This window comes from Cavia porcellus, unplaced genomic scaffold (assembly GCF_034190915.1).
Source record: "Cavia porcellus strain 051 isolate PalLab524CR breed Dunkin Hartley unplaced genomic scaffold, mCavPor4.1 scaffold_9, whole genome shotgun sequence".
In the NCBI taxonomy this organism is placed as follows: Eukaryota; Metazoa; Chordata; class Mammalia; order Rodentia; family Caviidae; genus Cavia; species Cavia porcellus.
The window spans coordinates 25,213,846-26,202,370 of record NW_026947492.1 but is presented as its reverse complement, the minus strand read 5'-3'; the positions used below and the strand labels follow the sequence as shown (position 1 = coordinate 26,202,370).

Below are 988,525 nucleotides of genomic sequence, written 5' to 3'. Positions count from 1 at the left end.
GAGAAACAGAAATCCAGAGGGGCAAGGGGAAAAAAGCCCAGACACACAGAGCCAGCAAATTCACCAGCGCCTAGAGCTCTAGAGCACAGAAGCGCTTGGTTCTGGAGCCCAGGCTGGGCTCTTCCAAGCACTGCTCGCAGGCGCCCCGTTGCATAGAGCTCGGCATCGCCTCGCAACGTCCTCCTGCCCCGAGGGGGCTGCAGCGCTTCCTGCCCACAGCAGAGCCCCAAAGGTCCACTGAGCAGATGGCCCTCCTGGAGAGCAGCTCAGGGCACAGTGCCCAGCAGAGGGAAGGATCACGGGACGCTGCGCACTCCGGTCACCGGGGGGCGCTGGCGACTCATCGGCAGGCAGCTGCGGGCAAGGACTGAATCACTTCCGAGGGAGCCGCTACACTGCAGCCTTGCAGGCTCCATGGGGTACGAACTCCCCTTAGGGCGGGCGGGACCCCTGGTTCCCCTGTCCGCCCTACTTCCCTGGGAGCTCCGCTGACCTGCAGCTGCCTGCTGTCAGTTGGCCTTAAATCGACGGGCGTCAAGCGAGGCGCTCCTGGAGGCCTCCCTGGGCAGTCAGTCCTTGTTCCCCTCTGCTTAGGCTCCAGGGCCGGGGAAAGGAGCTGCGCCTCTCATTTAGCGCTGGCCTCGGGCTCTGGCTGCACCCCCACCCCGGCCAGGCCCTGCGCGTGCCTTGTGTCCTCTGATGAAGGGGGACACTGCTCTGCCCAGAGGCAAGGACACACACCATACCTGGTAGCGGAATATTACCACCCCCTGCACCCAGGGGTCAGTCAGGTGAGGCTGGCTGGGAACAGGGGCGTCCTCTCTTCTACCCTGCCGGGACCCCCTCGTGACTGGGTCCCGCTGTCTGCCACCAGCGCGTCCAGCAGGTCCCTGAGGCGCCTTCTCGCGTCAGCCCAGCGTGGCTGTCCTTGACCCACAATGCCACAGTGTCAGTGAGGGAAGTCCATGGATGGACGTGACTGTGCTTGGCGCGTACTAGACAATCACTGCTGATGTCCCATGCCCTGAGCTGACCACTGCTCCCTGCTGTAGGCTTTGGTGCTGAGCGATGTCCACCTTGACCTAGAGATTACAGCGCCATGTGACCGATCCGGCCTCAGGCACGTCCTTCATGCTTTCACTCTGAGCTGGGACCTGAGAGGGCTGAGCTCATAGACACGAAGAGCAGAAGAGCAAGAGGAGAGAGGCTGAATGGACTTTTAAGTCCGGGCCAGATAGGAGGCATGAGGGCTACTAGTGTTCTGTTCCACAGAAAGCTGATTATGGCTACTTACCAGTATTGTGCAATTTAAAATATAGTTTGAAGGGAGGAATTTCAAACTTCTTTTATTTTTATTTTAAAAAGCAAAACAGAAAAAAAGTATAATAATACAGAATTTTAAAAATAAAACAGTAAAAAATCAACACTGGTTAATATATTCCATGTTGTTATCTTAGAAGTAGTTGTTCAAGTTACAAAACCTAAGCATAAAAAATGAATAGGCACACAACGACAGCACAAACTATTCTTATGGTAAGAAATGATAAATACTGGAGAAGATAAACTACCTGGGGTTTTCATTACACAGTGTATAAATGAACCAAAATGTCATCCTGTGCCCGATAAATATGTACAATTATTCCTTGTCAATTTAGAAGGCAGAGGGGAGGGAGGAAGGAAGGAGAGACGGAAAGAAAAGAGAGGGAGGAGAGAGAGAGGACTGAAGACAGGGAAAGGCAGCGCTTCCTTCTGAGAACTGGTGCGCAGAGGCCTGGCTTCCTGGAGACACCACATAGTGCAGGAGCCCTGAACTTGTTCTTTAAGGTTCTGACACTTAGGGAGCAGCACTGTGCCCCTCCATGGCCCATGGGTGCAGGACACTCTCCAAGAGTCTGAGAGAGGCTGGGAGGGTGAAGGCCGGAGGGCTGAAGCTGGTAGCTCACTCATGGAATCCACTCATCTAAGGTGCTGCTAAGTGTTTAGGTACCATCTCAACTTATTTTGATGCACTTGTTGAAAAATTTCTCTCTTCTCCTCTGGCTTTGGGAAATGTCTCTCAGAATGGTTCATTGGAAAAACAAAACAAAACCACTGGGCGGGAACTCTGACTTAACCTTCAAAACATTTTTTAGGTACAATGAATATCTTTAAATGATTAAATTTGGAGGGGCTGCACCCTTCTTTCTCTTCACAGGACCCTGTAGTTCAGGGTCTTCCTCTCTTTCTCCCCCTGTTTTAGCAGGTGGACTGGTCCTTGAGGAAAATGCCTCATTTTGTGTTGAGGAGCCTTCATGGACCTTTGGTCAGCCCCAGTGATCCATCAATCACTCTGTGATCCTATTCCTCTGTATTCACCAGCCTGCTACGTTTCTGGAACTACCAGAGGAGGAAGGCACTGTGTAGTACCAAGGTGCATGTTTTTCCCCATCAGCAGTTCATAGTTAATGTTAGGTCTCTTAACTGCACGGCAAACAGTGGTGTCTAGAAACCAGCTAAGCTGCCCTACGGGGTGGCTCACATCTATCCTTCTTGCACTCTTGGAGGCTGAAGCAGGAGGAGCATACATTGGAGCCCACCCTTGGGAATTTAACAACTTAGTGAGAACTTGTGTCAAAATAGAAAGTGAAAGGGGGACAGAACGGAGCTCAGTGTATGCCCCTGGATTCAATGGTTGGGGGGTGGGAGGTCAGGTAAGCTGCATAGAGTGAGGAGCGCTAAGCACAGCCCCATCATACCCCTTGCCCTCGCCTGCTGTCTCCTGGCCAGAATCCTCTCCGAGGGTGCATGCCCCCAGCGCCGGCCCCCGGTGTGACTGGGTTCTGTCCTCTGCTCCCCTATGCACCCCCTCCTCTAGATTGACTTACCCAGAGAAACCCTTCCAGTCCTGGCCTGAACAAAGCAGAAGTACACTACTTCTACACCAACTATATGGAGAAAGATACTCAGCTGCAAGCTCGTCAGAACCACACCGGGATACCCAGCTCAGATTTCCGTGTTAAGTACAATGGGCTTTGAACCTGTACCGTTAGTAACCACCTGAGAAAAGAAACTAGGAAACCACTTCTTCCAGGAACTTCCATTGTCCATAGAGCACACAGGACAGCACGGGTGGGAAAACCTGTTTCTAATACGAAACACTAACACCTAGAGGATGATGCAACTCTGCAGTATATAGAATAAGCAGTGTATCAGTGGGTAGATCTCGAGTTCTTAAGGTGAGACTGTATCAGCATGCAGAAGAAGAACAGGTGGCTTAAATAAATAAACAAGTAAATCTAGGCATGAATGTGTGTATTAGTGTTAAAGAACAATTAAGTGATTTTACTTAGTCATCTATTCATTCAACAAATGCTTCCTAAATACCAGCCCGGAGCCATGATTTCTTTTATCCCTTGGATGGATACAGTGATGAGCAAAGCATTACCTTGAAACTCATGGTCCTGGTGAGGAAGACAGAAAATATTCACCCAAATAGGGAAGCAATAATGCTACAGGAAAGAAAGTGAGAGGAAATAAAAAGTACTATAAAGAATCAAAAGATCAGCCTGCCCAGAGATATGAAAGTGGTAAATGCGGAAGCTGTAAAGATACTAGGAAAGAGAATGGCTGACAACCAGAATAGCAAGTGCATAGGTCCTGGGGTAGGGACATACTCTCCTTGAGCACTGGGTAAATTATCGTGGTGTCCAGAACTCCATGTGTGAGACAGAATTGAGGGATGGCAAATAGGAGCCTCACTGTGTAGATCTTTTTATGCCTGATGGAAACATTTGTTTATTTGTTTATGGGATTGTTTTCTCATAGTGGCTGGAAAATCACAAGAAGGTTGTGAACCAGGAATAAATGGTCTAATTTATATTTTAGGGCAACATGGCTGACTGCTGTGTGTAGAATCAATTATAAGAGAGAATCGGGAAAGGGAGGGAGGGAGGAAAAAAGGAAGAAAGAGAAAAGAGGAGGAAGGAAGGAGGAAGAGAGGGAGGGATGGAAGAAAGGGTGGGGAGAAAGGCACTGTTTTACAATTATTGTAGTCACCCTGGTTGTTTTGTTGGCATCTCTGAGCTGCCATCTCTGGAGCCATGAGAAACACTGGAATGGATGATTTAGCCTTAAACGTGCTAAGGGGTTTCATGATGTGTTGTTTGTAGAGTGTGATGAAGACATAGTGAATAATTCCTCCCAGATTTACTTTGAGAGTAGTTGGAGGAGTTGTGCACTGTATAAGAAGTGAGCCGTGGGGAGTGTGTGTGTGTGTGTGTGTGTGTGTGTGTGTGTGTGTGTGTACACAGGAGCATATGAAGCATCGGAGGTCCCTCTTGGACACCCAGGTGTTGAACAGGCAGATTAATATGTGAGCATAAAGTTTGGGGAAGAGACTGGGCCTGGAGACAGCATTGGCAGCCATCGGGATAGAGGAATAAAAAGCCAGGCTCTGGAGGAAATTGGCCAATGAGAAATTATAAACAGAAAGAGGTCTCAGACCAGCATTTAAAGATGAGGACCAAGCAGTTCATCAAGACACGGGGGAAAGAGCTGCCACTGAGGCAGGGAGGGAAATGACAGGATAACATCCCAGAGTCCATACAAAGAAGATGGCCCGGGGAGGTAATGACCAGCTACCTTCGGTTCTTCTGTAAGATATAACAAGGTTAGGACTCAGACAACATTCAGAAGGGAAATAGTCTTTTGGGGAAAGAATATGGAAATGTTCTTTTAAATGTAGTTTTAGCAGGAGAAATGGACAAAATCTTGGCCTGTGTTAAGAAAATAATAGATGGAGGTAAAATGGAGACAGTGATTTACATATTGTGGTTTTTCATATAGGAGAAATCCACATTGTAAGTAAAGAGCAGAACAAAAGAGAGATAACAGGAAGCATGGAACGGGATCCTTCTCAGCATGTAAGAGTTTCAAGAGATGCAGGGAGATGGGAAGGAGAAAAAGGAGCGTGAGAAGGAACTTAGAGGTGCTACGTGCATGCAGCAGCTCTACACGAGGCATGTGAACACTGCACTGCAAACATGGGCTGGTAAAAGATTCTTCTTTTAAAAACTACTCAGAGGCCTGCTGCTGCAAAGGAGAGCAAAGGAGTTGAAGGTGGAGATGGAGTCAGGGGTAGACTCCTAAAAGCGGGAAACATCCTAGCTGCATCACAGGGCTGGTGCAGCACAGAATGCCACAATCCAAGAGCATGCACTAAATGCAGGACAATGACCAGGACCCAGGGAGGCCAAGCGGGACAGCTTTCACCATGAATGGAGGTCACAGTTAAGTAGCAAAAGGAGCCACTCAGTTGGGGGAGAGGAGGCACCTGAGGTGTTTGCTTACAGATGAAGGCTCAGCTCTTCTCTGGGATTCCTTAGAAAACATGGCCTGCTGATGCTGCACTTGGGAGCTGCAGACACAAAATAGTGAGGATCAGGAAAGAGTGAATGGCAACCTAGGGAGATAAAAAACAAAGCACCACTGTACTTTGCCATGCACGGGGCCCTGCAAGGGAAAAGACAAGGCCAGACACTCACTATTCATTGCAACCACCTATGATACCTCTGCCACACATAGGTTTTCTTTGAGTGGTCTTCTTTACTTTTCTCTAATTTGCTGAGACGAAATACTCAACATCCAAAGTTAAGGAAGGAAAGGTTAACTTAGCTCACAGGTTGTGGCGATTTTGGTCCATACTTACATGGCTCCAAGGCAGGGTAGTTTGGCACGGGGTCAACCATTCATGGTGGCAGAAGACAACAAAAGCAATGAGAGCAAAAGGAGCAAGCTTCTTTCCCTCCCTTATATTGTATGCAGGCTACCTACCCTAGGATGAGTGCAGCACTCACACCAACCCTAGCACTAGACAATGAACTTACAAACTCTAGATTTAGCAACCTCCAGAAAGTCTGCTCCCCATGACTGCATGAAGATTTAGGGGACAGCCATACACAAACCATAACTGATATGTTCCAAATCTATGCCTCCCAATGATCTACAGAAGACAGGCGTGAGAGAAGCTTATTTTTTATTCTGCATTCTACCTCCTGTTTTTTACTAGTTGAAGTTTTCTGTGTAACATAAAGCTTCCTATGCTCCTAAGTGACCTTGGATATTTCCTTTAATGGCCACTTGGGATGTGGGATCCTAAGACATCTGGTGTGGAATTTGATCCAAGTTTGGAAGATAAGCTATCAACTCCATGAAAAAACCTGTGTGGCAGGGGCCAGATATTAGGGCTTGGCAATTGGCCAGTAATAGCAGTAGACATCAAATATACTCATCATATTCAGTTTCATTCCTACGCTAGAGGACTTTCATTGTGCATGCATGTGTGAGCATGTGCATTGTGAGAAAATTACATGTTTGTGTGTTTCCCAAAGGGCAGGGAGTGGCAGGGCAAATGCAAAGACTCATAAAGTGCCTTGTAATTTTTGGAGCCTTTGTGAACTCCTGGAACATGTAAGCAATCCCAGCAAATGACTTGAGTAGCTACTAGAAAGCTGTACTCCTGACTATAATTGATGACCATCATTTCCCCCTCTTCCAGCCTTTGAGGTCTCCTCTCTCCTGGAAAGCTCTTAGGCTGTTTGAAGTCACATAGATGGTAGTGCCATCCAGACTTTAACTTGCCAGGGAACTAAGTCAACAGTTTCTCCACATTTGTTGGGTTGTATTTCTGAAATGGCTGATTCGCAGCTGTGACAAAGTATGGAACTACTAAGAGATACTGCAGTGCCTCTGTTCATGAACATAATTCTTTCCACAATTCTGGTTGAGTGAACTCTGCCACTAGGATCACGAGGAGAATTAAGTTCATGACTGAGGTACTGCTATATCTCAGTTAAGTACTCAGCTCATGTATACTTATTATGTAGAACTAATTCCAGTTCCTCATAAGACAAGAACAATTAATCCCACTAGTTCTACTACCTTTATTTTTTCCCTTCATGTTTACCATTCATAGGAGAAGCCCAAATTAACAAGATAATGGTAGCCCACTTTATTCAGGGAGACATTCACTGTGCTCCCTGGCTGAGTTCTCCAGGTGTCCACATGGTGTGCATGGGAACTTCTGCCTCAGTACAGCTCAAGGTTGAGGAAAAAGAGAAATTCTACAGCAAGGTTACTAAATGTGATAGCAAGAGGACTCATCGTTACTCCTGACACTTGGTCCTGTGTCCATCCCATGCAGCTGCTGAAGAACACAACCATGTATTGGTGGTTGATGCAACACTTACCAACTCCGGGAGAGAGCAACAGGTCATTTCCTAGCTGAATCTTCAATGAGCTGCATGGTACGTGGTTGAGTTAGGCTGGCTTCTTCTGGGTGAATCTTATGGTCATGGAGCCACGGTCATATCTCCCTTGTGTCTTTGAGCATGAAGCACTGCTATGTGGTATGTTTCTGGGTGACCTGTTCTATAAGCCTTGGGTGGTGAGGATGACAGAGACACATACACATTTTTATATCATTCCAGGAAGGCAAGTTGATGCTCCTCTGGGATGCACACAGTTCACTGGGCTTAAACTCTTACAATCGGCTGTAGACTCAAAGAAATCGTGTCACATTTCTATTTATTCCTCTTGCAAAAGCATTAGGTAAATATGCCTTGGCAGACATAAACTTATGATGTTGGATCCATTTATAGGCTCCATCTCTGCCACATACCCTGACCTCTCAGCATGCACCACAGCAGACGAGAAGTGATGCTCTCTGGAACCAGCTAGAGAAGTCTTTCTCCCAGTTGTTACTAAGCAGCTACTACTCTTCAGTGTGTGTTCCCTGCTGGGCAGTGATATGAGACAAAAAGGATCCAGGAGGAGATATTTTGTTCTGCTCTCAGAAAACAATCCACAGACTTCTTCCTTGCACCTCTTTACTTACACCCATCCAGTCTTATTCCTTTCAAGTTGTGCATTTAAGGACTTTATCTGCTGGCTCTCCATCTAAACAGATGGATCATCAGCTCAACCCAAGAGGATTTCCCTTTGTGACTGTCTTTCATGCCTCTGAGATCACAAGGCAGGGTCCACTTCCAGTTACTGTCAACATTTTCCATTGGCACATCTGAGAATCTGGTCAGATTCCTTTATGCTTTGGTCTGTTGGTTGAACTAATCTTACACTGCAGTGAGTTTAGAAAGTCAAGTACAGGGAAGAGAAGTAGGATATCCATGCGTAGAACATCTATTTAGATAACACCCATGCTTCCTGGATCTCTTTGAACTTGGTCTCCAATGATAGGTAGCTCTTTAACTGCCTAGCTTCAGTTTGGTTATTGTGATACACATTATTAAAAATTCTTCAGGTTTGCACTTAAACTCCATGGAGAAGTATGGCTCCCAGTTCTGTTGATGTTCTATAACTTAGTTATAGAATATGCTTTGCTGTGGCCTCAGAGTGGACAGAAAGTGCTCTCCTGCCCCTTGTCTTCAGGACAAGTGTGTGGCTTTCATAATGCCAGAAAGTGTGCAATGTGCTTTTGTATTTGGGCTCCTCAACAAGCGACTCCACCTTTGCTTGGTGTTGTGTGATCAAGTGTTCAGGGTCTACCATGTCCCACACTTCATACAAGTGATTTTCTTTCTTATTTTATACCTTTTTATTTTTATTACTTCTATAAAATAAAAAACAAAATTTTAGAGGATAATAATGGTTAATACACTGCATCACAACCACAGCAAACCTTACAGAGGAGCCAGGTCTGCTCCAGGACCTTACTGTGTGCCTGTAACTTCACTGGCACTTGCTGAAAGCTCCACATGTCCATCTGGTTTTGCTGTGGTGTGAACTCTCTAGGTCAGGGGGAAGGACATCATGGAGTGCAGTCCAGGTCAACTGTAAAACACCCTCCAGCCACTGGCAGATGACTCAGTATAACCCTGAAGCCATATTCCCAAGTCAAGTTTGTATTTGCTTCAGATCCAAATACTTCATATTTTGGCTCTGGAAAGCAGTCAAATATCTACATGAACCAAGGAAACATCCTCATTACCTCTCTCTAGTCTGTGACCCATTTGTTCTTAGAATCGAAAGGTGGAAGAGAGCATTGTTTGAAGAGTGAAGATGTGTGAAGCAGTCATCAGAAACAGTAAAGCACAGCTGCTGGTAGGAAGTGACACCAGTGATATCACAAAGAAGCTTCAGACACTCATTCTTGTGGAAACCTAAAATAACTTTAGAAAAACTCCAAACTCCAGGCAGCAGACAAATAACTATGGCATCTAAGTACACAACCTATTATGAAAAAAATATATACATTTGAAATGCTAGAGAGCTTCGATATGTCTTGTTTTACCCATCGCGTCTTCTGGTCAGCAGAGTGCAGAAGGAAGTGTCCCTGCTCCTGGTTCCCTCCTGTACCTGGAAGGACAAAGGCACATCGTATGCAGTGCTCTGTCCTATCTGCAGGTGTCTGGCTTGGTCTCTGGGTTTTCTGAGAGACACGGAAGAGTGACAGCACAGCATCACAGACAGGTTGAATCTGCAGAAAACAGTGGCACATGGGACCAGGCTTCGGGAAGAACACCGTGTACTCATGCTCTGGGCAAAGGGTACAGGGAGACAGATGCAGTAAAAACAAGGGCCCAAGGGGAAGATGACTTAGAAGACTGGGGCACTAAGGCATGTCCGTGTATGCCAAAAAATGCATTTTTTTTTACTCCCCATCCCAAAACACCCTGAGAGACTCAGGGCAATGACCAGAAAAGAACCAAGAAAAATTTCCATCTTTGTTCTGTGATGATGTCAGGGTCTGCAGTGTGCCCTGTGGGCAGGGGAGCTGTCACCTGCATCCAGCAGTGCCTAAGGACCTGTGGACCTATCTAAATTCAATCTTTGCTCTTTTGCTGGTTTTGCTATTTATTTGCTTTCCGTGGCCAGATTTCAACACATAGTACCATAGGCATAAAAATACGCAACGCAGCATGGCCTATTCATAGGGACAAACTCGCTTTTCAGAGACAATCGTTAAAGAACCCAGGCATTTGAGATTCTGCCTTTAAAACAACAACCTTAAATATGCTGCGAAGAGCTAAAAGGAAAACACAAAGAACCAACATAATCAAGGAAACAGTATCTGAACAAAATTACAGTATCAACAAGGAAATATAAATTAAATCATAAAAAGAATCAAGTAGAGATCCTGAGGGTGAAAAATACAGAAATTGAGTTTTAAAATTTATTATAGGAGTTTGAAAGCAAATTTAAAAAGCAGAAAAAAATCAATGAACTAGAAAAAAAAGTCATGTGAATTACTGAATCTGAGAAAAAGGGTTTTAGAGCACTAGGGGACACCATCAAAGCCACTTCTGTTCATACTGGGGCATTTCCAGGGAAATAGAGGAAGATAGAAAAACACGTGAAGCTTAAATCAAAAAATAGTGTCTGAAAAATCCTCAAATTGAGGAATGTTATGGTTATAGTAATATGCGATGCTCTGCAAACTCCAAGTATAATTCAAAGATGCCCAAACTGAGGCACAGCATAAAATTCTTCCAAAACTCACAGAAAAATGAAATTCTTGAAAATAGCCACAGAAACAAGGATTCTCAAGAAGATTATTAGCAAATTCTCAGCAGAACCTTAGAAACCAGGGGACACTAAGAGGTGTATGCAAAGCTCTGGGAGAAGAAAACTTTTGACTAACTGTTCGGTCTCCAAGAAAAAAAGCAATCCTTTAATGATGATGGGGAAGTTTAGACATGTACGGATAAGCAACACTGAGGGATTGCACTACCTCTCCAACTATGAAGATGTCTTAAAGAGAATCTTTGAGTTACAAAAAGAGCAGCACAAACAATACCTTAAGTCTGGTGGATACATAATCGTCTTCATAGGATAAATGTACACAGAAATATGAAAATGAATGCTACAGTAATTTGGATTGTAACTTCACTCTTAACATTTTTGAAAATGAAATTACTAGGAACAATTATTAAAGCCAAATAACAAAGTTAGGCAGATGGGGTTGTAGGGAGTTGACTTTTTGCATGTAGTTGAAGTTAGATTGCTGTCAATTAAATAAATGATTTCTATAACTTTTAGAGGTTATATTTGATTCATGTTGATTCCAAAGACAATATGTGTAAAATGTACACAGAATTAAATTAGAATAAATTACTACAAAAATCAAATAAACACAAATGAAGGTAGCAATGAGGAAAAGGATGTATTATAACACACACAAAACAACAAAAGCAAAGTTACAGAGGTTGATACTTCTTTATAAAAATATTTTAAATTAAATCAATGAAACTCTTTAATCAAATGACACAGAATAAGAAGAAAAAGGAAGAAAGAAAAAAAGTATCCTATGTAACACAGACTCACTTTGGACATAGATCTTTATAGGTTAAAAGTGAAAGATAACAAAGATAGTCCATAGAAACAGTATGTACAAGAAAACAGGGGTAGCTACACTAACGTCAGATGAAATGTACTTTAGTTTAATAAATCTTGTAAAACACAACAAAGACAGTAGAAAATAACACGAAGATTAAGTTCCCAAGAAGTCATAGTAATTATAAACACACATGCACCAAAATTCACATTACATTTTTAATAAATACATAGGAAGGAAACATAGGTGAAACTGAAAAGAGAAATAGATAGCTCTAAAATAGTCATTGGTGCTCTGCCCTAGTGTAGAAAACAACCAGAGTAGCAAAAATGGAACAGGAGAAATAGGACGCAATGCTGCACACCTATAATTCTAGATACTTGGGAGGCTGAGGCAGGAGGATCACAATTTCAAGACCAGATCATGCAATTTAACAAGATCCTGCCTCAAAAAAAAAAAAAAAAATGCCTGTGTTACCTTAAATGTGAAATGCCCAGGGTTTAATCCTTAATATCATCAAAAAAGAAAAAAAAATAGGAAATAGGATTTGAACATTATAAATCAATTATATCTAATAGTATACATAAAACATTCTGACCAGAATAGCAGAATAGACATTTTAAGTTTGTATATTATATTATCTAAGATAGACCATATGTTAAACCACAAACACATCTTAATAACTTTTTAAAAAATCTGTATTGAAATCATGCAATTATTCTTTTCTAATTACAAGAAAATGAAGCCAGAAAATCAACAGAGAAAGGAATACACAAATTTACATAAATGTAGAAATTACACAACACAATTTTAAATTATGAAAGGCACACAAAGAATTCACTAAGGGATGTAGAAAATATCTGGAGACAAATAAAAATAAGAACATAATATTGCAAAACCTATAGAACTTATAAAAACTTATAGAACAAAGCAACACACTGTAAGAAACATATTTATAACTTCAACTCTCTTCACTAAAAATGAAGAAGGTTTAAAATCAACAACTTGACTTTATACCTTAAGGAATTAGAAAAAAGCAGAGCAAACCAGACAAAAACTAGCAAACAGGAAAATAATAAAGATTATAGCAATAACAAATAAAATTGAAAAAATATAAATAGTTTAAATCGATGAAAAAAAGAATTGGTTCTTGGAAAAGATCAAAATTGAAAAAGTTTTAGGAAAAAGAGGTGAGAAAAATTGATATGATTGAAGTAACTAAATTTAGAAATGAAATTATTTACTACTGATTTTAGAGAAATAAAAATGATTATAAGATAGGATTGTGAATAAGCATAAACCAACAAATAAAACCAAGCTAAATGGAAAAAATTCCAACTAACACACAAACTACCAAGAGTCAGTCATGAACAAATACCAGATCAGAAGCCTGTGACTACAAGATTGGCCTGGTGGTAGTTAAGTCTTAATAACAAAAGCCCTATTCATAATTGTTCCATTTATTTTCCACTAAACATTTAAAAAACAGTAAATATCAATATTTATCACTTTTGCACAGCAAGAGAAACCACAAGCACAGTGAAGAGACAATCACAGTGTGGGAGAAAATATTTGCCAACTGTCCCTCAGATAAAGGGTTACAATCAAAACATACAAAGAACTTTAAAAAAATCAGATTCCTCAGATTTAAAAGCCTAACTCCAAAATAGACATCTGTGATGTATGTACACTTTTCAGATGAAAAGGTACAAACAGCAAATAAATATACGACAAAGTGTTCACCATCACTTGTTGTTTGAGAGATGCAAATTCAAACATCGAGATTCCATCTCGCCCAGTAAGAATGCTGTCATCAAGAAATCAATGAGCCAGTGAGTTAGCTCAGTGGTGTAAGTGCCTGCCTGGCAAGCGTAAGGCTGTGAGTTCAATCCCTGGTACCAAAAAAGAAAAAAAAAAAAAAAAAAGTCAATGAATAACAAATGCTGGTGGGGCAATCAGGAAAATGGAACCCTTCTCCATCGTTGGTGGGAGTAAAGGCTGGTGCAACCACTGTGGAAATCAGTGTAGAAATTTCTCAAAACACTAAGACTTAAGGTTCCATTTCCCCCAGCTATTCCCCTCTTTGATATCTTTCAGAAAAATTAAAAGCATCAGACCACAGCAATGTATCCACACCCATGTTTGTAGCAGCACAGTTCACATTAGCAAAATTATGGAAACAACCTACATGCCCTACAGCTGATGAATGGATTAAAGTGTTTTCTTTTTTAATACAGTGGAGTATTATGCCATAAAGAAGGATATGCTTGAGACGTGTCTAGGCAAATGGATGCATCTTGCTACCATAATTTTAAGTGAAATAAATCGGACATGTGTAAACACCATATTGTTTTTCTGTTGTGGAACACACAACTCTGTTGTGGAAAATAAGGACCAACATGTATAACAGGTATTGTGAAACAGGAAGAAAATGTTCAAATGGGGAGAGAAACCAAAGAGAGAAGTAGGAGAAAGGAAAGAAGAAAAAAATGAGAAAAGGAGGAAAAAATTTAAAAAAGTTTTTGGTAAGAGAGGAGGATAAGTTGAAGGGATGGTAGAGAAATGGGAAAAAGGGATCAATTATATCATGTACAGGTGCAAATTCTCTATGATGAATATGTATCTAAAATATGCCAAAAAATCTGATTGAAGAAAGCATTTATGTTTCCAGGAGGCCTGTATTACTTTGACATGAAATCACCTGAAGATACTATAAGAATAGAAAGCTATAGATAAATGAATATTCATTATGAATATTGAGGTAAAAACAATAAAGTACCAGTAAATCAAGAGCTTATTTTATGGTATGATCAAGTGGAATTCTTTTCCTAAATTGCACGAATAGTTCAATGCTAAAATGTTAAGCAAATAAATAAAGCATATTAGCAGAATAAATATTTAAAAAATCTCATCAATAAATGTCAAGATTTGAAAAATTCAACACCTTTTCATAATAATATGCTCAACAAACTAGGAGTAGTGAAAAGTGATCTCCATAAAGTAAAGTCCTCAGTGAAAGACCCAGGTCACACTTAGTGGTGAAGGACTGAAAGCTTGCTTCTCAGATCAGCGACAGGACAAGGGTTCTCAATTTCAGTATTTTTATTCAGAATCAAACTAGAACTCCCACTCAGAGTAATGAGGCATCAAGAGTGAAGGACATGAAGATATTCAATGTGGAAAAAAGAATTAAAAATGCCTTTTAGCAGAATTCATGCTCTTATATTTAGAAAACCATAAAAATCTCTCCCCTCTCTCTTCCTCTCCTCCCTCCACTTTCTCATGAACACATAGAGGTGTAAAAACTAATTGATTTCAGCAAAGTTTAAGGATAGAGATCCAACATGCAAAAATTAGTTGCATTTCTTTATAGTGACAGTGAACAATCCAAAAAATGTTAAACTCACTTCATCTCCAATAATATAAAAATAATAAAATAATTAGAAATACAATTAACCAAAAAGGAAAACATTTATACATTGAACCCTAGAAAGCATGGCTGAGAAAAATTAAACTGAATGCCAAGAAGTATAAAGACATCCTGTGTTTATGGGTTGGAAAGCTGCATATTGTTAAAATTTCAATGCTACACAAGTGATCAATTTATTAAATACAGTGTTATCAAAATTTCAAAGATTTTTAAAACAGAGGTCTCATATTCCTTCTAAAATTCACATGGAATCTCAGGGAAATCTAAATGGAAAAAAATCTTGATAAGTATGAATCAGTCTTACATTTTGTCACTTCCAAACATACTACCAAGCCACAGGAATCAAAACTGTGTAATACTGGCTTCAAGATAGTCACATTGACAAGTAGAATAGAAAGTCCAGAAACAAATTCTTGTATGTATGTGTGAATGAATTTCCACACGTATTCGGTGACAATGTGGTGGAGAAAGAAAGTGTTTTCAATAAACAATGATGAGAAACCTGACTATTGATATGAAAAGAATGAAGTTAGATTGCCTCCTTATACCATGTAAAAATAACTGAAAATGTGTCAACAATCTAAATGTGATAGATAAAACTATAACGTACACAATGACAATTTTGCAATACTGGATTTGACAATAATTTCTTGGAAAATATGCCAAAACTTCATTACAAACTTTTAAAAATGATATATGATTTGTCATAATTTTAAAAAATTAAACTCTTATACACCAAAGGACATTATCAACAGAGTGGAAAAGCAACCAGTGGAGTAGTAGAAAATATATGCAAAGCATTTATCTAGTAAGGGACTAATACTCATAATATATAAAGAATTCCTACAGTCTAGCCAATTAAAAAACAATGGAGAACTTGAATATACATTTCTCACTAAAGAACAAATATGCAGAAATGATCAAGTAAAAACATGCAAAGACATTCAGGATCACTGCCCACAAAACCAAACTAACATGAGATATCACTGCACGCACATAACAATGGCTACTAATAAATAAAACCAGGAAAATTCTGCTAGGTTGTAGAGAAACGATAGCCCTACACATCCTTGGCAGGAATATAAAATGATGAAATTACTGTGGAAGACAGTAAGAAGTTTGTTCAAAAATTCAGCATAAAATTTGCATTTGGTACAACAATTCCACATCTGAGCATATACCCAAAGAATTTAAAGTAGATATTCGAACAGCTATTTATATACTCATGCTCATAGCATTATTCATAATACCCAGAAGGTACACTGAGGGATGAATGGATAAACAAAATGTGATATAAAAATACAGTAGTGTATTACTCATCCTTAAAAAGGAAGAAAACTCTGAAACATAACCTGGAAAAGTGTTAATGACATAATACTGTGTGAATTACACCAATCACAAAAGGCCAGGTAACAAGGTTCTGTTCATATATCCCATTCATGGAGACAGGAAGTAGAGTGAAATTGTTGGGGTCTGGGAGGACAATGGAGAGGAGCCTTCAGGATCGAGTTGGTGAGGCATTTTAGAGGTGGATGCCAGTGACGGTGCACTATCACGTAAATGTGTTCAACACCACTGAACTTTAAACACATTAAGATGGTGAATTTAATGACATTAGTGGCAAAGATATTAAAGAGTCACAAAAACTAGTTGAAAACAATACTGGGATCTTTGCAGTTTTATTTTCCAAGAAAACAAAGATGGGGAAAGGTAACATAATTACAGGTACAGATAAGATAGCCTTGTAATCAGCTCTGATCTTACCATCAGATAAAAATGATATGAAATATATTCATATATTTCAAATTAGTTAATAATTTGCTCTTCACACTATTTGGTTATATATAGACAAAATTAATTCCAAAGAATACCAAACTGCACCCAAAATGCACTTCGTCATCACATAGTGCCAGCCCCACAGTTACACCTGTATAGTGTCTTAGTTTAGAAAAAATATCTCCTACATTAACATCTCTTGTCTTAAGAGAGAAGCAGAATAACACACTGGCCATAGGTTCATCACCACTGTTTATAACGCACTAAACACATTATAAAGGAATACGTTCTATCTTACAGAAACTGTTTTAGAGTATAGATTTTTGTTTAGGGCAAAACTATTTAACTAATTTTGAGCAGTAATGTGGTATTGACCAGTACTGGACAGTGAACATAAAATATAAGGCAAATATAAACACAGAAGCAGCATTCATAAATTGTGGAAAATTTTAATACTTAAAAATCTATCCCTGCTAACTAGTATTTATTTCACATCTTCAAATGTGTTCAAGAAAAGCTAATAATATACAACCCCTATAGAAGACATAAAATACTCTGAATCAGTATCAGAGAATTATATGATCTAAATTAATGGTCGGATTTCTTGAAAACAAGGTCTTAGAAGAACAATTGGTGGGAAGTTTCCAAGACTTGTTTAGAATGACTGAATTGGTCTATCTAAACTAATACATCCAACTAAATACTAGATCTCATTCGCTCGTCTACTTGAGGAGTTCTACAACTCATCCATTTGTCTTTGATGTCTGTTTTCCCCTCCTTTTGAATGTTTTCTACCAGCATTCAAAGGTGGTCCTCTCTCCCCCACTCTCTTCCTTTCTCTCCTATAGCTACAGGCTCTGTTTTCTGAGCTCTATTGCAACAAAACCTAGCGTCATCTGCATTCCTGTGTAGATTTCTCTCCATTCTTCCTTCAGCTCTCTCCAAGGTTTTGTTCCATCATCCTACTAAAAGTTATTTTCTCAAGATTACAGATGATAGCCGATTGTCAGACTCCAAGGTTAATTCTTGGACCCAAGGTCAAAAACTGCAGCATCTGACATCAGAGGTTGCGCCTGCCTCCTTACCGTGTGGGTTTTTTAGTCTCTGAAAGGCTACAGTTTCTTGCTTTTCCTTCCCTGGCTGGTCCTTCTCTCCTGGCCTTGCTGGTTCTGCATCTTTACCACAACCCTCTAATTCTGAAGTGCCCCAGTTCTCAGTATTGAGAAAAGGCTCGAAGGAGGTGAGGGACTTTGTCCCATAGATAACTGGGAAAAGAGTCATCTTATTTTACTTCTTTACTTCACTTGCCAGCGACCCAATCTCAAACTTCTGTCTCCAGCCAGACTCGTCTTACACTCAAATTACATATGAAGATGACATCTCCGTGTCTGTACTTGGAGGTACGATGAACATTTTGAGGTTTCCGTATCCAATGTGGGAAACCTGATCTTTCCTCTTAAGCTATTTCCTTAAAGTCTCTTCCTTCTCAGTTAAGAGAGTATCTCTCTCTCTCTCTCTAGTTGTTTAGGTCAAATGCTTCAGAGATCTTCTTGATACATTGCTTTCTCTTCAGAACACATCCAATCTGACAGAAAATCCAGAGATTAGTCGCTTCTTATTTCTCATGTTTTGCAGTTTCAGATACATGTTTCCTCTGTCTGAGTGTCTCTCTCTCTCTGGAACACTCTTTTCCCGGTTAGATGCTGGGCAAACTCCCTCACCTCCTTCAAGCCTTTTCTCAAACAACACCTTATTGAGGCCCACCCTTTATAATCTCACTTTAAATTACAGCCCAAGCTTTCTGCAGTCTAAGTATGCTAATCCTTCTTTATATTTTTCTTATAGCACTTAAGGTTTTTAATGTGATGATAGAGTTCAGGGCATGCTATCCAAAATTAAGCACTAGGCATACTGATTATTTTAAGCTGAAGGAAATTGAGAAATCTGCAGACACAGCCGTGAGCACTAGTGAGAGTCCCCCTTTCTAGTTTTCCCTAAAGCAACTCATAAAACCAAGAACTGCTGCTAAACCCAAGCAAGCCAAGAACTGCTACTGAAGTATGTTATTTCAGAGGTGAATTCTCTAAGCCAGGATAAAGGTGATGTTACCCAGGGACATGGGAAAATCTGAATAGGGGTCCTCGCTAAGTGCCCCCAAGTTTATAATATCAGATCATACACTTTTGTACACCAGTCACATTTTTGAGTGAATGTATAAAAATTATTTTCTCTGCTTTATCTCTGATGATTTTGGTGTCACAAAACTTATTTTTTCATGTTTTTTTTTTTTTTTTTGTTAGCCTGTGTTTTGTTATAGGGTCTGAGTCATGAACCTTGAAATGGATAAGAAAAAGGAATGTGTTTTCTACTATGATGCTATTTGTAAAAAAACTTGTTAGTTAATTAGATTTCTGTTAGACTGAGAGTGTATGAAAAAAGTAACAAGCACCTGTTTATATCATGTATGTTTCAAGCACCCAAATGGAGGGGTTTTATGGTAGGTTCACAATCAATATGTGAGATATGAGTAAGCATGAGACATTTCACACTTATCTTTATTATATTAAAATTTTAAAAATATGGTCATGTCATGCTTTTATGCAATCTATGATAGCAATTGTAAAAACAATTTAAACGAGAGAGGTTGGAAAATGATGCTATTTCTAAGTTGGTAAACTCTAACAGTTATCTACAGCCCTGTGTCTCAGAGAGAAAAAATACTCAACACTGAACACTGAAGGAGGAAAAGTTTATGTCAGCTCACAGCGTGCAGAGCTTTCATTCCATGGTTGGCAGCTACAAGGCAGGTGGCATAGAGCAGCGGAGATACAGTCCATGGCAGAGCAGGCAGGGACAGCAAAGCAGTCAGCCGCAGCAGCGAGCATTCTGCCTGCCTCTCCTTCTGGTACTGCTAATTCTAAGCAGTGGTCTAATTTAGTATCATAACCCTTAATCCCAGCATCACCTATCCTAAGTCTACTAGCTCTGAAAAGCCCAACCTATGAATGTGTAAGACTTTGGGGGACACAAACTGTAATACCTTTGAACATCGTACCCAAAAGTTAAGTGACTAAAAATAACCAAGTGTTTTGCTCATGACCGAGGGCACCAGATAAATTGACCGGAGTTTGGTTGATCTAGACCAAGTTTGGTGAACTCAAGCCCATGGGTAAGAATTAGAAAGTATTGTGATTTGGATCAAATATGTAAAACCCCTCCCCATCTGGGTTCATGGGTCCAGAGGCAGGACTTTTGGAGGGTGATTGAACACCAAGGGCACTGATCTCATCAATGAACATATTCTGACATCCATAGTCAAAGAAAGGTCCAGATTAAGAGTAGGAGGACTCTCAGAGTTATCCACTGCAGGTGGACATAAATGAAGAGTGCGGGAAATATTTTTAAATATATTATAAAGACGTCTGACAATGGTGCACACTAGCATAAGAAAAAACAGTTAAGAAATAATATGCATACATACATATATGTATATGTCAAGTAGTAAAACAAGCAAAATAAACACAGATTTGGGAATTTAAAAAAAATCAAATGTTAGAGCATGCAGAAATAACTAGCGACTTTGTAACAAGTCTTCATGATACTTTTAACATGGTTACAGGTATGTCAGGGGAACAAGACAGGAAACAAAGGCTTAGTGTTTTCCTGTTTTTTGTTTTGTTTTGTTTTGTTTTGTTTTGTTTTTTTGGGTTTTTTTGTTTTGTTTTGTTTTACCTCAATGTTTTCAACAGCTGGCTGCTTGCAGACAGCAGATTTTCTTTGGGAATGAAAATCTAGATCATAACTCACATTTAAAAAATAATGACAGCAAAACAAATTAACTTACAGTTTGCAAATTACATGAAAAGATCGCATGGCAGAAGTAAATCACTTAAAATACCGAAGTCAGGCCAGGTCTCAAGGTCAGCACGGGGGATCTCACCTTGGATGAGACAGAAACAGAGCTCCTTTTTCTGTTTCAATTTGCAGACTTCTCCACTTATTTCTGAGCAGAATTTCTCTTATTCTTGAAATCTGCAGTGGTAGAGATTTCATATCCTGCTTTGAAAACGTGTTCCATGCCATGACTCTTGCAATCTGTAGGACTTTTCCTAGGTCTAGGCTATATTTGTGTTGCTGCAATGTGCTAATTTCCTGTAAGGCTATGGCCCCTGTGGAGATGGCAAGCATAATCCTCCTATAATATTCTTTCATAGATCAGATATAATAGGTTGAATCCCTTTACATTTCTGTACATCTCTCTTGAAAGACTAAGATTCAGGCTAGACATAATACAAGGGTTTGACCAACAGCACAAGTCATGAAAAGATAAAAGTATTGCCAGTTTCTGTAGGCGATTCACACACTTATTAGCACAGATGGCTTCTACCTTGGGTTTTTTTATAGCTGTGCCATATAACAACCTCACTTGTTACCTACAGTCTCTTCAAAGTCAGATGTCCTCACTGTAATCTCGCGGCAATGTGAGGCCAGGCAGGGATCACTGTACTCAGAACCACAGATCCCCATTTAAGTTCAGCTCTCCTGCTTATTTGTGTGACCTTGGGCAAGTGGCTTAAAATCTCTGACATTCTTGATTGTAAGGATAATAAGACCTACCTCTCACCTCGCTGAGACTTGATGGAGAGGATTTAATAAAGTAATGTGCCAGAAAAGCACCCTGCATACTGTAAACTAACAAAGTCCTCTACAGCTGTAGTTCTATTCACAAACTCTTTGGCACCCAGCAGTTTAATCAAAGTTCTATATTTTGTCAAGTAGGTTAAAGATAAGCTTAAAAAATGTTAACCACATCTATGCTGGGTTGGTAAACTAGATGAATTCCTAAATGTTATTTATGCACTGTTAATTGTAGGTTGGCACATTGTTTATTGCTATATTTTTTCATGCATATAATTATGTGAACATGATCTTAAGGCATCTCTTTTAATCAGCAAACATTTAGCAACCAGAAATGACATGTGCAGGCAGTCGTGAGTTCGATCCCTGGTACCGATAAAAGGGAAAAAGTAAAAAAAAAAAAAAAAAAAAAAAAAAAAAAATATATATATATATATATATATATATATATATATATATATATATCTCAAAATAGAAATGACATGTGCATTGTGTTAGGTACAGATGATATAATGACGCATAATAATCCCCACCATCATGGATACACAGACAGAGGAAAGAGATCTAAAAGTTAATTCTTGCTTAATGTGGAAAATATTGTCATCAAGATGTGCACCTATGCTAAACTATTTAACAGTGCCTCATTGCAAACAAAAAAAAGGAAACCAAAGTCCACCTCCAAACAGAAAGAAGACAAAACACTTAATGTAAAACAAAGGCTGCCACAGTTTAAACTTTTGCATTCTAATTTATATCTTTTATTTGCTGTTTCCTGGCTGATCAAAAGGACTTGTTTTTCAAGTGGACAAGGCTGTCTCTAGTTCCTGTGGGTCTGACCTGCCGTTCCGTATCTCAGTTTACCTTCATTACATTACATACAACAACCACCTGTGAGTCAAATCCAGCCTGATTCCTTTAAAAAAAAAAAATAAAATTTACATTTTAAGTAACATGTAATACATGCACATATTCATGGGGGTGCAGTGCAATATTTCCACACTTGCATACATCACAAAGTGGTTACAGCAGAGTGACTAGCATTTCCCTCTCCTGATTGTTTGTGTCTTGAGCTCTTTAGCTCTTCTGTTTTAGGTCTTCATAAAATAAATACTAGGTTAGGGTGAACTATGCTTACCCCACTGCAGTGTAGAACATCAGACCTTTCCTTTTCTTTTTTGTCCTTTGCATCCTCTTCTGTCCCTACATGAGCCAGCCAGATGGTGGACGAATTGTCCTTGCAGATGTGGAAGATGGTGGCAAAGGGAACACTAACAGAGTGACTTTCAAACCTTCAATGGGCAAGAGAAGTGATGAGTGGGTTGCTGAACATGGGTAACAAACAGGGGTTGGGGAAGACATAGTCTGGCAGACTGAATGAAGGAAGACATGGTCTCATAGGCTTAGATAGATGAGGAAGGAAGAAGTGTTTTGCAAACTGTTACAGAGAACAGCTTTTAGAACCAGAAAAGTTTGGACAACGGGGAGAGAAAATCAGCACCCATCTGAGAGATGCACTGAAGGGATAGTGTCTTCAAGAATACCTTGGAGAAGAGAGTAAAACTCGCTTTCGAAACAGGAGTTGGGCGTGCAAAGAGGATTTTCTGCTGATAGACTGTAAGTTCCAGTCAAACTATAAAGGGTGAAGACAGATGTGCAAGACTGGACTAGAGCAACACCTATGTATTTAGAGGACTGGCCTGGGTAACATCTGCTTACCTAGGAGGCATGGATTTCCCTAGAGATGAGGGGACAGTGCCTTCTGCAGCTGATTGTTCTGGTGAGAGCTGTGGGACCCAAAACACATAGATTGCAATTCGTCCTAAGAAATGTTTCAACCAAATCATGAAACCAAGATTCAGAATGTGTTGTAAACTACGTGACCCTTGAGACTTTCATACTGTTTTGTCACAGTGTTTTCTGCCATGTATGTGAGACTATTCTGCAATGGGAAGAGGGGCCATGACTTGCAGAGAGGGTCTGCTGGGTTCCTGCTTCTAGTTCTGAATGTTCAGCTACATCTGGCTTTTGTAGGTATATTGAACTAGCAGAGTATTCTTCCTCTGGTTCAAACTAATTCAATTTGGCCATCTCTCAGTTACAACCGAAGAAGTCTTAGCAGGTTAATTCAATTTATAAAGAAAGAAATCATTGGAAAAATTTGCTGCTTTATTATTACCAACAAATTGCTTGTGACATGCCTCAAGATGGATTGTGGCATTGCTAATTAGAACAGACAGTTGAAAAGTACTTGCCTCACAGAAGTGGGGACAGCGGTCATGTCTCCAGAGAGCCTAGAAATTATCCCTTTTACTACTGCTGTCTTCTTCAGGCCACAGGGGGTTCCAAGATGAAAGACAGCACTTCTGTGCTCTGAATCTCTTTTGGCTGGGCGATGTGTCATGGCTGGTCACTTGGTGGTGATCGATTCACTGTTTTCATCTGCTCTGGGTCTCATCTCAAATGAGTTGCTTTGACCCGATTGCTACTACAGATATTCCTAACCCTTGTGTCCATTTCACATCCAAAGCCACACATCTGAGCATCCTCTGCTCTTCCTGTGTGGGAAATGTGCCTCTTGAGCACTTGCTTAGGGTGTTGGTATTAAGAACTATCACTACGATTGTTATGTTGCTATGTTTGGTACAGAGTCATGCAGACAAATGACATTCAATCTTCCTTACAACATTCATTAATGTCAACTAGTGAGCAAGCGTAGCAGCACCAGTAGGGGTTCCGTGGAGAAGGTCACATATGGTAGGATGTAACCAATCTGTAGCCAGCCTTGTGGAAATAAAGAGAAGGGCTCCAACAGTATAAAACAAACTGAAACCAAAGGTGTCTTTCCCAGTGTCCTACCCTCTTTGCTAGAGAAGAAATTTAAATCCAGTTGCTTCATTGCCCTACTTTACATCTTCTAACCAATAATCCCTGAACCTCTTTTTTGAATTAGTTAAGTTTCTTGGTACATTTATGTATACATAATATTCACATTCATTTCAGGGAATTTGCACCTGTACCTAATATAACTTGATTCTTTTTTCCCAATTCCCTTACCCTCCTTACAGCTCCTCTTTCCCTCCTAATTTTCCTCTTTTATTGAAAGAAAATTAAATAATAACCTCTCCTCTGAAATGAGGGGAAACGGAGGCTCACTGTCGGTGTTAGTTTCGTGCCATGCACCAGTGATGGGGTCGAGCTGAGTGTCTAAGGTGATCGGCTTCCTGACTTGTTCCATGAGTTTTGGTTACGGATGCATCCACATCTCTTCTCTCTGTTCAGCTGCCCAGCAGACGCCACGCTCACCCATGTTCACAGGAAGCAGCGTCTGATTCTTCCAGGCATGCCTCGTCATTGAGAATGGAGAAATGCACTCTGTGTAGTACGGGTAGGAGAAGAACAGGTGACTCTTCATTCCAGTGCTAGGCAGAGAAAGAACAGGTGTGCCTTCCTGGTCTTCTGCCATTCCTTCTGGCCTCTGTAAATTGTCACTGCTAAGAATGGCAATGGTTGTATGATATGTGCCACTGATAGAATATTACCAGTGGAAGTCGCTGCTAGCACTATAATGGACCACATGTTCAGTCTCTTTCCTTCAAACCACACCACCATCATGCCAAATAGCTGATGCCCAGAGCTGGCCCTCAGAACAAACTCTGCCACACCACTTCTTCCCAGGATACTTTCCAGTCTGGAATGGGAATTCTCTGTTCAGATTCTACTTTGGTTCTGATGATGTCCTTTCTTTCTACCCAACAGAGTTCAGGTCCACCTGCACTCTCAACTTCAATGCCACAGAGGCTGCTGCTACTTCTCTGAGTCTCATGGACATCCGTCTAATCAGTGCCACACTCTGCTTTGTTTTAAGTGCAAAAGACTAAGAATGAACAGCTGTGAAGGGCAGGGGAAGGATGCAGAGGTGGACAGAGGGACAGGTCATGTCACAATTCACGGCCAATAAACAATGGCGACCTTGTGGCAAGTTCTGAAGAGAGAGGTAGCTTTCAGAGCATTCTGTTTCCTCCCAACATGACAGTGGGTCTAGGTCTTGCTTTTCCCTGTCCCCACACATGGGCTGCTTCATAGCTGCTCTGGGCTCTGCTGACACCTTTCTGTAGTGCAGGGAGACTGATTCAGGACCTCGGATCTTCAGAATGATAAGATATAATGCATGCATATTTTCTTAACTCACTGTGTATGATAATTGATTATAGCTTCAGTGAGAAAACTGACACTGTTGTGACATTCAAAATGAACAGCGTTTTAGCGGTCCTGTTCCTAGGGGTTTCTGGGCACTACACGCTGAACCACTGTGAATCATGCTGGGGTTTAGCAGTTGGCCTTCCAGAGGAAGCCCCCAGACCAAGTTCTTCTGCCCCAACCCTGGCTTTTCTGGCATGAATAGACATTCACTGTCTGTGTCCCCATCTAGATGTCTTCTCCAAATCCTCTATGACTTGAGGCTGGCCGTCGCCTGGGGCTCAGAGGAGGAAGTGAGTTTGGGGTAGGTGGACAGGCATGGTTTCTTAGTCTCAGTTTACCCCAAGGTGTCTTTTTTCCCCGATGGAGCTTTATACTATTCTCTCTGGATCCTACATGGCAAGAGAGAGCTTGACACCCCACCCTTAGACCAGAACCATGGAATGTACTTCCAACCATGTCCTGCACAAAGTGATGAATTACTGCTGGTCTCTGGGGTTGGTGTGGGCTGTGATACTTCCCTCAATTCTGTTGGTCCCTGTGCTTCTTCACAATGCAAGGGTCCCATTCCTCTCAGCAAAAGGAAACTCCCAAGGAATTCTTTGCTGAACTTCCTTACCTGGAAGTCAGATTGGCTTTCACCTAGATTCGTTCTGTTTATTGCCATCTTTTGGAGACATTCACTTCAGAATCATGGGTATATTCCTGTAGTCCTTTTGTCCTACCACAAGATGAGCTTAATAATGACCCTGAAATACTTGATGTCTTCACTCTTGACTTGTGATATAGATTTTAACTTGACCAATGGCCTTTGCAGGTGAGATTGAGACCTGAAGAATATTCTTTATATTTTTGTCTGAGCAAGTATAATCATAAGGGTCCCTATACACAGGCAGGAAGATCACTCAGAGGAGGGATATGATAAATAAATCAGAGGCAAAGGCCAATGGAGTGAAGATGCTACATTCCTGGTTTTGAAGGAAGATGGGGCTACCAACCAAGGCATGCTGTGCCCTCAAGGTGCTGGAAAGGGGTTTCCTTGCAGAAACTTCTGAAGTTTCATTGCTAGATCTGCTGGCATCTGCATTTAGCTTTGGAAACTGATTTTGAACTTCTAACTTACAGATCTGTATGACAGTAAATATGTGTAGTCTGCAGTCACTGCATGTATCATAACTTGTTAAAGCAGCAACTGAAAATAAATAAACCTACTTTAACCACAGAGCTTTCTTACTCTCAGGGCTAAGACCTTCTGGATGGGTTAAATGTGCCTCTTCTTGAGTTGGTGCCTGTGGAAGTTATGATAGGGACAGCCCCTTAGAGGGCTAGAAATTCCCTGGCTCCGTAGAAACTATCACTTTCTTAGTTCTTTCTTGGCTGAACTTGTTTCACTGTGATCATTATGAGAAGAATGTTGACAATAGAGTAAACCTACAGCTACTCAGGAAGAGCCGCATGGAGGAGAGTCCCCTGCCCTGTATGTAGACTGACCTTGGATGCTTTCATGTCTACATCAGCTCCTACCCTGAGGTTGCAGCCAGGTGGTCGATGGATGTCTGATCTGGGCTCTTGCTGACATCTGCAGTCACTCAGGAACTGGCATCGTCTGGGCCTCCCTGAGTCAGCTTTCTTTATTCCCTGGTGTCCCACTATGAGCCCTCAGTGTGATTTCAGGTGAGGGATTCTCTACTGTCTGCAGGTCTCCTGGAACTGTGCTCCCTTCTGCCCCACCTCCTGCAGCAATTTATTCACTATTGCTCAACACCCATGGGGGACTCACTGACTCCTGTTTCTTGTTAGAGAAAATGGGAAGATTAGTTCCTATACTTTCCTCTTGATCAGCTGCCGTTGACATGTTTTTAAGCTCAGCCACCAGGACTATGTCTTTGGTATTTCTGAGGCCACAGGCGACCTTTTGTGCAGGATCTGGTAATGTCACAAATTATCATTCTCTGGACCTCAGGGACTTGTCACTCATCGAATATCTAAATGGCTTGGTGAAGTCACAGTTTAAGATCTTCTTTTTAAGGCTCTGCCACTACACCTAATAAAATACCCTGTAGTAGTGGTTGTAATTGGGATACCATCCTGGGCTTCATGGCAATAAAGTGTCCTGAGAGGTGTGCCTGAGAGGGGTAGGCACAGCCTGACAGTATCACAAGAATCTGACACAGGACTCCCTTCCAGTTCACACAAAGTCTAGCATTGTTTTAGAAACTAGGTGTTCACAGCTATAGACTAAGTGTGCATTATTTTCCATAACCTTTCCTACGCTGATGCTTTGGAGATTTTTATATATTTTACCACTTCGTAGAGTTCATAAAAAAATTGTGTAGGTCTTGCTCCCTGTTGGATGCAACTGATTTCTAACAGTCCTTCCCCAGGGACACTGGTTCCAGTCCCAGTGTGGTTCCAACAGTGTGCCCTTTCTTCTCATGTGATATACCACAGCCCAGCGGATGAAGGTGAATGAATCCATGTCCCGGTGAGACCCTGGGAAGTCTGTCACAGTAGTAAAAAGGTTTCTGGTTTTATTTTAAAATGATCGTAGTATGAATGGATGCTATACCAGAATCCCTCAAATCTTGCCACTGATCACCAAAAGTATAGCCACAGGTCTGGATTCAGAGATGAGGCTTTCAGACTGCCAACAAATCCAAAGGGCTCTGACTGCATTATTGCATCCATTCATCAATGATACTGGAAGTAGGAGGCATCATGGGAAGGTGATGGAAACTCAGCAGGCTGATTTAACTAGAAGGGAGTGGGGCACAGGAGAATGACCTTGGAGACCTACATTGTGCCTGGTTCCTTCTTTAATGGATCCTTGCTTCTTTCTCTGCTTTCTGGCTTCCATGTGGTGGAAACTTCCTTCTGCCATGAATGCTATTTTGTCTCTCCACAGATCTAGAAGCAAAGCAGCCCATGACCACAGCCTCTGAAGTTGGGCCAACATAAACCATTCTTCCTCTGAGTTGACATTTTTTCCCATGGGTTTTTCTCCAGTGATTGCAAATCTGACTACCATACCAGGTGACTTTAAATAGGAAAGACTCTGGATGCTGTGACTAGGGACCTCCCTGTGAGGACAGCTTTGCTAAATGGGCCGGTGTTCAAAGAGGCCACTCTGCAATGAATGGCACTGCTGGGGCATCCATGACTGTCAAAGGGACTGAGTCCTCCCCAAGCTTCTCTGCTTCCAAGACATAAACTAGGACCAACTCTCCCTCCAGGACATGCACATGTCAGTGCAGTAAGGGAGTCCTCAGCAAGAGCATCCCCAGCCACCAGCAGGCCAGAGGCCTGATGGCAAGGATTGGGATGCTCCTTGTGCAGTTGCACTTGTGCTGTGTGGACTGCGCTCTGACCCATGTCCTGGCTACCTGGCCTTAGGATACTGCCAGCTGCATCTGTCACCATGTCTCCTTTATTCTACTCCAGCTAATCCCACTGCAAACTCTTTATTGTCAGATGCCAACTCCTCTGTCCCTGCTCTTCACTGGCCACTGCCCCAAGAACCCGGACTCCGACCTCCGACTTATCCTTACCCCGCTTCTCCTCCCCATCCTCCTCCTCCTCCTTCTCATCTCCTTCCTCCCCTCCCCCTCCTCCTTCTTCTTATTCTTTTTTTTTTTTTTTTTTTTTTTTTTTTTTTTGCTTTTAGAGACAGGATTTTACTATTCAGTTCCAGCTGGCCTTGAACTTGCTTTGTAACCCAGATTAGTCTCATGCTTCCACCTCTGCCTCCTGAGTGCTGGAATGACAGGTATGCGCCACCACACCCAGCTCCTGACTCTTTCTTAACATCTCCATTTCAGTGTCCTTTGCTGATCCCCAAAGACATGTTCTTTCCCCAGATTTTCTTTCGATTTTCATTGTATTTTTCCTTTGTGACAATTACATATTGCTTATTATAGGCCAAACACTGTTTGGAGCCCTTTCCTTCCTCATTCTCTCCCTCCTTCATTTCTCTTTGTCTCCTTGTCTCTGCCTATCCATCTCTCTCTCTCTCTCTCTCTCTCTCTCTCTCTCTCTCTCTCTCTCTGTTTCTTATTGAATCTAGGTACTTCACACTGAGATGCAGCTCAGAACTTTTTGTTTGTTATTTTGAGACAGTGTCTCACTGGTCTCTCTGTTGCCCAAACTGGGCTTGAACTTGTGACTTTCCCACCTCAGCCTCTCAGAGCGCTGCACTTACAGGCTGGTATCATGGCACCCAGCTAATGTGCATTAAATGCAGACCCTCCTGATGTAAGATGGAGCTACTTACTGGTAAATTTGTACTACAAATTGAAATTATCTGAAGTTGAAAATGCACTTAATGCATGTACCCTACCTACATCCTGGCTTTGTAACACTGGCCAGTAGAATACTGGTCTCTGTTTCAGCCATGATTTCCTGATCTCCTGCATGACTGGGCTCTGTGTCACACTGCTGCTGCCCACACCTCCTGTCTCGCATCACATATCACTATCTCAGGAAAAGATCAAGCTTCGCAATTCTGAGTGTGGTTTCTGATAGAGTTATTTCCAAAAGATGAAAAATATTAACAAAAGATGAGAAATATAAAATAAAAAGCGGCCTTTATTCTGAGAACACGGAGAGAGATGACCGGCAACCCCACCGCTGGCGTCCGGCGATCTCTCCGGCGGACACGCGGCGTGGGGGCCTGTAAATAACCTCGGTTTGGGGTGGAACCTAAGGCGGGCATTAGGGATACACAGGTAGCCCATTGGTCCTAGGTTTGGCGCCATATGTAAATTCCCAGGGGCGGGAAGATGGCGTCACAGGTAACTTCCTAGGGGCAGGGCAAGATGGGGCTTCCTGCTTCCGGTTGTGGCTTTCCTGGCTACAGTGTCCTGTCTGGGCCAAACCTTTCAGTTTCTAGTAAACCTGTATTGCATTTTCACTCTTAGAGAGTCAAAAATCTTAAAACTATCCTAAGGTGGAGACTATCTGTGCAATGGCTCATTTAATCCTTGCTGTACCTGCACGCTGTTGGTGCCATAGGATATGGTTACTTATTACAAAAGGCCACTGGCTAACGCTAGCCTCTTGACAAAGTTGATGTCATGCAGAGAGTGGCAGAGTTACCTCAAGCTACCCAAACAGAGGCCGTTGTTCTGGATATGCCACAGGTAAATATCAAAATGATACAGCTTTGCCATGTCCTTCCTCAGTAGGTGGGCAAGGCATGTGCCACACTCATTGCTATGCTGTTTGTGCCTATGGTGTCTGGAACAAGTGAACAGTCAGCACCCATCTCTTGGTGGGTACATAGCTGTTCCCACGGAGGGAGAGCTGCTACCTTCCAGCTCGGGGCTGTGATTCTTTCTTGGATTTTTTCCATCTTCATCTCTTTTCTACGGCCCTGCCAGTAGCAGGTTCCTTTGTCCATGTGTACAGACTGTCGCACGCAGAACCTGACAGAACTTGATAACTCATCCAGAGAAGTGGCTTCTCTCTACAAAGGCTTCTTGAGTCACACAGCATGACCCAGGAGACCTGAGGACAGGTGCCACAGTTCCAGCCCAGTGCTGGTCAGAGACCTAACCCTAACCATAAGTGACCTGGGAACAGCTCTTGAAGAGTAATGTGTATGGCACCAAAACAAGTCCATTCCCTTATTTTGCCCGCATATGAAACAGCAAGTGACCACACTGAACATGGAGCCTCCCAAAGATCAGGAGCTATTAATAGCTATTCATTTAGTGCCAACAGCATGTTAGACATTGTACCTAAACAAAGAATTAGATAAGATTTCTCCTAAAACATCCACTCTTCCCAGGGAGCAGAGAGCCGAGTTTCTTGGGTTGGTGGGGGAAACCATCACAGGTAAAGCATATAAATGCACTCAGGGTTCTGACCCTTTTGAAAGAGCTTCTTACATATTTCCCTTATAGAACGCGGTTTATAGCTAGCATGTGACATTCTCTGTTCTAAAAGAATCTGGTGGCTGTTGCCCCCAAAACCTTTGCATATGGGAAAATTATGGAACCATTTCCATAATTTGTGAGCTTTGATTTCCGTATTTGTAGAAATGAGGCAGGACCAGTTAATATGCAAAACGGCGGAGATAGGACAGTGTCATAAGTACAGTGATGAGAGCCACTAACATGCTGACATGCTTGTGTTCTGCTTGTCCCCTGAATACCTTTGTTATGTTTCGACAACACACTACCCCCCTCCCTTAGTGCCCACTTGATAGCCTGCCCATGTGTCTCTGGGCAATGGGGTGGTGCTGCAAGAATCAGGCAGCCTAGCCAAGAGCAGTTCGAGAAAAATTCTTGGGGGGTGGGTGGCTCAGAAACAGAGACGTGGGCGGGGCTCAGGCAAAGCACAGAGGTAAGGAGTGACACAGAGCTGGCCACAGGAAAGTTACTCTTCTCCCTTGGCCTGAGGGACTAGGCACACAGTGGTTATGAGCCTCTGGCTGGATCTGTGCCCATGGAGCCAGCAAACCAAATAGAGCTGGAGCCTTCAGAAATACACTGCCTGTTGATGACTTCAGCCTGGGAGCGAGGGACCTGGGCAGTGATTTCTCACATCTTCTGCAGTCTCCCTTTGTAGCTCCTGGGGCTGCCCCAGTAGACAGCCTGGAGTCAGACAGCAAAGGGTACCAGTTGAACCCGGAATCAAGGTTGGCCTCCTACATGCCAAGCATTTCAGAGCATTGACTTGTGGGGACAAGAGGAAGAGGCTCCATGCTACACATGGGCTTCATGGTGCGGTGAAGTTTCCAAGGCCTTTGAAAGAAATCTTTCCTGTATCAGTTCTGTGAGGAGAAAGCTGCCGAGAAAGTGAGAGGGGAAGACCTCAAGAAGGACCAGACTATCCAGACACCTGGCCCTCTAGTGAGTACAAGGAGCCCTCCCAGTAGAGGACAAGGCTGCCAAAGGGCTGTTCTGGGTTTCTCTGTTTCACCACCACCTGAGTACTTGGTGCCACAAGCCCCCTTCCCCAGAGCCTGAAGGAGGGGGAAGTCAGGTGGTCAGGTGCAGGAGCAGTTTCCCAAAGCCAGCTCCTCTCCTCAGCAAAGGATGCATGACTCTGGGTGTCGGTGAGATAGTCAGGATTCTTTCAGACCTGAAGACATGAATAAAGTTTGCTCTCTTTTGTGATTTGCCATATTTCTTCCTGTGTCCCCCACTGCTAGGAAATTGCATGTCAGAGGGGCTGTGATTGTCTATGCTGTATTGCCTTTCTGATCATAGCAGATGGAATTCTAACCCTGACAAAAGCAGCTAAAACCAGGGAGTTGTCATGCCAATTTCAGTTTAACCAGGTGTTGCTTTGCCTCTATCAGTTGCCTCCCTGAGACTTCCTTTGCTAGGCAACAACCTCTGCTTTTCATAACAGCTTCTCCCCAAGCCTCAGCAGCACCTCTGGAGAGGCCAGCAGGGGAGAGCCTCTTGGATTTGGATGGAATTGAAAGTAAAAACTCCTAGAGGTTGGTGACTACTGGAGGACGTTAAAACCTCTGGCATTACAGCTGTTTAATTCCATCTAACACAAAGGACTAGTGCCCACATTGTATTGATGAGTTTTAGCCATCTACTCTTGCTTAACAGAGCTAGGTTAACCACAGAGGGTGTGTGTTGGGCATGCAGGTAGTTCTACCCTGATTGGGCCCACCCAGAAAATCTTCACAGTGGGGGAATCTGGGAGAGTGCTTCTGAGCCACTGGGAGATGCAAAGCAGACGGAGTGGGAGCTGAGCAGTATAAATAATCAAAATTGTAGCTTCCTGGATATTAAGAGGTTATTCTTAGAAATTTTCCAAAGCCCCAGAGCTTTCCAAAGGCCCTGGGGTTAGCATGGAATCCTTGGGAAAGAAACAGCATCCTGATTGGTTGGTGGGTGGATTTTAGCTGAGAGATGAGATCTTAGTATAGGGGTAGATAAGCTCTGCAGTGCAAAGATCTTGTGGCATATCCTGCACACAAACCAGTGGCAATAGTGCCTCTAAATATGCAGAGATGGACACAGGAGTTGTTTCCTTGTTGCACTCTGGGAAGTTTATATTTGTAACCCCATGGAAATGTTATTGGAATCCTGGTGAATTAACTTTAATCTACCACCTGGTGAATTAATTTTAATCTACCACCTCCAGTGCAACCCACAGCAAGAATAAAGACACTAAGACATGTTTATAGTTAACAGCAGCCAAGGGGGTCTGAGTCCAGTGCAGATGAGGGTTCACAGAACAAAGGCCTAACCCAGATTTATTAATTTGGGAAGAAGGGAGTGGCTAAGGATGAGTGACTATGAGAATGACGGGAATTATGTGAGTCTGTGAGCTGGGCTGGCTAGGAGGCCAGAAAGCAGAGAGAAGGATATGCAGGAAGACCAATCCGTATAGCACAAGTGAAGTGACATTTAACATTTAGAAGGATGGAGCTTTAGTTCTAAGGTGCAAAGCTTTCCTGCCCTGTCATAGCCTCTTATCTCAAGGCTGGACCCCATCTGACAGCCCTGGAGCTGGGTGGCTCTTGTCTCTCACTGGACTCAACCATTTAGAGGGAGACATTGAGACAGGAAATAGGACACTCATTTAACATCAAAGATTATGCATCAGCACCTCAGCCAGCTCTATTGACATTGCTTAGAGCCAGTTGAAGCGAAAAGGAAATAACTTAGTCAGCTTTGTACATATCAATACATGGAAATAGGACCAGATTTAGGTAAAGTGGAGGTAATTACTCTTTATTCAAAGAGAGCCATCCAGGTGGTACACCTTGCTTCTCACGCATGCCACAAGCTCAGATGTCTCAGATGCCAGGCCCTGCTCTGCTGACTTTCTCTATCCAGGTCTTTCTATGCTAGGATGTCACAGAATACATTAGTCAGATCAGGTTCACAGTTAAAAAGTTGTTGCTATTCAGAAAAAGTTCCTTACAAGTTTGTTGAGGGTCTGGACTCTGTACATTCTTTGCTACTGCATAACTTTGGGCTTCCCTGGGGTCGTCATTCCTAAGCCCTGTGGTCAGAGGGAAAATGTAGCTAAGAAGATGCAGTGAGTTGGAGTCTGTGTCTCTACTTACACATTTCTGGGGAGTTGTAAATAAGATGCAGTGAGATGGAGGATGTGAAAGTATGTTATAAACTGCAAAGCAAGAGATGAATATAATTTCTGTTATTACTAGGGCATGTAGGCAGATATCACTTGCTTTCTGATTGAGATGAAGCCCAATCCAAATCAGTATATGGAGTAGTGAGTAAAATACCATGAAAAAGAGAGACAAAGGACATCTGTCAGGTCTGCTCCCCCATCAGCACCACAAAGAAACAGTGGACTGCTTTTAGAATGCAGAAATAAAGCATTTCCAATGCAAACATGGAGAGGGAGGGAGAACTGAGACTAACACCTTTGAACATCTCACTAAAGGCGTTTGAAAGAAACACTAGAGGGACCAAGTTGGGAGGAACATTAAGCAGAGAGTGAGCTGTTCTAAAACCATGTTCCTTAACTTCTTGTTGTTAAGTAGGTTAACACATAACTAACTAGGACACTAAATAATGGTGATAATGTGAAGAGTTATTTATTCGTCCACTGACTTTTTTCCACCATGCTCAATGCATTGTGCATGTGTTATTCTCTGAACACAAAACCTATAGTAGCTATATCCATGGTACCTCCTTGACCAACTCACATCACTCATTCAACAAATTCTATGTTTCACCAGCCCTAAGAGCTGCCAGTTACACAGTGGCTTTTTTTACATAGGGAAAATACCGCCAGATAAACTAGGCATCCCATCCATGCAAAAATTTAAGTGGAATGCTTTACATTTGAATGAAAATGACATCTTTTAACAGGTGAGACTAGACCAATGAAGACCCCACTTAATGGTCTGCCTTTACCTCTGGTGACTTTGGGTAATTCTTATGTTTGAGTTGTCTCTGTAATTAGGACCAGAGAAGTAGCTATCCACAATGGGAATTTTCAATATTAGTTAAAGATAGTGAATATCTACATTAGAGCACAAAATGACTGGTTTCACATTGTTTAAAGAGTATTCTTCAGTGCTGTGTGAAATGCTTCTAGAAAAATGGAGGCAAGCAAGGTGTATTATGGAATAGGAGATAGTATGTAATAGTTCAAGAAGTAATGGGTCTTAGATGAAAATTGCAGTAAAGTCTGGTAGAATCAGATACATGTGAGATACAGATGGAAAATGGTAGATTTTTTTGATAAGTGATAGATGCATGTGGATCATGAAGGAAAAATATTAAAAATAAATCCTATGTTTTAATTCATTTGTTGATACAATTTATGAAGATAAAATTAGAAGTATCATGCTCTGGCTTTTTTGTGTGTGTGCTGCTGGTGGTTGAACCCAGGATCTTGCACACCCCAATACATAGTTATACTGATCTACACTTCCAGTCCCTAAGTTTACTTATTTAGGGAGATTTCCAGAGATTACTTAGAAGACACACATTTAATAGGCTCCCCCTTTGACATTCTACCTTGATGAGGATGTCCTTGAGTGAATAATTCAGATGTGCTGCCTTGAATTTTGAGATAGCGCAGTACACAGAATACACACAACTTTTATATTTAAAGGAATTCATGGGTACCTGGTTGTACATAAAAGATAAATGGTAGTTATGCTGGCTTGAGTTCAACTCTGAATAAGAACTGACAAAAGTAGTCATCAGCTGAGGAAATACGTAGACAGAGAATGAAGTTTGGCGATGTAGGTTTTCTTTTGTCTTTGTTGAGATCATCACAGAGCTTTGCATCAGTGGATACCAAGGCCCTCTAACCACTCTCCTTCAATCTGCAAGAGAACGTCTCTTTATCCTTGGTAGGTCAGTGAAAATCACAACTTCTGAGGAAATGTTCCTGGCCACCCAAGTGCAGGAAGTGCATTGCATGTTCTTATTATAAAAGATGCATAGCACATTTATTCTACGTGTGTGCATTTCTGAAATAATTATTGACCTTCATCTGTTAAACTGGAAACATCTTGCAAACATGAACAATTTTTTTTTTCAAAATGTTGCTCACCATTTTATCCTCATCTTAGCAGTGTCTGGAAATATTAAATCTTCAATAAATAATGAGAAAAAAAGTAAATATGCATGATTTCATACCCAGTCCTATCTCAGATGTGATTATTTTCTCCTCATTGATGGAAATTCCTGCATCTTTGATTTCTAAAATTGTCCTTGGTGGTCCCATAGAACATTCATACTAGGAAGAACATAAAGTAATTCAGAAAAATAATCAGGCTGAAAAAGATTTTATAGGTTTTTAAATGTCAGTAATAAGCAATATCAATTGAATTCCAATTTTAATTCTCAGTGGAGTCCTAATGTTCCAAAGTCATGTTTCAGAGTCCTGAATGAGATAGGTGAACTGAGAAATTTTGTAAGCCAGTACTGAGTACCTCTCCTGCCGGAAAGCGGCACCCACTAGAATTCAACGTAACCCGCTGCTGTTTTTCAGAGGACTTTTGAAGTATGGAACCTAACGGTTTCTGAATGATCGTTTTGCTCAGGTGGCTAATCTGGATTATTCATCAGATGGTGAGAGCTGAGCAAGCTGACCAGAGAGATAGGGAGATGTCTAGCTCAGGCTTCCATAAGTCTAACTCAAAGTGTAGATGATGCATCTTCCCGGGTTTCCCTTAAGCAGGTTACTTCTGTCTCCTGAGTCACAACAGCATGTTCTAGAGGTCTAATGCAAATGAAGTGTTAGGAAACAGCTTTGTGGACCTGAGTACATTTTTCACATTGGTTCCTGAATCTCTTAATTTGTAGATTCTTCCTCCACGGGAGGAAGAAGGCTTGGGGGAGGGGAGAGGGGGAGAGCACAGGGGACTAGGGGACTGTGTAGAAAATGCCAGCAAATGTGGCATGCGTGAGCTGAGTTTGTGAGCTTGTCAGAAAGACTTTTCTTTGGAAACTCATCAGTGTGGTCTATATATATGCTACACATCCTTTGCTCTTACCCCCAAATTCTGATTTGATTCCCAGAGTTCAGGCCTTCAGGTTGAGCTCTGTGAAGGGATGGGGAGTTATGCCATGGATCCCACTTGGTCCATTATTCATCTTATTTTTGAGGACAAGGGGGATGAGACCCTGATAAAGATGGACCTCTGTTTAAAAGAGCAACTTCATATGTAGCTGGGTAAAAGGACGTGGATTAATGCAACATGATCAGGAGGCCAGGCCGTCTGCAGGGTTTGTAAAACAGCAGTGTTGCCATCCGTGGCAACAGTGGTAGCAAACTCCTCGTAATGAGTTTACTGCTGTTGTGATGGAGGGCCATTACTTCTGACTGCCGACTTACACTGTAGAATATTGATTTCCTTGTTCAGAACAGGGCTGGGTAAATAGTTTGCCTGACCTTTTTGCATACGTGCTGCACTGGTGTTGACAGCACGTATGTAAAATGGGAAACATGCTTCACACTCGCAGGGTGAGCAGCCCCTTGTGCCTAGAACACAAGCAAGAAAATACTCATGAGAAGGATGAAGCATCAGCTATTCTGAAATGGTGGTGCAGGGGAGTTTTGGATGAATTAGGTTTCAGTAAATCAAATGCCGAATCTCTTTAGGGCTAACAGACAAGGGAAAAAGCAGTGCTGATTTGATTTCTTGGGCTCAGAAAATGGCCATTTGCTGTTTGGCTGACAGGGATGATCAACATCAGTAGCTATTACAAATAAAAGCACAAATGTACTGGGTTTTTACCCAAGCTAGTGTAATTGTCAGCGTTAAGAACATTCCCTGAGAAGTGTCACTCAGCAGACAGCGTGAGGACACAAAGCTTGTGCAGTTGGACCACTTCAGGCTTGATTTCTAAATATTTGGATTCTAATCCATATGGAGCTCCCTGGGTGATTCAGAAGGGTGTCCATTTTCTGTTTACTTAGTTCAAATTAAAGCATATTGGGCACATTTTAACCAAAGATATTTGATAAATTTAAGCAGTGTATGATAAAGCTCAGGGTGCAGCTTCACAGTAAGGGTTTTTAACATGAGGGGGGTTGCTATATGAAGCATTTTGTGTCTTTGTTCTTGTGTGGGATATTTTTTTTTTTTATCTTAAGTGCATTCCTGCATTTTTCTTGAAATTCTGAAATAACAGTTTAACATCCAGAGGTGAGCAAACCATAGACTCTATGCTCTGTGTAGCATGTCACATAAAAACTGCAGTGCGTCTATTGTGGCAAGGAGATGCCTGTTATCTGTCACCACAGATCCAAACTTTCCATGCTTAATGGTATTATCTTGGCGGCAAATGTAGATGTTCTTAGGGGAAATAGATATGAACTCATGAAGAATGTAGAGGAAGACCCAGACAATTTCAGGTCTCCAAAGACCTTCTGAGACCAACTTGTGCAAAATTCATTTGTGCAAGAGAAGCTGAGATCTGAGATCTGGAGGATGCAGCAGCCAGAAGCAGCTCCCACAGCAATCCATGCAATAGGCATGTGTTCCCGGCTGGCCGGTTCCTACACTCTGACTACTGTACCTGTGCCTCAAGAAAGCAGAAGTAAATTAGCAGGTGGTATCACCACGTGCTACCTTCAATATGAAAATCTAATTGTGTTTTCAGAGAGCCTGTCTGAAAGCACATTTTAGCATTCAGAGATCACCGTGCATGTAGCTAGAGACCCTCTCATGCTTACAGACACAATGATAAGTATTAACTCTCTGGCGCTTCCTTTCTGTTTTATGGCTTTGCTTCCATTTATCTTGCTTATTAAGTGTCAAGAATGTTACCTAGGGAAGGCATTGTGTCTAACCAGACTGCAGCCATTGCTGCATGTCTTACTTCCTCTCTGTCTTCTTTCTCAGTGGTGGACCAGGAGTGAGAACTATGAACACTAAAAAAGGTTGAATTGTTCTTTCATCTCTTACTCCTTCATCCTTCTAAGAGAACATGGCGACTTCTCACCCATGCATGTGCTACCAGGCCTCTGATTTTCTTCCTTGGTCCTGGTATCCCCCACTATGGTTCGTGCAGTGCAGGAGAGACCGTTGCATGGATCCTTCTGATTCACCTAAGTTCACAAAAGGGCAGTAGGGAATCAGCTCTTGGGAGAAGGGACTAGGCTCCTGGGTCCTCCCACTCCTTGTTCCCTCTGAGATTTGTTTGCCCCTTACCTCCTCATCCCTTCACAGAGCTCTGGCTGATAAAGTTGAGCATAGGTGGCAGGGTGAAAATGTGACAAGGACTCAGGAAATTTAAAATTGAGCCAACAAGGAAGAAGCATTTCAAATGGCACTAAGCAAACATTTCCAAGTCCTGGAATACTATACTTTTAGGGTGATAAGACATCATCATTGAAAAACTTATTGGAAGACCCCTCTCTCCATTCCTATTTCCTGCTATTGAAAGGAATAAGTTTGGGAATAACAGGCATCATCAGCTTTGAAGAAGTCAGCAGATAAGTAATTAGAGTAAACACCACACACACACACACACACACACACACACACACACACACACCTCAGTAAAGCTCTGGAAATTTCTTCTAGTTGCAATACCTTCTGCCTCCTAGATTTTAGGATTGCTCAGTATATCCTTTCTTGTTTCCCCTGTGTCATAGAGAGCACTTGGGGCTAATACCATTTCCTGGTGCAGAGGAAGCCACTGTCTTTTATTAAGCAGTGCTGTTTTCCCAGCACAGCAGTGTTGCTGTCAAGTTTCCCTAAAGGAGTCACAGTGAATATCTGCAGAAAAAGCAGCTGTGACTATGTGTCTTCCCCTGTGCAGAGCCAGACTGGGAACAAAGACAAAGAATTGGTTGTGGAGTTTGCCAGATTCATATTTTCAATTTTCATGCATCTAGAAGGCCACTTCCTCAATGTTTTCTTGTAATTTTGCAAACCCTGAATGACATGATTATTGGATTTTAAAGTTAGATTGGACATTAGCAATCTTCCATCATAGCATCTTATGCCAAAGATCAGAGAGGGGACCTGACTAGCTGCTGAAAGATCTGGACTAGTGTGTAGTTCTGTGGATTAGCAGCTCAGTTCTGTGTCCTAAATAGAGCACTGATACTCAGGAATCCCAAAGTCAGATTCACTGGAAACAGGGCAACTGCCTTGGAAAATAGTAAATTTTAATAACTAGATGCATGGCTAAAAAAAAAAACAATTCATTATGAAATATTAACAATCCCCTAAATATAGGAATAAACTCATTTCCTTGACCATATTCCAAAAGAAGTTACCTGAATATTTGGGGACTTATATGGAAATAAAATCAGAATTCAGAAACTAAAGCCAAATCAGGTCACCTTCATAAAGGATAATCCTCCCCAAAGCCTAAGACATAAATTGCTTAAGACTGATTTTAACTTGAGCTCAGGATTTAAGGAGTCTTTGCTACAAACAGTTTTGCAGTTCAAAGCCCATGCCATGGATATGGAGGGCGACCCATGGAGTTGTGAGAGAAATGCCAGGGCTCCTAGAGCTATTACAGATCATGGGGACATTAATTTGCATTTGCTGTCTTGGAGGTGGATAAAGCTGGATGCTCATGGAGATACTATTTGAATTAAGAACATAGGTAAGAATGGATGCTCTAGACTGGCTTGATTGATGGCTATGGAATGATAAAGGAAATATTACTGCACTGTCCAGTCCCAGTGAGCAAGGTCTGAGCATATTAGATATGGAATTCAAAAAATACATGTACTGGAAAGAGACGGTGCTTATTTCCTCTATCAGGCAACACTGCTCTCAGTGATTTGCAGCTGCCTTTGGAAACATGACTGCAGGTTTCTATGCACGCAGCCCATAGGACTGCAATGGCCCTCTGGTTCTGCACTAGCAGAGGCCTCCAGCTTTCCACATCTCTCCCTTTGCATGTATTTCTCTTCACTAACAGGAACCTTAAATTTCTTTAACCATTATAATAATAGAAAGTTATTTGTGCTTTACTAAATCCACATTTTACATCTTTTAATCCAATAAGTTCACACAGGAGATTACTGAGATTGATTAGTACTATGGTCTCCCTTCTGAAACCATGGGTTAGGAGGCAGGAGGCAAAGATGTGACTGTCAGTGGGATGTCCTAAATGTCAACCTGGTGTGAGAATGAATTCACGTGCTAAATCATTGCCAGCTTGAAGAATGGCTCCCATCCATCATCATGGTCATCACTGCCACCCACAGCAAAGGTGTGACATGAAGCTGATCACCAACCATGAACACAGCCCCACATTTGCATGTCCTGCTGATGTGAGGCTGGTCCTGGCGCAAGTACTCACAGATCCAGGCCCAGTGTGTGATATGTTGAGAGGCCACGGCAGCTGGAGAAATACTGCACATCTGTATGGCTGCAAAGAGCAGGCATCCTGCTGAAGGAACATGAATGGGGTCCTGCAGAGGGATGTGGTAAGCCTGGTCAGTAACTGTGCCTCTGTCCACACACATGAGAGAACTTGATGGAAGTCCCCTATTATTCCTGAATGGGACTTCCCTCAGGGGCATCCTAATGTCAGACATAGCAGGTGACTCTCAGTATGTCAGTGACTTATCTCAGAGTTGCAGGGATCTGGGACACTTGAATTGCATGAAAGCCTATGACACCTATCATCCATTTGTACCTAACCAAAGGAAAAGAATTTCCAGCTATTGCATGTGCATGTGTGCACACGTGTGTGTGTGTGATTGGTACACTGCCTCTGAGAATTACTCAGAGTCAACACTACCATGGAAATTGACATTTATCCCACGAGCAGATTAAGTGATGGGAGACAAGCAGGTAGCCACTGGCCAGGAACTCCTAAAGTTACTGAGACCCTTCCAGAGCCCCACGGCCCTTCCTTCCTGTGAGGACAGAAGTGGTCTCGTGATCTTCTGTGGGTCCCCAAAGCATACACCAGGGAATGCTCCTAGTCACCAGTCCCCTGCACCTCCCTGCTCCCCAGGTCCAGCCAGGAAGGGCTGGCCCCCACACCCACTGTAGAATGAGGCGGCACACCAGGTGAAGAGGGACATGGAACACTTTTTAATGTCAAGTCAGAGACAACCCTGCCCACCCCTTCCCCAGTCCCACTTTCCCTCGTCACATCCAGGACCCCTCCCCGAGGCCGCGCTGGCTCCCAGACTTCAGGGGAGGAAAAACATTTTTACCTAAAAACAGCATTTTTCTTCTCTTTCATACACACTCACACAAAGGTGGGAAATTAAATAAAATAAACCAAGGGGATTAAATTCTCCAGTGGTCACAAAGGCATCCGGGATTCCCTTAATAGGCTAAAGCAAGTGTCACGAAGGGTCTATTGGTGCGGAGGCTCGCTGTCTGTCTGTCTATATGTCAGCACCTGAGGCCTCACGGGCGGCAGCCAGGACAGAAGCCACGCCCGGGAAGGTGCTGTGCCCAGCATCACTGGTCATCATCCTTGCCTTTCTTTTCACGTCTTATAAATGTCTCTGACATGTAAATAACCCAAGAAAATCAAAAGGCAGGAGCTGATTACACAATTACTGGTAAACTCTATCATCTTTTAGAAGGTCAACACACAGCTAACGCCATATACAGCATGCAGTAATGTCTGAGGAAGAACTCTGCTGAGAAACGAAATGGCTAGAACTCTAACAAAAAAAATATATGTATATATATACTGTATAATATATGTCTTAAAAGAAGCATAGCCAACAAACCCAGATACAGTGCAGACCACCTTCTCATCGCTAAGACATATGGAGATAGCACAGTAGTGTCTGCATGAATGCCAGAGAAAGGTGCAATCTGTGCCGCTGGTGGAGACCGTGATGTGGTTCTGGTGGAATGCCAAAGCCCCGCCGGGCGGGGCGGGCCGGCGTGTGGCCCACCAGTTGTAAACCTAGTTAAGAAGTACACTATTGATTTTTCACGTTTAACAAACACGCTTCACCCTTCTCCTGTGTGTAGGTTTTAGTTTTGTCTCATTTTTGCACTAAGTTCTAGACTCATATCAGAAAATATAATTAATAAAATTAATAATGACTCAGAATCCCTTATTATCCATGATGTCCATGTAGTCAAACGAAAGAAAACAAAACCAAAAACGTTAAACAGTATCTTTTGTGACTGCTGCTCGTGGGATTATTGTTGCTGTCGGACTGTCCTGTTTCCTTTTGCTTTCTGTTCCAAATTCACATTTGAGGACACACGTGATGGTGGCAACGTCTGCCCCAAGGCCCACCATGGCACCTCTGGGCCACATGTCCCACTCTGCGCTGTTCTCTGTGGACTGATGCCTTGGGGTAGCCGACTCCAGAATGTTCCATGGTGGGGCACTTCCGGGGGCAGAGTGGCTGAGCCCTTGCCCACCCTGGCGACAGAGATCATACAGTGCAGCTTGTGGGTGGGTCCAAGCCGGGTGTGCATTCTTCCCATTTGGGAAAAGAAAGAAAACTCAGTGATATCTAAATATTTGCAAGGCAATTTTTCAATTTCCTTTTTTTTTTTTTTTTTTAACTTTTTTTTCTTTCCCAAAGTACTCTTTGTTCCCCTCCCTCGAATTTCTGTCCCCTTGGGCTGTGATTCTCCGAGTTCCGTGGGTTCTGTCTTCTTGTGGCTGTCTCGTTGCTGTGCAGTGGTGTTGGTAGATGCAGTGGCGGCAGCTTTCCCAGGGGGAAGTGGCCCTCACATCAAAATTTGAGGAGCAGGTGTAAGACCAGAAGAGGGAGGAGCCAAATGCAGCCTGCCCTCCTCGATGCCCCGTTGCTCACTTCACTGACAGCACCTGGGCCTGAGGAGAGAACACACTGGTCATGAGTTGCCTGGGGAGAAGGAAGAGAACCCCAGGGGTGGCCCACTGCAGGGCCACCAGACCTGTCTCTGGTGAGGCAAGGTACTTGCTGCTCAGTGTCTGCAATATACACAAGCTTTGTGCAGCTGCCACCTTCATTGAGGGGCAATCTTCCCTTGCAGGAGAGCACAGGAAGCTCAGGGCCAAGGGTGGCCCTGGTGGCCACTGCTCCTTGGCTACTGGGTAATATTCTCAGGATGCTGCTCAGTATTAAGTTCAAGAAGAATAAATGTCCTCAACTGAGATTCAAATCAGTGAAGCCCCCGTACTTTTCTTATCAACACGGAACTCCTCTGAGCTCTGACTGCTTTAAACACCCACGTAACCCTCCAGCTGCTCAGCCTGTTGCTTAGGGAAGGACCTGTTGGACTCAGCAATCTGTCTGCCTGCTGCCACTGCTGTGGCAGGCATGGTGTCCACTCTGCATCTCAGAGCTGGTGCAGTGCTCTACCTGAACCACCTGGTCTCTCCCCATCTGGAAAAGGTAAGAGCCAGTGTATCATTTCCAGAAGGGCCGGAGCTGGCCCGTGTGGAACAGAGGTGGGACCGAGTCTTTTGCAGGGTGGATGTGGATAGAACCAGGGGTTATGTGGACATCCAGGTGCAGCAGAAACCTCAAGACGTGTCTGCATAGGAAGCAAACATGGAGGGCACATGTCCCTACAAGGCACTCATCACGCTGGACTGTAAACCTGTGACTTTAGAGATGAACCAAAGCCCAAGGGGCAAAAGCTCCAGTGTTCCCTAGGAGCTTCCTCATTGCTCTGAAACACATGCTTTTTGGCTATGTTGGCTCTTGTGGCCAAGGACCCCACAACAGATGCAGCTGTGATTCTTGAACAGAACCTAAATTAGATGCCCAGAAGAATCAGGAGTTGAGGGACCAACACACCATCTCACTCACTGAAACATCTTCCCTTGCCTCAAGTTTAATAGCAAGTGTCTCAAGCTGACTTGTCCAAGTCCTCAAAGGGTGGGAAATGCAAACAGAACAGATCCTGCTTGCAGGCGCTGCTCAGCCCTGGAGTCACTCGGGGAATTTCATAGTCCTAAAATGCCTGGCCCCAGGGAACTATCTGTATGAACTGCTAGCTTAACTCTCTGGGGCAGTGATACACAACAGGCCATAGAGACTTCTGTCCCCAGTGTGTGGGCACAGCATGCCTGAGGCTAGAATCTCTCAGCATCACAAATGCTCATGCCAAGTAGCCCAGGTAAGTGCTGCTGTTCTCTTCCCTGCATGGGGGTGAATTCTGGGTGACACAAGAGGGAGGGGATCGTTGTGAACACAAGAGGCAGAGGAGCACAGCCATGAAAGTCCTGAGGCCTCCCATCACACTCCTGGCTGAGGACTCATCACTAATTCGTGATGCCGCCTAGAAGATATTGTGTTTCTGTACATGCCACCTGCAGGAATTCCCTGTGCATCTCTACACACTGCTGTCCTCGCCCATCCTCCCTTGGGGTCCTCAGAGAAGAAGCCTCCCTGACCCCGTGGCATGGAGGACATTTCTCCCCTATGACCACTGTAAGCTCCCTTCCACCAAAGCTGAGCCTGAGGATGCAGAGGCACTGAGAAGGCCTGGGCCTAACTGGCCCAAGAGGCCTTCCTGGGACCTGGCTCTGTCTTCCCTGAGCAGAATCAGTGGCCGCATCCTACTTCACTTCTCCACATCACCTGGCATGGCTCCTAATGTCCCAACTGGACACAGCTGTAGGCACATGGCTTTCCTATTTCATCTCCATTGCTCTTCTGAACACCCCCACTCAGCTTTGAAGCCCATACCCTATTTGGTTCCCGCATGCTCTTCCTCTCCTACCCTGTCATGGCCAAGAAGATGCCTGGTGGTGAAAGAGATGGAGGGAAAATCCCAGCCCTGAGAGCATTTGGAGGCTCTCTCGTCTCCTGCTCCCTCCTCCTTCAGGGCTGACAAGGAGGGACAGAGGCTTGAGCCAGGTACAAAACCCAGCAGGAGCCTGGCTGTGTCACCATGAGAACAAGGGCAGAACACCTTGTTCCAGACCAAGGCTTCTGTAGCTTGAATGAGGCCCTGCATTGGCCTGTTACAAGTCCAGGTGGCTCTACCAGGCTCTCTATCTGGCACCGTTGTTCTGCTGTACTTCTTGTGATTCTTCTGCTTGGAAACACCCAGGGAGGCTCTAGGGACAGGTCCTAACCCTCAGTGCCAGGAAACATCTATGGAGAGCAGGAAACAGCTACCAGAAGCCTGACAACACACACTCATGCTTGTAGCATTGCCCTGGAAATGCCCAAGGTGTCTCCTTGCTCCTCCTACCTAGGCCCAAAATAGCTTCCATGCCCCCTCTGCAACCACTCCCACCTCCACTGCACCCTCGAGCTCCCTGTGCTCTTCACAGGCAGCTCCCCATGATCCTGCCTGTGCCATGGCACAGTCTAGAAACCATGTAGGGTGAGCTGGGCAGAAGCAATGATAAAGAGAGGTAGCCCGGAGGCAAGGGGCTGGGCACAGCCTCCCAAGGGAGGCTACTGGGGCTCCTAGGATACATTTTATACGTTTACACCATTACTAGGGTAATAGTCTTCTTTTGCAAGTATTCTGCTGCTAAGCTGAGTCCTAGACCCCTCCCTGCCCAACATTGTCCAGCTTTGTGGTGGAATGTGCCCTACACCTTCCCCCTCTCTGTCCCATCACCTCTCTTCCCTACCACATTCCCGTGTCCCCCTCTTCTGTGTAACATGGGTACGTGTGTGGCCAGCACCCCCTAGACATGTCTCTTCCCACTGTCACACATGCTGCCTCTCTTCCTCTCATTGCTTCTGTTCCTTGTTCCAGCCCCAGGCGTCTCCTCTAGGCAGACTTTTTGGATTGGCTCAGCTATGTCCCCTCAGTACCGCATGCACCCCATTGTTCAAACAGCGGTCACCCTGCCTTCTAGTTCTCTCTGTCTATCATGTATTGTCTGTGCGGTGCCATTAATTTCTTAAAGACCAATTCTGGGTCTCATTGGCCCATGGCAGGCGGCCAAGGGATGCTTGTTATGGAAGAGGAGAGAAGTCTGCTCATGCTAATCTGCCCATATTTACTTTATGCTTTTCTTTCCCTTAATATTATGCTTGGAGAAAAACAAAACACAATGGGAAATAAAACCGAAAACTTCCTGCCATGTTTTCTGATTTGCCTCCATCCCCCCGTTTCCAGATGCCTCTCTCGGATCTCTTTTCTTGTTCAAGTAGTGAAATCCCTGAAAATCCTGTTGCCAAGTGAATGTCTATTGAGTGGCAAAGCCACGGGACAAGGGGTTCTAGCAGAACACTTGCCATATCTGTCACAACACCTGATGGCTCTTATGTAGGAGGTGAGGATTATTATCTCCTGTCCGGTAGGTGGCTTTCCTGGTTTCCCATGAGTCCCGTCTCCAAATGCAGTTCTCTTCCCACTAAGCTGACTGCTTCTCTGGAGCTTCTGAGAGTGAAGAGAAGATGGGGCCACGGAACCTGCCCCACCCTGGATAAATACCACAGCGGACGCCATGAGAGGAGGAGTTCTGTCCTGGCAGGCAGGGGTCGCAGTGTCCTAGGTTCAGGCCTCCTTGGGGCCAGTGCTGCACAGAATGACAGCTCGGCCCATCTGCCTGGTGACACAGCCACACAGATGAGTCCTCTGTTCTTCATCTAGCCATGCCTCCACTCCACACTGGATGCTTTTATTGCCTGTCTCTCATTAGAGAGCTGTATTGGCCTAAAGAGACTAATTACCAGGACACTTAGGGTCCCAGAGAACTGTGATGAGTGTCAATTATCCATCGGAAACATCTGGCAGGAATGAAAGCCTCAAATAAGACACACTTTATTCCTAGCCAAGTGACTCACCCCAGAACCACCCCCTTCCTCCCATTCCGCCTCCCTCTCCCCATTTCCCTTCCAGTTGCAAGTTAGAGACAGCAAGAGAGAGAGGTTTACAAAGGGCAGCATGCAAGGCTGAGGCCCTAGAAGATCATCCCCTGATGGCATCCATGAGCAAAGAGACAGCAGGCGTGGCATGAGTGGCCAGAAATGGAGCTCTCTGGGCCCTGACAGGTGCTCATTAGTGCTGCCAGCAAAGGTGAGTTAGACCCGTGCAAGTGGAAGCTGCCCTGGGCAGGTAGTAGGTCCTCGGGAAGGGGTTAATCTAAACTGACACAGACAGTCGAGGTAAGGGGCGTTTTCCCAGCTTCCTAGGCTAAGCTCAGAGAAAAAGGAAGTGAAGCATTTCACAGACAGTGTCCGCACAAAGGCAGCCTGAAAAATAAATATACCAACCTTTCCAAGGGGTCAAGGCTGTAGTTTTCACTTCTAAAAGAAATTAAAAACAAGCCACTGTTAAGGTAGGAAGCAGGCAGAGCCATGCCCTTTGCACTCAGGAGTTTGAAGCATGAGCCAGCACGCATGTCCCAGGAGTTTCCCCAGGCCTCTCGCACTTTTCTCTTGTTGAGATGACCACAGACCGGCACACATAGTAACCCTCTTTGGCTTCCTGGGAGCAGATGGAGGTGAACTAGAGTCTGAAGAACGGTGCCAATAATGGGCAGATGGAAGTAGAATCAAAATAGCCACTAGTCTGGCAGAAGATGTGGCCACACTATTGAACCCTGAGGTGCTGAGTTAACCTCTTTGTGAACAATTTTCTGAGCTGGTCATCAGACTGTCTCCTAATTTGCTAAAGTGTCTACATGTTAAGTATGTAGCTGACTTATATTGCAGTGGTCTAGATGTAGCAGTTCATGCTGGGTTTGAAAGTTTCAACTTGGACCTATCTATGCATTTGAGAAGCACTGGTGAATTAGCTCCCCTAGGCCAGAGGAGACTGAGCTTCTGGTGTTTTCCCTCACCAAATGCATCCAGCGATATGAAGCTGACTTTTAGGCTCTTCTCTCTGGGGCTGATGGAGGCTGACCTTACTGTGTAGCCGTGCTCCTGGGCTGCCCTGAAGAGCTGTAGCGGCTAGCTTCTCCAGTGACTAACTACCAACTTTGCCTCTCTCGGGACCCTTGGTGTTTTTCGCCTTTTCAGCTGACGGCAGAGGCCTTCTCTGCTCTTAGTTTTTGATCTCTTTCCTTGGTAGCTAGGGGCCTCTACAGTTGCTCCCTTTTGATGTAGAAAGGGTGAAAATGGTACAATAGCCTTTCATATGGAAGCAATACATCAGCAGTCTGGGTTTTTGTCCAAAGGTCCTCACACATAGCAAGATGACCCAGATATGACCCATCTTAAACATGCCTATGATGTTTTGTTCAAAAGCAGATCAGCGTCTACCATGAAAACGCTCCATTTAGTCTTCAAAGCCACCTGATATAGGATGTTTTGTTAAATTTAAGTGGACATTACCAATCCTGAGAAGCCATTCTGAAGACCTAAGAGGTGATCTCTGGCTTAGTGCTTTGTTACTGAGAGGAGATACAGTGGACAGTCAGGGTGGCAGAGATGAGGCAGGATGGTGGTCCATGCTGTCTGAGGACTGTTGGCAAGGACAGGCCTCAGGACACGGACTGCTCTTTAACCAGAACAGGAGGTGAGCAGAGGCCATTGTCATAAATCGGCCATTGTGTGTATCCATAATGTGAGTAGGAGGAGACAATTGGAAGGAGGAAGACATTCTGAAAAGAGGCTTGGAGGGACAAAGCAGCCACACCACTTTCACCCTCAAACACATGGAGTGCTGGTTTAGACTGAGTTAGAGACACAGAGAAGTTCCCACCTGGAAACTGGGGATCAACTGAGGGTACAAGTTTGTGCTCTAGATAACAGTGCTTCTCAGCACAGAAAAGATCTGAGAACCACATCAGCTTAATTGTTCCTATCTAGCTTTTCTTTCTTTCTCACTCTGAATCTCCAACGCACTCAATATAAAAGGTCGATTCTCTTTAGCACTGACAAAGGTGAACAAGAACCTCACACTCGCCCTTGACCTCAGCTAGAATTTATTCAGTGGCATTCCAGACAGCAGTGTTGGAACCATTCAGGTTAAACACAGTATGCTTCTGTCTCTGCTTATAACACAAGGAGAAAAGGAAGGCAAGACGGGCTTTCCACGTACTGGAAACCCAGCATGCTGCCTCCGTCCAGGCCCTGTGCTTGGACATAAGGAAGAGCTGGGGATGCTGGTGCTGTCTTCTATGTGTCACTTGACACGCTTCTGTCAGGCAGTGCTCCAGACCACAGTCTATACCAGAGCCAACCCTAGCCATAAGCTCAAGGCTTGGGTAACATCTTGGGTATGAGAACAGAAGCAATCATATATTTTTTTCTTTACCAAAAAGTTGAGTGAAGCAGTGGTCAAGAGAACAAAACAGAGAGAACTACAGAAGGAGAAAGGACAAATGTTCACAAAGAATTAAAAGGAAGGTGAGGAGAAAGAGGGAGAGGAATGAGAAAGGAAAAGGCTGAAAGGAAAAATAGCTGTTTACACATTACGTTTCTGAGACTGTCAATAGTGAGTGGCTCTGGCTCAATCCATAAAATGAGGTGGGTTTTTTTTTTTTTTTGCCAGAAAAGTTAATACTTACAGGTGACTCCAAGTACTCAGATAAGTTCTAATTCTAATACCAAGGCAGGCCATGTAGTGATAAACACCAATGGGCACACACCCCAAGATATTGCATCTTCTAGCAATTGACAAGGCACAGAAATGGGAACTGTAGGGTGCCTTGGCTGCTTGGCCCACTTAACAGCCTCCAGTCCCTGCAGGGAAGAACTGGTCATCTCATGGGCTGCAGCTGTTCTGTCCTGATATCCAGTTTACTCTCCTCCCCTGTTCATTAATAAAATGTCTTGGTGATTACTCCAAGATTCACAAGCATTAATCAACCAACTTTTTCCAGCACTTGGATACCATCAAATTCCACTGAGCGCTTAGGAGACAGAAGATGAAGCGCCGGGGATGGCAAAGGAGCCCTGTGGAGCCGCTGAGCTTGAAGTGTGGCCTGGCACAGCTGCCTGTGCAGAAGTTCTGAGCGATGGAGACACAGCCCTGAGCCCTTATTTATCACTACGTGTGTCCTGTACCACCAAATATTAATACGGGAAGGTGACATGCAATCTGTCGTGTTTGCAAAACGGAGGCAGAGAAATACTTCAAGGGTGGCAAAAACTGCTGAGAAAGAATGAAATTCTCTTATCAAATTCCTCCTAGTCCTTTCCAATATTGGGTAGTGAAATAGCTTTGAACATCTCTTAAAGCCAAGGGTTCCCTATCAGTGGAAATCCACGCATTCGTATAAATCTTTCTCGTATTTCGCAGATAAGATGAGCACAATCTGGAGATCCTCCCTGAGGAAACAGGCAGCTACCTATTTTATTGGAGACAAAAAGAAGAGGGGAAAATCAGCACAGATGAATTAGAAAATGTGCCCAGGTGCATGGTCTGTTTGCTCTAAAATACTCCTAGTGTGCAGACCACCTGAGGTGTGCAGATAACTACAGGAAACCAAACAACTCGATGCCCACCTTCTGCACCTTCCTCCTGCCCCATCTGCCACACCCAACAAGGAGTTTGCTGGGATGAGGCACTGAACACAGCCAGGGAGTAATGGAACATAGCTGGCATAGAGGCATGTTCCCTCAAACTGGTCAGCTACAAAACAGGCAAGGCAATCTATTGTCTCCGCAGATGGAGTGGACGGTTGTCTGTGTGGACACCAGGTACCATGGTGTGTTTGCTTTGGACTTTGGCTGGTATTGCTGCTGATGGCGTTGGAGGGGGATGACTGTTCCCTCAGTCGTGTACACTTTAGTGTCAGCTAGTTAGGGATCATGATCTGTTGATCAATGCTGTTTTTCCTCTGAGAATGAGGTTCTCCAAAGTCAGTGTCTGCTAAAGAACTTCTGGAAGCTCATGGGTGGAATCAGCTCTCCCCCATGCGGCCCCTGCTTCCCTTACGCCGTGTACATGAGCTCCTTTCTGATGCTATTTTAGCTGTGTGAATTCGCCTCCTGCAGGCGTTCAGCATACATAAGTTGAATCACAAGTTGAATCTGAACAGGTCCATTGACTTTCCTTTTCCTTTTTACTTCTGTTGTGTGTTCCTATTTGTGGCTTTTTACCATGGTAATATACATCACTGAAGTGTACAGTAGGACTAATGTAGCTCTGACACTTCTCCTGATAAAAGTATTTTTCCTCATCTGTCAAACAGCTTCCCAAATAATTCATTTCTTTCTATCTCCTCCTCCACCTCCCAGTCCAACTGCCATCCTGCCATGAATATTGACACAAATAGAACGTAAACAGATAAACAGAAGGGAGTGGAGGAAGGTAGGAAGAGGGAGACTGGGTGATTGCCCTGGGAGGTCGGGGATACCTCTTCACCCACTAGCTGCCTTTGCTGGGTTCCTGCTGGGGTCCACACTCACCCTAAGTGGGGAAGATCAGCACAGAGCAGAAGTTTTATTCCACTGCTCAGTACAGTACCATCATGGCCACAGTGAACCTTAAGAAAATCAAAAGAGGTGAGTAGAGAGATGAGTGAAGCAGGAGTCCCGCGTGGGCAAGGATTTCTAGTGGAAGTGTCAAGACAAACCAGGTAATGAATCTATAGTTGGCTCCACAGGGGGCCTGGTCCTTCAGTTTGTATCTGGAGGTGCTACACACACCTGTGTTCAAAGCCTTCCTATGCATTTTCTGTTGAAAGTTGACACAACTCTGTGAGGTAGATGAAGCATATCTAGCTCATGTTATAGAGGAGGAAGTCCAGGTAAGCTTTAGTGAACTTGTCAAAAACAGACAACTCCTTGAGGTCAGGTTCTGAGCTAGAAGTCAGTGGTGCCCAATATGGATCACCATGTGCCAGGGGTTATCATGGGACACCACACCTGCCCACCCCTGCTCCTGCAGAGAGCCTTGGAAATGGAAAGATTCATTGCTGGAATGTCTGAGAGGTAATGCATTTGTGCTTGATTCTGTTGCTGAGGGGCGACTCCCAGGTCTGTTGTGAGAACAAGGCAGTGGGGCTTGTCTTCCCCCACATTCTGGGTTTTGAGATTTTGAGGAGGGTTTATTGTCTTTCTGTCCCAGCCCTCCTAGTACAGTATAGCCAAGGAATGAGCAGAGAGAAGAGAGCTATCCTTGCACATTTTGCCAGATCCCAAAAACCTCCTTAAATAGCCCTATACCACCATCTTCCAAACCCATGGACTAACAGGACTCTCAGGTAATGCACAAAAGGGTATTGGGAGGGAAAGGGGTTCTGGGATTGAGGGGAGAACAGAAAAAAACATAAGGCGTGGGGGATACTGACCTTGCAACAAAGTTGAGCTTGTGGGCTCATTTAGTTCTAAGTCGGGTGAGGGACATACAGGAGAGAAAAATGAAAACAAACACATATATTATATACAGTAGCTATATATTTATCATATATAGTTTGTATACTGCCTTTCACAAGCACTTCTGCAAGAATGGACAAAAAAAGAAAACACAATAACCAAAGGTGGCAGGACAAGACGCAGCAAGATGAATACCAAAATGCGTGGGTTTCCACACCTGGATGGGATGGCTGGGATGGGAGGGAGCTGCCCGCTCTGCTTATTCGGCTGACAGATTCATGTCTAGTGGGTACTGATCTGAGGCACTGATGCAGTAACAAAGATCCAGTGGCCCCTTCCTGAGATTTCCCCGATAGCCTCACCCCCATGTGTCATGTTGGAAGACCAAGTTTAGAATTTATGAATGAACCCATGGCACCATAATAGGAACATGGCTTTCCTGGAACCACTGTGATTCAGGAAATGAGGATGGAAGCCTCAAGTTCACTGACCACTATGCAAGCCCAGAGATCAGCTGGCTCACTTTGGGAAGGACCGCCCTATCCCTTTGGGCTTAAGCCTCCCGCCAAAGATACTGCTTATAATGAGCATTCCATACAGGCAGACTCCTCCCTTTTCAGGAGGCGTGTCACATGGGAAGGGGTGTGCATTTTATGCACAAGTTGGTCACAAAATGATGGTGATGCAGTTGGTTTTCAGCAATGACACTGGAAAATGGAATTCGCTACACATGTTGCACATAGTCACAAAAAGCAAACCTGCTCTGCAAGCTGCTCACGCCTAGTGGATGATTCGTAATGGAAGAGATATGGAGAGTTTCTGAATAATTTCATTGATGGTGAACCTCAATAGTGAACTTAGGAGCCACAGCAATGTCTGGAAAGGATTTGATGAGAGCCCATTGCTCAGAAAGTCTCCTGTCCAGGGTAAGCTGCATGGAATGGTGACACCCAAGCAGCATTCTTGTGATATGCTACTTGGTGAGTGTGTCTCAGCTGAGACTAGAACGTGGGATTGGTGTCCGGTTGACCCAATGAGGAGGTGCTGCACACCTTAATCTCCAGTTTGGAGATGTAGTATGTCACAGCTCTGAGACCACCTGTATTAGATAATGTCTCACATGTACTACATTCGTCTTTTATTGACCCCATTCTAAACTTAACGGACTAGGAATAGGCATTATCACTTTTTAATGTGTGTTAGAGAGAATCTTGGACTCCAGAAAACTGTAAGTGACAGTAATGTCCCAAAAGGTAAATGCTGTCATATCACTGGGGAGAGGCCAAGAGGGAAGCAGACGTCATGGCCACGTTGGGTGGACTGAAAGAACACTTGTGAGACACTGCTCCACTGCTTTCCACGTTACACATGCCAGCTCTTTGACTGCTTACTGCTATTTCACCTTGAGTTGGTTTAAGGGAAAAGGCTGGGGAGTCAGACAAGCCTTATTATATCGATGCCAAAATCACTGTATGGATCTAAATCAGGAGAACGCAGAGGGCAAAGCAGGAGGAAGACTCTTCCAAGTAATGAGGACCACCTTGGTGCAGAGCAGCCTGGAAAAGGGTGTGGGAGAGCTCTTGATTTTCGAGAAAAGAAAGGGGCAATCATTTCTTTCTAATCTGGGCTCCCTATGTATAGAGAGACATCACAAAAAAAAAAAAAAAAAAAAAAAACCAAAAACAAAAAACAAAAAAAAAAAAGGTCTGAAAATTATGTAAGGCACTCATGAACAGCATTGCCCCAGAGCGTTCAGAGAGGAAGAAAATGTTCAAATGGGAAGGGGAACATGGGATGGGAAAGGGGAGAAAGAAGGAAGGGAAAAGAAAAAAAAAATGAAGAGGAAAGAAGGAAAAATACAAACAACATTTTTGAAGTAAAGAAGGAGGGGAAGAGGAGTGGAAGGGAGGGGAGGGAAATGAGAAAAATAAGAATCCAGTTGCATCGCATCCAGGTATGAATTCCTGATGATGAATGTAATCATTACGTGTACATAAAAAGTACCAAAAGTGCAATTTTTTTTTTTTAAAAAGGCCTAATGAGTGTGAAGGACACCCATGAACATCATTGCTTCAGAGAAGCTAGATGGATCAATCAGTTTCACAGCTCTTTCCTGAGCTGCAGGCTCTGAGATCAGGGCAGGTCCCCCAGGTGAAGCTGAGCTGGAATTTACATGCTGGGAAGGCTATCAGGGGCGTGTGATTTGGAAGCAGAGATGTCAGGAGGCAGCCTACACTGTTGCCAAGGCCATGTGCCAGGGCAGAGTGGACAGTGAAGCCCTGAAAGCTATGAGATTATCTTGGATTCCTCAGAATAAAAAAAAAAAAATATGTTTGACAATTACCTGTCAGATTTGTTCTCTTCCCCTTCCCATCAAATCAAAGAGAGTTTTGTAACAGAGAGGTTATGGATAACAGACTTGAAACAAGCCCCGACACACTGAACTTGGTGAGGTCTGAGGGGTTTGAATTAATCATGTGTTCCAAGAGGAGGATCTGTATCATCTATCCAGGAACTGAAGCTCCTACCAGGTGGTTGGAGTCATAAAGAATGAAACCCTGCTATGCACAGGCATTTACCAGAGGGCTGGGCACCTGGGGACCCACCACAGAGCCTGGGTACCTGTTTCGGGCACCAACACACTTGCCAGACATGAAATGAAGGCTGAGCACTATGCATTATGATGTGACTAGTCCCTCTGTGGATGTTTAAAGGAGTCATGGATGAATGGCTGTGAATCTCCTAAGATGATGGTTTGGATGGACACATGTTTTAATCCAGCCACACAACATCCATTGATCAAATGGGAAACTTGGAAAACCCACATTTTCTGTCTGCCTTCTCCTTCTGTAGCTAATACTATTAAGGATCCACAGGTCTGTGATTCTGTTTTTTTTAAATAAAGTTTTTCTTATAATCCAATGGATGGGGGAAGTTTCAGAAGAAGGAACATGTTATATTAACCAAGGGAAGAAAGTACTGAGGTAGTACATATTCCTCTCTGGGTACCTTATAGTTACCCAATTATTCCCAAGTCAATTTAAGAGATATTACTAAGTGAAGACAAATGACATTTTTGGCATCCACAAATTTTCATCTGTTTCAGGGCTTTTTTCATTGGAGATTGAAATGGATGCTCCTTTTCATTCTTCTTTCTCGACTCCTGACATTTACCTTCACATATGGATATCCCCCCAACTCTTCCTTTGGTCTTTCCTTCTCCCCTTCCTAACTCATGTCTGAGACTCGCCCTTCAAGACCCTCCTTTCCAGTCCCTCCCCCATCAACCTGACCCCACTTCAAACCCTTGGGGCCCATTCAGGGCACAGTCTCACCAAATAGCGTGATGCTGGCATTGGTGTGACCCAATTTGTTGGAGGCCACACAAGTGTAGTTTCCATAGTCATGTTCAGAGACATTGAAAAAGATGAGTTTTGAGAGAAAAGGTCTGTTTTCCACTTTGACTCCCTTCTTTCCTTCAACCAGTCTAAGACAAGAGACAAAAACAAAAGGAGAGAAAAACAGATGGTCAGTTTCTCATGCAGGACAAAAGTACACCTGGGAATTACTGATTTTCCCATTTCCCCTGCCCCCATCAGACATCATCATGACCACTGTTCATGCCTGTGTGTAACTCTGTATGTTCACACATGATGGCATGGGAGATTTCCCCAGTTTTATATATGTAACTAGATATGCTCTAGGCAGGAGGTCTCACCTCTCTATCACCATATTTAAGTTCCCTGAAGACCCATGCATCCTTCTATCCTTGCTTTGTAGGCCTTCCAGTCAAAACACAACAGTCACACTATACCAGCACTGTGACATTATAGCAGTGTCACTTGTGCAGCAATTCTCCTCAAAAGCGAGGGTCTTTGATGCTGATGGTAATCAAGAAGGAGACGGCAGTGATGATTGTGATGATGATGCCAATAACCTGGACCAGGGAAACTCAGCCTCCTGGAGAAGAGTGACTTATGGAATTTTCTAGCTCCAGGGTAGTAAAATTTCTTCCTAAGTACTGGAGGCTTCATACAGATAAGGCATAATTTTTGGCTGTGAAGAGGAGAAGATAATCAGGCATCACTTTCACATCCAGGGACTCTGAAGGGCTTGGGAAGAGGCATCTTCCAAGAACATCACAGGAGACAAATCTGAGACGAGAACTCTGCAGATCCAGGACAGTTGTCCTGACCACCCCACCCCAACACACTCGCCAGCAGGCCCCTGTGCCAACCAGCTCCTATTCATCAGAGGGGCTGCCAAAGAAATGCCACCCAGCCAGTTGATGTGGGCAGGGAATCTGAATAACCTAGAGAGCCATGGATTCCACTCCAGGCCAACAGAGTAAGGGGAGGCAACCAGTGAGGGTAAACAGGGAGCATCTGTTTCTCTCCTTTTCAGGAGATGTCGGTGACAATTTCTATTACATTTCTGAACCTACGTAGGAATTTGAGACCAATATCTGCTCCTTTTGAAAACAAAAAATATCCTTTTAGAAAATGGGCTTTAAGTCAATCATTTGGTTTCCTTGAAATAATATGCAGTGTTTGTCTAAAAGCTGATCCTATGGGATGAGAAAGAGAAACAGGATGGGGCAAAATATCTCCGTTTAGGCTCTGGCCTGGAGCAGGACTCAGGAAGTCTACAATGTCAGGGTGGACGCTCACCGGAACAGGCTCAGAAGACAAGCACCAGGACAGTGGCTCCTGCTGGAATCATCAAACCCAGAAAGTCAGTCTTCCAGGCAGAAATGAAATCAGCAACACAGTGATGAGGAAATGCTCTGCTGAATGCAAAACTCTGTTCAGTGTAATGTTTTTCTCTGGTTAGACAAAAGCATTCCTGCCTTTCCTACGGTCACGGCATATTTTTGGCATAGAGACAACTGCACTGTGGTTGTCATTATCAGAAGGCTTCATTTCTGGGTGTTTACAGCATGGCTCTATCCTTCTCCAAAACTTATGGTAACCTTGATCAGAAGAAAGAGGCAGGTCCTGGCTTAAATTCTCACCCGACATCTGTCACAGTCACTGGGGAAGGCAGAAGGTTGGTTTGAGGGGCATGACTTGCTCTTTTTTATGGAGATTTTCCTCTTTTGAGCCTTCATCCTCTAAGTTAAGGACAGTGAGCTGGCCTGAGTCCATAGGCTTCATTAAAATGCTTGCAAAATGGGAACAGAATGAGTTATTCTACCTTCCTGTGGGGCCAGAGGCCACTTCTGCATGTCCAGTTTGTTATACAGATGCTCATCCTCTAGGGGGTGCTGTCTGAGGGCAGCTCAGCCTGCCAGCAGCTGGAAACTTCTTGGCCATCCAGCCAGTGGTTGCCATTTGCCTTTGGGATGGAGAGGAAACCTTCACATCCGAGCCCAGCTGTTAATGGGATGTCGGTTCTGTAGTAGGGTAGAGACTTACCCAGAGCAGATTCCTTCTTGATAGCTCTGAAAAGTCTTTAGCTAAAGAGTGCAGAAGGGAAGCAGCACTATGCAGCACTTTGCCACTCTGGCATGACACCATCACTGCTTCTCCATGCATTAACACCTCCCCACCTCCATACCGTACAATCAGACTTCAGTTTCTACACGAAACCATAGACTTTTCAATGCCTAGTGTCCCTGCTCTGCACCAGGGACAGCACGGAATTCCATCTTCTCTGCCTTTGGTGGATAACACATCTAACAACAGCAGAGTGGTATCAGGATGAAGCCAATGCCCTTGAGGACAGTGCCTGCACGCCATGGAGAAGCCTTCCGTTTCCCTCACAGTCTGCTTATCCCACACCCACAGGAGGTGGGCTGTGCTTCTCATGGCTGTGAGGTAACCGTCTCGGGCCTGCCTGGAGGAGTTGCCTGGTGGCCCTGTTCGGACGGATTTGACTGATGGTAACAAAGGACACAGAGGCAGAGATGTTCATGGCCATCTGGCTAGCAGGATGAGAAGTGACTCCATTCCCTGGAGGGCGCTGGTAATGGATCCACAGATGAGCCGCCAATGGAACATGGGGCCACAGGGATGGAAGGGGAGCAAAGGAGCAGTGGTCAGAACTCAGCAGGGAAACATGCCCCATGCCCTCTGCCACTGGCTGGACTTCCTGTGTGCTCCTCTAGGGGCTGAGTCCTAGGCAGCCAGCCTAGGACTACACACTAGGCAGAAATGTCTGTGCCTTGTATGGACACTGGCCATTTTCACTACATTTTCCTCTGCACACTTTGAGATCTTGCTTTTCCTCTACATTTTCCTCCTATATTTCTCCCAATAAAGAAATGGAATAATAGGATGCAGCTGATTAATTTTCACTAATTGAGATAATTGAAGGTTCAAGAACAGACCTTGCAGTTATTTCATATTTGTTTGTTTGTTTTTTTCTCATCCTGGACCTTCATGACTCTGTTTTCTTCTTAGCACAATACATAGGGCAGGAGAGAGGGAGAAGGAATTCTGAGTGCTTCAAAGAAGGACAAAAGTCAGCTCAGTTTCTTCTCATTTCTTTGAGTTTGGTTTCCCCTTTTTGCCTCAGGTCTTTCATCAGTCAAATAGGCTGGATGAATACAGCGCACTGTCCTAAGCTGCCACAAGGAGCCTTGAACCATTAGAAACTACTGCTCCTCACTGTGATAAGCCCGAGTCACTTTGTCCACACTCGGAGCCTGACAGGGCTCACTGAGCACAGCCTGTGGGGCAGGGCAACACATCGTGCACCGGGAGGGGACTTCACATTGCTCTTCTCCAGCTGTCTTCCCTCCCTCAGCTTCTCTGCTCCCTTCTCTCCCTCCTTCTCCTCTACCCAAATCCAACAGAGCTCTGTTGCATCCCCAAAGCGACCACCTCCATTTTCATGGAAGGACGTACGTTTATTAGTTGCTCATTCAGCTGAAAGTCACTCTTTGATAACAGTAGTTTCCACAGGGTCTGGATGTCCCCACAGCATTTGATTTTCCCTGGACCATCACCAGTGACTCCACAGCACATTCTCCCACAGTGGCGAGCAAGGGAACAATTCCACTCTCTTCCACTGCAGAGGAAGAGCAACCCAGGTCGCAGAGGGAGGGCAAAGCCAGGTGACAGACTCTCCACCCAGGGCTGTCAGAGTCTGGAACAGAAGCAGCTCTTGGGGGCCGCAGCTGACTCACCAGCCACTCCCAGCGCCTGGAGCAGAGTGAATGCCTTGGTGCCACCCCTGACTGTGTTAAAAACAGCTTCTGGCAGAACTTGTTGTTTTCCTGGCCTATGAAATATTTAAAGGCCTTTACATGCTCCTGGTGGCCTTTGTTTTTGTGATTTTTGCATTCCTAAAAAAAAACGTTACCTTTCAGGCCTGGTAGGTGGCAAGTGGTAATTCTGCATGGCAACATTTAAAACCTCACTGGACTTCATGAATTTAGGAAGAATCTATGTCACCATATTGTCCCCTGCACAGGTATGGCAACTTCGAAAGAAGATATTTTATAAATTCATTTGTGAACATCTGGAATCAGGAAACTGGAGATTTTCTCTTCCTGGGGAGGGGCTGAAGGAAGGAGTGGAGGGGACCTTACCGTTTGTCATCCTTGTACCACTGGAACTCTGCAGAGGGCACTGCTGAGGCTTCACACTGCAGCGTCCCCTTCTGTCCCACAGGGACGCCTGTGCCCTTAGCTTCTGAAATGTAGGGAGGATCTGCAGAAAGATGTTCCACAGCACTTGAAAATGAATTTTAACCTGAAAAGGCCTCCCTCATTCATGGATTTTGTCTCTTTGCTCTCTGCCCTACTTCTGCTGACTTGCCTTGAGAAATTACTACAGAAATGATGCTGGGATGAAAACACTTTGAATGCTTTTCTAAAGGAAAGCATGGTCTTCCTAGCTAGTATCATTTCTGCTCTCCTGGGTAGAAAAGTAGGATGAATGACCATCTCTTTAGGAACAATTCCTGTTTTAACATTTTAACTTTCATACAATGATTCTACCCTTTCAACCCTACACTCCTTGGGTTGACAGCACCTTTAATCAGTCTTATAGAATTTCTGTGCCCTCAATTCTTGACAAAATATATGACTTCACCTACTCAACCATTGAAAGCTCAGTTACTAGCAATGATATTTATAAGGAATGGCCTGAATGATACACAGATCAGTCATTCTTTTTAGTGTTCTAAAATGGGCTGGCAAATCCAGCCAGACCAAACTAACCCCACAAACCTGGTCTGGACTTTCTAAGTCCACTAGGCTACCTGTGAGACTCTGGCAGTTTGCATTGAGAGGCATTGAACAAACAGCCTAATGCACTTGCTGGTCGGTTTATGGCAGGCTGTGGCACTCTTCACTGTGTCCTGGGGTGCTCGATTTGTGGAGACACCAAAGAGAGTTTTCTCTAGTTTCTCAGTACCAGTAAAATGAGTGTTTCTCTTGAGAAAACAATTTGTTTTTATCTTGTGTACAACACAAATCTTAAGTAAATGATGTTTTTTCTCTTTGCTTTACTGGTGCAATGCCAAATTGTGGACCTGTACCTAGCAAGCTGGTGGTATATATTTCAATATGCTGAATTTTCCCTAGCTTTGCCTTATTTTTCTTAGTAAGTTTTCCTTTGCTTCTATTTCTAAACTTTCAGGTTCATCATTATAAAGTGTGAACCATCCTACGTTCCTTTAAAAATAAGGTTAAAATATGGCATTTTAAAAAGACAGTGTTGTTATGATGCCTATTTCCTTGTTTCTTAAAGTATTTCAACTTATGTTCAAATAGGAACAGAAGCTGAAATATTAAACCGTGAGAATTCTCTTTGGCACGATGCCCCTCCCTCCCTTCACCCACCCAAGCATTGGAGAGGAGAGGTTTCTTGATGCTAAGATAGTTCTAGGGTTCCAGGTTGTCATAAGACCTCTTGCTATATGTATAATACAGAAACCTTAGAAAGTCACAGGAAACTCAGTCAGTGAACACAGTAAGGATCCCCAGGAGAAAGAGGGGAAAACAGGTTAGAAATCTATGTAGGATCAATGCAAGTGAGAAGTTGGCTGCCTGAGTAAGGAGAATAAGAGGTCTGCCCCAGTGGTTTCCCAAGTGCGGATTCTGTACCTGTCGTATACAGAAACGTTTTGTGCTATGTTCTCTAGTATCTGTACCTGTAAGTGTTTGCACTTAAATTCTGTTGAATTCTATGTATATTCACATTTATAATTATGCAGGGATGAGGTGCAGGAACCCTATCCTTTACAGACATAATAAATTTTCTTCATCCATTCTAGCACATGAAGCTGGTCCCACTACGGAGACACATGATCTAGGGAGCAGAGGTTTCCATTACATGAGTGAGTTATGGGGAAACTTTGGATTTGATTATGCGTTTATATAAATTATGCAATGAATGTCACTTGATCATCTTGACCATCTGATCATAATGCCATGCATGTCAAACTTGGCCTTGTAGTAAGTGATTTTCAGCCTACTTTTTGAAACATGGTGCTTCTCTGACATCTTGAGGTATCACAGTGTGCTTTCGACTCCTGCTCCTGAGAGCAGACTGTAGAAGTGGGGGACTCCAGGTCTGAGTCCACAGCTGGCTCTTATGGCCATGGTGGCCAGCCAGCCTCATGCATGTGAAGGGCAGGGGTGGAGGATACTTACAGTTCACAGTGACCTTCACTCTCCGCACCACGGGCGCGGCCACGTCGTTGGAGGCACTGCACTCGTAGTCTCCTGACTGCTCCCGGGTGATGCCCTGGATCTCTAGGTACTCATCTTCACTCACAAAGCCAACAGCTGCAGAAAAAGCAGTGTGGTATTGTGAGATGGGAGGGCAGAAAAGACTGAAGGCATAAACTTGGAAAGCAAAGCATCAGATGGTTACAGCTGCAGAGAACTGTGTCGCTTGTAAGTTTAGGCTCTGAGACGCTACAGGACTCTCCCTCCATGGCTCTCCTGCTCCTCTATCCACCAGCTTGACCTTGGGTCCTGGGGGACCAGTTGAGATGTCTCTGCTCTCAGATGAAGTAAACACAGTGTAGAGAGCATTACCAGGTTCTGAGCAAGGGATCAGTGATGGACCCTTCCTGCAACCTGGACCTCATCGGGCCACACAGCTCTAGGCTTTGAGTTAGGTGCTTCAATGCTTGCTGATCACAAGTCCTATTTAGACACAAACTTGAGTGTAGAACTTTTGACTGCCTCGTTGGGCAGGAATCAATGAAAAAGCCACCATAGCATTCTCTCTCTCTCTCTCTCTCTCTCTCTCTGGGTCTCTTTCTCTCTCTGTCTAACATACACACACAACACACACACACAAATACACCACAAAGGCAGTGTGATAGATTATGTTTAGAATAAACAATCAGGTGGATAGGCAGAACTAATTTTTCTAAACTTCAGCCTGTTGGATCCCTTAATTGCAAGACCTACGTCAGCAATGGGGACACTAGAGCTGATGTCTTAGCCAGAACAGAGAAGAAGCAAAGAGTATGAAGGGCCGGCTGCAAATCTTACAGTCACTCATTTATCCAAAGCCTCAATTTTTCTAGTGAAAAATATTTGTGAAGACCCCCTGCTAAGAAGATGTTGCACTTCACATCTAACTATAAGCATTCAGTTATGAAAAGAACAATATCCTGAAGTCTAGAGGATAGATGTTAAACTCCTGGCAGAGCCAGGCTGAGTCTTAGCTTCCTTGGTGAAAGAGAAGAACTGGCAGGTAAGCATCCACTCTGGGACCATCTTCCTTTGTATTAAGTGAGGATAATTAGGATACTTTAGAAAGAAATAATAGGGTAGCACTGCTTATTATTGGCCAGTAAGCTTGGCCCTAGTAGCAGAGAAATATTTTCTTGGATCTGAGATACATTCAATGCTAATACCTCACTTTTATTTCGAGCTACAAATTATGCATCAGTGGATGTGTGCAGACGCACACACACATACACATATACGGACCCCTGTAAAAGTGTTCATGGCCAGCCTATTTGTTGATGTAATTGTTAATCCTGTAATCTCCCTGGAGATCTGGACTCAGGTGAAGTGAGGCTACATTCACATGAATAGACGCAAAAAGGATCAAAGGGACATTTCTCCCCTGATTTTAAATCCATTTCATAATGCCACATTTTAACTGGCCCCAATCCCGAGGCTATAAACAGTAATGTGACACAGCAAGTGATGTATGTGGTGTGTTACATTATGGTTGCATTTTTTTACTACAGTGCTAAGGTCCTCATTTTTGAAAACAGTAACAATAGCTCTGGCAACACCAGTGAAACAAGACTCTTGTCAAGATTGTCTACCACTTGTCCAGCCCTGGACTTGTCCAGCCCATGACCTTGGTCATGAGTCTGTGGCATCAACCAACAGTACGCTTCACCTGAGCACTTCTTCACACCATGTGGGACCTACATTTGACACCTGTGAAGACCATCTTTTTCTATTACCTAGTGAAAGAGGAAACAGAACAGCATGTAACTATTTTAACAAACAAGAAAGAGATGCAACAGTTACAAAAACCACCCATCAGGAGCAAGTTCATAACGAGAAAACAGTGTTAAAAGAGCAACCTATACAGATGACCATCGATAGGGACCAACATAGACTCCTACTTCCAAACTGAAAGAACCTTGTAATTCTCTTAGTAGCTCCTATTATTATTGTTCCAAACATAGCTTCATGTGGGAAGAAACACAACCCTTGGTTGAAGGAGTAAGAACAGTGTAAGTGAAGCATTTGTGGTTGTTCTTGTATTGTTGTTTATTTGCTACCAACCACAGGCCTACATTTGTCAGATCTTTCCGTGCTGGAATGCTATAATTACTGTGCAAAACATCTCAGACACCAGTGTCACACTTAATATTCCCATTAATTTTAAATGGTAGTCCTTAGTACATATCTGTGGCAATTGGTGTCATATTTTAATTAGGCTTGCCCTACACCATCTGAAATTAATAATAGCTCGAATAACCAGTGTAATTTATAAATTAACAGTGCTGCAGCATTAGGAAATAAATTAGCTCTGGACAGCTGTTCTGGATTGTGCTCCAGGGCTGTGGCAGTGGACGGAGGCCCTCGAGCCTCTGGGGCTGTGTGGTTGGTACACCACCAAAGCAGAGAAGGAAAAGATGCAAGTCTCCTGCTTCGCACCCCCTCTCCAGCTCAAGACTACACATTGTTTTTAATTCTACCACCCACACATGCTCTTGTTGACACCACTGAGATTTACAGGGACTACTGTTTGATGAACTTGCTCTGTGGATATCCAAAGGGAGAAGAAGAATGTTGGGAGGATTACAATCATAGTTCAAAATTCAGTACACAACATTGTGTTAGGGTAATCCAAGTCAAGAAGTCATCCTGCTTTCAACAGGGACATAGGTATATGAATAGATGTAATTTCAATTACTCCTACCAGGTGATGTCTATTCTGAAGGAAGGGAATCCAGTAAGGTTTAAGGTTTGGGAGAGGCAAAAAGTCTTTACTTACCCAGTTTTCTATTATCAGAAAGAGGGAATATGCAGTCCAGTCATCCTGGAAAAACCAGTGAGACACTGTGTTTCCTAGATCAGGTGTAGACTTATAGAGAAACCACAATGCTGTCATCCTTCACCAGTTATTATACCTCTACTTTCTGATTAAATTGGGAAACTAATGAAAAACTATTTCTATGTATAAAAGTGCTTCATAAATTTCAGTTTTATTGTCACTATTTTCACCCTTCCTTTGGTACGCATTTTTCTCTATGTGGCAAATCTAGGAAGAAAGATGACCACTATACACACAGAATACTAGATTTTGAATCACCAGAAATGAGACTCTGGTACGTACTACTTAAAACAAACAAAACCCACTAAAGGGGAAATGTAGATTTTTTTAGAATTAAAGAATCAAGAAAATCTTTCATGTAACAGTATTTGTAATCCAGATATAAATTAGTGTTTTATCACTGGTCTGAAGAACTTACAAGAGAGTGTTTAAGGGAATAAAAGAACAGCTCAATGGAGCATACTTTATAAGTGCTACAGGATTCTTAAGAGGCATCAGTGTGAAGAGGCGGACCACCTGACAGAATCCGGTGGAAAGGAACTTTTCATGGTCAACAGCTTTTTATTTATAACTATGTTTTGTCCTCTCCTAGAGAAAATGCACCCTCAGGTAGAAAGGACACTCATCTTCTTAAAATATCACCTTCCTGGGGCGTACTCCTCAGACACTGGAGTGCCTCCCTATTTTCTGTAACTTCCCACCGCCTTATTGTTAAAAACCTCTGCAAAGCATTGCTAGTGTCCTCACCCAAACTCATCCTGCATTAGTGCTGCAGAGAAGGGAATATATCGTCATTATGAAGAGTAAAAATGGAGATCAGACAAAGCCAATTCTCTGCCTTGTAGTTTCATAATGATAAAAGCTACGTAACTCTTTGCACTTCCATTTCTCAAGCTACAGAACTCTGAATAATGCTGCATACTTCATGTGTTGCTTTGAAGTACAAAAGATGGGCTGTACTGGGATGTAGGAGGCACAGAATAAATGCTCAGTGAGGTTTAACTACCATGATCAGCATTATCATAGCCACTGACGCGACCACGACTCATATTTTCTTCACTTTGGACAAACATGTTTGTTCCATTCTTCAGACTGCTTTTGTTATCTACAAAGCTGTGTTCTTTCTGTCTACTTAAGCAAATAGTGTTTATGTTTTAATTTCTAAATCACTTGTGAAAAGTCCCTAATTTGGGAGGAATTTTGTTCTTCAAAAACATGTTTAAGTCCTAGCCATCAGGACCTCAGATTGTGAATGCATTTTTGTAAAAATAAACTTTATAAAATAATCCAGGTGATATGCAGTGCTGGGGTGGGCTTTAATCCCATTGGCTTGTAACTCACAGGAATGCAGATGCAATGGTAAACCGGGGGTGCCCAGAGCTGCTTGTGTGCGCCAGAAGTTTCAAGAGCAAGAGAAAGCTCTCTTGTATGCTTGTCAGCCAAAGCACGGGCCAGCCAATACCTCAGTGTCAACCATTCAGAACTGTGTGACAGTAGACTGGGGTAGTTGGAGGCACACAGCGCTGTGTTCCTTGTTATGCTCCGTGGGACAGGAACACTGCCTCTCTTATCTCCAGCTCTCCATTCCTTGGGCTGCCAGCTCTCTTGTTGAACACTGACTTCATGTAATCTGTAAATCCATAGAAGAATGAGCTAAAAGGCTTAAAGGGACGTTAATGGTTACGTAATCCCACAGCTGCTATTTTAGGACATAGTCCTATGGCAGTAGAATCCCCTAGAGTGGCTCTTTAAAACACAGATTTCTAGGTCACACTCCTAGGTACTAAATCAGACTCGCCTGGGACGAGGCACTTTCCTTTTCGTACCAGGGAGCTCCCGCATAGTCCACTTTAAAAAGTAGTGACTTAGCTTCCTTACTTCATTTTCATGAGGAAACACAGGCCTAGCAGAGTCCACAGCCACAGGTCAGCTCAGTGCTAGGCACAACAGTGCTTTGATGCCCAAGTCCACTCTTTTAACTGTCATTGTGTTTTCTAATAGTTTTTTACTGGGAAACACTCTGCTCTTTGGGTCAATTTTTTAGACAATGGGAATCATGTTCTAGATACCTTTGGCAGTTAAAGAACCTGAGAAACTAGTTTAATTAATTGGAAACTTGTCAAATGCTCTTTCATTAAATGGTTGTTAGACAGTCCTAGCCTGACACACTGAATTCAATTTAAAAGCCAAGGACTCCATGTCACTCACAAGTCCTCTTGTTCCTCTATTTCTAAACCATGTCACTCTGAGACTCTCTGTAGCCCAATGTTTACATTGCCTTGCTCTCAAAGCCTGTCATCACTATTACTGTTCCAACACAAAATATTTTCCTTAAAGTGTGAGATTCATAAGTTTTACTGAGTTTTTAGTATAATTTATGTTAATATTGGGGTGAATCATTTCCTTGGAAGACTGTACCCTTAATTTAAAAATGTAGAACAATGGGGAAATGTGATATATTTAAGACAGATTTGTTTAACAGCCAAATTTTAGGGGCCCAGCTATTTCAAAGAGTGGACTACAGCAACCAAAGCAGCAAAATAACGCTGGGTGGAAATGTGACCCTGTACCTCCTCCCAAGTCCATACAAGAGTTTTATATTGTCCAAGGCATGAGCTCAGTGGTTCAGAATCAAAGGGTAAGGAACATCCAAAGCTTTTCAGTTCATAGATTGGGCACTGAAAATCTTTAAAACTGAAAATAATAAAAGCCACGATTATTATTTTTATAGCACCCAGGAATAAACTTGTCAGAGAACAGCTGTAGCTTTTAGAGAAGAGAGAACACAGCTGTCTCCTTGTTAAATACTTTTATGGCATATATTCCTGCAGAGCTAAAATTCTGGACCTCAGAAACTTATATATATATATATATATATATATATATATATATATATATATATATGGAAAATAGAAAAAAATTGAAAATGCTAGGAATTATTTTTAGAATTCATATCAAAATTTGCATTTAGCAGGAGCAGTCCAGGACTGGACCAGCTCTGTGGCCACTGATTCGGTTTTTGCTCTCAGTCAGTTCAAGGTGTCCCTAACTGACTCAGACTGGGCTTTGGGCACAGCTGTTTGCAGGGCAGCACAGCTGGTGTCCCTGATGGTGCCATTACAATGTCTGAGGCATGCATGTGCTGCGGGATGCAGACTAGAGGAAGGCATAGTTTGTTGAATTCTGGGAGACAGACGGGCACAGATTAACTTAGTGGCGGCAGCATTCCTATTCCTGAGCACCAACTCTTGTAGGCTTAAGAGACCGGTTTTGTGATCTGATGAAGAAAGTTGATGTCATGAAAGATTTGAGAGAGTCGCTGCTGTGGTCCAGTGTCAATGTCTGCTGAGGCTGGGAAAGACGTTCATGGTCTCACACCGCCTGAAACCTCAGTGGGGCCCTGAAGGCCAAGAGCACAGACTGGTCCCCTTCCAGCAAGTCTGCAGTGACATGACACTGATGCAGGGCTTGTGCTGCTAGATTGGGCACACCTGGGGCCAGGCAGAATGCATCTTCAGTGCACAGAGCAATGGCCCTGAGGTAGGATGAGACCCAACATCACAAGGCTCTCGCCCAGCATGGTATCAGTGTTGCAGGATCTCTAGGTGGCTCCTGGAGATGGAGCAACATGGCAGGTGATGCCCTGGCTGCAGTGTGGGCAACCCAGAGTTCCAAGTCCCATGTTCCATGCCCTGCAGACACTAGTAGCTGAAAACTCCCTTTTCTGGGCTTCACAGTCTTTTGCAAAATGGGAACCCCTGTGGCCTGATAGGATTATCACAAGCATTACAGGAGTAAAGAAGCATAAAGAGAACATAGTAAGCCCTCAATAAATGGCAGCTATTGAGTTCATTATTTTTCCTGGAGTTCTCAGTAAGTCTGTGCACATTTTAAAATACAAAATCCTTGTTACAGTAAAATCTCAACTCAGAAATGAAGGCCTAATAAGATCTCTCTGTTGCTAGTAGGAACCTAGTAATAATAAACTTCACAAAGGATTCATCATATATCCTTTAATTAGAAAGCTCTACTACCTTCATTTAAAATAGGATTTGACTTACAAGAAATACAATTTCTCAGGATCATTTCTTTTGTTAATAAAAAAAGCAAGTATACTTGGATGTTCCAGACAAGATCTGCTGAGGGCTTGAAGAATATCTCTAATTTTACAACTAAGAATAAAGGCTACAAATATATCACAGATCCACACGCAACCATGTGTATTTATCCTTACTTTTCCTTAGATACCGACAGCATAGCTGATGGAAAGAAGAATCTGATCACTCTCCATGAATGGCAAATTAAAAAAGATACCTTTTGTAGAAAAAGTTCTAGACATCACCGACCTGCTTTTGACTATTTTAAACTGAGGTTCAGGCCTGAAGAGTTGAAAAAAGTTCTGATGATATGAAATATACAAACCATCACAGGGCAATGAGACAGGCTGATTTGTTCCATCCTATGAGGAAACTTCCTCAGAGGGGTTGGTTCCCAGGAGCTAATGTCACAAAGGTTACATGTAGCAATGTCCTATGCTACTTCCTATGTGCCACTCTTGGCCTTCTACATGATATGTACTTTTCTTGCACAGAGGAAATTTAACCCCAAACCCCTCTTTGAATCTTTTCCCATTGGAGAGACAAGAATGGATTGTTACTAAGCTCCTGCACCTTATCAAGGCTTGGCTTCCTGTGTCCTGTTAATAGGATAATGTTAAGGGATCACTAGACCTCTGCTTAAGACAGGAGTGTGGCGTTTTTAGATTAACCTGTCAGCCCAGTTCCATCTTAGTGCAATAAATATAGATCCGATGAAATATACTATCCAAACTAATGGTGGCTATGAACTTGTGTGTGTGTCAGCAAAACACTTAGCATAGCTTCTAGCACAGATCAAAAGTCATTTGCTCATTAGAACTAAATATATGTAAATGTTTAAGTATGTGTGACTACACATATATATGATATTAAAGTCATACAGAGGGAAACATTCTCTTCATATTTTTAAGTGAGAATTTTTCTGAGAATATTAATTAGCTTCCCATTAAGATGCAATATTAGGGATTGAACCTAGGGCATTCAAATTGAGAAATACCTGTAGCCCTTATTTATTTATCAAGCTCGAGTGTACAGGAAATGATGCCTAAGTACTCCAGTACTCTGTGCATTCTCAGGCAGACCCCTTCCCCCATGATGTGACCCTAGTGTTCACGGCTGTGGAGGCTGCCTGGCCCTGGCCCTGGAAGCTGAGCTCTAGTGCTGTGGAGTCTCGGTTGCCCTGACAGCTCACCCTGCACGCAGATCTTCTATTATGGGCAATGACATCAAAACAGAATGCACAGCTGGAGGCTTGGGTTCACAGCTTGCTGTCTCAAACCTGAGTATTTGCAGTAGAGCAGCTGATGGCTGCTAAAGAAAATAAATAACAAATAAATAAATAAATCAGTTTTTGATTTGTAAACAGCCAATTTGATCTGAAAGACACTGATAGAGGATAAATATAGAAAGCCACAGAGCCATGTCACCCCAGATTCTTGGTGTTCGTGTTCCTTTTTTCTACAGCTCTAGAGACGTAAGTCAGCCCTGAGTGTTGAGAAATGGAAAGAAGTGAATTGTTTTGCAATTGTTTTCCCAGATTAATTTAAGGAAATTGCAAGCTCAGAAATGAGGCCTCAGCAATCACCTTGCCCACTCAGCTTTCAACAGCCATGGAGCCCAGAGCTGCTTTTAGGATCAGTGTAGGAAGATGCCCTACAGGCAAAGATTCTAAATCCAAGGATCATAGACCTTAACCCTCAGGAAATGACAGCATGCGTGTGTGTGTGTGTGTGTGTGTGTGTGTGTATGTGTGTGTGTGCACACAAATGCATGTGTGTGTGTGTGTGCACACATGTCTGCTTTTACTAAGGAGCATCTTTGGCTCCACAGCTTTCTGTAGCAGCCTCAGGGCCAGGACCAATGTCACTTTGCTACAGTCCTTTGGGTTACGCTCAGTGATAGTTCAGAATGAACTTTGGTTACTGTAACACCCACTCCTTGGGAAAAAATGCAAGTCCTCAAAATATAGAGGAAAAGAGGGAGGACTTCAGGGTTAAAACACGGCCACACCTGTGTCTCATGAAGTTTTGTGGAGGATGAGAAGTGCAGTAACTTATGAATAATCCTGGCAAAGATGCTCATGTAGATGGCAGATTCCTCATTTTGTTCAAAGGCAGCGCCTTTTTCCGCCAAGGTGCAGGTTCAAAGGTTCTGCCTCCAGCTCCGGAGCTGGTGTGCACTGGGTGATGAACCAGCCGGAGGCTTTCTGTGCACACAGCAAGGCAGAGCCATGGGTGCAAGCGTGATATTACTCTCTGATGCAGAGCAAGAGGCATGCTTTGCTGAACAAGTCCATTTATGGGTGACTACACCAAGCCAAACCCCAAAGACAAGGTGACCACTTAGGAGAAGGCACAGAGCAAAAAATTTAGGATGGGGGTCAGCCTATAATTCAGATAATTTAACGAATATATTTAATCAGAATGAGAAGAAACTAAAAGGTATTATCAGTACGAGAGAGAAATATTATCCGTGTGTTTCCCATTGACACAGAGATCATACATGCCAGCCCCTACATGTTGGAGAATAGCTAGCGAATCCAGACAGAAATATCCACAGGAAACAAGAAGTCCATAGGAATAGCATCATTTGGGAGCAGAGAGAAAGTGAAGCATGACTGAAAACCTTTGGATTTGTCATGTGTGACTATAGCCTTGACTATATAAAAAAAAAAAATCAAACCTTTGCAAACAGTTCTCAAGGACTGCTACTGTACACCAGACTGCACCACCTGAAATGCATACAGACAGTGCCCATTTGCTTGTGAATTCCTCACTCATCTCTTTTTAGTTCTATTACATATAGGTTGAATTTCCACCACATGAAATCTTAAAAAAGGAACAGTGTGTGGAAAGGAAAGAAAAACTAATTTATTTTAGCAGTGGCTCCACCATGAATGTCCCCCCCCATACTTCTTCCCTTTTCACATAAAATCTAACGTGCAGACATACACTTCTGAGTGCTGGATAGAACTTAAGGTATTCATAGGAGGCAAAGGTGGTGTTTCCAAATCTCGGGAATTGTGCAACCTTCTGTGAGTCATTCAGCTTCAATGTCCTTGTTAATAAAATATGGGCAATGCCTTACTATCTGAGAGAATTTTTGCAATGCATAGAAAATCAGTTGATACATGGGAGACAATCAGTGTTTGGAAGTATAAACTATAGGAGAAGTTTGGTGCTCAGGCCTTAAGTGCAGTAACACCTGGGTTCATAAACACTTCTGTTTGCAACAAAAGCATTCAGCAAAATTTTGTTGCTGTGCAAATTCTTCACATTCAGTGACAAACAGGACCATGCCCATCTTCCCCCAAAGCATAAAATGAATTGTTTTTAAACTGAGGCACCACATGGCATCTTGTAAGATCAGTCCTCTTACTATTTTATTTCCTCTGTCCAGTTAATCTATATTTTTAATTCCCATGGCTAAATTGCAAATTACCAGCTCTGCCTGCATAATCATTGCAGGAGAAGCTCCTGACCTCCGGGCCCATTACTGCCAATGGAGGCCTCATCTCTGCATCCCTCAAACACTGCAAACTGAGTTCCTCATCCTGCTCTGGGCTCTGCCCTCCGCCCTGTGTGCTGACTTCTTCTGCTGGTGCTGCGGACTCCCCTTTCTGAGGAAAAAACAAACAAACAAACAAACAAACAAACAAACAAACAAAAAAAAAACAGAGTCATACTTGGTTGTTCTCTCTCTGACTACTCATGTTCAATCATCCAATTCCAACATTTCCATTTCCTTTGGAATTTTCCAAACTGTTTTTTTCTTTTTCACCATTGCCACTGTCTTAATCCAGACCCTCATTAGCTAGTCTGGATTATTACAGTATTTTCTGTGCTGATATTCCTGTCCCTGATTTATTTATTTTAGCATTGCTGGAATAGTCTTCAAATCTCATACTGAATCTCACTGCTGCTGCATCCTTCCCCAGTCCTTGATGGTGTGCAGCGGCCCTTGTGTGTCCATAACCAGCTCTGCTCTCCCACACCTACACTTCCTAGAAGCTAATGGCTTATAGGCCTGTGCCTCTGAGCCCTTTCTCCCCTCATCTGGAATCTGCCACCGTTCTGGCCTGCTTCCAGTGTCTCTGCAAGCTTTGGGCAGCACTGTTCCAGGGTTCCAGTCTCAGACCCCAGTCCCTTTATCTCTTCTCGACCCAGTTTCTTCCTGTTGTTGTCTAGTCATTCACTGATCACACTGCATTGTCGTAGACTCTTGTTTCCAAGAAAGAAGTGAACCTTTTCTTTGTCCCAGATCTGTAATATCTACAGCAGTGTTTAACATAGAAGGAACCAATTGATTATAAGGCAAAAGACTGAACAACCAGACTAGCTGACTATAATTCTGCTTAGCTATTACGATGCTTACAGCCATTGTAAGGATTTTTCGCAGCGCTCTTTGCTGACTTACAAGAAGACAGCAGACATCTACTTTTTACAAATTTTCTCTTTTTTAAGTGTGTATCTATAGTTAAGGTGTGGACACATAAAGAGACTTCTCAAGTCTCCTAAGGTTAAAGATTTTATGTCGTATTTCTTAAGGGGTATAAAAATTAAGCTAGGTCTGAAGTGAATAAGGAAAGAACAAGACTTGTCTCTCTCCACAAATATCCTTCATTAAAGCTCTTGTATCTGATGTCCCTGCTTCCTCTGGAAGAGTTAGGATGCAGCGTGCCCTAATCAGAAGTGTCTCAGAGAGCTTTCTTATGTCATCATCAATCTGGTTCAATTTCTTCCAGGCAGAATCAACTTGGTGATTCAGCTCTGTCTGTCTGTAATTAGTAGGGGAATGATTGTGGGGAGTGTGATTAGGCTCTTTACCTTCCCAGGACAGGCAGGGACAGAAGTGCTGCCATCAGCACAAAAAAGGTACTACGTCTGGTGTACAACCACCAGCAGCACACCACACTGAGCAGCTCAGGGCCACAGACGAAGCTGGCAATCATAGTGAACTGATTTCAAACACCAGAGGCTTCCAGTGAGACAATGCCCAGCTCAGCAGTAGAGGCCAGCACCATGCTGTGGTGTCAGACAATCCTGAGCTCTCAGAGGCAGCATCTGCTTCTAGAGCTCTGAGGCCTAACATGCAGAGAACAAGCAAATACCAGAGCTGCCACACACGCAAGTACCCTGAGGGTTTCCTGCCACTCCTTTCTTCTTGAGGAGGGGGGATATGCCTGTTCCTGACAGTGCTGTGTCCTTTCTACCCCTAACTGCACTTGATTGCTCCATTTCAATTGCAGTAAAGCTCAACCCTGCAAAGGCATTTCACTTGTTCTGCGCCCACAATGGCGCTGATGTGGGAAGTGAAAAATTAACAAATTTTACTGATGGGCCTAAGGTTATTTTTTAATTGTGCTCTGGATTTCGGGAGAGTAGTTGCCACTGTAAGGGTTCACTGGTAGTTTTCATGGTGCAAGGGAGGGTAGATGCGTGTTTAGGAGTCAATCAACGGTCAGCAGTTGGCAAATGTAGAGGGAAGGACAGGCAAGAGGAGGAGACAAGAGAAGAGGGAGGAAGAGGGAAAATTAGAGTCAGAAAGCATAAACAGTTTGCTTCATTTGTGTATCAAACAAAAACTCCAAGTAACTGCTAAAGCATGGGATGGAAGTGGTTGCTAAACGCTATCCAGGTGCTCATGTAAATCAGAAGCATGTGCTCAGGACTACAATGGTGTTGTTATGGTTTGTGTTTGGATGTCCCCTCCAGCCTGCACAAGCCCGATGAAGCCATGAAGGCAGCTTGAGCTTAGTGTTTGTGACTGTGGTTTATTGTCTAGCACTGAGATTGGTGGTGTGAGCGCAGCACACAGCAGGTGCAGGGAGCTGGCATACTGAATAGTAGAGGGAAGAAGGCATGCTTTTCCTGTTTCCCGTTTTTCCCTTGTTGCTTATAGCCACCATGAACATTTGCCTCTCAGCCACACCACCCTGCTTGGGAGCCACTGAGTATGGACTCCAAAAACTCTAAGCTAAATAAAGCTTTCATTTCACATAGGGTGTCAAATATCTTGTCTCTTGACAACAAGAAAAAAAAAATTAACCAAGACAGTATTTTATTTCAAGAACTTCATTTCCTCTTTGATTCTGGGGAAGCTGGCTGTGGTTGTGTTTGTCATCCAATGCACAGTTCACAATGGAAACAAGATTTTGCCAGATGCTTCTCTTGGGGACCGCATTGCTTGTGAATAGAAGAGTTGGTGAACAGAGGTATTAAGGTACTGTATTCTCATGAATGTCTAAAGCCACTCCATTCCCCTGGAAGTGGTAAGGCCGAGTCACTCCTACAACGCCTGTAGGGAAGAGCCTACCTGCATATCCCTGCAGCAGCCTCTGCTGCTCTGAGGATCCCAGAGCAGAACTGAGTAACTGCTAGAAGAAGGTCAAAAGCATTTTTGTACAAGACCAAATTGTAAGTATTCTAGGTTTTGCAGACCATACCACCTCTCTCTGTGGTGACTACTGAATTCTGCCAATATAACACCAGTGCAGACGGAAAATTCAGAAATGCAGAAATGACTGCGTAAGTTTGATTCATAAAAATATTTTGATTTTATATCATTGTAATATGTTACAAAATTGTGTAGTCAGAGCTCAGTGACTAGTTAGGATTAGTTCCAGGACCTCCTGAGGACACCAAAATCCATGAATGTTCAAGTCACCTCTAAAAGAGGACAGAGTATTTACATATAACTTATGCGTATACTCCTGTATATTTTAAATTATCTAAATGTTTCTTATAATGCCTCATACACAATAAATGCTATGTAAACAGTGGTTAAACTATATTGTTAAGAGAAAATGACAAGAAAAATAGTCTATACTTGTTCTACAGATGCATTCTTTTTTTTTTTTTTTTTTTTTTTTTTTTTTTTTTTTTTTTTTTTTTTTTGCAAATGTTTTCCATTGTGGATAATTGAGTCCATGGTTCAGATCCTGTAGATCAAGATGGTTGAGAGTATTTTTCTATAGACTTACATTCAACTATTTAAAAAACACCCAAAACATCTTAGCTCTCAGTTCATATGTATGTATCTCTGGCCATACAATTGAGGAGGGCAGCAGGCTGAATTTGGCCCACGCACTGTAGTTCACTGACCCCTGATCTGGAAATCTTTCTCTCTCTCTCTCCCTCATGCCAGTTTCCCTTGCCTGATATTTCATTGTTCATTTAGCATTCATCTTACTCAGGGTCACCCTCTTCCTCTGCTTTCCAAATCCTTCCATTCTATGCTCTGCAAACTCCACTGTATGTCTTATGTCTCCCAGTTCCGTATGTCTTACAGTTCTCACAGAGATATCTATCCCTGCTGCTTGAATGAGGCTGGGAGAATGGATGCCCCTGCACCCCTGTCCAGGGGAGACTGCTGATTTTCAAGCACCATCCATATTTTATTGTTGTTTGCTTTTTTCTTTCCAACAGAACTTGCATGCTCCACATGTTTTACATGTTGTGGCTTTGAGTCCCATATCTATCCAACCACTACATATCCCCCCTCTCTTGATCCTATTTCTGTTCTCTACTGACCTCGGGGTCATTCCTCCCCATTTATTAAACACATCCACTCCTGGCTTAAATTCTCCATTTCTACCCCAGTTTCTGCCATTGTTCTCAGTGATCTTGATATATAGAAATAAATCTACTGCATTCTTAATATCCCTCTATTCATGATTATTTCCTCTGCTTTTTTTCGGTGACCTTTTCCCATGCACACTTGGAACTTTCCAGAAGCTGCACCACCTCTGAAATCATGAACTTAAGCACCCTTGCTTAGATCTTAACTTCCTGTATTTTCACAATATTTACTCACTGACCAATAGGAACAGGTATTTTACTGCATTGAGGTTTCAAATGTATTGATCCAACATTTTTCAGCTTTATTTTTACTTATGACATCCCTTTTGATAAACCTTAGATTTTTTTAACCTATCAATGTGATCTTTGATGGAAAAACATCCTCCTGCCCTTCTATTCCCATGTCTGCTGTCTGTTTGGCAGAACTGGTTGTCATTCTTCATATAAAAAAAGCCATTTTCTCCTTTTGTTCTATGCCTTCTTTGCCCTGTCACCTTTTCAGGGACTTCATCTATCAGTCACCTTCACTTTCTCTTACATCGTCACCAGTTTTTGCTGTGCTGGATCATTCCATGGGCATTCATCTCTCACCTTTTAACTGTCTGCTGTAACTCCACTGTTTTCCACTGACCCTGTATTTCACAGACCCTTTTCACAGCCAAGCTTCTCAAAATGATTGTTCAAATGTGTTATCTCAAATTTTGCACCTCATATTTGTGCTTCAATCTAGCTTCTGTTCACACCTCTCCACTGAACCTTCCCATACTGAGGTCACCCAAGGACCACCAGGTTTTCAAATCCATCACACACATTGAAGTATTTCTTAATGGACTTAGCAAGAAATTACAAGGTTGACAACTAGTTGCTCTAAATGATCTTCTCTTGACTTCTAAGTCATAATCTCTTAACTGTTGTTTGCCTTAATGTTACTCCTTCAAAATTTCCATGATTGGCTTCTTTTGTGTCCAGCTTCTAGGTATTGAGATTCTTCAGATATAAGTCTTAAGCATTCTTTTTCTTTTTTCATTGTTCCATTAATTCGCAGGAAACATCATTTATTCTGTGGTTTTTCACTTTTAAATACCTGAGAGTTACCTCATAAATATATTCATTGACTGTTTCTCTTCTGTGTACCCAAACTCCTATACACAATGACTGACATACCATGAACACTTGCTTCGTAAACATTCTAATTTCAATCTGTCCAATATATAATCTTGATTTTTCCTCTTAAAATCACCTTTTCAGGTTTTATTTAATTTGTCATGCCCCTTTTTTGACCCCAGAGTTCAAACCAGAGTCCTAAGCATGTCACTCCACCCTCCCTCACCCCAAAACTCAATGAATTACCAAGTATTATGTATTCTACTTTGCTAATATTTCCTTTTTTTTTCAATTTGCAATTTGGATGGGCTCTTAACAATTTCTGAGATGTCCTGAATCTATCTTCTCATCATTTCAACATGTGCCACTTTATACTTTAGGGACTCTTGGATGAACATTTTAATTTACAGAATTTATTTTTAGAAGATTTTCATTCTTTTTCCAGTAATCATGTTAAGTAGGCATTAAAATCTGTGACCATTTATCCTGACATCAATTTCATTGGATTAAGAAATGCCTAGCAGATTAGGAGGCATCTTCTTAGGTATGTCTATTAGACATACCTAAGAGGTCATAGAGATTCCATCTCAGGTATGAGTTGTGGTCCTTTGTCCATTCTTTTCTAGTGCCATTCCCTGCTGCATTTTTTGGCTACCATGTACATTAGTCATTTTGCTCAGCCAATCTTTCCACCATTATGTCTCGGCCTTGACACAGCTGGTCATGGAATGAAACTAGGAGAAAATCAAATTTCTATTAAGTTGTAGATGTCAGATATTGTGACTCGGGTACCAAAAAAACTAATACAGAATATGCACACTACAGAAGAGAAACCATTGCCATGACAGCAGCTAACCATGTGCTTTAAAAGTCTTCAGAACTAATTTTCTAGAGGAGTTTGGGTTTGGAGATTCAGTCTAGAGAAGCTCTGAAGTGCAATATGCAGAGCCTGATGGGTAATTATTGCTCAAGCTCAAAAGATCAGAATTCTGACAGGAATGCAGACAACAAAGACCAGTGTCAAAAAATTTCAGTTGAAACGGGAACTCTGCAGGGAGGTGGACCAGGGGGCCATAGTGTTACACTCTAGCACTAAATTTATTTATATTTCACTAATGTTCTGGGATTTAGATTTAGGGTGGTGTATTAACTATCTGGTAAGAGAATTTTAAGACAGACCAATGTGGAGGCTGTGGAATGGTTACTGCTTTCAGCCAGACATATAGTGAGAATTGGAGGGAAACACTGCAGTAGAAATTGTTGAGAAACTTCAACTGTGCCTCGAAAGGATATACATGTAAAGTTGGGTCTAAAACAGGTATGAGAATCAAAGAGATTACTTCTATTATACAGAAGTAAACTACTTTGTGCAAGGATAAGAAGAAAGACGCCTTGAAAACATGCCAGAAATTGTTAAGAGCTCACCCAGGTTATAAAATACAAGCTTTTCATTTGAGAAGAGTTTCTGCAATGATTACCCAAGAAGGACTTCCTAGGGGATTGATATCCTGGGATTATTTCACTACTATCAATAATCTAAGCCATCAGTGGCTGCTGCAGCTATGTTTCAAGTGAGCCCCACCATTACTTCCACTCACAGCAGAATTTGGTATTGCACAGGTGATGAGGATTTTATAGTCATGAAAAATGCAAGAGTTGTGGGATCAGTAAGGCTCCCATCCAAATTTCAAAAGAAGGCCTGGAAGGACAGGCAACAAACCTGTGAGAAGGCAGTGCATGAAGCCATGGAAATAAACTAAAGGTACAGTGGTTATCCCAGCAGACTGGAAATATCAGCAATGCGAAATTTCTGTAAAGGTGGAAAGCTGTAGCCTGAGAGTGGAGACACCCAAGAGAGAACATACGAACCGCACAGGGCCTGTGATAGTCATGTCTCTCCACCATGTGCCCTGGATGCCTCACAGGAAAACAAAGGATTAATTTTTTGCACTGCTGGGTTTTGGTCTTACTTTGGTCTGATTCTTTTCTATCTTCTGAGTCCTCCCTTTTGGAATGCTAATGTTTACCCTGTGTCACTACACCTTGCTGTTATGTAGCTTGATTTTATTTTTAGAGTTTCACAAGGAAGACCTTGCCTTGGGTCTCAGAAGACACTTGGACTTTTGAAAAACTCTGGAAATGTCGAGACTCGGGAAGGGATTATCCAACTTCTGTGTGTACATGGCATAGTTATTTTATCTTAGATGGGATTAGGAACTTGGTAGTGTCTTTATTTATGTAGCTTAAGGAGATGTTTAGATGGAAAAGTGATGAGTTGTATTGTAACCATTAATCTTGATACATCAACTTCATTTGGTTAGAGCATGCTCCTAGCTGTGTCTGAATGCACCCAGAGGTGTGGGCTTCGGCACGGTCCTTTGCCCATCCCTCTGTATACTTTCCCTTTCTCTGCTCCCCAGCCACCATGAGCCAAGGAGATTTGCTCTGTTATGCACTTCTGCCTTACAGTCAGTTGAGCAGAGGCTGAAATCGGGAACAAGTTAAATGTCTTCTCCTCTGTGCAGTAGATACTGGTTACTGCATCTCAGCAATGAGAAAACTGACTAACACAATATCCAATCCGGACATAGCAAATTCAATGCAAACTCCTATATGGCCCATTATTATCTGACTTTCCTTTGTTACTTTGTCATGTTTCCTTCATATTTTTCTATATTTGGCTCCGGTCTGAACATTTATAACTCTTATATGACACTGCTGCCTTATTTTGTCCCTAGTTTTGCTCACACTGTCACCTGGAAATGTCTTCTCCGATTTTCCTCCTGTACTTTCATGTCATATCTTAGATTTCATCTCTTCTAAGAAACCCTCCTTAGTAAAGATCTATGACACTGTTTAAAATAATAACTAATAATAATTCTCTAGTAATAATAATAAGAAATCTTTTATCTACTTTACTCATTAGAATTATTATTATTTACTGGGAATCAAACTCAGGACCTTGCACTTTGCTGGAAGATGCTTGTGTCACTGATCTATATCCCTAGCCCTCTAATTATTTTAAAACTGTGATGCTTTGCCATCACAGTTAAAATGGCTCAAGCACAACAATAGGTCTGATTCCTAGTCACACACATTTTTGAGTTCTGAGAACAATGTCACCCTATTCCTATACCCTGGAGCCCCAATTCTAAGCCCAGGAGCAACACCTACTCTGCTAGGTGGGACGCATCACACCCACCCGACCTGCTAGGTTACAGCTCCATTGCTATAGCCATGTGACAACCATGCTTACCCCCAAATCTCACATCCCTCCTCGCTTCAACTCCTAAATCCATCCTACTCCCCACCCCTCAACCCATCCATAAAGATTCAACTCAGCAGACTGGACTTAGAATCTCCTTTGCAATTACTCCAGCAGGTCCTCCCCAGAATTACCTCATTCACTCGGGCTGTGTTCTTTATGGGGTCATCGCCCTTTACCTAATACATATCATCTCCTACCCATCTCACTTGTTAAAACTTGATGAAATATATGAATTTATCTTAGGATTCAGAAAAAACCAATGATAGCAAGCAGACTGAGGAAGAAGTGAAAACCTAAAGAAATAAAAATATAATGGCAGTTTACTACTTTTTTCCTCCTCTTCATCCCTGGCTTAAATTCAGAGAGTCAAGAATACTGAAGCTGTAAAGTAGATGTCAACAAGAGTAAGCTCTAAGGTAAGCTCTGCATTTGGTTTCAGGATGGGGAAAAGGATGGGGATACCCTCTGCTTCCCCTCCCTGAAGGTCAATCTCTGTCCTGAAGGCACAGTCCCAGGAGGAGGAGTAACATGGGCAGTGGCATTGGCATCACCTGGAATTTGAAAAGAATCTATCTTACAGCTAGAGATGGGAGAAGGGGCCTCTGAGGTCTGAAAACTGTGCAGGGATAGTGACTACATTTTTTCTCACCATATTTCCTTGGATATGGACACACTTGCAACGACTTAGCAGCATTACAGTCTCAGGATGGAAAGTGTGAGAAACTAACACTCTTGCTTTCTAGGCACAGGGCTAAGAATGGAGACTCATGGAAGCTGCAGTGTGAGGAGAAATCAGAGGAGAAGAAGACCAAGAAAGTGGTCTTATAAAGCTGCAGATCTACCCTAGTTTCATCTTGAACATACATGGAACTGTCCCAAACAGAACACTTTGAAAGCTCAGCTCTTGCAGAAACTGTCACCTAGCATGCCAGCTGGGCAACAGCACAGTGGTTTGAGAGCAAACCTGGCAATGGAACCTTGGCCAACAGAAGAAGAGGCAGGGCTCGAAGTGTGAGTCCAGCTGTGTGAGCTAACTGCTCAAATAGCTGATTCTACCTCTGGACATATTCTCAGCGGGTTGTAGCAGGATCTGGAATCTAGTAACATAATCTTCAAAATAAGCATGATGTGATCCAAAATGCCTCATTTTAAAAAGAACAAGGGGAAGCTAAACAATACATAAAGGAAAACACAATCAGTAAATACCCACCTTGCCAGGACCCATATGCTACAAATTATAAAAAGTTAAATCAGCTAGTTGAACTATGCCCACATAAGGCAAAACTCTGGAAACATATGAAACTGGAAATACTCAACAGAGAACTAGAAGCCATAAACAAAAAACACATCAAAAAAATACAAAATTGAGCTTTTAACAGAATGGACCAAAAAACAGAAGGGAGATGACAGAGCAAAGAAGTAGTGAACGTGGATATAAAGAGAAATTATCCAACCTGAACTGCCCCAAATATAAATAAGAAGGAAGACAAGAGATGAACAGTAAGAAGTTAGAGTAGACCTTAAGCAAAATGGAAGAACAGCAAGAGATGGATGGAGCAGGGAAAGGGGAGGAGAAGAGGAAATGTAAGAAATTCAGGTGCGTTGTGCTCACACACCAACTCCCCGTGAGGAATGGAATTATTATACATGGAAAACAAGTTTAATGAAAGAATAAAAACTGGAATAAAAGAGGGGAAGTGTATACCAAATTAAATGTTTTAGGGTGCTGGAATGTTGCTTATTCTTTTCTGTTCTTTAGGTGAAGGATACATGAAATCTAAGCATGCATTGAAACATACACAGAAATGTGGACCTAAATGTCCCTATGTTTAGTACCTACCAGTGTACGATAAACCATAGGTGACAAACAAATTGTACTTTATTTCAGACACACTTGGATTTCCTCAAGTTTATAACTTCTTAATGTCTACTTATTCTATAAGTTTCCATAAATTTTATGAATCCTCTATGGACTGAGAAACTCAATGTTCCTTCCAAGAGCTTAGGTTGCCTGGGTTAACTCACATTCCTCTTGGAATCTATGGCTCTTTGTTCTATATTTGGCTAAGAAATCATATTTTTCCATTATGTGTTTTGTGTCTTGTCCAAGCTGACTACAAACAAACTGGGAAAACTACTTTAATCCCCACAGAAATACCACTATGATGAGCATGCAGTGATAAAGATTTTTCTCAGAAATGAGTTTATAGTTCAAAAATTATGTGAGTTCCTAAAATTTTACTGTACATCATACTTATCTCCAGGGAACATTCCCTATTCCCTTCAGCCCTGTAAGTGCCTGTTGAATGGATACCCTAATTATTCTTTAGCATTTTCAAACACAGCCCCATCCATACTGAACAAAACCTCAGAGTACTGTGCTTTGTTTCTCTTTTACCTACGCCTGAATGCTGTACATGGACATGACCCACATGCACAGATGTTAGCATGCTTTCCCTTCTCTAGTTAGAAACATCCTTAGATTTGTCATTTATTTCACATTTAAACCCGTTTTCAGATGTTCTATATTAGGAAACACACATGGAGTCACAGTCCCTGATCCATTTGCACTTGACTTTCTGAAATCATATTCTTTAGCAGTTGTTCAATTTCCTAGATTCCTTTCCAAAGACTTTTCAGAGGTTTTTTAAAAATACAAAATACAAGCCAGATTTTTTTTTCTCAAGAATTCACCTAACTTTCACCTTAAAGGCCTTGACGCACACACTGTTCAAGTGTCCTCTGCTCTGTAACACACACCCAGCATGACAGGCAGGGGCTTGGTGCTGGAGCAAAGAGTGGCTTCTCTTCAATTGTTAGCAGAAATGCACCCAAACAGGACATCTGGATCATGAGATCCATGTTCCTTCCATTATTCATTCAATACATTATGCAAGGCAAATGCTTGGGAAGCATAGCACACTCCGCTTACAAAACCACCATTCTGATTACAACACTCATTATTTCACCATTATTTGTGCATGAGAAAAGCTGGGCTCTGCACCTAACAAGAGCTCTGCCTAGAGGGCTTAAAAAGAGGTTGGATAAATTTGACAGGAAGAATGATCTACCAGCGCTGGATGGTGCATGCTCAGTCACTGACTGTCCAAAGGTCTCAAATGGTCCAGAGAACATTTTAAAGAATTAATATACACTAAGGAGGAATAGGAAGGAGGAGATCTTCCTAGATTCCTTTCCAAAGAAAGGAGAGATTTCTGTGTTTGAGTTATTACAAGAATGACATAGCACCCAGAAGGGAAGCCATCTCAAGGAAAAGACTAACAGATAGAGGCACAAGGACAGAGAGTGTAGTCTGGGTACTCATGGAACCCACAAGAGATTCAGGGATAGTGGTCAAGTGAATTTAATGCTGTGGGACCCCTCCACCCACTGGCAATGTTCAACATTCTTGAACTCCTTCCACTGGAGGCCAGGGTCAACCAATCATCCTACCAACCAAAAGTGCCCTCATGCATATCAAATATCCCCTTGCGATAGTACCCAATGTGAACCACTGACTCTAGAGGTCTTCAGATCAGTGTAGGGCAAGAGAGGCTCTAGTACAGCAGTGCCGAGAACAAGACCCAGAGGATCCAGCCTGTCACTGGAGCACTGGTGGCGGTGGCAATGTAAAGCACTCTCCCTGTCTAGGTCTTCCCTACTTGGCCTTTCTGTGCTACACTCAAATCTTCTTTTGAATCTTCTCCTGGTCCGTCATTCTTCCAAGAATGGACTGGACACATAAACCCCCCTGTGAAAAGAACTAGAAACTTCTGAAAACACTTTTCTTGTTACCAAGTGCAGAATGGCAGTAGACCCTACCTGGTTTAAATTTTAGCTCATGGCCGAGTGTAGTTCTTAAAAAAGCCTAATATTTCATGTTCCCTTCAAAACTGGAAGGAAATAACACCTATTATGAAATGTACAGATTAGTTTAAGTATTTTAAATAAGTGGAAGTATCCTGTAAATCAAGGGTGCTCTATTGCATAGTTATTGAAAGTCTTTATTCACACGAACCAGACTCATACCAAAGAATGTAGTGGTTAGATTTCATTGAGCAGCCAGGAATTCTGGGCCAGATTTGAGGGGCCAATGGGTCTTATGCACAGCTGAAAATTAGTTTTCAAGTGTCTGTAACTCTGTCCTGAGCTCCATTTGTACAATGGCACAGCTGGGATAAGTTACATTGGCTTCATTAACAAGATTGCCATCTGCACAAGGGTGAATGGTGCCTGGAATTGTGCTGACCCTGGTGGGGTAGGAGTCATCTGTCACAGCAAGGACAGAGGCAGAAAACAGGGCCAGAGGAGAGATGGGAGCTATTCATTTCTTCCCTGAGAACAGGGGAATGGTACGAAGAATAAATGATCTCTTGTATGTCCTTTGGTGTCAAGAACTAAACTTGTTTTGCAGATTTAATGTCAGCAGAACACTGTTAACTACAACCTAAGGAGAAGCAGAGTAAATATAGTAGTGATGTGTTTTGCATGCAAGTCCAGGGACACTGCCTCTAAAAAACGGGTGCTCCTGCAGAGCAAGGAGTGTGCTCAGGCCTGGGGTGCAGGAGTGGACGTGTCATTGAGAGGAAGGTATCTGCTGGGTAATGGCTGGGTTAAAGGACAGCTAGGAAAACAGGTTCAGCAAGACCATAGGATTTTTTACATCTCCTCTTCCCAGATGCATGTGAGCATTAGGAAAACAGTGGTAAGTGAGACAGGAAGATTGCTCAGAGGATTGGTTTTCCCTAACCCTGTAACCACTGTGTGGTGAGGGGGGCTCAGAGCTGGTAGGAGGGGGACTCTGACATCAGGGTGGAGCTTCATTAATGTCACCAGGAAGGCCAAAAGCAGCTCAGGGCAAGGACTCCTCCTGGAGCTCAGATCAGCATAAAGAATATGGCTGCCCATGTGTCCAGAGAGAGTTAGAGTCCAGGGAGCAGAGGTGGAAGCAGGAGGCCCAGGCCACAGGCAGTTTCAGAGCAGAAGTGCAGGCACTGGGGGCTCCTCGCTGCTTGCTGCCCTGCTCCTCCTTCTTGCACTGGGGCTGCTGCTCCACAGCAAGCCCTCCTATGCCTCACAGCCTCCCCGGCAGGTCTGCTTGCTCTAGCACTGCTTTCTGAGTTACTCCTGTGCCACAGCTCCTAGCCTGCTAGCTTTGGCAGGGTTGGTGGTGCTGGACTCTTGAGGTTCAGTTTCTCTGGGGCAGACATGAGAGCTTGGCCAGCCACCAAGCTGCTGCCCTTTCCCCCCAGGGCCATTAGCAGAAGACAGGACTTGTCCCAGGCAGAGGCAGAATGGCTTGGTGATAACAGACCAAGCTTCACTCCCAACCCTACATCTACTCGGACTTTCTAGCCCTAGTATTTTGGTGTGGAGGTATTTGGAGATGGACCATTAAATTATGAGTCTATGGAGGTGGGCCCTGGGCCAATGCGGCTGCAGTGCCTTGAAGAGGAAATCAAGGCTCAGACAGGCAAAGAAGACCATCATTCGTTCATACACCAAGGAGAGAGACCCTCCAGAAAAATCAAATCCATCACCGCTGCTCCTTGACTTTTAGACCCCAGAAGCTGAAGACAGTTCGATTTCTGTTCTTTAAGTCATCAGTCTGTGCCGTTTTGTTACAACAGCCCTAAAGACAACTGGTTTTCCATCAGGTTTTCCCCAGGACAAGGAGAAATCGATAGAAGGGAGAGATCTCCCTTTTTGAGGGCCTACTGTGTGCCAAAGACTCCATACTAATTTTTACATTTAGGCTTCACACCAACCCTTTATATAGCTATGCTGGAGGCGTGGGGGTCAAGTCAGAGTTCCAGGGATGCTGGGCCTGAGGAGCACTTGGCTGAGAAGCTGCGCCTTGTGGAAAGAGGGCAGGATAGCAAGGAGCCCAAGGGGAGGAAGAGGGGAAGAGAAGGATGAAGGAGGCAGAGGATGTAGCTGGACCTGCAGGCTGAAGACACAACAGGGGCTGCCACAGGGTCTAAGCAGAGGCTGAGTGCCACACACGCAGTCCCCACCACTGGCAGGAAGATTCCCACTTTCTCAGAAACCCCTCACTTTACAGGAAAGACCAAGGTTAGCCTTGTGTGTTGTGGCCTCCTTTCTGGCCCTTTTCACTAACAGCCCAATAGGATGCTCTGAAGAGAGGTTGGGGAAGAGGAGTAAGCAACTGCAAGGAGAATTGGATGGTTCTTTTTCTCATCTTTTAAAAGTTCATCTTCCAAGAATATAATCCTGATGCAAATATTTTTAAATGACAAATTTTCCATCCAAATTCACCCTTGAACACTAATAGGCAACAAATCGTGTTCATTTTCCCGAGTCCGTTCATCTCTGACCATGGAGGTGCCATCGGAACAGCATTGCTTGATAAAGGCAGGTCAGCCTCTGCACCGGGACAAAGACTTTGTGTTTCCTCAAAAGGTGACAGTAATTACTTTGAGACACTAATCTAGAATTACTGAGCTGGCTATAAAATAGGCTGTTAATTCACCAACTAAAACATAGCAAGGAGTTAAGAATTTGCAGGGAGTTTAATAGTGTATGAATGCAAGGTTATGTAACTGCATATCTGTTAAAATCACTTAAATGACATTTACTATATGAACACAAACTTATCATTTTTAAGTCAAAAGTGAACACATAAGTTGATATTTATAGGTAGTGAAATTTTATGTGGATTATGCTCTCTCTTCAGTGGGCTAAGTTATCAGTTTACCCATGAAATTAAAAAAGTATCTTATTCTTTCCACTGTGAATATAAAGGAAAAATGAATTCCAACTGAATTTATTTAATTAGTCTAATAGGAAATAATGACACTTCATTGTTTGTACAATTTTTTGAAATTATGGGATGCTCATGGCAGGTGCTTTTCAGCCAGCTCATCTCTGCTCAGTGGCCTGCCCAGACAAAAGTCCTCCACTCGGTGGAGCCTGCAGTTGTCATCTGAAAGCCCCAGATCACCACTCTTTACATCATCTAAAAAACTGTCTTTGTGTAAACTTAGAAACCAAAACAATTTATAGCTGTTTTAACTTACCCACTTGCTTCTGGACATAAGCTATTCCCCAAACACCTCTAGCTCAGCTACTGGGATGACAAGAGCATTTCTATGGAATATTTCATGGAGATTTTCAAAACTGTTTACAACAATGCAAATATTGATGCCTTAGCTCAGTCAATATCACGATTTATTGTCCTTCAATATAAACATGGAACCAGGCTCCTTATTGGTCAATAGCTGCGTTCAGGTAAATAAATCTTTATACTGACTTCAGCAGATGTCAATAGCTACTTATTCCAGATAAGTAAAAGTGAGAGTGGGAAGAATTATTTATTTTTTGAAGTAAAATAGCAACCAGTTACATAAAGGCCCTGCGGAGTTCTGAAATATCAATATGTAGTTGCTTTTGGCAATAAAACATAGAACAGTATTATAAGATTCAGACCTAAATCACATTGTTTCAAACTTTAGAAGAACTTAATAAAAAATAAATTTCACCTGTGTTATTAATATCATAATACTTTTTCTAAGACTTGAAAGAATTCTCATATTTCTTATTCTTTTCATCTTGCACAAGGTTAATGTTTGATATTACGGGGTAATTAAGACAGTGTGAAGATTACATTCCTGAATGTTTCCTAGATTTTGTGATTAACCCTTAGCCTAAAACTAAAGCAAACTATGTCCATGCCTAGCCTATCTGGAAAGTGAAATGTACTGCGTTGTTACATTTATGCTCTAGACCACGTTAAAGAATACTTCTGCTAGTCAGGATCTTCTATTTTGAGATATCTGCTTTTATAGACTATAGTCCTGTTAACAAAACAAGGTTCTCTCAAAATCATTGCCCAGTGACAGGCAAGGACATAAAACATCTACACAGGATGTAGCCCCAGGTGGAGGTGAATAAGTGCTTCTGCTTTTTGTACATTAGTAGGCATAAAAATCCAACATGTATCATGTATACATATACACATACATATATACACATCTGTTCCAAATCAAATTGCTGGATGTAGGGGTACATTATACACACACACACACACACACACACACACACACATACATATGCATCCACACATATGTGTCAACATTTGCTTTAGAGATATAGGTACATTGTGTTTGTATGTACACAATTTATTTACCTAGACAGCTTCAGATTTTTTACTTACAAATGATAGTATACTAGAAAATTAGCAACATTACCTCACTGAAGAAAACCTCCTGCACCCTTCAGATTTGAGACAGTGCCTCCCTAATTGGCAAGGGTACTAAAGAGACTAAGAGAAAATGGGACCAGTCAAACTGCAGCAATCCTCTGAAGAGTCACTGGTTGCACAAGGGTCCTGCCTTTATAATAGCTGTTAGGACAGTTCATTACTGCATGACTCATCCTCATGGTCAATATGACACTTTGAAAGCAAGTATACATCAAATAAAATTAAATGAAGACGTATGTCCATGATGAGAAAATACATACAATGGGACAGGCGCTGAAAAATGAAAACAATTTTTGAAAAGAATATAAAAGTTCAAATGGCTAGAGAATGTCATGAGTTTGGTGTGATTTTCCTCCTGAGGCTCAGGGACAATGAAAGCAGCTCAGTGGAGTGGCTGTACAAGGGACACTCCTCATTGCTTTGGAATCTCAGTGGGACTCACATGTCCAGACACATGTCCAGGAAGCAATCCCAAGACCACATGAGAAGGTGCTTAGGGAAGCACACAGCCTGGGATATGTCCCTGGGAGATGGCAGGGGTACTCTGTTTGCTATTGCTTCTTACCTGAGGAAACAAAGAGCCAGTCTCATCCCAGGTAGGGTACACGACACATGTCTGAGGGATAGTACTGGACTTCCAGATGTCACCCATTTATCTTTACATGTCAGCAGCTTCTGAGAAAAATCAACCATGCTTTGCTAACAAACTTGAAGCTCAATTTCTTGTATTATGCACGTTGGTAAATGTATTCCTGATCGACATGCAGAGAGAGGTTTCTTCACTGATTCTGGCTGGGATCCATGATGGGACATTTTTACTCAATAGCCGTTTCACATTCACTGAATTCCCATGATCCTCTATAGTTTATGTATTTAAAATATTTTAAATACCTACAGGGAGTGTCAGAGATGTAGCACATGCATCTTCATTTAAAGGGAGTCCTGTTAGTCGCAGTGACAGGGATTGGTGCAGAATGTTACATTTGGAAGGAATTAATGAATTGGCAAATGAAAGACTTCCACAGGAGGGATTTCACCATTAAAAGGCTTACAGCCTATAGCTAGGCAAAATAACTCCAGAACACGATGTGATAGTTTATATTGGATGTACACAGAGGAAACGTAGCAGAGGATTAGGTACACAAGTCCGCAGAACTCCCAGGTCTACCTGTTCTGCTGGGAACACACACATGTGTGAATGGAAGGGGACACTTCTCAGGGAAGTGTGCAAGGAAAAGTTACCACTGAAACTGAGATTGTAAAAGGCTGAACACAGTAGACACTGGGAAAATAAAGGGTGAAAGAAAGAAGAGTAGATTAGGTGTGCAAAGGCCCAAAGACACAACAGAATGCACTATTTAAGAGGTGGTTATGCACATGTAGGGTGCTTGTGCTTTAAGGTACAGTAGTGGCATTATGCTAAGTGTCACCTGTAGACATGTGGGAGAGTAGCTAGCAAACAAGTGGCCTTAGCACAGTCCTGAGAATCATGGGGGATTTGAGTTACTCTATATGTAGAATTTGAGTTAGACAGTGAACTCTAGAAACAGAATGGAGGGTAAGAGAGATGACTGAGTCTCAATGAACTTGTGAAAGAAACAGTGCAATTGGGTTCCTAAGAGATATGTCCTCAGTGGTCATTGGTCATGGGAATAACACATTGAAACATTGAAAGGGAAGAGTTTAGAAATTGATTTAAAAAGCAGAGTTCTGTGATACATAGAATATAAAAAGAATGGAAAAAAAAAAGCTCTTGACTCCACAAAAAAGCTCAGCCAATAAACAGGCAAATGAATTGAACTTAAAAGAAAAAACACAAATGGTCAGTAAATATATGAGAAACATTCAATACATAATACAAAATCAAAACTACACTGAGATTCAACCTCACCCTTGTCAGAACGACCATCATCAGGAGTACAGAAAACTGATGCTGGCAAGGATACAGGGAAAAGGACCCCTTCTACACCACTGTGTGGGTGCACATTAGAACAGGCTCTCTGAAATCAGCACGGAGGTGGCTTCTAAAACAAATATAGAGTCACCACTTGATCCTCTCCTGGGTGTAATGCCAGAAGAACTGAAGGCAGCATACTGCCTAGCTGTGTTTTCCACAGTGCAATTAACACTAGCGAAGTTATAGAAACAAACTACATGCCCACCAACGGATGAATGAAGAAAATATAGCACATTTACACAATGAACACTACCCAGTCATAAAGAAAAATGAAATTACATCATTTGCAACAAAATGAAGGAAATAGAAATCACTGTGTTGAGCAAAAATAAGCCACTCACAGACAGACAAGCGTTGCATGTTTTCTCATTTGTACATTCTGAACAATTTTTAAAATAAACAACAGGAGTGTTGAAGGAAGATTATTAGAGAAGAGAGAGGGAATCAGGGAAAGTGCAGGATATAGAAGGAAAATGGAGCAGTAAGAATGATCAAAGTTTTTTCGTAACATTGAGAAACATTATTTTGTACAACGAATATGCAGGAATGTTTAAAAACAAAGACTCCAACTTACAATGGGCAGTTTGGTTGCAGTGTCAATTGCAGGGTCTTGAGTCCTGCCTAGGAGATTAGTAAGGCACCCCTGGGTGTATCTGGAACGGTCCTGGAGGTGTGATTCTGGGGACCAGGCGTGGCCCCTGGCTCCGTCCTTCTTGCTGCGGTTTCCCTTCTCTGCTTCCTCGTTACCATGGATTGAGCAGCCTTCCTCTACCCTGCTCTTTTGTCATGTTGTTCTGCCTCAGAATCAGAAAACCATGGACTGAATGCACTGGAACCACGAGGAAATAAACCTGTTCTTTAATTGTCAGTGTCAGGCATGTGGTCTAAGTGCTGCAAAACTGACAAAGAAAAGAGTGAATCTGAAATCCATAAAGCTACTTGTTGCATGTGGATTACAGCTTCATATTAGTGAAAATGTAGTTAGTATTTCACCTAATAACAGAGTGTGTAGAATGAAAAAAAGAATACATGTCTGAGCTATCTGGAGATTATTTAAATTTAAGCAGCAAATAAAGGAAGTGCATAAGATAAGGTTAAGAAAGAAATTCCAAAGAAAAAGAACCACCAAATAGCAATAGGAAGCTAAGGTAGCATTTTCCAACAATATGCCCCACATCACATGGCCTTTGGCAGTCCTCTCATTGAAAAGAAGAGTCTACAATCCTTCTCCTTGGCATTGGAATGGGGTTGTAATACAGTTTCCAGCTGTTCTCCAGGAACCCAGCCACCTTGCCAAGAGACAGCCAAGCAAGACCCTGCAGAGAGATCACTTGGAGTGACCAGACATAGCCGCTCTGGCCGACAGAGGGACGGAGTCATTACAGACCCCTGGACAGGTGAGTGAAGATGCCTCCAGATGGTTCCAGCCTCCAGCCACCAGCTCACTGCCAGCTGAGGCCTGAGGCACTGTGGTGTGGGGACAAGCTGACCGCTCTGTGCCCGACTTGTGTCTGTGACCAGAGTAATGGAGCACCATACAGCATTCGGCTTGCACCACTATGCCTGAAAGTGGTTTCACACGCAGCCTCACCTAAGTGGAAAAGAGGCCAAGCAAGAAATGCAGTTCCTCAAGAAATATTGAGCAACCCACACACAATAAAAATAAACACTTTCTTTGAGACAGTGAGGAAGTATCTGCTGCTCCTGACAAATGGAAGGCTCACTGTGATCTGAGCACTACAGGGAGTGAAGCAGTGTGGCCCAAGGAAGACACAGCCCTGGAATCACACTGCTTTGCTCACAGATCTTTCTTTATCTTCTTGTTGTTGGCAGGGGAGATGCAATCCAGGGCCATTGCACTGAATGATATCGTCAGTCTTTTTATTTTTATTTTTTTTCTTTTTTCTTTTTTTTTTAAAGAGAAAGAAACAAAAAAAATACATGGAGATTAAAAAAGGTAGAAATAATACAGAATTACAGAAAAATAAATGGTAAGAAATCGCCAGTCGATAAGTTACATATTGTCATCTTAGAAATAGCTGTTCAGGTTACAAAATTTAAGTATGTAAAATGACATTCAAATAGTGACACTGCCAACAGTTCTGCTCAATGATCTAACAAAAACTTAGTAATATGGTTATCAGTCCTACGAACTTGTTTTATATCTTAAAGAGGGTAAGATTAAACATATCAAAACAGAAGAAAACAGTTTAAAAAAAAAAACAATTTAAAGAAATACAGATTTCAAAGCAAGTCCACTGGAAATCTTCACTGTCTATCTAATTGTCTCTAGTTTCTTCCAAATAATTATCCCCATCTTCACACACATTAAATACGTACTGTATATTATAGAACCAATCAAATCATTACAGGATGATGAAGGCTTTTTAGGCCTTCAAGATCTGACATTGGGGAAGACAATAATAACTACCATCGCATTTCTCATTCTCTTCCTAGTAGCTGTCCTTATCTTTACATATGCTTAAATTGAACTAAAGGACTAGACTAATACCACTTTGAGAGAATCTCAGACTCTCTCTGTGTGTGTGTGTGTGTGTGTGTGTGTGTGTGTGTGTGTGTGTGCATGTTTTACTAGGTATTGAATTCAGAGTCTTCTCTCTGAGCTACAGACCCAAGCCCTTTTCGTTTTCATTTTGAGACAGAGTCTTGCTAAATTGCCAAGGCTGGGCTAGAATTTCCAATCCTCCTGCCTCAGCCTCCAACAGTACTAGGATTATAGGCAGCAACCACCCTTGTCCTCAGCAAATGTGCTTTATATTTCTTGTAATTCATAAATTTAAAAGTCCTCAATCCAAAATTGATCCATTTGTCACAAAACTTTAACACAGATACTGATATTTTCAAAAAGATTTTTGAAAGTGTGATATACGTAGCACTCAACTTTCACAATTTTTAATATTCTGATAATCTAATTTAGTTGTGAGAATAAAGAAATTCTCAAACAGTATTCCAATTTCCTTGGAAATATTTCAGAACATAGTTCTAAAAATTGACATTTTTGATATTACATTACTGAATATCATTATGGCAACCAATAAAATGTGTAATAAGACCTACAGTGATAGACTTTTGATTTATGCATTCTAAAAAGTCTTGTTTTTTGAGCAGCTACTGAGTTAAACATTGGGTTAGGAACTAAGTGATACATCCATGAAGAAGAAAAAAAAAGACTTAAATGAGAAAATGCAAATGAAGTAGTTTTTTAGGTGCTGCAGAATGAACTTTGAATTACTCTTCTCATCCATAGAGGCTTCTGTCTCAATCCTTGGGCAGTTGGTTCCCACACAATATGTGTAATGGTTTCATGTACTATTTTAGGAAAATCTGCTCTGAGAAAAGTAGTAATGATGAAGCTATAAGTCATGAGTGAACTGTTGAAATAAATACTGAGGTAGTAACAAGAGAAAGCTTTCCACCTTAGAAGAGAAACAAGATAAGCATGCACACTCTTATACTTCCTCAGGGCAAGAAGTTATGAAACACGAAGTATTAGCGATGAAAAAGGAAAAAATATAGTCTATTTTTAGATGACATGATTGCTTATGTACAAACAAGAAATCTATGCAGCACTGCTAGAACCAGTGAATGAATGTAGTAATGTCACAGAATCCAAGTTCAATCTATAAGCCCTACCCCCAAGAGACTTCTGGAGGACTCATGAAAGCCAGTATTCGGCTGTGCTCTGGCTAAGATCTGTTGAGGTGGGGGATACAGCTGGTCACAGGGGCACAGGCAGAGTCTACATGGCCTTCACAGCCCTTGTTCATGCTCTCTCCCCGTTGAGGGCTCCAAGGTGCTCTCCTGCCCCAGCAGCAGGAACACAGCAGTATACTGCAATGCCTCCACTGCAGGAAACTCCTACAGACTCAGAAGGTGCTATAGTTAGAGGCAGTCATGGGCACACCCTCCGCCTCCTTTGTTCCAAACTTCCAGAACCCTGAGGGGGAGGAGATGCTCAGCAAAACCACATGCCTGGACCAACAGGCAAGGACAGTGAGCCAACCTGGCTGGTCCAAGCAAAGGCTTTATGATGGTGTAAAACTAAATGCAGAGCATAGACTGAGACCAAGTCAGAGAGATGAGCAGAGAGAGAGAGAGCGAGAGAGAGAGACAGAGACAAAGACAGAGACAGAGACAGAGAGAATAAATTAGGAAGATTTTTACTATCTCATTTAAGGACTATGATAAATTTTCAGTAACAGATGTCTAAGGATAGCTATATAGACTGATGAGTGGGAATTTTCATGCCAAAATATATCAACAGTTAATTTTTGACAAATCTTCAAAGTAATTCAGTGAGTGAAAAGATGACGTCTCGAAATGTCTGGAGTAACTGGATATCCAGAGGGAAGTGGAAGGGAGGGAAGAGGAAGGAAAAGGAAAAGGAAAAACGGATGTGTTATATGCTGCTTCCCTACAAGAAATGTATTCATCATGTACTGAAAAAAGATACCAACAAAAATGTTTATAAATAAATAAGCAAATACTCAATTCACAAAGTAAAAAAAAAAATCAATTTGATCTTTCCCTTACATTTTATAAAATAAAATCTCATGACTTATGCATCTAAATATAAAGCTAAAATTATAGAACACCTTGAGGACAGAATAAAAGAACACTGCCATGTCCTTGAGGTAATCAAAGATCCTTAGAGAGTTCATCAAAGTCTTTTACAAAAAATGCTAACTATATAAATAAAAAAAATAATAATTTGGGATTCATCAAAAGCAAAACCTTTAGCTTTTTAAAAGACAGCTAAAGAAAATAAAACTATAAGCCAGACCCTGAGAGAAAATATTTGCAATGCATATAGACCTTGAAAGAGACTTACCTATAGTTCAATAATAACAATATATTTTTCATTTAAAAATAGAGAATAATTTAAAAGTGCGTGACCCATAAAAACATAAAAGGATATTCAATGTCATTAGCCCACAGAAGAACAAATTAATACCACAAATGAAACAAACCTGATATTCATTGGGCTGACTAGGATTTCTGAAGACTGGCATAGAATAGGCAACCTACTTACAGTACTGCACACCCTTGTGAGCAGCACATGGCACGTGCTCCACGACATCCTAAATGCCAGGCTATCAAAAAAGCCTTGGTAAGTATAGAAAGAAAGATGGAAATAATAAAAATAGTGAAAAGTATGTTCTCTACACAATGGAGCAAAGTTAGAAGTCAGTAACAGAAATAAATCTGGAAAATCCACAACCATCTGACCATAAAAGGCTCCGTCCTAAATTACCAAACTAAAATTAGAAAAGACATTGAGGTAGATGGCAAATCTTATGGGCTGAAGCTGAAGAAGTCCACAGAAAAAGTTACAGCTATAAATGTCTACACAAAAGAGAAAAGATCTCACATCAATGCTGAGAACCTTTGCAACAGAAAAAACTAAGCTTAGGCAGAAGAAACAAAATGAAGAACACAGAGGTTTAAAGAGTGGAAACATTAGAAAAATATCCACAAAGTCAAATGTTCTTTGACAAGTCTTTACCATGATTAACTGCAGTGGGGGGGCCTCAAATTACTAAAATCAGGAATTAAAGCAAAAAGTTACCCCCAGACTTGTAAGGCAAAGAATGGTATCCTATAGGAATACTAGGAATAGTTACACACAAATAAATAGGAAAGTAAGATGACATGGACAAATTAGTAGAAAGAAGCAAAGTACTGAGATTGTTTCAAGGAAAAAAAAGCAAAAAATAACAAACCTAGAACAAATAAAGTAACTAATTCATTTATAAAAATCTTGTTACTGGTGGTTTCACTGGTAAATTCTATCAAATGTTTAAGAAAGGAGTAATACAGATTCCTCAAATATTGTTAACAGTAGATATCACTTTTCAGATTATTATATAAAACTGGTATTATTACTTGACTTCCAAAAACCAGGCACAGACAGCACAAGAACATAAATGATTGTCTCTTGCACATATATACACATGAACATGCTCAAAAAGTGTAATGGCAGTGAAACCCAGCACAATTAAACCCATGACCCAGTGAGATTTACAGCAGGAATGCAATCCTGGTTTGACATCTGGAAATCAGCTGATAAAGGGCACCATCTCAGGTAGACACAGCACAGAAACTACACAAGTTTCTCTATGGTTGGAGGGGAAAAGAAGGAGCAACAGCTAACACCACTTCATGATAAAAGGACTCCTCAAACTAAGCATAAGAGGAAACTTCCCTAATTAGTGGTGAAAGACTGTTTTCCCCTAAATGCAAGCACTAGAGAAAGATGTCTACTTTCAACCAGTTCTATCCAAAATTGCATTGTCAGTTCTTGACAGACTAAATAAGCCAAGAAAATTCAATGAAAAGCACTAAAATTACAATGAGGTGAAATTATCACAGATGACATAATTTGATATATACAAAATTCTAAGAAATCCACTAACACATTGCAAGAACTATTAATGAGCCTAGCAACATTCCAGGATACAAATTCAACACACATCAATTATATTTCTATAGACTTACAGTGAAGAATTTGCAAATGAAATTTTACAGCAGCAATAGAGAATAAAATTCTAACAGGAAATTTAACAAAGGACTAGGAAATTTGTGTTTTGAAAACTACAAAACACTGTTGAAGATGATGAAAGCTTTGAAGAAAAGAAATCCCATGTTCATGAATTAGAAAGTTCAATGCTGTTAAAATGGCAATGATTTACAGATTCAGTGTCACTGCTATCAAAATTCCCAGCTGTTTTCTTTGCTGAAACTGCCAGGCAGATAATAAAATGTGCATAGTCATTCTGGAAGGAACCCCAAAATAATGAGAACAACAATCTTGACAATGAAGAACAAACCTGAAGGACTCATAATGTCATCCTTAAAACTTTACTATAATGCTGTACTACCCAATACACATCTATAGATATATAAGTCACCAGGCCAGAGCCAAGAGGACAGAATATCCTTGTCCAATAGTGATGATCGATTGATTTTAGATAATGACATCAAAATAAATCAGAAAAAGTAGCATTTTTCAGTGAATGATGCTGGGGATACCAATATCAACTCACAAAAAATAAAGTTTTACTTTATCACATAAAAATAACTCTAAGAATGAGTCATGTAAGATTTAAAGCTCTGAAAAAAATACAGATAAGTATGTTATTCCTTTTTTAGTGATAAGGTCAGTGTGCAAGAAATAAAACATAGTACACACTTCAACAATATTTAAAAGATTGGTCCTTCAAAGACAGGTAGAAAATGAAATGAAAATGCACACAATAGGAAAAACCTTTGTGAATTATGCATATGATAAAGGATTCATACAGAAAATATTAAAATAAAACCCATACAGCTTACTAAAAAGGCAAAATCAATTAAAATGACCAAAGGTCGTAGTAGACCATTCTTCAAAAAAGATATCAATGGGTAATAAACACATGAAGTGATGATTGGATCATTTTCCAACAGAGGAATAGAAATCATAACTACAGTGAGATCACATACCAAAAACTACTTAGGATGCCTGTCATTACAAACACAGGTGCATCAAGAGTCAGGTTGTATTCAAAGTACCAGAGTCAAAATTGTGCAAGAATATTAGAAACAGTCTAGCAGCTCCTTCCATGGTTAAACCTAGACTCACACATGTATTCCTGGGTAGGTAACCGAAAGAAAAGAGAATGTATATCCACACAAAAGCTTTGCAGGAATAGTCCTGACTTCCAAAAACTAGAACTGACTCAAAGTCTTGTCAGCTGATGAATGAGCAAACCAAATGTGCATTCTCCACGCAATAGAGTATTATTAGTCATAAAGATGAAGCAGCACCACATGCTTCAACTTGGATGGAACTTTGAAAACATGTAAATCATACACACAGTGACAGAAGGCCACACATTATATGACGCCATTGATATGAAATGTTCCCAGCAGGCAATTCTACAGAGACAGAAAGCAGATTAGTGGTTACCTGGGGCATAGGGAAGGTTATGGGTTGGAGTGTGAGATAAAGTGTCTCATCCAAACACTACAGGTTTCTTTGGATGATGGTAAATCTTTGTAAAATTGATTGTGCTGCACCAACTATGTTAATATACCCCAAGCCACTGAACTATAAACTTTTAAATTAATGAATTGTAAGCTGTGTTAATTACATATCAGTAGTGCTGACAACCACATTAATTTATTTTCTTTATTACATTTCACTTAATTAATTGTAACACCAAAAAGAAAAAAATAGACACAATTCCAGAGTGGAAGGATGTGGAGCAAACGGAAGTCATGTAAGTTTTGTTGCACAAAGGGCTCAGCTGCTCTTCGACACCATCCCATTCTGTCTTCCTAAGTTTAAGATACACTTAACACATGACAGAGCCACTCTAGTTTTGGAATTTGTCTGAATGATATAAAAATCTATCTCCATAAGGGGCAGGTATACAAATGCTCATAGCAGTTTATTTCTAGTCTGAAACTAGAAATCACTCAAATTTCTTTAGACAAACATAGATTGAAAATGATGGCTCATGTTTGCAGTGTAAACTATGTGCACCCCCATATATAAATCTTGTAGACATTATGCTAAGTGAAAGAGGCTTTGCCCGCATAATACACATTGTTTAACTTTATGTGCAGCATGGAAAAGCTGCTCTCTCTACAGAAACTCATTGGTGGTGTCCCACAGCCAAGGATGAAGAGAAAATGATGGGAAGGATGAAAGGATTTTCTCATTAGATGAAGAGGTTTTATGTCTGATTAAGGCAGTAGCTGCAGGACTATCCACAATTTGTCAAAAGTCATAACTTGAAAAGGTTCGAATTTCTTTCTATGTAAATTAGAGCCCAGGGAAGTTGATTTGGAGAAACTATCACTTGATGAAGGAAATGACACATCTGTCATATGTGTTTGCAGAGTCGTTTCCTGAATGATGGGATTTCTAGAACATCTTTAAATCTCTGGCTCACCAGTCGTGCAGTGACTGTGCCTTCTCACCTCCTGCTCTGGGCTGGAGTTGTGGTAATTCTCTGTGCAGTCATGTGGAGTACAGAGAACACTGAATTGGAAATCAAGAATCTTGATTCTAACTCTGGATATATCATTTATGAGCTATGCAATTGTGGTGTAAGTCCTGGGCTGTAAAATAACTATATTCTGAAATTAATGCATGGCTCAAGCTACATAAAACCTATATAATAATCTGCCACATGGTATGAGATTGTTATTGCCTAGTATTTCATGAACTCAAGTCTGCTCAGATAGAGCATAACACTCCAGTGAAATGCTGGCAATTTCTTTAGTGGAGTTTGGTGACACTGTGGTCTAGTCCAGGCATTGTGACAGCCTGCTTGTTAGAGATGGCCTTGTATTTTTTCAGTGAGACAGAAAAATATTTAATTATGTTTTGCCACTAATTAAGAAAAAAATTAATCCCCGTATCATTCCCTATGTACTTCTCTCCAGACCCGGACTGACTGTAATTCTAAACAGAAGAACAATCTCCAAGCACAAGAGAAGACAGGCTTTTGTTTTGATGTCTTGTGCATCCTAGGCTTCCCTACTTGACAAAAGAACCACACTGTTTCTCCCGGGGGTTGTGCTTTTGCCTACAACAGAACCAGTGTTGTATTTTATTAAATGGGACGTAGGAGTATGCCTTCAGATTCAGGTACTTTTTCCTCTCTCCTGTGCCAGTGTTGGGCAGAAGAACAGGGGATACAGGCACTGGACAGAGTGGAGGTTCAGGTGGACTCTGGTTGAGTCTGAGGCCTGGACACCCTAGATGACCACACCTGGACGGCACACAGGTGGTCCAGCTGTAGCCACCATTTCCTGTCCTGTGTTAGACTTTGTGACAAGATTCACGTCTCTAATTTTCTGTTATAGCATCACCAACATTACTGTCCTTGCAGCACATGGGTTGTTTTTCAACTATTATCATTAGCCTAGCTCTCTTGTTCAAAACAATGTAAATTTATCCCAAGTTCAGATCACCAACACACACACACACACACACACATATGCATACACACACTTGAATTAGTCAGCAACCAACTGTAGACATATGGGCAGCCTTTTTTTCTCACCAAACAAGATCTTATGCCAACTTCTAAAACAAAAATAAAACAAGATGCAGAAGGTGTTTGACAATTATGTGTTCACTGCTAAGTTTTTATTGATCTCTTCATGACATCTTAACTTCTCATCTGAAAAAATAAGGAAAATGTCTGCATTGCATGGTCACCATGTAGATTAAATCAAATGACACCGTATGTATACCTGGCATAGTTACTGACACAAAGAAGTATGCAGCTGACTCACATTTCCCTTCATTTTATCCACATAAACCTAATACTAAGACACCATGTCATAGAAGGTCTAGTTATTAAGGAAATGTGAGAGTCCAGAGAAGTTTATCTTAGAAAACAGACCTTTTCTGGACCTTGCTCCAAGACTACGTAAAGCTGTAAAGTCTCCTCAATCATGTTCTGTCTGTGTAGCTTCCACTCCACACCAGCACAGGACTTCACACATCACAAACACTCAACAATTCCTTTCTGAATTTATGCGTTGGTAATGGTTGAAGGGTGGATGCCTGTGCTCACGTTCTGAGACCCAGTCCCTGGCTTCTGAAAGCCTGTGGCCAAAGAAACAAGAAGAGGTTCTGTGTGATGTGCATGAGTACTTTCTTCACATTAATTTCCTTCTCAGTGTTGAAGAAAATATGAACGCATTCAGTACTGAGGTTGCTTCATGGATAAGATGTTACTTTCCATGAGTTTTTAAGTAAAACAAAAAAAAAAGAAAAGAAAGAAAGAAAGAAAGAAAGAAAGAAAGAAAGAAAGAAAGGTAGCTGCTTAGGCAAAATAGGACGTATCTAAGTGAGTGCTAGTGTTTGGGTTTGAAACCCACTAGGTATAGGTACAGAGGAAGTGAGCGAGAGAGATTATGTAAACTCCAGTAGATTTAGAAAGAATCATGTAACTGAAGGGTGAGGAACATATATATCTAAATGATAATGTGTCTCCCAATGATCTTTACAATATTTTAGCAGCGTCTCTAAGTAACCAGCTGTAATATATTACACTGTGTTTTTCAGATTAATTGATTCTGTGCTCCTGGAGTGCACTTCCCGGCTTTCATCTCCTGAATCTGTGCTATGAGACTAAATCAGCTTTCACAAGGAAACCTACTTTGATCTGTTTACTCTGGGGAGAGGAAGAGCGGTGTGTGCCTAGGAAGCACTGCCTGCCTCGCTGCAAACTGTTTGCACACACAAAATAAAACAAGGGCAGAGGCGAGCCCCTCCCACCTCCCCTGCTGGTCAGTGCTGCCTGTTCCCATGTGACCTGATGCCAGGAATGACAGCCACAGTGCTGAACTCTTTGCAAGATCTTCTAGTCTCACATGATACATTCACAGTCAGCATCTTTCAGTGGGCTCCCCCAGTTCAGATGTTAACTGAGTCGTTCTGTCATTACCGTGCTATTCCAAAGCCCATCTGCAGGTACATCCACCGCCTTCTTCTAACTTTACCCAGCAATCCCAAATTGCTGTGAACAAATTAGAACTTGGTATGAATACAAGTCATAAGTTCAGATGATCTAGGGCACCCGGGTTCTTTTGTCATCACCATTATCTAACTAGCCCTAAAGACTCTTTCAAATCACCTAAGCTTTCTAGCTCTCCAGTTTTCTACCATCAAACTCAGGTCATGCTGCTGTTTCAGAGGGAGACACTAAAGGCCTCTGTCCTCAGACACATGGCAGCGCTTGGCTCTGAACAGAGCAGTCTCCACATGAACAGGGCTCAGGCTGAGGATGGGACCCAGCTCCTGCCTTGTGTCTGCTGGCTCTTGTTTCTTGCTGTGCTTGAAGCTCCTGTGAACCTGTGGCTGGAATCAGAGGCCTTGAGAGATGCTGCCAGCAGACTGTCCTCCAGAGCCCAGCTACATGCTGGTAACCAGCACCTTCCCTCCCTGCATGTGCCCCACACAGGCTCTGGCTGCCTAGGAAGCCAGGGAACACAGCATGACATGGGGGATCTCAGAGCTGCAAGTGGGCACACCCAGCCAACGACTGCAGGTGAGCAGGTGCCTGTCCAATCCATGCTTCTTTGGATCTTTCCCAAGATCAAGCAACTAGGGTGCTGCTGGACCTGGGACTTGGTCCTGTTCCACTGTTCCTCATGTTTCCCCTCATTCTTCCTTCCTGGGCTTGGCCCCTTCATAACGACTCAGTAGGTTCCATTTTAGCAGACCGTTTTGTTTTCTATGAACCCTAATGGGGAGAGGTAGCAATCTCGACAGTGTTTGTAGTGAACAGCTGGGGTCCACAGCCAGGATTCAAATCCCAGCTCTGCCATGCATGAGTTGTTTCCTCTGCCTCAGCCTCCTATATATAAACTGAGGAGAAATGGTGTATACTTCATTGGGGCTGCTATTTGAAATTAATGATTTGACACCTCAAAAAGGGTTACAATATTTGGGATCCAAGTCAGGCTCTGCCTATGGCTGACATTGTCATCATCACCGTCAACAGCAGCGTGGTTTCTGTGCTGCCTGCTTTCTGTCCTGCCTGCTTTCTGTCCTCCTCAGCCATCATGCTGCCCGAGTTTAATGTAGTGTTCTAGGAGCCCAGGTTCCTGACCCATATAATCCCTGTCACATACAGCAAACCCACTGCTGAATCGTATTGTCCTGTTGTTCTCTTTTGGAGAGCCAAGAATTGTAACTGACCTAATACAGCCACTAGCTTGTGGTCTCAGAGCATTGGAGAGTTTGCCCGATTGTCAGAATAAAATCAGTTCAGATCTGATGTCCACGATGCCCTGGTGAAGAGCTTCAGCCCATCAGAGGGTGAAGCAATTTGTCCAAGGTCACATCACACAGCTGGAAAGCAGCAGGGCCATCAGTGAAACCTAAGTTTGTCTACACAAGTTCTATCCTTTCAACTCATCAGACATTTTGAAGTCTTTATTTTTCTTAATAAGAGGTCTGGACTCTGCTGAGTGTTAGCTGTGTTTGGAATGCTGGAGAGGCATAGTGTGATTTAGTTCTCAGCACCTCCCTGGGAACACAGAGTGGATCCTGATGTCTCAGTACCAAGGAGACAGTTCCTTGGCCTGGGTGTCCACAGCCAGCAGGAGGTGCAGCCTGAGTGTCCACCTCAGCCAGGAGCTCAGATATCTGGCCTCCTTTTCACACTTAACATCGTCCTCTGGCTCTCACAGGGGTCCTTGACTCAGGTGGGATGAGAGCTCCTCCCCTGCTGTCCCATCTGTCCAGTCTCTGCTTTTAGCTTACACTCAGGGCACCTTTTTAAACTCCCTGCTGCCTACCCTCTTGCAAGTGAAAGAGCTGAGAACCATGAATACCAGGACTCAGGATGCCAGGCTGGACCCACAGCTACTGCCCAGCCACTGGGGAGGTTGTGAACGAGCTCATGGTGTCTCTGCTCCCCATCTCCTCCGTGTCCACGTGCAGAGGACCTACAAGGGGCTCTGTCACATGGTCAGAGTGATGAGGCCAGCCTGGGACCTCAAAGTGACAAACCTAAAGAGACATGAACATCTCTCAGGGGAAGCAGAGGAGGAGGGAGGTAAACACACAGCTGCTTGAGGCTGCCTTTGGCACTTCTGTCTGTGGGTGCATTGCAAGACCTGAGTAATGAGATAATAAAGCTGAAAACACTGGGGAAGTAAAAGTCGTATGTAAATAGGAGACACTACTGTCTTCACATGTGCCGTGCCCGAAGGAAGGCTTCTTATTTAAATTCTTTCATGTTTTCATACTTTGCCTGTGGTATTGAGGGATGCATTTACAAATGCATACAGTACAGTTTGCATGTGTATGCAAACCTGCTTTAGCAAAACATGAAATGATGAAGCCATAAAATAAAAGATTGGCAGATTTTATTACAGACAAATCTCAAACAGTAGCATGATGAATGGAACCATAAAATAAAGTAAAAGACAAGAGGCTGACTCAAATAGGTGCAAGATGTACAGCAAAGGGTTAACACCTGTGCACACATGCCTGTGTCATTCACAAATCAATTTTAAAATGGTAAACAATTTGATAAAAATATATAAAGAATATGGAAAAGTAATCCACAGATGTTGTACAAATAATAAACATGAAATGTGACAAATATGCACAATACCTTCTTTAGTAACTGAAGTAACTATGTAAATTAAAATAAATGGAATTCCCCCCATCACACAGGCTGAAATGTAATCTGTTGAGAGTGACAGTTGTGGGAGCATGAGGACTTCTTCCTACTTGTGAAATTGCTAATCTGTGCAGTTCTTGAGAGACACTGGTTTAAATAAACAAGAGCTATGACCAAGGCACTCTGCTATCTGAATCCAGCTTAGAGAGCTATGCCTTGTACATAGGCATGCAAACATTTGTGTGTCTAAAGTGACTCTAAGATGTGCTCTCTGCAAGATATCACAGAAAAAAATCCAGTACAGAATGTGTATATTATGAACTAAGTGGCACTAATCTGAATATCATTGAGTTATGTGGATGCACAGAAGAAAAACATTTGCTGTATCACCGAGTTTAAAAAGTTTAGGGACAAACTTTTAATCACAGTGCAATCTGGTTTGCATGATATGACTTGTGTGCTATATATGTAAACAGAAATAAATGCTCATGTTTTTAGAAGGAAAATCATCAAACTATCAATAGGAGTGAATGAGGTTTTCATTAATTAAATAAGTCCTGACAAATATTAGTGCCACACCCTGTACCAAATATACAAAATGGAGTAGAAAATTGGTACTGAGTGTAGCATGATGATGTAACAAACATCTAAAAACGTGGAAGCAGTTTTAGAACCAGGTACTGGTTAGAGCCTGGTTTTGAGGCACATGCTTGAAAAATAGCTGGTATTAACACAGAGCTACTGGGAGTGGTGACTCTGATGAGGACCCAGACAGGAGAGAGTGACCGGAAGAGAGAGGGTCTGAGTGTGCAGGAGAAGAGAGAGGGTCTGAGTGTGCAGGAGAAGAGAGGTCTGAGTGTGCAGGAGAAAGAGTGTTTGAGTGTGCATGAATAGAGAGGTCTGAGTGTCCATGAGAACGCACAAATGACCAATGCACAGCACTATGGTGAGGAGACTGCAGTCTGGGACCCAGAAGACCATGTTCCTGGAGACCCGGAGAGTCCTGATCCTGGCTGTGGCGTGACCAGTGTGCCCAGCTTCTGGTGCTTTGTGGGAGGTGGAAATGGTTAGGGACGGAACTGGGTATTTTGAGGTGGGTATTTCTAAACAGTGTGTTGGAGGAGCATCTTAGTTCCTCCTGGTGCAGGCTGTGAATGGGGAGAAAGGCACTAGAGATAGAGCCAACACACAAAGATGTGAACAATTCTCAGCTGATTCAGACCACAAAACATGAGGGAGTCTGGACAAGAGCAGGAAGTGTGGGAAGCCTGGCCGCTTGGGCAGAAGGCTGGGAGGGAAGCCCAGCCCGACACAGCTGTCCCCTGGGAAAGCAGCTCTAACACACAGGAGAGTGAAGGCAGGTGGTCTGGCTCCTTAGGCTTTGCAGGAGGTTGCCACCGACCTAAGTCAGGAAAGAATGACTCCAAGGCCGCTCATGGACCTGGGCATGCAGACACCACATCCATGTCCAAGGACCAGGTGGCCTCCAGGCAGAGCTCTGCAGAGCTGCAGGGCCAGGATCACAACCTGGCAGTGACTTGAAGAGTTAACTCAAGACTTTCCTTCATCCCTGATATCTGGAGTTCACCTCAGGGCTTGGGCTTGCCAGAGGACCTTATCTCTTACCCCCTTCTCTCTCTGTGTTTGGGAGTAGGGCTGTCTCTTCCATTGGGCCTCCTATTGTGTGCTTCGAACACAATGCAATTGGCTTGGTCACGCAGGCCACAGACAGAAAGGGATTTCATCTAGGGATGAATCAGAGCTCACCCACGCCTGATGTCAGTGCTATGAAGATGAAATTTAAGGCTGTAGACTTTACAATTCCTTCTGGAGGGAGTTAAGACATTTGAGGTCACCAGAATAGAGCCAGTGAATTTTCCATGGGACCAGGGCATGAGAACTGGGAGGAGAGGCAGATTGGTGAGGCTAAACTCTGACGCCTCTCTGAAGTCCATGGCTGATGCTGTCATTCTCATGGTGATGGCTTTAGGACATGGAGTCATTGGGAGCCACTCAGGGTGTGAGAGTGGAATCCTCATGAGTGGGCTTGGTGCTCCTAGGAGAAGACACAAGAAAGAGTCGGTGTGTCTCTGATCACAATGGAGGCAAGTGTGCAGCTGTCCGCAGACAGAGGGAAGCCCACGGGAACTACCTGACCTTCAGAACTGTGCAAAGCCAGCACTTGGACTGCAGCCGCAGGTGGTGGAGGATTTATACCAACCTGAGTTCTGTTTAGTAAGTGGTAAGTGAAACAGAGAGGCATCTTTCTTCAGGGAACTTGCATTTCATGGTGGTGAAACAGATCAAATAATTAAAAATACAGTTCATGGTGACATGTGATTAATGGCAGTGAAAGCAGGAAAATGAAATAGGAGGGCTGCATTGAGAGGAAGAATCAACAGAAGCACTTTAGAGAATTTTTTCTGAGGTAACATTTGTGTGCAAATGTAAAGAAAATGAGAGAGTAAGTCATATAGGAATTTGGCAGGGAGAGGGGGGAGAGTGTTCCAAGAGGCTGTCATAGCAAGTACAAAGGCCCTGAGGCAGGAAGCTCAAAAACCATTGGCTAACTGGCCAGAAAGGCAGGGTTACCGGAGCAGGGTGCTAAAAGAGAAGACATGAAGGACATGGGGCTGAGCAGGGTAGATTTGTTTTCTGAGTGAAATAGGAAGTTATTGCAGGCTTCAAGTTCCAGAATGACCTGACCCAGCTTGATGTGACCACCTGTGTGCTGTCCTGGGAAGAGACTGAGGCACAGAGACAAGGTGAGGGCCATAGGCTCTCATAGCCAAAGGAAGAAGCTCTTAGGACCAGACAAGCATCCAATACATCGTCAGATCCCCACATCTGAAGAGGACACAATGCTCTGCAGCTTTGGTTCTGTGGGACGCAACACTGTCCAAGTCACTATGCTTCTCCAGAGAGTAGTGGGCCCTGTTACGATGTAATGACCAGCATCAGCATCCGGCGGGTCCCCTGGCATGAACCCCCGTTTGTGCTACGGTGGGGATGAAGAACAGAGCAGACGGGAGCCGTTGGGGGTACAGATGGGCCAGGGCAGAGAGGGCACCTCTAGGAAGAAACCCACTCTCACAGGTCAAATCCCAAGGAGGGCAGTGACCAGGGGCCTTCCAGGGGGCACAGAGGAAGAATGGAGGGGAGTGGAATAGGAGAGGCAGTCATCCCGAGGGGGCAGACTGGGCCTTGAGCCATGGGGCATCTTCTGGAGGCCAAGCAAGGAGCACGGGTCACAGAGTTAGGGCCTTGCTAGGCAGCAGATCTTGCTTCCCCAGAGGCCCAGACACACAGGGGAAGGGGTCTGAGCTATGGGGTGGGGGAGGATTTGCATCACAGGATTCCAGCAAAGCATGCTGTGGACCATGGTGGTGAGGGCTGCTGCCATGCAGCCACTCCTGCATGCAGTGGTTTCTGAGTGGCTGCCAAAGCACCAGCTATAGAGGGTCCACCTGCCATGTTCCTCAAATGGGTCTCGGGGCGAGGCTGGGAAGGCCAAGGCATAGATAGTAGAAGGTCATCACATAGGGCTACAGTGGGCTTCTGCCTTGGGCAGGACCCAGTGATTGGGACTCTCCATCCTGCTGGGGCCTTATTATCAGGTACCTGTGGGGACATCCCAGGTAGTAGCTGTCAGGGCTTCAACCCAGCCACCTGCCTCCCCACTGCAACTCTTCAAGTGTGATCTGTCTGCTTTCTCCCTGACCCACTCACCATTTTTATACTCATTTCCTGTATTGAACTGTCTGCTCCTCTTCTATTAAAGTGGCTCGACTGGCAGCTCCTGCTCTCCAAAGCCCAAGACCCAGCTCTTCTCCAGACAATGAGATACAAGCCTCCTAGCTCCTGCAGTAGGCCAGCAGCCTTCCCCACTCCCACCTTTAATCTTACAAGGCTTGCAGAGATGCCTCATCTACACTAGGTCCTGAACACCGGCAATTGAACAACAGGTGCTGCATTTAAGCAGTTGACCAGTTGTTGACCAAACAGACACAAAGATATCTAATCTTCCTCTCCCTGATGCTTGGCCCAGGGCTCTGGCTCCCTCCTGATAGTATAATAACCCTTCCAAGGGAGTAGTGAGGGGTTTTTAACTCTCCAGTGCTGGGAGTTAGGCGCCCCTGGGTCCCCCTTACTCTAATGACTGGCATTCCAATCCCGTCTTTAACTCCCCTAAACATGTGCCCTGTTGTCTTAATTCACATCCCAGTGTCCTGTTCAGTTATTTTATGGTCCTCTGCACCCACATGAGGTTAGAGCTCATGATCAGCTGATTTTAAGGAAGAGGAATGTGGCGCTCAGATGCTTGAAGTAACATGTAAAGCTCCAGAGAGTTTTCAGTTGTAGCAGGGAGGTGGAGCTGCTTGACTCTCAAAGCCCATAATAGCCCTTCTCTCTTCCTCTCTCTAGAAAGCCCATTTTTCTGCAAATGGGGGAGAGGACAATGGCTTGGTGCACCAGCAAAACCCTAAAAGACACAAGTGTTCTGCTTCAGCTTTATACCTGTTTAACACATGACCCAAGTTCACCGCCAGGGTCCGCCAATCCCCAGCTCACAGGCTCGCATTCATTGCACTGCACCTGTGGAACGACCAGTGCAAATGGCACCACTGCCCCACCTGAAAGACAGGACCCACAGTGGTGCCCAGGAGGAAACAGCAGTAGTCCCTAGGAAACACCTTCTCAGCCAGGTTGAGGCTTAGGACTTAATGGGTCCCCAGATGCCAACCCGTAAAAACTCAGCTGTGCCCTGGCCCATGCCCTGGAGACTCAGGCTCCTCTATCTGTGACCCTCTTGGCTGTGTTTTTCAGCCAAAACAAGCCAATTTAGCCAGATTGTGAATCAAGTCACCTTTGGAGATACTTGCAATCTAGCTGCACACACTACAGAGAAGTCAAAGTTGGGGGCGTGCAGTAAATGGGATTTTAACTCAGTGGTGCCATGTGCCATTCTGATGATTTTTATGACCATCTCTTATTCATCTTGTAGTTTCTCTTGCTTCCAATTATATCATCTACACTTCACAGTAGCTTTGTCCTGAGTAAAACTTTAGAGTTTATTAAAAACAAATGAAGAAATAAAAATATATTCTCCTAGCAGTACAGACACAGAGTGATGTTCGAGGAATTCCATTATTATAAAAATCAATCTGCCTAGAATCTAGCTTTTTTCTCATACTGATTATTGTGTGACTTTGAAAAATTGACTTAAATTCTCTGAACATGTGTTCTGTTATCTTACAAAAAGAAGAGCTGGGAGTGATTTCTAAAAGTATCTCTCAGGTTTGATTTGACTCACCTATGGATGGTTCTAGTGACTAACAAAAGACTGTCAGCCTAACCCAGGTTTTAAATTTGAGTGCAGGGCCAGGCTGAGTGTTAAGATAATACAACGTCATCAAATACATAGTATTGTGGTCCTCTCCTCACCATCTTTAGTTTCCTCTTCACGAATTTCCCTGAAGATTTTCTTAGAGTATACCTCCCTGGTTCCTCCTGATAGGGCTCTTCACCTCCTGGTCTTGCTCAGCTTTCCAAACTGTTCTCATGGACTTACCAGGAGTCAACCAAAGTCCTGTCTCCTGGCTGGCCCAGCATCAATAGCACTTCACACCAGCATCTTCTGCATTTCCTTTGTTTGTCTCTGAGCATCCCCACACAGTGGTCCCTGGCCCCAGGGTCTTCTCTGACCTTGGGACTCCAGTCTCTTTTTGATAATCAACCCATCAAAATTTCATTTAAGGTGGTGACTATTCTCAAAACAGCATTGTATTAGGAAATAACGGATTAGGGGAAAGAGAGGTAACAGACACAATATTCTCATATATCTTTTTTCCAGCCTCCTAGCAACCACCCCATTTAACAGTGATTCTCAGAGGGATATGAGGCATTTTGGCAGAAAATTCACAGAGATGGTTGTAACTCCAGCAGTTAATTCAAGGGCAATCTATACACTGGAAACTTACAGAATTAAGGGCTCAGTAAGCTTCAGAAAAAACTCTTGGATGTTTACAGACTTGAACAATTTTGACTGAATGCAACCGAGCATTTGCAAGCAACTGTCAACAGCGTGAAGGGTGTCTGTCACCACCACACAGTGGACCACTTGTTTCCTACAGTACCGTGGCTGGGTCTTGCAGGAATTCACTGGTCTTGAGAATACATCAAGAAGAAAGACACCACTGAGGCCAGGACATTCTGCCTGCAGTGCATCAGCATTCCACGCATAGCCCAGACTTCAATGACATTGAACCATCCCCTACAAGAGTATCAGAAAGCTCACCAGACATTTATGCCAACGCCCAATATATCTTACCATGAACTTGAGGAAAACGGACAATAATAGAGTGTAATAACCCATAGACAGTTACACAGGGACAGAAAATGATTAACAACTGAGAGGAGGACAAAAAAAATGTGTCCTTCTGTCCTATGTCTTTTCTGCCAGCTGAGCGTTTCAAGCTCCCAATGCAGAAGGCTGACCGCTCTAGCCAGGGATCCAATTAGAGATGGTCCGTGGCTTGTCCTCTGTGGAAGATGGAGTCATGCTGTCCTCAGCCAAGCTCTCTGCCTGCGAAGAGCTGTATTAGAAATGCCTGAGCAGCTGCCCATGTGTTCCCGCTGTCACCAAGTACAAATGTGTCTGGTGGGGAGAGCTCCACAGTTCACCCCCCTGTAAATGCCAGCTCCATCAGTATGGCAGGTGAGCAATCTATTAGGAAATCGAAGGCCCCTCCCTCATTATAGGAAAATAAATGAGCTGTGTCTTGCAGGGATCTGGGAGATGGAAAAGGAATTCTTTTATAAAGGAAGGCAATGGGCTTTGAAATCAGGTGGATGTGGTGTTGAATCCAGGCTCTGCTGCATGCAAATCACATGGTTGTAAGCAATTGCTTTAAGCTTATTCAGGCTCCTCATCTGCAAACCGAGCAATAGTAATTCCTATCTGGTGGGAATGGGAGGACGGAAAGAAGAAGAATGTGAGAAAGGCTCGGTCCAGGACTGGCCTGAAGTGAAGGTGGGGTGGTACTGCCATGTCTCCACTGCCGTGGCCAGCTTCTCTGGGCGCTCCTGCAGTACCGTAGAGCAGGATGAGGACCAGACCTCAGCACCTCCTCATGGCACTCCAGCTGCCCTTGGCAGGATGCTCTGGCTCCCTATAGGACCTGCTCCAGATCCACCCTCTGGGAGTGCTGTGCAGCTCAAGCTGTGTCCGAGCCTCTCAAAGGATTTTCCCCCAATTTCTCACTCCTTTCCTGCACCCAGGAGGACTTAAGGATAGAGTCCAACCTTGGAAAGACTTAGACCCACCACAAGTTTTCCTTTTATTATTTCCTTCTTGCAAGGTGAGAGAGGACAGTGTCTCAGAATGAAAGATTCTCCTCCATGCCCTCTCTCAGCAGAGGCCCTAATTCATTTTTCATGGCCCCTTGCAGTGACAAAAGCCGCTGCTTTCTCTCTTGTAAGCGTGCTCCATGCAATAAGTCAAAGCTGATGTGCATTTTCCCCCTGGGTGCCGGAGCACGCTTTGATTTAATTTGCCCTGTTGTTTGGCATGGAGCCTTTGCCAGCAAGTTTCTTCACAGACCTGGGGAGGCAGGGCCTTGACAGCAGTGGGGCATAGTGACAGATGGGGTTCAGTGGGTAGTGTTTAAATAATTTGCTGTGATGATAAAGGAAATGCTGGAGAGTGACAGATGCTCTTGCAGAAAGGCAGTCGAACAGACACGTGCATCCTGTTTGTGGGAGCAGGGGCCCTGGTGACTGGGTCCACGGAATCAGTTGGGTGCTTGTGAGCCTGGGGTTTGCTGGGCTGTGGGGCCAAGGAGCCCACCACCGCCTTTTTTGTAGGCTTTCAAAACTGTGTACAGAGCTAGGCCCTTGCACACATGCACTGTCTATGCCACTCTCGCTTCATTCCATAACTGGCCCTGCCTGTCAACCCAGGGCCAGGATCTACCTGCTGAAGTGAGCCAGATCAGACTAAGCAAGCATCTATCTAAGAGGCACTTTGCAATAATCACCTGGAGGGAAAAATCAATAAGTGCAAGGAAGCAAATTATTTCTGTGATTGAAAGGTGCCGTCCAACCATTCATGCATTGAAATCTGGCCAAGGGTGTGATTTTAAGAGTACGTAGAACCATTAGGAGATGGGGTCCTTGGGTCTCTGAGTTTGGAGGGGAATGCAGTTGAGCACCCATCAGTATCAATCTCACACCTGATTTCCACCTGCATGGGGACCTCTTCCTCTTCACATATTCCCACTAGGATGCCTTCCACCATGAGGAGAGGCAGCCACAGAGGTTTGCAAGATCCAGTGGATACCATTAGCCTCTCAGCTCCAAGACTGGGAGCTCAATGAAACTATTTTCCTTATTGATTAACCAGACTTATATATTTTGTTATAGATACAGGACTTGGACTAACACAGTTAATGCAATGGTGGAAATAACTCATTAGCTTAATCAGCAGCATTAAGTGTGCATGTTCCATAGGCTGCCACTGAAGGCAGTGAGCTGCCTCCAGTCCTGTATTGAAGATGGCATTCCTGCTGACGTCCTCTTCACAGGCTGCCTCTGTGAGTTCCTGAGGAGCAACCGAGGGCAGTGGGCAGTGGAAACCTCCAGGCATGATGTTGTAATGACAATTATGGTGGGCTCTGTAGTGCTGTCCTCCCAAAGAGGACCAGACAGGACAGGGCCACACTGGGATTTGGTGAATAATATAAACAAGACATTGGGTATGTAAGGCAAGCACCAGGCTGGAGCCATAGAATGCCACTTCCAGATGGCTGCTGAGAGCTTGGCAACACAGGAACTGGACACGGGTGGTCCTTCTTTAACATTTTAGAGGGACTGAGCCTTTAAAAAGTGCAAGAAGATACAGGAGTATAGGAATGTTTCATGTCGGAGAAAACTCATCAGGTATGTCTGTCTTGCCTCTTTTAATCTTTGGTGTTTATTTTTAAGAGAAAAAATGCAAAACAGAAAAAAGGGTAGAAATAACACAGAATTTCAAAAAACAACATTAAGAAATCACTGGTTGATAAATTACATATTGTTATCATAGAAGTAGTTGCTCAAGTTACAAAATCATTTACGCTTACTGTTGTTTTGATGTGGTTGCTGCTTTTTGCAGACTGGGTGTGAGATGCACTTACTAAGGAAGCACAGAGAAGACATAACCAGAGGGCAGTGTGCTTGTTTGGAGCTGAGTAGGAAGGAAAGCTTAGAAAAAAGTAACAAGATGGGGCACTGAGGTGGTTTGCAAAGGAACATCAACATGAGAAGGCAGAACTGAGCAGGAAGAGGTGCACTGAACATGGCACCGTCTTCCAGCCAAGAGACAGCAGCTGAGAGCAAAGGTGACACAGGTGTATGTCACAGGAGTGGCGCCTCACTGGAGCCGAGTCTATCTGCTGCTTTACCTGGTGCGAATTTAGTAGTTATGGATCCAACCCCTACCCACACCTTTCTTCCTGACTGGGCGGCGAGCTGCATTCTGAAAGGGAAATTGAGATCTGCCTTTTGGCATTTTCAGAATTTTGTTTTACAGCTAATCAAACAGACATTAACCACCTGGGAACCCAGAAGCTGACTCCCCTGAAGCAGCCACCTGACACCTTGACCTTTCCGAGGGTACAGATGGAACACTGTCAGAGCAACTTCTGCAAGAATCATTTAAACGGCTTAATCAGAGGCATTTTAGCTGGCCAGGACTCAAGAGAGACGTGTTGTTATATGAGAGAGAGAGAAGTCTGCTTTATAGCAAAAGAAGGCTCAAGAGTAGACATAGATAAAAGGGTAAAGGCAGGGAGCAGAAATGATCAGATGAACCAGAGAGATACAAAAGGGGAAAGGGAAAGAAGAGGGAAGGAGAAATAAAAGGCATTAAAATGTATTATATGCAGATATGTACAAACTCGCTGTCATGTACTGAGAGTGTGACTATCATATACTGCAAACACGGACCAATGTGAAAGCATTCATTATGTCCACTACCTTCTTCTCTTCACATCCACTGGGCATGCGGAACCTTACCTCCGACGGGGTTTCCCGATGGGCTAGGGCATTAGTTCTCAGCTGCAGGAGGCTTTGCTACAACCTACTGCTGAGTAATCCAAGCAAAGGCAGGAGGATGCTTGCTGGCCTGTCAAGCCAGCCCCCAGGAAAAGCACAGCTGTGGTTTTCTTTAACTCAACAGCCATTGTATCACCATGCAAAGGTGGTGCTCACTTTTCCACCAAGAAAGACCATGGCTTAGGTCAGGAGAAGACCATGGCTAGAGAGTTCCCCAGACAAACAGCAGAGGAATGTGAGGAGAATAAAGAGATGAAAATAGACGACAAAAGAATCATCAAAGCAAAGAAGATGGTGAAAGCAACTTGAGACAGAAGTACCATGAGAAAACGAAGTGTTCTGGCAGTGGATGTGCCAGAAAGATGTGGAGAGAGTGACTGTTCTGGAAAGCTCCGGAGGAGTAAAAGGAAACAAAGTGGCAGTCTAGACAAAAAGGAAGAGAGAAGCCAAAGAAAAAACCCCAACACAACCAAGAGAAAAGTGACTGGGAGTTAAGGTGGCAGGGAATTGCTGCAAATGCTGCGCCCCAACACGGGAAGGCAGACAGCTCTCCCCCCGGCGGATTTCAGGTCTTCCGATAAAAATGAGGAGGTAAGGTTTCTGAACCCAACAGCCAAGTCTTAGACTTACTCAGAGGGAATCCGTATTTTTACCACAATGACTGTACTAATTTACATTCACACCAAGAGTACACAGGGTTCCTTTTTCTCTTTATCCTTGCAAACCTCCTTATGTCTCCAGTTCTTGTCAATATCTTACAGTAAGAGACAGTATCTCATTGGGTTTTAATTTATCTTTCCCTAATGCCTACCAATGATGGGTGTTTTTCACATATCTATTGGGTGTTTGTGTATTCTATTCTGAGAAATGTGTACGGGGTTCCATGGTATATTTTTAAATGAGTTTTACTGTTTTTTTTTTCCATTTTTTATTTTGGTATTTTAAACTAATATCTAGAACTAATATCTAGAATATATATCAAATGGACTAATATCTAGAAGATATATAAAATATTAACCCCACATTAGACATGCACTTTGGATCTATAGATTTTCTCTGCACATGGCTAATTGTTCCCTTTGCTGTACAGAAGCTTTTTAGTTTGATGGAACCCATTTGTCTTTTTTTTTCTTATGTTTATTACACTTTCAGGATCAAATCAGAAAAATATTTACACAGACCACTACAGTATCATGTAGTTCCCTTCCATATTTTCTTCTAGTGGTTTTACAATTTCATTACTTACTTTTGAGTCTTTCATGCACTGAAATTGAATTTTTTTGTCTGATGTGAGATATGTCCATTTCTTCTGCACATGGATGGACACACAGTTTTACCAACAGCTTTTATTGAAAACATTATTTTTTTTTCCACCAGATACTCTTGATGCCTTTGTCAAAAGAATTTATTGTATTTGTGTCAGTTCATTTCTGGGGTCTCTATTCTGATCTATTTGCTGACGGTATCATGCTATTTTAATTATCTCATAGTATACTTTGAAGTCAGGTGGTATGATATCTTGCATTTTGTTCTTTCAATTCATGATTGCTTCAAATGTTTCTTTTTGTTATTTCATATAAATTTTAGAATTATTCTTCTATTTCTATGAAATCAGCAGAGGAATTTAAAAGACCCTGTAACAAATCTGCAGGTGTGTTTGGGTAGTAAATCAATGTTAGCAATGTTAATTTTTCCAATCATGAAGACAGGATATATTATATCTTCTTTACTTCCATTCATCCATGTTTTACAGTTTTCAATGTATAGTTCTCTTCCTCCTTGGTTAAGCAGCAAAAATTTCATTTTCTTTCCCTCTTTGGCTGCCTTTTATCCCTATTGAAGACTAATGATTCTTCCAACACTGCGCTGGTTAAAAATGGACAAGGTGGGTGTGTCTTCCCCTTCTCCAGGGGAGAGGCACTATATTCTTCCTGTTGAGTATGATGCTATACTTGGGCTTTTAATAAATGGACTTTATTATGTAAAGATGCACTCCTCTTAGGCCTAATTTGGTGACAAGTTTTTCCCCATGATATGACATTACATTTTGGCAAATGGCTTTTCTTCATCTAATGAGATTATCATTGCCATACTATGCAAAATAGAGACATTATGGAGTTAATCCAAGTATTCATCAATAGATGAATTCATAAAAATTGTGGTATATGTACACACTATCTGTCTGGAATTCTGTTATTTGTGAAGTAGGCAGAACTGGAAATCATTATGCTAAGAAAAAACAGACACAGAAAAACTGAACCACATGTTCTCATGTACATATGGAGTCTAAAATAACTGAACTCAGGGAACCAAAGCATAGAATGGTAGTTACAGAGACCGGAGGAGGGGGATGAGGAGGTAGCAGTCCAAGGTAATCAAATGGCATACAGCCTTGATTGGAGAGGAGAAACACGTTGGGCTATTTTTAGTTACATTGTACAATATGGTAAATATGCTTAGTAACAGATTAGTGTACACTTTAAAATTCTTAAAAGTGAATTTCAAATGTTCACACAACAAAAATATGTCAAATATATGTGGCAATGGATACATTAACTAGCTTAATTTAATTATTCTGCTGTGTATTTATAAATCACATCACTTTGTACCCCATACATTTACATATTTATATATTCTCAATTATATATATATATATATATATATATGTATATATATATATATATATATATATATATATATATATATATATATGAAATAAAGCCAGCATGGGGAGCAGGGAGATGGGAGGATGCTCCTTCAGAAAGGCAGGCAGAGGATAATGGCACTCCAAGGCCGGCGCTGGCCTGAGTGCAGTCTGTCATTCCATCTGAGAGGCAGTCGTTCTGCTGTTTCTTTGCCTTGAGTTTAGAGTTAACCCTGCAAAGACTAGATGATTGCTCAGATTCCACAGTTGGGAGTGCCCAGGAGAATCTGGAACGGTAATGAATTAATGAATTAGCTTTGGCTTTGCCATGTGCCAAGGCCTCAGCAGGCACAGTTGGAAAGGGAGCCTTAGCTCCGGACGCCCCTCATAAGGTACGGTGAGCTGTGCAGGGGCCGTAGCCCATGTCTTCATTCACATTGCAAGGTAAGCGTTTGCGTGAATCTTAGCATAACCACCTCTCTGAGAAGAAGTGGAAAATCACTATGTGAAAACAGTTCAGGGCCGGGAGGCACGATTATGGGAGTGATCCCTGGGCTCTGAAACTAGCTGGCTGTGGGATCTGGGACAGCTCCTTCACTTTCTCCAAATCTCAGTTTTCTTTATCTTTTCTTTTCTTTTCTTTTTTTTTTTTTTTTTTTTTTTTTTTTTTGCAAATAGGCCAACAAAACAAAACGAAACCACAACAGGGCTTGATAATTTTCAGGTTATTTCAGAAGCAGAAGCTTTGGTCCTTACATATAACTTAGGCAGATTACTGAAGTCACTTGCACTTTTAACTGTCCTATTTTGCTTTTGTAAATGGTGTCAATCTTTATAATTAGTGTTGCATGGTGGAAACCCATGGCATGGAATTCAGCCGGAAGCCACATCAAATTCTGGTTTAACCGCATATTTTGGGCTCATGAATTCCTAAGTCTGACACTCCAGTTCTCATCAATGAAATGGAAACAAGGATGTCTACCTCACAGGCTGGCCATCAGGCTTAGAGATCATGCATAGAAGAAGGACATGAGAGCTGAGAAGCTCTTCATAAACAATGCTGGTTGCTGTCTTCTCCAGATACTTCGCTGCTAGGACCTGAGGATGTGACCAGGATGGGAGTTTTGCTGCTGGCACTATTCTTGCACAGCAAAGATAAAGGCAGGTTATTGATATAGAAGGACTGCTTTTCCTAATAGCTAAGGACTCTGAAAGATCTTACTGTCCTAAGTATTTTGGGGGGAAAATACAAAGAAACTCTGTCAAACAAGTTTGAGAAGATTTTGGTTTTAATACATTGAGTGTGGAACATTTAAAAATCGTGCCACAGTCTTGCATATGAGGCAACTCCAAACAGAGACTACAGCAAATACCATTTCTTCAACTTGCTAGGCCAAAGCACATTTTTCTCCCTCCAGAAATACTGAATTTTCAGAAATACCATACCATTGTGCACACTGTTTCACACACAGTGGCACACCTGGCCTCTCAGCTTGCATACTCAGTTATATATTGGTGATACAAAAACCCATGAATCCATACGTCCAAGGCCATGGTTCCCACTGGTTATCAGCAATGAGTGTCTCAAAGCCATAAGTACTCTGTCTCCCCAACTTACTTCTCTAGGATCTTCTTCTGAATATCCTCAGAGACAATTATTGCTCTGTGTCCCAGGTTTCTTAGCTTGCTGTCTACTTCAGCTTCTGGGCCAGTCATCTCCTGTACCACCCCCTTTCTAAATCTCTGTGCTGTCAGGACCTGGGTGTGGGGGAAGGAGCTGGAGTCCTGAAGCCTGTGTGATATCAGCTGGCTGCTTGCCTGTGGGTTTATATCAAGTCTGTCAAATTAAGAACTTGGTTTATGATGCCTTTCTGAAATAAATGAGCAGCGAGGAGCAGGGAGGTTGATAAGGAGGTGGCTGCAAGGCTGACGATAGACTCATTTCTAGTTTTTCAAAGGATGGGAAACAGATGGTAAAGATGAGGAAAAAAAGGCATGACAACAGAGTGGTCCAGCAAAGAAGGGAAAAAGCAAAGGGGAGCAGGATGCCAGGAGGTCTGCAGTCAAGGGAGGGTTCCACAGAGCAAGCTGCCTCCCGGAAGTCTGCAGGGAGAGGAACTCCACGGTTTCCCATGATCTGTGCTGCTGTGGCAGGAGGAGCACACTCCAGACGGTCAGGCTATGTGTTCTTACTTTCAGGACATAGGGACACTTTCATCTGGAACTTCTCTAGGGCCTCCTTAACCTGCTCCTTACCTTCAGCTTTGCCTCTTCAAGTAGTAAACAGATTCTAAGTCCAGCGCATGAGTAGTGGGCATGCATTCCAAGGGGCATGACTACGGTGGGATCAAATCATTAGGGGTAAAAGGTACAGCAATCACCCTGGGAGGCAAGCAGCACAGGTGACCAGTCCAGTTTATCATGCCAGAAAGGATGTTTATAAAGCCAAACAGCCAGCGAGTGGGCAGTGGCTTCCACGTGTCCTCTTCTTGCCCCCTAAATCCAGCTGCCCCTACAAAAGCGTAGACACTTGAATGGTGGTGTGCACTGCGGTTCTGAAGCTTCTTTTCTTCCATCTGGTCTTCCAGCCAGACTGCAGCTTACAACAACTGAATGAGCCCAGGAAGGAGTTCATGTCTTACTTAATTCCTGGTATGGCATTACTGGATCCTAAACTAAGAAAAAATCAAGAGCCAACAGGCAGTTTCCCCTGACTCCAGGGCTTCACATTTTAAACTCTCTTTGTCCCCCTAAACGCCAAGGGAAAGGGAATCAAAGTCCAAGACCCTACTACAGTGAGGGCATCTAATAGGAAAGCCTGTCATACTAAGCGGGTCCCACCAAGAGGGTAAACCAGATGTCAAACATTCCTTTGGAGAAACTGTTCAGGTCTGAGTGGTCCAGGCTTCTGGGGACCTGGATGCTCTTGGTTTAAAGTTGCTCTAAACAGAGGTTCTCCCAATCTTTGAGCAACAGCAGACATGTCACGTGTGAAGGAAGGCATTTTCATGCTAGGGTTCAATTATTTCAGTGGTATTTACACATAGTGGAGCACTGGCCAGCCACAGAAAAGGATGAATGCAGGTCATTGTTAGAAAAGTGGAGGAACTTGGAGACAGTAATACTATGTGAAATAAGTGAGATGCGTGAGTGTAAATGTCACATGGTGTCTCTCATATGAGAACCCAAAATATAAACAAGGAGCAAATCTTTTCAAAAGTGAAGAGGATCAAGAGAGGGAGGGGAGTGATGGGGAGAGAAAAGGGGAAGAGAGACCTGGGATGTGTTGTGTACATGGACTGGCTCCACACGAGGACTGTGTCCACTGCGCCATGTAGAGGTGACTAAAAAATAAATAAATAAATAAAGGCCAGAAAAACATACAATGACTGTCAGATAGTACAACAGGGCCAGTTCCATAGGAAAAGAAGACACTAAGAGAACAGCATAAAATAGACAAAAAACTCTGACTCACAAAGGCCGAGCGATGGAATTGTGAAATGCAGAATTTAAAACAACCACCTTACTTTAGAAATAAAGACAGTATGGAGGGAAACCTTCACAGAAAATATGACTTTAAAGAATAACTAGAATATTAGAAAAAAAACTAAAAATAGGCCCTATAGACATAAATACATACATATGAGTACTGTGTAACAGAAAGGGTATAGAACGTATTTAAATAAATTGTTAATTGAAAGTCAGTGCAATCTACATAAATATACATTCTATGTATTTATTTATTTATTTAAATAAAATATATCAGCTGAAAGTTTTGAAGGGAAGTGAGCCAAAGCTACAGAAAGACTCAATAAACTGAAAGGCAAGTAAGGCAGAAATACTCAGTTAGTAGAATAAAAAGGCAGGAAATGCCGAGGGAAAGAACGTGGAAGGGGCAGGCAGAGGGAGAACACAGCATCCCAGGTTAGCAAGGAGCCCTAAAGGCAGAGAAGAAAGGAAAAGAGGATGAGAGACAATATCTGAGAAGATCGTGGCTAAGAATTTTCCAGAACCAACCCAAAACTTTGATCAAAAATCTGCCAAGCTAATTTTAAAAAGGAAAAACAAAACAAAAAATAGGCCTAAAAATAGTACAGTGTAAAGGGTCGGCCTGCCCCCGGAGCCGGTTCATCTTTGCGCTGCAAGAAAAGAAACTTTCCAGGAGGGTTTCAACCACAGAAGTCAACCCTGCCAGGAGGGCACCAGATGACGACCATGTCACACCCTGCTGCTCACACTTGGTGCACCTGCAGACCCTCCATCCCGAACAACACTTAAAAATCCTTTCCCCAAGCCAAACGGGGCAAGGTCGTCCGCCCCTGCCCAATAAAGCTTCTCTCTCACCTCGTTGTCTGGCTTCCGTGGGGTCCGGTCCATCATGGTGAATTTACCAAAAACCAAAGGCAAACAAACCTTTTTTTTTTTTTTTTCCCAGTACTGGGAATCGAACTCACAACCACACATGCTTGCAACTCAGGCACTTATGCTGCTGAGCTAAATCCCCAGCCCCAGAAACACAAATCTTAAACATAAGAGGGATTGTTGGAAGAGAAAAAGGTAGAGGTAGCCCTAGTAGAAGCAAAATAATCATATTACAGCTGTGTGTGATAATTAATATGATTAATCATATTAACAGTTCCATGAAAGAACTGGGTCCCCAAATGCCCCCGAGTCTGGAAGAGGCAGCCTCACAGCCTACACCCAGGAAAACTCCCTTCAGAACTCAGAGAGGGCAAGAGGTTTCCACCACTTACACCTGAGAAGGAAAACAATCTCAGCAGGAAGGAAGGTCTGAGGCTACCAGAGGAGGCTACCATCAGGCAAACCCCGGGTGCGAGGAGTAGGTGATGCGCACGCACCGTGCAGAGCAATGCTGACTTGGGGATCCGAAGAACCCCTCTGACAGCCTTGCTTGGGCTGCACCACTGCACAGCGCACTGGGGATCCCTCCACCTGCGTCTCAGCATTGTCCTCAACATAATCATCCCAGTGACTCTGGGGGGCATTTCCAAGGGTCCAGGGAAAGAAGCTCTCCAAAGAGAATCATGGAAACTGCACTGCCCAACACCAGGGCGTGCCCACCCATGGCGGCGGGAGGAGGCACTGCCCTGTGTATGTGTGTGGCTACCCCTGCTGTCCAGCCGGGGAAAGCCTTCGCTGTGTTTCCCAGGGAGCTACTCCTCTACCACCTAAGGTTGGGAGTGGCTTCCTTCGAGGCATGCTCTGCACCCAGGGCTCACGTGCTCTCCAAGTGCGCACCTGTTCTCACTCCCTGACCTTCACACGGCTCGCACAATTGATTCTCAGAGGCACCCTTACCACGGATGCACTCTCCCACAACTCACACCTTCACACCTTCACACAGTCATCCTTCCAGGACTCACACTCGCTTGCACACACAGCTCACGCACACACAGACCTCTCAAAAACTTGTACTACTCACAGATCTCTCTCCCCGTGTCTGTATCACACACACGCGTGTGCTCGTGTGCTAGCATGCACACATCTCGTAGCATGTGGCCCAGGTCTAGCCTACCGAAAAGCTGACTGCTCTGCTGTGCAAGCTCAGGCGCCTGTGGAGAGGAAGGACCCTGTCTCTACCCAGGTGCAGCTGTGCATAGGGCCTGACACTTACAGGAAGAGCTTTGGGGAAAGGTCTCTGAGCTCCCTGAGGATATCACTAGACAACCCCGCAGCTACAGAACTGATATCGCGAGGATGCTGCCGCATGGGCATGGGGAGCACCAGTGTCTCATGCCCTACTGAGCCCTGACATACATGAATCTCTCATCGGCAAGAAGACCTGGCGTCACCCTCCCGTGTGCTGCCCCTCTGGCTAAAGTGGATGGCATGACTGGCAGAGAGAAGGGGAGAAGCCCACGGAGCAACAGTTGAGTCTCAGTGCTTGGTAGCTGACAGATGCCTGGGCCATACTGAGCTTACTGGAGTCAGCTGGAGCTGCTTTATGTGGAGCTGATACCCGGTGGCCCCAGAGGGGCCCCAGCTTTATAGGGTGACCACCTTAGAGGCAGAGCCATTTATAGATCTTAGCTTCTGAGGTCTCCTTACAAAAACACTTCTGAAGCAGAGAAAGCTAATCCCTGCTCATTTTCATGACCTCGCTGAAGGGAATTAGGGCCTGGGCTAGAACGTGGGCCAAACCAGCCCTGTCCTTCTTCTGGGGAAGCAAGAGAGCCAGTGTCTCCTCTCAGGCTGCCGCCCGGTGCTCAGATGAAAGGCCACTTTAAACAACAGTCATGTATTAAAGCAAGGGAAAAGAAAGAAAAAAAAAATCCTCAAGGGCTATAGCACTGCCACAGTTTTAAATTATAGTGTAGGAGGATAAAAATAAAAGAGAGAGAGAGAGGAAGACGGAGCAAGGGAAAAATTGCCATTGTTTTATGAAGCAGATGGGAAAGTTCAGGGGATCAGAAAAAGACTATTATTATCTCAACTCCACAGTGACAGGCCAGGAGAAGGATGCATAGTTTTTCCTCTGTCTCTCCCTAAGAATGGGATACTGGTGGAATTTATTTTGAATGCAGTTTAAGGGCAGGAATTCTCGGCAACCAGAGTAGAATTAAAGGCTCAGCAGACGTGCTCATGTTGAGAGCACTGTCTCTTTATTTCTGTACTTTCTGTCACATGAAGATACTTTGGGCTGTGACTGTTTCATGCTGGGCCAGGACCTGTCTAGGGTTTGCAGAGAGAATCTGACATTCTCAAAAAACCCTAGCATTTAAGAGCTGGAAAGAACCATTCACTGGGGCTAATTTTTCAAAATTCAAGGTCAAGGGGGTCCAGGTGGGAAAAACTTAATGTGGTAGCAAAGTCAGCTCAAATCTCAGGTCCAATAAAATAAGGGGATGAGAGAAGAGTAAAGAGACGGAGTGAGAAAAAGAACCAGGAGGAAAGAAATGGAGAGAACTGAAAAAGTGCAGCATTTGGAATTAAAGGGCCCTCACCTCTAAATCCAGTGCCCTCCAAAGCCGATCCGCTTCTTGAAGACATCAGTCACCCTTGCTCCTAACAACCTTCCCTCTGAATCTACAGCACCACTTGAGAAGGACCCAACACTTTTACTCATAATTAGATACTTTTATTCATTAACTCAGACATAACTCTCATTGAAAAGAAGAGGCATTCATTAGGGACAGGGAGCCAACATTTCCCAGCACTTATGTTAAGTAACTTTCTGTGTTTTCTACTATATATATAACTCTACACTGACTTCTGACAGATGCCAGCAACTGGAATTTATTATCCCATTTTGGGGATGAGAAAACCAGATCCACCCCAGTTATATGACTTAGGCAGAGTGTCACAACATATTGGACAGTGATGGTGTTGAACATGAAGTCTGGCCAATTCTAATGCCCACAGTTCTGACCTCTGAGCTGCAAACACATGTAAGAATAGACTCTCTATCACCCCTACTCAGATGAATATGATTGTCTTTCCAGGGAACTGAAAGGCAAGTGGATGCAGTTAGCTGATTTGTGGGACTGAAGTGTGTGTGTTAAGTCTACGGTGATGCCCCAGGAGATGGGGAGAATATTTGGGGCTGAAAACAAGCACCCGGAAACACTGTGCAAAGGAGGGGCCTTTCAGGAAGCCATGAAGGGCTTCCAGAGTGAGCCTGAGATTTCTGGATGGAGAGGAGTGTGACAGAGTGGCACTCCAGAAACAGGAGTCCATAAAGGGGTGGGTGTTAGGAGTGAGCCCTGTGGAATCTGCAGTGAGTGGGCTGTTCGGGTGGATGTCTCCAATACACAGTTCTGGGCTCAAAGCTCAAAGCACCTGTTAGCTGTTAAGGTGAATGAGGGATACAGCAGGTGTGAGGAAAGATGGGCTACCTAGACCTCCTGCACTGAGGATGTCAAGTGGTAAATTATGCATCGCTGACCACTTTACCATCTAGGTCCAGCTCAGTGTCAATCTCCTCTACCCAGCTGGTCTTGTGTTTCAGAAACAGGAAGTTATCCCAATATCACCAAAGCAAGATGATAGGAAACCTCAGAGAGGGAGCCCAGGGCACCATATCAGAACAGGGGCTGATCAGAGAACACTGATTCCTCCAGCGTCCACTAGGACTGCAGCTCTGTGCACAGGGACATCTTAGAGCCTTCACATTAGTTGATGCTGCCCCAGGCTCCTCACCATTAAGGAGGGAGGTGACTAATTTCTACAGTAAATAGCAGAGGGCTGTGGGTCTGCTTGGATTTTTGTGCATCACTGTAAGCACAGAGGATGTGCACACATCTGCATGCTCTCCCTGGGCGACCTGGCAGGGTTAGGAGGTGCCTACCCTGACAGGAGGGGCAGTGGCTTCCTCTGGTACAACCAGCCAGCACTTTCTCTGTGGAGACAAGTTTGTCTCTGGGGACTCCGTGCAGGGCACAACCAGCTTCTCTTCCCCATTGCTAAGAGCTGTGGGAGGCTATGGGCCTGAGGCGATGAAACTCCTCTTGCTGAGGCTACACTTCCCATTTGCCATAGTTCCCTCCAGCCTGGGGCTGCTCCCACATCAAACCCTTGCAGGACCCAGGTACCCAGCCCCAGGGGAGGTAAGATTCTCAGGCAGCAGCAAGATGACTCAGTCAACAGAGCCCCAGTCAGCCCTGCCTGTGTTCCCCCTCCTACCTCTGCAGCCCCTGAGGCATTGCCTGAGCTCTGGGGAGCCCTGAGAGGTCCCAGCTGCAAACTGACACAATTCTGCAATCCAAAGAGGAGCTAAAAGACTCAGCAGAAAGAACCAGTAGCCAGGGTATGGGTGAGCACAGCTGGAGGCAGGAATCTGAAAGTATTAGCTCTGGAAGGTGACTACTGTCCATCCAGGTCGGCTGTGGCAGGCAATGTTTGTTCTTGGGACCAAGCCCGAAGCCACCCTGGTCTTGCAGGGGATCTGCATGCCAAAGGAGTAGAGATTCCCCCCAGTTGTGCCACTCCCCACCTTCCAGTGAGCCACATCTTACTATATTTTTGCAGTGTCATTGATGCATCTAAAAAAGGCACCATGGACAAAATGCTCTACCTTTTCTTTCTAATACTGCATCTAACAGTACATGCTTGGCACACATGCTCTGCTCCAGTCTTCTCTTTCTGGTGCCCATCCTGGCATCTCCTTGCCCTCCAGTTCCCTTCTCTGCACTTGAACTTCCCGATCCCACCCTACTCTGAGATGCTTGCTGTTCTCCCAGAACTGCACAGTTCCTGTGATTCCTGACCCCTCAGCTGCTCAGTAACATGGGTCCTCTCCTCCACCACAGCTCCGGGAGGTGGCCACAGACTACAGGCTTTGGGCCACATTGTACCACAGGAAATCTCCCAGTCCTGCTCCAGCAAACCTCTGTCCTCTGCCAGGCCTGGGAGGGCCCCTGAACATCTCTGCCTAATCCAACAGACACTGCTTCAGTGCACTTAATATTCACGACAGATAGAACATTTCACGGCGAATTGGACGCACATTCAACTGGAAATGAAAATTTTATGACTGTTCTCACTCGGAGCCGCAGATTACACCAGCTGAGAAAACACGGGCACAAACGTACAACCTGTGAACTGTAAAGTATATTAATAATGAAACCACAGCCTGGGAAATGAAGGCTTTATTCTGTTTATATTCTGCTCCATTAATAGAAGGCACTTCAGCTAGCTCCACCCCATTAGCCAGCAATCTGTGTGGTGAACTGGCTGGGTTGTGAGATTTGGGGTGAGAGCTCACACTCAGCCCAGCTCACATGGGCTGCAGAACTCCCCCCAGGTCTTGGAATTTCTCTGAGTGACAGTCACAGGTCTGTGCACTGTGTGTGGCTGCCATGCAGGGAGGGCCTAGTGTGGCTCTAGTCAAAGGAAATTATGTCCTTATGCAAACAGGAAGGTCAAAAAGAGAAGGTTTACACCCCATTCAGAAACAGGAAGTGGATTAGAATGGAAGTCAACATCCAGGACAAGTAAAGTGTAACCTGCACGCAATGGTTCTGAAAGTGAGATCCCCACTTCAAAGGCTTACACTTGAAACAGAGATTTCCAGACCCCACTCCGGAACTAATAAATCAATCAGTTGCATTATTTGACTCTATCTGAGAAGCACCATTCCAATTTCATCAAACACCAGATGCAACAATGACACCTCCTCCCAGTTGACTGCAATAAGCAAACAGCAGCCAAATCCTGTAGTGACAACATAGTACCAAAATTCCTGCAGATAGGGCTGTGCTGCCCCAGACTGGGGGCCAGAGTGAAAATGCATGCGTAGGGTCAACTGAGGACCGTGCTAGGCTTGGGGTATTAGTGACAAAAGATGACACATTGGAATGTGGCTATCTGGTTTCAGGGCCCTGCTGCAGGGTGGCCCTGAGTCCTGGGCTCCACATGACAGCAAGCCCACCTCCTCCCTGTCATCCCCAGCCTGGGATGATTTACTGATCTGCAGTGTAATTAGTGACAATTGGAAAGAATTCAAGAATCTGATGAGCCCATCCTGGGAGCACATGAGATGCACGAGCAGATGGCTGAGACAACATTGAACTTAGGAAACCTTGGTGAAAGGGGATCTGAACCCTGGCAGCCTCCTGATTCCACATGCCCTATCTCTGCTCTGGGCCTGAGGGAACCCCGGGCCATGCAGCAGGGCTGAGGGCTCTAAGGGTGGCCATGCCAGTGTCCAGCCCGCCTCTGCTTTACGGAGCACAAGGCTCTCCTTCCGTGGAGCAGGCAAGCTTCCCAGCTCCACCAGGGGTCCAGAATTAGTCAGAAAGCTTGGCAGATGGTTAGTCCTGGCAGTGGTCAGAAGACATTCCCTTAAAAGTTCTGAGGTACCCTACAAGGTCATCTCACTCCACTGTGTGCTTGATGCTGGACCCCGAGAAGATAGCAAGAGAACTAAATGCAGTCCTGGGCCCTGGATCAACATTTCATCAACAGACATGACAGGTATGATAATGGTGCCAGGAGATAACAAGGAGCTGAGAAGTTCCTACTGCTTTGCGATGTCATAGTCTCTCAATGTGTCGGACAATTCAAAACTTACCTGTTTATTGGTGATGCTGGTGTAAGCAAACCTACCACACTGACAGTCATATAAAAGTGTATACAGCTCTTAAAAATCATGTACAGTGTACAATGCTTATAATGATAATAATGAATATGTCACTGGATTAGGTAAGACTGTATTACAGTTTTATGGTTAGAGTGTACTTCTATTTACCCCCCAAAATGTAATGTACATAGCTTGCCACAATACACAAGCAACGCCTCGTACCTCTCAGGCTTCGCACATCTCTCAATTGCCTCAAGAGGCCATGCGGAGAGACTGACCTGCACTGGTTAGGTCTGTGCACATCAGCTCTATGATACACGCCCAATGATGGAATCGCCGAATGGCGCAGTTCTCAGAACTTTACTGGATCAGTACATGGAATTTGAGGCTGTGGGCATCCATGCTCTACCCCTGGGCTCCAGTAGGGGGCTGCAGATAAGGAAAAGCCCTCCACTTTCTTCCCTGCTCCCTTTGCATTTTGATTGTGTCCTCAGTGTGAGGAAGGTACATTTGCTGCCGAAGGATGCTGCTGTCCCTGGTCAGCCACGCAACGAATCATTTAGAAGCATGTGCCAGGTGGAGGGATGTGAGGGCACACACACGTGACAGATGCCACGTGCACTCTGGGAATCCTAGACAGTACCTGAGTACTAGGTAAATACTTCTGGATTGACAGGTTCAGTGTTTGGAATCACAATGTGAACATAAGTCCTTCTAGAGCATTTGGGATCTGGTGGCTTGTTAAGCAAGCTCTTTCAGGAAGCCCCCAAATCTGCACTTGCAGATCTGACCAGGGGTTTAAGCAGTGACTTCTTTGGTAAGAGTGAACCCTTTCATATGAAGATTGGGAGCACTGGCTGGGAAGTGGTGATGCTACCCAATCATCACTGCATCAGTGCTGCAGCCAGATACTGAATAGCATCTGAACATCTTGAGCTACAAGCCTACCAGACTCCTGTTAAAGTTTGGGGACACAAGTGAGTTTTCTGGAAGCTCAGTCCCTGTGTCTCAAGTTAGACTGCTGGAAACATCCCCGGTATGTTTTCCAGGACAGCTGTGCTCTCTCTGCTCTCTGACCTGCCATTCCAGTGCCAAAAACACTACCGTTTATGCAAAGCACATCATGGAGACTGAAGCGAGCCAGAGCCAGATTCCTGTAGCTGAAACAATCTTATGTTGACAGAATGGGGACGCATTTCCAAGCTCAAAATTCTATAATAATACCTCGAGGGAGTCATTGGCAAAGTTTGGCCAAAGTATAATTAGTTTGCACAGCTATTAGAGGCTGATAAAAGATTTTAATTTGTGGAGTGATCTCACGGATCTCAGATATCCTGTAGCCACTCTTGCTTTACTTTCAAATGGGGCAACTACTTGGGCTGAGGGCCACGTGAAACCCACGTCAAACCTGGCACAGATGGAGCCGGCCTGCTGGCATCTGAGGAGGAGGAGAGGAAGCAGGGATTTCTTTGCTCTTTTAATAACCAGGAGAGAGAAAAGGCAAGTGTAATGCCCAGATGACATCCTATTCCTTCACTGCTATATTTTCCTTCTCCCACTTGTACTCTGCCTCCCTTTTTCACTGAGCAGAACCATTCTGAAACACAACATTTGTCTTTACAAATTGGAAAGCTCAGAGAATTTACTCAGGAAGATTCTCAAATTATTTCCTACGAAGCCAACAGGAAATTTCAGTCATTTTCTTGTATATGGAGAAATTGTTCAGGTGACAGTTCCCTTGAGAACAGAGACAGAAAGGGAATAATACAAAGACAGAAAGCCTGGTTTCCACAGGGTGCCCAGGATGGTGAAGACATAACAGGTTGATCCGGGGCTGAGGACAGCTTATTAACTGAGAGACAAACAAATATGATAAAAGTAACCAAGGAGATGGTATCAAACCACCACAATCTATTGTACACTTGAGTGAAGTCTGGGATTACATTTGATAGCACAATGCAGGTTTTACCCACAGCAATTTGCCTCAGAGGAAGGGAGAACACATCCTCCATAAAGAGCATCAAAACAAAGCTCCCCTCCCAGCACCACTTCTTCACAGAAGATTCTAGATGCCTGGGCCCTCAAGCTGAAGAAGGCACTGTGGGATGGGATGGAAGCAGGGAGCAGGGCAAAGGCTGTCCCCAGCACATTGGCGGCTTGTGTGAAACACGTGAAACAACTGCTCCTCTGAAAGATGGCTTTTAAGTAAGGCGGTGAAGTTTGCATGACATATTTTTTGAATATTAGAAGGAGAAAGCAACTTGTTACTGGCTCCGTCTTATAGAGATACAGCTGATGAGACAGAGCAGAGATGAAGGCCCTGGACAGAGCTGAGGACTGAAAGTGTGATGCTTCTGGTCATGCTGATTGCCCCTGCTGAACTCTTAAAACATCTCGTCAGTTAATTTGGCTCCTGTAACTAAATGTCACTGATCTGTGTTGCTGGGGGAGGGTCGAGGATTCAATAAGACTAAACCTAGTTTCATATCATTGGATCCAACATGTGCTAGCCACGCCAAAAAAAGTGAAATTGGCATCAGAATGCATCATGTGAGTATTTACCAACTAGATATGGTTTCATGGGCGAAAGGGAAACACAAAATAAAAACACAAATATGGATACCCTTGATTGAAGTTTCGCTAGGCAAATGACTTAATATATCTAATGAAAACACTTGATTTCCCTATTCCTAATATTTTTGATTGACTATTTCCGCTCACCATTGGCTGCATTGTGTTGTATTTAAAAAATGTTTCTTCTCCGTATGATTTCATTCCATTGTCTCTCAAATTCCTTCAGAAAGAATTCCTTCAGTTCAGTTCTTTGCCCTTGCCTACTTCAGCTGAGCTGGTGCCACAGACTTTTAGAAAAGACGGTGTTTTTTTTTCAAAAACATAGACTCTGCTATATAAATCTAGGTATAGGGTTCCATCTAGGCCTGAAGAAGAACGATTTTTCCCTGCAATATATAAGAACATTCTTGATAAAGGACAGTCAAGTTAGTATTGTCCAATTCTGAAATTAGGAACCCTAACACAAAGACAAAGAATGTGGGTTCCAGTGGAACTTAACGCTCCTACAAGAAGACTAATACACTCACTATTTCAAAAGGATCCTCAATTGAGATTCTTAGCTTCCTACTTAATTCCTCTGTTTATTTTATTGATATTTCAAGAAAAAACATTATAAATAATTTCCATAAAGAAATGCTTGTAGGGCTGGGGGAAGGAGAGAACAATTAGAATACACCAATGGTAGCACAGTAAATTACTTGCATGGTTACTTCTACTGTTAAATTATAAAATTCTTAAGAGCAGCAACCAGTCTCATTCCATTTTACATATTTGATCCAATTTTTCACTTCATTGGAACATAGTAGAGGCCAGGAAAGTGTTTATGAATGGGCGGATGGCTGCTTGGATGTGTGAATGTACAAATCAACCTGGAAAGGCAGGACATTCCCAAGTCAGATGAATACTGTCCAAAAACTAGTGGAATAATTTAGTAGAAAATGTGAAATTAGTTATGCTCTTCTTTACCAATTAAATGTTAAGAGAAAAAATCATTATTGTTATTCAAATGTTATAAAGAATAAGAGATAGGAACATACGGCCAAACACAAATACACATGATAATTCATACCTATGCCCTAGATAATAATATCAGTAGTAATAATAATAATAATAATAAATGTTAAAGATAAATCTAGTCAAAGGCCTTGGAAGTGGCCATCTTGAAAGTCCAGTTGTTTGCTTGAGCAACGGATAGGAGGTTAATAAAGCACTGTGCTGAGTGGACCTGGTGGGCCATGGCCTACGTCCTTCCGCGGGCCCCTTCCTCTCTGACTCTTCCTGCTCTACACTCCCTGGGTGCTCTGAATTAAGCTGCTTTCTTCCACCTTGTTCCTCTGCCCTCATGTTTCTGCCTTTCCCCTCATCCCACCATGGACTCAAACCTCTGAAACTCTGAGCCAAATTAAGCCTTCCCTTCTTTAAACCAGCAGTGTCAAGTATTTCGCTTCAGCAATAGGAAAGCTGACCATCGTGGAAAAGAGGAAGTGCAGTAAAAGAAATTTTTACTTATACCACATGGCAAATCTTTCTCCATCTCTTTTTGTCTTTCCTTCTCTCTTTCTCTATAAAATTCAGTGGTAGCGTTTGGGCAGATTGGCAGCAAGGTTAACTGAGAAGTGCTCTGCAAATCAAACACTTCTATATTCCAGCTTTTAAAGGAATAACTATGAGATTTTCCAGGGAACCGTTTTTAAATTTCAATTCGGACAACCTGCACTGACAATATCAGATGACTGATTAAGTTTCAAATGATTTCAGTTGTATAAAGAAGGCTTGCAAGATAGAAATATATGCAATTTTTGGAAACTCATAGGTGACATTGAACAAAAGAAGATTAGATTGAGTTCTAGGAGTCCAAAGTCATATTCAAGTTCTTTTGGTTCTTTATTGATAATTTTTAAGACACTTCTGGACTACAATTCTCTCCACCCTGAAAATGGAAGACAGCAATTTACGATTATGTCCATACTGTCTGTTCTACTTGAGAAGATCTTTCTGAGAAGTTTTCCTAACTCACTCAGCTCAGGCCCTACACAAAAGTAGACAGCCCTTGATAAAGCAAAAGTAACATATTTCTGCTTGGAAATGTGGGCCGCTGCTGTTTTGCTGTTCTGTCCTGTGCATGCTGCTTGGGAACAAGCCATTGAACTCTGATACAGAAGAACACTCCTTTTGCTAAAATCGGTAGTCCTCTCTGTTTATGGAGCGGTCAGTGTATAGACCTGTAGCATCCGCATCCTCTGGGTGCTGGGTAGAGGCACAGACTCCAGCTCCACCCCAGACCTCCTTGATCTAATTCCACATTCTAACAAGATCCTCAGGTGATCTGTACACATTGTGGAGCTTGAGAAGCATGATGTACATGCCAAGAGAGCCTTTCTGCAGAAACTGCTTTCATCCACTCCTTGGGTCCCCTGGTGTTTTCAGCTGCATTTTATCTGAGGCTATGAACCCTGAGACCACATGCAGGCCCTGTGTGTCCTCCAAATACAGAGAGTTCTGTGTTTCTGGGAGGCTCTTCTCTTCACACCCAAAAAAGATCTCATTGTCTGACTGTCCTTCAGCTGTCTGTTGTAGGTTGCTATGGCCACTCTGTTGCTAACAAATAGAAAAGAAAAGCTGAAGGTGATCAGAAAATGGTTCTGCATTATGAGAGGCAGGTATATGAGTCACATCTAAATGATCACATCACCTCTGGCCTCATTTCAGCGGGTATGGGCCACAGAACAGAAGATGTGTGCTCTCCAGTCCTGCCTCCTGTGGCCCATCTGCTGCCCTCCCATCGCTGGTGCTGCCACCCACGGTCCACCCATTTGTCTCCTCTCTTCTTGGGATCCAATCCCCTCCAAGAGGAGTCTCTCTTCCTTACTGATTAGGTGCACATCAAACGAGAGGCAGATTTACAGGTTAAGAGTGACTGAGCAGAGCGCACTACTGCCACGGTAATGCTGGCCATAATGTAGTTTACCTCGTTAAACAGTGCACACCAAGACCCTGTCTGCTGTAGAACAATTGGTCTCCAAAGCCCAGTATTCATCTTCCAGGGTTGCTGGGAGATAATAAATGGGTAATATCCCGGTGATAATGGCAATGGTGTCACGGCTCAGAGCTAATATTATGGCAAAGTGGTAATTATTTCAACAGTAAACAAGGGGTGGTTGAGCTGCCGATAGAACACAGGGTTGCTGCAGTGGCTCGGTTTGTCTGTGTGGAGCCAAGGCCTGGCACCAGCTGAGAGAGGAAGTGCTCATCCATGGCCACGTTGCTCTAGGTCTCTTCCTGTGCTCTGGTTTTGGAAAGACAGAGGTTCCCAAGCTCCCACTTGCCCTGCTTCTGGTGCACAGAGAATGACAGGCATACTGGGTTTCTGGGTTTTGGGCCTCCATCTGTAGATGCTTGGAAGAGTGAACGGCACCGGATCCCTTCTTTCTCCTTCCCTGCAGAGCCCTCAGTGTAGGGGATGCTGAGACTTCGTGTGGGAGTGAGGATGTAAAGTAGGAATCTTTACAGGAGGGCATTTCCAAACAATGTCTCCCATAGGCAGTGACAACAAAGTATTATGAGATTCTAGAAACTACCTGATGCCTAGCATAAATTCTGCAATCAACACAGGTTACTGAGATTGAAAAGGAAAATTTTTTCAATCAGAACATAAACTTTGGCCCCTGGAAAGGTCCTCTTGTGGTTCAGACCTACCAAGGTAGACCTGATCTACCTTGACTCTGGCCAGAGAAGGAAAGAACAGAGGGAAGGAGACAGCAAGGTGACAAACCAAAGGATAATACAACACCTTCTTGAGCATTTTCCTCTGTACAATGGCTCAAGGTGAAGAAGTCATTTATTGTGAAGTAGCAAACCATCACCAAACACAGGCCCACTGCCTGTTCACATTCTTTGCTGATGGATCTAGAATTGACTGGGCTGAAGCAAGCAGATCTTTCCAGAGTCTGGCTTTCCATGAGTCTGGAGCAGACTCTGCTGGGGTGGGGTCTTTGCTGAAGCTCCCTCACCTACAGAATCCAGCAAAGAAGTGTGAGCCCTTGGCTTTTCCCTCTGCAAGGCAGTCAGGCTTCCTCAGTTACCTTCATGGTGGCCAAACTTCCCCAGGGAGCATCCTGCAAGTGACCAGCCGAAGCTGTGTGACCTTTGTGTACAGACTTGGACTCCACTCTTTTATCATGCTTACCTCAGTGCCCTTATCAGGAGACCATCACTGCAGCAGGCTGGTAGTTCAGGGAAGGGGCATTGGACTGCAATTGATGGTGAGGGTCTTCCAAGATTCCTGTATACTTCTTAAACACTAGGGCAGCCTGATGACCAGTAGGCTTTCTTCTCTAAATGGCAATGCCAGGGCATCTCTTCTTCCAAGTTCAATTCAAAATCTTTTTGTGGCTCCGTCCATCCATCCCCAGGTCTCTTTATCCCCATCACTTTATCACAATAACCTAGTAAGCAACAATGCTATGGTTGACTAAATGCTCCTCTATGCATATATCTGACATAGAATAATTATGTAGTCCTACTTTTCAAGATATATGTTATCCCCAGTTTACAAATAAAAAGCAGTCTAACAAATGCTAAGCAGAAGTCCTAGGCTCCAAACAGGGCTATTTGATTCCATGGCTCTTTCTGCTGTGCTGTTTTCCTTCCAAGTAAAATTAGACACCTATAGATACCATAAGGGCCATTGGCAAATAGTTGCAGCACTTATTACTGTGTGACTCTGGCTTCAGCATTCTTATCTATGAATGGAGGTTATAATAGTGCTTGCCTCATTATGAAGATTAAATGTGATCATAGATGTAGAACACTTCACACAGGCTTGGCAGAGAATAAATCTTCAAGAAAAGTTGGCGAATGGTGCTTTATAATAACTTCAATGAGAACAAAATCACTTTCTAAGCATAGGTTTTATTTTGTAAACAGCCATTTGGATTAAAGTCTCATGAATTAGATGAGTGTGATAAAACTATATTATGTATATGTCAAAAGCTTTGATGGCTGATTTTTTAAACTAGCTCTCAGGCATTTTCAGGAGATCTATCTCAAAGAGTTTCTCCGTAATGGCAGCATTGGAAAATACTGGCTGCTTCACTAAGTAGTTCTGATATTTGTCAAAAACACCATATTGTTCCAGGAGACCATATATGCAAAAGTGAATATTCATTAGTTGCAAAGCCTCCCAGGGGATTCACCTTTCAGAAACTCTAATGATGAAATAATAAATAAGCCCAGCTAGAGTTTTTGGAACTACCTTGGAAAATTCATCCAACATTGGACTCTGTCAGATGCTCACTCTTAGGCTTCTTCTTATAAGGATAGCTTCTGAACCCCAAGCAGGGTAGCATAAATTATCTTAGCTGATTCTTGAAAAGCCCAAAGGACTTCAGCAGGGCACAACATTTAAATGGTATATAAGCAAGGGGAGACAAAATAAATATACAGAAAAGACGAATTCATTTTCATGATTTGTTCTCCTGTGTCAGCGCTACTAAAAATACTAAATTCCAGGCATCTTCTGATTCTAAAAATGTCACCACCTTTCAATATAGCTTGACAACAGCATAAGAGGAAGAATAATCTGGAGACTAGAAATGCATGGGGCCTAACACACACACACACACACACACACACACACACATACACACACACACTTACAGCCTGATGGGTACCTGGGAGCATACTCTGTTTCCCGCCGATGTGACACAGAAGAGAGCCAGCATCTCTCATCTACTCAAGGGGTAGAAGAGAACCCTGCTTATGTTTGGAGATGACGGTGGCCCACAGCTGCACTAGAAAACCCATGTGGTTGACTTTAGGATCTGGGGTTTGATCCAGAAATTGACAAGAAGTAGGGAGAATGTGGAATCTGACTTCTGCTCAGCTAGAGCCTTAAGAGGATTTGGAGTTCTACAAATCACAGAGTGTGGGAAGTTGAATTAATAAACGGGCTTTGTACCAATGTTAGAATTAGCCTATAGCAGGTTTGCTGGTAGTTTACCAAGGATTTAGACTTAATTCAGTACCTAATATCTTTCCAGGCATGTCTTACTATAATTTAAAATTAAAACATTATTTTAAAGGTTAGGTTTACAACTGTAAGATTTTTGCAGATGTCTTACATATTTTAAAATGCAGAAAAGCAGTGAAGAATGCAAATGACATCCATACTTCCAACAAGCAATAACCACTAATTATTTACACATAAAAATGAAACTCGTTTTTAAAGTGAATGGCAAATTTCAAAATCTATCTAAGTAGAAAGGAAACCTGTATGACAGAATGAGCCTTTTCCCTTTTTGGTCAAATAATTATCCTTATAATGTGTGAAGTATTTCTCAAACCTCGAAATCACAATGACGGGTTTCTGAAAGACTGTTCAGCCAGCAGACACCTGAGGAATTTTTAACCTTCATGCAGCTCATTTTGCCATGATCTTCAAATAAACTTCTGCCTTGCCACCTATGCTTCATAAATAAGTGCAATGTTGCTTTAGACAGAAATGGAGAAGAGGAGGAGAAGATGAGGCAGGTCCTGATTAAATACAGGCCTCGAACCAGAGGACACCAGGAGTTTAAAACTCTGCATTCTGACTGCAAAGCCTGCTAAGTCACACATGTGTCTCCCAGGAAGATGACACTTAACTTGGAAGCTACTAGCATAGGCAGGCTCAGGTGTGCTCCCACAAAGAGCTTTACACTACAGAAAACAAACAAACAAAGAGCAACATCTACTATGATTTATGTGCAATGTGTCCACGTGTCAGAGGTTCATGGTGCTGAGAAGCAGTGGGAGGTGTTTGGGTCAGTGAAAGGAACTTTCATAAATGCAAGGGAAGCTTACTACAATGATGCGTTATTTAAAGCGAGTTCAGCTTCCCAAGCTTTCTTTCTTTTTTTCTCTGTGTGATCCCTTCCACTCTTCCATCCCTAATTTGAAACAGCAAAGGACACTCATCAGGCATTGTTGCCTGATCTTGGACTTCACAGCTTCTAGACCATGTGTACCAAATCAGATTCTTTCCTCCTTAAATTACTAAGCCTGGAATATTCTTTTATAGCAACAGAAAATTAAAACATCATCCAGACAAATTTTCCTATGAGTAGAATGGGAGTCAGCAAATAGGAATGAGTATGTTTTAAGCTGCCATGCTCAATTATCCCCAGTTAATACGACGTTTGTTAACCCACAGACAAAATGATACACACACACACACACACACACACACACACACACACACACACATGCATATGTAAAACACAAAGTGGGTAGAGCACCAAATAGTTTGCAAACAGGGGAGGGCACATCAGGGACAAGGTAAGAAAATGTCTTGTGGCAAGAAAGGGCACTAACAAGGCCAGGAGCTGCCAGGTGCAATATTCAACCTGTGAGCCCAGGTGAAGCCCTGAATAGTAGTGGCACCAGGCTGAGCCCTGGGGGACAGAGAAGTGGGTGTGGTTTTGAATGTGTCTGAGAACTACTGTGATTCCGACTTCACAGAGCACTGAGAAAGAGCCACATGTAAGGGAACTTGGCTAAAAATAGAAATTTTAATAACAGCAAGCAATATTTCCGAGAGTCAGTCTTCATGCAATGCAAGGGTTGGAAAGTTTCTCTCTCTCTCTTTTTATTTTAAAAATAGTAAAATCCACCAAAACAGAGCAGAACAAAGCCAATCAAAACAAAGCAGCAAAATTGGTACAGAACTTCAAGGCAGGATACTAGGAAAACAACAATAGCCACCACAGTTTATCTCGTTATCTTCACAATAGTTGTCCATTCCATCAGGTTTAGCAAAATCAAACCAAAAACAAAACCAAATAAAAACCAATCGAAACCGGATATTGAATAAAGCAAGACAATCAGAACAAAGCCAAACAGTGAGAACAATATAAGTTTCTCTTCTAAAGAACCAGATGAGGTATATTTTAGGCTTTGCAGGCCATGTGATCTGGTCACATTATTGAACTCTGAGGCTGTAAGAAAAAAGCAGCCATAAACCACTGGGTGTGGCTTTGCATAATGCTACCTAATTTATCGACAGTAACATTATAGTTTCAGGTATTTTGTACATGCTGTGAAACATCATCCTTCTTTAATTATTTTCCACCAATTGAAAGTATAGCATTCATTTTAGGCTTACAGGCTGCTCAAAGAAACTAGCTGGTCATCAGATCCAGCCCTCTGGTATTCATTGGCCACCCTCCACTGTCATGCAGTAAGGCAACCAAGGCCAACAGTGCCTTGAAACTCTGCAGGATCTGGAGGGCAGCACTCCCCATGGGGTTATAACAGAGCACAGGACCTAGTATGGGTCATTTCTCTTTGGTTTCTGTTCTGCATGATTGCTCAATGCCTATACCTTTCTAAATGAGTTTCAGCTCCCACTTTTCTCACCCACTTGGACTTCAGACTATTCAATATTTGTGAAATGCTTAGGTGAACTTTCAAATTAGTTGCACGATGTAAATAAATGTAAGACTTAACAAAAGATGGATGTAAATAAATGTAAGACTTAACAAAAGATAATGAGAACAAATGATAATTGCTGTTATAACAACAGTCATAAACACTGGTTATGCTCTTTTCTTTTTGAGTTTGTATTTCAAAAATGCAAAACAGAATTTTGTCTTATAAGATTGCTCTATAGTGGGTTCACCTCTCCTCCCGATCTCTTTGACTTCCTGGGTAGACATTCATAAATGATATAGAAATTTTAATAAAGGACAATGTGCATAATGCCTTCTTGTACAAACCACCTGCAGAGTATTATTGCTAAAGTTCATGCTCTGATCCTGCTTTACAGAAGAGGTGCAGAGGTTCAGAGAGGCTAACTGGTTTGTTGAGGGTTACCTACTTGCTAATCGCCAAAGCAAGTCGCCAAACCAAGTGTTCTGGTCAAAGTGCTCTTCACTCGTCAGAGTCCTCCTCTGCTCCACGATGCCCAAGCTGAGCTGGCATGTTGGGCTAAAAGTTTTCATTTCCCAAGGGTAGACCACAGACAATCAAGCTGCACTGTGACTTGTGGGTGACTTGTCCTGTCAAAGTGTGAGGGTCTGAGTTTCATTGATGAACACCCCATGATCAGCTGGCTCCATTTTCCTAACTCACTGCTTCCTTTATTTTCTCTTTTGCTTATCCCTCTAAATGTTTCCCAACATGGTGTATATCATCAGATGGTGCAATAACTTACATCCCCCTCCAAGAACTTGGCAAGCACCTCCCTTCTTTTATTCGCACAGTGGGAAGTTTATAGGCAATATGAATTGTAATCGCTCTGAAGGGTTGAATTCTCAGCACTCTCCAGCTGTAGAACTCTCTGAGGCGAGACTGGGGTAGAGCGACAACAGCTCAACGTGAAGTCTTTAATTCCCTTCGGAATCTAACTCGGATCTGGAGAGCAGCACCGCTGTGAACCTCCTGGCTCTCTCACTTCCCCTCACTCAGCAGCCACATAGCCCAGGGAGGGCACAGACGGCCTTCTCCCACTGGGCTGCCCTGTAGATGAGCCAGGCAGGGAAGACAGTTTTCATTTGGAAAGGCACATGGAAAGCTCCTTGGGACCCGAGTTTAAATATCAAATGAGGACAGCAGCAGCTTGATGTCATCAAGGCCTGCGGACAGCTGCAGCCCTATTTCTAAGCTGTGTTTTATTTTTGTGGAGATGGGAATAGGGAAGGCTGCCTGTCAGATTTTGCACACAAGCAAACTGAGTACACGTTAGCAGACTATGTGCATTGTAATGTCTCTAGAACTTCAGTGGTGATTGCCCGGTGGTGACAAAGTCACACACATTGCTTCAGCACTGGACTATCACAGTCCTGATGAAGAGCCTTTGTAGAGTAGAAATAAGAAGGTTTTCTACTTGTGTTTGCTTTATTAAAATTTAAAGCACTACTTTTAAAGTTTAGTCACTTTCTGAAACCTTTGTTAAATGTCTGAGACGTTTCTATACAAACCAAATCCTGCTGGCTTGGATTTATCCGTTTACAGGAAAAAGAGAAGCTATTAAAAGAGGACAAGCTGCCATTTGGCAACTCCAATCAATGCACTCCTGATATCATCGAGGACAGAGCAGGAACTGTGCATTAGATTCTGTGGGACACGAGCATTCGGGAAAGGCTCCTGACAGAAGTGGCTGGCCTTGAACCAAGCAGCCTCGAAGAGCAGGCTAGGGTGAAGTCTGTGGCAGATGGAGAGAGGCAGTGTGGAACGGCCTTGGAGACAGATGTGTGTGGCTCAGGTTGCCCCACCAGACATTTACTTATGGCTATGAGTTGAATGTTTATCTTTAAAATTAAAATAGAGTCAAGGACAGGAATAATTACAAATTCTACTGCTCACTGCTTGCCTCACTGTTGGATTCTCTACTCTCATGGTATTTAATGAGCATTTAGTTTACAGCAGACACAGTAATATATACATGTAATTCTTAAACAGGCCCAGGATTTGCCTTCGATCTGGGTCCTTGCTGTACAGAGGACATGACTGATGCTCGGGGAGGACGGTTCTGTACCCGAGTGACACTGCTTAGAAAGTGACACAGTGGGAATGCAAGTGTTGATGCTCCCCTTCTGATTAAGCATCAGGCTCCCTTTGTGCTCAAGGCAGACAGCGAGTGAAGATCTACAGATGGACCAAAGAGTCCTGGTTCAGTTCCCAGTTCTACTTCTCATGCACTGAGGAACTTCAGCAAACTGACCAACCTGTCTATGCCACAGTTTCTCCTTTGTCAAATATGACTACTAACAGGCAGATGAAATGTGATGACACAAGGAAGATGCTGGTGTGTAGTAAGAACATGATACACCCTCGTTATTTCTATTTTTATTATCTTTATTAACTTCAGAAGTGTCACTCCGCACTTAGCCTGGCCCTCTCAATCTCCTTGTCTTCAAATGAAAAGATCCATCCACTTTTAGGCGTGAGCCCACTCTGCCTCAAAAGCTGCTTTCACAGAGACCAGCATCTGTGTCACTCATCTGTGCTGAGCTGTCCTTTTCTGAAAAATTAGCACAGACATAGCTTTGCAGTCCACTGTCTACCAGGATTCCCTGTACAGGTTGTATGATTTGTCCAAAGCCTCAGAGTTCTGTATGTGCTTTACTTGTGGAGTTTTAGGAAAAGAAAGAAGGAAGAGGGCAGCGACCACTTGGAAAACACACTAAGGTCTTCCATTTACTCCTACTGTTCGCAGAATTGGCGACTCGGAAACATGTAATGTAGATGGCTCTGTCACCTCCTCTCTAGAGCTGCGTTCTGCCCATGTAATTTCATGTGATCTGAGGAGTGCAGGAAAAAATTCTAGATTCTCGGTCTATCTTCATCATGAATTCATGTCTTTTATTTTTGTCTTTTTAAGACAGGGTCTTGCTATGCAGTTCAAGCTGGCCTTGAGCTCACTTTGTAGCCCAGGCTGGTCTCGAACTCACAACGATTCTCCTGCCTCAGCCTCCCGAGTGCTGGGATTACAGGCATGAGCCACCATGCCTGTCTCAAATTCATGTCTTTTCAAATACAATTTAGCAGCCAAGTTTCTTTGGAAACTTACTGACTCTGATCTTTTGTCTTATTTGTAAAATAAAGTTAGTATTAATGAAGTTATACTAACATCATATAGTTGTTTGAAAATCAAATTAAAACTCAAAAATGTTTAAGCCTTTGAAGTGGTATGGCAGTGTGAACTATGTAGGTTCTTGCTACACAGATCATTTAGTGTAGGGACTCCGTCAGTAGCTGACCTAGTCCATTCTGATTTTTATTGTTCTATTTAAGCAGGAAAAGTAATGGGCTCAGAGCAAATCATCTGGACCCAAGATGTGTGCTTAAGTCCTGGCCATAACATACCAGGGGTATCTCTGGGCAAGTTACCCACGTGAACTCACTATGTCATGTTTCCGTCATCAGCAGAATAGCAGTAATAACACTGACATCATAAGACTGCCGAAAGAGTTATAGAGGTCATGCATGCAATACACTTAATCCCTAGGCCTTGCCAACCTGCAATGAAAGATAACATGATGGTGATGTGGAAGATGAGAGAAGGAAAAGCTGAGCTAGATGATGAACCTCTCCCAGCCTTATGTTTTTCATGTGAATAGAATGGAACCATTTTAGCAGACTGCAATTTCTCTAATGAGGGCCACATGCTCACAGCCTAAGAGTTTAGGCATGCGGAGTGACCAGGTTCCTTACTGCTGTGTGTATGATGACAGTCAATAGGGCCCATCAATGGGTCCTTATAGTTCTGACAGCAGGCACAGCGTCCCCCTACTGAGGATGCTGTTGCCATGACAACATCAGAATGACCCAAATTAAGAGGCCTAGGAAGGTGCTGCAAGGAAGGGAAAGGACACTGAGGAACGTGAGCATCCAAGGATGGAACTGGGGCAGGTAAGGAGGGAGTTCAACAACAAAGCACAGGAAGAAAATGATGCGGAGGGAAACCCTGGGATCACTCCTCCTAAGTTCTCTGAATTCTCAAGTGTCAAGTCCTGGGAAGAAAACAAAGATGCAGAAAGGGGTGGGAGCAGTCCGTTCCTGACCTTTCCATCTTCTGTGATACACTACATCAACCAAATAATTTTCCATCTCAAGAGAATGTCTTCAGGGCCCTAGTAATGGGGACAAGAATGGATTTGTCACCGCTCTGGGAGGAATATCTTACATGGATATTCAGAAACTTACGTCAGTTGGATTTGAGGAGAAAGTGTAGGAGCTTCAAGTTTGCAAGTTCTCCCAATCTCAAGTATTATTCTATGCTAAGCACAGCACTGTTTCCTCTCCTCTGACCTGCACTTAGTAACACTGAGGAACCAGTGGAGTTCCTAGGGTGTAGACTTGTGCAAGGCTTCAGTACTCACCCCAGACCCCAGTTGCTCCAACAAACACAGCACTTGGGCCATGTCTGTCCATATCTCTGGTGTGTTTGATTGGCTTTCCCTTTCCCCACCTTTTGGAGGTTTCTCTGGTCAAGGAATCTTTACCTAATGAATCACCCAGGGCCAGAAGGAATGGTTTCCCAAGTGAGCTAGGTCCTTGCTTTGGTTTTGTAGAAAAATGAATTCAGATACCCCTGTTCCAGGTACATATCTGGCCATGCAAGTTTAAATACTAAGAACTTTGAGAGTTTCTGGCCAGGTGTGTGAGGGAGCACTGGGAGATGAGCAGAAAAGCTTCTGTGTCCCTGTGCTCCTCCTCTTGAGTTATTTCACACTCGAAGCAAGGTTTCCTACAAGTGTTGTGGTTACCAGCTACCAATGTGACCTTCACTCACATTAGTAACAGACAGTCTCATCTCCAAAGCACTGGCTTCAGAGACAGCCCTGTGCATTAGCAACGCAGAGAAAATGGCTCCAAATCCTCAACATAACCAAAAAGCCACCAAGAAATTTTGGGAGTCATTTAGAAGAATATCAAAACTTACAGGTTGTTTAACGAGTAGAAAGTCAATCTTGATTAACGCCCTTACTTCATCTAAGGAAAAGAGGCAGCTGAGAACCCAAACACAAGTGACTGTACAGCAGTAACTGTCATCAGTGGCCAGGAGATGTGGGTGGAGGACTGGACCTGAGGTGGAAAATCCATCTGTGAACTGGTACTCCCTCCACCACCGGCCCCTCACTCTGCTACCCTTCACTGCGGAACATCTGAACTTCTTCTGCAGATCTCCCCAACTCATGCTTTCCTTTGGCAATTAATAATTTATCTTCTCTTACCAGAACCATTCTCACCAGAGTCTGCTGACTTTTGTCCATACACAGTCCTCGTCGCCATTTGCACTGACTGTGTCCCTTTTCATTCCCCTTCCCTTGGTCTGTAGGTTTCACTCTCAGATCTCTGGTCATTTTCTCAAAGAAGTGCTTCCTATAAGAATAAAAATATTGCCTTTTCTGGGTTCTTCTCCTTTCCCTGACCCTAGCTCCCAGAATACAATTGGGTTTTGCAGACTGCGCTGCTGCGTCCACTCCAGATGGTGACAGCCGCCCCATGTTTATGACTCTGTGCTCGCACATCCAGCTCTCTGCTCAACATGTCCACTTGTGTATGAACTACCAGAATCTGCACTCCCTCCTGCAAACCTTCCCTTCGTCCAGCTCTCAAAGGATAGGTCACTGCTCACCGTCAGGCCAGGCCATAGAGCTGCACCAGGCTTCGTTCCTACCTCTTTCTCACAATATCTTCCTAATCAATAAGTAACCTTTAAATCTCTGCTTTCATGATATATTCTAGAGTAAAAGTTTCACCATCTTCAGTCCTGCCACTATAGTCCCCACCATCACTTCTACTTGTAAAAACTTCAGGTGTACACATTTATGGATTATCATATTGTCATTCAACACAGACATGCAGTCTCTAAAGACGACATCACGCAACTTGCTTTATCTCACGTTTGAGCATAGTCTCAAGTGCCTCCAGTTACCTATAAAAGCCTCAAGATCATCCTTATTTATAGTTGAGTAATATTCCATGGTATAAAAATACCACATCATTTTCATCCATCCTGAAGTCAATGTTTTTTTTCCAAGATTTAGCTATTACAAAGTGTGCTGCTATAAACATGGGTGCACTTATATGGCCATAGCATGACATTCTCAGTTTTCCTGAGCAGAATATTCCCTTTTGGTAGATTAAAGCACAGAATTCTAAGTGGCATCTCAGATGCTATTCTTCCAATCTTTCCCTCATGCTTCTCATGAGTTTAAATGATCATTTTATCACTTTTTTAACTCAGTTACTCTCTTGTTAAAGTTGTTTTTTTTTTTTTTTTTTTTTTTTTTTTTTTTTTTTTTTTTTTTTTTTTTTTTTTCTGGTATCAGGAGTTGAACTTAGGGCTTCGTGCACTTGTGACACTGAGCTATGTCCCTGGTGCTTTTTTTTTTTTAATGATAAAAGAATAAAAATGATGACACAGAATTTCTAAACAAAATTATAAGAGAGTAACAATGGTTAATATATTGCTTTTTGTTACCATCAAAGTATTTGCTTAGATACAGACATGAAAAAATGATCAAAGAGTGAAAGCACAAACCATTCTTATTGACGAAATAATAGAGATCACTAGTCTAATTAGTACTATATATTATATATATTATATATAATATATATAATCTAATTAGTAATATATATATATATATATATATATATATATATATATATATAATCTTTTCCCTTTCTTTTCTCCTTTCTCTCATCCCAGCTGTTCTTTCCCTTTGAGCAGTTTCACAGTAACTATGGTACATTTTGGACTTTACCTACTCTTTCAGTTTCTTATACTGGGAAAACAATATGCTATTTAAACATGAGAGTCTGATTTGAAAAGCAAATCATGGAAGCTGGCTTTCTAGGCTCTACACAGACCGGCTCTGGGTCTCACGCCAGCCTGCATGACCCACTCTCGGCATCAGCGTTCTTGGGGTTCCTTACATGCCCAAAATGTATTCTGCATCTCCATCTGAAAGCTCAGTCTTGACCTGCACCCCTGTCCTCTGGCTTCACAGCAGGCTCCAGATTTCGGCATTAAAGTACCACACCATGTATTTTTCTTCCTCTGCTTTATTTTTCTCCAGAGTGCCCTCTGTCTCTGACAAGAAGGTGGAGTTTTACTGATTGAAAGCTGCCCTTTCTCCCACCCTGCAGAGCCCCAGGCCAAGGGTGTGTTCACTGTGTCACTCACAGCACCGGACACTAAAGTCATATTCTGTTCTCAGTACGCATCTGCTGAATGAAAGCTGAAGCTCTCTGCCTTTTATTGTGTCCCTGATGTACCCTATCATTGATATAATAAATCTCTCTCTTCAGAAAAAAAAATGTAACTATGATTATAATCATTTTGGGGAGGAAATAGGATCCACTGGTAGAAATACACCAGGCATATGCTAGTTCCCAATATCCTACCGATTGCTACATGGAAGAAAAGCCAGGTAGAGAACACCAGCCCACCCACTCCCCCCAAAAGACAAGGAGAGGCCAGATCAAAGCTCTGGGCCTGCTCAGTGGAGCACTCACCCTTTCTCCAGCCCATGGTGAGCCTGGCATCGGGTCCTGCCATGCCCTCCTTTTGATCTCTAAACTGCAGCTTCTGTTCTTGTTATCTATCACATGATCTCTTACCTGGATGTTTGAATTGTGTCCCTAAAGGCCACCTCCGTTCTCCTGACTGCAGATGATGTGACTGTATCAGGGCACCTGTCTGCTGCCGCTGCCTTACTTCTGGCTCAGGAAGAAGAGGGCTTCATGTCCTCAGTGTACATACACCCAGGCTGCCGCTGAAATCAGCAAGGTGCAGTTTATTGTCTTACTAGGGGGACTGAATGTGACTTTGCCCCTCTCTCACTACCACAGCGCCCCTGCAACATGCATGCCCATCCTGTCTCAGCCCATCGCTGCCATCAGGGCTGGCCCACAGTGCTGCCTTCTCACAGCATGAGGAACTGTGTGTCCTGTGCCCGCTCTCTGCCTTCTCCCCGCCTCCAGGCCCGTTTCTTGTGTCCTCTGCAGCACCCTCCACTTAAGCAAAATGCTCACCTGGGTCCTCAGCCTCCAGCTGAATGTTCCCTAAATGGCCTTAGTTATGGAAAACCCAGTTGTTTCCTGAGGGCTGTCCTTCCTCCTCTCCCCAGGATCACCCCTAGACTCTGGGTCTTTCAGGACAGCCCAGCCAATTGGATGCACTCTGTCCTGCTGCACCATGGCTCACGATTGGGCTGCTGTGGCATCTAGCCACATCAAGGCTGACTGCAATGCTCCTTCTGGTGATTTGTCCCACACCTGTGAGTCACCTATGTGGCCTCCCCTTCTCCAAGGATCATTCCGTGGGTCTCCACTGAATGCTGCCCTGCTCGCTGCCCTGCATTCCTTGTCCTATGATACCTGACATCATTAATTAAAGGATCATAATTTGTGGCAAAGCCTCAGTCTTTTTTGAGGGCTTGATCAGGAACCCATCCTATAACCCTTTACTTTTCTCACTTGTTTACTAAACAAATATGCATTGAAGAGCTTGCATTGAGAGGCTTCCACTAAACACTGGTATGCATGGAAGTAAGCAGGAGAAACATTCTCTTTGCCTTGTGAAACTTTTAGCCTAGCGATGTTATGGCAAAGCCTAGTAAACCCTGGGAAGTTGCATGGCTTTCCTGAGGATCCCCGAGCAAGGCAGCTGTGCTGAACTCTGCCTTTGGTCTTCAGTCCAAGCCCTGCCAGGACACTCTGGCGGGATCTCTCCAAGTGTCTCCTGGCCTCAGCCATTACAGAGCATCTCCTTAAAGAATCCACCCCATCCAAGGCCTTAGTTTAGATTTTACCTACTCTAAACATACAGGATAATTACTTTGCCTCTTACCCTGATTGTTTCCACCGCAGTCTCCAGACAGTACATTCTAGGGTTTACACAGCTAGGGCTTATTTTGTGTCTCCTAGTAGTACATAAGCTCATAAAGCCAGGCCTATTACCTTTTTGTCTACTCTTCTATCTACAGTTCTTAGCATATAGTAGTTGCTCAATAAGAAATTATTGAATGAACAAATTAATTAATCAAAATTGTTTCACCAGTGAGTTTTCTTGGGAGAAATATCCACAAGACCTTCACTGTCTAAATCCTTTTCAGAAATGATGTATAATATAACAAACCAAGGAGGGGAGAAAATCCATTAATCTCTACCATGAGGGCAATGGGCTGTGTATCTTTAACCACAGTGACCCAGTGAAGCCTTCCAAAAAAGGACAGGACAGTGACCCAAATAATTAAAGGAGGAACACAGCCCTCCTGAGCTGAAAGTCTTTTGACAGAAGTCATGGATCTACTGTGGGCCCAACATGAAATTCCAAGTTATTATTTTTACTCTAAGAAAAGAGTAGAAGAATTTGTTTCTTAGGGTGATGGGAGGACAGTCACTGTGGGAGAAGTGGGGGGGGGGCCCATAGGGACCCAGAGCTCTGAGGCTGTGGGAGGCACCTATGAGCTGCAGTAGCAGGAGGGTCTTGCAGCCCCAGAAGGAGGGAGGATGAAGCTTTGTTGGTGGTGGGGCTGAGCGGGTGTTACACTCAGGCCCCACCAGCTGCCCCACTTCTGGAAGGAAAAGCACTTTACACTGCAAAGAAGATGAAGTATGCCAAATGCCACAAGGACACAGAGAGAAACTGAATGGGGTCAGATAATGAAAAACACACCCTGGAATCTGGCAATTTCTTTTCATATCTAAAGCTGTTAAAGTGTAAAACAACCTAATAATAACAATCAAGGCGGAAGACATACCATTGTGTGAGTGAATGATAGTACTTAACATGAGGAAGAAATAAATCAAGCCAGAGAGCTGCCACATCAATCCTGCAAGCCTGTGCCTTCCGGGTGGGGGTAGGGATCAAGACCATTACACACATGGGTAGGCTCAGCTGCAGCAGAGGCAGGGAGAAGAGAGGAGGGGAGGGGAGGGCAGAGGAGGAGAGGGAAGAGGAGGGGAGGGGAGGAGATGGGAGGGCAGAAGAGGACAGAGGAGAGGGCAGAGGACAGAGGAGAAGAAGGGAGAGGAAGGGAGAGGAAAGGAGGGGAGGGCAGAGGAAGACAGAGGAGGAGAGGTGAGATGAGGGAAGGGGAGGGGACGGCAGAAGAGGACAGGGGGGAAGAGGGGACAGGAATGCACAGGACCGGAGGGGGCACAAGCTGTCTTTCTAAGCAGGAGCTTTGCCCTGTGCTTGGAGGTGTTTACCCTGGCCACCCTCTGAAAGGAGCCTGAAGTCACAGGCAGGATGACCAGGAAAGCTAAGCACTGACCCATACCTGTAGTCCAGGGTGGATGACGGGATGAATGGACTCATGGGGATGGTGTAGAAAGTGGATAAGCCACGCATCATCATCCCCAGAACTGTAGGAGGTGTGAAACCTGGGAGGAAACACACCCCAGAGGTCGAAGTAAAACTGACCCAGAAAGAAACCAGGCAACCACTAAGCATTAAGATATGGATTAGGCAGAAAAAAGACCCCAAAACTAGGATTTAATATGCATGGGCAATGCCCCGTCAAATATCCATGTCGTTGGCTCTGAAATAAAATCAGCACCTCCCTGTCAGGACGCTGGTGGAAAGTAATTGATACAGTGTATACAGTAAGTACCATAAAGCACCCGGTACACCCATTCAGCAGTGGTGCCCAGTTACAGAGCGCATCACAGTCCTGGAGGAGGTGCTGAACTTCAGCTCCTGGCCTTAGCCTTAGGTTCTCCCACAGCCAGAGGTGGGGTCTGAACTAGGCGGGGCTGCCTCGGCACTCTGAGAATCCTGCTGTAGAGCACAGTGCTGAAGTGCACATATTCTGCATAGACAGATTGCAGGAAGCTGGATTCCAGCTCTGCAGTTTCATAGTGTGTGACCTTGGCCCATTTGCCTGACCTCCTTATGCTTCATCTAAATGAGAAAAAATAGTAAAGCCTCTAATAATAAAACCTGTCTCGCACAGCTGCTGTGGAGAACAGATACGACCATGTGTAAATGTGTGGAAGAGTGCCTGGCACATATCTGAGCATCTGCAAACTGTTAACTATGATTATTTTTGGTGATGGACACTCTAGCTGCTACTTAGACTTTCAGGAAAATGCAGTCATCAGAGGTCAAGACAAGATTCAGGATACAAACCCAGGTACCGCAGTCCACCTTACTTACCTTTGGAGGATACATTCTGAGACCACAGTGGACGCCTGGTACCACAGATACCTCTAAATACAGTGTATCCTGTGGCTTTCCCTATACAAGTGCACCTATAATAGAGTTCAATTTATAAATTAACAATTGCCAGAGAGTACCATCAATAATACCCGGAACAAATGAGGCTGTACTATAGTAAGAGTTGTGTCAGTGCAGGCTTCCTGATGCATCTCACCACACTGCCCACACATTTTCAGTGCAGATGTGAGGGGATACAAGGGCTACGCAATGGGACAGCATGAAGTGAGAGGCAGGCGCAGTCACATAGTATTAAACTACCCCTGGCCATTTCACCGGAGCAGAAGTGCTGTGATGCCATTGCAGTCAATGTGACAACCCAGATGGCCACTAAGTGATGAAAGGCAGGTGGCACATACAGGAGTAGGTATACTAAACAAGGGGGCCGTGCTCTAGCCAGGGCAGCAGAGTGAGAGCTTTCATCCTGCTACTCCGAGTGACACACAGTTACAACCTATGCCTGCCTACTGCTGGCACTTTCCATCTATTCACTTCAGACTCAAGTTGACTTCAGGTAACTAAAATGATAGAGATCAAGCACAGGGACAAGGGAGGACCACAGTACAAAGCATTCCAAGCTAGTAGTCCTAAGGCAGGGCACTAAGAAGGGAGATTTCTCCCAGTGCGGCTAAAGGTTGTAGGTGGGTCCTAGACCTAAATGTCCTGAAGCCGTTAGCTGGTCTACCGCATTGCAACATGGAGGACATTTCTCTGCCTGTGCTGGCAAGCAGAGGTCTGCTGCCACCCTGCCCAGGGCCCCAGGGTGCTGTGCTGCTGCCCTGCCCAGGGCCCAAGGGTGCCGTGAGCCACGGGTGTGGGCTGGGAGATGGGCTCTCCTGTCCTGCATCAGCTGCCACGTTAGCCAGACGCTAGCTCTTGCCCAGCCACGGCTGATTGGCATGTGGGCAGAAGACGATTCAATCTCCTTGCTTTTGTGTTTCCTTTTTTGTTCCCTCCAAACAGTTCTGCATGGTAACGGTCACCAAGCACCGACATAAATAGCCAAAGACTCAGGAGCCAGTGGGGGAGTCTGCTGCTAGCAACGTCTGAATTCAGCAGACGTCAGATGCTACAACATTTTTCAAGGGTTTTAAAATAATTGGGTAAAACCACAAACAGTGTCTGCGGTCTGCACTCCTGGCCTTGGTTTCTACGCACAGGCTTGATTTCATATGTTCTCAATCCGGGCACATTGAACTCATTAATTTCTCCACTAGTCTTTTTATGATTTTCTCCTCTTTGAAGTAGGAAGTTGCACAGCTATAAGATTGCTTTAAACCAAATCATAAATATTAAACCTACAATATTAAACCCTTATTGACACTGGCAAACTTTATCCTAACTGAACCTAGCTAGCTATAATTTTATAGCTAAAGAGAATTACAGAGGTAAAGAGCAACGTGTAAATGGCTTCTGATTTTTCTCCCCACTTTAGTCTGTGTGTCTGGGTTTAAACTATGTTTGATGATTCTGAATCACTTCTTCCAATATTCGAGGTTGTGCTACTGTTTTATCTGTATTGCTTTCTCCCTATAGACTGGGTCCCACCCTGTGGGTTCCCTGCTGCTCTGAACAGGATGTCTGAGCAAGAGCTCTGCCATTTTCCATTATGATGCAATTATTTTGTTCTTTTGCCCTCAATGACCAGTTTAATGCCTTTTGTAACAGCAATTACTTGGTCCTCCTGGGGTAGCTACTTAGGGTACTCCTGGAATTTTAATCAAGCACCTACTTTAATCAGAAAGTGTTGGGAGAGAAGGAGAAGCCTAGTAAACACTCTGAATATCCATACACTCTGGCAGTTGACTGAGCTAGCCTCTGGTAAATATCTAACCTCTTCAGAGGAAAGGATTTGAATCTCTCCCTCTGTCCCTGTCTCAGGAGAGGAATGAAAGAGGGCTGTGGAGGACATGGAAGGTACAGTGCAGGGCAGCTGCTGTTTCCTGATGCCTCTTATGGTGGGAACCCATTTAACCCTGATCATGCCTATGCTGAAAATGTATTATCTCTACTTCAATGGGGAAGAGTCTAAGCCTAGCTTAGGTCACAGGCCAGAGCTCCAGCTCTGAATCCCTGTGAATAGGTTGGAAATAGGAGACAGGCAACAGTCAAAGGTGATGGAAAGGCTCGGGTGTAGTGGTGTGCCTATCTCCACAGCTATTTGGGGAAACTGAGGCAAGAGGATTGCCATTCTGAAGTCAGCCTTAGCTAAGCTCTGTCTTAAAAAGATAATATAAAGGGCTAAGCATGTAACAGTGGTAGAGCATGCCTGTGGTTAATCCTCAGTGCCCCTGAATGAATAAATTATAAATAAGTAGTTAGTAAATAAAGCAAGCACAGGGATCAAATTTTACGCACTAAATTTGATTTTGTTTTAAATTATGCAACTTAAACACAGGAAGTCTTAACTTTAAGCAAGGACTAACAGCACTGTCACTGCAGTAGTGGACACAGCCTTCTTCAGTAATCACTTATGAGGCTGCAAACGTCTGGTGCCAAATTGGTCCCTGAGGACTACATGAAATAGCATAAGGATTTTCCCTGAATTCTATGGTATTTTAGGTAGATAAGAAATCATGCTGCTAGGTGCAACTGTAACAAGAGGCAAAGCTGGGCTGGGCACCAGGCTATATCCCTGTAATCTCAGCACTCTGAGAGACTGAGGCCAAAGGACTTCAAGTTTGAGACCAGCCTGGGCAACTTAGCAATTTAGTGAGACCCTGTCTCAAAATGAAAAATAAAAATGTAATAAAGGGCTATGGTGTAACTCAGTGTGAAGACCCTTAGGGTGAATCCTTAGTGTCTCCCCACAAGGAAGTACCATAGCTGGAAAAGCATACAAAGCTCAGTGCATCTCAAAGAGAGGGTGACCCACTCTTCCAGAAGCAAACCACCAGTGTTCTCAAGCTGGTGTCAGGGTCTATAAACAAGAGTGAAACTCCACCCAAGAAGAATGGCAGGTTGACAGAAGAACTATGGGATCCCAAGGTGAGGACACACATGTGTGGTAAGTATCAGGCTGTCAGTAAACTCTGCGGTGCAGGGTTAATGCAGCGCAATGTGTAATCATCACTTCAGCTTGGTTGCATTGAGAGCCACCACGGAAATCAGTAAAGCACACTTTGGACTAAGTCTCTACATGCTTCTAGAAATGACTGCATCATGACAGTCTTCACTTTGTCACTGAGTTAATTCATCAGTGAGATCATAATTTGATGGTATGATTGGAAAGCAACAGAAATAAGAAGCAAGGTCAGCTTGGAAATCAAACATCAGTGGGGTGTGCCCCTCTGGGGTTCCGTCACCTTTTCTGGTCTTCTTGTTCTCTCTGCTTTCCAGTGACATAGGGTACACAGATCTCTTCCTTCATGCCTCTCTACCATGATGCTTCTGCCTTAGTACAGTCCCAGAAACTATGTAGCCATTTGGCTGACCATGGACTGAAACTGTTGAAACCATGAGCCATAATAAACCCTTTTTATTTTTATTTATTTATTTTTTTTGTGCTGAGAATTGAACTTTGGCCTCACACTTACCAGGCAGGTGCTGTGCTGCTGAGCTGTACCCCAGCCCTCTTTCCTCCTTTAGGCCACCATTCTCCAGCATTTGGTTACACTGTCCAAAAGCTGACTAGCACAGGATAACAGGACCAAATCCCAAAATTCTCCTTGTCATGCCAAGAAGCAGAGAATGGTAGACAAGCATCAAACCCAGCTATGCCTGCCTTCAAAGCACCCCCTTTCAGATAGATCTCTAACTTCCACCTTGGAAATGGAGCCATTGTGAGTAGTTAAGTCTTCAGAGGAGGGCTAAGGACAGTAGGAAACTCAGAGCTGCCCAGTGCTGGACTTCAGGCAGAAGGGAACACAGGCTGGGTAATGCACCCTTGCTCTCAGGAAGCAGATATGGAGATTGTATGCCCTGGACTTTCTCCACGCCCCTCTCTGGGCTGAAACCACAGAGAAAAAGGCATCTTCTCGAAATTACTCCCCTGGATTGTGACACTCCACCAGAAGACAGGCAGCTGTCAGCTCTCAGTAGATCCCCCAGGCAGGGTGCCTGCTCTGAAAAACACTAAAACCCAAGTCTTTTTGTCTGTCTCTAAATGCCATTTCTCAGAGACTTAGGCAACTTTCTGGTTTTATAGCACAGCCCTGACTGGAAGTTAATTTACTTACCAGCCCCCCCTTCCCTTGAGTCACTGCAATTCCTGCATTGATTAACGGCAGGGCAGACCCACTAAAACGGGATCCCAAGAGTTGTCCAGAACTGGCATAAATAAAGCCCCATGTCCCCCTTACTCCCTCTTCCTCCTGGGCGGGTGCCATATGTAGCTAAGGTGAAGCCTTTCGCTCCACTCTGTCCTCCTCCCATCTCAGCTCCCTCCTCCTGGAGTGGTTTTTCTCCTCTGCCATCCTAACGATCCCTGTGCCACCCGGGGCCCCTGACTCTGGCGGTGACAGGCTGCTCATTAGTGCCAGGGTGCTGCAGTCAGCCGATGGCATGCTAGACCTCCACTCCTGACACCTTCTCACAGAGCTGTCACCCGAGTCATGGTGCCTGCCAGCTCCGGTTGAAGTCAAACTGTGATACCTCCAGTGCCAATTAGTACTTCAGTGTCCTGCCTGGCTGGGGAGAAGGCCGTGTCAGTGCTGACAAATAGGAAAATGGGTGGGCGTGTGGGCGGCTAAGCACAGGGAGCGGTGAGCCAGAAGTACTAGGGGCACTGGCAAACAGAAGATCCCCATCCCAGGGTCACTTTGCCTTCACCAGCTCGCCAACTTTTCAAACTTTCAGAGTCCAGAGACAGGATAACCAGCTGTCTGCTGGGCTGCTGCAGGCACAGGAGGAACACTGACTCGGAAGGGAGAAGATCCGGCTGCAGAGGAAGCTGGGGGGGGGGGGAGAGACGGTACAGAGGTGTCCAGAAGCATCTGTCCTCGGCATGGTGAGAAGCATTTCCATGGCAGGGGCTCAGTTTGGAACAGGGAGGACACTTCTCTGAATATGCCTCTGGACTCTTTCTGAGACAAATGTATTCACATACCGCAAGTTAGGAGGGAGAGGCAGTGTGTGGCGGGGGAGTAAAATAATATTTTTATTTTTTCTAATTTATTCTTTTTCTTAAAGTATGAGGAATGATGAATTTCCATGTATGTTTAAACTAACTTTCCTTGTCACTATTCAGGACTGCTCTAGGAAACTCTGGCAGGGAGACCCTGGAGCTTCTGCATTGGGAGGGTGGCGAGAGTGGGAGACCAAGGCAAGAAAGGGCGGGTGGCCCGGGATGGCCAAGTGGAGACCACATGCCGGAAAGGCACAGCTCGGCAGACAGATGCCCAGGGGTCATGGTAGACAGCGCCAGGCCCCTTCCAAGCCCGCAATGAAAGTCATGGGTTGGTCTTCTGTACTTCTGCACAAATGACTGTCGTCTTCAAGCAGAAACTGAGTTTGCCAAGCAGATGCCCTGTGGGGGACTTTGGGAGAGGCGTGGAGAATCTGTGGTGACCAGGGATGGTGTGCTGGGGCCTCATCAGCAGGGTTTCATAGGAAACACCACAGGTCTTTACTGCAAACACCAAGGTGGAGGAGAAGCCTTCAAGGACCAGGGCAGAGTCTGCACTGAGAGAATACACAGCCCCTTGGATGTGTCAGGAATCAGAGCTGTTTAGGCAAGCAGCATTCCTTAAATGCTTTCTAGGTGCCCAGTATTAGGCTAAAGGTGAAGAATCCAAGATATGTGAGACACTGGACTGACCTCAAGGCACTAATGGGGTAGGATGAGGAAATAAACAGCAATCAGGACTCCTCAGGGAATCCTGGATCCTTCCGCTTGGTAAGAAACATGCTCTAGGCAGCCCAGCTGAGAACAGTGTTATCACTGTTGTGAGTTTTGATGGGGGAAAGGCAGAGGCAGATGCACCTCAATCCTCCACCTTTCCTAATCCCAAAATTGTAGAGAAACCTGTGGATGAGAGCTTTGACCAAGTCTATCACCTGGGCTTTCTAGGAACTTAACAATGCAGGAACTGTGCCATCCAACAGAATTTACACAAGAGCTGGAGAATACTTTTCTAAGAAGGGTGTGGGCTTGCACTTAATCTTTTAGGAGACGTGCGAAGAGCTCACATATTCATTTACTCAGGAAAGACTCAGAAGTAGACACAATTGAAGATGCACACCAAAAGCCCAGTGTTCACTGGCTCTGCTAAAGTGCATTCCTGTACATATAGCTAAAAACAAGAGGCAAGACACAAAGTCCTCAGTGGCCTCTGAAAGATACCTTGGCTCCCCCATTGCCACCTTTGTATCAGAAGCTTTGTGCTGGCACTTATTGGGATGCAGAATGGTTTCAGTAAAACCCTCATGCAGACAGAAATGGTTCTTCCTTTGGGGGACAGTAAGATGGGGCTCTGCTTCCTGAACAGGCTCAGGCCCACACAGGTACAAACCTCTGCACCCCTCAGAGCAGGTGGGCAGAGCCAGGACAAGCATCTTTAGGATGCTGCAAACCTTCCCCTTGAGCTCTAGGAGCCATAACTTTAATGAGGAGAGCAGAAAAGACACAAAGTTAGAAATAACATTTGGGAAATTACTTCTTGCATTCAATGGCTGTGCCTCCTTTGCCTCCCTTGCACGCTGCCCGTGGGCAGCTGACATTTTCTCCACCTGATCAAGAGGTCTGGGCGAGGCCTCTTGACTTTTCCCACCAGACATTCCTGCTAGGCATTCCAGTAGCAAACTGCATGAGCCACTGCTGAAATCATGGTTAACATTTCTCTACTCCTTTTCCACCCACAGTGGGGCGAGGCTGCAAATACCCTTTAATTATGAGTCTATTGCATGCAGCACCAAGGGTTATGATGGAGGAAACTAGGGTTTTTCAGAAATGTACAGAACAAATGAACCAGTCTAGAGAGAGAAAAGCACAATGAAGTCATTATGTCACCCAAACCGCCCTGGCCAGCGAGCTGGTCATTCATTCTGGGACTGTGTGTATGTATATGAGCTTGATCAAAACATTCTCTAACTTCACAGAGTGGAACAAAAAATGACAATAGCTTGCTGCTTTAGAGGTTATGCAAAGGTGAATATCTTTCTCCCCAAGGAGCCCCTAGCCTGTCCTAACTTATTTAGCATAAGCACTGTCTTGGAACTATTTAGTGGGGTAAGATGAGGGTTTGACCGCTAAGGGTCCCCAGCTTCAGTTTAGAATTGGCTGAATCCCAGTGACACCTCTGATCTCCAAATAATCATTCATTGGGAACACAGAGCCCTATGAATTCAGAGATGATTAGTTACTGCATGGCATGTACCATCAGTTTGAATCTCAGAGAGCTAATCCAGACCCAGGATGTGGACAAAGCTGTTCATCTAAATTACTCTAATCCTCAGATAGATTCTGATCATCTTGTCCCTCTCGCCTTGATCCATCTTGTTTCCATAGCAGCTAAAACCTCAGTAAAATGGCAACATCTGGCCCAGGCTCAGGTGAAAGTCCTCTGGGGAATGCATCTGCTTGATGCCCACAGCAGACGGAAAGCAGGGCTCCACGACGCAGCAGCTTGAGCATCAGGAAGACATGAGAAGAGGCTCAGCTCTCGAGGGGAGACCACAGGTAGCTGTGAAGAAGACAGGAGGGTAAAGGGAGGGACGCGATGTGGAAAAGCATGAAATTAAAGCAGAGACATTCAGAAGGCTGTGGGAGAAAAGTAAAGTGCAGAACCAGAAAGTATGGTGGGGGAGTATATATATATATATATATATATATATATATATATATATATATACATACATATGAAATGCTTCAAGGTGAAGGACAAAGGACTGACCACTCAGAAAAGACATCAAAGAGGAGACAGTTAGTTTCTTGGCATGAGGAAAAAGAATTCTGACCCGAATGATAAATGTTCTGTGGATCTGAAAGACACAGCTTCCCTGGCACCAATAGCACTGGGGATTCTGCATGGAGCCGTGATGAATGGCGCACACCGTGGACTTAGAGAGCTTGCCCTTGAAAGGCCAGTCCATTGGAAGTGCCAAGGGCTACACTTGGGACCTGTCCACGTTAAGGTCATTTCAAATGGAGAGACTGGCAGAGACATGAGCAGCTCTTCCTGATCTCTTTGTTCACAGAGGTGGTGTCAGTAACAGTGGCCTAGGACAGCTACCAGAAACTCAGGTCAAATACAAATGACCCTCTGACACCTTCTCTGAGAATACCCATCACCACACACTGTGACTACCAGAGAGGAAACTCAGTGTCTGAGGATTGTTGAAGTCCTGCTCTGTTTTGCTTTGATGTCCCAGTGCAGTGAGTATTTGATGCATTGCCACTTCCAGGAATGGAGGGCTCATGCTCCAAGGAAGGACAGGCTTCATTGGACAGTCGTTTGTGTGGCTGGTCTGATGTGAAGACAGACCTGGCCCAGGGTCATAACCCTTTGGCAGGCAGCCTTACTTCAGTGGAGGACTGCTGTGTTGATAGAAAGGACCAGCCCAGGTACCTCCAGAGATGACACTTCCAGAGGGCCAACCCAGCTTCAAAACTCCCTGCATGGTCAGCAGGAGTGTTCCATTGAATCGCTTCACAGCTCTGTTCTTCTGCTCAACTTTCCCTTTCCTCTCTTCCTTTCTAAAAATATTTATCTCCAAAGTACTCCCAGGTAAACTCTATACCAATCACATTCTCCAAATGTTGAGGTATAATAAGCAAATTACCTCCACTATGGTACTGTGCACTGCCCAGCTGGACACACGCCTTCACTATCCATACACACACACACACACACGCACACACACACACTTGCGCGCGCACACACAAATATTTGTATCAGCCAGTCCAGTAACAGGCAGCAAACTTCAGGAGCTCTGTTAATGTGTTTGCTTATACACCAGCTTTGGATGTCTTCCTTGACAAATCCCCATGTCATTCGGTCAATGAGTTGAGCTCTGTCTTCTCAACTCCTGATATAGTCTACATCCATTCATTGTTTGTCATCTGTCTCCTGAGAATCTGAATTCATGAGAACATAATTTGTTAGTTTGAGTTCACTGCTAAATCCCCCAATGCCTAGAACAGAGCTGGAACTATTGCAACACTCACTCAGTACTAAAGAATGAATGACACAACTGTATGTTATTTGCTTCCAAATAAAAGCTAGCTTAATGGCAAATAGCATCTTGTCTTAATTTCTAACAGTTTAAGTATTTAGTCCTTGAAAGCATAAAATAGTCAGTCTGGCCTGCCTAACATCTGAACATTTAAACCAAATGAATTTTGCAATTTAGCCATGCATTAATTTATATTTATTATCTAGAATTACTCAGAGAAAAACAACAACAAAAAAAGCACAAAAACAACTAATGACCAGAGCTTTGGCAGTGCTGAAGGGGAGAGACTAGGAAATGCTCCTTTTCGAAATACGGTCATTTAAAGTGGTCATCATCATCTCCTGTTTTGTTTTCTGTCTCTCAAAACAGCCAACTGAGCAATGCCAATGAAGTGGATCTTTGTGTTCTTACACTTGCCATGTCAGGTTCACCCAGAACAACTCAACCACCACTTTATCCAGAAACAGCTATGGCTGATTGACGAGGGATTGGAGGGACAATCAGGTGTGATTTCTGAAACCTCAGAGGACATGGATGCCTTGTAGAGAACATCAAACCTCTGCAGGGTAGTGAGTGTGTTACTGCCACCAAAGGAAGCTCTTGAATTCATAGCAGCATCATGAGCTCCTGCTATGGTCATCTGCAATGTCCTCTGAGGACATCTCGCACAAGCAGCTGCTCTTACCTTTGGGAGAGATGTGTCTCCAGGTGACTGTAGGTTCTGGTCTACCTGTTGCTATGCAGGTGAGGCTAATATTGTTCCCTTCATTGATGGAGATATCTGAAGAAATTTCTACAATTTTGGGAGAAACTGTGAAGACAAAACAGATAAAATGGAAAATGAGAATTCTGCTGATACAGTTCTCTGTTGCCTTAAAATGGTAGTCAACAGAATAGCCCAAAGAGTGAAATAAGGACTACATTTGCAAAGGATGAGAAATTGGAGAAATTACCTTAGACATGAAAAGGATCTTATGTTGTACATAGCTTGTTTCCTCCTATGTGAACACAAAGTCAGAGACCAGAGGGGAATATTTTCCACTGCGATGCTACAATAACCATTCCTCTAGTCTACACCTTTTTGCATTCCACTCTCACCCCTCACCTCCAGCACACAACCACCAGTCATTCTTCCCTCTGCATTCAGAGATGGCTTTCTGCAAGGCAACTCCAGCCCTACCACATCATCCCTGGTTAGAGGGAATCACTCTCTATTTCCTACCTGATCATAACCAGGGTCCCTACCCGGTGTATGAGGCTCTTCAGATTCAAGCATACCCCACCCCCGCCACCTCCAGGGATTCTACTCTGCTCATCCACCTGCTGCCCTCCCATGTGCTTCAAGGCCACCATGCAGTGCATCTCCATTGGTTTTTATCTTTCCTGGAAAGGTCTCTGTCATCCTTTACAGCCTGACTAAAAGGCCATTTTCTCCATTTAGTCCTTACCACTCCTATGACTCCCAGCTCTCCTTAAAAACATAGACTTAGTGTTTCTTTTTCAAGTGAAAATAACGTCAGCTGCACCACACCTTGCCTTTCTTGGTTTCTGTCTACCTGTGCATATGTCTGTCTTCCCCAAGTCACCCTCACCAAGGAGGCGGCATTCTCACCCTAACAGGGACAGGACTCTCGCCTCCTGCAGTCTTTTGCTTTAGTGCCTGCATGCTGCCCTGGTCCCCCCGCTTGTTTCACAGAGGCGGACCCCACAGGGACAGGGTCTGTCTGTGGGACACACTTCCTGTGGACACCCGTCTCACTCCTGGGGCCAGTTTTAGAAGTCTATTGTTATCTTTCAGAGCCTAATTCTGTAGCATCAGCTTTACCACTGGCTATATGTGATGCTTGGTTTTCCGTGTGGCTGCTCATTCGTCTAAACCATCAAATAGTTTATGATTCAAGTGGATAAAGTGAGTGTGCCATTGACTGAGCTCCCAAACTCCACTTGCAGAGAGTACTATACAGCTATTTGCTTAACATCGCTTAGCCACTAAGCCATGAGCTTTCTCACACCCTGAACCATGACTTTCTTATATTTGTCTCCATTGTAAAAGTTCAACACATATTTATATGGCTAAATTATAAGAGTGCTTTATGGGATCCACCCACCCAACCTCCTTCAGGTTCGCAAGCCCTCAAAGTGGGGTCATTAGGACACGGTATTTCAGTCTTACTCACACTGGGTTGGGCAGATTCATTCCTGGAAAGTTAATAGACCTCTCTGTCCAGTGCTGTACTGTTTCTTTATGTGGCCTTCTTTCCTTGCCTGGGTGTTCTGTGGAGCCAGCACTGCAACTCCAAGGCTCATTGCCCTCCCAGCACACAGTGCCATCTGCTCTGCTAGCGAATGCAGGGAAGCTGCAAAATGACTTGTTTTCATTGCAAAACCAGAGAGGAGGTCCCTAAAGTCAGAGTGATGAGGTCCCTAACTCACAGGAATGAAGTCACTAAAGTCAGAGTTCTGGCTTTCCTCTAACTGCTCACACTCATCTTCGAGGAAAGGGGTGTGATGGAAAAATCTTCGCTCAGTGCTCTTTGTGCCGCTCTCCAATGTTTCTTTCCATGAATGTCCTGCACTCCACTGAATGGCGAAACCCACAGCGCAGAGCACGTGCTGCTCCTTTGTGTCTTCACCCCAGTCTGGCACTGCAGACATCAGTGTTCAGGTGCTTTTCTTGGACAGTGCTGTGAGAGTCACCCAAGATGAATTACCATCCTTCCCATGCAGCCTTCTGGAGTGTCCCCACAAGGAGCAAGCCCTGTTTCTGGTGAGCAAACACCATTACAGTGTCTCCCTTAGGGCAATTCCAACTAGGACTCTCTTAGGTTACATTGGTCTCAGTTTTCCTTCTGTGCCATAAATTATTGGGATGTAAGATATTAATTATGAACTTTACTTATCATTTAATTTTCTGCTGCCTGGAAGAGTGTGTTTTGCATAGAATAAGCACCAATCAATCATTCTTACTTTAAATCTACATTGGGCTTCAGATAAATAGGCAGTGTGCATTTGTGTGTGGGGGGGCACACATGTATCTGCATTGTTGAAGGTGGCTGTGAGGGTTGGAGAGAGTCTTGACTCTACAACTGGGTCTTTTAATAGAAGACATTGCAATTAATGGCTGTGTCCCTTAAAAAGCTAGATTGGCCCTTCCAGGACAGAGAACTACTTGAAGAGTTAAGGACTGAGTGGTTAATTTGCCGACTTCCTGATCGGTACAATTTTCTAAACTGTCTTTGCTCTAAAATTATTTAAACTGCTCTTGCAGAAGTAAAATTTGATGCATTTTATTTACAAAGCTTTAACGGAAGCATCCCCTGCTTATGCATCAGACATTTGCCTGTTCCCTGTGCCTGTCTCTTCCTGGTGCCCACACGGCCCTGTTGGCCTCCCAGAGGACAGGCTGCCTGCAGAATGTCTTGCTGGCCTTGCAGATGTTGCTTGAACTGTGCAGGTGAGTAATTTATTGATCTGTAAAGCACTCTGAGATGCTTTGCAAGGGATTATGTCATGCCAACGCCATGCAATAAAATAAAAAATGATGGACTTTGTGAACACAGGGTGATTTAGGGTTTGTAGTTGGAACAGTGCTTAAAGTACATTTTAAGTGGAAATCAGGCTGGGTAATGAATTACTCTTGCTTTGGGAGGGCTTACTAGGAGTTCATTTTCCTGGCTTCTTACATGATAGCTAATCTGCTAATCATACACTAGAGAACAATGGACAGTCCCCAAGCAGGACTGGAGGTGGCTGGGGCCAGAGCTGTCAGCTCAGCAAGTATATTAAATGGGGCAATCATCCCTCATTCTTGGGAGAATCGTCTAGAATTGTCTTCCCCTCAGCCCCAGCAATTGGAAAGTATCCAACTCATGAAGTAGAAGTTGGAGAAGTATGTGCCATCCTTTCAAACCTGCCTAAGGTGACAGCTTGAAGGAGGAAAACTGCCCCAATGAATGTGAAAGGAGGCCATTCAGGGGACAGAGGTGAGGAGCTCGGTGGGAGGCGCAACCACAGTTAGCAAAACTAAACTGGCATAGTACCTAAGGTGTGAGGGGATTGGAAGTATCATTTTCTAGGTGGCGACATTTAGCACACGGTCAGTATTCAAAATGAAATTGGACACTGTGGTTACCACCCTGAGGTAAAGCAATACCTCAGCATGTGCAAGGACCCAGGTCCAACCCCCAGACACAACAAAAATTAATTCAAAAGGATAAGGTCGAGGTATGGTTTTAGCTCATCCATGTCCATAAGGAAGCTTTGACCTAATTGTGAGGTAGGAGTACTTACATTTTTATATTGCTCTGTGAAATCATTCCATATCTTGAATCTCATCATGCAGGCTACATTGATTCATTCATTCTGTCAATATCCATGGGTCACTTGCCATGTACGAGCACAGTGCTAAGCACCAGGAGCATAAACTAGGTAAGACACAGTCCTATCCTCAAGATGTTCACAGTCTAGAGGTGTGGATTAGGTAAAGAAATACAATCTTCAATGTATTTTGACAGAGAAAGATGAATCAGGTGCTATAGAAATACAGAGGATAGACCCACAAACCCCTAAACCTGCCTGCAACTGATGCCATGCAGGCTTCGTGCATACAAGAGGAATATATTAAGGCTTAGGAGACAAACAAAATTAATCAAGTCTGGGGCTAACAGGACAGACATTCTAGGCAAAAGAGACCACATAAGGAAATCATCAGTAGGAAGACATAATTTTTAATGGCAGAAGTCACCTTTTGGGAGTGGGCTTAAAGTCTTTCAATAAACACTATGTGAATACATTCTACATGAATAACTGTGTGCTAGGTAGGAGTGCCATGCAGGCGTCTACCAGGTTGCTTGGACTTCTATGAACTTATAGTCTGGGGAAACAGTGTATGCAAACATCCCAGAGAACTGACTAATGAAGCAAAATATGTCAGAAACTTGTGTGCAAATGAATGTACAATGGATGATGCACACATTAAACTTTAGGAGCTGTGGAGGACTGCAGTGTGTGGGAGTGCCAGGGGTGCCTTTACCTTGTTCAAGCCTCTCTTTTTTAATATCAACACACAAAAAAGAATCATCTAGTCAGTAAAAGAGTGATGCTGCTTCAGATGGGATGGGATTACACTGGCACAGATGGGAAAGCAGAAATCCGTGAAGTACATGAAGATATAAATGCTAAAAAGGCAATTGAAAGTAGGGTGGAGAGCCTGGCCTTGCTACATCCCAACTGGATATCCCTGGCCAAGTTAACTCACCTCTCTGGGCCTACTTCTACCAAATAGAGTTGGTACCAAATGGAGCTGATAGTTCCGTAGGATGGTGGGGTTTAGGACATTCTTCTGAGGATTTAAGAAGCAAGTTTCTGAAATGTCCTGAGAGCAGTTCCCAGCAATGTGTAGTGCTCAATAAATGGGTTTTAATGTCCTGTGTGGTTGACAAATGTGCATTTGCTGTGTCAATGCAGAATAGACAGTCAATAAATTTTATACGAATCAATGAAAAATGGAATATAAGATCAATGAAGTAAAGTAGAGCCAGATTGTTGAACAGCCTGGGGGTGAGGTCTTGGATTGTACTCTGTCCTGTAGGTATGGCAAGTATTTGAATTTTTAAACAGAGAATGGTATAGTTTTTAAAAATTTATATTAAGAAGAATCTCTTAACCATGTGTAAAAGTAGAAGAGAGAAACTGGAGTCAGAGAAAGCAATCTACAAGTGTGATTTTCAAAGCCTGGATTAAATCATTGGCTCTGTAATGATGGACAGGCAGGGATGCTTTTGCAGACGAAGCCAAAGGGAATGCATGGGTACTTACTGATCCCCTAGAAGGGGCGAGAAGTACCAAGTGAAGCTGGGGCACAGCTTGTTCAACAGCAGCTGGATATCTGTACAAGCACAGTCTTGGATATTTTACAGGGAACTGCTTTTGGGTAGAACATTAGTTTGATTAATCCCTTTTAAACATGCTGATGGTCAGATAACGGACACTCAGGCAGGAATATTACATTAGCAGCTAAAGTTTTATGATTGTTATGGCTGTGTCTAGATGTCCCTCAAAGCCTCTTGCAGTCATAAGTGGGACTTTTTCAGATGTGCTTGGATCTAGAGTGTGCGACACTGGAATTGATTCATGGTGCAATGCTAGGATCAAGGGCACTAGGATTAAGGGTGTGAGTGCTACCTGCCCTAAGGATCCTGGATAAAATATAAAGGATAGAAAAAGCTGTGGTCAGCCCTTGTTGTTTTGTTATTTTCTGCCCACCATGAACTATTTCTCTTCTGTGATGCCCCTCTGCCATGTGGATAATGGACTGGAACCTCTACAGACTGTGAGCTAAATAAAGCTTTCTTTCTTTTACTTTGAGTGTCAGGCATTTTATCTCAGCAATGAGAAAAGTAACTAAGACAATGATCAAAGGCCTGAGGCAAGATACTAGTTGAGCACACAGTTGCAAAGTAAACTGCACAGAAGTGAGATCTGCAACCAAAAATTAGATATTTTAGAGTTGATACTTACTTTAAAAAGGTAATCATTCCCCTCTACACATATATGTATTTGAAGTCTGCTGACTTTTGAGATGTGAGTCTAGAGAACATACCAATTTTAGAAAAAGAAAGACCAACAAGTATTTCGGATATATTTAGGAAGAAAGACAGAAGGCTACAGTTTCATATCTAATACATTATGTTACAGGTTAGTCTCACTATGACAGAATTTTAATTCAAATGTGTAAATAATTAAATAAGTTAATTATTATCTAGTACATTCTAAGGAACTATTCTATCCTTGGTTCAGCTTTTACTGCCCAGGTGTTGAGTTTTAATAATTATGCCATTAATAAATAGCAATTTGCTGTTTTTAGCACACAGTAGATATCCTATTAAATCCAAATTAAGCTGCTTTATTAAGCACTGTGCAGGCCCGTGGGGCTGAGAACACACATGAGCTGCTTGGGCCAGGTTTGTCTGCGCAGCACATGCAGATCTGTGGCATCCCAGATGGCATCCACGGCTGCCTATGGCACTTCTCCTTCTGCTCTTGCTTGTTGGTAAAGCTCTAGATGGCCACTGCTTCTAGGACAACTCTTAAAGCCAGGACTCCTTTGAGGTAAGGCCACAAGGGCTTTGTCTTACGGAATGAAAAGAGCCAATCTGGAGTGCCTTTGATCTTCCTGTTTCCAGACACGCACAAAGACACTCAGGCCTATGTCAAAAGCCTCCTGCAGAAGGTGTAACTGATTCAGAAAGCTCTTAAAGTTTCCATCAAACCTGTGGTAGTCTGCGGACAAATCCTACTTTTCATTCAGGCTGCTGGTGTATCTGAAAAGCCTACTGCAAAGTTTCTCAGTTTAGGATAGGATTCGGACTACAGCAAAATATACTTGAATGGGGCTTTGTTTCTCAGCCTCGCTGAGCCAAGAGATGAACCCGCATCGGCATGGAGAAAATAGGCATGAAGTCCTTCCTTGGCTTGGAGGTTCCTTTGTGAGGTGAATCCTGCCTCCCCAGTTACTCCCTGTCACTCTGCTGGGGTCCTCTCCTCCCAAACATCTCAAGCCCCCCATTGACCTGGAGAGATGTTGTGTTTACCCATGCTCTTCACATGGCTTGTTCTGTTTTATTCACTAAATCTTAACTTTTCAAAATTTTCTTTGCTACCCTGGCTAATGAAGAGCCCCCACACTGGATTGCTCATTGTGAGCTGTTGGCTTCCCTTAAATGAAATGTGAGTGCTATCGGTTGTCTTGTTTATTAACTCTTTATCATATACCTCATGGCTGATAAAGTCTGTGTTCGGTGAATGAATGAATGGATGGATGGACGGATGCATTTTACAAGGCTCTTGTGGAAAGGGGAGAATAAATTTAAAGGATTAAGTAGCCTCAAAATCTTTAAGTAGTCTTCCAACACTTTCAGTGCTATAGAATTGTCAATAATTATCATTTATTAAATACCTTCTATAAAAAGGTATTTTACATATATAAACTCTAATCCTTTCCTGTGTTAACCTTGCTAATAGATATTGTTTCTACAGTAACCAATTTGCTTGGTTTAACTGGAATTGAGAACTTTCCCAGGACACATTACTTTCAGTGCTGAAACCAAAATATTTGTAGGCAAAAGATGTATAATCACCCTTAATATTTTCTAGATGTTACAGATGAAGATTCTCATACTCAAAGGGCTTTAAGAACTTGTTCAAAGATATAAGTGAAGGGAATGGGATATAGCTCAGTAGCACAGCACCTGCCTGGCAAATGCAAGGTCATGAGTTTGATCTCGGGTACCAGGAAAAAAACAAAAGGCAGATATAGATGAAAATTGCAAAGTGTTTTTTGGAGGAGAGATTATATGGGTGAAAACCGTAACAAGCAGACTTGAAATCATGAGACCATACATAAAAATAAATAAACAGAAATACCAGCAACTAAATATTTACAGACACCTACACATTGTGGAAATTTGTCATGCAATGGACACTTTGTAGGGACTTGGGATTATTGCTGAATATTCTTATAACAATCTTACAGGACAATGATGTCAAACCTCAGAGATGACTGCTCACACTGAAATCCCAAAAGCCACTTACTTATCACAAAGTACCAACAGTGCATTTAAACCTGAACACTGAGGTTTTAGTTTAGAGAAAACAATGTTAGTGGACGCTGAATTGCTGGGTGCCGACAGAGAGGGCCCTGCATGCTGCTGTGGATGGTGTGCCACAGGTCCCCTTACCGTTAGAGGGGATTCTACTATGAGTTTCCTACTGACAGATGAAGAAAGTACTGATTAGTGGGATGTTAGTAACTTATTTGAGTGCAAACAACGAGTTTGAAAGGGGGTGACAAATGCTAAAGGGGGTGAAGGTGACTCTGACTCCACATCTTCCACGCAGAGCTCAATGAGGTGGAAGCACCCCAAGGTGGTGCATTTTGGGTCACCCACACTCCACACACCACCTGCCTCACCCCTTTAGCACCTCCATGGGGACTTCTGTGTGCCAATGGGCTGCTCAGCACAAAGTGCTCTCCTCACAGCTATGACTGTGGGATCACTCTCCAACACAAGAGGGACTGCGGAGGTTCCATTGATAAGAATTTCAGAAATCCCATCACCTGCATGAGTGTTTTCTTCTTCCCTTCCTCCACCTCCTTCTTCACTGTGCTATTTCTCTCCCTGGAGTGCGTGCTGAACCAGAGCTGTGACCCCTAGGAGAGCTGGGGTTGGAGGCCGCTGCTGTGGCTGCCCCCATCACCCAAGTGTTCAGCAGTCTGTAGCCCTGCGATGACAGCAGAGGCAGAATCGTGTCCACCAGGGCATCCACGAACGAAGGTATTTATTTGGACTGTTCTGACTAAGGTTATTCAATGTTCCTCCTGTCTTTTCCCTCCTTCCCCTAAAACTATGTGTATATAATGCACTCTCTAGTACTGTGGATTCTGCGACATTTTTGGTAAAAACAACTCTGCGCTTCATATCAGAATATCCAGTATTAAGCCTAGACCTCAAAATTATTAACTGTATAAACTTATGTAAATCATTTGAATCTCTAGTCCTTCTGAATTTATTAACATCTCTCCTCCAGCCTCAAAATAGGTGTTCTGTGGATCAGATAAAAGTGTAACAATTCCACTTTAAACATAAGGTATTTTTCAAATGTAATTTATGCTGTTACTAAAAATGTACATCTCTAGAAACAAGTATAAATAAAAATACTGGCCTTGGCTGCTGTGGGGAATGTGTGTAAGTTGTGATAGATTTAACTCCAACCCTATCAGCAGACACTATCCACTGCTCTGGGGTACCCTTAGTTCTGGGACCAACAGGATCTTTAAGTAAGGACACAGGAACCTGTGTGAAACTGGCAGGGAGACCACACTGTCTTGCCAGCTTTCCTTCGCAAGAAGAGGAAGGTCAGATTACAGATACTCAGAATCCCAAACAAGAGCTTGAAATACCCAGAGCTCCTTAGTGGTGGGAGTTCAGCTGGATACTGGATTGTTACTTTTACCAAAATCCTTTTATCAGTTTTTATATCTCTCTCTCTCTCTCTCTCTCTCTCTCTCTCTCTCTCTCTCTCTCTCTCTCTCTCTCTCTCTCTCTCTCCCTCATCCTTGTTCTGTGGAAAATCATGAAACCTAGGGGGAAATCCAGTGATTTATTTGGGATTAGTTATAAACCACTGGTTCTGAAACCTAAAATTTGTTCATTTTACAATGAACTGACATTGGAAGGAAGTGTGTGTAAGCTTTGCTTCCTGACTCAGTGACCCGGTGCAGCCATTCCTAATAGAGACATAGAGGGATAAAGTAAACACTATTCATTCATCACTCCATGCTTCCCTGTTGCTGGGTGTAGGAGTGTAAACTGAATTTTTCAGCACCTACCTGCAAGTGTAAATGCTCTATTAATTTGGGTACCAACTAACAAACTGCTAAGAGTCCCTTCATCCACTGACCCATGTGGAGACTTAAGAAAGACTTATTGATACCGTGATAGGAGCATGCCATCCAGATAGGCCTGGCTGTTTTCAGCTTCTAGAGCAGGGGTACATGATTTGAGTCAAGCCTGCACAAACAGCTCCCTTGCTTTCTGTTTCCATCCTCAGATGAGCTCCTTACAGAAGGGGAAGCAGGGATGAGAAGCCTAGGCAGCACTGGACCATTTCTCACCCGGCACTGTGCTGCCTTTTGCACTTCCTTCACAGTCACTGATAGGCATCACCCCCCTCCAGGAGCAAGACTGATGCTCAGAGAGCAGAGGCAGCTGGCCAAGTCCACCCTGCAGGCAGGCAGACACACCGTAGGCTCTGTGATGGGGTCTCGAAAGACCAACAGCCAGTGTTCCACAAACTAGAAATCCTCCAAATTTAAAATGGTGCTAAGTGAAAAGGAAATCCATTAACCTGATTCAGTGCTTAATTTTATAAGGAAGTCAAACAAATTGGAATATATACATATATTTTTCTTATTATTCCTCATGAAAGAAAGCTAATATTTGTTGAACATTTAATAAGCTCTAAATTCTTCCTGTTCCTTTTCCTATTTATCCAGAACACTGAAGATTTCCATAGTTAATGAGGTACTCAAAGCCAGAGAAGTAGAAAGTAGCCAATGTCAAATCCAAGCTCTTCCTATAGCCTTTTGGGGATCAAATGAAACATACAGGCATACCTGAAAGCATGCTGAACTGCTAACCACTCTGCAAATGAATGCTATTGTGACTGAGATTTAAAGAAAAAGAGTACAATCAATTAGTGATAAACAGTACAATTGTTGACTGTAAAAGTCATGCCAGGTTACTGATCAGGATTCTCTGTACCTCCTAGGGACATCTTTTGACCTGAATGGTTGTTTTACAGCCATCTCAGAGGTAGGAATTTGACTCCTGTCTTCATTTCTCTTCACCAGGCATGGTTTATCCCTGCAGATCTCACACCCAGAGCTTTTGAAGCAGCACACAAGACCTCTTTATTTCTCCAGCTGTCTTGGCATCTGGCATCCTCCTATGGATCTCCCCAGAACAGAAAAGCAGCCGAGGTCCATGAACCCCGCTGGACCAACTCAGAGGGTGATGCGGTGTGATTTACTCCTGCCCTCTCCCAGGTACTCAGTGTCACTTCTCTCCGCTGGAAGGAGGGTTTTTTATTTATTTTTCTGTACAAATTACAAAAGAACACAGGAAAAGAATGAGTTTCCTTTAACTAAGAGAACACTGTGGGATCACTGACCTTGGGGTCGCCAGCCTCCTCAGCGGGGGCAGGCTAGATACATGTACCTCAGGGGCTGTAGTTCTGTGGCATCACTTCACCTTCAATAGGGACCATTTTGCCCAAGTTCAGGGAGATACTATTTTTGCCCTTTGGATATTCTTGGCTCGGTTTAGACATCCACCTTGTGAAGAAAAGAAGGGTCTCTCTGTGCTAGCCTATGCCATAACCCTACTCAGGATAAGCTTCATACTTCTCATTTTGACATAATGAAAATAAATAAATATAATAAAAGTTACATCTATATATATCACCACAGTCTCTCAAACTCAAACTTCTGGTCATGATTCTCTGCTCCTATTCTCCTATGCCTTTAAGAGAAGCATCATTATTGAGTACTCCTCTCTTCCAGGCTTCCTTATGGAGGTCAGTTGGAGGCCAACTAGGTAGCCACAGAGCCTCTGTCCCCAGGTGGTACCTTCTCAACCCCACACAACACTGAATCTGTCTGCTGGCTGCTGGGCAGCCCCAAGCTTACTAATGTTCTCAGCTGCCTTGATGGTGTCATTGCCACTTTAATTCTTAATTTTTAAAAGCACAGGCAGTTATGTACTCAAACACTAACCATAAAGCTAAATGCATCAGGGAATTTGCTGACTGCAGGAAGATGATGGCTGCAAAGTCCTCCCCAGCCCCCACCTCTCAACTGCAGTACGGTGCGGATTGTTTCACAAATGTCTCTCCTTCGCCTCAAATACCTGCAAGGTTGCATTCAGAGAAAGATGGTAGTTAGTCTCCAAGGGATTTTCTGCCTCTCCAGCACTGGAGGACTGATGTGGCTTATGTCAGAATGGGAAGATGAGTTATGCTCTCTGCCCCGGGGCATCACGTGTGGGCTGTCTTCCACAAGCCAGGATGGATCCCATTATCTGACCTTGATCCCTGCGCCTGCAGGCGGTCCTCCTGCTACCCACAGTTACGTGGCAATTGGCTTCCAGTGACTTTTTGTCCTGCATCTTTATTGCCACCGAATCCCTCATAAAGGTTATGGCTGGAGAACAGATCCACGTGAAGCTCCTTCCCCTTTGGGAGGGGCAGAGACGCTGGCCTGTCCCTGCTAAGCTGCAAATCCACAGTGCGAACAGTGGACCCATTAATCCTCCTGGGAAATGCCACAGCACTGCAGCAGGGAGTGAGTGTGATTGGGGAAAGAAAGAAGTTTCCACATGACTCCTTGTTACACAAAGCTTGTCAAACACATCACCTAGAAAGTGCAAATGTCTTTATTAGATTCTTTTATCTCCCTCCGCCCTGAGATTGGAGGGACATAACCAGTTGCTTCTCAGGGACGATGTCATCATCAAGAAGCTAATTAAGGGAAGGAAGCTGGATCTCTCACACTTTGGAGAACAAAATGCATTAGCAATCCAAGTAAAATAATAATAATAATAAACTAAAAATTACAAGTGAACATTATATTGAAAAGGGCAAGATGGAAACTTGACAATAACTCTGCTTTCTCTCTCCCTCCTCCCAGCACATAAAAGTGGGCCATCAGGATGTCAGTGAACCTTGACACAGGGCCACCTGCTCCCTAGCATCCCTCATAAAGGGATTTATCTTGTGGTTTTAGAGGTGTTGAGGCCACCTGACCCCTTGCCAAAGGAAATGCAGTGGCTGACATTCCTTGTGAGCACCTATCCTTTCTACTGAGAGGTGCAAAGGAGATGTGTGAACAATATTAATTTACCTGCACCATCCAAAACACATCCAACTGCAGAACAGCATACACACAGAGATGTGCTTTGTGCCAAACAAAGACTCAGAAGCTCAGTTCCTTGATATCTCTAACTATGGATATCTCTAACTCCTCCGTTAGATGAAGTCTATAACTACTATGCTTTGCAATTACTAAAGATCTTTACAAACTGCATTTCCTCCTTATTGGATTCCTGCTGCTGTTGTTCTATGGCTTTTCATGTTTTGTTGCTCCTGGTTGTCCATGGAATAAAATTTAAAAGGCAAGCTTTTTTGAGGATCTCTATCTTTTGGCACTAATCCCACAGCCACCAGGGGCACAGCAGGCTCTCCTACCTTCCCGACTTCACGTCTGGGTTCACTGTGTGTCCTCACCTTTACTGACATTTGCTTCTCAGCTCAGTCTGAAATGTTCCTCATCCTCTGCTTGTGAGTAAACACCCTTCATTGTCCACGGGGCTCTCAGGAATGATGGGCTGAATGACTGATAATGAATGACTGAATAAATGAACTCAAAAGTTCAACTGTTTGTTGGTTCCCTCCATTCAGAGAATAAAGTTTGAAGTTTTTAGTTTAATGCATCCAACCATCTCACTTCCTATTTAACTTCCTTCATTTTTCCTTAATGGTTCTTTACCAGGTTGTACATAATTCTCCTGATCAGCACTGAGGGCCACCCAGAGGAGCACAGGACCTGTGCGTTCAGACTGTGGCACCAATTAGACTCAGACACCAGCTCCAGATCCACTATCTATGAGCCTTGAATATTTTTCCCATTTTTTATTGAGGCAAAATATTCATAGCATGAAATTTAACATCCTAACAATTTTAAGGGTATAGTTCAGGCATGTTAAGTATATGCATAAATCACATATTTTTGAAGCAGCATTCAGCTTCTCAGGATTTGCACCTGCAAAGTGTATGCAATAATACATAAAAGGATGATTACAGTGGGTGATTTAAATAGCTCCTGTAGTCCTTACCATAGAGTAAGGGATGTGGAACAGAAACACAGTCACAAACCTGTGCTAAGTATTTCTACAACAATCATCTCCACCATCCCTGTATTATCCAATTTAACGTGGGTATCTTGTGAAATATAAAGGTGGATTCCTATCCTGGTTACAAGCTAAGCCTTCACAGCATCTGATCTGTGTCTCCCCCTTTCTTTTTTGTGTTGACCATATCACACCCTCCTTTTGCTGTTACCCTACTGGCCACGCCTACTCAATGTCAAGTCTTCTGGTGCAGTGTTCTGCTTCCTGACCTTAAGTACTCTACTCTGACTGATACTTCCTTTTACCACACTTGTCCTTTCACTGAAGTCAAGGGTTCCTGGTCCCCAGCAGCATGTCTCTTCATTGACCCTTGTTTTGAGCTTCATTCCAAAACAAAAAACACTGCATTCCATACACTTTTGCTGCATGAACATGGACCTCACTTTTTCTTCTCTGTAGAAAAGATGATACAGTAATTACACTTTCCATAGAACTATCTTGGAGATTTAATTCTTGATGTGTATAGAGATCTTAAAACAATACTCAGCTCAAAACATGCGAGCAATAAATGATTGTGTCCCAGTGAGAATTCCAGACCCTCTTTTCCCTACCTCAAAATGCCCTCTGCATCCTTCATCAACCATCACTGACCTAATGGGTTGGAAACTATTGTCTTTGATTCTTTTTTTTTTCTTTCGTGTCCATACCCAGTCATTAAATCCTCTTGGCTTTACCTGGATTTACCTTAGGAAACACCCTCATTCTGACTACACATCACTTTCTTCTGCCTTGAAATCCTTGTCTTTGCTCTTCCTGCCCACGTCCATTCTACAGCTATCTGCTTCAGTGTCTTCCTGCTCTTCCTGTCTGCATGAATACTGCCCTCTCTGAGTCTCATCTTAAGTAATTAAAGAAAACAAAACTAGTGAACTGACAAAAACCATAAATCAGATCATACTGTCTTCAGCTTAAAATCCTCCAATGACATCTGACTGACCACTCATAAAACTCAAATGTCACACTTCCATGTCCAAGATACTACAGAGCTGGTTTCAGAGGCAGTCACAGAGTGAGTTGATTTTGGTTTACTTTGAACAGAATTCACTCAGAACTCCTCTGTTTCTGTCCCTTTAGGTGCCACACTGTTTCCAGATCTTTGCAGTTGATATTTTCTCTCCTAAAGTCAAGAACTGCTAGCTTCAAATGTTACTTGCTCAGCTCTTTCCTGCTTGTGAACCATAAAACAGCCCCTGTCCCTGCTTTAGTGGTCTGCATGCCACACAGCACTCCCTGGAGCTCTGTTTCACTTGGTGAGTGATTTTCATCTCTCTTCTCCTTAGAACACAACCTCCAGGAGGACCAACCTTATGCTCTCCAGTCTCTTTTACATTCCTGCCATATACAACGATGTCTAGCACACAATATATTTTGTTGAATACATGAACTCCTATGGGCAAAGGTTATAACTCCTTTTTCTGTTCTCTAAAGTTCTTTGTTCAAAGTATTCTGATGAAGTATATCATAATTGTAGTACCTGTTGGTATGTGCACCAATCACCCTGAGTAGAAAACAGCGTGAGAAGGCATAACCTATCATATGCTTCTCTTTTCTCTGTTCTTCACCTTGGTGCCCCAGCTAGAATGATGTTGTCCTTTACAAAAAGCAGGGGCACCACCCAGGACAGCTCATCTGTATGTCTAAGCTAAGTCATGTACATTATCTTCCTGTGACTGTGCAGTATTAACATATTTCTAGAAAGATTTTTGTGATAACTATAGACTCTGGAATGAATAAACTGTTGCATTCACACTGACCAAAAAGCTACACAAGTATTGGTGTGTGTGAGTGGTGGATGGTATGTGTATGTGTGAATTTGCGTGCAAGTGTGGGTGGGTGTGGGGTGTGTGTGCCTGGGTCTCCATACACACACCCATGTCGTGGGAACAGAAGGCAATGGAGACATACTTCATACTGAAGAGAGGACTACTTATCATAGGACTGTAGCAAATGGCAAGTTGCTTTAGAGAAGCCCAAGTTCAGGCTCTTCTAGGGCAGCAGGACATCGAAGGAAACATCAACGTATAGGCTGTTCTTCTTTTCTTGAGAAAGTTGTTATGTAACATTCAAAACCTAAACAAACTACCTGTGACTGAGCAATACATTAAAAATAGATCTGGGCTACTGAAGACAAATCAACAGCTTTCCTTTCCTCCCTGTGCTGGGCACCTTAGGGGAACCAGGACAGGTGTCTCCAAACAGAAGCATTGGTTAAAAAGCTGTCCTTTAAATTATATCTGGGAAATTTCTTTTCTGGCTGGCTGTACCTTTTGGTGATCTACCCAGAGGCTTAAATAGACACATAGCAAAATACATCTCAGTTCCACTAAGTTCACACTGTGGACTCGCGTGATTGTTCTTATCGGTGGCCACTCTTCCTTCCCATCACCCCCGCTGCCTTGCCCCTTCCCAAAGCTGTCAACATCAGAACTGAAAAATGTTTATGATTACTCCAGACACTGACACCAATCTGATTCCCTGCCATTGCTGTTCATCATCATGTAGGCTTCTTTCCGTCCTTATTAAAATCTAGTGCTCACTTCCATATACTCTGTAACTCCACAGACAGACTCATTTGTGTCTATTTCTAGAGTCAAAATGGCCAGGAAAGGAGTCAGCTCCCTCACTGTCAGTCAGAGATGCTGGGTCAAGTAGAGGCAGGCACGGGGGCATTTCTATGGGTCTAGATCAGATTAGCACAAGTTAATGCACTTGCCTTCATTTTTCATCAGGCTTGGGCCCCCTCTGAGACAATCAATATTTAATAAGCATGAGATACAGTTGAGTGTGTGTGCAGAGGTCTCCGCTGCACCCTCCTGGGGACCTGCTTGCCACAATGGTGTAAATGCAACATCTCATAATGCCTGGTGCTGCCTCCTCTGGTGATTCCTATTTTTATTAGCAGTCCAATCCACTTCTAAAATGTATAATGAAGATAATAAGCTAAACCCCAGAAGAGATCTGCCCAGTCCACAGGGGTGAGGAACTGGCACATGTTCACTAAGGCAGGCAGTGGAATTTTGCTTCCCCAAGACTCGGGCTGGAGAGGGTGCTCTGAAGTCTGCTAGCAGAAGGAACCATTTCGGAAAGTCCTTTCCAGCAGGTCTTCATTATGTTAAGGGAATGGGTCTGAGAGAAAAGAAACAGGCTTCTGCTGCCTTCTGCTCTTCTGTGGGCCTCCCTGTAACTCTAAGCAAATCACTTTCCCTTGAGTTTAACCCTTCTCACTTCTAAAAGCTGGACTTCTGGCTAGTTTGGGTGTCTCTAGCTCAGTGCTATTGACATTTGGGGCTGGATGACTCTTTGTTGTATGGAAGCTGACCTAAGCATGGCAGGATATTCTGCAGGACCCTTGATCTTTATCCACTAGGTGCCAGTAACATTTGCTCCTATTTCTTGTATGACACACACATCGATGGGACAACCAAGAGTGTGCAATATGCTTTGAAACATAACACTTTCCATAGCACCACGAGGCTAATGACTCCTTAAAAATGTGTCTAGCTTTCGTGATGCTGTGTCTCATCTTCTTTCATTGGAATCCTCTATATGGAGATGTTGGGGACCCAGTTGGCAACTACTTGAAATTAATCTTTAGTTGTCTAACCTGGGTTCACTCTCAAGGCCAAGATGTCATGATCCACATCTCATTCTCAGCTTTCCATGGGCCAGGGATATCACTGTGTGCATTGTCACATCCCTAATTCAGGCTTCCTGGTGTCAGCTCCAGAGGCAGATGTGGCAAGCACTTTCTGGCTCCTATGACTGCTCTCCCCCTTCCCACTCTCCCCATATCTGCTCTGCTCCATCTCTCTGCCCTTTTCTGCAGGTCACCAGCAATGCAGGGTAGCTCGCTGCTGAATGGCTCATTACACAGGGCAAATTCGTCAGAGAGGAGCCTCCGCTAAGCACTGTAATGAATCCTTCAATTGGGAGGAATGAATGCATTAATCTGGGACTATTAGAGCCTTTTATCAGGCTGCCTAAAATATGCTGCCTTGCAAAGCACACTGTGCAGGCGTTTCACCCTGAAGGGGTGCATGGGAGGGAAGAACAAAATTGGCCCTAAAACAGAACTGCTAAGGAAAATGTAAAGTGTGCGCACGAGGACCAATGGCTGTCCAAAGAAGCCAGCTATGATCTCCTGAAACTCACATTAAGATTTTTCATTGTAATTCTTCACAGAATTCAAGCCAAAAATAATGGAAACAGAAACCACAGCATCTGTGCACTTTCTGCTACAGTGAGGATGAAGACAGAGGAGCAAGACTCTCAGGAAGTCCTCACAGTTGCAGACTGGAAATGCATGGTGAGGACACAGAGGCCACACAGCAGGTCTGGTCCACTGCTGCTGTGGCTGTGGTGGAAGCAGATGGCTCTTAGACGGCACCTCCATGGACCCTGAGGTTTGGCTACAGATGATATTCTCTAGACACATAGATGAGGTCACATCCGTGTATCTGTTGCCACCACACACCTCTCTGTCCAAGTATCACAAGGCATTGTGTGGGAAGCCCCCAGCAACCCAAAGTGCAGCATCACAGGAGCCGTAGAGGCCTCTCCCTGGTGCTGCAACAGGCAACAAAAGGGTAAAACTGCAGGACGCCCAGCCCAGGACAGTTTTAGTTTGACATGTTAGAGCTTATTTGCTTTATTTATAAAATGCACATGATTAAAAATGTCTAGGCTTTCCATGTGTGTCTTTGTGAGAAACAAGGGAAGCAATGTCTGTGAAAGCATTTTCATTGGAGGAATGGCTGCAGTGTGATGACCTACAGGCCAGGAGGTTTCGGGACCAAAAGCAAAAAGCCTGTCCAATGCAGTAGCTACATGTGTGATGAGAGGGTGTCTTCATCTGCTGCAGTCTCTGCTGCTGCTACTGCACCCTGAATTTCAAGGTCTGCAGGTTCCGTGGGGAGCTGTCATACTGGTGGAGCTAAGAGGAGGCAGCTGCATTGGTGACCTGAGATGATCAGGTATCCCATGGGGAGGCTTGGGCTGTGGGAAGGGGACCAGTGAGTTCATTCCTGGGTGAACTGGACAGTGACTGATTCCTGTGACTTAGGCCACTCGATGTTCTCATGGGCTTCACCACTCTGAGCGAGATTTACAGTCCTCATGGGAAGAACACCAGAAGGAGGTGGAATCAAGTCAAACTCGGCCTCCTCCTAAGAGTCCAGGGACAAGAGCTGCACAGCGGTGACTCTGTGGTTCGGTTCCGGGCATCAGAAGCCCCTGCTGGTGTGTCTTTATTTCTGTCTTTAGTAAATTTAGAATCAAGATTTATTGATTTCAATCATCCTCTTAAGCATCTAAAAGAGACCACTTTAGATTTGACTTCATTCTTCCTCTAATCTCCCATTGCTAGGGTAGAAAAGAGATTAACAGGCAAGGGTGGCAGTTATTTTTGATTAGGATGAATCAGGTCCAGAGCAGCTGTCTGCTTTTAAATGCCTTGACCCATTATTTGCCTGAGCACAAAGCAAGGTCAATATTAGAAAATCCAAGCCCAAAAATAAAGTGAAAGTAATTGATGCCCACAAGCCCTGAGGCCTCCTTTTCACTCCGTCCTGGGCTCTCTCCCAGCTTTCATGAAAGCCGTGCTGCTGGAGGCTTAACTTCCAGCTTCCTCCATGCCAAGGATCTGGTGCCTATTTCAATACTTACAATCATCAGATCACTTTTAAATAGTGATATTAAAACTTCATTACTAAATGACCAGATTTTTTTCTTAAGGGTAGATAGTCTTAACATTATGAATATCAAAGACTGTAATTCCTAGAATTTGTTTTGGAATGGGTTACCATGAACTATTTATGCAGCTACTGGGTAAGGAAGAAAATAACTATTTGTGGTATAACAAAATCATAAGCAATAAGATAATTGTAAGACATTAAGATCTAATTCTGGGATTCAGCGCTCATTAGGCAACTGGAAGAAGTCTTTGTGTACATTATAAATGCAGGGATTATTTCAGAGAGATGTTGTGATGGAAGGAAACTCCCTCACTTGAGTAAAAATGCGAGAAGACAGGAAAATAATTCAGGGAATGAAAGTGTCATTTCTTGCAAAAATACATGCATGGATTCTAATATACATATGCATTCACACATGTTCATGTTCACACACACATGTCCATTTCCACACACACACATAAATGCATATATGTCTGAATATGTGGACACAGATATCTGCACACTCACTGAGGTACTCACTGATACACACACACAGAGTATGGGTGAGAGGGAGGACAAAGGGAAGCCACAGAGGGAGATAATGTAATGTGTAAGCATATAATGTCCTCTGACAGTGAGGACTTAATGTGTTTTTTTCAGTTTTTTTAAAAAAGACCATTTATTTCTATAGCACTGAACATTGTGATACTTTATTTAGAGGCAGTGGGAGAATAAAATATCAGATACCATCACAAGCCAGTCACTTTCTATATAACAATCACAGCAGAAGGATCTGCTGTGCTGAGACAAAGCACGGTAAGAACCTGAATCAATGGAAAACAGAAGAACAGCAGCAAAAGAGCAGAGCCAGCAGCAGAAGGCCCAGCCGGCCGTGCTCATGTGATCCTGCCTCTCAAATGACAAATGCAGGCCAGGACACTGTGGCCCAGGTTCAAAGCACCAAGAAGGGCCGGTTAACCTCACTGGAGATCAGGAATATTCCTGGACAGGAATATTCTTCTCTCCAGAACACTTTGTGATGCTTACTCTTTGTCAAATGCATAGGGCAGAGTTACAAAGAGCCCCAAATTGTTTTCAAAAACATACCCCTGAGATTTGAGAAAGTCACAACTCCCCTGGTCCCAAGATACGGGGCAGGAAGAGTCAAGGGTAACCATGGCTACAGTGGAGGGTTCATGGCTAGATGCATGTGGTCTTCTAGGTGTACAGTTCTTAGGAGGTGGGGTCCAGTGTAGGGTTATTAGTTAATTCAAAGCAGCAGCATCCTTGGAAGACATTGACACTGCCTCCTGGAGTGAATCAGTTCTCGCGAGAGCAGACATCACCATGCACACCCACCGCACTCCACATTGGGTGCCCCTCTCTCCTCTCCTCCCAGTTATGAGGAAGTCATGGATCCTCATCAAAAACCAGTGCCATACTGTCAGGGTCCTTTGACCACCTCAAGTATTTTATTATGGCAACAGAAAAGGGAGGAACACACCTAATCTTATCAAGAAAAGCTCTCAAAAAGGGAAGTTAAAATGTTTGAAACAGAGAATTCCTCTAATTTTTATTTTAGTTCCACTGCATTGGACATGTTTAGATCAAATTAACTTCTGCAGTAATTACCAAGGTGACATTCACCAAGAAGTTCATGATTAGAACTACTGGCACTGCAGGAGGCTTCCAGGATGCAGGTATCACATCCCACAGAGGTAATAGTTGCAATGCAGCCCTGAGGAAATTGACTACTGAGGTTTTTGTTTGTTTGTTTGTTTTTTATGGTTCACAGGAAAGTAAGTATAATCCTTCAGATCAGTGGGATGGGAATACAATGTCTTAACGGTTACACATTCACTTGTTTCTCAGATAAATAGTTACAATTTCAAAGTACCCACCAGATGATTTAATTCTCAATCAGAGCACAGTGACTTGGACAGGAGCAGTTCATACTGGCATTTTCTCAGCTCTCACCTCCTGAACTTAATTTTCCACGGACGTTTTCTGAGTAGTGCAGTATATTCTATAAGTGGAAATAGTGTGCATGCGACTTCAGACAGCTAATCTTTTTAAGTAATTCCACGTTGTGAGAATTATTTAGAGAAACCAGTTGGTTCCTTCTTTTCAGCCTCAAATAGAGTCCATAGTTTCATTCTGGAGTGCTATGTGTCTTCAGATAAAATAAAGATCATGGCAGCTAGCCTGATGCTTGCTGATGAGTTTGTGACTTTAGTCTTTGGTGCAGGCATTTAAAGTCTCTATTACTTCTTACGTCTAGAAAAAAATCTACTCAGTCTGGTGCTTTCAAGGAACATGAAACATTTTCAAAGGACACCTGCATTCTCCCAGGTAGTGATTTCTGTTTTAGAATATTTAGATAGGACATGCACAAGCTCTTTGGCTCTCTCTCCTAATGGTGATTGCAGATTTGGCTCTGGAGTCCCATAACTGTGATGTCTACTAATCTACTTGAAAGGAAATTCCTTCAGAAAAAAAGGCCTGTATCTTCCCGCTACTGTGCTAAAGTTCCCAGGAAGGTGGCTGGTGCCAAGTACAGACTGGAAATGATGAAAGCAGAGATACAGGAGTCAAGGCCCTCAAGGCCCTGCTGATGTCACTGCCAAACTGGACAGGGAGGCAGAACGAAAGGGTCAGGGACAAGCTGGCCTCTCTAGTTATTGACTTGATATAGCATCATCAAACATGTGCTCACAGTTACAGTAGCTGAAGAACCCTCCTGAGCACCTCCTGTGAGCCAGTGCCACGTCACAGATTTGGGAGTGGGCCAGGAGCAGAATTCAGTCCCAGAGTGTGCAGTAGGTACAGATGTCAGCAGTACAATGATTGCTGTGTAGTTTATGTGAAATGCATAATAAAGTGTGATGAGAACAAAGGGAGGAGGCCAGGGAAGAAAATGCAAAGAAATTTGAAATAAGTTTGGGTCTTGCAAGAAGTGTGGAAGTCTCCAGGTAGCCAAGAAGAGTGTTACAGGAATCAGAACCAGAGTGAGTGAAAACTAGAAATAAAATTTCAGAAATGTGTGATAGAAAAATTTGTATTCTGAGTCCTAGGCAATGAGAATCCATTAAAGGATTCTAAGCACACTGTTTTGAAAACATAAGGCTGGTAGCAGTATAAGCTACCATATTTAAGAGGTTACTAGTTAGAGGTAGGCAGCACCGCGACCACCATCACCCACCCTACTTCACCCACCACCAATACTCTGCAGTCATAGATCTACCTTACCTGCACTATATGCTTAGCTGTGAGCATACAAATATGTGGAATCTATTGGCTCAAGCTGTCTTTACAGCAACATTGCATGGCAAGTATTATTCTTAGCCTTCCATGTTCCAGGTCACACTGCCAGCGCGTGATATAAACATGAGCAAAACACAGGTGGACTGACCTGGAGCCCACAGCCTTAATCACTACATCACTGACTGGAAGTATAAGCTTTTCCCTTAGAAATCACGCAGAGCTAATCCAAGAAGAGAAGGAAAAGCGTGGAGCAAGTTAAGGGATGGTTGGCTAAGGGAATTGCAATGTCTTCAATAAACAACAAAGCAGAAGTGTAATAAGATGTGAAAGAGAAACTCAGAAAGGGCTCTGAAGCTGCTAGTTTTGTTGACTTGATGTACTGACATCATTTGCTGAGACAGAAAATACTGCTTGAAGAGAAGAAAGAAATTTATTCACGATATGGGATGGACTCATGTAATTCTTTTAAGTTACTCCCCAGAATTTTACCACCCTTCCTATATTTAAGAACCAGAGAGTGTGAGTCTGCTGTGAAGTCTGAAAAGATGAGACTGTCTGTTCTGAATTCTAATAACAGGACCATGGGCAGGATTCCTGTTTTCTGCCAGTTGGATGTTCTTACCATGGTATCTTTTGCTATAGCTAGTGATGTAAGAAGTCAAGGAGAGCAGGAATCTATTCCTGTTTGGAGAATGGGTATATACAAGTATTGAAAAGGGAAGACGCAGCATTCAGTGTCCGATATTATAATGGTGCCAATGACGAGCCATTCTTCAGCCCTGGTGGCTGCAGTTCTATAGCAAGACTCTTTCTGCATTGTGATTCTTTTCAGTGTATATTGACTTGCTCCACATTCTTTAATCAGTCCTTTGTCCATTCCACGAGTTCTACAATATATATTTAATCGATATCTTTTTCGTTAAGTCTAGCTGAATCAATCACTTTTGATTGAATCCAAGAACACAGGTACACAAGGCCATAACCACAGCTTCCAAATCACTCAGATGGTGTGTCCACACATGATATATGCAGGGTTCTCTGCAGGGCATAAAATGTTAAACTGTTCAGTGTACAAGTTGTAGTCATTTGAGAATTTAGAAAAACAGCTGAGGTATGCCAAGCCATCACTGCCCAGAGCAGTGTCTCATTGCTAACACCATGATGAGAGTGGTATCACCTACAAAAGACGTGAAGGGGGACTAGAAGATGGGGTTCTGGAAGATGTCAGAATTTATGAATTAGGTATAGAAATAAGGTGTATAAATAAAAGGAACTGAGCAGGATAAGGTAATAGTCCCGCGAGAATACTTTAATTAAAAGTTGGGAAAGAAAGGCTATCAAGAAAGAGTTATCCTTTCTTGGTACTAACTGCATGGTTTTCTAGCAACAGAAATACTATAGAATGGACAATAACATTTAAGGGTGCTCTGAGCACAATAGCCTGCTTTATTTTCTAACTTATTCTGAGATTGGGAAATTAAATGTAGCCTCAACTTACAGTGTGAAATGATTTACTTTATCCACACAATGATGAACAAAATCCATCACTTCTTTTTTCTGGAAGGTTTTTCCAATCAGAGGTCCAACTGACCAGGGGCTGATAGTAGCAAAAACAGTGGAACAGCAACACAGTGAGACAGCCGGATTCGATTTACATTTTAATCCTCTAGTGTAAGCTGAATGAAACTGGTAAGATGAACTATGAACTATGATGCCTGGAATTGTATATATATATAATACATTAGGGCCTGCACATTCTAGCACTCTACCTCTGAGGTACACCCTCGGTCCCTAATGCATCTCCTTTACAGTGTTACCCGACTCAGAGACTCAGGCCTTGTGTCTATGGAATATAAACATAGCTGCCTAGGACACAAAATACAGAAGCATCTGAAATTGAGAGCTTGTGCTTTTAAAAAATCTGTGTGTTTGTACTTTTTAAAAATCTGTGTCTGTTTGTGGGAAGTTGCTCAGTTGCAGAAAATTTCTATCCATTTGTCCTTTTCCTTTAAGAATTTAAACAGCACCCCTCCCCCCATTTTCCTTGTTCCTTTGAAGCTGTGTGCTTCACCTCTTGGCTAATCTCTGCCTTTAGTACTAATCCATCACTGTTCGGTTGCGTCTTTAAAAGTCATGTTGGACTTAACATGATTGTCAGTTTCTCTCTGCCTTTCAGAAGTCCTCACTAATCATCTTCAACATCTCTCAATTGGATTATTTTAGCCTTTTTAAGGATGTTCTTACTGTCTTTCATCTCTTCACAAATTATGTAATAATTTATTAGACTGTGAAGACTTGGTTCACAGCGAGCGTGAAGTCCCATATTGAGGAAGTCACCTCTCTCTCCAAAGCCAGTCAATCCAGAGAGTCTCCAAGGGCTCTTAACCTGGCACCCATGGGCTTTTAGAGTCAAGGAAGGTGTCAGATTTTACAGAATATATGTGAAAGTGTATGCAAAGTGGTAGCATGAATAGTAGTGTAACTTGATTTTAAAATGAATAAACTTGGGCACAGAGAGATTAAGAAGCATTCCAGGGCCCAGAAGCCTAATTATAAAGTGAGCAAGCCATCCACAGCATGCCCATGATAAAACACTTCCTGTGCTACCCTTTCAGCATGAGTAGGTTCTACAACTCTCCAGGCTCTGTACGGGCTCCCTGCCCCAGTGCCGAGTGCCCTGGGTTCTTGCTGTATGTATGGCAGTTTTGCCTGCTCTCCAAATCATCTTCCAAAATGACTTTGAGTGACCTCTTCAGCATTGTGAATCTCATCGGCTTGTAAGTGTTTAAAGTATTCATTTCCATCATTTTACTGGTGCATAAAGTCTCCCAAGGAGTGTACGGAGCAAAGTTCATTGGGACTGGCCCACTTATATTCCTCCAGTCTTCTTGTTAACCATGCAGCACCCAGGCACACACAGTCGCTCTTGTTTCTTTCATGCACATACACATACACATACACATACACATACACATACACATACACACTCAGAACCTTCTCCTGCATGTCTCTGTCTCTGTGGTTATTATCTGCTGTTATGGTTCAGCTCTGGGATGACTCCTAAGCAAGCCTCATGTGTTTGGAAGGAGACTGGATCTTGAGTGGGATTCAGTTATCAGTGGGTGGGCATAGACAGCCACCAGTTGGCACTGGGGGCTGTTTATAGGTGGCTCAGTGGGTGTGATCTGGAAGGGTGCATCTCCTTTCTCCATTCCTCCTGTCCATGTTCTGCTTTCATGCGAGAAGAAACTTCCTTCTACACTGACCCTTCCATCCTGCTGTTTCTGCATTTGAGCACACTGACCATGGAAAGAAATGGTGGCGCTATCAGCCTGACACTGTCTCCTGTAAGTCGTGGTGTTAGTTACTATGTCTCAGTGACAAGTGACCATGACACTTGTATCCTAGATTAAAATCTTCACCCTGTCCGTCTCACCAGAATTTTCTTCTGTGTGTTTATTCTGGTTCCTTGGATTGACAGACTTTCAATTTTTATGTAACTATTTTTTCAGCCTTTTAATTCTAGATTGAGTGGAGAAGCCCTCACTAACTTCACTCCTTATGTGAGTTCGGTCTTATCCTTTTTATAATCTCTAACATTTTATAGATATAAGGTTGGAGTATATTTTATCTAAGACCTCTGTTTATTATATGATACCTTAGTAAAGGGTTGGAACTTTCAGAAAATTATTCAACAAGAGATAATTTTCTTTTATCTCTGAATACCTAAATAGTGTCTGAAATATAACAGGTACTCAATAAATGAATGGAAAATAAATAAAATGGGAAATAAAAGCTGAACTCTATTACTTGATTAATCTAATTGTTTGAAATGGATAACTGAAACACCCAAGGTTTTCTTTGCTTTGAACCCATTAATTCAAGTGACAAATTCAGTGCTAAATTCTCATAACCTGCATTTTCATTTAATATCTGAAAAATGTCTTTGTTCTGAATAATAATATTTCCCCCCAGATGGCTTATGTCTATGCAATGAAATTATTATTCTTTTTAATTTTATTTGATAATTCCTCCATCATGATTTTTTATGGACAAATGATAAGCATTCCTTCTCCATGCCCAAATCTTAAGATAAGCAAATGATCCATAAAATATAACATACAGATCATCAATTATCAGCTCATATTAAACACTAAGATTCAATGGTAAAAAAAAGCTCTTTATCAAGTTACATATAATTAGATTTCACCCTTTTCCAATAAAGTTGAGAGATCTTACAAAGAAAATCCAAAATTAAGACAGTGAAGTAGACACAAAAAAAGAGGATCCAAGTGCAAAGACAGTATGTGACATGTGACCATAACAACACAGATTTTGATGCTAAGCTTTAAAGTAGTTTTGAACTTTAACATTTTTGAGTTTTTGGCAGAATGTTAAAATAGAAATTACAGTTATTCATATAAGTTTTGTTCAATGAGAAGAAGCATTATGAGTTTTCTAAATAACAAAAACCTGAAATATTAAAATTTATCAATTAAAATTTATCCATTCTCAATTAAAGTTTATGCTTCCTCCTTTAATTAAAAAAATGACCGTCTAAGGTTCTTCAACCATATTTATCTTGAAGACGTCAACAAGGACATGGTCCTGATGAGCCAAGTTTCTTTTGATATAAGGAGATAAGATGGGAGTATATTCTATCTAAGACCTTTGTTAGCTTTGTCTATTAATAGTATTGACGTCAATGTGAATATGAGGTGAGTATCTCAGCAAAGCCCCTCAATTATTCCACTAATAATAATCACCTAGTTCTTCTGTCATTTGTATGAAGAGGAATGAAGTTGCTTTGCAACATTTATAATCAACAAAAACTCCATAAGGAAGCAAACCATACCTTGGGTAAAGACTATGTCTCTATTTAAAAGGTTTTGACCAGTTGCCTGAAGATTTGGGAATTAACTAGGGATTTACTCAGTCAAGATAAGTATATTAGTCACAGCCACTGTGAAAGACAGAGAGCTGGATGCTCTCAGCATTCTACCTCATGCCCCATGGGGGCTTCATTGCTTTCAACAAGATTTTCATTAGCTTTAGGCATTTTGCTAGTCTGCTTGGTTCACTGCTCAGGTGTGGAATCACTGAACTCAATTATGGCTTCCTGCTTAGTGTTTTGAAGTATGGCATCACCAAGAAGCTGCTTGTTAGGAAAAATTCAAGTATCTTCTGAAATGTTCTGAATGTTATCCTATTTGTTGTGAAATAATAACTCTATTTTTAGCAACAAAAATGATAGCAATGAAAATGATATATTAGAAAGTCATCCATTCTTGTCCCCTGTTCCATTTTGTGGCAACATAAATACAAGGGATATATTAATATTTTGTGGTCTGTCAGCTGAAATTGTTAAAGCCATTAAATTGGATCATACTGTGGCCACTGGATTGAACTATTACTGCTGAGCTCTATGTGTATGTAATATTTACTTGTATAAGGCCAATCAAATCAGAATGAAAGGTAGTCTCTGTCCGTGGTGCTGAAAGCAAATAGTCTTCCCCCAGGATTTGGTGCTGAATAAGTTCAAAGGAACCTTTTATGTTGAATCATGCATGTATTGTAATGTCTCTAATAAATCAATTACTTTTTGACAGCAAAATGTCACAGTATTTAAAATTCTGATAACCACCTCCACTTTGCAGAACTGTAGACTGTCATAATCCACACAATCTAGCATTCCCCTAGAAAGCATCACAAGAAGGTTAAGTAACACAGAAACAATAAAAACTTCATGCAAGCACACTTGACTGGGCTACAGAATGGCTAACCTTCCTCCACTATCAGAATTCTAAAGATAGATACATATAATATACCACATGGCCAGCATAATTGTCCAGCTACCCCTAAAGTTCTATTCTGAAAACAATCCCTCAAACATTTATTTGTTAAATGCCAGCATATGCCCAATATCTTTTAGTACATGCATAACCCAGTTTTATACTCTTCAAATGACAAGATAAGACAATATCTTTTGCTTATTATGTTGCAAAAGGGAAAGAAAGTACCTTCAACTTAAAAGTGTTTAAACTCCTATAGAGATGAAAATTCCTTCTGAAACAGGTTTTTTTTTCACTTTTTTTCCCTTGAAGGTTGGCTCTATATCTGTAACTGACCAAAATACTCTAATTCATCTCTTTAAAACATCTACTTATTTCTTCTATTACTTATCCTGTGCAAAGAGTCCCACCTGAGGCACTTCACCAAACTACCTGTCCCTTGGATATGACGAACTAAGTTTATTTCTGTAGGACAGATGGATGGGAAAAAGTCACTTGCAAACCACTTAGACTATTTTTTGCATGCTGGAACATATAACTGGGGAAAAAACTGGAATAGTCTTTGATTAAACAAAGCTGTCAATGATTCATTTAATTCACCTTTCTTTAGTGTTAAGCATATGTTGGACCACACTAAACAGTGATGATCCGGAAATGCAACAAGTAAGGGAAAACTGGTTGCTGTGCTAAAGAAATACACTGAAGTTAACAGAAATATCCATGGTGTGAATAATTAAAATATATTGCAAAGAGTGCTACAGTCATAAAACAAATAGATATTTTGAAATCTCCATGCAGAAACCAGACACTTTCCTGAGATGGAATGATGTGGAATGGTGAGACATATACAGGGAGCATTTTAAAAATGTAATTGTGTTCAGTGTTAATGAGTGAAAACAAATTTTATTTTCATAGTGAGAAACAAGATGCATAGAGTAGCAGAATCTCAGCTAAATAATATCAGTTGTAATAAGACCAGGCTACTTTGTTTCGAGTCCCGACCTCTGGGAAAGTCAAGGAGTTTTCTTTCATCTGCCAGGCGACTGTATTTTGATAGATTCAAAACTTATAAAGCAGACTGAGTTTACCAAATCTGGGGTTCTTATGCCCGTGGATCTGGTTCAGGGTGTACAGCAGAAGGCAAGGTGTGAACACACATAGGTGGCAATGGTGGGGGTGGAGTGTGTGAGCTAAGACAGTGTCAAAGGCTGGAAACGGTGGTGGATTCACTCTAGGGTGGAGAGGAAATAACAGAATCAGTGTGACAGGGATGTACCTTACACTCACAGCCTCACTGAGAATCAGATGTATCATGAAAATTTAATTAAAAATCATACATGTTTACATTCTGCACTAAACCATTCTCTAGTACCAGAGCTGAGCACCTTTATTGCCCACTTCATTTGCAAAGCAGCAGCCTCCCACATCCCAAGCCTCAGTGCTGCTGAACCCCTTCCAGCATGCTGCAGGGAAATAGCGAAGGTCCTTGGTCCCCTGGTTCAGAACAGCCATGTCAGATAAACATGACGCCTTGTTACCCAGAAATATTCATCGAAGACAGAAGAGAATTTGATTATCATGAATTCTGCTCCATACTTCACTTCCTGCCTGACAATAACCTCCCTCTCCAGAGCAACAATAATCAGAACACAAACAGACGTGAAGCTTTTCAAAAAGTAATGAACTCTGAGGCATCGCAGCCAAGGCGATTGTGGTTTAAATGCATGACTCCAGCAACCCAGAGAGGCCATCAATTATACAGCCCAGCTATCGAGGAAGAAAAAATAATATTTCAGAGAGTCGTTGCCAGAAAGGGAAAGAAAATGAAGAAAATGTTATAGAAATCACACCATCCAGAGCATCCACTTCTAGCAGGATGACCGAGTAGAGATGAATAGCTGAGTCCTGCCAAAGGGAGCTGCCTCTCCACAGGGAAGAGAGCAGGGGGTGCAGGGACTCCCCATGTGGTCACCTCTCATCCAATTCACCGGAGCCCATGAGTGCGGGCTTCACTGGTCCTCTGTGCTACCTCTTGTGAGGGTAGAAAGACACGTTTTTAATTTGTCAAACTGTATGAAAACACTTTTGAGTTCCCAGAACCATCCATGCCTCACTATGGGGTTACCATCACCCATCTGCAAAACCAGTTTCTATTTATGGCTTAATTTTTGTTTCTTCAGTGTTTTGAAGTATAGAAAGGGACACTCATGTGTATTTTGCAGGTGACCAATCTGAAGTCCAGAGAAGAGAGTGACTTATCTGAAGTTGTTCCACTTCTAAGAGCCCAGTTGGTGGCCTGCATTGCAGAAACCATGGATAAATATTTCTCTATGCATGCAAATATCTCCAACATTAATTCATTAAGTATCCGTAACTCATAAACTTGGTCTTCCACAGCCAGTACAGGGCTCTTCACACTTCTCTGGTAGGACAATTACATAATCTCTATTTTGGTGTTTATTTACACTTCCCCACATCAGAGAGACAATATGATATTTACACAGATGTTTCTGACTTATTTTATTTAGAAGTGTGATTTCAATATATATCCATTTACCTAGAAATGACTCAAGTTTATTTTCTTTATGGCTGTGTAGGACCAAACAGATTCCTCAGATACAGTCTAAACCCCAGGATAGTGTGATACAATTTCTACCTAACCAATGCTGAATACTTGTTTTGTCTTTTTTCACATTTTTTAGGTGAAGGGAGGGGCATAGTATAGAGAGTCTAAGCCTAATAAAAAGGTTAATTCTGCTAATGTCTGTGATTTGGTGAAAAGTAAGTGCTCTATTTTAAATTTTTGCTATTGATCTGTTAATTTTTAATTAAATTTATTGGTACAATTTAGGTATGCAGAATCATCACATTCGTCATAGGGAAATTGTGCCTGTATGTTATGTATCTTGATTTCTCTTTTTTTCCCAATTCTCCTCCCCTTCTTTCAACCCTCCTTTCCTTCCCTCCTTATTTACACAGCTTTGTTTCCATTTTATCTTTCTTTTCTCTTTTTTGTTTTCCCATCTCCCTTCTTCCATCATTCCTCTTTCCTTTACAACAATTTCTTCCTATCTCACAATATCAATTGCAAATTATCTATTTTGGTGTTTATTTACACTTTCCCACATCAGAGACACAATATGATATTTACACAGATGTTTCGGACTTATTTTATTAGAAGTATCATTTCAAGATAAATCCATTTACCTAGAAATGACTCAAGTTTATTTTCTTTATGGCTCTATAGCACTCCGTTGTATGAAATATCCTCTCCTCTTCTTTATCCATTCATCAGGTGATGGGCATTTGGGCTGTTTCCAAGATGTAGCTGTTACAAAGTATGCTGCTATCAACATGGAAATGCATATATCTCTGTGGTATGATGCTTTTCATTCCTTCAGGAAGATACTAAGGGAAATAGATGGGTCACATGGGAACCTCTAAGTGCTAGTCTTTTGAGGAACCTCTGTGCTGATTTCCATAGTGGTTACACCAATCTACTCTCCCACCAAGAGTGGAAAAGTGTTCTTTTCCCCCACAACTCCACCAGCTTTTGTTACTGCCTTATCCCTTGATACTAGACATTCTTTCTGGAGTGAGATGGAATCTCAGTGTTGTTTTAATTTGTATCTCTCAAGTGACCACTGATGTCAAACATTTTAAAAATATATTTATTTTCTATCTGTACTTCGTCTTCTGAGAAGTATGTATTCATCTCAGATGCCCATTTTGGGACTGGGACTTTCAATTTGGTGTATGACTTTTTTTCAATTCTTTATATGTTCTAGATATTAATCCGTTGAGGCACAGCTGGTTAAAAATTTTCCCACTTTGTGGGTTGTTTTTTCACTCTGTTAAGATTTCTTTTGCTGTGCAGAGCTTTTTAATAGGATGGCATTCCAGTTGTAGATTCTTTGTAGTATTTTTGTGTGATTTGTGTGTTGTTTATGATGTCTCTGCCTTCACATATCTTCAAGAGTTCTATTTGTACTCTCATCTAGCAGATTTAGTATTTCTGCATAGTTAGTTCTTTGATCTACTTTGATTTTAGTTTAATTCATGGTGATAAATACAGGTCTATCTTGTCTTTGCTTCACGGAGGTTTCTAAAGAGAAAGTTAATAGAAAGAGTAGTAACTCAATAGCCAGGGGGCCCACCCAACTTCCCAAGTTAGTTTCAGCCTCCACTTTCAGGTATAGGTCACCCTGAATGAACCTCACTTTCTTCTCTTAGAGAATGACATCTCTATTACTTTATCCACTTTCTTTACAAACTGGTTGTGATAATGGACATGGACAGCATTTTGCAAAGCTGCATGCATACAAATATGACAAGTGGAATCAGTAGGAAACTGTCCACAAGAGGTTCCAGGGCCGTCGTGGTGAACCTATGGCACATATACAGGAGTGAGCATGCAGATCTCTCTCTCTCTCTCTCTCTCTCTCTCTCTCTCTCTCTCTGTTGCCCCAACATCACCCCAGCAGGTGAGAATTCGGGATTAGTTGAAGTATTAGCACTTTGTGATAATGAGTAGGCACTAGGTCTCTAAAGATTTGCCATCATTGCTGTAGGATCTCTTAGCAGAGAGGAAGAAAGGCCTAGTGTATACACTATATAACTGCTTTACTGAGTAAAACAATAGGGGCAGGAATCCTCGTGCTTAATCTTATTGGCATGCAGTTTTTTAAAAAACAAAAACCAAAAAAAAACCCCAATAAATGGAGATGGTCAAAAGCATGGCATATGGCATAGTGAAAACAAAGATAGAGAGATCCACTTCTATCCACACAGAGACGATCACATATAACTCAGCCTTTCTGGGTTTGATTTCCCAGTCACATGAAAGGAATGATAAGGAGATTTAAGTCATGAGCTTCCTTTGAAGTTTAAATTGGAAATGCATGCAGAGAACATAACCCACACATGGAAAATATGTGGAACAACTGTAATAATCATTTGTAGTATTGAATGACATCTTATTTTTTGCAGATGTGCTATATAAAGAAATAGGGGCCCATATTCTATTTTCCTCTTCCCAGGAAGTATGCCACCAGGCACTAACTGACTTTGTGGGGTGCTGTGAGGTTTAACTAATGAATCGTGGTGAAGAACCTGCACCACGTTTAGACACTGAGAGTCGGAAGATGACAAGTGAGTTGCATGATTTTTTATCCCAGCCCTTTGGTGTTACAATTGATCTTGCCTGGTTTCCTCCTCCATTGATCTGTTCAGAATACTTTTGACACAAATACAATTTTCTGTGGCCAGCAGTCAAATTCACCAATCACACAAGGCAAAAGCAATCAAAACAAAGTGCAGAAGTTGTGCTATTTCCAGCAGAAATGATCAGTTCTTGAGTTTTGGACAGCATCAAATGGAAAAATCAAAATAACTTGAGACATAAATAGCCTGAAGACCCTGGTCCTCAACCCATTAGGAATATTCCTTTGTGACCTGGTGTCCTCCTCTGTGTACAAATGGGAAATTATATGTCTTGCAAGGCTATGAGTAGGGAGAAATTCAAAGGTGGCATGAAACATGGTTGGTCTTTCCAATAGCTGCTCCTGTTTTTAATTATTGACATTTCACTAGATTTTGGTAATCTTCTTCCACAGGCCAAAGCATTTCAAGGTAGGATTATTTCTAGCCACATATTCTCCAAGTCCCATCTTTTGAAGTGAAGCTGGGAGGTAGTTCCTAATCATGTCTTAGCAAAGGCGCAATCTTGGGGGTAGATGTATCTAGAAAAAGTCAAAGGAAGATGAGGATAATGAGGGAAAGGCAGAGAAACTTTAACCAGATCACATTGGTTCTGATCTTGTGGATGTTACAAAGTATCTCTATGTGGGATCTGTCAATTTCTAATATCCAACAAGTGGCTTTACCAGCTTATGAGTTAGTAGAAGCTTCACTAGACCTCAATAGTATAGTAAATCACATGATGTCTACACTTGGCCCAGCAATATTTGAGTGGACCAAATGGTGGACCAATGGTGGTCACCTAATTCAACTGAAGATAGCATATAACTTGCTCTCTCACTAATTTGTACTTGAGGCACCAAAGCCAAGTCAGATGGCTCCAACCTGTCTGTGAGCACAAAGGCAGTACAGGTCACATAACAGAGCATGTTTATGGGAAGCAAAGAAATTAAAGCAAGAGATTCGGCAGATGCCATAGGGAGCAAACACATTAGCACTTCTTGCTGCATTTTTCTTACATAAAAGAAATAGCAGCAGGTGATCACTTCAACAAACACAAGAAATGGGGAGGAACAACTGAAGGCAGCTTCTTCTTACAGGAATTGGCTGATTTCTCCGTATTTGTTCTCAGAAAAGTGGGCCCACTGTCCTAATGAACCTTCTTGCACTATTTGAGGGAGTCTCTGCAATCCAAGTAGGTATTTATCTGTTATTACGGTTGGTAGAGAGGTTGTGAGGGATCAGAGGGAAGATAGAGGTATTGGATGTACAATGCAATGCACTGAGAGTTTGCATCTTGTCAAAATGTCCAGGGACAAACACTAACTCCTGTGCTGTTTGGAGGTGATCTTGATGAGTGACCAGGACCCAAAGGCACAGCCCTTTAGTGTCATCATGAAGGAAGCCCTTATTGATGCCCCATGTGAGGCTACATAAGAAAGTGCCACCCATGGATTAAGAAATGGGTTCCAACCAGACACCCACTCTAGTGCCTACATCTTGGAATTCTCAACTCTTAGACCTGTGATAAATAAATGTCTGTTGCTGATAAGCTACCTAGTTAACTGTGCTGTTATAGCAGTTGAAATGAAGTGAGGCAGGAACTGAGCCGTCAGTAGTGACATAGCCAGAGGTCACCAGATGAAATTTGGGGTCACTCATTTGTGCTTGAACTCTGTGAGCTTCTGTCCTGAGGAATAAGTGAGCATTTGAACAGAGAAGTGGAGACACTAGAATCTATCACAAAAAGAAAGATAAGAAGAAGAAGTTCATCCAACAAGTGGCTATTATGAAAAATATGGGAGATTCAGTGAATGATTCTTGCACTCAAAGAAGTTACATCTTCGGGTGAAGAGATACTTACGGCATAATGAGACAAGTACAGTGATTAATGTAGGTAATTCTTGCTCAATTTAGTCAGAGGAAGAAGAGAAAATTTGAGGAACATAATAGACATCTTCAAATATACCCATACCATGAGGGCAGGGACCATTTATCACTAATTTTTCTATTCTTAACACTTGCCATAGTACTTAACATATAAAAGAAGTTTAGCAAATATTTGTTAAACTGAAATACAGAAAAAGATCAAATGCTTTCTAACGTTAGGTATTTCACCTAATTTCAATCATGCTTCATGATAAGCTGATGAGGGGTTATATTTGAACTTTATAAATAAGAAAACAAACTCAGAGATTAAGTAGCAGGCTGAACATACGCCTGCCAATATTCAGTCATTTTTGATATATAAATTGTAGATATTTACATAGAGAAAATTAAAAATTGACAGCTCTGAATTAAAAGTTAAACTCTTTCTATGATTCCAAGGAAAAATGAATTTATTTTATGTGGTCTAGAAGGAATGGCCAAAATGTAAACTTTAGAGGCAAATAGGTTTGGCTGTGTGTGTGTGCGTGCGTGTGTGTGTGTATGTGTGTGTGTGTGTGTGTGTGTGTTACAGTGCTTTTAAAAGAAATTAGACCCACATGAGTAGGTAATTAGTTGTCCACTGTTGTGTTCAAATGAATGATAAGCCAAATTGCTTACATATTTATCTGTTATGGAAAGATTTAAGGTTTAGAAAGGGGATGGTTAGAGATATACCATTCAAAATTCCCATGACTTTCAAAAGAACATTTGATTTATTGAAGGCCTTAGAAGATTGATCCCATATCAGATGTTGATGAAAATGTTGTCCACAACCTCTTTCTCCTTGACTTTCACACTCTTTCTGCCAACTATCTCCCAAGAATCATTCATTTGACAGTGCCTGCCATGGTGGCACAGGGTGAGCCATTCTTTGCCACTGGCATCTGAAGATTTGTTTGTTGAGCCCTTGAGCAGCCGGGGCTGGTCTCATTCCAGCTCATCCCAGAGCCAGGAGTGATCAAATGTCATCCCCGACTCTTCTCCTACCAAAAAATCTGTCAGGTCCTAGAACATTTCTAACACTAGATTTCTGGAGATGCAGGACGGAGAGACACAGAGAGAAGAGCGGACAAATGGGAGTGTAGACAGCTAGCACTGTGCCCTCCACTTCCTGTAAGCTTGGACAGCTATACACCGCTGTCTCCTGAGCCAACTCCACAAATACCTCCACATTCTTCTCTGTCGGTCAGTCAATGGTGAATGAAAGCACAGTTGCTAATGTTTCTTATTTTCAGAATCCTCACGCTGCCACTACCTAGCCTCAAATTAGTGACACCACAGGTGTAGTTAGCTACCCAAGGCTGTGGAATTCAACCTAGAGATTACTCTGCCTAATCTGGCTATTTGGAAATATTGCTCAGAAAGTTTTCCAAGGTGTTTGATGGTACCACCAGACAATGAATTATGATCAAACACTGGCCAGTTCATTAAGAAGAGGAGAAAATAAGGATGAACCCAAGCATGAGAACAAGAGAAAAGCAAAGGCATGTTGGATTACAATCTCTGACTAAAGTCCTAAAAATAATGTGAACCAAAAGAGAACAGGAGGTGTGGGAGGACAATGGATTGCATATTATTTAAGGCTGCATAATGTGCACTTCTAAAATCGATTCATCATACCGTTGATTCTGCAATAGTTTATAGTTTTGAGGGATGAATCTTAAAAGATCTCCCCTGCATAACTCCCTGCATCCTAACAAGGACAGAGTATGTGGGACAAGCATAAAGTGAGGGTGTGCTTTGTGTAAGTACAGCTGCTCCTGTTGCACACTTCTCTTGAAGTAGCTGCAGACTACTTCTCCACACAGGGGTCCCCTTCCCAGCAGCAGGCTCCTCTCAGGCTTTGTGTTGACCTAAAGATTCCCCTGGAGAGCTAGTCTCAAAATCAGTTCTAAAAGAAAAAGGAGGAGCGCCAGATTAAAGTATCAGTCCAGAATTTATGCTCTGGACTTACGGTTTAATAATGCAACAGAAAATCAATATTTAATAAAGCAAATGATGGAGAAAAACACAGCCTGGGAGATGAGGCTGTTGCACTGTTTTCAAATGTCTCAGGTCCCAGAGGAGGCTGAGCTGGCCGGATGGACTGAAGACCGAGCTGACAAGAGAATCTGGCATGCAGACAATCGTTGGTCCCATTGATTCCCTTTCTGTTATCTTGTGCACTTTCTGACCACATTTATTAAAGGACTGACACAGAATTACAATGAAAGTGATAGGAGACACTCAATAGATGAGGGGAAAATGGACCAAGCCAGTCTTCAGTTAGCAGCCTAGGACTGTCCTGATCCATGCAAAAGAGCCCTCAGAGTCTACACTCCATGTGGAGGAATGCAATGAGGAGGAGGAGAAGGAGGAAGAGGAGGAGGAGGAGGAGGAGGAGGAGGAGGAGGCGGAGGAGGAGTCATCTCTGGGAGGGTCTCTGCAGACACTTTTCAGAGCCCTGACACGTGGTGAGTGGTACCAGCCTGTCTCAGTGCTGCATGAGGAACTGCAGTAATATGTACTTACTCAGAGCAAGCTACAACTTGAACAGCAGTTTACTCACAGTTGGGATATGAACTGCCACAGGTTGATGGATACATCTTGAGAAGACTGAATCCAGAAAAACAAAGTTACTTGGTTTCTTTCTGATTACTATGTGGGTTGCAAAGTGCATCTGACGTCCAGGTAAACAATTTCATCACACAGTCCTCTCTCCTTTCTCCTCCGTCCCTATTTGAGTACTTCTGATAAATCATTTTTCATTGGATGCTATGTTTCCCCTTGCGGAAAATCAGGCTACGCCTTGTCTATTTCTATTTATTCCAGATGTCTGGGTCATAGTTTATTTCAGAATCTTTTTTGGCTGGAGGGAAGAATAGTTGTTAGATATCCAAAAACCTTGACTTAGTCAGGCTGAGTGTTGCGGGCAGCCACCTTAAGGAAGGTCATTGAATTTCCCAGTATGACAATGATGCATACAGACCATATATAATACAATAAGTTTTTGTGAGTTATTTTGTCTTCCCATCATGTAAGTATCACAATGTAGCTGGGGTGAATGTAGAGGCATCTGTAGCCAATGTGTTGCTTAGAAAGTTAGGAGCCTCAGGCAAGGTATGTGGCAGCTGCTACTTGAATTGGAATGAACTCATTTGCAATGGACAGGCTACTTGTATTTGTTCCCTAAAAAGTACAGAATGAAGACAGCACACCTTATTTCTCCTGGTTAATGAGGAAAGTTCTTCAGAAACGCTTAATATAACTATAAATTATGAAAAGAATATATAGTTAAAATGGAGGCCAGTCAAGATCAAAGCAGGAGAAGTAATGATGAACTAAAACTCCTCAAGGAGAGAAGAAAACATGAGTCCAGTCCACCATCACACCTGCCTGTCATGTAAGTAGTATTCAGCAGGTTGAATGACCAGACTAAAATGAATTAGTCTAGTCAATTTATTTGACTGGAACAGACAAGTAGCACAGAGTATATCAAAAGGTAGAAATGTAGACTGGAAAGTAATGAGCTGGTGGAGGGCTGGGTGGAAGGTGACGGATCAAGTACAATAGCATGAGTTGGGATAGGACCAGGGAGAAATTCCAGCTCAATAACTGGATTATCTGATGAATTCATAGACACATTACTGAAACCCTCCAAGTAGAAGGCAGTGGTCCTCTCATGTATCTTGCCCTGAAGTTCTGTAAGTTCATGAGGAGACCTGCAGCATCCAGGAGGGAGTCTTGGTTCTGGAAATGATGGCCTGTAGCAGTGATTCTTACCGTTTTGCGTGGGGGCCTCACTCACATTTGAGACTCTGATAAAAACTTTCATAACCCTTGCAGTTACAGGACCAACTCATGTCCAGCCCCAAAGTACCCAGCCATAGATCTTTGTTACTAATAGATAATGATGTCCTATTTAGCTTGAGATGGGCAAGGAGGGCTGAGTTGTGGTGGGCCTGGCGTTACTGGAGCATCAGGGATTCAAAATGGTTCAGGAAACTAGCTCGTGCTCTCCAGAATATGTCCCCGTGACTTGCTGAGTCCAGCTTTGGTGCTGATGGTGGGGTCATGGAGGAGAAATGCTACAAGACTGAGTCAAAGCTACCGCAAGCAGCATAGAGGAGCAAAGCCAAGAGAAGCATGGGCCATGAAGGGATTTAGGTGAAAATTTTTCAGCATCGAGAGTAATTGATATATCCACTAAATAGCTCAGGGCTGCTATCAGAGCAGTGGTAATAATAATTTTATTTATAAAACTCCAGCTTCTTTCAAGGTTCTTAGGGCACCATACAATAGCACTAAATAAATTAAATTAAAGCATGAAATATTATGAAAATGCTATCAAATCACCACCGTCAAGGAGACAGGGGACCTGAAAAGAAAAGAAAAAAGAAGCCTCTCTGTGCAAAGCAGCACTTGGCAGGAGGATGCTTTTGAGAAAGTAATAAGCCTGCAAGGGAGAGAGACACTGTGGGGTCGGGTTCTCAAAGCTGATAAGGGCTGAGCCCCAGCTTCCTTTTGATGATCTTAAGCAAAGTTTTAACCCCTGAAGGCCTCAATTTCTTTATCTCAAAATAATAGACACTATGCTATGATCTACCTCCTAAACATTAGTGTGAGATTTAAATAACATACTATAAATCAAGCTTGGTCTCTGCCCCATAGTAGGGACTCAACTAATGCTTGACGTGATCACTGAAAGCAGTGGACTAGAGGGGGAGAAAGTACAGAGACAGCTAGGTATGGGGGGCTAACACTTGAACAGCAGCACCAATGAGATGCAAGACATATTTCCATTCTCTTTTGCTTTTTATTTTATCTAGACTATAACCTTGTTTGTTGATGCCACCCACAACTGGTGTGGGTCTCACCACTTTAGTTTGCTGGCCTACATTTCAGTCACACATAAACACACCCAGAAGTATGCTTTACTAATCTCCTTGGTATTCAAATCAAGATTAATGATGACAGGGAGAACTTAAGGATGGACTCTGGTTCTCTCTCCTGAACACTGGGTATATTGCTCTTATCATTCTGGATTATTGATTCGTAACAATCCTGTGATGCAGATAGGGCAGGATGGTGTTATTTTGGATATATAGTGAGATTTTAAAAGAAGAGGATCCTTAGGTTCTTACAAACACATGTCTATTACTGTTGGATATAAAGAGATATAAAGCAGAGTAGGTAAAGCCAGGAGTCAATGGCTGTCTTGTGGTCTAAGTGCAGAGGAGAGATGGCCCAAAGTGGAGACCACAGGTGAGAAGAATCTGAGACTAGACAGCCTGTCTGGAAGAGTTTAGGACAGTAAGGGGTATAAATTCCATTCTACCATGATTTCCTTTGTCAAAGACATTGAAACCAATGAGAAAAAATATGCCTCCAAATAAAAATCACCCCACAGAAAAAAAGACCTACTTACTTCATAATGCAAGTGCTAACACCAGCGCCTGCCATCAGCATGTAAATGTCTTCACATCTACTTTAATGAGAAGATTGAAAACTTGGGAATGTAAAGCATGGAATGCCTCAGTGTTGTGAAACACAGAAGGAAACCTGGAAACACTACATGGAGACGCTGGTTCTACATCAACCAAACTTCGGCCAGACATGCCATCCACAGGTACACAGGAGGACCTGCGGCAGCAGCATCTTGCTCAGAGTATATTTGAAGAGCATAAGGCATCGTCTATGAGATTACAGTCTATTAAAAGAAAACACACTTTACTTATATAGTACTGTAAAAAATCAGAGTTGATATTACTAACGATGATGACGTGAGCTCACGAGAGTGCCTGGTGAAACTGATCCCTACCAAATGGTCCCATCTGTGCCATGACAAATGCAAGGGCAACATTACCATAAGCTGCTGGGTGATGGTACCAGATGCCTCTGTGTGGTATCATAGCACATCCTCACCTCACCACTGCCCTGACAGAAAGGATTTATTGTTGTCCTTGTTTTACAGAAGGAAACAACCCAAAGTGCAGAGAACTGATTACACAGAACTGATTACTCTAATGCAGTTTTACCTCTGACCCAATTCTCATTATGGCCCCTCATACATGTAGGGAAGACTTGTCTTTAAGCAGGACAAAGAAAGGAGCCCAGAGTGAAACCCACGAGGCCTAAAATTCATCTTTCCTGGTCCCCTTAACCAGTGGTGACCTTGGAGGAAGAGCCGGTTGACCTCTTGCTTTTCACGTTTTTCTGTCTCTAATGTTAGAATGCTTCACAGCGTGAGTGAACAACAGATGCTCTCAGGGGCACTGAACGTAAGGATACTATCGAAAATAATGCCAGTGAAGAGTACTTTTTATACACAATAAATGGAATCAGACTGTCTGGGGAGAACCCCGACACAAGCAAGGTTCAACAGTAGCCTCAGACAGACAATCCCGACCGGCGGCCCCTGGCACAGCTTGCAGCTCTGAACTGATTGGAGCCTCTGTCTGTGCTCACGGAGCCCGTTCCTAATTGGAATCTGGTCCTCTGAGTCAGATTAACCCAAGCGCTGCTCCAAAAGGGAAGCCAGTGCCTGAGGTGGGCTGTGAGAGTGAGGCTGCCTAAGGTCAGGTGCTGGCTCTGCTGCTTACAGAGGGGAATACAAACCCCAGCCCAGGACAGCACTTTCCTCATTTTCAAAGGTCAGGAGAGCATCCATTGCACAGAAGTCCTCTAAACATGAAATGAGATACTATCAATGAAGAGCTTCATCTGGTTTCTGGCCCCTAGATAATGAAATTTCAGTGAGTGTGGCGGTAAATGTGGGTATCTGGTGTGGTGGAAGTCTGACTACTCTCGTTTCCTGCCTCGGCCTCTAATAGTCCTGTGGAATGAGAGGCTGTGCTTATAATCACCCATGACTAAAGCAGCCAAGGACACCCAAGGTCTCTATGGTACCTGACGACACCAGCCTGAAGCAGGTGAGGTCTCTGGGCACAGCAGAGCCTGCAGACACCTGGGCTCAGCCCACACTCTCCTGCTTGAGCTGCTGTGCTGCTCCAGGAAGTGCCTCCCACCTGATGTGCTTGCTTGTGCATGGTTAGGACAAGCAGTAGCGCAGAGTTCAGTAAGCATGCATGGATCCTTTTGGAGTGCCTTCCTTCCAAAGCCTTCCCAGCCCAGGCTGACTTGGACTCCTTTGTGCTGCACAGTACTCACATCTGCTCTGGGTACATCGCTATTCTACCCATGACCAACTGGTTCAAAAGCAAATGGAATCCCTCAGACAAACATAGAGACATTCCTCATAAACTCATACGTATACTTCACACACACACACACACACACACACACACACAATTGTATACCTATCACATATTCAATTAGGGGCAATGCACACAGATGCAACATATCTGAGACCCAATAGAGAAATCTGAAACATACTGTCCTCCCTCCTGGCACTGTGCAAAGAGAAAATTTCATCTCAAGTTGGATGTGGGTTCCCTGGGGAAATGATATATTGTGAGTGAAATTGTAGCTCAGTCTCATGATGTGCTTATTAAGTGAAAAGAAAATAAATAAAAGTGTGCGTCTGATGATCAGGTCCGCTCCATAGTGACCTGGGAGCTGTGCACGAGGGGCCTCTGGGAGGAGAAGCTGCCTGGCCAGGCCTGGGTCTGAGGTGCCACAGGAGCCTGGGGGAGTCCCGAGGTCCCAGGCTATGGAACAGGGAGTGGGAGGGAAGCACTGAGGATGGCAAAGCATGAAGAGGGTCCTGGGGGAGATGGGATGGAATGGAAGGACAGAAACAAAGTGCAGAGGAGAGGAAGAAGATTGTGGGAAATCGATCAGAGCCACCTGAGCATGAGAGGGTTGGGTTTCCAGGGCAGAGGTCAAAATGAAGACAGCAGATGAAGGCGAAGGGGTGAAATGAGTGCCCAGAAGGCTGACCTGAAGCATAATGGGAAAGAGAAAGAAAAAGAACAAACACTGCCACAGTCAGAAGACAGCACAAAGACGCTGCGGGGTTAAGCGGTCCCCAGGTAAGCAGGCAGGGAGACTGCTCGTCTATCTACTTCACACCGAACCCTTAGCAAGGCTCCACGGAGGTAAAGAAGGAAATCAGGCAGCGACCGGAGGCCTGCATGCTGGAGCGTGTGGCAGCAGATGCTAAGGGTGGCCTGGGAGGAGGTGAGGGCCTGATGGATGGCTGACCTGCATGGAAGGCCGTTTGTGCTTTCCTCCAGGTGCACCCGTCCCAAATCCAAACCACATCAGAAACACCTGGATAGTACCCTTCCTCTTCTAAGCTGGGCTCCTTTTGTCCTGAAGGAAAGTGCCATAGTCCACAGCCTGGCACACAGTCCACAGCCTGGCACAATCCCCTGCACTTGGCTTCGGCCTGCTGCCCCTGGCTGTCATGTACCTAGGATACCTTTGCCTGCTGTCTGCACCATGTGCCTCCCATCCATCCCCAAGCCTCACCTGCCGCACTTCAGTAGCTAATGCAACCTGGCTCTTGGCTCTAGCCTGGTTTCCCTCTGGAAGTGTCCTGGGGCTCTCTGGGGTCTTCAGAGACAGGGCATCCTCTGGGCATTGCCGGAGCCTCTAGTAACAGCCCCAGTGCTTTCTCTATAATACAGCAAGCCATCTGCTTGTCTCATCATCCACTGCTGCATTATTTCTTTGGGGGTAAGGTATGGTGTTTGTGTTCTCACACAATGTCTTTCTCCTCTGAGGAGCTCAATTAATATTTAATAGGCAAATGAATGACAGGTGGAAGGGATTTCTGTTGTAAATGTTTCTTGCTTCATCCAAAGCCTGGGATAAAGTGTGAAGCAGGAGCTTCTGTGCATCTGGGAATAGAGATGGTGGTGGTGGTGGCCTTACCTCAGTATCCAGCTGCCAAAGCACCTGGCTTGAGTGCTATGGACCACCCTCCCTGCCATGTGACCGGCAGCATTAGCGTCACTCGAGGAGCTAAAAGTACACCTAGCCAGGGAAGATTTCTAACTTTGAAAACTCATTTGTAGCTGAATGTCTCAGTACTCTTTCGCTCACCTGGATCAGGCTGCACACTGCCCCATTACAGGGAGAAAGGAGGTGGGTGTCGTTTTAAGTAGGCAGCAACAAAGGAGCAAAGCCTAACAATTTCATTGGCCTGATTTGCAGACAAAGCAGTCTGTGGCATGAAGCTGTACTAACTCACTGAGGCTCTTCTTCATGTCTGGTTCCTACTTTTGATTTCAGCAACAGTTTGGCAGCCAGCTCAGGCAGATGCAAGCTATCGGGAAGACAGAGAGACATGGGTGGCGCCCACCCATCTGACTCCATAGGGTTCTCTACCACGGGTCATGAGAGTAACTTAGGATTTCATGTCAGAAATACTCCCAACCTCACCTTCCACTGCCTGTAGCCCTTAGCTCAGATGGGCCCCAGACCAGCGATTCCCAAAACATCCACACCAGACCTAGGAAGGACAAGGGTGATTTGGATCCAGCTGGCCCAGAGAGAGGTCATTGCTCTTTCTCTTTTTGCCATAAAAAGCCCTCGGAAGATCTGGGGCAGGCAGGGAGCATGGGGGTCGGAATGCCTCTGTGGCATCTCCACTGGGTGTTCTCTGAGCCCATGCTCCTTCTAATCTCCACGTGTCTTCTCCCACTGAACAGCCTTCCTGATACTTTATCCTTTCTTACTTTGAGTTTTATCCTTTGTTCACAAAACTATATTTTCTCTTGCTGAAGTGACTTCATTTCAACAATCCAAAAGCCATTTTTTAGAAATTCAAAGTGATACAAAACCCGACGCAACCTTCCTCCTCATCTGTGCATGCAGACATCCAAGTCCTCTGCAGACATAAGGACTGACACTTCCATGAACCTTCGGCACAATCAGCCGCATGTGGTCTGCAGATACAGCCCTTTGGAGCTGTGGCCTCTGGACTTGGTCGGGTGCCCAGCCACACACACACACTCTGGACACTCGCAAGCCATGCTGATACACCATGAGTCTCTCAAGCAGAAAGGTCAGGGACATGGGATGACATGGAATCTGTGCCATGTCCCCACTGCTTCTCTGTCTTCCTGTCTCCTAGCTCCCTCTCAAATTCTACTCCAATGCCAAATGTCCTTCTGAAACAACTCTCACAGTTTCTTGATTCATACCCTACCTTCGTTCCCCATCTGCTCCACAGTAAAGCACACACCTCCGGGCTGGCAGGCATCAGCGCCTGGCCACCTACCAGCTCAGGCAGCTGCCTGGGTGCAGCTCTGCATCCAGCCCAAACAGACTCCTGCTCCACCTCTCAAATCCCGCCTGCTATGTGCTTCCAGTCCAGAGTCAGCCCAGAACACCAGACTCCTTTCTTACCTTGTTAAGACAATCCACTTTGCCAAACTCAGCTGTAGTTCACCTGGCCTGAGAATGGGGTGACCCAATCACCTTAGAAATACTGGAAAACTCCTGTGCTCTGACTTGAGAAAAGGAACAGCTATTGCTAAAATAAAATCATCAAGTTTACTTCATGGCAAATCTTTGCTTTCAACTACTTACTTTTTACCCAATTTTATGTACACTTCCAGTACGTAATCATCACACGCAGTATGGGGCATCACTACATGTGCATAACAGGTCTCAATTCTTCTGACTTCACTGCCCTTTCTCTGTCCACCACTTGGCCCTCTCCATCTGTAGAAGAATAGTTCCTATTACCTGACATTTTCCTTGCTTTTTGGATTGTTCATACTTTGGGTTTCTCATATAAGTAAATCCAGGTACTATTTAAGCTATGTCCCTCATTCATTCACTTACTCAACAGATATTTATTGAGCCCTGCAGTATTCCACACCCTACTCTCAACATTTGCACACAGCTGTGAATACAGCAGACTGTGTCATGGAACACAGTCCTTGTGTGGTGAAATGAACTGCACCCCTTAATGTATAAATTTCAACACTCACAAATCTAACAACATCTGCTCAAAACTGAGGACGAGCAGGAGAAGGAAAGAGTGAAGTGGGTGTGGAGGCACCGGTAGAACCATGAGAAGGATGGGATTGCCAGTCCCTGCATGTGAGGGTCACAGGAGGAGGGGCTTAGACTCAGGGTAGGACACATGCTAGAGTGAAAGACACCTGCTCTGAACATTCTGAGTTTGTGATGCCTATGTGACAAACTGGAGACCAAGTCCACACAGTAGGCTCCCCTTGCAGTTAGGGGTTTTATCTTCCAATCTATTGCTATATCCCCAAGCCAAATCTCACAGCCCAGTGCTAAGCAGCACTGTGGTCTCCTCTCATCAAAGTCACATTTGGATGAAAACCTTCTTCTCTGGCCTGCTCTTATGCCCTAGAGTGCCAAGGACAATCATTTCATACCAAATATATAAGGCTAGCGCTAAAATTCCATGTCATCAACTCCTCTACGCATCTCAGAGACAAGTAACTGAGATTTTCATTGTATCTCCTTGGAAAATTAATCTCCACAGAGATGTCTTAGAAAGGAAATACACTCATTTTAGAGCATCCGTATAGTATTTGTTTGGAGAACCCCGTAGATATGAAAATACACAGATATCCAAGTCCTTTCATAAAATGTATAGACTCTAAGCTGTACCCACCCTCTCATATTATCCTTAGGTTACTTACAATACTAATACAATATAAATGCAATGTAGAGTTATAATACTGCACCATTTAAGGGAAAATAAAAACAAAAAATGTCTGTACATTTTCAATAGTGATGCAATTTTTCCCCTATAGACAGAAAGACAGACAGACAGACAGACATGTTTTAGAGACTTACCACAATAGTCATCACAGAATGCCTCAAGGTTCTGTGGGTCAACCCTGGGGATGGCCTACTGAGAGGCTCCGCCAAGGGCCGCACCGGAGGACTCAGGTCTGTGTCAGGGTGGTCCTGTCAATTGCACTTTCAAAGTGCTTACCTCTGGCTGGCAAATCCATACTGGCTCTTGGAGGGAGGCTCCTCCCTTGCCATCCAGGCTTCTCCCTGGGGCTATTTCCATTTTCACAGCAAGACAAGTGGGTTCACAGGGCAGAGGTAGCAACCTTTCTTTGTAAAGAGACAGAAACCGACTATTTTAAACATTGTTGGCCAGATTAAGGCCCTGAGGCATAATCTTCTTTGTTAACATTCATATTTCAAAAATATAAACCCAATCTAAACTTAGAGATCACCAACACACACGCACACACACTCACACACACACACACACACACACACAGATATACTCACACACACAGATATACTCACACACACAAACAGACAAGCAAATAAGCCAACCTGTGCTTGGCCCCAGAGCCTTACTTTACTGATCTGGACATCCAAGACACCAGAGAGGAATCTGCCTCATGGTGGAGACCCAGCCTGAGCAGTCACACACTGTAACTTTTTCCGTGTAAGGTTAATTGCCTCTGTGAATGTGACTGTAACTCACAGGTGTACAGTGTGCACTGCAGTGAGAGAGTCTCGTAAAGATCCCCTGTGTTAACTCTCAGCAGTAAGGAGTCCAGAACTGCTGGCAGACTCGGTACACCAGTTGTTTCCCTACTTCCAGCCATTGGGGATTCCAAAAGTAAAGGCCAGTAGATAACTTGTAGATAGTGGCTGCTGTGAAAAATTTTTACAGTTTTGGGGTTTTAAACCATAGACATTCATTTTCTTTTAGTTCTGAAGGCAAGAAGCCTAAAATGACTTGTCCTGGGTTGAAACCAAAGCATCACCATTCACTCAGGAGTTTTCGAGAACAGACCCTCTCCAGATTCCTCCAGCTCTGTGGTCGCTGACCTGCCTTGGCCGTTCCTACAATTCAAGGCCACTGCTTCCAAATCTATCCACCTCCTCAAGCTGCCTTTGTCCCATCCAGGAAGCCCTCTCTAGCAGCCTCCCCACACCCTGCCTCCTTAAGTTAATCACATCTGGACAGACATTGCCATAGGAGTTACAGTCACAGGTCCTGTGATGAGGATTTGGTCTCTTCACTTGGCCTTGATTCAGCTAATTCCAACAAACCATGACCAACACACAGAAAATAATTTAAAATATTTTTTTTTAAAAAGAGTTATACAGATCCAATCACTAGCCAATAAATAGTCCTTGAATGCCTCTTAAATTCCAGGGACAGAATGCAAAGCGAAGGAGCCTCCTGCCTTTAGGAAAGCAGGAGCACGCTGGTTACCACACAGTGCTGCGTCCTCACTCTGGCAAGACCAGGAAGTGGGCATGGGAAAGAGTGGGGCCAGTGTGGGAAAATCTCCCACGGAAGCAACAGCAGGCTAAAGTCTGAAGGCAGATAGAGTTAACTGAAGGAGAAGAAAATAATCCCATGCAGAGTGAAGAAAATGTACAGGAAGTTTGTGATCAAACAGAGAAAGAAGAAGAAAATACCCTAAACTAAGAATACTGAGGGTGGGCGTAGCACACATCAGGGTGAAGGAGCCCACAGTCTCTTGGGCTTGTCAATGCTTTGGCGAGGCATTCGGCATCTGGTGATAAGGACAGATCCTTGAGGTACCATCCTGCTTGAAAATAATACTCTGGCCCCACGGACAAAACAGGTGAGGAGGGGCAGAGTGGGCATGGGCAGTTGAGTTCCTTTATTTTCTTCTTAACAGTCATGACCTGAAACACCAAACCTTGCATTTCAGAAGACTTCTGCTTGTTTGACCTTGTGGGACAGTGAAGCCCAGGTCCCCAAATGTAGGAGGCACTTCTCTCTCACTTTCAGCATCTCCAGGAATAGCTGTGCCCTTTTCCTATTTAACTGGTGTCATCCCGCTAGTACATACTGATCACAGGGACCAGCCTTGTTCAGCTTCGAATCTATTCCAACATTAGTGTCCAGGTTGACACAGGGTAGTCAATGTGTCTGTGCAAAAGGAAAATAATCACAATTTCTGATCTTCCTTTCTCTGCTTCATATCCTCAGATAAGGAACGTATCCTCTCTCAAGCCTGAGTTTTACAACTGCAGGAAGAACTGTAAATCAAGCCCAGGCTGAATGATAAGAGGAAACGAGTGTGGTGATTCTAGACTGGTGAACAGCACTTGGTCAGAGCTTGAGAAGCAAGTGACTCTAGAGGAGGCGGTGGGTGCAGGCAATGCAGGCTGCAGTCCCAGCAGGGTCTTTGGAACAAGGACCTGTGGTGGCAGCATAAGCCAGGCAAGGACAGGAATAGGGCCAGGTGAGGACACACAGGAAGAGGAAATGGCAAATCTCAGTCACTGGTGACTGACTGCAGAATGGGGAGCTGTTAACTTGCAGGAATGCTCTTTTCCCTTCCATCTGGGTTGCTCACCTTTCTCCAAATCAGACTATGGAACCTAAAAAGCATTTCCATAAAGTGTGTATAAGAGGGAATAGTTTAAATAAATAGGTCATTTTTATAAGTAATTATTATCGAAATTCAGACTGAAACCCCAAACTCTTAAATCCTGAAATCTACTTCTTTCCACTAAGCTATTCAATCCCCAACAGAGCCAACACTGGGTTCATTGTGCAGACTCCCAATTAATCACAGTAGAAAGCATTACTTGCCAAGAGAAAATCCTCTATTTTGAATTCTTAATCCCCCACCAGCTGAGTTTACCACACAGACATGAATATATAATTGAGGCATAAAGAAAACATGCCACCAAATTAAACTGTCCTAAATTTAAATCAATAAATTATTTCTCAAATAACATGAAATGGAGATCAAAGGAAAGATATGGGACTCCAACAACTCTGGAGGTGTTGCACCACTCAGCCGAACTCCAGCAGACCCCACTGAGTTTCCCTGCTGACATTAGATGCTAATTTACCATGGAAGACATTGGGTGGGGACGTAAGTCACAACCACACTCGAAGCAGTGACACCTTAAGGTCCAAGTCCTCCTGAAATATGGGGTCTTTTCCTTTTTTGCATGTGGGCTCTGGGGTAGGAAGAAAGGTGGCTGCTGGAGACCTCAGAGGGGAACCCATTTACAGCAGCTGTCACTTGTCCTTGGAAGCATCTTCTACTTCTCACTCTCATGACACAGTAAGATCTTAAAGAATGCACTAGATTTTGCTAGCACACAGCTAAATACTCCTTAACCACTTTATTCTAAAAGATCCTCTTGTTTCTGCAATTGTAAGCAAATATAGAGTATTTTCAATAATTGACTTGGTGGTAGTAATGTCTGGATAATTTTACGTTTATGTCATAATCTACATCCTATGTCCAAGGGACAAAGAACCACTGTGGAGAGAATTTGTTCCTTTTTTCCAAGATTGCTGTGCTCTGTTCAAGGTTTGCTAACCCCAGTGATTACCATGTTCTCTTCTTCTGAGAGCTTCTTGGAGAATTTGTCCATTGCCCAGAAATTTAATGTATATTTCCTTGTGAATACAAGTGGAGATTGCTAAAGATCACAGAAGATGATGGCTGCTTCCAGAGCAGAGAGGCAGCCTCTCTGTCTGGTGACATGTCTAGTGTCTCCAAGCCCAGGCTGCTCCTCTGGGACTGCTGTTGTTCCTCTTACAGAACGGACACTGTTAAGATTGTTAAGCATTGCACTACCATTCCTGCCTGTGATGTCCCCTCTTCTCAAAGTCCCCACTTGGAACTGAAGAACCTTGTGAAAGGCAACCTTGTCGCTCCCTCTGAGATTGCATATGAGTTCAATTGCTGCTTCTCAACACATTCATCATATTTATGCTCTTAAACATCCCAGTCCCTGTTGGCCACTTGCTGGCTAGTATTGTGGTCACTTCTATTCCACCAGATAAGAACTCTGAATTTTTGTGCTCATGGCATTAGAGTTCAAAATATTGATGAATGCAATTGAAAGGTGTCAGTTGACAATCCTCAGTTCAAAAGCAGATAGAATGAAAGCCCTCTGGACTAACACCCTGCCTAGATCCTGAGAAGATAAGAATTGTATCTGTCTCAGAAGAGAATAGCCTGAATCCTGTAATCTTTTGTGTACATAAGCATCTTCTTGTAACAGTCACAGTACTGAAATCAGTGATGCTGTTCCTCACTTCACTATGTGGACTCTCTCCAGTGTGGCCTGTGTAAACCTTTAGGGATGAGGTCCTAAGGCTCTACTCCAGTGTATTCTAGGGTTACCCAGATCTGTACTGTTTGCTCACAGAACCATCAAGAGACTACACGCAACCGTTAGTTAGGAACAGTTGCTTCAATTTCAGTTTGGAAAGATCTGGCCCTCTGCCGTGGACACAGAAAATAACCAGAATGCATCTTGAAAATACTGATATTCAAAATCTCGAGTTCATCCTTTCTTTAAAATAAAGTGACACATTTTCTCATCTGGAGCTGCAGAAACATTCAAGATCCAGAAGGAATCTTGAATCCTTCTCTGGTGTTAGCATCTGAGATATCTCAGAGGCAGCTCCACTTCCCTGGGGAGAACCACCTAAGGGATAAGAATTTGATGGCTGCTTATAAAATTTCCCTGGGGATCTCTGACTGCTTCCCTGGAGCAGAGCTGCTGAGGGCTGTGAATGCTGGGAAGCGTGGGTGCTCTCTTGATCTCTGCTCTGTCTGAGACACACAGCAGTGTGAAAGGTTTGGAAAGAGGAAAGTGTTATCTGCTCTTCTGACCACAGAGGCACCAGGAGGCAGATGCCAAGTCTTCCAAACCATTTAGAAAATGAGAGATGCCCTCTCCCTGGTCATAGCAGAAAATACAGAAAATGTCATTAAAACGATGTGACTTCCATGACAGTATTTCGCCGAGGTCACTTTAGGCTCAAGCAGGTTTGCTGAGAAGTCAGCAGTGCTCTGGCCTGTGTGACACATAGTCCTCCAGTGTGTGTACCTGCTTCCAGGAGTGTAAACACGCACTCAGGCCTTGACCCCAGGCCTCCTGGATCTCATACATTAACTGCAGGTAAATGTCCTACTTCCCTTCCAGTCTCCAAGGTGCTTTGAGAAGTACCTCAATATTGTAGTGGAATTTATATGCCTATTCTTTAAAGTTCTACTGAATTCAGATGCAGAGCCTACTGATCATATGGGATGGGCATTTTCACCTGTGTCTTGACAGGTTGGGATCAGGACAGGACCCTATGAAGAAGTTTGGGGTGGTGAGTATCTCCTGCCACTGCTGAAACAGTGCTTTGTGACATGGAGAACAAAGACACAGGGGTGCTGCTGCCTATTTGAAATTGGATGATGCAAGGGAAAAAATGGAATGTGGATGATGATTCTTCCTCCACCATGACTCAGCCAGATGGAGCTTAGGTGGGAACTGTTGAAGCAGAATCTCAGCTCTCTGGACACATTGTACTGCCAGGAGGAGAGGATATTTTCCTACGGATGTATCTGAAGAGACAGAAATCTTTACTTTCCAATACTATTAAATCACATTATTCTCTGTGATATTTTATATTTCAAATTTCTTTTTATTCTGCTTTGGTTGGGATTCGATGATAAACTAGTATCTACAAATTAAAAGTTACTGTTTCTTCTCTCGATTATAATAATGAGTTGGACTTGACAAGGTTATTCAAGACTGGAAAGCAACACAAATATACGTATTTGGCAGGGAAAAGGAGAAGGTTAGGAGCAGGGAGATAATAAAAGGTAAATGAAAGACCGTTAAGGCTATTGTCTGCAAGGCACTGCCCGGCTGGAAGGCTCTCCAGCCTCACGCTTCTCTCCACGGAATTCCACTAATACAGGGGCCAGACATCAATGGCGCGGCTGCCTTCCCTCATCGGGATACAATTCAGTAGACATCAGTGCTCTCCCCTTTCACCCGAACGTCAGCGCTGCTTGACTCCAAAGACAGGTAATTAACTATCAAACAATAGCAGGGATTTTCAGATTAATTCTGCCTCAGAAGAAATAGGAAAACTCATTTTCAGCAAACAAAAGGGAGGGGTGATTAGATGCCCCAGTGACAAAAGACAGGTATAGATAGGGCCTGGAAACTGATAAGGAGGCCAATTCTTTTTTATTATTATTACACTAATATCTCTGTTTTATAAGCTCTGCATTCTTCTGTTTTGTTTCATGCAAACACGTCTCTAACTGAGATTAAAGTCTCACAGGTGTGCAGGTCAGGCTGAGAAGTCAGTTTTTCACACTTGGGTAAGGAGAACTTTCCTAACGTTTTACAGAGAACACAACAAGCTTTTGCTACCCCAGTGCTCACAGGTACTTAGAGGCACAGGGCTGAGGAGAGATTGTATCCAATTGCCCTTAAATGAGCAAACCCTTTAGTCCCACTGGAAGTTTCAGCCACTGCATGTTTTCTAAACTCTGTTTTCTTCCAAGGAACAATGAAGGGAGGGGTAGAGATGGCACAAGTTACAAAAGCTTGGTTTGGCAGCAAGAGCAAGAGGATAAAAGGGCTAAAGCATTCAGCTGGACTCCAGAAGCAGCTACTTATTAATTACACTCAAAGCAGAAAACTGTAAGGTCAGGGGGATGGAAGCCCTAGATCTATGTTTTAATAAATCTTAGCTAGATCTCCCTCACTCTGTCCTTAAGAATAGTGTTCTGGTTGTCTGACTGGAAGTACAAATCCTTGAGTGGCATTTCTTATGTTTTCATATTGTGAATGGTGTATTTAAGGCACCTCACTGTCAAGAAGTCCAAACCTCCAAACCCGTTCACTTCCGCAGAACGCATTTTACTGTGTGATACATTGGTGTATGAGTGTTGGCTTCTCCCAGTATGGCAAGGTAGAAATCTCAGAATCCAAATGGATCCCTCTCCTTGGCTTTCCTATTTTACCAGTCCAAAACTCTGCCCATTTCCTTTAGCTATGTCTTTGGGCCTTCTCTGTTCTGGCTGAGAAAAGAATTCCCCTTTTCAAAAGAAAGCGATGCTTTGATACAAACAAAACAAAAAAACTCACCAAAAAACAAGACAAACAAATGCTGATGTTTGTTGTTTTAATGTCTGTTTTTTCTCCAAAATTCCATTCTCTTTTCTATGATACACCTGGCCTTCAATATAAAGGAGGAATTCCAGCTTTAACATCAAGGGCTTGTCCATGCTCATCCAAGAGAGCTTCATTGATGGAAGTTCACCCAAGAGGTGAACATGGTGCTTATAGCTGAAGATCCCACCCACGGGGAGCTCATGGACCAGGGCTCACCAGCACCAGAAATTTGGGGTGAGGCATAAGTGCAGAACACATTTGTCCATAGGTTATTTCGGCAGGCTTTAAAGGTCTCATCAGAGAGCATGGGGTGAAGGTCCCACATTTCAGATACTTCAGGAGCATCTGGAGTAGGGATTCAGCCCACAGCATCCATACATCTAGAAGGTAAATTCTGGTGAGAAGCTGATCTGGCCAAAAGTCACATAAACCCATCTTCTCCACACAAAGGTGAATGAACGCTTTACAGGCAGCTCTTTGTCATCCTCCTATGCCAAGTCCCTGACGAGGGGACTAGTCACCAGTACTGCACTGAGTGGTTATTAACTGTCTGTTGGAATGTAGAAAGGAATGCTGCAAGGTCAGCACCATTACTGTCTGTAAGAACTAAACACAGGATGAAGCAAGAGAACTTAGTACAAAGAAGCAGGGGGTGAAGGGGAGGTTTGATAGTCAGAATTTTACATATTGTCCTAGAAAATAAATTGAAATCAGGATATTGTGAAAATGCTAGCACTTTCCGTCTGGGTCTCTGTATCTACAATGCTGAGCATACATAGAGAAAAACACATGCACATAAGCAGACTCTCAGGTTCTTTGTTCTTGCTGCTGGTTTTCATTTTTGTTTTTCAATGATCATATCATCCTGAAAACACAGTGTGTCTGACTTGCATTCCAGCCCTGCTCTGTTCAGGGTTGAAAAGCAACTTAAATCCAGACAGTCAGCTTCTGGGAGGGGAATTAGGGCTTCTGTTGAGAATAATAAATGATCCCTAAATAAATATATTTCTTTTTTTAAATCCTGAATGGTAGCGTATCCACTTCCCAACACAGAGACACATGAGTCAGCTCTATTTAGTCTGTGTGATTGCTTTGAAGAGGGGACAAGTTGACTCTGAAAAAAACTATGGTCTCCTATTCATTAGAGTGTCAATAATACCCAGTCCAGACATATTGACAGCGGATTAGCTTGGGCTGATTCTGTGTACAAACCAATGCGTTTTTTAACTCAGCTTGTTTCCAGATCAATACACCCATCAGCGTTTGGAAATTAGCCCAAGATGAGATTCCAATACCCGAGGTGGTGTGTCATGCTAAGACGGCACTGGACAAGGGACAGGTGTAAACACCTAACTGTGAATTAGACATTTTCCTTTAGTTTGGACATCTGTGGAGATGAATGTGGACCAGAGCATTTCACCTCCTCCCATCACCTCTTCCCTCTGGTACCGCTCAGCCTTCGATCTTGCAGCCATGCAAGTTCTCTGCACCATAATTCAGTCACTGGCTTCAATAAGCACTTATTAAATATCCAATTCGTTTAAAGCACTCTACCAAGTGTTTAAGGTTGGTGTATGTAGGTGGACACAAGGTGGTTTTAGAGAAAAAAGTGGACAGAAACAGGTTTCTTGTTTCAAGAGATTTCAGTATTTTTCATAATCCCTTCTATCTTCTGTCTCCATAAATGTTCTGTTTCCTAAAGCAAATATCTTCTTGTGGTTCATAGCCTTTCATTATCATAGCTATATTCTATCCTAGGAATAATGTCATCACTGCTGCCTAGTGTGAATGTTCTAGAAGCAACCACTGGAGCATTCACCAATCTCCCTATACAACAGTCATCCTTAACCTCTTACTTTGTTTATCAACAGCAAGAATGAATTTTCTGTTAAAAACATAGACACACTGAAATCAAGACCTCACATGACATTCTCCCTCTTCTCTTTATAATTCACTCTGATATCTTCTATGAATTTTTATTTCAAAATGCCACTTGCATGCAGCAGCTTGAAAAGTATTCTTTCTAGAACCAATCAAAGAAACAAACCATTACCATTTCCTCTGGTGAAAAAAGTAAGAAACAATAATATCTTGCTGTGGCCACACGCTGCCCTAGCATGATGGTTTTCAAGGTCCCTGGCTTCATCTCTGGCCAAGCTGGTCCTGATCCTGCACCCGCTCCATCTTGTTCTCTTCTTGTTACTGATCACTCTGCCCTGTTCTCCACTGTACTCATCAATGACCTAAGTTTTATTTTCCTCTCACTTCTCACAGCTAGAAGTCCCCTGATCCTTCCAGCCCCTTGAGTTCCGAAGCCCTACAACTTCCTGTTTTCTCTAACCAATCCCCCTGACTGCGGATCACCTTTTTCTCAAGCACAGTGACAGGAAGCATTGGCTGCAGAAGCCTCTAGCAGAAGATGTTGTTGCCCTGCACCTGTCATTTGTCTGGATGAAGGGAACCTGAAATCAGACTGGGAGAGGCCCTGCCATGGAGCAGCTGGCACGCTGTTGCCCTATAGCTTTAGCATCTGAGCATAAAAGAACAATTTAACCAATGGTACAAGGTGTTTAAACAGTTATTAACAGCAACAGTGTTTAAAAAGCATATGGTAGCTTAATACCTAACATGTAAATGGCCCTTCTGTGGCCTTTCACTGAGTGATTCATATGCGGCACAGATAGAATGTATCCCTCACCCAGTTCCTAACATTGACCCCATTTTACAGAAAGAGACCCTGAGGCATCATGGTAACTTGATCAAGTTCTCATAGCTGGAAAGCTCCTCAGTGAGGCTCCAAGCAACTACTAAACTAGAAACACATCCACACGTTAAGGGTTGTCCAAATGTCTCAAGATCACTACAGCTTTGTGGGAAGAGGAAAACACCAGTACCAAGTTCAGAGAAACAGAGCAGCACCCAGAGAAATACATAAGTATACACAAAACAAACAAAAACATAAGCAAAGCTAGAACGTACATGAGGTCTCAAAAGTGCAGAATGGGGAGAGACCAGAGGTGCTACCAAAACAGAGAATCAGTTAAAAGAGAAACCTAGAACTGAAAACCCAGGACTCGGAGAGGAGAGACTAAAGACACTGGAATCAATGAGGGTGGCTGGGAAGGATACACTTGAGGTGAGCTCCAAGGGCCTCCTGCTTGGCTCTGCTTTCCTTGAAGGCTACTCTAGGTCATGGCATTCATACAGCATTAAAGGAGTCTTTAAATGTTGGCCTTAAAATAAAGCTAGCTTAGAGCTGAACAGAACATTTTAAAAACACATAGAGGGGAAAAAAGCCAAGAAGGTAATAATTAGAAGGTCATTGTCTAAGAAAATATATTATTAGAATAAAACAAAAAAGTCCTAGCCCTATTCAGTGGACTGGAATTCAGCTTTTAAGTGCAAAATGCAATGTGACAACCAGAGAGGGATCCTTACTGAAGAGAAGAAACAGAACGCAATCATGTCAACAATCCAGGTAAAGTCACTGGTGCAGGCTGCCCCGGCTCCCTGGCCCTCCAGCAAGCCCTGCCTACCTTGTACAATGAGGTGGACCCTGGAGGTCTTTGGGTGGTTGTCTGTCTGCACGGAGCAGGTGTATGGACCCTCGTCGTACACATCCACGTTCTGGATCTCGATGCTGTACTGGGTCTGGGTGTTGCTCAGGAGGACCACACGAGGGTCCAGGCACCACTTGTCATTCCCAGCATAGAGGATGGTGCTGCGGTTCAGCCAGGCTACCCGGGTGACCCGGTTGTCGATAGTGCACCTGAAGATAAGATCAGACAGGAATGTCAAAGGACCAGAGAGAAAGCAGGGGCCACAAGAGTGGGGTCTCTGCAGAAATGCTAGAGGTCCTTTTCTCACACTTTGTGTTATTTCTTCACCCTTGTATATATGCATGCATCTTTTTGTTGTGGTTGTTTGTTTGTTTTGACCGCTCCTGGATGGAATGCTCTGGAGCTTGGCAGCAGAGGAGTATTGTGCTTATTACCTCAGAACATCTCAGGCTTTTAGGTCCTGCAAGTAATAAATGCTTCTGAAACCACCCAACCAAAGGATATCTTCAAAGCAGCTGGGTTATGACCTGCACTCTCCAAAGAATGGCTGGACCATCCAAGGAAGTGCCACTGGCTATCCCTTGGTTCAAGGGTTTCCATGATATGGGTGCTGGTAATCCCTTGCATTAGTGTCAAGATATTCTGCGTATACTAAAACCTTCAGTGCTTACAACTCGGTGGAATATGTGTTACTGGAAAAAGATTCAGAAATGAGGAAACTAAATAATTCTCCAGTTCACACAGTTAACATGTGTGAGCTCAGAAACCCAGCTTTTAACTACTACCCATCATTCCACTCATCTTAGAATAGCAAACTCTGACAGACGGCTTCTGAAGTCAAACTAAATATGGACCACCACCATCCATTGCTATTACCTTCATTATACCCAGGGGCAGAAATGTTCAATTATTGCTAGACTAAAGGCATTTTCCAAACTGTTTGCACATATAAAAATAGATTTCTTTTTCCTTTATTTTTGCATCTGGAGTCCTCAGATTGTGGAAGCTTCCTTGTCTTTTCTATACTTTGAAATTTCCCAGCAACTCTTGCCAAGTCCTCCTCATGTCTTTCTGTCTATATTCATTTTTCTCTCTTACTGCACCAGTATGTTATACGGCCTTAGGCTAAATTCACAAACTCAGTGTCCTGATCCTAACTATAATGCTGAAAATAACAGTGTTTCAAGGTATGTATAATGATGCCTCAAATTCATACATTCTTTGCAATGCACAGGGCACTTTTCTATTTATTCTCTTTGTCTCATTTGATTCCTTTAATATCTGTGAGGCAGGTGTCTTCACTAATTCTCTGTTTTAATGACAGACTTTAGAGGTTCAGGCGGTCTAGGTCTTGCTCAAGGGAAGGACAAGGAAGAACAGGAATCTCATCTTTTACCAGGTTTTGTAGTCCTAGTCTTGAGTATGCTGCTGAAGGTACAAAGGTGAATTTTTCACTGGGGAGGGCTTTTGATTCTATTGAATTCTCAAAATGATCTGTGACCATAAAAAAACAAAGCAATGAAATTCTGTGAGCTACCGCTGACCACCACTGCACTGCTATTTCTGGCTTCTGTAGCTGCTCTCTCCAGACAAGACATCCTGTACTTGTACTTACTCTGCTTCACTTGTGCAAATGTCATACCACTAATGGACAGCCACTCAGGAGCAGGTGGATGCTTGCAGAGAACTCCTATGGGGAAACTACCCAACAAGAAACAGGGTCGCTCTGGTGCCCAGAGAGCTTTGTGCTGAGTATCACAGTTTCTGGCCATGCTGGACAGATGCCAGCCTTTCTGGTGCCATTCTCATATAAAACATTCAAGTGACTGAAGTGCCACTTAGAGAATATCAGATGACTACCTCTAGAAGTGAATGAGGGCCCCATATACTGGCATCACTGGAGGTTTCTAATCTCTATGGTCCTCTGTTCTACTGGTTCAGAACTTTACCAGTCCAGAAATATAGTAATACAAGTTTATAACAGTGGCCCAATCGGGTCATGTACAGACTAAGTTTTAAAAGACACTGGTGTGGAGCAGTTCATAGAGGACTACTTGGGCATAATGCAAATTGAAAATGCAGACATTTGTGCAAGAATTAGAAAGCATTTCAAGAAAATGAGAGTAGAACATGAAACCAAATATGGTTCTCAGGAAAATAAACATCACAGGGCCAGCTCTGGATGTTTCAGAAATGCTTGTGGGCCCTGCTGTTGTGCAGACTCTGATACAGCAGGTCTGAAGTGGCGCCTGAGATTCTGCATCACACACAGCTCTTCCAGGGAGCTGGTGCTAACAGTTTCTGGACAGTCCCAGAGCAGTATTTCTGTGAAGGTGAATTTTGTGCGCAGAAGCATTTGAGAAGCCCTGTCTATGCACCCACCATGCAAAAGTGTGATGGGATGGGCAAAGGGCCCTACAGAGACCTTTTGGAGCCTTGTGAAAATTGCAGTTTTCTCCAGACCCACACCAGAGACCATGAATAAGACTCTTCATTTTAATAAGATTTTCAGGCAATTGTTACTGTTTGTGTCTAGATGTCTGCCCACAGTCTCATGAAGGCATGGGTAGCAGGCTTTTTTGGAGGCAGCTAAATCTAGAGTGTGTGACTGATTCATAGTGTAATGCTGGGATTAAGGGTGCTGGGATTAAAAGGGGGTGACTTCTGGCTCATTCCACTTGTTGGATTGACACTTCCCTACTCCCAGTAGGCTAGATACAATATGAGAGGCAGAAAGTGGTTTGTTTGCTTTCTTATGGTTTTTCCTGTCTTCTACCATAATGAATAGTTGCCCCTCTGCATTATGCCACCCTTGAAGCCAGTCAATTATGGATTGAAACCTCTACAAGCTGTGAGCTAAGTAAACTTCTCCTCCTTTAAATTGGGGTGTCAATTTTTTTTAGCAATGAGAAGACTAACAAGACAATAACTCAAATGCACATAGAGATTTGAATGATCTAAAGTGTAATCCAGGCCTTCTTTTTGGCTTTGCTGACAATACCCAGAATTACTCTAAGACTAAACAGGATAGAAGTACAGTCAACAGATGCTCCTGACACTAATGGTTCCTCCCAGAGTTCTTCCTGCAGCCAGTGTTGTTCACTGCTGGCTGCCTTGCTGAAACATGGATTTGGAATTAGCTTAGCTTGAAATCTATCAAGGACAACACACTCTGCCGCTCACTGTACCAGTGCTATACCTGGGGCAAATTTATGTTAATATCTCTGAGTGTAGTCACTTCTCTGACTTTTGCTTGGATCTAACCAGGGAACTGGTGAAATTTACACTGATATCCAGTGTTTGTGGAACACATATTTCATACCCTAGGTGGGTTGTGAGCTTATTACATGCAGTGTTGACATCTCAAAAATTTGGTTGCACTCAATATTGTTGCCAACAGACGAGGTCAGCCGAGGCTAAGAAACACCTGCATTGACTATGAGCAGACTGGTATTTAGCAGCAGAACCAGGATCCCCTCAAGCTTTGCTTCATCTTGTTTTCCAACTATAGTGTTCTTAAATGTCATATAGCAGTGCTAGAAAGCCAATGCCACTCATGCTGCAGCAGTCTGCTTGCTATCATCGAAAGTTCTAGAAAATTCTAGAAGGTTCCCCTTCACTGTCCAATAGAGGATCAGCAAAGAATGCTTTCATCAATGATTCCCAATCATCATGCCAGCTAATCACAGGGACAATCTGAAGATTCGAGGGTCACTGAGCCCTACGCCTGGTTTCTGACTCAGTGGTTCTGGAGTGGAGCCCATGAGACTGCATGGTGACACATTACTGAGGTGCTGCTGCTGCTGGCCTCTGGCCTGCACTTAGAACCACTGATTCAGAGATCTGGAATGTGGAGAATGAGAGTGAACGACCCTGGAAAGCTATCTCATCACAAACACTTCCCCATTGCTTCACAGGAGAGAACCTTCCTGTTAGCCGATATGTTCTGGGAAGACAGAGCAGACATTTTGGTATTGTTTGCTCACAGAAACTGAAGTCTGACCAGACATCAGTTAAATATCCACAGGGCAGAAAATCGAGACCAACAGAATCCATGCCACATGGATAACAGTTGATCCCAAATGCGAACATCTCATCACCTCAAGAGGAATTCAGGAAGATCATCCCTGACTACCTTGTGAACATCTAATTACTGCAAACTGACTGATAAGAAAGTCTTCCCCCATACCACACCACATTCCAGGGCCAAGAAGGCCCCTCCACAGATACAGAAGTGCTCCGGATGCAGCCAATTCCAGCACAGTTCTGTGGCCCATGATATACTACACTGAGAAGCTGGCATAGCATCAGCTGTGGTTTTGGGCACATCCAAGGTCATGTTTCCATGTCCGAACTGTCAGTGTTAGATATCAGTCTTGCTGAGTCTCCACGGAATTAACTCTGGCTTCTGCAGAGATGGATCACAAAGGTAACTTGGCAGCCAACTCCTGTCACCTCGTCATACGTGCCCCCATCTATCTGTCTCATTTATCCAGTCTCCATAACAATGCCAAGGAGACATTCCTTTCAGGTTAAAAAGAAGAAGAAAAGGAAAGGAAAATAAAACCCATAATTGTTCTCCTTGCCAGACCAAATGCTTTGGTTGGTGAGGAGTAGGGAGAGACTTGGGGGCAGGAAACTCACTGACCCACCTTGCTCTTTTTAGGCACTGCCCTTACAGAGTTTTTCACTGGGATTACTCCTAAGCCACACCCAGACAGTTCACCATCCTTAAGACTGTGATTAAACACATGGTTAACTAAAGATAGTAATATTTCATATTCATCTATCCAAGACTAACCTAGGTAAGCAAAGCTGGAGATGACCATTCATCAGACATCAGGGAAGCCCTTACAGGGTAGAAACACCAGGAAAGGGAAAGGGTGGGAAATGCCAGACCAAACATCACACGTTTCTCACCTTCTCCCGCAGTCTGGAAATATATCCACCTCCCCCATCCCTAACTAACATGACTCTTACAAAACACAGAAGAAGAAACTGCAGACCCGAGCCTTCTAGATGGGACCCTGGAACCCCCACATTGTCTCCACCATGAAGGTTTCAGTCTTCTCACTTCAGTGCTGGACCATCTCGACTCCAGCCCTCCAGCCAGTGGCTACTAGCCGTTAGTGTTCCTCAGAATAACACTCCCAAGCTGTGAGGCCCCCACAGGCAGCCCACAGCTTCCTTTGCTCAGCACCCTGGCAGATTCCGGAGCGAGACAAAGTCTGGGGACACACACTTGCATTCCAGGGCTGAGTCTCTGTCCACATCTGTTCCTGTTTCAGAGAGACTATTTCTTACACAGAATAGACTTGGTCTAGCTGTGCATGGGCTTGGAGGAGGCCCCGGACTGCATCAGTGCAACCTCTTCCATGATGAAAAGCCCCTGTGCATCCTCAGCACAAGCAGCTCCGACTCCGTAAGCACATGTTCATGCAACATGGGAGCCCAGCAGGATAGGGAAAGCCGCCACACCTGTAAAATTCTGCAGCTGCATCTATTGTCCTAAGCTGTACAAATGCAGTCGTCTCTATCCTTTATGTCTTGCTGAAAGGTGGCTTTATTACACGCTGCTTTATAAACAGAGAAATAGCACAAAATGTTTAAGGAAGCCTGGGGTTGTACAGAATAAAACCATTAAAATATAGATTCAAGGCCTCAAAGAATTATTATCAGAAGGAAGAGACAGAGATAGCAAGAGAGAAAGAGGATAGAAAGAAGGAGGGATGAAAGACACATAGAAAGAGGAGAGAAAGGAGGAGGGAATCGGACAAAGAGAGAGAGAGAGAGAGAGAGAGAGAGAGAGAGAGAGAGAGAGAGAGAGATCTCCTGGGAACTGGAAGAAAAGTAAAGCAAAATTATCTGTTTGTAACCTTATGAAGACAGACAAAGAGAGTGTTGAGATCAAAAAGAAAATATTGAAGAAAGGAAAAAAAAAATCCAAACTTGGCCTTTCTTAATCACCCGGCCTGGAGGTCTGAGGGCAATAATGTATCCACACAGAGACCAATGCAACCATTCCTCCTGGCAAATGGCCCTTTAAACGCTTTTGAAAGGAGCACGCCTGAGACCACAGCAGAATAAGTGCGGCTGTCCTTCACAGCACCTGGTTGCAATCACTTCTTATCACAGGGAAACGCTCCAGGTGCCCCAAGTCTGCTCCTCTGAGCATTCGGCTTGTGCCCTGCACCACGCTCCACAGCAAAATATCATAGCACAAGTGGTTCAGAAATACCCACACTCAGGTCCAGGGGTCACACTCACCCCCTGGGCACCGTCCACCTCGGCTTTTGTGGGGAATTGATTTTCAAGGGAAATCAAGAAACATACAAGCCACGGGTTCCGTCACTGACAGTGAAATTCAGACATCAGCTAGCAGCTCGGTTCTTTACCGCAAGAGGTGGCTTCACAGGACAGCCTGCCGCCGCACTGGCTATTTTGAAAGCCTAAAGGAATGCTGATTTTTACAAGTCCAGTTTGGATCTGACTGAGACAAAAGCACTAGATTTATACTCAGTGCATGCGGCATTACTTGTCTTAGCCCTCAATGTTTTCAGTGCCACATGAAAACATGTGCATGATAAAATCTTTCCTCACTGCAAATAATGGCAAGACTGGCCACAACTGGAGCACCGAAGGGAGTGTTTATGGCAGATGAGAAAGGCCATGGGAGGGAAATAACAGACAAGCACCAGTCAGTGCACGCGGCCACCCTGTGAGCCTGCGCTGCTGGAACACAGCTGTGCTTACAGGTTCTAGAGGAGGAGGAAGAAAGGGCTCTGGTAGCTGACTGCTGGCAGGAAAGTCTGAGCTGAGCTATGCTCTTGCTGACCCCCAGGCCCCAACTGGGTCATCTCACCAAGGTTCACATAAGCTCCTGGGGTGGAAATACCTCTTCCTCCTGCAGAGAGTTAATGAGGAGACTAAACAGAACTATGCACGCCTGTGCCTTCTGTGTATGTTACGTGGCTGCTACATGTCCTGCATCCTCATCTTAACTATGGACACCCTTGTAGGCTTGACTCTAAGTTCTTAAAAATGGGACATTCCTTACTCTCTCGTGTGCTCCTCCAGAAAATCTTACAGGGTCCAAACTAAGTGTTCATAACCATTTCTCCACTAATGGATGATTTGATGAAAGTCTCCCATCTTTGACAAATTCCAAAGAACTAAAAGAGGATAAGGCTCATGTCCAGCAAAGACCCCATCTGTGGATGATTATTCTGCAATCATCCTGGCACCCTGAATCTACAACTGTATGCTCCTTTTCCACACTTGGGTGGTCATCTCCTTTCCTGGCTCTGGTGTCTTGGGAATAAAGCTTGAAGGTCTCACTTTGTGGACCTGCAGAACTGCACCTATCTCTAGTCCTTGTCCCAGTCAAACAAAGTAGCACTGCTGCACACAAACTCAACTGAGTTAGGTAAGGTCTGGCTTTTCTGAAATAAATGGCACATTATTTAATTTACACTGGTCAGAAAAATCCAAATCCCACAGAAGGCCCAGGCGAGAGCGCATACTATGTCTGTAAGTTGTCACTCCCACAAACCATTGTTTGTTCAGTGACTGTTATACATGTCGGAGGCAACTTTGCAGCCCAACATGGTTGATCTGTGTCCACTGTATCACAGGACAGGTGGCCAAAACACTGGAGCCTTCCTCAAGGACCAGGCCCACAGCTGGGCAACTTGAAAGTTTTTCTTTGCAATCCCTTTTTAAGTATATTCAAAATAGTCCAAATAGAAACTCAGATCTCGTACAACCCATCAAAGAGGCTAACTATTACCAGGCGAAGAAGCCCGGAAGTATTGGTAGTGAATTCAGTGGGAATCTGTCTTATACAAAGTTTGCCATTTGACCTTGGGCTTCAGTGAGTGATTTTTGAAAGCTCCACTTTATCCCCTCTGATGGTTAACTTTGAGCATCAATCTGACTGACCATAGCATGCCCAGATAGCTGGCAAAGCATTATTTCTGGGATTGCCTGTGAGAGTGTTTCTGGAAAGGACAGTACTTAAATGAGCAGGCTGGGAGAGGAAGATCTTTCTTCACCAACTTGGGGTTCTAATGGAATAGGTCCTGATAGTCTCTCTGTGCACTAAGACATTCATCTTCCCTCCTGCCCATGAACACTTTCAACGTGGATGGAAATACTCTTGGTGTCAGTAAACTCTTACAATCTCTAGACAGATGGATAGAGAGATAGATGCTAGACACACAGACAGACAGACAGATCCTATTGGTTCTGTTTCTCTGGTGAACACTAGTGTTGCTCAGGCACGAAATATGCTGGTACAGTGGTCTACTTCCTGCTTTTACCTGAACGGTGTTCATTTTTGGAATTCAGTAAGCCCCTTTATTTGAAAGATCTTTACTGTTTTTAGATAACTTCTGATCCTACTAAGCCCTAGCTTAAATATAATTTCATATTCCAGTTACATGTTCTCTGCAGTGTCTGCATCTCCTGGAGTATTCTTCAGACATGCTTTATTCTGTTATGAGTTGGCAGCAATACGTTCAGTATTTTATCTTATTTTATTTTATTTTATTTTATTTTATTTTATTTTGTCTTTTGGAGACAGAGTCTCACTGTGCAGTTCAGGCTGGCCTTGAGTTCACTTTGTAGCCCAGGCTCCTCTTGAACTTGAAAGGATCCTCTTGCCTCAGCCTCCAGAGTACTGGGATTACAGGAGTGTGCCACCACACCCAGCTCATTGCTTGTCTTTTTGTAATATATGAAATTCTGTGAAGGCCAAAAGTAGTACCTTCCTAATCTAAAACTCTGAAGTGCTCCAAACCTGATGAATTTTTGAGCGATGCTATAAGTTGATGTGACATAAGTTGAAAATTACACATCATGAAATGTTTCCTTAGAAGAATTAAAGTATTACCCAATGTTACTTTCAGATACATATATGTGTAAACAAATATATAAACAAACAAATATTGTGTTTAATCTTGGCCCCAGCTTCAAGCTATCTCAATATCTATTATGCAATATTCCAAATCCTAACTATAGCCCCCAAATCTGAACCATTGCAAGCACTTTATACTAGGGATTCTCAGCCTGGCCTGTTTATGCCTCTATTCCAAGCAGTGCTCCTAGAGTCATGGTTTCTTCAGGGCACTTGGGATCTGCCTGAAGAGAACAGGGCAGGGAGGAACAGGAGCCAGGAGCAAAGGTGTGAGGGAGGTGCTGGAGAAGTGGGATGGAAGTGTGGACCAAGAGAAATAAGAGACTTCATCAGAAAAGTGCAGGAGGGTGCGGCCAGTGAGTGTGCCCCTGCGATGCCTCTGTGCCCGGCTTGGCTTCCCCTGCAGACCACTCTGCACAAGCGAGTGTGTTCTGGGTACCCCTGGGAAGTTCAGCCCATGGGAGACACTGGAGATCCAGTGTCGTGGGCAAAGGTGAGAGGTCCTTGGCCAGAGGCTCTTTCCACATCGCCTCCCTCCCAGGAAAGACCTGCAACTTTGTCCCCTTTCCCTGCACTGGAAGCGCTAAGGCTACCTCCTTGTCACCAGTCACAGAATCCTGAGCTTTTCTACACCTTAGCTGCCCCTTTGTAAATAACCACTTTATTAAATTCCCCTCAAATCACCCAATTTCAGCATGGAATCCCTACCCCGCAGGAGCCCTGATCATCGCAGGCAGTGTGCAATATGCTGTTCAAGGCCTTTTCAGTTTATTATGAGGACAAAGAACAGCGAGAGTCCCAAAATGAAGCACTCCACACAGGCTGCCTCAGAGAACAACTGAGCGCTCACACAGCCAATACTCGAGCTGGCCTCCCTCTCCTATGTGGGCATTCCTACCCGGCGAGGCTAAGGCTGGGAAAAGAAATGAGATTCCGGGCAAAGAGTCCATCTAGGCTCTTCTTCATCTTTGTGTGCCTCTCATCCTGCCTGTGACGGCCAGCTTGTGTGAAGCCTGCACCAAAGGTGGGCTTCATCCATTCCCAGATAAGTGGGCCCTTGCTGGCAGGGTATTTGCACCAAGTCAACGGGAAACCTCACGGGTAAATGGGGATGGGTGCTTTAATCCAGACACACTGTGCTAGGCCACAGAAGGAGCTGGGAACATCTGGCTCCCCGCCTCAGGGCTCAGTGTGGCCAAGGAAAATGTACCCACCTGGTGGTGCTCCAGCTTTGGATGAGGCAGCCTCATTATTTCTCCTAGCCTTAACCTCAGGGCTAATTCCATCCCCAGCTCCTTGCAAGCTCTGGCCCTCTGCAGTCCTGGGCCCTGCCTCAGGCATCCACCTATCACCCTGGTCATCATCTGTTTTAGCATCTGAACACCACCAGCGTGGAGAAACCACCCACACCTGAGACCAAATGCTGCGGGTGTTTTCCTTCCACACAGTGCGTATAAATTCAGTGCCCAGGTGATACCTGTTTCAGTGGCTTTGTACATGTATGACAAAGTACATGGGTGACCTTGTGTACAAATGAAAGTGCACACACTCCTGACCCTGTCTTGGTGTGGGAGGAAATGAGGGAAAACCATTGGTTCCCAACTAATAGGAAACTGTGTGCATGTACCAGCACCCACATTGCATACAGCGGGGAAGAGCAGGCCTATCAAAGCTGTAACTGCAAGTTAACAGAGTGGCCTCCTGAGTCAGAGGGTGGCTTCTGTGAGCTCTTACTGGAGGACCTTGGTCACTCATCATTTCGTCTTTTGGTGGGGCCACTGTGCATGACCCACCGCCTGGGGCCTGGGCAGAAGCAAGGGACAGCTGGTAAACAGGCTGGCCTCCTAAGACAGAACCTGTGCCCTTGCAAAGCCCCATTTCCTCCACCAGAAAGGGGAGATGTAGACGAAATGAGAGGGTAGACCAGTGTGCAGCTGTGCCCCTGAGCAGCTGAGGCTTGTCCATCTCCATCCATCCCTGCCTTGTGAAGCTCACAGAAGCCTCTCCCTTCTCTGGTGGCCTGAGGAGACGGGGAGGAAGGTACACCCACAATTCTCAGAACAGGGACTCACTTCACTAGGGAATGTGTGAATCATTACATGATGAAGAGCTGATTGAATCTCTCCAGATAGTTAATTTAGGCAATATGGCTCCCTGGGGAGAGGAGGGCGAGCAGAATGTATCCCCTAGAAGCATTGAGCTCCTGTGGGAAGAGGTGCTCTCTGAGCAGCCTACCGCAGCCCTAGAGCCCTTTCTCAATACATAGGGGAGGACACCATCATTTATGTCAGTCTGTTGGTTTTCTTCAGCAATCCCAGGACGCTTAGTAGCATGACGACTCCTGGAGTTCTTAGCCAGTTTCTCAGGTCTCTGGACTTGTCCAGCAGAAGCTGATTTTGTGAAGTACCCACAGCCAGGGTGCAGGAGATGGGGCCAACAGGCCCTCTTGGCCAACCCCTGCCTTATCTGTCTTCCATTTGAGGACTGTGGAAAGGCCTAGAACTCTCTCTCCAAGGCTGGTGGAAAACCCGAGATGTGTCACAGGTGTTTTCGACTGAGAGAAGGACACTGCTGCAGTTCTGCCTCAATGGCTAACCAAGGGAGGCACAGCTGCAGGGAAGGGATCTCCAGGCCATGGCAGCCCAGGTCTCCAGAAGAGGGGCAGGCCCAGCACAAGACTCTGATGTACAAAGCTCCTGGCATGCTTTGAAGGGAACTAGAAAGCCAGGCTTGGGTGCTGGCCTTGAGAGCCTACACAGCATGCAAGCTCACAGAACACAGTGACAGTTTGTGCAGCCCAGCTCCCTGAGGCCCCTGTCACCATTTCTGACACCTCCTGAGTGTCTGTGTGTCTTTAGAACACGCCTGCCTGCCAGCCACTGCACCTTCCCTGGGCCTGCCTTGGGTTCAGGCATGTGTTGCCTCACACAGACAGCCAGGAGTGCCTGGGCTGCTTCTCCTGCTTCCATCCCAGGACTGGATCCTGACAGTCATCTACACACTCAGCCTTGTCTCAGGGGCTTCTGCTGAGCAACAGAAGCACAGAGGATCTGGTTGTAATTGTCAAGGACTTTTGCTGATTGGAAGAAAACAAGGAGACGGTGTGGGAAGGATTTGGGGGCCACAGAGGGGGGTCACAGAGAAGCGGGTGGCTGCTCTGTGTTGCTGGGCACAGGAGTACAGTGGGTGAGGTGTCCTCACTGCGGGGAGACAGAAGAGATTCTCAGGGTCTGCAGTCAGGAACAGTTGGGAGGAGAGGAGCCACTCTCCATGGGCTGGAAGGCCATGGTCATTTCCAGCTCAGGAGCAATGGTCAGAAGTGGGTACGAGTAGCCATTTCAGTGCTAAAAACAACACCTGAGAATTTCAAAGGTGGTGAAGATCAGGGCTGCACAGACTGGGGCTCTTCTGAAGAGGTAAACTAAAAGAATGCCTGGTAAATGGAGTGAAGGAGAGCTGTGAGTGCCCTGTGTTAACAGTGGTGCCGGAAGCTGTGGACATGGCTGTGACGTAGCCTGGGGTCCTATCTGGAAGGAGCTGGATTGGGAAGAAGCACAGCAGGAAGGTCCAGGAAGGAGATCAACTCAAAGGCCACTGCCAGGAGCTTACATCATGGTGCAGAATGGACTGGAGTCCTCAGAACTATCAATAGGTTCCCTGGGGTCCTTTTCAAAATTGTATGATTATTTTATTTGATTTTTCTAGATGTTTTATTACTACAGGTTTGCAGTACACAGCTATTACACTCTTTGTAGGGCATCGGAGTGTGTACCAGCGTCTTGATGGCGTGGTGAAAGTAGCAGTGGGATGTGAAATCCGAATGTGGGTGGAAGAGAGGGGACGGTACGGTAGGGAAGCCAGACATGCGTGGATTACAGAGGTTTCTCCTTTCAGGGAGCTTTCTAGCTTTCCAAAATGTGCATGGTCTTACACATAAGGCCAAAGACTAAGCAGATATTTCCTCATGGACACAGGCTGAAGTTCACCCCGGGCAGGCAGGCAGGACTATGCGGGAGGAATTCGTGTTGGCTGAGTTCCTCCCCTTGTTCAGGCTTGTGGAACAGTCTGCCCACTCACAGCGCTGTGGACAAACTGAGATGCACATAGTAGGTTTCTTTATCCATTGCTATACTCCTCTACTCACTGGGCACCTGTTATATACTATGCATTGCATTAAGCACTTAAATGGTTCAATACAGAGGCCAGCAAGATAGACACAGGCATGCTCTATTCCTACAGAAGAGGGGTAAAGAGAGACAGAATTGTCACGAAGACATGAGATGTACTCTGTACTCTGTGACAAGAGTCAGTGAGTGATGTGCAGAAAATAGGTATTGGAGAAATTGGCAATCTGTGGGACCAAGGAAGGCCTGCAGGAGTGGTGCTCAGGTGAAAACTTGGCCAGTGAGTCAAAGTCCTATGTACAGATGGACACTGGAAACAGCCCACCATAAGAGAATCATAGAGGTTAAATCTACACAGTGTTTGTGCACAAGCCCATTTAGCTACTTAATCCCAAAAAGACTTGGAATGAGAGGCTGCAACTCCAGGTTTCTTAACCCAAGACAAAATGTTGGTGTTTCTTGAGCCAGTGGAGTCCAGAGAAGCCATAATGAATGCCGGCTTGCCTTACAATGCACTGGGTGTTACTCACATTCTAACAAGATCATTGCTACTTGGAAGCTACCATGTGGTGGTGTATTTCATCTGGTACCAATGTGTATGCTCCCAAGCCTGTGCTTTTGGTTGGATTTCCATGGACTGACAGTACCCAGGTCCTGGTTCCCATACCTAATCTATTGAAATAAGCCTGAATTTCTAGTCTTACTGTGACTTGGTTCCTCCCTGTATATCAGACAGGAAAGGATGGTTTGCCCACTCTGCTTTAAGATTGCTAGGAGGATGGGAGCATTCACTGAGAGACAGAACAAAAGGCTTAGCAAGAGCACGGAGATATGAATGTCTGCACATCTCCTTGTTAAAGGCAGGGCCTCTTCAGGATTATTTTCCAAGTATCCAATACATGCCTCTATCACCATGCTCAGCATTACACATGCACTTATTGTGCTTAAATGCCTGCAGAGACACAGTGCTCACTCTTCAGAACAAAATATCTTCCTTATGCTCAATATTTTAGGAGCTTATGAAACAAAGAAGATAAAGGCACTTAAATGAGAGAAAGCATGGGCCCTGCAGGCAACTGGATGACAAACTCGAGACATATGTGAACAGAAATAGCCCTACTTCAGCACTCAATTCTGTACAACAATTAGGAAGCTCTCAAAAGAAATGTCTTGCTGGACAGTGTGGCACATGTCTATGATTACAGATACTGGGAGGCTGAGGCAGGAAGATTGGAAACTGGAGTTAAGCCTGGGCAAGTTATTGAGGTCCTATCTCAAAATAAAATAAAAAGGGGACAGGGGATGTAATTTGTTGGTAGAGACCTTGCCTAGCATGTGTAAGATCACAGGCTCCTCCCCAATACTACCCCTCTCAAAAAACAAAAACAAAACAAAACAAAAAGACAGAGAAAGAAAGTAAAACAGACTTGTCTTTCTTCCTTGTAATTATGTCCCTATGTGAAGAGGAAGTCCAGTAAGATCCCTCCTGATCTCTTTGGGGTTTTCTTCTAACTGGTCTCTGTAGGAAGGAATTCCTACAGAGAAGAAATTCCTACTCTGTAGGAAGGAATAGCCAGGGTCCTAGCTCCTTCCAAGCATAAATTCTCCCTGACCTTGAACCTTCAACAAGCTCAAATCATCTCTTAACCTCTTGCAAAGCTGTGGCTCTTTACACACTGAGTGTGGGGCAGTGGGGTGTTTGAACTAGGCTCAGCTCATCCAGATGGACACACAGATGTTCTACACTTCCTACCTGGCCTCTTGATGCCAAGCTCCACCTCTCCAACCCACCATGCTGGGAGATCTTAGAGGGACTTCGCTAAACACTTTTTTGACATGCACTTATTCAGACTCTTCAGTGTTTTCCACTGTGTTCAGCAGAACCTTAAATATTTTGGAAGGATACTCCTGTGCCAGACATTTGGAGCACTGATCAGGCTTCTAAGCTCAGTTAGACCACTGCTTTATGGAGAAGCGGTGAAGCACTGTGAGTTTATAGCCTTTGTGTGTCTTCCCAGGGTGGCATCTCACTCTCAGCCCTTGGTCTAGAGCACCTCCCGCTTCCCACCCATGTGCAACAGCCCTCACAAGGACCCTGTAACCTACCAGCCCTGTCCCTTATGCAGCTCCATCATCAGCCTCCCCAGACATATGGCACCTGTGAGGCAGGGCAGTGTGATTCCTGTATCTGTGTGAAAACCATTGTGTGTCCTGAGTGATGGTCATGGTCATCTGATAAACAGTGAACTCTGTGAAGGAAGGCACATGCAGCAGGCATCCATCCTAACCAGGTGTTTCTGAGACAACCGCTGTCCGTGTGTGCAGCCCAGACGCTGAGCTCTCTTCAGACTTCTCCATGGTTACTCCCTCTAGGCTGCCAGACCTCACGTGCCTGCATCTGTGGCACATGTGAACTGTGCTATAAGAAGCTGCAAAGCCCGCAAAGGTCTGCAGGAGGAGAATGCCACAGCCTGTTCCATAGGAGTGTTTTTGTTAATTAAGCGGAAAAATAACTTACAGTCTCCTCATGCATGATAGCATGTAAAGGCCCTCCACATGTAATTAGCATCTGATGGCATCATCAGAACAAAGCTGAGGGCCGAGACACATCTCAATCCCAGATAAGAGGATACAGAATGGGAGATTGTGAGCGAGACACTTGGTCTTCCTGGCCTCCACCTTGCATCTGTGCAAGGGCCCAGTGTGCGGGCCTCACTGCGACCAAGCTCCTGTTCTATTTTGTGGTGATCCTGGCAGACTCTGCTGGCCACCCCTTCTGCCTCCTGTGTCCCCAACACAAATCTCATCCTCTTCCTTCACACTCTGCAAGGGAACAGAGAGGGATGATTGAATAGGAAAGGAAGTGGAAAGACAGAGATGCCAAATGTGAATCATTGCAAAATATACCTTCACTTCTTATGGAGATTTCTTGGGAGAAATAAAGGAATTCAGTGGAAAGGTTACATTGTATTTCTCATCAACACAGCATAGGAGAATCCAGTAACATTAACTAGAATATGAAGGTACATGGTAAAATTTGTAACAGGACCCCGCCTTTACTGTTCTCATCCAAGTAAGAGAGATGAGGACCCACACCTTTGCCCTCCTTCTGCTAGGAGACACATTTCACTATCTTAATCTTATGACAGTGAGACCCATGAGGTGTTTCTCAGTGTATCCCTGACAAACCTAACTAGTCTCACTGTTGAGGCTTTCCTTTCTTTACCCTTAGCCCACTGATTGGCTGATTTCTGTTTCAGATGACCTCCTATCCCAGTAGTTCCTCCTCATCTGGAGGGTGTGCTTCCAAAATCCCCACGGATGCCTGGAGTTGCAGATAGCTCCAAACTCCAAATTGCAGATAGCTGCATACATACACACCAATGATTAGGTTAGTCATAAATTAGGCACGGTATGAGATTAACAACAATAAGCAACAAAGAACAATTGTAACAATGCACTACAATACAAGTTACATTATCATGGCTTTTCACTCTCAGAATATCACACTGTACTCTCTGCTGGTCAGCGGGATGATTCGTCTCCCAAGGGGGGCACAGTGAGCTGGTGCCTGGTTTCGTCACGCTCTTCCCAGCCACAAAATGTGAAACTTAGGAGTTGTTTATTTCTGGAATTCCATTTAATATTTTCAGACCACAGTTGATTTCAGGTAGCTGAAACTGCAGAATGTGAGTCTATGGACAAGAGACCTATACTGCAGGTCGCCACTGAGAAGCTCATACTCGGCTCCTTTCTGCTTAGGAAAATATTAACACAAGAAGGAATTGCCTTTGCCATAAGCCCTAAGAAACTGCAGTTGGGTTCACTTCATTAAGAGTAGATGGACTTTGGAAGTTTTAGTTGCATTAAACCTGTTAGAAATCAGCAGAAGACCTTTAGAAGAAGTAGCAGGGCCAGTAGGGAAACAAACCAGAGAAGAGTTGAGGGAATGAGATTAAGACAGACAAAAGCATCAGCAGAGCCTGTATCACTGAGGCTGTACACACTCAGTACCTCTAACGGCCTATATTCTTCCTTCTGGCTTTCTCCTGTATGAAGTGAGCCCCAATAGGCAATGATTGATGGAGAGATGCAACCACATATTCTCTGAGTCCATCAAGAAAACTAATACCAACAATAATCGAAACCCTACTTTGGTACCCTAACAAGTCTTTCTTCCCACAACTGTGAAGCAGAGCAGCTAGGAAGTGGGAGTTGGCCAGAGCTGTTCGCACATCCAGGTAGGTACGAGGAACCTACCTACGCTCATCTTTAGAATTTCCATCTTTAAATGCATGTTTTTACCTTCAAAGTTAAGACAGGAACTCAGAGGAATTTAAGCACCTGGGTTATGTTTCCCAAAGTTCTGAGATGTAAGCTCACCTGGGAACAGCAAACCTAGTCAGGGGCTTCTGGGATCTGTTTGTTGCCCTTCTGTGATCTCTCACTGAAGATAAAACAGACACTTTGAACCAATATGCATATAAGATGCTAGAAAAAAAACCCCTAAGTTGGTTCTAAATCTATCATTAGAGACTCAGTAGTAACAATACTTACACATTCATGTGCTTTATACTATGTCGCTCTTTCTAGACAGGTAAAGTTTGGTATGAAGGCTCTAGACAATTGCCTTTCAGCTGCTCTTCTAGAATACGTGCTCACACTCCACACTAACACAGAAGCTGCTTTCGCAAGTGCCCTTTCCCAGGGGTATTTTGTGAAGACTCGTCTTCATGCAAGGAGTTATGAGGCCAATAACACAATCCTTCCTCAGAAGAGACCTCCCACACTATCACTGCTCTATGCACCTACATGATCTTCGGAAGGTTAAATTGTTAGAAGTACTCATGGCCCTACATGAGCAACCCACTGAAAGACTCTTTGTGGCTCTTGTTCCTGTGTGAAGAAGACATAAATCCATCCATCTGGGAGCTAGTCCATGCTATGCGAAGTACGGTCCTGCCCAGGTCATGTCTTGCTCTTATAGCCCATAGAGTAGCCAGGACTTGAAACAGCTGAGCTGGAACATTATGTACACATATTCAAAAGGCACTCATTATCCACAAGTTACTGTTAGAAATGGATCTACTACTTCATTTGTGGTAAATGATTAGTCAATATGTTTATCAGTGTAAAAAAACAACTCACAAGGCAACTTCAATTGGATTTACAAATTTTGTTATGTGGGAAACCTCAGAAAGATTCTGAGATTCATGAGAGGGTGCTCGTACCCCACAGACCACATGCTTCTGTCTTCACCCACCTCACCATCCTTCTGTACGCAGTTTTCATCTATAGCCCCAGCCAGACTCCTGCCCAGTAAAGGAAAAAATGGAAAACATACAGGCGATCGTGTCCAAATACAAATGGAACATTTTTTCTCCACAGAAGCCAGAAAACAGTGCACATCTTTCAGAGGGTCACTACACATGAATCCCTGTCTGCTTGGTCCCTCAGATGTGGAAGGGTGGCTCTGAGTCCAGGGTTAGCCTCTGGAACTCGTGGACTAGAAATGTAGTCATCATTAAGGCTGCCGGCATGACATCCTTTCTCCTATTAATAGCAATCCTTCCATTCTGCTCGCCCCAGAAAACGAAATGAATGAGGCTTGGCTGCATGTGTAGGAGAATAAAACCCAAGATGGCAATAAATCGGCGTGCAGAGTGGCAGACACTGTAATCCGCTGGAATGCTGCTCCAGCCCAAGGAAGAAAGCCTCTTTGGGGAACCAGTGAAGGAAATCAATGCCCATAAAAGCATCTAGGGCATAAGCAATGGCAGAAAAGACAGATACTGTTGACCAGGACAGGCAGCAAATTGCAGGTTGTAAAACAAAATAGAAATTCATTAAAAAGGTGGGCAAAGGGCATGACTGTGTGACGTGAATGTCACTGGGGACCAGTGTGTAAGGGCCTCAGGACTTCTCATTAGTCAGGGGTCTGCATGGCCAGGTGTCGGTCTGCATGCCTCTGAGATCCTACTTTGTGGATCTCTTTCTGTGCAGAAACCACAGAGGGGTGAGAGATGATTAGTATTTACTGCTACTTATGTAATAGGTCCACTTGGAAATGTGTTCTGACCAGCTTATCAGGATATTAATACATCACAGGCATATTGAGCTGTATTCATTTAGGGTTTGGGCTGTTTTAACCAAAGACTTTTCTGGGAAGCAAGCCAGAGTGTGTTTTCTGGAAGGAGTTCTCTTTTCTACCTCATGCACCACCTTTTGGTCCACCAGAGGGCACAGTCCACCTGCAAGACTCAGGTTTGGGGGCCTTGTGGGACAGTGCAGAAGGAAGTCTTCTGGAGCAGCGGCCAGAAAAGCAAAGGCAGGGATAAATTACCTATGCTAGATGACAAGAGTGGAGACTCTTTCTGGAGCTTTCAAGACAAAAGATTAGCAATAGGACTTAAAAGGAGTAAGGAAAGTGTCGCTGATTCGTTGGGCCTCAGTTTCCCAACTGTCTAGACACTTGGATGGCCTTCAATAAATGTCATAAATTTAACCATATTTTACAGATCATGGAGAATATCTCTCACCACAAGGGAGGGTTAAAGACAAATGGCCAGGCTGCAAGGTCACAGCTGGCAGAACAGAAAAGTTCCAGAGGCTTCTTTCTTCTGCTTCCTGCCTCATCTTCCAGGACCCTGTGCAAGCTCATTCAGAGATATCCTCATGCCAGCCCTCCTGCTCCTTTTTTTTCTTGCACTGCCTTGGTTACCCTCTCCAGCTACTCTTATCTTGAGAGAAATAAAAGTTAAACCAAAAACAACTTGGGAGGGGGGAAATGGCAGCTGTTTCCTCCTCTTCTCTTCCCCCTCCCCAGGGGAGGTAGCTGTGAACTCCCATCTCACTGCCAGCAGAGGCAAGAGCTTTGATTTCCAGTCAGATCCCCTCATTTTGTCAGGCTCAGCACACCACAAACAGCTCAGCTCCCTCTGCCAGAAAGGACAGAGGTGGTGAGAGAAAGAAGGGTGGAAGAGACACCTGCCCTTGCCTCCATACCTAACTGGCATGATCATCTTCTGTCATCATCCGCAGGATCCATGGTGGGTACCACATGCGCCTCCCACTACTCCCCAGAAGAGGCAGCTTTGCACTGCTGGGCTGGAGAGAAGAAATTTCTTCCTGCCATTCTTCATGGTGTTGCTTACCCACAGTTGCCAGTCCATCAAGGTCCTCTGGGAAGAATGGATGGCTTCAGGACTGTCTTGCTATTGGATTTTGTGTTTCTGTCCCCAGAATAGACATTCCTGACATGCACAGATGGCCAGACCCTCGCTAGGACTCAGTCTCTTGCTCTTCCACCTCTTATGGGGGTACTTTCTGTGACTCATGGTGCTGATAAAATGATAGTGAAACTATATCTTTTCTGAGCTGGGCCCCTTCATCTGCCAACATTCCACACATCCCTCTGCAGCCTGGACTTCTCTCTCTCTCTCTCTCTCTCTCTCTCTCTCTCTCTCTCTCTCACACACACACACACACACACACACACACACACACACACACACACACACATGCACAAAGACACATGAGTATACTACATTATTTTCTACTTCTCTGTGCTCTGTGGGTTTGCCTAGCTCTCCTGGGCAGCATGGCATCTAGGAAAAACATCCTTTACTTATATATTCCCTTAGTGAGTTTCCAGAGAGTTGGTTTGCACCCCCAGTGTGTGCCAACCATGTGTAGAGGCATACAAAGATCAGCAAGATAGGTCAGCTACCCTTCATGTGGCCAGATGCAAGAGGTGTTTTGGGTAGCTGATGCTTTCCGGCTTGAAACACGCATCAGGAAACTCACAGAGCTTTTTAAAAATCCTCCTCCCCGCTCACAACATTCAAAGCATGTTCTGAGATCTTTTAGTGTATGAAATTGAGAACCATTGTTTTAGTGGCAAGTGACTAGGTTTGGGCAGAAGGGGAAAATCAGAGGTGCAAGGAACCTGGGGAATTAAGGAAAGACGTTTGCACAAAGGGCCTTTCAAGCACATCTTGCGAACCTGGTGTAGGGTCTTTAGCTACACAGAGCTTCGGAGAGGGCCATGCTGTGCTGAGATCTGTGTTCTGGAGGGACTGCTACTCACTGTAGGAGGGCACACAGAGGAGAAGCACCATGGGCCTTCATAAAACTGCACAATAGGCCAGGCCTGCCAGGCTGCTGAGGCCAGGCTGGGAACAAAGGGATAAAGGATAGAGGTGTTAAGAAGTAGAACCTATGGCCCCAATTGAAATGCAGTTGGTTTAACAATGGAAAAGAAAGAGCAAAGCATGATGAAAATATTAATGACTAAAATATATTGATCATTAATGTGCACCAGGAGCTATGCTGAGCTCTTTACACACATGATTTTATTTGATGTACATAACTCTTTGGTATGGCATTTATCAAAAATTTCTACTTTGCATGCAAGGAAATTGAAGTCTAGTAAACCACCTGCAGCCACATAGTTAATAGATTATGGAGCAGGGACTAAAACTCCGATGCTCTCTCTTCAAGGACCTACATCTGGAAAGAGGGTGTGTGTGGGTGTCTAGGTGAAGGAAAGGGGTTTGTGGGAAGAATTTGTGCCTATGGGACCTTAACTTACCATCATGCTCATAAGCCCTGGCTGGCTCTTGCAGCAGGTCTTGCCCATCAGGCTTGTTAATTCCTCTAGAATGGAACCATTCTGTACCTTGGAGGGAGTAAGGTCCTTGCCAGCTGATCTCATGACAGGTGCTCAGACACCTGTTGCCTCCTTTACAGACAGCACATAGCATTGCCCATGGGAGGACCAGGGGCAGTACCATCCTCTCCACAAAGGATAATGGCTGTGGGTCATGTACACATCACTGTCAGCTTCCCTGCCCTCAGACAGCTCTGATTAGTTTCCCCTATGTATCACACAGGCCTTACAGACATAACTTCACTGACATTGCTGTAAATGGTTGGATATTCTGGTGAGGATCTCTGGCACATGGTGGGATTTTAAAACACAGTAGATTCATCTCCATGAACACCTTTCTGTGGAAAGCACATAGATTTGCACCCTCAATCCAGCCTCTCTTCTGTCTGTTTCTCCCCCAACCAGCCCTGTGCCCTTCTAGTCCCTTCTCTGTCCTTGCTAGGAATGGTGTACTTGATATGAAGCCGTAAAACTTGATGACAGCTTTCCCTGTCACTGCGGTCCTCATGCCGATCCCACAGTGATATACAGTGCTGACCCTCTGGCAGTCAAGCCACCCCATTACAAATGAGAAAGAAGAGAGACAGAAGGAAGCAAAGGGGGAGGGGTGGAGAGCAACAGTGGTGACAGTGCAGGAGGGAGGAAGACAAAAGGATGGCGGAAGGGAGAGAGGACCAGCCCAGGAAGTAGACTAAGCAGGGAAGAGAGGAAAGAAGAGCTGGGTTTTTCCTGTCCCCTGTTCCTTTTTGTCTTCTACTAGACAGGTCAGAGATTGCAGAGAGACGCGTGAGGCCATATGCATGCACATGCATGTATGTGTGTGTGTGATGTCACAAGGCAACAGGAATCTACCTAGCGCCATGACACTCGCCAACCCTGCAAAAATCCTTAAAGAAATAGGGACAGAGGCATTCATGGGACTGCAGCGGGACAGGTGAAGCACGCCTCAGAAACCCAGCACAGCCTGCCTGGGGAGGGTTCTGTCTGCTCAGGACTCCTGTGGCCTCTCAGTCCTTCCCTTCCCTAGGCTGTGCTGCCAAATTAGCAGACCTGTGGCAGTCAGGGGCAAAGTGCTGCTCCGTGAGGACAGGGCCAGCCCACTTAGAGAGGGGCCCTCTGTTACTCACCCTCCTGGGCTGATGAGCCACATAAGTGGGCTTTTTTTAAAAATATACTCAAAATCTGAAAAGAGCCCACATTGGAGGGTCCCCGGATCTCGGTCATAAATGTTTGTTCCTGGGGAGCGGCGAGACCTGTTGATTTGACTTTAGCAACCCCAGAATAGTTGATTTGCTGACTAGGGAGTTTCCTGAATAAAACCAGTTGGAGGAGACCAGGGAAAATGCACACCTGCCTTTCCAGGTGTCCCACACTGGGCCTCACTTCTCTCATTCCCTCTATGGCTTATCCTGGAGCTGATGCTGTCTCCTGCAGTGATTAACTGTAGTACCAACACACCGTGTCCCCATGTTCACAGCCTTGGCAGGGTCCTGAGTTCCTGAGCCCCACACCGCCACAAAGCAAGCAGCAGGATGTGCGTATGGTGCAGGAGGGTCTCCACCAAGTGCACGCTCAGAATGTGAGCGGTGCCTTGGCTGCCACAAACACGCTATTCACAGCCTGCAGCACTTTGCCTACATTTCAAATTAATAGGCAGTTTAGGTGTTCCCCTTTCAGTTTCCTGTATAGAGGCGGAGGCAGCAATGAACACCGGCCCATGGTGTCTAGGTTATTAGATATGCCTGCCGAATGCAGGTAATTTGTGTTTCTGCTTTGTGCAATTGCCACTAATGGTACATGCATAAAAACGGAGCCATCTTCCCAAACACACGTCAAAGGAATATATTTACCAGGCACAAAGGCTAGGAGCAGAAGAATTGAACTCTAATGATAACATGTTTGTAGAAAAGCGATGCACTTAAGTTATTATGTATGAAAACTATTGGCAAAATTGTCAGTCTAGGCTAGTTAGAGCGACAGAGGCGAGAATGGATGGGGGGGTGGTCTGCGGGTTGGAACTGAGGGGCACAGTGCTGTCTGAAGGCACAGATTACCACTGAGAATGGAAAACAGAATGGGAACTAAAGCCTCTGAGGGAGAATTTAAGGGAGTAGCAGAGGGGGTTCACAGGTTAAAGGGAGACTGGCAAGAATAGAGGTGGGCGCGAGAGCTGGTAATGGACCCACTTTGCACTGATATTTTCTGTACCTCCTTGTCATTATACTTAAATAAATGGAGTCAGGGCATTTTCCATTTAGTTCTTCATCTCATGCATTTCATCACGCCTCTCCGGCCCCAGGTGTCGTACACATGACTCGCATTGTTTTCTGAAATTCATGTTAGGCCCTGGTGTTTATTGTTGCTACAACTTTATGGGTTCTGATTTGTGTTTTACTTTTTTATTTTTCCTTGAACTATGATGTTAGATTGCATTTAAAGAGCATGGAGTAGGACCAGCGGTGTAGCTCAGCAGCACAAGCACCAGCTTGGCAAGTGTGAGGTCATGAGTTCAGTCCCTGGTACCAAAAGGAAAAAAAAAAAAAAAAAAAAAAAGAGCAAGAAGTTAACACCATGACCCTGATTTTATATTCAAAGTGAATGAGGTCCTAGAAAGAAGGGAATCTGGAGGTCACTTCATGAGACAAATTTCAAAATTAAGATGAATTCCACATCCTCAGATTATGTGGTAAGGCCCTGTATCCCCATCTCTAAAATGGGAATCAATCACTGGCTTCTTTCACTTTATCCTTGAGATCCCTATAAACCTTGAGGAGAATTGAACCAAGATAGTGTATCAGTGTGGTCACTGGACAGGCTTTGAGAGCAGAGAAGGGTATCAAAATCAACTTGCTAGATCATCAAAAAATGATGAGCACACACACACACACACACACACACACACACACACACACACAGACTCCATCTGCTGCACCAAGCCTCTTCTGGTAGCCCAGCTTGTAATAGATCCTTCAGATTCTCCCAAGGGGTGAGCTGAGGGTTTGGCTGGAAACACACTGAACAGTAGGTGTCTCATCTGTGCACTGAGATGAAAGCACACTGAGCTTTATGTGGTTGCTGTTGGAATGCCTATCTCTGGGGGGAATCCTGATGTCATGATGCCTGTCCATTCTCACAGAGCCATAGGCAGGTAGTCAAGCACCACTGTCCTTCTCTACAGAAAAGGAAGTAAGGAGCCACTCAACACAGATGGCTTACCTAGTGTTGTGTAGGTATAGCTGTAAAGATATTCTGAACAAAACACTAGTGAAATGAGGAAAAGTGTCATCATAGCAAACAGCCTGGTCCCTTTGTTGTCCATGGCAAAGACACTGTGTAGGGATTTCTCTAAAACCTTGGAGCCACACTTCTCCCAGGCATTAAAAGCCAGTGGCTAAGGTTCCCAGCTCAATGCTTAGAAGGTGAGCTGAACCCAGCCATGTTACCTGAGGTTTGCCACATCTCCTGTTCTCACCTTTCTTTTTGAGCCTGCTTTGAGTCCGTCATCCCACCAATCTCTCAGGAAAGCAAAATCTCCCTGGCGTTCCTTCTCAGTTCCTCTTGATCTCATATACTGACACATTCCCAGAAATGTGCATCTGCATTTGAAGACGCCATTAGCTCTGATCAGTTTTTAACACCAGAGCTATTCAACATGTGCAGAAACAAAATAGCAAACATAAACAGAGGGAGAAACAAAGACAGGAATTTAAAAAAAAAATCATATGCTGAGCTGTAAAACCAAGCTGTGACTGAAAAAAGGGCCGTGGGGCGCAGATGGGGGCCAGATCAGCCGTGCAACAGTCACTCCCAGAGCTGCTCCTTTTCAGATCTCCTATTAATTTCACCACTCTGCAGCTCCGATGGGTGCTTTTTTATTGAAGCATATATTCTTTATATAGCATATTATAAATCCACATCTCCTCCTGAGGTGAAGCTGCGGCAGCCCATGGTTCTGACTCCAGCTCCTAGGTGGGGACTTGGAAGCCATCAGCACAGTTCTGCCATTTGAACGCTCACCCTTTGCAGAACCAGGTGATCCCACTTTATTTAACAACTCTGCCCATCTGTGACCATCGTGCAGAAGAACCCAAAGCCCATCTGAGATGGCTTTTTGGTGGGGGGAAGGATACACAGGACCAGAGGACTGCCAGCTCATTTCCACTGTGACTGAAAACCCCATTTCAGCTCAGAATGGCAAAGGCAAACAGTTTAATGCATTAACCTGCACTGACTCCTAACCCAGCTGCTTTCCATCTTGATTGAAGGGTAAGGAGGTTAATTATTCCCAGGATCATCTTCAGACTTCAGAGACCATATCGCTCCTGCCAGCAGGGGAGCCTGGTCTGGCTGAAGCCCGGCTTCAGAGGCCAGTGTGGTAATGAAGTTGGCTGCTACTGCTACAGCAGCTGAGATAGCTTCATCTTTGATATTTGATGTATGGTTCATGAGGTCAAACACACATGTCATTATCTTTAAATATCAAGGATATTGATAAATATCAAGTAGCAATGGTTTTGGTCACAGTACAGGGGGCTTTGGGCAATAGCACCAAACATGGCGGTCTGCATCTTCCTACTGGATGGTCTCAGTAGAAATCACATCCAGAAGGAGCATGTTGGTTCTGCAAATCCAACTTTGAGGGAACACCACAAAGCTCCAGCCCTCGAACCCTCCTCTCAGTTCCAGACACAGTCAGTCTACAAGAGAGAGTTCTGCATAGGAGATGGAGAAGAAAGCCATGCATGGAAAGGAGGTATTCTTTTCATTCCTGGGCAGTTGAAGGATGAAACGGAAGGAAACAGGCAGGCTGAGGAGAGAGGAGCTTCCACTATACACTGTCTCTCCTCCTCCCTTCCCAGCCCCTTCACCCCCTTGAGGACATCATCCTTAAAATATATTTCATTTCACAGCTGCATTATGGTACCACAAAATCCTAGGAATCCAATTTAAGAACAGATTACCTCCTCACTTACTTCATTTGAAGCAATTACATGTTAATTTTCATTGAAACCAGCCTAATGCATACCAATCTGATGCTGCAATCTCATTTGAATACTTAAGGGAACATCTACCAGGTTTGGGGCTCCAGAGATTTATATTTAAAGGGCCACTTCATCATTCTGTCCACTGGTAAGCTCTCATCTAAACCTGGGACCTTCCTGCAAGCTCCTCAGGGTGGATGTTTTCCCATGGTGAAGTAAAGGCAAATCAGCTCTCTTCGTAATGACATATAGCTGCTGTGGGCAGGAAGCCTGTTTTCTGGGGCTCCCCTCTTACCTCTGGTGATTGTAATGAAAACATCTCTATCTGCTTTGTCTCCCTAGTGCAGTCAGGACTCAATCTTATGGATGGGGGAGGTACAAAGCCAATGCCCAGTCTTTCCTCAGGTTCAGTCTATGCTCATCTCTTTCGAATTGTTGATTACTATATATTGTATTCCCAGCCATTCACCTAAGGAGGAAATAGCTTTCTAGACAAGCCCTGTGCATTGATCTGAGCCACTGGTAATTAATAATACTCAGCGACTTTGCAATCGGCTGGTCTTTTAGTTTTAGAATAGGGAGGTTAAACAAAAAAGCTTGTCTGCTTGGTTTATGCATTTAAACAAAAGAAATTCATGTTTAAAGATGCAATGTAATGTGATCGTAAGATTATAAAAGACTCTGAAACTATTGTGAAGACACAACACAAATGTGTTTTATGTTCTGTTCTAATTAATCTACAATGACGCAGAGGTGGGCAGATGAAGATGACGAGACAGACTTGAGATGGTCCAAGTCAGGGGTGGTGGCAGCACTTGTAATCTCGGCATGCTGGGATGCTGAGGCAAGAGGATTATAAATTTGAGCTCAGCCTGAGCAGTTCAGTGAGTCACTCAGGCCCTGTTTCAAAACCAAAAATAACATTAAGACTGGAGTTGAAACCCAGTGAAAAGGCCTTGGATTCTACTCCCCAGTACTGAAGAACAGCACACAGCACAGCTCAGACCCGCTGGTTCCAAAATGTCCATGTTTTGGATTAAGCATGTTGGGTAGGGAATAGACAGATGGCTATCATGCTTTCCAAAGTCTTACCTGAAGGAGGGCAGGCATTTGGGGTAATGATTCTGTACAGTGCTTATTTATTGAGTCTGCACTGTGTGCCTGTCCTTAGATGCTGGAATCCAGCAGTAAATTTATACATACAAATATGCAAAACCTCTGTTCTCTTGTGCTTACACAAACAAAAACAAAAATAAAGCAAGTGCAGCAGATGATAAGTGCAATGCAGAACCATAAATCAGCTTGAGGGAGATGGGAGTACAGACGGACGCAGCACTATTTCACATCCTGTGGCATGCTGGTCACGGTCACGCTGGCTCCAGCCCACTGTTTACCTTCTGGAGTGGAAACAAAGGGTCTAGGAGGTGTGGCCCAAATGATTCCATTTGCTCATCTCTTCATTTCCATCCTTCTCTGCCCCTTTGCACCCACAGCTCCCCATACATAGTTCCCAGGCTTTCTTGGCTTTTGGCTCTATCAAGAGCTTAGCCAGCAAGCAGGCAGGAGAAGCATACACCCTTCAGTTTGAGTGACTGTATATTCCTTGAGGCTCCAGTCCTTCCCCATCTCATCCCATTTTTTGCTCATGGCCCTGGCCAGGGCACTCATACTTGTGGTCCCTTTTGAATTCTCTAGCCCTGGGACAGCACCCTGTACTCTATTCAACTATTGTTCTGTCTCAGCTTCTTTACCAATCTCCCTGCTTCTGCCCAGCCCACCCACCGCAGTGCAAGCAAAGTCTGTAACTGGTTCAACTAGGATGTTGCTGGCTGGGGCAGACACCAAATCCAGGTAATAGGGTACTCAGAGAGGTACAGAGAAGAGTCTACCCGAGTTGAACGTAGACAAGTAGACAAGCTGCAGCGGTCAGAGCGTGCCTGACTGGGGAAGAGTATCACCGGGAGGATTAGCGGGTGTAAAGGCAGCGAGAGGTGTCTCACTTGTCTGCACTCCATCCCTAGATAGAAAGGTCTTCCCTGAACTAGAGGTGATGAAGGAGTTGAGTCAATGGCCTGGCTGGGCAGCCATTGGAAGGGTCTGTATTTCAAGCCTCCCCCTAGGGTTGAGAACTAATTAATGGGGGGAGAGGGAGCAACATCATCGTTTTGTAAATTAAGTAAACAGTAGAGCTATAAGGACAAGGGGTCACGGAAAACACAGAGTCATGATCTGCGGCAGATCTCCAGTTCCATAAGAGGGTCAGGACTGCCTGTGTGTGGCATGAACACCACGGCAGAGGGATGTCCTGTGTTCAGGGAGCAGCTAGGCCTCCTTCCCCCTGGTGCAGAAGCGCCTCACGAAAGCATGTGGTTACACGACAGCAAAATGTTACTTATGCCTACTCTGTTTTTTTTTCCTGCATAATACAGTGCTTTATTTTTCTTTCAGTCTTATTGAGGCATAATTGGCAAATAAAAATTGCATATATTTAAAGCATGCTTTGATACGGGTACATATTGTGAAATGGTCCCTGCAATCAGGTTAATGAACATGTCCACTTCACCTCGTTACCACTTTCTCTTTATTCTCCTTTGTTGCAAAAACAGAAGTTCTGCTCACAGCAGATTTCAGTGAATCGCAGCAAACACAACATGGTCATGCGGGCCTGCCTTACTTGACTTGGCTCAGTGCCCTCCAGGATCATCCACATGAACAGAAGCGGCTACCACAGGATCCAGCAAGCCTGCCTCTCTGGTCTACAACCAAAGGAAGGTGAATCCTTGTCTCAGACAGGTGTCTGCACCTCACATTCATTGCAGCCCAGCTCCCCAACAGCCAAAATACAAAAGACGAAAACACCTTTCCATCAAGAGATGACAGGGTAAAGAGGAAAACGGGATACACACGTAAATATAGATTATTATGCAACATTAAAAACAGGAAAGAAATTCTGTCCCTTGCTGTAACTAAAGAGCAGTATAACTCAGGCTAGGAATATAGCTCAGTGGTACAATGACAGTCTGGCAAGAGCGAGGTCCTAAGTTTGGCTCCTGATACAATGAATAAATAAATAAATAGCAGTGTAACTCAAGTTTAGAACTCCAGGATTTGACAACTGTTGAACAAGATCTCTGTGTACCTGGATCAAAAGCCATTTGTAACATAGAATGGAATTATTTTCAATTACAGACTTCTGCAATTGAATCTTGATCAACTTGATCAACTCAGACCACTTTGATCAACTCAGATCACCTTTCTTGTCTTAGGTTACCGCATCTTTAAGGAGGTAGAACATGATCATCTCCAAGATCCTTCACCCCAGAAAACATATCCTGTGCTCTGAAGAGCTGTGAACATAGCACATGAAAATGCAGAACAAATGGCTGGGGGCTAGAAAGGTGCTGGGTAGACAGAGAGGCTGGCATTGAAACAGGGAAGCATAGCATAGTATGCATGTGTGTGTGCACATGCGCACGTGTGTGCACATGTGTGCATATGTGTGTGTGCATTAGCAGGTATCAAGTCCAGAGCCTCACCTCATACATGCAAGACAAGTGCTGCAACATTAGCCAGAGAATGCCTTGTGTGTCAGTAATGCCATTACTTGTGGAAAACCACTTTGACCTGTGTGCATTCCATGAAAGTGGTTTACAGATGGTTCCCCAAACAAAGAAGCTGTCCAAGTGCTTGGAGCTGCCCACTCCTGGTGGACCAGGGAGGGACAACCTGGAGGGAGGCATTGGGCTCCAGGTCCTAACAGGTAAAATGCTTTTGTGGGGACATTCAAAGCATCATCCAGCGCTCTCCGCGGGAAGCCAGCCGCCTTGACAGCGGCCTTGTACAGCACTTGCTCTTTATTTTAAACACATTTTTAGATGTCATGTCGAAAGCAAGATAAGACCTTTTCGGTAACATCCCGTATTTACACCTCTTCTATTTTTTTAAACAAAAGCTTGTGTCTGAATAGAACACATCTTCAAAGGACAGCTTTTAAAGAATCCATGGGACAGAGGAAAATGTGTTGATGATGAAACAGTTCAGTGGTGCAGTATGAAAAATAAAAAAACCTTCCACAAGATGTGGAAGCGTGACATGAAAAGGGACACAAAGATGAGAGGCTGGCAGGAAAGGCCACCTCACTGGGCAAATTGAGTCATCAGGACGAAGCTGTCATCAGTGTGGCTGAAGTTACTGGCCTCAGGTTTGTTTCAGTCTCGTCCTCTCCTGACTTCTGCTTTTCAAATCTCTCCAAGTGCTGACAATGAACTCAAAGGACAGCACAGAATCGCACAAGGTGCCACTGCACTCTGCTGAGTGACTGTGAAGGTGACTTTGGGGTCTGTCTTTCTGCCACTCAATCTACTGCTTGATCCAACTGGCTTCACAGACAACCAAGAGATGACTCTGCTAGCTTCCTGGTGCTGAGCGCACCATCTGTGATGGGGAGCCATGCTGTCCTCCTGCTTCTCCAGCCCAGGCAGCGACAGGGCACTGCAGTCAGAGCTGGCTGGCTCTGGTTGAAGATGCAGGAGGGAGGCAGAGAAGCCAGGGCACATCTGAGCTGCTGGGGCTCCAATCCTCTCACAAGCAGACCCTTGTTTTGATCTGCTGAGTGCACAGAACTGAATGAGATGTGGAGAGAAAACGTGCACCTGGCCCACATAGGACGGGCTCCAGCAAAGAGAATTCACATCATGATATTGAGTTAAGAGCACTTTCCTCTGTGTGATCTGTGGGTGAAAATACTATTTAAATGCAAATCCTGAGGCCTTTATTACAACCGTGGTTATGACTCCAAGTTATTTAAAAACCAAGTCATTGGTTGCATATCTTGCCAACCACTCAGGTGAAAAACTTCACCAAGGCCCGGTATGGGCCACATAGACAAGACATGTGGTGAAAGATAGCCTCTGTAATCCTGAACTACAAGGAGGTAATTGGGCAGTGTGTATCAGGTATAAAAGCACACAGATGTACACACAGGCATGCACACTCGAGGCATGGGCCTTGGGATGAGTGGGAGAAGTCGATTTCTATGTCTCCCTGGGGTAACCTTCCCTTCTGTCTAAAATCATAAAAGATGCTCCAACAGGCCCAGCAGGAACCTGTGTGTCTTCCAGGGTTTTTCTGGAAGTAACAAAGTCCTCTCTGGCCATTTCCCCAACTGTGACCAAGGAAGATTATCTCTGTAATCTTCAAGGTAAGAAAAGAGAGACACTGTTGCTTTCATCCAAAGCCAGCCTGAACAGAAGTACAGAGATGACTGTGTGGCTTCTGTCCCTAAAGCAGGTGATCGCGGACTGTGAGCAGTCAAGGAGGGAGCAGCCTTAGCTGCTGTCATCAGACTGGCACAGGCATTCTGGGCCAGTCTTGCCCTGTGACTAAATAGCAATCATCTTCCCTACAGCAGGGTCACATCTTCTGCTAGAGCTCTGTGTTGCCTACGCAGGAGGAAAGAACACAAACTCTCCCAATAGGAGCCTGGATTACTTGCTACTGATTCTACCACCCAAGCTCCATACCAAGAAGAAAACATTTCTACCAAAGCGATAAAACACAAGGAATTTTCTAAGTTCCACTAGGTACTCACTAAGTGCATACTTTCTGGTGATGTCTTTTGTCATTTATTTTTTCCTTTCTTCCTTTGTGATTTTCCCCTAAGGTGTTTAGCGACACCCTTCTGCACAGCATGTCTTCCAGAAGCTGGGCTCTGCTGAATGCTAAGGGACACTGCTTTCTTTCCTGTAGTGCTCAGTGCTCTCACCTGGGTAGAACAGATGATACTGCCTCCACTGTGGTCTGCTTAAGATGTACCATGCAGAACAGTGATCTCTTGGCCTGGGTCGGATGCAAACAGGACTGCATTACAGAGAGATTGCAGTGCTCTGAGTGCAAACACAGAAGGGTGCTTGGCCTTCTCCGAGGACAATCGGGAATGGAAACAGGTCAGGGAACCAGTGACCTCCTCTTGTACTGCAGAAGAGCTATTTGTAATCTGAATCTTCCCTAGACTCCACAGAGAACAACGAAGTTTTCCTCTTCTCTTGCCAAGAGTCTTTGTGTTAGAATCAAACTGGTTTTCTTCTGCCTCAAGCACAACTCCCTGATAAGCTCACCGGAAAATATAAACCTGTAGTGAAGCATCTTTATTTCTAATCACGATCATGGAGGCAGATCCCAAACTCAGGTGGGAAAGACTGGTTAGAAAACGTATCTCATCTCATCTAGTGAAGAATTTATGCAGGAACTCATTTGGGGAAATAAACCTGAAATCTCTCACTTATTTTTCTTCAGTTGATTTTGATGTATGAGGCATCTACAACTCTCTTCAGAAGGTCAGCTCATTAGACTCTCACTGATCTTCCCAGAACAATTCCCATTTTACGTGCAGGAGGCAGTGACATGGAGGGGCTGCTGGCTTGCTTCCAACTGCAGAGGACTGCAATACTGAAAAGCAGAATTGGAACTCATATACAAGCATGCACAGCAGCCTCCTGCAACGTGCAGAGCTACCAAGGAGATGAGATTATCCTATTTCCAACAAGCACTAAAGGTTAAGTCACAGTTTTACTTCTCTTATAAAAGAATGTGAAAATTCAACATTCTAGATATCCTCCTCAGAAAGATGATAAGGCATATATTCTGTAGAAGCAGAGAAATTTAAGAAATAATTGTTTAGTCACTCACATCTTGAAAATGTATCTAGCAAAAATAATATGTACTAAGAATAATTTTCAAGTAAAAATATTTAAAAACCAAACATCTATACTTCATTAAATTATTTCTTGCTGTAAAATTTCAGCCAGGCATGAAAGAGAGTAAAAGCATTTGCAGTGAAGCCCTTTATCCAAAAAGGGCTGAGCCCAAGCCACATGGCAACTGAGAGGCAGGGTACACGCATGCGTACCTACAGTCCACTTGATCACACTGCAGCTGTGTGCTAACAATCCAGCTCTCCAGAGATGCAACAGTCCCTGGCAGAGGTAATTCATGCAGAAACCTGGAAGAGGATATGATTTTCTAGGATTTTTTTTTGTGTGTGTGTGCTCAGAAAGCTAAAATCAGGGAGAGAGGTGTGTGTGACACTTTTACTCCGTGACCTGCTCACTTATGTGTGTTGTGCACCATCCATCATGGTTCTGGGCACCACAGAGTAAAAGAGAGAATGGCCTCCCTCCTGGTACCTGCAGACAGTCAGAGGAGGGGATCCTGGGGAGAGTTCACCACAGAGAAGGGGAGCACACAGAGGACACTGTCCAGGGCAAGACCTACAGGAAGGGTATGGAGTTGAGCAGAGGCATGTGTGGTCATGACTGAATCCTTAAGGTCATTCAGTTTAAGGAAACAGCATCTACATATATGTAGGAGGCAGTCAAGCCAAGTGAAGACCCAGCAGTTGAAAGACCAGTGGGACACTCGGAAGTTGAATTCTGAGAGGAAGGAAGGGTCAGTTTGGCACTTTGGAAGGAGACTAGATTTTAGGTGCAGAGATTCAGCTGAAAGTCCCAAGCAGGAAAGCAGTACCTGATATACAGTTTATATCCAATGCACATGCATAATTTTTTTTCTGGGAAGCTATGGTATAGGAACATTATGGTAGCAGAGAAGAAGAAGCTGGTGTAGAAAGTCTTATTTCCGGTGATACCAGGGTGATCTAAAGGGCTTGGAAATGTTGATAAAAGTATGGGGTTGCTGATATATTTTGGAAATGCATTCAATAAAGGCTGATAGATCAAGAACAGGGAAATGATAAGCCTGAGAAAAATAACATAACACAAAGTTTGGACTCTTAAAACGCTGGTCTGAGCAACAATGTGGAAGACAGTGTCCTGTCCTGAGGTGGAGTGATCCAAATTTCAGGGTTTGAGAGGAAAAAAAATACAACTTTGTTTTAGACACAGACCAGTCGTGGCCTGTTGGAGTCACCCCGAGTTCATGGCAGGTGGGACCGCTACACATACACTGTATACTGAGCCATCCATCAAATTAGTGTTCCTGCAGGTCTGGACCACAGCGGGGCATCACATAGAGAAGACACAAAGTTATGTGCACACACTGACAGGAAAGGAAGATCAGAAGCCAAGGGGCTGAGTCTTTGACATGGAGACACCATGAATGTATAGAGGCCCTAGCAGTCTCCAGAGGAGTAGGATAAACCCAGGGGAGTGGATATCACAGAAATGGAAAAAAGACAAAAGGAGCAATTAGAGTGCTCCAGACTGTCCTATCATACGACTGCTCCTTCACTGGAAACACTTTTATCTCACATGGAAAAGAGACCATTTAAAAAATATGATATCCTAATACACACTGGCACATCAGAGAAGAGCGAAGAGTATTCATGTGCACATTCTCGGGACCACTCCCACCTTATGTTACATGATGGGGACTCCAGTTGGAACTCAGAAGCACACTGTATAAAGGCCATTAAGATGCCTGCTCACCTTCCCTTCCTCTAAGGGCGAAACAGCAGGTCTCTGCTAGCCACAGGGACCAGTCCAGTGCCTAGAAGGTAAATATTTACTCAGTGAATAAATGCATACATTTGGTGGTTCTCTATGTCCTCAAGATTTATTTCAATAAACGATTCTCAGATTGAATAAAGAACTCAGAGAGTCATTCAGTTGATTCTCAAGCCTTCATAAAGATCTGTGTTGCAAAATCAAGCCACACGCTTTCTGAGTTGCAAATGTCTATGGATAAACTATTACAATCACCATCAGAGAATTAAATAAGCATCACCACTCAGCTACAGCAGCCCCTTTGGCTTATCACAGTAGAACAGGGAAAAATAATCAACAGCATCGGAGGCACTGCCAACACATCAGGGAAGAGCACGCTAGATGTCTACGATTTATCATCCCGATCCACTCAGCCCTGGACTTTAACATTTTAAACAAACTCAGCTCCGCTGAGTCTCTGCAGACAGCTTATAGGTAGGCTGTGGGCACAGACAGATGGAACGCCAGAGAGAGGAAGCTGAGTAAATGCCAAGTGGCCAGAGGGGTGGCCAACCTGGAAGCCTTCTGGTGGGCACTTTTGTTTACTAATCTCCTGTTCTTGGCAGCGCCTTTGGTGTGGTCACGTGGCTCCTCCACACGGAGCTGCTTAATTGCTGCCAGTGGAGAGTTTGACCCTTTTAATCCAGATGGCTCAAGTCTCCCTGGCATAGATGTGGCTGCCCCATCCCAGCGAAGCCTGGTTGCCTCATTACTTCTGAACAGTTCCCCTCAGATGAACTCCCCAGCATGCACCTCCTTGGCAAACGCTGTGCTCGAACTCTCACACCCAAGGCGAAGAGGAAAGAAGCGAGGAGCGAGGTCGACCTCTCTCCCCTTTCCCCGTTCGTTGCTGGCAAATGAATGTATTTATTTATAACTCAACATTTGCAATAATTGTTAGCTGAAGGCTTTGAGTGGAAATGTAGGTCAAAGAATATTATGGGATAATGACGATTGTTTCAGCTTCAGGGAACACGTAAGTAATTGAACCTCACTATTTCACTGGCTTATTACAGGCCAGCACCCGCCCTGGTAGGCATGGCGCGCATGCTCCTGGCCACCTTCAGACTGCTCCGCTCCTGAAAGTCCTCTGCAGACCAGGGCCACGCAGGCTGGAAGAGGGCGAAGGTACTGCTGTCCATCCCCAGCTTTCTGCTCAGCATGATCATGTGTGTCTGGAATGCCTCTTGAACACACATGTGGGTGTCAGGTCCTGAGAGAAAGAAAGATGGGTGGGTGGAGGTGGGGCCCGAGCCAGTGTTCTCCAGCATGAAGAAATCAGCTCAGCACTGTGGGACCTGCTGAGGAGACTGTGTGATGACAGAAACCTGCAGTCAGCCAGCCAACCAGAGAAAATCGCATGTAACCCGCAGGCTGGCCAGGTCGGCTCATGATGATAAAGGCAATTAGCCATGCGGCTGCCTGCTGCAGTCTCCCTGGTTTTAGACCTGGAAACACAGGGTCAGAGTTCCTCTGCCAAGTCCCTTGCTTTGTCCCTCTCTCACTTTTTCTTTTTCTGCTCTTCTGTCTTAATATGGTCTGCAGTTTGTTCCTTCTGTTTTCTTTTCTCCATTTTTAAATTCTCTTTCTATTGATGTACAGCCTTCAGCCTTGTCTTCTGATATCTCTTTTCCTGTCTCTACCAATAGACAAATTTTACAGCTTCCTTTTCTGCCCCAATACAACCGGGATCCTGCTCTAACGATAGGTATTCAGTTAATAAGCTCGCATTTATTTACTCCGAACTTACTCCCTTGGGAGTTCCCTGTGGCCCAAACCTCTATTCATCCTAAGGGAAACACATCTTTTAGATAAAGTATTGTGGTATTTCATCATAAACCATGCTCTCATACTACCCTCCTTTGCCTGTGCTCACCAGAGGCTCCAAGGAATCTTTAAGGCATGGGGAGAGAGGTGCTGAGACTCAGGGTGAGCCTGCGAGTCGGCGTCACCTTGAAGTCACAGTGTCCTAGAGGTGGGAGGGAAAGGAGTCCAGTTAAAGCCACACAGCTGGGCTTCTTTCTCCATTTGCAAGACTTCCATTTTTGTTTAGCTTTCCAGTTAATGAATTTTTAAAGAATTAGACTATCTGTATGACTTCTACTATTTCATAAAATGGGCATTACAGAAAAAAGTAGACAGATAACAATAATACAAGGAAAGAAGAAAGGGAAAAAACGAAAAGAAAACATAGGAAAGGGGGGAGGAAAGAAGAAAGGAAGGAAAGTGGGAAAAGAGGGAAGGAAGAAAAAATAGAAAAGCAAAGAGATGGGGAAGGAAAAAGAGAAAATTTATTATGCAATAACCTCCTCACTCAGGTGCATCTACTATAAACATTTTGATAGATATACTCATGCATTTAGAAGAAGCAAACATATACTTGTGCATGCTATATGCATAACATTACGTGGTATGATGCTACAAAAGGACTGTTTTAAGTTCAGAGATGCTGCAGACAGGGTCTGCCTGTGGGAAGTTCATTTGAAGGGAAAGAAAAGAGAAAAGGGTATTTAGTGAGTCTCTGCTTCTTTTGAGGCTGCTTCATCTAAGTCACCTCATTTAACTCTCACATCAACAAAGAACTTTAAAGGCAAGGAAATAAAATCTCAGAAAAATTAGTTGTCTTGTGAAGATTCACAATCAGCAGTACAGTCAAAACATGGACCCGGAAGGCAAAATATGCCTCCAAATTTCTCTTTTTGGCTAAAGTATACACACACACACACACACATACACACACACACACACACACACACACACACACACACACATCTGCAGAAATCTCAGCAACAAACAGCGGGGTGCTTGGTGGTCTCCTTCACTTTAGCTACCCATCCCCACCAGCCATATGTAATTGCACTGGGAATAATATAAAGTATATTTTGTAACTCACTCAATGGTTTTTCTTCAGAATGAGTTAACCAGACCAATTGCAGAAGCATGGAAAAGCATTTTCACAAAGCTGCAGACTCCAAGGTTCTTGAGCTCAACACTGAGTATGCAGAGATGTGTTCCCCAGCAATGATACCTGGGATTGGAAAAGCCAGCTGAGAAGTAAAGGAAAGCTTGCCTGTGTCACTAAGAATCACATTACCTCTGTACTTTTTACTTGAAGTTGCAACGAATCCCACTGGCGATAGAATGACCTGATTCCAGTCTGACTGGGAAGATATGCCAATCGGTATCAGTCTGTCAAATCTGTCCTATAGATGCACAGAGCAAGGCCAAGATAGGAGGAAGGGATGCATGCACTGGTGCATATCTGGGGTCACCTCCAGGAATATCAGCTTTTGCTTCTCCACAGCAGGTAAGATGGGGTGAGATGGAGGCAAGGCCTGGCACCAGTTTGCTTTTCTATGGGGCCAGTTTGCACAGCAGATACCACAGGCTTCCTGGGGCTCAAGGACTGTGTGACCTGTATGGTCCAATGTGTCTCTGATGAGCTCAGTTCCAGAGAAGAATTACACTAGCATCATTGCCTCAATACGAGGCACATGGTGTGCGCAGCCCCTGCCAGAGTTAGGTGCCTTTGGGGCCAAGGAAGACAGGCTCCATGCAGCCCCCAGGGCCTGCCACTCACAGCAAGGCCTATCCAACCAGGGTAAACTTGCAGGACACGCCTAGAAATGCATCATGCTCACTGTGCCCAGGACAGGTCCTTTAGCACAGGTCTGCTGATAATCTGATCTTTACCACACAAGGCAGAGTGCAGCTCCTTGAGGAAGACCAATATGAAAATATGATCTGAGTGTGTATGTTGCAAAACTCTCATACTATGGGATGTAACCAATCTATTAATTCCTAAATTCCATAGGTGCAAAGTAAAATAGTGTATTAGCCCATTTTTTATTGCTCAAATGACACAGTGTGGCTGTTTAATTTGCAAAAGAGTTTTAGGCACAACCACAGCTATTCAGCATCTGATGAGAAGCCCCTTGCCTGCTGCAGCACATGGCACAGTGTGGGAAAGGAAAAGGGCTACAGGCAGAGGGAGACAAGTGTGGGAGCAATTTTGCTTTTTTACAAGAAAATTGGTGAGACCTAGACTAACCTCTTCCAAAGGCAGTAACTCCAGTGTCCTATGCACTTCCCAAAAGGATCCATTTCTTCAATATTCTGCCATCTCTTAACAGCACAACACTAGAGACCAAGGTTCCAAAACTTGGACCACTGGGGGACACATTTGAGCTGCACCCAGACCAGAGAAAATACATTAACATTTCCTTAACTGCAGAAGGGACATTTTCCCATCATTTCTTACCTGAGACACTGTAACTACTTCTTGTTCACTTTACCATACAGCTTAACAGGAAAGCATGTTACACGCACCACAAACACTTCCCATTTGACACGAAGGATGGCCTAGCTCTGGGGATGCATTCATTTGCTTCTTAAGGATACTACTTTCCAGTTCAGAAGTCACATCATAGCTGCCAGACACTGTGCCTCCCTTGGGAACAGGATAAAGAAGAACACACAGTTCCTATCCCCATCCTCAATGAGCTTATGCTCTACTATGAGGTTGAGATACAAAAATATAGTGTCTTTGTGTACACACACACACACACACACACACACAGACATATATATATATATATATATATATATATATATATATATACATATACATATATGAAGATATAGGATAGACTGAGGGCTAAAAAAGGACCCCATCTGAGCTAATTCCTGAGAGGCTGGGAAAGGTAGGAAGAAAATAGATGGGCAATATTGTGGGCCAAATGAACATGAGAAAAGATGTACAGAGTGAGGCAGATGATAAGGAAGAGGAATCAGAGCAATGTGGGGTGAAGGAGATGGAGAAACTGTTAGCAGGGGCAGATGGAAGCCCCATGCACTGCCAGGTCCCCCATGGGCTATCCGTGGGGCGCGGTAAGCATTTGCTTTGCATAGGCTCAACTGTTACTGTGTGGAGGTTTGAGAATGGAGACCTGGGGTTAGGGAAGACAGGAAGGGAAGCAGGGAGATGAGACAGTAAGTTATTGCTATAGTTAAGGAAAGAGATAGAGAGGAACACAATTACATCCTTGGAGATAGAGGTGCAGATAGGTTGAGAAGCAGACAATATCAATATCGAATTGGGAAAGAGTTAGCGAGAAGTAAGAAATGAGGTCTGGGGTTTTCTGGCCTGTATTACATGGAACAGATTATATCATGGTCATACACACATGCACACGTGCACACGCACGCGTACACACACACACACACACACACACACACACACAACATTGAGTTGTTCCGCTTATATAAACTTCCTTGTTTAGCTTGATGATTTTAAAGAAAGGATGTTCATTCACTGAACAGACATGTGTTGACCACTGGCTCCATGGCTTGTCTCATCTGCATGGCTCACATGAAATGGAGAGGCAGATGTGATACAGAGGGCAGAAGGCCACTGGCACCAAGAAGTCAAATCACACAGTCACGGTGGCTGAGAAAGGTGATTCACAGGTTAGTACCACACAGCAATGGCTACTGTTCGGCCAGCTCTGGCCACCCTGAGTCTTCTTTTGTCTAAATGAGCAGCATCTTTGTGGCAGAGCACAAGTGGCAAGATCAATGTTAAAATAAAGGGTGGGGAGGGCAAGAGAGGAAGAAAACAGCACCTAAAGTCCACAGAGGTAGGGAAGATTGATCAACAGCCTCAGGAACGATCCATACTAATTATGGTGATAAAAAGCTGCCAGTCAATACCCTGGATATTAAATTTAGTGGGTTGGAGACAACAGGTCTGCTTTCATTTCCCAGGCCATTTTATTTATTGAAACACTCAGATACAAATGAGCATTCAGCACTAAGATTACATTATTGTTTCACCTGCTTTGAACTGCAAATGCTTTGATAACTGGATTGAAAATGCTGTCAAAATCCCCTCTGTAGTTTCCACACAGAGATCTTCCTTCACCATCTGATGAAATTCCATTTTGTAAAATCTGACAGTGATACTCCTCATTAAGTCACGACTGATAGCGCACCTCACATATCTAAACACCGTTCAGTGTCTGTGTCTGTGTGGGAGGGGCAGAGGCGGGTAGAAGCGAGCATCCGGAAGGAAGAAAGGAGGGATTCCCTCAGCAAGGGAAGGACACGGCTGTTCCAGGCAGGCTCACGTAGCAGTTTGCTGGTCAAAGCTTTGCTTGTTTGGATGCAGTCACGTAAGCTTGTGGTCTCGTGGCAGGAGCAGAAGGGAACGAGGCCATGAATTCCTAAGAAGTGCATAATGTTCATCCACTGCTGCCACCACCCCCATTTCCAGACCCTGGCACTCAGTGGTCACCGAAGTATGCTCTGGTGGATACAGCTCAGAGGGGTCTTGCAACATGAATTTGCTGTGTGACTTGGGCCTATGCCTCCCTCCACTTTGCTGGGGCCTATGCCTCCCTCCACCTTGCTGCTCATCTGCTGGGCCTTGTGAGTCTGTTTAAAAATCTTCCTAATTAGTCTTCTCCCTGGAAAGCGATGCTAAGTGCATGGCTGTCAGTCATGTCCATCGGTACGGCAGCAAGGTAGTAAACCAACCTTGTTCAGGCCCATAGATTGTACCAAAGAATGACAGCCATGAGCAGTCGTCGGTGTCATCAAACAGGTGCTTTCTTTGGAACGTTTTCTTCAGCACATTGAAAATGTGCAGACATAAGCAGAGAGATGATGAAATGATTGTCATGGAATTCCAGATTTGGCCTTTGCTTTTTAACTTTCATTTGTGGTCTCCACGTGAATGCTTGTTTTGATTGGCATTTTAGTCCAGTGGCCTGGAGGAAACGGCTCATGAGGAGGCGCACAGAAAGGAACAAGTTGGTGCAAGCTGGTTAAAGATACTAAAAGGAAGAGGTAGGAGTGAAGTGGAGGACAGGGTTTTAGATATTCCAGGAGGCTGGAACGAGCTCCATGGCGCATGTTCCTGCCTTCTCTTGGAAATCAGAGCTGCGTGCTGAGGACCCACTGTCACTCACACTTCTGTCCTCCCCAGTTTTGTTACACATTACTCAGCCTCACTATCCCGCAGTAGCAGGGTCCCCAGAATGCACAGCCTGGCAGGAGTTTGTACACAGCAGACAAGAGAGCTCCACCGGGATTCATAGAGGTGGGTTAGGGGCAAGCAAGTCACCTCATCTCTTTGTTCTTCTGTCCTAAACTTTAAAATTTAGAAATCAGAAACAAATACTCTTTTCTCATCACCACAGCATGAATTTGGAGTAGGTCATGACACCATGAGTGATTTTTAACCAGCAATTTAAAAAAATTTAAAAAAATGCAACATTACATATATCAACATGAATTGAAAAAGAGTACATTAAATATCAAGAGCTGGATTAGGAGACCTTGAAGCTCTCTTGGAGCATGATTTCATTTCTCTGATGTCAGTGAGCTGCCACCAACCCACCCCCAGCCGGCCCTAGGCTGCTCAATTGGCCTCATGTTCAGTTCCCCGGTCAGCAGAGTTCTTTCCCATTTATCTTTATTACAATTTGATTTTACCATGTTGCTACAATTTCAGTTTTGATAACACAGAGTTAATTAAGACATGATCTTGAAGAGGCAGGTGGTTACAAGGAGATAAGGAACAGCTTCTTCTAGTGGTAAACAGCTGGTGCTCTGACCAGTTTCTAGGGATTTGCTGCTTTTATAAAGAAGACAAAATTATCATTCCTGATTAAACAGGAACATAATGTTTCTGTAAATATTTAACAGACTCCTTGGACATTAGTCTGGCTATAATCAAAACAGTGTAGACTGTAGGACAGTAGGAAAGTTACATCTCAGTTGCACAGGTTGTTCACTATCCAAGGGTGTCTGGTCCAGAAGATACTTTGGGGGACTGGAGTGCAGGTACCCTTGACATACAAAGACCCTTGTGAGATCTGTACAACACTGGAAATATACCAAGCTTTGCACTTGAGAGGTCGTGCCTGCCCTCAGAGGACAAGGCTTCCACTTCTTCAAATGTGGCCTATGGGCAAGTGGTCAGACCTGCTAGAAACTGAAGATTAGAAGACAAAGTCTAACCCCTGTCCTGAGAGTAAGGACAGGGGGCCATCGGGGAGCCACAGAAAGGGGTATCCCATGGAGGACTTTGTGCTAGTTCCATGTGTAATGCCCAGGGCCTTCTGTACAAGAGAAGCACAGACCCTCGGCATTCAAAACAGATGAATTAGCCAGGAAGCTGCCATGGCAGACTCTTCACACATGACAGTCTCTGTAGGAGCCTTCTAAATGATGGGCTACCTTTTGCATCGAGACTTTATTAGATTAGTCATAAATGAATCATAATTCAGGGGTAAAAGACTAATTGCAGGAAGTACAGCATGTTCTTTTGCACACATTGTGATATTGTATTCACTTTGATTTGTATGAATCAAGCATTATCATTTTTAGTTTTTGCTAAAGTAGCAGTATAACTACTGATGTTTTCAGAATTACTAAGTTTAAACCCATCAACACCTCATAAATAAAGAAGATCCTTGCTGTTCTTAATCATGACACCTTTCTGGTAAGATCAACTGACATTAATAATAACGAATACAATCAGATGCATGCCACATGTCCCTATTTTCACTTAGACAGAAGCAGAACTGTAGAGGAAAGTATTTCCTTCATTTCTGGGCAAGGATTGACCCAGTTAGAAGATGAGTTGACTAATCAAGAATTTATACAATGAACAATCTTCTCCCTGACCAGTCAGAGGGATGCCATGAGTCTTCTTTGAGGAAGAAGGTCCTCAGCAACTGCCCAAGTGGAAGAGACAGAAGATTAGGAGATTGAAGAGAAAACATGTCTCATGCATTTGCTCATTCTTCTCTCATGTAGGTACAAAGTTGCTTCCACTTTCTGGCTACCATAGCCACAGACATCCTCAAGCAGAAAGCCTTCCCAGACCTGTCAGACCCAGGAGACCTTGTAAGTATTACTCATTATGATGGATCATCGTTCTGCTAGGATAATGGGAAACATAAACAAGGTACCAAAAACACAAGCATCATCCTGGCCACCAAAGCAACTGTTTTCCCAGCAAACTGGCTGACGCTAGGCCAAAGGTCAAGGAAGGCTAATTCAGGATCAGTGCCACCTTGGATTCCAGTGCCACATGGGTAAGAGACAATGACACAGCCAGTACACACACAACTTCTTCTGGAGGCTGGGACCCTTCCTGAGCAAGTATATACATACGCCTTAAGCAATCCCCCATAGTCATTCTAAAGAACCCCACTGATGGGAACTTTGCCTAAGAGACCTAGCTAAAAATGAAGTGCAAAACAGATACTGGCAGTGCACACCACCCAAAACAAATTTACTGAGCTTGGTTGGGCAACGTTTGGTCACAGTCATGCTATGTTGGCTGCCACTGTTTAGTGCCTGCTATGAACACAGCTAAGATCTCATGACTCAAAAGAGGAAGTGAAGATCTATATAGGACTCTTTCCATCATGCTATTGGCTTTCTAATTCTGTGGCTGGGACTGAGTTATCAAAGAACTGCACTGACCATTGAGAAGGCATGAACTAGCACATCCAAGCTCCTCTGGACACACCAGAGGTGATCCTCTGAAATCTGCAGAATGTTTGCTCCCTGGAGCCTGCAAATCCACTTCCTAGTGCTCCCTCCTGCCAGACCTTCCACAGTACTCTTTGTCATCCTGGTGCTTCCATGGTAAGCCAGGCTTTCCAAAGCCACATCATGATTTATGGCTTGGTAAATGTCGGCTCACAGCCCAGCAGGCCCTAGCATGAGGCAGGCAGGAAGATGAAGAGTGAAGAGACAGTGGGGAAAGAAATCAGTGTTTCCGCTGGCCGAGCAGAGCTTGATTGCTCCTAGATGGGTCAGTAATTAATTGCTCCAGAGTGGAGGGTCCAAGACTGCAGAACTGTGCCTATGAATAGGCCCTGGAGGGCGGGGGGAGTTCCATTGCTTGTAAGGTCATTAAGAGAATATTATAAGTAATACCCCATGACTCTCTCATTAAATACTAAGTGAGTCATTCAATCTTGGGGTTCTATTTCTATTCCCCTTTCTAAATGCAACTTTAATGATTTAAAATCCCTTCAACCCAATTACAATCTTGTGTTCTGATTAGGAACTCTCGCCCATTGTGAACAGGAACCATTATCTAGCAGCCTATAGCAAAATTAGCACCTAGAGAGGTTGCACTAGGAAATAAATCTTTCCTTGACATTTCAAGACTGATTCCTGGCCAATTACAACACACTCTGTTACTCTGGTAATATGCAACTGAGTTGCTTCTTGCAGTCAAAGACCCGTGGTCAAAAGACAGGAGGAAAAAATAGTCATTTAGAGGAGGAAAAGGCTGAAAAACTATGGGGACCAGTCACTGGGAGTGGCCCAGAGAGATAGGTGGGGTGGCCTGTCATTCAGGCTTGACTCATGTTGTCAGAGAGGAGCTGTGGCAGCTGAAAGAAGTTGACAGGCAGTGGAGAGGGTTAGGAAACAACACCCAGTTTCCTCCATTTCCCAGGGACACGCTGCACCAGCCAGGACCTGAATGAGGCAGGTTGGAAGAAATAGGCAGCTAAACAGGAGCCAAGGAAATGCAGTGTTTTCATCCTTGTTGCCTTAAAGCTGTACCATGCCCCGTCCATCTAGCTCTGCACATAAACATGCTAATCATTTAAGGAGTGTTGTATGCAATGGTTATTAGCACTAAATGTACCTTGTCTATCCTATGCACTGTCATGGCCTCAGGACATCAAAATGTGAGTATCTAGACACAGTGTGGTAGCACAGAACTGTATTTCCAGTACTCTGGGAAACTGAGACAGAAAGACTGCAAGTTCAAAAGCAGCCTGAGCAACCTGGCCTAAGTAAGATGTTGTCGCAAAATAAAACAATAATAATGAAATCAAAAAGGGTTTGGAACGCATCTCAGTGAAACACACCTGGTTCAATCCTCAGTACCTCAAGAAAAGAACCAGAAAGTAATAAAGTAAATTGGAGAGTTTGCAAGGACACCCATTCCCATTTTTATAGCATAGTCATTGTACTCTAGAAGTCTTCAGACCTGCAATCACCATGAATCCCAGTAGAAGCCGAGGTTTCAGACCACCACAGGACAAGATCACCCTTCCCAGGCAAAGGCAGGCATCTCATGGTGGGCAAACCGCCCCTCAAGCTGTGAGGATTACACTAAAACTAAAACCAGGCTGAGATAAAGATCTTCTGGACTCTGGACTCCCACAAAAGCCAGAATCCTTCTTCTGAAAGGAGGAAGTCTGATGCTCTTCATCAGAGAGAGCCCCGCCAATGACTCAACCCGAAGTCCTTTCTATCTTCTCTGCCAATGAACTGCATGGTAAATCAGTTCACGCCTCACACCAATGCGCCCTGAAATTCTTCAGCCACACACGAGGTAAGAACCTGCTCAGCAGACTGAGTTGAAATCTCCGTGTCTCCTTTGGGGGACCACCTCATCCTCATCCAATGTGATTAATGAGTGAATTTAATAAGCTCAAAATTGTCAGTGGTTGAAACAAGCAAGGAGTCTTAGGAGCTCAGCAACTGTGCCTCATGGGTGTTCTCAGTCCCTAGACTAGGACAGGGCTAGGCTGGGCTGGGCTGGGCTCTGGGCATTCTTTCAGCAGCCAGAACAGTGAGCTTTGGTTGCTTTATGGCACCTGTATTTTAAGATCATCACCTTGAGTGTTGATTTCATTGGTGCAAACTCTAGGAGTGGCACATGTCTCTCAGGATGGTAGCCAGTTTCCTGGCTGCCCTTAGGTCATGGCATGCTGGAAAATGAAGTACTTTGCTTTTCAGACACAAAGAAGAGGGAAAATAGGATGAAATGCACAGGTCATTGTCATGGATATCATCTCTGGTTCTTGTCTTTTATATACTCTAGTACACTGCCAATTACTGTGAGCTTCCTCTCTGTTCTGGAATTTCAAGTCTATCTGTTCTTTACCATTGTGGATAAGAGAGCCCTTAAAACAGTGGTTTCTGAACATTATGGCTAAAAATGAACCTGAGAAGGTGGCTGGCCAGTGCCCCACACAGGCAGTGGAGACAGTGGATAATGAACTCAGCTGGAAGGTTTCTGGTCACTGCTCTGTGGCTCAAGGTGCTAATGCTCTGCTAGACTTTTCAGAAGAAGCAATTTTTTCCCAACCCCAACATTAGGGAAAGAATCAGAGAAGCAGGAAGACACCAGAAGAGCTGCCAAGGGCAGCTCCTTGAACACACCCCGCTGGACTCCAAAAAAGGCATCCACAGCCATCTCATCCCAGTGAATGCAGCACAAGTACCCCCAGGCCTCAACTCCAAGGGAGTTCTGTCCTTTCCTCTGACACTGCTCTGAGGTGAATTCGGAATGTCTCTAGCCTGCCTTCCCTCTCCCTGCTATGAACCTGATGGAGCTGTCATTACAAAGACTCTAATTGCTAAAAGCTGATGTTTGTCTCCTGGTTGAGCCCAATTGTAACAAATGCTCTGAATAAACATCACAATTTCCCCTGACCCAGTTGTGTGCTAGAGAATAAAGAGAGCACAGTGTGCATGTGTGTGTGTGTGTGTGTGTGTGTGTGTGTGTGTGTGTATGCATGCATGTATACACACACACACACACACACACACACACACTTCTTAAGCATATGGGGCTGTCGCATCATTCTAACCCCCTTGACTTTTTTGTTCTCTCACTCTGGTAGTTTCCATGGGAACCACAAAATAATAATCATCATCATAATAAAAGAGGAGGAAAAGCCTGCCGCTCCGCTGCTGAAAGGGGCTTCTATTTACCAACACCTGGAGTCTAGTGTCCGCAACGGACTGCTGAATTCTAGCCAATTATTCAGTTCTTTCCAGTCTCATGCTTCAGATATATGTTACTCAATGTCACTGCTTGGGTCTTCCTAGGGAGAGGGACTGGCGTTCTTAAGGGTTGAGAATCTGAGAGGGAAAGAAGAGATACAGAGACCCCAGTGTACTGGAGGATAAAGTCCAGTCAATGATGGCACAGGTAGAGGCCCTGTAGGACAGAAGTTCACCAGCAGTAACACAGCTTCCCGAGCACTTGAAGGACTCCAGGATGCAAAACCAGAAACCAAGCTCACCAACTTATTCCTCCATCTTTCCAATCTGTCAGCCAGCCCACAAATATTTTAGGAGAATCTATCATATTTCTGACAATCTACCACAACCTATGAACAATGTCAGCGGTACAATGCAATTGTGAAATTGCCACTGTCGTGGCTCATAAAGAGCATGCCATCTACTATTAACACAGGCAAGTAATCAGGAAATACATCATTGGGGTGGTGCCAAGTACTGTGTCTTGTTCAAAAGAGACATTCCACACATATTTCTTGAGGAAGGGAGTTGCTGTGATCCAAGAATTTCAGGATACAGTGAAATATACCAAAAGACAGATTCATGAGTGTATATGTGGATATCAAAAAACATATGTCATGGAGAAGTTGCTCCCTGAGATGTAATAGGAAGGCAAATAAGAGTTGGCCAGATATAGTATGTTTTAGAGGAAAGAAGGAAAGACAAGATGAGTTCTATATCCAGCATCTGTTGAGTGAACTGACAGATAGACAAATGAAAGAATAAGTTGGCAAGCTCAACCCAAGTCTTGGGTTCTTCCCCATGAGCCATGAACTTCTGGGGCTCACAAAAACAAGTGTTCCAGGCAAGTGGATCTTCATAAGCAAAGGTCTAGAATTGAGAGAACACAAGAAGAAAAGATGGTGTGATATGGTCAGAACATGGGTCAGGAACAATACATTAGGAGGATCAAGTATATATAGAGGTTGAGAGTAGAAATGGAATGCAAAACAACGGCATCCAGTGAGAAGGCTTAAAGTCTGCTGAGTTAACATATCGAAGGGAAACTGCATTCCAACATGATGATAAAACCAATGAAAAGCTCTAAAAATGAAAAAACTGAATGGTATTTCCATTTCAGACCTCTACGATCAAAGTTCACCATGGAGAATGAACTGTATCAGTGCCAACATTGAATGAGAAAACCAGATAGAGGCTGCCATGGTAATCTGAATAGAGAGCAAGGTAGTTTTGATTATGCAAGGGGTGAAGGGGATACAGAGAAATGGTCAGTCTGAGGGAGATTGAGAAGAGGAAATGGAGGTGATAGGGTGGGATCCAGCTTGTGGATTCATAGTCTGGGTGAGGGACCTCTATATGAGAAGCACATATAGGGAAGACGATAGGGCCAGGTCACCGCTGCTAAGGCTGAGGTGTCTCTGGACCTCCACATGGCAATCCAAGAGGACAGAGACTGAAAGCCAAGAGAGAAGCCAGGTTGGAGCTAGTGATGTGGGAGTCACCAGTAGAAGGATGGCACTGTATAATGGAGTCACCAGTATAAAATCACTCAATAAGAAGCCAAAGGTACAGCAACATTTCTGTGATTGGAAGAAGAGATAGAACCCTAAAGACTACTGAGAAAGGTAAGGGTAGCTCAGCGGCTTGACGGTGGGTTCGAGGAACAAGAGGACAGATCCTGAATAACTCTAGGAAGACAGGTTTCCCGATCTGCAAAGCCCTCTTTGTGAAGGTCGACAGAGCCGATGGATAGACATCCTGGTGAGTGCAATTCAGGAGGAGGAGTAGGAGAGAGGTCAGGCACAGTGGCAAAGGAGGAAATATGAGCTGAAAGATAGACATGCTGTAATACCTAGGAACTGTTGATTGCTGAGACAGGAAAGTGATAAAAGTTGAACAAGAAATCATGCAAAGACTTTAAATATAAAATAGACTTGAACATATTTAATTGATGAAGATAATCAGTGGGAAGATTATAGACACCTAAAAGAGGAGGAAATTTATAAAATGAGGTGGTCATAACATTAGTAAACTCAGGTTTAAATGAGAAAAGAATAGTTCTGCATGAAAGAAAGAGGAGGGAAATGATATCCACAGCTGCAGTGCAGTTTTGGAGAGTTCTTGTGTGATCATATATGCACATTTTCCTTCTTTCACTAATTCATTCCATTTTCCAAGAAATATTACTGGTCACCTTCTAAAATGTGTACATGCTGAGAATATGACATACTGCTGACTGCATGAAACTTACAGAAAACGGGGAAGAGGGTATTTAAAATTAAGGTGAACCACAGTCCTAGCATCCAGACTTGGTGGGGAAGGGAGGGAAGAAAGGAAGGAATTGAAGGACCGAAGGAGAGGATGGTGATGGAGGAGCCTTAGGTTCCAATGAAGTCACAGAAGAGAGAAGACTGGGTGACCAACCAGGGAAGGCAGGGTGTCGTAGTCAATCCACAGGGTCTGATTTAGTGGCTCAAGAGCTGAAGACACTAGTCATGGTGGCAAAGTTCAGAAGGTGACCAGGGTATAAACTGCTAATATGGAAGGGAGAAGTTCACAAAGAGTTCACAAGTGGGGGCAAGCAAGTGGTGTGTTCGGGTAGTCACGGGCAGAGTGACCAGCTGGGCTGAGCAGAGAGGTATGATACCTCCTAGAAACGTGCTTGTTGCTTCAGCCTTGTCATGGGCCGAACACTCTGCTATGGGGCGGACGTGATGGAAGACCTGAAGGCATGAGAAGCCAGCTGCAAATGTTCAACTGTGACCCAGATTTAAATAATTTGATCACATAGGTACAGTGTTTAAATTCTCACTTGGTCCGCATCTGAATCCTGTTGACCGCAGCAGTCCGTCAATTGTGGATCATGTTTCCCTCAGCAAGTCACTCAGGCTCTATCCCTTATTTTCCTCCTCTGTGAATGGGATAACACCTGCCTTCTGAGTGTGTTGTGGTAATTATATGAAACAATTACACTTCAGAAGCACATTTGGGAGCAGTTTTTGAGGGTCCTGGAGAGTACACTGATGGTGGTTTTTATGCCTGCGTGTCACTGGCCTATTCCACAGTATTCTGAGCCATATTTTGGATCCTACTTCAGAAAAGCATTAGTAGACCTGAAGATCTAGCTTGGCTTTCAAAGGGGATCTGAAACCAAGGATAAGAGAAAGGTCTTCCTAGAAAGGTGGTGATGCTTCTACTGGAGTCTGAAGTCACATGATTCTTTGTTGTGCCACACACTGAGTTTGAAATGCTGACTTACTGTTTCTGTGATGTTTGTATGCATAGGGACACATGTGGAGAGTGGCTGGATTCTGTACAGGTGCCCATGGACAAGTTGGTCATTCAGTTTTTCTGCCTCTCCTTAAAGTCACCCTTTCCTGCGTCAACAAAAATCTGACTTGGTTCAAATACACAGGTCCAGTCCTCCCTCTGGGATACTCCAGCTGACAGCGAGGTCTTCTTCATTTGAATGATCACAGAATTTATAGGCTATGCCAAATCCTTTAGCACCTGATTGCATTTTCTTTTATGTATTTCCATTACTTTCTTTATAAGAACCATCCTTTCATCCACAGTAAATGGTCGTCAGTTCTGAATAAGGGACAGAGACCTCTGCCTGAGCGTTTCACACTGCTCCTGTATCTAGCAGCAGGCTGGGTGCACATCAGGAATGCAGGTGCTGTGGCTTAATCAATTCTCTTCATTCTCACTTGCCTTAAGCTCCTCTACTATTACATTTCCATGAGACCACTCAGGAAAACACCATATAAAACAAGTACATTTCACAGTTTTCTGAGATTTAAATCCAGACTAATGACTGTTAGCAAGAGAAGAAATTTCCATGGAGATGCATTTGAAAAGCTCTCAGGTTAAGCAAAAACCTGCAGAGACTGATCAGCTCCCAAACAGAATAGGTCACTGAAGCTTGAAAGTGCTCACAGAGCCTATGGGAGCAGCAAGATGAAGCACACAGGTAGAAGGTAAGTGGACAGATGGCCGGAGTCACCAGTAGGGCTGACACTCATCCTTGTTCCTGGACATTTAGCACACAGTCCAGCAGTTGGTAGAGTTGCTTGTTGGCCTGAAGGATGAGAGCTGTCTTTGTTAAGCAAAGCGGCCTCCCTTGGCTACAGGGACTCTCATGCAAATGTTCAAACCCAATGATGATCTTCTTGGCATGGGATTGGGTACCCAGATAAGCCTGTCTGCTCTTTGAAAAGCAGTCCAGCTGAGTGGGCCATGTGGGCACAGCTGGTGGATGCCTTCTGCAGTGACTGCACATTTAGTCACTTGGCAAATTAAAAGACATCCTCTGCAGGCTTGCAGCGCGCTCTCGGTTGCTTACCCAATGGGAGTGCTAAGGGCCGCTGACCTTTTTCAGCATTCTTTCATGATGAAACTTACCTGCACTTCATACTCACTCTTCAGGAGGAGTCTCTAAGGGCTCAGCAGTCTGGACTCTAATACGCTAACTAAATTCACATTTCTAGCCAGTGGAATGCATGCAACTCTTCCCATGTACCCACGTCCCACCCTACATCAAAATAGGCTGTAGATCTGCATTTCCCCTTTGAAATCCATATGAAGTTTTTATTAACTTGATGAGGCAAATGGTAAAGTTTATGTTTCAAAATAAACTCAAATACAGAAGTATAAGAGATGAACTATAACAAAAATAATTCATATAATGAAAGCGTATATTAATTGACAGTAGCCCTACGTAAATAAAAAGTTGTACTGTGGTGCCCCAGAGCTAATAGATTATAAGACCATACTCATTGGAACATAAAACACAAAGTTTGGTCCCATAGTATTTCACATCCTTTAGAGCTCATCTAGGACAGTAGGACAGTCCAGAAGATCATGCTTTGTGTGTGTGTGTGTCTTTTTCATTTTTATCGGTACTGGGAATCGAACTCACAACCGCCTGCTTGCAAGGCAGGTGCTTATGCCGCTGAGCTAAATCCCCAGCCCCAGAAGATCATGCTTACATCTGATGTGTCAGGAAAATGTAACTAGTGTAGGACTAAAGTCCGGAGACAGACCCGTATCAGAACTGGCTACCAATTTTAGAAAAGATAAGGCATATCATAATCATCTTCAAGCATGAGAAGGCCTGCCATGTGGAAGAAGAGTTAGGTGAAGTCTGTTTTAGAGTTAATGGGTGTTTTTTGTAAGGCAAGAGATTGTGACACATTAACAGGACAAAACTTTTCTAACTATGGTAGTTAATAATAGCAGAGGCTACACCATGAGACAGTGGCTTTGGCCATCAGTAGAACAATACCAACATCATCAGGACCACTGGCAGCACCAGGAAACACACAAACCAAAGCACCATTTTAGGACAATTAAAAACGTTTCTTGAGCCGCATAACTTATTAGCATTGATGGAATTTAAACTCAAGACCACTGGTTCTGTATCTGAAGCTCATATAACCACAAAATTTTACCACCCCCATGTCCACCTCACAGTGTGCTGATGAGGGTTACAGGGGTGATGCTCATGCAGAACTTCGGGAGATATCAGTAACACTGGTGGTCCCTGTGAGCATTGGCCATGACTGCTCTCAGCATTATAACAATAGTGAATATGTATCCCAGATGTCACTAGGCAAAAGGAAGATCTAGCACCCAGTGCTAAGGATTTCTGCTTCTTAATCTGAATGCCTGTGTCCTCTGTTCTTCTCCGTGCTCTTGGTGCAAGTACCATTCTCTGCCCGGTCCACACTGGAGCACCACCGGTAGTCTCACTACCATGCAGGGGTCAAGTGTGCCTCTCTACAAAGTCAGGCCAGATACCCTTGAGGCTCTGCATTTAATGCTAAAATTGGACATTTTTTATATATAAATTCAAATCCCATTCAGAATTGGCACAATTCCATTTGCTGATTCAAAAAGGGGAAAGAGGTTTTGAAAAGGCTTATAACAAAGGCTCATAAGCCTTACAGATCAAACAGCTCTTAAAGAACAACATTTTGATGAGTTAAGTGTAAAAGAACCAGAAACATACGGATTAAATTCCCCTTGAAATTTGAATGCATTTAAAAATTAAAGGAAAAGCACTTGGCAGAATGTATTGGGGTCCTTTGCTGAATCTAAAACATTTAGGAAAATAGCTTGAGACCTCGTGCCCAAATGAAGCCAGTTTCTAGCTGGCGTACGTTAAATGCTATTTTTTTCTCCATATCTCTTAGGAGACTATTTCATATCCCCAGTTCCTCTCTGATTCTTCTCCCTTAATGGCTAATTGCTAATTAGCAAGATATTTGTGTGCTGGAAGAAGCAGTTCATTTTGTGAAATGGCCAGAGCCCACTGCTTAGGTCACCAGTGGCACTCACCCAGATACCCTGTGGTAAGCAAGCTGCAGTAGCGTCCTGCACAGCCCCCTGGGAGGCTGAGCCTCCCTCCTGGCAAGATGCTAACCTTTGTGCCACGGATTTGCTGAAGGATGAAACCTGCACCACTGAATGCGTGGCTTCCCAGTCATTGGAGTCAGACTCACCAAGCAAGGCAGCTCTCAGCTGGCCTTTTAGGAAAACAAGGCCTTCAGCCTGTGTAGGCAGCGCCCCACCAAGGATTAAACCAGCTTCAGTGAGCTGACGAAAACAGTTTCTCCCAATGTGTAGATGAGGAGCATCCAAGGGGTCCAAAGTATCCAGTAAGAAACAGGCAGGTAGCAACCACCACACACAGGTGGGAAAACATTAGTTTCTCCATTTATTTGTTTATGTTTTTAATGCCGCCTTCTTAAGTTTTTGTGTGAAAGTTTCATCCTTTGCTTGCTATATATATTAGAATAGTAAAAAACTATCAGCAGATATTGAGAGCAGACCCATAGATATTATGGGTGATGCCCAAAAATTTCTTATTGTCATTGCTGTGTCTTCTTTGTTTTATTTAGATACTCTGTTTCCATGGGTGGATGTAAGAAGTCAAGCTGTATTTAGTGATTTTTGCTTGGTGCACAGTGTTAGCTTTTCACTGGGCAGATCTGGGCCCGATCTGGGCCTCTGTCACTCACCTGCGAGATGGCCTTAAGGAAGACAGCTCTGAGTGTCCATCTCCTCTGAGAAATGAAAAGTTTCTTTCTGGAAGGCTGTGGTGGTAGACTAGGGCTTCAGGAATGACCGGACACTAATGCCCTGGCCATGGCACATGGTGAAGACAGCTCTACCCTTCCTTCCTGTGGTCTACAGTGTAGACATGGGTTCTCTAAAAACCTTTGCTCAGGCAGTGAAGCAGAGTCTGTATTTCAGAAAGGAGAGTTCTTGATGAGGAAGCTGAATTACATATATTGGTCTCTTGTCCCCCACTGACAGATGTCCACACAACTACCTAATAAGGATGACTGTGTGTGAAGTTTAGGGAGAGACATTTTGAAAAATAAAAATAGGAGCAAATTTCTAAGATGTGCTGAACTTACAATGGGCTTTACTGTTTTACAAAAGACACCTTGAAAATTTCATCTTCAGCAGAACACCATGAAAAAAGGAATTCTGCTGTTATTTTATAAAGGAGGAACTTGAGGTTGAATAATTACTAAAAAAGAAGTTGATGTAGGACTCAAAAATACAGATGCCACCACTCCACTACTGCAAATTACCTATCACCTGCATATTTTCCCATCAAGTTACCTTTCTTGCCTCATAGAACTACCCTTGCTCTTGGTATAAAAAGACATAGAGGCAGGGTCTGGATTCCCTTACTGGAAATCTGGACCTACTGGATGTTCTCCCTGCCTCATCCCTACAAAAGCAGAGGCAACTGAAATTGTTGGATTGTTTTCTTATTAGCTGTTCTGTTTCTGTCCTTTTCAAGAGAACATTAGCTCCACCGAACAGGACACCTGACCAGCCTGTCTGCTGTGCCCTCCAGGGTCTTGCCGAGTCTTGCTGAGCCTTGATGCACCATGATGGCAAATGTGGTCATTTTCTCCCACTCTACCCACAGTGAAGATTAACAAATCCATGGTCCGGCTTACATCCACCCACTGTGTTAGTACATGGTACCAACTGGAAGCCAGTCATGCTGCTGGATTGTACATTATCTCTGGTTACTTCTATGCTTCAAGGACAGAGCTGCTTTGCTACCCAGAAATATAAAATATTTCCCACTTAGCCATTTATGGTGAAAGGTTGTTGGCCCCTGATCCTCAAGAATCAAACAAAATTACAGCTGAAGAAAACAAATATTTAGCAAGTAGGACAGTTGCCACAAACAAGTTACAGCTGTTTCAATAACATACAGTCATTAAGTCGGATTAATGCAGCTATTTAGCATGAAATGCATGAGGTAATCAATACTACTATGTCTGGGGCTTAAAAAACAAATGATGAAAGTATGTCATTGATTACATACTCACCAACACTATCAATATTTACCTTCGTGCAGGTAAATGCCAACAAGATAAAGGTTACCTATTCCATAAGAAGAATGAGATTTTCAGCCAATTCTCAATCATTCTGAGACAGATTAATAAGAGCTTGGCTGCACTTTTTTTTTTTTCTTTTCTCCTGAATTCTGCCTTGAGGCTATTTTACTTTCTCTTCAGTTTTCCAGAAGGAAGTAGGAGGGAGGGAAAGGAGAGCTGTCTTTAGTCTGAATGCTTGTAAACCTTTCTGGGAAAATGGCGATGTGAAAAAGAAATTGCTATAGAAAATGAATAAACACTTTATTTTTAGATTTCTATGTAGATTGCAATTATCTGCATGCCTTAGGCTAATAATAGCTCAGAAAGTCCAGAGCCATTCAGAGATGACAGGAGCTTTGTTTATACACGAGATCATCAGAAATTTTCTTCTTTCTTAGATACATAACATGGATGTAAAACAACCAATGAACAAGAGTAGGCTTCGCTATTTTAAGAAATGTGAAATCAACTCGAATTCCATCTTGGAAGGGAATTCTACAGGAGATATAAGTGGGACTTTAATTTTGGGTCACCAAAAATAATACTGCACCTTAGTTTTACAAAACATATGTTCCTATTTTAATAATTCCTTTCTTCAATTTTACTTTGTGGTGATGGCATGAAGTCTACCCTCTTATATTTAGGTAAGCAACACAGTATTATTTACTACTAGAAGAATGCTATACCCCAGAACTCTACAACTGACTTATTTTCCATAACCAAACTTTACAGCAGTTGGTATGTACCTTCTCATTCTCCTCTCTCCCCAGATCCTGACAACCATTACTCTTTACTTTCATGTATTTGCCTATTTTAGATACTACCCAATAAATTATCCAGTATGTGTCCTCCATGATTGGTTTATTTCGATTAGCACATCTTCAAGGCTTTACGTCAGAGTCTGAGACAGCAGAATATCTCTTTATAAATGCCGAACAATATTCCATTATGTGTAAACTGAATTTTCTTTATATATTCATCCATCCATACACGTCCTGCCTGCAATGAACAGTGCTACAGTGTTTGTGACTTTAAAATGTGGTTTGTACTCTGACTGTGCATCTAGCACGGTCAGCCTCTCTCTACTTCTTCCAACCCCACAAAATAACTATGCACCAACAAGCACCTACGGTCAGCCACACCATCAAAACACTCAAATAATAATAACATTTTCTGTGGAAACTAAAAAAAAGTAGAGGAAATCCATTTTTCATGAAATACCCTCTCGGAACTACCCTTGCTCTTGATACAAAAAGACCTAGAAGCAGGGTATGAATTTCCTTACTGGAAATCTGGACCTTCTGGGATGTTCTGCCCGCCTCATCCCTGCAAAAACTGAGGCAGTACCTGGAGAGAGAGTGCAGACACAGCCAGATCCCTTGAAAAAGGCCTGTGATTCTCCATGCTGATGGACTCTTAAGTTCCTGAGTCATGGATTTCCTTCCCAGTAGCCATCTGGAGTCAAAAGCCTACCAACTTCATTTTAAAACAAAAAGGCATCTGAGACTGTGCCTTGTTTTCCAAACAGCCCATTACCCAGTGGCCTATTGCAAATTAGTTGAGGGAGAATCTGTGCTGAGAGATAAATCTTTCTGTGACATTTCAGGACCCATCCTTAGCCAATTAGAACTGGGGCTGCAACAGCAGCTTGAGAGCACACATTCCAAGCACATCGACCTCGAGAAGTTCTGACCCCAACACAGACCTGCAATGTCCTCTGCAGTCTGAGCCCTGACAGAAGAACAGGCCAATGGCAGAGCAAATGCAAACTGTGTTTGCAGCCTGATGGGAGAGTGGACTGAAGAGATGAAGAAGAGGACCAAAAGCTGATGACCTGCAAAAGAGTTTCAGCAGAGGAACAGCCCCGTGGTCACAGCATTTACATTGGCTTCTGATATGAAGCCTGGGCCACACGGGAGCCAGACAACTGGACAGATGTGCCAAGGGGGCTCCATTGTAAAACAGAACTGACCTTAATTGGCGGCTGGCTGAGGTTCGTGGTGGAGTTTTGGCCTCCAGATTTAAAGATTACTTCAGGTCAGGACTCTTTCCTATTTCAGTTGTCATTTATCCCTAAAGTATCTTTCTGGAGAAAAAGTAAAGTTATTTCTTCTTTTTACAATGTCCATGGCTTGCCAATTCCAAAACTCATTTTGCATACTTTCTATAACTAATGTGATGCAGCCACATCCCCAGTCATCATGCAGGCATCACTTTCTTTAGTCCCGCCACACCCATTAGGATAAGAAGTACCCCTGCTCCCACTTTTCTCAGTGGTTGAACTGAAACCCAGGGAACATAATTCCCAGGCTGCAATTTAGTTTGTTCTCACTGAATTTCCCTTCATAAATAGAAAGTTTTTCATTTTGGCCCTTTGTTTTTAATGAAGAAGGATTTTAATTTGGAAACCCTTAGTCTAGATAACTGCCAGATTCTCTTTCCAAATGCCAATGACATGGAACCCCAGTGGTGTGCAGGACAGACAGAGCCAGCACAGTGTCAAGCTGCAAGCCGAGGGACTCTGGGCTGCCAGCTGCGTGCAGGAGGCCGAGGCTCAGAAGGCAGCCTCATTTTTCAGAAATGACACCATCTTCAGATCTGTTTGAATCCGGCCAGAGAGTAACTTTACAAAAGTGTTTGTTGGAAACTTGTTCGCTCGGAAGAGGTCCCAGGAGAATACCTCAATTCTGCTCAAGAGTGAAATGAAAAGCACCCTCTCCCCTGACGCAAGCACTCCATGGTGATGAGGAATCGCACCAGTAAAAGGAAAACGAGATCCGCGGAGAGGGCTGTGGGTGTCTCCTGGGGAGGCGGCGGGGGAGCTGTGCACACAGCATCCTCTCCTTGCAATAGGCTCCTGTCTTCTGTAACACTAAAAATAAGGATGATAACAAGAAAGATTTATCTGTGTCTGAGAGGAAGTTCTGACATTACCAGAATGGCATCTCTCCAGAAAGTCTGTTCTTTCCTTTTCATTCACATCTCCACTTAGTATTTCTCTGAAAAATATAGCTAAAGGGAATGATTCTTTCCCCATGGTTCACAACAATAAGATTGCCCAACCTAGCAGACATGCCCTCAAAACTTGGTTAGTTAATTGTGCACCAACAGAAATACCAAACGCAACCACTGGTTTCATGCATATGTGTTTGAGAACTCTTATTGTTCTAAGATACTCCTAATTATATGTTTCCTCCGGTATCTACCCCCTACCCCTCCCTACTTCCCTACGGGAGACTGAGTAACACAATCAAAGAAGATTCTAAAGAGGCTTGTCATATCCTGGGGTTTACAAGACATGGCATTCAAAGGCAGCGATGTTAATATTGTTTTTCAGTATGCTGACTGCTTGGGGGGCTGGCAGCCATCTGTGTGTGTTAACCCCTTTCAAAGTCAGAGGAAAGGGGGGCGGCTCCATCACATGCTCATGTGCCCTGCCTTCCCACTCTGGCTCCGCTCACTCATTAATTCGGGGCAAGGAGGCTTCACTTTGTTACTAGAACAACAGCCATCCACTGTTTCTGCCCTGGCCAATTCCTATCAGGGCCATTTTCACCAGCCGTGATGGCTCCAAGAGTAGATTCCATGACATCCCCATGCATATGGACTGCAGCACTGAAGTCTCTCCTGGAGTCATAATCCAGGATCTTCATGCATGCCCATTGGTATTACAGAAGCCCAGGTCAACACTATGTACCACATGTCAGCCAACCAGCTTTTTATGAATCTGATTAAAGCTATGGGCTCTTGATTCCAGAAAATACATTTATGCTTTCTCTCTGTCTTATATACACACATGCACTCATACACACACACACACACACACACACACACACACACACACACACACACAGCACATACAAACACCATGCAATTGTAGGAGGCTCAAGGACCATTTAGCCCTCCCTTTGCCCCAGGGAAGTAGAGCTCGGTTTGCTGCAAGCTCACCTCCTCGAATTTAGCTTGTCTTTCCTCCCACTGACATTATTACTGTGTCTAATGGATTCTACTGATCCTTTGCTGTTCCTGTTCTTCCAGTGATTTCTCACCATTGTGACAGCATCAGCCCATCACTTCACCATGTAGTTATTTTTTTTTGTAGTTATTTTTTTTTTTTTTTGTTTTTATCTGTACCAGGGATCAAACTCATGACTGCCTGCTTTCAAGGCAGGCGCTTATGCCGCTGAGCTAAATCCCCAGCCCAATCACCATGTAGTTTTACTCCAAACGCATGGATCTGAACTCATGGGCAAGGACTGAAGTGACCAGACTTTATATTAGCTTAGCTAAACTAGGGTGCTCTGTTTTGAACTCAACACTGATGCAGATACCACTCTGAAAAATGTTTCATACGATGGTAAACTTGCATTTGGACAGATGAAGATGGGCCTCATCAGGGCAGCTGAAAGACCTTAAGAGACCAGAGACTTCCAGGAAGAAGAAACTATACATGCAGACAGCATGTTCAGCCTGTGCCAGCTGGCTACCTTCAAGGTGGCTGCACCTCGAGTATGGCCTGGCCTCACCAGTCTTCCCACTCCTGCAGACCAACTCCTATAATCATCTCATTGAATGCCTCCTCCTTCTGGTTCTGGTCCTCTAGCAGAAACTTCATCACTGAGGACTTAGTGCAGGGAAGCAGGTGTTGCTGAAATAACAAACGAAAGCATATCTGGCCTCTAAGTTGAATACTAGGTAAAGACCAAAGGTGTTTTTAAGTGTACTGTAGAGGAAGGCAGATTATTTTCACACAGTATCCACAGAAACACCTTTTGTGAGGATTCAGACAGGAAGAGCAGTGCAGCACACTGTTAGGGCCTAGAAGAAGAGATGCTTCTGCTTTGTAGTAGCAGAAAAACTAGCTGATTGTGTCCTGCAGTCAGTGGAAAGTGGAAGTGATGACTATGGATACAGAGCTGAGGTTTCCAAGCAGTGTTAAAAGGTGCAACCTGGTGTCTTCTTTATGCTTACTGTAAAATATTATAGGAAAGTGATAAATGGAGGAGTTAAAAGGACTCACCTTGCAAGACCTGAGGAATCCTCCTTCTGTATAAATAAAGAAAAGATGCTGCCATTAAAAGATATTCTACTAGCAAAATGTGTTCTGGAGAGGAGGCCATTTGAATGCCCACACACACAGGTATCAGTGCTGACAACAGTGGGCACATGTCCCCTGGATACCAGTGGAAGACAGAGAAACAGAAGAGATTATCTGGGAGAGGTCAGCACAAGATGCACCTGGACTATCTTATGCTTTAAATGCCCTGGCACACAGTGGGCTCACAAAGTTTCTGCAAATGTTATACCAACAGAAATATTACTAGCATGGATTGATAAAGATACACAGAAGTACAAGTAGGCTGCTGGGCTCACAATACTCCACAGGAAGGGGACAGGCTGAAGAATTGTGGAGCAGCAGGTATGTGAAGGAGAAAAAGGAGAGGACTACAAGTCGGGCTCAGAGGTGACTAAGGAGAAGACTGAGCTGCATATTCTGTAGGCCAAGAAATGGGCCCCGGAGAATTATTCCCAGGCCTTGTAGCCTAACAGAAATTGTTCTGCTGGATTTCGAAAACCTTCAGAACAGATAGCTCTTTCTTCCTCCCACTGTGTCCCTTTGTGATAAGTGTGTCTATAAGAGTTAATCTATGTGTGTTACATCTCTGAGGCTCAGAAACTGGTACCATGTTTTCCAGTTTCACAGGGTCACAGGTGGGGAGTCACTGAGCTTCAGGGTATCAAATCTGAAGTGTCATTCATATCTCAGTTAGATGATAAAATTCAGAGCATTAGGGGTCAATGACAGTGAGGTGAGATTTTGAAACTGAGTTGATGCTCTTGCAGATTGAAACTTCAGGAATTCTGGGATGAAGTCAAGCTACTTTTCACATGGAAGAGATATGCATCAATGAGAGTCAAAGGACTGACTGACTGATATGCTGAAAATCTTACTGCAAAGCTGCCCACTTCCTAATACCTTAAATCTGTAGGTATTATCACATATGGGAGAGAAACGGGTCTTGTAGATATAACTGGTAAAGACGTTGATATGTGAACATTATTCAAGAGGGTCCTAAATTCATAACCTACATTTATTAAGAGGAAGACAGAAGATTGTACTCACATAGAAGAGAATAGAACATGAAGATGGAGCCAAGAGAGAGATGAGAATTCTGTGCCCTGAAGACAGAGGGAGGGGGCCACAAACCAAGAATCCTGGATACCACCAGAGGCTGGAAGAGGCAGAGATCCGAGGCAGGGAGCTTTTCTACAGCTCTTAGCAAGGGTACGACCCTGCTCCCACCCTGCCTTTGGTCAGTAACGCTGATTTTGGACATCTAGGCTGCAGAACTGTGAGAGAGTAAGTTTCTCTGTCCTCAAGCCATCAAGGTCATGCGAATGTGTGACAGCAGCCACAGTAAGACCTTTCAGTTATGAATCAACTTGTGGAAGTGCCAAGACTCAGCTACCTCTGAAAGGAGCATGGCAACAGTGATGACAGGAAATGTAAAGGCCTTGGAACCGTTCTTTGGATAGAGAAGCCTGGAAGGATCTGCAGGGAGAAGGATGTGTGGGAGACAGAGGCATGATGTGACCAGCAGGTCCTGGGAAGAACTGCTTTATGTGAGACATGGGGAACTACAAAAACACTGGACACATCAAATCTACTCTGCATTTACCACCACCATACAGTGCAGAAAACTCTAACACGCGTGTAGAAGCAAAGACAGTTTTTAAGGATAATTAAGGCAAGAGCATTAGCATCTGGTAGAGTTGATTCAAATAAGGTAACTCCACCCACCCATTGCTAAATTCCTGAACCTGAGTTTGCTGTAACCAGTGGAGATAAAAGCATCTGTCTCACCTAGTTGTTACATTTAACTAGTATGCGTCACACACCTACATAATTGCACATAAGTAAATCCTCAGTAACAGGAAATCAGCATGTGGAAATAGTATGGATTGCATCCTGGGGTTTCTCATCTTTAATTATTTATATGGTTAGAAAAAATAGGTTCCAGTCACAATGTGAGGTTTCTGTATGACAGTCCAAGGATTTTAAACTTTATAACATGAATTGAAAAAGACAAAGTGTGGAATAACACCATTTTGTGTTCTGGGCAAAATCATGATCTGGTAGTGGAAAGAAATGAACAATCAGAAGAGGAGGAGACCATTTTGGAACTTGCCTCCAGGTTCAAGATGCTCAGGCCTTGAGGACGGACAGTACAAGAAGCAGTTTTCGATGACTGTGCCTTTTTCATTTCAGCCTATATTTGAGGACAGAGAAGGGTGGCCGGGCACATATGATTACTTGGTGGCAGGAAAATGTTGTATGCATGTGGCAAAGAGTTGGGGGTAGCCTAATTTGCACAGCTATTCCAGAAAGGATGTCTGCATTTGGCATCTCTTAAGAAGGTGCTGGTTACAAAATGTCACAGTGTTCACTGTTGGAGATGTGCACAATGCTTATAAAGCTTACCCTTCAAGATTCCTAAGGGTCCTACCACTAGCTGCATGGAGTTTTCCCGAGAACCCCAGACCCTGAATTCTTGTGCAGAGACAGACTATGGGACACGCAATCACCATTCCCTCTTCTAGGACAACAGAATTGAGCACAGCATCATTTTTCACACATGCACACCGTTGAGTCCATGGGGTGCCGTAGGACTTACAACTGAGCAGAAATTCTGATACACACATGCAGTGAATTTTGCTCTAGAAATCCAGTGACAGGCATACTTTCACACAATGGCCATCCATGCGACATAGTGAACTGTGGTCTTCTGACCTGTAACCCACAGTGGAGCTCACTTAAGCTGCCTTCTTTCTGCAAGGCACAGTTGTTGGCCTGAAGGAAGATGAAACGCAAGGGAACCATGGCCCTTGAGGGGTACAGATCTGTTACTCCCCTTGCCTGCTCCTCCAGCTATTTTCAGGTTTGTTTTCTGCACTGTGTGATCCATGGCTTTAGTGAGGCTCGTTTTAAGTCTTTCAAAAATCTGTGGCTTCAGATCTCCTCCCTTAAAAATGCTGTTTCATCATAGGAGGTCTCATCACTTAGTCTACCTTCCTGACAGTTGGCTTCAATATTTCCTCCTTCAGATCTCTCTCATTATTCGCTCTTGCACTTTTTTGGATAATGAATAACTATATTTGATATCTAGGTGGTGTTTCCATTTTACAGCTTGTTCCTCCCTAACTGCAATTTAGCAAAGTTATGAACACCTATACATATTCTAACTCAAGGCCCTTTGGCTTTTGAAAACCAAATATATGTATTGCATATTTGCTCGTATGCATATGTATTTTTGTCATGGAGAAAGATCACTTTTATCAGATTCTTAAAGATGACATGCCATTCACAGAAGACTCTTGGTTTCTGTATGTGTGGAAGAAATTTCTCTGTCTCCCTCTTGATCTTTTCTTTTTCTTTCATATTTCTCTTGTGCATTTCTACTCTCTCTTCTCTTTCTCACACCACTTTTTCAACATTGTTTCCCTCTCAATTCCCAAGTTTTAGTTAGCTTTTAGAGTGGATTTCATGGGGACTACAGTGTGCTGGATCAGAGTGATACACTCATCACACTGATCCCGGTTATATTGAGTGGGCTCTAACAGACTCTGACTTCTTGCCGAAACAACTGGGAGTATGGATAACAGAAAGATGGTGATGTACTTAACACCAGCTCTCACACTTCCTTTTTTGTAGTAGAGGTAAAATGTGACTGTGACTCACATAAAAGGATTTCTAAGACAAAGCCAAGGAAGGCAGAGGAAAGAAGGACTCTAATTTCTTGCCTGCTCTGGCCTCTAGGAAATTGAGTCAATAATCCAAAGAGAACCTGGACAAATAGCAGTTCCGCTACATCCTTATAGCTTTAAAATCATATCGAAAGACCAAGTCCAGTTCTGTGACTTCTGAATAACTAGGCCATAGACAGGATAAGGAGATACTTGCTTTCATTCAGTAGTTTATTACATTCTACTGGATTGATATGTCTCTCAGGAGACTCCTTCGACTAGTTCTGATCTGCTTCAACTTTGCCCAGTATTGGATTCCACCTGCAAGGGACAGACTGAGAGGGCCTAAAACAATGGTTTTGCAGGGTCTTCCCATTTCCAGGCCTTTAGCTGAGAATACCTGTGGAGGAACCTTGGACTTTCTGATTTACCTTGGTGATCTGACTTCCTTTCCTCCAAGGCTTCACATGATGACATGTTCAGTTTTTCCAAATCCCAAAAGAAGATTCTTTATGACTTCTTGGCAAGCAGGTTTTGCACTTCTTATGGACAGACTGAATTTTTGTGTCCTCCTCCTCAAATGCTGAAACTCAGTCTGTAACAGAAGGCTATTTGGAGGTGAGAATTTTGATGAGTGATGAGGGCCCAGAGTCATCTCAGGGGACAGACCTACCTAGCCTCTTTCATCATGTGAAACATACAGACAAGATGATCATCTGCCACCCGGCAAGCATCCTTTCCAAATAGAATTTGTTAGTACATTGATCTTGGATCTTACGGACTCCAGAACTCTGAGAAGTAAGTGTCTATGGTTTGAAATGATCCTGTCTATGGTGTTTTATAATAGCAGCTCACACAGAGTAAGACCCTTCCCCTTCCCCTTTTTCTGAGTCCCTGAACATTCCTTTCTGAAGCCCAGCCCATGTGCCTGGTATTCACCCCCACAAATGGCATTAGCCCCTGAAAGCATAGGGATTCTGTTTCTCTGTATAAGTCATTCCATGGAGTGTTTCCTATTCAATAAAGGACTTCATTTCTATTGACTTGCAAAGACCACACACTTCAAGTGCAGCCAAAACAAATCAATGTCACATGGACCAAATAAATCCTCCTAACTACTACAAAGAGCTAATGATTCTGAAATCTTCTCACTGTCTACATTTTGGTTAGGGTAAGTTACATCCCATGTGATGGCAAGAATTTCTACCAATACTAAAGTGCTATGGAAAATATGTATGGCCAGTGTAGTTTTGGGAGGGAGGCGAATTGCTATAGGGAATCCTGTCATTACAGATGTTCCCCACTTCACTATTTACTCCTCTAAAACATAGCCTTCTCTTCAGCAAGATTCTTGAGCAACTTGATCCTTAAGAAAGGTTATTCTTATAAAATGGAAAATAGACATTCAGGATCAGATCACTAAAGCAGTTACAATGGAATGAGTGTGAAGGATTTCCACTTTCCGTTTCAAACTCTCTGGAAGAACACTTGCCAAATCTATTCTTGGCTCTGGTTGCATGATTAGCCACTCACTCTCCCAAGCTCAATAGACAGATAGAAATGAACATGTGACACTGCTCCTCTTTTATGCTCTAGCAGGACATCTTGAGGTAGATTTACCATTACTGACCTCAGGGTAATTGTTTTTGCACCTGGGTGGTAAATTATTTCCAGGTGAGGCAAGACCAGATGGCCTCAACTTTCCTGGAGTTGATTAAAATGATTGTACCAGCTTTAAAATTCTACCAATCAAACACCAGGGTTTGATTTACCATGGTAACGTCTCAGCCAGTGGCTTCTGCGCTGTTAGTAGAAGATGTTGAATCTACCAATTAAAACTAGCAAATGATACCCCCTATCTGATACACACACACTCACATCACTTCATCCTTAGTGCTTGCACAGAGCCAGCTGCTGCTGAACAAAAGGAAAAAATTTTTAAAATCTGTAAAAATGGGGCTCCTGCTTGGTGACATATAGAACAGTAATGCAGGTCTGCAGTCCTCCTGGCACAATCCACCACCACACAAATGCAGAAGATGCGTGAACTGAGTAATTGGCTGGAGTCTCAGGGGACATACATCTGCACTTGGCAAGGTTCCCCAAGAACAGAGGAGGAGGACAATTTCCCCACTTACGAGGCATCAAATGTCTCCTGAGTTAGGCATATGAATTTAACACTCTGTTATTAACAGCTACTATTAGATCACCACGCATTTTCACTCTCTGCTTTGTAATCCAATAGGATTCAATTTATTTCTTTTCTATTCAATTCAGTTCAACCTAATTCAATTTAATTCAACATATTCATTAGCCACAAACAGCATTAGGTATGGATTGGTATGAAAATTAGTTAAAAACAACCCTAAAAGAACCTAAAATAATTTATCAGCCAGGGTTTGAAGGGCTTCTGTAATTGCAACATGAAGCACACTGAACATCAGTTAATGTGGCACCTGAGATGTTCATAGAGACATTTTGATGACTTTGATATATTGGTCATTCTAGTAAAATGTACAAATAAGTATGCCAAGGCAGAGCAACATATTATTTATGTATGACAGAAAGTAACTGATACCACCATGAGATGGTTTACTTTTACATTTATTTGCTTCTTTGATTATGAACTTATCTCAAAATGCATGACAATCTTGATTTTTGAATTAAAATTGGAACTAAAGTGGGAAATTTTTAAGAGACAAAGAAAAAGTAACAGGGAAAAAATATACTGCAGCATGACCATATCTTCAACGCAGCACTAACAGTGAAACAAATAAAAATCTAGCAGCTCTTCAGCATGCATTCACAAAGTGCCATTTTAAAATCACTTACATCTTCATTATTTTTCAACATAGCAAAAGTGTTTGCTTTTTTCAGAAGCTCCAACACAAACATGTTCATTCAGACCAATAAAAATAGCAAGAGTTTGCCGTTATGACCACTAACACCATTTGTACACATGTAAAATCAAAAAAGATTAATCACATTATATGAAAAAGGCAATACACTGCTTTCTAAGTTATTCTGAAACCTCAGGTTTAGACTCTCACTGAAATGAAACACTAGCGGCTGCAACTGCACAGAGGTGGCATATTCCTAAAGAAATTCAATGTGGTGCATTTTGTTTGACTGGAAGTCAAGATCTGCATTTGGTTTCCTTTGAGCACTTTCCACAAATAACATTTGCTGGAGTAAAATATTTTCTTTATGCTCTATAGTCAGTTTACTCATTTATCAGTAGTAAAAAGCTATTTGTAACCACTACCTCAGTATTGAAGAGTAGATAAAAACTTTCATCTCATTAACTACATTCTGTTAAATGTGGACACAGCCTTCATCTATAGCACATTAGTATTTTAAATTCAATAAGTCCTTCTCCTACAGTGAAGTTGCTTAAGGAAATAAGGATGCGGAGGACAACATTCTCTTTCTCTCTGCTTGCTTAGGTCATCTACACTGGATGCACCAGATAAAATAAGTCCTCCAAACCATCTGCTGCTGATCCCATAACAGGTGAGACTCCTGTAGTATGGTCTCAGAAATAGAAATAAGCCAGAGAAAAGAGAGAGCCTGGTTTCTGGAGGCATCGTAACTCTGGGAGAAGGCTGAATGGTCAGATGTGGTTGTCATGAAAGGTCCTGCTCCTGGGTGGGGGCCAATGTGTGTCAGCTCTGCTGTGTCTCAGGGGAAGGGAAATAATCTCTCCTGCTTCCTACTTGTAGATTCATGGTCCTTTCTAGAAGAAGTCTGAAGGAAGCTATGGGGCTCCTGTCCTAGGGTTTTTGGAGGACTAAGGTATGCAAAGACCAGTCTCTTACTCGAATAAAACATGCACCCACCTCTCCATGCTGCAGGGGGCATTCCTGAGAATCAGAGCTGGAAAATGCACTACTGTGCAGTTTAGATTCTGGTTGGGACTTGAGACAGGGAGTCAGTGGGTGAGGAAAGAGATACAAAAGGCAGAATTCTTAACATGACCACCCCAAAGAAAGAAGTAGCCTCTGTGACTGCAGTCAAGCTCATAAGGAGAGCTTGAAGCTGAGAAGGGCTCAGAAACGAAGTCCTGCAGGGAAAGGTCACAAAGAACATATCCTAGGGCTTTTGGGGTCAACTAGTTTTGTGTCAATCAGACTTGGAAAATGATGTTAAGATTGTCAATTGACAGGACTGATGGCTACAGAATCTACATTCTAATTTGGTATGTGCCACCTAATTGTTGGGAAAGCTACTTAATGAGCCTGGCCTCAGTTTCTCCACTTTAAGAATGAGAAAGTAAAACAACCCAGTGCAAAATGCCTGCAGCCACACAGCTCTAAAATTGAAGAAAGGGCAGCAGACTGAAGCTTTGTTCAGGGGCTGGAAATGTGCAATCAGGCTTTCATCTTCTGTGGAGGTTAGGCTCTCAAGAGGGGTCACTGCCAAGTCTCAGAAGCAGCCCTGCAGCAGTCTAGCCATGAAGACAAGAGGTGCAGGAATCCCTATCATTTCAGGCTGTATAAAACCATCTCATGCCTACAAAAAACACAAGAAGTACAAAAGGACCTGTGGACCATCAGGAGAGGAGCTTCAGCCCAAGGGTGAAGAAGAAGGCTGAAGACAGCAGTGGAGGGAGACCTGAAGGGAGCACAGTGCCAGCCTTGGTAGGAGGGGACCATTTATGTGTTACTGCTAAGCTAGATAAAGTTTTTGGGAAAACAGTCCTTCAAAGGGAGTTTCTACTCTTGATATCACCAGGTCACCATTTGTAAAACATCCCTGGTGAATTGTGGGAGACACTGGCTGAATTCCACCAGTGTAGAGCTGATGTCCTCTGTGCATGCCATCTTCTCCCTGTGAAATGTCCAGGGGGTGTATGTGTGTGTATATATATAAGATATGGTACCAGGGAGGTGACTCAGGTCCCATTTCACAGCACTCTTAGTTTGATGGAGCTCTAGAAGTCAGCATGACTAATTCAAGAAAGGAGCCAATATCCTGTTGTTATAGCTTCAGGCAAGAATGTCCCCCATAGGCCTTGTGTGCTATTTGCTGAGACTTTTAGAAGGTGATCCAATAATACAGGCAATATAGCTGAGTCGCTGAGAAGAGGGAGGGTGTCACTGGGGGCAGTGAGTCACCGTGCAGATGACCTGAAAAGGTGCATCTCCCTTCCTGTTTATCCCTTGTCTCTCTGCTTTCTGGCTCCCACAAGGTAAACATCTTTCTTCTGCAATGTCCTGCTGTCATACCATTCTCTTCTTTAGTGCCAACCAACTGTAGATTGCAAACATGGGCACCACCCTCCTCTAAGTTGTATGTGTCTGGTATTATGCTTTAGCTACAAGAACGTAACTGACACTCCTCTAGAAGGCGGAAGGCAGCCTGCAGGTGTCTCTTTTTGACTCAGTCTCCTCTATTAACCAGATCCAGGTGATATGAGAGAAAGAAACACGCTAGCAACATGAGCCTCAATAATCTGTAATGAAAAAAGTAGCCATAGCAAGAGACAAGACAAGAGGCAGGGGAGATGCTCGGGAGGTGAGAAGGAATGTGATTTTAGTTATCTCACTGCGGTTTGGGTAGTCAAGTAAGCTACATCTCTAAAGGAAAACCAACATGTAAAAAATCTGACTTAAAAGTAGAAGTGGAGACTAAAGCCAATATGATGGACAGAGCTTCCAAGGCAGATGACATTGGGGACATGCAAAACCCGCACCCGTCAGGATCAGGTGCCTGACAGTGAGGCAAGAGACCAGGGCAAGGTGGTCTGTCTGAACAACAGGATATAACCAGTCAGTTACAAAGAAGAGAATGGAGGCTGGGCAACTGGGCGTGACCTGTCCTTCATGGAAAACTGTCAAATCATACTGGAGACGCTTGTGCAGACCTTCTTCCAGCTAACCACATCTGAAAAGATATAGAAAAATGGTGATCTTGAAACTCAGGGCCACTGCTAGCTTCCAGCTCTGCTGTCTCCCTGCTCTTGCAGTGGCCTGTCCTATGTGTAGAATGTACCTTCACTTTCCTTGCCTCTTTTTGCATTTCTCTTCCTCTTCCTCACATTTTTTTCCTTTTGTTCTGCTGCCTTAAATAAATTGTACCTTAAATAAATGACATGTTTATCAACTGTCTGGCTAGTTATTTGGAGTGCAGCAAAGAGCCTGATATCACCAGACGCCACGCTATCTACCCAGCCACAATAGTACACTTTTACTCCTTTTTAATTATCACTGCAAACAGTCCACCAGCAGCACCTGGTGCCTTCCTTCTACATCAGAATGTACAATAATAAGCTGCAGACAATTGAATGGACACCGATCTCAAAATGTCTTCAAGCAACAATTACGAAACATTTCACAAAGACCAACACCAAGAACATCAGTGCAAAAAACCAATAAAAGTGGCTCAGTGGAATAACTTAAAGTAGATGAATCACAAAGATCAATGAGAACAGGACTTCATAAGTAAGACTGATTTTTCCAGAAAGCAATGGAAGCATACTGCATTCATCAACAGGAACAAGCAGATGAGAGCGGAAGGGATTAGAATCCCACCACAGTCCAGACCAAGTGCACTGAGGTTTGAGATCAGCACACAAGTTTGTGCAAAAAGACACCATGAGAGATCCCAAAACTGAGGAGACCCTAAGCAACGGTCTTAGGTCATTAACAAGTGATCATGAGACCAAAGAAAGGAAGATAAAATGAAACCATGATGAAAGAAGTCCTGGCTCCTACACTTTTAAGAAAGAAGCCGAGAGAGGGTATTGGGATTACAGGCCCATGTTAAAATTCAATTAAAACATTTACTCACAGTCTACTGTGTATGTCTGGTTGTCCTATATGAAATAAGTGTCAGAACTATTCCCTCCCTGGACAGTCTAGGAAAAGACAAGATTGCAGAGGAAACATGAAGCCCGCTAAACGTGGAGAGGAAAAAGAGGCAGAGTACACAGATGGACTGGGACGTCTGGGGAAACAGCACAGTGGAAGAGTTAGGAGTTAGAGTAGCAGCAAGCACTGGTTCTCATGAAAATTTTCCTACAAACTAGACATTTGAGAGGACATTACTAAAATATTTAAAAATATAAGCACAGAGTTCAGTCTGTTTGACAATGCAGAATAAGGCAGCTATGTCAGAGATTCTCGCACTGCCTCCCAACACTGCTAAAAACATGTCTGCAAGTACAAAGAAACCAGATTTATATTTCCCATTCTTGGAAACTCAGAAAAGCTCATGCAGCTCCAAAATACACCATATATTTTAGACCTCATCTTTGACAATATTTATGGCATTGTGTCTGTTTCCTTTCTTTTCCTTTTCTTTGTAGCTTAACACACGAACTGTTAATTCATGTGTGATAAGCGCCCAACCTTGGGTAAGCATTTGCCCTTTTCTGTGTGCCTGATGGTTTCTGTCTCTGCCTTGATGGTGTGAATCATGTGAATCTGCCTCTTTTTGCTGGCATCAGCACTTCCATTTTTGTGGGGGCAAAATGTAACACAATATTTCCACCATCACATGAATGCTGGCTAACGAAGCAGGTGGTGCTCCGAGAGCCATGTCACTGGCTGGCTGGCTGCAGCACTGCTGGGTGACAGCTCAGTTATCAGGGAGGTGCACAAGCCACATTTACCCCTGGCCAAGTGTCTCTGGACAATATTCTGTGTAATGTGCAAACTGTGAGAGAGTTAAACACACAAGGTTGAGGATTAGCTATGTAAGTGTAAGACCCGCTATGATTAGAGTTACAGCAAATGAATAAAAGATAGAATTAAACTATTGGTTTGGGAGCAAGAATTGAGAACAGAAAAATAAGACTGAAAGTAAGATAATCCTGAATAGTTCCTTTGTCCAAGAGGATCTAACTCTCTTCTCCCCTGTTTTAGTCCATCCATCCATCCATCCATCCATCTATCCCTTTATCTACGCATACATTCACTTGTCCCACTATATGCAACTATATGCAACACTATTGTATGCTCCTCTGCAGCCCTTCTCAGCCAGGTCCACAAGGGGTCTCTCCTTTACCCATGACCACCACATATAGGTTGGTCTGGGTCAGTATACATAGCACAGCCCTTTATCCCACAGTGCTGCAATGTAAGTTCCAATAACTCTTTCAAGGTAGAGTATTCCTACATGTTTGTGATTTCTGTCTTGAGTAGCACATGCTAAGCTGATAACACCAAAGGTTATCTTCCCACTCAAGGAGGAGTCTCCAAGGCCTGCCAGTGCTTGATCTCAGCAGCAAAGTATTGAAGGGGTTTTAACATTAAAATGCTGAAAGCTACTGGCACTCAAAGCCAGGACTGTTATTTATGACTTCAGTACAAGTGAGCAAGAACGTTTAATTTATTGGTAAAAATATAGAATCTTGAACAGAGATCCTTCCGTCTATGAGGTGCTAAGGAAGAAGGCAACCAACAATGATAGATGTCAGAGGGATCAAGAGTGTGATTTCCTTATTATACATGGTTAAGAATCCATGGAACTACTTCCAGCTTGTGATGGAGTTATATCCTGATGAACCCATCCTAACTTGACCATGCGTTAAATATATCCAACCTTTGAACATCAAAGATTAGCCTGCCTTAAATGTGCTCAGAACACTGGGCAATCTCACCCCTGATTACAAGAAGTCTCCTTCATAATGAAATGTTGAATATCTCATGGACACACACATAGTGGAAAGTTAGAATGCAAAACAAGATATCCAAAGGCCACAAACAACATGGTACACTGCAGAATATAGCATTCCTCTTCATGGCTCCTGACTGAATACTTGGAGCTTGCTAGCTACCCAGCATCAAGAGTGTCTTACTGCATACTGATAGTCTTAGATAAAACCAAATTCAAATTATGAATTATGTTCTCATTGTAAAGTTGAAAAAATCTGTCGAACTATCTTGTCTGAGCTTCCTTTCTCTTGTTGGTAAGACAAAATACCCAGTACCCAAGGTTCAAGGAGGAAAAGATTATTTAGCTTACGGTTTGTAGAGGTTTCAGTCCATATCAGCTGGCTCCAAGGCAGGGCAACATAGTATAGGGGCAATCATTCATGACAATGGAAGACATGAAAAGCAACAAGAGAGGAGATGGGCACAAACTTCTTTCAGATCCTTATACTGCAAGCAGACTGTCTACTCTCAGGTGCCTGTAGCACTCACACCCCTAATCTCAGCATTAAACATGAATCAGGCACAAAGCCCAGGTCTAGATACCTCTGGAAAGCCTGCCCCTCTGATGACATGAAGCTATGGAGGGACAACTAGACATAAACCATAACATATCCTAATAGAGGAGAGCACATCTGTACAAACTTGCTGAAGAGCAGATTATGGTAAGATTGTGCAAAGACTCAAAGAGGTTATTAAGGGAGAAAGATCAGTCAATTCTTGGAAGAGAAGGGGCTCGAATCCACATCCACCAGGCCTCAGTACCACACTTCTGCTGCCTATTTGCCTTTGTGCCATTTTTCTGTCTGCCCTTGACTTTCTGCATCTCTCTCAGGTTCTCTCTCTCTCTCTCTCTCTCTCTCTCTCTCTCTCTCTCTCTCTGTCTCTGTCTCTCTCTCTCTCTCTCTCTCTCTCTCTCTCTCTCTCTCTTTGTTTTTCTCTGACACACACACACACACACACACACACACACACACACACACGACTCTTTGCTATCCATCCTGTCTGTTGTCCCAAGCTGCCATGGTGCTGGGTGCCAAGGAGGTTTTTCTTCCACTCTAATAAACATACTTCTCCTCACCTGTGAGTGGTGCATTTGCTTATTTGACACACTGTGCTGAGCATGCCCAGGGTGTGGGTTAGCCCCTCCAGGGCGGAGCCACTGCACCACCTTCCTCCATGCCAGGTGTGTAGGCTTTGCTATGGTCAGTGTGAGTCTTGTAAAGAAAAGAATTGGAGGTTTTAAGGGATGAAACTTGGAGCTGATGGGGAGGACAAGCACTACTGGAACAGCTGCTTTTATTATCCTAACACAAATTTAGAGCCAATAAAATTTGTTCAAGTGAGAAGACTAGAGAATGAAGATTGACAGTAAAGAAACAGCAATATTTGATTTGGCCCGAGCACCAGCCCACCCTTTGCAATATGGCTGTCTCCGTTCCAAGGCTTAGCACAGACTTAGTCCCTCTGTGACTTAATTCACTGATGCTGCTATCTTGTGTTTATCAAACCCTTATGCGGTGCTGACTGCTGATCTGAGTGGTTTGCAGATCTCAGCTCACTCAGTCTTCAAACCAACATCATGATGTACATATTCTTCCCTTTTTACCGAGAGGAAACAGATGTGAAAGACTTGATCACAGGCACATAGCCAGTGATCGAGTGGTCTGGAATTTGAACCCAGGAGCTCAGCCAGTTACTGACCGAAAGACTCTTTCAAGATGCATGCTGAGAGACGTGAGACAAGTAATGGTAATTTAAAATTTTTCTCAAAATAAATAACACAAAAAGACTGGTAAGGCAGCCAAGCACTCATACTCTGCAGAATTCTTGCTTTTTGCTGTCTGACCCACAATTGGATACTGACTCTCTGTGAGCCTTCACTTCCATGGTTTGAAATAGGGATAAGAAACTCTATGTGAGTGCAGAGGGAGATAGCTTAAGTGAGCAGGAGAGGCCTCCCACAGAGTGACTGTGGCCTGTGGTGAGCTAAGTGTCAACCTAATCACTACTGGTACTATTAATGGCCAGAGCTGAATGTGCAATAACCTTGCAAGAGACAGAGGGGAAAAAAATCTAACCAAAACAAAAATAAACACATGCCACATATCTAATTATTGTGGATTGGAGCTCTTGAAAATCATTGATACACGTACACTGACAGTGAAGAGCTAAACACCACTTCAGTTATGTTTCCCAAAAGGAGCTTTCCCAACCCGTGCCATCTCCACTCCAATATCTCTGGGCTCTGCTCCTCCCACAGCCCACATTGTTGAGTGCACCCCTACCTGGAGCCCCCTGAGTGCCCTATCAGGGCATCATTTTCAGTCTTAGCTTGTCCCTAGGCACAGGCAATTCATCTTGAGCTCTGCCTTGGGCAGAAAGGGCATCTGATCATTTTCCACTCTCTTCTCTGCAATTCCAGAATCTAAGATAATTATTCGTTCAGGTTTGTCCCAAACTATACACACACACACACACACACACACACACACACACACACACACACAGAGTTAGTTTTTGGAAGGCCACCACTACTATCTCTACTATGTCAAGAGATTTATTTTTCTGTTGAGGATAAATTTGATACAGATTTTAAGTGTTGAGTTTATAAGCTTGAATATCCAGTCCTTTGCTCTTTCCTTTCTCCTAGTGATCATGATCTGATATTTGATTTTTGGTCTGTTACCAGCCACCAAGAAAATCAAGGAGATGCTAACATTCCTCTAACTCACTGCAAATGAACTGGTCTCCCATCCATCTGCTTCTCCCTAAAATGAAATGATCACTGTCACTCTCCCATCTTAAAGGAATCTTTTCTGTAGAAATGATATAATAAATGCAAAGTCACTCCAAGCACTCAGAAGGGCTTCACATCAAAGTGTATTGAAAATTATTTGTCTCTTTCCAGTGAATATGACTCCAAATCAAATCTTCTGTGCCCATCCATTGGAAGATGTAGAAAAAATGGTTTTGTGAGTAAACTAAAGCTAGTTTGCTTAAAGGGGGAAATGTCAAGGTGAAATAAGGTGGTAATCCTGAGCTTTCTGTGGAGGTCGCACATCCACATATCAAATCCGGGATCTTTCTATACTAGGGGACAGTGGCTGAGCCATGGAAACAATCTTCCATTTTTTTTCATTATTATTTTAGTTTTTAATTCTTCATATGTTGTGAACAGACACTAAGTTTCAGGGGGGGACTGGCAGCTGGGAAGGAAATGGAATTTAGCGATTGGAGTAATCAGCACTGAGGAAGAGAGAAAACACACACTAAATACTTTCTGTTTTAGGAAACACCTGGGTGGGTGTAGAGAAGATGCAACATCCATGTGAATTTCTGAAGCAGGAATTTACTCAGTTTTACAACAACTATATTTGAGAGGCTGGTCAGGGGTGAAGACAAGAGTGCTCACCTTCACTGTCCCATGCTCCTTCCCATTTAGAAGGTCTGCTCTAGGTCACCAACCCCTGCCACATCTCCCAGTACCCAGAAAGAACTTACTAGCTTGGCCCATAATTCCAGAGCCCTTCTCTGTTGCACCAGGCTGGATCAGAGGAGCCCTACAGGAAGTAGGTTGTTGTGATGACCACAGGCTCTTTTCCCCAACTCTTTGCAATATAAGAATGGTATCTGTAAGAGTGGAAAAGACTGGAACATTGCACCAGGCTCTAACCTGTCTGTGACTTGCCATGGCATCTGCCTCATTACCACAACTGGAGGCCAGGCCATTGGGTCAGGGGGTCTTTGGGTTCTCAGATTCTGCACTTGTCATATGCATAAGCTCTCAACGGCTGTGCATCTTCACTGATAAATGAGAAACTGTCAGTGACTTTCTCACAAGGCTACTAGCAGGCTCAGTCACACATGTCCCTGTTTATTTGCTCAATATTTTTGCTGTGATTGGTACACCAGTGCAATTACCAGTTTTGATCAAATGCATTGCAAGTGCAGAGAAAAGCTATCAAACACTGTGCAAACGAGATAAGCAAAACTACAAGAGCACCATTAATATCGTATTTATTGTTCTTTTGTCTCTTCCCTTAGGTACATTTCACAGATAACAAGAAGTATCCCCAGAAAAGAAATCTGACGATTCCTCCTTTTTCTCATGTGGAGCTGTGAAATCTCTCACACAGTTGAGATACACACATTTGTGAAACACTAGTAACAGTTTAAATGAGGCACACACATACACACACAGAGCCCAGAAAAGATGATTGTAAAGACAAAGAATTAATTCTGCTGTTTGGTCTGCTTCCTAGAAGGAAGAAGTGAGCCTCCAAGTCAAATACCATTTCCTTCAAGTATGAAACTTGGAGTAAGCGGTTGACTTTTCCATTTGGTACCTTAATTTCTGTCCATCAGATTTCTTTCTGTCTCTTGCCTGAAAATGTCATTATCCATCTCTCTTCTGGAATGAACAGGACTAGGTACATCACTATGAATCTTGCCTTTTCCCTCTCCCTTACCCTGATAAGCATGGTAGAGCAGGATGCTGTTGACAAGATTCACATTTTCTGCTGATAAAATGTCATTTACACTATGAACGTCAAAGACAGTGGAGGGGAGGGTACTCGGGCTTCTCTAAGGGGGAAAATGAACCAGGGCTTCCAAACTGAGGCAGAGAGATGGTGTCCACATTTCAGTTTGGGAAGGAAGGAAAAGAGGGAGAAAGGAAGGGAGGGAAAATAGGAGGGAGGGAGGAAAAAGGAGAGAAAGAGGCCGAGCTCCATTGAGGACTCATTTCCATCCTTGCTGACACAGGTGCAGGGCCAACCTTTGTGGATTAGGCAGGTTTGCCTTGATGAATGTTTCTCCTCAGGATATGTATCAGTTGAGAATTCAAAAAAAAATTTCTAAACAGTTGGATATTTTCTTAAACGGTTAATGTTTTTATTTTCCATTCATAATTAAGTGAAGACCTGATTTCCCCACTGCATTTTAAAGGTGGAATGACCATCATTGATTTGCCCCATCCCTGCCCATGTCCGCTACCCAGCCTGAGAGATTGGCATTGGACTCCAGTCTACTTTGCTGTGAACCCACTGTTCTGGTCAGGACATTACTCTGTCAGGTTCACAGACCTGGATCCAGTTCTTGGGGCTCATGCACAGTGATGTGTTCCCCACAGTCTCTTCTGAACCCGACTGGATACTGGAGACAGCACAGGTCTGGTTTCATTGTTCACCTCGAGGATCAGAGGTGGAGATGCAGAAGTGAGATGAGGCATGGAAATTGGCCAAGGCTTAGCAAAACTCCAATAGCAGCTCTCTGTGGTGTCCTCTGTGGGAAGGAGGATCCCCCAGCTCCTTGTGCCTCGTCTGGGGAAAACCTGTGCAGGGAGTCAAAAGCTTCCCTCCAGATTGCTCTGCCCTCACACTAGGGACCAGCCTCACAGAAAGTGGTGTACAGACAAACAAGCACAGAGAATCAGCTTACGGAGCCCCAAATCTCCCTTCCTTTCTGGTCATCATGAGGCCTGAAAATCTCTAAAATCCACACAGACTGACACAGTCAGCTGGCGTGGAGATGCAGTGTCCAAAGTCCACAGATTACAAACCCAGTCTTGAGCACACGTCCACTGTGTCATAGCCACTCAGTGCTGTCCTTTCCCCATCTACACAGAGATGTGCCACAGGGTCACTGCTAGTGACCAACTACACTAACAACTACGGAAGGCTAGAACAGCACCTGGCATGAAAGCTCACCACTGCCACCACTGTCCTCACCATCACCACCATTATTAGGATTTGAGGTGAATGAAGAGAGTTACTGTCTGCATTTTTCTACCACTGTGACTGAGACTTTGAGAGATTAGATTGCTTGGCCAAAGTCACAGGGCTAGGATTCTAACTGACACATATCTGACTCTAGAGTGAAAACTTTTATTCACAAAGCAAGAAATCTCGCTTGATCAAGGTAGTCCAGCAAGCTGGCACTAAGCCATTCTCCCCATCCTCACAGAGCAAGGCTCTGAAGCCTTCAAGCTGCATTTAGGGAGTTCCTGTAACAGGCAGGCATGCTTATGCAGAAGAGGGACAAAGCAAGGCAGGCTGCATACTGTATCCCAGGGGAGGTGACACACACAAATAGGGAAAGGGAAAAAAAATCAGGCAAATGGAGCTGGAAAACAAGAGCCACTTGCCACCCTCTGCCAGCCCCTCCAGTCACTGTTCATTGCCCCTGTGCACTGGCCTGCTACTCAACTGCTTCTGGCTGTTAGCACCTTGTGCCCTTAGGCCATTCTCTATGTGCCCTGTGCCCAGCCACCTGCTGGTCCTCCTTAACTGAGCAGGCACTTCCCTGTGGTGTTTGTAGCATCCCTCATCTGGTCTCCATCTCCCTTGCATCCCCTTGGAGCACACACTCCTCCTCTGAAGCACAGGTATCAAGTGTAAATAATTATTTGTGCAACTATGAGATTGTGTCTCTCTCCCCTCTTTTACATAAGATCCAAAAAGGCAGAACATCTCTCTCTCTCTCTCTCTCTCTCTCTCTCTCTCTCTCTCTCTCTATCTCTCTCTCTATCTCTCTCTCTCTCTCTCTCTCTCTCTCTCTCTCTCTCTCTCACACACACACACACACACACACACACACACACACACACACTTTCACGCAGTGCCTAGCATACAGAACAAACTACCAAACTACCAACTACCGCATAATGCACATCCTCGGGGCACAGACCTGTCAGCACCTCTCCTTGCATCTCCATCTGCTACCAACACACTTTGCACTTTCCAGAGAAGGTAGTGCCCCGTAGCGGTGGCTGGCTCCCCACATCCAGCTGAGGAACTTTTGTTGCTCCAAGACACAGTGGGTGCTGTGATCAGAGACCATGCTCGGGTCCTGCTAACTGGAGATCCAGGCTCTGCCTCTCTCTTCCCCACAGATCTGACTTAGGCAGTGGCTCCCCTTCTGGGTAATTCCCAGCCAGCCAGGTTGCCAGGAACACTGAAATATCTTTCTGAAAAGAGGTGCTCAGGCTTCTCTCCAAACCCTAAATTCACCCACTGTGCCATGCTGCCAATGGCCTAGGTTATATAAATGCCACTGAGCAAATTTCTGATTGCCTTTAGAACAGTCCAACTTAGAAAGGCAGAAAAGGTCAGAGAGAGGCCTGGAGAGAGACAATGCATGTTTCAGAATTCCCTGGTGATCAGGCTGCACATTGCTGAGACTCAAAATCTGATACAGGGCTACACAGGAAGTGACTTCCAGAAACGTGGAATGTGGTATTGATTTTCCTATCTGTAAGGCACCTAGCTCTTTGTCCACCAAGCGGAAGACAAGTACAAGACAGGAACCTCAGTGGCTGCCTTCTGACTGAGTTAAACTGAAGTCTGTGTCCCTCTGTGTCTTACCCGCCAGTTTTCCCACATTGTGAACATAGCACTTGCTGCTGCCCTAAATGACTCACATCTCTCCAGTCACAAAACCAAGACATAAGAAAAGCCTAGTCCCAGGTGAATGTGATAAAAACAATAAACCTCTACTTGAGTGCTGATGATTACAGACAAGACAAGTCAAGGGCACAAACTTTACACTGGGGACTACAGCAAGAAACTTCATCGACTTTAGTCAGTGTAATCATCTGCTTGTTGGGAACATTGCCTCCTGTCTCCTCTTCTATGCTGAAATCTCATCCCAATGCAGTCTTTGTCCTGGGAGGAGCATGGTATGGTTCAAAGGAACTTTGTTAACTTCCTGAACTAATGCTCTAAGAATGGTAAAGAGGAAAAGGTTCCCTCTCTTCCCACCTTACAAATCTGAGTTCCCCAGGCTTCATGACTGGGCAAATTGATTATGAATTCCTCCCAAGGGTCACTTGGAACACACTGTTGTGTCTTGCAATAGATATCCTTGAAGTCAAGAGACTACATCTCCCTTCAACTATACTTTCTTTTGATTACTTTTCCTGAGACCTTGTCATTTCTAAGAAACCAAATATCCTTTCTGTCTGTGCTCATGATAAACTATGGAAACCCTGAGCAGCAGTGCAAAGGTTTTCCTTGCATAAGTTGGCCTGAGTCTTCCGCGGGAAAAGGGGTGACTCTTCAGGTGCCTCTCAGCCTAACATCATGCGCACACAAATAGATGATGAAGCAAAGAATCCAAGGCCAGTGTGCATTTTACCATATGATAAAAATGAAATAGTTCTTTCGGTCTGATTCTACAGTGTTTGTTTGCTTGTTTGTTGATAATGGTGGTGTTGGCTTTGTTAATTTTTTTATAGTGATGATACTTAACTCGGTTTATTTGATTGTTTTGAGGACATCAGGATGCTAAGTGAAAGCAAAATTACTTCGGGGATTTCTCCACCCCTGGGTCCCTGAGCTATTGTAGTTACCATCTGGACCCAACCATGCACAAATGTCACTGATGTTCACACTGCTAACTTCAGAGGGACTCTGAAATCATGACAAGAAATGCAGCATTCTTTGCAACTCAGGAATGAAAACGTTTTGTCCTGTTTCTGCCTCCAGAAGTCAATACAAAGCCTCAAGTGTTCTCCAGGTCCTCCTATTCATCTCCAGGAAGCAATAACAGCCCTTCTTTGCTTGGCGCTAAAGAATAGCTCAATTCCTCACCTGCAGGATAGGAATATGCCTGTAGTGTGGACTAGAGAGCTTTACAGCTTACAAAAGGTAACCTGTTATTGTCTGTTCAGAGGCAGCTCTCTGGGGAGACTCATGTATGCTGGGCACAGTGTTTTGTTGCTCAGCACTGTATGTTCAGATGTGACCAGAGAGTGGAATCCTTTGTACTGGCAACCAGCAGAGTGATTCCTGATTCGCCTGCACTCTCCTATTCTCTGAGCTCACCCAAAATGCTGGTAAAATGGGAATGCTATCATCCTCCTAGAAGTTCAAATGTGGCAAAGCAGAAGAGACAACCAGACATACCCCTGAGTTCATATGCACAAGGATGTAGCATTATAAAAATGAATATGAACTCATTATGAATGCAATGCTAGGTCAGCACAAAGAATAAACATCTCAGGATACAAGGACAATGTGGCTCTCCAGAAGGGGCACCACGCTGCTGGTTCTCCAGTGTTGACTTCAAGGTGCAATCCAGTTCTCAAGATAATGCTGAGAAAAAGAAGTAGTTGTGACCTGGCAACTAGTGCTGTCCACATGGCAGCCTGCAGGGAGCATGCTCTTTAGCTGAATGAGTGTACTGTCCTGCCACATCACTGGGTTGTGGGCAAAGTCCTATTCGCAGGAACACTGGTGATCTCCAGCCCACTGAGTGTGGTTTGGAAAATCTGTCAATTTCTCTTCAAAATGAATAACAGAGTGTAAGATGAAACTTTGCAAAGAAAACAGCTGCATCTGAGGGGAAATAACTATTCAGTCTAAATATTTTGGAGATAAAACCCATACTGCTTATGCAGGCGTCAGTCTCAGGCTTGCCTAGAGAAATTGCCTGAACTCTGACCTCAGCATTAAAAGTTGATTTGACTGATAGGATGAGGCTCCCTTCCTAAGGATTTGGTGTTAGCATCTTGTTCATTCTTCTTAGAACAACTGGGTCCATGCCAGATTACAGACCTCGAAATCACAGAACCCCAGATGTAGGCAAAGAAAGTTACAGTGAAACCATGCAAAATACGCAGGTTTGGGTTTCAATACAGATCTGTCACTTACTCAGCAAATGCCCAATGATCTCATGTGCAGTGAGCCATGTGGCTCTTGATGTTCTTGGAGCAAAAGACCAAGAGAGGACAAGAACATAAAGAAGAAACAATGCTGGGGTCAGGTGGAGCCCTTACTCTCCTGATGTGAGGAAAGGAACTGGCCCCTCACCGCAGGGGCGTTTTTTTGTTTGTTTGTTTGTTTTTGTTTTTTGTTTTTTTGTTTTTTTATACCTTTTAAACTTAATGTCACATGACACCCTGTTGTCCTAGCAACCCACTGTTCAGGTTGTCCTGAGGCTGGGTGTTGTCCGGGCTGAAGCAGCTTCTTCTTTGTTCTTGAGATGGCCATGCTCCAGCCTTACACATGTGGTCATTCAGCTTCAGTGCTTCCCAACACTCTGGGTCTGGGATTACACAGCTAAAATTGAGATAATCACACAAATTCCTGAAGATTATTAAGCGATTATTAAGATAGATGCCTTAGTTACTTTTCTCTCATTGATGTGACAAAATACCTGACACCCAAAGTTAAAGGGGGAAAGATTTAATTCAGCTTACAGTTTTTAGAGGTTTCAGTGTATAATCAGCTGAGTCCAAAGCAAGGTGGCATGGCAGAGAGGCACAGAAGGGGAGAAACAGTTCATAGCAAGCAGAAGACAGTAAGCACAAGTGAGCAAAAGATCTTAGCAGTGTCTTTCTACCCCTTTTACCTTATTCAGGCTACTTAGGTGAGTGAGACTCACATCCTTAGTCCTAGTGCCCTTGATTCTACCATCACACTATGAACCAATCCTAATATCACACACTGTAGATCCAGCCACCTCTGAAAAAGCCCCCCCTATGACTCCATGAAGCTTTGGGAGGTCATCTAGACATGAGACATAACAACAGACTTTAATATAACTTTTAATGCAGTCTAAATACACCTTATGAAGGAAAAAGTGAACAACTGATGGATGATTGATACAAAGACAGATGGCACGTGCACTCATCTACTAGCTCCGCTCTCTGCTTCACGCCATGCAGGCGCCTCTTTCTCTCAAGAGACCTCGCATGCATCCCTCTGCAGGTCGGGAGAGCACAGTGAACACAGGGGAACTCGGGCTGCGAGTGATCTGTCATCCACACTCAGCATGTTCCCGGAAAACTGCTGTCCTCCAGAGAACAGGTAAAAGTCTGACACTGTCAGGAAAGTAGGAGAAGCTTGCTACTTAATATTTTATTAATGGCATTAAAATTTCTTTGCATAAGTCATTAATCATTAGGTCATATGAAAGGCTTATGTTTATTCAGAGAGGGTAACACACACAACAGTGAAGACATAGGATTTCTCCAATGGCCAGCAACAGAGCTGGGTTGTGACGTTAAGGGATAGACTTTTTTCTTTCTCTTTATTTTTACTTAGGATAGTTCAACTTTTACAAATGTTTATTGAATATCTTTGAAAACAAAATGTGATATGATCTCCCCTGTGGAGAAGCCTAGAATGACAGCAATGTTGGTAAAACAGCAAGAGCTGTCAACATTTGTTGGCACTTACCAGGTGCTGGTCTGCAGTCGGAGCTGTATGTGCATCACATAATTAGTCTGATTTAATCGTCATCACCACCTTCCGTTATTATACCTATTTTGTGGAAATGAAGGCTTGAATGTATTGAGTAACTCACCCAAGGTCAAACAGGATAGGTATAGTCTGGTGAGAAAGACAGCTCAATAGATAAAATTCCATTTTAGGTGCCTCACTGCTTAACTTCATAGAAGCAAAGGTATTTCTATTCATAATCTGAAAGAATCAGGACAGCAGTATTTACGCATCTTTCATTTCCTCAGCCATGACTCTGATGGATTTCTGCAGATAACAGAAGTGCAGGGAGAGCTCAGAGGGGGAGAGAGAAGCGAGTCACCAGAGGTAAGCTCTCCGAGGAAGACCGATGATCCAGGAGATGAAAGACAGCCACGCTGTGTCGTGGGGAAGAGAGGAACCCAGAAGCGAAAGTCTCAGTCCTACTATGCTGACTGATGTTGAGAAACCAGTTTCCCGGAAATGCTTGTGCTTGATATAGCTGAACTCAAATTTCAGAGCTAAGTACATCCTGTTCCTTTCTTGCTGAATTACACTTAGGGAAATGGTGGCAGAATCATGGAGTAGAATATTAAGTAACCACTGAAATAATGTGTTTGAAAAATAAATAATAACAAAGGAGATCATAATAGTATAGTTGTAAAAGATAATAAAGAAATTCACCAAACAGTGACTTCTGTATTTGTAGAAATATAAATGGAGAAGGGGAAATACTATGAATTTTTAAGCAGCATAATCTAATTAGCAATATTTGTAATGCCAAATTCCATGAGTGTCACCTCATTTTTCCCAGTGACTCCTTCCTTCTCTTCCTTCCTGATAGCACCTCTGAATCCACTGCTATCCACTCAGCTGCCTCACAGATCTGCTAGCATGAACCCTTTGATGAACACAAACAGATGCAGTACTCCTTGTCACTAGAATGAGGCAGTCAATGACAGCTAACCTGCTAAGATGCTAATTCTGTTAGTACAAAATGAGAATCATTCTCCCCTTGCTCCCACTCTAGTTTCCTACGCTGGGCAGAATTCCAGGAGGCAAGAGCAGGGAGAACATGGGCCACTCTGGAATACAGTGACCTCGAAGACTAGCACTGCCTGGAATTCTCTCTCTGCGGGTTATTTTCCTTGTGCCTAAAGACACACCGCAGAAGCAATTGGGATGACATTGTTCTCTCTCATTCCCAGCCTTATGTCCTGAATCTTTACCTTCTCTTAAGATTGGGGCCACATCAGGAATACACAAAGTGGTATGACTGTGGGACAACATGCAGGAGAGGCAGCCTCTTTTTAGAACTGTCACGTGAATACAGTTCATGTTTTTCTGCTTCAAGTTTCCCCGAGTGTCCCATATTCACTGACTCCCACATATTGCACTGGAGATGTACACCTTAACATACAAAGACCTTATGTTTCCTTGAAAAGACATGATATAAACAAAGCTATCACTTGAGCCCTCCTGTGGGCTGGCGCCATGTGTAATATGGTTTCCAGCCAGTACCTGATGGTAGGTACTGGTGTAAGCCCATTTCAAATGCTGACGCCACATGTGCAAGTATGTGTCTGCACACACATGCACAGTTAACATCAACCTTTTTAAGCTGCTAGAATGGCAGCATATATGCCACTAAGATTGGGTTTCTTAGAACAAGAGAACACAATTGAAACCAAGTAACATTGGCTACGTGACATTTCACTAGACTAGAACTTTGTAATTTTTGCTTAACTGAAACTTAACGCTTTCTCTTCTCCCCTAAGAACTGATACTCCTAAGACAACATCCACCCCACTCTTTCCCTCAATGGCAAATGCCATGCCTTCTCTTCCCACCCATCTAGCTACGGGGAGAATAATTGAATGACATGCTTGAACTGGCCCAGAAGTAGCGGCCAAAGGACAGAGTGGGTGACCACTTTTTAATCTTACAGAAGCTATAAATGAACCCAAATCAACAAACCGAAATTGCCTGAGTCAGGGTCTGTGCCTCTGTCAGGTCACATGAGTTCTGAGCCCCTAACCCTGCTGCTTGCTGAACTTCAGTGACCACCAGTTTGGGAAGTGACTGGGGAGGCTCTGACAGTCAACCAAGAGCTCTTTGCCTCATCTTTGCTGAAAGTAACTTGATTCCTATTTCAAAAGAAAATGTCATTTATTAAGTGGTAGTTGCTTCCTTTTGCTCTTGAGAGAGCAATTTACCAGCATCCATTTGGGTTGAAGTGGAAAGAATTTAGTCAAATCTTAAAATCATTCTGAGATTTTTAGTGACTGTGAGAGAATCTGAGTGGAGATGACCCAATGCCAGGTGAGAGAAAGACCATAAGACTGAACACAAAACTCCTCAGCTATTACAACGACAGCATCAAACAAACAAAACTCATCTACTCTTCCCTGGACCATGGAGTAATGTAACAAGATTCTCGACTCTTGAATTTATGCTACAGCATCCTAAGAGTCTCCCTGGCCTCTAAGACTGCTCTTCATAATCTAATTCTTCATATTTCCATTTACATAACAGAAGGACAAGTCAACAGTGTATGAATAGGCTTGGGATTGAAGATTGCTCAAAAATATTTGTTTTGATCATCAACTGTATGACAGGCAGAATCTTACTCATTAGGTGCATAAAGTAAAGAGGAGACACATGGATAGCATCCTTGTGGAAATTCAATGTAGAAGGTACAACAGATGTTACATTCAACGCCAGGGAAGATATGCTACAGCTATTTGATGAACTGGCTCTAGGAGCCAGATGGCAGGCAACCTGACTTCATCTTGATGATCCTGTTCCATCTTCAACTCACAGTTCAAACTCCATTCTCAGGAGCAGAACCAAATGCCCTACTTTGTCAACGCAACCTAGTGTTAGCTGTGCAATCACGATATATATCATGAGGCATATTCAACCCTGCGTTGTATTACAGGAAATACCCTATGACATATGACAGAAAACAGATGCTTCCTACTGTGGAGTCAGTGAGCTTCTGAAGGCAGCATCTACTTCATATTTAATTTTGTGCTCCAGCTGGTTAAGGAGAAAAGCCTGTCCTTTGGTTGGATGTGGACAATGGAAGCCCAGTGATGATAGCTGGCAGCCTTCCCTCTGAAGGTGTCCAGCACAACATTCAAAGTGTACACTGAAGAGACAGGCACTCTGGCAATCCCAGAACATGGAATATAAAAATGCTAGTGCTACATCAGCTTTTTCGATTCACTGTTGGCCACACCGCTGCTCTTCAGCAGGAAGCAGCACACCTGAGCCTCAACAGAGATGTGTCTGGCAGCAGGAAGTGGAAACCTCCTTTGGAATTTTCCAGCTATGGCAGGCATCATTGTTGTAGAAAAAGCCGGCCATGGCTGTCTTCCAAAGAACTAGAAAGTAGCATGCTATTTGGCATCTATGGCCAAGGGTACACATTCTAAGCTCAGACTCAAGCAAGTTCTTTTGTTTGGGGCTAGAGTATGTGGGTGTGTGTCCACTATTAGAGGTGCAAAAGGGTAATCACCTTAGAGCAATCTATTACCAAACAGCTCTTTAAACACTGGATAAATGTGAACTGAACAGGGTTGGCAGAGAAGCAGTGGTAGCACTCCGGAACTAATGCACCCAGATGAGAAACCTCAATAATTCAAGATAATGCCCAGTAAATGATATGACAATAGTGCTTTCCAGTTCTTTAACATGCAAGTGAAATTTATTCTCCCCATTCTCTAGGTGAGGAAGGGACTTAAGCTTTAGAGTAGTTCAGTAATGGATCCAAAGTTACACAGATAATAAATAGGAAAGCCAAAAAAAATGGGCCTTTTATCTTCTGAATTTGAATCCCACCATGGCCCCACTCTGTATTGCTCTGTGTTGTCCAGAAATTCTAGAACATTCCATAGTGTTGGCCCTAGGCTATGACATCAACTGTGTTCCTTCTTCCACTTCCCTTTATTACAGAGAAACAAGCCTCCTACATCTTGCGTTTCTTAGCATTTGCACATTCATACCCACTGAGCAACAGAAATATATCTTGGGAAATTATAGTTTAATAATACCACAAGTCAGCACATCAACACACAGACAAAAATAAAATGCACGCCTGCCTCATTGTGCTTAAGGTTATTCTGAATACATCAGAGGGATCTGATGAGCCAATTTCCTTTACTATCAGTGCTTCAGAGCGAGCCTCTTCTGCATTTTCACGCTGCCTCTACAGACACACCTGGCTCCTCCTGTGGCCTACTCCCATCGCCTTGCTTACAAATTTCAAAGGTAGAAAGCATGAAACAGAATATGATTTCCCCCAAACAGATCACTTTTGTTTCCATTTTCTGACTCTCTGCTACATACATGAACACCTAACTTTTTAAAAAGGCAGAGCAAAAGCAATAAAAAGAGGTTGCTATGTGTGCTTCACACAAAGGAAGTCTGCAATGTAGGGAGATGTAATGAGAACTCCTTTCTTTTTAAATAGTGGATATGGAAGACTCCAGTAGTTTCTTTTTATGAGCAGAAGGACAAATCTAACATTTACCTGAAGCCTACTATCTGACCTTTAGATAAATTAACTAATTAAGTCTTCATAATAACTACGGGGCTAGCTTTTACGCCCTTTTTTTATACTAATAAGGAAGTGAAGTGCTTGAGTAAAGAGCTCACAGTCACATAACTAAAGCAATGGCGAGCTGAACTCTGAACCTGCATCGGAAACCAAAGCAGATAGACAGATAAAAGTTGTTTCCTTCTCTTAAGACCTGAACAACTAAAATAGAGTCCCTATGCATTGGCAGAAGAAATGATTCCCAACAAGGCTAAGAAAGAGGCAATCACAGGGAATGCTGTCATCAAACTGTAATGTTTCAGACAGGCCTGTCCCTACTCCTCTCTGGTGCCTGCCCTACAACCTGGGAGTGAGCCTACAGGGCACAAGGCTTCTGGTATAGCAAGGCTCAGAGGAAGACCCCCAATCTATTGCTCTGATCAATATCCCAACATACTGAATCCAGAGATATTTCTAATATTAAATTAATGTTCAAATATGCCAAGGACAATGAAAGTCTTTCTGTTGAAAAGTGTTTCCCGAACAGGTCAATCTCTTAGTGCATGAAAGCCTGTAAGTATCACCCAGTGTCTACTAGAGAAGGAGATTTGATGCAAGATACACAAATATGTAAGAATTTACAAGAATGGCTTACAAGGGCCACTCACAGACTTAGGTGTGGAAAATATGAAAAGGCTGTCTGCGCCCTGCAGATCTGAAGGATCCTGTCAAAAGCCTAGAGCTCTCTGCAGTGTCCCATAAAAGTCCTTATCATGAGCCAAAGAGTCTGCAGTGAAAGGATGAGTGGTCAATGCTTGAGGCTGAAGGTTCTTCGACAGAAGACAAGAGAGGACATCAAAGGTGAAGGTGAAATCGATGCTCCTCCAGAGAAAACAGAAGCCAGCCTTTCCTCTTTGTTCCCCTTTCATTACATTCAGGTGACAAGCCTATTGGTTGGGGCAACTCACACCCAGGGTGGGTCTTCTGTCTTCAGTCACACCCAGAACTGTGCAGATCCAATTCAGTCGGGCATTTCTTACTTGCATTGACACAGTTGGTACTGTGGCACCCTGCTAACCAAGCCTTTGGAAATACTTACTCTGCTGCTGGTCTTTTAAGCCTGTGCATCTTACTGACATTCTCTAGACTGACTGGTTCGTAAAAGAGAGCCACAAGTTATCACGAGATTTACAATCCTTTGGAATAACCTACTTCCACTCAATCACTAATTAATGCCCATGGCTGTCAGACCATTTTGCAGACAGGTACATTGGGAAACAGGCAGAAGTGATAATGGTTAGTGATAACTAACCATTTCTGCCTCCAAGGCTACTAGCTCCACCTTGTTCCAGGGTTCTGTTTTTTTTCCGAATACCTCTGCCCCATATCCTGGTCACAAGGACCTGGTCGCTCCATTCGTCTTCCAGGAATACAAGTAGAAGAATCAAGATTTGAATCCATAATTAAAATTCATGAGGGGAGTCTTAACAGGAGGAGGCTTGGACAGAGGTCTACAACAAAAACTAGTGGGCGAGACAGACACAGGTTCTGTCATCAAGGGCCTTACAGCCAAGTGAGAAGACATGCAGCAAACGATGTGTAAGGGACCTGTGCAAAAGCAGCGGTGCAGATGATTCTGAAGAGCAAGCCCATCAGGATGGGGTGAAAAATGCTGTGCGTCAGGCCTGTGGGTCAGCGTTTGTAGGAGTGAAGAGCAAGCCCACGGTGCGCTTCTGTGCAGCAACTGTTGCAGGCAGAGGGATGAGCTAGAGCCAACGCTCAGCGCAGACCATCCTGGCTGCCACACTCCTCAGACGCCCACATTTGAGCCAGCTGCTTGGACACACAGCAAATCCTCTGCAGATGGGCCTTGGGATAGTGAGGGATGAATATACAAGATTCATGTCAGGAAAAGGAGGATGGTGTCTGTCGAGGCAGAGGCTTCAGACTTTAGGATGGTAGAAGATGTTGAACCCAGGAAAAAGGCAGAGGGAAAAGGAGGACAGCATGGGTCGCTGACCTTTGGGGCCTGCCCCAAGGTAAAGTTTTCATTTCTGAGCCTGATCTTCCATGCATAGAAGGTAACTGAATTTAATCTTAGCTCTTCAGGACACACATGAAGATGTGCTGGTTTATCCAGCCATGGAGACATGAGGCATAAGAACTGCAGCAGGTGCAGAGGGACCACTTATTACAGCAGGGCCTGTCTACCTGCACGCACTTCACTCCCTAAAGAGCCTCAGCATGTCAGGAACTTCAGATCCACCCTCCTTCACAGATGAAGAAGCAGAGGCTCAGAAAATTTAAGTGATCTGCCCAGAGTTTAGCCAAATTCCAAAGGCCCTGTGTTCACAGGCTACTGACCCTGGTTATCTCAGAGAAGCAGGCATACCTCCTTTCTATGCTTTTCTATCTGCACAGAGAGAATGCCTTTCCACACACTTGTCAGGGAGCCAGCATTGGCCATCTTGCAGTCCTCTCTGTTTCTCATCAAGGAACTCATGAAATTAGCAAGGAAGGCCAAGCGCAGTGGCTAGAGTAGCATAACCTTCACCGCTAGTGAAAACTGATTCCCGTTCCCTTCCATCATCTATGTCTGAAACAGGGTGATGCAGAATTATAAAGATGGGACACGAATTCAGAGAGACCAAAAGCCAAGAAAGAGACTGCAGGCCCCAGGCAAGCTCCAGTTCCTCTCCAGCACCACTCATGCACACAGAAAGCCACTGCCACTCTGCCCGTGTGTGTGCACACTCACACTATAATATTTTGTTTGCAGATATGCCTATTTACATAGTTAATTTGGGATCTGTTTGCAAACACAAATTAGTTTGGTGCAATTACTTTGTGCAGGGACATGGAGTTATCCGCTTCAGCAGTTTAACAGCGCAGAGAAAGACTGCATCGTAGCATATGGCCGTCTGTATATAATCACAATATTACCTGCACATATTAGCTACATAGCAGCCACATTATAATTAGTGCACTTTCAGCTATTTGTAAGAGAAAAAAGGTATTTTAATTAAATCAGCAAAGTTTGTGATGGAAGAGCAGTGGGAGATTGTGCTAATAAGTCATGGTCCCCCACCAGCGGAAATGCGACGTGCGCACCAGCACCTTTCTGCCTCCCCAGGGGAAGCTTTTCTGACAACAGCTTTGAATATTACCATCCCGTGACCTTGTGTTCCTCTGTGTTCACGGCACCACGCTGCTTTCCACCTCTCTTCTGTAAGCTGCTCCAGTCACAGAGTCGCAGTTGACTATCAGAGCCGGAAGGCATTCTGGAATGGTCTGGTCCCTCTGACCATTGCTCAGAAAAGGCAGCTGAGGCCTAAGCAGGCAGAGTCATGGACTCTGAATTACAGAGTTTCTGGGCCCCCAGGCTTATGGTCCAATCAGATCCCGTAACACACTGCATCACTTAAAGACTGCCATGTACTTTAATGGCAACCAAAATGTCCCGTTTTGCCCATTTTCAGGAAGATGATGATTCACAAATGTTACACATTCTCAGAGAGGAAAGTGGTGTCACATTTCACACCACTTTTTGTCATACAAAGGGTTAAGAAGTCTGTTTAGTCATTTGAGAAAATGGGGTGATATTCAGATGTCTCCACACTCTCTGGAGGACTTGTACAGCTCTCCGACTGCAGGAATGCACGCAATTGTGTTAGAGTGGAAGGGGTCAAGCTGTGTCATTTGAGTTTCAGACACATCTGCTCGGTGACACTGAGCAGATTACTGAACCTTCTCATGATTTCGCCATGATACTGAATTACACACTTAAATGCTTTCCTCTCCTTTTTCATTATATAAAAGAATCTTTCTTCCAGCAGGCACTGTGTTAACGTGAGCCTCAGATTACCAGAGGCAGTGACATAATCTTGGGGTTAATATTGCCATGGTGGTGCTGGGTGGGGTGGGTCAGAACGTTCCTTACACCCAATTTCCCCCATGCTGCCAAGTACAATATTGCCTCACCCTCTCTTATAGAGAAAATGTGAACTTGGAGCCTGGGGAGGGGGTGTGAACCACAGGATGCTGTTATTATCACCAGGCCAATTGAGGAGAACAAATAGCATCTCAGTATAATCAACATCTCATCCCAAATTGTTCTGTCCTTCCTCCCCAGCACACCATTAAACACTCTATGCAGAAGAGACGAAACCTCCTCGGTAGCATAGGACATGAAAAAGACCACAGTAGAATAGGATAAGAGATCACTGGTGTCCATCAGGAATAAACGACCATGTAATAACTCTGTAATTACATGGTAACTAGAACTGATTGAGCCTGTAAATTACATCCTTGTCACCCCTGGGTAATGATGCAGCTCTATCTCCCATCTTCAGAGAGCAGCAGCACACGGTCCACAGCCACTGTGAGATAAGGGAATTCTTGGCTGTTAAAGCAGATTTGCTGCAGATGATAGGTGGCAGAGAGACAGGCTGAAATCGGGGATTTAATGATCTTCCAGTGGAGGCATTACAGCCTCACCAGGCAGAGCAAGACATCCATTACCTGCCAGAGTCCCATCCTTTTAGAGGGACTGATTAAAGTTCCCCAATTAGGGATGAAAGGAAAAGGCCTTAGGACAAATGCTCCCAAAAGCACTACACATGCTGTGGATACACCCACACCCACACCCACACCCCCACACAACCACACACACCACCACACACACCAAGAGCCAATGTACACTTCCTGAAACATTTAATTTGCAAACCTTGGAAACATCGCTATTGTGGCATTTCGCCGAATATTTTAATCCTGGGAAGAATATTGTCTATTTTTATGCAACACTCTCTCTGGGACCATTATGCAGAGGCATTAAGAGATTCTGTGTGGTAGATCATTCAGCAAATATTGTTTGACAGCCGACTGTGCATACAGCATTCTGCTAGGTGTTAGAGGAAACAAAGAAACATAACGCTCAGTTCTCTCCCTCAAGGATCCGAGTCCACTTACACAGATACTATAAACACATAAAATGTTAAATTTTAACACCACAAAGCAGCATATAATTAACTACAAATGACTGGTGCAGACAATGTGAGCCACAGAAGTAAAGAAAAGCGGGAAAACCTTTTGTTTGGGGTAACCCTAAACACAGCTTCCGTACATTTACATGAGCATCTAAGCCCAAATACCAGATTCATTTAAGCCAATTAGAAAGGGATATTTCAATTTTTTCTCAGTTGACAATCTTCTCAGGTTTTTAAATCAAAGAAAAAAACAAATTCCATGTATTTTTCACTAATGAAAAATAGAAAAGTATGGGAAAAAAACGTAAGAAATGCAAACAGAAATAAGTTTATTACTGCCTCGAGCAATGTGTTTAGATACCAGAAATATGCTAATAATGGCAATATTCCCTTGGAGATAAAAATGCTTATACCTGGAGTGTATGCATAGAACAGAGATTTAGCAACTAGGCCAAAGCCTGGAAAATTACAATCACCAGCTCAAGAAAAGTATAGACCCTTGCATCAAATCAACCAATCACAGTGCAGTTAAACTGAGGAGCAATCTTTTGAACATCAGTAGGGTCATTTTTTTCAGACTGTAAGAGAAGAGAAACAGAATCTTCCCTTCTCCCCAGATTCTTTGTCTCTAAATGCTCAATCTGAAGAGGTTTAAAAGTCGGTGCCAAGGGAATAGCAGCAAGTTATGTATGGCTATGGAAGGAAACCAAGATGGCACCAGGAGTGCCACTGTCTATGCACACTGAATGGAAACCTACTTACTATCACTCCATTATCCAGTGGAGTAAGCTTCTCTCTGCTTAATCTTCTGGCCACAGATCTCCAGCAAGCTGATAGTGTTCTTCAGTGAGTTGTGACACACATGGACCCATTTAATAAATTCAAAAACCATGTGGAAGCATGTGCAATCCAGGATAAGCCAGTGCTCAGCAGCCATTGATCTCTGGACCAGGAGGAGAAGACTGAAGACACCATGGTCTATATATTATGTACAGAAGGACTATAAATATATGTCCCCTCGGCTCTGAAACGGTAGAGAACTAGCACTGCTAGACTCAAGCATTTGCAGGGTTTCAGTGAAGATTTTCATCTTCTGGAGTAAATTTATGCTATTCAAAAACAAACAAAAATAGAAACAAACAAAAAATCCTTAGCACTAATACAGTTACCAGAAAAATGCTAAGAGGTGTCATGCATTTCAGTAATGACTCAAAAATATTATCTAATTTAACATGGGACTGTGTATGTGTTCCTTATCTCTGCATCACTGTTTCCTTGCTAAAAATAAAACTATTAGACGAGATTATCCTTAAACTCCTTCCCAGACTCAATATTCTATGAATAGTGAGGAATCTAAGTCCAGATCTTCAAAAGCCAACTAAGGTTAGTCACAACCTCAACATCAAGCCACATATGAAGAATTAGGGATGCTTATTTTAAACAACGATTAAGTCTACAAATCAAATCCAGAAATACAGGCTGAAGATCTTTCTCTGACTTATAAAACATTTTTCTCAAAGAACCAAGCATGACCCCAGCAAATATACTGTGACTAATTAGGGCCGCTCAGCAGATGCCTTGTTTGACTTTGCATTTAGGAAAATGCTTTAGTAATGTCTCTGTGGTGAGAATTACACACGCTGCACTTGACACATTCCATGAGAAGGTAGCAGTGCTGGAGGAAACCCAGAGCTGTTCTTGAGGAGTGAGCCTCCATCTGACTTCAGAGAGAATTCCTAGTGTAAATCCGATTGCAATGCTGCTGACAGAACTGGACATCTCTCCATACCTGCAACTTTTATGTTATTTACAGTGGCCACAAGATCGATGGTTCCTCCCCTGAAAAATAAAGCTCTCTACTTTGCATTGGAATGTATCTTCAATAGCTGCTGGAAATCATTATCACACAATAATGCTCATTTACCACTTGTGTTATCTCTTCAGCCAGGCAGATTGCCAAATATTTGACTGCTTGACACCAAGTCCATTTGGTGCACAACAAAAATAAAACCTTACGCTGCTTGGAAATAACATGAGGCACACTCATAATCTAGCCGGGGATGATTCTGCCACTTTCTCTTTCTGAGGAGTTGTCAGAGCTCATGTAAATCATCCAGTGCTGCTTGCCTGCGGCCAGGAGCACACTCTCATTATCTGTGTAGCATGGGAAAGGAGCAAATGGTTCTGAATGGATCCAAGTGGTTATGAATCCTGGAGGTGAAGTGATGGGGTGCAGAAGATGATGAGGCTACAGCTGTTCTTACCTGTGGTTGGACTCATTGATCAGAAGTCATTTCTCTTAAAGTAAAAAAGAATGCATACTGACCTCCTTCTAAGTAACAAGTCCTCATCTAAGTAACTGGAATGCACTGAAAGATGCACAAATCTGGACAGTTCAGTTTAGAAAAATAGGCCCAAAAGTACATAAGGTGTACATATTATGAGATAAGTACATAGGATGTTGGCCCAAGTTAGAAGGATGTATATCCTAATTAGGATTTAAGAAGCCTTCTTAGAAGAAGAGTCATCAGAATCATATGCTTTAAATTATAAATAAATGAAAACAAAGATAAAGAAAGCTTAAGAACTTCCCAGCATGAGACACCGTATTTCAGCTCAGATGTCAAGGGGCAATGGAGTGGGGACGCGGCAAGTGTAACACCTAGAAGAAGGTCGCAGTAACAAAAACTCAAATGAAGAGTGTGGGATCTATCTCTCTACTCCTGAGGGATATTTAACCTGGGGTGTGTTGATCTGCACACGTCCAGGACATAGTTGGAAAATGATTCTTTCACTACATCCCAGTGAAGGCTCAGGACCAGAGATGGGTGATGGACAGTCCCTACATGCAAACCTGTGGAAATCCAGACAACGGGTGAGACTTGTCACACAGAAAGGTTAGGGTTAGGGACAGGAAGAAAAATGTAGGTGAGGAGGGTCCACTGCACAGGCCACACCAGGAGAGGGCTCTGGGATAGGCCAAGAAATGGAGAAACTTGCATGCAGCAGAGAGTCAGCCTTGGACTACAGGTGGCCGACCGCAGGGTTTGTGAACTTTCCCTCACCAGTTTTACTAAACGTAGTAATTACAGCATAGATGTCAATTGATTGAAGAATGAATAAAAATAAAGACGCAGCCTATTCATCCATAGTACCAATTAAGAAGAAAAATTAGAGGAGGAGAAATGGAAAGCTTAAAGCTGTGAATGTTTGAGCCTGTTATGTTTTGGAGGGGAAAAAATAGAAAACAGAAGAATTTAGAGACCCACTACACAAGAACACATTCTCTGTGACTTAAGGAAAATATTTGCAAGATGAAAGACAAATACATCTTAGTCTACTATCAACTTTCACTCAGCGCAGCTTCCAGCCAGGATGTTTTCCTTGAGTGGTCACTGAAATATACAGGTCCCTGCTAGGTGCCCCTCTCCCACGGGATGACAGCGCCTCAGACCTCACACGGTAAGAACAGAACCCCAGAACCCCTGTGCTGGCCCTCACATGTGTTCTCTGTCCAGATTTCCCCAATCACTGTTCCAGGTCCTCTGACCCAAACCCTTGGGGTTCTTCCTGATCCCGACATCCAGTCTTCTACCAGAACTCTGGTTGCCCATGGAACATTCCAGAGCATCGCTACTTCACCCGACTCCCACCAGCACCCCAGGGTCATCACTGCCTCCCCTCTTTTGGAATACAGCAGCATGACCATGGTGGCTGTCTCCGTACTGGGCATCTTAACTTCACCTCGTCCCATAGAGACTATGCTCCCAGGTTCTCACAGTTCCTCTTTGCAAATAAAACTCAGAACGAGTCACTTCTCTGTTCACTATCCTTCCGTGATTCCCCTTCACACAAAGCCCACGGTCCCATTCCTCTGGCTGGGTTTGGTGGGTTGGATTCCTGGAGAGAGCTCTGCATCTCTTCCCCTCTCACCAGGGAAAGGCGGGCTGCTGGGTCTTGCTGTTTGGAGCAGCCCCAGGCCTTGGCTGGGCGACCACAGCAGACAAGGTGGGAACACACGTGACGCCAGCAGTGAGTGTGGCTTGTGAGGCTGTGGTACCAGAAGAACATGTGGCTTTTGGCATGTAGTTATCACCTGGGCAGCCTGGGCTCCAGGAAGAAATCATGTCCCAAAGGTATGAGCTCATTCCAGTTTTCAGCCAGCCCACAAAACCGAAAGCGAGTTGCCTTGTGCATGTGCGGGGTTCAGTCCTCACTAAGGCCGCCAGCAGCTACTCAGCCCATTTTTCCTACTATCTCTTTGATCTCTTCTCTTTCTTCCCCTCCCTCCCTCCAACTACGTGAGCTACATGTGCCATTTCCCTTTCCTATGCAGCATACACCTGTCACAGGCCCTTTGCACTTGCAGTTCTCTTTCCCTACACTTAAGCATTTTTGTCATTTCCTGCAAGTTTCTATTTAATATCACCATAGCTAGGAGGCTTTCCATGGCCAACACTACCTCTTGCCCACTTTTCATTCCTTGGCTTGGTTTACTTTACAATTTTATCTGTAGACAAAAATTACATGTTTTACTTGCTTTTAGCCTATACGCCTGGACATTACTTTTCTGTACACACCTGGTAGGTGTATGCAGCTTTGGCTTAACTCTCCCTGCCCTACAGAGCTGCGCCTCTATGTGTGTGTCATGAAGAAGTGTGGGAGGCAATTTTCAGAACTGAGTGGACTGTGATGTAAATGAAATTTCTTTATTTTGGAGGTGCAGAGCACCCCTGGGTGCATGGCACTGGCAAGAAGGGTGGGAAGGGCAGTGCCCGGGAGCCGGGTGGACAGCGTGGCATGCTGGGTGATCACACTCCTGTGACCTCTGAGGTCCGCAGAACAGCTTGGATCTCAAGAGCGTCACTCTGAGACTGATGTTTACAGTAATGACCCGAGTAACAAGATAAATGGTATTCTCTGTGCTCTGCTCAGTAAGACAGAACAATAATATATTTTAGAGAAAGAACTCTATCAAAAAGCACTACAATGTTTTAAGTTCAATTGAAAGGATGATAGCTCGGTTAGATGACAAATTCACTCATGTGGAACTCTACCTCTACCGGTGCCTGATAAATAAGGCTTTCCTGTATAAACAAGGGGTCTGAAATGAACGTGCTGATTTCCCTCCCCATGAATAATATACAGAGCTGACTTCCTGCCACCGTACTTTGACCACAGATCTCCTATTCATTTATCTTTTTAAAAATCTCTTTTAAAGAATAGTGTCTGTAAGGCAGTGTTCACTTTATCCCCCAATTTTTTCACACTAAAGGCCTCTGGGATTATTTTTCTGCCTGATGGACTACGTGGACTGATTCTGCAAAGTGATAATTTTTGGAGTAAAAAACATTCAATTTTCAGCCTAGCACCAAAACAGCCTGGAAGCATCATTCCGTCACACAGCAAGAAACAAATCGAGTAAACTGATAATCACCAACTCTTTTCAAAGCTTCCTGAGAGGTTGCAAAGAAGGTTGTTACCCCCAAATTGAGTAGATAGATACAGAGAATCACAACATATAGGGGCAGAAGCCCAGTAGCACAAAGAAATAAACTTACAAATAAATAAGCACTCCCTGGGAAGCCCTGTCAAGTTTGGAAACTTAAGGTATAATTGATGAATTGCTGTAAGCTCTGAGTGCACGGTCAGAGAAGCAAAATCTCCAATGGGGCCCAGATTCCTGGGATTCTGTGTTTCTTTTCATTGTCCCCTCCCTGGATCTTGCTACATTGCTACAGTAAATACAGGAAAAGTGTCCTCATGGCTCCCAAAGTGGCAGAGAGCAGATGGTATTTCTGAAACATGCACAGAACATTCTGTCTTTCTCAAAGGCCTGACCTGGAAGAAAGTGATTTTACCAAAGTCAAACCGAACAGCAAAAGGGAAATTCCAAACTCCAGCCCCTTCTAGCCTTCTTGACCCTTCTGGGGGACAGAACAAAATTGAAACATTCTTGTGAAGGTCACAGGCAGGGGTCCAGGCTCAGTAAAATATAAGAAAACAATAGAGTACCCCCTTTTTCTTCTCCTCTTACAGGAACATCACTGGGGCCTTGAATGATAAAAGCAAGGAGGGGATGCAAGTGAAAAAAATCTGCATCTCGGATTTTTTTAAGGATAAATTTTAAGAACACCAAAGGATAACACAAAAATAGAGCAAGCAAGCCTCTGCCATCTACAGCTAAAGCAAATAAGCAACAGGCACAACCGAATCTCCAGTCAGATGAAGAGAACATCTTGAACCAAATATTTACTTTTGTCAGGGCTTTTACCCAAGATGTAGGACTGGGTTTAAACAATAGAAGTGCAAGACGCACTAAATACGCACAAGCGGTATCAACCACACAAGTAGAAACATGGCAGGGAGAAACAGCAGACATCGGCCAGCATTTGGAAGTTAGAATTATGGGACTGGACACTGGGAATCAGTGGGTTTGGAATTATGGGACTGGAACTACAGAACAACAGTGATGGATATGTTAACGGTTCTGATAACAGCATGGACCACACGTGAACATAGATGGACAATGTAAGCAGAAGATGGGTACCACAAGGCATAATCACAGGGACACCTGGGGTCCCAACACATAGTAACACGCACGAAGAATGGCCTTGGTGAGTAGATGTGCTATGAGTAGATGTACTGTGGCCCGGCAATGTGAGCAGACTTGAAAAAATATCAATAGACAGTTTCCAGAATTGAAGCACAAAGACAAAAAAAGATGAAAGAGAAAAAGGATCAAAATGTCCAAGAACTGAGGGCCAACTGTAAAGTGCAAAACATATGTACAGTGGAAAAATAAGGAAGAGAAGACAGAAAGAAAGAAAGTGTAGCAGAAATAGCACCTCTCCCGGGCCAGTGTTCCTCCCGGTCTGTTAGTTGCCCAGGTAACAGTTCCTGTTACTTCTGTTTCTTAGAAACCTCTGGTCACTGTGATGCATGTTGTAAGAACCAATCAAAGACAGCCAAGTACTCTGCTTTGGTACACTCCCCACTTGCAAACTCCATATCAGCCCTAGACCACCAGAGATCAGGGGCTGATATTTTAGGAATGATCCCGGTCAGTGCCCACTGACATAAATAAATCTGGCTCGAAATCCTTGGTGTTATTTTGGTGTTTCTGTTTGCCATAACATAAGAAACATTTAAACCAATAATGACCAAGAGTTTCCCAAAACTGATGGCAGACATCAAGCAAAGCAGGCATGGTGGTGCACACCTGTAATCTCAGACATTGGGAGACTGAGGCCGAAGAACTGCGGCAAGTTCAAGGCCAGCCTGGGCTACAATGTGAGTTCAAGACCAGCCTGAACTGTATAAGTCCCTATCTCAAAAAGACAAAACAGACAGACAAGCAGACATCAAGCACCGATTCAGCAACTCAAAAAACACCAAGTAGAGCAAATGTTGAAAAGTCTGCACCTCAGCACATCATCAATTACAGGAAATTAAGGACAGAAAATTTTGAAAAAAGCTGGTTGGGAGTGAGTGGGGCTTATCCTGGCCTGGGAGGAACAAGGGTAAGAATTACATTGGGTTTCTCTTCAGAAACCATGCAAGCAAGAAACAGTGGGCTGAAATGTTTACAGTGTTAAAACAAAAGAAACAGGAACCTAAGATTTTGCATCTAGCAAATTATCCTTCCAAAGCGAAAGAATATGCTTTCTTAGGCTCTCAGAAATTGAAGATATTCGTTGTCTTGCTTTACAAGGAATGTCACAAGACGTTCTTCAGAGAGACAGAAAATAGTAAAAGCTGGAATCTCTGAGATAAAAGGGATACTTATTCTTGTTTTCCTTTTTTTATTTTATTTATCAGAGACATTTCAACCTCATGGCATCAGATTGGCATAAGACCTTCAGGACAACCTACCTCAAGCTTAGTAATCACAGACTGAAACAGAGAGACCCGGCCTACCCCAGCATGTGGGGCCACAGTGAAGGAAATGGACTTCAGCCTCCAGCCTCCAGGGCATCTGAAACACTCCCAAGAGAGGGAGCACAGCAGCACGGGCTATGCTGGGCTGTCAGGGAGTCCATCCTTTTTATTAGTGTATTTGTAGTACATAATAACTGCAGTCACTGCGGGGAAGTGGTCCCTGTCTATAACACACCTTGATTCTTTCTCCATTCCCTCTCACTGATCTCTTGCTTCCTCTATCTTTTTCAAAAGATCTATCTCCCTATTTCTTGGTATCCATCTTTTTTTGTGACCTTTGATATATTTATATTTTGGGTTTCACATATAACAGAGAAAATGAGATATTTAAGCTTGTGCAAATGCTTGATTGCACTTGAAATTTATTTCTGTCCCAAGGTGCATCCATTTCCTACAAACAACACAAGTTTATCTTTGTTTATGGCAGTGTAGTCCTCCATTGTATATACATACCATGTTTCTTTATGCATTCATCTGTTGGTGGACATCTAGGCCACTTCCAAGATTTAGCTGAATGTGGTGCTGAAAATATGGGTTTTTATGTATCACCATAATACGAGTTTTTAACTCTTTCAAGAGGATACCTAGAAAGGGAAGCACTGAATGGAATGGAAAATCCAAGTATCTACTGTGAGATCTCTCACTATACTAGAATAAATCTCAGTATGGCTTTCTTGGTTTCTAAGCTGAGTAAATCAGGAGGCAAGGATGTGCACAGCTTCTGAGGACTCCAGGGCCGGGGTCTTATGGCCTGGGAATGAGTGTCCCCATGCCCATGAGCATAGGGACAGTGATCTGTTAATTGCTAACTGAATTTGAAAATCACCCAGGTACTCTGCTGTTTCCGGCCTGCTCTGTGCACACCAATCTCGGAATCCTCAATATCATTCTTTTCTTTGAAAATGAAAACAGGAAAACAGTCACCTTTCCCAACAACCCTCCCCCCAGTCAAAATGGAGCTAAAAATGAACACACAAAGCCACAGCCAAAATGATTGTCTTGTTCTCGGCAATTGCAGCTGATCATATCTGTGAACCGTCGGCGCTGGAACCCGGGGACGTTCACCGCACACGTGAGAGTTTTCTTTAGCACACTTAGCACCACATGGAGGCAGATGACAAAGCTCTTGCAGATAAAAGACCAATAGACAGAAAAATGTCTCTGATGAAAATGCGAAGGGACAGATGACCTCTACCTTCTGGGCATTTCCTTTTCCTAAAGAAAAGCTTCTGTCACAGGAGCTGGCGGTACCCTAAGTGCCTGGGGTATCTCATGTAAGTGGACCCCAGGATGGTTTGCACACATGGCTATTTGGGGTCCTGATGAATGACACTTCTGTGGGAGGTAGGAAGCAATAGACATTTAATAGCTGCTTAACAAGATTTCCTCATGGTGTGGGGCAAGAAGTTAACCCAAAGGACACACTAAACCCTCACTGCAAGAGAAGTGTATCAGAAGTGGCAATATTATTGGTATTAGGAATAATTATAATAATTATGAGCATACACACAGTACTTTTGTATCTGCAAAATGCACTGCATTCATCATAATGATTAGCATTTGCACAGTACTTTGTATTTCCCAAACACTCAGTGCTCATTAATTAGATAATGCTGGCAACATCTGTGGGTGAGGGCTGCCATTCTCCTCTTACAGACACAAGATACAGAGAAGCAATGGGCTCGCCCATGATCATGTGACCAGTCAGCAACAGACTCAGGGTTCTGCTGCCAAGCTCCCTGATCTCTGCTTTCCCTGCAGTTCATACAGAGGTGGTTTCTATGGACTGAAAGGGAAGCACCAGTCCATAAAATTCCACTCCATCATAGCCTGTGGATTTTTAAAGGCCACAGGAGCTTTCATGGAAGGTGTTTGTGTGGGGAACAGCAGAGGTGAAGGCCATTCCTCAAAAATCATCCTAGAGCAACCTGAGGTTCTCTTTCTTGGCTCAGGTCACACCTCAGACTCAATCAGAGTCTGTGTGAACCTGGCTGTTAGTACTTTTTAAAGTCCCCAAGCACCTGGACAGAGTGAAGCAAGGCCAGCTAGAGCCTGATGCTGCTCACCAACCCCTGGCCACGCAGCCAGGCGCCACTCTCCAGTCCTCATATGCACATGACGCTCCGCGGACCTTTTCAGATGTATGTTACTAACCTTCCAGCAAGGTCAAGTGAATGTAACAGGCAAGGGATAAGGAAGCCTAAGGCACATATTCAGAGGAAAGTGACAGACGCTTCTTTGGGGTCAGGAGTATGAGGGAGTCAGAGGCTGAGGACTCCAGGAAACCCTGATGCACACCCATGCCCGCGAAAGTGCAGCCAGAGTGGGAGCATCCATCAGTGATTCCAGGGAAGAAAGCAGCTCCGTGTGTCAGGCCTTCCAAGCAAAGTGTCAAGGACAGAGTGGCAGGAACTGACCAAGGGACCATGATGACAGTGAAGGGCAGTTGGAAGTTCTCTGGGGAAATGCATAGAGAAAACATTTTTTTTTTTAAACGTGAAAACAAATGCATCACATGCACCATGTCCTGCCTTCTTGTGCCTCCCCCTCAATCTCAGCACTCTCAAGGACAGTGTCCCTTCGCTGGGAGCTTTCACAGGCCTGTGTGATGTTCTCGGTGAGCAGATCCCAGCAATGCGCACAGGAAGCCCAGAGAAATACAGACCGGGTCAGGGGGTCTATGAAACAATCCTGAAATCAATGACCCTTGCCCAGTCAGCCCATCAGCCAGGCAACATCACGGCCAGGGTTTCTTCCGTTCTCACAGGCCTAGCTATGGCCACAGGGTGCAGTTACACAGCCGTTCAGCTTTAACCTGTTTCTGTTCCTCAGCTGTGGTGCCATATCACTCATGTTTGCTTGCCACCAGCTTTAATTAAGTGAGGGTTAATTTTCCAACATTATTTTGACTCCTCTCTGTCTCAACACTCACAACAAAAGAAGCTGTTGTTTTTGGTGCTGGCCCCATTCAGGGACTTGATACTGGAGCTAAAGGCCACAGTGTCCACAGGACAGGCACTTGTGACATGCACAGGAGAAGCATGTGGTCAGAGCCTCTTGTGAATGAGTCTTACCTGAACTACATAGCTTCCTTAACAATGGCAAGTCTTCCTGAAAATCCAGTAAAATTTCATTCTCTACAGGATGTGCGTTTGCGTGTGTGTGTGTGTGTGTGTGTTCTCACAAGCTTTACATGGATTCTGTCTGAGGAACTCACACTTGGTTCCAATCTGATTATCCAACATGGCCCTATCAGCTGAGACAGCAACATTTATCACATTAATAGGAAGGATAGAAGAAAACTGGGAACCCATCCAGCAGTGTGTTTTTATCACATGTTGCACTGTCTTACAGATCCAATTATCACCAGCTGAAGGTCTTAACAACTCTTGAATTGCAGCCTTCAAATCTTAAAGGACCACAATGCCTGTTTCCGTAGCTTCTCCCCCACCACCCTACCTTCTTCCACAGTTATAGGCTTACACGGCGCTTCCAGGGCTGACACTGCCTGGAGACCCTTTGTCCCAAGTTAAACCAGTGAATTCAAGAGAAGCTTTAACTGGGAGATGCCAACTGACTTTATTCTACTCAGCAGTTACGGGCTTGTACTCTACCTGGTAGACAGAGATGGGATTTGGAAATCTAAGCCCAAGAGTGGCCCTATCTAGGCTTATGCCAATTCACAAAGTGGAGGAAGTATCTTTTGCTAGGACACATGCAATTAAAAGTTTACATACTTAGAGAGCTGTGACACTGTCATATGAACTCTGATGAAATATTACCCCAAACTACAACTATAAGTGTTGGAGAATACTGCTACCTAAAACCCATTGACTTCCACTACTGCAAAACAAAAAGGAAATTGGCAAATATTCTGGACAAAATAATAACGTGTAAGCTGATCAAAATTGAGATAAACGACCATCCACATAGGCTGATAACTAGGTAGAGACAGGCAACCTGTGGGGCATTTATTCTTGTAAAACTGCTGCACTTTGGTTAGAGATCATGAGACTCTTTGGTTTGGCCACACTGTCTTCCAGGGTAGGAAGGTGCTGAGAGTCAATGGCACCTCTGGCCCTGCTCAGGTCCTTGGTTGGTTTTGAATGCTGGACAGTGTCCACCAGAGTTCTGGAGGTGTCTGTCAGTGAGGGGTCAGCATTGCCTTGTAGGCGTTCACAGTGGCCCTGCACACCTACATAGCAGACTCTGAAACTACAGAAGTGAGCAGAAGGAAAACAGAAATGGAAAAGCTCCAGGAGGAAGACTGAAGTGGCCTGAAGTTTAAATGGGCTGCCTGCCTTACGCACAAGCTGTCTCAAGGTGTCTTCCAGCGCTTGTGGAGTTCACAAGTTTTGGCTGACTACACAACTATGGAGACCCTGTTAGAAGCCAGGCTTTAAAAGTTAAAATGAGAATATATTTCAAAACAAAACAAAACAAAATGGAGATGATAATAACCATGAATTTCATGGTAGAAAAGACATTTCACAATGTAAGCTAGCCAGTTTACTCAACAAAGAAATAAACAAACTTTGCTTAAAAAATAGCAAGATAATTTTTAGGGGAGAGGAGGAGACTAATAATCAGGATGCAGGTTTGATGTAATATATAGTGTCCACTTAAGATGTCTAAAAACAACAATTTGTGACCCATACTCACATAAGAAAGTAGGCACTAGAAATTCCCTGGTTATCCCCAGATGCTGAATTTAATATGTTTAAAGAACTTAGGGAATCTATGCCTTTAAAATTAAACAAGGATATAAAAACAATTAATCTATAAATTGAGATTCTCTAAAAAGAAAAAATGATAAACAAGCACAAAATGTAAAATCTAGAGATGAAAAGTATAATTAAAAAATGAAATTTTCATGGGAGGACACCAGAGTACATTTGAGGGAACAGATGAAGAATCCATGAACTTAGAAATAATGAGGGGTTATTCAATCTGAAAAGCAGGAGAAAAAAGATGAAAAGAAAAATGAAGAAAGCCTCAGAGTCCCAGCACACACAACAATTGGACTGTTAATGATACTGTTATGGTTTGTGTTTGGAGGACCCCACAAGCCTTATGCAATCATGGAGGCAATTGAGTGTAGTGTTTGGGCTGGTTTGTTGTCTATCACTGGGACTGGCCAGGGGTGGGCAGCCAGTACACAGTATAAGGGAGGGAAGGAAGCATGTTTTGCCCTTTCTTACCTTGTTGGCTCTTGTTACTAACATCTGCCATAAATGGTTGCCTCTTAGTCATCCCACCTTAGCCTGTCATGGAGCAGCTGAGTGTGCTCTGAAACCTCCAAAAACTGTAAGCTAAATCAACCTTTCCTTCCTTCATTTGGGGTGTCAGGTATTTTGCCCCAGCAATGAGAGAAAAGTAACTGAGACAGAAACAGACAAAGAGGCAGAAATATCCATTCAAAACAAGTGTGATGAAAATGTGGCAAGTCTGATGAAAAACAGTAGTTCATATATCAAATAAATTCTATAAATCCAAAGTAGAATAAGTCAAGGGATACTACCCTTTGCACATAATTGTCAAAACCTTTGGAACCAAGGAGAAAAATCTTGACAGCAATAAAAGAAAAATTATAGGAGAGCTGTGATATGGTTGACAGTTGACTTCTCATAGGAAATAAAGAAGGACAATGTCACTAGCACTGTAAAATGGAGCTTTAAAATGTAGATTTTTTTTTTTTTTTTCATTTAGAGACAAGTGACTTCTCCAAACTTCCTCGGGTCGAGAACATGATGGCTCCTCACCTCTCCTCAGAACAGATGAAAGGATGGAACTGGGAAACCGGAGCCAAATTTTCTTTCCAAAAGAAAGGGGAGAATTAATTTAAAACAGCCATAAGTGGTGAAGTAAGTGGGGAGCTCTACAAGGTCTGCTGTGCTCCCCTCCCCTCTGTTCCTTACTAGGAAAGATCCTTGCCCGCCTGTATATGTGGAGTTGGTGATGTGAGGCAAACCAGCTTCTCCATCGCCTCAGAGCTGAATTTAAAGAAACACATGTTTCTTGTTGTCCAAATATAGGGCCTTCTTTGATTTGGTCACCAGAAAGCAAACGCACTTAAGCATATTAACCTAAGTGCCCGGTAAGGACAAAGCATCAGAATAACATATTCAAAGCACCAAAGAAAAGCAAAATAGTAATCATAGAAGCTGCATCACAATTAGATGTAGTGATTCACACCTATAATTCCAGCTACTCAGGAGGCTGAGACAGGAGAATTGCCCATTGGTGGTCAGTCTAGGCAACTTTGAGACACTTTGTCTGCAAATACAATTTTTAAAACTAGGGGTATAGTTCAGTGGTAAAGTGGTTGCTTGGCAAGTATAAGGCCCAAAGTTCAATCTTTAGTACTGATTTAAAAAAAAAAAAAAAAAAAGAAATGAAAGAAGCTATATGCAACAGAATTCTCCTTTAAATATTAAGGGAAAAAAGAAACATTTCCAGATAAATGATTTGTCTCTAGTTGACCCACCTTACAAATAATACTAAAGAAAGTGTTCCAGATAAAAAGAAATGGCCAGCTGTTGCTTTGAATTCCAAGGAATAAATGAGGAGAACAAGAAAGGACAAATGTGCAAATTCATGTAAAAGTCCTTATAAATGCCACTTCCTCATTTCTTCTCATGCCATCCTTAAAAACAAATTCAACAGCTAAAATTATAGCTTTATATTGTTGAGCTTATGACATATAAGGGCATAATGTATCTAAAAATAATTACACAAAGAAGAGGGAAGAAAGCTATCCCAGAGCAATCTTTTTTGTACATTTTACTAGAATTTAGACAGCATTAATTTGAAGTAGATTTTAGAAGCTAAAATAAACAGTGTAATTATTGGAGCAACCACTAACCTTAAAACACTTCAAAGACTAGAATCACCCAGAAAGCAAATAGAAAATATAAATTGCAAGTACATTCATGAAAAGTTCTACACTGAATAAGAATAAAATCTAATATATATTATAATCTACAGTATTTACACTTTAACTTGAAAGCTTCACGTATGTTGAAAACAAAAAAGATGAAAGAAATTTATCATGCAGTTACCATAAGAAAAAGGGAACTAGACTGGAAAGGAAGAGTTTTATTATCAAAGTAGATTTTAAGACAAAATATTTCAAAGGCAAAAAGGACATTTCAGAATAATCAAAAATCACTAATCGGAAAGATATAATGCTTATAAATGTATATAAATCTAACAACAAAACCTCAAAGTACAGCAAACAAAAACTGACAAGATTCAAATGAGAAAAAGACCATATATCATTTAAAGTTGGAAATTTAAATGTTCCATTCTCAGTAAGCGGCAGCACAATCAAAAGTCTTAAACAATGCTAGCAACCAACTTGGATCTAACTTGTTTATCTAGAGTGTTCCACTCCAATGCCCACTGAGCTTCTCCAGGGATCAGTAAAGGAAGCAAAATAAGTCTCAATACATTTTAAAGACCTGAAGTCACTGGAACTGTGTTGCTTGTAATAACTAAATTACAGAAGGAATCTAAGAAATCTCCACATTATCAAAAATTAAATGATATAAAAATACATAAATCAATGTAATCACAACAACAACTAGAAAATATGTTAGGTCAATAGAAAAAAGTCACAATATATAAAAATCTATGGGATGCAGTTATAGCTATGCTTCAGGGGTATTTACAGTGTAAACATTTGTTAGAAAAGATAAGAGGTCTCAATTAATGAACTAAGTTTGCACCTTAATAAATTATTAAAGAAGAGAAAGTGAAAGAAAAGACAAACAGAGAAAGACACATAATAATGAGTAGAGGGAAATAATCAAATGAAATCAGAAAAAAATTTCAAGGAATCCAAGGGGAAAAAAAAAACTCCTTCACTGAAAGTTTCATAAACTTACCAAATACTTAGTTTACTAGCCAAGAGAAAAAAAGAAAAAAAAAAATCAGAGTTAAATAGAAGTAGTGACATAAAACTAGAAACACTAACATTCTCAGATCATAAAGCAGTGTAGAAGGAAATATTAACTAACAGCTTTATACCAACAAATCAGAAAATGTAGATAAAATGGAAAAATTTCTCAAAAGATACAAAATGCAAAAACTGACTGAGGAAGTAGAAATCTGAGCAAATTTAAATAAGTATTTAGTAATTAATCATTTACAAAATGAAACCAATGCCACATGATTTCAGAGATGAATTATGTCAAATATTTAAAGACAAATATATATATGCTCCACAAGTTCTTCCAACATGCAAAGGTACAACAATTTTCAACTTAGTCTATGAGTCGGATATTGCTAGATAATGCAGTGATATGAAGAAATGATAAGAAAAAAATAATTGAGTAATATCCTTAATAAACACAGATGTAAAATTATTTACTAAAATATTAATAGGCTGAATTCAGCAATATATACAGCAGATTATTCCTTAACAGTGGGCCATTTACGAGAAATGTATCTGAAAATCAATTAACGAAATATGTCTTATACTATAATCAAAATCAAACTATATGGTCATCTCAATTCATGAGCAAGCAATATTTGATAAAATCCAACACACACACGATAAAAGCAAAGTTCTCAGGTAAGAAGATTGTAAAGAAACAGCCTTTTTGACATAAGGTACATCAGAGTACAAAAAATCTATGGCTGGCATACTACCATGACAAGAGATTGAATGCTTCCTTATAGGAACATATACAACACAGAAACAAGAAATCTATTTGGCGTAATGCTGGAGAAAGTAAAGAGAGAAAGAAGATAGAAAGGAGAGAAAAAAGAACAAAGGAAGGGAAAGATATAGAGAGGGAAAGGGACAGGAGATGGGAGGACAAAAAGACATCTATGTTGAAAAGAAAGAACTTTTATTTTAATTTTCAGGCAACACAATCCTGGATGTGAAAAATTCTGAAGAATACACATAAAACTATAGAATTAATAAACAATCCTGTAAGGTACAAGGAAACAGCATTGTTATACAAAGATAAATCATATAATCCAACAACAGAGAAGACAAACATAAAATTCTGAACAATTCCATTCACAATAGAATCAAGAATTAAATATTTATTAATAAATGTCTACATTGAAAACTGTATAACAGTGTGGAATGAAATTAAAACAGACCTAATAAATGAGAGGCATTCCATGTTCATGGATTTGAAGCCTCATAAGACTGCAATTCTCCCCAGTCTGCATGGATTTGAAGCCTTGATATTGTCAAGATTGCAATTCTCCCCAAATTGGTCTATAAATTAAAACAAAATCCCTATTAAGATCTCAGCAGGGTGGTATAAATTGACAATCTGTTTCCAAACTATATATGGAAATGCAAAGGATGTAGGAAAGCCAAAACAATAATTTGAAACAGAAGATTAAAGTGGGAGAACTTACACTACCTAATGTCAGACTTACCGTAATGCTGTGGCAGTCAAGAGCTGGTGCAAGGAGATGCATGGGATTAGTAACTCAGAAATAAACCCCATCTACAGGAACAAATGAAGATTCAAGGACCCTATTTATCATCCACTGAATTTTGACAAAATTCCTAAGAGAATTCAACGAGGGAAAATATATTTCTGACATGAGTCTCAAATAGCTGAATAAACATGTGAATGAACAACGGGCTCTTACCTCACAGCAAACACAGAAATTAGCATGAATCACAGACATAAACACAGGAGTGAGCACTGTTGTTTTTCTAGGACAAAATAAAAGAGAAAAATCTTCTCGATGTTTAACTGGGCAAAAATTCTTACATATAAACAACAAGTATTACTTATTAAAGAAAATAAGGCTGATAAATTGCACTTTATAAAAATGTGAAACTTTTGTGACTCTAAAATCATCATTTAGAAAATGAGAAGACAGACTACCAATTGGAGAAGTAGTTTTCAATTACATGTCCAATAAAAGCCTCAATCACGATATGGAAACATCTAATGCAATCTAAAAACGCCAAAGAATTTGAATACACTCTTCACCCAAGAAGATATATGCATCATAATAGGCATGTGAGAATCTACTCAATATCATTAAGTAGGAAATCAAATTAAAATCACAAGAAGACACATTTATATACCCACCAGAAATACTATAATCAAATTACAGGTGATTGAACAGTAAGGATACATAAAAAAGAAAGAACTCTTAAGTTACTAGTAGAAATGTAAGATGTCACAAACATTTTTGAAAATACATCTCATCTTTGTTAAAATACACTGAGCATAGACCCAACAATTCCACTCCTAGAACCCCCCACAAAAAGAAATAACAATGTAGCCCTACCTAAAGGTATGAAGGTGAGTGTTCACACAGCATCATTCATGATAGCTCGAACCTGAGCCACCTTCCTGTCTAGCATCCAGCAATGAGTAAACAAAACCCTCTACGTCATTGAAAGGTAAAACCAGTGTGCAGTAAAAAGTAATGAATTATGGAATGTGCCCACTGCAGATGAACTGAAGAAAACCTTATGAAGAAAGCCAGATGCAACAATTTCACGTTGCAGGAATTCAGGTGTCCAGAAGAGGAAAATCTATAGATGCTGAAAGCATGTCAATGCCTGCTGTGAGTGTGGGAGGAGAAGTGGAGATTAAATGCAAAGAGACACGAGGGAGCGTTCTGGGGTGATGGAAAGCTTCCAAAAGCAGATTGTGGTGAAGGTTATGCAACTCTATAAATTTACTGTTAAAAACTTAAAAGTGGAGACATTTTATAGCATGTAAATCATGCATTAAAAAAGACATTAAAACATGAAATAGTGAACTGAACCTTTTGCTCATCAAATCCATTTTCAAGTCATAAATGCTCATAACCATCCCACTGCTCTCCCAGTGGGAGAGATGGCGCCACCCTTGAGCAAGGATAGTTTGAACAATGCTTTCTGTATTGGGTTTACTTCTTAGTAGGACTCATTGTTTCTCCCAAGTTGTGTGCAACCCACTTCTTATTTTTAGGTGATTTCTTTGAAAGATGCTCTATGGCAGACGTCACCCCTTTTTCTCTTCTCGTCCATCTCCAGATCATGCTGGACTGGCTTCTCCTGTTCTGACCTCTCTAAGACACTGCATTTTGAAACCTATTGGCAGATAAACACAAGGGAACCTGTCCCAGAGTCTCTGCATGCCCTTCCTTGCCTCATCCTCCACTGGCTTCAACACCACTCCTTTGAATAAAGCTTCATTTACCACATTTGCTGACCACCCCAACATTGGTTTAACCTTCACTTGTGAGCTTCTGTGCTACATGTCAACTGCTCTCTGAATAACTATAATTACATAGTTCAGAAGGGCCCAGAGCACAGAAGCCCCAAGTGAATTCTGGGTTTTTGCTGATAAATGTCTTTCTCCTTCTGTGCACCCCACTGTGTTGCAAATAGGTACCTAGGTGAGAAACCTAGAAGCTGTTCAGCATCTCCTCTCTCTCTCTCTCTCTCTCTCTCTCACACACACACACAAAATTTCTGTCTCTCTCTCTGTCTCTCTCTGTTTCTCTCTCTGTCTCTGTCTCTCTCTGTGTTTCTCTCTCTGTCTCTCTCTACCTGTCTCTCTGTTTCTCTCTGTCTCTCTCTGTCTCTCTCTGTTTCTGTCACTCTGTCTTTCTCTGTCTCTCACTCTGTCTCTCTCTCTCTGTCTCCCTCTGTTTCTCTCCCTGTCTCTCTCTGTCTGTCTTTCTCTCTCTGTCTCTCTCTGTCTCATCTGTCTCTCTGTCTCTGTCTCTCTCTCTCTCTGTCTCTCTCTGTCTCTATCTGTCTCTGTCTCTGCCTCTGTCTCTCTCTGTGTCTCTCTCTGTCTCTCTCACTCACTCTTTGCTCCCTCTACCAGACAGCTGAAGAGTCCTCCCGACACTTCCTGGTCCTCAAGGTCTCTCCTCCTTTCAGAGCTCCTGCTGCCAGCTTCAGCATCTGACTACTTAACCTTTAAACAGCCATAACTTACTTCACTTAACACTGTGTTCCCCAGGTGCACCCATTTTCCTACAAATGCCTCAAGTGTCTCTTTCTTTAAGTCAGAGTAACATGCTTTTGTGTATAAATATCATACTTTCTTTTTCTTTTTGTTTATGGGCATTTATTTTTTTTAATTTTATTTAAAAGGAAAAAGAGAGAAAAAAAACAAAACAAAACAAAACAAAGTGGTGTAAGGGAACAAGTAATACAGAACTACAAAACGAAAAAAAAAACAGTAAGAAATCACCAGTTAACAGATTACACATTATCATCTTAGAGACAGTTGCTCAAGTCACAGTATCAAAGCATACAAAGTGCACATTCAAACAGTGAGACTGCAAACAGTTGTGTTCAATGATCCAACCAAAAACATTAATATGGTCATCTATTTAGCATCCCTAAACACACTTGCAGTTGTATCCTTTAGAGCACATTTTTACCCTCTCTTTTTTACAACAAAATTTATACATTTTGGGTTTTATTACTCCTTAGTTCTTATTACTTTTTTTTGGAAGAGAATAAAGTCAAATATGGCAAAACAAAGCTGTCAGTCAAAACCAAGGATAGACATAGCCCATGATGTAAAAACGGAGTACAAGGTTATCAACAATGGATACCATAATATCTCTTGCTTCCCTAAAAAGAATCGTCGATCTCATTAGGTATTATAAAGTTGAACAAAACAGTAGAGAACAAGACCAATAAAACCTAAACCTTGTAAACATTACAAGACTTCCAAAGAAGATAATAGTCAAACCAGAATGGGCATCATAGTGAATCTTATTGCCTTCAAAGTAGTTGCATATACTCTCAAACTTGATACTATCATACAGAACGTAACAGAGTCTACTCAGTCAAAACAAGATAGTGGGAGTATTACAGGACTTCAAACCAAGTTAATAGGAAATCAAAAAAAGTTACTATAATATATCCTGCTAATTTATTTTATTTTTCCCCTTAATTAAAAAAATCATAAAAAATAACTAATTTTTAAATGAATAAGGGAGAGATTGAGATAAAAGAGGACATAACAACATAACAATACAGATCAAAGCATGACTGTTCCAGCAAACTAGTGCTTCACCACCAAATAACCCGACTTAATAGTAGTTACCATAGGGTCTTTTTCCTTGAAAATATTTGAATATAACTTCATATACTATAGCTTCAAATATATCCATATCAAGCAGCCCAGAATAAAGCCATTCCAATTAATAAGTGAAAACTTTATAAGGCTTCAAGGCCACATGATGGGGAATCATGATTACCACATACTTTTATATATTTGAACCATTACTTACATTAGGGAAAATATTCAGTATTCACACATGCGAGATTGATTTATTTCACTTATGAGTATGGTCTCAAGCTGCGCCCATTTATTGATAAATATCTCAATGCGATCCTTCTTTATAGCTGAATAATACTCCGTTGTATAGAAATATCACAACATTTTTATCCATTCCTCAGCTGATGGACACTTGGGTTGTTTCCAAGATCTGGCCATTACGAATTGTGCTGCTATAAACATAGGTGCACATATATCACTGTGGTATGATGCTTTCAGTTCTTCTGGAAATATGCCTAGCAGTGGAATAGCTGGAACAAATGGGACTTCCAATCCCAGCTTTTTGAGAAATCTCCAGACTGACCTCTACAAAGGTTGTACCAGTCTACACTCCCACCAACAGTATAGGAGAGTTCCTTCATCCCCACAGCCTCTCCAGTATTTGTTGTTGTTGGTTTTCTTGATCCTGGCCATTCTTTCAGGAGTGAGATGGAATCTCAGTGTGGTTTTAATTTGCATTTCTCTAATGACCAATGAAGATGAACATTTTTTCATGTATTTATTTGCCAATTGTATTTCTACATCTGAGAAGTGCGTATTCATCTCAGATACCCATTTTTGGATTGGATCTTTGAATTTTGGGGGTCTGAGTTTTTTTTTTTTTTTATTTCGAGTTTGAATTCCTTTAAAGCTTCGTGGAGTTGCTTGTTTATTTCAGTAACTATTAGGTCCAATATTTGAGGTGTATGGCATATATTTTCTTCTATATACATTGCTCCTATGGTTTCTTGAGATGGGCTGGAGGTTTGAGGTTGTAATTTGGTCTTTCATTTTGTCATTTTCCTATATTTCTGTATTTCAAGTGTATTTGAAAGCTTCCTCAGGGTCTGTTGGAAATCCACTTCTATGTTTGCAGCTCCTGGGACTCTAGCACCCAGTTCCTCCAGGCCACTGAGCCTCTAGAACCAGTGGCCCTCTTCTGCCTGTTTAGAACTCCATAGTTCCAGATGAGCTGGGCTCCAGGGACACGGTGCGCTCGCCTGCTTGCTGGAAACTCCACAGTTCTCTGAGCACAGCCGGAATGGGGAGGCGGATGTAGATGCCTCAGACCCACTTAGCCACTTTACTGCACCCGGAAACCTGGAAGGTCTGGAACAGTCTGGGCTTGGGGCAGAGTGCACTGGGCACTTACCACAGGCCGCGGGGCCTCTGGAACTGGTGGTGCTTGCCTGCTTGTTGAGAAATCCACAGTCCTCCAGACACCCGGGGAGGCAGATGCAGGTTCCCCAGATCTGCCCAGCCTTTCCTCTGCACCCAGACGGTGCAAGTGTCCCAAATAGGCTGGGCTCCGGGGATAGTGTGCGCCTGCCTGCTTGCTGGAAACTCCACAGTTCTCCGAGCGCAGACGGAATCTTGATAGGCATTTATGCTGTCTCCAGAAATCTAGCTTTTATAAATTCTGCTGTTATAAACACAGGTATGCATGTATCCCTGAAAAATGATAATTTTTAAAATCTATTATTCTTTTATTGTTTTATTATGAAATTTTATTTTTCATAAAAAACAGCTTTAAATGGATGTCTTAGATATTTAAAAAACACAAATCATTCAATGAACCAAAAATGAGGAATAGGCAAAGAATTTATTGTTCTAAGCAAATGTGCGGTAAGTTTAGCAAAAAGATCCTATAATTCTTTTGACAATTACGACGGTTTGTTAGTTCTCATCAAAGAGAAAAAAATACTTAGAAATGTCTCTGACTTCTCTATCAATATATGCTTGCATCTTTAGATATAATAAAACAATAAAAACTCATTATTCCAGCCTGTGCTAATTTAAAATTCTCAAAAAATCTGGAGTTGGGTTGGGCTTAGGTCCACTTATGCATTTATGCAAAAAGTGTTGATTAATTACAGTGGCAATAACAAGACAGTGACTTGACAACACATTGTTAGCCATTAATTAACTTAACTTTATGTTCTCGAAAGTAATAAAATTGCATTTCTTTTAAAAGGCTTTATAATTAGTCTGAACCACACAATTTAGCACTTAATTATATACTGTGTCCTATTGTTCTTTAATTCCTTTTGCCTTGCTCTTCCTCTCCTTTCTTCCTCTCTTCTCCCACAGTGTGCACTGAGAGATTGCACTGTGTTTTACATGTCCTTGTCACTCCTAGGCAGATGAAATTAATGACAGGGCAACAGTTGTGTCCCGAAGGGGCATTCATATAGACAAGAAGATGACACTGGTCCACCCACGCATACAGGACGATATTACATGGATGAAAGTGCTTATCTGTAGTGAGAAGTTGGACGTGAAATATAAGTTTCCATGAGATTCTTATAAAAGCAGTTATTCCTTCTCAAAATGAAGAAAATAGTTGTAGGGGACTAGGAAAGACTCAGATGCAAAATCAGGCAAGGTTTTATAGGGCTAGGAATGGGCATGCCCAAAGAAATACAAGTGGAAAAAAATAAATCATATATAAAGACCATTTGATACGCTGAAAAGAACATAAGCTCCAGGGCCAGCAGACCTGAGTTGGAATTGTCTCTATAGCACTGTCCAGTTGTGTGACACTGGTCAATGTAATTAGTTTCCTCTGAGTCTTACTCTTTTCCACTGTAAGTTGTGTATGTATAATATCTAGGTTGTAGAATTATTACGAGAATTAATGGGGATGATGCTTGCAAAGGTCAGTCACATAACAGGCAATAAAAATGTCGATCAAAAGTGCACGTGTCTTTTTATTTGAAGATAAAAAGAACATGTTAGACATAAACACTCTTGCTGAAGAAACGGCACAACAAATGTTAAGCAGCCACTCCTCCAGCTCAGGACGAGGGGCTGGCTTAATTGGGTCTCTGCCATCATCTGCTTTGCATTTCACAGAGAGAGAATCTCCTTCATTCCAGAACACACTGTGCATTCAGATAACTTCAAAGAGAGGTCGAGCTACTAAACTGCGTTTATTTATACTTGGAGTTAGATGTAAGAAACAGTAATGAACTTGTCAAGGGGTTATCCATTTCAGCTATTTTTTCCCAAATCACAGTACCACTGTAGAGTCTTTAATAAAGGTGCCTTATTCAGTTATTCAATTACATATTTATAGAGCAAATTTTACAAATTACTAGTATAAGAAATAGTTTCATACTTGCTGAGACTTGTGCTTATACATGTATATGAACCTCTCAGCTCCAGAGTACACATTATGATAAACCTCATATTAGAACAGTATGTTAAAAATCAGATCACTTCCTGTTATGGAGCTAAGAGACAAGGACTTTACTGATTATAGGGACACAAAGGTGATACCAAGGGGAGTTTCAGTGTCTTGCCCAGGAGCCAGAAATATACCTTGAGTCATCGGTTACCGAACAGAGAATCCTTTCATGGTGGGAATCCTAAGAAAGATAACCTGTGGCCAAGCCTTAGGAAAAGCACACATTTTTGATGGCCAGAATGAAGGATGCAAAAATCTTACAAAAAGACAGAGAGATACTGGTAACTTCCCAAAACCCGGGAAAAATGCAAGAGGCCCTTGTGTGGTAGCTAGTTAGACAACTCAGTGTCATGAAGAATCCATGCAGGAGTCAAGCAGAAGGGCCACAATGAAATAAAAAGTAGACTAACAAAGTAAAGTGAGTCACTTAATAAAGAGCCTCAAACCACAGGACAAGACAAGACAAGGAAGAATCCACTGAGTCTGCTCAAGGACAGAAGAGATAGGACCCGGAGGGTCTCCCAGCACCAAGTAGGACACCCAAGTGCAGAGAAGAAATCAGGAACTGGCTAGGAAGCCAGGCTGGGCCAGGGTGCAAGTATGTGTCAAGACGCCCTGGGGACAATAGGCAGGGATGTGGAGGAGCTACCGTCCTGCCCGCTACTGCCCATCACAATTCAGCCCTAGATGGTCTCAGCACAGAGAAACCAAATCCTTAACCTTGTCTTCTTTTGTTATCTGTGTGGTCAGGGGAGCCAAGAGTCTGGCCTGCCGCTGTGCTGCACATTAGCTGAGATGGACCATTTTGTGTTCTACTTGCTTTCTAGTAGAAAAAATAAGTCATTTCTGCAACACTTAGATCCAAAATCAGTAGTAAGGATGAGTTGATTATGAAGCGGAAAACTGACCAGGTAGTACAGGGCAGCCACTGTGAGGAGACACATTTGGGTTTTCTAAAATATCCCAGAATGGTGTGTGTTGAGCTCTACAGTACAGTCACTGGCTTAGAAAGCAGCCTGCCCACTTCCTTTACTCTTGCAGGGCAGAGCCTGGAAGGGTGTGTGTGGTCAGCTGTGTGACCTCCCACAGGCGCTTGGCGCCATGGTCCCAGCAGTAAACTCAGGAAAAGGGCTTTTAAAATAACAAAATGTTTCCTCTTCTCCATCCTCCAGCTTCTCTGAGAGCTGGCATCCTGATTGCCTCCCAACAAAATTGAAAAAGCAAAACATACCGATGACGGATTTTTTTAATCACAAATGTAATAACCCATCACGTCTCTTGATAAAGAGAGAGGGCAACGGGTGCACAGTTTGGCCGGGACTTTAATAAAAGCAGACTTTCCACACAAGGAGCCTCCTAAGGCTGTCTTCATGGTGTGCAGAGCAGAAGACATGAGTCAGATTTGGAGCACAGAATATGTCACTGGCTGCTTACTTTCCATCCTCATGATGGCCCAGGCCACTCCACAGCCACCAGAGGAGCACAGCTCCCAGGACAGGCTCCATGCAACACAGCACCCCTCCCAAAGGGGGCCGTGTTGTCCTCATCGTGCTTATACGTGTGCTTTCCTGCCCTGAGCCTGACCTGACACCAGCACATGCAGGACACCCCTAAGAGACCTCCACGGCACCTGCACTTGCTACTACACTCCTGCACTGTACCTGTGTTGAAAGACAGCCAGGTACACAATGGGGAGGGCTTAGAGAAAGCCAGAAAAAGTGGGACACTTCCCTGGGAGGCAAGAATTAACTCCCAGGATTCTTGCAGGCACCAGTGATTGCAGGGAAGCGCGCTGGGTGTTTAAAAATGCTTTACAAAAGCAGCTTCCAATTGTAGTTATCGTTAACAAAAGACAGGGGGACGTGTGCCCAAGGTAAGGCTTCCAGGCTGACAGCAGAGGGGGGGGGGCTGGGCAGGCAGGCAGCGGGGTGCTGAGAGGTATAGGACATGCTCCCCACAGCGCTGATTTGGTGTCTGCCAGCCTTTCTTTCAGAATGTGGATTTCTGCCTTGATGTCCTGCTGGTGAATTCTCTCCAGTTATAAAACATTTTGTTACCTTCATTCGCTCTTAATTAAAAAGGGAAAAGAAACTCTGAGGGCTCTGACAACAGGAAAAAATAAGGGAAGGGAAGGGAAGGGAAGGGAAGGGAAGGGAAGGGAAGGGAAGGGAAGGGAAGGGAAGAGAAGGGAAGGGAAGGGAAGGGAAAAAAGAGGAAGAAAAGAGAAAAAAAAGGGGAGCTGTTGGAATTGTTGAGCCAAATGTTTAGAGAATCTGATGGAGCAAGGAATAAGGGCTAAAAAACCACCCAGAATCTAATCTTTCTGAGCAGTGTGGGTGCTATGATGCACACAAGTTGCTGGAGAAAGCTGTGGCGGGAACTTTGCAAGGCCCAGAAGAAAAAACAAGCGATCCTCAGAAAACAGCCAAGCTGCCTTTCAATGCTCAGCTGCTCTCTGCCCTCCCCTAACTTTTGGGTTACGAGATGGCTTTTTCTTTTAACAAGATGTATCAAAGCCTTCTCATGGATGTGACGCGGCACTAACACAGTGATGTTTAGGGTCACAGTCAACAGTATTGATAGTTTTCATTTCCTGAGTGCAAGCTGTGGTCACCTCAATAGTAAGGATTTGACATTAGCCACCTGCTAAGCCTCACACTAGTCCTCCCGGGAGGAATCATGATCTTCAGCATCATAGTTTCAAGGGGAAACTAAGATGCAGAAAGACGAACATAGTAACAAAGTTCAGTAAGTATGAACCTCAGCCAAGAGGTACATGCACTGACTGGCAAGTGGCAGGCTTAGACCAGAACAGCCATCTGTCTGAGCAATGGTCCACACAATCTTTGCTCTTCCTACTGCTCTGTGACCTCATGGTGGTACTGAGAAGAAACTGGGGAAACCTACCCCGATCCACAATGATTTGCACTCAGTGCCTCAGGCGCTCTCTGGCCTTGTTTCACAGCGGGTCTTCACAGAGAGCTGTGAGTTTCCCTGATTCCTCACTCCAACTTCAAATCTAAACTTAATGCAATGCTTGCTGGTCCTCTCCTCATGTTTTCCCCTTTGTTGACCTCCCTCATACCAAAGGAACCTCACTTAGGGTTATTCCCTCGACCTGCCTCCTATCTCCATTTTCCAGTTTTAGAACTTTCCAGTAAATACGGATACTCAGTTGTCTGCCTCACCTCTGCCTCCACATTACAATGTTACGCTATCTGACCCAGCTCACCTAGAATGAAAACTTCACTCTGCTGCAAACTAAACTTCATGCTATATATTATAATGGGCCCCAAATTTATAAAAAATATGTGACATGCACACACATACACAATGAACAAAGCAAGTGCAAATCCAGGATATGATTATTCCTTTACAAAAAATGCACCAGAAACTTCCTTAAATACCTTTCTGATGTACTTACCATATGACTTGATATTCCCCCTGGGGACATATTCCTTGCATAAATAAACCAGAGCAGCTTGCAACAAAAGGGAACACCATAAACAGAAGTCTGGAGACCTACATTCTGGGCCTTGGTTATGATTAGGACCTCGATTTCAGGCTTCTGTGCTCCATAAGAGGTGGCAAGCCTTATGCTCTCTGGATCTCCTAGTGACACTGCAAGCACCGGCCAGAGTTACTCATGCTCTCCAGTCTGGAGTGGTCCTGGGATGAACACCAACCCCCTCCCTTCATTGCTAGTTCCCCAAACTACCCTAAAGTCTTACCTTTTAAAAAAGCCACTGTTAGGAGATTGGCTTATTTTTTTGCATTATGCTAGACTCTATAATCGAATAGGTTAGGTTAGGTTGAAACTGCCAACAACACCACAGGTGGGAAGGACAGGCAGTACAAATGCTCTTCTTACCCACTTAAGAGTCCTCCCAATGAAGTGGGCATACAGCCCTCCCAATGAAGTGGGCAGAACCTGAAAGGCAGTGGTTACCATGACAGGAAAAAGAGGAAAAAGAGAGCTAGGAATTACCTCACACTGGAATTAAATGCTCAGCCCACTCACCAAGTGATGCAGGTCATTCCCACTTGCCTCTCATTGGTCACATGTGCTGTCACAGGAAGTGCACCAGATAGAAGAACCCCAGCTATCACGTGAGGACTTTGAATGATAGCCCCAGGCCCACAGCAGTGCCCAAGGCTACTCTATAACCACCGAAGACAGGAGCTTCAGATTCTGGGACTCTGGGGAACACACGCATCACAGGAGTAGTGGCTGCCTGGTCTATTGTTACTTCTTTAGGGGAAAGAGCTTCCTAGCTACACCCCTAATTACTGCAGTGTTCTCAGCCTGGTCCCCAGAGGACATCACTGCTGCGCTTCCTTGAATTCAGAACAGGTGCCTGGTCACACCTGCGCGGCAGGGTGCTCCCCAGTGCTTTCGTTAGGTGTGAAGACTCAATATAATGTGCCTTCCTGATGTTTCCAGTCCTGAAGAGAAAGGCTGTGCTGTGATGTTCCGCACTAAAGCCTTTCATCTGTTTCAAAGCGAGGCTATCTGCTTGCCTTCTCTTGACTCTTCCTGTTGTGAGATTCCCTCCCCCTTCTTAAGTAGATTGAAACATTTTCTACTTCCCAAGTTTCTTCCCCCACTGCTAGTTTGTTCATAGAGAAGAGAGGACAAGAAACCCAGACCAATCCAACTCACATGTCCAGCCAGTGGCTCTCCCTTTCCCCTCCAGCTTTGTCACCCTTTTGGGCTGAGAGACACAAGTGTGAAGTCTTCCTGGGGAATGTCATGGAAAGATTGCAAGGTGAATTTCTGTCAACTCCCACATACCCTCAACACCAGGCTCCCTTGTTAAAGGAATAAGAGATGCGTTAGCTAAGTGGTCGAGGCTTTTGAAAGAAGGGAAGGCCTAGCAGGTGAGGGAAAAGAAAACACCTCACTTATTATTAATGGGGGCACCGGGAGATCCCTAATGACTGGAATACACAAATGTGATTAAAATCCTCTGTTATACTGTTTTTCCCATTTCTTCAAAGTCTTTTTTTAAGTTGTTTAAAATATGCCAGGAAACAGCAATACTCTCCTTTGAGAAGCAAGGAGGATAGCAGGCAGAAAGATTTCTATGCAGACAGACAAGCTCCTCATGCATGCAAGTGAACCTGCTGCCAGAAGCTGCAGTGAAACTGAATACAGAGGGAAGAAGATGGGAGTCTCCTTCTTTTTTCAAAAGGGGAGAAGGAGGTCAAAGAGAAAAGAAACTCCGCTACTACCATGAACGTTGGAATATAAAAATGCAAAAGCAGGAAGCAGATATTTTGGAATCACCACTATGTGTGAAAACATCATTTGATTCATGAAACACAAGTATAAAACATTACCCTTCCTTCCAACATTCATTCACAGATTCATTCACTCCACCCTTCCTTTATTTTAAATGAATTAATGAGCTTGCTACTATCTGGCACCTTGCAGGAACCAAATGACTAAGATAAAACACATGGAAATCTTGCCCTCAAGATTTAGTACAGATGGGCTAGAAGCTGAAGACCACAGGAGGAAAAGCGCAGGATTCACAGATGAAGTATGTGGTCTAAGATTTTGCAGATACTCATTGCCCAGAAAAAGATTCATGCTCATGTCTTTTGGACATGACCTAAACCCACATTATCCACATCTGGCCAGCTGTCAGTGAACTGAAGGATTCCCATTCCCAGAGGTACAGCATCCGGATCTTCAGGTCTGGGGCTGTAAATATCCATTGCTGGCTTGTTTGTTTATTTATTAGGCTCTTTTGTTTAGTGAGCAGCTGTCACTCCCTGTTTCTTTAACACATTCACACTGATCCAGAGGCATCAGTAAAAACACACTCACATCAATGCAAAAGAGCCTTGAAATCTCCTTCTCCCCAGAACTCCATTGTAATTCGGAGTGTGAAGGCAAAATAGTAGCAGGTTTTGTGGAAGGGTTTGTACATGCATCCCCATTTATAAATGTGGCTATTAAAACTGCCTGCATTTCAGACCTCAAACATCTCTCCATGCTGCTCAAAGGACAACCAGCAATGTCATTACTTAAAAGTCCCCAAGGAGAACAGTCCTTTTTAATCTTACCACCCACTGCTACTTGAAAGCTGAATCAATCCACAAGGTAGCCTGAACAATCCAGGCTCTGAATGATTGTCATTGTGCTAAAAACATGCTGATATTCCAGCTGATGTGGTACCTCTGTGTACTGTTTGCATGTGTTGTATATGTATGTGTGCATATGAAACTGCTTTAGATTCAGATTATAGTGAGAGCTCTGTTAGCTTGTTACAGAGAAGACTAATCACGGGAAACCGGGGTTGCAAGCTGATAATAAAGTACATAAAGATATGTGAAATCAAAGATTAGGCAAAAAAATTTACTCGATAAGGGGAAGAGGCAGCTCCCAAAAACAAATCACAGACGCATGGCTTCATACAAAAAGATTGGATATCAGGCAGAAACAGAAGCTAAAGGATACTCTATTTTTTACTTAATGAATAAAACATTTGCTTGACACATTTAATGATGTTATAAGGAAGAAAAGGATTTAAAGCAATTCAAAATAGCATCTGTATCTTGTATGCACATGCATTCTTAACTGAGAAGAGCCGCGAGGTGACATGCAATGTAGGGTCAACCCCAGTGGTCTCCTGCCAACACCTTCATGCACCTGGCCCAACCACCCCTTGTCCTGTTGAGTCACACACACATTCTTGTCCTTTCTCCCTGCCCTCCCGTGATTCCCCTTGATGTAAACATTCTAAATTATTTATATCTAGGTTGAAGGCATCCTTTAGGCTAACAGGGACTGCAGTAAGCAAAATTAATTGTGCTCCCATTAGGCTAATACATTATGCTAATATTTGATTAAAGAGAATATGAGGCCTGAAAATTGGGAATACGAGGTCTGGGCCATTCAGGGGCTCAAGGATGGTCAGAAAAAGGTTGTATGAGTACTGTGTGCTGCATGGAATGTGTGGCTGGGTAGAAAGCAAATTCTACACATTTCCTGCAAGGTGGCCCTGTGAGTGATATGTTTAAAAAAAAAAAAAAAAACTACCTCAACCCAGGGACCTCTCCAGGTAGAATCTAAGGCAGCAATTGAGGTAGGTTTTAGACACTGTGGAAGAGGAAGACTCAAGTGGAGGGACGGCACAAATCTGGAGGCAGATCTATGGAAACACTTTTTCTCTTGAGTGACTGGTGTAGGGATTCTCAAAGTGTGGCATGCAGACCAGAAGGCTAAGCTGTTCCTGAGAGCTACTAAACATGGAAATGATACAGCCCCACCACAGGCTCACCGAACCAAGCTCACTGGGATGGAGTCCAGTCAAGGCCTCTAGGAGATTCTGAGGCCCACTAATTGAGAACGACAGGCAGAGCAACGAATCAGGCACAAGAAGGGGCTCAAGTTTGCCTGAGGTAGGGAACGGAAGCAAACACAACTGTAAAAGGAAATAATGGGAGCAGGATGTTTCATCTTTCAGCACTGAGCTGTTCTCTTACCTAGGACGAGGTGGGTTACTACTCATCCCCCCAATCTCATCACTGTCCCAGCCCCGTCATCTGGGGTAGACAACAGAAGCACCCTGAAGATTTAATTTCTCTTATCTTCTTTTCAAAGAGAAATAGAAATTTCTGCTGTTAACAGCAAACGGTAATAAGCGTGGTTAACAGTGTGCAGAACAGGAATGGGCAGCCATTGATTTAAGCACTCATTATGGGGAAAATTCATTTAATCCTCAACTTTATGAACTTTGTTACCTTGATGTTCCCCATTGTCCCAGGTGAGTGCACTGAGGTAGAGAATTTCAATGATGGACCCAAGACAGTAGAGCAAGGAACTGGCCTGAGTTGGACTGAAACCTAGGCAACCTAGTGCCATAAAATGTAAAAGATCTTAGGGAAAAGCATGGACATTAAAGAAAATAGTACAGTAAAACAACTATATCCAAAGAAAGTATAAACTGGTGGATACTAATAGTAAAATATTATGGAATCCATGGTCAGAAAATTCTGAGTTTGGCACCATCTCGATTTTCTGTACCGGCGTACAGAGTATTAATTTTTTTCTTAGAATGGCTTGATACTGCAGGGTTAGTCTTGGATCACTGCCACTCAAAACTCTCCTACTGACCCTTTTCAACCAAAAGTTCTGCTTCTGATATCCTCCTAATTCACTTGCTTATCAGTGCCTCCCATTCCTAAATTCCTATTAAAAGATATGATTTCCTACCACAGTTAATGTGGCCAGTAACTGGAGAATGATTACATTTGGTGACATCTGTACAATAAAGCTGCCACTGAGAGCCCAGGCAAGACATCTGGGCCATACCACACCAGCAACTCCTGGAACCTATGGTGACTCGCTGTTAGGATCCTCATCGGCATTTGAAGAGCTTCTACCACTGGCAGGCGCTGTACCTGCAGTTCCAGCTGTCACAGACACATTAACACACTCCACCCACTGCTACAAACCTCACTTTATCCACTGGCTTCTGGTTGTACTTTAGATTTTCTTGTTGTTACTCTTTGATGCACACCTTCTTGTCCATGTGTGCTCCCCCTTTCATATCTAACTAGCCTTGTGGGTCTGGTTTACATTTGCCCCCTCTATACAGGCTTCCTTGACCATCTGTTGTCTATGAAATTTTTCCTTTCTTTGCTCCCATAAGCGCTCCTGTGAAAGGACACTGGCCATTACTCACGCACACTTTTCCTATCTCACTCTATAGCACTGGCCATTGTGTGTGTGTTATTGGAAATAAGCTTCTTTTTATGTTTAGGCTCTATGCTTGCAGTAAACTCTTAGACCCTTACAAAGCTTTGCATCTTCCTTATACCTGGTATACTATTTTGTAAACAGCAGGCAACCAGGAAGTGTTTGTTAAAGAGATTGCAAGGCTCACAACAATACAGAAACATGTGAAGCTGTATTGCTTTTTTTAGTATTCTAAAATCCATGTTTTTATACCGCAATATTAGCTCCCCCAGAACTGGATCCTGGTATTGCTGTTCAGCTTTCTTCTTGTGAAGCCCTCTTGTACCTCGACTTCTTCAGCAAATGACTAAAGGTACCACTCACCCACCAAGCTGCCCTCTGTCTCTGTGAGTTTCCTATGTTACTTCCCTTGCACACAATATACTTGCTCATGAGGAAAATCCAGATCCAACACCTCCAGACAGTCATTTCTGGCTGCAACTTCCTCCTGCTATTTTGTCATGTTTTCCACAATGTTTAGTAAATAGGTGACTACAGTCTTTTCTTATTCCATTGGTTTATTAAATTCAAGAGGACAGAGACTGTGTCTTGTTTATCTCTGTATCCACCGGCACCAGCAGAGCGCCCAGCACAGAACCCACACTTTCTGCATTGAGTGAATGAATAAAGGAATGAGCAATGAAACAGAGCTGAAAGACCAAAACAGGCTTTTATAAATCTGTGAAGTAGGCTGTCATTAGTCCAGTGAGAATGAGATAAAATTATGTTACACAATGGCCACAGAAGCATGTTAATGTGAAAAATGTACTTGTACACCGTTACCCCAAATGTTTTCTGCATTTAAGTCCTTTCTTCTGCAATTGATTTGCAGTGCTGAAAACCCCTGGGAAAAGTGGTTTATGGTAAATAAACTGAAGCAACCTCCATGGGAAAAATAGCCTGGGAATAATGAAAGGATGAACAGTAACAACCACATTGGAAGGTGGGGGTGACACAGAGAGAGGGAACCAATGGCAAAGTCCTCGGCTCGCTTACAGTGTCCCCCACAGCTGACCAAGGGGCCTCAAGCTATGGGCCTGTCATTAGGAGAAGGCTTTTAAGAAGGATAGCAGAAGCCTTCCCCTGTCCTCAGCTTTATGAAATTTGTTACTACCATTTTGCTCTATTATTCAGATGAGTTCATTGAGACAGAGAATTTAAATAATGTAGCCACAATGGCAGACTAGCAGGTGTTGTGCGCCACAGTTTTTGAGGATGACACAGATAGAGAGGGCATGACGGGGCACAGCCAGTGGAGGCTCAGTCATGACACCTACCCTCTGGAGACAGAGACAGAACTATTGGAGCTACATTGGCTCATGGCCCCATCAATGACCCTCAGGATTGATGAAGCCAGCTGGAAAGATAAAAAAAGAGGCAAAAAATGTGCAGAAATCACCAGGATGCACTAAGGGGAGGTGGAGAACAGGAAGAGTGAAATCAACCATGAAAAAGAAAAAGGGAAATATAGCCAGAGATGTATAAAGCCTGTCAAATCTCTCTGAACGGCAACAAAAGCCTGGGAGAGATAGATTCTCTTTAATGAATGCTTTGATCAGCCACAGTTGATATAATAATTATACAAAACTAGAGCAAGACAGAAATAAGACGTGTCTTTCTCTTACATAGCCTGTAACCTTTGTGATTGGTTCATTTAAGAAAAGAATAAGGCCCTTTAAAACAGAGGCAGATGTCAGAAGAGAACGAGCTTTCTCCTCTGACTTATTCAGGAAATTCACAGCCAAGCCTGCAGCCCTTTTCCTCCCTGCCCTGGAAGGGCTGCTCTGCCAACCATGACACAGAAAGCGAACTAATGATGGTGGGTTCTCCTCTCATGCGTCTTGCCCTTGCTCCTCACGGTAGAGCTGCCTCTAAATCCTCAGCTTCTCGGCAAGAGTGCTCTGCCATCCTTCCCTTCCCGAGCCCTCTCCCCACTTCTCTGGGGTCTCCGGCCAGTCTGCACTTGGCTGGCCATTTCCCCAGCCATAAGACAGTGTGTGCAGTTGGAGGCACTGACTTGGCTCATCTCCAGAAAGGGTGGCGAGAGCATCCGTTTTCTTTTAAGTGATACTCCCACAAGCACGTGCTCTTTAGAAATAGCAGGGGAGAGAGGTGGTTGCTATGAGAACAGAAGCAGCATATTTCTCCAGAGGGGACATGGGCAGGGGCCTCTCCCTGCTTCTGCCACCATCATAGCTTCTCTTAAAAGCTTTCTTCTCCTGGAAAGGAAGAGAGTCCAAAATGGTGAACAGTTTGTCCTTTTCTCCCAAACTTCCAGACTACAGCTGAAGTGTCTGATTGCTCCTCCGGTGTAAGCAGCATAATTCACCAGGGACTGAGTGAGGCTGGTCCCAAAGAAAAGAGGAGAAAACAAAAGCCTGCTTTTCCAATCAGTATCTTGGGAATTCTTATCTCCTGATATATTTGTGCCGCTAGCTAATAAAAAGTTGGTAATGGCACAGAGCAATGCACCCTCTTGTAACAATCCGAGCTGTTTGGTGATCTGCAGGATTAGTAGTGGGGGTGAGGGTTGTCCAGAGAATGGTGTCGCCAGTCATCAACTGGAGTCTATGTTTGTCCATCAGGGAACAGGAGGCTATGACAAAACAAGAGAAGAAAAAGAGGAAGGAAGGAAACCCATGCTTGGGAAGTAGGGTGGTGGGGACCTTCCAGTAGAAAGCAGGTTAGACCCAGCAGGCACACTGCACTGAGGCTGATAGCATCTAAAGACCATGTCTTTCTATCACCAATTTTTTTTTTTTTAAATCAAGGCATTTTTTGTTGTTTTCTTTTAAACATCAAGTTTATGGAAACAAAACTCCAACCAGCCATTTGGTAAAATGCATAAAAACATCTGGTCAATTAAATAGCATTCCCTTTGCAAGGAATAGAACCAGGGAAAGACAGCAGGCTGCCGGGGTGGCCTGGACCACAGGCTTTCCCATGTGGTGGATGGAGAGGCCAAAGGGATGCGGCAGAGCTGGGAGTCTCCCGCTGCCACATGCCGGATGCTGATTTATGGGGACTGGAACAATTTGTCTAAAGCTGTAATTTTAACTACCTCCGTGCTGAGCAGCCAATCAGTGGACTATCTCCACGCAGTTTTTATGAGTCCCCATAAAAGCAGCAAAATGAAAACTCAGGGGCCCTTAAAATATACTCCAAGGGTTTCTGCAGTGCAATTGGAGGCTTTTATGACTACTGTCAGGACTTTTATGACCCCGTAAAACCAGGCAGCAGCCTGGCCCAAGATGAAAAGTGGCCCCACTGTCTTAAAGTCTAAATGGTCTGTACATTTACAAGGCCCCCAGGAAAGACGGAGGGACACTGGTAGGGACAGGGGTGGCCAGAGAGGGGAGGTTTGGGGCAGAAGGACAGAAAGGCATGAGGGGGGCAGGGAAGAAAGCAAGGTGGGGATGAGACCCACTCAGCATTCCAATTCTTCCATATTTAGACACCAAATGCCAAGATGCTGATGCTCCTGCCACGCACAGTGGGCACTGCAGGTAACGGGGCAGGGACAGAAGGGGCCTTCATCACAAAGATAAAACATGAAGCTGCCAGGGAACCACAGGCTCCAGAGCACTATTTCAAGGATGTTTTCCCATTATTATGACACCTGCCTTACAGGAAGGGAAAAAAAAAAAGGAATTGGGGCCAGAAATACAGCTCATCTCACTAAAATGCACCATACATTTGAGAGGAAATATGTCCAGGTGGGTACAGCAGCCTCCAGCCAGCCAGAGCCTGCAGAACAGCGGCCCTACCCAGTCCCCACTCATGGGCACAGTGGCTTAGTGCAGACTCAAGGCCCCTGATCATCATCACTGAGACAATCAGCGCCTGTGCCTCAGGTGGGAATCTGAAATCATCCAGATGAATTACCCAGGCCCGGCATTTGCATGGCGCTTCCAAAAGTCAGCGTCATGGTTCAGAAGCTGTGGGCACAGGGGCAGGAGCAGTGCACCATGTTCATTCCTAGCAGGTTCATGCAGAGAGCCGAGCTGCTTTCTAGGCAGGAGGAGGGAATGGGAGGCATGGAAGGGTTGGATTTCTTGAGCAAATGACGACAGCTGACTTTGGACTCTAAAGAGCATCCAAGAATGGAGAGGCAGAGTGCTAACATACTGAGGGTGCAGTGCAGCTACTGCAGTTCTGCAGACCTACCAGGGCCCATGATGAAGGCGCATGTTCAGAAGGTGTGGCAAGGGTTGTCTAAGGGAGTGACAGAGAGACAGAAAGCTAAGTGATACATCTGGATGAGCCACTGTTGTGTGAATTCTCTTCTATAGGAGCAGCCCCTCTGTCTATAGAGATGGGCATGGCAGGACAAGGAAGGAGATGGTGTCACAGTGGTGCCCTGGGAGTCCTGGCTGAGTGTAGCACATGCAAGCCAGACAAGAGGAGCTTAGGATCATAGCAACCACAGAGTCCACAGCTGCTCCTCTCCAATCACGCACATACCCAGGAGCCTTGAAGGGGGCAACACAGACGTGAGGGTGCCAAGACCCAGGTACAAATCCCAAGACACTGTTATGGGCCACTGGGCAAATCTTTTATCTCTGTGACCCTCTTTCTTCCCTTCTGCAGAAATAAAGTATTTGTCTCACATGGATTCTCTAAGAATAAAATAATATAAGGTATATACTGCAAGATTTGAGTAGTATCACAAAGAACAAACGGTATTTTGCCAGTTCCCAAAGAGCAGGACAGAAGTTTCTGTTAGAGAAAACCACTTCAGTACCAGCAGACATAAAGCAACCATGTTACAGGTACAGAGAGGCATCTGCTCTACCTAGAATATGGGTCCTTATAGGGAAGGTTCACGTTTTTAAGTTACAAATTTTAAAATTTTAGTTCTGTGTATATATTGGCTATACAGTGATGTTATGATTTTAATACAGGGTGGAATGATCAAATCAAGCCTCCAGCTCATCCATCACCTCACACATCTGACGCTACTTAAGATGAGAATATTCAAGATTCACCCTCCCATGGATACTGAACTAGAAAGTGATTCCCTGTGCCTAATGAGGCTTTATGCCCTTTGGATAATATCTCCCCATCCCTCCATCACCTGTCCTCTGAGAACCACCATTCCATTCTCTGTTTCCAGAAGTTCAGTTACGTAGATTCTACTCATAAGTGACATCACTCCATGTTTGTCTTCCTATGTTTTCTAATTTGACTCAGCCTGATGCTCTCCAGTTCATTCTAGGCTGTAGTAAATAATAAAACGCCTTCCTTCCTTCAGATGGAGGGGCGCTCTGCTGTGAGTTTACTCCACTGCTCTTTATCCGTTCGTCTACTATGGAGGAGCTCTTTGGTTGAGTCCCTAACCCAGCTGCCAGGAGCAGGGCTGCAGAGAGCAGAGAGCTGTGACATCTTCTCAGTGTGCTTATTCCAGACCTCCTGGTAAATATCAATAAGCACGATTGCTGAGTGTCATGGTAGTTTTATTTTCAGTTATTTGAGAAACTTCCATTCTGTTTTCTGTGATGACTACACTAATTTATATTCTCAGCAACAGAGCACACCTGATTCCTCTTCTCCAGATCAGAAGGTCCAGACACACAGCCCTCACTCCGTGGTGAGCCAGGCAATGCTCCAAGGCTCAGGTTGGTGGGTGGCCACAGGAGAAGATTGGCTGACGGCTTTTCCTGGCTTGACTCTCGGCCTCATCCAATCCATTCTCCTCATGGCATGCAACGTCCTCCTCTTAAATAAAACAGGCCCACACCACTGCTCTTCAAAATCCTCCAGGCACTCGTGACAATCCACAAGCAAGTGTTGCATCAGTCACTACAGGCCCGCACCTGAAACCCACTGCATACACCAGCCACTCCCACCTCTCACCCACTGTCTACCAACCAAGCCCACCTCCCCAGCATATTTCTTTCCACTCAGGCTGTTTGCATGGGCCATTCGCCCCTCTCCAACTCTATCTCCATGACTCCAAGTTGTCTTCCAGGCATTAGCTGGATCTTTAACTTCTCCATGCCAGTGTGCTACCAGAGTAACCGATAACTTTTCTCCATTACATTTCTGTAAACCACATCAGGATATGGAATCCACACAGCAGAAACCCTGTGGTCCCTGTACATGGTCCACTGATGAATAATAGTACCAAAAAATATAAAATTCTGTGACGCAATGTTGAGTAGACTTAGACTTGAGAGAGATTAATAAGGTGCTGCACGACCCACTAAGTGTTTAGATAGTGATCCATACTCACCACAGGACTGCTGCTGACCGAAGGATGCTTCTGGCTTACAGAGAAGGAAATACCAACATGACTAGGAAATGTGTTTAGGGAGGGAGAATCTGAGACAGGAAGCCTGGCTACCTTCAATAATGCAGGTGAGAAGTGACAGACATGGAAACCTCACAATGGCAGCATACATGCTGATGACAGATAAAAGGCATTCAAAAAATAAACTCAGCATACAGAGGGGAGTAAGGGAGAGGGGCCCAGGGTAGCCCTAGTATATCTAGCCAGCTGCCAGGTGACCAGGGGGATGCAGGGGTTTTGAGCAGGACTGAGAATGTGAATGTGGACTCACAGTCCCCATTCAGCCTCATGCCATGGAAAGAGCATGTGACGTGTGCAGGGATAAATACCCAACAGACAGCCGGAGAAACAGGAAAGTGTCTGGAAAAGGTCAGGAGCATAAATTGAGGAGTTAGTGGCACAAAGGCTAAAATCACTGAAGTGGAATAAATAGTCCTCAGTGTCTGTTCAGAGCCAGAAGAGTCTAGAGGTTTATGATAAAATCTGAAAAATATGAGTATTTAAGAAAACAGAGACAAGGAGTTGTTTGCTCAGCAACTCCTGCCTATACTCAAGCCTACACTAGTTGGCCATTTTCTGTGTGGCTCCTGAAACCATCAACCATTTTTACATCGTGCATTTGGTGTTGATTTAATAAATATCTATTGAAGGCCTTCTTGGGTAAGAGATAGATGTGACTCCTATGGGCAGCTCTACCGCTCTACTTATATGTCTAATTACAGCTCATGACTTTCACCTACCATCTGTCTGCAGCCTCTGCACCTCTGACTGTTGGGAACATGTTCCCAGACCCCAGTGAATCCCTGAAACCACAGGTAGCACAGAACCCTCGCTATGATACTGCTTCCTCTACATGTATATCTATGATAAAATTTAATTTATGAATTAGGCATAGTAAGAGATCAATGATAACAACTAAAAATAAAATATAATATTATGACAATACCACTATTGTCTTCCCGTAAATTTTGAGCTCCTGGAAATTATGCATATCAGTCCCATTTACAGAATGCTTACTCACCGAATGCCGAGTGAAATTTACCATTATGGAGAGGAGGACAGATGTATGCAAATGATAACAAAGAATATAATTTCTCCTCCACATCACCATTTATTTATTACTATTCAAATTCGGTGAATTTGCTTGACACAATGTTTTATACTACTGGCTAAGTCTTTAGACTTTACCTTTAAGGACGCTGGTCTCCCTTATTGTTTTTTAATGTTGCTATTTATGTATCTTCTACATTGGCTGCTCTTTCTGAATCTGCTCATTCCCCTTTCTTATGTCTCTAAAAACAAAGAAAATTCTTTTCTTTGTTTTTAATTATGTCTACCCCAGGAAATCTGCATACACTTGCCTTCATCTGTCATTTGCAAACAATGATTACAAAAGCATTCTCTCTAGCTCAGAACACCAGTATCTCCAACTGCTTTTGGGATTTGCACAATTGGAAGCCCAGTAGGCATTTCAAACACAAGATGTCAACACTTCACTCATTGTCCCCCTCCACAAACCCCATTCCTCCTTGTCTATCAACTAATTACTTCATGATACAGGCCAAAAGCACAGAAGTGATTCCAAATGCCTTTCTCCTCCCCAGATGTAACTGATGTTAACAAACTGCCAGTTCTACTTTCCAAATATCTGTGCACTTCATTTGCTTAACTCCTGCTTTAGAATAAAACTTTGGTCCTTCCTGAATACGACAGACTGCTAGCAAATTACTTCACATGATAACTTTCTGTTCCAAACTATTCGTCAGAATGTGAACCATGATGCAAATCTAGCACATTATCCTCTCTTCCACATGGGGACTCCTGTCTTCCTTGAGGTAGAATCTAAACTCCCATGATGGTTTCCAATGTATCTAGGTGTTGGACTCAGATCCCCACTCCTTAACCGAATTATAGCATTTATTGGCTAAACAGAAAAAGCATGATAGGTATGTTTCCCAAACTCCACAAATCAGTATAAAGTACATGATGTATAGACTGTTTTGTGAGACATTTATATAATAGGTGTTGCATGTACAGTACCCGGCCTCTCTCCCTGGAAATATCCTGTCAAGACACTCTTGTCTAGTCACTGGGTCACAGAAATAATGCTTGTGCAAGGCATGAGCCCCCTGGCCACAGTCAAAGTAGTATAAGGGTAGGCACCACCTGCAAGGTGACCAGGCAGATTTCTTTTCAAAGACAACTGTAAGTTGACTGCTGGAAGAACCTAGTCTTTCCGGGTGGTTGTATACAGAACTTACAACCTTGGACACTCTTCCCTTCTGTGTTCCACCACACAATGCTCAATGGTAGGGTAAGCAACTCTGCACAATGAGAGGAACAGATGCCTTAGGAAGAGGATAGAGAATGAATGTCCCTGATGCTACTCCTGCTTTTGCTGCTAGTCCATTACTATGTTTGTTCATTTGATTCTGTGGTCCTGAGGACCAAGGCTGCATGCATGCTGGAATGAGCTCTACCAACTTACACCCTCATCCCCAGTTATGTTAGTCAAACTATAGTCCTCTGTTTGTACTTCAGGAGATTACTTTACAGTTTCAACAAGTTTGCTTTCTTGACTTACTTAGATTTTACTGACTTCCGTACATGTATCCAAAATCATGCAGATTAATAAAAATGGACATAAGGGATTCGTGAATTTTACTTTGATCTTACCTGTGTGTCACCACCTCCCCCTCGCCCACATGTCTGCCACATTATGACTTGTCATAATCACTGCACCTGCCACTTCCTCCTCGTCTTCCTGTGGGCGGCCACCATATGGCAGGTCCAGGGTTCCCTCCCCACTTTCTTTTCCACATATGTGGTCTGGTCATTCATACACATTCATTTCAACATAGGGCTCTTGCAGAAACCTTTACCAGGCCTTTCTAGTTTAGAGAGTGTATTTTTCCCTCTGTGCCCTAAAACAGCCTGTTAATAGCTTATGTGGCTTTTGTCACATGGCATTTAATGTGTTGACTGCCCTCTCTGTTTCCTCCACTGAACATTAAGATGAGGTAAAGGACTATGCTTTCACCTTTGGTTCTCTATCACCTAGCACAGTGCTGAGCACACAGCATGGCCTCATGAATGACTGTGAAATGAAAAACTGAAATAATTATTTAACTAATCACCTATCAATTACTAATGAATGCAAATGTGTAGAAGGAAAAGAAGGATGGAAAAATGGCTGTTCTATAATGCGATGTTTGACTTCCAAACCAAGCCTTTTATTATGGAACTGCTGTTGTCAACTACACGAGCCAGTAGGGAAATGCTGTTTTGTTTTGTATTTCTTTTCTGATTTAGCGAGAGAAAAGTGGGTCAGATGGAAATGCGTTTAACCCCTTGAAGGCTCACCCAGCACCCCTGGGGTGGCACAACTGTTTTGCACACTCACTATCCTGAGCACTACTTGGGCAGGTGTCAGTTCAACCATTCAATTCTAATACGGAATAAACGTGATAAAACTGTCATTTTTATATTTCCTGCCATATTATCTTACAAAAATTGATGAAAAAACATCATGTAGTTATTGATCGACCTGTGTTTAAATAATTGGACTGATAAGTGGTTAAATCCAGTCTCCACAAGGAATGCCTAGGTAGCTAGCAGGGCGTGAGCGCTTCTCTATATGCACACCACAGTGTTCAGTGTGCAGCAAACACAAATCAAACTGTGAGTCACCCAGCCCACTCACATGCTGTACTGGTTTTCCTGAAGCTAATATTTTTGTTTTCAGGCTAGAGACTATGTATGTCGCATATGCAGTATGATTTACCAGGGAACTGACTTCACAACCCACTCACTAAATCCAGACTAAGATTAAACATAAACACATTTTCTCCATTCCTTTCTTTTTACTTCTTTTTGTCTTCCCATTCTTCTTCCACTTGTCCGCTCCTTCTTTTTATTTTAGTACAAGAATGTGGAAAATAGTGTATAGAGCTCAGTCCCTGCTTCACAGGGGGTGAAACTGTGATCCTTTTCCAGCTCAGAAAAAGTCCTCCATGCTACATTAAGATTGATAGCAAACTTTGTACTTGCAAACTTTTATCAAAACCGTGTATCTGAAATCTTAATAACACAGGAGGTGGGTTATGTTTCTCCCTTCTGCTCAGGTTAACATCAACAGGGTCAGAACTATTTCCTGATTTGAGACTCACCAATTTTAATATGATCTATAACAACACTTCGTAAAGATCTTGTAGAAAACTGCACAAACCTGTCTTTACACACACACACACACACACACACACACACACACACACACACACAGTCCTAATACTAAAAACAAAGATCATTTTCATGAACAATAAGACTATCCTAAAAGTTCAATACTGATCATCTTAAAGAATATAAAATGCATAAATAAAAATGTTAAAACAAAATTTCCAGCATCCTATATTCATAGCATTTCTACCTTCATTTTAATTTCTAGTATGATAAGACATCGTGAGGCATGATCATGCTAAGTGTCATGGTTAGATTTAGGGTTACAATGAATGTCAGATTTATACTTCAAATCTCAAATATTTTGTGTATCAGCTATGAGACTTGAGGATGTATTGTAAAAACGTTTTTTTAGCTTTAGGGTTTTTGTCCTTAAAATGCAGTGAACAAAATCTCTTCTGTTAAACTTACTGGTTGTTCTCTAGAGTTCAAATCAATATGATTGATTTCTCTATCCCAGATCTCAACATTCTAGCTGTATGCTAATAATAATAATAATATAAAGGGTTTTTCTTATTGTTCTAAATATCTGCCCTCCAGTACTTCTCATTCCATTGACATCATGTTTATCCATGTGACTTGCTTTGGCAACTGCAAAAAGAACAGAAATCCTGGTGTCACTACCAAATGGAGCCTTACAGATACTTCCTGTGTTTCTGTGAAAGTTTTCGCTCTGGGATGAGATTGCATGTCCCAGATAAAACCTACTGCTTCAGGATTTGATCCAGGAATTAAATAATTAGGTCTGAGTAAGTGTTCACATGGGTGCATGACCATTGTGTATATAGGGCCCATCTTTATGTTGCAAGCCATGGAAATACCAGAAAAAAGTTGTTATCACAGCCATCCTTAGCAAAACTGATGGATAGACATTATACCCTCTCAGTGACTTTTCATCTAAATACCACATGAGATTAATTGATACTTCCTCTGGAAAATATATCAATATCCATATTTGTTACACTAACATTTAGTTTATTTATACTGTTCTGCTCCATTAAATGGATAATTTTCAAAAATCAATTTCTTTTATACCATGTATAATTCTTATTGCAATATCATATTTTAATTCTATGCCAAGTAAGTCAAACACTTGGAAATAACATAATACAAACAAATTATGAAATAAACAGCTGTTGATTTTTGTAAAGATGATTACATACACATGAAGACATTCATAAAGTAAACACTTATGTGTTCATGTATCAGTAGATAAATCAGTTGATGCTAATTTTCCATTAGTTTATTTTTTTATCAATTGTTCATTGAAAGGCACCATGTTTGGGATAACATAATACATACACAGCAAATTATACTTCAAGCACATGCAGCCCATACTGTCTTAAATGAGAATCACCAGCAGTGTACTTAAGGTATCTCAGTAGTGAATAACTATATCAGTAACTGTACTGTACCAATTAAAACAAAGTGAAAAATAGTCCAGAAATTCTAGACCCTTTAGGGCTATATTGACAAAATCAGAAAGATTTTTCTACATTATTTGGTACTTAGAAGTCTTGGTTTGTCTATTTACTCATTCCAAAATAATAGGCTCACTACTACAGGTCTAAGACGTTAATGTCTGTGGCATTATCTGAAGCTTCCTTCAGTCAGTGGTCTTGTTAGAACCTGTCTTGTCACAGGCTGTTTTTTCCCTTGTAAGCTTGGCTGCCTAACTGGCTCTACTGGCAATCAATTCATCAGATCCAGAAAACTGTCAAATTGAAGGCACCGGGCATGGAACCACATGTGGCAATTTCTCTAGAGAACACCTGATCTAACTGCATGTGGCAATGTTCATTTTCCTGGCTCAGGAAGAAAACCTAATCTCAGGCAAAGAGGGTGATGACAAAACCCATAAACCTACCTCATCATGTCCACAAGCATGATTTTCAGGGAATGCTTGTAAAAGAAATTCTAGCACTGCCAATCAATATGTCACCAGGATACAAAGGACAGCTCAATTTTTAAGGACAGATCCTATTTCAAGATAGAGAAAAGAGAGAGCCCAGTATAGCATCACCTGTATGCCCAGTTATTGCCAAGTAAGCAACCAGGTTCCTGAGGACAGAAGAGTGGAGCTGGAAGCCCAAGTGCAAGGGTTACAGCAAAGTGGGCTCACGAAAGGGCCACTTATTAGACCAAAGCCATTATGTGAAATATAAGTGTATGGTCTGAGTGATGTTTTTATACCTAAAAGTCATCTATTAAATCCTCTAACTGAGGTAGCAGAGTTAGAAAGTGGCTTTGAAGATAGGAGGCTCTCATGAAGGAGGAGCCCCCAGTCAACAGGATTATCACCCAGAGGAAGGAGACCCCAGAGCTCCCTTACCCCTTTGATCTGTGAGGACTCAGCAAGAAGACAACCTCCATGCAAATCTAGCCCTTCTCCAGGCACAAACTCTGCCAGGGCTGTGACCTTAGACTCCATGGCTTCCAGACTGTGCTATGTCACTGTACTCTGTTAATGTAGTGCACAGGGTTCCTTAGAGGGACTGTGTGTGGGAATCATCTTGGTGTGTAGTCCATGTCTGCTACATCACAAGTGCATAATACTTGCTCCTAAGCAAATGCCAGGGACAAATCCCTGGCTGAGTGACTGTCTTGTTGAATATGACACATTTGAGTATTTACACATTTCTTCAACAGCAGCATAAAAGAGCAAATATCTAAATTACTTGACAGAAGTCATTTGATTCAAGTCACATAGTATGGCCTACCTCATGCCCTACATCCTAATCAGTTCTTCCCTGTCCTTAGCCTGTGCCTTCCCACCTCAGGCAACATCATGAGGAGCAGAGATTTTCAGAATTTGCTCAGCAACCCATTCATTTTGTTGTCAAAATACTTTAAAGGGTGAAAGTCAAATTAAAACATGAGGTGCAATCACAAAATATAGTCAATGTTTGAATTTTTAAAAATTACTACAGCAAAATACACATTACCATTAATCCTTGTTGAATACACTCCTGGGCTATGAACACATTTTACCATTCTTCTCGTCGCTTTTTGGAAGTCCTTTTCTGTGTCTGCAGTTGTGTTGTGATGGCTATCTTGATGTCCTGGATTCATTCAAAACATCACCTTTCAGGCTCATTTTGGATTTAGGTGAGAGCCAAAATTTAAACAATGTGTGAGCAGTAAATAAGGTGACTGAGAACACAGTATAATATTTTTAATGACAAAAACTATAGGGAGGAGATCCTACATGCCCTCATGGAGGAAGAGTCACATCAGATACTCAGAGAAGATCAACTAAAACTCAGTAATTGAGGGTGGGAGAGGGACCTATAGCCTGATACAGAAGGTCAGTTTGAAAGAAGATGCACGTAAACCAAACCAAACATCGGGATAGCACGTAGCTGAAAAGGGGAAGCAGTCCTGGCAGGGTTGGTCCATGTGCAGCCTTGATACTCTCTCATCCTGGCAGCAGCCATGCTGAGAGCTTCCCAAATAGATAGAGGGAAGCAGGGATCACTGTGGAGACTAGACTCCAGGACAGACTCTAGGGACCTGGGCCCATGCCCCCCTCAGTTCCTCTCCAGACACTGAGCTAACTGTACCCTGCAGGATACTCGTCAGCACTCACCAAGGGGAGGGGACATTCACTCATCACCTACCCGACTTTTAGTAGCTAGAGAATAAACAAATGAACAGATAAACAAATGAACAAGTCCCCCAAACTGTTTGGCATTGCCTAAGTCACCATCTGGTACCCTGCCTCAAAACCATGATCTCCTGGTTCCTCCCTAAGTGTCCTTGACTTGTATAAGTAGAGATCTGGCACCTCAAGTTGCTCCCACACCTGCCAAGGTCTCTAAGTGGCACCAAGTGCTGACACTGGACCTGCTTGAGTCTGTACATGGCACCTTCGGCTTTTGAGGTCCACTTACAACCTATTTCCCCGCACCCTGCACCGATCTGCTCGACTGTTTGCCTCCAGCATCACTCCTGGGCAGCCTGGGTTTCCACTGGGTGTACCCAACCCACATGACTCGCCCCCTGGTGTTCCAGGCCTACTGGAGCCCCCACTAAGCACCAGGTGCCTTATGCCCTCCCCGGGTGCTCAAGAGTCCATTTGTCACCTCACATCATTTCTGGGTGGATCTGGGTCTCCACTGGCCCAAACATTTCTGAGTCTCCACCCAGTGTATCAGGCCAGTGCAGCACCCTGCAGAGTTTCTGTCTGGTACTTAGCATGGTTCCAAACACTGCCTGAGCATCTGACTGGTGCCCTGGACCCAGATGATTCTCCTCACACCACCTAGTGCCTCTCTGGACTGTCCCAGTCTCCATTAATCAGTCCCCAGCAAACCCTGGTTTCCATTGGGAGCCCCAACCTTGCCTGGGCTCCATCTGGTGTTTATGTTGGGCCCATATTCACCAGGGTCCTCCCCTGACTCCCAGTACTGGTCCTGAGCCTGAAGAAATCTACAATAGGTGTGCCAGGCCTGCTCAAGTTTCCACCCAGCAGCCATTGCCCAGCTGTACCCTCTGTCTGGCACCTCACACCAGTGCTGGGCCTTTTCCTGCACCCCCTGAAAATTCTGGGCCCTCGTGAGTCTGTGCCTGGCCCCTCAAGTTGGACCTATAGCTACTGCAGCAACCATCTGACACCCTGATTTGGTTCTATGTATACCTGACTCTCCTCTGAACACCCAGACCTTACATTAGTTTTACTCAACTTATCAAGCTAGAGTGGCTCGGCCCACCTGTGCCTCTGCCCGGTGCTTAGAGCTGGTCTCACATCTTCCAGTCTCTATGTGTCCCAGGCCCATTAGAGTCTGTACCAAGTGCCTCCGACCTGCTGTGTGACACCTTCACCCACTGTACTGTACCCCTCACCCTGCCTGGGCCCATGTCCTGGATTTGACAGTTGCCATGGACTAGGGTTTACAGATGAGGGACAGATTGAACAGAGCGGCCCCCACACATAATCACAAGCTATGAAGAGGGGCAGAGAGGAATGTGACTTGCTGGATTCCAAAGACTGCAGGATCTGGAAGAAAATCATTTACTTGGAAATAATTAGGACTTTCATTTTTCCTTTTGCTTGACTCATTTTTTCCCTCTCTACGTGTGTGTGTGTGTGTGTGTGTGTGTGTGTGTGTGTGTGTGTGTATAGTTTGGAGTTTTATTACCTATTTTATTTTACCTTCTTTTTCATTACTACTTTATTTGTTTGATTAGGTTATTTTTCTCTTTTATCTTTCCTTGCTATCTCTCTTTGAATTGATTTTCTTATTTTACTGTAGCTCACTATTTTTTAATATTTACCCTTTTCCTTGGTGGTTTTTTTGCTGTTACTTTTATCTAATACTACTAATTGTTTTTACTCTGTAAGAGAATCCTTTATTTCAATTTTCTCACCTTTTCCCCATCTTCCATAGATTAATATATCAATATTTTTTTCATATTTCCATTCCTCACACTCTCTGTCCTTACTCATATTTGCATTAACCTTTAGAATCTTACAATGGTTTAACACTGTTCTATTGCTAATGGACCTAAATTGCTGTATTGTCTAGATACAGCATATCAATATCTGATTTGTCTTAGAGTTTGTATTATGACTCTAGATCTCTTCTCTATGGTTAATAGTGACACATTATTAGTTTTTTTTTTTTTTTTTTTTTTTTTTTTTTTTTGGTTTTCCAATATCCAGTTTATACTGGATGCTATTTTTCTTGCTGATTTCACTATTTAACCAAGGTGACGTAGCTATCAATTAGCTTTCACTGCATGTCAATATCTAGATTGTCCAAGGATGTCAAACAATATTACAGCCCATTGCCATGTATGCTGCAGCCTCCCATCCCATATAAATGGAGGTGTTTGGTTTCAGGGATATAGGCAAACACTTACAAGTTGCTAGATATACATATATGACACAGCTGAAAAGTAGGCTTTAACTAAATAGGTCCCCATACCTGCAATAAAGCCACAATCTATAATCAATGTGCAAGCCCCAGCAAACACACACACACACACACACACACACACACGCGCGCGCGCAAATATACAAAAATAGAAACATGGGAAGAAAAAGTAACAAAATGCATCTAAAAGCTTCCAACTCCCTCAAAGCCAATTCAGGGGGAATGGAGGAAGAAAAAAATCCAAAGCCACAATGCCAAAATATCTGCAGTGGTGACACTGGACCTAACAAAACAGACCAATGAGACATTTGATGAACTCAAAGGAGACATAATTAAAGAGATAATGACCCTAATAAAACAAATTATCAACGTGTCCAGAGAAAACCCTAACACAAAACTAGAGGAGCAAGAGAGGCAGCCCATGAGGGACCAGAATAGAAAACAATTGGAGCTCATTCAAAACAGAAATCCAGATTAAAAATTCCACTGAAAGCATGGGCAGCAGAACTGACTAACATGAAGGCACAACGTAGAAGACAAGGCAGTGGTAGGTGACGCAGTAATGAAAGACACCAAAAAACAAACAAACAAACAAAAAAAAAAAAAAAAAACCACAGGAGAACATAAAAAAAAATGGATCCAGGAGCTGCTAGATGAAGCAAAAAACACTAATATAACATTGATGGGAATTAATGAAAAATTAGAAAACAGTACAAAAGAAATAGCAAAAAATGTTCCAAACATGAAAAAAAAGAATTTAATATACAGATAAATGAGGCTTAAAGGACCCCAAACAGCCATAATCAGAAAAATAACTGCAAAACACCTTACAGTCAAGGTTACAGAAATAGATAATGAACTAACAATGCCAAAAACCCCAACAAGATGAACCCAACAGGCAGGGAAAGAAATTAAATAGAAAGTAAAAAATAAAGGGAGTCAACAGCAGGAAAATAATATAATGACAAGGATGAGTCAATATTTATCAATACTAACCAACTGAACCATGAATGGTTTCAATTCACCAATCAAAAGATGGAGATTAGAAGAATGGATCAAGAAACAAGCTCCAATAATATGCTACATGCAAGCAACACATTTACCCCAAAAAGTGGTCAAAGGATAGAAAACAATAGTCTATGCAACAAGAAGCTAGAAAAAAAGTAGGAGTAACTCCTTTAATATCAAATAAAGTGGATTTCAAGCCAGGACTGATGAGAAGTGATAAAGAAGGTCATGAAAGGGGACAATTAAACAGGAAGAAATAACAATGTGAACATATACACACAAAATTCTAGCACACCCAATTTCATGAACCAAACATGAACAGACATGAAAATATCAGATAAGCAGTAATACAATTATATAATAAGGGACCTCAATACGCCACTGTCGCAAACAAACAAATCAATTAGACAAAAAATCAATAAAGAAATAACAGAGGAGGACCAAAACTCTGACCAAATGGGCTTAGGAAATATCTATAGAGTATTCCATCCAACAACAACAGAACACACATTTTTCTCCATAGCACATTGAACTTGCTCCAAAATACACAACATATTCTCATCAGTGAGTCTTGAGAAGATACTAGTAAAATATTAGAGGAGCTAAAGCACGTAAAACATGCTAAAGAACTGCAGTCATTCCAAGCATATTATCAGGTTACAGATCAACTAGAAACTAATGACAAAAATCCCACAGAAATTATATGAACACATGGAAATTAAATAATACACTTGAATAATCAATGAGTCATACAGGAGATCAACCAAACATTCAACAGCTCCTACAATCAAATGATAATGCCAGGATGACATACCAGAAGCTAAGGGACAGGAGGAAAGCAGTCTGTAGAGGGAATTCATAGCATCTGAAAAACAAAGCAAGCTATTGATTCACCTCGAAGTCCTAGAAAAACAAGAACAATTCAAAACCAAAGCTATTACAGGAGGACTGGTGATTTAGCTCAGTGGCACAAGTGCCTGCCTGGCAAGTGTGAGGTTGTGGGTATGATCCCTGGTACCACAAAAAAAAAAAAAAAAAAAAAAAAAAAAAAAAAAAAGCTATTACACGAAAGGAAATATAATGATCAGAACAAAATGAATGAATTTCAGATTTAAAAATACAAGAATCAATGAATCAGAGTTGGTTTTTTGAAAAGTTAAAATAGATAAACTTTCAGCTAATCTTATCAAGATAATTTTGAAAGAAAGGCTAAGCTCCATGCTATCAGATATGAAGAAAGCAAAATCACAATGGATTCTGCTGAAATCCAGAATATCACTGATTATTACTTTTGGAACCTGTACTCTATTAAAATGAAAAATTCAGATTAGATCAATAGATATCTAGACTTATATGAACTACCAAAACCGAATCAAGAAGACACAAAAACCTTGAATAAGTCAATGTCAGTGAATGAGATTAATAGAACTCCCAAATTGGAAAGAACCAGGTCCCAACAAATTCATTGCCAAATTCTATAAGAACTTTAGAGGTGATATAATATCAATCTTGCTCAAAGTCTTTAATGAAATTGAAAGGGGAACCATATTCTGAAAGTCATTCTTGGAACCAAACATTATCCTGATACCAAAACTTGAAAAGCAACCAAGTAAAACAAGAACCATTGACCAAATTCTGTTAATAAAGATAGATGAAAAAATCCCCAGTAAGATATTATGAAAAAGAACACAGTAAATCCTCAGAAAGATCATACACCATAAGCCAGTAGGATTCATTCCAGGGATGACATATGCAAATCAATAAATATAATATACCACATAAAGAGAAGCAAGGACAGACTCATATGATCATCTCAATAGGCACATAAAAAGTTGACAAAATTCAACATCCATTCATGATAAAACGCTGAAGAACATAGGAATAGAATGTCTTCATCTCAATTTGATAAAATCCAGCTATGACAAATGAATGGCCAATATCATTCTGAAGTCAAGAACAAGATAAGGATGCCCACCATCACCACTCCTGTTTAATACAGTTCTGAAACATAAGCCAGAACAATTATACAACAGAAAAAATGAAAGAGATATGGGAAAGAATTTGCATTACCTGAAAAAAAGAAGTTAAATTATCATTATTTGCAGGTGACATGACTGTCTACATGGAATATCCCTAAAACTCTGTCAGAAGACTTCTAGAATTAATAACAAAATTCAGTAGAGTATCAGGATAAAAAATCAACACTCAAAAACCAATAGTTTTCCTGTATCACAATAATAAACTGATCAAGAGAGAAATTAGGGAAAATGTTTTTCAAAAGAAAAAGAAATATGGAATTAACCTAACCAAGGAAGTAAAAGACCTGTACAATGAAAACTATAGTACTTTAGAAATATATATCAAACAGCACATACAAAATGGAACAACATCCCCTGTTCTTGGAAAGACAGAATAAATATTATCAAAATTGCCATACTTGAAAAGCTAATGCACAGATTTAATGCAATCTGAATCAAAATACCAATAGCATTCGTTAAACAGCTAGAGAAAATAATCCTAAAATCCATGTGAAATGAGAAGAGATCTAGAATAGCAAAAGCAAATCTGGGCAATAGGGGCAACGCGAGGGGAATCACAGTCCTAGACTTTTAAGTTATACTACAAAGCAACAGTGAGAAACATAGCACGGTATTGGCAAAAAGCAGACTTTTGGATCAGGGAACAGGATAGAGGGTGCAGAAACATCTCCAGGCACGCTCAGTCACCTTGTCTTTCTCAATAGGCCAAATACTTTGAAGGTAACAAATGATGCTGGGAAGACTTTCTCTCCGATGCCGTAGATGGAACCCAAATCCGTGTATCTCACTATGCACTAAGCCAAAATCAAAATGGATCAAGGGTCTAAATATTAAAACAGAAACACATAATTTGTTAGAGGATAAAATAGGTAAAACTCTTGAAGACACAGATGTAGGTAAGAACTTTTTGTACAGAAACCCAATTGCAGAAGAAATAATACTAAGAATCAATAAATGAGATCACATCAAATTAAAAATCTCTGCAAAGCAAAGGAAGGCGACTAACAGAGTGAAGAGAAAACCTATAGAATCGGAAAACATTTACCAGTTGCTCTTCAGAGGATTAATATCTAGAATATACAAACTCAAAAAATTAGACCCACTCCTAAATTTAAAGAGCCATTCCAAAAATGAGTTTCAGTAATGAACAGACACTTCTCAAATGAAGAAGTACAAATGGCCAATAAATAAATGAAAAAATAGTTAACTTCATTGACCACTCAAGAAATACAAATTAAAACACCAATGAGACTCCATCTCACTTTATAAAGAATGGCCACCATCAAGAAATCTATCAAAAACAAAAGCTATTTGGGGTGCAGGTCAGGGCAGGGGTGGGGGAATGAACCCTTCTCCACTGTTGCTTGGAGTATAGACCGTTGTAACCACTATGGAAATCAGTGTGGAGAACTCTCAAAGAACTAAAATTACAAATTCCATTTGACCCAGCTACTTCTCTTTTAAATATCTTCCCAAAGGAGTTAAAATGATCACATGACAGTGTTCTATGCATACCCATGTTTATAGTAGCACAATTTATAATAGCTAACCCTTGGAAGCAGCCTCTATGTCCATTAACAGATAAATAAATGAAGAAGTGTTATTTGTAAAAATGGTGCACTACTCTAAAACAAAAAAGAAGGATACACTTGAGGCATTTTTTTTTGATAAATGGTGCATCTAGAGACCATAATCTTAAGTAAAAAATCGGACATATGAGCTTAAATATCACACTGTTTCCTTTATATGAAAAACTCACAGTGTCAATAAAGATCAAAATAAAAGATAGATAATTAGAAAGTACAGAGATATTTTTAAAATTGGAAGAGGAACAAGATATGGAGAGAAGCAGTAGGGAAAAAGAAAAAATGGTATATTTTTATTTTTCTAAAGAACGAAAATTACAAATGGAAATACAGCTTTTGCAAATGGGAAAGGGAAGAAGAAACTAGAGAAAGCAGGGAAGGATGGAAATTACAGGGAGAAAAAGAACTAAGAAGTGTTAGACACATGTACAAACTCCCCCTGATGAATGTAAGCAAGTACTGCTAACATGTACTGAAAAAAATTACAGAGAAAAATTTTAAAAAGAAATTGCCATATACTTTTAAACCATTTAGAATAATGCAGGCGGACTTGAAAAGCTATTAACGAAAGAGGACTTCCACAACAGCTTCTAAACTTGCAGAAATGATGGGATGGGTGTATTAGAAGTGAAGGAAAATGTTCTATGATTAATGGAAATGTATTTACTGTAATGCTTTTTAGTTTTTATTTAACTATTCACCACATATTTTAATCACATATGTAAAAGATACAATAACATGAATAGAACAGAATAGAATAGAATACAATAGAATACAATAGAAAAGAATAACATAGAATGAAAGGAAAAGAATGGAGTGGAATAGAATACTGTTTTGCACATAGCAAATAAGCGCTTCCTTCCATGTGTATTGGCGCAGACACACAGGTGTATATGTGAGTATACGCATCTGTACTGTTGTAAGAACTGTAAATATGCTTATTTTTATAGAAGTTACAAACTGTGAATCATTGCTAAAAATAAACAATCCAGATAGACCCGTGAATACGGTACTTTCGGCACCTGTCACCTAAGTAATTTTACATAAACACTTGGCATCTAGACATCAGTTTCCTTTCTTACTTGTAAAATGGGAGATTTACCTCCTGTTTTTTCAGGACTATTATATAAGTATAAATAAATAAAATATGCAATGTTCCCTTGGAATAAAATATTCTCAAGAAACAGAATTTGGTTTTGAAACAGATTTTTTTTTTAACTTTCCCCCTTTTTCTTCTTGGTTAACTATGATATTGCTTGTTTAATTATTATAATATTCTTTGTCCTGTAATTATATTGGTATATGTGAGATTTCCCCTCGCAGAAATTCCACTCCTTAAGAGGAAGAGATAAGAATCCTGTATCCATTTAGTGACTATTCCTTGAACCCCTTTCATAGTCAGCCACTGGGCTATGCAGTGCCAATAAATCTGTAAACAAGAACTAGAAGTAATCCCAAGCCTCAAGAAGCATATGTTCCAGATGAAGAAAGCAAGACAAAATAGAAAAATAAAAATAAAAGGTAAGCCATGGGACTAGAGCTAAAGTGTTAAGGCGAACACTAAAATAGGCCTGTGCGAGGGGAATGCTGGGAAGAACTGCCATTGCTGACAGGATGCTCAGACAAGGTTTCACTCTGGTGAAACTGTGTACGAATATTTAATTAATTACCTAAAAATAAAGTGAATAGAAGGCAGAAAAAGCAAACATTATATTCAAAATGAAGGTGGGAAAGTGGGGCCTTTTGGGCCCCACTTCCTATGACTTCCTATGGTCTGCAAAGCGACCTAAAGCCCAGAGACAGGGAAATCAGGCTTGGTAGAAAGCGTGTCCAAAGGAAGGCAGGTTGAAAGAGAGTGTGGGGTCCAGAACGGCCAGTAATTTCCAGTTGATTGTCATCTGATCTCTGTTACACTATTTTATGCTAACTGCCAGCATAGCTGGGTCCTTGGAGGCTATAATTTTACTGGCCAAAAGACCTGTCAGGGCTGATGCTTCAACTTTGAAGCAGTTTCCAATAGACCAGATGGGGTTCTCTGGAAAATAGTCCAGGTTTCCTGAGAGATGTTTCTAATTCAAAGAAAAACCAGACCTATAGAGATTCAGTGTAGTTCAGTCCAAAACAGGGTCAGATTTCAAAGGTCTCCTAGTCAGAGGCGAAATGGCCATGAATACCGATTGATGTGTTCTGTGTTTTCTAAGGGCTTACTTGGTACTTTGGGGTTACCTAGAGGGAAGAGTAGTAAGGAGAACTAACATTTACCAAGTGCACACACCCTTCCTCGCAGTCAGATTATGCCCCAACATCCCAAGTGCATGCTGGAAATAAATATAGCAGCTGCAAATATATTTAATCTTGCCTTACCTCAACTGTGCTCAGAATACATCCTGTGTCTTTAGCTGTGCAAAATCATTTGACAAGAATCCTACTTTATAATAAAGTGCTGAAGACTTCATTATTAAATACTGTAGGGTTAAACATATAATAGCTGTCTGGTGCACTTTGACAGCACTTTAAACTAGAAAAATCATACACTGAGCCATCATGAATCAGAGACTCTATAGTCACTGTATGTTGCACTACCTGATGCTCTTTCTAGAGGCTATTTCCTCCTTACAACAACCATATATGGGAGATACTCAGAAGTTACTGCTCTCTGTTGACCAACCTTGATTTCTTTTCTTGGGCATTGATCCCCACCTGCCATTCCACAAACTATTTTGTATCTACATGTGACTATGTGACTGAACCCCACAAGTGTGGAGATAATGTGCAGAACCTCAAAAGCTGGCCCTTTAAAAACTCCTTTAGGTGCTGCTTCATGTTCTTCTCTTCTAAGATGTTGGTCATGGCAACTGTGGAATCCACACAATGAAAACAGGAAACCATCCTGGTCACCATTCCTGGATGAATGCATAAGACAGAACCTGGTACTACCAATAACCAAATGTATCACAGTGACATATACATGGGGAGAGACAAAGAGCTATTGTTAGTCCTCAAAGATTTTGGGATTTTTTTGTTATGAAAATTAGGGTCTTAGTAATCTATGCTTCAACTGGTACCTGAAGTAGGGATCTGACATACTTAAACAAACAACATGGTAACAGCTTGTATTTGGGCAAGGAGCACCAATGAATCAGGTGGAATGGGCTGGAAGACTGGAGACTTGTGAAATAGCAAAACATTTGGCAAAACTGTCACTTGTGTTAACTTCTAAAATAAACCAAGTGTCTCCTGAACTTGTAGCTCTAGAAGAAATAAATAGAAAGAGCTAAAATTTTCCTGCATATTGATTATCCCTCTCTGTTTACACCAGTGATTTCAGAAAGAAATGAGCTCAAACACAAAGTTCTGCTTTTTAAGGAAGTGAGATAGGGTAGGGAAAGAGGAGAGGAGAAAAGAGGGGAAGGGAGGGGAAAAGATTGGAAAGGAGTAGAGTGGAGGGGAGGGGAGGGAAAGAGATGGTCAATTTCAGAAATCTGAGGCTCCAAAGTTTGGAAGAGCCATTGATTGGCACTGGTTACCAAATGCAGTGATACCTTAGTAATCCTCTCTAATTGGTTCCAGGACTCACAACAAATATCAAATGCCAAACAAGTGGTTTGGACCAGAAAGTGTAGCAAATCACAAGGCAAATCAACAGGGGCAAGTTCTAGCTTGTATATCAGGTACAATGTTGAGTAACAAAAAATAAATTTTGCATCAGAATGCATTGAGTATGAGATTTCCTGAGATTCAAAGCAATGACATACCAAGGTATAAAAAACGATCTGCAGGAAAACTAAAAAGTACTTTTAATCAGCAAAAGCTCATTAATGCTTTTCATTTGGATAAAGACTGATCTTTATGGCAATTATCGAAACCAAGTCATTACTTTCTTCACCAAGTTCTTCTATCAGATGGTCTCAATGTAGTCACAACAAGACAGTGATGGGTGGCCCCAAGAGAGGAATAACATAGGCTCAGGAGGCTTTGTGTGAAGGGAAGTGTTCAAGGGCAGGGTAGGTGGGAAAGAGGGCAGGTGAAGAGAAAATAAAAAGGATTAAGAATGCAATACTTACATTTACCAATACCCCATGAGGAATATGTTTACTTTGTACTGCAAACCTATATGAATGCAAAATTTTTAAAGAGTTGCATCTAGATATGTCTTTGATATTTTGCATATGACAACTGGATCTGCCTGCAAACAAATAGAGCAAAATCATATGCCACTCTTGAAGGAATTAAGTAGTCAAGGAAAGCATGTCTGTACTTTAGAAGACCAATGACTATAAAGTGCTGCCACCCCTGGGCTTGAATTATTACAAGATGGGCTGTAGATGTCTTCGGCCCCTAAGAAGGGTTTGCTCAAGTATAATCACGTCAGATGTCACTATGAAAGTACTAAAGAAGAGCCAGCCAGCAGGTGAAGCCAGAGCACACTAGGGAGAAAGAAACAGAAATTTCCTCCTGGAGAACAGAATCCACATGTAGATGAGGGGCTTCTCAAGCTGGCAAGATAAACACCATTGCTACCAGACACTGGTAACTACTTTATAGCCCTCCTTCTTCTCTTTTCCTAAGTAGACAATTTATTGTGATAACCATGTCCTGTTACTCATGTAACACGAAATAAAAACTTGCATTTTATCTACCGGTCACTTTCCCAGAAATATCCCATAAAATTAGTCAGAAAAATAGGGAGTAAAATCCACCAAGCTATTTGCAATGCTAAGTTGGAGGCAGCCATTGGACTAAACCGAGTTATCTGCCTTGGGGTTACGTGTCTTACGTATGTGAAGACGGATGCACATGTGCAGGTGAGTGATAACTGCCAGCTGTTCATCTCACTGCATGCTCCTTTCTTCCTAGGAATGTGCTAGATTTCCCTTCCCAGCCTTTATTGTGCAGGCAAGGGGTACTGCTGTGCCGCCAAAGGAATGTGGGAGAACTGATATGAGTCTTCCTCACCCTCCTGCTTGTGCTCTTCTGTGTTATGTGTTTTGTGTTTTCTACTTTGGGCTGAATCTAATGCCCAGAGAATCTGTGTGTAGGAAATCAGAGCCTCTGAGTACATCCCCGGGTCCCTAAGGGACTATGAAGAAGAGACCTTCTCTCTTTGCCATCAATCAGAAACTGCCAAATAAAACATATCCATACATTGACTTGACTCACGGTATTTTGCTTTTCTGATTACAAGTCCAGTATTACATGTCCCCTTTTACATATGTGAAATAAATACCTTGGGAGACCTTGATTTACATTATCTAGTGCAACTAACTACCCATGAACAAGGTCAGGCTCCAACCTATGACCCACAACTCCACCACCTCGTTTCACTGTGTCACGTTGTCATCTAGAATCAAAGGTGCAGCATCTCTCACTGAAAAATAGATCTTTAGCGTCAAGAAAAGGCTACTAACCTTTCCTGCTCTCAGACATGGGGCAGTTATGCTTCTACCCCTTCTCTTTCTTTTCTTTCATGGGTTTTCTTTCATGTAGCATGACCAGAAAAATATTCCTCTCTGAATGCAAAGAGCAGATCTGAGTGTGGCCTGCTGGCTGGGGGAAGGACACCCCTTCCCCTTCCCCAACTGCTGATTCCAGAGGATTCTGTAGGTAAACGAACATCATAAGCCATTTGATCCTGAAAGTTTTTCTGCAGAAAGGCAAGACCCATGCTTTCTTTGTGTTAAATCTTGCCTTGATTAAATTGGCTCTTTTTCTTAGCGAGTTTCTAAAGTGCTGAGTTACCAACAAGAAAAGGTTTTAATAAGGTCTTAGATTTTAAAGCCATAGGCAACACAGCCTGGGTCCTTTATGATGTGTAATGAATAAAAGAGCCCAAATCAAAAATCACCTATCTAAGAATTATAATAATTTCCTCTTAGTCTTCCCTGCTTTCCTTCCACTGTGTATGTTTCTACTTTTGCTGGCTTTAAAGGACAGGTATATGAGAAGCAGAAATTCTGCTTTCCAGAGGAGATGGCCTGGCCTAGAAGGCCCCTGTGAGTGGGCTCCGGTCCATTGTGAGTCTCTTTGCCCACCCTCCCTGTCATCTAGCCCTGAAACAGGGATCCTTTCTGCCCAGCTCCAGTCTTTACCATCATTCCTTCTGTTCCTTTGCTCTCCTTGTGCTTTAACCTGAATATTTTAACCAGGGAGCACCATTCTGGAGAGGACAGCAAACTCCTGCCCAATCAGGGTGTGTTACAGCACACAGAGCAGATAGAAGCCATCCCTCAAAGTGGCAACCACAGTGTGTGAGGCCACAGTAACCATCACCCTTTGCAGGTCTGACACAGACATCTTCCTCCCATGGGCAAATGGGCAGTTGGGGATCTAATTCCAAGCAGTAGGATGGGGTGTCTATGACTTTGTTTTGTATTTTCACCGTGTCCTTCTCCAGGTCCTAGAACACATGCCAGTGATCTGAATTCAACTGAAATGATTTTCAAATCCTATCCTAGCACAGAAATATTGGATATTCCAACAGGGAGAAAAATACAAGATGATGTGTGTCCACTCTGGGCCTCTCTTGCCAAGTCCACATAGCAGAGTTGGCTAGGGCCACAGGATAAGCAGAGTACTTTCATAAATGTTTTATTTTAATTGTGGCCTGCTCCCTACCAATGAATCATCCATCAGTTAAGAAAGAATTTCCTGCAAAGATGCATTGAGACCACTCCAGTTTATGACTAGAGAGAGAGAGAGGAAGAGAGAGAAAGGGAGAAGAAAAGAGAGAGACTGACCACAGGGAACAGACAGCTACCACACAGTCAGAGAACTACAAGGTCAGGCATAGCACCGCAGTGGAGGATTTTACTGGGGAAACTGGTGCCCACATGAAACCTAAGCAACCTGAAGGCAGAGGAGCAATGCTGCCCTCCTGTTCTCATCAGGTAGCTTTCTGCTCTTCAGGGTTAAAAAGAAAAAAGGGTATTTCTAAACTGTCCAACTTGTTCAATGTTTGTCCTCTTTACTCTTAAGACTGAAGTCATGTTTAATGAAAGTCATGTTTAACCTGCTATGTGCCAAACTTCATCTCCTTTCCTTATGTCACAGCAAATAAATCTTGCTAAGGATTAGCAATGTTATAATAGGATGAAGTTTTTAGATTTGTCACACACACGCCTTCCAAATTGTTGGACCATTAGATGAACTCGAAGTTTTAGTAGGAAAGCAGAACTTTAGAACAACGTCCTTCACATATGAAGGAGGCTCTGAGTTGAACCTCTAGCACATGGGTGAGGAGGGTACTCACTGAGCTCACCCTTGCTGTTTGCTCTCATATTCTGGGACTTACATTTCACTTGCAAAATTGTTAACTGATTAACTTAGCACTGTGCTTATTTGTCAACCTTCATTTCTACCAGCAGACAGAGCATCTCAACAGCCTCACCAAAACCTCACCTGTTAATATGTCCAGAGTCCAGCTGAGTTTGATACATGTATGTGTTCAATAAATGCTTGGAACTGAAAGAGCATATAAATTTGTGGGACAGGCCCCCCTTGATTTTGAAAGTGTAGTGAAAACTCATTCTGAGCATTTTTAAATTTGGGTAATTATCTATTTATTTTTTAAATTCTTTAAGTTAGACATTGCACAAGTATTTGGGAATTTAGAGAGATCATTTGAGACAATTTATTTCCATTTTCTGTCTTGAAAGTTTTCATTTCCAATTCAGTGCTATATTTAGCAGGACCAAGGCATAATAACAAGCAGGATGAGTCTGCTTGTCAAAAGATTCAACATCTTTGAGATTCTATGGGGAGACAATAAATTAGCCTTATACTGAATACAGCAGAGATGACTTCACTGAAAGTTTACCTACTTTTTCATGACTGGTTATCAATCCAGAACAAAATGATCAATTCCTGTTGCAGAAATGTATGAATAAAAGTAAATAAGAACTCCAAATATTAAATAATATTTTGAATTTTCTTTTGATATCCACTCACTGCAATGCTTGCTCCTAATTTAGTTTAAAAATTATAGCCCATGTAGTTTCAAATCAGCAAGAAATTGTGCATTTAAAAGTAATTTAAATATGACTCAATTTACCTAGTAGCAATGTACTGCTATAAAGGTACCTCTATGACATCCCATTACCCCTCCCATGTTGTATTAATTAAAATGTGCAAAGAGCAAGGAGTTCTTTGTAGAGAGCAACCCTCCGTACTCACAAAGGACCATTATCATTTATTACTATTTGATAATCAGATGCCACCAATTCCATTCCATCCTCATAGCTGTATACTTGTGAATGCTCAAGCCATGGCACTGGAGATTACAGGGCTCCCGGGTGTACGTGTCAAATGCCTTTCAATATCATGTCTTCTCCTGGGCGAGGAGCTGACGTATTAGTGCTGCTTTCTGGGTAATGCTGAGTTGATGATGAGCCAAGTGATTCCCAAGCAGCTTCACACAATAGCACCTTGTTACACTACAAGACCATGAGTTAACGGTCACAGACCGGCTGATCACCTTCACTAAGCATGGGCAGTGGAAAGCCCCCTATACCTCTCTTTAACTACATCCCAAAAACCTCACATGGGCTGCGCCTCATCTTGACCAAAGGGTTGACCATTTTGAAATGTCAACATCACAAAACATCTTAAATCATTATAGAAGGTTCTAAATGTAAACCATGTGCCTTAAACCTTAAAAAATTACTGTGTCCTTTGTCAATAATGCCGTCACATGCTTCTTCTGGCTTAAATCTTAATCTAAGATCTAACAGTCTGATAGCTTTACTCTCTCCTATTCAATAGGAAGACAGACTGTCACAGCACCCAGAAAGCAAATCAAGGCCAGACAGGGAAAAATCACACCCTAGTTTGACGAGGTAACTTTGAATTTCTGTATTTTAGTGCACAGCACTGGCAAACACAGCCTGACTGCTTTCTGCACACAGACATGAAAACATTAAAGACAATATAGAAATCCCTTTAGCTTAAGAGATTCAAGAATTTTATATTTGTTTACTAAATATGGTCCAGAAAGTGCAGCCCACAACATTCTCCCTATCCTTCCTCAGGCTGCATGTCCCCACTCAAAAGCTGAAATCATTTGAACAGAACCCAGAGATCTGGTCTTTCTTAACTGAACACCAGGGGCCTTGGTTGCTACAGGTCATTAATAAGTGTTTCTGAGGAAATGCTCCTGGTCAGGTGCACTCAAGCATGCAGGTGAAAAACTGGGTCAAACAAGTGAGTGCATTTCAAGACAGGGAAATTGTTCCCTGCCCTCAGTAAGCACTGTTCTCAGTGTACACTGCAATGCTCCAAACTCTGGTTATGCAAGCAGCATTCAACAAACAAATTAAGCTAAGGAAACATTTCTGTAACATATTCTAGTTTGAAAACTAATACCACAAGGAACTGAGTTCTGCTCTGTGCAGTCCTGGGTTTCTGCTGGGGGAACTTGAACAAAGACACAGGAGGTAAGGCAAGTGTCCAAACCAGGGAGCCTACTTTTTTTTCTTTATAGTTTTGTTTGTTTTCTTTACTTTTTAAATAACGGATAAGATTTGTTCAGTACAGATTCTCTGTCCAACGGAATTTGAAGCCTACTAGACTGTGTGGTAAAATCCCCTCCTTTGTAATCATTGAGTTTATTATGATTTTAAAGAAAACCATAGATAAAACATTAATGTCAATAGTTTCCATGAATTTTCTAGATTCAGTTTGTGACAGTTTGGGTCCAGGTTTTCTCCCCTATGCTATTGTTCTGCCCACTGTGGATTCATACTGCGTATTCAACCATAGGAACCATCCCTCTATATTTTAAGCAGATTTTTTATTGCACTGAATCCCTAATGTGTGCTTTCACCCTTCGATTCCAGAGTGTAAATGTAAGTCTACCTGACTTCTCCAATCTCCCAGCCTCCTAACTCTGGAGGGCTTTTGTAAAAGGACCGCCTCCAGCACAGGACCTCACCTGCCCACATGAGGATCTCTCTGACTCTATCTGAGCCACTCTCTTTTCCTTTTAAGCTTATGATTTCTTTTTTCCATAAATTATTTGGGTCACCCTTTTCTTTTTCAGGGGCCAGGTGAAGAGTTACTGTACTATATTGTCAATATTTCCCTAAGAACAAAGATTTGTTTCTTTTTCTTCCATTAAAACAACTATACTGCATTAGGTTACAAAGGTTCCTACTTGAGATCTTCACTGGCCATCAAGTCCTTACAGTGTCTACTGCAAAGGAAAAAAAAATTTTTTCCTCCTTCTGAATTTACAATCCCAGCTCTTACCAGGTATATTTATGTGAAAGTTTAGCCATGCTCTACAAGTGTAATGCTGAAACGACGTACAGAACCAGAAGTTAGTCAGCAAAATGACAAGACCCTAAACATCAACCTCCCTTTTTATCCTTTTATGGGACAGAAGCAATTGCTCACAAATTCTGGAACCCTGATGCCTCAGGCTGCAAACGTGGTGTGCACCTGAGCATCTGGTGAAGGCCACCCTGAGGCCAGCCTCTGTGTACAGAGCCATTTGGCACATGTAGGACAGCTCTTGCATGACACACACCAGCTCATTGTTCTCACAATAGGAAGAGCAGATGCTCTTGGGAAACTTGGCAGTAGGACACACGGAGAGACAAAGCACAGAACTAAAGCCATATAAAATGAAACGCTTAAGCTTCATCATTTTTATGCTTCTGGAATTTTTGGTGGGTCATTCCAGTAAAAATGCAGCAAACTATTCTACCATTTCCCAATTCTGCCAAACAGCAGTGGTGAGCACGGTGTCAGAGCAACCCACGCACTTCTGCGGGATGGGTTCTCCTGCCTCAGTGTGCAGCAGCCAAACGTATTTGATTCCCAATAAGCACGTATGTATAACAAGCTTCCAGTGGGTAGTGCTGACATTTATCCTGAGCATCTAGGACTGATGGAGCTCGTCACCCCTGTGCTCATGAGTGAAAGCAAATGTCAGGAAAGATTAGTGGCCGTGCACTACTCACACATGTGGATTTTTCATTCTCTGTGTGTTCCTCGTGCTGTTCTTCATTTAGATAGCAGTTGGGAGAAATCAAATGTACCTTTGCTCTCGAGGGAGCAGAATTATGGAAATGTGTGCTGTGTTCTCACTGGGGACTTTCACTTGTATTATTTTTCAATGCAAAATACCACTCACCAGCTCGTTTTCATCTACAAATTAGAAACAAGGGCAGAAGAGCACGCCCTTGCCCTATGGATTTTGGACCTCTAGAGAGCATGCTGGCCTTCGCTATTTATTATTAATTGGTTACATACATTTGTGAATGTGGTTACTACTGAACTGAGGAGTAGGGGACCCGACTCTGAAACATGCATCTAAATTATTGCTGTGTTAAACAGTGCACCCCTCTCCTTTAGGTTAAAAAAAAAAGATAATATGAAGGAAGAACGAAAGTACACATGAATACATCATACAATTCCTTAGAGTAGAAAATGTGAAAAGAACATTGAAAATCCATCAAAAGAAAAAGATCATTTAGAGGTCAAAGCTTTGTGACACCAGTCCTATAGACCAGATTGCTCCTTAACCTGGGCAACTGAGAGCCCACCAAGATGTGGGGCAACAGGAAAAACTCATCTCCTGGGTTGGGGTATAGCTCAGTAGTACAGCACTTGCCTAGCATGAGTTCAACCCTGAGTTCAATTCCCAACACCAGAAAATAAGAATTCATCTCATGCACTCACCCATTCTTAGGGCTGAATCCTCTGATCACCTACTTTTCAGCACATCAATTTGATTCCATTAAGCATACTGAATCTAAGGTAAACCATGTTTAAGAATTTTCAAAATAAAATACAGAAAGAAAACACCAATCAAATTGCACCAATCTAAGATGCATTCAAAGATTCACAGTCCTGAACTGAACAGAAAGGCAGCTCCAGGGAACCTGGCTTAGGTCTCCCTTGTTTCAGGTGCCAGAGGTTCTGGACTAGCAGGAGAGGCTCCCAGGCTCCCAGGCGACTCCTCTGTCTCTTAGCCCACATATTGCACATCCCGGAGCTTTCCAAAGCAAATGATACCAAGTTCTGGGCCAAACTTATTCCCCTTCCTGATCACCAGAGACTTGAAATTCCACTCCACAAATCCATTCCCCTCACGACCCTCTTCCTCTGGAGTGGAAAAACAGCAAGCTGAGGACTCTCTAATCCAACTCATATCCTCTTTCTCCAGGTGGAAACTTTAAGAAAGGACTTTCATACTGACTCAGACTGAACCAGCAAAATAAATCCAGTGCAGGACTCAGCAGGGTGGTAATAATCCCTAACAGCCTTGGCAGATTGTTCATGTAAGGGACGAGTACTTAAACATTTTTGTTTTAATTTTTCTAAACTTCTTTGCACTTTGTAAACCTAGGAAACTAGACATTTATCATAAGAAATCAAGATCCTCATATTGGTCTAGCCTATTACCTGGAAATTCCAAGCATAAGAAGGAAACACAAAATGAGTAGAGAAACGAGAAAGTTGTGTTATCTGAATGTTTCCAGAGGCACTGAAAGATTCTCATTGCTTTGCTGAAAGAAGGTCCAGAAGGAGCAAAAATTTTACCCACCAAGACAGGGAAGATCCTTAACAGGCTTGGAAACTGAAAGAAACAGGGCTGAAAGAGACCAGGACAGAGGCAACAGAAACCATGCACAATGCTCTGGAGCATTTTCAAAGTATAATCTTCCCAAGACTGTGTTTTTCCCATCTAAATTTAAGATATTTTAAAGTTAGATTATAAAATCAATAGTACTTAATGATTATGGAGTAATCATACCCGTATTTGCACAAATGTTATTGCACTAAATTTCCACAATAATTCTATGACATAATATTTCTCAGGTTAAAAGACTAAGTTGAAAAGCTTGTTAAGGACTTCCCAAAGCCATGTTCTTTTTTCAGTGACATGGTCTAAATGAGAACCCCCTCTGAAACCCAAGGGCCCACACTCACACTCTTTAATCTCCTATCATATATATATATATATATATATATATATATATATATATCCTATCTCATATACACACAAAAAAAAAATATATATATATATATAGCTTTTGTGCCCTTCTCAGATATTATGCCATTTTCACGATATAACCAAATAACATGAAAGTAAAGAGGCTTGAGTTCACATATAAATTGGTAGTCTCTATACTGTCTGCTGTTCAAGCTACCAACAGGACAAGTATGCAGGAACACTAAGCAAGATGAGAAGGTAGTCTTGTCCTAAAAAGTACTAGGTGACAATATATTTTGGACAAGCAATGAGATATCACACAATTTTATCACAAATCATTCACTCATGCATTTCATCATCCACCTAAATATGTGATAAATGCCTATCCAGCATCAGTCGCCTCTGCAGACAATGCAAAATCTAGAAGAAAAGAGCACACCCACAGCATCTAGTGATGCCTTTCCTGGGGACTGTGGAAAGGAGTCCCTTTCAGGAAGAGCATCAAGAAAGGCACAGAAGTCCTCCTTGGATGGTGAGAGCTCAGCAGACCCACATGCTGCTAAGCTAAACAGGATGGGTCCCTGATTCAGAATTCTAGGTTTGCTGCTCCAAAAAGCCTTAAGTTACTGTAGTAGAGTTTTTGGTCTCAGTCTTCCCCTCTGTTTTCTCCTGTAAGCACTGGATAAACCAAAAGGATTAGTGAACGTAAGATCTGACTTTGTTTTCTGTTCTTTCATTTCATGCAATCCATCCCAGGCGATGTGGTTATAGATAGAGCACAGAAAGGAGACGGCTCTGGTACTGGAGTATTCTAGGGAGCTTGGAATCCATGCCATGGGATTGGAATTCTTCCAAGCTGCCTAACAGTAAGAGATTATAATATTGTGTTTTATTTTTAAGTTCCCTCAAGTCTTTATTAACTGTTCCTGATACCATACCTGGAAATTTACAAAGAAACAAAAGGAAACAAAAGAAATACCACATATTCCAGTTCCTATAGATAAATAATCTAAAAATTAAGCAGAAAATTATGTTAAGAATACTTCTGTCCAGGGTAGTACATGAGAATTTTTTTAAAAACTAAGAATCCCATCATGGGCCGCTCTGCTAAAACAGAGGAATAGAAAAATGGCACAGAGGACCAGGCAGAAAGACTCTGGAAAGAAATGAAGCAGAGATAAGGAAAAATTGTTCTATCAGATAGCAAATAATACCATAGGATGGTGCAAAGCTTAAGGCAACAGATAAGAAAGCTCGAAGGAAAAACTATGCACATTAGAAACTCAATACATGAAAACAGCAGTCCTACAAATTCATGGGAATAAAGAACACTTTGGTAGATGATCTAGCACATACCATGAATTTCTTCCTATTATTGCATATGAAACAAAAATGTGCAACTCAATAAAAAAAGCCAAAGAAAGCAAACAAATTATTGAAGACTTTGAACTTATCAGTAGTCAGAGAAATGTAAATAAAAACAACCGCTAGACATCACTTTACTTTTATGAGCATAGTTTTGAAGTACTGTTAGATAAAACTAAGAGTTGGCTAAGATGCATGGAGATGGACACTCTTATGCTCCACTGGGAAGTGAAGACTTGTAAGGCTACACCAGAAAGCAACATGGCAACTCTCCATAAAATTCCCAAAGTGGAGTTCCATTACCCAGCAAGGTCATCAATGGTTGTTACTTAAGGAAATTTCACCTGGATTTGTAAGAGATGTTTGCCACAGAATTGTTTGGGACACAGAAGAATTGCAAGAACAGCCCTGATAAATCAAAGAAATGGATGAAACATAAACCACTGACACATTTTATGAAGATGCATGCACATGTAAGGAAATGTATGAAATGCAGTTATGTAGGAAACTTTAGAGGAAGGGGAACAGGCATAGAATTGAAGATGAAGGGTAAAAGCAAAAGTGTGTCTTTCAGGAATCAGTGATCCTCTTGTCAATAGTACGGGTGTGGGCAGATGCAAACCTTCAGGTAGAAATTAGTTGGCCCAACGAGGGAAAGATGATGTCTCCAGAAGAAGCCTCATGACATTAAGCTTGACCAATGAATGATGACCAGGACTACAGACCCAAATGGTACCATCAGAGTTACAGTTTACTCAGTGCAGAAGTGACACAGTCCAAAAGAAATTAACTGTACACTCCAAGCTCACTGAGAGATGGAACACAGAACCCAGACAAGATACACAGCTGGATTTCCTAGCCAGGACATCTGAGTCCAGGTGAGTACAGGAAAGAAGAGCCATAATGTGTGGCTTTTACACTGCTACTGTTGACCTGAGTGAGGACAATTTGGAGTTAGAATGAGAAGATATGGACAAAGCTTTAACTGCATTATTTTCGTTACCTTTTTACATGAGCTTTCTTTCTATACAGTAAGAAGAAAACAGAGAAAATGGAGAATGTAGAGTTGGTTGCCTTGGAGCTGGAGCAAATTTTCAGCTGAGAGAACAGTTTATTATAAAGTGTTTCAGAACAGTTTATCACAGTCTGTGCTGTGTAATGCTCAAAATTAGACTTAATAACACTTCAGAGATAGATCTGTCCAGTGTCGAAAGTGCCTCTATTCACATCTCATGCTACTAAACCCCCAGCCATGCAATCCTAACTCCCACTTTGAGGCTCCATTCCACAGAAAAGGACTTGGGGGTCACACTTCACCCCCTTCACTCAGCTCCACAGACAACAGATTAAAGGACCTGCTTTCCAGAGCTGATAGATAAGCAGTGCTCATCAAGAAGACACGATTCAGAGTAATTACAGAAAATCATGAACAAGCACATATAACTCCTGCAGAGTAGAGCTGGAGGGATGGAGAATGCCTGATGACAGGAAGATAAAATACCATGAGAGTCTGGAGAACATGGCCCACCTTCACCCACCACTCCATCTCTTGCATGGCTTAGCAGAGACCTCAGTAAACTTGGTGTACTTTTTATGAAAATGCTGGCGTAGACTTTGGCCATTGTCCTGGTATCCCTTAAGCAGCCAGCATACCCCCCAAATGGAAATCAGCATTAGCCCTCTTCTGTTTTTAATCTTCAACTGCATGCTAATTGATTTTTAAAAGCCCTGTGCTGTATTGTATTTGCCCTGCAATTAACTGCTTGATTACAGATGTTTCAAGTACAGCAGTAGCATCCCCTTGCCTGCTAACAAATGAATCCATCAGGTAGTTCTTAAACATCACTGGTCTTTTGTAGACACGAAGTGCAGTAAGAAAAACAGTCAGTGGGGTTAGAGTGGAAATAATCCTGGAAGAATGAAGTGGGTGGAAGGCTGGCTGTGCTTAGCTGCCTAAACTCCCCATTCAAAATGCCTTTTGAGGAGGATGTCTATGATCTATAACAGGAGGCACCACTTTATTCCCATAAGCATGGTTTTGAAAATTGAGTTCATGTGGCCAGAGAATGGTTCTCAGGGGACAATCTCAAAGATGGTGTGGAGCCTTCAGGAGATGGGACATTTACTGCCCCGAAAGGAACTGATATCCCTTTTCTTTACCATATTAGTACATGTTAGCAGCACATGCATTTAACAATCATCTTGGGGAGCTGGTACATGTCCAGAATAAAGCTTGTTTATGTTTGTGTTTATGTTCCTTCCCCTCTCCTCCTCTTTGTCTTCTCCTCTATTTCCTCTTCCTCCTTTTTATCCTTGTTGACATTGTGAATCCTAGTTCATGCTCATGGCACCTGATGGCCACATACATTGTGGTTATTGGACCTTGCACAGATCATAGCTTCACATCACCTGCTTCCTCAACCTCTTCCCTTCATCCCTTGTCCTTGGTGCCCTGCCCTTCTTCCCAACAGGAAGAGACCCACCCCTTTGCCATGCTCTAGCCTTCTTTAATTTTTCTTTTAATCAGTACTTTGCCTTACTCTGATGACAGATACCATGCAGTATTCAAGCTTGTGTGTCCAACTTACTGCACTCAACACTAGATTTTCTGGGGACATCTTTTTCCCATAAATATCTCAAGTGTGTCCTTATTTACAGCACAGTACTATCTCATTGTTTATAGAAGCCACATTTTCTGTATCCAATAGTCTTTTGATGGGTATTTCCCAGGATTTTGCTATTATGAACTATGCTACTATAAATATTAGTATACGCACATAGCTATGCCACAGTGTCTTAAGCCATTTGGGGAACACAGCTAGGAGAGAGACAGATGGGTCATATGAAATTTCTAATTTTAGTTCTGTGAGGAATCTCCATATGGACTAGGACAACATATGAGATTACATCAGATTAAAAAGTTTCTGTACAGCAAAAGAATCAATTAGAAGAGTGAGCAGATAATCTAAAAATGGAAAAAAAATGTTTACCATCTATTCCCCAGACAGAGGACTAATATCTAACACATATAAAGAACTCAAAAACTTAGACCACCTAAAATTAATGGCCCAGTCAAGAATTAGACAGATATTTCTTAGAAAAACTACAAGTGAATGGCAAATGTGTAAAAAACTGTTTAACATCTCACCAGAGCCAGCACCATGCTGTTTAGACCCCAAAATGGAAACCTAAATGGACCTCTCTTCTTTGTAAAGTATCCAGCCCCAATATCTCATTATAGTACCAGAAAACAAACTAATACATACCCCATAGAATGCCGTGCAGCTCAAATACTGTGCATATTTCTACTATAGCACACAGGGATATGGTGCAGCAGAGCACAGAAGCACAGCACAGATCAGATGGGGTAACTCACACATGAGACACATGGGCAGCCATTGCTATTCTGCGTGATGAGGTTGGGCCCACTTTTGCTGGTGAGAAGATTTTGGATGGCAGTGGTCACTCACCAAGGTTTACCCTCAATATTTTCAAAGACACAGTTACTGTGTCCTTGAGTGAGAGTTGTCATGAACACTGCAATGTCATGAACACTGGAATGAGACATAATGCAGGTCAGTGTGCTCCACTCAGCTCTGCTGACCTCAGCAGCACGGGCCTGGTTTACAGACACAGATGTCAGCTGCACACTTGCCTGGTGTTGATTGCTGCTTCTCATGAGCTGAGCCTGCTTAGAATTGTGTTCTTCATTTCTAGTAAAATGGGGAAAATTCATATTTAATTCACAAGATCACAATAAGGGTTCATTATGATAAAATATACAAAAGTAATTTTGAACCGTGCTCATTTTTGTTGGTGAAGCACTGGTTCCTGTGCACTTGGCACAGTACTCGGCACGGGACTTGGCACTTCCATTGTCATTCCTAGTCTACTCCTACACGAAGACTACTGCAACAATTAAAAAGCCAAGGAACTCCGGGAGCTGCGACATTTCCATCTCTCTATCAGACACCCAGCCTGCCTCTCTCAGAGAAACTCTCCCAGTTTATGGGCACACAGCAGCTAATGAGGAGAGCGGCTTAACACATCGCAGTTCAGACAGAAGCTGGTTTCCTGAAATACTAGAAACTCCGTCTCTATTCTGCCTCTCTCCAGCTGTCAGCTATACCCTAGGAGGCAAAGCGCCGTAAGCTGTGGCCCTGCCGCAAAGCAAGCAGCACAGAGAAAGAGAAGAGAGGCAGAGACAGGGGCGGAAACAGCACGAAAAGGAGAGGGAGGGACATAAAGAGAGACAACTAAGACCTGTTTTTAGGCTTAAATTATGTTTTCTTTTCTATTGATCTGGTGGTATCGCTTTTGAATCACATGAGAGGGAATTTGCTTTCTTCCATGTTATTCTCACCCCAGGCCTGCGTCTCCCTGCCTTAGCTCCTCTGTGTGGGGCTGGTCTTTCTCAACTTCTTCACCTGGTCTCTGACACGGTCCCCTGACTGCCTTCCCTCAGTGGCCCATTAAGTGCCCATAGTAGGCCCTTAATGACTCTCAGAGTGGCATCTATCTTTCAACAGGCAAACAAAAGCACCAGCAAAACAAGTCCCACTGAGACTTTGATAACCCTAATTCTCAAAAAAATCAATACTTCTCCACTGACCAAACAATAGAATTTCAAGCCATACACACGGTTTTGAGACCTCCCTGCTTTGCTTTTCTATCTGGTGTATTCTTCTAACCTCATGGTTTTGAAAATCATTCATGTGCCAGTTACACCCCAATAGGAATGGCCTGCTAAGACATCTCTCTTAAAACCCAGCATCGTTTATGATCATTTGCCCACTTGACATCTCTATATGTACGTTCCGTAGCCATTATATCTTTTTTTTTTTTTTGTCTTTTTCCTTTTTATCGGTACCAGGGATCGAACTCACGACTGCCTGCTTGCAAGGCAGGTGCTTATGCCGTTGAGCTAAATTCCCAGCCCCATAGCCATTATATCTTAATATGCACAAAATAATTCCAGATCTTCTCCAGCAAACTAATTTCATGCACACTATATCCCATTTTAGATATTGGTGACTCTGAAAAAGAATAAGTGATGCTACCTTTAAACTCCCTGTTTCTCTTACTCTGAGCCTATAACCCACCAATGAGTCTCAGCGACTCCTCTTCCCAAACAATTCCACAATCTGGCCCTGGGCAGCATTCGCTCCAAGCACCTTCCTTCCCATCATTGGTGGCTAGAGAAGGGGCAAAAGCCTCCTTATTGATCACCCACAGCCTCGTCTGCGACACAAAGCAGTCAAAGCAGTCCTGTAGACATGACACTGTATTACCACTCTGCTCAAAACATCTGCATACAGGACCGTGTGTGTATGTGCTGTGCTGCACATGCTGTCTGGAACACCGGGTTTATGAAGACTCAGGATATGTTGGACTTGTCCGCTGATATCCCCATGCCTGTTTAGCAGTGCCAGCACACAGCAGGCACTCACTGAAGACGGGTGGTTAGACGAGGACCCATCTGCTTGAGCAATCTTCTGCCCACAGTCTTCCTCATCTGAAATCTTGCAGCACTAAATTATTGTTACACAAACATGAACTCTGTACTTCTGACTGTGGCACTGACTCAGTTTCAAGTGCTCTTCCCCTCCTACTGCCACCCACACACAAATGCAATGCTTTTTTTTCCCCTTGAGATTCACCCCAAATAATTTCCTCCCACCCTTCCTTCCTCCCAGCTTCTTTCCCTCCCCATCTAAGCTCTATCTCCCCTTTCTTTCCAAGGATGTTTTACCATTGTTTATGCAGTTTACTATGCTGGCCACAGCAGATTCGAAATATCAAAGCAGACCCCACCTTCGTTTAGCTGAGAGTCCAATAAAGTTTGCTCAAGGGGTCTTGAGTGAATAAATCACTCCTACACTGCACTTTCTGGGGGGCAGCTTGAGACAGTGACAAGGACTCAAGCACAGAGTCCTAAGAAACAGTCCCTCATCTTAACATCTGGGTAATAATTTCTGCACTCAAATTCACTTGACAGCTAATCTACAATATAATAATATAATTAACAATAAATAAATAAATAATGTGCAGATGCCCTGCAGCAGGCAGTTGGTGCTCAAACACTAAAGTCTCTTTCCTTCTCTTCAAGCCCTGAAGTGGCCTCCTTTCTTGGTTACAACCTTGTCTCCTGCCTCTCTCCACAAGTTATTGAGTGGCCTGTTGCCCACCAGACTTTGAGCCTTGCGAGACCATCACAGGGCCTGGCTTTGTCACTACAGAATGGATTCTGGACAGTTTCCCTTTGTGCACAACCCTCATTTGTCCCCTGAACTTCTGTGTAAGCTGGCTCTCTGCCCTTCCCTCTGTCACACCCCTGTTTTGCACTGCTGTTTTGCATTGTATTCTTCTTAAAACCCTCTCTCACTCACTGAGCAGCCCTATCCCTCACCTGAAGCCCCCACCCTACCTCACACCCACCTCTTTTCCTCCCCAGGTTACAGATCAGGCGACCCTTTCCTTCCTCTCCTCCTGGCCATCACTCTCTGTCAGCCTTCTGTCCTCACAGATTGGCCAGGGGAAGTTTTATTGATCTCTCTGTAATGCCCGAGTGACTCTGAAGGTTAAGGTCAACAAGAGCAAAGCATCCCGCTGAACCACAAAACCTAAACTCTGCTTTAGAAGGAGGGGCATCAATTATTCAGCACTGTCAGACCACAGGAGATGCTCAGTCTGGTGATAATGGGAAGAAAATGTGGGATGATCCAGGGAAAGGACAGCACGGGAAAACGGGTGCAACTAAGCAAGCCCTCACACACCAGGAACCCTCTCTATGCTGCCCAACCTGGACAGTGACAGAACGAGGAACCACTGATCACAGGAAAAAGGGTCATACTAGAGTCCCATCATCAGAGAAGCTATGAATGTCCACAAGTCTTGTAGGTTTCTAACCCCACTACTCCGGGTCTTATTTCCTACAATCTCAATTGTAGCTCATTTTAATTCCTCTCCTTGCACCTGAGGATTATGAGGTCTACATAAAACAAAATAAACTCAGTAGTGGTAGATTTCAGTTGTTATTTCTAGTTCACCCTGGATCATTTTGCTGACATTTTAGAGGCTCCAGGACCACCTCAACTATGAAATGATGTAGATGTGAGGTAGAAATAGGCTGCAAGTTCAAAGTCTGGTGAAACTCTTAGAAATGTCCTTATTCCAAGGAAATATTTGCCTTTGAGTAAACAGTAAATGATAGACATTATTATCACAAGCTCTCAACTCACCCTGAGACCTCTACACATTCAGTTCTCCCGCTGGAAATGCTCTTCTGTACCTTCAGCTGGGTAAGACACACTCACCTTGCAGAACTGTTCTTAGATGTCCCTCTCTGGTTACCTCTTCAGTCTGGCCCAGAAACTCTCTTGAGACCATCTCAGCTCTTATATTTTATTGTCCCCAAATTTAGGAAAACCGTTTAGTGATCACACCAGTAGATGCAGCATATGACAAAGACGCTGATGCACAATCCTGGTGCCATCACCTTCCTCGGTTTCTTGATCTGTAAATACAGGAATGGTAACAGCAACATCTATGTCTAAGAATCATGTAGACACCTAAATAAGGAGGAGGTCTGTGCAGCCTAACTGGAAAAGGCCCAACACATAAGGGGTCCAGCGGCAGTCACCTCCTGCCTCTCTAAGCTCTCTCAGGGCAGAAATTATATACTCAAGCTGGGTCCAGAGATGAGCACGAGTTACTAAGCAGAATGGAGGGTGGTGTCAGAGCAAGAGCAAAGCCAGGCCATCACCCACCTGTCACTTCTGCATATAATCCCTCTGGCAAGAACATGGGAGAAGTTCTCTGTTGAAATCATTTCTGCCTCATTGTAATGGAGATCTTTTCACAGATATGTGTAAAGCAACCACCGTGGAAGAAAGGGAGTGTCTCTACCCAGAGCGGGGGACATGTTTTCTTTACTCTCAGAGTGATACAGGTAACTGTCTCAGACAGACATTGGGTCACTTTGCTTACAGCCCACTCTGACCAAACCAGGATCCCCAAGCTCAGAGATACTCGACTATAACCCGAGTCCAAGTCTCCGCCTAGAAGGCTCTGCACTACACCTGTGGGTTTGGGGAACCTGGGTGCTGCTGTGAGCATGAACCTCCTTCTAAGGGCTGTACTCAGCAATAAAGTCTTTGGTCTATGACCCTAACGTCTTACGTTTTCTTTCAGCATACATGAAACAAAGGCAGGTTATTGCATGAATTTGACAGTAGAGAAAATCTCAGATCTTCCCTCATTTCCTGAGAGGTTTTGGTGATGAAAATAGGACATTTCTTTTTGGAAGAAAAAAGGCGGAGTCTTTATAGGCTATTAAGGACGATGAAGTGACTCTCTGGGATCATGCAGAAAATGCTACTGTATGCTGGCAGATGTAGGTCCCCAGTGCCTAACTTTTAATGGCAGCTTGGAGGCTGAATGGTGATAGGCATGGCTGCACATGCCCCTGGAGGATGACTGGATTGCCGCCTAGACCCTCGGGGTGGGAGGCAGAGGGACTGTCATCATGGCCATGGACAGCCGGCTTGTACTACCCCAACAGTGTGGCTGTAGCTGTTGAGCACAGTTGTCCCAAAGCAGAAGTAAATGAATAAGCGTAAGTATGCACAACTTGGAGACAACTGGAAACACTGTCTCAGTCAGTGGTTATACAAGTTACCATGTGTAGAATGGCTTAAACAAACAACAAAACACAGTTTTCTCAGTTGTAGAGGCCTGGAGATCTGAGATCAAGGTGCCATTAGATCCAGGAAGCGGCCATGCAGACTCACTTCCTGATTTTCATGTGACTGTCTTCTTGCACACATGTCCTCATTTAAAAAGATGCAGGATTCCTGAGTCTCTTGTAATAAAGGGCACAATAAAGGGTTCTGCCTGTATGACCTGATCACCTCCAAAATATCCAAATGCTGTCTCATTGGGCATTATTGCTTCATTAATGCATTTTAAGAGGACACAAAGTCCAGGCCGCAATAACCAGAAATGTGTTCAACTGAGGATAAGCACTGTCAGGAAGCGCAGGTCTATAGCCATGGATCTGCTCTCTTTCTCTGTGCCCCTTGAACTTTCCCTCTGCTTCAACTCTGACCTCAGCCACTTAAAGAACAAGGATGACTAGGTGTGGGGGAGGAGGAGACTTCTGATGACCAAGGGGAGTGAAGGACACACACACTCACCTAACCATGTGGAGGAAGGAGAATATGTTGATGGCAGATACTCGCTGTGGAGAGCCACCCAGATTCGGCTGGTAGGGCCTGAGCAAGGCTCATAGCATGGGAGGTAAGTGGATGACTTTGTGGTGGGTCTTTGAAGCCAATAATGTGTCATTTTATTGTTGCTTCTGCATCACTGACAAGAATAGATGTTCTATACACTTGCATTTTCATATGCCTTTTAAGAGGCAGAGGGGGTCCTCTTGGTTAGTAAAATCTGCAGGGAAGAAGTTCTGGTATCCAGGACAGCCCAGACTCATATCACAGGAAGGGCAGGTCATGAATTAGCACCAGGGGCTATCCTCTGGTGCTGTATTCTACAGGGGGTGGACTGTTGGTTGACAAATAAAAGCCTGGACTTAGATGACCTGGGATACAACATTACTAATGTCCACCAGCCAAGGAGACTGGCAGCTAAATCTCTGCAAAATTCAATGAATTGCTTGCCAAACAGAGATTCTTTGGATGTGCAGCTAACAGACTGTATCTACCCTGCTGGAAGAGTTGCTGACTCTTCATCCTCCTACACAGACAAGGCCTGGCACCTTAGAGGGCACTGTGGCTGATGAACTGAAACACAAGATATGGTGCCTTTACATTATTTTCCCTCCATCTCCACTAATGCTCAAGTCAGCTTCCCCCGAACTGTGCAGGAGAAACTCATGGCATGTGGCATGTTCTCTACATTCACAACCCCACAACCTTCATGTCTCCTCTGAGCTACTAGTAAAGGATGATTTTCCTGATTACATTCTCTGACAAAGTAAGGCAAACTCCACCCAGAGTTATCCTTGTCTACCTGCCATGACTATCAAACACAGAAATACCTCAGTTCACAAATGCTTCTGTTTGCACACAATTCAGTTCACAAAAGCATTAGTGAGGAATTTTGATTCCATTCGCAAACTCCACATTATGACAAACATGACCACCTTCATCTTTCACTAACGCAGCCATTTTCCTCCAAATTATAAAACAAAGTACGTTTATAAACTTAGGTACCACTGCATATCTGCTTGAAAAGTAACTGCTAGCTCACTATTGGGCTTCTGACCTCTGCAGTCTTCCAGACTCTCTGGCCTGCCATCTGATTTTGAATTCACTCACATCCTCCCAATTCTCACTCCTGCAGTTAGGACCTAATGACTGTCACCACGGACGAGCACACCATCACTGCTTGTCAGGAATGCAGATTTCCTAACTCAGTGGTACTTCATATTTACATAAAAAGAGTCAGTCATACCTCTGAGGAAACTATCATCAAGTTCACTGCAGGAAATAAAGCTATGATGCAAGGGATCCTCAGCTCATGGGGGTCCTCTAAAAACCTGCACCTGCCTAACAGTATCCTCTAATCTTCTGCCACTGTTCAACCAGAAGAACAGAATCAAACGTGAACAGGGCCACTCCGCTCGGTGGGTAGAACTCTAGGTCAGTCATATGGTACTGGCCAGAATTCTCCTAGATGAGAGTCATTACACACTCAGTGATCTGTGGACTGTGGTAATGACCTGGCTGTTTGGCCAGCCTGTTAGCAAACTTTAGACTGGAGTAATAGAGACCTCTCCATGAGGCTATGACTCCTGGGGACAAGTCAGAGCTCTAATCATACTTCCTGGTCTCTCACACACATACTACATCAACAGCTGCTCTACCAGGAGACTCATAGGAGTGGTTTGCTGACGGTGCCTACACCACTCTAATGAACAGGCCTGATGTGTATACTCATCACCATAGCAGATGTGGTAACACATCTACCATGTTAGACTGGGAACAGAGACAAGGACTCTGTGTCTTACTGCAGGGGTTACTTCTGCATTTCAGACTTGATGACTTTTGCCACAAGTTGACCAAGTCCTTGTGTCATGATGGGAGAGGGCCCACAGCATGGGATGTTACCTCTGCCCACAACTGGAAGCCTGAAACCATCTGACTTTGACCTGGTTCTAGGGCTAATGAATATGTTCTAATGATGTGGACACCTTTTCAGGGTACAGGGTTGCTCTTCTCACGTAGTCTGTATATTCTTGCCATACTGATGTGGCCCTTGGAAAAACCTGGGTCATTTTTGGGCTTCCACAGCATCTGCAGTCTTATCACAGAAATTTCTTAATGAAGGGCTCATGGGCCACACATTTAACGGATTTGGTTCACTCTATCATCCGGCATTGGGCACCACTGAACAGTGGAATATTCTTGGAAAAACTGAACCAAAAATATTCCTGACTTTAATTCCCTTGAATTCTGCCAGATCACATATCTTCACATGGCATTTCGGTCCCTGACACAGCCCTTAGTTTTGGCGATTTGATGAAAGGAATGATCTCTTGCCATTCCTATCTCCCTGGATAAGAATGAGATAAAATAAATAAAGGAGAGAACCAAAAGCTATTTCTGAAAATTCACTGTTTCTCCCTGACCAGTCCTGAACATGGTGTTCTTTCCCTTCCCAACAGCAACCTTAGGTCAGTGTGACTGACTGTCCCCTCAGAGAGGAGGGCCAGAGGCTATCTAAAGTATTTGCACTTAATAATGATTCAGCCACTTGGATTTTCTTGTTAGACTGACATGGGCCTAAATCAAAAAGATAATGACTACTTGGTTGAGCACTAGTTATCTGAATCCCCTCACAGTGGCCTGTTCAGAACAAAGCTAGGGGAGAAATTACATCTCTGCATTTTATAACCCTTGCACCAAGCATTCTGGATGAAAGGTAAAAGTGGGAGCTGGTTGCAAATTTAGGGTGGAAACGCTGGATGTCATGCATTGATTTTATGACACATTGATTTTAAGCAAAACTTCAGGCACTGGGAAGGAACAACTTGGATCCCAGTAGGTACAGGAAGGAATGGATGGATGATCCTTGTTCCCCTAGAATCACTCAAGAAACTTCTTCCTAAGGAGAACGAGTGAGGGAAGCTCTCCTAGGGCACTGCAGATATCTCTATTCACCTGGCAAATGGGTCCCTAACTCGCCCCAGACCACTCTGATAACATGACCACCATGCCCCTTCCTGAGCACTCCATCACTGTGGTCCCTGGAGAGTGTCAGGAAAGCTCTCTCACAAGTACCATTTGCAGCTGGGTCATCTTCCCATAGCCACAGACTCATGGGAAAAACAAACCCCCTCTGACTGGTGATATGAATACACAATTGTCACTGTGCATCTTCTGGGGCCTGGCTTCCCAAGGATACCAAGTCACAGAGAGTTAAGTCTCTTATCCAAAATCACACCTATTTGGACATAACCAATGCATGTTTCCCTGTTCACTTTAAATTCCTAGATTACTTAAAATGCTTAATATAACATAAGTGCTGTGCAAATGTTTGTTATACTGTACTATTTCAAAATGTGGAACCCATATATAAAGTGGACTTTTTTGGGTCTGACAGTCCCTGGGTAAATGAACTACAGTCAATTATTGAGACTAGAAACCAGCAGTCCTAAAACCCATTCAGAAGACCACACTCAACTGACCAATAGTTCCGAATGGAAGGAGGTACACTTTGCTGTAGCCAAAAGTATGAATGGCCCTTGCCACCCAAGGAGTATAGGCAACCTAGAAATTGTGTGGCCTGGCACTAACATGTTGCTCTTGTAAACACCCTGTGACATTTTTATATCCCAGGGCATTCAGAAAGAAGCTTCAAATGTCTCAGAAGCCACAACTTTCACCCAAGAAAGCATCCAGGTCAGCTTAATTCATGGTCAGGAATTCTACACACACCAGAAATGCCTTAGACTGCCTCTCTGGAGGTCAAAGCAGGATCAGCAAAATCACTACATACCACTGTACTGTATTCATGCATTGGACAAGTGAACATGTCAATGAAAACTTAAGGATAACTTTCTCCTCACTTTCTTAGATGGATTCTGATCATTTATGATATTTGCTCCTCTGGTCAGGTCTGGAGACCAAGGGGACAAGTTTGAGATTAATTCCGATATAGCATCATCCTACAGCTAGAATCTGATGATAGTGACCTTAACTATTGGATAAGATAAACTAGATGGATTTGATACCAACCTCCATAAGCCAGACCCATTGAATGAGGATGAAATGGTACACTCATTATTAGATTCATCTGCAGGGAACAACAAATGCCAGGAGGCAGCTTTTTGTAACTTTCTATGGTTCTCTCATATTTCTGCATCTCTTTTCAAAGATGTTGCTACAGGAAATAATGCGAAGAGACAGAGGGCGGAGTTTTACATAAAATCTGCCACAGATAACATCTCCTTGCCATGAACATCTGGCAGCTGTCCACTGTAACACATTTCAATTTTGTAGATCACACACATGGGACTTGAGCAACAAAGGAGCATGAAGTTCCTGTCACTTGGAGGTCTTTGGGACCCTGGAATTTTGTATATTTTGCCAGTAGCCTTGAAACAGTGGCAGGCTAACTTGGGTTTTGACAGATAAGCATTCCCTAAATGTGTTAAAGTGTTGATGGTGGGAGGTGGTGGAATCTTTGAGATGAGGCTTAGTAGGAGATCTCAAGTCACTGGAACTATGTCCCTGAAGGGCACTACAGGACCCCAGCCATTTCCACTCCCTTTGTTTCCCTGGCCAGGAAGGGAGCACTGTCGCTCTGCTGTTCATTCTCTCTGAGATATACTGCCTCTCTGCACCCCAAAACTCTGACACCTACACTATGTAAGCCAAAATGAGACTTTTTCTCTTGATAAACTAGTGACTTCAAGTATTTCATCATAGTGACATAAATCTAACTGATACAACCTAAAAACGATAAAAATCTGGACCCTGAACAATTCCTGAATTAGTCAATATGATTATCTTTTTGGGGGTGGTTCCTGGTTTTCTTCCCAAAGACATCATTCCCACTGTTCTGTTGACAACAAATCTAATAGCATTTCCACACTGAGGTGAACTGCGTCCGTGATGGAACCAGAACCAGTCTGTACACAGGGAAGCAAGGGGCTTCTCTAAATGTCCACTTCTCATCAGCTTGCAGGGGCGCACTGCATGGCTCATTTTGCAGGACATCAGAAGTTCATGATGTCAACTTGACTGACAACATGAAACCAAACTTTAATTTATCTCCCTCAAAGTTCTGTTTCAGATATAGAAAATAAATTGAAGACAGGAAAGGAAGGATGGATGTGTATGGTTCTCTTAGATTTAAAGCCATTGATTTCAATTTGACAAAGTGGGACCTGTTGATAGAAATAAATTCTTGTTTTTCCTAAATGTGATTTTTCTCATTGATGATTGTAGTTCTGTGGTAGATGTTCTTTACGTTAGTGTTAAATTATGAGTTCACATGTAACACCTGCATTTTGGTTCACATCTGTGGTTGTCTTTGTGGTCAAGGCATCTCTCCTCTGTGTCCTCTCTGACCCATGGGAGTGCATGACTTGACTCCTGCCTCATGGCAAGCAAATTCTCCCTCCCTGCTTGGTGTGACTGTCCCTCCGAGACCGCTGGGTCACCCAGGACACCCTGAGTACCTTAATGTTCTCTATCTCTAAAGACTGCTAAATTGGGTCGGATGTGTGGGATTAGGCTCACCTTATAAAATTTGCTTGAGAAAATCTCAGATCCATTAATGCTTCATAAAAATTTTACAAGGTTTCTGCTAAAGGAAGGAAAACAAACAGAGGTGGTGTCGGCATCCAGGCGCTCTTTAAATCAAACATTCTCTCTCTAATGCATTTTTTTATGGGACCAATCAGAAAAGCAATCAACCATGAAGCCCGAGGCTTCTTCTGCTTCCATTCCTAGATCAAAATTTCTAGTATCTTTAAGCATTCTGTGTGAAGCCCAAAAAGAAGCTTCTCTATTAATATTAATGTATATCTGTCCTATACTCACATATTTCCAGATATCTCTGCCTATCTACCCATCCATCCTTCTCTAAGCCCCTTAGAAAATTTATCTAATTCTCAAATATCCCATGTTGAGATTAGAACTGCCCATCCTAGAAGCTGAGATCAGGATAATAGGATAAGGTCATCAGTTAATCTTTTTATTCAAAAACATCCCAGGGTGGGAGTGGGCTATCTAGAAACAGTGGCAGTTCAATCCTAGTAGATAGCAAATTAAATACTCTTACATTTATTACTTTTATTTTTATTGGACTTGTTTGTGGGAATAAATGACAATAAAGTAAACCACTGGTAGTAATGCCAGGGCTTTAGTGTTTAAGAATGCACTCATCCTGTGATGTGCAAGGAGACATTTTACAAAGGCTTCAGCATCAGTGGACATGAGGAAAAAGTGTGGCCTTGCCAGGGCCTGAATCTGTGTGGCTTCTGTCTTCCTAGCTTAGCACAACTGAAAAGTCTGACCAGGGAGCCAAAGTAATGATAAAGTATCATAAACAGTCTGGGAAAGCCTACTAAAACCACCTCTGTAGAGAAGAAATCAATCTACACATCAAGCTCAAAGCCCTTTTCCATCTCTCTGCATTCCCAAAAGCCTTTTTAATGTGGATGACTTTAATTGTATTTTTAATAACTAAGACTTCCAAATGCTGGAGAGGCCACTACCCTGCCTCAGATGTGGAGGCTTCTGCTTTCTCCCTGCCATGCTTGTGTGGAAGAGGAAAGAAGCAGAGTTAGAATAGCACATGGCATTCCTGCTCTTCCTGCCTGGCTCTGACCAGGTCTCTAGTGCTGGCTAATGTAGGTTTGTGGCATTTGCAAAGAGGTTTGTTCTAAAGAAAATCAATGTCAGACTCCCTGACACCAGGTATCAGACAGCCAACAGACACTGGCTTCCCCAGCCGGCTCTGGGAGTTCTTGAGCATGTTCCGAAGGGAAGTGCATTCAGTCAGCCTCTGCCCCACAGGTTTTGTAAATAATTCAGGATGACAAGGATGAGCTATCTTAAGAACAGGCTGCAGGGGTTGCCTTGCTCCAGGATTCTCAGACCTCACTTGATGGGACTCACGCATTTTATGCTGTTATTTTTAAAAGCCAGAGCACGAACTTTGGATTTCAGAGAAGGATATTTTGGTATCAGAGTTAAGCTAGGGATATGTCTCTGGAGGGGACATTAGCACAAACTCTCAGTGCAGTTAAGTCACAGAGAAGCAACGGAGGTGGGGTACAGAAGTGGGCACCCGGGAGGGTAGACAGATTTCTTCCATACATCAGCATGGAAATGATCAGCATAAGCATCTCGCCCATCAGCAGGTATCATACGACACTGCCTTCTTTCATCACTTATATGTCTTTTGAGTTATTGTTATTTGTAAAAACTTGTAATTAGCCTCAGTGAATACTTTGTCTCTCTAGCCACCTGCTTTTCTTCTCTTGTATTTTAAAATCTACTTCAAGAAATATATTTTCTGACACCTCTCCAAGAAGAAAGCAAATTTAATAGTTGTTATACTCTAAATTTTAGAGCCCAGCCAGGACCAATGTATGGAAGGAAAAGAAAAAAAAAAAAAAAACACACACCAAATAGCCAATCAACATGGTTTGGGGGGTGTCAAACACATAAGCCTTCAGAAGAATGTGAGTTAAAACAATGATACACATTTCCACCTACCAAACCTCCATACAGTTACAGTAGTCAAATGTTGAATGGATAGAACAAAAAGAAAGTTGGCTAACTCCGCAGCTGAGCACACAGGGCTTCTATGCCAAGGAAACACTGACAGCAGGCTGCAAAACTCACTGGCTGTTTGCGTATTAGCCGCCACCAGAAGCATAAGGAAACCATCATAGCTGTGAATGGAGCCATCACAGCGAGGGTGCTCACTTGGGTGGTATTTGTAGGAGGAAAACAATTGGAAAAGCCTACCTCTGCATCCACTGAAGATTGCTGCGGGAGGGATGGTCCTCTGCAAAACAGTTTGTAGTAGGGAAATATCATTTCTAAAATATTTCATAGTAGGAAAGAATGCTGTTACATATGTGAGAGCTTTGACCAAGCAATAAATGATGGTATAACATGTTCTTTTTTTATACATAAAAATATCAAACATGCAACTGTGTTAAGATTGCCACTGGGTGTGAACAATGATGGATTATGGATGGTGGATTACAAATGGTATTAACTGGGTTTTGCTTTTGGCTTATCTCGCTTCCTAAATATTGTCAGTGCATCCTATCCGACTGAGCACATACTTTGTGCCAGGCACTACAGGTAGAAGTGTTTCAGGCAAGCACACAGGGTCTCTGAGTGAGGCTGATGCAAAGGAAAGAATCTCCCTAATGTTTGTGGCCTAATGCGGACTCCGTGAAATACAGAAGGGGCTGGATCATCTCCTTTCAGAGAGCCAGAGCTTCTGAGCATGTCCATGTGACACTGACAGCAGCCTCAGTGCCATGAGATGGAGGAGACTAAGCCAAGCACCAGTCCTCCTGCCCCCAGGGTCTGGCTTGAAGCAGCAGCTGACCCTGCCTCCTCTGATCCTGCAGGTCTCCCCAGGCTCTGCCTTGTCCTGGGACTGAAGCATCCATGCTATTTCCAGTGCCTGGGATGAGACCCCCAGCCACTGAACTCCGACTCTAGGAGGCCATCTGGGGTAAGGCGGCAGCTAACCAGGCAGCTGTTTGAGAAAAAATGGTCGCACCCTGATCTGCTGGCATCCAGATCTGTGGGGGATCAGTGTCTGAAGACACAGCTGCATCTTTCTGATTTGACTTGTTTAACAGCAAGCGATTAAATACCTAAAAGGAATTCATCTCATCCATTCCACAGGTGGACAGAGCATGGCTGGCTGAGGCCAGGGTGCCACATGCAGGCCTCTGACACTCCAGAGTGGTGTGGTTCTTAAGACTGACTTCTCTTTGTGGCACAACATTTATCTCTCCGCTTCTGTTTGTCAGCTTTCACTTCCTTATCTTATCATCTCTGTCTTTAACTTCTAAAACACTTCCTTTTTTCTTCCCATGCTTCTTCATATGAAAGTAAATGGATGCTCTATAAAAGGCTGGGACATAGAAGTATGTTGTATTTGGCCCAGTGCAGAACCCAGCCGAATGCAATGTTGTAACACCAGAGAAAAGCAACCATGTAAAATTAGCAGTTCAGCAAAGTAACTGCTAAAGAAAGCTATTGCCTTTACATTGGGTGGTATCAACTGCCTATTTCCCTGAAGATTTTAATATAATTTTTGCAATATGTTTCACTTTATTTGGTTATCTCTAGGTAAACGCAGTGAGCTGTATATAACTATGTTAAATAATACCTGTGCAAATGCAAATACACACATGTGTGCGCGCACAGACATACCCACACACACAAAATCATACAAACGTGGCTTCTGGCATTCAGCTTAGGTATCACATCCATCCCTGTAACCAGGAGGATAGAATTCCATTTTAGTCCTAAAATAAATTGTAAAAATATAAAATTTGAAAAAAATATACTATGCCTCTATTTTTGGAATACTTGGCACCTCGTATTCCAAGATGTTTGCAATATCAAAAAATGTCGCCATGACAACAGACCACGTGGTCTCTTCCCAACAGATTCTTCCTGGCCAGCAGTTGGGAGCCTGAAGTTTGTGCTTTCCATTCAGGTACCATGATGGCTGGCTACCCACAGATCTTCAAAATTGACCATGCTGGCCACAAACGAAGTTGATGTGTTCCCAAAGTTAGGAACCTGCCACCTACATAATCAAAATATCAGAAGCAAAATAGCTCTAAGTTACCTTTCCTATCTGCATTCTGGAGGATCAAGCTCTAACATGGTAGAATGTTTGAAATGGCATATACAAAAAAATAGAGATGAAGCTCCCACCACTCTCAGCTGTCACAATCTCAGAATCAGTTTTCCTTATTTATAAAGGCCCACTAAGGAGCTGTGACTTCTCATCAGCTTTCAGATGCAGACATCTCCGCTCTGTGCCTCTGTCTTTGCTGCTGGTATAAAGACCTCTTATTCACTGAGCTAGGTTAATAGGGTGGAGAGGGAGCATCTGCTTCAGAGAAGGCTGTCAAGTGAAAGGCAGTAACATTGTCTCCAAACCAGCTTTTCATAGGCTCTTACTTATTATTTAATTTGGCTGCAGCGCATGGAATTAGGCTAATGGCTGTTAAGTGGCTAAGTCACAAACATGGTCCATCTGCCGAGAAGGCTCCAGGCCATTGTCTATTTCAAAGGCTAAGGAAAAAAGATGAGTGGGACATACTGTTACACTATGAGCCTCATCAAATACTTTTTTATCTCCCCTCTGTTCTTATTTCTTCCAATTCTAGTGATTTTCATGGTGCCATATTAGGAGCTCAAAATAAAGGCCTAGCTGCTGGACTATTACCAAAGTGGAAATGGTCTACTCTTATCTAAGCTACTAGAAATTGTTCAAGAAAGTAGCCTGGCCAGCAGTGGAATGATTCAGTCCATTTTGCAATGTGATTTTGGAACCCAGCAATGCTCAGGATGCTGTGGAGAACATGGAAAGGATTCTGAACTTCAAAGGACTTCTTGTCTCAGAGAAAAGGGAAGAAAAACCATGAACACAAAGAGTTCTAATGCATCACCAAGCCTGTTACAAGTTCCAAGAGAACCATAAGGAGGAAGAGAGGGATGGCTAGGAAGATTAGAGGCAGGTTCATGCAGGAAAAGTCTACAGGTACTACCAAAATGGAGCTTTTATACCATGCCAGGCAGTCTACACACATAGTCAAACTTCCTAACCCTGATAAGGTAGAGCTACCTTCTATCCCCTGACATATTATTATACAGACTTAAAGAAGTATTAGCCATTGGACAAGCAGGTTCAGGTACTGGTGAGATTCTGTGTTCTTTTCATGCTTAAGAAGGACCTAAACATGAAAAGAGCAGAAGCGATGAAATTAGAGGTAGCAGACATTTGAGACAGAAGGTAGTGTGTCAACAGAGTATAGGAGAGGAAACTGAGGAAGGATATGGTGAAGGTGAAGGTGAGTTATCTGGTTCAGCTAAAGTGAGGCACCAGGGACAGAGGACCTAAGACAGAAGGGAGGGCGGAGCTAGGAGACTTAAATACTCTTTGGTAGGTATAGATCTGCACACAGAGGGCCATGTAGGCAAGGAACTCTGAAGACATATGAAGAAGTCAACACCTTGTCATACTGCTTGGGGAATGCAGTGTAAGTAGAGGAGAAACATAGTCACCCGCCAGTAAATGTTGAGTAATCATACTCTGTCTGTGGTCCATCACTATGCTACGCCATCAGAATAGAGTGGTGAATAAAACAGACAATGAAGCATCCTTTGTATAATTGAGGAAAACTGTGAGGGAACAATTACAAATAGTAAAAATAGTGGAAGTACAAAGTGCCAAAAAAGAGGTGTGTATAGCTAGGAGGGTCTTAGTGGGGCAGGAAAAGAGCACTTTGGCACATTAGAAAGAGCAGGAAGTACCCGCCAGACCTGAGCACAGAGTTCCCTCTCTTCCAGAAAGCTGGAAAGTGACCACAGCTGATCCTCCCAGCCCTGAGTGGCCCTGAACCTTTAAGCAAACATGTGTATTCCAGGGACTCTGAACTAACACTGACATTCCTCATGACTCAGCAGGATGGACCTTGGGGATCATGGGAGTAAGGCTGGCCATTCTATGTAAAGGACCAGTGCCAAGGGAGGACCAGAAAAAAGACCTGGAATTCCCACAGCTGCCAAAGCTGGTAATGCCTCCAGTGGTGCCTGGAACATCCTTTGGAGCATAGCCTAAAACTCAACTGAGATTGCTTTCTTTCTATGTAAAGACAAAGAAGCAAATGTTGGAATCTGAATCTAGGACACTGTGTTGTCCTCAGAATGCTGCTGCGAATGGCACAAAGCTTCCAATCCCTGCAACTGAAGTTAGGGTGGGAGACAGGAGGCAATACACAGACAAGCAGTAGATACACAAAATAACATCCCAGTGTTCATTGCAGCACCTTTCAAAGGAGTTAGGATGCAAAAATAAGCCAATGTCCATCTGCAAATGAACAATTAAAAAACAAAAACACTGTGGCATGTACTTACAGTGCAATATTCAGCCTTCCAAAAGAAGGAAGTGGACACTGAGGGCATTATATTAAGTGAAATAAACCAGTTACAGAAAGATAAATACTATATATTTCCAGGTATATTCAATATAAAAATAATCCAACTAGCAGAGCTGGAGAACAGAATGGCTGTTCACAGAGCTCTAAGGGAGGGAGAAACGCAGAGTTGCTGATCAACTGGCACAGTTTCAATTACAGAAGACCTGTTGTGGGTAACTGCTCTAAACATCTATAGAAAACAATACTGTATTGTACCCCGAAAATGTTTTAAGAGGGTTGTTGCCATGTTAGGTACTCTGGTCACAACACAACGAAACTCTAGAAGTAAAATAAAATGCACAGCCATATCTGGTGATAGTGAGCACTGAGGACTTGCAGAGTAGAGGCCAGGGTAAGATTTGACGCCAATGATCCATGCAGACCCCCTGATGTGCCGTTTCATGAAGTGAGAAAGACACCATTGAGATACTTCTGGGAAGAACTTCCCACACAGAGCAATGGGCAAGCACTGTACAAAAGTGTCAAGGTTAAAGAGTGGAACACGATTCAGTAATTTTAGTGCAACAATCATTCTTCCTGCAAGCAAAACAAGTTAATTTCTGAGTTATACTTCTTTTCAAGAAGGACTCTTCTCATAGGAACAGTATTGCTTTAGTAATTGAAAACAGCTAAATTCTGTGGGTTCCCCCAAGATATAATCTAGGTATACTAATTATTGGATGACATTTATTATGTCTTGCTCATTGTAGCTCCTATGGCCATATGACCAAATATATAATTGCATTTATCATTTTACCACCTAATAATAACAATAAGCGATATTGAAAATGAGAGAAAAGAAATATTTATAGAGACTAAGGGTTTTTGTCTGCTTACTTTGTATTTGGCTCTGCATGAAGGGCTTTAATTTCAATCATCAGTCTTATTTAAACCTCACTACTTATCTAAGGAGGGAAAATTCAGGCTTAAGGAAGTAAAGTAAACCAAATGAATAGGAGGTTCAGCCTATACCAATATGCATACATGGCTGATGCCAAAGTCATTCTTGTGAACTAGGGCCTTACCACCCCCACAGGTAACAGACGACTGGCCACTCTGAGCACACAAGGCACCAGGGGATGGGGAGTAGGGTGGGGGGCCCCATTTTGAAAAGGGTTGGTGCTGCTGTCATCACAGTGGGTTCCTGAAGAATACAAGGCAGCAAATGACAGCCTAGAAAGTAATTTACAAGATGCATGACAATAATTATATTACTTTGCTATGTACTTGTGCAAATCAATAACAAAAACACAGAGGAAGAAAAGAAAGACAAATAAAGTGAATAATGAAGTTATATAAAGAAAATGAAATAAAAGTACCAAGGAAAGATGTTACACTGCATAGCTAAAACAAATAAATTGAACATGTCACAACTACCTATCAGGCAAATGTAAAAGTTTAGAAACATCCAATACCAGCTAGTTTACCCAAAAGCTTCTATACAAGCCCATTAAAAGGTACATTCTGACAACCTTTTGCTAGATAATTTTATAGTATTTTGTACACTTTTAATTTGCATACATTCATCCTAGTAATTCTATGGCCAGGAATTTGCCCTCAGAGGTACTCAAGATGTTTGTGGCAAACTGTTCGGCAAAGCTGAAGAAATGAAAATAATTCGCTTGTGAATTTATAAAGGACTAGGGAAATCTATTCTGGAACCTTAGAAAATGGAACATTGCTCATCCAGGTAAAAGAAACCAGTGTAATTTATACAGACTAAAGCAGGGACATATTGCTAGTGTACTGTTTGCAAATAAAGCACAGATCAATGTTTGGAACACATTTCATCTGTGTAGGACTCATATTGTGTGCATTTGTATTGTGTGAATGTAAAAGTACCTGCCAAACTCTGGATGCCTCCAAATGAGGAAAAGGAAAAAAAACTGCTCAGAAACTTCTTTTTAATTCTTAAAATCTAGCCTTTAGGAGTCTAGATTTTAGCAATGAGTGCTTTCTTTCTTCTTTTAAAAGAATACTTTTTTTCTTTATTCTTTTAAAAAGCACCGCAGAGTAGGACATTGCCTGTTTGACCTTTTTGGCAATTTATCTTACCCAGGTATGTGATCTCTTTCTAAAGCAAATGTACCCACACAGTGTCTGATGCCTTCTCAGAAGAGTGCTTCTAGGATCTCGAAAGAAGATTTTTGCTTAAAAATCACACGCTGGTGCCCAGCCCAACATGCAAGGCTGACAGGCACCCAGGCACTCATCAGGGTGTTATCTCGGTTCTCCTGCCTCCTGGGAGGCTCCCACATCAGCCGCACTCCCCAGCTCCCCGGTCCTTTCTTAGTGCCTATCTCCTTCATGTATCTCCTAGTAACCACAAGTCCCTGGTCACTTTCTCATTCTCCTTCTGCACTGAACCCAGAATCAGACTTGTGGGTTCTATTGGTCTCTGTCTTACACAGGAAGGCCCAGTTCACGAGTTGTTCACACAGCACAGATATATTTACTCTGTTGGCCCACACACTGCAGGGCCCTGTGCACAAAATACAGCATACACCTGCACTGGGAGCAACTTAAGAGGCAGCACTGTTTACAGCTGGCAGGAAGAGAGGTGCCAGATGCCATCCACTCATTTTAACAGGTAGGTCACCTGGAGATTCAGAACGGATGACTGGTGATCAATTACACACTTTTCCAAGAGGGATTTTGGAAGGGTATCAGTACAAGTCCAGGAACGTCAGGGAGAGGTCACTCTGCAATTCTGAGACCATGCCACATGGGAAATTAACAAGCAATGTATGCAATTTGCTCATTCTTCTTGACAAACGCTGGCTCATTGATGAGTTCCTCTGGGGTTACTTCCTTAAACAGTTTTGGAAATAGTGACAATGTAGGTGAAACCTTGAACACCTGGTCCACCTTTTAGTCTCGATATTCTACTTCTTAATACTTAGAGCTTACATATGTGTTAGGAGCTCATTCTCCATCACTTCTCTTCCATCTTTAACCTCAAATGGAACGGAAAGGAGGTGATAACACCAGGGAGTCATGAAATCTCTTTCAGTATTATTGGGCAGCAAAAAGGTTTTAAATAAAAACAATGCTGGACAAAGCCAGGCATCTCATTCCTGCACTACCTCAAAAAATACCTGAATCCACTGTTAAGTGCCACAGCACACCTCTAGTTGTGTATGTCCATGCATGAATGGGTGTGTGTGTGTGTGTGTGTGTGTGTGTGTGTGTGTGTGTGTCTGTTGGGAGACGCCAGAGAAATAAGGAAAACAGCAATGCTGTTTTATGCAAATAGTTAAAATTGAACCTGACTTATGCTATTTTATGAATCTCCTTGTTTGAAAATGCTGTAAACCTTTAAAGTACATACTGCTACTTTCCTGCATTTGTACTTGGAGAAAGAAGAAAACACAACACAAACAAAGACAATGAAATCTGACTACACACCAATGGGACTGTGCTTAGTTCAAAACTCCAGGCATAAAGCCCAAATAGATCCAGGCTCAGCTTTATCCTTACACAACAGGGAAGATGATAAAATGCATTTACTTAGTCTTGCATCATGAGAGCCAAATGATTCCAAACCGAACTAATCCTGCTCTATCCCAGGAGCAGTGTTTTGGTTCTCTGCACTACATATGTCAAAATGGTGATGTTGTGGCATGATACATTTCCACAATACTCCTTCAAGTGTGATCAGGAATATACTCGAACATATAAATGTTCTGTATATATTTGCTTAAATAAATAATTCATGAAACTACAAATACCTATCCCTGAAGCAGCTCCCAACTCTTAAACACTCGAAGCATGCTCATCCTCATTTTAAACAGGAGGAGATGAAGTGCAAGTTGCATTTCGGATGGAGAGATTGCCAATCTACTGAGACTTATTTCGAATTAGTGAGAAGTTCGCTGCCATGTATCAATAGAGCAGGGCAAAATTACCCTTCAACATGCAAATCAAAAGCCCCAGAATTTGATCATTCGCCTGTCCTCCATGATACTGATTATGTACTGATTTTACTGGTCCTCACTGGAAGAAAACCTGGGACAGGAGGGTGGACTTCCAAATGGCTGCTACTTCCCTGTCTTTGCAGGAACCTAAGAACTGCCTGATCTCCCTCATGCAACCCACTGAGCTCCAATGCATAGCTCATTAAGAATTCCCCTCTAACCAGCAAACACTGTCTCCTACATCTAGCATGGTGAAAGTGGAAAGATTAATAAAGCACAGCACAGAACTCAACAACTGTAAATCAGTGCCTGGTGATTTTTTTTAACTATACAGGGATTTTACTCTGTGCTTACTAATTCTGGGTAGAAAGCAATTCATATCATTTCACGCAAATTGTCTTCACGCCACCCTGTGGCATTTATCTTCTACCGAAAGCATCAGTGTCACAGAGATGCTTTAAAATTACCAGCCCTTTTCTAAGCTCTCACAAAAATAAAAAAAAAGTATTTAAGAAAAGTTTATGAGCAGGAAGAGCATAATTTTCACATAAAAATAATGCCCAAATATGGCTTTTACAAGTTTTTCTGAGAAAGAATCTTCTTAAATGAGTATCAGTCTAACAGGTAATTCTGATAAAATGCACTTATTTAGAGAGATCTGAGTCAGAGCTAGAATATATTCCAGGCCTTAGAGAGAGCAGCTCTTGCTATCACCATGGTGTATATGGGAATGGTCAAATTCTAGGGCTTTTGATTTGCATGTTGAAGGATACTCCTGGTTTACTGGTGGCCTAATTTTGTACAGTATTTCTAATGACAGAAGTGGGACACATAGAGGAAAAGTGAGCCTTGTACTTCTAAGGCTGGGAACTGGCCACCTTGCTGGGAAGTGATGGGTACAGATGAAAGCAGGTGCCCTTGGGGCAAAGGGAAAAAGTATCAGCACAACCCCTTCCTGCAAACCTCCTCTGCTGACCTCTCTCATCCCAGCTGTAAAGATCTGTGCATTTGTGATCAACTCTTTCTTTTCTGCTTTTTACATTTCCAAGGTGACACAATATGCTTTTTACATTTCCAAGGTGACACAATATTCCAAGTATGGTTCAAAGATGGACAGGTTGAACATCTCTAATCCAAAAACTAAGGCCAAAATCCAAAATTAAACTGAACCTTTCCGAGAACAACATCATGCCACAAATGGAAAATGCCTATTCTGTCCTCATATGATGGACCACCGTGAACACACAGACACACCAAAAATATTGTATAAAATTACCTTTAGACAATGCATATAAGATGAATATGAAACCTCAGTGAATTCTGTGTTTAGACTTGTGTTTCATCCCTAAGATCTCACAAGATGTGTCTACAAATATTACAAATAATCTGAAACACAAAAGGTCCCAAACATTCCTGACAATGGACACTCAAACTATACTACTTGAACATGTTAGAGATGCAAGCCTTCGGGCCCCGACCCAATCCTACTGAATCAGAATCTTTGAGAGTACACTCAACAAGAGTAGACAGGTCCAAGCAGTGATTCTCACAGCTAGAGGATCAATTGATGGGCTTGTTGAAACACAGCTTGCATCCCCTATCCCTCCCTTCCAAGAGCTTCTGGCCATCAGGGCTGTCCTAGGCCTAACTCCTCAATCTGTGGCAGGTCTTCAAACTAATGTCTTCAGTGTGGCTTGAGTTTGGCTGAGCCTGCATCACCTGCCCACACACAGGCTGTCAAGCAACGGTCAAGACAAGTGGTAAGAAAACAGTGAAGAGGGGACTTCGGATCAGAAAGCAGGCTTTATGCTAACGAAAAACACTAGTAAGAAGTCACCGCCAAGCAGGATGGCAGGGTGGGTGTCAGAGGAGGACAGGGGATTGAAGGGAGAGGAAATGCTGCCGGAGATTTCTCTTCTGCATGATGACATCATCCCCCACATAGTTCCAAAGACATGAAGTTGCATGTCTAGTTTTTCCCAACTCTGCAGAAATCTCTGTAGCATCCTCCGTGGCTACATCCCCTCACCTATGCATTCTGCAAGAGCTGAGACAAAGAAGGACAAATGTGTGAAGACAGTGCTAAGTGTCCAGCAAACCCTTATTGCCCCCTCCTAGACCCGCAGTAAGAATGTCTTTGCCAGCCACCTTGAGTCGAAGGGGAATCCTGTGGCAATTCCAGGCTCTGCTTCAAAATGGCACCGCCAAAACTACAACATTCTTTACTTCTCTCGTATGCATCTGTATTGAAGCAAGGACTCCACTGTGGGTCTCACGATAGAAAATCCAAGTACCCTAAATGCTCACCCAGAAGGTGTCACCTAAGAGGGCATGCCACAGCAGGAGGAAGAAATCGAAGTGTACCATGTTAGTTGGCCAGGTTTTGCAGGTTGTTTATTACAACAAATAGCAACAGTTATCCAACTAATCCATTTTGGTCTTGCATAGCAGTTTGTACCTGCCTCCCCTACACTGTGTTTCAGTTACTTCACCATTAGTCAAGTGCCCTTTTTCCCTTGAGATTTAGGTTTTTAGTTTATTTTTGTCCCAGAATTTAATAAAACTCTGGTATAAAATGGATCATAAGAAAATATCTGGGGGAGGGAGAAGAGAAAGAGAGAAAAAAGCCATTGAATGAAATGTAATGAGAGTTTATAACTCTAAGTACGCTCTTTAATAAGGACTATTACACAGTCAACACCTGTCTACTGCGGTAGACCACACTTCACCTGGAGTGGCCACTAAAAATTGGATTGAGAGCTCTGATCCATTATTTGGTGTTCTTATTGATACTACTTTTGCTTTTTGGTTTTGTTCTGATCTCTCCAAGTGAGTAATACCTGCTCCCCAATAATAAGAGCCTGTATTCACAAAACTATGTGTGGTGCTTCACAAGCTTATTCCGATCCTGCTGACACTTCAAAGATGTGTGGTAGGAATCAAATAAAACTCTACCATTCATTTAGGCTGCTTTTGTTCCTCCATGTTACAAGCCAGGAGCCACAGGAGTCTCAGGAGAAATAGAGATCAAAGACACATTCCCTCCCCCTCTAGGTGCTTACCTCAGTGAAAGAAAGACAAACTGAAAGCACGGGAAGAAGCGCTGTCCCCAGAAAACACTACACAAATGGAAGAAGCCAAGTAATTAGGTAGTGCCTGTGGCCATGTGGTTGCACAAACCATGGAGGGTGAGAGGCAGGATCTGAATGTATACCCTTTGGCTGCTTTTCCTATGCATGCTGAGAGCCCCCAAGAGGGTGGTGGCTGGGCGGGAATGGCAGAGGAGGTAAGGGTGGCCCAGGTGCCACGTTTACATTGAAACAACAGCTTCAGGCTCCAGGCTAACAGATTTCTACTCTGCTGCTTTTAGGATGTAAAGCTCCACATAATACAAAACAGGAAAGCAACAGCTAGTGAGTGGCATCAAAGCAACACACATAAGACTTGGTGCCCATTTATCTTAAAGATACATACACAGTCAGGGGCATGGGAGACCACTCAATATGCCTCTAGATGTGTGCCCGAGGGGCCTCACTCTCCCCTTGGCCCCTCCACTGTTCACACTGCCTCCTGGACTCAGCCCTCCGTCCACTGAGTCAGTGGGGAGGAATCCCTTAACTCACGTTAGAGAACAGACTCACTTGCAAAACATATTTTAGTCATCTGAATTCATAAGTTAAAATGACATTTAAAAGGAACTGATTGTGTCAGTTCATAAACTATGTCACCAAAGCAAAGCTGGTCCCATTACTAATCATCACATTTCAGAACTGTATCAACACGCTACGCTGATATGCCACTACCACTAATACCTACTAAATACAGAGAATGACAGTCCTGGGGTCAGATACTCCATTCCACTGAGGCCACATCAGGAGGAGGATATTCTCACCCTGAGCAACATCAAGATGTAAATTATGGAAACATTCCTGAAACCTCTAACCCAAACATTGTGTCAAAAATGTCTGCATCTCAGGTTAAGCGGACTATGTTTACACAGTGTCCCCTGCTTATGAAACAGCAGGCCATCATGTGTACATGGGCGTGTAAATTTACTGGTGTGTGTACTTTGTATTACTTGGAAGACACTGGGGACAACCAAGTAAATACAAACACCCTTCAGTCAACTTCAAAATATTTATCTGTGACTTTATATCAATTAATGTCTTTACTTGTTTGATTTCCAGTGAACATCTACCACTCCCCTTCTTCGTTTATCCAAAAACTTGAGTAAAGAGGTAAAATTCCATCACCATCTCATAATATTGTTCAGTAGCAAAACCACACATGAGAAGCACCTGGCATTTTGCCTTACTACGTCAGGATTTTTTAAAAAGCAGACAATCAGGAGCAATGTCCAGTAAGATCCTTGGGACTTGATGTCAAAACAAAATCACTGCAGATTCATTCATCTCAGATTAAGATTATCTTTCCTGGGGCTACCAACAGTGAGGGCAGTGTTCTGATTTGAGACTTTCTACACAGAGTTTAAAACAGATTTCTTCTGTATTGTTTTCCTTCCGGCTCAGCTCAGATCTCTAGAACAAAGCTACTTCAGCAGACGTACACACAGATGAAAGTCTTAAAGACAGTGAAATAACTGCTGTCATGGTTTCCTAAGACTGCATTTCACAGCCTCAGTGTCCCCACCCCACCACACTACATCCCTCCCTGTCCAACTTGGAGTCCACGTGAAGTACTGGCTTTAGTTATTCCTGTATGTTCTTATGATGTCATACCATTCAAGAAAATAAAAAGGAATTTTGAAAATCCACTTCTTTGTATGCTAAATTCCTCATAATCTCAAATCTTGTAAAATTCACAGAAATGTATAGTTAGAACCTCCCAGCTAAGTAGTTTGCAAGGATTAGGATTTTTATGAGGAGAGAAAATTAGGACATCTTTACATCAAAATGGTAACTTTGCATTTTGCAAATACAGTCTTTGACTTGTGCTTGGCCTGTTCATTCTGCTTCCCACATCACACATGATATGATTGAAAAATATAGTGGGTATCTAATTTTTAAAAATCAACTACAGTAATAGACATTTTGCCATTAATTTCCCCATATACTCAATCCTGTTTTGAATACACTTATATGGAAGTGCTCTTTCCTATTTTCAGTTGAGTTCTCATGCCTGTCTTGATGGCCTAATTGAATTTAAAAATTTTACCTTCCATGGTGGTTTTGACTTTGGGGAAGAGCCAGCATTTCCAGTGTCCCACGCCCCATGAATAAGGTGGATGAGGACAATGTTTAAATTCAATAGAAACTGTTGTGACCATTATGAGTTGATTCAAATTCAGAGATAACCACAAAAAGACACTCATGAAAGAGGACTTCCAGAACTACTTCGAAAGCGGCTACAGTAATGGGATAAGAGTGTTCAAAGTGAGAAAAGTACTTTGAGGGGGATCAATATTTATGTGTCTTTTACTGTAATATAAATTTTTTAAGCCTTCACTATATATTGTGATAATATTTATTTACTCCATCTTTACTATAGCTTTCTCATTTGTATCCAATCATGCTCTCGAAAGTACGAGTCTGCACAATGTAATTTTGACTTAATTTACCTTTACTTTTCCAACTATCTTTTTTTTTTCTTTCTTTCTTTCTCTGCCCATCCCTAAAATCACTATTGCCAGGATCGCCAAGCATCATCGTGCTCCAATCTATAGCTATGTCGCTCTTCTCACTTCCTGAAACTCCCAATTATGACAGCATTCCACCAAGTTAGTCTCTCTGCTTTAAAACATTTTCTTCTCACGCATCTTCGGGTAACACAGTCTCCTGATTTTTCTTCGGACTTCAGTAAGTGTGGATTCTCTGCGCTCCTTTCTGACTCCAGCTCACTCCAAACCCTCACTGCACACTGCAAACCCTAGGGCTCTGGTCCTTAACTGTACTCTCAAGCTAGAGCTTTTCCTTATCTTAGTGATTTTATTTAATTTCAAAATTTTAGCAAAGAAATTACGTTGCTCTTTCCCATATTTGTATCTCAAAGTCTTATTTCTCTCCTGCATTTCACAATCATAAGTCAGATGTAAATCATCCTTCATTCTAAAGGAATATCTTCGCCTCAGGGTATCAAAGGTGAAAGCCCAGCCTCCTCACACTGCCTCCGTGCTCCAGTCTCCCTAAATTGGTCAAAAATATCAAAAGCATTCATGTGCTTAAGTCAAGCCCTGGAAATCATGCTTCACTTCTTTCATTTCTCATCATCAGTTCCAACACCATGTTCCAGGTTTTCCTTGAAAACGCTATTTCACTTTGTGTGCATCTCTGTACACTCCTGTCACACCTTGCACATGGGCAGAGGGACCTTTGAAATAGTGTCACCTGCTGTAATTTCTACCACTTTGATATTCAGAACAATCAGGATGTTTTACAGAAATACACATGAGCACACCACCCTTTTGCTGGAAACCTCTAATCCTTCCTACGACACTCAGAGAAAATGCAAACCCTTCACCCTGACCAGCAAGGCCAGGCCTCATGCTGGCCCCTAGCAACCTTCCTGACCCCGTCTTGTGTCCGCTCAACGCTCTGCACTGTGCTTGGTCACAATGCCTCCCTTTCTCGTTCCCAAACGTGCCACAGTGATTGTAGCCACACAAGGGCTGGCTTGTCTCCGCTCTCATTAGAATTCTGCCCTTCCTTCCAGGCTGCTTGCAGGCTGGTGGCTGCCCCCTTTCTCTAGGCTCTGCTCTGTGTCCTCCTTGTCTGCACCTTTTCCTTGCAGCCCATGTTTGCTTAGATATTTATCACCTACTTTGGCCCCTGAAACATGAGCTTCCATGAAAGAAAGGAACTGATCTTGCTCATCGGTGCACCATGACCATTTCAGGTAATGCCCAGTACTGGATGTATGTAAGACGAGCGAATATGTGGACAATAATTCGTGTTAGCAAAATTGATACAAAGTGTGTTTTTATTATCATAATGAACATTATTTTGAAGTTTGGCTCAGTAATCACACAAAAAGCAGCCAGGTTTAGAAGGCTGGCTATATACAAACTAAAAGACTCTCACCTTTTATTTGCCTTTTGGAACATTTTGTTGAGTATCCTCTACAAAATAACTTCTAACCCATGTTTCACTGTAACTCTAGCACAGCAGCTTCCTCTCTAAGTAGAATACTATACAAATGCCTACGAAAAGTAAGAAACTAGGACCTATTTTACAGTTAGATCCAGAGGCAAATTACTGCCTATTAAGTGTAAGGCAGACCTATTACTATGTTACTACATGGAGAAATGGAAACAGTCCTGGTAATTCCAGAATTCACTTTCAGATAACAATGTTGTGTCATATGTGAGTGACTGTCACAGTTAATTCACCCCTGCCTGCCCTAGAAATTATCCAAAGGATTTCAATGACTGTTGCAAAGATCGGGAGGCATGATTTATCTCACAGTCTCTCCCTACCATGCATACCTGATTAATAGCAATACCTGTCAGTGGTGCATGCACTACACAGGGGGATCCCCCCACACAGTGCCCGTGGAGCCTCACATTTTATGTCTCTGCTGTCTGTCTAATGGAACATGAAATAATACACAGAATATTAAAAAAACATTAATAGCCAGAATAAATTATTAATTCAATTAAAGTACGAATCAAATAATGATTCTTTTTCATTGCATTTATTAAAAGGAATAATTAATTGCTAAGAAGGCATTAAAAAATACACATAAACTGCTGACTCCGCTCCTGAGTGAAACTCTAGAGCTTTTGCTTCTGCAGAAATAATAAAGCGGACATGTTGGGTCCACAGACCGCTGACAATGTTCTCTCCCGGCTCTTTGCTTCAAGCTTCCATAGCTGGAAACTAAAGAGTTAAAACAGGAGGTAGGTTGGACTTTTTCCTTTGGAACTAAAATAAGGCTTAGCCCAGGGACAAACAGGAACTTGCATTCGGTCTCGTTTCCTTGCACATGCAGTTAGTTAGCCCTCCTCACTAAAGTCATCTATAAAGTGGAAATCATAAGAAAGTCTTTCTCGTAAGCTTACAAGACACACACACACACACACACACACACACACACAACAGGGACAGTGTCCATCACAGCAAGTGACTGAGTGATCATCCTCCTACTAATACCATTCATACTCTACAGGCTACTCAACAAACGTCCATGCATCCTGTTTTTTTCCCAGGGCAATGGCCCGTCTTGAAAACCAGTTCTTACCAGCCAGGGGTATCATAACTCACCATTTAACTACATCAAAGGCTTGGTAAAAATGCCTCTGAAGAAAGAACACTTTATTCTGAAGATGGTCAAATTTAAGATAGATTAGAAACCACACATATGATTGTGATACCTATTTTCTGGTACCACACACAGGAATGTTAGGTAGGCGATAAATTAATTTTAAGTGAAGTTTAATTCTATATGCTTCAAAATCTTCGTTTAACTTTAACCAACTTTGATGACAAATTGCTTAAAATACATGGCTCACCTAAATGTCTTCAGAACCCGAGAATCCCTGGATGTAATTTAATATAGTGTAGAATGTTGATGTCCCTGGTTCATCATTCTGAATACCAAATTTATACTGATAAGCTCAGAAGTTAATGAGATACTTACAATGTTGCTCTCTGCATGCATACACATACACAGACACACACATACACACACACACACATGCACACAATTTCCTTGATTCTTCTTTTTATACTCCATGTTATTGTAATAACTGAGAAAAAGGACAACACTGATACATCACTGCTGTATCCTGAGAACAAATCATCAGTACTAAGGATAGTGAAAGCTCCTACTTCACCAAAACTTGAAATCCAGCACTTATTATATCTGTTCCTCCTCTTTAGTCTACATGGGATAAAGATTGAATCTAGGACAGAGTCTCCTGTCATTTGGGCCCAAAACTCAAGCAGGAAGGCTGGAGAAAGGGGTCCTAATTAAAATACAATACCCTGTGCATGAGAAGGCTACCTGGACTTTTTCTGGCCCTGGGTGTAATGGCAGCTCGGCAGAGCAGCTGTGATGAAGTGGGCCAGGGAGCCTATATCTGCTTCGCTCTCCTGACCAGACTGACCCCCGTCACAGCCTCCCTCTTCCCTATCATCTGTGGGCAGCACACATCACGCTCAGCTCGCCTGCCACTCTGCTTCACAGCAACTTCCAGGGAACTGTGTGCATCCCTGGACTCAAACTGGCTCTTGTGCAAGGTATTTTTGACTGGGAAACACAGGAAATCAATGTGAATCTCCTAAATGAAGCAGGAAAAGGTAGTTAAAACACACAGCAGGTATCCTAGATGAACTTTAAATAGGAAAAGTGCAAAGTGATGCTTGCTACACCCCAGCATCCCTGTTTGACCCAAAGCAGCAATGTGGCAAGCAGTCTCCTGAGCACATCTCAAAGTGTGACTGGCTTATTCTGCAAATCTTATTGTGATAATAAAACAAGTACCAGTGCTGTTTGATTTTAAATTCACCCAGGACACAAGCATTGAGGTGGTCAGCAATTCCACACTAGCTTATTAACACCATCGGCTTAGTCTGCCCGGTCATCGGGAGCATCTATAAACACCCTTTGTGCTCACTGCTCCCACCACAATCAAGCCCAGAGCATGATGCCTCACCCGGACTCTGCATGGTCTACAGCAGTCATCATCCTAACCACCTCTCAAGTCTATATATTTCTCTAAAGGGCCAGCCAGCAGCATCTTGTGACCCAGGCAAGTCAGACCACGCCATTCCTTCACTTACACTGCTCTGAAGACTTTCTTAGGCATAACAAAACCTGACAAATGGCCGGTACCTGACAGGAAGGCCCGCAGGTCTGATGCTCCCGTGGCTGTCCATCACTGATTCTGCTCCACACATTGGGCCCTTCTCTTGGGCATAGGAATAATGTCCCTTCTCCCTGCAGCATCCTATTGCAGCTCCTTCTCTCTCTTTAGAGTCAGTTCCTCTCAGGGAGAGTCTCACCAACCCTCCAGCCACCCAAGCAGCGTCCACTACAGCTTTCCATGCTGTCTGATATCTCTGTATAGATCTCATCACGTGTTTTCTACTCCCCTCCCACAGCCGTGAATTCTGACATTATGTCATTCTTATTCACGATGGAATCTGTGACATATCACTTGTACTTAATAAGTATTTCAATAAATGAATGAATGTTTATTTGACCAATGCACCACTAAATACTTTATGTGGACTACTTTATTCAGTCCTCAGGACATCACCATAAGGTGGTTTCTATTAATTACTATTCTTATTTTACCAGAGAGACTAAGTAAATTTCCCAAGGGGCTTCAGTCTGCTATCTTAATCATTCTTCCCTATTCTCTGTGCATTACACAGTGGGACGTGCTACGGAATACGGTCACTGGTGGTCTGCAATAAAACTGTGCGATGTCTTCTCCATCATGAGAAAAACGCACCAAACCTGAGCCCTTAGTTCTCATGGAGGGATTTATTTTATTGTGTTCTAGTTTTTTCAACAGTTGTAATTTCATTCCCAGCACACAGAATAGTATCAATGGAGAAAGGATAAGAACAGGGGCCTGGGACTAAGTTGTCTGCAATCAAATCTCCACTCAGCCATGCAGCACATGTAAATGACATAGGCGACATACTTTCTTAGCAAAGAGACACCTGCCTTCCAAAAATGACTTCAGCAAATGTCCACCAGAATTTTTTTATTACTAAGTATATTTCTGACTACACAGTTACAGGGTACACTCTTTTCCTCCTTGAACCAGATTGCATCTATTATAATAAATCAAGTTGATTTCCCATGAGGACTCTATATTAAGACAGATTCTTTCCTCTGCCCGTGTTTTGGTATGGGTTAAGAAGCCCAGAGAGAGAGAGACAGACAGACAGAGTGACAGAGACAGAGACAGTCTTTCTGGGAAGACAAGATGCTGCAGCACTAACTTAGTAAAACTTGAAGATTAAACCCAGGAGAATTTAGGTGCAGTTTAGAGCTATCTATCTTCTGCTCAGAAGGAAACTAAGGAGATGAAAGCTGGAAAACCCTAAACAGTCATCCAGCAGCTAGAAAAGACAACAGTAAGTTCAATAGCTTGGACCTAGATAAATAAATGAGTTATGCAGAACAACAAACCCATTGGAGGAACAGGGAAGAGAGAGGAAGAGGAACTCCCCATTAAAACAGAAAGGTGTTTGCAAATCAGTCTCATACTTAACCCAGGCAAAAGCACAGGCATTCAAAAGGGTGCCTGACAGATTGGCCCAGTGTCCCAGTGTGGGTGCACAGAGTCACGCCCCTGGGGCAGGGCACATGGGGCACCCACCTCCCTGCCTGTGCTCCACATACTCCCTGACAGGCCCAGGCCCAAGAGCCAACTGGCAGTGCCTGCTGCACTTGCAGGAGAAACACGGCAGCACTGCCAGCTTTCAGTGACAAAAGGAGTGTTTACAGCAGGCACACTGACAGCTGTCCGAGTGCCACATTTATTTACAAAATGTTAGTTAAATTACTGACAGTTGGCGCAGTGGAGGAGAAGCCGAGAGAAAAGCTGACATTTCTTGATCTAATGGTGTTCAGCTCACAGCCCTGGCTCTCCTCCCCTCTCTGGTTATTAATTCCATTATTTGCCTGTTGGTTTATCTATTTGTGACTTCTGGCTTAGTTACCAGTTATTGTCTTGAAGAGGCCTCTGTGTCCCCAGCAGTTGAACTGCTCCATGTGATTGATTCCAAACTACCTGGGGCTGAAATTTGCCCTGGTAGAACCCATGTTCCAAGTGGCCTGGTGTCTCCTGATCTCAAACCCAGGCTGTGAAGGCAGGGAGGGTCTCCTAAAGGCAGGAGACACCCAGGGCTGTCCGGCACAGTTCTCACTGAGGATGGGAGCTCGTTAAGGGATGATTGATCGCTGCAATCAGTAGCATCTCCCACTTCCTCTACGGTGGATCAGGGTTTCCGCAATGGTGGGACCAAGTACTTCCATTTCTCATTCTTTCTGACAGAGGCCTTTCAGACAAAAGACAATGACTTTGGGAGAAAAATGAAGATCAACATCATGGCTCTACAGAGTTTTAGAGGCTGGGATATTTTTGATAAGCTTGCATCATGGTTTCCCATCAAAGGCTGAATAAAGAGTATATTGCCATAAACTATTGTCTTTAAGTTTCTCCAATATTCATTGTGGGACCAAGTAATGCATGTTTTTGTTGACAATTTAGAATAGATAAGCAAAGAAGAGCTAATTAGGCTGCCTCTGGATGTTGCATTAGGAACTGAAGTCGGCCTGTACCTTTCCGTCTCTGTACTCTGCACTCACACATGTCACCCGACACTGTATACCCTACATGCATGTAGTGCGGAACACATGATTTCAAAGGACAAGGACTCAGTCATTGGTAACTACTCCAGTCCATGCATCCTACAGCAGCACCTGGCATGGGGCCTTAGACACTGATATTAGCCAAATGTAACCAAACCTACCATAGCCATCTGGGGTACTCGCTTTTCAGTGTCTCCTGATCAGAGGCCTGACCTTGAAGTGGACAGAGGCATGGCCACAGGCCATGGCCAGCCCAAGTGGCCCAGAGCTCTGAGACTTTCTTTCCCTGTAAGAATGGGTCATCCTCAGTGACCTCTTCATAATCTAGCCCACTTCGGTCCTGGCAGACTCAGGCCCCACCCGGCCTTCCCTTCCCCAGCCCTTAGCCTCCCTCCTGCACTTCTCCAGGAGAAGATGTCACCACAGCCTTCCAGAGAACAGCAATGGATCCTCCCTCATCTCCCTCTGAGCTTTGGCTTCTATGACTCCCCAGCTAGCCAGGGTGTAGGCTTCTCAGGGCACAAAGTGGGGCTTGTCTTTGTGTCTCAAGTGGCACACAGTATGATGCTCTGAAGGTAAGAGCTGTGGAGAAAGCTCCAGTGCACGCACAGCAAGGGGTGGTGGGTCCAAAACATGCCCTGTCTTTGCTTTTATTAGATTGTGTAGTGCTAAACTTATCTGTGTACGAAAACCAACGTCTTAAATCTTAAATATTTAACAGTAACTAAAAACACAAGATTTGCGTCACTTATAAATCCACCATCCAGAAACTGCATGTGAACTAGGGTGCTGGTGTTAAATCCCATCTTTTTGTTAGTTTTGTCAGGCATTTGTGTGCACACTCATGTTCAGAGGACATTAGACCACTCTGGACTGACAGGCTCTGGACAGTTAATTATCAGAAGTGACTCCCAGAGAACCCTGCTTTTGTTCCTATTCAGGACTGTACTAATTGCGTAGTTGAGAGTAACTCCAAATATAGGCATGAGATGGCTTCATATGCAGAAGATTTTTCTTGCATCCATGGGCTGCACAGAAGAAGACTTCTGTTAATAAAAAGTATGTGGAAACAATGCCTTCAGTCTTTCTGCTTAAGCCACAGTTGAAATGTGTTATCAAGAAAACCTTGACCAGAAGAAATGTGTCAAAGTCTTTATTTGGCACTTGTGTGGATACACACTAGATCAAAACCTTATAATTGTGAAAAAAGTAAAGATATCAGTTGTATAAAATTGTGTTAAAGTCACATGAAAATTCCTGATGCAGTAGAGTCCTGTAAATGTAATACAAAGAATTTTACGCAAAGTAATCAGTGTGGTATGCTTTAGAAAGCATAGAGTGAATTGAATTTGCTAAAAATTTCATCTATATATAAAATCAAGGCCCACTTTTATTGTAGGCCTATGGTATAAGTGTTAAATTTGTATGCTTCTAGATAGTCACTGAACTGACCAGCGTGATGCCTACTTATGGTCCTGCTACTAGGGGAAGAGAGATGGGAGCTCAATCGAGCCCACTAGTTGGATACAGAATTCCAACTTGTTAAATAAAAATAGAAACATTGCCAGGGGTGGTGGCACATGCTTATAATCCCAGCACTTGGGAGACTGAGGCACAAAGATTGTTGTGAGCTTAAGACCAGCCTGGGCTGCAAAGTGAGTTCAAGGCCAACCTGAACTGCATAGGAAGACCCTGTCTGAAAAAAAAACAAATAAATAAATAGCAAAATAATCTAAGGTGAAAGTATTCTTCTGTAAGTTTTGTTTTAAAAAAAACTGATTTCAAATCATGATGTTAAATGAAAAATATTTACAGGAAAATACACACAATATCTTTTCATATAAAGGGAAAATAACAGCCACCACTGGACAGTATGCTCTTTAAGAATAATGATGTATTTGATAAAACCCTAAGGGAAATCAGTAATAAATTAAGATGTTCAAGGCAGTGGTGAGCTTCTCAGAGTGGAAAGGATGCAAGAGAGAACATGGAGTTTCATGGTGATGGGACATTCCCCCTCCTAGACCAGACAAGGGAAAAGGAACCCAGGTGTTCAGGGCAGTTTTGTACATGCAGACCCACTACACATGACATGAAATATGAAGGTAGAATGCATTTTGTATAAAACATGGAAGTATTTCACAATAAATATCACATGCACTTGGATCCTTGCACATATAAATTATTGTGCCCCTCAAGTAATAATTTCATCAAAGCTCTCTGAGGCTGGTGCTGAGGCAGAGCCGGTGTGAGTCCACACACTCCAAATACACACGAGAAGAACCGGTTACGGGCAGCCAGGAATGCATGTGCCCTCTGCTCGCCCATTTGCGTGGCCCAGGCCGGGCCAGCACCTACCGCACCCATTTTCATTTCATGGTGTGAAACTCCCTGACACAAATGGCTTCCGGAAGACTGCTAGGTGGCAGACGGTGGGCCTAACAAGCAAAAGGTCTTGAGTCCCATCCTCAGCACCACAAAAAACTAACTCATTAATTAATTAAAAGAAAAAAATTAAAGGAAAAACTCAAAATACTTCTCTGATGGGAATTATACATGTATGTGACCTTTAAAATTAAGAATATATGTAATTAAAATTTTATCCACAATATAGTATAACTGTCGGGAATTAGAGACTGCAAAATCACTGGTACATACTGCATAGTTAACAAACAACCCTGCACTGAACAAGGCGATAATGTCAAAGCTAAGTGAGCACACACCTTATCTCACATATTAAGCATTGCTTTTTTGTGACAGCATTTGAAATCTTCTTCACTGGTTATTTTAAATAGACACTGCATTATTGTTAATTATTGCCTTCCTGCTATGTACTAGGACATCAAGACATGCTGATCCTGTCTGGTTGTATCTTTGTTCCACTGGTAAAATTCTCTGACTCTATTCCCTTCCCAGCCTCTGGTAACCACTATTCTACTCTCATTGCTATGAAGTCAGCTTCTCTAGATTCCCAGATGAGATCATGTGGCGCTTGTCCTGCTGAGCTGGCCTTATTTCACTCCACATAGTGCCCTTTAGGTCCATTCGTACTGTTGTGACAGGATTTCCTCTTCTCGTGGCTGGGAAACACCCCACAGTGTTACAGGCAGGCGCCACAGTCTCTTCATCCATTTATCTATGGATCACAGTTTGCTCCCATTTCTTGACTATTGTGATGAGTCCTGCAGCAGACATGGGAGTGCAGATGCCTCTTCCACACACTGATTTCCTTCCCTGCATATACGTTCAGTGGAGGGATTGCAAGATTCACAGCAGACCTGCTTTTAACTTTTTGAGGGGTCACATACTGTTTTGCATAAGTGTTACACTATCTCACATCTCCTCCACCAGTGTGCAAGGCTCCCTTTCTCTCCATCTCCACCCCCAGGGCTTATCCTGTTCTTTCTAAAACAGCCATTTTAATCACCCTGATTTACTCATTACCCCATACCCTATTCATCAATATATCACACTATACTCCATACATATGCACAATTATTATATGTCAATACATTGAAAAAGCTAAATACTACCTCCTCTATAAAAAAACATAAAGAAGTTTAAAAATTAAACACCAAAACAAAAAATGGCAGTTTCCACCTCTGTGTGAAAGTATTTGTTGCACTGTTTTTTCAGGACATTTCATCAATCTCAACCATCACAGGACTATAAGCAGTAGGGGCCTGGCAATGTGACTGAGCCTTTGATCACAAATGACAATACAAGCCTAGAGAATGGGACACTGTTTATTCATCCAAGAAAGCAAATGGACTGGTACTCTTAGGGAATTTCATCAAGGACATCTTCACAATGTGCCGGTTGGAAGTGGCTTCATACTTTGTGAGTCAATGTGAGCTTCACAAAAGAGAGAAAGTCCCCCAAGGAGGCTTTTCCTACATTATAGGAAGTGCTAATGAGATGGAGGAAGCACATGACTTCGAGAACACAGAGGGGTCCCCCAGAGGACTGTGTCTTGTTGGCCACGCAGAGATGCAAACACAACAAGATCTTTCCTATTAAAGAACTTAAAAACTGAACAAGGGTTGGATGTGTAAGTACAAATTAGTTACCAAAAAATGGAAAATATTGCTAAAATATAGCATTCAATGTGATCAAACTGCCCCAGTGGTATTCTATAACACTGATTATAAATCATCCAAGGTCACCACAGCAACATATCCTGGCCTGGGCTCTGCATTCTTCTCTTTCTCCATTTAAGGCAATGAAGCTCCCACCTCAGAATCTTAATCTTTGCTATGGCTTCTGCCTGGAAGGTCCAGTCCCAACATCAAAGTGCACAGGCTCACCCAGCCCATCTCACATCAAGACCTTTGGCTCAGTCATTTCCTTCATCCCTGGAACATGATATCCACACTCCCAATTCATAGGAAGAAAGATTCTGTTTCCCATTTTTGGCCCATAGTCTTCTAGATTCAAGCCAGGTCAGCATGGCAGAGCAAGCAGAGGGGGCACAGAGGCAGTTAGGAAGCAGAGAGGGAAGGAAGGAGCTGGGAATGGAGCTGGAATCTTTCAGGTCACACACCCAGTGACCACCACTTCCAACCAGATGCCACCTCCTAGTATCAAATCTGCTGTGATGGCCCCATAAAATCTAAATACTTTCCACAGTCCTGACCGATGTACACATGAGGCTCCTGGACATTCAGGTATAAACCATAACAGCCCTGTTCTAGGCAGACTGCTCCAATCAGAGATGTAAGATCAGATCTCCTCACCTTCCACTCCTCACAGCCTTGTTTTCCTCCCAAGTGTAATCATCGCTATCTGACATTGTACTGTGATCACCTATTTGTTCGGTGTCTTCCAAGGTTTTAGAATCTAGAATCCTGTTTGCCACTTATCCCATGTTCAGTGATTATTCCTTGAATAAATTATTGAGTGGAGTGATTTTTGGTGTGTCATGCTTTTATTTTTTTATTCTGTAGAAGAAAAGTTTAACAAAATTTCACAACAAAATAATAGGAGAATGATAGTTATTAATTCATTGTATATTGTTAACTTTAAAGTAGTTATTCAGAGTACAAGATATGCACCTTAAGATTTCTCCAATCAATATTAGTATAAACCTTCCTTTTAGTGAACTAAGAGACTATCAGTATGACTGGAGCAAAGTACGGAAACATAACATAATAAGAGGTTTATACTGGTTGGGAATCTCCTACAATAGGGAGATTTACGTCACTTGTGGGGATTCCACTTCACTTGAGCCTACAGTGAGAAACACAAAAATGGAGTATAGGGAAGAAAGGTGTGGGGAACTCACCAGACCAGGCAGGTCACAGAGCAGCGCGTGTCCAAGCACTGAAGAGTGTTTCTGCACTGAGATGAAACAGAGGCTCCACTGGAGGTGACCGTGCCTGAAATTCAGGCAAGAGCCAGAACATGGATAGAAGACCCTACCCCCACTGTGTTTTTTCTGGGCCACACAGCTTCCCCTTCTGTTTTTGGTTCTTGCCGCATTGATAATGTAAAATCTCTAATATATACCAGGCCAAATCCTTGAGTGTGTGCATGTTACCCTGTGCAATTATAAGTAATTATGATCGTTAAATGGGGCAACCCCTGTAGTGTTTACCAGGCCACAGATTCTCAGTAAACATTGCCACTGATGGTTTTTGCTGCTGCTGTTACTGATACAATGATGCCACCAGGCAGATGTTAAAGTAGAGAGGCCTTACTTCATCGTTCGGGAAGCTGTGCTAACACTTCAGGCCTGCACTGCAGATAGTCCTGAAACCTAGGTAGATTATTTTTTCTGGTCATACACAACAACGATAAAGTTTTACGTATGAATTAAGCACAGTAGGAAATTAATGATAATAACTAATAATAAAATGGACCATTTCTAACAATATACTACAATAAAATGTGAATGTGGTCTCTCAAAATATATTTTTTTTACTGTACCCACCCTTCTTCTTAGTGTGATGTCCTTGTTCCTCAACACCAACCACTAATGATACATCAGGGAGCAATGAATGATTCTGCAGGAAAAACATCACAGCTTCCATCTGGGGGGGTTCACATTTCCAGCATCCCTGCAGCACCCTTGTGCTTTGAGCCCATTTACAAGTACAATAAAGATTAGTGGAAAACAGGCATTGTGATACCACAGTGGCTGATCTGGTGACTGATACTGGTTATTCAGTGACTAACATGAAGGTAGGTATATCGGGGCTAGGGATTTAGCTCCGCAGCATAAGCACCAGCCTTGCAAGTGCATGGTCATGAGTTCGATCCCCACTACCAATAAAAAAATAAAAATAAATAAAATTCAGTGGAAGGTAGGTATGAAATGTAGGCCCACTTGCAAAGGACAAGACAAACATTTGTGGGACTTCATCACACTATGCTGGATGATCTGCAATTTAAAATTTAGAAATTCTTTATTTCTTGCATTTTTCCATTTAATATTCTCATAACATAGTTGACACAGGTAACTGAAATTATACAAAGCAAAACTGCAGACAAGGAGAACTAAATATATTTTTAACCCAATTTTACACGGAAGAGAATAAATATTTAGAAGGACTGGGTTAGTTATTTTACAGCTAGGTGTAAGTCTCTCTGTTTGCACCATAGTCCACTTTTTTCTATTACAGAATATAGTCACAACACACTTTGGGTCAACATATAAGATTTCAGTACATGTGTCTAGGATAAGTATTTACACACTCTGACCAAGGCATAAAGTAAACCCACAGAGTAGACACTTGGCCGCTCAAATCTCCCTACATGCAAACCAACCTCCCATGCACCCTTGGAATTTTAAGATTTTATGTCTTTTTATAGGATCAAAGGCTCAATTCACCTCTGGGAAAAATACTATACCACCAAGTATCTGGCCTTCCCTTTCCTTCTTCCTTTTAGTTAGTAGAGAAACTGATATTTCGAATAGGATATTGAAGTCTTGTGGAAAATGGGTGTTTAAGGAAACAATCTGAGCTAGAATGGAAATAACCAAGTACACACAGGCATCTGGAGGAAGGTCACATGTACTGTACGTGAAAGAGGAGACATCAGGGGAATTATACGCTGTGGGTAATTTTTTAAAAGTATATAAGCTTCTCAGCTCAGCTTAAGTGCCCAAATCTGCCAGTCATTATTGAATGTAGACCTGCCTCTCCCCAGAACTAGAAATAACTGGTTGGATTCTGAGGACTCCCCACCACCTGGCCTGTACCTACTCCAGCACGCTGGAATGGCCCTTGGCGCCCAGTAGCAACTACTAATTATACATTAATAGTAACTTGCAAAGAATCTACTTTTTCAATACTAACGGTAACCCAAGGGACAGGAAAATGTCAAACTGAATGCTTAATAAAATTGGTGCAAAATGCTCTAGGGATGCAATGTTAATTTTCAGACATAAAGGGAGATGCTGCAAGAAGTGGGGAAAAAGGGAGAAACCTCACTTTCTTAGCATACACAGCCTGTAGGTTTGATTACTGAATAGAGATATGAAATATGTACTAAATAATTCTTCTGAACAGCTCATTAGGCCTAATCCATCTCTGATTTCTCTGAGTCCATTAATTCCAAATCTGTACCTGCTTCTACATACACACACATTCACATTTGCTTGTAAAATGCAGCTTAATTTCACAATGCATTATCCTGGAAATGGCAACAGGTAGACCGCAAATTGGAAATTATGCATATTTTAAGTGTTTACAATTTTATGATGTGATTCATAAAAATGATAAATAGTGGACTTGAGATGAGTAACATTCCAGTTAGAAAACCCAGACCCTCTTGGCCACAGTACATATGATGGAGCATAGGCAGCAGGTATGGGCTAGCACAGAACCACAGATTCATGGAGTCGAAAACAGTCGCCACCTCTAGTTACCAGGAGTTTGCACACAGCAAATCAAATCAGTACAGGTGTTGGGGTTATTTGTCTTTATGGGATTTCCCAGAATCTGTGCTTCTGCCATCAGTTGCTACTTGATTTCTACAATAATTCTCACAAACAAGCTAAGCCCCCTGATCCCTCTTTCATTAATTACTGTAAATTTATGTTTACTGCTACATTAAGACATAAGATTTGGAATTTTACATGATGTGATATTACTGGGATACCTACCATGTAATGTTCTGTAAGTATATACAGTTGGTAAGATTTGGATCAGTTAAACATTTCTATCTCCTCAAACACTTGCCATTTCTTTACAGCAAAGTTCCAAATACCTCCCTCTATCTTTGAGAACTGCACATGGAATCTGCGCTTGTCATCCTGTGAAGCAGCACAGCACAGCACAGCTCCCTGGCCCGAGCTACCTGCAGCCCCCGTTTCCACCACTGCTTCTCCATTATCAGACATCCTGCTCCCTGCCTTGCTCTTCGCCTGTGAGGCCATCACACTCCTTTGTCACTCTCTCCAGTGGATTCTTCCCATGGGTCACTGCAGGACCCTTCCCACTCTTTCTAATCCTATCCTACCCAACCTGCGCTTCCTGGCCCTCTTGGAAATGAGGTACTTTACTCTGTGTCGGTCATAGTCTCTCTGTCTGTCTGTCTTTTTGTCTCTGTCTGCCTGTCTTTCTCTCTTTTATTGGTACTTGTGTGTAGTACATAATGAACACGTCCATCTCCAGGAGTTTGTACATGTACTTAACACATTTCAATTCTTTCATTACCCCTGACCTTCCCCCCCCCTTCTACAAAAGCACTATTTCCATTTTTCCAACAATTTTTTTCTTTAAATCTTTTTCCTCCACCCCCTCATCCTTTATTCCTCTTCTCACTTGAACAACTTCTTCCTATTTCCAAATACCCAACTCCATTTTGCTCATTATTTATACTTTGGGTTTCTCACACAAGAGAAACATTACCATATTGAAAGTTATCTGGTTATTTTACTTAAAATTATGGTCTCAAGGTGCATCCTTTGTACCATCCATTTACCTAAAAATGTTCATCTTTCTTTAATGGCAAAGTAGTAATCCTTTGTATATAACCATCCCATTCTCTTTACCCATTCATCTACTGAAGGCAATGGGATATTCTCAGGATTTAGCTATTGTAAATTATTTTGCTATAAACATGGGTAGGCATGCATCACTGTGGCAGAGGGCTTTATATCTCTCAGGAAGATACCTCAAAGGAGACTATGTGGATCAAGTGGAACCTCTCACTTCACACTTTTGAGGAATCTCCATACGGATTACCATGACAGTTGTACCCATTTACACTTCCACCAATAATGCAGAAGGGTTCCTTTTCCTCACAGCCTCACTGGTGTTTGTTATTAGTTGACTTCTTAAGGACAGGCATTCTTTTGGAATCTCTGTGTTGTTTTAATTTGCATTTCTCAAATGTTGAGCACTTTTTTATTGGCCATTTGTATTTTTTTCCTCTGAGAAGTATCTATTCATTTCAGACTTCCATTTTTGAGTTGGGTGTTTAAATTTGGGGAGTCGATGTTTTTTAGTTCTTTTAGATTTCTAGATCATGGTTCTCTGGCTGTGGAGGAGCTGGCAAAAATACTTCTCATCCTGTAGGTTGTTTGTATTTCACTCTGTTGATGGTTTGAATTGCTGTGCAAAAACTTTTTAATTTGATGTGATCTCATTGCTAATTCTTTGTAATATTTCTTATGTAATTAGGGTTTTGTTCATAAAGTCTTTGTCTACACCTATGGTCTTCAAGAGCTTTACCTACTGTCTTCCTGCAGATTGTTTCTCTTTACTATTTAGATCTTTGATCTATTGTGTCTCTTAATCCATATTTTACTTTCTGTCCATATTTTCCAACATCATGCACTACTTGTTTACTTACTCATTTGCTGATCATGGCTTACTAGTAGTATGCAGTTGTGCATACTATGTACAGGTCATTGAGAGGGTTAACTATTGACCAAAGTTCACTTGACACTCCTTTTATCCATCCTTGGCTGCAAACAAAAGATTTCATTACCCTGGTGTAGGAGGGGCATCTATTCCTAATTGGTCTGTATAAGTTGCACTCAAGGAAATTATACTTTTTCCTCATGTATACAAGCTACAAGCCTGGGCTCCTCAATTGTCTAGTGAGAGAAACCTAGCTCCCTAAACCTAGCCTGGCTCAGAGAAGGTGTAGTGTCAGTGCAGCTAAATTGTAATGCACCAGCTTAGCTCTCAGTGTCTGGAGCATCACCTCCCTGCTTGGTCGATCGCCTGCCCAGGACTCTGCCTTTCCATTCTTTCTTTCTTTCTTTACTTGGATGCCATAAGACCATTGATAAGACCAGTGATAAGACCAGTGACTCATTTCTTTCTCCAATATCTGAGCTCTGGCAGGGGTTTTCTCTCCTTTGTTTTCCACATTTTTAAGGACAAGCCGACAAATCATCCCACCTGTCTCTTTACTGGGTGTCGATGAAAACACTGAGTGTTAGAATATCTATAGCAGAAAGGTTACACTAAATAAGGAGCCTCAGCCATCAATGAGTCATTTGCCATCTAGGATGTACTCACACTAATTACAGTATGTCACCATTCTATACCCTTTACGGATATGTGCTAATTTGCTTCAAGGTAAAACTTTCCTTTGTCACTGGTTTCCATGGCCTTGCAGAGTAAAGCAGACATTTCACTTGGTCAAAAGATGTAAAGAGTGAAGTAATTGAAATCAAGCATTCAAACCTGCAGTTTGAAAAGGTCACAGTTTTCACCTTCAGATATGTGTGAGAATCACCAAAGGCTGCCAAGAAATTTTAGTAAGCGCAAAAGTTTGGAATAAAAAAATCTGTATAATAGAAATTCTAATAACCAGTGTTGGGTTAAATAGAGTAATGGTTGCCACAATAACGAATGAACTCCACAATCTCAGAAGCCTAAACAGAAGCTTAACTGTCCTTTGTGTGGTGGTCTAGTGAGGTTCCCGGTCAGCTGGTGAAATTGAGGGGAAGGTTTTCACTGGGTCTTCATTCAGGGACTTGGTTATGGTAGATCTGCCATGAAGCACGCAGGTTTCCAAGGTAACTGTGGACGTGATACTCACATGGCCTGAGAAGGGCCTTAGTTATGTTTTACAGTGCGGAGACAAAATACCCTGAACACACAAGTTAAAGGAGTAAAAATTTATTTTGGCCCAGATGTTATAAGGGTTTTGGGGCCTGGAGAGGAGAAACAGCCCATGGCAGGACAGGCAGGAGGCAGAAAGCCTCCCTCCAAATTCTACAAGCCGATGGACCATGCCACCTTTACCCAGGATTGGGCTCTCCATCATCCCCACCCAGAACAACACTAAGCCAATCAGAGGTCTAATCCAATTACCACATCCTTAACCCATATTCACACATCCTTAATCCACAATCTCTGGACCTACTCTCACAGCTAGCTCCAGTAAGCCCCATTATGAGCAGAGGAGGAGGCTTTGAGGGCACAGCTAGGTACAAGCCCTAACAAGGAGAGAGAGCAGGATGAATTTCATGTGAAGTTTTCACAAACTGATCTATACATTACTTCTGCTCACATTTCTTTCTGTGGAACTGCCACATTGACACACCTAAATTCAAGGGAGCCTGGGAAATGCAGTCTAGAATTGTGCCAGAGGGGACGAATAAACAATTTTTATAGGTTTGGAACAGTTGGAAATCTCTTCCTCAAGAGCAAGAGTTGACCTAAGCAGCACACACCCTGCTACCCTCTCCGTAAGTGGCATGGGAAGCCAAGGCCTGGGCATGACCATTTTCTAGCTCAGTCGCTAACTGATGGAACCAAATTCCAGGTCATCCTGGTGCTAGACCACAAGTCATATTCCAAAAACAATGGAGCTCATTGAGGATTTTTTTTTAAATTTTATTTAAAAGGAAAAAGAGCAAAACACAAAACAAAACAAAGCGGTGTATGGGTACACGTAATACAGAACTACAAAAAAAAAAAGACAGTAAGAAATTACATAGATAGATTACATATTATCATCTTAGAAATAGTTGCTCAAATCACAGTATCAAAGAATACAAAGTGGACATTCAAACAAAACCCACTTCACAGCCAAGACATTCCCAGAGTGGTAGATGTACCAGCGCTCCGGCCCATGCTGTGTATTTCCACCCAGGACTCACAGGAAGGGCCGTGTGATCACTTCCATGTGTCCATGGCAGACACATTCTATGCTGGGCTCTTCCCTCAGCCACATTAGTGATCCAGGATATGTATAAAGCACCAGGTACTGTTCTGAATATCTCACCCCACATTGCTGGCTCAGTCTCCTGACAGGAGGCCTGTAGGAGATGATGAACTGAAGTGCACTTAAGTTATGGATGTGCTACAGGTCACACACCTGGGTGGCAGAGCCACAATTTGAATTTGGAGCAGACTCTGATGTCACACTCTCTATTTACCTATTATGCTGTACAGAGCCCTAGGTAGGATTCTCTTAAGAAATAAAGCTTAAAATAAAATAAATAACGGACACCAGGCAATTTGTTATATTTCAGGCTCATGGGCTGACTGCTATCTAATTGCCACTTCCATGCCTTCTCTCCAGATCTGTGGGCCTTGGGCTAAACATGAATCCTTATTTTCTTTGTTTATTAGATTTTCTATAAATCCCCCTGTAAAGGTAGATATTTAAAGGCTCTTTAGATTCCACGCATGCAGACTTTATGAAGTGTGTCACACTTCCCGCCAAGTCCCTCCTCATTCCACTCTCTGACCCAGTGCCAGCTCTCAAACTCAGTGCCAGCTCTCAAACCACCCCCCTCCATTAGCACATGGCTCAATAATACCTGAGTCCATGGCAGTGTAGAGATATAACAGTTTCATCATTCAAGAAAAAGATAAACAATTTCCACTCTTAATAGCCTACTATTATTCCTAATAAATGTTTCATTCACTCTACAATATTCCTTAATATATCCCACGTTCCAAGCAGTAATTTAGTCACTATAAATGAGAGCAATAAACTCACTGGCCTGGTGGATCCTACAGTTTAGGAAAAGAGGCAATAAATAAGTAATAGATAAATAAATAACAGACTTCCCTAAGTGTTAAGAACTGGGAAGAAAATTACAATTAGGACAGCACAAATAAAGTGATATGGGTCTGGGGTATGGCATGGCTATTTCAATCACACAATATGGGAAGCATTTTTGGGGCTGGAGTAGCAGGTGGATGAATTCTGTTCAGGGTCCAATAATGCAGCATGAGAGCATATCTGCTCAGAAGGAATGAACTTGGTGGGCTCTGGGAAGAACAGGGACATTCAGTATACAGCACCCATTTGGCTGAGCCAGCAATGCCAGAGGAGTAGACAGGTAACAGGTGATTAAAGTGTTGTAAGCCAAGCAAGTACTTTTATGTCTTGCTGAACTGGAATGTAACTGGAAGCCACAGCTGGGATTTTAGTACAGGGACCTATAGTTTGATGTATGCTCTAAAGTGAAACTTGGACTACTGGGTGGAAATGGCTCTGGTAGAGCAGAGTAGAGACAGAAAGATCAGATTAGAGGACACTAGAATACTCCGAGAGAGAGAATGATGTTTTTGATCAGAAAAGTAACATTTGCAATGGTTTAAAAAGTAGTCTGATTCAGGGTTTATCTTAAAAAATAAAGACAACCCTGCTTTACATATGGATTAGATGCAGCACAGGAGAGAAAAATACATACATGCATATATACACACATAAATATCTTGCTAGGTTTGGCCTGAGAAACTGGATGAATGGTGAAGCCAAATCAGGACTGAGAAAGGACAAGCTGGTGATGGTTGAAAAAGAGTCACATGGGGTTGATGTTGACAGCACCTGCTGGGAGGAATCCAGTTTGAAACGGTACAATCCAGTTTGATAACGTGCCTTACAGCTCACTGCAGGATGGCTAGCATGAAGGTCTAGAGGGCCTTGTTCAGGAAAAGAGTCGACAGCTACAGCTAGCAAGCACCTTGAGTATCATGTCACAGCCTTGGGGCACAGGCTTTACTTTTACTGGAGATGTTGGGAAGATGAAGAAAGAAACATTGAGAAAACATGATGAGTAGCAAAGAGAATATCTACACACCTTTCAGTCTTCATGGTAAGCAGGATATAGGACAAAAACTGACACTGTCGGAATGACTCAATAGAATTAATCCAAGAGAACACTAGGTTTCAGCTTCAGAAAGAAACAAAAGCAACAACTGACAGAACATGCAAACAGCAGACTTGGATACATAGAATTTTGCTGGTGATGGATCATGAAATCCAAAATGTAGGAGGATTTGGGGATTACTGAGGGACTGCAATTGTGCCTAATTTTTAGACATACAAAGACCACGTGGTGATTAGAATTTGGAAAATGATATATGGTTGTTATGGATTAAAAAACTACTGGTAGACAACACCAGCTGAATTAAATCAGCATGGTGGTGAGTAGAGATAGTCCACCTGAGGAAAGCTGCCAGCATAAATAGAGACATAGAGGAGGATAAGCTAGGCATTGTGGATTTCTCTAAGTTTTGAGCCACTGGTAATGGAGGTGCTCACTAGATTCCCCAGTGTGAGTTCAACCATTGTCATTGGAGGGGTTCAGGACCTTGTTGGTGAGAGTGGCTGTGGTTCACTTTGGTGGAGCTCTGGTGCTTACATCGAACATTGCTTCCTGGCTCCAGAGGAGAAGACACATACTATTTAACCTCCAGGACAAACTTGTCATGCTGGCTCTCTGGCATGTACTCCACTGTTCTTGTCAGAGGAGCTCAGGACCTCTGTGTTGCTGAGGAAGACTGCAGTACTTTTCAGGGCAGCCCTGGTCCTTATTTTGAGAGTGACTTCTCAACTCCAGCACTGAACCCTCAACTTACCAGCACAGCTCCACCCCGTGGCATAGACTGTATAGCTTCCATTTCTGAGCATAGATCCATAAAACACTGAGTCCTAGTTGTGGGCTCTAGATCTCCAGTTGGACTCATGGGAGGCATTGTCATGGGCTCTAGGTCTTCATCTGGACTCATGCAGGACATTGCTGTGGGATCCAGGCCCTTGGCTGAATATTCTGTGTCTTTGGTGTTGTGGACAGTTTTCTTTCACTTTCTTGTGTTTAACTCTGGGTGACCATCCTAAAATAATATTATAAAATCTGTATCCTGATTCTAATTGTTCTCCTCCCAACCTCTGACCACAACAAGGGAGTGGAGAGTTTTGAGTTCTTAGATGGCTGAGATGACTGAGAAGAGAGTTTGTCCTGGGGATCACTTGAGAGAAAGAGAAAAAACCAGTGTGAATCCTACATCCCACCAACTAGTGCTTTGAAAGTTTCTGTGGAGAAGCTGGAGTCTGAGTGGGAAGAGACAGTTCTCTGAAGACTGTTCCACACTCACACATTGGCTGTGAGGCTGCCAACGCTTGTGTCATGGCAGTGATGAGGTAGCACAACCAGGACTTTCTGAGTCCTATAAAACTGATTATTATTGACAAAACTTATTCCTTCAGAATACCCATCAGTTTCCGAGGCCTGACATAATAGAACACCAAAAATGACACACGGAAATGAGAGAAATGTACAGACTCAGGGTTCTGGAGGCTGGAAGTGTGAGATCACAGTGTGGGCAAGGCCACGCCCTCTTTGGAACCTGTCAGGAACTTTCTCTATATTTTCCTAGCTCTTAGCTGTTTGCTTGAAATCTGGCGGTCCCTAGTTCCCAGGTGAACCACTCAGCCTCTGCCTCCATTGCCAGCATGGCATTCTCCACATGTGCCTTCTATATCTCTGTACAGATTTTTTAATAAGGACACCCACTACACTGGATCAAGGGCCGACCCTACTCCTGTATGACTTCACTGTTACAAACTACAGATTAAGCATCTAATCCCCAATCCATAATGCTACAAAACTAAAAACTTTTTAGTACCACATGACACAACAAGTGGAAAATTCAACATCATGAAACTTTACTTCATACATAATCATTAAAGATTTATACAAAAATTACCTTCAGACTATGTATATAAAGTGAATGTGAAACATAACTGAATTTCATGTTGAGACCTGGGTCCTATACTCATGATAGCTCATTATGTATATGCAAGGAGTCTAAAATATCCAAAATATTTCTCATGCCAAGCATTTTGCATGAGGAACATTCAACCTGAATATCTGCCACGACCCTATTTCCAAATATCTTTGGTCACATCAGCAGGTAAATCGGGTAGGACTTTGACCTGTCTGTGAGTGACCATGTGATCACATACCAGGAAAGAGGCCTTAACTAACCCACAGCACCACAGCACTGCTGTTTCCAGTGACCACATACAACAGCTGACTAAATTAAAAACTTTGCATGCATTCTCTTTTTCACTCATAGATTCTGATGGGTTGGAATTGTTTTAGATTGAGCTCTCCTGATGTGTAAATTTGTCCAAAGATGATTATTTTGAGTGTGAGAGCATTTTTCCACTCATCCTCTACATTACAGTCTGTCTGAAAGCCAGAGAAAAATCAAGAAATTATTTTCACACAAACATATCTTCTTTGCTTCCATGGGGCCAACAAAGCTTTGTCTAGAGGCTGATTTCAGTGTTACAATCTCCCATCAACCCGCTGCTCAATGCTGTTTTCATTAAAAATTCTATTTTTTAAAAACATCTATCATCAAGATCGTAAGATTAATTTACATGCTCATTTCATAAGACAAATCTCACCACCCAAAAGCTTTCTAAGCCAAAACATTTCACTCTGACAAGACAGCAAGTTGGCCAGACACGCCCAGATAAATCCAAACAACTCAAACAAGTGATTTGGAAAAACAGCCCATAAAACATTGAGACTGCAATATGCAATAGTTTAGTGAGTTTAAGTTAATTTAAGCCTTTTTGCATTGGGTTAAACTTGAAAGAGCTTTCTGTGGTCATTTCCACTGGTGCATCCTAAGATGAGTGTCTAATGTCAGGTGACTTACCCAGGAGAGAAATGGGTAAATACAAAGAGGCTTCCTTATGGTTTTTAACCACCTCCACGTCTGAGCCCAGGCCCACTGTCCAATGGTGAAGAAAGAGGGCAAAAACACAACCAAAGAATATTAAAGCCAGAAGACCCCCCAGAGATATCAACCCAAACCCCATTTGGAAGCTGACATGAAGGATAATCAGTTCATCAAAGAAAAAAGACTGCACACACTTGAATCTGTACTTGAATTCCTGATAACCTACTCTGCAGAGCTTTCCCTATGGCTTTTTCTGGTGAGAAATTCATCTTCAGAGCCATGAACTGTCATAAATTGCTATGCAACAATCTTGTTAGGAAAAATGAAAAGATGCCTTTCTTTTCACTGAATTTCAGAACTAAAATATCCAGAAATGACTTGGACCTAAGAATATTCCTAAGATCTAAACAAATATACAAGATAAAGCGTCAAAATAAACCCCACACAAAACAAAATATGGCTAGACAAAGAGAGTTTCCCTCTTTATAAAGTTTTCAAAAACAAGTCACAGTATAGCAACCAAAGAGTGGTGACAAGGGAGTTGAAGCCACAACAGTTTTTAGTAAAAAATGGCCAGTGCATGCGTATCATATATGCACACATGTGTATATGCACACGTCCATCTATTTGCACACATGCATATATGTATGGAGAGAAAGAAAGCTAGCATGCACTGAACTATGAGTACTAGTACATTTTAGCCTATAGCAAAGCTTGGAGGTAGGTAAAAACTGTTCTCTTTGAAGAAACAGATTAAACATTTTGCCCACAATCATGTAAAGAGAATTTGTCTAAGCCAGGTCTAATGGAGTCTTATCTCCCAGACTAGCTTCCCCACAGAATGAAAGTCAGCCAAGCCTCACTGTGAGACCATTCCCTCCACTGATCTCCCACTGAACTCTCCCACTGCCTCAGCACTCACACATGCAATTTAATATCACACCCAAAACCCTGCAAATTACTGGTTTCTAAACACAGCATTATGTGGCATCTACATTATTTTGACGGGAGTATTTATCACCATCATCATCATCATCATCATCATCATCATCATCATCATCAGTGGTTATCTCAAAAATCTGCTCATGAACCTATCAACTTCATCAACCTACTTAGAAGAAGCAAAATGACCTCAGCAGAGAGTTTCAACCCAAAAGAAACATCGGCATTAATTATATATTTTCAGTATTTCCCGAGAGATATGACTAGTCCTGTTATTAATACCCCCACACAAAAACCAAAAAGAGGAAGGAGGGGGAGGAAGAAGAAAGGTCCAGGGCCCACCCATTCTGCAATGCCATGGCATCCAGAGGCACTGGCTGTGGAGTCTCTATAGAACTGGTCCCACCTAGATTTGATCAATACCCTGTTATAGAAAAGCACATGGAAATGTGGAGTAAATTGTGATGCCTCTGTGAGACAGTCCAAGACAACTGGCAGCTGATGCAAAAGGCTGGTGGGGCTAGGAATAAGTCTTCCTCTGAATAGAGCAGAGTTATCTTGGGATCCTTTGAGCAGGGGCCAGTGGAGATTGGTGGCAACTCTGCAGCTCGGTGCCATCAGCCTCACACACCCCCCCATACTTCCAGCCCCAACCACAGGAGGCTTCCAAGAAGGACCTTTTTGTGCAACAGGACAAGGCATAACAATCAGATTAACTAGGGCCCCACGGGAAGAGGGATTTAGCAATGAAGGAAAGACAGACAGAAGAGCTTGAACACTCTGACACAGGGAGAAATTCCCTACAAGTCAGACAGCCGACTCCCAGGCTCAGGCTCCACTTTCTGAGACCATGATCTGGCAAAAACATCTCACTTCGTAATTCGGTTTTCTAAACTCTACAATCAGAATAACACTTGTATTCCCCTCATAGTGCACACTTGAGGGTTAACCGAGATTGCTGGTACAGTGCTCTGCACGGGGCTCATAGGGAGTCGGAGCCAGATCGGGAGAATGCAGGATTTGGTGCCAGGCAAAGCCAGCAGGTAGGAGAGAAGCAGGAGGTCTAAGGCAGCCAGTTGTACTGGAAGCACTTGTGGGCAGCAAGGTGCTTCTGCATTTGGTAGGAAAAACCAGCCCTCAGCAGGCATTGCAGCCCTGGCCTGGTACACCAGCTGGGTGCTGGAGCATGTTCTGGAGCAGCCCTCTCATCGCCAGAGAAGGCATATGTGTACAAGACTCATTATCACTACCTGCCTTCCGTGTAAAACCGACTGTCGAACTTCCTGGTCTCTACAGTCTCCTCAAACTCCAGGTCACAGTGGGCTCAAAGGAGGACATGGGGAGCTGTTTCTGTAAAGCATCTATGGTATAGGTGAGGGGTGACAGAAATCTGGACTACCTCCCTGTACCATCCGCTGGGTTCCAGTGACAACTGGCATACTCCTACTCCTTCTGCCCCATGGTTGGTTGAGTTTTTAGTTTTCCCATTTTAGCTTTTGGCTCCTCAACAAACTCAGTGTGCTTCCAGAGCCTCCCTCCATGGGGCCATCTGTCCATGCTCCTTGGAGCCATGGTCCACCAGCTGGATGCCTGGCAAGCACCTGGGGTGAGTGCTCAGTGGTCGCTCCTAGAGGGGCAGAGCAGTCGGAACAGCACATGCCTCCTGAGTGGCAGAGAAGTGAATTCATAAACAGCCAATCAATATGTCTACTATAAGACAAGCACTGCCAGGGGACTCTAAAAATAGAGAGAAAGGAGGATGGGTAGAAAGGTACTTTTCTGTGCCCCTCCTTATATTGAAAAGACTAATTTCCCTGAGGTCTGTCTGGGGTTGCATACATCACCAGGGAGTAGCATTTCTTTAAAGCAGAAGGATTGGATTAGGATGTGACCTGGCAGGTAGGGGGCATGTGTCACAGCATAGCTCTTGAATAGCAGACAACCAATACAGCTTGTGTGCTAGACATAAATTAAAAAAAAAAAAAAAAAAAAAAAAAAAAAGAAAGAAAAAGGTCGGTAAGTTATGTGTATTTGCAACTTGCCATACAATAGCTCTGCAGGAACCACCTCCCACAGCTTCATGACCAGGGCAAAAGCAGCAGTGATCCAGTGAACAGTCCGAGTCGAGGACAACACAAGCCCATCAGGGAAACCAACAAGAGACAGGCAAGAAGAAAAGACAGAGACTCCCACACCCAGATCTTCATTTACTCATGCAGGAAATATTTATTAAGCACCTTCTGTGTGCCAGACACTAGTGATACAGGAGAATTCTCAAGGAATCTAAGTCAAACTGGGGAAGCAGACTGCACATGGATGGCCAAGCAGTAAGTGTGATGATTTCAGATACAAATTACCTGGGATGATTCTGATTGGGGAGTCAGGAAAGGTCTCATGGGAGGTTTCCACTTGAGATCCGGCCAAAATAAGAAGCAGCTATCTACAGCATAATCTGCCTATGGTGCAATCTAGGGTACTGGTATCCTCCACAGTGGGAGTGACGAGAGGAAAGGCTCTGTAGCCAGAATAAGTCCTCTGTGTTCATGAAACAGAAAGGGAGCTACAGTGTCTACAGCAGAGGACAAAGAAGGAAGGAGTAGGAGGACAGACATTCAGACTCCACAGGAACACACTAAGGCCAAGTCATGTACTCAGCATCAGAATGCACGCACAGGAATGGCATAATTCTGCCCTCAAAAGGTCAAACATGGTGGTTCACACCTGTAATCCCAGCTGCTCAGAAGGCTGAGGCAGGAGGATGGCAAATTCAGGGCCCACCCGGGCAATTTAGGGACACTGTCACTTGGTGGTAAAATTCCTCTAGATTAAATCCCTAGCACCAGGTAGGGGGAGCTTGGAACAGGTGCAGGACTCACAGAAATCCAGTCTCATTAGAAAATGAAATGTAAGTGCTTAGGTAACGTGGACTATGTGCTACCTGTTTTTAAATTTGGATGGAGGCTCTGGGTCCACACAAGTATAAAAACCACATTATTCTGTTATTCGCCTGTTGCCATATAAAACTCAACCTTAATCTTGTATACAACTCAGACTTTATTTTTAACTCATCCCAGAAAAACAACATCGTTTATTCCCAGAGCCTGCAGTCTAGACATATGACAGAAGGTACAGTTCAGCCTCCAACTCTCATTTACCCAGGAAATAATTCACTTTCCTAGCGGCTGTTTCATCTGCGGAATCTCTGCGACATGAAACACAGTTTTCAGGATCACCTAGTGCCTTGCAGATGCTCAGCAAAGGTGCCCAGCTAAAGGACACCACGCTGGGCTCCCCATGCTGGTCTGGGCCTGGCCAGGCTACAGACAGGAGCCCAGCACTCACCTGCCCCATTCTCTCCACATCCACCCTGCCTTCCTAAAGATCCCCTCAATAACCTGCGTGCAGAGCCCCGCTGCCCTGTGAAATGAGATGCTGGAGAAGAGCAATGCAGAGCTGCGGTGCACACAAGCGGGGTAGCTTTGCTCAGGCCTTGCCACCTGCTTAGCAATGTCCCCTCAGCACCGGGCCTGACCTCAGCCTTCCAGGCTCCCCTCTTAGCCTACCCCAGAAAGACTGCCACAAAAATGTGGTGAAATGGGATTTAAGTCAAAATGAGTAGGAAGGCATGCAACATCATGGAGAAAGCAGGCGGACACACAATTAACAGAATTAAACAGGTCCAAAGAAAATGTGATGTACAAAGCAAAGTCATAAGCCAGCACTTCTCCGCTTGCCACTTGTGTGATTTTATTTCATTTCTTCTCTTTAGGCCTCAGCTTCCTCATCTGTAAAACGAGGATCATTAATTCTACTTCAGAGAACTGTGATGATTAAATGTCACTATGTATATGAAACAATTCATGCATAACTGACCAATAACTAATACTACTATTCACCTCAATAATGTTATTATTATTAGTGCCTTCTAGTTTAGCTTCAAAACTTCCTAGCCTGTGCCACCTACATCAAGTGATGTGAACACTTCCAGCTTTGCTTTACCTATCTTTAAAATAAATATAATAACAGCAATGTCAGTATAAGGTTGTTGTTAGGATTAAATTTTAATGGTACAGGGTGATGATGTTTATGTATTATATGAAACACTTTCATACATCCTAACACACAAAGAACTCTCCATAAACTGTGTTGGTATTGTTTCTGCAGCTTCTGTTATCACTGCCTTCCCTCTTTAAAAATATGCATGCCTAATATTATCAGGAGGGCAAAAAGAGTGGGAAATTGCAAATTGTTTCAGACTGTTAATACCATATAAGGAGAGAGGTTTGCCAATACCTCTACAAAAATCATTAGAACTAATTGGATAAGCTAAAACATTTTTTAAAGTTTACTCAATTTAGAATCTGCTACTGAAGCATGTGTGCTTTGGGAACTGGAAAAGATCTTCCAAAAATGATACTGGTAAGAACAAAGTAGAGTAAAATAAAATTAAAGCAAAAAGTCCTCTGCTGGTCATGAAGGGAACCGCAGGTTGTCCTGAGCAGAGCAGAAGGGCTCAGAGCTACACAGGTTATAACTCCTTGCAGCTTAGTCATATGATTAGGCAAAAAAAGAAAGAAAGAAAAGAGGAAGAAGGAAGGAAGTTGAATCTTTTGCATGCATGATAAAAATAAATAAGTAAATAAAATAACCCAAATCCTTGACTATATACTGTAACCTGGAATCAGTTTATGTGCAAATTTAGCAATTTTTTTTTTTGCAAACAAAATACATTCTAAATCCCTACTTGCCTGTGCACATGGAATTAGGATATGCAAAGCTTGTTTAGAAAAATCAGGGCCCCTGAAAGCAGTCAGCCCTTGTTCCGTGCCTTACCATCGGGAATTGGGAGGGCCCCTGACAGGCACTGCCCAGTGCATCTGGTATCCAGTTCCAGTCCAAAGTCAAGGCCAAGGCCAAAGACTGCAGTCATTGATACCCAAGCGTACCTAATCCCTGCCCTGTAGGGTCCCATGAACTCTTAAGGTCTTCCTCCTGCGCATCCAGACAATATCTAGTCCTTGAAGCAGACACACAATGGCAGGGATATTGAGGGCAGGTGATTCTGTGTGCAGATCTGTTTCTGGGTTTGTCTAAAGTTCTAGAGAGGAAACCCTATCACATCCGCTTTCCTCCATCTACACTTAGACAAGCCCACCTTGTGGACAGCATATGCAAAAATGCAGACAAGCATTAATGCTCACCAGATACAAGCAAGTATGGAAGGAAAAACAAAGAAAAATGAACCTGCAGGTGATAACAGGACTTTAAAGAAAAACTGTCCCCACCCATCACAGCAGGCCTGCCCATGGTCCACTCTCTGGAAAGTCCTTATGCTCATAGCCCTGAAGGCTACTTTCTGGAGACAAGATGGAGGCCAGTCTACTCCCCTGCCTGTCTCCCATGTGAGAGTCATTATCAAGGCCAAAGGGCTATTTCTGCATTGTCAAATTTCTATGGAACTAATGACTACCTTTCATCTTTTCCTTGGGGAAATATTGCTATCTGTATCTGAAATGCTCCCCAAACAACCATGTTCTCTTATTATGTACCTGGAGAGCTCATCCTTGCAACCAAGTGTTAGGGACAAAGAAGCCATCTGGGTGACATTAAATTCCCTTGACTATGTTGCTGTAAAGGCTCATTTTTGTCCATCTAAGTTGTCTGAAATCATTGCATTTTGCAACTTTGGTGAAATCCATTCATGAAGCAGATATACAACTATTTCAGAGAGGGTGCGGTTAGATCTTTTATCTTGGAGCAAGTGGCCCCTAATGAGCTCAGTAGAAGAGCCTCATGAGCCGATGAGTAGCCAGGAGTTTGGGGGTCCTGTGAGGATTAGCTCCCCAGAGACAAAGGATCGAATCTGAGGATTCTTCTACTGTACATGGTACCATATGTGACATACTTCAAGGTGAGCCCCCTCTGCATTACCAGGACTCTTCCTCCATATTGCTGCCCCACAGGTGTTATCCTAAACATGGGATCCACAAGCAATCTGATCTATGAAAACCAGTCATTGGAGTCAAAGTAGCAGACACCAGCATGAAGGTAGCCTTCCAAATAGCTTCAGGTACAAAGGATGAGACCTGTGTCATGTTGCTTCCTGGTTGGTTCAACTGCCCAGTTTGGGAAACTATGAACTGTAAGTCAAAGAGAAGCAAGGAAGTTGTCCCTGAAAGCTTTTGAACTTCTGCCTCTTACCTTCTGTCTTAAAAATTCCAGAGGGTAAAATTTCCCACTGCAGCCATTAAGTGTGTTGACCTAGAGTGGCCCGTATGGTCTGTCAGGCCTGAAAATGGAGTTAGTGCTCTGTAAGGAGCAAGACTAAGGAGCCAGAGTTGTCCTACTTTACACAAAGCAGAGCCAAGAATCCTTCCCTCCTCCTCTTCCTACCGTCCTGTCAGCCTTCACCCCAGAAGCCAATCAGGACCCAACACAATGATGAAGCCCAGTTTCTGCGCGGTGATGAGTTTTACACACACTGCTTTGGTGGGCAGCGCTTACAGAGCACAGTCCACCCAGGTAAGTGATATTTTCTACAGACAAATCAGACTCCATGCCTTCGGCCTCAGAAAGCCACAATCCCGCTGAAGAAGGCATTTCTGTCTGCCAGCCAGCCCAGCTTGTGGCACGCAGGCACCCCTGGAAAGCGCTGGCATTTGGCCCCCAGACAAAGCGGAGACTCTGCCAGGGTCCAGTGGCCTGGGCTGGCACCTCCCACTGTCTGGGCAGAGTGCAGGAATTCACATCCAACCAGACCCCTCCTGTGGGCTTATTAACTTCAAAGGAATGGGCTCCCGCGGAGCCCCCACCAGGTCCCCAGAAGCCATGGTCCAGCCACCATGCGCTGCTCTGGCAGCTCCAGAACCACTGCCCTCAAATGCAGCAACTCCCTGGCCCAGGTCCCTAGGCACCCTCATAGTTACCCAAGTCAGGGAGGCCCGCCGGGTGCAATAGGCTCACGCCCAGACCTCTGAGCATTCCCCTACTCCAGACGCACGTCCTAGCAAATCATCCAGCTCCTGCATGAACTGTGCAGCCAGTTAGTGCACACACCCCTGTGCCCCTGGCCCCCACCCTCACCCCAAACGAACCACTGTGGCTTTGTCCATGGCAGATCCCTACCTGAGGGTGGCGCTCTCCCCCTGCCGGACCGTCACGTTGTCCATTGCTTTGGGGAAGGTGGCATCTCCGCTCCGCACGGGCACTCCTGTGGGTACAAGGAACAGCAGCCTGAGAGACACGACCACGAGGCACTTCCAGGGCAGGAATAGGTGCCCACAGACCCCCATCCTCGACAGCCGCAACTTCCCAGAACTCGGAGGAAGCGGCGGCGCACGCCCCCCGGGCGGCACGGGCGGCGGGCGGGGCTGAGAGCAGGCGCGGAGCTAGGACCCACGGGCGGGCGGCGGCGGTGGCCGGGCGGCGCGGGCAGGAGCGCGCAGACTCCTCCAAGTCTAACGTGCCTCCCCAGTCCAGCCTCAGCTTGCCAGTCTCAGAGCACCAGTTTCCACAGAAGGCATCCAGGGGGCTCCCTCGCGCGCGGGCCGGGGAGGATGCCGGCGAGGGACCGGGCGCGCCTTGCAGGGGCCGCGTCTTCCCGTGCGTGCGCGGCTCAGACCCGGTGCTTTGGAGAGCAGTGAGCACTTTGACACCGGAGGGGGATGGGGACGGGCTGCATCCAGCGACCCAGATGTGTGGTTTGCAGTTCCTCAGCTCGCACACGGGGAGTCCAACACTTTCTCTGCAAGTTTCCCAGGCAGGCTCGGCGCCAGAACAGGCTGTGACAATAGCGGGCGGAGAGTAGAGCTCGCCGGAGACGGCGGGGACCCAGCCGATTCGCGCGATCCGGACCCGCGATCCTGCCGCAGCCGCCTCGGCCAACTTCCCCGAGCCCCGGCGTGAGCGGCCGCCGCGGAACGGGCAGGGGCGGCCCCGGGCAGCGCAGGGCGGCCGGCGGCAGCGGGAGCGACGGCCCCTGCTCGCTTGCTGGCTCGCTCCTCGTTCGCAGCTCCTGGGGAAGGCGAGGCGCAGCGAGCTCCGACCGAGCCGCGCGGAAGCCACGCTCCACTCAGCGGCCGCCCCCGGCCTCCGCGCCGCCTTCCTCCCGGGAGCAGCCCCGACGCGCGCGGGCCCCGACCGCCGGGGTTGTCATGGCAGCGGCTCCATCCCTGACCGCCACTTTCTCCCGGTGCCGACTGGAGCGCGCGGGCGGCGTGGACTGCGCGCTCATCCCGGGGTGCGGGCGCGGGGCGCTGCGCCCACCTTAACCCCCGCCATGCCGCGCCAGGCAGAGGCCCTGCACCAGCCCAGGCGCGTAGTTTAACCATTTCCCCCTTGGAAGAGCAGGCACTTCCAAACGAACGAAAAGACAAAGTTACCATGAAATCTTAATAAGCCCCAGACATCTCAATAGTCTCAAACTGATTAACAGGAGAAAACCTGCCGCATGCATATGGCACTTTAAATGATCCCATTAATACCATTAGCATTTAGAGTACCTTTAGGGTGCTGGATATTTTAAAACCTTCTTATTTTGATTCAACAGTACAACACCCACTCCTCCATCCCCGACAGCTACTGAGAACCCCACCACTCTGGCCGCCACCCCACACCACCGCTCTAAACAGCAATCTACCAGGTGTAAAACAAATGTGAAATCCCAGAAGGCGCTTAGGGCGTGAAGTACATGAAATCGCATCAACCATGTTGTCAAGTTCTGACACCAATTGACATGCCCTTCATTCTTGTTTTATGGACATTAAATACGACGGGGCATCCTGGAACGCACATGTGTAAGCCTGGCTTCATTTCTACAGCAGACTCCCATGTTTTCGGAGCTACACACTGACACCACCAGATTCATCTGTGAGCCAACAGAAAGACTTAATGTGTGTCACTTCCCACTACTCCTCACTGTTGCTGGTCCCTGCGTGTGCCTGCGTATTTCTGACCCTGCTTCCTCTCTGCTGGAACAGGAGGACTACCTTGCTGGACATAGGCCAGGCACAAGGGACACAGCACCCCCCACCCAGCACAGAGGCCTTAACCATAATAGGCTCTTTTCTCAGAAGTTCCCAGAACTGAGCTACCTACTGGTGCTGGCCTAAATTTTCCCTGGGAATAGAAAGGAGGCATCCTTGGCTTTGTTCTTTTGCTTTGGAATCTTTTACCAAATCCAATTCGGATTTTTAAAAAATCTTCTTCAAATACTCCTGCTCACTTTAAACAGAGTTATTCCACCTTTTTTGAGTTATTTTTTTAAACTACTACGAAATAATAGAAAATTACTCTTCCTCAAGCCACTCAGCAACCAAGAGTCTGACTTAAGATACCTGAGCAAGGACCCTTTCAGCTCAGGAACAGGGCTAATTGTTACACCAGCACGGTGTGGACGCTGGGGCCCATGGCACACCATGGCCCCTTCACACTAACTATGGACAGAAAGGGCACAAGCCAACCATGGTCATACTGGAAGAAAGATCCCAAAGCTTTTTGCCTTGTTTCAGTAGTTAACCAGACAGTGCTTAAGCATGAAAATCTCTTCAGCTTTGCACTGAAACCCTCAGAATACTGTGCATTCATTGACATCATCACTAGGTCAACTTATCCTCTTTCCTTGGGTGACTTTTACTGACTTTAATGGTGGGGGAAATTGTCTGCTACCTTTGGCCTCTGAAGACCATTAGATCTACAGCACCAAAAATACTAGTCGTGAGCTGATGGCTGCAAAAAGGAAACACACAACTTTGGAAAACAGAAAATTTCATTTATATTTTTGAAAGAAAAGGAGAATTAACCTATTTTAGCCCTGGCCCATTCTTAGAAGAGCCTATTTTATTTGTTTTCCAATGAGAAATTGTGGAAATAGGATGTTGAATGACTTCACCAAGCTGACTTGTTGTATGAAAGCAGATACAGGGCATGAGGTTATCTGTGCTGATTTCCAGTCCGATGAATGTGGGGTTGAAGATGCCTATGCTTCATCTATAATCTATCCATCCATTCCAACCATCTTTCCTCCTGTATCTTCCGAAACCCCCTTCTTAAACATACTTGTGCCCCGTCAAATGGAATCCTGCTAGTCAAGCAGAAGGGAGAGGAATTCATTCTGGGATTTAGAGTCATTTATCTACAGGGCTGAGAATGGCGGAGATGATTCCTTTCATGATAAATTCTGATCCTGTCTCTTGCATCTAATTCCCAGGTAGGTACAAATGAGCATTAGTTTTTTGCATGGAGTAACGTGGATAATGACAACAGCAGACCTTCCCAAGGGGCCTGCACACATGATTAACTCTACAGGAAAATACTTAGAAATTCATTTAAGATGGAAGATGCTTTATTAATGCATTTTTCCTGCCACTGCTTTGTTATGATTGCTAGTTGGAAAAATGGTTCTTTCAGGCCCTTTTAGATGAACGTTTCACACTGGTCTGCATGCAGCTGGTCTAAGACAGACAAACCATCCTCATTTCTGGCTGTGAGGAAAAGTGCTGAGCTGCAGAATCCCAGAGAGCTCAGGTAACTCTTAGGGTAGACAAAGAAAAGCCACTCATAAGCTCACTCCTGGATCCCTGGACCCAGGGATCAAAGCTTGATTCACACATGAAGTTAAGAAAGTGATAAAAGGTCAGAGATGCCCACACAATTAATAAGGCACAGTCCATTTTACTCTATGCTCCTATTGAATTGGTTTGAAAAGATGAAGATCAAACTCATATGTCAATCACCTTCCCATGTCCTAATCCCTAAATATAACCAACACTTAGAAGCTTATCTTGTATCCCATCTCTTGCTTCATAAAAACGGCTGGATTTATTTTATTTCTCCAGCATATCCGAGTTAATGAAAAAGAGATGACAGTCAGAGCAATTTCATTATTTGTGTTCTTTATAGAAACAACTTCTCTGCCTCCTGGAAAGCAGGTTTCTAACAAGCACCCCCCCATCTCCTTCTCCTCCCTCCCTCTCTCCCTTCTTGCATACAGGTATACTGTACACATAAATCAACTTGTCACAGCTTGTCTCTGTGCTGACAGGTGTAATTGCTTCAGGTTATAAAAATATCTATAGGACAATGCCTTTCAAACTCACAGACACACACATGCACAGGATGTATGCATGTGCACACACACACACACACACACACACACACACATTCCTGAGCAAAACAAAACAATCATAGTTCCTTTAATAATTTGGGACTGCGAAGCGGAGGAAAGTGGAGAAGTTTGCCTGCAGAGTCCGGAGAGCAGACAGGCAGGGGAGGAGCTGGGGGAGCTGAGATTTCTGGCCCTTCTGGCATCTGTCCGCTGAAGCACAGTTGAAATAGAGCAGAATTACTTGTAAAAAGGAAATCAACTGTGGTTTTGTTTGTTTTATTCTAAATTACCTAAAGCAAACCGGGCTAAATTAGAGGACCACGACTATTCCGCCATGCAAGGAACCAAAGGAAGAACACTGACTCTAAGAAATGCCAGTGCTCTTTCTCCTTTTTCTACAAAGGCGAAAGGCCCCCCTCTCCTGGTGGAGATTTCACATAGAAGCACAGGCAAGAAAATGAGGAATGCAGGGCAGTTGGAGAGTGGTGTGACATCAAATAGATATTGGAAGATTTAATCAGAAAGAGCAGTGTAAATCTGGATAAAGAGCTGCCTCTAGGGGTGTAGGGTAGGGCTGGGCTCTGGAAAAATACATGCTATTTTTTGCTCTTTCATGAATATAGGATCAAAATAAAATCGCTGCTCTTCTGGGCTGCGGTCCAGCACGTTATGATTTCAGCGGGAGGAGCAAAAGGGCAACTTGAATGGGGGAGAGGGCTTCAGGGAGAGAAAAGAGGTCAGGCACAGAGAGAACTGAGGAGGAGGGTGTGAAGGAAAGACAGAGGTGCGGCTTTCTATGATGGACTTTGAAACCCACAAACTTTCTGAGAGATACACAAGGCAGAGAGATGGTGGGAGGAACAGTGGTAGACAGAAAAGTAATGAGAAGCAAGATGAAGGTGTCAAAATCAAAGTACCAAGAAAGCAAAAGCAGGTACCTGAAGAATGAAGAGCTCATCTCAAAAGTCAGATGTCTCTGGGGCAAAATCTTTCCTTATATAGCTTTTAGGTCACAATCAGACCTTGGACCCAGAATCACAGAGCCATATATTCAGAAGGAAGCTGGAAGGCATTGTGTTTAACCCATTGTCTCCCAAGGGAAGGACTGATCTCAAGAAGGGTGTAAGGGGTGTTTGGTAGCTGCAAAGCAGGGTGCAGACTCAGGACTCCTCTTCCTGTTGCAGTGTGCTTTCCACTGATCTGTCAGGTAAGGGTCCTGCCCAAGAGCTGAATGATAAATACCTGTGTTCACTGCTTTGTCTGTGGATCAGAGAGAGAACCACAGAGGTCACGGCACTGTCACTGCTCCCTACATCTGAAGGTGTTCAGGTATTCAGTTGATTTCCAGTCTATGGACTGTCATGTACGGGCACTGTGTGTTGAGAGCTACAGGCAAGATGAAGGGCACGCCCACAAACGCTGGTACTCCGGAGCTTCAGGGTTTGTCAGTCCTTCGATTTATCGCAAGAGGCATAAATGTAGGTTTTCTCATGAACTAGAACCTGCTGTCTCAATCAAGAACTTTCTCATTGCTAAGGAAAACCAGGTAGGCTCTGCTTACATGTGGGAAGAGTCTCTTCCAAGATGCACGTTCAAATTCCCAAGCATTGACCTGGGTTTTCCAGTTGCATTTATAAGGGTGTCAGGACCATATGTGGTGGTACATACTTGTAATGTCAGCACTTTGGAAGGCTGAAGCAGAAGGATCACAAATTTAAGACATTCTAGGTGTCATAGCTACGTAGCAAAACATTGTCTCTAAATAAAAGATGAAAAGTGCTGGGCATGGAGTTTAGGGCAAAGGCTGGGATTGAACCATAGTATCAATAAATAAATAAATAAACAAATAAATAAAGGGGCGTTAGTTGGGGCAAATATGCCCTCAAAGATATCTAAATGCAGGGCTAAAATTCACCTTCTCAGTAGACATGCATAGTGCACAGTCAGGACCTACTACACAAGTGAAGGGGAAATCAAGGGTTGCAGTATGGGTGCAGAAACTCAGCAGTATGCACAGACTTTCATAAAAATAATGGACATGCTTGTGACAAGCACAGTGACTATGAAGAGAGGAAGCCAAATGATGGAAGGTTCTCTTTGGGTCTGGGAGCTGGGGAAACATTTCCCTGAAAAGTCTGTGCTAGCCTAGGCTTGGTAATGGGAGGAGATGGAGGGCAGGGCAGGTGTGGGTAAGATCCACATCCTTGGCAGATAGCACAGACTCAACTTGACCTTAGACCACAAGGAGTGTGTTCAGGTACTGGAGCCTCCCAGGTTGTGCTCACAAGAGCTAAGGAAAGTTACATGCAGAGTACTCCGTATCACCCTCAGGGCAGGGTCTACCTATTCATTCATCCATTCAGCACAGTTACCCATTGAGAACAGCCAGGAGCTTTGCCACCACATAGAGCAGAAGTCAAATCTTCATTCCCACTAGCACTTGTGTGGGACCTTAGGAGCCTAAAGCCAGGTGGTAACCAGCATCACACCTAGTAGGTGTAGCCCAAGGCTGGTATAAGTTTGAAGTGAGATGATTGATGGGAAGGTTTCTCCCAACACCTGTGGGATCCTGGGCTTTTCGGGATGGAAAGTTCATTTGGAGAACACAGGAGCAGTCTGCAAAGTAGAGAAGAGGCCGGGGAGGTCCCTTAGTATTCACAATGAGGTGTCCATTCCAGGGACAGAGAATGCTGTCCTCATGCTGAGATATGGCAGAAGAGGAAGTCTCTTAGTCTTTGTAACACCCATAGCAAGAAGAGCCGAGACCTCATCCCTCACCCCTTTCCCATCCTCAAGTCCATTAGGAACGACTGTGATCTGCACAGGGAGCAGACTGCTGGGGGAAGGATCTGTACTTGAGAAAGAGGATTGGCTTCCTGTTTCTGGAGCAGGCTGAGAACCTTGATCTATCCTGTTCCCATGCCCATCAGAAAGATGGCAAGAGATAAATAAATAACAGAAAATAAGACACTTAAATCCACTATAAAGTCAAACAGGCACTCACCCACTTCTGCAAATCTCTAAGGCCTATTTCTCAGGTTGCATCTGAAGCTTCTGTGGACTGAAAGACCTGGAATGCTCCACCTCGGGCCTAGACCTGACCCCTGGTAGTAGTGTCCTGTACCTGCCCCTCTCTTCTAATGTCTATATGGCAGTGCAGTGCCCCCTTCCACCCATTGGAAAGTGACTTGTAGACAACTGCTTGCATATACATACACACCACATCTAAGGTTTGTATGAGGCAGCTCACCTGCAGAAAGTGACTTCTCAAATCGGAGAAGCTCCAAGTAGGACAATCCAGCTGCAAACCTGGAGTTTACTGCAGAGGAACCTGGCTTACCTCTGCACCCACCCTGCTTCCCCCTCAAAAGTAACCTCTTTCTCATGTCTCACTTTTAATCTTTCATCCTCATTTTTGGGAGGTTTTGCCCTTTATTTCCAATGGAAAACAGCAGCACAAAAGGTAAAATTGAAGGCAATGAGAATTTGTTCAGTCATATATAGGTTCATATATAGGTTCAATTCTGTTTCTCACTAGATAGGACTTGTGTGTAAATCTCATTTCATCTACCAGAAGACCTGAGTTCTAGTTTCAATACAACTCATCTCTTGTCTCTTTTGATAAATGACTGCATTTTGAACTTTATTTAAACTGTAAGTTTAAATAAATGCCAGTTAAATATTAACACCATCTTTCACTTATTTCTTTCATTTGTCAAAAGAACTAACACCATCTTCAGGCTCTGTGGGTAATTGTGAAGACCTGGGGGTTAATTCCCACCAATGGGGCCAATGCATGCTTTAAAAGTTAGAGGACTGGTTCCAGAGCAAGATCACAACTCACGAGGAGGTTAAGAATCAAGAGTCTGCAATCCCAGCCCCACAGAGACTCTCAGTGTTGCTGTGGAACTCCCAGGTCTCTGAGGCTGGCTTCAATACACAGTTTAGATCAGGTAACTCCAAGGACCCTTCCAACTCTATTCTCTGGCTATGGTACTTCTCAGCCCTCTTCAAAACGCAGTGTATGCTTCAGATTCCCTTCTCAACTCCTCCTGCGCTGAAGCAGCTGCACCCTCTCGCCCTTCCACTCTCCTCATTCACCAAGGTGCCCATTTCAGAATTCAGAAAACTGTCGCACAAAGTAATTAATGAGCTGCCCTGGATCTAAGGCAAGCCAATGGAAAAGTCAAAATGATTAAAAGTCTTCCGATAAAGGGTTTCTTTAAGGAAAAGAAAATCCCACAATGCAACCAGCAGTGTTAATCTGCAATAAATACGCTGTTAATATTTAACTGGCATTTATTTAAACTTACAGTAACTGTCCTATTAAATCTGGATTAATTGCCCATTTGGGAATCTTCCCCTAAAGCCTAGCTGGGACATGACTGTCTAGATCATAGTCTATGCCAGGCACCCAGCCACAAACAGAATATTTAAAGCATCTTCCTAAGGCTGGGCTATCGCATTGGAACATCACAGTTGGAAGAGCCAAGAGAGGCTAGCTGAGCTAGCAAGGTGCTTAACTGAGTCCTCTCGCTTCTGGGCCTTTTTATTCCCATTTCTTCAGAAAACAAACATCGGTTTCCTTTATCCAATTCTCTCCCTTCTCCTTCTCACTATTTATGATTTTTATGTTGCAATTCTTGTCACCATCTCTCTCTCTCTCTCTCTCTCTCTCTCTCTCTCTCTGTCTTTCTCTTTTACTGTCTGTCTCTCTCTCTCTCTCTCTCTCTCTCTCTGTCTCTCTCTCTCTCTCTCTGTTTCTGTCTCTCTCCCTTTCTCTTTTTCTCTCCTCTCTATTAGGGCTTCAGGTTTCAGGTTTCAGGCTCATTTGGCTGTGTTGTTTCATTCTTTCCCTAGATTCTCCAATAAGCCATTTAGGCTTTAGCGCAAGTTCTGTACACACACACACACACACACACACACACACACACACACACATACATCATTTTATGTGTCATGGAGAACATTTTACAGTTGTAGTTGTATATAAAAGACTAAGAGCTATGAAATAATCCCTGAGACACACTGCCTTAGAAGGGTCAGCCAGGGTGTAATTGGGTAGAACTGATCTTTGCTATTTCTAAAATCAATCAATATTTTTTATTATAAGTGGGGTCCTGGCTGAACTTCTATGCTGCTGTTTGCTATGATTATAACACATTTACACTTTTACAACACACACACACACACACACACACACACACACACACACACTGATTTCATCAAGTCAGTGGCCTTGTGAGATGTGTAGATTTCAGACAGGCACTAATCAGACTGGCTAGTGTGCACTCTAGATTAACTTCAAACCACTGCCTCAAGGCTGAGCAATACCTGGACATCCCATGAGGAAGTACAAACAAGGCAGGAGACTGAGTTGGGCTCCAGGATGCTCACTGTGGGCTGTGCAGGACCCAGAAGGGGCAAAGTTGGGTGGGAATGGATGGGAGGATCAGGGCATGGATGAAGAGGCCAGAGAGGAAGACCCCAATTGTGCTAAGAGCACTAAGCATGTCCTCACCTGCTGGTTGTGAAAGGCTGGAATTTGCAGAGGAGTCATGTGGTTGCTTTTTGCTGCTACTGTTGAGGCTTTTGCATTTGTAATTAACTAGCCATCACTTCCGTTTTCTCCTCCAGTTGCTGTCAAGTTATACTGAAGAGATGACAAGATCTATACAGCATCTTTGCTGACTGATGAAACTCTTCACATTCAGAAAATCTTTATTCTCTATTTTATTGCTTGGAAACACATTTCTGTTTGCTTGTGTATCCCTCTTCACCTCGTCCATTGCATCTTTTTAGTTCAGGCACCTCAGTCTACTCAGGACATTTGCAACAAGCAGAGGTCTTACCACCGTGCACCCAGGCTGACCTCCCTCCTGACTCGGGGCCAGTGGAGCTGTCCCTCCCAGGAAGCACAGACTTCTTCCCTGAAACTTGTGCATGCAGTCCTGCTCTCTCTTGCCCAACAAAGTCACAGGATGTGAGAAGGTCAGAGAGACCTGGGAGTGACTTGGAGAAAGGGCTGATTTCACCCAAGGTCCTCAGGTAGCCTGGACCCCCCAGAGGGATGTGGGAGGAGCACTGTGACTGTACAGTCACGTTAATAATGCACAATGCGTGAAAACAACCCACCGCAGCTTTCCACAGCAGTTTTGACAAGGCTCAGCATAAAAGGGGCCTTAGAAAAGCGTGTGGTGAGAAGAAGACCATTCTTTTCCTCCCACTGGCAGGGAATGAGCCTAATGCTAAGCTAAACTAAGGATGGATGGACATGTTTCTGCATGGAGAAGTATTAATCCTTGATTCCCCAAGGACATTGTGAGGACCAGTCACACTTAATATGTTATCAATGATCTCTCAAAGGAAACTCAAAGTTTGCAGGAAACATCAAGTTCCCTTAAGTAATCAAATCTCCATTTGACAAAGATGAGTTACAAATAACCCACATAGTTATGTATGTGAATATACAGAAAAGCAGACAAGTGCAGAATAATGTGTTCATGAAAAACAGCACAAATGAACTTACACTGGGCTCCTCGGCGCTGGGCTAGAGGACAGTGCTATGGGACAGACTGGGCGTGTGTGTGAGACTGAGTGGCATTGAATGAAAAACAGAAGCACTAAAAGTTAAAGCTTGACTTTGGAAAAGTTTCTTACCATCCAAAGCCTCTTTTAAAATATAATCCATTTACCTAATGTGTGTGCTCTGTAGTGTGCCCTGCAAGGGACCAGGCCTAGCTATCATGGACTTCACACATGTAGCTAGCGGCCCTTGTTCTTTCAACACCCAGGAAGTAACTTCACAATAGTCATTGCCAGTAAGTGCTCGCTCTTAGCACTTATCTGGGAGAATGATACCATCGATTATGTTCTCCAGATATCAGAGATTTTTTGCCCAAAATGTAATATTGTGCCAAACACTTTAATGAAAAATGTAAATGATATTTGAAAACAATTAGAAATAAAAAGAGAAATATTTTTACCCAAAATGGCTATGCATACTCTTCAAATACCGCTTCCAACAGTTAGCACTGTGGCTTAAGAATCATACATCACATACCCAGTTCCTCAAGTCAGAAGTCACGAGGTCACGCTTCTGGCCTCTCTGCCCTCCCCCAGCACTGGTCCCTCGTTACAGAGCTCTGAGTCCCCCTTTCCTGTCACTGTTTCACAGCCACGCACATCCCTCGGGCTCTGCTGCTCTCCCTGGCCTAAGCCACCCTGGCTCCTCATTCTCTTATCTGAATCACTTAAATTCCCTCTTACATGGATTGGCTCCAAGTCAGCATTTGCTAGGTCTATTTTAATTTAAATTCTTTTCTGAACCTGACCATCTTACTCTGTTAAATAATCTGTGGCTCCTCATTTTAATTGAATAAAACCCCATAACTTCTCCACAGTTTCCCACCCCTCAGGATGTGACCTCTGGTACTTTCCGCTGAATCTCCTAGCACTTCTCTAGGAAAGCCATGGCAGGCCTTATTTCAATTACTATTGTAATGTCTCAAAGCTTCCTTTTTCCCAGTTTAGGTCCTTTGACTATGCTGGAATACTACTGCCATGTTTTTCTGGCTACACACTATTCATTGGTTTAAGCTCTAACTTTCTCATAAGGGGAATTATTCTACTCCACTACCATTGTGCCAGTTCCTCTCATGGTACACATAATATTTGAGACAGTTTCCTCTCTGTGTTTGTCTTCTGTTATAGTCCTGGAGTCTAACACAAGGCCTAGAACACAATAGGTCTTGATAAATATTTGTTGAATTTAAATAAAGAACACAGCTGGGGAAATTTCAAGTGTTAAGATGATTTGCTGTTGGGGTCTTCCAAATCATGGAACATTGAGAAGAAAAATGAAGACACAGAAATAAGGAAGCATAAGAACTGTGGGAGAGCCAGCTTGGAGCAAGCCACCGCCATGGTCGGCCCTCTGAAGTGTGTCATTGCTGTGTCCCAGAACAGGGCATCAGCAGGAGTGGGGACTTGATTGTCCCTGCTCAGGAATGAACTCAGGTATTCCCAAGGGTGAGCACAGCCATCTCCGAGGAAGGTAAGCCAAATCTGATGCTTACAGGTAGGAAGCCCTGGTTCTCCCTTCCTGAGAAGAATGGACCTCTGAAAGACAGAGTTAATATAGTACTAAGTTGAGAACTCAGGTTCTGTTTATAAGGAAACTCCAGGTCGCCCAGGCCACATCAAACTGTTTGTCACAGGGACCACATAGGGAGTTGCAAGTGGTATATTTTTTCCAGACATTCATCTGAAGAAAATACAGGCCCCTCCCCGAATACCGAGGTGCGCTTTCTGAGGTCCCAGAGGAGGACACCAAGTACAAATCTGAAGTCTATGAAAATAATGATATTATGAAGGTGTCACTCTCATCTATTTCAAGTTGTTTCCTTTCTTCCTAAAAAATTACATGTTTATATGTTAGAAAAAAAGGCTTGTTCTGACTTTTTTACATCTGGATAATTTTTTCTAAACAGATGCCATTTAAGAAATATTTCTTTAAAAAAATAGGAAGAGAAAGAATAGTGGAGATGCATACTTAATTGTCATCTAGCCTAAAATTAAAAAAAAAAAAAAAAAGAATCAAGACACTTCCTAAAAGGATAAAAACAATCATCTCTCTGTAAAAGGTTATGCGGGCACAAATAATATCTAAATAAGACTCAGAAGGTTTTGGATAAATTAATAGGTGGCAGAGCCGCCCTGGCTTATTAGGTCAGGCTGTCCGAGGTATATCACTAACCTTTTAAGTATGATTTCCATGTAAAATTGCTGCTGTCCAAACCAGTAGCTAGGACATCTGAAGTGATGTGACCTCCAGTGACTTTTTGAATGCCATGCTTCTGTCTACCCCGCAATTCAATTGTCAGCATGAGTACAGATCTTGAAATATGCTCATCTTTCCCCCTGTTTCCCCTGCATCACAACTGATTCTAGGTAATTCATGTGTGCTTACTAAGAGCAGTTTTTAAAGGGTGCAAGAAAGCATATGTGGATTCATAGGAAAATAAACCCAAGGCGGGGGATCCGCTCTGCAGGATTAGTTAGAGGGCCTCACACTCCTCTTCTCCCCACCACTCCTACCTGAGGCCAGGGTCCCCCCTCGGCTTTGCACTCCCTCTTCCAAGGACTCTGCTGCCTGGCCTAATGAATGCGCCTCCCACCGCACCTGACTTTCTTTCTCCTACCAAAAGCTCAACTTCTAACACCCAGAGGAACCAGGCTACAAAACACCTCTACATTTTTGTTCTTCCTCTCCTCCTCCACCTCCTCCTCACTTCCCTGTCATTTACTCTCCCAGAGGTGGATGAAAACCAACTGACTTTCCATACAATCCTTCATTTTTCACTACAGTGGCGGAGGATTATGACAGCAATTGTCGAAAAGTATAAACAATTCAGGAACCCAAGTAACCAGCGTTATACTCAGTGTGGTTTCCTTCACAAGAAAGTGTATAACAGCAGCTTCATTTGAGAAACTGTTATTCACTTGCATTTCCTGAAAACACAGCTGAGTAACTTCCACAAGACCTCACAGGCTCAATGAAATGGCAAGCCCAAGACCATACAGGGCAGAGTTTTAGAAAAATTTCCCCTCAATTCAGCGTGGGAGTTATCAGGAAAGATTGCTTCTGCTTGTTGAGCTGAGGTCAGAGTTCCCTTCTCACAATTATTTGCCACATGAGTACCAATCTAGGTGATGTAACATAACAGGTACTATCAGCTGCACTGCTGGAGGAGATGAATCTTAGGAGTGCTCACACAGTCAGTGAATCCAAGCAGGGTCAGTATTACAAGAAGAAAATGCACAGTCACAAGAGGAAAAACAAAAAAGGAAGGAACAGGGTCTTATTAATCACTTTGTTTCAACAGATGTGTCTCAAATAAATTTGAGGAGAAATGAATGAATAAAAATATAAAAACACCCTAGGATCTTGCACCCTCACCTCAGAATTTTTCTCCTAGGTTAGGTGGTTGTGTCTCCCCATGAGCAGACCCCACGGCAGACTCCCTTCTTCCTTCTAAGAGGCAGTAGCCTTCCAAGGAACTGCCGTGCCTACCCCACATTCTCGTTATTTATCCAAGCAAAATAGGAGCAATTTATAAATCAGGTAATATACATATTTCCAGGACAGTCATTTTGCTCTGGGGAGGGATATCTAACTACATTCTCATAACGAATCCACTTTAATCCCAACATCCAGCTCTGACCTCCTAGCACTTTCTATCCACGAATAACATTAATACTAATCAGACTATTAGCCAGGTTGCTCGGTTTGGATCTGAAAATTTTGAGAAACGATCTTATAAATTATTTTCCAAGGATATTATCTTTAGCATTAACAGGCATAACTGACTCTGAATTCTGGGAATTAAGCATAATTACATGGAAATTGACATGACACAAATGCTAAGAATCCTGTTAACCTTTAATATCTTTTAAAAACTCTCCCCTTGTAATTATATCTTTCCTTTGTTTTAAATGTTATCGATGAATATGTAGAGGCATAAGCAAACACAGAAGATGGATGTTACAATCTTCATCTTTGGAATCCTAGAGTTTTCCAGCTATTCTATAAAAGGTAATGGATAGAGTACTCAGAAGTTGAATATTTCCAGAAACTGTTTCCCTCTTGGTATTTGCTCTGCCCAGGTGCTCAGCTTATAGGTCTCCAGGTTGGCTGGAAGCTTCTTTGTATTAGTAATTATAGTGGAAATGAAGGCTTGAGCCACTGGCCATCTAATGCAATTCCTTACCTGCTCCCTGTCTTTGCCAAAACCCCTGCACCTTGTCTGGGACTTGAGATTCCTTTCTGTAAAGTGAGTGTAATACTATTTAACTCCAACTGCAGCACTATTTGTTAGTGCTGTAAACTTCACAAGGACATTTATGTCCATTATCTCACTAGTGTATAGGGGTCTTGTGCATGGATTCTTCGTCTTCAGATTCCTATGTACCACCAATACACACTTGCTTTCTCTTTTACAGATTTATCATGTTAAAAAATCTTAACTCATCTTTCTGCCTCCAACCCTGCCTCTGCCTAAACTGATGCATCACAGCCAGGCCAGGGCAGACTCTGTGAGAGGAAGGAGGACTGAATTTGAATGGAGACTGATTTCCACCATAAATGGGGAGGCAGCACTCCCGTGCATCCAGTGCGGGGGAGTCAAGGAGGCTGGGTGCCCAGCAATGCACCCTCCATTCACTCACAAATAGAAAATATCTGCCACGTGTTTAGCAGAGAGAAACCTTTCTCTTTTTAAAGTGTAAGTCTTCAAATATATTCCATTTGAAAAATAAACACAAACAGTCTTGCAAGACTTTAACATTTATTAATTCTGTAGGAATTGTAACTACCTCAAAAGTCAAGGAAAGATTTTATTTGACTTGTACTGATCTTTATCAGGAAGTGTCACTGGTTGGGAAAATTATCCAGTAAGCCACCAGTTCTGCATCCCCTGCCAGTCTTTACAGCAGCCTAGCTGCCCCATTCATGGTTATTCTATATGTAGATCTAGCTACACTTCATCACATCTTATGGTGTGATTGAACCCAAAGATTTTATATTTATTATTGATAATTTTCTATTAAATGATTTTTCAGGCCACTTAAGTCATTACACAGATCATTTCTTAAGTGTGTATATAAAGAACTAGTACAGCTGATATAACGAATAGTACATATCAAAGTGAAGTTTTCATACTGACTTAGTACATCAGTTTCTGCCACGGGCACTTCTACCCTCACTAACAACTAAGACCCAGTCAACCAGGACCAGTCAGCCCTTTCTGGATTATTGTCTCTGAATCATGAACCATTGGCTCAGACTTTTCACTCGGCAGATGTGCCCTTCTATGATCCATTCATAGCTTTCAAAATCTCATTTCTGCTGGGAAACATTACTTTAACCAGTGTTCTTCACGCTTACTTCCCCCATTAGTGGACATAGTTACATTTCATTTATTTATTTACTTATTTATTAGTTTTATTTGCATTATAATTGACTCTCTGATTTTACTTCCTATAGGCATCTGGAGGAAGGTGTCCTTTCTGGTTGTCTTAAAACCTTTGCAAAGCAAGGCAACATATGTGACCCAGAATGTGAGCTCAACAAATACCCACTGAATTGAATCAGCCTCTCAGTAGTTGTGAAAGTCTAAGTACCATTATCTGTATTTCATGCATGAGAAAATTGAGCTCTAAATGAGCTCTAAAAGGTTATTTTATACAGAACATCAGATAAGGCATGCTGTAGAGGAGGAATGTATCATTAACTCCAGCTTGCAAGGCTCAGATCTACATCTGGAAAAGATGGGAAAGGTCCAGCTTACCTTTCTGGTGGGAAGAAACAGTTTGAAAGTTTGAATTAAGGTGATTCTATATGCAAATGATAATGGGAAATTTTTACCTCTTAAAACTTTATCACTTCAGATTTTCTAGCCTTAAGAGTCTGTTCTCAACAGAACTCAACCAGAAATAAGACACAGGTTTCCCAGAACCTTGCTCGGCTTCCCCTGTGGTGCAGGGGTCAAGTTCCAGCCGCTCCTTGGCAGAGGGCCAGTGTAGATCCCCCATCCATCACAGCTGAAGCCTGTCCTTCTCACACGCTGCTTGACTTGGAAATGGAAGTGGCCTTTTAGCAGAACATTGTCTTAGGATTGCGTGAAGCAAGGCTGACAGAGAAAGGAAGATTCATTCCTGACACCAATCATACTAATATGTGTCACCAAAATGACATTTTCCCTTTAATGATGAAAAATGCATCAGGACAGAGGGAGGAGAATGAACAGCTTCCACGCACCCGCTCTGGTTTGGTAGGGAGAGAACCCACTGCTGCTGCTGCTGCTGCTGCTGGTTTGCAACTTGGAGAATGGGAGGGGTCGGATGGCCAGGCAGACAAACACTGCCGGTACCTCACTTGGAAGAGAAGGGTGCCAGCAGATGGAAGCCTGTGGGCTAGGCAGTGTCCTTGAACCAGTTTTTGACAAATTTCTCATTAGGCTCTCTGCCTGGTTTTTCCAACAGAATGCCTATTTCTCTCAGCCCCAAGTAGGGGCACAATACATGGGTAGGTTCATGGCCACCATCTAAGTATTGTACCATGTCCAGACTTGCAGAATAGTAGACACCTGGGGAATGCAGTACTGCTAAGGATCCCAAGCCTCCACTGCCATAATTTCCTGCATCTTGGGGCTAAAGCTGAGGATTCCAGTCTGCAGTGCAGGTTCCCTGTGCTCATCCTGTTGGAGATTGTTTAGGATGACCCACAGGTGGAGAAGAAGGTACAATGAGCTCAAAGCCTTACAGACCCAGACCAAACACACAAAGAGGCGAGGATGCAGAGAAGTGGGTCTACCTCTCCTAATTAGCCAGACGTATTGCTGGCACTCAGAGGGAAGCTACACAATGGCCCCAAGTGCTCTCACAGTGACTGTTCCCAAGCCAACAGCAGATCTCTGTCTAGAAGCCCATTGATAACAATATCTACATAAAACATTTTTCTTGCTCTCCTTTCTTTCCTACTGGCACAGCAGGCTTCCCACAGCGGAGGCTAGAATCACCAGGTGTTTTATTTTCCTGTCTCCTTTGCAGCTGGGAATGGGTCTTTTATACAGCAGAAGAACCAGATCAAAAGACGAGTGTGCCCTCTTCTAGGCCATCTTTTCTGACTTTGATCATGGTAAGGTGATGGTGGGAGGGATGGAGGATAACTGCCTTCCACTCAGGAGATAAAGATGCAGCCTCTGTGGCCTGATGGACAGCAGCTCTGGGTCGTCACCTACAGGGCCACAGCTGGCTTTTGAGCACCTACCTCTGGGCTTCTTTGATGTCTTTATTGTTTAAGCTTCTGTCAGGATGTCCTTGATTATTTGCAGCCCAAGTCATCTAAAATATGACAGGACTATTTCAGTGGGAAAAAGGAACATGTGCTAATGTGTTAGGACACTCGGAGATTTCTTTCTCCCTCTAACTGGAGTTGTTCAGTGTGCACACGCATTCTGCTGCCAGGTTTCTATTACTCCTTCACTCATAAAAATCCTGGCATATCCAAGTCATATGATATCAGGGAACTTTTAAAGTTTTTTGCTTTCACAATTCTTTGCAACGTTAATTAACACAACACCCACTCATTAGCTAATCTGCCAGCAAAGCAACTCCCAATCCTCATCTTTATGAAGAAGGAAACTGAGTCATTTATATCCCTGAATTTGCATGAGTGGGTTTCTGGATCCCTTCTCCTCCTCCTACACCCTCACTTCAGATACATTTTAGTCCAGCAATGATGTGATTTTTCAGAGGGCCTTCACCTGAGTGGCTGAGCCCCCAAAACAACTGATACATAGCCTCTGACCTAGAATGAATCTCTATGAATAGTTAAGACCCTAGTTCTCTCTACTCGGAACTCTTGTGCTTACTTTGATGTCCCTGGCCTTTTCTGGCTCCTTGTACCCTTTTGGACTAGATGAAATCCCCAACAAGAGCTCCGAGGTCCACAGTGAATTCTAAACTCTGCGAATGACACTGAAACTCTGCCTCGGGAGAGAGAAGGATACGGTGAGAGGTGAGGAGTTGGTGGCAGGAGAAGTGTCCTCTCCGGAAGCTGACACACTGCCCAGCACCTGCCCTGGGCGACCTGAAGTAGAACGTTAGATAGCAAAGTGGTATCTTGTCAGGAGAAACATGTTCTCACCCTCTGAGGTGCTGGCCTGGCCTGGACACTGCCCACAATGCAGGGCAAGGGGTGCGCTCTGTCTACTCCTCCTGTCCTTGAGGTCACCTGCTTGTTGGGAGGAGAACAGGCTGGGCTTGGAGGAGACGGGATCCCTACACTTCCCGGTTCCTTCAAAGGAGGGAGCACCAGACAGCTTTTCCTAATAGCTGTGCAGTCAAATGCCCAGAGAGGTGCTGGGTACCTAAGCTCCAGGGGCAAAGTCTTGAGGAAAGTGGGGGAAAGTGGTAGATACCCCACTTATGCTAGAAACCACCCAATCCTGCTCAGTGATGTTAGAAATGGCAGCCGCTTCAAAGCGGCTATGTGACACGCACACAGTATGTTAATTTCCATACATTGATCTGCTTGATAAATTTTTGAAAATGAGAGATTATCTCTCTTTGAAGAGATGTAACAACCATAATTGGTGTCAAAATGTTGAATCTGCAAAATAAATTATATTTCCTTGTGTAATTTAATCTCTTCTAAACACTCTGTCCAGAGAAACCAAGTCCCCATTTGACAAATGAGTAAACCAAGGCTCATATTTAAAAATACTAACAAAGTAACCACTATGGAATGTGGAAAAGTGGAGTATCAAATCAAATCTTTAAGTTCAAATCCATTGTTCATTTTTACTTAGTGACAGTTTAACAAATGCAAGAATCTACCCTCTCCTTGAGGCCTACTCCCTTGCCTGGCTCATTGGACAGGATGAGGGGTACCAGAGAGATAATAGGAATAATTTGCCTGGCGAAATGGAGACTGCAATTCTGGAGTGGCTGGAATGAGGCTCAGAAGCACTGTCTGAAGTAGGCGCAGTAAACAGGGTGACCCAGAGGAGACAAAAGGAGTCTGGACCTGCTACTAGTCTCACAACGCATCACTTCGGAGCATCTGAAAACTCAGCACTTGTCCACAGAGGAATCAGCAGGATTTATATAAACAACACCAAGCTCCATCCCAGGGACGTTCTTCCTGGCTGTGGGGTGGCTCCCAGATGGCCCCTAGTTGACACAGTGGGGCCCATCTGGAGGGACAGTGTTTGCTGGAATCCTTGATCTCTCAGCAGCATGGACCAAATGAAACAATCTCTGTGTTCTTGGAAATGTATCTTTCTTAGGAGCTCAAATCACCACCCATGAATTCCCTGCCCTCCAACACAGTGTCCCAGATGCCTGCCCCAGAGTGTGACACCTCTAACCCATGGTGCAGCCTGTCTGCCACCATTCCTGCCCGTCACACACCACCTTCCCCTCCACATACACCTTGATTGAGCCCTTCTCCTTCACAGTCCCTCTGCTCTTTGAAACAAGGATAGGTCTCTTGCTCTCCTGATTCCCTGCAATCCAGTATTTTCTATGGATTCTATCACTTGGAATGCAGTTGTGTTTCAGCCTGTGTAAAGGGAGAGTATCTGCCCTGTAAGAAGATAAGCTCATTTTCTGTGGATTTTTAATCAGTTCAGCTCCTTTTAGAGCTTGAAGGACTCATGGTGCCATGAGTCTAGGTCACAGTTTCCTCTTTACAGATGAGGGCAGAAACTTACCTGTGGGCTGGGCTACAGCAGAGCTGGGTTTTATTTAGTCAAATGCTTGCCTTCAGTGAGATCAGAAGGAAAGGTTAAGTGAATGAAATATTCTGACACATCTATGCCACTTGTTACTTCATGGCCAAACGTGCACTGGTTAGAGACACGAGCAGGTGCTGTGGAGTCCTCAGGTGGCCTCAGTCTGGATGCAAGCACCTCTCTTGGCCTGAGTCTGGGGGACAACATTGATAGCGTGTCCCTCTATTTCCACCCTTCCGAGCCATCTGACAAGCAGCTGAGTGGCGGTGCTGCTTTTATTCAGTAAACGAACAGGCAGTCAATCTAGCACAAATAGAAATGATTGAAAATTGTTAATATAAACCGAACAGGGCAACCCTGATTTACAGAAAAAAAAAAAAAAAAAAAAAAAAAAAAAGCTTATGGATTTCCTAGCTCCTACGGTAACCACCACACAGTGCTCAGCTCCTGCCACCGTCCCCCCTCCCCAGCACTCGGCAGGCTGCTGCAGGCAGTTGCTGTACGCACGTTGCCCTACCATTAGTACAGCAAAGTCAGTTAATTGCACTAACGAGCAGGTAAGAAAACTTGTGGCCTGATCTCTAGCAGCATCTGCAGGTCCACAATGTATTTAGGAAGCTCTGTTCACAGGCAGTGCAGTGAGCATCTCCACACAGAGGTGTGTGCTCTGAGGGTCAGTGGACTGTGCACACATGTGTGTGATTGAGTGTTCCTGCGTGTGCTGGCTTTTATGTGTGTGCACATGTACTATCTCAGCGGAGCCAGGCACCTTCCTCAGAGCAGAGATCTGGGTCAGGGAGAAGGGCCTGCTGCAGAGAGGAGGCACCACTGGGTGTGCTGAGGAGGAGGAGACTCCATGAGCAAAGGGGATGAGCCCTGCAGTACAAGGGATTGGCCACTGGTGTTAAATCCAGGTTTAAGCAGGAAGTTTCAGAGGGGAGGGAGAAGCTTCTCACAGACATCCGTTCCAGGTTTTGGAAATAATCTATCACACAGAAGAGGTGAACTATAGGGCACAAGCTCTTTGTTCCTATCCTTTCTCTCCCTCACCTAACTTAGTACAAGAGGAGGTCACTGCTCTCACCAGGGGAACTGGGTCCTAAGCTTCTGGGGTCCTGAAACAAACCCTCAAAGGAATGCTACCTCCCTTTAAAGACCTTCTGAGGTATCTTTTTAAATGGCCACACAGCTGGTCATCAAAGTCACATGCATTGTGACAAAGTGGGTAATTATGTGTCACTTAGTACACAGCAAAGCAATGACTGGCCGGAGAGCCCATGCCAGCCCAGTGAGCCCATGTGGGGAGGGCTGTAGTCCCCTAGCCCCGGAAGGAAGGGGACCTTGGGACTCTTCTTACACTGGGCACCAGAGAGAAGAGGAGTCTGCCTGGCCACTCTCTGTGTTCCTTTGTTTGATTTTCATGGAAACTGTTTGCGGGAAACTCCAGGCACGCTGGCTTCAGGCAGATGTTGCCGGTCTCTGTTCCTCATCACGTTGAAAACGTTCCTTTTGGGAGATGAGCTGTCATTTTTTCTCCTTCTGCCAGTGCAGGAGGCAGAAATAAATTATCAACACTTCCTAAAATGCAGACGCTCGCTTAGGATGCAGGTGACACTGAGCAACCCTTGGCAAGGCAGCCGTGCACCTTGCCGCAGCTCCGAGAAGAAGCAGAACTGAAGGCGCAAATCATGTCCACAGCCTTGCCACTGCCAGGCGAGGAGATGAAAGCCGGATTCTGTGTCCCCAGAAGGTCCTCCTCCCATCAGCGCTCCTTCCCTCCCTCCATGCTGCACAGGCTGGAGGACTTTGTTGCTTTCAAATTTAATTATATAAAATCCTGCTCCTTTTACCCCCTGCGGATGAGCAATTGTTCTGCTATTTCTATAAAACGCCACAGGAAATATTAAAATGGGAGGCAGGATTTGGAGCAAGACTGTTCCTGAATGCCTGTGGTTAGCAGCAGCGTCAGAGCTGGCTGCTTGGATTTTACAGCTGTTGCAGCCGTGAAAGGGGGTAGCGGGGGAGGACAGAGAGAGCAAGAGCAGGAGCCAAAGAAGCATGAGGGGCGCTTGCTAGGATGTGACCTTTGACCCACAGGCATTCAGCCTGGGAGCTGGACCAAAAGTAGGGCAGCCTCTACCTGCCTCACCGCTTGGGGCTGGAAAGCTGGGCTGGCAGATGGGTCAAAGATGAGTCACCAGCCGGAGGGGAAGGATGGTACCTTTCTCTGCACTCTGAGATGCCTTCTCTAAAATGGGCTGTGCAGTCTACAGCCACACTCCGCTCTCTCACCTACTTGTTTACTGGGCAGCAGTACTGATTAACAACTGAATTGCAGCCACTAGAGCCAGAAACCAAAGCTAAAGCCATTCCTACTTTGCTTGCTAACTTTATAAGTGTGAGTTACTCTCTTCCGGCTGGGGTTCTCTTACATATACAAAGCACCCCACACAGTTTTCTCAGTTATCTAGTGAGTAATAACAACAGAGCAAATGCAGTACTGAATGAAACAGCTACCAAGGAATCTGAGACCCCATGGATGGATTAGTGCAGGTACCCCAGAGGACTGCATCTAAGATCCTGATAGCTAGAAGTCTGAAATCTGGGAGATGAGTTCACTTAAGGGTCAAAGGAGCCAGATGTATTTACAGAAGAGATGGTTTTCTAGGTTTTAAAGAATTAAAATGTGTCATGTTAGATGTACCAACTCCCCACAATGAGTGAAATCATTTAATACAAACATGTACCAGTAAAAAAGAATAGGAATATGTAGGAAGATGCCAACTGAAGAAGGGGGATCCTAGGATTTTTGGCAGAGCAGAAAGAGCAAAGAAGTGGTGGGTTAAGAGATCATGACCAGCTTCATAAGAAACAGTGAGCTTTTTGTGTTTGAGAAATACCAGGAGATGAAGCCAGAAAGAAGGGGACCATGGATTAGAGAGCTTGTTTCCTTTTGCATGACATGGAATTCACTAGTTTTATTTCTTTTCTAGATTCTCAAAGCCTTTTAATTTTTTTCAACTTTATTGAGGCATAATTGACAAATAAAAATTGCGTCTATTCCAGGTGTACAATCTGAGGTTTTGATGCATGCATGCACTTTGAAGTGATTGCCACAATCAAGCTAATTAACATATCGATTGCATCTCATGGTTGCTTTTGTGTACATGTAGTGAAAATACTCAAACTCTTACCACTTCCCAGAGCACATTAGATTACCGCTAACCACACTCTTCATGCTGAGCGCTAGATTTCCAGAACGTGTCCATGTCACAGCTGCCTATTCACATCTTTCACTGACATCTCCCCATTTCACAGGAGCTGTTAAAGCAGGTTAGAGGCAAGAATGAAACTGCCGTAAAGCCACACTGGAGTCGAGAGCAGCAAGGGTGATGGACAATGTTGGGGCCAAGAAGGGGGAACCTTGTGGAGGTCACTGCAAAGCTAAAGTGAGAGACAATGAGGAGAATGCAATGTGGAACCTCAGTGCTGCTTCCTGGCTGTTCCTGCTCTACCCTGGAAAAGCCTGCCTAGGAAAAGATATCTGAATATGGGAGACCCTCTCTATCATGTCCTCCCCAAACCTCAGGTGTTCAGAGACAGGATTTGTGGAAGGAGTTTGAATCAAGGGGGCCCTGCCCTCATTGGTGGATTCACCCATAGCTGAGTTTAGTAGCTGGATGTGCTGTTAGGAAGGTGGGGCCTGACTAGAGGTGGTCACTACAGACATGGCGCAGAAGGGCACATTGCTTTCCTTGGTTCTTCCTTTATCTATTTCCTGGCCACCATGCAATGCATGGTTTTCCTCCACCAAGCTCCTCTGCAATGCCATTCGTATCTCAGAGGCAGCCAGCCATGGGCTGAAACTGTGAGCCAAAGGAAGTCTTCCTTCTCTCGATGTGCAAGTGTCAGGTATTTTGTCTCAGTGATGGGAAAATGATTGAGATGCCTGATGTGTATCTTTTCCATCTTCCATGCTCAGATACCACTGAGTTAGTTTATGGCAGCAATGGGTTTAACTAAAATACCACCTGCCACAGATTCTTGTGCAGCTATGGAGAGACTGAGCACCGAAGACCCGGCCAGTGATCAGAAATGAGAAATCTCTGAGCCCTCTGTGGGCTGTTTTGCTTTCTCTATCCATTGTTTCCTGTCTAACAACTTTTCCTTCTTCCTTCCTGGAAACTGAAGCAAAGCAGTGGAGCAGCCATCTTTTTGCCACAAAAACAAGACCCTGGTACTATTGACTGCAGAGAAGGAAATTAAGAAGATGCTGAGGTGCTGCTGAGACCATGGAACTGCTCTCCAGCCCCAGACTGTCCTGCTCTGTAGTGGGTCTTGAACTTGGGTCTGTTTTACCAGCAAAAGAAAGCAGGAATTGGAGCCATCCCAGAGACCTACATCTCCTCCTTCCCACATGGAAAATTATCTCTCCATTATCAGCTGGGAGTATGGGAGTGGCTTTATTAAAATGGGATCTAGTGGTTTTCATAAACAGATAAATGATGAGGACTTAGGGAAAGGAATCATTTAACCAGGAAAAGTCAACTAGATATGGTTGGGTCAATGCGTGATTTGGCACATGGAGCCCTGCTTGTGTTTGGCTCACTCTGAAGTAGCAAAATTGGAACTGTTGGTGAGTAGGGCTGGCATGGAGGAGCAATGTCTCCAGGAGAAAGTAGGACAGTGAAGGAGGGGAGGGAAGCAGGTGCTCAAGTTTTGAGGAAGTCTTCCAGTCCATTTCTCCTCCTGAGTGGAAAAGAATAAACCTGAGAATCATCTAGCATAGAAGCCAGGGCTCCATGGCTCACTTCATCATTTAGATCTGGTCTTCAAGAGCCACCGTGTGTAGACCTCCAGAACAGAAGCATTACTCCTCCTGTACCTGAAATAAGGGCCCTTGTGGTTCTGGGAGCACTATCCCATCAGGGAACTTCTTGTGTAAAATTTGTCTCATTATTCCATCATTTCACTGCAGACTGTAATCAAAAAGCTCTTTTGTTGTGGTGACTGATAATGCAGTGAGACTTTATCCCCTCTGTGTTAATGGCATTTGGGAGAGATGACAGGTAGGCATGAAAATGGAATCAGATAGGGAAGGGGCAGTTTCTGGCTCCTTCCCTAGCTCTTTGCTGTCCCTGTCACTCAGTTCCTGAAGAAGAGCGTGGGATGCTATTAGTCTGTGCATTTGGATTTTCATCTAATTTCATAATGAAGATGTTGCTCCATCAGATACAGGTGACATGGCAACAGAAATGCAGAAGGTCATTGCTATGTGTCAACTGGCTCTACGAGGAGGCCTCATCTGCCTGAGGTGGTGTAAAATGTGCTGGGTCAAGGAGATATCTCCTTCAGGACAGACTCCTCAGCACAGACAAGCCAGCGCTCTCGTCTCTTGGCCTGATGACCTGTTCCTTTCAAGCTGGAGGCTCCCTGAGGGAAGGGCTTTCTTCTTTCATGCCGCGCTCCCCAGGTACATGCTGCAAATACAGTGCACCCAGCACTTGTGGATTTGTCTCTCATTAAGCACAGTACTGTGCCCAGCTCAGAGCAGGGTGCTGCTCACCCCCCCACCACCCCAGCCTCCTTGTCAAGATTCTCCGTAACTCTGATCTCTTCTCATATTCCATTTGGGCTGCTATGTCTGCCTGTGATATAACTGAAGACGGTATACTTGCGGAAGGTTATGCTTTTCCTCGGAGATATTTTCACTAGATATTCAGAGCTAGAGGGGCACCATAGGGTGGCACTCAGCCTCCTAGTTTTAGAGCCAAAAATCTTGGCTCTACTCTTTTCTGGATATGAGAAGTTAGGAATATTAAAAGGTTCTAATGATTTATTTGCCCGTAAAATGGGACATTGGCAGTAACCAGACCACAGTATTGATATAAAGACGAATTTGTTTCAGGGAAGAACTCAGGCTCGGTTCATATCCAGCAAGTTATTCAATCATGTTGAACATTTCATGGCCTCTATCCCATCACACAAAACCTGCAGCTATTGGAATTTTGGTTTTTCATCATCTGGAAGGGTGCAGGTCCTTCTCAGGTATGTGGGTACAGTGTTGTGATACCTTGGACTTATTGGGAAGATGAAGTTTACTCTGAAATGCTCAGTAACTGTGATGGAGGTGACGTTTTGGGGCACTGACTTGCCATCTTCTCCCTCCTACCTTCCGCTTTAATCTGTCAAACACTAAGTTTCTAACTAATGCTACAGAAAATGAGTACCTGTCTGGCAGTCACAAACACTGAGTCTTGGTCTTAATTCTGCCACAAATTAGTTGTGGAGCAGAGGAAATATTTGTCTCTCAAAATAGATTCACTTTCCTCACTTGAACAAGGGATAAGGATGAGGCCATGCTAGTTTTTTAACCCTATAGCAATGTACGGACTCCCTGAATATGACCATAACATCAAAGTTTAGAGGTCGACCTGATGTATTGGAAGAGTAGCTTCACACAAGTAGCTGTGATTTCCATTTGAGTTTTAAACCAGCCCAGTGGAGAAGACCTCAAGTTTTATGTCTCAAGCATTGGGAAGGAAACCAGAGATATCATGACCTTTGAATATAGACTACTAATGTTTTGACTTTTCCTTTTTAATTACTTAAGATGCACTGCATGAAAAGGTTATGTGCTGATGTGTAGGTCCTGGCAAGCAACAAACAGCCAAACCCAACATCCTGATTTCTAATTTGTGAGGTCTAATCAGGATACACTCTGGATAAAGTGGGATAAGTCCTTTTATACTTCTTTGCCTCCTTGTTCTTCCTCATTCCCTGAAATGCTTTTTCAGGGACAGACACAGATGTTAGCACTTGGGGCTGGCTTTCTGTGTGTTTTGTACACCCTTGTCATCCATGATTTCTGGAACTCTTTTGACCCAGTCTCTATCTTCGCAAGGAAAAACAAAGAAATAAAACGAAGCAGCAGAAACTCCTAACTCTTATTAAATGTTTACTGCTGAAGTCTAAATTTTTCATCATGACATTCACATTCTCTAAAATTAGGTCGAAAACCACCCATCTCAGAAGTGAGTGAGGGGTATTTTCTTCCCTTCTTTTTCTGTTATGCAGATAATTGTTTCCTCATCTGACCTATGACTTCACCTTCCTCTCATTCTCTCCACCAGAAGAGACTCCATCAATATCCCCCTCTCTGTATGATTCACTGTGGGATTAAATACAGCAGTATTAAGCATGGATATCATGATGTGTCACTTCTCTGTCATGTTGAAATGGTTAAGTTTTTGTGTCTACTTGGTTGGGTCATAATACCTGGATATTGGATAAAACATTATTCTAGATGTTGCTTTGAAAGTATTTTTAGATGTGATTAACATATAAATCAGTAGACTTTGGAAAAGCAGATTATCCTCCATAATGTGGGCAAACATTCAATCACTTGAAAGTTTCAATAGAAAAACCCTGGTGCACCCTAAAGAACAGAGCATGCTGCCACCAACTGCCTTTGGATGTGAGCCAGGCCATCAACCTTCCCCTGGGCTCTTCCCTCTCTCCTACCCTGCAGCTATCAGGCTTGCCAATCTAGACCACCACGGCATGAGCCAGTCCCTGTGTTTCATGCACACAGATACATGCATGCACACACTCCATTGATTCTGCTCCTCTGCAGAGCTCTGCCTAACACACATGTGTGGTCTAACACTGACCTTTTCCTAACAGCAGCACATCCTCCCCCTCACTTCCTCTGCAAAGGTTTCCCTAGACTTTACCTAAGTTTCTAAACTTCAATTGGTTTATATTAGGCAAAGAGTATAAAGCTGTGGGATGCTCTCTCCTGCTAGTGATGATTTATTCTCATTCTCTCTCTCTCTCTCTCTCTCTCTCTCTCTCTCTCTCTCTCTCTGTCTGTCTGTCTAACTGAACACAGACAAGAACTCAGTGGTGGAAAATAAATGAATTGTAGGTTAAAACTAAGGCAACTCTAAAGCCTTTTTTTCCCCACTAAGTGGGAAATACTTAAGTGAATACTGGGGTGACTTTTTCCCTCCTTTAGAACTTCTAAACCACACCATCTCAAGCTTTTCCTAATGGTAAAGTCCAATGCAGTCACATGCTCTTGCTATTTGTAAATATTATTCAGTGTGTTTCCATACTAGTGTTTACAACATGGAATATCTCTCTGTGTCAGAGGATGCTTATGCACATGAGTGAGTGTGAGCATGTAAATGTGCAGTAGGACCTCACAGTTGTCTCTTAGTGGGTTTTATTATCGCCAGTCTGAAACTCAGCTGAATCAAGTAAATTACCCAGGACTATAGAGTTAAACAGTGACCCATCTGGGAAACCAGCTCCTTTTCTAATGCTACGACCATGTTCTTTCCAGCACTTCAGTGCTTCCTGAAACCCTGGAGGGTGGAACTGTCTTGCCCGTGTCCCTGTTGTCTTAATTTGTCATAGCAACTACTCGGTGTGTGTTAATGAGGCGAACAAAAGGAGAGGAAAAGCAAACAATGGAGCCCAGCGCTTGGTTATGCCTTGAGCAAAAGCAGTCTGCACAAATAAGAAGGGAATGAAACCCAGGCTGGAGAGGATAGGGCACCTGTGCTGGAGCTGATCCTACACAGATTCTGGGAACAGAAGATTCCTGACAAGTTCTGTGCAAACACATTTTCGGAAAGCAGTCAAATAATAATTTACACAGTAATAATTGTTGGAATGTTCTTACTGCTGTTCCTTTAAACATCTTTAAACATCTTTCATTTTTATAGGTGGCAGCTAATAGTTCAGACCTTATCAGCTCTCTGCCTAGCAGATGTCATTCAGGAGCCAGACATTTTTCCACATGGGAAAGGCACTACTCAGGAATCGGCACCAGACATCATGATTTCAGTACAGGTGCCCCCAGATTGGGGCCAGAAGGAACAGAGTGAAACTTTACAGATGCCACAGGGATCACACGGGAGGAATTTGTTTCCCAAACAGCGGGGTATGGACTAAATGCTTGAGGAAAAGATGTTTTTAGAGATGACATTCTAGGAGCATATTCTAGTAGTCCAGAAAGCATTGGACTACTCCATGATCCTTGGATCTGGCAAGAATTCCAGTTCCATCTCCAAGCTCTTTATCAAGCATCTGTCCCTGGTACCTGGCACTGGGCTCCAAAGTCCAGAGCCCTGGGCAGGGAACTCTGTGTGAAGAGCTTTTCTGCTAATCCCCAATTTAAACTTTCTCTTCCTTAGCTCCAGGCTAGTACTCATTGTCCTAGCACCTGCTGAGCAAATGAATAATTCTCTTCCCTCATTTGCATTGTTACCTTGAAAGTATTTATAGCTTGTGATCATCTGCCCCCTGAGCCCTCTCCTTCTCCAGACTATAATTTAGCATTAGACCCAGGTCAGTTTGCTGTGGAACTGAGCATGCGCAGGAGTCCTAGCTCCAGAGCTCCTTGCAGAGTTAGCAGTCACTCAAAACAGAAGAGAATGTGTCACTTTTAGAATTGTCTTCTTTGTTTGCTTTATTGGAGTTTAGGATGGATTTGTTGGCAGAAATTTAGAGATTTGCCCACATGGCATTGCACATGTGCATGCATGCTTGTGTGTGTGCTTGCCACATGGGAATGTGGGAAAACAGAGAAACAAAAGGGGGAGGCTGATTTTTTTTTTTTTTTTTTTTTTTTGGTACTGGGAATTGAACATAGGGCCCTCCTGCTGAGCAACGTTCCAGTGCTCTTTTTAGAAATTTTTTATCCTAAGACAAGTTTTTTCTAAATTGTCCAAGTTGGACTTGAACTTGTGCTCCTCTTGCCTTGCCTCCCAGAGTGCTGAGAATACACGTGCGTGCTGCCATGCATGCAGGGTGGGGGTGATTTCTCTGCCAGGATCACTGTGGCTCTGCTGGCCTCTCCATTGCATTTTGGGGGGTTGGTAGTCCTGCTGGGGATTGAACTCAGATGCATTTTATCATTGAACTACATCCCACATCTTGCTATTTTTTTTTTTTTTACTTACAAAATTTTTTGAGCCAGAATCTTGCTAAATTTCCCTAACAGGAGTCTGACTTGCAATTCTTTTCCCTCAGTTTCTGAAAGTACTGGGTCCACTACAATACTTGGAAGTGGCAAAACAAAAAACACAAACAAAAACCTAGGAGATAAGAGCAATTTAAGACATTGCATACACAAACAGAAAGGCCTTCTTGCAACACAGATAACTCCTGCAGCCTTTGAAAATTTTGAGGTTACTGACCGCTGAAAATTCAGAAGGGCTATATATGGAGTCTAAGGAGAGGATGAGAATTCAGAACGACCGTTTGAAAGACTGAAAAAGAAACCTACAGCTTGAGCCAAGGATCTTTTGGGAAATTAGTCTGCAAGACATCATGCAGCTAGATTCAGCTGTTTCTGTGATTGAGAGAGAAAATATAATGTTTTTCAAATAAACAGTTCTCAACAAACAAAATTGAGAATGCGTTGCATTTGAAACAAGCCACATCATTTCCATGACATTACACTGGTAATAAGCTGAAAGCAAGATTCCTGACCCTAAAACCCTATTCTGCCATATACTGCTGAATTAACTCACTTCTACTTAAGGCCAATGGTGTTGATGGCTGGGTTTGGAGAGGGACTGTGGCCTCAGGAGGACTATAAGGACTACAAGGACTACATTCATGTTGCTCCCAGAAAAAGCTGCCCACGTACACAAGAAATCCAGTAAACACTAATTTAACCAAGAATGATGTCTAAAATTTTCTGGAGTAGAAATGTTGTTACCTAGTGGTAACTTTTGAAAGCATAACATCTTTTATGTGAAATTCCTGCCCAGATGTACAACCCAGGGCAGGATGTCAAGACAGATCAGATAGATTCAGATTTAGGAGTCATCTTTCAGAACATGTAGTCTGGACCCACATAAGTCTGACAAGCCCATGAGAGCTGGGCACTGTTCTGGACTAGAGGGGACTTGGAGTTATAACAACAGAACTTCACATACATTCCTGGTACAGGTTCTGGGCAGGAGAGGAAATCAGGACACTGTTAGGAAAGTCAGCAAATAGACTGGACTTTGCTGATTGGATGGTTGTGTTGGTGTCACTATTGAAAGGATGATGCAGGCTGATGGCTAGAACTCTTGTTTCAGAAAGCCAGATATCTGGGTTTTAGAGGTGATAGGGTCTCACATCAGCCAAAGTTCTCTCTCTGTCCTCTTACTTTAAGAGACCTAGCAGAAGAGAATGGTGGCTTACACAAGTGAGTCTGTCCTAGAAAGAAATGGAGCTCAATGATTCCCTCCTAATCCCTTCTCTTTCTGTCTCAACCCACCAGCCCCTTTCCCCTTCCCACAGAATGTCTCTTCAAATGGTTATGACATAATTCTTAAACTCACTGGGGACAATTGCCTCCAAGCATGTCAGAATTCTAGTAGAGAACACCTTGAAAGTAAACATCTTTAAGAACCAGAGCATTCAAACTTGAAGTGCAGAATTTCTGGCACTGAGGTCCATGATTCTACTGACCTGGCTAGTCTGTGTCACAGGTATGGCGAGGACCTGGATGCAGAGAAGAACACACTCTGCCCTGAGAACCAGAGAGTTCCTGATCTCTTAGAAGGAAGTGAAGCAGCCACGCCCCCTCCCTGAAAGGATGCCACTCCTCTCCAGGACCAAGGCAGCTCCATGAAGATCATAGAAACCCTGTAAGTCAAACTCCACAACAGGGGCAAGGAAGATGCAATAAAATATACACAAGTTATTAAACATTGTCATCAAGATGAGTGATAAATCAGACATTTTATGGTTTCTGATTATAAATTCCATTTATTCCGTAAGCGCTTAAAGAAAGAAAAATGGAGACCCAAAGAGATTTAACATGCTTGCGATGGGTATATTTCATTATCGCTGCATAGCTGCTGTGTCCCAGAAAAGAAAGCAAGGTGCTTTCAGGGCCAGGGAGATGAACGAACTGGTCTCTGGAGCTCGTCAGTGCATACTGTGTTAAGAAAGACCCTTCCTGAAATCAAGAGTTCTGAGCAGACTCCTTCTGGAGGTGCACTTGAAAATAGCATCTTCCCTCAAATCCCCAAGGCGAGCCTTGTGAGGAACAGAGTGAGAAAACCCAACATAGCATGGCTGCTTCACAGAAGGAAGGCACCACTAGAGCTGCTCAAAAGGGGCAGGTGCTGGGAAGCTGGCAATGAGATCCGGTTCCAAAAAAGTGGACTTTAGGTCCACACAGCACTTCAGGGTTTACAAATGTTGTTTCTACAAATCTTGCACTGCCTACTCTAGAAGGGCCACTGTCATTGTATTCTAAGGGTAGATTCTGGTTTAGTCCTATAACCTGGTCTTTCTCAGTTCCTGTTGACATTGCTCTGGTGAGGAATCTCTTTGGTGGGGCCGGTGTGCAGAGAGGAAGTAAAAATGTCCTCCGCTGGCCTTCTTAGTGGTGGTGTTTCCTTGACTTGCTTCTGGCGTTGAAATACTTTGTATGATCTTTAATTATGTTTTGCTTGACCTAAGATTAAAATTAACTGGTCTTTTAATGATCAGACACTGGGAGAATAATAGGGACAGGCACCTGAGAACTGCTTGGGATTGAAGATTGGTTATGGAACTCACAAGCCAGAGAGTCTGAAGGTGGTGAGAGGTGACAGGGCCATGCTGAGCATGCCCAGTGGCTTGCTTATTTCTAGAATCTTTGTCACAGCCTTTTGTGACAATGTGCAGCTGCAGCTTTTGCTCTCTATGTGAGCAAACACAGCCACGTGCCCAGGTGCCCGCCCAGCTGGAGAAGCACCGAGGACCTTCTTCTCCTGTACTTTCACTGCTTATGAGACTCTGGGGAGTGTTGACTTTTGAAGGAAGACTGGATAAGTCACTTTAGAGAGAGAGAGAAGGAAAAAGGATGATAATGGGAAAAAAAACCTACTGTCACCCCCCTTCAAATGCCACAAGAAAATGTCAAGGAAATTGCTTTACTGGAAATAACAGAGAAGTTCACGACAAAATCGCCAAGTGTCACCCTGTGGGCTGACTCTCACCTGCATGTAGATTCTCTTAGATACGCAGTTAGTGGCCGTGCCGCTCTGCCACCAATTGTACCCTAGGATGCCACTTCACTGGCCCTCCAGAGGAAGAAGGGCTGATAAACAACCCTAGGAAAGCCTTTCTCTGAAGGGAATAATAGAGAGTAAACAACAGACACAGAAAAGAGTGGAGATGAGACTTTTGTCGCCTGGCTGGCCACTTGGTGCTCCAGGAGAAGGTGTCTGAGACACCGAAGAATGCAGGGTGTTATCAGCATCTTCAGTGCCAGTATTATCAAAAGTCCTCATTAAACAATTAGTGCTAGGCTGTGCCCAGGTCATTGTAAACAGCGACCGAGGCATGGATATTTTTCTTTCATGGCACTTAAAATCCGTGACATTTCATAATCCTATGAAAGGTTTCCCTGATTCCCTGAGAATCATTTGTTTTGCTTTTTAAATTTTCTATTCTCCCTTTATTATCACAGCAACCATAGCTGTGCTTGGCAGAAAGACCTGGAACAAGAGATTTTCTGCATTATTGTGCATTCATTCTTTCATTTGTTAATTCACTCATTGAACATTCAAAAAGGAGTTTCCATGTCTACTATGTCACATATCAGGTCTTTAGCTGTACCTTAAAGACAGAGAAATGGACACATCATAGATCTCATTCAGGAACTCAGGGATTCTTATAAGGAATGAAATTCAGGGGTTGTTTTTGTTTTTGTTTTTTGCAAAATGGAAAAGAAAACTTTCCCTCATAAAATATTTCAGTATCTAGGTGGAAAAGGTAAATGGCGAGACAATTTTTACAGGTGGAAATAGCACTTCCACTTCTGTTTTCCATGCTATGGTGCAAGGATCAGGGAGGTGGGCAATTTTTGCATGGCACCATGATTGGCAGGGAATCTGGGATGTGGCACTGATTCTGCCGGAGCTCCTGGCAGTGTTTGTCCAGCTGCCACCACGGAGGGTCTCTGATCTGAACAGGACCCAGGAAAGAGACCTCCAGCGTCCACTTAGAACGTGTCCTTTCATAGGCAGCTGTCTTACAGGACTCTCTACTTATTAGTCATAAATAAGTTTCTCACTTCTTCAGACCTATTCCTGACACTAAAAATTCAATACTAATAATTGATTTCTCTAAACCAGAAGGAGATCTTCAGTAATCATGTGGTCCTTGTTAATTACCTGGTGAATTAGGTGAAGCTAAACAAAAACATAAGTCAATAAAGTAAGATTATACTAAAATATAATATAGGTAGACTCAGATAGAGAAAGATCTATCCAGGAGACAAAAGTTCATTAATCCAATTTTTAGACTTTGTCTGAGAATGCACAAATAATACAGCAAAGATTCACTACAATCCCCTAAATGAAAACATGTAGGATTTGAATATCACTATGACAAAACTGAACCAATAGAAATCTGTAAAACTCTAGGTTTAAAAATGTTTCCTATTTTTTTATTTTCTCTTTTCTTCCTCCTCCTCCTCCTCCTCCTCCTCCTTCTCTTCTTCTTCTTCTTCTTCTTCTTCTTCTTCTTCTTCTTCTTCTTCTTCTTCTTCTTCTTCTTCTTCTTCCTCTCTCTCTCTCTCTCTCTCTCTCTCTCTCTCTCTCTCTCTCTCTCTCTCTCTCTCTCTCCCTCCCTCCCTCCCTCTGTAGTTTACTGGGGATCAACCCAATGCCTTCACAGTGAACTACATTTTCAGTAGGTTTTTTTTTTTTTTTTTTAATATTTTGAGACAGAGTCTAACTAAGTGGCTCAGTTTTCCACACTGGAATCAAACATGTGGTCTTCCTGCCTCAGCATCCAAAAATTTCTGCAGTTACAGACCTGCATTACTATGCCTGGCTAGAAATATTTCTTCAGTGGAGAGTGTTTTATTATTATTTTCTTGCCACAAGACTATGCTATTATTTTTTAAAATAACAACAATTGAAAAGATTAAATATCTTGATGGAAATAATTCATTTTAAAAGGAACCACTTAAAATCAGGGTAAAAACTGTGAGCACACACAGCATGTCTTTGTGCTGTGTCTTGTGGGCTGTCAGTCAAAGTGAAAGGTACCATTTGTGTGTAGAAGGAAATGGAATGGATTGTGCCTTCCTCAACCCACATTTTTCCAGGTCTTGAGCTCTGAGAGCTGAAATGAGATCAAGATGACCATCATCTGTTTTCTTTTTGCACTGAGGTAGTCACTAAGGATTGGCATAAAATGCTATATGACTGATTCTAAGTGATGGCATTATCTCTAAATCTGGTTTAATGCCCTACAGTATGATAAGATAATTATGCAAAAACTCTTCATGGTAACATCTTTCAATATAACCACTACCAACCAATAGAAGAATACAAATCACCAAACTGATTATGGTCTTAAAATATTACAATCCCTTTGCACATCCATTACACACATAACCCTCCTCCTTCCAACAACATGTGTGCACATACACACACACACAGGTCAACTCTTTTGAAAATTCAAAAGAATGTATCAGATTTTGACAGAGTCAAAAATAAGTAACCACTGGTTAAGATGAGCAGGACGAATGTTCGCAAAGGTGAACAAGATCTTGGCTGAACCAGTCAGTGTGTAAGGCAGTCACTGGTCCTTTCGGAAAATCAAGATGAATGAAAGAACAAGGCTGGAGAAGACTGAGAAACTGATGATTCTGAGCACCCCTGAGTGTGGTGATATCTGTTTCTTCCTGTGCATAATCACTATGAAACTGCTCAGCCAAAAGCCTGGTGCTGCTGAGCCGCAGTCGGATGGAAGGAAGGCCTTCCCCAAGGTTAATGAAGGGCTGGCCCAAGGCCCCAAAAGCTGCTTCCTCTCACCTGTTCTCCTAGAGTTTGCACCAGAGCTAGCTGAATCTGCCATACTTGGCATCTGGGGTTTAGTGGAATTGTATCCACAGAGAATGGTAGTAATGAGATGTCTTTGGTGCACGAAAACCCCAACCAGTAGCATGGATGAATGAGTGGAGCCTGCGAACGAATGTGCCAAGGGAATTCTGTGTGGCGGTGGAGCAGGGCTTCATACGGGGCTTTGAAATCCCTTCAGGACACTGACAGTTTCTCCAAATTTTAGTACTGAAATTCGCTGAAACTCCACATGCTTAATTGGGAGAAACTGCAGACGCTGCAGGGAACACCAAGGAGAAGACAGGGTACATGATGGGGAAGGAGAGACCAAGGGGACCAGTATCACAAATGCAAAGGGAAAAGTGAGGGAGGCTTCTTCCCTCGAGGCCAGGACAACCGTGAGTCTCCAGAGGGGAGGGGACAGAGCACAGGAGGGAGGGGACAATGCTGTCCCCAAACTTCTCCTTGGATTCTGAGGAAGGAGACAAGCCCACACATGCCAAGTTTTCCTATTGATAATCTAAACAATATTTCATAACTAATAGGTACAGCTTTTCTTTCTTCACAATACAAAACTCGTTATAATAATACTCCGTCCTGCTGTGTCTGCCATCCCAGGATACCTTCGCTTTCATGGAAGTCACTCACGGCCTCAGTAGCCTTATTTATTTACTCGTGATTTATATTCCTCCTGCTTAGAAAAATGGCCCGAGACGCTTGTGATGTTAGAACATATAAAGCTGAACAGCTAACAATGAAGATGGAGATGCAAAACCAGTTAAAATGAAGGAGAGAAGAAACGTGCCAGCCTCCACCTGGGCCACACAACTGAGGATCACTGAACTCTAAATTTAGCTCTAGGCTGCCAAGACTGAGACAGACAATGTTTGTAGCCGCTCACATCCTCACGGAGGAGCACAGGAGTGCGCGAGGTCTCAGGGTCACACACTTTTTTCTGGTGGTGTTTAGCATGTGCAGCAACAGACAGCAAACTGACAATAGGTTCAGCTACCTTTTTGCAAATAAAAATGCTTTTACATGGGCTTTCTCACTTTGGTCCTTGGTAAGGCAGCTTGCAGATTCTGTATTTAGACAAGGTCAGATTCTTAAATAGGTCCGTATTGGCATATTCTACCACACCTCGCATAGTGCTTGAGAAATAGGGATATTTTTAAAAGAAATGTCTGTGTCTCCATCTCAGATATTCTCAATTGCTGGAGTGACTGAAGTATTTTTATTTTTATTTTTATTTAAGTAAGCATTGAGCAGAACACATGGGCCTCAACTCATGTTTATTCCTGATGGAAAAAATATTACACTCTGGGCAGGACATCATTCCATCCCTGGTTCTAAAATGGGAAAGCTGGCATCTTTCTGTGGACACTGTCTCACCTTGAAGGCTTGAGGGGAGCAGAGTGCCTAGACTCAGAGACAGTGGTCACCCTGGCCCGAGTGAGGAGGGACAGAGAAGTCGCTCCCCGGGTGTTGTTTTGGAGAGGGGCCCTCTAGCTGATGCACAGCCTGGCCCCAGCTGCCCAACCCAGACATGTGGCCAGACCAAAGGCTTCCACCAAGCAAAGAGAGGACTTCTGCTTCTCTGGGAAGTCAGCAGGCTCCCTGACTTCACACTGTAGACGCACAACCTCAGTCACCCCACTACTATGTTTGCAGCACTAATGGTGGCCCATTTCTCTAATAACAAAACAGAGGCTTCAAAAAGTTAAAATAATTTTATCCAGTATGTACAACAAACAGACGAAAAGAACAGGATTCAGTGTATCTCTAAACTGAAAGGCCCATGCACGTCTCTCAGTGCATTCAGCAGGGAGCTGCGTTTCCTGCCTCTTAGAAAAGGGCAAGAAAATTCACTTGTTAAACAGTCTTCCTCTTAAATATTCTGAATTGTCTGGAGGAGGGAAATGAAGATACTTTACACCAAAACCCCCAAAATTATAAGGATTTTAGAGGGCAGTACACAAGATTTCCTAAGCCCATAACTCATGGGTGAAATTGTCAACTCTTTTAGACTTTCTTTGCTTCAGTTTTTCATCATATGAAAACTTGCCTGAAGAGTTGAGGCGTGAGTTAAATGAGATGGCTTTGCATAGCATGTAGTCTGATCAGTGAATACTGCCAACTAATGGCTGTAGCAACAGTATAGTTGTGGGGCTGGAAGGGAGGCGAGAAGGAACCAGCAGTAATCACAAAACAGCAAGGTTCAGCGCTGGATGGGCCAACCCAGAACCTTAAGATTTCATGTATCACAGTAGGAATTGCTGAAGTATCGGAGGTAAAAAAGGACAAAAGGAAAGAGATTGAAGGGATGAAAAGACAGCAGCCAACCTGAGAACCACAACTCAATTTAGTCTTCCAAATTCTTGCTTAAGTTTCCAAAATTCTATCCTCTGACTGAGAATAAAATAAAATGAGAGCATAAAGTTTTAGAAATAGCATTTGGAAGGCGACAAGCTGGCATGAACTGAGCCATCTGAAGGGATTTTAGATTTTCTTTGAGACAAAAGATGTGCATGGAAGAGTGGGTTGGTCTCTTGAGAGTCCGTGAAATGCTCACAGAGGCTGTGGACATTAGTGCAGACTGGTCACCCACAGGAGACAGGAGTCCTTCAGACCATGAAAGGAAGAAAGCAATTTTAGATCTGCTAGAGGCGTGACCCAGCTGGGACTGAGTTTCCTCTGAAACAGCGGATGTTCAGAGAGAAATAGGCAAGGATGGGAGACAGGAAGCCTTTGCCAGGGCTGAAACTTTTGTCATCTTCCTATGGGGAAGACCCCAGAAAGCAAAATTTTTGCTGCTGGAGGATAGTGCCAACATTCTAAAATTTGAACTCTACTGACCCCACTCACCCCTCCATGAAGGGTTAAGGTCCCAGAAACTGCTGTGAATGCTCATGGTCATTGAGCTGGACACAAGCCCCTATGAAATGCTTCACACGGAACCTGAGCTAAGAAAAGATATGCCAGGAGTTGATGGTTCATGCCCGTAACCTCAGCATTCTGGCTGACTGAGGAGGATGCCAAGCTTGAACCTCAGAGGAGCAAATTAGGAAAACTTTCTTTCAAAAAAACAAAACAAAACAAAAACTTAGGAAGGGCTAGGGATGCCCCTCACTGTGAAGGCCCTGGTGCCTCAAATATCTATATTTGTCCATGTGTCTGTGTGTGTCTGTGTGTCTGTGGGCACGCAGGAAGTGTTGTCAGTGATGTGGTGACATCAACAATTAGAATTTAGGGCAGGGTACTTAGGTCACTGGGATTGCTGCTCTCAGAATGGATTAAAGTAGTTCTTGAGTGACCCTGGTTATTTCTCAAGAGAGCAGGATGTGACGAAAAGAGCAAGACTGGCCCTCCCTGGTCCATGTCTCACCACACAGTTGCTCTCACCTGTACTATAGCTGTGGCCCCCGCAGTGCTGTGCACAATCTGGGGACCCTGGTCAAAAGGCCAACTAATGGCCTCCCAGCTTCCATGACTGTGAGCTGAATAACCTTCTTTCTTTTACAAAGTGCAAAACAAAGCAGGAGGATAATGAAAAGGAGTAGAGAGGAGAAGAAAGGATACTAAGTTCAAATTCTCCTTTTGCTGAAAGGAAACAGACAGCTTCGCTGAGTTCCCAAGGAAACCAGTTGTTGGAATCCAGAGACGTGAGTCAGGTTCAAGGTAGGGGAATCAAAAGTATATCAAATAACCACAGTGTGGGGAAGGGAAAATTACAGCAGAAAGGCGCCAACAAAAAACACTTGAAGAGACTGGAGCAGGATAGTATTTCTAGCTCTTGGGAAAGGTAGCAAGTGAAGGAATAAATTGTTTGGAAAGGAAATAAAGGGCAAATCAAAAAATTAAGAGAGGAAGAGAAATATGCAGAGGTAGGGATGCTGCTTGGACTGACACAGAGCTCAGTCTGGCTCTGGCACGAATAAGGCTCAGTGGGGCTGTGCAGAGTGCTGCTTCTAGACAGAGCCCACTCTGGCTGGGGACTGGAGGCCAGCCCAGTGGAAGTGGCTGGACAGACCCAGACAGCATCAGAGTTGTGCCAGGAGGATTAACCCTGTGGCATGCGCAGGACGGGGGCAGGTGGGAGAAGGCTGCAGGGAGAGGGAGCAGTTAGGAGTTGATGGAATGAGCTGAATGAGGGGAGGAAGTAGTGAAAGAAATTTTCATAAAATTTGGCCAGAAAAGGGCAAAATAAAAAGAGCTAGAAAGAGTGAGCGAGACGAAAGCACCGGAGAACTCAGCTCCTCTTCTTCATCTGTTAAGCAAGGGACGCTTTGTATCCTAAGGTTCATCCAAACCACAAAGGAGAGTCATCCCACAAGGTAGATGGAACTAAAACAAGATATCGCTTGGTTTCAGCCTCCGATTCCATCGTGTCCAGACAATGCTGGCGTCTTGGAAAAAAGCAGAACTTACAGTCTGTTCAGGACTGTGCTGCTGCCCACTGACAGGGTGTGTGCTCCCGCTCCCTGTGCTACCTGGTCAGTGCTTCTGGAGGCTCCAGGAAGCCCCAGGCAGCCAGCACAGCCATCCTGCCTCCTTCAAACTTGTACCTCCGGCTCCATCTGCTGGCAGTGGGATCCCCTGGCCTGCGGCTGTATGTAAAACAAGTCCCAGCTATCTGTCCTCAGCACCCTCTGTGCATCTTGTGCTTCCACACACACAGGATTAGAAACAGATGCTGATAGAGACACAGTTCAGCTCATGTCCAGATAACCACACCACACCCGACAGACACAAGAGCCACACACAGGCATATCCACAGAAATGCACACACAGGCAGGCAGGTATATAGACAGATTAAACAAATCAGCCTCACACAGACAGATGTACAGACACACATTCCATGTGCATAAAGACATGCACAGACACTGGCACACAGGAGGCAGACAGACACGCATATATCCACAGACACACAGTCACACAAAGATAGACATAGACACCCACAAATACATAGACCCAGGCACACAGAAAGGCTGGCCAGGTCCCACACACATACAAAGACACACAGACACACATATAGGCGGATCCCACTGCCAGGCGCATTGGGATATATAGGGCAAGACTCACACACAGAGTCATTTCCTGCTGGGAGGTCCCTGCCTGAGCAAGTATTCAGCCTCTGCACTCCAGCTTGGTGGCTCAGCCTCTGGACTCCGGCTGTCTGCAGTGGCACCGAGACCTGCTCTCTGGTGCCCTGGGTGCAGGTTGAGCTACATCCCTCCTGATCCTTGTGCAAAGCACAAACAGCGGCCTGATAGGACTGACATCTTGGGGAGGACACAGTGGGACATCTGAAAAGCTAATTTGCTGGTTAATTTAGTTCTGAGCTGCTAATTGATCTTGCAACTCCTTCCTGCCCTCTCCTCCCCAGTCCAAGCAGCAGGGAAGGAGCAGGCCAGCTCTTCTCCCCACCCTCCTCCTCTGCTCTCCATGCAGCAGCAGCGCACTCTGTGCTTCACGTTCCCCAGGACCTGGGAAGGCAGCCTGAATCCCTCAACATCTCCTATTAACCTACTTTCCCAAAGGTTCTAGTGTGTCTAAAGAATCCTAAGTGCAAGTGAATTTTATTTTTAAACCAGGAAAATCACGACACTCTAATGACAATAACCAGTTTTTCCCCAACCTTTTAAGAAAGATGCCATCCCTAGCCAGGTCTCTTAATAGCTGCCTCCTGGCGGCAGTTGGAATGATGAATCCACCGACCTGTTTAGAATGTAAGGGAGCTTACTTCAAAAGTAATCTGAGGGTGCTTCTGACTGCAAATGCAAATTCCTTTGTCAGGGATCTCTGCACCTTGCAGTGTGCAGATATTTTTAGTCCACACAGATTTGCAAGGGGAAGTGAGTGACACATGCACACACCAAGTTCACCTGAGGTGGGCTCTTGATTTGAACTATTCATTCTTTTGGGATTCAGAGCTCCAAAGCTGCAGTCAGTCCATCCCAGAGTCAGGCTCAGGTCTGGGTGTCCATAGCCTGCATGTGCAGCTTGTGACAGACACCTGGACCCCAGAGCCCAGATGGAGAAGGTTCTCCCACCAACTGACATTCCGAGTCTGAAGTTGGAAGAAGCAGGGATGCTATCGCTCTCCCCCAACAAGCACCACTGCACTGTCTTGTGTTATTGTTAGTAAGTCTGAGATAGACTGAATAGAGAAAAAGAAAAGAGTGAAAAGCAGAAGCCTATTGGATATGTATGCACTGTGTGGGCATGAGATATGTGTGGAGAATGTAGCACATGTGTGAGTTCTGTTGTGTGTTATATGTGTGAATCTCTGTGTGCCATGTGCATGAATCTAATGTGTGGGTGTGTTGTGTGTGTGCTAAGTGTGTGCTGTGTATGAGTGTTGCATGAGTTGTTGCAGTGCATGGCTCTGGTGTGTGGCGGGGCTGTGTGATGTGAGTGTGTGTGGGATATATGCTCTATATGTGTATGGTATGTATGGCTACAGTGTGTAGGTGTGCAATGTAGGCATCGTACACAGATAAGTTTCTGGGAATCAGAATAAGTGTCTGTGTAGAGGGCAGAAGCTGGCCAATCAGGCCAAGCTGAACTTGTGTACATGACTCTGCTGGCATTGTTTTGTTTGATAGCTTTGGGATTTGATTTCCAAACTAGCTATCAAATGCAGATCAGGAGAGAATAGTTAGGAGGGATAATCAAAGTATAATGATTACCTTTGGAAAAGATCCGGTGCTAAATGCAACCCATTCAAGGTATTCTGACTCAACTTCAGACATCAACCTTTTTGGACCCAGAAATTCACGAATTCTGAATTTTGTTTGGTGTGACACAGTGAGATATAATTTGTAGTCTACAGCATGGCTTAAACACTCTACTTCTATTATTCCTTTAGTGTGAGACCCTGGATAAACTACTTGATCTGAGTATGTCTCAGTATTCTTACTGGTAAACGGGGTTACCAAGACCGACCTCCCAGGTCTTACACAGTGTCACATGGCAGAGAATGTGATGCAGTGCTGTCAATGAAGTGGGTGATCTTGTATCTCACTAGCCACCCAGCACCCACTGGGCTACCCAAAGAAGAATCCAGAATTACTGACACAGAGTGACATTCGGGGTGATAGATGTACCACATGCTGTGTAGGAACACAGTGAAGAGAGAGATGATGGATGTGTTTTCTTTTTCCCAGGTTCAGGTACTGCTCAGGTACCAGGTAATCCTAGTTAGAGGTGACCCATGGAGAAACTTTCATGAAATGGAATGTTCAACTGTATCAAAATCAGAACTGAGCATTCTCCCAATGCTAACAATCCTTGTTGCTGTGGATGGACAGAGGGTATTGCTACTCCTGTTTCCCCTTGAAACCTAGTACTCTAGAAGTCCCTTGTCTCTCTGCTGGAGGCAAAGAAATATTAGGAAACCTCCAACATTTCAGAGTCTTGCACTGGGACCATTAAGTAAGCCATTAGAGCAAGAGAGAGGAGGAGTCTGAGAGTCAAGTTTAAAATGATAATTAGGTTTTGTGATAGTCTTAATTGAAATCAGTTAGCCCAACAAGAGGATCTCTTGGGTCAGCCCTGTTCATTACACTCTCCAGCAGCAGCAGAGTGATACCCTCAAGTGACAAATTTCGGTGACTGGCCAGAAACCCTGCAGTCGGCAGAGGAGCCTTTGACGTGCTTTCTCTCTTGGCGCATTCTGCCCTCCTCGATTTATGTTCTCTTTCATTAGCTTGCTTCCCTACCTGGCTCCCCTTCGTCCCTAACCCTTTACTCTTCGAGATGGATATACAGCAGCCTGCACTGGCTGGGCTGGTCAGCTCTTGTCCTCACAATGGCTCTCTGATTGATGAACCCAACCATTCCCTTCCCTTCTTGCTATCCTTTTTTTTTTCCTTTTCTAGACTCTCCAAATCTCTAAGCTGGGTACGTTGGCACTCCTTAATAATTTCATTCTAATTCTGCCAACTCCATTTTTACAAAGTACTTCAGATGCTGCAAGCTCTCTCTTAGGACTTGCACTGGGTTATCTGAAATTTCCTTGTCTTAGCTCATCACACAGTATGCCGTGTAACCCCGTATGAGTTTGAAATATGAATGAATCAAAATGACTCCTAATTGTAGCTAGGTCTACAAGCAAGGACTGACTCCCTGTGTGGTGACCACTAGGGGTCCCTGGGCCTATGGAACATTTTTAGGGAAGAGAAGAAAGATCATAGAAGAGAGAGGGAGGGGGAACGCCTAGCCTATATTCATATTGCCAAATGGACTGTAGAAGCCAAACCAGAAGGTTCTCCGTCTTCAGAAAGTAGTGATTTTCAGGTCATGCTTACAAAGGAAGAGAAGAAAGCCCCTTTCCTATGCCATCACGAAGCTTTTGGTTTTCCCACCGATTTATATTCCTGCTGTTCCAAGAATAGAGTGGTAGAACCAGGGATGCAAAAGTGTGGCCCCATAACTTTCTGGACATGATTTTCAAGTGTAAAAAGTCATTACCATAAAAAGACAGAACTCTATTGAAGTACACAGACCTTGGGTAAAGTATGTCTGCTGATTATACTATAAATGCTTAAGAAAAACCTCTCTACTTCTTCATTTTAGAAGTGAAAAACTGCCCTGTAATGACCTTGGTGGACCTTCAGTTCTGAAACTCTAAAATCCTTTGTGAATATCCGTGAGACACAGTTGGAGAATGTCACAGACCTCCTCTTTTCTACCTGAAAATTTGACTGTCTCCATATATTTTAGTTAATTCAGCTAGATTTACATTTAAACTCAAAGACAGGCATCCAGTAATTCACATTTCAAGATTTTCAGCCATCTTGCCCTAAAATGAATACTGTTTTGCATTTTTCAGTAAGCAAAAGCCTCTCAGCCTTTGCTATCTGGGGAATACAAGAGTCCTCTAAAATGCGAATGTGAGCAAAAACCTGAGTGGAGGGCAGGTTTAGATGTGGAAAGTCCTTCTAAAGAATGACCTGACCCATGAAAAGATAGCTCAATTCATACATAAAATTATATGAAGTGTTCATCTAGAGTGCAGGGTTGTATCTGCTCTTAAGGAGAGCACTGTCTAAGACCCAGCAATTGCATACACAGCCTGAGCAAGCAGATAAATGAGCCAGTGAAACTCATACCTGAGATCCAAACTCCTTGGAGAGACAGCCACCAGGCTCTGTCAGACACCCTCAGGGACAAGGAAATAACGGTCCTGTGGGGGCATCTTTTTCTTTAGAGATGGGACAAAGGTGAGTTAAAAAAAGATTCCTTCCTTTGGTTGCTGCCTTGTATTCCCCGGGCCCTTGGGCCCAGTGGTGCCCTCCAAGTGACCTAGGAATGCATATTCCCTACTCTACACAGCTGTCACCTATCTGACACCCACAGTGCTACCACAATTCAAGAATCCCCACCTCTGCATTACACTCAACAACACTGATTGTAGATTTGCCCACAGAATCCCAGTTTATTTATGCTGAGTTTACAGCGAAGCAGGAGCAGCTAACAGGGACTTAAGATGGGGCTGTAGAGGGGATGATGACAAGCTGACCACTCAGCTGGATATTCAGGAAGCGAGGATTCCTCCTATGTGGAGTGGAGACAGAAATAAATAAAATTCACTCTTCTCAAGTCGCCACCTGTGCCTGCACTACTGTAGGCAGCTGTAGGGACTGTAACAACTTTGCATCTTTTCTTTCTTCCTTCCTTGCTTTCTTTCTCTTTTTTCTTTTTCTTTTTTTCTTTTTTTTTTCTTTTTTTTTTTTTTTTTTTGCATTCTAAGACATATTCATTAGTAAAATATCAGAAACCTCAGGGGCAGCATGTGCTTCTAATTCATTTTCCAATTGTATAATGAGCCAGGAGTGAAATTTTTAGGGTGAATTTAATTGACCTTTACAGCAACATCAGGCAGATTGGCTTAAATGCTATTAAAGCAAAATGTAACCCGGCGAGACTTTCTAGAAGGTTATCGGAAAATCTATCAAGTTGTTTTTTCTTAATTTTCATCAAGAAAGGAAAAGATAGATAGAGGACACAGAAGGATGAACAGACAGAGAGACAGCAGGAAAGAGACTACAGCGGGTGTGAGATGGGAAGGGGAGGAAGAGAGGAAGTGAATTGGGGGTGGCGCCTCCCCTTGTTGCTGGGGATTATATTTTAATTTAGAGAGGCTGCTTGGAAATGTGCAATTAAGCTACAGGTCACACTGGCATGAAGTCACTTTAGCACTTGGGGATAGGACAGTAATGCCCTCTCTTTATTAATGTTTTCCTGTTAGTATTTAGGCCCCTTCCAGCTCTGGATAGCAATACTCTCATGAAACAGAGAATGATCTCTCCTTTGACATGGGTCTTCTTTCTGTTTCCATTGTCCCCTTCATGAAAAGCCACACTCAATTCTCAGTAATAAGATACCCAGGAAAGTCAGATGGCCAGAAGTGGGGCTGAAACACAAAGATTACTGGTCGCAAGGAGAGGAGTGACAGCCCCTGAACAGGGTCCAAAACCCTATGGTGAGCTGGGCTCAATTCTAGCTGTATCACATCTCAGGACGATGGCACAGAATATGCTGTGGAACCCAGTGGTGGAAGGTTGGTCCCTGGGAATCTGGATTTCCAGAGTGTTCCCACTGACTGCACAGGTAATGAGTTTATCCTGAATAACTGCGTTCCTTTGGGAATCTGTAAATTGGCTACATGCCACACAAGTGGCCAGCTCCCAGTAAAGCCCCTGGCTGCCCCGAGGCAGAGGCATCTTTACGCGCTGCTACGTTTTTGCTGCTGGGGGGAGTGAGCTCACGTGAGGAAAGTTTCCTCCAGACTCGGTCTGTGACTTATCCCTTGTGACACAGCCACACACCCTCATCAAAACACTGTAACACATCTTGAAATAAATTCAATTGTGTGCTGAGTCCTAAGGACACTTTCTATTTCCAGATGTGAGGTGATCTGGAAAACCCTGACTCTGATCTCACAAGCAAACCTCTCAGACTTCCTGTCCGACCCTCAATCCTGAATCTCACAAGGGCTTCTGAGATTCCTTTTTGAGATTGGCAGAGACTAAAGATAAGGGTTGGGGCCCAATATAAAAGTGTCATCTCCCAACAATGACTAAGCCCTTCCTATGCTCAGAAAACTCTGATAAATATTGGAGTTACTCATTATTAGTAAACATGTGTTTTGTCTTGCCCCAAAGCCTACAGAGGAAGAGGGAGTAAGATGGAAAAATGTATCCTTAGCAATGAGTAGAATCTTCAATAGCTTCAGAAAAAAACAAAGAGGAAAAAATAAAAGGAAGGGGACATTTCTAAAATGGAAATATGAAGTACTTCAGAGTATATTTTTACACCAAGATTAACATCTTCTTCAGAACTGTTTGTTGAGCACTTACAGTTGGTAAAGAGAAATTTTGCAAAGCTCTTACATACATTGATTTCAAGTTACATTGGCAAAGGCATATGGCAGGCAAGGCAGCAGGTAATGTCATTATTAATATTATAACCGCGAATTTTAGATAAGGTAACTAGGGAATGCCAAGGTTATACAATATACTCAAGTCACGGAACTGGTAAGTGATACACCTGGGATCCCATTCAGGTAGTTTTTAGGGAGACAAATGATAGCTCACACAGAGTAACACCCTCATCACGATCGTGCAACTGGTTTAAGATGAAGAAAAATAACACAACCCCAACAGATGGCTTGAAAGGGACAGTAGGCAGCCTTAATTTCGAGCATCCCCTCACACAGCTGGATTCCCAGTAGCGTTCATGAGGAAGCATCCATACTAGGGACTTTGTCTATTAGCTCCAGACTTCCAGTCCTCTGTATACTTTTAAAGAAATAAGAGCTCGAAATGTTAAATTTTCAAAAATCTTGTCTATTCCATTAGTCAGGATTATAGATTTTTAGGACACTCAAAACACAATAAAATATTTACTAAATTTTGAACTCTACAAATACACTTCTTATATTTTCTGAAATTTATACCTGGTACCAGGCAGTACCCAATATGTCTGTCTGGTGGATTGATGAGTGATAGATAGGTGGTTGGATGGCTGGCTGGCTGGAGGATGAATGGATAGATAGTGAAGGGAAAAATAGAATTTGAGTAATTGAAATTATTTCCTAGGAGCTGAACCTTGATAAACCTCTGACTGATGTTGAGATCTCTGTATTCTCTTTTTAGAGTTGAGAATGAATTAGTTTAGAAGATTTAAGGTGCTCTCTACCATTCATCCCATCACGCCCCAGATTTACAGGACCCTTCCACTGTGTGGAAGCAGGTGTGGGAAGATGACAGACAGAGCAATGGAATTGCCTAGATCCTTGCCAGCTTCCCTCAATCTGGGGATTTGCAAAGGAAGATTAAGGCTCAGAGATTACTTGCTTGTTCTTCACCCTTACTTTCTGTTCCAGAAAGAAGGATTCAAACAAGAGTTTCCAGCTGTGGGGAACAACTTCCTCTAGAGTCTGCTTAAGCAAAGTCAGTGAGCAAAGATGTCCCTTTAGATGAGAACAAAGCACTTATAACCGCTGTGTCTCCTTCACAGGACTTCTCTCACTTGCTGTCTGCTGGACACTGGTTTAGCTCACCAGCACAGGAAATCGTTTTGGTCTCATGAACTGTGACCATTTTTGTATCAGTTCAGTAAGTGGTGAGATCCTGACCTGGTTTTTATGTATGCTAGAGATACAATGAGGATGCAAAAAGAATTATTATCTGCATGTCATCCAGTGGATGGACAGACAATTCAGTGATTACAAAACAATGTGCAGGAGATAGACGTGTGTGTGCGTGTGTGTGTGTGTGTGTGTGTGGAGAGAGAGATAGAGAGAGAGAGAGAGAGAGAGAGAGAGAGAGAGAGAGAGAGAATGAATGTGCCTATCCTGGATAGTTCAGAGAAATGTCAACAAAGCACTTGGCAGAAGCATAGTAATTGAAGAGAAATGAAAAACTGCACCACACAGAAAGGTGAGTGTGGGAAGGTAGACTTAACATCCTAGGAAAAACAATAGCATGCACAAAATAGCACAAGGGTGAGTATGGGAAAGCATGCTGGGAAGGAGGGGTGAAGAGTGGAGAGCAAGAAAAGGTAAGAACTGTCAGGGAGCAGACAATGAAAGGCCTTTCATGCTGCATGAAGCAGATGGGGCTCTTCCCTGCAGAGGATGGGATGTGCAGGAAAAACTTGATCAGATTTCTCTTTTGGAAAGGTCATCTAGCAGGAAGGGGGAGGGTGATCGGAGTCTGCTGATCTAGGCGATAAGGACACCAGTTAGGTGACAATAACACAGACCAGACAAGAAATAACAGGCCAGGATCAAGGCATTAGCATTGGGAATAGAAAAGACGTAAAAATTTGAGGTGTCATTTAGTGATGATGAGGGAGAAAGAATCCTGACAAGTGTTCAGATTTCTCTGTCTTACTGACTGCTTGCCCTATGGGAGTTACAAAGAACAAGACAAGTTTGCTATCTCTGGGAAAGGACGTGTGATCGTGCAGAGGTAACTAACAGCACAGGGCAATGTGTTTTCACTCCCAAATGAAAGGTACAGATTGTACCAACTAGGAGAGAGAAGAGACGCACCAACCAGCTTGGCTCAGGGAGGGATGCGGGGCCTGCAGTTGTACAGATGGGCAGACTGAGAAAGACCAACCAGTATCGGACAGCTGCGGCAGCTAGCTAGGGTGCAACCATGGAGAACATGTCTTGTTCTAAGTAGAAAGCAGTTTCTCACGTATTTAATTTTAGAAGAGGGTGTACAGACAGAATAAGGAAACATAAAGATGGAAAAATAGAGGTCAAGAGATTTAAAGGCCACGTTAAGGAGATGGAATTTTATCATCTGGGCAGGGCTGTCCGAACTCTGTTTCTGTGGAAAGCTTATGTCCCAGGAGATGTTGACAACTGCTTTGTGAAATGATAGGATTTTGGTGGATTCACATTTTGAAAAAGCTTGGATTAAACTTAGTTAAAAAGGTTCATTGCTAATGGACTTCTTAGACGCTTTAATAATATATAGAGAGACAAAGAATAAGGAGGATCAAAGGCTTCAGAAAAATTAAAAGAGAAAAAAAGAAGAGAAAAGCACAAAATTGGAAGTCCATGTCTAAGCTCTGGCCCTAGTTTTATTGTTGCTTATATATCTGAAAATAAACCACTAAAAATCTTTCCAAGTGAGCCTTAAAGTCCTTGTCCACGAGATGATCTACTCAGCGGGTGGATCACTTAATATTTAACATTCTCTTGTTGGGTCAGGGCCTCTAAAATTAGTCATATATATTTTATATGTGTCAGATGTATTCATAAAATAGTATAATGATCTACAAAGGGCAAAAATAGATATTTCTTTGAATTTTTCCCAGTTTTGAATAAACCCATCCAAAGAACAATGGGTATTTGTTACACTAGATTTTCAGATTGATGAGCAAAACAAATCTGATTTTGTTCATCTTTTAATTTCTGGAGTCCTCCATATCCCTGGGGACACAGTAATCCAATATCCATTTGGCCAGTTTATGAGTGAGTGCTGGCCAGTATTGTGATGGCAGGTACATGTGCCCACAGCAGACAGAATGAGCTGTCAATGGCTGTAAACTTGGGGAGGCATTCTCGAAAACTGCATCCGTTAAGAAGCTCGTTAAGAAACGAGTATTATTGGTTGAAAAATTTGGAGATTCTGGGAAAAGATGATCTCTAATATGTCTTCCAAATTATAAAATTTCATGCTATGTTATTTTCTTGAAGCTAAATATTATTATGCATATTTCCCCAAACCTGGCTTTGCTTTCAGGGCTAGAGACGTTTTAGAAACAGAGAGCAGCCAGGAAAAAAAAAATATGCATTGTAAGCTGTCAAGGAGTGAATGGATGCAAAGAAACTGCTGCCACAGGCACGGGATGCCCTCTCCATCCACCACGGCAGGCACCTTGACACAGCACTGAGCTCTGAAGTGTAATAAATATGCGTCCACTATTCCACCAGTGCAGCAGTTCCTGCTTTTACTCAACCCAGAGACATTTATTAGACACCACTATCTGCATCCATGGGGATCTGGATGCAAATCAGCGAGAAAATGCTTAACTGTAATCCAGTGACCATTTTGGGGGCCAGCACTAGGCTACCTACTGAGGGTGCTGCAACGGACAGTGTGGAGTCTGTCTGGAATTCAGAGTCACTGGGCAGGTGAAGGTTTTGGATCTGTGTGGCATTTAAAGACCTCACATTGCTGCACACAAGACAGGGAGGGTCAGAAGAATGACCCCATTGCCCACGGTATTATGCCACTTTGATCATTCTTGAGAGAGAGATTTATTAAAATGTTTTTTGGATGAAAGTTAAAAGGCATTAATTTGAGAAGTAATGGAAAGCAGGAAAATAAATACTAGTGGACAAAGTGGCTATTAGAGATTCAGGGGTGGGAGGAAAGAAAACTAAAAGTCTGGCCGTCCCAGACTGCGTGGGATCAAAAGGAAAGTTTGGTTTTCATGCGCGTCATCTGCTTGGCTGAGTTGTGTTTTCTGTGTGAGGTTGAGGGACCTGGTGGAGAGCGGGGTTTAAATATGAAAACTGCTGACGAGATTATGGATGATTTTCAGTCTTCTGTTGCTGGTGAAGTTGGCATGGAGAGGCCATGGTGACTTCTCTTTATGAACGAGCGTTATGCTCGATCCCAAAGAGCCCGGCTTCCCTTGGTGAGCTTTCCCATTCCCTTTCTCCTGACTCTTCCAGACTGGAAGCCTGAACCATGTCTAGGAGTGATAAGGTTCGTGTGCTCGCTGTCTGCTGGGATGAGAACAACTTCATCTTAATTGTTCTAGATTCACCATTTCTAAGCTGTAAGCCACGCCTCCTCAGTAGGATGATCTGAAACTGTCCACAACTGCACCTGGTGGGCAGCACTCTGGCTCTGCCCCAGAGCCTCGCAGTACCTGCTCAGAGGCTCTGCCCAGTGTGGGCCCTGGCAGCCCTCTCCTCGGTCCTCCCCAGCATCCTGCCCTGGCCGTGTGCATCACACTGCCCTACACTGTCCTCCTGTCTGGCTCACTCACCTCCCATGTATTGTCTGCGCAGCAGCCAGAACAGAAGTTGTATCACCACGTTCCTCTGACTGGGGGAACACAGGGAAGGCCCGTTGTTCTAGGACACAGGGTTTATGCCCATTGTCCAAGTCTAGTTATTAAAAGTGTCTTTCACTTTCAGAAGTATCCTGATCTGGATAATAAATTAAATGTTCACTTTAAAACCTCTAGTCTTCCTACCACTCTCTGAATAAACCCCGAGCTCCTTGCCATGGCTGTCTTTCCCTTTCAGTCTCCAACCTCAGCTCTGCCTTCTCCCTCACTGACTGAAATCCAGCTCCTCTCACCTCTCCATTTTCCCAGCACCGACGTTTCCTGCACAAAGAATAGGGTTCTTTCAGCATTTCAGCTTCCTGTCTTTCCTCACACCCCAGCTCAAATGCCACATCCTCAGAAAGACTTTCCATTGCAAAATTAGCAAGCCCTTCCCAGCAAGTATAAAATCCTCCTTATTTCTCTGCAGTGGTCAATAAGCTGCCAAGCTGTTACTTTATAAAAACTTGTTGTTATTGATGGCTGTGCCTTCTCTCCCAAATGGTAGTTCCCTAAAAGCAGGAATTGGTGTATCATTTTGTTAATTACTGCGTGCTTTGTTGGCTACAAAATTGCCATGAAGCAGGTAACAGAGTCTCTGGAAAACTCTGGTTGTTTCTTTTCTTTACCCATTAACCATAAACACTCCAAAATGGGTTATTTGCTTCACCCATAAACACTCCAAAAGTATTTGTCTTATGCTGAGATGATTTCAATTGTGAGAGTTAAAGCATTTTTATCCACTCTTTCTCATAAAATGCCTGCCTTCGCTCTCCTAATCTACTACAGATCAGGACTGCATCAGCCTGGTATTGCATTAACTTGTATTAATAACTTGCATTGCTAGCTTTCTACATCATTTTTGGCAAAAATAACTATACCCTTTATTTGAAATAAGAGTGGATTACTCATCGAGAAAGAAATAGCAGTTGAGGATGATGAAGTTTGATGGCGGATTAGATTCAGAATATCTCTGAGGGAGAGCCAAAGAGTTATTACATCTATTAATGGATAAGATAAATAAAGCCCTGACCAGCTAAATTACTGATTCATGATCAATCAGTGCCCAAGCTGAGAAGCCAGCCGGGCTCTCTATTAGCCCAGTGCTTAGAACTGGCTTCATAGACAGGCAGGGGAGGCAGTCCTCCAAATACTTGCTCTGAGTGTAGCAAGGGAAATACTTTAGAGTACTTATACAAAAACATTATAGAGCTCGGAAAAATATGATCTGGAAATGGAAACAATCCGGCAGCTTACACAGGGTCTGCACCTCTTTGGTCTCCATGCATAATTTTAAAAGGAAACACATTTAAACTACCAGCCCTGGCCTGGCTGGTGCAACTTAGTTTCTGACTGTTGCCTAATTGCATATGTATTATTACCTCGATGAGTTGCCTATTATCTTTAGCACCTATTTGTATAACTTATCAAGCCAGCAGGTCAGCACCTATTACGATGCTGAGAACCTCTTCAGGCAGAGCAATCCTGGTGGTTTACAAGTTCAAACCAATTTAGAATGCTGGTCCTCAAACTTCAGAGTGCTTCAGAATCATCTGTAGAGCTGGTTGGAACACAGATATCTGTGATGCTGTGAGGATTTTTAATTCATGAGCCAGGGTGAACCCTAGCATGTGGAGTTCTGACAGGTTCCCAGTGATGCTGGTGTTTCTTGGATGGATGAGTTAGGGCTGTGTGAATGCTTAGCACAACTGGTTTAGAATCTGGTCTAGAATCTAAGGAGGTGACCATTAGGAGAACAACCATCCTAGTTCTTCTAGTTCAGCTGAGATGAAAGGTTTCCTTTGAAGTGAGACTTTAACTGCTAATGCCAGGAAGTGTGAAAACAACATACACATTGAAGGTAGGTCACACATTATCCCCTGTTACTGCCAGCATCAAGCATAATTCTGATTGACTATTAAGTGCTCTAAAAATACTTGTAGTTGACTACCTGTCTGAATACACAAATGAATGACCCAAGGAGTGAATGGATGGTACAAGAGAAAGGGGGAGGAAGAGGGAGAAGAGGACAGAGGAGAAGGAGAGCAGAGAGACACAGGATTGTCAAATTTCCTTCCTGAGCGTACTCCCAGGTCACCTGTCTTCTCCAGCAGTCAGATCCGTCACCGCATCCTGGGATGTGCGGCTCTGGAGCCACGGGGCAGGCAGAAGGCCAGAGCCTGACCCAGCAGGTGCTATCTATCTCACAGTAGCTTCCAGGGTTCCCTCAGGATCACTGCTGAGCTGCCAGGGCCCAGGGCCCTGCGAGTGCTTTCAACCTGCTAGGCCAGTTCCTTCCTCAGACCACACCCACTCCTGCACACCCTAGGGAGTCTTGCAAAACCCAGATAAAGGAGCAGTTCAAAGTAGAGTGAAGACAGCAAACAGTTAACAGGGACAGTATTGAAATGTAAGGTTTTCCGGTTTAGGAAAATTAAGAGAGTGGGAGCCTCTGCTGTATTAAATGCTGGAAATGTTCAGAAGGTAAATACAGTCAGTGAGCAGGCAGGAGATTAAGGTGACAGGAAGAGCCGTTTTTAAACCTGTTAGATATTAATTTCCCATAGATCATCCGTCTGTCCTCTCCTTGTTTGAAGTTCCCAAGGCTGGAGGCTTCAAAGCACACACTGACTGCCATTTGCACACAGCTCATGGCTCCGTGGGGAGCCGCCTCAGCAGGCTGTAACACTCTGTCTCTGCAGGATCCTTCCTCACACTCCCTCGCTGTCAGTCTGCCTTTTTCTCTTGCCCTGAACATCAAGGACAATTCTATCACAAGTCCAGCAGCCGGTAATGCAACTGACTCAGCCCAACATGGTGCCCATCCCAGGCCCTGGCTCCTGGCAGGCAAATTGATTTAGGAGATGCAATGAAAAGTGATCCAAATTCTTCCCCAGCACTGGAACCAGAAGGGCAGCGTTTTCCTCATCCTTGCTTTCCTCTCCTCTAATTTGCTTCACTTTCCCTCCATTTCATTTCACCAAAGTTTTAAGGAACCTATGGGCCATTTTATGTCCACTGCAGGGCGGCGCCTGATGTTATCTTATGGTCATGCAGTGCTGGGGCACTACTGTCCTTAGGCAGCACATTGTCTAATGTGACAGAGTGACAATGTGTCCACATGTCCTCAGAGGTGCTGGGAGAGGAGAGGAGAGGGAAGGAGAGAGAGACAGAGGAAGATTGAGAGAGAGAGAGAGAGAGAGAGAGAGAGAGAGAGAGAGAGGCAGAGACAGAGAGAGACAGAGAGAGACAGAGAGAGAGAGACAGAGAGAGAGAGAGAAGAAATCTGTGCAAGGACAGGAAGCCTCCCAGATACCCTCATCAGCTACTCACCGCATCTTCCTACCAGAGCATAGATGGCTCTGGGCCAGTTGAAATTTGAAATGTCATGTTTTAGACTTACTAGAGGATAAAAACCATGTTGAATGGAAATGTTAGCTAAATAAAAATGAGCAAATTTTTTTTATACTTTTAAGACTGACCCCACTCCTTTCGCCGGTAATTGTTAGATCTAGGATTCTAAAGATACTATTGTTCTGTGATGCCAAATATGTCATTGGAATCTCCACTAAAATTTTTTAAACTTTCATTTAATATTTTAATGTGGATCAATTTGACACCAAAAAGTATATACAACATGCATTTAAAACTTGCTCTTTAAGCTTCACAAAGAAACCAAATGACCATGTTATGATTTGGTTTCCCATGGACTATGGCAAATAGCAGCTCAGCTTATACGTGGACACCTGGAGAGCACGTGCTCATCCACTAATGGACTCAGAAGCATGGGTGACAGTCTGCACAGATCAGACCAGTGGGTGAGGGACAGGGACATCTCTGTGCACATGACTCAGCTTAGTAGGTACTTCTGTTGAAAGAAGTCTGAAAAGTAACAGATTGCTTATTCTTCTAATCAGGAGAGCCTATGGGTCAGTATCCTCCCCCGAGCACATACCTGAATTAAAAATGGTGACTTGTTGATAGTAATTTCCTGCCAGGTTGTGTATTGACTGAACAACTCCAGCCAAATCCGATGGCCTGGCCCGACCTGCTGACCTTGCTGCCCCCTCCTTCACAACATCGATATCCGCTCTTCGCCTCATTAGACCTTCCCCTCAACAGTCACTACACACCCAGTGGAATCACAGCTAATTCCTTCTTGTTGTTTATTCCTTGGTTTTGTTTAAGGGAATTGAGGGCAGTGACCTTGTACTTGGAAGGACAAACCAAACTTCTGTATAAAAGAAACCCATCCCCAGTCTCCTAACACTACCCCTACCACCCACTTCCCTAACAGTAATGCATACTTTGCAGGGATGCAGGCCATCTCAAGGAGACAAATGTCACTTCCTGGGAGTGTAAAGAGGTGCTGAGCTTGCAGCCAAGTGGAGCAGGAAAGGCAAGGAAGTGGAGCACATTTACTTTCTCTTGTGGTCACTGTGGGCTGCCAAGCTGTAAAAGCTACTAGGATGCCAATTGAATCAACCAAAAGACTAAGTGGGTATTCACTGTGTGTTATTAGCTGTGCAGCAATTCTTTACTTCAAACATTTTGATTGCTACCCAAATACACAAAACTGCAACTATGAATGCAAAGGTGCATTTAAACTGTCAATAGAATTATTTCCAGTGTTTATATTTATGCTAATGTTAGCAAGCTATGAAATCCAATCTCGAGCATTAGCCTATTGTTAATCGTCACCGTAACCTGCACTTAGCATCTTGACTGCAAATCACATACCTCTAGATTTGAGGTCTTAACTGGCATCCAAAAACTGAAGCTTTAGTTAACTTACAAATGCTGTGGAAATTCTATGCTGTGGTTTTTGTCAATCTATTTTATGGAAGAATCGTTGTCCTTGAAAGATGCTTAAATTTTATTTGACCCCAAACATTAGAAATGATGTAAATTGCAATTCCTCCTGAGAACAGGCTCTCTGTCCCCATGAGCCTCTATATTTTAGTTGTCTAGTACTGTGCTAGGCTTGAATCATGCCACTGGCAGGTTACATTGAGGAAGGTTAAAACCCTACATTTAAGAGTTCATTGAGCCCCATATTACTATGATTAGGTGAAAAATTAGGCGCTGATGCTATGGATGGAAGTCTTATATTTTTAAATATAAAAATAGCTTATGCAAAAGAAATCAGCTAAGCGTAAATATTTAAGGAACCCTTTCCCGAAAGCATTGCTCAGTGGTGTAACAAGGAGGGGCTCTAAATAGAGCTCTTTATACACAAACAAAATGACACTGCTAAAAATCCACAGGACACTGCAATGTGAACCGAAGTGCATAGATTCAGGGAAGATTTGGACTTTAGTTCTGGCTCTGATATTTCCCAGGTGTGAGATCTTGGGCAAGTCAAGAGTCCCAAAGCTAAAGTAAGAACCAAGACTGGATGGCAGTTGTGAAAGGTATCAGTGAAAGGAACGAAGGCTTTCTAAACAGCAGTCATTAACAGTGTTCTGAAAATGAGCATTGTCCATTAATGCAACTGTCAAAGGTCAGAGGCGAGTGGCTGTCTCCAAGGAGCACAGGAAAGGCTACTGAGAGGCAGTGTGCAAGCTGCATGGGAAGCTCATGTTCTCTGTCAGGCAGCCAACCTGACCGCACAGGTTACATTGCTACTGTTAGAACCAGGAAAGCAACTTTCAGGCAGAGGACAAATTTCCAAGTGGCCAAAGTTTCTCATTTTCAGATGGGAAGGAAAGGGGATCAACTATTTATTAGGAATAATCAAAAAAACTCCATCTCAAGAGTTACTGCTAGTTTGTGATTTCATGTACTCATTTGTAGCCAGTAGAGTATTAAAGACTACAGCCCAAGAGGAAATATACAGGGTAAGCCTGCACTAGAGGAAAGGGAGTTTGGCTGGAAAAAAAAAAAAAAAAAAAATATATATATATATATATATATATATATATAGTTTTTTTCAGGGTATCCTTTATTTTCACATCAACTTTATGCTTTAAATTTAGAATTCCTTAGCAAATTCCATTCAAACAACACATCCATAGGATAATCAACAAACTTACTTAGTTAAATAGTAAGATAAAGAAGAGAGAGAATAAGTGTTTCACCCATTTGCTAAATATATACCAGTAACAATAATGGACACTTCTCCTGTGCAGTAGCCTGGCTTGTCTCACGGGGCCAGTCTACCATGTATTTATGCCATTATATGAATCCCTTTCCTAGTGAGGCAGGCTGGATCTGAGAACTTATTTCTAATTAACCAAATACAGCGTAAGTGTGGAGAGTAAATGAGAAGAGACCACACTTTCCATCTTGATCATCTTCTCACTCTTGTTCTCTATATTAGTAGTTATGATGAAAAGAAATTCCATGCTGGATCTGCCATATGTAGAAGTCCACATGGCAAGGGAAGCCCTGAAGGGATTTTGGCAGGTAGCCCAGAAGCAGCCAAATCCTTCCACCAGCCACCTGAGTGAGCTTGGAGCTGGACCTACCATCATAGAGACTTAAGATAACTGGAGCACTAGAAGGCACCTAACCTCAGCCTTAAAGCCCAGAGAATCCACTCAAGCTGGGTCCAGATTCCTGGCCAAAGCAGCTATGAGAAAATAAATGTCTTTTGTGTTGTTCCATAAATAAAGTGATTTATTGGACAATAATAATAATAGAGTACTGCTAGGCACAACTCTGCTTGCCCAGGACAACTGTACAGACGTAGAAGATCGCTACTCCCTCTTCTTAACAGATATCCTTGCCCTAAGATTAAGGTGAAGCTTCCAGAGCACACAGATCTGACACTGTGTAATTATTTGCTCAGATTCCAGCACTGGCTCTCCCTCACCCATGGGGGAGAGCTGAGGCTCACCAGTGTAGTACAAAGCCAGTCGTGACTTGAATCCTATCTTTCTCTCCAGCCCCTCCTATCCATGTTACCATTGCATGCCTTTTGTTTTAATGACATCAAGCTGCATGTGACCCACATGCAATAAGAAATTTTAAAAATTTTGTGTCTTTGTCCAGTCCACAGCTTATGGGACACAGGTAGCACCAGGCAGCTACTAGGTCCAGCTACAAATTTTGTCACGTAATTTTTTGTGGTATCATTGATGACTCGATTGCACAGTGTTCAAATCCAGACTGCTGTGTGGAGGAAGGTGTGAACAGCACTGCCTCGGCCTCCCTCACATACCCACCCACCACACACAGTCAAATCCACACTCACATATGCGCATCAAAAGGGTGACTTCTGCACTAGGGAAATAAATCAAGTGATTATCAAAACCAAAACACAGTGATTGCCCAAAATAATATTTCAACATCCCTGCTCATATGTGTGCCTGTGAAGATAAATTTTTAATTGTTACTAAACAGACATGTCCATTTTTATGCATTTCTTAAATACAAGTTTGCTATATAATTTTGTGGAAAAATTTAATGAGTTAAATATTTTTGTATCCATATATATTAATCATTCATGGTACGTGGCCTGAGAGAATTTTTTGCCACCCACCTGTAGGCCAGGCAGGTCAGAAGCCTGTACACTCATTCTTTAAACCTCCTGTCCAGCTGACTTTTACTCATTTGTCTCTTCCCCTCCTACTCCCCCTTAATAAAGCCTGTGTACACAGGAGGGTCTTGCTCGGACACAAGCTTGTCCAAGAAGACTTCCTCAGTCATACTTGGAGTCCTCTGGGTGCTCTGTGCCACGGGTTTCCAGGTACCTGTACATGCCCTGCATCTGGAGCTGTTGAATGTCCATGTGTCTGTCTAAGTGCTTTAACTCTATGCTCTTTAAGTAGGGATCCGTGTCTTAGTCACTGATCACAGCATTTAGCAGAGCAAATGTTAGGAGCCTATTAAATACAATTCCAAGCAAATCTACTGAACCAATCCTAATCCTAGCTGCATATAGTGGTCAAATTGGGATTGTTTCCACCAAGCAAATGAAATCAATTGCCATGTGAGAGGCAGCTGAGCAATTTCCTGAAGAGGCAGCCCAGTTTTCCACCTGCGATGCTATTAACACCACAGGTTTTCCATTGTATCCTGGGAGAACTGGCCAGGTAGGGGTTTCTGCTCTGGCACGTTTGTTCTGCTGGTTGGCTGATTTAGTGGTAATCATCATGTTTCTGAGTCTTACATACTTAGCACCACTATGAATAGAGATCAATCATAAATATACTGACTTTCCAGCCTAAGTAATTACCTTACACACATAGATACTAACTGGGTACCGAGAACACATTCACATGTTTACTCTAAGACCAGTAAGTTGTATATTTCCAGAGCTAAAACCGTTCTGAAAGACGAGGTCTAGACCACTCTTCTCAGTTTACAGAGATGACAGTTTAAGTGTACTTGTCCTGATATATGCTCGGTTCTGTTGGCGCCAGCGCACGGGGGTTGGGCACTGCACTTACTGCCCTAGGTGGGCAGCTGCCAGCAGTACATACCGTACTGAAGCCTCCTTAAAAGGTCAGAAAAATAGGCCAAGAATAGAAAGCTCTCTCCCATGAGGTAGTGCACAGGGAAAGCATTGTTCATAACAATTTTAAATCTCATCAAGTGACCTGAAATACTGGTGGAGTAGAGATCCACATGCATTTGCCTCTGGCATTTGAAGATGATGCTCAGGGCTGGCAGTGAAGTGGCAGGACTGCCTCACAGGCAAGCGCTGCCTCACCATCATGCATCCTGGGTACCACTCCCCACATACCCACAGTTTAGTTTTTCATCTCAGGTGCTGTGCTCTAGGGCATGAGTAAGAGATCAATAGTGGAACCAAGATGTAGTCCATGGACTCTGGACTGAATTCTGACCTAATGTTAATGCCAAGAAAGAATAGGGAAGTGCAGCTGGGCTTCAGGAACAGAGGAAGCAAGGAAAGCCTGTCTATTCATGAGCAAATACTTCTGTCCTGAGGCATCTCGGCCTCATCTGAATCCTGTGAGGACCTTTCCCCTGCACATCAGAGCTGCATGGATCTCTGACCTCTATACCTTCTCTTGTCTTTTTTAGTAGTATTAGTAAGAAGTATGGGTATTGGGATTATAAATTGATAGAATTAAAATAATTCAAATATATACCAATGGCTGAGTCACTGGGTTGCCACTGAATAATCACTACATTTCAGAGCACAAATATTTTCTTGTTTAATCCTCACAATAACTCAGTGTCTTGAATATTATCATCTCTGTTTTACTGGAAAGAAAACATGGCCCTCACAATGAGAGATACAGATTTGAAATTAAATCTGCAATCACAGAACCAGAGATCTGAACCATCATAAGTTTGTTCCTGCTTCACTCTTTCTGTCCCAACATCTCTGAGTTGAGACCTGGGCTCTTTCCAGGATGTGTTTTGCTAAACTGCTGAGTTCCTGGTTTCTCCAACTCTAATTACACCACTTTCTATTCCTCACTCCATTTTCTAGTTAGAATTGACTCCTTCCCAGATAACCACATTCCTGTCACTCAGTGCCAAGTCAATAAGACTGCCTAGTTCCCATGCCCAAGAGGTACTGTGGTGCTTTGGCTACCAGGAACCTGCCAACCTGGTTCCTGACATGTTCCTCAAAGATTAGAGAATATGCGTTCTTTTCAAGTATGCATGGAATATGTACAACTTACTAAGTAATGCACAAATCAGGCTACAACTTCATGCATTTACCTTTGTATGTATATGTATATGTATTTTATATGTGTGGACATACAACACGATGATCCCTGACTTGTTATGATTCAACTTACTATTTTTTTTAAAAATTTTTTAACTTTATATACAACATTGATAGATATTTGGGAGAAATATGCACATCAGATTCTAAATTTTGATCTTTTCCCAGACGTGTGCTATACCAGCTGATCTTCTCCGGTAATGCTGGTCAGAGGCAGTGGGCCACACCTCAGTCAACAAAGCATTCAGGAGGGAAAACACTTGATCTCTGCAGGGTGGTGGGCTGCTAATGTAAGGCACTTGGTAAATTGGGTACAGTAAGTGCATTTCCAATTTAAAAGGCATTTATTAGAATGTAACTTTATCAGAAGTTGAAGTAGATCTAAATTTCACATTCAAGTTGTATTCATACTCAAATTTCAAGGAAATGAAATAACATTCAATATTATTTTGAAATAAATAGAACAGGAAGATTAAATGTCAAAGTATGTAGGACATAGCTAAAAACATATGGTATCAAAGAACTTTTAAAAAATACGGGTTAAAACTCAGTAAGTTAACCATCTACTGTCATTACAGGTAAACATGACAAGTAAAGAGATCATATAAAACAAAGAAATAATTACCAAAGAGAAGAAATTACTAAAATAGAAAGGAAATAAAACTCTAGAAATACTAATAAAGTTGAAAAGCATTTCTCTGAAAAACCAACAAAACTCTAAAATCTCTCTTAATATGGTTACGGAATAAAAGGAAGTCATAAAAGGCAGTCCTGGGACTACAATAAATTGGTATGTAATAAATTCAGCAGGATGCCAGAAAGTTGGCATATAATAAAATTCAACAAAATATTTCAATTTATATGAATGACACGGTAAATCTGAGGACAAATGAAATAGAAATGATTAAAAGTATGAAACATCAAATTTTCACAGGTGACATTCAAAACAAAATGCTATTAGAAGTTTAAAAGCTTAATAAACACTTGTAAGTGCAGAAGAATTTATGGGCAAGTTCTAAAACTGCCACAAGTTACAGATAAGTTGTGAGTTAAATGAAATGTTTTAGTGAAGATAGAAATAGGAAATACTCCCCAGATCACTACTGCACTAGAACAGTCTTGAATCTTAAACTAGAAGAGGGAAAGAATAGGTCATTTCCACCCATAGAGCTGGAAAAATTCTAAGTGAATATTAGCAAACTACATTCAAAGGTTTTTATTTTTTTTCTATAAGAAAACCAAGAGTGTCTTTGTTTCTTAAATGACCAAATCATTCTGTCTTAAGGAGACAAAGTTGGGTTAATTTCAGGAAGGTGTGACCAGGTTTTAAGGATGAATGTATTCTGCTTTCTGAAGGATGAGGTGGAAGAGGACACTTCGGAGTGGGCTGTGCATGCAGGGCTCCTGAGGCTGTGGCTGAAGACAGATTTGATGAACCGGATCTGGGAAGAGCAGGTGCTGCTGGTCATGCCATGGGTCCTCCAAAAGCAGTGATGTGGAGGGAGGACTGGGGTTAAAGGGGCTGCTCCCCACTTAAATCAGAAGTCCTGCCCTGCCTCCTCCAGAATATAATACAGCCTTACCCTGTCTCTAGCTCTCACCTCTGCATTTCCCTTGAGCCACGGTCTGGATATATCTAACAGACTTTTGCACTGGCAAAGCTGGTCAACTTAGAGGGAAAAAAGCATCATTTTTCACTTAATAATATGAAAAAATCTTTTAATAAAATGTGATATATGTCTGATAGAAAAGCACAAGTATAAGGGACTTGTTTAACTTTAGAGAAGCATTTGTCAAAAATAGATAACAGCTATCCTATTTGATAGTTAAAGTATGGAAAAAAACTACAAACTCAGGAACAGAGAAAGGGATCTGTGTTCCATCTTCAGGACAGGATGAGGTGAAAGACAGGATCAGCGCAGTGAGACACAATGAAGAAATAAAGGTAATGAGGATGGGAGGAAAGAGACTGCCAGTGGTGTGACCAGCTAGGTAAGAGGAACAGGTGAACAGAAAGATTAATTGGAATTAATATGGGGGTTAATATATGATATGTATATATTACTGAATATATGATCATTATATAAATATTAATTAAATTTTAAACACTAGTTGTACAAATAAAAATGACTTATTATAGTAGATAGCATTTGCAATGACAAAATTTGGGGCTTGTGGGAAGAGCTATACAGATGACACATGAGAGATTTATAGCAAAATTGAGCCATATTGAGAACTTCAAAATGAGACCTAAATATATAACAGCATATAATATTCATAGAAAGAAAAATTCAATGAAATATTTTTATTCACGTGAAATATTCTATAAATTTTATTTAACTAGCCACCAGTGGAAATTCCAAAGGAACTGTACATGATGCTGGTCATTAATTTGAGGACGATGAATAAATGTTCACAAATAACTGTTGAGGACCAAGATTGAAGACTCATTCTCCCAGACAGCAAGATACATTTCAGAGCTACATTCATTTTGATAATGTATTATAGACCAGGAACAGAAAGGCAGAGCAGCAGGACAGGATGAAAATCCCAAAAAGAATCATACTACAACCAACTGGGTTAGGGAAAAAACAACAATACAGATTCTTGGGGACTCAGTGAAAGTGCTGGGACCTCTGTCCCACATTACACATAAAAATCAACTGCCATAGATTTAAAAGAGAGCTAAATGTGGAAATAACTTTCTCCATTTTTAGAATATAAATAAGAAGGTATTTTCTTATTCTTCTTGTAGGAAGCTAATTTTCTGCAAATGTGCATGCACATTTTCATAAAGGAAAATGCAAGTTAAGTTCATTAAAAGTAAAAAATGTTCCTAAAAAAATCATAGGTTGAAAACATAATTCACTCACTGGGAGAAGAAAATTGTAATTGCAATGCCTATAACTAGAAAAAAATTACATAGTACCCAAAGTGTGAAAAAGGAAAACTACCTACCAACCAAGAAGGCAATAAGGAAAAACAATTTAGGAAAAATGGGCAGTTCAGTGAGAGAAAAGCCAAATGGTCAAGAAGCTCATAAAAAGATGCTCAACCAAACTGGTAATCAGAAAAACACAAATTAAGACAACAGTAAGATATCATTACCTGCTCAGCAAATGGTTTACGCAAATGCACCCTATCGAGATTTTGAGCTGGTAAAACCACTGCTTGCAGAACTATGCTCAGACGTCCAAGACAGATATTCCCTACCAACAGTGACGCACAAAGCAGATAGTCTCAGCTCAAAATATTTTGGGATCAACCCATTCAGACCCATATGTTCTGCCAGAAAATAACAGTAACTTCTCGTGAACCCACACATTTCAAATGGAACCACTTCACAAAGTAGAGGCAATGCCTGCTCCCTCCCTGCTCACTAATTTACACCTCAGACTACTCAGCCTCACCCTGTTCTGTGACACCCCACAAAATGCACTTTCTTCTCTATAACCTGCTGAGACCCTCTACAGGTGCTGCCAGCCCATGCTCAGCAAGTCCTATTGACTGGGTTCTGTATTGAAAAGGAGCCTCTCTGATCAGCTTTGAATGGAAATCCAACAACAGTGTAGGAACAGCTATGGGTCAGATTGACATTATGGTTCTGGACCAGGATTTCGTGCCACTTCCTTTTACTTGCTGTCCAGTTCCAGAGCCATAGAACTACATTCAGGTTTTTGGGTATGTTCTCTTGTCCTTGTGTCTCACCTGCACATCTCCCTTCGGTCTTAATCCATGGTACTCCTCCCTGCTTCTCTTCCCACAGTGATTCTCATTTATTCCATACTCCATCCAGATGGTTTTTCTGAGGTCCCTTGGATGGGGTCGCAAAAGCTCAACTGGGTTCCCCTGGCACATTTTGTTTCCATATATGGTAGTGCGCATCACATCCATACTCCCTTTTACTGTTTTCTTGTATCTCTCCTCCCAGATCAGCAATTCTCTTTTTGGACTGCACACTGGAAAATACATTAAAGGCTCTGACTTATTGGTATGGAACATGGCCTGCCTGTCCACGTTTGTAAAAGTGCCCAAATGATTCCAGTGGGCCACTAACATGGAAATCGCCAGACTGGATGGTGAGCAGTTTGAGTGCAATGGCTTCACCTGCCACAGCAGCACTAAGGCCAGGACAGTGCTGGACCTTTAATAAATGTTTACTGTGTGAATGGGCAGTCGCCATGGAGAGCGGCATCCTGATTCTGATATGAAACATACCACCAGCTGCCGTCACTATATTTGGCAACGGCTTTTGGCAGTTCTTCCCCAAACAATAAGAATAACTCAATTATAGAATTATTACAATTTACACATTATTGATTTCATGCTGCAGCCTCTTACTTCAGGGCTGTGACTTCTGTGGAGGCAGAAACTATGCCCTATTCAATTTTATAACTCTAGAGCCCAAAACAGTACGTAGCCCATAAAATGTCTCAAAGATGTGTATTAAATCTATTTAACTGACCATAAATTGACTGATCTCAGTTTAAACTAATCATCAAATTCTCACGCGGGCCTTCTGTCGCTGGACAATCATACTACCCCATTAGTTCACTTACCATCCCCTTCCCCCGATGGTCCTTTCAATCTCTCTCTCTTCTACCTCCAGCTTGTCCTGCACACTCTTGGATTTTCCGGATGCCTTCACTTCCTCCCTTTCTGAGACAATGAGAGATGTCAGAGCAGCGTTCACTGGGACTCATCCTCCCTGCTCCTGCCAGCCAGCATCAGGACCCTTGTCCACCTCCAATAAGCACTGCTACAGCAGTCACTGTGTGCATGGTCCACTCTTTCCTATCACTACCTCCCCCTCTTCTGGATCGTTCTCACGGACAGGTAAGTATGTTCTTGTCTAATCCATTAAAACATAAGTGTTTTTGAAATCCCCCCCCCGACTGGAAGGAAAATAAAACATCTTTCAACAAGTTGTCTCTTTCACTGTGTACCTGTTCAGATTCTTCCCTAAACTTTCTCGAATCAGGCTTCTCATCTCAATATCCTCCTGAAAATATTCTTGAGGCTGCTATTGAACTCTCTGTTCCCAAATCCAGTGATCACTTCTCAGAACTCACTTATTCTTGGGCATCTCATTTGGTTTCTGGATTTTAAATCATACCTTTAGGCAATATTTTCAAATGTTGTATCTGGTACAAACCTGAGTTGGAAGCATGTGTATGAACTCTACCTACATCTCACAGATGTGCTAAACACAACATCCTCAAAATCAGACTCCTAACCTGTCTCCCTAGTGGGGGGTCCATTCACAACCTTTGCCTCTGAACTAAAGATGGCAGGTCCATCCTTCCAGTGTTCAGGCAAATACCCTGCACTCATATTGGCCTCCACCCTTTTTCTCTGCTCCAAATTTATTCTTCTACAAATGGTGTCACTCTAATTTGAAGCCAATTGCGTCTCAATCACTTCCCTGATATCACCCAGCCTTGGCTAACAATGACCCCAAATTCTTCCTTACACATCTGCAGTTGCTCACATCCATTCAAAGTTGGCCTCAAATAATTCATGATTCTTTTAAAATGTATATTCAAATTTGTTATTCTTTGCAAAACTCTCCAGTGGCAATCAATGTGTATCGGAGTAAGGGCCTATGTCCTTAATTAATTCGTTTCTTCTTCATTTTCAAATACCTCAAATACTATTACTGCAGTAACCTGCCCCAGCCCTGAAACTCAGTTTTTCTAACTGCTGATCTTTAAACGTGTACTATATTTATTAATCATATTTATCACTTATCATATATCTACTCTCTTTCTTAGGAATATAAACTCAAAAAGGGTAAGAGTATTTGCTATATTAAAAACACATGAAAAACACCTCAAAAAGTACCTGTGCCCAGTAGGTGTTCAGTAGATCTCTGCTGATTGAGTGGATACTAGAGTTTCCGTAGTCTTGAAAGCTTTGTATATTTCAAAGCTATACAAAACGTTTTTGTTTCATCCAGCTAGTTCCAGTACTGTCTACTAGAACAGTGTGAGGATGTGTGCTGTACTGCATACCCCACACACATATTTAATGCTCTTTCACGTGTTCCACATTTTGCATTGATCACTTTCATATCAACCATTGATATTGGCATAAACTAAATACACTGCTTCAACTTCACAACGACATTGGAAGCTGGAATAATTATTTCCACTTCTTAAAATATAGACCATGCTGCTCAAGGGGATTTGGTAATTTGAAATACACCTAGTTTGTGCCAGTCAGTGTTTGATTCCAGAATTTTTCATCCAAAGCCATAACTCTGTCTCCTCCTACTCCTGCCATAAAAATTGAAAACACTAACAAAGCTGGCCTCTCAGATGTATTATTTTTACACCTCTCACTAGTAATTAATATACAGGGAGACTCCCCTTTGGAGTCACTGACATACTAAGCAGCTAGAGCACCAGCCAGACTTCCTGGTGGGCAGACTGAGCATGCTCACAGCTGCAGTCTCTACCCGCCCCCTGCAGCAGCAATGCAGGAACAAAGTCATCCTTCCCACTTTTACCTGATGTAAAAATAAATAAATAACTCCAGAAAAAATCCAATCTGTGTTTGGAGGCACTAAATCCCCTCTCCTTTCCAGATGGCTGGGAGATTTCTCCCAGGTGGTAAATATATTATTAAGAACTCATTTCACCGTGAAATTGAGTATTCAAAACACAGACAGAAGTTAATATATTAGGACAACCTGTCTGAAAACTCGCGTTAGAGAAAATTTATTTTTGTTTAATATGAACCCTGGTATTATACACAACCTCTTTCTAGTTCAGGCCGTTAAAGTCAGCTCCAGTTAGAACACGTGTCTCAATGTCAGAAGAGCTACCACATGGAGTCACACCTCCCAGTGCGGAACCCCTGGTTGCTCCTCCCACAAGGAGCTCTGTGTCATGGCAGCTAATGAGGAGGGGTCTCAGGCAGCCTGGGACATAGTGCCTGGGTGTGCAGTAACTGCTTCTGACCAGCACTGGAACGGGCTAGAAATCCTCAGCTGGGCTGGTTCTAGAATGGCTTTCTAACTGATTAGGGATCCTCTGGGAACACATAGTGGAAGGATTGCCAGGATTTACAGATGATCCGTTCATCACTGGAAAAGCCAAGTTGATCAAAAAACAGGAAAGGACTTGGGTATGATCCTCCTAGACACCCACTCATTGATACTTTGTGGGTTCACTGTTCAAGGACTATGCTACTTTCTTAGATTACAAAAAACAGACACTCAAGCCATTTATAGCTTCTCGGTGAAAATTTACGTTATAAGAACAAACTGTTTTAAGATTTTGAAGATGTTTTTAAAAAAATACTAGCACAGCGAATCACTAGCTATTTAACTGATGGAGTGACAGCTGGAAAACCACAGCAGAGGAGGAGCCTTGGCCTTGAGGAAGGGGTGAGTTGCACAGAGGCCTGTGCCTAGGTGCTACCCAGTCAGCGCTCACCCGGACCTGGACGCTCATGAATCTATGCCTTTTCCATCAGAGTATTTTTCATGCTAACATTTGCATCCCATTTTCTGTATCTTGACCCACGCCTTGAATTTTGTTGATGATCTAAAGTTTAAAGATAAAATGCAAAATAGTTTGTAGCTCCTATGTGGAGAATACTTTGGTTTCCTTCAGGTCTCAAAGGTGGCTTTTTCTACTGTTTTCAAAAGGATCTCTTTGAGAGTGATCATTTTTATCAGTCACCATATTATCAGTCACCAGCAGGAGAATCAAATTGACACCTAAATAATGTCTATTAAGGAATTTCTGAATTTAGTCAATTATTTTGATCTAACCAATTACTCACTTAAATAAAACATTCATTCAAACAACTGCCTAGGCTTCTTGAGGGAAAAAAAAAACAGTTCCAGGGTAATTAGTAAACTGATAATTAATAATCCCCTGAGGAATGAAAACATTTTCACATTTTTAAATAAACAAAGCCTTCCTTATTGGGTGACTTGCTTCTAACATTTTATAACATGAAAAGAATCATTCAGAGGCCATGCTCATTAAAAAATGACCTTGAGCACATTAGAATCCAGGTTCAGACTGATATAGATACTAAGCAAACTTATTAATGTGATTTAGAAAGCATTAATTCTTTATCCATACATCAAATATTTTCTGCCTTCGTAGTGTCTCAGGCATTACCCTGAGCTGTGGCATATAAAAATGACAATTTCCTAAAGACCTCTCATTGATTCCCTAGTTAGATTTAAAAGATTTAAGAGATGTTTACAAGGAAAAAAAAAAAAAAGAAGCATGAATTTTTTTTCATGCAGAAGTTCTCAAACTAATTTAAAAGCATTAAATTCCATAAAAACCTTGGGCAACAGAGAAATAAACAAGAAATAAAAAGGTTGGCCTAACATATTGTGTATATATATATATATATATATATATATAATTTATATATTATATATCATAATATAATATATCTATATTATCATAATATAATATAAATATTATGATATATAATATAACATATAATTATATGTACATATTGTTCTCCTCATGGTGAACAGTTACATGACTACAGCCAATTGAAGAAATATACACTTTCTATACTCATGAGACCCCTCTTGCCCAACTCTTGCATCCACTCTCCAAAGTGCCTTCTTTGCACAAGTTAGTCTTGCCTGTGTTTATGCTTTATATAAACAGAACCATTTTTATATGTTCCCTAGTGTCTGGCTTCTTTTGATTAACACCATATTTTTGAATTTCATCCATGTCAACTATACATAAATAGTCTTAATGATTTACAAAATGAAATCAGATGACCGTGTCTCCCTTCAGAATCCATTTGTCTACATTTGTTTGGGGCTAAAAATATTTCAGATATAGACTTTTGAAAAACTATCTTTTGGTGCATGAGTATGTCTATCTTTAGGGAATCCATGTTGCTGGGAACATGTACGATTTTATAACTAAAAGTAATCAACAGTTTTTCAAAGCATTTGTGCATCAGTTTGCATACCCAGTAGCGAAGCATAAGTGTTCCGGCTGGGTCAGGCTGTGCTCTCCCCCACATTTGGTATGACCCAATATTTGATTTTAGCCATGTTGATGGATCGACAATAGCAGATCACTGTGATCATTTAGGCTAAGGTTAAGCCCTTGTTAACCTTTAGTCATTTTAAAACTGCCTGTTTAAATATTTTACCCATTACTATTGGATGTCTGTTTGCTTTTAAATTATAGTAGTTGTCTATACATTCTAGAAGTAGCTGTGCTATCATTTATTAGAGATTTTGAATGGTTACAAGAAGATATTAAACTTATCACCTTAAACATGAACACATAGAGAAATGATTTCAAATCTGAGCCCAAAGACATACGTAGAGAATCTAAGTGACAAAGAACAGGTATGTCTCATCTCCTAAAATTCTGCCTTTATAATATATCTCATCTTCACATTGCAAGCCCAGTGAAGGCAAGGATTTTTGGGACCTTGTTTGTTGCTTTATTCATCAGCATTGAAAAAATTACTAAGCCCACAATAAGGATATTTAAAGAAATTTGTTGAGTGAAATAATGACAAGGATTTCAGTGGTGACTTCTTTCCACAGATTTGATGCCCATCAATAATGGATATAAGGTCCTCCACTGTGCTTGCTAGATATTAGAGAAGCAAATATTTTGGGGCATATATACCAGGTGGAATACGGTATACATAATTTAAATTATAGTGTATCAAGAAAAAATTTCAGGTTTTTATCCTGGTTCAGTACTAGATATCTGTGTGATCTGGGTCTAGTGACATAGTCTCTCTGTCTCTCCTATTACCTTTGTGTAATGTACACAATATTACTTATGTCACTATGTCATTGTAAAGATAAATCAAATTCATGCAAATTGTTCAAGGAGCTTTGATCATAGTAACAGCCTAATGATAACAATGATGACAATGATGATGAAGACGAAGATGAAGATGAAGACGAGGAGGGCTTTGGAATGGGAGCTCCATGCTATCAGACCTCATCAGAACTGCTTGAAGCTACAACTGTGAGCGCAGTATGCACCATGCGGTTATAATTCAGTGAGCAGTTACTGGCTGAATGAAAGAGAAGTGAATAGATATATAGGAAACTCATGAAATTGCCTCAAACAAGGCCATGGGCATAGAGGGCAACAGTGAATGAGAAAATATACGGGTCAGAAGGGACTTGGCCCTGAGCCGTGAGGAACTACAACCTTTACAAAGTTCTTGCAGCAACAGGAGTGTGCTGGTCTCTGAGCACACACGTATGAGCAGCATGAAGACAGAGACATATGGTGAGATTAACCAGGGGCCGATGGAGACCCTAAGACAGTGAGCAAAACAGAAAAGGAGATCAGGACAACGAGATGAAAAGACCATCCATATGCCTGGTGTTTTCCTTCCTGCTTCTGCATTCCCATGCCACAAGGCTCTAAAAACCCTCCAGAGCCTGAGGGAATACCAAGTAGAGCCAGAGAGGACCATAGATAGGAAAAACACTGGTAAAACATCTGGGAAAATGTCTTGAAAAAATTAGATGAAGCTTTCTGTTTGGGTAAAATGGAGGCTTGGAGCAGGAAGTGAGATCTTATAGGAAGATGAGGGAAGTCACCTCTTTGCATAGGGACCTGTGTCCTTGAAGATTCCTCCCTGGGCCTTTAATCATTAGGCTTCAATACTTCTCAGAGAAAAGCACAGACCTCTTTCTCAAGGGCGTGGAGGTTAATGGAAAAGATGGCACAGTGGGTGCCAGAGCCGCTGAAGAGCAAACTGTGTGTGTGTACCTGGAATGCTGCTTTAAAGGGGCTCAGGCCATGAGGAATGTGTCACTGGACGTTAACAGTCACCTTCTGAATGAAACATGCAGCTGGAGCTGCTTTAGTCTGAAGAATGGCTTCACTCTTAAGGGAGCAAGGTGCAGCTCCCGTTCCCTCTACCTCCTGGAAGTCCGGAATCGCTCACGCTTCTCCTGCACTGTCCTGAGCTGCAGATATGAGGTAACTACTACCATCTCCTTCTGATCTTCTTTGGAGAACTAGAATTCTTCCTTCAAATAATCACTTCCCTCCTGGCCCAGTTCCTGACACTTGTGTTCTCTTCTGTAACCTCTCCTTCCTCCCTACTGGCCCTGAACCTGGCTTCTGTAATCGAGGCTCCAGACCCAGTGTATACCGAGACAAGCTGTGATGCTCAGAGGTAAGAAAATGACTGACAGGTGAAGCTTATCACAGAAGCCTGAAGTTTGAACCTTCGGAGATCCAGACTGCATTCTTAGTTCCACCTTTGCTGACCTGTGGGGGTTGGGAAAGTATTTCGGCAGTGATATAGTAACTCTAATTTTTCTCATCTAAAACATAATTTAAATTATGTCTATTTCATAAAATTAATATGTGAATCAAAAATGATATATGACATCGAATTCCCCAAGTGAAGTACCTGGATTAACCAATACTTACAGGGAGTAACGGTCACTGGGACTGCAGTGGCAGAGGCAGAAGTTATAGCCACAGAGTCATAGGACACCCCAAGGCCTTCTCTTTACAGTTAGCAGCCAAGATTGGGTCCACTGGGACCAAAGCATCCCTATGTCTCTTGTTTTCTGGGTGACCTTGAGAAAGTCATACAAAATCCACTGTGCTTTAGTATCCTCCTTTGTAAGGTAGAGAGCATATTACTGTGGACTTCTCAGATAGGCTGGAGATTAAAGGATCTAACACATGTGAAGCACTTAGCCTGTTATTTACTGGAGCATGCTAAGCGCCAGCTGGCCTTTGCCGCTGCTAGCAATCCATATGAGACAGTGAATTAGCAGCACTCCCACATCTAGGGTACACCAGCATGCAGGGTCAAACTTGAGCTTGTGAGACAAGGAAACCTACCAGCCTTCCACTGAGTCGCAGTTCTATGACACATACCTCAAGAAAAATACCTAAAGAGAACATGTGTACAGGTGTAATCTAGTTAGTAAGAATTCTATTTATAAACTTCCATTCCAAATTGAGGCAATAGGATAAATTTCATGAGCTTAACATTTTTGTATTAGGTACTATAGTAGAGAAAAACTTTATTTTATGGATATTAATTAAAACTCTAATCCTGTCATCTCATAAATATTTTGTTCACCTTATGTGCAGAAGCAAATTAGTCCATAATTACTAAAGGAAAAAATCTCATTAAAACAAATACCACAGAATAGCTAAACTAAAATTTAAAATTAGCTTATCATCTGGATAAATCCTAGTTTTCAGTGTTCTCATGTACTATGCATGTAAGTATGTGTATATTTTATATGCATGCATCTGTACGTAGGTCTGTGTATACAAACATACATACAAATTCTCACAATCGCTCCCCAAAGAAACCCTGAGAGGAAGTTACTAATATTTCCTTACTGAGGCTTAGAAAGTCTTAGTGATTCATCTGAATGAGCAAGAGATACACAGACCCAGAACTCTGATGCCAAATCCTGTCCTGAGCTGTCCTGCACTAAGCGGCCTCATATCTAAGCTGAGGGTGAAGTCAAGATTAATTTTCAAAGGCCATTGGGATTTATCACAACAGAATTTGTTCTGTATTGGGATTAAAAATAAAGCTCATAGTAAATTCTTGACTGCTAGTGAGTCTATAGAATCATGATTCCTTTTTACCATCAAAGAACAAATATGCAGGTCAAAGCCTCCTCAGGGCATCCACAGATTTTGCTCAGAAGTGAGGTTCCTTTGTAATGATTGCTTTACCAAACATCACATGCTCAGTCCCCTGGCTGGTGAGTCTGAATTCCATCTCTCAGACTGACATTGAGTTAGCAAGTGAAAAAATTACTCTGAACCCAGGAGTGAAACAAGGAAGCTTCCTGCATACATATGACCTCTGTCTGTTTTTCCCCCTCTAACATCCGGAATTTGACCTGTGTGTTTGTGCTTGTGTCTGAGCCTGTGTGGCTCGTTTGGATGGGTGATCTGGGAATTGGAGGAGGCTGTGGTACAAAGTACTTTCTCTTTGTTCATCCACCTGTGTATAGAGAAATCTTTTGGTGAACAAAGGACTAATACAGGATTTTTGTTTATAGACGCCTATGAAAAAATTGTATAATTTTTCTGGGGGAAACCAGGAAACCAAGCCTGTAGTCTTTGTCTCTAATATGTAGATTAACTTGAGGATCCTGTAGGCCTCCATGAATATTTAAAGAGGTTTTATGAACTTCAAGACCATATGAATACTGAGCTGGTCTGAGAGAAGACAGACTCAGTCTCTTTCAGTTAGGGCTGCAGCCACAGCCCTAACTGAAAAGACACAGCATGAACACATTTCATAATGTTGCCTTAGAAAATTTAAGGAAGGGCGTCTCCAGAGTGTCAGCAGCAAAAACCTTTCTACACACAAACTGTGTGGTCCACTGATTCAGTTATGCACTTTTAAATTTGGGTGACAGATGGCTTTAATGTGACCCAAACTCTATGTAGACTGTATGGAGTCACAACTTTCATAAACCTAAGAAGTCTGCAGAGAAAGTATCCAGCAGCTCTGACACAGGGTGAAATGAAGGCTCTGGAGGGCTGTTTTCTACCTGTGACAACGTGGGTATCTTGTCTAATTGCTTGCTGTTTGCCTGCCTGTCAGGGGCCACACATCTAACATTTGGCCTTGGCAGCCTTTAGTGATGGTCAAATTCATTCCTGTGTTTTGTAAGCAATGGCAACTCCTAAGAGTTTAGTGGCCATCCCAGTTTATATCTAGATGTTCTCTCGAAGCCTCAGGTGCTCCTAGGTGGGGCTTTTGGAAATGATTGGATCACTGGGACCTGCTACTCATCGGTGATGTGATCACATTCACGCTTCCTACAGTGATGTAATCATCATGGAATTCAAACATGTACTAAAAGAATAAAAATGAATACAAAGGGACCTGGAAAGGTGGTCCCTAATGATACAGCATGGAAAAGCATTCTAAAATGTGGGAAAAGGACAGGCAGGGCCCGTCATCAGATAACGGGAGCACTGGGGATAAGTGTAGTAATTGGCCAGTAGTGAGGACAGTTAGCATTTACCATCCACTTGCTCTGGACAAGGCTGTGATAAACACCGTGCTGGAATCATCGCATCTGGGCACAGAGGCATCTTGTGTGGTAGCTGCTTTGATCCCCTTCATCTTAAAGATGAGGAAAGGAGGCAGGGTGCCTGTAACAGCCTTTCAAGGTCACAGGCTTAGGTGTGGAACTAGGCATTTGAACTCAGGTAATTTGACTCCAGCGTCATGAGCCTGACCATTTTGCAGCACTGGCAAGAAAATCTAGAGAACTTCGGTCAGCCCTGGGAAGGTTTATTCCTCTAAGAGAGTAGTACCTGTGCCAGTACCGAGGAAAGGGGGCCTGAGGATTGTTCTCACCTAAGGATGGTACTGGGAGACTTAGAGTAGAGCAGTACAATCTTAAGAGTAGGAGAAAGATAAACTCAGTCATTAGAGAGGTAACTGTCCAGAAAATTTGACCATTTTTGTTAGACTTTGACACGCTAAATAGAGTAATGACAGTAGACATCCGTAAGCTGCTTTCCCGTGTGTAGGTTGAGTTTCAAACTATCTATTCCACGTGAGAGCAGATTGCTCTTTCACTCTTAGACACCTCCCCTGGTCTGGGGCTGTGCTGCGTAATCATTGAGGAGGACAGAGATAAAGAGAAAGAGCTAGAGTTCTAAGGTTTTAGGTTTGGAAAAAAACATGGCCACTGAAAATGGATCCACAAAGACCGTAGAATTGGCAGCTGGCTTTAACTAGCAGAGCGGGGCACACAAGCACTGATTGGCAGAAATTCTGAATCCACCCGGCCACATCACACCTCCATCTTTTCCCCTTCTACACTTTTTCCTCCACTACAATCAGAATTATCACTTGTCAAGCCATCAGATGTAACCCTCAGTGGCTCCCCTCTGCCCTTGCTCACCCTCACTGATTGGTTTGTCCTCAGCTCCTTATATGGCTCAATCCATTTGATTGGGATATATCCCATGCTTTATGGGCCCAGCATGTCTACATAAGTAGGTCACTTACTTGATTTTCTATTATGGAATTTTACCTTTTTTCTTCAGGGCACTTTTCCAACATATAATTGCATTTTGTGTTCATTGTTTAATTTGGTATTTATTTACTCTTTCTCAAGAAGACATTACGAACTATGAAGACAGACTTAATATCTGCCATCCACCAATATATACTCAGAATCTGCTACAAAGTAGGTATTATAAAATGATTGCTAACTACATAAAGAGTAATGGATAATGGAAGTAAGCATGCATGCATGAATGGGTTACTACCAGGGAGAATCACCTTCTCTGGTCAAGATCTAGAGAAATCCTGATATGTGGAAAGGCTACAGTCCTGTACTGAGTATAACAAACACACACTTTGGCCTGCAGCTATTCTATGCCTAGAGAGAGAGACTGCAGATTCCAGAGCTCACATCACAATAGATGTAGACAGCAAACCCTCTAGTTCTTTGAGACCAGCACGCATCTTTCCTCACCTTCCTAAAAGGGCTATTGAGACACAGCCACTAACCACCCTGGTCCTTGCCCCTTTTTATTGTCTTTGGTACTTAAATGAAAATACTCATCTCTCCCACCATTCTCACTCTGGCCTTTGCTCCTCCAATTCCTATTCTCTCATCCATCATGCTTTCTACCATACTTCCTCCATAAATTTTTCATAATGTTACGATGAATTTCTTGGCTTAAGCAGCTGCCTAAACCGATATATCTTCTGGGAACGCTACTCTCTGCAACCTGGACTGCACATTCTCTTCCTACGACATCTGCTTCAGAGTCTGGAGGTGGGATGACTATGTCCTTCCTGATTATCACTGGGCTTTCCTTGCTCATCCACTCTCTTAATAAAATTGTTTCGGTGAGTCTCATGTAATTTGTCACTCCCACCTCCAGCTCTCCTTGAGACCATGTTACTTATCTCTTTGCCACTTGTTATAGTTTAGACCTAAAATTCCCAAAGTTTAGACCTAGTTCCCCAAAAGTCTCATGAGTCCAGAGGTGGGGCTTTTGGAAGAGGACTGTCATGGAACACTGCATTCATTGGCCAGTTCTCCACTGATGAGTTTATAGCCAAATGTACTACCAGGAGATGAAGCCTGGCTGGAGGAGGGTCACTGGGGGTTCCACCTGGAGGGCTGTGCCCTTGTCCCCAACTTCTTTCTCCTGCTTCCTGGCTGCCATGACTTTGGTGTCTTTTCTCTTCCAGGCCTTTCTTTCTTGGAGCTGACTGATCATGGACTGGATCCCATAAACTGTCAGCCAAGTTAGATCTCTCCACCTTGAAGTTGCAGGCATTGAATGTTTTTTGTTAGGTATTTTATCTGTTACCGAAAATGACTAATACAGCACATGGCCTTCCTATGCAGCCAAGAGTTTAGAGATTGCATAATGTATCCAGAACTTGCCTTCCTGATATCCTGGCTATGAGTTACCCACTCTTCCACTGAATCTCAGTAACCTTCAGTAGAGATCGCAGCCATTGCCATAAACTAGAACCGATCAATTTTTAAAATTATTGACATTGTTTCTATTTTCTTCCTCTCACATCTTCACTCTTCTATTTCATGTTATTTCAACAGCTTACATATGTTCAAGCCCTCTTCCATGCCAGTCCTTCTTTCCCTTCCAAAATGAGCATCATTTTCCCTAGATTTTTTCTCCAAAATAGTTTGCATCACAAGTCCTTTTTATCAATTGTAGTCATGTCAGCATCTCAAATGACCTGCTTTGATGTCTCTACATTGTTTGTGCATCTTGAACTAGGTAGAAATTCAGATATTTGTTTTATACATGCTATGTTCCAAGCAGTGAAACAGGGCTGGAGGACATCATATAATATAACTGTACTAATTGTTCATCACCAGCCTCTGCTGAAGATTCATTAATACAGGAAAAGCCTTCTCTGTTACTTGTCCTACTTGTATTCCAACCCATCACTCTATCCCCTTCTCAGTTCCCTGGGAGTAGCATATTCACAAAATAAGATGGGATACATTATTAAGTAGAACTTTCTCAATTTTTACAGACTAGTCATCTCTCTCCATTCCAATTTCTCTGCTTAGAGAAATGGCTAGTTCCACTGAACTCTCAGAGAGACCAACACCTTCTGCTCTGAAAACCCACCTGCTTTAGCTGGACAGGTGCTGAAGCCATGTTTGAGGAGGAGGGTGCTTGTGAGGATATAGGGAAGGGAGAAGAAATGTTCTCTCAGTTCTTTGTCCTTGCTCAAGTGGAGGAGGACTGCTGCCAGACTCACTCATGAGGGTGGTGGCTGTCTGTAATAATGCAGTGAGGCTTGCAGTCATGACCCCGTTAAGACTGTGGTGAGTTGTAAGTTCTGCTGACCTGGCCTGCATTATTGGAGTGAGAGAGAACACTAAGAACAAAAGGAACCGCTGACATGTGACCAAAGCAGGAGGTTTTGAGTGGTTCTCTCAGGTTCCCAGTAGTCCTAGTGACTCATTTGTGATCTGCCCAACTGCGTCTGTTGCCCTCAAAAGAGCTGGAGTGGATGATGGTGGGTTGAGGATGATCGTGGATTTCAGCACACTAGGGCAAAATGTTCCAAGCCTCTCAAAATTGGTGGTGAGTCACCACCACCAGCTGAGGGTCAGCTGGAAGAAGTAATTGATTTCTGGTTCTTAGGGGGCCAACATTAACTAGAAGAACTGCTTGGGCTGTTAGCTAGTCTCTGATGCTCTCCCATCTCAGGCTGTAGATAATAAAATAGATCAGAAATTAAGAGCAACAATCTATAGCACAGTCAGTTCTTTCCAGGTGGAGACTATCTTTTTCTATCTTTTTTCTTCACATGGACAAATCACTCAAAGAACAAAAAAAAAAAAAAAAAAAAAAAAGGAAAAGCTCTTAGGAGTAGGTAAGTATGCTGTGTCTACAGTCAAATTCATACCCTAAACAACTCAAGCCAAAATCTGAATTCTTACAGGGAGGACAACTTTGCACAAAATACAAATGTTTATTATTAAACTTGACTAGTCAAAACTTACTATAAAAGAAATTAAAAGGTTTCAGAATTAAACAATTTACCAAGAATTCTACATGGAAAAGGGTAACTTGTCAGAGAAGTTGAGAGGAGTCACATTAGTAACTTATGTAACAGTTGGTAAGTAACATGCTTCTGATTTTATATACTCAAAATGAGCATTCCCACAGTCACACCCAGAGCAGAACACATTCTTTTGTTCTCCTTAACTCTGCAATGTAAGTCATTGCTCTTCTGAGCTAAAACCTCTCTTGTTTTACCACTCGGATATTGGCCTCTCCAGACTTCTTCAGGAGATGATAGTGTTGATCTTCTTTTCAGTTTCTCCTGTAAGTAGTGGTTTCCTACATCATCAATGCTGTTGAGCTCTCTTTCATCGAAACTTTCCCCTTGCCTTTGTATCCCTCTCCCCACAGTCACGTTTCTCTTCTTAAGTTCACATCAATTTTCTCAAAAGACTGACGACTGTTTTATCTATTTCCTCTCGTGTTCACTCCCCACTCACCAGCATGGTGTCCCCTGTGTTGTCTGCTAAGGCTTCAGGAAACTTCCTACTACTGAATTCACTGGTCATTTCTAACCCTCTCAGCATTTTATGTCATTGTCATGTCCTTTTAGAATTTTTGTTCCTTTAACTTGTCTAACTCTTTTATCTCACCTTTCCAGCCACTGTTCTGACGCTCCTGATGGCCTAGCCTTCTTTTATTGGCCTATAAAATGGAGATTATTATGCCTAGATCCTCTCCAATTTATAGTGCCTTTTCCTTAAAACATTTTATCCATGAACAAATTTATGAATTAACAGTAAGAACAGTAATCCTCAAATTTATTCCTCTGGCTTTGTCCTCCTTGCTAAGCTCCAGGAAGCCCCCAAGGCACTCAAAACTCCACACAGCCATGACTAAATTCAAGAAGCTCTTGTCACCTTGATCCTGTGATCTTCTTACCATCCTAACCCATTAATCAAGTTTGATGATATTTTACTTGTAAGCATCATACTAATGTATTATTCCTTCTATATTTCCACCTTCTTTATCTTGATACACCCAAATCATCCTTTCTCACTCAGATGTCTGAAACAGTCACCAATAGAGCTTTCTACACCCAAGCTTCCGGTAAAGAATCCTACAGGGCAAAAGGAGGAACTCCTGCTAACAGGAGTGCAAATTTAGATATTTCATCCACTGCTTTGAATCCTAGGATTAAAAAGACAAGTCTTTAATATGCCCTATCAGTTTTCTAAAAAGTAAAAAACATAAAGCAGCATTCTCATTTCTAAACTTGTCTCTCTTAATTGTTGAAGTGTGTTCTCCCCAAAATTCATATGTTGTAGTTCTAAGCCTCAATATCTCAGATTGTGGCCTTAGTGAAACATATTTTTATTACAGATATAGTTAGCTAATTGCAATGGTAGATGCATTGTGGCAATTTGAGAAGTTGGTAAATTTCAGTGAGCTACTCAGCCCGGAGTCAGAGTACTTACTTTGTAAATATCCTGAGCCGGTGAAAGAGAAGGGCACAGAGAATGTGTGGGTGGATAGCCTGCTTGCAATACACAGGAGGAAAAGAGGCTTCTTCCCTACCTGCTTTCCCTTTTGTTGCTTTTGCTGTATTCTGCCACCTTGAAGTGTTGCCCCTGTGCTAGGCTACCTTGCTTTGGAGCTAATTATGGACTGAAACCTTCACCAACAGTGAGCTAAATAACCATTTCCTTATTTAATTATCAGTGTTGGATATTTTGTCAAGACATCAACTTAACATGAGTTCATCCTGGAGCAGAGTGAATCTTTATCCAACATAACCAATACTCTTATAAAAAGGGGAGAAGTTAGCGCAGACGCATGGAAAGAAAGCCTTGTAGGGTTGAGGACACAGATTGGATGATGCTTCTACAATACAGGACACCTCCAGGAGATGGAGAAGAGGCATGGGATGAATTGTAAACCACATACCTCAGGAGAAAACAAGACTACCAACACTGTGATCTCAGATTATTGTAAACCACATACCTCAGAAGAAAACAAGACTACCAACACTGTGATCTCAGATTTCCTCTCTCCAGGACCGAGAGGGCTCCCTTTCTCATGCATCTGCCATATGCCTCCTTGCTCTGGGAAGTACAGCTGTGCTGCTTTCCTTATGCCCTAGTAACCGGGATTCTCCCTTCTACAGGAGGATGCTGCAAAGACCCTTCTGTGCGCCCTTTCTCTTTCACTTTGTTAAAGTCTTACTAATTTTGCCCAGTTCCATGGCCACAGGGAGACCGCAGCCTTGATGAGGGCCATCTATTATCTGACTTGCTTCTGTTATAATTGTGTATCATTTGAGTCATTCTAGAATTAGTCTAATGTCTGTCATTGTGCACACAAGCAAAACATTTCTGCTGTTGACTGAAAAACTAAAAAGTTCACATTCTGGGACAATTTAAACACAAGCCCAAGCAGAATTAATCACCTGCTTGTCTACATTCTTCTGATGATTTACACCTTCCACCGTGACAGAATTTGCCGCATCACCTTCTATTCATTTATCCTGCATGTCCATCCCACTTTGGGCAACCTCCTTCAGAGAAGGGACTGTGACCTCTTTGCGCTCTGTGCCCCCAGTAGTGTACTGTGCCCGGACCCTAGTGGGCACTCTACAAATATTTGGGAAATTGAACTGTATTGAAATCAGAGGGAATGGTGGACTGTTTTATGCTGAAGAAATGGGAGACGTAATTACTACCAAATGGGTTGGATTATTTTCTCCTATACTAAGGAGTTGTTCAATTTTCTGCTTCTGGTAAATACTGCTGTACCCAGAAAGATCTTCTGTTCAGCCTGAAGCCTATGTGGAAGGAAATTAAATGCTTTTCCCTCAGATTCATTTATAACTCATTCCTCATTTGATGTGCTTCACAATGCCTTTTGAGAATTCCATTCAATTCTCTTTTCCCCTTTTCCTCCCTCCTCCCCTAGACGTTTGTAACCCAGGGGAAAACAAAACACTTACGTGCAACCAACACTGTAATCATACATGGTTTTGAATTGCAACAAGAACAAACAGAAACTGGGAAGTCTTCTGTGTTCTCTCAGGTCTTCCTTACTTAAAGTCTCGTATTGGGACACTAAATACAAACACAGGCTAAAGTAACAGTGTTTTACATTTCGAGTTCACCCTAGAAATCCACTCAGTCTCAGCTGAAATAATATAACCATAATTACTTCTCTGACTCAGAGATTTTTTTTCTGTATTGTAATCAACACACATGGAAGTGACTCTAAGATATCCAAATGTTACAAATATGTAAGCATGAGAGAAAATGGCTCTTTTCAATTAAGCAATGATAACGGCTATAATTATCTCAAGCAATGATATCTGTACTTGTTTCTGTTCCTATACTGTGTATCACTTTTACCTAAGGATTTTGGGACATTTTTAAAGAGTGTATCCTATTACTTTGAAATCATAGTTATAAGTATTGTTACAGTTAAGAGAAAACAAAAACCAGATATTTATTAACCAAGTAAGGTCATCCAGATGGTTCATGGCAAATTCTTTCATCAACTAAGATACAATATGCATGTCTTGAGGGCAAGCGGGCTAAAACTGTTTATCACAGGGATTTCCCCCCTTATGATTTCATAGTTACCTGGAGCCATGGCCATTGAATCTTCTTGTGAAGGGCAAAACAAAGATATCTAGATGAACTCACAGACTAAAGGCCCCGTTTTTGAATTTGCACAGCCTCCAGGAGCCAGGATTTCTTTCCCCCAATGTTACAGGAGAAAATAACCATGTAGGAGCTGATGAAGGATGTCCACTGTCAGGTGTACGCGGTGCTGGTGCCTGTAATCCCAGCACTCTGAGACTGAGACAGGAGGATCACAGTTTCAGGCTCAGTCTGGTCAACTTAGCTACTACACAAAACCCCAATTCTAAGTAAAACATTTTTATAAAGGATTGGGGGTCTAACTCGCTGTCAAAGTCATGCATTTGATCCCCAGTTTAAAAATGAAACAAACCAAGCAGAGAGAAAGACAGACAGAGAGAGAGAGAGAGAGAGAGAGAGAGAGAGAGAGAGAATGAATATTTCCATGGCCTTTGGGATGCTTGGGGATAATTGGAAGTAAGATCATTTCTGACCCTCTTCCAAACACTAATTCTGAGATGTTTCTATGGAACAAGAATACTGTTGTATTAAAGACTCAGATCATTTGGCTCTTGCATCTCAGCATTGAAGAGAAGAGAAGAGAAGAGAAGAGAAGAGAAGAGAAGAGAAGAGAAGAGGAGAGGAGAGGAGAGGAGAGGAGAGGAGAGGAGAGGAGAGGAGAAGAAGAGCAGAGCAGAAACAAGTTACTTCTCTGCGCAAATGGATACCCCTTTAAGTCTAGGGACAAAGCATTCGCCATGTATATGGTTTCCCCTTATTATGTACCTTTATTTGGTATGCAAATAAATCAGTGAACACTAAAATCTCATCTCCACTACTACTTTCATTTTCATAATTTCCTTTCTCATCTTCCCCAGCCTGTAGAATATTTATTAAGCCAGTGGAAAGTCAATGAGCCCTTCATTCAAATATTAGAATGCATGTGAACGGCACACAAAAGTAACATATTACACTGACACCATCAAAAATGATTCATAAGAGACTTTGCTGCTTCCCTTGCCTTTATCAGTTACTCATTGAAGGCACTGAAACCAGCTGTTACAAGAGGCTGATATTTGCTTTACAAAAGAAGAAAAGCTCCCTCTGTACACACATTCTTATTCTTCCTACTGATTTGAGTGTTAATAGTGTTTGACAGGCTGGTAATTTGTTTTTTTTTTTTTTAAACATAATTCATTTAATGCCATTCTGCTTTATCATTATACACTTTACACATTGGTGCCTAGAAAACATTGTTGAATTTTAACAATTCCATTCCTTCCACTGATCCTTCACCGGAGCGATCTACACAAGTATCTTTGAGAACACGGAAAGTATTGTGGGGTGTACTATGGAAGTGCCAGGAGCTATGAGAATGAGAGGGGTGAGGGCCAAGGAGATGCAGGGGCCAAGGCGGAAACAAAGCCAGGGATGATTACAGGGGTGACAAAAACAGTAGGAACTAGGAAGAAGGAAAGAGCATGAAAGCAGCACAGCTTTAGCATCGCACACAGTGGATCCTGACCCCTCTGCTCTTGTTTCCGTAAGGGATGTGAAGGGGTCTTCCCTGCTTGAGTTTTTACTCAAGAGATGGGAGGGAGCTTCCTTCCCTCCTCCAAGCACAGTTACACAGAAATAAGGAAGAAGGCCCGGGCAGAAGCTCTCATACATATTGAAGGGAACTATAGTTAGCCCTTAAATCCATGGAACCAACCAGCTTCAGATTAAAAATGGGCTGAGGGTGTAGCTCAGGAGTACAGCATGTTCTTTGCATGTATGAGGCCTTGGTTTCAATTTCCAAATTGAAGCACCATAAAAAGCACTGAGGAACATGTGCACATTTTTCTTGTCCTTATCCTTTAAACGACAGTATAGAAGAGTTGTTCCTTTATATTATGTGTTGTGAGTAACCCAGAGGTGATTTAAAGTGCAGTGCACAGGAGGATGTGCACAGGTTACACCACAGTACTGTGCCATTCTCTATGAGGGACTTCAGCATCTGTGGATTTGAGTATGAGAGTGGGGAATCTGTGCAACCCACATCCCAAGACTGTCCTACTAACCTTATTGGGTATAAACCAGCAGGCTTGGAAGGTTCTATGCAGTCAATTTCCTTCCTAAACTATGCAGTGGGAGAATGCCTAGTGTCTGCCAGTGTCTGCCAGTCTTGATACTTAGAGACGGAGCAGAGAGTGACAATGTAAACACTGCCCCACTCCCCCATACACCTCGGAGGAACCTTGCCTCCAGGGAACCACTTGGGTTACCTCATTCCAAACATGCAGAACACAGCTTCGGTTCTAAAACCACTGGAACTATTCACTCGATAGCCAACGAGTTCCAAGTGCTATGCCGTTTACTTTGCTTGGTCTCCTAATTCTCACAACTTTCCAGCAAACTGTCATTCCTATTCTACTGATGAAGAAATAGAATCTGAGGACTTAAACCTTTCATCACGCTCACAAAATTAATGAAAGTGAGACCCCAAATTCAAGATAGATGCTTCCTGCAGATCCCAAGTGATTGCCAGGGTGACGCCTTGACTTGCTGACACACAGAGAAGAGAGGGGAGAGAGGCCCCATCAGCTTGGTGCTCTGGGTAATGGATTGGAGCATTCTTCACAGAGCAGGGACCATCCAGCCTGGATCACAAGCACAAGTCAATCTGCAATTAAAGATCTCACCCATCTGTGGCTTAAAGATGAAAACAAAGTCACAAAGCAAGTAGGCGCAGGAATGAGACCTGGGACTGTCAGGGTGACACAGTACAATCCTTCTATCTCCAGCATGGTAGGAGATCAAGGTTGGAAACTTAGACCAAGTGTTTTTCCTTTTCCCATTGCTGTTGCCTGCTGGTCCAGACTAAGTGAGTACTCCCTTCTTTGTACTGACTTATGAAATGAAATTAGCAGTCCCTACATTTCATCTTCCTATGCTTTTAGGAGAATTCCTTTTGGAGGCCCCTTGGGGTTACCCAGTGACACTGAAGGCACACAGTCCTTTTAATCCTACAGTCCCTCTTTGAGGCTTACAGCTAGGGAAGGAGTCTATGCTGTGCACAGGGAGGTGTGGACCCAAATGCACACAGCAGCACCCTCTACCATAGCCAAGTGCATGAAGACCCCTCAGTGTGCACAAATGGGTGAGTACACTAACGTTACTGACCACGCCACAAAATGACTTCTCAACAGAAAAATTACAGAACTTTAGCTCATTTGTCAAGTGGAAGGCCATAGATAAAACTGAAACTGTGCAATATAACCTTTTTACAAGTTGGAAACATGCTCATGCTTTCTGTTATTTAGTGGCACCATATGCATGTGGTAGAAACGCCTTGGGGTGACAGGTAGCAAATTCATCAGAAAAGCTCTCAGGAGTCATTGGTTAGACAGGCCACTTATTTTTGTTAGTCTGGATACCAGATATACTACTATTAATTTTGTCCCTTTTTCATATGTCTAACAAATTTAATAGGAAATATTTTGATAAGAAAATACGTAAAACAAGCATGGAAAAAGATGAGCCCCAACCGGTGGTGATCATTAGCATGAGTGATGACGGTGACCTATTTGCAGCTACAACAGAGCAGATCCTTGACCACAGAGGATACTGTCACCCTTGGAGCTCAGGCAGTGCCTCTTCTCAGTGGACAACTGTGCTGCCGTGTTGTCCATCATGCAGTGGGGGCAATGTACAGACAGAGGGACACAAAGACGGGAGGAAAGAGAGAGAAACCAGGGGACAAGGTGGGGGGGCTTGTTAATCTCCCCAGGCTGCTGTGGTTGAAAGGACCCACTTTGCTCCCAAGTAGTTGCTTATGTTATTATTTCTCTCAGCGGGTTTCAAGCTGCCTGCAATTCTCTCTTAGTTAATAAGAAAAGTGAGCGAAGCAACAATTGCCTTTGCTTGGCTGGTTTGTAAAGGCTTTGTCACTCAAAAGTGGAGCAGAGATCCTAATAACACCGTGTGCCACCAAGGCGAGTGTCAGGGAACAGACCAAAATCAATTATCTTGCAGAAATTTGGAGGCAGGAGGTGCTGAGCGCATGTACACAGAGGCGTCCAGACCACATCACCCCATTAACAGGGCGCTGCTGCTCTCACTGAGGCCAGGATGCGAAGGAAAATCATAATTAAAAATAAATAAAGGGAAGCGAGTCCCTGGTGGCCTCCATCCCAGCCCTCAGCACAGGACACGGCTCCATCAGAAAGTGGCAGGCTCTGGAAAGGCTCCTGTAGGAAGCCGGCTCAGAAAACGGGGAGCGGCCAGTCTTCCTGCACCTGCTGGCTAATCCCGCTTGTTAGCAATGTTTAGTGACTAAAAAAAGAAGCTGAAATGTGCCTGTGCTGTGCCAGGAGCCTGGCAGAATCTCCTTGACACAAGCTATGAATGACTTCAGAGATGCTTTTATGTGCCTTGCTCCTACTGAAGTAATATTTAAAGAATTATGTAAAATCAGTGGAGAGACGAGTGGGTGAATGAGTGCATGCATGGCTGTCGTGGTAGGGTGGGTGGGTGAGGAATCCATTCAGTTCTCCACAACACTACCCCAGAACCCTCCAGATGTTGCAGAAGTTCAGATGGTCAGTGATGGTCGGAGGCAAGTTAAAATAGCTGAGAGTGAAATTCAGGTCTGGGTGTTTTATACACCTTTTGCATATGCTCAGCCACAGCTGAGTGCATTTGAACCTGATGAGTTCTTGGAGTTTTCTTCATCTGGGGCTCTGGGTTTTGGTCATGCATTCCAGAGGAGAAATAGCAGCCACCAGGCAATAAGGACAGGCGGGTTCTGATCTCATCTGTCCTATAATTAGCTTTCTGACTAAACTCTCCAAATTGCAGGGTCCCTGAAGGTTAAAAAGTAGGAAGTGACAAGTAGATACTACCTTTGTGGTCCCTTTGGGTTTGACAGCTCTGTGACCGTGACACCCCATAATCCAACACTGATGTAAACAGGCAGCATAAATGTCTGAAGGCCTTTTCTGTGTGCTGTGTATCTAGCAAGAGAGCAAGGGCGTATTCTAACAGGAGGCAGACTGGACCCTGTTAATCCCATGAAATTCTAAGTGGACACTCCCTGGAGGGATGGACATATAGGCTAACTATAAGCAAGACGTGAGGCAAGTGCCATAGGTACAGAATCCCACACACGATTTCCAGCCACAACTGAGAGAACGGATGAGTGGTGCAGCTCATGGTGAATCAGTCCACGGCTTCTCGGTGGTATGCACGTGTTTCTCCCTCAGGAGAGGTTAATATTAGCCTCCAAAAGCTCTCCAAGATGCAAACTGCTGCACTGATCTGTGCTAGATGATTTCGGATATTCCAGTCCAACTATGAAAGTCCACAGAGTCTGTCAATATGCACGTTTATGCCTGGGGAGCCGAGGAGAATTGGTCCCTCTTTCAGGAAGCAGAGATGCAGAAGTGAAGAGATCTGAGTTTATGCCACTAGGCTGAGATGTTTACAGCTCCTTACGCTCCCTTTTTTATTTTGTTTACGTGTGTTTTAGCCATTTTCTAAAGTCAGTAGGAGACAGCCTGGGTTGACATCAGGCTGGCCTGGGGTGATTGCACGCTGCGAAGAGGATAGAAGAAAGCAATTTTAAATTAATTCCCTGGAAGTCGTCACAAAAGATGTGATGCAGGGAGAAGGCTGCCTTCCGAACAAGGAGGGGGATTTCAGGTCACTGTCTCTCCCCGACTTGTGCAGTTAACAACTGGTGGGTGCTAACGGCTGGCTACACATGTGGTCAGCGTGCCACCTAAACACTGTGGTTCCCCAAGCCTCTCATTTTCACTTTCATTGATGAAAAATCTGATAGGAAGAAAGCACAGTCAGGGGACTTGTCCTTATTTACAAAGACGGTAAGAGGCACAATTAAAACCTTGCAACAGCAGCTGGCACTAACCTTCAGGCCCTCACAGCTCCTGTGAGGTTAGGCAGATCCTAAGAAACTGTTCCACACAAGCGTGTGGCACACATGGTGGCTGTGGAGCCTCCTTCCTGCAGGGCAGGGCTGCCAATTACAGCTCATGGGTGTGATGTGGCCAAGAACTCAGTGCTGGACAATGTGTTCGCTCAGGAAGGTGATGCCAGAGGAGGGCAGCTGGGGGACTGAGGAAGGAGCCCACACAGAGCACAGGCACCCCTCCTAGGATGATGGTGTGGAACTGCAGGTGCACACTGCGTGTAACACAGGGACTCCTAGGCTGTTCAGATCAGCTGTCCTCCTGTAACCACGGGGTGGGCTAAGGGTGGAGCAGTAAAGCTGAAGGCAGCACCTCTGGCAGGAGATGAGTGACCAAATCCCCAGTCACACTCAGGGGTACCTCAAGATCAGGCCGAGGAGAAACACCAACAGAATCAGTGCCAGGATCAAGCAATTATTAAAGAAAAAAAAAAAAAAAGAACAAACCAGTATGACCCATTAAATTCTCATTCTCCCTTATTTCTTAAAGATGGTCTTATTTGTTAAGCTGACCTGTTGTGTGTGAAATCATCCGTAACCCTATGTCAGGTACGCACCATGTGGATATAGCCTTGGGGTGTGACCATAATGAATGAAATGTGTCATTAGTACATAAGTATGATGGTCCACTTGAAGGCCACAGATACTGAGGATACCTCCCTGCGAATGGGGCAGATGACTGAGTCATTAAGAGAGAGACTCCCCTATCAAACTGCCATTGTAACCCGAGGCAGCAGCCCCACCTTGAGAAGCCTTCTCTGTGCCCTTGGTTTCCCAGTTGGCCACACAGCTATAGCTGGAGTCAGACATATTTCTGAACAGATTCCATGCCACGGAGGGAAAATAAAGTTTAGCATTTCAAAGCAGGGTTAGATAAAGCATTTGGAAGGGTGAGACACTCATAAACCTACTCACAAACCCACTGGGAGATGTGGAAGGAAGATCGCCCAAAATGGCCATGTATGCCATTAAGGTGTCCTGGTGCCCTCTGTGCTTTTGGCTGTGCCAAATGTGATTCCTTAACTTAAACCTTGGCTCTAGGCCCTCAAGCTAAGAGGATGCTCACATGCCTCATGTCCAGTTTAGCTCTGCACAGGTGTCCCATTATAAAACACAGAGCCACAGAACCTTGTCTTTAATTCATAGGAACAAAGCCTCAAAGGTAAAAAACAGGGATTTGAGAAGGCACAGACTCTTGATTTTGTGAAAATGTCACCTATCATTTTTGATAGTTCTTAAGAAATTACCATGGTTCCACATCTTAGTAGGGGGAGACTTTCTGCTATGAAGGGGTACAGGGATGGAGGGATGGACAGTCAGTACAATGCTGGCCCACAGTGCAGGACACCCATGAAGGGCAGATCCTGGCTCAGGTTCCTTGCAGCTGGGTGTGCTCCCGACGAGAGACCTAGGGCTCCTCCCTGGTTTCAAGTGGTGTGATACAGAATAAAGCCTCTTTGTCCTGAAACCTCTGGATTTGACCTTGCTTGTTATGAAATCCACACACAGAAAAACTTCCAGGGACTAACGAGGGTTTCTGGCATTTAGGAATATAAATCCTTTCTGAATTGAAAACAAAGAGGAACAAGAGAAGGTGATTCAGGTGGGTCCTTAAACGGCTTGGCCAGGTCTCTCCCAATTTCCAGCCCCACGTCTCGCCAGCCCCCAGACAAGCTGAGAAGGAGCCCCACAGCCCAGCTCTGCCCATGCCCTGAATGCTGCATCAACCTTCGCCACCCAGAAGGAAGCTAGATTAAAGGCAGCTGCTTAATCCTTCCGCAAAGCTTCTTAAGGGTTTCTATCAGGGTCAGCTCAGTCAGTGCTTACTCAACCCGCCCGCGGAAAATGTCCCAATTTAGGTCCTCTGCTGACTATCAAGTGGGGAGAAATGAAAGACTGGATCCTGAGGTGGCGGAAGGATGATGCGGTGGCGTGGAAAGCGGGCAGGGGCGGGCACCAAGCCAGGCAAATTCCAGTGGGCAGAGGGGGATTTGTGCCTGCACTCTGTACATAACTTTCATTTTGCTGGCTCTTTTCCTCCTCAGAAGCAATCTGCAAGGGTCCTTCTAATACACACTGAGCTCCTACTGTGTTCCAGAACCATGCTGGAAAATTGTTGTGACCTGGAGAGGCGATTCCCCAAAAGCAGTCGTGTAAACCTTAATCTGACAGATTAATTATACTTAGCTGGTGCAAGCAGAAAGGCTGGAAGGAGGAGAGAAGGACAAGGGATAATGGTAGGTAGCAAAGCAGGGATTGGAGATGAGAGAGTGCTGAAGGTCAGGAAGACCCTTCTAAGCCATGTTGGAGGCTTGCTTGATCCTTAGGGTAACAGAAAACCATGCTCATGTGTTTATTTGGAGAACAATATGTATTATTGCTTTCTGGAAGATTTGACTGAATAGCAAGAAAAAACGGGAAAAGAACAAAAGTGAACAAAGAAGATGAAGACCTATCCCGTGGTGTGCTGGCAGGAGCAGATAACAGTGCACTGAGCACACATAGTTGTGTGGGACAGGTCACTAGGTGGCTGGATTACTGGGTTGTTTTGTGACTGGCTGGCAGTGGTGCTGAGGAAAACAGGGAGCCAAGACTAAAGCCCAGGTTCTAGACTGGACAGTGAGACAGGTGCAGAATGCAGAAGGAAGGGCAGCTGCAGGGACATGGGTGGATATGTCCAGGCACGTGGGTACTGGGAGGAGAATGCAGACCAAGTAACTAGAACCTGCAGTGGTTATAAGCAAGGTTGCCTCTCCCTGTTGTACTTACTTGTCTAGATGTATTTTCTCTGAATGAAGAACAGTGACAGACTTAGAAATCCTTTTTGGGACCCAGGCCATTGAGATCTCTCTTAAGCAGAGAATAAGTTGAGTGAGGATATTGCATGCCAACATCCACAACTGCAAAAAAAGGCTTCCAGAACTTGGGTTTCCACAATAGCAAAACTTCTGTGTGCTGAGAACCTGTCTGCGTGGCCTCACTGCCGGGCTCAGAATGGGACCAGCTGAGGGAGGCACCTAAAGGGATGCTGGAGGAGGAGGCCAGGTGCAGGCTTTCACAGCAGCTCTGCTAATGATATGCGAGAGAAAGTGAGCTGCACATTCATGACGTTTTCAGCTGTGTCATCAAAACAGGAAGCACAGGGGAGAACGCAGAAATAATTGGAGTATAACCCTGGTGGCAACACAGAAGATGGTCCACGTGTATCCATTTTTGCGTGGGTGGTTTATGACAGTGGGGCCACATTCCTTGTGAGGTGAGAAGTGTGCTGTGTGAAGGCCTCTAGGAGGTACATGGGCTCTACAAAGTCACTAGGTGGGGTTCATCCAATGCTTCATTAGGTGTTAAATGACAGATAGTAATAATAATATTAATCATACACAGCTAACATTTCTTCAGCTCCTACAGTGACATAACATGGAGCTAAGTACTTTTCCTCATTTTTTATCCCCTCTGAATTGCAGGACATGTGGATGAGTAGAAATGAGCAGATGAAGGACAGAGGTTTGAAGTGATCCCCTGGGGTCTCACAATGTCTGAATGGCAAAGATCAAATCAGAACCCAGAACTCTGCGAATCTAGAGATTCTGATTCTCACCACTAGCTTTTACTGCAAGTATCACTGCAGAAATAATGTCATGACCGTGTTCCAAGATGAAAAAGAGACCACTTGGAGAGAGAGCAGCATGAGCCTAGTAACTACAAGATGGCTTTGACTTAGTAAAGAAACTGGGTGAACCTCTATGTGGGTGAGGGACCTGCATCAAAGCTCCTAGATTCCTCATCTGCTAAATCTGTCCGTAGAAAACTCTTAGATGACTCATCTTTATCTTATTCTCTCAAATAAAGCTCAAAGACCTCTTTGTTGAGCATCCTTGAGTCTGTCTGGAGAAGATTATAAACTCCAGAGCCCCCTAATGGCCCAGTCCATGCATTATGAAAACGCAGCTCCTGGTGCATGGCCATCCTTCCGTGTGTGCTGCTCCTCTGTGAGTTTGTGAGAAAGGATCTTGTATAATTTGCATCTGCCTCCCTTACACTGGCCAAGTGCCTTGAACTTACTAGCTGTCATTAGGTATATTTTGAAGAAGTGAATGATTGGGTCAAGAAGTGTGGGTTCCATTCATTTACAAAGAAAGATGACTCGCTGTCCTGACAGCAACCAACTGGGTACTGAAGAACTGCAGAGGCCTTCACCCTGCATTGGTGACAATGGTTGATAAATCCTCAGTTATTAGCAATATGTGCTTAATACAAATAAGGAACACCCACAAAGGTGTAGCTTTAATAAAGATTTTTGCCAACACAGCTTCCTTACCACATATTTGACAACAGTGCATAGAAGTAAAACTCAAGTTATCAAAAGGAAATGCCTAGGTAAGGCAAATCTAGAACATTGTAGATATCGAAGAATCTTTTACTGTGGCATAGACCAAACATTTCAGCAGGTATAGCAGGGCATGTAAGGATACTGATGGGTCTCTGTTTATCTCCTATTTATTTGCATATGCTTCTCTTCTGGAGCTCCATGGCCACAGACCCTCAGGCTTGCTAGCCTATCCTGTGTGGGACAGGAGCATGGTGCTTTCCTTCCCACAGGCTCCCTCCGCATATTGCCTTCCTTTGCTCTTTTGCCTTCTGCCTGCCTTCAGTCTTGCTTTGGAGGTAAATGCCTCGGGATGTGCTCCAATTACTGGACAGCCACATCCAAATTCCCTCTGTCCCCTGAGAATATGCATGGCTATTTCCATGTTACCTCTCAGGTGTGGTCATCCCCAGGTCCTGGCATTCAGTTTTTCCTGTGTCCTGGGCTGTACCCTATGGCACTGTGTCATTCACTGCTGCATCCCATGTATCCAGCATGATGCTTGGTACCCACTGTGTGGAGGAGAAGGGGAACATGGAACTATGGAGTGATGGAGACGGGAGGGAAGGCAGGCACACAGACACCGATGCTGTAATATTTTTCTAACATTGGCTGATGAATATGAAGTGCTCTTCAGCCAAACAGTTTAAGTCCAAGAATAAATCCTAATGTGTGAATGTTAAGCTGGAGTTGATCCAAACATCATTATTTGCTGAAAAGATACATCATCTCTCCACACCCTCACATGCATTATTAGAAGAAAGGGTGGAAGAGAGGCAGTGAGAAGCCAAGACATTTTCTTCCTGGCAGAGGTAGGGAAGCCACAGGCATCTGGGAAGGCAGGATGGAGTTTGAAGTCAGTATTCCAGTCTTCCCTAGCTTTGCTGCCCGTGCGTTGCAAGGTTGTCAGGCTGAGAGTAGATTAAAATCATACAGAGCTGTGGTTTGGTAACAATCATCACTCCGTTGAATTTCACACCAGTGTCACCTACGTAAATACTTTATCCAGAGATGGTGAGGTGGCTTTTTAGAAAACCTTATAATGACAATTATCTCAGGGCTAAAAGGTGAAAACTAATTATATCTTTAAGGGCCACTGAAAATTCCAGATGCTGGCACAGCTGTATTTTAATATTCCAATGCTAGGACAAGAGTGAATCTTGCTATGTGCCTCTTATCTTCCCCTCACATACCAGTCCTGTCAACGCCATTGGCAATTTTACATGTAAATGAGCCCATCCATCACGCCTCACTCTGCAGCGGCTCACTTCTAGGCTGCCGTAGAGTTACACCATTAAATCTCCTCGCCTTACAATATACATCATGACATATTTGACATCAATCAGCTGTGTCAGCCTGCTCAGTGTAAACCATAAACTGGCTCAGCATCCCTCCTTGCGAGGGGTGATTACCCCTGTGCGGGGTGGCTTCCTGGTTACAGTGATAGATGGCAATTCACTTCTGACTCACTCTTCCTCACTGCTTCCTCGTCTTTGTCTGGGCTCCTCATGCCTGCTCATGGAAAGGGGCAGTGGTCAGTAGAAAGCAAGCACTGAAATACTGATTTGTACCCTTGGGTTTAAGTCCTGACTTCTGCAATTGTTGCTTAGCTCTGGCTGATGACTCTGCTACTTTTAAATGAGGAAGAGAAGCTCCATCCTTTACTCTGCAGTATGGACATGGGAGGGGAGCACTGAACTTAGAATCTGTGTAGGATAGACCTCTACCTATCAGAAACATACAAGGAGAGAGAGTCCCCCTTCCAAGCTTGGGAATGAGCCACTAAATACTAGTCATGGATACTGGCAAGTTAGCTCCAGTAACCTTAGTCCTACGCAAGAAAACATATCAAAATTCACAGGAGTGGAAGTAACATTATTATAAATATAATCCACCCTCTTCAATTTTTCCTTTGCAAATTTCAGCATCTTATTGTTGAAAGGACCATGTCACTTGCATCATACTGTGATGCTGCATCATAGCACAGAGCTGATCATAACCTCCAGCTTATCATGGCAGCACACTCAAAATCCTCCAGACCGGATAATGCCTGCACTTCGTCCAGCAGAGAAATCCAAGAGAATCTGAGCAATATAAAGAGCTAGTCCAGTGAACTGACTAGGCAATCCATCTGATGACTCCAGAAGTCCTTTTGCCCTTCCTTCTGCTGCATCTGAGATAGCAGCTACATGTCTTGTTTCCTGGCACGAGGACCAAGCCATCTGCTGACCAGTGGAGGCAGTTTTGATCATGTGTGCACTCCAGTATGTCTCCCAAGCAATAAATCAGAAGACTCTTTGGACTCAAAAAGTGCAGAATAGTAAGCATTCTTTAACTGTATCGACCCTCTTAGATACAGACCTACTACCTACACCTGCTGCTTGTCCTGATTTTTGTCAGTCTGACTGCTCAGGTCTCCTTTTTCTAATGACCTCATTCATCTACCAGAGTCCACAGTGGTTTGTCCAAACCAGGGATTAAAAACCCATCTGGAAGGAAGCGGGAAGAAGGTTGTGCTGTTGATACCCAGTACTGAACCAGATTCAATGTCAGGAATGCCAAAGTTTCTTTGGGGTGGGTGACAGAGGAGTGAAGACGGGCACAAAGGAAACATGACAGGAACAGAGAGAGGCAGTAATTCTGCTTATGGGTGCAGCTGGCCTCAGGACACCAAAGGAGGGGTGTGGCGAGAGAGGGAGGGAGGGGAGAAGCAGAAAGCAGAGGAGGGGCAGTAGGGGAACAAAAGGAGCCAGTTAGCTTCTTGCTTCCATTTGGGACATCCAGAGTAATGAACCCTCTTTCCAGAGAAGATGGATGGGCAGCTGTAGAGATTATGAGTGAGGTTTTATTGCAGATCAATAAATCTGTGTCACAGATTCCCATCTGGAGGGAGTTTTAATTTAAAGGAAAGAGTGATGAGTTCACAATGACAATAAATCAAAAGTTGTGTATTCACATATGCATTAACCTTCTATCAAAACACACATCGACGTGAAGGCAGGAGTTTGGAAACAAATCTCGTAGGTGATTTCGAAGGACAGCCACCGGAGCCCAATAGCTCACCTTCCTGGGGCACAGTCTGTGAAGCTACTGTCTCACTTGGCACCCTGGCCCACGACTCTGACAAGAACTGAGGGGAAGCTGAGGATTTATACTGGTGCTGTTAGCAGGAATTGCTGTTTGTCACCAGGAGACAGCTGCCTCAGATCAAAATTGGGAAGAGTTCTCCAAAAAGGAGAAAGGAGATTTCACAGCAGCAAAACTGAGATAGCAGCTGACGAAAAAAGAAAAAAAAGAGGAGATGAAGGAACATATCTAGAGATTATTGAGACTTGTGTTCAAACACAATTTGAAGTGCTGAATGTAACCCTGAAATGGTGCTGTTATTTACCCCCACACAGACTCCATGGCTCCCCAGTCTTATACTGATGACCTTCATGTGACCTCACCAGTGAGGCTGATGCATGTGGCAAGGTCATGTGGCAGTGACAGCAAGTCTTTTGGGAACGGGAATGTAGATGAGTAGTGGCATCACTATAACCTGAAAAGCCTAAACCTAGAAAGGCACAGTTAACCAGCCTCACAATATGTTCTAAAAACTGCTGATGCGGGAAAGAGAAATACTTAATTGGTGTCATTGCCATGTGGAGATCTATATCATTACACTCTTTTTCCTAAACTCTTAAAGAAAATTCAGAAGGAACCAGAGAAGTTAACAATTCAGAATTCATCACCACGTCCATCAATAAGTCAGTATCCCACTCTGTACACACCTTCCACAGTCTGCTCCATATATCTGATAGTTCCACACACATGGATTTAACTAACCAAAGGTCAAGAATATTTTTTTTAAATTGCCTTTCTAATTAATGTGTAGACTTCTTATTTCTTCATTATTCCTGAAACAGTACACTATTTAGATAGCACATGCATCATGCTCAGCAATGAGTAATTAGAGAGGATTTAAAGTACATGGGGGATGTAGATAGGTGACCATATCATAGTATTTTATGTAAGGGATTTGAGAAGCCACAGACTTCCATATCCATGTTGAGAGATCCTGAAACTTTTGCTCTGTCAGTACCGAGACAGTACTGCACATGTACCTTTTTGTGTGTATTAATATTAAAGTTAGTATATCATGTGTATATGCACTAGCTCCTTCACTTTATAGTACCTAAAAAGCATGGGACATCTCTGTCCCCTTTAGCACTATGAAGTAGATGTGATACATAATAATTGTAACTGTTGGGAAAATCGAGACTCCAAGTGATGGGGAGCTCGTTGGGATTTCAGCCTACATCTATCTCTCTGCCCTCATTATTTTCCTTCTATCCCATCTGCCTCTTGATGTGTTTGCACCCATAAGTGCTTCTCTGTACCTGACCCTTCCCTGTCATTCTACCCTAATTCTTAATACCCCCTCATATGGAATGTTTTGCAAAGCTTTCTTTGCTGGCATCTGCATGTGCTGTATTTTCCGTGCTGGGGACATCCTTGTCTCACTCGATCCCCATCTGACCCAACTTACTCCAGGACAGGCAGCTCCTGGTTTCTGTTCTGGGAACCTCACCTGAGACCCACTCCAATGAGTGGGCTGATTCCTCTCTGTTTTGTTCCTTGTACAGCAGTTTTTCAGAGCAGTTTTCTCCTCCTGGAATTTAAGTTGAATTACAAATTGGACTCTTTACACTCCAAGCAAACTGTGTCTTATTCATATGTGTTTGGATCACGCTTAGAACAGCATGTGGCCCTCAAGAAGCAGTTTTGCTGAAGCTGGCTGGAAGAATATTATTTACTCATTATGTTTAGGAGGAGGAAAGTCAGCTCTGATTCAGTGGAGGGGCACAATTAACAGCAGAAGAGTGACGAGGACCCTGGTCCCTAAGAACTTGAACCAGGCTTCCAAATCCTGTTCCTCATTAAGGATCCGCACAACTTTATAAACCCTTTTCACTACTCCCTGAATTGCCCTTCAGCCAGCCAGCTATATTTACTCATGGATTCAGAATTCTGCATATGATCCATTTAGGAAACCCACTTCAGAGACCAATAAAGTGAGTCCAAGGCAGACTGGGAGGCACCTGAGATCCAGGGAGTCATCTCAGCAGCCAAAGCAGAGGCTTAGACTTCAGCATTATTACAGCAGCTAAACTGCTGTGGCTGAGACATGGCTTCATGATCTTCTAAATTAAGTTCAAAGGAAAATGCCTGCAGAATATTCTCCTTCTGTCAAAAACTTCTGTTTCCTGAACCCTGTGCTGAGTCCTTTGAATGTAATAGCAAGTTTAAGAAGCATTGTGATTCTGAAAAGATTGGGATTAATAATGTTTTGCATGCCAAGGCATATGACCTGAAGCCTGCAGCTGGAATCCTCAGCCAAATGACTTCGTATGCAGTTGAACCTGGAAGCTCTAAAAGGAGAAAGTGCAAACAAAATGACAGTGACAACAATAATAGAATCAACATAAGTGATGATTAAATGCCTAACAGGTGAGACATTTGAAGCACCAGAATACATTGGTGGCTTGAACAAAATATCAGCCCTCAAGAGATTCACATACACAGTAACCTCCATAGTGAAAACCACGAGTATTTACTGATGACTTCTATGAGCCAGGTTGACACTTCACAGTTGCAATGCTGAGGGGGCACGACACCCACCCCTCCCTGCGGGGAACTGAGGTAACTGGCTAGAGACACAAAGAAAGCAACTATGCTGACCCCAGAGCCAGTCTTCTCTGTAATGTGTCTCCTATTTTCTATTTTCTTTCTAGCCTTTGCATGATTTTTCTGTTTGGAGAGAATTTTCTGGATTTGGAAGTAGTCTTATCACGATTCCCTTTGTTTCTAATCTCTCAGCCTAATCCTACTGCAGCAGAATGCTGTTCTGATCAGAGACCTTCAAGGCTCCCCATCCACTGTCAGAGTCCTGGGGACTGAGGATGGTTCATAGCCCTCAACTTTTTATTCCCAATTCATGCTACAACTGCGCAAGTAGGGGAACAAAGCTGGCCATCTACCTTTGTGATTTCTGTGGTCTACAGTGTTCTCTTCTCTCCTTCATTATGGACACCTCACACTTCATCCAAACGTCAGGCAAGCACTATGTTCCCCAGCATGTTACTCCACAGCCTTCAGCTCTGCCTGCCCTGGAATCCAACTCACTAAATCCATTCTCAGTCTGCCTCCTGCATCTTCTCCATGTCACCATATGATATGCATTTCCTAGCAAGGCTTTGTTTGCATGTTTCTCTTCCATCCAAGTTTGTGAACTTACAAGCAGAGATTCATCTTGCAATCCCTGTAGTATTGAACATTATGCCTGAAACATAATAAAAAGCCCACAATCTTTGGGTTGAACTTAATTGATTCTTCCTAATATTAGAAAGTGAACCTCACCTGAGACATGGCTGAATGATATGATGTATATGAGGAAACAGGGGATCTGGGACTCGGACTCTGATTGTGCTACAAGTTTTGAGTTTTGCTTGTTTGGTAAATTCTGGTCCTCTTAATCTCACCGCCTCATTTGAAAAGAAAGCATGGCCCCAAACAGTGTAAGTTCTAATGTGTTTCACTTGAAAATCCTCAACCATTTTGCTTACATCCTTCATGTATTTGGTAAGTATGTATGGAGCACTCTTTCCATTCTAAATACTCTGCTAGGCTGCCATGATGTAGAAACACAAATGAACCGGAATTGAGACTCTCTCATGAAGTTCTTAGATCAATTCTGTGATCTCAGCTAGAGAAGTATTATTACCCTCGTTTCTTTCACCAAAAGAAACAAGGTCTACAAAGCTTAAAATTTAATTATCCCTGTACATCTTAAAGATTGAGTTGTAGTAATTGAATATGCACAAAAAGTGTTTATAATTTTCCTCAGAGTTGAGACAAAATTCTACAAAGAATTTACACTGGTATTATAGAAAAACTCAACTGATGCGTGGAATTTACCAGGTAATCTAATTTATCTCATTGACTACTTTTTAAAAGAATTTTGTCGAGTCAATGCTGTTTCATTTTGTCATGGCTGTATGGAGCTATAACAGAGAATGAGCGGCATTTTTGTTAAAAATACAAATTGAAATGATGGATGTCTAATCTGATTTTCCCATAGTAAATATGTTATCATGCCAGTGTTACACTTCTCACCCACTAATAATGTCCAACATTTTATAGGCATGACCATAAATATCACATATTATTTGTACAATAAAACTATGTTCCTTTTAAAGTATAAACCTTCAAAATCAGTTTGCAACATTAAATTAAACAAGCATTATAAGCAAAAAATTATATAAGGGGCTCTGATCGCTTCGGCTGGGAGAAATATGGGAATAGGATGCTGTCTAGCCACTGGGGTTCTGTTGTTGACAAGAAGAAAAGTACACACATGTGCAAAAGCCATGAGATGGTAAATGCCTCAAAGAAGGAGGAACATGAACTAATATTTATTGATCATTTACCTGCACTATCATAGGGTCTTTTATAAGTATAACTGGCCTACAAGGTGAGACACAGTGTTACCACAGTGTAAGTGTTTTACATGGAGGACTAAAAATATGGACCTGGGCCCAACTTGTAATATAGACTTCATTATTATAGATCATATTTTTTCCACTTTTTGGAGTATATACCCCCCATGCTCGCTCTCTCTCTCTCTCTCTCTCTCTCTCACTTGTACACACCAAGTGTAGTTAACAACTGGTAAAATTCAGTGAAGAGATGAGGGAGGGATCCAGGCTTGCAGTATAGACCATAATAAAAACTAAGTGCAAGGAACTCATAGTTCTGTTAAAACTCTATATCTGGATTCAATCGACTACAGATCAAAAATACTTCTAAATTCACACCTGAGCCAGGCACAGCAGTGAATACCTGTAGCACTAACACTTTCAGAGGGTGAAATAGGAGAATCACAAGTTCAAGCCTAGTAAGGAAAACTGAGTAACGTAGTGGGACCCTGTCTCAGAATCAAAACTCAAAGGGGGATGCAGCTCAGTCCCTGGTGCTACCGAAGCCCAGGGTCTACTGAACATGCGCAGCCTTCTTTGCTTGCTGCTACTCTCTAAGCCACACAGTGCAGCATCTATTGGATTTGATTACTAAAGTATAAAGAAGGATGTGCTTAGGTTGTATCTCATAATGAACAGAGCCCCTACCCAACCCACATGGGCACTGGAACTGCTTCTTCCTGTATGCCAAGGGGTCACTGCAGGGATTTACTCAAAAACAAGATTTCCAGATTGGCTGGGAGGTAAGGGTTGTCATGCTTACACCATGCTAAGTTCTGAGGTTGCAAAGATGAGTGAAATGGTCAAGATAAGCTCTGCTTTGACCAGATCAACATAGCTGAGTTGCTAGACTGAAAAGCCTGAGACTGAATAATCTATATGAAATAGAAATTTATTTCTCACGTTCCAGAGGCTGGGAGTTTGAGATTAAGGTTTCATCAGGTCTGGTGTCTGATGAGAGTCAACCCTCTACTTCGGAAGTGGGCTGCCAGGTCTTCTGGACAGGAGGAGTCCTGTGTCTTCACATGCGAAGAACAGAGAGGGCGAAAAAGGACTTCAGCTACTTTCCTCTGGCCTTTGCTAATGCACTAATCTATTCATGAGGACGGAGTCTGCCTGACTTCACTTCCCCAACTATGACCATGGAGATTAAATGTCAACGGAATTTTGGGGACACACACAAATGCTAAGAATTAGATATACCAGTCACCCTGGAAGTAAGTAATGTCAATTTGGTGGAGAAAAGCCTGAGGCTAAGTTGTGAAAGGTGGTAAAGACCACAAGGAGATGGAGAGAGGTAGGTCAGGTGGGAGGAATTGCAATTCTGACAGGAGGAGCAGCATGCTCAAAAGTCAGGCATTGTACAGTGCGGCACATCCTAGGAGCTCCCAGAGAGTTATAAGGGGATGGTGCATTGGTCAGGGCTGCAGAGAGAGACCAAAGTGAGCACAGGAAAGAAATATCCAGTACCAACCTGAGAAGTCTGGCCTGACTTCATTCACTCATGCCTGGAAAATTAGCTGGATTTAACTTTGCTGGCAAAGAACGTATTATTAATGGTCTCTGATTTAGACCATCAAGGTCAGAGCTGTGCTTTGGGAAGATTAATCTAACAGAGGAACTCAGAGCAAGAGAGAGAAAGGAGAGGGAGAGTAACTGAGCAGTCTGAGAGGTAACCGAGAGGTAATGGAACGAGGAAGAGAGGTGGTAAGGATGAACAGCAAAGGTGGGGAACTATAAAGCTAACATCAACAGATCAACCAACCTAAGAGACAGATGGTATGCAGGGGCTAGGGAGAGAGCTGGTAATGTTCAGCAGGGAATTCTAGATGTGGGCTGAGATTCCTGTGAGCACAGGAATCAAAGCTGCAGACAGACGTAGGCACCGTTCCCACAGAGGTGTAAATGGGTGGTGGGAGGCGGGAAGAACACCAAGGCCTGGGTCAACACTTCAGGGGATACATTCCCCGGGAGACACAGAACGACACAGGACCTGGGCAGGGAGCAAGAATCTGCCGAAAAAGTAGAAGGGTGGGAAGGGATGAGAACCGAGGACCCGCAGAATGAAGCAGTCTGCGGTCAGGAACCCAAAGTTGTGGAAGGGAGTAGGTTGATTACTGGATAATTAATAAATCAAGAGAGAAGTTGAAAAAAGTGTTCAAAGCAGAAAACAAGTGGTAGAATATGTAAAAACGTAGAGATGCTGGTAAACACCTGAATACAGAATGTTTCCTTAGAAGTTTGTGGACAACCGGAAGGAAAGCACCACAGAAAATTAGTGTGGACGATCTTATTTAAATTGGCCTTCTCTGCTACCTGCTGGCTCTGTGAAGTTTTGAAAACTGAGAAAACCCAGCAAACAGCATGTTAGTGGGATTTGTCCGAGGTCCACTCCAGGGCCAGACTATCTGGAGCAGGGCTGTGTCTTGACGAGAGCTCACACTACGTCCTCAGCACAGCAGCCTGTTTCCAAGTAACAGCCATGCCCGCAGTTTTCCACAGCGGCGAGGCTCTGCCACATAATGGATAGAGCTCGATCAATAAGCCAATGAGCAATTTTATAAAGTGGGGGAAAATAACACTGTGGTTTTTGTTTTACCTTTTTTTTTCTGTTTATCAGACTATCAACCACACGAAGCACGGGAAGGAATGTCAGCCTAGCACCCTCTGGGCAAGGGGAACAAGCGCCTGCGTGCTCAGCGCACCCCACACAGCACCAGTCACTGAGGAGCCCACGGGAGCTGCGTTGCGATGCCACACTCCCAGCAGCTCACCCTCTGCATCCCTCACCATCTTCTCTGTCCTCTCAGGGCACTTCAGTGACACGAAGCCCCCAGTATCCCACAGAGGGTGCTTCTCCTGGACACCAGTGACGTTCACCCTCCTACTTGGAAGCATCCCCAGGCCTGATAGGTGCAGAGATGGAGGCAGTAGCCGAGGTCTATTAATTCTAAATGGCAGCAGATAAAACTCCAAGTAGCTGAAATGCTGTTTCCATGCAAATGGCCCTAAGTAAAATGAAAAGAGGCAGGGCCAGGCAGGAGGAAAGGAGCAGACAGGAATGCAAGAGAAAAGCTGAATTAATTCTCAATAGGAGAATTTTCAGAGAGGCATTAGCCACTCTTGAAGAAAATGAATAGGCTTTCTCCTTACATTTATTAAATTTCTGTGATTCTCTAATTCAGGAGTCCTTTATCTTCAATTGAAAGATGAAAACCTCAGGTACATTTCGCGAAAAGAGGCTCTCACGTGTATGGGTTGTGAATCTCACAGTCATTTCTGGAGGGGATGGAGAAGACATGGAGGAGAAGCTCCTTTTAGAAGAGGCAGACAGGAGGTGCCTGTGAGCATCCCAGCTGCAGACTGGCTCTGTTCTCACTCAAATGAGGGGCAGGGGGAAAGACTTCCGAGGTGTCAGAAAGGGTTATGGAAGCGCATGGGGTCCCAGCACGGCGGCCTTGCTCTAGAGTCTGAGAGGTAACCGAGAGGTAATGGAACATGGAAGGGAGGTGGTAGGGATGAACGGAAGCCACCAGTAATTGGATATGTCATTTAACTCAGGTTTCTTATTTATGATATCACATTATATAGAGCCCCCCTCATTTCTTTACTGCAAGAACGAAATGGGATGAAAATATAAAAAAATTCACAAAAATGATCCAATTGGCTTTTATAAACACAGGATGCTAATACACTTGAGAGAGGAATCTGAGGTCCTCTGATAAGGACATTTTACAATGAGGTGGCCCTGAGCTAGAAGAAAACTGCCAGAAGATCTACCCCAGAGTGGTGACTGTAACAGAATCTTTAAGGAAACACTGAAGTTTCCCCAGGGGAAATAAAATCCTGAGGGTCCTGAGGTACTGGTGAGGGAAGGAATAACAGGAGAGTGGGCTCGATTACTGCCTAGACCCTGCTCAGCGAGAACTCAGACATCTCCACTGGACCATCTGCCTTTCCAGAGCGGCAGCTCCATCTGTGCAGTTGAATCAAAAGAGATGTCCTATACTTCGGAAGAACAAATGCCTTCTATCCATAGCTACTGGGTTCTGACTTCAGAAAGCCTGAACTTCTGAAACAAAACAAAACAAACATTCCTCTGTGGCTTAGTATAAACAGTTCTTATGGGTCACAATAGGTTTGAGTTGATGCAGAGGTGTCTTATTGGGTGTTGTGTAGAAGTGCTGTTTCCCTCAAGCACTTTTGAATTATTTAATTTCTCTGACACATTAATTTTAACCCCAGTCCCAAAAGGCCTAAATCCTTGAGATCCCTAGAACAGAAATTACAGCAATTTCCTATAACTAGAATCAAATTCCAAGGTTGGAGAGCATGGGCCAAGCCTTGCCATTAATTCAAACACCCATGTGAAAGATTATGGTGGGCAGCTGTGATTCCATTAAAGGGGGCAATTTTAACTCCATTTTCTTGATAAACAGACACAAGCTCACCCCTAAATTGGGCTTGATATATTTGATTAGAGTAGAGTTTTTGGAGGTTGTGATTTCTACAGGAAAATTGCCGTTTGATGCGAAAGGCCAAATTGCACTTGAAATCTCCTTGCAGCCATGGAGGGAGGGAAAGGGAAAGGACAGAACACCTACCCAATTGCTATCATCCGAACAGCAGGGGACTCAAGCTGTTGTATTCAAAATACCTGTTAGGTATGCAGCCAGTGTGCACTGCAGAAAGTGTGCCACCCTAGGGGAACCAGCCATTAAAAACAGCAACCCCAAGTGTCATTTAAACAAAGCAGAATATGCCCATGTAACTCCTTTTACCCATAGGAAATCTTTGCAGGGAAAGAGAAGACATGGATCTTTCTTAGGGGACACCCATGGTTCTGTGTTTTGAAATTCGCACTGAGAGCCTAGGGATCAGGATGGGCAAGAGGATGAAGCTCCCTGCTTGAAAGTACATTCTCCTGTAACAAAGAAAGAGCTCTAGACTAACCGAAAGGCAAACCTGTTACTCCATGTGGTTGTCTTTTGGAAAATGGGAAACTTTTCTTCTTTAGGTCAGCTGTGCCAGATGAGGCGACAAAGGCTATAATTACTTCTTCAAATCCTGTACTGAGAATTTGAAGTCACCAACTCTTTGTGTGGGTAAGCCGGTTTGCTATTTAAGTGTAGTTACAGTAAGGAACACTCTCACTGCTTCACAGTGCCCACTCTGCCTAGCCTCATGCCAAGTGTGCAGAGCACAGAGAGACCCTGAGGACTTAGGCTGCGGCAAGAACCATACCTGGCGCTCTATGGCTGTCATCTCACTAAGTCTTCAAGTAGTCCTGGAGGCAGGGACTATTTCCTGGTGTTCAAATAAAGGTAATGAGCTCCATAAGTGTTAAAAAGAAGACACAGCCAAGATTTTCTAAGGGGTGAGAGATAGACTAGGATGCAGACTAAAGTCACTCTCTGTTACAGAGGTCCCAGTTGGGGCCTCCGCCTGAGCTGTTCCCTTGGTGATACTAAGGCACTGTGGACACACACGGAAGAAAACCCACTAGTCAGCCAGTTCCACGTGGTTCCAGCCCTTGGGAGAACTCTGTGAGCTAGAAGGACAGAAGCAGTATAAAGACTGAGAAAGGATGAAAAGAATGCAGTATTTAAATCACTGGAATTAATCATGGGTAAGCCACCAAATCACCTTTGGTAAAGAGGAAAGTAGATTGAAAAATAGCTGTTCCCTTGCTGAAACAAAAAAATAACTCTAAGCCGAACAGGGAATCCATGCCCCTTTCCAACCCTTCACATAATAGCATCTTCTGGTGTTTTAATGAGTGTGGAAATTCACTAAACATCACCCTAACCCTTTTCCAGTGCCACTAGGTTTTATCACTCTCATCCCCCAAGCAGAGATGTTTGGAAAATCTGCACCGTACTCACAAGAATCTACTTACCCTACATTCTTACCTTATAGAATCTCTACATAGTCCTATAAACAACCAGGATATTTAACAGACAACACACCTGCCAGAGTTTAGAGACTTGCTTATGGTATTCACCTCCCTGTACCTTCACCTATCACTTCCCCCTGAAGCTTTCCCTGAGGACCAATGCTCTGCGAAGAGCACCAGAACATACGTTGCCAGGCCAGCAGCTGAACCACCTTCCTCCTAACCATCCTCCGCTCTCTTCCCTCCTCTGCTCCTCACCAGTCCTTTTCTGTGCCTCCCTGCACAAGGAAGACTCTTGGAGGCACAGTTCCTGTGGAAGAACTTCTTGGACATCTGGCACTGGATGCAAAGGTCCAGACCCAGACCCTGCCTCCCCTCCAGGGCTACAGGCAGGCATCAGCTTTCCCTAAGCTAGAAGTTTCCAGGTTGGACTTCACACCCAAAGCCCTCTGGTGTCTTTGCTGTCTTTAGAGACTTTCACACACCATTCTCCTTCTCCACTTTAGACTTCTTCAAAGTCTTACCTTATGCTTAGCCCACACATTGTCTAAGATATAGGACAACTAAGTAAAATTCCATGGAATCTGATTTGTACACCTGTGCCACTGTTTTTTGATACGAGAGGTGAAGGCACCCATTAGTCAACATAACAATCCTGTACCGAGAATGACACCCCAGACCCACATGGGCATGAAGTAGCCTGAACCCCACACTGTACAAAGAATGGTATAAGATGGAGCAGGTTGAAGCATTTTGGGCCATGGTATATTGTTTATGGCTATATTTGTTTTTCAGGATGGAGAATTTCATCTTAATTGACCACGAAGAGTGGGAGTTTTGTGTTATAAACAATGAAGTTCTTTGTTAACTAATTAAGTAAACAATCAAGCAACAAATAAAATGCTTTACTAAAAGAGTCCTGGACATTCCTGCTTTTTGCACTTTTTACTGCTTTAGAATTTTAATCAACAACTAATTGAACAAATATTTACTGTTGACTAATTACTGAGAACGCCTTGCTGATGGACAGAGATGTGGACACTGTCGTCATGAGACTTAACAATCTAGAGGAAGAGATACTATCCAGTGAGCGAATCCTTGCGTGTCACTGTCTGCTTCCTAAAAACACCTGTGTGACTAACGGTGGTACCAGTACAGATGGCTGTGATCCATCCAGGGCAAGGAGGCTGCAGATACCACAGTGTCCCCTGACACTATCACAGAACTTGCAGGTCAGAGACAGCCCCACGCTGCATCATACCAGATGCTCACGCCTTTGAGGGAACAATCACTACGTGCTGTTTTTAGTTTGATAGGCCTTATATTGTTTGAGGGGATGAAATAAAGATAGTTTATTGCTTCGCTTTTTAAAAGTTAGGAAACCTTGAAACCAACACCAACCATAATATCGAACATGTAATATGTACTCAACAGGCTTTTGTTAAAATGGAAGGATTGTAGTCTGAGAGGAAGTACTCATGGTTTGGCTCCTCCCACCATTCTTAGCTATATTTACTACCTCACGAAAGTCAGGCTATGGAAGGGCAGATCCGATCCGATGTAGCTTCGAAGGGGTCTCTCTCTCCTCTTCTCCATAGGTATTATTTCCCCATAGGATGTCGCAGCCACTTTCTCCTTGCTGAGACAAAATGCTCAAGGCCCACAGTCTAAAGAGGAGGGGTTTCGTTTGGCTCACCTTTAAGAAGTTTCAGTCCATGGCCTGCAGTTGCAAACACTGCCAAGGGTGGCAGAAGGGCCTGCTCCTTATGAGGACAGTTTCAAAGTGCCTCCATTTACCTATAAAGTCTCTACATAACATAAAAAAGGGCCTGTTGCACAGGAAAGCTGCTCACCCAAAAGGCAGCAAGGAAGCAGAGAGAGAAGGGAGGAGTCGGAGAAAGAGATACACTTTGCTACCCCAGGAACCCACCTTTCTATATCAGATCCCTCTTCCCACAGCACACGTAGCCACTGAACCCGCTGGTAGATGAATCCACCCATGAGATTAGTGCCCCACAGATTCAGTCACCTTCCAAACACGTGAGGCTGTGGGGGCCGATGTACATCTAAACAGAAACACAGAAGAAGGAGCAAGTGCTCGATTACCGTGTGGTCCTCCAATAAATCCATGATAATAGGCAACTCAGAAGGATGGGTGCCTAGGAGAACCTGCAGTCTGTAGCCCACACACACACACAGGTCTTCCAGCTGAAGATCCTGACGCCCACTTACAGCAGTCCACCGTTAATTTATTGCACCCTGACATCCATTACCCCTGCCCTTTCTGTGTTTAGGTCTGACATCAATATGCTTGACTAATTTTTTTTTTTCTGCCCAGCTGCCAACCTGGGGCTGCTGAACAGCTGGTATACCCCCGAAGGGCATTAGCCTATTAAGAAAGGCAAATTGATTTTTTAAAAATTTCATAAATCATCAGTCAAATGGAAAATGTCACGTTAAATGACAAACACAACCAAGTGCGGCTGCTATTTTACACAATTGGAATTACTTATGGCTGCTTAATATTTGTTGGGGATACATCGTCATTTTAATTATGTGATACAAGGTGAGATAATTATTTACTGGCGGTGACATGGAATTGCCAATAATTACCTAATATTTGTTGGAAATTATTCAGCACTTTTTAATTAGTGATACATACTAAAGTGATTGTTATTTTCCAGCAAACACAAAAAAACCTATCTATGAGAAAAGACACCTGGGACTCACATTAGTAATTGTTGTAAAATGCATTATTTATTTGTACACCTCATCATACTTGTGTTATTATTTTTCAATATATGAGAGATTCTTGCTTTCATCAGCAGAAGAATATAAAAGTAAGCAACAACTCCAAGAGCAGGCCTTGAAGTAGAGGGAAAAGCATTCATTGGAACAGGTTCCATTTTTTCTTACATTTCCTCGGGTTCTGCCTGGAATAAACCCCATGTTGCCACAGGTATAGAGAATTTCTCTGTCCATGGAGTTCCTTCATCTCCAGTACACATTCCTGGAGGAACAGGGCCACTTTGGTTTTTAGAGCTCCCCGAATCCCACCCTCCCATGCCCACCTCATTTAAGTAAAGGTTCTGTGACAATGAGCCAGTGATGACACAGTCCCTAGAAACTTGTCAATCTGTAAGAAATGCTTTTCCCTTTTTAGTTCATATTTCTCTTCTCACCTTGGAAATCACAAGAAGAAAACAATGAAGAAACTGTCTCATTAACTTCTGATTTAGGATCTCAAGCCATTCACTTGGTGTAAAGATTACTGAAGAGCACCGTTACTTACTAAACACATTGTTCAGGATCTCTTTTCATGTTCAGAAGCATTTAATTAGGATTACATTATTAGAGACTACTAGGTATTTCATTCAGTTATTCATTAGACAGTGAGTGCTTTGATGAGAGAAAACAAAAGGAAGAAATATATTTCCATTTCATCGTTAGCTAAATGTTTTGGATGAATTAGGAAGGAACCCGTCCAACTATTTGTAAATGTAGTGAAACTCCACTCCTCTACGCCTACTTGCTACACTCACTGTAGCATGAAAGGACTCAGGAATTCATCCTCCAGATAGACAAGGCATTGACACCACTGTGGCACACAGCACCAGGGCTCAGGAAGCACTGAGCTTTCCCTCTGCTGGGCCCTCCTTAGCTCCGGCTCCAGGCTTTCACCTCACCCACTCTTAAGGCTAAGCCATCCTACATCCTTCAGGTCCCCCTGTTTCTCCACTCTGAATACATCCTCTGTTCCTGCCTTGCGGTGCTAGGCTGGGGCTCTGCAAACAGCACTGCTTCTTTGACTGCTCAGTTTCTGTAGGTCTTTCAGCACTAAGAAAGGATGAAGACCAGACAGGAAGTCGGGACCTGCTCCTTCCAATCGACTTGCTGTTCCTGCTAGCTTACTCAGCAAGGTCCTCTTGTTGGGGAAAGAGCAGCAGCAGCTCTGCGTTTTCTGGGTCCTGCCCCCAGCACTCCTGTCCATAGCTCTCTCTCTGGGCTCCAGCTCTTCTGCCTGTTCCTCAGACAGCTGCAGCTCGTAGCACCTTCTCATCTTGGGAGGGCTGTCTTAGCACCACCACGGCGCTTGCCCCACAAGCTCTGAAACTCTTTCCTTTATTTCTTCAGCTAGGGAAGAGCTGTAGGGTTTCCTCTGGCCCTAATTTTCCAACATCTTGTGGCCCAAAAGCCTGGATAGCATGCAGTTAGATGATGTGTCCAGTATGGGTTATTCTTTCTTGAAACACGCTCAGGGTTAAGGGCTGGCTCACGACTGTGTACTTGCTCCTGACTTCGTTTCAGTCTGAAATACGCTCCTCATTCCTTCCGTCTGGAGTGTCTGACCAACTTCCATGAGGCAACTCAGGCCTCACCTGCTCCAGCAAGGTTACCCTTCTCCACCAGAGCAGGCAGCACAGCATGTGCACCCCTCTGTCACTCTGAGAGCTCCTGTGCCTGTGCCCCCCATCACCTGTTCATCCCGGGCAGTGTTAAGTCATGTACCACTGCGTCCCCAGCACCCCAAACCATTCTCATCATGCTGCGGCGAGCACATTATCCCAAAGAACTGTGTGGCTCTCAGCATGGTGGAAGGGACCAGTGAATTACACCAGTGGACTCAGGGGAATCTGGGCGCCCAAATCTGAGCCCAAACCTTCTTTGTTTGCTTCTTTATGTAGGAGTTTTAGATGGGAATGCATAGGCTTAGTTATAAAAGCGGAATGGGATATGAGTGGCCAGCTGTTTGTGCCAGCCAGTCATTTCAGTCTTCAGTTTCAGGATCCCAAAGTTTTGTTCTTCTCAGCAAGCACACAGAACAAATAAAACATGTCACAGGTTTTCCCTGACCTCACATTTACAGGCCCTGCACAGGTCTGACTGGGAATTAAACTACTCAAAACGTAACTCAGGCCTCAGCACTGATCCATCAGGATCATCATGAGGGACCCAGAATGAAATGTCTTTGCCGTATTCTTTATTCTTTATTTTATAAAAAAAATGAGAAAAAGGTTTAAAGCAGAATAATAAAAGAATAGCAAATGTTGATGCACTGTGCATCACTATCTTCAAGATAACATAGATTCCCAGAATAAAAAACATTGACAGAAAAGATTCTTAAAAACAGACTTCAGTACAGAAGTTTCTTTCCAGTGAACAGCAAAATACTAATGGTATAAATGAAACAAATAAGCACATACATGAAAATATCTTTGAAGCAATGGAACAAGTAACATTTTTTATTTTTAAAAAGAAAAACAGAAAAATAGGATAGAAATCACACAGAATTTCAAAACAATAGTGGACATCAACACTAGTTAATATATTGCATATTGTTATCGTAGGAGTAGGTATTCCGGTTACACAATCTAGGCGTAGAAAAATGATCAAACAGCCACACAATGACAGTGCAAACTGCTCCCTTTGATGGACAAACAGAAATTAGTAGTATTGTCTGTCTTATACACATAGACATAAAAAAGCTGAAAGAGTAATACGATCCAAAATGTACAATAGATATTATAATAATGAAAGGGAAAGAAAGTGCTCAAAAGGACAGAACACCTGGGATAGGGGAAAGGAGAAAAGGAAGAAAGGAAAAGATTACATGCATCTAGGTGTGTATAAAGGAATGCATGCAGGATAGATAACAATACTAGTAATCTCTGTTAGTTCATCAAATGGAACAGAGAATTTGAGGGACCATCTGAACCTTTCCCTGCTTCGTATTTAGCTATTTTCCATTTTTCTGATTTGCATACATATACATATATGCATATATATGTACATGGAGAGGAGAGAGGAACCATGTGGTACTTGCGCCTGTGTGTCTGACTCACTTAGCATTATGTTCTCAAGCTGCATTCATTTACCCACGAATGTCTCAAGTTTATCTTTCTTTTGGCATAGTACTCTATTGTGCATAAATGCTATTTTTTCCTTATCCATTCTTCTGTTGATGGATATATATATATATATATATATATATATATACATTTTTCAAGATCAGGCTATTATAAAATTGTGCTGCTATAAACATGAGTAAGTGTGTATCCCTGTAATATGATAAATTTAACTCTTTTGGAAGATACCTCAAGGAGAATAGCAGGGTCAAATGGAATTTCTATTTTTTGTTTCTTGAGGAATCTTCATATTGATTGCCAGAGTGGTTTTACTACTTTACATCCTCACCAACAATGTGAAAATGTTCCTCCTTTTTCTCCACATCTTTGCCGGCATTTGTTATTAGGCTTTTTTTTTGTTTTTTTTTTTTTTTTTTTTTTTTGGGTACTGGAGATCGAACTCATGACCATGCATCTGCAAGGCGGGCACTTATGCTGCTGAGCTAAATTCCCAGCCCTTGTAATTAGGCTTTTTTTTAAGATGGCCATTCTTTCTGATAGAGTAGTGTGTAGTGAAGCACAGACAAAATCATGGTAAAGGAGCAATCAAGGCATTTATAAGTGACCCGGCATCATTTCTGTTACATATCCACCATCTGTTCTTATACCAACTGTACATCTTACTGTAGCCCCGAAAGGCCAACATTCCCTTCTGAAGTGACGCTAAACAAAAAGCTTCCTACTTGGGGCTGTGCATTTAGCTCAGCAGCATAAGCACCTGCCTTGCAAGCAGGCAGTTGTGAGTTCGATCCCCGATACCGATAAAAAACGAAAAAGACAAAAAAAAAAGCTTCCTACTCTTTGTGCATGTTGGCATCTGGGTGCTCCACTGCCTCCTTAGCTCTGACAGCAGCCCTCTGTGGAAGAAGTCACTGTGTTGCTTTGCAAATGAAGGGAAGAGGTACTGGAAAGGCTGGGATGAGGCTGAGCGGCGAGGCATTCACCAGGCAGCAACATTTGAAGGAATGAGAAAAAACCCCAGAACAGTAGCTTAGATTAATACATTTAAATACATTATTTTAAAAATCAAAATTCATCATACAAACTCTATGTGGCAACTTAAAAACTGATCAATAAAGTTGTCCTTTTCCCTCTCTGAGCCTTAGGTCCAAACTGTCAAGCATTCCTGTCCCTTCCCCACGGTTGCATATCTGGTGAGGGATGAAAGATGGCAAAACACAAATTCAGGTTCACCTGGCCCCAAAACCTGCTTTGTCTCCTGCTCAAGGTAAGGCAAGGGCAAGAGTGACTGTAGCACTTTTCAGGAGAATCCTTCAATGTGCTGAACTTTTCCTTAGGCAAGTACATCTGGGTGGGCTCCTGGATGAATGCTTTCCCCGTGTCCCATGGAACTCTCTATGTTTCTAAATTCTGTGCACACTATCTCTGGTTTTATGTGTCCTGTATCCTCAAGAATCGCTGAAAAAATGGCTGCCAATGGCACAGTTTTGACTCTGTATATACTAGTTATCTGTTCATTCATTCAACAAGTGCCTTAGTTACTTTTGTCTTGTGGCTGAGATGAAATACTCAACATTCAAAGTTAAAGAGGGAAAGGTTTATTTAACTCACAATTTGTAGAGGTTTCAGTCCATAATACGCTAGGGTGACATGGCAGAGGGGCAACAGGTCATGGTGATGGAAGACAGCAAAAGCAACAAAAGACAAGAGTGGGACAAGCCTCTTTCTGTTCCTTATACTGTGTGTAGTCTATTTGCGCTGGGGCAGGGGTAGCACTCACACCCTTCATCTCATCACTGGACCAGGAATCCATCACACTCTAAATTAAGCCTCAGCTGGAACCTGCCTCATGACTGTATGAAGCTTTGGGAGGGTACATCCAGACACAAACCACAGCAAGATGTCATTTTGTATTGTCATGACTTATCCAAGCATGTGTGGAATTCAGTGAATAAATAGGTTTAAAGTGGCAAGGAGTGAATTTCTGACCTCTTAGGTAAGTCCCAAGTATTACAGAGAGCTAACTTAGGTAGAAAGATTGTAGGCAGTTAGGGCTAGGTCCTTGAAGAGTCAGGGCAGGTGACAAACACACATTGCATCTGTGGTTGGAGGTGCATTCTTGAAAGCCAGACCTCAAGACAAAGGTGGAATGATTCCACCAGCGGACCTCTCTGTTCTCTCCACATACACTTGCTACGTGACTCACTTTTCCACTGGTTTAACATGACCTGAGCACTATACTTGTGATGTTATTGTTTGGTCATACTTTGTCCCGTGATTTTACTCTACAAAGTTTCTTTTGAGAAGTGGGCTCATTCACACTTTCCAGATCCCCTGCCATCTCTCCCAGAAGCTGTCTTTCCCTCAGTAACGTTTCCTACTCTTAACTTCCATTAATCTTCAGAATTCATTTTTTTTTTTGATTTTGGGAAACATGAACTCAGTGTATCAGACATGTTAGCAGGTTGAGAGTTACATTCATTTACCTGTGTCACTGGCGGTCCAACACCACAGGGAACAGAGTAGTGAGCTACAGATGAGGAATAAAGACCAGGTACTTATACTACAGCATGTGCTTTTACAGAAACTATGAATCATGAAGACATAGGTGAGTTTGGGGTTAATGCTTATTATGAATTTATTAGCCAAACCCCATAAATCTGAGAATCAGAATTAAAGTACTATTCCCTCTCCTTCATTGACGTAGGCCATAGTAAAATGTTCACCCTGTGCAAACAACTGACTTTCACACCAAAACTGATGTGACCATCTTCATTGGAGAGGCAGAGACACAAGTATCCCTTCACCCAGAAGAGCAAGACAGATCTTGAACAACACTGGAGATATGGAGGAGGATCTGCAGAAGACAGCACACTCCTAACCTCCCAACACATTGTTTTGCCTTCTGACAGGAGCACCCCCTTGCCTCGGTAATCATTGGTAAGTTCTGCAGCCTGAGGTGATTGTGCTCACAGATATTTCTCAATAGTTATCCTGTCTGTCTCAGTCATGGCTCACATGGTTAACACTCAGGTCATTTTAACTGCCCAGATGATCCCTCCAGCTCTCATTCTTATTACTCTCCAAACAAAGACCTTCCAATATGTCTACCTCACTCCGATCCAGAGATGAATGAGCGCAGAAGCCAGCACAGAAGCAGGAAGGTGGAGCTGGATCCCTACCTTACACGCCAAAACTCAGACCAAGGCAGATGTCAATACACTATCCATTTCTTCTGGGAAACTTCCGCAGGGATCTCCTCCTAGCATACCAATTTCTATTTCTGGAAGGAACCAGATGTGAGGGGAAATAACGTGGTGGGATAGGCTTGCGTGGTAAAGGAATTTCAGCTGGTCTGCAAGAAACTTCTACCTCGTAGGACCGCAGAACTGTCCCATAAGGAAACAGTGGGTGTGGCCGCACAGACCTGACCGAGCCTGACCGGCAGTAAAAACCTTTAGCTGCTGTGGTTTTGATAAACCCTTTGTCACTTCTTTATTCAAAATTGTCAGTAAAGTGGAGAGAGTGCTTCTTATGTCACAGCTGTTCCAATTTACAAGGCATAACACCACAAAGTATTGGGCGCAGTATCTACATTTGCTTTATTTGTCATTCGGCGGCACAGGATCCCTAGTTTGTACCAGATCTGAAGTGCTGGGGTTAAGTCCCAAGGAGACAGATGTTTATGTCCTAAAGTTCCAAAAGTGCTTAATAAATTATTGAGAATGTATCACTACTATTATTGTCATTATTATTAACAATGGTTATAAAAAATAGTGGGTGATGAATGGCAGTATTATTGCTGGTAAGAAAATCCCTCTGTGAACATGGCCAGCTCCCTATTAACCTCTGATTGTACTCATGTCTTTCTTGATGTTTTGCCATTTATGGCACAGTGGGCAACCGAGTCACCATGGAGCCCATCCAAGGCGTTTGGAGCACGTGAGTGGGGAAGCCCCAGCGCCACAGCTCAGCTTCCACTGCACATTTCCCTGACTGGGCTCTCAGGAGGCCAGCCCAGACTCTGTTCTCTGTTCCACAGCTGCCACTGGTAGCAACAAAAATAAGTAAACTAAAGTCAATACAATCAATCCTGCAAGCATTAATTTCTAAACAGATATTTTTTTAAGCCTAATGTTTCTGCTCTCATATGAAGCCAACTGCCTCTACCTTCACTATTGTTATTTTTTTGTAGATGAAATGAAAACAACACCAGTTCAGAGAATGAGGGCCACGCGTGACGCAGTCCAGCAGGAACTGTGTAGAGACACCACTCATCCGCATTTGTCTTTGATGTCTTTGCTGTGTCCTGTTCCACAGATAGTGAAAGGACTTGCCAAGAGCACTGGAGACAGAGGTGGTGACTTTAAGAAAAGGTGCTGGCAGTGAAGAACAGAAGTTGTACAGTAGTGGTCACGTGAGGGTAATTACTGAAGGACTCAGACAATCGAGCAGACATGGGATTTGGACTTGATCAGATGCCAGTTTAAATTTAATCAGACTTGGCTGGTGAGCAGACTTGGCTGATGAGCCACCTGGCCTTGAGGGGTAATTCCAGGCACGCAGGTCGGAAATCCTTAGAAACTGTACGTGCTGAGGGCATGAGAGGGAAGGCACAGAAATATAGGTCTCACCCTTAACCTACTCGAGGATATAAACCAGTTGCTTTACCTCCAGGACATACATTTCAATTTCATGAGTGTGTGTTTGTGTGTGTGTGTGTGTGTGTGTGTGTGTGTGAGAGAGAGAGAGAGAGAGAGAGAGAGAGAGAGAGAAAGAGAGAGAGAGTGTGTGTAATTGTCGAAGATACTGAGTATAGTGCGACCCTTTTCTTTGTATTAAGAGGTCATTTTTGGAAGGTTTGAATATTATTTAAAACAAAGAAGATAAAGTAAAAGAATCATGCCCCAAATCTAGATAACTGCATCCCTTGTCCAACATAACTACAATTATTAAGTATCAAGAATAGCCCAATAGTACCATGCACTGGTTCAACCTACCTTAATTTTACGTCTTGTAGGACACAACTCTATGAGGGAGACATTTCATTTCAATTTCTAGAGAAGCAACATGAGACTTAATAACTTGCTCAAATTAAATGCAGATCTTTATTTGAAACTCTGGCCATGTTCCCTCTTCTGATGATCTCTCCAGTTTCTCATTGGCTCACTTTTACTCACTGGTCATTTGTTTACCCATTCATGCAACAAATAATTTACCAAACACAGCAAACACCTCGTGTCAAGTGGAGAATAAAGAATGGCAAGTCGTGTATTCCTCACAAGAAACCTTTAGGCTGGTGGGGTTCAGGGACATGGTTCTACTTTGAGAGGGGTAATGATTGGGAAGGGTGGGAAGAGGCTTCTCAGACAGTGTAAGGTGCTTCTGCTCAGTCTGGATGGTACAGATGGACATATATTTAGTGTGAAAAATGTGTGAGTTATGTACTGGCATTATGTGAATTTTTCTATATGTACATATTCATATATACATATACAACCACAAAAGTATATACAACCACAAAACCAAATTAGCAAAACAGATGCTGTCTTTGACTTTATAAAGACAACACTATACGCAATTAAAAATAAGTTTTTGTAAGTGAGAATATGTGAAAGCGTTCTATTCCTACTGATTCTAGGAGCTATTTACCAAACGCTTTACGATTGCTTTATTACACCATTTTATCAGACATTGAGCTCAACATAGATAGACTATCAGCCTTGACATCCTGTTGCCTGTCAAGATCTTTGGGCAAATGATCCCTGGACTTGAAGAGAGAAAACCTTGGCTTTCTTGTGCTTTTTATCAATGCACTGAGCTCAAACTGTACTCAAACATGTCTTTTCACAATAACACTTCCAACACGGGGTGATTTCATGGGCCAAATGTGCACTGTCAACCCTAAGTCACAAGTATTAATGAGTCACAGTTGTTGCTGTTTCTGTTCGCATTTTGGGTTTTATGGTTTGTGCACAAATTACTTCTAGATGGAGAAAACAAACTTCACACAGTTGTAATTTGGATTCTCCTCTTTTCTCCTTATTTCCAACTTTAACTTCTCTGTCTTGAGCCACACATGTGGGGGTCTAGGGGAGTCAGATGCTAGCAATGTAGCAATGCTGCAGGAAATAGAATGAGGAGAATTTCTGTCAGCTTCTCTTCTAAGCAGGAAAAAAACTACACATTGGCCTCAGGAGGTTTTGTCCAGGGGCAGAAAATGGCACGCCTCAGGATAAGTCTGTCCTACAGAAATCTGCAACTCCGGGTTCAGGGTCAACTTCACAGTGCCTGCCTGGTTTAAGCGACCTGGCTCCCTCAAGGCTCAAGGCAGCCTGCAGGTGCTACCTAGGTGAAGGAGTCCTTTTGGCCCTGTAGGCTAGGAAGTTTGAAAAGTATGGACAACACTATTATTTCTACATCACTTATTCCTGGAAAGAAAGACTACTTCTCTGTCCCCCACCCATTGAGTAATTTCACAATATGTCCTGGATCTCAACATATTGACAAGAAAAGAAAAATAATCCACCTGAAGAGAACCAGTACTTCCAGGATATTAAAGGAAAGATGACACATGACCAGCAAAATAGAGCTATCGGAGCTGACAATATAAATGTTTTTTTTTTTTAAAGATAAAGAAATATATTCAAGTTCAGCTCAGAACTATTCCTGCAAAGCAATAAACAAACAGGCTAACCCATTCCCAATGCTTTTTAAATCTGCAGTTGGAAATGCCACTTCCAGACTTGCATTAGTCACCTAGTTTCAAAGCACAGATTAGAGGTCTAGATAGATGATAATCAATAGAACATGCACAGAAGTTTAGTGTGCATATAAAAATGAGTTCAAATGGAGAAAAAAGAAAAAGCTAACAAATGGGGCCAGGGGTGTAGCTTAGCGAGCGGCACAGTGACTGCCTGGCAAGCCTGAGGTTGTCAATTTGATTCCCAGTACAAAAAAAAAAAAAAAAAAAAAAAAAAAAAAAAAAAAAAAAAGCCAGCTAGCAAATGATGGAAGAGAATATAGGGAAGCTGGGGACAGACAGGAGTCAGAACATTGAAGGGGTTCACTCTGCTCCAGTATGGGCTGGTGAGGAAAGTGACATGCCACATCGGTATACTTCACTGCAGAGGCACACTACAATTCAACTCCTAAGTTCTTTATAAATATGTAACTACAAACTCATGCATGGAAGTATCCAGTTGCTTAAAAAGAAAAAAAAAAAAAAATCAGGTAGGCACTTAATTTATTTGCTACCCAGACTGGGAGAAGCCAGTGATATAACATCCCCCTGCAGCCTGCAGGAAGTGACTGCTACATTGCAATCTTACTCTCAACAGCCTGTCACTCATGGGCCAGGCCCCACCGAGGCAGTACCCACAGCTGGAGGCACATGAGAGGCTGGAGGAAAGATGGCCCATTCAATGAACGGTGATGGAAAACTGATTATCTGTTCGTAGAAAATCAAAGCTGGACCTATGTCTCACTATGTACTAAATTAAAATCAAAATGGGTAATTCATTTAGATCAAACATCAAAATGCTAAAACAGAAACATTAAACCTCTGAGAAATAAAATAGGTAAAATACTTGAAGACATAGGATAGGAAAGGATTCTCCAAACAGATCTTAGTTGCATAAGAAATGGTAGCAAAAATGAACAAATTGGATTATATGAGGTTAAACAACTTCTGTACAGCAAAACAATCAGTCAGAAGAGTGAAGAGACAACCTACAGAATGGGAAATTTATTTTGTCAGGTAACCCTCAGATTAAGGACTAATATCTAGAATATATGAGAACTCAAAAAAAAATTAAAACCACCTAAAAATTAAAGACCCAGTTATGAAATGGGCAAGAGAAATGAACAGACACTTCACAGAAGAAAAAGGGCAAAAGGCCAACAAATACATAAAAGAACATTCAACATCTCTAACCTCCAGAGAAATGCAATTAAAACAACGTTAAGATTCCATCTTACTCTGGAAAGCATGGCAATTACTAAGAAAGCAAACAATAACAAATGCAGGCATGGCTGCAAAAGAAACCCAAAATAAGTATAGGTGCCTCTGAGACAACTGAAATTAGAAATTCTACATGAGCCAGCTGTCTTTTTTCTAGGTATCCTCCCCAAGGAGCTTAAGTCATCCCAGTACAGCATACTTGCATATTGAAGTTTGCAGCCCAAAAATTTCTCATAGCTAAATCCTGAAGGCAGCCTGTATACCCATCAATAGATAACTAAATAAAGAGTGTGGTATTTGTGTATATGGGATACTACTCGACCATAAGATGAACAAAATTCAGATATGTGTGTGGAGATGGATGCAACTAGAAAACACAATTTTGAGCGAAATAAACCAGGAGCACAAACATCAATACCATATGGCATCTCTCACCTGAGTAAGATAGGGTACAAACAAAGAAAATAGGGAAGGAAGGGTGGAAGAAGACAAGCAGATGATCTGTTGAAAATGGGTAAAGGTCTAAGGGGACAAGGGCAAAGGGTGAGGGGAACGGGAAGGGGAAATCAGTAGAATAAAGCTATGCCATGCACAGGAACCTAAAACCACAATGAAATAAATATCATAGGCATATGCATGAGCTAGGCCTGCTGATCTCAATAAAAATGAAAGGGGGAGATGGTAAGTAGAAGAGGAGAAAGGGAGGGGAGGGAGGAGGAAGGGGACCAAAAAGAGAAACAAGGTGTAGTACGTAGGTGTACACGGTCCCCAAGATGACTGTAAAATGCGTGTATAGCAAACACGTACTAATACAAAAACAAAGGAAAGAGAAAAGGCAGGCAGGTACTCAAACAAGAAATTCCAGATGTTATCAAGAACAGCACATCGCGACATAGAAATAAAAGTTGGAGAAAATTAAGCGGGAGAAACTCCTTAAAGGATAACAACAATCACAAGGGAGAGAAGAGGGAGGTGAAAGAGAATTTTCCAAATACCCTGCCTGACAGAGGAGTGGAAGGACAGCAGGACACTCTGACAGATGGAAGTCGGTCTTACAGGGGGGGGAGGCATCGTATTTTATATTGTTTTTAAACAATAGAGAGAAGAATACATGTTTGCGTCAGGAGAGTGACTATAGCTGTTGGTAATGTAGAATAGAAGTACTAAAAATAAACAAGAGAAATCCATAGAATTAACAGCAATCGAGGCATAGTAGGCATAAACTCTATACAACATTCAGTCAATTACAAAAAGCAAAATATCCATAGTACAAAACGTACTTGACAAAAGTTTACTAGATCACTAATATTTTAGAATTTGGTTCATGTGGTTGAGAAAATGGTAAGAAGTTAAGGAAATTAAAGAAAATAGTTTTTAAAAACTTGAGCTTAGATTTTGTCTTACAATATCACATAGAGTTAATTTTTTAAAAGTGATCTTTCACTGGATCTAAAGTAACCTTTAAAAACTTTTTTAAAATAAAGTATTTTCTAGGTAAACTTTTCTGATGAAAATTCTATCCATCAAAAATAAATAATAACACTGTAACAGAAAACCTTTATGTAAGCAACAAAAAATATAACTCAGATCATCTTTTGGCCAATAAAAGGAATTGTAAGTAAGGAAAGAATCAAATAAAATAAACATATCTCACATGTAATTTTTGAAAGAGCAAGGTTAAATGCTTTCCTACTTTTCTTTATTATTAATGAAGAAAGATAAAAATAGATGAACCCAAAACTCATTTTATGGAATTAGAAAAAGAACAAAGTAAACAGATGCAGGAAAAAAGTAATTAGCATGCATACAATCAATAATTAATTTAAAACAAACGAAAAAGTGAAGGAAAATTTCAAAAATTCATGGAAAACCCATTATGAATCTTATTAAAGAAAAAACAAATACTGGAGTAAAAAGAGAAAAGAAAAATACTAACTCCAAACAGATTATTGAGTTTTAAAATAATGCTACCTGAGTCTTAATAGTAACATAGAGAAAGTGGATGTTAACAAAACATTATGTTATTATAAACTACTGTATTATTTTATCCCAGGGCCAGATAGTTGGAAGAGAATACAGCAGTTATTAGAAATATGAAAAGTTTGAAACCCATGTAACAGTCCTTAAAACTAATCTCTCTTGTTTAATAAGTCTAATTTCTGTAATCAAAAATTTGATCTGAGGTATCAAAGCCAATAGCAGGTTAAGATTTAATATATTAATGTTCACAGAACGGCATATACAGACGGCTTTTAGGAAGCCAGAATTCACATAATTCCATTTGTATAACTGATTACATTAGAAAAATTTTAAAAAGTCATGCCAGTGAAAGCTAAGCCTTTCTTCCCCAGTCTTCCTTAAATTAGCCTTTTGTCTAGTGATCAGAAACTGTCAGGAACCAGCAGCTCACACCCTGTGAATGCCTCTCCAGGTTCATCCTTTTTGCTAAATGTGTGGGTGATGGACATATCTCCTAAAAGACAGTCTTGAATTTAAAATCCACCGGCTGGGTCTGGACTCCAGGATACCCTCTAGTTCTGCTCTTCTATTTAAACAGCATGATAAATCTAAAGGTCGAACGCATGTTTGTACATTTCAGTCTCTTCCATATGCACTGCAGTTGCCCATGTTCATTTGCTTCCCCACCATCCGTACTTTCCTGTTTATTATCCCAGGGAGATGCTCACTGATGATCACCTGGGTCATCACATTAAATAGTGCAGAGCCACATTGCTGCCACCCTCCAACCCTGACACCTCAGCAACCTTCATTCTCCTGATGAATCTGGGCTTCAGCATCTGTGCCTCATTTTTCTTTCAGTAGTGAGGACTGAACCTAGGACCATCACACTGACCTGTATCCTTGGCCTTTTTAAATTTTTATAGTGAGACAAAGTCTCACTAAGTCTTTAAGTTGCCCAGCAGGGCCTCAAACTACATGTCCCCTGCCTGGGCCTCCCAAGTACTGGGTTATGGCATGTGCAGCCATGCCTGGCTCTACATCACTTTTACCCAAATTATGAACATTGTATTTGTAAGAAATTCCTGTGCTTGCCATGGCAAGACTCACATCCAATGCTAGCTTTCCACTGCCATAAGAACCACATGAGCTAAGTCACCTCCAGTGAGGGAGGTTTATTCTGGCTCACAGATTTGGAAGAGAAGGTCCATGGCATCATAGTCCCTTGCTTTGACCACATGACAAGGTTGCATATCATGGCTGAAGTGAGGAGAAGTAAACTTGTTCACCCCACTGCAGAGAAGCAGAAGAGATAAGGAGCTGGAGTCCTGCAGTGTGTTTAAAGGACAAGTCCCTCCTGCAAGACCTACATTTCCAGTCCCACCACTGCCAGTAGGGACTACCTGAAGACCAAGCCTCTGCATGTGGGACACTGCGGGGCCTTGTGGATGCAAACCACAGCAATAAGCCTAAGGCACCCCTATGCAGTCTCAGCACAGTGGAGTGTAATCTGAGGCCTGCGTGCTGCTGCACGTCTATCCGCCAAGCTCCCTGGGAGGCCGAAGAAGGAGGACACCAATTCAAGGCAATTCAGCAAGACCCTGTCTGAAAATAAAATAAAAAGAAAAGAAAAGCTGCTTTTAAAATGCCTGGAACTCTAACTTAATGGTAAGGTGTTGGGCTTAAACTCCAGTTCTAAAATCAATCAGTCATCAATCAATCAATCAATCAATCACAAGAACAAAAAGGTGCAGTGTATCCAAAAGATAGATATTTCACATTGTTACCATTTACGTTCCTTACTTCCTTGGATAGACAGGGTGACCAACTACAAGGCTCCCTTTACAATTTTTTCTAGCTGGAGTCTCTGTTTCTAGGTTGCATAGAACTTTAAGCAAACATAGCCTTAAACATTTTAGAAGACAGGAAGCTCTTCCCCGAAGAAAATGCTGGCACAGCCTGAAAGCACCCTGCTGGTCACACCTGCTCTGCCGTGAGATAGCCTTCTGCCTGGCTCTTCAACTTTCACAGCGGAGTGACACCTTCCTTGCCATCTGGCTTCTCCAGCATATGGCCATCGCAGCAGCCTAGGATGCCTGCACTGCAGGTACCTGTTAGAGGATTCAATCACAGATCGGCTGAGCCCAACGTCAGCCAGAGGCTCGAATAATAGATATGATATTTGAAAAAGACTGTTGAATAGACACATCTACTACTTTTTCTTTTTTTCTACTCTACCCGGCTAACAGTGATTTAAATTACATTCTCATAGAATAAAACAGTGCAACCTTATTTCCAATATGGGGAGTGCCAGATCTCCTTCTTAGCATTAGCTCTGCTGTTTTTGGATTAAGAGCTTTGGAGAAGGGTTGCAATATCTTTTAACACGCTCTAGAAGATACCATTTACCTCATCCCTGAAGGTTCATTGTCCCAAGGCAAATTGGGTCTTGTGTTCTGCTCCAGGAACGTATTTCCTACCAGAGACTGGCACGCTTTCTCTCAGTGAAAATGGGGAACTAAATAATGCCACATTATTTCTAAGCCTTCATTACCAAGGGTTCAATTGCAGAATGAGCTTTCTCAGGTATCTGGAAGAAGCCACTCTCATTTTTGAGAAGATTTCTGATCTATTCTTATCTTGGACTCATTTCACACAGTGTTGAGCTCGTTAAAATTCACATCGTCCTGATTTGCACTTCTGGTCTGGCTTTGCCCCGCCCCTCCCACCAGGACCCAGATGCTGCCCTTCTGCTGCAGGGCCCCCTCCCTGGGCCCCACCACCAGGGATCACTTGCTTTTTCTGGCATCCACACACTGCATGGGTCCGCTCTGAAGACTGACACAGAGAGCCGCAAATATATGAGCTGCTCATTTCCTGAAGTGACTTCCTTTTCCTTTGTAACTGATAAACCCACTGTTTTTACTAAAGGAAAACCACAAATACATACAGTCTGCCTTCTGTATCTGCAGGTTCTGCATGCACAAACTCAACCAATTACAGATTCAACAGTCTGTAGATAGGAAATATTAGAAAAATACTTGTGTTCATATTGAAAATGTACACTATTTTTCTTGTCATTATTCCCTAAACAATTCAGTATAATAATGCTTTACCTCACATTTACATTGTACCAAGTATTATAACTAACTCAGAGATCATTTAAGCACAGGGATGATTTGCATAGTTTATATAAGGTGCTTGAACATCCACGGATGTGCCCGGGAGGATCCTGGAAGCAGTTCTCTGTGAATACTGAGAGGTAATTATATATAAGTAAAGAAGATTTAAAAGATCGTGGGGTTTTTTGTAGATTCTGGATCCATCAGGAACTGTTGACTAAACTGTTTGCAAAGCGTGCATACTAGATGAACAATAAAGATAGACAAAAATAATGTTTCAATATAATATTTAGTGAAAAAAATGAGACATGGTTTAAATGTTCTATGGTTTCTCTTATATGAGAAGCTCAGAGTAAAAACTGATAGCAAAATAATGACCAGATAACAGGAAGTAGTGAAAGAGATCTTTCTCAGAGGGGCAGGGGACCAAATAATGGAGGGAGGGTGGGGAAAGGATGCAAAAAGGAATTGGGATGTGCTATCTACATGTGCCAGCTCCATATAGGAAATGCAAACATTATGCATTGCAAACAAGTATTTAAAAAGCAAAGGGATCAAGAGATGGGTGGTTGGGGAGGGAGGGAAGGAACCAGGGATGAAAAATGAATTAAATGCACTATGTGATATAGAAGCTTCCGACAAGGGATGTACATGAAAAATGTTTCAGTAATACATGAATTAGGAGAGAAAATCTGGAAAATGCAGAATCAACACAAAGAGAAGGGAGTTTCAAAAATGGCGGCTTGCTGGGGGATTGGGTGGAGAGTCTCTCTGGAGAAATCGTATTAGATGCTAAAATATGACAACAAGGAAAGGGCCAGACAAATGGATAATGATCCTTTTTAAACAAGACAGCACAGCTGGAGGATTTAAGGTCATGCTGAAACTGTAATGGCTGATAATGGGAGTCTGCAAATCCCACACCTTTAATGCGGCAAACTGATCAGTGGACACAAGAGAAAAAGCTGTATTGGCTTTTGGTGACTGCTGGAAATTGAGACCCGGGACTCTGTGAAGCAGCCAGGGCTGCCTGGCTGCTCTGGAGGCGATTGTGCGAAGCTCTGGAGTTCCGAAGCTAGGCACCATGCAGTTTTCTGACTGTTCTGCGCTGTGTCGGGAACATAGTGAAGGCAAGCAGTATAGTGTGCAGTAGACACAAGAGGAAGACCTGCACTGAGTCCCTGGGTCCCATGGCTGTTGGGCTGGCTGGAAGACATCTTGAAATTGGGCAGAACCCACCACCACAGCGACATCAATAACACGGAGAGTCTGGTGGAGGACATCTTGGACTTGGGGAGAGCACGCAGCTCAGTGACATCAGACAGTGGCCCCTGGTGTAGAGAGGTTTGGTGGAGGACATCTTGAAAGTGGGCAGAGCCTGGCGCCATATCAGCGTCAGCCACATAGAGAGAACTAGTGGAAGACATCTTGGAATTGGGCAGACCTGCAGCCGCAGAGACATTACACAGTTGCTCCTGGCACAGAGAGGTCTGGAAGAGGACAGCTGGGATTTGGGCAGAGTCCTGTGCCATGGTGACATTAGCCAGCTGCTTCTGGCACAGAGAGAATTGGCAGGACCTGCCGGGGCTGAACCAAGCCTCTGGTTGGGATCCAATAAGCAGATACAAAATAGTCACGATTCTGTGACACCCACAAAGTACAGCCTAATTTGCAGATTGACTGGCACAGAGGCTGGAGGCTAGCCTGCACTGTCCCTGCATCCCTGCCTACCCCAGATAACAGCAAAGTGGGGAGGACAGCAAAAACTCAAGTCAACACACTTCGGAAAGGCCCTAAGCAGTACAGAGAGGGCCACAGACCCCCAGAACACTCCAGTCTGAAAGAAACCAGAAACATGACAAGAGACAGAAATAAATATCTCCAGCTGTCCAACATGAGAAAATAAGTCCAGGAGAAGTAAACACTGAAGAGAACAAGCACAGTAACCATCCAATACTGGACACAGCATCAGCTGAAATAAAAGAAAAAAATACCTCCATGACCTCATAGATGAATTTAAAGCAGTACTTCTGATCCAAGTGAGGCAAGATATAAAGAGATTAATTAAAGAAATGACAAGCCCCACCCAAGAGAACACAGATGGAAGAACTGAGGAAATCAGAAAGGAAAGAGATACTTCTGAAGAAGAGTTTAAACATAACTTAGCATACATGAAACAGATCCAAAGAGATTACTAGGAAACTAAAAACTCCATTGAACACTGGCAAAATGCCTTGACAGAAATTAAAGTCAGCCTTTTGAAACTTGAAGAGAGATTTAGCATATATGACCGTGAAAGAAAAGACCTCTTAAAAATAACAAGGAACCAGAAAGAAACAATTCAAAGGCTAGAAGATGACAAATGGATACATAATTTAAGAATAAAGAATGTGAGTGAGGAAGCAGGAGCAACCAAAAAAGAAATATAAAGAATATTCACAGATATATTAAAGCAAAATTTCCCATGTATAGCAAAAAGAAATGATATCCAGATAAAAGAGGCATACAGAACACCAGCTACCTACAACCAAAGCAGATCTACACCCAGACATATAATAATCAAGATTCCAGAAATCCACCAAAAGAACAGAATATTAAAAGCAGCCAGAAAAAAAAAAGCAGATTACCTACAACGGGAAAATTATCAAAATAACAACAGACTTATCAACACAAACTCTTAAATCAAGAAGGGAATGGGCAGAAATATTCCAAGTCCTGAAAAAAAAATAATATGCAACCAAGACTCATAACCCATCAAAACTCTCTCTCAAAATTAATGGAAAAATAAGATGCTTCCAAGACAAGGAGGAACTGTGGGAGTTCACGGCCAACAACCCAACCCTAAAGAGAGTACTGAAGGACATTCCAGAGAAAGAGAAGAATGGATACCAGCATTTCTAGCAACAGTGGCAGAGAGGCCTCAATGAACAGGGCAGACAGTGGAAAGAGGGAATAAGTGGACAAATTATAGCAGTAAAATGGAGTAGCAGACATGAGGCAGAGACGGTAAGCCATAGGCTTTAGTTTAGATAGCTTTGATACACTACAAAAAAGGCAGAGGTCATTTTTAATAGTGTATCAGGATTTAAAAGTCACAGTAGTCTTATCACCCTGTTTAGTTTGAATTTAATTTGTTCTGGTCTGTCCACTCAGATTGGATTTGAGGTCACAGACATCTGACCCAAACATAGCAGGTTATACCATGGTAACTATCCTTAATTTCCTATTAACTTGAGCTGAAATCCTGTACTACTTATATTGTTTTACTATGACTGATCTTATTTGAATCCGATTCATAAGACCATGGTTTTGCCTTGGCTGATTTTATTTGAATTTGATATGCTTGATAGTATCAACCCTAAAAGTAGAGGCAACTACTCTGAAGATGACATGATGTAAAAGATATCCATACCAGTATTAATTATTAACAGCTCTCAAGTCCTACAATGTTTTCAAAGTGGTGCTATTATAAAAATAGCTAGGTAATACTATGTTCAACTATATTAAGCCCGGTGATGTGGACAAGACTATGGAAAATAACAAAAGAAAGCATAGTAACTATGGTAGACCACCTAATATTGTGGTCTTATGTGTCTTTTTCACTGCATGTTTTTCTAGGAATTTATTTTGCTGTCTTGTTATGATTTGTTTTCCCCTATAATACAGAGAGGATAGATATACATGTAGAAATTCACGCATGAGAAGATTCTTTTAAAAAACTATTTACAGGAACAGATTATATAATGCAATATGTAATGAACAGATACTCTGAAGAAGAAGAGACACTAAGAAACCCAATGCTAATTTTGTAGCATTATGATATAAAATCTAGCAATACTATTATTCACTGATCAGAGTGATATTAATCTAGTCTCTTAAGTTCAATATCAGCATATGTACAGATAAGGACAGCTACTTCAAAGAGAATGAGAAATGTGATGGTAGTTATTATTGTCTTCCCCAATGTCAGATCTTGAAGACCTAAAAACCCTTCATCATCCTGTAATGATTTGATTAGATATATAATATGCAGTATGTATTTAATGTGTGTGAAGATGGGGACAACTATTTGGGAGAAATTAGAGACATTTAGATAGTGAAGATCTCCAGTGGACTTGCTTTGAAATCTGTATTTCTTTAAATTGTTTTTTTTTTAAACTGTTTTGTTCTGTTTTGATATATTTAATCTTACACTCTTTAAGATATAAAACAAGTGTGTAGGACTGATAAGCATATTACTAAGTTTTTGTTAGATCATTGAGCAGAACTGTTGGCAGTGTCACTGTTTGAATGTCTTACATATTTTAATTTTGTAGCCTGAACTGCTATTTCTGGGATGACAATATGTAACTTATCAGCTGGCGATTTCTTACCATTTATTTTTCTGTAATTCTGTATTATTTCTACCCTTTTTTATCTCCATGCATTTTTTTTGTTTCTTTCTCTTTAAATAAAAAAAAAAAAGCACAAAGAGAAATTTCAAACCGTTGGTAAACTCGGTCAGTTTCGTGAAGGTACATTCTTCCCATATGATAAACGTAACAATTTAAAGTCTACAGTCTGGACTGGAGAGGTCGCTTAGCATGCATGGGCCCTGAGTTCCACCCCACACAGCTCACAAAGGGGGACAGTTTGACAGTCCTGATAGTTCCACATGCATTTATGTGATCGTCACTGTAATCGAGAAGTAAAATATTCCTAACATCACCTAAACACTCTTGGTATCACTTCCTCCATATTTACCAACGTCCACATCCACCCCTGATCCTGTGTGCCACAGCCCTGCACTCTCTTGCTCTAAGTTGGTTTTACCTTTTCTCCATGTTCATAGAAATAGGAGCATAGACAGATGTTCTCCAAGTTGTAATGGTTCAGCTTACAGTACTTTTTACTTTCTATGGTGAGAAAGTGACATGTATTCAGCAAAAACCATACTTCAGTTTTTGAATTTTGATCTTTTTCCAGGCTCACAACATGTGCTATAATTCTTTTTACACTGCCAGGCAGCGCAGTCCCAGCACCCAGTCAGCCATGCCATCATGAGAGGTGACAGCCAGTGCTCCACGGTGTCCTCACTTGATAAATTACACAAGAGACTCATCATTGTCCTACTAGAAATAGGCTTTGTGTTAGATGACATTGTGCAACTGTAAGCTTATGCAAGAGTTCAGAGTGCACTTAAATTAGATGAGGTAAACGCGATGTTTAATGGGGTAGTTATATTCCATGCAATTGCAATTATATCAATTTCCAGGTTAGAGTTGGGTAAGGTGGATGTGACACCGTTACAAGTCATGAAGCCTCTGTGATATGTTGCCTTTGTTATTATTTTTTTCGAAAGCATACTGCTTTTTGGACTATTCAGTATAATTTGTATGTCAAAGTTTCTGATCATTATTCGTTAAGATTCCATGGTAGGAGTGGCATACAAAACTTTTAACTCCTTACTTTTTGACAGACATTGAATAACTACCAGTTTCTTTCTGCTTTGAATAAAGTTGCTATGAATATGTGCATACGTCTTCCTGTGGGGATACTTTCACTTAATGTTCAATGCAAATCTAGGAATTACTAGCCCTGTGTTTAAACATGTTTAATTTTATAAACTGCCCAATTGCTTTCCAAGTTGGCTGTCCAATTTTATCATGCCTAGTAACGATATATGTTTTAATATTTCTACCAGCTGTGAGAAAGCTCTACTGGTTCCTATATATTAACTTTATTATTTTTTTATTTTAAAGAGGAAAAACAATAAAAACACATACAAAATTTCAAAACAAGCTAGCAGGAGGATAGCAACAGTTAATACATTGTGTATTTTTATCTTCAAAACAGTTACTCAGATTATAAGATACAGGCATGAAAATTTGCTCTAATTTTTTTTTTTTACATTTTATTCATTCTAGGGAGCAGAGAAAATAATCTGTCTTGGTTTCTGCATTCATTTCCTTGATGACTTGCCTAATGTTGAGCATCTTTTTCTGTGTGGCTATTGACCTTTCCTATTGCTCTTTTGAGGAGTATTTGTTTAAATATTTTCCCATTGAGAAAGAACTGCATTACTTATCCTTTTTAATTTGAGTTACAACTTTATTTTCTCAGCACTGGGAATTGAACACAATGTTTTTGCACTGAGCTATGTTCCCAACCACTATGATTTTGAGACAGGGCTTTGCTAAGTCACTGAGTGGCCCAGACAAGGTTCAAGTAACTTCCCAAGAGCAGTGGTGATTTGTAGATTATGGATACGAGTTACTTTTCAGATGCTCTGACTGAGATTTTTCTTTTTTCCATTTTGTGTCTTGTATCACATTCTCTTAAAAGGTCACAATATGAAAGAGTACAATTTAAATCTTGATTAGATTCTCTTTCTTAATTTTCTTTTTTGGCTTGTGCATTCATTCTTTGCTTGAATCTACAGAATATAGCTGGGCACAGCACTTGCTTGGCAAGTGCAAGGTTCTGAGTTTGATTCCTGGTACCAAGAAAAAGAATATTTGCCTATTCTAGGCCACATAGATTTTCTCCTATTTGTTTTTCCTAAATCTTCTAAACTTTTTGTTTTTATGTTTTACAAAAAATATAGATGTATGATTCATTTTGAGTTTTGTTCAAAATATAAGGTGAAGGTGGGCACTTTTAGACATCTATATAGGTTTTCATTTGCTGGATTGTTGCTTTTTGTAGTTGTTTTAAAATACAATACATTGAAAAGACTCTATTCTTCTAGTCAGTTGCCATGGTCTCTTTTTGAAAATCATTGACCACATACATATGGGTATTCCATGTCAGTTTCTGCAAAAGTCATGCTGCAATTTTGGTTAGAATTTTGTTGGACAGATGCATAATTTGGGAAGTGTTAACATGTTAATAATACCTTCAACCCATGAGGATGGTATACTGTTTCTTCTATTATTTGGATTTCTTAATTTAAAGAAATGCCTACAATGTATTATAGTTTCAGAGGAAGAAATTATATGTAATGCATGTGTAGATTATTTATTCCTTTGAAATGATAAATGTGTGTATATATATATATGTATATAATATATATGTATATATATTTGAAATTAATCCTTAAATATTTTGGTTTTGTATTTGAAATGAATCCTTAAATATTTTGGTATAAACAGGATTTTTAAATTGAATTCTCCAACTCATTGTTTGTATGCAGAAATAAATTTGATTTCTAGACGAGTTGTATAGCAGTCAGTATTTCTAAAATTTACTTATTAATCCTAGCGAGTTTTGTAGATACTTTCACATTTTCTATTTATAATCACAGTTTAAGAATTCAATAATTTGACACTTTTCTAATCTACATATGATATTCTTTTGCATGTTTATAATTCATAATATTTACAATCCTCTTTAGAAACTGCTAATATACATATCACAATCATTCACTTAATTTCCCCATTAGCAAACCCCTGATCAACTCCAAAAATGCCCATCTTTTATGTTTTTCTAAATTATTTATATTTTGTTTCTCCTGTAAGAGAAATTGTGTGATATTTAACCTCCTGTGTCTGATTTATTTCATTTCATGTTATAATCGCAAGGCACATCTACTTTCCTATGAACAACTCAGAATACTCCTGGATAAAAAAAATGTGTATACACACACACACCATGGAATGTTCTTTTCCATACATCTTGGCACTGCCTAGGACATGCAGATCAGTGATTAACAGGGAAGTGGAGCACACAGTCTCCCTTTGATCCCCATCCTAGACAGAAAATACCTGATCTTCCCCCATCAAGTATTATAATGGCAACAGATTTTCTGCGAATGTCAATTATCAAGTTGAGAAAATAATCCTTTTTATATTGTTTACTTTGTATCATGAATAGATGTTGAAATTTGTCATATGCTTTCTGTGCTTCTATTGATTTTTGTCTCCATCATTTTATTAGTATAAATTATATCGATTGCTTTCAAATATTAAACCAACCTTGTATTCTTAGAATAAAATCTACTTGTCATGATGAGTTAGCCTATTCATGCATTTCCAAGTTCAATTTTATAACATAGTGCCAAGAATTTTTGTGTTTACGTTTATATGAAACTTTGGCTTATAGATTTTTCCTTGTAATTTCTTTGCTATTGACATCAGTAAAATACTGATCTCATAAATTTAATTGAGAGTCATCTTCTTCTTCTGTGTTTCCTGAAATGACTTCAGTAGATTTGATAGTATTTCTTCCTTGGCTACTTGATGTCATTAACCAGTAAGGCCACCAGTTCTAGAGTTTTTATTGTGGGGACATTTTATAGTATATACAAATTTTCTATTTATTCTTTGAATAATTTCGATAATTTTTCTTTTTCCAGGCTCTCTGCATTTCACCCAAGATGTGAAATGTATTCTAACAAAGCTGTTTGATGCATTTTGTTGTTCTTTTGGTGTCTGTGGAAGTTGTCACCTTCCTCCGTCTCTCCTTTGCTTCTGTCGTCTCTATTTTATCAATGAGTCTTGTTAGAGCATATCAGTCTTATTCATCATTTCAAAGAACAAATGCATGGCTTATTATGATATTTCTGTACGATGATATTTCTGTTATCTTCATCATCTTCCCACACGTCCAATAAGGTGTCTCCAGTCTAATTGGTCACAAATTAAATATCTCCCAGTCCTTTTTATGTTCTAGATGCCTCCCAACTTAAAGAACTATAGCTTGAGTCTTGTTAGAGCTACTGCTGTTCAAATTCTGTTCAACTCCCAGCATGATAGATAAGCACCTGTGATCACACCCCTTTAAATTAGGAATACCATCCTGGGAACCCAGAAGTCTGTTTCTGTAGCTCTCTGGACCTTCCTCCTTGTGTCTCCTCCTCCCCACTCAACCCCAGTCTCTGTCTATTCAGCTAAGCAAGACTGATGCGGTTTCTGGAAAGTGCTTCCAGGCAGAAAGCCAAGACGGACACAGGATTCACCTCATCTATTTTTATTTTCTCGGGGAACACAGATTGTCTTATTGCCCGATGTCTAAAAATACAGCTTTATGTATTTTGTGCTATTTTTAGTTGTTTATAGCAGGAGGACTTTCTGTTAACCTCTCAGATATCAGTTAATCTCTCATGAGGCCAAGTGGAATTTTGGGCATCTCACTATGAACTTGCTGATATATATTTCCTGCTTTATTTTATGAATAAGTTTAGCAGAATATGATTCAGCATTTGCTACAGTAGTTGACATCTAACAACAATAATTTAGTATATAATATAGCATATTTAAATTGTTTCCATGCATCATTATGTTCTTTTTTATCTCACCTGGTGTTTACTCAATGTTTTCTACCTATAAAATAGCATATTTATTCAACTGAGGAAATTAATATGCATTATTTCAACACTGCTCCTTTTTGGTGTGATTTGTCCTTATAGGACACAAATTCTCTTTAGGTTAAAACTGCTGTGCTTCATACTTTTAACACACTCATTTCTTGGTTCCTTTTTAAATTTTTGGAGGAAAATACATTCTCAAATATGTTCTCTGCATCACTGATTAAATTTTAGATTGCTATTTCTGTGCTATACTCCTTCTCTTACATTTTTAGTTTCCTTAAATATTTCTTGATATAATGGGACTCTCTTTCTTACTCAGTTTGCTGTTACATCATCTTCTATTTTTTGCTTTTCACAAAGTCAGTGATTTTTTTGGTCTTTATAAAATTACATATAAGATACTAAAGTTGCCTTCTGTTTTTTGTAGTATAAATTTTTAAAAAGTGTGTTCCTACCTTATACCTTGTAATGATATTCACCTTGTAAGTAAAAGGGAGACCCTACCAAATCATTTGCACATCTCTTAGGGTTATTAACTTTTTAAAAATTGCTCATCTAGGAGAAGGTACACAAAATATAATAGCAAGTGGATCTTCTCCACACCATTGTCATCTCCCATGAGAGAGGCTTTAGTATCTTGTCACCTCCTAATCTAAAGAGGCTCCATGCATTTAGTTCATTTAAAGTTTTTTATATGGCAAATATCTATGTGCTTTTCTTAGCATTCTCTTAATAAGGAGGAAGCTGGATCACTGCAGGAGCTCTCTGAACTTTAGAGGACAACACAGAACACTTGTTAGCAGTTGAGATGTGGTCACTCAAGCTCCTGGCACTGGACAGGCCCTGAAAATCACTGACTGAAGTTGAAAACTCACATTCTCCTGATGACCCCAGACCCCTATACTCCGTTCTTGCCTCAGTTCCACAGAATGTCTGAAATGAAACTCACGTTTCCTCCTTTACTGCTTACATTTGAAAATGAACCTTCCGACATAGTCCCGACCAGATAGTGAAATTCCTTTTAAATGACTCTGTCCTTCAGAGAGCTCGTCTAGTCTGCTGTTCAAGTCCTGGGCCTTCTGCCTCCTGAAAATGTCTTGCTCACCTCTCTTTTCTATGCCGATTGAGTTACTTTGCTGGTGTCACAATCACTTTCTAACTGGCTTCCTTGTGTTCTGTCTCATCTCCTTCCATCTGTACTCCCCATTTCTTTCAGTGCTTTTTCTTTAAAATGAGTTTGATTGTTTCAATCCCTCCAGCACTGCAACCTGTGGCATCTACACCCATAGCCTCAGTAATGTTAACACAGTAATGTTCATACCCGATGGGTGTACGGTGCCTCATCTACCAGGTTCCCTGGGGATGCCCTCAGTTTTGCCCTGCAGCCACACTCAGATTAGCATGTCACTAAGGCATCCCATTCCAGTAGTACTCTGGTCTCCACTTTCTCTCTCTCCCATCTATTGCATCCCTATCTTTCTCATAATTCTTTTTTTAAAATTTTATTTTGAAGAAAATAAAACAAAAGAGAACAGAATAAAACAAATCAGAACAAAACAATGCAATCAACCCAGCACCTCACGACAAGACAACAGGGTATCAACAGCAGCTACCGTAATGTGTCTTTCTCTGAAATAGTCGAGCCTAACTTCACACACAATAACATAGCAAAATAGTGTAAAACCATTCAAGAGAATGGACATGCGTAAAACCATTCAAGAACAGGACATGCAAAACCATATAGCCAATAATGAACAATGGCTACTATAATATCTCATTTTCCTTAAAAATTTGTTTATACTATCACACATATTAAAATCCAATAACATGCAATATGGAGCTTTTTCACAATTCTTACCTGTTTTCAGTTCCAAGAGAAAGATCTCTGTGTGATTAAACCTAGAACTTTCTTGCTTAGAATATTTTCCATCTCTTTCTATTTGAAGAACAACTCCTCTCTCAACTTCTAACCCAAGTGGTATTTTTAATAGTCTCTCATCACATCTCCTCTACTCCACAGGAAAACTCCCTCACATTCTCCTTACAGGCTGGATACGCTAGGCAGAAACTCCTCCTGTAACACGTGTGGCACTTTCTTCACAGGTTTTATTTACCTTTTTTTCCTTAGTAGTTTCCAAACCTCAAAGGACACAGTCTGTGTCCTCTCACTGGTCCCTAGCATACCATCTGTCCTGTTGCAGGGACTTCATAAGTATCTTTTGTGAGAAAGAATAGGCATGGAATGAAATGGAAGAATGAGTCAAACATTATGGGAAGTTTATTAGTTGTTCTATGGAAGCATAACAGCCTCATTGACTAAGCAATGCCAACTAATGTGCTTATGCCCTCATAGTTACTATGGACCAGAGATCTGGAGCTCCTCTAGTCAGAGATAGCCAGGCAGGAATCTGGAGGTCAGCTAAGGCAATGATTTTCATCTGAGGCACATCTAGCTCATTGGTTGTGGACAGAACCCATTTCTGGTGCTTGCAGAATGGAGGCACCATTCCTGCTGGATGTCAGCTGGCCCCACTTTGTCAGATCCAGAGGATGAGTATGGCTTTTACGACGGTCCTCATCCAGAAGCCGTGACAATGCAACTGTTTTGGAGTCTAGCCAGCTGGCTGTGGTCGATTATGGCAGCATTTCACAGGTCCTCCCCTAACATGAAGATGAGGGTCATACATCAGTGAGAGGAATATCTAAAACCTTTCCTTAGTACAATAACTGATGGGAAAAAAATCAAAGTGCTCACCACAAGTTTTGGGAAGATGGGAAAGGGAATTAGTATTGGGCAGGAAGACAAAAGGAGATTTAGTGTTACAGTTTAGGTCTAAAATGTTCCCCAAAGTCTCACGTGCCCATAGGTGGTGATTGGATTATGTGGGCTTGCCATTAGGTGGGTGTGACCTGGGAGGATCTCTCTCTCTGGCTCCTCCCACAGTCCTGTCCACCATACTATCTCTGCCTTCTACCATGCAATTCCATCTTGGTACCAGCAGAGTATGGGCTGAATATCTGCAAGTTGTTAAGTCAAAATAAACCTCATCCTTTAGTTACTTAGTCAAGTATTGTATTTCAGTGATGAGGAAAGTGAAAGAGAAACTTAGGTACATGCACTCTAGATAAAAAGCTTTACCATCCTTACATTAAGGTGCTATTTTTGTGTTTCAAGTCTGTAAATGAACATAAAACCTGAGGACCATGTAGCATGTCATTTATGGTCGAAGCAGAATCTCTGACTACAGCTAACAGGCTCTTTCTGCAACTCAATAGAAACAAAGGAACGAATGAAACTTTCAGCCTTAGAGTGGTTAGATAAGTAAGAAAGGGCTTGATTTGAAATTAGTCAGCTTTCAATTTCTCGCTCAATGTATCAACTCCAAATGGAATCTTCAAGTTTCAAAGAATGTAGGTGGTGGCTTTAGAAGTTGGATTAGTAGCCTAACTTTTGGTAACACATGAGTATTCAGAAGCCACTTGCATTAACTTCACTTCAACCCTGTGAAAATCAGTCACCAGCTAACATGACAGGGTCTGGCTCCTTGTAAAGGTGCCTGTGCCTTCTCCCCAGATTCATGGGAATCCTGGGATTTGAATGGCAAGCACTTATGCTTACCGAACGACCAGGGTTTACTTACTCATCTCCTGCATTGAATGGGATTGGATTTCTGAGCTGTGACAGGTGATGAAGTGACAGCATTATCAGTTTTCAGACTGTGAACACTCACTCACACAAGCCTTCTTCCCTTGGGATCACTCCTTTTCTCCCTGAAATCTACCAATGATCTGCGAACCATAATGCAGTATATTCATCCCTCACTGTGCAAGCATAATTGGATCAAGCATTTCTTGCACATAAGTAAAAACTCCCACAGGCAATTATCAATTCCCTTTATGATTAATGTAAAAACCGTGGTGTTTCTATTATTGGAATTGTATGCTCCAGCATATCATATACCGTAGATAAACTGTCATTACACTAATACTGTTCCTAAAGCAACCAGGAAATCAGTAGCAGCTACAATAAGTGAACATGGCAATTTTTCAGTAAATTAGAGTGAAGTAGGATTATTACTAATGATAGCACTCAAAGCTATTTTTGAGAAAATAAGAATAGTTTTGGGGGTTTTTTGGTTGGGTTTTAATACCATATTTTGAAGTAAGATCATAGAACAAGGTATACTGCAGAATGGCAGCCTGGAGAAAACCTGTGTACAACATGTGTCCATTCAGACCAACTCGAGGCTCACACAGTGAAATTTTACTCATGATATTAGATAGTAAAATGTCTGGCCCACATACCCCACAACCTAATAAAATGATGTTTTCATAAAACAATGCATAATGAGAGTAATAAATTTGGAATCATGTAGTTCTTAAAGGAACATCATGGACATGTATGTGCACACTGCACCCGTGCTTACACACACGTCTGTGTGTTTCCACTGAGTCCAGTGCTTCACTTTGACATTAGCTCTCCCCAAACCAAGTTGTCTAATTCAGGCCCACAAAGGGAGTACATCTCCACAATAGTAGTGGGCAGTGGGGGAAATGTTATATTTCACCTATGTTTGTTTCCAATACTAGAGCATATCAGCTCAAGGACCTATGAATATACTAAAATCTGAGTATATTAAAGTCATCTCTATTAAATAGAATGGTGTAGCATCTACACACAATCTGTGTATAGCATTTTGTATACTTTAAACCATCTCTAGAGTATTTAGTATACCTAGTATACCAGTATAAAGTGAATAAGTTATCCCGTGTTGTTTAGGGGATTATGGCCAGAAAGGATCAATATATTTCAGTACAAATGCAATTTTTTGAAAATATTTTACTTCTCTCATTAACAGAGTCCAATAATTCCTTCCAAAACACTTCTCCATGTGTGGTAAAGTAGTTTTCTGCCATCAAAAACTTGATCACTTTGTCAGAAGATGTGATTCACCCTTTTGTTGTACATATGCTATTAGTGCAGAGAGTGGACTGCTCAGACAAAAGTGATCTTTACCAGAGCCCTTCCAGTCACGTGCTGTGATGTAGTTACTGAATGCTAGCAAATGGAATCTGAGCAGAAGTGATAAGTGCCACTTTCAAATATGGTCTATAACTACAAGCCTGCTACCCTTCCTTCTTCCAGTGACTTCTTGCTGAGGACTTGAGTTCCCAGGACACAGTGGAGTCACAGGACAGAAGGAACCTGAATCCTTGCATCATCATGGATGGAAAGCCAACCTCCTACCTCCAGAACAATTACATTGGAAATCATGTCAAGAAAAAACAAACCTTCATTTTATTAAGGCATTGAAATGTTGGAATATTTGTTGCAAAAACTAACATTTCCCCCAACCAATGCAGAAGTCAGGACCTTAAAGTAGATGCTGTCATTTTAAAAAATTTAAAATATATGACACCAGCTTAGCAGTTTAGTGGTAGACAGTGAGGAAACAGACCTAGCATGCTGGAAGTCCCTGCGCTGCTGTAGTGAAACATTTGGTAAAACTGTCACCCTTGTTAACAGGGAAGACAGACCAAGTGCCTACAGAGCCTGTGTGGCTCAGGGAAGCATTTGGAAAGAGTCAGAATGCTAGCATATGCTGATCTTCCCTTGCTGTGTTTGGCAAGGTATTTTAAGAAGGATGATTTCAGGGTGGAATTGGCTGTTTTGTGCATAAAAAGAAACAGAACAAACGTACCAGAAATTTAGAGTCACACAGGTTTGAAACTGCTCCCAACAGACAATAATGTAAAATAAGACTGTCAAAGAGTCTTTAACTTACAAAGGCCCGTCAAAACTTTTCAATTAAACTAAGGGATACAGCCATATAGGTCGGACGAGATTAAAGCTAAAACTTCTGCCCCAAACTAATATCTAGATAACCTCAAGTTACCCACCATCATCTTGACACACAGAAGCTTAGGGGCTGGAGATGCAAGCAGAAAAATAAATCAGGAGGCATGACTGTTCCAGAAAAGCATGAAAATCATGTAGGGACCAATGAAGAGCAATTTATCTTTGTCAAAGCACCTATATATTTAAATGAATACACTATCCAAGTGGTTGCTAATTTTGTAGAGCTCCTATCACAATGGCTGTGTAACAACTTTATCTCTTTGTTATTATTTGGAAAAGAAGCCACCAGTATTGTCCTGTCCATAGGTATCATACTGATTGAGCTTCCCATATCCCTGTGTATATTGAGTTAAAGACCTGTTAAAATGCTACAAGCATATGGAATCTTTTGTGCTGGCCTATATGAAACAGCTAGAACATGTACCATCGGTGAGAGTTATTTAAGGACTGTGTCTTTTGGACAGAAGAGACGGTCAGAACCAGCACCAGGAGGAGGTGCTTCCTGGGAGAATCCTCGATAGCATTAAACTAGCAGATAGAGGGAGTCCAGGGGCAAATGTTTTCCTTTGCAGATTTACTAAGAATCACAACTGGTAGACAATTTCTATTTAGGCTGATTACTGCTATCTTAAAATAAGCAAAGCACCTCATTTTTCCTGGTAGAGGCCCCCACCTTTGGAGGAAGCACATGATTTTTCTTTCCTTGTTAAGCAAGCACTGTTCACAGTAAAGAGTGACCTGATAGTAAACTCCGAAACAAGTGGGCTAACAAAGGTGTCAGCTGGAGTTGAATATAAGGCTCCAAATCTAACTTGTTCAGGAGCCAAGCCCCACGCAAAACATCCCCACATTTTAAATAACAGGCAGCAGGTCCCATTTTGTAAATTATAAACTGGATAGGCATAGCAGTGCCCTGGAGGAACGGAAGTGAAAGTAGGTCTGACTGTCTGCCAGCAAGCATTCTCCCTTGGAGTGATTATTCCTAAGTCCCTTAAAAATAAAGCACTTGGAGAAATTCACATTTGCTAGACCCCATGAAACCCATGCAAGGAACAAGAAGGAGCAGAAAGCACACATGGCTCCTTTTCTCTGGAGACTCCACAGATTGCTCCAAACAGGCCGAGGTCCTCAGCAGTTTTGAAATCCAAGTGTGCTTTAAAAACTACAAGAGTTCAGGAAGGAAGTAGCCCACAGCAGCACTGAGATCACTAACGATACAGTGGATTGAATGTTAAGGCAAATTATCTTCACCTTAATTTTAATGCATTCCTGAAACCCACAGAGAGAATGACTCTGAAGAGTGTTCTTTAATGACAAGTTACAGAAAAAAACACGCAACTCTTGTTTGCTATAATTCTTTGGACCACACAGTTACCTAAAGCAGAGGAGAAAAATTAGGTATGGAGCCAAACAAAATCTGAGTTCCTCATTTATTTTGCATCCACGAATATATTTGTGGCATAAAGGTCCTCAAGCAGCCGTAGGTGGAATGATGCAAAGGAGGGAAGACAATTCCAGAAAGCGGACGGCAGGGATGTGGATACCATTCTGCCAAAGTGAGTGACTTTAGAAAATCATTTCCTCTGCTCCTTAAGAAGGCGCATACGTGATTGTGTGAAAAGTCAAGGGTCAGTGTGAGTGATAAGAACAGACTTCCCCGTGGGAAAGACAGAAATGGGCACAAGAAAGAAATAAAAAAAGTACATCCACTTTCTCCTCAAGATGTTGCTAAGGAAAAAGAAATTGAGGTTGTCAGGGGCAAAATTCAGTGCCCGAGGGGTAGGAAGCATAATAAAGGCTATTGAGATAAAGAAAATCTATGGGAACAGATAGGAACCCACTGACATTTACTAAGAATTCACCAATGATTAAGTACTGCAAGCTCTGTGTAAGGTTTCGGAACAATTTTGGGAAAGCGGAAGAAGGCAAAATCAATGGCACAAAGGCTATGGACTCTTGTTTAAAAATGGAACAACAGAAGATGTCAGGAAGTGGAGGTCCTTAACACTATTGGATTCAGGCTTTACTGCGCTGGTGGGAATTGTGCCATGCGTCCAGCTCTCTCGTCTGACAGGGTGATGCATGAGTATCCAGACCATGTAATAAAGAGACGGTGACCATGGCATGCTTAGTCACCCTAAGTGAGAACATGGGACGTGAACTGGGAACCACTTTCAGATAGACACAGTGCGTTGGCTCAGACATTGAGTGACTTTGAGTTGCTAACGTTATGAGTGTGGTGTGACATATTAACCATTTAAGAACGTGGGCAGTCAGAAGACTGAGAAGATGTCATGAGATAAAGTGGAAATGTCCATTCAAGTTTTGCTGAGTATTAAGAATGTATTTCTGACTTCAGAGGCATCAATAAGAGACTACTAATGAGAGGAGGAGGAGAGCAGATGCTGAATCACAGCTTCCGTGTGAGTCATCAGTGATGTGGGAAGGAAGAAGATTAATTTCATCATTTCACACATGAAAAAGTCCCTGCATATAAATCTGAGAGATGATTGCATTAAGAAAGAAGAAACAACCAGGTGTTGTGGCACATTCCTGTAATCTCAGCACTCAGGATGCAGAGGAAGGAAGATCACCGTTAATTCAAGGACACTCTGCACTATGTAGGGAGACCCTGTCTAGGAAGGAAGGAAGGAAAGAAGGAAGGAAGGAAGGAAGGAAGGAAGGAAGGAAGATAAACAAAGCATAGGTACCCTATCACTATGGTTTGAATGTATCGTGACCCCCTAGCTTGAAAGCCCTGAAACCTGGTCACCAAAATGATCATATTTGGGGGAGGAGTTTTAGAAATATGATTAGAACATGAAGATTCCACACTTGTACATGGAATTAACATCTGATAATAAACTCAAGGAGCTGCCTGTCTTTGTTTAGACTTTCCATCCCTCCCACTACACAAGGCCACAGCCACAGCTCCTTCAGAGGGTGCAGCAACATAGCAACATGTTGGAAACAACAGTCCAGCAACATGTTTGGAAACAGAACGTGGATCTTCCAGAAGTGGAAATGCTGGACTCCAAAACTAAGAGAATTAAATTGATATTATTTATGAACTAATCAATCTCAGGTATTTAGCTATAACATAAGAAACAGACTAAGATACTATGGTTTGCATTTTAAACATCTTTCAAAGATGGTGAGTTAAACACTTGGTCCCCAACCGGACTCAATGAAACACGGTAGAGATTTAAGATGAGGCCCCTAGTGAGAGGTCTTCTGCCTACTGGGATGTGTGCTTGAGGAAATCTGTGATACCCTGGCTCTTTCTTCGTTCTCTGTTTCCTAGTCTCCATAAAGTGAACAGCTCTCCCCCATACTACCCACCCACCATGATGCGCTGCCTTTCCTTGGCACCAAGAGCAAATAGTCATGCCCAAAAGTCTCCAAAACTAAATCACAGCAACAATTTTCTTCTTGTAAGTTGATTTCCTCAGGTATTTGCTATCACCAAAAGCTGACCACCTGTTAGATGGGTCAGTGTCTCAGACATTCTATAAACATACCTTGGATAATGTCACATACCTTGGATAATATGACAACCACACACGTCTGTCCCATTTGACAAATTCCTGCTTTTTTTTTGAGGCACCACCTCTACTCTACAGCATCACCTGTACTCTACAGCAACCCTTCTGTCTTAGTTATTCTTTTCTTTGATAATACAAATATTTGACACCCAAAGTTAAAAAAAGAAAAAGTTTATTTGGTTAACTGTTTTTAGAGGTTTCAGTTCATCACTGGCTGGCTCGTTGGCAGGGCAGTGTGACAATGGAGGATTGTTCAGGAGAAAAAGTTCATGGTGGGCAGATGACAGCAAGTATTAAAGAACCAAAACAGCCAACAGTAAATGATGAACAACAATCCTGTTTCTGTCCCTTATAGCCTATCCATGTTACTCTCCCTTAAGGTAGCACTCACACCCTTAATCCTAGCATTGCAGCATGAATCAATTTCAGCGTCATATACTCTATATCCAGCCACCTCTGTGAAACTCCACCTATGACTGCATGAAACTTTGGGGGGTCATCTAGACACAAGCCATAACATCTCAGACAAAAAAAAAAAAAAAAAAAAAAACATTCTTTTTCTTCCAGTTACCTTGCATTTAGTACAAACTCTATGTTTGAGCATTCTACTGTTACAAAAAAGATTACCACAAACATAATGATGTAAAATAACCCAAGTTTATCTCTCTGTGGTCTCTGTGGGTGGGAGTTCTCATGTGTTAGTTGGATGCCCTGCTTGGAGTCTCAGAGGCTGACTTCAAGATTCTAGCAGGCTGTTTCTTATATAGTGACTTGAAGGTCAGGAATGATCCAGTGTCAACTCCCTCAGGTTGGTGGCCAGGCTATTTCTTAGAGACTGTGACACTGAGATCCTGTTCTCTTTCTGGTATCACTCTCAGCTCCAAGGGTTATCTTCAGACTCTAAACTTGCTCCTTCTCTAGGCTGCTTTTTTTCAGGCCTGCAGGAAAGGAGTCCCTGACACATCACCTTCTTCTAATAGGGTTGATGTGGTTAGACCCATGAGATAATCATCCATTTGATTTCAGTCAATTAGTCATAGAGATGATGCCCCTTGACCCCATTGATACTTACGAGAAAGAAATTATAGAAAGTATTCATGTATTGAAGGTGAGGAACAGCTAGAGGGTCATCTTAGAAATCTGCCTATCACATGCAAAAAAGTAAACATATAGTATAATAATCATGCATATTATGGCTAAAAGAATACACATGCACATGCCCTCTCTTCAGATCCTGTGCTCACCCAGGCAGAGACAATTGATTTTCAAAATCTGTATTTCCAGCAACCAACATAATGCCAAAAATGCAGTTAGGTACTCAATAAGTTTTAGATAAACTGCAATAGATAACAACAAACAAACAGCAGCAAAACTTGGGGTTGGTTTTAGAGGAAATAATGAGAAATAGGTTTGAACTAATAAAGCTGTCTTCGTGTTCAATTCAACCCACCAAGTTTCACCCCAGGATTTTTAATGAAGTTTGTACCAATTAAGGTAACTACAATAGAATTTCCATACTTAGTCACAATTTTTTTTTTAAGTCAGAGAGAAACAACATGCTACCTCAGCCAACAAAAGGCTATGCTCTACTCTCTCAGAAGAGACGATGCTAGAAGAAGGACTCTGAGGAGAAGACTCCCCGTCCAGGTGTGGACTGGACAGTCATCTACAGTCATCACAGAGCCAGCTTTCTTGGAAATTGTGATATTTCTAACTCTGAAACATGACATCATGAAACAGTATGAATTGGGCCCCCACGGGTGCCTCATGTCATTAAATCTCTCCCAGATTTACTGAAGCAATGAAGCCACTTAAAGGCCTGGAGCATGCCCCAAATGTCCTTATTGTGCTCACCAGACTCTGGGGCAATCCTGACTGAAGTGTTGGCATCCTCACCAGCAGCTTCACCATCCATGTGACTGACCTGACTCTGAGACCTTCGTGTCAAGTGGTACACACACAGATTCACATAAACAAACAAACTGCATTTACTACAGTCATGAACAAGAATAGCATCATTGATAAAAACTATCAGGTGAGATGGATGCAGGATTCTGAGAATTTTCAGGATGCCTTGTACATTTTTTTTTCATTGCCAGACTTATGTGTTAGAAGTTTTACAACTTCAGCTGGCTGAATTTTACAGCTTCTTTGGGGAAGTGGGTCTTGGTTTTGCTAGGTATGCGCTTAGAGGACCTCTTCATGGGAGTCACCAGAGCTGTGATAAATATGAAAAGGGACATCTCGAAGCTGAGTATCTGCAAAAACCAGTCAGTGCGGAGAGCAGTGGAAACCACATCTCTGCCACAGCCACGAACAGAGTGCTTTGGAAATAAGAACAGACATGCACAGCACATGCACAATATGCCTTTCTGATATGACCTGCCATTACATTACATCCTGGCTCCACCCCTATGTAGGTGTAGCACTGACACCATCAATCCAGACTAGACAATGAACCAATCACAAATGCACAATGCACCATACATCAGCTGAGAAGACAGGAAGCCAGCGGTGCTGCTGATGCTTCTGACTTCCGGGGTACACAGCGCAGTCATGGGGCCCGTGCTCTTTCAGCTTCAGAGGTCAGCGGCAAAGTCAGGAGAGAAACAGCCAAGAGACTCCAGAAGCGCCCATGTAGTTTCCAGCAGCCCAAACTCCCATTCCTGCAAGTGGATGCTGTCATTTCCACCCTCAGGCTATTGAGTGAATTTGGTGGAGGTTTTTGTTTGTTTGTTTGCTTTTTTTTTTTTTTTCCGTAAAGAAAAATCTCAGAACTCAGAGAAGGCAGGGCTCAGAAATGGTCCTAACCCTGACGCCCGAACACTAAACACCGAATTGCCCTCAGACTTGCCTAAGAACTCAGGCAAATACAGCTGCACTGACTTATCTTGGAAGCCTGAGTCTTGTGCTTTATCACTTGAAACTTCATAGCTGATGGGAAAGAGTGGGACAGTGAAACAGACAGACTCCTCTGGCCTCTCTCAGGTGAGGCAGGCTATGGCCCTGTGTGCCCTTTCTTCTCTGAGTGCTCCACCTCTGTGCAAGGGGAGAAGGGAGCAGAATGCTGGACACCTCAGTGGGGACCATCTTGTCCCCTATACTGGGCAAATAAGATCACTGGGAACATGGGTCCTGCTTACTTTTTAGCTGAATAAAAGATTTCATTAAAAAACAAAAGAACACAATGGCAATGTAGACTAGGTTTGGAAGGAACTCCTCCAGCCCTCTAATTTATGGAGAAACCAGAATTGAAATCATACATTCACCTGTTCTTCACCTCACCTCGGCACCCCCCCACACACACTAAGCATGACCTGCCTTACCAGGCATTCTGTCACTGCTCAGCGTGCTGGCATGCTGGACTGGAGCAGGAGGGGTGCCCCAGGATACTGTCCTCTACTGTGCCGTGTGATGAGTAGCCTGCTATCATGGTTTATGTTGGTGGCCCTCAGGCCTCTTGCATTTGCACTGTGCATTCGTGATTGGTTCATGGTCTAGCTTGGATTGATGGTGTCAGTGCTACACCCACACGGGTAGAACCAGGATGTAATGTAATGGCAGGAAGAAGGTTTGTCTAGCTCTCTTGCCAGTTTCTGCCTTGCTGTTTGCATGCCTTGCTGTTTGTAGCCGCCATTAACTGCGGCTCTGTCATGCCACCCTGCCTTGGAGCCAACTGAGTATGGACTGAAACCTCCAAAATCTGTATAAAATAAACATTTCCTTTCCCGATTTTGGACATCAGGTATTTTGTCTCAGCGACAAGTCAAAAGTAACTAAGACACTTGCCAAGACGTGGGGTGCAGACTTGTACAGCTAGTCTGTCTAGGTCTGGGTGCTATTTATTTCCAATCACAAAACTGATATTCTTTTCTTTCATCTAACTTCTCAGTGTGTTTCTCAGCTAGTTCAGAATCTGAAGGTAGAGTTGTGATGGGGTACAGCTTTCCTGAAAGCCTCCCTCCTGGACAAGTAGAAAGAGCTCAGCATTTGTACCCTAAGGCTTTGATCCAAGTCAATGGCTGTGTCACCTTGAGCACAGTTCACTGAGGCTCTCCATCTCCCTGTTGCCTCATTTGTATAAGAGAGCTAATGATAGCAGCTCCACAGGCAGGGCAGCGTGGAGCGCATACACAACAACATTATCCAAACGTCTGTCATTAATGAGCCCCACATAATTTGATCTTCCAGCAAAGAAAAAAGTAGTAAATGCTTTATAAATACCAGAATTAGTGACTGATGAGCACTTGTTTTTGTCCTTTGTTCTTTAATTTCTTTCTCTTCTCTTCTTTCTTGTCTGCTTTCTCATCTTGTTTTTGCACTAGAGTTTCTCTGCTGGCATTTTCAAAGCATAAAGCTTTAAGAGGGTTTTGAGTGCCTTTCTCCCTAATTGAAAGAGTAGTTTCAGTAGGAGACTTTTTAGCCTTATGGAAACTAAAAAGACTAAGTCATTGGAGAATAAAATAACTGGTAGAATGGGGGGAAAATGTATGAGGCTTCTGAACTTGGAGTGGAATGCTAAATCTAGGGACCTTAGGAGACAATCTTCAGAGCTAAGTACATGAACATCTTAGTTGCCCACTGCTTAGAGCAGGAACTGTCAGGGCCACATGACACCTGCCTGGTCCTTGACCTTGGTGACTTATGTCTGTTTTTCAGTTGTCAAAACCTTTGCCTCCCATGTTAAGTTTGCTCTTATCCAGTGAAATCAGTGGCACTTAAACCACCCTGTAGTATTAAACATTGGTAAGTGCTCTATTCTCATGACCTCATCTAAACCTGCTAATCTCAACTCATAGTGGGTTAGATTTCAGAATATGAGTTTTGAGCAGACACAAACACATGTCTGTAACACGTGAACAGTCTTGCTGTATTCTTCCAATGGTTCCTTAGGGTGAGTTTATTGAATACTATTTGGGGAAGAGGGAACAAGATTCAAAAGCTAAGTCATCTGTCTGGGGCCATTAGTAAACCAGGAAACTGAGACACGAAATGCATGATTAATCTTGTGTCTAACTGGATTCATCAAGAGACGCCTAAGGGCTTGGTAAAGCATCTTTCCAGGTCTAGGGGAGGCACCACCTTGGGCACCATCTCTGGCCCCTGGCCCCTTTCTCCCTGATGTTCTTCCCCTGGGCTCTGTTCCTGGTCACCTTGGAATGAGCGCTTTGCCCCACCACACCCTTGCACCACGCTCTGCTTGCCTCAGAGCCAGCCAGGCATGGGCTGAAAGGTCTAAAGCCAAATGCACCATTTTCTTCTTTAAGTTGTGAGTGTTGGATATTTTCCCCAGCAACAGGAAAGCAGGCTAATGCAAGAACCCCTGCCACCTGATTCTGGAGCCTACTGTTCGCCTTTAAGTGAGGTTTATTGCTGTGTCCATGGTTCCCAGGTACAGAAGAAACACACAGAGCAGTAACTCAAACTGCTCACTGATTTCTACTTGATCATGTTAGCAAATCATTTAAAAATAAAATGAGGCAAAGACTACTACAAAAGATAGAGTTGTGGTAACAAATTTACCGAGAAAAAGGCCGAGGAATATCCTCATGAAGGTGAAATGAAAGAAAAAATGGGGATTAGAAAGGGGACAATGCGGGTTAGAGCTGAATATTTATGTGCCGTGTTATGCACATGGCAGGAACTAAAATGGGATGTGTAAGAGTGAAGACAGTCTGATTGAAAAGAAAAATAGTCAGTGAAAGGAGAGGGAACGCATTACTATAAATAATGTCACTTATATTTTTAAAATCATGCTTATATATAACTCAAGGCAGGAAAATGCTTCAATAAAATAATAATAACTTGAGAACAGGTGGAATAGCAGGGGCGGGTCTGAGTCCTTCGATTGATATCTGTACAAACTAAAGATAGTCCTGGCTGAATGAGTACCTGCTGAGCAGCTCCGGGGACACAGCTGTTCCCTGTGCCCCATCCCACTCATGCTGTGAGACCCGCACAGCTCTATGCCCCACGCACTGCAATGGAGCAGAGCCTTCCATGTCCAGGCCCCAAGAGCATCCATCCTGGCTGCTTTCTCCCGGGCCCTCTGCACCTGGAATGGTGCTATCACAATCCTGCATGTTCACATCCCAAGATCTTCTCATCCAGAATTGTGCCTTTGAAGGGTGGGTGTGACAGCATCTGGGAAATGTTCATCTCTAACTCCTGATCAGAGAAATATACTCTTTGCTTCCCAAAGCACAGGAGCTCTCTAAACCCAAGCACACTGACGACCACAGGAGATTTCTGAGCACCTATGTCATGGCAGGTGCTGAGTAGGGACAGGACTTTGAAGAAGGCAGACACCATGGCTGATGTCCTAGGATTATATCCTGGCCAGGGACACAGGGCAAAACCAGTGATCAGAAAGCAATCACCTGGGTGATACAAGTTACATATGAAACTAATTGGACATTTACAAATGAATGACAGGACATGAGACAGAAGTTGATTTTGACAGCTCTTTCAGAGGTAAGTTTCCAACAAGATATCATGTGTAAACTGAGGCACATAGGATGAGAAGGTAGAAATACTGCCAGCAAGGGAAAGTGGATACAAAGTCATGTGTGAGATGAGCCCTGCCTGGCATGCACTGGAACGTGAGAGGAGGTGAATTTAGATTTACCCTGGCAGCAGGTTGGGCTTTATTCTAAGTAAAAGAAAAGCCATTGGATAAAATACAGAAGGGCAATAACGACAGTGGCTTCCATTTTAATATGGTAAGCCTGCTGCTCTGTGCAGGATGCACTCTAGTGAAAGAGGAGAGGATGCTGGGAGCAGCTTCTGCAGAGGGAGATGGCACTCACAAACTTCTTTAAGCTACAGGGTCACAGACCCGGAGACAGGCTGGCTGGGACCCATGCATACATGCCAGTGTGCCATGAGGACTCTGGCAGGGAGAACAGAACTTCCTTGTCTAGATGATAATAATCACAGGAAAGCTGTGATGAGTACATCAGGTCCTGAGTGTTACAACTCTGGATTCAGTGGTCACTCACTGAGTAAAAGGTGAGCTCTATGTAACTATGACAGCAGATTCGGGAGGCTGGTGGAGGAAGTACTGTGCTGTGACTTAGGTGAGGACAAGGTGTCCCTAAAAGAATGACTCGAAGTCATGTTCTTTCCTTTATCTCACAGCCAGTAGCTCCAGTAATTAGCTACAGATAGCGTCAATTATACACTAAGTCATGGCACACAGTATTGTGTTTAGGTCCTAATGCCTTGCGAGACTGGTGGTGGTGATATACTACAGTTCTCAGGTTAGAGACGCGGAAACTGTAACCCACTGAGGTTAGGTAACTTGCTCAAGGTCATCCAGACAGTGGCAGAGCCAGAATTCCATCCAGGTCTGTTGGAATCCAAATCCCATTTTCTTTCCACCATCGCAGTTATTGGAGACTCCACACCTGCAACCCAAATGCATCTCAGAATCTTGGGATTCTGCAGCATCTGTGTCTCTCAATAGTTTCCCATTGACAGAAAGTCCCCAGGTGACATGAGGAAGAAGGGAATTTGCCCACTTCAGACCTTGTAAAGAAGGCCCATTCCATCTGGTGTTCTATAAAACATAGCCTTGCCAGGTACAGTCTGGAAGTAGGGTTGCACCACTGCTGAGTACCAAATGTTATATAGCTAATTAACCACAGAGACTTGGGAAGGGACCCATTAAAGAGACCAAATACAGCATGAACAGAAAGTAAATGGTAATGCTGCTGCTTATTACTGATATTTCCATTAATATTAATATTAATACTATTATTTAGTTTTATTATTAGTCTGATTCATCATTGTTATTGCTCTCTTCTAGCATCTTCTCCATAAATCTATCATCAAATGTTTTAAAGGCTTAATACTGTTACAGTTATGTAATTAAACAAATAGAAATAATAGTTGCAGAATTGCAGAGTTACATAATTATTGCTCTGCACTGGAAACAATAAATAAAACTTGCATGCCTCAATAGCAGTTACATTAAAAACAATGGAAACACTGAAGGCTAACACTGAAGAATTATGTAATGATTACACAATTAAATAATAAATTATCCCAGAACCACAGGGGCATGTGCTATATTAAGCAGCTTACAGGATGGGAGAGAAAAGGAAACGATTAAACAATACACAAAAAATATTACTTGTAGATAGAAAACACAAAGCAATGTGGGACCTAGAATGAGGGGCCCTGCCTGGGAGCTTTTTGAATTCCCATTCTGAATTCAAGCATGAATTTGGAGTTATCACCTGAGAATGTAGAGTGACCTGTCTGAGGTTATAAATCACTGAGATTATATAGTCTTCTTCATATAACCGCTCCTGACCTGTGACATACATTCAATCTCAGCATTTCAAATTATTGCAAAATTTAGCAAGAGTCTTGACTAAGTCTTACATGACAACTCTTGGACTACTTGCATGGACTCAATGGCTAACGGGTGCCCATGGAATGAGGCTCCTGCCAGAGGTTGGGAATGACACTATTTTTAAAATTATTGAAGCAGTCAGTCACCGACTAGTTGAGTTATTCCAATATTAGCATACCCAAATATTTGGAAAGACTAAGACATTTGGTGTTAAATCAAACACACAGATGACTAATTTGTTAATATTTTTTTATCTCAGTGTCTTGCATACAGGCTGCCCAGATTTTTTCGGAAAGAGTGCTTATGGAGGTCTGGGCTTAGGGACACCGTCATCTATCTGCGGATGTTAAGTGGACACCCACGCTGAAGACCGAGTTCAGACAATGACGGCAGCCACGCAGTTTGTATGACGGCAGCCACGCAGTTTGTATGAAGTCCGCCTGTCTCCCCGGGTGCCACAGAGCAGGGCCCTTTGTTGGAGAGAATGGCGCGGTGAGATGTTCCCGGGATGCCAGCAGCCTGCAGCTTGAATAAGCACATGGCATCGCACAGCAGTGACAATGGGGAGGCAGAAGGCTCCTGTCCAGAGCCAGCAGGGAACAGAGCCATAGTCTGCCAGTGTCTCTGTGATTCACATTTGAAGGCAGCACTCACTTTTCCATCAGGCCTGTTCTGAGAGCAGCCAGGCTGGGCCATTATCATAATGGGGTCACCTGGGAAGCTAGGAATAGACAGGGGAGCAGTCTATTGGGGAGAACTAATTGACTCCTGTCTTGTTATTTGGCTCAGCTTGACAGGCAAACCTAATGATTGGAAAAGCACAGCCTCAGAAGAAGCCCACGTCAAGGATGGGCCAGGAGGCCATCACACCTGCTGAGCCCCATAAGCTCCGGTCGTAATTTTCCAACATGCAGCTCTGACATGCCCCTGGCCTGCGGGGAGACTGTGCTGCCATCTGTGTGTGTCCTCTAGCACTACAGTGATGAAGGACACTAAGAATTCAGACCCCGTGGCATTCTTTTCTCCCCATTGCCAGTAGCTCACCCTCCAGTCCAAGGAGGAAGATCATTTCTATCTTTCCCCAGAGGAGGGTGAAAGCAGAGTTCTGCTGTAGGTAACCAAAGACACAGGTAATCCTGGACACACAGGAACCTTCTGAAGGCTCTTCCTTGCTATTGGTACACTGAGGCCCAGACAACATAAGCAAAGAATGCTCTGCTCCTCAGATACCACGGTGGCCACTCCTGGAGGTCAGTGGCGGAGATGAACTTCCTAGGGCTTTGAGAACCAGAAAACCTGGTGGACTGTATTAGTCATCAGGCATGAAAGTGAACATCCAAGATCAATGTGCCAGCCCCATCTGGAGGATGGCTACTTTCTCAGTATGTTCACATCTTAGAAAAAGCTCGTTTGCTTCTTTCTCTTACACAGTCACTAACTGCACAGTAAAGAGCCCCTTCACATGACTCTGTTTAACCTTATTTACCTCCCAAAAGCCCCATCACACTGAGGGTTAGGCTACAAATATGAGTTTTCTTTTCCCTTGTCCCTTATAACATACACTAGATTTTCAGTCTGTAACATCACTTGACTAATATGAGTCTTGGTTACTATCTACAAGATTAGAGTAACAACAGGTATTGCCTGGGGCAGCTGTGAAAAATGAGTCAGTGATCCTGGAGAGAGTCCCACCATTTGTGAGGTCCCCAGTGCAGGAGGTCAGATTTTCTGCCTCCTTCTGGTCTGTCATGCACTGAGTTTTGAGAGTTCTCTCCCACTCCTGCCCCATATGGAAAACTTCCCTGCTTTTGAGATTCCCTCTCTAATAGGTCTGGTTGAGTTTTGCCTATTTTCTTGAAAACAACACAATCCAGGATTGCTGGGAGCAAGCAAAGGTCTTCGCCTCCTGAGAGTCCCAGAAGAAAGAGGTCATTCTGCCAGGGCTCCGGGGGAAACCTGGAGACAAATACACCATGGGCTGAAGCTCTTCACGTCTTCTGATTCTTCCTCTCCTCAGTCTCCACTAAGTCTCTGTGGCCTCCTTCCTGGAGCCCCTCCTGGACCACTTCCGAAAGCCCCTTGTGCAGAGGAACCAAGTGTCCTATACCTTCCCTGGATGTGGAATCCCTGGCCCTGCCCAGCCCAGCCCCAGGGATGCTGCAGCCTGGTGATCTCTATTGCTCTCTGCCAGCATCAGTACCCTGAAGCAGTGTGGTGGGAGCCGCTCCCCTGACTAACGTCTTTGTACTGAGCAGGGGAATCAGAACGGAACAGATGTTTTAAGGGCTCCATAAATCCGTGAAGATAAAAACCACCCACCCAGCACTTTTTAACAATGCGCCATGCTGATGAACCAGCATATCGGAAATACCAAAATAAATATAAAATCCCACAGAAGCTTCAGAATAAATCTTCGAGTTTTTTTTTTTTTCATTTTCATTTTTCCCTCTAACGTACACTAGATATCATTTTTAATGCTCAGTGAAGCCCCACAATTGGGAACAGAAAGTCTATAAAATAGTAGACGCTTCCCACCGAAGCGACCCATGGTGCACCGCCATGTGAATGAGTTACCCTGCATCCCTTTCCTGAATAACTCATCTCTCACTCCCCCAGAACCTTCCCCTCTCCCAACACGCCCCGTGTTGTCATGTTCCCTCTCATAACTCCTTGCTTAATTCCAATGAGGTTTTCTAATTAGCCTAATTAATTTTCTGCCCAACTTAATAAGACTGTCTCTGGTTCAGAAATAATTGGACTTCCAGAGCTCCATTTCCCTCCCTCTATTTCTCAGTGGTGAGTTGTGATCCAGCCTCCTTTAATAATTCAAAATTATCTTCTGTTTTTCACATGATGGGTTCACGTTCAGAGAGTTATTTAGTTTTTTCATTAACACTCTCTCATGTCTCTCCTTTTTTTTAATAGAACACCTGAAAAGCACTAAAAATAAAAGGAAAGTTGGATCACTTCCTAGAGAGAGAAATCCATTTCAGATCAAAGTTTCAATGGATTCTTGCTTCCTATCTTATCTATTTCAGGAAGGTAAATTGCTGGTGTAGATAAAGCCCATTTTCCCTACAAAGTTTAGTAGCAGCTATGGGAATGGGCTCAGTTGAGCCAGGACAAACATCACATAAGAGGTCTTGAGCACTGTCATCTGGAGGAAAAGCCTTTTTCCTAAACTCTCACACACTTGTTACGCATGGTTTTGAATGTGTTATTATAGGAAAATAACATTGTGCTATACACATCAGTGTGTTCTCCAAACAATGGAGTTGGTATAAAAGCCAAAGAAAGGAAAAGATGAAAGAAAATATCTAAGCTAGTGAAAATGTCCATGTCCTAATGAATGTTTTTATGACATATGCAAACCTGTGTCAGTTGCTTTTTGTCTTCTGTTTTACTCTCAGATCCCAGGATGCCAGGCAGTCTCCGCCTCTACAGTATTGGTTTTGCAGCCCCAGAAATACTTCCCTTGGAACTGTGAAGAAGGAATTAACTTCTCTTTCCCTAAAAAAGTCTCAAGCAATTTTCAAAGGACTTAGAAATATGCCAGTGAAGAAGTGGGGTACAGAGAACATGGGAAGATGGTGTACCTCACCCTCACTGTGCAGGACATATCACAGCCTTGATCATGCTCATTATGCTTGGCGTATTTTAAGTGGAATCACGAAGATGAGAAGCTTTCAAAGAATGCATTCCAAGCAGCAGCTCTAAGGATGCATCCTGTGTTCTTCTCACTGGATTATCCTAAGTCAAACTCCCCCAAAACCAAGGACCTGGAAAAGTTAACATTGCAGCCTTTTCCAAAGAAAATAGATGACTTATCATTTCTGAGTCACAGGTTTGTCTGGACTCACCTAGATACGTATTTGCTTTGAGACATTGTGGTTCAGAGACTCTCAGTGAACCACACCACCTAATTTGGTCTTAATTATCTCCTACCTAAGAGTTCTCTCCTCTCGTCCTTTTCTTTCCTCCCCCCCCCCCCCACTTTCCCCCTTCTTTTCTGGGACCGTTTATTCACAGGCAGCATTTTATAGTGAATGTAAAGTATGATCCATTTTTAAAGTGTAAGAAAATTCAATTTCCCAGAAATGTCCACAAATGATATATGTCTAAATTACAATCCAACACGATTAGATTTAGCAACAAGTAGTTTAGAAAATAAGCCAGAAATCAGGTTAAAGCTTCAAAAAAAAAAATGAAAAAGAATAGTACATGCTGTAGCTGTATTTTAAATGGAATCTATTCTTGGTCACCAGTTAGGACAATATGAAACCAAATAATGTAATCTATATTATGTTTCACACCTTAAGCTTCTCTTCTTGGTGCTGAAGGAAGGCTATTTGCTCTCAACAGAATCCTGCAATGTTTAATGACCATCTAGGAATTCCTTAAAATATGGCCCATTTATAAAATAGATTTCTCAGTGCAGCTCAGTTCACAGTTTGAATCCAGTAGAATAGTAGCCAAACTTTAAGTCCTTTATGCACATTTAATCCCTAGAATATACCTTCCTGGTGAGATTTTTAAACTATCATCTGTATTTTAATACTGGGGTAGGTTTCTTTTTATAAGTTGCATTATCACTAATCTTTGCTCCAGTACCTCTGCCCTGGTTAAGCTCTTTTGTACAATAACTAAACATTGAGTCCCAATTTTGGTACGAAATCCTTGGGAATAACATCCTGTTGAAACACACAACATCCTGTTGTTATTCAACAGGAATAACATCCTGTTGAAACACTGTAATAACAACAATAATAAACCCTTAAGCACGTGTCAGCTTGTGATCAAAGGGAGTTTGGAGTATGTGCCCTGGTAGGTTTAATGAGGGTACATTCTGATTCTGTTCCATCTCACCTGGCACGAACACGAACTTAGTTCAGCCTTGGAACTGGATTCTGGAACAGCAAGAGGAGAGCCAGTACCCAAGTATTCTCCCAGTCAGGTCTGACCAATCACCTTCCCAGGTCTGAGCTAGTGCCTCAGCCCCATCAAGATGCAGTGTGACAGGGAAAAACCTATGGAAAAATGCCTGCCCAGCTGCACCCTGCAGACCTCCTGGTTCATGCATCACAGGGCTGCCACGAAACACATTGAACACCTGGATCTGGTCACAGAGGGGTGGACGGAGAGGTGGTGAAAGCCACACAGTTAGCAACTATAGGGGGCTCTACTAGACATGTGCAGACCCAGGACCAAGCAGCTAAAGAAAGGAATGAAGTTTCCATTGCCAACAAATAGGACCTCCTGGAAGGAGCTGGAAACTACCTCCGCGAGCATGCTAGGTAGAAGACACAAGAACAACGGAGATGCAACTAATTCTAAATATGCTGCCCTTGCCCTTAAAGGAAAGAGTGCTTAGGACTTTATACAGCCAGACATGGCTTGGCCAGAGGCAGCCTGTGCTGGCTCAAGGAACTTGCTGTCACTTCAGGCTCCACAGGGACGCTGGACACTGGTTCCAAGCTGTATCACCTGCCAAAAAGTGATGGATTATAAAACTGCTGGGTCCCCCTTTCAAACACAGTCCCCAGTTCTGCTTCAGTGACCTCCCACAGGACTCAAAGGCATAGCAGACAAAGGCACATTTCCTGCTGATGGCAGGGATTTGCTGGTAGCAAACTTCACCCAGCGCCTTTAGGCCTCCGTGTTATTATCAGCAAATCAGAGGAGCAAGCAGTTTGTGCTGACCCCTTGACAACTTCTCCTCTTCTTCCTGGGATAAAAGAATGACAGATGGCAGCCACTTTCTAACATGAGGAAGCCCATCCAGCTTCTACAGAGCAGCAGGCGATGCCCAGTCCCTCCTCAACTGGACACCTCTTTCCTTGTCCTCAAGCAATCATAGGACTTTTCGGTTCCATCTCTGCCATCACTGCTGTCACATCCTCACCTTCACCATCAGGTGTTGATGATGACATCTGAGGAGATGACATGTCTCCATGCCACACTGACACTAAGCAGCTCTGCCCACATCCTGAAGGTGAAGACTGCAACCTCCACTGGTCAAAGCAGGACTTTAGTGGGCACAGAAAAAGAATGCTAGAGGGATGCGGCCCAGTCCTTCTGTGGCCCCTCCTCAAATAAAATGAGTTAGTTTTCACTGTGCTCATTTTTCAGAGATACTAAGTAATTTGGCCAAATCCTCAGAGTGAGGAGGCAAACTTGGGATAAGAATCAAGGTCTGATTCACTCCAAAATCCACATTATTTCCACTATATAGTATTGCTTCCAATTTTCCTTGTGGATGGCATCAAAAATGCAAAAAAATGTCCAAAAGAAAATCTTAGCACATCTGTGATGATATGGGATGCTGGGAGAGTCGCAAGGTTTAGCAAATAAAAATATAGGCTACCCAGTTACATTTGAATTTCAGAAGCATGAATATTTTTAATGTGTGTCCCATATATTGCATGAGAAATTCATATCCTGGATGCATTTGCTTTTTATCAGAAATTGGAATTTGGTTGGCCATCTATCATTTCTCTTGTGACCATACACACTGTCCATCTGTATCTAAATGCCTGAGCCCATGAGTTCATTCTGCTGTGACAAACTGAAAATTCTGCCAGAGAAAATGTTAATTGTCCTCTCTTCAGCTGTCTCCACCAGTATTTAGCCCGAGGGTCATGTGGGTTGCTCTTAGGCCTAGAATGAAAAGCTGTATATCTGTATATGAATTTAAAGCTGCAGTGCTCAGGTCAGTGTCTTTGGTCAGCTTCTCCGGGTGTGATTTATCCACCTGGGGTGTAACCACTCACACATGGAGTATGTGCTCCTGGGCAGCACCCACACCAATCCGGACACAGAGCACTCTTTGCCCCAGAAAAGTACGGTGGCCTCTGCAATCAATGCCCTTGAGCTGAAGCTCCAAAGAACTGCTTTTCTGCTATCTCTGTAGATGTGTTTTGTCTTTCTACAGTTTCATATAAGTGGATTTGTTGAGCTGTCCCTGGCTTCTTTCACTCATGGTAACAACTTGAGATTCATCCAGTTTATATACATCAGTAGTTCCTCTCTTTTCTTGCTGGGTCGTATTCTATTGGATTTCCCTAATTATTTTACCCACTAGATGCTGATTAACATATACTTTTCAAAATTTGAATAATGTAAATAAAGGTACTCTCAACATATTTGTGCAAGTCTTTATATAATAGATGTATGGTTTACCTATCTTAGAAAAATAAGAAATAGGATATTTAGTTTATATGATAGTTGTGTATTTAACTTTATAATGAAACATCACATAATTTTAAAAAGTAGTCCTAGGATTTTATATTCCCACTACCAATGTGTGATTTTTTTTCAGTCTCTCCGCATCCCCGCCAACATCTTCTAGTTGGTTAGTCTTTTAAATTTTAGCCATTAGTATATGTTATGCAGTATTTTCATAGGGTGGTTTCAGCTTGCATGTCTCTAAGGACAATTGAATTTTTAAAATATTCAGAAAGATAAAATAAGAGTTTTCTTCTTCATTTATTAAGTAATTTTTCTGAGCATCAAGTACTACATATAGGCCCTAAATATAAAGCACAAAATAAGCAAATAATGGATCCCTGAAAGACACGGAGCCTGTAACCTTGAGCGAGAGGAATACTAAATAAATACACAGACATAGCCATACACCTGCAAATGATAATAAATATCATTAAAATAGCAATGGATCCATCCTGCTCAGAGAAGACCTTGATCACCTGGGTGTGAGATGTGCTTTCTGCAGAAAGAATATGTAAGACATGGTCCTGAGGGGTGAGGAGGAGCGAGGGAGGTGGGGATGGACTAAGGAGTGGGGAATCTCTCTGAAGAGAAGGAAAGACATTTAGAACTTTCCCTGATGGTAAAAACACATGGGTATGCGACACTGTGCATTTGACTAACGTAACATTTTCACGGGTTCAACACTAGACCCTGAGGCGGATCCAGGGATGCACGTAGAGATGCATCACAGCCAGAACAACTACAGGTAACATTTCCAACAAATGTGGCCAACTCCGGGTTTCATGGATAACAGAAAATCATCTCTTTTGAAAGCAAATGTAAGATAGGTGCTGGGAAAGACCAAGTTAGAGAGAAAGGGGGATGCATGCTAGACTGGCACTTTCTCCCCGTCAAACATCAGCAGTGCAGGGGGATTTGTCACCCGAGGACAGTGGGCCTCCAGGAAACGGGAGCAGGTGGCTCCTGGATAGCGCAACTTCTCTCCACCATGACATCCACAGAGCCACGAGTCCCCCAGGAACCCTGGTAAACACAGCAGGCACAAGTGCAGTCTCTGCCCAGTATTGCTGCAGGAAACAGCCCCAAGGCTCTGTGGGCAGTGAAGGCCCCTGGGCAGAGCACGGAGGCAGGACCTCGGGACTGAGGAGCTCAAAGCAGGGTCCTCCACCTAGGAGCTCAGCGCCTTTCAGTGGTAAAGAGAAAAAGATGGCTGTGTGATGGTCCTAATGCCAGGAACTGAACAGCTTCTATTCTTGGTCCCCGCTGCCTGCTAGGTCTGTGACAGACAAACTCCCACCACCATCTAATCTTCATAGCAATGCTGGGGGTGGGGATAACCATCCCTTTATTAACTGCCAGGAAACACAGCCTAAACATGTTAGTGTCCCAGGGTCACATTCTTAGGAAGTAGCCAAACTGGGGTGCAAAACCAGATCTCTATAATCCTCAAACCCAAGCCCCTAATTACTTATGGACTTTCTACATTAAGTACATTCAGAAAACATTCATGGAGAGGCAAATTGTTTCACCTGTCCTTCCTTCTCTAAAGCCCACTGCTGTTGACTTATCGTGATGCCAACAGTCAATTATTAATACGCAGTAGTCAGGATTCTATGTAGCTTAGGATACATATTAAGCCGTGCTCTCTTTTCTCAATCTAAGCCAAACAGGAGGCAGCCTGCAGAGGTGCAGCCCAGAGAGAGACCAGGCCAAGGTCAGGTACAGACAGTATTTGCTGCTGGAGACCATCTGGAACTTGTTTCGGATGGAACTTGAGCTCCTCATTCCCCACAGAGCCCTCAGGATCCACGCATATCTATGAGCCCAGGTCACCAGGGGAAAGAGAGGAAGAGAGAGAGAGAGAGAGAGAGAGAGAGAGAGAGAGAGAGAGAGAATAGGGAAGCTGTCTGCTCCCATTCAGTATTTCAGAGGAAAGTCATTCTGAAAAACCATATCAGAGTAAGTAAATTAAAAGAACTTTCACCCCCTGGGGAAACTCTCAGAACAGAATCATTGGAACTGCTGTACAATTCACGAGGCTCCCTCCTCATAGGAAAGGAATGTCTTCAAAATAAGAATTCCTTCATGATGTTGGAGGCAGTAGACGGCACAGGGAGAAGGGGGACCGCGTCACGGAAGGCACCGTGTTTACGGAGCCATTAGAGGACGATGAACAGAGCTGGCCTGGTCCTAACTCGCACATAAATAGGAAAGCTAGAACAGTGTCAATTCTGAGCAGAGCTCCTACCGCGCTCTAGCGGCCTTTGGGGCTTCTGCTTAGCTGCACTGCCCCCTGCTGGAAGGAATCTTTCTCTGCCGAGCCTTCTACTCTGTCCGTGGTACTGGTGGCGATATGGCTCTGCTGTGTTTTCATTTCTGTACCGTGAGGGGCACATCTAGGGCACCTAACAAAGAACCCTCTCACCACTGCATTCCATAGAGCCTACTACAATGCCTGGTTCATAGCAATCCTTGGCAGAGCTTTATGAGTGACCAAATGGATACGTAGGCATGACTTTAATCAGAATTGAATGAGTTTAGCCCTGCCACACTTCACTCTTGTATGCAGAGCAATACCGGAACTTCTTGAACGTTATGAATAGGTTCTGCTAGGAAAGATGCACCAGGTAAGAGTACGCAAGGATGCAAGTGCCGCGGGCTTCCCCGAGTGTGCAGAGGAGAGACTCACTGTCCGTCACAGAGGCACAGTGGTGACGCGGGGGCTGTATCTCAGGGAAGCCAGAGACTGCTGATAATGAGGGGCTCACTGTGTAGAGACAGGAGAAGGGCATTCTCTGCAATAAGAGCAGACTGTCAGGAGCAGGGGCTTGAAAGATTGCGTGGGACTTTCAGGAAATTCCCTTCACTTTACTAGAAATTCTGATGAGAGGCAAAATGGGTGGTTGCCTGATGTTTGAGAAGTAAGATGATACAAAATCCTCTGCATTTTGATAAAATTATTTAACGTTATTTTACCAGCCGTGTGGCTGAGTGAGTTAGTTTTCTATGTAGAAGTGGCATGGCGTTTATTGCACACTTCTCACTCTGGGAAGAAAGTGAACAATAATTTCAGAGGTAAGGGGAGAAAAGACTGAGGCTGGAGTCCAGCCACCAAGTTGTTGCATTTAATAGAGATCTGGAATTGACTGCATAAGAGTGTCAACAGTCTCACTCCAGAGTCGGAATGGTAGTCTGGATGGGAGAAAGATTTAGGAGACCCAGCCTAAAAGCACAGATATCTGTGGCAGCAGCAGGAAGAAAGGACAGGTTCAGCAGGGAAAGCTCAGGAGAAGGTACAGCTCTTCAGGGAAAACTCAGAAGAGATGTTGAGCTTGGGGCGCTTATTATTTATTCCATCAGCATCTTGATGAGTGAGTTTCAATCTCACAGGAGAATTCTGACTACTGGAATAGTTTTGAGAGTTGTTAGTTTATAGATTGTAATAAACAAAAAGTACATTTTCCATTTGTGCCTTAGTTTCCCTCTGACACATTAGTATAAAAGTGTGAACTGCTCCTAAAGGAGATAGTGGCTTCTAAAAGGTGTTCATAATAATCTGATCATATTCATATAATGCTTGGTGATAAAAGTGTCCTTTTTTTCTTACCACAACCCTGTAGGTTAGATATTTTTTCTCAGTGTTGGATTTCTAGGCTGAAGTGATTTGCCTGACACTACTGTAGCAAATTAAAGGAATGAACCAAGATCTCCACTCTGGACCTCCTACCATTTCTTGAAGTATCATTAACTCTTTGTTGTAATAATTTGTTGACACCATTGCTATTGGTTATTTTTCCTGATGGTACCTTGGATTTAGAAAGGATAACACTGAAGTTGGAAGTTTTGTGAGAACACTAAGTATTTGAAGCAGAAAAAAAAAAAAACTCAGCAATGTCCCATCATGTATGAAATGCTGGGTTCTTTGGGAGAGCAAAGTTATTTAAATACATAGGCTTATTAGTGTCTTTGCATACATACAGTACTATCCATCTGAGCACAACCTGAAACTACAAATCGTACAGGAGGAGATAGACAGTGTGCCTCATGCTTATCTTGATTTGGAAAATTATACCATGTGGATGAGAAAAGCCTGGGTACATAACGAAGAAATGCATTCATGAGCACCCGTTTACTTTCTCCTTGTGACCTCCTTCTTTCTTGTCTAACACTTCCACTTCATCAAATTGGTGACATCATTTCTCTACATAGGAGGCAACACAGTGCTCCCCACTGGGCAATGTTTCTCTCTTCTAGGGTTAAAAAAAACAGCAGTGCATCCAAGGCCTTCCAGCATGCACAAAATGTACCAAATCAGCTCTGTGAAAGATGTCAGGTCCCTGATGGTTGCCTCAAAGAAACAAATTAAATCTTACCAGCCCTGAAAGTCACCTTAAGAAGGAAGGGCTTTCCTTTGTTCTCCAACTTGTCTACTTACTTTGTTCATCCAATTATCCATTGGGGTTGGAGACTATGAAACTCCCAAACAGAGGACCAATGAATGAAATGTCCCTTTTTAGATGATGCAGGTGGAGTGAACTGAGGTCTCCTGGCTTCCCCCACCCTTCCCAGTTCTGCTGTGAGCTGTCCACCAATTCTAGATTACAATGACAAGAAACAATGAGCATATCAAGCTGAAATTTATTTTGTGCACTAAAATAAAACACGATTCATTGCTTTCACTCCCCAGGGGGATTTGTGTTTACAACTTCTCTTCTTCTCTATAAGGGGGTCAGGTTCCCTTGCAGCCGGATATGTTTCCCAACAAATATTGATAATCATATCACATTTGTAAAGTTTTTATTAATTTTTATCATTTTCTCCTAATCACAACCCTATGGGCTGTATATTTTTACCTCTATTTTATAGATTGCAAAGCTGAGTTATGAAGGTCAAGTGACTTCACTACGGCAACTTCAGTAAATTAATTAGTAAGCAAGGAATCAAGACTCAAACCCAACTTCTCTTCATTTTTTTTGTCTACATCATTGACTGCTTATGAAAACCAAGGCAAATGAGGGCAGAGTGAAAGAATAAAAGCAATCTTAAGCCAGGAGACAAGTTCTGCTCACAGGAAAAATACTGACTCTGATATCATGATGTTTGTGCAGGGTTTTAAGTTCATCTCTTCCCAGTTACTCTATTTTCTCCAGCTCATCCTGCAAGAGGGGTGGTGAGTATTGATAATTCTCCCATTTGAAAGGTGAGGAGACTGAAGGCAGTGTCATTCACATGAACTGACCAAGGTCCTTGGATGTCACCTCTTCATCTCATGTGTAGGATGCAGAGTGTGTTCACTTTACAAACCCCTTTGAGCCTTACTGGGAGAACACCAGGAAATTCAGCCCCAGTCACACAGGTCATAATCACTGTCCCCCAAGGCTATCACTCCACAGAGTGTTTCCCGTCTCACTGTCAATCAGAGAGCAATCAGCATAAGTTCAGTGGAAGCTCCACTCTTTGTGTGTCAGGGTTAGTTTAAGGAATGCCACCCTTTCCTATACCACAGAAGAGACCTAGGCTAAATCATCATGGGTGGACCTGTCTAATCCCCTGTCTGCAATTAATTGTATGTGTAGCTAGCAGCCAATGCCCAGCTAAGATGGTATTTGGTCAGCACTCCGTGATTCAGGCACGGTGCACACGCTTGTGTTGACAAACCCACATGTGTGATCACAGAGGAACAGATGTGACTAGAATTTGTACATGTGTGGACTAAACAAAAGTTCTATCAGTTCCATGTTGCACCCCTGAGTCCTGAAGAGGTTGGGCAGTGGGTAAGTTTTTAATTTGTCCTTAAATAACTACAGAAGACACATTGTACCACTTTACCACAAACATTTCAGAGTTCGGGAGCAGCATGATCAGAACATTCTCTTTCTTTTTAAACATCATTTGTCTACTGAATATCCAGTTATCTGATGGTTTTCTCCTTTTGCTCCACATTCTCTAGCAGGCTTTGTATAGTTAACTCCAAGAGGGAGTTGTCAGCAATATTTCAGATCATGGAACAATTTCCCCGAAGATACTTAGCTTGCTTCTAATGCCAGTCATCTATTTTATATTTTTATTAAAATGAATAAGGATTAGGGGTTGATTTTCCTGTTCCATATTATAAATGATAATAATCTCTGTATAAATGTTTGATAGGAAAAATCCACATTTTCATAGACTTGCTACATAAAGTCAATTATTTAGTCCCTGTAGATTCCAAATACCAATTTATTTGTATGAAATTTATTAATACTTGGCACTTCACATATCTAAAGTACTCTACAAAATATTAACAAATTAATCCTCTCCATAGCTCCTTAATATTAGGCATAATTAACTCTGATTTCCAGATGGAGAAATCAGGAAAGGTTAAGAGATTTCCTTCCAGTTAGAGAAAAAGTCATTGTCTCCAAAGAAAGGAAACCGCTCCTCATCCACAAGCTAATTTTGGAACATCAAGAGCCTCCAGCATAGATAGGCATGAGGGCTTCATCTGAGGAGCCAGGTAGAAGCAGCCGCTTGTTAGCGGTGAGCTGGGGTATACCAGAAGGAAAGTGCTAGGACCCAGGTACAACCAGTGAGAGTACAGAAAGGGTAGACTAGAGGGTGCAGTGCTCCAGGTACTAAGCTACCATCCTGGTATGATCCTTCTGCCCAGAGTACTGGATCTTTCCAAAACCCTCACTCATCTATGTTACGCTGAAAGGGAACACCTCATCATCAGAAGAGTAAGAGCAGCTGTCTGTACTCTAAAACATGGTCGCTCCCATGTTATTGATTTTTGTCTATTCATCTTGAGTTGTGGAAGGAAAATGCTCCAGGTGCAGGGGGCTGCAGCGCAACTTGGAAAGAGGACAGTCCGTACTCCAAGAGGTGCAATTCATTCCGGTCAGTCCCTCATGGGGATTCCATCAGAGAAACTCATTTTAATTGAATTTTTGATCCTAAGATCACTTGTAACTTATTTACTACCCACAAAAAAAATCCCCTTTTAGATACAGTAGTAGACAGGCTCTGGTGGTGTGACTTGTTGACTTTTTATTTTGTTCATAATTTTTATGGAAACTTGCTACATGTAGCTTGCTGAAAATAGCACGTGGGATTTTTTAAAGGGAATTTCATAAGCTTAAATTTCATAATACAAATCATGTATTTTATTCTGTCTTATATTTTATTTCTGTCAAAGTGAGTTTTTTAAAGTAATTATCAGGCACTGGGTATGGATGTATCCTAACCAAGAGTTACTTCTTTTTAGCCTGAAAATAAAAGCAATATCAACAAGAGCCACAGAAACTCAAAGTTAAGAAAGGGCTAATAATAAAGAAACAGCTTATTAAGTCTTTGTTATACATATGCTCAAGACTGGGAGTTGTCAGGAAGGCTCTAATTTTGTTGAAACATTGGGAAGCATTTGGGGAGAGAAAAACCACTGAAGATGACATTTACAAACTCCCTTCTCACAGCGACTGAACCGAATGGCTGGCCCAGTGGGACGACCCCAAGTGTTTCACTGAATGCATGAACAGCTGAACAGTGAAGGCTGTGTCCCATCAGCCTGGAGCTGCCTGTCTTCACACACTACCTCAGCAAAGTCTCTACTTACACGGTCACTTATATAGATTTAATCTGGAAACTTATCAAATTTTTGCTCTGCAATATAAAAGCATATTTAATTTCTATGTTTTTGTTTTTCACCTAGATTATATTCAACGTAAATATATGGTCCTTTCTTTCCTCTCCCATAGTACTGTAATTAATCCTGTTTACATTGATTATTCAAGAAGGGATCTTTTTGTGTTCTGGCCAACTACTTTGTTTACCAGACTTTGCTTATTTTAAGTGGAAGAAAATATTTTCCCCATGTGTTTATTACACAATTCACCACATTTTTCAACGAATGCAACTGTCCTCTAGTCGAATAATGGACAAACTTGCAAACAGCACAGTTAAGAGGATTCTGATCCAGCTCAAGGAAAAACCAATATCATTTAGATTTCAAATACCAAATGATCATCAAATGCTATTTAGTTTTATGAGTGCTTTCTTTTAAAATGTCATTTCCTATCTTTATTATAATATGAATATTTCAAGCTAAGGATCACAAAATGAACAAATCCAAAGGAAAACAATGTAGTCAAGATGGGATTTGCCAAATAAAGTAACAAATTATCTAGAAATCTTTGCTAAACCACAAAAAAATTTGTCCACAACTTACATATTTTGGATTGACTGATTGAACTTGTAGAATTTCATGGTTTCAACCCCTATTTTTCTATGTAATTAGTTCTTTCACTAATTGTGCAGACTCTAGGTCATCTTTGACACATTCATTCTTCTCTTGGAGTTTTTTTCCATCATTCTTTGCTTTCAAGTTTTGAAATTTGCAATTATACTTGTAATGAAATTCTTTGTACAATTATGTTCACAATTATTACTTCATGAAAAAGTCCACGATCTTGTGAGTGAATGCAGAACAAGTCAGTACATCAGAGTTTCAGAGCAAAATACCAGTTGCCACAGTTGGTCTGGACAAATAGTGTACTTTTCTGTGGTTCTCAAACATCAGAAGATCCCTGACCACTCAGATTCCATCCAAGGGGCAACACAGAGCTCAAGCTCACCTCCTGCCAGTCTGTTGACACCTGCCTCCAACCAGCCCAGCCCTGCTTGGTCAGGCCATGTCCCTTGACCATGGCTACAGGGGTGGGAGGTGTTGGGTGGCTGGTTCCCTCCAGACACCCAGCCTCTTAAAGGTCACAGAAAGGATCAAAGATGATCCAGCCTCCATTGAGATGATGATGCTCCACCCAAGCCCAGCCTGCCCTCAGTTCCAGCTGCCACATTCAGGGTCCATAAACTATTATTCTAAATAATAAATAAATAATATTCTAAATAATTCAAGTCACAGCCCACTGACTTGAAATTGACTGCCTGAAGCTTTGCTTTATAGCAGGGAGTAGAGAAGAGAGAAGGAGAGAGGGAAAGAGGGAGAGAAAGAAAAAGAGAGAGAGATGCCAACTCAGACTAAAAGGAAGGAAACCTCAGAATCAAGAAACAATTGAAGAAAATGAATATTTTCTATAGATTTTACTACAAGCCATTAAAAAATACACATGTAGTTTAATCAGTGTCCCATTCTTCTCCAATTAGTAGATAAGAATAATCTATTTTTGTGGATAATAAGCTAAGGTCAATAACATAATAATGTTAACAATAACCATTTACTTATGAGAAACGAACCTGTCAAATACTCACTACGAGGTTTTCTAGGCATCATAGTGTTCAATGGTCTTGGGTCTAAACCTCTGCATAAATTCTGACACAGGCAGTATTTATCTTCCTCCTTTTGCATAATGGGAAACTGAGGTGCATAGACATAGGCAATGGTCCCAATATACCAAAAAGGGTGGTCAGAGATGACGCTGAAAACAGACCATTTTTATTCTTCCTCCCATGTTTTTAACAACAGAGCTCTCATTGGTCAGCCCTGGGAGGGAGGCACTGCCTTGCTACTGTGAGTAAGAAAGCTGAGCCTTGAGGATGAAAATAACTTCTCAGCACTCTGCTGGGTAATGTGTCCGAGCAAGGCTTCGAAACCATGTTTGGCTCTCAAATCATTGGTTTTTTTCATTAAACCAAACTGTCACATCACCATCCTCCTGCATCTGGGAGACCACATAGAGCTTCCTCCTAATCAGTGCTTCCCTGTTCTTCTGAGCCTCTGTCCCTCGTGATCTTTACAGGGTCTCCACCTGCACCCAGCTCTTGCAGATGTGCTTGTGTTTGAAGAGGGAGAGGAAAGCAGAATCTCTACGGCTTGGCAACCACAATTCCCCCCCTCGTTTTACTGCACGGGGTCATTCCTGCTTGGGTGTTGGCAAGTGCTGCCACTCTGACCAGGAGAAAAGTCTGTGTGTAATCCAGCAATGTCTTTGTGCCTGTCTGCTTGGAACCAATGGAGAGGCTGCTCTGCATTGTGACAAGTATCAGGAGGTGCCAAGGAGCTCCCCCGAGTCTGGAAGCCCCCTGTAGGTATGGAAGTAGGAGGACAGACAAAGACCTGCAGGCTCACCCAGCATGTGGTGTGGGGAAGTAGGCCAGGAGGTCAGCTAAGCAATGAAAGTCTTCTGCTCAGTGCTGAATGTCTGCAGGAGTATTCATGGCAGCTCACCTTCCCTGCAGTCTTGCAAGGGAGGTATTACCAAGCTCCCACTTCAGACTGAGAACATAAAGTTCCAAGAGAGTGAGGAGCTTGTGCAGTGAAGTACTGTAATGCTGTGAGTACCAGCTTCTTTCTTTAGAAAACAATGTTGGGGTTGGTGAGAGCAAGAGCAGGAATTTAGATGGCAGCACTTTTCCTTTGGCGAACTTGTGAGCCAGCAAATCTCAATCATCTGTGCACTGTGGATGGGTGGTGGGAGATGGAAAAACTAGGTGAATGGCCACTCCGGGCCAGCAGCAAGACTGCAAAAAAGGAAGCCATGTCCCTTAGCCCCCAGTTCAACCTGAGAGACCATAGATGCTCGTTCTTAGGCTTTGGCTTATTTGATGAGAGAGGTTCCTATCATCTGAGGTGATATTATATAGAATAAAACATAGCTAAATGCTTCACTTTTTATACACAATGCACTGGGGAGTCAGCATATTAGGAGAAAAGTGAGGACTGCCAGCAACATTTGGGAATAGAGACCTTGCACTCACTCTGTAGATGTCGACCTCAAATAAGCTGCTTTGGAGAGAAATACACGGCTTACTGGCAACCCAAGGGTTGTAGATCCTACTGTCTAATTGTACCAAGTAAACAATATCGCCCCTACATATAAGCAAGTTAGAATTGGCTGTGGGAGTCAAAACATGATGTGGGCCACAGTTCTCCTGTAAATTTGTCTAGAATGCACAATATTGAATACAGAATAAAAGCCACTTTCATCACTCTGGAAAATTTTGCATTGGTTCTGCCCTAGTTCACAAGTTGGTACCATGATGCTAATTTATGGTTTGCAGCAGGTAAACATGGCTTGGAGAGGAGGATGTAACAGAGAGTGTAGAGACCTTGGGAAATGCTGCAGTCCCTCTTATGTCTGGCACCTTGGTGTGGCAGAGCCTGTTCCAGCAGGCTGCGGTTCACAGGCCAGGGGCCCTCACCTTACCTCCATTCACCCGTACACTGTGGCGGGAAACTCGGGGGCTTGAATTTCGTGTCATCCATGTCTGTCTGAATCGTACTTGTCCATCCAGACAAGGATCTGAGGAGAGACCTAGGAATGACGGCTCCTGCAGACCATCCATCCCAACCCGCCTGCTCTGCTGCTAATGAAAACCACTGCTGCTGGTGATCCTGGCAGCTTCAGGGACATCAGAGAGGGAAAAAAGCCAGGAGAACGAAGGCGTCAGTTTGATCTACAGTGTAATTACAGCCGTGCTGGGAGACAACACAAATTCAGCCTCACCACAAACATATTTCTTTTTGTCTAGAAATTAATTTTCATATCAAAAAAGAAACCATTTAACTTCTGAAACCAAATTGGACAAAAGAGAGGAAATGCCAGGGGTGGCAACCTGGGGCCTGGGTGTTAGCAGTGTGTGGTGCATTAACGTCTTTGAGAGTGGGAGAGAGTGGGGACAGCTCCCAGCCCGCTCACTCCAGGGCAGCAGTCAAGCATCTGACTCCCAGTGCGAAATGTTGCAGACAAGGTGAGGAAGGCAGGGGCCACGGGACAAAGGGAGAAAGGAGTGAGCGAGCGGATAGCACCACCATCACCAAGACACATTTACCACCCCCTGGATCAGGCAAGCAGGAGTAGGATGATGTCTGATGCTCTCTTCCAAGCACTGGAGGGCAAAAGAAACAACCCACAGGGAAACTGAGGAAAATCCACATAGCTGGTGGCAGGTAAAAATAGATGCACAGTCAAAGCAAATGGCATGAATGGGTCCTTCCCACTGAGAAGTTCAGCAGAACTAATGTGCAAAGGGAAATTTAACCGAAGGGTGCATCTGGGTCTCTGCTGATTCCTCCTCCAGGCTGGGGTGGTTGTTCCCCAGTGCAGAGTAAGATGCAGCCTTCCAGGCCTTAGTGCCACCACATCCCTTATGAGTCACTTGGTTTCTGGTTTTTGTTTGTTTTGTTTGTTTAAGGCAAGGTCTCACTGTGTAGTTCAGACTGATTTTGAACTCACTATGTAGCCTAGGCTGGCCTTGAATGCATGGCAATTCTCCTGCTTCAGCCTCCTGACTGCTAGGATTGCAGGTGTACAATATTATGCCCAGTTTCTGAATCATTTGAAGTCTATTTGTCAGCTTCTCGTCACTTGACAAGCACCTGAGACAAACAATTTAAAGAAGGAAAGTCTGATTTTGGCTCATGGTGTAAGGAGGTTCAGTCCATGAGTAGCTGTGGTGAAGCAGATGCATCATGGCAGGAGCGTGTGATGAAGGGAAGCTGCTCACCTCCTGCCAGCTCAGAAGCACAGAGAGACAGAGATAGAGAGGAAGGGTCAGGAACAAGACCCAGTCCCCAGTGTCATGCTCCATAACCCAGGCTCTTCATCCAGGCTCCTCCTCCTCCTAAACCTTGACTGCCTTCCAGTTACAGTACAAACCATGGATCGGTTAAACCACTGATGGAGGTCGAGCCTCCACCATCCACTCACCTCCCCAAAGCACTGCTTCTGAAAACACAAGACTTTGAGGAGACAGCGTAGATCTAAAAGAGACCTTGGTCTCACACTTCCCCTTTCCTAGCCTTTCTTTCTTTTTTTTATTTTAAAGAAAAGAAGAAGAAAAATAGGAATAAACTAAAACAAAGTTTCAAATCAAATAGGAGAGTAACAGTAATGAGTAGATTATGCATTGTTACCTTCTTCATAGTAACTCAGAGTTCAAGACAGAGGGGGGAAATAAGGCCCAGACAATATTACAATTCTTTCTTTAAAAAAAAATTTTGTTTGTACCAGACATTGAACTCCCCACCTTGCACTTGCCAGGCAGGTGTTGTGCCACTGAGCTATACCCCGGCCAAAATCTTTTTTCATTATACTAAGAGAAACTAATTGTATAACTATCTTAACTCTCTTGTACGTGTGTGTGTGTGTGCATGTATGTATGTTTTCTTTTTTTCTTTCCTCTTTTCCAATTTCCCCCAGTAGTTTCTCTTTTCTTTTGAAGTTTCTTCCTAATTCACAGTATCTATTGCACACTTTTGGGCCTTATTTACTCTTTTTGCTTCTTACACTAGTGATACAATTCAATTAATACAGCATGCCAAGCACGCAGCAGCACCCTCCCTGTAAGCTGATCAGCACGGAGTAGGAGAGAAGATTCCTCCACGCCATGAGCAAGGGACTGATGCAGGAGAACACGGGCTGAGATGAAAGCAACTGAAGTAAGGGGGAAACTCAATGCTTGCATTGTTTGGTTGACCCTGCAGACCTAAAGCTGGTCGTCCGAGCATCTATTAAGAGGACAACAATATGCAATATAGTAACTATGGTGGATTGTTTTTGCCAATATCATTCTCATTGTTTTGTTTCATTTTATTGTTTTGTATTATTTGCATTAAAATATTTTTTTATAAAATAATACACCATATTAACAGAAAGACTAAACTTACATGATCAGGCAGAAAAGTATTTGACAAAGTCCAACACCTATTCTTGATTTTAAAAAAATCTACAGAAAATTGGAATAGATGGTTTCTACCTCAATCTGATAAAAGCCATCTATGGCAAACAAACAGCTAATATTGTATGAAATGGTAAAAACTGAAGGCTTTTGCTCTAAAATCAAGAACCTAGTTTTCTTATACTGAGCAGTTGCAGCTCCTTTCACAAGACCCATTCTCATTCTTACCCGAATTACCCTGCACAAGATGCCTTCTGTACTTCCAGGTCCCCCAGGCCCTGGTGTCTGCTCCCACCTTGCCTTGACTGCCAACTTGACATACAGGATCATCACACCTATGACAGAGCGGGTAGGACTGCACTCTCCTTGCACATAGCCACCTTGTGTGGGAAGCTGCAGTAACCCTGCTCCCAGTGCCAGAATCCGTTATTAGGGACAGCAGATTTTAAAACAAACACATGTGATGAGTCTACACTGAATTCTCAACCCAGGCCAGATGAACATTCTTCCAGGATGGAAGGAGGGATGACAACTCCCCCCTCTTTCTCCTGCTTCCCTCCTCACTCCTTATACCCCCTAAGAAGGGGAGATGGTTTGTGCAATACCCTACACACCACCAGTGAAGCTGATCATCAGCTCTTCCTTCCTGTGTCTTCAGCTCCCCTGCAGGGGAGCGAGAGGTCTTTGGCAGACATGGAGCGGAGAGAACACCATCTCAGGACCAGTTCCAGCTGATGAACTATCCAATGAGATGGAACCAAAAGTGAAATGCATTTGAGGAAGCCTCTGACGTCAGGCTGATGGAAAAGGGAGGTGTGGGAGAAATGGACTGCCCCTTCCCCGGCTCTGCTGAGCTCCAAAAGTAGAGAAGAGTTTGTGTGTCTGAGAGGTAGTGTGCTTTTCAGAGTCGCCAGTATCTGAGTTTGCTAAGTGCTCATAATCATGTGACTGTGTAATCATGTGGAATAGATCCAGGAGGTAACTGCAAGGCAGGGGAAGGTGTGTAGGGGTGCAGGAAGGAGAGCTGTAATTGTCTGCATGATGTTGGGGATGCAGGGTAGCTTGATGCTGTGGAAGTTACAGTGAACTCTGGAACAGGCTCCAGAGGTTGCAGACATGCAGTATCCTCAGGGGCCTATGACTTTGGAGCAGTCACCCACTCGGGATCTCAGTCTGTCATCTGTGAAATATAATAGGTGGCCTCAGAGCTTGGAGGGCAACTTACCCAGTGGCTCCCTGGTAGTATGCGAATCTCTCTACTTGGAGGCTCAGGAACGGTCAGTTACATCTGTTTCTGACTAACAAGTGGTCAAAGTCTATGTTGAGCAGCTCTCTACCACAGTGACAAAATGCATTGAGATAATCAGCTTATCATAAAGATGGGAGGTTTAGTTCAGCTCACTACTGTGAAGGTTTCAGCCCACAAGCAGCTTTTTATGGTTTTTTTTTTCCAAAATTTTTTAAAAATTTTATTTTAAAGAGAAAAAACCAAATCAAACAAAACAGAATAAACTCAATCAAAGCAAAACATTGAAAGTGATACAGGACTTCAAAACAAGATAATAAGAAATGAACAATGGCTAACATAATGCCTCTTGTTACTATCAAAATAGCTGCCCTTACCATCAGACCTAATAAAACCAAACAAAACAAAACAGAATAAACTGATCAAAACCAGACAATATTAGCAATATTTTCTACCATATTTGGTGTCAGATGGTGGAATTTCACATGCAACCTGATTTTTAACACTGATATCCTTCAACAAGGGTCACCTCACCTTCCTTATTATCTGTTACATATACAAGTAGAGGTTTCCTTGGCTTTCCTCAGGAGCTGACTGTCTGAGTATCACATTCATGCTTCACATGGACAATCCCAGGGTCAGAACATTTAAGGGGGCACAGAAGATGGGAGAATGGAGGGGAAGAGTGACCTTAGCCAACAAGATTGCCCAGGGCCTGGGCGGTGGTGCAGAGCACCTGGGAGCTCATCCAGCCTCTAGCCAGAGGGAAATACTCTTCTGAGTGGCTTTCACAATGTAAGAGTTTTCTCTTTTTTTCCCAGCATCTCTTTTCCCCTTGTGGCACATTTTTGGCAGGATCAGCTAAATAAGTGTTATATAATCTAACACCTCTGGAGACCTCAGTGGTGAAAAGGCCACTGAGGAAGAAGGAGAGAATTTTCACATTTTCGGGGTTTTGTCATGTATTCCTAGTTGATCTTATTAGCACCTGTCACAGTGAAGTTTGCCCCTTGCTTAGATTTCCTTGGCTTGTCCAGTATTTGTCTTTTCATTTCTTCTGTTCTCTGTGTTATTTTAATTATTCTTTGCTCTTATTATTGGAATTTAATTGTCTGATCAGCCCCTGGGTGATGGCACAGAAATAATAAAAAGAAATAAGGTAATTATGGTAGCCAATGGTGGCAGGGGATGCTGTGCTTCTGGTGACACTGACATTGTTACTGGGTTATTAATAACATTGCTACTAGTGGCAACAACAGTAGCTTCCATCTTAGAAGTTCAGGGTATTTTAGAGAAATATTAACTTGTGTACACTCATACGCATTGGACTCAAGCGAAGATGGGGGAAGGCAAGTATTAGCAGTGTGTCACCCAGAAGAAACAGCAAGTGAGCAGCAGAAGCACAGAGAATGGTGAATTGTCACCATTGGTACAATTAGGGGAAGAAGTAAACGCTCTTGGCCTGGAGTCCTCCAAGTAAGGAGGCTGAAACTCAAGCACTGGGTGTGTCTCACTGGCTTCTTTGTTCTTCCCTTTGGAATACAAACACATTTTTGGCCCACAAGTCATGCAAGACAAGAGGATGAGAGGCATGAAAAGAGGAACAGAGGGAGGAAAGGAAAGAAAGATGAATGAAAGAAATGACTCATTGCGGAAGAAAATTGTAAAACAAAAACAAAAGTGATCCAGAGCAATGCACTAGACAGACAGGACTTAGCAAACATTCCAGATAGGTTACTGAACTAAAGGTTACTCAACCAGCCTCATGCCTGGAGTGATATTAAAAGGACAGGGAAGCTCACCTGAGCACCAAGCACCCAAAGCGAGGCAGTCTTAAGAGTGGGTGTCATCAGTTGATTGCTTCCCTGTGTCCCCATGTCGTCTCTGAACAGTGGCCCTGAAGCAGCCCTGTGCTTTCAGATGCAGCTGTGCACTGAGCTACCCAGCCATCAGCTGCTATTTCAAGTGTACTTTCAGGCTGTCAATAAGTTATTCTAAAAGAACTGTCTCCAAATCATTATGAACAACACTGTTCTTTATAATACAATTCATAATACCATATAATTGAAAATTATCCTAATGATCAACAATATGGGAATGTTAAATAAATTACTATAATATATTCATATGATAGAATGTCATGCATCTATTAAAATAACATTTTGGAATAATTTTTAATGGTACAGGAAAATGTTATGCTGTTAAATGGGAGAAAACACTAGGAGAAAAATCAGAAGCTGCTGGTCGTGGAGAAACAGAGAGGGCTGGGTAATTGAGTTATAACACACTTTGAGCCTAATTTAGAAGGGCCATTTGGATTTAATTCACAAAGATAAAAAGAATGCAAACATTTCTACATAGGAGAGTAACATACGTGTCAGCTGAGGTAAAGAAACTAGGCTTAACTCTTTGGTTAATAATTATATTCATCATGCTAATGCTACAAATTAATAAATGATTAGCACTGTAATAATGTTTATGTGAAATATTATACCAACAGAATCATTCAAAAATAACCTGAAATGTATAATAAGGAATAAGTGACTGAAGCCCATGAGAAAGTGTATGTGCAGGTAGAAAAAAAAATATATATCATGTACAGGCCTTGGCCAAGATGGCCTGGTTCAAAGAAAAATTGTGAATATGAATGGGCATTACTGAAAACAATTCAGTGTCCACCTAGGAATATATAAGAACAACAATGCAAGTAGGCTGGAGTAACATGGCTCTAGGCATGGGAGATGAGATTTGCTGTGAACAATGTTAATGAAAATAAAAAACACAGGGCATCTCATCAAAATTACAATTGGTAAATTACCTTATGGCTTTTTACACTGAAATCCCACACAGACAAGTCAGTTGTTCAATTCAGGGTAACAAATTCTGTTTTAGAAAATCACCCTGGTGGAGCTGAAGGAGACATAACAGAGGAGAACGGGGAGGGTGGCAGGGGCACGGAGACAGGTGAGGCCGGAAGGGGCCAGGGTTACTGGGACGGAGACAGAGGATGCATCTCAGAGATTTTTCTCTGCTGCAATGAACAAAAAAGCACAAGGAGATGCAAAAGTAGGGAATGAGGAGAAAAGTGGGTTTTTCCAAAAGCCCAGGAGCTCCCAGCTTGGGCAGTTGGGTGAATAAATAACAAATTGGGTTAATAAGGCACACAATGGGCGCAAGATGGGCTTTGCACTTCCTGCTTTACTCAGAACTGGCTACTGCTCATCTCATTAATTCTCAGGACAGCCCTGTTAACGGGGTTCTGTAGGTATCTTCACTTTACAGATGAATCAGTGGCAGTCCAGAGAGTTTAAGAAAATAAGTTTAAGATCGCCTAGTTACGAAGTGCCAGTGAGAGCTGAGTTAGAAAGCACTAACCCGTCTTCGAGGACAGCTGTACTGTCTCAAGCCCAGTAGGTTACCACGCAGAGGGGTTTTGCACAGAAAGAGGTACCAGGCAGTGCTGCTGGGGTCACAAGAGCTGACAGAGGAGCAGCACCCCCAGCCTGGGAAGCTCTTCCTAGATGAGAGATTCTTCAGCTTCAATCCCGTCCTGCATTCTGGTGAATGGAGTCCTGCGATCCAGCCAGCCTGTTGTCTGCTGCTGGGCAGTGTAGTTTAGGAACTTCTGCAACCAGCATTCAGGGTCAGTTCTGCTGACTGTCTCCGCGAAAGCAAGAAGGAAATTGAAAAGATTGGCAAACACATGCACGGGGCCATGCGGAAGTCTGGGAAGGTGATGATTGTGCCCCAGCCATGACCTTCATTTCCAGTAATGGACCTGCGTGAATGTCAGTTGTGTGTACAGCTTTATAAAATGAAATGAAATAAGAGAAACAAACTGGAGCAGTTAGCGCCTTTTCGAGGGGAATTTGGAGTTGATTAAATAATGTTCTGTACAAGCAAATGCTTTGATCTCACTCACAAATGAAAGATCAACATCAAGCCTAAGTGCCGGCCTGCTGGAGAAGACCAAATAAGTTATTTTAAGCAACATGAAAGGGAAAGCTGATCTACATATTTTAGAGCTGAAGAAATCAGGTGAGCATAAATAGATTCCTAATGCTTGTGCTGTTACTTTTGAGTTCTCTAAGTAGAGCAAAATTGGTGTCAAGAGTTTTCACAGAAAGGAATAAAATCAGAGCCCATAATGGAAGAGGGTACACAGGTCATAATGTTTAGAAGTAACGGTCAGCTGTGTTCCACTGAGTTAATGTTTTGTTTTTATTCTGGCTTGAGAAATTATGAGGGAGAACAATTCATTCTTTTTACATAGTAAAGTATTTTATGGGTTAAAAAATAATGAAAACCAGTTTCTATCTGAGGTACTGAAGCACTGGGAAATAGTCTTCTAACCAGAATTCTTTCTTCCTAGAAAAACCTAGTAAAACCTTCCTAGCAAACCCAGTCTTATGCTGTGACGACCTCCCTATAGACTTTACTTAGATCAAGGAACCAGTGATATCAGGCAGGTTGCTGACCCTAACAGAATTTCTTGAAATCTATATTTTTTTTCTCAAAAGACACCCCAGCCCCACTCTTGGTTTTTGCCAGTCCTTTGGTTTTTCTTTTTTTTTTTTTTTTTTTTTTTTTTTTTTTTTTTTTTTGCTTCCTAACCCTCTCCTACTAATGACAGCTTAGGGATTCCCAGATTTTCTATTCCTTCTAGAAATTACTCCTCTTCATCATCAGCATCACTTGTATGTTTATTACTACAAAAACTCTAACCCTTGTCTTATTTGCACACATATATGTCTGTAACCTTTATAGGGATTACTACCCATTGGGAAATTTTATTTAGGTCCACCACTCTGATCTCAAAAGAGTGCATTAATATTAATGAGCCGAATGTATTTAAATGATGAATAAACGCATGAAAAAGTATTCACCATCATTAGTCATTAGGGAAATGGGAATCAAAATCACCATGAGACAACACTTTTCACTGAGCAGTATGCAAAGGGTCACTGTCTTCAAAATGACAGTCACTTAGGTGTCTTGGCAAGGACATGTCTACCTTCCTATAACACTAATGGGATAGTAAAATAAGAACACTACTTCAGGAATTAGTTGGTAGTTCTTCAGAACACCAAACACAGAATTATTATGTGACCCAGCAGCTATAGTGCCAAGAAAAACTAAAACATATTTTTAAAACTCTGCTTATGAATATGTAAGAGGTAATCTTAATGATAGTCAAAAAAGTAAAAAATATCAAATTTCTACCAACTAAAGGATCCACATACAAAACAGCATATCCTCACAGTGGAATATTATTCAGCCATAAACAGAAACAAAGCATTGCTCGCACCGCAACGTGATTAAATCTTGAAGAATTTATACTAAGTGAAGAAAACAAACCAAAGCTCTATTTGAATGATTCCATCAATATGAAATACACAGAATGTACAGAGAGTAGATCAGTACTTTTTAGAGTCAGGGAGGAAGAAGAGTAGGGAGTGATTGCTGGAGGCAAGCATTCCTTTTGTGGGTGACAAATTGTTCTGGGATTAGTGGTAGTGGTTGACCAACTTGTGACAGGAGGCTGTGATTTATACACTTTAACAGCCTGGTTAGTATGTAAATTATTGCAAATAACCCTGAAATACCATGAAAATTAACTTGTTTTCATGAAACAACTGCCTTTATTTTTTCATTGTCCTGATTTTGTTATCAACACACTGTCAACACAGGGACCCAGATTTGAACTCAAAGAATCCCTAATATCAGTGTAGAATTTCCATTGTCTTGAAGGGCTCTAAAAGCTCTCATTTATTGGACATTTGGGAATATCACATGTTATTTGGCAGACTGCACTTACCAGTTTACTCAACCTTCATTAACTAACCTGTGTACTGATAAAATCTCAAGACAGAGAGTATCCATAACTTGCCCAAACTCCCAGTGGCAGTAAACGCTGTGCTATTTCAGAAGTCAAATCTGTATATTCTGCTCCTGAATTGCTCCTAAATTTACATTATATATCACCCATCCTCTACTGCATTACCCTGAACCATGTTCATTACCTTTCACCACATGAGTGTTCACCTAAAGAGTGAAATTTCTGTTGTTGCTGTGCTTTGTAACTGGCCTCTACCCTCACGGAGCTGATAGTCATCTATACAAATTCCTACAATACAGAGGTAATAAGTTCTATGCTGTATAGAGGAGCATTAGGCATTGGTGGTTTGTACTTCAGACATCAGGCAAGGCACTGGAAATGTTCAGATGAAAACCGAGCTTTGGGCATGAGCTGGGTGTCATCAGGCTGTGCTAGAGAGTAGATAGAGCTGGAGAATGCCTGGATCCTTGCATGAGCCTTCTTCCTGCGTTGCCATTCCTGGTTCCTAGCTCTTCTCTACCATCTGTCTGGAAGACTTTTATCAGACTGTTTGTCCCTAGAAGTTGCTGAAAATCTGTCTTCCTTTCTACAGAAACTTTGCATGGGTGCCTGTTCAATTGCATACCTACTCCAAACTCCTCTCCTGGATATGTTTGCAAGGTGCCCCCCCCCGCAATGCACCCGATTAGCAGTGACTCCCTGTGCTCTGTAAGATGATCTCACTAGTTCACAGCAGCCCCCAGCATTTGCTGCCCCTTTCTATGTAAAATCTAGTAGAAGCAAAATTTGTCTTTGTCTTCTAGCAACTATTATAATGCAAAGCCATCTGCTTTGTGTGCTGGCTTCACCTTACTTTTCCAGGTTCATTTTTGTCTGTCCCCTCTTTGCAAGAGATATGTAAGATTACTCATTCTTGCTATATCACATGCAGTTAGAAAGGGAAAGGGTGTTCCTTTTTGATGTACATACTTTGGAAGCCAGATATTCCAAAGGAGCTGTGCAATTTAGCTTCTCACAAGGATGCTATTTTTCTTTAGGAAAGGCTGCTCTTGAGCCCAGGGCATGGTGGAGTGCAGGGGTGTGGACTGGAACAGAATCATGGCAAGAGTGCAGGGCCGAGCTGCTCTGCAGAGGGTGAAAGAGGGTCTAGGAGCTTGCCTGGCTGGTTGTCAGGGACTCAGGCTCATGTTCAATAGGGAAGATGGGCTATCAGATAGAGACTGAGGCTTGGATAAAATGGCCCAGGAGAAATTCCCTGAATCAGTGTTGATTGAGAAACATGCAGGACAGTGATGTTCAGTAGCCAATGTTAAGTTATTTTCTCTTCCCTGCTGAATGATTACTCTCCAGGCCTTAATCTAGGGCTGATTCAGGCAATTCAGGAAAGGGTTGGCACTCAGAAAGACAAAGGTAGCTACGGACTCCAGAAACAGTTTCTAGGAGACTGAGTGCACAAGTGGTCTCCAGGGGAGTGCATGGCAGATACTGAGAGGTGAGCCCTCCTTTTTATACTTTACACCTGCAGGGGGACCTGGGAGGTGCCAGCCAGCCTAGAACCTGCCACAGCAAAGGACTGGTCTCCAGGGAGATCTGTCTCTGTAGAAAACAATGCAATAAATGTTTTGTAAATCTTTGAATATTCTTTCTAAAAACACTCTACCTTCTTTCCAACAGCAGATAGAACAGGAGATAAAAATAAAGACAAACAAACAGAAACCAAATGCTTCCACACCACCGTTGCTCATAGAATCTTTCTTTTTCTGAATGGCTCTGTTTTTTTCCTATCCAAACACATTTCTGCTCTTTAGGACCTTAAAGTTCTGAAGGACCTTTATTTTATTTTATTTTATTTTATTTTAGTACTGGGGATTGAAACCTGAGCTTTGCATGTGCTAGACAAATGCTCTACCACTGAGATACCACCCCTGCCAACTTAGAGCTATTCTTAAAGCAGGGTCCTGAAGATAAATCACAGATCAGTGTGTGACACTTGCTAACAATACGCTTTCTCAGGCCCACCCCAGAACCACTGATATAGGGGAGAGCACTGGCAATATGTGTCTCCACAGCTCAGGGCCACAGGCAGAAGCCACAGGCAGCCTTGGGTAGTGGGCTCTGGATCACAGCTTTCTCTAGCTCCACACCACCCAGTATATTCTCATCTCTTTCCTCACAGGAAGCAAAGCATTACAATGACCTTCAAGACTCTACATGTGCAATGGTTTCCCCTTTCCTTTGACCTTATTTTGCCTTCCCTACACCTATACCCATGGCTCGCCCTACTCTGCTCTCTGTGGCTTCTTGGTGTTCCTATTCACAGATGCAGACATGCTTCACGATAAACACCATTGTTAGACTGACTCCCTCTGCCTGTGATGCTGTTCCAAAGAGATCTGTCAAAATCATTACCCCATCTCCTCCAGCTCATTCCTTCTTTGCAGCATCCCATACTCATGTTCCTTGGATCTAGCCTTAACTCCACCAAAATAAGGAGTAACCAGGCTCACCTCCACCAAGATTAGTAACTAGGCTTATCTCCAACAAAGATATGCCCCTTTTGGGGGTTTAGTCCCCTCTGGCTTTTCCTACTTTTTAAATTTCCTCTGCTACATTTATCTGTATATAATGCTATGCATATTTCAAATACACAAATTCTGTATTTTCAACCTTATTCTGCTCGAAAACAAACTCCATAAGTACTAAGGTTCAGAATTTTCTGTGCTGTACATTGACACAGTACTTGACATGTGTAGTGATGAGCATTCAATGAACATTCATTGAATGTGTTAATTTAGAACCTGTTTTCTATCCTTTGTTCACAAACTAGTCCATCCACTGTCACCTCTGTCATCAACTAGGCTGCAGCCTGCACGGGAAGAGATGCCCCATCTTTGAGTTCTGTTTTCCCCTCCATGCACAACGCTAAGTAAAGAATTTAGAGATAACAAGATCTCCTTATTTATATGATAGACCATGCTGCCCCCTAGTTTTAGGATCTCAGAAAAAAATCCAAGTCTTGTTCTGTGGTCATCAGGAGCTCCTTTCCCACCTCTTCCAAAACACAGCTTAAACACTAAGCCTGCTATTATGGCTTATATCCAGCGGTGCTCCCCAAAGCCTCGTGTGGTCACAGATGGGACTTTTCCAGGGGTGTCTGGATATAGAGTGTGTGACTCTGGAAGTGGTTCATTGTGTAGTGCTGGGGTTAAGGGCGCTAGGATTAAGGGTGTGAGTGCTACCTGCCCTAAGTATCCAGTGTAAGATATAAGGGATAGAAATAGCTGTGGTCGTCCCTTGTTGCGTTGCTACCTTCCGCCCACCATGAACTGTTTCTTTGCAATGCCTGTCTGCTGTGCCACCCTGCCTCAGAACCAGTTGCTTATGGACTGAAACTTCTACAAACTGTGAACCAAATAAATTTTTCCTCCTCTAACTTTGGGTGTTGGGATTCTGTACAGCAACCAGAAAGTAACTAAGACATCTGCTTCCCTCTCCATGTCCAGCCATAATTTCCAGGCATTTTCAGTCATGCAAACAATGACCCACTGCCTGATCTCCTCACCAGAGGCTGTACCTGCACAGGCAGCCTCTGTGTGTCCCTCATCCAAGTTCCAGCCATGCAGCATGACACCTGAGATCAGAAATTCACTAGTGCCTGTCTGCTGGCCCTGTCTGTCATTCTTTCTCTTGGATATCCTTGTTGCATGGGCCTTGTTTAGCCCCATTAGAGAGGCTGCAGGTGTTTGAAGGGCGCCCAGACAGAGGAAATCTGAGACTAGTGTTTTGCTGCAATGAGTGACTTTGGATTCTGGACACGATGTGTGGGGGAGTCCACCTTATTACTTTAAGCACAGCTCTGGGCTCCCATCACCCCCTGTCTTCTCTGCACTTGCTCACACAGATAATAAAAACATACTTTATTCTTTGAGGAATCATATACGTGGGTTGAGGCTGACAGCCCCTGAGACTAGGGCCAGAAAACACGCATGAGTTGTCTTCTCAAACCTCAGTAGGTAATATGTGTTTTTAATAATCATCTGGCAATTAACAGCTGTGATTCAAAGCCTATAATTTGGAAAAAATAATAATTTTGCTTCCTAATGCCAGGAGCCAGATGGGCAGCCAAAGAGAGATGCTTCCAGTGATACATCAAATAGGGAGAGCAGGTGAGGTCCGCAGGCTCCCTCCTCACTGCAGCTGGCACAACATCTGGATAGAAGAACAAACCATGGCCCAGACACCTGTACTCCTCGGTCCTACCAATGCATTTGTCCACCTAGCCACAATGACAGTGTTGGTGTGTAATCCCTGCTGTAAAAAACACAGCCTCCCTCTTCTGTCTTCTAAATGACCTCTTTTATAAGATGGATTATTTTATAGACAATGTCAAATTGGGAAGATATTTTGAAACATCAAATGACCGCGAATTCTTTGTTTCCAAGAAATCACATTGGTCTTAAGGTTTCTTGCTGCCAGCCATCACCCCCAGCCAGGCCTGCACTGCCCTCTCTGAGCTCTCTGCCACCTCAGTGTCACCACACTGCAAGCCACTCTTCCAAACCCATGAGTCTCTAGCAACACTTCAAAAAATCTCTTCTCTCTATCTCCTCTCTCTCTCTCCTTTCTCTCTGTAATACACACACACACACACACACACACACGCACAGCTCTTTACTGAAGCTATCAGGGGAGGAGAAATAATAAAGGAGGGTATATCTATATTACACTTCTCATTTGCTCATTAGGTTCAGTGTTTGGTCTTTTATAGACTTGCAGGTTTGACAGCTTGAATTTATTGGCTTGGCTAAAATATACTTGAGATAGATTTGAGGAGTCTGTTATCCCTTGTATAGAAATAAAGAAGCTAGGCATGGTGGCACATGGTTGCAATGCTAACACTCTGGAAGGATGAAGGAGGAGGGTCACTTATTTAATCTCTAGCCAGGCAACTTAGTGAAACTTTGTCTCAAAACGAAAAATCAACAAGAGGGCTGGATTGTATCTTGGAGTGAAGACAACGGTTGAATTCCTCAGTGTGGAAAGGCGAGGGGGAGGGAGAGAAAGAGAGAGAGGAGAGGTGAAGAGAAAGGTAGTGAGGGAAGGAGGGGGGAAAGGGGAGAGGGAGGAAGCAGGGAAGGAAGGAGAGAAGGAAAGAGGCAAATCAAGTGAAGGGAGAGAAGGCTGGAAGAGGTAGAGGTGATCTGTAATCTGAAATCTTGTCTCCTGTCTTTATTTGCTGTATGTTCAGCAGAAGCGCATCTTGAGTAGATACAGCACAACAAAGTCGCCATGAAGAAGACTGAATTTGTGCCCAGCTGCAGTGAGATCTTCACCAGCAGAGAGGAAAGATCAGAGGTAAGCAGTCCTTGGCTCTCCACTTTCCTGGGAACAATAGCAGAGCCATGGTTGCTCTCCAGCTCCACTTTGTGGGCTTCCTGCATTGATGGTTGCCATGGAAAACAAGCTTAAACACTTTCAGATGATGTGAATGTCAGAAGAGCTGCTCCACTATTTGCCATGGTAAGACTGAACCCAGGGTCTGCACACTACCATTGTGTGGTGGAAAGAGTAGAGGATGAGAATCAGCAGAACTGGAACTCAGTTTGGATCAGCTGCTAAGAAGAGCTGAGACCCTGGCTGGCACCCTGCTTACCTCCCTCAGCAGAGTGGGCACTCAGAAATTCTACAGTGGAAATAAATGCATGAAGTGTTGAGATTCTAAAAAAAGTAACAATACGGATTGTGGTAGAAGAATTAAATTCTGGAATTTGCTCTCCTTTAACCAACTATGAAACTTTAGATATTTCACTTAACCTTTCTGGATCATCTTTCCCTCATTGGAAAAATTAAAGTATATAATATAATACTATATATATATATATATATATATATATATATATATATATATATTATGTATTACAATGTCTGTATGGTTCCAATGACAGATAAAAGAAGAGCTGGTATTTCAGAGTAGAATATCCTACTAAGAGAAGAAATAGCTTTGCTGGCCTTGGATTTCTTCTTTGGAACCTGTTCACCCTGTCACTTCCCTGTGCCCCTAACGCTTCCTTCTAGTGTGTCACAGCTAAACCCGATGAGCCATATACCCTGCAATCCTCTTCATCACCAAGCTCTACTGGAAAGCAGAATGTGAAATTCCACCCTCAGCACATTTAGTCTCACCAGTAGATTATGCTCATCCTTCTCCTTCACCCTCTGTAGAGATCAGCCAAGATCTGGAGCCCTGCATGCTTCTCAATTAAAACACAGATTCAATTATTAATGTGTCAAAGATTGACCTTGGGACCTTGCTTTATAGTTAGGAGTCCACACATAAGGAATCGCACCGAAGTTTGCTTTTTGACAGTCACTTTGCTTGCCAAATAGTTTACTCGTACTGATTGCAATTTTCAGGGAAAATGATGGGCTAGAGACACTGGCTCCAATGTAGAGAACATTGAATTATTGATGTGACATTGCTACTGAGGCAGAGACCAGACAAGTGAGAGCATAATGCAAGTAGTTACAGTCATGCTGGTATCTGTTTCTGTTTATTGGCATTGTACTTATTTTACACCATTATTTATTTACCCTTCACAAGCCCAAGGAATAGGCGACACAACCCTAATGGCATAGAAATGGAGCTGAGGTTGATGAAGGTCGTGACTTAGGCAACGTCATCTGATGTCTCTTTGCTAGATCCAGATAGGACTCCAGAGTAAGCAGTGCTCTTGGCCGTTGTGTATATTTATCTTTGTTAAGCAGTCACTGTGTCAGGTACAGTACTACGATAAGCCAATCATAAATAGTATCACATTTTATGGCCACAAAAACATTATAAATAAGGCATTGCTATCTCCATGTCACAGATAAGGAAACCAAGGCTCTGCATGTTTGGGAAACTTTAAGCATGACTTCCAGCTAGGAGGAAGAAGGATGGGGAATCTAGCCAATCTTTTATTGACTGAAAATTACTGTGCTAGGGGGAAATTTGACAGAAATGAGGGTAGTATCATAGAATCAAGAAAAGGGAGGTCCTATAGTCTCTTGCATTCCAACACAGGTTGAAAAATCCCTAACCTAAAAATCTAAACATCTGAAATCCAAGGAGCTAGAAATGTAAAACACAATGTTGCTGGGGCCAGAGATATAGCTCAGCAGCACAGCATCTGCCTGGCAAGCATGAGGCCCTGAGTCCGAATCCCAGTACCTCTCCCCTCAAAAAATTAAAACAAAAAAAGATAATACATCCTGCTGGTATTAATCCATTGCACATTATTATTACTAGTTTAATAAATACTTAGGATAATCAATTTGCAATGGAAAAAAGTTCACTTTGGCTTCCAGTTTCAGAGATGGACCAGATGCCCTGTTGCTGGGAGCTGTGGTGAAGCAGTGCACCAGGGATGGGATGTGTGCCACAGCAAAGCCATGTCCTCCCTCCTGGCCAACAACCCATAGAAGGAGCTGGGCTGCCGGAAGGCACACCTCCCAGGGCCTAAAGACCCAGCAGGCCCTGCCTCCGAACCAGCCTACTCCCTCCTGTCAGTGCCTCTTTAGGGACCAAGCCTTGCAAACCTGGCCCTCTGGGGGCCCAAACTATACCAGCATGGCATTGTTGGGATGTCCATGCAATTCAAAATTTGAAAACAAATCAAAATCTGCAGTGCTTTGGAACCAGGCATTTCAGACAAAGGACTCCTAACCTGTGGTAATACTGTGGCTGATTAACTGGGCTCTCTGTTGTCTTGGAGTCCCCTGTGCTAATGCAGAAGGAGGAATTTTTTGGAGGGGCCAGACCACTTAAAAATATTTTCTACTTTTCTTTTTAATTCTAAAATCATTAATTTAGTGCACGATAATTTTCCATAGGAAAATAAGGATGGCCTCATTATCTCTACACAGGAAAGCATTTCTAGATATGGATGACAAAGGAACAGATGGTAATAATACCAAGAAGAAAAACTGCAAAAATTTGGACTTGTACCAAAGACCAAACATGCACATAAGTACTTTACTAATTTAACCCTCAAAAGAACCCGAGAGGTAAGTACCTATTAAACACTCATCGTAACGATGAGAACACTGAGGAACATTGACACACTTAGGGGTTAAATCATTTACCCCACATCATGCAGCGAGAGGCGGTGGAGCTGGAATATGAACTCAAGTACTATTTTACACTACCGGACTTCAGCGGCTGTCATACACTGCTCCAGGAGCTCAGCTCATTCAATGACATAAAGGCAGTCGACCTGATGCACATTGTGCTAGGAGTGGAGATTCTGTCTGCAAAAGCACTCAAGTCCAGATGTCAGTAACGGCTGGGTCTAAAGCTGAGCATTGCCAATACTGCTAGATTCCAGCTATACCAAAGTAAGAATCTAGGCTGACCTACCCGCATGCCTTCTATCAGCAGGTTCTTGTATGCACTGAATGAATGAATAGATTTGGCAAGGGGGAACCATCCCAGGCACTGAAACCCATGTCCCCACTGAGCTACATCTCCAGCCACTTTTATTTTTTTTTATCTGAAGGTAGAGTCTTACTAACTCACTATACTGCCCACAATGGGTTCTAATTTGCAATTGTCCTGCCTCAGCCTTCCTGAATGCTGGGGTTACAGTCGTTTGCCATTACACTCAGGATTAATAAATGATTTTTAAAGGTAGAGTTGATCTTCCAAACTATAGCTGAGTCCAAGGCTAAGAGATTTGTTTTCCAGGACTACCCCAAAGAATAAACTAAATACAGACCTGCCCAAAAGTAAGAATAGCTCCGGAGATATAATCAAAGCTGCTGGAATTTAGAGACAGACACACTGACTCTAACAGGGGTGTGGTTTCTCTGAGTCTCTATTTACAGCTCCACAAATTCGAGATCAAGTTGTCATACATGCTTGTTTTGAAAATTAAAAGCAACACTTCATGCCAGGCGCCTGGCCCATCACCTGACACAGTGCAGACACGCCAAGGCTGATAACATCTAGAGTGCCTGTCTGGGGCAGTGCCCACTGAGAGACAGCATCTGCAGCCCGTGTCAGTCATTCCTCTTCCTCATCATGTTGCTGCTCTGCTTAAGGAAGCAGCCTCTGGCATACCGGGTTGGTGGCCTGCATTTCAACCCCGCAAGTACAGAAGCATCTGAGGCAGTTTCCAGCGAAAATATGCGCATGGTAAGCGTGAGCTCAGTGTGAGAATAACACCTGGCCATGAAGGAAGCCTACCATCTGGGCACAGCCAGACCACAGCTATTGCCATTTCTCTTCTACTTGCACCCTTGTGAGTTTTGCCCAAAGTTTAAGCTGCTGTTATTTTTCCACTCAGATCCCAAAAAATAAATTTCCCAGTGGGTACAGTGCTTGGTGATTTGACTTTTCAATCCGCACTAGCACTGATGGAGCGTAACAGGACAGTTAAAATAAACAGGGTCCCCTTGGCCTTCACAAATGCTCCTACACTTAGCAACTGAGTGACATGTTGAACTTGAAATCACAACCTTAACGACTTGTTGTCAATTCCTTTGGCACCAAGAAGGGCACCCAAAAAACCACCATGCTCTGGTTTGGCTCTTCAGAGATCCTGCTACTTCTACTGTATAAGCCCAAGGATGAGCAGCCTCCTGCTTTGGCGAGGAGCTTCCTGCTCTGTGCACTTCCTCCCAGCTTTCACTGTTGTGGATTATTAGGAGCTCTTTCTTCCTTCCCCTCAAATGTGCTCTAAGACATTACAGAGCAGGAACAGTCAAATAGCAGCTGCCTTTCTCAGAGGAGGTAGCATGGGAGGTAGTATGGGTTCACCTGGGTTCAAGAGCAAACGGTGGCCTGCATAGCTGGCTGAGGTGGAGATAAGGACCTGCATGACCATCTTACCTGCAACAGCAACAGCACAGCAACAAGACACTGGTTTCCAAGACTCCATACATCAAGCAGTGAAACGCAGTGATCCCTGAGAAACCAAAGCCAATGAAGAGAGCCCTGGAGCTGTCCACACGAGGTTCTGGAGAGTTTCCAGGCACCACAGTGAGAGAAGCAATGAGGCAGAGCCCAGAGAACTCCCTGAATTGAGCACCTGAGAGTACAGAATCATTAGGACAATTAGCTTTTCCTAAGTAAAATGCCAAAGAGGAGACACCTGTGCAGAGAGAGAACTCCAGAACCCTCAGAAGGTCCCCAAGAGTATCTGCAAGGCCTTGATCCACACATAGGCCTGGAACAAAACTCCCAAGGGCTAAGCAATGATTCTTCCCAGATGAGAGGACAAGACAGTGCCCAGCACTCACACAGCCGGGAGCACTGCCTGTTCTGACCAGGGACCAGCCATCTAATAATCCACTAGGTACTGTGCTGGGTGCCCATGAGGGCCTGTGTCAAGCTGGAGGCCTCATGCTGATACTGTTCTGATCTCATCTAAGAGCTCTTAAAAGCAAGGTCCAATAGAAGCTGAATCTGTAGATAAGAAAATAAAAGCCCTTCTGCAAGATAGCACGTTTGTCCAAATGACTTCATTGTGAGTTCCACCAAATGTTTAAGGAAGAAATGATATTAATTATACAGAAATTCTGCCAGAAAACTGAAGAGAAAGGAATAATTTCCTATTTATTCTGAAAGGTCACCATTACCTCAACAACAAAATTGGAAAGAAAGATTACAGAAATAAATAAAACTACAGCCCAGTATCCCTCATGATGGTTCCCATGAACATAGTTGCAAAATTTCTAGATATAATTTTAGTAAATTGAGTAAAAGAAATTACAGATAGACAGATAGTCAATCTATAAATATCATGGGAATAATGTGATATAGGAATTGGGACAAGAGTGTCAGCTTGTGTTTTATCCTACAAAGCCCTGTGCAGAAATCAATCAATACTACACCAAAGCCCTGAATGCAAAACTGCGTAAGAAATAGCAGGAGAAAACATTTGTGACTTCCTGTTAGGAAATGACCTCTTGGATGTGACACCAAAAGCACAATCTGCGAAACAACTTTTTAAAAAATGATCACTTGGAGGTGAATGCAATTTTAAATTTTGAGTCATTAAAGATCTCTGTTGAAAGAATAAAAAGATAAGTCACAGACCAGAGAAGGCATTTGAAGTCATTTGTCTGACAAAGAACTTTTATGTAGCATATACAATAACCTTGAAGTATCAGTGATGAAACTTAAAATACTAAAAATTATGAAAAGATTTGAATAGACATGCACCAAAGGGGATACCCAGTTAGCAAATAAGCACATGAAAAAATGGTGAACATTACCTATTATTAAGGAAATGCAAATTAATGCCACTATGGGATATCACTGCCCATCTTGTAGATTTGTTATAATTCAGATTCCAAGTGTTGGCAAGAATATGGGGGAATTTAAACTTTCATATCCTGATGATAGGAATGACCAATGGCCCTAGCCATTCTGGAAAATAGTTTGGCAGTTTCTCAAAAAGCTAAACATATTCCTACTGGATAACCTAGCTGCATCACTCCAAGATAAGAGACCTGTGTGCTACTGTATGACTTTTTTGTGTCCCCTGTACGCATGCATTGAAACCGCAATGCCCCCAAATGATGCCTTAAGAAGTGGTGGCTTGGAGAGGAGATTAGGAAGGACAGCAGAGCCCACATCAATGAGACCAGTGGTCCTGCAAAACTACAAAACGGGGCTACAGGAGCCTTGCATGCCCCTGCTGTGTGGATGGCCAGGGAGCCGGTACCACCAGACTCAGAGTCTATGGGCACTTTATTGTGGAGTTTCCAGTCTCCAGAACAGTCAGACATACGTTTCTGCTGCTGATAGGCTGTCTCATTTATGGTGCTTTCTTTAGCAGCCTGGATGGATTGAGATACTGTCCAGAGACAGTTTAGGAATCCTCACAGCATATTTAAGGTTACTAATGAAAACCAGAAACAACCTGTGCTTGTCAGCGCCCTGTCAGTATAAAGACACCGGAGAAGTCAGGTTTTGAAGAGAAAAGGTTTGTTTTGGCCTTCAGTTTTAGCAGTTTAATTGCACATTTTGCTGGTTCTGTTCCTTTGGGCCTGTGGGCACCCATTGTGGTGGGATTGCAGGGCAGAGCAAAGTCCTCTCCTCATGACCAGAAAACAAAAGCAGAGAGGAAGCAAAAGGTACTGGGTCCCAGGATCCTCCCAAAGCCACATCTCCGATGACCTAAGACCTTGGGGAGGACTCACTTATGGGGTTCCACCACCTCCCAATGGTGCCACCTTGCAGATCAAGCCACAAGCAAAATGGGCCTATAAGGAGCATCACAGATCCAAACTATAGCACAATCCAAATGCTCATCAGTCCGGGAATGCATGAACATGTGGTGGGATCTGTACACATGAAATACTCTTTGATTCTAAAAAGAAACTTCTGATAGCATGTACCAGCATGAAAACATCTCCAAATAACTTGGCTGAGTTAAAGAAACCAGACAAATGTGAATGCACACCGTGTGACTCCAGATATACACAACTCTAGAATATACAAAAGAATTTCAGAGGGCAGAAAGGCAATTGTCTGGGGAGAGGGGCAAGTGAGGAGCCCCTCAAGCTTCCAAGAGAGAGGAGGTATAAAATGGCCCAGAAAACTGGGCTGGTGGCTATTTCACTGTCTTGGTTGCAGACAGTTTTTCCCTAGTGTGCATTTATGTCAAAACTCACCACAGCATATGTTTACAATATGTATAGCTCATTGTATATCAATTGTATGTCAATAAAGCTTTTAAGTATATACAAAACTAGTCAATAGGGATTGGTGGAAAAAATAGCCTGAAATGATACAACATAATAACCTGGGATCTAGGTTTTCCCAAACTCTACAGATTTGCTAAACTCTAGAAGGTGTTGCTTAGTTATGATTTTCCCTGGCTCAATCCTCCCAGACAGAGGAATAGGAATTCTGTAACTTCTTCTCCTTTTGCAAGGCTTCATTGCCCTGATTGAACCTATTCTTCCTAAAGGATTGCATTTACTTCTTTTATAATATACATGAGATTTCTAACAACTCCTACAGTTGAATCATGTTTTACAAAAATAAAAAAAAAATCTGTGAAGCCCCAACCTTAGTACATGTTAATGTAACTTTGTTTGAAAATGAAGTCTTTGCAGGTATAAGCAAGTTAAGATATGGTGCAATGGGTGGCATTTTATTTTCCCACAATGTATGTTTAAATCCCAACCCTCAGTATCATGGACTATGGCTGGATTTGAAGTTAGGGCCTTTAAAGAGCGATGAATTTAAAATGTGGCCACTAGGACATGCTGTAATCCACTATGACTATTGTCCTTAGCAGAAAAGGAAATTGGACACAAAGATATGCAGGGAATTTGCTTTCACAAAGGAAAGATCTTATGAAGACACAGTGAGAAGCCTGCCTCCTACAGCACACAGGAAGTGGCCTCAGAAGAAACCAAACCTCTTGGCTCCTTGATCTTGGATTTTCATGCTTTGAAAATATGAACAAATAAATTTCTCCTATTTAAGCTGCCCCATATGTAGCATTTGATTATTACAGCTCTAGGAAATAAATGTGTGCCATTTCATAGATTATAATGGGTCCTAAGGTTAAGAAAAATATCGACAGAAAAGACAGGAAAGGAGGCTTGGAGACAGACACAGAGGAGAGTACTGAGGGAGGACAGAGGACGAAATCAGTGATGCATCACAAGCTGTAACACACCACAGGCTGCTCAAAACTGTCAGATGGTAGGAAGCAGCTTGGCGCAGGTTCTCTTCCAAAGCCTTTGCAAGCAACCAACACTGCTGGCACTTGATGTTCAGACTTCTCACCTCCAGAACCATGAGAGTAATCTTCTGTGGATTGAAGCTACATCATTTGTGGCAATTTGTGACAGCAACTCTCAAAAACAAACAGAGCCTCCTTGAAATCATCTTTGTTTTCAGTGACAGAATTCACGTGGGGCTGATATCCAACTCTGCATACATTCCGGGGCCTCCTGTCGTATGTTGGTCACTGTGACCAAACCTGAGCTCATGGCCTAAGCATGAAGGAGGCATCCACTGAAGGCCAGACATGCTTCCCTCCTTTTTGCTCGCAGAGAATTGTGGCAATAATGGCAAAAATAAGATCAACCGTAGAGATGGCTGAGGCTTTGGGTAGCCCCTGCCCACTCACCTCTGGAAAAGAATTCTTTCTTGTTTAAGGCCTTGTATTAGAAAGGGATTCATTAGGTAGGTTTACAGGGTCAGTGGTGGAAGAGTCCACAACGGCTGGCTACATGCTGGAGAGCCAGAGAGTCCAGCAGCTGCTCACTCTAAGAAGCTGGAAGTCATGGAACAAGAGGGATCAAGGATGCAGCTCCTGTTGGAGCCTGGACCAGGGGTCTGTGTCGAGAGGCTGAAGACACTGGGGTCTGATGTCCACAGGAAATAGCCACAAAAGACAAATGCACCCAAGACTGCACCCATGCAAAACTTAAACCAACTTCTTTCATCTTTCTCTGTCATTCCACTCAAGGTACAACTGGTGCCGCCTAAGCTGAGCCTCCCCTCCTCACTTTGCTGGCCAACACACCGGTCATCTCTGGCATGTGCCACAGACACACCCAGAACTGCACCTTACAAATCAACTAGGTATTTTTCAACCCAGTCAAGTTGACACATGGCCATCAGTGGTCACAGTCTCCTAGAGTAAGGTCTTAGGGATTGTTGGTGTGAATCTTCCTGAAGCATGTAGCAGAGTTTATGTATAAACCAACCTTTCTTCTTTATGTCATTATAAAAGCATATACTCGGCAAGGTGACCCTAGGACTCCTTCAGCTTGCAAAATTAAGGAGCCCATTGCTCTAAATGCCAATGGGCTTCACCAGGTGACAGAACACTGCTAAGATTCCAATACCCTGTGTTCCTGTGATGAATGAGAGCAAGGCAGTATAAGTTGGCCACGTCTCTCTAGAAGAGCAATGTGGTGTCAAACATCTCGGCCACACCACGTAGAAATGGACTGTGTGAAGATCTAAGACACAGGTTTTACGTTCGTGCTATACCCTAAATGGTGGCATTGTTTAACTGCTATGCCACCATCAATAAGAGTGCCTGTTCCACCAAGCACTCTTCAAGACACACTTGAAACTCAGTCTCCTAAATCCCATGCTAACAGGTTTTAGATTGGAGCCTTTGGGAAGCCCTCATGATTGCATCAGGAACTTTGTAAGACACGTGAGGAGACACAAGTTAACACACCTGCCCTGTCACAACTTCAGGGATGTCCTGGGGTTCAGGGGTGTCTTGAACCACAAAAGTACAGAGCCTCCACCAGCCAGACAACTGTGCCCAGATGCAGCCTTTCAACCTTGCATCTCTATCCTCCAGCATTGTGAGATGAGTATTTACTGTTTATAAGTTTTTCAGCTCGTGGTATTCAATTATAGCAACAGGAAGTGGATTAATAGAAAATGTATGATATGATACATTTAATTTGATTCTAAAATAGAGCCTAAGTAAGATTTGTAATCATAAAGAAATAAGATATGGCTCTTCATTTGCAGTATAAAGCACACTGGTGAAGATAAAAGAGCAAGTACAATATGCAAAAAGTGAGAGAGGAGAGCTTGGGAGAGATTATTTCTCCAAAAAATAGAAGACAATGAATTGGTCTAAGAAAGTTAAGAAAGTCACAGAGACACAATTACTCCTGGTGGCAGGAAGCATTAATGAGGCATTTAACATTTGGACTTTACTTAATAGCTGAGAATAAGCTGAGACAGGGTAGGCTGAGTCATGGACATAGGAGGACAATAAAGTAAATGCTTAGAAACAGAACTTTATCACAGCTAAGTGACAACAATACCCTTTTGTGCTTAGTGGGGTTGTTAGCTTTTCTCTTTGCCTTGCATGTACAGCATTGTGTGGTTTATATTTAGAATCTGTACTTAACTGCTTTCTATTCTGTTGCTCTAAAAATTTGCATTTCTTTATAATTACAATTAGTATATAGCATGACACTCTTGTTCTTCCACATCAAGAAGGAATAAATTCCTGACTTTACATAGGGCCTAATGAGGCACTTGGCAGCAGCTACACAAGGTTGTGATATACACACAACCATGCAGGCACAGCCACAACTGAGGGCGTGTATTAAACCTCCACCCACCGAACAGCCTTGGCTTCACTTCATTCTGCCTCTCCATGGACCCATCCTTGTAGTGGAACCACAATGCCAACAGTCCACAGAGAAGAGAAGGGAGAAGGGAGCGTGCTTTTCTGCCTGCCTGCCTACCTTCCCTCCTCCCGCTTTCCCTCCTTCCCTCTTTTTTTCTTTCTTTCTTTCCTTCCTTGCTTCCTTCCTTCCTTCCTTCCTTCCTTCCTTCCTTCCTTCCTTCCTTCTTCCTTTCCTACCCTCTTGCCTTACTTCTTTTTTTATTCTTGCTCTCTTTGAAATTTCCACTTGTCTTCTGTTACACAAGTAAAATATACCCACAGAGGAATATTTGAAAAATGCAAAGAAGAAGAAGGATGATGATAAAGAAGAGTACCAAAGCCATCTCCTAGCCCACTGGTCATAGATGCTGTTATCCTGTGTTAATTGACATATAACTGTATATACATGAGTTCTTTCTGTCTGTATGGCATATATACATATGTAGATACAAGTAACATTTATAATTATATAACCGTAAGTGTATGATAAGATGCTTACAGTGGAAGAACTCCTCCTCTGGGGAGTGGCTGTCTTTGTTTGAGAGAATATTTTAAGGACCCCATCTCTAATCCAAGGAGAGCAGTTTTAAATACCATTTGCATACTGATGGCTTGAGTGTGTCCATCTGCAAGATGTCAGTCTTACACTGTCCCAAAACCTTTCAACATGCCTGGCTGAACAGCTGATGGACACTGCACGGCCAACACGTCCCACAGTGACTGCTGGTTTTCCTCGCTTCTGTTAGCAGCTCTGACACCAGATGCTAGAGCCTAGGCCTTTAAGTCAACCCTGACTCCTGCCCTTTGCATAGAAAAGCAAATTGTTAGAAAAGCTTGTTACCTTTGCCTTACTGCTGCCTCTACTGTTCCCACCACATCTCTCTTTGTATTACTGAGAAGTAGTTTCCCAGCAAGCCTCTCTGCTGCTGCTGCTGTTGTGCTAGAGTCTAAAAGCAATAGAGTAACCAAAACGAGCTTAGAAAGAAATGTGTCATTGCATGCCACCCTCTGCTCATTTCCTTGGACATGGCTACAAGTCCTACATCTGGCGGTACACATCTGTCCCCACCGGCTCTGCCTTTCTCTCTCCCCTTCTCTTGGCCTCTTTCAACCCTTCTCAATCTGTCCCAGTAATAGCAGCCTGCTCCTGTTCTCAATACTCTCACATCTCCAAGAAGGATTCTGCACCCCTTTCCCACCTCACAGTAGACCTTATGCCTTCAGGAAGCTTACGCTGCCACGGCCTGGTGGTGCATTCAAGGGGCACCTTCCAGGGAAGGACGACTCTTGAAGTGGATAATCAATGTTAAAATTGCCACCCACGACCTGATCTCCTGTCACTCCTCGTCACCTACTCAGATATACTTTTCGTCTTAGCATTACGGTCTCACAACATTTGCTTAATTTGTGTGTGTTTTGCTTTTATCTGTGTCCTTTCCACACTAATGAATACTCCCCAAGATCAAAGAGTTTTGTAGTTTGTTTCGTTGATGTATTCTCAAGTTGACAGTCATTTTTAATACACTGAAGGCCCTCAATACATTTTTGATGAGTAAAGAAAACATGTAAACTCTAGTTACTCATAATTCGTATCATGTACTACATATGATTGTCCCACGATACTTAAGAAAAGCCCCCATGAGATTCCACAATCTGTTGGCGAGCGCAGCTTTACATGCAATGACATCAGGTTTGCGTGTACCCTGGGTACGTTCTTGCTTATACACTCAGTCATTTTGAGATTACTGGTAATGTGTAATACAATGTGAATGCTCTGCAAATATTTCTTACGCTGTGTTGTTTAGGGGATAAGGAGAAGAAACAGCTCTCAGTTTTTTGGATTCATGCTCAGCTCATTCTGCAGATGCAAGTCTACAGAGGCTAGTAGTGTAACCATACTCTAACTGCTGTATATTTAGGTTGTTGCCACAATTTTGTAGAACACTGCAGTGAATGGTCTTTTACAAAAATGTCTTACTTGGTTACTTTGTCAGCCACCCTAGGCGATAATCCTATAAACGGGCACACAGGTATTTTAATATATTTGCTGAATGCAGGGAAATTGCTTTTCAGCTTCTATTTCCTATACAGCATTGTGTTCACTTTCTGCCAAGGTGGAGAGCTAAGTGTTTTCTGACTTCACCATATTATGAAGCAAGAGGCCGATTTCAATTCTATATTAATTTCAATTCTTTGATGAAAACTAATTTAAGTTGCCAGGTATGTTTCCTAATCAGTCACAGATTTTTAGCTAGCACTTTAGATTCTTTGTTTATTTTACCATAGTAATGTTCATGCTTTTTTCTTTTTGATGTTTGGAAGTTCTTTATACATTAAAGCTGCTTATAGTTCATTGTAGTGTTAAATATTTATCCATATGGATTGTTTTCTTAATTTCTTCTATGGGTAGGTCACAATTGATGGAATCCAAGTGAATCTTACATACTGATTTTGTATCTTGAAATATTAGTGAGTTTGTTAGTTTGAAGTTATTTTTATAGAGTCCTTATATTATTCTATATAAGAAATCTATCAGCAAGCAGATTCTTCCTCTCCAATCTGAGTGCCTCTTACTTTGTTTTCTTGGCTAACTGCTCTGCAGTGGTTTTCCGGCACTGCACTGAATAGAAGCACTGATAGTAACCACCCTCGTACTCCTGAACGTGGAGGGAGGCTTTCAGATTTCACTCTTCTGTGTGCATTAGCTGTGGGCTTGTCATTTATGACTATTATTACAGTCCTTCTCTGCCTAATATTTGAGAAGTTTATCATGAGAAATGTTGAATTTTGTCCAACGTTAACACCTGTTTAGAATGGTTTTTATGAAAAAGTTAAAAGAGCAAAGGTGTGGAGAAAAGGAAGCCCTTGCACACTGTTGTTGGTATATTAGTACAATTAGTGCATATTAGTACAATAATCTTGGAAATCAGCAGAGAAGTCTCTTTAAAAAGTAGTAGTGTAGCATGGCCTGGCAATATGTTGAATGCTGTGCTACCCTGTTCACAGTAATGTTATTCTTAATAACTAAAATGTGGGAGCAAACTTGGTATCTAACAATGAATGAATGAATAAAATGTGGTAAATGTAGAAAATGTGCTTTCAACAGTTTATCCTTAAGAAAGGAGACATTTTCATTTGCAACGGCATGAGTGACCTTGAAAGGCGTTACTTTAAGTGAAGCATAACAGGCACAGAAAGAAAAATACTGCACAATCTCATTTATACGTAAAGTATAAAAACACTGAGTTCAGAAGTAGAGAGTAGAGTGGTAGAGATCAACAGTAAGGGTGGATGAGCAGGGTGGAGATGCTGGTCACAGGGCACAGAGACTTTTCAGGAATGCTTCAGTTAGATAGGAGGGAATTTGGTGATCTATTTCACAGCAGGATGACTATGGTTAATAAAAATGTGCATTTTAAGAGCATCGGAATGCGGTTTCAATGTACTCACCACGAAGAAAATATGCGGGGTGATAAGTACGTTATTTTGAGCAAATAATTTTATAATGTACACGTATGATAACATGACATTGTGCCCCTAAATATATGTAATCATTATATGTCAATTAAAATAAGCTAAAACAAAATAGAATGGACCGCCTTTGCAGTGTTCCTTAAGTTTCGGTATGTGATATTTCCATTTTTGTTTACAGCACAATTTTTCTTATTGATTTTCTGTCTGAGTGACTTATACATTGTTTAAAAACGTGTTACTTAAAGCCTCTACTTTTATGTTATTGCTATTTCTTTCTTTAGCTTTAACACCTATAGATTGATAGGTTGATATTAGCAAATATATTTACAATTTTTATTTCCTTTTCATGAACTGGCATTGTTATCATATAATAGCATCATTTTTAGTCTCTTCGGATGGTTTTTTACTTAAAGTCTATTTTGTCTGACTATGGTCACTTTTTCTCTTTTGGATGGTATTTGTATGGAAAATCCTTCTCCATCCATTTAGCCCACATGTGACCTTAACACTAAAGTGAGTCTCCTCTAGCAGGATGTGTGTGGATCTTTATTTATAACCCATTCACCCATTCTGTCTTTTGCTTGAAGAACTTAATACATTTGCACTTTGAGTAATTATTGATAAGGATGCACTATGTATAATTTGTTGGCATATGCCTTTTAGTTACATTTACCATTTCTTCCTGTTTTCATATCTTTGTTTGTGATGTGTAATTTTTTGTAGCAGTAATATACTTTGATTTGCTTCTTTTTAACTTTTGTGTGTATAATACAGGATTGCTTTATTTGTGGCTAGTATAGACATTATATGAAATTGTCAATTTTAATCTGATAAAAACTAAACTACAGCTGCCCAACAAGAACTACATTTTATCTTAACGTTCTGTATATTTTCTGCTATCAGTGTCACTATTTTAACTATGTATGCACAAGCTGTGATCTACAAATATGATGAATGTCTAAAAATACTACAATAAATCATAAATTGCCATTAATCTCTTTTTAAAGCTTTTGCTGGTTTCAGATCTGCTCATTCCATCATTTGTGCCCCTTTCTATAGTTCTGCAAGTTCTTTTTGGTGTGTGTGTCTTAGCTGGGCTTTTGTGGCTGCCTTGAGGTCCTGAATTGATTCAAAACATTTGCCTTTTGTGGTCATCTTAACACTGAGGAGAACCAGGAACTGAGGAGCACCAGGTCCGGGGGTAAGGCTGAGGAGGACACTGAGGTGTTCACAAGCCTTTCCTTCCGCTAGGTGCTGCTGGACAGTGCATTCATCAAAGTTTTGATTGTACCTTGTAACACTCACAGGCCAGACCTTCTAAAACTGCTCCTGAAAGTGTCAAAACTGTGCAAATAAATGCACTTGAGGTGAGTGGGAGTATTTTCAGAAGATTAATAATGTTGTGTCTTTTACTTTAATAACTTTAAAAATTTAACTATTCATCATAGTTTCTGATCTTCCCTTGTATTACTAATCTATGGCAGCTATAGTTAGTATACTTTGATCTTCTAACTCTGTAGCAAAGTGCATAGTGATTTATGCATCACTGTTAGTGTTAATCCATTCTGAAATCTATCTTTATGATGAATTTTTCTCTTTCTAAAGCTTTTTTCTTGTTGGTATCTTTCACTGCAGCCTGAGGAACAGCTGTCAGCAATCCCTTAGAGCGAGTTTAGTGACCTCCCCATCCTCTCTGCCTAGCAAGGGCTTTACTTCCGCGGTTGTGAGGGACAGCTTTGCAAAGTCTTCCTGTTTAGTAGTTTTCTTTTTCATTTCTCACTTTGAATGTTACATCTTCCTCTCTTAGCGTGTTAGAACCAACTGATAATTCCGTGGCAGAGGTGCCTCTTCTGTTTGAAGGCTCATTTTTCACTTATTGATTCCAGAATTCTTCCTGTATTTCTGACTTTTGCTAATCTGCTTATAATACATGTTGGTAGAGACCTCTTTATATTTCATCAAGGGTTGCTTTGGCTTCATAAATGTAAATATTCACTTCCTCTCCAGAGTAATATGCTCCCTCTCCTCGTTTCGTCAAGTAAATTCCTGTTTTTCCTTTCTCTGCTTCTTCTCAAGTTCCACACGTGTTTACTAATTCACCGCACAAGGTCTCTAACTCCTTCAGACTTCAGTACCCTTTCCCTTCTTTTTCTTTTTGTCTCAGTATAGGAGGTATCTTTAAGTAAACTGTGTTTGAGTTTGCTGATTTTTCTTTCACTTGATTAAACCTGTTGTAATGCTTTCTATGGATTTTTCAATTCAGTCATTGTTGTGTTCAGTTCCAGAATTTCTGAGTCTTTTTTATGTTTCTATCTCTTTGTTAAACCTAAAATTTATTTATTTGTTATTTTCCTGAATTCTTTCAGTTATCTGTTCTTTTGTAACTTCACTGAATTCATTTAAGGTGATTTTTGTAAATCGGTATCATGTAGTTGTTATAGATCATTTTTAAACTGAGTTGCTGGTGCTTTATTTTGCTAGACTGTGTGTGTGTGTGTGTGTATGTGGTACCAGGAATTGAACTCAGGACCTTGAGCTTGCCAAACTTGTGCCACTGAGCTATATCCCCAGCCGCTGTATTTTACTTCTTTGGTCATGTCATGTTTTTCCTGATTGTGATCCCTCTGGGATTCAACTGGCTTAGCACATTTAAAGAATTAGATATTTCTTCTAATTTTTAGAGGTTGATGTTACTCGGGAAAGCCCTTCACTCTTCCACTTATTTTGCAGGCTTTTTCAGCCTGCGAGAATGGGTTTGGAGCCTGGTTCTAAGCAGTCCAGCTTTGAACTGGAGCAATAGCCATCTGGTGCTGAGTTCTCAAGTGTAAGCTAGGGTTGTGGCCACTTGAATCCTGGATCTAGAGATGCCAGCCCAGTATCTGGTATCAGCAGGGCTGACCCAATGTTGACGGGGGTTGGAGGAGCTTGTAGCATAGACGTAGGCCTGGATTTTGGTGCCACTGGTACCAATTTAGAGCCCAAAGCTAGGAGCAGGTCTGGCACGGTACTCTCTGAAGCTGGTGCACTGGTGGAGTTGCCATTAAACTGGGTACTTATGGCACTCTCCTTGTCCTAGCTGAGGTTCTCTCCTATACAGGACACAGAGGCGTAAAGGAGGAGGGGAATGTGAAAACATCATTTATGTTCTCTTCAAGGATCCTTTCTTATTTCTGGGCTTACTTCAGAATTTTTAGCCCTCATCTGCATCCCTTAGCACTGAGGAAGGACTGTGCATGAACTGTCTTTGAATCAGTGTTTGCAGGAAGGGACATGTGCTGGGAACCCTCATGCTGCAGTTGGGCAGATAGATGTAAATGTTTTTAAGTATTTGATGTTTGACATGCAGAAGAATTTGATCTTAATGCTGCCAAATACATTCAACTTTTCCTTCAATATTTGTGTTTGCTTTTGGGCACAGGCAGCCCTATCCACCAAGAATTTTCATGTAGATTTATTTATCTTTATATCTAGTTTTAGTGATTTTCTGTTTTGCTTCCTATTTTTTATAATCCAGCCATAATCCAAAAGTTGGGCTCTGCATTAACTTTTTTGCAAACAGTCAGTATTTAATGCAACCCCTGCGAGTGTCCCCTTTTTCCTTAGTTGATTTCTCAGGTTATTATCATCACACACAGAGTTCTCATAATCCATAGCTGTGCTCTGGGCTGTCTATTCCGCACATGCATTAATCCACCGATTCCTCTGCCTGAAGTCCACAGTTCACACCAAAGAAGGACACTTACCAGGGCTGCTTCTCCCATCTTAACTGATGTTTCTCTTTGACAAGTTTTTTGCTCTTCACTAAAAATTAACTTTATCCTTCCAGGATACTCATTGCAACAAAGTATTATTTTGTTGCAAGTTATTTTTAAACAACAAAGTCTCTCGGGGAAAACTGTGTCTTAATGTTACTTAGTTCTCCAGTCAAAAGTGGTTTGTTTTTCCATTTGTGTTGCATGTGTTCATTCTTCATCTCTTGCTATTTCCCATCTCCCAAACTTCGCTAAGCACTATTCTCTCTCTGGAATTGAGGGAGTTCTAATCTGAGTTCTACAGCCCTATTCACTGTGTGGCCTTGGACTCAAGTTACTATAAATCGGTCGCTTCATCTGTAAAATGGAGTTTTGACAACAGGTGCTGGTGACGTGACTTTCAAGATTAAATAGGAAATTTATATTAAAATCACTTTGCATGAAAATAAATAAGCAGTCACTGTGTGCTGACTCCAGGAACTTCACAGAAACTTTATTATCACTATCTTTACTTTTTTAATGAAAAGTAGAGGCCACTGTAAAAATGGAGTCTAATAAATGGGAATGGGGGTCTAGGAAAGGACCAACCTCTGGTGTCCAAGTGTCTGCCTCTTTAAGCTCCCCTCCTAGTGTCAGAATGGGTGGAGGGGAAGAGGACTGAGCCATTTCTGAGGAAGGCAATCTAATTATTTATGAGCACCCAAGGGAGGGCAGCCATGAAGCTTATGGATAGGACAACCAAGTCCTTCCACCCCAGGGGAAGGACTCTTGCATTGGTGATTGCCCTGTGCTGCTGTGTAGGGCCCCAGGCTCAGAAGTGACCCAGGTTTGACTCAGCTGTTGCTATGCTGAAGCGTTTATTGCACAAGTTCAAGGATACACTCTGCCCACCTCCCCTGCCCTCGGTCTTCCTGGCCTTCCTTCTGAGGACAGCCTTGCATTGACCTGGTTTCTCACTTGGCTTAGCCCTGCTGAAACCCTATTAATTCAAGAAATAAAAAGATAGATATACTGACAGGCTAAAGTATACTTGTATAGAAGATAGAAGACTTAGAGAATATATTTTTCCAGAAATGTGAGTGTTGAATTTTGCTATGAGCTTAAAATAGAGATTGTAATTCACAATCTGACTGGATAGTCGGCCTTTTAACACAGAGACTGAAAGCTGTAACCAGATCTCAGAATACGATTCCTGCTCACAACTCTGGATGTTGTGGTCCATGGCAAAGCTGATAAATCTGTCTGGCTGATCCCTTTCTTTTCCATCTACCATACCCAGTGGCTTCTCTGGCCATGGGTTATGTCCTTCTCTGAGGTAGATGCAGAAGTACAAGGACTGTGACTCGAGGAGAAGGGAACATTATTGTCCTCCGAGTGCCAGGATTGTCCTCCTCTGAACCAGTAGTTCAGCACTGTTTCATTATGCTTTGCACAGCCCTGTGAACAGCAGCTATATTTTTCTTTTATGAAAAGTGAAGCCAGGTTCAGTGAAAATGAAGCTACCTGTTATGGACTAAGAAGTGGTGGTCAACTTAACAGCAGCTGGATTACATCAGCATGATACTGAGCGAAGATGCTCCACCAGGGGAAAGTTGCCAGCATACATACGTGGAAAAGGAGAGCGTTAAGGTGTTAAGGCAATAATGCGTTATTGCATTGAAGTATTGTGGGTTCTCCTATGAGTTGTTGTTTGAGCCGTTGGTTCTCCTGGAGAAGCTTTGGTCCTCACATCAAGCATTGCTTCCTGGCTCTGGAGAGGAAGATGTGTGCTATTTGGTCTCCAGGATGAACTCATCACGCTGGCTTCGTGTACTCAACTGTGCTTGTTGTCAGAGGAGCTTGGGGCCTCCATGTTGCTGAGAAGGGCTATGGTGCTTTTCAGGACAGCCCTGGTCTTTGTTGTGATTGTGACTTCTCAGCTCCAGCGTAGAACCATCACCCCACCAGCACAGCTTCACCCCACTGGCATGAACTTTTTGGCTTCCACTGCTGATCTTTGGGCCTTCCCAGCATGGATCCATAAAAAAGACTGGCGTGAATCCTTCTTGTGGGCTCTGGGACTCCAGTTGGACTCATGGGAGGCACTGTCATGAGCTCTGGGTTTTCATCTGGACTCATGTGGGACATTACTGTGGGATTTAGGCCCTTGGCTAAATATTCTGTTTTTGGTGCTGCGGATAGACTTCCTGCATTTTCTTGTGTTAACTCTCTGTGACCATTATAAAAATAATACTATAAACTCTATGTCCTGATTCTAATTGTCCTCTGCATAACCCTGACTACAACACTACTTAAATTGCACGCACAACAAGGTGCAAACAGAAGGGAAGAGGGTCCCAGACTTGGAGGTCACTGGTTGCTTTGCTCTTCAGCAATGGATTTGCCATAACCACTTTTTACATTTTGCTTTAGTGTCGCATGCTCTCTACCAAGTGAAAACTGAGGCAGATGAAGAGATACCTTATTACTTTGTCCAAAAATTTAAATAGGTTTAAAAATTATTATGTCCTTGGTTTTGAGGTCAGCTAGAGTTAATAGCAACTAAGATACATAAAGTAACTAAATGCTTATATTTTTGTGTTCATTATGGTGACCTGGGGCCAGGGATCTGAGCCTCTCTTGGGAGGATGGCTGCATGCAATATAGCAAATATGGGGGTTTCCTTCTATCTTCTGTTTGAAGGCAAATGTTGTTTTCACGGTTTTGCTTTGTTTTGATTGTTTTTGCTTTATTTAATATTCTGTTTTGATTGGTTTTATAGTGTTCTGTTTTTGGTTTGACTTTGCCATGTCTGATGGAATCAAGAACTACTGTGAAGATAATAAGACATACTAAGGTGGCCATGAATATTATCCCAGTATCCTCCTCTGAAGTTCTGTACCAGTTTCACTGCACTGATCTGTCTTGTTTTGTTGCATTTTACTATCTTTAAATTAAAATAATTATATCCTTTAACATAATTAATTTTCACATGAAACTGTAAGTAACTGGTCTGGAGACTTGCAGCTATGAAGTAGTTAAAACAGGACTCAGACCTAAACTGCTTGGCTCCAGAGCCAGGACCATTTACCATCTGCTTTAGAAGAGTTAAAGGGAAAAATCTGAGTGATTGAATCTGGATTGAAAATGTCACGAATGGCTTTCAGGTTTTGTGTTTGAGACCTGTTTGGAAGACAGCATCAGTTCATGCATTAGGAAGCACAGAAAGCTGATTTGCAGGTTTTAAGGGAGCGATTTTTACATCATTTTTGGACGCGTTGAAAGTATTCAGGAGAATGCTACACAACAAAAGCATTTTCCTTTAAGAATTGCTGTGAAGATTAAGTGAGTTAATGTATGCAAGGTGCTCAGAATGGGGCCTGGCACTGAGTAGGTGCCAGGTAAATGTTTGCTGTTATTATGACCCAGTAAGCAACTAGGTCATCGTGGAGCTAAGAAGATTATTATGACCCAGTAAGCAACTGGGTCAAATCCAGCTAAGAAGGAAGATCATGACTAGGGTAGAAACGCCAGAGCTGTCAATTTGGAGATAACTGAAGGCAGAGAAGAAATGGAGATCTCCTACAAGATAAAAATAGGGTGAAAAGATAAGAGATCTCAGGAACCAGGCATTTAGATAAATATGCAAGTTGTTTTTAGGCATCAAACACAAGTAGAAACTAAGGAAGTCTCTGAAGTTTTAATGTAAGATGGAATTTTCCTTTATGCTCCAATTTTCCTTGGTGCTCCATAAAGCACCAAGTTTCTGAACAAAAAAGAAAAAAAATTTTTTTACTGATTTCCCCCTTTCAAAACTTTTTTTAAAAATTTTATTTTGAAAGTATACAACAGAACAAGACAGAATAAAACCAACTAAGATCATACAGTGAAATTGGTACAGAACTTCATAGCAGGTTACCGGGATAACAGTAATAGGTATCACAGTATATTTTGTTATCTTTATAATAGTTGTTCTTTCAATCACATATGTCAAAATGAGATGAAATATGGAACACTATAGAACTTATCAAAACAGAATATTGAATAGAGCAGTACCATTAATCAGAAAAAAGCAAAACAGTAATAAAAATATTTGCCTTCAAAGAGATGGTAGAAGGAAGTCCCCCTTATTTGCTGTGGTCAACCTCCCAGGAGACGCTCAGATTTCTGGTTCCCATTGGATAATGGGGGGACAGAAGAAGGAGGGTAGGGGAAGCGGGGTATTTGACTCTAGACAGTGCATCAGTAGGCTCACTATCACTTAGCAGGGAGGCAGGCTGATTGTTTGGTTTCACGAGGGTCCTAAGTTCCAACATGGCGTGGATCTCAGGAGCTGCTGCTGGTTCTCCCCCTGGAAGGGCTGCAGTCTGCCAGACCACCACCAATTACCAGGGAAGGGAGGTGCTTGCTTTGCTTCCCAGTGTCCTAAGTTCCAACATGGCATGGATCTCAGGAACTGCTGCTGATTCTCAAGAAAGTTTTTTGAATGACAACCAACATAATAAAAATAATGAATGAACTGAGACTAGAAAAACTCATGAGAAAGGGATCTCCCATAACCAGAAGTTTCTGGTTTAGGCCTGATCACAGGGAGCATCTGAGTCTGTGACCAGTGTTACAGTATAGAACAGTTTCTCAGGTCCTCAGTTACCTTCCAAGCCAAATACGCCACCCAAGCTTCTAGCTGCTGCAGGGACCTGGCTTCTAAAAGCTGTGGTGCAGTGTAGTTCAAAATACAGTACACACACTGACTCACACTCATGCACACTTACACACACACATACACACGCTCCTTGCTGGAGATGGAGCCGGGGTTTCACATGAACCCGGCAGGGAATTCACTGCTGAGCTGTCCTCCAGCCCTCTCCTGATGGGTGCTTTGGCTCTGACCCTGGAGTGCCCTCTATCCTTGGGCTGTGTGAATTTCCTGCAGAAGACTTTTGTGCCATCCACCTGTGGGATGTTCCTCCTCAGCTTCCTCCTCTTCCTTTAATGAATAGAGCACTTATCTGCTGAATTTAACTTCCCTGCTTCTGTCTTTTCCACTAGATTATAAACTTATGTCAGAGCTACTTTGATTCCTAGACATAAATTTTAGTTATACATTACTACAGGTTCTTGAAGATTCAATGTTTAATTTATTCCTAGAAGAAGATTTTGAATTTCAGCATGCACAGATAGACCAGCCCCAGTTTGATTCCTAGACTGAACATCAGTGAGCACTTTTTGTTCAAACCCTTCCCTTGGCTAACATTGGAAACTGGTTCTTCTTGTTGGTTTTTCCCAGTCAGCATTACTGGAGGGTGATGTACAAAACTTCAGATGAATACAGCTAAGCCTGGTGTCACTAGATCGGGCAATGGTATTCACCTGCAGGGGCACCGTAGCACTAAAAGGCTGCCGCTCTGTTTGCTCCTGCTCTCTCTTGGTGATCCACACTTCCACGGTGGGATCCCTGGGACCATCCTTCCATAGTTGGTCATCTTCAAGAACAGAGAGAGAAGCCTCGCAATTAAAAGGCACAAGAAGAAGAAATCATGTGTTTCCAAGTTGCTTTTACCCCTTATCCATAATTCTCTGTTGAAGTAGAACATAATTTGAAAACATAATGCAAAAAATGCTGTGTACTTGGCCTCTCTGCTTCAACAGTTAGATTATTATTGTTTTCCTCAGACATTTCATATCAGGGGAGGACTCTCCACTAATCTGCACATTTCTCACAAAGAACTCTCTTATGCATCTTTGTAAGAGATGTATTCCTTGCTGGACAAAATTTGATAGCCACCTTCTTATGACTGTGTGAGCAGTTGATAAAGTTCCTTTTCATCTGTTCTCAGTGCCGTCATAGTTAGAAAGATCACCAGCAGCAGAGATCTGAAAAAAGTGGCCAAGGTTCCCTTATACAAAGGAGGCCTTGGTCTTTCTCAGATTCTCTGGGCAAATCAGGTTGTAACTACAATGCAAGCAATAAGTATAACTTCATAAAAGAAAGGCTTCTAACAAGGAAACTTGGCAGCAGGCTGAGAGCAGGGGCGTAGGGGTGCTGGTCCTGACTTTGATGTGAACAGCCACAGGAAAGTGATTTCTTACGAACCTGACCTTCCTGTCAAACTATTAACCACATCTTCAGGACTTAGGATTTTTTTTCCAATGGAGAATATCCATTCTCGCAAGGATGACAATGTGGCTAATGAGAATGATTAGAAGAAAATAAGAGAAATCTCCAAAGACCAACAACAAAGAGAATTGAAAAGAGAATGGTGATGAAAGAGAGCAAGTTCAGTGATGAAACCTAAGGCCAGATTTTAACAGGAATTTGGGGATCGAGACAAGGGGTTGAGTGACATTTACACAGAAGTCTGGAACCCTTGGGAGTCTCTAAAAGTTGAATTGGGTGGGGAGAAGATTCTAGAATTAGTCTGGGAACTGCAAGAATGTCTCTGACTTGACCTGGACTCTGAATGGAAGGGCTAGGTCTCCAGGGAATTTCTGACTTACAGGCCTTATTGACAGCAGATTTGGGGTTCCATTGTACTTCTTATGCTGACTTATGAGAGGTGGTAATTCCTGTGCTCATTGTAATGCTGCAATTGCTCCAGCCAGAAGCAAACTCTGAGCTGTTTAGGAGGCATTTGCATTCCCCAAGGCCATGCGGGAGTTCTAGTTCCCACGTCTTATTGCCAAAGGTGTCCTCACCATCCAAAATACCAAAGGTAGCCAGGAAAGGCTGAGGATGAGCCAGATGGAGGAACCACATCTTCTTTGGTCCCTGTGGCCTCGAAGTCATCAAATAAGTAAATAGAGGCTATAGAATAATTTACTTTAGACAGCTCCTAAAGAAAGAGTCAAACAAGTCTGAAATCAAGAGACATAAAAAAGAGTAGAGCCTTGAAATATAAAGCTTTAGGCAACCAACCGTAGTCATGAAAATTTAAACATCTCAATAAATAGTTAAACATTATCAGAGGAGACAAAATTATCAAGATGGAAGGCAAATCTGGGGGAGGAATTCGGAAGCAGAGAAATGGAAAAATGAAATGTTATGGGAGAGAAGACTCAACACACAAGCAAAAAAGCATCTCTGCACAAGCTGAGAAGAGAACAGATCACCATGATCTTCCCCAAATTACCCAAAGACCTAACTCTAAAGAGTCACAGATGACACACAGAATAGTAAAAAGTGAAGTACTTGGATGAGGCTACAGTGGCAAATTCAGGAAAAAGTCTCAAAGCCATTCCCACCCTCCCAGCGGCATTCACAGACCCACTCCGTGTGGCTGGGCTCTGAGGAGCTGTCTGGGGGCTTCTAACCAGTGGATCCCCACTTCCATCCCTTCCAAAAGTCCAGGGACTGTGATCTCCGTGTTTATCACATTCACCACTGACTTCCCTGTATCCTCATCCTGCAAGGAAACCCAAGACACTAACCAACACAGAGGCTGAAGCGAGACAGTAGGACCAGGGCGTCTCCGGCCTGCCTCCTCTGCAAGGTGGACCCCTCCCTGCTCCGAGCTCCAAGCTGGTGGCTTCTACTCCCCACACTCAAGGCTAGTCTACTAATGTTTTCAGCTTCTTGTCTTCAGTGCCAGGGGCAAGGTGACATTCTTTAAGATTTATGATTATTGTTTTCCATAACCTGAGGAATGTCAGCCCTTTAAAAGCCTCTGCACCTTGCTGATTTTCTAAGTTAACTCTACCTGAGCCTAGATTTATTGGTAAGCTTTGTGATTTGTTCTGTGTGTGTGTGTGTGTGTGTGTGTGTGTGTGTGTGCATTAGTGCAGTTGTTTGCAATACAATGGCGTAGCAAGAGAGAAAACCAACATTTATTTGACTTTAACATGTGCTGTCACCGGAGCTAATTGCTACCATGGATGCCAATCCTTCCCACTCCCTTGGCAGTTTGATAAGAAGGGTGGTATCATTTATCACAGAGGAGAAGAGGCTCTGACAAGGGAGGTAAGGGGAAGAAGGGTCACTGAGCCTCCGGTCTAATTCCACAGGACAGAAAAGAACAGTGAGATAGTGTAAGAGCGACCTGCTAGGGTCCACACATAAAACAGAAGCACAGTGCTGTGTGGTCCATCTTGGGTTTGCGGGGTGCACAGAAGGTCGTTCCTACCCTTTGGCTCTTGTCTTTGAAGTCCACAATACCTCTATGGATGTGACCCCCATCTCTAGGCAGCCATCCCTCCAGGAAGCCTGAGACTCCATACAAACCCCTGCCTCTGCCTTGACTGTCTTCCTGAGTGCACATTCTGTTCTCCGGCCTGATGTCCCTTGACTCCTCTGGGGTGGATCCAGCCCACACGGTGACCACGACCACCACTGCTGCTCCAGTGGTCTTTACTGCTGAGGAAATCTGCCTGTTTCTGAGGAGGCCAAGAGCTCTTTTTGTGCCAGCCATAGTGAAGCACCCTCTGCCCCAGGGTGCCTGGTCTTTCCTTGACTTCAGATTATTGCAGATCTATTGCATCAATAATGGTTTCAGCTGGGAACTTAGCTTAGTGGAATATTGATCAGACGTGAACTTCCCAGGATCACCAGTTACGTGTTACTCGTGAACTCCAGCCCTCCCATAGGGCATAGGGTAGAAGAAGCAGCAACACCGGGCATAAGTGAGAAGGTTCTCTGTGCCTGTGCTAGCTTGGGAAAGCCAGCTTCCAGACACCTGCTCCACCACTTGAAAATGGGTAACAACACTACCTATGGGGTCACCTTAAGGACTAAGTGATGAGGCCCCATGGGAGCACCTCAGTTCTAGTCCAAGAGCTGAGCTTTCTCCCCTGTATCCGGTTCCTAAAGTGGGCATGCAGATTCACGGACAGTCAGGATCCCCAGACTTATACCCAAGAAGGAAGAGGGTTTGCTGTGATGCAGAAGGAATATCCCAGCCTCTTAGGTCAACACATGTCATGCAGCTCCGGATTTTATAGACACAGTGTTAGGAGGCGCCTCCTAGGTCACACGTGGGCCTTGGTGAGATCACACAGACATGATCACACACATATGGACACAAGGGTTGGTTACCGTCATTCTCTAAGCAACCTTGCTGGCCCAACCCAGTTTGTTCTTCAAAACCACCTTGGAGGCAGCTAGGTGGGCGACCACAGACAAATAAGCATTAAGCCACAGGTGGCTGGGCAGTGCCACAGTGCTCTGGCCAGAAGGAAAACAGTGCCCACCTTCTCATGGGAGCCAGCACGGAACTTGCTAGTGTTTTTTGCAGGGGCTAGGGTAAGGTCCTTAGCTCAGAACACAAGGGGAGCGCATCCTGGACAACTGTCCAGTGCTTCTGTGGCAGGTATCACACCCCTCCACCCTCCAAGACCCTCTGGAGCTAGGAGAAGCTGCCCGCCTCACCACTGCCCTCTAGTGGCAGCAGCTTGCAATTCCACAGCTCTGCCCGCAGCACCCTCCCTGAAGACTGGTCACCTTGCAACACCTCCTGAGAGCTGACAGTCCAGAGCAGCACACAGCTGGCCCTCTGTACCCAGAGATCTGCGTCTCCACCAGGCATGGATGCAAAAGACAGGACTAAATTGCCTAGGTGGTAAATCTGTGCGTTTTCCTTGTCTTTATCCCCTGAACAACAGAGTGTAACAGTAGCTTACATGGTGTTTCCATTGCATTAGCTATTACAGGTAGCCCTGACACTACTTAAAGCATGCAGCAGAATGTACTCCTATGTGGGTTCTCTACATGTGTTCCACCTTGGCCACCCGTGCATTCTGGTATCTGCACGGGGCTGGCTCCTGGATGCAGCCCTGCAGGTACTGAGGGTGACCGCTCTGGAGTGGGCCCATCTCCTCCTTCCAGAAGCCAGGCAGTCTCCCACTGGACTCCAGCTCTCCACGATCAGTGGCCTGTCCTCTCCACACTCTCCACTGAGGCCTGAGTAAACAGCCAGGCAGATGTGATCTTGTCACCCTCACTTAGCCCTGCCTGGCTTTCACTGCCCTTCAGGAGGATCAAGGTCTTTGGAAGAAAATAAAATATGTCCTTCGTGCCATGTCTTCTGGGCTCATGTGTCCACCCCCAGCTCCGTAGCCTCATCCTTCAGGGATCCTCTTGGCGTGGGCCTTCCTGGATCCCTCACCTTGTCCTGCCTGTGTCTAACAAATGCTTTTCCCCTTCTGCCTCTGGGGTCTTTTCCTGGCCCAGCTCAACATATATGGTATCACTTTCTCAGCCTGAGCCTCTGAAAACCTCCCTGCATCCCAAGTTAGATGCTGGTCGTAGCCCTGCTCTCCACCCCACCAAAAGCCTTCACATCAGACTCTCTGCTCCAGACCCCCCAGTCATATTAAATCTGCATTTTTAAGATCTCCACAGCCCTAGGACAGAGTATGATGCCAGTGCATGGAAGTAGCTCAATAAACACTAAATGAAAAGTGTATCTAGCTAGAGACCTCAAAAAGTGGGAGACATCACAAGGGCAAAAGGAAGCACAATTACTTAAATTTCCATACTGATGATAATGATCCTTATTGCCCACTTATTACATGGAAGGCACTATTAGGGGCCACAAATTCATTTTGTCACGTAGTGACTCTGCATTACTCAGTAAGTTTCTGTACAAATCTTCCCCCAAAACCCTGGCAGGTGGGAAGAAAGTGGGTGGGAGATAGAGTCCAAATGAGAAAATAGAAGTTGGTGATATGCTCTCTGCCACTGCTTCCCGACAGAGGCAGGTCCCCAGAGATGAAGCCAAACACAGAAATGTGCCCTCTGCACAGCTGGACCATAAGCGAAATCATCATCTCTCCTCTCTCTCCACCAGTTCCTAATTGCCAGTTACCAGAGAGATGAGAAGACACGCCCTTGGGAGGGACTTACCGTGTCCTCAAAATCCTGGGTGTACGGCTGTTGCAGCCGTATACCTGGCTGACAACACGTAGTATACATGCGTAGGGTTCAGGTGGATGACAGAGACAAAGGAAAATGACAAACCAAGTGACTCAGTGATGGTGAAATAAAGGGTACTCAGCAGCAGATGGGGCTGGTGTGGCATGATTTTCCCCTGTCACCTCCCTTCAGGCAATAGATAATCCACAACTGCTGGGCTCCTGGGAGGCAGGCACAGAGCCTCAGCCCCTTCCCGCCTGGAAGCCATGCCCCTCATCCCTTAACCTGTCTAGATGATAAAAATCTTAAGATCCCAAACTTTTTGCAAGACTTATAGTGGCGATTTAACTCAGTCTCCGCTAAGGTTGCTATCTGTCAGGCTGTCACCGTGACAGGCAGATTTGTAAATGCTCTGGCTCCAGTGTCAGGTTGAAGGTGACATTTTTCAGCTGGAGATTTTTTTCCCCATCTCTCACTGAGACAGGAAAACTCAGAAGTAGGAAAGCAATCTCCTGAGTAAGCTTCTGCACCACCTCCCCCCGCAGACAAGGCCATGGCCCCTGGAGCTCTGAGCTTGTTGTCCTGTTCCCCTGATCCACCTCTGCCCTGACCTGCTGGCTCAAAACACAGACTCCCTGAAAGGCAAGGCCCCGTCCCCCTGCCTGGCCTCCCCTCCTGTCCCAATCACAGGCCGGCCTGAAGCTGCTGTCTAGTGACAGTCTGGCTGATGTAGCTGCTAAGCCATTACCATTATAAATAGGCACACAGATTCATTAACTGCAGCATAAACGCAGATTCCCAGTTAAATTCACTCACAGCCCGCCAAGCCCTCTCCTGGCGGCTGTGTCTGCAGCAAACCCTGAGGGCTCATGGCACTGTCCCTGTGATACCTCCTGGAAGCACCAAGCCTTCCCGGGTTTATGGGTCAACTCCTTCCTCCTTGGGGCTTTCATTTTCAGCATCTGGACCCCCGAAAGTGTCACTCTGGGGTTGGGTGATTTGACTTCCTGGCTCCCTGTCCAATTCTCTGCATTTACCTGCTGTCTTTTGTGAAGCTTGGCACCTTCTGCCCCAAGGTCACACTGAAGCTTCATTTCTTGGCCCAGTTGCCAAAAGGCAAGCTTCCTTTCCTCCTCTGCTCGCCTCCTTTTTGGGGATGAAGAGAGAGGAGGAAATAAAGGAGAAGACGGAGAGAAAAGAGAAAAATGGCAGCGAGCTGGGAGAAAACCTTTCAGAGAAAACAAGGCTGGTGGATGTGTGCCTGTGAGCAATCTGGAGGGCCCAGAGGGGATGGGCGATGGCACAGGGTGCCACACTGGCTTCTCGGCTCAGTCAGGCTGAGAAGGGTCCCTCGGGCAGCAAAGCCTTCAGGGGTCCTGCAGGAGGAAGGTGGGCAGGTCTGAGAAAGGCCTCTAGTTCCCCAAGGCCAGCTGCCTTTCCCAGTGGCCAGGAGAACCCAGGCAGGCAAACATGGCAGTGACCTCTATGGTGACCTGAAGGCTGCAAAGGTTAGAGACAGAAGACAAGTGCTCTTGGGCCTGAGCAGGAAGGAAATGCTGGGAAGGGACAGGGCTTCTCTTCACCCAGCTTCGTCAAAGGCTGCCTCTGGTCACTTCCGCTTCCTGCTAACGCTTCTGGAACCCCGGGCTCACAGCCTCCCTCCACAGTCCAGCTCTGGCCGAGGCTGGTACCTTCCCTGCTCTCCTCTCCACCCTGTCAGGTGTGGGAGGATGCAGGAGGGTGAGCAACCCCAAAGGAGGAGATGGCTGCTTAGCCCAGGCAGCTGTGGAGGGGGGCCTGGGATGTGGGTACCAGCTTGGTCCCCACGTTTGGAATGTACAGGCCCTACTGGGCTGCAGGTGACGCTGGTGGGCAGCTCCTCTCTCAGCTGGTTTTTCAGTGACCACACAGAGGCTGCATATACCAGAAGGGTCCCAGCATCTGAGCCCTGGGAGGGTGCTGGGTGGGGCCAGGTGCTCAGGCTTGAAGGATGTCCAGGAAAGGGTTGGCACCAGGGCCACCCTGTGCCCTCAATGAATAACTGGACTGTGTCTCATAGCCTTATCCTCTCCCTCAGATTTTTTTAAAAGTCATACTTTCCCAAGATCCCTTGGGCCAGTTCCACCTGCCTGAGTATTTTGTTTTGTTTTGTTTTGTTTTAGATTGTTGCCTGCATTGTGAGGTCCACACCCTGGGGGATTTGCCTAAAGTCTGTGCTTTTCCAGTGCCTCTGGTCTCTGGCTGTGTCCTCTCCCCGCAGTGTGTGATCTCTCATCCTCATGGCTGATGGAGCCCTGAAAGACCACCCAGGGAAGAGAGCCCTGCTCCAGTCCTGTCCACCCACTATGCTGCCTGCATTGCCCCCCAAACTGTACAGAGAGGCTGCCCTGTTCCAGAGGTGTTAGCTTAGTACCCAGCCCCAGCTTCCGCTGCAGCCCAGCTGCCTTCTCTTCACCCTGGTGCTCCGGGGCATCTGGAGGAAGGAAGATTTGCTTCCTATTTCAGCACGAGATGATGCAAAAGTCCTGTGGTTTTCAGGGGCACAGGACATTTCTAGTCCTCTAAGAGGAATGACATTCCTCTGCTGTGCCTCTGGATCTGGGAGCCCCGTGCACCAAGTGTGAGTCTGGGTGTGGGCCACCGCCCACCTGAGGTGCCTGGTTTCCATCCAGCCTTGTCGAATCCTGGACTTTTGGGGTATCCTACTGATCTTCCCACATACTGAGGTACACAAACCTCTCTGTCTACTCAGGCATTTTCGGAAAGCAGGCCTACCTCTCCATTTCTAAAACTTGGGCACCTTTTGTCCTGTCCCCTTGAGAGGACTGAGCTGGACCAGGGCTTAGGAAGGCCCCTGTGTACCATTGTTTTCAGTCCAGAATCCAGGCCTCACCCTAGTAGCTTGATGGCCCCTTTCCATTAACAAACAGAAAGGCTCAGGACCTGAGAAAGGAGGGGTTCAAAGGTCCCCAACACAGGGGTCCCAGCCTGCAGGACCTCACTTTAATGCCCCCACCGCCCATCACAGTCACCTGCTTGACAGCACGAGTTGGGCTGCTGGACTTCACACATCGGAGGGCCAGCTGTGCAAACCAAGGGAAAATCCTCCTGTCTCAGATAGTGGGCAAGGGACCAGCAATAAATGATATTTCCTATTAAAGTACAGTGATTGCTTTTCCTCGTAAGTCTCTCTGGAGGGCTGGCAGATGATCCAGTGGGAAGGGTGGCACGGGGCGTGGGGTGTGGGTCCCTGCTGCCATCAGGAAAGACCGGAGACCTCTGAGGCATTCAACGCAACTAGTACAGAGGAGGGAGATGTGACATAACCCCAAACTGGTGTCACCCTGATGGCTGGCTTCCCACTGCCCATTCAAGTGTGCCTGTATCACCATGGTCACTGGAGCAGCCAGCAGCAGCAGAGTGGTGCTGGTCTCTCAAGGCCCTGGGAACACAATGGACTCCAGATTCTGTGCCAAGGAATCTCGTGGCCTCACAGGTCAGTTCTAGCACTTCTGCCAGTCCAGCAGCTGAGGGTCACACACCAGGGCACCCAGGCTGGAGGTGAGTCCTGGCTCTGCCAGGAGTGGATATGTGACAGCAACGGGCCCCACATCTCCACATCCTAGATGCAAAACAGCCTGAGAGTGGCATCTACATCTCTGCACGCTTCTGAGAGGAGATGGAAGACAAGTTCGAAGGCCACAGTGCACAGCCTGCCTGGAGCCAGCTCTCCACAGTGGGGGCTCATTTCAGTAGCTGCCTTCCCTTAGATTTCCTGATAGGAACGGAGCCTGAGTGTAAGGTGCTGGAAGTGCTAATCAGCTCTCACTTCCTCTTTCTCATGATCACTGTGGCAGTCAGTGGGGACAGAGTCCAGTGAGGTGAAAGGTCCAGGTCATGAAACCATGGGCCCCTGTCCTAGAAAAGGCGAAGCAGGTGTCTGCAGATGTCTTGAGGAATGGAAGAGAGGAGGTCTGGGGAGCCGAGGCTGTGGCCAGAGCAGTCTCTGTGTCCCCTGCACGCACAAGGTAGACTGAGTCGCCCCCTCTAGGAGGAGGCCACACCATGTGGTGGCCTGGGTGTCACCCCCCCTGCCTTTGGCGGACCCTGAGAAGCAGTCCCCATGGGGAACAGGTCTAAGGATAACACATATGGAAACCTTAGTCTCTCCTCAAGACTAGGCCAGCTTCTGAATTAAGATCCGGAAAGTCAGGGAGCAGAACTGTTTCCCGGGCCGGGATTAGAAAGATCACACACTCATCCTCTGTCTGCACTGTATCCTGTTTATTCTCCAGTCTGCTGCTCTACCCCGCACCAGGCCTCCAAGGATTACTGGGCTCCTGAGGGCTCAGACCACACAGGGGAGGCTGAGGCAGGCCAGCATGCCCATGGTTCCTGTGCTTTACTTAGCTATGGTGCCAAGCTTCCCCCAGGTCCCCACACTGAACCGCTGGCTATGGCCCAGACCCAGCAGAGAAAGGGTTCAATTGTGAGGGAAACACAATTCAGGTCGGAGTACAGAGGGCGCTCCTTCAGGTCGGAGTCCCGGGGACGCTCCTTCCTTCCTGGGCTGCAGGGCACTTCCAAGGGTTTTCCTCTGCAAACAGCACGGCTTTTTACCGAAGGGTGTGCACCAGTGAATTTAAGACCAGCGAGATTCTTTTCTTAAGCCCCAGCAACCAACTAACAGAAGAGTTGTCTTAGAAGCTCAGGAGCAACCTCGGAATCCCCAGGGACCCTCTCTAAGGCTCTCCGGGGTTCCCATGTCTCAGCGGTCAGATGAGCCCCTCCACCTGGTCTGCCCACGGGGTTGCTGTGGCTGATACCACGCACAGGGCAGCATCTCTGCCCCCAGATGGAGGCCACACAGCTCACTCGGGAGGGGAGAGCAGAGTCTGGGTCTCGGCAGGACACCCTGGTCCGCAAAGCGGTGGCCCCTGCTTCAGGAGCAGCAGGGGAGGCAGGTGCGGGGAGCCCGGCTGTCTCAGTGGGGCGTCCAGAGCTCCGCCCTCTGACTCCTCTGTCCTAGACCCCATGTGATTGGGTGTGAAAGCCCCACTCACGGCTTTAGAGATCAGCACGTGCATTCTGAGCTCTGAGTTGGTGCACAACACGCGCTCCACTTTGCAAACTTCATGGAGGAGGAATGGGGGGGGGCGCCCCAAGGCCAAGGCCACACTGAGCCTTTGCGCCCCGGGCCCTGCAGCTCCGCCGGGGAGTGCGGCTGCCCTCTGGTGGCCCGCCCTGGGGCTGCAGGCCCCACCGAAGGCCTGTGCTCCCAGCCTGGAATGTGAGAACCCCCTGGTTCACTAACTCGTGGTCAGCCCCCCGGGGCTCCTGACCCCATGACTCCCCTCCCGTGCTGTTCCAGGCCTTCTGGGCAAGTGAGTTTTCTTTTAAATACGTATTCGCTGGCTCACTTTGCCTGAGCATATTTAGTGCCCAGGGACGTACGCGTGGGGCCCGGGCACACGTGTGGGGGGGGGGGGGATGGGACTACCCAAGGTCAACCACAGTCCTGCACGCAGGGAGCCTCAAGCCCATCCCGGGCCTCTCTTCCTGCAGGGCTGGGAATCAGGCTGCCTGTCGTTGGCCACCAGCCGGGTGGTGAGGAGGATGGGCGCGGGGCGCTGGCCCGGGCAGGTGCAGCCTCGGCCTGGTCCTGGAGTTTGGGGCGTAGCAGGCTGCAGCCCTGGGGCTTGGGCTGGGAGAGGGCGGGAGGCGACCCCTCGGGCCTCACCAGGGTACAGAGCTGGTGCAGGCCGGTTCTTCGCTGTTTTCTCCGGTTCTGCATAGTCACGGTTTGCGCTCTCCCCTTGCACACTCTTTGCACTCTCCCCTTGCACACTGGGCTCATAAAGCCAGTTCCCCTTAGATAATAGAGCGGAGGTCACTGTGTCACACAGGGGCACACGAGCAGGCTGCACCCACCTGCCCCAGGGCCGCAGCTCCATCCCTGCCCGTCCCTGTCCAGCGCTTCCGGTTGGTCCTGTGCCCTGGGCTGTGGGACACAGCCCCTACCGCCCCGTCGCGCAGCCGGCCCCCCTCGCCTGGGCCCACACAGGTCAAGTCTGGGCCACATTGGTCTCTAATTAGCATTTCCAGCTGATGGAACCTTCTCCAACCTCTAGCCCACAGCTAAGTGGTTCTCAAAAGAGGACAGAAATTATTCTCTACCTTTGAAAACATCAAAGGAAATTAGAGAAAATTACCCCATTCTTGTCCGTGCCTCTCAGCAGCCTCGCTGTGGTGTCCAGGGGCAACGAGCCCTCGGAGATGCAGGAAGGTCTCAGGCTACAGTGCAAGGTGAGTCGTCCAGACAGCTGTTCCCCCTACAGTCATGGACCGGGCCCTGCTGAGGGCTGCACCCTCTCCAGCTGCTCAGTCCGTCCTGAGTGGCCTCCCCGACCTTGTGTGATGACATCCTCCCTTTGAGCCTCTCAGCACTGCTCAGGTGGGCAGCACAGGAGGTTTCCAAGCTGGAAGCCTCTCCCGGGGGCCAGGTCCAGGGTGGGAGATACATGCAAATAAGAATGCATACATCAGGTGTTGGAAACAAATAGCCATGAAAAAATCAAATCATGGTGAGGAGATAGGGTGTTGTGGTGTTGCTTCTACAGTGAAAGGTGACTGGGGTGCTTCTGATATGGAGCTTTGAGTGGCCTGAGGGAATCATCTGCAGGGAATGGGGCACTGCAAACAGAAAGCAGCAAGTGCAAAGGAACTGTGGTCAGCATCTCAGTATCTGAGGGAGCCAGCTAGGAAATGGCAATGAGTGCATGACTGAATCACCGAAGAACAAGAGATGCCAGAGTGGGACAGATGCCACCATTCAGGTGACACTAAAGCTCAAGGGGACACCAGCCAGCTAGTCCAGCACTCCCTCTGTTTGTGCCTAGGTATGTCACTGTGTCTGTGTTGGAGAATCAAGTCTGGTCAGGTAATCCTGCCTCTCCCTGCTGGCTGCTCTTGCCAAGATGTTCAGCAGGTTGGTCAGTTCCTTATCACTGGAACAGCCTGGCCTGCTCCTCCTAGTGAAGGTGTTGTGGGGTCCTGCAGGACCCCCTACCTTGTGCTGGCCAGCAAGATCTGTTGGGTGGAGCTGCCCACCTGAATGTCTTCCCTGTGGCCCCAGCTCTGAGAAGGCAGCCCTCTGGGCTGTTAGCCTCAGGTGGATGCTGTGTCATCCCAGAGCCCCACCCAGTCCCTCTCCTCCCTTCTGCCTGCAGTGGGATCACTGTCATGGCAGGGAAGGGGTGTGTCGTCCAACACAGCTGGGGACAACAAGTCTCAGCCCCAGACTTCTCCCAGGTGGCCACCTGGGCTGGGGTTGGCACTGCCCCCTCCAGATGCCCTCCTGCTCTCAGTGCTGGGGAAAGATACCCCTGGGAGGCAGGACGGGAGAGTCGGAGAAGCAGCTGCTACGTGAACCCTGGGAAACCACACGGCCTCCCTCTGGGGGCTGGACAAGCTCCCAACCATCCACCTGCTGCCCCAAAATGATGCCCCCTTGTGAAGCAGATGCTGCCTAGAGAGCAAGAGAGGACTTGTGGCAGGGGATTGGCCAGGACAGCTGAGTGTCCAGCCCTTGTCCCCATGCTGGGGGCACTGCATCCGGGAAGTGGTGCCGGTTGCCGAGGACACTGCTAAGAGGAGGGTGTCCAGACAGGGAGCAGTGGCTGCCCTCAGCCCAACAGTATGGGGGGACCCCCTGTCATGGGGGCCAGGTGGCAAGTGGGAGCACACAGACACTGCCACCTCAGTGACTTTGCGTTACCCAGTCTGAAGGGTTCGCCCAGACCACTCTGGAAAGGTTGGCCCAGATGAAGAAAGATGCTGTGGAGGGTCTTGTCCTCCTGTTGATACCATGGTCACCATGGTCACCACCATGCTCTCTGGCCTATGCTCTGCACTGTCACATGCATGGCCTCATTTAATTCTCCCACCAGGATCTAGAGATGGCTGTCACAGTGTTACCAAAGGAGGAAACCGAGTTGGATGCGGTTACCCAGAATGCTCCATCTCACAGCCAAGCTGGCAAGTATAGGGCTCTGCTAAGAGCCCAGGGAGATTCGGCTCCATTACCAGGACCTCTTATTCCCTGCTGTCTTCCCGTGTCTTCTGCGAGTTCCACATGCCCTGCTTTCCAAGGCCTTCTGTCCCCACAACCAACATGGCACCAGCTTAGAGACTCTCTAGTGGGATGACCGCATGGAAAACCATGGGTTCTCACCACGAAGGGAGGACCAGGCCATTCCCCAAGGATCTTTCCCTAAAGTTCCAGCTGCCGGCTCTTCATCACCACTCTGCAGTTCCAGATCTGTGGACTTGGCATAGAAATTGGGTCCCTCAAGGCCATTTGTGACCCCAAGTGTCTACACATCCAGAGTGGGGTACACTTCTGTAACTCCAGGTCACCCTTTTTTCTGAGACTGAGCCCCACTAAGGCCATGGCCAGGATTCTGCCCAGCACCCCAGTCTGTTCACGAGGCCCCTGGACCGGCCTTTCCGGAACCTTTTCTGCCATTGCCAGAGGGTAGAGTCTTCACACCCTCCTGTGTCCCCCACATGGTGCCCAGTCAGGGTGGGTGACAGCCTAGCCTCCTGTCCTCTGAGGTTCGAAACCAAAACATCAGTTGAGAGATCCAAGAGGGAATGTGTCTGACCTGAGAGGGCCAATTTCAGACACAGCTCTTAGGCCTCAGTGGACCCGGCTCCTGTCTTCTGTAGAAAGCTATATCTGAGGGTATAGCTGTATCTATACCCTGCAAATCAGAGCCTGCAGTGCTCGAGTTGCCCACCAGGGGGCGAAATGCAGCGTGATAGGCCAGGGGAAAGCAGGCCTCCAGCCTGGCCTGCTTTGGACCAGACTCTCACAGTAGCTCCTCCGTGGTTTTCGAAGCCCTGGAGGGCTTACCTCGCAGCTGCTATTTTGTGTAAGCGATTCTGAGTCCCTGCAGCAGTCTTGGAGCTAAGTGTCCTTCCTTTCCCAGGTTGCAACCTAGGGTTACCGAGGTAGCCAGCTGCAATGCAAGGCTGACACTGGGGAGGAGACCCGGCCTTAGCTCAAGCTCCCCAGTGTCGAAGGCCATGCGCCTCTGGGCCTCTGCACAGACTGGGGCCTGGGTGTGCTCTGCAGCCCTCTCCAGAGGATGGGGAGCTGGGGGCCTCAGCCTGTTCCTGCGGACCCCAACTGCCATCCCCTGGACAGAGAGCTGTGAGGGAACACATGGGCATGCACATGCATGCACACAGAAGAAGGCACACGTGCACACTGACCCTCACAGGGACTCACAGAGACATGCAAAGATAGTCCTGAAGAGACAGACACACTCAAACACCCACATATCCACACAGACACACATGTACACACACACACACACAGAGACAGCACAGACAGATATACACAGATGCCCACACAGACACAAACAGAGCTGTGCACATAGTGCCACACTTCCTTATAGGCACACTCGCAGACTCACACATGCACAGACACACAAACAGATGTGCACATAAGTGAGTTAGCACAGATACACCTGCAGACACAGATGTGCACATAAGTGAGTTAGCACAGATGCACCTGCAGACACACGTACAGACACATGTAGAGTCACCCAGTGACAGAGACACAATGTACACACCCAGAGACTGACACAGGTGCCCACGCAGCCATGCATGTGTTCCTGTTTTGCCCAGCGCCCTTCCCACCTCACAGCTTCCATAGCATTTTCTCTGGACGATTTCAGCGAGGCGAGGGAAGGCGCGGTGCAGGTGGTGATAGGAGACAGAGGCGTAAATATTGAGAGGGATGGCAGATCGGGCCTCACAGCAGAGTCTCCATCTGAGTTCACGCCACACACTCACTCAGGGAGCTTCATCCTCCACTGTCCAGGAGGGATTTACTGAAGCTCGATAAAATCTGCTGCTCAATGTTGCTATAAAATATGGGTCCTTCTCCAGCCACTTCGCCCAGAGAATCCTAAACCAGCCAATTCACCTTCCAGTGACTTTGTTTAAAAAATAGAAATTGGACAAAAACCAGTACTGCCTTTGCTGATGTGACCTCCATGTCCCATATGTGTTCTAACACAGTGGGACACAGTAGCCCACACTGGGGTGACCCAGAGGTCTCACCCCCAAAGTTCTAAGTCAGCACATCTGTGGTGGGACTCAACAGTTTGCATTTCTGTGGCATTTCAGGGGCTCTGAATTCTATAGCATTGCCACAATTTTTTTCTTATTCTCTCAGCAGGGGAATCTAAGATGCAGCAGCTGTCAGAAAGGCATGCGAGAAATTGGGTGCAAGTCACAGAAGGACGGTGTGGACAGAGTCCCACAGTAAGCACCACTGAGCTGCAGTGGCACAGTGCCAGCCAGCCTGAGTCCCTGCCCATGGTAGGCATGACTAATCAATCAGGGCCACATCGCCCATACTGAGCTTTGGAATCTTTTTCCTCTGATTACTCTGGCCACCAGAAGTGACTGGAATCAGCAAGCAGGTGGAAAGCCCTTGACAGCACTTGATATAGTTTGGATTCTACTTTTCAGATGGCTTCCTTGTCTTCCATTACTCATTCCTCATTCTCTGACTTTAAGCATGGGGATCCATCTGGACCCAAGAAGACTGAGGCAAAGAATGTGGGAAGATGCCCCCTGTTAGAGATGACAGATTCCTGAACTTGGTGAATGGCATTGAGTCTCACTCATGAGAAGACCATAGAGCTCCAGCATGGTCCCAGGGCCTCTGTCTTAAATGGCCACTCTGCTTGAGGGCTTTCCAACCATGCGACGTTTCCCATTAGGGAAGCAGCTGTGTAGCGTGACTGTAAGAACTTAAGCAAAGAGTATGAGAGAAAGCAGAGTGCAACAAGATGGGCCTCCCAGGCAGAGACAGGCTGGGCCTGGACCTCCCACCCTCCATGCAGCAACCCTAACCCTAACCCTGACCCTAACCCTAACCCTAACCCTAACCCTAACCCTAACCCTAACCCTAACCACTCAGTTCCACTTGGTAGGTCCAGAAATGACAATGACAGGAGCAGTGATAGAAGGCAGGGAACAGAGCTGGCAACAGTCCCTGACCCAATCCAAGGGCCTTTCTTAAAGGGAGAGCCAGGAAGAGAGAAATGAGAGAGGGGAAAGGGAGGGAAAGAGAGCAGCATCGCCGAGGAAAACCAGTGATGTGCACAGACGCTGAGACAGCAGCATGTCTGGAAATTCCCAGCCCATCAGCCAGGACCTCCCTGCATGAACCAAGCTCCAGTGTGAGGCCTGCGCGCAGAGGGGAAGACAGTCCCTTTCAGACTGCATCCTCCTCCTGTGTCCACAGAGGGCTTTGTGTGGAGATACGAGAGGGACACCGGGGCGGAATGCTGCCCCCTAGTGCTGGCCCTCATGTGGGCAATGCTCGGCTTCTTCTACAAGGCCTGAGCTGCTGCCAGGAAGGGAAGGTCAGACACCCCTTCTTCCTTTCGCCCGGTCCTGTTGCACCGCCTTAGGTTAATCCCGCTGTGGTCTCCAGCCTCACTTGCTTTACCAAGTCAATAAATAAATAAAACTGAGAAGGTCATCAAGTGAAGTGTGGAGCTGGTGCTCATTAGCATACTTCTGCATACCAATGAGAAAGGGAGGGCCGACCTATAGAGAGCTGGGGATTTAAAGATTTAAACATAGGCCCCCGCCCCAGGACCTGTGGGGGCAGGACTCCACCTCCTGTGCACCCCCAACAGCCTAGGAAGATGAAGGCCCATAGCTAGGAACCTCTGCAGGGGCGTGGACTCTCCTGTCTTCATTGCGGCCCTCCCCGCCTGTGTGACCGCATAAACACGGCTCTGAGACTCTCTGTGCCATAGCAGAGATCACAGGAACATCTGCCGCTATGAGTGCAGGTGGCCAGGGTGAGGGGCGGCCTCTGGTTGTAGGTAGGGAGGGAGGCGTGTTTAATGGAGAAGGAGGGGAGCCCGGGACGGCGCTGTATCTAGTTTCCGCCGTAGTTTTTTTTTTTTTTTTTCCCCCGTTTAAAAGACTTTTTCATCTCACTCTGCTATTCTAGCTTCAGGGTGCCTTGCTGGGGTATTAATAATAAATAGTAATATATTGCGTGTTTATAGCACTTTACTGATCTTTTACCTATAGGGCGCCGCTCAATTCGCATGACTGCCACTAGAGGGCGTCGCCGCAGGCACAAGGACATCTGATGTGGACAGGTAAAGCCATCCCAAGGGCCAATAGAATTCAAACCCGGGACACCTCAAGCCTGGCCTGGCTGCCTCCCCTGTAAGTCATGCTCTCCTTAGTGTGGGGGCCTAGAGGCGGGGATGACTGGTCCCCAGATTCCCTCCCACTCCACCTATCCTCAGCCGTCGCTTACTAAGAGCCAGGCGATGGCAATGGAAGGCAGCTAAGTGGTCCGGTCAGGGACCAGAAGCAAACATAGTAAATCACATTATTGGGACAGCGGGAGGGGTTTGAGCACAGACTGCAAAAAGGAGGGGATCTGGGTGAAACTTCCTGAATTTCATCACTGGGCTGAGTGAGAGGGTGCCAGCTTCCAGGGAGACACAGGGGAAGCCTGAGTAAGAGCTTTTCCATGTGCTGCTGTGGTTGCTTTTATAAGGCTTGGAAAGTTCAAAGCTGAGGTACAGGCAGATGTTCTGAGCAGACACCACTCTGCAGTAACTGGCTGTGGTATGTCGGAGAGCTTTGAAAAGCAAATGAAGATGTGGGGTCACACTGTCCTGCAGCTAAACCTTCTGTCTCCTATTGGTGTCCTTGCTCTGCACACAAGGACAGGTGTGCGGATTCACACCCACACATGTGCACCTGAGCACACGCAGATATACGTCTGCAATGCACGTATCTGTTTGTGTGCGCACACACATGCATTCCCCCAGTGCTGAAATTCATCAGGTAACTCATGCCTTGTAGGACCGCCTCAGATCATTAAAATTCATTTTACAGTGAATTAGTTGTTCCCAAATAACTTCCACCCATTGATTTTGGTTTTACTTTGTGCGGTTGTATAGAACAACTCAGTTTTTTTTTTTTTTAACCATCATATAGCACTTAAATATTTCAAAGTACCTCCCATCCTGTGCTTGACATATTTTAAAGGCATAATGAGCCTCTGAGTTTTCTAGTTGGCCCTTGAAAACAGTCAGATTCTTCAGAAGGGAGAGGCATCCGAATTCAAAGCTGTCCCTCTCAAAACAAGCAAACGTGCACTGTTATATTTCAGAGTCAAACCTTTGCTCCAGGTGGTTTGCCTACCTGTCCTACAGCACTAAATATTAAAGGAGAACAAAGACCCCAGCTATCATGCTGGGCACCCCAGGTTCCTGCTCTGGAAGCAGTGCCAAGGAGAGGCCTGAGCTTCTCTGCTCACTTACAGACCAAGCCACGCTGCTATAAGGGACTGAAGATCTTAGGAGGGGACACAGATGCTGCTGACAGTTGGTTTATAGGACCCAGGCCCCAGGGGAATCCACATGGACCCTTGCATGGAAGGATGGGGGCTGCCATGAAGAACATGGGCTTTGGAATCCCAGCCAGGGCTGGATTGGTGTCCTAGCTGTGAGCACAAGGACAGCATGCAGATTCACACTCACAAATGTACACTTAAGCACACATGCGAGTGCATGTTCATATGCACACACGTGCTTGAACATACATATACACATGTGCACATATATAGGTGCCCCTGTAGGATTTGGTAGCTATGACAACTTGAGAAAGTCAGTCGGCCTCCCCACGCCTCAGGATCTCTGTCTGTTGAGCTGAGATCGTCCCTGCCAGCTGTCCTCTAGGGCTGTCAGGAGAAGCGGAAGGAATCAAAGTCCATGGTTGGCACTCAACGGGCAACAGTATCATCCACATGGCCGCTCTTCCAAGAGGGCTGCCACAGTGCACTGGGAGAAGGTCTAGCCTGATCGTGGTCTATGTACATACACAAGAATTATAATAAGGACGCCAGTGAAATCGTATCACAGCCAGTAATGAGAATTTTAAAATGTGTTGGGAAAACAACCCATGATACATTGGGATGCAGCCAAGACAAGCAGTCAACAAACTGCGGCCACCAGATGAGCCTCTCGGCCGTTTAATACACTTAATAAAACAGTGTAGCTGCCGAGATTGCTGTCTTGCTAAACAGAAATATCCCAAGGGTTTGTGCAGGGAAGATAAATGACTCTCTGGGTCTCACACAGCAGCTAACACAGAGATGGATCTGGACGTGGAGAGGTCTGGCCATGCCCAGGAGAAGGGTTGGGGGAAGGCTGAGGCCTGCTCACCTGTGCTAGGCATCGTAAGAGACCACAGGCCCTGGGCACAGAGGGCTTACTACTGAAGAGGGCACTGTGGGACATTCCACCCTGGAGCAGGGAGTGGCTTTGGATCTGTATGAACTGTGCATAGAAACCTGAACAGCACCAACTGTGAACCTGTGTGGGGTTTTGTTTGTTTGTTTCTGGTTTTGGTTTTGGTTTTTTTGGTACCAGGGATCCAACTCATGAGCTTGTGCTTACCAGGCAAGTGCTTGAGCCATTGAGCTAAATCCCCAGCTGAACATGTGTTTTGATCCTGGTCAGAGCTCAGGGATCTGCTGGCAGACTTCCTGTGGGCGCCTGTCCTGGGGTGCAGAGAGTTCTAGGGCCTGGTAACCTGCATCCTCCAGGAGAGATCTTCATCTTTTAGAGTTTCAGGGTGACAGAGTCACAGGGAAACTATGCTTGTCAGTACCAATGTAGGGTTCCTATAACTGCAAATAAGAACAAAAGGGCTGACTCTATTTACAGAGCCAGTCCAGATTCACTGAAGCTAGAGGAACAGCAGCAGCCCTGGATCATTCAAATGACACAAAGCGACGCTGTGCAGAGGTTGTGCCCCACCAATAGGCCAGTTCTGCTGTCCCTGCATCCCTCAAGGGCGAGCTTCCCAGCCACAAGAAGCTGGAAGTGTCCTCTGGGTGAGAAAGGATGGTGTCCAGGAGACCCACAAAGGACACACAGTGGACACATCACAAAGACCAAACTGAGCCTTAGGGTTGAGCATTCTTCCTGCCATCGCAGCTCCTGCTTCTCTAGAATTCGGGCCCTAGGAGGAACAAGAGTGTGCTGGATCCAGAATGGAGACATCTGGGACCTTTGTCTCTTCTGTTTGCTCTAGGGCACTTTTCAGTTCCTGTCCCAGCAATACCCAGACCTGCCAGCTCCTACTCTGAAGAAAACACGCAGAGGCCGCACTATTTCTCCTGGCCATCAGAGGGCGCCAGTACCCCACGCAAGGACCCTCCCAGCTACCTGCTCGCCTCTACACTCTGTATTTATCTTCAGTGAGGTCAGGAGTATCAAGGTTGTAAAATAACATATTTTCACTTGTTTTCCTCCTCCGTCTCAGACACAGCATTTCCGTAGTCAATTATCTCCCCGAGACACTGCTCTCCCCAGCCTCTTCTCTGAGTCGCTTTTCAACCCATCTGAGTCTGACATCAACATTCTGGAGCTTCAGGGGGCCGAAAGCAAATTCCTCCATGTAGCAGGGTGTCCAAGTCCTGTGCTTGCATTTTTCTCTGGAGGGCAGCCTGCAGAGGAAAGACCTCTGCTCTACGGCCCCAGGAAGCGCCACACAGACCAGCACAGAGTGTGTGGGTCCATCAGCTGGAACCCATAAGCAGCGTGGCTCCTGGGGTGTGTGAAGAGCCCCTCCGGATAGACACCCATGAAGGGGTCGGCTGGGTTGGTGAGCGTGCACCCAGCCTGCCTCTTGCCAGTATGGAGGCATCATTTCAAGAAAGGCCTTGCCCATTTAGGCAGAGGTAGACAGTGACCAGGACAGAAAGGGCACAAGAATAGAGACACACGGCCATCCCAGCCTAGACAGAAGTGGGGCACAGAGAGAGGCTCCCTCCACCTGGACCTGCAACTTGGCCGGCGCTGTCCTGGTACACCTGGCAGAGAGGCCACATCTCCTTCTGGGGTCCATGTCACCTGCTCAGGAGGATGGAGCAGCAGATCAGAAGAAAAGTGACAGGAATCCCCACCCCCGGAAGATTGGGCCGCAGAGGGGGCGCCAGATCTTGGGGCTCATGTGTGCCTGTGGGGCTCCTCCAGGGTTGGAAAGTCACCTAATACATGGCCAGGTATCGTCAGGGTTTGCCACAGAGGTGCCTCTTCCTATCTGTCACTGTCTCCATGACCTTGCCCAGACTGGCTGCTCATGAACCTCACTGCTTGGAACCTGGAGGTGCTGGGCCTGACCTGCTGGGGCTGAGTGGGGAAATTGTGCCACTGTGGCTGCCACACTCAGCCTGTTCCTGCCCCTCTGCCCAGGGCCACTCATCCAGGGTGCTTGCTGTGGGGTCCGGTCTACCTTGGAGCCAACTGGCCTAGACAGAGAAAGAGAATGGGGTGCGGCAAGGGGGGACCAGGGCAATGCCCTGAGATTGAAGCTGGAGAGGGGCCTCTTTATTCCTGAGCTGCTGTCATCACAGGTGCCAGATTCTGGAGACCCCAAACCTTGATGTGACCTTAAAAGCAGCCTCAGCCCTCATGTCTCCGCTGGCATTTTGCTATCGCCTCATCTCTTTGCTTAGGGACTGTGATTAACACTCAGTACATTGTCTTCTGACATGCAAATGTGCCCAAGGCCTCAGCTTCTCATGCTGTTCTCGCCAGGCTCCCCCGGGCATCTGCCTCCTCTGCTGACTGGTAGATGTGCCCAGTGCATCACAGGCTGTGGTAGAGGGGAGGGCGAGGGACAGGGCTGGGTCCTAGCACACCCAGAATTGCACCTCAGTAAGCTGAGAACTATGAGGCCAGTGCAAGCACAAACCTGCCAGGATCCCTTGCGGCCGCAGGTAATTTAGATGGCAGGAGACACGTGCTACCCGCCTGCCATAAATAAATTGTGTGCTGAGGGGCTGAGGAGGGAGAAGGAACCAGAGGGAACTGAAGGGTGGGTCAGGGCTTCCGGGCTGCTTGAGCCTCTGCTGGCCAGAGTTGCTGACTTACAGGGCTTACCTGAAAAGGCAGGAGGCCAGGAGCCACCTAGAAAATTCTCGAGCGGAGCCACTATGCAGGAGTTCAGGCTCTTTTGCAAAGAGGCAGATGTGGGGTGGAAGGCTCAGTGAAGCAAGTGGACAGGGCGGGGCAGAGGAGGGAGCAAGGATAGCAGGCTGGGGACGTCACCAGAGGGGCCAGGCTGCGGCCCTGGTGCCTGGGCCTCCACGCCCTGTGCTGCCAGCTTCAATTGAGTCAAAATGTACAGGAGGGGGCAGGAGAGCCCCCAGCATCCTGCAGCCTACTTTAGGCTGTGACTGTGCTCTGCTACCTGTGAGAAGGACCACAGTGCTGACCACTGTGCGGAGGGGCAGGTGGGAGGACAGGGGAGCTGGCCTGGCTGCCCACTTCAGTCCCTGCCACCTGCTCTCCTCCTGCCGGCACCACTCTGCTCCCCTGTCCCTGTCCAGCCCTGCCTGGACCCTGCAGTCCAGGTAGACGGGGGCCAGCTGACGAGGAATATCCAGACCTGATGGCCCGGTTCCCTGAGCAACCTTCCTGCAGCACTTACAGTGCGCACGCAGCGGCAGCTGCAGAATAATAAACACAGGGATGTTTGTTGTTGAGGAAAAAAGAAAGAAAGAAAACAAAATTTTGACAGCAAGATTTTCTTTCAGTATTTTTCCCCATTTGGTTTATTCTGTTTAAAACACACAGCTCCTGTTTTTCCACCAAGGGACAAGGCTGGAACAGAGGTCACCAACGCAGTGAAGGACAGTTTGGAGCCCTTCTGCTCTCCTGGAGGCCGCCCAATGTGATAGCTTAATAGGAAACTCATTTTAATAGCCTACAAATGAGAAGTCAGAGACAATTAAAATTCATTTCCAATTAATTGTTTTTTCTCTTCTCTCATTACCAAGCCTTGCCAGTCAGATAATCACAAAGCCCTAAAACCCAAGGTGGGCCCAGCTCCAACCGGAGGCCGGGAGGAGGCAGGGAGTGTCAGTGTCTGGTGAAAATTCTGTTCCTTCCAGCAGCTCGCCCGCGGGCAGGACAGCACAGAGGTCTCCGGGGCAGGGGCCCCTCCGAGCCGCAAGCCGGCAAGTCCCTTACCACACTGCGAAGAACTTTTATCCTTTTTAGTTTCCGTGGTTTATTGAATCTCCCGAAAAACTGTCCCAGCAACCGCACTTTTTTCTTTTCTTTTCCATTTCTCTTCTTGTCTCCCTCCCTCCCTCCCTTCTCTCACTGCCCTTCCCCGCCACCTGTGCTGGGACTGAGCCCAGGCCTTGGCACCTGGTACTTTCACTGAGCTACACCCAGCTTAGCCACGTTGCTTAGTACCGATTCGGCCTTCTCTACTGACTTCAAGGTCACGGCCAAAATGCCAAGGACAACAGCATCCTGAGATGGCAAAGCTTCCCTGAGCCAGGAGTGAGCAGGCTGAGCCACTCACACCTGCCATGGAGAGGCTGTGGGACTTTTGGGCCTCACCCTGCATCTGCCAGCGAGGGAGCTGTCCTGGGCATCTCCCAGGCCTTTGGCACTGCTAATGCTACCCTAACAGAAACGGCTCCATTGACCCCTTGGTTGGTGCCACGTATGACCCCACTTACTGCTCATAAACTACGCTGTCCCTCAGATGCCATATGATGGCCACTCTTGGGTGTCACTAAGGGCTGAGAAGTGATCCCAGGCACACAGAGCCAGCTTTCAAGCCTGGCTGATTCCAGAGCCTGACCTCTTAACCTCTGCTTCCTCTGTGGCTTTGATTTCTGACCCATCTTCTAAGATGATAGAGTGTCTTGCACAATTTTTGGCCATGGTGGTTTCTCCTCCTCTCTTTTTTGATAGGAGAATATTTTTGTGGAAACTTTAACCTCTCCTGGGTCTTGGTGACTACGGAGGATGACTCTGAATGGCCAGCAAGAGAGACAGTCACCTGCAGGCCCAGAGAAAGCAGATCTGGCCAGCAGTGTCCCACCACCAGTCATCACCAAGGCAGCCGGTCTTCCTGGGGGTCAGAGTTCTCACTAAAATGTTACTTTGTTGTTATTGTTGTTGTCTGAGATGCCTCATAATCACTGGGATAGATTTCTAAGGAAGCCACATAATGGGATGCATTTCCACCCCGGCTTTATAATTAATGTTTGCATCATTTATCTTTCGTGGAAAGATTATTCTGACTAACGAGGTTCTGGGCCACTAATTCATTACACTGCCTTGCCACTTCCTGCCCCTTCTTATTACCCAGAAATAGACTCATTAGTCAGAGTTCAATGACAGGGAGAAATTGTGTTCATTAATTTAATTCCCTCACTCACTTCTGGGCCCCCTGTTTGTCCAAAATTGGGGATTAGAAGGGGAAAACTCAGTCCTCTCTAGTCTTGGCTTCCACCTCATCTTACCTTCCACATCACTCCTGCCCAACACAGAAGGGTCAGAAGGGTGCGTGGCAGAGGCCAGGGGCACAGTCCTGGTCTTGTCTCAGCGCCTGATGTATAATTTTTATTTTTCTTTGCAGCTCTCAAGTGATGGTAAGCTTTGGTTTGAATGTGTCCCCCACAATTCTCATTCAATAGTGTTAGGAGACTGATTTCTTGAAAATTAACCAGACCGTGATGACATGGTCAGCATGAATGGGTTGATGTGGTTACTGCAGGATTGGTGGAAACAGTTTTTTAAAAAGTGATGAAAGGTGAGTCTGTGGCCCTTCCTCTGAGCCTGCCCTTGTGTCTAGGTGATGCTTTCTGTGGTGGGATGATATAACAGGAAGCAATCCCTCACCAGATGCTAATCTTGGAATTCCTGACCTCCAGAACTGTAATAAATGCATTTCTATTTAAAAACATAAATCACCTATGTTCGTCAATGAAAACATAAAACAAAGACATAGTCCTAGGTGGGACTCTGTCTTAGGTGGGGCAGACCATCGCTGACAGTAGATGATGCTGTATATGCGCTATGTGTGCATTGTTCCGAGAGTGCTTCCTTCTGGGAAAACAAGACACAGCCCTTCCACATCATCTCTAACAGCTCAGGGTCTGGGGGTAACCACACCAGGAGCCAGTCCTGTTTGTTCGCTGTGGGTTCCTGGGCCTTGCATAGTTACTGAGCCTCCTGGGGTGACTGTCCTCAGTCTCAGTGAGGTTCTGAGGCTCTGCTTCAAGGCTCTGGCATCTGTCCACTCTGCATACAGAAGCCAAGGGCCTGTCATCAGTGATGCACAGTGGAAAGGTCTCCAGGGTTTCTTGGCTTTCACCAGCCTATACCTGGATCTCATGGGTTCCTAGAACTGGAAAACATCAGAGCAGGATGTTTCTCCATCTCCTACAGCACGCGCTTGGGAGAGACAGCCAAGGTGAGCCCTTCCTGTGTCTCACATGTTTTCAGAACAGTTTATGCTGGTAACAAATGAATGAACTTCTCCATGAGATAAACATTCTCAGTACCCCTTGGAGCCTAGGCACAGGCGAGCACACCCAGAAGCTCATGCAAATGAAGATGCATTCTGAAAATATGGGTGCAGAGGTAGGCTGGGTAGGATGGAGCCTTTGGCATGCTTTTCAGGGGCAGAGAGCGGAAGTGTCAGGATGTGCCAGGTAGGGGAAGCACAGTCTTCCCTCAACTCCCTGATCCCTCAGGGGAGGAATTCCACAGTCCTAGGAGTGGAGACCTAAGAGCAGGTGTATTGTCTTCAATTATCAAGAGAGGACAAGGCCAGGCAGACTGAAGAAGATGATCTTGGTATTTATCACAAGTCCTAGGGGGCGCTACATATGACACTGCAACAGTAACCACTTATTTTTATGGTTGTTAACAAATATAGCAAGAATTAGATTACTGTTGTTGGGTAGTGCACGTCTTAAAACATCTATTGATCATTATGTCAATTAATTTTCTAAACAATTGTGAGAAACACTTCATACCCATTGTACAAATGAGGAAATTGAGAGTAAACTTGCCAAAGTTCAAGAAAAATGAGGAAATCGAGAGATGATTTGGAAGCCTGGCTTCCATCCACAGCAGCTAAGAGCCCCTACTCACCCCCAGATGCTGGGGCTGGCTCAATAGTCTCTTCACAGGACCTCATTAGCTTCCTAGGACTGCCATAGGAACACCAGGACTCCCACTATAGCAATTGACTTCTCAAAATTCTAGAGCCTGGAAATCCAAGCGAACATGTGGGCAGGGCTGGTTTCTCTTGAGGCCTCTGCTCTGGCTCAGTTGCCTTCCCCATGGGACTCTGCCAGGCTTTCCACCCTGTGTTCCAGTATCACCTACAAGGGTACAAGCTGTGACCTCTTCCCCTGACTACCCCTTCCAGTCACCCTCTGAAGGCTTTGGGGTTTGGACATCCAGATACAAAGTTAGGAAGGGCAGAGTGGGATCTGGGCAGTGGGATGGACCCCTTTCCTTCCGCTCACCAGGGAGTGTCTGCCTGGTTTTCCACATGACCTCAGCCACTGAGAACCCTGTTGTGCAAAAGGCCCTTCCCTTCAAGCTGTTGGGCAAAGGTCAGGGTTAAGAAGACTAGCTCAGGAAAGGGTTAAGGAAAGGAAAGGCAAAGCAACAGGCCAGTCCAGGAATCCCTGAGGAACCCAGGGTCTTGCAGGGCTCTGTCCCTGGTGCTGAACAGAAGGAAAGTCTGAAGGAAAGTCAAGGTCAGCCTGCCTCAGGCTGTGCTGAGTGGTATTGGTTCCTTTCTTAATGTCTCTAGGATGTGTATTTCTCCTCTTTATGTCATCAAATGAAGGCAACATATATAACAGGGTGGCTTTAAACACTTCTGGAAAAGTAACTGTTCAAATCTAACACTGATGATGTAGACAAGTAGATGTCTTATTAACTGCGTTCTCTAAATTTTTGACTTTGGAATAATGAGCTACACCTCGAATCTACATGGTTTGTTTTCCTAAAATGATCAAATTAATGTGCAGGAAGAAGAAACTGCATAGAAAGCGTATCCATTTGGTACCTGGCACTTGCGGTAGACAGCTGGAGAGAGGGAGAATTTAATTTCCTTGAGGCCCACGTGTTTCTGAGTGAGTGGCAGGCTAATTTTGCTCTCCACTAGGCCTGGTATTGAAAGGAAGTGGAGATTCAGAAGGCTGCCAAGAACTGCTCCTTACTTAGTAAAAACTCTAGACTTCATCAGAAGAATCAGTGGCTAGATTTAGGGATGTGGAGGCCTAGAGTAGCAGGAATTTTCCAGGTAGTGATACACATCATTAGAGATCTTTTTAATGGTATTGTTCTATTACTGGGTCTCTGGCTTGGCTTCTGAAGTATTACACTTGGAACGCCTTTGGCATCATGTAAGAAACTCAGAGAATTAAACTGCCTGAGGGAACATAGTAAATTAATGGCAGACAAAGGCCTCAAACTTGGTTTTTCTAATCCTGGGTCCAGTTATTTTTATCCACTTGGACTGGCTCCTCCAAAGCCTTCTACAGAGTGTGTAAGAGTTCAATTGATTTGCACAACCAGTAAAGAGCAAGACAAGAGTGGCTGGCAATTTCTTTCCCTTTTGCCCTTCGCTTTTCTGGGCAGACCCTGGGTAAGGTCGAGGCTGTGGAAGCATGGAGGTTACACTCACATAGTTCCCAGTTCAAATTCAACCTCAAGGTCAGATGACCTTGGGCCAGTTTAAGCTTCAATCTTCTTGTATGGGAAAGGGAACAAAACTGACGCCATAGGTTGTTCAGAAAACAGGAATGGGTGTGTACACACATGTGTACACTTCCTAAGGTATCCAAAAACCAGTCATGGCAAACTTTAGAGAAATGGAATGAACTCCTCTTCTTGGAAAAGTGGGAATTCATCAAAGCCTGAAGCAGGTGAATTTCCTGGGGCTAGTAGAGGCTCAGCTGCAGAAGATGGGTTGTTTCTTTGTTCCTCCTTTGCTAGAAGCCACTGGACACAACGGAGTTTGGACTCACTGCTACTTCTGGTAACTGAGAGAAGCCAGAGAGCAGGAAGCCTGGACTCCATCCGAGGGCCGGGCCTTGCTCCAGGGGGAAGGGTGGCAACAGACAGTGGGGTCACAGAAGGCCACTGGGCCTAAGTGGACGCAGAATGGACTAGGGAAATGGACCCTGGAGCAGAAGGAGTTCAGTGCCCCCCTGGGGCGGGGAGGGGCCGGTGGGTGGGGTCTGAGGGTGTAATAAGCCTGTGTGCAGGACCACTGCCGTGCTGATAAGCTTAACAGAGGAGGCAGAGTAGTCGGGCGGGCGAGTGGTGAAGCAGGTAAGGCAACACGGGACCCTGGAGCCGGGCCAAGAGGTCTGATCTGAGAAGCCTCTCTGCTCTCATTCACCTTTAAGGGCAAATCCCAGCTCTGGGACTCCGCATCTAAGTAAGTGTGTGTGCCAGTGTTTGTGCAAGAACCCTGGTGCTGCTGTCCACGGGGCTCAGTGGGGACGGGCAGAGGTCCTGCATTCTCACGTCCTGAGAGTCACAGTGGACTCCAGCTATTCAGATCCACCCTGTGTACTTCCATGCTCTGTGGAAACTTCCCTGTAAAATTGTCATATACTCTATTACCTCCTTATTAATAGGAAATTCTAGACATGGACTTCATCCATCACGATCAGCTGAGGCTCTTTAGGCTTCTTGCCCGTTCAGGGAGCTGGGAGGTGGAGAAGGGGAAGACAGGGCTAGTGCTGTTCTGTTCCCAGCCAAACAGAGGGAGAAACTGTACTGTGGTTCTCATTTTGTGAATGTTCCCACGGAGCCTATGGTGCAGTCACACTTGATTGTGACACAGGCTGCAGACATCCCTGTGGCCACAGTCCCCTGCTTTAATTGGCCCATCAAGTCTCATTCTGACAGTGCTTCCCGGGTGCAGGATTTCTTCATTTGCACAGTGGGGAGCGGAGCCCTGGTACACCAGCTTGAGCTGGCTCCAGTGAGATGACAGCTATTCCATTCCTCATAATTCAGGGCAAATGCCCACTTGTACCCTGGGTGTGCCTCTAGCCAGGAAAGTGTAGGAGGGTCACAGTGTCTTCAGAGTAGAAAAATAAGAGACCACAGAATGGGGATTTACATCAGGAAGAGACTTGGGGTAACTTTCTACGTGCAATAACACTCTTCCCTGGGTAGGGGGAAGACTTGGGTTTTGAATGTTTTCCTTTATTTTTCTTTTGATAGGAAAAAGTTGAAGAGGACTTAAAGGTTATGTGTATTAGTTCTATATTTGCTTGTGTATTTGTGTGTGTGTGCACACACATGTGTGTGGGAGGTGTATACACATACAACTAGGCCTTCCTACTGAGCTACACCCCAATCTTTGTTACTTTTTATTTTGAAACAGGGTCTCAGTAAATCACTAGTTGCCTAGGTGAGGCTCAAACTTATGATTCTCCTGCCTCAGCCTCCCAAAGTGCTGGGATTTCAGGCCTGTGCCATCATGCCTGGCTAACTTTTACCAATGGGATTAGACAACTTTACTAACAAAGGCTCATAGTTTTTTGCCTTTCCTAAACTTTCTTAAAACCACAGATTCACCTCCTTCCTATGCATGAGCCTGCTTCCTCTGAGATTTTTGATGTATATTGAAGTTATTATTTTTTTTTACATTTCTCCCTTTTTCACTGAGCCATGCTCCTCTCAATTCTGTGTATGTCCCTAATTGCACAGGACAGGACTGCATATTTTAGATATTTTCTATCGAATTGGGTTTTACATTTCCAGTCTAGATTTACAGACTGTGCGACAGGTTATTTTACATTTCTCTCTCTTTCTCAGGAAAAGTAGCAAACACATGCCAGACGGAGCCATGGGTCACTTATACCGGTGGATTGGTGACACTTTACAGGGAAAAACAAAAGCACGCCCACAATGCAGTCTGAGGGGAAGCGGAGCATGCAGAGCAGAGTGAGCAGTGCTGGCCCCGCAGCTGCTTCACCGGCTGGCCAGGAACACCTCGGGGTTGCAACCTTACAACCACAGACCCCCACCTACCCTGCCACAGCTGTTCAGAGCATCTCTCAACTTCATGCTAAAGAAAATCCGTGGACTTTCAGTGCCCAATCAGGAAGAAAGAAATACACAGACACTAATTAAACAGAGGTGACATGGAGGGAAGGAAGCCCAGTGGGCCAGGCCTCAGTTTCCCCAACTGCCTCTCTTCTGTCCAGAAAGGCAGGCATCTTTCACAACCCCCTCACAGCAGGAATGGCAGTCTCCCCACTCTGCATCTCCTCCCCAGGATGCTTTAATTCTGACTCTCAGGACACAGATAACTGTCCCCTGCCTTTTCAGTAGTAAGATGCGAGGCCCAGAGCACTCCTGACCCAAACTTCGGCAGGACTTCCCTGGCCACGGCATGGACATGGTGACACAGCACCAGCTTGCTTTCAAAGATCAGGGGCCACCATCTGAGAAGCCACAGTGGAGATCTGGACCTCCAGCCCCAGAGGAAAGGAGCCCCGAGTTGGGGTGGAAAATGAGAAATTGAGCGGCCACCTACCTGTGCCAACCGACCCTCGACTTCACCTCTTCCCACCTTCCCTGCTCCTTTTTCCACTCAATATTTTCCACTTTAAACACATCCAACTTTGCTTTGGGGATGAGCAGAATGAAATGTCACTTACCTATAAAGAGAGACAGAAGAAAAAGCCATGCATCACATTACACACAAGCCCTTTGAAATCAAGGCTAGCTTCCGACTTTGAAACTGTAACAATGCGTGAATATTATTTTTTTATCCTACCTTTCTATATTTAATGAAACTCAGGGTTTTGCGAGAAGCTCGTCCCAGGGCTCAGCCTCCCTTCATCATCTTCCTTTTGTTTCCAGCTGCTCTCTGTCCCTCCCTGCCGCCCCGCCCTATACCTCTTGCCCCCTCTCTTTACCAAGGAAAGGTCAGGCAGAGAGAAGGGGAGGACTGCAGGCTGCAGAGGTCAAGCTGGCCCTTGATGGACGTGGGCGCTGGAGGTGGCAACGACCCAGGGTCATCACTGCCCACTACTAAGGACGAAAGGAGGTCAGCTTCCCACAGGCAGGGTGACTTTCTGTCCTCCACTCTGGGAAGATTTCAAATGGCACTGGCTCTGGTCTTTCTCCTCCCTCGCCCTGCCCACCCTGCCTGGGTCCTCAGGGTTCCGGCCAGAGTGAACTCACCAGGAGTCTGGAGCACCCTCTGCTGGGAGCAACTAGTGCTCAGCCCTCAGAGCCAGCTAGGTATCCAATGGGATCATTATTACATGCCCAGTCAGGGAGGGTTGTTTTGTCCCTCCTTATCCCTGCTGCAAAGCAGGAGCCCCAAGAATAGGCTCCACCTCTGCCCTATGCTAGGGGCCAAGTCTTCTGACATGCTCTGTCCTGGGTCTTGGCTTCCAGGGCCCTGCTGGTGTCTTTTCCTTATTATGCCACAATCACTCAGTGCCTGTAAGCTTTTTCTTAGAGATTTAAGCTTTGCATACTCACCCCTACCCCAAGCTTCTCTGAAACCCTGTCCGGAAGGTACCCTGGGTTGTGTGCTCCAAAGAAAAGTCGTCAAGTGTCCCCACATGAGCCAGTCAGGTCTACATTCCCAACAGTTTTCCACACAGAATGCTCTGTCAAACACACAGTCGCAGCCGCATGTGTTTGGGAAATAACGACCCCCTTCTCCTCGGGCAGGTTCACAGCCACATCAGTGAAGTAACCACTTGGGGACCGCAGTGAAGAGCCACCCTCATTCCCTTCCTAAGAGGTTTGGCTCAAAATTGTTTCACCTTATAGGTAAATATTTGACTGCTTTGGTGCTTCTTGGGTGGGCCCTGAAATCAGATGCCCAGCCCCACTGCTCCCTGCAAGAAGTGCAGGACAGGAACCACACAGGCCAGGGTGAGAGCCACAGCCTGCTCCCTGCTGCTTCCTCTTTGGGAGGTAGGGGGATTCCACACACCCAGTGCAGCCCACTAAGATGCCCTGAGGCCTGGATGACTCATTACCTGTGCGCAGTAAACCACAGAGGACAAAGAACATAAAGAGACTGGCATGACTGTACTGCTGTCCCTGGGGCCACACTCAGGGACAAAGAGAACTCCTATCCTCAGCTGCCCCAGGGGTCTGGTGAAGAATGTGCAATTGTCTTTCCTCAGCCAAGGAGAAATCAGGAGCACACTCTGACAGGACGCTGATCTCATAGGTCATTGTCCATTTTTAATTCCCTATCACTGTCCCTTCACGGCACAAGAATGATCTCTCTGCCTTTGTAGCGTTTGCACCATTGAAAGCTTGTAGTCCTGCTCCTCCTGGGCTGCAGCTGGGCTAGTTTCTCAGCAGATCAAGAACCTCTTAGTAGGAACAGGAAAGAAAGAGGCTCTGCTATCTCCCAAGAGAGCAGATCTTTTTCATGTGGGCAGGGGCCAAGAGATGGAGGGACAGGAATGGGAGGGGAGGGGAGAAGGATGAAAGTGGGAATTAAGATGTATTATGTACTGGTACCAACTCTACACAGAGAGTGTAAAAATTAGGGTAGTGTGATCATATACTAATAAAACATGGTAAAAATGTGAGAAACAGAGACAGAGAGAGAGAGTGAGAGAGAGATGAGAGATCTCAGTGGATGCGAACTAGGGCACAATGTTATATCTGCCGCTGTTATCACGATGACTCTTCAACCAGAGATTCAGCCAGCCAGACTGGCATTAATGTAATGGCATGGGCAGATATGATGTTAAAGATGCTCCAATGGCCATGCCGAGGAGGTGGTACTTGGGGGGCAGAGTTCTGGGTACTCTGCATTTTCCACTTAGATTTCCTGGAACAAAAAATTGCTCTAACAATAAAGTTTATTAATCAAGAAAACCTCCACTTAGTGACCTTTCACTCATTTAAGAAAAGAATCAGATCCATGTGTATGTCCCCACATGATTTCTTACAGAGTCGAGAATTCTGGCCGATGACTATATTTTCCACATAGCGGAAAGAAGGATGGAATGAAACTAAAATCCCTACGCTGAGTGAGCCTGTAAATCTCTCAGGAGAGCATAATGTGTCAAAAAAAGCTGCAGAAAGACCCAGAGAGCCATAAGTGTGACCCAGGTTTCACTTCACCCTGCCTGTTTAGTTCTAGGAATTGTGTCTGCTATGTGAACCCAGCATGGCGCTCTGGCCTCTGAGAGGTGGGACCCTTAAGGTGGAGCATGTGGCAGTGGGTAGGTGTGCTGGGGGAGAGGTCACAGGCCTAGGGCTCCCAGATACACTCTGCTTCCTGGATCCAGCGGTGAGTACCAGGTACCCCAAGCATGCCCCCATAGAGCGCTGCACACTGGTAAGGCCACTTGATCCTGTCTCCCCGCACAGGGAGCCTGTATAACCCTCTCCACACTTCAATAGTTAGCCTTGGGGATTTTGTGGTAGTAACATGAAGCTGACCCACATGGTGCCTGGCAGCTTGGCTTGGCCCTCAGCCCTGCTTCTACTTGGCCACCTGTGAGAGGCCACTGTTTCTACACCGTTACTACATTCTGACTTTGCAGGCTTGACAACACCTAGCTCAAGTTTGCAGCAAAATGAGTTATGAGAAGGTTTTGGCTTTTCACACCTTTGCAAATCTGAAATTACAGATAAGGCGTTATGGATCTATCTACATTGTGATACACCGTGATAGCCCAAAGATACAATCCTGCTTTCTTAGATTTCAGGGGAGAAAGTAGATGAGGGGACTCCAAGTCCTCGCATGGCATCACTTTGAGGAGACAGAAACAGATACATGGCTGTTAGGTGACAGCCGTTCCCCTTTGGGTACTCCCTGCATAGCAGAGCTCTTCTGCAATGGAGATCTCCACTGACATGGCTCAGGAAAGACACAGAACCTCGGAGGACTCAGCTATGCAGATGGAGCTGCACCAACCTGGCCTTCCTGCTCCACTTGGGAACAGCAAGCCTGACCCATTGTAATGACTTTCTGCCTATTCTTTACAGGTTCATCAAAAGACAGCTACAGTCCAACCATTCAAAACCAGTCTCCAGTGCAGCGCTGCTCCTTCTCCATACGGCCATCCTTGGCTAACACTGAGTAGGAAGGACAACTGAGGGACGCCCTCTGCTCCCCTGCTAGAGATGCTCCTCAGCCTCAGGGAAGCCACCAAATGACACTGGCACCCATGGTGGTTCATGGTAGTCCAAGCACAAAGGACTTGGGTAAGTTAGATGTGGACAGATTCCAAGTGGAGCTTGACGGCTTTCCAAGAATGTAGGTCAGGTTGCTGGAGAAATGTTCAAAGGGAGAGTAACACACTCCAAACTTGGTCTACCCCAGCTCTAAGACAAGGACTGAGAGGCCTTTAGGACTTAAAGAAAGAGAACAGGATGAAATGAAATGTGCTCAGGACTCAGGACCAGGACTAGGTGAGGTCCCGTGCTCCTCGCCCCTGGCTTCAACACCCCTTCTGCTGCCCAGAGTCCTAGTGTGCAGCCCCTCCAGGAAGCGCTGTGGCCCCAGGTCTATGCTGCTGCGGCTGGCAGCAGCACCGCAGTGTCATAGGTTGCAGGTGGCTGAGTCTCCACCTCCTTCCTGGTACCTGTCAGGCCCAGTGCTCACTCCCATGTTCACCCAACTGTTAGAAGAATGTCTCCTTGTTATCTGTGTTTACGGGCTTGATTTCAACCTACCACAGGCCAGGAAGGATTCCTGGAGAAAACAGAACATGGCATTGGGTCTGAGTATATTTGTGTGGAAAAGTAAAGGTGGACTATCTTGAGATACTGTATGTTTAGGCAAGTGTTTTAAGACAGTGAAGTGGATCCAAACTCTTCTCCAGCCTGGCCACAGATAGAATGGTGACAATGGAGGGGAGAAACCACACCCCATTTCCTGTCATCTTCCCTGTGTAAAATCCTCCCAGCCTGTACAGGCTCCTCACCTCCGTACCAGCATCTCTGTGCTCCCCAGAGAGGGGTAACACCTTGTTGGCGGGAAAACTGAGGTGCCAGGAAAGGCAGGTTGGAGTCTTGGGGTGCCAAGGAAGCAAAGGAGCAGAGGTGAAGAGTGAGGCTGAGGGATCCTTAGCTGCCTCTGGGCTCTTCCCTTGGATGAGAGGTCATCTCAGAAGCCAGAGTGCACATCTGAGGGCAGAATGTGACAAGTGGGTTTGGTCCTGTCCCAAAGGGCACCATTGTGATGCTGCTGGGGGCTCCCACTGGACCCTGGAACTCCTGAGTGGGGTCTTGCTTTCTCTGCATCACTGCACTCAGAACTTGGCTGGAGGGAACCTTTCATTTTTCTTCCCAGAGAGCCCATGCCTGGGTGCTGGTACTTCGTATAACAGAGGGCTGCCACTGACCATCTAAGGGTCTCTGTTGTCCTCCCTTCTTTCTTTACCTGCACTGGCAGGTGAAAATCAGGCACTGAACGAAGCAGAGGCGGCCGCCCAAAGCCCATGGGCGGCCTACATTGCTCTCCCTGTGTCTCAGAGAGATCATGGCAGAAACAGTAGTGTGTGCAAAACCACCGAGCCAGTGGCATCCCTGTGCTTCCTGAAACTCCAGGGAGTCTCTGGATCTCCCTTGCTTCCTGCTCCCTGGTTTTCTATGAAGTGTTTCTGAGAAAGGTGAAGATGCCAGTTCAGATTCCGCCAATTAGTACCCATTCCTTACCGACTAGGTAAATATCTAGACCTTACTGCAAATTTCTGATCATTTCCACTTAAGGATAATACCCAATGTCCTGAGATAGCGTAAGGCTCAGAGACAACCTGTTATGGTTTATGTCTAGATGTACCTCTAGAGACCCCTGTACCTATACACAGGGCATTTGGAAGAGGCCCGGATTATAGGGCACTAGAGCTAAGTGCACTGTTAGGAGGCTAGAGCTGGCTAGAAGAGGTGGAATGCTGCAGTCCTGGTCTGAAAGAGTGTGTCTCCTCCTCCAGGTCCTCGCTCACCTTTGCTCCATGGCTTACATGATGTGAGCAGCTTTCCTCTGCCCAGGCCCTTTCATGCTGGCATTTTGAGCATACTAGACCTGGGTGGAAACTTCTGGACTGTGAGCCAAAATAGACTCCTCCTTGAAGTTGCAGTTGGTCAAGGATGCTATACCTCACCGCCTAGCGAGGTGACTAAGACAGCCCTTGCCTAAACAGGTGAAGTTCGATTGAATCCCTTCAGAGGGTTTGAAGTATCACTGTATCCAAGCTTCATCCCAACCCACCATCTGAACCACTGGGAGTGGGGTCCAGTCTCCCACATTTCTCAGACTTCCCTAAGCCACTCTGACAGGCAGCAAGATGTGAGACCCCATGTGCCAGAGAGGTCCTGCTAACCCTAACCACCAGAGGCCACACAGGGGACAAACTCCCAGACCACACTTCTGATACAGCATGTTTACAGGGTGGCCTGAGAATTTCATTTCTGAATTTCTGGGTGCTGATGCTAATTGGGGGCCAGACTTAAGAAGTACTGTATTAGACAGTTGCTAGCACTTAGAAAGAAAAATGGTCCAGCTCAGAAGAGTTATAGGCTGTGACACCTGCCAGTCTTGGACTACGAGGTTTCCTTGCCTTCCTAAAGGTGCACCTGAGTCAGGTAGAATGGGGTCCGCTCTGGCGGGGAGAAGGACACTTGCCTGGCTTTCCCCTCACATTTTGAGAGCTGCACCTGGAAAAGAAGCTTGGCAAAAGAGGCCTCCAGCACCCAATAAAAGGAGGCCAGCATCCTTCTTCCTTATTTCTCCCATTTCCAAGAGATTCTTCAAATCCCTTAATCCTGCAAACTGCTGCCTGAGGGCAGGAGAGGAGTCAGCCTGTCCTACGTGTTCCAAGCACAGCACAGGGCACACAGGTGGACAGATCTACTGAACTGCCACTGAAGGAACCCCCTATGTTCCAGCAAGTCAAAGATGTCACATTGCTTCCGGGTGAGAGAAAGGCATTATACACATATTTAGCAAACACTTAAAAATCATCTAAGAACACCGGTGTATCTGTCTGAGAAGGTTAGAGGTTTTAGCAACCTGAGACCACAGGGTTTTTACTTCCATGGGATTTCATAAATAATATATCCTTCCCAGCCAGGTGTCACACAGGCATCTGTGTTACATACTAACAACCTCCAAAAAGAGCCTAAAAGAGGCTGAGGAGGAAGGGCTCTCCCAGATGCTCTCAGATGATCCCTATTTGCACTCTCCTACTGGAACTCTGCCAGGACTTCACACCTAGGGGTGCACTCTCTGCCTAGGACACTGGGATAGGAGTCAGGCCTCGCCTCCATCCTTACCTTTGCTAAAGGTACCGCTCTCTGTATAGATGAGGGCCTGGGGAGTGGAGGCCAGGCAGTGTGTTGATTGCCTAAACCTGTTTTCTGTCTTCCTCAGGATTGCTCTGCACAGGGCAACACATGTCCAAGGCTCAGAATTATATGCAATTCTGTGTGTCCTCCACAAAGCCACACTGTAGCAGCAGCAGCAGTGGGGGAAGAAAGGTGCTAGGGGCATTCCCTTCCTCCCTCTGAGCTTCTTCATAGAGTAAAACATGGAGCCCCACTGTGACTGCTGATCACAGCCGAAGCAAGGGCAGGTGAGGAAATTCATCTGAGATTCCTCCCCCAGGGGCAGTCAGCCAGGGATGTACCTTGCTTTCCCCAGGGCCTGCCAGCTGACGCCAGTATTCCTGTGGGAGTGGGGACAACTGTGAAGTTGTCTTTCTAAAGACCCACATATGTTTCTTGAAGCTAAAAGAGACTGTAGGGAGGGGAGATGTGAGAGACTGAAAGAACAAAGGAAAAAAAAAAAAAAAGAAATGAGAGGATACCTGCACAAAGTGATCTATAAAGGGACGAAAGGGAAGGATGGACTGCATATACTATTTTCTTTCTTTCTTCTCCTCCTTCTACAACAGGCCCTGGTCTACAAAGGACACAGTAACAGGGACCTAGCGAGTGGGTGTCCTCCATCCCCTGCGAGTCTGAAGCCACTCATAATGCAGACTGGTGATGGAAGTGCTGTGGCCTATGAGCTGTGGGTTTTAGGGAGACTTTTAGGAGACATAGTAAGTTTTCTCCAGTAAGCAGTCTAGCAGCACAAGAAAAGATGAAGGCAATCGGTAACAGTGCAGGCTGCATTCTGGGAAACTGCCACATGGAGAGATTCACCCCACGACCCCAGGGATGGAGCCCCTCAATGCTAACTCCTGCCCCTCCATCTCCTGCAGAGAGGACCAGATGCACGATGCACGGTGTTCAGTGTTCACTTGTTTGCTTGATTCTTATTGAGGAAGCCAGTCCAATCCCCTCTTCCTCCCTTCAGAAGAAAGGGCATGGCGGAGGTCACAGTGGACCAAGGTACATCCCGGAGCCTCTAGCTCCAGGGTTCTGGTTCCATGCAGTGCTTGTGAGCAGGGCAAGTTTGCCCTCCAAACCCTCCAAACCCAGGGCTGCCCTGCATCTTTCCAGAGTTAGGAAATTAGCTACTTTCTTTCCTCAACTTGCACTGCCATGTATTTGTCCGTGCTGCTGAGGGACAAGTCTGCCAAAGACCAGCAGCAGCGTAGGTAGGGTGAGGCCTGAGGCCGCACTTGCTTTATGGCTCCTCCAGCGCTGCTTTTGGGGAGACTTCTGGGGTGTTAAACCTGGAGCCCTGGGAACATCCTGTCTCTCTTTCAATTTGTGGGCTTGTGTGAGGGCTCAGACCAAGCCTGGAGCCCCAGTTTGCTTTGTTCTGGTTTGTGGCGAGTGGAATTCTGAGTATTCTCTGAGAAAAATTTTTCCGATTTGATTGCCAAATAGGCCTCAGGGATGGATCACAGGGCGTTATTTCAAGCCTTATTCACATCTCGCTGCACGGGCTGTGCCTTTCGCGTCTGCTTTCACTCTCTCTTCCTAGCTGAGGCCTCAAAATTCTTGTTTCATAGAAGACACTGAAATGAGAAGGTAGGCTTTGGCCAAGGCCATCTATCAGCTCATGGATCCAGGGTAGAGCCTGAAGTTGCTACCTTCGCCTGTATGCTACCAATTTGGATGGAGGAAGGCCAGCGTCCAGATGAAGGGCCAACTCTGCTAGACTCATCCCCTAAAATGCTGACCACCCTCCTCCAGCAGCACAGCTCGTGAGCTGACTGAAGCAACTCCATCCTGGGGGCTGCAGTTGGCTTTTTATGATCTCTTTATTTATCCTCAGCCTAGAAGCAAAAATTCAAATTTACTAGTCCCCAGATGAATGTATATCCAAGAGTCCTCCCGTCAGTAAATAAGCTTCATTCCCCAGCATCTGCCAGGGAAACTCACTTAAAATTTATCATTGACTGTGTCCAATCGACTTTAAGGAAGATAGTTATAAGTAATTCATTCTCAGTAAGTATTTTTAATAACAAGCTGATATTTATTTAATTTGTTGGTGTTTATTTAATTTCTTGGTATGTATTCAACTACTTTTTTCACTAGCTGTGCACAGATAAAATTTACGTGGTGGTTGCTGTGCATTAAACGAAAGCCAAATGATTATTAAAAACATATTTATTGAGGATTAATTCTACAATAACCACCTACCCAGTATCTATCAAATGAAATCCCCCATAAATACATATGTGGGAGGCTTCTTTAACATTGTTTATTGCAAAAAAAACTTACAATACTTTCCAGAGGAGTTGGCAGTTGCAAACACTAGGAACCGGGATTGCTTATTCCATCAATTAAAAACGATAGCATTCTTGGTTTATTTCATTTATAGATTGTAAGCCACATGCACTGAAGAAAGAAGAAACACACAAAAGGCTCCACTTTCTGATGAGTGGATTAACTTTGTATGGACTTTCCTCATGACTAATAGTGTCTAGATGCATGCAAACATGACCTGGGACTGGAATTGCCCCGTCTCCCAACAGTCACTTATTTAGCATTCCAGGAAGGAGACATCAAAACGCTTTCTTAGTATTTCCCAGGAATTAAAATACAGAACTTCCCAGGAATTTATGTTTTTTGAAAATTAGGTATTTTGTGTTATACTTTAAAATCATTTCCTCTAGTGAGGCCACAGCAATGCTCAAAAATAGTCAGTACCTCTTCCCTTGTACCCTACAGCACAGTTGCTCTTACGCTGACCATGAGGACAGCACCCATGAATATGACTAAAATCTCTCTACTCAATAAGCACATGAACTCATTTTTCACAAACATCCCTTCAATAATCCTACAATTTTTGCTGTTGGTCAGTCTTTTGGTTTGGTGTGTCTTTCTTTTGAGGTGGGGCTCCCCCTAGTTTGCCCACACTGACCTCGAATCCCTGGGCTCCAGCAATGCTCCTGCCCCCACATACTAGGACTGCTGCATGCACTGCGTCTGTGTTTTGCATGGTCTTTGAGAAAGTGGGAAACTGAGAAGTGAAGCAGGCCTCGCTTCTGAGAGGCCAGGAGGAAGAGGAAAGAGCAACCCTGGAACCGAGGGCCTGGGAGGAGGAGAGTGCGGTGCATCGCATCTCATGTGGACCAAGTGGGGATGCCCCAGGGCCACTGGGCCAGCTTTAACCAACCTAACTGGAAAGTACTTGGTTAACATGGTGGCATAGTTGTGATACCCAAGTGCAGGGGGCATTGTGTTTAGTACCATGGGGAAATCCAGAGGCTGTGTCTTGTAGCAAGGATATTTCTTCTGATTTTCCCTGTAAGAACAATGTGGTCTATCAGTGAAAGACACCACAGCCCACATCATGGTTCTGGCTTCCCTGTGAAGCGTGTGTGTGACTTTGGACACAGCCTATGCACCACTGGGCCTTTTTCCCTTCCTTGAGGGCCCAAAGAGGTGACAGCAGTGTGCCTAAGATTCTTTCCAGGGAAGCTACCTGTGGTTCATTTCATCAGACAAACGGGGAAGAAATTTCCACACTCAGACTCACCATGGCGGGTTCACTGTACAGGTCACTGGAATTTCATGTATTGTAAAATAGCCAGAGGGTTCAGTGTGAGACAGGTCAACCTTCCAAACAAGTCTAGTTAACAATTACCCACAAAGAAAAGAAGTTTTCTTTCCAGAATTTAAAATAGGAAAACTCAAAATGATTGGTTTTTCATGGACTAACATCCATTTCTCTTTCACCTACCATCTTTATGGGACCGGCATCTAGAAAGACTTAAACCACATGCACACACACACACACACACACACACACACACACACACACACATGCACACACAACCTGCTTCTTATCTATGGTGCTTCTACTGTACAAGGTTATTATCTCTTTGACCTATGGTGTGCCAGTGTGACCTCAGAGAATAGATAGAATCTCGTTATCTTGTAATGAGTTTTATGGCTTATTTCAGTACATTCCAGCCATGTTTCTCTGCTGATTAGGGCAATTATCAGACTATGCATTTCAGGATTATGAATGAGGGAGCTCTCTCTCTCCAGGTACTGAAGGGAGACTGGGGATGTTGCTAGTACTTCTTATCCTGCTCAGTGCCTATTCCCAGTCCTCACCCTGAAACAGACATACAACATTGTTTCTGGAAGCCTCACCTGGCCCTTCTGCCCTACTCTTGGTCATGGTTATCAAAGCAATGGCTTTTAGATTTAGTTAATTTAAATAAATCACCTCCTTAGCTATTAACTGGTACCATGCATAGTGTTTAAATTACTAATATTATTAGGATTTAGGCAAAGGAATAATTTCATTTGGATGATCCACCTCAAGGAGCACTGCTCACCTGAACAAGGGTGGTTATTAGCCCGGCTCTCATAACCATGCAATGGTATCCAAGAACAATTTGGGGTGCAACACCAGGGGATACCTGCAAGCATCACTGCTTGATGGGTTTTCACATATTACACTCAAAGTCATGTGACTCAGGACCATTTGTATTCTTTTTCCTCTTTGAGAAAGTGTCACAAAAAGCAGATCATGAATATTCTTCACAAAGGCACCCAAGAGAGATACACATTATATGTGAGATTCTGCGTTCTCACACAATTTATAACTATTGTGACGGAATAAGAGTGTGAAGGTGCTTTACAACCCTCCCTCCACACCTCCACCCCTTCTTTCCATGGTATGAATAACTGAGGTTTGTTGCTATCACAAAGAGATGTGTAGGGTTGGTAAGGATAAATGTTACCAAAAGAACTAGTGCTAACATAGATCCCACACTGGGATATAGTATATACCTAAAGAAATTGCCTAATATAAGTTTCAAAATTACCATTAGTAGTGAGCTTAAAAAGCCTTATCAGTTAGGTACAGTGTGTTAATTTTTTCTTCCAGCACTGATTTCTAAAAGAGCCCAAAACAATGATATTTTTGATTGAACACTGTGTTGCAAAAAAATAAAACAGAATTCACATCCAGTTGTATCTTTTATAAGCTAACGAGTTTTGAAAATTTGTTTAATTTTCTTAAGACTAATCTATCACTTGCTAAATGAGTATCATTCATAGAGTTAAGAAATCTGGCTAGGATCAAACAAATTCAGTGTAAAAAAGGTCCTAGAGGGTGCTATGCCAGGTAATCTCTAATTACTCAGTCTTCAAGAGGTTTTTCATAGCTTGCCTTTCCTTGTTTTGAAACTGACAGGGTTTCCCAAGGACCTCTTCTCCAGGACATCTCACACGCCCCTCCAGGGTGCGGCTACCCTTTGTGAAACATTGTCAAAGCTCAGACACACTGGGTGCTCTAACACAACTTAATCATGGCTTCATGTCCATCTCCACACTTAGCAAGACCTCAGTGGCAAAACCCTCCAGTGTGAAGTCAGCCCTGCATTTTCCTTTGCTAAGAGCTCATATTTCCCCCAGATCAAATGCTTCTGAATCTCCAGGACTTGCCTTGCTTTTTCTGGAATGCTTTCCATGATCCACTTGACCTTTAGTTAAGAAAAGTGGATGGGGAATATAATCCCACTGATGAAATGTGTAGGATTTATGCTAAGTTACCCCAAGGTTGCCACGCACTTCTGCCAGGGCTTGGAAACTATTCTCTCTCTCTCTCTCTCTCTCTCTCTCTCTCTCTCTCTCTCTCTCTCTCTCTCTTTGGTACAGGGGATCGAACTCTGGTCGTAGTACTTCAGGCAGGTGCTTATGCCACTGAGCTATATATTTGGCCAAATACCATACCTTTTATGCAGTCTAATGTCTGGGAGTTCCAAAAGGCAGCACAAGAAATCTCTTTTCACCTTTGTGTATTTTGATTCCATAAAGAATAACGTAACTCTGCATCTAGGGCTTTATACACTGCTTAGCACACACATTATAGTGTGGATGTGCTCTAGAACAAGTGAAGTCATCTTTGAATTTCTTCTGCAATATAAAATTAATCCTAAAAGCCAGGAGTATGTCTTACTAAAGGAGCAGGTTAAAATAGAAACAAAACTCCAAACATTGGGGAAGCCGAGACTGAAACTCCCTCTAGAGTTCATTTCCTTTCAATTTCCTACCACACCCCTCAGTTTAGAGATGCCAAGAACTGTCTGATGGTTATCCCATCTCCTCAGAAATTCCCAGACAAATTGCAGGATGTGGCAAAGAGATTCTAAGTGTGAGACAAGGCAGGAAGAATGTGAGTACCATTTAGCCTAAAAATTCCTCTAAAAAGGTAACCTAGAATACAAAGTCAGCAACTGCGTCTAAACGTCACCGTGTAAGCGGACTGGAGAAATCATCCACTGTCGGAAACAAGTTCAGAAAATCAGGTTTTATTTCAGTTGGTACTTGTAGGAAGTGTTTCTGAGAAAAGAAGTGGATTAAATTATAGGAGTAAACGTGGAACTTTTAGAGATTTTTTCCAATGTGAAAAGAAGAAGAAATTGATAGACCTCAAAAATGGAAGGAGAAGGGACTGGGGAGAGAGCTTAGCAGCACAGGGCCAGCCTGCTGAGTGCAAGGTATTGAGTTTAATTCCCAGTACCACCCCCCAAAGGGGCAGAAAAAGGGCCACATGGCATCCACTCTCCCTCAGCGGTACGGCAGCAGCCATAGACCCTGTGTTAAAGAACGAGTACAGCTGTGTTCCCATAAAACTTTATTTGTAAAAATAAATGATTGGCCAAATTTGGCCTGTAGGACGTATTTGCTAAGTCCTCTCCCAGGGGGTCAGCTGTCCTTGTCTATGAAAACTTACCATGGAACTAACAGACTCACCCTCATCGGTGTCTCTAACTATCCAAGTACACAGGGACTGACACTTATCTACACTTCGAATTGGTTTTGGATTCCACTCAAGTTTCACAGCTAGCACCCAACTCTATATCTATCTTTGAATAGCCAGGGAGAGCTTTGATGCTACAGAATGATGTTCAAGGCTCCATCCCATCCTGACCATGAAGTCTTCAACGTTCTCCATAAAACTCAGATCCTACTGGAAGAAGGGACAGAGGACAGACATTTCACCTTCCCAAGAAAAACTTTCAATGCAGTGGAGAAACAAGACACACTCAGTCTTCATCTCACTTTCTCTTTCCATGGTTGCTGTTATCCAAGGCCAACAGTGGTCTAAAACTGTTAGTGTTTGTCTTGACTCTTCCAAAAGACAGGCCACAATTACATGACCTTTATTACAAGGCACTTTTGCAATTGTATTACTTTCTTACTGTGCCTAAATCATGAATTAAACTTTATCATAGGTTTGTATATTTAGGAAAAAAGCAGTGTCTATGAGGATTATCAGTTTCCACAGTTGCACACATTCACTGGGGATTGTAAATAAATAAAACTACACATATGTACTACAAAAGATGCTACAGAGTAATGTATGAAAATTCCACATGTACTGAACATTTGTCTGTATACTACTAAAAGAAGAACTGGAAGAATTCTAAAGAACATAAACAGCCAAAGTTTTCATGGAAGACGTGAATCCTAAAACTGGCTGGTCTGAAAAGAGGAGGACTTGCTGGGGAAAAGGAGACTTCATGTGGTTTGGCTGCACACAAAGTTGCTCCCCCAGTTATCACAGAGTTGCTCCCCAATGGTGAGAAGCAAGGTTACTCCTATCCCTGGAGCACAGTCAGCTTTGGCCTTCTCCCAGCCGCTCTCTGTTTGTCCAGGGAAGGCTGTGCCTTGCAGGAAGGCCAGGAGGAGAAGACGAACTGATGGGAGAAGGACACGCCTCAATAGAGCTGGAAAGGGAGCCCAGCAGAAGCACAGCATCCTACAGTGCCAAAGCACGTGGCCTTATGAAATCAAATTCTTATCTTCCTATCACCTTGGGACAGTTGTGTCACTTCCCTGTGCCTTGATTTGCCTGTCAGTGACACAGATGATAATAGTATCAACCTTTTTGAATTATATCAAGGTTTCTTTATCATGGATAAAACACTTGGACCTGAAGAGTAGTCAGGCTACGTGGTACTATACTGTATGGATGAAGACAACAGAAAGCCACAAACTCATACCCCAGAAAGCTATCAGTGTTCATGTTTGGACAGATCTTGCAAAATTATCCACTTTAAAGAAGCATTTGGTAATTTTTGGTAACAAATATAAAAAGTGAGATATGTATCAAGGATGTCTTAGTTCCTATTACAAAACACCTGAATATATATACATATATATACATATATATATATGTATATATATATAATCCATATTGTTATCCTCAATCCTACTTCAGGAAAGGGAAGGAGGGAGAGAGGGAGAGAGAAAGAGAGACAGAGACAGAGACAGAGACAGAGACAGAGACAGAGAGACAGAGAGAGGAAGAAAACGGAGAAGGAGGAAAAGGAGGAGGAGAAGGGGGAGGAGATTAAGGAGGAGGACGAGGAGAAAGAAAGAAAGAAAAAAGGAAGGAAGGAAGGAAGGAAGGAAAGAAAGAAAACAACAGCAAGCATTTTCTTTTGTACACAGAGTGACCAAAGGAAAATATACCCTTCAGTCTTCTTGAGACAAATCAAATCCATCATGATGGTAGATATTCAGGATAGAAACTGAGACCTTCCATCTCTGAGTGCCTTTTTGTCTGTGTGTGTGGTACTAGGATTAAATCTAGGGGCAGAAGCCCTGTCATTTTATTTTTATTTTGAGGGAGCATCTCACTAAGTTGCTTGGGTTGGCCTTGAACTTGTGACGTGTGATCCTCCTGCCTCAGAGTTTTGAGATCATAATATACACTGCCACGACCTGCTCTGGAGTGGTTTTTAAGTCATTTCTTAAAAGTTGTATTGTATCATTAAAAAGTGTATGAAAAAGGATTTTTCAACATTTGCCGGCACAAGTATATTGTGTAGTGTTTTATATAACCAACTTCTGTAGCAACTAATAAATTTGACCAGTTCCTGCCCATGAACAGGCTAACCAGAAAAAACTCTTTTGCCTGGTTCTCCGATGGATTTAGGACTGAGACTAAGAGAAATCTCTAGCAGAAAATCAAATAAAGAGCAAGAAATCTCTGGGGTAGCATCCATCATAGGCCCTAGAATTAAGCTTCTCATTATCCAATCTCTGTCTTCTCCTGGACCCAGAATGTCAGGTGTGATTACACACATTGTGTGTGTGAGTATGATGGCATGTATTCTCACATGCCACATGAGCACCTCTGGCCTCCCTTGGCCCTTCCCTTTCCCCCTACAACAGCATCGACCACTACTGGGGTACAGGGAGGAAGGCAGACTGAGGATGATGGTAGGGAATCTCTCAGTGAAATGGGGTACAACTTCTTGCACGTTGAGCCAAGGTAAGGACACCCAATCCCCAGTTCCTTGGTCTCCAAACAAGATTCCTGGTCCAGTATGCATCCCTTTGAGAAACTCTTCATGGATATTGGAATAATAGCCAATGATAAAAGGAGTTCAGAATATCTGTGCACCCATGATTTTGAGCAAACCAGTACCTATTTCAGAGCCATGTGCACATTGACGGCACACCTTTAGGCTGAGATCCCGAGGATTCCTTGATGCACTTTTACAATGCTTCTTTTCACATAGAGCAAGTGTGCCTGACTCTGTATCCCACAGCCTGCAGTCCTGCAGCCTGGTGAAAGTGGCTCCTGTTCCTACACTTGGTGGCTGTGTCTCCAACACCAGGACAGTCTGTAGGAAGCGTAGAATCGGTGGCTGTAGCACTGGGCTTCCCCATTACAAGCAAAGCACCCGATGTCAACAACTCAAAGAAAAAGAGGCTTAATTTGGCTCACAGTTTGAGAGGATTCTGTCCATGGCCAACTGGCTCCAAGTTAGAAATGTTATAGTAGAAGGGAAGCAAGCTGCTTAGTTCATGGCCATCAGAGAAGAGCACTGGGAAGACACCCAGAGAGGAAGGGGCTGAGGCCAGGCATAGTCGCCAGGCCTTGCCTCTAGGACTCACTCAGATACACCTAGAAAAAAGTGGGCTTTACTAACCTCTTAGTTGGCAGCAGAGCCAATCAAGTTGACAATTAAGCATTGTCATTTCAGTGGCTGGTGAATAATAAAGAAAGTAGGTGGGGTTTGAGTCCCATGCCTTCCTGCAAGGAGAAGACTCACTGGATCTCAAGATGAAAATGACAATGAGCTTTTGTGCAACGTGTGAGAGTGAAGCAGGGGCCCATGTCATTAGTGGCATCATTCTCTTGGGTCTTCTTTCCTCCTGGAGCATGCACAGAGCTCAGACTCTGTCTCTAGCACGTACACCAAGGTGCAGTGCATGCAGAAACAGTCAGCAGTCCCCAGGGTGAGGGCAGTAGAGCCAGGACGCAGCAGGGACAGAAGGGTATCATATCAGCAGGGGACTCCTGTTGATAGAATCATCCCTTAATTTGCTGTGAGCTGTGCCATTTAATTACCGTGATCCATGCTTTGTTTTGCTAAAGTGAATGTCACAGATTGAGTATGACTTGCCGAAAAGAATGACAGAAGCTTGAATGGCTCTGTAATGGGAGCTGAAATATGATCTCTCTTTTCCCTCAACCATTTTCTCAGCTCCTCTTCTTAAGTCCTTTTCAGTCCTTTTTGTTTCTTCTAAGTAAAAAGTGTAAAATATTAATTTTGAGCAGAAGTAAAATTAAGCCCTCTGGAAATGATTCTGGGAAACCAAGCCCTAGCTTGACTTAATTAAGAAGTGATTATGCTGAAGAGCCTGTATTAAGGTTTCACGTTGCTGGTACCGACAGTATTGCTTTTCGAGAAGTCAAGTCAGGCAGCAGAGGGGGACTGAGAGAGAAGACAGGATGATAATTGGAGAGATGAGAAAGAACAATGTTTATTGTACTGATGGGGAAAAATACAGAACATTTTAATTGGTTTGGAGATTTCTCAATTCCATCTTCTGGGAAGATTAAGATGAACACATGGGAGCCATTGGTATGCCTTCTAGACTCTTTGGATGTCCCCAGCATGGGCCATCTCCATTTGCCTTCCCTCCTCTCCAGCCCAGGTGTCTAAGCAGGCCTGGAGAAAGGGCTGTGTCTATAAAGGAACTCCAGGAAAGGTGGTTAGCACCCCTGTGCTTCCAGGGATGGCAACAACTAATTAGCCCCACAAATTTATGGGCTCCAGGGAGGCGAGCAGATGGGTATTTAAGTTAACAGCAGATCCAATTTGCCCTCAGTTAATTCCAAAGTGATACCTGCATTTATTGTTTCATCTGTCTCAAGTTAGTTCTCCCACTTCCCCAAATTGTTATGCGTTTGATGAGCAGCTGTCTGGATGGCTGTCCGGCTGCTGGACGGGTACATGGACCCACTGTAGACAGTTTTGACATCCTGGGGTGTGTAGGATAGTTGGGCTTGTCCATCTCCCGCTGTCCTCCCAATCCTCATGTTTCAGGCTGCAATTTATATGTTCACCATTGTCCACTCAACTCGGCCACTTGTGCCAAAGTGGCTGCAATTACTGTCATCAAATAGCCCTAGTCTAAAAATTCGCCGAATTTTTTGGTGATCTCCTCCATCAGAGTCATTCCAAAGATTAGGAATCTAAGAATCTGGACCATTGGAGTTCTAAGGGACCTTGAGGATTACCTACTGCAGTTATCTGTAATGGCAAACCACTATAGCCACCATCATGCTATCTGTACCCCACCACCACCAACAGGGATGGAAATTCACAGCCACCTCTGACCAGGAGAAGTAACCTGACTGACAACTCAAAGATTCAGCTATTCTTTCCCCCTGGGCCTGTCAGAACAGAGACTGGTGTTGGCCTCAGGAAGCCTCAAGGAGGGGAAGGTCCTTTGCTACCTGTTCTCCTGCTGCAGCCAGAGACACTCCCTTCTATTTTATTTTAAAGCTGCTCCAGTTAGGAAATGTTATTTTTTTCATTGCTAATGGTGAAATCCAGTGTGCTGCTCATACTAGGCAAGCACCCTGCTCCTGAGCCACATGCCTAGTCTCTTGATATAGTGTTCATAACCATCAATCTAGTATAACTACTTTAATCAATGAAAAAATATTCTAAGCTCAGAAAATTTGGTGATTGTCCAAAACAGTGACCAGATATCAAAACTCTGACTTTCACTCCAAATTCTGCCTGTCATTTCATGGGGCTCTAAGTATTGCAAAGTGACAAGATCCTCATCATCTTCATCATTACCATCATCTTCATTGCACTGGTCTTGGTACCAAATGCAAATCTGACCTGAGAAATTATCAGCTGAGCCTCTCTCATCTGAAGATCCAGAATTCAAAATGATGCAAAGTACAAAGCTTTTGACTTAAAGTTGCATGTGAAATATTTCATACTTTTAAATGAGGTGTTAGAGTCCAGGTACACTAAGACACACTAAAAATAGTGCAAAACTACTATCAGATGATGCATGAAATGTGTGTGTGAAATACACACAAATGTTGTGCATAGACCTTGATCCCCTCCCCATGATATGGCATTATATGTACAGAGATATTTTAAAGCCTGAAAACAAAACCCTTTAAAACTTCTGGTTCCAGGCACTTCTGAAAAAGGCTACTGAACCTGTAGTAAGTGTCAGTGTAGGCAGCCATGCACTGCCCTAAAGTGGCCAAGAAACACCAAAATTGCCTGTGCAGCTTTTGAATAAACTTCATGCTTAGACCCCTCCTGCAGATCGCAATTTAGCAGTTTTAGAGCAAATGGGACAAGAACAACTCCAGGACTTTTTAAAACTTCCAAAAGTCATTTCCATGTTGAGGAGCACGACACAGCTGGCTTAGGAGGCATAGCACTTAGCGGATGTCACCTGTGGAGAAAGATGTCATGGGGATCTGGCCTCTGGACTCAGTCTCACAGGTTACCACTGCTACAGACAGGGTCTCTTTTGAGAAACAGTGGGGTACAGTTAGCTTCATTAGCAAGACAAAAGTGGCAAATTAGGTCAGCCCCATGGTTTGTGCAGCACTAAAATATGGCTTATTAGAGCCTGCAGGAGACGCTCTACTGGGAAGCATAATTTCCTTCCTGAACTTTAGCTTCAAAGGGTAAGCAGGAGAAATGCCACAACGCTTTCTGTTGGTAATCTGTTTTTAGATATGTGGAGCTGAACCTCTCTCGAGCTCATTTTTGCCTTTCATCTTTGTCTTATTGTCACAAAAACAAGTTGCATGTGTTTCCTTCCAGCATCAGGAGGAAGTGTTTCCTCCGATTTGGCTCCTACTTTTGTCAGGCTTAAGGAAGTCCTTTGAAGATTATGTTCTTTCCAGATGCAAAGAGGTTACAGAGCCAGCTTGGCATCCCAGGAGCAAGAAAACAAAAAGACACTCAGAACAGGAGGCTCCTGCTCCACCCCTCTAGGATGGATACCCCCATCCTTCCCAGGCTCCCTGGAACCTAAGGGCACATCAGGCCACCTGTGTTTGAAAGGTTGCAGACCTCGCCTAAGAGACAGCTAGAGAGGTCTGGGCGCTGCCAGGTAAAGACAAGATTTGTGCTTCTGAAACACTCCTCCGTGTCTTAGTTTAACCAAAAAATTGTCAGGTCTGGCAATTCACAGCTTTGTTGGAACTGCGTATCTGACCTGCGAGGTAGGATGTCGGTACAGCGGTATGAAAAGCACTACATTTCTTCTTTTCTTTTTTAGACTTCTAAGACGTCTTCACTGAAACAGAACTTTCATTTAAACTCTCGAATTTTCCTCTGATAAAATACAGTTTTCTTGGTTAAAAAATGCTATCAGCGAAGGAGTTCTAGTCAGCAAATTTTTATTAAATTCTTGAACAAGAAAACAAGAGGAAAATGGTAGTAATGTCCCTTTCCAGTTTTTAATGGGATGTGTGCAATTACCTCTGTGCTAGCAAACATCTTAATATTATGAAATATTTCTGCACGTACTGCTGCAGCTAACAGTTTCTTATGCTGTTACAGAGGTGACAGGAGGTAGTGACGGTGCATGTTCATATGGGTTGGCTTGGAGTCTCAGCTTTGCTGCACACCAACTGCACAGACTTGGACAGATTATGTAACCACTCTGTCTGAGCTTTCTCATCTACTAAAGGAGCAAATAGTGATTACTCCATGGTTACTGTGATGATTGAATAACATATGCACAGTTTTCTTGAAGAATGTCTATAAGTATGTCATAAGCCTAAGCTCTCATTTTTCTTCTTATTATTATTATTCACATTTCAACATTTAATCATGTTTTTTTTTATGTTTTTATATGGCAAGCAGGGAAACTTAAACTATTTCTACTCTATAACAAAACTGACTTCAAGATGTGGTTAAGATCCTACAGTTATTTAGAAGTAAAGCCTGGACTAAGGTCTAGGTTTCCAGAAAGCTGTCTTTACCAGTAACTTTCAAGGAAAGGGAGAAAGCCTACATCAGGGCAAGAACTAGCCCATCCACTTAGCACAACCATTCCAGAATAATCCTTCAGCACTGAGTGTCATTCTAAATCTGTTTCTGAAGGCCCCTTCTCCAGTGTTTCGTCCCCACTCCTGTTGCTAGGAGTGTAAACTGGTATAACTACTATGGAAATCAGCATGGTAATTCCTCAAAAATCTAAAATTGAGGGAAACATACGACCCAGCTATTCCCCTTCTAGATATCTTCCTGAAAGAATTAAAAGCATCATAACACAGTGGTAGGTGCGCACCCATGTTTAGAGCAGCACAGTTTGTAACAGCTAAATCTTGGAGACAACGCATATGTCCATTAATGGAGGAATGATTGAAGAAAATGAGATTTTAATATACAAAGGAGTACTACTCTGCCATAAATAGTCATAAACTTAAGACTATTTTTAGGTAAATGGATGGACATTGACAGCATGACTTGTTTTGTTTTGTTTTTGTCTTTTTTTGAGACAAGATCCCTGCATTTTGGGCAGGCATTGAGCTCACTTTGTAGCCCAGGCTGGTCTCGAACTTGCAACCATCCTTCTGTCTCAGCCTCCCGAGTGCTGGCATTACAGGCGTGAGCAACCATGCCCAGCCAAAAACATAATTTTAAGTGAAATACATTAGACATGCCTGTTTAAAAATCTCATTGTTTCTCTTGTATGAAAAACCAAAGTGTAAATAAGGACCAAAACAGAAGACTGATACTAGGAAGTAGGAATAAAACATTCAAACAAAAAAGGGGAAGAAGTAAAGGAAAAAGGATTTAAAAAAGAATGGAAAGAAAATAATAGAAACAAAGTTTTGTAATTGTGGAGTGAAAGAAGGATAGAAATGAAGGGAGAAAGAACAAAAGTAATTAAGATACAGTATGTATAGGCACAAATTCCTATTGATGAATGTGATCATTACATATGTCAAATACATACTTCTAAAATTAATTAAAAATAAATCAACAAATGATTAAAAATCTACTTTTGAATAAAGTTTGTCTGAGTCCTTAGACTGAAATTTAGTAAGCAGACTAGAGACTGCCCTGGCTCTCTTATGTGAAGAAATCATTCCTAATATTGTCAAGAGGGCCAAATTTCCCCATAGTTGATGATTGGTAACTACCTCGATATGTCTATGACCTATATCCCCCCAAAAAATAACTACTGGGATTTATCAGACTGCAAGGGATCCGGGATAATCATCATGTCCTTGAGGTTTCTACAGTACTCCCTGTCAGACACAGCTACTGAAGACACAGCCGTGAAGACTGAATTTGCTTGTTAGTCGTCAGAGCAGCGAGAATTAGAGGAAAAACTAGATTCAGGTTTCTGGGAAGCAAAGAGAAAAATGCTCTCATTGAGGGGAGCATATCTGTTCCAAGTATTTTAATTTCTGTCTGATCCTTACAACGTTTCTGCCAGACACCTTCTCCTGTGCACCACCAGATTGTGGAGCAGGCTTGACTTTCAGGAGATGAGTTTCATGCAATGAATCTATTTAAGGACAGTATGGTTTGCAAAAAAAAAAAAAAAAAAATCAGGGGATACCTTGGGCACAAGAACTGAACAGAAGGCGGTGATGGCGGCGGTGGAGGTGAGCACAGAGCATGATCTGGAACTGGTAGCTTCCCTTTCAGTAACAGAGAGGCCAGGTCTCTCTGGGAGACAGCCTTGCACGGAAGCCTGGCATTTTCAGCAGCACGGGGGACAGGGTAAACAGGGAAAGGAGCTGCCTGATAAACGGGGATCCCCTAGGAACTGTGGCCTAGGTTATGGGGTCCCTGGAAAAGACCTGAGAATGCAGTGTACAGGTGTGGCCATGAACTAAGTTTTGGAACCGCAGAAGGATCCATGCTGTGTGCAGAGGGCCCTGGAAGCACATATCCCATGTGCACAGTCCTCTGCGGCCCTGAAGAACACTCCCCTAACAGCTGGGCCTCTCTCCTTTTGTCTGCCTTCCTGGTCTCCATGGAAAACGACTCCATGAAGATATGAAACAATATGTCTATGAAGCCCAGCTCAAGAGTGGATCCACAGTCATGATGAGATGGATGCCCTGGCTGTGCCATGCAGAGCTCACTGGGCATATTTGAGAAGGAAAGGGATCAGAGCATGGTTGGTGCTAACCAGGAGACTTAGCAGACAGGGTGTGCATGCATGTTTCATTTGGAAACCCCAGAGGGAAGCAGGTCAATTTGCACAGAAAAGAAACCCCCTTAGTAGGCATTCTGGGTTCTTGCCTGACCTCAAAAGACGATAATCTCTCTAGTCCTCCTGAGCAGAGGTCACCATGCAAAATGCAATATCACAGCACAACTTGGTCCCAAACAAATTGCACAGGGTTTAGAGAGACAACAAGAGTTAGTTAGTGCCTATCCTGGGTGGTCTCACAGGAAAACTGCTTGATCCAACTGCGAGGCAGTAATGTCTCCATTTTGTGTGACGGTGTGCCCTTTCACCTGGAGGGACAGTGGCTGACTTGCTGAGTGTTCCAGGCTGCTGGGGAGGAGGCACTGAGAGCTCAGGTCTGCAGGCTCTGGAAGCCTCTCTCACTTCACTGGGCCCTGGAGTGGTCTGAGATAGCACAGAGCCACCACTGCTGTCCTTGTTATTGCCGGTGTATACTGACAGAGAACTTCATGTGCGACAGGTTTGCATCATTGTTTTATTTAATACTGACCTTGACCTCGGTGGATAGAAAAAGTGATATTTCACTTTACAGATGGAATAGGAAGCCTGCAAAAGCTAATGCTTGGGTCAGCATTGGAATGCTAGTTTTCTGCACCAATACCAAAACATTAAATGTCTTATCCTCAGCTGGCCTCAGCTCCTCTTTCTGAATCCTGCTATTAATCATGGTCCCAGAATTGGGCTGAACCGGGGGTTATGCACTTAGGCAAGAATATGGATATATGAAAGTAAATGACTGAATATGCACCTTATAAATATGAGATGTGGCTAGAAACTACGGTGAAGGATTAAGTTTCAAGTTACTTTCTATAATACAAGACACACTGCCTCCCTCTTCTCTCTCCTGCTTCACATATACTTATCCCACTGTCCTGGCAACTTCTGAAGCCGTTCTGGAAGTCTTCTTTCAGAGGTAATTGTGCTGTCATGGTGGCTTCAGTGTCTAGAAGTGATTCAAAACGTTTACCAGTTATGGTCATGTTGACTTTGGGGATCAGCTGGGAGTGGCCCTGTTTCACATGTGCCTAATGGGGAGTGACGATGCCCTGTTTCCACACCCTGCCTTCCTGTTGCATGGCACTCAGGAGCAAACTTCACCCTGTTTTTCTCATAAAGACCACAGCTTCTTCAGACAGCAGAAAGAATGATGGGAGAAGTGGCTTCAGAGCAAGGGTTATGGTGCATTTTGACAAGAATTAATGCAATTGGTCTTTTTGTGCAACAATTTTAAAAATTTAAACATTCAAATATAGTCTGATCATGCCCTATATATACACCTATCCATGTATAATTTCTGTAACTATGTTGAAAGCTAGACATGCACCATATGAACTATTGATGGCAACGGATTATTTATATTTATAGCTATACACAGCAGAGAAAATTATAGAGTGTATTAAGTGAATTTTATAGAGATAGAATTTGAAGCTCAAAGTCATAAAGTTAGTGAATTCTAGAGCCAAAATTCAATCTTGAGACTATTTGATTTATAAAGCTCACATATATTTACTTTTTTTCTCCTGCTGAATCATTCTTTGTAAAGTGATCCCAAAGTGACTTAAAAAGGAAACAATAAGGCTTCTCCTACACAAAGCCTCGGGAAGCACATTGCACACTAAGTCTAACAAGTGTTCAGTATTGACACGTTTTGGTTCGTGCCTTCAGATATCAGAAAAGTGCTTAGAAGAGAGCTTTATTCTCATTACTGCATTATGCAGAGGAAGAGTCTCTTTGAGAAAGAATTTTTTTTTGTTCGGGGGCTTGAAATTTCCTCTGAGCAGCTCTTTCAAGAAGAGTTATTAGAATTTATTTTCAATTATACACCAGAATAAGCCGTCTGCAATATAGTTAACTTTCAATTTTAGCCAATTTTCAACGCATTCAATCATAGATGGCTCAGTGATTAAGAATCTATGTTGCAAAACAATTCCCACTTTGCAACAATGCAATCAAACAGATCTACAACTCATAACACATTATCCAATGCTTTTTCAGCTCACTGGTGAAGTGAAATAGAATTTACCAACCATCCCTGTTTACCCAGTGTTCTCCAAGCTCATTTGCAAACAGATCTGCAACTCAAAACAGTCTACCAGGGGGTTTGCACATGTAGTGCAGCCTTGAAGAGAGAGACTTGGCTGTTTTGGATATTCATGACTTAGGGCTGCATCCCTCCATCCCTCTGCCTGAATCCACACTGGCTGAACATGGCACGCCATGAGAGCAGAATCCCTCCTGTACAATTCTGAAATCACTGTGTATGGCAAGAGTTCTGATTCATTAGGAAGACCAAATCAGGTTTTATGCACAGCTGTTTGCTCTTCTAAATAGCAGAGCATGAGTATGCCTGTGTGTGTGTGTGTGTGTGAGAGAGAGAGAGAGAGAGAGAGAGAGAGAGAGAGAGAGAGAGATTGGTGGAAAGACATTATGTGGCAAACTTATACTCTTTGGAAACTTTGAAGGATAAGGCAGCCTTGAAAAATTTATAGAAAATTCTAACTTTCAGATATTGAAACAATCAATAAAATTTCCTTTTGGAGAAAATTTTATGGATTAGTTCAACATTTCAGATGTTAAATTCTATTCTTCGACTTGGGGTCAAGGGCACAGGAAGGATTAGTAAAAAGGTGAAAGAAGGGGAAACTTCCAAAAGGCTGGCCTTGCTCTGATAGAAGTGAAGTCCTCCATGGAGGGAATGGGAAATTGCTGGAGAGTAGGCTGGCCCATGGGAAACCGAGCGCCAGAGAGTAAGACAGAGCCTAGGCTTCCACCACGCTTCGAACAGACCTCGTTGATTTCTGTCTGTCTCTGGGCCCTCAGGCTGAGCACACTGGCTTTTGAATTCAGTGGGAACCAAATATCAGAGTGAATACAGAGATGGGCAAAATGTGGTTGCAAAAGCATAACAGATGAAAGCAAGAGCTACTGCAGAACAAAAGGGCAAATTAGAAATGAAGGAAGAACTTTGCTTCGAAAGGTCAAATAAAGAACCTTTGCTAGACTTCAAAAGAATATGTAACTTAAAATGTGTAGGAACACTGTGCATGACTGCTAAGTCCTGTGTCATTACGTGGCAATGAGTGGATGAAATACGGCTGGAAGAGTTTGCAGAATACTGGACTGAGATGAAGAGACCCTGGGGATAAAGAGAGGGCATCCTGGGACTGAGAAGCTGGGAGCCAGCAATGAAAGAGGAGACAGCCTGGGCAATTCATCTACTAGCAAAAAGGCAGGGCTTGAGGGTTCTTAGGAAACACTGAGAAAAGAAATTAAAGATAATGACTATAGAGGAGATCTAGAATTTTTTAAAAAATCATCTCCAAAGCAAAAAACCAAGTAAATGCACTGAAAAAGTATTCAAGCTTGCATAACACAGAAGAATACCCTTGAATTTAAGGAATAACTGCATCTGCAAATCAGAGAAGCATTCCACGCTTCTTGAAAACCATGTTGCAGGATGCTCGGTGGTTAAAAAAGTCCTTACTAAATAATACAGCAGTGAGGAAAAAGTGAGACTACCCTGCATAGCAGGAAACAAAAGTCATCAAAGAAAAAGTAAAATAAATATATAAATTTAAATAAGACTTATCTAAGGTATTGATCCATGCTCCATGATGCTAGCACAACTTCTACCAAAATTTGAGGGAAGTAAAACATGGTCCTATGATATGGTGTCACTGATGCATCTTAAAAGCCTCAGACAGGCCTCCTCAACAGGAAGGGAGGAAAGAGTCAGTGAAAATGGAGAGGAAGGCAAAAGATGTTTTTGGTTGTAAAGGCAAAAGGCATTAAAATTTAAAATCAGGACCACACAATTATGGAAATTGTAGTCTCAAAAGTGAATGACAATGGGAAAATAATGACATAATTAATGGGACCGTGGGAGGAAGTGTGACAGTGCTTGCTGCCACATCCTTTTTGTTGCAAGTCAATTGCTTCTGTCTATATTGAAAACATACAGTTTAAAAACACTTCAATCTCCTAATGGTTTTAATCTCTTTTATTAACAAATGGTAGAACTTTTAGAAAACAATATATGTTGTGATTTAAAAATCTACCATGGCTTTGATAAATTCTAGCAATAATACAGACAAGAAACAGAATCTGAAATCGAGAGGTCGGGTTGATGGCACATGTTGTCAGTTCAAGCAGTTTCTGTGGTTTGAGTGGCTTCCTGGGTGACACACACGTGCAAAGGGGAAGAAGGGAAGCAGGGAGGGAGAGAGACATTTATTGATTTCCTAATAAGCCAAGAACGTTTCAGACATTGGTCATAAACTTTTCAATTTTTTTTTCCTTTTTTCTCTTTTAATAGGCACCGGGGATTGAACTCATGACCACCTGCTTGCAAGGCAGGTGCTTATGCCGCTGAACTAAATCCCCAGCCCCTGGTCATAAACCTTTCATACACCTTTCCCCTTGGTAGACCTGGGCACACCATGAGGAGCAAAGCCGTCTGTGGCAGTGACCATCAGTATCTGCAAACTCTCCTCACACATAAATTCTTACTCCACTCCAGCAGAATGTGGAAGTGTCAGACAAACCTGAAATTTTCTCAGCTGTTTTTTGGAGGCAATCTAAAAGGGCTTAGTCATATCTTTGAAGCTAGGATTAGTCACAAAAAATTAAGTTAAAGCTTGGAAGAGAGAAAAAAATATTTGAGAAGCATCTACTGAGAATACCTCATTTTTGGATCTTATATGTAATAGATTTCTCCTGATCCAGGGCAGAAATTGCTAACTTTTTACCCTAAAATCTATCTTCCTCTTCGTAGAATCATGGATTTTAGTGAAGGCTGTGGCCCAAACTTTTCATTTAGATGTGGACATAGGATTACATTTTAGCATGAAGGAAGGGTGATAGGAGCTTTCCAGGTTGTTCCTAAAACACCTCTGGTTTATTCCGTTTGGCCTATTTGTCTCACTTTGGACAGACTCAACAATTTGGAAGAATAATTTTGTGATGGCTGGAGCTCTGGCCAAGTGACACGCTATGAATGATGGGGAGGACCACAGGCCCTGAAGAGCTACAGCACTGTGACGCTACTTCTGAATTTCCCCATCTGTACAAATGCTGCATATGCAAAGTGAATTTCTATATCATGTAAGCCATTATTTTAGGTTTTCTATGACTTCCAGCCCACCTTAGTCTTAACTGAGGCATTCCTTTCTGCACAATACTGATGGGCCGGAACCCACACAAAGCCAGATGCTCTGCTACGTGAGAAAAGCTTTATTAGGTGCAGGGTGGACTGCCTTGCAGACCAAGACAGCTGCTGTTTGGCTTGGGGAATGGGTTTTTAATGGTTGTTCTAGGCGGCAGGGGGCGTGGCTCTGCAGATGAGCCAGGTGTGAGGAGGGGAGTTGACAGGTCATCATCAGGTGCCCTTCTGGGAAGAGTTGACTTTTGTGGTTGGAACAGTTCTGGGAAGTTTCTTTTCTTGTAGCCCAAGCACGAACAGGCTCCAGGACCAGGCTGACCCTTCAGTCCCAGTTTGGGTTCTTTATTCTTATACACAGATTGTTGGCAGAGTAAACATCAAATGAATTTTAGTCCTTTGCTCTGTTGAACCAACCAAATGTAGATGCTTCCCTTTGCAATCATGGGCCTGTGCCATGTAGCTCTAAGGGGATTCTCCTGAGCAGGCTGCCTTCCTCCTGGAGCTTCCACCAGCAGAAGCAATGTTAGGCAGACAAATGTGAGCAAGAGGCAGCCAAGTGTGTGTCGTCTCCAGCCACCCAGCCAATCAATGTGCGGATGCTGTGTCTACACATTCCTACCGTATAGCCTCTGTAGACAGAGCCCTCGCATAGAGAAGGGCTCTTCCTCCTGTGAAGATGGAGCACTTTGGGAGGAACAACTGTCCCAGAGATGGGGCACACATGCTCATTTGGACCAGGAGTACGCAGAAACAATGCAGCTTCTTTGTGCTTGGATCAAAGCCCACTTCTGTCTCATCACAGATCAAAAGGAGCAGCCCAAGACAGCTGTGTGTGTGATGGCTTAGGCACCCTGTGCTGACTCTAGAGCTTTAAGAACCCTGCAGTGTGTTAACTCTTCCTCCTTCGAGTCCACTGTTAAGCCTCTGCCATTTTTATTTTTTACTTATTTTTTACTTTTTTAGTCTTTTTGAGACAGGGTCTTGCTATGCAATTCACACTGGCCTTGAGCTCACTTTGTAGCCCAGGCTGGTCTGGAACTCCCAAGGATCCTCCTGCCTCAGTCTCTCAAGTGCTGGGATTACAGGCGTGAGCCACCACTCCCAGCTGCCATTTTTATTTATAGGGGGATAGAAAGATCTCCCCAAGCCTCAGTCACAAGCTTCCCAAGGCAGGCCCGAGATCTCTATTCCTAAGCCAGGGCCCCAGCAGAGCTAATGATAGACACTGCCCTTTGCCGAGCCTGTCTAGACCCTTCCCCGCCTTGATGTGCACACATTGTGCACACACAGATGCTGCCCACAGCATGCCCCCTCGCAGGACCTGTGGCCTTCTCATCTGACCCAGTGGACTCTTGCCTGTGTCCTTGGCACTTGAGCACACATCAGCTCAGCGACTGCTCAGAGTCCTCTTTGATTTGTTCACAAACGTGGTTAGTATTTCAGCTTGTACATGTAGCTGTCCATGACCAGTGGGACGGCATCTCATGATCTGCACGGACCACTGACCCTCCTGATAAGGAAGAGACTCAGGCACAGGCAGTCGTCTTCTTAGAGAGCAGGACAGTCAGTGCTGAGATCAGGATGAGAGAGATGAGCATCACTCGCTGACTCTGGGCTACCAGACTTGCACGAAATAAACTAACGGGGATTGGGTCTGCCATGCTGGCCTGAGCACACTACACATGTATGCTCACAATTCTATGTAATTTTTTAAAGTGACTGTCTGCTTGGGCAAAAGATTTGGAAAGGTCTTTTCAGCATTTATCTAATAACTTATTTTTCATGTTTTAAGAGTGAAACAGCAAATCCAGGCTTAAAGATGTCCAGCGGCTTGCCTAGTCCCGCACCCCTGTGGGTGACAGAGCTCTCATGCCAGTCCCTCCTCCCATGGGCCTGAGATGCTGTGAGCCCCAGAGCTGGGGCTCACTGAGTGGGTGGGTCTCGAGAAGCAGCTGTCAGTCTAACATTCTGACTGTCACTTCCCAGTATTTTGGAGGTGTTGAGGTGTAGGAGCTGTGTCTCCTTGCATCCTTCCTCTATAGTCCTCCAGAAGCTAGTTTCTGTCAATCGCCCTTTGGGTTAACAGATCTCCCAAACTTTCTGAGCACTATTAAAGCATAAATGGAGTTTCATTGCCTTGTTTTGCATACCTGGTCACTACCACAGCTACTCGGATTTCACAGGACCTGAGCCCAAGCTGCCCACGGTGAGACGATGGCTCCTTGCCTTCTCCACAGAGATTACGTATCCTCTGCCCAACTGTTAAAACATAAGCTTCCATTTTGTCCCCAGAGATGAAGTTCCATTATAAAAATACCTCCTGCTGGTGCCTAGAAAAATGGGGGTCAAATTTGTCTTTGACAATGCACCATTTTCTCCAACAATCAGAAATAGCCTAGAACTCACATTCCTCTGAGTTTCTTCATTTTATTTTCTTTCATTTCTTAGTTATACTTGCTATTAAGCAATGGCACATTAGCTTTCCTCCAGGTGACTCAGACACTGCTCTGATTCTAAGCTGGACAAACATACCCTCTGCCCACTCCTATTTCCACCCCTGTTCACCCGCAATGTGACTCCCCACCAAGGCAGCCCAGTTTACACCTTGCACATAAGCAATCTCCCACCAGTAGGAACACCTGGAAGAGGCAGGGTGCTCCTGGTAAAAGATAATTAGAGATTATTATAATCCAAATTGCATTGCTGCATCTGTGTCTTCTAGCATTAATTAATCTCTCCTCCCAGCCCCCAGCCTCTCAACTTGCCTACTGTCAAACACACCCAGCCCTGTATCTCATTATCTTATTCTGGGGTGAGAGAGAGTAAGGTAAGGACGGATTCCTCTAAGTTTCACATAATGTGGTTTCCCGGTCAGAGGCAAGCCAAGGAGGCAGTCTGGGGGAAGGGCTGGGTTATTTCATGCATGCATTCATTTGCTCATTCATTCCTTCAGTAGAGATGGCAATGGCTTCTGTGAGGAGCATGAGACCACTCGAGAAGGCTGGTGACAGTGGCTAACAGACAGAAATGCACACTGCCTAGAAACCCAGAGTCTCCTTCTATTCTCTGATTCTACCACAGTCACCAGCTGAGTGTAACCATCTTCTAACTTGGGTCAGCCTCCTCTCTGTGTTCTTCACCTCCTTGTTTGCAGCATCTGTTGTCGCTATACACATGGGCCTGGGAAGACACAGAGACTAAAACCTGGTCTTTTTCTTTGGAAAATTCTTTGCTTGCAGCTAAAAGATAAGATGACATCCTTGGATGAAAAGCTAACATTCCTGGGGGTGTTTTGACATGAGTAATATGTAGTTTATACATTTTGTCATTGGCTTTAGTGACAAAATAGAAGTCTTTACTAAAACAACTGAGCATTAGCACTTATGATAACTGAAAGTTCATATGCACTTGTAACATTACTAATTATCAGTACAGTAGTGATGACTACTACAAAGACACATTTGTACTACTTGCTGTGGTGCAATTAGATATTTTCTCATGATTATTTAATAGGTATGTTCTTTCTCCACATATATTTGAGCTTTTAAAACTTTGCTCAGTAGGCGCAGTGGTGCACACCTCTAGTTCCAGCTACTCAGGGCTCAGACAGAAGGATCATAAGCTCAAGATCTACTTGGGCAACTTTAGGAGACACTATCTCAAAATAAAAAATGAAATGACTAAGGTTATAGATAGGGGTAGATCTAGCATGAGTGAGTGCAGAATTCCTCAGTACAACCCCCCAAAAAACCCTAAATTTTCCCTCTTCTATGAATCTTCAATATAATAAATATGACACTTTAAAACTTAGAGTTTTGAAATTAAAGTGTGTAATTTTAACCCCACAAATATAAGGACATATGCTCACACAAAGTTGATATAAAAACATGCATAGCAGCACTTTGTCAGGGATGAAAACTGGGAAGTTTACAAATGCACTTCACAAGGACAGTTCCCAAGTAGCGCATCGCACATTCACACTGTGCAGCACACACTGCATTGAGAGCGGAAGCCACAAGCACATGACACAGCGCTCATGACTCTTCCAAGCAAAAAGCTGCATGAGATGTCCAACCACAGGTGGCTATCCTGTGAGCTGGCAGCAGGTGGTCACCCAAGGCAGAGGATGTCTAGAGGGACAGTCATGGGAGAGGACACCCATACCTGCACACAGGTGTGGCAGTGCTGCTGGGATGCCACCTGCCTGCTTCTCCAAGTGCTGCCCAGCTCGTGAAGATGCGTGGAGCTGACATTGTGCAACTCATCGTTTCTCTGTTATTCTCAAAGAAAATATTTCAAAAACAAACAAAAAGATTTAAAGCCTTCCTTTCTCCCCACTTTCTCCTTTCCTCTTGTCTCCAGAGGATTCATCTCAATTAATTCCAAGAAACAACTGTATTTCTTTCTAAGTTTTGGATCAGCTCTGAACTCCAGAGATTCCTGTCCCTTCCTCTATGGGGAAAGTGGCCACCTTGTGGGGGCTCTGATAGCCAGTGAGGGAGACCCATCCTTGGGTGACAAGCATCTCTGTATCTTGGCCTGTGGTAAAAATGTGTGGTTTTGAAGGAACATCTCCAAAGAATGACCATTTAACACACTTAAATTAGAACACGGGTATTTTTGTAAATGAGGTGCTTTCTTCCACATCATTGAATTCTGTACAAAAGCCAGAATAAACTCCATGGTAGCACAGAGCATAGATGTGACGATGGTTTCTAGTCCAATACTAAGCATGCATAATGAGGTGCACAGTGTTATTTACATACCATCACACTTTCCTGGCTATGGTGATTGCTGAGTACTTAGAATCATCGGGAATTTCTTTTTGAATGAAGCAAACATTATTCAAGGCAGATCATGACTGCAGTCCATTGTACTGTGTGCTCTGTGGGATGGAAACACTGCCAACCAGTTCACCATCGCCACTGTCTGGATGTCTGACATGCAGGGGGTGTGTGAGACCTCTTTAGCAAGAGGAGAAGCAGAATTGTCCAGTAGACTGAGGCACAAGCCCAAGCCAGCATGACTGGCCCCACGCATGTTCTGGGCACCTCCACGCTGAGTGTGCTCAGGTGCTGCTGGATTTACTAATGTCACTGTTCGCCAAGCAAGGCAGACTCCTGCTAAAAAAACAATCATTTGCTAAATGTCCTACGCCCAGTAAAATGCTAAGTGCTACAAGTGATGCAAAACTATGCTTGGGCGTGACTTCTGCCTTTCATGTGAGATGTTAATAAAATTGCAAATAATGCAAAGACCGAACAAATAGTGCAGAAGAGCCAGCAGGGAAGGGTTGAGAGGAGAACGGAAGGAAAGCCTTTCTGTGATGTGTCCACGGTTGGTAATGCTGCAGACACTGTCTCAGCTCGGTATTCTATTGACCTTATTTAATACGCAGAGCTCCTCTGTTAGTAGGACTGGGCCTGTGTTACAGATGGCTGCCAAGGTAAAATGCCTGATACCATAGTGGTCCTCAGTGCTAGTGTAAGTACCAAGCTGTAATGTCCTCCCTCTTGCCACGGGATGATAGGTTTGCAGAAGTCATGCTTAGAAAAGGAGAGCACACAAATGGATGAAGTACCCATGTCAGGTCTCACTGTCACCTGCTGGGGCATCCCTCCTATGTACTGAGAAAATGAAATCTGAGCCCCAGCGTCAGCTGCCTGTTTAGCTACACAGGTGAAGACACAGCCTCAGTGCTTGAGTGGGGATGGAAAGATCTCCAGAGGACCTTGGCATGGTCCCACCAGTTCCTCTTACAGAAAGCACAAGCAGTCTATGCTACTCTTATCAGAGCAGCCATTTGTTGGATGCGATTTGGTGGGAGACCTCAGGGTTTGTACTGCTAAAGTGGACTCTCCATTGCATCCTGCCCAACGTGGACAGTTATAAGGTTTGCCCTGCACCTATAGTAGAGGTAAATCCAGATACAAAAAAGAATAAGGTAAAAAAGAAACACACATCATGGATTCCTTTCCATTGCCACCAGAAACTTCAAGTGCTTTGTGGACAGTACACTTTCTTCCAAGGGAGGGAGATGGAGCAAGTCCTGGCCCACAGAAGAATGGCCAGTGGCTCCAGGATTGTCAGCCTGGATCACTGCACTGGAAGACTGCAAGAGCACGCCTTTCCTGCCCTGTCAGGAGCTGATCCACCACTGATTATTTGTTTATGTAGTTACTGCTTTCTTGTTCTAAGCATGTTGCTACTCAAATGCATTTCCATTTAAATATGCAAGCAGTGGAAGATAGGATTTTAAAATGGAAGCACTTTGAACTTTCCAGCATGATTTTAGTATAAATTGAAATTTTCTATACAGTGTATTGTCCACTCTGGTTGTTAGCCAAGGACTTTCAGTATAAAACTACCCAAAGGATCTCAGTTTGGCAATGCTCATCTATGTATTTAAATAGATTTCCATCAGTGTCTCATACATAGTTCAGTGCGCTGGGAATGACATCCTCCCTCCCAGGGAAGGTGAGGAGACCCAGAGAGGAAACAGCTTCCCCAAGATGACCCAGCCATCACCTGGGAGGATCAAGCCTCAGTCTCCATCACACACACATAGCAACTTAGCAGAACCCGCCTTTTGCATGTGGCTTTTTGTGAAGAAACCAACAAGGTAAACATCTGAGATAGAGGAGCCCACTGGTGCTGAATCCTGAGCCAGAAGCTTCCAAGATTGTCTAAGGTACTACTTCAGGGTCACTGCCATGTCTTCTTTTTGTTTCTATCTCGCTCTCTTTCTCTTTTTGTGTTTATTCTCAAAAACTCTAGTTGAAGCCCTATGTATCAAGGAGAACAACTAAACAGCAGAACCTGATGCCTCAGTGGCAACCAAAGAGATACAATTTTTGTAGATATGCACTGACAGGTCACATGCACTGGGAGCGAATGTGATTCTCGGCTTGTCACCTGAAGGGCAGACACAGGAGCTGCTAAGGTATGAGTGTTTATGTCAGGGACAGAGAAGTCAGACCACTTTCCTCCTGTGCCATCATGTCTGAAACTGCACAGGACAGAAAATAGGGCTCAGAGGCAGAGATAAAGCATATTTATGGCTCATTTCTTTTCTGACTTCAGTGCTACTTTAATTGCATGAAGAGTAGATATAATCCATTTGTATTCTGTTGGTACAGAAAATTTCAGTTACCAAATAATGGGTAACTTAATAATCTGGTCGATTTAGAGCTAATAAATGGAATATTAATATAAATGAATTAGCTTTTCAAGCAAGAAATACATTTTTGTTCCTTCTCTCCCAAAACGTTGTTGAATAGCAGATGGTGAAAAGCTGGTCCCCAAGCTGGAGGTGGCGACAGAACACAGTCATGTTTTAGGGTTGTCTTCTCAGGATCTACGCTTGTTTTCTTGTGGGTATGCAGACCTTGAGATAAATAAAGCGTGTGGGTCCTCACAAGGGTGTGGGTCCCTAGGAGGTCACGTTACTTTTATGACATTTGAAGGTCCCTCACTACTCTTCCATAGTTACAGACAATTTAACTTTCAGCCACTGGTTCTCCGGGAATTGGTTTGGGTCTCTGTGAAGAGTCCTCCTGGCCTCGCTTGGGCCTTCTCTTCGCATGTTCATTTTGAGGCTATGGAACATACCCTGACCACTGCCATAAAAGTCCTTCTCAGGAAAGTGACTTTGGAGGGAGATTGGAATGATGTTTTGTTCCTGGCTATAGTTTTTTTTTTTTCCCCTTTCAGGTCCTGGGTGTCATGTCTCACTGGGTTCTCGTGCACACAGTTCCACTAGCGCCCTTTCCCACGTGTGAGACTTGATATAGGGTTCACATTCAGGGAGAGCTGGCACCCTCTCCCCAGATTTGCCCATAACCGTTCCTTGCCTATGCACACACAGACTTTCCCCAGTGCATCCTGTAAACAGCTCTTCTGTCCCCTCTTGTTTTCCTGATAGTCCCCAATACTGAATAGTAAACATGACAGAAATTTAAAGTGATACCTGACAGCTGTCCCAACATCACTTTCAAAGCAATGATCCAGTCACATCAGCTCAGTCCTAAGAGGACAAATGCTTTGCTTTGTAAACAGATAAACATCTGGTCAGTGAACATAAAGAACTAAGTCACTGCCTGCATTCCCACTTATTACTCCTGTGAACACTAATAAATCATTAGACATGTTTGAGCGTCTTTAACTGCACAGGCATTGGCTCCACTAGCTCTGAATCCTCTCCATTTTCTCTCACTTGACACATTACGTAGGTACCCTATACTCTCACATCAGACAATTACAGAGCTTTGTGTTCTGGAAACACCTCATTACTGTTAGCAACTAATGTTGCATTGGTTAGTGTAATGTCTAGTTCTGTTTCATTAGTACACTCATTTAAAAAGTAGTCATCAAACATCAACCATGTGCCAAGCATATTTCCAGGCACAAAGGATGTATTAGTGAGCAGACAGGCCAAATGCTGCCTTCTCAGAAATAACACCCTAGCCTAAAAGACAGATACACACACTAAACAAATGTGGGTTTTTGCATCCGCAGAGCCCTAAGCGTTAGAAAGAAGGGTACAACAGAACTCCTGGGGGTGAACTACATTAGGAAATAACACAGGAGCATAGACCTGAATGAGGTTCCTAAGCAGAGATGGCAGTGTTTTAGGCAGAGGAAACACCAAGTACTGAGTCTCTGAGACAGGATTATTCTTGGTGGGTTTGGGGACCACTAGGATGGCCATGTGGATGGACAGAGTAAGCAAAGGAAGCATGGTAGCTCACAGGGCCCTGGAGCAGCTGCATCATGACAGGCTTTGTGACCCAGTGGGGAGTCGGATTATTTTCTACATGAAATGAGGAGCCATAAAAATAAGGTTCATAAACAGAGTGACACAATCTATATTTTAAAAACATCAGTCACATAAACAGTGAATAAGGAGGGAGATAGGAAGAAGCAACAGGAAAATCAGGTAGAGGACTTTGAAGAGGTGATATCTCTGGCAGGACTTTGCAGTAGGGCTTGAGAGATCCTTAGTGTAGCAGGAGAGGCTAAGAAATCAGAAAAGATATATGTAAAGAAAACGTCAGTTCTTCCACGGGACTAAATGTAAAGTCATGTCATTTAATTCACTGGATAAACTCTCCTGTTACCTTGCATTACTGCTTGTATGCCATGCTTACTTTATTATACTTGAGATAACATTATGGTTCCTATACCCTACCCGGTTATCTTCCCAGTCACCTCATCTACTGATTTCTTTCTATATCAAAGCTGTTACCTTCTAGAGTTCTAACATTAGTTTTGTTTCAGTTTTCCCCTTTCCACCAAAATTTTGCTTTATGACCTGTTGCCTATCTACCCAAAATTCTTCCTGTTTTCTCCTTCACATCATCTCTACTGTCTTCTGCCCGGCACTTAGGTCTCGTGAGTTAGGCTTTCAGAGACTAACTCCAGTTGGGATGGTAAATGCACAGTCAAATGCTATTTCTCCCCTTCTTTCTCTCACTGCCCGTGAACTTTTGGAAAGGCAAAACACACTGTCTGTGCTCCCACAAGCTCTGGCCTCTTGGCCCAGGCACCAGTGTTACTAGCAATATGTGAATTTCAGGTTCTTCTAGCCGTGTCTGTTGTTTTCTATGAAAAACAGAGCAGGAGCAGTTGTATGACTGGTGGAATTTAGCATCTTCTTGGAACAGCTCAGAATGGCAGTGTCCCCAAGGCCCAGTGCTAAAACTGTTAAGCCAAGACAAACTTGTCCTAAGTTGATGACCTTGGTTATTTGTTATAGTACAGAAAGTTTACTGACAGATAATATTTCATATTATCTGATGGCCCAAGAAGCAATAAAACTTCCTAAATAGCTACACTGGGTTTCGATTTCATCACCTGCACTTTGGCTGTCTGGGTATCACCTGCCTCTGGTCGGTCCACCTTCCTGTGTCATGAATGGTACATGTCTGTTTATTCTTTTCCGAGTCACTTAGGGTACAGTGTTCGTGTATCCCAAAATCTCCACTTATAGTCTCTGAGGGCAAAACTCAGCCACCTAACATCTTTTTTTCCCCCAATCACTCTGTGGCTTAGCTTCAATTCTTCTATTTTCAACATACTTTTTTCCACAGATTTTTTTTGTGGTAGCTAATCTCCTTCACATACCCTACAAACACCACCTGCCAGTTAGTGCTTAGCAAAGGAACAGATGTAATGCAAGATAATAACCATAATACAGAAGAATTCACAGGAATGGCTGACAAGGACCACCCACAGAGTCAGATGTAGAAGAGCACAGAAGGTTCCGCCCATGTGCTAGAGAGTCGAAGGATCCAGTCAAAGGCCTGAAGCTCACCATAGTGCCCCCTTGAGGGTCTGTATCAGGAAGCTGGAGGGTCGGCCCTGGAACCAGGACCCACTGTACAAAGGGACAGTGAAGATGAGCTCCTCTGAAGAAACAGAAGCGAGCTTCCCTTCATTATCCTTTTTCTCCATGCAGGCAGCAAGCCTGTTACTCGGTGCCACCACATCCTATATCCAGTAAGTCCTTTCAGTCACACCCAGAACTGTGCAGATCCAGCTTAATTGGGCATTTCTCACTCAAGTTGACACAAGCAGTTAACTGTCACACATCGCAAGTAATTATTTTTTCCACTACTTCACTATCACCTCGTTTGGAAAATAATCTCCAGCACCAGCACGTATGTGTCCCATGATGCACCTCACGCAACTTCTAGCTCATTTGGAGCAAGTTTCCTTGTACCCAATGCATAAAATAGGCACTACATTTTCTATTTCCAGAACATATAGATTCTTTAACATCCATTCATTCCCTGAATTTCTTAAAATGTAGGCTAACTATGAAATGCGTTCATCTGGCATTTACATCATCTCTCTGTCCCACCTGAGGAAAAGGGAAGTTAAAGTGGGGCCCCAGCCCAATATTACTAGAAGCAAAAACTTCTGCGCACCTCTGTTCTTTGAAATGAAAAGGCTGCTCCCACAGGAATGAATAAAAGTCAAACAGGAGCCCTGGGCAACACCAAGCTAATTTAATTTAGGCAATCACCAGAGGGCATGGGGAAGAGGTACACTGGCACATTTGCTGACTGACTGACTGTTTTGACAACATCTGTGTATGTCTTGCATTGTATTTGGCCAGAGTCCAGAGAAAATGTGGTTCTTCTGCTGCTCGGCTTTGTTTCGGTACCAGAACGTTAGGGAGTTTATGAAATATCCTTCCTGAGGAATATTTAACGTCAAATATTGCTCTGGAGAGGTGGCAGGCATAGACCTGCTCGGGGGGGAATGGCTTGCACTGAGTAACCTCTGGGGGCCTTTTTCTTGGATCTGCTGAATTTCTGCTGGAACCAGAGTTATATCTAACTGCTGCTTCTATAAAAAATCACTCCCAAAGGTCTCCCTTGCTGGGAGAGGTGTGAACAACCTGCAAAGGAGTTCCCTCCAGCCTGTGTGGGATGCTGGGTGAGGACCGACACCCAACCTATTTCCACATGTGCAGCTCTTGTGCCCAGGGTTATGTCTCGAGCAGGGATGAGCTCCCTGGGCTGTGCCTGCAGACTCCATCCCTGCAGGAGGCTCCCTCACTGCTCAATCCCTGCTCAGGCACTATGTGGGATGGCTGTGTGTCCCCTCTCCCTGCCCATCTAGCTCGGACTCACCCCTCTAATCTAGAAAAGGCTTCTGCTTGTCTTTGCAGGGATCTGTTTCACTGCTTCTGCCTCAACAACATCCAAAAACTGAAACCTTGGGGAGAGAACTTGGCTTCAACAATCGTCTGTGTCATGTCACGGATGGTGAAAATGGGGTAGGGAAGGACACGTTTATTCTGAGCCCCTGCATTTCTGACTCAGTGTATCGATTGGTTCAGGAATGGTGCAGCTGATGGGCACATTAATGGCAATGGAATTGCTTGCCTGTGAATGAAGCTGGGCACCTGTACTTTTCGGCACTCAGACCCCAGGCTAGCGCACACCCTTGTCCTCCATGCCTGGCCGGCACGTGTGGCTGAGTTGATTTAGAATTTTACTTGAGAGATTGCTATTCCAGTCCCAGGCTGTTGTGAAGGCCAGGCGAGGGTTTGTTCTCCATGAATCTATCTAAAACAAAAACCTTAAGCTACAACTTCCTAAAATAAACCCAACCTCTTGTTGATACAAGAGAACATGCTAGAAAGGACTCAAAGTTCAGCAGAGCTGAGGCAAAGATAACCTTTGTAAACGTAGGCACAATATAATGTGGCCTCCGTGTGCAACACACACACACACACAATGAACACTCAGTTTCTTCTCAGAAACACCTTTGATTTCCCTGAGACAGGACAGACTTGTGATCATTTTTACAACCACAAAACCTTGGATTCTAACAGCTCTAGACGTTACTGCACAATTCCTTGGTACAAGCTTGGCCTCCAGTACACAAGCAGAAAGAGAGGGATAGAGTGAAGAAGGAAGGGGGAGGAGGAAGGAGATGGAGAGGGAGAGAGAGAGAGGAGATCAGATAGGGAAACCAAGGGGACATCAGGTCCTCCACACACCTTCGATTCTGCAGTGTTCTGCCGGGATTCTAACTTGCCTATCAGGGCTGACAGAACTGTAAGATAAGAGCTGGTATCTGCTGATCGAGCAGCCTGTGTTCCAAACTCAGCATCTGGGGCATAAGAACTCAAATCCTGGAACTTATTTCAAGGTCAGTTTGCTCCAGATCAAAACTCATTTGCCATAAAGTAGAGATATGCTAGAGAGGGGAGGAGGGCCTCAAAAGGGGAAGCACACTCATTAAAATACTGTAGGAAAACGAACCTGAACAACACACATACAGGCACGCATGCACGGAGGCACCCTGAGGACCTGTGTGCTTTTAAAACCTTGCTAGATCTAAGTGTTGAGCCAGAGAGAGGTGGGGCGGGGACAGCACTATCTTTGCATCCTTTACCTTGGGTTGAAACAAAGCGTCTCCTTCCCTGGTGCTTCTAAGGCCTCTCACCTTGTTCATCTCATCCCATGGCACCAGGCCATTAGAAAGTACCAGGTGGTCCTGTGGACATTTTCCTGAGCCAGTGACAGATCTCCTTTGCTCACAGGTAGGGCTCAGGGTGCCCAGGAAATTGGCAACAGTGACTTTGATTTTCTTCTCAAATTGCTTCCTCTCTGTGTTTTGTGGTCTAGGTCCGTCTGTGTCTTCTGTGTCTGGTTGTTTTGAATTTTCATGCTCTGAGAAATGTTTCCTCTGTTTTTCAACTTCTAAAACATGTTCTGCATTTGAGATAGGCCTCTGCATGGGGCACTGTGTCCTGAAGCACTGGTGGGGCAAGGGAAATCGCTGTGTGAAGGGGGTGTGGGAGAGGCCAGGTGGACGAGTGCTGGCATCTGCAGGAGAGACCTGTCCTCTGTCCTGTGCTCCATGGGGCCAGTCCATTCCTGGGCTCTGTCTCCTGTGCAGAAAACAAAGCCCTGACTTGTAGATGATTTGCTACACCCTGACAATGGAGGCTTTGTCTCTGTGGGCACAGCAAAGGCACCTCTAGCCAGCTGGTCCTCAGGATTCACCAGCAGACCAAACCAGAATGTGAAGAATCAACTGTGTCCTGAACGCACTTCCCCACTATCGCACTGTACCATGCTGGAAGGCTGGATCATGTGTGCTGAGCACATCACCAGCTTTGGTTCTTGCTGTAGGCTCTGGAGAAGACTCTAGAGCAGGCTGTCCCTGGGCATTAACCAAGAGAAGAGGAGGTCCTATGATACTCATTTGCCTCCTCAGTTACCAGTTTCTTGTCCATTGAAATGAGTCCCCTTTCATTCACATTCTCAGCACTGTCTTTGGGGTCAGGAGATTTACAACAACACACAAGGACAGGCTCCTGCTTTCTAGAAACTATGCTCTAAGAGACTCAGGGGCCTGGATACCCATAGTGAGGATGGAGCTTGTCTTGGTCATTGTCTTGTCTCTGTGACACAATAACTAATGCTCACCACTTAAAAGAAGAGGGGCTTATTTTGGCTGACATTTTCAGCCCCTAGTACAATGGCCCTAAAGCAGGTCATGGAGAAGGACACAGTGGAAGATAAGCTGTCACTGCAGCCAGGAAGCAGGGAGGAGGGAGCAGCCTGGGAGGGAGGTGCATCTTCATAACTCATGCCCTCTCCCTGGCCACCTGCCTTCCCTGACCTCGCCTAGCCTCCTAACAACCACCCAGCTGTAGTGCTTCTGCAGCCCAGCCCTCTTCTAAAGGCTTCTCAGTGAGTGCGTGAGGGCTCTGGGGCTCCTTCTTGATGTAAACTATAAATAACAGAGCTGCTTTTTATTAAGAACATGCTATGAGTCAGGAAACACACTATGTTTTTATTAATATTTATCTATTGTACAAATTAATGGAGCCCACTGCGCTATCTCACTGTATGTACACAGTGGGTGTAACATCCCTTTTTGCCATCCAGTCAGTGATACAGACAGCACATTGCCAAGGAGGAAATCAAAGTTGTGAGGTCCAGTCCCTGAATGTGTCAGGTTCTGAAGAGCAGGAATTGGAACTCAAGTTCCTCAGCCTCCCAAATCTCAGTATCTCAGTACGCGAGTTCATCACTGTGTTTGTGTGTGTGTGTGTGTGTGTGTGTGTGGTTTCAAGCAGTGGATGTTTGACTGGAAACCTATCTGCTCAGCACCACCCGGGGATGGAAAGGGAGGATCAAGGGCAAGGCCCATGTGGCCATAGGGTCACCTGCTTCCACACACCACAAGATTAGGCAGCTGAGGGGTAGAGCAGAACTGGACACTTGGGGAGAGAAGCTGACAGCACAGACAGAGAGCAGGAATGGGGCTGGGGAAGGGCCCCAGGGCCAGCCATGCTCACCACCTCGAAGGCAGCACATCTAGAGTCTCACCGTCAGTGACACAGTCTATACCCAGCCTGCTTTCCAGTTTCATCATGTGGGCCAATGACATGCAGCTTCCTGGCACTATGTGCTCTGAGACCTGGGATGGCGATGGCAGCTTTATAACTCAAGAGACCTTTAAACTAGAACTGACAAAGTAGTGACAGTCTCAGAGCAAAAATCATCCCAGCTGGCCAGAAAACTGGGCCACATACAAGGAAGAGCTCGGGGCCATTTCTGGCTTTAGGGAACAGCCCAGTGTCTCTAGCAACTTCCCGAGGGGCTTCCTCAAGGGCTGCTGTCCTTCCTGGGGCTGGCAGGAGGAACAACCTGCCTCACACCTCCAGATCAGCCCCTTGGCTGCTAAAAGACTGTTGGCACTTTTGTCCCCTTTGGGAAGAAGAAGTGATTAACAGAAAGAGAGCTGACCCATTTTGGGGAAAGAGTTCATTTTCCAAGCATAGCTCTGTGCTTGCTAATAATAGAGCCGGAATGGAGCATGCATCTCCGTGGACTGTGGGCTGCCTCCTTCCTGACCTCTGCACCACCTGTGGGAGCGTGTGGACATCCCACAGCGGCGCTGCCATCTTCACTGGACCGCACAGAGGTGAGGACAGCACTGGAAGTGCAGTCTGCTGCACTCACAGTCCCTGGAGGCACTGCCCTGGGTTGGGAAGAGAGGGCTCCCTGGCAGAAAGCAGGTCCTCAGTCCGCCTCTCCAATTCCAGACTGGGGACAACCTCTCACTCCTGATCTCAGTGATGCCTTTCGAGCACGAGGCATCTACATGTCACCTGCACCAGGCACTGAGAGGCCACTCCGAGTCCCTCACTCACCCCAGTATTTGAGCTTTCTGCCAAGCAGAGGGGAATGGGCTCTGTGCATACCTGAGATGCCGAAAGGGAATTGGCAGACTATGGAAGGCAGCCTAGGGTAGGGGAAAGCAAAGAAGGAAGAGCCAAACAACTGTGTTCCTCGGCTTCTTCAGGTACCAGATCAAGGTCTCAGGGTCGATATGTGATGCTGCTGTCTCGGGCATAAATAAAACTCAGCTTCTACAGGTCTCTAAGCAGGAGATAGTCGCCTAAGCCCTCTGAGTTTCAGTTTTTTCTGCTGTGACCTGGAAATGCCAACCTGCCCCTCTGTGGTGGGTGACAATTCAGTGCCATCACACACATCGCCGTCTTGACAGAGAGCCTGGCTGTCACCCATCTCACTGCAGGCACTGCAGGCAGAATGCTTTAGGGTCAGAAGACTGAATCTGAGACTTGGGAAGCTGCACTTTTACCATGGGGAAGAAGTGTCCATGCTGTCATGAAGTCTCACCTCAGCCTAGTGCTTAGGAACCATTGTGGAAAGGAGGAGAGAGTGTGCCCCAGAGAAACAGATTAGGAGTTGGGTGTTTTAAGTGAACAGGTTGGAACAGAATGCATGCCTCAGAGAGGACCTCTGGGGGCTTTGGAACAATTCATAGCACTAGTTCAGACATCTCAGCTGAGGGGCCAGGTTAGGGGCAAACTCGGAAACCTGGCTTGTGTCCAGAGGGATGATGGTAGGATCTGCTTTTAGGGGCAACTATGAGCTTCAGGGACAGAGTCGGTGCTCAAAGCTGATGCTAGCTCCTCAGGAAAAAGCACCTGACCAGGCTGTTTCCTACAAAATAAAGGGTCAGGTGAGAAATACAGGAGTGCTATGAGGCACGTGGAGCAGAGGAGGGGAAGCAGGAATAAAGAGGACAGTGCGAAGGACAGAGGTTGGCTGAGCTTACACACCCTCAAAGGTGACTGATCCCAAAGACTCCAGCTCCAGCTGGGAGAGGTGGACTGTGTGCAACTGATCATTTCTCCTGCGTTTAGATGATCTGAAGGGTGCAGGGTGGATGTCACGGAGTGGGGTCCCTTGGGCAGAGTATGAGGGATAGGGGAGCATCACATCACTTACCCTTGGGGATTTAGGGCCATACCACCTGCTCTTCTGTGCAGGGAGCCTGAGCCAGAGAGACACAGCCCCCTCCTGTCCGTGGAGCTGTGCCGCATGTCTCCTGACTGCTGTGGCTTGGGAAGCTCCTGCTCCATTGTGGTAACAGTGAAGATGTCAACGCAGCATGCTCCTGTCAGTAGCTCAGCCTTTAGTAAACATACAAGGTGCCAGCATACAGGCTTCATCGGTAGCTGTTGGCACTTTAGTTCAGTTTAACCCACTAAGCACATGTGTGGCATTTGGTATGCCTCCATTGCTTTTTCTGAGTGCTGCTGCCTCAGGGAAACTCTAGACAGACTTTGGGATGGAAACATTTTATTCGTCAATTTCAGTAAGCTGATGATGCGTGAGAGGAGCCAAAAATGCTTTTCATATTACATGTTGTGAAAAGCTTTCTAAACATTTCCAGGCTTTTTTTGAAATTACAGTGTCTTGGTTATATACTGCTGCATAACAAATTGGCCCACGAGTTAGCAGTTTAACTGCAGTTGTATCTTACTATCCTTCATAGTTCCTGTGGTCTAGGAATTTAGGAGCACCTTGGCTGGGAAGTTCTAGCACAGGGTCACTTTTAAAGTTGTAGTCAGGTACAGATTGAGTCACCCACAGATGTGATTGGAGTTGGACAATACACTTCCAAGGTGGCTCCTATACTTGACTAGTGGCTCAGTGCTGATGATGCAGATGGTGGTGGTGATGCAGGTGGCTCTCTAGGAAGCTGCTTTGGGGGACCATAGGGCTTAGTGGCCAAACTGATAGATGACAACAAGGCAAGAAGGGTAACACCTTCTACAATCTGGCTTCTGATGTCACATACTCTTCCCCCTGCCACATTTTATGAGTCATGTAAGGGTACCCCTATCCCATCTAGACAGACACTCTAAGGGTCTGTGGGATATTGAGAAGTGGATGGCAACCACAACTATAAAATAAACTTCAGCAGGTACCATCTTCAGAACTCTGCTCCCCTCCACAGACACATGAGTGGACAGTCATAGCCCCAATGGGAAAAGCCTCTTCTGCATTTAGCTGGGCTCTGATGTATCACGGTCCATCTCTAAACTGCAGCCCCATTCATGTGAGCTTTTCCTGCCTAACCCTCATGTCTCGCTGACAGTACCCTTGTGCTCCCAGCCCCAGCTCCTCGCCACTAGCAACATGGCCAGCGTCTATCTCCAGGTTCCAGCTCCTTTTGAATTAAAACCCTTTTGTCTTTCTTCTCTGCTCCCTTCCTCTTTCCTCTGTGACCAGAATCTCCTTTGATCTATTGTTCTCTCAGTCCCACAGCAGTAGAATCAGATAGGAAAAGAGCGAGGGGATTTATCCTATAAATACCAGCTGCATGTACACACACAGCAGGGGTCTGGATTATGAAATGCCACTGTACATGCAGGATCCAGGGATTAGCGCTGCCTAAGACTTAAAGTACCATTTGGATGAGATTCAACTCTAATTGAGTTTCTCCACCTTCCCACACTAGCATATCCTGTTACTACCTCATATTTATTGTGTATATGTGGATACAAATTCATCACCCTCCCAAACCCAGCTCCCCAGTCCTGAGGCACGGTTTCTTGTCCATGCTCCTAACTTGTTCCTCTCGCAGATGTACAAGTTAAAACCTCAGTAACTCCTCAGCTCTCTGGATCTCCTCTGCCCACAATGTACACTTAGCAATACAGGTTTAAGTGCTCCCCTACACACCCTTCTCTGCCATTCTTCGAGAAGGGTGTGTAGATTTCTTTACCTGTTCTCACCTTACTTACATTGGTCTCTCGCCTTGAATGCATTCAGTCCCGTCCATTTCCCATGCTTCCACTAGATCAATTTTTCCTTCCATGCCACTTTCATTATTTCAATCCTTGGCTCAGGAAATACATCAGTGTTTCCCCACAGATGTTGGAATAAAGTCTACACTCCTTGTCCTGGTGTTTAGGATCCTCAGCACTCACACCAAAGTATGTCTCTCCTAACCTTTTCCTCCCATCAAGGTGAGCCCTGCTCCTGTGCCAGCCAATGGAACTGCTCACCTTGCTCACTGGCCTGGTGCAATCTGTTAAAATCCAGCTCTGCCTGCTCTTCTCATAGATGAGACTGCATTAAGCACACTGTTGATGAACCAAGAAGAAACTGGTGCTTAGTTTTTAATGAATTGTGTGGACCCAAACCCCAGTAGAAGCCCCAAGAACAAAGGTTCTAACAAATTCCTCTCCAACCCTTCAGCTCCACAACTGTCTTGGTTAGAGAGAGCTGATCTTCTAATCATGGTTGGAGCCAAAAGTGGTTCACTCTTCCTCAGAGAGAAGATGCTATGCAGCATTCCCCTAGTAGAGGAGAGACCCTTCCTTCCACTGCTGTGATCCATTCTCCAGCTTCCTTTGTTTTGTTGTTTACACTGAGTTCATTTTCTCTCAGTTTACCCTGTCCATTGTTTGACAATCTAATGATTATTCTGGTACCACTGGCAAGCATCCTATTTAGGGCTACCCACTGAGGAGAAGTGGAGTAATTTGTGCTTGTAGGTTTTTGTTTTCCACAAGATGCTGCTAGGGTGATAATGCCAAAATTGTGCAAATGATTGAAACAAAGAAATGTATCTCTCTTGTTGCCAAGGGCTGGAGCTCCTGCCCTTCCCTGGAGGAGGGGTTGGAAACCAGAGAAAGACATGCATCCTGAGGTCCGCCTTTCTCTGAAAGGGGAAGCCTTATCTTGGGGGCTTTCTCCCTGAGAAAGAATAACAACCATAAACCCACACCCTAATTAGCATTTATATTAAGTCAACTAGGGAAGGGAGGGGAGAGTTGAGGCAGAAGCCTGTTTGGCACCTAAGAAGTTCTGTGCACATCCTGCGAATAAGAATCTATTGGATGTCAGGCCCATAGCTTGGCCTTGTTTTTCATACAAAAAACACCAAGAATAAACCCAGCTCAAATGTAAACCACAGTCTGCTTTTCTAGGACCATCAAGAAGTTTTTCGATCTTCTCAGGATTAAGTCAGAGCCTGTCCAGGAACTCCAGCCTGAGTCTCAGTCAGGAAGCAACACAGCAAGAGAGCAGATATGGGGAAACAGAAATCAGAGGCGGCAAAAGCTTGAGCCACAGCTTCCATTACCCAGCCCAGGCTGCGGGCCTCCCTGCAGTGCGTCCTCACCACCTGGGTCTGGTCCAGGTGGAGATGACTTTAATCTGGGGCTCTGGCCGTATCTCTAAGATCTATTATTAAACCAGGCATAATAATCACGAAATAGAGCACCCTACCTAGCAACCCAAATCTAAGCTTTCAGTGCAACTGAGAAAAAAGTCCAAAGTCAGAAAAGTAGTGCCAGTGTAACCCAGAGAATGTGAACGGCAGTCACATCTTCCCTATCCAGATTCTAGAGGGACAGGGTCCTGCAAGACCCCTGCTCCTAATAAGGAGCAGGGAAAGAAGCCGGACAGAAATGTTTCGTGTCCATCCTGACCCAGCATCTCTACTTCCCTTGGGTTTAGCAATTGGGTTTGAGTACAGATTTACTTCATAAAACAGTTCTCTGATTTTTAAGACAAAATATTCTCAGTTATTATTTTAACTGATGTTGGGAGCCACCATGGAATAAAGCCCAAAGAATCAAGAGTAACAGTCTTTTACCCTCCCATGACTTTGTCAGGAGCTTGCTGTGTCTACATAGGACACTGCAGAATGCAGACATTTCTGAGAATGGTTTCTCATCTGACAAATGAGCCAGTTGGGTTTGAAGGCATTAGAGAAAGTATCACAAGCAAAGTATACCTGAAGAGGGGGGAGCGGGAAGAAAGAAAGAGTGAGCATGGAGTGGTAAGCTGAGCAAGGAAGGGGGAATTGGTGTGCACAGAGTCTCAGACATGGTGTCTAGGTGCACAGCTGGACATCAGGACGGTGCCTATTGAGACACAGGCTCACTAGTAAAGAAGTAGGAGGTGTGATTGAAAAATACAGTGAATATTTAATTTTTTAAAAATTTATTACAATAAAAGACACTTCAAAATTACTCTTTTTTTTTTTTTTTTTATGTCATTCTTGCCACTTTCTGAAGTAGTCTGTGCTGTCATGGCTGCCTGAATTTCCTGACTTGATTCAAAGCAGTCTTCCTTCATGGGCATTGAGTTGGGGTAAGAGCCAGGAGTCACACAGTGTGAGACACGTGTTTTGGGGAGGTGACGGCTCTCCAGGGCACACAGCCCATTGCTGTTAGAAGTAGGGGAAGCTGAAGAGGCAGGTCCCCGGGGTGAGACACGGGGGTGCCTTCCTCTACTGCCTTGCCATCTTCTTCCTGGCCACCCTGAGCTGAGCAGCTTCTCTCCACCCAGGCCCTGTGACATGTGGGTTCTGTGTGAGCCTGGACTACAGTTCTCACTGTGAGTAAAAATCAGCTTCTCCTTCTTTAAACTGTGGGTGTTGGTTATTTGGCCCAGAGATAAAGAAAGTACTAAGACAGAAGGCACAAGGGGGTGGCCACATTCACTATGTATTTGATGAGTGTCTTGTAAAATATGATGTGAACTCAGAAATGCAAAGTGGCAAGGCCCACGGGATAAGTGTGTTTAAAGTGAAGAAGATTTTTGAGGAGGATTCATGGAAATGTGCAACTTATTGTAATTATTTTAAATTTAAATGGTCTCTGTATATTCTGACCATACCCTCATTAGCTATCAGATTCATTGCTTATGAAAAACAGAGTGACTCTGTCATGAGAAAATGATGTGACATTGTTACTATCCTGTTATTGCCTCCAAAGAATGAGTTTTTATAATCAGTTGATCTGTAGAAAGAATCATAGAAATACTCAGAGTAGCAGAAGCAGTATTTCAAACACCTATCCAGTGTCAGCTTGCGCACTGAAAACCTGCCTGTCCGGTCATCTCATTAGCTTGTTTAAAAATGTTTATCAGCAAATGATGCCTACTAGGTTTTCATAACAAAGGAGGCAAAACAGAATTATTCCTTGCCTTCATGGAGTCTGCTGTCTCCTGTACACGTTAGTATGGTGAGTGCCAATAAATAGGTACAAAAACTATTGATCACATTTTCTTTGAATATGTGCATGACTTTACAGACAAAGAGCCTGAGTTTAGGGACTCTTGGATATCTTACTCAGGGTTTTACAGCTCATAATCACAACAGAGCAGACTTACACCAGTTTCAATAACATTAAACTGATACTGTTCCTATGGTACATACATTCTACCTCTCCGTCTTCAGGAAAGAAAGGGCATCAGAGAGGGACAGAAGAAGCAGGAAAAGGGAGAGTTTGTAATGATATTGGGCCTTGTCATGAACAGGATCACCGAGTCAGGAGAAGTTAACACTTACTCATACAAAGTCTTAGATTATAATTTGGCCATGGGTGGACTCCCTGAACCTACCAGAAGAAAATTTGCTATGACAAACAAACAGATAAGCTACAAACATGAAAGGAGCTCCAGGAAGTTCTACATCAGCAGAATGCCAGGAATGCAGCCTATATCACCGGTCGGATTTCTGAAGAGGCGGCAGCCAGGTGCCTCAGAGGCAGAAGTTCATGATACTTCTGAGTGTGAATGTGTCCTTCCTTGTCAGCTCCTAGCTGGCTGCTAGTGATGCAGACATTGCGTGAGAGGTGCAAGCTTCTCGCTGCTCAAAGCTATCAGCACTCACATGGATGGATCCTGCAGTACTCAGGGCATCAAAAGGGATTACTCAAAACCTGGGAGCAGATTTTAATTTAGATGACCATGATGGGGCCTCAGGGAGAGCATGCTGAGAAATGGATACATTTAACTCCAGGGTAGCAAAAGGAATGAGATAAATGGATGATAAAGTACATTTAGAAGTCTATTTATGTGGCTTTCCATGATGTGGTCTCTCCTTTGTGCTACACAGCAGGCTGGGGTAGCAAAACTCCCCAAAGCTGGCCCTGGGCCTGGGATTCCAGGGGGCCAGGGAGAAATTAACAGCTTTCACTGCTCTTTGTTACCTTGAGACAAACAAATGTATGCTTGTTAATGATGCAGATTATTCAACTCACTGCACTGGGTCTCTGGTGGGGTACGAGTGGGCCCCACCATGACAGAACACTTTCAGGAGTGTTTCCACATACTGCACTGATTGATTGATGACTGACTGATTGATTACTATCATCTTGGTTACCATTTGTAGTCTATTTTCCAAGCTCAGTATCACCATGACTATTTAAAGTTCAATGATTTGCCATCCGTCCTTTCTGCTTCTATCTAACGAAGGATTACTTAGCACCCATCTGTTTGGACATCAGTCACAGATTTATTTATTTAGTTATTCAACAACTGTTTTTTGACTGATCAACAATTATTTACCAAGCACAGCAGGAGATGCAGAAAACAAAGCAATAAGAAGCACAAACTGACTCTGTCTTCCAGAGGGGGCTTCACTGGGGAAGGCAGATGAGTGGTGGCAAAGAGTTTACAATTTTAGTAAGTAACATGGAGGAGGGAGGCACAGGGTAAAGAAGCTGTGATGAACAGTGAAAGAGAGCCCAAGAAGCATCCCCGAGGAAGCTAAGATAGGGACTTTCTAAAGAGGGACCACTAAGGCTGTTGGTATTGACTGAAGACAACCTTGGGTAAAGTCTCTTAGCAAACTAGGAACAGAAGGCAACATTTGCATCTTGAGAAAGAGCATCACAAAACACCCTTGACTAACACCGCACTTAATGAGAAGAGACTAGAAGTGCCTACCCCAACATTAGAGAGGGGACAGCTTGGCTGCTCTCTCCACGGGAATTCAGCATTGAATCTGGCCAGGAAGTTAAGCGAGACAAACGAGAATGTGCATGTAGATTGGAAAGCAAGAATGAAAACTGTTTCTGTTTGTGAATGTCATGTTTATAAACAGAGAAAAATTCTAAAGAGAACACTAAGAAATTATTAGCACTAAGGGGCAAGTTGGGCCAAGGTGCAGGACGTATGATAATTGAATCAGATCTACACACCATCAATGAACAATCTGAAAATGGGTACATGTATAACAGTATTTAAACTAAACAAATATTCCATAGCAATATTAACCATGACATCTGCAGTCTTAAAAACTACAAAACATTGCTGGAAGAAAAATTTAGAAATCCAAGGAAGAGAACAGGCATCTATCTGTATTTAAGGATTAGAAGACTTAATATTATTAAGATGTTAAACCTCCAAATTCATTGATACATGGAACATAATCCCTATGCAAATCCCAGTGTCTTTTTATTATTTGCAGAAACTGACAAATTGATGAAAAAATTAATATGGTGTTGCCAGAGACCTGAAATAACTATAGCAATCTTGAAAACAAATAATTAAGTTGGAAATCTGTCACATTTCCTAATTTCAAAACTTACTAGCAAGTGATAGTAATGAAAACAATGCTACTGATAGTAGGATAGATATAAAGACCAATAGGAAGTAATAAAATGCAAAATTGAAACTCTCACATTTATGCTGAATTAATTTTCGACAAATGTGCCAAGAAAATTCCACAGGGAAAGTGTAGTCAGGTGTTGTGAGGAGAACAATTGTAATCAGGATACAGAATTCATAATATTATTTTTTGATGGTCATCCAGAGTTAAACACAAGAAAGTGCAGGAAATCTGTCTACAACACTAAAGACACAGAATAATCAGCTGTGGGCCTGGATCCCACAGCAGTGTCCTGCATGAGTCCAGATGAAGACCGAGAGCCCATGACAATGCTTCCCACGAGCCCACAACAAAGTCCACACCAGACTGTTTTACAGGTCTTCTGGGAAGGGCCAAAGGTCAGTGGTGGAAACTAGAAAGTCTATGGCAGCAGGGTAAAGGAGCTGTGCCCATAGGTTGAGGGTTCTATGCTAGAGCCAACAAGTCACTTTCAAGATAAGAACCAGGGCTGCCCTGAAAGGTACTACAGCCATCCTCAGGGACATGAAGGTCCCAAGTTCTTCCAATGATGAGAACAGTTGAGTACATTCCAGGAAGCCATTGTGACAAAGCTTCTCCTGGAGATTAAACAGCACACACCTTCCCCTCTGGAGCCAGGAAGAGATGCTCAATGTAAGGAGCAGAGCTCCCCCAAAGTGAACCACAGCCTCTCTCATGGACAAGGTCTCAAGCCCCTCTAATGATAATGGCTAAACTCATATTGGGGAAGATAGCCACAATGAGCTCCTCCTGGAGAACCAACAGCTTGAAAGAGCAACACTTAGGAGAACCCACAACACCTCGCTTTTCTTCTCCACATCTCTATGCTGGCAACTTTCCTCAGCTGGGCCATCTACACTCAGCACCATGCTGATTTAATTCAGCTAGTGTTAAGTTGACCACTAGTTTTTAATTCATAACAACCCAGCCCTGTTCAACTTAACAACCACACACATTTCCTTAAAGTATAGTCTTTAGAGGCAGATTTGTGAAAGTTAATATATCTTGATTGGTTCATATTTACATTAACAATTACTTATATACAATTATTTTTACACTTATTCCTGCACTAAAAACAAAATATTCAAAGAGTGATCAAGATTCAATATTAAAAAAATACTTTGATTCATTAACCTGGTTACAAATATATAAAAACAAGATTACAATCAAACTAAACAAGCAATTACAATCATAGTCCTTGCTTCCCATTAACTTTTAACATGAAAGACTAAATTTAAGGATCTCTTGAAATTCAAATATACTTTCATCTTCAGGTGAGAGACCTCAGTTCATTTTTTCCATTGACCTATTCTTCTAAACAACTATGTTCTCCTCTGTTGCATCTTTGCAACCCATGGTTTCTCTAGAGCCTCTTCCTGGCCAAATGTTTTAAATTACTCTGCTGGCACTTTGCTCTAAACTTCCAACATAGAGATCTCTCTGAAGGAACCATGCTACTATTCCAACAGTAGGCTGCACCAAAATCTGTCACTCAGATCATATCTCTAAATAAATGCAGAACAACTTTTAACCAAAGCACAGTATCCTACCTGGACTCCAGCAGCCACTGCAGTCCTGCTCAATAGAAACCTCCCAAGCTTCATCTTAACCATCAGCATTTCCATCAAATCTCCAAGAGTCTACACCACATAGGGGCTGTCTTTTAGGCCAGTCTCTCAAATAGTTTCCAAATTTCTAATGCTGTTAAACCACATGGTCAGGCAACATAAGAGCAGTGACCCCACTCTCCTGGTACCAATTTCTGTTGTAGTCAGGGGTTGTGAGGAGAACAATTACAATCAGGACACAAAATTTATAATATTATTTTATGATGGGCCACCCAGAGTTAAACACAAGAAAGTGCAAGAAATCTGTCCACAACACTAAAAACACAGAATATTCAGCCGAGGGCCTAGATCCCACAGCAATGTCCCGCGTGAGTCCAGATGAAAACCTAGAGCCTATGACAATGCCTCCCACAAGTCCAACTGGAGGTCTAATGCCCACAACAAGGACTCATGCCTGTTTGTTTTATGGATCTGTGCTGGGAAGACCCAAAGGTAAGCGATGGAATCCAGAAAGTCTATGACAGCAGGGTGAAAGAGCTACGCCTGTAGGTTGAGGGTTCTACACTGGAGCTGAGAAGTCATGCTCAAAATAAGGGCCAAGGCTGCTCTCAAAAGCACCACAGCCTTCCTCAGCTACAAGAAGGTCCCACTCTCCTCCAGAGATGAAAACAGTTGATTACATTCCAGGAAGCCAATGTCACAAGCTTCTTTTGGGGATTAAACAGCACACATCTTCCCCTCTGGAGCCAGGAAGCAATGCTCAGTATAAGGAGCAGAGCTCCCCCAAAGTGAACCACAGCCACTTTCAGTGACAAGGTCCCGAGCTCCTCTGATGTTAATGGTCAAACTCACACTAAAGAATCTAGTCATGATGAACTCCTCCAGGAGAACCAACAGCTCAAACAGCAACTCTTAGAGAAACTCACAAGGCCTAGCTTCTCCTTTTCCACATCTGTATTTATGCTGGCCACTTTCCTCAGCCGGGCCATCTACACTCAGCACCATGCTGGTTTAATTCAGCTGCTGTTAAGTTGACCACCAGTTTTTAGTCCATTACAGAAAGGAATTAATTTTTATACTATATGGTGCTAAGACAACAGGACAGCCCTATTCAGCAGGGTGAAGCTGGATTTCCACTTCACACCAAAAATGAGCAAACAGATATCAAACAAACAAAAGCTAACCTTGATATAATAGCTAAAATAATAAAAATTCAGGGTAAATCTCTGCAAATTTAGGTTATAAAATAATTCATATATGATAATAAAAGCACAAGTGAGTAAAGAATAACAGTATAATTTTGTGATTTAAAGAGCACCTGAAGAATATGAGAGAAGAATAATCAAAATGGAATGATATTCTCACATATCATGTATCAATTGAAAAAGTGCTACATATAATATATAAAGAGCACTTATAACTCAATAATAAAAGACAGATATTCAGTTTCAAAAAGAGAACCTCTATAGGAATGGGCATTTCCCCAAAGTAGATATGCAATGTGCAACGAACACACGAAATATGTTCACCATCATTAATCATTAGAGAAATGCTATCAAATTACAATTAGATACCAGTTGACACCAATTAGGAAGGTTGTAATGGAGAAGGAGATAATGAAAACTGCCCAGAGGATGCAAGAACTGGAGTCCCCTTGTATTGCTGATGGTATTGGCTGCTGTGGAAGACAGTGTGACAGTTCCTGACAAGCTTAGACACAGAGTTGTATCATAACCCAGCAACTCCTTTCCTCAGTATATGGAGAGAAATGAAAACGTGTGCCTACACTAGAATGTGCAATTTCGGGTTCACAGCATCATTCATCAAAGATGAGAAGCAGATAAAATCCATCTGATGAAGAAACAAACCATGGTATATCACTACAAAAGGATATCGCTTGGTTATAAAAAGAAATGGGGTATGATATATATGTGTGCCACAACACAGATGAGTTTTGAAAAATTAGGCAAAATAAAATAAGTCATTCACAAAAGACCACACTTTATGATTCATTCATATTCAATGACCAGAAAAGGCTAATCCATAGAAACACAAATAAACACAGGTTGCCTAGGGCTGATAGCCAGGGAAGGGCTGTGCTGAGACATACCGTGCAAGGACATGGAGTCTAGACCAGCGAGGGCAAGCCTGTCAGAGACTGAGTGCCAAACTGCCACCAAAATTACAGGGGGAACTTATTTATCATGCAGTTCCAGCACAGGAATTAAACCTGAATACTGAGGTTTTAATGGAAAGAACAACTCATACATTAATATCTTTTGTCTTAGTAGAAAAACACACTAACACATATGCCACAGGTTTACCATCTCTGGTCCAGGGAATGAAGTTTGAATTTCCTTGCAATGGGCAAAGATCAAGTGTTTCAGCAAAAAAACTGAAAATCGCTGCTTTATGGACTATTAATTGGATAGAACAAGAACAGAAATTGAGAAATTGATTAGTTGTTAGGTGGAGAGATGTTTGGTCCATGAACTAGTAGGCGTGATTATTAGCTATATTTAGCAGGAAATGTTGATGGGACTTGATGATTAAATATGGATGGCAAATGAAAGGAAGTGTTTACAGATGATTGCCGGGTGTTTGGCATAACTACCTGAATGGATGGAGACAGACAGGGACAACTGAATGAAAACATACATAGTGTAGTATGGTGACATCTCGTTCAAAAACTTCATTTTTTCCACGATTTTAGTCGCAGAGTTCATTTGCTGATTCTCATTGCAATCAAATTGCTAAGCTGGGAACTAATTCTGGAGACAAAATCATGGAAATAATTAAATTCATGAACCAGGGTACCACCATATTAGTTTAAAAGGGGGAACTCAATTTTGAGAAGGTTAAATTTGAGCTTTCTGAAAGGTGTCCAGGTAGAGATGTCAAATAGACAGATGGATACATGTGTCTAGAACTCAGAGATGTTTGGGCTGGAAATGCAAATTTGGAAATCATTAAAATAGGTGCTATTTAAGCAAGGTCACCTAGGGAGAGTGTATGAGAGCCAAAGCAATTTTAAATACTGAAGACAAATGTTAGTTTGACCATCTGATTGTCAGACTAGAAAAGCTCTAGGACTGTATAGGGAGTGAACAGTGTGTAGAAACAGTCTTTGGAGGACTCAGAATCTAAGGAATCATTGGCAGAGACTGAATTTAGTAGAAAGGCAATGTCGTCCTACTTGATCATTGGTAAGGTGCTGACAGTAACCACTCCAGCCACGTCTGGCTACAGGGCTGTGCAGCACTGGACACCCCACCTTGTACTCACTGTGTGGCACAGTAGGTGTATCATGGGAAAGTCAGACATGATTGGCTTCAGGAAACAGAGCAACCCAGAGCACTCAGAAAACTCAGGCAGCACCTATTTATTGATTTGCATGAAACAGCTTCATTTTTCCCCAGCTGGGAAAACCAGTCATGAACATCAAACAGCAACTAGAGGACAGGGAGGTGATTTTCATCAATGACACGGCCAGCAAAACTGTTGAGATGTTTAGCCACATTCTTTGTAAACCAGATTCGTTGCTTTTGCTAATAGAAAAAGTATGCCTCTACATTCAACTCTAGAACAAGAACGGGTGTTGCCTGTGGTCTTTGCTTGAGAAGCACTTGGTCCAGTATTCGGGGTGCAATACATGGGGAATTCTCAACAAACGTTCATTGAATAGACGGCTAAAAAGTGTGAGATATCTTTAGATTCAGTAAAAGCAGAAGCAAGGGTAGAAAAGCCCTCCTCTCCCCTAACTCGTCAGACACAGGTCATACCTTAACTTAGACCCACTTGCCTGGGAAATGCTCCTCAGATCACCAGGTACATCCACTTTCACATTTCTTCTGGAATCTGTGGAATCAGAATCCCTCCTGGTTGTCTTGAGAAAGGGAAGGAAATGGTCTCCTAATCCTCCTCTACCTAAAGAAATAATTTTATCTACTTCCAAGTGAGATTTCATCAGAACAAGTGATTTAATTATTTAACAGTGTTTTAAATAAAACTTAAGGTAATAATGTAGTGGGATGGAAAATGTCTTTTGTCATTAAAATTGAGACCCATAGAAGTTAATGATCTTGACCCACTTTCACACTTAGTGCATCAACAGGTGTCACCACAAAGGTGCCTTTCACAATTTCTCTCTTCTTAACAATTTCTTACCAACCACTGGGAGGATCTTGTGCCTGAAGTTGTCTTGTGCACAAAAAGACTAGGGGATCCCAGCACACTGTCCACCTGGAATCCATGCTTGGGGTGGATGAGGTGTTGCCTGTCCAGATGAAAGCCTACCCTCTTCTGACCCTCCTTTGGCTTTTAGGAAGAACAGCAATACTGAGCAGTCTCTGATTCTATTCACAGTGCAGCCCTAAATTTTCCTGGGTGTGTGAACTTCAAGTGGGAGAGATACTTTCTGCTAAGAGGCAGATGGATAAATCAGATGATCCCTGACTGTGACCCAAATCATTATTCAGAAATATGAACCATTTATAGTTACATCGACAATGTACCTCCTTGTTTCACAAGGGAAAAAACTGTGAGAAAATAGACACTTTGCTGAGCATTCACACTTTGGGTTTGGCAAGGACTGTGGGCCTTTTACACTAAGGCTTTGTTTCTTGTTGTGTCTGGACCAGAAAATCCATTTCCCACCTCTCTGCTTTTAAACCCTAAGTTCTGGTCAATGGTCAGGTTGCTATCTTGGAGACGGATGTAATAAATGTAGGCAGGGTATTTACATTCCCTATTATATGTTTTAAAATTTCCTTGGCAGAAGAACGGTGAATGCAAAGCAATAGTATGGCTGGGAGGCAGGGGGCCATAATTAAAATCCCTTTTTGTTTTTTAAATGGCTTATTAAAATGCTTGCGAAACCTGCTACACAAAGCAGCAGCCAAAACCCTGTTGCTGCTAAATGGAATGAAATGGATTTTTCAAATGTCACGCTAGTATCCACTTAATAATACATTTTTCTATAGACAGGACAATAATATATATTTTAATCACTTTTCTACAGGCAAATAGACTGTGCAGGAGCTGCCCTTCACTGGCACTTGGAAATTATAAATTTTTCAATAACCTTTTCTATTATTCATCCTGTGTTATTCCGTAACATTTCTGCATGAGGAATGTGCTTCCCGGATACTTTATGAATCTCTTCCATTATTTATTAAACAGCAAGGTGTCTCCCTAAAACCCTCACCCCAACCCCCTAGGGAAGACTGCCTGGGGGAGGGTCCAAACATGGATAGATACATCCTGGGTTGTTAATAATTTTGTATCTCTAAGAGATTCTGATTGACTAGATTTTTCCACATGGCTCAACTTTGACTGCCTGAGTTGGGCAGGCTCAGGGAGTGGCCTGCACTCTTTGGGAAAAGGTAGGGAAAATAAGTGGCCAGAAAGGGCCCTTACTTACAGAAGGGCACCATTCCAGAAGGAAGCTCCTTGGGGTGAAACTCTGACCAGGGAGGCAGGATTAGTGATTGCATCTTTTGCTGCAAGTAGAAAAGCTAATTTAGCTAGTTCTCCGTTTTGTTTTTTTTTTGTTGTTGTTGTTGTTGTTGTTTTTTTTCATGGTTCTTATGCACACAGTAGTTTATTTGGATAATCCTGACTTATTCTTCACATCTCAACTTGATGCTATGTTCTCTGTGGGGGGAGGAGGCTCCCCAGACACATCCTTAGTGTAATAACTCTTCCTGTCTTTCAGGGTCCATGTGCTTAGCTATCTCAGCATTGTCACACTGTGTCATGGCATTGTTTTGTGCTATGTGAGACAGAGAGACAGATTCTCTCCTGCTAACCATACAAACTCTATGAAAGGAAATGGAGTTATCAGTAAGTAGATCTCCCAGCATTATTTGGAAAGAGTGAATGGAAACATGAGTAATAAGGTCAGCCAAACGGTCCTAGCATGTTCTCAAAGATGCAAAAGGTTCATGTCACCGAATACCCACGTGCTTCTGCAGTGTTCCCGTTCCTCTTGAAGTGGAGCAGAAGCGCAGTGACAAGTTTCAGTCTGGGCACGAGGTAGACAAGTAGACTGGAATGCTCAAGGGTGGGTACCTTTAAAATCAGTGTGTATCAGCAATTCTGTCTTCTACTCCTGCGGTGCTGGTGGAAGGAACGTGCTCTGCATGCTATAGCTGCAAGATGATGGGTCTCCCTCTGTGCACAAGTCCACATGTATGTACACATTAACTTGCACCGCCTCTGTGCTATGTGTAAGCTTGCAATTTCTATTTTGTTAAATCCAACTTAATCCAGCCTCAATATAATCTGTATAGCCAGAACATCCTTTAAAGAGAAATGCCTGGTTCTATGCCTTTGTCCTTATTGTTGTTCTTAACCTACTTTACTTGTCATTTCCAAACCTTTCCACTCTGGGGAACAGGAAGGAACCAGTGTGCTATCATCTGGCATCACAATTAGAGGTGAAGAATGAATTGGGAGAAGTTTCCAGAACTCTGAAAATCTGACCTATTTTGAATATGCCCTTGAGGAATCCCCTGTTAAAAACTGTTATGACAATTTTCCTGCCACCAGCAGTCTGGTGAGTGACTGTCCTCAGAGATAGGTTTCTCCTCCTCCTTCAGCCTGTAGAGCTCCCAGGGCCTGGGATCTGTTGGCAGCCCCGTGCCTTCCCATCAGGGACACTGGGGGAGGAACTGGGAGTGTCACAGTCTAGGGAGTGGAAGGATAGAGTTCATTCCTAGGGCACCAGGCCAAGGGTGGGGAGCGATGCTTAGTGTCCTGTGGTTTGTCTGGTTTTTAGATTTTATGTATGCATCTGTGTGTGTGTATGTGCACGTGCGTTTGCAGGTGTGTGAATATGTGTGTGTGCATCTGTGTATGTGTGTGTATGTGCATGTGCGTGTGCAGGTGTGTGAATGTGTGTGTGTGTGTTTGTGTGTGTGTATGTGTGTAGTGCTGGGGATTAAATCCAGAGCCCCACATTTGGTCTGCCACAGAGCTCAATCTCTTTTTATTTTCATTTTGAGACAGGGTCTTGCTAATCTTCTGGGCTGGTCTTGAAACTTGTTTTCTTCCTTGCTCAGCCTGTGGAGTAGTTGGGAATAGGCATGCACCACCTCACCTGGATTTTCTCTGAGATTTCTGAGGCATGCCTCTGAGCTGGGTACTTCGCCCCTGGCATTCAGATACCACGAGGATGTGATGCCCATGATGGCAGGGTGAAGACTAGGAGTGGGACCACACAGCCTCGCTGCCTGACACCTCTACCACACGGCTTTTGAACAAGCTGTTTGCTGATCCCCAGTCTTGAACCTAAATAATAATCCTGATCTCAACGGCAAAAGGGTTAGTAGATGGAGCATTGGATGGACCTGAGCACCCTGGAGAGTAGCCAGAGGAGGGCTTCCTGCCATCAAGGAGAAGGACAAGCTGGGTCAAGTACCCCAAGGGCCATCATCAAATAGGTCTGGTCCCAAGGTAAGTGCTACCCCCTGCTGCAAATAGGGAAACTGTCACATGGTTAGTGAGTGCTGCTGAGAACAAGGAACCTTTTCTTCCCTGCCACGTGGAGCATGCTGCAAAGGGCCTCACTTCTAAAAGGGACAGGGGGCTGAGCACAGGCGGGGCTCTGGTATTTCATGTCCTATTATGGGTTATTTCCTGGATGAACAGGACAGCAGCCACTTTCTACAGCTTTTTGTTCAGTCTGAGCAGACCATTCTCTGTGTGTCTGTGTCTGAAGTATTTAAACGCTGCTTTTGAGGTCTTCCTGAGCTATTCTGGCCTGCCTGTGAATCCCTCACTCAGACAAAGTCCTCACTGATTTCAAACAGGAGGCAGAGAGGTTTGGTGTGTCTTCTCCATTTCCCCACGACCTCCCTCTCGCCTTGCACAGCCCATCCCAGGGGCTGGCGAGGGGCCCCAGTGGGACATGCCTCCCGCCTCCCTCCTTTTATCTCCGACAAGCCTCCTCACACACAGCCTCTCTTTAAATATCATCCATTCATGTGTGTTTCAGAGTGAGGAGGAACACAGTTCCATGAGATGGAGATGTGGTTTGCAAAATAATACTAGCATCCCAGTCGATGAGAGGCAAACACCCCCTGGGGTCAGCGCTGCTGAATGATCTATCTTTCTTAACTATTTAGCTTATGAGGACACTCAGAGGAATACTTAGGCTAATTTATGGACTTTGTTTTCCTCTATGTGAGCTGCTCAGCTCTCTTCAACATAGACTCTGTATTCCTAATTGGATCTCATCAAAGCGTTCCCGTCAACTTCAGCTGGCGGAGCCATGTTGGGATGTGGAGGGAGAGGACTGGCCCAAGGGAAGTGGTGGTCAGACGTGCCCGGTACTGGCTGTGCCCCCTTGCAGAGCCAGAACAGAGCTGAAAGCCTGGCAGTGGGACTCAGCAGCAGCAGCACAGACCTCGCTCCCACAGCAGAAATGGCAGAAGTATCAGACGCCTCTTGTAGAAAAGGCTCACTGTGTTAGAGAGCCTGCCACACACTCTGCACATACTTTGTGATGTAAATCCAGCCAAATCCTGGGAGGCAGAAGCACTGTCAGTTAGTTCCCCAACAAAGAAATGGAGGCTCAAGAGGTTGAGTAAGTGGCTCTAAGACACACAGCTAGTGACTGGCTGGGCACAAATGAAAGGCCAGGCAGAGCAAGAAGGCAGAAATGAGGGCTGCGGTAACACAGAGCACGTAAAACGACCTGATCTCCCTTCCTGCCAACTTCACTGGGTCTTAGTGCAGGACACAAGCAGGAGCTGGTTCCATTCCTTTACTTTCTTGAAAGATGTTGCAATATTTTCCTGGGAAGGAAGATTGGCACAAGTCTTCCTTAAAGTAATCAACTTTCTTTTTGTTATAAGGGTGACAGGATAGCACTATATATGATTTCAGGAAATAGGTGCTATCCTGACACAGCTCAACTAACGTAAATACCCTCAGTACTTATCATGAGAGCTTGAAATAGGTTTTTAAAAAATCTACAGGACAAGAGAAGAAATTCTCTTCATGGTTTTTCCCAGTACCAAATTCCTGAAAGCAATTACAAAAGAAAGTTTCCTTGATTCTAATTGTCATGAGGTATAAGTCTAAACTCTCTGGCCTTATCACTTTTTTTAGAACAATCACACAAAAGCAAAGAACCTTCCATGTCCCCCAGAAACAAGGTTGATGTGAGCCTCTAGCAACTGCAGAGAATAATCCAATCACACACACACTGACACTCTGTACAAATTCACCCTATCAAGTATATGTAGGGTGCCCACTGGCAACTGGGTACCATGATGGGTAATGAAGGGAGGGAATCAAATCAAGTTCTTAGAGATTAGTTAACAGGCAGATGACATATGGATCATCATGAAATCATGGCAGAGATTGAATGTGCCTAGAAACAGAGAAACGTGTTCTCCGTGGGGCAATAGAATATCTTATGAAACAAAGTAAAATAGGATAGAAAAAACAGGAGGGGCTTTGAAACTAGAAAGAGTGACATCTAAGTCTCAGTGTTATGGATTGAGAACTGGTGGTCAACTTAACGCCAGCTGGATTACATCAGCATGCATTGAGCAAAGATGGTCCACCTGAGGAGGGTTGCCAGGATAAATAGGTGGAGAAGAAGGGAAGTGTTGAGGGGTTTTGAAGTGTTAAGGGGTCATTGTGGATTCTCCTACAAGTTGCTGTCTGAGCTTTTGGTTCTCCTGGAGAAGCTTTGGTCCTCACATCGAGCATCGCTTCCTGGGGCCGGAGGGGAAGACATGTGCTGCTTGGTCCCCAAGATGAACTTGTCACTCTGTTTCCTGGCATGTACCCGACTGTGCTTGTTGTCAGAGGAGCTTGGGGCCTCCGTGTCGCTGAGGACAGCTGTGGTGCCTTTCAGGATAGCCCTGGTCTTTATTGTGAGTGTGACTTTTCGGCTCCAGAGTAGAACCCTCATCCCACTAGCACAGCTCCTTTATCCTGCTGGCATATAGTTTCTGGCTTCCACCGCTGACCCTGGGGTCTTCCCAGCATGGATCCGTAAAAGAGACTGGTATGAGTCCTTCTTGTGGGATCTGGAACCTCCAGTTGGACTCGTAGGGGGCATTGTCCTGAGCTCTGGGTTTTTATCTGTACTCATGTGGACATTGCCGTGAGGTTTAGGCTCTTGACTAAATAATCTATGTCTTTGATGTTGCGGATAGATTTCCTGCATTTTCCTGTGTTAACTTCCAGTGACCATTATAAAAATATAAAAAACTCCACGTCCTAATCCTAGTTGTTTTCTGTGTACAACCCCTGACTACAACACTCAGCTTTCTCTTTCTTCTATTAGCTGAATATTCTTCTACTGAGCATTTTCTCATCTACAAACTGGGGACAGTTATGATTTTTGCAGAGGTATAATAGGATTCAAAGTGGAAACATGGGAACTACTTATAGCAGCTTCTGGTGTGAGCTAAGTGAGCCCTTCCTTGCCCATGGGGTAGGGGGTCAGATCCACAGGTGGAGACATCTGGGGCCCCTGGGATCTGAGAAGGCTTCTTCCGTGTGTTAACTGATGCACTGGGACCCACCAGCCAGCATCCCATTTCTAGAAGAATCTAGGCCTCCACCTGCCTGGAAATGGCTCAGCATTTCTACTTGTTAAAAGGCAAGAGAGTAGCAGAGTGGGTGACTTCCCTCTCACCTACAGATCTACTGGAGCAAAATTCCAAATGGAAGCAGGTGACCCTAAAGGGCCTCAAGGAACTGGGGGGGGGTCAACAGGAAGAGGAAGTGGAGGGGCTGGGGCACCCACACAGCATGCTTATCCCTTGCCTATTTCATGCCTAGAGTGGAGTGGGAGAGGAGGAGATGTAGATAATAGTTTGCTTTTTGGTGGATGTCGGAGCACATTTCCTGCCAAAAGCACCACCCACAAGGGCACCTGCTTGACACTTAGGCAAGGGAAGAAGTGGGGAGGACAACATAAAATTACAAGTGACAGCATTGCCTGTGCCTGTGATTACAACACATTGTAAACAAGGACTGCAATTCCAGCTGCCAGCCATGGCTGGAAATCGCCAGGATTGACAGGGACTGAGAGGACACTGGGAGCCTGAACATCTGCTTTGAGCTTAGGATGGTGGGAGGCAGGACAGACGGAAGAGCCCTGGCGCTATGGGAGGTGAAAAGGGTTGGTTAAAAGGAACTCAAGAGCATGATTTTGAACCAAACTCTATGTGTGGTGCTCCTGTACGATTCTGAGTTATGCACACACAAATTGGACGGGCAGTTGATGAGAGACATGGTTTATATCTGAGTGTTCCCTCAGTGCCTCACATGTGCAAAGGTGGAGATTTGTGAAGGTGATGGGATCACAGAGACGCTACACTCAGTGGAGGATTAGTCCACCCCTGAGCTTGCGGCTAAGCGTGACACAGGAGGTGAGGTCAGATTGAGGGAGGTACAGCCCGGAAGGGTGTGTCCATCCTGGCTCTCTCTGTCTGCTTCCTGTCTGCCATGAGGCCAGCAGCTTTCCTCCGTCCCGGCCCTTCCTCCATCCTGCGGCTGTGTGAGAACAGGCACTGTGCCTCTAATATGAGCCAAAGCATAGTCGGGTATCTGTGATTTCATGGCCTGGGCCACATATATTGTGACTTTTAAATTGGAAAGACATAGCCACTACTTTATAGGAAGCAGATGGTGTAATGACGTTTCACAGAGGAGGACACTGTTGCAGAGATGATGTGACATACATTTCTCAGCCACTAATACCAATGACCCAGCCTAGACTGCAAAGCAATACTTAGAAGGCTTTTCTTTTCCTTTTACAGGAGCCACCATAGTCCCGTCTTCCACCATCAAAGCTATTCCTCTGGCCCTTTGAGGATTACTAAATTGCACAGGAATCATGTGGGAATAGAGCATACTAAAAAGATTTTCTTCTCAACACGGACTTGACAAGACAAGTACCTGGGAAGAGATGCAGAGCACACAGGGACCTGGTTAGGAGCACCTAGAATGGGCCAAGGACCTGTCACGCAGAGCATCAGTCCCCGAGGAGGCCAAAGGTCCCTTGTGCAGGTAGAGGGAAGGAAGGAAAGGAGCTTGGGTGGATCTTCCTCAGAGTAGAGCACAGGAACCGCTGCTCCAGTGAGACCCATGGGGACATTAAGAGCCACTCCCATCTCCTCACACTGCAGAGTGGATATCAGTCACTTTCATACACCTACAAAAGTTTACTTGCTGCCCCTGAGACCTGGAATTTGTTTTTGATCCAAACTCTTGGGGTCATCTCTGTGGAGTCCTGGCTGTGAAAAGAAAAAGGGCGCAGATGACAGTCAACAGCAACTGGACAGCAGGTTCTCCGCCCTCCCCCTTTCATGAGAAGGAGTCAGGCAAAGAGTAAGGTCAAGGGAAGGCAGGAGGCACTGAGTGCAATCACCTGAAGACTGTTGACTCTTATTCCCAGGTCCTCTCGGGAGTACCTCCCAACATCCCAGTCACTTAGTGATACCTGCATTTATTAGAATCCTAGCATGTGGCATGTGACTTGTTTTCTGGGTTTGGGGTTAGAACCATTCTCCTTTCTGAAATGCCCTACTTTTATGGGGCTCCTTTATTTTGTGTGATGTAAACCTCACAAAAGGGTCCCATATGTGCTCTGAACCACGGCTTTTCTCTCCTCGCAGTGAGGCCAGGGGAAGAGTACCAATGTATTCTGCTGGCATTAAGTCTGTGTGCATGTGCAAAAACTTTTCAACAAATGTGCTGAGGAAGCGGTGGATTGTAGCTCCTAACCATGCAGGTCACAATGAAATGTAGCCCACAGAAGGTGCCAAATGTGAAATGACAAACAGAGAATTGGTAGTAAATAACCTGGACAGAAAAAAAAGCCTGGTTTCATCATCAGTGCCAGGAAAGGAGGATGGGGAGTTGGCAAAAGCTGGTGTGGGCTGATCCTGCAGGGGCAGAGTGAGGGGGAGGCATGGGCGGGCTTTGATGCCCAAAGGAACTGAAGCAGCAGCTCTGTCAGCGGCCAGAACCTAGTGCCAGAAGAGCTTCAAGGTCACCTTCAGCCCCACCACCTCGGAAGAGGATGACACTCCCCGGTGACGGGATGCCACCTCCATGGTCAAGATGCAGAAATGGGCAGCTTCCTTCCTGGGCAAGCCGGCTCACTCTCACCCAGGGAAAACAGCTGCTCTGGTATCCAGCAGCCCTGAGGAGGGGACCACCTGGCCAGCAACTAGCACCTGCCATCAATCACATGAGGGAGCTGAGGCAGCCCTCCAGCACATCTTGGTCCTTCAATCAACGCCACTCTCTCTGCCTCAGTTTGTTAATCTGTGAAGTGGGAGTGATTTTAGAAACCACCTTTTGTGAGACACACAGGTCAATGAGACGACACATGTACATCACTTAGAACAGAGCCTACTGCACACTGAACATTCCACAAGTACTTCCTTATCAGTTGCCTTTCTGTGACCTAACTTCACCTGGTATTTGGTTATGGATTGCTCCTCTTCTTCCTCCTCCTCCTTCTCCTCCTCCTGCAAAAGATGTTTTGGATTTTCTCTGTTTCACTTTATATTCTTGACTCAACTAGTTTAGCTCTCTGGCCTCCTCTTCTGCAGTTCTCTCAACTACCATGCTTCCCTCTGTGCCAACCCTGTGGACTTTCCCAGCTCACACTGTTTCTGATGTGTAGTCTTGAAACAGTAGAGTCTGTGCTGCATGTTACAGAAAGCTTAGAGTGCAGCTCTGCCCCAGTAGGCCGTTGTTATGTCTGGTGAAATAAAGTTTAGTACATGGATGGGATTTTAACGCTGCTACCAAATTCATTCTACACCTAGGTAATTCATCTATATTTCAATCCACCGATATTTGAGTCCAAAGATCTGACTATCTTTAATGAAAAATTTGACTGAAGTGGTGAGACAAAAGATATACGCTCAAGACTGTGGTCTTTGAAGTAAGATTTTCATTAACTATGTAACTCGATGTATTAAGATCTCTGCGCCTCAGCTCCTCACCTATAAAACAGTGACAATAACAGTCTATTCCCAAGGGTGAGGAGGGAAGGAAGTGAGATCATCCAGGATAAGCTTATGTTGGATAAGGACAAGAGGGCCTAGTTAGCACCGTTTAGGTTTTCTCGTATCTCAGTACTTCTGCTTGATTTTAAGCCTTGTAATCAAGACTTCCCTTACAGGTAAGTCCCTTCAAATTAATTACATTTTTTTATTTAAAAAATATTTCTGCAGTGCTGCAATCAAACACATGGACTCATGCCTACTAAGCAAGCACTGCCGCTGGCCTGCACCACAGGACTCTCCCGTGGAGTAACTTTATGTAACTCACTTCTTGACACCCCTTTCAAGAGCTGAAGTTGTTGTGGTAGTAGTGTAAGATCAGTGACAGAGACGCCACCTTCCCATGAGTCAAAAAGGCCTAAAAAGTAATTGCTTACAAATGACAGTCTTCTTCTTTAAAACACCTTGGGAGGAGAATGGAGCCCTGCAGTGGCCTGAAAACCCACTACAGTGATTCACAACCAGCAGCTATGCAAACAAACAACAGAGAGCTGTTTCTCTGCACTGGCATGGAGAACCTTTAGCACCTTCAGTGATAACAAACCACTGGCTGCGCACGTGTGGTTTGCCACCACCTCTCTGGTTCCTGAGGCCCGGAGCTGGGTACCAGTTTGCTGGTACCGCTGTTTTCAGGTCTCTCCTGAGCTACAGGGAGGCTGATTCCAGGGTGCTGGCCCCTCCCTGGCTCCCTGGAGAGGTGATCTCAGCAAGCTCCCTCCCAGTACCGGGACAGTGGCTGACTCCTCTCAACTGCCAGCTGGCTCCCTCAGGGTGTGCCATCCCAGGGAGTGAAAGAAGTCACTGAAGAAGTCACTGGGTTTTAACTTTGGAAATGATATCCTGTCATTTCTGCCATATTGCATGTGTTAGGATTGAGTCAAGGGCAAGGGCAGGGCTCAGTGGCACAGTGCTCGCCTGGCCGAGTGAGGTCAGCAGGTCGATTCCTGGTGCCAAAGAGAGAGTGAGAGAGCCAGAGACAGAGAGAGGACCGAATCAATAAATCTTACCCAAGGGGACGGGTTTTACAAGTGTACAGACACCAGAAGCCAGGGTCTTGGGGCCATTTTGGTAAGGGCTCAGATGCTAACCAGCTATGCCAAGAGGGAACTCTGGAGAGACTTATCTGCTAGGAGCTTAATAAACCGTAGATGAGAAAAGATGTACTTAAAAACACTAATCACACACACACATACACACGAGGTAACCTCCTTGACCTTCAGAGAGCATCCGCTGGCCAGGTCTGTGCTCTGTAGTTTGTAAACACCACCCACTTCCTCTCCCGTGAGCCCTTCAGGAGGGAGGACACAAGCCCTGCATCAGTCTCTGGTCATCTTGTGAGAGTTTTCTGGGCCTGGTGAGGGTCAGAAGGATGGAAGGTGGGAAACAGCCGCTGCCCACCAAGAGGTGCAGGAGAAGACAGAAAAGCCATCCGGGGGCTGCGCAGGAGCAGGAAGGCAGGAAGAGCTAGGGGAGTGCGGGGGTGAGTCCCTGTGACCAGTGTCCCTGTGCCCCATGTCCCTGTGCCCCGTGTGCCTGTGCCCTGTGTGCATGTGCCCTGTGTTGCTGTGTCCCTGTGCCCTGTGCCCTGTGTCTCTATGCCCTGTGCCTTGTGTCCCTGTGTCCCGTGCCCTGTGCCCTGGATCCCTGCGCACTGTGCCCCGTGCCCCATGTCCCTTTGCCCTGTGCGCCATGTCCCTGTGCCCCATGTCCTGTGTCCTGTGTCCCTGTGCCCTGTGTCCCTGTGTCCCTGAGCTCTGTGCCTTGTGTGCCTGTGCCCTGTGACCTGTGTCCTGGCTGGGGACACAGAAAGAGGATGCGGACTGCGGGGCCTCACTAGCGCTCCCAGGGCTTTGCGCACCAAAAAGGTGCTGGAATCAAAGTACCAAGTTTGCAGGAGCCAGCGTTGCTGGGGGAGGGTTCCCCTGGCGTGGGTCTCCCTGGGTCCGCATCTCAGGAGGCGGCGCAATCGGCCCCCTCGTGGTTCCCCGGCCAAGCCAGCTGGCGGGAAGGCTGCCAAGGCAGCAGATCTGACGAAAAATTCTCAATCACATTTACATGTGCGTGGTGCAAAACGGGAAAGCAAGGGGGAAGGAGACCCTCTGGAATCCGGGGAGGAAGCCACCGGCTCCTCCGCCAGCGCCAGTGGAGAGAATCAGCCGCAGATTTGTCTCAGATGTTCGCAAATCGCTGTCCTTAAAAGCTCTGCTTCTCAGTCTTTCTCCTCCTCCCATCAGTCCAATTGCCCGAAGAAAGTCTCTAATTTTGCCTTAATTTGTGCCTTGGTTGCAAGAACAAAGCAGGACGTCACCGCCGCAGCCCCCGCAGCTGCGCCTCCCCAGCCCAGCAGCCAGCGCGGTGCAGGCTCGCAGACCCCAGGCCTGGGTTCCTTGGCCTCCCGGGGACTCTGGAACAAGGAGGAGCACGACATGCCCCTGCTGGTTTTGGGGTGACAGGAGCTGCAGTCCTTCAGAATTACAGATATGTTGGGCATCTTGCCAGGACCCGGGAATAGCAACAAATTTGGGTATTTACATCCTTTTTCAAATAAATAATAAGCACTCAGACTCTTTATGAACTCCCGTTTGAATGCTCTGGTATATCCAGCAATTGGTTCTCTGTTGACTACTGAGGAGACAAGGGTTTTACCTGCCACACAGTCCTTGCTTGAGCCAGCCAAACCCAGGGAATCACTGCTTCCCATTCTGGGGAGGCTGGTTTTCCTCCCATCCCAGGGCCTTGGTCCCTGCCTCATAAGAGAGCTCTGAGCACTTCTATTTGATCTTCATAAACTGCTCAGCAATCCTAGGATGCGAGAGAGTATTATTACACAGCCCTGGCTGGGATAGTTGCTGGCGGCAAACAGCCTATACTGATCAGCTCTCTTTTCACGCAATCACTGAGAACGGCTGCTAGAAACCTTTACGTGATAGCCATGTGGCAAATATTTAAGAAAAGCCCAGGGCACAGACCTAGGCAGACCTGTGACTTGGGCAGAGTCACCAGCAAGGGTTTGGAGCCAGTCAGCCTTTTCCTTGTATGTCCAAGTGTACAGTGCTTCCCCGGAGCCGTGGTTTGCTTTGTGAGTTTTCAGCTACTGGTGGGCAGTGAAAGCGTGGCATCGTCTCTCCCATCATAAATATAGGCAGTGGCATGGGTAGGTACAGCGTAGTAGGATGTTCTGAGAGGAAGGAAGGAAGGAGAGAGAGACAGAGAGACAGAGAGACAGAGAGACAGAGACAGAGAGATGACAGAGAGAGACAGCAGGTTGCTTTTCTCCAGATCCAGTGTGTTGTCCTATCTTATTTACTGCTGTTACTATTTTACTGTTTCTAACACATAAACTGTACCATAGACACAAATATGTAGGGGAAAACATCGCACATAAGGGTTCAGTACTATGGGTGGCTCCAGGCCACCATGAGTGCTCTTGGCGTGTGAGTAAGCAGATGATATATTAAGTCCCTGGTATGATGCATGTTCCCCTATGTTTTGTGTTGTGCTGAAACAGTCCTCTTCTTACTGCTTTTCAGAATTTAGAAAAAAGTCACTTGTGAAGGAAGTGGGTCCTGGGGATGCCATGTTAGACAGTGCGGTCCCTAATAATAACACTCCTCGCTGGAGGCTCTGGGACCAAGGAGTCACTGAGTCAAGGGCAGAGATTAAAATGATCCTCAGAGGTGTATCTATGGAGTTCTCAAAGCCTAGTAGCAACCATATGATTTCTCCGATCCATGTGAGGGATTAAACAAAGTGCCTGCCCTAGAACAGTCACGCCCTGTGCAGCAGGAGATCACCTCTGCCTCGCTCTGAATTTCTTTCTGCGTTTAGTGTGCATGAATCCACCCTCCTAGGATATTCGGTGGGGTGACTGGTTAATATTTGGGGACTACTCTGTGAATGGGGGAGGGTCTGATGGTGACCATGCCTTGAACTGCAGTTGTCAGGGTGATTTTTCTAGAGGCACATGATCTCAGCTAGAAAAATACTCAATTGTCACAGCTTGCTTATTATTCTACGTCAAAGTGTTAACACAGATATTGTCCTTTAATATTTTATGAAAAAGATACCTTACATTGAATATTTTAATATATCCTTGCCATAAGAGGTATAGAATTAAATAGAAGACACACACACACATACACACACATAGTACTTGGGGGAATCGTAGAGGGGGTGCACTGGCATGGAACTTCAAATTTCTTTGAAACAGGTTAAATTCAAGATTCAGAGAGACAGTCTCCTCTGGCCTCCGGGGCCGGCAGGATGATAGTCAATGTAAGGGTCCGAATCTAATTGGAAAACTGCAGAACACAGTCTCTTCTATCACAACTGAAGACTTGGGGCGCAATTTCCCTCAGGGCTTCCTAGCCATTGTGGAAATAGGGGAGCGAAGCCTTTAGAGAATCTGAGAGCTCAGAAAGTGGTGCAGACATGTGAAAGGAGGAGCACTTATGTCAGGCAGACCTTCAGTATCTGGAGCCCCTGTCCTTAGGAAATTCCTCATATTAGGTTGCCTTGAAACCTCTGAAGAAGCCATAGGCTGGAGGCCAGAAGCCAAGTAGGCAGAAAGCTGAAGCCCAAAACATGCACATCTGCCCAGCTGTGACTCAATGCCATCACCCCCAGACACGGGAGAATCTGAGAAGAGCTTGTGCTTTGCCCAATGGAGCAGGAGTGGACACAGAGTACCTGGTGCTGCTAATCAGGAAGACAGTCATATGCCAGATAACGATGTTTTAGTCAGTGAGGGCCACAATTCTGGTCCCATAGATCATAGTGCCCTGTGATGCCCTAGCCATCTTGGTTTGCATGACTATACTTACAACGTTCCCATGACAACAAAATTGCCCAACGGTGTGATTCTCAGAAGATCGCCCCATTGTAAACAGTGGGGGGCTGTAACATCATGGTGTAAAACACTCAGGGTTGACCGTGTTCAAACTTGACTTTTTAGTGCATGTTGGGCATTAATTAATTACACTTTGCATCAATACTTAGGCGAGTAATGTCTTCCATTTTTCAGGTGAGATAATAGAAGTTCATCCAGAATACAAATAAAAGAAAACGAAAAAACCTAAAAACTACTAAGTGGGAAAACCTGGATTCGAATTCAGGCAGTGTAACTCCAAAGGTTGGTTTAACCACTAAGTTAACTTTAGCAGAATATTACTTAAATTTAGAAGCGCAGCTACTGCTATGGCTCAAAAAAAAAAAAAAAAAAAAGAAAGAAAGAAAGAAAGAAAGAAAGAAAGAAAGAAAGAAAGAAAGAAAGAAAGAAAGAAAGAAAGCCGAGAAGTTCATTTATATACAGTCAGCGTTCCGGAAGGAGGAGGCCAGCTGGGGAGCACGAGGAGCCAGACTTTTTCCACCACGTTTCACACGGACTGCTGGGTGCCAGTCGGTGTGGATTTGAGTCCACATTTCCTCCCTTCAAGGCTATTCTTGTTCATTTAAAACAGATCTTGCAGTGTAGAAGATCTCCAAGGGTGTAGCTTTGAAAGTAGCAGCACTTTCTGTATCCACAGGGCTGGCTCTTTGGGGGGTTTGGGGACCAGGGGCAGAATGGGTGAGGCACTTTAACAAGCTTCTTGCATTGCAGAATGAATAGTCAGAGTCCAGTCTAGAAAAGGATTTTCTGTCCCCTTTCTTGCTTTCCTTTCTTTTTCTTTCTCTTTCTGTCTCTCTTCCTCCTTCCCTCCCTCCCTCTCTCTCTTGTGCAGGATCATGTGGCAATCAAATTCAGGTCCTCATGCGTGCTAGCCGTAACATTATACAGCTGAGCAGAATCGCAAACCCCTGACCCTACAAGGGGTCAGAAACAGTCTACCAAATAATGCTGGCACCTGTTTTCTTTAGAGACAGAATAACCTCTCTGAGGACTTGTCATGGTTACCCTAAACCAAGGCAGGAAGAGGAAGAGGCAGGTGGAGGCTCTGGGATTGAAAGAATCATAAAAGGATCAGGATGCCAGGGGAAGGAGGGGCCTGGGAGAAGTGCCCAGTGGGTCTCAGAAGTGGATTCTGACAGTGTATGTGAGAGGAATTGTCTGGGAGGCCTCTGTTTGGCACTGGCCTCCTTGCACTGGGCTCCAACAGTGCCAGGTAACCAGACTGAAATCCCGTATGATAAATACACTGAAATTAAATTGAACTTTGAGATGTACCAGTTTTCAAAAGCAGGAGATTTCAGTCATCCTGAGCACGGGCAAGGTAATCATAAAGTTCTCCTTTTTAGACCCTTACAGAATCGACCTACTTTTGGATTAAAACAACCAATCTGCTTTTTTCCCCATTTCTGCTTCCCTTGGTCCTTTTCTGTCTAAAAGCCAACTTCCTCTGCAAGCCTGGAGCGTTCCTTTCTGTTTTGTGGTGTTTTGAGGTGTTTTCCTAATCCTATACACACAAGTAACAGCCAACAAAATCTTTCAACTCAATTTGTTGTGATGTCTTTTGACACTGATCAAACCTCCACTTGTTCCTTGGAGCAGCAGTCCTCTGTCACCACCAACCTGCAGTGGCATCTGTAGTCATGCATCCTTGGGGACAGGGAGAGAACCGTATTGGTGTCAACATTTGGAGACGAAAGAGGGAAAGTGACATGGAAGGACGTGTTGTGACACAGAAGTAAAGAGATATGAGAGGTGCTGGGGGCTGAGACATGTGGTATCTACAAGAAGAGCCCCAGAAATACAAGAGAGCCATGTGGTTTCTGACCCCAAAGGACTGAGAGCTTTTCCTGTAATATCGTGCATTGTAAGAATGAAGCCAAGCCCAGACTGTAAAAGTTGTTTATTTTCAGAATGAAGAGAAGAATTTCTTTGAACACAAGTATGGGTACCTAAAATCCTACTTTTAGCAATGACCAAGGACCCATAATTCTCTATAAATTTCCTACCCTGATCCAAAATTTTGTGTATAGCTAGTAATCAATTATAGCTCTTCTTTCTGATTCTTTAGTGGTTGTCATGATTTTCAAGCAAGAATTTCTGCTATTTCTCCTGTAACTGTGGGTGTCTGAGCCCTTTTGTAGCAGCCACAAGAACCCAAATCCAGTGTGACAAAGAAGTTTTTTTTTTTTTTTTTTTCTCTGTCTCTATAAGGACAGCAATCTTATGAATGGGACAAGCTTGACCTCAGGCATAGGAAAAGTCAGCTGCCCAGTGGGATCTAGAGGTGACCTGAGAGGGCAGTCCAACCATAGCTCTCTCACCTTTTCTCCTCCCATAATTCTGTCCATTCTTCTGCCAGCAAGAATCATTTTGTAAGGTCTCAGCCCTGTGGGGCAGCCCTGGCCCACCTGATTCCTGGTGAAAGCAGGCTTCAACCTTCATTCTCTCTCTCTTACAGAAACTATCTTCCTAGGCCTACAGGGGGATCTAAGCTGCCCTCAGAGGGCAGTGGTGGCAGATGCACAGGAGAGGGCCGGGTCACCATCTGTGGCCTCACAGTCTTGATATGTAATCACAACTCAGCCATAGACGGTTATGTGGCCATAAAGATCTCAAAACCGCAGTACATGGGAGTTATGCCTGAAATGAAGTCCAATCTGTGATAAAGCAGCCGGCATTAATGCCACAAATATGTGACAGCGGGCAGAGAAATGACTGATTGGGGATGTTTATAAATATAGGAAGTGAGATGCTTGTGGCATCCAATAGAGGGGGGTAGCAAAATGTAGACAGATGGCCGGCGATTCGCTCTCACATTCCTCTACAGCTGCCAGTCCCGGCACTTAGCTCTCTGCTCAGCTCATCACAGGGCCCTCCCTCTCCATGGGCCTCCCCAGGTATGTTCAGGGCATCTCCACCCCCTGGCTTAGCAGGGAACTACAGTGTACTTCTAAGGGTGACTTCTGCAAGGGCAGCAGAATGCGATTTTACCCAGGGCAACTATTCCAGAGATGGCTGATGGGTTAGAACTGCAGCCAGAATCCTGGGGTTTGTTCAGTGGATTCAGAATCGTTTTCACAGAAATACAGAATTCCATCTTTGGGGAAAAGTTTTAAAGACTCTTCTCTTGCCAAACTCTTCAGCAATGGCGAAAAATCGCTGCTGTCTTTCCCCAGCCCTCGGAAATAATGTGTTAACAAAGGCAAACCCTTCCTTCATTGACTTTCCATGCAGGAGTTAATGTTCTCTTCCTGGGCCTCCCTTGGCAGCATAATGAACTGGGACCTGCTACTCTTCCTTTCTGAGATCACTCTGCAAGTACTGGAAGAGTCTTGAGTTCATGTGTGGACATGGCCTGGGTCACCATGGAGAAGAATGCTCTGAGTTCTGTCATTCTTCAGTATAAAATCACAGGCTCCTATTGGGTCATAACCCTGACCAGCATAGGCATGTCACTCCTCCGAGCAGAATCACTCAGTGACTGTTACGGCAGCCTGAGTACTGCCAGGGGGGCTCATAGCAGTGCAACACACACAAATGTTCTGTTGCACATGAGAGGAAGAAGAAACCTTGGTCCTGTCACTTGCATAAAATCTGCAGCCAGTAAAAGCACTTAGCTTTCACTCTGTCCACCCCTTTTTTGCCACCGAGATATGACTAAGCCCTGTTTCTTCGACCTGTAGGTTTGTCTTATTTCTAATCTCTGTGCTCTGTTGTTTTTGTTTCCACCATGCTTTGGACTTTACAGTCTATCCTGATCTCAAACGCACGAAGTTCCAAGTGCAGTAACCAAACACCTCAGCTTCCATCATTAGCATAACTTGAACCTCGATTTCTCTTGAGTGCTGATGTTCCATCTCAGCCCCTAAACTCTGGCTACCCTCCGGTGTAGCTCTGACCCCTTACTCCCCGTCTGTCCTCTCCTGAGTGTCTTGTTGAGCTCCCAGATGCTGTACATCTCTAGCATAGCTTTTCTGCTTGAAATTTATTAACGTTTCCTTCCAGGATGTAAAGTGCCCCATTCTTCCTCTTCATTCAACTGGGACACCTGGCAAAGAGTATTCCAAATAATAAGTGTCTAATATGCACGGCTGAACTGGATTCTCAATTGGACCCTCTGAGTTAGGTAGATTCAAATGTCTCCTTCCCCTTCCTATAGATATAAAAACTGAGGCACAAGAAGTTAAGTAACTTGACTTTACCAAAGCCACATTGTCAGCCCCAGTAGTATGAGAACAGAGCCTTGATGGCTTCATGCTGAACATACCCAGAAAGCATAAAGAAGTTGTCTGTCTGCTCGGCCTCAAATGGTTGGCCACTTTGACCCACTACCCCTTTCCACAGCTGTACCCCTCGGAACCCACACTTCACCCCATGCACTACCTTTCCCCCCTTACTTCACCATTCAGGCTGCAGACCTATGTACCTACCAGCGCTCTCAGACAGGCCCTACCTCCTGTAGTTAGTGCATTGTACCCAAATCTGACATCAGATATAAATCTATATTTGAATAATTGCCTTTGGAGACCTAATTATAAAATATTACATTTTTCCCTCTGTGAAATTTCAACATCTTTCCATTCCTCCAGCCTGACAAGATCTTTATGGATTTGATCATCTGATAAATTTGCTTTTCCTCCCTATTTCATGTCAGCCACAAATTTGATAAGTGTCATCCCTATATCTTCATCCAATTTGGGATCAGGATGTTGAATGACAGAGGACACAGACAGCATCTGGTGTCTCCTGCCAGGCCAGCCGTGACTGTGATCAATTAGCTACTTAGCACCTGTTGACTAGAGTTGTCCACCCACTTACTAATCTGACTAACTTTGCTAGGATTCCACATAAATGTCTTTATTATTCTACAAGGGTATTAGAAAAGTCCTTGTCAAATGCATTCCTGAAATACTGGCTCATGCTGTCTACTACATTTCCCTGGGGAACACTGTAGACTGAAGAAATGAGGTTTGTCTGACATGGCTTCATCTTAATAAATCTAAGACTGTAGGAAATCACTGTTAATCCGTACTGCATTGCAAGAGTCTAAAGACAATTCCACGCCTTTAGAATATGGGTTTTAAACTAATCCTGGGGAGCCCCATTCTCTTCAAAGTGAGACAGAGACAGCTGCAGAGACTGGGAAGAAATGGACCAGGCAGGATCCTAACCACCTTCATTTTGAAAGGCTCTGCTATTTTATGCTTTATAATAATGTTTTATCTTAGGTTCCTCTTGAAAAGTGAGATGCAAAATATAAATTGAAAACTGCTGCTTTAAAAAAGAACCAATCCGTCTAACTGGAACTAGGTTTGACTGCTATACTGACTGGTTCTTGGGACACTCACTTTGTTAATAAAATCGAGACAACCATCATCCACACTTACCATGTGCCTCACAGAAGTGCTATAAGAGTTGATAGATAGCCTTAGGACAGAGCGACTAAGCAAGTCCATTACTGAAATGCACACATCCAAATGCCCAAAAGAATCCTTGTCATTTTTTCCAAGCAATTGGCTCAGAGGATATGTTCTCCATCCCTGAACAGTTATCGATGCCTCCTAGCTACAAGGTATTTTCGAGCACATGACTCCTCCAACCTTCACAGCCATCTTAATGAAGGAGATGCCATTATTCCTGTTTACCAGTGAGCAAACTGATGCTCAGAAGAAGTTAAATAAACTGTTTGCAATCATGCATTCAGTCATCAGAAAAGCCAAATTCAAACTCAGGGTTTACTGATCCCAAAGTCCTTGAAATTTGCATTTATTCCGCAAGGCCTTATTCTACCTAATCTGTGGATTGAGAGTTATTTCTGTGTGTTTGTAATGGACTAGGTACTACACAAAGCATTTGCAATGATTAACTAATTTAATCTGACAATAACCAGGCTTCTGGTAGCATTGTTCTGTTCCATTTGACAAGATATGTAGGAACTTCTCCAGGGTCACCCAGGGAAGACACTGGCAGAGGTACGTTTCTAACACAGGTAGTCTGGCTCCAGAGACGCTGCCATTTGCAATTATGCTATTATTTATGTCAAGCATCATCTTACTGTCAAACACAACACAGGCAGATGCCCACTGGCCATTCCCTGAGGGGCCTTAGAGGCTGTATCTGTTCCCTTGGGCGCCCCTACATGAATCTGCCACTACAGATTATCTCTTTCTGTTAAGTTAGGCACTCTCATATGTTGAATTAGTCAGGCAGCCATTGAAGGCTCAGTATGAACATTAATTGACAGTAGAACATTAAAAGAAATGAGCATAAGCAAAGCAAATGTTTGAGCATTTGGGGGATGAGAAGCAGTGGAAAAGCATAGTGAATGGGTGAAGACTGGTGTAGGTGACCACCTTTGGAGCAGAGGACAGGACTCTATAACAGGAAGGGTGTTCATGGGTAGGGCTCAGCTTCGACACTTTAGCCTGGGAGGTTCTTTGCTCTTTTGAAGGACGACCCCACCGGTATCCCCGTCCTGCTGTTTCCTCTCATCTCTTTCCAGCTGTGCTGGAGAATGGTTAAAAGTGCTTCAAGGCTATAGAATACGTCGCCCTTGTGAAGAGAGCCTCCTTCTCAGGACCACGGAATTCAGTGAGTGGCTGTTATTTATGGGCTGGGAGCTGCCTCCCTCCCTGCTCTAACTGGGGAGAGTGGAAGAAGGGAGTGCAAATCCCCATGACTGCCTCCATCCAGCCCATCTTCCAGATGCGTACTCAAAGGCTGCTTTCCGCCCACATATATATTTCTTCCTTATATAAGGAAGGTAACAGTTCTGAATAGCATCAGATAATGAATGAAATGAAATTTTAACGCTGGTAAAATGAGATGCATTGCATTTTCCCTCCTTTTAGAGTATATTTGCCTCTTCAGATAATTCAGCTCCAATTCCCAGAGGTCCCAGAGGGCTGGAAGGGACAAGAGTACCCAGGTTCTACAGGGAAGGTACTAATTAGGTATGGGGAGATGGAGCCAAGGGCCCTGGATCTTGAATATTTTCTGAATCGGGGAAGGTTAAAGCCATGGTGGTTATTTTGGCACCCTCTTCCCCACCACTAAAGTCCTCACCGCATTCAGCTAATCCATAAGAAGAAATGAGATTAAGGTAGAAGAATCAAGCTGTAAGTTACAGAAAGTTAGAGCTTCTCAATTGTCTGAACTTGGAAAGTTACCCTAATCTGCCGAGAATGAAAGTCTATCCTGTTAAATATGCTGTTCAGTTGGACTGAACTGCTTTGCATTCCTGCATTTTACTTCTAAACCCTGGTCACAAGGGCAGCAGTGAACATAGCTTTTTGCTGTATCATGTGTCATGAAAAATAGGGTACTTGGGGCTTGTGTTCCAAAGACTTTTGGCTAAAAGAGAAACAAACACACATGTACCCACGCAGGCCTGGTTGAAACCATGGCGCATGCTTACATTAAAAATAATTCATCACACAATCATCAAAACTCCTCCTCCTCATTGTTCATGCCACTTTCTCTAAGGCCGCTCTACAAGTCCGGTGTGGTGACCCACTCTAGCTGTGCTGTCATGGCTGTTGTGATGTCCCGAATCGATTCAGGACATTTACTTTTCACAGTTGTTTTGGCCTTGGCAAAAGCCTGAAGTCACATGGTGCCAGGCCCTGGGAAGAAAGTGGGTGAGGTCGGGGCTGGGGATTTAGCTCAGCGGCATAAGCGCCTGCCTTGCAAGCAGGCGGTCGTGAGTTCGATCCCCAGTACCGATAAAAATGAAAAAGACAAAAAAAAAAAAAAAAAAAATGGGTGAGGTCACGCTGTCCTGGTGGTAGGAGCCTGTCGGTTAGTCGGATGGCACTTGGTAGCAGCATTCACTGTGTTTTTGGTCACATCTTGTAATGACATGCTTGGAGTTCTGTCGCAGGGCTTTGTGGTGCCTGTATTGTGAAAGCTTATGGCAAGCCTTTCAGAGAAAAAGACGAACCCAGTAATCGCCCCACTTTGTTTAAAGAATCGTCCAGACACACTGGCTTTCTTGGAAGTGGTTTTCTGAAAAACAATTTGAGAAATCCCTGCTGAGCAAGATGTCCTTGCACTAAAAACACATTCTGAAGTTCTCATGAAGCTGGGAGTCGGAAGGAGGAGCCCTTTGGAGAAGGGTGGGCACACAGGGGACCTGCTGCTATTTGAGTACCCCAAAGGCCCTACAGCCCCAGGCGAGGGCTCTAAAGGAAATGGTAGGGATTAAGGGGGCAATTCCCTCCTCACTGCAGTACAGTCACTGGCCAGGAGGGGGCTCCACATCCAAATGTGGGGGAGAAAAGGACTGCTGCTTCCTTAGCAGGGTCTAGGTCTCTCCCCTCCTTACCTGGAGTGCTCAGCTTTCAGCTTCCCTTTCTCCCTCACCAGCTGACACTGTGGCTGGCACCAATTATATACAGACCACAAGAAGGCCTCTCAGTCATCACTAAGTGAATGCGGGTGTGCGTGTGTCCCTACAGAGGGGCCGACACATGCACGCATGTACATGCACATACACCTCTGTGTATCTTGAGTGCACCTGTTAATCCACGGCAGGTGCTGCAGGCTCAGAACTCTAAAGCTACCTAAGTTAAACTGCATGACCTGGCACAAGTCACACTGCCACCATCCAGGTCTAGTCTATCCATCTGTGTCACAGAGAGCAGGAGCACTGCTTTCTCATCCCAGGATGCTGAGAGAATGGCAGGGAGTAGGCACAGGAGGGCTCTGGGAACCGAAGAGCAGACAGCAAGAGCAGCTTGTAGACTATGTAGACTATATAAACAGAGTTAGCGATCCAGTGGTCTTGTTGCTGGTTCACAGCCACCATGAGTAGTTCATCTGCAGCTAATTTTGAAGATGATGATCATTGGTTCTTTGGGATTATTTGGAATTTAAAGGTTGAGCCAGACTGGGTCTTAAAGCTGGCTATTACTCCTGTGCAGCACCCCTCTCCAGACTAACCTGCTGTCCCTCACCTATAGATCTGAATTTGTCCTAATGACCATGTGCTGGAGCCACCAGAGAAAACAGAGCAATTTTCCTTATAGCTTAGTGGTACAATGCCTGCCTGGCAAGTACAAAGTCCTCAGTTGGATTCCCAGTACAAAAGGAAAAAACAAAACCTCACAATCCTTCCTTATCTAAGCCAGAATTAGCTTGCTATGGATCCTAGGATCAGACTGTGTCCTGTTCCAAAGAACAGAAACTTCTCGGATTCAGATTCCTGTGTCCACAGGCAGACAACTCCCAGAAAAGGCAGGCCCCTGGACCAGGGAGATGGTTGAGTGACCTGCTTTCAGTGTCTGTTCTCTAAGCAAAAGGACACCAAGTTTTATGTGAAGAGACAGCTGACTTTCTATCCCTACAACAAATACCTGAGAAAATCAACTCATGAGAAGGAAAGCTTTATTTTGGCTTCGGTTCTCTGGAAGTCTCAGTCGATGATCAGTTGGCATCATTGCTCTGAGGCCATATGTGATGGTGGGAGAGTGTGACAGACAAAAACTTCTCACTTTATGGCCAGAAAGTGAACCACAAAGGCTAGGGTCATATTGTCCCCCTTACAGGCTCATTTGCCATGAGCTAGGACCTTCTGCGAGGCCCCCATCTCTGAATGTGTCACCAATAGCATCAAGCTGTGTGGGCTTTCAGGAGACCCTTAACATCCAGGGGGTAGTATCCCTCCTGTTGATGAAAACAATCTTTATTTTCTTTTCTTCCAGGTCTTTCCTGTCAATCTTAGGAGAGAGAATCATTTTGGAAGGTATACACTAGCAGATCTGGACTGGCCTGATAGAGGGATTAATCTACCAGCTAAGTCTTTGAGAAGGGGAGGAAATTCTGTTTCTACTTGGAAGCTGGAGGAAGCTGATGCCATTTTCAGTCAAATCAGATGCTACTCTGCTCGTCTGCAGTGCCTGTCCTTGTGTTCTTGCCGTTTAAAAGTATCACACCAGCTAATTAACGTTGGCTTTCTACCAGGAGGCACGTGACAGAAGTCATTTCATGTGTTCCTTTCTGTATCTTGAAAGGCAGGAACTTAGCAAATGCACAAACAGAAGTTCAGGGATTCAGTAACAAACCAGCAGAACCAGAATACAAACCCTGGTCTTCTTGGTTCCACAACTGCACTCCTGAGTCAAGAGTTTCTTCTGTGTTTTGTTTTCTGGCAGTGCATAATATGACTCAGTTCCGGGCAGAATGTGGGAAGTCCCTAATAGATCTTGAATCATTTCCCAGTCCCTACAGTTTGCATCTGAAATACAGGCTCAGAGGCTTGAGTGCTAATGGTTCTCTGGGTGACACTATTGGGAGGTTGTGAAACATTTGAATTCAGGCCCGGGGGTGGATTTTAGGTTTTTGTGGTATGTCCTGTGGATTGTGGGATCCCATGCTCTTTGCTTCTTGGCTCAAATTAAGTGGTTTTTCTCTGTCCTGTGCCCCTGCTATGATGTGCTGTAGTGCCCAAGCAATGGAGCCAATCACCAGTCATCAACTGCTGCCAGAACTGTGGGCCAAAACACCTTTGTCTGTCACAGCTGATCATGTCAGGGTTGGATGTCTTGATGGAAACCTCCTAAAATGCCCTGCAGAGATCAAGGCAGCTCCTCCTGGGGTTCTTGGCTGTTACTGCCCTAGAACCTGTCAGGAGAAGGCAGCACAGAATAGCATGAGTTCCTCCTGTTCAGCCCCAGATGAGATCTCTACAGGGTCTTGGGGCTCTTCTCTAGCCCCTAGTTTTGGATCTCTGTAGAGAATGGGAAGCAAGTAAGTAGCAGTATAGCCAGGGACTGTGGGCTCTCAGCTAGGTTGCTGAGTGCTTGCCCAGCCTGTTTCTCATTCTACCTGCATGCTAGTGCATTCTCCTCCAGCAGCTCAGGAGCTGGATGTCTTGAGACACTGAAGTTTTCATTTCCTCTTGATTGGGCTCTACAGCAGCTTGAAAAGCCTCTGACTAAAAGTGAGAATTCTGTTACACCTTAATAGCCTCATTTCCCAAGCAACATGGGCTTCTCCAACTTGCAGGGCCTTGGTGGGATGTCAGAGCTGCTGGCTTTGTTTGTCTGATGCACATTTCTATTCAGGGAGCTGCTCTGACAAGACGTTCATGGAGTGCACAGTCATCGAAAGAGAGACAAAGAGACACGCTCGATGTGAATGTAAGTGGCAGCTGGAATTTGTCACACCCAGGATGAAAAAGCACAACCAGGTGAAGGAAGGCAATGGAAAGAAGCAGCAATGGTGTGTGGGTGCTCCTGGCCAAAGGGGGTGATCCTACTTCAGGTTTGATTCTAGTGCTCTGGAGAGAAGCAATGTACAAGAGTATGTTCTTCCTCTAGAGCAAGTGTCTCCAGATGCTCACTGTGTCAAAGAGTGCTTGATTCTCATATGTCCTTGTGCATGAGCACCTGGCTTGTCTGCTATGGTGGCTTCCTCAGGACACCCTGGGGACAGCAGCATCCTTCCTGAAATAGAGAAAGGCTACCCTGGGTGTCCCCACACACTTCTTTTCCTGCCAGAGTGCACCCAGGAAACTACAGACTCATAACCAGGGCACATTGGCTGTGGATCTGTCTATTTAGGCATATTTCATGAATATGTAAAATGTTTTGGTTTTCATTAGTAAGGACAAATTCATTTTAAGTGGGACCAGGCAGGTTTCATACATATTTTTTTAACCACCTGCCCAGCCTACTGTGCCTTACCTAAGACAGAAAGTTGGGATTATGGAAGATACATTTCACAGTTTCTTCTATATGTCCTCTTTCTCCCAAAGCCAAAAAGAATTCTTTCTACACTGAGGCACACCTGTGAACTAATTCGGAAAAGACGAGGCCTGTGTTGTTTAATTAAATTGTGTAGGATTCAGACTTCAGTCTTCTGCACCATGGGGTCTGCTACAGAGAAAAGAATCAGGGATCCACCTTTGTCTCTCTGTGCTGTGCTTTCAAATAAAGAACCTGAAACTAAGGACAGAGGAATCACCTCCCCAGAGACAGCTGGGTTCTACACCCCTGGCTTCAAAAGGCCTCATCTCACGGGCACTGTTATCCTAAAATACCTTGCCTTTCCTCCACAGCTAATTAGGCAACTTTGCATCTTTACTGGAGTGTGGCACTAAGAGCTTGCTTGGGCTTTGGAGTGGGACCTGGTTCCATTTCCAGCTCCACTCACCTTGGACAAGACATTCAAACATTCTGGAAAGCCTCAGTGTTCTCCTGGGTGAATTAAGAATCAGTGCAATACCTACCTGAAGGACATTTTGGATTTCTATTAATGTACGTAAATCATCAAGGGCCCCTGCAGTGTCATTCAGAGAGGGACTTCTGGACCAAACATGAAGCTCTCTTCCCTTCTCCCATCCTCCTGTATGTCACATATGGCCAGTTATCTAACAGCTAATGGTTGGACCCTTGTTGCGCACTAAGCATTGTTTGAAACACTTTTAGTTGCAACATCCTTATGACTGTTAATCCCCACTCTGAATAGCAACCATTCAAGGCATCCAGCAGCTAAGTGACTTACCAGTGGCAGCAGCCTCCCTGGAATCCATCAAGAACATCTAGTTTGAAAGCCATTTTCCTAGCCACACATTGCTATTCTGCCTCAGCCCTGCCCATCTACTTTGTGGCTGTCTTTTCTAGTACCCTATATACTTGGATAGTAAGAGATATTGTTATGATTTAGATCTGGACATCCCCCTAGAACCTCATGCACTCATAGAAGGGGCTCTTGGGAATGACTGAATCATAGCTGTCCGGTACTGGGTTAGTCTACTGACTGGTTTAGTATAGTTCTGGGTGTGGGTGATGGACTACTGAAGAGGAAGACCAATCATAGGTGAGATGGCACCAAACCATAGGCACCTTCCCTTGGCCTGGCCATCTTCAGTATGTGATCTTCCTAGGGCCCAATACTGCTCCTCAGGCTCAGCTCCTTGCAGGTCTTCCACATACTGTGCTTTATGGTTTGGGCCATCAGTGCCCCAAAAGGCCCACATTGTTCACTACTTTATACCATTCTTGGGAGGAGGTGGGAACTTACATGATGTGAGGCCTACAGAGAGGGGATTAGGCATCAGGGTGTGTTCTAGAAGGGGATTTTGGGCCCAGACCCTCGTCTACATCTTAATCTTGCCCCTACCCACCATGTGCTCCCACCATGATGTACTGTGCTGCCACGGGCTCCAGATCAACAGAACCAAGTGGTCATAGGCCAAAACTTCTACAGCCCTAGCCCTAATACTGTAAATCCTTCCTTTATTAAAATGAGTTTCTCAAGTGTTTTCTCCACAGTGAAGGAAAGTCCGCTGTCACAGCTCTCCAGAGGAGCTGACCTCTTTCCAGTCCTCCTCTATCCAACACCTCTCTTAACTTGCACTTACTACACTAAACAGCTGGAATGTGTCTTATTGCCATTTATATTGTGTGTTTCTTTCCTCACCTCAAATCAGTCTTGGTCACTGCCATGACCCTTGTATTCACAGCCTGTATGGCATGCGGGAGGCACACCTTACATGGAGAGGAGGTAATAGGGTGAGTCATACACTGGGTCTTTCCCAAAGGGACGCCTTCAGCTCAGGGCTGTGGTGATTTATCTCTGCAGGTCTTGTGCCTGCCATGCCTTAAGTCGATAATATTTATGGAAGAGCAGGAAATCATAACTGACTTTTGAATTTGGGATGGTAGGATGGAAGAAAGACCTTGGTAAACTTGAAAAGCAATGGATGTTTCTATCCCTGTAAAGAAGTGGATGATCAGAGCAAGAACCAAGGAACAAAGAGGTCTTCTGGCTCTGAGGCAAGGATGTAACTAGAAGAGAGTCAGACAGGGGAACCTCTCAGGGACACACTGCAGAATCTCCTGGGGATTCTGTGAAAAATGCTGACCCAGGGACCCCAAACAAAGGACTTCCGAACTGAAGTCTGAGAATCTGCCCTTACAACACATCCCAGAAATCCTGAACACCTTGCTGTTAGGGAATAGAGGTTAGAAATCTTGACAACCAGAGGACAAGGAAGCATGAATCATATATACAAAGTGACCCCTATAGGTGGCATTCAGGGTAAATACAGGGATAAATAAATAAAAAGACAAGAGGCAAGGCTGAGCCCCAGGAGCCATGGGAGCTGCACCCAGCAGAGCTGCAGGCCTGATGAGAACAGCTCCTTTCTCTGAGCAGACTCGGAGGCCAGGAAAGGTGAACCTGTAGCCTAAGCCAAGCAAGCTCAAGGGTATTTGGAGCCCAGAAAAGTGAGAAGAATAAAACCTAAATCTCTAACTAGAAATAAGAATTTAAATAAATGAAATATTGAAGATAAAAAGGAGAAGTTTCGATAAAATGGAATGCAGTGTTGACACGTCCTGCAACAGATGCTGAACTTAAAAACAGGTTATACACAAAGTGAGAGGAGCCATTTATAAAAGACCAAAAGATGCCTAATCCCATTTTTATGAAACATCTCAACGGACAAATTCACAGAAGCAGAGGGAGATTCACTGCAGCCTAGGGATGGGACAATGAAAGGATTAGAGAAGACAGTTGAGGGGTGGAAGGTTCCATTTTAGAATAAAGGAAATGCCTTGAAACTGATTATAGAGATAAATACAAACTCTGCGACTATTCCAAAATATTAGGTATTTGTTAACAGAAATAGTTTAATTTCAGTGCAATAGTTTAACTTATAAAATCATTAAATGGCAAATTGAATGGTATGTGAATTATATTTCATTAAACACTCTAAGAAAAAGAGAAAGCCTCTGGGAGCTCTAATTTAATACTCGTAACTGGGCCAAGCATAATAATGTGAGTTGTGTGTTTGGAGCAAATTCCACTGTTACTACATTCCTCGTATGCTAATTAGCCAAGCTGACCTGACGGAGCTCCACACACTACTGGCCATGGTGGGAAGAGGAGCCAGCAAAGAAGTGAGATGGATGAGACTGGGGACGCTAAGTCCATTTGTGCAAGAGAAGTCATTGACATTAAAAGTCCCGCGAGATGAGAGGTGCCCACCTCCTCCAAGGTGGAGTTTCTGTTGGAGGATTGTCTTAGGCCTTATTTGACCAATCAGAATGGAACAAAGCTGTCCACATGGGGAGTGGCCACGACCTCATACAAGACAAGGAGAATGGTTGGCTCTGTCTTCGAAGCCTAAATCTGGACCAATATCTCCTTTCTGGCTTTAGCTGTCAGGCTTTTTGCAGATGTCTGACCCTCTCTCCAAAACTCAGCTTCCCATCTATAAAGTGACATAGAAAGTGCAGAGTATTATGAGGATAACTTTTGACCTGTACAGTAGTTCTAATAGTCTTTCTTTTATAAAATTTGTGAATTTAGAATATTTTGAATTTTGAATTTAGCAATTTCTAACAATTTAGAAATTATTGCAAAATTTCTATGCAGATTAATGAGATGTAATCCAAGTCTGTGCTCAGCAGACACACAGTAGATACTTTAGAATGCCAGTTCCATTTGGTACTGTTTCCTGGTGGGAATATTCTTTTCTTCTACATACTTTTTAAATAATTTGAGCAAATTAAGCTCTACTTCCTTTCCAGTGAAGCAGAAAGAATTTTCCTCCTCTGACCTTTGAGATGTCCTATGACTTACTGTGCATGAGGCTCTCAGAACAGTGAGGTAGGCATATGGGGCAGGCACTGTAAAAACTATAACAAAGCAACAGTAACAATAATAATGCCATCACTTGTGTTTACTGCTATATTCATTCACTGAGCAATTAACCACTGAGCATGTACAATAATCTGTGGTAACACTTATGGCACCACAAATGCTAGCAAGATTCTCTCTAGGCCCATCTCCCCAGCCACCCTGCCACAGCTGGTGTCACATTTTGACATACCTAGCATCTGTGTGAATTCATTTGGAAGGGAATCATATGTTATGTCAGCATGCACAGTACTGAGCTGACTTAAGATCACACTTCCATTTAGATCTATGATTATTCTTACAAGAGAAAAGACCTACTTTCTTAATGTTCGGGGTACATTTTGTAACTCACAAGATGCAAGGATTAATAGAGCCTTAAGCGGCAGTTTGGAGGGTACAGTGTGATAATTTGACATATATGTATAATATAGAATTCTTAAATCAAAGTTATAAATACCTCCTCAAGGCTTTATCAGTTTTTCTAATTCTTGTAAAATACATAATGAAGTAATCAAAGCCATGGTTACTCTCCTGGGCTGTGATCACAGGAATTCACTCTGCTAGCTAGCTGGATTTTGGCACCTGTCATCCAGACCTTCTCACTCTTCCCAGCCTGTGGTGGCCACTGTTCTGCCCTCTTCTTTTGGAGAAGGCTTATTCAGTTTTCACGCATTTGTGCAAGAAGATGTTCTCCCAGTTCCTGGCTTATTTCCTGTCCCAATATGTCCTCCACTGGGAAGTCCTCTGGTGCTCTCCTGGTCTGAGCTCTCCTTGGTGTCTCTGACCAGACTCCAAGTTTCCCATTAGGCTCCTGCCCAGTATACTCCAGTACCCCTTGTATCAGCCTTCACACAACTCACCGGGGAAGTGACCAGCTCCAAATCAGTCTTTCAAACTGGGCCACCCCACTTACCCCCATTTCTGCAGTCCCCCAGTTCTGCCCACTTTGAGGGTCAAATTTCAGCTGAGGCATTTTTCCAAGTCTAAATTATGTGGCTTCTCTGAGGGGCTTCTCTTTCTTCTAAGGCTTCTTCTGCTCAAGGTAGTGCCTGGCAGGACTTCTAATCATGGGCAATTGATATTCTACTGAGTACCTTTTGAAAATAATGTGCAAACAAGAGGCTGTAGGCTATAACAGTCTCTGTCCTTCCTCACTCCCTCTTCTCTCCTTTTTAGAACAAAGCTCACAGCTTCATAAAAATACAACCTGAGCCAGAGCGGTAAACCTTAGTGTGTTGTCCAACAACATTATCCTTTTAAGAGTTCTACTAATCGGTTTAAAGTTGTGCCACATTTGGCTAAGAGGGGCAAGGTGCCTTCCCCTGCTGAAAAGATTGTCCTTGCATTTTAGGAGTTGGCTCAATTAACAGAACAGAGAATGAAATAGGGGCAGCCTTAGAAAGGCAGCATTGTGAGGAGCAGGGCTGTGATCTGTCTGATGCATGCGGTGAGCACAGGAACACACATGAGCACATGCAGGCAAAGGCAAGGGTCCTAAGACGTCCTCCCTATGAAAGCAGCATTGAGGGAGAACGAAGGAACTCCTGATCTGTTTCTCTCTTTGCTGCTAAGGAATTTGTAACCCATTCTGCAAGGAAGACTGACTAGCTTGCAACGAGAGGTAAACGCAGCTGTCAGTTTAGCAGCATCATTTGAGCTCAATCAGTGTGGCACTGGAGGAGTCCCCTAAATGTTTAATTTCTTCCAGCACCATAAGCACAGTGATAGGTCTTATCAGGATTGTATTGACTGCACAAAATGAGACGCGGTGTGGAGCAGTTTTCTTGAAGGGAGAGACATTAAAAGCACACCCCAGGAGCCCATTTAACAGGTTTCTAATAATATCATCTCCCAGTGACACCACATTTCCATCCCCAACCTTCTGGGTCCTGATGTTCACACAGATTACTCAGCTTTCCTTCAAAGACAGTGCTGTCTGCCTTGGGGCTGAAGAGACAGAACAAAGGTGAGATGTCCTGATTTTGCAGATTGATCAGTGCAAAAATCAAGATCTTCCCTCGAGAATATTGACTAATAGACCAATCCTTAAGTTATAGTTTTGTTAAGGTCAATGTGATGGTAGACAATTTCTGCAAGGTACATTGGACCCAGGTTTCCAGGAAGCCCGAAAGCAGAGTCCCCACAGGGTTACTGATTTCTCAGGCACTTTTCTGGCACATATTCAGAATGAATCAAATGTGGGATTAATGTTGTTCTAAAAACATGGAAGCACTTAGTCATTCACCAGTCGAATATTTACCAAGTACTAAGAGCCAGGCGCTGCTATTAAGGCACTCCAAAACTAGAAGGGAAAGAAAATGTAAAAAACAAAATGTCCTGCTCAGAATGGAGCACGCTAGAGAAGAGATGCATGCAGGGCCAGTGGGGGACACAGAGGAAAAACCGATCCCTTCCCCAGCTGGGAATGGGGGGAAGTGCATCTGGAAACTTCCCCAAGGAGAAATTCCACCTACAACCAGAAACAGTGGTTGAGCACCCATTTTAGACAGAGACACACACACATAGGTAAAGGCACAGAAGAACAAGACAAGAGGTGTCCAGGAAAATATTGGTGCCACTGAGGCTTGAGATAGACACTGAAGAGATGACATGAGCCAACCTTAGGGACAGCACTGTCCTAATCAGCACAACTTCCACGCAGTGGTGAGGTGTCCCCAGGCCATGCAGAGTGGTTGTCACCTCACAAGCTGGCATCACATGAGGGAGGTGGCCACAATGTGTGGGGGCTGTGAGGTGGCGTGTGTCCACCAAGGTGAGACACTGGGATGAATGAGTGATGGCACCAGGCATCCAGCTAAGGAAAGGGTGCTGTGGCCTGGGAGGGTGCACACAGAGAGGACCTGAAGGAAGTTAAGCATGTTGGAAGAAAGCCTATGTCCGTTAGTTTGTGTGAGAGTATGTGTATGTTTGTGCAAGAGTACACAAGGGAGTATGTGACAGTAGGAGTATTTCACACATGTGCACATGTGACATGTGCTTAAAGAGCATTCTTGGGAGGAGCCAGGCCTGCAGAAAATTGTACATTAAAAGACTGGCTGCTAAGAGGCTTGATTGAATGTCTAGTATTTCTGACCACAAAACAAATAACAAAGAACCAGGAAGAATAATGAAAGAGCACAAAGAAATTCTTAGGGGCAGTGGATGGGTTTAGTATCTTGGTTGTAGTAATAATAACAAGAACACAATATAATATACGATGATATGATATATATGTTTAAATTCACCAAATTGTATAAATTAATTATGTACAGATTTTTTTGTATGGCAATGCTATTTCACAATGCTACAACAGCAATAACACCGCAAAGAGATCCAAGAGATTCTACCCTTTCTCTGCCCTCCCCCACAACCCACAGGAGGACACAGTGAGCAGGCAGGTGACCTCCCAGGAACTGGCAGGGGAGACCTCGCCAACCCCCATGCAGACTTCTGGTCTCCAGAGCTAAGGGAAATGAATGTCTGTGGTAAACAGTAACTAACTAACTAGATAATAAATAAGTAAACAAGTCAGTAAGTAAATAACCAAAGTGGGGCTGTCGGGGTCAGCCTAGGACCAGCTGGGTAGCCAGGAAGAAAGGAACGGAGCACAAGCAGCCATGCCAAGAAGGAGTGCAGGAGATGCAGGGCCTGACCTGCCCACCGTGGAGCCCACTTTCACGCTGTCTGTCTGTGTATGTCACTGCTGCACAAGTGTGGAAACAGAGGTGAACTGTACTTTCTAGGTGTCCAAGGTTGCCCTGCTGAGGAGCAGGGACGTTTGGGTTCTGGCCAGCGCCTGTGCCCCTGTAGGCTGTTTTAGGGAGCAGGGAAGAAGGCCTGAGACTTTGTCTAGGCCCAGTAGCTTAGGGAGGCCGGTAACTCATTAAGATTCATGGACAGAACAGCGGGAGAGACACAAATCCCACTGCCTTGTGCTACTTTTGTTCCTTTGGAAAACACAGGTCATCGCTTTAAGAAACATAGTTCATTTGACATATAGAGAAGGTAGCCAATAATCTGAAATCGACCCAAACACACTGTATTAAATCCTATTTCCTAAAAATGGGCATTTGGCTTCTATGCTGAGCTACACCAAGTCCCCAGCTGGACTGAAGGCAGTCTGTGGACTCCACAGCAGAGGGCAGACAAATCATTCAGCTGGGGTCTTGCCCTGGCCCAACCTGGCTGACACACAGGACCTCCATGGGGGTTGGGGGCTGTGAAGAATGAGGAGCTGGGAGGGGCACAGAGCTGATGCCCAGGGAAGCTGTTAAATAAGAAAATTTTTCTTGCTACCTTCCCGAGAGAGGGACTGCTGGAACTTCCATTTAGACAAATGCTGTCCTTGACAAATGGCAATTTTTCCCCAGTACCCAGTAAATTACTCGAAGTTAAATTTAATATATTTTTTTTTCCTTCAGAAAAGAAATAATCATTAGCCTTGGAAGCAAAATTGGAGTTACGGCAGCAGTGATATAATAATAATAATTTGCACTCACTCCGATTCTTTCAGGCAAAGGTCTCAGAAGCTTTGCCAAACATTAATTAATTAAGCCCTGCAGGTCCCCCCAGGAGGCAGGGAGCTATTATCTCAGCCTTCCAGATGTGGAAACTGAGTCTCAAGGAGGTGAAAGTCATTTGCCCAAGGTCACTGTGGGAATGAGAAGCAGGACAGGGATTGAAATTGCCCCCATAGTCAGACTAGGCAGCTGGCTGTGGCTTCTCCTGTGAGCTGGGGGGGCTGCATGGGGAGGAGCTGGGTGCCTCATGCATATGCAGGGCCCTGAGAGTGAGCATGCCGGAAATGGCAGGGAGGGTCTGTCTCTTCATTTGCAACCTAAAGGCTGCTGGGACATGGCAGATCTCCAGTCAACCCTGGAGATAAACAGGGAGTGGTTAGGGAAGACAGGATTCCAAAATGTTCTGGCGAAAAGCACCATGTCCTGCTTCCTGTGAAACTATTTGTGTCTTTATATTATGTTTCTGTACCCACTAAAAGGAAGAAGCACAAAGGCGTGGAGTGAAGGCAAATTTCCACCAGGATTCTAGCATTTTCCCTGGGCTCTGCTGGTCAAAATGGGAAAGCCGTTTTTCAGGATGTGCAGGAGAGCTGCCCCTTCCTCCTTGCTTGCCTGGTTTAGCAGCTGACAAATACCCTAGGTGCACACCGCGCTGTCCCCCACCCTCCCATTGGGGTGCTGCTGACACACATTTTGATATTTCCTCGTGAGATTATTCTCCACATAATGAATTTGATTCTCCATTCGTTCTTTTCCCCTCATAAGTCCGCGGCTTCTGCGGGTTTATCTGCTGCAAGATGGATCGCTCAGCGACTCCTGGTGCGTCTCTCTTTACACTTCACCTCCCCCCTGCAGAAGAGAAATAGACTTTTGCCTCATCCATCACGCATCAGTGTGACAGGGCTGCTGCTCCCCAGACCTGACCCACTGCATCTCCCCCCTCTCTGTCCGATTCAGTGCGCAGCCCTCTTCTGGAGACCACTGGGGACCTTTACAGATTGCAAATTATAGTTGAACAGAGCTCAAAAATAAAGTGAAATAAATAAAAATGTGAACATAATAAAAAAAAGAGAAAAATGAATTTTAAAAGTAACATAAGAAAGTCGTTTCCGATTTCTCGACTCCAAGGACTCTTCTGTTTAAATAGGATATTGTGAAATTTAATAAATCCAGTCTTTTTCCTGACATGTTATCGATCTTCCAACTTCCCTTGAGGCCAAAGGGTAAATCCTATTTGCTGGATTTCACATGTCGGGAAAATGAAAGGAAAGGAAGTGAAGATGGAAGGTTAGATGGGAGGCCAAAGGGATTAGGCTGTCCAGGGACAGGAGAGAACTCTGAAGGCCAGTGAGCTGCTGTCCTGTGTGAGGGGAAAAATGAATGTAAGTAGGATACTGACAAACTGTCCCATCATTCCTCTGCCTGTCTATCCTCCATTGGTCACCAATCGAATAAAAATAGATTCCAATTTGAATGCAGGAAAAATCTACTTGTAACGGTGACATGAAAGTTCACAGGACCAGCAGAAGAAACCTGGGTTTCAGGCCAAGCTGGGTTAGAGCCACTTGGATGTGTCTTTAGCCTTTGGTCTCTGAAACAGGGAGTCCATCCAGAAGACTGCTAAAATCTATCTCAGTGCTAAGGCTCTTTGAGCTTTACTAGTAGCAAGACTTGAGATATTAACAGTTTTTATGGGAGATTAAGAAAGGCTCTCATATTGAACATTTTAAAATCAGAAGAAGCATCCCTTAGGGAAAGCTTTGAGGAAGGGCTCCTTACAAGCCCTGGCATACTCAGGACATAGCCACCTGGTTCAACTATTGGCCATTCATATGACCTGGTGTCTTTTGTCACCAGGACAGTCCAGGAGAAGAATCTTCTGGAACCATCTCACCAAACTTGAGGCTGACCAATGAGGAGAGCCATCCGCCCTCATCACCCTTACTGGAGCAAGCCGTGCATGTGAAGAGTCACTGCCGAGCACGATAGGGCTGCCCACTGCTATGAAGTCAGGCTGCCAGGAGCCCATTCCCCATAACAGGTGGGGGTGCGGGTAGATAGGTGTGTGACTGAGTGAGTGATCATAGCATTTGTGCCTGGCTTGTTCCACTGAGCGTCCCTGGAAGGCCCATCCTCGGCACTGTCTGTTTCTTTATTATGGGCGACACAGGCAGGAGAAACCTTTGCTTCCAAATGTTATTGGAAGATTTAATTAAGCATCATTTGAAATTTTTGAATGGAAATTGCCACATTAGTCATGATTATTACCCATTTTCTTTACACATAGGGCCAACTGCTAAGCTGTTAGGCACAAGCATGGAAATTGCGGAAATATTCAAATATCCATTAGCTGGGACTCTGTTTGCCAAGCATCCTATCTAATCAGGGGAAGCCTGCTGGAACAGATGGGCCTTACTTTAGGCCCTTCGAAGCCAGGCAACTTGGACATGATGGGACCAAATGAATTCAAATGCCAAATGTTGCTGCCTCTGCAAAAACTCATTTCTACCTGGCTAAAGCTCATTCTCCTCAAAGACGCCATGGTCCCACCTACTGCTTATCTCTGGCTTCTGGGACACAGCACTAGGAGAGGGAACCTTATCTTTGTGTTTGATAGGGGATCCACGTAGCACTGTGGACAGCCAGGAACTTTGTGGGGCTGTTTCCAGGGAACAGGATCTGTTCACAGAGGGACAAGGAAAGACAGGGCCCATCTTTGGGAGGGGGCTGTTCGAAGCTGTTAGCACAGGTGCTCCAGTGTCCCCAGAGTGCCTTAATTTCAGCTTCATATTTATGAGTAGAAGATTTAGAGCCAAAGCAAACAAATTTGGTAAACACAGTAAGTAATAGATTCAACAAATACAGCTAAGGATAAAGGACTAATTTACATTTAATGAGACAGCGATTGTTTATTAAATAAGAAATGGTTGTGCTTATGAAGATGGCCTTAAAGGTTTTTCAGGAAGAATACATTAAGCTTTGAATATAGCTTTTTCATATTCAAAGGATGTGATGGAGGAGTGGGGGAGGGAGAAGCCTGCAGAATGAATAAGGAATGGAGGAAGCTGATAACTTCTCCTGGAATTTAGGGCACCGGACAAAAATGTAATGGAAAATAAATTCCACAAAAGGTTCTCTTCCATGGGTGTTATACCGCAGTCTGACCCCACAGTATTGATTTTTTAAAAAATAGTATATGATTACTAGAGAATTGATGGCATGTTGGAACATATATTCTGGCCTTGACCTCATAGAAAGAATTTTTGAATCAAAATTTCTTCCACTGTGTTTACAACTACACAGCTGCAGCTGTCTCTGTAATTTCTAAGCAAGGAACAACCGATGTTTTCCATGTAGAAAGCTGAAAAAATCTTTAGTCTCTCCTGAAAACCAAGACCAAAAAAAAAAAAAAAAAAAAAAAAACCAAAGTGTGACAATCGGTCACTTCTGTCGCCCAGTTTCTAAAACCAACAGAATCACAGAGTTGGCGTGAGCTGTAGGAAACTGTGCTTTTCTACCATCTCTTATCTGTATAATGAGATGGTCTCATGAAGTTGCTAACTTGTCTAGGATGAGCACTAACTTGTGAGCCTCCTGCCTCAGCCTCCCAGGTTTTTTGAATTACCAATGCACCCTCTTCTCATGCCTCACAGAACATCTTAGATAGTGCCATATCCAGATGTAGAAAAGTGTAACTTGAGTCCTGGATCTCACTAGCTGACTGTGGTAGAAAATACTGGATCTCATCACTGCACGTTCCTGTTTCATAGCTGGAGATTGCATTTTGCAGCCACTTGTGCAGTTACATGGAACATGCAATTGTATTCTAGTAATGATATGAAATTTAAAGTGGTATTTGTTTCCGGGTCAAAGTTTGAGGAGTGGGTGTGTTATCCTCTTGTTCTCTTATCCTCCTCCGTTGTCTGGGTCAGGAAGGCGATGGGGAGTACCAAGAAGCCACTTTGTAGCTGGAGTTAAAATTTATGGCTAGCAGCCCTAAATGATGTCTTCCTGCTAGAAAGGGAAGTGTGTTTTTGCCCCATGTAAGCCACTACATTTGGTGGCCTCCTTACAGTATATTAGCTTGTGCCTTCAGCCCTGTGGTACTCTGTCTTACTGTGCTATGAATTTTGCCTCTGTTTTAACCCAAGCTTAAGGGACCATATCAAATAAACCTGAGACTGTGAAGTAACTTAGTCCCCTGGGTATGAGAAGGAGAAATGAAAAGAAGCAGAGCAGAATTCCTAAATACAGAAGAACAAAGGCAGTTTGTCACTTTATCAGAGAAATATCATGAAATGATGGGTTGAAACTCCAGCAGGGTTAGGACATACTCAGGGGTAGGGCTGGAACCCAGGGTCTGTGTGAGCTGAGCACATGTCCACTCTGCACTGCAACCCCACTGAGACCCAGAACGCAGCTACTCAAGGGCCCAGGATGGGAGGGAACATTGCTCTTCTTCCAGGATTGACCTCTGCCTTCTTCAGGATATGCAGCTCTGTCCAGCTGCCTTGATGGCACTTTCCTGGTTTCTTGGACAAAGTGCAGATTGCTGGATTCCTGGGATACTGCCTTTTTGCATTAGCAAACAATACCCTACAATCCCTGAGAGGGCCACCTTGGAATGGTTTTAATAATATTTGAATATACACACAAAAATGAAAGAATCCCAACCAAATTTAGAAATAAAAGGAACTTGAGTGAACTTGAAAGAAGAGGGAGTTGAGATTTTGGGAACAATAAAATCAGTGGGATTTACTACATCAACCTCAGGACCGTAGAGGGCCTTATCACCTGTTCTCTAGTTCCAAATAGTGCGAATAGTCCCAGACTGCTGGACACGAAGGATATTTCCAGGTCAGTGGGCCTTACACCAAGGAAGGTGGAGGTGTCAAATGTGTGGCTGGCACCCCAAAGGGGCAGGGGCTACAGGACCAGTGCTGGGGACAGCCAGAGGCAAAAGGATTGACCAAGGGGAAGGTCACTGTGGTTTAATCCCAGCCACAGGATGACCTTGGTATGCTTACAAGATGGTGTCTGAGTCTCAAGTGCATGGACTCAGAGGTAGAATCTCAGTGTAAGAGGCTCTCAGCAGGCTCCTTGGATGGCCCCAATTTATGTCAGTACTCGAATGTTTCCCTGGAGGTCAGTGGGGAATAGGGTGTTATGGATAGGTAGCTTTTTTCTTTCTAGTGGTCCCAATATGGAACCCCTAGATAGCAGCAGCAGTGGGACCCTCCCCGCTCAACTGTGTGCTGCAAGACAGTTGTGTGGCAGCCTCTGGGGCTTAGCTTCTCTCATATCCCAGGCCTCAGCTGACAGTCAGCATTTCCAAGAGACATAGGCTTGAGAGACCTCTGCTCACCTTCCACTCCTGCCTCACTCCCTTTATCCTTTCCAATAAATCCCATCATCAAAATGGTCTAAATAGCATTTGACTGCAAAAGGCACAAATAGATCTACAACCACGGTTTCCACTCTCAGGGAGACACCAGTCAAAAGTAAGGACAAATAAGTTCCTATGTGTCTCACAGCAGAGCTGATAAAGCCAGTCAAGTTAATTTTACTATGGGTTTCCAATTTTGACATACAATAACTCACACTGGGGTAACATCCTGACAAACCCAACAGAAATTAAATATATTATTAGGTCCGAAATGTCAAAGTCTCAAATTCACTAATTTACTGAGCATCATTACTTAAGCTTTAAACACTCTTCAGAACACAGACAGCAGCTAGAAATTGGGCAAAATCATTTAGCACAAAGCTTACCTTGTAATAAAGTATTGGGTATCTCCTGTAATTTGCTGAATACTGAAAGTGAAAAATGGTAACTAGATACATTCCCCCCACTCCCTAAAGTTGAGCAATCGCTAAGTGAGCCATGCCCAAGGGGCGCCTGTGCACTGGTGTTGGCTCAGCTAGCCTAGATTGCTGAAGGAAGAGGGCTTTGAGAGCATTTGAAGCACAGAAGACCCTGACACTCTAATTGAATGCGCTGACAGGAGGCCCGTGTGTGCTGCACATCTGTAATCATGGGCTCTTGTCTTCAGCTCTGCTCTCAAAAGAGGAGCCAGGACGGGAGAAGTTGAAGTGGCTTCTGGAGCCAAGAGTCCACAGTGAAGTGAGGTAACCACCACTGCTCTTTGCCTCTTGCTCTGCTTTCCCCTGGAGTCCTAGTGCCCAGTCACAGCACAGCCTGCTGTGCTGCTCGCGGAGCGTGTCCTGGCCACACCACAGGGCCATCTGCAGCCGCCTATTACCTAAACATCGCTTCTTCCTTCTTTCCCAAGGTAAGCGGCTCAGCCCAAGAGATAAGGCTCATCTAAATGTTCCCTTCAAAACGCTGCAGTGAGTTGCGCCTGCCTGCCATGGAACACTGCTTTCTAAAACTGTAAGTCACAGACCACCTGGAATCCCGTTTTGCAGTCACATACATGAACACAGAGGCGTGTGGACACCAAGATGATGCATATTTTTTCTTACCTTTAGTGTTCCACCCCAGAATAGAGGAGGTAACAATAACTGCTCATATTTACCACATGGTCTTTAAGATGTGTTTTTTTTTTTTTTTCAGTTCACTGTCAAAACTTCTGCTATGAGATAAGCCCTATTTTTATGGTCTTTTTATAGAGCTGGATACTGACATACAGAAAATTCAAAGAATTTACCCAAAAAATGATAACACTTATGTGGCGAACCCAGCTTTAAGCTTGGATACTCTACTTGTCTACTATTAAAGCATTTCCTACAAGAGTATACTGTGAAAGTTTAAACACTCGGCATTTAATGTACTTTCTATAGAAGTTCTTTTCCCCAGTTTACATTTGCTGGAAGTGCTCTGTCCACTGGCTTCCTTCTATTAGGTAGACAAGGGCAGAAGATGGTGTTGTGTAGTCTCATCTTTGGCACACGAAGGTCACTTAGGCTCATATGAGAAGTTGACATCAGCAGCTCAGTGGTTTCAAACCTTGCCATTGACTGTGGTTTCCACCCTCGTTTCCACTCTCTCATTTCTGTTTGAACTAGCTCCAAGATACATTCTCCAGAAAGACAATTCTCAGAACATATACCCCTTACAGGACACCACGTGAGCATCTCTTAGCACAGGTAAGAGAGTTCCCTTTGACTCCATCCCTGGAGGACTGCTCACTTCTTCTGGAGGCACCTGTGCAGCATCAGAGGTCACCAGATGTCACCAAAAGGCGACATTTTGGTTGTGATGTAACACTTCTTCGCTCACCACCTCTGGGGCTTGCATCTGTGGTTCCATGTGCACTGGGTCTCCTTGGCATTTTAAAATTTCTATCAAGGCAATTCCTTAGGGCAGGTGGCTACCCTGAGGAAGACATGTTGCAGAGAATATGTGCTGTGCTCCCCATGGGGTTTTCACCCTCCTGGAAGACAACTCTGACAAAGAAAAGGGAAGGCGGGGACATGGGCCTTTCCTGCCCGGGCAAGAGCTACAAATGTTCCTCTCCCCAGACAGCGTCTGAAAATAGAAGCTGCCAATTGATCTGGGACCAACAGTCAAATGTGAAAAGGAAGACTGAAGAGATGCCCACTGCCTGCCCTGTGCTTTACTTGTTCCTAATCTGTCTGCAATTGCATTGCGACTGGATGCAGACTTGGGCACTGTTCAGGTAATTTGGGGCTATCAGTTAATTCTTCTGCAGTGGAGGCCTGTGTTCTCCCTCCAGCCCATTATCAAGAAAATAGCCGGGAGCCACTGTGGGGCTCCAAAACTTTCACGGTTATGAGATTCTCTCCAGGAGAGATTTACTCCTAGGGACAAAATGGTGACTCTGTCTAATGGAATCTCTGGTTACCCTGCCTTCCCCTTAGAACCAGATCAAAACAGAAAGAATCAAAATGGTGCAGTACAAATCTAACTCTAGTCACAGATTGGGGACAATGCTTGACAACATCGATGATGTGTATAAAATAAACTGTGTTTAACACATGCTGGTGATTTAGAAAATGCATGCATTCTTTAAAAGAGGCACATTGTTTTGTTTTGCTATGATGGTCACCTTGAGACACACTGTGTCATTTAATTAGAAAGGACAGCTAGGACACAAACCCTGCCATCAACACTTGGCCTCCACCAGTAGCAGTAGTGTGGTGAACCCAGAAACTGCCCGTTAGAGAGCAAAAGCAAGGCACCCCAGTGTGGTCACTGAGTTTTCTGAGAAATAAATGGTGGGGGATGGAGAGATTCTTAGGCTCCAATGTAGTTGTTCTTGGTGTATAGCAAAATACTGCTAGCACAGAGTCTAATCCCTGGGGTTCTTTTGCTTCTCACTTGTGAGTTATCTAAGAAAGCACAGCCTAAAGCAGCTTCACCACCACCAACAGCAACCATGAGAGAGGAGAGGAAGCCAAAGAAGCAGCATCTTACTTCCCCTGGGCCCATGAATTACCCTTCTGTGTGTATGTGTGCACTTAAAATTGGTGTATTGTTTATTTGAATGTGGTAACACTCACATACAAATAAAAATTAACCCTTGTTCATACATTATTACATTCCTCAGGTGCTTAATTTTCCCTACCAAAAGCTCTATGGTCCTAAATGGTGTGCTTTTGGTCAACAGCTGATATGTCACTGAGTAGCAGAAGAATTCAGCTTCCTCCGCAGATATCCTAATCTTCAAGCTATCACAGTGTCATCAGTGAAGCTGAATTATTCAATCAGTCATTTAATAAGTTTAGATTACATTTTGTCAACCATTGTGCTAGGAACTGTGCATATAACTCTAACAAAGCCATGAAAGGGATGACATCATTTTGAAAGGGAGACGGAAGTGTCAACACATAGAGACCAAAGTACATGAAACAAAATCAAACTAAGCACACACTACTGATAATAAAAAAGATCTAAGAGAAAAAAAAATTTAAAGTTAAAAAAAAAAAAGATCTAAGAATCCATGCTTATAGGATTTACAGCAAGGAGAAAAGTAGCCCTGGAGGAAAGGCCATTTAATTTAAACCTCAAGCAGGTGAAAACTGAGCAGGAGTGACCAGGCACAGAACGGGGACAGAGGTACTGTCAGCAGAAGGAATGGCAGGCACAAGGGTTAAGAGGGCATGAAATAGTGGGCAGTCAAAGTCACTGGGAATGACAGTGGAAATATACGTGTGTGACAAGTCACAGGGGCCCATGGGCGCCATGTGGTATAAAGCTTGATTTTATACGTGATGGAGAAATTGGGATGATCTTAAAACTATGATATGACCTGAAGAGATCTGCACTGGAGAAGGGTCCCTTTGGGAACAGGGAAACGAGTGGAATTGCACAAGTGTTCAGGAGAAGGTACCACGACACAGCACTGGTAAGCGCTTCTGTGATAAAGGTCAGAGATATGCAGTCCTAAGGTTTGGTAGGGCTCCAGTGGGTAGAGGTAAATTTCCACAGTGTGCAAGAGGAGAAATAAAGTGGGTTCAGGAAACAATGGAATGCATGAAAGAGGGAGGAGACAGACAGGCTTCTGATTTCCAGAATGGGAAACGTGCCCATCTGTAAGATCAGGAGGCACAACAGAAGAGCCAGATAGCTAGTCAGATGTGATGAGGTCAGATATAACCTTCAGTGTTAAAGGAATCTGTGTGACATCAGGTGGTTTTCTCTGAGAAGCCGTTTCGGGCACCCTTCTACTGTTTAGGAGAGTAATGTGGTCTACGTTCACAGTTCAATATTTCAGAATTTTTAAAGGTTTATAGAATATGCAATATGCAAAAGGTACATAAACAGAGTGACATCTTCATGACTTTCATAAACTGAAGACCCATGTAACCTAGGTAGTGGTTACAAGAGGAATATTGTCAGCACCCTGTACATCCCTGTAATCTCCTGACCCCTTTTCTGTCACATTGTCCTAAATTTCATCATAAACATAGCAGAATCTTTCAGTATTATCAAAGTGAGAATACTGAAGCATCAGAGCTTGGATTTGTCATGTCAGGATGTAAAATGGTATATGTTCTTTTGTGTCTGACTTTTGTGTCTGGCTCAGTGGGTTTTGCAGGTAGTTCTTGTTAAGCGCAAGTTGGAATTTACAAGCTTTAAGCTCTGACCCACATTCTCTTGATAGGATATACTACAGTATATATCTTCATCCTGTAACAGAACATCTCTCCTTCCTTCCCCACAGCCAGTGTACTTCAGTTTTTTAATTGCCCAGGTAACAGTTCCTGTTCTAGCTCTGGTTGCTTCTGTCTCTTAGAAATGACTGGTCACTGTGATGCATAGTTGGTCACTGTTATACACATTACATAAACCAATCCCCAATCGACCAGTTACTCTGCCTCTGTACCTCCTACAGGCTTATCTAATATAAGCCCTAGAACACCAGAGATGGGGGCCTGATATTTTGGGAATGGTTCCAATCAGCGCCCACTGAAATAAGTCTGCCTCTACACCTGGGTGTTGTTTGGGTGTTTCTGCTTGCTGTTATATCCTATGATGATGGACGTTTGTATTATTTCCATCTCAGGGCTATTTTAGACAACATCTTCAGTACACATACATACCTGTTACAGATAGGAGTATAATTTCTGGGTCACGTGGTTTCCCAGACTTTGGTAGAACAAGACAAACCACTTTCCCAAGAGGGCATCACCTATTTGCATTCCATCTGTGTGAGGGATATTATAATTCTACATACTCATGGACACTACATTGGCAAAACTTTTTTTCTATTCTCTCTCCCTCTCTTGGTCTTTCCTTCTCCCTTCCTCTTTTCCTCCTTTTTTCTTTCTTTTAACCTTTTTGGATTCTATGAGTCTTAAGCATCCCATGACCTTCATTCACCCATCCTTGGTGCCTAATGGTGCTGAATTGGCCTTCTGAGGTTGTTTGATAAAAGTGTGTGTAAATCTCTTTTTAACTGATACCTACTGGGTTGTCTGGTGGTATTTGAAGTAACCCCATTCCTAGTCCACAGGAAGTTTGGATATCCAAAAATGCCTGTCCTCTGTTCTGCTTTGTCCCAGTATGGATGTTGACATGAAGGTTAGAGTTTAGCCTCAAGAATTCACTTTGTGCTATGTTTCATCACTTGGCTTGCTATGGCTTCCTGTTTGCTCCCTTACCTAAGGAATAGAATTTGATATTTAGGCTTTGGCTTTGTGGTCTGTGTCCCTGCCACCTGGAGGAAGCTCTCCATGTGGATATCTTCAGATCCTCTCAAGGGCAGAACAAGTAGGAAAGAAGTTGTGAGAATAAGTAGTCACCAACAGAGTGGCCTCTCACATAGAGGGTTTTTGAACATCTACAAGGACACTAAAAGAAGACATAAAGCAAAAATGATACATGAGTTAGCTCATGATCTCATGTTTTCAAACATACACCATAGTTTTAACGAAGTTAAATTGGTTTCTCAGCTGCAAGACTTCCTGGAGCCTTTACATACACTGAGAATTGAATTTCTAGGTGGGAGATAACAAGAGACACTATGTCCCCAGACTTCTTTGACCACTGTAATCTTGAAATCTTTTCTCCCCTTGAGGAACAGCTCGCAGTGTTTCCACACTAGATGCCTCCTTTTTTGTTTGTGTAGTTCTAACGGATTAGCTTATTCTGTGGCTACATGAGAAGTCCTTTTTAAGAGCCTCATTTTCTTTCTGAAGCTATGGCTCTGTTCTCTAAAGGTCACCTTGGATACCTCCAATCAATTGTCTTTTCCTTAAGACATGGGGGAAGTACAGTGCTTGTTAAAAACTGGACTCAGTGGTAAAACCATGAAACTAACATTAATGAACTTTGCATTCCTAAACCTCAGGCCCCTCATATAGAAAACAGGCAGAAAAGTGTTTAGTTCATAGGACGTTTTTAGTTCATAGGACATAAGTTTAATAAATAAATTTCTTGTAATGTATGCAGAACAGTGTTTAACACTTAATATTTAGTGTAGTTACATATTGCCTTGGTTATGATGTTATTTCTACTTCTTTTTTAACAAGGGTCCTTCACTGTTGAGGCATGCTTTCCCTGGAGCAGAGGAAACAGAAGTCTATCCCAGAGGATGTGAAGAGCAAGCTGCTCACACTTGCCTGTGCCAACATCATGCATACACGTGCACACTTGCATAGGAAGAAGACATTATCTTAAAGCGTGGCCTGTCACTTGAAAGATTGAGCTCCATTTTTAGTGTTAGGACATTAATCATCTTTGGGGTAGAATTTAATTTCCTCATGTGAATATTTTATTTTTTCCCAGACTCTCCTTAATGAAGTTTAAAAAAAAAATTAAAGGCTCTATGTAATTGCTCCCAATAGAATGAATCTGTCTTTGCCTAAAAACTCTATCTCGCCACCAGGGCAACACTTGGGGTGAAAAGCGTTCAATACTGGCAAACATTGTCCTTTGTGATTTGTGGCCAACTGCATCCCTTCCTTGGAAAGCAGATTTTATTGGTGTTTTCCTGAGAAATAAAGGACATAATCACTACTGTGTAGGCGCAGGGTGAGATTACATACATGAAAGGTTAAGCTTGGTGATTGAAGTCTTGTAAGAAGTTGATCGCACTTTGGTTCTTTCTAAAAATATTTAGGACCCTTTTGAGCCTGGAGTCTCCTTCTTCTATGTAGTGTGCAATCTTAGATTTATATTTCCTGACTGATGCAACTGCAATGTACCATGCAAGTTCGCAGAGTTGTCACAGGGTTATCACCTCTGTACCCAGGTTTCTGCCATGAAATCTAGAATAGGATCCAGGTTACTCCACAGAGAGCTAAGGCCCCTTCCTCAAACTGCCTCTGCACTGTCCCTGCAGTTTCTCAGCATCACTTAAGGACATGAAGAATGTGAGTGGAGACAGGAGCTCTCCTGCATTTGCACATTCACTTACTTCTCTTTTAACCGTGACGTGTACACAAGCACTTTAGGTAAAGCAAAGATGCACACAATGTGAATTCCACATTCAAGGAGTCCCAGTTTCAAGCTGCATTTGGTCATCATGACTTCCTTACTGCTGCCTTTCCTGAATCTCTGTGATAGGTTTCTGTCTGAGTATAAATTGCCGAATATTATGGCAGTGGTTTAACATGGCAGAACGCCAAAAAACAACAGCTTATCTCCCCAGTGACCACTTCGTCCCATAGTGACGATGGCAGTCAACTACCATGTGGTTCACTAGGAGAACCACATGTGGTTCTCCTCCCCTCAGCCCTAATTACAACTTACTTCTTCCCTTTCTCTGTGCACAAAGAAAACTCCAGTCAATTTCTAAGGTGTCACTAACCTTCGGATGCTCAAACTCTGCCTCTGGCCCAAGTTCATGTAAATCCAAGCTCCTTGTCTCAGGTCAGAGGGGGAGTCCTGTGGCTTGTACACTCCTCTCCATGTCCTCAATAAAGGCCTTGTTTTCTTTTTTGCCTCTATAGTGAGCCAACAAAACCTAATATTTTGGTGCTATGACTCAGATCTGTAGGGCATGTGCCTCCCAGGTATCACCCCTGGCTCTGAGGGTGACTGCCCCGTCTATAAGCCGCTCCCCTTCTCTCTGGGGTCTGCATACCTGACTTTGCTAGGTTGCATCCAACACTAACCCCCCTCATTTCTCACAGGTGAGCCACCTCTCAGTTCAGGGTTTTCTATCTCGTTTTCTCAGTCTCTTGGTCTCAGAAATGTGTGGGCCCACATTGGGAAACTCTTGCAAATCCCTTGGACAGGGGTAACTTCCCTCATATTCTTTGGACAGAGCTTCCTTTAAACCCCAAGGCAGTACTATTATCCTCCTGTCTTTTGGGACCTCCTCCCCTGCACTCTTGGTGACAGCCAACAAGGACAGGTGTTGGAATTTTCTCTCTGTCACGCTCTCAAAACAGTGAGGACTCCTTTTTAAAAGTGTGACCCAGGCTGTTTTAGCTGCAGCTCTCAGCTCACCTCTAATTTGGTCACTATGGGGCATACTTCTTCCCCTCCTCAAAAAGACTCACCACTGCGGTGCCTTGTTTGCAATCTTGGCCCCCTCAGTATCTGGGAGACTATAAAACCCAAAAGGCTGATCTTTTACTGCCAGGTGGTTTGGCCAATGTACAAACTTGACAACAGCAGTCAGTGGCCTGATTGGGGGACTTGACCCCTCTAGTCTTCAAGATTTAGATAATTTTTGTCATTGCAACAGCAAATGGTCAGATGTTTATGTTCAGGCCTTGTTTAGTCTGAAGACATGTCCTTCTCTTATTCAATCATGTAAGGTAGGCCAAATACTTCTGGCCCACACTACCACACCAGATTCTCTCTCCCTTCCTCCCCACTGGATCCCTTACACAATGTGCCTCCTGTCTTTATTTCTTGTCCCCCATGTCCTCAAGCCCAAATTCCTCTGCCTTCTTGACAGAGCTTTCTAGGTCTTCTGTTTCACCCTCTTCCCTTTCCTCACCCCAACATCCTCTAGCTCTTCCTCTTTTTTCTTCCAATCTCAGGCTCCTCAGTCTCCTCAACCTGAGCATCTATCCTGCCTGATGGCTCCTCTTCCACTTCTTCATCCTCTTCTGCTTCTCCATTGCTGTTTCACCCATTACTCACCACACTCAGTCTCATGTCCCCAGACCCCCTAGTGAACCACATGGTATTTGACTGCCATCGTGCACTTCATATCGTGTGGTCCTCAGCAGCCATCTTGCGTGAAGAGTTGCCACCATCTTGCAGTCTTCCACCATGTGACAGCTCACTGCTGTCTTGTGATAGGCCACATCATAAATGGCTGCCATCTTACAGTCCCTTGATGTGAGATAATCAGTAGCTATCTTGTTGCAGGTCATGTGATGACATAATACCATCTTGTGATTCCTCATCTTGTGACCAACGGCAGCCATCTTGTTGTGGGCCACATCATACCCAATTGCCAGCTTGTGCTTCCCTGTCACAATGTGACCAGCAGACACCTTATGTTTGAGCACCCTGTAACTGTCCACAGATGCTTGATGGGCAATTGGCCACCTGGTGGCCATCTACACCTTCCACTCAATAGTCTTCCTAGCCCCTATCTTTACTCCACCTTTGGGAACAGGCCAGTCTGTTGCGACTAGTTCATATCCACATTTCCTTTTCCCTTGCTGACCTATCCTAGGTTAACCATAATTCAGGTTCCTTTTCCACACTTATATTGAAGAATAATTTATAATGAATTGCTATGACTTATATTTTAAAGGGTTTATGTGATTGATTCTAAACAGCATCCTCACCTCACAACAGAGAACTCAGTTATGACAAGTGGCTCAAGAGTAAGCCAATCATAGACATAAGGAAAATACTGCTGAAATGATCCTGAACCTGTTATGGTTCCTGAACAGGACCCTTCCTGGAATTATAAAAATGGAGAGGGCTCTTATAAAGTACATATGATAGTGGACCATGTAATAATAGGCCTTAACAAAATAGCTAACACACTAACTACAAGCTTTTAGAACAGATTCAAGAGGCTGATGAAAACCCTGCTGTGTTCCTCACACATCTTAGGGACACCCTAATTAAGTTTACTAATGTAGACCCAGACTTACCTAAGGGACAATTGTTATTAATTCCTGTTTTATTTCACAGTCTGCCCCTGACATTTGGGCAAAACTACGAAAGTCTGAGCTTGGTCCTCAAACTCCACAGGGAGATTTCTGTAATACGGTCTTTTGTGTTTTCAACAATAGAGATCAAAAACAAAAGGAGGAACAAGAGGCACAGAAAAAACTTGATACATATAAAATTGATCTTTTAGCAGTAGAATTTGGGGCTCCTAAAACAGGAAAACCAAAACAACCCCTCTCAGATTATGCTTCAAGTACAGCAAAGAAGGCACTGAGCATGAGAATGCCCCAACCCATGGCCTCCATCAGAGCCTTGCACCCACTCCAACCTCAAAGACCAACTGTCCTAGCTGCCAGAGAGTGAGGAAGCCATCCAATTCCTTACCCTCACAGGAGATCTCATCACCACTGGACTCATCACTGGCTCATCTACTTGGACTTGCTGCTGAAGAAGATTGATGGGGCTCAGGGTTCATAGAAACCATTAAGGTATCCTTCTTGGAGCCCTTCATTTCAGTAGAGAGTTCAGGTAAGAAACTTTCTTTACTTGTAGGCATGAGTGCCACATACAGGTTTCTTCCTGAGTTTTTAGGCCACTGTCCTAGATCCACAGTTCCCATAGAGGACATTGATGGCCACCTTACACAACCTCTTCAAACAGGAAACATCCCCTGCAGTTTCCAAACTCTCTTATTAACCCATAGCTTTCCAGTGATACAAACATATCCTATACTCCTTTGAGATTGGGATCATCTCCAAAAGCTTAACTTTTCTTTTACCTTCTTTGTTCCCATGGTTCTTGCCCTTCAAATGCCATCACAACATGTCACCAACCCATCTCCTCCTCGCCTTCCTTCCTTTGTTGATCTCATAATCTGGAACACCACCAAACCACCGATGCTGCCCATGCTATAATAATCTGCCTCAGAGATTCTTTTATCTTTCCTTGCATTCCCCAATACCCTATAGCTCCCAAACATCAATAGGGGCTCAAACTTATAATCAAGTGCCTTATAGACAATGGTTTTCTCAAACCTACCCTACTCTACAATACTCCTATTCTCCTGGTACTCGAGTCTAATGATTCCTATCACCCTTAGGGTAATCAACAATGTTGTTACCTCAATCCACCCAGTAGTGCCATACCCTTACCCTATACGCTCTTGTATTCCTCCTCTGCCACTCTCTTCACACTTCTAGGTCTTAAAGATGATTTTTTCACCATCCCCCTACACTCTGATTGTTAGAACTTCTTTACTTTTACACGGACTGACATGGACACACTCAAGTCTCAACAAACTCACTTGGATGATGCTCCCTCAGGGATTCAGAGACAGTCCTCATTTCTTTAGCCAAGCCCTTGCTGATGATCTTATAGCTCTTGACCACAAACCCAGCACTCTCCTTTAACACATTGATTATCTTCTCCTGTGTTCTCTCTCCTACATTCTAGCCATACAACATATGGCCACTCTCCTCAACTTTCTCTCCAACCATGGATACAGAGCCTCACCTGCTAAAGCTCAAGTAGCTTCCTCAAGGATCAAATATTTGAGACTGTTACTCCTATCACTCATTTGATCAGCACATATCATAACATGATCCTTTAGGATATCCAACTGCCCATAACCAAACAACAGGTCCTATCTTTTCTTGGTTTAGCTAACTTCTTTTGCCTCTGGATTCATAACTTTGCAGCTTTACCTCAACCCTTCTACAAACCTCCACGGACTCCTTATTAGACTCCTGGACCCACTACACTTATACACTCCTCAGGAGAGTGAAAAGAGGCTCTTCTAAGGTCCCCAACCCCCACTCTCACTATCCCCACACAACCCTTCACTCTGTACACCTGTTCTTAAGGTCACAATGCTGTAGATATACTGGGACACAAAAAGGGGCCTTCCTTTCAAGTGGTAGCCTACCTGTCAAACAGTTAGACAACACAGTGCAAGGATGGGCACCTTGCCTCTGAGCCCTTGAAGCTTCAACTTTACTGACACATTAAGCCAAAAAGTTCACAGTAAGACAATCTATTACATTACACACATCTCATAATCTGATCAGCTCACATAACACACTCCCTGCCCTGATGGCTTCTTCTCCCCTTCAACAAGTTCATCCAGTCCTTTCTCTTGCAACCAGTAGCCCCCTCAATCCAGTGACCACCTCAGAAGAAAATCCCCAACATGACTGCATTGAGGTCCCATGGATGACTCCCACCCCTTTCCCTCACATTAGTAACATACCTCTCTCTCTAGCCTTTGACACATGGTTCATAGATGGCAGCTTGACAAATGCAGACAATCAAAAGAGAGCAGAGTATGCAATAGGTAAACATTCAAAAATCATAGAGGCAAATCCACTACCACCTAGGACATCTTCACAAAGGGCAGAACTTGTTGCTCTTACAAAGGCTCTTTCACTGGCAAAAGACAAGATCATAAATATATATGCTGATTCAAAGTACACATTCAGCATTTTACACTCTTGTGCCACCATCTGGCAAGAAAGGGGTTTTATCAAGACTCAGGGAATCTCCATCATTAATGCACCTCTCATCCTTAAGTTCCTAGAAGCAGCACAACTCCCAAACAAGTGATTCATTGCAGGAGACACCATAATTCTACAGACCCCATTACTCAGGGTAATGTCTGTGCAGATACACAAGCCAAGTTAGTTGCACAATGGCCATGTCCTTCTCACCTTCTCCTGCTGGTCCCAAACACCTTATCTCTGCCTAGCTACTCACCAAACCAACTTCGGTTGCTTCACAAACCAGGTTGTAAATAAAACACTCAGGAGCGGATTTTTTCAAGGATTAAAAGTTGTTCTCTCAGATCATTGAGCCTTAGGCATCATCACTGACTCACACAACTATTTTCACATGGGAACACAGGCACTATACAGACTGGGTCCTAGTGGTTACACATACTTCTCTGAGGACTATTATCCACAAGATTATTCACACCTGTCTGCACTAAAATCTTTCTTCAGTGGCATGTACCACTTCCCTCCTTTCCTGCTCACCAATTTCACGGACACACTCCCAATCAAGACTGGCAAATAGATTTCAAATACATACCCCATCACAAAACTCTTAAATATCCTTTTATCTTTGTCTGTATCTTTTCAGGATGGATAGAAGCCTTTCCGCAGGCCAGGGAAACTACAAAATAGTTACTAAAGCCCTATTACAAGAAATCTTTCCTAGGTTTGGTGTACCTTAGATCAGATAATGGTTCAGCTTTTATTTCTCAAATCACTCAACAGGTATCTGCAGGCTTACACATAGCTTGGTACCTTCACACTACACACAGTCCTCAGGAAAAGTAGAAAAGGAAAATAGCCTCATAAAAATACACTTCACAAAACTCATTTCAAAATAACACTAACCTTGTCCTAAATTTTTTCCCTTAGCTCTAGCCAAGCTCAGAGCATTTCCTTGGGATTCTACCTTTGTAAGCCCTTCTGAATTGATGTATGGTCAACCATTCCTACTTTACAGTTTTCCTACCTCCCAGAATCTCCCTGCTCTTGCTGGCTATATCCTGATTCTTTCCTTCCTCCAACATCTGTTATAGCAACATGCTGACATTTGCCTTCCACAGCCCTCCAATGGGACCAGCCCAGATCCTCCCATAACAATAGGAGGCCTAAAATAGATCTCAAATCTTCTAAGTCCACAGGGCTACCACCAAACTGGAGTGGCCACCACTTGGTCTTCCTCACAACTCCAATGGTGATCAAGGTTGCTGGACTACCATCTTTGTTCCACGGTACTCAGGCTAAGCAGTGCCTTCCTAACCCTGGACATGTGCCTTTACTACCAGAGAGCTCCTTGTCCTCATTGAGACCCCTGGCTCATCTTCTACATGAGTGTTAATTATCATCGCATCAACTCGCCTAACCTACATGATAACCTCATTCATCAGAAAGCAGTCTGAGAGAGTCGTCACCCTTTCTTAACAACAAAAAGATGGGAATGATGGGCTTCTGCCCAAGTATAAACTGCTGAATGTTATGGTGGTGGTCTAATATGGCAGAATGCCAAAAAACAACTTTATCTCCCCAATGACCACTTCTTCCTCTTTCTTCCCTCAGCCCTGAATACAACTTCCTGTTTTCCTTCCCACACATGTGAAGAAAACTCCAATCAGTTTCCAACACATCACTAACCCCTACCCCTCAAACTCCACTTCTGGCCAAAGTCCATATAAACCCCAGATCCCTTTGTCTCAGGTCAGAGGTGGACCCTGTAACTTGTGCACTCTTCTCTGCACCCTCAAAAAAGGCCTCTTTCTTTTTTGCCTCTATTGTGCCAAAAATTCTAACACATTGTGTCAAATTCTAGGGATTTATAAATCAAATTAAACATTTGTTCCTAATAAAAGTTTGCTGTTGGCTTGCTTCTTTTAATTTGGTACAGACATTAACTCCTGAACTTAGATATGCAAAGAGACCTAGAGGCAATGTGTGTGTTTAATGTGCACTATACAAGTAAAGCGATTTGCATCAGTCTCAGACTCCAGCCTCCTACCTCAGTTCTTCTGGACCTGAGTAGTAAAAGATCCAGAGGCAGAGAACAGATCCTGCTGGTCTCATTCCAGTGGGAATCAGCAAATTTTTGGATCGCATGAGACCTTGTTAGCATCAGCCTTAATCTAAATTTATCATAATTATTATGACTTTACATTTATATAGTACTGAGTCTTTGGGGAGACACAAAGAACTTTGACTATGAAATAAGATGATTGGGCTCCACCCCTTCTTTCTAGGGAGATAGCATTTTTCCTTTTCATTCTTTTTTTTTTTTTTTTTTTTTTCGCCACCTCTTGATTCATTCCTGCAGAGAGCACCTGGATGTACTGCCTGGGGGCTATTTCTCTCCTGGGAGATATTGACAGAAAAGGGCCCATAGGAAGGATGAGGGTAGAGGAAAATAGTTGGTCACCAAAGGGAAACAAATATTTTTGCAAAGATTAAAGAAGGAAAGGAACTAAAACTTAACTACTTGATAATATTCAAGTCCTGAGTTCTTTGCCCAATTTATCTTGTCTTAGTTACTTTCTCACTGCTGAGATAAATCCTGAGCACCCAGATTTAAAGGAAGAAGGCTTTATTCACCTTGCAGTTTGTAGAGATTTCAGTCCATAGTCTCCTGGCTCCAAGGAGGTTGACATCACAGAGGAGAAACAGCTCATGGAGAGCAGAAGGTAACAAAAGCAAATGAGGGCTGACCACAGCTGTTTCTATCCATTATATCTTACCCACGCTCCTTGGGGTGGGAAGATTCACAGCCTTAATCCTAGTGCCCTTGAGTGCATGGCATTATGAATCAATCCCAGCATCACACACCCGAGATTCAGCTGCCTCTGAAAATTTCCCACCTATGACTGCATGGGGTTTTGGAGGGACCTCTAGATACAAACCATAACATCTGGTGCTTAAAATTCCCAGAAAAGCATCATTTATCCCTATTTTATAGTAATAAAAAGAAAAAATAATTTAATCTCAGGAATTTAGCCAAGTTCTCTTAATGTTGAGTTTAAGCTTCTCTATGTCCTTCCAAGTTCCCTGCTTTTCCTGGTGTGATTGGAAATAAGTTTGTGATCTTTCTTGGATGCCTTCAGCACGTGGGACTAAATAGCCACCTACTGCCCAGCTCTAGCCTAGGAGGCTTGTGAGATGCCAAAAACCTACACATCCTGCCTGGCTCCCTCTTCAAGGAGTTTCAAGAAAGGAATACGATTGACTGGCAGAACCTGAGAACAGCTGATCAGTCCATACATGGCTTGAGTGTGATTGTGTTGTGAGGTCTCTCAGTGCTTTGGGAAAAGTTCTTGGAGGAGCCTTAGAGGACAAGGACTGAGACAGCTCCCAAGATAGGAGCACAGAAGGGAAAATTGTATGTGATGAGTGGCACAGGCCCAAAGGAGAAGAGAGACACTGGGTGAGGAACAGGATGCAGCAGCCGTGTGGGGCAGATATGGTGGCTCCTGAGGCCTGGTACTTGGTAGGTGAGCCAGAGGAAGATAATAGATGAGGTTGAGAAGCAATTGGAAGAAAGGAAAAGGGTTCTTTTAGGGTTTCTGCTTTGCTTTTCAAAGCGTAAGGCCACTTATTTCTTCCTTTCCTCCCAGATCCCTGGGCAGCTCCCTGAGAACTCAGCAGAAGCCTGTCACTGAGTCTACTCCTTTCTCCACTTGTATCCCCTCCTCCATGGCCCAAGTGGCTGCCAATGCTGCTAGGTTCCTCTCCCCTCTGAGGAATTAGCTAAGCCAGGCTGGGATGGAGAGGAACAGGGCAGCATGTGTGGTGTATGGGCCAGTGCAAGAGGGTCAGGATGGGCTACTTCCTGAATCCAAAAGCCAAGAGTTCATAGAGAACTTGTCAACTTCAGCAGAAATCCCTACTGTGCGGAATTTGAGCCAATAGGCAGGTGTCTCGAAAGAAGACAGATGACAGAGGAAAGGGTCAGCAATCAGGGACCGTATGGAATTGCTAATGAAGGACTGTGCTTGGAAATTCATTTCTACAGCCATGGGCCAGCAGAGAAACAAAGTCAGCAAAGAGTTAAACACTAAACAGTGTGACCTAAGTTTGCCACAGAAACCTGTGAAGAGCTTATGCACACCTACAGAGAAGCCATAGAAAACAAAGCCCCTATGACAGCCCCTTCTCACTCACGTATGGTTTTGAAAACCATCCTGTCTGCCCACTCTCAAAAAGGCCAGTGACTTGGTGAACAGGGCTTTACACCATTATGGTTCTTTACAATAAATGTAAAAACATAATAAAAATTCAAAGCCCACAACAGGGTATGAGATAAGATGTAAACGCATCCCTTCCTATTCCCTAATCTAACTCCTTGTAGACAAAACTGTTGGTATATTTCAACCCTGCCATGCTCCAGATGATGAAATTCTGCAGCTCTTCCTGGTCTTGTCTCACTGCTGCTCTCCCTAGCCAGGTTAGAGTACTTCCAGGGGTTCCGTGTCCTGGGTATCTCACCATCCCCCACCCCACACTCCTCCTGCTGGGGCAAAGCCCTCTGCCTGGGCTCCCATTGTTCCACCAGCCTGCCTCTCACTCTTTGCTTCGTGGCACCTTCAGCTCAGATTCATGTTCAGCCCAGTGTCATTTGCCCTATTATGCTTTCTTGAGACACCTTTCACAGATTAGCTCATCTTCTTTAAACTCCCATCTTAATCTGGCCTGGTAACACAAGCCTGTTATCCTTGTACTCTGGGAAGCTGATGGAGGAGGATTACAAATTCCTGCCCAAGCCTGTGCAGTTAAGTGACTCAGGGAGACCTTGTCTCAAAATGAATACTAAGGAAAAGGGCTGGGGACACTGCTCAATACGATGGGCCTGGGTACAGTTTCTACAAGACGTGTAGTTTCAAGATGTGAGGAGCTGGAATTGTCTCTTGCCCCGAGAAGCTAGCACAGAAACTGACTCGGAGCAAGAGTTTTGAATGTTGCTGGAATAAAAGGATTGGTGAGTGTGTGCATTAAATGGACCAAATCAAGTTTAGAAATGCCCTTCAATTCCTTGGTAGATCCAAAGGAAGAAATGAGCAAGGAAAAAAAGCAGTAAAATAGAAAAGAATGGAGTAAAGTCTAAAAACTACAGAAGGGGATACATACGCAAGGACAAAAGACAAAGAAACAGAAACAGAGAAGAAAGGGTCTCATCCATTTAAAAAGTCAATAATGCAGATCATTGTAGTCACATTCAATTATTTACATGAATCAGTTTGGCATCATTCTTAGGACGGAGCCCGCTTCTCATTGTCCTTTGCATTCTCTTCATTCTTAAGCTATTAGGGAGGGAGTTCTGGTTGGACTAGACTGAACAGTCCATTGGGGAAGCATTGCAGGTGCAAGGGGGAAAACAAATGCTATTGCTGTAGGTGAATGAACAAATTTCTGTTAAAGGAGTATTTATAGCCAAGTAACGACAGAGCAGGATGGGGGGGTGGGCTTGGGCTCCCCAGGCAGTGGTAAAGCAGTGCATCAGCCTGTCCTGTCCCCCAGATTGCCTTTGCCTACTGATACAGCATTACCTTGTTAGGTGGCCAAAGGTCTATTTGTTACACTTAGGCCCTGAGATTGACATAGGAGCTTGCTACAGGATTAAACAGACTACTGAAAAAGGGGCCTGTGAGACCCAGTGGCTTGCTCTGTGTAACTCCCTGTCTATCCAAAAAATAGAAAATGTTTCATTCTAAGTGCCAGAGAGAGCTCTCTGGGAAACACAAGGGACCCATGAACCTACTTCTTATCCCTATGGGCTTAAAGGTGGCACTGACTGCTTCCCCTGAACCAACCTACATGGGTCTTTTCCAGGAGCCCGTCTGAGCAGTAACTGGACATGCATGGAAGATGGGACAGGGCCGGCGGAGGCACAGCCCTGCAGCTCTGCACAGGGAACAGTCCCAGCCTCTGCTGGAGAGGGAAGAGAGGCCACCTGCCTGGCGTGTTTGCTAACACATAGTGCTGCGGCCTGTAATCATCATTAGCTCTCTTTGGTGTTTACTGACTGTTATTAATTAGAACGAGAAAACTTGGCATTAATGTGCCTGCCATAAGGATGAAGGCTTCTACTGCACCAACCATCCTGCCTGAGCGGCTAGACTGGGACTCATTTACCAACTGTCACCACGATGATGCAGGGCCATGGGCTCCAGCTGACAGCAGACTGGAGCAAGAGATGGGCACAGACTGAAACTGCGTTTCTCTGGAAGCTCAGAATTAGGGGAGCAGAGGGCAGCGCAGCTCTGCCCAGATTGTTGGGGGCTGCTGACAGGCATTGGTTCACCTCCAAGCATTGTCCAGGAAAACCCTCTGGCTCTTGCTCACCAGAGAGCTTTGCTGTGCCTCTGGCTGCACCAGCTTCCTGCCCATCGGAAAATCACCACGCACAAATTTCTTTACAAACCAGTGACCAAGGTCCTGTTTTTCACCAAGGGAGAGTGTGCCCTCCAACAAACCTTGGAGAAGAGTCCAAGGTGGACACAGTTGCCAAGGAAGGAAAAGCAGTATCTCTTGTAGGAAAGGGATGCCCTCATACATCTCAGAGTCTCAGAACTAATGCTACCCTTGTGCATTTCCTCTTGCAAAAAGCTCAGCCTTCACAGAATGGACCACCCTGTATGGGAAATTTAGAAGCCAGGGAAAGTAAAGGAATTCATCAGCTACAGAAGAAGGTTAATTTCCTTCTGTGTGGTTGGGCAGCTTGAGATATAGACAGAAGTCTCTAGAGAAAATGATTCACAAGTTCAATGCCGAAGAGACTTAAGGTAGGAGACAAATTAATTCTTCCCAGAGAAGCCTCATGCTCATGCTCTGACTCCTTAAAAGAGGCAGCCAGAGACAACTGTGTGGGGGAAAGTTTCCAAAGGGAAGGGAACCAGGGAAGGGTCCTCCAAGAGCCTGGAGTTCAAGGACTTGGGAAATGGGTGCTTAGTTCCGAGAGAATCTACTCTGGGTCAGAACATCTGCAAGACTTTAGTCTGTACAATCAGGGCAATGAGTACAGACTTCCACATAGGTCAGGGACCCAGTGGGGAGGAGGCCACACCTCACCACAGCCTCCACCCATCATACTCCAGCGTGGGCATGGAGGACTCTGTGTGTACAGCTGCTGGTGCTCTATCATTCTTTCCTACCTGTGGACATTTATGCCCTTTGAACTGTGTTATGAATGGAGAAGGGATTTGGTAAAAACTAGAGACAGCCTGTGGATAAGAACCCTCGCATAGAAAGACAGGGGTGAGCCAGAAATTTGGGAAATAGATTGGTTAAGATTCTGTATTACCAACAACATTAGAATATACCAGAGATGTCCAGAGAGAGGCACTAAGGAAGCTGTACTACTGGGCCCTAAGTCATAGAAGCTTTATCTGTGGGACATCTGGCAACCAGCATAGGTCCTTATCAATGTTACTTTGTGTAAAATAGTCAGAAGTCACCAGGGTAGCTCCGAAAAGGTGCTCATTTGTGTTTCCCTGTTATATGCTCTGCTGGAAACCTGACTACCTATTAGGAACCTGAAAAATCGCACTAAGCTTCAAGGCCCATCCCCTGGAGCCTCGGAGCTGAGATGGACTCTCCATCTTCTATGATCCTATCAGATCTTGCACGTGCCCTTAAATGAAAACAAAGCATGGAAGTAGAATGGACCATCTTTCTAGAGCTGCTCAAGACAATATTGATTTTTTTTTCCTCCAGAGCTCTAAAGCTGGGGTCTGGCATGCTGGACGTACAAATAAATGATGCAAAGTCCTTCTGGAAGCTGGTTTTCTCCTAAAAGTGCACTGCAGTGCACCAACAAAACACAACGCCGCTGTGTGCACGAAGTAGTGAGCCAATCTATAAAGATATGAGAAATAAAGCTTGCACAGATAATTTAAATGTTTCAGCATGGAGGAAGAGCAAGGCTAGGGAAGTGATTTTTATTGATCACTGTTTTTCCCTGGTGAAACACAAGGTCTTTTATCTTTAGTGTTTACTTCAGTCTCCAGCACAACCTTGCAAGCAGGTCTAGTTCCTCCCATGCACTTACTTCTTGGATTTTAACCACACTCTTACTTTCTGCAGATCAGTTCTACATAAAGAGAGCCCAGTGGTGAACAAAAAGCTGGGGAGATGTTTTGCAACCTACAAGCAATCAGCCAGGATAAGTTTCATGCTTTCCATAGTTTGCAAGAGTTCTGCAGTAATATAGAGTCCAGCCTGGACAGCACTAAAATCTATTCTCCTTAAACATTCTCGGTAAAGAGATATGCCCAAAGAATGGGACCAAGACACTGAATTTCTATTATGCAATCAAGAAAGGCCATCTTAGAAAAACTAGCAGTTCTGGAGCTTTCTGGAGCCTCCAAATAGCCTTCAGTGATGTTTACCAAATTCTGTAACTCGGTCAGCCATATCAGGTTTAGTGTTAGACTTTGGATGGGGCAGGAGAGAGATGCCTCTCTGTCACTTTAAGTCCTAAATTATTTTCAGGTGTTTGTTTAGAAACACAGGCAGAGGCTGCCTGCCATGCCGAGAAGAAGGTGGACAGCCTCCTTTAGACCTCTCCTCATCAGAGTTACTGTTTCAAGTAATGAAGAAGCACGGGAATTGATTTGATGCTAATGAATAATCAGCTGCCGTCAATAATTGTAATCACTAATCTGCTGCAATTAGAGGCAATTATAATAAATGCAATTTCCTCCCGAGCCACTAACGAACTACAGAAATATGAATTGACTTAAAGGGGCTGGCAGTGATTTATGTGATTGTGAGATCATGAATTTCATTATCTTCGTACAGAGTCTTAAAGGGACCAGGTTCTACTCTGACTTCACACCTACCTAATGAGATGCTAGAAAATACATTTCCGGAAACAGCAAGCATAGGGGATTCCGTATTTCTCTAGCAATTGGCTATAGGTAATCTAGAGACCTGCATGGACTGGGCTGGTACAATCACGTGTGCTGTCTTTATCTCTTTAAATTCTGTTTACTATGGAGGTATTCTGAATTCAAACCTACAAGAATAAATGCAGTAATCTATTCAGTGCTGCAAGAGAGGGTGGTGACAGGCACATCTGGATGAAGACACAACCTTTTTTATTCAGCATTTCTCAGTTCATGACCCTTTCCTCATCATAAGGTATTGCCAGACTTGAACAGAAAGGCATCTCTGTACAAACTGAACGGCCCTAGAGGCAGTCCATATCTTTCAAAATATGTTGAAGTCATTTTAATCACATTATCAGCCTGTCAGAAATTAAGAATGGCCATCTCTATTTAAATGAATTAGCCAGGTTTTTCAAGGAGCCTGTTTTTAGTTTCATTCTCAAATGACTGTGGCAGGACCTTAGCCCCGGGGAATTAAGCCAGAGAGAATTGGTCATAGACCTGCTTGCTCAGAACAGAGGATGTTCTTGGGGTTCAGGATTTTAGTGCTACAAGTGAAAAGTTTGGGGCAAATAGAGATGAGTTATTTCCATGAAGTGCAAAGCAGAGGCAGTGGTCATGGAAGTGCGAAAGAGCTGACTATTCCCGTGGCAGTCAGACCAAAACTCAGCCTCCCTGCAAGGGATTTGAGGCTCCTCAGCACTTGCCCTGATCAGCTGGCCCTTTCCTCCCACCAGCAGGCTCCTCGGGGATCCATCCCTTGGGGCTCCTTGCTCTGGCCCACAGTCTCTCACCTGCCTGTCCTTTCACTGGAGGGCTAGCTCTGACTTTTCCAGGGCTGGCTTGTCCTCCATATCACCGAGTTAGGCTCCAGGAACTAGCTGTGACAGCATGATCTCTGCGGCCCTGTGCTTCTCCTCCCCATTCCGTTTGACTGGCTGCCAGAGGGCTCCAGCCTTCCAGAGCAGCCCACACATGGGAAACCCCATCGCACTGATGAAGCCCAAGTTCTGGCTTCAGCTTCACTCTCCACCCTTTGGGCACCTCTGCTCACCCCATCTACCATCACCTGAAGGTGGTTCCCCGAGAACCTATTGCTTGCTCGGACTTCTGGCCACTCACGGTGAAGGTCAGCAGGGACTCTCATGGGAGGCAACATCCGCAATACTTCTCCTTCCTCAAGCTGCTCTTGTCATTTTTATTTATAAAGAAATATTAAATAAAATACGTATGGCGTATGTTGTGGTCTGGATTTAAAATGCCCCTCAAAATATACATGCTAAATACTTAGCAGCCAGCTGACTGGCTCTACGGGAAGTGATCTGATTGGGATGAAAACTTCCTCAAGCAGATTAACACAGTGAACAGATTCTATTTGACCACATTATTAGGAAGCGATGGAATACCTTGGGTATGCCCTTTTTTTGGTCCCTTTCCTCCCCCTCTTCTCTCTCTCTCTCTCTCTCTCTCTCTCTCTCTCTCTCTCTCTCCTACTTTCTGGTCCTGCAAACTGCTTTCCTCCACCACAACCCTCCATGCCTCTGCCTTGGAGTCTGCCAGCCAGGGACAGGAGCCTGTAAAGCCACAGCGAACTTCTCCTTTATGTTGTTTATGTCCTGTATTTGGTTATGGAAATCTGAGTAGCACAGATTAAGGTGTGCTATTTTGGTATACACATTCATTGATGATTAAATCAAGCTAATGTCCATCCTCTCACACCCGTGCTTATCGTCATTATACTGCCAGCAATTTTGAAATATACATTGTGGTTTTCACAGTCACCATGCTGCAAAACAGATCGCCACAAGTTATTCCCTCTGTCCAAGTTATGCCTTTTGGCCAACTTCAGTCCCACCTTCTTTAATAAGCATTCAAGGTAAGGTGTATTCCAGGCATTTCATTGCCTTGGTTTCATTCTGTTCTCCACATCTTCACCTCTACTAGATGATGCGGTCTGAGATGATAGTGGCCACGTCTTTTGCTTTACCACACTTGGACAGACATTGTATCAGAAGGAATGGAGATACAGCCCACCCCATTAGAGAATTATGAGGATTCCTGTGTGTAAAATGAAAGCTTTGTAGGTGGTACCATTTACAGAGCAGGAACTCCTTCACATAGTAGGATTCCTGGCCTGGGGCAAGCAATAAGTAGAACCTACATGGTGCAGTGATGAGAGATTCTGCCGATGGCAATGCTAATTTCAGAGTGGTCACTGTGGCATTGATCAAGTTCCTGTATGCCTTGCCTGCTCATGATTTCCTTGTGTGTAAAATGAGGCAGCACAGCTTCCACCTCCCTGGGCTTCAGCCCTGACATTCTACAATTAATTCCATGCATTGCGGAAACCGAAGGGAGGGTGGTTCGAGGGAGGGTGAAGCGCGTATTTTCATGTTTAAAATTTCAAATGGAGGCAGTTGTTGTTTTCTCCCCTTCCCTTCTCCTTTCTCCCTAGTGGTAGCAAACAAGCAATAAATATGGAAATCCTAAAAGCTAGAGAAAATAGTCAGTGTTCTCCATCTTGCTGACAAAGTACACAGAGGCAGGATCACGAAATGAATGGGCTTATCCCACTGCTGTGCTTGCATGAATTCCTCCCAGCCTGGCGTGGCTGGGCCCATCACAAGACAGGTGTCCTTTGTTCTGTGAACACCAGGTCTCCTGCCCTTGTCCAGCCACAGCAGCTCGGTGAGCCCACTGTGGGGTGATGCCGTCCATCCCTCTGCCCCTGACAGATGGACCTCATGCCTGGTGACATGACTTGAAGGAGACAGGAAACAATGCAGGTGAATTGGGAGAGCAGTTCTGGGAGACAGTAGGAGAAACAAAACAAAAACGAGGCAGAATGCTCCAGCTGCAGGCAGCCAAATCCTCTCCTGCCGAGGGACAGGTAACTGGTTTTCAAAATTGCGCAGACACACTCTGTAATTGTTCTGCACCTTCTCTTGTCTGCCTTTGAAGCACAAGCCAGGATCGCATCTGACTCCTATTACCAGCAAATATCCCAGGAAGGACCTGAAGTAGCGATAACCTTTAAAAGCTGGTCTTCGGGAGCCTCTTCCCAAGATGGCAGATGGAGTGGGAAGGCTGGTATTTAGCAGGTCTGTCAGCTCCTGCTCCCCCAGCAGCCTCTTCCCGGCTGCGGCTCAGCATGCTCCCTACACTGGAAGGCAGCAGCTCTTCTCCTGGCCCGAGTGTCCTTCTGCCAGCTCTGTGTCACTGTCCCCACTCAGGAAGCATGCAGACGACTCTCCCATCTTCACTAGCGGCTGTCAAGATGGGGTCACAGAGTCCCTCCCTTCCTGCTTTTCCAATTTCAAACCCCACACATATCCAATTCAATCTTTTGCTTTAGTTCCACTCAGGGTGAAAGTGTTAATCTCTCTGTACCAAGCTCTTGAAGCTGCACATGAGTACTTTAACAGAAAAGCTGCATTTCCCCTGGCAGGTCTGCGGGACCCTGCCGGGGTCTGCATGGAACTCTGGGTGTCCGTGCTGTCGATGTTCGGGATGATAAGGCTGTGGCTAGAGCCATGGCCACCAGAACACCATCAGACAGGAAGGAAGCGATGCTGTCATACTTGTCACAATGATGTCACCACTTTTTCACTGGCATTGAGACCTTAGGACCTTACTGATAGGGTTCCCCATCTTTTGTTCCTATTCCTGTCCAAATCCCACATTATTCAAAGCCCAACTGAAGTCTCACTTCCCCCATGAAAAGGTCTTGAAATCCCTTTGTTTCCACAGATGATCAACTTTTTAACTCGATCCAGATGTGTGTCTGTGCTTCACTATTTAGCACTGTTCTGGAAAACACCTCAAACTGTTTCACACATGTGCAACATGTTCTCTTAAGCAGAATGTATCCCTCATAAAATCAGAATTGTCATGGTGATGAATGAATAGCAGATAGATGAATTTCTGATCAAGAAAATGAAATAAAATTTTAATTGCAGAATCTAGTGGTGGTATTACGGGCATGTAAAATTCTTTCACCTTTCCTGTATGTGTGAAGAGTTTCATGTAAAATGTTGGGAACAAAAGAAAAGTCGCTTGTCTCTGCTTCCTTCACACATCTGTTCATGTCATGAAGTCTTGGGAAGTTCTTACATATGCTACACTGTACTCCATATGCATGTTCTCTGCCGTCACCAGGGTGACACAGAGAAAATAAAGGAGGTGCGCAGCAAATGGTTGCTGTGGGTTCTGTCTACTTTGTAAACCACTGAGTTGCCTCACAAGTTTATCTGTCTTTGTTATTTGTCCCTGGCTTGGACAGGGCTCACCCTATATGCTGGGGAATGCTTAGCGGCCCCAGCACTGTGCCTGATTGTCTGGCTCATTCCTCTCTTCTGCTCCAGCCTGAAACCATTGGCTGTTCAAGACCGGATGGTTACCTGACCTCCGGATCTCAGGAAAGGAGAAGACATAACCTATCACAGACCGTCCATCAAAACTCTTCCTCTGTTGAGGAAAAGAGGAAAGATAGTGAGTGCTACTGCCACTACTCCATATATACTTTTATTAAAACAATAGCTTTTTGACAAAGAATCACCTGTTCTTTCTAGTAAAGCTCTGTCCAGTCTTAATAGTCCCTTCCCAGATACCTTTGGTCAGGAGAATTCTAAGAATGCTCATTCACTCATTTCCTGGAAGTCACTGTGTGGCATATATTGTGCTAAGCAGGTGAAAACAGTGAGGCATACAGGGGCCCAGGAGGAAGGCTGGTGAGTGGGCAGCGTGGAGGTGAGAGTGGTCTCCGTGGGTTAGAGCATGCCTTGCGCCCGCCTCTGTGGCAGCAGGCATCAAGCCCAAGCCTGGGTACTTGGAGTAGGGAGAGGCTGTAAATAAGAACCTTCATGCCATTTCCGTAGCATCAAAAAGACCACCATGAATTTCAGAATAACATCCGATGAGCAGGCGAGGAAAGGGATCCCTGAAAATATTAGCTTGCTTCATGGTCAGAAGCTTGCAGGAGGCAGTTAATAAACACGCACTGATTGATTTCTTCCCGTTGCACCTAATGTCTTTGCCTTACCATTCATTTGGCAATTAATCATGGACTGGAGTATTACGTGACATCTCCTATATTATTGAATTAAGTAGTTATTTATTTCTTATGTTGCTAGTTAATGTTCCACATGTGTTATATTATCGCCCTTAGCTAGAATTTAAGATACAGAATCCACTGTGTTGTGTTTTCTGTTCTTCACTGTGCCCAGAATAGAGCAGAACACACAGTAGGTGCTCAACTGATTAATTAAGTCCTTCTGTCCATGGCCATAATGCTTCTGCTGTCCCAGAGAGCTAACAGCTGTCACCTGGGCCACCCTGGGCACAGGGGCATGCAGACAAATGAGCCTCATCTATTTTTCTTTGGTGAGCAGCATCAAGGCCCCCAAGAGGTGAACTCAGTGTGAATTTTAAAGACGCGCTCTGGTGGCAGAGCACCGACTTGCTCGCAGGGAGAGGGCTTTCTTCTCTCTCTTTAGGGCAGCTGGAGCCGCTCTCTCCGTTGAAAATCAGGGATTTGTGCCGCACAGTTGTGCTTGGTGGGGCGGGGCTCAGCTCATGGCCATTAGGGGCTCAGCACACTCCCAAGAGCTTTGTGTCCAGGTGCTGGGCAGGGTGGCTGCCTTGGCACTGGCACAGCCTACCACCCACAGAGGCCATGGGGCCGAGGTTGCTGCCAGCGATTTTTCAGTAATCGCTCTTCGTGTAAGCAGAACGCTCCAGTGCTCTCTGGGAAAGTTTATTTTCCCCTCTTATTTCTGCTCTCTCTCCAGATATCAGAGTAAGTTTCCTATTGGGGCAACGATCAGGCATAGTTTTCTTTTATATTGGGTAAGCGACTTAAAAATCATCGGTTATTGATCACACACCTTGGGATGCCCCGGAGGCCTTCAGGATGCACACAGGCTGTCATCTCTAATCCTGACCAGAGACCGCTGGCTGGGGGTGCCTCCCGTTTAGAAAGGGGATCACAGTTCACAGATGTTTTATATCTTTAGCTCATAAACTGACAGCTCCAGCTCGATTCTGAAGCTAGTGTGTGTGATTCCACAAGCGTGTGCACACGTTTCCCAGTGTCTCACCACTCACTCACGTTTCTCAGGAGTCTGCAGAGACGCTCTGCCTTATCCGCCTTCAGACCCTACAGGGATGCTCGCTCCTCTGAATGGCCAGGCGGTGGCGGAGGGAGGGTGACTAGGCTTCCGATGCTCTCACTTATTATTCAGGGTAGCATCCACCACAGTGACGACTTCTTCCCTTGCTATCAGTATCTACTGCCAGCTGTTCACTTGGACTGGAGGATAGGAGGGATTTAATTTTGAATTCACAAATGCAGCTAAACCTCCCTCTGCGAGTAGCTGTAGGGATTAGTGCTCATAGCGCAGGGCTCCCTGGCAAGGCAAAGGCCCAGGGGAAAAGGCACTTTCTGTGGGGGTAACAACACATCTGCAGGGAGCTGCCCAGGGAGGGGGGTTGTGCACATGAGAAGGGCCCTGGAATCTACAGGGAAACGCAGCAAAATTTCCAGCTATTAGATGGCCGCTGCTTTGTGCTGAGTGGAAACTGCGATTGTTTCCCTATCTATGTGTACTTGTTGCTGTCTCCTTTCCCTGGATTTCAAGTGTATTTTGCTTTGTGCAGTGTCTCCTACTGCATTCCTGTCATTTGAAGACCTGTGCAGGCAGAAACTGCTTCCCCTGGCTCACATTATAGGCCTGTGGCTGAGATTCCTGCTTCTGCTTCATAGAAGGGGCTTCTAGGTCACATCAGAAATGTAGGTAGGATGAGGGCTTGGAACCACGAATCTTCACCATCTCAGGCTCTGCTGGAACACTTGCCAGCCATGTGCTTTTCTCCATCAATACTGCAGCACCAAGTCAGGCTGAGAAGTTGCTCCAAAGAAGGCCCAGGCCCCTGTGGGCACAACCTCTTTATGTGATTGACAACACCCACAACATTGTCATCCTGGGCTGGCAGGACAGGCACAGAGAAAAGCAGATCCAGATCCAGCAGGACCCATCATCCCCATTTCCTTAAAATGTCAGAGCGTACATCAAACTCGATGCATGCTCAGAATATGTGGGTTTCAGTGAATCAGACAAGGATAAAATGTTTCTAATCCAGTGGCTTTCACGGCATGTGATTTACTTCCTCAGATTGCTCGACGGTGGTTTCTCCGGGTTTTTATGTAGCTTGTTTTTCCCATGTCTGCAGTAAGTTTTATTATCTTTAATCATGGGGGACCACGGAAAAGTCACTTACTGCAGAAATACAAGAAAACATATGACACCAACAGTGACAACAAGACTACTTAAACATGTTTCTCATCTTAGCTGGGCGTGGTGATGCACAGCTGTAATCCCAGATCCAGGAGGCTAAGGCAGGAGGATCCCTGGGAGTTCAAGGCCAGCCTGGGCTACACAGGGAGTTCAAGGCCAGACTAAACTATTTAGTGATGTCCTGTCTCAACAAATAAAAAAAAAAAGAGAGAAAATAAAAATGCTTCTAGTCTTGCATCTCAGCGAGGCAGAGGGGTGCTTTATTAAACTTCAAATAAGCCTGTACCTTTAATGGAGACATTTAGCTCCAATTCCAGAGCCCTTGATACTCAAGAGTTATATACTCAACAACAACAAAACCCTGAAAATGGCTCAAGGCCGTAAATATACACGTATTGAGAAAGATATGTAATTGTCCGACAAGCACATGAAAAACATTCAGCACCACTAATCACTAAAGAAACACACATTAAAACCAAAATCAGGTAACTACTTCACACCCATAATGAAAACTAGTATTGAAAAAGGAGAAAACAGCAAGTGTGAAGATGTGGAGAGACTGAAGCCACTGTGCACCCCGACCCTTTCTATGGAAACTAGTGTGGGTGTCCTCAAACACTTCACTGGGGCATCACCTTCTGACCCAGCCCTTCAAACATTTCTGGGTTGGGCTAAAACCATAATGAGTATGTAAATTAAAATTTTAAAGATTATTACACTAGAAGACACATTGTCAGCAAGTCTCTTCATAACACCCTCCCTTGCGCCAAACACGCTTATCCCCTCGTCACCCCCTCTGCAGCAGTTCTGGAAGTTCTATTCTACAGTGACCTCCATGTTCTAAATGGATCCAAAATATTTGTAGCAAATTGCATCAAATAAGAGCACACTGCGTCTTTACCTGCGTTATCCCGTGATCTGTCATCGGTGACTTCTGGCTCCTCTGCTAAGTCAAAATGACAACAAAAGGTAAACATTTTGGATCCATTCGGGACACCGAGGCAACCGTGCCAATAGGAGGCACTCCCAGAACAGGACTTCCACAGCTGATTTCAGAAAGTGGCAAGAAGGACAAGAAACTGAAGGCTAGGGGCTGGAGGGTTAGCTCAGTGGCATAAGCACCTGCCTTGCAAGCAGGCAGTCATGAGTTTGATCCCCAGTACAGATAAAAAGGAAAAAGACAAAAAAAAAAAAAAAAAACCTGAAGGGTGGGGGGGAAGGGGTTGATGATTAATAGCAATGTATCTTTTACTGCAATAAACTTTTAAAAATATTTTAAGCATTCACCATGGCTTTTAATCATATCTCATTTACCTAAAGCAATTGAAAGAAGGGACATGAACAGATACTTATACATCATGTTTATAACCAAATCTTTCACAGAGCCAAAAAGTGGAAATAAGCCCAGAGCCTACCAACAGAAGAATGAATAAATAGCATGTAACATATACACACGCTGGGATATTTTTCAACTGCAACACAGATGAATATTAAAAATATTATGCTAAATGAAATATCTCAATAAAGAGAAAGCATACAATATTTATATGATCCCACTTACATGAAATATCTTGAACAAAATTTTAAAAACTCAGTGTAGAATAGAGGATGCGGGGTTCCAGGAGGAAGTGGGGATGAGGTTTGTTTAACTGGGGTCAAAGTTTCTGTTTGAGTGATAAAGAAGTTTGTGGAGATGGGTGCACAGCACTGTGAATTTTAAATGTGTAATACCACTAAATTATACATCTAAAAAGATTAAAATGGTAAATTTTGCATTATGTATATTTTAGAAAATCAATGCATCCACTCCCTGAAAGCAAACAAAATAATATCAGGAATGACTGCCTTTGTCGCTGTAGGCGCCAGATGCCTACCCCTGCCTGCTCTGTACTTCGAGGTGCTCTTCCCTGGTTTGAAATGCCTTTCCCCACCGTGCCCTAAAAATGTCAGCTTATCATGGAAGCTTGGGTTAATTCACCTTGCATCAGAAAACCCCATGTTCTTCTCTCACTTTCTCAAAGCATTTTCCTCCTGTGTAACAGAAAGTCTCCACCTTGTCTTACAATCATTTCTTTGGTAGGTAGGGTGTTCCCTACATCAGGGACAATGATTTCCTCAGTTCTGTATCCTTAGCTTACAGGTGCATTCTTCAGGCATGGCAGGAGTGCAATAAATATTTAATGGCACTGGTTCTCTTAGAGAGGCTTTTGTTTGGTTCCCTTTGGGTTTGTTTCAGTCCCGGGCAGGGGGAGCAGACAGTCCTATCAGCACAGAGGAAGATGCAGCACCTGCAGGAGCAGAGGAGGAAGCGAAGAAAGGTGAAGAGAGGACTTCTTGCTGTCTGTAGGCTGTTTCAGCCCACATTGCTGAGGCACCGGACATGCTGAAATCTCAGCTTCCTCATCCGTGACCGGCGAACAGCAGGCTCCTGCTAAGCTGTGATGCAGGAGGGTTCAGTAAATAACATGCAAACTAAGCCTTCCCTCTGCCAGGAGCTGGCCAGGCCATGCTGCCTGCCACAGAGGCCTCTCAGAACTTTGCTAATGGTCTGTCTCTAGCCCTACTTTTTCTCCCTTCTCTTTTACTCCAAGACATAGCTCAGATTTTACCTCTTTTTTTCTCTGCATAATATTCCATCAGCAATATCACCTTGGTTTTTCCAGTTCAATAATTAACTCTTGTCTTAACATTAGAGGGAGGAGAAGTCCGAGTGAGGGTGAGGGAAGCCCCCCACACAGCTGCGGTAAGGTCACCATTTGCTGCTGAAATCCCTCTCTTTGGCTACATCAAAGGGCAAGTGCCCCAAGCGAGCTGAGGTTGGCAGGACCTCTGGCGCCTTGGCGTGTCACTGTGGTCATTTAAGCACCAATTCTTGAGTGAATCATAGAGCTTTTGTTCACGGTCCCAGCCCTCCCTAGAGCGAGGAAAGTGCTTTTTCCTTTTCCTCCTGTTTTCTCACCCTCCTTTCTCTTTTGTGAGCTTTCAAGTTCCCCAGTTAAATAACTGGTAAGTTTTCTTTGTGAAGGGCACTGAACTTCACTTGATAACTGCCACAGTAAATGTATTTCTTTCTTTTCTTTTTGCCCTTAAATACCCATGCTTTTGATCTTCTCATAAAGGGAAAAATAGGTTAAAATAGAATATAAAGCTGCCATCCCAGTAGTCTCAGTAGATCTTGAACTAATCTAGAAGCTGTATTCATTTGTGTTTACTGAATTACTGTTGTACATCAAGCCCTGTGCTGGCACCAGAAGAATCTAGATCAAGGGAGATGGTCCTTCCCCTCTGGGGGTATGTGGAGAGCGTACCATTCAAGGTGAGGACTGATGGGTGCAGAAGCTGGATGACGCAGAGGGTGATGCTCTGGATCAGGTCTGTTCTCAAAGGCTTACATGTTAAAAACTTGGTCCTCAATGCTTTGGTGGGTGGGAGAAACTTCCAACTGTGGGGCCAAGTAGGAGGCATTAGGTTATGAAGAGATGAGCTCAGAGGAGACTGTGGGACCTCCAGGCCTTTCTTCTTTCCCTTTTTGCTCTTTAACTCACCATGATGTAAGCAGTGCTGCCCCACCATCTGCTTTTGCTGTAACGCACTGCTCACTGCAATAGGGCCAATGGACCTCAGCTTAGACTGACACCTCCAAAACTGTGCGCTGTAGTTAAGTCTTTTCCTTGTATAAATTGCTGAGATAGGTATTTGCTATGGTGATGGAAAGTTGACCAGTACAAAGCCAATGGCTCAGCTTGGCCCAGTCAAGTGAGATGGGCTGCACAGGATGGACACATGCCTGGCCCACTCTCCTGTCTAGGAGATATGTGCACACTTTTCAGGCTGTCTCCACAGCAGAGTGCGGGCAGAGTCTGGGAGCATAGGCAAGATGACAGATGGCAGAGGAGGTCAGCAGAATAGGATAAAATTCTTCTTTCTTCCAGGGGTAAATTATTCATGGACTCACAAAACAAGTGATCTTGTCTTTTGACCAAGAACATCAAGCTGGCCTGGAGGAGGGAGGATGACCAAGGGTAGTTGGGCAGGTACTCTGAGTGCAAGCTTCCTGTTAACTTTTAATTCCTTCCTGGAGGGTCTGATGTTTTCCCATAAAGATTCACACCAAGAAGCCAAGGGTAGACTTGATTTCACCTGCTGCTCAATAAACCCCTGAATTTGCTGGAGGAGGTAGCTCCATTTCCTGGGATGACCTTGACTCTCTCATAGCTTTTCCTCATTTCTCTGGGCACCAATGACCTTATCTGCATTTCTTACTTGCTCAGAATTGCTTTTGCTCTCCATGTCTAAGAAATACAAAGCTTGAGTGTCAACCCCCACTACCAGAGGCAAAATGGCTTAACAATTGAAAAGAGAGGCTGAGGATTTAGCTCAGTGGCTCAAGCGCTTGCCTGGTAAGTACAAGGGCATGAGTTTGATCCCTGGTCCACTCCCTCCAAAAAGTAATTGGAAAAACTTAAGATTCAGTCACATATATCACAATAATCTGCACATTTACAGGTCACAGTGGTGTGTGTGTGTGTGTGTGTGTTGCAGCCATTTAATTCACCAATGACAGGCATTCTGTCACTTGTCACCTGGGATAGTTGTCCTTTAAATTTACCAACAGCTACACCCATACCCTTTCTATCTGCCCACCAGCACTCAGAGGCCACTGGTGAGTGTGCTGTCGCACTGTGTCAAGTTATGTCATGAGTCAGCAGACTGGATGCTGCTCCCTGACCTGTCAAACACCTCTGTTTAGCAGAAGATGCATGGTAGTTTCTTTAAAGACCTAAAACAGCAGTGCAAGACACTACTGCTGGTTACGCTTTCAGGCCTCAAAGTGGGCTGACCCAATTCTCAGCCCAATTTCAAGTGGATTCATGGAGCCCTTTTGGCACTAGGCACTGGGGGGCGGGCACTGTGGAGAACACAAGTGAAGTGGAACACACCTCTTGGTGAGTACAAAAGGTACACACTGAACAGTCAGAATCAACCAGAGATGGAATAAGCTCTAATGTCTGCAAGCAGCATGTACTATGGAGGTCAGAGATGAGTGAAGTCATCACGTGCTATAGACTGTTAGACACTGAAAAGAGATCTTGAACCAGCCATTCCTTTAGTGTTAATTTATGGGATATTTACAGAACACATACCCTATACTGTGACCAATCGGAGGTGGTGGAATAGGAGAGTACAGCTTGGTTATTATGCAGCTCAGTGATTTAGATGGAATTTTTCAAGTCAGTAGCAGGATTAGAAGCAGAATCTATGCCTCATCCCATCATCCACTCAACAAGTACAAAAAGTCAGCACCTTGTGCAACAGGCACTGGAAGAGATGCACAAAGACAGTATCACAAGTCAGCAAGCATTTTGGGCTCTTAAGTAGCTGCAAAAGTGTGCAAATTTCTTAATATTTATCAACTGCCATTTCCTTAATATAAAATGCAGATAATCACACCTTCCTCATAAGAGTAGGGGTGATTATTAAATTAAGTAAACAAATAAAATATAGCAAAGTATCAGACACAAAATAAATGTTCAGTAAACGCTAGCTATTATCATCACCATCACCATCATCATCATTATTAGCTAATAATATGCAGTCCCTGAAAACCATAGATACAATATGGTGTCTATTATGCCACCTCCAAAGCTCATGCTGAAATTTAATTACCATTATTATGGGATTAGCAAGTGAACTATTTCTCAAAACTACAGAAGAGTCAGATCTTTAAACTATGGAAATAAAAATATTCCGAGGACACCCAGCCCATACACGTCGCTCTCATCTATTAACATCACAAGCTTTAATAAAAGCCTATTTTCCACGTGGGAATATTCCAACATAGTTGTGAGCCACAGGCTCTATGCACCATGGCCCTGGAGTACTATAAAACACTGGAATCTTGAGAATAGCCAGTCAAGAAGGAAATCAGACAGGATAACTCCCTTAAAGTATCATTAGGGAAAGGTAACACACTTTTTCCTGGGGCTTCTTCCTGTTTTTCCATCCCCATCTGGGGCAGAGTTCAGTTCAAATGTTAATATCCAGGAGGTGGTGCAGATTTTAAATGCTCCTCCAGGCAGATAACAGCAGGCCAGCAAACGAATTTGAGGAATGGACTAGGCACAGTGATAAAAATGCCCAGGCAGCAGTGATGTACATTGAATATGAACACAAATTATGACCCAGCTGATAGAGGACTAGTGAAGAAGCAAAGTGCTGGGAGGCAGGTGCGGATGAAATAGCTCCCAGGCCAGGAAACAGAGGCTATTTTATTAAAAATGAGGAAATCAGTCAAATAAGCTGGGGTTCAGGACAAGATTATAGGAATTAGGGTGAAAGCTTCTCATACATTTATTCCAACCACAAAAGCTGACAAGCTTTGGGTGACCAGGTTGCTTACCCATGAGTCCATCTACCATGGCCAGAGTCTCCAGCCTGGCCTGACTGGCCCAGCCCTGCCAGCAAAAGCACTGCTCTCTGTAGGGAACTCAGGTTAGCACCCAAGGCTGTCATTGGCAAGCACAGGAAAGGAGAGAAGACAGGACAAGAAAGTCTGCAGGTCCTGAAGACACCCCAAAATTTACAATCAACACTTCAAAGGACTCTGCCCCCTGCCATGAAAGATTGCAAGGAAACTTTAACCACAGACATTCATTGGGATCTTCATATCTAATGCTCCCCACCTCTCCATTCCTATAAAGGAGACAGGATTTGCTTTGTTTGGGATGGGACAGGAGGTCTTAATACACTCTTTGCCTGAACTTAGATGCAACAAATTCCATGCCATGCTGCCTTTACCCAGCCAGGTGCTCTCTGCCGCTCACCTGTGTCACACTTGTATTCTATGCAGTGGTGCGGGTGAGCTTTCTAACACACAGCCAGACTGCTCTGCCATTGCTCAGGCCTGGGTAGGACTGAAACCTCCAGTGTCCTTAACCGGTCTGGCCCGGTGCTCATGTGGACAGGACAAGGGCCATTCTACACAAGTGCACGCCCCAAGGATCCCCACACAATGACCAGTGAATGAAAAGGTCTCCCCACTAGGACACCATAGAAACAGAAAGTCCTTTGTCTCCTGGCAGCTGCCTTCTGTGACCACACCCATGTATGAGACCTACAGCAGGGTTCTGCCGGAGAACCTGATTCAAATCAAGTGCTGACACTTGCTAATATTGCTCTAAATGTCACTGCCTGGGAGATGACCCTCCCTCACATTCCCTCCTGCTCCCAGTGCACACCCAATATACTATTGTTTTTAAGCAGCTCATCTGTTAATTAAAAAGTAGGAATCAATTGGCCTCATCTCTCTATTCCAGGCTCCTGTGCACACAAGGATTAGAGCTGCCTCTACTTAAGTCAATTAGAGATAAGGAGAAGCTGACATTTCTATAACCTATCTTATCACACGCTCAAAAATGGCTCAGATTAAAATGTACAAAGATGATTTCTTTAGTTCTTTTCCACCTCCTTTCCTTCCCTTTAATTATTCTGAAGAAAGCTGACAATCCACAGAGCTGATGGCGGAGATGCATTGTGTGGCCTCTGAGATTAGTCCTCAAACACACTCAGACGTGCCCCAGGGTGAGCCCCACTGCAGAACACCACCTGCCACTCCACTGTCCTGCGATGCTTGTCAATTTCCGGGGTGCAGAGAAATACTGAACCTTACAGTAGAAAAGGCAATGAGCTTGGAGTCAAAAGATAAGGAATCAAATTCCAGTTGTGCCACTAAACATGTTGCCTAACTCCTTCCAGTGACAGTGAACCTTTTAGAGCCATCAATAACTCGAGCAGCCCACTGTAGTACACCTGCCTTGGGTTCACCCTCCAGCCTTAGGTATTTAGCTGCTCCAAGCCTCAGTTGCCTTGTCTAGGAAAGTGAGCAGTAATACTTGTATAACAACACTGGCGGGAGAACGCACGTGTGCATGTGCAAACAGGGAACCAAATGCAAAGGACATTTGGTTGCTAAACGTTCTCTAAAATCTAAACACTCTGGAACTTGTCCTAGGGGATTTCTGAATGGAGCAAAGCAATAGTATACAAGCTCTTAATCCAGGAAGATATATATATCCCTACATACACATACACATGGCTGCTAAGCAACACCACAAGCTTGTTACTGTGATCTCCATTTTAAATTTCAGAATGAAGAGGCTGGGGTTCAGAGAGATTAATTGGTTTGCTATAGTTCACACATCTGGGGACTGGCAGAGTCGAGATCTGAACCCAGAGCCCATTATCTTCCCATTACCTCCTGCCCTGGGGACGCTCAACGATCCTGGGAAAGAGAAGTGGTGTGACCCAATATGTTCTTCCCACTCATCATCACAGCGAGGGGAGTGCTACCTTATTGACATTGCCCTGTGAACATATCAGCAATTTTCCAAATTTACCCTGTCCATTAGCCAGGTCTTTCCTGGTTACCTTTGACTCTCAGACTCTGTTGGATGCTACTGCAGCCCGTGTACCTTCACACAAGCCATTTTCCATTTTCTGCTCCTTCTGCACATCCTCATTCAGCAAACTACCTCACTTGTCTAGCCTACAGATTCTATTCAAACCAACACTGGTAAACAAACATTCAAACAGTGCTTACAATGCCCAATAGGTCCTCTAAGTATGACCCGTGCCAAGTATTAACATCCTCCATGGTGAGGGGAATAGCACCCAGAACCCTCATTAAGGGGGATCCTTGCCAGCCACCACTGTGCTGCTGGCAGATGAATGCTCTCAGCTGTTAGCCCCTTCAGAGATCTTCCCAGCCGAGAGAAGCCTCTCTCGGTGATAGGCTCTTTTCCCATGAGGCCTCATCCGAAGGCTACAGGCAGACACCTGGCAATCTTAGCCTGCTCAGAATTACTCTGAAGGGCCATTCTGACTGTGGAGCTCCCCGTGAGGTCCAACAAGGTGGCTATTGACCTGCACCACGGTCTGATTTTTTCCCTCTGCTTATTCTGCTTCATTGCCCACCTTCCCATAGGTGCTACCTTGATTTCAAGAGCACTCCCCAGGCAACGACTTATTTGCTAAATGGTGTCTCAGATTCAGTTGCTTGCAAAACCCAATTCAAACTCAGGCAGGTCTTCCTATTAGCTACACTTCACAGGTGAGAGAAAAGCCCCAGATTGCTTGGCTGATAAACGCTTGGCATGAAGAACCCGGTCAGGTCAAGGCCAGAGCTGCACATACTTGCTTTTGCCTTGATCCTGGCTTTTCTAACACACGCAGGGTCATCAGCATGCCTGTACCTAACAGTCACTACTTAGAACTGCAAAACTGTCCTTTCGTTGTTCATCTCTTCTTGCCAGAGATGAATGTCGCAGGGCAAAGATGGTGACAGGCTTTTGGACTGTTTTGCCATGGAGAAGAGGGTTGCATCTCCTTTCTTCTGAATCTGGTCTGGCCTCAGTGCCTTGCTAGACCAATGGAGAACAATACAAGTGCTCCCACCAAGATCTCATGGAGTCCTACATTGGACATGGACACCCAGCACCTCTACAGGAGAAAACAGAAAGAAAGGTTTGTGAGTCTCCGTGGAGACTTCTGCAGCCCTGAGACACTCACATGAATGTGCACCACCCTGCTGCCTGCTAACTCTGAAATTCCTAATTCCAGCCTGGGTGCTCTTTCATTTAGTAGTCTTGAAATTTAGCAAGTATTTTTAAATCTCAAAGTCTGGTGGCATTTTTTTTTCTTTAATCATCACTTTCTTTGGGGAAACCATTTCTAACGTCTACCTCAGGCCACCAGCATTACAACCATGAGCTGTCCTTTTGGTATTACTGCACTTACTCATTCACACAAACACTCATTCCATGTATATTGATTGGGAGCCTCAACTGGGATGCATCTGTGATTTCCAGTTCCAAAGGCCACTGACTAGCAGAAAGAATGGACAATTCAGAAATACAGGTAACAAGTCAGCTGGTCTAGTCATAACTAATCTGACCCAAATAGGACTTACGTCAATTTTAAATGCATTTCTAGATGATATCATGGTTCTGGGGCCTATGTTGTGCAGAATTCCATCTTTTTAATTAACCCAGAAGCTGTCCTCTCTGGCTACATACTAGAATGGACAACAGAGATTTTAGGAAACATTGATCATTGAGTGTCACCTCTGGAGATGCACTGGTCTAGGGTACGACTCAGGAATCAGGATATTTTAAATAGTCACTACATGATTTTCAAAGTGCAACTGGGCCTTGAAAGCACTGACTGACCTAAATCCCTAATAATACAGCTTAAGGTCACTTTACCTTCTCTATTCCCTGTGGAGGCAGAGGAAAGAAAGGCTGGAGTGTGTTTGGGTGTTTGAAGTTCTCTTGAAATCTCTGCGCAGTTTCTCAGTCCCAGGTTGAACAATCCCAGTTCCTCCAACCTTTCCATGTAGGTTGTATCTGCAGCACTTTAATCACTCTTTAATCTTGTTTTGATTTAGCTCAAATGGGTCTGTTTCCCTGGAGAAAGCTCTTCTAAGTCAGATGTCTCTGTTTTACAGAAGCGCATAACCCTGCTAGCTCATCAGTTCAACTGCGAATTGCACAGTAGCTGTTATGAAATACATATGAAATACATATCTGTAAAAATTTCAGCAACACATCTCATTTCATTCCTATACTTGAATTAGCTAAAAATCAAACTTCTCAAATATCAGCAAGGGCACTTTTCTCTGTTGTCCTGCAAATACTGTTAGCAAGACATTAGGTCACCTGACTTATGATTGAACTCAAGATGTACAAGGCTTGACTTTTGCCTTCATACATTGTTTTTCTTCCCAATAATTGCAGTAACCAATGGTCCCAAAGAAAACTAGATTTGTTTCAAAATCGACTTGTAGGACCTGAACCCAGGAGAAGGAGGGATCCTAGGTGAACCCAGCAATTAATCCATTTATACCATGAGCAGCTACTCATGTTTTAAATACAGGAACATGGAGTCACTTCTCATTGCTGTCTTTCTAGACACACACACACACACACACACACACACACACTCACAACTGTTTCATCTAAGTCACATCATTTTAAATTTTAATATCTTATAATTCCAAGAGCAGTTTGACCTATTATTAGGTTGGAAATGAGAGAAATGTGGCATAAAAGTCTTCAGACTGAGGTAGCAGAGAGGTCAGGAGGCCTGGATAAGGCATCTAAGTGTCATTCTGAGAGAGGTATGCTTTGACTCTTCTATGTGCAAATTCCTTTCAATATGCACTTGAAGGCACAGTGCTGAGTGGTCCATTTAAAGAACTTTTCTTTTTTCTCCAGGGATAGTTCCATACAGAAAGCTTTTAAGACATCAAGATAGCGTAAAGAACCTGGGTGTGGTAGTAATCACTGACAGCTGTCAGAAGGCACAGAGAACAAACTCAAAGAGAACCGTCATGGGTCAAGTAGATGTGAAAAGACTTTTAAAAGCTCTTACTGTTTCCTGTGTTTCTAAGGATCAGAACCTAAGGACATTCTGTCTTAGAGACTAAGTATGCCAGGCAGACATGAAAGAGCAGACATTTGGTGTTTCCTAGGGTCCTTCCTTAGAACTCTTGGTTAAAAAGAACTTGGTGTAGTGGAATCCAATGGACTTCTGTTTTCAAATACCAGATCTACTATTTATCATTTACAGTCTTGGCAAATCACCTAAACTATTCAAGCTGAATTTGTTTAAATTGTGATATTTGATTATCAGAAAGATTCAAAAGGTTTGTATGAAGCCTTAAAACTAGGCCTCTACATACTGGATGCTCAATAATATTCTATTCTTACCATTATAGCCACCTCCACCATGACCATCACCACCACCACCATCATCATCGCCTACTCTGGCACTAGGGAAATCCTAGCTCACTTAGTAATTGAGGCTTTCTTATCTAGTCATTCCAGGGTTCAAGTATGGTTGGGAAAAGAAGTTGAAGACTCTATTTATCACCTCTTAGCTATTAACACAGAAACAAAAATGTCCCCTTCTATGAAGATAAATAATAAACTCCATTTACATCACCAAACAGGTTCCAGGTCCCAGAGAAGCCTCAGGTAGAAGGAGACAGGGAAAAAGAATCAGAGATAGATTGCTTTGGTGTGGATTTTGAACCCAGGGATTTCTACTGTGCAACAACCCTGGCAGGAGCTCATGTGATGACTCTTCCAAAATGCAGGTGAGGAATAATATTTACCTAACACAAAGTCAAATGTAAAAAGACAGAACAGTCTCAACTAAAGGCACAAAGGTTGTTTATTGATGTTTCAATAAAGACAACAACAAATATATTAATGATACCAGATACGTGGAGTGTGTTACATTGGAGATGCCCCTGGAATAGGCTTTGGAAAAAATGTTGTCTAATTAGTTATTATGATCAGGTCTCTATGGAAACAGCCATATATTTGTCCTTAAGCCAGACAAGCACTTACTCACTAAATAGCACACAATCTACATGAGCTAAGCCTGTGATTATACACATTAGCTCCTTGCACCATGTACAAAAAAACACAGAAAGCAGGAACGTGAGAAATACAAACAAATGGAGGAAAGACATCCCGCTACACAGAGATAGCACTGTGCATGCAGTGTGTGAGGACAGCCAGAGGCCAAAAGGAGATTTCAATCACATGGCATCAATTTTGAATGAGCCCCATGATAACCCTCCCCAGTAGAAAGAAACTGTCCTATTAATAGCGTGCGTCAGCTACATTGTGGGTTAAATGGGTTAACTGGGCTTTTGTAGGATGGCCTCTTAACATGGTAACCATTCATAATGTAATTGCTATGGGAGAAACGTGTCCTGAATCCCAAGTACTCAACTTAAGAATGGACTTCTGAAACAGCCCACGTGCTCAGGAAAGGCCTCTGTATTTTTGGAGAAGCAGGCAGGAGTCTAGAGGGAGCTATAGGGTAAGCATTTAAAGGCCTGGGTCCTAGCTGCTCCTCTGATGCTGATGCTGATGCTTACTAGATAGGTGACTTCTCTGGGCCTGAGCTACATGGAGTGAAGCTAGCAATGGCACCGTTTTGCCTAGAATGTAAGCACCACCAGGACAGGAACCATGCTAGTCTTAATCTCCAGCCCCTCGATAAATATTTGGTGAATAAGGAATGAAAGAATAATTGCCTAGCTCCCAGAACTGTGAGCAGAATCAAATGGGAGGATGCCTGGGAAAACAATTCAAGAAGCTGCGAACTAGAATACAAATGAGAGACATGATAATTATAACCTATTGTCACAGACAGAATGTCACCTTCTGTGCATTCCATGTAAATGAGGATGTTTGTGTTGGTGGTAATTCGAACGACTGAGCAAATATCTAGAATGCTGAGTGGGACAGATGGGCTGCACCACCCAGGAGAGGAACAGAACTTGGAGATGAGGAGGGGCAGATAATGGGAAAGTACAAGAAAGAGAGAGAATGTGGGCCGGCTATGAAACAGACAGCACAATACAAAAACCCCCACAAAAAACAACAAAGAGAGGTGCTAGGGCAACCAATTAAAAACACTTAGGAAGGGCGTATCTGAGACCCTGGATCTGACACAGAAGCAGAATGAGGTGCAGCTCCATCAGGTCTCTGCCCCCTCACCTGCCAACCCAGCTGCTGTTTCTTGCCCTCCTGTGATTAAAACCCAAGGTGCACTGAATGCCCAGCTCCAGACTGTGCAGCCAAGGAAGGACAGGGGTGGCACAGGAGGCAAAGCAGGTGACCAAGTCCAGGTCCACAGACCCTGGAGTCTTTGGCATGGGATTTGGGTAACTGGAGTCCAGACCTCCACATGCTGTTCAGAGCCGTTCACCACTGCTTTGGGTGCAGACACACTCCAGTGCCTTCGGAGAGCTCACCTGGGAGGTACACAAGCTGAAACCAAATCAGCAGCTCAGATCTTGCCCATGGCATAGGCACTTTCCGGTCACACTCCAAAGGTGCCAGGATGTTGGAAGACTGGCAAAGAAGTCCTAATCAGGCTGCTACGCCCCCTGGAGGCCAGCCTCCGCCCACTTCCTGTGGCACCCCTTCTCCAGCAGCACCAGCAATATCCCATCAATACAATCACCCAATGCAGGATCATCCCTCCTGTTCTGATAACCAAACCTTAAAATGCAATCTGAATTTCCCCACCTCTACTTGTTCCAAAAGGCCCAAGAGAAGGCAAAATAGTTCTTTACCTCAAAGGTGAGAGTAAGAAAGAGAGAGACAGAGACAAATGTCTGGGCAATCCTAAGAAATTATCTTACACTATCTTCCCTTCCTGCAGCCTCCAAGGCCAGGTGAAGCCAATGCATGTTTTCTCACTGCTCAGCGTACAGCTTTTAAGAGACTTGCCATCCTACTTAATGAACACCGGTCTGTGATTCAGAAAACAGTTTCTAGCCCAAGCGATAGTGCGACACTCCCTGAATTAATCATGTGAACATCTGGTATGGGGAAGAAAATAGGACCTGTTTGTCTGATATACAGGACCACTGTGCAAATCAAATGAGATAATATATGTAAAAGTACTTTGAGAAATTAGAAGCTCACTCTAGAAATAAAACATTGATTAGAAGAAATTTATTCCATCAAGTGATGCTTTCACTGTGTCTAGTATATTTATTTTTCAAAAATACACAAATACACATGATTATCAATGGGCTGAATGAATTATTTCATTCACTGGAAAAATTGCAAAGTTTATCTAGTAGCTCCTGTTTTATGAACTCAAATTCCATGTAAGTTCATGTGGAAAACTCTTCTCTATTTCTCCCTCTAGAAGTTGGGAGAGGAATAGACTCTTCTCTTCAGCCCTCCCAGGGTGATGCATATGATAATTCAACAAAAATGACTGTAAATTAGCCTGGGCCGTCACACGAAGCTTTATATGTACAATCCCTGAAACATTTCTCATTTCTGTGCTTAAACACCTGATATTTCCAAGCTGGCCAAATGAGCAGGAGAAAATCTCTGATTTCTCAGGGCCGTAACTCTCTAAGTTCATTATGTGTGAATTATCATTTTGAACCAGGCTTGACTTCCAAGGCCAGCACTGTACATTCCTGAAATAACACCCCTGACACTAGCAGAGAATGATCTTCACCATTCTCACCTTGAACTCACACACCACTCCTACCCCATTTGTTATCTGTTCTCTTGGATAGGTGACTCTAACCCGCTCTGTAGTTTTGCCTTTCATTATCCTCAGCGTTTAAGGGCTCATTTTCTTGGCAGAAGATGATACCAGGTACCAAATTGCTTCTGCAGGTGATGGATGCTCAGATGGAGGCAGAAACTGCCATACACTATTGGCAAAGAGTGCTACTCCTCACAAAGCTGCCTACTGCCATGTACTTCCTCCATGCCAAGGATGTGTTTGGAGGGAGAAAGTGACCCTGCCATGTGCTGGGCATAGTAATGACACCTGGCACAAGATTCAGCTAAATGTATTCTCACAAAACTGCTTCTGCTTTTGGATACCAAATTCAGAATCTAAAGTAACACAGTAAGAAAACTACAAATGTCTGAGTTCAATCTCCCTGGAGACTCTGATTGATTCATGCTGGGGTAGGATCACCTGTCTGCATTTTAGAATCATGAAGGATACCCGGAAGCTTTTCACAGCCTGTCAATAATGCCGATACACATGATAGCTAACATTACTGAAAGGTGTGTGCCAAACTATTTGCCAAATGCTTGACACGTTCCCTTCCATTTGAATTTTTATGACACTGTGAGGTAGATATTAACATCATCAGCACTTACAGATAGGAGCCTGAGCTGCAGGGAAGTCAGAGGACTTGCCACATATACCGTGGCTTGTGCATGTCAGGGTAGAGGTTCACAGCCCTTTTTCTCTGACTCTGAAATCTATGGTCTTCCTACTTCATCCATTGTTTTTCAGCTATTAGCAGAATCTGCTATTAGTTTTTCAGCTAGTAGCAGAATCTTAACGTAAGAAATTAAATCAAAGTGTTTATGTTGGGGAATTTTCCTATGTTTTCTCTTCTGGGACATCAGTGATCTTGATAGCTCACTTACCATCATTATTACTATTATCATTATTAATAATTTCTGCTAAGGACTGAAGCCAGAAATTAGGAGCATAAGTTTCAGGGCTAGGAGCCAGGGGAAATGGCATGAAGTATCTATCAGGAGGAGGATGGTCTTCCGCAAAGAGCACATTTAGTTTTGCTTCCCCAGGGCTGTGACCACAGAAGGACATTTCTCAGCACATAATTAAGATAAAATTTAACCCTGGGTCCTTGCTGCCTTCATAAATCTTCTTCTGAGTCTCGGCCCACCAGGGACCATTACACAACTATACTAATACTGTCAGTTTCTGAGAATTCCACAGAGCGGCTGAAGATAGCTTACCCTGGCCCAAAATGATCAATATTATCATAGTGCTAAAAGATAATCAAAATACATCAGAGCCTTCAAGCTTCTTTGAGCCTAAAAAAGTTCAAAGTACTTTTATATCTGTTCTTTCCTTCTGTCTTCACCACATCTGACAGGGGAAGGACTTGGAAGAAGGCTGCTTTCATTCCTTAATCCCGTCTCTCTCTCTGGCTTGAAATCGATGCTCTTTCCCCTCAAGTCACAAGCTCGAGGAGGATCTGACCTTGACTTTGGTCACAGGTCTTGTCAGGGCCTGTAGAGTGATTTGGTGAGGCTGGCTGGCCCGTCTCTATGGTCTGTGGGGAGCTCCCCGAGTGGTTACAGAACCCAGACCTCAGCAGCCGGGCTGACTTCGCCACACTGCAGGTGAAGGAGCACCCTAGACATGGCTGTGGTGGTTCTGCTGTCTCTCCCAGGAAAGAGGTGCTGACCTCATGGCCCATGGGCTTAGAGTCCTGCTGGTGGCAAAGGTCATTCTTTTGCATTTACACAGGCCACTTTAAGATGTTTGGGATACAAAGAGCCAGGGAGCCTTCCTGGAAAACACCAAGAGGATGCAGCATCACAGACACAAATGCTGTAGTGGAACAGAACAAGGAGCTGGAGGCAGCTGGTGGAATGGAGACAAGGAAGAAGCAGAGTTCAGCCCTGGATCTCCTCCAGTCGAAGCTCAGACAGTGGCTCCGGACCTCAGCAGTGCAAAGCGTGGAGCAGAGCAACAGGATTTTCAACTGAACGACAAATTAAGATGAAAGGAAAAGGACAACATGCCAAAGGCAACCTGGACCATCACAGGGAAAGAGCTGGTGCGGACTGTCCCTCCAGGAAGTGCATAGGGCATAGGGGCCCCCCTTTACCCTGCTGGGGACCCCAATCTGGTGGCAGGCTAAGTAGGCAGGAGATGGCAGGCAACAAGCAAAGAAAGCTGCTGCTCAGCCGGTGAACTCTGGGTGGGGATGAGGGATTAAGCATCTCATCCTGTTATTTCCATTTTTTTCCCATTGCCAGCATCTCAGAAACACAAAGCCTGGCCTGCCCCTGCTGCAGGGGGAGCCAGAGACATCTGGCTGATAAGACAGGGAGGGAGAAGGCAAAACACTGGGCATTTTACCTTAACAGACTCTGCAACAGCCTGAAAAAAGGGCGGGGGGGATTTCCCAGGACTTTTCTACCCCTCTGAGTTGGCCCTGAGTCTCTCCATCCAAAGGAAACCAACATAATTCTCTTTGCTAGGTTCTGTCTAGACATCAGACCCTCCCTAGAGAGGAGAGAACCAGGCCAGTGCCGACAAGTACAGCAGACATGGTTTACTGAGACTTTGCAATTGGAGCTAGCAGCACAGACAGAGATTTTAAATATATTCAGAAAGTGAACAAACAAGAGACAAATGAACAAACACGTAATGAATTAGTTCTGTAATCAATTCAGCACATGCCTCAATGTGTGTGATCAGGGTGGCACTCCAGCAAAACAAGAAAACGAGTAGCTGATCCACTAGTGTCCCCAGGGCTCATGGCTGAAACAACTCCTCCCCAGTGCTGTTTGGTTATCAGGTCTAGGATCTGTGTAATGTGGAGCCTGAGGATCTGAATGCTTAGTGGGTAGTTACTCTGTACTGTGGCTTTCCTTTCTGGTGTCAAGTCTAGAGAGCAGGTGACTGTGTTCTCTGTGACCCGAGTCCTGGACCATGGGAAGATGCTGGCCCCTGTACCTGTCACCTGAGGTGGGGGTCAGGGTCGTTGCACTCACACTTTGCAAGGTCATCTTCTGACACACTCTGCCAGGTGCTTCCAGTTATCATGGGCTTTAGACAATGCCACTAGTTGTTCTGTAAGAGCTGAGGATGCTGGGGGGCTGAGGGAACTAACTAGACATTGCCGATTTAGGAGGATATGGAGGGAGGAGTTGGAGGATGCAGCTGCCAGGTGCCACAGCATGATTGCCCAAGACAATAATCCCATCTCTCTGGCTTCCTGCAATTGGGAATGGAGAAAAATCAATTCTAAGCAGAGATTGAACCCAGTCATGCAATATGTATAACCTTCGGGCTTCTGTTCTGCGAAGAGCAGTCCTCAAGTCAACTTATAGGAGGTCTGCGGCTTCAGACTAAAGCCTGGGAGTATGAACACAGCTATATTCAAACCATCTTGAAGTGCAAAGAAAAATCCTGGGGTGCGTGTGCTCAAGGTTACAGAGTAACAGGTGACCATTTTGGGTGACCAACATGGCTAGTGACAGACCAAGACCAAAGGTGGCTAGCAGCTAGTTTGCCCACATCTTTCTTTGATTCAGTTGGGGCACGTCATTGTTCTGCTGCCCACTGGCTGCTGTTCCCTCCTCATCTGTTGGGCTCTAGGCCTGGCTCAACCCTCAGGGGATGACTGAGCTCCTCCCGAACTTCTGCTCCTGGGAACCTGTGTCCACCAAGATCCTGTTCCCTTGCCCAGCTGCACAAACATGTGTTGCATGTACATCTCCAAGAAATGCACAGTGAACTCCAAAAGCATCACTCAGAAGGTTCTAGGGCCTGAAACTGAGGAGGTATTTATGAGCACCCTTTCTCTTGATTCTACCCATATCTTTGCAGACAGTAACCTCAAAATCCATTTTCAGCTGAAGAACAGAAGTTCCTGAGAGGGTAAGTGACTTCTTCACACAGAGTAAATTAGGGGCCGAACTCAGCGAGGGCATAGTACTACACCAACTTCCTTCTGCACAGGTGGCTCCTGGATCCTTCCTACAGAGCAGGATGCTGAAGAAAGAGCTCCTTTCATGCCCAAATGGTCCATGCAGACCTTGCCCATCAGCCCAGACTGGCAGAAGGCAGAGCTCTGACTGGCCACCTGCAGGCCCGTGTGGTCTCCAGCTGAGGCACAAATGGTGCGGGTCCATCCCTGTGAGCAAACAGGAGCAAAGGCACAGGGCAAGCTGAACCCCAGCCCCTGAGGTTACAGAGGTCCCAGGACATGGGAGATTTGCTGACAATGAAATAAAAGCGATAATAATTAAAGGGTAGTAACAGAAGCATCCTAAGTAGGAATTTTCACTTAGATTGAAAAGAATTAAGCTGAAGTTCTGAGTACTGAGAAGTAGGACTCCGAGTGTGTGTTTACGGTTGGTACCAGTTGGAGCTGGGTTTGAACTGAGGTCTGTCTCCTCTGAGGCCCATTCTTTAGATGTCTTTAAAAGTGGATAGGTGGCGAGTGGACCTGTCTGTTCCTCACTCACGTCCAGGGAGCAACATTGACAAAAGCACTCTGTTAAGGTGGCAGGCTTGGCCTCCACCTGGAAGATGTCACCTCAAATGGTATGTGGTTCTGTCCTGGAGCTATGGCAACTCAGGGCCACGGAGGAGGCTAAGTGGAGAGCAGGACACTTGCTGGAGCTGCCCTGCCCCAGAGAAGGAGTGGGTGTGAGGCCCAGGATGAGGGAGAGGACAGGCCACAGAGGACAGGCTCGGTCCTTGAAATGAAATAGCACCGTGTTTTCCCCGAGTGCAAAAAGAGTTGTTTCATGAAATTTTCCCCATCATGACATGACCTGACTCCATAAGGCATCTCTTGTGACACTTTCTCTAGTCCTTCTCTCTGTGATTTCCTTCTTTGATGAATGTCTAAATTAAAAAAAAATTACAATAATTAATCCTCCTCAAAATGCACTCTCTTACTTCAAATGCACTTACTGTATCGCTCTCGGCAATATGTCTTTTACTGTAATAAGCTTTTTTTTAGAATTTAAACATTCACCATATTTTTGTTCACCCCTTACATAATGTGCAAGTCAGCATCATCTTTTTCTGCAGGTCCTGTACTGCTTGAAGTAAAAGTAGGAGACGCTGCTTCAAAGATCTTCCAAGTTCAAACATTTCAGCAAACCTCCATTTACCTCTTTAAGCCTCTAGTCTCATTTCTTTATTTGTTTAATTTCATTTTTTTAATTTTTAAATTTAGAGAGAGGGCCTGTCTCACTCCGCAGTTCTAGCTGGCCTGGAACTAGAATTCGCCATGCATGGCAGGTTGGAGATATTCCTTCTGTGCCTCCTGAGTCCTGGGCTTATACATGTGCACCGCCATGCTCAGTTGATTTTCTTATTTTTAAAGAAGCAATTAGTCTCCCTGGGGAAAGGGGGTGTGGGCTCAGTTTCAGAGCATTAGCCTAGCATGCAGAAGGCACTGGGTTTAATCATGGATACCACAGGTACACACACACACACACACACATACACACACATACACACACACAAGGGGTTTCCTCACTTACAGAGGGTGAGATCAAAATTTGCCTAGAGTGGTTGGCTTCTTAAAGAAGCATAAATACAGTACTTGGGTTACACCTTATGGCTCTAACCCAGCTCCCTGGAAATTTGTAAATCCCTGAAAAACTAGAACAAGTTCTTCCATTCCTTCCCGCTGCCTGCAGGCCTAGTTATACAAGCATTATTTATCACCAAGCGTTTCTGGAAGTCTGACCCTAGAGAAGCTTACATCTTGGTAAGCAGGAAAGCATGTTTATTATAGAGTGTAAGGCCACACAGTGATCACTGATTCAATTTATGTATCCAGAAGAGGATACAAGAGGCAACGAAAGTTAGGAAAAGCTATGCAAAGCCAAAGAAAAGAAGAGAGTTTAGAGAATACAGGAAATAGAGTCCTGGAGGCTGATGCAGAAGACTTGGGTCCTCTAGTCCACAAGCAGTCCGAAGCCCCAGCTGAAATCAAATCTTTGAGGAGCTGTGGGAAGGCATCCTGACCTAGAATCTTCTACAGGATGCTGCATGTGCAGTAGGGGTGAGGCAGAGTGGGTTCCGCTTTACTCAATCCCAGTTTGAGTTTTAGCTTAGCAACTTACGTCCTGGAACAAGTTGGTTGTCCCCTACATTATTTTGCATCTTTAAAATGGAAATAATATAATCTGTTCTTTTGGTCACTCAGATCCAATCTGGTGATCAAATGGAAGTTTGGTTGTAAACAATACAGGGGTATAAAGGAGTTTGCGTCAACAGGGACTCACCCTACATGAGTAACCAATCTGAAAATATCAACTGTGGTTTCACTCTAGGCATGTCTTAACCCCAGCATCAGATGGGTGCCTTTGTATTAATAGCCACCCGGAGATTTTCTCAAGGTCTTGTTCCTCTGGGTTTACAGGAACAGGGATTCTTCTTGCTTTTGGCAAATACCAAGTCTGGTCTTGTGTCCACAAGCCTTCAGAAACAGAGGCCTAGAAAGCCCAGCCACAGTGGGAAAGAGCAAAGCATGCTTCCTGCTGATCCGCTGCCTCCTTCCATCCAACCTGTCTGGTTTCCTCTGGCCGGGGGGCTGCAGCCTCTGCCCCAGTTCCATATCTTAGCTGGGCTCCCCAGCAGAACCTGTAACTCATGCTGAGAAACAGGTCTGGAGCAGCCCCTCCTGTGCCAGCCCTGAGTGAGCTCCCCCTGTGGTCTCCTCCCCTGCTCCCCTCCTCCTCCTCAGAGTTGGCAGGATTTATAGGGCTGTCCCAGCTACACGCCATCTCAGTAACTGCAGAATGGCAGTTGTAAAAAATCCCATTTGCCAGGGTATTAGAATCCCATTAGCACTCCCGATGGAGAAATAACCCCGACCCTTCAGAAGGAATTAAAGATATGCGGGCACCAGCATTTGGAGTGCTATAGGCCCTTTCTCAGTTTGGACGATCACACCAACAGACATAAAGCCTCGGGCACCAGATGTCCTTGGTCCATAAACCCCTGGAGAGAAGTTCTGGGAATGATGTATGAGAGGGCCTCCAGCACGTCAAACAGACTCTGGAATAATCACCTGCTGTATTTGACACGGGGCTCCTTGGTATTTCTATGCAAGAGAATGAGCCATTTTAGGAAAGACTTAGGGTTTTCTCATCTTCTCTCTTCCCCCTTCCTAACTCCACCCCCCAAGGGATAATTAGTATTAAACAGACACACTACACGGAGAATCAGCTAATACATAAAATTCTCAAAAACAGAACCCCCTGGAAACAAATGGAGCATAACAGAGGCCCATTGTTAAAATCTCTAGTCAAATAATCTCACTTGATAAATGAAGACCAAAGGCTCGGAGAGTGAAGTAAGATTCCGGTGAAGGGAAAGAAAACTCTTAATTTGTGGAACCTGGAGAGCTCTGAGTCCAGCCCAGATCCAGGGCTCAGAAAGCACGGAGTGGCTCTCTGTTTTGTCCCACTGGCGTGAGTGTGTGCAGACAGCCTCTCAGAGCACAAGCAGAAAGCCCAGCTCAGCACCTGAGATTTGCCATGTGATCTAGGAACAATTATTTCTCAGTTTCCTAACCTGCACACGGGGGTGAATAACAACACTGTGCCGCTTGCAACATCTTGGGGATCTCGTCAAAATGCCCAGACTGATTCAAAAGGATATTGATTTGCCTGAGATTTGTCACCGTTGAAGATCCCCAGGTGATCCTGATGGTGCTCTCTGGGGACCACACTTGCTGATCAAGGTCATTTGTTTTGTGAGAATTAAACACAGCCAAACACGAAAAGTCCTTGCCACAAGGAGATAATCATCCTATCTACTGTAGTGGTGAATATTACACATCTGGGAGCTATATCAGATCTTTGGGCTCTAGGGTATTTCCAGTGATACATTCTGCTGTGAATAGAGTTGGACCATCATAGCATCTACTTTGTCATCTAAATCTCAGGTGAGTCCTGTAGCACAAGTGACATCACCCCCATTTCTTAGACATGGAGAATGAGACTAAGAACTGAGCGACTCTCCAATTTTCAGAATTCAGGGTTACTAAATGACACTGAGACCAGACTAGTTCCCAGCTACAATAAGGGGCAGCATCCTGGGTCTCTATCAGCACCTCCTGTTAGGATGGAGATGAGACTGCCCAGGAGAGGGTGCATGGTTTCCCAAAAGTGCACGTGGCCCTGGCACATGTCAGCTCATTGTCAAAAGAAGGGAGAAAGCTGCTGTCAGGCAGGAGAGGGAGTACGGGGTGCATCTGGGTAGCAGGAGGAGCAGGAAGGGGTGGATGGCTGACAGATGCACAATGGCAGGAAATGTGCCGATCAATAAATAGACAGAGATCCAGGGAGTTTGACAGCTGATAGGCATGTGGGGGCGCACTGACACTCAGATGGCTGTGGAGCGTGCAGACAAAGAGAGAGCTTGGGAAAGCCATCAACTTGAGTCCAGGCAGACAATTCCAGAGACAGAGACCAACACACATGATTGGGCAACACCATCTGGGAGGGAAAGAACTCAGTGCGATGTGAAATGGACTCCAAATTCCATTTGGAGCTGGAAACAGGTGGTAGGACGGTGCTCAATCACCAAAAACCCCTCCCAGTTCTCTCCTAAGAAGCTCATCTGGGAAAGCCATCACTGCCAAGCTCAAGGGCCCTCCCAGCATTGAGCTGGGTGGGTGCAGGACACTCTGTGATGTGCCAAGAAGACAGCAATGTCTCCTTAGGAGAGGAACGATGCAGCACTTGCCCGTAGAGATCTGAGTCTGGGAAACTGCATTCTGAAGTCAGAAGTGGACACAACCAGCCAGATGAGGTCAAGGCCATATACTTGTTGGTTCAGGGAATGGAGGATAAACAAAGACTGAGGCACCAAAAGAAGTTAGGGCAAGATAGAGAGGGGTGCAGAGGTTCAGGGCTCATGCTTAGAGGTTGAAGAATAAGGAATAAAGTGTGACCACTTAAAAACAGTGCTTAGGAGTGTGGTCAGAGTGAGCCAGGACAACGCCTTTGCTGAAATCCAATTCTTTTAAGGCAATGACTCTTCCCTTCCTGCTCAGACCTGCTGAGCCTTGAAACATGCACTGCTCTTTTGTGGTTGACATGTGGGTTATTGCTGACATTTGAGTTTGGCCCTACCCCAATTAACTCTGTCTCTAATAGAGCAACTCAGTGGACCAGAGAGAAATGCTCAGCCTTATCCAAGCATCCACCATCAAACATCTAGTCGGCCTGGTGACACAAGATCTTAGTACAGTAACCTAGTCACTGTGCTCCTTGTAACTCCAGAGGTGTCTGCCCTAAGTCCTCCGTGTTACTTTTCATCTCTTTCCCCTCAGGTGAGGACCTTGCTCTTCACCTCACTGAGAAACCAGAAACAACTGGAAGAAAATTTGCAAGACTTCACTGTTGTTTTCCAAATGCAGCCCGTGTGTTTCTCTCCTAACCTTCTCTCCTGTGTCTGATGAATGAACTGGGTCTATTTTGTCCCCAGCTACTCTCTCACTAAGATCTGGATGCCAAGACATTTCCACATGGGCTCCCTCCTCAAGCTGTAGCTCCTGGGTCACTGGGTCTTCATCATGACCCCACACCAAGTAACAGACATCATCCAAGGTCTCTCTCACTTCCTCCTCCATCTCTTCTTCCTCGCGCTTTAAACCTTGCTAGAAAGCTGTCTGTACTTTCTTACCTCCCATTTTCTCTTGGACAGAATGTAGCAAGGCCTTGGCTTCTACCAGCCCGAGGGTAGATATACCCTCTTGGGCAGGAATAGAATGATTCCCACCATGCCCATGCCAGGCGTCAAGCATCAGTCTTCCAATTCTCTGAACACAAGCAGTTATTTCGTGAAATACCACTGAGATTGGGGACCTATGCTGGGTGCTTGGATATATATCTACACAAAGGTGACAGGAAAATCCCTTCCCTGTAAAGCTATGCACAAATGGGAAAGCCAGCAATAACCTCAACCAGCCCCAAACATGTGATGGATGGCACAATTGACATAGAGAAAAACTCCTGCAGGAGTGGGGGGGGTGAAAGATGGGCATGGGGCAGAGCCTTGCATCAGAGTCAGGTCCAGCTGACCATTGGGCACTCTGGCCCCTGCCTACTTTCCCTCACCCTCCTGTCTTCTCCTCCCCTCAGCCTCATTGGCTGTCCTCTGTTCTTCCCAACAGTGCAAGGCCCCTGTCCTTACCTCCACCGCCTAAGTCCATTTGTGCTGCTATAACAAAGCACTGTAGACCAGGAAGCTGAAGCCAGACATTTGCTTCTCTCAATTCTGGGTCCTGGGAAGGTCAAGATGAAGCCACTGGCAGAGTTGATGGGTCCTCTTCCTGGGCCCAGATGGAAACATCTAATTATATCCTCAGGTGCTAGAAAGTACCAAGGGCCTTCCTTGGGTCTCTTAGAAGGGCGCTAATCTCACCTGTGTGGAAGTCATCCCTCAGGGAGGCCTTCATGCACAGGTCCACCAGCAGTGACCACCTGTCCCTCCAAATCTGCCGGAGCCCTTTCCTGCCTTGCAAGGCTCTACACCTCTGTCTTCTCTCTGACAAACAGGGTTGACCCTTGTCTCTGTCTTCCAGTTCACTCCCTGTTACTCTCATAGGTGTGTAAGCTCCATGAGGGCTGAGTTTGCCCTGCCTGGTAGTTGGACCAAACTTATATAACTGGGCACAGCTGGACATCAGACTCCAAATTTGATTTATAGATCTACTACTTCCTAACTCTAAACTCTTAGGCAAATTGCTCCTTCACATTTCTGTGCCTCAATTACCTACTTGTAAAATGAAGATAACAGTGATGAAAATAACAACAATTCCTATCTCATAGGACAGTTGTGAGACTCAAAAGGGGTGATAAATAGATGAAAAATAAACACATGGGACAGGGCTTTATAGAGAATGTCTATTCAATAAATATTCATGGAATATATGTATTTGAGATCACAGTTACTCTGATGACAAAGGCCTCATCTGTACCAGTAAAATGTGCAACAAAGCCAGAAGAAAAGGAGGAGGTGGCACCTCTTCCAGTGCCAACCAGGGTGCCCAGCGTAAGAAGTCTTTCCCCTCCAATTTCTGCTGCTGCAGTGAGGGGCAGCCAAGCAGATGCAGGGGCTGGGAAATTTGGGAACCAGTGCGACAGAAACCACAGTAGCACATTCACGATAGTATATTTTTTAAAAAACAGAGAAAGCCTGTGCCACGAGAGAACTGCCAATAAGGAGATGTGCAAAGTGACTGGAGAGGAGCCAGATGCCAAGTCAGGGACATTCAAACTTTCCTCCTCGAGAAAGGGAAGCCAGCTCGGTTCTGAAGCAGGGGAATGATATGACCCAGTGTGCGTTGTAAGTGGACATTCTAACATGGTGTGCGGAAGGGAGGGGAAAGAAGCAGATGTGAAGCAGAGGGAGGCTTTAAGGAGGCGCAGGGAGTGACCTGGGGGACCCAGCAAAGGGGCCGGGTCAGGGACTGTGAGATGAAGGGGCTGAACGGGTGGAAGCAGGGTCTCACCTGTGCCAACACCATTTTAACCCTTAGAGAAGCCATCACGAGGCTCATATTAAAGATGAGGAAACTGAGACTCTGCCTGGATGAGTGCCCAGGCTACCTCACTGGCGACCAAATAGTATTCAGGCTCCTGTCTCTGTAGGAGACAAGGACTTCAAGGGCGTCTTCTTTGTCTACCACATCGCTCGGTCCAAGAAGAAAAGTGTAGAACCAGGACATAGCTCCTTACTGAGTTCTGGACACCTGCGTGATAATCACTGTGCTTCCATGTGGGCTCCTCTGCTCCTGAGTGTGGCTGCAGGGACTGGAATAGAATGTCTTGCAGCCATTTGGAGAGACCAAGCTGCCTCCCCAGATGGCAGTGCCAGTCCAGTCTCTGCCACATGCAGTGTACAGGTTATATCTCTTGCCTGGAACTGACACTGAAGGCAAGGCCAGACAGAAGTCTCTGTGGCAGGAGCCTGCACCCTACTGCTCGCCAGCAGGTGCCTCCAGAGGAGGGCAAGCGAGCATAAAAAGATCAGACGAGGAACCCAGCAAGCGCTGACGTCCTTGGCAGCCCAGGGCCTGGCTTCCCCCCAGTCCTTTCCAACACAGCTCCCTTTCAGGACCAGCTCAGCCCAGAGGCCACCACTCCAGAATAGGAATGAAGGCTCATGTATATGCAAATGCCAGGAAGGGAAGGCAGGCTGGGGGAATTAGCATTTTTAATGAAACAAGACCACAGGGAAAGAGCAGATGTAATGGGCAATAGCTTAGTTTCTTTCTTTCTTTTTTTTTTTTTTTAAGAAAAAGAGGGAAAGTTCACAGGCCCAGGTAGAGGTCAGAGCCCTCTGCAGAATTCAGGTGAAACTTATAATTGCCATAATAAAAACAGCAACAGAAATAATAAGTAGTGATGTGATATATATATATATATATATATATATATATATATAATATTAACTGGTGGTGAGCAGTCAATAAGTGTGAGCTACATCCTAAGCACAGAGACATCAATCTTCTCAACCAGTCTGGTGGATGGGGAGAATTGTTAACCCTCTTTTTTCAGAGCAGTGAAGGAGAAGCTCGGTGCTGTCTGAAGTTGCATCAGCTCTGTGTAGCAGAGCCAGAGCTCAGACTGTGTGGCTCCACAGCCCATGCTGCTCAACCCTGCTGAAGCTGCCACTGGACACCGACACTTTCTAATGCAGTTGTTCCATCCACATGGAGACTACATGGGCTCTGGAGGGACCCTCTAGGAAGCAACCCTCTCTGGTGCAGAGGGCTAGGTGCATAGAGGGGGCAGCTCCATGTGTCCATTGTCTCCGCCCTGGTCAAAGCCTTGCAGAAGGACCTGCTTCTTCCAAAACCTGAGCAGCTTTGCTATGAGGCTCTGAGCAGCAGCTCACCTGCTGCAGGGAAATCAACTGCAGCAAAGCCCATCTAGGGCTGGGGATGTGGCTTGGTGTCTGGGCTCTTGCCTTGCATGCACAAGACTCTGGGTTCTATTCCTATCAGCACCAAAACAACAACCACAGCCCGGCCAGTTTCCAGAGGAGCTGGGAAGAAGGGACCTGAGCACCGGTCCATCCTGTGCCTTCCCGGGGAGATCTTGCAGAGATCCCCCTGTGTTCCTTCCAAGTTGCAGCTGTTATTCTATGATCCATGAGGATGGTGTCAACATCACCTGGCTTTCACTTGCAGGGTGGTGGTGGGAGGAGTGGACGGCTGTGTCCCCTCAGGAGGGGCAGAAAGCATGCTTGCCCAGCAGCCACACACCAATTTAGGATTCGTGTCAGGTACTAAGAGTTTTATTGAATGCATTATTGAATTGGAACAAGCTAAATGCTCCCAAATAAGCTGATGAAGCTGCAGGGTCAAAGCACCTCCCCTGGAGAGGAGGGCTCTGCTCTCCTTCACTCAGCAGTGCAGCTTCTGGGGCTTCCTACGGCTCCTCCAGGAAGCATCTGGGGCTGCTCCGCTTGGCTTTGCCTGCAGGGCTCTGTCTTGTGCAGAGAGTTGCTCCTCTGCTTGCCTGCGGTCAAGACTCAGACTGCTGTCTCAGGCTCACCCCTTTTCCAGATGAACAAAGCTGTCCAGACAGCAAGACAGACTTTACCACAGAAAACAGGGTACAGCTGCAGTCACCAGGAAGCTCCCTCATTCTCCAACACCATGCTGAGCCCCACTAGCCATCGACAGAGCTTTAAAGGCATCCTTTTTGGGGGCAGGAGCATGGAAGTCTGTGCCTTGCCTGTTCTCAGCAATGTACCTTAATCCCCAGCATGGGAAAGGACTCGAATGCTGCCTTGTCCCCCAGCCCTGCTGTGGAGACTTCACCCAGACAGTAGGTGAACTCTGGGAAGGGAGGAAGATGATTCCTTCTGAGCTTTTGGCCAAAGGTGAGTCCCTCTTCATGCCCTTCCACAGAAGTCTAATGAGTTCCATCCTAATGAGTTCAGTTTTGAATTCTGCCTGACATCTCCTGCTTGCTTCTCTAGAACCAGGATGATGATTCAGATCTTCTGCAATCACTTTTCCAATCCTTAGCATTCCTTTTGATAAACTGACACCTATCTCCCTCTCCAGCATTCCTTCTCACTAGCAGGACCACCCCAGGAGTGAAGTCAAACGCATGGTTGTGTGCACTGGCTACCAATGTGCAGGGCTGGCTGGGGGCGAGGCTAGGAGCAGACTTGAACCTGCTCGGTTGCTAAGCCTGGAGCAGGGCCTGCTCCTGGGACTGGAACAGCACTCTGGGGCTTGAAAGTTCTCCCTGGGCCCTAGGGGGCCAAGCTGGAGCACCCCAACCCTCCCTAGCTGTGGTTCCTTGCCAGCTTTTTCTGGCTGTGCTCCCAGGCTGTAGCACATGATCTCAGCAGCCGAGCCAGCAGCAGGAGGGGAATCTTTTCCCCAGGATCCACACACCGACCAGCATGGGCGGTGGGAGGAAGTCCAAGGAAACCTTGTGGGAGAGAAAAGTTTGCAGAGCTGAGAGCCAAGAACCAGCCTACCTAGCAGACAGCAGAGCTGCCCTGGCCCGCAGGCTGAGACTCCCAATCAGCCTGATTGCAATCAGCTTGGAGGAGGAGCTGCTTGCATTCAACAGAACCATGAAAAATGCATGTCAAATATCACAAAGATGCAACAAAATTACTATGGGAGGGGCAGTGCATGCAGGTGAGATAGCCTGACAGCAAGCTGCTTGGGAGAAAGGTGGGCTGCAAGGGCTGTCTCAGGGCCCAGGGAGGGGACCCAGGCTGCATGGCTGGAGACCCCCAAGCTCTGGAAGGCAGTGGAAATGAGGGTGGGACCAGGAACTTGGAAGAGCCCATGTCAGCCCTTCAATCAGTCTCTTGTAATACTGATTTCCCCTCATGTTTTTTTAATTTAATTCTCAGTTTCCTTCAAATACCAGTCAATGAACCATCCAAATTTCCTCCAAATACCCTTGAAAATGTTGAATTATGCAATTAAAGATGGTGTAATACAATAATATGAGTAGAAATGTTGTCATACATATTTTAATGAAGCTCACGTGCTTAGGAGGGAGAGACAGAGCGAGGAAGCGATTTCCAGAGCTGTTTTCACTGTCTTCCCTGATGGCTTCATCTTTTTCATTGTTAAAATCCTGCTGTGGACCTACACCCCAAGATGAACCTTCACAGAAGACAGAACGCTGAGGGATGCAGCTGGATGTACTCAGGCCAGGTTTGATGTGCAAATCCTCAGAAGCAGGTCAGTTAGGGAGGAATTGTTTTCATGTTTAGGTGCAAAACTATTTTGCCTCTGCTAACTCCAGTCTTTGCACACATAGCAGAGAGAGAGCAGCCATCTCTGTTTGCTTGCAGCGTGCTGGTTTGAGGGTTTAGCTATGAAGTTTCTACATTCCATAAAAGCCCTTAGTCTCAGTAAGTGGAGAAGAGTGATCACTGTAGCCTGGCAGTTACAGTGGCTTCAGTACCAGCCACATGTCCATCAGACTTCAGGGGGTGTTGCCAATGGAAAACCACCCCTGACAATGTCAGGGGTGTCCATGTTCCACAGCGCCCTGCTTTATCATGACCACACTATATTGTGTGATATCTCCTGTTCATAACCCCCATCCCATTACCTTTCCCAATCTCATCATGGCACCAGTGCAGGGCATAGGAAAAATTAATCTAACGACTGAGCAGGAAGTGAATGCTCCAGCTTACATAAGCCACAGAACAAGCTTGAACTTGAGTCCTCTTCAAGGTCATCTTTAAATAGAAAATATCTAGAAAGCAGGGTTGTTTTGCCTATAGATCCTGAGCCATTTCTTAATATTGTAGTTGTTACAATAGCCTTTTATTTATGGTTCTGTGATTCTACAAGACATTGTTCATTTGCTTATTCTTTCATGAATCATTCTAAGTTGTTGCTTTTAAACTTTCCTTCTTCCCTTACATGCTTTTTACTCCTAATCCAAATACTAGACTAAGGATAAGGATCTCTCCTTTATTTCTTCAGTTTTGCACCCAGCATGTAGCAGAGCACTCTATACACTCAGTCTTCTTTCCCTGCAAAGTAATATTTATATTGTGGTATCCAAAGCCTCTCCCATCTGGTCTCAGCATCTTTCAAGTTGATTTTCCTTCACCTACTCACATCGATCCATTTAATGTCCCCTCAACCCACACAGGCGCATCCAAGTCCCAGGAAGTTGGAACTCTTTTGTCCCCCTGGCATTTCAAAGGTCAGGTTAAATTCAGGATTTGACAAGTGTTCTGAGGGTATGGCTGCTCATGGTGAGGAGGGAATGTAGCTTGAGAACCTGGAGACAAAACCTAGATACTTGGCTGGGATATAGCTCAGTGGCACAAGCACCTACCTGGCAAAAGTGAGGTCATGAGTTCAAACCCTGGTACCAAAGAGAGAGAGAGAGAGAGAGAGAGAGAGAGAGAGAGAGAGAGAGAGAGAGAGAAATTGTAGGTACTTCAGGGCACTCTGTGGGTTGTCTGTTAGACCCATACCTTTCTCAGTGGTAACACAAGGATTGTAACAGTGCCTTTTTATAAAGCTGTAGAAGGTTCTCTGTTAACATTATGCATAAAGACACTTTAGAAACTAAAGAAGCTGAAATTTATAATACGCAGTGTGATGTGCTAAAAAGCACACAAGAGTTGGCTTTTGGTTCTCACTCTACCACTTATTGGCTGGGTGATTATGAATAAGTCACTTTGCAATTTTAAATTTTGATTAATCATCCATAAAATGAGAGTAGCAGCAACTGTCCTGCCAACTTCCAAGGGCTATAAAGATTGTCAGTGAGATGCCCTACGTAAAACAGCTCAATAAACTTCCCAGCGCTACATAGATGCACAAGTCTCTTGAGTCAGTGACTAGCAGCCTGGGGAGCAGATGGATTCTTGGCAACCCCAGTCCCCGAGGTGCAGGTGGGCTGGCCGAGCTCACATCCCTGCATCTCTCCGTGTCTACTTTACCTATTTAGTACATGGGCACGGCCGTGGAAGCTCTCCCATGGGCTGCATAGGGAGCGCAAATTAATTAACAGCTGCAGTGCTCAAAATAGTGCCGAAGGCAATGAATTAATGCGTCTTTGAGGCCATTGGTGTGAGCAACACCACTGGCTTTATTCCTCTTCCTGTGCCTCCAGACTCTGACCAGAGGTGAGTATGTCCCTGTGGCCAGGTAATGTCTCCATCTCTGTCTCGGCAGTACTGGCTGAGCTGATCTTTGTGCTCATCGCTCATCTTGTTTATATCACACAAGTATCCTTTGATCCTTCTACCTCTCCCAAAATACAACCCGGATGAGTCATTCTACACTGAGCATAATTCCTTCATTCTTGGAGAACTCACCAACTCCAGATTGTATTGATTTACATCTTCATGTTACATTTGAGAGTAAAGTCTCCGATCTAACAACTAACATGGCCCAAGTACAGTGGGGCCCAAATCTTGTCTAATTTCAAGGAGGTCATTAGAAAAACAAATATGCAGTTACAAAGTAAGAATAAGTATGCATCTCGATATTTATTTGAAATGAGGAATCACAAGTGCTACATTTTTAAAAGCTGAGAAACACCTCTAAATATCAGAAATCACAGCAAAATATCATATTGCTATTGTATTCAATAGAGCTCCCCAGTGCTCTCCTGTAATTAGTTTTCCAATACTTATAGCTATATACCTTTTACCACTTCTTCAGATGCTAACTTTTATATTTCGTATTAGCATTTGCTATATAAAGAATAGAAAGATAATTTGGCTTCTACTCTTGCATGGTTGATTGATTTTTTAAATTGATAGCTTAGGACCACTTCTTTCAGCTTCATAAATCGTGGTAATGTCATGGAAATTCTTAGGATTCTGTTCCGGGAAAAAATAAAAACTTCTATTTTCTTTCATTTGTGCGCTATTATATTTGGAAGAGTTTTTCACAAACCAGCTGCCACTTCCTCACTTTTCACACCTCATTTTTCTCCCACTCCCTACCTATGCCCAGTGCCGGGCCACAGTAAACATATTCACAGTGCAGTGTGACTTTTGGAGGACACCGGTATCTCTAAGTAAACAGGAGACACATCTCTGGGAACCATTTCTACGTTAGAACGGCTAAAAATAGTTTAATATGGATGAACATCATATGAAGTCCATAATGTGTAACTTCCTAAACCTAAACTCAATGCGTCCCCCACTCAAATAGCTCTTAGGTAATTTCCCAAGATGCTATGGTCATTCAAATGCCACCAAAGTATGATGAACATTATATCAAATGAAAAAGAATAGGAGTCTTGATTGATTGCAATTGAAGTATCTTACTTAAGTATCATCTAAACAACATTACAAGGTAACTACATCTTAGGGCTTCTTCTGTGCCTTATAAGCAGTTAGTTCAAGTAAGAAGCCCTGTTTCCATTGTGTTACATACTTCTGATAAGAGATCATCTTAAAACACTCTGGATTAGGGCATTTTATGGTGTACACCTAGATGGCACTCTAAAGCCTCAAGGGATACTAGGTGGGACTTTTAAGGGGTGGCTGGATTGTAGGGCCTTAGAGCTAACTTGCTGTCAGGAGGCGGGGTTTAGCTAGAAGAAGTTGTTTTTGCTGTGGGCATGACCCAGAAGCTTATATTTCCCTTCCCAGTTCCTCCTTTGAATCTTTTTATGCTTTCCCACCACTGCGCTGTGAGCAGCTCCCTCCACCATGTCACTCCACCATTGCTGGCCTTCACTTGCAACAGCCAACTATGGGATGAAATGTGAACCAAAATAAACTCTTTTGCTTTAACTGGCAAATGTCAACTATTATGTCCCAGCAATGAGCAAAGTGACTCAAATAAGGCTTTCTTAGATGTTCCAGCCCCAGAGGACCATCCAGCTGAGTGGTCCCAATCATCCCCTGTGGAATAGGGTTAGTCTGTCTCTTCTGAGCCTTATGCAAATGGCAAAATCCTGAGCAAGTGCATGGCACTGGTCCTCTGAAGCCTCTAAATTTTTGGATGATTTTTTTTCCTATCATGTAATTAAATAATTGAAAATATTAATAGGCAGCTACATTTCACCTATAGGAGGATCTGCCAGAACAAAAGTTTAACAGATGGTTGTAGGCTTCAAGGACCACGTGGCAGGCTGGAGCAGCAAAGAGGAAAATGTTGGCTGAAGCCTGGAGAGTGATGGGGCATTTGAGTACATTATGCACGTGGCCTAGGCCAAGTAAAATATTGAAAGGGCTAGGTGGCTACTTTTGGTAGTATATGTTGAGGTATTACAAATGGGAGAGTAGCCAAAGAACAATTGATCAGTTTTCCAATAAAATTTAGAAAATTTAGAGGCCCCAGGTCAGTTTCTCTAGGTGGCATAAAATTTTCAAAGTACAGGCTATGGAAAAATAATCAAATCAAGTCTGTGGCTGGAGGACTCCTTGTTAAGATTTCCTGAAGATTTAGGGCAGTACTTCTGAGACCTCTGAACCAGAGTGAAGGACTCCTAGGAATCATAACCATGTTAACCTACAGCAGCTTCACATCCAGAGAGAGAGAGATGTCAGTCACAAAAGGAGCAATAACTGGGACCCTGAGCAAGGAGTGAGCCCCAATAAGACTGATGGATCACACACAGTAATTTAATGAGAGTCGTCTTGATCTGAGGACAGAGGCATAAGTGAGGTTAGAGTGATAAGAGGCATGTGAGTCCCCAGCTCTCCGTGCGAAGAAGTCAGGCTGAGCACTTTACTCAGATGCAAGCTTGGACCATTCTTAGGAAAAACAAAGAATGAATGTGAAGGACGAAGCCAAGAGTTCTGAAGACAACCAAAACTCAAGGTTTCGGGGAACTGGGAGCCCTCTCAGAGACAGATACTGACAATGATTAAAGAAAATTGCTTGCCCCTAGAGAAGCTGAAAGAGCAGGAAATGCCCTCGGCTGGATTTCAAATTGCGGTGGACAGTAATTGTCATGCGTTCCTGTTTTTCCCCCTTTTGAGTGGTAGTGTTTATTGCAAATATGCTATGCCTGAACTGGTATTATAACACATGTTTATGTTGCCTATAGAGCTTCTAAACTTGTGTTTCCAGTCCACTGTTCTTTAGCCGAAGATGGGCCACATCAACATCTCTGCCAGTGTGATGGGCCACATCATGAGACATTGCACTTCAGCTCTTGGGTGTCACAATGGAATAAAAATTTTGCATATCTTTGGAGGGAGGGAACGAATTTTCCACATAAAAGGGTATGAATCGCTGTAACCAGAAGGCAGTCTTGGTGGATCAGGCAGGACTTTCTCCTTGTGTGCATGCACCCCATCAAGATGTGGCATCTGCATTCTCTACCCTTGTATCTGGGCTGTTTGAAATGAGCAACACACTGACACAGAGATGTCGCTGCGCTGCTTCCTGACACAGGTCCCCTGAGGGCTGGTGGCACATACTTTTGCTCTTCTGGAAGCCAGTTTTCATGAAAGAAGTTAAGGGTAGGTGGGAGGCCAGGGCTGCACGTAATAGAACTGAGGAGCTCAGACGTGTGAATGGAGCTGTATGCTTCAGACCCAGGGAAGTTCCCAGCTGATTGTGGCTACCTGGGTGACTCCCAGTGATCCCATGAGAATCAGAAAAATACCTTGCTACTGCATGGACAGATAAACAATAAAGAATCTTTCACCCCAGGTCTTTCAATGGATCCGTGTGCAGCAAGACATAATGAGATGAAAGCTTAAGCTTAATTTTATGAGCTTCATGGTAAAACTATATCTTAATATAGAGGCTGGGGAAAGGTTAGTGACTCTTTCACACTGCAGCCAGGGGATGAGGACTGGTTTCCATGCTGACTATTTTCCATCCTTCCACCCCTGGCATGACATTTTCTCTCCTCCTCTATTCTGTGCCAAGTAGTTCTGACTCTTCCCATTTCATCCCTTTCTTCCTCCTGGGCTCATTCCAGCTGGGTCTGGCAATGTGTGACGAAGAAGGCAGTCCGTTCCCTGTGCCCTCTATGCTCTGGGACTCCTAATTGGCAGTAGGTGAGCCTTCTAAGCCAGACAGCCCAGCAGGCCAGCAGGCCGTGCCTCCTCCATGGTTTCTACTTGGCTCCAGTACATTGCTCTGCCATTTTCCCCTTTGGACAAGGGGTAGTAATAGCTTTCTTTGATTATAAGCCGCTGGATGCCTCAATCTCCGTTTGGGATTTTCTTTACCCTTTCTATGGCTTCTGTAAATTACCTCCTCCTTTGCATGCCTTTATTCAAACCGAAAGGAATTCTGTCTTTTGCTACTACTCTGACTAATCACTTTTCCTGTGCTTGGTCCTAAAGTTTGAATCCTGTTCAGCAGAAACAAGGAATGACTACGGTGTAGGAAACCATAGATACCAAATTTCAATCTTGAGTTCATAATTTCTTAGCTCAACACCCTTGAATTAATCAATTAACTTATCTGACTCATAATGTCCTTGACTGAAACTGGAGAGAATAATAATCTATTTCACAGACTTATATTTGGGGCATCCCCTATTCACCAGCTCCTGAGTCCCAAATACAGAACTTGTCAGTCAGAGTGTTTTAAATACATCAGAGTACGAGTTTGGGCCTTTATTCTTTTTGGAGTTCAGCAAGTAGCAAGGCATGAAGATGATAGTGAGATGTTAAAATATAGAAACATGAGCCTTAAATAAAAATAAGCCTGAGAACCATAATGACAAGTTTCAAGTGGGGAACAGCAGCACAGAAACCAGGAGACAATGCCCAGCAGGTGTCCCATTGGTGAAGCCTGGATCTGATGGCAGGAGGCACACCAGTCCTTCACTGGGGTTTTGCACTGATGAGCAAGTAGGTGTGAGTCTGTGCTACAGTGAGGTTTGGGGGCATTATGAAGAGAAGACAGAACTATGTGTTATCAAGAGATCTTTTCGTAATCAGAGGGTTGCTTTGACCACTTCTGTGCATTAAACATTATCTATAGCCCAACAAGTAATGGTATCCCATTATATCTGCTTTCTGAGACAGGTAGCTGGAAAAGGACAAAGGCATTTTGAGCAGGTCTAAAGGGAAGTGAGAGGTCAAGGACAAAAGGAACATTGGAGAAGAAGCTGAATAGAAGATAAAAGAATGGCCAGGGACACAGCTCAGCAGTCCAGTGCTTGCTTGGCAAAAGCAGCAGCAGCAGAAGAAGAAGGAGGAGGAGGAGGAGGAGGAGGAGGAGGAGGAGGAGGAGGAGGAGAAGAAGAAGAAGGAGGAGGAGAAGGAGGAAGAGGAGGAGGAGGTGGTGAAGAAGAAGAAGAAGATAGAGAAGAAGAAAAAGAAGAAGAACAACAAAAACAAGAAGAAGAGGAGGAAGACGAGATGAAGGAAAAAAAGAAGAAGAGGAAGAGGAGAAGATGACAAAGATGATGATGAAAGAAGAGCACGACAGTCAGCCATGCTCACCTTGACCATCAGAGAGTCCAGCACCTCACAAGCTGTCTCTAAACTCCACTGAATCAGGAAGGAAAGTTCAGTTCCCTGCCAGTTCGCAAGGGCTGAAATTTGATTTTGGAACCCACTTATTCCACTCTCCAGTTATTCAGAGGCAAAGCTGCAGAGCGGCTACAGATCAGGAAGCTGGGAGATACCAGATGAGAGGGTGTTTTCATTGCTGGAAAAGAGACACACTTGTTGGTGCCTGGACCCTGTGTTGGAGAAGACTGAGCAGAGTGAGTGAGCAGCTGGATGCATTGGTTCCCTTGTGGTCTGGCATCTTGCATCCCATGAAAGCTCAGCCTGAGGTTGGAATTCCAAGGGTTTCCCCTCACCAGAGTCAGCAGAGCTACTACCTTCCCTCTGCACATGCCTAGCACCCGGCTCACCTCCTGAGTCTGGAGGCAGTGGAAGGCAGTGTTTGCCTTCCTGTCTGAACACTCACAGTGAGGCTATTACCATTATCACCATCATCAAACATTACATCTTTGCCAAGTGTCCTTCATTCTGCATTCTTTGGCAAAGAAATAACACTCACAAAGGCTCCAGTAAATTATAGCTGTTCTGCTTGGTATTTAAATTTGTGTTATCTAAATTGGCTTTACAACTGCCCTGTCAGATGTTACAATCCCCCTTTTACAGAGGATATAACATCCTCAAAGAAATAAAGTAATTTGCCTTAGGTTACAGAGCCCATCACTGGGAAAGTGCAGGTCATGGCACTGAAGCTGTGCTCCACATTGAAGGTTGTCAGTCATATACACGGCTCCATAATAATACACACACAATAGAAGCTATGGGTCAACGTATTCAAGAAAGCAAAGCATTTGGTTTAGCTCTGGCACATGAAACATGGAGACAAGCTTAAATTAAATCCAAAGGTCCCATTTCAGAGAAGCCAATCTCTTCTGATAGCAATCATGCCTGCTGGGAACAGTGCATAAAATGATATAGAGACTTACTTCAACCCAATCAAAATATCAAATAGATGTTTCACAGAGGTGGATAAAATCATATTAAAATTAACATGAAACCATGAGAGACCAAAAGCAATCCTGAGTAAAAAATGCAAAATGAGAGGCATCACAATTGTGGACTTCAAATTATATTACAAAGCTACTGTGATAAAACAGCATGGTAACGGCACAGAATCAGACATGAGGACTCATGAAACAGAATAGAGGATGCAGAAACAACTCCAAGCATATTTAACTGTTTGGTCTTTGAAAAAAGGGCCCAAACATACATGGGAGGAAAGAGAGCCTCTTTAATAAGTAGTGCTAAGAAAATTAGATATGCAAATGTAGAGGGCATATTTCTGACCTTGTACTAAACTAGAATCAAAATGAATCAAGGGGCTAAATGCTAAAACAGAAACACAATCTGTTGGAAGATAAAACAGGTAAAACTCCTAGAGTCACAAGTATATGCAAGACTTTTCAGAACAGAGCTCTGGTTGCAGATGAAATAGAACTAAGAATCAACTCATTGACAAGCTTCTTCACCAAAGAAACAACCATGACAACCTACTTAACGGGAAAAAATTTGTGACTCCTCAGTTATTTCCTCAAAACTCAAAAAATTAGAGCCCCCCAAAGTAAAAATCCCAACCAAAAAATGGACAAGTGAAATGAATAGATATTTCATAGAAGTACAATGGGCAATAAATGCATAAAAAGTATTCATTGTCACTGATCATTAAGGAAATTCAATGTTAAAACAATACTGAGACCCCATATAATGCCAGAAAGAATGGCTAGCATCAAAAAGTCAGATAATAACAAGTGCTGGCAAAGCTTGGGGTGGTGGAGAAGGAATTTTTCTAAACTGTCAGTGGGTGCATAAACTAGTACAAGCACTTTGGAAGCCAGTATGAAGGTTCCTCAAAACTGTATATATTGTCACATATATAATCATGTACATATACTATTTATATTATATATATAATTAATTTTTATAACTTATAAGGAACAGATTAGTTGTCTTTTCTTCACTGTCCCATTTTATAAGTATGCTTTTAAGTTATTTATTCAAGACCAGGTAGGGACTGGAGGAATTTCTCATTTAGTTCTGTCTGATTTTCATGGTCATGTCCCATTTTTGTTTGCCTGTCATGATTCTAGTTCTTTTCTCATAATTATGTCTTCTGTTTCCTGGGGTGTGGTCTGCTCTCTGTAATTTACAATGAATGGAGGTGTGAATGAATGAATGGAGGTGTGAATGAATGGAGGTGCGAATGAATGAAGGTGCATGTGAATGAAATCATGCAAATGCCTTTAAAACTCAAGGAAGAGGAAGAAGAAGAAGAAAGGGAGAAGGAAAGGGAGACAGTGGAGGGGATGAGCCAGCTTTTAGGCTACAGTGATGTAGCACTGGACATACCCAAATATTAGTCCCTTGGAAATGACCCAGGGCATCCCATGTCCTTGCCTCCTCAGTCCCCACCAACTTCCAAGCCAGAAACCTAGCTGCATTTTTGCAGGCAGCTGAGCTCTAGCCTTATCCACCTAAAGATTGGAAGCCTCCAGACCCTTCCTTACCTGGCAAATTCAAAGCACAGGGTCATTTTGTCTTCTCCTGTATTAGCATTTGAAAAGGAAAAATCAACTCTTAGGTAAGCAATAGCCTTATATCTTTCACTGGTATCCAGATAACCTCACCTTTAAATTGAAAAACCTTCACTTAGTATCCTTTTAAATGTGTGTTTTATATTTATCAATACGAGCCATTCAAAGATTTTGGGCATAAAGCAATAGGCATTTGTGTGGATGCAGGATACTTAACATAATGCAGGCAGAAAATTAGGCTGTAATCACCGCTTTCTTTTGGATCTACTTTAAACACATTTAAGCCCAAGAGACTCCCCCAGAGAGTGTCCCCTGGGACTCAGTCCCTCCTTCTGTTCATTGCCTTGGGTTTTGTTGTCTCTGATTAAGAAAATTAGGACACTGTAGCCACTGAGATGCTTGCGTTCAGCCAGTGAGATGTTCACACGGGAAAAATGATTGTGCCTGCATCTGATCTAGGATGCTCTGATGCCTTGAATTATCTTGCAGACTTGTGGAGAAAATGCCAAGGCTGGCAGCACCACGAGGAGCTTCTTGTCTCACCCCCGCCTGGTCCTTAATCACCAAAGTAGAAGTCAGGCTCCATTCTCCCCACTGCCCTTTTGTTGGGTCCAAATAAAAGGACCAGGGAGGTGGAGGAGCCCACCAGTCAACCGAGGCTGTTCTGTGGGCCGAATTGCAGCAGCAGCGCTAGGGCTTGCCGCTCGGCTGGTTTGCTAGCTCTCTCCACAAAGGGCTCAAAGCCTCTGTGTGTGTGTAGTCATCCAAACGAGCCTGAAGAGGGAAACCTGAAGCGCCCGGTTCTTTCATCCAATCCATGCCTGTACTTAAGCATTTAATTCCCACTTTCAACATGGCTCCTTCCTTCAGTTATCCTCTGATTTTAAAACACTGAGCTTCTGCTCTGCTTTGAGCTACTTCTTTATAACTGCATATAGCCATGAACAAATTAGTTCTTCTCTGCTCTCGGCCTCAGGTTGCATGTTTACAAATGGGCACGTGGGATCCACTCTTGAGAGTTTATGTAAGGACTAAATGAGAATGTGTGTGAAACTGATGTGTAAACCCACGAGACTTTCCCAGCGTAGATCACTCCTGGAAGCATGAGGTTGTGGTATTTAGTAATTTCTGACACAGTCTGCTTTTTAAAATGCATTAGGAAAGACAGCAACTCAAAATGTGCTTTCCATGCGAAGGTCATAGGAGGAAACAAAACCATCATCCTTGTCTGAGTTTCTCTCAAAGCCAGGCTGCAGTCTTCTGGGAGAGCATGTAAACTTGTAAACTTGATGACTCCATAACCTGGCCCCACCCCGTGTCACCAGGGTCTCTCCCAGAATGGAGAAACACTCCACCAATCAGACACAATTAAACCTGATGCCGGTGTTATTTGTAACTCTCTGAGAATACTAAAAGAGACCTAATTGATTACTATCAAGCAGACTTCTTAAAAGTCACTCACCCTTATTCTGATGCTTTTTTCCTCCCACACACAGACACAACTCAGCTGCTCCATGCTTTTCTTTTCTAACCCTGGGGTTCCATCTGCCTGCATCCTCTGCCCATGCCCAGGTAAACTTGACTCTTTCCCCTCCTCTTTAGCGTCCTCACTACTGTTTTCCTCTGTCCCTGGAATTTCTCCCTTATGCCACTTTGGTGGTCTTTGTCTATGCACCTTCCAGTCCCCAATTTGCATCACAAAAGCTGATGGCAGAAGATTAGCTTGTGGCAAAGGCAGAATTCTCTTGCCAAGAGTAAAGTGAATGAGGGAAAAGGGGAAATGGACTGGACAAAAATAGCATTCTCTTTGTCGATCAAGGCACAGTGGACAGCAGTGAGGCTTCACATTAATGATTCTTGTCACTGCCATCAAATATGACTGAGGGACACACCCCAGAAGGGCTAAGAATCTATTCCAGCTCATCCAGAGAGTGCGTGGAAAAAGGAATTAAGCACCACACAGGTGAAAGTGAGGGCTTGTCACGCTGTTGTCAGCCTGTTGGAAGAAAACCTGAAACAATTTCACCACGCATATGCATCATGTGTGTCTCAGCTATCATCAGCAGTGCTCGGCAGATGGCTGGAATGTTGAGATCTGCTCTATATTTCCCCTGAATATTGTGATCCAGTGGATCAAACCCTGGACAGATGCTATCAGAATTCACAGCACATCATTGGGGGGAGTGGCCATTCTCTATTACCCTTGGTCCCAGGGCCAAAGGCCGAGATCTTATGGGACATAAAAGGTGACTCTAATGAGTAAGACATGAAAAGGGGCCTGACCATTAGTGAGCATTAATGCTCCTATCCCCAGGGCCATTAACCTTGGCTTCCTTGAACCAGTTCCAACTAGGTTAATTACATCTGCCATCTCAAATTCCCTTCTGCCACAATGCTGCATTCATAGGGTTTAAGAAATGTTGGTGGCTTCTGTCCTTACTATCAACCTGAGGATGACTGACTTCACCACTGGCTCCCATATTTTGGCATTTTTATTATGAGTAGAGGCAATGGGGGAACTTACAGTGCTATGCTCTTCAAATCTAAGAGAGGTAAGTTTTATTTACCATCCCTATTCCTAAACAGAGCCCCAAAGGAACAGATAATGCATCCTGTTTGGACTGTGTTTTAGAAGCAGAGGCCATACTGTTAATGATGCGGAGTTCATTATGATTGAAAAGGATACCGAGATTAAGAAATAAGCAAAGTTCCCTGTTGGTAAACACGGCTGGCTGAGTGGTTGCCTGGCTGACCCAGACCTTCTCCTATTGAGGTAGGCTCTGTTATTTGCACAGATCCTGCAGCCATTTCCAGCTGTGTGCTCTTGTTGCAGAATATTTAGAAACCTGGATTCAGGGGAAATATGCATGTCTGTCACCCCTGTTGTCATCAGTCACTGTGCAAACACTAACTGCTTGAAACTGTCTCCTTCTCATGCCTTCCATGGTCCCAACCTATGGTCAGTGTACAGCTGACCTCCCCCAAGCCATTGCCCAGAAAGCTGAGCACAGCCAAAGACAGAGATGACACAACCATTGCGTTACACATTGGCGCTAAAATGTCCCCAAAGGTCTTGCACCAATTGTTTAGCCCATTCATGGTTTCATAACCAGATGGCTTTACTGGGAGTTGGTGGAAATGCAGTTGGTGATATTTTGAAGAATATGAGTATATATTGTTCTCATATGCTCTCTCTCTCCCTCTCCCCATCTTCTCCTCTCCTCCTCTTTCTCTGTCTCCTCCTTTCCTGTCTCCCTGTCTTTCTCCCATGCTCCTTCTTTTCTGGCTTCCATAAAGTGAGCAGCTTTGTTCTCCCATATCATAGACCCAATAGCAATGCACTCCATAGACTGGGCACAAAACACCGCTGAAACCAAGGGACAGAATAAACTTTGCCTGCTTTAAATTCTATTTCTCATGTGTTTGGCCACAACAGTGGGAAGTTGACTAACACCTGTGAAGGCTGGAGTTACACACATTCATGTCTTCTGTGCTTAGAGGATTCACAAGTTTACTTCCAAATCTTTGCATTAACTTTGATCAACTTGCTCTGCACTGCTCTTAACTTTCTGAAAAAGTCCACCTTAACATGTTCATGGAAGACAGGTTTCTCTAAAATGATCACAGCTATCAGACATTCACCATTCATATTCCATCCATTCCCCAGTGTGGTCAGAGTCCCTCTTCAGATCCATTCTCTCCTACTGTAGCATTTCTTCACCCAAAACTGCTGCATGTGGGTGTACACTTCCCAGTTCCCTCTTCTCCTCCTGCCCCCTGCTAATCCCCTCCATCTGCACATTACCATTAATTTGGAAAACCCCTACTTAATTGCCTCCTCGGTATCCAAAGGCCACTATAGTTTTCAACTCAATTTTTGCACTGACAGACTATATTACATCTGCATCAGGCTGAGATATAAAATGAAAAGCAGCCTGGGACATGGAAGGAAATGAAGAGATGGAGACAGAGCTGGCTGCTGCTCCCAGCAGGCCGTGCTTCCCTCCCACGCCACCCTGGCCCAACAACGGCTTGAGGCCTTTTAGGACTCTTTCCCCAGGTCTTCTGTTTTGGAGGCTCTCTGCCATTTCCCACAACCTGCTCCGTAGGAATTCCTCTTATTGTACTTCTTTACTTTAAACTACTCCTATTTTGGAAACTGCGGGAGCTTAGAAACCAATTTCCATGCTTTTTCCAAAGCACTGGCAGCATTTAGGAAGCTGTACTCAAGCTGCATCTGAGTTTCATCCTAGAAGACACAAAATTAGGCTGCCCCAAGGGAAGGAACCGGCAGGGTTGGCATGGCGTCTTTGTGGGCTGCGACACCCTTTAAGGGGTTGAGGAAAGCATACAGGAAGCAAAGTCGCTTTTGGAAACACTCTTCCTTCCACAGGCAAAGGCAGTGCTGGACATCAGAGCCTCTGTAGAACACCCTGACACTGGTTTCTGATATGTTTACCTCTCTTCCCTGCTCAGTTTCAGGTGAGCAGTGTGAGGCACTTGGCCCAGTACAAAACGTAGGACAGCACTAGCAAAGCAACAAGAAAAGCAAACATGAAAACATTATCCAAGGTAAACAGTAATTGAATCCAATGTTTAAAAAATTCAAGGTCCCAAACCCCATGATAAATAACATAAAAAATGTTGAAATACAGCCAGGATCCATATAGAATCAAGTCAGGCTGTAATGGAGCCAGATGCAAAAAAGGAACATTGGTCCTGTCTCTATATAAAATCGTGCTATTTTGCTAATCACTATTTTTAGTATTGATTCATTTCATACAACGCTACATTACACTACTTTAGATCTCTGTTACTGTGTTTGGTGTTCTCCTCACTGCTGAGCTGCAAGCCTAACTTCCTACTCCCTGGGCTCGCACTGCCCGGGCACCGCTCAAAATGATCGCAGCCTTCAGCTCTCCTTCCTGGTTACACTACAAATCTCCTTTGCTCCCCACCTGCTGCCATGGCCCAAAGTTTTCATCATCTGTTTCTTGTATTAATTTAACAGTTCTCTACTCCATTCATAAATCCTAGTAATTGTCCTCTTACATCATGAAGATTCCAATTTTCCTATTGTTTAATAGCTACTAGGAAATCCCAATGTGCTACAATCAAGAGTTCAAGTCTTTGACTCCTGTAATAGTCTACCTTTTTTACTAAAACAAAATACTCAAAGCAGGTTAACTTTAAACAGTAAAGAGGTTTGTTTAGCTTGCCTTTGGCGACTGACTATCCGAGAAATGGTCACTCAGTAAATTTAGCCTTGGGTTTGAGAGCCCAGCATTGGATGGCATCAGAATGACAACAGCACAGATGGGAGAAAGAAACCATATTCTTAAACAGAGGCCAGAAAGCCATTTAGGGATGGAGCCTATGCTTGTAATAATTTACTCTTCCACAGGCTCCAGGGTCCCACAAGTAGCCTTCTGAATTCCTTCCAAGGGCAGCTCCCCCAAAGACCTATGTCTCTCACTGGGCTCTGTGTTTAAAAGTTCCATGACTTCCCAAGATTACCACTCAGGAACCAAGTTTCCAAGGCACCAACCAGGAGGGCCTAGGCTACATCCAAACTCTATCACTCCTTCTCTTTGCTTTACCTTAGGTGGCTCTTAATTTGTCTCTGGCACCTCCTCTTCCAACATTCCCTCTTCCAGACTCCTTGAGAACCAGCTGATGCTCACCATATGAAGCACCGCACTCCGCATCTGACATGTCCCTAGACCTCTCCTTTTCCCTTCACCCTCCTCCCGCTTTACACCCTCCTATTATCTCTGCCTAGGACACTTGTCTCCTTTTAATGTCTGCAGAGCTTATCCTTCATATGGATTTTGTTTAGGATATTCTTCCCATTAAAATATACTTATCTGTTAGTATACTGCCTCCTCCACCAAGCTCTAAACTGTTTCATAGGTGCAGGGAAGCTGTCTGTACTTCATTTCTGTATCAAAGGCATACAGCGGTGTGCAGCACAAGTCTGATGGCTGTGTCAATGAGCTATGAATAATTGGATAATTGAGTCATCATGGACAAAATGATCATAAACAAGGCTCTCTGATGTTCCTGGCTTTGCAAGATGGCACGCAGGGCACTCACAATCAACACTGCCCCCAGCAAGTTCACAGCAAACCCCATGAATCCCAGAGCTGTCTGGGATGTTGCTTTCATCCCAACACAACTGAGCAATGGAACAGAGAAGACTTGAAGAGGAGCGCACAAGTGAATTGAAATGTAGGTGGTCGCTTATTTAGAGAATCACTTTGTGGCCTTCACAAGGTTGAGATACCCGCTTTCAATGAAAGGAAAATGATTTCACTGGATGCATCTGTCTTTGAAATAAAACCATTTCTTGTAGAAGACCAGAGTTGAGTCTTTTTCTTCTTGGGGTGCTATGTGATAAAGAATGCCAAATGAAACATAATTTTGAACAGTTATAGCCATGATGATCAGGATAGCATGGTGATAATTGTTCTTGGGATAAAATTGTTAGAATACCAGCTCCAGGCTGTACTATTTGTTCACCTTTTTGTGCAGCCCTTGCATTGCTAAACATACAGTAATAGCAGTTGCTTTCCTGGATACTGATGATACAAGGCATAAAAATACAAGAGGCTTATAGTCCTGTGGAGAAGAGAGATAAACAGAGAAGGTATAATTACACTACAGTGCAATGAGAAACCTGCTATGATAGAAATATGCAGAGTGCCCTGCTATCACTGGAATGACATTTAAGTTTATGTTAAAAACCCAGCAGCACTCCCCATGGGAGCTGATTCCTGATGTGTGCCCTGTAGCGAATGCTTACCAATTTAAAAATAGTTAGAAAACAAAGAAAAAGGTAAAATAACATAGATAGTAGGGGCATTATATTTAAAATTTTAAAAAGGGCAAAGGAAGTTTTCTTGAGGGAAATTGCAAGTAAGGTGGATGTGTGAGGTGAACAAGAGACGAAACCGTATGAATAATTGCCAGGTCATAAAAACTTGCACATGTGTGTGAAGGGCATGTGCTCAAAGGTCTGGGAGGCGTTTGTACATTTTTCAAAGGGGAGTGATCAGATTAGGTTGACTTTTAGGAAGAATTGCTCTGAAGGCAGTAGGAGAATACATGAAAGGGGGTGAAGACTAGAGGCGGAAAGATGGGTTTAGGGTTCCCTGCTGTGGTACAAGCCAGAAAGAAGCTGTGTATTAGCCCGTGGAAATAGAAAGAAGATTCCATTGGTCCTGAAGAACTAAAATTGTCAGAACCCGGTGGCCAGCTGAAAGCTGTGGATAAAGGTAAAGCAGGAATCTGGAATGATCCACAGACTACAAAGTGGACTTCTGATGGAGATGGAAAAAAGAGTGGGGAGCAGAAATGGTAAGCGGCTTTTATCACTGGCTCTGTAGGAAGAGGCATCCAGAAATAAAACCTTCTTGGAACCAGTAATTTGGGATTCATCAGTAAATGGTTTTATGGTGATGTCAGGGAGGGTGTAAGCAATTATTCAGGGAGGAAGTGGAGGATAAGAACAGAGGGAATATAGATTCAGGAGACACCAACATTAAAAGCATGTGAAGAAGAAAAGTAGCCCTTGTAGGAGGCACAGAGACCCCTTAGTGGCACAAGAGGAGAAAGAGGGCACCACAGAGACCAAAAGAGCTGTCCTGGTTCACAATGAGCCCTCTGTTCTCTCTGCCCCCTCTCCCTGTGGTCAGCTGCTTTCACTGGGAGAGGCTCTGGTTCAGACTGCACACTGGCCACAGAGCCCAGTGAGACCAAAGCAGGAGTGGGTAGAAGGCAATGCACGGGGCCTGGAGCAGGACACCTCATTGAGGTCTCTGTTCTGCCCCTTGATAACAATGTCCCCTCTACTTCATGAACCCTGAGTTTTGGTCTTTTGCTTTGTCTTTACATAGAGATTTGTTATAAGTAATACTCATTGAGATTGTCTATTTCGATTACATCCTAACAATGGATCATATTGTTGTGATATGGTTACCTGGAGATCGGCATGAACCTTTCTCCTCCAAGCACAAGAGGTTCTAAAGAATCAGCTGCTGCTACCTGCCCAAGTCTGGGTCAAGCAGAGCTCCACTGAGGCCAAAGATACAGCTATTGAGCAGAATCAACTATTGTTCCATTAAAACAAAAGGTTCTAGCAGGGATCTCCAAGTCCTTACGGCTGTCCTCAAGAATATCCCACACAGGAAAGCCATCGCTTATGAAAGAAAACCCACCTACTGTGTGCGGAAGTCACGTGAGGAAAATAAATGTCCAGTGCTCCTTGTGTTTTGTACCCTGAGCTGATGATCAGAGGGATCTTCGCCTGTATGTCCAGCTGGGTAAGAAAAGAGGGGGCAGGGGAAAGTGTGGTTTCTGCTTGAAGCTTTTCCTCTTAGACTGTCATGATCTAAATGAGCTATTTTCACTATAGAGTCTCTTTCTTTTCATTTTATTGTCTTGATAAATCCTTTATTGGGACAGCTGTCTTACAAAACTGGCCCAGAACACACAGAAAGCGCTCTGATCAAAATTAGAAGCCTGCCGATCCTCCCTCTGCTCTGCAGCCTGTAAGTAACTGTGGCAAACTAGGAAATCAAAGGTGGGAGTCACAGCAGCCCCAAACACCACACGCCTCTCTTCTTTCCATGGGGAAGCAACAGGTGGGCAGCCCACCTCATGGTCCAGAGAAGCCAGGGGCATTCTCCAGCTGCAAGTGTGGCCACAAAGCAGACCAGCCAGGGCCCTATTAGAACTTGACATTAAAATTCTAGCTCTATCCCTTGCTTGCTGCCTGTTTCAGTGGCATCACGTTTACCGTGCTGGGTTGATACACTGTCATTAGGTAACCCGGGAGAGTATTGCCTGGTCCTAATAGGAGACGGGTTTTCTAGAAGAACATTTGGTGAGTAACATATTCAACCGGTAAAAAGCTAAACAGTGAACTGTCAATATAGATCAGGCTAATTTAAGCTACCCTAGACAGATAGGCTCATTCCTTTCTCCTTCCTTATTTCCTCTTTTTTCTTTCTCCCTTTCTTCTTTGCTTCCTTCCTTTCCCTTTTTCTTTTTCCCTCTCTCCTTCCCTTCCTTTTTTCCTTTCTTTCTCCCTTCCTTCTTTCTTTTCTATCTTCTTGTCTTCTTCCCTTTCTCCTTCCAACCTTTATATCACCACCTATCACATGCCAGCAGATGCTCAAGGTAAGGATCACGTGCACACTGATGTTATGATGCCAGTGACATCACATAGTGTCAGGTGACAGACACTTGACACTTATTTGCTGGATCTTTCTCCTCTTGTCTCTTTTCTACACTGCCCAGTCTCGTGATATATCATGGCCTCTTCCTAATTCTGTCTCCATCGCCCTGGAGGATACTCAGTTCATTGCCTTTATCTTTCATTTCTAAAGCTCAGCACATTTTGGTCCATCTTGCAATATCACCTGAAACAAATAATCCATCTCTAGCAGCTTTGTCTTTCAGGAGATGAACGTGAGGCTGCTCCTCATGATTTAGGAAAGTGTTTTAGCTCCTCTCTTCTTAGGTGGCCTGGGAATTAACTTCAGTCGTAGCTGGCTGGAGTCACTCACACCATGTGCCTTAGGTGGATCTGTGATGCACACTGTCGCATTTGACATTTTCGCAGCTTCCTGTGTTTCACTACTTCCCCTCCCCTCAGGAGGCAATGTTGTACCTCTTATCTTAGTTCAGCCGGCACCGCCCCCTCACTGTCACAACCATTTCTCCTAAGAGGGAACTGATATTTAAGGAATTTACCTTTTCACAGAGAAATGTGTAGAGGACTCTCTAAAAACAAAAATACAAAGGAAATAAAAAGGACTCCAAAATTTTAAGCAGTGAAATATAATTGGTATGAGCTTCTTTGAGTTCCACTTCTTGCATCACTTATATACCATGTGGGCAGGCAATCTATTCTTCTTATTTATAAATTTGGGCTTGGTTTGCTAAAATTACTCTTATGTCTTTAGCAGAGTGGCCTTGGTCAACTGAGAGAAGAAACTGAAGAACTAATGTAGCCAAACAGACAGTGGCAAAGAATGTGGGATGTCCCCAGCAGAAGGGAAGCTGAGCAGAGGCTACGAAATGCTTAACTCTGAGAGGTTAGGTGACTGCAGGTAGCAAACACGACCATCACGTTAAAAGCAAGGATAGCCCATGAGACTGAAGAAGTGGCCTAGGTTCAGCCCCACTGGTGACGTGAAAGAGCTTAGAGCTTATGGGTGTGGGTGGGCAGCTGAGCGTGTTGGAATGTTTGCTGTAGGAGAGTGTGGAGGAGACTTTTCAGAGAGGCCAGGCAGGGTGACCGCTAAAAGAATAGATAAGAGGCTTGGACAATAGACCCAGAAGGCTGTTAAAGAGACAAGGCAAAGGGTGGCATTAGAGGTGACCCAAGGTGACATACCTGAAATAAAAATTTCAGTAGTGATAACTGGTTATAGATGGGTTTCTAGAAAAAGATGAATATGGAAAAGTTCCTGGCTGGGCAACTGAGCAGATGGGAGATGTACAAATCAAAAAAGAATTTATAAGAAAGCGGGGCAGGAGATAAAGATGATAAATTTAATGTTGGCTATAGAAAGACTGAAGCATATGGTACTTGGGAGGCTCCCAGGTGATTCTGCTCAGCAGAGCTAGGTGTGGAGGGTTGAAATTCGTGGGTTGAACATAAAGATTTGGAAACTATTATCATAGAAGTAGAATGCAAAACCATGGGCAGAACTGAAATCACCAAGCGAAACGTGGAGAGTGACAAGTGAAGCACAGGTACAGCCCAAAGAAATCGACCAGTTAGAAGAACATCCAGCCAGGGAGGAAGGTTTGCAGAATCTGAGGAAGAAGCATCTTTGCAGGGTGAGATGTTAATTGTAGCAACTGTTAGAGAGCACTGATTTGTAAACACATTCAGGAAAAAATCAGAGCAGTTCAGAAAGTGCTTTGTATTTCTGTCACACAGGAGATCTTCATGTCTCATTTTAATGAAATTGTGGGGCTCACAGTGGACTGAGGGATGAGGTGAAGTCAAGCCTGTGTTCCTTAAGAATCAGGATGAGAAATGAAACAGAGTTCGAATCATTGGCCCCGAGTTACCAGAAAAGCTGCGGGACAGTGTCAGCGTCCATTTTCTCTTTACTCACTCCATTACGCACCTTGCATCTTGACAAGCTTTCTTCCTAGCCAGGGGTGATTATGGTTGTCTGTAATCTCTCAGCACTCCACAAGGCTGAGGCAGGACAATCACATGCTCAAGTCCAACTGGGTAACTAAGCAACCTGGCAAGATATTGTCTCAAAATTTGAAAAATAATTCAAAACAAGAGCTGGTTCTGTAGCTCTGTGTAGAGAAGACTCCAGTTCATTTCAGTCCAGAAAACAAAACAAAGCACTTGTGGCTGGGATATTTTAAACAGTGCCTCAGTGCTAGTTCTGGTCATGTGATTAAACCTTGATTATCACAGCACCTGTGCTAGAAGACAAAGAGTACCTTTACCTGTGGCATTCTTGGGGACTGCAGAGGAAGTCTGACCCTGTAAAGGAAATGGGGAAAAAGCTAGATAGAGGACATCTCCTTAGCCACTAATCCACAAGCCCTCTTCTCCTCACCATGGTCCCTGTGTGCTACCCACAGACACCTGTGGGGAAACATCTTGGGGCGCAAGTAAAGGCACTGAGAATTTGTGGCTTGGTGAGGAGCTAGGATGTTCCAGCCCAAGGTCTTCTTAGCTTCCATGACCTTCCTAGGTACTCCCTGCTCATATCTGCTACTCAGCTCCAAGTAATTGGAGGGAGAACCTCACAATTCAAAGCCAGGGCAGTGGGCGTGTGTAGGGGTCAACTGTCCGGATGTAGGTGTCTCCTCCAATAGGTCAAGTGTTCGGAACAAAGCATAGAAAATAATTATCACCATGTAAATGCTATTATTGCTGTTATTAGTGTTATCACTGTTCCTTGTATTCCCTACTTGGCCAAAAATCTATCCCATGCCTGCAGTAGAAACTCAATATTTTGCAGACAGTAATTAATTGATGTGGCATAGAAGCCACTTGAAGATTGAGGGGTGACTGGATCCTTGGGAGACAGTGGAATTAGCACAGGATTTGCAGTCATACAGATGTAGACTGAACTGAACATCCCGTGCTCACTCAGTGTCTCCCAGACCTCAGCTTCTCCACCTGGTAAGCAGCAAGCTGAATGGTGCCTCAGAGGGCCATTGTGAGGAGTACAATGGGATATATTTATTGCCAAACAGTTTTAAAATGTCACATGTCCCCTCTCCACCACACTTAGCCCTGTTCCTTGTCAGAAGTAGTGCTGAAGTTGTTCACATCAGTGGCTGTACCTTCCGCATGATACCTAACCTTACTATTTTGTATTTTGTGAATATGTGCAATTTTCAATGTTGTTCGGTTCTTTTTATCAACCCTCTCCACACACACACACACATTAAATGTTAGGATAATCAAGTCAAATGTGTAAACCAGGGTAACTGCTGCTGCACGTGGGCACAGACCTCTTTTCCACCTACCCTGTGCTTATATTTTCAAATATGGGACATTTCCCTTCAACTTTGATATTCCTATTACCACGAGACCAGTTTTCTGGGACAAGAATGATTCTGGGAGCCCTTTCTTTCTGAGAGTCGGTGCTCCCACCAAGGGGTAGCACCCAAGACAGTTAAATCAGGCAGGCTGGCTTTCCCCATGTGTCATCCAATTAAGCAGCCACTAGATGGGAATCCCGCTGATGTCAGCGGAAAGAAGAGACTCAATTACAGCCTCTCCAGGGGCAGCTTATTTTATTTATAATAAGGACTAGGAAGCCAGGAAGGGTGGTCAGGTTGGAGCCCTGCCTGCTAATTTAATGCTTCAGCTTTAGGAAGCTGGTTGGGATTCTGGGCCATTGCAGCTCTAGGTAGTGTATCTGTGTTCCCACTGGAACCTCTCTGTGTATAAACTCTGTCTGTCTCTTTTAGTCATTAGAGACAGACCCCCAACCATGCCGCTTGGAAATACAAGTGCCAGGCAATCTGCATAAACATTCACAACTTCAGGTCATGAGACAGAGTCCCTGGAGCTCCTTTTCCACCCTTTAATGTAGGAGCAAAAGCCAGCCTTCCTGAGGACCGTTGTGCCAGGGGTTGTGTTTTGGGCACAGTCGAGTGACGGGTGTGCTCTTCGACACTAGCAGTGTGCACAGTCATCTCATCCTCGAGACAAGCCATCATTTTAAATTGGCAGCTGCACGTGGCCCTTCCTCCACCTTTTCTGATATTCTCACATTCACTCCCTAAATCTGAATATAAATACCTTGTCCTCAAGGGCTTCAATCACCATCATCCCATCTCCTAGAGAAGATTTGGCTAAATCTCTCAGTTACGTAATCTTAAAATCCCCACCAGCTCCCATTAGCATACATAACTACTGGAACGACACAATTTGTGTGATTACAGTGGAATATCCGTCGCTTTCGCACATGTGGCAAATGCTGAGCAGGCAAAGACTAGGCATGTCGTCACCACTCTGGTGACGGGCATTGCAATGTTGGGAGAATAGGGCGCACTTCAGAAATACTGGTGGAGTGAATAGGTGAATGGACCAAGGACGATCTTCCCTGGGAAGGCGAACAGGTAAACAGAATGTGCTTTGCTTCTAGGGAAAGCACAGCATTGTCTGGTGGACTGGCCACCTTCCTTCCTTGAGTCCAGGATTGCCCTGCCTCCACTGGGGAGGAAGAACTGACTACACCTTTGCACAAAGAACACATCTGTAGGATTCAGTTTGATCAATTCTATTTGATTTCCAGGGATTTGCTGGACATCTACCATGGTCCCAGCAGAAGCTTAGGCTGCAGAGGATATAAAAGTGAGGGAGATGGTAACTCTCTACACACGGTGCAGGTTAAAGCTCAGAAACAATTTATGTGTTCTAGATAATAAAGATACAGGTGTTAGCAAGCCTAGTCTTCCCCCTTTTCTCTTGACAAAAGCTCCAGGATATTGGCTGTTTTCCCTTTTACGCTCATAAGTCACAAGCCTCTCCCTCTCCAGAAGGACTTGGGGTGACTTTGCTGCACCCAAATACAGAGGACTGGGCCTTTGGGGATGTGACACCTGAAGCTCTTGCCTGCAGGCCGAGGGGAGCAGGTGAAGGTGCAGCCTGCAGTCCATTATGACAGTCCTGGTAACCAGAGGAGCATTTGGGGGCCACTTGCCCTGTTTCCCTGGCCAGACTTTGAACTTTCCCATCCTTCCTGCTGCTTTGGGCTGTTTAACTTTTCCCTCACGCAGCAAATCATCTGTTTTCAAAGTACTCGCAACATGTGCCAGCGTGTGTATCTTGGGGAGGGGGATGGACTAATTGTTTTCTTATCAGAAAAAGGAAAAGTGGGTGAATTATGACACTTAGGGAAAGACAAGCTGGTGAAATGAGCCAGGATGCTGTGCCCTGCCTTTTATTTTGGAATGAAAACACTGAATCAGTTAGAGGAGATCTCATGGTGCAGGGTGTCTCCTTACTTGGACTTTCAGTCAGAATCTGCAGTCTCTTTGCCTGGAACCAGCCTAGGCTCCCTGACCTCAGGTCAACTGTCAGTCAATCAACTCTTTCACACAGAGATCCGGGGCATAATGAGAATAATAGGATCAAATGTGACATAGCTTGGGCTCTAACCTAGAAGTTTTCCTTCTTGCCCACAACCATTTTGCTTTGCACATCCATTGTGGTTTCCCTGGCATAAAAGGCTGTAGCACTTTAAGGCAAAAAATTAATAAAATTTCCAAACCAAAGATCATTGCCTCTAATCCAGTCATGCTACAAACAGGGGAACACAGGCAAAGCTAAATCAAAGGTGGTGCTCATTTTGGTAATGTCTGATGTGCACTAAATTAAGTATGCCAAGCTATTTAATCTACAAGTAATGCCTCATGTAATCATCAGAATCGATCCTGTGAGGGGCATCTGTGATTAGTACCTGCATTCGATAGATGAGGAAGCTGCACCCATGGAGCTTCTCCAGGAAATTCACATTGTGTCAGGAGCGGGGTTTGAGTCCTGGAGATGTATTCCCAGCCTGCCCTCTGTAGTCACACTGAGGGCTGTCCAGAAACTGAGCTCCAGGGAGGAACAGACAGCCTGTTGCTGATAACTCAGCAGCCAGGCATGGGATTAGGCCTGTTGATCCTCAGTCAGGCCATCTGTCTGTTCTTGGGTGGTGATACAATGTAATTGACAAAGCTCTGTGTTCAAATCCTGGTTATATATTTAGTGATATTTGGGATGACCTTGAGGAAGCCACTGGTCTACCTGAGACTCCGTTTTCTCATTATGTAAGATTGTCATTAAAGGACTAAGATAGTTTATTGAGAAAATTAAAGGCGAGAGTATGGGGAAAGCTAGGAGGAGCCCCTGGACATAGCCACTCAGCAAATGGCAGCCCTTATTGTCACCCAGCAATGCTTGCTCCAGAATGGTACACAAGAGGGGAGAAGGCGATATGGGTGGCTTCACACACTACAGCAGGGCAGTGGGTCCCAGGGGGTTGGTTGTGGAAAGCAGATGCAGGAAAAAAGGACACAACAAAAGCCAGGGTTTGCAACAGAGACCAGCGGCCAGCAATACTGGGATGAGATGAACATAGTGAAGTACAATTAAAGGAGCTGAAACCACAGCGGCTGTTAGGAACAGCCTAACCCTGCCACTCCCAGTCCATCCTCTCCTCCTGGAACAGATGAGAGGCCACTGGAGACACGCCTGCCTTTGCCCTCAGGTGTTGGTGTCTCTGAACTCACATACCTGCACTTCTTCCTTCCAGACAACCTCTGTCTGTGCTGCCGACAGCTGCCACACACAGGCTCCCAGCCTGGGAAGGTGCTGTCTGCTCCTCCCAAGGGAATCCTGAAGATATGCAAACTTTCCGATTGCGTCTGCCTCTGCCTACTCAGATCTCTCTCCCCCTGTTAACAGCTCCGCAGACACCGAGGCTGTGTTTGATAAATAAGCTCCTGTATTTATTCAGGGGAGTAAATTTGTACCTATTATGATTCAAATGACATTGACATGATATTTTCTCTTTTTTTCCCCGTTGTTGAATTAGGAAAAGAAAATCCATAGGAGAAAAATCATAAAAACCCAAAGCAATTACTCTGCATACTGGTCCATGAAATAAATAAATTCATGAGCTAACTCTCTTTTGGGGCGGAGGTAAGAGAACTGATAAATAATTGAGAAATTGTTGCTGCTTCCTGGTTCTCAGAGATGCAAGGAGCACAGACTGCATACATTAGGCACCAAGCAACGTTTTAATTCCTCAGTCACTAACAATATCTGCCAGTGGGGGTGTACACAGAGCCAGATCCTGGGACTGTCAGTCAGCCAGGACACCATGCTGGTTTCGTCATGTGGAGGGCTACCTCTCTGGGGCTGCCCCAGCCAGCCAGTCAGAAACAGCTGGAACAGACTGGCAGGAAGGGGAGCCGGGCAGGTGGTGCATGGGCTGCACTGTGGGAGCTGCGGTGCCCACCTTCCCATCAAATCCTACACCAAGCCATCTCATTCCTTTCTCCCATGCACTCATCCAAAGAGGTGACTCCAGAAGCTTCTGCAAAGTTTTGAATGCCCACACTGTGTTAGAGCCTTCGCAGTAAAAAATCCCACAGGCGTCACAGGAAATTTTGACAGTTAGACATCGGTTCATTTTCCAGTTTCAGGATGCCTAGAGATCAGCTGAGTCAGGCATTTTCAGACTCTCTAGGGACCCTCAGAGGTCCCAGACCTGTCACACGGTTTTGATTGTGACCCACGGGAAGAAGTTAATTTTATACCACAACACTGCACGCACAGTGTGTACACATATGGTACTGGAACAAAGTACCTTGCCTGTTGTGCACTTCAATTATTCTATTTTATGTTTTTAAAAAATCATAACAGGAGGCCATGAAGTGATCTAATAACCTCTAGTGGGCTGTGGCTTGCAGTCTGAGTTACACTGGCTGAAGGCAGTGGGTAGATTCCTCAGGCCGTGAACACGACCTGAGCTACTGCCAAGCCAGGCCTCCACCTTGAAGAAAGAGCATCACATGTGTAAGGCTGCTTTGTCACTGAAGGGTCTCAGTTCTGCCTGATGACGGGGATCTGGAGAGCAGCTGAATGTTGATACCTGCCAGCAGGACAGCTGGACAGATGACGGCCACAGCTCTGCCGATGGTGCAAGACTCCTGGGTGCAGCAGACTTGTAACAGGAAGGAGAGGCGAGCAGCGCTTACACTGGTCTTTCAGGGGCTTGGTTCTGGAGACTGTGTGCTCCTCCTGTATACAGCTCACCCCCTCCTGGGTATTCTCGCCTTCTTTCCCTCCCTGCCCAATTCCCCATGCCTTAGCCCTTTAGTTCCTCTTCCTGTCTTGTTCCCTCCTTTTTACCTTTTCCCTTCCCTGTGTTTCCTTAACCAGTAATTCATGTATATTTTAATAACTGCTCTATGCACCTTCATAGACTGCTGAGGCACTATCTCAAAGTTCCTTCGGTCTAGAAAACTAAAAATGTCTTGAAAGACTTGCGAGGTGTTTGTATGCATGTATGTGAATGTGCTTGTGCAAGTGTGTGTGTGTGTGTGTGTGTGTGTGTGTGTGTGTGTGTGTGAGACAAAGAGAGAGAGAGAGGGAGAGAGAGAGAGAGAGAGAGAGAGAGAGAGAGAGAGAGAGAGAGAGGAGAGAGAGAGAGAGAGAGAGAGAGAGAGGTGAGCTGGACAGCAGGAATGATTTCATTTCCCCTATACAAGTGGTTGTGAGAACATGGCATTGAAAGGAGAATAAGCCTGCAAATCCCCAACACTAAGAAAATAAATTAAAAGCAGAGAAGAAATCATTGCTTTGTTATTTTGCTTTCAAAATAGCTGTCTGCTTTCTAAGTCACTAGACATTTGATTCTATTGCTCTGCCAATGGCTGTAGTGATTTGGAGCCATGATGTACCCAACTGCCTAATTTCAGCGGAAAGAAAGACCTTTGTAGAGGTAGCCCTGAGAGCTTAGCGACGCTGTGAATTTAATAACCTAATTCACTGTGTTACAAGTCATCCTACAAATAGAAACGAATTTAATGGCTCCTATCACCCAGAGAAACTAAGTAAGGACTGCATGCAGCCTGTACTCCAGTGAAGGAAGACTTTGTCCCCAAGAGTTGACATTGGGACACTCCTGTAACTTTCTCTAACATCCCAAGCTTTATATACAAAGGGCAAGTAACTTTATATTTGGAGGCTAAGGTTCTCCAGCTATAGAAATAACATGGAGATAATAATTAATAATAATAATAATAAAGTACCTGTTACAGGAAGGTTGCTGAAGTATTAGGTGACATGCACAGGCCAGGCCCTTGCAAGTGCTTAGTGCGCCTGTCTGCAGGGAGGCTCAGCCTGCACAGCCACCCCGAAGTCCTCCGTCCATGTCCATGTCATCGGCACTGTTGTCCCACTTCTTTTCTCTCCTGCTCTCTCCCTCCTCCCTCGCCTCCTCCTCTGCCTGTCCTCTATCTCCTCCTCCTTTTCTGCCTGCCCATCCTTCCACACTGTGATCCTCGCTGTGAGCCCTGGGAACAGCTCTGAACAGGATTGGGACTCGATGCTCTCTGAGGGCTGAGGGAGCAGAAGGTGCTGATATCTTTGTCAAATGAGCTAAATAAATGCCAGCGGCTCTGGACCAAAGCCCAGAGGACCCTTACAAACTTATACCCTGCTCTTCTGAAAGTCCCTGTAGGGTGGCAGCCCCCAGCCTGGAGGGCAGCTTAGAGGTCTATGCTCCCTGGCAGTCATCAGGCATCTGTTGGTTATCAGCAGCTATCAGGGTATCCTGCTGTGGCTTTGGAAGGCAGAGCAGGGATTTGTGGTGCCAAGAATAACCAGGCGAGGACCATGGAACTTTCCAGCAGGCCTAGGTGCAATCCCTGCCCAGGCGTGCTCTGGGATACGCTCGGATGTATTCAGGGAGAATCTTGTCCTGTCTATCTGCACACTCAGTCTGGTTTTAGAGTTCTGAAAGAAGAAAGTTCTCTGTGGAACTGAATAGTCCATTTGCTATCTGTCAGAAATTTTATTTTGCTGTGAGAAATTACAGTACCAAGTAACCTCAGCCAAGCATGTTGGTCCCTAGGGCTGGGGACAAGTGGTCCCACCAGGGAGGAGGACTTTGTTTACTGAGCAAGCGGAAGTGATCAGTCTTGGCACAGTCATGGCAAGATGGTGGTTTTTGTTACAGACACCTGTTCTCAGGGACCTGTTACTCCAAGCTCAGGAAAGTCTGATGGACTTTTCCTAACTCCTGGTCTGTTTCAGAGAGTACAGCTTGTCCTTCCCATCTGCACTGTAGAAGAATGGGCTATGCTGTGTTTGGGCACAAAGGTCCGAGAAAGCAGAGGGTCCACAGTGGCGTTGGCAGGCTTGTCACTTGCATCTCTCCACCCCCAGCAGTTCTACCACATGGGTGCATACTCAAGAAGCTACACAAGGCCAATAAAGAAGGCAACGCCTCTGAGCATTCACTAATGCCTCAACATAGCACCAAAGCCAAATATAAATCCTCCAGGGTCATCCATTTGTGAGATTTATCTGTCATTTGTGCAAACTGGGGAACCATTAGACCCAAAGCAGAATGTGTATGGGTATATGAATTCTTATAGACATTAAGCCCTCCCCCATGCTAAATCACGGTTCTAGAAACACTGAATAAAAATTGAAATTGGAGACCACACCCAGGACAAGTACTACCCAGCCGGACATGTTCAGGGCCTTGGAATTATTAGAACAGAAGCTGTATTATTTGAGCAACTTCTTCAGCTTTACTTGCCACCCTTGACCCCTCATAGTCCAGGCTGGACACTGATCTGTGAAATTCTGCCAGAGTCTTTGACAAAATATGGTTCTCAGCCAGCAGAGTGGTACCCTGGCCCCTCAGAGGGCAATGGTGGCTTCCAGAACTCAGTCAAGAGACATCTCTGATTTGTGAGCTTGTTTGGGGAGTCACAGTGTCTTTGTCTGCAGGACATTTGCCAGATTGGGAGGGGGGAAGGAGGGTATACAGGAAAGGAGCGAGAAAGCAAGGAAGAGGGAGCCAGGGAAAGACCGGGACCCAGGAAGTGCATGGCACTTAGGAAGGCACATCTGTTGTGGGGCATCTAACAGCTTACACCCTAGGAACGCCCTACTTGGATTAGAGAGGTCTCCAGTGAGCAGGGGCTTGGTAGGAATTTACCGGGGGCTGCCTCTCCCTTCTGGGCTGCGCTCTTCTTCTGCTGGGATGCTGCAGACTTTGGGAGGAGACGATAGTCCTCTGACAGAGCAGTTGTTGGTCTCCAAAGTGGAAAGTCATGCCATGCATGGACAATGTCCCTCTGCATTCAGAGTGGGGACTGATTTCACCCCACATTTTCATAAAGCACCCAAGGTCAATCTTCCTAGAGCAGCGTCCACCCTGCCTTCCGGGCTCCCTGGACACCTTCCTCAGTCACTCTTAGCAACAAGCTCTAGAGAGAGGAAACAGTTTGCCCTGAAGTGGGAGCCGAGAAATTGCCTCAAAAGCCAAGCACCACATAAACAGCACTTAAAAAACAGGAGCTGTTACTTTAATTATGGCTCTGGCTGCTTTATCACCAGCCCCGTTTCTCACACATTCATCAGAATCCTGGTGATAAATCAATCTCTGGGCGGCAGAAGCTGCCAGGGCACTGCCGCCTCTGGGCTCCAGCCCTCTCCTTCTCAGCTCCCAGCTCTTGTTTCTCCTGGAGCCACGGGCTGCTTGGTATTCAGCCCATGCATCCAGGATTCTGATTTCATGTCAGCTCTGGACCTAGGCTGGGAACCCGATGGAGGCTCGGGGGTGTATTCAGCAAAGGAGAAAGGACCAGAAAGGCAGCTATTATAGAGCCCTGTTTATAGAGGTAGAACCGTGTGAAGGTCGTTAATAAGCCCGATAACACTAATAAATAAAAAATATATTCAAACAATCTAATGTATTTGTTTAATAAATATGTAATAAAATATTTAATAAATTTGTAATAAAATATTTAATACAGAGATATTAAATGGCACTACTTAGCTGCTGCATTTTCCGTGCCCGGCTCGTATGCTAATCCCTGCCGCTCTGTCTCCAGTCACCACTCAGCAGGACCTGTGGCTCTTAGCTGTGAAAACTAGAGAAAGGTCCTTGGGGCAGCTATGAAGGGCGGAGTCAGGGTGGCACCTGGGCCTGTCTTCTGGGCACATGACACCCTGGTGATGTGTGTGCTTGTTTCCGGGAGCCTGGGGCACCTGCTGACAGCAGTTAGAGGCACACCAGGAGCAGTAGATCAGGAGAGAGGCTGGTACTCAGGTCAGAGCACCACTGGCTGCTTTCTGTTAAAGGATAAGGGACAAAACAAGAGCTTGCAGAGCTGAGAGATGACCTCAAAAATCCTGTAGTCTCCAGAAGGGTGCACTGAGGCTCAGATGGCTAAACTGGAGACCAGAACTCAGTTCTCCAGCCTCCTGAGTTGCTGCCCCTCCGTTGGAGGTACAGAGGAGGAAGGCAGGCTGCCTTTGTGCCTTCCACATAATGAAGCGCATTCCTCTCTATGCCTTTGCTGTAATTTTGTGGCCCTGTTCCACAGGAAGGCAGGGAGCCCTGGGTCCCCAGCTCACCTGCTGCAGGGAGAGGGTAACTTGTTGACCTGGCCTTCAGGGATGTTGTTGTTCGGTGCTAGGGAAGGGACGCGACCTGCCATGTGTCTGCCTTTCCATGCAAGGGGAGATGAGATCATTGGCTGAGAATGTCTCTCTTTAACCCAAGCAGTCCCAACCACTGAGGAAGAGGAAACACAGGATAAAAGCAAGTGGTGCTCAGCTAGCAATCCAGCTCCTCTTTCCACTAAACCTGGTCCTTAGCATCAAAGCCCACCTTGAGTCCCGTTTGTTTCTAAGACTATCCCCGCCTTCAGTAGCCTCTCTACTTTATCACCTTTGCTACAAGTAAGGTATGAACTACAAAGGTATGAGCCAGTAAAATCCATCAGTGCTGAGCGCACTGTTATGCACTGTAATAAGCATATCCTATGTCACTGCTTCCAAGATCAAGAAATAGGACATTTCCACCAGTTAAAATTTCCCTTGCCCCCCTCCAGCCAATTTCTCCTCCCAGCCTGTCCCTGGTGTGCTTTTTGTTTCTACTGTTTGGCCTTTCTCAGAGTGTTCTATGAGCAGGATATTTGTATTTCACCTTTTGACTGCATGAGCAACCCAGCTGTGGTGCAAGCGGTTCCTACATTTTTGTTGCTGAGTAGAATTCCAGTATGGGATATAGCTGCTGCTGCTTCTGCTTCTTCTTCTTCTTCTTCTTCTTCTTCTTCTTCTTCTTCTTCTTCTTCTTCTTCTTCTTCTTCTTCTTCTTCTTCTTCTTCCTCCTCCTCCTCCTCCTCCTCCTCCTCCTCCTTCTCCTCCTCCTCCTCCTTCTCCTTCTCCTCCTCCTCTTCCTCCTCCTCCTTCTCCTCCTCCTTCTCCTCCTCCTTCTCCTCCTCCTCCTCCTTCTCTTCCTCCTCCTTCTTCTTTTTCTTCTTCTTCTCCTCCTCCTCCTCTTCTGCCTCCTCCTCTTTCTCCCCCTCCTCATCTTCCTCCTCTTCCTCTTCCTTCTCCTCCTCCTTCTTCTTCTTTTTCATCTTCATCTTCGTCTTCTTCTTTTTGTCTACTCACCAGTTGAAGGCCATTTGACTTGTTTCTGGGTTTTTGAAATGATGACATTGCTTCAAATATTTGCATGCAAATTTCTTGGGTTTGCTGCAGTGTAAGATAAGAGTGTTTTTAACTGGACTCTCTCTTTTATTTCTAATATCTTTTTTGGTTTTGGCCTTATTAAATCACAAATGTCAAATAAAATGGTGTCCACTCAAGCTGTGTAATTTGATGTTTTGATATCCGTATACATTTTAAAATTATTACAGTTGAGTTAATTAAGATATTCATCACCTCACTTAGTGTGTGGGGTGGTAAGAGGTCTTCACATCTTTGGAATTCCCAGTACACAGTACAAATTGTGTACTGCAGTCACCCGATGCCCATTAGGTCTCCAGAACCACATTACTATACTCATGTGCTAACCAACATTTCTGTGCTGGCCCCAGCCTCTAGCCGCAGGAGTTTCTTCACTTTTTAAGGTACCTCATATTTCTTATAGCAAGTTCCACAAAGAGTTTCCCTTGGCTTTCCACTCTTTCCATTAACTGAATACTGTTGAATACAAGCAGGGACCAGGCGCAGTGCTGACCTGAATAGCACTGAACACAGTGCTCTGTCATGTTCCCATCCACTTGGTGTCCAATGCTCTGCCTTATCACGGTCAGAGGCCAACCCGTAGTATACTGGCCTGCACCAAACATACAATCATAAGATGAGCAACAAACAACAAATAAATATGTTGTTAACAAGCAAACAGTACTGACCACCGGCATTCCTAGCCACAGGCTCTGGTTCATGGATAATCCCTCTTAGACAGAGGGCAAGGGCAGGTTTTGCAATCAATACATTCCTCTTTGTAATTTCTCTCCTGCACAAAACCATTCAGAGAAATAGGTCTAAAATATCTCATGAATAAAAACATCTTGAATGGACAGATGTTTCTATGCAAAAGTTTTGAAAACCACAGAGATGCAGTATTTTTCTAACAGCAGGTCAGCTTTCTTGACCTCCTGTGTGACACCTGTGTGACAGCTGACCCTCCTCTGCTACGTCATTTCCCAGCCAATGGCTGCGTTTCCTCAGAGATATCTGACATATGACACTGACAGACGTGACGGACCAAGCACAATATCTGCAGGAAAATATGCTCTGTAAGACTGCATGAATTTTAATTTTAAACTACTTTTACCTTCCTCCTCCTCCTCCTCTCTTTTGCCCTCATCATCATTACCACCAGCATCATTATCAGCGTTTTTATTATTACTTCAGGGCTAGACAATTTTAACACTAAAAATATTATTCTAAGCCAAGATCTGTGATCCTATTACTTAATTCACTGATTTTATTTTTAGATTCAGGGCCATCAAAACTAAGTGGAATTCGAATGAGTAATTTCAATATATACTTACTAGAAATCTTCAGTTCTTTTATCACTAGGCTGAAGGCAAAACTCTCTCAGTTCCTTGTGCTCCTTATCATGTGACATATTAACCAGTCTAGTCATCATTTGGGCCACTCAGAACACAATTCTGTTACCTATGAACCCTCAGCTGCCTGTAATGCCTCAAAGGTAGTTGGCAAAGGCAGACCATTTGGCCTGTTACACAGCCCCCCATATCAGCTTTTGGGTAAGTTATATTGCCGTGGATATAGGTCATGCGCTCTAGCAATTAAAATTCCTCAATATTTTTTGAGGTCTGCTTTGAACCTTGTTTCCTTTTTTGCTTTGGGACAATTGCTGAATTAAAAGAAAAAAGTCAGCCCATGTCCTAAGCTTGTCAAGATCCTTTGGTGCTCAGTTCTGTTGTGTAGTTAACTATGCATCTGAGTTCTGAATCAGGTGGAAGTGTGACCAGCACACCTTGGGCATCACCATCTAATACTGATAAAAGCTTTAAACAGGACAGTGTTGAACTCTCAGGCCTTGCCCCACACTGACACAGATCCATCACTCAGAACCCTGAGAAAGCTGTCTTTACCTGATCATCCACTCACCCCCAAAGGAACTATGCTGAAAGGTAAAATGTGATATCTGCCAAATTTCTCCACAAGTAACCATATTACAAAGAATATGAAGTTGAATTCATTGACTCAGAGTGAATTGATGTGTAGTGCCAGTGAGTACATTTTCCTTTTATAAGGGCTCATAATCATCCTGTTAATAATTTTATCCATACATTTCTTCTTAAAAACAATTAAAATTCTGAATATTCAGAACAAATGTTGGTCATTTCTTACTCTCAGTGGCCTCATGGATGGACGGAGAATGTAGGACTTCAGTGATGCTCAGTGAACCCAACTAATAGACAATCTCTGATACTTTCACAGTCACCGGTCCCTTTTAGGTTGATTAAACTATAGAGGAGAAGGGGAGGAGAACCTGCACCTGCTCATCCATACTTTGCTGATGAGGTGAACAGGCCCATGGCCTCCATCTCAGCAGATTCAGAATGACATCTGCCTGGTCTGGTCCCTGACAGCTGCGCAGACGTCACCTCTGCTCCAGGAAGGAGATGAGTGCTCCAGCACCATGCTGGCATTTCTCAGCATGGAGAGGCGGCATTTGCATCCTCCATGCAACCAGATCAGATGCCTTTATGCACAATGAAACTGGCGCCAGCTTCTCCTGAGAAGCCAAAGAAGGGGCATGCTGAGAGAAATCTCCAAGTGTGATTCCTGAACAAGAAGCCTTAGCGCCAACTGGGAATTTGTTAGAAATACAAATCCTTGGGCCACCTAAAACTCAAAACTCTTGGGGTGGGGTTTTACCAGCCCTCCAGGTGACCGCAGGTATGCTAGACTTTGAGAAACATTGCTGCACATCTGACAAACCCAATGGGCTCTTTGACAGCCCTGGAAATGGCCTGATATTAGCTACAACTCTCAAAATTCAATTCACCAAGCAATTTAGAGTGTGATTTTCTGCTAAAAAGCCAAGTGCCAAGTGCCAGCAGTGAGATACAGATTTGAGTAGCACGCAAAGCAAAGCCCTTCCTTAGGCTGACTACAATGCAGATAGATAGAAACAGCCATAGACAGTAAGGGACTAAATGTCATAAAAATCCCACAGTGTGCTAAAGGAGGAAGTGAATCAGTCTAGCCACCTAAGAGAGTACAAGGGAGAAGATAGGCAAGTGGAGATTCATGGTGCAGATGAGTTTTTGATGACTGGATTTTGGTAGGCAGAGGTTGGGAAAGGAGCTCCCCACAAAGAACTGAACACAGTGCTCTCTGTTTGGGAAATTCCCTCCCCATGTGCATGTCTGTGTGTCCATCACAAATCAAGATGGGTCATCAGTGACTTCGACTCAGCTAAATCCCGTGGTCTCTTCCCAGTCCCGAGCTCACACCATCTCCAGCTGCGCATGTGCAGCAGACCACTGTCCTGTGTAGCTTATCTCCTGGCAAGAGTCAGATCTCTCTTCTTCAAGCTCCCACCTCACTAGCACCTCCTTCTCATCTGAATACTGAGATAACTCATAGAGCAAGACTCCAACCTCTTTTCTACTTAACACTTGTTGCCTTGGTGGTCCAATCTCAAATGAATTGCACACTTGGCTACCTCAGTCCATCTCAGATGCTATAGTGAAATGCCGTGCCTGGGTACTGCATATACCACACAAATATATTCTTCACAATGTTAGATGTCGGAAGTCAGAGATTATGGTATCAGCTGGGTCCCATCCATGCTATAGATGGCTACATTTTCATTGTTTTCACATGGCAGAAAGAAAGAGCTCTCTGGTGCCTCTCTTAAGAGTACGAACCCCACCCTGGAAAGCCCCACTTGTATGACCTCATCACCCTCCAAGCTTCTAGCTCTTGCTGCAATCACAATGAGGGTTAGGATTTCAACATACAAATTTTGGAGGGACACAAACATTCTGCCCATAGCACCAGATCATTCTGAAACTTCCAGTACAGGTTTATCAGACTCCAGGTTCACATGCTAAGAGGCACACTTATTATCTCCATGTGACCAGCTCAGAAGCCTCCTGACCTAACCATCCCTCACATGATGACTGCCATTTCTACCACACCTGAAACCCATTTCAGGGAAGGGGACTTACATCCTTTCAGCACCTCCAGTGACAATCAGTGCTTCTCTCTTTTAAAACCCGTGTCTAGGTGAGCATCTCATTTAACCTTTAAAACTGCAGTCTATTTCTCATATCTTTCAATTGTTCATTGTCTGCCTCCTCCATTCATAACCCCCAGCAGCTTCCCATCTCATTCTGAGGTAACGGCAAAACGTTCATCACAGCCCAAACGCCACGGTCTGGCTGTTCTTTGACACAATGCACTATTTGCCCATATTGTTCCTGTTCAGCCATTCTAGCCACACAATTCATACGCATTTCAAGACCTTTGCATACATGAGTCCCTGGTGTAAGAAATGTACCTCTTTCACAGCTGTCTGAATGCCTGTCTTGTATTTCTGCTCAAATGCCAATTGATACTGGAAGCTAATCTTAGCCACTCTCTCTAAAAATTACCCCTTCTATAGCTTGGTCTGAAATGGCTCCCAAAAGTCCATGTGTCAAAGACTTGTCTCTAACCCATGGTTCTCTTAGAAAATGGCAGAAGATTTAAAAGGCAGCCTAGTGGGAAGAAGGTAGGTCCCTGGGCATTACCCTCAAAAGGGCTGTGGGTCTCTGTCTCCCTCTTTCTTTTACTTCCCAGCCACAAGGTAAAGAACTTCCTCAAAAGTACTCTCTCACCATAGGTCCAAAAGCAAAGCAAAGAGGCCAAGCACCCATGGACTGAAACTCCCAAAACTGTAAGTTGTAATAAACCTTTCCTATTTATAAGCTGACTATCTCAGGCACTATATTACAGTAATGGAAAGTTGACCAACACAAATCTTCATGGACTCTACTGACTTAGGTTTCTTTATTCTTCTTCATCACAGTCACCCATTTTTGTTTTGCCTCTTTCCTCCACTTGACTCCTGAGAGAGACTCCATTGTTGTTTTGCATTATATCCCCAGCAACTAGAGTAGCACATGTTCCTGAAATGATGCTCACTGCTTTGTAACACATTACATGTCCATTTCCCCCAAATAAGTGATGACTCCTTGAGTGTAGACACAACCCTGGCACCTCCCATTGAATGACTCAGGAAGGAATTGTTTCAAGTATTTTCAGAGCCTGAATAAAATCACAAATGGGAAAGCCCAGGGAGTCTAAGACTCAAAGAATAATCCAAATTGCAGCAGAAATCCATATGAGATATGAAAAAGTATAATTACAAGCTTCAAAGGGCAAGAGTCATCAACTGTAGCCCCTACTCAAAATTTAACAACCCATATGTCCTTTGGAGTAGATAGGATTTTCACTCCTGGCAAAGACATTCTTTGGTTCTGAAAGGATTTTGCGCTGGATGGGAAGCTGCAGCGGTGGGAGGCTGGGAGGTGGAGCCAAGAGGCTCTATCTTGAGATCATCTTCCCCACACCTAGGCAATTACCTGTGGTGCGAAATGAGCTCCAGAGCCCCGAGCCCCCCAGGCAGACCCTGCATTTGACTTTGTGCACCTTTATTTTCTCCTCATGTCTTCCGAGCCTCTCCCCATCTTCACAGCCTTCTCTTGTGCCTCAGGGGCCCAATGGCTTAATTCCTTCAGCAAAACCACAGACCCTAACCTTACGCAGGGGTTCTCAGCCCTCATGGCCTGGCTCACAGGAAGGGCTGAACGTGTGAAGGCGCAGGTGTAACTCTGTGGTAACTCCAACAGGGGCAATCTTAATAGAAGGCCCATCACGCAAGTGTTTGAGAGCTGCACAACTGGGGCGTGTCTCCTCTTTCATGGTCTGTTTGCAGCACCCCCTCCTCGGTCTGCGGCCAAGCCTCCCGGACTCTCAAGGGGCTGGCAGCAGCTGCTGCTTTACATTTGCAGATTCCAGGTCGATTACTAAGCCACCCATGGACAGCACCTGATGCTTTTACTGGCCCAGCAGCTGCCAAGCGGAGATTTTTAAGTCTTGCTAAGCTTCTGAAATGAACTATCATGCTTGTATTGAGCAGCACACACAGGAAATCAGAAAATTTATAGTCTGCAAGGGTATCTGCAACAATGTTTCCTGTTTGAGAGAGACAGGCTGATTAAAAATATTAAAGATTGTGATGCCCACCCCCTCGGACCCTCGTGTCTTCCCTCTGTTTATCTTTTCCTGGAGGCACTTTTCAGAGCTTAAACCTGACAGTTTCATTTAAAATTATTTAAACCGTGCCAAACACAGGATTGGTGCACAGGTGATTTTTCTTCTCTCTGTGGCCTCAGCTTCATATGGATTCCGGATGTGGAGGCTCACTGCGGATGCCATTAATTTCTCAGCCTCCGGACCCCGTTCTTCCCAGCTTCCCACCTCCTGCCCCCACCATTCCACTCGAACACCGCCCAGGGAGACACCTTTCTCAAATTTACGGCCTCTGCAAGTCCTGCGCTGCACCTCCCCTGATCCAGCCAACCTAACCTAATCATATAATCCCTGCCATGGCTCTGACTCTGAAAAGGAGCAGGAGGCTGCAGTGGGTCTGTCTAGACACAAGGAGAGGGCTGGCCTGTGAGGGGACACTGGGCATTGCCACGCTCAGCCTTCCAGAGACACAGATGGGACATGAAAGCAAAGGTTTCAATTCTAAGGAAGAAGAGGAAAACGGACCTCTTACAGGTGAAAGGAGCAGCGCCCGGCATCACAAAGTCAAAGAGAGGAAAATCAGGCTGGAAATGCAGAGCAGGATGAGAGGGTACAGACGGGAACAATGGGCCTCTAGGAAGAAGAGGGGCTGGAGAAGAAGATAGGAGCCATAGGGTCCAGACCCCACCGCTGACCACACCCAGAGCCCTCTTTCCCTCTACCACCTTGGGGAGGTGACAGGGTTGCGGGGAGGGGTGTGGCTCGCATGAGGGTGAATGGGGAAGACTTGGGAATTGAAACCAGCATGCGGTCCTCTCCAGGAAGATACTCAGAGCAATGTCAGGAATGGCAAATGGCTTGTGTTTTCAAACTGAACATGGAAGCTCGGTTATAAAACTTCAGACAGGGGCCAGGGACACAGCTCAGTGGCATAACTGCCTGCTTGGCAAGCACAAAGTCATGAGTTCAATTCTCAGTACAAAAAACAAACAAACAACAACAAAAACCAAAAAAAAAAAAGCTTCACACAGTTCATGCCACATTAGAGTACACATTCCGTATGTTATGGTCGGAACCTTGATGTCTTCCCGAAGTCTGTAGGTTGGACTCTAATAACTACTGTAAAGTACTGAGGGATGGGGCATCAGCAGAAGGCTCAGTCACAAGGACTCTGTCTTTGTTAATGGATCCCGGCATCTTTGAAGAAGAGGCTGAGGGAGCTTGCACGAAGGAAGAGGCAAGCTCGCTCAGCCTCTTCTGTGTGCACAGGAGCACCCAGGAGGCATGCCGGGGAAGCAGGGACAGTGAATCTGCAGCATCTTAGCCTTGAACCTCCCGGCCTCCAGACTGCATGGGGTGAATTTCTGCTGTTTATGTTACCCAGCCTAAGCCATTTTGTTATAGCAGCTAAGCAGATAAAGACACTGCGGCTCTTGAAGGATGGATGTTCTGTAAGGCTCCCATAGACCTCATTCTTAGGGATGCATTTTACTTTTGTTTACTGGTTTGGTTTGGTTTTAAATAAAGCTACTCTCAGACTAATACTTTCTCTCCTTTTTCACCTCTAGAGAAAAAAGCCTTTACTCTTCATGCAGGAGATAATGCTTGTGCCCTGGTTCATAGTGGGATTGTTGATACTAATTAATTACTGTCCTCAAGCCTTCTAAAATGGAAAAAACATTCCAGATTACTTGACATTATTTATTGTCATTGCAAGCTGCACATATTAGAAAGGGGGTTGGATTTTCTTTCTCCATCTGACTTTCTAGTCTTCCAAACATAATCTCTTTGCTGTGCACACACCAGGAGGAGTGTCGTCAGTTGTGAATCAGTGCATCCCTTTGGCCTAGGCAGTTGATGGTTAGTGATCAGGATTCAGAGCTTCTTCCATAGTCCTGAGAGGACAGTGTGGGCAGGAAGAGAGGCTCAGATCTTCAGAAGCATCTAGGGCCCCCAAATATGACTGCCTCTTAAACAAACAACACCCTGGGCGACAGCAAGAGAAATATGGCCTTGGGAGAGCTGGCCCCAGAGCGAAAAGAAATCAGAGTTCTGTGTGTTTGTATTACCAGGGTTATTGACAACTTCACAGCCCCAAAGGGTTGCTGAATCACAGAAATCATGATCCCGTCAAGGTTTATTGAATAAAGTAATAGTCTCAGTCAACAAAGCGATAAAAATCCTACTCAGAAGCATCCCAGTGACCTGCCTGGTACTGACTTACTACAGGACAGAGTTCTAGGTACTCCCATTAATCTCAGAGGAGCTGGGTTCATACCAAGACCCACCGATAGCCCTGGCCTCTTGGGAAAGCCATGAAACCCTTCACGCCTCAGCATTTTCCTAGGAATGGAAACCAATATCTGTGTTAGCAGTGGCCTTCATGGGGCACCCCTGTGCAGCAGATATTTTTATATATCTCCACTTGTCTTCACAAGTTGTAAAACAGGAGTTTTTAGCTCCTTTCAACCAATGAGAACATCTCACTTGGGTCAGAATACTTTCCACTGGATCATTTCAATTTGGTGAGCACCAGAAATGGGCAGGCCTCTGCTGGGCTTGCTGGTGCTGGGAAGGCGAAAAGCCTTTGCTCAGGTCTTAAGCAGCAATCATCTTGCAAGGCAGGACTGCCCTTCATAACAGGCCTGCAGAGCACTGAGAGATGGGGGGCAAGCAGGCCATGGCTTTGGAGCTGCAACAGAGCTGTGAGAGCACCAGGTTCCCACAGCCTGTGCCTGCTGGAGCACTGGGCAGCACTGTAGGACTGCATCTCCATGGCTCAGATTCCCAGCTCAGGAACTCCTAAGGGCATAACACTTCAAAGGGGATGAAAAAGCATCACATGCACTATGTCTTGTACCCTCCTACATGAGACTGTACCTTCGGTGTAAATCCCAGGGCTCAGAGTCCTGCTAACTAGGAAAGGGAAGGATGTAAGGGTGCCGAGGAGAAGGCAGGGCTAACAGAAGTGCAGGAGGCAGGTGTCTTTGGCTGTTGCCTTGGAAATGCCAGTGTAACCAACCACCGCATCCACAGCCTCTCTCTGCTGCCACGGGGTGTCAGCGCCTTGCGACTTAATGATCAGGTAACCTCAAGGCCCCACGCGGGGCTGCAGTGCTGCTGCTTCTCAAGCCCATCTTTCATGCATCCTGCAGTCAGGATCCATTCTGACTTCATAGCCAGTCTGCCCTCCTCAACCTCAAGGCTCCTGTGTTCACCCCGCAATGCCTTCTGCCCCAGCCAGTCCCAGTCTTTAAAGATGTCCAGATAGACTTGTGTTCCAATGCCAGGACGTGCCTATGGGGGTCCTCTGAGCTCTGTCCACTTCAAGTCCCACAGACCTGTCCCTCCAGCCTGCGTCCACAGCCCCACTTCTCTGCCAAGCCTTCCCAGAGACATACACCCACAGTGACCTCAGCCTCCTCACTCTAGTCACATTATTTTCTGCACTGTGTAATTATCACCCCGTGGCTACTGTCTCTACTATAATTATCTGTACCAACTAACGTGCTCCTTAAGAGTATCCAGAGAAGACTCATCCTCTGATTCCTACCTCATGCTTTGAAGACTGCAGCTTTTGTGTTCCAGAGGTCACTTTCAGCTCCAACTGGCTCGAGCATGCAGCTGGCATGCAATAAATGCTTACAATAAAATAGCTAAGGAGTTATCTATTTTTCTGTTTTCACATAACTAGTTTTACTTGTTTCTTCTTCTAAATTTGGAAACAGAAGAAAAGGATTTTTTTTTGTTCACCTTTCAATATTGGAACAATGTTGAATCATGCTATGTTCTTATGGCTAATAACAATTTTTGTGAGATGGCCATAACCTATGCCAAGGAGTTTTCACCGTGCCAGTCAGGGCCCTGTTGTGCACCTTGTGTGCATTTTGTGTTCCTAAATCCTGGAAAGGAAAGCTTACTCATTCAACAAACGTTTGGGAGTCGTTTATTACAGTGGTTCTCAATGTTGAGTGAATATTAGAGATAAAAACAAAAGACTATCTGGACTCCCTGCTTACAGATCCTGATTTAATTGTTTGGCAAAAGGTCTGGGCAGATATTTTAAATTTCTCCAAGTGATTCTAGATGATAACTTTGACTAAAAACCACTCAAATGCTATATTAAAAACTGAAAATACCAAAAAAGAAAAAGGTGTGGGCTTGGCCTTGAGGCGCCCCTGGTCTAATGAGCAAGAGGGATGAGCAGAGCTGGGAAGCAGCAGTGCACTGAGGCACGGGAGGACCGAGGACCGAAGAGTGCAGCAGGGTGCAGTGCTGCAAGGTGCCAGCCTGAGAGAAAACTCAGGGAGGCGCCCAGAGGCCAAACCAAACTCTGGCCTGGAGGATGGCCTAAAGGGATTGGATGGAAAGGGGACAGAGATTTTGGAGAAGGGCTGAGTTAAGTAAGGGGCACTCGGCGAGGACAGGCGGTGTTTCCGGAGGAGAGTGTGCGGGAAAACACAATCCCCTACTTCCGGGCTGGCCGGTGAGCTGACTTCCGCTGCAAAATAGGGTCTTGTTTTTCTACCCTATATAGGAGAGCCATCTAGAGAAGGTGAGAACAGAGAGGCAATGGGCAAAGGTAGAAAGAGAAAACTGGCCCTCTGGCCCACGTGAAAGCTTAGGAGAAGTCATATGGAGCAAGTAAGGGAGTGATGGCAATTAAAAAGACAAAATAAGGCAGTCTACCCTAAGGCCACAGAAATAAGAAAAAAGTCTTCATGGGCTGCTGCTGACACAGTTCTGTCTGCTGGGCTCGGACATCTGACAAAGATCTCCAAATCCAGTGCCCTTGGGAACTGTGGTGGGGATAAGCCCTTGGAACCCCTGGGCAGGAGATGTCTTTCCTTGACTCACCCAGTTTCCATGTGACAGCCAGAGGAAGTCGACAGTGGAGACCTTTGATCAGGACAAGACTTTTCACATGCAGAGCACATGAGTGACAGGAGCTGGTCTTCCAAGGGCCTTGCAGTGCCTCTGGGGAGATCCATGATCTGCTATCACACCTGTGGCTCCTATGCTTCTGGACACACACACACACACACACACACACACAATCACACACACAGATGCTTACACACGCTCCCTTGAAGGGCCAACTGGTGGAAATTACAAGGACAGAGAGAATGTGAGTTAATTAGAAGAAGAGAGAGAGTTTGATAGGAAAAGATGAAGGAGGTACAGATCTGGGAGAGGCTGGCGTGGCCATCTGGCTGTGCAGCTGGCACACTCACCTCCCTGCCCTGATCGTAGCTCTGCAGGCGAGACGACACAGGCCAATGCTTGCCAGCTCTCCACTGTCGTGCTGTGCACCCTCAGGCAAGTGACTTCATCACTCTGGGCCTCTGCTCCCCATTTGTAAAACAAGAAATCTGACCTGAAATTATCCCCAGGATTCGGCTCTTGTCTATAAATTCAGTGTAAGGCCTATCTCCTGTCCTCTACTGGAACCCACACGAGTGAGCAGACACACCTGGTCACCCACGGATCTCTCTGACCCGTGCTGTCCTTTTTCTGTAGCTAATCTCATGCATGAGTTACTGCTCAGCAGCTCCATTACCAGCCACAGGAACACTGCTGATGAGAAAAAAAATAAATGTAAGCATCTAATCTGATCATGCCAATTTATAGCTTGGAATCCCCAAAGACCCTCCCACCTTCCCCTCCCCTGGGAGGATCCAGTTCTATTGGAAAACATTTTCCAAATGTTTTGTTTACATTGCCAGCTTGGGACCCTGCTCTTTGCACTCGTGTGCTGCAAGCCCTCAGTGTCAGCCCTGGAAGGCTCTTGCTGTATGAACAGAAGCCTCCTTCCAAGCAGAAGCAGTAGTTTTAGAGATGCCCTCATTTAACCTCCCCACATAACTCTGGATGCCAGGCATCCTGCTATGCTGTGGCCCTGTCCAGCCAAGGCTGGAGGTCATTAGCACTCAGTGGCGCTACCATCAATGTCACTGGGCCATTCATTGGCGGCCACTGCAGGAACCTTCAGTCTTGAATAAAGAAGTTGAATCTTGAGTCCTGTGTTCTATGCTCCTCATCACTGTACCCACAGGACACCTGGAGGGAGGCAGGCATCTCTGCTCTCCATCCGTCCTTTTTCTTCCACATGCCTGTACCAACCAACTGGGAAATGTGCAGAAAGAAGGACCTGGGAAGAAGGACAGCCTCTGCTGACTTCCTGGTGAATGAGGCTGTGCTCATTCCCTACAAGGTATCTCTGGTCTCCAGAGAGAACACAACCCACTTCCCACCTCACTTTTCCAATTCTTCTTGGCTCTTCCTCCTGCAACCAGAAGGCCACAGTAACTGCCTAGGCATGTGCTGGAGAAAGCTGCTGCCCACTGCCATCTCTACCATCACACTGGGAGCTGGTGCATGTGAGGCGGAGGCAGCAGGCCTGGTGGCAGCGATGTTTCTGGTGGCCAGGGAAGACTACAAGAGGGAGCCTGAACACCAGCCAGAGGAGAAAGTGATGCAGCTATGACCACTGTCTCAACGCAAGGACAGGCAAAATGCAGAGAGACCCCAAGGAAGGCCTGATACAGATTGTGCTTCCCCAAGACAGGCCAGCATCTTCAGCTCTGTGATCTCAAGCTCAGCAAGGGCAGCCATGGCTCCACATGACGACACCAGGCTCAGACACACGGCCTGCAGGGGTTGCCCAACTGCAGCACAGGGGCCATAGTCTTGCTCTTGGCATTCATCCTGACAGCAGCCTAGCAAGGAGCCAAGGATGCCTCTCCCTGAGGAATCAAGCTGGGTGTGCTTCCAGATCTCGTCTTTCTTGCTTTCTAATACTCACCAGGGATGAGTGTAAAGCCCGACTACCCAGGACACAAAACACAAGGAGCACAGGGAAGCACAGCTAAAGAAGGATAGGACTGCAGGACACCTGGAAGGGACCCTTCCCCATCATATCTGCTCAATCGCTGCCTCCTTTGAGGCCTCTGCTCTCAAGACCGAACAGAGATGAAAACATCTCATAATGAAACATCTGTCTCTCCCCTCCTCTCCCTTCCCCCAGCTCATCCAATTACCACTTCTAACATTATCCATCATCTCGTCTTTGTGGCAGTGAGAATCGAAGAGCAGACGGGGGAAATTAATAATAATTGCAGTGTCACGGTGCGGGATGCAATCTGAATTCAGCATGGAAGCAAATACAAATACAAACAAACCGTATTTATTCTTCTAAAGGATTGAGCAGTTCTTCCCCTCCCTCCTCCAGTGCTGCTGATGATAGAGCTCAGGAAGAGATGAATCAGCGCTAATGTGGGGATTAGGAATCAATGCTGCAGCCCCAGCCTGCTCCTGCTCTGCCACGGAGCGTGCTGTAATTGAAATTAGAGTAGGGATTTGGGAGCCTCTGAAGAGCCGACCCAAGCTCATCAGGCCCCGAGTGGGAAGCAAAGAGAAGGGGCAGCTCTTTGTTTCAGCAGTTAGCAATGAACTCTGCGAAGGTGAAATGACAAACTGAAATGTCATCCCAGAAAGGCGCAGAGGGAAGAAGCATCTCCCCTGTCTTTTGTCTAGAGGGGTCAAATATACTTACTATGGGGTTCTAGTTTTCCTTCTGGGTCATCCCCAAACCAAGCTGTATTATTTCCATCTACATGTCCTCAACACCAGGAAGGATGTCAGAATGAGACTACACATGCACCCACAAATGACTCATGGTGATGAGAGGAGCTTTGGCTAGGTCATGTCAAATGGCAGAGTATCTAAGGCAAAAATAGCTCATTTTGGATACAATGTGCACTGTACACTTATATGTATATTTAACAGCGGTATTTCCTACCTAATATTATTTTCATTAATTAGGGTGACAGTTAAAGATATTCACTTTCCATCAGCCTCTCTGCACCCATCTTCATGTGGGCATTCCTGCTGAGGCTTGCTGGAGGTCGCTTAGGCTAAGGTGTGGATCTGGAGGTCTAGAGTGATGTCCGCCTGGTTGAATGCCTGCCTCTCACTCTTACTGTCAATGTGGTTTGGAAACTGACTTAATCTCTCAGGGTATGTCTTTTACAGCCTGCTTCCACGGGCTTTTTTGAATATATTTTGCATGAGAAATTATGCAAGTACATAGAATAACGCTTGGCAAATGACAGGGATGCAACCAGGGTAGCCACAACTAAACTTCTTAAAATTGGAACCCTTTCGTAGCTGGACACAATATGCTGTTTTCTTCAGAGGCACAGAGTTTCAGAGAAAGGGCACACAGGTGTATTAAAGGAGGGGGAGGGAGCTACACTCTGCTTCACACGGTGCTTCCTCCTTAAACATCATGGTAGATGCCACTTCTTTCAGAAGTGTCACCCTCACTGCACTGCCTCCCATGGTTTCTTTCCTGTGAAATGGTTTGCTATCACTACCTTACAAGCAAAGCTCAATGTCTTACTTTCTGATGCTTTCCCTGGTTGTAATCATCTCTGGGAAGTATGCTGGCGTTCCCACTAGACAGCCTGGCCTGTCAAGAGTGACATGGCTGTGATGCTGGTGAATAGTCTTGCCCTTATTGTTACATAGCCATGGAGAGATCAGGGCACAATACCTGCCACGCACTTGGCACCCAGCCTATGGATAATCACCCATATCATGCATGGCGGGTCTAGAACAGCTTCTCCTGGCTATCTGCCTTGTAAGTGCTAGAACTTGCTTCCCTCTGGTGGCTGTTATGCTAGTCCAGTTCAAGGCAGGAACTGTGCAGGAGTAGCTGAGACCTGCAGTGAACTGCTCTGTGGTCAATTGTTAGAAGGAGCCTAACAACAGTCTTGCAAATTCACATCCCCCAGAAAGTCATGCCTTCCTCAAATGCCAAGCATGATGGCTGGGCCCACACAATTAGACTCAGCATCTTTTTATCCTGCAGGTGCCAAAGATTGGGCCTAACCCCAGTCTGATTGGCTGGTCCAGATGGTGAATGACACTGTCTGGGTGTCTGTTATAAATAAATCAATTTTCTAAAACTAGAATAACACTACTCTCTGAACCCCTGTTGCTGACACTGTACATTGGTTTGGACCTCAGTATTTTACAGTCAGCCATAATTAAGTCTGCATTTGCCTCATGCCTTTAAGTACAATTAGACTGTTGACTCTGAAATGACTTTCAGCCTGGGCTCTTGAACGAATTGGGACTTATTCAAATTACAGAAGCGGAAGACTCTGGATAAGAGGAAGAATGGATGACATATGATGAGCACTACAAGTGTGTCCCTGGATGGTACAGACTGCATGAACCACTGCGAGTCATCCACGGCTGTCATGGGCCGTGTTTGCATGTTATATTTCTGGTCCACTTGATGCCAAGTATTTATGAATAGAGGAAGACTGTGTGGACTTGTCTAACCAAGGCAGGGAAGTCATAGATATTCACTACACCATATTCTGCCCCAGGGCCTCTGAATTTCAAAGTTTAGGTGAATGTACAATTAGAGGTGAAGGACAGAATAAGTACTTTTCTATGGATAATTACTTTGTAAACATTTTGGCTATATCTGCTTAATACCTGTACAAAAGATCAGAGAAAAGAGAAGTTTGAGTCCAGAATTGAATGTGTGGCTTGGAAATTCTAGATGATAAGGTTTGAGGAGGGAGAATTTGGGAAAATACTGTAAAACTGTGATGGACCTAGAAATACAGTTGAAACGTAGGCTGTATTTAAGCACCAGAATCACAGAATGAATTGAGTTTGTGAACTGAGGCACCACTGCAGTTGTCAAAAGTTCACATAACTGGAAGGCATTAAGAAGATGTCAAGAGATCTCTGATACCTAAGACAGCATTCTGTCCAGTAAACATAAGGAGCTGGACTGAGACATGTCATGATTTAAGTTGAATATTTGAGAATTACAATTGTTGACAATAAGCCAAGTGTGACCCACTGAATTGTTTTGAAGTTTTCGCTTAATAATGATGCTAGACTGAGGATTAACAAATTTTTGCAGAAATAGCAAGGTAGTAACTACTGTACACTTTGTGGACTATAAAGTCTATCTCAACTACTTACAACCGCCACTGTAACAAAAGAAGAAGCCACAGGCAGAATGTCAGTGAGTGAGCATGACTAGTTTCCAGTAAACCTTTACTTACTAGAAGCAGTGGTAGGCTGCATTTGACCAGTGGATCTGAGTTTGTTAACCCCTGAGTTAGAAGAAAAAAATTTTTTAAAAGCATTGTTAGTATCTCAGTTACTTTCTTTTTGCTGGGACAAAATACCTGGCACTCACAAGTTAAAGGACGAAAGGTTAATTTCGACTCACAGTTTGTGGAGGTTTCAGTTCATAGTCTGCTGGCTTGAAGGCAGGGCAACATGGCAGAGGAGAAAGAAATCATGGTGTAGCAAGAAAGAAGCAGTGAGACTTTTCTTTTCTCCCTTTTTATTCCACCAGAGAAACAAACTGTCTTAGTTAATTCTCTCATTGCTGAGACAAAATACCCAAACACCCAAAGTTAAAGGGAGAAAGCTTTATTTAGCTCATAGAGATTTTGGTCCATACTCAGCTGGCTCCAAGGCAGGGTGGCACAAAGCAAAGGGGCAACCATTTGTGATGGTGGAAGACAACAAAATCAACAAGCAAGAGAAAAAGGGGACAAGCCCCTTATATCATATGTGCATTATCCCCCCTAGGACATGTGTAGCATTCACATCCCTAATTGAAGCATTGGACTGTGAATCAATCACAGATTCTAGATTTAACTCCCTCCAAAAAGAGATTCTGGGAGGAAATTAAGACACATACCATAACATTGTGCTTCTGGTCCCCCAAAGACTCATGTACATTCCTTTATGCCAAAGGCATTTAGTTCATCTCTAAGAGTTGCCAAGTCCAAATAGTTCCAGCTTTGCTGAAAACTCCCAGTCCCAAGTTTTCTCTGAGATTTAAGTCAAATGCTTAGCTTTGAGCCCCTATACAAATAACAAGGAAGTTTAACACTTCCAACATGCAGTTGAATAAGATAAGTATTTCCATTCTAAAAGTTATGATACAATGATACAAAGAAATGGGACCAAAGCAAGACCAAAATCTTGCAGAACAAACGTTAAATCCTGTAGGTCTATGTGCAGCATCTGAGGCAATCTGTGGCAAGATGTAAACTCCAAAGTGCTTGGGTGGCTCTGCCCCTATGGCAATTTTGGTGGTTGTAGCTCCTCAGGCTTCTTTATTAGGCTTGCTTTGCTCCCTCCTTGCAGTTTTCCTCAGACAATCCTGGGTTCTCCAAACTTCTGGTGTCTCTACTGTACCTTTGGCTTCACAGTCACAGATTTACACATTGCCATCACCAGGGCACACTGCCTGGACTCCCAGGCCTATTGTAATCTAAGTGGAAGCTTTCTTGATCCCATAACTCTTCCATTCTTCAAGAATTTGAAATCAGCACCATGTGAATGATGCCAAGGTCTGCTGCCAGCAGAAACAATAGCCAAGCTTTCCTCTCTCTTGGCTGTAGGGATCAAGTGCCTATAGCACTGAGCTCTCCAAGTCTGATTCCAAGGAAAAAATTCTCTATATCATCACCATTCTGGAACATGGTACTGTGGGATTCTCTCCTCAAAGTAAAGTCTTTCACTGTTGCAATCCTGAGGCTGTAAAGGGTGGAGTCCTGATGATTCTTGTGAAGCCTTCAAACCATCTGTTCTATTCGCAGATTGCTTCTCAGCAATCAAGATCTCCTCTTCTCTAACTTTGTAGCCCACAGTTTTACTCAAGCTTCCTTTCTGATCAAACTCACATTTTAAATCATTCTGATGGGCACTTTGCTCTTGATTCTCACTATAGATTTGGATTAAAGCCCCCAGTAGCCAGGGGTTTAGCTCAGTGGCACAAACATTTGCCTGGCAAGTATGAGGTCATGAGTTTAGTCCCTGGTACAAAAAAAAAAAAAAGCCCCCAGCCGTACCATACCATTACCTCAACATTGGACTGCCTTAAAATTTCTTCTTCCAGATTAATTAGCTTGCTATACTTAATCTTAGTCTCAGTCACAGTCTCTGACCATAAGCAAAATATAGACAAGCTTTTTGCCAAGCCATAACATACATTGTCCAAAGTCCAACAGCCAATGCAATCCTTGTTGCCAGCAGAAGCCTCAGGATCCTGCTCCTTGTAGGCCAGACTTCTATCAGTCTTCTGATCATCTGAGATTTGACCTGAATCTTCCATACAGTGTAGCCTAAATTGTTCCAGCTCTGCATTTTCAGCCAGCATCTCCAAAGCATTCCAAACTCTTCTCACAAGCCGTTCCTAAAGGCTCATGAAACACATGGTCAGGTATAGTTACAGCAACTATCCAATTTCTCTACTACCAAATTTGATCTTTGTTACTTTTCTCCCATTTCTGAGACAAAATACTTGGTACCCAAAGTCAAAGGGAGAAAGATTTAATTTACCTCACTTTTAGTGGAGGCTTCAGTCCATAATCAGCTGGCCACAAAGCATGGTGGCACATGGCAGAGGGGCAACAGTTCATGGCAGCAGAAAAGAGCAAAATGAACAAGCGAGAAAGGAAAGGGCCACACTTCTTTCTGTCTCTTACATTGTATATGAGCCCTAGGATGGCTGTAGCACTCACATCATTAACCTCAGAATTGGATAATGAATAAATCACAAACTCTAGATTTAGCTACCTCTGAAACTCTAGATTTAGCTACCTTCTAAAAGTGCATGAGGATTTGGAAGGGCATATAGATGCAATCCACAGCACGAGCTTACTTGTTGATGCTACCCACAGCCAGAGTGGGTCTCCCTCTTCAGTTAACCCATCATCCACACCCAGAACTCTGCTAAACTGATCAGTGGACCAATGCAGTATCATACCTCTGTGATCCAGTGTCACATCCATGATGTAGTCACTCCCCAAGCCCACCTCTGAATACAAGAGGTCTTGGGGGAACATCTAGATATAAACCATAACAGCTAGGTTAGTTAGCTTTTGCCACAGAAACTGAACATCTGAGTGACACACATTAGGACAGGGAAAGGTATCTTGGGTCATGGTTCAGAGAATTCTGTCCTTGGTCAGGTGGATCCAATGCTTTCAGTCCTGTGAAGAGGCATAAACACTGCAGAAATCTGGGCCCTAGGGAAGCTGCTCACCTTATGGCAACCAGGAAACAAAGAGAAGTAAACAGCCAGAGAAAGAAGAGCCTGGGGCCAAGAGACATCCCTCAAAGTCACACCCTAGAAGTCCTCTTCATTTTACCAGTCTCTGCCTCCTAATAATTTGTTCAGTTATGAACTCATCAATGGACTAATTTATTGCTGAGATTAAACCCTCATGATTCATCATTCCTCTAGGGCCTACCTCTGCACACTGTTCCATTTAGGATCCAGCCTCTGACATGTGAATTGTCTGGGTACAATCCATATTTAAGCCATAAAAATTACATTCATAAAAATTTATATAGTGTTCCTAAAAGTAAATGTGTCTAGATGGTATATATAAATTTCATCCTGCAAGTATTGTTAATATCTTCTAGTTCCTTCATTTGGAAAAATGAGCAAGTCAAATGATGCCTTGTCATTTATGTTACTGCACCTTTTAACAACTTCTGTATATGCTTCTCTTACTCTACACTCTGGGAGTGACAAACACATGCCATTCTGCCAGTGTATTGTGTTCAGCTCTTTCACAAAGTCCACGCAGCTATGGTTCACCTATGGGACACCAAAGATGCCAACCCAGAAAGGCACAGAGGTCTCAACATTGAGATCTGTCCTCCTCTGCTTCCTTACCTCACTTACTCACTGAAAGACAATTTTCTTTAACTCATTCATTCATGCGTTCTTTTAGATAATGCTCAGTACATTCCAGAGTGTTCATGGAGAACCTAAATGATCTCAAAACTTGGATGTATGAATGTATTGGTGGATGCTAATGATTTGAAGCTGAGGTTCTTGCCCTGCTGTATTTACACCCATAGGATTGGAGTGCACTGGGCCAAGATAAACATGCCAGAGGGTAAAAACAATGCAAATTTTCAGAGGCATAAATTTTATTTGAATAATTCTGGTGGAAAGCTAAATATTATAACTAATTCAAAACATCATATATTAAATCATGGCCATAATAAGGATTGCAATATAAATAATATATTTGAATAATTGGTTTGCGTTTTTGGGCTTGCTCTTGACCACATTGTGCTGTGACTTCAGATTACTAGGAATGCATGCACATTTATGCTTCTCTCTCATTGGAGGTATTTAATGAAAAAATTTTAGAAGCAATGTTTTGATATGTAGCACTTCTTTCCTGGTTTTATGAGAAAAACGAAATCATGGTTTTTTGCCCTCTCCTTCCAAAAAACACATGGCTATCCACAAAACATCTTTTCTTACCTCACCATTCCAGACTTTGCTGCTGAGCATGCCTAGTAGACCAACCACCTTCACCTGTGTGCTTGACACCAACTTTTCCCACTTTATCTACAATCTAACATATCCCAAGGTGCTCCTTCCCCCTCTTCATTTGGCTCTATTGAAGTCATGAATGCATTCAACAAACTTCCATGAAAAGCCCTAATCTGATGCGACTCCCTCCTTTCCAGCCAATCCTTTTTTTGTTCCTTAGCTCATCCTCTCAAAACTCAGTGTAGGGTCTCTTTTTCCCTTCCATTCTCCCACTGAGTACTCTCTGAATTCTATTCACCCTACCCTGTTGAAACTGTCATTACTAAGATCACTCAAGCCGTTCTAATTGCTAAATTTACAAGTCATTTCCAATTTAATCTTGCTGGAGCTACCAATCATTTGAGGTGGTTGTTCTCCTAGTACTCTTTTCTCACTTAGGCTATTGTGATGCTTAGTTGACCCTATTTTCTTATTTTACTCTTGCGATTTGCTTTTCCTTCTTGTTATCCATATTGGCTCTTTCTCCGGGGAAGGATTGTGTATCTTTTAGAGACTGGTGAACACTGCTATTCTGCTTCACTTTTTCTACGACATCTTCCTGGATGAGTTCAAGTGCTCCCAAAATTTTATCTATTTGTATTGCCATGTAACAAGTTGCCATAAAACTTAGCAGCTTAAGACCATAAGCAGTTATTACCTCACAGCTTCTGGGGCTCAGGCGCCAGAAGTTAGCTCAGTTGACAATTCTGGCTTAGACTTCATGAGCTTGCAGCCAAGCACTCTCTGAACTACAGTCTCATCTAAAGGCTCAAATGGGGGTTAAAGAGATTGTTTCCAAAGTTTATTTACATGTTTTTTCAAGCCATGGCTCCTTTCCATGTGTTTTCTCCACAAGAATACTTCTGCCATGGAAGTTGATTTTCTCCAAGGTGAACCATCCAAGAGAAACTGGTAAAGACAGCCCAAGATGAAAATCACGGTCCTTCTATAACATCTTGGAAATGAATTCCTATTATTTCTGCTATCATCCATTTATTAAAAGTGAGTCGGTAAACACAAGTAAAGCCAGCATCTGGAGAGAGGATTCTATAGGACATAAACAGCAGTAGATGGAACCTTTGGGCTGATTAAAGGCTGCTTGCCTATGACCTGTGTATGCATGGATCCCACTTGTGTATCTGTCTTTGAATGTCTCCCTTGACTGCTGGGTTCATATACTCACTGCCTGAAGCACGGCCCCACCTCGATGATTTATAGCCATGTTAGTCTTAATATATTGTAAGGCAAATATAATAATATCTCCTGTGATGTGGCTTATTTTCTCTTATTTTCCAAATATGGAATTAACACAAATCCAGTCCTCTTAACTGGAAAGTAAAAAAGTCAAATTTCATCTTTAACTCTCTTGAACTCTACCACAGTATAATTTGTCTTTGATCCCAAATTTCACTGCTAAATATTTTCTGTCCCTTCCCTTTTTTCCAGTGCTCTATCACTTACAAGCTTATGGCTCACCTGAACAATGGCAGCAAATCTAACTTCTGCACACCACAGTCTAAACCACCCATTCAGCACATGCAGGGGCTCTGAGGACAGAGACAGGCATGTGTAAGATTTCCTCTGAGTGCAGAAAGAGTTGTCGCTGCTCTTGCTGCAGTATTTGATGAGGATGAAGATGATGACTGCGATGTTGACATGGGTGTGTTACACAATCTTGATAATAAAATGCAAGATGCAGTGTCACCCACAGATGCAAACAAGTTTTATGCATCTAGGGAGACGTTCAGCCCCTGTCAAAAATGCCAAAATCATGGTTGCAGTGCCACATGTCATCATCTTGCTTCTGCACCTGTATTCACAGCTAAGGCTCAGCCTCAAAATAAACTCTGTGAATGAGGAAATCATCACAGTATAATTGGAGCTGCTAAAAAGCGTGGGCTGTCATTGCAATTGAACACTACTCTGACGTTTTCCCCCGTGGTCTAAGAAGTGGCGTATCTAATCAATTATCTAATCAATGCTTCCGTCCGTGGCCCATGCGCCATCCATGAGTCTTCTACATACCTTTCTCCAGGACTCCATTTTTCCCACTGGGCTCCTCTGAGGACATCCTCAGGAGTGGATAAACTAAGCTGTCTACACATGCTAGAAAACCTTAACACATGCTAGAAAAGCTGAGAGACAGATACCATCTCCCAGCAGCAGCAGCCAGCCCTATCCCGCCTGTGAATTCAATGGCCTTCCAAATGCAGAAAGACAGTTGGTGCCTTAGGACAAATATAGCTGTGGCTGAGCTATATCATGGATGGTTACTAGCATGAAAATTCATTCATATGAGTTTGGAATATAATACCTGACACAAGATAGATCATGGCTGCCATGCTCCAGTCCCAGATAAGGACACAGCAGTAACAGATGGAGGAACAAGGCACTTATCTTGTTAGTTGATGGATTTATCTTTTTTTCCCTTTCCCTACATATTCTATAGTGTTCAGTGAGTAAGTTTTTTTTTTTTCTGTGCAGCATATGGAGAGTGAATTGATTTCTGTTCTCCCTTGATTCAATAAGAACCAGAGCAGAGGATGAAAAGCTTGTTGTGCTAGAAAAATTTCCAAAGAGTCAAGGAAATGTCAAATTGCCTTTTCTTTTTCTTTCTTTTTCTTTCTTTCTTTCTTTCTTTCTTTCTTTCTTTCTTTCTTTCTTTCTTTCTGTGTCTGGGAAACATTCCTTCTTCAGCTGAAATATAAATTAGAGTGCTTTACATGATCAGAATAATGACACATGGATGGTCTCAGCTTATTCCATGTGCACAATCAGAGAAGCTGTGTCTGACCTGGAGAAGGAGGCAAAGCCTGTGATCATGATAAATCCAGTCACACTCATCATAACCACCTGCAGACCATGCTCACTTCTACTTCTCCCAAATACTCCTCTAAAATAACAGCCAAAATGAGAAAAAGAATCATAAGATGATATAATTGCTACAGCTGTATAGGTTGGGCAGCAGGTGAAAGATCGAAAATCATGTCTGTAGAGCACAGAGTGTCACCCCAAATGCCCTGCCTGGACGCACAGGCTGATTAAGGCTGTGAGCCATCAGAAAGACAGCAAAGGTTTCATGGAGGTGCAGGTAAGGGGTGGAACAAAAAAGACTTTCGAATATTGTGAGAAAAAGTTCTGTTCACCAAATCCTCTCTTAAACTGAGAAACCAGATTATTATCTATCCTGGGTAGATAGGAAAAGCTTTTTCTCTAGACCAGTGATTTTCAAACAATTTTTGGAGAAAATAGGCATGCATATATACACAAATAGGAAACACCAGGAAAAACAGGTCGTAAAGGAAATTAAACTTCATTATAATTCACATGGTTAGATGTACATTATATTGGTAATTTGGTACATTATATTTGGTAATTTAGTTGGTAATTCAACCAACTAAAACCGTGCATTGTGAAAAGGAGAGAAATAGATGTAGTCAGCTGAGAGCTGCTAAATCTTCAACTTCTGGAGATGAGCATCTAGAATTGAATTAGCCTTCTAAGAATGTTACTGAGAAGTTTGAAGATAAATACTCACATAAACAGATGACAGCTGGAAATGCCTTCTTTTGGAGGGTGAACTCTTGAATGAATTCTTGGGGCACTGGTAGAACTAATAATATTTTATTATTTTCCAAAGTTAGCACTCTTTTTTAGGATTTGAGATCCTCTGACTCCTCCTGCCTCCCTAGTTATGTGGTCCTGAACAAAGCATTACCTGCTTTTAACAGGGCAAAATTTGTCAGTCACTTCAAGGCAACCACAGGCTGCTCAAAGGCATTTTTCCTGATTCTGTCCAATGCACAGTAGGTCACTGTCAGTCTCTTCCACAGATGTACTTTTTTTCTGAGGATTCATTGTAGTTTCTAAATGAGACAATTATGCATTTAATGCCTGTCTACCCTACTGGACTACGGAGTCTATGAGGAGATCAGTCCTCCTCTGGGCCCAGCAGAGAGTAAGGGAAGATCAATGCATACCTCCAAGCCCATCTCTAAGACATCCTTCCAATGCAAGAAGCTGCAGGTCACTATGGAGAAGAATTTAGTGCTCCCCATCTACACTGTCCATCTTGTTATTAGTGGTAAGAACTGACAATGGATAAAGACAGGGCTCTTGGAAGTGACCTCCCTCTGTTGTGGATGGGCTCCAAGTTTCCTGCGTTCATTAAGTACTTTTAAGTACTCGATTGAGGATCACCAAGTATAATAGTGATTCTCTCTTGAAAGGTTACTATGTACAAATCTTTGATCATTCCTCCCTCTGGTTCCCAAACAAGGGTGTTGGAGTGTGATAGAAGATTTCCTGTGGAAGAGTTTAGAGAGAGGTGGGGAAACAAGAGGTAAGATGCTGGGGTGGGAGGGCGTGGGAATAGGGCTGGGCAGCAGTGGAAGTGAGGGTCTTTGCTAGACTTTCGCCCACTAATATCTCTGCTTCCTGAGTGTAAACTCCTTTCAGGTGGGTAATAGAGTTGTGGACAAAGTGGACCCTTTTCTATTAACTACTGCATCAGAAGATTTGTACCTGGCTCTGTATGACCTAAAGAGGGTCATTTCATAGCTTGCAAAATGGGCATAGATACCCCAACTACTTTGTCCAAGTCTCAGGGTGTTGTGTCAAGTGAGATAATAAACATACACAGAGTTCATGGTATAGATGACGGGGCAGCTATGTGTACAGGACCCTGAGATGATTCATGAGCTCGAGTCTCAGTTGCCCCTAGGCACTCTGTGTGCTGGAGAGTTGAGGGGAACACATCAGTGACTCCTTTCTCATCCTAAGTTCTAGAGCTAGGTTTGGGACAGGGAATAGAGTGAGGCTCTGTTTAACCTAGCATCTTGGGGTATGTGCTTGATGTTTTCTTTCTATCTTATCTATCTCCTTATTCAAGTATCCAGCAACCCATCTAACTGAAAATAAAAGGGATCAAGCAACAGTGGTGATTTGGCCAGAAGAGAAATACAAGGTCTGCAAACCTAGCCATGAAATCACCATCATGACATTCCCTCTAAATACCATTTTTTATTTTCTGATAGAAACCTGGATCAGGAGGGAGAGATCTCCATCAGGAAGGCAACAATCCAGAGCTTGCCTAAGAGGAGCCTCTAAAAACAGACAGGTACCACCAGTAAATAACAAAAGCAAATGGAGTCTAGACAGCGAGAATTTCTGTGGTTCTCTGTGACAGTCTGCACCAACCAACTACAAGTCAAGCTAATAGGAATCACGGCTGCATATCTCCCTGCAGCTTGCAGGAGCCTGCAGTACCTTGGGGCAGCACAGCATGTGGAGAGGTGCTGAGGAGGATCTATCAAGAGGTGTGTGGGTCCGTGGGAAAACAAGCGATTAGGGTGTCAGTCTGCAGGGTCCTGCTGGGAGATAGCATTCTGAGGAAGCAGATTATTCAGGACATGTGGTCCGGAGAGGCTACTACAGTCTGCAGGGAGAGCTAGCAATAGAAGAAAATGGGCTGGGCCTTGCTTGGGGGACAGGGTACCTGTCAACTCCATTTGAGCACCCTGATAAGGTACAGGACAGGCAGGAGGGCTGAAGAAGCATCATTTGTTCTGATGCACATGTGTGACGTTCAGCTTGAACTTACCATTTCCCTTCTATGTAATGAGTCTCAATCTCAGCCCACTGTCACTCTCAGATAGTTCAGGGCTCTCTCATTCCCTGACCACAGCTGTGGCATGCAGTATGGCCTGAGAGAAAACCCTGTGGATTGTGGTTTTGCTATTGGGGCGCTTGGCAGCCTGGAGAGGGCAAGTCCTTCTATCTGCCTGGCCCTCAGGTGTCTTGAGTTTGGATGGTCTATGTACCTTCCCATTTCAGGCTTCTGTTCTTTGTTCTTGTTTGGTTTGGATTACACCTCCTTCATATAAACCAAACTCATCCTTCCTACTCTATGAATGGATGACTCTTCTTCATATTTAAGATTTTAATAACATTTCCTCAAAGAAGCCTGTCCTCCACCCTCGCACTCAGTTGGAGGTCCTGGTTTAGTCTCTTAGCACACTGTATTTCTGTTTTATTCCAATCATCACAATTTTAATTAAATAATTCCTTATGGTAGAGCCCTGCTCATCTCCAGGCTCTATGAGTAAATATGAGCAGCATGCTGCATTCCCAGTGCCGGGCACAGTGAGAACCACTCCACACAATGTACTTAGGGAATGAATTAAAGCCAGAGAGTCTGTTTTGAGCATGACTTAGGGTTCATGTCATACCAGGTAACAGGCTTGAATGGAACAAGGTACAGTCCATGTCCTTTGCTATGAACTAAAAAATAAACCAATAATTGCAATGCCTGTTGTATAATACGGGAAGATCAGAGCACCTTGGGACCCATCAGGCAGAAACAAAGGCAATTTCAGGAGACTGGTCAAGGTCTATGGCGTGAATTTAAAATTGCATTATAAATTCCACTGGATATAGACATCAGTGCAATACTGTGCAGGTAGAAAACCCATGTGACAGAGAGACCAGAGAAAAATGCATTCTCAATCATTTGTTTCCGTGAAGAACACTAATTCAATATGCTCAAACAGCAGTCACAGAAACACCGGACTTGCAGATCTAATTGGCTTTAGTGTACTCTTTCATTTGTTTCCACGTGCTTATGAGTTACACAGCCATTTACATTTGTGTCAGTTTGTGTCCACGTTATTATATTTTTTTAATCATCATTATCATCAGCATCACCAATGATTACTCTAGTGATTCCCGAAGGAGGCTGCTACTCTCTCTTACCCATTTTTTGTATCACATGACTTAAGAAATCGGCACCTTAGTGCTCCACGGTCCTCATAATCCCTCTCAGTTCATCAACAGTCAAATGAAGACTGTCACCAGATTTCAGGTCTCTAGTTAGGACTTTCTGATAGGGTAATATGTAATAGTCCCCACATCTGTAGTTTCACTGCCAAGGTTTCAGTTACCCTCAGTCAAACATTATCTAAAAACATTAAATGGAAAATTTGTTTACAAAAACAATAGTTCATAAGTTTTAAACTGTCTGATGCTCTAAGTGGCATGAAGAAATTTTGTGGTGGTTCACTCTGTGATGAGAATCATACTCTTGTCCAGTGTATCCCTGCTTTACATTCTAGGTTATGCTCACTATTAACCACTTGGCAGCCCTGTCAGCAGAATACTGAGCCACAATCAGGCAGCTTATACTTAAGTCCCTCCCTCTATGCAGTAACTTAAAGCTAAATCATCGCTTATCTCAACAAGGAAGTAGTACATCATCTCACATCTTCACAAGAAATGTATGTTAGATTTTGAGAGAAAAAAGATATATAACTTTGATTACATATAGTTACAGTGGTTCTATTTTATTAGTAATTACTGCTATTAGTACATTACTGTGCCTATATTATAAATTATACTTTGTCATAGCTAAATATATATATAGGAAAAAAAAACCAGTATATAAAATGCAGAGTTCTCCCCACAGATCTGGGCATCCACTATGGGTCTTGGGACAAATCCCTGTGCACAAAGGGAACTACTGTATCCCTCCATTACTTACCTGTGAAAGAATATGATATGGGTTAGATAAAAAGTGAGTCCCAATGCCTCATGTGTTTCCGATGTGACTGGACTGGCATGATGGTATAGCTGGCTTGCAGTTGGAGACAAGGTCTGGTCAGGAGTGATGGGTCACCAAGAGTATGGTCTGGAAGAAATTACCTCCCTCCCCAGCTCCTCTTTATATATCTCTCTGCTTCCTGTTCACCATTCTGTGAGCAGCTTTCCTTCATCATGCCCCTCTGCCATGCCATTCTGCCTTAGAGCCAGTGAATGATGGACTGAAACCTCTACTCCTTTCATGTGTGGGTGTTGGGTATTTTTCCTATTGACAAAAAGGGCTAAGACAGATTGCAGTGTCAGAGAAGTGAGATCACTGCTGTTATTGTATCAAGGTTTGTGGTTCAGAAGCATTTGGCAATGGTTCATGGGAGGAGTTTGGAAAGGTCTGGAAATACTGTCTGGAGAAGCTGCCTTAGAATGCTGTAAGTTGAGCTTGATGGGAGATTCTGATTAGAGCTCAAAAATGAGAATGATGGTAGCAATGCAGCCAGCATAGACCAGATTTAGGAGATTTCAGTAGGAAACAAGGATTCCATTGGCGTCGGACTTCAGGTTACAAACATGTTTGACAGAAAATTTGCCCGTATTTTGTTCACATCCTGAGACTGTAAGAGAATGATATTAAAGATGGTGGGCTAACTAATCTGGCAAAGGAAATTTCAAGGCTGCCTAATGTTTAAGCTGTGGCATGCTTAATGGCGACTATTTTAAGCCAGGTGTATACCAAAAATCAAGAGCAAAAGGACCATTTTTTTAAGTTTTCTTTTTCTCTGAAAGAACATTATGGAAAATATGGAGCAGAGGAGACTTTGCTTGATGAATCCAAGTACTTTATTATAGGAAAGATGCTTTGAAAGCTTATGAAAAATCAGTAGGAGGTAAAATAGTGAAAGATATTGGTTTGAGAAGAGAGCCTAAGGACATCCTTCCTACAAGGGCAGAGAGAACCACCTAGCAAATTGATTCTTTGGCATTCAGTTCACAGTGTCCAGATATTCAGGCACTCAGAGGCCTTTGCAATCAGAATTCAAGGAGGCCTGGTTACTTCTCAAGCTGGTGGAAGACCTTGGTGTCATCCATGTGGCACTGATTTTACAGGCATGAAGAACGTAAGTGTTGTGGGGTCAGTGAGGCTTCCACCTAGGTTTCAGAAGAAGGCCTGAGAGCCCTTATCAGGAGTCAGAAAAGGCAATGCGTAAAGCTGTGAGAGTGAAGCTGGAAGTGTAGTGGAGCCCCCAGAAAGCTTAAAAAGCAGAGAATGTGGACTGTCTGAGGAAAGCTACCAGGAGGGAGCAGAGCCAGGCCAAGAAAAAACATGAGAGCTGTGATTATGGACTATGCTGTTGGAGTGGGCGTGTCCGAGCTGTTTGCCCAGGATCTGGGCATGGAGCTAGTAGGTTTAGTGTTCTCCCTGCTGAGTTTTTCCTTGGTTTGTTCTCATTGATTTCTATCTCAGTACTTCCATCTTTTGGAATGGGAATGATTACCTTGTGTCATGTCAGCAGTGTTTAATTTTTAAATTTATTTTATAAGTGCTCTCAGATAAAAGTTAGCCTTGAGTTTCAGAGGAAACTTAGACTTTTTAGCAATACTGAAACACTTAAGACTTTGGCAATTCTTAGAGATGGACTAAATATACGTTGCATAAAAAAATGCACATGAGTCTTTTGGAAGCCAGGAGCCAAATATTGTGGTTCAGATCTAAAATGTTACCAAAGCCTCATGTGTTTGAAAATCAATAGGCTCATAGGTGTCGTTAGCTGGCTTTTCTTTGGAAGGCAGGACCTGGTCATAGGAGATGGATGACCTTGTACGTAGCCTGGAAGGCTTTGTCTCCTTCTCCAGCTTCTTCCTTGAGGCCTCCACTTCCTGTCTTCCATACCATGCATATTTTTCTTCCACCATGTCTCTCTGCTATGCCATCCTGCCTGGGAGCTTGTGCACTATGGACTGAAACTTCTATAAACTAAAATAAACTTCTTCTTTAATTTGTGGGTGTGAAGTATTTTATCCCAGTGATGAAGAAAGTAATAAGAACTTATTCCCAATCCAAAAACTTAATCACTGGAGCAAGGTTTATTGATCATGTATTGTGTGTCAGAAATTGTGCTTGAGGGTACAAGGATTAAATAGTGACTTTCTGTCTGTGTTTCTTAAAGTCTGTGAAATGAAAACAAATGAGCCATTGCATAGACAACTCTTTCCAAGAAGATGCATCTTATGGGAGATACCAGAATATGCAGCTCCATCTGGGAAAATGCAGATGACTTCACAAAGGATGTTCCAACCAAAGTAGGTCCTAAAGGGTGGTGCAACTGGAGTCATCACAGAGGAGAGGAGCCTACCATAATAAATAATTTTAGATAAATCAAGATATATTAAGTATGCAAAGGAGGAGACTTGCAAAAGGCCTGGTATTTGTAGAAAATGGGTCTAGACTGCATGCAGATACAGACTGAGAAATGTAGATATAACAAATATGCCCTTCATGTGACAACTTTAAAAAATTTTGGACTTAAGCCATAAACAGAGAGAAGAGTAAGGATATATCACCAGTTCCAGCTTGGGCTATGAGGTTAATTAGATGTCATTGATGTCAATAATGACAAGAGGAAAGGCACAAGATTTGAGAATATGGTTTTCTATAAGCTGAATCTGAGAAACCCATGGGACATTCAGGAGCACATATTGGTAGCTATAAATGTGAATCTAGCTTTTTGGAAGAGTTGTGGCCAGTGGTGTAAATTTAAGATTTATCTGAATAAAACTTGGAGTAGAAGACAGGTGACTAGAGAGATCACCCAGTCATTGTGTAGAAACATGAAATAGTCAAGGGTGAAGCCTCAGCAAACACTGATATTAACTTTGTCAGAAATGAAGAGCAAAATATAAAGGCTCAAGCTGGAGGTAGCAAGAGATCCTCTCAAGAAAACACCTTGAACAAAGAATGGAAAACTTGCTCACCTGTAAGGACATAGTTGACCTTGACCAGGGGCCAGAGATGGAAAGTGACTTTCAGTAGACTGTGACATGCATGATAACCCGAAGGTGTGGGGACCACTTTCAAGATGTTTGGACATGAAACTGTGCTGTGGGGACTTAGGCATCTGGAGAGGTACATGTAGATAAGGCCTAAGCCATTGACTCTTCAAAGACCTGAAGATTTTTAGATTCACCTGTTTTTTGAGGTCAATCATTGGGTAATTTCTTGGGGATCATGCTATTCAAGGGGCCTCATTAACCAGAAGGTACTGGCCACTAGCTCATCCTCACTTCTGGATTTGAACAAGTGAACTGAGTTGTGACTTTTAGACAGTATGACTTTATTACATTGTTTTTAAGGTAAATGAACGTATTTAGGGTCCCAGAGGATCTTCACTGGGAAGTGTGCTGTATTCTATAAAATCAAACCCTCCAATTCAGAGACTTCAACCTCTCAGGTTCTGGTCTTTGGCTGCAGATCTCGGCACACCTCCGAATTCCTCCTACATTCACCGCACCTAAGGAGAAGCTATGTATCTAGTTTATTCAAGGTCAGCCTCTTTCTTTTCCCTGGCAAGCCCCCAGCCACCTGGGTTGCTGCCCTCCTCCCTCTCTACCTCTGAAGGTCAAAGGAGTAAAGACTAACTCGAGGGAAGATAATAGAGTGACAGCACCTCATAAAAGGGAAATACAAGAATTAAGGTACAGTGCTGCTGGCCAGATTAGGCGCTTCTGTTGATATGGAGAAGAAGAATGTTGACCCTGTGAACTCAATTTACTCCACTGCTTTCCACTTAAGAAAATATTCCAGTTCTTCCTCTGCCTTTTGTTCTGCAAGAAAGCCCAATGGCCACAGTTCTCTGTGACCTGCCCTGAGCCTACTAATTCAGTCATCGAGCAAGGAGGCCAGGTTCTGACAAGTGGTCCTCCTGACAGGAGGAGAATGGATAGCAAGGTCTTTGGCCTTTGGGCCCCAGCCTGGGCTGATTTCATTTCAGATTAAGAGCCACTGAAATGCAGAAATCGATAACACAACTCTTTTGTTCGCTTGTTTTTTGCAAGTCCCCAAAGAGATTAGATCTGATTTTACAGACCTTTAGCAAATTTAATTGTTTTTTATTCACAATTGCTTAATACAACTCCTTAGAAGCTAGGAGCAAATAAAACCTTCCCCCTGCATGCTGGGTTAGTCTGAGCTGAAAAGTCAGAGTCTCTCAGGTGTGCTGAGGAACATAGGGTCACATCTTCATGGGCATGGACTGGCTTTCCATGTTTGTCCATTACTTTTGCCCTGTCTAAGAATGAAATGTCTCTCCTTCTTATTCAGAGGTCTAACAAAGAAACACATATACATGAGACCAAAAACTTACACTGCATTCTCAAACTTCATCCTGACACTCAAGCTGTGGCCACTAACAGTCTTCAGGAGAGTTGTGAAGAATCAGAAGAAACTGATGACCTCACCACCAAATGAAGATAAGGAGGAGAAAGTATAGTTCAGGACACCACCAAACATCAATACCATCTTCCCAGAGGTGATGCTGATGGTTTTCTAGTAGTTAAGGTCACTGGTTAGCATGTCCACAGAATGTCAGCCATGAGTCTGTCACCTAAGGAGAATCCAGGTTGTTTCACATCTTGCTGCCTTCATGAACAAGTCCTACTGTTCCCATCTTCCTCAGTAAAACCTATCACAGTCCAAGAGGATAGCACTTGTGAATAACTTTATTGTTCCCTCCAAAGACTTCCAGAAAGACCTGCTAAGCCAGCAACAGAACGCATCCAAGGGCAGTTGCTACCTGAGACTCGGTCTCCACTCTCCTACATCACTGTATTATGATTGCTTTTGGCATTGACCCACACTTCTGTGCTCTAGGTTGAAACCATACCCTCAACCAGGCTTCCAAATCAGTGAGTACCCCAGCTCTGCCCTTTTCCTTGGAGGCACCCATCTGTGGGGGGCACCATCCCTAGCACAGGGAGCAGCAAACTCGGTTGTGTTTTATCAACAGGCTCCTTTAGTGATTTTAGAAGCAAGCCAGTATTCACCCCTGACTTCAAGGCAGCTTTTAGACTCCTTTCACACCCAGATTTCAAAATTCTTTTCATATTGCAGTGTTGTTAGTGCTTGTATTACTTAGTATCATTGGGCCTTTACATTAGACAGCTGCTATTGATTGGGATACCTGAACCAGGACTCTTGGCACCATGGTTTGTAACTTACAGCAAGGAGCTATGATACCTCCTCTCTGAACTATAACCTGAGACTGTCAAAAGCTTCCACATGAGTTTTTTAATCTGAGTTTCTTCTCAAGGCATCTCCCAAGCAAAAACACAGAATCCCAGAGGACAAGTAACACACACCACATCATAAAACTAAGTCACAGGATTATGTGACTGTCAGTGCACAACAAGGGGGAAATCAGATCTTCGGTTATTCAGTCTTTTCCCTCTTAGACCAATGATATGAACAATAAGATTTAAGATGAGAATGTGAAGGATATAAGGTTTAAAAATGAAGTTATTGTAAATGAGGCAATAAATTCTCAGTGTGTTCCTGCTGAGGAAAATATGCCTTAGACAGGCTGATATTCCAAGTACCTGACTGTAATGATTTCAGTACTGTGCATAATAGCTTGCCTGCCTGTAAAATGGGTCTAAGTAGTTGATCCATCTCTGAGAAGCTGCAAATGAAACCTTGCAAAGCCTCTTCAGGACAGATAGGGCAGAAGAGAGACTAAGCTCAGTCTCTGGGGCAGTGTGAGTTGTCCTGTGTTCCTGCCAGGCCCCAGTAAGGTCAGTGCAAATGCCTCTGCAAGGACACTGGAGTTCAGTGGCTTTTACATTTGCTATTTCCTTTTTCTTTCCTTTTCCTTTTCTTGAAACAATGAAGAAATTATTTCCCCTGTGCATTAGTGCTTGATGTAAGGGTGCAAAGCATTTTTCATTTATCACCACGAGGCCGGTCACAGGAGCTCCTGAGAATGCCATGCAGGAGGAAGCCCGTTAGAGTTTATTTGCATGGCAACTTTAAGCTCATTCTTTCCCCAGAGTGTGAAGTAGAAATGAAATATGCAGGGCCACCTTTCTGACCAGATGGCCAGGCAGAGACCACAGACAGCTTCTTACTGGGGATTATCAGGAGAATTGGAGCCTCTCGTGCACAGTGTCAGCTGGACCACAGAGCCCGGCTACCAGTTTCCCTGGAGAAATCAGAGCACATGTGCAAGTCCATTCTTAGGCAAAAGATGGAAGGAACCACATCCTGAGCCTGTTAGAGACAGAACCAGATGCTTCCTTACCTGGAAGTGACCGGGGCACAGCTAACCTCTACGAAGCCTGCCTTTCCCAAGGACTCTGTGTTGCTGTGGAAAATCCTAATCATCTCAGAGCTGCTGGTCCTTCCCCACTGCTCAGCCACAAGCATTCCTCCTGTGCAGCCAGCCCTCTGGTCTTCATACCTGTAGAAAGACCTGTCTTGCTTCCAGGGACCAGAAGAAGCTTGACAGCATCACTGTGCTCTGCACTGGGTGCTCTGCACCTGCAGACCTGACAAACGCCATAGATATTTTTACCTAAATAGCTGTAGACCAGAAAATTTCAAAACTTATGGAATCCAGGTAAATTCTCAGGCTCAGCCTTTACTATGAATGGACTCTCCTCTAAAATATCGTAGTTCAGCAAAAGAAGCACGGGAGATAGAAGCCAAGAAACTTGAATTTTAATCCCTAATCTGACATCTATTTAGTGAATACGAAAAGTGGGCAACTTTAATTTTTGCAAGCCTCTGTGTTCTCATCTGAAAATGGACTTAGAACTTCCTGCTCTGTGGAGATACTGTAAGGGATAGGTGAAATGGTACAAAACCAGTGCCGCCAGCCATAGCACGGATCCTGAAGAATCTTTTCAAAGGTAAGAACCTGGCTCCACTTCAAGGCAGGGCACTGGAGTCTAACTCCAGATGCTGAGGCACTGGCAGCACAATTTCTTCCATAAGATACAGTGCACCAAGGTCAATGCCAGGTGCATGACAAAAGCTCCACAAATGTAGACGTGGCTATGGATTCTTTGCACTTGCCGACTTCTTCATTCACTGTTATAAAGCGAACCAAGCACAATAAGAAGTATAAGGCGCCCATTCTGAGATGACAACTTCATTGACTATTTAAAATTTAGATGGAGAATTCAATCTCCCGTGCAAAAGGCATCAAATAAGCAAATGAATTTAAAGTGTAGGAGGAAGAAGTAAAATTAGCCATCTGCACTGACTTCCTGCATGCTGACGTCTTGATTTATACTGGGACACGTTCCTTGGAAAGGGGAGGTAGGGATGGGTTATGACAAAATTCTTCCTCAGATATTTGTGCTGAAGTCTCCAGATCTGTGTGACCTGTGTAAGGGAGGATGGGCCATTGTACCTGGGCAGATATTTGCTAACTTTAGGAGTCATGTGGTTCACCCATAAAGCTTGTTGCAAACAGATTTCAGAAGGACATCAAAGTTTCTGATTTCCATTTATTTTATGCCTGATCAAAAGGTAGTGGTTTTCTTATAGACTCAGGTACTTGACAGCTATTTCTTACTCTAACACTGATTCACAACACCGGTGCACTTTTATTGATAAAATATCCTGTAACTTAAAAGTCAGAGCAAACTGACATATCGATGATATTTGATAACTGTTGTTTCTCTGGTATTTTCAAATAAGGAGATTCCTATCCCACTCTTAATAGTTCCATCAACTAAATGCAAATACCCCATGGAGAAATCTAGTCATTTAAAGTTAATGGACACAGCATTGTGTCTTGGTTAAGAACTTTGCTTTGTGAAATCAGGCAGACTGGCATTCAAATCCTGATTTTGATACTCAAAACCTCTGTAACCTTGAGCAAGTTTATTTGTCTTGCTGATCTTTATTTCCTTCTGTAAGAGGGTAATTCTGCAACGCTTACCCTATGAAGTAGATAGAGGTTAAGCAAGATGCCACTGGTTAAGCTCCTACAGTTGTGCCCAGCACACAGAGATTCCCAATCAATGTGATCATTACTGGTGTTAGTGCCGCAGACAGGTTAAGTGTGAAGATGCAGAGCCAGGCATCCAGGAGCCAACTCACCTACTTGCTATTTACCTGCCAAAGGCCCACTGCCAAGTTACTACAGTCTCTGGCCCTCCCCAGGTAGTGAGAATGTCTATAATGCCTCTTTCGGAGTGTTGCTCTGAAAGTTGAATGGGATCTTTTCTGATAGGATCTGGCCCCATTCAGACTGTGGGAGCTGATCACTGTCAGGAGTTGTTATTGTTACTGCTGTCACTATTATTTTCATGTCACAGAGGTGGGGTGTGGTGTATGATGCCAGGCAGTGTTCTAGATGGGTGAGCTGGATCCCTTGAAATCCGCATGCTGAATCTCTAATATCCAGCGTTTCCAAGTATGTCCCTGCTTAGAAAGGAGGCCTTGAAACAGGATTAATTTAAAATGAAGTCTTTAGGATGAACCCTAATGCAATCTGACAGGTGTCCTCATCAGGAGAAGAGATTAATTACCACAGAATGAAGTGTGATCATGTGAGGACAAAGCAAAGTGGTAGCCCATGCAAGCCAAGGAGAGAAGAACTGCAGACACCTTGATCTTGAACTTGTAGCCTTCACCATAGTGAGAAATTATTCTATAAATGCTTGAGTCACTCAGCCTGTGGACTCTGGTGGCAGCCGGAGCTGGTTTTCACAGGTGTTTCAGTGCCTTGCTGGCCAGCACGCCACAGGAATGGAGAGATGGAAGGAAGCCCTGGGTGTGAGTCGCAGAGGTCAGAGCTGTCACACCTATAAGATCGTGGTCAGAAGCCTCCACTGAGCCCAGAAGAAGAGCAAGTGCTGTGGAGCACTCATCAGAAAGAAGGAAGGCAGAGGGCAGGGCCAGGAGAATGGATTCTTAGATTTCTTTCTCCTCTAGAATGGATGAGGTTGGGGCCCAAAGGAAGAGAATGCTGTGGAGAGACGTACACCCAGACATGGGTCACAGTGTCTAGATAGAAAATCTGGCTAAGAAGGCAGAAAGGAAGTAACAGACTGGAACCAGGAATACATCAAATTCTAAAATATTTACTGAGAAATATTCAGTTCTGATGGCTTTTCAATGTTATAGCTAATTCTCAAAGCAGCCCATCAGAACCTCCCTATCGTCTCACCAAGGCGGACCACACCTTTCCCTTTGCTCCATCACAACAAAGCAGGCAGGACAGTTAACCACACCATGGCCAACACATGGGATTCAGCCCTAAATCTGGGCTAGTAGATCCTCTGATTCTTCACTGGAGGAAGCTCACAGGACATCTGAGCATAATATCTCCAGAGAGCATTTAAGTCTCAGTAATTATGGGACTAAAATGCATTTATAAGCACAATCCTTATTAGCTAGGAAGTCACCATAACAAAACTATGAGGAAAAGGAAAATCCTTATGTGTATTCATAAGGAGAAAAAAATAGCTAACCTTCAATAATCACAATCTAAGTGTGCAACTCTCTAAGGCCAAGGTGGAGAGTTCTTAACAAAGATGTGTAGGGTAATCCACAATTGTTTTGTTTAAATTTGGGGTGGAACCTGGGAAGCCTCAGCCAAGAAGGACATAAGCAGCAATTCTTAGCGAACAGCCAAATCCTGACCCCCCACCCACCTCACTGTCACCTTTTTCTTTAGCCTTAGGGAAGCCAACTGGAACTACAGATAAGGCATTGTCCTATAAATGAGTCTTAATTAAGTACCTGTTTGAGTAGGGCTGTTTAATGGGTCACCTAATCATTCTTGGCTTCAAAGAGAATCTACATGTACAAAATTTTGAAGGGTCCAGAAGAACCTCCAGCTTCTCACCTTCTGGCAGGCTGTCTGCTGGCTGCCCAAGCAAGGGAAGAGAAGTGAGTGGACAGGACTTCTTATATGCTGTGTCCTCTCTTCAGCTGACAAACCCTCTTGCTCCAGAGGAAAATATTGGCTAAGGCTTTTGAGTGAGCCAAAGTAGGAAATGTATGACTCACGATGGAGATGAGTGACAGGTTCAGACCTGCATAGTGGGCACCAGACAGGAAGTGAGGCTGCTGCCAGATCCACGTAGGGGGTTATCTCGGGGCAGATGCTTGGTTTCATAGGTTAAGGGGGCAGTTAGCAAGTTGCTATATTCCTTCTTGCTGGTGGAGTCCCTTTCATGCTTCGAGCCCATCTCACACCCACAGGGAACAATGTACTTAGGATGGAGAGAGATGGAGGCAAGTAGGGGCAGGGCACAAGAAAAGCCAAAGCAGAGAAGGAGTGGGTTGCTCAAGACAATGGGCCAGAGCAAGGAGTAGACAAGGTTTCAATCATTGAGGACAGGTAGCCCAGGCATTTGCTAACAAATACTCACTAGTTCTCAAAAGCTGTAATTCTCACCACTGTTCCCTATATTTACTAAAATTGACTTTTACGAAACAGAAAGAAGAATAAAGTAAATACATTCCTTGTTTGCTTTTTCTGGGTTACATCTCCTGAGGGTGTCAAAGTCCAGAAGCACGGGCCTGGGGCTGGCATTTCCTCCATCAGCTGCTGTGCTGAGGGCACTCAGCCTCAGGCTCGAGATGGTAGGAGGCCAGTCTCAAGCTAGTGGATCTCAAACAGTGGGCTAGGAGAGCAGAAACAGATCCTGACTGTGTCTCCACAAATTCGTCATCGTTATGTTTCTGCTATAACAAACTACCCTGAAGTTAGCGATACAAAACTTCATAAATGTGTCATCTCTCAGTTCTGGGGGCTAGAAGTCCAAGAGCACTCTCCCTGGGCTGATAGTTCCTCCCCAGGAGCTTCAGGGGAAATCTGTTTCTGCACTCCTTTCTCCTTCTGGAGAGCACCTGCATGCACCTGGTAATCCCTCACTGCCTTTGTCCAGCCTCTCGCTTCAGTCTTATCTCCTACTTCTGCCATCGACTTTCTTGCTTCCCTCTTATGAGAGCAGCTGGCATTGCAGTGTGGTCACCCAAATAATCCAGGATAATTTCCCATTTCAAGATCATTAACTTCATCCTACCAGTGGTTCCCCTTTTGTCGTGTAAGATCACAAGTTGGCAGGTTTCAGAGACAGCTGTGGGGGTCGCTATCCAGCCTACTACCCTGCCATGTATTAGATTCCACTGGTCAAGCTCAGCAACAGTAGGGCACTGTATGTGGTATCGATCGTCTGAACATAGCCACCAAAGGAAAGGGAAGGCCGATGACAATGCTCCAGTGACATTACTGAGCCAAGTGGCTCAGACTGAAGTCTCCAAGAATCCTGTGCTACCAGAGATGACCTAGATTCATCCTACTTCAAACCAACTCTCCCCTCACCTCTGGTGTCCACCCCACACAAGCTATTGCCCTCCTCCGGTTTCATCCAGGTACAGTAGCTGAAAGGACCTTTTCACGCTGCCATCACTCCTTCCAATGTCTTGCTGTTGCACTTACAATAAAAGCCAGCTTCTTATTATGGGCTCCAATCCCTGCTTGTTCTGGCTGCTGCCCTTCCCTTTTATGCTGCTCCGCTCTCTCCCAGACCAGGCACAGTGGTCTCTTTCAGCCTCTTGGAACGTGCTGAGGTGTTACCCTCCCTGCAGGCTCCTGTCCCGCTCCTCCCTCTGTCTGAGATGCTTCTCTACCTGATTTTCTATCTACTGATCTCTCATCCTGCATCCCAGCTTAGGTTTCCTTGTAGAAATCTCTGCTGCCTCTGCTCTGGTTTCCCTCATTTCAACCCTTGCACTATTCTAGTTCTTTCCAAAAACTGAATTTCATAGTCATTTACTGGAGTTTCATAACAGATTTTCATACAGGTATATTAAGAAAATCAGACAAATAATTCACTAGCAACTTAGTTGTTGTTTGAAGAACGGCTGGTTTCCCCAATAGACTATAATCTAATGGCAAAACCAAGCCCAGGTCTCTTTTCTTCCCTAATGGAGACTTAATCCTTATCTCAGTGCCTGGTACATGATAGGATGGGCCATCTGTTGGATGGATGAATAGATTACTAGATTGGTGAATAGGTGGAAAGACAGGAGGATTTATGAAAATGAACTCAAAGGAGGCCCTCAGCTCAGGCTTGTGGAGTGTCTCTGAACTGATACGTGTGTACGTACCTACACATGAAAGCAAAAATGTCATGTGTTCCTGAAGCAACCCTGACTTTACTGCCTGGGAGATTCTGTGGGGCAAGCTCCTCTATGCTTTGAGACTTTTCCTGTCTCTGTACACATGTGCTACACAAACATCAGCAGCCAGTCAGACAGAGGTGTGGTGATGTTTTGTTTTCTTTCAGTTAAAAGAGAATTGATAGACTAACTAGGGAAATCTGTTTTCAGTTTCATAGCACCCAACCTCCCAAGTGACTCCTGCTAGGGCATAAGCAGTTGGCTTTGAAGAGACCAACAGAGACATAATCACATTGGGTTTGTGAGTGGAAGGACGGGGTTTGGGGCCAACTTAATCACAGCCTACCTAAGCCCCGCTACCTTTCTCCACTTTCTTGCAGTATTTTAGCATGCTGGGGATCTCAGATAGAGGAATGTGTTCCTTCTCTATATGTTCTCACTGTCTCTAAGTCCAGTCTTTGAAGAACTGTTACCAATACTCTGTTGAGTGGGAGATGGGAAGCAAAAGGCAATCCCCTTATCTTCCAGTAGTATCTGACCCCTGATCTTGTGGTACAGATGTGCATCACAACCCCTAGCCTGCATCACTGAAATGCAGATGTGCTGATAAGGCTGTGGCAGTGTGCTACCAATGCAAATGCCCTTCCCAACCCATTTAGTTTCTGTTATCCTTCTGAACATCACAACTCTGGTACTGGTTTCCCAGTGAGTTCCACATTCTATTCAAAATTGCTTTGTTGACATTTAAAGGTCTCCATCAGTCTAGTCACGTGACAAAAAGGATTGGATATCGTCACCCCGCCTTGCTGAACCTAAGACAAAATGATTGCTGTCTGAATGGCAAGAATTCCTTCCAGCTCCAAAATTCTATGATGCTATGATACCTCCTGTTCAGCCAGTTGTCTGAACCCCTCTGACTGCCAATAACTCACAGAAAATCCCATTAAAAGAGCAAATGAAACCTGTAACCAAACCTGTCAAGAGACAGCCAGAAGCCTAGAGCATTTTCCACCATGGACAGTTTGTTTTCCAGAAGACTTACATTGCCAAAGGGGAGTGTTAGATGAGACAACTTCAGATGTACGTGCTACAGATCAAAGGAAGGAGGCCAGGGGCTGATCCCCTTCTTCAGACTCAGGCTCCTTCTTTCTCAGGATGGCCCAGGTGCATTTTGAAGGGTTATACTGCTTAGCCTCCTGTGGTTTTCTGGGTAACATTCAAACACCATTTCAAACTCCAAACTGAATATGCCAAATAAGTGGATGAGCATCCTCTTTTCACTCTAAGTCAAAAATTTCAGCCTGAAACAATAGTCCTATTGTTCTTTATTGCAAATTGTTTACAGTTATATAGAATTCAGAATAACCCAACCTCCAGCTCAAAACTGACTGCTAGACTCTCCTTTTAGGACAAAAGAGTTCCAGGATGATTAGAGAAATGAATGTTGATCTCATCTTGCATGATCTAAACCTTTGGGGGATGTTGGGCCACTATGTATGCCCACCTATGATGGATTAAATGTGATGTCCCTCAGAAACTCCTTTACTTGAAGCTTGATTCCCAGTGTAGCAGCATTTGGAGGTGGGGCCTAGAGGGGTGCTTAGATCACGAATGCATGAGTCTCCACAATGGACCAACCCATGATGAGTTAATGGACTAACAAGAGGAAAGACCCCAGGAGGTAGGTCACTGGAGCATTTTAGAAGGGTGTGTCTTGTCCCCACCCCCTACCTCTTGTTTTGTCTCTCCCTGTATCTGTGTCTTGGCTGTCATGGAGTAAGCAATTGTTCTTCACCATTCTCTCTGTCATGATGTTTCTGCCTTGGAGGCAGATGACCACGGACTGAAACTTTTGACACTGTAAGCCAAAATATACTTTTCTCCTTTAAATGGGTTACAGCAGGGATTTTGTAACAGGGAGGCTCCCTATTGCCATCTGCAGGACTCCAGCTAGCCATTCAAACAGCTCAATGCAGTGCCTGGTTCAGTTTTGCAGATATGTTCAGAGGAATCATGCACAGGACAATGGACACATCCTATGACAACTGACGGGCATGATATGCCAGCTGAGAGCCCACCCAGTCACCTGCTTTTTTGTCCTGTAGTATCTACTATGTCAGAAAACAGCACTCAGTGGAACCAGAAGAGATTTTGGTTTCTGTGTCTATCTCTCCTCAGTGACGCAGCTTGCCACCTACGTACCTATAGAGATCTACAAGGTGCCTTCTGCTTTCCTTCAGTGAATCTATCTTTCTAGTTCTCATGACCACCAATGAAGAAGTCCTTTAGTATTTAATAAAATAGAGCCATTTCTAGAGTCATAAAGTCTTCCATGTCAAAGAGAGTTTATACTTGTCAGTTCAGAAGGGTCCACAATCCCAGATCACTGAAGGGTACCTGGAGCCTGTAGCTGGGGAAGCTTGCGGTATACAGAAGACTGCTCAGCACCCAGGTTCATGAATGCAAGAAGTCAGATCTGATCGCTTGGCATCTTGCTTGTCATGAATTTTCCAAGACAACAATGAGTTTGAGCTTGTATGCAGATTAGTGGAAATCTGGGAGTGAATGCACAGATTCTGAGGAGCATGATACAACTAACCATTGAACTAGTTCTTGCCTAATTTCATAACTGCCTTCTTATAAATGAGAGGACTTAGAATACAAAAAACAATTTGTGATTAACGTAAGGTCGCATGAACAGTATTTAAATAGAGCTGAGACTTGAACACAAGCTTTCTGACTTGTGGTCCTCACTCTTTCCACCATCAAAGGAAATCAGACAAGAGATATAATGAGAAAACATTTTTTAGTCTTCCATTTGAGCTTCCCTGCCAACATTCCAATCTCCCATCCCACACCCTAATTCAAATTCTGTTTAAAAGGGCAACACATCAGAAACAAGACTGTGGATCTATCTATGAAAACAGAGAAAGCTGCTTTCAAATCAAATCCTTTTGGAAGGTGAGGTACATTTGAAGGGCCCTAGAGTGAGCCCAGTCTACAATCTTCACTGGCACCCATTCAGGACATGTCCCTGCATCCATATACAATGGAAGTTGAAGGCCAAGCCCACTTGCTCAACCTGAGTGTACCTTGGCAACATGCACTCATTGTTGATGTGGATTTAGTTGGGACCACAAGCAATTCATTTACTGACAAGGGAAGGAGAAAATGGACAGTCAGAGTCAATGCTGGAGTGGGCAGACAGTCTCTAGTGCTTTGGAGGTACAAGGGAGGCCAGAAAAAGGCAGTCAGGTGATTTTTTTCAAAGGTTTGTTGGCCTCTTCCTCAGGAGTTCCTGTAACTTCACAGGAGTTCCTGTGAGTGTCACATGAAATAAGGATGGTGAAAAGTGATGACCCGGAAGGTTAGTTTCCAGTTTTCCCCCCTGCCTGCTTTCTCACTAACATAGAAGGAAGCTTGGGAAACAAGCACACAACATTGAGATGTATACTTGGCTCTGAGGATAATGAAAGGAAGGGAAGAAGACTAAATAGGAAAAATCCCTAACTTATGATCTCTTCTAAATATGGTTTCAAGATAAAACACATGATGCCCAGTTAAATTTAAACTACAGATTCTAAAATGTAATATTTTATTATAAGCATGCCCAACAGAAGGCTGGGGAGTTCTTACAGTGGAATATTTTTATTTATTTATATAAACAACAAATTTAACTGGACATTCTATATTTTTATTTGCTAAATAAAATAATCTTGGTTGAAATAAAGTGACCTTAACTGTGACATAAGTGATTCAGGGCACAGTATATATTTTTAACTCTCCTGCCTCCTGCACCCTCTACCAAAATAAATGCTTTAAAAACACCCAGAGGAAAACTCTTCAAATCTTAACCCATATACCACGAAGGAAATTCTAAATTGATGGAGAAATTAAAAATCACCATGGTTTAGGCTGCTGCAGTTATTCTTAAACTTCAGTAGGCATCAAATCATCTGTGTGTTAGGATACAACTTTCTGGCCCGTCTCTGTAGTTTCACGTTCTGTGGGTCTGGACTCAGAGCTGAGAATTTGCATTTCTAATAGTTTTCATTGGATTGAGACTGCTGGTCTGAACTGCTGATTTATAGGAGTAGTGCTGACCTATAAGTCAGGTGCTTTCCATTCTACCCCTTGCTAGATGTACAAATTTGGATGTGATCGAGAGTCATTTTGTTTACCTTGATAATGCAATGTATGACCACGTTCCCAAGCAACATGCACATAAATAAGTTACATAGCCTGTGACTGTAATGCTCTCATCTCGAGAATAGGTTACCAGCTTAGATGAAGAACATTCAGATGGAGCTCAGAAAGGCCATGGCTCAGAGGGGTTTGGAGGGCTTCTAAGGAGCCCGTGTACTGGAGGTTCCCACCAGAACAGATCTGCTTCGTCTGCTTTATACACTGGGCTGTCAGGAGATGCTCTAGAGAAGTGCCACAAGGTAAAAAAAAAAGTTTGAAACTCACTGACTTGCAAAATTACCCAAGATTCTTCTTCCCCTTCCTCTTCTTCCTCTTCTTCCTCCTCCTCCTCAACCTTCTTCTTCCTCCTCTTCCTCAACCTTCTTTTTCTTCTTCTTCTTTTTTTTTTTTTTGTTTTTGTTTTTGTTTTTGAAACAGGGACTCACTATGTAGCTCAGACAGGGTCTCATTATGTAACTGTAGGCCTTGATCTTACTTTGTAATCCATGCTACCTTGGAACTCACCATGACTCTCCTGCATCAGCCTCTTGAATGCTAGAATTTCAGGTGTCCACTAACATCTGGGCTAGGATCCTTCTTAAGAATCTACAATTTCAGTTCAGCCTCATTCTAACATCAAAAACCTTTCCAGAATGCTTGCCTGGTCGTCTGCCATCCACAAGTGGTTCTTTCAGGATCTGCTTACACCTGATGTATTCTAGGGCATTAGAATTACTCACCAGAGGTGTCAAGAGTGGTCAGAAGCCTGAGGGGCTCACGGAATCTGGGGAAAGGGATGGATGGAACATAGGGATGACAAGAAATGTATCTGAAAGATCATTAGGTGTTAGTCTTGTCTTTTTCCTACAAAGGGGCTCACTGGCTTCTCAAGGCACCGGAACTTGCACCTGCCTGAGTGAAGAGGCAGCCTCAGGAGCCTGCCCTGGTCTGCACACAGCAGCTCTCATCATGAGACTGAGGCCCTTTTCAGGGCTTGATTCTTGGAAATGTAGGAAGGGCAGTTCATTGAGAAGCAGGCCAGGCACACTGGCAGCAGCTGGACTGTCCATTCCTGCTGCACAGGAAGGCTAAATCCTCCCTCTGCAGCCATAAACAAAGTCCTAGACACCTTCTGGGCACTTCCCTTTGCTTCTTCCCTCAGGACCTGGGAAAGGGGTGACACTGTCACATGTGTCTCGTGAGTATATTTGTTTCATGTCACTCCATCCCATTCCCTTGGACCAAGACACTATACTTCCTCCTTTATCTGCCTTCAAATCCTTTCTCTAGAATTCAAGGATGACATAGTAGCAAAAACCCTTAAAAGTGGTTCACAAATAAGGCAGAGAGAACTGCAGTTCAGAGAGCCTGGGGCTTGTCTAGGTCACAGATGGTGAGGTCACATGGGCAGGGAGAAGGAAGCGTGTCCCTGCCTTGCCATTCCAGCACAGCACATGAGCCACTTCTTTCCCTCCCCTTCCCACCAGGGCCCCCCTTCTTGCTCTCCAGTCCTCCTCACAGCAGTAACAATGGCTCCTTTTCCCTGCCCTTTTTTGGCCCCCTAATTTTTCCTTCTTGTCTTCTCAGGCTGGGTCACCAGGACCCGCTGCCTACACCAAAGAACACACACCTTCATAAGACAATGCTGCAGTGAAAACTACTATTTTAAATAAATTAATAAATAAAAAATAGCAGGATATATTATAGTAACCCACTTTGACTTTCCATTATCTTGATTTAAAGCCCTGTATTATTCTCACCATCTTGTTTTTGACTGATGTCCCCCTATTCTGTTTTGCTTGATAGTACCAGGTTCAAAAGTTTAGGCAACAGCTGTGAAGATAGTGAGATTCATTATGACGCCCATTCTCATTGACTATTATCTACTTTTGAAGACCTATAATGTCTCCAATGTTTTGGTTCTGTCGGTTTTGTTCTTTACTGTTTTGTTCAATTTTATTATAACTAATGATATAGGCAATTCTATTAGAGATAGCAGGAGGCATTATGGTAACCATTGTTGATCACCTTGTATTATGCTTTTACATTATCTATTATGTCCACCCTTTTGATTTGATTGACTCTGTTCTGCTATGTCACATTTGGTTCTACTCCCTTCCAAAAATGTGATAAGAACTGTGGGAGCAACAAAACCCAAAATGTGTAATTGTCATTGTACAAAAGAGAGGAAAAGAAAGTGCTCTAAACGATATAACTGCATGTATATTTAAGTGTATAAGATAGATAATGATATCACTGAGTTTTGTTGGATCATTGAACAGAACTGTTTGCAGTCTCACTGTTGGAATGTCCACTTTACAAGCTTTAATTTTGTGACTTGAACAATTATTTCTAAGATGACAATATGTAATCCATTAACTAGTGATTTCCTACTGTTTTTTTTCTGTAAATCTGTATAACTTGTACCCTTAAAAAAATAAAAAATAAAAAATTCCCCAGGTTTGGCAACTTGGTTGTTTGTACATGGACCTTAATTTAATCAGACTACTTGTTCGTGTAGGCTATGGCGGAGGGTGGGAGAATGGGGAGGGGACAGCACTGAGCTGACACAGATTTCTAGAGTGGAGAGGAAAAATCAACTTCTCCTGCAGGACAGTAGTCATTCCCAGGCTCTGGGTTGAGGACAGAGCGGCCTGCAGGCTCTTTCTGGGCTGGAGGGTTCATCAGTGCAGTGTGTTAGGTTCTCTTCCAACTGGAACTCGGCCACAGCCCCTCAGGAGACACTGCCATCATGAGTGTGCTGAGCCTTGGAGAGCAAGAGAGAGCAGACTCCTAACTGTTTATTACGGAAACAGAATACAACGCTACTTAAAGGCAATCAGTTGAAATTGCTTTCAATACATAAATATTTTGGGAAATGATTAGTTCACTTTAATTACTTCACTCACATGGATAACAATATTTTTTAAAGCAGTAGTTTCTCCATGGAGGCTGCAATATAGCACCCCCTGTGTCCTGGCACCCTTGCTCTTTCTTTTGGAAACCAGTCATTGTTGGTCCTGTGAGCATCAAAGAAAATGGGAAGGAAGGGACTAGAGGTCTGAGTGAATGAACCTCAACAAACCAGCAGAGGAGCGCTGTCTAGTCTTCATACAAAGTCAGCATAAAGCCTAGTAAGATATTCAATGTTTAATGTTGTTCTTCAACCTAAAACTCTAACTGGCACTAACCAAAGCCCCATTGAATCTAAAGTCAATGATGAGGTGAGGCAATGTTTCTGCTGCTCTAGGTGTTCTGCACTTAAACCAGTGGAAGACAGACACTTCTCTTTCTTATAATTAGTGATTAAGAAACACACACACACACACACAGGCTCTCCACAAAGGAGGGCTCACTTATGGTGAGAATCACATTAGCATACATGTTCTTTTGTTGAAACCACACTTTAGATTTTATTAACTCAACAAGCTAAGCACAAATACTGTACTTATTATAAGCACACAGAGCAGATCACATGAAAGTGCTGTCAATAAAGTACATCATTCAGCAAACAAATTCATCACTGTCAATTACTTAGGGAATTAATAAACTCTTCTGCTAAGGATCCAAGTGTCTAATTTGATACAGTAGGGAGGGGAAGAGGATGTTGTTTTCCTAATATTACATATTGATTGTTGAAAATCAAGGCAACAGAAATGGTGGAGGTAAATGTAAGCATTGTACATGTAAGCTCTGGATTAAGAAAGCACTATTGCTTGCCTTTCTCACTCCATCCCTAATTTCTTCCACCTGTCCCTCCCTCTTTTCTTTCTCTCCATCCCTTCCCTTATTTTTCCTTGCTTCTTCTCTTCCTCTTCCCTGTGTCCCTGTCCCTTTCTCCCACTCTCCCTGCTATCCATGCAGTATCATCTTGATGGAACTTAACTGCCACCTCCATCCATGTGCGATCCATGCTGAGCCTCAGGCTTGAACTTTCCTGACAAGTGTCACCATTTCTCTGTGATAAGAACCTATGTGCCCATCGACTCAAAACAAAAAAGGCCACCCTTGTTTTCTCAGTCCTAGAAACCCTCCTAGCAGTTGTGTCCAAGTGATCACAAGACAGAAAAGCGGAGGATAGAGGTCTGACTCAGGGTTCTATACCCAAGAAGAAAAAGCTGCTATTCCCACAGGACTGAATACCCCAAGCTGGCATGCTGACCTGTGATCCCCAGAGGGAGTTTCGGCATGCACAGTAGTCTGGGTACAGGAACCCCAGGCTGGAGAACAGAAAGGCCAGCTACATTTTCAGATGTAGCTATGCAACAGATTCTCCATCAGTTCATTTCACATAAATAAGATAACTACTGCTTATAGTTTTGTTCCCTTTGCTGTATAAAACTGTCCTCAGGGCTCTGTTCCAAACACATAATTGCAAAAGGAAAATAAAAATGTGACAGCCATGTGCTCTGATTTGCCCAAAATGCTCTCTCTGTGCTGCAAATTCTGCATGGAGGGTGTAGCGATGTTCCCACCTGCAACTGAGACCTAGGGCCACAGGGCACCTCCTCCCAGTTCAGAAGAACAACATCTCCTCCTCCTGACTTTGGGATTCCCAGGAGTTGCCCACTGCAGTCTCCTAACTGTTAATTAGCTTCCTCAGCTCCCGACTGCGCACACACACTCCACACCTACATCACCCAGCTGCCTTTTCTCTCCATGCCCTCTTGCCAGATGAAATAAAATCATAAGAATCCAGAAACCTTTATCTCTATTTTTCCTTCCCACTTTTGAATGTCAGGGGTAGGTTTTGTTTTGTATTATTGTATCCTTTGAAATGTTTAGCTTAGACATGTGTTAGTTTCAAGGAGGAACCAGTTATAGTGCTAGAAAGAGAAGGCACACTCCATGCTTTTGCAAATCTTGTGGAGGTAAAAATCCTACACATAAACAAATCATTAAAAGACAATTTCAAAAGCACATTATTAGTAGTGCGCATGGATTGCCATGCAAGCCTCTGGGAGAAAATGATTAAAACCTCCACAAGGAGAAAGTGTTATCAGAGCAGAGTTTTGAAGAATGAAAGAGGCGATTTTCTGGGCTGGAGATAAAGTGAAGGCGACTCGGGCTGGTGGGACTCCCAGAGATGTGATCTTTATCAGGAAGTGGCCAGACCATGCAAATAGCAGTAGAGGGCACCAGGAAGGGATCTGGCAGCAAGTGAGGATGAAAAGTTCATGAGACTCAGGATGTAAGAACCTATGCTCCAGTGTCTGCAGCTCTACCCTAGCAGAAATGGGGAAATTGAGATGTTTTTGTTTGTTTGTTACGGTTCCAAAGATCATGTACATGGGTTTCACACTGAGCTACATCTCTAGTGACTATTGAATTTTTTTTTTTGATATAGGGTCTCACTAAGTTGCCAAGGATGGCTCAAAATTGCAATTCTAACACATCAGCTTCCCAATGTGATAGAATTACAGGTATGTGCCACCCTACTGGGTTCATCTAAGGTTTTTTTTTTTTAAACTGTGTTTTAGAGAGAATAAAACCAAGCAAAATAAAACACAACAAATCCAATCAAAACTAGACAGTGTAAGTGACACAGACTTTCAAAACAAGATAGTAAGAAATCAACAATGGTTACTATAATGCCTCTTGTCATCTTCAAAATAGCTGTCCATACCTTTGGACATACTAAAATCAAACAAAACTAAGGTTTTTAAATGTGTAAGTATGTATCTTTTAAAAAGTAATGACAAATGCCATAATAAGAGATAAGGAAAATGTGATCAATTTGCAGCAGAGTTGGAGGGGGTAGGCGTTAAGGCTGTGTCTAGGTGTCCCTAAAGCCTCATGTGGCCATAGGTAGAGCTTTCAGAAGTGGCTGGACCTGGAGTGTGTAATGCTGAATTAAGGCTACGATGCTAGTATAGATTCATGGTGGGTAGCTAGGGTTAGGGACACCCCAGCCCAGGCGTTCATGCTGCTGAAGGGCAGATAAGCTGAACAGACTAAGAGGGACAGAAAGAGGGCTGCTCCTGTCACTACCTGTCACTGGCTACTTGCTGCTTCTGCTGCCTGCCATCAACTGTTTCTCCTGGGTCACACCACCCTGCCTTGGATCCAGCCAGCTATGAACTGAAACCTCTACAAATTGTGACCGGCAATAAATTTTTCTTTCTTTAATTTGGGGTGTGGGTATTTTGTCTCAGTACAAGAAAAATAACAAAGGCAATAGCTATTTTTTGCAGCAAAATAATTACAAATAAATGTACCAGCATAAAGGATCATGAAATTTCTCGGGTAGAAGAGCTCCCGAGGTTGAGACCAACTGAAACCCTTTCTTTCAGCTCTCATTGAAGGGACTGATGTGGATCACATGGCTTCACTTGCAGACTCGCATCAGAACCCGAGCCTGACCCAGTAAGTACACTCCTGAGAGCCCCATGCCTGGCTCAGTTCCAACCAGCCACCTCCACAGCCCATGCCTCCCTGGATCCTGAGCAGCATCCACCTTCCAGGGACCCTCCTGGCTCCCTGTCCTGTTCAGCAGGGTCCCCTCCCCTACCTGTCTCCCGTGTCCTTCTGCACTAATTGCTGAGACTCTGTGCCCTGGAAAGCTGCTGTTAACAAAAGATTAGGCCTTTTACAGGAGGAGGTGATAAAAAAAAGATTTTTGTTTTTAAGGCAGATGAAAGAAAGCCCAAGGAGATGTGCGTTTGACCCCGCAACACACTTCCTCAGGCTTCCACAGCACTTCTTAAAGGCGCCTCCAAAGGAAGGCTTTATGAATGCAAAATGAAGCCCTGGCTTGTCTTCTCCAGAAGAAAGAGAGATGGGGCTTTTATACACAACATCTCTATGGCTCATGCAGCTCCCCCTGCCCCGTGCTGCTGCACCACTTCAGACGCCCGCTCAACCTTCTCAAGGTCACTTCACTCAGCAGGCTTCCTGTGCCTCTCCCAGGGACCAGCAGAGATGCTGAAAGGGCCAGGTTTTGTTTTCTGTTCTCCTCAGTCACAGTGGAGTCCTTGCCTGGGGCAGAAACACCTGAAGTTCCCAGTTGGGCAGTCCCAGCCTGGTACTGTGGGAGTCCACTCTGAAGGAGGAAGCCCCAGCCTCCTCCTGTCCACTGCACATGCTTTTGGCCACTGGGGGAACTGAGAGCAGGACATGAGTGGTCAGTCTCAGCCCCCAGTAGCCGCGCTCCTCTGGAGCAGCCTAGGATGCTAATGCTTTATTGTGTGTCACTTCGCAGTTACTATTTGTTCCTGTCCCTGTGTGCTCAACACTTGCCAGCACTGGCGATTTTGCGAGGCCTGTAGGTCTCTGCTGGTAGGAGCCGTGCTACTCCTCTGGATGTCCCGGCAGCTCCAGAGGGCACAGATGATGTCCCAGTCACTCTGTGTCTGCCACAGGGCCTGCAAGTTTTGGACAGCACTGACACTTGCCACATGCTAATTCACTTCCTTTCCCCAAGGCTAATTCCTGCTGCACAGTCGACAGCTCAGCTTTGGGATAGTGGTTTGATCCCACCAGAGCAAACTTTCTGTACAAAGGAATTGCGTCACTCTCCCAGCACTAAGAAAAAGACACTTGCATGGTAAGAGAGCATGAACTCCTACCAAATCTTCTGCAGATCAATCCAGATGCTTTCATGATGTCTGCAGAGTAGAAGGGAGTTAACCCAGACTATGAAAAAACATTAGTAAATTTGGGCTTAAGTTAGGATCTTTGTGTGTTCAAAGCACTGTGAGTTTGAACAAGAGTCCATCCCATCTCTGTGCGCCACTATCCTCTCCTGTGAAATGGAAAACTCTGGTTTCTACCTCATCATAAGGTTGCTGCAAAGAACTTATAGCAGCCTTACAGGAAGGGCCCCAAAGTGACAATTCTTTTTGTCTCTGAACTGATCATTATCTGGTAGGAAAGCACTGAACTTCTGCTACCTGGAATAATCTTCACATCTTCAGGCATACAAAGCCTACACAATTTTCAAGTCCCTGCCTAAAAGATACCTCCTTGAAGCCTCACCCAAGCTGCATTGTTTCTTCCACAGAATTAATTTTCCTTTCACTTCCAAAACTCAGGAATGTCATAACTGCTCTTGTATAGCACCACTTTCTCACTTTTGGATGGTGTCTTTTTGTTTGTTTGTTTGTTTGTTTCCACCAAGATTTTATTTATTTATTTATTTAAATTTTATTTTGAAAGTATACAACAGAACAAGACAGAATAAAGCCAACTAAGATCGTACAGTGAAATTGGTACAGAACTTCACAGCAGGTTACCGGGATAACAGTAATAGGTATCACAGTATATTTTGTTATCTTTATAATAGTCATTCTTTCAATCATGTATATCAAAATGAGACGAAATAGAGAACACTATAGAACTTATCAAAACAGAATATTGAATAGAGCAGTACCATTAATCAGAAAAGAGCAAAACAGTAATAAAAATATTTGCCTTTAAAGAGATGGTAGAAAGAAGTCCCCTTATTTGCTATGTCAACCTCCCAGGAGACACTCAGATTTCTGGTTCCCATTTGCTAATGGGAGGCGTGGGGGGGGGGGTGGATAGGGGAACTGGGATATTTGACTCTAGGCCATGCATCACTAGGTTCACTATTGCTTAGCAGGGAGGCAGGCTGGTTGTTTGGTTTCATAGCATCCTATGTCTTTCAAGCAGAGGAGGGAGTTGGCTGCTCAATAAGTAATTTTACGTAAATGAACAGGAAGTGGGAATTTGGTCTCCCTCTTTCAGCAGGGAAGTGTAACTGCACAAACCTGTTGACTTACAGGTCAACTCTGAAGCCTGCAGGACAGAGTGACCTCATGATTAATAACTGGATTTTAGTTTAGGGTAAGCCTGGAAATGCCCATTAAAGGGGGCATTGAGACATTGCCCATTAATCCTAAACATTTCCCCTTAGACCCAAACGAAGTAACTAACTGTTGCATAATTCAATAAGAAGCCCTGGTGGGAGCGTGCTCCTTTCAAGTAACCAGTGAATAAATACCATTCACGAAACTATTAAGTTAATTTAAAATCCTGACAATTTAGCACCACTCTGGCAAGATAAAAACCATTTATTAAAAGGCACAGTTCATTAAGCCAATGCTGCTGGCGTGTTTGCTCAGAGAAAGGGGCAAGTCCTAACTGCGTCTGGAGACATCACTCCCTTCCCAGGACCCAATCGCGGTGTCATCTGTGAGGCCAGAAAGCCCAAGTCCTGTTTGAACACGTGTCCAGGGAAATGCTTCCACCCATGTGAAAGGGGGGACTTGTCCCCTCCAAATCCCTCCTCAGGGGTATGACTACATAAACCTGGAATCCAGACTGAAAGGGTCAGGAAGATGCACCCTAAGCAGGCAAGTTCTTGAAAGCTTTCTTTTCCCTTCCCAATCCTGTCACCTCTCTTTCCCTCAAGGCTTATCTTCCCATGGCTGCCCTCTACCCTACTCTGGCCTTGAGAACGGTTTCCCACACTGAACGTGCATCTCACATCTCTGTCTTTAGCCACTGGGTTTTTCCGAGCCTGCAGACTGGCTGCCGCTGTAAGATGTGTCATATTTCCACTGTAATACTGCTTTCTAAAGCATCACACACAGAACTTGCATAAAATCTCACAAGCACAGGCAGCAAAGCGGTCAGGGATATCTGACACTGTTTTGGTTTTGTTTTCTGGCCACTTTATAAATCTACTGAGAATGAAAACACACAGAATCCCACATCAGACACACTGACTTACTGAGGTCCTTCGCTGAGCACCTTGGCTTTTTTCAAATACAGTCTTATAACTGTCCCCGAGAGACCCTCAGGCACTGAGGAATCTGGTCCTGGTATCAAGGAAGCCAGCAATAGCAATGAGCAACATTGCATCTTCAGGGTTGGGTCTTCAGTTTTTAAAACATAGAATCCTATTTATCTCACTAGGTTGCAGAAAGTGAACACCTTCACCTCCTGAGTTGTTTTAATGTACTTGAAAACAGACTCCATGTGAACCAATAACTAGTGAAGTGCCTGAGGAAAGTGTCTTCCCTTACAGACTCAGGGCAGCTCCTTTTGGTTATCGATGAGCATGTCCATACTATCCCTAAAGGCCGTGCCTGCCTCCTGGGGGCAGGGAGCAGCTTTTATCTGATTTTTAAAGAGTCAACATCATAAAATATCCCATTTGGCAAGATATTTATTTGCATAAATCATTTCATTCTTAAAATGGCTTGGGGAAATAGAAACTTCTATACGGCCACTACACAAATAAGCAACCAGAGGAAGAATGAAAGACAATAGTTGCTTCAATTCCTAGAAGAAGACAAGCGTACTTCCTATCTAGGGGGACGGTATCACTATCACACTCAGGGACATTGCTTCTGAGAGAAAAAGGAAGAATGGAGTTTTCTTTCATCCATTAATTGTGACAGTGTTGACCAGCCATTTGCTGTTCACCAAGCACCACCTCGAGTCATAAGAGGCAGTGCTGGTGGGAATAATACTGGTTGGGTGACTTTCGAACGCTGTAGGAAGTTACAGAGAAATGGTGTGCGAGAGGACAGGCAGCTGAGAAAGGGCTCTCTGAAATCCGAATTATGGACAGAAACCGGCACAAGAAAATCGGGAGGGGAGAAAGGCTGAGGAGGTAGCTATCCAGGCAGAAGCATACAAATGTAACATTTCTAATATGGAACCAAACTTGGGAAGTTTGAAGAACAGAAGGAGGAATAGAGTTTCAGGTGCCAAAATCATTGAGGAAGATGGTGATATATGAAAATAAATAAGAGACAGGAGAAACTAGAAAAGCAGAGCTTTGGGGCTTTCAGAGCTCCCAATGTATGGCAAAGTTCACTTTGAGTACAAGAGTACAGTGATAAAATCCAACTTATGCTTGGAAAATATATAAGCTGCTATTTGAAGGCCGGGCTGTAGGAGGCATGGGGAAAGGATGTGTAGGGAGCATGGAAAAAAATCAAGCCGAATGGGAGTCCACGGCAAAAGCAGGGGCCAGACACCAAGGGGTCTGGAAGGAGGTACTAAGAGAAGAGTAATAAATGCAGACTGGAAATGTGTTTTGTCAGTAGAACTAACAAGAAATGCTCATATAGTTGAGTTAGGAGTGAAAGAATGTACAGAGATGATTATTAAATTCTGAGCTTGTCAATATGTTTAGAAAAATGCCATTAACTGAATTAAGGCAGATTAAAGGAAACCCCGCAAATGGGGCTACCACGATCCATTGTAGACTGAGGTGTTAGGAAAAGCAAACACAACACGGTCTAAGACATGTAGTTAGCTTAATAAATGCTACAAAGGGGCGGGGCATATTATACGGGGTTTACCAGCGCCTCCTGCCTGAAGTGGATGTATGCCAAAGAACCTTTTAATGCACCTCAGCAACAAAATTCTCAGCTATATACATGTTTTCTATCTTAGATTCCATAAAACACGAAACTTGTTTTACAGGAGACTGTGGAATTGTAGTCATTTTTTTCCAGAGACAAATATTTGCTTTCTTATTATCAAATTTACACCTTGTTCTTTCATTTCCAAGTGTTGCTGTGCATGAAACAGATTTTATTCTAATGGTGAGTCACTGTGATTCAGAGAAAAGTGTTTTAGATAAATCTTAAGTGGCAATTAACCCTAGCTGCATGTAATACCAACAATGCATACCATTCATCCAGGTGACAAAATGTGACTAAATTTGTGTGCGTGCAGAAAACAGCCGCTGAATATGTCCACTGGACAGAGACGGATTATGTCACTAAGCAGAGCTGCATCTTAATTTCAGACATGCAAAAATGTGAGACAGACTTGGAAATAGAAGGAATGGAATGACATTAACTTTAAGATATCTTCATAAATCACAGTTCATAGAAAAGAACTAGTATAGAGACACAAATTTGGCAGCCACTGGTATGTAAAGGTTATTGGAAACTGCAGTCCTGGGTGAGATCTCACAAAAATAAAATGACAGCAGAAATGTCTGAGGACCGAGCCATTGCCAAGCCAGCATACAGAGATCAAGGGCGAGGGGAAAAGGCAGCAAAGAGACAGGAAACGAGTGTTCAGTGAATTCAGAAGAAATCAAGAGAGAGTGATACCCGAGAAACCAAGAGGAAAATTTTCAAAACAGAAGAAATGATCACCGATGTCAAGTACAGCTGATAAGTAGATTGGAAATTGACCAAAGTATTTTGGCAATGAAATTGTTGCTCATGACCATAATGAGATCAATTTTATTGGAGTGGTGTGGACCCATGCCAGAACAGAGTAAAGAGTGAAAGTCGAGAGAGGTGAAGACGGTGAATAAAGGTCAGACAAATGTGTCTGTCCCTGAAAAAGGTGAGAGCGACTCTTGGTGTTCAGCTGATGCAAAGACGGGAGCAGTTTTCTATGCTGATGGGGATGATCCAGGGGAGAAGGAGAAAGTAATGATGTAGAAGACAGAGGAAGATAATTGAAGGATTGAACTCCTTGAGGAGAGAGAGCGGAGGCCACAGAGCATAAATTGAGGAGTCAAACTCTAAAATGAGAAGGATATTTTTTCCATTATAAGAGGAGTGAAGTGTAGATCTCCAAATAAGAGGCAGGTACATTGGGGGTTTCGGTATCCTGAAGAAGATTGCTTCCACTTTCTGAACGAAGCAGGAGTCACTTACCACAGATGAGAGAGAGAAACCTTTGGTAAGATTATAAAAATTTTGAGGAGAGGGGAGAAGATCCAGTGTAGTCCCCCCAGGAATGCACTGCAGGAGTCTGAATTGGTAAATACTAATTTGCACTGTGCTATTCTGAGAATTCAAAGGACAATGGACCACTTTTTCTTCTTTGTTCCCAAAGCAATGTATGTTCTCAAGTTAGGTTCAGAGCAGGCGTGTAGATGGTTTAAACCAAGCCTGAAGGTTTGCCAGAGAATTACAACAGAAGGACAGAACCAAGATCTGAGGATGTTTTGCAAAAGTTATTTTAGGGTGAAAGCATTTACAGAAAGCAAAGAAGACAGTAAGGTGAGAATAGGAGAGGAGCATGGCAACGGGCTCTGACCTCAATGTCCCAAATGCACCACTGAGCATCTCACTGTTTTATGAGGCAGAGACAGAGATACCTCACATGAGAAGTTGAGTCCACCTGAGACCAAACTGAAAGCAAACAATCTCTTCTCAATGAACAAAGACAAGCAAGGTGGCCTAAAAATCACAGAACCTGGAGGAGTGAATAGAGAGCATTGGCTGGCTTTTTCCTTTTATGCAGGCTAAGCTTTTCCTCCTGCAATTAAATTAGGTCTTACCTTCTCTAGTCCCCAAAGTCTAATGAAGAGCAGCTGCTTATCATCCACATGGAGTAGTTTTTATTTTAATTGTGAACTTATATTAAGTCACCCCGTAAATGTCTTTCTTCTGCTAAGCATCCCTGTTTCCTGTGACTGTCCTCACAGGCGTATGACATGGGCCTTTGATCATTTCCATTGAGCATCTCCAGGGTACTACAGCAAAAGCTTTAAAAGTTTAATAGGAAATCTTATGAAGCTTCAGTACCATTATATAACCAGAGGATATCCCAATCTGCCTATATTTTTTACCTTAGATTATATGCTTTGTATTAATAATTACTTTCTAGACTCCACCAATCATTTGTGGGCATTCATTCAATTCTTGGTTGTTTCTGATTGTCTTTCAATACTACATGAATATGCACTTGCATTTGGATTGAATTTACCCGTCTGTTGACTTATGCTATTTTTATATAGCTCCTATTAGTATGGTTTAGCTCTAAATTGTCCATGAATGTCCTATGTATTCAGAGGTGGGGTTTTCACAAGGTGATTGGATGAACGATGTGCTATCCTCATTGGTGCACTATGGGTTCGTGGCTGAACTTATTGTTATAAGACCTGATTGGAGGTGGATCGCTTTGATTTAGAAAGATGTACTCTCATCCCTGAATTCTGCTTTCTCTCTCTGGTTTCAGGCTGCCTTGAGATGAGCAGCTTTTTTCTGCAAGGTTCTTCTGCTAGGTAGTTTCTGCATTGGAGCCAATGGACCATGGAGTGAGTCCAATGAAACTATGACTTAACATAAACTTCCGTTCATTAAGTGCTAGGTATATTCAGCCCAATCATGGGAAAGTTTACTAATACACTATCTCTTATGTGTACTCGTGCAACTCTTCAATTTATTTTAGTTTCTTATTTCTTTATGCTCTCACAATGGAGTCCATCTGTCAGTCTCTAATTGCCTACCTAGGAAACCAAGATCCTCCAACACTTAGTTCCGTTCCCTCCATGAACTGGTTGCTTCTCTTTGAGGAAAAAAGCACTTATTTTCAAGGCTGAATACTTCAATGAAAGTTGTGGCTTATTAAAGATGCTCTGTGTGTGGAGCTGAGTTTTGTAATACAGATCACAAGGTTTGTCAAAATGTAGATATGGTATTTTGGGTATTTTGCCATTGCAGTCATGACATGACACAATTTTTGCGATGTTGTATCCACAACATTATACTCTGTGAAACTACATTCCCCCTCCCATACAAATCAGTGAAGACCCTTTACCTGCTTCCTTCCAACTCTTTCCAAAACTGGCACTACACCCATAAGTATCTCGGTAGAACTCCTAGCTAAAGGCAGAACAGTCCATAAAAGCAAGATGTCTTCTGCCACGACTTTGGGATGACAGAGCTGCATGCAAGCTGGAATCTCTATTGTGTATGTAACTAGAGACCAAACAATTGGCATTATCACTATTTATAATCTTCCCAAGCAGGTTTCTTCTTTAAAGTAAATGGAGAAAGAGTCCCTATGTGAGTATCATACACACAGGTCCATGTCTCTATCTATGGACTATCCATGACATGTCAAGTCCTGTTATAATCATTTCTTTTATCCTGACAGCAGGGGTGAGAATAGTACTCTAGTCCAAGTCAGTGAGGACAGTAACCCACCCAGGTCTCAAGGCCAGTGGGGAACCATCAGGCATTCCATTCCATCTCCTTGTTTCCACATTTCAAATCTCAACCAAAGAAAACAAGAGGAGAATTCCAATATTTTGCTGTGAGCAAAAGAAGAAGCAAGCGTACTTTTCCAAATAGTGCACATAACCTGATGGGATCTCAACCTGTGACAGGAAGAGGTAAAACTAATTGGCTCAGGACTTTATCATTTGGGAGATACGGGGCTGGATGATAAGACTTATAGTGTTTTTATAAAACACTGTTTTATAAAACTTATTTGTGCAAGCACTGGTTGTACAATCAATAAATATTTTGGCTGTCAGAGTTCTAAGAATGTTAATGTCTCTCTGTGTGTGCCTCTCATCTCTGCCTTTCTTTCCCCTTCTCTTTCTCTGTTCTACTTCCTCTGTGTCTATTACTAGGAGTCCATCTTTAAGTTGTTCTTTTGTCTCTTTGTATCTCATTTTTTTAAAAATGAGGATAGAGTGCAAGTGTTAGGAAAAGTCAATGTCACATTCTAGAAACTTAGAAGGCCCAAAATTAGGTCAAGGTAAAGAAGAAACCTGGTTTTACTCAAAGCTCAATGGAGAGAGGAAGCAAAGAGAGCACTTGTCCCAGCCTCTCTAAAATATTCCTTGTTTCAAATGCTGTGTTCTGTTGTCTGAATCAGCATATTTATACTTATTGGAACCTGGACATGTCAGCACAGAAGGTCTCTATAAGAGAAATTGTGATTTTCTTCTCTGTGATCTGTCCCAGTCACTACCTCCTGAAAAGAACAGAAGTAATACATGTGATCTTGACCCTCATATACCAAAATGTCTGCATCTATTCTGGAATTCAGTCCTCAAAATCATCATATTGTTGACAAAGTCAAAGCTTAGAAAAAATAAATTGTTCAAGGTCATATGATAAGTGGTAGAATCAGGATGCAAACCGAGGTTTCATTGATTCTAAAGTTGATGTTGAAAAGGATGCTCTAGGAATTTAGAGCAGGCACACATTCAGGGACTCAAAGCATGCATTTGAATGGGCTTCTCTAGTGTTTTTCATTTTACAAAATGAGTATAGTTTTACTTATGAGCAGTTAGAAGCTCAACACTGAAGGATAACAAAGACGAATGGAACCAGAACTTGAGTTGGAATTGCTTCGGGTCATCTGGTAAACTGAGGGGAAAAGAGAATGGAGAGAAGGAGCAAATGATGTCTTGATTATCTCTTCTTTCACAGTCTTCTCATCCTACAATTTTCCAAGATATGTTTGAGCCATTTGTAGCTTTCTTAGGCTTTTGGGGTCTAAGCAATGTGGCTACAGCTCATTATTGCAGTAGGCAACCAACCAATGATAGCTATAAATGGTGATCGAACCCTTTGTATAGCCAAGTATTAGAACAAATCTTAGGAAAATGATGTATTTGTACTCTTAAATGATAGAATATTAGTGATCATATGTGGTTTAATCTAAAACCATTACCATGATCTTTGCATAGCTCTTTTCTGTGCCAAAGGAAAGCCCAGGTCAAAGGAAGCTGCTGGCAGGCTAAGTACACATTAACTGCACTGTGATGATTCCAGGGAGGAGGGGGTAAGAGGCATCTTCACTGACTCTGGATACGTGGTAAAGATTACAGTCACCAGGTGATGTGTCATGGTTTATATCTGGGTGCTCCCCAAAGGCTCACACATCATAGGTGAGAATTTAGAGTAGTAACTGGATCATGGGTCTATGACACTAATTAGTCCACTGGCAGGTGTATGGTTGGGCATGATGTTGGGAGATAAAGCCTGGTGGGAAGAGATGGGTTAGAGTAGGGGTGGCCTGAAAGGGTATTATATGTCCTTCCTCCTCCCTTGATCCCTTTCTGTTTCCCCTTCTGTGACATGAACTGTTTCTCCTCTGTCACGCTACTGCACCTTGCTGTCTTGGCTTGGAGCCAGCTAATTATGTACCGAAACCCCTACAGACCATGAGCCAAAAATACACTTTTCCTCCTTTAACTTGTTAGTGTTGGTATTTTGTCCCAAAAGTGAGAAAGTAACTAAGAAATGAAGGAAAAGACCTGCCTAGGCACACCTCTTCTTAAACATCTGAAGACCTGGTGAAAAAGGCTGTGTACCAGAGGATAGGGTTGGCAAACACGATCCCAGGCCCCAAACTCCGCCCTCTTATTTGATGCCTGTGTGAACAGAAGTTCTCTTCAGACCTCTCAGCTGCAAACTTCTGTTAAGTGCAGCATTTGCTTCATATAAAAATGAACAAAGAAGATGCTTAATAGCAGTTGGGATGAGACCTACCAGTCAATAGGTGGTCAACAGATTCTTAAGACTATTCTAGCAGGTTATAAAGCACTGAATCTGCATGTGACAGTCATAGTGAGCTGGTTCCAGCTCTCAGGACTCAGGATAATCATCCCACCCCTCCTCAGCCACATTAACTGATAAATTACAGGGAGCAGAGACATGAGGGAGGCAGCTATAACCTCATGTATGGAGTTCTAGCTCAGGATGAAAATCCAGGCAGAAATCTAAGGAGACGCACTTTCTAAAGAACAACGAAGCTTTGGGGTGAAAGGTGAAAAGGGGTTTTAAGGAAGTTGGTGTTCATCTGCACAGCAAGCACTGTCAGTTGCTCTGTACCCTTCCTTCTATTTAATGCTCACATGGCTCCCAAATAAACATGTGTGTTACTGTGTTTAATACACATTATTTAAAAGTGCTACAGAATTCATAGTGGTTTTTATTATAATTTTTCTTCCATCATTGGGTACTAAAAATGAAATTACTTTTATGTGGAAGCTCAAGGCATTTTCAAGTTCTTTACTTAGAAATTCTGAGAATAATCATGAAATGTAAGAAATGTAACAATGAAAAAACAAATGACTTAACTTTTTATCTCAGAGCTGCTTTTCTAACTGGCCTGGGAGCCTGGAGTCACTTGGCTCCCTGTGTCTCAGTTTACCCTGAGAAGAACCAGTGATGCTATGATAAGATTTCTAGTATCTGGTCTAAAGAAACAACCATAAAACTGGAATAAGGCCATCATGGAGATGCTCACAGGAACATTATTTATAACAGCAAAAAGTTAGAACAACATAAATGTCCAAACACAGGGTAATAGTATTGTACATCCACTTGATGTAATATAATGAAACCAATTAAAATGATGTTCACTAACACTATGTAACAACGTGGAAAATTGCTTCTGATCTATTCTTAAAAGAAAAAATGAGATACAAATGATATGATTATAACTGTGCAATAAAAACCATGGCAGAGAATAAGAAAGAAATGGAAAGAAATACATTGAATATAATTGTGCATGAGTGACTTTAAATCTTTTTAAAGCTATCTGTGTATGGTTCTCAAATTATATTTAATAAGAATACATTACTTAAACTGAACAAAATACATCAATAGTAATCAGCTGAGAGCACTGGGTTAAATGGTTCCCAAAGCCCTTCAGTTCTAAATTCCAACTACGAAGTCACGAAGATTTAAGGGTACAATAGATTAGTGAAAGCCCTTTCACATGTACACAGTGCTACCTGGTTATCAGGTCTTATTGTTATTATCTTGGTACCAAACTCCAATCAACACAACCCACTAATAAAGGAAAGCAGTGAGGTAAGAAAGAGGCTGAGAACCAGAGAGTAGTTCACGGTTAGAGCTCCTTTTGGCCAGAATTTTCTTGACGCAACCTTTGGAAGAATGAATTTTACACAGCTTTTGACATGCAGTCCTCTCTGCCCTTTGTACGACATAATTGTCAAGCAGCTTTTATTGCATTTTCAAGTGAAGGGCATAACAGATGGTCAAAGCCCAGCTTGGGGACCTGTGTGTACGCAGAATACCAGCGATGCTTTTCAGGGAAGCGGGTAGATGGATACAATTGTCCCTGTAGGAAGTGCAGAAGGGTAGAAAGATTCAAATGAGAAGAAATGGCCTATCAAGAGCCCGGAGGAAGCCCATTAGTACATCCTAATGCCAGAGAGGAGGAACGCGAGCCGGAATTAGCCCAGGAAAGTAGAATCTTAGTCCACACGATAGGTAACTTGTCACATTTTATGCCAAAAAGAGCAATGCTAGGATGCTATGGTTCAGTAAGTATCCTTCAAAATTAAAAGTTTGGTCACCAGCCTGTGATGCCATTGGGAAGCACTGGAACCTTTAAGAGGAGCCCTATTGGGAGGAAGTTAGGTCCTTGAGGTGTGCCCAGAAGGGGATATCAAGGCCCCACCCCTTCCTCTCACTCTCTGCTCTCCAGTTGCTGTTAGGGGAAGGACTCTCCCACTCACAGATGAAAATCTCTAAAACTATGAGCCCAAATAAACCTTTCCATTGTTTAAATGGATTGTCTCAGGCATTTTGTTACAATAATGGAAACCTGACTCTCTTGTGGGTTGTGACTTTATTTCATCCAGAGTATTGTTATGTGGTGAGTTGTTACTCACCACACCCAAAGAAAGCTGAAAAAGCAGTCAAAATAAATGAATTACTACAAAAATTTATGAGTGGTAGGTTTGACTCTTGTCCCTACAATTTATAAATCCCATACACATTGGACTGATGACTTTGCATAGTCAAACGTCCATTTGCTTATGTATAAAATCAGGTTAACTACTTTAGAGTATTTAAAAAGATTAAATGGCATAATAGATGAGGTGCCTCATACCTACTGGCCCCTGAAGGATCATTTCAGTTTAATATGTAGGCAGCCTTGAAATTAAATTCAAATACATGGTTCCAATTATTTAGCACAAAGTTGGGTTGTACTAAGAAAACTCAAACCATGTGTCATAAATGAATTGAGGATACATTTTCTATTTATCTACTTATTTGCTTTTGTTAGAACCCTAAATTCTAGGCACATTGCTTAATGGGATAAGGAAACTTTAACAGCTCAGTAGGTCAGGGAACAAGTTTTCCCACTAGGGCTGAGTAACTGTCCTGGCCCCTCATCAAAAGTCACAGACAAGCAATAAAACCACAAAATTTACTAGGCCAATGGCCTGTAAATATATGAAATGTAACCACAAAGGAAATGAAGCTCAGAGAGGGGAAGTAGGCTGCTCAAGGTTGTGCAGAGCTGGTGTCCAGCTTTTCGTCTGACATTCCTGACTCTTACTACATACACTTTGATGATTGAAAACACACATTTCTGGCCTGAAAAATGGGATAGAAATGTCATCACCCCCAGAGGTTTGAGGGCTTGCTTTCACAGAGGTAAGAAATGGCACTGTGGGCAGCCATAGTATCCGTAGGCGAGTGACAGAAACAATCAGAGACCCCTCACACTGACATTTTGCACTCACAGATTAGCTTGAAACCTTAGGTATATTTTCATCTCCATTCAGTCACTAGAGTTAATTTTCTTGGTTAGGCTGTATGAGCTAGAAACCCCAATTTCTAGATGAGGAGGCTGAATGTCTTGCCCAAAGCTTCACAGCCCATCAATGGCAAAAATTAAAGAAGAGCTGCTCTTCCAATTGGACCAAAGAAAATTTGCCCCATGGTCCCTTTGCCCATGCCTTGGACACACTGTCCAGCGCTGGGGACCACAGGAAGTCTCCACTTAGCACTGAGTGCTCCATACCCTATTACTCTCAGAAGCCACAAGGCCATGCTGTGAGGCTGGTCCTGAGCAGTAATTCAGGAACTTCTCACAGCTTGTTGCTTAAGCCCTGGGATTCTAGGAACTTCAGAGTGTAAAGTTCATTTTCCCAGAACTTTAATCCATTGGACATTTTTAAAAAAGATAAATATAGGCAACCAAAGAGCACACTGGGATGATATCTGGGAATGGGGATGGAAGGCAGAGTACAAAGGAAGAGAAAGGATCAGCCAGACTTTATCAACACCACCAGCCATTCCCCTGTGGGCAGCGTGGGGACACTAGCCACTTCTCCCTTACAGTTTTAACTAAGAGAAGCATTACAGAGGTGAATTAACATTTAAAAAGAATGTAAAAACTCAGAGCTGCTCTAATGATGATTAATGGAGAGCTATAAGGGGGCCTTGACCTGCTAGTGTCATTAAATGGATTGGCAGGCTTCTGGGCATTAATTATAAATAGCCACAGGAGTTCTCCTGCTTAAAAGAAAGATGATAAATCCATGTCACTAGGAGAAAAAAGAAAGGCAAGCAAAATGGGGGGAAAGTTTGCACGTGAGCGTCTGCCTATGTGTTGTGGGGAACAAGGCAATGTGGGAGCGCAGGGACTGAGATAAATGATAAATTAGACCTTGCCAGTCAATCACATTTTCTAAATGTTTTATGTCCCCAAAGCTATAAAAGCAATATTCCTCTCTGCCCTTATTGGAACCATTTCTGTACAGCAATCACATCAGTTTCCTTGGGGATTTCAATGTGCTTTGCCTTTTCTTTTTTTTATATTTACTTTCCAGCCTGTGACCAAGGAAGGGGCAGAGTCCGCATACAAATAGGCAGGAGGGACCCCCAGTGAAGAGCATGGCAGGTGGCAAAGATAAGAGGCAACATGTGGAGGGGACCTGGGCACCTGCTGCCACCACAGCAAAGCAAGCAACAGCAGCAGTGCTGACAGTACCTGTACCTGCATGGCTTCAGAGGAAGCTCTGGGGTCTGTGACAGTCGCCATGAAGCCACCAACAAGTTTCCTGACTCCAGACCTTAAAGGATCATGCAGGCAAGAATTGATCATTGTTGTTTCATCCCCTACAGCACCCCAAGAATAAAATGATCCACGAGGTGTTAGGAGCAGCCTGTGTATGTTTGGCAGTGAGGAATAAATAGGTGGATTAATCCATTACTAAAAATGCATGTAGACATCATTCCAGAAGCTGAGTTACCTGTATTCCTCAGAACGTCTGAGTACATGGACATTCAGAAAGTGAACATGAAACTTTACCAAGGCTCTCTCCTACCTAGAGGGCCTTCACTGGCCCTGAAATGATAGGACTCTTGACTGTATTTTAGTTCTGCTCTTTGAAATTCACTCAGATTGCTCACATTTCCAAGCTGAAAGGCAATTTTCCCATGAGAATCCATAGACGCTCAAAGGTCAGCACAGACTCCCTCCCAGCCCTCTTTCCACTGTACACTGACATCTGTCCTTCTCCCATTGACTTCCCAACAGATTCCTGAGCAGTCCCAGCCTGTGGACAGTACAGGGGTCAGGAGAAAGCTGACATGCAGGGATGGGAGACCCTGGGAGACCTTTCATAGGTCACAAGATTCCTTTGGGTATTGGCTACTGCCTGCGATGGAAGGAGACAAAGAAGAAGGGTGGGACAGAAGAGAGTGAAATGGAGATCAAAGAGGAGGACTGGCAAAAGGACATTCAAAGCCAACCCTTGAAGTAATGGATACTCCAGGATCACGTTGAGTTTTTGGAGCATCGTTCTTTCGAAGGCTTTCTTCTACAAGTCATTATTTCAGCTGATTGGAAAATAGTGTTGAAAGACCTGCTTCTCCAGTACAATTTTCTTCATATCCTATTAGTTGCAATACAATTACAGAGAATACATCAATTCCTGGCCTGCCTGCTGTTGCTGCCAGAGCCGCCTATTAAAAAGCCGCCTTATTAATGGAATCGTACATCTAGGATTAATCGGCTTGCGTTGGCCATTTACATTTCTCATTCCACAAGCACTTTTGTTTGCTTAATAGGCTGAAGGAGGTAGGAAATGACACAACAAAAGCCTCTCCCAATTGCCACGGGTATCCCTGGTAGATTTAATATCCCCTTCTTCCTTTCATCCTGAAGTGCTGCACTGGGATAAGATCTGGCACATGCCACCAGGGAAAAGCCGGGCAGCAGCTGAGCAGTGATTGGTGGGAAGGAGGGAAGGAAAGAAGAGGCGGGGAAAGAGGTGTGGTCCCAGGAAAAGTCTGCCCTTCAGAGCCAGAGCCAGGGCCCTGATCTCTGCTCAGTGTGAGAGCTGCAGGGACTAGAGGAGCTGGCAAAAGCCCAGGAAAATAAGTTACCAAGGAGTGCAGGGGAAGAGCAGAGAAGGCTCTCCCTGCACTAACTAGATGGGTCTAGTCCTCTTCGGCCAGCAATGGATTGTAAAAGTCAGCCTCTGTTCAAGCTGAGCTGGTAATCCTGGTTGGAGTCTCCTGATGTCCACTCCTTACTCCATCATTATCCTCTTGTAGTTTTGAATTGGAAAATTCCAAGTAGCTCTACTATGTGGCAAAGCAGATCACAATCTGACGTGAGGGAAAGCATGTGTGGAAGAGAAGGGAAATCCAAGGACTATTGGCTTTCTTGATTTTCTTTTTGCTGTGGATGCTTTTCACTGACATTTGGGGGTTCCCCTGAGAATTTATAAAGGAAAGTTGAAAGCATCATGGCAGAGTCCCTGAGTTCACGGGATTCTAGATCAGCTAACAGGTGGCAGTCTCTGAAGTAGCAATCTACCTAGGAAAGAAGATTTCAGAAAAAAGATCCCAGCCCATCCAGTGCATCCAGCACACAGTAGTGAATCCCCCAATACCTGTGAGTGGTGGTGGAAAGCAGGGCACGAGGGAGGTGGGGCACCTCAGGCCCTTCCTCTCCCACACTGACTCTCTGGAGCATGTGGTGCAATACACTAAGCCATGTGCTATGCCATTATTTAACCCTTCATTTGTGAAAGTGGACCCCATATTTCCATGCAGGGGGTTTCCTGGGATATTAGAGACACAAACACACCCAGGGATGGTAACAGACCTCTAGCCTCTGCATCAAACTCTGATCTCAAGGCAAAACAGTTTTCCCAACTTCTATGGCAGTATGGGACTTGGAAGGTGGTGGATATCTATCTAGGCAAATTAAGACATATGCCACTTGGTGAGGCCTTATCATTAAAAGGGCAGATTCCTGTCAGGTGGGGGACAGGAGATAGAATCCCTGTGTCCATGCAGGAGCCAGGTGCTGACTTGCCCATCTGTGTGTTCTGCCTTCTTTTCCACCCTCTCTGAAGGCAGTGTTTTAATGTGCCCCCATCAAAAATGATGCTTTGTTGAATTTGTTTCTCTTTTTTCCCTACTACCATCTATAAATCAAGGAGGTCTCTGCAGGTCAGAAATGACAGACAGCTGAGTCCTCTGCAGCCCAAACCCCTTCCCAGCCAGGGGGGAGGAGCTGTGGTTATATGAAGGGCTCCCTGGGTTGATGTCACTGAGCTGCAGAGTCGATGTGAGCTGGAGTGCTGTAATACAGTATGACTTCTCGCTATAATGGAATTTTCCTAGACTACTAGGAAAAAAAAAAAAAACAGACTCCATTAACCACAGTACAAAGGCCTTTAGTTATTAGTATTTTGGAACAGTGGCAAATATTCCTTGAATCTAATTATTGCTGACAAATATGAAAATTGAAATCAAAGTTAAATTTTCAGCTATGGTGCCTCATATGCTAGCCTTCTTCAGCTCCAAAGATTGCATCAATGCATTTATGTCTTCAGTAGGCTCTGCAAAGCTTGGCTATTTTCCCTCTCCCATAATCCTGCCCTCTTCCCTCCCCAGGGCCCACACCTTCCCTGGCTTGTACCCTATATATTTTGAAGCATTAAATCTGACATATTCATCTCTGTGGCTGGCGCTAGGTAACTAACTTTATGTTTACCTGTCAGGCATGCAGAAATCAGCTGAGCAGCATACTGGAGAAGCTACTTCTATATCCCTATCCTCGCCTCCTGTCTCCAATCCTAGCCTTCTTTTTTGCAGATAAATGGATAAATGTCACTTGACTGATTTCATATTCCTCCTGATATCAGGATAGGGAAAAAAAAGGACTCGTCAACACCTTTCTTTCTTTTCCCCTATTAAGCATACTGTAAAAATCAATCCCTTTTGTCACTTCACTCTGCTTGCGAGAATGTTTAATGGATGTCAAGGGAGCTAATGATCGCTGGTAGAAAATTCATTTTAGATTTGCTATTTATAAAGTACTCAGTACTCAGGTGGGAAATTAACATGAGGCAAAGAGTCAGGTGGGGTGGGGGAGGGCTGGCGGTATAGAGCTGGCCCTGCAAGGCTGGCTGTTGCTTTGTGGAGATGGCACCCATGGCATCCTGGGGACAGAAGCCACTGTTGCAAAGAGGCCACATGGGAGGGTGCAAGAAGGTAGGTATGGGAAACCCAGTCATGTTGACCTTTCTGAGACAGAATTTTCTCAGCAATTAAGTGATATCTACAACACCTACCTTACAAGGTTGTGGAAAGGATTAAATGAAAGATCACACATGAAACATTTACCAAGCCTGGCACAGATAACTAGCACATATGTCATAAATAATCTTTCATGTGTTCTGGAAGACCAGGGCCAGATTGATCAGCAGAGCTGTGCTTGGGATCTCAACAGCATCCGGCCATAGACTTACACACTAGCTAGAACCCTGTAAGGACCCAGGGTGGTCACTACCTGCTACCTACAGCCCCCAGGTGCTTAGCTCAGCCAGTGGTTCTCAAACTGAACCATGAATCAGAGTTACTTAGAGGCTTCTTAGTACACAGATCAAGTCCACTCCCATGCCTCGATATTTCAGAATCACAGGGCTCTGCCATGCTCGGAATCTGTTGTGTAATGAGTTCTGAGGTGGCATCGCTGCTGTGGGCTGTTGGCTACCCTTGGAGAACCATTGAAACACAATTAAACTGAACTGTCTCCTGACACACTACTGAGTACCTCTCTCTCAGGGGATGCAGCATTTCTCTCTTTCTCAACCTCCCAGATAACACAAGACTTCCCTGCAACCAACCTGCCCTCAAGGACCATTCCCCACCCCCGACCTGCCTCCACAAGAAGACTCAGAATTTTGAAGCAAAGCACTGAAAGCTACCTAATCCCTTCTTAAATTTTCCTCATCTGCAGAAAAATGGCAAGTGCTGAGATTAATGTTCTGGTTTGCTTTGATATGCACCAGAGCCTCAGTTTCCCATTCCTGGGTGGTTGGTCCCTCAAATCCTCAGAAGGATCAAATCTGTAACCCTCCAATCTTCTCAGTCTCATGTGTATACCCAAATTGCAAGCTCTAGGGTATACCCCCTCACCCTTCTGCTGGTTTATCCTCTTCCTGAGGTTCCCCTGGATGTTTCTCTGTTATATTTGGATTAACTGCAAATCTCTTTTGATTACTCACTCTCTGTTGAAACAGACAACCTGTTGCCATGTGTTTGATTACTGAAACCCAGGGGAGATCCTATTTGTAATGCAGCCAGTTACAGTATACTCAGCTTTACACACAGCCACTGAGCTGCTAATTCATTGTCTAAGAAGTTGCTTTTCAGTTTCTGATTTTTCAATAATAGGCTTCTCAGGAAGCTCTTAAGCTTCAGAAATAAGCCGAAAACTGCTTTTCCAGTCATTTACATAAATTCAAGTGGACAGGGAGGAGGGGAAAGAAAGGGAATAACTTTACATGTTATCTGTGGGACTCTGGGAGCCCAGTGGGTGAGCCTACCAAGGCCACAGGTTAAGGAACAGCAATGGGAAGAACTGGAGTTTGCAGGACACCCGACATCAAGGCCCATGAAAAACCTGGAAATTTCTCCTGAATTCCAGGCTGCCACAGTGCTGGAGCCTAGCAGACCTCCTGAGCACCAGCAAATCATTCTGTCAGCAAGCCACTCCCTCTGCTGTGTCTCCTCTAGTCAGGAAGCTTGTTACTGGCTCTGGGCCACCTCGCTGAAGTTCACTTCCTCCCTCACTGGATGCATGCTGTCACCTGTGACAGGTAAGGGAGTGACTGCAGGGAAGACCTCCAGCAGTCATGTCCCAGAGAAAGAAAAATGTGTTCTCCATGAGGGGCTGCTGTGTGCTTCCGTGGAGGACAATGTGGCCTCAGCCTGCTCTGTATCAGGGATTTGGTTACTAGGATAAGAAGAGGAACTAGATGGTATGTGGATGTCATGGTTTATGTCAGTGCCCCACCCCCAAGCCTCAGGTAGTTATGGATGCGACCAAATCAAGCATTTTTGATCAGTTAGTTGTCTAGCGCTCGGATTGGTGGTGTGAGTGCTACACTCACCTAGGGGTGGAGTCAGGATACCATGTATGTAACAGTAGGAAGGTATGGCTTTCTCTTTTGACTTTTGCTTTTACTGTTTGCAGTGGCCATAAAAGGCAGCCCTGTGAAGCTACCCTGCCTTGGAACCACCTGAGTATGGACTAAAACCTCCAACCTGTAAGAAAGAAACCTTTCCTTCCTTAACTTTGGGCATCAGGGAGCTTGTCTCATCTACAAGTAAAAAGTAACTAAGACAGTAAGTTACTTTCCACCACAATCGTATTCCTTTCTCTCTGTGCAGTATTCTCTCTCTCTGTGTATCAGTCTCACTCTATTTTGTCCCTGCCGATTATCTCTTCCTCTGTCTCCTTCTACAAATAAAGCTTTTACAAAAGGAAAATCAGCCGTAAATAATAGCGGCCTTTTTCTTCTTTCCTGTCAAATCATATACATCCTTATTAAAAAGTAAATATACAGACTATTAAAACTCATTTTTCTCTTTTAAACTCTGATGCTCATTGGATGATTTTCTTTATGTGCCTAGTATTTGCGAGCAGATCAGATGCCAAATACAAACAAACATAAAACCCAAGAAGCCCAATTCAATTTAAATTTCAAAAAATTAACAACTAACTTAAAGTATAAGTATGAACGGTGTATAAAATAATAAAAAAAACTATGTTTTATCTGAAATTTAAGGTGACCTGGATCAAGTGTCCAGGATTTCTAGTAGCTAAGTGTGGCAACGTTAGAAAAAGGAGATTTGCATTTCATTCCATAGCTTACCTATTTTCATTCCTCAATATCACCAAGGTTCCTCTGTCCTAGACTCTTGGATGGGCTTTTCTAAAGTAGATAGATTTGAGAAAAACTGACCCTCTCCTGCTGCGGTTTGGCTGTGGTTTGAGTGAGTCCTTAGAGCTGATGTGCTAGGAAGCTTGGGTCTCAGCACAGCTTGTGGAGAGCTGCTGAGGCTTCTGAGGACAGCATATTGGGAATGCAGATCCTGCTTTGCACTGACCACACGAGTGAGTTAGTTCTCCCAGGTGGGGCTTGTTATCAGAAGGTGAGTCTGGTGCCTGAATCCTTCTGGTCTGCCTCACCATGGACTCTTTCCCTCACATGCTTTCACACCATGGTGCCATCTACCATGATGTAATTCAGCCAACAGGTCCTTAGGAGATCTTGGACTTTTAGTTGCCACAAAGTGAGTTAAATAAGGCTCTTTTGTTCACAAGTTGCTGAGCCTCATGTATTTTGTCACAGAACAGAAAACAGACTGATGCACCTCCCATGGAGCAGAGTCATAATCTCTGTTTTACCTTAACCCTCAGTGCCCAATTCAATAAGGGCTTCCTCTATTTGTGCTTCATGGATCTCAAAATGTGTGTAAACCACCCAAAACACTGCTTGAACACAGTTTCCTGGGGTCCAATATCACACTTTCTGCTTCACAGATCATACTTGGAGATCCACAATCTAACAACAATATGCAGTGTAGACTTTTCCATAAACCCCTAGAGAAGATTGGAAATAGCCTCACCTATGAACACTCAGCTTAAATGGTGGGTTAGAGCAAATTTCAAAAACACTTTTGTTCTTAGTCTTTTAAATTCCTTTCTTGTCCTTATTTACTCCAGGACCTCCAGCATTCAAATGTGTCACTCCTGCAGAAAGAATGCTCCCCCAAAGATGGCAGCCTTTGGGAAGGCACCAAGCTGGGCAAGGCTTCAGTTAGTGTCAGAGGGGCTGATGCAGAGTGAGGGAGAGAACACAGGACACAGAGCAAGGACAGCATCTGCAGCAAGGAAGGGAAGGCCTCCATCCCAAGGAGGAGGAAACTCAGGATGACTATGATGGGCAGGGAGGTCACCCACACCTATCCTGTTCAGGAAACCTCCTGGCTTTTTGTGTTCCAACATACCTGGAGTCCACAAACCTATTTCTGTTCACTGTGAACACTGCATTCCAAGGAAGCACAAATATCTTGTTTTACAGATGAAGAAAATAAAAGTTTGGGGAATGTATTGGTTGGCTTTCCTGTTGCTGGGATGAAATACCTGGCACCTACAATTTACAGGAAGACCCATTTGTGTGGTTCATGTTTTTCGTGCTTGCTCGGCTCGCACCATGGTGTCCTAGTGGGAGGCATCAAGCAGCTAAGCTGCCATTTCCATGGCAGCTGGGTAACAGTGCACAGAGGCAAAGCACTGGGATAGCCCCAGAGACTCACCTCCTCCACCCAGACTACACCTCCCAACAGTGCACCAAACTGGGAATGACAGTGCAGTAACGCACTTGTGAGTACAGCACTGGACCCATCACTGTCCCAGGATTCACTGCCTCTAGGCAGGTTGACAATGAGGATTAACTGGCACGTGGGGAAAAGCTCAATTTCTAAAGTTAGCATTCATAATAGGAAGAGGGTGGTGATAGGATATTATGACTGACATGAGTATCAAGAAATACATTCTCTATGGATATGCGCTGCAGACTGTAAAGGGAAGAATGCATTTGTGTGATTCCTTAGAGGTAATGGAAGAAACAAACAGGCAAAGAACTCTGAACACATTTGGAACAAGCTCCTGAGTGGCAGGACTGTGACGAGGAAGATGTCAGGAGTAGGTCATACTATATTTCAAAAGCTAGAGAAATCAGAATGGTGGAGCTGAACATGATCAACACTGCATGGACTCCTAGTTCATGAGTCAGCTCTCTCTTCCACAACATGAGAAGCATCTTGATCTTTCTATATCACCTTCAAAACCTGCCTGTGCATATCCAGACAGATACATGGGTTTACACACAGGTGCATGCAGACAAATACTGTTTTCTTGGGCCAGGGGTTTAGCTCAGCAGCACCTGCTTGGCAAGTGCAAGGTCCTGAGTTTGATGCCTGGTACAAAAAAAATGTACTGTTTTGTCTGCATTACATGCAGAGAAAATAAAACCTACAAAGCATTGACTTCTTCATTTTCCTGCCCCCAAACTTGAAAATTTACCTATGTCTATACTGAGCCAGGGACAATTAGTATCTCTTATTTATTTTCATTTGTCATTATTGTAGTAAAATATGTAGAATGTGATTAACCATTTTAACAGTGTTCAAATGTACAATTCCATGTCATGCAGTACATTTAAAATATTGTGTAGTCATTGCCAGCATCCATTTCTAGAACTTTTTCATCATCCCCAAAAGAAAAGTATTCATTCATTAAATAATACATTCCCAGTCCCTTCCTCTTCCCAGACCCCAGTAAAATTTCTGGGAATTTGCACATTCTAGATGTGACTTGAATCATACTGTGTTTGCCCTATTAAGTGCAGCCCATTTGTCTTGGCATAATGCTTTTGAGTTCACTCTTATGGTGGAATATGTCAGAATTCCCTTCCCTTTTAAGGTTAAGTAATACTCCAATGTGTATGTGTGTGTGTGTGTGTGTGTGTGTGCGTGTGTGCGTGCTTGTGTGTATTTTGTTTACCCATTTATCTACACATCCTCCTCCCTCAGTCTTCAGTAAAAGCCACTGAAATTCTGACTTCTGCCTACTTCTCTATCAATACCTCATCTTTCTAACAATTTTGCCCCTCCCCTCACCTATCCCCAAAGCACACCAAAACACTCAATCTGGCAGACTGGATTTTGAAACCTTGAATTCCTGTCATGATGTTTTGCCATTATACCTTGCCATATGCTGTTTCTTCTGATTGTAGTACACATCTGTCCTCCTGACTTGTTAAATCTGCTCACCTCTCTCAGTTTTAGCACGTTTTCAGACTTCTCTGACCTGAGACATCTTTCAAATGCTGCCATAGTAAACCTGACTTGCTTTTTACCCTAAGCTATCTGTTACATTAAGTGGAAGAACTATGTCTGCCTGATGCCCATGCCTTGCCCACAGTAGGGTTTAAATAAAAGATGCTGGAACTGATGAAATAAGAGTATAAGTGAGATCTCGGCCATATCCCCAGATATACTATGTCACCTTTGAGTCATGTACCTTAATGATGTGGAGGTGGCATAGTGATATCATTTGGAGATGACACAGAGCTGATGGTGAGAGCTCATCAAGATCTGGAAACAGTCTCAATGGAGTTCAGCAATAGACTCAAATTACAATACCATTTCAAATAACATCAGGTATAAGGAAGGACCAGAGAGATCTAACCCAGAAGCTTATTTTGTGAGAGGGATGAGGACAACCTGAATCCAAACCAATGATGTGATAGGCCTCTTAAAAAAATTAAAGAAAAGAAAAGAAACTAACCAAAAAATTGAATGCACCTGAATAAGTATAAATCCAACATTTTCTAGGTATTATCCTACTCTCCTTTTCACGAATGAGATTACATCAGGAAGCATCTGCTGCAGTAATAAGTTTTAGGTTGATCATTATCAGTCTGGACACATTCAAGAGATAACGATCCAGATAATCAGTGTTCTGGAAACCAGGCCATGTTGTAATCACAAGATGTCAAGGCAAGAAGAATCTGGGGCACCTCTCTTAGGAAGTGGATCACCAGGTATTACTGTACCCCGACAGCTCTAAAAGGCAGAAGTTTCCAAGAGGAAGTTTTTGCTCCACATAAACCCATTAGGACTACATCCAGCTGCAAGTAAAGGAAATCAAGTTAAGTGCAGATTTATTTCTCATGAGCGATAGTGAGTGTGCACATATGCGCTCCAGAGCTGGTGTACCTCTTACTGTCGTGAACCTGAGCTCCTTCCATTACAGTGAGCTATATGACTTTGCTCACACTCAGTTATTCTTGATTTACCAAAATAGAAGTTCACATGGTTTGACTGAAAAGCTGCTCTCTTTGCCATCCATTAGGTACGCTTACATGTTGACTCCTAGATCTCCACACAATGTCCCAGTCCCTCAGTCAGAAAGAGGAAACACACAGGACAAAAAGCATGGATCATCAGGGTACAAACCCCCAGCCACCACTCAGTGATACTGTGTTATCTTCCATTTTTGTGAACTGCACTGTGTGCCCATAGCCAGCTCTGTAGGAACCTGGGATGTGCATATTTGAAATGGGCACATTGATACCTTTCAGCAATTTAAGAGCACTGTTAATAAAGAGAAAGGATACAATAGATCTTGAGGAGGCATCAGAATGCCCACCAGGATAGTAAAGGATTTTCTCACTGATTTGTCAATTATGAGCAAGGGTGGCATGTCAGTCGTTCTCGACTGTACCTGTACAATGGAATCGTCATTCTTTCCAAAAGAGATGGCCATGCTTGACTCTGATGCATGTAGGTGGACACCTACACCTGGGTGTGTTTATACCAGTCTCCAAAAGTGATTCTAATTCCACCAGGGTGGGGGAACCAAGACTTGCGTCTGGCCATTGAATACTATCCCTTGAGAGCCAAATAGCAATCATTGAGCATCATTCCAGTGGGACTGTTGCTCTGGGAAGGAAACTGATGAATGAAATGCCGAAGTGACCACAACCCTAGAACTCAGAAGAAAGCTTTTGGATTTGATGATTAAATTGTGCTCATTATGAAGAGGGCTTTAAAGATTTGAAGATATAATGAAAAATAGCTATTCAGACCCTTCCATTAAAAACTTTCAGGGAAAAGGAAGAAAAATATTTTAGTTAATTCATAATTCTTTTCAGAATTAACAAAATGGATCCCCCAACCCTGATGTCACTGAGGACCAGCCGTCAGTCAACATTTCTCACATCTGGACCAAGTTCATTATGGCTGCTTAGTCAGTCAGATGCTCTGGTGGAAAACTTTGTGGAAGACAGAGAAAGAGTAGGTATAAAGGTGCAGAAAAGAAACAATTAGTCTAAGGGAAATGGTTTCTAAATCCAGACACTTCCCTCTTTCCCAGGATGTGGACTTCCCTTGTCCCCTTGTCTCTCTCTCTCTCATTCCATCACTCACGCAGATGTTCAGGTAGCCACACCCTCGCCCACAGAGCTGACCTAGCCAGCTCTTATTTCAGCTGTTAGGTAACCTCAGTGTAAGTTTTTGAATTTCATAAAGATATCCACTGTATCTAGTTGGTTATAAATATAGCTTATTGTTGACTGTAGCAAGGAAAGATTACTAATACTTTCCCTTTGACCATAAACACCTGACAGTCACCTGTGTCCCAGCTGCTGTGCTAAGTGTGCAACCCTGTTCCCCTCGCCCTCTGAGGAGGCAGACGGACCTGTGTGTGATTAACTACCCAGCAGCTGTGGACGCCCAGAGGGAAGGTAAGCACGAGGGCAATGGGGGGTAAAGGAAGGAAGGGGGGTTCCTGCAGTTTTCCCTTTAATGATAACAAGCATTTTCGAGGGAAACAGAGCAGGTGGGGCCTGAATCATAAGTAGTGGAACAGTTTGCACATGTGCTCAAAGGAGGGCCCCACAGAGAAGCCCAGGGAGCCCATGGTGCAGATAGCACAAAGGATTAGGAGAGAGAGGAAACTGAGGCCAGGCCCTTCAGATTCCCATGTCGTCCAGGAGTTGAGCCTCACTATGCATGGATTTGGAATTAGGAGAGGTCAAACTGTGATACGCTGGGCTACTGAGAACACCTTAGGTTAAGAATGCTATAAAATAATTCAGAATGACCAGTATAGCTTTAGAAAGGAGCAATGACACCATTTCTGTGTATCATTATGGAGAAAACCTTGAAATGTGTAACTTAATGGACAGATGTGGAGGACATGGAAAGGGAATCATGTTTTCAAATATTTCAAAAATAGATTACAGAAAAATTAGATCAATTCTGTGAGTAATAGACTCAGTGGCAGACATAATACTACTAGATAATTGTTATTGGGATTTACTCTGGGCCAGGCGTTGTCTAACCACTTTATCTGCAGTAATGTATTGATCTTTATAATGTCCTTCCAAGGTAAGTCCTATGATCATCTCCATTTTATCGAAGAGGAAATTGAGTCACCCAGAGGTTGATTTAGTCGCCATAGGTCTCAAACTAAGAAGTGGCCAAGGCAAAGTTTGGATCCAGCAGGTCTGGCCCTGAGTATTACATCAAAAAGGCTCTTCAGATGCAAGCTATGAGATGGCAGAACCCTATTCTCCTGCTTCATATCCTCTCTCTTTCCCTATTTTTCTGCCTTCCTGAAACTATCAGAGGCAATTCCCTCACTGTCGGAGACAAGCCAGGAAACCACAGCAGCTGCATTGTGGAGGGATCAGCGCTGAAAGTGCAAGGTCAAAATAAATCATCCCAGAAGTCCTTCTGGGCCTAACTGGCTGGAGTTCCAGGGTTGTCTGACACAGCAGGGTGAATGCTTGGGGGAGCCAGATGGTTGTGTGGGTTACCCAGTGACCACACTTGGCAGATAACTGCATGGTAGCTCTGTGCCCCATGTGCCTTTCAGATCTGCTGACTCCATCAGAAAACAAACAAGTTTTCAGTCCTATATGCACTGCAGGAGCTGACCTGGCTGAGAAAGCGGAGCCAGAATCACCTCCTCCACACCCAGGAAGTTGCACGGTTGTACAGAGGCTCTGGGTAAGCATTTGCTGGTCAGGAGAAGAGCAACAGGGAAGGAAATGCAGCTGTGGACTGATTCCAGGGGAGACTTGGGGAGCTGATAGGAAGGAAGAACACAATAACCTCAGCCTTGAGCGTGGGGTCTGTTCTAAGTTTCCCCATGGTGTAGCATGGCAATTCCAGCTTAAACACATTCGGTCTTGACCTTCACTCAAAAGCCTCCTGAATTTCTCTTGCAGGAAGCCTTAGAGATAGATTAAGAGACACCATCAGGCTTTATTCTCTGTGCCTAAAATGCTAAGATTAGGTAATACTTTCCAGCCTAGGATCCTTTCTTCCTACAATAAAGAAACACATGTATATATGGACAGGCGATATTGGGTGTACGATAAAATGTGCAGTGCTTGCGTGCAAGTTCTAACTCTGTTCATCCGTCTGTGACTGCATTTATATTCCTAGCTTCTTGCAGGAAGAAACTAGTTCTGAGTATTTTCTTCTAGCACCACTACCTATCAATAACTATACTCAAAAAGACTATTTGCAGAACTGCCAAATGTTGAACTTGGAACAAAACCTCAAAATCTTTCAGCCCAACTGCTTTATGTTAGAGTGGCAAAACTGAGGCTCACAAAGAGGATGTGTCCTCTTGCAGGGTACAGCACCTTTTCAGGTGGATTTAGAGGCTCAGATTAGAAACTCTGGAGAGACCTTTTTAAAATATCTCGGTAGAGACTCATCACAAAGACTTTGATTTTACTGGTCTGTGACAGGGTGTGGACCCTGGTATGTTTATAAAGCACAGCAAGGTTATAAACCACCAGTGCAGAATGGAGAACACTGATAATTAACACAGATTACCCTCCTCTGCTGAGTTCCTTTCTGACTTCTGAGATGAGGCCAGGAGAGGTAGACTTGGTCTAGGCTGCTTGGCTTGTAAGAAGCATGGATCCATAGAAAATGTAATTACCTGTTCTTGTATCTTAAAAAACTTGAGAATAACTATGACCACCATGATGGAAGATGGAAACACAGGCAGAAGGCAACTTTCTAAAGCCCCTGGTTTGCACCTGTCATGCCCAAGGTGAATTAAATAGAAGCTTCATTTCCTCTGGACATGCACCACTGAAAACACAGCCTAGTGGATTAAAAGAAGACGGATGTATAGAAAAGCAACTCTATGCAGTGATACCCCGAACACTGGATAGCACCAGAGGAGAACAGTTAAATTGCCTCAGTTAATTACATATTTGTATTATTCTAAGAAGCCCAAATTAAGTTATTATGGGTAGGTAGCAAGTACAAGCATTCTCAAAGAGGAAGTAAGTGTGCAAATTTGCCCCTTGTCTTCCTCAGCCCACTTGTGGTATACAGAAGGCAGGTAAAAAGGTGGTGGAGAGCTCAGGCTAGACAGCAGTGGTGTTGAAGATGAACCAATCAACCGACTTATCACTCAGGGCCATTGTAAAGAGACCAATCAGCTCTCACTAGCTTTCTACTCTGTGTGTGTGTTAAGGCCCGTGAGAGGCTCCCAGGAACACCACAGTGGTGAGGTGTGATCCAGAGGAGTAAAGGCCCCGCCTCTGATGTAGCACAACACAAGGCCAAGGCATGTGCAGTCTGCCCTGGTGTTCTTTGCCTCATACAAGGGCCAGGGCTACTTTCTTGCCATCACCCTCATTTGACAAGCGACCAGAGGCTGCGTCTTCAGTCTTTGTGCCAGATGTTGTGGTTCCTATTAGTCCTTCAAGCCACCCAAACCTGGGAGATTGCACTAGGGCTTTGGTCTTGTTCTTGAGTTGTTTTTTTGTTCACTGTCACATTCTCAATGCTTCTAATGATGCAAAGAACATAGCAGACCCTCAATAAACATTTGCTGGTGGCTGAACAAGCGGCAAGTCGGCAACTAGACAGAACTTTGGATTGGGGTTAGTTTGGTGACACATTCAAGACAAGCAAAGGAGACATCTAGAGAGTGAATCTGAATAAAAAGCAAAGCCCAAACCAGCCAGGCTTTCCATCAGGATTTTTATTACTGCAAAGACCAATACTTTCACAGAAGCTTTAAAAAAATCAAATTTAGAAACCCAAGATGTCCTCAGTAACGGAACTAAAGAATGTGTTTTCCAATATCTGATTGCTTCGCCTGACAGTCTCTCTTGGAATACTCTCTGCTGGGCCATGAAAATGTGAGCCTTTGTTGGTCTGCTTTGCAGTTTGTAAATGACTTGCAGAGCTCATCTGGTCATTTCTGTTTTTCCTCTTGAAAATAAACAAAAGGTCATTTCTTTAGTGTGACTTACATGGAAGGGGGACTCTGGGAGCTCCTGTCATGATTTTGAAAGGTGAAGAGGACAGAAAAAGGGAAACAAGGAGAAAAAAGCGTAAGAAAAATTGGAATAAGCAAGGTACAGAAGCTAGGAAATTTTTTAAGGCAAAAAAGAGACAAAGATAAACTGGATATGGAAAATTAGAGGGTCAGGCAGACCAAATGGGTGAATATCTCTAATCAATAGGATCTCAGACATGCTCACTGGGGATGTCACGCTCACCCAGAGTCCATGGAGCCTCCTCCCCCTTCCTGCGTGCTCCCTGGGCCCCTGTGTACTGGGCAGACAGACTCCTCTCCTTCCAGGCGAGCCACAGGAAGCGGAGCACCTCTGCCAGCCTGACCTAGATCTGTCAACTGATCAATTATTTTTCCCATAGAAGAGCAAGGAACACAGAAAGAAGAAAGGAAAAGGAAAAGACCAGAAGAGAGATGGAAAGAACTAAGAAGGCAGAGAGGGAGAGAAAAAGAGAGAGGGTTAGAAAGGGAATGAAAGTGGGTGAACCCATATATCCTTACATGTAGGCAAAGAAGACCACTTTTAAATAAATGAACATGCACACATGCACACATAAGAAAATATAAAGCTCTCGGGGGCTGCTCACAAAGTCAGAGCCAAAGCTTTTGTTTTTCCCACCCTTTGCTAATCCAGATTAGGGTTGCTTTTTCCCTTCCCAGACACTCCTACTACAAGCTCTCATCCTTCCCCAAGGGGCTCCTTCCCTGCCACGTGCCCTGCAGGCCTCCACCCCCATGGGAAGCCTCCTTGTACATGAGGATAGGGAACAGCTTCCTGCCAATGTCCCCCGAAGCACTCCCTTCCTCTCTGCCTTGCCTTCTGCAGTGGCAAGGAGCCTCTACCTCCAGGGCAGAGGACCCCGGGGAGAGCCATGTGGAAGACGCTCTGCCCAATCCGAGCACCATGGACTACCTTATGTTTGCATGTTTTCACTTTGTATGTTTAATTTGTTTTTATTGAATTTCAAATGACTATAGACATAAAGCAAACATGTAACGAGCCAATAGAGCAGAAAGGAAGTAGGCTGCATAAACACAACTGTCTCAGCATGGAACTCCACTTAGCACCACATGTTTGCAGTGTCAGAAGCATTAATGAGTCCTTACAACACCCAGGGGAGTCACTGCTCTCTGCCTGGCGGCCAGGTAGGGCGACAAGCTCACAGAGGGACAGATTTCTCCCTGTAGACAACAGGGAAAACTCAGAGTTCAGGTGTACACACGTACCTCCTGAGCGGTGCTTAGAGGCCTAGCACTGGTTTGGCACCCAGAGGCTGGATAGGTACCCATAGCACCTTGGCTCAGGTTACATACAAATCAATCTCACTTTCTCCCTTTGTAGTCCATTTGTGGGCAGAGACAGACCACGAGTTCCACACCAAAACAAAGTACAAGTTGGAAATGAGCCAAATGCCACACCTGCTGGTCCTACCCAGATTGCGCCTTCACCATGAGTGGACAGAGACAGAATGGTAAATCTTCCCAGGGCACATTTCTCATAGTGCGCAATCATATCTCACATATCTACTAAAAATTCTGCCACCCCTTTGGGATGCTGTGCTTTCACTTCATCCCAAGAATAAACTGCTGGCTTGTTTGGGCATCCGTGACATGGAATCAGAAGCAGCAGTGGCCCTGATGGGCTCTGCCAGGCCACACACATGCAGAGAAGAGGTCCCCTGGGAACTGCTAGAAAGCATTCCAGAGTAGAAGCACCTCCCTCCGGGAAGCGAGAGGGACATTCAATGTCCCTGTGCAGGACTCCTTAAGGAATGCTGTAGATGAAGCCTATCAAGAAAGAAAAGAAGTCAGGAGCCATATGTCACAACTGGTGAAAAGGGCTTGTCACACTTATATTTGACTTTAAAAGAACAACAACCCCAAACAAACAAAACAATCAGTCCTGGGACCAGGCTGTGCACCTAGTAACTAAAGCTGCAATTCCAAGACTGGTCCTCATGCAGTAAGACCTGCTGGTATGCTGGCCACACTCTCAAGGACCAGCGTGCTCTAAGGTCACTTCCAGCAGGAAGCAGGGAGAGGTGCTACATGGGGAGTGTGATGGATACCTAAACTATAACTAACTCCAAGCTGGCAGCTCCCAGCGTGACAGCCAGGTGCCACTTTGTAAGCCCCTTGTTCTTCTTTCTGGTTCTACTTTCAAGTATTTGCAATGCCTATATCAGGTCCAGGGTCTCATCACCCCAAAATTATGATCCTACATCACCAGCAAGTGGATTATATGTGATCTGACCTGTCTGCCTCATGTCTCAGAAGCACTGTCCCCTTTGGGGTTCTGTGGGTACCTACATGAGTGGCAGGAACTTGGCTCATCTGCTGCAATGAAGGGTGCCCATGGCCTTGGCACTGAGCTAAGGAGAGTGAGTGAGAACTCTCCCTTCTCTCCCCAGTCTGTCTCTGGCCAGCAGCTAAGTTGACCTAGGATCAGGAGGGACTGAAAATTAGAAAAGTATGAAAGGAATCTGGCGTAGCTAGTAGGAAGGTGTTGAAGAGAACAATAATCTTTCCAAGGAGGCAGGAGGCATGGTTTCTGGGTTTCTCAAAAGAGAAATTCTGCAGCACAGTTAGCCCTTCCCTCCAGAACCTCTCTGGGGGCAGAACAGAAGGTGGGTGGTATGCTGGAAGGACAGTCCCCCATCCAGCTTCTCACTCCACTCCCAGGAAAGAAGGGTCTCGAGTTAATCAGCCCTTGAATCTGAGGCCCAGAGCCCTGGGGAGCTAATCACCCCCTCTTGACAACATCCACACTAATCAGCACCGAGTCCCTCCAAAATCCCCCCATCCTAAGTCTGATCTCAGTTGCCTGTGGGTTTGGGATAGGAAGAGCAGACCTGGGAAGGATCAATAACATGCCACTAACATCACACACCTTTCAGAAGGCAGAAAACCTAGAGACCAGCAGCCCCGGAAAGAGCCAGCTTAAAACAAAAACAGAGGAGAAGAAAAAATTGCATTCCAGTGTGCGCTGCATTCTAACTAGTCCCACTGGGTCCATGAAATAGGGTGGGTTATGGCAGCAAGACTTGGGCTGCCTTGGTAATTCTGCAAGTTTGATAAGAGAGAGCTGGCAGATGCTGCTGCTTTCCCCTGAGAGAAAAAACAGACAGCACCTTTGCTGGGTCTGAGTGGTGTGTTAAAGGGGTCTTTGGCGGGTCATTGTGCCTTAAAATTGGGCAATCTTGATCTATTATGACACATTGCGGTATAGTCACAGCTGACTGGAAATGGCTGGCCCAAATAAAAGCAATGCTCCCCTTACAAAATTCAGGATTTGGTAGAATATGACCATCCTTTACCACTACCCTAACCCCAAGATAGGAAGAAGACCACACTAAACTAGATGTCACCCCAGGGAAAACTGCACCACCAATTTCTACTCATATATTCCAGGATGCTTCAAAGTATGAGCAAAGATTATGCTTCCCTGCATTTATTTCTGAGGGAAAAAAAAAATCACACATGCTAATTTATATGTAAATTCAGCATGGCCCTGGGGCTCCTGGACTGCAACCATCGGAGCTGTGGATGGAGGCACTGGGGCCACCGTGTCCAGGCTGAGGTTCGAGGACAGGAGATGTGGTTCTCAGGACTGATGGAAACTACTCAGGGCTCTGGACTGGTCCTTGGCCTTCCTCTGACTCCTCCCTCGGTGCACCTGGGCCAGGGAGTTTTCATTTCTGTTGTTAGGATGTGAGATGCTCTCCTGAAGGTTTCTGGTCTCCAATGCAGTTTCCCAACTGTGAGTCTTGGGGAGGGGTCCTGAGCCCAGCGCGCCAGTCCCTGCTCACCCAGGGCCACACAGCGCACAGCGCAAGCTCCTGCTTCCCCCGTTATGTAAGAGGGGTCAGGCGAGGATGCCTGGAAGTTGGCTCCTTCACTCTCACGCCCACCAGTGCCCCAGGGGAGAGCAGAGTGTGGAAACCCACACTCCTTGGTGGGCACACCCGGCGACGTCATGGATATCCCTGCAAGATCACCCTCCAGGCCCCTTGTTTTCCCACGCGACTCCCTGGGGTACACCCTCCTTCCTTCCTGAGCACCAGCCAAGGGTGCAGAACGTTTGATTCTTCCTAGGCTGGTCCCTTCTGGCCACATTCTCTGGGTCTGCTAGGCATAGTGGCAGCTCTCACAGCCTCACCTCGGAAGTGGTCAGCAAGAGCAGACCGAGACCCCAAAAGACCCATGTGGCAGTGGGAGAGGAGGAGGCACAGGCACACCTGCCTGTCCTTTCTCACCTGACAGAGAACTCTCCCCTGGGCATGCACCTGCATAGGAAACAGCCTCCCTCCCGCTGCTGCCTCGCTGTGGCTGGCGCCTGCTAGAGAGCCCCGCTGGACCTCCCAGGGAAAGTTTCTCTGCCTGCCTCACCGTGAGTTCAGGCTCTGTGACAGGAAACAAGCAAACAGAGCCCCAGAAGATCTGGTGCATGGAAAGGAGCAGGTCAACGTCTAATTCCGCTACCCTAAGGAACGCGAGTGCCAGGAAGGGGCGGGGGCCACACAGTGCAGCAAACAGACTCAAGGCGAGGCAGAGCAGAATGGACCCGGACCCAGTGCAGCAGGCACCAGAACGCCCCTGGCTGGACAGCGAGCTCCAGCTCGGCCTGAACCTCAACCCTGCCGGGGCTCCCAGCCCAATAAACAAACAGCAATTAGCATTCGGCTCTTCCGGCCAGCCTCTCTCCTTTCAACTTAGAGCAGCGTTCCTGAATTTGGAGCCTTTGCTCCCGCTGCCTTTTATCTTTCTTACCCGCAGCTCCCACCTCCGCCCAGCCCCCACCCCCAGTGCATTCGGAACTAACTCGGTTGTTCAGCACTGCCGCAGATTTGATTCATCCCTTGAAGCAAGACCGCTGACCAGCACCTTACCGGCGGCGGCGCCTGGTAATTCCCAGCCTGCATTCTCTGCTTTGATGCTTTTGGAAGCTTTGCAAGTTCACCGGCCGATATTTAAAGTTTCCTTCTGTAATTTCTTCCCAGTCTCATAAGCAACACATTAGCAACCGCGCCGCCCTCCCCATCTGTGATTTTCCCTGGCTTGCACGCGTGCTCTGATGTGTATGTGTGCAAGAATGTGCAGCAAGCCAGGCAGCCCCAGCACGGAACAGGAGACCTGACCAGAGCAGCAGACTGGTTTTCCTTATGCATAGACACCCCCTGTTCTGGGAGCAGCCAGAACCAAATCGCTATTCCTACAGCCTGGTCGGGAGAATGAAGTCCCAGCCATGCTGGGTAAGCGCTCTCTCTTCCACCTGCAAACGGCGCAGCAGAGCCGGCTCAGGAGGCTGTGAATCATAAAAAGCTCTGGGTACCGTTCCCATCCACCGCAGGCAAATCAACAGCAAGGTTCTTACCTTGGAAGAGACACAGAGCAGCCAGCCCCGTGAAGACTGCCCAAGAGACAGAACTGTGCATTTTTGCCTGAATGGTTTTCATGATGTTTTTTCTTCTTCTTTTTCTTCTGTTTTGTCAGGTTCAATTTTTTTTTCCTTTCTCTCTCTCCTCTTCCTCTCTTTTCTTTTTTCCTGATAGATGGTGCTGCTCTCAAGCTGGTACAATGTGGTTTAAATCCACTGTTTGGCTGAAGGACACAAGGAAGCCGAGGGTGTGAGAGAGTGTGACTTCCCCGTAATTATCTCCGCTCATACTCTGGTACAGAGGCACGTTGTACAAGCTGGCCCTGGACAGCCCTCCTACAAGCTGCAATCATTGGTTCTAATTCAAGGATTGACAGAGCTACAACACACGCGTGCGGGGTGCGCGCGCGCACAGACACACACACACACACACACACACACACACACACAGGAATCATTTACTGGGCAAATCAGGCTAGCTGATTAAAGAGACAGGAGCCTGGAGAGATAGCATGATAAATTCCACTTTGCCCCTCCTATATTACTTGCATTTTTTAAGCTGACAGTCTCAGGCTCCCAGAGCATCAGAAAATCCCTCTCCCCTGAGGCGTCCCCTGGCCTCTTGAACTCAGTTTCCTTTTACACTGAATAAAACCCCATAGCCAGCGACTGCTTACAGGAAATTTTAAAGGAACGTTTTCGTGCTCAGTTAAACTTGTAAGGATGAGAGTCAAATCCCATTCATTGCCTCCTATTTTTCTCTCTGATGGAAATATCATTCAGGGACAGGGCTCTTTCTCTTCCTCTCATCTACACTTCCACTTAATATCAAATAATTTCATGTTTCCTTTCTCCCTCACTCCTGTCTCAGAATACCTATTTCACTCCTATTTTTCCTTCACTTTGTTTCTTGAAGTCAGTTGTGTGACGCCACGAAAAGCGATAAAGCGTGCGGGATTCGAGGAGCAAGTCTAACACTGAATACGGAAAACCTTCCCCAAAGAGAGAGGTGAGTTCATTCCTTAACCTAGAGTCTCTGAAAAGCATATTGCAAGCACAAATGATTTCAACTACAGCAGGACAGAGTTAAGGTAGACAAATGAGGGACTTTCTGCCTGTAGACTACGTGTATAGTGATTAGATATTCTCGAGGTTTTACACACTGACCTCCTCGGCAACAGGTAAGAGTAAGGACTCGACAGTTGTGGTGGAGATCTGGTTGTAAGATCTGAGGAATTTGTGATGATCCTCAATTTTGGCTTTCTCTTATGGGCAGCAAGTTGTATGAAATAAATAAAAATACTGGAAAACTTATTTCCTCACAAAGCTTTCCCTCGCAGATCAGGGCAAATTCCTGTCACAATAGTCTTCAAAATGCATATTTGAAATATTGTTCCAGACTTCACAGGTACTTCCTTATGGTTCCCATGTAAATTTTAATACATGGTCTCAGACTGAGTAGAACCAAAGCACTGGAGTGTTAATATTCACGGTCACGAAGGTGGCAGGGAAGCATCAGGCCCACTTCCATATGTCTATCAGGACATATGTCTTCCCAGTCTGTTCAGTGTCAATGTGGGCAGCTTCCCCCCAGAGGTGTCTGACTCGGCAACCCTAACCGGAAGGACCCGGGGTTCCGGCTTGGATCCACATCCCAGTGCCACGCCAGCTGAGGGCCACTTTCCCTCTGTCTACCTTGATCCCTTGTCTACAAAGTCTGAGACAGGAACAATTCCTCAGGCTTCTTCCATTTTGAAAGGTGTTTTATATACCTGGCGTTTCTTTTCTTCTGCCATTAAGTCCTAATTCACATGTCCATCAGAATCTCCTGGATACGGTGAGCTCCGAGTGAACACAAATCTTATCTATAGGAGTCTTTTGTGAGTGCTCGGCATAGTGATGTGTAATTAAAGGCTGTGGGCAACCGTGACAGCAGGTGATAACAGAGCAGTGTGGACAGAAGAGTGGCTTCCTTCGCCACACTGCTGTTCTCTCCGGAATGACAATGACGTCCACAGGTTGTGGACAGTCTTCAGTCCCAACCTGCAGAGCCAGAGACACTAATATTTGCAGATGTCCCCACTGTAAACTATCTTTGGCCCATTTAGTTAGCAATTCTCATTAATCCCAGAACTGTATGTGTAACAATCTTCAGGAATTAATCATCTTAGCCACTATTTCTTGAGCATTGGTTATGTCCCAGGCATGATCCACAGTGTTTGTGTGCATGTTTATCATCAAATCCTCACAACCTATATAGCAGTGCTATTTTCATGTCGGTTTATTAGATGAGGACCTTAAGGCTCAGAAACAATGTTGTCCACAGCTAGAGAACTCTTAAGGCAAGGAGTTAGGATTTGACTCTAAGCATTTATCTCTCAAATCAACCCCAAATAGAATATCCTATGCTAAAGACTGTAAGAGACCCAAATGGCTGTCAGATCATTCTTACATATAATCTTTTTGCTAATTTATTGATATGAGATTACAAAATATTATGCATTGTAAAATAGCACATATGCTGATATAAAAATGAAGGAAAACCTATATAGTGCTTTTGCTATTATGTGATTGGCTTGCAAATTATTGGTATATATAATGAATTTTATCCAGCAGCTCGTGATAGATTGCTGTTTTCTTATGACAGTTTTCTAGAGTCATGTGGCGCTGATGGAAGTCATGACCTGCCTCATGACAGAGGGAGAGCTACTAGGTCTAAAGCACAGAGAAGAGTACTGCAGGAAGAAGGTTTACCCAAAAAGGCTGCAAATGGAAATACCATGATAAATCTGGGTCCTAAAGATCTGTCTGAGATTTTCCATTCTACTGTGCTATATTTCAATGAAATTTAACAAAATTAAGTAAGGTCTGATGCTTCAGAGTTACTTTCTGCCCAAAGGCAATGTAGTGGCCTTCACTGTCCTCCACATAACTTTATTTTTTCTGTGTAACTTTTGACTAAGCTCAGGGACTGAAGCTGCCTGTGCCAAGGTTTAGATCTCAGCATCTGTCCATTAGCGCCTGTGGGACTTCAGGGGAGTTACCTCCTTCCCTCCAGCCGTCACCCATGAACCCATGCACCCATAGCCATAGATCACAGTCACCCCTTAATTTTCCTTTTTTTTATTGGAATCAACTTGAGACTGATGTGGCCCCTATGTCACTGGGAGAAGTGAACTGGGCTTGGTAACGGAGCCTCTCACACAGCTCAGCCTCCAAGTGCTTCTTGCACATTCATTGAGGCCTCAGGGACTGCAGAACCAAGTCTAATTCAGGCTTTGAGTGCTGCTAACCACTGAACTATCCAGAGACTTGTGTCTCTTTCAATGGTTGAATTTACCACTTTGAGTACAATTTCCCAGTGGCCTTCGAGTTTTGCAAAAGCATCCAGTTAACTTCCGGTGGGAGGAGGCATTGTTTCTTTTCCTCCCTCAGGGGCTTAGCTCAGTGCCATCAGAAGGGCCCTGTTGGATCATTCAAAGCTCAATGCTGTAATTACAGATTGCAAGGCAGACTCTTCACTATCCATGCAGAATTTTGCTCAACTAGACCCATTCCCCACTGAGTGAAATGGGTCACATGGATGGAGGCAGCTTTCTTTCTTCGCATTTTCTCTTTAAGTCTCAGGATCTATGAGGCCTGGAGCCATAAATGCCCATTGCTACAGCAGCTCTACATAAGTGCTTATCTCTCGGGGTAGCCTGTGCCATCTCGGGGCGGCCTGTGTCTACAGTCATAGGGAGTTCTCTGACTACTGGTAGGCAATGAGTGATGAGACTCTGATTGGAGGAATTTGTGATTCGAAAGGACACTGAAATAGCAGTGCCCTACTCAACAATCACAGCTCCTTCTTCTGAGTTGGAGTCCTCAAATGTTCCTCCTCATCAGGTGTACAGCACCACACTGCCCCTGGGGGCAGCCATACTCATGCTGTGCACCATTTATTTGCCAGTTCTAGGGTCAGCTATTGTTCAGAGAAGGATAAATGTCCTAAGGCAAAGTTAATATCAGGAAAGGGGCCACAAATTTCTACACAAAATGGTAGTCTCTGCCATCCACACTCCTTGAAGTTAACAGAACTTCAATACAGAAATGATTCTGCTTTTTGCAGATAAAGAAGAAGGAAGGGGCATAAGAAGTAAGGAAGGGAAACAAAGGAGGTCTTTAACTTCTGAAGAGAGGGCAGTCAGGATTGCATTTCATAAACCTTTCATCATCAGGGAGCTGAAGATTCTGCCCAGTGTGCGATGAGCTGGTACAAATAGGGATTGATTCTCTGCAAACTGCCCCCATGCACACCTGTCACCTTCCCCAAGTGCAGACAATAAGTCTAGGAAAGTCACCAAGGGACCTGGCTGGCCTGCTGTCCAAATCCCAGCTGAACTCTGACAGCAGCCCTCCAGCCCCAGGAGAAGGGATGAACAATCCTAAACTTGTGGTGGCCAGGCTGGAGGACAGGCATTCAGAATGCCGCCACCGGGGGAGGAGGAGGTAGGTGTGTGTGGTGCATGCAAGGGCGGCAGGGAGGAGAGTGGAGGCAGTGTTTTTATTTCTCTCAGCTATTATGGAAAGAACTGCGGGAGCTTAAATCTAAAGAGCAGTGCCGAAATAATGTTCAAGACTTAACAAAAGCTGCTGCTCCGCTCTGCCGTCCGCCTGCTGTGGCTTGCCTCTGCCAAGGCTCCGTGCAGTTGGTGATCTCACATGCCCAGATGCTCAGACCAGCCCTGCTTTGGGGAAGCGGCAAGGTGGCCTGCCCTCTGCGTGTGTGGGGCTGAGCGGGGTTCAGTGTTTCCTTGTGATGCCATTTCAGGGAGGGCAAGGCGAGGGCAGGAGGAAGGCGGTCCCCTGCCTTTGGAGGGCCTCTCCCTGGGAAGGGGTGGCCACCGTGGTCATCTCAGATGTGACTCCCTTGAGTGATTACTTTTGATGTGAATAGCATGGGTCTTGGCACCAATTGTATCTGAATCGCATAGGTCCAGCCTGAGAATTTGAGCTTGAGCAATAGATTTCCTGGTTTATGGATAATTTACTTAAATTTTCATGGAACAGAATGTGTAACTGAACACAGAAATTAAGGATTCAGTGGACTAAGCCTCAGATTCATAATGAGTGATAGACACAGTTTTCTGGCCTTCTACAAGTTTTCATTAGTGCTCAAATGGAGGCAGTGTACGCAGTGTGATGGAAAGATCAGAATTCCTGCACTGAGTTAAATTCCACTTAGGCTCTTCTGTCTGCTGATACAGAAAGTTCTCATTTCATCTTCCATCTTGTGGAAGTCATGGTATCTGCTTCATGACCCCACAGCTGTGGCAGAGGCTCGTAGCATCCTAGTACAATGACTGGCACACACACGTGTCAGTTCCTCTTCTTTCTGTGGGTTCGCTCAAAAGAGCAGATGGGTGTGCTGATGAGTTAAGGTTCCATGAGGACTTCACAGCCCACTCGCTGCCTCATGGCTTGCTACCGATAAGTCAAGAGTGCAGTGCGAGACTGGGAGCTGGCTGTGCTGTACATCTTGATGGGTGCTCCCAAACTTCTGCTGTGGAAGTGGGCACAGGGCTCTGGCTGGGCCATTTCTTCTCTGAGAGCTTTCCAGACACTTTCAGGACAGGAGCACCATGGCTACATGGGGAACCTTCCTAACAGAGCGGGAATGTCTGCAAGAAAAGGAAGCTGATGAAAAGAAACATAGGACCAAGAGGAGAAGATATCATTGGAAACAGGCAAGCTGTTCCTGAAGCCCGATGCAGCACTCACAATTCCTGGCTGGTTATCCCATGTGCTCACTGAGCTTCAGTTTCGTCTCTGTCCCTTGTGGCTGACAGGGTCCAAGTGCAAAGGCCCCAGGTAGAGGTGAATGGGTGCCAATTTCTTGCTTTCTTGATCTCCCCACATGAGTTTCTCTAATATTGCAAATGTATTTTTTTTTTTTTTTTTTGTCGTTTTCCTTTTTATCGGTACCAGGAATCAAACTCACCACTGCCTGCTTGCAAGGCAGGCTCTTATGCCGCTGAACTAAATTCCCAGCCTCAAATGTATAGATGCTATATGAAGCTCGTAGGATATAGAATGTCATGGACAGTAATGTAGCTTTCCCTCCTCACAATAATGAGATGTGGTGGGTGGGGAAGCCTTGTATGTAGGAGGCTGTTATCACACACAATTAGTTATGATTGTTAAAATCTACATATTAAATATGCATATTAAAAAGTCCATGCTGCTGAGCTCAGTGCCTCACACAAGCTGTGATTCCTGCATCACTGAGGTGCACCCTCAGCCCCACCTATTTAATGAACAGCTCCTGGGTGCATCCTGCGTATATCCCTCATCTCTCCCTGAAAGGTACACACCACTACCTATATTTTGCAAGTGAAAAGATTAACTGATACTCATGGTTGGCCAGGTGGTAATTAGGCCTCCTCAACATCCAAGATCCTGCTTCCCCCCCCCCCAACACTTGACTGCATTTGAAGTGAAACTGGGACTCAGAGAGAAAAGATCATAGCATCTGTGCATTGATTTTAACATCCCCACATTGACTTTGACCAGTGTCAGAGCCAAAAAGGAAGAGCTTATTCATAGTTAGGGGAACAGCATACAAAGGGTTGGAGTGACACAAAACCAATGAGAATAAGCAGGATTCACCCTCTGTGAATCTTAGTCTGTGTGCTCAACAGTACTAACAATTCATGGAGGTTGGACCTGAAGTGGAGAGTACTGAAGAGGTTTGCACTGAATCCAAGAAGCATCTCTGCTAATGATTATGAGCAACAAAATTAAAGCAATCGAACCTGATGTTTCTGAAGTCAAAAAAGAGTCATGCATGCCAGTCTCTGGAGAAGCCTTCTCTGGCTGTCTGTACTTGAACAGACATGCTTCTCTTAGTCTTTGTAGATTTTGCAAAAAAGCTTTAGCTCCATTGATTCCTGAGCTCTTAGCAGGTCACATATGTGAGCAACTCATGCTCCCTTGGATCCTGCCAAGCTCTACATTGTAGTCTTGTGCCCACCTGGCAGCAAATCATAGCATAGTATGCTGGGGAGATAGCATCAAGTGTACCCTCAAAGCAAGGAGAAGAAATTCTTAGAAAGCCTAAAGAAGACTCACTCCCTTATACCAGGACTTATTTTTGTCCTGAGAGCAAAGCCTATTTGCCAATTAAGAGTCACTTCTCTGCTCTGGGCTATTTCTCCTCTTGTTCATATGTATGTGCTTTGTAAACTTTATGGGGAAGCAATAGTCTAACGGAAAGATTCATCTATTTCTCCATATTTCAGCCTCATACTATCCTCATGTCATCTAAAAACATGCTGCACTCTGCCAGGTGAATTTTGGAAGAAAGTTCTGATATCAGCAGAGTTTGGAAACCCATCTGTCAGCATCCCTACTTTCATTTTCCACTCAGAAGCGGTCTGCAGGAAAGGCCAATCGCATACTTAGGATCACATGCAGAACTGGGAATGGGATAAACTCATAGGGCTCTGAGTCCAGTGTGGTTTCTTTTATTCCAGAATGTGTCTTGGTGCCTCAGTTCAAAATCTGATTGAATGGTCAATTTTGACAACTTCATCTCCCTACCCTCTCCCACTAAATCCATTCTGGCTTGTTTATTTATCTAAAGTTGTATTTGTTGTAACTGGAAGTTCTATGTCTCCGTTGAACACAGCTGTCTGCCACTTAGTGTGAGCTGAAGGGCACTCAGTTTCTTTACAATGCATGGGTCACAAAGAGGGCACCATGATGAGACAAGGAGAGCCCCAAGGCCCCGACAGCAGGTAGACAGGTAGAAGAAGGAGACAAGGCAAGAAATGACAACATCAGAGAACTGGGAGGCAGGCTGAGCCGCCAATGAAGGCTGAGATGGTTTGAGTGATTCTGACTGTAGCTTTCCCAGAAAGGAGACAAGAGCTCTAAGCATTGGAGGGCTTGGCATAATACTCTTCTCCTTCGCCTACCTTTTCCCTGTGCTGCCCCCTGCAGGTAGTGGGAGGCCTCCTGTCATGGGGTGGGGGGCAGGGGCCCTTTGAGGGGCGTATTGGTGGAGTGTGTGGGGGAGCTGGCCAGCCCAGACAGCAAGAGCCATTCGTCTCAGGCATTCGACTGGTTCCAACCCACAGTAGGATATGGAAGAGACATAGAAAGGCTTAAAATCAAATCATGTGTCATACTGAAGAATAATGGTAATTTCTACAGGAGCATGTATATATTTTTAATTTCTGAGTGAATTAAGTGCTTATAAAAGCTGTTGAATTGGCAGCCTGGAAAGCTAATGTACTTGATTTATGCCCAGCAAGGAGACAGTTGCCTGAATCATTTCTGAGTGTTCTGAGCCACCCACCTGTATAGTCTGTCCTTACTTTCCCTAAGAATTGGGGTCCATTTTCCTCTTCTCAGGTCGTTCCCACTGGCATGGGCTCCAGATAAGGGTCCTGTCAGGGACAAACAGCAGGGAAATCCAGTAGGTGCGTACTGAGGTCCATGGCAAAGGGTGGTCTGGGACCATCATTTATGGACAAATCCACAGCACCAACACATATATATCTCTAAATTGTATTTCTATTTCCAATACATATTTGCATTTTATTTCATAATCTCATAAGCTATTTATTCAACCATGCTTATTATTGTGACCGTCCTTTGGATGGGAGACTGAGGCACAGAAAAGATTACCATGCAACATCTGGAGATTATCTTCGAAAAATGACAATGCTATAAATAGAATCATATTTCCTGATTTTCAGTGAAGACAGAAGTTCCCTCCCCAGTGAAAAGGCTGCTGCTGCAGTGAAGGGAAAGCTTGGACCCAGGTGACCAAGTACCCAACCTCTTCCCACTGTCCACCTTGGTCCTCACTGTCTGAGACCCAGCAGACAGGAAAACACAGATAAGGCAATGCTAGTGACAAAACACATTTTAGGAACAAAGCATCTCCACGGAGATAGATTGTTGGCCTAGGAGCATAATAGCTAACGTGACCATGCAGGTGAGGCAGACCTGGCATCTTTCCTAGGTGCTCCTTGCCTAGGGCTCTTATTTCCAGGATATCTACACTGTCTGAGCCTCAGATGCCATAAAAAACAGCCTTCCCAGATTAAGCACAGCAAATAGACACATGTGTAAAGCCACTGATTCTCATGAGGCTCAGGGTGTATTAGCTCACCTACTGGAGAAACATTGTTTTTCTAATCAGGGAGCAAAATATGGTGATTTGGGGAGGAGGTGTTTTTTAAGGGAATGAAAGACTGATTTCATATAACAGTTTGATTTTTACTGGCTCTAACTTTGATTTCTTTCCATTTTTGTTTGCTTCTTATTTTGCTTCCCTGTTTTAAATAAGGGTTGGTTGTTGATTTATTAGATGAGCTAGGCTTCACTATGTCTTCATTGCACTAAGCCCAGAAAGGATTGATGGAGGTTATACACATTGAGGAAAATCAAAATACATAAAAAAAATCAAAATACATTAAAGTTGGCTACTAAGGTGTGGGAGAAGTGACTCCCAGTGCAGTGCTGGGAAGATCTGTTTGTGGAAGAATGGAACATTCTGAGTCCTCAGTGTGTAACTTCCTGCCCTGTGAATAGACTCATGCACGTAGGCAGACATGGTGCATGCCTTCTACAGCAATCCAGAAATACCACATGCAGCTGCAAAGGCTGCTGTGTGGAAAAGTGACTTTAACAAGTGTATTTGTGCTGGACGTTACTAGGAATGAAAGGTTTGTGGAAATGTCACTGCACAAGGACAGCACTGAGGACATGTGAGTCTCAATACAGGCTAAAAGCACAGCCCCCGACCCCCACACACACTGCCTCTTTGTCTTCTGATTATGTGCTGCCCATTCACAACACCAGTTCAATCAAAGACACAAGGAAGTACAGAAAGGACAATCAGAATCTTCATGTTGCCGATGGTTATTGTAATATGCTTTACTCATCTTTTTGTTCCCCATTTGATAGATGGGAAAAGTGAACAGCAAAAGTTGAAGGAGTCCTAGGAGGCAAACAAGGAAAGAAATTCACTAGTTTTGACTCTTGGTTGTGACACTGCAACAACCAATTCCAGATGGACTCCTCACTTTAGAGGAATAGTGAGCATGTTACAGAAATGCTGAATGAACGACTTTATTTCCTCTAAAGGTCTCATAGAACTTCATTGCATTTCATTGTCAAGTCAGGATGACTTAAAGGTGTGCACTCATAAATCAATTATCACTAAGCACTTATGAGCTTTAATCTGTGTGCACTGTGTGCAGACACTGTGACAAGATCAGGGTCTTACGTAAATATGGCAACAAAGCATCTGTCCATCGGGGGCGGGGTGCCACATACTCACTCACTTATTGGATTAATGGGCCAAGACTCATGTAGAGATAGACAGAGACTTTCCAAAGACTATAGATTCAACCATTGGTAATTTTCCCCTAAAGTTACTTACAGGTTAAATGGAAAATCAGCTAACAGTCTTAAATGTTATAATTAAATCAGTCAAGATAGGTAATAGTAATCAATTCAAAAGAAAGCTAGAATCTCAGTAGTTTATGAAAAATATTATTTTTGAACTTATACTAAGTTCCCTGTGGGTCAAAGAGATCATCCAGGAGGTCAAAAAAGGACTTTATGCAAAAAGAACAAAGCCCCCAATTTAAGGAATGGTATTGGCAGAACTACGAGAAAATGAATTTTAGAGACAGCATATGAAAGGTGCTGGAAGATTCCTTCCACTAGAGATTGATAAATATCAGGACAGTTTTACCGAGCATAGTGACTTGGTGTTCAGTTTTATTAATGAAATAGTCATGGGGACAGGGAAGCATATTCTGAGTGCTGAGCAATACAGGTAACAATTACAGAGCAGAAAAAAGTCTTCTTTATAGTTCAGCTGAAAGTGTTATTGATGTTATAACTGTGCAAAAAGTGAATAATACTTAACATCTTAAATTTAGATATCAGATATTCTTGTCATAGGAAAGACCAGAGGTTTTGGCGGGTGGGCAGAAGTGGAGCAAGGAACAAGAAGAAAAGATAAGCTAGGACTATGTGTTCTAAGGGAAACAAGTATAAGGACTAACTCTAAATATTTGCTGAAAGTATATTTAACTCCATGTGTTAAAGATATGTAGATAATGTGTAGAAAGGTCAAAAGACACAATAGCTTCCAACAATAGCTTTCCTTCGGAAAACACAGGAAAAGAAACGCATGCAAAAAGCAGAACAAATAGCTTTAAAAATACAGCAAACCACTTGAGCAGGCTTAACAATATGAATGACTGTAAAGAACATAATGAAAAAGCAGAGGCTGATGCTTAGAAAAGCTCTAACATTTTACTACTCTCACTATCTGCCTGTGTTAATCTTGATTGTCCTCTTGAACAGGTCACGAGGCTCCTGGTAGGTGACTGGACTGTGAGGACACCAGCCACATCAATGGGTCCACCCATGCTTGGTTCACAGCTGAAAGAACCATGAGGAGGCAATGCCTGATGGGAGGAAGTGTGTACGGAGACATGACCTTGACATACCAGCCCTGACCCCTTCTTGTCCCGTGCTCCTTCATTGCAATCTGCTTCCCATGTGTCATGAACTGAGCAACTGTCACCCACCGTGCTCTTCTGCCATAACGTTTCTGCCTTGGAGCCAACTGACCAAGGACAGAGCCCTTTGACCATGAGTCAAATTAAATCTCTTTGTTAAGACAAAGTACAAGATATTCAATCCTACTAACATGAAATCTGGCCAATTCAGTAAATTTGAGCATATTAGTTGTCTCTATTAAGAAACAGATTTGTAGGTTAAGAAAATAAATGTAGCTTTCTATTTTTTATAATGACACACCTGAAATAAAGCCACAAAGAAGTTTTAAATAACATCCAGGAAAGTGATAACAAAAAAGCAGATATATTACCATTCACAAAACAAATAAGTAAGCAACCAAACCAAAATAAAAATATCAGAAATCAAAGTGAAAGGACATGGCATTTGCAGGCTAAAATTATCATTCATATAAAAGAAATAACCATCAGGAGCTTTAGTGAAACTAACAAAAGGGTTATGAAATAGAAGCTTTTGTAAAAGCAAGAAGAAAGGGACAGTTCCACAGCTGGAGTAAAAGGTATAAATGCCAACCCTTAACAAATGACTACATTAGTAGGCAAAAGGTACAGGAATATTTTAATAATGAGACCAACATACAGAAAATTGTAAAAATGAATGAGATGTATAGATAGGTAGACAGTTGAACTTAGAAAGACAGAAAGAACAAATTCAACAAACAGTGCTCATCCAAACAATGAAATTTTCACAAATCATCTGCTTCAAGTGAAAAGCTCTCAGAACCCTGTAACAATCAGAATGCTATTTATCCCATTCTCAAATTAAAATAGAAATCAACAGAAATATAGGAAAACTATCTCGCTTAAAAAGGAGAAAATCCCTGTTAAACAGGAATTCAAATGAAACTACAATATTGGTAAGCCCTATCTAAGAGTATTACATATTAAATCATAAAAATACAGCCAAAGGAAATTTACAGATTTAACTGGTATAATTAGACAACAGGAGGCATTAGGAATAAATTCCATAGGCACACATGTCTGTTAAAAATTTTTTCACAGATAAGAAAAAAATAGAACACCTTCAACAAAGAACTTGATATGTTGCTCAGTGAAGAAGTGCAGAGGTCAGCAGGTACTACACTGGTTTGGGGATTAAACAAAATCAAGGCCATGATTTTAAAACTACATTTGTCTCTGTCTCGCCACTCAAGATGTTGTTTAGTTCCCCACACACTGCATTCATAGTCCAAGTAGAAAGAAGGGGGTATGAAAAAGTGTGTCACCCCTTGTGTACCCCATTTTATAAGGAAAACAAATGTTTTTCTTCCAACAAAACCTCTGAAGTTCTCTGTAGCCAGAACCATAGCAAGCAGACAATATCGGCTACGACGGAAACTTGAAAATGAATAGAAAAGTCAATGGAGGTAATGAATAACCATAGAAAGAGAAGACCTAAAAGAAACTGCAATAAAAACAGAAAGCTTGATCGATAAAAATAGAATCTGGTTATTTGAAAAGACCAATAAAATAAAGGCCCAAGCTAGTAAATAGATTATACCAGCATAGTTAGGTATAAAAAAGAAAGCATGAATTAAACCTTAAATATTAGGAGAATGTGAGGTACAACATTAAGCCAATACTTTTGAAAATTTAAATGCAATAGAGATTTTTTAGGCATATTGGATTGCCAATAGTGACTCAATAGGCAAAAGCTCGGACTAGAACAATCACCCAGCACATCTCAAAAGGTACTCACTGACATATCCAGACTATACAGTAGGCTCTCATCACAGAAAAAAAATCACAGTTAATTTTTTTTTTAATTTCTTAGGGATCCAGAATAGTCATTAAAAAGAAAAACACACGTGGGAGTGGACACTGGGTTAGTTTGGGGTAAATTAAAAATGAAATAGATTATTTGGACTTAAAATTCATGCTGCATAAGAACATGTTTTCTGTAGACATTAACATCACATTCATTTTCATAAAGTGCTCCCAAGAAAGAAAAGCATTCAGAAGAACAATATATACTTGCCCATCATCTCATCCTTACCCTGATCTGGGACATTCTGGAATGGAATTTGGAGAAATATGTATGTGCCTATGGGAATTTCGCTTATGATAAAAAGCAATTTTAAATCAGTGGGGAAATAACAGCTGAACAAATAATGTTAGGAAAATGGTCACTGTCTATGGGGAGTTTTTATTGGTCTTGTCAACAAAATTTTAGATTGGTTGAAGAGCTTACGGTAAAGAACAAAATTTCAAAGTGTTTGGCAAAAATACCTGGAAAAGAATTTTAATTTATATGTTGGGAGGCTTTGCTAAGTAAGATACAAAACCTAGAATTTGTAAAGGAAAAGATTGACAGGTTTTGCTGTACAAAAATTATAAATGTCTGCATGACAAAAGACTCCATAAACAAAGTTAAAAGAAACATCAGTGCAGTGAATAATATTTTGATATAGTAACTGATTCTCCCTCGCTCCCTGCTGAGCAAGCTCCAGTCCTCCAAGGCAGCAGCGAGGTGTTCTGTGTTCGGTGCCTCAAAGAATCAACGCCAGCCACTGCACTGTGCAGAGAACAAAGGATGCAGGGCTCAGTTCCCGAATTTCAAACGCCTGGGATGTAGCATAGAAAAGCCATCAGGGAAACCGAGCTGTCGCAGTCTTAAACTGGGATTTTCTTGATACTCCAGATCCTACTGATTTGGGTAGGAAACAGGATTGAACAAGAAGGGAAGACTGCTGAGAACCTGGTGGGTTCATAAGAAGAAAACCCCTCACCATGGTTTGTGTGTGTCCCCGTGTTTGTGGACATGTCTATGAGAATGTGTCGTACTCCTGACAGGGAACCGAGAAACAAGGAATCTGACAAATCCTCTTCTCAAGTGGAATCCAGGAGGAACAAGAGTTCTGTGTTCTCCTTCTCAGCGCCAGCTCTGCATTGTGGGAGAGGAGACCAAGTTAAAACACCTGTCTGGGGAGCCTGGGAGAAGGAGCCAACACGTTCCCCCAGGACTCCTCTGTGCCTGACCTGTGTGGAAAAGCCAAAGTATCCCGGTGCACCAAATGCGGGGTTGATCTAGCAGAACGGTCACTGTGAAAGGGTCTCCGAGAATTCACCTTCACCTTGAGCACCAAGAGCCAGAAGAAACAGGGAGTGGCAGTGTAGACCTTGTAGCTGAGAGTCACTGAGGAACAGCTGCATCTTGCCCAAGAAGGGAAGTTGATCCCAGTTCAAGGAAAGGGGTGACAAGGTCCAGTATGAGATTCAGCTCCTGCCACCTAGTGGAAAGGGTTGAAATAAACTTAAAGATACATGAACGCAGTTTGGTTTCTGCCCTATGTGAGATAAACGAAGGGAGATTAATTTCTACCTCGTTGCACTGCAGCACTTGGAGTGCTTAATGAAGACAGAGACAGATGTCTGCTGCAGGCTGGATTCTGAGGAAAACCAGTTCTGGGACAGAATCCCCAGGCAGGATGCTATCAGGGCCTCCGCATCAGAGAAAAGGCCAAGAGAGAGAAGACTGATCATCAAACAAGGGTGGGCAGCAAGGCAGGCCCAGGGAGCTCGAAACTCAGCCTAGAGAGGTTTGAGGAGACCACTGTCCCATCAGAGCCGGCTTGCAGGGCCTTGAACTGACTGAGCCATTCATCTCTCCGTCTCTGCCACTCGTAACTTGTAATCTGATTGAGAGAGGGCGTGACCTTAGATGGTCACGTGGAGGTGATCCCTGGAGGAGTTGACAGCTCCTCCAAGCTGAGCAGTGCATCTCTGTGCCCATCAAGTCCTCTCCACAAAAGAGACAATACATAGAAAGCAATAAAATGCCCGTAATTAAACATATAGGTACCCAAGCTTACTAGTAAGCAAAAGTGTGCAGCACTGAATGTAATGAGACTCTGCCCTGCATTGGCTGTAGATTGGAAATATTTTTAAAACATTGTTAGTATTAAGGGTTACTGAGGATGAACGAGAAGAATATTTTATAGAGCGCTCTGTAGTGTGAATCAGCATTTCAAATGTGAATTTCCTTGGAGTCAACAGTTCTGCTTTTAGGTTTTCTATTTTGGAGAAACACACAGGGACACTAGCAGCCATCTACGAGAATGTTTACTACAGCGCTGCCTGCAATCATGAGGAGAGGACCACCCACAGGCCCATTGGAAGTGAGATTCTGAACACACTTCTTTTTCCATTCTGCTCACTGTGATATAGTTGTGGAAAAGTGAGGTGTGACCACGTGTGGCACAGTTAACACTAAAACATTAATATCTGACCTTAAAACATCTGAGTCAAATTATTACCCCAAAAATAAGAGAACAAGAAGTACGCTGTTCCATTTGTTGGTAAAACACAGGTGTAAATGCACACACAGACTGAGAGTGCAATGGATGAATTAGGAGACAGGCAGCGGTAAAGGGACTTCCACATTTCTCTTAGTATATTTCATTTTCTTTTATTCTTTCACAATAAGATCATGAGATATTTGTATAAAGCCAGGAAATTTACATGAAAAATCTGAGCATAAAATGTTTTAGCTTTTATTTGAGTAGTTTTTAAAGCCCCTGGATTTTTGCACTCCTTAATCCCTCTGCAGCTGCTTGCAGCTCCTGACTCATCAGGATGCAGGTCCCTGAAGTGAGCACTGGGCCAGAGATCAAGTCCAGGGCTCTGATTTGTCCTCAGGGAGCCTCTCCGGACTGCCAGGGAAGGCAGGGCCGGGCCAAAGGCAGGGACACGTTGTGGGGGAAGGGAATCAGGGACCGGAGAGCCCTCTGATTACTCCAGAAAGACTGGGCCTGTGGGCCTGAGAGGAAACAAGGCAAAAGAACAGAGGGAGCAGAGGCGCCTAGGTAGAGCAGTTTGGGAGCCCCCGTCCCTCCCACTTGAGTCTGCCCTGTGTCATGATTCTTTACCAGTCTATCAGGTCAGGACTTCTTTACTGATGTATCTGTAATCCCTAATCTAAGAGCGCTTCTGTGCAACCCTTTGAGTTCTTGGGTGGAGTAAGCACACCTAGCATGGAATGATGGGTCTTTTCCAACACTCTTTGTCAGCCCCGCTCCCTGGCATCTCAGGTGCCACGGGATTACGGACCAGACTAAGGGCAAGCAGTTCTTCCAGCAGAGACAGCTGCACTAAGGCCACACCGCACAGCAAAGAAACTGCCGTCCTTAAGGATCTCATGAAGCCACTGTGCTGAATTCATTTTAAGAAGCAGTTTTACAAAAGAGATGCTCCGCTAAGGTGAGATGGTATCTCTCTGATCTCTCTTCAGGGCAAACTTCCTAAAAGAGCTTAGTTTGGAGGCAGCAGGTGTCTGAGGAAGTTGGCATGCGTGCCGGGAGTGACGATGCCTGGCAGGCACTCTTTGAGGCCTGCATGGGGAATGACAGGAGTGGGAGACGAGAGAGGAAATGGACAAAGAGAGACTGTGCCGAGCTTTTACAAAACCAGAAAAGCCAACAGATGAACACAGGCCAGGACAAAGCGAAAATCCAGGGCAAAGAGTCCAGCTTTCAGAGAAGTGATGCAGAGACGGCAAAATGTTGGAGAGGAGCAGGAGGGGGCACCAGGAAACCACCAGGGAGATGTCTTAGTCCTGACATGGCAGTTCCTAATAAAGTGGCCAGTGACTGAGAGCAGGGAGGAGACACCCAAAAAGTGACCTTGGAGAAGCGCTTGGGCTGGCTCTGAACATGCAGTGTGGGGCACAAATCTCACCCAAACCCACACTCTGCTCGGCAGAGTGGCTGGGTTGCATACAGAGTGGCTGAATAAGGCCTCCCAGGCCGAGGAACTCACATCTTCTGGGCTGCTTTGAAAGGAACTTTGCACTTCCACCTTTTTCTATGCAACTCAGTACACTGCTTTGCCTCTAATCCCAGAAACCCTGGCAGCCAGGGAAAGGACACTGTTTATTTACATGGGTTACTCAAAACTGCACATTCCAGCTATCAAAATATTGTGTATGGTTTCCCCAAAGGTAGGCAGCATCTACTCCAAAGTCTTTTTTCTGGAACTTCATCCAGTGATGAAGCTTCCTAGGAGCAGGGACATTAGAAAGCAATCACTCTCTGGCTGTCAGCACACTATCTAAAAGCAGGTTGTGTGTTAATGAACCGGAACTGTCCTGTGTTTACTGATTCTGTTCCAGCCAGGACCGTCCTCTTGCACAGAGGTGTTGCTCCCTGAGAACCAGTCTGCTTGCCCTTCATACCAATCTCCCTGTGTGGTTTCTCTAACCAATGGCACCTGTGCCAAATGCTTTTGATGAAGCGGTAATCCTAATCTGAATTATGTTAGTCCAGTGGCCTCCAGTGCAAGTCTTGGGCTCCGTGGTAGTGAGTGCCATCTGAATGGGTTCATTTTGCCTGGTTCCTCACCTGGAACATGGAAGGATACACTTCTGTCTCATAGAATTTTGGCTGAGAGAGAGTGAAAGTGACACTATACAAGAAAAATCAGAGAAGAGGGGTTTATTCTATCTATTCCATTCTGTTTACTGTTTAGGAAAATGTTGACCATGGCCTAGTATGTTGATTTTGTGATGCACTATGTGGCATGTCTTGTGCTTGGAAGACGGTGAGCTAGGTATAATCAAATGGCCCCAAGATTGTGCTTTCTTCTCTCCTGCCCACTCCACAGTGACTCTCCAGTAAATGCATACAAAGATGGGTAATAGTTAACTGTGGTTCCTGTCCCAGACTGATACCTATAGTACAATGCTGTGCTGCTCTCATGGAAGATGCTTCAGAGCCATGCAGCAGCCAATATGCAGGAGTCCACACACCCCAGCCCCTCAGCCTCCTCACCCAGCCTGCTGGAGGAGGCTTTTGCTTTAACCTTTCAATTATGCATGCCTCTTTTAGGAGGGAGGGATATGTCTAAATGAAGTGGCTGCAGAAATGAATTCTTCATAAGTGCCTGCAAGGAACGCCTCCAGTCTCTACTTCAGGATGCCTTCCAGGAGATCTTCTTCACTCCTCACATGCTCCCACTTCCAAATTGTTGGGCTATATGTGGGTATTGGGGAGAATTTATCAATGCCAATGGGCCTTTCTGGGAGAGGAGTGGGAGATGCCCCATGCAGAGACTGGAAAAGATAGTGCTAAAAGATAAGCTTTAGTGTCTGTCGAGGAAGAGCCCAAGAAGTCTTGTATATAGAGGTGTCCACTGGTTGCCAGAACAAGAAAGAAGAAATCCTTCCAGAAAATATCTTCTACCTCCATAAAATTTAACCTGGGCTATGTTCATTGCTCCTTTGCTATTGTGATACAAGCTGATTTTCTCCCTAGGAGTCATCCCCACCCTTGGCCTCATCAAAGGTGGAGAGGAACCAGGGGAAGTTAGTGCAGGTCCAGGCCATGAAAGTTCTATCAAGAGTGTCACTGTACTGCCTGACATGAGTCTGAGGCATGGCAGCTTGTAGAAGAGATTTATCCCAGAAGACAGTGAACACCTTTCAAAGGGCTTCTTTCTGACCACAATCATGAAAGCATCCCAGATTTCTTTGCAAGTACTTCTCAATTTTGCTAATAATGTAGCCAGGACAGAACTGACCAATGAGAATAGATTTAGACCAGACCAGGACCCACTTCCAAGAGAACTCCCTCAATTTAAATTTTGACAAATATTAATATAAAAATCAGATAGATAGCCAGGCATGGTGGCTCACACCTATAATCCCATTCCTTGGGAGAGTGATGCAGAAAGATTGCCATGCGCCATGTAGTGAGTTCAAGGCCAGCATGAACTACATGGAGAGAATTTGTCTCATAAAAACAAACAAAAATATCAGATAGGATTTTGCTTGAACTCAGTCTTCATACCAACTCTATTGGTCAAAGTTTAAGCATTATTTATGGAAAACCAAGAGACATTCTCTAGCTTCATCATTACCCAAAACCCTCAAACAGCTCAACACTGTCCCAGTGTTATACTTGTGGGGCAGATGCATGGATTCCCAAGAGCCTCACTTGCCCACACTTTCTGCTATTCATTCTCCCCCTTCCTGGTTGGGCACGCTGTGGGCATGATTTTGAAATATTTATGGCCTTATCCACCACTTACTTTTGGACTACTAAAGATGGAGTCTTCAAAAGGAGCCAAATCTCTTTTCATCTCTTAACAAAGACCAACATACAATTCCAAAGATCCAGCTTACCGCAGTCTTGGTAGCAAGTAAAGGAAAACTTTGATGAAGTACAGAGATATTTGAAACCAGGTGTCATTCAGATAATGTGTTGCTTCCTTTGACGTCATCTCTGCTTTGCGCTGACCTCTGCTTCAGCTGTTCAGTTTTCCCTTTGCTTGAGACAGTTACTTCCCTTTCAGCCTAAGCAACCTCTGTAATTTTCTTCCTCACGTGTACTTTTCATGAGAAATTAGTATCTGTCCTTCACGCAGAGCCTTAGGGTCACTGTATCCAAGAAACTTGGCCTGATTCCCCGGAGCAGGCAGGCTGCAGCCCCTTGTGCTTCGATAGATCCTAGGCTCCACATCAGCACGTTCCACCTCCCTCACGTTAGTGGCATCACCAGGTCACTGGTCTCCCTTTCCAGTGTAGAACCATGGCTTATGCTTCCTCTGTGCGTGTACACTGTGTGTCAGCACAATGTGACTATAAGGTGTGTATGGAACAGGGCCAAGTAAAACAATGTACTGTATTTTCTTTTTTCTTATTTATTAATTTATTTATTTTTGAGTCAGGGTCTTCTTTGTAGCTCAGGTTGGTTCTGTAGTTCAGGTTTAGCTCAGGTTGATCTTCCTGTCTCAGATTTCCAAGTGCTGGAATTACAAGCATGCATCTCCACACCCAGTTGTATTTTTTTCTTGATGCCTATATTTTTATAATATATTGATCACCACAACATTTCAACTCAGTTCAGAAGTGCTGGAGAGTATGCAGGTGTGTGTGTGTGTGTGTGTGTGTGTGTGTGTGTGTGTGTGTGTGTGTGGCTACTGTCCCAATGGGAAAAAGGGAGGTTTTTCTTAGAACTAATTGAAGTATCACTGGAAGGAAATTTTCCAAATGAAACCTGGGGATGAGTTAACGAACCCTCCCTGACAGTGATAAATTTCACTAATAAAACTGAGGCAGTTCTGGGCAAGTGAGACCAGGGCCCTCCCTGTCCACTGCTGGGTCTCCACTGGTAGTTCTTCCATCACTAGTCATTTTCCTAGATAAGTGGCCTGAAGTCACTCCGTGACTCAGCCTTGTGGGCCAGGCTACACCTGACTCGGCTTTGGAGGTTGAGAGGCTGAGAATCACCTCTGTCACCCAGATGTCTAAAGTGAGTGTACGTTTTCATCTCCCACCCAGATTTCCTTGTTCGTGGTGATTCCATTCCTTCCCTTTCAACCCATTACCCATTGTCCTCTTTCAGCAATAGAAACGCTTGTAGGTTTTAGAGATGAGAAAACTTGAGCAGCTGGACTTGAGACCGAGCTGACCTTGGATGCAGAGGCAGAAATGAAATGTGGAGAACGGCAGTTGCTCCGCCATTGCTGCCTTGAGCTCTGCACCGTTAGGTGAGAGAGGAACACACTTCTTCATTTAGAGCACTGTAATCTGCATCTCTTTGTGGCAAAAATTAGCAGCCACTCTAAATAACACACTAGCCACATGTTATTTTCTATCCACTAAGTCATGATCATAACCTGTTGAAAAATCTTGAAAATTTTCCAGGTCAAGAGACCCATGGAAACCAACAATAGCAACCTAAGCAAAAATTACTACTGCCACCTGATGAGGGCTCACCTAGCCGAGAGGTGTTCCCATCAGATCCTCCAGGGCATGGTATCAGCTACCTCTACCCAGCCATCTAAAGTGAGTTTTATTTTCTCAGTTTATGTCTCAGGAAAAAAAAAAAAGCCAAAGCTGAAAGATGATGTAATTAGCCCAGGTTGTATACAGTAAGCAGAAGAGTCAGGATTTGAATCTTGACCACTCTTTTTTCTTTTTCAAATCCATTTTATCCAAAGATAAAAAGAAAGAAAGACACTACAACAAAATTTCAAGGCATGTCAATCAGGGGGCAACAGTGGCACATAATGGGCATCTGAGATGAACATACACTTCTCAGATGAAAAAATACAAACAACAAATAAATATATGAAAAATGTTCAACATCACTGGTCATTTGAGAGACACAAATTAAAACAACATTGAGATTCCATCTCATCCCAGAAAAAATAGTTCAAGCAATAAAAATGCTAGCAGAGCTGTGGGGGGAAAAGGAACCCTTGTCCACTCTTGGTGGGAGTGTAGACAGGTACAACCACTGTGGAAATCAGTGTGGAGATAACTCAAAAAACTTGGATTGGAGGTCACATTCAACCCAGATATTTCCCTTCTGAGTATCACCCCAAAAGAATTAAAAACATCATACCACAGTGATATATGTGCAACCATGTTTATAGCAGCACAGTTTATAATAGCCAGATCTTGGAAACAACCTAAATGCCCATTGACTGAGGAACATATAAAAAAAAAAAATATGGTATTTTTATACATTGGAGTAGTACTTAGTCAAAAAAATGAATAACTGGACACCTTTATAGGTAAATGGATGCATCTTGAGGACATACTCATTAGTGAAATAAATAAGACACACGTGTAAACACTGACATTCTTTTGAATACAAGCTAAATGACTTCATGGCATCTGTCTTAACAATTCATTTCTTAGAAAAGTTTCCCTCCCCCCAGTCTTCTGGCAATTCAACCTCTTGTTTGTTTCTTTGGTCAGACTCTCTAGGTGCCCCCCTGCCTCTCCTAGCTGTGGGTATTATTTACCTAAAAAAACAAACAAACAAACAAAAAAAACCTTTCCAAGTCACCCTGTTACCTCCTGTAGATAATCTTAGCCGAGAAGAGCATCTACATAGAGAAGTATGAAAGTATCGCTCTATTAAACAGTGTCCCAGGAAATTTAACATCCGCTGTTTCTCTTACCTGACTCAAACTTCATTCTAAGTGTGTACCTCTAACCTGAAGAAAACAGAAGAGCAGAGAATTAAGGAAATAGAATACGAGTATATATCGCATGCTTACTCTACACGGGTGTCATGTGCTATCTAATTTATTTTCTTATATATAGTAGTTTCTTTGGCGTATCTCATCTCCTTCAATCCTCATAAATATTCCATGAGAGATGTTATTATTATCCCTCATTTCCAATGAAAAATTGGAGATTCACAGAGAATAACTCATCTATAATCACACAGTAGTAAGTTTTGAAGTCCAAATTTAAACTGAGTTTTAATTCCAAATGCTAACACCTTTTCCAATAATGACCCCTCGTCCACCTGGACATCATCTTAGCTGCTTCTCACGAGGAAGACAGCTTGCAGGGCTGACAGCTGAATTCTCAATCACATTATCATAGAGGCTGCTTTTCTCTCCTCCCTCATCCATCTCTTTTTTCCATTCTTTCTGCCATCCATGCAAAACTCAATATTCTATCCCGTCAATCCACTCCTGCCAAGTTGCCAAGAAATCCTTGCCTTCCTTGTTTCCAATATATTAACTTGAAGAAACCAACACCAATAGATCTATATTCCTTGTTCTCCCCTTTATGTGAGCTGTGAAGAACCTTTGGAGAAGGTCACAACTCATCACCAGGTTCTGTCGCTGACCCTTAACACAGCGCGACCATAAACCTGCTCCACGTGACACCTCTCTTCCTCTCACCACAGTGTCTTCTCCTCCTTTGGTGGGTGATCTTGTCTCCTGGATTCAGTGGAGAAGAAACCAGACACACAATTCATTCATTTGATCACCAAGTATTTACCAAGCCCCTTCTCTGAATGAGGAACACACAAGTCATGAAGAATACAACAGTAAACACACCAGACAAAACCCCTGCCCATGTGCAGCTTATATCCTGATGAAACCTGACAGTAGAGAAGCCAGGCTGCTGCCATGGCCATGTCTGACAGTGAAGTTGTGCAGGAGAAAAGTAAAGAAGAGGTGGCAAAGTGGCAAATCAATATCTCAAGCAGGTAATAGAGTCGCTTATTGATAAGGTGACATTGGAATGGAGACTTCAAAGCAAGAGCCACATGGGAATTTCTGAAATGCTTTCCTTTGCCTGAGTGCACCATCTGGACGGCATCTTACCCTCGTACCTTCTGCCATCCCTTCCCAGTGCCCTGTGCTGCATTGCCCTTTCCTTGGACTTCAGAGATTCTCTTCCATCCAGTGTGTCACCCCCTCCTCTAGCCCCCACTTATCTTTACTCAAGCTTTTTCTACTTTAATTCAGAGATGGCGTTTAAAACAGAACAAATTCCCTCTCGCGCCTTTGCATTAGTTCTGTAACAGTGCTGTGACTAAAAAGCACAATCTATGTGCACTGATGGCAGAGTGTGTGATCTCACAGTGCCGAGGTCAGAAGTCCAGAGCATCATGGTATCTGGGCCGGTCTCCTTCCTCTCCCCTGGGAGTTCCTTGGCCAGGGACAGCATAATCCCAGTCCTTGGGTGGTACTCTTCCTGTGTATGTGTGTGTCACTGTTCAAATATCCCTTTTCATAAGGACCTAAGTCCCTCGGGATTACTGTCCACATTTTCCCAGTGTGCCTTCATTTTAACTAATCATCTAGGACTTTAACTTAAGAATTTGGGGAAGCCCCAGCCATAGGATGCTTCCATTCCACCAGAGCTACATTTCTTATTTGCATTCTGTCTCTCAGTTTTATTTCCTGTAAGAAATTGCTTCTGCACTGTTTCAACTTCATTTTCAACACTATTTTCTTCTCATTCTATAAGCTTTCACTCTAATTCATTCCCAAGGCTTCAATTACATTCTCCCAAATCTCTGTCTCTAGCTGGATCTCCCTTTTGAGCTCCAGATTCCTACATCCAGCTCTTAAAGGATGTCTTCATTTCCAGGCCTCATAACACTTTGCATGCCCCAAGACAAACTCACCTGCTTCTCCTACATGTCACTCTTGTACAGTTTCTCTCCTTGACAGAACGACATTGATATACATTTTTTGTCCCTCCAGTAACCTAAACATCATCTGGCTTTATCAACTTTAACTTGTCTCTCACCAGCTACCAAATCTTCCTGATTCCAGCCCTCTATTACCTTCAGACTACAGCTTTTCCTCTCGGTTATCCTGTCTCTCTCACCTGTTCAGCAATAACTTCTTAGCTACCTTCCATGTCTCAGAGTTTCTCCACTCAGCCAATCCTCCAAATGCAGCCACAGGAGGATTTCCAATGTGAAGCTACCACTGCCTTCCCTGTTTCAATCCCTCCACTTACTAATCCAAAAAGATGAAGTCCTAACTGCTGCCTTAGCATGGAATTTCTTTCATGGAGTGTTTTTTTTTTTTAAC

The 988,525-nt window shown here is 43.8% G+C and overlaps 1 protein-coding gene and 1 pseudogene across 7 annotated transcripts; one reads left to right on the top strand and one right to left on the bottom strand.

Moving 5' to 3' along the window:
- Positions 1–42,334: 42,334 nt before the first annotated feature.
- Ntm (neurotrimin) lies at positions 42,335–963,983 on the bottom strand. 7 transcript variants are annotated; one of them, XM_063256103.1, is made up of 10 exons: positions 963,606–963,981; positions 445,766–445,850; positions 220,261–220,493; positions 162,192–162,317; positions 63,034–63,168; positions 60,964–61,084; positions 56,762–56,913; positions 53,402–53,437; positions 48,429–48,461; positions 42,335–44,086 (listed from the first exon to the last, which is right to left on the bottom strand). In XM_063256103.1, exons 1-10 carry the CDS (start codon positions 963,685–963,687, stop codon positions 43,986–43,988), a joined length of 1,104 nt encoding a protein of 367 aa, XP_063112173.1. In that variant the 5' UTR covers positions 963,688–963,981; the 3' UTR covers positions 42,335–43,985. The 7 variants fall into 7 exon arrangements, with proteins under 7 accessions (XP_063112173.1, XP_063112179.1, XP_063112175.1 ...); XM_063256109.1 differs by lacking the exon at positions 963,606–963,981 and adding an exon at positions 686,638–686,656; XM_063256105.1 differs by lacking the exon at positions 48,429–48,461 and having other exon boundaries at positions 963,606–963,980.
- LOC111757674 (dihydrofolate reductase-like) lies at positions 457,669–458,965 on the top strand (annotated as a pseudogene).
- Positions 963,984–988,525: the final 24,542 nt, after the last annotated feature.

Coding starts and splice junctions, on each gene's coding strand:
- Ntm (XM_063256103.1), bottom strand. CDS start 963,687: ATGAAAACCATTCAGGCAAAAATGCACAGTTCTGTCTCTTGGGCAGTC. Junction 445,851..963,605: donor TGCTCTGTGTCTCTTCCAAG/GTAAGAACCTTG, acceptor TTGTACCCACAG/GAGTGCCCGTGCGGAGCGGA. Junction 162,318..220,260: donor GGTCCACCTCATTGTACAAG/GTAGGCAGGGCT, acceptor TTGTCTTCACAG/TTTCTCCCAAAATTGTAGAA.